This window comes from Arvicanthis niloticus, chromosome 2 (genome assembly GCF_011762505.2).
Source record: "Arvicanthis niloticus isolate mArvNil1 chromosome 2, mArvNil1.pat.X, whole genome shotgun sequence".
Classification (NCBI taxonomy): Eukaryota; Metazoa; Chordata; class Mammalia; order Rodentia; family Muridae; genus Arvicanthis; species Arvicanthis niloticus.
The window spans coordinates 43004411-44157843 of record NC_047659.1 but is presented as its reverse complement, the minus strand read 5'-3'; the positions used below and the strand labels follow the sequence as shown (position 1 = coordinate 44157843).

General features: G+C 38.5%; 3 protein-coding genes, 1 non-coding gene and 1 pseudogene across 12 annotated transcripts; 2 read left to right on the top strand and 3 right to left on the bottom strand.

Moving 5' to 3' along the window:
• Positions 1-67815: 67815 nt before the first annotated feature.
• Positions 67816-329953, top strand: Stk39 (serine/threonine kinase 39). 2 transcript variants are annotated; one of them, XM_076928855.1, is made up of 18 exons: positions 67816-67850; positions 127124-127236; positions 138779-138887; positions 145187-145328; positions 146457-146512; positions 168919-169028; positions 169492-169593; positions 171767-171900; positions 180596-180644; positions 180749-180814; positions 223925-224047; positions 224134-224163; positions 229194-229256; positions 231113-231180; positions 273142-273194; positions 277075-277143; positions 319127-319191; positions 328424-329953. In XM_076928855.1, exons 2-18 carry the CDS (start codon positions 127222-127224, stop codon positions 328496-328498), a joined length of 1329 nt encoding a protein of 442 aa, XP_076784970.1. In that variant the 5' UTR covers positions 67816-67850; positions 127124-127221; the 3' UTR covers positions 328499-329953. The 2 variants fall into 2 exon arrangements, with proteins under 2 accessions (XP_076784970.1, XP_034351518.1); XM_034495627.2 differs by lacking the exon at positions 67816-67850 and adding an exon at positions 68288-68701.
• A 79017-nt stretch (positions 329954-408970) lies between these two features.
• B3galt1 (beta-1,3-galactosyltransferase 1) lies at positions 408971-958848 on the bottom strand. Of its 7 annotated transcripts, XM_076928849.1 has the most exons (6): positions 958704-958848; positions 782885-782988; positions 656839-656903; positions 550477-550524; positions 452721-452845; positions 408971-413874 (listed from the first exon to the last, which is right to left on the bottom strand). In XM_076928849.1, exon 6 carries the CDS (start codon positions 413643-413645, stop codon positions 412665-412667), a length of 981 nt encoding a protein of 326 aa, XP_076784964.1. In that variant the 5' UTR covers positions 413646-413874; positions 452721-452845; positions 550477-550524; positions 656839-656903; positions 782885-782988; positions 958704-958848; the 3' UTR covers positions 408971-412664. The 7 variants fall into 7 exon arrangements, with proteins under 7 accessions (XP_076784964.1, XP_076784967.1, XP_076784965.1 ...); XM_076928852.1 differs by lacking the exon at positions 452721-452845; XM_076928850.1 differs by lacking the exon at positions 656839-656903.
• Positions 615292-616327, top strand: LOC117704645 (glyceraldehyde-3-phosphate dehydrogenase pseudogene; annotated as a pseudogene).
• Positions 958849-994852: 36004 nt separating the features above from the next.
• LOC117703684 (xin actin-binding repeat-containing protein 2) lies at positions 994853-1077415 on the bottom strand. Of its 2 annotated transcripts, none has more exons than XM_034495462.2 (9): positions 1077280-1077415; positions 1050399-1050547; positions 1044937-1045074; positions 1016311-1016397; positions 1015860-1015932; positions 1014272-1014405; positions 1004192-1013453; positions 1002047-1002164; positions 994853-996709 (listed from the first exon to the last, which is right to left on the bottom strand). In XM_034495462.2, exons 2-9 carry the CDS (start codon positions 1050453-1050455, stop codon positions 995215-995217), a joined length of 11364 nt encoding a protein of 3787 aa, XP_034351353.1. In that variant the 5' UTR covers positions 1050456-1050547; positions 1077280-1077415; the 3' UTR covers positions 994853-995214. The 2 variants fall into 2 exon arrangements, with proteins under 2 accessions (XP_034351353.1, XP_076784962.1); XM_076928847.1 differs by having other exon boundaries at positions 996567-996709; positions 1002047-1002180.
• A 25064-nt stretch (positions 1077416-1102479) lies between these two features.
• LOC117704777 (small nucleolar RNA SNORA17) lies at positions 1102480-1102608 on the bottom strand. Its single transcript, XR_004606307.1, has one exon. It is a non-coding gene; the product is annotated as a small nucleolar RNA SNORA17 (small nucleolar RNA).
• Positions 1102609-1153433: the final 50825 nt, after the last annotated feature.

Sequence of the window (1153433 nt, the reverse complement as noted above, 5' to 3'; positions counted from 1 at the left end):
AAACTCTTGTCCCAGAGCCAAAGACATTCTGTTATAGCTGAAGAAGGAAACACATAGCTAAATCCAAGAATATGGTACCCATGTTCCAAGCTCCTATAGTAACTTATTAAACTTTGATTGCTCAGCATATTTTCTAGCCCGATATTTAAATGCTACCACGATCTTCCCCAACACAACATGGTCAAGTCTGTCACAGCAATACCCCACCATCCTGGTACCAAATTTCTGTCTAGGTCACAGTTTCTATTGGTGTGATAAAACTCGACAAGCAAAAAAAAAAAAAAAAAAAAAAAACAACAACAACTTGAGGAGAAAAGGGTTTGTTTGGTTCACAATTAAATTTCACAGCCCATCATCAGAGGAAGGCAGGGTAGGAACCTGGAAGCAGAAACTGAAAGCAGAAACTGAAGCAGAGGCCAGGAGGGAACATTGCTTACTGCCTTGCTTCCCGTGGCTTTTCAGCCTGCTTTCTTATACATGCCAGGACCATCTGCCCTGGGGGTGGCACTACTCACAGTGCACTGGGTTCTCCTACATCAGTCATTAACCAAGAAAATACCCTAGAGACTTGCCCACAGGCAATATGATGGAAGCATTTTCTCAGTTGAGGTTCCTCTTCCCAAATTACTCTAGACTGTGTTAAGTTGACAAAACAAACAAGATTAATGGGGAAAAAAAAACAATTAACCAAGACAGTAAGGAATGCATTCTATAGAACATCTGTCACTGACTCCAAATTATCCATCACAGTGTCTACGGATTGTTAAAGGAGAAAATTCCCCTGCCTGTGCTAAGTACAACACAAATAGACACTGTGTATCATAGCTGTGTTTTTGTGTTCTTGTCCCTAGCTATATTGTGTGAGTGAGTGGGTGATTTAACCAACTTCAATTTGGGTTCAGACACAAACCAGTGGTGCACTCTTGTTACCCATTGTCACAAATACTAGTTTTCTTCAGTAGTTAATTATTTGTAATGTTTGGACTCACAGACGAAAATGTCTAAGAGGGCAGCATAAACTTCCGGGCACTGCTATTTATACGCCATCTTGGTGCATATCTTATGAATGGCTCTCGTATCAGGCTGTAAGGAGCAGGTCCTTAACAGAGCTGACTCCATATTGTAATCGGAAAGAAAACAAGTCTGGACAAGTCCAGAAAACAAGTTTGGACATGTTTTAAAATATGATGATAACTAAAAGCCCACCTGCAATGAAGTCATAGCCCACAGATAACCAGAGACATCTGGTAACCCCAATTCAAGCATTAAAAAGGAGCCCTTGGCTGGAGCATTTCATCACACTGGTAGCAATGGTTACCTAGCGTGATCCCATCACACTGGTAGCCATGACTGGCTAGCGTGATCCTCCATTCAGGCCTCCTCTGCAGCCGAAGAGACTGAGCACTCTGTACCCGATCATCAAGGAGACAGCCGAGAGAGACTGAAGCCTCCAACTTCGTGGTCAAGCACTCTCCGGACCTGAGATGTTGGAAGCCGCAGAATGCCCCTATCTTTGTGGTCAGGCACTCTCTGGACCTGAGCTACTGGAAACTACAGTCATAAGGACTCAGGTCTTATACCTCATGAATAATAATGTACTTACTGCTATGTTTATTTCTTTGTTAATTAGCAACTTACTATTTGTGTTTATTGTATTGATATTGATAGAGGCAATGTATAGTAAATGTGGCAATACCTTATTGTTATAATAGTTTTAGCATTGGCGATAATATATTGTTTGCTGTGCATTATTAAAGAGCATTTAAATATCAAACCTCTGTCTCTGGTGTACTCTCCCCCCTCTCAGGGAACTGACCATCTCACAGTCAATCTTGTATACGATTCCTGAGTGGAGAAGACCTGTCGATCCTCTCCCCACGGGGACCCTAAAACCTTATCACAACCTGCTCATGACAGATAACAGACTGGGCTCACGACACAGGCTTTAAAATAAGGGTGGCTTTGCATGATACTTGGGTAGAATTGTGGAGACTTATATAGGTCTTGAGTTCCTAAGCTGTCACTATGGTCACAGTGCATCTTTTAGGTAATGATAGTAGAAAGTTAAGGAGAAACCAGTCATGGTTGTGGTTTAGTAGCACATTGGCTATGGGATTAATGCCTTTGGAGCAAAATCAGATACCGATCTTCTGGTTTGTGTGTGGCGTTTCTCTGTCCCATTCCCACTGCTGGGCAATGGACTGCTCCCTCATTCTGGAATCGTCCTCTCCACTGGCCTCCATGGAGACATCCTCTCTGACTTTCCTCTTACCTCCTCAGTGTTTGTGAAGCTTGTCCTGGCGTCTCTCCACCCAATCACTACAAGTTGGATTTCTGAAAAGATCTACATTGAGCCCTCCTTTTCTGTCCTATGGAGATCATCTCTAGTTTTCATAGCTGCAGATACAGTCTTTATACCAACAAAAACTAATGTTTACCATTAGCTCTGGCTCTTCACATGAGTATCAAACCTATATATGTCACTACCCACTGAGTCTCAATGATTCTCTAACTACTAACAAGTTACTCTTCCAAAATATTGGAAATAAAATGCTGTTCAAACCCATCAGTGGTTTCGAAGATGTACCTGACAAACCACACACAGCTTGACAACTATTAAAATTTATCTGAAGTCACATCCTGGGACTTCCAATCTTATTTCCACTATTTTTTATCTCTTTGCTCAATTCATGTTTTCCCCAAAATTTGTATCAAGTCTCCAACCCAAAATTTGGAGTACATCCTATTTTGTTTATATGTCCATAAACCCTAAGTGACTTAAAATCCTTCTGTGACACTGTCCCCCAACTTTAGACTACGGGACTCATCTTTTCCTCTCTCTTGAAGCATTTTGTATGCCCCTGTTGTTACACCTCCTGTCTCCCTTGTTTACCGGTCTGTGCATGTTAATATTCTGACCATATTTTTAGTTCTTCGTCAATGAGGATCATTTCTTATTTCCTTTCAGCTATTTATTTCCTCATCATTATAGAACTAATAAGTAAATGGTCATGAGTTTGCTAAATTATGATCTAACTTTCATCTCAATTAAGAATCACCCTTCTACCTTGGTCCTGTGAAGGCTCAGTGCCCCAGTGTAGGGGAATGCCAGAGCGGTGAGGTGGGAGTAGGTGGGGGAGTGAGGGAGCACCCTCAGAGAAGCAAGTGGAGTGGGAGGGGATGGGGCTTGCAGAGGGGAAACCGGGAAAAGGGACAACATTTGAAATGTAAATAAATTAAATATCCAAAAAAAAAAAAAATCACCCTTCTGAATCCATCTAGAATTCTTATTGCTAGTATATAGTGTATGAAGTTGATGTAAGCTTTATTTGGAAATAAGCTAATCACCACAATAGATGAAGGAAAATGTAATGGCCTAATTTTACTGAGAATTAAAAGGGATGTTCATGTGTAAATCAAGTGCCCAGACTGCAACAGCATGTAGCCCTCCACTGTCCTGTGTGTGTATATGTGTGTGTGTGTATGTGTGTGTGTGTGTGTGTGTGTGTATTGGAATTTATTTTTTATTTATATAAAATGTTTATATATTAAAGCTCTAAACTTTGAACTCCACTGGGATGTTGTTAGCAAAAGAAAAAAAAAAACAAAAAACAAAAAAAGAAAGCTAAGGAGAAAATATTGTATTTTATAAGTCAGCCATAATTTTTCTATGTGAGTAGAAAATATGCTAGTATGCAAATCTGTAAATATACTTGAGTTATAATTTTTAAACACTTTATTCCAGAGCCAATTTTTCAAGAATTTTTGCTGAAATTTAAATGTCAATCAGATGCTAAAGACCTATTAGTAAGTTGCCTAAACTACACTTCATAAATATAGATTATTTTTCAAAGTGAAATGTTTCCTTTCTATATTTTCATATTTACATATATTACAAATATGTAAATATATATGAAATAAATATATATGAAATAAAATATATAATATATATGGATATATATTTTAAAAAACTTGTTAAAAAAACAAAAGAATGAAACACTCAGTTGATTCTTTTATGCTTTTGGAAAATCTCAGGAAATTTACCTTGAACATTTTCCATCCTGGTTTTAATCTGTATGATGGATATGGTTTCATGTGCCAAATGTGTAGGTATTTGTTCAAACCTTTTTTGCTCTGGGTCTCTAGTGCTTCTTTTTTGAGATACATTTTCAAGGTGTTTGTGTGTGTCACAGATGTGAAACTGAATCACTCTTCTTTGTAGATTCACTTTCTAGCCACCCCAAAATATTTGAACACTGAAATTACATCTCAGTATGTATGGGAGAGTCTCAAAACTTACAAAGAAAATACCCTGAAAGTATCATCCGAGCTATGAGCTGAAAAGCACTGGGAAAAAATGGTAATCTAGTAACAATGACACTCAATGGAAATAAGATCCTAGTTTTTTCTCCTTCTTCTATCCAAATAAATATTTTTGTTTTATTTGTCCATGGGCTGACATATGGTCAAACACTAGAGAAAGACATATTTAGTGAACTGGGAGTCAGTAGAGTCAGAGCCATTGTGGTAAAAAAAAAAAAAAAAAAAAAAGTCAACCATCCAATATGAAAATGCTTCCAAAAATAATTGTGGGCAGACCTGTGGCGAAGCAGTAAATCAAAATATCTCCTCCTAAAGCAGCTGAGCTTCATATATATTTAAGCATTAGGCTGGAATATAAACTCAAGTCTGTCACCATTAGTCAGTCCTATTTCTGTTAGAATCAGCTTTTCAAAGATGTCTAAGGAAATAACATGAGTTCAGGTTTAATTTTAGTTTTCAATTTTTCTACACAGTAAGGTTTTATTTTTTTTTTTTTTGAGGGAAAAAAATCCCACCCACATTTCATAAATGACTTGATTCACAGACCTGTTCTGTAGGACAAGACGTGTTGACAGAAAGCTGGGCTAAGAAGGGCTGGTGTGGTACGGACTCATCCTGCACTCTTGTTCAGCGTGTGTTAATTTTGAAGAGGAATTATTTACGCTACCATCGCAGATGTTTAGCCTAGACAAGGCATGCTATGGATGACAGAAAGGCTGACGGGTAAGGCTCACCCTGCAAAAATGTCTGGATCTGGACTTTCTAACAAGCTTTTGTTTTGAATAAAACACATATTTTCAAGGTTTTATTTTAAAATACAAGATGAAGTGTTTGCTTTGTTTTGCTTTTTAAAAAGAAGGGTATATCAAATTCACAATTAAGCACAGAGTTGCAGGGGGAGATTCACTTATTCTAGAAATAAGTTTTGATAAAGTAGTAGTCAATTATATATATATATATAATCATTACATATATAATCATTAAGGCGAATACATAACTGTTCAGTGCATGAAGTCTTACCTACTTTCACTAAACTAACTTTTTTTTCTAATCCAGAAAAATTACATTTAAGTCTCTCAGCTAAAAGCACTCCGTTTTGTGTGCACGGTGGCACAGGTGGCTGTTGCCTGCTAATTAAAGCAGCACAGCCTTCGGATGTTTCCATAATCACAGAAGGTGCTGCTGCAATGTAGATTTGCTAAAGAATACAACAGTGTTGGTCCCAGCCAAAATTGCTACCTGCATTTACTATCTAAGGGAACCCGTAGATATCCACAGAAAAGAGCAGACTTGTGAAGACAAGAGGACAGCAGAAGATTCCATTCCTGATACCGTGTTGCTCTTGGTTTGAAAAGCACTGATGTATTTGTGGCTTCAGCAAGATAGGTACCAGCAGTTTCCTTGGATTATCCCAGAGGCAGCCACTTCATCAGAGAAGCAGATGAGGTCCATCCCATTAATAGGCAATAGAGGGTTATACATAGAAACCCTGTCTCAAAACAAAACAAAACAAAACAAAACCTGACAATAGATTATTCCCCAGAAGCCACTGTTTTCTGACAGAAGATAAACAATGAGCATTCCACACTCTGAGAATCGGGAAAGGGGGCTGAACACACCCAATCCCATCACCTACAAAGTCGGAGACCTACGGAAGGAGGGACAGCAGCTGATGTCTGTAGTGGGTGGTCCTCTCATCAGCTCCAACAAGCATCTTTGGCTGAAGAATTCAGCCGTCTGGGCAACTGTCTGATATCTAAGGGATCCAGAGAGGCTCTACAGGTAACCGAGGCTACCCATGGATATGTACTCTAATGGGAGCTGCTTTGGCAGACGACGATTGAAGGTGACTTTCCCATGACTTAGAATCATTAAATGGAACAGTTTGTGGTCACAAGAAACAGTGGCCAGGAGGCACTAGACCTTGAGATGTGAAATAGTTTCCCATAGAGATGTGAAATTATTTCCCACAGAGATGTGATAGCGGGTAGCTCTTTTGCTAGCATGAATAGCCCCACAGTCTTTGGCTGAGCAAAGGGATTGAACTCCAGCCGTGAATGTGTTCCTTCCAATCCAATATCAATCGGTTCTAGTCAAATCTTATGTAACTTGGAAAAAATAAAATAGTTTCAATGTTACTTGCTGCAATAAGAGAGTATAGCTAAGCACAGCTCATGAATATCTTATGAAGGCAGAGGCAGCTGTACTCTCATAGCTTGCCCTGAGCTTTTGTATAAATAGCCTGCGTTTAGAAACAGTTCAATTGACAAGAGGCTCAACTGGGGAATTAGCACATGGAACCTGCCAACTTGCCAAGGAAACTTAAATGGGATTAAAAGACTGAAGTTACTTTTAGACACTTTTTGAATTGAATTATTTAAAGTCCAGGAAGTCATCCTTTTAAACAATGTACATTGCTTTATGTAGTGTGTGTGTGTGTGTGTGTGTGTGTGTGTGTCTGTGTGTGTCTGTGTCTGTGTGTGTGTATGTGTGTGAGCCTGTGCCACAGAGTCTTTGTGGCAGTCAGAACAGTTTGCAGGAGTCATTTCTCTCCTTCCACCATATGGGTTCTAGGAATTGAATTCAGACTGCAAGGCTTGGAAGTAAGGGTCTTTATCCTCTTAGCTTGAATTACTTTAATTACTGGCCTCCAAGTTATAACTTTAATTAGCAATTGCAAGTCCATAGTAGTGTTTCAGCATAAAAAAGAACATTTGTAAGTAGCAACCTTTTGTTTCTCAAGTTCCAAGTAAGTTATTTAGTTCATTTAGGTGTCCTTCTTGCATGACAAACAATTGGCTTCTGTCCATTATTCTGTATATTAACAAATTTAAAGTATGTGTTAAAATTCATAGCAAACAGTTGTTTCATTTTCAAGTGAGTTAACCTACTTTCAGAAATGCAATGAGTATTTATATCTTCATTTTGGAGAACGGTATGTTGATTTAAAATGGTCCATGTGCATTATTATCGTCATGTGCATCAGATTTTTTATTGTCATGACAAGATGCCAGATATACACAACTTATGGCAGAAAGTATTTGTTTTAGATAGTAGCTTCAGAGGATTCAGTCCGCACTCAATGCTGTATCATTCCTTTATCTAGTAACACAGCATCAAGGAATCAGGAATGCAAGTTGCAAGACTATTCACTTCCCAGCAGACAGAAAGTAGGGTTGAGACAAGATATGGCTCACTAGTGACCTTCTTACATCTCCAATAGTTTCTATCACTTCCCTGAATAGCACCATCATTTGGGACTGTTTAAGATTTTGTAACAGCAGAGACCTGAAAGCTGGCAGGATTCTGGTACTGTCATTTCTATGGTTCATTACTAGGTTTTCTATTTTGTAAGTATTCATTCTTCTTTGCCTGCCGAAGACAATGTAGACTTGTATCTGATTGGCTGTAGTAAAGATCTGATTGCCAATAGCTGGGCAGGAAGTGGAGGGAGGATCTTCTGGGCAGAGAAAGGGACTCTTGAAGAAGACATCAGAGGTGGGAAATTCATCCAGCAGACACAGGTGAACAGACAGACCAGAGCAGAACAGAAGTAGACATGGATATATGGCAGGACATTGTGCCAGGATTTGTCCGGTTAGAGTAGTTGGGAGACTGCCCAGAAAAAGGCCTAAGTTTTAAAATATTAGTATGCCTCTGCATCACTGTTTATATGGCTGGCAGGTCCAAGATAATCCCTGGGACTATAGGGGACACTTGAGTACACAGAGAGACTTCATACCTTCAAGTAACTTTTTCCAAAATAACTTTTTTCAAGGTAGAGCTTATGATCTAACTTTCTGTTTCTCTTCATTTTTTTCTTACATTTGTGTGATTTGAATAAGAATGTCCCCATAGACTTGTACATTTGAATGGTAATCACCAGTTAGCAGAAATGTTTGGCAAGGATTAGAAGAGGTGGACTTGTTGGAGGAGTCATTCATCACTGGGTGTGGGCTCTGAGGTTTCAAAAGCCCACATCAGCTCCCCCCCTCCATCCCCTCAAGCTGCCTGCTGCCTATGGATCAGGATATAATGCTCTCAGCTACTGGTCCAGTGCCATGCCTACATGCTTTCCACCATGGTGATCATAGACTAAACCCCTGAAACTGTAAGCAAGCCCCCAGTTAAATGCTTTCTTCTGTAAGAGCTGACTTGGTCATGGTGTGTCCTCACATCAGTAGAGCACTAAGACAAAGTGAGATGCTTAAAGGAGTTATTCCATTCCAATTTTCTATCTTTTGTGGCTTTTTAGATGTTTCTGGTCTACTATGGCTCACAAAGCACAGTTTCAACATTGCTCGACCTAGAAAGTCCTCTGTGATCAACTCAGAAGATTTTTTTTTCACTTGATCGATCTCGATCAGCTTATCTTAGGATGGGGTCCTGACCTTCCTCATTCCATTGTTTATGGTCTGGAGTCTGGGAACTTACTCTTGGATTCCTTTACAATAAGAACTTCAAGTCTTTCATATGTTCTTTCTGAGCCTCAAGGTTATTATTTACAGGGTCCTGTCTAGAACACCAGGAACAAGAAAGATGTTGTTTCCTCTTCCAAATGGCCCCCAAAGCCCATATCCTCTTCATTCTCTCTTCTAAGAAACAAATGCCCAAAACTGACATTCATTCCACCCAGGTATAAAGTTATGGGCCCAGAAACCAATCTGGTCAGAGACTCCAAAGGGATCATCCAAGAGGGATTTAAATTCCTTTTTATATCTGAAAATAACAAGTCAGAGCTCATAAGGGAAGATTTCAGAAATCCAATTTCCCCCACCATGGAAGCTTTATGAAGGGTTTGATAAACAGTGGATTAAAAAAAAGTCTGGCAGAAGGGGTATAAATTCCTAGAAAAGAAATTTTCCAGTATACCACTATCCTATCCCTTTTCTAAGTCTGGGGAAAGGGGCTGAGAGTGAAGTGGGGGAAGATAGAGCACCAGAGAGAGAGGAGATAGATGGGAGAGGAGGGTAAAGAGAACTTAGGGGCAAGGAGGAGGAATAGAAGGAAGAAAAGTTAGGGAGGAGAGCCCCGGGAAGGTCTGTTAGTAAAGCACCTGATTAGAATTACAAGGGTATGTAGTCTAAACGGTCCCATCGGCATTTGATGATTCATCTTTACGGCTGTCAATCAAACCTCTTTGAGAGGAGAGACTGACACAGTATCTCACATTATCCCCTCCGGTATCTACTTTAGAGCTGTCTTAGTGGACATAAATTCCTTAAGTCTGCCTTTTATCACCGACATAGTACTACAACAAGTCCTAATGCCTTACTACTTTATTAATAAGTTGGAGCATCTCAACCCTTGTCAAAGTAGTTTCCCCTTGCAGAAGATGGCAGTTAACCCAGAGGCTCCCAAAGCTGGTCAATGTTTGGAGTGTAAAGACTGTGGTATTTTCAGCTGTGAGTCAGACCTACATATTATACCGTACCTCCACCCAAGGCTCAGGGATCTTCATAGAAGCAGAGGAGACAGAATATAAGAACCAGAGGTGTCAATAACATCAAGGAAACAGTGTTTTCCAGACACAACAGAGCAGTTGCACATATGAACTCACACATGAAACTATGACAGCATGGACAAACATCTGTGCAGAAAAACCCCAATGCAGAGCAGGGAAGAGAATCCCACCACTCGTCAAGGAGCTACTGTCATTTCCCAGAATAGATGCTGGAAATGAGAGTCAGCTTTCGTTAATGATGTGATCCCTGGTAGGTTGACCATAGTGTGGGGCAGGTATTGCTCCTATTTTTCAGGTGGGCAAAAGAACCTGGACGTGATGGGGAAGGAAAAGCAAAGAAATCTCAGTATTGGATGGGAAGGGATGGAGAGGTAAGAGCATGATTATGAGAAGAGTTGGGGAATGAGTTGTCCATTTACATTGTATGGGCTTCTCAAAGAATTAGCAAAATATTATTTTTAAAATTTTATGAAAAAAAGTTCAGTTCCTCTAAAAGACATACCAATTGTGTGTGTGTGTGTGTGTGTGTGTGTGTGTGTGTGTGTATAACAGGATACCTATGTACATATTTGTAACAGAGTTCTACAACACATAAAGAAATACGACAAAACAGAAAAGATGACTAGGTCAATTTAGAGTACAGTTTGTGATTGCAACTTTCTTTTTTTAAAATAATTGATGTCAATGGACAAAAATCAACTGTGGAGATATGAACACAAATAATCTGAGTCAATCAATGTTGAGAGAATGTTCTACCTAGCAAAAAAAAATACACATTTGTTGAAATGTACATGAATATTTTATTAAACCATACCCTGATGCTTAAAATACATTTAATAAATTTTAAAGAATCAGGGCTGGGAAGATGGCTCAGCGGTAAAGTGCTGGCTCTGCAAGGATGAGCTCCTGAGTCCGGATCCCTGGGAATCAAATAAAACCAGTCATAGTACACAGGCATGTGCAATCCCAGCGTGCCTGCAGGGAATGGAAGGCCAACACTGAGGAAACATCTCCAAAAGTCAGCTTTGTTACAGTACAAAAAGTCCTGGCATCAAACAAGATTGAAAGGACAGGAAGGATACCCAGGGATGTCCTCTGATCCGGAGAGCACAGTGACACAGCATTGTCTGCTAATGGCCATTGCATTAATTAAGGAGGGTTGCCTGGGTGAGCATGGGCGGGGAGTTATTTATTTGACCAAGAGCAATTTAACCAGTGTCTGCATTAAAGATGGACATGACTGTCTGCCACCAGGAATAGTTAGCTGTCTATGACTCCTCCAAGGAGGATGGAGCCTCAGGAATGCCTCTCATCTCTATAGCGTAACATTGATGGTCTCTGCCTTGCATTGTCTGGTGCAGGTGTCCACACCTGCTATGAGTCCAGGGCTTCAAAACCATGCCATGTCTAAAAGAAGAACAGCTTTACACAGCACTCTTTCTTACCTTAAAGCTATTATTGTCTTTCTGAACCCCCTTTCCTCCATTCCCTGAAACTTGAATAAGGATATTTATTCAGATCTCCTGTTTAGAGAGGAGCACTCAATAACCATATACTCTCACATTAAGAGACTCTGCATTAAGCAATACCCAGAATGTGTAAGATCAGGTTTCACTAGTTAAGTGTTTCCCTACCTTCCTAACCCTTTAAGTTCCTCATGTTGTGGTGAACCCCCAACCTTAAAATTATTTTTGTTGCCACTTCATATCTGTAAATTTGTCACTGTTGTGAATTATAATGTAAAGATCTGATTTGCAGATGTGTGGAATGTGACCCCTAAAAAAAAAATTGCAGTCCACAGCTTGGGAACCAGCACACTAAAGGGAAAGCAATGGCATTTGGTTATTTAAATCATAAAAAGAAAGATCTTTTATCTTAGATACAATATTCTAGCCAAAAAGCTACAAGGAGGAAAGATAATTTAAACTTATAATAGAAGAAATAAATAACAGAAAATGTTGAACCAAGAAAGTAATGCTATCCCAGAACTCATGGAAAAATCCAAGGGCAACAATAATTCTAGAACTGGGAAGACAGCAACAGACTGGAAACAACCAGCCAGTAGGCAGAGCTGACTGAGTAAGCGCTATGTTTGGTGAAAGACTCTGTCTCAAAAACTAAGATGGAGGACAACCAAGGAAGACACTGTGCACATATGTTCATATGCACTAGCACATACAATGGAGAGAGAGAGAGAGAGAGAGAGAGAGAGAGAGTCTTATTTTTCTGTTTTTTCGAGACAGGGTTTCTCTGTGTAGCCCTGCATGTCCTGGAACTCACTCTGTAGACCAGGCTGGTCTCGAACTCAGAAATCTGCCTGCCTCTGCCTCCCAAGTTCTAAGAATAAAGGCATGCACCACCACTGCCCAGCGAGAGAGTTTTAATTAGGTCTTAATTAGGGTTTTACTGCTGTGAACAGACACCATGACCAAGGCAACTCTTATAAAGGACAACATTTAATTGGGGCTGGCTTACAGATTCAGAGATTCAGTCCATTATCATCAAGGTAAGAGCTTGGCAGCATCCAGGCTGGTGCAAGCAAACTGAGAGTTCTACATCTTCATCTGAAGGCTGCTAACAGAATACTGACTCCCAGGCAGCTAGGATGAGGGTCTTAAAGCCCACACTCACAATGACACACCTACTCCAACAAGGCCACACCTTCTAATAGTGCTACTCCCTGGGCCGAACATATACAAACCATCACATACACGCAAAGGTTAAAAGAAGGGATCAAATGTTTAAAGTATCAAGAAATGCAACAGAATGGGAAGAAAATAAAGGAAACCAAGAGTATAATTGAGGGGAAAATGCAACTTTATGTTAAAACTTGGAGGAAGAAAAGAACATTAGGAAAACTTACATAAGTTCTATAAAACTCATTTGTATTATTTTATCAATTTTATTTTCTTAATTCAAGTAACTGTAATATAGTAATTTAAGAGGACGCCCTTGTTTTGAGCAAATATTTTATTCCTGTCTTCCAGAGATTTAAAAGAAACTAACAAAGAGAAAATGAACAAATCCCTTAAAGAAATCAAGAAGACAATTTTAAATCGAGAAATAAATAAATCCCTTAAAGAATGTCAAAGAATCCAAGAAAAACAAACAGACAAACAAATGTTGAAGGAAAAAAATAAAATTCTTCAAGACCTGGAATGGAAATAGAAGCAATAAAGAAAACACAAACTGAGGGAATTCTGGAAATGGAAAATCTAGATAAGCAAACGGAAACTATAGACACACTGTCACCAATAAAATACAAGAGAGAATAGAAAGAATTTCAGGCATTGAGAACATGATCAAATAAATAAAGGTATCAGTCAAAGAAAACGTTAAATCAAAAACCCCTGACACAAATATCCAGGAAATCTGGGACACTATGAAAAGACCAAACCTAAGAATGATTAGAATAGAAGAGGGAGAAGATTCACAGATCAAGAGTCCAGAAAATATTTTTAGCAAAAAAATAGACGAAAATTTTCCTAACCTAAAGAAGGACATACCTTGTACAGGAAGCATCAAATTTCTTGTACCAGAAAAGAAAGTCCCCTTGCCACATACTAATCAAAACACTAACTACACTGAACAAAGAATGAATATTAAAAGCTGTAAGAGAAAAAGGCCAAGTAACATATAAAAGCAGACTTATTAGAGTTACACCCAATTTCTCAATGGAGACTCTAAAAGTAAAAATGGCCTGGACAGATATGCTACCGACTCAAAGAGACCACAGTTGCCAGCTCAACTATACCCAGCAAAACTTAAAATTACCATAGATGGAGAAAACAAAGTATTCCATGTTATAGTCAAATTTAAACAATACCAATCCATAAATTCAGTCCTACAGAAGGCACTAGAAGGAAAGCTCCACCCAAAAGAAGTTAACAGTGCCTGCAAAACCACAGGCAATAAATTATCTCACACCAGCATAACTCAAAGAAGGAACATACACACACACACACACACACACACCAAAAACAAGTACAATAAAACAACAGAAATTAATAGTCATTGATCACTGAAATCTCTCAATGTAAATGGACTCAATTCCCCAATAAAAAGACACAGAATGGACACAAAAACAAGATCCACCCTTCTGCTGCATACAAGAAACATACCTCAACATCAACAGCAAACATTAACTCAGAGTAAAAGGTTGGAAAAAGATATTCCTAGCAAATTTCCTCAAGAAGCAAGCTGGTGTAGCTATTCCAACATCTAACAAAATAGACTTCAAACCAAAATTAATCAAAAGAGATGTGGGAGGATCCTTAAACTCATTAAAGAAAAAAATTCACCAAGATGACATCTCAATTCTCAACATCTATGCTTCAAATGCAAGAGCACCCATATTGTAAAAGAACTATTACTAAAGCTTAAATCACACACTGATTCTTACACGTTGATTAGGGGAGACTCCAGTATCTCACTAATGGACAGGTTACCCAAACAAAACTAAACAGAGAAATAATGGAGCTAACAGATGTTATGAAGCATATAGAACTAACAGATAGATATCTATAGAACATTTCATCCAAGCTCAAACGAATATACCTTTTTTTCTCAGCATCTCACAAAACATTCTTAAAAACTGACCACCTTCTTGTTCACAAAGCAATTTCAACAGATATAAGAAAATTGAAGGAAAAAAAGCAAAACAAAAACAAACAAACAAACAAAAAAAACCCCGATCCTATGAGACCATCATGGATTAAAGCTGGATTTCAAAAACAAAAGAACAGAAAGCCTCCAAACTCATGAAAACTGAGCAACTATATACAGAATGACTACTGAATAAAGGCAAGGATAAAGAAAGACATTAAAGACTTCCTAGATCAATGACAATGAATGGACAACATACCCAAAGTTATGGAACATGATGAAAGCTGTGTTAAGAAGAAAGTTTATAACACTAAGTGCTTTCATAAAGAAACTGTAGAGATCTCATACTAGCAACTTAACAGCACATCTGAAAGCTCTAGAACAAAAAGAAGCAAACACACTGAAGAGTAGACTGCAGAAAAGAATCAAACTCAGAGCTGAAATCAATAAGAGAAATCAAAAAAGAACAATACAAACAATCAATGAAACAAAGAGCTGGTTCTTTGAGAAAATTAACAAGATAGACAAACCTTATTCAAACTAACAAAAAGGCACAAAGACAGTATCCAATGTAACAAAATTGTAAATGAAAGGGGAGACATAACAATAGACACGGAAGAAATTCAAAGAATCACTAGGTATTACTTCAAAAGCCTATATGCCACAAAATTTGAAAATCTAAATTAAGTGGATGATTTTCTCAATAGAAAACACTTATCAAAGTTAAATCAAGATTAGAAAAACAAGTTAAATAGATGTATAGCCCCAAGGAAATAGAAACACTCATTAAAAGTCTCCCAACCAAAGAAAGCCCAGGGCCAGATAGTACAGATTTCTACCAGACTTTCACAAGAGCTATTGCCAATACTCCTCAAATTAGTCTACAAAGTAGAAACAGAAGGAACATTGCCAATTTTTTAATGAGGCCACAATCACCCTGATAGCAGAACTATATAAATATTGGACAAAAAAAAAAAGAGGATTACAGACCAATTTTTCTCATGAACATTGATGCAAAAATACTCAATAAAATACTTGTAAACAAATTTCAAGAGCACACCAAAAATATCTACCATGATCAAGTAGACTTCATCCCAGAGATGCAAGAATAGTTCAGCATATGAAAATCTGTCAATGTAATCCACCATATAAACAAACAGAAAGAAAAAAGCTACACAATTATCTTATTAGACACTGAAAAAGTCTTTGACAAAATCCAACATCTCTTCATAATAAAAATCTTGGAGATACAAGGCTTATGCCTAAATATTATAAAGGCAATTCACAGCAAGCCTGTAGCCAACATCAAAAAACAAATTGTGAGAAACTCAAAGCAATTCCTCTAAAATCGGGGGCATGGCATAGCTGTCTACTCTCTTCATATCTATTTAAATATACTTGAAGTTCTAGCTAGAGCAATAAGATAACTAAGGGAGATAAAAAGGGATACAAACTGGAAAGGAAAAAGTCAAATATTGCTCTTTGTTGGTGATATGATAATATATATAAGTAACCTCAAAAATCCTAGCAGGGAACTTCTAAAACTGATTTTAAAAAATCTTCAGCAGAGGTTAATTTAAAAAAAAATCAGTAGCCTTCTTATATACAAATGACAAAGAGACAGAGAAAGTAATCAGGTAAACAACACCCTTCATAATAGCCACAAATAATACTACATATCTTGGGGTAGCTTTAACCAAGCAAGTGCAAGGCCTATATGATTAAAAATTTCATGTCTTCGAAGAAGGAAATTGAAGAAGACAACAGGAGATGGAAAGAGCTCCCATGCTCATAGATCAGTGGAATCAACATAATAAAAATGGCCATCTTACCGAAAGCAATCTACAGAATCAACTCCAACTCCATCAAAATTCCAACACAGCTCTTTACAGACTTTGAAAGAATACTCAGTTTTCAATGCAAAAACAAAAAACCCAAGGTACCTAAAATAATCCTGTATAATAAAAGAACATCCAAGGTGTCACCATTTTTTATTTCAAGCTTTACTATAGAGCAATAGTAATACAAACTGTATGATATTGGCATAAAAACAGTCAGGACCGTATCAATGGAATCAAATTGAAGACTCATAAATAGAAACATATATAGACACTTGATTTTTGATGAAGAAACCAAAAATACACAATAGAAGAAAGACAGCATCTTTGACAAATGGTCCTGGTCAAATTGGATATCTGCATGTAGAAGAATGTAAACAGACCCATATTTATCATCTTGCACAAAACAAGTGGATCAAAGACCTCAATGTAAAACCAGAAACACTGAATCTGATATAACAGAAAGTGGAAAATAGCCTTAAACACATTGGCATGGGAGACAACTTTCTGAACAGATTATCAATAGTGCAAACACTAAGATCAACAATTAATAAATGGGACTTCATAAAACTGAAAACCTTCTGTAAGGCAAAAACACTGCCATTCAGACAAAGTGACAGCCTACAGAATGGGAAAAGCTTTTCACCCAGTCTACATCGGACAGAGGGATATCCAAAATATATAAATAACCCAAGCCACTAAACTTCAACAAACTAATCCAATTTTTAAAATGGAGTACAGATCCAAACAGAATTCTCAGCAGAGGAATCTCAAATGTCTGAGAAACACTTAAAGAAATGTTCAACATCCTTAGCCATCAGGGAAATGCAAATCAAAACAACTTTAAATTCCATTCTAACACCTATCAGAATCACAGAAGTAAAAAACTCAAGAGACAGCTCATGCTGGCAAGGATGTAGAGTAAGGGGAACATTCCTCCGATTCTGGTGGGAGGACAAACATGCATAGCCACTTTAGAAATCAATATGGTGGTTTCTCAGAAAATTGGAAATTGATCTACCTCATGGCCCAGCCATACCACCCCTGAGCATATACTCAAAGGCCACTTCATCCGACCATAAGGACACTTGCTCAACTATGTGTTCATAACAGCTTTATTCATAACAAACAGAAACTAAAAACAACCTAGGCGTCCTTCAACCAAAGAATGAATTTTTTTTCCAAAGAAGTTGTCCAATCATACAATGGGGTATTACTCAGCTGTTAACATAAAAATGACATCATGAAAGTTGCTGGAAAATGGATGGAACTAGAAAAAAAATAACCCTCAATGAAATAGCTCAGACCCCAAAAGACAAACATGGTATGTACTCGCTTAAGTACATGCTAGGTGTAAAGAATAACTATGCTACAATCCACAAACCCAGAGAGGCTAATTAACCAGAGAGATTCATTGGGGAAGGGGAAATAGAATAGATTTCATGGGTGGACTTGGAGTGGGTGGGGATGAAAAGAGGAGGGATCAGGTGGGGGTAATCTAGGGAGAGAATACTGGAAGAGATGATTGGAATTAGGGGGCATTTTGGGAGTGAGATAGAAATCCAGTAAAATGGAAACTCCCTGGAGTCTACCAAGGTGACACTAGCAAACAGTCCTAGTAATGGGGAACAGAGAGCCTGAACTGGCCATCTTCCATAACCAGACAGGACCTCAAGAGGAGGGATTGGGACACCAACACAGCCACAAAACCTCTGACCTACAGTTTGTCATGCCTACAGGATGAGCTGGGACTGAAGCCTAGCATACTCGTAGTCAGACTGATTTCACCCAGCAGCTGACAGGAGCAAACGCAGACTCCCACAACCAAACTTTAGGTGGAGCTGGGGGTGGGGTGCTGCGGAGAATGGGGAGGAAGGATTGGAGGAGCCAAAAGGATCAAAGACACCACAAGAACACAACCCACAGGATCAACTGCCTGGGACTCAAGTGGGCTCACAGAGATCAGGGATCCTGTATGGGTCTGACCTAGGTCCTCTGCATTTATCTTATGGTTGTGTAGCTTGGTTCTCTTGTGTGACTCCTAACGGTGGGAACAGTGTCTGTCTCTGTCTCTCGCTTGTCCTTGGAACCTTTTTTCTTCTACTGGGTTGCTTAGTTCAGTTTTAATATCAGAATGTGTGTCTGGTCTTATTGTAGCTTGTTACGCCTTGTTTGGATGACGTCCATTCCTGGAAGGCCCGCCCTTTTCTGAGGGGAGGTAAAGGGAAGATGGATCCGGGGGAAAATGGAAGGGTGTGTGTAGGAGAGACTCAGGGGAGGAGAAGGAGAAGAAGCTGTAATTAGGATGTAATATATGAGAGGAGAATAAATAAGAAGGTAAAAAATACTACTTATAGTGGAATAAAATGCTGAAGTAGTTAGGATACTGGTTTTGTTTGTGGTGTCTGTCAGTCTGTCAGTCTGTCTTTGGGGTGTGTGTGTGTGTGTGTTTAGTGTTTGGTATAGAATCCTGAATCTCTCCATGTTAGGTAATGCATTTAGTAAGAATACACTTAAAATGTATACTAAAAACTATAAAAATGTTACCAAGAGAAATTAATGAAGATAAATTAAATGAAAAGAATCTAGCTTGTTTTGTGGCTTGGACCAGAGAGCCTGCTGGTCCTTCATTACCAGAATCTTCCAATCTCGTAAGGGTAACAGGATGCAGCCTCACAGTGTGAGATTGATAGTGATAGAGATGAGCATATAAAGACAGTATAATTGTTATGGGGCCTAACAGGCAAAATTTTAACATCTTCTATTTTCTTTTCTATAAAGTGAATATTTAAAACTAAACACGAAATAAACATACTTCAGAGAGAGAAAAGACAGATAATTTCAAATTGTTTTCAATTATTTTATCTTAATAAGAACAAGCAATATGAAATGGAAAGAAAAAGGGAAAGTAAGAAAATGGGTGGTTAGAAAATTATACAGAAGAAAGCAATTTTTCAAATGACATATCACTGAGAATATTGGCAAGCCATCATTTTCAACTGTCAAGAGATGTAACTAAATCGTGTTAGTGGAAAAGAGGAAGGTGGTACCAGGCAGCCCAATCTGTCAATCAAGAGGAAGGAGGTACCAGGCATCCCAATCTGTCAATCAATGCTTGCTTGTTATTTGTAGAGAAATGTGGGGAGAAGTGGTATTGAGTACAAAGACATATTTTGAACCAAAGTAAAACCTGAAGGCTCTAATTTAGTTTCCATTGCTGTGATAAACACTACAACTAAAAGCAAGTTAGGAAAGGGTTTGTTTGGCTTACAGATTTATAGTCTATCATCAAGAGAAGCCACGGCAGGAACTCAAGGTAAGAATCTGGAGGAGAGAACTAAAACAGAGGCCACAGAGGAATGCTGCAAATTGGCTTGCTCTCTCTGGCTTTGCTCAGCTACTTTTTTTTTTTTTTTGATCCCAGGCCCATCTGCCCAGGTACGGTACCACTTGTGATGGGCTGGTCCCACATTCATCTATTAGCAGTAAAGAAAATGACCCACTGACCCACTGACCCACTAACCCACTGACCCACTGACCCACTGACCCACAGACCCACAGACACACAGATCCACAGACATGGCCAGATGCCAATCTGATGGAGGCTATTCATCAATTTACATTCTCTTCCCAAGTGACTTTAATTTGTATCAAATCCAAACCAAACCAAACCAAACCAAACCAAACCAAAAGTCTTAACCTGCACAGCTCAGCTTTGAGAACACCAAAGGGTTTTACTTAGAATATTTAACAAGCTAGAATTTTAGTTTTAAAGGAAAGCCTGTATTTGGTAGTGAAATCCATATTTACATGAGTAATTTTCCTACCAGAGAATGTGTTTAATATGTTGGCTTTATATTATATAAAGGGAGATCCTTATTTCAGAGAAGAAAAAGTAGGGGGTATAATTGCAATATATTATATCAAATATGAATATATGTCATAAAACTGTAAACTTCATGTAAGTAAATTTAAAGCCTATGGATTTCATAAGGTAGCATGATGTATAAAGAAAAGAACAAATACTTGGCATTAGATGTCCTGGGGGCAAAGCTTCTTTCTTACAGAGGGGTTTGGCAGTTTTTCCAGACGTTACTATGAATTTATTATCACACCTTCTTGTGGAGTGATGGGTCTGTGTTTATTCCACTTAAGTCTGAGTGAACCGTGACTGTTTCACCCAATAAAAGGTGTTAGACACAAGGCTTTGGGACTGCAGAAGTGGGAAAACATTCACCCTGGTCTGGCTACCACCAGGCCTCAGCAAAACCAGCACCCCCTAAATCACACTGGGAAAGCCACCCAGAGTTTCTCCAACTGTGCCCAGTCCTCTTACCATTGCTTACCAGAGTGCTAGCTAGTAAGTGGACTGTTTTGGTCTCAGAGCAGTCAGCTGTTCACACCACTAAGTGACCAATGGTGCCACGTGAGATAAGAACTTACAAGGTCAAGCACCATCAAAACTTAAGGCTTCCAAATTTTTGAAATGAAAAAAAAATTCTATTTTCTTTTGACTAACAAACTTTGGGGATAGTGAACAAAGGATGAGCCGTTTGACAAAGGACAATAACAAGAATACAATGGATACTTCCTAATAATAATTAAGGACAGATAATCCAGAAAACTATTACAGCAGTAAATTGACTTTCTTTTCTTAGATTTTTATTTGTTTCAGGATGTTCAGGGCCTTTTCTAGGAGATGCCTCAAATCTGTAAGCAGAGTAGATTAAAAAGAAAATAAGGAAGTACAGAAGAAATTTTAGTAAATAGATATATAAAACTTTTTAATATCCTAAAGTCTAGCCACCAAGAACCTACTTAACAGGATGTAAATTGCCCTTCTTGGTCCCCTTTTACATAAAAAAAAGCAACAACAAGTAATAAATAAACCAGTTAATTTTATCATATTGAAAACAGCCATCATTACACCAAGTTTAAGAAGCCTTGTTTTAAATCACAGACACCCAGAAGTAGTTTATGATCAGCTGAGAAACAGCTAAAGCCCAAGAACATAGTCCTCTCCCTCCACATGGAAAGTACACCCCACATCATCTAGGGAAGCTTCTATCACTATGGTCCCTAAGACCCTGAGAATCAAAGTCATGGTAAGCAAAATAATCTCAGAAGTATTTTGTCATAGAATCTTTCTTTTCTTTCCACGTTAGGGAAGGAACCCAGGGTCTTCATGCTATGCAAGCACACTGCCACTAAGCTGTACCATCAGGCCAAGCATCATTTTTTCTGGTCTTTGAACTACAGTTACCCCTTTCCTCAGAGCCTGATCATTTGTTGTTATTTAGTTCCAATGACGTTGAATCTGCTGGAAATTAATTTTGATGTGTTGAACTTGGCTTCTCCATGTGAAACACAATGCTTACATCAACACACACATGAACCCCACTGATGTCGTTCCATTCAGGCAGACCAAGTTAACCAAACACATAAACGTGTGGAGTGGAAAGCCAAAAGATAATACTTGTGTGTTATTTTTTTCCTGTCAATCAGGAGTTTGAAAGCAACAGAGTGCACAGAATTTACTTTTTCTTTTTCTTTTTGGCTACTCATAACATTAAAAAAGAAAAAAAAAACTGCTCCCTTAAAGAAGGGTTCTTATTAATAATCATCACAATTAATTGACTAGGCTCAAAATCTCACACAACAAATTTTTAATTTAAAAGTTTCCAATCTGCTCATATTATAATTCTCATTTCCAAAGCAATAGGAAATACTCTTAATGAATTTTGGTTAATAAATCTAACTGATATTAATCACAGTTTACATTTAAATTGACTCTACTCGTACATCTGTATGGCGTTTCTTATTAATGATGAAGCATTTAACAGGATGTATCATTGTACATATAGCTTCAATAGTTATAAGTCATAAGATATAAAAATTTGATAGGTGTAGAAATGACAGTTAATATATAGGTAGGTAAATAGGTGAGACATACAATAGACAAGAACAATTTAAGGGATTATGAAGAAAGAGGGGCCATTTCTGATGGCTTTATTCTAAAAGTACTGTTCTGTGCAAAAGTCATTCCTATCTTACATTAAAGATACAGTCTCAAAGGACCTCAACAACTGTGTTTAACCTAACACAAAACCACTCCTTGGAAGCAATTTCAGTAAACATGATCATATATGTGCATATACATATATATTGGATATTCATATTCAAGACATGCTATACCTCATTTATGTCCTAGCATAGCTGCCCTGTGTCAGCCCCTGTGGATATACTCGTGGAGAGAGCATATAGTCTCATTGCCTTGTTATTTATTTCCTAAATATATAACCCTGTTCATGGAAGAATCTTGTTCTGATTATTTATGTTGACAGATCAAAATCAGAAACAGTCTCTCTGACAGCTCAGGTTGTCACTGTCCACTTCACTATGTTTGGAGGTGAAACCGCATTCAGCAGAGATAGCTCTTCTGTGTACATTGAGCATATACCAATGGTCAGGTCTCATATAAACATTCTTTTTAATTGTCAGTCAGCATTTGGTACATTATATAAAATATTTGATCCTTTATTATTGTGTGATTGATCTTGATTGTCAACCTGATAGGATTTAGAATCACCATGGAAGAAATCTCCAGACATGTCCTGGAGTGGTTTTCTAGATTAGGTCAATAGATGTGGAAAAGCACACCAAGTGTGACAACATCATCCCTGTTTTAGGATCATGAACTCAGTAAAAGGGAGGAAGGCAGCTGGGTGCCAGCATCCATTTCTCTTTGCTGAAGGACTGTGGGTGCAAGCTGTTTCAAGGTCCTGCCTCCATGACTTTCTTCCCACCATGGACTCTCCCTTCAAGCTAGGAGCCAGAATGAACCCTTCTTGCTTTGAGCTACCTTTATCAGGTATTTTTTTTTCACAAGACAAGTAGCTATAATAACACAATAGACTTCTTGTGAGATGACTTTGTCCAACTGTAGACTAATGCAGGTACTCTGAACACAGTTAAGGGAGCAAAGCCAAGCTCCTATCTATGCTGTGTCTTTAACATGCTTCCAACTTGAGATAGTCTCAACTTCCAATAGATCATCAGAATCATTAGAATTCCTGGGTCAGGAATCAACTATATTAAGTAGACATAGAAAAGCCTCCTGTAGCTACAGTTTTGTTTTTTTTTTTTTTTTTGTGAGTTCTAGAAAACTTTACATAGAACAAATCAGGAGAAAAAATAGCAACAGAATAGATGTGGAAATATTTTTCTCATTAATAGTTCTCCAAAGCCAATCTAACATTCATCCTGTAATAGGTGTGTTTCTCTAGAAATCCTTCTTGAACAATTTTCTTATGTCTTGTTTTTTTGTTTTGTTTTGTTTGGTGTCTCTTCTTTTAGCTTTACTCAAAACTCAAACAACATCATTAGGAAATCCTTGACAAACTTGATGAGCTGAGAACATGCATAACCCCTGCAACATATACCTAGCTGGAGTCTCTTCAGAGCCAGCTTGATAATTTTATTTATGTTGTAACCTCATCTTTGCAATGGCCTCTAACCATTCATGTTCTTCTCTGGTCATTGTAATGAATAAGATATAGAAAAGTGGGAGAAGATGTGTGATTCTAAGAGAATTAGCTACTGACTATCAAGAGTACGCAGGAATACCATCTTGATTTATACAAATGAAAATAATATTTTCACATTCTAGAAGCCAATGCAAATTTTGTGTAACCTTCTCTATAGAGAAACAAAATTTTCCATAATAAACTTTCATTAAGGCCTGCAATAAATATTCTTAGTTGCCAACTTGACTACATCTAGAATTAACTAAAATCCAAATATCCTTCGAGGGATTTTTGCTTAATTTGAAGTGAGAAGACCAATTTCCGGTCCATAGCCTTAAGGTAGAAAGACACACCTTCAATCCAGACCTGGAAAAACTACTTCTAATCTGGGTAATGCTTTCTGCTCAAAGCCTATATTAGAACATGGAAGGGGAACAATTTTTGCTTTCTGCCTGTCTGCCCTCACTTTGGTAGCACATCCATTCCTTCTCTGGCATTAGAGCCTACTTCTTCAGGATTCCTGTGTAAGGACCACTAAGACATCCAGCCTCATGGACTGAGCAAATACTATATTTTTAGACTTTTTATTCATAGCTAGCTAACCCTTGTTGGATTAGCTAGACCACAGTCTGTAAGTCATTCTAATAAATCTCCTTTCTGTATATAGAAATTCACTCTATAAGTTCTGTTGCTCTAGAGAGCCCTAATACAAATTCTATTACCTATATTTAATGAATCCTGACATTAAAGAAAATCAAGCAGATATGTTATATCTGCTTGACAGAGATGCCATCAGGATTAATGATCCAAGAAAAATATGTATAGGATTTCCAGTGACAGATGTCCTGATGTAAAGCTTCCCTCAAGAGTTAACAGTCTTGCATTATAGACTACCATAGACCTTTTGTTTGATAGATGAATGATGATCACACTCTTAAATGCTAGAGACCAGAATCATATAAGCGTCTCACTATTGATCTTAAAATTATCAATGACATTTTCAAGGAAATTGTCTACAATATTTAAAAGCATTTAACAGAAATTATAGTCTGAAGATATGAATTTTAGAAATGTGACTGGCTTAAACACGCTGACATATGTAAATTGTTTAATAATTGACAATCAAAATGCTCTTATTCTTTTCTTGAAGTGTAAGAGGTTAAATAAATACAGGGCCTCACACAACCCAGTGGTTTACCACTAAATCTGTTCCCCATCTCAGAACACACCCAGTCTTAAGCAAGGAGATCCCCTAAGAAATCTGTGAAATAAGACAGTTTGCCTTTTTGGACTTGCTAGTGATGTAAACCTTTTATTTATTTATTTATTTATTTATTTATTTATTGCTTTTAAGCTCAATGAAGAATTTACTGTTCATGGAACCTAAGAGAGATTTCAAGTAACACAAACATTTTACATTTAATAGCATAGCTGGACCTAAGAAACGAAAAGAGAATCTTTTCCTCATGATACTGTCTCCCAGAATTAAAAAGAAAACAGACAAACAAAAGAAAGACACATTGTTACATTGTTACCATCTCTGTCTAAGCATTGCTTCATTCTCTGAACAGCAAGGACTGACTTCTCTACACAGGAGGATGCTCCTATTCATCCCTAAGTGTTCTATTTGTAGCTTCCACTATGGAAGCATCATCCCCACCCTTTCTGAGTTTCAGCATCAGTACTGTGGAGCCTCGTCCAATCGCTTGTGTCTAGAGGGACACAATTTTAACTAAGATGCAGCTGGGACCAGATACAGGCCACTGAGCAAACTTGACCAGGATTACGGTATGATACCAGAACACCGTCTTGTTTCAAAAACAATTGTAGAAAAATTAAAGATAGTCACATGACTAGAGACTTGTTATTTTTGATACTGGATTCCACCTCAATCTTATAGGCAACCATTTTTATTGTCTTTAGGTTCTTATACAAACATTCATGTTAACTGTATTGAGTGTTTGTTTGTTTGCTTGTTTGTTTGTTTCAAGTTTCAAATAGAACTGAACAGTCAGGAAAGGCTGGCCCATGGCTGAAAAACAAGGGTTACACTTTCCATTCAGAATCACAGATAACAAAGGGAGAAATAAGAATATTGTACAGTGTCAGCTGCAAACATTTTCAAATTTTTTCGTAAACTCCTTTTTAAATTATCCCAATCAAGAGTAATATAGGGACTTCAGGGGTAGGCTGGAATGTCAAGCCATTCTCAAGCTCCCATGAGCTCAGCTTCGTCACGTGACCAAGTTTACTTAGATGATTGTTTTGATTTTGTCCTTCCCAAGATCAGACTCTAAATTTAGAAACAAACAAACAAATAAGCTACATTTTTAAACGATGTCATTTTTAACAAAAACTATCTTTGGGGATTCTCAGAGGGATCTTGGAAAAAAATGTTTTAAATTGTTTTTTCATCTTTAAAAAAGAATATATTACAGTTGTTTTATGGTCTATATTTTTTTAGCTCAAAGTTACTCGGAATTTCACGGAAAGAGTTCTAAATGACAGTATAAGTCATACTGGTGAGCTAGGTTTAATATAAGTCTTTTAGAGATGGTATGCTTTCCAGAGTAGGAAAGTGAGCTCCAGAGAAGTTTCAGTGTCTTTGTTGTCCATAATGTATTTTTATCCTAAGAACTACTTGTGATTTTTTTTTTTTATGAAGTAGTAACATATACCCAACAGAGCAAGTTGCTCTTCATTCTAGTTGTATGGTCACTGAAATAAAGTAATGACAGCCAACCAAGTAGCCAAGTCAGCTCTTTCATGGTCATTTCCTTTTACTGGGACACTATACCAAAGTTCTCCTACCAGTTATAAGCCAGAAATCCCTTGTCCAACAAGGGATAGTCATGAGAAAGAGAGCACCACTCAATGATGAGCCCTGGGAACTGGCTGACCTAAGACCCCTTTTAGCCTGGAACAAAGGACAGAAGCAAGATTTTCAGGATTCTAGTAAAAAAGCAGATGACTCTGTGAAGACAGACTGGTGACTCAAAAGACAAGGATAGCTGGGTGTAGCATATGCATCTATAATACCAGCACTCTGAAAGCTGAAGAAAGACAGCCATAAACATGATGCCAGCCTGTGTCACAGAGAAAGACCTTCTCTCAAAACAAAAATGAATGAATGAATGAATGAATGAACGAATGACAGAAGAAGGAAGACAGGAAAGGAGGAAGGAAGGAAGGGAAAGAACAAACCCAGAAGTGAATTAATTACACAGTGCTAAAGGAACTATGAGGGCTATTTAATGGTACATTTATTAAAGTGTTAACAGCATTTATTTTCTAGTCTCCCTGTGTTATATACTTCTTCTTTTAAAGCTAATGCTCAGTCTAGTTAAATAAGGAAGCATATTCAAATGGAGCAAATGCCTTTCCTCAGCACTCTTGCTTTTGTGACAACATAATTACTTGCAGGATCTCGGTAAACATGCCTTGCTTTTACTGGAGGAAGTTGTGCAGTCCTTTATACAGCTAAATTTGTACATGGAGTGGAGGCTCTTTTCTGTAGCCAGGAAAGGCTAGCCTAGGCTTCAGCTATTGGACAAGGATTGCTTATACTTCCCATGTGGACTCAGTGTTGACGATAAGGAAGAGGAGCATACTGTGCAGTATAAGCCACAAACATTTTCTAGTTTATCATAACGTCTTCTTAAAATTATTCCAATCTAAGATTAGGATAAAGTATAAAAAAACAAAATATAGAAAATAAAGTGCAAGTGACAAACAATCAGTAAAACCTGTGTAAGCATGAATTTAAGTTAACATTAACACTTTAAAATTTAAAGGTCTGGAAAACCCCATGGGTCCTTTCCTGAAGAGGAAGTGGAAATAGGAAAATAAAACAATAACATATACATAAATTAGCTGGGTGTATGTCTGTGTGTTTGTGTGTGTGTGAGAGAGACTGTGTGTTTAGAGTGTATTTGTGTGTGTGTGTGTAAGTTTGTGTGTGTGAGACTGAATGTGTGATTGGTGTGTATTTGTGTGTGTTTATGTTGAGGGAATGTGTGTGTGTGTGTGTGTGTGTGTGTGTGTAGGGGGAGGATTCTTCCTCTTTCTCTCATAAGGACTGGATTAAAACTTGGGATTCTCATTTTAAAAAGAAATTTTTCTATTACTATAACTATTAATAACAAAATAAAATTTTCTAACACCTGGAATGGAGAAAAAAAGACTACTTGTCAAGGACCCAGAATGACTTCGTAAAAATCACCAAGAAAACATGAAAAATATTTAAAACAAATACAAATGCCTGAGTTCTACAACAAAATGAAATCAACTTTCATAGGGGGTTAAAAAACAAAACAAAACAAAACAAAAAACCCTCCAACTTTAGGCTAATAATAAAAGGTCTAATTAAAATGATCAAAGATGTCAAAATAAAATTAAACATAAAAAAACCAAAAAGTAACACTTTTATAATCAAAATAGAACTGAAATATCAATAATTCATTTATCAATAATAATAATAAAATAATAAATTTAATAATATAAAATAATAAAATAATAAATAATAAAAATAATAAATTTATCAATAATAAAATGAAGTGTATAATCCATTTATATTGACCAAAGGTAAAACCAAAAATTAAAATATAATATTCAGAAATTTATGTACAATAAATGCTATATCTTTAAAATGAATGATAGACTGACAGACAGATAAATGTCACATACAAATGAAACAAACAGGCCACTAGCAGAAAATGTGCCTAGAGAGGATTGTCTACATTAGATTAATTGAAGTGGGAAGAACTAACTGTGAGCAGTACCATTCCATGGGATAGGGTTGTGGACTAAGTTAACATGAAGAGCAGGAGCTGAGAACAAGTCTCCCCTCTCCTCCCTCTCCCTCTCCCTCCCCCTCCCCCTCTCTCTCCTGCTTCCTAACAACACATACAATATTGCCAACTGTCACAGTCCTGACACCCTGACCTCTCCAGGTATATATGACTGTACCCCAAAACTATGAGCTAAAACAAACCTTTTCTTCTTTAAGTTGTATTTGTCTCATATTATCGACAGCACAAGTAACTAATACAAGTAGTAGGGGAAGGAGCTATAAAGGGTACTGATCCAGAAGAAGAGGAGGGCGGTAGAAGCAGACTTCCTTCATGCCAGGAGGGAAACATAAAAAAAAGACTCTTTACAACAAACAAGGAATTCCCCGGGAAAACCTCTTGATAGGCATTGAGTAGTAAAATACTATTATGACATTAAAGGTAGCCAAATAAGTATATCTGCCTAGAGGACTTATATGCATATAATTTTGTAATTATGTGTGCTCAAGGATATTACTTATTGTGTGGTAACTGAAACAGAATGTACTAAATTAGTAAATTTATGAGAACATTGTTTGCTCAATAAGATGTATGAAGATATATGAAGATATTGGCAAAATAAAGAGGAAGCAATTGAATATTTGTCATTCTGTACCCTTGATAATGAGGGTTCAGAACTTAAACAAAAGATTATTTGCTAAAAGTTAACTATTTAGATGCCACTTCTAATGCCTCAAAGAATAAGTTACGATTAGGTTCAGATAGTTGCAAATGATAGAAAATTAAAACCAACAATCACTTAAAACAATTAATAGTTTTCTTCTGGTGCTTTGACTAGACAGTAGAGCACTCCACCGTAACAGAGAGCTGGATTCTCTGTATTCTATCTGCGTGTGGCCTCAACTTTGTGCTTCATGATGGTAATAACCAATTCCAAGATGCAAAAAGGAAACGATGAAGAAGATGCAAAAGTGTTGGGGAGCTGTCTCCTAAGCAACTTCTTGAGATGCCTCATGATGGTGCCTTCTTAATGCCCTTCACTCAGCAGGAAATTTAGCTACAAGAGCAGTTCATAAATCATGTTTGTTCTTGAACACTGTTGACGCAGTTAAGTATGTCATCATTATCAAGGAAGGAGAGATGTTTTTCAAGGTATTTCCGGGCTAAGTGTACTTGCCTCGAATACCAACAGTCTTACTGCAGTTGATCAAGCACCCACACATATATTAAAAGGCAAGTGTGTGTGTGATATATAAATGAAAATTAAGGTAGAACAACATGTGCTATTGCAACATCCAGAATGAGAGAAGTGGGTGAAATACAAAATACTTTTGACTGGAGCCACAGGTAAGATGAGACACTGACTCCTTAGATGGAAAACACCAGGGCTTCTCTGGGTTGGCTTCCACAGTGCCTTGGCCAAGTCATGTGACTAATTAGTACATGCTGTTCGAAGGCTTTTCCACAGACAGCAGCAGCATCTCAGAGTTTGGAAGAGAAGCAAATTTGGACTGGGCCACACCTACTGAGTCAGCTTGGGAAGAGGGGGGTTTGATTCTTTTGTTTTTATTTAGAAATGATTTCTTTATTTTTATTTAATGTGAACTGGTATTTTTCCTGCATATGTGTCTGTGTGAAAGTGTTGGGTCTCCTAAGATGGAGTTACAGACTGTTGCCATGTAGGTGCTGGGAATTGAACTCCGGTCCTCTGGAACAATAGCCAGTTGCTCTTAACCAAGGAGCCCTGGTTTTATGTTTCAATAAACACTACGGGTGACTTTTCAAAAGCATGGTTATTAGTAGATGGATGTGAGCAATGAAAAAAACAGATTTCAGAAACCACTTTGCTTGTCTGAGCTTCTGACTGGTCTTGCATTTATCAGAGCCAGGGATGTAACTCAATGGTAGAATTCTTGCCTAGCATACAAGGCCCAAGCCAAATCCTCACTGCTTAAAAAGAATAGAAGAAAGCAGTAGAAGAGGCTGAGACAAAAGTCAGGATTACAATAAATTCCTTCTCACACACTATTATGTAGAAATATTTATACGTATCCATTGCTGACTGACATTATATCTGTTATAGATGTTTTACATGTTAAATCACAAACAAGTGAATTTATTTATTTGCTTGTTTGTTCATTTGTTTGTTTTTGCTTTTTCAAGACAGAGTTTCTCTGTGTAACCCTAGCTGCCCTAAAACTCTCTCTATAGATCAGGATGGCCTCAAACTCACGGAGATACACCTTCCCCTGCCTCCCCAATGCTTGGGATTAAAGGTATGTGCCACCACCAACCAGCTGAGTGGAATTATTGAACATTATCTTTTCAGAGTTGGCCAGTAGTATTAATCTTTTCAAATAAAAATAAATGCTATAAATCTCGAAAGTGATAATTGTATAATATATGTATAAATGAAACCAGTGTGGTTTTAGAGAAAGAAATTTATTTGAAAGTATTAAGTGAAAAGCTTATATTATCAGTATGTCAGTTATTTTTAAGCTATTCTACATACTTAGCAATATGGAGCTACAATCTTAAAACAGGACTGAGAGATAGGTCTGTGATTAAGGGCCCTGGATGCTCTTTCAGAGGACCTGGGTTCAAATCCCAGCACCCACACGACAGCTCACAACTGTCTGCAACTCCAGTTCTAGGATATTGAAGCCTTCTTCTGACCTCTGTGAGCACCAGGTACATATGTAATTCACATACATCCAGGCAAAAAATGCACATAAAGTCGTAAAATAAATAAATCTAAAAAGTGTGTTTTTAAATGTCAAATCCAAAGAGAGAGAATAAAACTCTGTTTAAATTGAAGGCATGGCTCAGTGGTGCATCCCTAATCTAAATAAGCCCTGGATTCCATCGGTGGCACTGCAGTTAATAAATCAATTGTGGAAAGTAACTGCAATGATAATATAAATTATCCCATGTTTACCTATGAGGAAAACATTTATGAAGATGATAAACAAAAGAAAGTGCTTTCCTCTATTTTCCCATCCTCTGGGAAATCGACAGCTGTAGGAATCAAACCCGAGATGCCAGAACAGCAGAGCATGACAGGAAATTTAGAATCAGACAATTACCCCTACATTAACTTCTGATTAAAGCAGTATTTCAGACTAATGGGTAATAAACATACAATAATGAGATGCATGCGCATGAAACTCTTGCATGCCTTTAGCAGAGATGTATCTGAAGTGGAATCTAAAATACTTGTGTATCTATTTTTAGCCCCTGACATTGGTATTGTTTTATAGTATCAAAATGTTCAACTTATCAACTTCATGAAATGTGATAATAGGTTTCACTGGGAAAATAACATTCCTACCCTCTGTCAATCAAAATAGCATGTGATAAATTGGCTAAACCGTTAATTCGTTTAGCAAATAGAATTGCAAAATTAAAAGAAGATTCTGTCTTAGACTCATTACACAGGCAAAAGCTTAGTGTCATGCTAAGATGGTGGGATGGTATGAGAAGAGGAAGCTGTTAATATAACTTGTGGTGTATAAATTATTACAACCCCCAGGGGACTATTTGGCAATACTCATTAAAATTTATGAGTCAGTCCTCTTTCACTCGGGGATACCAGTCAGTGTTTCGCAGAGAAACTAATCAAATAGGATGTATGTATTCAGGTTTTATTCTAAGGAGCCTGAATGCCTGATTGTGGGACTGACAGTCTAAAGGAAGGAGTCTTAGGGGTCTAGAAACTAGGGCAGAAGTTGATGCTGAAGTCTCAAGGAAGAAATTCTCCCTTACAGGCAAACCTCAGTTTCCACTCAAGTCTTGACTGACTACATGAACTTGTTATATTATCAAGCATAATAGTTAAAATCTAGAGTATGAATATGAGCCGTATACAAAAAATACATCTAGCCACAGCACCTAAAATAGGCTTGAGTAAAATGACTCTGTGATCTACCCAGAAAAAGAAGAGGAAAGGTTGTAAGAGGCAGAGGTAGTGGGAGGCTCCAAGGAAACAGCAAAGCCGATACACAGATGAACTCACAGGGGTGGTGGGAGCAGGCATAATATGCTAACCTGACAAGTTCAAACTAGAACAAAGCCCTAGCATGGAGAAAGGGAAACAGGCCTAAATCCCCATCCTGAGCCAGAAGCTGTGTACCATTGATAGCAGCTACAGGAGGGAAGACGGTCGTCTATAATAGAGTTGACACTGGATATATCAACACCCTAAGTCAGGCTGCATAGTCAGCAAGAGTTTGGGCAATACAAAACAAACATCATGGGATTTAATTTTTCTTAGTTTTATTGGATGTTTTTGTTGTTGTTGTTTGCTTGGTTGATGTTGGTATGTGTGCTTCTACTTTTTGTTTTGCTTATTTTTTTAAGAGAGAAAATAAATATAAAGTGGAATGGTATGGTGGGTAGGAAAGGCTATATGAGGAGATGAAGGGGGTGGACAATAGGACCCTAATATATTGTATGAAAAACGTTTTGAAATCTAAAATAAAATTATAGATATCTACTTTTTAAAAAAATATATAAGCCAGGCAGTGTTGGTGCATGCCTTTAATCCCAGCACTTGGGAGGCAGAGGCATGAGCACATGACAGGCAGATTTCTGAGTTCGAGGCCAGCCTGGTCTACAGAGTGAGTTCCAGGACAGCCAGAGGTACATAGAGAAACCCTGTCTTGAAAAACCTATATATATATAACTATTATAAAATGATCTACTAAGCTGACATTTTTTTTTAAATGTAAGTCATGGATTGCATGAGAAAGTTAGGAATAATCGAAAACAAAGTTTTGTGTTAAAAGAGAATACATAAAATAATATAAAAATAGATCTACATGTAAAAAAATGGACTGGAAAAATATACACCAAAATTGTACCTGGGGTTCTTTTGTAGTAAAGCATCATGTATTTTTATTTCCTTTCCCCTTCATGTGACAGTATTTTTCAAATGTTCTATAATTAAAAAATGTGTTAATTTTAAATATAAAAAAATAAAACATATATATTATTAGAAGAAATGAGGCCAAAATGTTGAGCCATTGGGAAAGTTTATAATCAAGTTTCTTAAACTTAGCAGTAAACAGTATAGCCAGCTTCTACAATACATCCTATTTATAATAATAATCTTTTGCTTAGCACTTCATTCTGTGGGTCCACATTATGAGCTGGGATAAGGTTGGTGTTTCGTCTACTCTTAGCTGGGCTAATTGTTACCTCTGTGCTAGGCTGCCAAGTTGACCAGAAGTGGCTGGTTGTTGGCTGGGTGTTGTAATATGATGCTTCAGATCTTAATCAGCCTGGTCAAGTTTTTGTATGAACCCACTCAACAAGCTTACAAGAGAGCTAGTAAAGTCGACAAAGGGTCCTGTCTTAAAACTTGCTAATTTTGTAAGGTAACATTTTATTGGTCAAAATAAGTCACACGATCAACCCAGAGTCCAAGAACAGAAATAAAGATTTTTTTTAAGGGAGAAGTTGAAAAAACATTATCAGTTGGTAGTGTGCACTAGTAAACCTCATACTGGGGAGGCTGAGGCAGGAGAATCTTGCTGAAATCCAGACCATCCTAGGCTACATAGCAAAACTCTGGCTCAAAAAACAAGAAAAACACAACAACAACAACAACAACAAAATTCACATCATCCTGAAAGGACTTAGATAAAGACCGTTTTTACAAATCCCCTATTTTGTAAACAGAAGATATAATAAATGTTAAGAAAATAAGTTTTATATGAAGATTTTTATGTAGTTAAAAAATAGTCACCAAGCAGTTAATTACAATTAATACAATGTTCTACTTCTATAGCAATTATATAACATAGCAAGATTTATCCACAGCCTACACATCTGCAAATCATTTGTAAAGATTTCTTTTATTGCAGCCATGATTGTTAAACTTCTTAGTTTTTGCTGATGTGGTGGTGGGGGTGGGATGTGATTTTAGTATTTTATTTCCTTCCTTTACAGAGAGGCTGGACATCTTTTCTAGTGTTTTGGAACTGTGGAACAATCATCCTAAAGGAAAATTTGGCCCGAGACAAAGCTATTATAAAGACTGTGTCAAGCCTTCGGAGGGATGAACAGAAACACAGGAGACTTGACATTTACTCTGACCTTTTGAGAGAAACTCAACAAAGCAATGTGGTCCTTCGGATGAAGGAAACTTGAGGAAACTTGATACTTCCAGAATGATCCGAATCTTGACTAGCAAACTCTAGGTCTCAAAGGTCTGAGAAAATGTGCTGTCTACATCAAAAGGAAGACAAGTAATCATCCTCTTCTTCAACATAAGTGGTATTGTCCCTACTGCATTCATCCACAAGGTCAAAGAGTCAGGCCGGCCTATTACACAGGAATTCTAAAACATTTGTGGGACTGTGTGTAGCACAAATGACTGGTGTCTGCTGGAGGATTTGCTGGAGAACTGACTGTCAGCTTGGAGTGGGAGAAAAGGTTCCCCCCACCCCCCCGCCACATACACATATTTAATCACAAAAGTACTTTCTGTGGATTGTTGAGCAAACAAACACAGACTAAATCATTCCAGGGTTGTTTTTTTTTTTTTTTTTTTTTTTTTTTTTTTTTTTTTTTTTCCCCAGTCACTGTTATATGACAGTGAAGGACTGGCATTTGCTGATTCAAATCATGGACTCCATAAAAACAATAAATGTATCATTAAACTAGTTGTTCCAAGCTTACCTGTCTAAGCTAATTTGCTAAGAAACAGCTTTCAGAGTGTCAGTTAATAATCTTCAAGCCATTACAAAAAAAAAATTTGCAAATCCATTAAAATTCCAAAATGTTTTTTCCCCCCCTGGGGATAAAGACATGCAGGAAATGCATTCTGTGATGAACATAATTTGTCTTGGAAAGACAGACTTCAGAGTGTTACTAGTACACATGTAGAGTGTTACTAGTTACCTGTGGAATGTTACTAGTTACATGTGGTTACTGAATTGATCTGCCCCACCTACAGTCTGACCGATACAACAAATTCAGAGGTAGCATAAGTGAGAGCAGAGATGCACAGACTGCAGCATAGGTCCCTGATGTCCTTACATTGATCTAACCAAATAAAGATGCTAGAGAACAGAAGGAATCAATACCAGCATTAACACTTAAACGCAGGGGCTGGAGAGATGGCTTAGTGGTTAAGAGCACTGACTGCTCTTCCACAGATCCTGAGTTCAATTCCCAGCAACCACATGGTGGCTCACAACCATCTGTAATGGGATCTGACACCCTCTTCTGGTGTGTCTGAAGAGAGCAATGGGGGTGTATGCATAAAATAAATAAATCTTTTTTTTTTTTTTTTTTAAAAAGCCCTCAATGTATTGCTATACTTCCATTCCACTTGTGCTGCTTTGAACTAAGGGATCATCATCCAAACGCAAATAATTACAAAAGCTTTTCCATCACATTTTTACAGGGTTGGAAGAAGGGTCCCATGGTAGACTATGATCTCCCCAGCAAATCAGTCACCACCTTCATCAGATCAGATGTGCCCTGTTGTCTGTCACAATCAGTCTCCTTGACTCTTTACATTCTCTCATGGGAGGAAGAGGTAGGGAGGGTCTTTGAATCCTCACCCAAGTTTCTGGGCAATCTTCCCAGTCATTTGTATGCAAGTTTGTCCTAATTGTGTGTGGCCTCCTGTCTCAGAAAGTTCGAGAGTATATAGGTAGGGGAAGGTTAATTGACTGTATAGTTCCATCTATTCTGCTTGGGAAGCTGTTATCCATCCTGGGTGAAGACTTTTCAGTGTGGATGCTTTGAGATCATCCAGGTTTCTGTCAATCACCCCTAACCCAGGCTCTATAAGTAAAGCCCAATAAACTCATTGGTTTCCAAGGGTGAAAAGTTGAATTTGGTGAAATCACTACTTTGGTTTGTCCTTGGTTTGTTTGTGTGTCTCTAAGGAAGGAATTATCTCAACAAATGACCTTTGTAAAGAAAGATAAATACAGACCTTCAACAGTTGACAGACTGCCTTTGGCTCCCATGTGTACAAAGTTAATTAAATGGTTGGAACTGGGATCTGATAGGTCCCAGTTCCAACCAGATCTTGATTCTGACTCCTTTTAAACTCTACAAAGTGGTTACTTGCACATGAGTGTGGTTCTAAAAGCTTTCTTGCGATGAATTCAGAGGGCAAGCTTAGATGTATTGGAAGATGCCCAGATCAGCGGATATCTTTGTGTGTCTGTCTCCCACCTTTAGATAATGCTCACCACAGTGTAGCTTCTCATGATCTTTCCAATTTTTACAACAATACAGGAAGTTGCAGGGGTCCTCTGGGCACCAGAACATCAAATGGAAACTATAGATTTATTCAACTACACAGACTGGCTTACCTGAAGACTAAGCAGATGCCATCAGTCATGGTGCAGATTGCTTCCCTGTGACAAACACCTAGTCACCACACTCCTAGTTCACATTAAACTGCTCAGATGCAAAGTCTGGAGCAGTTCAAGCAAAACTAAGTCTTCTCTTCATTAGGCTCCCTGGCTACAGGAAGTGTCCACACACTGCTATACCTGAGACCTCCAGAGATCTGGATCACTGGTACCAAAAGAACAAACGCCAACATTTATGTTCTCCAGAAACAGTTTTTATTTCTCCAAATTAAATCACCGAATGTTGCAGTCATGTAATATTTTGATTATTCACCCCTTTCTCCTTCTTTCTAACTCCTCCCTTCCCCATTCGTCTTAGTTGGGGTTTTATTGCTATGAAGAGACACCACAACCATGACAACACTTATAGAAAAACCTGTTTAATTGGGTCTGGCTTACAGTTTAGAGGTTCAGTCCATTAACACCATGGTGGGAAGCATGATGGAATACAGGCAGACACGGTGCTGCAGAAGGAGCTGAGAGTTCTACATCCTAGTCTAGAGGCAACAAGGAGAGAGACTGTGACACTGGGTATGGCTTGAGCATATACTAGACCTCAGAGTCTTCCCCCACAGTGACATACTTCCTCTAACAAGGCCACATGTCCTAATAGTGCCACACCATAGGAACCTACGGGGGTCAAACTACCACACTATCCCAGCATACAACCCAGAAGTTTTGCTCATGAAGAAGAACAAATACATTCTCATTCCTCCTTTCTATAAACTCTATAGAAACCACTGCTACTAAAAGCAGTTGATTTTCATGGAGTGTTACAGGTACACTGCAAAATAATTTTACAATTTGGAAAGGGAACCACGAACAAACAAATAGAAGCATTTCAAGTTGTGCATGATAGTACGTGTCTGTAACATTATTCAGAAGCCTGAGATTGAGGTTATTCTGGGCTACATAATGAGACCCCACATTACCCCTGCTAAAAGAAAAGTTTGACATTGAAATCTTGCATCGGTTGATAGTTTAAGATGTCAAACATGGAATAATGGCTTAGAAGAATTAATGCCACTTTACAAAGCTTCTTACAGCCTTGTTAGCAACCCCCCATTCAATACCACAACCTCTTTGATTTTTCTTCCACCTAAGCCTTACTCTACCCATGGAACTCTAGCCCTCCACTGTTTTCAGAAGCCTGACTTTCCAGCCCTCTTTTGGTTTCGGTGCTTCCTATTCTGAAATCCACCTGGTAGCCACCTACCAGACCTGCTCTCCCACTCCTCTCCATTTTTTTCAGAGAGTGTTTTCTTGTTTGGAATTGATGTTACATTTACATAACCAGGGTAGTAAGTGTATCTGCCTTCCCTCCCAGAATGCCTCTCCTTCCTTCAGCACCTTCTTCTCATTACTGTTACATAGTAATGGTGTCTCAGATGGTTTTAGCAATGTATCTAGTCTTCACCTAAAAATCTAGTCTTCAACTAGAATTGTATCTAATATCTAGTCTTCAACTAGAATATGAAAACATGCCTCTGATTCAGAAGCCTGTGCTCTGTGCCCTACTGCACAGATGACATCCTGCCTCTAGCCCCTCTGTCCTTCCCAACTAATTAATTAGCTAATTAAGTGAAAATTCATAAACAAACCTCTTTATTGGGCATGGTCATCATCACCTAATAGCATTTAGCAGGCTCCATTCACTTCCCATTCTGAGTCACTAGCAAATATTACAAAATCCTCACCTCATTGAAAAGTTACCAGATCCCATAAAGCAAAGACAATACCATCATTATCCTTGCCCAAGGCCATCCATGTTCCCAGTCTTCTGGGAAGATCCCAGGGTCCTGGGCCAGTGTCACAGCCCCACTGTCTAAGAGTGATGACTTCAAACATAGTGCTCCCTTTTCCAGGAAAGCTTACTAGAATAAATGTCCCCCATATGTGCTGTCTCAGACCATGTGTGATGTTTCCCTAGAAACCCACTATTACCCATCTATCTACAGGCTAATACCAAATTGTGTGCAAAGTGCTAAGTGCTGTTTTTTCTGTTTTTCCCTGTTTACTAGACTCTTGGAGGGAGAAGATTGTGGCTTGCTGCCTCTGGAGTCTATATTCTTATCCAGCTGACTTGCAATATTTACTTTTGTTTAACAATTATTAATCAGAACTCATTCATGAGGATAACTGTTGTTAAGAACACACCTACAACATTTACCCCTTTCTAAACTCCCAGGAACAAACCAAGGCTGGGAAACCAACGTGTTTGTTGAGCTTCTTTACAGAAAGTAAGGGGTTACTTACAGCAACATGAATGTCCCTCATCTCAACAGGCCTAGGAAGACTACCCAGCAGAGATCAGGGTTTCGACTTTTGAGGGTTTTTTTTTTTTTTTTTTTTTTTGGTTGGTTTTTTTTGTTTTGTTTTGTTGTTTTTTATTTATTTATGAAAAGCTTTCTCTGTGTAGTCTTAGCTGTCCTGAAATTCACTCTGTAGACCAGGCTGACCTCAAACCCAGCAACCCACCCACATCTGTCTCCTGAGTACTGGGATTAAAGGCATGTGCCACCATATCTGGATAGAATGAAGGTTTCCAAGTAGCCACATAAACAAAGCACCTCTTCCCTAGTTTTCTCCAGCCTATATACTCTAGTCCTTACAGAAGGCCACAAACTATGAAGGAGAGTTGCATACAGCAGGGAGTGGCCTGATCCTCAGAAGAGGGTCTTTGTCCTAACAGTTCTGCTCCTTCAGAGAACCCTGACTAATAGAATAGTCACTTACAAGAAATCAAATATCCCAACATGGACAATGAGTAGAATAAATTTAATGATAATTTCTTCCCATAAACTGTATTCCAACTGCCTTTCAGTAATATATATATATATATATATATATATATATATATATATATATATATATATTCCTTGTTGGTGACTCCTTTCCATTAACCATTAATAGTGTATGTGACTTAAATTGTTTTTATTACATTAATACTATTGATATTTGGAAAATCAAATAAATATGCAAGAAGATTTAAACTATTTGAAGCAAAATAGAACAGATAATTCACTGTTGTGATCTTGCAAATTATTGATGAAATTCGACAACATAGTTAGAATAAACCACAAGCTTAAAACAATTACTTTTCTTAGACATAAAAAAAATGAGAATATAACCCATTTGTGTTTTAAACTCAAAACAGCATAAGTAATAAACAGCTGTCCTGCAGCTAACCTAAGCTGGTATTTAATAGGGACCTTGCAGTAAATTCAACTTCTGGCTCATTCATTGGTCTGTTTCTTCCGGTTTTGTTCCATTTCTGAGGAACAAGGGGGCTCCTGGTTGTCATTAATTTCTCAGAAGAGCTTTGCAGATGTGGCAGGAGTAAGTCTTGGGTTTGGTATTCGTCAGTAACTAGTGTTAGCACTATGAGAGTCCAGCACCGTCTGCTCCTGCTGTCTTCCCATCTACCATCTTTCAGGGACTAAGGAGGCAGGTAGAGGGGGCTGTAGTACCTTTCATCTGTGCTTTGTGCTCCTGGTTTCCAAACTTCTTCCTATGCAAACAGTTCAGGCAAAAGCCACACAGGTGTCTATGTGGTGTCGTAAGCATCTCAAAATATCAACTGAGCACCCGTGTTACACATGCACACAGAGAGCATGGCCTTCATTCAAACAGAATGCAGTTGTGCGCTGCGCACAACTCCAATCTCCTCTGCATTTGTTTTCTCTGGTGCTTTTTTATGTCTTATCCTAGTTTCAGGAATACCTCTTGGACATTTCAGTTTCTTGTTATGTTAAATTATTCGGAGGTAAGTGGAGGGACACGCATACCATGATGCACACGTGCAAACTGAAGGGGACCTTATGGGAGTTGGCTCCCTCCCTCTACCATCTGTGTCCCAGAGCTTCAATTCAGGTCATTAGGCTTCTCCACTGAGTCTACTTCTCTGCCTGCCTTGGATATTTTATACAAAATGTTTCCATATAACAAACAGGTCAATGGAGCTGTGAGCTGAAGCTCTCTTGGCAAAGAGGACATGAATCTTGGGTTTTATAAAGGCAAAGCTCACGGAAACCTTTTCCTGCACTAAAAAACAGAGTCAACATGAAAAAACAGATTGAACATAAACGTGAGACAGGACGTGATAATTCACTCATGTCCTTTCCCACCATGAGCCTTGTGTCAGCTTTTTTGATTACCTCAAATGTAAGACTGGTATCCACATAGTTATAAATATCTTCCATGTCCACACACATCCCCACTAGGCAGGTAACTGCCTGTTTAGTCCTAATGTTTGCTTAGGGGAGGAGTCCTTAAAATGTTTGTTTTCCATTTCATTTATAACATTAAGAGGACTCCACAACATTAGGAGGCACCATCATCAGAAACCAAGCACCGACTTAGGCAGTAACATATGGACACTGTTTTTCTATGCTTTGGGCATCTACTTGGAGTTGTTTATATGCAAGAAATTAAATTAATGACAATATTATGTTTTTTTATAGGCACTTGCAAAACTTGTTGCCAAGAAAGAATCCAGGAGTTCCTTGTTCTATTGGGTCTGTAGGGGACATGTAGTCACACAGCATGTGTTATATAAATAATTGTCATTCATTTTGGTTTTATGTGTTGGTATGTATGTATCTATGTATGTTCCTGCGTGTATGCCCATGAACCAGTTGTATGCTTGATACGTCAGGAGGCCAGAAGACTATTCCAACTCTCCTAGAACTGAAGTTATAGGCAGTTAGATGAGAGTTGCCATGTGATTGCTGGAGAATCAAACCCAGGTCCTCTGGAAGAACAGCCAGTACTCTTACTGGCTGAGCCATTTCTCTAGACCCTGTTGTTTGTTTGTTTAAAGCAAATTTGAGAATCATATTTTATTACCAATATAGTCACATTGTCTTCATTTTGAGATCAAATGCTATCAAATCCCTGAGTAATAGAGACAGGGTATTACTTATATGAATGTGACTGGCATTTCCAAACACATTTTTCCAAAGTAAATTGTATGTGATGTGTCCAGATTAAAATTCAAAAGGTAAACACCTTTCAGCAATTTTAAAATGTTACTCAAGAAAATACAGGCTCAACCCTGAGTTGAAATGATTGATGGTTAAATCTTCGGCCCCTGCTGTTCCAGTTGTGGGAAACCTTAACAAGCACAAATCCATCCATCCCTGGTTAGCCACTCGCTGTTTCAGCATCCACCACAACTTCGCACACAGTGAGAACTGTAAAGGGACACTTGTACACTGCAAGGCCTCAGTTCAATAATGTGTTATCATTTATGTGAGTCCCACCACAGACACACCTTCACATGGGTTCCAGGAATCAAGTTTGGATGGCCAGGCTTGCCTAGTAAATGTTTTACCAGCTAGATCACCGCATCTTCCCAGTTCAAAGTAAAACTGCACCTTAAGACTCTCTAGTCTGTCTAGAAGTCTTTTTCCATGTGGCTGAACGTCCTCTCTGATATACACCACTCTGTCCCCTGCCCGCCTCCCCTGCAGACACTCTGTGGCATGTCTCCTGCAAGAACATTCCTAACTCAGAGCCTTTGGATTTATTATTTTCTCCTACAAAGTTCATACTGCTTGTCCCCTGACATATTTACAATCTCAGTGTCTTTGAAAGGCTCTGCCAGACTCTCCGACCTAAACCTAGGCTTGCCTGACCCAGCAACTCTCTGTCCTTCAAGGCAAATGTTTCAGCTGACACTCTGGACACTGTGATATTTTTGTTTCCTGTCTTCTCCCTCCAGAATGCAATGTCAGGGAAACTGTATTCCTGGGTCTGAGAAATTGATGATGATGATGATGATGATGATGATGCCCTTTTTATGTATCAGAATTCCACCATATGAACGTGTATTATGGAAGGAAACAACAGCAGTGTTCCCTATTACATACACTAGCCATTAGCTGCATGAGTAGATGCCCTTGAATTAATTGTGTCACTGACACTTTGTGTCTGGATTTTCTCATCTGTTTGTTTGGTTTGGGTTTGGGTTTGGGTTTTGATTTGGGTTCAACACAGCTCATTTTGATGTGATGTGGAAAATAATGGCATTGCTTCTTGATGCATCCCCCAACAAGCCACTTCTTCCAACGATCCAAGACAATAGGAAACAAAGAAGAAAAAGACAAGCTTTCATTGGGAGTTCTCACTATTGTCCCTAAACTCTAGTACTTTCTGGTCTCTAACCATGAGATTGTCCTGCCTTGTACCACTGGGCTGGTTTCCCAGTGGAAACTTTCTGCATTTTCGTTTACTTTTATGACCCTGCTTTGTTTCTCCCTTGCCTTTGCTTTTCTGTAGACATTGTTTCTACTGACAAGTTTCGGTATGGCATATAAAATAGCAAAAATGTTCTTATTCATACCTTGAACATATTAAAAATTTAGAGGATTTTCTGAATTTTTCTTCCATCTTGGATTTTATGGGTTGTATCTTGGGAAATTGAAGGATACTGTTGTACCGCCCACAAGCATTGATCAAACTTATTTTTTTCACTACTTGAGTTAAATATTCCCAGATACTTAACAAACTACTTTTTTTTTTTTTATTGAAAATAGAATCTCTTCTCATACAATATATCTTGATTATAGTTTCTCCTGCCTGTTCCTCACCACCTCCCCTCCCCTCTGGATCCACTCCTTTTCTGTCTCTCATTACGAAAGAACAGGCTTCTAAGAGATAAACAAACATGAAAAAAATAAAATATAATAAGATGAAACGAAAACTTTCATATCAATGTTGGACATGGCAACCCAACAGGAGAAAAGAGTCCCAAGAGCAGACACAAATGCCAGAAACCCATTGTTCACATAGTCAGGAGTCCCATTAAAAATACTAAGCTAATAATTCTAACGTTTACACAGAGGACCTGGTACGGACTCTCGTGGCCCTGTGCTTGCTACTCCAGTCTCCCTAAGCTTGTATATGCCTTGTTTAGTTGATTGAGAGGGACTTGTTTTCCTGACTTCCTCTATCCCCTCTGGCTCTTACACTCTTTCTGCCTCCTTCTCCACAGGACTCCCTAAGCTCTGAGGGAATGAATTTGATTTTGATAGCTAAAAACGTTGAACGTTCCTTTAATTGTCTCTCAGCCATTTGAGATTCCTCTATTGATAATTCTCTGTTTAGAACTATGCCCCATTTTAATTGGTTTAATTGAGTTTTTGATATCTAGTTTTTTAAAGTTTTTAAATATACTTTGTATGTTAGATGTCTATCAGATGCGGAGTTGGTGAAATTATCTTTTCCCATTCTGTAGGCTGCTGTTTTGTTTGAATGGCAGAGTCCTTTGCTTTACAGAAGCTTTTCAATTTCATGAGGTCCCGTTTATTAATTGTTGCTCTTAGAGCCTGACTTTTCTGTATGATGTTCTTCTGTATGATGTTCTTTTCAGGAAGTCATCTCCTGTTCCAGGCTATTCCCCACTTTCTCCTTTATCATGTTTGCTGTACCTGGTTTTATGTGGGGTTTTGATCTACTTGGTCTTGAGTTTTGTTCAGGGTGATAAATACAGATCTATCTAGATTCTTCTACTTGCAGAAATTCAGTTTGACCAGCACAATTTGTTGAAGATACTTTTTTCTCCATTGTATGTTTCCGGCTTCTTTATACAAACAAACAAACAAACAGGTGTCCATACATGTTTGGATTTCTGGGTCTTCAATTTGACTCCATTGATCAATCTTTCTGTTTTTATGCCAGTACCATGGGTGGTGGTGGTCATGGTTTTACTGTAGTGAATCAGGAATGGTGGGACATCCAAGAGTACTTTTATTGTTCAGGATTGTTTGTGCTTGCTGGCATTGGGGGCTGAAATACAGCAATGAGTGGAAGAAGGGAGGGTTGAAGGAGAGGGTCTGTGGGATCCACAGAAGATGTGGGCAGGGGTGAGGGGAAAGAAGGATGCAGCTGGGGTCCTGTTGCAGATCCAGGGAAGAGACTCTCCTGTTCATTAGAAGTGGTATATTATCCTTATACACCCACAAAAATTAAGCTAACAGTAGAAATATTCCTGGCATTCAACATGCATGAGTACATGTTCCCTGTTGTTATTAAAAATTATTCCCACCTTCCGGTCTGGGCCAGAGCACTGAGCAGATCTTGGGTGGCAGCTCTGCCCCCAATCTCAAAGAACCCAGAGAAAATGGGGATCCTAGGCGCTCTAACTTGGGCAGTATCTTAGGTAAGTAGACAACAAGGCCCATCCCAAACAGGGAGTAACTGGGACCCCCAGGGACCCAGGAAGTTACTCCCGGCCCAGAACACTGGTTCTTTCCTGTCTGGGCCAGAAACTGAGCAGATCTTGGGTGACAGCTCTGCCCCCAATCTCTAAGAACCCAGAGGAAGCAGGTATCCCAGGTGCTCTAACTCGGGCAGTATCCTGTCTGAGCTTGAGCACTGAGCAGATTTTGGGCACCAGCACTTACCCCAGTACTTACATCCACCCTACAAATTTTTGATTCAACCAAGATAACAGGAAAGACGGGCTCTAAAACATCCAGGAAATCCAGGACACAATGAGGAGTCCAAACCTAAGGATAATAGGTATAGATGAGAGTGAAGATTCCCAACTTAAAGGGCCAATAAATATCTTCAACAAAATTATAGAAGAAAACTTCCCTAATCTAAAGAAAGAGATGCCCATAAACATACAAGAAGCCTATAGAACGCCAAATAGACTAGACCAGAAAAGAAATACCTCCCGTCACATAATAATCAAAACACCAAGTGCACAAAACAAAGAAAAAATATTAAATGCAGTAAGGGAGAAAGGCCAAGTAACATATAAAGGCAGACCTATCAGAATTACACCAGACTTCTCACCAGATACTATAAAAGCTAGAAGATGCTGGACTGATGTCATACAGACCCTAAGAGAAAGCAAATGCCAGCCCAGGCTACTATATCCAGCAAAACTCTCAGTTACCATAGATGGAGAAATCAAGATATTCCATGACAAAACCAAATTTACACAATATCTTTCCATAAACCCAGCATTAGAAAAGATAATAGCAGGAAAGCTCCAATACAAGGAGGGAAATTATACCCTAGAAAGAGCAAGAAAGTAACCCTCTTCCAACAAATCCAAAAGAAGATAGCCACACAAAGATAACTTCACCTCTAATAATAAAAATAACGGGAGACAACAATCACTGTTCCTTAATATCTCTTAACATCAATGGACTCAATTTCCCAAATTAAAAGACATAGGCTAATGGACTGGATACATAAACGGGACCCAGCATTTTGCTGCATACAGGAAACCCACCTCAGTACAAAGACAAACTCTACCTTAGAGTAAAAGGCTGTAAAACAATTTTTCAAGCAAATGATCCTAAGAAACAAGCTGGAGTAGCCATTCTAAAATCTCCAGCCCGAGAACACAAAAGGAGGGACTCATGGCTCCACCTGTATAGTAGTGGAGGGTGGCCTTGGCAGGCATCAGTAGAAGTGGACAGCCTTGGTACCTGAAAGTTTGGATTCCCTAGTGTTGGGGAATTTTAAGATCAGGGAGATGGGAATGAGAGGATGGTGGGAGCATACCCTCATAGTAATTGGAGGAGGAAAGATGGGGTAAGGGGTTAGGCATCAGTGGAAGTAGAGGGCCTTGGTACCTAAAAGTGTGGATTCCCAAGTGTTGGGGAATTTCAAGAGCAGGGAGGTGGGAATGAGAGGATGGTGGGAGCACACCTTCGTAGTAATTGGAGGAGGGTAAGGGGTTAGGCATCAGTGGAAGTGGAGGGCCTTGGTGCCTGAAAGTTTGGATTCCCTAGTGTTGAGGAATTTGAGAGCAGTAAGGCAAAAATGGGAGGATGGTGTGAGCACACCTTCATAGAAATATCCAGAATTATATGGATTAGATATGATAAAAGCAGGCAGCCAGAAGACTAGATTCCAGAATTCAAACAAACAATTATCTTGATACTAAAATTTGTTTTGAGAATTGTATATTGCAGAATACATAGCCTTGTATCTACTCATCAGGCAAGCTGAGCACACCTGCTCGAACCTCTGATGTCCTGGAATTCCAGCCGGATGCAGTGAAGACACAGTGCCAGAGGCTTATCAATTTACTCTTCCACCAACCCCTCTTCTAATATCTCAACACCCATAATCAGCTTGAAGAAGTTAATGAAGAGTCGGCGCCCCTATTCCTGGGCTTGGGGACTGAGGTGGTTAATATTGGGCTGTCTTTCTAGGGAAAAATAGTGATTTTGGTGGATCAGGGAGGTTTAGCTAGGATTTATTGCATAGCCATAACCTACAGGTAGAAATATGTATGATTGTTATTAAGATGAAGTTATAATTTCTTAAATGGTACAAAATTTACTTTGATTTCAAATTTAAGGTTTTCATTGGTACGAGCTTCTTATTAATATAAAAGTGAGATGAATATTGTTACTATCATAGGCATTGTGCCTGTATAACACATTTAGGAATACAAGGCTTAGACCCAGTCCTTCTTTAATTTTTTAAACTTATCTGAGATAGTTAGACTGTGTGTTAAGGGCCAATAGCAAATTCATGGCTTTGAGTTTATTGTTAGGGAGTTTTCTATATTTTCTTTAGAAATAGCTGAGAGGAGTTAACAGACAACAGTCTAGATAGCTTACATGAATAGTTGGTTTTCAAAACATCAGAAGTCCACAGAATTGACTTTACAAACATTTCTGTATTAATGTTCATTTTGATTAGAGACCTGTCTGCTCCTGACAGCTTCCTGTCTTGGATTCTAAGAAGAAATTGAGCATCTTTGGGGTTACTCCAATTGTGGTGAGACAGCCATTAGACAAGAATTGCCTCTTTCCATCTACAGACAAAATACTGTCCAGAAAAGGACACACTTGCAGAATAGTCGACTGATTATATCTGCCAAGACAGAGTAATTAGCCCTTAATAATTCTGCATCACTAGGTCTGTCAGATGATCCTGGGCCAGAAGGCTGAAGGTTGGATGCTCCAACGTTCTGTACTATAGGGACTGTCCAGGTGTTCAGTGGTCTCTATAAATTGGCTATGTTTTAGAAGCTATGCTTTATGCTTCCCATAATCTCAGTTAACTCAGTCATTCTGGATTTCTGATGGGGTTGAAAACTTATAGTCTCATAGCCAATCCTTGCTATTTACTTTGAGAGAAAAGACTTGAGAGGATGGTTTTCAGCTGACATTCATTCTAAAGCCAAGAAAAAAGCCAGGTTCAGAACTAAGTCTTTTATTTAGGAGAGATGACAGAGGTCTGCCAAGACAGAGTAATTAGCCCTTAATAATTCTGCATCACTAGGTCTGTCAGATGATCCTGGGCCAGAAGGCTGAAGGTTGGATGCTCCAACGTTCTGTACTATAGGGACTGTCCAGGTGTTCAGTGGTCTCTATAAATTGGCTATGTTTTAGAAGCTATGCTTTATGCTTCCCATAATCTCAGTTAACTCAGTCATTCTGGATTTCTGATGGGGTTGAAAACTTATAGTCTCATAGCCAATCCTTGCTATTTACTTTGAGAGAAAAGACTTGAGAGGATGGTTTTCAGCTGACATTCATTCTAAAGCCAAGAAAAAAGCCAGGTTCAGAACTAAGTCTTTTATTTAGGAGAGATGACAGAGGTTCTGCTTAGTCAACAAAATGATGGACTGGGTATTAGGTCTATCTTGCACCTTACTGACATAAATTAGTATAGTTATGCTCTAACTGTATTTTGAGAGAAAAGTTTTATTTTAACAGGAAGGGTGATATGTAGGAGGAGCTAAGGTGGGAGGAGTACAGAGAGGAGGAGTAAGGAGAGGAGGAGGAGAAGAAGAGGAGGATATAGATGATGAGAGAGAAAAAGAGAGGGGGGTCAGACATGGAGGTGGATGCTCACATGTCTCTGCCAGTCAAGATAGTTGATATATCTAGGTTGGGTATTAGGTTACACTTCTAATTGATATTGAGCATTAACAAACTTATAAAGCCTTTGGTTGACATTAAAAAAATGTATAAAAGCAAAAAGGAGAAGAGGGTATGGGATAGGGGTTTTCTAGGGAGGGGAAATGGGGAAAGGGGATGGCATCTGAAATGTAAATAAAATATCCAATAAAAAAGAAAAAAAAATATTCCCCTGTGGGAATCATTTGAAAATGCAAAAATTCTAAAGTAGACAATACCCCTTTGATAGAGACCAGACCGAATATGTACAACAGTTACCTTTATGTCTGAGTGTGATCTGAGCTTTTGGCAGAGTTTTATGCCATGGAGACTAGACAAGACTCCTTCCTTAACATAGTCTGCAAGGACCCTGTGCCACCTCCAGAATCCAGAAGATGAAGATAACCCTTTATAACAGTGTTCCAGCCTTGGTCACACAAGCTGCCTGATGTCTCCTTGGGTCATCAGGGCAGTGCCCAGGGATGAGGGAAGTGACCAGTGAAGACTATAGGCTTTATAATGTGGGTCATGAAAGAAAGACCCCATCGCTGATGTTTCCAAACTGCTCTCAGGGATCCAGTCTGTGTTCAGCTTGGCCTTCTCTTTGTTTTCGGCTTTGCTTGCCTGTGGGGGTTATTTCATTTGCTACATAAGCATTTACTTCTTCAGCATCATGCCAACAATAGCCTGGAGGAACAATTAGTAAGTGAGTGATGTGTGTACTGGGCCAAAACAAAAATAAAGGTGCTTGTCAATAATTATGTTTCATCACAAAAAAAAGAAAAAAAAAAAAAAAAAGAAAGAAAAAACCTCCTGCGGACCTAATTTTAGAAGTGGCTCTCAGGACATGATCCTGTGTTAAGTGAGCACACATGAGACCTGGTTCATCCAGTGAATAAGAAGCATCGACTCTTACACTTATAAGGAAGCAAACCATAAAACATGAATATAACTGTTTTTTTCCCTCTGGAACACTTCTAATGAGTCCAAAATCTGTACATTTTATATCAAAGCATCCAGACTGTTCATTAGTGACAGGTAAAATAGACCTCATTGGTTTGATTGTTTGCCCAAGTTGTAACTTTGATTATGGTAATCATTTCATTAGAGTTTCAAACAACTCCTACTCAACCTTGACTTGACCTTACTCCTCTTGGCCCAACTCTCTATGCCTCCACTTGCTACTCTTGCACAACTAGGAGTTCAGAAATCCGAATTCACACGGCAACAGAGACTAATGTGGGAGGCGGAGTACCATTTTCCCCAATGCACAAGGCAAATGGTTCACATTCCATTTTCTGAAAAATTACTTTCTCCAAGGCCCCATCTTCAACTCACCGTCACCTCCCACTGCACTGAGGTTACCACTCCAACTAGCTCCAAATTCTTTCTCTGCTGTCCCAAATACCCGTTAACTCCAAGACACCATTGTTGCCTTCTCCCGTAGTTCCCCTCTAGTGCTGTCTCTGGGGTCTTTTCTGATCTCTTGGTAAACCTTTTCTTTCCTACTCACTGCTACAGCCCACCAGTGACTGACACTGTTGGCCCAACGTTCCTCATTCCACACCAGCTTCCCCTCATCTCCGATGGTAGTGGAATCTTACCTACTCTTACTTTAAGGGCATCATGAATCTTTCTGAGTTGGCTTTGCAGAATTGTTCCGTGCATAGTTCTACCCAGCCCAAGCCCACCACTTCTACTCCCTTCATTCCTATGTTCCCTGACATCTACCTGGTCTCACGAAGAAGGAAGAAACGTACAGAAAAACATTGGCAGTCTTCCCATATCTTCTCCCCATATAGCTATAGTCAATGAGAATCATGGACTGTTTCAGGGGGACAATGGTTACAATTGGTAACCATTGGATAGTTACATGGGGAGAAAAAATAATTGCATAGAAGAAAACAAATATATGAGACAGATGAGAACAATAATGAAGACAGTTTCTGGCAGCTTGTATTGAGCGTTTGCTGGGTGCCAGGTTCCCTACGTATATTACTAACCTTTACATATATTTATGTTTAAACATACACACATTTTGCACAAGTTCAATTTACATGCTGTTATTTAAGAGCTTTCTATATATTTACTCATTGAGTGTTCAAGACTACTAGTATCTTAAGCTGAGAATATTATGTTTCTATGTAAGCTCCACCACTACCACCTACCACCCTACCCATGTGAGTCTGAAGCGTGATTTCAGATCAGATATCTGGCTCCAACTTCATTCCTTGAACATGTCTTTGCATTTGCAAAATAGTTCAGTCTGAAGGAGTTGATGACTGATAGATCTGTAGGTGGGAGGGAGGAAGCAAGAGACCAGGGCCTCCAGGAAGTGATTCTTAGCAGACAGTGATGCATTTACTATAGAGATAGGTACTAGAAAATCACGGTGGGAAGATGTGACCTTAGTCCTTTGCATCTAGAAGCAAAGAGCAGGACATCTCAGCTTTCACAGTATAAGGGATACCTTTTTCAACACCCTATGCTTGAGACCCTGCCCTTCCATAGAGGTTCTGGCTAAATGGCTTGAACATTTGGAATTAAAAGAAATAAAAGCAGACAAACAAAAACAGGTTCTGATGTGTAACCAGTGTTCAGATTTCCTGACTAATACCCATTGTACTCATGCCTTTTACCCCCAAACTACACCCAGGGTTATTAACCTTCCATTTCTTCAAACATATCTGTGTATTCTCTCACTAGGTGGTAACCTGGCCCCAGATTCCATCTCAGAAGCTCCAAGGTATGTGTGAACACATTGTCCTTATTTGGTGGCGCACTCCAAAGAATTCACCCCACTGCTCAACTTTAGAACTGACTCACATCCTTAAAGCAGAAAGGTGCCTTTCACATGAAATGTCTAAAGTGAAACTAAGAGGTGTAAATTCTCTTGCCATGAACTGGACATTGTCTAACAATGTATTTGCTCATTTGACAGGATAATTAAACCCTGACAAGAGCTACAGTCCTTTGGATTATCTAAGTTGGAGCTAAGGCAGTGTAGAGCTTGTGGAAGTGTGTAAGTAAAAGATTAAAATACAGCAGAACATTCCACTCACTTTTGTAAAGCCACCAAGCCAGAAGTAATAGAAATAGCATCTATCAGCGGAATTCCATCTTTAGACACAGCGCAGTCCTGTATTTCAGGCATGCACCCAGGTGCCACTGCTAATCCTCTATCCACGGGGGGGGGGGGGGGGGGGGGGACACACCAAGCAACCTTACAGTTCTCCTTCCTTGAGGGAAGCTTAGAAAGTCTACATTCATGGTCACATTTAGCTTAGTTTCCCAGTAAACCCTTGATTGCATGCCTTAATTTTACACACCCTGGAGTGAAATTACTTTAAGTATGTGCTATGTGATTTACATAAAGCAGGGTAAATTATTAAAGTATACAGTACCCGTGGCTTGAAAGAAGCTGGACAGATGCAGGGAATGGCTGGAAAGACAGGACAGTGGTCCAGAGCCTTTGCTGCTCTGTCATGAGGGCTGGAGTTCAAAAATCCCCATGTCCATGTCAGACAGCTGACAAATGCCTAGTAACTCCATCTTCAAGATAATGTGCGAGCGCGCGCACACGCTAATGCCCCACCCCCACCCCACCCCCGCTGAGAATAAATTGATCTTTCTTTTAAACATTTTCCATACTAAACTATGAGTTAATAACGTTTAAGACTACAGTTGGAAAATTTCAGTACACAGCCCCAAGAATTTGCAAAGCACAGCACAGCACAGCAATTCTTTGCCCACCTCAAACACCTCAAATTGGTGATTAAATTTCCATATTGATAGGCTTTAAAGTTTAAACTATAACCATAAAATAAACTTCATTTGAACTGTTCTCAAACCCATGTGAAGTGGCCATTAAAAGAATGACAGCTACAGTTAGCAAGCACCTGAGGGATAGCTGGGAATAATGGTGGGATGCCTGAAGACAGCGCTGTAGTGCTCACCCCCATACAGGTTGTCTTCCTAGCTAGGGAACAGCCAAGGGCCTCGCTGGAGAGGGCACAGCAGTGTGGGCGGGGTGATTGATAGGTGAGGAAGATGACTGTGAAAGTGATAAACAGGGCAAGTGGAGGACAGAGCAGAGCTTTGTGGCCAGAGCACCGTGAGTATTTAAGGCAGAATACTGTAAGATTTGGCAAGAGGCCATGCGGTGGCTTGAATAAAAATGAGCCCCCCAAATTCACAAGGAGTAGCACTTTAAGGAGGTGTGGCCTTGTTGAAGTAGGTGTGGCCTCGCTGGAGTAGGAGTGGCCTGGAATCTAGTCATTGCCACTGCGGCTGGGTTTTGAGGTTTCAGATGCTCAAACCAGGTCCAGTGTGTCACTGTCGCACCCTGCTGCCTGCAGATCCAGATGGAGAACTCTCAGCTCCATGTTTGCTGCAAGCCACCATGCTTCCTGACATGATGCCTTCCAAGTGGCTGTTCACTGGTGTCCCTGACTGCAAGTTCCAGTTGCAGCTAAAACACACCCTACCCAGCTCTTAGGGGGAGTCAAGTCTGATGAAGAGAAATACCACAATCTATTCATGAGTTCCTTGGCTTTGATGTGCTCAGACCTAAAACTCATCAACTCAAGAGGAACTAAAAAAAAAAAAAAAATGCGTTCAAAAACAGGAAATAGAATGAGTAAGGGACGAAATGAAAATAACCAGCAAACCCTAAGCAAAGAGCCATGTACCAGCCACACAGCAGGCTGCTCTCTGCAGGAGCCTGTAATGGGGACAAAGGAGAAATCCTGACTTCATGTCCCCTGGCTGCCCGCATGGCAAGACTATAGCTTAAACTCACAGCTTTAGGGAACTTCTTCAGCCTCTTGCTCATTTGAGTTTTAAGGGTTTTTTGTTTGTTTGTTTTTTTTTTTTTTTCAGCTCTGCAAGACCGTGTATCTCTCCAGCTTCTTCCAGACTTCTGGTTCATCTTCTCTAAAACCCTACTTCTTCTGCATACCCAACTATAAAAACTGGCTGAGTCAAGTTTTTATATGCTGAGCTGAAATATCTGTCAAATGCTAACCGTTCCTACTGCTGACACCCTCTGTCCCATATGGGCACGATTGTGTAGGTCTGCGAGGCTGTGTTTTTTCATGTTCCATTCAACAACTCTCTGTATCCTTAACACCATTAATTTCCTATTAACTCACTGACAGTATCTGCCATAGTCCACAATCCGACCAATGTTTCCTCAGTCCTCACTTTAAATCTCGCCAGAGAACCAGAACCGCATGGACAGTACATGGGCGCTTAACCATGTTACATCCTCAAGATCTTATTTGGAGGTCCACGGCCATTCAGATGTCCTTGTCTGAAGAATGGTCCTCTATTTTGGGAAGCCTGCTCTTGTCCAGGGAGCATGGAAGCGTGGGAAAGAAGACAGAATGATGAGCGAAGATGCACACACTTGCCTAGCCAGCCAGATCAGCTGCATCAATCCTGGAGACCAGTGAGAGCCACGTTGCTCTCATAGCCTCACATGCTTTTCTTAGGCAAAGTAGCTGATGGAGTTAATCACCACATGTCAGCTCTGCTTCTGAAGTCCCCAACCTCTTAAAGAGAGGGCCAGGTCCATCTGTGAGAAGTTTAACCTCACTCTGCTGGACTCTAGAAGGTTTTAGAGTCCCAGGACAACTCCTGCTGCCCACCTCTGAAGGAACTACATAGACGCTTCTGCAAAAAGCCCAGAACAGATACTGGGCATGGGTTTGGAAGAGGGGCCTGATGTACTTCATCTGTATGGTATATCAGCCTGTATGACTTTACTTTTATAGATAGATGGATAGATAGATAGATAGATAGATACATACATACATACATACATACATATATACATACATACATAGATACATAGTGTTTGTGTATATATTCATTTTCAAATTGCTCCATGAACAGAAGGAAAAGTCCGATATTTTTTGTTTGGTTTAAAAATAGTAGATATTTGAACCCATGCCGTCATGGTTTGTATCATGAAGCTGAGACCTCAAAGATTAACAGGACAGCAGGATAAAAGCACTGGCTCACATCACTGGCTATGTCCTCCCCACAGCCATATCTACGGAGGACTCGCTTGCACTCTTCCTTCAGTCACTGACTACTCTTCTGCCCTCTCCCTCCCTAAATGCTCACCCTCCCGCCCTCTCCCCTTTATCACTGTTCATCCTTCTCCCCTGCATCACTGCTCACCCTCCTGGCCTCTCCCCCAATCACTATTCACTTATCCTCCTCCCCTCTCCCCACAATCACTGCTTACCCTCCTCCCCTCTCCCCTGCATCACCGTTCACTCACCCTCCTGCCCTCTTCCCCGCATCACTGGCTCTCCATCTTTATAATATCCTAGTAGGCACACTTCGGGGAATACACAATAGTATATCATATTAAACTTTATGTTTAGTTTATATTTCACTTTGGCCATGAATTGATTGGAGCGTTAATTGGCTTTGATTATTTGTATAGGTGACTCTATCCCCACGCAACACAAAATGTACACATCTTCTTTGCATATACATAGCTATCCCTTAAACCTGACTGTTGTATAATTTGCAACTGGGTAATTTTATGGTCCACCCTAGTTTTGTTGTTTTTTCTTTTTTAAATCTCTTCCACTAAAGTTGTGTCACAGATAATTTGGGGACTGAAAGTTGATAGACACATTGTGGCATTCATTATTTATTGTTAATGTTGTCACTGTAACAACTTTATTTCTAGTAATAGTGACTGAGTCACCAGTTTTCTAATCATGTTCCTTTCAAGTCTGTGACCATCTGGGAAAACCATCGTTATGTGCACGAATCAATATGTAATTTCATGTCTAGCCAGTTTGGCTTCTTAACACAAGTGCACAAGCAAATACACTGGCCAAACTTTGTCCTATTGTAGAGATGTTCCTTCCTCCCAACCCCTAAGGAATGTCCCATTATAGAGGGCATAGTGCCACAGCTGCCTACTTTAGGGTGGTGTCTATGTAATATACAGAGCCATCGGTAGATCAGGCCTTAACAGGCTCATCCTCTGCCTTCTGAGCATAGTGTACTACCTGCATAGTTATAGTTGCAGGTTGGCAAGGAGAAAGCACATGACATGAGGAGGTACCAAGGGCTCATGGGTGCCTTTTCACGCACCCTTCAAGACCTGCTACTGTTTCAGCATGTGTGTGTCACTCCATTTTGGTGAAGGAGTACTTCTGTCAACATCCAGCTTTTGGTCTGTTATATCAGACAGCAGCTAGCTTACAGCACACAGTTCTGTGGTCAATATTTCCACCAGAATGATTGCGACTCCACAGATTTTGAGACCACTCTGGGGATTGTGCCAGGTGCTGACTCTACTGGTTCCAGTGATGTATCGGAAGCTGGGAGGTGACCGTAGGATGGGACCTGGGGCAGACTTTACTCACTGTTAGTTACACCTCAGCTAGTAGTCCATTTATCACCCACTGCCATAATCCCTACTCTGCCTACAAGGCCACTGTGGCCATTTCAGGCATCCTGAAATCAATGCCAGTTCACAACTAGTATCTAAACAGCACACAAAACATCTGATGGTTTTATTTTCTCTGAAGTACCTGGTGGGAGGTTATAGTTCCCGTTGGGGAAAGATTGGACGAAATAAATACCCTACATTTCAATAACACATATTTGAGTCCTTCCTCAAGGGGAGTTAGTCTCCCCTTTATTTAGTGGGTTCTGGACCTACAAACAGGTTAACCACTTAAAATTGGTTGAAATACCATAGTTCCTCATTCTTATTTTTTGGGTTAAAATTTTATCCATTAATTTTTACATTTTCTGCTAAAAATAATTCATATCAGTAGGGATTTAGTAGGTTTCATATTAGTTTCACTTTTAAGAAGACCACAACTAACCAGGCAAGTGAAGCATCTGCAAAGGTCAAGATGTTCTGATTGTTGTTGGTTTGTTCTTTTTGTTTTTTTTTTCCTGCTATTCATCATCTGTTAATGACATCTATTTTACCATTGATAATTAAGTGCCACTGTCTAGACTCTGTCACCTCAGGATACCGTGGCATTTCAGTTTTCTAAATCAGTGACTAATTTTCAGAGTAAGATACAGTCCACAGAAGAGAGCAATCCTAGAACAGTTCTTAGTTACCTCCTCATTGCTTTAATAAAATACTCTGACAAAAACAACTAAAGGAGAAAGGGTTTGTCCTTTCAGAGATATCGTCCATCCTAGCTGAGCAGACATGGCAGCAGATGCCAGATGCATGGTGGCGAGGGGGAGGAAGCTGGCTGGCAGCTTCACATCTGTAATCAATCAGGATGCAGAGAGAGACAGTGAGACATAGCTATAAAGTCTCAGGCCTTACCCCCAGTGACTCAGTTCACCCGGTGGGTCTCTACCTTCTAAAGGTTCCACAACCTTCCCAACCAAGTCAGGGACCAAACTTGGTCTTATAATATTTCACACTCAAATCACAACACAACTGGGCTTCCCCTTGCAAGCCTACTTTTCAAGGGACTGGTAAAAGGTATATATTCTAGGATCACCCAAGAGCATGAGTAAGTATGGTTTGGTTGTTGTTTTGGGTAGTGGTGGAGTTATATGAGTGTGTGTGTGTGTGTGTGTGTGTGTGTGTGTGTGTGTGTGTGTGTAAGGTTAGGATCATGGCTTTTACCATGCTAAACACTCTATGACTCAGCTGCATCCGCAGACTACTGATCATATTTATATGCCATGTTTCTGCCAGCCAACTAAACACACCACTAGCACCTTGTTCAGACCCCTAGGTGGCAATATTAAAGGGAAAATCTGTACCAGCAAGCCAAGCGCTGTCTCCATCACTCTGTGGTGTCCTATTTATACCCTCCAAACATCAGGTGTCCTCCACATGTCTTGCTTTAGCACAGGTCTTGCCTCAACACATGCATCCAATCAGCCCGAGTCCTCGGAAGTGGTAAGAAACTGCAGCACACCACCAGAAGTTTTTTAGTGGTGCATTTCTCTCTATGGTGTCCCAACAAATGCATCTCAACTACACAATGTAAGCTGGACCAATAAATGTGTGTCCTTAGCAAAGAATCTCTTATCATGTGTCCTTTTCACGTGCTTGTTTTAGCAGAACACCCTCTCTCCTGTATCTGTTTTAGTGAAATGTTTTCCATGAGTCTGCCTTCGCCTTTCATACCTGTGTTCACTTTAACTAAATGTTTATGTGTTTGCCCCAGCAAAACACTATCCAACAGACTTTCCAAAGAACCCGTAAGTTTCCACTTCAGAAATCTCTGCTTAGTGATCTCTTAAAAATAAATTCTGTCTGGTTGATTTTACATTCTTACATGAATTCCACATTTTCTCCCAGATCATACTATGTTCCTCACCTTTAGGGTCCTTGCTGAGACTTGAACAAAGACAGGCAATGAGGAGAGCCACCACTGTTGACTGGTTGGCAGTTGCCTAAGGAAAGGTTGCTATTGTCATTGCTGCTTTAAAGAGGCACACACTCTATAACCACAGCTATGTCTCCATGTGACAAATTTTGGGGGAAAATGACTTACATCCTTGGTGAGAGGATTTTCATTTTGTCTGATGCAAATATCATGCAAGTTCATTGGTTTTAACAAATGCACCCCTCTAGTAGAGGATGCTGAGAATAGGAGAGGGGGAACGGGTAACAGGGGAAAAGGGATAAAGGGATGTATGAGACAAAGCCATACTTTCCTCTGGGTTTTGATATTAACCATAATAATTAAAAAAAGGAGTTCTATTTTCTTTTATTATGAAATTTTTAAATTGAAAATAGATTTTTATTTATTTAAGTGTTATGTATTTATTAAGTGTTCTACTACGTATACATCCATATGCCAGAAGATTCGGGGCATAAGATTCTCCCTATAGATGGTTGTGAACCACCATGTGGGTGCTGGGAATTGGACTCCAGACCCTGGAAGAGCAGCCAGTACGCTTAACCCCTGAGCCATCTTGCCAGCCCTGAAAATAGATTTTTTTTTAATACAATGTATTCTGATAACAATTTTCTCTCTTCCAACTCTCCCCAGATGCTTCCTACCTTCCCATCTATGTAAAATCCATCCCCATTTTGCTCTCTCTCTCATTAGATAACAGAAAGGCATCTAAGTAATAATAATAATAACAAATATAGTAATAATAATAATATATTAATATTATATGTAATAATGACATATACAATAATAAACATAAAATAGATAAGAAAAATTATAGTAGAGCAAAACAAACATAAAAAGGTCATAAGAAAAAGCATAAGAAACACATATACCCAGACACACACACAGAAATCCTATAAAAGTGTAAGACCAGCCAGGCAGTAATGGCACATTTAATTCCAGCACCTGAGAGGCAGAGGCAGATAGATCTCTGTGAGCTCAGGCCAGCCTGGTCTACAAAGTGAGTTCCAGGGCAGCTAGGGCTACACAAAGAATTGAAATCCTGTCTTGAAAAACCAACCAACCAACCAATCAACCCACAAAACTAGAAACTATAAGTATACAAGCAAAAAAAGGAAGGAAGGAAGGAAGGAAGGAAGGAAGGAAGGAAGGAAGGAAGGAAGGAAAGAAGCCCAAACAAAGCATCACAGGTAATTCTTATTTCTTAGTTCAAATCTTTTAGTCCAAAAAGACTTCTTTTGTCTCATCTGTTATTTTGCTGTATAGCTCAACCCTTGTGTCTATTTTAGGAAAGCCATCCTTGAACAATCTTTGAAAGCTGCTTCCCTTGTGAGCTAGCCTTAGTTTGCTAGTGAGGCTTTCATGTGTCAAAGCAGGGTTCTTTGGGCTGTCACATTTTAAAATCTGATATAGCATAAACATATAAAATATTTAATTGCAAGCTGGGCAGTGATGGTGTACATCTTTGATCCCAGCACTTGAAAGGCAGAGGCAGGGCGATTTCTGCGAGTTCAAGGCCAGCCTGGTCTACAGAGTGAAATCCATGACAGCCAGGGCTTCACAGAGAAACCCTGTCTCAAAGAAAGCAGAAAACAAAAAACAACAAAACAAAACAAAACAAAACAAAACAAAACAAAACAAAATAAAACAAAAGACATCTAATTTCTACTGGGAGAATCAGTTAGGAGGATTCTGTTTGTCTTCTGCAGTGCTAGTGAAGAGGCCAGAGGCTCATACAGTGGTAGTAAGCGCTCTATCCCTGGGCCACACCTCCACCACATTCCCTTATTGCTTTGTTTTTTGAGATGAGATTTCTATATTGTCTGGACTGGTTCCCAATTCATGGGTTCAAACTTCTCATTGTCTGGAAGAGTTAGAACTAAGAACAAGTAACTTTGTGTACAGTTAGTATAGAGAAAACATTTCTTTTTTAGCAAGCTGAATAAGTGATTTCAATGCCTATACAGGCTGCAGACCACTTATATCCCATGGGTCTTGCTTTGGTAGCAACCAAACTATTATTCACTCTGGTCTGACCTCTGCACAAGCCCTGTGGCTATGGAGGCATGCTACTCAAAGGCTCAGAATGGCCTTCAGTAAAATGATGTGGATGCCACTGTTTCATTTGGCCTGCAAATTGTTATTGTTTTTTAATTGTAAGATATTTCAAATATACAGAACAGCATTGACAATAGTGCAATAAAAACTCACAAACCTACTACACAGGCTAACAATGCTATCGTGTTGCCATACTTATTACAGATTTTTATTAAAGTCATAAAACATCACAGATGTAACAGAAAGCCCTTGGGTGCCTTCCTTCTCTCTTCCCCAGTCCTTTCTTTTCTGGAGCTAACAACTGGATTTAGAGTTTACCAATCTAATCTGTATTTCACTAAATATGTGTTTATTCAAAGATTGTATTTAATAATGTTTTTTTTAAACACAACAAATACACTATCAGATTTTGTACAGCATTTCATAAAAGTTGAGCAAGTATTTAAAAACTGGGAAGATTTGCATGGTATCATTTGTTGGCTTCTCTTGGAACGTTGTGCAGACCTGGCATTATTAGACTGGTTTTCTGGCATGACATTGCGTGGTGCTGAGCCAGCATCTTTGGCGGGATTCAGTCCTACCGCGCTCACTGTGTAGACATATGCGAATGCACCTGGACGGCTCTGGCGCCCCTGATGTAGGCCTGGCCCCTGGCTCTCAATCCCCTTTCATTAGAATTCTTTCCATTCTCCAAATGTCGTTTCTGCTGTCCTCTCCTGCGTGTTTAATGTCAAATGTTCATAGCTCTTGATGTGTGTCCAGCTACCTTACCTCCTGTCAACCCCACCCCAGTTTCAATTTTTAAAAAAGATGTTTTGCAGTGTTGGAAATACAGCCAGGCTTTTGTCTACCCTGGAGCAGTGACCCTGGCCCATGTTTTTATTTTCTTGCTATTCCTGCAATTCCTCTTGGAAATACTGACTTTTTCATTAGAAGGATACAATTTATTGCTTAAAACAACAAAACCCCAAAACAAACAAAAAAACCTCCTGGCTGGAGAGATGGCTCCAAGTTAAGAGTGTTCATATCGTCTGGAGGACCTGAGTTTGATTCTCAGCCCCATGTTAGGCAGCTCAGGATGGCCTATCATTCCAGCTTCAGAAAATCTACCTGCTCTTTCGGTCTCCCCCACCCGATACCCATGCACATACGCAAGATTGGTTTTTTTTTAAAAAGCTTTTGGCAGTCAATAGTAAAAGCAACTAATTATTTGGATTGGCAGCCTGTCTACTCATGTTACTCCCTGATACAGGCTTTGGTTATGCCGCCAAGATCTGCTTGAGCTCAGAGGCATCTCAAGTGCCAGGTAGATAGGTGAGGGTTTTTATTACTTTTCCAAAACATATCTCTTAAAGTTACCTTCTGTTGTGTTTTATATTATACACATACCTGGCACTTACTTAATCTTGGACACATTTTTCCAACTGGACACATGACTTATGGGTTTGGTTATTATGTTTTCCAACTTAAAAGTTATTTGGCTATTTTAATAACTTTAGAGCAGTAACTATGGTTCCAGAAATCCAGACACCAAGTAAAGGAAATCTTATTGACTTGTTTAATACTTTTGGTTTTGTTTTGACATAGTATCTCACTACATAGCTCTGTCTGGCCTAGAACTAACTGTGCAGGCCAGGCTGTCCTCAAATTCACAGAGTTGTGGTATTAAAGACTTACACCGCCATACCCAACACTCATGTAATCCTTAAGGGTAAGATGGTTTTGTCTTCTAGTTTCCTGTGGGAGCTAGCAAACCACTTATACTTCCATAGTTCTTGGAAATACTGAAGGATCGGTAGAGGATATAATTCAGTGAAAGAGTGCTTGCCTGGAGTATGATGCTCTGGGCTCAGGCCCTAGCACTGAACAGGGGGAAAAAAAGCCATGTTGCCTCTCCTCTTGATTGTCAGGTCCAAAAGAAATATAGTACAAATGGGTACCTGTGGTCTTTATTAGCTTACCAACAAACACGCTGGCTGGTAGGCTCTCTCTGCATTGCAAGTACATTGGAGTTTGCATACTGGCTCTTCTGACCTTACCCTAAACTTTTTCAGCTTAAGGGCTTCCCTTTCTCTCAGCTTCCTAGTCCTAAATAACCCTGCCATTTCAGCTATACACAGTCTTGGTCCCCTCTCTTGGTCCCTCTCTTCATCCCCTCTGGCTTCAGTCTCCCTCATATCTACAATTAAAACCTTCTTTTCAACCATGCCTTGGAGTGGCCATGTCCTCACTTGAGACAATGACCAGCTGAGATCCTTGCAGAGAAGTCAGAGATGTAAAGGCAGACAAATGTTCAATCAAGATTGAAAAATGCTTTCTTTTTTGGTGCAAGTATTTTTGAATGGTGATGAAGTAAAGGAATTGGGATGTCTTCAGCATTTGGAAGATTCTAAAGATGAGAAGGATGAACAACACAGCTTCAGAAGGCATTATTTCATACCTAATGTATGAACTCCTGTTTGAGATTCTTCAAAGTGACAGCAGTGAGCAATCAAGTCCCTCCCAATGACATTCTGATCTTATTCTTCATAGGACGATGAGGCATTAGGTAAATGACATCATAAAAGTAATATATATATGTCCCATCCCTGTGCTTCAGTCAACAGATCCATGGCTAACTACAAATGCCCTTGCCAATGGGTAGAGCTGACAGGGCTTTTAGGGAGCTCGCTATCCTAGAACCTAAATTATTCTCAGAAACTTCTGTGATTAATGAGGAGGCATTAATTGTCACCTGAACAATTTTGTGTATAATATCAAAACCAATAGAAAGTTGATATCAAGAGCTATTTGGAAAATAAGTGAGAACACATGCCTTAAAGCTACAATCACATACATTTATTTTTCATTAATTATGTGTGATAAATTGAAAGGGCAACATCTTTCTAATAAATCAGCTTAAAATAGGTTTAAGTTTCTTTGCAGTTATTATTAGGAAACACATATTCTGACACCTTCACACTATACTGTGTTATAACAACAACAACAACAAAAATCAAATAATACCTGCTCTGGACTTCGTGTCAACGCTAGCAGCAGGTTGCCCATGGGAAGCACATCAAACTTCTGCCTCTACATTAACTGCAAGGTGGCTTGGCTTTCACAGTTCAAAAGCTTCAGTAACTCTTGTTTGTTGGCTACTTTATTTATTTATTTATTTATTCATTTATTTACATATTCTCTGTCACCAGTCTCACAGTATAGTCCAGGCTTGCCTCTTCTTTCAGCTGCACAAGTCCTGGGATTATAGGTGTGCACCAACGTGCTCCATTCTCATATATTCACACATTCATAACGGTCAGGTGAACATTAATACCTGGGGATTCATTAAAATACTATGTTTTTAGTTTTTTTCTATTTAAAATGATATTAAGTGTCTAGGAATACAGCTCAGAGACAGAGCACAAGATCAACACATTGATTCAAATTTTGACATCATAGATAGAAAGATAGATAGATAGATAGACAGACAGACAGACAGATAGATACTGGAAATGAGTCTGGAAAGTCTGGGCTTTGGTACAGTGCTGGTTCTATGGTGGTTTTCATCTGCACACAGTCTTCAAGCCAGCCCAGTTAAAATGCAGCTGGTTCAATGTGTAGCATTGAAATGTAGAGATTTCCTCCGAGTGGAAGAGAGGAGGAGGAAGCCGAAGGAGGCTGAGGAAACAGACAGGGTCCTGGAGGCCTAGAAAGTCACAAGACTCATAAGGCTAAATTATATGTTAGGCCTGGGCAAAGAGGTTGCCTTTCATGATGAGAGAGCTCTTGATTGTCAGATGTATTTCTAAGATGTTATGTAAATTGCATTGAAGATTCTTGATCATCAGATGTATTACCAAAATATTATGTAAAGTATGTTGTGTAATGTGTTGTTTTTCTAATGTACTGGGGCAATTTGACCTTTAAAGTTCTCCCTACATAGCCCAGGCTGGCCTCCTATGTCATCCACCCTCCTTGTTGCTCTCTTCAGTTGTGGCTTAGCTCACGCCAACATTTCCCTAACTTGATTATGACCACGGCTTTGCAGTCAGTCTTTCCACCACGGGTATTCTCATCTGAACCTTGCTTGATGCAGGCTCATTCTGATGCTCGGAAGATATTTTTGGAAGCGGGGTTTCTGTGTTGCCACAGCAGGCCTCCAGTTCTCCATTCTCTTGCCTAGGCCACTGGAGTAGCTGTGATCACCCATGGCTGCACACGACCTGGTCACATCAAAAGTGGTCCAAAGCCGGACGGTGGTACAGTGCTTGCCTCACATGTGCAGGGTCTTGGGCTTGATCCACTACTGCAAATAAAGTAACAACATGAAATAAAAGAAGATGGAAAGCTTTGCTGTTATTTACCTAATATTTACTGAATGTCCTGGGTGCCAGATGCCATTTTTGGACTAGGTACCCACCAATATATGAAAGGAATAAAATTCTTGTCCCTTGGGAACTTACCTCTGCCACAGTCATCAATGAAAATATCTATTTCAACCCTACAGATTTTACTAAAATCTTGGGAGATATGATAGTAATGGCGATAGCACATTTTTCCTAAATATATGCTATGTGTTAGTCATTATACAAATCATACCCCTAAAGGGTCACATAGACGCTTTAACTAGGCTGACTCTACAAAGAGAGAACCCACACTCAGGTAGTCACTTATCTTCCAAAATCGGAGATTCAAATGGTTGTTGTAGTCAAAATTTGAATTGAATGCAACTTGTCAAAGCTTGGGCCTGTGATTATCCATTCTCTTTTAATCAATAAATGACTGCATTTATAGATGCCACTTGCAAATAGACACTGTAGTATGCATATTCTTAGTCTAGACAAGCAGTGGGAGAATGTCTAGAGACAGTTTTGATAATCATAGCAAGGATGTCACAGCTGAGTAGTAAGTCAAGGTCAGAATGCCTTGACCTGCTTCACTGTTGAGACAAAATGCCTCAGGCTAGGTCGCATGAAAAGTAGAAATGTATTTTTTTTGTTAGAAAATCCAAATATGGGCATTAGAACATTGTGTTTCCTGTGAAAAGTTAATTTCTGTTCCATAGCTATTTCCTTCTAGTTTCCTCAGCTGGGGCTGGGAGTACAAAAGATATTATGAAACACGAATCCCTGGATTTGGTTTCCGACACTACACATGCGCACTCACACATACACAGTTTGGGGAGAGAGGTGGAGTGGACAAACACAGGTAGAAGCACATGGGCTTTGAGGATTTCTTCTTTCTTGAAACAAGGTCTCCCTTCTATAACCCAGACTGGCTTCATACTAGCTATCCTTTTCCGCCTTAGCCTCTCAAGTGGTGAGATTACAGGTGCGTCCCACCGTGCTTGACTTTTCTCAGGTCTCTTTTATAGGGACCTTCATCTTATGAACAAGGATCTCTTTGTACAGGGCGACATCTGCTCATCTCTCCAAAAGCTGCTCCCATCCTCCTCAGTAGAACCTTTAAGGGGAAAGGAAAAGAATATGATCAAATAAATATAACTCGTATTTTATCAGCTGAATTTGTATTTTTTACTTTCAGCCCATGGACTGGGATTATGAATGCGAAGGAAGTTTGGGGGACATCCGAGACAAACATGGATTGTCTGAGACCAATCACAGTCTTGAATCAGGCAGGGATCGTTTCGTTTCCCACAAAGAATGACTGTTCCTCATCACAGGCCGGGTGTCCGTCTCCTGTGCCTTTCCTAATGGTTACCAGATTGACAACATGAAAGAGTATATGGTGAACCTGCCCCTTCCTTCCACAGGTAGCCAAGCTTAAATTAGAAGAACATCTAGTGCCAGGGCCATTTGTCATTGGGCTCATATATAAAGAAGAGAACATTGCTTTTATACGTGATAGAAATTCATGGGATTAAATCTGCAAGTTAATGTTTCGATCAATGACCGAGGAGTCTAGTACTTGCATTTAACACTTGAAAATGTATATATTTAAGAGGTAATTAAGTTTTCCCGGAAATTGATCACTAAGTTTACATTGTGTTTCTGGTCAAGGATGCCATTAAAATACAAACAGGATTATTTCAATACATATAGGATTCATTCATTCAGACACTTGAAAACAAGAAGAGAAGTGTCCATGTTTGCTCTTACATTTTGAACCCTGGTAACTTCAGCCAAGTTTCATGCCAGATGATTTTGTTTTTCACAGGTTCCTTTCCTGGCCAGAACATTGGAGTTCTCAGTCTGATGTTGAAACCTAATCTTCAGTTCAAAAGCACTATCAGCCTTGAGCTCATGAGAAATCTTACAAATGGCTTCCCTGGTAGTCATTTAGAAAGTGGTTGGCTGGGGATAGATAGCTGGCCTCTGAGTAGGGAACAGTCGTTCTTTGTGGGAAACCAAGTGGTCTGGGTTTGCTTCAGATCTGTGAATCATGTTTTCCTAGCATGTCTTAAAGGCTTCCCTGACCTTCACAATCCTATTTCATCATCACAAGTCAAGATATAACTTTGTAGGAATGCTACCTTAATCTTTTCTCTTTTCCTATACAAGCAGTCCTTAAAAGTTCTTTGGATATCATGGGAGCAGCTCATGGAGAGGAAAACCTGTGACTAAAGAGAAAGAGCCCCCTGTTCATCAGAGGCCTAGAGTTTGTTTATGAAGGAGTCTATTTCTTGACAGAAATTAAAATAAATATGCTGGCTTTTTAAAAATAGTATATCTGCACAAAAGGAAGTGCACATTCTTAGTTCAGCATAAATTTTAGCTCATCGAGAAAGACATGCTATCTGCTAATTTATCCTATCTGTCCCACAATGCCCTAAGGGGTTAAGTAAACAGTTAACATCACTGTTTTTGCTGGACAACTGGTTTTTCTCCTAGCAAATGCCTACATTTCTTCTGAATTATCTTTTAAAGAGTTTAAGGAGATCTTTATCCCTTTAAGAGTTTCATGACTTTCCCTACTTTGTTCTTTCTCAAGCCTGGCTGTCTCGTGAGAACGAGCCAGCCTAATGTTGGCCACATAACCAACAGCCTATTGAGTCACAGTACCATTCCAGCCTGAGACAAGAATCTTTTAATAGTGGTCATCTCTGTGAGGGATGAGAGTCGAACATTCAAATGTGACACCTGCAATTAGAAAGATCTCTGGTCTTGCCACAGCTATTTTAAAGATGAGGTAATTTGGGGAGTGTTGAAAAAGCAGCATTTATTTAAAACTTTCCATTGCAGTTAATTTATGCCCCAGTAGGTTCATTGTGTTCTGTCAAAGAAACTTGCTGTCTGACCTTAGGGTCTTAAAGGGTTAATGTGACAGTTTATGTATTCATTTGTACTTGGTATCGAACTAAGGACCTTACATGTATGTGTATTAGGCTGGCACTTTACTACGTAGCATGGTTTTAAGCGCATAAAAGGTGCAGGGGTTAGAACCAAGAACCTTAGCAAGCTAGGCCAGCGCTCTGTTCCTGAGTTACACTCCTTTCTCCTCTCTTCTTGTAACTTCACTGCCCCTGACATCACCTTCCTGGGATCCAAATGGCTTTGAACAAAAGAGGAAAGCCAGGGATTTAGGGAGTCGGGTTTCATTTCAGAGCAGCACCGCGATTACATTAGGCAAGGTGCGAAAGGGCTCCTGCCAGGTAAAGTACCGGAAAGTTACAAGTTGGGTTATTTTTTAACCGGCGTCCTACAAAACCGACGCCGTGTAGGTGTCTCACTCGCTAACTTGTAAAAGAACTCCAGGTTCTTTAGCTCGGGGAGAGTTAGCAGGCAGAGAAGCTGGCAGCCGTTCAACGACCCCGCCCTCGGAGTCCCAGGGGGGCTTCTTCTGGAGAGTGCGATTGTCTAGGGCGGAGGCGCGGCAGGGCAGGAAGGGAGCGGGGCGAACCCCGAAAGCACCCCCGAAGCCGCGCGGCTCCCAGCACGTGGAAACTTCCCTGGCGGCGAGCAGGGCGGGAGGGGGCGGCGGTTCCCCTCGGTGCTGAGAGCACCGCGCGCGCGAGGATCGGGGAGCGCGGCGGGCGCGGCGGCCGCCGCCTCCTCCCGTCCCCGCCTCCGCGGCGCAGCCTCCTCCCTCCGCCCGGCTCGGCCTCCGGCTCCCTCCCCTCGTGGCAGGCTCCGGCGGCGGCGGCTGCGGCGGACGGGGAGGGCGTGCGCCGCCTGAGAGGTGTGGGCGACGAGGGTAGGGAAGTTTCAAGTGGAAGGTCGTCCGCCGGCCGGCGCGTCCCCTCACTCTCCTCCCGCAGCATCATGGCGGAGCCGAGCGGCTCGCCCGTGCACGTCCAGCTTCCCCAGCAGGCGGCCCCGGTGACAGCGGCGGCGGCGGCCCCGGCGGCCGCGACATCAGCACCGGCCCCGGCCCCGGCCCCGGCCCCGGCGGCTCCCGCAGCCCCGGCCCCGGCTCCAGCTGCGGCTCCAGCCCCGGCCCCGGCAGCTCAGGCGGTCGGCTGGCCCATCTGCAGGGACGCGTACGAGCTCCAGGAGGTTATCGGTCAGTGCGGAGGGTGCTGCGGGGCCGGTCCAGGCCGGGTGCCGACACTGGGCGGGAGTGGGTGCGGGATGCGGTTCTCCTGCCTGCCTGCACGCCCAGGGGCAGAGCGGCCGGCTTCGGGGCCTACCGGCTTCAACAGTTATTTTTATTGTCTTTTTTTAATTTTTAATTTGTCCCTTCCTTCCCTGAGCGCGGCTGCTGCAGGAGGTGGCGCGGCGGATGTGACTCGCACTGCAGACGAGCTGCAGGCTGCAAACTTTTATCTCCCGGATCGCCGGGGCGGCGGAGCTGGAACCCAGTAACGCCGCATCCTCCTCCCCCCCCCCCCCCTCAAGCCCTGGGGCGGCAGCTTGTGGCCGGTGACCACGCGGATGGGCTGCCTGGGCGGGGTGGGGATGCGGGGGCGCCGCCCTGGGCTTCCGCGCCCCCGCGCCGCGCCGGGTGAAACGCGTCCTGAGAGACCCTGCGGGCGCAGCCGCGCCTCTGCCTCCTGCCGTGACCTCTCGGTGGGTAGCCCAGCCACGTAGTAGTGGCAGAGGCCCAGGCGCCTGCCCAGACCAGGGAGGATGCTGGCCTTCTTCTGACAGCCGCCGCATGCTCGCCCTGCAACCCGGCTCTGCGCGCGGTGCGCCCGGGTACCTGCCTCCCTCCTTACGGGCGTGCCGCCTGCTGCCAGCCCCGGGGGCCGGTGAGCGGGCGCGCTGGCCTCCTGCCCTGCGCCGGGTGGATCTGCTCGGTTGAAACTCGAGGCTGTCCATGATCCGCGCCCAGCCTTTCGGTGTCTCTTAGGCAGCTCACTAATATCATCTTATCTTACATTTTTAAGTACCTGGCAGAGTCGAAAGGCAAGAAGCCCGTGTTACTTTTCTTTGAGCCAAGCACGTGAAGGGCCAGGATATTTGTGGTGTCCTCTAGCATAGAACCTTACCTAAAGGTTCATTCAGCTAAAAGTTTTGTCCCTGAGCGATGCTGCCAGGCAAAGTGGGCCCCATCATGTAACCTCATGAACTCTGGACTGGGATGTTGCTGGCCCATAGTCTTAACATTTAAAGATGCAAAGAAAATAATATCCAAGTTATCTTTTTCTTTCATTTAAAAAGATTTCTCTATTTTCCCTTTGAACAGTTATAATTAATATAATTTCACTAGGCACTCCAAGGAACCCCTTTTTTGTCGTGTGTGAATGAGACTGCATATATATACATAAGTATATGTATGTATACATATATGTGTTTGATAGGCAGAAGTGTGTGTATGTGTAGTAATTGTGTACTTTAGTATGCAAAGACTGCGTATAGTCTTTATAGATATTTTTAGACAAAATTCTAGTATCTTTCATAACTTTTAGCTAAAGACTCTTCAGGGATGAATCTTCAGGTTACTGTCAGCATTTAGTAACTCCAGGAGCTTTCAAAGCCCAGAGTTCTCAGTGAAAACTAGTTTAGTCTGGCATATAAGGCTCTTCACTCTGAACTTCTTTCCTGTTCTCTGAGTTCTTACATTGTCACAGTGATTGCTGATTGCTGTCTTTGCAGGCTCTTCCCTTTGAAGGCCCACCATGTGCGCGTGCACGCAATGGACACACACAAACACATGCATGCATACATGTATACATACATAATACATGTATGTTAATATTGAAGACCGAACCAGGCATATTTCCTAGGGACCTTTGCCTAGCCAGTCTTGCCCAGCTTCCAAGGCTAAAGTGAGTATCTTCTGAGAAGCTTGCACTTCTCCCCGGACATAGTTTGCTGGCTCCTAGTGACCCCTTCTTTATGTACTCCGCAGTCCCTAACCTCATAGGTGCTGATTGCTCATGACGGTCTTAGGGCCTACTAGGTTCTGTGCATGTGTTGGCAGTGTAGATGATCAAGTCATGTTCTTACCCTTAAGGACTTGAGTTGGGAGACAAGAAGGAGCGATCCTATAGGATGTGCTGAGTGAGAGAGTGCCCTGAGGTGGAAGGAAACAGGTACTCTGCAGGGGGAGACTGACTGATTCTGCACTGGGTTTTGAAGTGTGAGTAAGAGCTTGGAAGGTGCTCCATTATTCCTGTTGCCGCCTTCCCTAACCAACTCTGGATTGTGTTGGTTGGCCTCTTCCACCACACAGTTTTCCTTAGGATTCCAGAACAATTTACATACAACCAATTTATATTCTTACGTTGGTAACCATTAGGGTTAAAATGTAAGCCTTGACTTTGGGAACAATATTTTGAGCTGGCCTCTTTTGTGAGTTAAGGAATAAAATCTTTTTAGCTTAAGTAGGATTAATTACAAGGCCTTCTCTGCTTGTGGTAATAATGTTAATTATTGTTGGTTGATTTTCAGTGAAGAAGAAAGAAAAGGGGGTATTTACCTGGGGGATTCAAGAAAAGAAAGGCATGCTTATTTCATCCTGGTTTTACACATTGATCAGCTTTTCTATGATTTATATTTATCTCATATTTTCCCATCCTAAGAGATGGGTATTTGGAAACCCTTATTATTGACAAATGGCTAGAATAGGGTTTTACAAGAGCTTCGCATTTCCATGTAGCCGTTCATGCTAGTTGAGGGATTCAGAGCATATTCCTAGTTAAGCACTTTGCCTTAAACATTATATTCAAGAAGTTAGCAGTACAAATACTAAGCCAGTTTGAAAGTCAATGCCAGTCAGCAGCCCGTGTCCCTCCCTGCTGTACAGCAGGTGTCCTATAATGTGATTCCAGTAGTGCAAACCACAACCAGCAGGAGGCTCAGATGTGCCAGAGCCTCAAGCCTGGGGAGGCAGGGAGCTTCAGCTTCCAGCGTGGCACAAAGCACAAGCACCTTTTCCTCTGTTTCCTTCTGGGTACAGGACAGGGCCTCCGGATTAGGACAGGCTAAGTCTTCTAAAATCCAAACAGACCAGATCCAGTTATTTGAGTTTTTCTGTTTTAGAAAAACAAACACAGGATTTTCCGAGTCTAAAAATAAAGTTTGTGTTTGTGGAGCTGCTGCTCTGTTGTAAAAGCAACAGAGAAACTCTAATGCTATTAGGAGTAATCTGGTTCAGAAGTTCAGGCATGACCTAGAAATAATGTCAGGTCTGTCAGACGGAGCTGTATAACCAAACAGGGGCGACACGCGGGACTATTGGGTTCCTGTGTTCAGGGCATTTCAGATGTTTCAGGGTTGTGTACAAATAACTGGAGAATTTCAGATCTCTTCATGATCTCCAACTTTACTCATCTGACCTCGCCCTCGGAGTCCTTCTGCAGAAGCATGAAGGGCACCTGCGCTATGCCAGTTGAAAACTGAGTTGTTGGCAGTATTAATAGGATCTCCTTGACTCTTTAAACAAAGAATAAAAGATGAGTTATGTAAACATTGACTTGGGCATCTGTAATAGAATGGACAACCTCAGTGAACTTCTCTCCTTGAACGAGGTCTTTCTTGGCAGTATCAGTTTCGGAATTTGAATCAGGTAATTCCAGAAGTGCTCTTATCTCCCTTAATTTTCCACCAAAAACCAATAAATAGACCCACTGCTTCTGAATGTTTGATTGTTTTCTTCTTTTTCCTTCAGGAAAAGCCTTGATGTACTTTTTGTGTTTGATTTCTCCATGTTGCCTGATGTTTTCTTTTTTCTCCCATGGTGGTCATTTGGAATTATCTGAAAGGAGCACTTATCTGCTGTCTTAGGCAACAGAAAACAACTAGACTGATTTGAAGAGGGTTCCTCTGCTCATTTTGTTGTCTCTCCTGAGGCTCCGTTTATCTGCCAAGGTGCACAAGCCTTTTCAAAGACCCGACTAACAGGGCTGGTGGTCACTTGAAGGAGCATCAACCTCTCCCAAATTGAGATCTGCAGACAGATTAGGGCACTCTGGGAGCTTCTGGGAAGGTCCAAGGTCTGTGGATTAGCACTTGGGTTGTGACAGCCTAGAGGTAGTTTGAGGACAGTGGGTGGCTGCGCTGGACAGTCCTTGGGGGGAGCCAAAGCTCTGGATCTTCTATTCTTTATGATGTTTTTCTTTGGCTTCAATTAGTTTCTTTCTCCTATGTCCCTCCTTCCTTCCCTCCCTTCTGTCTTTTCCTCCTTCCCTCCCTCTCTCCCTTCTCCCTCTTCCCTTTCTTCCTATAATAGAGTCCTGAGATAACTTGAAGATAGGGCTTGGATTTTTAATTAGGTGCCTAATTTTTTTAAAATATAAAGAGGAAAAGAAGCGTACAAGGGTTCACTTTGTGGACACTGTGGTCAGTTATACGGAGACATTTTGCCCCTTTAGCCTGTGGAGTGTGTGTGTGGCCTGCTAGAGTGGCACTCTGTGTGTGAGCTGCAGCTGCAGCCTTTAGCCATTTTATCTAAGTGTGCAGATTAGTGACACTGACTGTATTCCCAACAAGCGTGTTCTTTTCACTCTGCCAGTGAAATTGATGGGTGGGAAAAATCTGAAGGTTAAAAGGAACTTCTGGAAGACAGATTGCTATCTTTGCTTTTTCTATGTTATATTTGATTCATGACCAATAATGTGCACCCTCCCCTTCCTCCCTCCTGCCTCGACTCTTATCTTTCAGTACACTTTGGATGGTGTTTAAAAATAAATGTCAGCCGTGATGACTCCAGAGTCAGAAGCTGTGGTCTGTTTGTTTGCTGTCCTGCTATGGTTGTCTCTGATAGTTGTGACCAACTACCTGTGAGTTGGGAGTAATTTGTTAGAATTTGTTCTAGCAAATTACTTAGATGTGTTTATACTCAGTTTCCACACTGGTAGCCTGAGCAAAATAGGTTTGTGAGTGTGTAAAACACTTGGAACAGTGCTTGGCACAGGGCACACTCAATTAGTCTTAGCCGTAACTTCTGTAAACCTCGCTTGCTAATCTGATTCAAGTTCTCAGGACAGAACACAGTCCTGGCTTTTCAGGCCTTTGAAGTGGCTTCAAGAGTTTACTCTGCTTGGCTTTGCCAAGGGGGAGTGCAGAGGGGGTGAGGTTACCCTCAGACCTCCTTTTGGAAGTCATCTGGAAGATGGCATGAAAGGGAAGTCAGAAGCCCAGGTAGGCCGGCTTCACCTAGGCTTAGGCAACCCTGGATACTTCCTGGAGGAAGCTGGAGAGACCTGTAGCGCTCCTGGCAGATTTGGACAGCTCAGGAGTTTAGGTGCCAGATGGCTCTTTGACAAGAGGTGAGAACATCCTGTGGGAAGGTTGCCTGGAGGAACAGCCCATAATGGAAGAGCTCTGAGAGCAACCTGCTCCTGCTGCACTTTTCTTCCACCTCAGAGTTGGCCTTTGGTGGCTGCCAGGCTGGCAGGAAATGCTGCTGACTGGGAGACCTGGGCCCTTTATGCTAAGATAAAGTCGTTTCTGCCATTTCCTTCCTTCCTTCTCTTAGCTCAGAAAGATTTTGGAATCATTCTCATCTTTTTCCTTTTTGTGGTGCTGGAGGTTGTACCCTGGGCCTGCCTCATGCATGCATGGCAGGTTCTCCACAACTGATCTACAACCCTATTCCTCTTAACCTTTGTGGTGTGTTTTTTAAAACCCTTAGAACCTTCAGTGGTCAAGGCTGCTCTTGAGCTCACCGAGGTAGCTGAGGATGGCTTTGAACTCCCGAGTCTTCTGCTCCTGCTTTCCAAGAGCTGGGAATCCAGGCTGGCCAACCATGTTCAGCTTTTCTTGTCTTTCCTGTACCTTCCTCCTCTCCCTGCTCCTCTCCTTTTCTCTATCCCTGTGTGAACAGCAACGATGATTGGAGGAACCTCCCACTTACTCTTTACCTACTGTAATCTGGCTTCTGGTCTTTCTCAAAAATTCTGCTCTCTAAAATTGCCTTTGTCCATCTGTGGAAGAAGCCTTGGGCACTTCCTCTGCAGGCAAGTCCAGCCGTGTCCAGGCAATCTGGAACGCCATGACCTAGGCTTCCATTTCTGCCTCATGTACGTGGGATTTTCTGTTTTCCTATCTGCTGCTATTCCACTGTCTGTATCTCCACGGCTGACCCAGAAATGCAAAGACCTTCCCTGACTTTGAACTAGTATTTAGATGACTTCTCTTCTTTTGTTGTAGCAGGGATCATGCCCAGAGCCTGTGACTTCTCAGGCAAGAGTCCACCTCCAGCCACACCTCCCAGTTCCTGTGGAACTTAATATTTCTTCATTCCTGCTCTTGTTCCACTTCCATTTGAAAACCCCCAAGTGCAAAACATGCCCTAATAAGGCTCCCACATCTGAGCCTCATTTGTGTGTGTGTGTGTGTTTGTGCAGAACAATATATATATATATATATATATATATATATATATATGTATATATATGTATAATTTATACATGGTGTTATATATATTATATAAGGATATAATATATTACTATATTATTATAATATATATGAATGTATTATGTGTGTTTGTGTGTGTGTCTGACTCTCCATTTTTGTCCCTACAGGTTTAAAGTCCTTATCAGTGTTTTTGGAGATTATTGTAATAATGTACTAATGTCCATTTTTTGTTTCCAGCTCTAGTATGCTATGTTATCACAGTTGGTACTGCTATATCAGAATGTCTGTCTGTCCTGTTGCTCCCGGGCCTGCCCTTGGTCCTCCTAAAGGCCCTCTCTAAGACCAGCATTTAAAGCCTCTTGCTTCCCTTTCTCTCCCTGTCTCCCCATTTTCATTTTCAGGATGGCATTGCCAGCCTGGGGGAAACATTGCACAACTGTGGAAATGCTTCTTTCCTCCTTTGCCTCTGCTGGGAAGTCTTCTTGTGTTTGGAACACTGTTTCTATGTACCATAAGTTCTGTGTGTCTCCAGTTTAGTTGTATTATCTTGCAGTACAACGTGTATGCCTGTGCAGTGAACACACTCAAAAGACGCACCTGTGTAAGCTCCACTTGTGTTGGTGCATGTTCTCACATTAAATAAGCCTATGCAATAAGCACTCTGCTGTCCTTAGGCATGTTAACTCTGCTTTGGGTGCTTTTAAAATCCGGCCCCCCCCCAAACAAATTATTTCTGTTCACAGAAATAGTTTCTGCCCTTAGCTCTTATGGCCCCCCTCTACTGGTTGGTCCTATTTTGTTTTTCACTTCCTTGCCCTTGGAAGGATAGTTTTCTGAGTGTTCATCCTGGCTTTGGACGATCAGAGCTTCTTATTTCCACACCACACACTTCATATGCAGTATTTGGTCGTTCACCTTTGGTGCTTCCACTTGCCTGTGTTGGGGTACAGGGTAGAGGCTTCCCCTCCTGATTTATGGAACCTGAAAGTGGCCCTTGTGTGATAGAGGCTTGAGAGCTGCCTACTGTGGTTCTCCACCTTGTGCCTGATGGTGGGAGGAGTAAGGGTGTCCTGCTCGGCTCCTCTTGGGAACCCAGTCCTTCCTTCCTTCTTTGAATACAACAGTGATTTCTTGCTGTTTGAGTGTTTAAATATAATCCTTACCTTGAAGTTCTTTGGTGTTATTTACTGCACACAGATCACAAATACTGGAGATCAGAGTCGGATGAAACCCAAGAGCAGAATTGCAGAACAGTGAGACTCCGGGGTTAGTTGTGCAGGCAGGAGTTATACTCTTGTAAATTGCAGTGGACGGAGAATGACGAGATGGGAGGGGGAAGGGATGGTGCAGGCCAAGACTGCAGAGCCCGACTCGGTTTGTAAGTCAGAGCTGATCTAATGTATGTTGTAACTATTCTGTGTGCATCTTTTGGAAAAGAGGTCTTCTTCTCATTTAAGTAGAATTCCTCAAGTCATCATATGAGGCTTTGCATTTTCTTTCAGGACAGTTCTGTTCAAGTTATACCAGATAGTTCCAAGATGCTTGAGGAGGAGCAAACATTCCAAAGTTTTGTTTTGTTTTGTTTTGTTTTGTTTTCTTTTCTTTTCTTTTCTCTCTCTCTCTCTCTCTCTCTCTCTTTCTTTTTTCAAATCTGCTATTCACTAGTGGAATTTATGATACTAGAGAAGAAGTCGGTGTATTAATTAAAAAGGCGTTTCAGACTTGGCTTAACTGGAAAGCAGAAAGAAGAGAAATTGGCCTTTCTGACAATAGCTTGGCAAGGCTTTCTTTCTAGAATTGATTGGAACACACACATTGGAATCCAATGTGACTAAATGCTGAAGTATTTCAAGTTTCTTCCTATTTGCCAAACAGTTATTTGAGAATAAATTCTGACATAGCTGGAAGAAGTGTCTTGGGCATTGAAGGAAGTAGGTGATTGGTACTCTAAACTCACTCTGTGTGTGTGTCTCTGTGTGTGTGTGTAGTCATTTAGGGTGGAACTCAGAGACCTCAACAAACATTTTAATCTCCATGTTCTTTGAGGTAATTCACATTTAATACAAATTTTCTGAAGCCTAGAATTAGGAGGACTCATGTGTTATTCTCTCAGGTAAACACATAAAATGTGGTGACATTTGGGTTTTAGGTTTCCAACATAAGTTTTCCTTGGAACCCTTTGCCAGAATAATTGGTTGGAAGCAGAGGCGTATGACTCTGCTGTGTACGTAGATGGCTAGATCTTCCTTGAGAGGACTCTGGAAGCTTCTGCCCTGCAATGGCTTGAGATGTCTTATACTCACTCTGTTGATGGTGAAGGTCTTAGCTGAATCCACGCTCTTGTTTTGAACTGGAATCATCCGTAGCATGCTTGTAATGAGGAGGCACTCCACTTGCTCTGTTCCCTTCCCTGTTTCACTTGGAGATTGGAAAGGATTGTGTTCTCTGGGTGGTTCTTGTTGACCTTCATTGTTTAGCTTTTAATTAGAGCCAGCCCTTCATCCCTACTTCCCTCACTTGCTGTGCCCCCTTGTTGTTCCTTCTTCCTGTTGTCTTCCTTCCTGTCACCACTATCCACCTTTGCTTAATTATAGGCAACTGAGGAAGCAGAAGTCAGGCAGGAGCTTCTAGGGAAGGAGATGCAAGTCATTCATTGCTGACCTTTCTAAGTTCCGGCACAGCCATAAAAGGAGAATAAGGAAATGCACTTGGAGAGGTTGACGAACAATGCACCCCAGCATCTTTGCTGTGTAACCGAGGACTTGCAACGTCAGAGTCAGTCCAACGCCTGTGGTGCTTCCCATCCTTAGATACCCAGGTTCACGAGTCCTAGGTAGGGATGGATTTCAGCCAGTATCATTTACCTAAGGTTCTGTAGCAGATTACATTGTGAGTTATTGGTTGTGACCCATCAGTGAGGTGGCCCCTTGTCTGTGTGTAACACAGAAGTTCAAGAGTAGTGAGTGTCTGAAACAGTTCCACTTTCAGCTTACAGGTTGATCCAAGCCAGCATGTTTTAGCTGTTAGAGCGGCAACAACTATAGATTGGATGTGGTACTGTCTCCATGTGGCCATTTCTGTTCAACTGACATCGAGCTACGGAGGGAGGATACAGACTGACCTGTGTTTGTTATCCTTGTGTCACATGACCCAAATTGCACAGAAACTGTTTAAGGGAAGAAAATTTAGGCTCATGATTTTAGGAGCCTAGGGCAGCAGCAAGGTTATGACTGTGCTCAGGGAGCAAACAGGGAGCAAACAGGGAGCAAACAGGTCCTCCTGTCTCTGTGGACCAGGAAGCAGAGAGAGTGGGCTAGGATCCGAGCAGGCATAAGGAGCCTTAAGTAAGAAGGTGGAAGGCCTGCTCTGGTGACCTACTTCTGCTCAGCAGGTCTTACCGCCTTAAGGTTGCATAGACTTCAAGTCATAGTACCAGATGCTGAGGACCCAACTTTGAGAACGTGAGTCTTTGGGGGGGCATTTCAAATTCAATCTACAACCCAGCATGTTGGTTATACTCCACATTTCAAATCCTCCGTAGCCAGTCATGGCTGGTGATTGTTGACTGGTCAGTACAAATTCAGATTATGTCACTGTCCAACATTTTGACAGGACTGAGTTGGATGCTGTATTAGTTGCTTTTCTTGGTGCTTTATCTAACCCAAATATCTGACAAGAAGCAAAAGGCAGGTTTACGTGTGGTTCACAGTTTGAGGATGCGCACATCCTGGTTGGGGAAGGCATGGCAATGGGAGGCTGCCTGCTCACATCTGTGCTGGTCAAGGAGCAGAGAGGTGAATACTGGCATTCGGGGTTTCTTGTTCCTTTTTTTTTCCAGGCTGGGGTGGTGCCACCCATATTGACTATTGACTGTGTGTCTTTCTCCCTCAGTTAAGCCTTTTTGGAAACATCCTCACAGACACAACTGGAGGTTTGACTCTTAGGCATGTCCCAGTTCAGTCTAGTTGACATGAACATGAACCATCTCAGATGGTAGGTTTTTAGCACTGCCCAGAGACTGCTTGTACGTCATTATGATATCTCTACCAGTGTAAGGGCAATCTCGATAAGAACAGGTTGAGGGTCCACCCTGACTTACTAGTACACAAGGGAGGCAGGCATGATGAGCCCACTGTGTGCCAACATGTTTGACTTCCTTCTACACTTCTTTTGGAAGTAGTTCTGTTAATATTTTCAGAACATTGCTTCTGTGTGGAGTGACACCCCTGCTGACTTAGGGATAACTTCTTTGTTTGTTTGATTTTTTTGAGACAGGGTTGCTCTATGTAGCCCTGGCTGTCCTGGAACTAGCTGTGTAGACCAGGCTGGCCTCGAACTCCTGGAGCTCTACCAACCTCTGCCTCCTGAGTGTTGGGATCAAAGACACATGCCACCATGCCTGGTTAAAGTATACATTTTTATCTTTGTCCACTTAACTCATTTTGGAAATGTTGCCATAATTCTCTAAGCTCTGAGGATCCCACCGAGAGAAATTGTTTTTAGAAGCATTAGTTTACTTAGAGCCAAGCATATGTTGGAGAGACAAGGTTGGATATGGTTGATTTTCTTTCATGTTACGAAGAGAGAACTGACTTACTTATTTCTTTGTTTATTTGTAGGTACTGGTAGATAAAATTAGAATTTCTGAAATTAACCTCCCTTAGGAAAAATAATATCTTTATTTATTGCAAATTAGAATCATAGTTTCTTTCCTTTAAGAATTTTGGGGTGGACTGGAGATTATACACACACACAGATTACTGCTGTAATAAAGTTTTAGAGCACAAAGCAAATGAGACACCTGCTGTCAACCCCTCAAGACAAAATCACACTCACTGACTCCTGTTTGGGGATGGCAGCCTCCTAAGGAGAAGGGATTCCTGACTGTATAGGGAGATGAGGGTGTAATTTGAGGCCTTTCAGGAATAGTCTGTGCATCCTTAACTTAGTGTCCCTCCAAGTGGCCAGGGCTGTAATAGTGAATGCTTTCCTCTGTAATCCTTTCCTTTCTTTCCTTTCCTTTCCTTTCCTTTCCTTTCCTTTCCTTTCCTTTCCTTTCCTTTCCTTCCTTCCCTTCTTTTTTTTTTTTCCTAGCAATGCACTTTCAAGTTTGTGGATAGCCAAACCTAGTGCATGACCTTAAATAAGAACTCTTGTGGAAACATTTCCTGTGTAGTGTGGAGGCTGAAATAGGGCAAGTGTTCTGTGAGGCTTCAAACTGTGGTCATTAGCATGAGCCTAAGAAGAGGGCTGCCTGGGGCAGAAGTCAGGATGGGGCTAGATCATTTACCTCAGCGGTTGTTTAAAAAGCAGCACTCACAGGCTTCAAGAGAGGATGAGATGCTTTAATAGGGGCGTCTTTCTGCTTGCTGTCATTGAAGAAGCAGGATTTTATCTGAAAGCTTCATATTCTTCTGGACAGGGTCTCATGTAGCCAAGGCAGCTTTCCACTATCTGTATAGTGCATGATGTCCCTGAACTCCTGACCTTCTTGCCTTTGCTCCCGTAGTGCCTCTGATATCCTGTTCTCTTAATCTGCCAGAAGCAACAATACAGGCAGCTTTGCAACTGTGTGTCAGTTTAAAGAATTCTAAAAGACAAGTGGGCTTTAAATAAAGTTCTGGCACCAGGAGGGTAAAAGTCTGATGCGTGCCTTCTGCTGCTTCTGTCGTTCCCATTAACAATAAGATCAGGGCAGGAGAGGTGGCTCAGTGATTAAGAGCACTGGCTGCTCCTGCAGAAGAGCCAGATTCAATTCCCAGTACCCACACAGCAGCTCACAACCAGCTGTAACTCCAGTTACAGGGTGTCCAGTGCCCTCTTCTGTCTTCCTGTGGCACTAGGCATATATGTGTTTGTACAGACACACATGCAAGCAAAGACCCATATAAAAACTAACAATGAGTAAATCTTAGATAAGTTTTGTCTTCATCTAAAGCCTTTTCCTTTTTTTGTTTGTTTGTTTGTTTGTTTGTTTTTGGAGAAACCAAAATATGAAAGCTGAGTTTTCTTTAATATTAAAGCCAGTCACAGCACAATCTTTATGTATGTGTATGGGAAGTGTTTTATTGAAGGGCACATGCTGGGAGGTATCTACTGACTCTGTAGCTAGTTCTTGAGTGATATAAGCAGTGGTATTTTGATCTAAATAGTACTTTATTATGAATTTTATTTTTATTATTTTACTGTCCGTCCGTCTGTCTGTTTGTTTGTTTGTTTATTTATTTTGCTAGAGATGGAAGCCAGAATTTCACTAACAGAGTAGGCACAAACTCTAGCACTAAACTCTCCAGCCTTAACTTGTCCTTTCTTATGGTAGAAGTCACTCTGTAAACTAATGATGACGTGAGTACTCCATGGTGTGGTTAAGTGGATGAGATTAGAGAGAGATGGAAGAGGGGGGCAGGAGAGAGGGGGAATGAATGAGAACGAAGAGTCCAGAGCAGAGAGAGAGAGAAAGAAGTAGACTAGTCATGGCCAGCCACTGGACATGGCCTGGGCTATCCACGAGAGGAGAGAATAGGAGATAGAGAATAGAGAGAACATAGTGAGAGAAGCAGAGGCATGACGGGGGGTGGGGGGAAGAGACAGAGATAGAGGCTGAGACAGAAAGACAACACGGATAGACAGAGACAGAATATGAATGAGTAGGATTTAGGGTAGGAGAGGAGGTGAGAGGGGTTAGGATGCTAGCCTGACTTTTGAAATATATAACAGGCACTTGTGATATTGAATGTGCCTGGCACCATAGGTAAGCCATATGTCCCTTCCACCATAGTTAAGGGAAATGACTCCTTTTGGTGGAAGGGAGCCAGCTTCACAAGTTCCTAAGGAGTGCTGGCTCTTATCTGTCAGCCAGACATCCTATCCTCCTCTAGTCCAGGTTGAGATCACTGAGCTGCCTTTTGGAGTTTGGGGAATTGGTGTTTAATTTGGGCTTGACAGTCATCAGTTAAGTTGACCATATTCTCCGTGGTTCTATAGCATCTGTGACTGTAGGTTTCAAAGACTGTGTGCTGTTGAACTAGCCATCAGGGTGATTTTTGTTACAAAAGTGGTTTTAAGAATGTGTAACTTGTTAAAAAAAAAAAAAAGCTTAAGATACTGATTTTGTGTGTGTGTGTGTGTGTGTGTGTGTGTGTGTGCTGGCCTATTTGCCTTTTGATGCTTCATTCTGAAAATTCTATAGCACATTAAAAATATAGGTGTTTAATGCATACACAATCAATCGTTCCTCTCACCACCTAGGAGTCAGTGAGCTGCATCTATCTCAGCCCTAAAAATAACATGTCCTCTCCACATTGCTTCATTTCAAGGCCTATTGTTGCTTAGATAATCAAGGAAGTGCCTTTACTTTGAAGCCAATCCAGCAGTATTTTATTGCTTGATTTGTAAGCTTCACTGCCAGCCCATTAGGTTCTAAAGCCCACAAACCTAGTCTATGGCTTGGGCAGTTTGGCAGTGACATCTGTTACAGGCTGACCTGAGTGCTAGGCACCTGTCCCCTCCCTCACCTCTCCATGTTTACCTTTATCCCTCCTGAAGCTGAGGCCTGTCAGAGAGGAAGATCTTCCAGAGGAGAGTAGAGAAGGGAGGGGAGGGGAGGGGACAGGACAAGACAGGACGACCTTTCTTCTGTCAAGGTTATACAAGCAGCTGCTCCCACTCTCCTGGCTAGAACCTCTACACAGTCTCTTAAGATTAGAAAACTAGAAATGCTTATTAATAGAGTCTGCCCATTTTGCTTAATTGTGTACCAGTCACAGGCATAGAACGCAAAAAGTTATGCAGTTTACCTTTTATAAACTGATAAGACTTTCCTGGTAAAAGCCCTTATTTTCAAATAGCACATGCCTGTAGATGTAGGAAGAGGGCCAATGGCCATCTTTATAAAGCTGGAGACTTTGCTGCTAAGTGACCTGTACTACAAAGGGCAAACAGATGCACACATGGAGATGGGACTGGGGCAGGATCCTTCCAGTTGCCCCTTTCCCACAGAAGGAAAAAGCCATGAGAAAAGGATGTTTCTGAGTCTATAAATATGGCTCCAGGACTATAAATAACTCCAATTAAAAAAAAAAAACCTCCCCCAAACACTGTATTAGTAGTCATCATAGATGGCTATTAAGCAAACCTTGGGTAACAAAGACAAGCAAATGTGGGGAGCAGTCACTTGTCACCTTATCACTCGGACCAGGGGCCACTGTTTGAAGTTTGGTGTTGGCAAGATAAGGTACAAATCAGACACTGAAACTGGGAAAAAAAAGTGTGAATTGGTATTTTTAGGAATTGCTATTTTTTTTCCATTTAGGACTATTACATATAATTTGCTTTGAGCAAACAAACAAACTAATTTTAGAGTAATGCTTGATTGGATGAACTGATTTGTTCTCTGAGAACTCGGTGCACACTCATAGTCAGGTGCATTTTGTTACTACTGAAGTGAGCGTGGAAATACATTTTTTTTCCTATACAGAAGCGTTTTCAGAGTCACAGAATGTTTATGTTATAATTAAATGTTTCTCAGAATTACCTCTTGCAGACTTGGGTTTTTGTTCTCTGTCTACCATCGGAATAACGTTTTCTGATGCTTGGTACTTTACTTAATGGAAGTTAAGTGGTTTAAAGTTTGTCTTAGGAAAAAGTTGAGAGCAGGTAACTTTCCAGGTTGCAGATGCAGTTGCATGGTAGAGTACTTGCCCACCTTGCCCGAGATCTATGAACAGCACCCGCCCCTCACACTCAGTCCCCCACCTCCCACACAAATAGATAAAATAGCATCCTTGTCTGAACTGGGCAGTGTATTTTAAATTCCGTGCTGACCTTTTATCTAAACCTGGAAGTGGCAGTGTAGTTTTTATTTTTTCTAGACCGGTTAAATATGTGATACTGTTTTATAAAATTAGCTATCTGATTTTGTAGTCATGAGGGGAAAAAAATGAATCCCTAGGAATTTGATGACATGATTGTTTAGTAATATTTTTCTTTTAAATGTCCAGGATTTTGTAGTATTAGAATGAAAGAATAAAATAGGAATAATTATTGCCACGCCTAAACTTTACCTTATCTAAAATAAGATTTAAGTGGTAGTGGTAGAAGACCTCAGTAGTTCATCAGGGACAGTACCCCGCAGTTGTCATTGCCCAGAGATAGCCTCCATTGCTTCTTCTGTGGGTATTGTTCCTTTTCTTTTACCTGGTAACTGTGTAGCGTACATGCATTCTTTCAAAATGTACTAATTGTATGTGTAGTGTAGTAACTATGCCTATTGTTAGACAACTTACACATTTTACTTTTCCAAAGTTACACACACACACACACACACACACACACACACACACTGCTTGTACAGTTACTTCTCTGTATTTTCTGTATATATTCATACTAAACCATGTAGACTGCAAATATTGACAGTGACCATTCTAGATCATTCTTCATTGATCCATGTCTTCTTTAGCTAATTCCTTTTCAAGACTGAGTTTTGCACTAACAGACAGGCATTAATTTAGCCAGTATCTTGATTGCTCAACCCACTCAGCTGGTTCCAGGCTTTCAGCATTCCGTGGGACATGTATCTAGATTTGGGATTTATACTTTGCATAGCTCTGTGAATTTTTTCTGCAGCTTTTTATAATTGCCTGCTTCTTTGCCCCGTTAGCTTTTAATTCTCGAAGGGAGCCAGAATAAAAGGCATCTGGCTTTATTTCCTACCTCACTCTTGGCTGCTGAGCCATCTCTCCAGCCCCAGCCCCAAATCTGAATTAATTCCTTGTTTAGATGCCCTGCATCCGGATTGGTGGTTAATACTTCAACATTGAGCATGGGTCCTCATTTATCAGTCCGTAGTGTAAAGTTTGGGAGATACAGTTAGTACAGGGATTCAGCACATCCCTGTCTATGGAGAGAAATGGTGCGTGGGGTGGTGGCAAATTAGAAAAGAGGAACGTTGTCACCTGAGTTTAGAGAGTGAAAGTTTTATCATTTTTGTTAACTGAAAAGGAAATGTCATGAAAGTCATGTCTAGGAAGAAATTTATGGAAAGCAATTGAGTTGCTGAGAAATCTGGATTATAGAAAACAAAAGAATTGAATAGCCTCTTCTTTTGGTTGAGAGGGGTAGGGGCTCATTAAAGTTATCCAAGCAATAGTATTTTCTTAATAAGAACAGATGAGAGACCAGCGAGCTAAGGCTGACATTCACGGTCCCAGGCTTTTCAGGAGTCCAGGAAAAGCTGAGCATCTGTGGGAGGTTCTGGGAACGGTAGTGCAGAGGTGCTGCCCTGGGCTGGGAGCTGGACATGATCCCAGCTGGAGGAGTTCTGACAGCCTTTCTCTTCTGGATCCTCTTTCTTGCTAATTTTACACTGACCAGCCTTGTGAGCTTGTCTTTGCTCCCGTTTACCTACCTCTGTCCCGGCCTCTGCCCTGACCTGCTTCCCTTGTCCACTCTGCATCTCTCCTCCGGTAACAGGTTTCTGCTCAGTTCAAGCTTTGTCTCTTTTGCGGCCCCTTAGGGCTACTCAGTTTCTCTATTTTGGCCACACTAATAATTTTTGAATTTTCTTTTCATTTCCCAGTCCTAATCTCAGAGAACACGAGCCTTGCCAGTTTTACTAGATTGTTTTGTGGTACATCTGACTGTCATAAATGCAGACATCCCTCTTCCCACTTGGCTAATGGCATAGCTTCAAAAACTCCTGGATGACCAGGGACTACCACAGGCATGGCAGGTACCTCATGCTAGTAATTTATGTCAACCTCCTTCCTAGGTGACTAACAAGGCATGTATTTGAAATGGCCCTGAAGAATGGAGCAGGGAGGGGGATGGGGAAGAGAATCAGTGTCACTTGTAGTTAGTAAGAGATCATCCTGAACTAAGGCCCTCTTTGGATAAAAAAAAAGGGGTGGGGGTTGTTTTTATGATATGCTTAAAAGGCAGGGTTTTTGTTGTTGTTTGTTTTTTTATGCCACTAAATATCTTCCTTGGAATTAACCTCCCCTTTTCCATAAGGAGTATAAATCTGGGGAATGTATGGCCTACCTCAGTTGTAAATAATCTGAAACTGGGAAGTGCTGATACCTGAATCAAGAGGTATATTTCTTTTTCTTGCCCTTTCTGCCTGATTTTAGGGAGGACGAACTCGCTCATCCTGTTTATGTAAGGTTAGCGAGGCTCTGAAAAAAAACGTACCCCGAACCTGATACTCCTAGAAGAATCGTTTTTCTGAGTCAATAGTTTATCTCAGCAGTATCTTCCCAGGATGTGGGGAAGAGAATCTGATACTCCCAAATTTTGTGCAGTATTTGGCGCTCTGGTTCTCTGTATCAGGGATGAAAGCTTGTTCATTGCCGTCTGGAAGAGTTCAGCCTCTCTTCTGGAGGGTCGCTGTCAACTATCCTCTTTGCTTATCTTCCTCCTCCTCCTCCTTCTTCTTCTCCTCTTCCTCCTCCTTCTCTTCCTCTTCCTGTTCCTCCTTCTCCTCCTCTTCCTCCTCCTCCAAGGCCATGGTCAACACTAGCAATTTGAATGTTACAGTTAGCAACCTAGTTGACCTTAGTGTGTGTCCTTTAGAACCTCAAAGGGCAGCTTCTCTGGAACTTCTTCAAGTGAGAGCTAACTTAATAAAACGCTGTTTTAGTTTGGTTTAGGATCACTTGAAATGTAATCTGATTTGAGAGGCAGCATTTAAGCTTCTGTTTACGGAAAGATTGTTTTAGTTGTCATGTGGTGGGAATTTTTGTTGGGTAAAATAAAGGCAAGGACAACCTATTTGTAAGGGGCCTTAAAATGGTCTGATTGCAGTTTAGAATGTTTCTTCTGACCATTTAAAATGTCTTTTAAAATCTGCTTTAAAAATGCAATTTTAGTTCATAAACAGAATTAAGCATTATTGCTTTAATTAAAGACTTTGCAATGCTGCTTATTATTTAGGGAAAAAATTTTTGAAATTATTTTTGGTAAGAACATAGTAATTTCAAGCCCTTCCTTAGCTCACAGGTATGCTAATCCCTTCTTGATTGCTTTGCAGGGAGTTGACAGTCACCAGGAGCCTGGTTTGTAGAGCCTTTATAAATGAGCTTTCTTTTAGTTATTATTTTGGGAAGAAATAAAGAACTTCTATACTGTTTTATTATTCATTTGACAGGTCTTGGACTCTGACCTTTGTTTATTAGTCCCTTCTGGCCAGTGTCCCTGGTTAACAGGTAGCATACATGCAGAGTTTTCTTTGTCACTTTCAATAGAGTTGACATGTTCTCAGAAAGTTACTCATTTCAATAAAAGATCCCATTTCTGGTTTCAGATTAATTTTCATTGCACTCTATCTTCTCTACTTTAAGGGGCTCAAAACAGGCACAAATGTGACTGTGTAGAATATATTAACATGTATTGTCTTTCTCTTCATTTGTGTGGAGATAAAAGATACTTTTGTACATGTATTTAAAATTATACATTTCAAAGGTAAAATGATAACTAACAGATTGGACTCTTGTAGGATGTTGTATTTTGTAATATAATCAAGAAAGTGTCCATGACACATTTGTCTACTCCAGGACTTTTGAGAACAATTCAGGCTGGCAAGTTCACCACCACCACCACCACCACCACCACCACCACCACCACCACCACCATCATCATCATCTTGAGTCACCATCTTGCTGTGTAGCCCACAGAAGTCTCAACCTTAAATTCCTTGTCCCTTCTCTTATGTTCTTGAGAATGATCCTTCCATCAGGGATGACATGGCCACGCAGGGAACACCCATGGGTCACAGCTGTGTCTGAGGCTCACTCACATAGGTGCCTGCGAGGGCTGATAGGATTGTCCTGATTTTGTAGCTTGTGAGCCTGACTTTGGTAGTCTGTTGAAAGCCACACAGCTGGATCTGAGCCCAGCAGAGTCTGGATTGCACAGCTCGGGGCCTTTCCAGGCTTCCTGTTGCCTCCCTCCTTTCACCACCATCTGCTGTTAGCATTTTCAAACACCCAGAACAGAGAGTGAGTTTATGGAAGAAAGGTGTTTGTGTAGTTACTTAGTGTGAGACAAGGTCTTACTACTATGTAGTTCTGGCTGGCCTGGAACTCACTATATAGACCAAGTTGGCCTCAGACTCACAGAGATCCTCTTGCCTCTGCCTCCTGAGTGCTGGGATTAAAGGTGTGCACTACCATGTCAGGCAGGTCACTATTTTGAAATGATATCCTGTGGCTTGTAGACTTGAAACCAGGAAGACTTCCAGGGCATCACGTATGGCTGTGTCATTGAGTTTCTTGGCCCTGTGGTACTTTATCAAGTTCAAGACTGTCATATGGTTTTTGAGGCCAGAAGAATTAATAATTATACACTATATATATACATATATATATAGTGTATAATTGTGTATAGTAGTTAAAATAATGATAATTATAGATAAAACAGAGAAGTTTGTGTATTTGAGCTCTCAGATTTAAAAGCGTTCGTAGCTCTAATATTCAGTCCTTACAACAACTCAGACAGGTATGTTTACTGTTAGTCAGCCCTGTTTTATACGGAAGGTCCTCAGTCTGTGAGGGCCACTACTCATAGTTCCCACCTCGTTGTAGTCTCATCTCAATTAGTTAATTGGAAATTCACTGACCAGGGAGTTCATTGTCAATAAACAGCACCTGCTGTACAGTTTTTAAACTAGATGAGGATTCTCTCGCAAGCTTTATATTTTTATGATAACTTTTTACATATTTACCTAGCATTTTAATATGTTTCTTTTGAGGAGGTGGAAAAGAATCTTATACTAGTTCAGTAGACTGTTTAAATTTGTCCCGAACTAAAAGCAGTGGGAATAGAATTGCCTACATTTCTGACTAATTTCTACATGACCTCAAGATAACTAAGCTGCTGCATCAGTTAAGAGATACCGGACAGTGACACGAGACAGTAAGGAAACTTAGAAGTCCCCTCCTCTGTGTCTCGTCTCTTCTTAGCCTGAGATAGGTGATGTAAGTAAGTTATATAGAGCAGAGATCGCTCTGCCCTGTCCTTTGTCTAAGTTAATGATGGGGACTTTGGGAAGTAAAACAAAACAAAACAAAATCAACAAATAACAACAACAACAAATACCCACAAAAAAGCAACCAAATGGTAGTATTAATATGAAAGTGTTGACAGTGTTGAGGAACGTGGGATTCTGGCAGTGGGTGTAAAGTTCATTCTAGAAGGGATTCTCCAGTAAGGTAAGGGAGCCATTGGGAGTATATAGTTCCTCACACTGAAGCAAGATGAGAAAGTCAGCACAAATCTAAAAGAAAGGGAACTCAAAGATGAAAACACATGTCTCTGTAAATACGCCTGTCACCTCCTGGCAGACAGTCTAGGACACTGTAGGATACTGGCAGGGTTGGGAAGCTTCTGCATTATATTTTTAAGAAAGTGCGATCATGTTTCCCAGGCCACGAAAAGAGCCTGGGAAAGGGGTTGGCATTCTTCATTAAAAACCTGAGCAATTGGGGGCCAGCAGATAGGCAGAGAGGTAGGCTATCCATCATCTGTGTATTGGCTCTTCTCTGAGCTAGGCCTTTCTACCTCCTAGTGATGTGAAGACAATGAAATCCTCTCTGGGTTCTGACCTCCCAAAACTTGCAAAGTCTGAAGGAGGAAAACAGACAGGGAAGTTCCAAGCTGGTGAGGTAATCCTCTAGTGGAGGTGTGGAACATTTAGAACCAGATACCCACCTTCAAAGTCCTTCTGTTTTCCATGGACCTTGTGCCCTATGATGAGTGACCTGCCCTAAAAAAGGGGGATTTCTAATCTACTCTGCAAAAGTCTAGCTACTGTGGGAAGTTTGGATCAAGAAAGACAAAACTGAAGTGTGGGATAGGACTGTTCTTAAGCTTGGTAGATCTGATCATAAGCAGTTCCTGAAGTCCAGTGCTTCCTGTACAAATGCCAAGGCTTACAGAGTGTGTGCATCTGTCTTTTGATATGCATATATGGTAACAACATGCTTTTATCTCATAAGCAAACCCTGAACTCTGAGACTATCACTGTTTAAGCTTTCAACAAGGAAGAGAAAAGATGAAAAGAAACCATGCTTTTAAAGTGTTGTTCTTAGTAACTAAATTTGACATTGTTCTAAGAAACTCGGTAAGTGGCCACTGAATGAACTTAATGGGCTTGTGGATTTGAACAAAGGTATCCTAGCTGTAGTGGACATTTTCCTTTCCCATCGCCCTCCTCAGTGGTGACTTTCCTGCTTGGGTAGAAATCAACAGCAGCTCATTATGATTTAATGAGGCAAGTAATTTCAATGCAAAAGAAACAGACCCAGGAAGCAATGGGTTTACATTATTTCTGATACTATTTTCTAGATCATCATTTGAAGTCAATGATTCTTAGCTTTTATCAGAAAAAGAATATGTAAGGTAGTTCGTTTTCCTTTTTAGATTCTTTAGAGTGCTAGAGAATAAAACCTGGTATCACAGCTTGAGTTCTCTCTCTCTCTCTCTCTCTCTCTCTCTCTCTCTCTCTCTCTCTCTCTGAGTTGTATACTCTTCATCTCCTCAGTGTGACACGTGCAGTTCTATTATCTTATTCAGTTAAAACAAGAGCACAGAACTGTTGGGAACTAGATCTTCACTTAGAAATATTGGCCTTTGTTTTGTTTTATTTATTTATTTGTTTATTGGATGGCTTTGTTTTGGTCCAGTTGAAATGGCTCTCCTTGCCTTTGGTTTGTCACTGGCTATGCACATCATCTGCCTGAGGGAAGAGCGCTGTGTATTTGCAGATGGAACCCAGGACATTGAACTTGGGAGATAAATGTTTACCCTTGAGCTGCAACTGCAACCCCAGCCTCATGCTATTTAGACATACCAGCCAGTGAGGGAAGCTTAGAGTCTAACAAAATAAACTAGGGTCAGATTGAATTTGAGTTTCTTTCTCCCAAGTTCCTGTTGCTTCTGTCTGTATTATCTATTTGTTATCCATCCATCCATCCATCCATCCATACACCCACCCACCTACCCAACCACCCACCATCCAGGCTTCTGTCTGCCAGACTGCTTGCTTACCTGCCTATCTGGAGTTCCTCCTGTCTCTGCCCAGTGCTGGGACCATATGTGCACAGTTGCCCTGTAAGTCCTTTCCTAACCATTACTGCTTTGAGTGTATTCTTTGTCATTCCAGGAGGTCTTGTACCCTATAAATCAACAGAGTGTCCCAGCATTGCTTAGCTTTTACTGTCTTGTTCATTGGTACTGTCGGAAACTCTATTGGTGCCTCCTGGTATCTCCTGGTGCCTTCTTGACCTTGATGTTAGTAAGGGAGGTACATGGAGTTAGTTCCTTTTACCTAGTTTTTTGCTTGTATTGACTAGATTTTTCTTTATTTTCCTGTTTTCCTTCCAATCCTAGGTGTTGAACCCAGGGCCTCACGCATACTAGATGGCTACTAGGCTAGCCACTCATCACAGATTCTGGTAATCTGCTTCACATATTTACTTTAAATTTTGTTGTTCAGGGATGATTTGCCTATCTTACAGTGTTGGGGACCGAGTCCCCAAACAGCAGTATTGTCAGCTGTGTTGGGGAGACACTGTCTGGTACTTCTGCCTGCAGAGAGAAGAGTTCTTTTCATCCCTAGGAACTCCCACTCAGGAAAAATTGGGCTCTTAACTGCTGCAGAAAAGAATTTTGGGATGAACCAGAGCTCACTAAAGGCAGGGAGTTTTTTTTTAAGATGTTAGAAAACTCATGCTTAAGCATGCAGAAGGATAGAAGTGGAAGGGGTGGAGAAGGAAGGAGGGGTTTTACAGTATGCGTCACATACATATAGGCTTCTCAGGAGCATGCAGAAGGATAGAAGTGGAAGGGGTGGAGAAGGAAGGAGAGATTTTACAGTATGCATCAGTACATACAGGCTTCTCAGGACAGATCCTCTTAGGTGTCTTTCTAATTGCTGCATGTAGATGGGCCTCTGTTTTTCTAAGTTATGTTAAAGGATATAGTTGAGAACGGTGAAAAATGTAAAAAGAGCTGAAGCTTCAAATAAAACTTAAAAATTAAGCAGAAATATTTGCTGGTTTACTTGTCTTTAAAAGTTTCAATTTTTATTAAAATTAATTATTAAAAACTTGCAAATGAATTAAAAAAAATCACATACCCAAATCAACCAGACTCAAAGTCTGTGTAACTCAGTGAACTTATACCGAGTTCTGGAACAGAAGCTGTAGGGCTTTCCCTTTCGTTTTAGAATTTGAGTATTTTCATGTATTTTATGCACTTAGCTACCATCGAAACCAAACCAAATGGTTCATGACGGAATAAGAATTGGAAAAACAACCAGCTTCCCATTGTCTTTCATAGCTCATGACCATCCCCTGCATCCAGTCCTTCCTCCTCCCTCAGTGTTTGTCCTTCCCTTACCTCTTTGCTTCCTGTTACTCTGTACCTGGCACACACACATTTGATTACATATACATACATGATCTAGATAGGAGAGAGAACATGTTTTGTTTTTCATTTTTTTCCTTTCTGAGATTGTGTGATCTCACTCATTTTCCTTAAACAAACAAACAAACAAAAAGAAACCTCCATTTAACTTCATATCTTCCTTTTGTAAGTGAAATTGTTAGGTAGTTTCTCTGAGGTGTAACTTTCAGATTTAGAGACAAGGGACTGCTAATATGGTGGAACTGAAGATTCTGAGTGTTTACTTAGCTTAACACTTGTACAGCATGTGCAAGGCCCTGGGCACTGGAAGATAAAAATTAAAAGAAAGGAAAAACAATCATTTGTTGCTCTTACCAGTCTTGTTTGGGATGTGTGTTTGGGAAAACACACATTTTATCTGTGGAGAGTTTTGACTTTAGGGGTTGTGTTAAGTTCTGTGACTAAGCAAGAATGGCAAGATTGACCCAAAAGTGAGGGGGGGGGGTGGGGAAGGGGGCTTCATCCTCTCCTTGTATCCCTTCCTTAACTTTCCCTGTTTTTCCATATTGCCTCCATGTGTTCTGTGGATTCTCTCATGTTAAGGTTGATTATCTTGTTTTCTCAGGTTAAGATTTGTTTATTTTTTAGGTGTAATACTCTTTTAAATGTTGATGCTAATCAGTGGCCTTGGTTTGTAAACTTGGACCTGTAGACGACAGAGAGCTGCTGGGCAAGCATCTCTTAGAGTCGGTTGCTTCGCTATATTGCACTCAGAGAGGAGGTCAGGAGTAGATGAGGCCGGTTTCTACAGCTAAGGGTGTCTGTCTGATTGGTGTGAGTGTGGGCAGAAGGACAGGCACCTACAAAGGACTCTGTGATTTGGTAGGAGGGAAGTAAAGACGCTTCAGGAAAAACCTTTCTTTCTCCAGAAAGGAGATAGAGCTGGAGACCTTTGAGTGTGTCCCTAAAGCTCTTAATTTATCTGTTCTCTCCAAGACATTGACTGATAGATTGAGAGTCACGTGTAAAATTACTTCTTGACCAAGATGGGTCCTGATTAACCTATCACAGCTTGAAAATCTCATAAATCACAAAGTACTTGATGCACTCAGTCTACCACATATCATGGCTTAGTTACCCTGTGCAGTGTGGGATTGCTTTCCAACCTCATGACTGCATAGCCTGCTGGGAGCCAGGCTACCACTACTGCCTAGCATTGCAAGAAGGTACTGCATATTGCTGGAGATAAGAGGTGAGATAGAAATAAAAACAAACAAACAAAACAAAACAAAACAATAAAACGAGGCTGGAGAGATGGCTTATTTGTTAAGAGCGTTGGTTGCCTTTCCGTAGGACCCTGATTTGATTCCAGCACCCACATGGCAGCTCACATTTATCTGTAACTCCAGTTCCAAGGGATCTGATGCCTTCTTCTGGATTACCTGTGGACCTGCTACACAGATATACATGCTGGCAAAGCACCCATCCACAAAAAAATAAAATAAAAAAAACAAAAAGTTTGCACTGTTTCTAATCTGTGCATATCAATTTTGCACTGTAACAAAATAGAAAATTTGTTAAGCCTAACATTTTAAGTGAGGGGCTATCTATATGGAGAGTTTTCAAATCTGCCGACGATACCTTTCCTACCTTCTTACTGGATATAAAAGGACATGTCTGGGACTCTAAAGAGCTTTGGATACCATATGGCACCACTGAGAAAATTTAAGATTCTTCTTGGATATTGTTTGTAGTGGCTGTCTGTCAGTGTGACACTGGGCTGGTATCACTTCTCTCCATATCTGGAGTTGCCACCCATCTGTGAGACCATTGGGACATTTCTCTACCAGGTAAGGTGCATTAATGGAGAAGGAGTAAGGAAGAACATCCCATGCTGTAGTGTACTTGCTTTCATTTCACATATCTTTGCAATAGCAAATCTCTGAGAAGGGCAGTCATTGGTTGTAGAAGGTCCTGTTTGGTTATTTGACAGTCCAAGGCATCTGTTCTGTGAACGTCTTGGCTTTTTACTTTTTGTTCTTTACACCTTATCTAATCTCCCTGATGGTCAGGCTGCAGTCTGTGTTTTCAAGTACTCTTCCATAACTCCTCTACAGTACTGTTGTATGACTACTAGAAGAAAATGGGGGCTCCTGCCTGCTCACCTTTGTTGCCCCTTCATATCCTGGGATTCTATCTTATTCTGTTTTTATCCCCCCATTCCAAGGTACAAAATTATGAATTCTCCAAAATTCGATTCAAATACTTGCCCCAAATTTTGATTTTGATAATTCTAAAGGTGGTTACCAGCTTCCCTGTATCGTAACCACTTGGGTACAACGCCTCCCTTTCCCAGCCCCCTTTTTTGTTCCTGGAGAAAAAGCTTGCTTCCTGAGCTTTAAAGCTCAGCCAGTGTGACTTGACATGGCTTGGGCCACTTGGTGATGATTTGTGGCATGGCGGCTCAGACAGCCATTTGTCTTTGACTGTCTGATGACTTTGTGTTCAACCCAGGCTTTTCCATCCTCTCCTCAGTTCTAAGCTTTCTAGTATAGCTTTGTTTTTAACTTTTGGGGGACTGGTAGGGGCCATACCCTGTAGTTTCCCTTTTTCTGTGTGCTTGGAAGCCTATGGAAAAAATAGGAAACTCTGTTGCTTTTTGACTCTGAGTCTTCATAGTCCACAGTCAGGAGTGTCTCTGAGTCAGGAGTTTGTCTGCACTTTGGGTGAGCATTTGCTTGGAGAAGTGGGGTAATGGATGGGCAAGTCCCTGTGTCCTCTGCCTGTTACATGTGGTGCTTCTGTAACTACCACTGCTCCTATGGTTGGACTTCCTGCAGTTTGCCTGGGAAAGACAGGTGGCCTTTGTGAAAGGGAACTTTCTCAATGTTTTGCTTTTGGAAATTTTCTCGGCCTTTGTGGTTCCATACCAGTTTTTTTTTTTTTTTTTTTTTTTTTTTTTTTTTTTTTTAAATAATTCAGACATTTACAGAAGGCCACTGGTCCCTGCATATAAATGACACAGTATCTTCTGCTATCCCCCAGGCCTCCTGCAAGTAGACAGCAGCAGCGCTGACCACCACCGAGGGTTCAGCAGAGGAGCTTTGTTGGGCAGAGTACTCATCAGTGGCATCCTTCTTCAGTATCCGTGGTCCTGTGTATCAGGGCTTCTGTGGGCAGAGTCAGGGATTTCCCTGCTGTTAACAACAGTGCGATTAGATTAGCAGCTGTTACCTCTGCACAAATGCTTCTCAACCTTCCTAACTTTGTGACCCTTTAACATAGTTCCTCATATTGTGGTGACCCCCAACCATAAAATTATTTTTCGTTGCTACTTCATACCTGCAGTTTTGCTATTGTCGTGAATCATAATCTGATATGCAGGATATCTGATATATGACCCCTCCCCAAAGGGATCTCAACTCACAAGTTGTGAAATGTGCCCTACACCAAAGAGACTGTAAGGGCTGGAGAGATGGCTCAGGAGTTAAGGGCACTGGCGGCTCTTCAGTGGGATCCAGGGTTCAATTCCCAGCACCCAGATGGTAGCTCACAACTATGTGTAACTCCAGTCCCAGGGCATCTGACACCCTCATGCAGAGATTAAAAACAATGCTTAGATAATATACCTTTTTGTTATTTTAAGAGTTTAAAGGGTTTGCTGCTAGGTAAGCTGTCTTATCTAAACCATGTGAACAAGAATATTTCCTTGATATAAGTGGGTGAGTTCCTCCAGCTGGCTCTGACACACAAAGGCATACATACACTCACAGGTACATTTTGTGGCCAGTAAGGAAGTAATGATAAGTTCTGGTTCTTAATGAGAAGCTTTTGAAATGTGAGCTGATGTGATTTCAATTTATTTTTCTGGATCTGCATCTCTGCTGTTTGGGGAAGTGGTAGAGATATTCATAGTAAGATCAGTCAAGCTCTCCCCTGCATCTGGAGACCAGCCTGTCTGTGACTCAGGCTTGTTGACCTTGAGGTAAAGCCCCCTTTATGGTAATGAGCATCCGTAGGTAAGTGAGGCTGCTGGATCAGCTATGGGAGGAGGTCCCTGTGGGATACAAGCAATGGGACTCATTGCTTTTCAGGGATCTGCTCTCAGACACTCTCCTGTGTCCCGTGGGGGGTGAGAGAGAGAGAGAGAGAGAGAGAGAGAGAGAGAGAGAGAGAGAGAGAGAGAGAGAGAGAGAGAGAGAGATAGTTTTGAAGACAAGAGCTGCACTGGGCATACGTGAGCACATGGCTCTGTGAGCTTGCTCAGATTCTTCAGGTACTACTTAGTGGAAATGCTGCATGGCCTGCCTCTGAGGAGCAGCCTTACCTGACCAAGCATACCTTGCTGCTGCAGGCCCCAGGCTGAGGTTACTTAACTTAACCAACCCCATTCCCCAGGTACCTCAGCTGACATCCATCTTGGTCTGTCTATCCCCCCTCCCTCCCTCCCCTCCTCCCTCCTTTTCCCTTTCTTTGTGTGTGTCTGGAACCCAGAGTCTCATGCAAAGGTAGACACTACGAGTTGATGGATACCTCTAGCTTTGGCTGACTTCTTGAAAGGTTTGGTGGCTAAGGCAACGCCTCTGTGTACAGTGAGGGCGGCATGCTGGTCTTTGACAAGCCTGGGAGTGTGTGGAGCTGAAGGGTGACCTTGGCCTTCTCGGGAGACCAGAGTCCCAGGCTGTTCCTGAAATGATCTGGCCCTTAGAGGCCTGATGGGATCTGCATGCCTTCAGAACGAAGGGAGCACATGGAAGAACAATGGATTCTTTTGAAGGTGGTTTGTCACAGCTGTTTTGGAGGTGGTGATTCACCATTTTATTAGATGACTCACTTCACCGAAAAAGAAGGCATTTTGCTCTATTATTTTGGACCACCAGATCCAGAAATGGCTTGCAGGAATTCCAAGGAAATACTGAGACAAGCCAAGAAAGCCCTGCTTTTGGTGTACAGGCACACGTCTGTTTCTGTTAAAATAAATTAAGTTATAAATTTGGAAAATATTTTGTGACTTCTGTTCTCAGTATTTAACAAGTAGAATAAACATCTGGACACAAACAACATCAAGTGTGTGTGTGTATATATATATAATATATAATATATATATGTGTATATATAATATAATATATATTTTATATATGTGTATATATAATATAATATATATTATATATTATATATATTATGTGTATATAATATATATATATAATTTGAGATTTTATATATATAAAATCTCAAAAATAAAAATCCAAGCCAGCCCCGAGATGGCTGACAGAAGATCCTCTTGCTGTTGGTCCAGGTTGTGTCATCTCTGGGTGGCTGAGTCTTTACTACAGTCTTCTCAGGGATCCTTCTTTATTCCCCATATGGTCACCTTCCCATTTCCTCCTCAACCAGCAAATTGGCTCCAGGAAGAAGAAAGCCCTTGAAAGCCCTGTCCCTGTCAGAGCCCTATTCCCCCTGTTACCCCTCCATTCAGACTCTCCCCCAACTTTGCTGATTTTATCCATGGTGAGTGATCCTCTTTGTCAGACTTATTAGAATTCCATGTGGGTGGGATGCTATGCAAAATAAAATAAAATAAAATAAAATAAAGTAAAGCACTTGTATTGTAGAAGTGCCCAGTCCTTAGAGGTGAGGAGCCAGGTGGCCTTTGGTCTAGAAGGGGTCTCCTCTAGCCCTAGGGTGTAGATTCCCCCACCCCCATAAGTAGATGGAGAGTCTGCTCCTCTTAGGTTTCTAAACTGAATGCTAATCTTTGCTTAGCCTGGAAGGGAGCAGTTCCCTGGGTTCCTGACTCCACCTCCTTGTGTGATTCTTTCCAGCTGCTCCTTCTCCACAAATGTCAGGTTTGTCTCCTCTGTCACCTCAAGGCAACTGACATTCGTGACTAATTATTTAAAAGGGCAACCTTTTAGTTTATTTTGAGGAAAAGGAAATCCTTGAGAGCTCGATTAGGTACACTGCACTTGAGCAGGTGACATGTTGGTGTTTGGAGACCAGAAAACAAGACACAGAACATAGGGTTTTAAACATGGTAGTTGGAGCAGCCGGGAGCTCCAGGCCAGTTTCATGGACTTATAATACTGGCACTGTGTGTGGGTCCTCTGAACCAATTCCAGGCCTTTAAACTTGATCCAGACAGCCAAGCCAGGTGGTCACAGGGCTTAGGGAAGGGCCATCTTGATACAGTGAACTCTTATGAGACTAAATTTTTTATCCTGGTAAAAGTCAAGTTATATCAACTCCAGTTTAGAGGATTGTAAAAATGGTATGTGAGTGTGTGAGTGGGTGAGTGAGTGTGTGTGTGTGGTATGCATGTATGTATGTATGTATGTATGTATATGATTTGGTAGTGATTTTTGGGAAAGGTTTGGTGATAAGGGATATATACAAATAATAAATCCGATTTTAGCATAAGGTTTTACTTTGATGTATATGATTACATACTGTTTTTTGGTCATTACGAAGTCTTTATGTGCAAAACCACAAGGAGAGGAAGTTGAGAATATAAATACTTGGTACTTCCTCAGGGCTGCAGGGCTGTTTGATTCAGCACACTGTGTATTATGAATGCAGAGAGTGCCAAGTGTATTCAGTCCCCAGGCTGGAGTTCCAGCAGCCCATGCTAGTCCATGGCTCACAGTTAACAGGGTCTGCTGGAGGCCTTTTTCAGACTTAAAAGGAGACATTTACTTTTGTGAGGTACGGTCCTTGGTCCTTATTCCTTTTCCTGGAGCCAGCCACTCGAGTGTTTGTGTAAGTCCTTTAGTCTGCATATACTCTTGTAAAATGTGTGGTTGTTCTACATGAATTTTTGCCACAATAAAATTATCCCCGTTAGACAGAGCATCTCAGTGGCAGTTGGAGCATTCACATGTTGTATAACCACTACCCCTCTCTCCTTCCCAAACACTTTCTGTTGGTAGCACTACCCACCTGTGCGTGTCAGACAGTTTGCCTCTATGCCTCCCTCTGCCAGAGCTTGGCAATCAGTAGTCAGCTTCCTGCTTCTGAGGACTTAGCTATTCTAGATATTTCATGTTTATGGAGTCATGCAGTATGGCACATTGGGTGTGCATGTTTCTGTCTTATGTGTGTGATGCATATGGACAAGATGACTGATGTGGGAGAGCCCAGGTCACTGCAGGCAGGGTTACCCTTGAGCTGCTGGTCCTGGACATTCTGAAGGCGGGCTGAGCAAGCCATGGAGATGAGGCAATGAGTAGCACCCCTCCATGGTACCTACTTCTGTTCCAGCTTTGAGTTCCTGACTTCCGTTACAAATGGTGCATAACCTGAGAGCTGTTCAGCTGAAATGAATCCATTCCTCTCCAAGTTGCTCTGGTCATTGCCTTAGCACAGCGATAGAAATCCCAACTAACACTCCATCTGTGTAGGTAACTGGACAACATTCCTATGAAATGGTTAAAAATATAATGTTAAAAGTGCTAAAATAGTCCCTATTGAATTTTAAGCATTTAGTAAATATCCATCATTGCTAATTAGACCAAAAATGTTCACATTATACAGTAAATTTTCTATTAGAAAACTTCATTTCTTGTATCATCCTTTCTCCTACAGTATTCACTCCCATCAAATATATATACATACATATATATGCATGTATACACACACACACACACACACACACACATATATATATATATATATATATATATATATATATATATATATATGAATGAGAGAGACTCCAACACTTTCTTAAAATTCTTTAAAGAGGTTACCTTTGGTTAAATGATTTATATAAGTGGTTTCAAATTCCTTTCGCTTGGTCATGTTTCTAAAGTGAGTATAGCTATTACTTCAGAAATGTCTTTGCTCCTTAATATTCTTCAATGTGATTAATGAAAAGCAAGAAAAAGGAAGGAAAATGAAGAAAGGGATGAAAATGAAGCTATGGGAGTTGGGGTGGAGGTTGATCTGAAAAATAGATCATGGTACATATGAAAGAATATTTTGCAGCCATTTTTGCTATTGTAGGAAAATAGCACAGTATCATTTGGGGAAACAGGCACTAAAATTACACATGCAACAGAGAAGCCACTGGAGGCAAGGCCAAGTGGTGTGTACCCCAGAACCAGTCCACCCACAGCTCAGAGGTTAAGACAATGTTATGAACACACTTCTGCTCCTTCAGAGGATCTGTGTTCAGTTCCCAGCCCCCGTATCAGAGACCTCACAACAGCCGAGACCTCCAGCTCTAGGGATGTAGCACTTTTCTGGACACTGCAGACACTCTGTGTGTGTGTATGTGTGTGTGTGTGTGAAGTTCACACACATAAGCATGCATGTGTGCACCCCCCAATTTTTAAACTAAAAATGAATGTTTTCCTAAAAAGCCAACAATAAAAAAATTTTTTTTTAAATGGCAGAAAACCTGAGAAGCAGTGGAGGCATTCCTGTCCTCCATATACTTTATTCAAGCACACGAGCATGCACATGTGCGCCCATACACATAAACACGCACACATAAATATACACACAAAAGCAAGTATGTTTTATCTGTCTAAATTATTCCTTAACCAAGTTAACTTCAAAATACATGTGTGCAGGCTGTGGAAAAGGCTCAGCAGTGACAAGAGTTGTCACAAGCAAAAAGATAAAAATTGGAATTCCCAGGATTCACACAAATATTAGATAAGTTTAACAGCCCACCCATAGTCCCATAAGAAAGGAGAGACAGGGAGTCCCCGGGGCAAGCTGGCTAGTGAAACTATTGTCAGCCTATTGTGTCTTTGATTAAAAGATCCTGCCTCAAAAAAAAAGTAAGGTGGAAAAAAAGTCAAAGAAGATTCTAGGTGTCAGTATGAGGCATCCACTGATATAAGCGCCCATGCGCAGTCACACACAAGGGCCAGGCACATGTACAATGGAGTCTTTTTCCTTGTGTTTCATTTTTGAGTTGGTTTCTTAGGCATGCAAGTGTGTGTGTGTGTGTGTGTGTGTGTGTGTGTGTGAGAGAGAGAGAGAGAGAGAGAGAGAGAGAGAGAGAGAGAGAGAGAGAGAGATCTTGCTGGTGTTGGGGTGATGCCATAGTATGTGAACCAAGGGGACAGCCTGAAAGAATTGATTATCTGTACCACATATTGTCCTCATTTTGAATAATGGGCTCATTGCATAGTCATGACATCAAACCTTGCTTATAAACTCACCCCTTGCTGCTTTGACCTTTACTCTCTCCTCCCTTGCTGGTCTCCTTAGAGTTGTGCAGGACATCAGTGCTGTGCTCTGTGCCTGAGGTGGAGGAGGTTTTCCAGGGACAGTTTTAGTGACTTCCTTAGGCAAACACTGCTCTGAATGATTGGGTCGGTTCCCAGTGTTTACCGAGCACAGGTATGAAGGTGCTTCTTGCCTTACAAGCTGTTTCTCTTCCTGTAAAAGGAAAGCGTGTGGTCATCAGATCATGTCCAAGCTTCCTTCTTTCATCTCTGAGAAAAATAAAGGTCCAGTCTGAACTAAAAATGCACTTTTTAAGGGTGCCATTCAGATTCTTTGTCAATATTAGCTTGAACTGTGATGGCTTCTTTCCCTGGAACCCAGTGAACAGCATCACTAAGTTATTTGAAGTAACTGCTCTGGCCAGGTTGCTGAGTAGGAGTTCTGTCTCAGGGCTCATCTTTGTATTGAGGCATTGTTGCTTAGAGCAGCACCACACACAGTCTACTGCTGCTGCATGCAGGAATGCATGGTGCAGAAGGCAGAGAGGGAGGGGTTTGCGTTCAGATACCCAAGTGGGTTTTTCCATTTGTACACAGTGGTGAGTATGGGCTTCCTTTGATGAGCCACTTGAAGATAGAAGACAGGATGCTCATGAACCTTTGTGAAGCAGACACATGGTTGCTGCCAGCAGCTAAGCGAAGACAAGATCAATGGGAAAGCAGAGTCAGTATCTGTCAGTATCCCATCTTTAAGGCACAAATACTTACCCTCAAGTATCACTCAGAAGTCACTCGGTTAGAGGTCAAAGATGACTTACAGGGCAGGGCCTCCAGCTTACCTTACTGTTCCCAGGGTGGGTGCACTTCACATAAATTAGAACAGAAGTAGCTCTTGTCAGCAGGTACACTTGCCTGCTGACCAGTAAATACTCAATGCTGTTTCCTCTTGACTCATGTGGCTGAAATGAAGCCCAGTAACTCTGATTGTAGAATAGATGTGTGTCTAGCAGGGACGTTGAGCAACCTGGCCACAGTTAGTAACATTCTTGGGATGAGATAGGTGGGGTGGGAAAGATAACAGTCATGTTTTGCCTTTCGAATGAATTGAAATGTAAAGATTTTATATTTATTTTATATTTAGTTATATGGCCGCTAAGTAATCTTGATGTTTTCTTTAAGTTGATGGAGAGGAACAGAAAATTTAGTTTGTTCAGTGTGATTATAGGAATAGAAAATGGTTTAATTACACTTCATCCCCCTCCCCCCCTTTACAACTGAACAACACCAGCTCACCACCAGCACTTTCAGGATGTTTTTGCCTTTTTCTAGAGAAAGACTAGTAGAGGAGCCATTACATCATAGGTTCTTTTATGTGGTTTCCCTTCTGATAGGAAACCATCCTTTGCATTCCCATGGAAAACAAAAGGGGGATTAAAGGTTTGGAAGTTGAGATTTCAGATCCATTATTTGCAGGTGAGACATTTTGCTGATTTGGTTCATAAACAAGTCAGAGTGTGCACCTCCTTGTGTGTAGCCTGTGTGATCTGGGATCCAGTCTTGACATCAGCAGTGTTGTAAGCCAGAGGGCTGAGGAAAGCACAGCTTACATTTTCTATCATAGCTGTTTCCTGAGACAGTACATCCTGGCCCCTTTCCAGGAAGGGTTAGAAAAAAAAAAGTTGCAAATGACCTTTGAGGTGTGCTTTTGATATTTGCATTATAATCCTGTGGGCTTACGCTTTTAAGTTTTAAAGTCACTGGTGATATTTGTGAAGAGTTTCAGTTTCCGTTTTCTCTGAGCAGTGGCAGTATGACAGTTTCCAGGAACGTAAGCAAGTGTACAGGCCCATTCAACCCACCCTGGTGCCTTCAGAGTTCAAGTTCCTTTTGAGGATGGCTGGGGATTGAGAGCCTCCCCCAGTTACATTAGTTACTTAGCATAAGAGGAAGCTTCACATTTAATACATAAGTCAGCTTTTCACGAATAAGTACCCCCCCCACACACACACACACTTAAGATGCTTTTCTTCTGGTAGTCTTTTTATGTTTTCTACCATCTCTTATTTACAAGTCATCTGACTTTTGCTTGGGACTTTTATCTCTGTAAATAACAAGTTAGCACATCATGTCAGTACATTTGTTTCACAGAGGCCTGGAGATGCAAAAGGAGGTGGGCAAAACCCAAGATACAGGGGTTAATGAAAATAACAGGTAGGTAGACCCGTTTTTTGGATTTAGGTGGAAGGAGGTGGAAGTGACATTAGATATAGTTGTGATATGCCTGGGATGGCCATCAAGCCTGTTGTGTTGGCCAGGATATGTTGCTTGCAGTGTGGCAGCAGATAGCCCTTCAGTCACAGGAATTAAGCCAACACAGGTCTGTGGACCTGGGAGAAGTCCTTCCTGCAGCAATTCAGGTAGCCTCCCTCTGGTCTGTTGGCTTTTTTCTGACTGTCAGCACAACCTCTGTGCAGAGGAGTGTCCATATTGCTCACAGGACGTTAGCCATCAGTCATGTGACCTTGCCTTTCACTGGATAGGGCAGAGCTTCTATGCACAGGAAGAAGTGTGCACTGGGGAGGTTTAGCAATGTCTTTTCCATGTATCTAAATGAGAACTGGGGTCTTAGCCCTTAGACTGAAGCTGGAGATGAGGATTTGAGAGACATCAGAGATAGGGAAAGAAATGGTAGAGTGGATTGTAAATGAAGGTGTCAGCTTTGAACAGCTGGTTTCCATGACAGTCTTCTCTGTGTAGCTTGCCCCACAGCCTTGGCTGTGTAGCCTCTAGAAAATCATGAGGACTCCAGTACTGATGCTCAAGTCAAAGCGTTCTGTTTGCTCTGCTGTTGGTGATTTTCACACAGTGTTAACATTGTTGCTCTCCAAAGTACATTTGCACTTGATCACTTGAGAGTGATGCAGTCCTGTAGGTTAGCTGATTATAAGTCTTAATGGTGACTGGTAAGGTTGGCCAGAGCTAAGGTGGCAGGTGGACAGGTCAAATGCTAACTCTTTATGACAAGGGATTGGTTGGAGTTTGCTTCTATGTTTCTCCATATAAAACATCACCAAGATCTCGAGTCTCTTTTTTAAAATATTTGTGTGTATGTTTATGTATGTATATGTATAAATGTGTATGTCTATAAACACACATATACACGTATATATACACATATATACATATATACATATATAAGTACACGTGTATGTGATATGGCACATGTGTGGAAGTCAGAGAACAACTTTCTGAAGCCCATTTCTTCCTTCTACCATCTTGTGGGTTCTGGGGTTCAAACTCAAGTGACCAGTCTTTTCATGGCCAGCCACACTGCTGGCCTGTGTTGTCTCTTCCTCCAGAGTACACATTGTTTGTCCTTAACACCAGAATATATGTGTAGCTCTGCTGTGGTCTATAAGTCATCTACAGAGTAAAGCCCTGCTGGGTCAGAGGCTGAGCCATGTTCTGTAGTCTTTCCTACAGTTCTCCTCCTGCTGCCTTTCTCTCCACTCTCCTTCCTGTGTCCTCTTCCGCAAACTCTGCTTGTTAAGGCGCAGCCTTTGGGAACAGACCCAGCTTGGAAGCATTCCTGGGAGCAGCTGTTTGAGACACTGGGCAGTTCCTTCTTCAAGCCTTTGTTCTTATCTGTGACGTGGGGCTGAGTAGTTATCTCAGGATTGTTAGAACAGGTTGTGTATTCCTTATCCGAAGTGTGTGGGAACAGAAGGGTTCAGATTTTGAAATATTTGCATAGAGTTTACCACTGGGTAAAGCTAATCTGCCAACCCATTTCGACTAAGCAATGTATTAGTGACTTTGCCAAATTTAGTAATTTATGCAAACCACTACACATGATAGCTGGTATGTTTTAATTGCTCAGTGAATGTTAATTACAATAGATGTCATTGTTTTGACTATTTTTTTCACTAATTATTTTATGCAAGTTTTTTTTGTTGTTGTTGTTGTTGTTGCTTCTTTTTTATGGAACTAGGAACCAAGTCGAGGCTTTGCACATGTGAGGCAAATGTTTTATGGCTTAAATGTCTTCCTCTGGAGGTGAGAACCAATGAGAGAGCCTTGAGTTTGATTTCAGCACTGCAGAAAGTTTTTTCTCTTAAGCATACATTTTGTTTTAAGAACAAAGTAACAAATGCTGATTAAAAGAAAGATAAAAAATTATAAATAAATGAAAAGTAAAACTCACCTGTTAGCCCACTTTCAAATTTTAAAAAGAGAAAAATTAATGCTTGTGTATTTATTCTCGAAATCTTTGCATTATGTTCATAGTCTTTTATAGCCTGTCATTTGTATTTAACATATGTTTATTTTCCTCTTGTACCATTCTAGGATAGAGTAATGCTACTTGCTTTCAGAGGTGGTACATGGTGGTGCACACTTTTAATCCCAGCACTTGGGAGGCAAATGCAGGTGGATCTCTGTGTTCCAGCCCAGAGAAACCCTGTCTCAAAAAACAAACAAAAAATAAAAATAAAAAAATTGCTTCTGTATTTTTTCATGAAAATTCCAAATACGTGGTAAAGTTGAAACAATGTGGAGAAATTCATATGTCTGTCATTCATATATGTATGTGTGTGTGTGTATTTCCTTTTGTGATGCCAGAAAATAAAAAATGACCGCTTAGACCCAAGGAATCCTCCTGCCTCAGCTCCCCAAGTAGCTGGGACATCTTGCTGCCTGGTGAGCAGAGAACTTGGCCTGACTGGTAGAAAAGGCACTGCTGCGGTTTCAGTCAGCGAGTAGTTGGGCAGTTGATTCCAGTCAGCCCTTGGACTCAGGCTGTGCATTCCTCTCTTGCTTTGGCCCCTGGTTCCCTGGACAAGGAAATGGGGAACTGTTGCTCGATTCTTTAACTTCCCACTTGTTTCTGGAGTGAAGAAATTTTCCAGTTCACCAAGTCCTTGTGTTTGAATGACAGGTTCATTCTTTGCCTTAGTTTGGTCATAATTGTCGGAGGGCAGGAACCTTGGCCAACACAGAAATACCTCTGGCTTATGTCACTCCAGTGACTGTTTCTAAAGTTGCCCCAAGGTGCCTACCCAAAGGGCGAGACCAGGTGTGGCAGTCTTACTTTGTGTACAGTTCTCAGGAGGGCACCTGTGCGGTACCCAAGGACAAGTGGACTGTGCTTGTTAAGCCCTCAGAGTCCCCTGGGCTGCTGCTACTCCAGGCACACCTGGCATCTTTCACAGGCTTTTTAAGAACACACATCTGGCCTGCAGGCTTTATGGCCTTTTGCTATGTTTCAAGTGGCAGGAGGTCCCTGGTGTAGAACAGGCCCTGTGTTTCCACTCCTCTTTGCCCCACGTTTCACATTCCAGGGTGTTTAGTCTCAGTATCACGTCAGCACAATGATAGAGGCCTCCGTTTGACACTGCTGACACCCTGGCATGCTGTTTCTCATGGACATAGCTTTGGACAAAGTGCTTCCTAGGAGATGAGGCCCTGACTATATGTAGCTGTGCCTCCCAGGGCTAAACACCATTCTTAAAAATTACTATTATTATTATTAATTATTATTATTGGTTTTATCTTTTTTGCTCCGTTTCTGAGTGTGTTTGATTCTTGGCCACCTAGAGCAGATTGTCTAGGATCTGGATCGTCTACATTTCTGTATTTTCCCCTCAGATAATTTCAGTCCCCAGTGAATGTTGGCACAAGGAACGAGTGTCTGATTTAGTTCCTTATCCCGTTGCTCTTTCTCGTCCCTCTTTTAGGGAGAGCCAGCCCCTCTAACTCTGGGATCCCAGGCTTTCGTTGCAAAGGGGATTGGTCCTGATGGTTCCCCTCTAGTTCTAGGTACATTTGTCTACTTCAGTAGACACTTTTGTTGTCACAGGTGTAGAGCAAGGGACCTGCTGCTGGCCTCTAGTGGTTGAAACAAGATGCCATTACACATCCTGTAACATCTATCTATATATGTGCAGTATCCTACCATAAAGAGTTATCAACTTGGTATATCAGCAGTGCTGGGTTGATAAACCCACACTATAGATAGATCCCTTTGTGAAGCTGTTCTAGTAGTGGCATCATGTAACATGTGAAGCAGCGTCACACTGTTCCCTCCCAGGAAGCTCATCACCACAGCCAGCCTGAGGACCCAGGCATTAAGTGGGTTATCTGGAAGCAGATATGGAAATGTGTGCACACCATTTTCTGCGTATGACCAGAGCCGCCTAGTTTCATCTTAGTTCAGTAATTAGCTCTATCTTCCAGTCTCTTTTCTCTTTTCTGTTTCTGTGTGCTAGAGTTGTTGATGCCCAGTCTTGCAGCACTATCTTCTGTCTGTCAAGTAACCCTTCTGCCTGTACTTCTCAAGCACATAGAACAATAAACTTGCAGGAAGTGTGCAGGGTACTTTTTGTTTTCGAATCTCTAGATGTTTCTCCAAGCTTTTATGTATGATATCCCTTACGATCTTAGTAACTCAGTTCATGTGTGTCATTCTGGGGTCTAGCCACTTGTGCCTAAACACAAGTAGGTGAAGGCATCTTTGAGGTGGAACTGGGTACATCATGGCTGACTGTAGGTGGACGACCACTTAGTAAACAAAGAGGCAATTCCTTCTGCTTTTTAGAGGGGTTCACACGGAAGGAGGACTTCTCCATGTGCCATAGGGACCCAGATACAACTTTTTTACTGGGCTACCTTTGAAAAACATGAACTTGGGCCTAGTTTTGTCAGGCACAAAATGGGGTTAAGTCACTTCTAGGGTGGATGGGTGGGTATGATGTGCATAGACCATGTCTAGACTTGGTGTTTTAATATGATCTTTCTTGAAGCAAGTCATAACTTGGAGTGATGGCAGTGTATCTCCAGGAAAGTCTCCAGGGGCTTTTCCAATAGGTACGTTGCCCTGACTCTTGTAAGTCAGGAGTGAGAGCAGAGAATAGTTTGTCCTCATTAACATGTGCTTTTCTCATCCCAAATCGTAAAGCCATCAGCCAGTGAACAAGGGCAGATTTTTCCCGTTCAGACTGTATCCTTAGAGACTGTGTTTGGGAAGTTCTGCTGATCATGAAAATGGGTCTTTCTCAGGAAGCACAGTAGTCCTGGAGCTAACGATGATAGACCAGGACTCCTAGCTTTCTGGTTCTCCAGTGAAGTGGGGATTCTCCGTCTGTCTAGGAGTCCTTACCTCTTCCTAGGTGTTTTCTGTTTCTCTGAAGCCATTGACAGAGTCATTTTTCAAAGCTGTTGCTGCAAGCATAAAACCCCTGTTGTCTGTTCCTTACTGTTAACGACAGTTAGAGATTTCTTAGGATTGGATGGTCTTCCTGGAACATGATTTTGACTCTGTATTCTAAGAAGCCTTTTGGGAATCAGAGCAGGAAGCACAGTGAGACAAAGGTCCTTGTTCACTGGCTGATGGCCTTGTGATTTGGGGCGAGGAAGGGACAGGGTACAAGGAGGTGACATTTGCCTTTAGAGGTCTGGAAAGGCTCAGGAATGAGAAGAGAGCCGTGGGCAGTTTCTCTCAGCTCCCAGCTGCATTCCTTTAGGACTGCAATGGAAGTGCTTGTATTCCACACACTTGTAAACGGTTTGTGTATAGTTTGTCTCATCCTTCACCGAATTAAGCCTGCAGATCCAAGGTTCTAAAATCGTTACAGCTGGAACATTTTGAGAAGTTTCCTTTTACACTTGTGGCTTAAGGGGCTACAAGGCTGGCTCTCTGAGTGGACCCTTGATGGCTAGAGCTTGCTGACTCTGAAATGAATGTTTGTAATTTCCTGACATAAGGACAAAATAAACAGCCCAGGCTTGCCTATAAATACACACGAGTGCCGCTCTGTGCTAGAACTCTGGGCCTGAGTGTGTTCTCAGAGGTCTCTCTTTTCATGGGACTTGTTTCACCCACATCTTTCTGTTAGACATGGCGTCTCCTTGCCGTCTCCTTGCCAGCTACATCTTGGCCTCTGCTATGTGGGCAATGAGGCAAACATATTTAAAAATCTCGGATGGAATTTCCATCATTCAGTTAAGAAATTAAAAGTCAGCGGGTGAGTATGACTGGAAAATGTAAACCTTAGAAAGGGGCCTTTGCAGTTTAGCGTCTTGTTGAAAACTACCCTTCCCTACAGACTTGTGTTGAAGTCCCTGTTGGTTAAAAGCCATAGTATCCCGGGTTGCTATTTTGCGGCCCTCACATTTAAGATATCTGTCAAGTAATTCTTAGTTTCTCTGACTTAATAAGAGATTGTTCTGTCTGCCAATGCTAGGTCCCTGAGCTCTTTGATTTTTATAACAGTAAAGTCAAGTAAAGGTCACGTAATTCAGTGTAACTGATAAAAAGGAGAGAAATGTCTAGTTTACATGGTAGTGAAGCAGGATTGTCTGTTTAACCAAATAGGTCCCTTACTGCCCTTTAAACTATGCATCCTTTGAGGACGTGAGTTTTAAAATTGAGAGTGAATTGAGAAAGTGGTAGAGGATGCACATATTTAATAAATCTAATGTGTGCTCTTTGCTAAGGCTAGTGGTTAATACAGTGTATTCTTCACCATCATTCTTAGTTTTTGGATTTTTTTGATATATAGCTTTTGGCTCAAGATTTACATACTTATTTTTCAGGGCTGATGACTGATCCCACTGGCTAGCCAAGATATCTCTCACAGGCTACAGCCTCATCCTCTAGATATGCACAGTTTTACATGATAATCTTATGAAGCAAAGGTGAATGGAAATTATTCTTTGTTCATTTTTGGTATTACGGTTCTTGCAGAAGATGGTTGGAACTATAATTCAGGTCATATACTACTACAGAATTTAGTATGACATTCAAATATCCAGTAGCCTAGACATTTCCAAGGCTCTGCTAAAGTTTAGTTATTTCTGACACAGTTTGATATGGCAGGATTTTAGCTGTGTGAAGATTTTGGCTGTCCTTTGAGTTCAGAAGATTAAAAAAATCTGCATCATCTTGAAATTAAAATACAGGTTCCCATCTTCCATTGCACAGGATGTTGTCACAGAACTCTTTCTTTAGCGTGGCACTATTCCTCCAGTGGCTTTGAAACAGGATAGTGTGCCAAGCAGTGAACATGGCTCATCTTTCCAGGATGGAGTCCAGGTTCTTCCGTGATAACATCTGATCTGTGGATAACCACCGCTTCCTCCTTCAGATGTTCTTCAGAAACAGCTGGACTCACAGGTTCAAGTAGGCAGAGAAAAGCAAGGGAAAGAGCGCATGCTGGTAGAGAGAACATGCTCTCAGAATTGGAGGGGAGTAAGGGGGAACATGACAGGCTGCTGATGCTGGTCTCTCAGACAAGGGTATAAATTTCACATCCTCTGAAGTTGTCAAGGTATCAAGAGCTGCAGCCGGTTCTAGAGACCCTGCTGCATTTAATATTGCTTAGACTCTGGCATTACAGGGAGGAATCTGGAGGCTTGCTGGTGTAGGGACTAAATGACGGTGTGATTTGCATGTGTGCCTTAAGCTAGGAGACCCTAAACGCCACCTCTCTACCAGTGACATTTATCTGTGTGTTTTATGTATAGTTCTGAGTTTATCCACCACACGTTTGTGTATCATGAGCTAATTGAGAACTTTCTCTAAGAAATTCAGGGAGACCCATAGACTCTTGCTGACAGTGCTTAGTTATCTAGTGAATACAGGCCGAGATGGAGCTAGTGTTACAAGAACAAGAGATTCCTTCTCAGTTTCTGTTCTATTCTCACATTTAAGAAGAAAAGGAGGAGGAGGAGGAAGAAGAGGAGGAGGAGGAGGAGGAGAAGTGAATATTTTTTGGAGTAGGTTCACCTGACTTCCTGGTGTGTATTGTGAGTTATGGCAGTCTCCCTGGTGAATAATCTCTAAGTGAAATTGACTGACTTTTTTTGTACTCACTTGCCTTGGCAAATCATTGACAGATAAATGATTTTACAAGTGAGTTGGTGAATCACCAAATAAGGTGGCCTTGGGAAAGCCTTGGAGCTTATTCACTTGGCACTGTTGGAGCATTTGTTTGCATCAAAGGCGGGTTATCCCCTCTCTAACATTATGTCATACTGAGATAAAGGAGAAGTCAAGGGCCAACGGCAATAGTTTATGGCTTGATAACATGTTGGGCATGTTGTACCACAGTGTATGTACTTAGAGACACACATTACAGATGTGGAAACTATGACCTAACTACTGACAACAGCAGGATACAAACTCACAATTGTGACTATAGGTGGGAGTCCAGTCTGTGTGACTGTGAGTGTGCACGTGTGAGTAAGTGTAGACACGTAACATGCCACCATAGTGGGCTTTGGTTAATGGGATTTAAAAAATGTCATTATTGTTTGATACAGTTTTTTTTCAATAAAGGAAGGGAAGAAAGAAAGAGCCTTCTGTTTATTAGGTATTTCCTTTAAGCCTCAGGAAGCATTCGATAGAAAAAAATGCCTGTAAATGAGAAACATTTAAATTCTGTCTTTTGGTTTTCTGAAGGCAGTGCATCTGTCTGGACCCTTGTTAAAAGGATGGGACAGTTCTCTCTCTGAAGGAACTCCTAATGTGTGGAAATGCATCTTCTTCTGCATGACTCTCCTTACTCGGTATTTGGGAGATGGTGGTAGGCTGGTTTCCAGACTGCTTCCTCCTACCCAAAGTTACCTTTCTATGTGAGATTGGAGGTCAATCAATGTGCGGTAGCTGGTCCTTTAGAATTCTCATCTGGAGCAGGATGGGTCTGTCTTGTTGACTGAGCCAGAGTGTGGGGAAGGGTGGCATGAATAACAGATATTTGTCTATCTAAAACACAGTGCCCATAGAAACAGTGGTTATGTGATCTGTTTTTATCCCAGAATGCTTTCTTCCTGAAATTGTCTTCCAGTCCACCATCAGCAAATGCTGAGTCTCCAGATCCAGATGCATCCCCAGTCAACCACTTTCTTTCTCTGCTTGACCCCTTGTACCCATGCTGCCACCAACCTGTGCTTGCACATACATAGCAACTCTGTAATCCATCACATGCCGTCAGACTGTATCATGAACCTTGCCTCCTCACAAGGCCCCAGAGAGAGCACTGTAAACTCTAAACCTGATTTTGTCGTTCTCTTTACAGAGTGCTCCAAATTATTCTTTATTTACATGGCTCTGTGTGTGTTGTATCCTGTATGTCCTGCCTGCCTGCCTGTCACCTTTTCCCACTTGTCCTTTTGCCAGTAAGCTCTACACCTTTCACGTCTTGTCTCTGAATGTCCCAAACTCTTGTTTGTGGCAGACAGAGGTATTAGGATTCTCATGCTGTCCTCTTCTCTACTTTACCTACAGATTTTTGCACTCCTTTTCTCCCGAGGATACCATCTCACCTGAGCGTCAGAAGTAATCTCCTGTTAACTGCAGTTTAACATCTGCCAGCACACTTACTGCAATCTAAAATTGATCTTGTTCATGATAGTTCGAAGTCCCTATCACCTCCCACGTTAAAACATAAACTGTAGGAGGGTAGAAAATTTATTCTATGCTTCCTTCCCAGCAGCTTAAATAATGCTTGGTACATACTGGACAGCCCAGAAGATTTATTGACTAAATAAACAAGCACATATTCCCTGTCATTTTTATATGAGATACAAACTAAAGTTCTTCTCAAATGCAGGCTATAGCTATTCCTTGTATGGTTAAAGCATTATTGATTGTGATTATTGCACACTGTCAGTAGGTGCTATGCTTTGATCACTTGCCCGCCCCTGCCCTTTTAATGAGGGAGGATTTGTTTGAGCTGTTCATTCATTTGTATTGATCCTTCATCTCTTCACTGGGACTGGATGCACTGAAGTGCTGTCTTTGCCACATAACAAAGTGAAACTAATTACAGCATTAGAATGCTCAATCTGTATCTTGGGCTTTTCTGGGCTTTGGGTTCATACCCTATGCTAGTATTCCATAGTCTAGAATAAGAGCTTGCCCAACAGGCTTTTGAGGTTATCTTGTTAGTCAGGTAAATCACAAGAGTGGTTAACAGTCTTGTAAACGCTGTGAATTCAAGGTAGAAACATTAGTTAACCAAAAATAATGGCACATGGTGAGGACAAAAAAAAAAATCACATAAAAGCTAAATAATTCTTTTTAAAGTAGAATAAATGAACCACAAAGGAAATACAGAAGTTTATTAAGAGATCAATTTAACAAGTCCCCATCAGTCTAAATCAACAAAGCTATTAATAGTTGTAAAAAGTGTAGTAAATGACTACCTGCTCACTGAAACACATGTCATTCTTACATCTCTCAGTAGAACACAGAAGAACACGGAACCTCTAAGTTGTAGTAGTGGTAGACCACTCATCTGAGCAGCTGGATCTCTTGCTCTAAGAATGTAGTTTCATTACAGAGGATGGGGAGATAGTTCAGTCTACAAAGTATTTGCCATCTAATCATGAGGCTATGAGTTCAGATGCCCAGCACCCACATAAAGAGCTGGATATGGGTGCTGATATGGGGCTCAGCCATTAAGAGAACTACTATTGCAAAGACCGAAGTTTGGTTCCCACAACTTTATGTGGCGACTCACAAGCATGACCGTGCTGATGTGGTCTTCTGGCCTTTGTGGTGCCAGGCACACACAAGGTGCACATACATACCTACAGGCAAACATTCATTCTCACAAAATTAGGTAAATAAATCTTAAAAAAAAAATAAGCTATAATCCCAGTACTGGGAGACAGAGAGCAAGAATCAAGGGCTCTCTGTCTGGCCTATCAGTGAGCCCCAGGTTCTGTGATAAACACTAATAAACAGGGCAGTTCCCTGTTTCACATGCACATACAAACAGGTGTAACTGCAACTGTATACAATATACACAAACACATATATACATAATACACATGTACATATATACACACATGTCCACAAAGTAGTTTCAATAAAAATATATGTGTAATGACATATATTTTATTATGACATCAGGTTATTTGCATATGTTGGATTTTGACAGGGTTGCTATTGTGAAATGTCTTTAATGCATATGTAACTGAGGGCTTTACTATATACTGAACAAAAGCAAACACAATGATCTGGCTGTTCCACTGATTTACTGTGTAGTCTTAGCTTCTCATGCTATCCGAGGTCCCATGCTCTCTAGATTAATAGAATACATTTGCAGGGAACAGAAGCTGCATCAGTTATTTTTCTATTGCTTTGGTATAAGACGGAGATCAAGGTGACTTGGGGAAGGAAGGCTTAGTTAGGGTCATGGTTTGGAAGGACTAGAGCAGTCACAGATGTGGAGCACACATGGCAACAAGCACACTAGAGCAGGATGCTGAGGTTGGACCACAAGCAGGAAGCAGAGTATACTGGAATTGTCTTTAAAACCCTTTGTGATTTTTCTTCCTCCAGCAAGGCCACACCCCCTAAATCTCCCAAACAGTACCATCCATCAGAGAGCAAGTGTTCAAATGCCCAAAGCCACGAGGGACATTTCTCATCCTACTTAATTGCTAGAAATAATTCTCAAGTTTGATTTTACTTAGTCTACTGAGACAGGAAGTAGATCTGTTCTTATCTTTCCTTCATAGCTCATTTCTCAAACTGTAATTGAATATCAAGTACTAAATGTATATAGGATAGTGTAGAGTGGATGTTGAATTGTCAATTTAATAAAGTTAAACACACATAAAATCCTTAAATATGGTTTCTCATAGTGTACTGTTTTCCTTCTGCATTCTTAAAGCAGGGGAAAAGCATGGCTTTCCCTTTCCCTCTAAGACGTCTGCCCCTTCCAACCAGGGCTAACTTTCCCACTGTGGTGGGCCAGTAAGTTTATAGGTTCTTGTCTCTCTTGTAAGGAAGTGAGTGCCTGGAGCCTTTTGATTATGCAAAACGTGGGGTCCATGAACCAACAGCATCTTGTCACTTAGGACCACATAGGAAAGCAGAGCACAGACAACAGATCCTCCAGATCAACTTCTCACCATCACTGAAAGGTAGCAGGTGACCCCTACAGCCATCTAACTCTCTGCACACACTTCACACCTTGGACCCTGACTCAGGTCTGTAGGGAGAAGAAAGGCTCCCTCTGAGGCAGTTGTGAAACCCAAAGCTAGCTTCCATTACAAAGAAACCCTGGATTGGGCCTAATGGACTCAGGAATTTGCTGCCTTACCCAGGACTTATTTCACTCTTCCTTGAGTGTTTCTCCCCTTTCTTCCTGCTCAGCATGTCCTCTCTAGGTCTCCAGGGTTGTCAGTACATTGCTGTTCACTAACCGTGCAATCTGTGCCTTCATCCCTTATGGCTCCTATGTTCTGCTGTCATCTCAGACTAGTTTCCAGATTTCCTGCTCTGTGGTTGGAATGTCAGGGAGAAACTCAGATTGCCAAGGGAGACAGATAAGCAGTAGTTCAGTTGTTGAAGACGGTGAACTCTGATGGCGAGGTAAGGAAGGTGCAGGCAATGTGATAGTGAATCAATGGGTCTCTCTCTCTCTCTCTCTCTCTCTCTCTCTCTCTCTCTCCCTCCCTCCCTCCCTCCCTCCCTCTCTCCCCCCTCTCTCTCTCAAAACAGCTCTCTCCTTGAGCTCAGGGAAACTATTTAGTTACTTGGTGCTTCATGGATATAGTAGCTAGGGCTGGTTAGTGACTTGAGAGTGGACAGATTTTATCTTGAACAATGAATCTTTTCTCAGCATAATTTTCTGTGTAACGCTGTTGTAGGGTTTGTTTTCAGAGGCATCTACCAGTGGAAGGATTCACTAAGGGGCCATTAACAGGAGCTGGGCCTCTGTGGGATCAGAGGCGATTGTAGTGGGGAGTCATAAACATGCCTTCTCAAGATGTAGTGCTTTCTACAGTCCCCTTTCTCTCTACTTCCTGCCCATCATACCTCAGTGAGGACTGAGGGTATCTGCCGCCAGACTCCTCAAAGCAATGTAGCTGTGCCTGTTTTCTCAGTTATAAAAGGCAAGCAAAAGTCAGTAGTTATTCACCTCTCTGCAAAGCTCTGTGCTAACTGCCCTCATGTATAAAAGGCTATTCATATAAAAGTTTGGGTCTGACACACACTTGCTAAACGGTGTCCAGACTGTTACTGTCCCCATGATTATCCTAGACACTTTAATAGAGGTTATGGGCATGCTAATGACTTTTGGAAGAAGGCCTCCAACATTGAGCATTGTCCTGAGAGGCTGACAGTGAAATCCATGCTTAGCCTATAGGTTCTGATATGATTGGCTGCCCCCAGTTAAACACTATGGACTTATGAGATCTTGCTTCCTGTTCCCAGAGTTGTGTCCAGTTAGACAGGTGGCTTCTTCCTTTTAATACAAAACCAGTACGCATGGAAGTAGGGACGCCATTACGTTTGTTTGTACAGTCTGTTCCCATCTCTAGATGGGTTAAGGATGGAGGAGTACAGACCTGGAGGCCATTGCCATGGTGTGCATAGTCAAAGTGGGACACTTGTGCCTTTTGGCTTTTGCCAATGGCTCTATCTGTTTATCTGTGCAAATGGTAATGGACATTCCTTTGTGCAATGTTGGCTTCCATGTGGCTGATTTAATCAGTAGAACAAGTGGGTTTTGCTGGGAGGAGCTACTGCCCCCTCAGAGCAGAACAGGAAAGTTTTCAGTTCTGTCAGATGTGGGTGAGGACTTTTGTGTGCTCCTTTGCTGAATGTAAAAATCCGGTTTTTCTCTGTAGAATGTGTGTAGTTGAGGCCCTGATAAAGTACATCCTGAGATGGGAACTGAGGGTTGTCATGGCCATCAGCCTGTCACCAGGTTTCCCTGGTGGAGATTTTTTACCGAAGTCTAGTTTCTATGAATCGGACACATTTTGTGCGGTTTTCGCCTGCTGACTACTGGATTCATTTCTAGAGTGGGAGGCTCCCAGTGTATTCTGATGGAAATGGAGGCAGAGAATCAGCTGGGCCACGACTCTTGACTCCACAACTGAACTGGATGTTATGCAAATGAGAAATGCTTTTAGGCAGGTAACCTCCAAGGCTTGGCTCTCTGAGTTCCCTACCCTCTCATAGCTGCCTTTCTGCACAAGGAGCAGTGCAGAGGTAGAGAGAGCCCCGTAACTAGGTAGCACTTGCTCCTTGCCCATAGATACAAGCTTGGTGGCACCTCCTCTCCTTTGTACGCACCCGGAATGGAACACATTTGTACCTCCCTTGTCTATAAATCACCTCCCCAGTGGTGGGACCACATGTGTGTCACCACCAATGGAATACGTACAGGCGATTTCTGTTTTCAGACAGTGGCTGAAGGATACCACAGGCACATAAGTGCTAGGATGAGGCTGCAGGGGCATCTGTGGGAGCCTTGAGGAAGTGGCTGGCTCTGCTGGAGGTCCTCCAGGAAGGCTTCAGCTGAGGTGCTTCGTACTCAGTCGCTGGAGCATATTGTTTCTCCTCTTCCTCCATAGGAAAACAGGGTGCTGACCCCCACCCAAATAAACAAACAACAACAAAACATTTGCTAATGAAGTGTGTGTTTTACTACAAGAAGTAGTGTTAACTTTGGAATTGAAATTCTAGGAAACAGTTTTGTTTTTGAGGGGCCAGACCTGTGTGACTGCTTAAGACTGTTTCTATTTTCTGGTCTTAAGAATTGCACAGAAGCCTCACACAGGCTGTTGATGAATTTTTAATTGGCAAGTAATCAGCTTTACAGGGTGTGTGTGTGTGTGTGTGTGTGTGTGTGTGTGTGTGTGTTTTCCGTATATTATTTAAGAGGTAAAAGAATCTGGAAGTGGATCTTGGTACTAATCCCACTGAGCTGGGCTAGCTCCATTCAGCAGTGTCATAACATGTGCTTAGCACTCCGAGTGCCTCCTCATGCTTAGCAGTCACCTGCAGGTACCTAAAAATAGCATTTATTATCGAAGACAGTTAAACTGTTACCCGGTTTTCTTTATGACAGCCATCCTAGTCCATGTGTTTTCTTTAGGGGGGTGAGCATAGTTTACCTTCCCTGCTCGTCCCTTGTAGGGCTTGTGCACTTTGAAACCCAAGGTAAGCTCGTTTACATTCTTCCTAGCTGGATTCCATACTCAGGTTACTGCTATCTCACTTAAAATCAGAACCTGGGGCTACTTTTTGTTTTTCTGTGGCACTAATTAGACGGTTTTTGATGAGTTCCATACAAGGGCCACCTTTCATGGTGAGGTGTGTGACCTCTAAATGCTTTGCTGGCTTGTTCAGGAAGGTCAGAGGTGAAACATAAGGACATTTTTCAGCCTCCCTCTCTCCTTTTGTCCCCCTCTCCTAATCTTAACCCCTTTCATAAACTTGACAAAGGTAGAAGGGCATATATCAACCAACTTAGCTATGGCATATACAAGGTCAATATGGCTTTGCTATGCCGGACTCCTCGTAACCTCCTGGTATGGTATGTTCATGCAGACAGAGCATGGATAGAATCTATTTTGTACATTAATGCATATAGCAGCTGACATGTGATACTTCTCTCGTGATTGTCCTTTATGAGTGACTTGAGATGTCACTATGCATTCCTGTCACAGAGGATGAAGCAGGTGGCAGAAGCATAGCTCTGTGAGGTTTCCTCTCTGTTTGCAGACAATACACTGAGGCAGAAGGCAACATAGAGTAAAACAGTTTGGGTCACTTCCCTGAAACATGGCCATTTCACAGTGAACCATTTGCAGTGTGGTAATTTTTATTGGCATGTATTGATTTGTGCAGAACAGTGGGTTTTAAAGGGAATTTTCATGTGAGATTATAGTATATTTCAAGCATCTTCCCTTTTATGCACCTCTCCATCCCTCCTCCTGTCAGACCTTATCATCTCCCTAGTCAGTTTTACTTCTACGTCCATGTCATAGACATATATATCATTCTTTATGTAACATGTCATATTGCTTTCATATATGGGATGTATGATTTTCATTTCTTGTCATTTGTTATGATTTTTCTATTTCTCTATAATGTTCAGGATCCACGAATCATAAAAATATGCAGTGTTTGTTGTCCTGACACTGTCGCAGTTGCCCTTGTTTCAGGGCCTCCATCTCCAGCATCGTTGGCAGGGTCTGACTTTGGTGTCTACAGCTCAGCTTGTAGTCCAGGATGAGCTTGTTTACCTTCTTCCCAGTGTGATCCCATGCCCCAGCCTCCTGACGTCTCACTTAAAATCACATCCTGGGGATATATTTGTTTTTAAGTTCTGTGTTATTAATTAGATGTTTCTTTGGTGAGTTTAGCTGTTGTGAACAGTACTTCAATAAACATTGATGTGCAAGTGTCTTCTGTGATAGGCTGACTCAGAGTTTTTGGGCAGATGCCCAGGAGTGGTAGAGATGGGTGATATGGTAGACCTATTTTTAGTTTGTTTTTATTGAGAACCTCCATGCTGATTTCCATAGTGCTCGGACCAGTTCACACGCCCATCCCGGCTCTGTAAGAGTCCTTTTTGCCATTATCCTTGCCATCACTTAATATTATTTGTTTTCTTTGTTGAGTGCCATTCAGACCAGGGTGAGATGGTCTCTCAGTCATTTGCATTGCTCTAATACCTAGTGCTGGTTGGACATTTTTTCACCTGTTGATTGGCCGGTTGTACTTCATCTTTTGTTCATTTGTCTGTGGTTGTGTGTGCATGTAGGTTAAGGCCAGAGAATATCAGATGGCTTTCTCAATTTCTGTATTTTAGTTTTTGAGACAGTGTCTCAGAAATACAGTTTGTTGATTTGGGTAGATTTGCTAGCCAGCCAGGACAAGGGGTCCTCTTGTCTCTTCCTTCCAAGAGCTGGGATTCTAGGCTCACACGATTGGCTTTCTTACATAAGTGCTAGGGGGTCCAAACTCAGCTCTGCAATCATGTGCAGCAAACACTTTACCCACAGAGCCTTCTCCCCACACTGTATTTCAGCATTAGTTTGGATGTTGATTGGTTTGCTGGGTTTGGGTTGTTTCGGTTTCAGAGTAGTCTGTGTATTCTGTGTATTCACACGTGTGTTTAGCACAGATTCTCACCGTTTTATAGGCTGTTCCTTCATCTGACTGTCTCCTTTTGCTGTGCAGAAGCGTTTTAATTTCACGAAGTCTAGCATGTTGCTGTTGTTTCCTGAACAAGTAGAGAGCTTTCCAGCAAGTAGAGGTTTTTCCTTAAAGTGTGGCCTAGGGCTGCACCTCGAAGTGTTTTCTCTACCTCTTCCTCTAAGAGTTTGAGAATTCCAGGTCTTATATTAAGGTCCTTGATCCACCTCAAGTTGGTATTTGTACACCATGAGAGATAAGGATCACAGTTCACTCTCTTACATGTGAATATTTATTTCCCCCAGCACCACCCAGCCATTTATGAGATCGTTTTTCAGCCGGGCATATGACAGCTTTATATGTATGGCCTAATAGATATTTTAACATTTGGACTATCAGGTAAGAATGGGTATAACTCAGAAACCAAATACTAGTCTTATGTTTAAGAGAAGCGTGCCCCTCAGAAAGCTTCTTGACTGAATGTTTTAATATTAAAAACAACAACATCAAAATAATCACCAGCCTTTTCAACAGTTTGGGAGTACTCACACAAATCTGGCTTTATAGCTTTGCTGCAAGTCTAGGCAATCTTTCCAGGTTAAATCATTGTACCTCTTAAGCTCATGCGTATCCATTCACCAGAGTCTCCCCTGGTCGGTTTCTGGTGCTCATGTGACTGGCTGGCTTTGTGGACTGTAAGGTTGGATATAAATAGAGCAGAGTGAGCTGGGGAGAGAGGGCTGGAAGAAAGCACTCGAGCCAAAGCCATTTGTTTTGTGTACTATATACTCCACATGCCAACACTTCTGTTACAAAAACCTGATATGGCTCTGGACTGTACTCACTGGCAGAGTAGTATATGGCTGTGGAACATAATTACGGAGTCCTTCTATGTCCTAGCCCTTATCAAGGTTTTGGCTTGGTGTTCCTCATGTAAGTAGGATGTGATGATAGACTTCTTCCCAGTGACCATCATGAATTCCAGAGTTTATTGCAATGCTCAACCCCTGTCTTGAAATTTACTCAGGTAATCAATCAACTACATCTCGACTTTAACTTAAATAAACTTTGTTAGAGACACACACACACACACACACACACATACACACACACACACACACACACACACACACAGAGAGAGAGAGAGAGAGAGAGAGAGAGAGAGAGAGAGAGAGAGAGAACACTAGATGTTGCTGCTTTTTAGAAGGAAATATACTGGTTATTGGAACAAGAGAATACACTTTTAGCACAAGGACTGAATAAATTGTGGCTCACCAATGCCATGGGATATTAAACAGTATTAAAATGACAAGTTGACAGAATATTATCTGAATGCTCACTAGAATTTTTAATTAGGGCTTATTGTATACTGGGCATTGTTCCAAAGGTTCCCCACATATTAATCTACTAGATCCTGTCAACCATCCTTTAAGCTAGGTATTATTATTGCCATCTAACAGATAAGAAACTGAGGCATGCAAAAATTAAATAATCCATTCAAGAATGGTTAATACATTGTAACACTGGGCTGTGAACCTATGTAATTAATGGTCAAATATGGTTTAAAAGTGTGTCTTAGGATACATACTAAAGTTGATCACCTCGTTTAGCTATAGAATATTAATTCATCGCTGCTGTTGAATTGTCTGAGTGGTCTTTTACAACTTAGGTTCTCCTGTTTATCATGTTGCATCAGACCTTAAGAAGCATTTAGCATTTTGCTTCCAACTTCAGTGCTTTTTCCTTCCCTTCAAATCAACAGAGTCTTCTTGATGCTAAGCAGAACAAAACCTTTGCTAAGCAGGGGCACTTTGGCCTGAGCCCTTTAGCTTCCATGCACACACAGCCTATAGGTAACGTTGGCCTTTTTCTTGGTTTGCTGGGAACAGTGAGTCCCAGCAAGAGCACCTTATATTTGCTCAGTTGGCTGTTATTTTTTAGAGATATGAAACACATTATTGCTGTTGAGCCATACAAGTGGATTTTATTAGTTTATTAAGGAAGCCGAAGTTTAGATATTAGGTCTAAAGTCACAGAGGAAATACATACCTTTAATGAGTAGAATCTTAATTGGGGTGGTCTGAATGAAAATGGCCTCCTAGGCTCATATGTTTGAATGGTTGGTCTCCAGTTAGTGGAACTGTTTGGAAAAGCGTAAGAGGTGTGGCTTTGTTGGAGTAGGCATGGCATGTTGGAGGAGGTATGTTGCTGGGGAGCGAGCGCATTAAGGTTTCAAAAGCATGTGCCAGCCCAAATGTCTGTCTGTCTGTCTGTCTCTCTCTCTCTCTCTCTCTCTCTCTCTCTCTCTCTCTCTCCTCTCTCTCTGCTTGCTGCCTGCAGATCAGTATGTAAAGCTCTCAGCTAATACTACCTGTCATGGTTCTCAGTTTCTTGCCATGATGATTATGGATGATTGTGGATTAGTCCTTTAAAATTGTAAGCAATCCCCCAATCAAATGCTTTCTTTTAAAGAATTGCTTTGGTCATGTGTCTCTTCCCAGCAATAGAACAGTGACATTTATCTAACGTCATTTCTAAAGATCTTGTTAACCTATGATATGGAAACTACAGTGATTTACCAAAGGCACTTCAGGTGATTGTTGCCTGTGGTTATAGACTTAATTAGGTCAGAACTTGTAATTAGCATGGCATTCACCATAGGTGTCAGTGGCAGAGTGGCTTAGAGTAGACATTGAATGGCTTGTGTCAGTGTTCTGAGGCTGCTGTAACAAAATAGCATAGACCAAGTGGTCTGAAGCACAGACTAAAATTTACTTCTGTAGTTCAGGAGGCTAGACAGTGCAGTTCAAGGTGCTGCCCAAAGTGATTTCTGTGAGTCTGTCTTACTCGTTTGCAGACTCAGTACCTTTTCTCCGAGTGAGGAGAGAGGAGAGTGAATTCTTCCTTGTCAGGTCCAGTGTCAGGTTCAGTACCCATGTACTTTTTATTTCTATGCCCCTAAGAGGCCCTTTCTCTAAATTTATCATGCTTTGGAGCTTTACCATATGTGTTTTTAATCTGTAGCAAAAATACAGGCCACTGTAGCTACCAATCCCATCCTTATCCTGCATAGGAAATGATCAAAATGAAAGATTTATCCAGCTTGCATAAGGAGCAGCCACCTTTGGACTTTTATCATCTAGTGAATTGTCTGCCACTCAACAGAATTTTAGTCACTGTTTAGTTTTGCTGATGAACTCATGTAGGTGAAGTATTAATATCGGTGAAGTTTTCTTGTGCCTGTTAAGCCTATTCCTTGAACCAGGGAATGGTTTCAAGGGGTTGTTACTGTATTAGGCTCTGTGAACATTGGTTTACGTAATGGAAATACCTCTGAAGTAAGTATGGAGGAATAAGGTGCTGAGGGCTGGGTGAGGAGGAGTCACAGGAGACCCAAGCTAAGACAATTGCTAGTGTTGAAGATGAAATTTACATCTCAGTCTCTGATTTCCCTTCTTCTTTTTAATAGAAAAAGCACTGGAGTCTGTGTAAGTTTCTTAAATACTTGTTAAAATTTAAAGTTAAGACACTGAATTTCATATCCAGGAAGCATTCCTTTGGGCAACTTGACGTATGAATGCAGCTATGGAGTTTTCTGGTGATTGCCTCAGTTCAAGCAAAAGTAGGAATGAGGACATGAGAACCCATGCCCACAAAGATAGACCTATACCTTGGTAATGAATTCAAGGAAACCCTGCCTCTGGCTGCAGTCACCATACTTTCTATCTAAAACTTAGAAGCTGTTCTTTGCCCAGAATTACCAGAAAATTATCAGAAAAAAAAATCTATATTGACTTAACACATCCAGACAAGATGGAAAGACATAACTTTCTTAGTCTGGCACAAGGGGTCACTGCCCTATAGAACATTTTAATTCACATTGCATGGGTGTCTGGAATAAAATGAGAAAATTTCAAGGTCCCCTACTTCCAAGGATGATAGTTCTTAGAAACACACCATCAAATGTTACTGAGTCATAGTTCAGCATTAAGGAAAGACTATGCTTAACCCTTTCCTTGCTCCCACTTCACATTGTAACACTTGCCTATTTATTGGATCTGTAAGCCTACATGTTTAGGCTTCCCTTTAATCTGTTCAGCAAAGTGCATAAAGATCCTTAAAGCAAAACTGCCTTCTCATTATTTCTAAATGGCCCTTTGAAAAATTGTCAGGTCACTTCCTCCTTTCCCATCAAAGCATGGATTTCCTTTAGCCCTGCGACTCTTCACTCTGTTGCAGCAGGCTTCCAAGTTTAGATCACGACTCACAGTAGAGCATGCTTTGAACCAAAGCCGCACAAAGCTGTTCTTAGCTCTCCTTGGCAAGTTACATTCTGAAGCCTCCACCCACCTAAACACTGAAGTCACGACCCACCAGTGTATACTGACTGGCAATCTTGAACAAAACAAACAAACAAATAAACACACACACACACACACACACACACACACACACACACACACACACACCAGCATGCCTTGCCCTGGAGTCTTAGGTCTACGTTCTGTTACTGCAGGAGGGAGGATAGTTCCTTATCTTGTACCTCTCTGTGAGGGGCAGACTTTGGTCTTTAGGATGCCCTCTTCTGTTACCTTGGTTCCTGATGCCTTTTGCAGAATTTCTCTGGATTCATAGTGGAAGCTCCTGCTGTTCAGTAGACGATTATATCCGTTCTTGCTATGGCAGTGGGCCTCTGCCATAGAGCTTCATACTTCCTGTCTTGAGATAAAAAGTCATTATTCTTCAGTTGGCTGTAATTCTAACCAGCAGAATGCTCGTTATAAAGCAGGAGACTTCCCACTTCTTCCCCTTTGGAGAATTCTTACTTGTGACTGCATTTGTGAATTGATTAGTGAGGGTCTAAGCCTGAAGTTGTAAGTTAGGGGCCTGTGGGAGGGAGCGTGATGTTATATGCACCCCTTCAGTCCTTTCTGGGAGCTGGCCTGCTTTTCGTACTCCAGTTGCTCTGATTTGAGAATACTGGAGACCATATTAAGGGTGGAAGAGAGGGACGTGGAAATTGATGTCAGAGTGATATGGCATGCTGCCAGCAGCTAGGCGTTTATGGATGTCTCTGCTGGGTCTCAGGCTCATTGCTAACCAGCTACTTAGCACTTTTTCTGAGGCTCCCTTCACTGACAGCCTCTTGTTCTGGGGACTGGGAAATACATTTTGCTATCAGCAGGACTCTTTGTAGCATTTGACTTATCTGGAACATTTATGGCCAGTGAGGCCAAGCTGGTGGGGACTGAGGTTCATGGAAGGCCCTTGGGGTGGGAAAGGAAAGCCCTGTCACACAACAGTACTGTCCCTGCTCCTGAAATGGAGGCTCACTTGCACCTTTTCTCCAGGGTAGTTCTCTTTGGTTGAGCTGTTTAGTATTGAAGAAATATTTTCCTGGCAAGGCCAACGCAAGCAAGGAAGGGCAGGCTGTGCCCGGCTTGTGGGGAGTAGACAAAGGGCACAGACGTGGGCGTCTGGCACACTGACTCAGATCCCGGCCCAGTACTTACATATGAGCTATGTGACCTGGGGCAACTTTGCCAGGTTCCCATTTTCTCACATTTAAAATGAGGCTGATAATAAAGAGGTATAAGCTTTAACGGGAATTTTATGGCTACAGTGCTACTGTGCTGTGGGTGTTCAGCACATGGGGTTCACACAGGTTGGGCTTCTATGTGTGGGAGCCTTGAGGATAGAGAACATCGAGGGTACTAGGCTGATCCTCCAGGTCCCTAGGTCCCAGCTGACAGGCCTGTGGAGGGCACATCGTTCCTAATCAGCTCTTCTGGATGAAGGTTAGAGAGTCATAGCTATACCCTTTTGTATAGTCCTAAGTTTAGACTGTGTTTCTTTTATTGGATATGTAGGGTTGGGAAATTATTTATATGTTTGGAATACCATTTTTTGCTGTTATCTGCAGAATTAAAATGCCTTGCTCTGGGGTCTTTTGCCTTGGTGGGATATAAATCTGATTAGAAGCTCTTGGTGGTGTGGCACAAATCATTAACCCTCTACATTCCATTCGTCTAAAATATGGATAACAGCATGGCTCTGTCTTTTAGGAGTTTTAAGTGCATTAGCTAATGATCAAGAGACCTTAAAAATATGAAATTCCCAGGAATGCCAAGAGCTTTCATTACTACAGATTGACATTATTTCGCTTGGCGTCCTTAAGAGCTGATTTAAGCAAGAGACTCCTAGGGCAGATTTCTGATTTTTTTTTTTTTCTAGTTGTAGAGCAAGACCTGAACCCACAGGAGTGTTCAGGATACTAAGTCTCAGGATCCGATGGAAGTCCTGAAGTAGCCCAGGCAGGACTGTCTAGCTTGCATTGCTCTGAATATAGGAAGAGCCTGAGATAGGAGTGTGGTCGAAGTGAGTCTGGACCCAAAGGGTCATCACTGCGTCAAGCAGAGTTGTACTTACCCTGCTCGTTCCCATGTCCTAAGAGAAACAATTGGAAGCATCCCAATGACCCCCTTTCTCCTCTAGATTAATTACTGTAGTTTGAAGATACCACTGGTAACATTTTTGAACACCTCCAGTCAATGATTTAAAATACAGCCATTCAAGAAAGAGATGCACAGGGAGTCGTGTACCAGTGCCGTGTGTGAGAGTTGATTTCCTCTTGATTTTGTTTCAGGCAGCGGAGCAACCGCGGTGGTTCAGGCAGCCCTCTGCAAACCCAGGCAAGAACGTGTGGCCATAAAGCGGATCAACTTGGAAAAATGCCAGACGAGTATGGATGAGCTCCTAGTGAGTATAAGGGGAGGGGACTCCTGTTGCTTGCTCTTCCTGGCCCTGGGCTTGTGGGATGGGTGGGGTAGCCACACCCCTTTCTTCTTCCCTGGGGGATGATCTATGATTAATAGTGTTGATTGCAGTGTTCCGTCTGCACAGCCCCAGTGGTCTGTATGTGACACTCCATGCACATTGTATGCTCTGCCCTGAGGTCATGTGATTTCTGACTCCAGAGTCTGATGTCTGGCTTCTTCTGGCCCTTCTCTAAGAGTTCATGACACAGCTATGAATTCTTCCAAAAGTACTTTCTGCTCCTTTATGCTTTTATAAATTACAAAATCATATATGAATTAAGTTTTCTTTTATAATGTACAGTAGATTTCATTTCAGTTGTTACAAGTTTGTTACTCTTGCATGCTTACCCTGTATTTCTTCTCTGAAACGAAGCACTTAGATAAATAATTGGAGCTTGTTTGCGTAGATCTGACTATAGGAGCATTGGCTGGTTGAAGGAACGTTTGCTTTTGGCTTAACTGACTCATTATTAAATGAACAGCTTAGCAAATGATTATTAGTTACCCAGCAAACTGTGAAAGGTTTTGGAGTTTAATCTCATAAATATAGTTGTTCTGCCTGCCAGTTCTCTCTCTCTCTCTCTCTCTCTCTCTCTCTCTCTCTCTCTCTCTCTCTCTCTCTCTCGCCATTTGGCCATTTATTTTAGGATAAAAGAAAACTGCAGTGGAGAAGTTAGCTCACTGGTTATCCCGACGCTAATCCCAGCACAAATATTAGTCCAGTAGCACCGTACAAGCTACAACGTATAATGACAGTTGGCTTCACATAAAGAAGCCTTTTGTTTTGTTCTACGTTGAGAATGGAATGCCATTAACAAGAGCTTTTTGTCTCTCCTCAGAATATAGCTTTTATTTCAGGCTTAATTACAGTACACTATAGTATAAATTAAGTTCAAGGATAAAGCTGTACTTTTCCAGATCTGTTTGGCCTTCCATTTTAAATCAGATTACACAATGCATACATCTCAATGGGACCGAAGCAGTGGATTGCCAGTCAAAGCTCAGATTAGAGCAAGGGCTTCTGAAAATTAAATGTCAATTAAAAAAATAACCATTCATTTATGGAAGGTTTTTTTTTTTTTCCTCTCAAAATGTCAGCCGTGTGTTGTACTGAGTAGGACTTACCTGTTTCTGACTGTGTAGTGACCAGTACAGTTGTGTCTTTGTCCACACCAGTCCCCAAGGTCACCTTCCCTGGGTGGAAAAAGCATTGACTAACCAGTGGGGAGAGCTGGGTCCTGCTTCAGCCACTAACTTGTTTTTAGCTGCAGTTGCACTGTCCAATCGGTTTGTGTTTTAAGAGAGAGATGAAGTGGAAGGCCCTTGAGGTCTATTGGAGTCTTTGTATTCTGTGGCTCTGCATGAGGGTGCATGGCTTTTTAAATCACGAACCGTATATTAACATTTACGCCTTCTTTGAAATGTCCCTTAAGAGCTTGCCTGGGCTGTTTGCGTTGTTGGAGCCTCAGCCACCGACTGTTTATACGTTGTGTACAGCTTGAGTGCGCCTGCGCCTGGCAGTCTTGGAAGCAGTTTTCTTGGAAGCTGTGCCAGATGCTGTGGTCTGGTCTCTGTCAAGCTCTGAGTTGCCCAGGGCCGCTGGTAGCTTGCTTTTTTTTTTTTTTTTTTTTTTAATCACAGTTGGCAAATAGGCATGATGGCCCAGTTAGGGCTAGATCGAAGGTCAGCAGAGATATTCTTACTCCAGAGTCTTCCCTCCCTTTGCTGGGACCAGTGAGTGTACCATCACGAGCTGAATGCAACTTAGCCAGCTGTTTGTTTAAGGGCTATGCTTTTTATTTTTTTGTGTTTGGCCCCATCAGTCTCTCTGAGTTTGTCCATTAGCAGTAGTTAATTTTTCTGAACCCTTTCATCTCGCTGTAATACCCAAGTTCTACAGAGCACACGGATACTTATTTAGTCAATAAAATAAAACAATGATGTTCTCAATTTAAAGGATGCTAAATTAATAAATGCATTGCTTTGGTCTTTTCTTAACTTGGAACCTTTGGCCTTTCAGTGTCTTGATGTATTGAGAGATAGTGGGAGGACTGGGTCTGGTACTTCAGAACATACTACTATTCCTAGCCTGCCCGAGGTCACCAGGCCATGTGGTCCAGATGACAGACATAGGAGCTTTGTGTGGAGCAGAGCGGCTGTGCCCTTTTTGACCTCTGCCACTGCTGTTGCTTGCACTTTTATTATTCCTATGGTTTTACATTTTGGCAGTGTGTGGACATCCGGTATCCTAATAATCCTTTAATTCCATGAGTGTGTATTATCTCCAGGTTGGGGCATAGCCTCATCTCACAGAGGGTGCCATGTGTTAACTGGAAACCATTGTTCCTAGAAGAAACAATGGCCCACTGGGGGCTTTATCTTGTGAGAGCATTATGTCATAGAAGTCACAATTATCAACTATTTACCAGCTCTTAGAACATCTGCCTCCCCCAAGGGATCTTTCACCCCCAGACTAATACTCCCTGCTCTGTTCCCCACCCTCAGCTGTCTCCCGAGTTCATGGCCCCTGTTTCATGGTAGGAGGAGTCTATACGCAGAGCCTGGTGTGACCTCACACAGAAGTTTTGGACAATTGGCCACAGAGATCACAGTACCTTTCCTGTAATGGGGCCTTGGCTCCAGGTTTTGCTGAATAAGGAGACAAGTGTTAATCAAGGTGCCAGCTTCTCCCAGAACAAAGGGAGGAAGATAAATGTCAGATGGACTGAGTAATTGCTGATTTAAACTTACCTGCTGAAATGAGTTTTGCTCTAGTTCTTCAAGGTTAAGCTTTTTGAGGATATAAAAATACATTTGTTTACTTGATAGATACTTAAATGTCATTTCTATAGTGTGCTTAGTCTGTTAGAAGGTTAAGCCGCAGGTGTGTATATTGAATTTCAAGGCTGGCTGTTCATGCAAAACCTTGTCCGATGTAGTTTAACAGTAACTCGAGGAGAGCGCCCACAGTAAATAGTTGCATTCAAGTACTGACCGGCGCTTAAGTTCTCCAACCTTGGGCTTTCTCTCTCTATTGCTTTGCTTTTTTTTTTTTTTTTTCTCCCTGTTTTGGAGTTTGCCTGTGAGTGGTGTGGCTGCTGTGAATAATGTCTACTTTATGTCTTTCTCTTTCAGCATGTGCTCTGATCATTTTAAGATTTGTTGACCCCCATGCTTAGTGTCAGCCCGCATTCTGCAGTGATACTGATAGAAATGGAAATTTAAAGTAGCTTATCACCTCTGGAACATGTCTCAGTTGTGAAGCAGGGACTTGTTAATGTCACATTTGCCAAATGCTTTAGATGCTGGAAGGTTCCTGTTCCTTGGGCTCCCAGTAAATCGGTGTCTTCATTTTGTAAGAGGAACAGTGAGACTTTTGAGCAGTGGACGTCTTTCTTTCCCCTCTGTTGGTTGGGAGCCATTTTAGCAGGGCTGATAAACAGATAGCCTACTCTCCAATGTGAATTTAAGACTTGCTAAGTGAGTCTGACCCTTGTCATGCCGACTAGTGAGCTCCTTTTGGAGAGAGCTTTGAGCCTCTTGGAAGTGCTTGCTTCCCTGGTTTGGGGTCAGCCACAAAGGTTAGGAACACTACCTTAGGGCACTTTTGAATCTTCTTAAAATCCATTATATACGTGGAGAATTAATCTTTTTTTTTTTTTTTTTTTTTTTTTTTTTTTTGGTTTTTTGGTTTTTTGAGACAGGGTTTCTCTGTGTAGCCCTGGCTGTCCTGGAACTCACTCTGTAGACCAGGCTGTCCTCGAACTCAGAAATCCACCTCCTCTGCCTCACAAGTGCTGGGATTAAAGGTGTGCGCCACCATTGCCCGGCTAATCATCTTTTTTTTTTGAAGGCATTTTTCTTTTCAGACCATCATAGGATGATAAAATAAATTCCATAAACATACTATTCATTTCTATTTACCTTGTAATTGAACTTTTCTTCCAGGATGTTGTTCTTTATCCGGAGGCTACTGAACATTTTGGACTCATGAACTAATTTGGCTGTTTTTTTTTTTTTTTTTCTTTTTTTTAAAGGACCAAGGACCTCATCATGCAGCCATTATTTGCTTTAAACATCACTTCTCCTGCCTTAGCCTCCCAAGTGCTGGGATTATAGATGCATGCCACTGTGCCCAGCATTTTTTTGAACCCCAGGTTTTAGCCGTTCGCCTCTTATCTTTGGCTCTGACTTGGGTTCCTGTGCTTTAGGCCTGTCTTTGGTTTAGTTATGGACAACTCAAGATCATCTCCTCTGTGCTGCTGAACTGTCAGTTCATCATTATTAGCCGTTGTAATTAGTAGGCCGTACATTGTAGGAGGAACCTTAACCCAACATCCGAAGCTCCCATTTCTTTAAGGAAGCAAGGCACAGGGGGACCAGGAGAGTAAAGAAACCAAAAGGAAAGGAAAAAAAAATAGTTCAGGGATGACATTATGAAATTCTGTCATGATTTCAGTTTGTGATGGATGACACATGTGAACAAAGTCATTTCAAGGGAAACAGTGACAATATAAAGTGCTGGCTGCTGAACGCTGTGGGAGAGGAAAGAGAAGGTCCCAGAGCCAGAGGACTTGCCTATTTCCTACTTATCCCAGCACAGCCGCCCAGGGAAGGGAGAACTCACCCCGGGGGGCTCCCTCTCCTTCATTCACAGGGAATCACTTTAGATAGCAAAAGTTCACTTCCATGAGAGTGCTAGTGTTATGGTTGTTTAAAGCTAAGTTCTTTAAAAACATACACTTTCAGATTCAGATTCACTTAAACAAGAGCACAGAAGAGTAGCAAGTTGTGCTGTGCGTTTACGTAGTGTTCTGCTGTGGTGACAAAATTCTCTTGTGAAGTCCTGGATCAGGGCGCGTGCTGTGTGCTCTCTTCTCCATGTGTACGATGAAAATTTCCCAGTCTCATAAGTTGCCTTCAGTTGTCAGAGTTCTGGATTTTGCTTTTCTCTTCCTCCATCATCCTTGTAAAGGCAGTTTGCTCTGACTTAGACAAGAGTCATCGATAAAGCAAGACTTTTTTTTTTTTTCCACCTCAACAAAAGAACATTGCTTTCTGCTGCTGGGCTATTATTTTTTTCCATTCTTTTCATCTCTTGTTCCTTCTCTCCCTTCCACTCTCTTTTCTCCCCTGCACCTCTTTAGAAGCATAAATTAGCTTTGATTTATAGAGTGTTTTAGAAAAGCCAAAGCTTTGGATGGTTCCCTAGTTTAACGATCATTTTGAGAGCAATAGTTAACCTCTAACCATAATTAGATGCAGGCTTTCGCGGCTCCTCATTGCAGGCCCTCTGAGAACAAGTCCCCCCTTTATTTGAGGCTCAAAGAAAACAAACAAGCAACCCCCCTCCCATAAAGCCAAACCTTGTCTGTACTGTATTAGCAAAGCTGGTTCTTTTTCAAGTCATGTTTATTGTTTATTGCGGGAAGATTACTCTGCTTTAGAGAGCTTCCAGCTTTTCGAGTTGGCCTCCAAACAGTAGTTTATGCACGTACTGGAGTAGTTTCTAACTCTGCTTGAACATATTAATTTTCTAATTAGTGATTTGTCTACCCATAGTCCGGCTCATTCCTCCTCAGATGTGGGACCCATTGCATTCGGCTCTTCAGTGCAGTCTTGTACCTCATGCATTCAGTGATGGAATGCAAGCCCGATTCACTGCGCAATGCCACTTGAGCGGTTTACGTTTCAACCGCACGTTTTCTGTTTTCTTGCCCTGCAGCTTCAGAATTCTCTTGCCCTGCAGCTTCAAAATTCGGTTTCATCTGTTTCAGTGTTTGTGTGTGTTTTTGTAAGTGTTGCTCAGTTAAAGTTCAGAAGGAAATTTGGGGAAGGGCTATTTTGAAGACACGGGCACATGTTAAATAAATGAGAGAATAATTACTTATGTCCAAAGCAAATTTATTTTGGTAGTTCTGGACTTACATTGGCCTATAAATATGTATAATTTGGTTGGAAAAATAGTTTTCATTTTTAGAGTGACACATTTAAAAGTTATGTCATAGTTTCTTCACATACTAATACCAATTGAATTTATATTTAAGTGCATTTAAGTGCAGTTGTTAGAAAATTCTGCTGAAATGACTAACGCTGATTTTTCAGAAAGTGGTTAAAAATGAACCTTGCAAAAGAGACTTCTTTAGGTTTCTGTTTTGTTAGCAACATAACCTATCTATCTAATATACACTCATACACAGGAGAAACTACCTAGTGTACACTCATATACACAGGAGGAACAGATCTGCTTAGTGTACACTCATACACAGGAAGAATAGACCTGCCTAGTGTATACTCATGTACACAGGGGGAACAGACCTACCTAGTGTACACTCATATACACAAGAGAAACAGAGACCTGCCTAGTATATGCTTATATACAAAGCAGGAACAGAATGCTACCTAGTATACTCTCATATACGCAGGAGGAAGTGTGACAGGCATTTCAGATTGAGTGCATCTTTGGTCATGTGTCTCCTTTTTTGTGATACTGAGGACAGCCTGGGAGCTCATGCTAGACAAGCACTTTACCACCCAGCAGCCACTTACATGTCTTTTGGTTTTGCACCTTACCCTTGTCATCGTTCAAGAGCTCTGGACAATGTTTGGGTTGAGGCGAATACCTTTGTCCTTTGCCGCTACCTTCTTTTATATTTTGGTTTGGATTCTCCACGGAGAATAAGTCCATGGCTGCAAAATGAGCTCCATGCAGTGTGCAGGAGAGGCTTGCAGAAGGCTGAGACATGTCTCCCCTGGGTAGGTGGTTCTTTGTTGTGGAACAGGGAAGCCCACAGTAGACAGGTTTACTGTATGTACCTTTCTGTTCACTTAGTGCTGACATGACAGTCTGTAGCATCTGGCTTCTGGTTCCCAGGAGTTTGACATGCCAGTGACCAAAGAAATTCTCCGTGGTTATTGTTTGTTTGTTTCTATGTATGTATGTATGTATGTATGTATGTATTGTTTTCTGAGAGAAGGTTTCTCTGTGTAGTTCTGTCTATCTTGGAACTTACTTTGTAGACCAGGCTGGCCTCGAACTCACAGAGACCCACCTACCTCTGTCTCCCAGTGCTGGGATTAAAGGCATTCATACCACACTGTGCTCTTCATGTTGTTGTTGTTATTATTATTATTATCATTAATGACATCATATACCCGACTTCTTTGTGTGTTCACAATCACAGTTGTGGATAGCTGAGCCTTATTCTGGTTCTGTGGAGCTAATCTTAGACTATGCGAGAGTGTGTGTGTGTGTGTCTTACATGCATACATATGATTGTACTGTTTATCAAAGAACTCTTTAAGCCAACTTAATTTTTTAAAAAAGCCTCTTCACACTTTTTTGGTTTTTTTTTTACACACAGTTCTGTGTCTCCACAACCAGTCTCATAAAACCTGAGATGTACACTCTGCTCTCTCAGTGAGTAGATATTTCCCCAGTTCGATTCCCCACTACACCCTAGGGATTTTCAGAAAGGTCAACCAAGCAGCCCGACACTTCACACTGTGACAACAGCTCCCATTTTAAAGCGTCCCATCACCAATTGAAGCCAGTGCAGAATCCATGCTTCTCTAATGAAGGTTTTTCCTTTCGGATTTAAAATGTCCAGAACTGTCTCACTTATATTTTGCTGTTAATTAGAATGCACTCCCACTAACTCAGATAGCAAACCACAGAAAAACAGCCGCAGAGGCAAACGGCAGGGCACATGTTGTTGTTGTTGTTGTTCATTTGTCGCAGTATTAGAGTATTTGGCTGAGTCCTTGACTTGGGTATTCTCTGCTCATCTTTGTCCCCTAAAAGATGCAAGGGTTTGCCTCATAATGGTGTATCATTTTCATCGTTAAAAACTTGATGTGACATTTTTATAACTGAAAGTGACAGCCAGGAGAACCACTTTGCCCTTGTAAAAGCTTTGTTAGTTAATAGCCTTCTAATTTTGGGCAAACATTAAAAATGACTTAATTTGTATTATGTACTTGATATAAAATTAATTAATATAATCTGTTTTGGAGATAGAGTGTTGTGTTGCCCAGGCTGTCCTAAATTTCTATCTGTAGCAGCGAATGACCTTAACCTGTGGATCCGTCTCCCTCCCCTCAACAGATGGAGCATGCCCCATTATGTTCAGTTTTCTATGGTGCTGGGGCTCAAACCCAAGGCTTCCTGCAGAGTGGGCAAGCGTGCTACCCACTGAGCTCCATTCCCAGACCTTATTCTAACTTATTTTAAACCCTGCTTTTTTATGGTATATGGTTAGTTGTAGGCATTGGTTACCCTCCGGATGGTACTGTTACTGTGGAAATACAAACTGGAGTATTACTTTCTGAAGTCTTTTTTTTAGTTTGGTTATCCCCGTATCATTTAAGGAACCATTAAATACCTGGAGAATGTCACGTACATTGTAGAGATGTATTTTGCTATCTCTCACATGCATTCGGATGATAAGATTCATAAATGCCACATGCTTTACATTTTCCCTAATTCTTCTGCTTTCCGATGCTTTGCTTTTTGTCCTGTTCACTTTTTGTATGAATGTATAATCAGACTGTTCTCTAAAACACTTTGAGGCAGCTTCCCGGGATCCACAGAGTATAACAAGGGGTTATAAATGAAGCAGAGAGACTAACAAGGAAAGAGATGTCGAGGATCCAGCAGCAGCAGTAAAGCTGGTTCTCGACTCCATTGCCCCCATCTGTGTGCATTACAGGAAACTCCTTGAGCTGGCAGGGCCAGTGGTTATGTCACATGAACCTTCTCCAGGAACAGGTGAACAAGGTGCCAGGGACAACCCCGTGCCTTGGTGACTGAGCCAGGCGCCTGTAACCCTTGCAGTGAGTGACCAGTAGCCTGGGCTATCTTTAAGTGCAATGCTACTTGCTAGACCTACAAGGAAAGGTGTACATACCTCCCTTTGCTTTCCCCACACTGTGCCTAAGTGCCAGGTGGTATCAATCCCATTTTACAGAAAGGGAAAGTGAGGTGCTGCAGGATGACTGCCCTGCCCGGGTAGTCAGGGTAGTAAAAGACAGAGCTAGGAAGCTGAGTGTGGGGGCAGGTGTTATGTCTGTAGCCCAAGCTGACTTAAAAGCTCAGCTTCTCCTGCCTCAACCTTTCCAATCAGCTGCCATTTTACTGCCATTACCTGTTCCGGTGAGGTCCAACAGTTGGAATATTGCTATCTGTCTCTTGTTCTGCTGTACCTGCTTCCTGACCCTTCCCTCAGTTTGAGTTCAGCTAGGCAACACACGGGAGGGCCTGTCTTCCTCCCTGGCCCTCAGGCAGCATTTGGGTCTGTTTCCTGCTCTTCCCTCTGCCACCTTGCTGACCTCCAGGCTCAGTCTGAAGTTCTCCTCAAAGCTGGGTTCCAGGTCTCACAACATAAGCATTGCTGGGAAGCCGGCTACAAGGTACCCTAGGCGTGACCCAGACTTGTCCTGTGGAACCTGACTATTTCCTCATTCCTCATGTGACCCCAAGTACTCATTTCAGAAGCCTTGCCCCAAATTATACTTCTGCAGAGGCTGTGACCCAGTTAAGGGAATCAGAACGGGATCTTTCTGAAGGAAGAACTGGATACAAAGTTTGCATTCCATCCTTGGGCAATACAGTAGGTTTTTTTTTTTTTTTTTTTTTTTCAAGGCAAGCCAGTTTTCTTACGTATAAACACTGGCTATTCTTGTCCTTTTTGATTAATAATCTGAAAGATTGGCAGTTAGGAAGCCAAGAGGCATTCATTAAGAGGGGTATACGGTGCTAATTCAGAGTAGGTCTGCAGTCCACATGCTTCATCTGTCCCCATGCTTAGAAACTGGACCCTACCTCATGCTTCAGGCTCAGTCATCTGAGCTCTTGCTCATCAGATGACTTTGATGCGGAAAAGCAGTGGCCCTGGATGCGTTTCATTTCTCCTCTAGAAGCATCTCATGGCAAAAGAACGTGATCCCAGAAACAAATAACATCACACCTTGGGTTTACTCAGATCAAAGGATGCAAGCATCTGAGAATTGTCACCCTAGAGAAGGAGCTTGCTGGCTGAGGGGAGTGAGGAAGGAGAGCATGTGCATAGGATACAAAGAAAATACAAAAAAAAAAAAAAAAAAGCCAGTCAGTTTCATTGAGCTCTAGGAAGAGCTTTAAATAGATGTCGGTATCAAGGTGTGCACCTGTGTTGATGTATCGCCATGTTTTAGCCGAGTTATCTGTTGTGCATGATCTTTTGGGTAATTTGAGGATTAGGTAATACTAGATATGCATGATAGTATCCCAAGTTGGGATGTGCTGGTTTGGCAGCCTAGTTAACTCCAAGTTAACCAGAAGCTCAGAATGAGTTTACGTGCAGTTGAATACCGAGACCCTCTTTTCTTTCATATCGAGTGTGTAGTGGCGTGTGTAAAGCTGCTCTGGTGACCAGGGCTGTCTTTTGCTAGTGGACAGCACCATGATGGGATGGTACTTGAACTATGGGCGATTGGCTTATAGTCATGATTTAAAACACCAAACCAAAGCCAGTGTGCCCCGGGGCATTGCGAAAATGGCTTTACTAAAGTTTTTCGTGTGTTTTATTTAAAAGCTTTGTCATTTTATGTAATCCCATAAATTCTGTTCTCCATTCTCTGTGTAATATTTGTAACTTAACTGCATTGCTTTTCTGCTATCTTAGTGAAGAGGACAGTTAATGTACAGTAGCTCTTAGGAGTCTCCAACATGGTTCCAGTTGCCAGTACCTCTTTCAGAGTGAGCCATTGTGTCTGATGGTTCTCAAGTTTGCTTCCCCCGGCCCACACCTGTCCCCTCACCCCTCTTTTCTTTTTCCTGGAGGAATATCAACTGAGGCATAGTTTGTGGAATGATAGGCTGGCATTTCCTCACTTAGGATAGTGCAGAAACAGAGGCAGTTTTGTCTCCTTTTGGATGAGGGTTAAGATACGGCCCATCAGAGTTGAAGCTGCTCACCAAGACCCAGTTCTCCTTGTAGTGTATGCAGGCGTTCTCTCTCTCTCTCTCTCTCTCTCTCTCTCTCTCTCTCTCTCTCTCTCTCTCTCTGATAATGATGATGATGATGCCTTCAGTTCAAAAAGTAGCACAAAGTTTTGCGTTGCAGAGCCTTTGGCTGGTGGTATGAGGGTCACCTGGGTTGACACACTGGGCTGAAGTTCTTCTGTCCTGTTTCTGGCAAGACAAATGCATAACTAGGCAGTCTGACCAAGATGTCGTCCTCGGCCCACCAGTTGTCTCAGTTCCACTGGCCCCTGTGAGGTCTTCTGAAAAGTTTCAAATCATTCTCCTGAGGACAAATTCTTCCTTGAATAGGTTTCCACAGGCCTTCTCTTTCTCCTTCAAGGAGGCGATTCATGGGAGAACTGGAATTATTGGGTGCCATTGTTTCAGCAGTCTGATAACCAAAGGAAGGCACAGAGGGGAGGCTGGTTACAGTACTGTATCATGTTGTTCTATCTTTTTTTTTTTTTTTTAATTACAGAAAGAAATTCAAGCCATGAGTCAGTGCAGTCATCCCAACGTAGTGACTTACTACACCTCCTTTGTGGTCAAAGATGAACTTTGGCTGGTCATGAAATTACTAAGTGGAGGTAAGTGAGTTTTGTTGTTTGGTGGGAGACATCAAACTGTGTAAGATTTTAGAATTGATGCCCATCAGTCTTTGGTTTGGAATTGATGCCCATCAGTCTTTGGTTTGAAAGGCCTGACTTTATTTTTTCATTAATTTATTTATTCACTTTGCATCCCAGTCCCAGTCCCCCTACCCCCACTCCCTCCTTCACACAGCCCCTCTTCGCCCTCGAGCCTTCTAGACTGAGAACAGGCAGGTCCCCCCTGGATCCCAACTCACCGTGGCACATCAAGTCTCTTTCAAGACTATGCATATCCTCTCCCACTAAGGTCAGATGAGGTAGCCTAGTTACGGGAACAGGATCCACAGGCAGGCAACAGAGTTAGAGACACCCTCCACTACAGTTGTTGGGGAATCCGCATGAAGACCAAGCTACACTTCCATTACATATGTGCGGGGGTCAGGGGCAGCTAGGTCCGGTCCATGCATGTTTCTTAGTTGGTGGCTCAGTCTCTGGGAGCCCCCAAGGGTCCAGGTAAGTTGACTCTATTGATATTCTTGTGGAATCCCTATTCCCTCAGGGTCCCTCAATCCTTCCCTCAACTCTTCCACACAACTCCCGAGCTTCATCTAATGTTTGGCTATGGGTCTCTGCATCTGTTTCAGCCAGCCATTGGGTGGAGCCTCTTAGAGGACAGTTATGCTAGGTGCTTATCTGCAAGTATAAGAGTATCATTAGCAGTGTTGGGGATTACTGCTTGCACATGGGATGGTCTCAGTTTGGACCAGTCGTTGGTTGGCCATTCCCTCTGTCTCTGCTCCTTCTTTGTCCCTGTACATCTTGTAGGCAGGACACATTTTGGGTGGAAGGATTTGCAGGTGACCTAGAGTCCGTATCCTTCCACTGGGAGTCCTGCCTGGCTACAGGAGGTGGCTGCTTCAGGTTCTATGTCTCTGACTGCTAGGAGAGTTAGCTGGAGTCACCCCCATAGACTCCCTGGAGCCTCCCCTATCCTCGAATGTCTAGAGATGCCCCTACCCCTCAGCCCTATGCTGATTTCTATCCACTCTCCAGGGCCTTTGTTGCCAGCTCCCCCTACACCTAATCCTCCTACTGCACACCCCAGTTCAGTTCCCTAATGCCCCATCTCCTCTCCTACCCTGTTCCCGCCCTCCAGCCACCTCCGATGACTATTTTATTTTTCCCTTCTGAGTAAGATTCAAACATCATTCTTTGGACTCTCCTTGCTAGTCAGCTTTTTTGGTTCTGTGGATTGTAGCATGGGTATCCTGTATTTTATGGCTGATATTCAATTATAAGTGATATGTACCATGCATGTCCTTTTGGAACTGTGTTATCTCACTCAGAATGGTATTTTCTAGTTCCATCCATTTGTCTGCAAATATCATGATGTTTCTTAATAGGTGAGTAATATTCCATTGTGTAAATGAACCACATTTTCTTTATCCATTCTTCAGTTGAGGGACATTAGGTTGTTTCCAGCTTCTGGCTATTACGACTAAAGCTGCCGTGACTATAACTGAGCGAGTGTCCAGGAGTGGGGTAGCTGGGTCTTGAGGTAGAACTCTGCCTAGGATTTTCCGAGAAGCTGCCAAATTGATTTCCTTGGTTATACAGTTTGTTCTTCCACCAGCGATGAGGGAATGTCCCTCTTGCTCCACAACCTCATCAGCATGTGCTGCTGTCCCTTTAGTCTTTGATCTTAGCCATTCTGATGGGTGTAAGCTAGAATCTCAGGGTTGTCTTGATTTGCATTTCCCTTACAACTAAGAACACTGAACATCTCTTTAAGTGCTTCTTGGCCATTTGAGATTCCTCTGTTGAGAATTCTCTGGTTAGGTCTGTACCCCATTTTTAAATTGCATTATTTGGTTTATTGGTGTCTACCTTCTTAACTTGGATATTAGCCCTCTGTACCAGGTAGGGCTGGTGAGGATCTTTTCCCATTCTGTAGGCTGTCATTTTGTCCTAGTGCCAGTGTCCATTCAAAGACCAGAGTGTTTGGTATTTACATTGAAAGTCTTTCATAATTGGGTTTAATGTTCTAGAGTCTGTGTCCCCTTCTCCATGTGTCACGTATTCTGTCCCCTCCCCTTCTAGGTTAGGTGATACTCATCTCCTGGACTACCATGTGTTCTTAGAGGACTCCATCCCTTCCCTGTCGCATGCCCCTCTTCTGCCTTAGATCTCTCTTCTTTCCCATGCAATCATGTCCTTTCTGGAGCCACAATTTATTCTTTTTAGAATCATTGGTCAATCTGTGTGCGTGTGTGTGTGTGTGTGTGTGTGTGTGTGTGTGTGTTGCTGAGGATCAAATCTAGGGCCTTAACACATATCATGCAAATGCTCTAGCCCCAAACTGCACCTCAGCCCAGTTCTTCCTCTTCAAAGTCCTTTTAAGACAATTCAGGTTCTTAGCATGTTGCATTCTGTGATAAAGGGAGAGCTCTGTAGACTCGGGCCCTTGAATGGTGGCTAGCATAGTGAAATCTATAGAATAAGTTCCTATTCTATGTTTTGTCACACGTTTTTAATGTTGTCTTTGGCAACTGGAGGGTATGATCCTGATCGGTGCAGAAACCGTGGACTCCTTTGCATTGACCATGATGCTTTGGGCCTGGTGTTCTGTGACTACTCACTACATTTTCTTAGAGTTTATGTGGAGAGTAATGCTTGCCACCCTACTGGCTTGCAGTGTCAGCTGCCCTTGGGAAGAGACCTCCAGCCTCAAGTCTCTCAAGTTAGTGACAGTTTACTTCCCAAGGCTCTCTCACATCCATGCCTTTTACTTGAAAACAAACCAGCACTTGAGCGTCAGCATCAGAGAGGGAGTGTAAATGAGAAGCACTGGTATACTTGGATTCTTACTCTGTCGGTAGATTCTGCTAAAGACAACTCAAGTACTTGTCTTATTCCAGCTCAGCACCTTCACTGTTACTACCATCCCCTTCGTGCAAGAACTGCACAGAAGCTTGAAAGCTCTGCAGTGGGTCGACCCAGGTCTCTAACTCTCATACACGCTTAACAGTTGATGCTAGAGAAACATACTCGCTTAAAAACTCTCTCCCATGTCAGTCCTGGATATGGAACCTTAGAATACCTACATGGTTTTCTCAGCAGGTCTTCATTTTCTCTATTCTGTCTCTCTCTGGTGGTGCTTTCTGTATAAAGCTCTGGGCATAAAGGCTATCTTGGGACCAGGAAACAATTTTGTGGTGACTTGGTAGAGCCAAAACTAGTATAATTGGATCTTCAGACCCAGTACAAGCTAGGACTAAATTATGTATATATTTTAATTAATTATGTTTGTATAAAAATTATTTATGTATTTTATGTATATGAGTGCTCTATTTGCATGTATGCCTGCATATCAGAAGAGGGTATCAGATCCCATTATACATGGTTATAAGCTACCATGTGGACTCTGGGAATTGAACTCAGGACCTCTGGGATGACAGACTGTGCTCTTAACTGCTGAGCCATCTCTCCAGGTCTCAGTTTATTATTTTTTTTAATAGAAAAAAATCCTCTAGTATCAAGCATAGGCCCAGGCATGAGATGGAGTCTCCAGTTAGTGTGAGTTTATATGGGTGGGCCTCTATGGAATTCTAGAAAACATGTCTCCACTCTCTTGGTTCCCCTCACCATCCTGTTTTCATGAGTATAATTAAAAAGGAGAAAGAAAGGGCACAAGAAGCCATAGAGCCATGGGCTCTGGGTTACTCACTTCCTTGAGGTAACTCTGGTGCTTTGGCAACAAGGTGATCTTAACCAATTGAGGCAGAGTCTTCTGGAATTCCACTGTCTCTGAGAAAAACGGCAAGTTCTGGTGACGTGGACCCCTAAACGTCTCCAACTCTGTCCTGGTTGAAGAGCTCACCTTAGCTAGCCTTTCATTTTTATAAACTTGAGCACACCCCTGGTTTCTCTTTTGAGGACCAGCTAGAAAATGCACTGTCTGTCTGAGAGTCCAGTCCAGTCTCCAGACAGGGCTTTAAAAGGTAAGATACAAAGTTCACAGGAGGCCTCCACAGTGAGGGGGAGTGTCCACAGATAAGAACTTGTGTTCACTTCTTTCAGATGACTAGAAATAGGCAGCTACCAGTTAGATCATGTACCTTGAAGAATAAAGCAAATGCTGTTCAGAGTCATTATTTTTCTAAACCGCCTTAACAGGCTGAAAGCTGTAAGATAAAGCATTTTCTCTGAGGAGGGAAATTCACATTTGTTTTCTGCTATGATGTGTGACCACACGCTATCTCCTGACGAGGGGCAGGCAGCTGGTTTGGTACAATAATACCTGATGGGGAGACTCAGCCCTCTTAGTCAATCATAAAGAACCTAAAGCAGACTCAGTCCTGAGGTAAGTCATTTGCTAACTCTTCAGAAATGCCAAATCTCCAGGTAATTAGAGCTTTAAAAATGACCCAGAGGTGTAGAATATTTATTACTATATGTTGAAACATGAATTCATAGTGCCTAGGATACCAGTCTGTATATAGAAACAAAGCACTAGGTATTTAGTCATTAGAGAAGCCTGTGTATAAAGCATAGAATGAAAAGCATAGAATGACCTTAGAGTCTCACAAAAGAATCCTGGGGTCACAGGCAGTGATGTGGAGGCCTGCCCCTGTCTTCCACCTTTGAGGTAGGAAATGGGAATGGCTGTTACTGTTTCCTCTTGGTTTGCTGCTGTCTTTTTCTCCCCTCAGACAGCTTTAGTTCTTGACTTCACTTGTTTTCTTCTTTAAAAAAAAAAAAACCTTTTAAAAAGTTTTTTTTTGAATATCCTATTAGTAGATATATTCATATTATTGCTATTTTTAAAACTGTATTGTCCAAGCTGTTTCTGAACTCCTGGACTCCAGACACCCTTCCATTCCAGTGCCCTTGTGCTCCTGGGACCACAGCCAGCTTTGAAGCTTTACTTATTATTTCTATCATTACTGTGTGTGGGTGAGGGGCATCATACCCGTGTCACAGGCAGCATGTACAGGTCAGGAGGCCTTGCAGTAACACTTCTTTCTTTCTATCCTGTGAGTCCTGAGGAACAAAATCAGGTTATCATGCTTCTTAGCAGGTGCCCTTACCTGCTGAGACATCTCACTGCAATTGAATTTTTTTAAAAGTATGCTGGGGACCAGCTCATTATGGGCATTTCTAGTAGTCAATATTTTCTAGAGAAACAGAACCATTGTGTGTGTGTGGGGGGGGTGGTGGTGTATGTTTTATTCACACACAAGTAATTAGGAAAGTAAAATTGGTCTAAGTGATTGGAGGTTGAATAGTCTATCAATGGCTGTTTGTACAGCGGAGAGGCAGAGAGGCTGGCAAGTTCACAGCCCACGAAGCTGGAAGCTGGAAACCTTAGGCGCAGGGGGCCAGTGATGCAGCCTCCATCTGAGGCTGGAGCCCTGGAGGCGCCTGGAGATTTCATTGGTGCCAGTTTACACTGAACAGCCGGTGTCTGTGGGGACGGCAACAGTAGGTACCCTCATCCAGCAAGGGGAACTTCCTTTTTCCACATTTATTCTATCTGGGGCCCCAGCTTATTCAATGCTGCTGCCTGTCTTCGGGGCAGGGTGGTCTTTTCCCATATGTTACTGTGCCACTTGCCAGTTATCTCTAGAAACACCCTCACAGATGTACAAGTATACTTTTGGCTCACTTTTAGGGATTTCTCAGGACAGTAAGTTTGATAATGAAGATTAATCGTCTCACACACACACACACACACACACACACACACATCTGATCACATTATCACTAGCCTCTAGTTCTTCCTCCTCCTCTCAGCCTTATTATTATTTCTCATGTATATGTGCTTATCTGTGTATGCTGTGTGTGTGTGTGTGTGCGCGCTTGCACCTGTGCCTGTGCCTGCAGAGGGCAGAAGAAGACACTGGATCCCTTGAAGTTGGAGTTAGAGGCCGTTGGTTGTGAGCTACCCAGTGACGATTAGGTGTGGGATTTGAAAACTCAGTCGTCTGGAAAAGCAGGCGTCAGTCTTCACTACGGAGCCATCTCTACAGAGCTCTAGTTCCTGACTCTTACGGAGAACCCTTCTCAACTTCACACTGGAATTATTGTTACCAGCTTATTAATAGATGTAGTGTTCTGGCCTTAGGCATGACAGTCAACTGTTATTATTTCTTGGGATGATTGAAATTAGGAAAGTAGATTCTACTTTTGATGGTCATATCTAGGGTGTAATAGTAGAGGGCTCTGAATCTAAAACAGAATGGATTTGCTTATGAAAATAATCACATTTGCAACTCTTCTGTTTGTCCACTCAGGTTCCATGTTGGATATCATCAAATACATCGTCAGTCGAGGAGAACATAAGAACGGTGTCCTGGAAGAAGCAATAATCGCAACAATTCTTAAGGAGGTTTTGGAAGGTTTAGACTATCTGCACAGAAATGGTCAGATCCATAGGTATGGTATCTTCACAGTCTGCTCTTCATAACATACGGCTCTAGTCTATAAAGAATTTCAAAGAAGGAAATCCTGCAGGTGGGCTTGTGTATTATTATCCAAAAAGTAATACTTAAAAGCAAAACAAAGCTTCAAAGAATAAACTCGGATGCATTTCCTTGGTATCCTCGGGGCTGGTTTATGTGGCTAAACTGAAGTAGGGCAGAATGCAGTAAGCGCTGTGTGGGCTCATTAAGAAATTAGTTAAGATGATTACTCTTGAAGTGAACTTGCTTGAACTGGATGGCATATCCGGCTTCCTAAGGAAGGTAAGACTGTTACGTTTTATGTTACCAGTTTTGAACCTGGGGTGAGAAGGAAGGAAGCAGCCCTGATTTCTTCTTCTGTAACACAGAGTGTTAAGTCTTGAAGTAGAGGAACCAAAAGAATGTGAGCATGTGACATTTCAAAAGCAACAGTGCATCAGTATCACTCTAAGTAGACAGCACTTACCCTAATACTCATAACATCGGTCCACGCTGAAGCATGAGAGAGCTGTGTATTTAATAGTCTGTGCTATAGGTTTTTAATGCTTGTTTCTTATTTAAGTATTAAAATTGCTCCACAGAGCTTCCATAGAGTGAAGAAATACCACATAGAATATTGTTATTAACATTTAGCCTTGGTATCACCCCTAGGAGAAATTGATAATGAATTAAATTCATTTTAAGTGGGCTGTGGGACTATTTGGAAATGTGCCACAGGCAACTCAAAGTGGAAGCAAAATAGTTCTACTTAGACAGGGATTTAATTCTTCATAAATATGGCAGTCATGTGGCTTTAAGGATAATCGCTAATTCCGAAACGTAAAATAGTCTACTCAATAGTGACTTAATTAAATGAGGATAATGGCTTCACATAAAATATTTGTTATTAAAATCTTAACAGTTCCTCGGGAGCAAAGTATAAAATGACACTGTGCACTTATAACTTTAAAACATCTGCAATGTGACTTTAATATTCACAATACGTGATTGTGCCAGGCAGTTGGCTTGTGTGCTGTGTGTTAAAAATCTTCCTGCGTCTGTCAGGTGTCATATCTAACCTGTGCTTTATCATTTAGTCTCTGCCTTTTTATCCCCCTAACAGGGATTTGAAAGCTGGCAATATTCTTCTGGGCGAGGATGGATCAGTTCAAATAGCAGGTAAAGCTGTTGAAGACGAACGTCTTCCCTTGTTCACAGGACTCTCATGTTGTAAGGAATGGAGGATAGCTTCCATGAAATAGATAAATGTGTGTACTGTCTTCTAAGAATGTATCTGGGCTGCCTTTCTCTAATGGACATGCCCTCATAGAATGCCTGGGATGGATTGAAACCTGGATGAATCCTGGCTCTTTTTCCAGATAACTAATGTTATTTCATATTTCAGCACAGAACCTTTTGATAATGATCTGATTTTCAGTTTTCTAGTATCTACCTGAATAGCTTTTCCTTAATCTACCTGCAAGAATAGTCATTTGGAAAATTGTTTTTTATTGAGTTTGAAATTTTAAAACATTACATATAAGTTTCTAGCATTATATTACTGTGTGCTATTGAGTGGCCGGCCACATCAGGTGAGCATGTCCCATGCTTGGCTCCTGTCATGTTGTTGTTTTCAGTTATAAGAATATCCTGAAAGCCTTGGAATAGAAGATAGGCACATCCATATTTTCTCTCGGTTTTGCCCTAGTTCCTTGCTGGTCTGCCCCAGCCAAACTTTTTTGGCCATGGCTATCTCTTTGTGGTGGTGGTTTTGACAGAAAAGTCTTTCCCTGTAGTGGACTGTTGCTGCTATTTCTCAGTGTACAGCCTCTGCCTCCAAGCAATTAGATATTAGCTGCCATTGCTAGCAGTGTCCTTGATGAGAATCATCGGTGCAGCTTCTGTTAGTAAGAGTGTTGAGGTTTGTCTCATGCTGGTGAATCCCCTTAATTGGCTTAATTGTGAGTTGTAGGAAGAATCCTGTATGCTAGCATAGATCTTTAACTGTTCCTACTTTTTTGACTAAAATCAACCATAGCACTTAATTCTAGACAGAAGTCTGTTTCAACATAACCTGAAGATCTAGAGTTATTAGAAAGCAGAGTCTGGGGTCTGTAGAGAGGGCTCAGAGTTTAGGAGCTCTGGCTGTTCTTGCATAGGATGCAGATTTCCTTTCCAGCATCCACATGGTGCCTCAGAACAGTCTACAGCTGTAGTTCTGGGGAACCTCTGTGGGCTCCAGCACACACGTGGTACACAGACAGACATGCTGGCAGAACACTCATCCACATAAACTAAATAAACGTTTTAAAAAGAATTAAAAGAAAAGAATAGAGGAGTTCAGCAGAAAACAGACTCTACCAGAGAGGCTAAACTTTAAACTGTTGGGGTGCTGGGGTCAAATGCAAGGCCTGGTGAACGCTGAGCAGGTGCTTTGCCAGGGCTCCATCCTCAGCCTCTGTGTTGAATTGTGGCCCACTCTGATTCTGTTTGCTCCTCTTGCTCTCTGTGGACCCTCAGGCCAGGGGAGACTGGACAGAGGGGCAAGCCGGATACTGACTTTGGGCTCTGCAGTTTTCTATGTAAAGAGAAAATTTTGACTTCTCTTTTAAAGGAGAGAAGACCTTCTTTCTTTGATTTTTCAAGACAGGGTTTCTCAGTATAGTAGTCCTGGCTGTCCTGACTTGCTTTGTAGATCAGGCTGGTGTCAAACTCACAGAGATCACCTGGCCTCTGCCTCCCACATGTTGGGATTAAAGGCATGTGCCACCACGCCCTGCTGAGAGAAGACATTTTTTAGAGATGCAAATGAAATTTTCGTTTTTCATATCAAGCATGTTTTCCCTTAGAGACTATATAATAAAAGTGATTCTCACAGAGAAAGTAGATTTGGCCAAGTATAGTAGTTGGTTTAAGACATCTGGAAGCAACTTTGTGCATCAGTTAAGCCCACAGGCTTTAAAATACTGATTTACATCCACTCTCTGTGTTACATAGGTTATGGTGGTGTGTCCTTTAGCCTCACTTTCCCCATCTGTGAGATGGGAAGACAGAGCTTGTTGTTCCAGCATGTACTGGTTTCCTTGGTGGCTACTGCATCTTAAGACTCAGATGATTCGGCCTGGAGAGATGGGTTGGTGCCTGAGAGTACTGGATCCTCTTCTAGAGGACTCATGCTTGATTGCTAGCACCTCTGTGGTGATAGCTAAGGGGTCTAATGCCTTCTTCTGACTGCCATGGGCACCAAGTACACGTAGACACACATGCAAGCAAAATGCCCATTCAGATGCAATGACAATATAATAAAAGAGACTCAGGTGTCTGGGAGTCCAGCGGATGCTGGGAACTGTTCTAGGTGGACAAAGGCGCATTTTGCAGCAGCTCCCCCCCCCCCCATGTAAACACTTTTGTTAAACTGTTTCAAAGGATTCTAGAACATGGCAGATAAGATCTTTATGACTTCAAAGATTTAGTTAATCTTAAATTCTATTTGTGAGTATCTTCATGGCACTGTACAGAAGTGAAAGTCAGGCCCAGTTTTGTGGAGGTGGTTCTCTCTTTCCACCTCCATGTCATTTCTGGAGATCACATTTGGGTTGTCAGGTCTGCAGGGTACGAACCTTTAGTCACCAAACCATCTTGCTTGTCCTGATGCATATTTTCTTTAATTGTTAAGAAATATATTTGTACAGAAACTAGGCACTTTATAATTTTACATTGCTTATCGACAGTGTTCAGATTATGCTTCTTGTCCCATGAGACCTGGACCTACCCTGCAGGTAGGGTGGTTGTGATTAATAAGTATATGAAATGCTTAGAGCAGCCAATAAAGTGGATAGTGGACAGAAACAGCCGAGTGAGCACATGGTGGAAGTGCAGTTTTGTGCAAAGGAAGAAACTTGGTATGTCACAAGTAGAGAAATTCAGCATCAACATGTATTGAGATACCTCCACCACAAAGCAAAGGTCAATACATTGTTGGTAGCAGTCCAAAGAGTTTCGTCTATAGTGGAGATGAATCTGGTCCTCTCTCTCACAAGTAGAGGTGCAGTTTGCCCTTGTCTCTGTGACCAACTGAGGCTAGAGGCAGCTTATGGAAGGCACTCCCATGTGTCCCCCTCCATAGCCAGTGACACCATGTTAACTGCTTCTGGTTAGCCATGGAAGAAGCAAGCACATCTCTGGAGGCTGCAGTATGTCTTTCTAGGAGGGCGCTGCTAATCATTTGTTAGCACACGATTATGGCTCCGCTAGGAATCTGCCCTCCAGCTATTCCCGTGTATGTTTAGAACATTAGAGGCCTAAGTATTTGTTAGAGCTTTTTTTTGTGAAGGGGGTGTAGCCTATACTTGAACTCACTACAGTCACACTGCCCCTGCCTCCCAGCTACTGGGATTATAGGCATGTGCCACCGTGCCCAGATAATTTGTTGGAGCATTTGTTTGTGAAAGCAAAAAAGGAGATGCAACCCTAGTGTCTCAAGTGTAGTAGACACAGGGTATTTATATTATGGAATACCCACCTGCCCTGAAGGAGGATGGAAAACTCACCACTGGTTAAGTGAATAAGACAAGGTGAGAGGCAGGATTGCCTTTTGTGAAAGAAGTAGAGAAAACTTGAGAGGATGACTCTGACTGAATGCATGGGACCCGGGAGTTCAGTCACACAGGAGTTAGACGAGGCACATCACTTTTTAAACACTGAGTTTTAAACTATACGTGTGGCTGACCTTAGAAAACAAATGTAGTAGCTTAGGAAAGTCAGTAATACACTGCCAACAAACTGGGGTGTTTTCAGTTATTTCGTGTGTGTGTGTGTGTGTGTGTGTGTGTGTGTGCGTGCGCATGTATGCCCATGTGTGAGAGTATATATATATATATATATATATATATATATATGTACATGTTGTACACATGCATGTATATGTGTGTACTTGTCTCTGTGTGTGTCTGTGTATGAGTGTGTGTACATGTTGTAGACCAGAGAGTTTCTCAGGTACCGTCCACTTTGGTTTTTAGTTTTATTTATTTATTTATTTATTTATTTATTTATTTATTTTGGTTTTTCGAGACAGGGTTTCTCTGTGTAGTCCTGGCTGTCCTGGAACTCACTCTGTAGACCCCGCTGGCCTCGAACTCAGAAATCTGCCTGCCTCTGCCTCCCAAGTGCTGGGATTAAAGGCGTGCCCCACCACCGCCCGGCTTTAATTTTTTTTAAAGACAGGATTCTCATTCGCCAGTGAGCCCCAAGAATCTGCTTGTCTCTGCCTTCTCTGAGCTGGGGCTACAAGCGACAAACCCCCAACATATTTGCCTTTGAACCTGGGTTCTAGGATCAGACTCATCCTCATGCTTATGCAGTGGGCGTTTTTACCGCTAAGCTGTCGCCCCAGCCCCCATTATCGGAGAGTTTCAGTGTCCGAAGCAGTAGGACCGAGCCTTCACACACACCTAACTTGGCTCAGTCCTTTTCATTCTTCCACTGTTCCTTCCTGTCCATCCTTTCCCCCTTGGTTTTCATGGCTTTTATCGTTAATGTGTTTTTGTTCTTCTGGCATGTAAGCCAGCATCTTATGCGTATGTGCAGTTTGTCAGCCTCTGGGGAGTGTGGTGTTCCTTATCCTAAAGGCTAGAATTCTAAAGGCTAGTTTGGAAAACTGCTTCAGCTCAGGAAGTGACTGGCAAAATATAAGTGAGCAAAACCCGGAAACTGTCCAGTCACAAGCAGTCTCCTTGGTGAGTGTGGACTATCAGCTGCTTTAAATTCCCAGGCCGTCTGTCAGTCAGTCAGTCAGTCGCTCCGTAGCATTGGATGTGTTACCAAGCCTCTTTAAGACTCATTTCCTTTAGAGGGGAATAAAGAAAATATTGCCTTTAACCATTGCTGGCACACAGTAGGTACACTATAGCCATCAACAGAGGCTGTTGCTATGGTTACTAGAGTTGCTGTCAGTCCTAACATTACTGCAGCCAGCAAGACCACACTTGCGCTGCCTGGAGGTCATGTATACCTCACATTTGTCTTGCAAGAGATTCAGCCATGAGAGACTTTCTGAGTCACAAAAAGGTAAGCGTACTAAGTATAGAGTTTGGAAGAAAACTCACCATTAATCTTGAGTTAAGCTGCTTGAAGTACAACTGACTTTCCTTGTTTGGGGATGAGACAATCCTCTCTGTAAGAGGGTCAGAATAGCAGTCAGTTGCCTTTGAAATGCAAAGACAGGTCAATGCCTACTTTGTTCTGGCACTTGGCACCCTGCCAGTCACCTCATCTCATTATTCCTGTCAGATTGATGATCTGAGCTCTTTCCTGGGTGTCTGGAACATGTTGTCCTTCTCTTTCTCTCAACTGGGATCCTCTGAGGTGAGTGAGGTTCCCTGTACTTTTCTTTCTGTCTCAGACCTCAAGGTTCTTTCTTTCTTTACCATGAGTGGCTGTGGGGAGTGCTGTGGCTCTGGGGGCTAGGGGTGGGGCTGGGGGTGGGGTGGGTTCATGAGGACACCTGTGTTTGGAGGCTCTGAGGATCAACTGGGTTGGGGCACGAAGGGCTATGCTCTGTGTGTGCCTGGCATACAGTGAGGGCCTGTTCCAGTCCTTCCTTGTTGCCTGTCAGGCTTTTAACATAGTAACTCCATGAAGAGGTCTGCCCTATCCTGCATGTCCAGAGTGGTCCAACAGGCCTTTCATCAGCAATTCCTACACCTTTGGAGCTATAGCTTTCTAGAATTATCCTTAAATTTCCTTCCTATTCTCTGAACTGAGCACAGTGTTATATTTATGCAGAATTAAAATGTCATTTTAAAAAACTGGAGGTAAGCACTGATGTAAGGTTATAGTTTTAAAACGTGTTCCTGTGCTGCCAGGGTGCGAGGTGGTGTTGCTCTTCCCGTTTCTCAGCTGATCACCCTGCCCTGTCAGGCAGTCGCTGGCTAAACAAAAGCTAAGGCCTATAGACCTCAGAGCTGGGCTTTGGGCTCTTGGTCATCATCTTTGGTGTGGCGATGAGGCAGGTCGATGGGTAAGATGAACAAGAGAAGAGACACTCAGTAGAGTGGAACAAAGTTCTCCTGACTCCAGGCATCCTTAGGATGCCTCTTGAAAGAAATGTTAGGCAGAGGAGATTCATTCTTAACTTGTTTCTTTGAAGATAGACATATTGTATATTCCTTATGCCGCCCATTCTGTCATGTAGGTAAACCAGTCCTTTCAGAACATTTTTTTACCCAAGGGAAGATGAGGGCCCAGGCTAGGCCATGGAAAACCCTGATATACCTGAAAAGTATGGTGAATGGGCTTCTACATTTAGTTCTGCTTACACTTTGTAAATCCTCGGGAAGCACATGCATGTCCTAGTGACTCTGGATGTGAGATCGGTACTCTGTTTCCTCTGTGTAGGCCAGCTCGTAGGTAGTATGTGTACTCTGATGCACTCAACCTTATATAGACCGTGGAGAAGGAACCCATAGTAGTTCATATTACAGACCAGAAACAAAGGCACAGAGTGGAAAGTACGTCAGCTGGGTCAAATGTAGGGTAAGTTCTGGAATCCAATTTCAATTTCTGGCCTTCTGACTCTACAGCTTCTCAAGCCCCACCTGGGGGGTTTCCGGATGAACTCACTTCATACAGAGTTAAATGATTGCAGTTTCATATTGAAACTGAGCAGTCACCAGCTTTCCTCTGCCTCTGTGCTTTCTGTGCCTTTGGGCCAGGGAACATATATGCCCAGCATCTTCCTCCTTGGTTTTTTCAAGTTGAAATGTAAGTAAGACTTAAAAACAGAAGGTGTCTTTGGTATTCTTTGGTGTAGATTTAATCTCAGAAGTGACCCTGCCCTCCTTTCCCAGTCTCTCTCTCTCTGTCTTTAAAATTATCATTATGGCTTCCAGTTTAGTGTTTTTATGAGATTCATGACTGTGCAAACAAGTATGTGTTTCTTGTGCCTTCTCTTGGGTGATTTACCTTCTATTTATTTAGTTTGTCCAATTCCAATGTGTCTGATTTGTTTTAGGTTATTTTAGTATATTATACTTTACCATTATCCCTTAGAAGCCTGTTAGTTTTCCTTTTTTTTTTTTTTAAAGGTTTATTTATTTATTTTATGTATGTGAGTTCACTGTTGCTCTCTTCAGACACACCAGAAGAGGGCATCCAATTCCATTATAGATGGTTGTGAGCCACCAAATTGTTGCTGGGAATTGAACTCAGGACCTCTGGAAGAGCAGTCAGTGCTTTTAACCACTGAACCATATCTCCAGCCCTTATTTTTTTAAATTATTTATTTTTATTTTATGTACATCGATGTTTTGTCTGCCATGTGTGTCGGTCGGTCCCCTTACTGGAGTTACAAACAGTTGTGAGCTGCCATGTGGGTGCTGGGAAGTGAACCTGGGAATTGAACTGACTCCTCTGCTCTTAACTGCTGACCCATCTTTCCAAATCCAAACCCACACACACTCTTAAGATTGATAAAAGTTGTTGCCAGGTGGTGACACACACCTAGAGTGGCAGAGAAAGCCAGAACTCTGTGAGTTCAAGGACAGTCTGGTCTACAGAGCAAGTTTCAGGACAGTCGGGGCTACACAGATTCCCCTCATATATATGTAAAAGTCAGCTTTTGTGTCATGATTAAAAACTAGGGATGGAATGCCTCTCAGGATTAAATAACATGCTTTTCTCCTTCTGTGCTGCCCTTGGAGAGCCTGTGTGTGACTCTGTCGCAGTAAAGGTGGACTGAGTGTCTTAGGAAATGAAAGAACTAGGTCTTACCACAGTATGTGATAGAAGGGGGTGTGATTGTTTGAAAGTTGTGTTCTTCCCACGGCATGGCATTTATTTACTAATTTGATGCTCTGTCATATTGTCACGGAAAGCTTAGTGCTTTGTCTGGCAAGTGACTAAGCCTGTTTTTCCAGAATTCATGAGAGACAGGGAGTGTGTGTGTTTTAAGCAAACAGAAATAAATAATGAACAGGTCACTTTGGGGTGGTCAACTACAAATCCATTTATTGTGGGTTTTTTTTTTATTATAGTGTAAAAATCTGTAATTTGAAAATCTGGTACAGTTTCTTTTCTCCCAACAAAGTCTTGCTGTTGAGCCTTGGATGCATCTATGTAGTCTATGTATCCCAGGCTGGCCTGGAACTCACAGCTCTCTTGCTGCCTCAGCCTCTCATGCTAGGGTTCCAGGCATGTGTTTCGTCACCGTCACCGGCCTTAAAACACGATTTCCAAAGACCTTTCTAGATGTATCATGGTATATTATATTTGACACATGTGGTGCTCATACATGCACATGCTTTGCCATTTAGAAGTTATGTACACTGTGGTCTGGATGTCTCTGTGTCCCCTGTCAACTCATGTTGGGACCTCATTACCAGTGGGCCTCCTGAAGTGCAGCTTAAGGTGGGCTCTTGTGGTGGGGATAAGTGACTGTATTAGGGAGGCTGTAAGGAGATGCTTTTTAAAGGAGATGCCTCCCTCGGTGTGAAGGCACATCCTTCCTGTGCTGAGGAAGTACCAGACAGCAGGACCACAGCAGACCAGATGCACTGGTGCCTTGATGTCAGATTCCCAGCCCTCTGAACATTGTGGAACGGATTTCTGTTTCCATTAAGTTCCCTGGTGGAAAGTTTGTTGTAGTCTTATGAACACCAACAGCGCTCATGTCTGTGGAAGTTTGTTTCCTGTCTCTAGACCTTCTGTCACAGAGGAATTGATTCCTACTGTGCTAAGCAGCACAGGACCCTGGAAAATTCTCCTCACACCAGCCTTAACATAAGAGAGTGCATCCCATTCAGCTGGTTTGACTTCCTTATCAAGAGAAGAGGTGATGTTCTTTTCATCCTTAGACCCATGGTCAGCTTCTGCCTGTGTTCTGAACACTGAAATCTCCCTGACAAAAACAGCCAGAGAAGCTTTCAAGGAAACTTCTTTTGAGTGCATTGCCTGCAGGTTCTGCTTCTGCCTTCCAGGTATTCGGCCACCTTCACACACCAGGCCAGAAATAAAAGGATAAAGAAGCTGTTTGAGGCAGGGTGGGTATGCAGGTATGCCTGGTCTTGCGTGCTAGGGGAAGAAAGAAGCCTTCTCCGGGATAGTTCTTAGTGTTTCAGCTCTCTTTATTTGGGGGTTATAAGGAGATATATAAACCTCTGGGAGTGAACAGGTTTTTGGGGTGAATGTACATTATTAGCTGGGGCTGGAGTGCTGGGAATGCTTTATTTACATGAAGAGGAATTCTAGGTGCCTACCTGACATGTCCTCATAGGGAGAGAGGAAGCTTAATCTGTAATTTGGCCACCAGGCTACATGACTACCTCAGTGGTGGTGGTGGGGCCCAGAACATGCAGGCGCTGAACATGCAGGCAATCCTTCCTCCTGCCAGTCTCAAGATGAGATTTTTGAGGGTTTGGACAGGTCTTGATCTTTCTCTTGTCCAAGGCCCCTCTGTCCCCCACAGTGTGCCAAGGTGCATTGGTATTATTCTCAGGGAAAGAGTGGGGACTGTGTGTGATTGATGTTTTAAATCCACGTGGTCTGGGGCATTTGTGTTCCTTCTGTCTTCCTTGGACTTTGATTGAGGTCACTGGAGGTTCATGAGGTGCTTCTTGTGTTGTGGGGAAGAGAGGCTGGTACTTTCAGCGAGATAATGTGGAAACTTGATCGGTCCCAGAAGCAGCCTATTGACACCGTGGCCCAGAGTGTGGACTCTGACACTCACTGGGATTCCTGCTTAGGAGCTGGTGTTGCTCGTTCTAACCCCGTAACTCCATAGACTGTATGTATCTGTGATAACGAAACACCAGAGCACGGTTAAAACATGCCATTTTGCAGTCAGCTTACTGTGGCCGGCTTGCGGAAGGGGGGCAGGACCTTACCTTTGTGCAGTGTTGCAAGATGACAAGGAAGTGGTTAAAGAGCAGGGCTCTGTGAGTTCTGTCTGACCTTCTCCCCTGTTCCTTTGCTGTTCTCCTTTGTTTTCCCCTATCATTTCCCATTCTCTAATGAGGGAGGAGTCTACTGTGTACTGCCCAGATCACTTCCTAGCCTACGGTTTAAAACAAATTGATGGAGTAAATAAAGCACCCCCCCCCCCACCCACCGCCTCCATGACTGCAGAGGAGGGACCTGCCTGTGGCTGTGTTTCCTCTACGCGTGCTTCTGGTCTTCAGGACGCTCTCCATGCTTTGCTAACATTACCCCTACGCCTCTGACAACCACTCCTTGTGAAACCGTCTCCCATCCTCCCCTTCATTAACCCAGCCTCACTTGGTTGAGCCCCTAAGAACTTTCAACATGGTCTCTGCACATCCTCACTTGATCTAGCCTGTGGTACCATGTGGAAATTGGGTCCCACCTTTTCCCTCTTCCTTCCAAACCAGGTAGCTCCCAATGGTAGAGATTCTGTGTTGTTTATTGCTGCTTCACCGGAGAGTGCCTGACAGGAGGGAAGGGTTCAGGAAAGTTTGGTGACTGTGACCTGACTCGGACACCTGATGGAGGCCCTGTCTCCTGCAAGTCAAGGAGCCTACTGGTGGTCTAAGGCATAGTGGATATACTAACTGAAGAAGCTTATATAGCTTAACGTGCCAGGGTACACACTTGCATTTTCCCCTAAAGCTGAAAGTAGGATTTTGTTTTAGAGACAGGCTCACTCATTCATTCAGCTGTTCTTGAACTCAGAATCTTGTTTCCACCTCCTGAGTACAGGCGGGCCAGTGCACCTCACCTAAGATAGTAGTTTCTTAATGAAAAAAAAAAAATGGGTGTGCTTTGGCCTGGGTAACTATGGATTAAGCAGTTAATGAAATCAGAGGAGAGTGAAGCCGAGAAAACACAAGACATTGGGTATGCCTAGAAAATAGAGTCCATAGATGAATTAGAAGCTTTGGTGGGTATGTGTTGCTTTGTAGTCAGCCAAAGTAATTGTTTTGAGATTCAGGGATAGTTCACAATCATGTAAATCATGGTTTGACACAAACATATATAAATATATATGTTTGTGTCATATATAAATATATATATATATATATATATATATATATATATATATATATATATATATATAAATAAGGAGAGTAAGTTGATGTGACCTTTTGGCTTGGGGGACTTTGATAGGCTATAATATTTGGTGAAACTTCTCCAATGAGCCAAGGATGTGATCATTTCTGGAAACTTAGTTTTCTATTCCAGCTGTACACCATCAGCAAGAGGCACCTGGGACAGACTGTGAACAGCTTCCCCCCTTGGCAGCTGCTAGGATTAGCTCGGGCAATAACTCAGGGAAGCTTCCAGGGTGAATTCAGCAAGGAAGAAGCACTCTGCTCTGCTTCCGGCTGGAGTCCTTCCTCAGCTGTGCACACTGAACTTCCTGGGGTGGGGGTGGGGTTGGGGGTGGGAGTGGGGGTGAGTCTGAGCATCAGGGAAGTAGATGAGATTCAGTCTTTTTCCCTTTCTGCCTTCCTTCTCTCTTTTCCTCTGTTCTTTCCTTCCTTTTCAGGGCTTTAATTATCACCAGTAAGTTTCATATATTATAAAAACTATAAAGATCTGGGCAAAACTGGGGTCTTAGACCAAAAGAATAAGTTGAGTCTATTATTACAGTATTTTTTTCATTTATTTTCCCAGTTTTTATTTGTTACGCTCTGTTCTGCCCTTGGTAAAAGGTGAGCATTAGATGCTCAGACTCAGTGTATCTTAGATGACTAGTTGACATATATCAATCACGCACTTGTGCAGAGTCCTCTGAGTTGACAGAGTGGCAAACAATGGAAATATTATTGCCATCAAGGATAGAGCGCAAGTGAAATAGGCCGGACACGTTTGACTGTAAGATAGTACATGTACACATGTTTACCTGTGTGGGGTGTGTATTTGTTCATGTTCCCGGCAGGAGGGCAGGAGTGTGTTTATGTGTGTGCACGTGAGTGGAGCCATAGTTCAGCTCTCAGTATTTTCCTCATTCAGTATTTTCCTCACAGGCCCTCTACCTTATTAATTTTGTCAGTGTGGTTATGCATGTATGTGCACATGGGCTTGTGTGGCCGTGCTTGCCCTCGCCTGCCCCTGCGGAGGCAAATGGTCAGTGTTTGGTGTCTCCCTCTATTTCTTCCCATCATGCCGTTTTGAGACATGGTCTGCACTGAACCTCCAGCTTGGCTAGACTAGCTGGCTCGTGCTGCTGGGTGAGAACCTGATAAATAGCAAGAAGAGCTGAAAAGTACTGAGCAACCAAGTCTCGTGAACACGTGAATACTCTTAATTCTTAGTTGTTTTAAATGTGAGAGTCTTCCTTATTGCAAATTTGAAATCCTGCAGATTCTTTGAATAGTTTGTTATCCTCCATTAATCCTTCTTAGAACTTTGCAGAAAATGATGTCAGTTGTTTCCTTGAATACTTGTGGCAACTGGGGTTATTCTCACTCTTTCCCACAGGGCCCGTCTCTTTCAAGTGTACAGATAGGCAGTTGTGGTTTCATAGAAGCTTCTGATGATGGAGTCAGTTCAGTAGAGTTTTGCCTGAAAAAGGCCACCTGCAGGGGTATAAATGTTGCATTGGAAATTTATAAGTATTAATATTTGATCTAAGATACATGTGCCTGTCTTTTTTGGATATGGCCAGCTGCAGACCCCCGTGACTTCAGAAGCGTGACTCTGGCTTTGGAAATGGTCCCTGTGTAGTGTGTTTACCTCAGAGCAGTGCTGGCCACTCAGCAGAACGGGCTTCAGCGCTGAGGGATCTGAGGACTGCTGAGCCATTACGACTTGTGTGTGGAAGTTCAGTCAGTCAGAAGGTCATGCAAGCAGAGTGCTCTCACATCTCCTCAGACTGCCCTTACAGTGCCTGCGGTGGAGCCCCCACCACTGTGACTCCCATAGGAACTTTAACTCTATACTTTCTGACAGTTCAGCTGCTCCAGGGATCAGTTCCTTCAGCTGGAAAATAAGGAGAGTTGACAACACGATCTCCGAGGACCTATCTTGTATCAAAAACGTTTGCTCCTCATTAACTGTAATCACTAAAGACCTTTCCAGTCCTGTTTTAAATTGTACAAACCAGAGGATCACTTTGGGCACAGAGAAGGATGCGATTAAGCCTAGTTTTGTGTCTGTGTCTACTATTGTCAGAATGTCTTTAAATTAGTCGTTTTATGCACTGGGAAACTTGGTTCTCCTTTGTTCACAGTAAGAATCATATTCAACAGGAAGTTCACCATTTATTGGTGTATGGTTTGTATTGGAGAAAACTGGCTTCTGCCTGGACCTTCAACATAGCTGGATTAAGACTCCAGTTTTCTAGCCACATTGGAAGGAAACTGGTTGATGGAAATACCTAGGATCTACCTAGATGATGCCCTAAGTCTGGGTATCTGGGTAGGCTTGCTTCCTTTTTCCTTTATTTTTATATTTAAAAATCTTCCTTTCAGGAACGGAAAGCCACGTCATCTAGTTTCTTCTCTTATTTTGCTGTCAGAAAAAGTTGTGAACTGGTCATTGTCTGATGATTCAAAGACCATCAGGACTGCCCCTCTCTCTCATCCATTGATGAGGAACACGCATTTGTCCAGAACAGCTGACAATTGACCCTCCGGGGCCCAGACTCAGGAAATTCCACAGGATCATGTTTTTGGGCTGTGAATGCCTTAGATAGTATCCTAAGGAATTGGGGGTGGAGGTGGGGGCTCAGCTAATAAAGTCAGACCGGATCAGTGAGCACCATTTGCTTGTAAGAAGGAAAAACGCAAAATGAAAGGCAGAGGCCTGGTGGGAGGCAAAGTGGGGGCAGCAGTGATGTTTTTAGATGATTCTGGTATTCCCCCACACTCCACAGACCAGGATTCTCTCCGAAGCAGGGCAGGTGGCATGCAAGCATTTGATGACTAATTGTAGATCAGCTGTCAACACGATTGTTACGTCCCTTAAAAGACGAGTGGGTTCGTGGCTATTGCTGTGATGAGATGACATTTTACTCTTAGTTGAGCAGTGTCCTCACGAGTGGGAAAGGAGTGATGGGGCGGTAACTTCTGTGCATATAACAGACAGCACAGCTTCTCTCCCTGTACCTCGGCCTCTCCGCTGAGCAGCTGTTAGTGATGGGCAGTTGACAGGAATGTGGTCATTCGTTATTGTCAAGATTCTGAATCCCCGTAGAGGTGTGACTGTGCTTGGCTACTTGGCCTTGTGCACACAATGGGCACATTTGAGTCACTGGATTAGGCAGTTGACTGTCACATGTCATCTACACTTGTATTGCCTGCCCTTGGATTTACTGCCTCACAAAAATATGTGACCTTATGGGCATATCTACTTTCCCCTACATTCTCTTTTCATGGCTGTGGTTCTCTTCTAAGAGGTGAATGGGGGAAGCTGGGAGGATGCTGTGCACTCCCCTCTTCCAGGCACAGTGATTGGCTAGGAAACCTCAGCTTTAGTGCACAGTGAGTCGGCCTAGCATCTTGCCATAGTGCAGATTCTGATCCAGTGGCTCTGGACTGGGACCTGAGACCCTGCATGTCTAAGATGCCCCCAGGGGACACTGCTCAGGGGACACTGCTCATTCCAGTCTCTGGACTACATAGACTCTGAGGGTCGAGACTACAGAGTTTTAAAGATAGCTCTCTTTTCTGTTTTCTAGAAGTGTGTTGTACTGATCAAGGTTGTGAAATTATTGCTTCAAATAGCAAGCAAAAGTTAGACTTTGCTTTCAGTCTGCTCTTCATCCCCCTTGAGACACTTCTGCAATTATTCATCTTGAGTTATGCCCCTGGCATTAAAAGCTGTGCTAATACTGGAACTGTTTTATAATAAAAATTGCAATGCATAGTCAACTATTTCCTTGCTGATTTTTTTTTTTTTTTAAAACCAAATCCTTTTGGGGATTGCAACAACTCTAGTCTTTGGTATATTTATTAACTCTTGGCAGTCAGGCAGTGTGGCAGGGCACATGGTTGGGTTGGAGGGAGTCAGGGGACTGTAAGTGTTAAGCCTTTGGGTACAAGTCCTGGACTTGTTGTCTAATAGGAGATTAAGCATCAAGGACATTGGAATAGCTCCTGTATCCAGGAACCTTGGCCACATTGGTTTCACAGTTGCTGCAGGGCATTGTGAAGGTCATCGACTATTTCCTGTTTCCTTGCTATGTCTGCTGTGTCTGAATGAGCACCATACCTCTGGGTTTCAGAACCCTGTTCAGCAGAACCCAGGCACCACTCTCCCGACCAGGAGCACTTGCCTTCTTCAGCTGCTGTTGCATCTGACACAGGAAGAAGAGTTTGGGAAGCAAAAGCCCATTTAGGTGTAGATTTTCCCACAAGAGCTTGCAGTCTATACCCCTCGGGTCTCACTTGGTATCTTCTAAACTCCCCGGTTACTGTGCATGTGGCCTGTTGGCAGTTAGGCTCATTTTAGTGGGTGTGCTGAAAAGCCACTGTCATGATAGAGGGAACACTTTTCTAGAAGGAAAGGAGCCCTGTTAAGTGTAGGTGGTTGCTGTCCCAGGACTTGGAGGCATCTAGGCTCCATCCCTTTAGCTTTGAATTCTGCTCCTGGCCCAGAGAGTGGTGTCTGTAGTTCTGCTGAGTAGGGTTCCAGAACCTAGAGGTATGGTGCTCACTTGGACACTTAGTGTCCCCTCTGCATCCTTTGAGGAAGTACTGTCCTAAACTCTCGTGTTCTTTCAGTTGCAGGTTTCCCAGTTGATAGGAAGGAGGCTGTGACCTCTGGCTTTCCACTTAGGCTTGGCTCTCAGTGCCCAGAGGCCTGAAGACATTTTGAGGATGGCCTGGCTCCAAGAAAGCTAGAGGTTGCTGTGATCTAATTCATAAGCACAGATTAACTGGTGGACAAAGACCAGATTTAATCACTCGTTAGAAAAGTGAAACAACCGGTTGGTTACTTGGTCAGTTCCAGAAGCTGGATAGCACTTGGCTAGTTTTTGTGACAGTTGGGAAAGCTTGCTTACCTTGGGAAGAGGCAAAACAGGAAGCTGGATGTCTCCTCAGGCAGCTGACTTCTGGTCTCAGAGGAGTTTCCTCATTCCCCAGTGCCAATCTTGAGGGGATTAGGGAGTTGATAAGAGTCCCGAGGTCAAAACTCTATTTTTGGAAGAATGACTTTAGGAAGGATTTATATGGAGGACCGCATTGGAAGAGGCACACCTGACTCTGCAGTTGTGGAAGCCATGGCTCCTCCTGGTCCTGCTTTTTCTCCCTCTCTAAGAAATGGGGGTGAAGGGGCAGCTGAGTGTCATCTGTCGTTGTTGTTGTTGTTATTATTATTCATGTCTATTGACCCATGCAAAGGTCACTCTTTTATGCATTTCCTCATGTCTGATCTCCCTGGAAAGGCAATTGTGTCTGAAGTACAACTTTGCAAGCTCATGGTGTCTAGGCCCAGGCCTTGCACTCTACTGGGGACTGAGCATGATCCAGTAATGCTGACAAACATCCCTGTACACATTGACACACACCCCGGTATAAACAGCACAAGAAACATGAGCTACATTTTCAAAAACCATTCTATAGTTGATTCTTAACAGAACTGAGATGAGTTGGCATCTGCTTTTGTAATGATTTAAGTAATGTTTTAAGTCGCACTGTCCTTTCTGTGCTTGTTAGAGGTCTGTCATTTTAAGGAACCAGTGGGGCCTTTACTTGGGAACAACTTGGCCTTTACTCTGGGAAAGCTTAGACATTAACATTAATCCCCTACGCTCCATTTTGATCGTGTTGGCTTTCTTTGAGAAGGACTGTGATTTTATTTTCTGCCCTCTGTCACTGTGTTCTTTGGCAAGCCTTGAGTCTTCTTGTTCCTGCCTCCTTTCCGATTTCAGATCCCACTCTGTTAATTGCACTGCTGAGTTACAGCTGCTGTGGGTCGTGTCCCTTGTCCTTGTGCCCCCTCCCCCTCCCCTCTGCCAGCCCCTTTCCTATCCTGAGCAATTTTGCATGGGCTTTCTCAATATTTCTTCTCTAGAGACAGCCACTTTGGTCCCTGGTGCTAGTTGGACCAGGTGCAAGCTGCCTTCTCTGTGAGCAGACCCTGAGCTTGGACCCCTCAAGTTTCTCACTCAGCTGCTTGACTTTATAAAACAGGGGCTGCTGGTAGCTAAGACCTCTTCAGGACTGCCTTCCTCCAAGGATATGAGGCCACCCTCCCTCCCTCTTCAGCGAGCCACTGCAGCGTACTGAAACCTTGATGCTTGTCTTAGACATTGTGAATTACTTTTAGAAAGTTCTGCAGTATCAAATAAAATTCTGTGTTTCTCTACCAGAAGTTGAACTGACCCAGTGTCAGAGTGTACTATGTAAAGGGTCATATATATATATATATGAAAATATATTTATATTGTATTAACAATATAAATATATAGATTAAATATATACATATTTATAAATATAAACAACATATAGATTAAAATACTACATTTTATTGGCTGGTTGATGGTGAGTGCTGCTACTGAATTGCTTCTCCACCACAACAGCTGTTCCTTTTAGAGCATAGCAGGTGCTGTGGAAAGTTGTGGTGGACAAGGACTGGTGACCTAACAGAGTCCTTCCTAGCCCTTAATGACATTGATTTTCAGACCAATTTTGCCATTCCTTAACAGTGAGCCCCTAGAAGGTTCTCCCAGTTTATTCTGTAAGCTCAGGGAAGTCACTGGTCTCATTCCCTATAGGTGAATTCCCTTTCAGCAGGCACACCAAGAATTCTTTTGTCCTTGCATTTGGCATCAGTAAACCAAGTCTACACAGGAGTACCAGGGAGTGAATCTATATTTGGGCCTGACTGATACTTTTCATTTTTTTCATGTAAGGTATAGAAAAAGCTCTTAAATACTTGGCAACTTTTCTGTGCTGAGAATCTCCATTGTCACAAATAAAGGCTTCTTCCCAGCATCATTAGGCTCCGGGAGAAGTCCCTGTTTTCTGCTGTTTCACATCCATGGCATTTGACCTTGATCTTACTTTTCTATACTTAGATACAGAGAATAAGAATGTTCATAGTGACGTCTGGTAACAAGGGGGTTTCAGGACCCCTCTGAGGTCAGCTGAGCCGCTGGGTTATGTATGGTATTACAAGTAGAATATCACACTGTATGTGTTGATTTTAGACACTGTAACAACATAAGAGACAGACTAATTTTGTAGACTAAATCAGGCAAGACGAATTGCCTCTTCCCATTGTTTCTGCTTTCCTTTTTTAAAAATATGGATTTGTTGCCAACAGTAAAAGGAGCAAAGAAGATTTTCTGTAAAAACACTGGTGTTTGTTTTCTCTGGGAAACGGGGAAGGCAGCAGCCCCAGGTCTGTATTTCCTCTCTGGCTACCCCCTTCCCTGGTTGGGTGGGTGATGCTTGCCTGAGACCTGGGTGGGGAGGTTGCTGAGGGAGAACCAGGACTCTGTAGAGGCCAGCCTTCCCAGCACTAAAGCTGAGCATCAAGTGTCCTTAATCACAGGGACCTGGCCTCCTTCATGGTTCCTCACAGCCCCTGTAGAATACTTGAGTTTTCGACCCTTGATGCTGTCAAGAGTTTTTCTTCTTGGCTCCAAGCTTGGGCTTTGCCCATGCTGTGTCTTTGTCTGGAGTTGATTTCCTGTCAGTTTACTTGTCCAGCTCCTTATATCATTTTCCAGGCCAGATCCAAGGTCTGTTTTGTCACCATATTGTCTATGGTGACAGTTTCCATCACGTGATCTCCCACACAGACACCGTAACATTTGGTTGTACGTGTTGTGCTGTTGTGTGTCATTTCATGTCTTATCCTCCTGAGATGGTAACATCTTAAGGTCAGGGAACGGATCTTTCTCACTCATATTTCATGTCTGCTACTGAGCAATGCTGACGCCCTGCCCCCCCCCCCATGGCCCACTTATACCGTTTGTTAAAAGATGAGAACAATATGTTGTCCATCACCCTAAGGAAAATTGTAGACTTCTGAAATGAAAGCAAAAGAAAACTAGACCTAATTGATAAATCTGGTACAAACTAAAAAGCAATCAGAGGTCCAAAAAGGTTACCAGTAACGGTTGAGGAGTGGGCTGGTGTTGGACTTGTACACCATGACACATACCTTCTGTTAGTGTGTGACTGTCTCAATCAGATTGCTACAATGCTGTAGATCCTCTTCAGGCTTTCCATTTGTACATCCATGAGGAAGATGACCAAAGTACCTCAAATGATACTTGACAGAATAGGCAGGCATGATGAATGTAGATCAAAGGATCTATGCCAATGATCAAGATGCCAGGGATGCCTGTGTCCCTAAGGACTCAGAATAGTTCTGCCTACAGTCAAGTAGTGGAGGGAACACTGTCTCCTAAGCACAGATATCATATGTAGAGCCAGCACTGGAGACACTAGGAGCTACTGTCAGTAGCTCCTAGTGTCTCCAGTTGTCAGTGGAAAGAAAACATTTTAGTGGGGCAGGAGGTCCTGGTTGGATCTGGGAGCAGGGACAGATGTGAAGGAGAGGAAGTGTTTATGTGTTAGGCTAAAGGGCTTTGACTTCACCCTAAGGGGCAAGAGTGTCTTAGCAGGCTTTTAAGGAGGCCTTGGGCCTGTGACATAAAGAAGTCTCTTTCTTTACTTGATTCTGGGACTGAGAGGAGCAGAAGATGGGGATTAAGGAGGCTGCCACAGGACTTTTAGCAAAAAGTAAGTTGGCTTAAAGGAGGACCTGACTGGAGGAATGAAAGGAGTGAATGGATTCAGAAGAGTTTGGAGCCCTTCCCTGCTAAGGTGACAGAACTCTTTCTGACCGTTTCCCTACAGCAGCTTTCACCAAACTTCTGCAAAGGCACGAAGGAGGGCCGGCTGGATTCATTTGACTCTGTTACCAGAAAAGTATGCATGGTTTCTGACCCAGGGGTATCTGGCCCCAGTGAGCTGTATGCAGGCATCCCTAGGAGAACCAAGTTTCTCTTCACTGTTCTTCCCTGACTTGTTCTCACTATCACATGTATACTATCTGAACAGAACAGAATATACTGATTTTCCTGTTTGTGTAAGTACACTATGTTCTTCTGTCAAGGATCTATTCCTCAGTATGAATACATTGTTCTATGTTCTATGTTCGTATTAGCCACACATAGTTACAAATTGTAACTATTCTGCAGTTGTAGTGCTGAGTGGATGTTAGGGTTGATATTTTCTGCTTCTGGATTTTTTTCCTTTTTTCTTTTTTTGTTGAGCTCTAAAGACATTTAACCATCTGTTTTTGACTTGAAAGTAGATGTTCTCAGCTGAGGCTGTGAATAAGTATGTGACTCCTGTGAATCATGGAAGATATATTGAAGAGGCATTGTCAGTAGTTAATTGCTACTATGTATCTTTCTCTGCTAATATTTTTTAGCTTTTCAAATGTATAAGGTAAGCAGGTAGAATTTTAAGGAATTGAGAGTAATAACTATGGTTTAGTTGGCTCATATCTTTAAATGTTACCTTTAGTGTAAGAATATACTTACTAATATTTCCTCAAAGCAGCCTTTATCCACATTACTTGTAGATAATATATATTTATTCAATATTTTCATATGGTAAGATTATTTCAATAAAAATAAAGTGTTGAATTCTTTGTTGAACTTCATGTGAGAAATATAAGTTAAATTAAAATTTATATTTTTAAAAGCTTTAGAATAGTCAGTCATCAGTAGCAGGTGACAAATGACGGTTCACTTGATTCCTCTGTGAGCTACTGCGGTGTAGTCATTCAAAGAATTTCAGAGTAGGCTCCGTGTATGTAAATTAAATTGTATGGCAATTTTCAAAATATAACTTCGGTTCAATATTAACATACAAGTAGCAGTGTATCAAATACACCATCTCATAATTTTCATTTCATTTGCTTGTAACCAATGTCCTGTTGGGAGATGAATATGTTTAACTGTAACTAAAGCCAACATATTTTCACTTATGGGGCTAGTTACAGTGTTACTGAATCACACCAAAACAGCGACAGAGGTCTAAAGCAAATCCCCATATGCCTTTGGTGGAGGTTTGTACTTGAGGTTGTTCTTTGTAAGTGCTAGCATCCTGACAGTCAACAAAGGGTACCAGCAGAAGAGAATCATATCAGAGCAGCATTGTAGTGAGTGAGCATACTGCATAGCATCTTGCAATGTGGTGAGGTATTGGCTAGCATCCTTTTTTGGCAGACAGGGTCTTACTATGTAGCCCAGGCTGCCCTGTACCTTTCAAGTATTGGGGTTAAAGGCATGTATTGCTACACCCTGACCTTTCTATCTACCACTTAAGTCTCTGGGGATACTTGATGTGGCTGTTACCAAGAAGTATGCTAGTCCCGAGTAGTTGGCTCTTTAATTTATAACCTGCTTTTACTTGATATGCAAAAATGTAAATGAAGATGCATGCATTAATAAGCAGCAGCTGTTCACTATTGTCAACTATAAAAGTTATTTTTGCATATTTGTCTATATGCATGTCCAGTATATCAAAGTAATCTCATACCAGATTTCTAATACATAGTAGGTATTAAGAAGAGTATGATGTTTTGGGCCAGTGTGATAGTTCCCTGGGCAAAAGTGCTTGCCACCCAATCCTGAAGGATATGATTCTGATGAGAGCCTAATATGAAGGAGTGATCCCAGTGCTCCAGTAGTGAGATGGGAGTGGGAGAAAAATCGTGCAAGTTTGTAGTTTGCCAGGGAGCTGTAGTATGTAGCACTGCAGAAGCAGCAAGAGAGACACCTTGATACTCTGGAAGATGAGAAGCAAATTGACCTCTGACCTCCACAAGTACACTGGATAAACTGATGTGCATGCCACAAGCATGCACACACACAGACACATGCACTCATGTACACGTGCACCTAATAAATGAAGTAAGGTAAGAGATAATTTTAATTCTACATAGCATTCCATCCACACTTAATTAAAACTATCCAGGAAACTTTGAGAGGAAAATAGGGGCAGGGCTAGGGCAAGAAACAGTCTTTGCTGGCTCAGCCTTTCAGTTGCATAAGGACAGACTTATGCAGCTTGCTTTTATGATTTTGGCCAAGGTAGTAATATATACTGTTTAGTTTAGAACATGATGGTATGAGGTGAATTAATTTTTTTTCTTTATAAAATTAGTGTTTTGAACACTGGTAACTTAGAACTAAATGGGCTAGAAAATCACAATAAAATATACAAATAACTGTGTTACATACTACTCTCACTTTCTCCAGTGATATTCTTGTTAGTGATTAAGGGAAAAAAGCTTAGATAAAAGCCAAGACATTTTATATTCTGAGCTTTTGAAATGTGTTTATGCTCTTGTTGGTATTGTAGTTAAAAGACACAGTGGCTTTTTGTACCTGTCTAGTAGAAAACATCCTATGGTTTGGTGAGCCTGCCTGGCCCATTGCCTCTGATAGCATGTTCTTCAGGAGAGAGAATGGCAGACCACAGATGGCAGAACAAGCCTGGCTTATTTCCGAGAAAGCCCCACGAGTGTGTTTGCAGCTGCCCATCACTATCTAAGGCCCAATGGGGAGAGATGAGATCAGGGCCAGAATTGATGAGCCACATGGAGCATAAAATAAGGTTGATTTTTGTTGTTGTTGTTGTTCTTTTCAGATTTTGGAGTAAGTGCATTCTTAGCAACAGGGGGTGATGTTACACGGAATAAAGTCAGAAAAACATTTGTTGGTACTCCATGTTGGATGGCCCCTGAAGTCATGGAACAGGTAAAAAATTGTTACCTTGGTTGTTATAGTACAGGAATACATATCACTGATATATCACTATATATATATATATATATATATATATATATATATATATGTATCACTGTATATATATATATCACTGTATATATATATCACTGTATATACACATATATACACATATGTGTGTGTGTATATATATATATATACACACACACATACACAGTATGTCTAATTAATCTAACATAATACAGATCTGATGCACTGCAGGTGTTAATATTTCATTTCAGTCAATTATTGTAGTAAATGTATCATGCAATATAGATTGAAATTCCTGATTGCTAGCTAGCCCTTAGCAAACTACACTGACATTTTATAAACAGCTTTGGATATCTGACACGGTAGTGGATATACTGATATGTAACAGGCCTGCTATGTGATTATGAGTGATTTTTTTTTCATTCATCTTCTTTCTTCATTTTAGGTGAGAGGCTATGACTTCAAGGCTGACATGTGGAGTTTTGGAATAACTGCCATTGAATTAGCAACCGGAGCAGCGCCTTACCACAAATACCCTCCAATGAAAGTAATGACCACTGGGGAGATTCTGAGGGTTGGAACTGTGATGGGAGTGGTGATGGAGAGTGTGGGTGGTGGGCATGGGTTCTTCAGTTCTCCTGAACATGCTTATTTTCTGCTTAGACTTGTGGGAGTTCGCAGGGGAATTCGGGCCAAGTTGAAGGCTGACTCATGTTCTTGTGCGCTGAGTTGACAGAACTGGTACTTGCTCTGCACGCCGCCTCAGTCATAGATGCCTGGCTCTGACCTATGGACTCTTGAAAGAGCAGAAAGATCTCAGGTCTCCCAACACAGTCTAAGAATGGAGTAGAGGGCTGTTCCATTTGCAGATGGCTCTCAGGCTGCTTGCTTTCTTTTTAAAATAAAGTTTGTCGGTTCCATTTTCAGCCTGCTCCCAGAGTATGGTGTTGTGGCTCATCTGATGGAGTGAGTCACTGTGTTTTGAGGCACCATATACTTTGGGTGCTATTTTCAGGTTTTTGCTATTCTTCTATCTGCTCTACCTCAGAGATGGTGGCAGCCTTTCTAATTCCCCCAACTAGACTTCGTCTTCAGGCTGCAGTTTTTCAATGCAAGTTATGGAGATGTTTCATCAAAACTCTGCTCTATGCTGGTTTTATTTTTCAGCTTTTAGTTTTTAGATAATTTAAAGGAATTGAAATCTGTTTATAAGCAGGTTCCCTAATTCTAGTGGTATTTATAAAGTGGGAAATGGGGCGGAGTTTAGGGATAGAGAAAATGCTTATTGAATGTGAGGTTTGGCATTGATCCCTGTTTATTTTCCAGCCTCTTCACCTCCCCCAAGACGTACTTCCTTATTGTAGAAAACTTCCAAATGCTAAATAGCAAGAAAGAATAATCACCTAGGATCTCACCGGCCACAAATAATCTCTGTTAATGTTTTAGAGCTGTTAATTTCCTACTTAAAAAAATAACTAGATTTTTGTGATTATGCCTAGGATTTCCCTTGTGCGAGCAGATAGTACTGTTGAGCTTACACCCCATACCCTGTTTGATGTCTATTTCTGTCTAAAATGTCAGTATAGTTAAAATGTCATTGATACGCTTAATACGGATATCTTTATGATTTTTAGCAGAAAATTTGAAGTTGACATGTAAACCATAGAAGAGATTTTTCTGGGAAAAATACCAGAGGAACTCTGAGAACTCTGTCTTTTATCCATTTTTAAAAAAAATTTTTTATGTTTCTTTATCTCCCTGTTTTCACTTGTTTTTCCCGCCTGAGTCTGGAGAGGCCCTTGTTAATCCCAGCTTGATGCCCACCAGGACTATGTTTCAGTTCACAGGAACCCACAGTCTCCTTCTGGATGTTGTCTTCCACAGACAACAGTCACTTTTAACATTCATCTATTCCTCTATTCATCTATGCCTCAAAGTGCTTCAAAGAAGTCTTTACATGTATAGCATTTGCATAAATTAGGCCTGATTTATGCATTAAGGAGGTTCATTCATTTTTATAGGTCAGTAGTACACTATACAGTCTACTCACTTTTTCAGTAAATACTCCTCTTAGTGTGAAAGAGTTGAATTATTTCCTTTTTGACTCGAAACTGTATTTTGTTTTGTCCCCTGCCACGTAGCACAGACTTTGATATGATTACAGGTTTTTTTGTACCTTATAATTATATCCTGACCATCAGTATCTTATTATTTCATTTTTTTTTGTAACCAAGCCCTTTTAGCAGTTTTCTCATGCTGTGTTCTCTTTACCTCCTAGGATGCTCTGGCTTTATTTTTAGGGTTGCTAATACGTTGCAGGAGAGCCCCGGAGTACTCTCTTGTACTTGGTTCTGTGCTTATGAATGGCCTTCACACTTGAATGTCGCTTTGTCTTCTGACCACCACTCTTTTCTAATCAGCCTGTGCTGTAGCTACATGCTCCCTGAGGTCCTGTGAGAGCTAGCTACTTCCCAGAAAACATTTTTCTCTGTGGCTTTCAGAGACCATTCCTAACACACAGAGCAAATTTCATAAGTTCCGTTCCTGAGAATAACCAAAAGACTAAGGAGGGTGTGGGTAGATATGCTAGGAAAACTGTGTGCTTTCTGCACACGACGTCAGGACGTTAAGGCATGTCCATTGATGCTTTTGTGGAAAAGCTGAAAATTCCATCATCGCCCATTCAGCAGAGGCTGGCTCCTCCTTTGTTTTGGCTGCAGGTGCTAATGCTGACTTTGCAAAATGACCCGCCCACTTTAGAAACTGGCGTAGAGGATAAAGAAATGATGAAAAAGTACGGCAAGTCCTTCAGAAAGTTGCTTTCACTGTGTCTTCAGAAAGATCCTTCCAAAAGGTATGCCACATTCAGAGTGGGATCGACTGACCGGCTTTGAGTTTTGACAAAGCTATGTTTGTGGATGAGAAGAACCTACCTTGCTCTGGACCCTGTGTGTCATCCTGGTAGTGGGAGAAAGCTTGAGTCTGCAGGAGAGAGAAGCCAGTGTAGCACAGTGGAGAGAAGGAAGAGGGAGGGGTGGGGGAGGGGGAGGGGGAGGGGGAGGAAAAAGCTAGTGTAATACTATAGGGAGGTGGAGGAAGAATTGGTCCTGCTTGCTTGGGGTTGGTAGGTAGGTGCTGTCATCAAGAGAAAGTGACAAAGCAGATGCTGACAGGGGTGAGGGAAGCCTAGTTTACATCCTGCACTATGTAGGTTGGTTGAGCTGACCTCCCAGGATTGGAACATCCGGCTAGCTCCAGTCTGAACCAGGCCGAGTTACTGAATTTTGCATGAGCTTCCTTTTAGTTGCAGAACAAGTTGTTTGTGCCCTTAACAGATTAGCAGCAGAGAAAAGTTTACCTAGAAAGATTAATCGTGTAAGCATGGGAAGCAAATGACTAAATTAACTTAGTGTTTCCTTTGTATTCTTATGTTACTGCCTTGCACTGGAACAACAGTTTTTTGAACTGTTTCTTCCTTTTTAATTCCTTGACTTTGAAATACCCCAGACATAGACAGTGGAACCCAGAATCCTTTATCATCTAAAGGACAGTTTTAATGATGTGAATCAGTGGCAAGCCTACACCTTGTAAATATTTGGCATCTCCCTATCAGACCTGGATAGTCCTCTGTCTATCATAAGTTCACCAAAGTGCTGATTTTCTACTTAGATTCAATAGTAATAATAATAATAATAATAATAATAATAATAATAATAATAATAATAATAATAGTAATAATAATTTTTCTCTTGGAAATCTCCCATTCAGGGATGGAACTCTGTTGTTAGAAGGTACTGCTTTATTCCAGTCACTAACTCTTCAACTTAGTAAGCTTTTAAAACTTCTTTTTTTTTTTTTTACAGCATTATGTTCAGTTAGGCCAGACTTCTTTAACTTAAAAGCAGTCTTTGTGGTATTTTGTGACTATTTGCTATTGCAGGTTTTTAATTATTTTCCACAAATAATCTCCACAGACTGTGCTTGACATTTCTCTTGTCCTTATGGTTGGATTTTAGGGATTAGTCTTCCTCCAGTGATCTTTCCCTGGGCTTCCCTTTCACTCTCCTTTTGGTAACAATGCTCTTAGATTTTAATTTTGTTCTTCAGCTTCTGCTTATACTTTCCTTTTTTTGGGGGGGGGTGGAGTGGGGGAAAAATTTGACGTTACAGAGAACTGGTTGAGCCTCCACACCTGGTGTGAGCTAGCCTTGAATTTCCACTTAGTTCTGTCTTTACTGACAGCTTTTCGAATTCTGGAGTAAGTTGAGGTTCCACCTAGTGGATGTGACAAGTAATGCCACACAACTCTGAAAATGGTTCCCGAGGGTAGACTTGTTAGTGTGATGACAGGTTTGTGATTTAGTCGAAATAATTTAGATTTCAGTGCAGTGTATTTAACAGACATTTAAACAATTTTGTTTCTTGATAAACTTAAATACTTTTCCAGTTTTATACACCATGAAAGTTCTGAATCTTGGTTCCCTCTATGTATGAGACAGTGTCCCTCAATGAGACAGTGAGCACAAGAGAAGAAAGGCAGATTCTTTGTGTTGGTACGTGCCTGAAGCCTCTCCATCAAGGCACTCTGCATTGTTTAGCATGTGTGAGCAGGTGAAGTGCTGTTTCCATAACCTTATGCCCACACCGTGCAGCTGCTGTGTCAGAGGAGTTAGAGACCATTAGTGCTGTACCTGCTCCCCAGAGGCTCTTTCTGTTAATGAAAAGAGACAGATGTTGAAAGATGGATGTGAGAAAGAACACAGACACACACACAAACAATCATCATGGGAAAAATATTTTGTTGATATAACGTGTAACTTAAAACACAGCCAGTATGAAATATACAAATAAGCATTTATGCACATGACAAAATTTTGAAATTTTGGTGACATTTCCAGAAAATTTTTAGTTCCTTTGCTCTGTTCATGCTGTTTGAGGCTTTCTGCTTTCTCTCTGTTTTTTTCCTTCCCCTTCTCTTTCTGTAGTTTTTCAATACTGAATGGGATTCTGAGCTCTATTTTTTCTCATTCTCATGACTTAATTTCTTTGTCTATATAATGGGTCTAATAATACTAGTTTTAAAGGATTGTTCTGAGGATGTGGTGAACTGACACCCGAGAAGTGCTGCAGAGCCTGGGGTGGGCTCCATAGCTCAGGATATAGAGACTGCCTTCATCATTTGCTTCCATCCTAGCAGGGAGACTCACTGTCATTTTATATACTAATCATAGTATGCTAATGCTGTATCTTTTTAAAATCACTATTACACAGTATGCTTTTGTCGATTTACACAACAAATTCAGGCTTTTAGAATGACACACACTCTTCTTTATATGTGGAGACTCATGGGAGTTTGCCGTCTGGAGGTGATTTAAATCCTCTGAGGAGAGTTTCAGAAACAGAAATCAGGTTCAAGAGGGTTAGGAGTTGAAGGAAAACTGGTAATCCTTGTGTGTTTGTGTCGCCTGCATTAGCTCATCTCCCCTTAGTTAACAGGCAGCAAAGCTAGTGCTGAGACTTGAGCAACCAGTGACAGACATGGTGGCAAGGATTAGCAGGGCATATCTCCTCCTGTGCTCGCTTGCTGGGCTCTTCACTGTCTTCCTGACACAGAGTTGAGGTCTAGGAGCCCCGTGCCCCATGGAGGTTTGTGTTTCTCATTAGCTCGGGCAGAATTGCCCGTGTTTGCATGGCAGAATATCTGGTTAATACAATGAGCCTGGACCTTATAGCTTAACATATACCTAAATGATGGCAACCTATAGAAAGAGTGAACAATTACTTTAAGCACTGGGGGGGGGGGGCGGGGGGGCGGGGCAGTGTTGCATCAATAGATCTGTCAGAAATGAGATAGACTGGAATAAACTAGGGAGGGCGGGAGGGCTGTGCAAAGCAGTTCTGCCCGAGGTCAGTAAGCTGTTTGGACTTATTAAAGCACATTTTTAGAAGTGTTCAGACTGTATAATACTCCATCCTGAGTCCTTTGAGATTCATTTAAGTCTCAGTGGATTTTGGCCCATCCATATGGATCAGAGGACTCTGTTGAGGGCTTTTCTTCTGAAAGTGTGGTACTTGAAGAATTTTACATTGTTCTTATGGATTTCTGACTCAGGCATCATTTACAGCTCAGACTGTTTCAGGGGCTGGTAGCATTTTTAGCATTTCTTGTAAAACAGTGCTTACACTACCTATACACTGTTACATTGCCTATACACTGTTACATTGCCTATACACTGTTACATTACTTATACACTGTTACATTACCTATACACTGTTACATTACCTATAGACTGTTACATTGCCTATACACTGTTACATTGCCTATACACTGTTACATTGCCTATACACTGTTACATTACTTATACACTGTTACATTACCTATACACTGTTACATTACCTATAGACTGTTACATTGCCTATACACTGTTACATTACCTATACACTGTTACATTACCTATACACTGTTACATTACCTATACACTGTTACATTACCTATACACTGTTACATTACCTATAGACTGTTACATTGCCTATACACCGTTACATTACCTATACACTGTTACATTGCCTATACACTGTTACATTACCTATGCACTGTTACATTACCTATACACTGTTACATTACCTATACAGTGTTACATTGCCTATACACTGTTACATTACCTATACACTGTTACATTGCCTATACACTGTTACATTACCTATGCACTGTTACATTACCTATAGACTGTTACATTACCTATACACTGTTACATTACCTATACAGTGTTACATTACCTATACACTGTTACATTACCTATAGACTGTTACATTACCTATACACCGTTACATTACCTATACACTGTTACATTACCTATACACCGTTACATTACCTATACACTGTTACATTACCTATACACCGTTACATTACCTATACAGTGTTACATTACCTATACACTGTTACATTACCTATGCACCGTTACATTACCTATACACTGTTACATTACCTATACACCGTTACATTACCTATACACTGTTACATTACCTATACACTGTTACATTACCTATACAGTGTTACATTACCTATACACTGTTACATTACCTATACACTGTTACATTACCTATACACTGTTACATTACCTATACACTGTTACATTACCTATACACCGTTACATTGCCTATACACCGTTACATTGCCTATACACCGTTACATTGCCTATACACTGTTACATTGCCTATACACCGTTACATTGCCTATACACCGTTACATTGCCTATACACTGTTACATTGCCTATACACCGTTACATTACCTATACACTGTTACATTGCCTATACACCGTTACATTACCTATACAGTGTTACATTGCCTATACACCGTTACATTACCTATACAGTGTTACATTACCTATACACTGTTACATTACCTATACAGTGTTACATTACCTATACACTGTTACATTACCTATACACTGTTACATTACCTATACACCGTTACATTACCTATACACCGTTACATTACCTATACACCGTTACATTGCCTATACACCGTTACATTACCTATACACTGTTACATTGCCTATACACCGTTACATTACCTATACAGTGTTACATTGCCTATACACTGTTACATTACCTATACACTGTTACATTGCCTATACACTGTTACATTACCTATACACCGTTACATTACCTATACACCGTTACATTACCTATACACTGTTACATTACCTATACACCGTTACATTACCTATACACTGTTACATTACCTATACACCGTTACATTACCTATACACTGTTACATTGCCTATACACTGTTACATTGCCTATACACTGTTACATTGCCTATACACTGTTACATTACCTATACACTGTTACATTACTTATACACTGCTCTGTGGTGGTTAGTAGCCACATAAGAGGTGGCCATGAAGATCCCTTGTGCCAGTAGAACTCAGTTAGAGGGCTGGCAGGGTTGATGGCCGCACAGTACACCTTTTGTGGTTGTTTCTATAAACTTGAGTTCAGCCAGGTGGCAGGCACGTCAGCCTACCTCAGCCTCTCGCTTGCCTCTCCCTCATTTCTCCCGCTTTCCCTTTCCCCTACTTTCATGGAGGTAGCTTGCCAGACGTGTGCTTTTACTCTAAAGCTATGAACACTTTAAGCTGAATAAAGAACAAACCAGTGACCTGCTGTTGAATTGTTCTCTGTATTGGACTAGAGTGACCTGCAACTTAACAATTGTGCCTATTTTAAAAGAAAGAAAGAAAGAAAGAAAGAAAGAAAGAAAGAAAGAGAAGAAAGAAAGGAAGAAAGAGAGAAAGAAAGAAAAAGAAAGAAAGAAAGAGAGAGAAAGAATGACGGCTTTCTAAGCCACCCCTCCCTTTACCTTATGGTGTCATTGTGATGAAGGATAAGGGTGGAGCGGAGGGGGCAGAAAAAGATTTTCTCTGCAATATGCTTTTCCCCTTATATTTTTTGTTGCCATAGAAATGACTTTCTCCAGAAAGGAAAGAATTTTCCCAGTCCTATTTTTCAAGGTCAGTCCAGCATTCCACAGGCTTCTCTCTACCTTAGTTTAACATTTGACCTTCGGGTGTACAAGGAGAATGAGGGGTTACTAGGGGAAAGGAAAAAATCATTTTGGGTTCTTAACTGGGCTCCTCCACTGTCCCCATTCTTTGTTTTGCTAGCGTGAGCCTCATTTTTAGTGCCTCCCCCCACACCCTGCTTTTCCTCACCGTGTTGAGCAGATGCTTAGACTTCAGTGCTGGCTAAACTTAGCAGCAGGAGTTACAGTCCTGCACTCAAATGTCTACCAGCATCGCCTTCGCTTCATGCTGGGTTGTGAAATTGAGCTACAATAGTTTGCTGGTCTGTGCTGGGCACTGGGAATATAAAAATTCTACAGGCTCTTTTTCCTTGGAAGGGCTTGTGACATGATGGAGTGGGGCTATCGGACAGGGATCATAGATTGAGATGACAGAGACGGGGAGTGGGAAAAGCCCAGTTCCTGAGTGAGCAAGCAGTAGTCCCCAGCAATTAGGGAAGGCGGGTGAGAGTGCCCAAAGATGTTGACATCTGAATGTTTCTTGACTTATGAGCAAGGTGTACTAGCCGGCTACGTGAAATGTTTTGAGTCTAGAAAAGCACGCATGCTTTGTCAGGATCTAACGAGGGACAGGTACGAACCCCAACACAGTTGAAGGCAAACAAATAAATTGCATGAGGTTAACGGAGATGGCCTCAGAGGCTGTGGGATTGTTGAGCTTGGTTTGGTTTCTTCCAGGAGATCTCATCTCTGAGAGTAGGCAGCACAGGCTGATGAGCAAGACAAAAATAGTACATAGTAATCGATGCATCGTGTAAAACGGCTAAGTCCTTTCTCATTTCCAAGTCCTTTGCTTTTTAAACAAGATGTGGACTCATGCATTTAATGAGTTTGCCAAGGGATATGGCCCTCCTGTTGTTTAGACCTTTATTTAATCAAAGCAGATATCAATTAGCAACTGTTTTAGTGGATTCGTGACTTGGGCTTCTTTGACCAGGAATTATAACTAGCATTCTTGAAATTTAAAGGAAAAAGTAGTCACAATAAAAATCTGCATTGCACAGAAACACAAATTTTGACTGTCAGACTAAGGCAGACAATGGCGTATCTTAGCAGTAGCTGCCTGTCATTTTAGGCACAAGGACACTTACCCTTGTACCCTCACCCCAGTATAATTCTCTTTGTACTTTAGATAGCCTGTGAAAATATTAATGTCCCATGATGCTTTCTTCTCCCATCCAATTTGCCATTATGAAAAATTTAAAACACGCAGAAAATGTAGAAAATAGCTCAGTGTTTCCTTCAGTCTCCCCTGTGCACAGTTTATTTACTGAATAATTTGAAAGTAAGGGACTTCATGCATGTTTCTTCCAAACAAGGTCACGTGCCTACATAATTATGATGTTTTCTCACACTTAAGAAAATGAACAGTATTTTTTTTAGTCTTCTATGTACTCAACTTAGAGATTTCGAAATGTCTTTTGTAATTTTTGCTGCTTCCTTTCCAAACCCAGTGTTTAATCAAGGTTAATGAGCTGTGTTTGGTTTTATATTTTATGACTATTTTGATCTAAATGAAGAGATTCCTTCATCTCTTCCCCCCTTTCCTCTTGGAAGATGGATTCATCATTCTGAAGATTATCCTACAACCTACTCTTTACTCCGTTCTTCCCACTTCATCCCTCTTTCTCCCCCCCCCTCCCTTTTCTCAATGCAGGACCTAGCCTGCTTGATGTTAGGCAAGTTCTCCTCCATTGACCAACATGTCTAGCCTTATCTGGATGAGCGTTATTAGGGCAGCTTTTTCCCTCCCTTTGTACAGATACCAATAGAGAAAGCTGATGTGAAATGGATTCCTAATTAAGGAAGTATTGACAAAGGAAGCTATTCTTTGTGGACGGTTGTCAGTTGAACATAGAAGGAATGCTAAAAGTAGGAAATCGATGTCTGCTACCTCCTGTGAAATATTTAAGGCAAAGATGGTAAACCACAGGGGAAGGTTTTTAGCAACAAGATAGATATCCATACAGCACGCTAAGACGCTACTCAGCAGGACACTGGCTAATTGCTGTGGAGAAAGCAGACCTTCCAGTGCTGAGCTTTGGAGCCTGGGGACTAAGCAGTTAAACTTAGCATCACTATAGAATTACTATTAGTGGACTAGCCCAATGATACACCTCTGTGATGCTGCTGTGACAAAGCCATGACCATCCATGAAAGCACAGCCTGGGGAGGATAGATCCAAACTGCTATGCTTTGAATGATGCGTCTCCTGTCCAAACTCTGCAATCGGAAAGGTTTCTACATGTGTAATTTTATGGGCAGTCTTGTCACCATTCACATGCATGATGAAATGTCTTTGAGCCTTCTGGACCTGACTTTAAGTTTATGGGACACAGAGCGTAGAGAAACAGGTCACATGATACCATAAGGAAGTAGACATATCCAGAAATGCTTTTAAGCGAATTTGCATTTTATTGATCATTATGCCATTTTAAATTTCCTTGAAAAAAAAAAAGTGGTCCATATACAATTGAAGCAGTCATTTCAATACTATACAGACTGAGCTGGCACACAGAATCTACCTACCAGTGAGCCCTTCTCCGCAGATGCTGCTCCTGGGGAGTCACAGAACGAAGTCCACTCTGTCATTCCCTTGACAAGGTCATATTGCAGTTGGTATGGCTTCTTAATAACATAGGAATTTAGCTCCCAGCAGTTGCTCTGCCAACTTTCAGAAACGCCAAAGTTGACATACTGAAGTATAAGAATGGAGGCTGGAAAATTGATTGTGGCCAAACCTTAATTCACAAGAGTTTATGTATTTGGCAGTAGAGGAATTTGGAAAGAACTAGACAACCTACATTGCTTTGTTCAGTGCCAGCTTGTGACTAGCTTGGTTGGTTTTGCTTGCCCTAAGATCAGTCATCCAGAAATGCTCTAAGGTTAAGCTATAGCATCAAGGCAGTATATTTATTATGTGGCAATTGTTTCAACTCTAATTTATTATTGATCTTTCAGGCCCACAGCAGCAGAACTTTTAAAATGCAAATTCTTCCAGAAAGCCAAGGTAACATGCTTGAAACCCCCAAATCAAATTTACTATTTTGAAAAGGCTGAGAATTTGCATGCATCTGATTTGATGTTAAACTGTTGGGATCATTTGTTTTGCAGAACAGAGAGTACCTGATCGAGAAGCTGCTGACAAGAACACCAGACATAGCCCAAAGAGCCAAGAAGGTAAGCTCCACCTGCCCCCATCATCCTGAAGGGTCCTCTTCTCAGCTAGAAATGAAAACCCTAAAGCAACAGGAAGAAGGTTCCAAGGTTCCTGCATACTCTGGCTTGCAGTGCAGAGATTACCTGATTCCCATGACTGATAATGAGTTTTTCTTCTGGTTCTCTCAGGGAGCAGTTCAACATTGGGCATGGAGACAGCATGAAGCTTGCATGGTTTCAGTTTTGCATACAGCAGCTCTTTTTTAGAGGTTCTGGATGCTGGCAAGATTTAAATAATGGATTGAGATAGCTATATTTCTTTCCTTTAGGATTTTAAAAGAGAAGTGGAGTAGTCAGTCTTAAAAACTAGTTGGAATGATGAAATGAAAACATGTTTCATATGTGTGATATGTACAGAATAATAGTCACGAGTGTTTGTTCATGTGTGTACATGTGCTTGTGGAGGCCGGGGATCAGTGACAAGTATCTTTCCTCAGTTTCTCTCCACTTGGTTTCTGAGACACGATTTTTCACTGAACCTGAAGCTCACTGACTGTCTAGACTGGGTGGCCAGCTCCAGGTGAGCTAGCTCCAGGGATGGAATTGTCAGTATTCTTAACTCCACTGCAAGCCAACATTAGGGTTACATTTGTACACTATTGTGTCTGGATTTTTTTTTTATGCCAGTGCTGACAGCACGGACTCAGATCCCCATTTTTTAATGACTGAGCCATTTTCCAACCCCAAATTTGATTGTAAAGGTTGGTTGACTATCCATGGGATATAATTCATTTCTCATAAAAGATTCACGACCCTTTTGTAGTCTACTTTGTGTTCACTAAGTTTAGAGTACCTACAGTTTTTCAGGTTTTCTAGTCCCAAAAAAGCATGTAATTATATACGTATTTACCTATTACCAATCGTTGTGGATTTCATTATGATATGGATGAAATCCAATGAATTATAACCATCATTTTGGTTACTTGGTTTTAAATTTAGTATCATATATTAGTAATTAAAAATATGTATCCCGGGGGGGCTGGACAGATGGCAGAGATGGAGGTCTTCTAATAGTTGACAGAGAGGAGCCTGAGTACTCCGTGGCTGGTGGTGGAGTCTAGCCTGGGGTCCTTTGATCACATGTCCAAAATGTCGTCCCCAAGGTGAAAAAAGCTGCCAGGCCCCTGCCAGCTTCCATAGTAGATATCTGCCAGGACTGATGGTGCTTGTTGACTCTGCGCTTTGTGTTTCTGTCCTCGCTGCACGTCTCACCTCTTCCCCCAGTCTCCGTACACTAGAGTTATGTGGCACCTTCTTCTACCCAGTCTGTGCCATCTCAAGAGCTTCTCCTAGCTCTCCAACAACACTACAGCCCTCCCACCTTTCTTTCTTTTACCCTAATTGCCACTCTTCCTTTCTTGTTTTGCCATGTAGCTCAGGCTAGCCTCAAATTCATGACACCCTCCTACGCCCCCGCCTCGTCACAAGTGCTTGGACTTCAGGCATGCAGCAGTAGTCATTGTACACGGCTCCTCCTCTGTGAAAATTTTGTATGAAATGATTATTTTTTGTGTATTGGTGTTTTGCCTGCATGTGTGGTTGTGTACCATATGTGCATGCCTGGTGCCCTTGGAGGCCAGTAGAGGGTAGGTGATGAACTGAAACTGAAGTTACAGATGACAGTGAACCACCATGTGGGTGCTCAGAATAGAACCTGGGTCCTCTGGAAGAGTAGCCAGTGATCTTAACTACTGAGCCGCTTCTCTGTTCTAGCCTCCTCTGGTTTTTTCCTCTTAAAAATTATTTGTTCTACTTCTTGAGATTATAATATAATCCTTCTCTGTTTCCTTGCTTCCCTCTTAACCCATATATCCTTCCATGTTTTCTTGCAATTTCATGACCCGTTTTTAAATTAGTTGTTGATATATACATAAACGTATATATACATTCCTAAATATAATCTGTTCAGTCTATACAGTGTTACTTGTATGTATATGTTTTCAGGACTGACCGTTTGGTGTTACTGGATTACCAACTGGTGTGTTCTTCCTTGGGGAAGACTGTTTCTCTCACTGGCAGCTTCCCTCAGTTGCCTGCAGTTCTCAGAGGCCTTGTGGCTTTTAACATGTCTGTTGCTGTTGTCCTTGTTCAGTTTCTGTCTTGGCAGTCAGATTGGTGACTTTATGGGTGTAGCCTCTGACATTTCCAGGGACATGGTCTCACATCGAACTCCCCTGACCACTGGCTCTCACAGTCTCAGTCTCTCCACCCCTTCTTCCTCGATGTTTCCTGAGTCTTCAGTGAGGGAGTGTTTTGTAGATGTGTCCACTGGGACTGAGCTTCACAACTCTGCCTTTGATCCAGTGTGGTTTTCCGTAGTGGTGTCTGTTGCAAGAACTTTCCTTGATGAGGAGTGGAGACTACAGCTGCTGTGGGCATAAGGACAGATGTTTAGAGTCTGACACCTTTGTTTTTGACTAGACATTTGTGGTGGATTTCTAGTTTTCCTTCAATCTCTTCTTCTAATGTTTCTTAGAACCTGCTTCAAGATTAACTATTTGACCATGCTCAAGAGTGCCTCTCTAAATTAAGCAAAACCAAACATGGTGATTGATAAATGAAATAAAGAAACAAAAGAGCTCTTTCTGCTTAGTAAAGGCCAAGGTTCTTAATATTGAATTTCTAACCTTATAGTCTAACCTCCAGCAAAATGAACCATGTTGGCTCCTTAACGTGGTGCAGACTTTCCCTGTGGACTTTCATCAATTTGAGAAAATAAAGAATCTGTTCAGACTATGACTTTATTTTCTTCCCTCAAAAATATTTTATTACATATGAGTATGCTGTATATCCCAAATCCCATTTTGCATTTATCTTGGGACAGTGAGGAGACTTGGAGAGATGTGAATTTCCAATCATATCTTCTCACATGTCTTAGGTCTTTCACTTATTGTTATTATTTATTGGATTTTATTTTATTTTATTTTATTTTATTTTATTTTGCTTTATGCTTTTCTGCCTCTGCTTCCCAAGCATTAGGACTGGTGTGTACCACTGCGCTTAGATGCTGACTTCTTAATTTTAGGCATTAGTGTGCCATCTATCTTTTCCACAAAAAGTAGCGTCCCATCTCAGAGTTCTGAAGAGTAAAAGAGATTATTAAGAAGTTTTTAAGCATCGTGTAGGAAAGGCCTGGGCATTTTGCATCCTAACGATGACCGTTCTCCAGTCACATACGCATGCATTTTCAAGTATACTTTGGCTGCTGTCTGTACCACACTTCTCATGCAGAGATTTGCTGACAGGTGCACGGCTGAGACCCCACCACAAGGTTGCATTTGCTCTCCATAGCATGTGGCCGGAAACATGACTTCTTCTACTGCCCTTGAGTGTGTCATGCTCCCGGGATTCATGTTACTTCATGTTACAGAAGAGCAGCCTCCCTGCCTCTCCTCCTGTCTGACTGTTGGTGAGCAAATGCGATGGTTTTCACCACTGGAGAGGTCTCTTGCTGCCAGCCATGGGAAGCAAATGTTATTTGAATTATCCTGTGTAGTGAAAACCTTTCCTGTAGGATATCTCCAAATTTCCTGGGTTTGCACAGCACTTAGGTAAATTTTGCTTAAAGTTGGTGAAGGGGTCTTTAGTGTTTTTAATTTTTAGGCTTCCTTACATAGAGGTGGATCTCCTCAGCTTCTTGCTGTCCTGTTTACAGTGGTGTTTCCTCAATTTTACTCATGTTTCAATGTTGTGGACTTGCTTTTCAGACATCACTCCTTGGTGCTAGATTATTGATCTCCTTCTCCTCCTCCTCCTCCTCCTCCTCTTCCTCCTCTTCCTCCTCTTCCTCCTCCTCCTTCATTCACTCTAGTGTGTTTGTTGTTTTCGAAACAAAACGATGACCCATTTATAACTAGTAATCAAATAACAAGTTTGTTGCAAAAGCTTATGTAAATTTTGCAACTCTGTTGATTTTAAATTTGTCATAAACAGTTTCCTTCATGTGAACCCAAATTAACCCCCCCTCTCCCTCCCTTCCTCCCTTCCTCCATCCAACTATCTATCTATCTATCTATCTATCTATCTATCTATCTATCTATATTTATATCTATATATGATTTTCATATTTAAAGGATACACAGGCTCATATGTAATTGTTCTCCAAAAATCCCTTGTAGCCATCAACACACACACACACACACACACACACACACACACACACACACACACGTAAGCACCCAAACATGTTACCATTTTATCTTCTTTAGGGAGTATCCTAATATTTAGGGATCATCTTGATTTCCTTTGGCCCTGATTTTTTGTCTTTGACATGGAAATTCTGTGTGATCCCTGGTATATAATGAGGTACTTGATGCTCCTGGACCCTGAGCTACTTCTATAATCTAAGCTAACAATGATCTCCAAGAACGGAATTAAAACGCAGCTAAGGAAGTTCCTTTCTGCTTCACATTTGTCCTTGTTCACGAGCAGGAAGGTTTCATGTTGTCTTTGCCTTTCATATAGCTTTCTCCTCTCTCTCTCTCTCTCTCTCTCTCTCTCTCTCTCTGTGTGTGTGTGTGTGTGTGTGTGAAAGAGATAGAGAGAGAGAGAGAGAGAGAGAGAGAGAGAGAGAGAGAGAGAGAGACAGAGCAAGACAGACAGAGAGACAGACAAAGAGAGACAGATAGACAGACACATGGCTGTTTCCAGCTGCCTTTGGACCTATGATTGTCCATCGCTCACACTGTTGGATTGAGAAGGCAGGGAGCAAGCACATCACTGAGTTAAAACTGAACCCAGATGCTTATGGTTGTACATGTCCTTTTCAGAACTGGCTGTCGTCTAAGCTTTATGTGGGAACCTTGGCCTCATTCACAGCTAATACTCACGTGCTTTCTGAAACCCACACAGGGCAAGGCAGGGTCCAGGGCTCTTAGCCACACAGATGACTAAATGTCACTGGTCAGCTGGAGGTCTTAACTGTGAAGGGCTGGGTCTAGATGGACTGTTCACAGTTCTTCTTACTGTGGTTGCTGAGTTCTGGTGGGGAGCAGGATGCTAGAAGGTCTGTGTTAGTGTTTTACTAACCTCACAGATTGAAAGTTCGAAATGGCTAGTAGTTAGCCAGTCAGTATCTGGAGAAAGGGAGCTGGGGGTGATGTGCCTTTTAATCCTAGCATTTGGGAGACGAAAACAGAGGTAGGCAGACCTCTGAATTTGAGACCAGCCTGGTCTACGTGGTGAGTTCAAGGCCAGCCAGATAGCTCTGTCTCCAAAACAAAACAAAATAAAACAAAGTAACAAAGGAGAACCGGAAGTCAGCACTGCCAAGGTGGGCACAAACATTACAAATTTCTTTTCTCAATCTGTAATATTGTTTCTGTATTTTAAAGACCTAAAACTATTTGCCTTATTTGATTCTAGAGTGTGTTTGGGAATCAGTAAGTAGGAATAATTACAGTTTGGGGCTGGAGAGATGGCTCAGTGGTTAAGAGCACTGACTGCTCTTCTGGAGGTCCTGAGTTTAATTCCCAGAAACTACATAATGGCTCACAACCATGTGTACTGCCTCTTCTCGTGTATCTGAAGAGAGCAATGGTGTACTCATACACATAAAAGAAATAAATCTTATTTAAAAAAATAATACAACTTACAGTTTTTAATTCTGTGGTGCCTTATGAATTTTTTCACTCTCTGTTTTGAAATAATTTCAAACTTGCAAGAAACTTAGAAGACCGCACAACTTTCTGCAAATATTTCTTTTTCGCTCTTTCCCCTGAGCAGTTTTGAACACGTAGCACACAAGGGCACCAAGCGTCCTTTGCCCACAGCTGCACGTTTGTGTGTCCCCCAAACAAGAACAGTCTCCCGTGCTACAAGAGTACAGTGGCCAAAAGCAAGAAGTTAGCACTAATCTCTATGCTGTACTTTGAACTTCTCCGCTCTTAATCAAAGTTGTTGATTTCCCAGTGTTGTCAGGTTCCCTGCAGGATCTCGATCGCAGTTCCTTTAGCTGCTCGGTTTCCTTTAATGCGGAGAAGGGCCTCTCTTCTGTACTTGCTACACTTGTGAAGAATTCAGGTCAGTCGTTCCATAGAATGCCCTTCCATAAAGGCTTAGCTGATATTTCTGCATGAGTGGACTGACCTGCATGTTTTGACAGGCGTCCCAGAAGTGAGGCTGTATTCTGGCTGTATCTTACTGAGAGGCACACCCCGTTGCCTCATTCCCATCCTGCAGAGGTTTAATGGTGACTACCTGTTTTAGGTGTCACCTGTTGGCTTCTTCATAAAATCGCAAGTACTGTTTCCTTATAAGAGGAACATACTTATCCCCCAGGTCGTGACAACTTTTTTTCCCAAGGCCACATTTATGTTCTGCATCATTATGGCTGTACATTCATAGGATGTCAGGGGTAGGGATTCCTTGAGATTTATAGTATACAGGGTACATTTGCATCAGACTCAGGCAGCAAGTGAAGCTGGTGCTGTCCTCTCTCCATCTGTGCTGGACATAGCTGTGGCCAGAGTGAGCAGCCTGACCTCTTACCATCAGCATCACTGACTGTGCTGCCTGGGGCTGAGCCACTGCCAGCACAAGGATGGCTGGCCTCATGCTTAACGGAGATGCTTAAGCAGATGCTGACTCCGCAGTGATGTCCTGGCTATTAACATGAATAATGGGGTCACTCGTGGCTATGGATGACTGGGTGTTCTACAAGCACATAGGCACCCAGCTTGGGTGGGTGATAGCAATGGCTTGTCTTCCCTGGATGGAATGGACAAAGAGCTCCTGGGGAAGCTCACAGAGGAGGAAGGAAGTCCCAGCCTTTAGTCTTTGGAACTGTGACGTTACTGCTGTTGCCTGGTCAGCAGTCTTCATATTTTCTTTTCTGCCCCATAAGAGCCAGAACTAATCTCTGTCACCACGAGACGTACACTAGGGAAGAGCACAGACGTGGGGAGCTGCAGTGTGCACTGCCGTGCTCCTCAGGAGCCTCCACATCGCTTTTTGTCGTCTGTTTCCTTCTTTGTTTCAAACAGTTGTGCACAAAGGAAGGGAGGGCAAGGTAGCATGAAAGGGACCCCCCCCAAAGTGTAAAGTGAGTTAGTCATGGGCTCCATCCTCATTCCCCAGCCTATGCTGCTTCTGCTACCTTCCGAGGAGAGAAGAGGGACTGGAAAACAGCTGGATGGAATACGTAAGGGGCAGGGATGCTACTCATGGGCGTGGCTAGTTGTCTGCTTTCCACACAGGTAGGGTGGGGAAGTCTCCATGCCATTTGTGGCCACCAGGGATGTAGTGGGAGAGGTAGGTCCTGTGTCATGGTGGGAGGCTAGAGTGTTTGGTAATTCCCTGGTGGGTTTGGGCAAATCTCAGGTGGTAGAAGGGCTTGAAAAATCTGGAAGGGGAGATGTGGCTCGTGAGAATTTGGTAGCACCACTAGTTAATAAATCACTTTTTGTTAACTGAGTGATTTAATAATGAGCTTAGCTTCTCACTTCATAAATGATAGAGGCAATATCCTCCTGGGTTTGTGTATGTAGAATCGGGCAGTGTATAGCATAGCAATTGGGACACAATTTGCAATAAATGGCTGTTATATAGTGCGTTTCATTATTTTATAACCACGCATGTTGCTTTTATCATCACTACTTTGCTCTTTGTTTCTGTTTTACGGGTGCTGTCCTGGGTTGGGGGCGGGGGTGCCATAACAACTTTTAAAGACCATAACTACTTTTAAATATCTGTGTAAAAGTAAAAACCTAGTGTATATAAGAATGCTAAGCCAATATTAAAGATTACCAGATTTTGAAATGGAAAAGGACCATTAATATTTGCCCCAGTTTTCAGACTTTAAGTGAGAGCCTGGAACTCCGGGCCTTGACTGCATCCAGAATCATGACAAAGTGACTCCAACTTCTCAGCCTCCCACCATTGAGGTTCTTTAGTTGAAAAAAGCAGGAAACTACTTTTAAGCTTCTGCAAAGTTGCTTTCCTCCCTCCTGAAATCTCAGTTCACTAAGATGTTGAAACCAGAATAAGGTGAATTTAGTTTTGTTCCATGTTTTCCCAGTAGAGGGCAGCAGTTAGTTTTAGAGAACCCCAAGGGAAGCTTGAAAACTTCAGCCTTGGAGCAGAAGCTGACTGAGGTAGTCCTGTTAGTCAGTTGGCTGCTCTTTTATCAGGCAGGGTAATTGAAGGGCGATGGTCTAAGTACGTTTCACTCTTATTTTGAATTAAAAGTTTTAAGTCTGTGTTACATTTTCTTTTAACAAACCAAAGAAAGCTAATTTATGTAATTGATGTCAAAACCAAAAGTTTTAATTTTGAGAGGTAGATTGGAATGTTTCCAGTATTTCACGATTAAATTAATACAGTTTCGTTATATCAGGCTATTTTCAGAAAGTTCCCTGATTTCCAAAACTCCTTAGTGCTGGGTGAACAGAGGCAGGAGGGACTCCGGGTATGCTAATGAATTCTGAAGGAGGAGGAGAAGCAAGCCAAACTCCATTCCAGCTGTCACATATGATTAACATCATGACAGGAAGCAACGTAGGAAGAAAGGGTTGATTTCAGCTTAGACTTCCAGGTAACAGTCTATCTCTGAGGGAAGTCAGGTCAGGAGCTGAAGCAGAAACCATAAAGAAACGGCTGACTGATTTTCTCTGACTCATGTTCAGCTAGCTTGGCTTTCTTATACAGTCCAGGTCCACATGCCCAGGGATGGTGGGCGGGCCTCCCCATGTCAATCATCAGTAAAGGCAGTCTGGTTCAGACATGACCACGGGTGAGTCTTCTTAAGGCAATGGTTTAGTCGAGGTTTCCTCTTTTCAGGTGATTCTAGGTTGTGTAACGTTGACAACAGAGGTAACTGGGATACCCACATGCATCAAATAGACTCAAGGCTGCAATCCCCTTACCGCTTGTGCTTCTTAATCTCCTCTTACAGAAGCAACTACATGTGTTGGTATAACACTGAGGAAGCCACACGCTCGTAGAGAGGACGGTGATGGTGATGCATCCTGTTTCTCACATTTCATAGCTATAGAGCAGCATGGTTAGTGTTACTGACTGACTGGCACGGTGTCTGGAACAGGTCTTCCAAGGACGGTGAACGCTCAGAGCTTCTCATTCATTCTTAAGTGTGAGGTCAGTTTAGAATAGACTTCATTTGATGAGAACAGTGCTTTTGCCACTAGGGGGCGCTGTCAGAATAGTTCATTTCAGACTTGACAGAAATTGCTTACTGTTGTATTAAAAAAAAAAAAAACTTGCTGAAGATTGTGTCCTTTTGCTCAGTGTTTGTGCTGTGTGTGAATTTGACAGAGGTGAGGGCAGAGGAAGCAGCATGGAAAAGCATCATAGAGTATTACTTTCGGTGCAAAGGATGAAGCAAGAGAAAACAAGACAAAACCCAGACATTTTTTTTTTTTTTCTGCTCCCTGGGTTTGGTGTGCTGTGTGATTTTTCTGATCCTCACTTGGAGGAAGGCTATGCCTTTTAGATTGAGGTATTTTTTAAATACTCTGAGCTTTGTTAAGTATGGAGGTTTGGAGAAACAGTGATAAGAATTCAGAAGTAAGAGATGCTGGTTTTAAACTTTCAAGAGCTGACCGCATTTCAGTCTGGAAACACTTGGGCAGAGTCATTGGCTCTGTTGCAAGGCAGCCATGTGCTTGAGGTCTGCATGTTCCTATGCATTCTGCACTTCCCGTTTGCCTTTGCGAGATTTGCTCACTTTTCCCAAGATTTTATATGTGGCTGCGTTTTCTGGAACAGGCTGCGTTATGTGTGTTGATGAAGTGCCTTTACTCCTGCTTACATCCCACCTACCATCCACGGTCTGCAAGCCTCTGTGTCTGACCCACAGCCCACAACCTCCCACTTGAAATCTTGGTGCTGCTTTCAGGATGAGGCCCGCAGCACAGGGAGGACAGGGCAGTGAATGCTTCCCTTCATACTTCTGGACTCTGTTTCCACCGTGCACACCTCAGCCACTGGTGGGTTTGTAGCGTTAGAGAGTTTACTTTGGCACCAGGGAATAGAACATGGGAATTTCACAAGTGTTTTCCACGAAGGTTCTCTGTTGGTCCCTTGGTGCAGAAAGCTGCCCCTAAACCAAGCTGCACTTTAATGTGCGGTGCCTTCACACAATGGTCTTGTGTTTGGGCATTTGCATGGTGGCAGGTGGTTAGAGTTGGAAGGTCTGGAGACGAGGCCTAGCTGGAGGAAGAAGTTTAATGTTGGGTGGGTTTTGAGGGTAGGAGCCCATCCCATTTTCCTGCCTGAGTCATTTGCTTCTCAGTCTTTAGAATTGTAACAGGCATTTGACTTGAGCCTCTCTGCACAGTCATGCTTTTCCCATCCCGAGGGACTGTGTCCCCGTTAACTGTGATCCAAAAATCGACTCCTCTCCCTGGAGTTGGGAGTTGTTTCTGTCAGGTGTTTTGTTACGAAGACAAAAAGACCGAGCTGTTGCTGCTCTCCAGGTGGAAGCTTTCTCGGTTGTCCTGCAGCCCTAGTCGCTCAGTCTTCTGTTTGCACTGCCCTGGTCCTGTGACCTTGTGACCCCGTGACCCGGTTCTGTTGTACTGGGTGTCATGTGGAGTTCACACCCTTAGACTCTGCCAGGTGGCGTCCTGTGAGTCCTGTGGTGGCCGCGGGCTGGAGGAGCAGTGAGTGCCTTGTTTATTCCTGTACTCAGTGCTCAGCACTGTCCCTGCAGGTTTTTTTCAAGGAAAGTTCAGGGACTAAGATGGTGGTGCAGAGGCCTCTGGTGTAATCACAAGAGCATGAGGCAGCTAAACCTTTGTTGCAAGGGGATCTCTGAGGTTGCTTTCAGCTCTGTAGGTTTCCCATGGTCCAGAGCAAGGATTTCATTGCCTGACTTCAGACAGATGTCCTAGATGTCCTAGAAAGGCATCATCTTTCTGGGAGTCCTTAGCCTAAAGTAGGATGGTTGAGAATCATCATCTCAACAAGGTGGTCAGTGGAGGGAAGGGGAGAGGGTGGTTGACATTTAGTCCCTGCCCAGCATGTTCTCCTTGCTGTCCTCTTCTATTGGCCAGAGCATATGTGTTCCCCTGTTACCTGAAGCACTGTTCACTTACTAAGGTGCTCCAGTACTAGGCTAAGTTAATTCATGTTCTCCCTAATCTTGTATTTCTTTCTCCTTCTCCTCTCCTCTCCTCCACTGAGTTTCATTTGAAACTTTCCTCATCTCAATCTTGAAAATCTTCAAAATGAGTTCGACATTTTGGAGGTGAGAAAGTGAAAGTCACCGATGGAACAGAAGTGTGGGGCATTGTGGGCCAGGATGGAGTGAGTGCTGTGGACAGAAGCCTACCTTGTGCCCTTGTTCCCCCAGTCACAGAGACCTTGCTGAGGGAAGCTGAGGTGCAGAACAAGTTCAGAAACAGAAAAAGGGGCAAGGACACGGCTCTCCTTGTTTGGAGCTAATCAAATGTGATTGGCTTATTAGAGATTCAGGACTAAGTTTTTGAAAGGCAGAATTATTTTGTATTTTTAGAAAAGATCTTTGAAACTCAGTAGTTTTAAAACAAATTAAAGTCGAAGGGATCTAGTTAAGGTTGCTTTGATAACAGAATTTTTTTGAAGCTTACTCTTTAATTACTGCTGACACATTCAAATGCTGATTTAAAAGTGTCTGAGAACTTCTATTTACTTTCCCAGACTCAAACACAAAGGGAAGGAGCCCTGTGCAGCCTGCTAGGCAGCGCTTGAGCTGAACAATGTGGAGAGCCTTCACTTGAGTTCACACTTGAGGCCACATGAGGCTGCTTGGCTGGTGAGCCAGTCTGTTAGTGGATGTGAGTGAACTGGCCAGGCTGGAAAGGGCCTGTGGGTTAGGGGAAAGTGCAGGCCTTCCACAAAAGTCAAGCTGTGGTCAGAGGAAAGGCTCTGGAGAGCTGAGGGAGAGAAAGCCGGGGCCACCTAAATGTGCTTGAAGGTGAAGCTCTTAAGAGCTGGTCCTGGGGCTGCCACCCACTCGTTAGGTAGCCTTCAATGTGAGCTGCCCAGCTCTGAGCCCCTTGTGGAACTAGCAGACTGTTGCTTCCGACTGATTTGTAGGCTTAACAACCAGAATCCTCAACTATGTGGCGTCTTTTAACCTTCCAGCCATAGTTCTCCAGGTCTGTTTGCCTTTGAGTCTCATGTATCCTGCTACACCCTCTGACTGGAAGTATTCCTCCCTCCATCTGCAGGAGACCCTATGTGCATCCCAAGGAGTCATTTCTCCAAAGAGTGAAGCTGGGCTCTATCAGTCACTATCACATTTTCAGATGTTGTTACATACCTTTATGTGTCAAGGGATTTTCATCATCTTTTTAATGGCTACATATTATTCCACTGCAAGAATGATTAATTAATTGGTTCATTTAACTACAGAGGGATGAACATCACCATGTGTGCATTACTTCTTAAATGTTATCTATGTGTTAGGATATATTCCAAGGAATGAAACTGTTTTATTAAAAAATGGCCTATAATTATTGATGAAGAGTCCCTTACTGATTCTTAAAATGTAAGACATTTTCTTTAAATCTACATCTGAGTCTGGAGTCCTTGGCAAGTAATAGTTTACTTAAACACGCAGGCAACCAGACACATTACTTACATAGACAGCCAGCCAGACACATATTATTTATACAGACAGTCAGACAGACATAGTAGGCCACCTTATTACTTACACAGACAGGCAGACAGGCACACATTACTTATATAGAAAGGGAGACAGACACGTTGCTTACACAGACGGGCAGACAGATAGATATTACTTACATAGACAGACAGCAACAGGGTATACCACCTTATTACTTATACAGACAGTCTGACAGAGAAGCATTGCTTACACAGACAGACAGACATCGCTTACACAGACAAGCAGACAGACAGACATTGTTTACACGGACACGCACGTTTGTAAGTTCCACCTTCTTTACACTGACAGGCAGGCACAGCATGAGCCATCTCATATGCAGGCATTGCAGTCAGTGATGCAGCTTTGGGTTATTTTGACTTTCTCCTAGAGCTGTACTTAGCTATTTTGTAGAGAGATTTCCAACCTTGAAACTGTTGGTAAGTGGAGGAAAGACACAAGTGTGCCTGCTCATGGGAGATTGGGAGTGAAGGACTGTGGGCTGTCCTGTCCTGCAGCTTAGTTTTTGGATAAAGAATTAGGCTGAGTGTGGGGACCCGCTGACCATGCAGTGCTGCGAGGTATTTTTCCTCATTGCTGTGTTGCTGTAATCTCTTCTGTCCAGAGCAAACAAATGATACAACAGCTGCAAGCTGGAGAGTGCTGGCCAGGCCCTTCCATCATCCCCTGGCTCACGCCTTTCCAGGGCTCATTACAGAGGCCCCGATCAGCCTCTGCTGGCCCTGGTGTCTGGCATGGTCTGCATCCACAGAGAATATCCCGATGTTATCTGCTGTGGTCATATGCTGGCTTCATGACTCTGGGCACCTTTGATCTTTAGCACTTGTGTCTTTTAGAGTTGGGAAATTCATCCCCCCCCCCAATTCATTATTCAGGCTCATCTATGCAACTGTTGTCTTTAAGATGGCTTTGGCTGGCTCTGCACCTGGGACAAACCACCAGGCTTACCTTCCCAACTTCCTGGTTTTTGTTTTGAAGCTGACCATAACCTGGATCTTCCTGCAGCCTTCTTGGTCTCACTGTGAACGTGGGAGTGCTGAGTAGGGGAGAGATTGTACACGTGAGCACAGGGAAGCATTTGTCACACAACGCCTTTTGTGTTTTGAGGATATTGATGAAAAAGGTTACTGAGTGTCAGTCACTCCGCTCTCTTTCTATGTGTGTGGACCGCAGAAACCTAGCAGCAGTGACCGTGTTTTGATGTAGAACTCTTCATTCTCAGGACTCTGACCACGGAAGTCTGTTTAGAATCACTATTATTTGTTTCTGTTTCTGATTTAATTGTGAAATTCCGATTTCTTCATGGCTGGTGAGTTTTTAAGTTCTTGCCATTCCCTAGTCATTCAATACATGCCAACCCTTGGCAGACTCCATCCCTTTGCAGTGATAAGTGCCTCTAAATCAGTCTTTCTTTACAGCAGTGGCTCTCAACCACCTGAACACAGCAGCCCTTTAAAAATAGCTCCTCATGTCGTGCTGACCCCAACCTTACAATTATTTTGTTGCTACTTCATAATTGTAATTTTGCTACTGTTATGAATCATAATATATCTGATATGCGGGATATCTGATACATGACCCCCTGTAAAAGGATCGTTCAACCTCCAAAGGGGTTGCGACCTCCAGGTTGAGAACCACTGCCTTAAAGTCTTTTATGATGCTATTTCTATGGCGCTCCCACTGTTTCCTTTTACTACCTCTCCTGTAGATGTTTGCCCCCCCACTTCTCGTCCTTTCCTCACAGAAAGTGGTTTTGAGATTGTCAGTGCCTATAGCCACACCCTGTACCCTGAGTAATGATCAGCCGATCTGGAGCATGGACTATTAAAGTTGGGATCTGGAACGTGATGTCTGGAGTGATTTAAAGGCTTCTCACCAGAGTGGCACTGTTTGGAGCGTGTCGTACCTTTAAGAGGTAGGGCTTGCAGAGAGTTGAGGCTGATGGGTGTGGAACCTTTTTTTCAGAGGAGACCTGATGGGTAGATGTGCCTTTGCGAGGCAATTCTTTGTGGTATTGTTTCGAAGGGATTGGTGCGTGTGTCCTTAAGATGGGGACTGACTGGGTTTCTTTCACAGGGGATATGGTTGGTGTGTACTATTGAAGTGGGTAGTTGGATATTAGTGGCTTTCTGTCTCTGCCATTGCTTCTCTTTCTGGTTTTCTGGGCACCATGAGGTGAGCAGCTTTCCTGTGCTTCATATCATGGCTTGCTGTGATGCCACAGGCCTGAAGGCAACCTGACCAAGTGATCGTGAACAAAAGCTGTTGTAACCATGAGCCAAAGTAATCCCTTTCTTCTTAAAAAGCTGAACATCTTAGTTATATGTCACAGTAGCAAAATGTGACTAACATAGCTCCTTCAGTAAGCAGGCCAGGTGGTGATGATGCATGTTACAGGGATAGCCTCACAATGTCCTGCTTCCTGGGTTGGTAGGAGCCACATTGCTAAACTCACAGCAGAGCGTGAGATCTTGCTGGATGCTCACGAAATCTTGCTGAATGATTATCTAGCCGTCACTATAATGCCCACCTTGTGTCTGCTGCTTGTCTTTCTCTGACCCCTTTGGCACTCAGTGTTCCCTTAGGACTCTGCATGTTGATGGAGCATCTGAGCTTCATTGCTAGGCTTTACATCAATCTTCCTGGTAGCGTTCTGTCAGAGCTGTGGAATCTCCCAAAACCGTGGCTTCTTTTGGCATTAACAGTGCTCTCATCGTCCTGATTAAAGTTGCCTCTGTTGTCACTGGTGTTAGTAGCACAGGCCTTTACCTCCACCATCTCCAGAAGGTCCAGAAGATGTTGAGGAGAATAATGTAGTAGGCAGAGACATGGAGAGTTTTCATTGGGCCATCAAGAGAGGCTTTGAAAATGGTCTGGCCTCTTTATATGGGTGAGTTTTTAATGTGCAGACTAGTCAATGATTAAGTACCTGGAAATTGAGACCATAAGAACCTGGAAATTGAAGACCTGAAAGAGATCTTAGATATTGTCCTTAGTGCTGAAACTGCCCCATCATGGCCAAGGCAATCGAAGAGGCAATAGATAGATGGAGTAGGGTGTTGATCCTTTGTCTTTCAGGACACTTGGCAGGGCTGCAGGACTAGGCCAGTTGGTATGGATCACTTGGTTCATGCATCCCAGCAGGCTGTATAAATGCATGTGATCATTTTGTTTGTCAATAAGTAGACAAGATTGAGGCAATAATCTTAACCACTTAAGAACAAAATCTGTGAACCACCTGGACATCCAAAAATTTGAAGTGTGTGTGTGTGTGTGTGTGTGTGTGTGTGTGTGTGTGTGTGTGAGAGAGAGAGAGAGAGAGAGAGAGAGAGAGAGAGAGAGAGAGAGAGATCAGTATTCAGTTGGTTTTGTTCTCATTTAAAAAAAAATTTTTTTTTAGTCTAGCTTCCAGACCATGGGTACCATCACTACTTTGAGTGTGAGTCTTCCCCTCATAGTTAATTCTCTCAGGAAATACCTTCACGGGCAACCCCACCCTCCAGTGATTTGGCTCATGAGTTCCAGAGCCATTCTAAATCCAGTCAAGTCGATGAGCAAGGTTAATGATCACAAGAAGAGAAACTGAGTAGTATGAAGACCAAGTGGGTTTTAAATCAGTGGCTAAGACTTGGATTCCTGCTTTTGACTTCAGTGCTTCTGAAGGAAAACATTACTTAAGCTGCAGTCAGATGACAGAGGCAATGAAGGACTGTGAGTTGGTTAAGACTTGGGACCTCCCTGTTTTGTTTTCTGGTCTCGGTGCTTGGCATGCAGTGTGATAAAACTAGGCCTTAATAGAGGTTGACTAGAAGGATGAATGTGAATGTGATGAGCCTGATTTTGTCTTACTGGAAGGTTGGGCTGATGCCTGCTGGTAAATGAAGAAATGTGTAGTTCTGTAGGCACCTCCTTTGTCTATATTCTATATATTGTGTAAACAACCACATGTGAAATGCTTAAAGAAATTAAAAAAAAAAAAGACCCATAAAAGTAAACCAGATACAAAACACCCTAGGGAGCAAGCAGCTTTGAGAAATAAATACTCATTTTTAGGAACCAAACACTTATTAGAATTAGAAACACAACACAAGGGCACACAGACAGACAGACAGACACACAGACACACACACACACACACAAAATACAGCCAAGGAAGGGCTGAGATTTTGTGGTTAGACAGATTAAACATCATTGAAGAGAAACTGATGAAATAGAGAATTTATCAAGAGTGCAGCAGAACACAGGGACAGGATATTAAAAACTAAAGAGACTGAAGATCCGGAGGACAGAACAAGAAACAAGTGTGTAGAGACAGCACAGTGGAAAACTTAGGATTAGCTTTCTAGAGGTTACCTGAACTCGAGAAACAGGAAAAATAGTGTGATCAGAAAAAAAAAAGAAATGTTAGCTACATAGAACAGTGATTGATGCCTGTAAGCCCAGTTTTCAGGAAGTTGAGTCAGGAGAAACAGAAGTTCAAGGCTAGTGGCTAAGTTGTGAGTTCAAGGCCAACATGGGCTCCTAGAGACCTCGTCTCAAAAACAAAGCGAAACAAAATAAAAGACAAATGAAAAGACAGTTTGCCCTGTGAAACTTGAGACAAAACTATGGAATTCCAAAAGTTTAAAGGTATAAAACCCAGCTGGACTGGGAGGATGAGTCGGGAGGACCATCGGGAGAAGCACAGAGGATCACCTGGATGGAAGTAATACCGAGCGGACAGCAGATAGCTCAGCAGCCACAAAGAGAACCCTCAAATGAAGGAATAACTTAATACCTTCAGAGAACTGGGAGAAAATTCAAAGGTGAGAATGAAACACATTTTTTAAAAACATTAAACTGAGAAAAAATTATACTTAATAGACCTGCATTAAAGGAACCGTAGGAGGAAGAAACATGAAAATTAACCAGCTAGGCATCTAATTTGACACAGAAAATGAGCAGTGTTAGCTGCAGAAAATAAAGAGGAGAACTTGACAAAAGTATGAGCCCAAATTAGTGGCATTGGAAACAGCAGCAGCAAAGATGTTGCTAATAAATTATAGTTTCTGCAGATATTTTGAAAACCTGTAATATATTGTGAAGTGCTGCATGACAGATAGCTAGGTGAGACAGATAAATTGTAAGAAAAATGTAACTTACTAAACTTAAGTCAAGAAGGAAAGTAGGCTGAATAGTTTTATAAGTGAAAGGTAGAATAGGATATTATTTATTAGTGGTACAACTTTTACTGACTAAATTGAACAAATTATATAAAAGACTTTTGGATAGCAAAAAGAATGAACCTTATAGAAGACATGGAAGAAAACCTAGCAAATGAAAAGCGAAAACAGGCTCACATAGCAAGGAGTCAGCCATTTACCCTCAAGTGATTTGGCAGGATCACAATTGTTCCAAGGCCAGATTTTCCACAAGACAATCTAAGACAATCAATAAGATTGTTCTTAAACTTAGTTCACATCCAAAGACTCAAGCAGTGTGCCTCAGTAAGATACTGTGATAGGATAGGTCAGCAATGTGTAGCAATCAACCCTGGGATTGCAATAAAACTTGATTGTGATATGTTGTAGGTCTACATAGAAAAGAAGGAGGATTCTGTTAAATTATAGCTCTGAGACAAGATGAATTACAACAACAACAACAACAATTTCAAACACATACACACTCTTAACTTCTTTCCCTAATGATTAAAAGGATTTCAGTAAAAGACAAAACATTTGAGATGAGAGTTGAGAGTTAGCTCAGCTAGTAAAAGGCTTAGCCTACAAACATGAGAAGAATTTGACCCTGAACTCCTACACCCAATGTCAGGTGGCACACACGTGCAGATCCAGTTCTCGGGGGTGGGGAGTAGGCCATGTGGATTCCTGGAGCATGTTAGCAGGACAGTGAACCCAGACCTCAGCCCAAAACCTTGTCTTAACAAACAAATGGTCAGCTCCCGAGGAATGGTACCCTAAGTTCCCTCTGGCCTCCATATGGATGCTCACAGAAAGGAACATAATACACATGCATGCATACATACACATACAGAGAGAAAGAAAGAGAAAGTATATTACTTTGGATCATAGACGCTTCTCTGAAATAAAATTGAGTCTGTTCATACAAAAAAGGACACTGTCAAAGTTAACTGCATTAAAGTTCAGAACAGTGTTTATCATGGCACATCAGTAATGGAATCAGCCAAACCCAAACTGGTAATAATACATATGTGTGTGTGTACATAATACATATCAATTTTATCATTTTATTTTTTTGTTTGTTTTCAGCACATCCCAACACCAAATTCTCCTCCACTTTTTCCCCACCCTACCCCCAATACCTGCAGATGCACTTGTCTTCCCTTCTCTTAGGCAAATAACTGATAGTTGGTAGCTAGAGTATGTGAAGTATGCCTTCAATTCAGTAGACAGATATATGTAACATATGATGCACACAGCATTCCAGATGAAGGAATCTGAGTGGCTTAGGATCAAACCCATCAAAGGCTGTGCAGTCATCAGTGACGTGCAGGTCAGGAAGGCTGTGAGAGGGGACCAGACTGCCTCTTTTTTATGAGAACAAACCTGAGCAGCCCAGCAGTAGCATGCTTGCCCTGTAGTCCTGCTGGACATCAGATGAGAGGAAATGTGGCCCTTCATACTCTGAAACCCAGGAACTTCCCACCTGCACACTGTGCTAGGAGACATTTACAAGCCAGCAGTGCTTAGAATCACCAACAAAAGGACACACCCCAGTTATATAAACTTAAATAGGAGAATAGTAACTTTGTATGTCACATGCCACGTCAGGATAGCATATTGATGTGGAAATGAACAGCACATATGAGTCTCAGAAGTGTAGCATAGAGTAGAAATGAGCAGGTAACTAGTGAGTACGATTTTTACCACTTAAAAGCAGTCAAAACTAAATGGTAGCATTTAGGTACATCTTTCCCAGCAATACTGTTTTTAACAAAGCGAACAGACAGTCAACAGAGTTCATGTTGATGACTAGCGATCAGACAGAAAGGCGTGTGTATGGTTGCAGGAATATTCTAAGGTGAGGATCACCATGCTTCATTATTTAGATATATGAAGTCTATGCTGGCCACTGTACACTGAGCGTGTAAATGCAGCATGGAGTGCCAGACTCTCCAGGGTCCAGTTTTGGTTCCTCTGTTCTGTCCAGGTTCAACTCTGGCTAAGTTATGGAAATTCTCCAAAGGATGGCTTCCTCAAGTAGTAACTGTACTCAATAGAGTCCTGATTGCTAAACAGGATTCTAACAGAGTAAGTGTGCAAAACATTTAGTGTTTGTTGATGATATATGATATATTATGTAGAATAAAAGGAGTCTCCTACATGAGTGGATGTGCCAATAGTGATGACAGAGATGAGGTACTCACAGTGTGGCTTTCAAAATGCAGAAGCAATGTGCATTGATGTAGTTGGAAAGATGAAAAGTGTTTGGTAGAAATTTCAGTCCTTGAAGACCAAAGGAGAGCCTTCTGGAGAGAGGGGCGATGTTCATGGCTCACAAATCTTTTGACCTTTGGAGCTTCAGCAAAATCCTCCTCTGTTTCTGGATTACTGTGAGAGAACATTCCAGGGGAAAGTGGTTTTGCAAAAGTGAGGCCAAGATATCACTTCAGCTGGGTTCTTAACTTAGCAGTACCAGTTATGAGCAAATCTCGAAGATTCCAGACACCGTGTTAGAAAGTGTGTGTCCAGTGGGTGGTTTAAAAGAACATGTTGTCTACAGTAGGGTAAGACTCTGCTGGAATTGATGAGTCAGTTGTGACAACATGTAAAATTTGGTTGACTTGGAAATATTCTGACAGCACACATTTACAGTTCCCGAATCAGATTCACCTGCCGTAGCCCTATTGGTGCAAAAGCCAGAGTCATGGAAAGTGAATGACTCTGGGACTCTTTACTCAGGCTATAGGGAAGTGTTCATGGGGTGAGTGGATCTAGGACACAGTCTCTATGAACAGTGTTCATAGTAGCTAGTCTGTTTGATAGAACAACAAGCAATAAGATTGTGAGGAGCGTTCTCAGCAGTGCGTGAGAGGTGGGGTTATTTTCATGAGTGTTAGCATCTTATGGCTGACTCTGTACCTGCGAGGCATGGGAAAGGGCAGCTGCTTCACAGCTAGTTTTTTGTGTTACAAAGTTTAACACAAATACATAGGTGTGAAATGTATTTGGGGGACAGTTTTTAAAAAACCCTGTGTGTGTGTGTGTGTATACAGATGTGTGCATGACTGTCACAGCTTGTTTGTGGAGGTCATGAAATGGTAGATTTAAGGTCAAGTAGTGAGTTTGTGTGTTCAAACTTCCTGTGTTTGGATGTTTCAGCTTATTCTACACTTTAATGCTTTATAAAGGCTGAAAAGAAAAATGGCCTTTGCCACTCACTGACTATAATTAGCCGTGATGTCTTTAGGACTGATGTCCTCCTTCAAGTAGGCACATGGTAAGTGAGATTAGTCATCTTTCTGGGAAGCCCCAGATTCCCCAAACCTTTCAAATCATTTCCCTCTAGCAAACCTTGATGTGAAGAGCTTTCAGATGCAAGACTGGAAGCTTTTCGTGAGCGCCTGACACTCTGTTGTGCAGTGTTCATTTGGGGATTAGAGTCAGAAGAAAGAAAAATGTAGAGACTTTGAGAATAAAAGTTAAGGATAAAAATTATAGTCACCCTCTGACTTATAGTTTAATAACTACAAAATTAACTATTGGTTATAGGAAAGGCACAAATTATTTTGTAAGCAGTACATTAATAATAAGTGTAAAACAACAAAGAATGATTTTTTTTTCAATTTAAAGTGAGGATTAGGAAGTATCTATCATTCTCAGGTTTATTTATATTTATCATATTTATTACTTATTATTATTATTTATTATATTTATTATTTATTATTACATTAGATTTATTATCGAAAGATCAGATTTCCTGAGTGTTAGCTTTCATCACATAGCATGCATTCTGAGTGATTCTGGGTATATGCTAAGCTTTGGTGCAGTGTGACATAGTCTTGGATATACTCTATATTTTTCACATTTGATGAGTAAGGATTCGTGTGCACATGTGTGTGTGCACGTGTGTGTGTGTGTGTGTGTGTGTGTGTGTGTGTGTGTGTGTGTAGGTGTTACTCTTCTCACAGCAGGCATATCAGCTCTAGAGTAAGACGCCTTATGTGTTGCTGTCTTTGCTCTTTTGAGGAAAACTATTTTTACTTTGAATTTCGGGAGTAAGAAAGGTTCTGGGATTAATATGGCCCTTCAGCAGGACACAACCAATTTCGTTTTTTTTTTTTTTTTTTTTTTTTTTTTTTTTTTTTTCTCATGCAGATTCATGTCCTTTGGTTATTAACCCTTAAACCTCTTGATTAAATGAATGCCATCCTTCTGGAAGACTTGGTATTTCTAGAATATTGAGCTTCTCTAAGCAATAGTAAATGCTTATTTTAAAATTTCCCTTTAAGTAGCCAGAGTTTTTTGCTGTACATTGTCACCCTGAATTTGCTTTTGAAGTTTGCTTGTAAGTTCAGACTTCGCTTTGGCAGACTATTTATGCCAATTAGATAACATTTCCACAGGGGATTTTCTGACATAGGCCCACTGGAAAACAAGGCAGTGTGCTTTCAGACTGTCTGAGCTGCTAACTTTTTTTTTTTTTTTCTTGACTTTGTGTTTTCTGCACAGTCCAGGGCTGGGTTTCCATTGGCTGAATTGCTCTCCTACTGTGAGCTTTATTAGAATGTGTACAATCAACTGAGCTCTCTTCCTTTCCATACAGAGGCAGTTTTAGGCAAATGCTGGAGGGTATAATACAGAAAATTCAACCTACCAAACTGACAGGTGGCCTGCTGGAAATTGATCTTGCACATGTTAGTTTGATCAAACACAAAGAGTATAACGTAAGATATATTAATATATTAAAAGATCATACCTAATGCAGTTTCTGCCTTGTTCCCCAACCCCACACACACTGAATTTGTTTCCACACTCTTTATACAACCTCTTATTTTTATTGCTGTGTAATTACCTATGGTAATTTTTTGCAATCTGTCATCTGTTGCTTCACAGTTTTCTATGAAGTTTTCTATGCATTTTTACAGTTACAGACAGTGCTTCAGGTAGTCATTTTTTTACACATGTGCCTTTTTGTACATGCTGAGTTATTCTTGCAGGCACACACCGAGGTTGGAGATGTATGGTAGGAGACACCCAGCAGTCATTGAAGCAGGTATGGACAAAGTGCCTGTCAAAGAAATGTATGAGAAGCATTGTCCCTGGCCCTCCCCAGTGAGGATGTTAAACTAGAGTCCTAAGCAGTGGCCCTGAGAAGTAGGATAGATAGAGGTTTCCACTACTGTACACTGTGCTGGAAAGATTGCTTCCTTTAATCTGGTTCTGCACCTTCATAAAACCATCCATACCTCAGCATGGGCACAAAAACACAGGCAATGCATGTGTAGCTTCTTGCATGTTTAGAGCTCCACAGTTACTGCCGTGCTCCTGAATTATGATGTCATAGGTCACCCATGCTGACCCCAGTCTTACACCATGATGTCATAGGTCACTCATGCTGCACACCATGATGTCATAGGTCATCCACGCTGACCCCAGTCTCACACTAGCTGTAGCCATCATACCTCTCTTATTGTGTCTTTGTTTTCAGTTTCCTCCCAATGAAGCCAGGACCATGTGGGCACTGAATTTATTGTTTTGGTAAAAAAAAAATCGTGCATTCCTATTATGAACAACTGAATTGATAAAGCACCTGGTTATGTAGACTTGGCCCAAGAATACTAGCACTGAGAGTTATCTACTTACTAGCATTGTCCTAGGCCCGTCTTATGGTGAATGTGTATTTGGAAATCCAGATGGATGCATACAATTTAACACATGTCTCTATGCTATTCTGAGTGGTGAGAACTTTTATTTTCCTTTAATAAAAGACTCAAGCTTGCTCCATGCCAGTCGGCATGCTTCTGTACAGATTTTGTTTGTTCTTGTTGTTTTTTTAAAACCAATTTGACCTGGTTGACATTTGTGGATTATGGTTTTCTATCTGGATGAGTAAATCCTTTCATACTCCTTAGTATAGTAAAGCTATACTAAGTCATGCTGTGAAATTCAAACTGTTACGTCCCTGAGTAGCACCACTCAGCCATCACAAGGCATGTGGAGATCTTACACACACATAAATGGAGCAGTGATGTTAATAGGTGTCCTAGGAGGAGCGACCTTTGCGTGCATTCATGAGGGTGCCAAGAGAGGGGCCACTTCTCCCTCTATCCTGCTGAACCCATCTTTCCCTTTCTGCAGATTGTTTTGGAGCATGAATCTAATTTAGAATATTATAAAACCGTTTTCCCTCTTGCCAAGATGCAGAGAGGGCAATGCTTTCTGATTCTCAGATAATACTTTGCCTAGGAACATGCATGGCCAGTGAAGGGCCTGCAGCTGCGGTCTATTTAGCTTTCTTGGAAATGCTTTGGTGTGTTTTTCCTTTACTACTTCATATTATTTCAGAAAGGACTGGGAATAGATTAGAAATATATAAGCTATCACTGCATAGAATTTACTTGATGAGCAAAGGGAAAGAGGGCACAAGGATAGGAAAAAGAGCAGAAAGCTGAGATTGGCGCTGTTTATACAGTGTAGCACACAGGAAAAATGCAGTCGCCACCATTGGCAGTTCAAAGCTGTGGAACATGGATGGTCTGTCTGGTTAAACCACTGTGTTGGGTGATGGCATTGTTCAAGATGGATCTCGAGTTTGGCCCCAAGCTTCCTTGATCGAGATGAGGTCACATCTTTGTTATGGTCAGCATCCAAGCCTCCTACTTGGAAGAAGCCCAACTATTTTTGATGTTGAGGCCAAAGAGAAAATTGATTTAGGGAAGAGAATTTTAAGCAGTCTAAATTTACGATGGAAGACAGTCGCAGCTGGCAGGATCTGGAGCTGGCCTGAGTAGTATTTTAGGATCCAGTGAGGCCTGGGAGTTGTACCATGTGTTAGGGAGTTTTCCTGAGGGTACAGAGTCTCCTGGTGGCTTTGGTCTCTAGTCTGTCACTTCTCCAGTTGACAGGTGGCAAGAGCTTGCAATCAGGATCACAGAGAGGACAATGCAAAGGAAAGAAATAAGAAACAAACTCAGAAAGAAATATTGATAAACATAACTACTAAGAAAAACACAGATAATAGTCAGTGTGCAGAGGGTGCAGGAGAACTGGAATAACCCTCATATCATAAGTGCTAATTGGGAGTAAAATGGTGTGGCTGTTTTTGAAAACTGACACTTGTTTAGTAGGTTAGCACATGGCCCCCACAGCCCATCACTAGGCACACATTGAAGAGAACTAAGAAGTGTGACCATCTATGTATATGACTGCTCATAGCTGCGTCATTTATCACAGACCAAAGTGCAGTGTCTCAACTGTCGTCAGCTAATGACTGGAGAGAGGGCCATACATTGTATGATTCTGTTTTTGTGCACTATCTGGAGTGAGTAAATCCGTAGAGGCAGAAAGCTGATGAGTGGTTGCCTCGTGGGAGACACAGGGGGTAATGGGAATATCTGCTGGTAGGCACACAAGTTTCCTTTGACAGTAATTCCAGATGTTCTAAAGCTGATAGTGATGATGGCTGGACACCCATGTGAGTGTACAAATGACAATTGTTGCCTTGCACACTTGCCATTGTGGCACTAATGTAAAAATAGACATATGCAGGGCAAGAGTACTTCGAACTGAACAATAAAATGTCTACTGAATAAATGTTATGAATACAAAGAAACACATTCAGGAGCTGACCTCTTACCTTACGGCTCTCTTTACCTAAGCTAGAAACCAGCTTCTTGAAGGAGAACCTGGGCAGGGCTGGCCTGGCACCGGCTTTCCTTTCTCACACGGTCCTTGCTGATCTCACTCAGTCTAGTTTAGACCGGCGTTGAACTATACTTTGAAATTACTTTTGAAGCTTTTAAGTTTTAGATACAACATAAACCTTGAAAGAGCACTATTTTCAATTAGTTTTTAAAAACTGTTTGAACAGTTGATCGGTGGCCTTGTCTCTGCTTTCAGGGTACTGATCTCCAGGTGGTTTGGCTTTGCTCTTGCTCTTCATTCCCTTCCTCAGTCCTTACACCTCTACCACGTCTCTGCTGGAAACACTCTTGAGTACAATGAATGTCCAATGTCGTGGATTCTCTCTCTCTCTCTCTCTCTCTCTCTCTCTCTCTCTCTCTCTCTCTCTCTCTCTCTCTCTCTTTCTCTCTTTCTTTTACAATGGCAAGTCTTGTATAACTTTTGAAATTATATGGGCATAAGGTGAAATCTGGATTTCCTGTGATAGATTTTTGGTATATTTCATACGTGTTTTTAAAATGTTTTCTTTGACCAACTTGTCACCACCTAAAAAATACTAACGGTCATTCTTTAGTAAAGTTGGCCGACTTTGTGTAATTTATGCTAGCTTATTGTGGTTTTATATAAGACACAGACTGTGAGGCTGGGGATGTGATTCAGTGAAAGCTTGTTTAACGATGGTGAGGTTCCGGGTTCAGTCTGCAGCCTCATAAAGAGAGGAAGGAGGGGGATTGCAGTAGGTAGTTAGGGAGGCAGAAGGTATCAACAGCCACAAACCCATGTTGTTAATTTAAATTATATAGAATTTAGTGCCTGATAAGGCATTATAATCGAGTCATCCTATTATATCAGTAGAAAGTATAATGAGCTGGAAGCTTTCTGAAAATTAGGCCTCAGTGCTAACTAGGCTTTTAAGAGTGTGCCTCATTTGAGGAAGTCTACCAGCACAGCACCATGTCCACTCTGAGGTGCACAGAAATCACCACCAAGTGATAAGCATTCAAAAAGCTAATGAGCCAGTTGGTTCTTCAAGTTGACAAAGCTCCTTGTGGCTTGGTGACTCTACTCTGTAGATGATCGTATATGCTCTGATACGTTTCCTGTCAGCCGTTTTATTGTTTTCTCATGCTTCAGGCTCGTCTTGCCTAAGGTTTCTGCACAGACAGGGCTTCTTGAGGCTGGTCCACTCAAACAACTGAGAGTTCCTTCTTGAAAAGAATTTGACAGTCGCATTTTAAATAACAGGAGGGGAGAAAAGGGAAGGGATGGGTAGGGAAAAGCTTTCATGGTTTGGTTTGTACAGTGAGCTGATGCAGGCTAAGAATGATAGTGGTCCATTCACGGCCCTTCCTTGCCTTGCAGCAGACACTTACTCTGATTACTAATATGCACAATGAATACAAAATGGCACATATGCCCTGGGTGCCTATAAAATGTAGCATTGTAATTGAATCTATTCAATAAAATATTATAAAAGGGTAAATTGGGTGGTTTTCTTAATATTGTTTTAAAAACATTCTGTAACATGAAAATCAGTCAGTCTCAAATACATACTGTGATACTTTGTATATGCTTAGCCCAGGGAGTGGCACTATTAGAAGGTATGGCCCTGTTCAAGTAGGTGTGGCCTTGTTGGGGTAGGTGTGTCACTGTGGTCATGGGCTTTGATACCCTAGTCCTAGCTTCCTGGAAGCCAGTATTCTGCTAGCAGCCTTCGGATGAAGATGTAGAACTCTCAGCTCCTCCTGCACCATGCCTGCCTGGATGCTGCCATGTTCCTGCCTTGATGATAATGGACTGAAGCTCTGAACCTGTAAGCCAGCCCCAATTAAGTGTTGTCCTTATAAGAGTTGCCTTGGTCATGGTGTCTGTTCACAGCAGTAAACCCCTAACTAAGACACATACTAAAGTCTAGTCTTCCCTTTAGGTCCTTCATAGACTGACTCAGCCAACTGCTCTCAAAAAAGAATTATGTGCTGTACTAGTATTAATTCAAACATTTAACACATTCATTCATTCCACTACTATTGAATAAGTTACCTAAATCTTGCTCGACCACCTGGAGTCTGCCAGCCAGTTCCACATTCCGGTGGTTCAGGGATGCAGTCTCCCGTCTTTAGAACCTTTGTGAGGATTGTGCAGTAAAAATATGTGGAGACTCACAGGACTAGCTGAAAAGGTGAACTGTCTGCAGGATCAGTGAGGAAAGTCCCATGCACTTTCAGAGGCCACAGTTGGGTAGTGGTGTGGATAAGACTCCAGTAACTGCCAAAGCAGTCGGTCATCCAGGATGCAGAGAACTTGGGCAGCTTCCCAGGAGCAGCTCTGGGTGTCTTGCATTGCCTGAAGAGGTTTACGGTTGATCAAGGTGTGGTGCTTTGTGGGTCTTGTCAGCATTACCTCGGACTAGTGATGGGAAAGCTAGATTAGTAGGGCAAAGTCTCTCAGTAGCATGAGTTCAGAAGCAGAATAATAAACCAATAGCTTGTTCTGTTTTCTATAGAGTTTGAGGTACAGTCATACCGGTTACAAAGTTTCCCCCATCTGCTCATTGATTCAGCTATTTGTAAGACTATAATTCAGAATGGGAAAATGAAAATAATACCTCAAGGAAGTTTATTTTTAATCAAGACATATGTCATTAATACTTTAAATCTCATTATGGCATTATAACCGGAATGCCACACTTTCTATCTATATAGAGAGATGGAAGACAACATCCTGGCCTGATGTCATCCGCATCCGTTCATTAGCAATATCCATAGTGATCTTGAATATCCCAAAATAATCATCTTATGCTACATATCTCTAAGAAAGTAGGTAAGTCTGCAGCCCACAGTGATTCAGGTTTTGGAGAGGAGGTCTGAGTCTTTTGTTGTGTCCAGAGTAGAATTCAGTATAAATTAGCATTTTTAGAGCACATGTGGAGTTTTACAACTCCACTAAATATTTGAGACAGTTAATTTCCTTTACCTGTAGAAGCAGCTGATGCAGTACACATTCTCTCTCTCTGTGAGATGAACGGCCTAAACAGTGACTCCAGCAAGGACAACTGGGTAAAGCTGGAGCCTTGGTTCAGGAAAAGGCTGGAAAGTTCCCCTATGTCGGTGACCAGTATGCTCAGCTGCCACATTGGAGAACAATTCTCATTTCATCCTTTTGACTCCCTGAGGTATCTATAACACAAACCAATTTTGTGTTAAAAACATTGAATAGTGTCATATCATACAGCGGTTCTCAACCTGTGGGCCGGGACCCCTATATGGGGCGTTTCCTAAGGCCATCGTAAAACACAATATTTACATTACGATTCATAACACTAACAAAATTAGAGTTATGCAGTAGAAATAAAAATAAATTTATGGTTGAGGGGTCACCACAACATGAGAAAATGTATTAAAGTGTCGCAACAGTAGTAAGACTTAGAATCACTGCTTTAATACAGGCAACATATGTAAAAAAACATCTGTACCTGATTTGAAATAAAACATGTATGAACCTGAACACTTGGCCTCATGTTTAGCGACTATGTAGATAATATGATTAGTACCTAAAGATGCAAAAGCTATGTAACTATTAAAGCTTCTGCCTCACTTATTTTTCTTAAATTAATTAACCCCTATGATTTAAGATGATCTTCATATTTTATTGTGAATATGATTAATCCATAATCTTTTCCTTGGTAGGTGTTTCTGTACCTAATAAGTTCATAGATGATTAGATAACTTCTGAAGTGTTCCCAGTATAGACTTGAACCTGCCTGCAGAGGATGGCACCCTAATGATTATCTGAGGGCAGCGTGATCAAGTTCTGTTCAAATGGTGCCTGGTGTGTTAGGTAGTCAGAAGGGGAAGGGCCCTGCAGAGTGTGGTTTATCCAGACTTCATTGCAATTGTGGTGCTTCCGTTGTCCAGTGTGAGGTAGAGGGAAGTCTTCCTTCTCCACAAAACATGTGGATGTGTCTCTGGTGGCTAGACCTGGGAGGTCATGAACAGGTCATGCCATTGTGTGACTGAAGCAGAGGGAAGATAGACAACTGCAGGGTGCCAGGAGTGGGCAGGGACGTGAGCAAAGTCCAGACGAGAGAGAAGGGTGTACAACTTAGGATCTTTTCGTTTGCTTCCTGCAAACTCAGGGCGTTGCGTTGGGAATTTAAACAAGATCAATAACTGGGACCACTGTGCACCAGACAGAGCAGGTAGGTAGGCCATGCCCAGACTTTCAGGTCAAGGCTAGACACTGGGTTTTCTGAATGATCTGGGTCATTTTCTTGCTTTTCCTCTTTTCTGCAGATTACCTGTGAGGCTTTTATTGGGGTTAGGCAGACCAAATATAAGATACTGGTTTGCTCATGCTCTTAGTTCCACTATGGATTGGCAGGTACCATAAACAAAGTAGATCCTTTGGGATGAAGTAGACCTACTGGGAAGACTCGTTTCACTTTGGGTCTTCCTTTTACCATCCATAACTATCAGTCTTAGGATTTTTCTCCCACTGTGCTTTATTTTTATTAATACCATGAGAATATATAACTCTAATTTATTGGATTCTTTTAAAATCAGGAGTTGGTCATATACTGTCTTTGTTGGGAAAGTCCATGAATTAGAATATATGGCTCGCTAGAACCTTTTACAAGGAAATTTATATTATTTATTTCTCTGCTTTAGCAGCTTCTCTATAGTAAGAAATAAATTAAGATGACTATAATTTATAACGCTTTTCAAATATTGAATTGAAGCGCAGTTGGATGTTGCCCCAGAAATGGAAGTTGTGTCTGGGGGATTTTTACAGTGGGCCTGCATCCTACCTCTTGTTAATGACCCAGAATTAATTTTCCTGGTGCTGTGAGAGACAGGAATCTGGTCCTTGTGGAGGAAATCTGTTGTGTTAGCAATGGGAAAACAGTGAAGACCTTTTTGTGAAGAACACAGCATCCAAGACATATCTTGCTTGAGAGTGGTGATAGTATCTCACTTTTTAGGAGAGACCTTAGGATCTGTTATAGATTAAAGATATGGACTATTTGCCCATGTTGGTATACACTACTTTAAATAAATAAACTGAAGGAAAAACCCCATTTTGACACACTGGGGATGATTCTAACATAGACTGATAAGATATTCTGCAAGGGAGTCAGTGATGGTTTTCTGGGTAGGAAGATGATAGTGTGGTGCACTAAGCCATCTCTGTTAGAGATGCACATTAACATCTTCACAGGTGAGATGCTGCAGTGCATTGGATTTGTCCACCAACAGATGACTGCACACAGAAAACCATGATTATATATACACAGTGGAGTTTTATTTAGCAGCAAAGAATAGCTAAATTATGTAATTTGGGGGATAATAGATGGAAATAGAGTTTGTGATATTAAGAGAAATAAGCCAGACTCAGAAAAGCCAAATGCCACATTTCCCTCACGTGAAAGCTATATTCTAAACATACATTCCACGAAAGTAGAAGAGAATGAGATGAGTAAGGCAGGATGGGAAGGGGTGGGCGAGTAAGAAGATGTGAGATGCGCCCTTATGAAACCCAACACCTTGGACAACACACCCTAGTAAAATAACAGTGTGCCAGGAGGAGCTATGGTTTATAGATAAATCAGATTGGCAGGTGTTAGTAGGTGGGCTGATGTGGTTCACTATGATAGTTTCACCCTCTCTGTGTTTATGAAAGCTCTATTTAGAGCCAAAAGTCTATGTTTAAGCCAAAGTGAATATTGTGCTGTAAAGGAGATGTATATGGCCTGCTCCTATTCAGTCAGTGGCACGTAGACGAGACCTGACACTCTTCCTGCCTGTTGGGTCATAGTGTTTTGCTCCTATGACCCAGTAGTTAAGGCAAGTGCCTCCCTGACTAAGCTGAATGTCCTGTGTTTAGGGGAGGGTTACGCTGCGCCATCCTGGGACATGGGACCTTCCGAGAGACTTAAGCCTCGAGTGGAAATGGAAACATGGAGGTGCGTCAGTCTCCTGGCAGATTCATAACTTAATCGGATGCCTGTGGGCTGAGAACTTTGGAAGAATGACCAGTACACTGGTTAGGAGAGAATAGAATTTAAATATCAGGCATGCTTCTGCAGGTCGACCTCATGGTACAGTCACTGACTTTTCTTACCAGCCCAGACTTGTGCTGCAAACACAACCCTCTCGTTTTGAAGCCACTGTATCAGTCATTGCTGGGTGTAAGCCTGAGGGCGTGCATGCTTCCTAACTACCCTCACCCCTGACACCTCTGCCCTTTGTAGACAACAGGCAGGGTAAATGAGTTGGCTACGAAGGAAAGTGAGCGCACCAAAGCAGTGTGGACTTGTTTGCTTCTTTGAATTATCCCCAGTAGGACAGGATGTTACTCTGTCAGCTCAGAGGCAGATGGGCCCATCTGTTTCCACCTTCAGCTCTGCTTTTACTCATATTTAGAGCTATGCCCTTCCTCACAGGATCTTAGGATGCTTAGAAGATGGCCTGCAGTTATCTTGACATCAGTTGCTACTTTGGGCAAGCAGGTAGAATAAATTAGGCCTCCCAACCACCCTGTTCTTTAGTCTCTGTTAGTCATTTCCTCACAATGAAATGATCTGTGATGGCAACCGACTGTAGTTCTATAGTGGGCCTTTGAGTCTCCGTATGATGTTAAGTTGGTCCAGAACCGTCTTGTGTCTTGCATTTTGGTTTAGGATCATTCTCTGATTTTATGTATTCATTTGGTGACACTTTCCTGTGCCTGCGATACAATACTGTTGTGTGTATTGGTGCTGGGCGCTCACAGAGCTGGGTTCTCTATCCCTGTACCATCTGTTGATGTTGGGTCTGTGGATCATGGCCTTGAAGAGCCATGAGGATTTGGGGAACTAATAGGGTCTTCTTCATTTGCTTGTTCCCTAATACTCTTTGGGAATCCTGTGATGGTTTGTTACTGGGCTTGGGCATTCCTCTTTGGGGGAAAATGTGGGGAAACATGTAGGGAAGTTTGATTATAAAACAAAGTTTGTTTGAGCAAATTTTTCTATGGGCACCAGACAAATGAGATTCAACCAGCAAATATGTATTTAGATGCTACTAAATGCAAGCGATTGCAGTCCTCAGAGCCTGCTCCATCTTGGATCCAAATTGCCATATAAGCCAGAATATTTTCCCTGTATCTTCATAATTTTGTAACAAGTGTCAGTTTAAACAAAACCAAAACCAAACCCAGACTCCATCATTCTATAAAATAGTGTTCTCTAATACTGCACAGAGATTCAGCTCTCTGACAGAGAAACTGTAAGGCAGAAATTAGCAAATATGAACTTGTGTCATTAATTGCTTTTCTTTATTATTTTATAAATTTTATTATAAGAACTTACAGTTAAGTAAAAACATCAAAAAGATCATCTCTCTGATGTTTCTATTAACAAATAAATTACAGCTATTATGTGGTAAAGTGTCTTGTTAATAGTTTCGCTTGCTGGAGCAAGCCGTTTGCAATGGCCGAGTCCCCACTGTGGAAAGTACTGTTAGAAACGTTGGCAATCCTGACTTGTTACTTTGCAGCAACAGATGCCAGTGAAAATAAGTTGATGTTCTTGGGGTTTTTTTTTTAAGATTTATTTATTTATATATATATGAATACACTGTCGCTGTCTACAGTCACACCAGAAGAGGACATTGGATCCTGTTACAGATGGTTGTAAGCCACCATGTGGTTGCTGGGAATTGAATTCAGGACCTCTGAGTTCAGCGCTCCTAAGCACTGAGCCATCTCTCCAGTCTGATGTTCTTGTTTTGACTCCACTGTCATGTCAGGTATTAGAAGCCTCATTCATTTCATTTTTAATGCTTGAAAAGGGGGTGGGTTACCCAAGTTCACATTCCGATTCACTCCCTGGAAAGGTCAGCCTTTGTCTTTCTGTTTCACTACACCTTACATATAACTACTGTGGTATTCGAAGTGGTGAGATTTTTTTGTTTGTTTTTGTTTTTTTTTTTTTAAGGAAGGCTTTATAATTTTAATTTTTAAATCTTTGTTTTTTGACTTGAGTGCATACGCCTGATAAGAAAAGACAGTCTAGTGAGTGCTTCTTCTCCACACTTGATGTCTCTCTAGCAGAGCCTTCCTGGGCTGCTCCTGCATCACTCAGTGGTCTCTGATTGATGACCAGAGAAGAACTAGAGAACTCAGGAATGCTCCCTTCCCCTGATCTTCTGGGTATCCTTGCATCACCATAGCCTTGCCTGTGTGAGGACGAGTGTGCTGGTCAGCATTCTGAGGACCAGATAGATCTTGTCTAAAGTGTGTCCACAGAGACAGGCTACTCACAGCTGAAGCCACAACCCTGGACATTACCTTTGAAGTGCAAAGCTGATGTTTTGAAGCTGAGATGATGTTCAAGCTTACTTCCAAGTTAGTATAGAACTAGGGATGGAAAAATGTTACCCACTGGAGCTCCTTGAAGCCCCAAACAGATAGAAATGGTAGCACCCCTGTCGACCCAGCGGACCTCCCTATATCCTGTAAATTAAATGCTTTCAGAAACATGCAGACTTACCTAGACATTTATGCGTGTGCCACTGTGATAGTCCTTTGCCCACTGATGAATCCTCTGGTCTCTGCTAGATTTTTCTATTGATCATATCTTGATGCTCTGCTTGGCTCTTGTAATTGGCTACACATTATCCTCTACTCTGGATGTCTGTTGATTTTACAGCCAGAGAATAAGCATGCTTCCACCTGAGCCTCCTAAGCATGACCCTGATAAGCAGGGCAAGCATCATGTGCTTCTAAGAGGCGCCGGTGTCAGCTGCTTCCCACCTTCCTGTTTCACATGCAGTGACCCTGCCGTGTGCTTTGTGTGTGTGCTCTGTGTGTGTACTGTATGTGTGCACTGTGTACCTCTGTATGGGCGGTAAGACTTGATTCGGGGCTTCCTGATTTACTATCTGTGTGCATTTTACTATTGCTGTCATCAAACCTGGACTAGAAGATGAGTAAAAGCTAAACCATCTTCAAAGTAGTGCTTAGTAACATTTCTGAAGAAACCCTTTGGAACTCATGTACACAAATTAACATAAAATATTTTTGGAACCTGGGATATAGATGGATTAGTAGGATGCTTGTGTATCAGGCACAAGATCTTGAGTTCAATCCCTAGTAGTAGCACATAAATTGGACAAAGTAGCTCATGCTGATGATTTAGGCATTAGGATCAGGGGTTCGACGTCGTCTTTTGATATGCGGAAAATTTGCAGCTAGTCTGAGTTTCATGAGACCTTATCTCTAGAAAAAGGTTTGTGAATGCATATTCAGGGTCAGGTTGCTTGGCTGAGATCTAATATTAGGATTGTTTTCTATTTAGTACTTTTGTGGGTTTGGTTTGTGAAAGCATCAGCTCAGGACACCCCAAGACCAGGTTCTCAGCACAAAGGAGATTTATTTGCCTTAGAAGGACAAAGGCCAGGGAATAAGAGACAGGAAATAGATGAGGGAGAGGGGAGGGGTATTTGTGCTGGTGGGGGGCAGCAAAGAACTGTTGCTGGGCAGAGAGGAGATGGCATGACCCGCAGGAAAAATCCCAGTTTATAAAGGTAAAGGCTATAACCCCATGTTAGCATGAGATGTTTAATATTAATTAGATGTGTTAATTAGGTGAGCCAAATGGAGCTTTTTGCTTGCCGGACCTCAATACTCTGGTAACTGGACCTTGGTGGTCACTCTCAGGAGGAGGAAGTGGCCAAATAAGAGAACAGACCTTGGTGTCTAGTTTTAGGAATGCAATCTAACTTTTTTTTTTTTTTTTTTTTTTTTGCAAGGCAGAGGGAATTAGGGAGAAGGGCAAGGCCTTCCAGTGTCATGCTCGCCAGGCCCTAGATAGCTACAGTCCTTTCAGGATATCTCTCCAGACTGTGTCCCAGTCACTAATCAAAGCTCATTCTTGATTAAAAGTTTACTAAGGTAGCAGTGTGGGCTGTCTTCTTTGAACATAGGTTGATTTGAACCTATAACTAGCCCCTGTAATCTTGGTAGGTGTGTTCTCATGGCATGAACCAGTTGCCTAAGTTACCGTGGTTCATGTACCCTAGTTACTTTTCATTTTGTTGTTTTCTCTGTTCCATAACCTGCAGGATTCCCCTTGGGGGGTGGGGCTAACAGTTTCCATTAACAAAAAGCCAGAGGATGCCAGCACTGGTATTGCTCTTTTGCTGGGTACCTGCCTATTGTTTGTAAATACCAGTAACATGGTTATAAGGTGTAGTGAGTGGTTCGGTCAGGTGTCAGCCTGAGAAACAGAACCAGTAGGAGACTCAGAAATAGAGTTATTGCACAAAGTGGGCACATTCAACTGCGGGACTGCTGAGGGAAGGCTGGAATCCACAGAGCCAGCTAGCAGAAAGAGTAGGCTGGGACCCTGAAGCAGGATAGAAGCTCTTACAGGGACAGTTTCTTCAGAGGAGTCCTGACCCAGCTTGGAAGGGTTTTTTTTTTTTGTTTGTTTGTTTTGTTTTGTTTTTTTGTTTTTGTTTTTTTTTGTTTTTTTTTTTTTTTCACTGATTGGATCAGGCCCAGCCAGTTTACCAAAGATAATTTCCCTTGATTTGATTGTGGGTTTTAATCACATAGACTAAACACCTTCATTGCCTCACCTAGATTACCTTTTGATGGAGTTACTGTGGACTCTAGTGTAGCCAGGTTGACACATGAGAATGGGAGCAGACCACCGTCTTGCTGCTCTGTTTCCTGGGAGAATTCTTCTGGTTCCAGCCCTTAGTTGTACTGCCCTCTGGGAACTACAGTAAACCTGCAGGCCCATGTTCCTCTGAAATTGAGTTCCCTTACACCTTGATGCAGAATTCAGGCAGCACCTCCTCTGTGCCAGAGCCAAGCATTATTCTCTCCTTTCCCTTTGGTTTTATGGGAAGGGTGTCTTCTTGATTTGTGTTATTTGTCTCACCATGGCCGCGTGTTCCCTTTGTTCTTCATTAGCTGAAGTTAACACATCAGCTTGGCACCCATTCCAGCAGAAGCTTCAGTTTGCAAAGACAATAGTTGCAAAATTGGATGCTGCTGCTTTCGTGGCTGGTAGCAGTTGTCATTGTTCTGTGTCACCCTTACTTGGAGACATGCCATATAGGAAAATTGATGGGATTAAAACAGAATGAGGAGGCTAATTGCCTCTCTGTTCTGTGCTGCCTCTTTGAAAGCATTCCCTACATTCACTTTGAAGACACTACCCTTTCATGTTGGATTTTCAAAGTTACAAAATTCTTTTGTCTCTACATGAAGAGCAACATTTATTATTATTTTTAATTCTTATGGTAGAAAACGCTAAAGGATTATGAGGAAGTTCTGCCAGGTGTCCTTTAGTGTTTGGAACCACAGCCCATTAATAACTTAGCAATGTCTGTTTCTTCCCAGGCTTTTCACGTCACCTATAGAACCCTCCCAAGTCCTCGGCTCTGCTGTGCTTTCCGCTCTACAGATAGGGATGCCAAGTTTTCTCAGGGCAGTGTGAGCTGGAGTTTAAAAGGAGTTAGTAGGAATCACTGAGGATAAGGGCCAAGATTTAGCAGGAGCGGCTTATCTCTGGCTAATAGCAATAAGCTTTTTTCCCCTCCTTGATGTTTTAATGTGCAATAACATGGTCAGATGGAAACAATTTGTAAGTGTGAATTAAAATGGAATGTTTATTTTTAGACCCAGTGCACCTACAGTTGGAAGCAGCTACTTCAAAACTAGTGTACGGTCAGGTCTGTCGTCTGGCATGGTGGGGCTTATCAAATACAACTTGCTTGTCTTCAAAGAGTCACAGTGTTCAGAGGGGAAAAGGGAACTGAATGAATTCCTTATCAGTCTTTACCTAGATTATTCAGTTGGTGTGCCACGTGACCATAAATACAGTGGCTTCAGACAGCAGCCTTTCTTTTTGAAGAGCTCCTGTTTTCCAAGGGTCAGGAATTAGGGAAAGCCTTGGCATGTTCTGTCTGGCCTCATAGACCTGCAGTTACATGAGTTTCCTGAAAACCGAATCTTCGTGGGGTCTCATCTGGTTGGTAGCCCAGAATCTGCAGAATACACAGGATGCTTATGTGGTTCCTGAGCACCTTGGCCACAAGTGTTCACGTGAAGTCCCATGAATGAATGTATAATGTGTGTGTGTGTGTGTGTGTGTGTGTGTGTGGGTGTGTGTGTGTGTGCGTGTGTGTATTTCATTGTTTTTTCTGACCTAGGCCTGCTAGAGCTTGACCTGGCCCTGCTTTCTCAACTCTGCTTTGTTCTGTCAGCCCTGTGTGTTACACTAACCCACTCAATCAGATTTTAGACAAAGCTACTAGACTCCAGTTAAGTTACAGAGGGTTCCCTTGAACTCATCTCATGACCCACATAGGCCTTCAGGTATCCATCTTCCTGACGTAGCCTCCTGAATATCTGAGAACATGAACAGACAGGTCAAGTCATGGTGTGTATCATGCTTGTGTAAGTTAACAAAGGTAAGAAACTATCCAATTTGTACACGCCCTGGCCGTGTGTCTAAGGAATAGAGTGGAGAGTGAGTCCTGAAAATACATATATTCTTGGGCCAGAATATCAAGAGATTTGGATGTTAAAATGTCTGGAGTCATCCTGTTAGTGAGAGTGAGAAAGTAAGTGTGTCCTGCTCAACACAATATGAAAGCTAAACTGAGGGAAGATCCAGAGGCTTGGAGATGAGTTAGCATTGTGTTTAATTGGAAAGGCAGCACTGGTGTTAAAAGGGACGATGGTGGCAGTGCATTGTGGTAGATGAAGAGGTAAAGGTTGCAAAATTCGGTGTTTGATGGACTTGTCTGTGAGGAAGAATTAATTCCATTAATAATCTCACCTTTCAGGTCTTGGGTGTTTATAAGAGGCAGGTGTCATGCTGGCAGCTTTAGTCCTTTGGCTGCTGTGACAGACATGGTTGATGTGAGGGAAAATCTAGAGGTGTTAACTCAGACAGCATTGGAAAAGTGTGGGAATGAGGCTGCTCATAGAGAATTCTGAAATTGAGTTTCGAGGCCTTTCTAAGGTGTTCACATCCAGCCATAGACTTGGAAATCAAAATGAAGACATGCTGCACTCCAAAGTCATCCTTCAGGATGAAAAGGGAGGCTGTGGGGAAGGCCTGCGGACTCACAGTCACACTGTTTTGTGAGAGTGTATAGTGGGAAGGAGCAGCCATGTTTATGGTTAAGACTAAACAGAGAGCAGACACAGGCAGAGACAGATAAATATGATGGAGTGTAAACATGAACTCAGAATTGAGAGCTTGAGGTAAAAAAAAAAAAAAAATGCATGTAGCCATGCCTGCGAGATGGCTGGAAGTTGGATGTTCAGGCTCACCCAGCAGGCCTTCTCAGTGTTCTGCTAAATAGACCGGACCAGCCAGCCAAAGGAGGGGAGTGTGAGGCGTGAGGCAGTGTAAGCGTGGACACTCAGCCCAGGCTCCAGGTTGTGTGTGATGGCAGGCCTGGAGGCCAGACAGCACATTCAGGACAGAGATGCTGGGGGAGCTGATGCCAAGATTTGAGCCCCGGGAAACAGTGTAATGCTTACTGCTGAAACCCTACCACGTCTCATTTTGTTTGTTAATTTTTGATAACTTAGAAGGCTTTTTGTTTGCTTGGCATTGCCTCAAGTATGTTAAAAACAGCAATTAATTAGAAACAACTTTAATGCTTCTTGTTAGTAGAATGGCTAAAAAAGTAGAAGTATGCTTGTGTTGCTTTCTGCTGCTCAGGGGAGCTTGGGAGAGGGGGCAGCTGGGTTGGCTACTGCCCTATGACAGGGTACAGGGCAGTGTCGGGCACATGGTAGGTTTGCAGGGGAAGAGAAGCTGAGAGGGTTTCTCAATAATGGCGAAAATTATTTCAAGGAGGTTCCAAGACTCAGTGTCTAGAGAGTTTTGTGGCAGTGAACGGTATTGACGGTGGTTGGTCAGTGGCTGGGTGTGCCAGCTGGACCCACGTTCTTCTTTTGCTCAGCAGTGTGCTAGAGAGACGTCCATCCATTTCTGTGGTCAAAGGCTTTGTATAACAGGGCTCTGGTGGCCTCTTATAGGTTCCTTATCTTTCCTGGTCTGAAATCAGGGGCTCTGTGGAAAGTCATCCTTACAAAGATGCCACAGGAACCTTTAGAGCATGCTGGTCACTTGTCCCACCATGCTGCTGCCCTCTTTTGCCTGCCTTCCCAGTGGCCAGGAGAACTGGCCAGTGAGCACCGCTGCTGCTTCTCTGTGCCTGCTTTCTGACCCTGTCCCTGCCACCGCCCTAGTGGGAAATGGGAGCCTTGGTTCCTTTCTGTAATGAATTGTAGTCACTGAAAGGGAGCTGAAAATAAAAGCTCCCCTCCCCCAAATCTTTTCACACTTCTAAGTCAGAAGGGCACTTGTAAAACTATGGGAAATTTAGGTGCTTTGACTCTATGAGGTAAAAGCTGTGGCTTTGTCCTCATAAACGCCCTTCAAGGATGTAACTTCGTCACTGTCTCATAAACACAACCTGAAACCTGGCTTTCAATTTTTGCCGAAGTTTTATTCCTAGGAGTGGTCTGGGGACCACGGCACAGACAAACTTGGGTTTTTATTCTTGATACTGTTAAATCTATATTTTCCTTGATAAGTTTTGGAATGTTCTTTGTTCTTATTAAGTTAATGTTTATACCTTCTAGTTTGTTCAACCAACAGCTGGTTAAAGGCCCATCCTGTCATGTCTTTCAATAGCCGGGGCTATAATCCTAGACATTGTGTTTTATCGTTTTCTCTTTCAGCAAATAAAGCTAAGAGACAAGCAGCTCGGGTTCTGCAGTAAAGCAGACACAGAGGGAATAGGGATCATATTCTTTGCAGTTGGATTCTGCTTGTAGATCATAAACTGACAGATCACAGGAAGGCAGCACTTGTTGGGGGGCCGGGTAAGGCATGGTCTGTGTTTCAGAACACAAATCTAAGCTGTTTACAGGAAGAAGGAGGTTCATTTTGTGTAATTTAATAGAGAACATTAAATTCATCAGTGATCCTTGGTTTCTGCCACTTTTCATAAAGGTGGAGTTTTATTTTGGTTTTTGGTCTATGATTTTGTTTGCTTTCTCACTTCTTAGCTGAAAGTCTGCTTTATAATTGTTATAGCTCTAAATCCCTTTCTTTTAAATGTAGTCATTAACAAATACTCTGCCTCATGATTAGTATTGCCAAGGAAATTAATTGTATATGTCAGTGGAGAATCATTTCCTCTCCCCTTACCCATTTCTTGATAGTTTGGAAATGAGCAATCTGTTGTAAAAAATCCTTAAGTGCATTTCAGCATTTATTTTTGTAGTTCTCTGCCAGCATCTATAAGAACCATTAAAGTCGCTAACGTTATAATAGGGTTTTTGCAGAAATTCAAAGAGTCCAAGTGGGGGAAAACAACTCTGTTAAGCACGGAGGTGCCCACTGAGCATCTCAAAGGTGACTTCTTGTTTTGTTTTGTTTTTTTGTTTGTTTGTTTGTTTTGTTTTGTTTTTTTTTTTGGAGTGCTAAAAATGACTGCATATTTTAAAAGTTAAATTATGAATAACTTTTTATTTCTTTTGAATTTTTTCTGTTGGAGCTCAAATATTTATGAACAGGCTGTCAGAGTTACCTTCAAAGATTACACATGATAATCCAGCCTACCTCTGAGCATGTGATGTTCATGTCTTCCTGTTCATAGGACGTGTACACTACTTAACTTTAAAGCTTTCAGTATTTCTCTTTTGTTCAGTGATATGCCTGTGATATGGTTCAATGATTTCTATTGTAGAAAAAGTCTTCATCACATCACAGATGTGCATGAGTGTGTGTGTATGTGTGTGTGTATGTGTGTGTGTGTGTGTGTGTGTAAGTTAGAAGACAGTGGGTAGCGTTTCTCAAATGATGCCTATCTTCCCTTTTAAACACAGAATCCTCTTCTGACCTGGAGCTACTGAGATAGGTTAGGCTGGCTTGCCAATGAGCCTATCTTCATCTCCTCAGCACTGAAATTGTACACGCCGTCATGCAGAGTTCTTTTTACATGGGTTCTGGGGATTGAATCTAGGTCTTCGTGATTGCAAGACAGGAACACTTCCCTTCCAGCTCTCTCCCCAATCCCATATCATAGACGTTAAAAGTCTTCATAGCACATTCTCTAAACAGCTTCTTTCTTATTTCAGTGACATGCGGGAGGGGGGATGAGAGTCTGAGGCTTTGTTTGTTCCTTTGATTTTTTTTTTCTCTCCTGACAGCTGCTTTTCCTTGGGTTGCTTTCTGGGCCTTCATCTCCTTGTTTGTGAAATGAAGGGGTTGAGCACAAGGTCTCTAAGGCACTCTTCCACTTGAAGCTTCTCTGAATCAGTGGCCCGCCTGCTGTCTGTTCACATGGTGCTCAGCTGTTGCAGGGCTTTGCCAAATTACGTCTCAAATTACTATAGACAGCAGCCCATTCTCCATTGTCCGCTCCTTGTAAAAGCTTTTCCTTACCAAGCACAGCACACTTGAAAATATGCCTTATGGTTTATACGATACACTGACACCCTGTGTCCCTAAATGCAATAACTCAGGAAACCTGATGTCCAAGTTGAGGGTGAAGATGCTGCATTTGTCATCTCTTGAGTGTCTACCATGCTTAGATGTGTGTTAGGGATAGTCTTAGATGTGTGTTAGGGACAGTCTTAGATGTGTGTTAGGGAAAGTCTTAGATGTGTGTTAGGGACAGTCTTAGATGTGTGTTAGGGACAGTCTTAGATGTGTGTTAGGGACAGTCTTAGATGTGTGTTAGGGAAAGTCTTAGATGTGTGTTAGGGACAGTCTTAGATGTGTGTTAGGAACAGTCTTAGATGTGTGTTAGGGACAGTCTTAGATGTGTGTTAGGGACAGTCTTAGATGTGTGTTAGGGACAGTCTTAGATGTGTGTTAGGGGCAGTCTTAGATGTGTGTTAGGGACAGTCTTAGATGTGTGTTAGGGACAGTCTTAGATGTGTGTTAGGGACAGTCTTAGATGTGTGTTAGGGATAGTCTTGCTGTTTTGTTTTGGTCAAGCAGGTTGAACAGAATCCCGGGGATACAAGTGTAACATTAGACTCTGAAAAAGAGCAAGTTAGCAGTGGAAGGGGATTTTCTCTGTGGGCATAAGGTCTTAGATTGCTGATACTCTGGCCTAATGCGACTCATCAGGTGCTCAGATTTCTCTGCCTCTGCTCAGTCCGCAGTCTTGGGTGCATTTCCATAGGCAAATTTTAAACTTGGTGCATGACTTTGTATTGTAACTAATAAAGTTTCTATGTTAAGTAAATGTGAAAAATGCACTTTTTTAAAATGGTTCACATGTGTGATATTCTTTAAAAATGTTTTTTGTTCTATATGTGATACTGATGCATTTCAAGAACACAGTATTTTTGGAAGAATGTTGAGGGTAGGAGTCTTAGGGCTGTATTGTCTCTTGGTGTGTTAACTTCCAGTTATCTGTGGATTGATACCCATGTGGGTTACCTTTCAGAGTCTTATGTGTGTGCTGGATCACGTAAGTAGCAGTACCAGTGAGTGCTGTGCCCATCTGATGTGTGAAAGTGTGGCTCATTTTGATTCAGGTGAGGCGCGTTCCTGGGTCGAGTGGCCACCTTCATAAGACTGAGGATGGGGACTGGGAGTGGAGCGATGACGAGATGGATGAGAAGAGCGAGGAGGGGAAGGCAGCCGCATCCCAAGAGAAGGTAACTGCCCTCGCCACCACCGCTCAGCCTGCATCGGGGCTCTGTGGAATTTCATGGATTTTAATGGACATATACTTGTTTTGCAGTCACGAAGAGTGAAAGAAGAGAACCCAGAGGTGAGGAGCAATGATTTATTTATTCTCTCTTTAGTCCCCCATTTGTGCCATTGTGTGCCAAGAACACTGGTAGAATTGCATTGGACATACTCAGAGGAGTCTTTGGCCCTCATAGAGAGATAATTATTTCTAGTTTATAGTGTTCCACTATTTGGAAAATACCGAAAGCATGCAGTTAAAATTTGCCTCATACTTTTAATTTATAAAAAAAGAGAGCAGATTGAATGTGTGACTCCTTGACCTTTAAATACACTGAGTGAATTAGAGGTAAGTGAGAAACACTCTTCATGGAGTCTCTGAGGACTGGTCATCTGTTGACTGAAGATCGGTTTTTACTTCCTTCCTTCATATGATTAATTATCCTAATGCCTGACGATGATTATAGCTGCTAATACTCAGAGAGGAAATTTGAGAATATTTGCGTAGCTCCCAGTGTCTCACAGTCAGTAATTAATGCCTACCTTCCTAAGGCCTCATTACAGAGCTGAGAAACTGTGGCCTAGAAATGATACCCATCCAAACTTCCTCCTTTTATTTTTTAATTAACAGACATGTTCTTTTGATTAAGTGAAGTACACCTTACCTTGGGTTTGAAGTGGCAGTGGCTGGCTGTGCTTTTAGCAAAGCAGCGGCAGAGCCACTGTGCCCTGGCCTCTGAGCGCCCTCCCTCTTCATCTCACCAATGGTGGAAGGGTCCTACTGTGCTTTCTCAGGTTCCTGACACCAATATTCGCTCTGGCTCTCTTCGGATCCCACCTTCCTCCCTGCTTGTTCTTTGAACTACTCTATTTCATACTTTACAACTTTGCTCAAGGACTTTGTAAGAACACCACGGAGCCCCCACAATGGAACATACTGGGTAACGTCATATCCGGATTTTAGAGCAATCGTACCTGGCTGTCATGAACTCTACCCTCTTTTGCCCACATTCGCATTGTGTCTAGAGCAGAGCAGATTGAGGATTTTTCATCTGTGTCTAAATTATCTCTAATGAAAAGTGTAAGTTCTGCATAGATGTACAACAAGTGAACACGCTTCACGCACCATCGTTGGCTCAAAAGTGTTGTGGTTCCTGTTCCTGGTACCTTTGGCTAGAAAATGAGGGCAGTATTTTATTTATACGTCTGTCTCCTTTGCACACTGAATATTCTGTTCCTGTTTGCTGGTAACACGAATATCCAGGCACTGGAGTAAAAACAAAACAGAGAGGTATGAACAGGCTATAATATTTATGTGGTCAGAAAGGGAATAAAAGATCACAAGGCATTAGGTAGTTGACGTGAAGTTCAGCAAAAACAGCTCTGGTACTACTGTGTTTAGACAGAGGGAGATGTGGCACTTTACGAGTCCTTTGCTTGTGAGAGGCCATGTGCCATCCTTAGCAGGCTAAGGAGCATATGCAGGCATTACAGCAACTGTTGGAGATTGGTCAAGAAGGTCCGATTAGGTATTTGTCTGTGGGGCACCAAGGGCGAGGTAATTCTTGGGCCAAATTTAGAGGTTCTACCTTGGAGAGAATTTCCAATGTGGACTTTTAAGCTTTCAGAGTTCAGCTGGTTTGCTTGAAACTCAAAGCCCAGCACTTTGAAAAATTGGCCCAGTTTGAAAAATATGATCTTCTGGGAAGCTTACCCACTAGTAATTAATAATTTTCAGCAAATGGATAATTGCCCTCTTCTATTTATCATCTTGTTCTACTTGGAGACAGAAGTCCATAGAGACCAAAGTTCATTAACAACAATACTAATATTAGAACTAGAGAGAATTAATTGATCAAAAACTGAGCCCATACCTCATGTCTGTGTGGAACTGTGTTAGACACCATGGGGATTTATGCACCAAGAGGAGAATGCCTGCTTTCTGGGGAGCTTTTCATCTTTGGGGAAGGGTGTGGAGGAAGGCCTGGCCAAGGACTTAAGTTTTTAGGGAGTGTTTCTTAGCTCATAAATCTTACTGAAAGTTTCTAGTTACTGCCCAATATTGATTTTTTTTTTCTGTTTTGTTTTGTTTTCAAGACAGGGTTTTTCTGTGTGGCCTTGATGCCCTAGAACTCAATTTGTAGACCAGGCTATCCTAGAACTCACAGAGATCTGCCTGCATCTGCAAGGCATGCACCGCCACTGCCCAGCTTGGGCTTTGATTTTTCTTTTGGGAAGTGGTTTGGGATTTCCTTTTCTGTCAGACTCAGAAGCAAGTACTTGTTACATGACTCTGGTCATTTTTGCTTCACTCTCTTAATTTTCTATGTGAAAAATGAAGCTGACTTTATTAAATCTAGTTCCCTTTGGTTTTGTTTAACTGAGGAAGGCTGTCAGCAAGACTTTCATTTAAACAGTTCCCTTTAAAAGCCCTGCCTCTAGTCACAGCAGGCAAAACCTTGAAAAACCTGTAGTGATTCTTAGGCTCAGCCAGTAGAGTTGAATTCCTTCCCTAGTTTAAGGCTAGGTCTAGGCAACTACAATTTTAAAAAAGTTTCTGATTAGTGACAACTGACTGGGCAAACAGTAGAAGTCACTCTGAATCCAGATGTGCAGAATGGCATCCAATAATGAATGAATGAATAAAGAAACAAATAAATAATAAAAGAAGAAAGGAAACATTTCAGAAATCAGCTGGAAAATTGTCTTTGACTTAAGCTAAGCAGATCCTACAAGAAGGCTGTTGAAGGGTTTTGCTATCCTGTGTCTAGGAAAATTAGGAAAGTCTCTGTTTGCTGGCTCTCCAATCCTATTCTCATTAGAAAAGTATTTCAATATGTATTCAGACTGAATTAATTTTTACCAGGTTTAACTAAAGATTAAACACATGTGAAGATTACATTTATTTCTGTTGCTTGATGTTTTTTAAAACTGGCACTAGCTTTTACTACCATTCTGATGAAAGGTGTTTCTCTGATGCTCTGCAGCTCCAGACTGGCTTGTCTTTTACCTCTGTGTAAAGGCAGAGAAAGGCCTAATTTCTTCCTGAATATAGTATGCTGACCCCTGTACTGTCACAGGCTGCTCAGCCTGGGTTGCAGATGCTGCAGTTTGGTGCAGGTGACTGCCCTTCAGAGTACTTGTGACTAAAGCTAGGTTTGTGATGAGAAATCTGTGCTTCCAAACATCAGGTTTCTGTTTTAGAATCATTTTCAATTCATAGAAATGCTGCAAAGATGGTGGACTCCTCCTCCAGATTCTCTGTGTGTCAAATTTTTACATAATATGGGCATATTTATCAAAACTCAAAATTGGATTCTGCTACATTATTATCAGCTAAGTTTCAGAATTCTTAATATATTTCACTAATTTGTTCACTAATACCCTTCTTCTACTCTAGCGGGATGCAATCCAACACAACATTGCATTTTCTTAGAGTGTTATTAAAAATAGAAAAAGAGCAGATAAGGCTCAGCTCTGAGAAGTTGCAAAGCAGACAATGACTCTTTTTCCCCCTGAAGCTCTGAAGTGAGTGGTTGCCTCTCTTTTGCCAGGTCTGAGGTCCTTGTCAGAGTTATATCCAACATTCACTTTTAGTTTTCACTCTTTCTTCCTGTCAAAATGCATAGTCACTCAAGGGCTTTTCTTGTAACAAATTGTTTAGACAGAACACAGTCCGGTACAGTTTCTATATTGTTGAAGGGTGACTGCTACTAATCCTGTCAGCCTTCTTATAGGGTTTCAGTTTAACAGAGTTAAGAGGCTATGGCCTAATTTCCTAGGGCTATCCCACAGTGGTTACGGTCAGAACTGCACTTCATTATTAGGGAATATACATTGTATAGGAGAGCTTTTTCCTATCCTGAGTGTCCATGCATGTTTGGAGGAGTCATGTATCCTGTGCTAGAAGTGACTGCTTCATGACATGCAGTGTCATACCTATGTGGGAAGTTGCAAGGTGTGTGGTCCTTCTGTCCAATCACCTGACTGGCTCTCCATCCTGATGATGGCCCAGATGCAAGGGATCAGGGAAGGACGGGGCAGATTGTGGATCAGCCTGCATGATTCTTCAAGGGGCGTTTGGTAGAGGATCTTGTCCTCTGCTGCTAACTGGTCAGAGATTTGTTGTGTTTCTAAGAGTCATTTTTCACAAACATGTATAATTTTTCAAACATAAAGCAAAATTAAATCCCATTATAGTGACATACTAACCATCTTGTTTCCACTGTTCCTAAAGTCACCTTTTAGTATATGTGTCCTGTTCATCCAGTTGCCCATCTTAACTCTTCATGCATTTCACAGTAAACCAGAAGCATTAATATTACTTAATTAAATAGCTAATAACAATTAATTAATAACACTTCTAACCGTTACTTCAGTTTGAATGAAGTTCTTTTTGAGTGAGCCCAGAGAGTAAGAATTTTACATTCTTAGACTTGGGAAAACGCTTTCTGCGAAGATTTCTGCTGATTTTAGTATTGGTAATAAATTAAAAGTAAGATCTCCATCCTTCGTTTTCATTGCTGTTTCTCTTTGAGTGTGGTCGGTTTTGTTGTTGTTGACTCTCTCAAGTTTGAGCCCCAGGGTAGAGATCACAGAAGTAAAGCATGAGGCGGAAATACCGTAGGACCAGCTTAGAAATCTTGAGTGAAAAGCTTCACTCTTGCGGTTTCTTTAGAGAAATGCTTCTGTTGTTGTTTTCCCACCACATTTCCTTTGCCAAGCAGCAGTGAAACATTACTTGAAGTAGCGATGCAAAAGGCAGGTTATGCTCACTCTTCATATCTTTTCATTAAGTCCCCCTTAACGATAGATGGAAAGATACGATGAGCTCAAGTTGTTCTTTTAAAGTCTGCTGTTCCTCATAAACCATGTGCGTCATCCCGGGATTTATTACATAGATTCTCCCCTTTCTCCATGAGATTCTGAACGGCAGAACAGGCGGACCCTGTTGTCTAAGGGTGGCTAGTGGCTTGTGGGACACACTTTATGTAGATGTTGTTGCCTAAGGTCTTCTAAAAATACCATCCCTGATGATCATGACGTAATGTCCTAGTCACTAACATCTCCCTTTGGCTTCCTTGCTTGTCATAACACTGGTTTTCTTGACAGATCTCTGTGAACGCTGGTGGCATCCCCGAGCAAATACAGTCCCTCTCTGTGCACGACTCTCAGGTGGGTTCCTCTGACAATCATTTTTATTTGAGATACTTTCGAGACAACTTCCTAAAGAAGACAGCTTCATCGAGTTTTAGACAGGCAGTCAACTTCAGGGTAGTGCTCCCAAAAATCAGGGGCTTGAAAACAGCAACAAGGAAAACCATCTCTTTAAGCAGACATGGAGTACATCATTACTCTCACACGTCCTTTACAAGATGTTCAGCCCTAAATAACAGACTCTGGAGAAGGAACAGATTACCCAAGTGCCTCTGGAATCACCAGTACTGTGGGCAATAAGCAAAGAGAAGAAAATAATTAAGTCTGTTACACTTTAGCCATCAAACACTGTGGTTAATTGATACTTCCCTCCCTTGTTTCTGATTGGATTTCTGTACCTTCTCCTGGTGATTCTTTTATCATTGAGTTTTATGTACCAGTTTACAACTTGTCTTATTAAAATAATAGTCCAGTGACTGTGCAGTGCATGTCTGATATGTACTTAGAACCTGTATGACAGGAGGCCCATGCTGTGGTTGTGTTGGGTGGTGAAGTCATCGAGGGAAGGATATGGGCACAGAGCCCCGGGATTGGTTCAAGTGTTTTGTTGTATAATGATATTTTGATTATATGTCTTTCTGTTTTACCTGCTTCTATAGTTTATGGGGCAGCTGTGAATTGAGGAGATGTTTAGACAGAGGGGCTTCATGACTACAGGAAACCTCTCTGAGGTCTGATAGCTACTCCTAGGCTTTTATAGCTACAGAAAGACATGTAGAGGTTAACTGGTTTGTGCAAGGCCAGGTAGCTAGCTACACAGAAGCAGAAGTGGGATCCACTTTCAGTCTTTACACTCTATCATCCAACTTAATCAAAGACTCCGAGGTAAACCATAGGGTTAACCTCTCCATAAAAGACAAATTAGGAGGACGTATGGGTCCAAAAGCAAAGGAAGTGAACAGAAAACGGAACAGTATTGATTAACATCTTATAATTCATGTCTCACTTTTACATCTCTTATTTTCCCAGCAACCTTTTGTGAGAAGTGGCTTACCTATTTTGTAAATGGAGCAACAGGCTCTGAGAATTACTTGTCCAGGTTGCATAGCAGGTCACCATCAGAGCCAAGCTTTACCTGAAATCTTTTATTTCAGGAGGTCTGATCAAGCCTGGGTATTCACAGAGTAGTCTGTGTCATCCATGATGTATGGTCTGTATTAGGATGATAGGTGAGAAGTGTAGGGAGGATGAACGTTGATTAATCTGTGTTCACCCCTGATGTTTATGTCTAATGTACCTAAGTCATCCCGTCCCACCAGCACCCACACCACATATAGTCTGGGCATAGAACCTAACGCCTTATGCATGATGGCCAAGTATTCTGCCACTGAGCCACATCCCTAACTCTTGCTTTTAGAGACAGGTTCTTGGTATGTAGCGTAAGCTGTACTTAAATTTGCAATTCTGCTTCCATGGCCTGAATGCTGGAATTACAAGTGTCACAACCATCCCTGGCAAGGTTCCTTACCTCTGTGCATCTCCGAGGTCCAGTGCATGTTGGCTGTTTGCTCTGGGCCAACAAAGTGCCACTTGAGATGGATGGCCTTAATGTGGACTAGATGCAGCAGTATCGTGCACAGAATCCATCCTATGAGTGAGGCTGTCTGTATGGAGCATTCACACCCACAGTATGATGTTAATTAAGCATCTTTCTGATCCTCTAGAAAGGTCTTGGGAAACCAAAAAAGACCTTCTGGGATAAACACTAATCTTGAAGTTTCCAGAAAAGTCTGTAAGAACCAAGAGATATTGAGATTGTATTTATCCCTTTCCCAATAAAACTTACAACATTGTTTGTTGTTTTCTTTTCAAAGGGCCAACCAAATGCTAATGAAGACTACAGAGAAGGTCCTTGTGCCGTCAACCTTGTTTTAAGATTAAGGTAAATAACATTATTTTGCATCTTTTTTACCTCTACAGTATTCTGACCTCCTCCTTTAACTTTTCATAATATTAGGATAAGATGAAATTGTTAACTCACTTGATTTTCCCAAAAAACAATATATGCCACCTTCTTGGAACTAATTATATTCCTTTCATTGCTTGCAAAACGATTAATAACAGGAGTGCCATTTGAAAGCATCTGTAGGCTCTATATACACTTCATTACATTTTTTTCTCCCCTTGCTTTTTTAATCGTTTTTTTTCTTTTTTCTTTTTAACAATGTAAGATCACAGTAAGAGATTTTTAATGAGTCTCTTTCACACTCCAGCAGTCAGTTTCTGACAGAAATAAACCATGCTTGTACTACAAGTTGCCTGTTCAGAACATTCTTCAGTGGCAGGTTTGATCAGGCACTGTGGAGAAATGACAGATATATTTTGAAAGCACTTTCAATCTTCTAGAAAATGGATACAAATATGGCGCCTGACACTCCACAGCCTCCTGAATGAAAGCTGTTTCTATTTTAAGGCTTTTTTTCAAGTTAAATGTCTGTCTTTGCAGATGCCCTTTGTTACAGATGTAGTACTTCAAAAGGAAGCAAAATTGGGTAAACTTAATTGCAGCCAGCCTACTTTGCCAGGTCAGCCAGGATGCTATCACATTCCTGAAGGTATAAAGGGAGAGTCATGGGTTTGACAGTTTTACACACAAAGCTTTTGTGGTTAATGGGCATATTCACAGCTTTGGCTGGGAAAAGTGGGTCTACAGCAAGGCCAAGGTTGATTTCCAAGTCATGGAGTTAGCATAGTCCATAGGAAGAGATTGCCATTGCTGTGAGCACCCCTTCCTTCCAGCCGTTGTGCACCCTCTGCAGTGTGTTTACACATGCCTTCTAGGGCACGCCACAGGAGTACTTGGTGACATTTAACTTAGAGTGGATGTTGAAACCAAAGACTGAAACTATTGTAATGCAATAGCTTTGAGGAATATGTACAATTAGTGACTTTAGCCATTGCCAAAGAATGAAGTAGGCCACTTTGTGTTTTTGCCTTTGGAACCAGAGTAGAGATTTATATATTCAAATGCAATTAATTGTATACCTAATTCTCTGAAAAAAAAAAAAAAAACAAACCCTCACATCAAATAAAAAAAAAAAGGAAGGGAATGTTGGTATATATTATTGAAGGTATTGTACTGGGTAGTTTTATGTCAACATGACATTAGGTAATGTCATCTGAGAGGAGGGAACCTCAGTTAAGAAAATCCCTCAATAGCATCAGGTTGTAGACAGGCCTATAGGGCATTTTCTTAATTAGTGACTAGGGAGGGCTGTGCCTAGCCCATTACAGGTGGTGCCATTCCTGGGCTGGTGGTCCTGTATTCTATAAGAAAGCAGACTGAGCAAGCCATGGGGAGCAAGCGAGTAAGCAGCACTCCTCCATGGCCTCTGCATCAACTCGTGCCTTCAGGTTCCTGCCCTGCTTGAGTTGTTGTCCTGACTTCCTTTGATGACGAACAGTCATTTTCTCTACCAGTTGCTTTGGCCATGGTGTTTCATCACAGCAATAGTAACTCGAAGACAGTTATATCAGACTTAATGATGTGTGAAATGTACCCCAAATGGTGACATGAAACAATACCCCCTTACTGTTTTATCATGTTAGAAGTGCAGGGCCGGCTTTGCTGGATTCTCCAATATCTTAAAAGACTGTAACTAAGGTAGTACTCTGCCTACTGGAGTTCAAGGTCTTCTAAGCTCACTTGGGCTGTTGGCCAAACTGCATTCTTTAGACCTGTAGACTCGGCATTTAGAAATACCTCATCCTATTTATTAGTCTTCTTCATACCAACAGGAGAGGGTTATGAAATAGGCTGTGTACACAAGGCAACAGGACTTTTAGGATCATTCCAGAGCTTCCAAATCCCTAGACCATCTCTCTAAAGAAGGTCACATTAGGATGGAGACGTCCTAGTGGAAGTTAAGAATCACGCCTTGAGGCACCGCGGTTGGCGTTGGCAATGATTCTGTGGAGGAAGCTCTGATGAGCAGTTACGTAAGTTCCAGGAAACCCGGTGTGGGCAGAGAGGTGGGCAGGGTGTGAGGCTACACTTACTGTGGGAGCATAGTCATGTAGCCTGTGTAGCTTTTGGAAAAGATTTTTGCTTCATTATTAGAGGGTCAGAAAGCCTGTGAGCAGCAGAGTGATGTGAACTGAGTTAAACTTTAAAACAATCACTGCAGCCAACATATGGAAAATATATTTAATGTTTTTTTTACAGAAATGTGCTGTTCAGAGTTTATTTTCTGGCTCTGTCTATTTGGTTTCTATCTGCATGGGTATTGGGATGCTTTGAATAAATGGCCGCCATAGGCTCACAGGGAGTGGCACTATCCGGAAGCATAGCCTTGATGGAGTAGATGTGGCCTGGTTGGAAGTGTGTCACCCTAGGGGTTGGTTTTGGAACTCAAGTGAGGGTTAGTGTCACTCATTATTCTGTCACCTGCCAACACGGATGTAGAATTCTTTGCTACCTCTCCTGCACCATGTCTGCCTGTGTGTTGCCATGCTTTCCGTCATGATGACATTTGACTACACCTCTGAAACCAAGGCAGCCCCAATTAAATGCTCTCCTTTATAACAGTTGCCATGGTCATGACCTCTCTTCACAACAATAGAAATCCTAATTAAGACATGAATGCATTTGCTTAATTTGAAGGAGTGTTCTTCTGTGATCTTATTGAAGAGAGATTCTAGGCCATTGACCTGGGAGTCTTCTCAATCAGACCAGGGTGGTGACTGATGGAAGCAGTGTGACCATTCTTGGAGAAGATATTTAAAGGGTTTGGCAGAAAAGATTATTAATGGAGTCCTAATCATTATTTCCTGAGGTAAACAAAAAAGTTGGAGTTTCAGGTTGGTTGGGGTAGAATCAAGAGCTTTGTTTTGTGTCAAGGCACATTAGGCCTGTTTCATCTATTAGATGTCAGTGTACATATGTCAAGTAGGCATCTAGATGCTAATAATCCCAAAGATGCAAGGAGAAAGACCACCAACCCAAATCATTATGGCCAAATTAATTAAAGCAAACATTTAATTAAAGCAAGTAATTAAGTAAAGCAAGCTGTTTTATTCATGAGCGTGGACTGCCTCCCCTAAAGGCTAGGTTCATGAGGTCAGCCTTGGAAATGAGGAAGACCAGGCTTATGTAGCTCCTGTATAGGGAGTTCTAAATGGGGGATTTGGCAGGCAAAATAGGCTGAGTTACAGAAGCAGAACATAACTAGCTAGTCATAGCAACCTCCTGAAACAAAGACATGGTGGCAAGGTGGTCATAGCAAGGTAGTCAGGACAACAAGTAGTCATAACAACCTTTGAAATGTAGGGCTGCAAGATGCGTATTACAACTTTTTGAAACAAAATCATGATTGCTGTTTCTTGAAACAAGCAGTATAGAACCATTGGAGTTAAGGTTACAGGTTGGGTGTAGCCCAATTCTTGAGAGAAAAAGGCTTAATCCTAAGCAGGAATTAGCCTACTTTGTCTTTACTATAAGATGGCCTTTAAGTCTCATACTGAGGTAGATGGTATGCTTTCAGGGGCCTCGGCTCACAAACTGAATTTGAAATGTCTGATGCCTTGATATTTAAAGCTAAGGGCTGGGACAATTGATGCCAAGATAACAATCCAAAGATTGGGAAGGAGAGAGGTGTGACTTAGTTAGTGTTTCTATTGTTATGATAAAACACTATGACCAATAGCAGCTGTTATATGGCTTACTTGTCCAAGGGCTCAGCCTGGTTTTCTATGTGGAAAAAGCCAACTTGCAGTGGAATGGCACTACCCACAGTGAGCTGGGCCCTCCCTCATCATTAGTCAAGAAAATATCTCCACAGGCTTGCCCATGAGAGTCTGATATAGATTCACTTGTTCTCTCCTCCTCCTTCTCCCTCCCTGCTTCCCTTCCTTCCCTCCCTTCCCGTGTCACCATCAGTTCGTTTACACCCCCAACCTCCATGTTTTTGTTTGAGACAGGGTCTAGCTATGTAGCTCTGACTGTTCTAGAACTCACAATGTAGACCAGAATGGACTTAAGGTCACAGAGCTCTGCTCCCCAAGTGCTAGGATTCAAGGCACATGACACCACACCTGGGTTTGCAAACTTTTTTCTTAATTGAGGCTATTCTTTTCCCAATAATTATAGCTTGATTATCAGGTTGATAAAAACAAAAATAAACAAACAAAATAACAACCCTGTTTGGACAAGGTGGAACCCTTGTCTCACCTTCTAGCTTCTGCCGAGATGTTATTTTGTCTGGATTGAGCACGTTTGGAATTTGAGCATTCTCTCACAATTGCTGTGTGTTCATTTGTGTAGTTGCTATGTTGTGTCCAGACAACCTTCATTGTAAGAGGCAGCAAATGACTACAGTTTTTATACCCTCTCTTCTGGGAGACAATTCTTGAGCCTTGGGACAGGGGAGTGATAAAAGTGAGCCGTTTGGAGAGCTGAGCACTCTACACTCTGTTATTCTCTGGACATAGACCACTTGTGGTGCTCTGTGTTAATCGCCATCTCCCACACAGATAACCTCTTGTAGTAATGGTTGAGACTCATGGGCTTGAAGTTGGGTGGGTAGGGAGGTAGTGCTGGATCCGAGAGGAGTTGTGAATATGATCAAAATATACTATATGAAGTTCTCGAAGAGTTAATAAAATATTTAAAAACAAAATCAAAGATTAGAAAGGAGAGAGTTGGTCCCCTAATTAAAATATAAAATATGTTTCCAAAGAGAGGGCTGAATATTCATCAGTTATTGTTAGAATATGGAGTACAGTAAAAACAAGTTTGGTCCAGTGTAATACATTTGTGATTTTGGCAAATATATGGTCAAACTGAGTTTAAGATACAGTGACAAGGGGGATTGTGATACATCAAGAATAGACAAATTTCGTTTGTCTAGGCAGTCCTCAACTGCACACCTGTGCACCGAACAGCAGCCTCCTCTTCCTCTGAAAAGACCCACACTGAATACCTTTGTGCCTGTCAGCCTCCTCCAGCTACCCCTGAAAATGTCTTCTTCAGTCTGAGAGTAGGAAATTGGGGAATCTACTTTGAAAATGATGCAGTCTACAAGAAAAAACAAATGCATGTGGGTTGGGGTAGTATATGTCTCCTTTATTCACTCTCTTTTAAAATCATAGACAAAAGACCAAGGAGGCAAAAGTCTAATTTTTCATTGAAAAGGATTAGCTATCTTTTAAAACTGATACATTATATAAAAGATTGAGAAAACATGTTTAAACCTTCCGTCTTTGTGTCAATTGCTGGACATGGGTAAAATGTAGATTTTTTAGCCTCTTTATGCACTTCACTAGTATTTTCTTTCCCATACTGTAAATATTTAGGTTATATGTAATATAAAATATATATCATAGAATAAAGCACAAGATCAGAAATGTTCTTGGATATACTTCAACTATATCACCCCAACTATATCACCCCAACTATATGACCCCAACTATATCACCTTTATGTGATTCACATAATGTCAAGACATGTTTAAAATATTTTGGGATCAAGTAAAAAATTTCTACAAATATTTTACAATTCATGTACTTTTAATCAAATAAAAATATGGAGTTAAAGAAGTAGCTATGTGGTTGAGAGCTTTTGGTGGTCTTGCATAGCACCCCAGTTTGGTTCCCAGCATTCACATTGGTCAGCTCACAATCACCTGAAATTCCAGCTCCAGAGGATCTGATGGCATATCCTTATCTTCACAGACACATCTTCATGGCCCTGTACAAATAAAATTATATAAATCTTTTTCAAAAGAAGTCACAGGGACTACAAAGACAGTTCAGCACTTAAGAGCACCAGTTGCTCTTCTAGAGGCCTTGGGTTCAGTTTCCAGGACTAACATGCTTGCTCAGAACCCTTTATAACTCCAGTCCTAGGGGATCGAGTACCTTCTTCTGGCCTCCATGGGTACTGTACACATGCAGGCAAACACTCATACACATAAAATAGAAAAGAAAGGAAACATTAGTCACATATTTAACAGAAAACATTCAGGTTTTAGAATCATCTATTTGGAAAAATAATAAGTTTATCAGTTGTGTTAATATGTCAATTCTTTGTGTTCACTGCTGTTCATGCTTTGACAGCTCGGCATTTAAAGTTTGCAGAAGCCGACCACAGCAATTGATGTATGTAGATTCGCAGACTTAGTGTGTCCCACTTATTGGCTCATAATGAGTTTAGCTTGCTCTAATGTAGCAGCAGCAGCAGACCCAGATGGACCGGCTAATGCCCCACTAGGTCCCTGTTAGTAGAGGAAAGCTGTCTCTGGAGTAGAATTCTACCTGAACAGAAATTCTGAAGTACAACAAATCACTACCTTTATTGAATTACTATTTTAATCTTCCCACTAAAAGGCATACTGTAGGGAATGCACTTAGAAAATTACGCTTCCAGAAAGCACGCTAATCTGTTAGGAAGTACTGGCCGCTGTGTTAGCATGAGTACTCCAGAATTCTACTCTCCTCATTGTTCAGGAGGAATTAGTTAGTTTTCCAGCTGGTGAAATAGGGTTAATTGCATACTTCTCCAGTCAAGTGGCCAGGAGCCTTGATTAATTGCCCACCCAGGGGTTAAATACTGTGGGCACTGAGCTCAGTTATGCAGAGCTCCTTTCTGCATCCTCCCCTTCCCTCTTCAACAAACTTCTTATTTGCGGCTTTCTTTATGCAAGACTTTGGTGAAGAGACAAGGTTTTTCCCCTCTGAGTGCCCTCTTCATAGGCAGAAGAGATCTGATTCTGCACAAAAACGCAGAAAATGCTAAGTGCAATAGAAGACAGATTAAAAAGAGAGCTGTGAGCAGTTAGGAGTAGGTGGGGGCTCTTTGTCTGGCTGTTATCTTTGGTTTGCTTGTTCCCATAGTAACCAGTGTTTATGCTTTCTGTAGCTCCATTTTTTGAGCAGAGAAATAGGTAGGAGGCATCTGGGGGCAGTGTCAGGCTGCTGGCCTCCAAAAATGACTTGCTGTCCCATATTATTTCCGACCAAACTACTTTCGCCCCTCAATGAAGTGATAATGAATTATTTTGCAGGTGTCAACGTATTAGAAGAGCAGTTCTCTGGTCTGAAATATATTTGCCATGTTACTTAACCCTTTGGATGTTCTTGTCCAGATATTTTCTTTTCTTTGAGAATTGGAGGAGTTGTTGTGTGTTTGTTTATCGTTGGTGGTGTCCTCCTGAATGGCGAAGTGTCCAGTATGTGCCAAACACTATGATAAGCATGCTATGCGCTTTGTCTTGTTAGTCATCATATATTATTAAAACATTACTGCCAGCAGTGACATCTCACAGGTAAGAAGGCAGGGTTCAAAGTCATGCAGTCATGTATGTGTCTTGCACTCTAAAGCCTTCAAGCAGAATGGTCATGAGCCTCACTCTCCTGAACACATGAGTCTTTGTCCTTCTCCACTTGACCCTGCAGCCTTGCTTTCTTCGGTTCTGTCTTGAATGCATTTAGAAATGACTATATTGAGAACGGCTAAGCCTTCACTCTTCCCATTAACACTCTGTGTGAATATTCTTTTGACAATGTTTCCTGATAAACTCATCATTAGTGTGACAGAAATGCCTGACAATATTTTTCTTGGGGATGTTAAAGGCGATGATTGAATTGTCAGCCAGTGTTTGTGGTGTTAGGTAATTTCAAAAGCGTGTCCCATGGCTTGTCTGATTATCTTATTTTTCCTCTCAATCTACACTTGCTAGCAACAAATGAAAAAGAAAGATCTGAGCTCTTAGGTGGATTTCCTGTAGATGCTGCTACTCTGCTTAGGCTGGCAAGCATCTGGGTCTTATGCAAATCCAGTGTCTTGGTGATGTGATACAAAGAGACATGTAAATACATATAATGCAAGGTAGTATAGGTTGTCATATTCTGTGTATACAAAGTATACCTGCTAGTAAACATGATAAATAAAGGATGGTTTATGGTAAGGTAAATGGAGCAAAATAGAAGATTGAAATTGACTAATTTAAGACTCCAACTTAAAAAATATATATTTAAGCCAGCAGACACTGAATTTAAATATTATTGGAAATAAACAATGTATAGAGTTTTTAAAAGTTACTATTTATTTATTTATTCATTTTTCAAGCCGTATATGGTCAGTTTAAGACAGATAAAGCAAGAGGCAACAAAAGAAGCAAGTGACTGCAGACTGCAGTATAGCTCAATTGTGGGACACTTGCCTAGCACACAGGAGGCCTTGACCTTATTCTACAGTCACCTGAAAAGAGGAAAAAGATCACTCATGCTATTATCACCTCATAATAAAAATGAAATATTCTTCTAAATACATGTTTGTACAGGGCTTACATTTAAAAAATACTATTTAACCTATATTTTTCTTTGGTAAAACAGCAAATGCTTGGGTAGTCTGTTCTGTAGCATGTCTTGGATTCATTTTATGTAGATGAATTTATATCTGCACACTCCTTTTGGATGATTTATTTATGTTTTAATTGAATGAGTCAAGACTTATAGTACCTAAAAATATATGTTATAGAGCTGCAGTGCATTGCCTGCCATCCAGGAGGCCCTTGGGCTCAATCCCTGGCACAGCGGTGGTGGGGGCAGTATTGGTTATTTGAAGAATTCTTTGTTTCGGAGAACCTATGCTGTATAATCAGGAGGACCTGAATTTTATCCCTAACACACACATGAATTCCTTAATGTGGTATTGAATGTGTAATCTCAGCTCTAGGAAAATGAAGACAGTAAGATCCCTGGAGCTCAATGGCCAGTCATCCTAGTGTAATTGGCAAGCCCTGGAGACCAGTGAGAAACCCTGTCTCAACAACAAACAGACAAAAAACAAGTACAGAAACAAACCCAAACTCCAGAGGAACAATATGGAAGGCTGACAACTGGCCTCCACGTGTATGCAGACACAAGTGTATGTGTATACACACACACACACACACACACACACACACACACACACACCAGCACAAATACAAACATTTACATATTCAAGCACTGTACATACATTATGTATTACATATTGCTTAGACTGTATAAAAATGATGCTCAAGGAAAAAACATTCCCATCTGCACTGAAGTGTTACCTTACTAAAATGTTCTTAGATTGTGAGGAATTTATAGATATGTAACAGAGTAAAAGTCAGAGCACATGGGGTCCTCGAAGAAGAGCTGGTTGTAGCTCATGGCTTATCTGAAGATGCCAACATCCCTGCAGCAGCAGACATCATTGTGTGCCTGAGTCCTGCAGCAGGCTCTAACTAAACAGCCTGCACTGACAAACTGCAGACATGGATGATGCCTGCTCATAATTTGCTCACCAGAAGCTGAACACAGAGATCAGGGCTCATCCTGAAGTTTTGCTTTGGGGAGTTATTTCTAAGTGACATGTATAACCAGTCTTGCCTTGGCTGTTTGCTTGGAGCACCCTGGTGTATTGGGAGCTGCCATGAAGGGTTTGATAGTTGAAAGAGATGGGAAATTGACTTGAGTTCTTAGAATTTTCTATAGCGCCCCATTTCACACAGAGAACTGATTCTTAAGACACATTTTACTGCCGTTTTATATCATCATGACTCAGGATTGCCTATATGGACGATTCTTCCCTTTTAATTGCCAAGGAACCAGCCTGTTGGCTTGGAGAGGGGTTCTGAGGAAGGGATTTTGAGAGTGGCAAACAAACCATTTGAAATTACATCCTGGGTGGGTTTTCAAACTGCTCTCTCTTTGTGTTCTGAGACATCTTTCTCTTGCTGTTCTAAAAACTCTCTGGATAGCTCATCTGTTGCAGGTCAAAAGCCCAGTTTATTATTTACATATTAATTCAGTTATTACCCCAGGTTCCTTTTTGATTATTTCATGAATCAGCATCTCATGACCTTTATCCCCTTGATTCTTAGAAGGAGACTGCAAGCACACTTTTTTTTTTTTTTAAGCATTTCAAAAGAGTTCAGAGATTTGTCTGCTTTTTGTTTAGCACAGATAATAAGCCACCTTGGTGGGACCCCCACCCTGAAATTGCCATTCCTACCAAGCCTGGGCCTGAGCCTGGACCTGAGCCTGGACCTAAACTCCCTTTGTCCCAGGATGAACTTGAACTCAGGAATCTGCCTGCTTTTGTAAGCACAAATAAAAAACTTAGATAGGCGGGATCTTGCCCTGTGATCACCACTCCCTAAATCTCTTCATCTTCTTCTTTAGTGTCTTTCTAACAAGCTGGCTCATAATTCAGCTGGCTCTGTTCTTTTAGATCTTTGAAGCCTCTTATATAAATCATATTGCATTCTTATATTTCACATAGCTGAGAAATTATCTATTTTTGAACTTATGTTTTCAGAAGTTTTTTCTACAGTCTTAAAGGCTGTCCTGAAGGTCTCAGCATTTACCATTTTGCTGAGGCATTAGCCCACCCTTGCCTCCTGGACTCATGCTTGATTATCATGGAGACCTTAACGTTGGCAGGACATTCCTCAAAGGAGGAACTTGAAATTATGTACGTTATTACATAAGCAAGCCTTATGCCCACAGCAGCCATCAACACCTGTGGAGGCACACACCATGCTGGCTGTGTTCAAGGGACAGGAACCATGTGATGCTCTCTGTCCCTTACATGGACAAGATGGACTTTGGCACTTTATATCACAGCACAAAACACAGTTACTAGACTTTTAGCCATAAAAATTTCCAGTCAAGTTGGTACATGGGTATAATTTCTATCCTTTGTTTAAATATTTGTATCTAAAATAAATCTGGAGTCCGTGCTGCAGACTCTGAGGACCTTTTTTCTGTGGGGAAGATATCAGAGAAACCACTGTGTGTGTACATGCCTGAGCATCCTTTGTCTAACATGGATACCTAGTTGGGATTGCTCCCCTAGTCTTGTCATGAGTATCTAGTGCCTCTTCTACTGCAGGGCCTTTAGTCTCAATGCTTACTCTTTAAAGAACCAGCATAATACGCTTCTTTTCCCAGACTTCTCTGTGATAGTATGCCCTCCCGCCCCCCAGTGTGGCATTTTGATTTCTTTAAATGGAATTGTCTCCATAGGCTCACAAGAAATGGCACTATTTGAAAGTATTTGGACAGGTGGCCGTGTTGGAATAAGTGTGGCCTTATTGGAGGAAGTATGTCACTGGGGGTAAGGGTGGGCTTTGGGGTTTCAGAAGCTCAAGCCAAGCCAAGGGGTTCTCTCTCTCTCTCTCTCTCTCTCTCTCTCTCTCTCTCTCTCTCTCTCTCTCTCTCCTCTCCTCTCTCCCTCCCTTCCTTTCTCCCCTCCCTCCCTTCCTCCCTCCCTCTCTTTTTCCTCCTTCCCTCCCCATCCCTTCCTACTTCCTACTGATCCAGATGTAGAACTCTCAACTCCTTCTCCAGCACCATGTCTGCGTGTGTTCTGCCATGCTTCCTACCATGATGCTAATGATCTAAACTTCTGAACTTGTAAGCTGGCCCTAGTGAACTATAAGAATTGCCATAGTCATGGTATCTCTTCATAGCAATAGAATTCTTCACTAAGACACCTAGCAAAGGTTTAGCCCTCATCCCCTCTTTTCTCATTGAAAAAAAACCACTGAAGCTATGTTCTTCTAATGAATTCACTATATTTCTTATTAGACCTTTAAGTAGCTAAGTAGAATCCTTATAGTTTCCAATGTTTTTTCAAGGGACCTCTCATCTCACCTCAGAAAAGTGGGATGCGCTGCGCCATGTTCCATGTGCAGTCAGTGCCAGGAAGAGCCTTAATATCACTGTGATGCATGGAGCAGAGGCCACCCCTCCTTGTCATGATTCCACTGTCAATCCAACCACCACATGATTGGCAGGTGGCCTCCTATGCCGAACTGGGGTGGGTCACATCCTGAGACTCACACGTCTTCCATGAAATCCTGCTCCACTCTTAGAAGCCTTTTGATGTCCTTGCATGCAAAACCACATCTTAAAAGTGGGAGACACCTTCAGAAGTTTAGGTGACATTTAAGTCAGTGTTAATCACCTGATACTTTGACTGACAACATCCTGAAATTTTAACAAATGCCTTCGTACATATTTTTTCTCCTTTCTGCTGTTCTTGCAGAGTGTCTCTCCCTTCTCCTATTTTATATTCCACCCTTCTGGCTGCTGCTAAGGTAACCTTCCATTCTTTTAACAGTCTAAAAATTCCCCCCAGTTTTACCAGGGGCGGTTGACTCTTAGGACCTGTCCCCTTGATCGGAGCTGAATAATTCTAGAGACTGTTTGCAAAGTTATTTCTGTTCTCAGCTACCATATCCCTGGAGATAATGAGGGGTAAGATTTCTCCTTCAAATATTGGGTCTTGGAATTGTAACAAGCATATTTCATTTGGGGGTTTTCTGTGTATTAACTTTTCTTTCCCAGCGGAAGCAGACTTCTTGGAGTATAATTTCCACTTCATTTTGCAGTCCTCAGTTCACTAGAATACTTTGTCCTTCTTGGTGAAATTCATAGAGTTAACTGGGTTTGTGTGGGAAGTCTCTGCTGACCAGAGAACTTTGGGTGGTCTTGGTACTCATCTGCCATTGCTGACATTACAGGTTACTGCAAGCCTTGGAACTAAGACAGCACAGATTGGTTCTCTTTCAGATGTGTGGGACAGAAGGTCACTGTGTATAGGGAGGTCTGTGTGGATACTTTCATCGTGCCCAACTTCTAGATGATTTTTGTGTTCTCCAGTCATAAGGCAGCAGCTGGATGCCTCTCAGTACCTGTTACATCCTCTTCTGACCAGAATGAAGAAGTCAGTATTGTCAAGGGCCCTTGTGGTTCAGATAAGCTCTCCAGAGTAACTTCATTCAAAAATTTTCTAATCCCATCTTCTGCATGGGGTGATGCACATGAGTGTTTGAGCTTCAGCCCTGGATATGTATAGGTCTGTAACTCTGGTGGTAGAGAAATCATCTAAGTGTTTCTCCTCAGTTAAAAGTGTACAACTTTTTTTCTGATTTGTTACACACATACACACACACACACACACACACACACACACACACACACACACACACACTGTGATCTACCTCACATCTCTTGTAGTTTCTGAGCCTGATATCTAATACCCCTAACTCACTTAAAGACAGGCAGTGAAATTTCCTGACTTTGTGTTATTATTATGAAACAATTGAGGAGTACCCAGTTTTTATAGCATGTCACATGCTACAAAGAAAGTGGACATGTGTATGGTTCTTAATTATATGTCTTTATAATGTACCAGAAACAATTGTAGGGAAATTTCCATCACTGAATGTACTAGGAACAATGCTAAGGAACTTACCATCACCTATCTCATGTCCTATAAGGGTAAGATGGTATATGGTAATTTGTGGAAATGTGTTTTCTAACAGCATCTCCAAGGGAGAGGTTCAAGCCCACATATTTTTCTCCTTTAGAATCTGGCATCCAGTTATTTGGTAGTATATCTGTAGAGTGCATTAAATCTTTCATAATTACAAATCACCACTTCCCTCCAAATGACAGGTTATTTCTCAAAGAAAACTATGAACATAGACACAAGGTGGGAAATAGGGTACAGTCAAGGAATCCCAAGTTTTCAGTCAGAGATGAAATGATCACGATTATGAATAGAATTGTCTGTTACTGGACTCCATGTATGACAGTGAGTGTTCTGAATGCCTGCCTGCCTTTTCTGTACTTCTAATGGTGTAGAATAAATATTAAAGTTAGTCTCAATCACAACTGCAAAAGCAAATTAACAGAAACTTCAAAACACAAAAACTTGATTTGACTGGAGTCATACTCCAATTTCTTATCTGAGTCAAAATTTCAGTTTGTGTTACCTGATCCCAGAAGATCCTCATTTAAAAATTACTTAGTGTAGCTAAGAATGAGAGATAAAGCCACCCCCCCCCATACATATAGAAATACATTGGCAAAGAAAGACTGTTACAAACCTTATGGTGTGGTGTTTGAATTTCATTCTGTAGTAAATAGAAAATAATAACATTTTGGGAAGAGATCTGGTAAAACAGTTGTCAGACCATTTGTAAACTTAGAAAGTCAACTTTCTGTTCTTCATTGGTAACACTGAAGCATTAGAAGTGTACTCCAGTTGTTACTGGGAGGAAGCTGGGAAGGAAATACTTAATGTGGAAGAGGGTTGTTTTTCAGCCTGCTGTCCTACAGATCCTGTCTTCTGTTGAACTTATTTCACATTGTTTTCTGTTGAGCATCATTGGACGATGTCAAAGAATGTCTGGGCTAAGGCCTAACAGTTAAAAAAGATCCATGATCAGTGTCTTAGTTAGGGTGAACAGACACTATGACTAAGGCAAGTTGTATAAAGGACAATGTTTAATTGCTACTGGCTTACAGGCTTAGAGTTTCAGTCTAGTATCATCAAGGTGGGAACATGGCAGCATCCAGGTAGGCATGGTATAGGAGGAGCTGAGAGTTCTACGTCTTCATCTGAAGACTGCTAGCAGAATATAGACTTTCAGGCAGTTAGGATGATGGTCTTAAAACCCACACCCACAGTGACACACCTACTCCCAACAAGGCCACACCTAATAGTTCCACTCCCTGGGCCAAGCATATACAAACCATGACAGTGAGCCATGTCAGCAGGACATCGCCAGTTGTTGCATTCGTAAGTGGTAGAGAGCCCTGTCTGACAGCAGCTTGTTACATTAGGACATTGAGATGACCATAAAAGTTGATGGAGTTGACTTAAGTCAGTGGGATTCTCCTGAGGGAGCTGCATGGGTAAAGGAAGCCGTGAGTCTAATCACTTGGTAAGTTTACTCAAGAAATAACCCATGGAATTCCAGAGGTGGCAAGGATGACAGCAGAATCTGCATTTGGTGTCACGTCTGGATGCTTGTGGCTCGTGGTCAGCTGGTAGGAAAGCTGGAAAACAAGGCAGATGTATAACTGCAGGAGGCCGAGAGTCCATAGGAAAACAACAGAAAGAACATAGCAAGGGAGTTATTGGATGGCACAGCCGTTGACATAGTGTTTTTCAGCAGATTTCATGTACCCATTCCCTGGACAGTGCCAGGGTCTACAGGTAACCTAGGAGTCCAAGTTTCTTGATCCAGGTTCTGCAGAAGTGATGATGACATGCAAACTGACAAGGAGGTGGGAAATGTGATGGTATTAAGGAACCATGGCGAAATAAAAAAAATCTGTCTTTTGATAGATTTTTTTATCAGATACATAGAGTAAGCAGAGATTAACTCTTGTGAGTTCGGCAGCTAGCACTGTAGAGCTACATGGTCACATCAGTCTCAGCATCAGTACTCCATCAAAACTGTTCTTGTTGTTTAAGAACATTAAACACCTCTTGGCTCTTGGCAGTCAGTGAGTCTCCGGTGAGCCAAGTAGGAAAATAATTTCAAAAGAAAAACAGGAGTTTCGATAGAAGTATCAAGAAATTTGTATATCAGAGATACTGTCTGGCACACCTGGTCACAAAATACTTGCGGGAGCCCTTTTCAAAATCTTATGCCTTGATTTTCTTTGCAAATATATGTCTCTTTTGTAAAAAGTTCATGAAGGCACTTGCCCTGGGTGACAAATGGACCTTTCTCCCCGACATGGGTCTCTCACAAGGTCTCTTACAAGGTTCCTCTCTGATGGTCATTGGTAAGTCAGAGCATCCTATGTTGGGATCTTGGAGGCAGCTCCTCTGGCCCTATGTGCAGGACAGTGGACCAGCTGTTTGTGTGATTCCTGGACACTGAGGAGCCAGACTGTGTTTGCTGGGAGCTGGTTCTAGTTCTAGAGCTCCGTGCAGAGGGACAGATGGAAGGTCAGCCTGGTGAGAGGGCAGCTGGGGTTCTCAGCTTCCTTGCCTGTCTCTCTTTATGATTCCATTACAGGGCTTCACTCCCTCCCCTGAAAGAAAACATCTTTCTCTGAGAGTGTTCAGATGAAATATTAGTCCCGTAAAAGGCTTGAAATGAATGTTTATTACCACAGCATGGGCTGTACCACTTTAAACTATCACATTGTAAATCACACTTGAGATCCGAGCCAGACTGGCCTTTGCCTGCATTAGCCTAACTGCTCCATGGCAGGGAAGTGGTGTGCTGCACTTGCAGTATTTTTAGCGATGTCCGAGTAAACCACGAAAAACCGTTTTTTTTTTTTTGTTTTGTTTTGTTTTGTTTTTTGGTTTTTTTTTTTTTGGTTTTTTTTTTTTTTTTTTTTTTTTATTCTATTCCTCTAGTCTCTCCTTTCCCTGAGTAAAGATCAGAAAGAAAATAGGAAGCTGTAAACGTTGGTACTAAAACATACTTAATAATCTCACATTTATTCTTGTTCAGTCTGGACTTGGAGGGGTAAGAATGAAAATTTAAACTTTTGTTAGTCCTGCTTGTACCGGTCCTGTTGGATCTTCCTTCCCCTTTTAGCATCGTGAGCATTGTCCTCTGAGACAGTTCTACCCCAGGTTGACTCGTCTATAGAGACTTGGGCGGGGCTGTCTGAGGAGTTCTAGGGTAGTGAGCTTCTTCCCTTCATCTGAGGTGCTCAGAGACAGTCCTTTGGAGGACAAGGTCAGAGGGCTAGAGTGCAGTTAGCTGCCACATTGATCCTTCACCACACCCCACACCATGTTGCAAGTGTGCATGTACAGGCAGACTCTAAAGCCACCCTTCCTTTGCACCTTGCCAGTGTTGATTGTTACTTGCTCAAGGAGTAAAGAATTGTGAAATGCCTGCGTTCCCTCCTTGCAAGTACCTCAGTAGCTAGCTAGAGTCACTGTCTGGGGGTAACTGTAATTGCTGTGGGCAGTGTTATGAGACATAAAGTTTGGCCTTTAACAAACAGGTTAGACTTCTGTTTAATAATGTCGAGACATAAACACAGGAAAGACCAAATAAGTAGACAAAGGGATGTATGGTGGCAATTCAGATAGTACAACTGAGCATAGTATCATAGCATACTGAGTGTCAGTGTGACCAGGGGGAGTCAGCTAAGGTCTCTGCTGTGCTATGAAGGGCTTGAAACAAGGACCTTTCCCCTGCCCCCTCAAAAGCCAGATGCTTTTATGTACACATCCCTGCACAACTCAGAAGAAAGGAGCCATATGAAAATGGAGTGGGTAGATATGGAGGCCCCTTGGGGATCCTGCTTTAGGGAGTGGATGTCAGGTGCTCTGCTGTAAGACTTCCAGCTGTGCCCTGCCGATCAAAAGGGAGGAAAATTCTCTGCGTACAGACGGCACAGTTTTGGGACTGACTACATTATATTTACTAGACTAATTTCAAAGTGATCAAAACTCTTTTATTTAGATTTTTTTTTTGGTCCATCATTGTTTACTATACAAATGAGTACACACAGGGTAGCCCTTATCTGAAATGCTTCAGACCAGAAGCATTTTGGATTTCAGAATTGTTTTTTTAGATTTTGACGTATTCATGCATACATCTATATATAAGTGTGTAGATACAGCATGAGATATCTCAGGAGCTGGGCCCGGGACTGAACGCAAAATTCACTCAGGGTTCAGAGATGTGTATATGCACAGCCTGCAGGTAATTTTATACAGCATTTCTTACTGCACCTGTGTCTTGAGTCAAAAGCATCAAACGATGACAGGTGTGCAGTTTTCGGCTCATGATGTCACACGAGTGTTGGAGAAGTTTAAGACTTTGAAGTGTTTTGGCCCTTAGCCTTTCAGATGAGGAGGGCTCAACAGAAAGTTGGGCTTTTTTTGGTTTGTTTTTTTAGTTTTTGCTTTTTTTTTTTTTTTTTTTTTTTTTTTTTTTTTTTTTAACGTGATGCCTTTTCATGCGCCATACAGCCTGTGAGTGAAGGTGTCCTTGGTGTGGCCGGCCTTTCTGTTTCTCTTTCCCCTGTAGGCAGGTCGATTCTTTGGTGAATTTGTTTTGCATATTTACCAGAAGGAGTAAATGATCTTTTCTGTCATCTTAATAACTTGAAAGGAGACTGTACAAAACGGCTGCGTTGTTTTGACAGGAGGCCCCTTTGGATTGTCACCTGGTGGGGCGTTAAGACAGGAGTGTGTTGTTGCCCAGTGCCCTGTGGCATGCAGCCTTCCTGTCTTCTGATAACAGACCAGTGCGCACTTCTTTGCACGTGGGATAGACAAGTCTACTCCGACTCACCTTCCTGACCTTGATAAATTCTCACTGGTTTTACCACCTATTGCTGGGTTTCATGAGCTGGATAGTCCCAGCCTTGGTTTTCTCCTTGTTATTGGAACCACTGGTCTTTCTCTGATTTCCTCTGTGTCTCGGAGAACCATCAGCAGTTGCCCTCTTCAGTGTCAGTATCTTTGTCATAAGCAGCTGGTTACAGCCTGGAATCTTATTAAAATCACTTTAAGGACAAGCCACGTAGGTACTCAGTTGCTCCCCTTAGACTGGAATGCCGTTGTGGCATTCAGTAAATCACCATGCTTAAAGAATCCAGACTTATCACAGTGGCCCTGGACTTCCAGTTGTATACTGAGCGATACGGGAAGGACACACGTCTAATTTTTCTAGCCTGTTCACTGCTTCTGCATTATTAGTGTTGAAACCACACAAAGGTCCATTAAGTCTAAGGTTGCCTTAAAGGGAGGTTATCTCTGCTGTTAAACTGACAATGCCCTTGATGTACTCAACAGTATTGCAAAGACCTCCCCTCCATCGTCCCTCAAAAGTCAGCAGTTTTTATTTATATATTGTTGCATAACTCAGAAGAGAGGAGTCATATAAAAAACATTTTAACGTGGTGCACTGATGACCAAGGACTTTCAAAGAGCATCTCCCCAGAAGGGAATGATCATTATCTTTATAAAGTACTGCTCTGTCCTATCTCTGTTTTGAATGGTTGCTCTCTGGTACCCAAATCCTCATAGTGGTGCCCACATCTATTATTATTTTGAAAGAAAATAATAGTGAATGTGGGGACTATTTTATATGAAGACATCCTCACTCGAGGATTACTTTACTGAATAATCCACAGTCCCCTGACAACAAATAAAAAATGGAAATTAAAATCTTCTTTCCTTAACATATCTATAATAATGCTGCTGGAAGCTCAGGGTCAGAAATAGCAAGGAGATAAAAATGTATATGGAGAGAGCGAGCTAGGCGCACAGCAGAGGAGGTCAGTTGCCAGGGCAGGGCCTGGAAAGGGACTATGGTGATGTGAGTGGAGGCCTGGGTCTCTGCCAGTGGTGGGAAATGCCTCTGCTAGGCTGCTGACTTAATCCTAAAGTATTGTTCTCATTGCTGCCAGGTCAGTTCTGCAAGGAGCATCTGCAGAGAGAATGCACATTGGCGTTGCAATTCTGTTTGAGGATTTAAAGCAGCTTCAACAGAGTTTACTCAAACAGGAAAATAGGTTTAGCTACATTGGGGGAGGGTGTTTTTCTTACCATATATGCACAGTTAATTGCTTCTGTTATTGTGGATTGCTTTATTTATTTTCAATTAAAAAATTAGAAGTCATCACTTTCTGGATTAGACTTGCTTTCATTAGTTATTGGTGAGTAGTTTGGCTCCTTTTTTTTTTTTTCCTTCTAACAATGGCTAATAAATAGAACTCAGATAAATTAATTCCATTTGCTCCACAAACATTTTGTTTTCGTACTTAAGCATATGTCAAAGGCTGGGCTGGAAGTATTTTTTCAGAAATAAAGAAAACAAGTTAAATGCTCAAGGAAAACACACAGAAGGTTTCTGAGCAGCAGCAGGCGTTGAACTTTCTTACGTCTTCATAGGTTTGTGGTCACTGGAAGGTGAAGAGGGATGGACTCAGTGAGGACAGCAGGTCAAAAATGACAGCTCTTAGCCACGGAAGGATGACTGAACTTGAAGCCTTAGACTAAAGCGCTAGACACCCTGCAGCATTTACACTTCGTTCAGGGCAGCCTTTAGGTACAGCTTTTGTTTACTGTAGAAATGCCCAGGCTCCATCCCAAACCCTCCCTTGAGCTGTGTATGACCTGGCTAGAAGCAGAAACTCGGTGGGCTACAGAGTTCCTGTTTGTATGGAGTATCCAGCAGAGGTGTACTGCTCTGAGTATAGGTTGCTTTTGAAGGTCATCTCTGAAGAGCTGACTCTCCCATAAATGCTCATCCCTCCTGCCACACCACCCCAAACTCACCCTATGACATGTGGCAGGTGCTGAGCCAGTGGTCAAGGGAAAGAATGGGAACTGGCTCGAATGTTAAAATCAGTCCTGCTTCTGTTTTGAATTTGTGCTGCTCACTTGTTGAAATGATCAGATATTCATGGAACATTTACCAGAAGAGGAGGTAGAGACTGATTCAGACCAGGAGACCCGAAGGGAGGCTAATGTCAGCTCCCCAATAAAAAGTATGCATTTAAACACCGAAGCCCCACAAGCTTTCGTCCACAGTCTCCATGGTGTGGAGTTGCCCTCAGCAATCTCTGTTGGCTTTTCACTTAGTACTTGCTTTCTTGTTTCTGATTTCTGGAGTGCTAGGCTTTCTCCCGGATTCTGTACCTACCTTTAATAGTGATAAGTGATATGTCTTTGTGAACCCCCCCTTGCCTTTCCGTCCAGAGCTTGGCTACTGTCTTTGATTTTCATAATTGAATTGTCAGAGTTTGGAAGCATCCCACTTGGACCAGTTTCAAAGCCTTCTTTAAAGGATGCTGTTAGACTTAAAGACAAAAATTCAGTATAAAATCATGGCTCTCTCATGCCACACACACTTTGGAAAAGACACCAGTTACTACAAATGAAAGGGGTAAACACTGGAAGAAAACTGTTCAAATTGTGGCGTTTTAAACTGGCTGAGACATGCTTTTAACTGGGGAGTTTTTGCCATATTCATTGAAATCGGTGTGTGAATGAGGACTTGGAAGGAGATTGCCACGGCATAGCCTAGAAAAATAGCCAGGAGGTGAAGTTGAGTTAGTGTTGATGCATGTGTGGGAAATGAATAACTTGTGTTTACCTTGCCTTTCTCTAAGGGAGATATGAGGCAACTCATACAGAATTGTAAACTAGGTAGTGCAGGATGAAGCTCACGTGCAAATGAAGCATCTCTTAAAAAGGAAAAGCAAACCGGCTCAGGAAATGTGCAGTTACAGTCACTGTGAAGGGAAAAGACTGTGCTCGTTAGCGGCCAGGAAATTAGAATTCCCTGGTTCTCCTCTCTCAAAACAAGAAACTTTTAAGAGTTAACACATTGTATAGAAGGAAGATTTTTTTTCTTGAAACCAAATTCAAGAAGTGCTCATTTCATGGTCCTTTCCACAAAAAATCTTGGCTAGCAGGACAGATCTTGGCCTACAGTATTTCCTTTAAGGAATGAAACAAATGTTCTTAAATAGCATCTTCTTGGCTTGAACTTCCTCAGAAGCCAAGGGCTCGTCTTCATTGATTTATAGCATCAGGCTGGCTCTTCGGGGCCCAAACCAGTTTCTTGTCTACTTTGTTTCATGTGATAAGCTCTGAGGAGAGAGCCCTGAGCTTAGACTGGAAGAAGCACTGTTGACAGGGAGAGGAGACCTGACCCCCAGCACGGATGCTGTGAGCTGCTGTGCCTTGAGGAGAACTCTCATGTTTACATATCACACAGGCAATTAAAACAGTTACTGTTCTTAGGATCATTTAAGATCATTTAAGATCATTTCAGATTCAGATATCACCCGGAGAAAGGGGATCTCTGCGTACATGGTGCAAAGAATGTAGAGATAGATCATGTAGATTTTCAAAAGAAAACTCAGTGTAAGGTCACAACTGTAAACCCTGCAACATAGGTGAGGGTTTAGCAGGGAAATCACTTTTCATACAGGATGGAATAGTAGCTGCCTGAAGACTTCAGTGTATCATTTGGAACTTTATGGTCTTTTATTCTAAATACATCCCCAATAATTTGGTTGCAAGGATGGAAAGGACTGCAGGGTTCTGTTCTAATTGTAATAGGTGTCTGCCACAGATGTGTTGAACAGTCTGAAGTCATGATCCTGGATATCTTTACACTCAGAGTCTTCTCACCAGACTTTATTCCCACATGGTCAAAGACCAGTGCTGTATTATTGTTCAGAGGTATGCTCTGAGCCTAGCATCATCCCCAGTATGTGGAAATCCTTAGATACTTTCTGTTGAATATAAATTAGGGGTTGGAGAGATGGTCTTGCTGGTGAAATGCTCAATGTTCAAGTGCGAGATTCTGAGTTTGGCTCTCCAGAGCCCGTGTAAGAGCCAGGGATGAAGCCTATACCCATAATTCCAACACTGGGGTGATGGAGATAGGAAGATGCCTGGGGATCACTGGGTACCCATTTTACCCAAATCGTGTTGCTCAGCATTTCTCAACCTTAGGGTCTCACCCATTTTATTCACTTTAGACCACTGGAAAACAGATACTTACATTACAATTCATAACAGTAGCAAAATCACAGTTAGGAAGTAGCAATGAAAACACTGTTAGAAGCACCACATGAGGAACCATAGTAAATGGTTGTACGATTAGAAAGGTTGAGAATCACTTATCTAACTCTAGGTTCAGTAAGGGACACTGTCTCAAAACAAGTAGAGAGGAATCAAGGCAGATACCTATGTCAACCAATGGTCTCCATGTGCACGCCCTCATACACTCACACATACAGGAATACATGCAAACATAGACACAAATATGCACACACACAAAATGTAGATGGCACAGCTTCTTAACTTTTCCATGTGTTACTTGACATGGGCACAGCACCAAATTATTAAAAAAAAAAAAAAAGATATATTTAGATATATTTAATGAAAAGGAAATTGGAAGATTCTCCTTCAAAAGTCCAGTTTGATGGGGTGTGTGCACGCTAAGACATACATTATTCACATGACTTTCATTGTGCATAAAGCCTAAGGAACAGTCAGCATAGAGCCTGTGAACTTTATTGGTTCACAGTCATGTGTACTAATCAGAGAATTGCCATCACTCTGTTCAATTCAGTGAGTACTTTTAAAGTGTGTGCTCAACAGCGAAGTGGCGGTGTGTAAGCTGCCAAGAGAAAAGAACTCTTAGTAGTCGGCAGGGAAAATGGACATACACCTTAGGTTTTGGTCTGATGAGTTAAGTCTTTGATAATCTAAGGCTTTCACAAATATAAATGATTTATGCTTTTAAACCTTAACTTGATTGTCTTTTTTAAAGTCTTCATTATTCCCACAATCTTTGTAATGCAATTTGATATATCCTTTTTAGACAATACCACTCCCTTTATAAAAGCAGTACTTATTCCATAGAGGTAATTAGCAAAGTGTTCGAAGCTATAAAGAGCATGACTACCTATTGGGCCCTTTCTCAGGGATAAATGCAATCAACATTTCTATGTATTTTCTGCTTTTCCTTTTACATGGGGTATCTTTTAAAATTATTCCAATTATAGTGCATAAGCAATTTTATGCTCTGCTTTTTACGCTTAGGATTATGCCATGAACATTTTCTAATGTTATTAGAAATTGTTTCTATAAACAAAATTTTAATAGCTGCATACAAGTATATCTTTCTGTTATTTCACTGCAATTTATTAGACTTCTCATCACTGGAGATCTAATTTGGTTCCAGAATTTTACCATCATAAACAGTGTTCTAAAAGTTGGCTTTATATAGAAAACTGCCAATTTTCTAATTTATTTCACATAAAAATATTTATCGATGTGGAGTGGGGTCAAGGGATATAACTGTATTAGATATTTTGGAAACATGTTGCCCAATGATTCTGTCAAAAGTGGTATCAGTTTATACCCCTGATGGCACTGAAGGAAGGTCTGATAGACTGTATCCTTACCAGCATTGTTCATTCCCCATTATCGTTTTGTAATTTTTGCTAATTTAATTTGATAGATTAGCCAGGAATCATTGAATTTTATAGCTTGCCTTTCTTCTGAGCCAGGTCTTAAAATCCTCAGGTGGACAGAATGAAGGGGCTCATGAAAAGACCTCTGGGTAGCTAACTAATGAGTTTCCGGTCCACTACAATGACTCACTCTATATTTAAAAATAGATATCTCTCTTAAAAGTTAAATTTACTTTAAAAATTGTACATGCTTTAAAAATTGTACCTACAACTCTACATACTTGTGAGCAAATTGATGTTTCTGTTGTTACTCTAAAAGAATTCATGCCATGTTCCCCTATGTGATTTTATCTAAACAAGGCAAGCCTAAAGCTCCCTCTTGAAATGAAAATGTTTATTATAAGCAGAGAAACAAATTAAATTATTCTGGAGCACTCTGAATTTATCATTTAAGAGTAAAATGTTACGGTATCAACTGTTCATCTCAGCCCCTTTCCTAGCCTTTCTGAGAGAAGCCTCCTGCCTAGGATGCCCCAACCTCTGCCTTACTCTGTCAGTGGTGACCGGAGCCTCACAGCAGGACATCCTTACTGGCTAGGAGAAGACAGAAGTCGGTGTCCAAGAGTCAGTCGAGTAGGTGAATGGCAGCCAGCAAGAGATACCTGGGCCACTCTGAAGAACCCTTCTATTAACATCTTTGCTCATAACCTTGTCTGGTTATGTGATCGAACCTTCTTCCTCCCAAGGAAGGTTATGCCCATCTCTGGAAGCTCTGTTGCTTCCCTGTTGTTCTCATTTCTAGAGCCAAAGTGAAGAAGCATTGAGCACATTAAGCTTATCTGATGCCTGGAAATGATTAGTGACACACATCCATGTTTCCAAAGGTGCAAGGTTACGTGCTCTGACTCTAATGGAGTTCTGTAGTATAACCTTCTAACGATTAAAAATTACACAGATGAGTGAATTTGGGGAACCTGTATCAGTCTTCCTCTCTAGTTACATCATCTTCCACTCCAGTCAGCAGCTCTTTTGCCTGGATAAGCTCAGTCTCAAGGATTGCAACATAACAATCTGGGCTGATCTGGGTGTTCCAGCAGAAAAGCTTGGTTCTTGGCCAGCTGTCCTCCTCTGTCACAATTGAGAAAATCTACAGAGTAGCTTTGCAGTTCCTTACCTATCTTCTCCCCAAGTTAGGAGTTTGATAGACTCGACTTTTCCTTACAGTAAGCATTCATTTTCTGGTTTATACCATGCACTGTGAAGGTTCAGAATTGGTGCTTGGTTCAAATACTTGGAATTCTCTTTAAGAAATGTTTATATTTAAGGAGAAGACAGATTAACATAGGAGTGGTAGTGTGTGCTGAAGTAGAAATTTTGTTAGGTTCTAATGTCTGAGATAAGAGCTCTCTTCAGGACAGAAGGCCATGTACCTGACACACGTTAGCTGTTTTTCTAGCTCCAAGTCCTGTGCTTAGTCAAAAGTAAGCTCTGCATTTCTTCATCCCTTGTGTGTTTTCTTTGACGCCTAGAGCATCTCTGTGTGTCCTGTACATATCTACACTGAAAGAATGAGTTTCTATCTCCTCCATTTTCACTCACTCATTGTTAATGACTTCGATCTTAACTTCCTAGAAAGAATTGAACATTTCTACTTAATTAAATGGCTTCTGTTATATTTTGTTAAAGTTTGAAGAATTAGCTTCGGTATGTATTTTCGCTTGTTAGGTATTGTGTAAGAAGAAACCAAGGAACAGCTAAGACACTCTTTCCTTTCAAAAACCACCCATTATCATCTTGTAGGTTTAAATAGTAGTTATATTATTTTCTTGCTATAATTATTCTGAAATTGAAAGGGGCTTATAGAAAAGAAAAATCTTAATTCAGATAGTTAAATGAAACCAAATTGCACATTTCATTTTCCGTGGTCTTCCGAATGAATTCAGGGCCTCTTGCATGCTTGGTAAGTGTTCTGCTACCTAGTCAGTTCTGCAACCCATGAATCCTCCTTTGTGTCACAAGCATCCTTATTTCCATCTTTTGAGACTCTTCCATTGTAGGACTCTTTTTTTCATTTACAGCCAGTCAAAACCATGAGCAACCCATTCTGGACACAGGGAGTTTCAAGGCCAGACTTAATCACAGTGAGCTTTGATATCGGCCCCCGTTCTTTCAAATACACAGCTGCTTGGCAGCCAGGCCCACACTCTAGTTCATAAAAAGCCTTTCAGGTCATTAAAAATGTTTTATTAATGGGCACATCAACAGGATAAAGGAGGTCAGTATGCTAAAGTGCACATAAAAATGAGAATTGTATTTTTTTCCTCTCCCACTTGGCTCGGCAGGAGCTCCTATTACTGTGCTAAAAAGTTACATAATGAGCAAGGCGCCTGCTGCTCATTTGGTGAGCCAAACAGATTGCTAATGTGGAGGATACAAAACATGTAAATGTCAGCTTTCTACACTCCATGCTATCGCTGATAGCCAGGAGCGATGATGAGTGACAGATCCATAGTAGACGTGGTAATGATGTGAGTCCCAGCTAAAGAGCAGTGTGACTTGGGTACACTCTCCCTTCAGGTGGTTCTGAGTCCAGGGAGGCTCGGGAGGGTGGACAACACAGCGTCCTTGACATGTGTGCATCCCTTGTGATGCCCATGGAGAAAGTCAAAAGGACTGCTCACACCGTAGACCTGGGTGCTGGTCTTGCATCTCCTTGGGCTGGGAATTCCCTAAGCTGACAGACAGGAGCCCACACTTGAGCCAGGTTTTGGAAATAAACATTTGTAACTTTGATTGTGGAACTAACGTCTTCGATCTGAGCAAATGAAGCCAAGTAGCCAAGTATTTACATTAGCTGTAACAGAAAGATGTGGGAGAGAGATCATCAGGAGAATGACCTGCTTGTTTTGGGCTCATTTTGTACTGTGATCATGGTCAGAGTTCTCAAGTCAGCCCAGTGACAATCTCTGCTTTCAAAAGCTGTGCTAAAGACCAGTGTCATTTCCATCTGCAGATAATCCAATCCTGTTTATAAAAACAAAACAAAAAAACAAACAAAAACAAAATGAAACAAAACAAAAAAAGCCTTGGTGAGCCTTGAGAAGATACAGACTTGCCTGCCCATGAAATGTCACATTTATGCTGGGTTTATGGTGAGAAGCAGCTGTAAGGCTCACTGGAAGTTTGACATGTACACTTACTTGCTCAGGTTGAATGAAAGATCTCTTAGTTACGTTTCTCATTTCTGTGACAAAATATTCCATGAAAACCCCTTAAGTGGGTGTTTTAATTACTTTTAAGCTGCTGCAACAAAGCATTACGACCAAAACAACTTAGAAAAGAAAATATTTAGTCAGGGGCTTGCTTCCATTTTCAGAGCATTAATCCATGACCATCGTGACAGGAAGCATGGCGGCAGGCAGCCATGGTGCTGGAGAAGGAGCTGAGGGCCCACACCCAATGACACACCTCCTCCAATGAAGACAAACCTTCTAATCCTGCCTAAACAGTTCCACCAATTCCAAATTAAGCATTCAAATAGATGAGTCTATGAAGGCCATTTTTATTTAAACTGCTGTGGGTTTGAATGGGTTATTTTGGTTCAGGGTTTGAGGGACTGCAGTTCTTAATGGCAGGAAAGGCATGGTGGCTGGGGCATGAGATGGTTGAAATTCTTCATGTCCATAGTAAGGAAGCAGGTAGACGGACATGGTGGTATCCAGCTCCTATTCAGAGTTAGTCTTCTTTCCTCGGACTCCCCAGAATTAATATCACAAACTTATTCAGAAGTGTGTTTCCTAGGTCATTCTGAATCTAGTGAAATTGACATTGAAGACTTACTGTGATAGATGAGAAAGAATATGGGCCCGGGACTACAACCTGATGTCTAGGACTCGGTGGCCGAATGCTGTATTGCTCAACACCTATATTTAGGTGTTGCAGAGTGGGTGTGTGTATTTGCCCATTCAGACTGTCTGTAATCAGACACCCTTATTATCATTATGCTGTGAGCATTTACTGTGCTGACTTCATTGGAGAAATGAAAATGATGAACTTGGAAAACTGAGCCAGATTATTAGAACTTTAGGAACGTACCTTTTGTTCTCTTTCAATTTGTCTAAGAACCACGCCAAGGCTTTTGAAGAGAGGCTAGGAGGAAGGCGGAAGAGATGCTGCAGAGAGGCCAGCCCTATTTCCTGTACACCAGTCACAGGACTTTGCATATAACTGGAGCCAACCTTTAGCTCTTTGCAGGAGCAGCTTAGCAACAGAGTTTTAAAAGCACAAATGTGGGATTTCTAAGTTACTATGCATACCCAAGTGCTGACCAGTCCATAAGTATATCTTGATTTATTTTTGCCTAGATTGAGCTTACAGTCCCAACTGTTGGCTTTGGGTTCTGCTCTTATCAGAAATCTGAGTTGTGTAGCAATTTAAGTGCCTTTGGCACAGAAAGTTTTTATTATTGACGTTAATTTGTTTGTTTCCATTTGGCCACGTATCTACCTAGGAACGTTGTCAAATGTGTTTGCATTTCACATAATACTGTGCAGCAGGAAAGGGGTAATGTTTGCACTCATTCAATCAATTTAATTTTAAAAATATTTACTGAGCATTTACCTAGGTCCTGCTGCTCACAATGGGGGAGTTGTCACATGACATAAAGGCCGCACTGCCCTTGCTCTTAGATCGTATTTATTGAGAAGGCTCATTGCTGGTACCTGATGGATATCCCTCCATCTTCCTCATGGACATTCAGCAATTTGCCTTCTCTAATCAAATACTTCTCTTGCATTAAATTAAAGTTGACAGCGAATCAATGATTATCTCATTTTGTCAGAAACAGATAGAGAGGGCCTCTGCCATTGCATTAACCACGTGTGAACGGGTCCTCGTGGCTGTGCTGTGGAAACCCCTTCCCTGCCAAGTCCCAGGGCACTAGTCTTCAGTGTCTTCTTGAAAGCACACGGATAGAAATTTACTGTAACTAGACAAATAGTGTATGTGCAGTGAGAACTCTTATACATTTCATCTGGCCTTTTTCCTTGGGTCAGTAGGTCAAAAAATCTTAGCTAATAATAAAAAAGTACTAGTGATTAACTCATGGACACACTGTGAAAGAAACTGTTGGACTTCTCTTCATTAGTGATCCTTACGTATGAGTACATGACCCCTAGTTCTTGAGTCTTGGAGTCATCACACAGTGACACACATGGGAGATGCTGCTCAAGACTTCTCAACACATTTTTAAAAATCATATGTGTTATTGCTTTAAAATACTGTATTGGCTGTTTTTGTGTCATGCTGATCAAAAAATCAAATCCCTTTAGTTTTTTAAAGAACATAAGCTACTAGTGAATTTATTGGTATAAGAAATTTAATGCAGAATTCTTGTTCCTCTGGCTGGCTAAATTTGAAAGAATTTATTATCCATTCATTTCATATACTCTTGTGGCTTTATTAAAATTCTCTGGGATGCATACATTCTTGTTCTTGTTGCAGTTCCTGTTTGGGGGAAGGTCTCATTATGTAGTTCAGGCTGACCTAAAACTCATGATCCTTCTTAATCTCCCTAGTGCTAGGATTACAGGCCTGGCAAACATGCATGGTAGCCCTATTTAAAATTTGTAGAGAATCACCTCTCCTCTCTTCTAGATGTAGGAGGTTTGGGAATTTAGCTGAGGGCATTGTCCAGGTTTTTATCAGACATGCAGGGTGCCCATTGGATATTTAGACATTTTCCAATCTATGTTTCTTAGGTTTTGGTTATCTGTCTGTGCAAACAGTTCATGATGCCGTTGCTCAAGCGTCATCCACTCTGGACTGCAAATGCATCTGCTTGTAAGCACTACCTTGAAATACAACGACAGGGAACATAGCCCCACAGTTTCCTAGAAGTGCACACAGAAGCTGCCTGTTTCCCACCCATGTTTCACGGAGATGACACACCTGTGGTCCTACTTAGGCAGTCAGGCCACCGCAGATGCCTGTCAGGGACCGCAGTCCTGCAATGTCTCCATGCAGCACTTGATAAATAACATTTCTGGTGCCCCAGGAAGAGAGGTCGGGACAGGCTGTCCTTTGCACTCTCCAGGCTTCCTCTGTGAAGGTAAATCATCCGGAAACAAAGCACCTTGGCTGTATTATATCAGCTTCTAGCAGAAACGCCATCACTCAAGTAAGATTTAATATTGTGCCTGCAGCACATGGAAGAAAAAAATGTGCATCTTTTGCTCCGTATAGTTGAAGACATTTATATGAAAAAAACATTTCTGTCTTTTACAGAATAGAGTTGAAGACATTGTTAGGTGTCCCTTATGAAAGAGATTCCATAAATTTTTCTCCTTGAAATTAAAGCCAAGGGAAAGAAATCCACCTTGCATGTTATTTTGTTGGAAAAGTAAGAGCTATACTATACAGGTCTCCCTTTGCCTGCCTCAGCAGCAAGCCAGGCAGGACTGACTGACTTCCATACGCACCTAGAGCAACTAGCATCTTACGTAGATAGTAACATCACTTCTTCCTTTTGTTTAATTTTGGTTTTCTTAATTAATTAATCAATTTATTTATTTAGGTGCTGTTCTATGGCTCACACCCAGAGCCTTGTACCATTGTAGGTAGACGCTCTATCCCTGCCCTCAGCCTCTCTATGTTTAACAACTAAATGTTCATTATGCGTTTTGTTTGCTTTCAAAACGAGTAACATTGATTTTATAAGAATTAACTGAAGAATAGACAAAGAAAATGATACTTATGTTAACTTGAGTTGGTGATGGTTTATGCCTTAAATAAGTAAACTTTAAAAAAAAAAGTTCCTCCTGGAAGCTTCCACTGCTGAACCAGTTCCTCTCTCTTTAGTGGACCTCACCAATCTGCATAATTATACCTACTATGATACTGTGTCTCAGTTCCAAGGGGACATTCATTAACTTTGCCTTAGAGGTATCTACATTTTTTGTTATTAAGGACTTAAGGTGTGGGCTTGGAAATCTAATACATTGAAAAGAAGGATCTCCAACCAAGCAGTGACAACTGATTTGTCTGAATTAAGTGGAATGTGACTTAGTTGGTATCAGCTGTTCGCTGCTGCCCTCAACTGACTTCCAGAAGGGCATAAACAGAGCTTCCTACCTAGTATATACACTAAGTATGTCTTCCTGCAGTAAAACCAAGTTTATTCAGACTATGGTGTTTGTTCTGCCAGCTGGACAGCAGTCAGCTTGCTTAAATCATTTTGTTTTTGTTTCCATTTATGATCCAGATAGAAATAAGTTCAGTGCACATATTCATGTGCTGAGAGGACTACTTACCACAGTGAAAATAGAACTTCATAATCTTGACAGGGAGAAGTATTTACACAATAATCTAGTCTCTTGTGATTTATCATAGCTGGGACATAACTCAATTGATTTTGTGGTGTGTAGGTGAAACATTATTAAAATTTTATGTATTCTACTGTTAAGTAAACAGAGAAGAGTGTTACCACTTTGAAATTCTGGATGGTAGATAAACAAGTACTTGTTTTATTTCTCTCTCTGTTTATCTCTATATTGAATTTTTTTTGTGTAATTTTAGAAACTAAGCAGAGAAAGCAGAGCTGAGGTTAAAGGTGGAAGGAGGGGAAGAAATGGCTGTACTCTGACCCTGGTCACTCCCAGGACAGTAAAGAAGACTGCCAGAGGTTCGGATTACCTCTGGATGAAACATACTTTTGTAGGGGATCAGTTGTGCAGGTGACTGTTGCAACGTAAGTCTAGCTATAGTTTATACGTATGCAGCTCTCATGTAGCCATTAACCATGGCAAAGCAAACAGCTAGGACTGTGGGATCACTGTAGACTGTCAATTTATAGCCTGAAGACGATTAGTACTTAAGAGCAGAATCTTTATGAATACATCAAGACACTGTTCTAAAACTACCATGTGCAGTTAGATGGAGGAGTGTGAGTGTGGGTGTAGTGTAGTTGTGTTACATGTTCTGTCTCTCTCTCTCTCTCTCTCTCTCTCTCTCTCTCTCTCTCTCTGTGTGTGTGTGTGTGTGTGTGTGTGTGTGTGTGTGTGTGTGTATGTGCGGTGTGTGTGTATGTAGGTCCATATGTGGAGTGTGTGTTTGTGTGTATGCAGAGTGTGTATTTCATATATTTGTGTACAAAGTATATAGGTGGGCTGTGTGTGTTTGTATGTATGTATGTATTCAGAGTCTGTGGTGTGTGTGTATGTAGAGTGTGTATGTGTAGAGTATGTATGTGTGGTATGTGTGTATGTATGTAGCCTATGTATGTGGTGTCTGTATGTGTGCTGTGTGTGTATGTGACGTGTGTGAGTAAATATGTGAGAGGTGTGTGTGTGTGTATGTAGAGTATAAGTATGTATGTGCCCAATACTCCATATTTTGTTGTTACTAAAGGGACGATTGTGAATGTCTGATCTCTTTGATGTTGGCTTATATGATTCTTTATGGATCAGTGTACACAAATTTTGTGAATACTACCAACTTATATTTTCTAAGCCAAGGTCATATTTTTATGACCTTAGGAAATCTCACTAGTTTTTTTTTTTTTTTTTTTTTTAAGACTGTTTTGTGACAAGTTAGTACAAAGGTAAAGTTGGACAGGGATGGCAGGAGACGCAGGTGCCATTCTCACATTTCTGGAGCATATGCCTCCTAGTAGTGGGGTCTATATGTATTGGAGGCATCTGAACTCCAGCAGACCTTGGAGACAGTGCTGAGAGGTCAGCAAGAGTCCTCAACTATATATCTGTCCCAATGTCTAACTGCCTGTAATAATTCTGCTACAGTGTCTCACTGCCTGTATTAATTCTGCTACAGTGTCTCACTGCCTGTAATAATTGTGTTACAGTGTCTCACTGCCTGTAATAATTCTGCTACAGTGTCTCATGGCCTGTAATAATTCTGCTACACTGTCTCGCTGCCTGTATTAATTCTGCTACAGTGTCTCGCTGCCTGTATTAATTCTGCTACAGTGTCTCACTGCCTGTGATAATTGTGTTACAGTGTCTCACTGCCTGTAATAATTCTTAACTGTGCATGGAGTACACTTGAGGAAAGAGTCTCTATTAGAGATTGTAGCTCTCAGCAAGCCCTGCCTGCACTTCAGGAACCAACCATGAACAGAGGGCAGTGGTCTAGAAGTCTCAGATCTCACATCTGAGTGCCATTTCTGCATTAATAGCTCCCAGCATGGGCTTGACACCTAGTAGGTGATCAATAAGGATTTATGGAGTATTGAATGAATTAACCAGCTGTGTAATCTTAGGAAAGCCACTTAATCCCCTTGCTTCAGTTGCTTCACCAGAGGAAAGAGGGGAATGGATTAGGTGACCTCTAGGGCCCCTTTTGGTTGTAAAATTATATGATTCTGTGATTGAGCCTCTACCTGAGAGGAAGATGAATTTGGCAGGTGTTTGAAAGATGAATTGCTGTGAGAGACAGGAGTGGGAAATGGGCTGTTCTGAGAATTGTCTGACATTGCTCCTCTAAATGATTTTCTACCACTGGTTGACATATATACATATATATTTACATACGTAGTACATGTATTTATGTATATGTGAATATATATGTATGTGTATATATGTACACACACGCACATACACACACACACTAGTTTTGTGGGTGTGGCACACCCACAGTGCACAGATAGAGATCAGAGAACAACTTGTAGGAGTTGAGTCTCTTTCTTTCTACCCCATTGGTTCTGAGCATTGAACTTGTCATTAGCCTTGGTGACAGTGCCTTCACCTGCTAAGCCATGCCACTGGTCCCCTTATAGTAGATCTTCTTTCTAGTTTTCAGACACCAGCTGTCATCCTCTGAGATGCTTATAAACTCTTCAAGGACTGGAGTCATGACTTTTCCCCCTGTGTTTTGTTCATCAGAATAGATGAGCCATAATGATTCCTCATGGCTGTGCCAGGAGTTCTCAGAGCTTTGCCACAAAGCTCCTTTAATCTTAAAGGAAGCATCACTTCCTCCCTACTGCAGAAGAAGCCGCATGATAGAGTAGATACTGAACATGGCCGCTAATCACTTCTCTGTTGGGCTCTGCATGGGCATCTCCAGGTTCTGAAGGCTTCCTCAAATCGAGTCAAGACTGCAACGGAGAAGCCAAAACCTAAGAAGGGACGTTGATTCCAAGCAATGTGGGTAGCAGCATGGGGCCGGTTATTACTGCTGGCCTGTGTTGTAAGCTCCTTCAGCTTATCCTAATTTTTCATTTTGCATTTCTTATTAACTGTAACTGTTAGCATCCTGGGCTACATCTGCCTGCCAGGAGCATACCCTAAACACCCTTGACTGCCCTTTTCACTGTAAGCCTTCAGCTCATACTACAGGAACCTATAGGTATGCTGTATGAAGTGTCCATTGTCCATTAAATCAATTATTCTAATTTGTGGTTAGTGACATTGTGCCTCAGTGAATTGGTGGAAGAGTGGATGCCTTGACTAATCTAAGGGAATAGTACCTGCATGTCTTGGTCGTCCACCTCAGAGTAGAGGCAGAGACATGTATTGGCGGGAAGAGCGATGCTTTTCATCTGGAATGTACTGAGATTTTGGTGTCTGTTGGTTCTTCCGTGGAAAGATACCATGTAAGCAATTGGATAGTGGATTTACAGCTCAGGGGAAGTTGCTGGGATTGAGTTATAGATTTGAAATTAATCATTCAGGGAGAGACTAAGAAGAGAATGGGAAATGAGCCATTGAGGGGACAGGAAGCTAAGAGTGTTCGGAATAGATAAAGAAGGCATCTAGGGAACAGGGGAAGGACAGAAGGGTGCTGTCTCAGAAGCCTGTGGGTATTTTTCTTAAACCTGACTGATGATATTCATTCATGCATTTAGCAAATATTTGTACACCCTTAGGCACTATGGTGCATGCCAAAAGAACCCTAAGCACTAAGGAAATAATCACATAAACTGCCTTTATGTAAAACATAGCACAGAAGTGTGGAACCTGGACAGTCAGCAAGGAAAAAGGGGGTTCGTCCACATCCAGTCACCTCCATCTTCTTTACTGGTAACGCAGAGCAGTATGGGAATGATCGGGCATGGGAAGACTAAGCAGGACTGTGCTGTGTTGCCCACAATTTCACGCTCTGAGTGGAGACGGGAGATGAGCAGGGGAAGTGGGTGAGCCAAGGGTGGGAAGATCGGCAGGAGTTAGGAATGGGAGGCTTGCTGAACTGTTATTGTTATTGCCGCTGTGATAGAGAGAGTCTATACTGGAGGTAGGGGCATGACAGCAGGTGACCAAAGCAGAAGGGTGAGACAACACCTTTTCTACCATAAACATAAAGCAGAGAGAGCAAGCTGGAAGGAGTGAAGTCTATATACTATTAAAGCCCACTACCAGTAAGAATTTGCCACCAGCCAGGCTTCACCTCCTAAAGCCTCCACATCCTTCTCAAATAGTGCCACCATCCAGGACCAAGTGTTTCAAGTATGGAGCTTATGGGGGGAGGGGGTCATTCCTCATATGTGCAGGAGCCCAAGACATAAGGACTTTGAAGTTTGTTCTAAGAATGATCAAAACAACTCTCAGTCCCCATCTCCTAACACTGATGTTCTGTGGAATAATTTTCCATATACAAGCTTGTTGAGGGACCTATTCAGGCCACAGGAGCTAGAAACTACCTCTCTTTTTCCACAGCTGAGAAGTTAAGTCATGGAAGGCCAAAGAAATGGTTTGTTGATTTCAATCCAGACCACTTTGTCTTCTCAGCTTACATTGTTTCCTCCTCCTCCTGTGGTAGCTACCTCTAAGAGTAGAGGAGAAAGGGCTAGCTCCAAAGGAGGTGTAGTCCATGTCTTCACCTCAGGCCATTGAGATAGCTTTTTTTTTTTTTGAAAGATTTATTTATTTATTTCATATGAGTACACTGTTGTTGTCTTCAGACACACCAGAAGAGAGCATCAGATCTCCATTACAGATGGTTGTGAGCCACCATGTGGTTGCTGGGAATTGAGCTCAGGACCTCTGGGAGAGCAGTCAGTGCTCTTAACCGCTGAGCCATCTCTCCAGCCCGAGATAGCCTTATATCAGGGTGATGAAAGGAAAGAAGCAAGCTAAACAGAAGATGAAGCTCTACTTGACCGTTGCCAAGGTTCCCTTCCTCCCTGAGAAGGGTCACTTTCTAGGACTTGTGTGCATAGCTTTCTTTCCCTTGGAATTTTAGGCAAAAGTAAGGAAAAACCCAGCAGGTTTTTTCCTTATGGACTTTCAGCTGCTTAGAGGAAGGGACGACATCAGTGTCCCTTTGATTCTTCCAGCCTTACAGGACTTCTAATGGCTCTGCTGACCCCAGAGCAGCTAAATGTCACTGTAGTTGGGTATGTGGAATACTGATGCCAGGTGCTTTTCCCAATGCCCTTTGGCAGTAAATGGCCATTGAACATGTATGTCTCTTAATAACATCAGGTTCTTGGGGGTTGTAAGCCCCCATACTTCTGTCAGCACTGGTTAAGAGATGTTAACATGTAGCTGGAGAATGCTGGTGGTCCTGAGCCGAGCCTGCACTTTTGTTTTGAGACCCTCTAGGAATAATGACTGTGAGATAGCCCTAATATGATGCATTAGGAGGCCAGGTGAATACTACATCTGTGAAACCTCTCTGTAGCTTCCCAGCCTCACTGTTCCCAGCCCACCAGGAAGTTACCTGCTTTCCGGTGTGTTCCTTGCTGCCACAGCTATCTTCTTGGAGTGTTCACTGTGTCACTTGAAGATAAATTAACAGCACAAGAAGAACTTAACACATTACAACCTAGACTATGAACTCAGTTTTGGCACAGAATAAAGCCAAACCAACAAAACAATACCACCACCCCTCAAAATCACACACTAGCCATTATTGAATGACAGGTACTGAATATTTGAAACCACTTCAGATTTTAAAGATTGTATTTTCCTTTTGATTAAATTTCTTTGGACTTATCTTTCTTTTCCATGATTAATTTTTCCAGTGCTCACGGCCTGCGAGTCAGTGCATTATTTATGACTTTTTTTGATAGATTCTTAAAAATAATATCAGTCTTAGCATTTCAGAAAACTTGGTGTGCTTCTGCTTCCTACAGTTAGTGTGTTAATATCAACAGATATATTTTATACTCAGTCTAACTAGCGAGTGTTCATAGAATTCACCTGAACTCTATGCCTAGCATCAACACTTGAAAGTTTTGCATCAACAGTTGAAACTATGGGATTTTTAAATGTCAAATTTCACATGTCTCTGGAAAGTTTGAACAGCTACAGTTAATCCAAATTCTTGCCTGTCTGTCACCAGTAAGTGATGAAGACTGGTTATATCCTTTCCATGGGAAATCAGCTTTCCCCTAGCTGGCACAGTCCCCATATCACCTAAGTTCTGTAATACACCCCCTACATTATTCTTTGAAAGTTCTGGTAACAGTGCTTACAAATTGCCAGTGGCCGTGGAAATTGGTACAAGTGAGACGAAGAGGAATCTGGCAGTACCCATCAAATTGCCTGTGTAACCAAGCAGCTGACCATTAGAAACTTACTCTGATGCTTATGTTTTTGCAGAGTGAAATAAGAACAGGCTCATTCGTTGTCTCATTGTAATCGTGAAAGATTGGAAACAAACTCTTTACAGGGTAGAAAGAGCTTCAAAAAGGATAGAGCAGTGGAATGGGGAGCTATGTTGTATGGAAAAGGATGTGAGCTTAAATTTGGGGATTTCGCGATGCATTATTACCTTAAACCTAAGGCACCTCATGCTGCCACTGGATTTGCAGCTGTATTAAAAAGAATGTGAAAGCAATAAACTGATACTTAGAAATTTAAGATACACTATTAACTTAAAACTAAAGCACAGAATAGTGGATCTAGTAATCTACCACTGGGAGTAGGGGGCTAGTCAGTCTAAAATAGGAGGAAGGTGTCACAAAGCCTAAAATGTCTATTGTCTCTGGGAGATGACTAGATCTTTAAGGGGAGTGAGTGAGAGGTCAGACAGTTACACAGTGTGCAGTCATATCGTATGATCGCATTTCTCATTTGTAAGAATGAATTTCATGTAAAATGCTTTGCCGTTTGCTTTTCTGAGACAGAGAATGCCTGCAACGAGCAGTCAGAAGTTCAGCTTTAGCAAATTCAATAGGTCTTATTTTAGGATTAAGAAGGATTTTTTTAAAAAATATGTATATGTGAGAGTCAGCAGCCTGGGGCTAGAAGCTGTTTCCACTGTAAAGCCGCGCAGGCTATTTTTGGCCTTACACCATCCCTGTCTTCCACTTCCCCGAAATCCAGAGTATATGGTGCCATATCAATTAAAGCGAATGTACTTTCAATTAAAGGTGTAAGTATGAGTCTGAAAAGATTAATTCTTTATAAAAGGATGACCTTCAGTCGTTAGATCCAATTAGGCATTTTTCCAAGTATATATCATCTTGATGGGACAAGTCTACCACTTACAATCAATCACAGTGATCTTTTCAGAGGTGGGACTTAGGTTCAGAGTCATAAAGAATAACTTGTGGAGGCAAACTCCTCAGTCACCGTCTGTGGGGATTATGAAGGTTCGTTATGGCTTTCGTGATATTAGTATTTTAAAAATTAGGATGTTCATGAGGATATTCTGGGTGCAGCTCACGCATACACTTCTTTTACCATGGCCTGAGTAGAGAAAACTAATTTAGGGAAGAGCAGTTAGATGTGAGAGGAGCAATGACACCAATTAATATTGAACTAAGTGCTGTTAGTGTTTCCTCTCCTTGAGCCATTTCTTTATTAAATAGAATATTAGTTCTTCCTTTCTTGGTGATCCTCTTCTCTCACTAGATTACTTTGGTTTTAATTTAACATTTGCTTATATATAGCATCCACAACCGAGACTTTTAATGAAGTTTTCAATGATTATTCTACAGCAACATGGAAAATCTTGGAAGATGTTGCCTCCTCTTGAAAGTGAAATGACTTGAGTGTTTCTGTGTATATCAGGTATTTCCAGTACAGAACTGTTTAGCGTCAGTCATTAAAGGTATACATTAAAGTTATAAACATTAAAGTTATAAACAAGGGAGACTGTGGATGTAATTATTGTGTAAAATGGGGAGGGGGAGTAGGCAATGGGAAGCAGAATAAACAAGCAGATATTTTGCATATCTCAGTAGCTGACTGTTAGAATCAAAGGGAGAAATATATAGATACCACTAACACAAAAGTCTGAAGAAACTCAATGCTCCTACATAATCTTTTTCATATAACATATAAAGTATGTTGGAAGCAGCATGCTTTAAATGATCTGTGGTTTTCTTTCAATGACTAATACAATATGAAGAGACACACACATCATAATCATTGTTAGACTCTATTTAGGGAATACATTTCCTTTTTGTTTAAGCCTAACTTCTTTTAGATTAATTCCACATTCCTGCCCCACCCAACATCAACTTCATGTTTCTCTCCCCCCTCTCTCTTTCTCTCTCTTTCCTTTCTCTCTCTCTCTCTCTCTCTCTCTCTCTCTCTCTCTCTCTCCAACACACAAAAGAAAATGTAAGGAAACAAAATCAGTAAGAGAAAAACAACACAGCAAAAGTCTCACATGGTGTCCGTTTTGTGTTGGCAGTACTGCTGGGCATGGGGCCTGCTGTGCGTGTGTTGATAGAGCCAATGTCACTTCATTAGAGAAAACTGATTTTCCCCTTTTATAGTACATGCCAATTTTAAATAGTTTCTCTGTTTAGGGTGGGGCGTCGTGTTCACTTCTCCTCTTCCTTCCTGGGGTTTTGCCTGTCTTAAGAATGCAAGCCTCATGCATGCTGTCACCGTCTCTGTGAATCCATGTTTATCAGTCCTGTTGGGTCTAGAAGACATGTTTCTCTCCAGTTATTCACCACCTCTGACTCAAAAACATATAACCCATTTGTAGAACTGGAGTTTATCCCTGTTGATATAAGATGTGTAGTTGGGTCATTGCCTCCCCTTTATATGGTGAACCCATTTACATTCCTTTCTATACGTATAGACGTTAGGAGGCTTCTATACTAGTGGGTGTCCATATGTGTTTTCCAAAGGCCTGTAGTGTTAGTTGTTCCTCCCCATAGTCCCTCCTGTATCCTTACCTCCATCCTGTTCCCCACTTACTCCTCCTATTCTGCTTTGCCCCCTTCCTCCTTATAGGACAATACTCTACTTCTAGGGGAAACTTTTCATACACTGCAGATGCTGTGTAAGTGGTGGTTGTTATATTGTTTAAAAAATGTTTAGTCCAGGCTTATATTTTACCGTAGACATTTTTGACCTGTAGTTGGTTGATTCTGAGATGCAGAGCCTATAGATACAGAAGAGAAGCCAGTGTTACTTGGCCTATAGTTCAGTTATCCTGGGAGTTCACAGGCTCCTTCTAGAATGTCTGAGGGCAGAATGGTTTATAATATTAAGAAATCAATTACTTCCTCACTTATGCCTTTATACATACATTATTAGTATCTTTTTATAGAACGTGCTGTATTGCAACAGATGAACTCTAAATATTCAGCCATGTGAAACGATTTCCGTCTGCTCATGCATTTATTTTTCTTTTGTGAGGGACAGCTACTTTTATTTTTGCATTGGTGATCAAAACCAAATCCACACACATTTTAGACAAGTGCTCTATTTTAGAGATAAGCCTTCAATCAGGAAGTACTCATTTATAAAATATTTGAATTTAAAATTAGGAAAGTTAATTGGTTTTCTTTCAAGTAAATTGATGAACGTGTACATTTTTATTGGCTCTGTATTCTAAAACTATAAACCAGTTCTAAACTTTCTAAAATAGTTTTTGACACTCTACTGTTGTCTCCAATTTGTTTTGTGGCAAGAGAGAGAAAGAGAGAGAGAGAGAGAGAGAGAGAGAGAGAGAGAGAGAGAGAGAGAGAGAGAGACAGGTTTTAGGGTGAGTATCCAGTCTCACTGGAAGCATAGCTCTTAGAGGGTTAGTGGCAAAGTACAGATGGTGAAACCTGAGGACAGAGGCAGATTTCTAGGTTCAGGAACATCTGGCCTTGAGTTCTTGTCCTCTTCTCTTGCCCTTGTCCCTTGTGGATCAGTATTAAATATGGCTTAGCTTTTTTCTAGGCAGTGAGTTTGGCTTTCTCTAAGCGGATACTAGGTCCTTTCCAGTTTCCTGACTCCTTGTACTTAGTGTGATGTGAGTTGATAGTCCCAAAATATGGGGATGGTAATGGGCTGAAGGGTCCAGAGACACATCAACAGAAGCTATCACACAGGGTTGAGAATTAAACCTGGTGTGTTCGGTAGATTGCCTTAGTCATGCCCGGCAGGAAGAGGAGCATGGTCACGAGCATGCATTTGGGTTCTGTTTCAGTCTCACACAGTCTAACCCCTGAACCTGACAATCCTGTTACTGCTTCCTAAGCCGGTTACTCTGGCTGTTCATACTGATGTGATTTTAGTATATATATGTTACTTTTAATAGTTTACGGCTCACCTTATCATTACTTGAACTTCATATGAATAAAGAAATTCTCTTAGATTTTTCCCAAGTATGATTTAGTTTGTATTAAATACATACTTATGTATATATTTTACAGTATCTGTATCTTATAGAATGTTTAGTATTCAGTGGGGAGTTTTGCAACATTCAGAGGTCCCTGAATTTGGAAAAGACATTTAACAACAAGTACACCTTCTAGTGCTTCTTTTTCCTATGATTTAATATATGATACATGTCTTGAACTCATTACAGAGTCTGATGTTCCTCATGCTTTTCTTTAAAACTCGGTTACTAAACTGCTCCTGTCTGAGGGAATATGAAAACTGTACAAGCTAATGCTTAGATGATACGCTTCTAAAGATGTGTATTCTGAAATTAGATTTAAGCTTATTGAGTTAGTAGGCTTTTATAAAATCAACATTTTGTTTGGGGAATTTTGTGTTATCAGCATATTCATGTAAGGTAAATGTCATCAAATATATCCATTCAGTTATTGTTATCATAACTATATCTTCCACTTGAGAAGATATTTGGAGGAAACCTAAAACTGTAAAATACTTCCTCCATGTTAATGGCGTCTTATAAAAATTGAGAGTAATTTGGTTTGATTAAACTCTGCCTCATTAGATTTTAATGTGCTTTATGTTATGTGTTTCAGAAACTCCAGAAAGGAACTTAATGACATACGATTTGAGTTTACTCCAGGAAGAGGCAAGTTTTAATTGAAATTATTATTTTGGTGGAACAAGAAACAAATGAGAAATTGATTATAAGTGTATGGTTGTAATTTGCTATTCAAAAATGTTTTGTCTACAAACAAAGAGAGAAAGAACTTGTTAATTGTATGGATTCTGAGCTACTACTCTCTATATGAATCCCAGAGGCACACGTGGCGTGGTGTTCATACACATGTAGATTGGATATGTTAGCCTGACCATGAAAATGTACATGGACTGGTAATGCAGCTTTTAGTGGAAATGGAAGTGAGTGTTACTCCACACAGTACCAGACTCTGCCTCTCTTATGGCCTCCATGTAATTTGAATATCTCAGGTATGTTACCTCAGCTGCTTAATGGCTTGACTGCTTGTTAGCACATCTCCTGGATGCCAGAAGACAAGGCCATGTATTCTCTTTATTTTTCATTAGCTTTTGCAACAGGCATAGAGCCTGGACATGCAGAAGAACATCAAGAAACCTTGATTAATAGATATGTAGCACAAGGGAAAATATAGGTTACATTATTTACTGTATAACCTCAATAGTCCAGAGAAGTAAAAATTAGATGCTAATACATGCTAAGCTTGTAGCTATTTTCCATGGCCCGTGGTTTCTCTGTTTTCTGTACATGTAAAGAGTCTCCTCAGGGTCTGCCCTGAATACCTTTGTAGAGTCCAGTGGTCTCATGCATTCTGATAGTGTCCGTAAGTTCATAGCTCCATGTCCGTTCTATGTATTAGAGCTCTACATAAATTTCAGCTCTATTAAGTGGAGTTGTTAAACCTTTAAAAGTCGAAAGAGCAAGGACTCACTTGGCTTGAGAACTAGGCAGACAGTAAACTGCCCTGGCCTCTTTCCTGTTCTCACCTGTGAGAAGACACTGGCTCAGCTGCCTGGAGGAGCCAGAGTGAATGACAGGCACTTCAAGAATTGGTGTGTCCTGTCTATATACATGCATGAGAAGTTGCTGGGATTTTTTTTAAGTACTGCCAATCAAATAAATTATGCTCCTAGATCTTAAGTGTTTGTGGTCCCAGATTTACTCCAGTCCTGATTGTGTGTCCTCTGTAAAGGCAAAGATTAGATGATTCCCTGAATATTTGAATTAGATAAAAATATGAAGTATCTCCTGCAAAATAAATGCCAAGGGCCCTAATGAGCTGGCTAACTGGGTTTTCTTTTCAAGTGTGTCCATCTTTAATAATTTTAGATTGGTTTGTGAGATTATACGACAGCAGTCACAGTTATCAAAAGGCCATCCATTTTGTCATAATATAAACATATTGACCAGGCAATGTTGTGAATAAGATCTGCTAATTATATAATAGATGTTTCAAGTACAAGAAGGAGCAGATTCTTATGGTGAGCTTGCTTCTCTTCATCCAGTTGTTTAAAATTGACTACAGCAATGAAAATCAATTTTAATTTTAAGAACGAACAAAGGAATGGATTTCCATCTTGAGGATTTGTGTGGACAAGCTGGTCCCATGATCACTGGCCCGTTTGCACTAGGGCAGCCTCATTTGCCAGGGATTGATGAACAGTCTCTACTTTTGTTGCCCTGTGGAAACCATGGCAGAGACTTGTCTAGTAATTGTCCTTTACTGGAAAGTGAGCACAGGCCTGTTAGTACTGGTCGCACTTCCTGTGTCATTCCTGGTGCTTCCTGCTTTTCAGGCATTGTCTGTGATACACCCGTGCATATACACCCCATGTGCATTACGTTTATGCTATCTATAAACAGGCATAGTTGTGTATGGCATAAGACAGGATGGGCACATGGATGGGCACCAATCTCTGTTGTCTTTTGAAGACACGCTTTTTTAATTATTATATTGTTGTAAACTCTGGAAAGTAGATGCTGACATGTAATGTTTTGACCTGTTTAGCATCAACATAGAGAAAAAAAAAAAACTTTAGGAAACTTGAAATAACCACTTCACATTTCTGGTCTAAATATTACAGGTGTCTTTACTTGCTTGTGTGGAAAAGTGACCTCTGAATGCCATACACAGAAACAGAGCAGTTCTCATCTTGTCCAGCTAGAGCTAGCCATTTGCCACTTGGATATGATTCATGTGGTGCCCAAGAGAGCTGAAAATAGGACATGCTATCCAATTTAATCACCAGGGAGTGGCTCCCACTCTGGCACTGGTTTAAGTGCCAGCCCTTGGTGTAGCTGTACTTGACATCCCCTTTTCAGCTATTCTGAGAGTGTAAGAAATGTAAGATTCATCTCTTCTAGCTTCTGCCTAGTCACTCGCAGCACAAATGACTTCCTACTACAAGCCTGTCGCTTGGCACCTTCATTAAAAGGGCTTTCTGTCCTGGAGATCTGGTTGGTCTCCAGGAAGACAGAGATTCTGAGTGCCAGCAGCATCAGAAAGTGAGTCACTCTTAGAACATAACCGTTTAGTGATCTATCCTCAGGTCCCCTCCTGGGGGATCAATCTATGAGAGACTTATAAACTTTAATTGTAACCTTTGTCAAAAGGAGGAGGCCCAAGGCAAGTTTGCCTTATGTGGAATTCATACGCTTTCCATGCAATCCCTGTCATCCATTCCAATTGTTGCATCCCATTATGAAATGGGAGAAAAACACAACCCTTAGAAGCATCAAGTACATACCTTGAGTTTTTGTCGTTTCTGGAGATTGAGCAAAGGAGACAAACAGTGCATCATGGTGTACAAGTGTGGGATGTCCTTTGGTATGGCTGTGCCATCACCACCACCACTGATTGTATTCTTAGTGTCACACACCACGTAAAATACTTTAAATCCCCCAAACCATGAGAAGCAGGTCTCATGCATGTATGTGTGTGCATATAGCACACATACACAATGTATATGTACACACACCTACCCTGGAAGCTCATTTAAATAGTCGCCACAGCTGGTTTACGCCGAGGGTAGATTTCTGAAGTCCTGCTTTGACTTTTGCTTGATGCGGCTGTTGGGTGTTCCTTGACTTTGGGAAACACTTCACATGCTGTTTGTAGCCAGTGCTACTGGGTGACCATTAGAACATCTGAAGGCCGTGGAGACCAAACTATCACCCTTATTATAGCACAGGGTTCTGTAATAGTTCTTTTGAGCATATTTCAATATGCTCATTCCAATATGCCATTCCTCCTTGAAAAGTCTTTAGGTAGAAGTTAGCAGTGTTACCATGCTCATTCATAACCCCTCAAGTGTTCTTGGCTGTACTTACTCACTCACGTGCTACAAGCCTGTTCAGTCCCATCTTTATGAGATTGCCAACTCCTGTCACTTCCCATTGAGAAACTACATTAATTTACCCAGCCACACTTTCTAAGAGAATGAATCTGTTGCTATCAAATGATCAATGTTGTGTTAAAGGAGTTTCTTAATGGCACACATTTAAATAGTTCATCTTAATAGTCCAGCAAGCCCACAGGCTGCTTGTACCAAGTATAAGGTTGTATCAGATCCTACCCGTTCAACCTTTGCTATAAATTCTCAACCCCACAGCGACGAGTGATTGAAAGGGATTGATGGCAGCTGGAATTAACCTTGGCAAGAGAGGAAAGCAATGTCATGACGAGCACTTAGGTCTTCCAGCGTGTACTAGAGGATTAATTCAGATGGTGGCCAGAGAGGAAGTTTTTTGGTTTACCAAAATGAAATATTTTTACAGTAACATCTATTAAATAAAAAACAAAATACAAATTACGTGTGGGAAAATACACCTCATGGTGTTTCTGATTTTTTCCCCCTCTAATAGGATCTGAATTGATGGATTGAAGTCATGTGGGTGATTTTAGTAAATGAAATATATATTTTTGTATTGGACTGGGCTGTTGATGTTTATATTCTGGTTTCTAATACATATTCATCTCACATTTGGACAGATACAGCAGATGGTGTGTCTCAGGAGCTCTTCTCTGCTGGCTTGGTTGACGGTCATGATGTAGTTATAGGTAAATTGATTTTTAGTATGCAGTATCATTTTGTTGATATGACAAATGGAAATGTGTTTAGAAGCAAAATCTTACATTAAAGAATAATTCACTCTGAAATGTGAAAGAGAATCTTCATAAATTCTTAGGTTTATGTGAAATTGCATTAAGAATCATATTTAATTTTCTTCAAAGGTGTCTCATGTATTTCCCTCCTTTTTATGTAAACATGATTTATCCAATGAGCTATTATAAATACCACAGAGAACAAATCATATTCTTAAAGATCATTCAATTCAATTCGCTTATTGTACAGGTAAGGAAACAGACTCTTAGTAAAGTTTGTGTTTCTCAAACCCATGCAGTGGGGTGTGCAATCCCTATACTTTGAAACCCTGGATCCTTCTACTGTCTGTTTTTTTCTGAATAAAATAAATACACCTGCATGTAGTTAGGGAAGTTCACGTGAGCCACACATGCTGATAGAGCAAGCAGTCACGGGAAGATCTGTCAAGGACTGGGAGGTAAGAAGTCCCTTAGCATCATTTGGGAAAGCCTGATGTGGTTGCCTCTGCTCGCTCAACAGCCCCATGTGCCCTTGGAAACAATGAGTCTACGAGGCTTTTAAGATGTGAACTGTCACTGTGTATTCTTAATAATGATTGAGTGATGAGGTTACTTAATATGTGAATGACAAAACACTGAATTAATTGTCATAACATTAATAAAAATGTATTAAGGTCTTCTTAAAAAATAATTCTTCAAAAATAGTAATGATTGAAATTTTCTGTTGTTTGTTTTGTTTGAATTGTATCCATTTTGAGACAGGATATCTGTCTGTGTAGCCCAGGCTGTCCTGGAAATCGCCATGTAATCCAAGCTGGCCTCAAACTCAGAGATCTGCCTGCCTCTGCCTCCCCAGCGCTGGGATTAAAGGTGTGCACCACCATGCCCAATTCCCTAATCCACTTTTTAAAGAATTCAGTTATTCTAAAATTTAAAGTTATTCAGTCATTGCTCAGAGATGGTGGAATTTATAACCCAGGGAATTTGAGGTAGATTAGCAAGCACATCTATCAGAACTGGCTTCTAGAAACCTGTTAATACAGATCATTGAAAAGTAAATTTCTATATTTTATAGAAATGGTTATAGCACAACTTATAATTCTGGCTAAAAACCCAGTAATTGTCCTATATAAACAAATGGCATGACAAATGCACAATAGGAAAAATAAATTCCTTTGCATTAATTATAGGCAAAATGTAAACAGTTAAAGCTCTCGTTTCTTTGCCAAGTAGTGAGTAAGGAGACATGCCATGTTCTAAAATTTACATACATACATGCACATATTTATGTATGCAGGTGCTTGCATCCCCTCAGCCACCTTTATCTTTCAGACTTTCCTTTATGGTCCTGCTAGGACTCTTGGCCAGCTGAGTTCTTGCCTGTTTTCTTAGAATGTAAAGTGAAGACTCAGAAAGAAACATCAAGCCAACTTTAGTTCCCTTTTTAAAAGTTCACCTCTGACTTTTTTCCCTAGACCTTCCAGTTCCTTATTTAGAAAAATAAAAAGCCATACCTTTGTTTCTTAGTTTACCCAAAGAAAGAATGAGAATAGTTAATGCCAAAGTCAGGCTGTATTGAAATATCCATATTCTTGAAGAGAACTGTGTTCTATGTACTAAGCAGACAGAATGAAAATTCAGTTGCTCAAGTGCAAGTGGAGTTTAAGACTCTTTAAATATCCACTGATGCACTCCTGTAGGAATAAAATAAAGAATGGAATTGTTGGGGAAAGGCGTAGTTTCTGTTCTTTGTTTTGTTTTCACTTACTGTAGCAAGAGGTGACACATTGAAACATTAACCACAGGGCTGATGCTGCACCTCTGTGCCTCAGGTACAGAGGTTAGGAGGTTACAGGCATTCACTGCAGCCTGGTGGTCCAGTCAGTGCTGTGAGGTAAAGGCAGGTTGATTTAGTCACTGTTGTATGGATAAACTTGAGATCGGATGAGGTCCGGAGGGTGTAGCTGCAGTCCTTGGCGATGGGGCTTCCTGACTCTGAGAGCTTGTCCAAGCATTTTTAGACAATCTCAGAAAGTACCGATTCCTGTGCTCTTGTAGGAAACAAACAAACTTACTGTTTTCCCAAAGCAGTAGATGTCATTTTATATTTTAGTTGTTGATTATTCAACAGATAAAATACCAGTACCTGTGTCCCCGCTAACCAGTCTCAGGGATTCTCCACTGTCTCCCTTGTCACCCTCTCCTCTCTTTGCTACACGTGACACAGCAGCATCTCAGAGCTCTTATTTTTTTTACATCTTAGAGTTTTCCCCTCGACCCTACTTCTTAATACACCTGTTTTTTTCCCCAATGTCTTACAAGAAAATTTGCTTGAAGACCGGTCTCTGCCTTCTTTCCTTTGTTACCATGGTCTCCAGCCAGGTTTTGCCCTTACTCCTCCACTCCAGCTGTTATTGCCAAAGCCACATCTGGAGAGGACCAGCCTGACAGCGAGGTGACAGGCACAATGCTGGGTGCAACTGGAGTGGAGTGAACAATAATCTGAGTGACTGCCCCCTCCCTAAGTCTGGTTAATTACCTCTAGTCTTTTTATGTCCCATGTACTAGGCATAGAAGGCACGACCTTCCTCCATGATCAGCGGTTCATTTGCACTCTTAAAAGCTCACCCTTTCTCAGTCCTTGCTCCTGGGAGTGGTTTCCTTTCCGTATTTTACTGGATTCTCTTCATCTTTCTGATCTGTGGACTCTGACCTAACCAAGGACTCTTAAGAACATTCTCTTTCTTCTTTAATCACTTGCTCTTGTTGGCATGTCACCTGGCATGGCATTAATCACCTTCCAGTCTTTAACTTTCTGACTCAGAACCATCTTTTGCATTATAGACTCACATTAAGATTTTTTTTTTTAATCAACTTCCATTAGGAGGGCAATCAACATCTGAAATTTAATTGTCAGTCTCCAAAATGCAGCCCTTGGTGTATCTGTTGTCCCACCCGACTTACAGCCAGATACACCCGCCCGCCCTTTTTAAAAATCATCTTCCCTCAGGAGGGCACTCAAAATCTGAAATTTAATTTTCAGGCACCAAGTTTCCTCCCCATTGCCCAACTGTAGTCCTTCTGTTTCAGGGTGACGTTGATCTGTTTATAGGCTTTCATGTTAACACGGGACAGTTATCCTTGACTTTTCTTTGTTTCACACCCAACTTCCAAATTGCAGTGTGTACAGCATTTTAGTGTTGCCCATTGCCTTGGTTCTCATCCGTGTGGTTCATTTTGGTTTGAGTGTACAGTCCATCCTGACATGGAAGGCATGACAGTGTTCATGGCATGCAGGTGCATGTGGCTGAGTCTGGAGAGACCAGGAAGCAGAGTTCTCAGCCCTCGAGCTTTATCCTACAGATGGTATCCAAAAGGCTGCCACAACCTCCTCCAGCAGCTGCAGATCGGGGATTTAAGTATATGACCTTATAGGGGGTCATTTCACATTCAACCCATAACATCCTATGCTGAGTCCCTCTCATTCCCCAGCCCAGTTATCACCCCCACATCTTTACTGGTATCTAGATTCTGCCTTTGCCCCCCCCCCCTTGTCAGCTAGAGATAGTTAAGTGATTTAGATCAGACATGAAGGATCATGTGGTCCCAGGTATGAAAACTGTTTACACTGCGCAGCTCAGTCAAACACACGAAGGAAAGGGCAAGTAGCGTTGAGGAGGAAGTTGCGGAGGCTGTGAAGGTTTGCTTTGGATGCAGGGGATACTTTGGAATTCGAAGCAATAATGGATATGCAGTCTCGAGGCTGTTGCTAAAACCACCGAATCGTGAACTTCCAAAGGACACGTTTGTGTATGAGTCACATCCTAATTGAAAAAATTGACCAGATTACACTGATGCTTCAATCCAACCCTGTAATGGCATTCCACCTACATGTCATGGCCGGTACCCCTTCCATGTATGTCCTAATCACTTCTCAGACCACCTCGGTTCTCTCCACCATGCACACAGCTGACAGCTACACCAGCCTGTGGCATCAGCAAACTACACTTGCCCGTCCTCCAGGATGGCCCTTATGAATGCTCACATAGGCTTGCCCTGTGTCTTGGTGCTTTGCCAAGGGTCTGCCTCAGTCCCCTACTAAAAATGACATCAGTTTCCCAGCTCTCTTGTCTTCATTGATTCATTCTTTCTACTTTGTTCATATGCAGCACATTATACTTTTCACTTATGTTATTATTTGTAGGATTTCTTCTTGAACATAGTTTTTTTCTTCCTTCCCTCCCTCCTTCCTTCCTTATTATCTGTAGATAGTTATGAGGTAACACCTCACTCTGCCTGACCCCAGTTTGTGATCCACCTGCCTCAGCCTCCCAAGTACTGGCATTACAAGTGTGCTTGACCACACCAAGCTAAACATTAGTTTCCTAAAGGCAGTTGACTTTATCTGTGTTCTGGACTGACCCATTGCCGCTGCTGGAGTGCTTAGCTTCTGATAGTGAACTTTTCCACAAACAGGAGTCCAAAGCTCTGTTCTGATCTCTACAGCTATCTCAGAAACTCTTCATTAGAAAAGAATCCTATTGAATAGATTATAGGGGTATGTTGAGAATCTTATTTTGAAGATAGTAAAATCCAAGTAGCCTTTACAAAACGAATAAACTCATATGAGAGAGGCTATACAGAAAAAAAATAGCCTCTTCGTGTGCTTTTCTTCAGCTTCTATAACATAGCTAACATTTAAATAGATTAGAAATCTGTTTTTCCCCATCCCCGTTTCTCCTTTGAGCTGGGCAAAATGCTTACAGCAACATGAAACAGCTGGAAAAGGCAGTGCCCCGTGTGATGGAGCAGTGGGCGCCGTGGCTTTTACTATAGCATAGCAAACACACATTACGAAAGTCTGATTACCTAGCTGCAGGGTAATCTGCCTGGAGAGTACAAAGCTTTACACAGCACAGTTTGGATTGAAGGAAGGCCAGTGCACCACACAGAATGCCTGTTTTCATGGAGAACAAGGGCAGTACAAAATTCATGCACTGTTCATAGGCAGCAATCATAAACCCACCTCAGTTATGCTTAAAGTTAGCATCACATTAGGCAGGAAGCAGGCAACGCTCTCAGGCCCTGTGTAAATAGACGTGCATAAGACGGCACTGCCTTCTGGCTGGCTGTTGCTTAAAAAAGTAAATTCGTGAGGCGAGAAGAAAGTAGATGATATGCATGTATAAATTTGCTTATCTTGTCTGCCTAGGTTGGCTATAAAATGTAAATAGACAAGAGCGGAGTCCTCATTCCGGTTATTTTAAAGAGGATTACCAAGGAAAACCAATAGGGAGAACACAGAAAAATCCCTTCTAACCCCTAAGGAACAGTTACCCATTGGAAAGGAAGTCTCCCTAGGAGGTGGCTATGCAGAACCACATGGCTTTCTGTATATAATTAAAATTAGTTCTAGATTTTGTGCTGGACTTGTGCAAGGTCTTTGTAATTTTCTTTAATTACTTTTGGAATCTCACCAGTAGAATAAAGGAATAGGGTAGGTGTCCTTAACCAGTATGTTTGTAAGGAGATTGCAAAGCTCCTCAAAGCTGTCCACAGGCAGCCTGCAAGGCCCAGTGCAGAGGCCAGGGACCAGCTGCCTGAGCTGAGGGGTGGAAGCTGGTGGGCCAGTTCATATGTGAGCAAAGTGCCCTGCTGACTGCTGTCACTAGGCTTATCTGCCACCTTGCCCGGGCTTTCTTTAGGTGGATTCTGAAAGCAGATATTAGAATTTCTATTTCTTACAATGGATTGGGTAGTGTTGCTTCTGTTTCTATTCTGTGGAATAGTTTAAGGAGAATTAGTATTAGGTCTTCCTGGAAGTTCTGATAGAATTCTGCACTAAAACCGTCTGGTCTTGGACTTCTTTTGGTGGGGGAACTTTTAATGACTGCTGCTATTTCTTTAGGGGTTATAGGACTGTCTAGATGGTTTATCTGCTCCTGATTTAACTTTGGTACCTGGTATCTGTCTAGAAAATTGTCCATTTCATCCAGATTTTCCAGTTTTGTTGAGTATAGGCTTTTGTAGTAGGATAAGATGATTTTTTAAATTTCCTCAGTTTCTGTTGTTATATCTCCCTTTTCAGTTCTGATTTTGTTAATTTGGATACTGTCTCTGTGCCCTCTGGTTAGTCTGGCTAAGGCTTTGTCTATCTTGTTGATTTTCTCAAAGACCAGCTCCTGGTTTGGTTGATTTCAGCCCTGAGTTTGATTATTTCCTGCCATCTACTCCTCTTGGGTGTATTTGCTTCTTTTTGTGTTTCTTTGGGTGTATTTTCTTTTCAGGTGTGTTGTCAAGTTGCTAGTGTATGCTCTCTCCAGTTTCTTTTTATAGACACTTAGAGCTATGAGTTTTCCCCTTAACACTGCTTTCATTGTGTTCCATAAGTTTTGGTATGACGAGCCCTCATTTTCAAGAAATAACCCTATTAAAAATGGGGTACAGAGCTAAACAAAGAATTCTCAACTGAGGAATATCTAACGACCAAGAAGCACCTAAAGAAATGTTCAGCATCCTTAGTCGTCAGGAAAATGCAAATCAAAACAACCCTGAGATTCCACCACACACCAGTCAGAATGGCTAAGATCAAAATCTCAGGTGATAGTAGATGCTGGCGAGGATGTGGGGAAAAAGGAACACTCCTCCATTGTTGGCGGGATTGCAAGATAGTGCAACCACTCGGGAAGTCAGTCTGGTGGTTCCTCAGAAAATTGGACATAGCATTACTTGAGAACCCAGCTATACCACTCCTGGGCATATACCCAGAAGATGCTCCAACATATAACAAGGTCATATGCTCCACTGTGTTCATAGCAGCCTTATTTATAATAGCCAGAAGCTGGAAAGAACCCATATGTTCTTCAACAGAGGAATGGATACAAAAAATGTGGTATATTTACACAATGGAGTATTACTCAGCTATTAAAAACAATGAATTCGAGAAATTCTTAGGTAAATGCATGGAACTAGAAAATATCATCCTGAGTGAGGTAACCCAATCACAAAAGAACACACATGGCATACACTCACTGATAATTGGATATTAGCCCAGAAACTCTCAATACCCAATACCCAAGATTCAACTCACATACTACATGAAACTCATGAAGAAGGAAGACCAAGTGTGGGTGCTTTGGTCCTTCTTAGAAGGAATAACAAAATACTCAAGGGAGCAAATATGGAGACAAAGTGTGGGACAGAAACTGAAGGAGGGGCCATCTGGATACCATTCCACCTGAGTATCCATCCCATGTGCAGTCACCAAAGGTAGACACTGATGTTGATGTCAGGAAGTACATGCTGACAGGAGCCTGATATAGCTGTCTCCTTAGAGGTCTGCCAGAGTCTAACATATTCAGAGGCAGATGCTCACAGCTAACCATTGAACTGATCATGGGGTTCCCAGTGAAGGAGTGAGAGAGAAGACTGAAGGAGCTGAAAGGGTTTGTGGCCACATGGGAGAGCTACAGTACCAACCAACCAGAGCTCTCAGGGTCTAAACCACCAGCCTGGGAGCACATAGGGAAGGACCCATGGCTCCAGCTGTATATGTAGGGGAGGATGGCCTTGTTGGACATAGGTGGGAGAGGAGATCCTTTGTCCCATGAAGGCTGGACACCAAGTGTGGGGGAATTCGATGGTGGGGAGTTGGGAGTGGAGGAGTGGGTAGGGCCACATCCTCATGGAAGCAGGATTGGGGAGATGGGATAGGGGGTTCCTGGGTGGGGGGTGGAATGGGGTAAGGGGATAACATCTGAAATGTAAATAAAATATCCAATTAAAAAAAGAAATACAATCTTCAAGACAAAAAAATGAATTTCTATTTCTAAAAAGGGAGCCATATTTCTGCATTATTTTATACAATTTTACTCTGATACATTTTGAGCCAGGATGTTATTACTACAATGAAGTTTATTTTAATTAATGTTTATTGTTCTTTAATAGTTAATACTAATAAATAGATATGGCTTATATATTTCCCCAGTGCTAAATCTGGGGCAGCACATGAAAAGATGATTTAGAACAGTGACAACATCGCTGCCCCTTTAAAATGAAATCATAATTGGCAGAGGTTTCATTTGCCCTCTTTCCCCTGCTCCTTGTTCTTATCACATGACTTTTAGGAAGGAAATACAGAAGGCTTTGAGAATCTCTTTTCTACTAGGATGTTCTCAGTTTTGGGTGTTTGGGGGAGTCCAGAGAGTGAGATTCCTGTATCACAATCTCATCTTACACTTCTTACAGATGTGCACTTCTGGGCTCCAAAGTCAAGTCCCAAGCAGCAAGAGTCCTGGGCAGAGAGGCTGGGCATCAGCACTGTACTTAGCATCCTGGGTTCTCCGTATTCACACACAGCCTTCCTTACTTTCTGTTTGCAGTATCCTAACAAGGTCCTTCTTCCCTCACTTAATCTCTGTGTCTTCACAGTGTCATCATTCTCCTTTGCTTTTCTGATTTGCTTGCTTATCTCCTTGGAAGTCTGCTTCACAATCATGCCAGTTAACTTTTAAAGTTGTGTGTGTGTGTGTGTGTGTGTGTGTGTGTGTGTGTGTGTGTGTGTATGCATGTAAGGTATAGATGCATATACAAAATAGCCTTGTTGGTATAATTTTACTCTAAAGAATAGTTATATTTTCACAAAGTTAACACTAACATTGTTGGAAATGGAGAGATGTCTCAGTAGTTAGGAACATTGTGTTTGTTTTTCTAGCGGGACTCAGTTCCCAGCATCCACATGGCAGCTAACAACCACCTGTAACTCCAGTTTCAGGAAATCAACACCCTCTTCTGACTTCCTGGACCACCAAGTATGCACATGTTACAGAGACATACATGCAAGCCAAACACATACATTTATTTTAACTTTAAAAAAAATACTAAGATTACCACTCATGCCATAGTAGACCCTGCATGGAGTTTTGTTTTTCTAAATAATAGTAAAGCATTTTTAGGCTCCAAAACATTCATGCAACAGAACCTTGGGTCCCTTGGGAACACGTGGTGAGAGCTCACAGCTGCTCGCTCCTCTGCTCCATTGAGCACTGTGCACGTCTGTTCTGAGCAACTGTAAGTGTTGAGCAGTATTGGACTTTCATGACAAAGCCTGTAGAAAGAGTGAAATTCTCTTACATTCAGTTCAGTGACATTTTCATGATGTTACTGATGTTGAAATTGAATGAAGTAGAGTTTTCCTAAACAAAATAGTTTGTATTGCATAATCATGCTATTTAAAAAAAAATAATAATAATGGTAGATTTTAGGAAAAAAAAGACACTTCCTTACGTACTCTCTGGGTTTGTCTCTTTGGAAACAATTTGAATAATATCAGTAAATGTAGTTTAATGGTTCTTGATCAAATGTTATATGTCGGGGAGGTGGGTGGCTGGAGAGATTGCTCTGCAGCTAAGAGAGTTAGTTGTTCTTCTAGCTTGGGGTCAATTCATGGTGAGCACAGAGATGGAGGCTCCCAACTCCAGTTCCAGGGTCTCTGACACTCTCTTCTGGGGAGTGGCTAATAGACCTACATGCAGGCAAAACAACTGCACACACATTTTTTAAAATAAAATTTAAAAACAAAACCAAACAACAGCAAACCCTCGGTGTTGGATTTAATATTCCAGGGAATCAGGCAATGCTATGCTGACTACTTTCCTTAGGTAGTTTTCCTAAGAAGCCAGTAGTAAGCACTGGACAGTTAAATATGGCAGGGTTTCTGGTTTTTATCTATGTGCTACAACCATTTCTCTGTAACTCAGGGCTCCTGGCTGTCTGTATACCCCCCCCCTCATTAAATGTAAGAGTCATAGCACGGGGAGGAGTTCTTTGCTGCCTGGTCCCCCACTGCACAGATACATACACAAAAACAACTTTTCCAAAAGGATTGCCTCTGGATAAGGGATTGCTGACCTGTCCTGGTTGATGGACATTGTGTAGTTCAATATACCTTTCAAAATGTACACAAGTGCTCTATCTAGGAAGTTCTCCTATAAAATGACACGTCTCCCTAAAGATATTGTTTCTATATTACAAGATTATAAATCAGAACAGCAGTAAAGTACACTGTAAACTCTGTTTACCAGTTAGCATTTTTATTTACTGGGGAGATGGGTACTGTCTGTAGAAAACCCTTGGCAAAATAGATTACAGCCAAGATTTATCATTTAAGTGAAGTAAGAGCTTGGCAGTGGATTAGTCTGAGTCCCCAGAGTCCTGCTCTTTTCAGATACTTTAAATTGTCCTGTTTTAATCAAAATGTTAATCTACCTTTTAGTTCTAAAATCAGATATGTGTGAAGATTATGCTCAGCCTATCCAGACTTTCTGATTGATAGCTAGGCCTCATATTGTCAGTCTTTTCTCATGACCAGGGCATCTTTCTGATAGAACTAATTAAAGTGGATTTATTTGGCTAAGGAAACTTAAGTTTAGGCCTTGTGGTAATATACCTTTTGACATTACAAGGTGTGTCAGACTTAAATGAGTCACGTTGAATTGTTCACTTAGTAAACAAAATCCATCTTTGGTGGTCAACTGTGTGTGTATATGTGTAGGTACACATGCTTATGTGCGTGTGTGCACACATGTGTCTGTATATAGTGTGTATCCATTTTATCAATCTCTAGGCTTATGTATAACTATTCTGATGATAGTACAGAATTCTAGATATAAACACGATCTGTTGTACTTATTAATAGTCTGACAGGTCTCTCTCACCACCAAATAAAATTTTACTGCTATTTTTTAAACTTGTCAGTGTAACTCACAGTAAATTCTTATGCAACAGGAAATAAAGCTATTGCTTAGCCAATCAAAAGGCAATTAAGAGCCAAGAAAGAAATTAAGTCCATATTTTGGGGCTCAGTATTGGTTAATATCACTGGGTTGTAATCATATCCAATAATATTTAACTTTTATTCCACACCCTGAATTTGATTACTATTTTTTGACAAAGACCTTCTTGAAGACTCTAGGAAAACCTAGCTCTTAATCTTCTACCACACAAGTTTAGCATCTAAGAAACAGTGTAAGAATGCTGTTGCCCCTGAGTTCACATTAAGACAAGAAGACCCTTTCCTGGTCACCTTTCAACAGTTTAACTATGCCCTTTTCATTAGACCTATGCTCTTCTAGGTATAAAAGTTAATATTGACACACATTGTTCAATAGCATAGGCTGTATTTGGTAACCCGTGACATCTATTTCACATGTGCTACAAGAGTATTCAGTGGGAGACCATAGCCCTGAAAGCATTCCAAGACACCTAGCTGCAAATTTTTGGGCCTGGCTGTGAATCCTTCTGCCCAGAGCTCACTGCGGCAAACAGTGAAGGAGCTGTCTATTCATTTGACTTGGAAAACAATTTTTTCTACTTAATTTCATAACAGTACAATGCCTTCAACCCTTAGTGGGTTTATTTAGCCGTGAGATATACATTACTGAAAATGAGGCTATCTTATCTTATACAAAGCATCTTTTCAGTAATAGACCCCTTGGAGGGCTAATTTACAGCTAGCTCTTAGAGTTCTTACCGTCTTGTGTTTGTTGGCCAAGGCTCTAGAAAGCAGTATATCCATGGCTTAATTCTTGCTTGGTCTTCCTTTGCTGTGGGTGGCTGTTGCTTCCTTACACATCTTTCTTACAGTTTTGTGTATGTTTTGTTTGTTTGCTTGCTTGCTTCTTTCTTTCTCTTTCTCAACTTCCTTCCTTCCTTCCTTCCTTACTTCCATCCTTCATTCCTTCCTTCCTTCATGTCTTTTTGTCAATGGTCCTGATTCATAAGATAATAGCTACATACAATGATACACTAACTTCTAGAAATAAAGAATACAGCTTAGAAGACATAGTTTAGATGCTGCTGCTTTTAAGACATATAAAATGTGATAGATTATGCTGGTTTGTGGGTTTAGCCCCTGGCATAGCAGGGTCTTTGAAAAAGAAAATTAAAAATTTTATTTAATGTTTGATAAATGTATATTACATTTATATTATGGATATGATAATTAATTTAGATTTCTTTCAGAGTGTATTTTTTAATCAAAAACCTATACTTAATATAATTCTGAACTGTAGTTTCATGTTGCACTGGCAATGACTGCTTAGTTTGCTAGACATAGTCTGAAATATCAATACAGTTTAAATATCTTCAAATGAAATAGTTAGCCACTATAAAATGACCGAATACTGCTGGGAGTTCTTGTCTCGGGGTTCTTAGATTGTCTGTGCAGTGCTGGTGAGCCTGTGGTAATCACACTGGCTCCTGTCCTTCTCCCAAGAGATGGCTCAGCAGTGTCACCAAGCAGCCTGTGGATGCCAGTGCCACCACAGTGGACATCAGGTGTGCTGATTCCAAAAGCCCTCACTGCACTACTGTTACTGGTTGTTATATTCTGTCATCTAGAGCCTGAAGCTGTTGTAGCCTTTAGTGAATAAAGCATTTTGCTCACTCTGCACCAGATACACCTGGTGCACTAAGCAGCCAGAGTCATTACCCTTGTGAAGCCCTCAGTCAAACAGGAGAGCAGGCATTCAGTAAGCCAGTGCACGTCTTACCTGTGAGACTGCCAACCACACGGAGTGCCATTATGAAGGAAACACTGAGTTATAAAGACTATTATAGACAGGGGCTGTACTTTAAGTTAGGAAAACAAGGAAGTCCTTCCTGGGAGAGATGAGTGCTTGAGTCTGTCTGTTCTGAGCATATGTGCCAAGAAAACAGACTCAGAATACACAATCAGAATGACCCAGTCTTTCTTATAAGCAGAGTGAACAGGGGTCAGATCACAAGGGACCTTACAAAGAGTCATCAGCCATAATGACTTGGAGTTAAACCCAGTTGCTCAACGTTGAGACCCTGTATAAAACAGAAACTTTTGCCTTCCTTGTTCTTCCCCTATAAAGAAAGGCAAATTAATAATTTCCTTTAGACCCATGTCATTATGCAGAACACCTCAGCACAGAGTTTAAGCTGGATCTCTTTATTGTATCAATTTGACTCTGTAAATGTTTATTCCATGAACTTGGTTTTTATTGACTGGTGTTTTTTGTTGTTGTTTTTTAATACAATCTCATGCATATGTGTAGTGAATTCCGCTTACTCCCACCACATCCCCCTATCTCACTCTCTCAGTCCCCACAGGTCCCTTTTCCATGTTCATGTTGTTTTGTTTTGTTAAAACTCACTGATTTTCACCTGAACCAACTAAGTGACCTTGGGTTTGGAGCTAACAGTTGGAACTTGGTAACTTCACCATTGGTAGACAACTGATGACAATAACTGTCCCCCCCCCCCAGAATCCATCAGTAGCCAATAGTTCAGCATAGAAGGTAGGGTCCCATGAATCCCTCCCCCAGCACATGATTGGGTGTTGACAGGTCTAGTGTGGTTCAGGGCCAGTGTAGGCTATTACACTTATTGTGAGATTGTGCTTGCAATGGCTGCATCATTCCCTCCAGGTCACTTTGTGCAGCCCTTCTTTCCACCTTCCCGCTCTTCTGTGATGCTTTCTGACACATAGGGGTGAGATACAGATTTCCTGTTTAGAGCTGAGCACTCAACCATCACTGTTCTCAGAACCCTGAGCAGTCAGGAGTCTCTGAATTTAATCCCTTCACTGTGCAGAGAAGCTTCTCAGATTAAGAACAAGAGTACCCTTTGTTTATGGTGAGGGAGGGAGGGGGGGGGAGGGAGAGAGAGAGAGAGAGAGAGAGAGAGAGAGAGAGAGAGAGAGAGAAGAAGAAGAAGGAGGAGGAGGAGGAGGAGGAGGAGGAGGAGGAGGAGGAGGAGGAGGAGGAGGAGAGGAGGGGAGGGGAGGAGAGGGGAGAGGAGAAGAAAGGAGGGAGGGAGGGAGGGAGGGGAGGGAGTGAGGGGGGAGGGAGGGAGGGAGGGAGGGAGGGAGGGAGGGAGGGAGAGAGAGAATGAGAATATGTGATTATGTGAATCCCCCTAGGGCTTATGACCTTCCCAGCCTTGGGTTTTTGACCTGGTTTTACAGTCCCAGACATAAATTCCCTCCTGTGCCACAGGCCTCATATCCAACCAGAGAGCAATTTGCTATCTTGAAACATTCTTACCTGGCAAGGTGGCATCGTAGTTCATAGGGTTCACTGTGGGTAAGACTGTTGGTATACCCTGCTTCCCAGCCCCCACACACACCCAATGCAGCATCCTTTATAGCACCTTCAAGCACTGTGCATACTGCCAGCATAGAGGAAGCTTCCCTCTCAGTTCCAGCTTGATTCCTCTATATTTTGCAGACAAGGTGTATGGTGTTTTCAACAATAGGGTCTTATGTACTTCACATGGGCAACCAAGAGAAATGGCAAGAGCTTGCGTTGTCTGGGGGCATTTTGGGGTCTTTCTTACCAACAGCTAATAAAGATGTGTCTCCCAAAGCTGACATTTTTAGAACCAGTAATATCTAGGCATGCAGAACATCTCTATTATAACTTATTTTTTTAAACTTATGTCTTTAATTAGCTTAACAAGTAATAGGTTTCTATATGGGATTTTCCCCATGCATTCTTCATTTGGAGTGACATTCCCTCCTACTTCCCTCACTTCCATCCTGCTTAAACCTCTCTCTCTCTCTCTCTCTCTCTCTCTCTCTCTCTCTCTCTCTCTCTCTCTCTCCAGTGATCCCCTTTCCACTTTACTGCCATCTATGTTCTGCTATCTCCCATCCAACACCCACCCCCGACCCCCAACCCAAGACTGACACAAGTCAGAACCACAGAGGGACAGAAATACAGTCCCTGAAGACTGGAGAACCAAAGCTGAAATGATGTTTGAATTTTCTAGATTCTCTTGTGTTTGAAGGCTTTGAAAACTCACTGGTAATTTACTGTTTGGGGACCCAGAAGAACTTCAGAGACAAAATTCAGGAATTTTCTATCCAGTTATTCTATCAAAAGTAAATTAGAATATTGAGAAAAGAGAACACAGAGGCATTAACTGCAGACATTTTTCTTTACATTAATTCGTGACCAAAGGGTCTTTGTGTATATGCCCAAAGAGAATGCTGTATGTTTTCCGTTTCTTATTTTCACATAAATTACGGTGTGGGCTGAGGTAGCCCATAATAGAGTACAGAATGTATAAAATATTCATGTTTGTCGAGTCAAAGTAAACCTGCCATTTCAAGTCCATTAATTGCAGTAGAATTGAGCGAATTTTTTCGGAGACTAACACTGTAATTACCAAGATGAAAGTGAGCATTCACAGGCTTGCATGTTCAGAATGCAGGCTCAGTAAAATAAGCTCACGCTTTGTGCCCCTTCGTCCTGGCAGACTGGAAGAGGGGCTTGGGCCAAGTTTGCTTGTGATTTCTGCATTGTTTATGAGTTGGTAAGGTTGTCCTGTCTCACTAGTCATTCCTTTGTCTCTGTCTTCCCTTTAACCAGCTTTATTCTCTCCATAGTGCTTTCAAAGGAGAAGGCTCTGAATGCTTGTGAGCAGTAGAGATAAGCAATGCTTTCAGTGGCATAGAGACAGCCAGGCGGACTGTGGTCTCCGTCCCTGACATTGAATCCAGGTTGCTTCTGGTGAACTCCATAGCCACCTTATTGGTTATTCATGGAGCCTGTTCCTGTCAGCGTCTTGAGTGGTTGCATGGCTGTCCATGTGCTGTGCTGCCTGAGGCTTCCTTACTCCAAGCTCAGACCTGAGGTATTTCAGACTTGAGATTAGTTTTTCAAACTTTTAAATATTTGCCTATGTATAACAACATCTTATGAAACCCAAATCTGATCCAAAGATTCATTTATGTTGCATAGTCACTTTACAGACATAGCCTGAAGGCAATTTCATACAATATTTTCATCGTCATGTGCCTAAAACAGATCTTCAAACTTCAGTGTGGCGTTTCCAGCTTGTGGCATCCTGACAGTGCTTAAAAGGGTTTTAAATTTGGAGCGTTTCTGACTTTGGATTTTCAGATTAGGAATGCTCAACTTGCGAGCTTTTTGTGGTTAACTTTAAAATAGCTTCATCTTTATTTAGACGTATGAAGACTACTGAAAAGACCGTGTAGCTCTGCAAAGGAGCACAGCCTTGGGGATGATGGCTCAGGGAAGGAGAACAGCCTTGGAGATGATGGCTCAGCAAAGGAGCACAGCCTTGGGGATGATGGCTCAGGGAAGGAGCACAGCCTTGGAGATGATGGCTCAGCAAAGGAGCACAGCCTTGGGGATGATGGCTTGGGAAAGGAGCACAGCCTTGGGGATGAGGCAGATCCCATGGCCCTGTCACTCAGCACATGCAAATCTGGAACTTAGTTCAGCTCTCTGGTCTTCAGTGCTTTCTGTACTCAGATCCTGGGGTTCCATGGACTGCTAAGCTATAGGAATAGAATAGAGCAGCTTCTCAGGCTGGGGCAAGTGACATTTTGTCCTTTATGTTTTAGGGCCAGTTCATTTGCCTCTTGTACAATGGTTGGTGAATCTAAAGCAAAATGGTGCTTTTTGCAACTACAAAAGGCAGGAAGTACTAGGGGGGCGGCTGAGGGGAGGAAAGTCTGAGCTAACTGTAGACCATAAGCTTCATGAATTTGTCTGTTTCCTTGGTGTTAGAGAGAGTCCCTTTCTCTTCTTTGCCCCAATTCAGGCTGGGAAGGGGTGTAAAGATAAGAAGTATGCTAAGGAGGGATGGGCAGCTGGGCGGGTTGGTCTCAGCTTCCATCAGTGTGGGTGATGTCAAGACACCTCCTCTTCAACTTCTGCACTTTGATCCTGCTACAAGGACCACCCATGCCCATGCACACTGCTGCAAACTCCAGAGGAGAGGGGAGCCATGCTAATTCCTGTCCACAGGCTCACTCTGAGCCCCAGGCTGATCATTGAATTATAGTTGTCTTGCCAAGAACTTTTTTCTTTCCTGGGAGTTGGTGATGGTGATGTCCAACAGCTTACCGGGACTCCATAGCAAACATGTATGTTTTTCTTTTTTTCCAAGAAATGGCTATTAGAAGCTCCTAAATGCCTATCTCTTCTGTCAAGTCACTGGTCTGTGTTGACCTAGCATCCATTGCTGAATAAACCCTGCACTAGTGCAGGTTGACATCCCCATGACCCCTTTGTGGGGCATCAGCTGTATTCACTGCAGGCCTTGAAATCTTCTCTCTAAATAGTCTTAGCTCTTCTAAAATGTATTCCATAAAACATTCATTCCAGGTGTGGATGATTCTTCAGAGAATTTATTAGATCACTTTTAGGTTATGCCACACTGGCGACACAGCTTTCCAGGATGCTATTGACACACATTATTTGCAACCCATTTTCAAAAGCGAAGAATATTAAAGAGGAGGAAAAACCAACATGAGCCTTCAGCGGGGCCTGTATTTCACAGGTGAATGTCTCACACTTGACAGGAGAGCGACATCCAGTTTGTTTATGTATTTTCCTTTGGATTCTGCATGCTATCTGTTTTATTTTTAATCAACAAGCCCTCTATTATGGTCGGTGCGCAGTTGGCACTTCGTTTCTGATTGTGTTGTTTTGTTCTATTACCTTAAACTCCATTTGGTGTGCAGGAATTCATCCTTAATTATATATTATAGGCTGACTTGAAACCATGACTCCTTTTGTTTGAATATGTTAAAAAATAAATAAATCCCAGACTGCAAAAAAGGTGACTTTTTTCAAAATTACTGCAGCCCACATTTTCCATCTCAAGTCTTAATTTAATCACAGTTCTTACGGAAATGAACCTAGGCAGTCTTAATTGAGTGCCTCTGTGCCTGTGGAATACTTTTCCTCTGTTGGCATACCAAAATTGAAATTCGTGGAACTTTGAGTCTTTACCGCAAAGATGCCGAGCCACCACTGCTTAGTCGATAACCTTCCTTTTTTCTCTACTCTGATTCAAGCGAGAGAGCCGCTTCTCTAGGCTTTTGCTGTCATGCAAGGGTTTCACTCTTAGAGCCCAGAGCTCCAATCTCTCCTACACACATACTTTGCTTGGCCTGGACAAATAAGATGTTGGAATTGATTGCCAGCACTTAAAAACGAGGGCAGATAGTTGATGAAAGAACACAGCCTTGGCCGGTCTCAGACAACTGAGGAGATCCAAATGCATTTGGGCAAACTTTCTGCCTCTCTTTGCCCATGTGCAGTGCTCTTTCTGGACCCCCAGAGACAACTCTGCAGTCTTGTAGAGCGCATTAGTGCCAACTGGTGCTATCCCAGTCTCTTTCTCCACACAAAGCATGTCATTTACACAGGGATAGAATACTTTTAGGGCGAGAACCAAGTGGGGTTTCAGGTGTAATTATGCTGCTCAGTAGCTATGTAATGATCCCTCTTTATGTCATTGGGAGTTTCCGGTATTCCCAGACAGCATCTGGGTTAGAAGAATAACAGCATGGCCTTCGTGGTCCAACTTTGGAAACCAGTTTATAACAGATTGTTGGAATATGAAGTTGTGAGCTGTGCAGCTGTCCCTCTAAGAAGGAAAGAGATCTGTGTTTCATGAGGATTGTTTCAAAGTATCCACCACGAGGGCCACTCCTCCTCTCAGAGTGTCTCTTATACAGATCCTTGCTGATTTGTTAATGTGAATGATGTGTTCACTATGGGACTGGTAGGGTTCCCACCCTAAAATGGAAAATTGCAGGATTCACCTACATCTCAAAGCCATGTATCTTCCTACTGAGACAGCAGCTGTGACATTCTACTTGATAGACTTTAATGAGTTGATGGCCAGGGCTGAGATATTCCAGTGTTAGTAACAATACAGGCAGACATAACCATAAAACTCATGATCTCTCTTTGGCTTTGTTTTTCTAGGCTAACTTAAATGTCTGTCATGATAACTGCCATCACTAGGGAGGTATATGTGTTGGAGTACTTGTAATTTTTTTCCCAATAATAGCTTACTTGGCCATTATACCATTTAAATAATAAAAAACAATGTGGGGATTAGCAAACTTTAAAGGTTTTTTAGGTCTGCCGAACATGGGTGTCACAAATGTTTGCTACTTTGACCACCTATGCAATCTCAAATGACCTTACTCGAAAGCCCATGGAACCCCTTTACCACCCAGATTTCTCATGTGCTATTGCCATTTTGGATCCCATTTGAACACTGTAGCTTAGTTCTAGTGTCACTTAGAGAAAACATCATTTCCGTGTCTCTGTTGTGAGGGAGAGGTCACGTGAGTGAACTAAGTAAGTTTCCATGAGCACAGGGGGATTTTGCTTGTTTTGTTGAGTGTTTCCTAGGACACTAGAATAATGAAATATTTATTCAATAAATATCTGATGGATGAATGGATGAATTACTAACTTGACTCCAACACACAATTGTGCACATTATAAAGATATACGGGGCCATTTTTGCTATTGGATTCTGTAGGTCTTAATCACATCGCTGGCATTCACTAGCAGCAAGCATTGGGGTTCACTGTTGAGATTTATGGATTAAGTAGGGTAGGCACTCAGAGTTTCTACCTTCCAGAATTATTTCTCAGAAGCCACAAGTTAGATGTGCAATCGTTTTTTACTGCATTAGCCAGGCAAGAATGAATTCATCATTTTTATCTCACCATTTCTCATTAAAAGACTAATGCCAATATCTCCCACAGAACAGAGCCAACTTTGAGCTGGTGTTAAAGTAAGAACTTAGGTGTACATTTGAACAGCACACGGTGGACCTGTGGCAGATTAACTCCTTGGTAATGGAAAATATATACGTCTGAGTGACCTCCAGCCAGCCGGAAATAAATCCTGTGCATAATCTTGCCAGCCTGTCAGTTGACCGAGAACAGGGCCCTTGTTTGTCTTAGGACAGCCTGCAGAGCAGGTGCGGGCCCTGGCAGGCTTCTCTGTTGTTGTCCTAGGCAACCGCATCTTAGAGAAGCTGATGCTGAAAGTATGTCACTGTCATCCTTTGTCATTAAGAAGTCCTTTCTTACCTGAATATGTGGTGGTGAGGAGTTCTCCGTTTAGCCTCCAATAGCTGTTTAGTTGGTCTTTGAACTTCCTTTTGATTTGTTCTGAAGCTTCTGATTCTTTGCACCTTTTCAGTCAGCTCTTCCACTTTTGCAAGAGGCTTTCTCTGCATGTCAGCGGAACTTTGAGTGTGCTGTCAGAAGGTTTTAGCATGTTCTATGTACACCTGGCTGTACAACCTTGATCCTAAGTTTCTCTCTCTTTAGGGTTCTGTTGATATAACTGAGAATCTAATGGGTGATTGATGTGTTTTCTTTTGACTTCAGATTTTCCTGCAATTAGCAAAACCCCCTGTCTATAATGTATATGATGCAAATAACCCCTAATTGGTCTAAAGTGATTATTTCATTTTTATTTTGTAAAAAATCTCTCTCTCTCTCTCTCTTTCTCTCTCTCTCTCTCTCTCTCTCTCTCTCTCTCTCTGGTGTGAAAAATTGCAGGCATAAAGTTCTTTTGAATTTCTCCGATAATCTGTACTGAGGGTCCAAATCTTGAGCTTGGCCCCACTACCTCCATCATCCACTGCCCTCTAGCTATCTCCTCAAGAAACCTCTCTTGGGTTAAAATCTGCCTTCTATTTAATGTCTTAGATTGTGTTTCTTCTTCTTATACAAAAATGGGATTAAATCAAGTACAACTGGTTTCTTGGGTACAATGAATTGGAAGCATTGGGCGGCAGCAAGATTGCCACCAGAGCCAGTCTACAGGATCGCATATCCTTGGTGTCATTTGTTCGTGGGTAAAACTGTAGGCCATCATGGATTACTTGTTACCATGGCTACACCTCTTGTAAATCACAACCCATAATCAAGCAATCAAGTAGCCTATCCACCAATCCATGCATTTCTGAAGTCTTGCAGAAACATTTTTCTCAATATCCTCAAATAGTGTCATTTTTAAGGTAGTTTTAAACATTCACATAATCTCCCAGGATTTTTTTATATATAAATTCCTAAAACTGATGTTAAAACCATGTCACGTGGACCACAATTGCCTGTCCTAATGGTGATTTCCCCTTGTGTGAATAACATAAATAACATAAGGAATTTAAGATATTTTCTTCCCTAGAGCAGGAAAAATGTCTGTTTTCTTGAAAACAAGAAAAAGACACAGAAGTAGCAAGAAGAAAATAATCCCCAGAGCAGCTTCACTTTCCTACATGGAGCCGTCTGTCAAATCTGGAGTTATTGAAGTGTTGGAAACTCTTGGCTGAAAGGCACTAAAATCAAGAGTAGTGTTTTATGTTGACCATTATTAGTTCCAACTCTGTTTAAGATGTTCATAGGCAGAGAACATGGAGGTTCCCCCTCCCTCCCACAGTTTAGTCTTTGGACCACCAAAGAGATCTCCACATCATCCTCCTGACTGTGTTCCAGGAGCAGCAGTGTCAGCTATTATGTCAGACAGAATGCACACTAAATCTGGCTCTTTGATACAGGGTGAGGACCCCATGTGTAGGGAGGGGCCCTTGTGGTGTCTCTCAAATCCTGGGTCCTACATGAGCTTTAAGGTATATTTGGTTTGCTTTAAGAATGTAAATGTTTCTCTGAGAGGTAGCACCAATTGTAACTGGCCCCAGCAAGTGCCGGGAGCCAATTTGCATGCATTAAAACCCTGTATAGGTCTCACAGGCTGTGTGACTTTGGACAAGTTGGTGTGTCTTTCTGTGCTTCAATTTCCACTGTAAAAAGAGAAAAACGCTAGTATAGACTCCACATTGTAGCTACAAGAATTTAAGCCTCAGCGAGTATGTGTTGATAGTTTTTAGTAATAGTTTTATTTATTCTGACAAAAATTTTTTTATTCTAGCATACAAAACTCCTCAATGACAGAATAAAGAGGTGTCAGTTCACACACTTTCACAACAAGTGGTCATCAGCAGCTGATAAAATAAATGAAGATCTCACTGAGGAAGCATAGGAGATCATTGGGGAGTTGTTAGGAGGCATCTGAGTGACTGGCTTTAACTCCATCACCAGGTGGCTATGAACAGAGTACATCATAGAAAGAGACAACAGTGTCTAAAAATTGTGTCTCAAAATTGGCATGTTTTGATTATGTTCATAATAGTCTATAGCCCTCTCTGGTTAACTTTTCTGCACAGGCATCCTGGTCACAGTGGCTGCTATGAAGAGGAATGATGTTATCAGAGTATATGAAATGACTGCACAGCATAGACATTGTGTTGTTCTCCGGGGTGGTATGTTTATATCCGCTCACCCTCTCCCCACACACTCAGTGTATAACATCATGTGTTAAGCCTGAGCAAGGGGCCAGGTGACAGAGGTACTCACTTTGTAACGGAGCTCCAGGAGCTAAGACCTGCATTTTTCTTTTCATTTTCCCCCTGTCTTTTGAACCATGGATACTCTTGAGTTATAGCTCACAGGTTTTTGGTTGGTTTTCTTCCTTCCTTCCTTCCTTTCTTTTCCAGCAGTAAGGGAAAGCCAGATCAGCCCAGAGTTAATGAGAACTTGCTGCCTTAAATAGCATCAGAATAAGCAGCTCAGGCTGGTTCTCTCTCCGGCTATACATACAGCCCAGAGCCCTGGTTGCCCTTTTCACTGCTGTCAAACATCCTTCTGATTTTATTCCTTAGTGCATTATTGATGATCATCCCTAAGTCAGCATCTCTTTTCTGGCTCCTCTTCTGTTTGGACTGCCTGTGTCGCCTCTTCATAGTCAGCCTCATTACTGCACCCGGCATGAGCCTCCTTGACCACATCCTGCCACCACAGCATCCCTCACTCCCACTATCAACAGCTCTGTTTACCTGAATACTGAACTGCCTGAACCCCTGAGTGCAACCTCGTGGTGTTCCTCTCTTACCTACTCCCTTGCTGTTAGTGATGTATTTATGTGTGTGTGTGTGTGTGTGTGTGTGTGTGTGTGTGTGTGTGTGTGTATTCCCTAAATCAGTGTGACACCCATTCCCCTCACTTTCTCCTGTTACTAGTCATGAAAAGTCTCTCTGTGTGTCAGACGTAGAAGACTGACACAGGAGAATGGTATCCTCTGTCTATTATGGAAGGAATGAAACTCTGAGATTCGGTTTTATTATGCTTCTGATGTGTATGAGGACCCTGTGGTATCTAATCCTGATGAAACACATCACAGTGTTTCTGAAAGTTCAGCCACCCCCTACAGAGGTTCTGATATCATAATAACAGTCATGATAATTAGTTCCCCTTCTTTCTGTTGTACTTATTAGCATTAATGTTTGCACCTGTGTATACCAGTTTACATGCCAAAGGGTAGGTTAGTATGTGGAAGCCGTGGTTTGACCACACATGTCTTCCAATTGTTCCCCACTTTTATTTTTTGGAGACAGATCTTTTGCTGTCCAGAGTCCATTGTGTAGCTAGGTGTGTTGTCCAGTGTGTGTGTTTCAGGGATGTGTCTGTCCCTCTACCCCTACTCTGAGCTCTGAGGTTACAAATGGCTGCTTTCACACTCAGCTTCTCTGTAGATACTTGGAGGATACAAACTCATGTCCTCAGAGGACTACTTCCAAGAGTTGGTTCTCTCATAACTTGTTTCAGGGATTGAACTCAGATTGTCAGGTTGGCCAAGCACCATTGCCCACTGAGCTATCTTGCTGACCTTTAGAGTGGTACATTAGGGTTGGTGTTGAGTGAATATCTCCTCTTCCTAAGGCCTAGAAACAAATATGCTATTAATAGTTATTCTAATATGGATTCTGTAAGGCTGTGCATTAGATTACTATTTAGATAACTCCTCTTGTGCACACACACTACTTAATGTTGTGTATTCACCGAGAATTCATTAAGGAAAGCTTGTAGTTTCAGTTTAGATGCACTGCTGGGTAATCAGGTTGTAACCGGTGTTCTGTGGAAAGGCGTAATGAGGGAAGATGGGAACTTCCTTCTATCGACGATTTCAAATGTCAGATAAACAGCTTTCTCCAGCTCACAAATGAAGCACTCCCAGCCTAGCATGGAGATAAAATGGCTGAAGTCACGGATCCTAGGCGGATCTTCCATCATGAGGACACACTGGAGCTGCTCCTTCTCTGCTACATGTGTTCAACAGAGAAGCAGCTCAGAAGTTCCTTCCCAGGAAGAAGTCTTTTCTTCTGGAGTTGTTTAGTACCCCTTTCCAAACCTCCTGAATTGTTGTTAGCTTCCCACATGCCCATCCTGCTTTGGGGCTGTGTAGATGGAGAAAACAAACTTCCTCTAGGCTGCACTGCCAGAGGAAGTTTGTTTTCTTGTAGTCACTTAGATGTTCTCTATTACCTTCAAGATAAGAACAGTATCTGAGGAGGCAAAGACCTTGTGAACATGATGAGGTTCACCGATTGCTCCATTAACAAATCAAGTTGCCCCAACTATACTTAATTTCATTGGAGTGATTGTCCTGTGCTTAGAGGTGTCTAACGGTCTATCAGGCAGGGCTGTGTGTAAAAGAAAGAGAGTTCACAGACAAGGACTTCAGTACCCACTTTAAATTCCTTTTTTAAAAAAAAATATCAGATTCTGTGTATGAACGAAAACACATAATGTGTTCTGTGTCTGACTTACTGGATATAACGTGATGGGATTTAGTTCTAGCAGTCTTTCTAATGGCATGACTTCAGCCTTCTTTGGCTGAATAATACTCTGGTGTGTGTGTATGTCTTATATCTGTGCATCTGTTGATAGATCCAAGCCATTGTGAAAAACGCGAATCAGAAGATGTGTCAGGTACGCTCACTCCATCTTCTTTGAGTTCTGTACCTAGGAGGGGTCTGAGCTGTACCATGACATAGTTCTGTTTGCAGGCTTTTGAAGAACCTCCTTCTTGTTGTCCATGGTGACTGTCCTCATTTACATACCCACCAGCAATATGGAGGAATCCCACCCCTATGCCAAAATTGGCCACATTTGTTTTTGGCAGTTTTTGTTTTTTTGTTTATTTGTTAATATCAATTCTGAATGGGATGAAGTGGAATTTCAGGTTTTTCTGATCCATCTTTGTCTTGTGAGCTAAAGGTGTTAAACATGTTTTATGTATTTATTGCCCATTTGTGTTTCTGGTTTTGAGATCTGTTCATATTTGTGTGTGTGTGTGTGTGTGTGTGTGTGTGTATGCATGCATGTATTAACTATTCTTTAAGTTTTTTTTTTTTTTTTTGGCTTTTTATATATTCTGGAGACGAGACCATTGTAAGAGAGAATTTCTTCTCCAGTTCTTAAGCTCTTGCACTCTGTTGATTGTCTCCTTAGCTGTGCAGGTGCTTCTGGATTTGATATAACTCCACATACCAACCCTTGCTCCTTCCCTATTTGAGTCCTTTTCTGGCAACCGTTGTTTGCTTCAGTGGCTTGTGTTCTCAGGGCAGATGCTCTCTTTACTCAGCACCAGCTGTTGAAGAAGAGGTCTTGCCAACCTGAGTTCTCGATGCCTTTCTCAGGAATCAGATGACTGTAGATGTCTCTATTTCTGTGTCTTCTGTCTATTCCCGTGTTGGTTTGGGGTGCTTTGTTTATTTGTCTAGCCCCTCCCCCAATTAACCCTGATGTTTTTGTTACTGCAGTTTATTTTGACATGAGATATTGTGATGAGAGTCCATCATTGCCCTTCTGGCTCAGGATTGTGTTACTCAGTCAGAGTCTTTCATGCTTACTCACAAATTTTAAGATTTTTGTTTTCAGTTGAGTATTGCATTGAACCTCAAGTTGACTTTCAATAGCATAGACATTTTTATTAATGTTAATTCTGTTGATGTATGAGAGTGGGGGAGAGGGCTTTCCATCTTCTATTGTGTAATCAATTTCTCCAGTGTCTTAATTGGTTTGGTTTGATTTCGTTTGGTTGGGTGTGGTGTAGTTTTTTGAGACAGAGTCTCAGTATGTAGCTCTGGTTGTCCTGGAGCTCACCATGTAGAGGCTGGCTCACCTCGATCTGTCTGCCTATACCTCATGAGTGCTGGGATTAAAGGCATGTGCCACACACCAGGCTCTGGTTTTATAATTTTCATCTCCTTGGTTCGTTGTGTTTATCCATAGGGTTCTTGCTTTATTTCCTTGCTTCTGGTTTGTTGACTAGAGCTTGCTTGCATGCGGCTATCGGGAACAGTATTGTCTTTCTGATTTCATTTTCAGTGACTTGGTGGCTGCTGAGTAGGAAAGCTCCTGATATCTGCATGCTCATTTTCTATTATGGTGTCTTCTTGATTTCATTTGTCTCCTCTAAGACCCTTGTGGTGGACACTGGAATTTTCTAGGTACAGAACCATATCATCAAGAACAGGGATGATTTGATTTTCTATTTTCCTATTATTAGGCCTTTCCCTCCACCCCCTTACCTGACATTTTTAGCTAAAACAAGCGCTGTATAGAGGATAAGAAGGGGCAAGGGGCGTATGTCTCTTTTTAACCTAATTTTAAAGGAATTGCTCTCATTTTCTCTGTTCTGTAGATGCTTCTATTGTGACATATGGCCTTTATTTTTTTAATGAAAGTTGGAGTTTTATTGTCATATTTTAGCATATGATCTATTGATTGCTACCTAATTTTCAAGGATATTATTATAGAATGATGTTGAATTGTATTACAAGCTTTTTCTGCACCTATCCTTGTGCTTTGATTGAACAATTGTGCTTTATTATGTTAATTGATTTGCAGAAATTGGACCATCCTACATGACTAACCTCCTTGTTTGTATCGTATAATCATTTCAAGTGTTTTAAATTTTGTTTTCTACCATTTTACTGAGGAGTTTTACATCTCTCTTCAAAGATATTTGCCTGTAGATTCATTTATTTATTTGATTACTTTTATTTTTTTTTTACAATCCAGTTGTTGTCTCTCTCCCAGTCCCCCCTCCCACATCCCTCATTCCATTCCTCCTTCCCCTGTCTTCAAGAGGATGTTCCCCCACCCCTGCCTGGCCTCCCCACTCCCTGGGGCCTCAAGTCTCTTGAGGGTTAGGGGCATATTCTCCCACTGAGGCCAGTCCAGGCAGTCCTCTGCTGTATATGTGTATGTGTGTGGGGGGGGGGGGAAGGGGGGCTCCGACCAGCTTATGTATGCTGCCTGGTTGGTAGCTCAGTGTCTGAGAAATCTCAGGGGTCTGGGGTTTTCATTTATTGATTGATTTTTCTTGGTCCTCATTTTGGTTTTATATTGACATATAAGAATCTTTTCAAAATACTATGTATGGCCTGTAGATTTCTCTTATGTTTGTTTTAATATCATTTTTTCTTCTCTAAAATTAGTTATTTGGGTCCTCCTTTTTTTTTCTTTTTTCTTTTTTCTTTTTTCTGAACAGGTCTGCTAAGAAAATGACTACTTTGTGTCTTTCTTAAAGGACCCATTCTGTTTCATTGATTTTTTGTTTTTTATTGATCTTTTGGTCTTATTTACCTTTATTAATTTTTTCCATCTTAATGTTCATGTAGTTCATTCTTGGTGTTTTAGGTTATTTATTTGATATGTCTCCTTTAACACAGGTATTCATGGCTGGAAATGTCCTCTTTGCACTACCCGCCCCCCCCCCCCCCACACACACACGCACACACACTCCACAGGTTATGGTGTACCATGTTTTTACTGTCATCAGACTATGAATCAAGTTTCTTCTCTGACTTCTTCTGTGACCCCTGTGTATATTCACCATTGGATCCCATCTTTGTGTGCTCATATATCTTTTGTAGTTTCTCTTGCTGTTAGTTTCCAGGTTCAGTTATGATTTAATGAGATTAAGACATTATTTGGATTGTTTTGTTAAGATTATGTTTATGACCTGAAATATCATCTGTTTTGAGGAAAGGTTCCTGTGCTGCTTAAGAAGATGTGTACTCCACTGTTCGCTACAATAGTCTGCTGGTGTTAAATAAGGCTTTTAGTTCTGTGTTGTGGTTGAACTGGGATGCTGTTTTGTTGTTTTGCCTTAATGACCTGTCTATCAGTGAAAATGAGCATTGAAATCACCCACTCTTGCTGTCTTGGGTCTCTCTTCCCATATTTCCTGTATTGTTCATTTTATAAAATTGATATTCCACTATTCACCAGTGTATACAGATCTGGCCTAGGTACCCATCAACAGACGAATGGCTAAAACACGGTACTGTACATACCAGTTGAATTTTGTTCAGCCACAGAGAGAGAAATTATATCATGTTAATGAAACTAGATGGAATGGACATCAACATACTAAGCTAAATTGACACAACTCAGAAAGTCAGACTTTTTCCTCTCAGAACCTGTGCAGTCACAAATATAAATATAAACACACAAATATAAATATAAATGTTTTCCCTCTCAGAATCTGCAGAATGTATGGAGACACAAACACACAAATATAAGCACGTGTGCGCACGTGCACACACACAGATATCAGGAAAATAGAAGAGGAGCTTTGTGCAGGGGAAAAAGAAGTATAAAGGGAAGGGAAAGGACTAGGTAATAGATGAAAGGAAAGACACAGTGTTACATATTTTCTCTCATATTAAGTGTGTGTGTGTATATATATGCACATTTATATGCATAAAACCCATTATTCTATATATTACCTAAAAATTTTCAAAGAAAAATTAGGTTTCAATTGATTGACTAAATCATTACATCTTCTTGATAGATTATCAGTTTGCACTGACTTTCTTGATCACCTACAATTCCAGTTTGGTTTCTCATTTTATTGGCTATGACCTTTGCTGTTACATATGTTTAATCTCAGATTGGGGTTTCTACCCTGCCTTTGATCATCTGGTTCCCAGATAAAAAGCACAAAACTTATATTTATGATAAGCATTTAAAGCACTTACCCCATGTGGTAAGTTATAACTTGGGGTTATTTGCAGATATCTACCCTCTATGTTTTTATGTTTACTTCCCTGCCAATAACCCCAAGTTATAACTTGCCATATCCCATCTGAGCCGCTCTTAACTCTAATTACCCAGTCCTCGTGGCCATGTTTTCATGATTCACCTACCCCATTTCATCTTCTTCTCTCTCCATCTTTTCCTCTTTCTCATTGTGGTCCTTGCCTCAGCCCCCTAGCCCAGGAATCGAAATCCTGCCTACCTCTCTTCTGCCCAGCTGTAGGCCATAGGCATCTTTATTCACCCATCAGGGATAACTTGAGGGCAAGGCCACCTAGCATCACTTGTATATGTATAGATTCTCTTGTCCCTGGGGCAACCAGGCCCTGGGGCCAGTATTTAACATCACAATGCATAGCAAAAGGCCAAACCTCAATAAGCTTAATTACTCTTGGCTTTGAATTTCATTTCCACTTTCTGTCCTTTTCCTCCCAGCCTATGTGTATCTTTCCATTGAGGATTCTTGTACCAAATAATTCAATCTACTTTTTTTAAATGGAGAGTAAACAATCTACATAAGGTTATTGTTACTGGGTAATATATTCTGCTATTGCATTACTATATACATCACATTTGATTTTTCCTCAGTTCTTTCTTTTTCATATTCTCTTCTAAGGAGATTTATTCTTCCCTTATTTGCTCTTGTGATTGCATTTGTCTTGTTTTGTCCTTTGCGTGGAGAAGTCATTAAGTATTGGATTAGTTAATTTTCTTGTTGACTTAACAAAGTACCCAACAAAAGATCATTAAGAAAGGAAGATTTTTATTTTGGTTTGCGGTCTGAGGGTATTATCCCTGCTGATTTGAAAGCCATGGTAGCAAGAGAATGAGGCAGGAGGTCACACTACAAGGGTAGCTAGGAAACAGAGAGAAATGAATGTTTCAACTTCTCCTTGTCATTCAGAGCAGGAACTGACCCATGGCACTATGCACTAACATTTGTGGTGGGACAGTGTTCTGTCTTCTGTTAAACCTTTCCAGAAATATCCTCATAGAGACAGGTGTAAATGCATGGTGGATTCTGAATCCAGTCAAGGTCACAATGAAAATTAATTGTCACGTGTCTTCAGTTATGCTGGTGTGCCTTCTTTGATTCTGAAGGATAATTGAGCTGGATATAGTCATGTGTGGTGACACACTTTTCAACATTTCAATTATATTATTCTGTGCCATCTGGCCTTTAGTTCCCCCTAAGCAATGTGCTATTGCTGTGGTGGCTTTGCTCTTTTATTAGTAGTGTGGATTATTTCGCTTGTAGCTCTCAGTGGTCATCCTTTTCTTCTGTACTTTCATTTGTTGTTTACGTGTGAGGGGGAACTGTTCATCTGTCTATTCATTGCCCAGGATTGTCATGGATTTCTTCACTAGAGCTAACCTGTAATCCAGGGGGAATCACTTGAAAACCAAGCTCCTTTGCTGAATTTAGAGCTTCTAGGGACAGTGGGTTTCCTTCTAGAAACAGTGGGCTTCTCCGGAAGCTTTGGAGTTTTTGTGGGTTTTAGGCTGCCCCAGCATCTCCACCTGTATGTATCTATCTGTCAGCCTTGGTCTCTCAGACTTGTTCTTCCTGTACCTGAGCACATCTTTCTGGTCCTCTTCTTCTACTTGGAATGCTCATCCTCCTAGCAAATTCCCACTCATCTTGCAGGACCGATTGTTAGCTCTCCATAGAGTCTGACTGAGAGCTTAACAGGAAGTTTTTCTCTAGAATGATGATGGTCATTTTTTGCACTTCTCCCTTTGTGTTCATGGAGGTGTGCTTTAATAATTTATTAATTTTACAGTTTCCACTGCTTGGGTTTATATCTCCCCATATGCAGCCGGAATGCTGACTTCTGACAACACGTTTTGGGTGCATTTGCTCAATAGTTGAATGATCATAGTATGCGTATTAAGACATATCCCTACTTTAGAGAGAGGGTAGACATCTCAACAGGCAGCAACTTGAACTTCCCATATGCAGCCTCTCACTGTTCTGTTCCCTTCAGCTATGGAATCTCAGCCCTCAACTTGAAGGCACCAAGTGCTCTGTGATCTGTTACAGAGCAACTTTCTCATGATACAGTCTGAAAGGTCTTGAGCAAATACTGCTGCCTGTCCTCCTGAGACTTCAGATAGTTAAAAACAGTAGTAATTAAGATCCAGAAAGATCTGAAGTAGTAATTAAGATCCAGAAAGATCTGAGTCTTAAGGCTTGACAAGGAGCAGTCAAAAAAGGCAGAACTTAGCTGAGATCTCACAGCTCACGTGGCCAAGGGCATGTCACTGGGATTCATGGGTTCATCTCCTAACAGTGAGTGCCACCTCCTGCAGCTTCACTAGGATGTCTGAGCTTCTATAGGATAGGACAAATTTAAAGTATAAAGACAGGATCTACCTCTGACTTCTACAAAACATAAAATAAGCCAGTCTCCACTGAAGTTGGTCTCTTATAAAATTCACTCTTCTATCTCAAATTTAATTACGGACACTGAAAGAGCTTAAGTATTAATACTAGTAAGATGTACCACTGAGTTTATTTTCATTTATTTCTGCCAACATTACTTACCTACACCTTCTGAGAGCTAGACACCAGCTGCCTATACTGTGCCACTCATGAACCCATCAGATCCTTCTGTCCCCCTTCTTGTGCTCCCTCAGCCCTTGCTGGTCTGAGAGGGCTGTTGTCTTTGCATCTGATGATGGCATGTGGGTAGAGAACACACAAGGGAACCTAGAAGCCCACAGCTACAGGCTTGTATACCATCGCTCTGATCTGGTCTGTTCATCTCCATCTCTGTGGCGGAGATTGCAGCTTCCTGAAGAAGCCTCTCCTCCTGGCCACCATGCACTGCCTAGGGAGTCTTTCATCTTTACATTCAGATGGTGCCCACTAGTGCCTGGCAGGAGTTGGGTGCTGACCGATAATGGAAAGGACAGATGGGTGTGCTGGCAAGGATCCCCCGTCTGGCTCCTCTTGTCAGTAGTTTGACCATACCAATTTATCATCCAAACTATGGCATTTGGGAAGTACAGGGTGAGCAGGCAGCCCTGGGACACTGCCATGCAGACACTCCTTCAGCAGCTGTACTTGGGCGCTTCTGGAGCAGCAAGTGTCTGTGGTCTCTTGAAGAAGATGCTGAGGCTTCTCAGCCAGTTTGCACACCCTGGTGTTTGAAAAACCCAGGATACTAACTGGAGATACTAGAATGGATAGCTAGATTATAGGAAACCTTTTATAGCAAGCATTCATAATGCTTGTTTTGTTTTTAAATTGGGTGTGTACTTTTAAAAACAATTATTGATATCAGAAAGATTTAATGGAATATAAATGAGGATTATTAATTAAGAAAATAACCAGCCAGTTGCTTAGGCCGAACAACCACCAAAAGTCACCTTGTCAAGATCCTTCTTTTGTGTTCTGTGTAAGGACTGGGGCAGTTTTAATTTCTGCAGTTTGTTTCTTGAGATCTAATTACACAGTTCCACCAACTGGTGATCTAATAGTTTCCTGTGCTTATTCCCTGTAGTGGGTCTTACCCACTACACCTGCTGCTGCAGCAGATTTCAGGCAGGATATTAGCATTAGATGTTTCTCTCTGTGTCACCCTAATAGGGTTGGTTACTCTCTGCAAGGATCCCTTTGTGTTTCCAGCAAGGCCTCTGGATAGAGGTGTGATTTAGTCATGTGACGGGAGTCCTTTATTCAGTTCAACTATCTCTCACACTTTATTAGGTAAAATTCAAGCAGGAAGTACAAAGTACTTCCATAGCCACCCCAGGTTATATTCCTGTAACAATTAAAAACAATTTGTTTCAAATGTTGAAAGTATAAGACAGAGTTAAGTTGGAAATGGTACCGAAAGAAGCAGCTTCCATGCGAGGTTGTCGATCGCTGTATTCCATTCCTCTTTTATTATTGTTTTCAGTTATTTTATTTATTTACATTCCAAAGGTTGCCCCCTTTCTGGTCCTCCATCCATTAATTCTTCATCATCCTATTGCCTTCTCCTTTGCTTCTGAGAAGGTGCTCCCCTACCCACCTGCCCACTCCTACCTCACCCCGCTAGCATCCCCCTTCCCTGGCATCAAGTTTCTACAGGATTAAGTACATCCATGTTTTTCCACTGAGACCAGACAAGGAAGTCCTCTGCTACATATGTAGTGGGGACCACGGACCAGTCTTTGTATACTCTTTGGTTGGTGGCTTAGCCTCTGGGAGCTCTGAGTGGTCTGGGTCAGTCGATACTGTTGCTCTTCCTATGGGGTTGTAATTCCCGTTCAGCCCCTTCAGTCCTTCCCTAACTGTTCCTTGGGGTCTTGGATCTCAGTAAGTAAGTATCTGGAAATCCCCAGCAGTGCTGAGATTGGAACCTAAAGAGACCACCTCCAGTAGATAGGCATGGCCCTCATTTGAGGCATGAGGCCACCCATCCATCTTCAAAATTCTTGACCCAGAATTGCTCCTGTCTAAAGGAAGTGCAGGAACAAAACTGGAGCAGAGACTGTTTATTTTTGTAGCAAGACTCTAGGTGAAGGAAGTCATGATTATTTACATTTTGGTACACATTCCATAACTCGTGTGGACAGACCTTAAACAAAGGCTTGGAAAGTGGTTATGAGTTTCACTAGTCTAAGATACGAGGAAGTCTCTTATTGAATATTAGATTAGGATTAAATTTTATATTGTTTTTTTACTCATAGCGTAAGTTAGAGGTCTTTGTTAATGCTTTAATTAATTGTATTTGTTTATAATTATTAAAATGGTGAGTTTAGAGCCCTGGCTGCTCTTGCAGAGAACCTGAGTTCAGTTGGCAGCATTCATGTGGTGCCTCACATCTATTCAGAACTCCAGTTACAGGGCATCTGATGCCCTCTTTCGACCTATATTGGCATTAGGTGTGGACATGGCACACAGACTAACATGTACGCAAACACACTCAGACACATAAACAGTTTTTTAAAGTAAATTCAGTGTTCCTCTGTATTTTACACTGTCTGTTAAGTATGCTTTAAAGGCTTTGGAGTACATGGCAAATGAAGAAGCCAGTCAACCATAACATGAAGATTAAGTGACCATCCTCCTTGAGGCAGAGGCACACATTCAACAAAGGCTGAGCCCTCTGATGGGAGGCTGACCACAGTGTAAGATGTCTTGTGCTGGAAGGCTGTGGCCGCATGCTAAGCACAGTGCTCCCCCGGGTTTCCCTGGGCTTTTTCTGGGCAGCAGATGGCATTGCCTCAGTCAGCTGCATCACCTGGAAGTTAGGTAGCATCCCTCATAGCAGTGCGTGTGCTGTCTCATTAATTTTAACTTATCCAAAGCTTTTCCTGGTCCAGAAGTCAGAAGACTGCAGCTCAAGCTGTGTGTGTGGAAAATCCTCCCTGTAACACACATCAGGGTAAAATGAGAGTGAACATAGAGGTCCCTGAAGTTTAACACTGCTTTCCATTTCCTTGTGACACGTGTATGCTGATGGGGGCCTTTCTGCAGCTCAAAGGATCTGACAAGGTCATAAAGACAATTCTTAAGATTGTTTGGTTCTGTTTTTCCTCAAGCAATTTTATACATGCAAAGGGATGATTTATTAGTCAGCCTCATGGAGAGACTATATTGGACAGCAGTTTCTCTTGTTTAAATGAGTAGCACTTGCCTGAAAGTCTTCCCTCTAAGTGAGTGAGAATATTGTCATTTAGACCTGGTGTCTGTGCATATGTGCACTGCAAGTGTGCATGTGTGTGTCATATGCATGTGTGTTTAATTTCTTGTTAGTATACAAAGTAAGTTTTATTATAATATTTTTATATATACGTCATTATACTGCATTTTAATTCATCTCCCTTTGTGCCTTATGCCCAAATAGCCCCGTTAGCATTCCCAGAAATATGTTCAGGGTGTCAAACTCCCATCTCAGAGTCCACTCACCTAGCAGAATTAAATAAGCACTTTCTGTCAACATCAGAGAGCTGGGAAAGCTTTTTTTGCCTCTGGAAGTCAGATTTACATGGATCCCTGTGCTCTATCCCATCCCTGTGCTCTATCCCATCCCTGTGCTCTGTCCCATCCCTGTGCTGTACCCCTTTCCCTGTCTTCCCTGTTTAGTTCTACTCAAATTCATGACCTGCACATTGAAAATCCAGTGTCAGAGAACTGAGGTTTCTACAGTCAACAGATGTTGGGGAGATTTTTAAGCTCAGAGGAATGCATTTTTTTTTCTGTACTTGTACAGATATATTGCCCATTTCACTAAGAGCCAGAGGAAGGTGTTAGATTTGCCATTCTATGAAGAAACACCACTGGCTTCCCAACAAAGACAATTGAAACTCACCTGTAGCAAATGCCATTCTAAGTAGAGCACTGTAGTTTTTTTAATGGGGCCATGGCCTTCAAAGTCTTAACCTTTGCTGTTTTGTTTTTTTCTTTTCATTACTTTATTTATTCATTTTACATCTTGATTACAGCCCCCCTCTCCTTCTGGACCCCAACTCACACAGCCCTTCCCCGCAACCCCTTTCCTTCTCCTCTGTTAAGGCGGAACCCTCCCCCCCATCACCCCTCCCTGGCACATCAAATTACTGCAGGACTAGGTGCATCCTCTCCTACTGAGTCCACATAAGGCAGCCCCGTTAGGGGCACAGGATCCACAGGCAAGCAACAGATTCAGAGACACCTCTCCCAACTCCTGCTCCAGTTGTTGGGGGACCGGAATGAAGACCAAGCTGCACACCTGCTACATATGTGTGGGGGAGGGGTGTAGGTCCAGCTTATGCTTGTTCTTTGGTTGGTAGTTCAGTCTCTGGGAAGTGTATACACAAAACTTCACCTAAAATTTTGACACTTCTAAGACTGAAACCCCAGGCTAAGATACCTATAAAATTCTTCACATTCTAGGAAACAAGGGCTGATTTACTTAATATGTGTATCTTCCAAGAAGATCTCATTTGTTTATCTAAGCAAGTGATTGGGTTTTTGCCATTATCTCAGATGAATGCTTGTTTGCTTGTTTGTTTGTTTGTTTGTTTACTTTTTCTTCATCTTTACTTTGTAGAGGAATTAACTGTAAGTATATTTATTGGTCTATTACCACCATTAACAAAATGAAAAAAATCAACTGTATTGATCATACCATTTCATTGTTCTGCAAATGAGCAATAATTACAGAAGTGATTATTGGACACTTTCATTACCACACTGTCAGCCAGTTTGTAACGTTGCACCTTCAACACATTAAACAAGATTCAGCATCAGAATTCCAGTCTTGCAATCATATTTTAAAGGACAGATAGCATCTAACATATTCAATAACACAGTTTTGTAGTGTCAAATGAATTCAGATTTCACAAATGAAATGAGGGAATTTCACACCGTGTTCAAGTTACACTAACTGGGATTTACCTGCATCTTAGGGAGAATTATAGGCGTATGTCTCCGTTCCTTTTATCTCCCATAAATTTCATCCTTCTGTGTATATCACCCTGTGGACTCAAGTATGACATTTGGCTCTCCTATAAGCTCATGCTTGTAGTACATCTGAAATCCTAAAATCCTTTGGAAGTATTACATTTCCTCACCAGGATTTTAACTGAGTGAAAATACTAAGAAAAGTATTCAATGTGGCCATTTCTGATTTTCCTCCAACATTTCTTTTCTCATTTTTGCACTGTCTCAGAATTCTGTAATGGGAGGTTCCTTCTAGGGTCCACTCGTGAGCAGAGCCTGAAGTTGTTCCCAGAAAGAAAGTGAGAGGTGTAGATTTGTATCCAGGAAGGTTTGGGGACCAATGTTTCCAAAATGAATATCTGTTGGAGAGTTAAACAATCCAAATGTAGAAGGATCAAGTTGTTCCAACCAGAAAAAAGGCCCTCATCAAAGAGAGCTTTTAAGCAGAGAAGGGTCACCCAGCCTTGAAGCCATGGGGCCTTCTTACTTTAATGACCACTCACTGGATACAGGAAGGCTTGGGGAAAAGCCCTGACCTGTTCAGAGCCAGCCCTCTGGCCACAGGGAACTCCTAAAACGAGACTTAAGTTTAGAGTTATTTGCTAACAGTTTCCCCAGAACATGGAAGAACGGCTGCCTCTGTCTTCACTCGCTTTTCTTCATTGCAGAGGGGTGAGCTGAGACAGAGCAGACCTGCTCAAGTGTGCTGTGGAGACACAAATGGAGACCCCAGCTTTTTATTCTGAACTGGAATCAATCAGACAGATTTCAATAAAACATTGGCAGGGTCAGAGTACTTGTTACATGGCTCACCTGACCAACAGGGAGTTCTAGGCTAGCATCTCGGCTCAAAGCTGTATTTTACCTCATTATGGGGAGAAGTGAGGTCTCATCTCTGGGGGAAAAAATACTGAAGGAAAAAATGACCAGTCTTGAAAAACATAGATTAGTGTGTATGATACCTGATACTCAGTTGAGATAAGCCAAGAGTTCATTTGTTTTCATTTGCCTAGGGAAACATCTGGGATTATGGAGACATACTTGTAGAAATTCTTCTAAAATAAGAATAATTCTTCTATCAAAAGCTCTTAGCCTGGGCTTATTCGGAGTCTTATATCCCTCCAAAATGGTATATAAGCATGCATATGCACGATTCTAGGGAGAAAATCTGCATTGTACTTTCTAAGTGCAGCTAAGAACTAAGATCTCAGAAATCCATATCTTACTTTCATGTGTTCAACACAGAGTGACATTCACTATCAGGCATTGGGAAAATAGCAGTAAACAAGGCATTACATTTTAAAAAACTCATACGTGAGGCTATGTACATCCCAAAATAACAATCCATAAACACTTAGCATGTCTAGAGTTGATAAGTGACATAGAAAGAAAATAATCCTGGGTAAAGAGATTGAAAATGAGGTTATTTCGGTGAAGGGATGTGATAGCTCAGCTACTGGGATTTGTGGAGAGAGAGAGAGAGAGAGAGAGAGAGAGAGAGAGAGAGAGAGAGAGTCAGTCCTGGAGGAGGCCTTTTCCTTGGGGTAGAGGTAGCAACAGGTTCAGGGGTTCATGGTAGAAACCTTCTCTGAATGCTTGAAGTCAATATGGAGGCTGTTGTGACTAGAGGAGGCCCAGAGAGGAGAGAACAGTGGGAGATAAGGTCAGGGGTAGAGCTGAGGGCTTGGTCTTGAGGGCTGTATAGACCTTGTAGGGGTCATGGCTTATATCCTGATCTAGAAAGCTGTAAAAGGATTTTAAACATAAAAGTGGCACTAACTGGTACATGGTAACAGACTACTGGCAGAGGCTGCCTTCTAGGACCAAGCATGGAAGCAGAGAGACCCGGCAGCAGTGCTGGAGGTTCGAACTCACCGTACTCTCTGTGTACAGATAAACTTTAGGAATAGAAGCAGAATCAGTCTAGCAAGGACATTAGACTGAGGCAGGTGATTTCAGCAAGAGCCAGCGGTAAAGACACACGGCAAGAGGAGAATAGAGTTAGGGAACCATTCCTGGCAAGATTCAGAATAGGAAATACCGAAAGAAGTGCTAGAAAGATAAGTAGAAGTTAGACTTCAGTAAGTATCTAGACTCCATGGAGATAGCAATATCCAAGGTGCCAGCACATCCCCATTCGTGACCCAGGCTCTCACATAATAATGAGCGTGAAAAAGATGCTATGAGCAATAAAGACAGAATAGGAGACAGCTAAGGTGCTACAGCTGCCCAGAGCACAATGCACAAATGTGTGAGCACTGTGAATTCCCAGAAGCACTCAGCACACAAAGACAGAAAGGACTTAGTCCAGTTCAGAGAGGTTACCTGCTCCAAGCAAGAGGCAGGATTTGAACCCAGATGTGCTAGCCAGGGAATTCCAGTGTGTACACACTGTACTTCTGTGGTGCATCACCCCATGAAGTCAGGAACCTGGAGACGTAGGGCAAGTACTCAGAAAAGTCTTGGACTCCATGCTGATCTGGAATGTAAGTGGCCATTGTTTCACATCAGATTTAGAGTGACACATGTCCGACCCACCTTCATGTCTCCCCTCTTTCTCCTTGGATCTGGGGTTACCTGCCTGCCTTTGGCATTTCTTGCTACTTTTCCGCATCTGTTCAGTGTGAGATCAGAGATACAGATGTCTCTTGAATAAATCATTAGACTGAAGTCATCACCTTGCCTCGTGTCCCAAAATCTTGCTTGTCTTATCTCAAAGTCTTACTCATGGCCATCCTCAGACTCAGTGAATTTTTTTCTTGGTACTAGGTCAAATTAAATTAACTTACCACCCCAGGAGCTTCAGCATTTTATGAGACTGTTATGAAATAAACCTGTGTCCTGGGAGAGAAGTGCACCTTTGGACTAATTGCTCAGAATGTAATCACAGACTATAAATATGCCTTAAGTCATCATTACTTCTGTAACTATGAAAATTCATAGAATCAGACTGTCTGGAGAAGGCCTGGCTTCACTTGCCAAACAAGTGTGTACTTGACCACCCGGATACTGACTGACTGCCTTGACAATATTATTTCTTTCTCTGTTTAGACCTAGGAAGGTAATAGCATGGCTTACATGGGGGCTATTAATGATGTTATTACAGTTCCATAAATCAAGGTGCATGCTATAACTTATGGCATGTTATTAAAAAGAAATGTATATACAAACTTAGCCCTGAAGGGCCTCCAAGCCTAAAGTGTGAGGCAAGAGAAAACAGCAAAGGAGACTTAAGAGGTACAGACCCGTGGGCCTCAGCGTGGCCCCATTTCTCCAAAGAGAAAAGCTCTTAGGAGTAAACTCAGTGGTCCAGGAGGGGTGGGGAGGCAAGCTCAAAGGACAGAAGGCTGGAGGAAGTCTAAATTTAGTGAAGTGTAGTTCTTGGCCACTGAGGAAAGGAGTTTCAGAAGTCAGTATTTCCAAATGATGGTGTCTCTTAAAACAGCGGGCTTAGTGTTCTCCAGAGTCACAGGCAGCCCTACCCAGCAGCTCCTTCTCTACTCACGTTCCAGGTAAGGAGTAGGTTTTTTTTTTTTATTTTTGAAATCCAGGTGCACAGTCAGGAGAAGGGAGAAAACAGTGACACCCATCTTTTTAATGAGTATTGCTGCTGGAGGAGAGATTAGCATCACCCTGAATTTTCTGTGATGTCAGTTAAATGAAGGTGTTTTATAGCACTTTACAACAAATTAGAATCAACTAAATTGAAAATAAGCCTAGCAGCTGGGTTAAGTAATCAGGTAAGTGGCCAGCTGTGCTATTTTTGCTCTGAGCTGAAGACAGAATTTGAATTTCTAATGTCCCAGAGGTATGGGACTCACACTTGGGGAGCCTGGGTCCTGGGGTGATTGTTTAAAGTGTTAGCAGCCATGCCTGCTTTTGAGTCCACATACAAGCTGCTAGGCACTTCCCTGGAAGTCGGCCCTCCTGCACATGTTCGTACACCAGAGAGCTGTGAATTAGTGCAAGACAGAGTAGTGCTGTTGGCTGAACATTAGAGAGCAACCCAGAAATAGATGACCCAGAACAAGGCAATAAATCACGCACATTAGCCAAGGGAGCCTAATGAAGGGACGAAAATTCATGTGAAGACTTTATAGCCACTCGTGAAATCAGCCCAAATCAGAGGGGCTATTAGAATGTTTTTATGTCTTAAGAACAGAACGCAGGCACCATCTTCCCTTGCTGCAATTTGTGTACAGTCAGAGTGTCCTGACACTGTAAATAGTGGCTTTCTTTGGTAGAAGGTATTTCATAGCTGGAAATTTCACTCTGTGAGCCAGAGTTTGCTACACAAATTACTGATGATTTTAGTATCTAGAATCTATTCATGAAGCTTAGTAAGGCCAGCCTTTTGGGTGTCAGCTGGGGCTCAGCTCAGTAGGTATGTACTTGTGTCCAATTGCCTGTGCTAACACACGAAGAAAAGAGAAGGAGATGAGAAGGAGTGGGCATGGGTAAAAACGAAACCCTTCAGACTATTCAGAATGGAGCTAGTGAGAGAGCAATAAATGTAAATAAAACCACATGCTTATAATTGTGATTTATAAAGAGAATTTATAGGCCATATCAAGTTTATAATTTTTATTTTGCCCTCCTCTGTATTTAACAGATAAAATGAACTAACTCTGTAGAAAATTCTTATACCTAGGTTTATTTCTGTCAATCATAAAAAACAAAAACCCAAATTTTTCATTTCCTTCTCTTTCCTATTTGACACTCATAGTATGAGTTTAAGAAGTATTATATCTTCTCAAAGTTTTAGATCTCAAAAATTCAGAAAAAAAATACTATTTAGCTGCTGAACCAGCAGTTAGTTTTTCTCATGACATAAAAATGACAGTCCCCCATTGCTCTTGTTTTTTGTTCTGGGAAACCTCTTTGTAGTGGCTCCAGCTTGACTCTCAGTAGTTCGATCTTGAGATCTAGATGTGAAAAGGGTAGCATTCAGTGTTCATGCTCTTTGCTTTTTGATACTTCTACCCTTAAGTAGATAGGTGGGCAATTGGAAAACTCTGTACTGCCACTTGACTCAGACGCCAGAAGTCCACAGAGACCAGGGCCAACCTCTAATGGATCAGCAGACACTGAGCCTGGATCTTCAGTGCTGAGCTGTGTGCTGTAGGTCTCCGTGCATGACCCTGACCCAGTGACTCAGGTGCTGGTCAAGGCGGCACATCACCATAGAGATGGATCACTGTGCTCTGAGAGCATGCCGTCTTGCCTGAACTTTGAGGGTTGTCTGCTGTATTGTTTTGCATTGATATAAGTGGGTGCCGAGAACAGACTGGATTTACAGGCCAAGAGTTCCAGAGTGCTGACTGGTCATTTCGCAGAGAAGTCTGTAACAGCCCCTCTCCTCTTTCGCACTGCCCCCTCCTGGCTAATAATTTTCATAGTAATGAGTTTTAGAAAAACCAACGAGTTGATAGTCTCCGGAGCTGTGGTCGTTTCTACTTTCCATTAGAAAGTAATTTCAAATTTTATTATAGGAAATGCAGGGTTGATGTACAGTGATTAATCCAGATGCACACAGATAGGAGGTGACAGAAATGATGTAAATGGTTTCAGAGAGTATCTGTATGAAAGTAATTTGGTCATTTATATGGACTTTGTAACGTCTGTGAAAGAAATGATTTTGCGGTTTATTGCATCATTAGTCAAATTTTCCGAATCATTGGTGTGAAAATCCAGAGTTATTGGAAATAACTTGGACACTGTGTCTCTGTGTTTGTATTTTACAGTGGCTGCTAATTTACAGAAGATTGTAGATGACCCCAAAGCTTTAAAAACGTTGACATTTAAGTTGGTAAGTGGGAAGGTGGAAGTGGACGTCCCGTTTCTGTTGGGCTGGCACCAGGAGGGAGGGATTCCACCTTCGAACACTCAGCATGTTGTTGTTGGATCAGGGAGAATCGCATTTTCTACTCAGAAGTTGCCTCTGCCACACTGGGAGTGTTGTTTCTGATCATGGCTGGCAACTCTTCCCTTCATGAATGTAGACCGTTCTTTCCTCATCAAAACTCTGACTGTGAATGGCCCTTTGAGACCTTCAAAGCTCTGGGTACCATGTTTTGTTTTGTTTTGTTTTTCTTCAGAATGCCTTTCCATTGCACCTTGACCGTACAGACAAAATTAAACTTAATTCAAAGCAGTGCTCTTACTGAAGCTTTCCTCAGTGGAAGTCAGGTTGTTGCAGCTTTTAAAAATAGAGGCCGATAGTTGTGTAATGGTTCAGGTAATTGGAGATGACCACAGAACAGCTCACCAAAGGCTGGCGAGCAAAGACATAGCATTTTACCCCCTACTCTGAAACCATGCCACCCCACTGTTGTAGAGGATAGATGTTCTGACAGGTTTTTATGCACTAGCACATTTTAAATCTCAGTATGGGAGACAAAACAGCGAACATCCTGAAGAGACAGTGAAGCAGAGGTTTAAGTCCAGATATTGTTTTCCAAGAAATCCTTACTAGCAGGGTATTAAGGAAGAATAAATCACTTGTTTTCAAACATGAGGCCAAGTTGATGTCCAGGATTACACAGTAGATGCTACAGATTCACCTCTGGTCTAGCTCAGAGTCCATGTCTACAGAACCATGTTGTCTTTCAGGGGCAGCCCCCAAGCCCATGCTTTCTTAGATTCATCTGGTTTCTTCTTTTCTATGTCTGGATGTAGTTACTTTGCTTGAGACTTGGTTTCCTCTGAACCTTAACCAGTGAGCAGTGCTGCCTAGTGCAGAAGAGTTATGGAAGCAAATCCATCTATATGTTCCTTGACCTCTACTAGACAGGTAGCTGTGTGGGTGTTCTCAAGAAACGGACGTTGATGGTGTTTCTTCCAAACACTGGGAGTTAGAAATGTTAAATAAAACCAATCTTAAGAGTGACCTTCTTTTCCTGTCTGTCCAACTCCTGGTAAAAATCTGAGAGGTTTCTTTGTTGTTAGCAGCAGCCAGCCAGCTTGAGGCCCACTCCACACAGCTAATTTGAGCCATGGGCAGCCAGCTAAATCTCAAAGATTCCAATGCATTGGCTTCCATTCATCAACTTGGTTATTTTATTTGAAGAATAAAAGATCAAAGCGTTCCAGCAGTGGTACTCCTCACAAGCTGCTGCTGTGGTTCAAGGTCCTTTCATCTCTCAGCTGTTTATCATGTTTCTAATCTCAAGGAGAATGTCAGGGGTCTGGAAATCGCCTGGGGAACAGGGAGGTCTTACCACTGTGTTTCTGTACCTTGCTGAACTATTGCCTCGCTCCTGGGACTGGAGGGGGACTTCTAATAATCCCTGAGGCCCAGGCCATCGGCCAGGTTCTCCACTTTAATGGCTTGTGCAGTCTGGGCTTTTAGAACTTTGAGGGCACCCCCTTAGTGGTGCTGGCGTTTTGCTAGAGCTGGAAGCATTCTTCCTGTAGATTGATCACTTTCCTGTAGATTGATCACTTGCCATTTCATCACCACCACCAGTCGATTCACCTGTGTTTTTACCTTACATAGCTGATCAGTTATGAAACCAGTAGTACAAAGGGCCAAGCACTGTATCCCAGCACTCAGTAGGTAGAGGAAGGCAGACTTTCTGTGAGGTGAAAGCCAGACAGGGCTATAGTAAGACTCTTATCGCGTGCGTGCGTGCGTGCGTGCGTGCGTGCGTGCGTGCGTGCGTGTGTGTGTGTGTGTGTGTAGGCATATATTCACACACATATTCACATATTACCCAAAGTAAATCTTTGGAACACACACACACACAGAGAAAGAGAGAGAGAGACAGAGAGAGACAGAGAGAGAGAGAGAAAGAGAGAGAGAGAGAGAGAGAGAGAGAGAGAGAGAGAGAGAGAGAGAGAGAGAGATTGTTTTTACCATTGCCCAGAAAGATCTTTCGCCTTCTTTGACAAGTATGGTTTCCCTGTTGCCATGTTTATGGCCGGGGAACTGCTTTGATGCTTTTAACAAAGTGCCTCAGCCACGGGGCCATTTCAGCTTCAGTATCCCGTGGCTTTGAGCTTGACACAGAGGCACTGCTTTGGAATTGTTATTTTTTAAATTAGTCTCCCTGCGGTTTGGTAATGTAGGTGAATTTTGCTACTTTCAATGTGGAATTTTAAAAGTCGCACTAGTGAAAATGTGAAATAATATATATTTAATTTGCTTTTGAAAAAAATACAAATGGGAGTGAATCTAATTAACATCCAGTTGGCACCCATTTGCAGGAGCATTATAGATTTTAGTTGCCGAAATGGAATGGCATTATGCATACCACAGATAGAGATTTCACAAGGGTGTCGATGATTGAAAGCTAAGGGAGTTTTGCTAAGGTCTGCTTGACTAGACCACATCTTTCCCTGAAACGTGGGTAAAGTCAAAACAGACAAAACTACTTGAGAGTTTTGAGGTTTTGCCCTCATTGCAGGGGGACAAAGATGGGATCTAATGCTCTCGGCCCGTTCAGAAGGACCATGTGGCTGCCCCCACTTCTTGTTCTGTCAGAAGGCTGTCCAAATGTGGGATGGAGACCACAGAGTTGGCCAGAAACCTGGTAAAATGGAAATGCCAAGGCCCTATTTCAGGCCCAGGGTGCTGGCACAGATGGGACCTGAGTCACAGGGGTCTACTTAGCTGTTTAAGTGAGAACTGGAAGTTCTGAGCCTGAAGTTAAAGGACTAAGGCCTCATAAGTAACACACGCCAAGGAGCAATGGAGTAAAGTATAGTTCTCAAACTCCATGATTCCTTGGAATTTCCTGGGGAGCTCAGAGGATCCCCAGGCTATACCCAAGCCAGCTGAATCATCATTGTGGAACAGAAGCTCATGGGCTTTGGTATGTTTTCAAGCTCTCCCACTGAATCTGAAACATATCTACCTTTTGGTTAGAAGGTTGGTGCTGAACTATCTTCAGCCCCTGCAGGGGCACAGGCGCACAGCCGCACAGCTGAACAGGTGCACACCCTCACACCCGCACACCCGCATAGCTGCACACCCGCACAGGCGCACACCCACCCAGGCGCACAGGGGCACAGGCACACACGGGCGCACAGGGGCGCACAGGGGCGCACAGGGGCACACAGGCGCACAGGCAGTTTCTGCAGCCTGCAAGAAAGAGTTAGGGAGGAAGTTTTAGGAATCTCACTCTAGGCTTGAGTGGTTAGACTCATGCTGTTCTGCACTGCTAAGCAAGTCCCTGGGAGTGTGAATAGTGTTCCTTTGTATGGGAGCCCAAATCTATGACTTCCTTTTAATTTTGGTTAATCCTGAGAATTAAATTGACAGGCCATGAGTATGATGGCATATGCTTATAATTTCAGAGCTTGAGAGGCAGTCAGGAGAACTATGAGTTTAAGGTCATGAGTGGGGTGCATAACAAGACTCAGATTTTTGCTTTTGTGTTTGTTTTGTTTTTAAGGAGGAAGAGAGAAATGATTAAATCGATGTATAATGAGATAAAAGAGAAAGACATACAAGTCCAGGAAATGAATACCCAAAGTAGCCATTTTAACAAAACTTGGACAAAAAGCTAGAAAAGTAAACAAAATAAATGTGACAAGGCAAGGGGCATGGGCAGGAATAATCAGCAGTGAAGCTGTGCTTAGGGATGTAATTCTTACATGTTCTACTCTTACTTTATTGCCAAGTTATACTTGGTACTAGACAAATACTCTCAACTGCTCTACTTCATCACCACCCCCAGCATTCTGCCTTATTGGTCCATTCTATTGGTAAGTTCTCCACTGAGATTTTCATTTTGACTTACTGGGCTCTGCTTTCCCAGTAGTTCAGATTTTACTCTCTTTATTGAATTTCATCTAGCTATCTTTTACTGATTTCATTGTTTCATTCAGTTGATTGTTTCCTTGTTGAGTGTGTGTGTGTGTGTGTGTGTGTGTGTGTATGATGAAGAAAGCATTGGTGAACATGGATGTGCAAGTATCTCTGTGGTATGTCGACTTCCAGTCTTCGGTATCCACTGAGGAGTATTAAATCTGGGTCATACAGTAATTATAAGGTGCATATGTTTGAATAACTTGGTCCCTAGTTGGTAGCACTATTTGGTAAAGATTAAGTAGTGTAGCCTTTTTGAAGGAGGTGTGTCATGTTGTTGAACTTCAATCGTCCCACAATTTCTAGTCTATTTCTCTGCCCCTTGATTGCTGATCAAGATGCGAGCTCTCAGCTGTTTTCACATTAAGGATTCTAACCATCTAAGACTGTAAGCCTTGTTAAACACTTTTTTTTTAGTAAGTTGGCTTGCTCATGGTGTTTTGTCACAGCAATGGAAAGACAAAGACTTCCATACTGATGTCTGTGGTGACTGTACACGTTTTCATTCCAGTGCACAAGTGTTCGTCCCCTGTATCCTTGCCCACATTTATTGGTGTTTATTTCCCTAATGATGGCCCTTCTGACTGTGGTAAGATAAAACCTCAGAGTTTTAGTTAGCATTTCCTTAGTGGCCAAGGATGTTGAACACATTTTCAGATATTTATTGCTTGTTAGAATTTCTTCTTTTGAAAGCTATCTATTCAGTTCATTAAGCATTTATTGATTGAGTGATTTGGGGTTTTGTTACTTAACTTTCAGAGTTGTTTGTATATTCTTAAATGAATGAATCCTTGTCTGATACATAATTGCAAAGTTTGGTTTTGTTCTTATTCTGAGTGCTGTCTCTTCCATCTGGTAATTGCTTGCTGTGCACAAATTAATTTTCTAGAATCCCATTTGTCTGTTCTTTAAACTTCATTTTGAAGCCAAGATATACAATGTGTAGGTAGGTCATGGGCCTCTGAGGTTCCCTGTGACCCTTCTAGAGGATTCTGGATGTCATAACATTTCAAGTACTACAAAGACGGAGTTATATTGCCTTTTCCCCCTATGTTGATCTTGGTACAAAGGTCATGGTGGGTAAATCTCACAATGTTGCCATAAATCAAGGCAGCAGCTCCAGTCCATATTTCTAGTCCATATTCATACACCTCATCCCTGTGAACAGTCATGGAAGCTTTATTTAAACCTGTTTCCGGGCAGTGGTGGCTCACGCCTTTAATCCCAGCACTTGGGAGGCAGAGGCAGGCAGATTTCTGAGTTGGAGGTCAGCCTGGTCTACAGAGTGAGTTCCAGGACAGCCAAGGCTACACAGAGAAACCCTGTCTCGAAAAACAAAACAAAACAAAACAAAAAAAAGAAAGAAAGAAAGAAAGAAAAAGAAAAAGAAAAAAGAAAACTGTTTCTAATGAAGCAGGGAACACTTCTGGTTTTATTCAACTTGAGGACATGCCCATTTACTACTCTGTAATAAAATGGGGGTCTATCTGTCCTTGGGAATGCAACAGAAGTACAGTGAGGGGCTTCAGGGAAAGCCTCCATGAATAGAGGATTGTCTCTTTACCCTCCCTCCTCCTTCCACAGGAAACCACCTTACTAAGAAAAACTGACAAACTATTGTTATCAGATTCAGCTGTGTAGCAAAGAGCACTTTAAAACCTGACAGTATTTGTTGTCGGTAATAAATTGGAATTTTCAAATGAAAATGGGATTTTGGAAAACTTCTCTCTGCTGTTATGTGACAGCCTCTCAGTACTGAGATGCTGTTCCAGTGAGACTGCTGATGGACCATATTAGTGAATACGATTTGTTTACCCTGTCTAGCATTCATATTCTGTAATGAAATAACCTTTAGAAGATCTATAAAACTCGTCGGTGCTTAAAAATCATAGCAGGTAAAGATCCACTCAAAGGGCAGAGAGGACCAATGGACTTTCATGGAATGGAGCACAGAAAGTTCAGCACTCTTGTTTCAGATTCCACGCTGCAGCTAACCTTTCAGAATCACCACGGGGAAAGTTTTGGCACTGTAGCAAATGGTATTTGGAAAAGCTTCTAAAACACCCCCCTTTTCTAAATCCGTGTTTGTGTGAGGCTGGGTTTGTCTTCAAGTACTTCAGAGCAAGAGGTAGAATGTAGCAGAGTAAATGCAGATCGATGCATGAGAATCCAGCTGCCGTCACTAAGCCAAAACGTTACAGAAGTAAGTCACATCAGTCTTTTCAAGGGCTGTCATCGCTGCTGCTGAATCTTTGTGGGAGGTGATGGAGAAATGGATTCTTTTCCATGAAGATTTTTATTTCTGGTAACATGGAGTGAGTTCATTATTAGACTTAATGAATCTGTAAACAAATATTTTAAAGCCGCATGCTTTAATTTCTAAGCTAGTATAGTAATTTTTACATGGGGGGTACTGGGACCCGAACCCAGAGCCTCATGCATGATAAGTATGTCAGGTACCACTGAGACATAGCCTCAGACAATACTTGTTTTTTTCAGTTTTAGTTTTCAAGACATTCAGTACAATAAATGTGACCCACATAAACATAATTATTTGGAATTTTCTCTTTTTTTAACAGTAAGTAGTCACCCTGAGCCCAAAAGTTTGAACATTTTCTCACCAGAGTCTTAGTCCCTTGACTCTGAGTGACAACATCATGTGTTCATGGTCTCCTGGGTGATTTGTGGATTGAGAAAGAAAGAGAGAAAAGCTGAACACAGACAGCATGGACCAGGGGCATCAGGCTGCATAGAAGGTGCCAGAGTCTTAGAGACAACCAAGCAAAGGCTGTTCAGGAAATAAGCACACCTGCTTGCTGGGTACCAGGGCACAGCGTGGGAACTCAGGGGCATCTTCCTTTGTGTTCCCAGGGTAACCAAGGGCCTGTTACTAAACTGTTGGTCTGGAAGAAGGAGCTCCTAGTCCTGCTTTGCTTCAAGTCAGCTTAACCAGTGTAGATAGTCTGGTTCTATCCTCATTCATTCCAACAAATTTTGGTATTCTTTTTGTCCTATCTCTGAAGTAGCTTTGAATCTCGTGATGGGCTTCAGCACTGGCCAGAGGGAGCATTTTGTCAGCAGCTGTGGCAGTAGCAAGTCCTTGGCTGCTGTCACTCACCTGCCTACCAAGCCCATGGTTTCTGCTACCAGTCAGTGAAATTAAGGAGAGTCTCACAAAGTAGAAGAGGGAAGGTGTCAGGACAGGAGAAGGGACAGCAGTAGAGAGACAGGAAAGTACTGGTTGGGAGTGTTTCAGCACTGGTGTGATAGACACTACTAAAAATTGTCTGATGAAATGCCTGCTTTGCTGGATTTCCTTGTTGGAACTGAGGGGAAACAGAGACTGAAAATTCTTCACTGAGCTGCTCAACTGTCAAAGAAAGCTATTGGCGTCGTCAGTGGACAGGCACAATGTTGATTCTTTGCTGTAAATACTGCCTGATTTTACCCACCTTCATGAAGGACACTGATTTGACATCATCATAATTTACTCTGAGTGTCATTTTAGAGATCATTACTAAAACGTCTTTAAATTTTTAAAGCATCTTTTAACTATATTCATACTTAAGAGAAATGCTACATTGGACACAGGTGGGTTTCATACACTGTTGTTTGAACATTGTACATACAAAGCCACACTTATCGTGTGAAGGGTGGTGTTTGCAAAGGAGTTCGAGGACATAATTTAGCATGGATTGAGACTAGAAATTTTTATGTGGCCCTTTGAAATTTAACCATTTGCCACCACCAGCACCTTTAGCATTTCTGCAATCCCCAGTTCTGATCAGTGTGTTGTAAGGTGAAGAAAAACTTAAAAATAATGATCTCCCCCAACCATATGTGTATGAGTGTGAGCGTGTGTTTGTACCCGTGCACATACTTATATGGATAAAAGAAATGAATGGGGATAAAAATTACAAATTAGGGTCAGTGATACCATCCAAGAAGGCAGGGGCTTATTTTCAGTATCTTCTGATCTTGAAGTAATAAGAATAATAAAAGTTTTGACACTATGATTTGGGCTAATTTTAGGTAAAAAAAAAAAAAAGTGTGTTAAAATAATATGAATAAAATTTTGTCAAAGGAAAGAACTCTGCTGCAATACTGTGTTAGCTATCTTTTGATGAAACAAAATTACTAAAGACAATGAGCTTACAAAGAGAAAATGCCTATTTTGTTAACAGTTTTGAAGGTTTCGGTCCGTGATTTGTCAGTCCTATTCCTGGGCCTGTGGTAGGAATCATAGTGGGAATACAGGGGAATGCATGAGATTACATGGCAGAACAGAAACACTAAACATGTGGCCGGGAAACCAATGGCAGGGAGACGCGATCTGGGATCCCACTTTCCCTTTTTAAAGGTGTGTTCCCAGGCACCTAAGTCTTCCCACTTAGGACGCAGAGGCAGGTAGAATATGAGTTTCATTTGTAAGCCCAGGTGGACATGGTACTGTAAGAATGGGTAGTAGATCCCACCACCTCTGATGGTTGAAGCCACCAGTGTAAAAGTATTTTGTAGGGATTTTCTGTGCCCGATTTTTGCTTCCAATAACTGCAGGGCATTTCTACACCTGCCCTAGCCCATTTTAGCTCTGGAATAAAGACACAGAGACCTGGTATTTATACTAATAAACTTCAAACATTAGTAGCTGGGCAGATTCTGATCTATTCTAACCTGACTAGGCAGCTACTACCCAGCTAAATGCTCTGTTACTTGCATCTTCTGGGCTTTCCCTGTTTGGGTCAGGTCCATGTGTGTTCTGTGGCTGCTCTCTAATTGTGATCTCAAGGCAAATCCTCCATGTGGTTTTTCCACACCTTCTCCTTGTGGCTCTTTTTTACTCTTTCCCATTTGGGACCCCATGACTGGGATTGAAAGTCCCTCGCTATCTCTTCTGCCCAGCTACTTGGCTGATCAGCTCTTTTATTAACCAATCAGAGTTGATGGAAAACAATTTTAACATAACATTCAGACTATGCCATAGTCAGTACTATAGACCGAGAACTGGGCATACAAATCAGCATCTGAATACATGGTGCACAAAACCATCCTCTGACATACCAGGACTACTTTTCTAATAGTATCTGGTACCCAGCAATCATTCATTCACTGATGTGGTTCTGGTGGCTTCTCCATGAAGAGGAGCCGGTGACCTGGAGTGGATCTGCCCTCCCACATTCACAGCTCTAAAACCAGCGCTGACTGATGGTTTCTTTTTCCCTTCCAGGCTTCCGGCTGTGATGGGGCAGAGATTCCTGATGAAGTGAAGCTGATCGGGTTTGCCCAGTTGAGTGTGAGCTGATGTATGTCCCTTGCTGTCACCCTCATCTGTCGTGCCCCTTCCCTCTTCCAGCCCCCTCTTTGCCTCCTTCCTCTCACCCCCTCACTCCCAAATCCCAACAAATAAGAAGATTGTGAAGAGGCTGGCTTCAATGAAGTGGGATAAAAAAAAATAATAATTTTTAAAAAACTGAGCACTCCGAGTTCTGCTTTATTCTCCAGCAATCCACAGTATGAGCACAGGCAAGTGCCACAGCCGCGCAACTGTCGCTGATTCCTTTCCAGAGAGCTATTTACTATTCTTAGCGGTCGATTTGGATAGCCCATAAGCGAGGAGTCGGAAACACACTCAGGTGGTCCTATCTCTTGGCAACAAAAGGAATCTTCTACCAGAAGCCTTTTCTCCTTTTCCTGTTGTATTTCTGTTTAATACTTTAATTGTACATCTGACAATACTGCCTCTTTTATGTTGTACTTAGAAATTAATATACTTATAAAATTAAGATTTATTAGCCAGACTTGAATTCTAGTTTTAAAACTTGACTGTGAATTTTATTTTTCATATATTTATGCTTTACACACCTTAGCTATGAGGGAAGAGTTTTGATTCTATGCTTTCTGCAGTTGATCTCTTGTTATTTAAACAGACGGTTTCAGGTCAATCTTTGGAGTATTTGTAGCTTCTAATTTTTGAAATGACTGAATTAAGAATTTGGATGCTTGCTCTTTTGGTTGGTTTGCCTAAAATCCAGTCCACAATCCAGTCGTCTCTTGGGAGAGGGAGGTGCCTTGCAAACTTTCATATTACGAATGTGCCTGAGGCTGCCTAACTCTGGACTAGTCTCAGATCTCAAACCTGCACTACATAAGGAGGCAGACTTTTGCTTCATCTGGACATTTAGAATACTGTAACCATGCTGCCGTTCTGTTAGATTGCTAACTACATCCCCTGTCTCCAATTTGGCTGCCCTTAGGCGATAGGATTTGTTTTGAAGGCGATAAACTTGACAACACCAGAATCCGAGTTTTACTTAAAAACTCCGCAGAATACACAGAGGATGTGAAAAATAACAGAAAGGATTTTTGTGCAATGACAAAAGGTAAAAATGCTGTAAACGTTCGAGAATAAATATTTCCAACCCAAGAACCTCCTGCTTGACTATGTATTATGAACCTAGTAAACCTTAGGATTTTCAAATTTGGAGTCAAAACCTTCAAGAAGGTGGACTCCGGGGATGGTACCATTGCTCTTTCCTAGCTAACCCTAGATACGGCAGCTCTTTAATGTACTTTAAAAGCAAATATATATTACTAAGGAAAGAAGTTATTTATAATTGCCTTGTCATAATCGTTAAGGTGTTCTAGAACCATTTGCATACAATTTAATGTAATTCCATTCCATTCTATTGTTTACACAAATTACTCAAAGATGACTGCAAAGGTAAAAGGAAAAAATAAAAGTGTATTGCACAGTGCACTTGTGTCTCCTCCGTTTCATTCCTTCTCCAGCCGTCACCAGCATCTCCACCATGCAATTCAACACTGTCCTAAGATGCCTAGTGCAAGCGGACTAGTGAGAGGTGCCCCACAGGGAGGATGCTCTGAACTTGAAGTCACAGTCATAGAGAACAGATTTTCAACGATTACCCCACTTAGGCAGGCAGCCCTTGAAAGCAGTGGGGCTTCAAGGGACGAAAGAGAACAATTCCTTCCAACTAGGAAAAGTGAGGAGGAGTGTCCAGGATAAGTGACTCAGCCAAGGCCTTTCTCAGAGCTGCTGGCAAAGCTGGGCACGCTGGATGCTGTTTCCTGACAAAAAAGAACACGTTCTCAACAGTTTTCAGTACAACTTGTGAATAAGAACAGTACCAGAAGTTGAAGGTAAATGCTCATTGCTGAAGACACCCACACTTTATAGATAAAGGACCTTTTGAGCTAGAATTCATCTCAAAGCCTCCCATTTGAAGATTAGCTTTTCTAATACCAGAAGGTGCTATGCGAGCTGTGTAGGGAGGAAAGCAGTCAGCAGTCCAACCTTGCTATGACAGCTACGAACCACATGACCAGTATGGGGAGATACCTGTGAACGTGCAGCAGCGGCACCTTATCTCTTGGAGTTAAGCAACAGCTCTCTAAGGGCACTCAAGGACCACTTGAACGGAGAAAATGCGTGGCATGTAAACCTATGCAGCTGCACATGGCTACTGAGGTCATGAACCTTAGACAAGAAACCTGTTACCACCACGTTCCTAAACCAATATAATTCCAATCTGCACTCTAAAGATTTACTTATCCTTATATCCATATACAAGTGCTGCCACCTCTCATCAAGGAAGCTCCGTTCTGCAGTAGAAGGTGGCCATTGCAGAAATCCACGGCTAGTTAAAATGCAGACAACTGACCGGGTTGCTCCTCTGCCCCAATCAATATGTCTACAACATAGCTCCTGTACCTAAGTGTCAGGGAACATCATAGAAGAGAGGACAGAAAGATTGTCAAAGGCAGAGAATCGGGAACTCTTCTCTGAGTATGTGCCTTCTAGCTATGACAGGGAAGCTCCCCGTATGAAATCTTAACAATGGTAAATACCTAAACAAGACCTGAAAAATTCCAACGCAGTTGACGTCCTAGCGTAGATGGAAAATCTTACAGGGCTCTATCCGTAGATGAAGAGCTACAAGCAATTAACAACTGCTAAGAGAGGGAGAATTAGCTTCCCCAGGGATGAGCTCCCTGACTGGTTATCCAGTCTGTAGTTGTGAGCATTGTATCCAGGCCACACACATGGACTCAGCAGATTACATTTATCTGGTTATAAGAAGGGAGTGACTAAGGAGATGTAGACAGGAGGACGAGGAGGAGGAGGTGGTGGTAAGTTATGTAATTATCCTTTAATTAAATAATTAAAGGTGCTATATGATAAGACCTTTATATTCGACTCTTAAAATGACTGAAGAACATTGCACCATGATAATAAGTGTCGTTTAATTTCTGTATCCATATTCACAAGATTTTCCTAATATCAATTGAGGGTGTAGATTGCATCCATTCACATAAGTAGGATAAAGATTTTAAGCACAAGAGAATTAAGGATAAACACACAATAAGGTTTGCTTAGGAAACAAAGGTAAAGTTGGAACATGATTCATTCCAAGAGATGACTTAATTGGAAAAATACACAGATTTGGACTTCCTAACCACTACACTACCTCACTACCAACAATGCAAAGCATTCTACAAAGTCAGTATGGTCCCTATAAAAAATTTCTAAGTCCTATTTTTCACATAAATTGAAAGCCGTCTTAAGACTGTTATAGAACAACAGCAGCCCAGATAGCGTAAGCAGTCTTAAGAAAGAAACAGGCCAAACTGCCGTATCTCCGGTTTTAAATATTTGCTACAAAGCTTTAGTCATCTACAACTTAAAGATTAAACTACTGTGAACACAACTGACCTCTGATCTCTGAAGCTAAGCAGAGAAGGGCCTGTTAGTATTTGGTTAAGAGACAAAGCTTTTGATAATCCAAGTGCTGTGTTATCATGAAATAGACTCACCATCCCCTCCCATGCACACAGGGTAGAGATCCCAGAAATAAGCCTCCACCTGTGTGATCAATTAATCAACCAAAACATACAGTACAGAAAGGACTATGTCTTCTGTGAAGGCTATTGAGAAGATAAGACTTCCCTATGCAAAAGGATAAACTGTTGCTTTTAACAAAATCTCAACCATTTGATTTCACCAATGAAGACTGGAGAGCCAGATGCTGGAGTGAAAGCCTGCTAGCTCAGAGAGAGGCAGAGAAAGCACTCAGCTGGCCTCCCTTCTCAGCCCAAGTAACAAAAGGAATCTCTCCTTCATGCTGTCTCAAAAAAAAACAAAAGAAAACCCTCAAATGGAATGTGGTACTTTTCTACTTCCTGTCCATCCTCCTGACTTCCTCTTGATAGTTTTTATTCTATGTTCACTCCCTGTCAGCTGGTTGCTTGCTCCATCTGTTGACCTATGGTGGATTTAATTTGATTTTATTTTCAATAAGCAGAACACTTAGACTGAAGGTGTGTGCTAGGGCTGAGCCTGGCCACAACTAGAAACAGGCTTTTTTTTTCAATAAGCAACACTATCCCAGGGTTCACAGTGTCATCGATATGCTGAAACACACCCCCCCCCATTTTATCTAAGTAAGAAGGAAAGATTTTAACTCTAACACAGTAGAAACTATTTACAATAGTGAAGGTATTTCCACCAAGCTTTTCACAATGTCCAGCTTGGTTGTATTTGGCAGTTTGAGGATTTATGTTATTTTGAGTTCAAAGTACTGGAAAAGTTCACGTCAGTGTCATATGAATTCAGCAATTTGTCCTGAGCAGTTTGTTGTCTGAAAGCTGATCTTCGGATGGTGTTTGTCAGCTTGGTGCAATCCTGGCTAGGTAGAACACAACAGTCAACCCAAAGGTGTCTTTCTTTTTGTGCAGAACCTGGTGGCAGAAGAGGCATGGAGCAGTTTTTCCAGTGGTTAGAGTTCCCACAGTCCAGGAGGGTTAGTCATTGCAGGGCCCTATCATCTTCTCGAAGACTCAAAGGTTACTGTTAGGAATGGTAGAAAACTTAAACATTTTAAGTGCCATATTCAGTAGATCGGAGAACGGTTTGAGGACCACAATCTAAAAAGCACATCCTATGTACACAAACTTTGTTTCAGACCCAAATCTGAAAACATGCACAGGAATCGAGATGAGGCTTGTTTCTAGAATTAGTTAGTATTCCGTATGACTACTATCACAGCAGAAAGTTTATATATACATAGTAATCTTACAGGTTTTGAGATATTTATACTTTAAAAGTTTTAGAGAGTCAAATGGTAAACAAACGATTATGGGATCAGTGGCAATAGAATAGTCCCTTATTATTTGTTGTTCTCTGTCCCATACCAGATGGCTCTTCTGATAGAAGACAGATTTGGGGTTTTCTTTAACAAGCATGTGTGGGTTTGGTGAAGTAGGAGCCTTGCTCCAACCTCAAAAGCCATCTTTCATTTCTAATTGAATTGGGGTCACATAAAGACCCCACTTATGTCAGAGAGATCAGCAGAGACAAGCTGGAGGTGGATGATACCACTTGGTCAATTTACTCTTTTACTTAGGACATTTCTCTTGATGATCCATCTGTTTTCTTCAGATGTTTCATTTGCTGAGTGGTCTCCAGATTCTGTAGTTGTATGCTTTTATTTTTCACCCCAACCTTAACTCTAGGGATTTCTTTTTTTTTTTTTTTTCTTTTTTTTGTAGATTAAATGTTTTCTAAGCCAAAATATTTTTGACAAAAAAAAAAGTATTATCACCTTAGTATGTATGGATAAATAGACCCATACTCCACTTTCTCTTTATATATAAATTCAATTTAAACGTATTTATTTTTTAATCACAAATTACATTCACTTTGAATTTCAGCCTGCTTGTTATAAATTGCTGTTAAATTAATTAATTCACATCCCAAATGCTACTCCCCCCAGTCCCTCCCTCACAGATTTCCTCCTCTCACTATTCCCTTATCCTGTGAGAGGGTGGAGACCCCGTGGATATACCACACCCTGGCATATCAAGTTTCTACCAGATAGGCACATCTTCTTCCACTGAGGCCAGCCAAGGCAGCCATGGAGACTGGGTTGCATGTCTGCTACATATGCCTTCAGTCAAGCCAGTGGATGCTCTTTGGTTGCTGCCTCAGTGTCTGAGAGTTTCCAGGGGGGCGTCCAGGTTAGTGGACTCTGTTGGTCTTCCTGTGGGGTTTCCTCCCCCTCAGGGCCTTTAATCTTCCTCCCAGCTCTTCCATAAGTGCCCTCAAGATCTGTCCAATGTTTGGCTATGGGTGTGTGTATCTGTTTAAGTCTGCTGTTGTATAGAGCCTCACGGAGGACTCTGTCTGCAAGTATAAGAGAGTATTAATAATGTCAAGGATTGGTGTAAGCAACTATTAAATTTAAATCATTGAATTCTTATGTGCTTGCCTCTGCCTCCCAAGTGTTGGCAATCCCCACACTTGCATGTGCCTATCAAGTGCTGGGATTAAAGATGCAAGCCACCAAGGCCTGGCTATGTTTTTTTTTTTGTTTGTTTGTTTGTTTGTTTGTTTTATAATTGTTACTGTCATAGGGTTGCCCTAGTTTAATTGGTTATCTATTTCCTCTTATTTTTTTAATGTTAGGGGTAAACTTTCAAGTTTTTCAAATATGTAATCTATCACTGCTGATTTATTCTAAATTTGTTCTCTGGTAAATTTCAATGTTCTAGTCTTAATTAAACACAATGCCGGTTTGCCCATTCTTCCATGATTTTTATATGTGTTTGTGTTTCTTGCCTCTATGAGCTACATAAGATTTGATGTCATTCCTAAATTTTGCCATTTCCATTCATGCCTTGAATGCCCAGATATTGTTACCATTTATCACTGCGTTAGCGATTTTTCTTCTTGATGACTACATAGCTATACCATCATATACATACCATGAATTGGAGAAGATATTTATTTTCCCTTTGCTTTCCTAGTTATTTGTATTTGCTTTATAGCCAATAGTGCTACACTAATTTTGTGGTTCCTTCCTCAGTACTGGACTACTGAGGTCTGGGAATCTCTTTACAAACCACTCAGATACTGATCTCAGTTAAACAGGGCTTGTTGCACACCCCAAGACTGATCTATCAGGAATGCAGGCTAGACTCAGGAGCTAAACTGTGACCTCAAATATTTCTCAGGACCAGTTTATAAAGGTGAAAAACCACAGTGAGCTCTTGTGCAGGTGCAGGAAGTGCTTCTCAGTGGTCAGCTTTGACTCAGCTATTTTGGCTAGCTAGACAGAACAGTTCTAAGTGGCCATTTTCTCTAATTGGTCCTAAGTTGGAGCTTATGGTTGTGGAATTTCTTACAATTAACAAATGTCAGAACTTAACAGGGCATGTGATCAGCTTGACCCTTCTCTGGGTCAAGCTGTTTTTCTGTGTCAATAACAATATGAAATGACTTGGCAAGCATGGAACAAAATGGCAGCAGCTATGCTGGGGAAGCAGGCTTCACCATGGACCTTCCGTCCTCTTGTCTGTAGGCTGCTGTTTTCCATTAGTTTTGGTTCCATCGGTGATTGATGAACCTTCAGTAAATTGTGCAGTAGTGAAATGTTGTGACCATTCTTTTGGTCTCCACAATTTAATGGGTACCCCTTTTAGGGAGAGGGTAAGCAGTTTAGGAATGTGGATTATAGACAACTGAGCTATTTCTTCAGTGCAGAAAGGCATAGACCCTTTTGCTACCATATCCTGGTATGAAGGAATTCAGATAGGTATCAGTTCCACTATAATACCTGCCCCCCCATGGCTAAGTCTGTGAAGAACTCTACCTTCAAATGAATCCAATCCATAATTTTAAGAGGTGTGCTTGATGACCATAGGATGGATGACAATGATTGAGTATAAGGTTCTCCACATAATAAATGTCCTTCATAAAATGTCCCAATTTGTTTCTCAAAGAGACAATATTTATTCTTTATATATGGGAAGCATTTCCAACAGAAGCCAACAGGCAATTGCTGGTGGACTCCCTTTTTCTTTATGAAGAGTCCCCAGTTGCCAATTCACCAATAAATATGATATCCATAATTAGGGTATCATCTGGTTCAATATTGGTCAGGGTTGCATGCATGGTGATGAGCTTATTAGCTGTTGAAAAAACTGCTCTTTGTTTTTTTTTTTCTTCATTGGAAATTAGCTGCCTTCTAGTTACACTGTAGAAGGTTTTTATAATAATCTGTAAATATGGTAGGTGTTTCTCTAGTGTTCAAACATACAAATTAGGAGCTGTATCTGAGTTTTGTTCCTGGGTGGTGGGATTAAAGGCATATGCCCTCACCACCTTGTTTATGGTAACTGTAGAATTTAGAAAACAACTAACTTAAAGAGATTTACCAGTCTCTGTTGGGATTAAAGGTGTGGGATATCACTTCCCTGCTCAAATATTTTATCTTAGTTCCAAATCACTCCAACTCTTAGAGATTTAGGAAACAAGTTTGAACTGTAGTAAAGCTTTGAGTTTACTTAAAATATTTTAAATCATTTAACTGTGATTTTAATGCCAAAACCCAAAAATATCCTTTTTATTTATAAGGAAAACTCAAAAGCTTATGTCCAAGATGATGTGTCCAAGTGACAATCTAACAATCTAGAATGTTTAGTCTAACAATCTAATGTGGAATTAAGACACTTGATTTAAGAAAACCCATTTTTTATTTCATTCCAGTAAGTCAAGTGTGCCTAGATATTGTTCTAAAATACTATTTTTTATTTTTATATGCTTCTTCAAATGAAAAACGTTTGTTAGTCTTTATAAGTTACTTTGGACTGAATGACCAAGCTGTCTGAACTATCACCTCTCCTTGTTCAGGAGGTCTCTCCTGTGTGGATCTAAACTTTATCTGTCTCGATAGTATCCACAGCTTTTCTTCTGTGTAAACAAAGACAAAATCTCTTCCCCAGTATAACACATTTCTTGATTTCTATTCTGAGATCAACATAACTTTAAAATATACAGAATGATTTAATTCAGTGATTTTTTTCTACTATCCAATAGTCTACACAACTCTTCTTCCTTTCTCATTAGCATTAAAAAAACCTATTGTGCACTGTTTAAATCTATCTCTAGGTCTGTATTACCCCTTTCTATTTATTAAGCATATCTTTTAAAGTACAGTTAGATCTTTCTATAACTGCTTGTCTTGTAGGATTGCGTAGTATACCTATAACAAGCTTTATGATCTAGTATACAAAAATTTGCTTCATTTTACTGCATACATATTCTGAAACATTGTCAGTCTTAATTTATACAAGTATGCTCATAATAGCCATAACTTTTAATAAATGTGTAATTACAGAATCAGCCTTTTCAGAACTTAAGGCAGTTGCCCATTAAAATTGAGAAAATGTACTATGGTATGGTACACATACTTTAATTTTCCAAACTCTGTGAAATGAAACACATCCATTTTCCAAATTTTATTTCTCTGTGTACCTTTTGTGTTACTTCCTGCAGGTAATGGAGTTTGGTTATACAAGGAACAAGTAGGATATTTCCTTGGCTTATTGCCAAGTGATGAAAAATTTTTCTTCAAATCTTTAGTGTTAACATGGTGTTTCTTATGACACTCTAAGGCTTCTAACACATTTCCCATTAATAGCTGATCAATTTCATCATTCCATTATGCTAGAGGGCCTGGTAGACCTGTGTGAGACCTGACATGTATTATATACAGTGAATGCTTTCTGTCTCTGATTACTTGTTGTAGTTGAATAAGTAGTGATGTTAATACTGAATCATCCAGAATAAGTTCAGCAGCTTCAATATGCAAAACAATTTTTTTTACATATTGAGAGTCAGGAGTCATATTAAGAGATTCAAGAAAATTTAATAATATCATAAGAATGACAGCTCAAATATTTGAACGGAATCATAAGAGCTCTGAGCCAGTTTATTTATTTTTCTTGACTTATAACCTGTTGTTCTTGATTTATTTGTATTATTGTAGAATCTAGGGGCTCCAGAAATTGATGTGCTTTTTTACTATATGAGGGCAAATCCAGTTAGTTGTTTTTATAAACTGAAGTCTCTTGCTTTTGGTATATTTGTTGTTTATCTTCCATAAAAAAAAAAAATACTTCAAGCTCTTTGCCAATGTTCATTTTCTGCCCATAATGAGGCAATTTCAGCATTAGTAAAAGGTACCACAATTTCTGTTAGGCCTATTCCTGCTAATTGATGAATTCTCACTTTCTTTTCAGAATCAATTAAAAAAACTTTTCTACATAAGTGTTTATGTTTTTGTGATAAAATACCTATTTTATTATCTTCTCTCTGCATAAGAATTCCTGTGAGGGAATAACTAGAGGGGAAAAATACCATCCACCTTTGGATCCAAACACACCACATATATGTTCTGTATTCTCTTGTCTACTAGAGTCAGTTTTTTCTCAGCTTCAGCTGATAATTTCTTAAACTGTTTAAGCCCTTGTCACATTGCAAGGTTTGAATAAATTCCTTTGCTCTTGAGTAGTTAATCCAGTTATTGACCATAGCCAGTTAATGTAAACCAGCAATTTTTGAAAATCATTAAGAATTTGTAATTGATCTTTCCTGATTTGTAATTTCTGTTAGTGAATTTTCTGTTAATCTAGATAATTGATAGAATCTCCCTGTTGTATGTTTTCAGGAGTAAATTTTAATTCCCAAACATTTTTCCTAAGGTATATCTACATCTGAATCAGCCAGTAAGATTTCATCCATATGAAGGTAAATTTTAGAATGAGGAAATTGTTTACAAATTATTTGTAAAGGCTGTTGAACAAAATATTGGCACAAGGTAGAACTGTTTAACATTCCTTGTTTTAAGACTTTCCAATTATGTCTCTTTATTGGATAACTGTTGATACTGACAAAGTGAACCTTTCCCTATCATGCACATGCAAAGGGATTGTGAAAAGGCATTCTTTTAAATCAATTATTAGCAAAGGCCATGACTTAGGTAACAAAGAAGGCAATGAGATTCCAGGCTATAAAGAGCTCATTGGCTGAATCATCTCATTTATGACTCTTAAATCTGTTAACATTATCCATTTTTCTTATTTATTTATTTTCAATAACAAATACAGGTTTGTTATAAAAAAAAATCAATCAGGCTAGAGAGATGGCTCAGTGGTTAAGAGCACTGACTGATCTTTCAGAAGTCATGAGTTCAATTCCCAGCAAAAACATGGTGGCTTATAACCATCTGTAATGGAATCTAATGCCCTCTTGTGGTGTGTCTGAAGACAGTGTACTCTCAATTTGAAAAAAATAAAAGAAAGGAAAACCAATTTTAGTTTATCCAGTTATTATACACGCCCTACCAGGAGATGATAGGCACCCCAAGGTTGTGAATAAGTTAAATGGAATCCTATAGACATATTAGTTTTTAGGAGATTTAAGGAAGTGGTATGCATCCACACTATGTGAAGCAGATATTAAATTCATGGGCAACTCAGAACAGAATTATCCCCCAAGACTGGAAAGATTTGGCAAAAGCAATATTGGAAGCTGCCCCTCAGTTACAATTGCAAACATGGTGGAAAGAGGGAGGTAGGGCCATAAAGCAACAAAATAGGGCTAGCGATATTAATATTTTTCAGGATCAGTTGCTACAAGAAGGCCAATATGCTGAGTTACAAGGGTAGGCTAAATTTGATAACCACACGTTGGCCCTATGTCATCTAGCAACATTAAGTGCTTGGGACAAGGTTGAAGAATCAGGAAAAGAGGTCTGTGTCACTTTCTAAAATTATACAAGGTCTAAAAGAAGCCTTCACTCATTTTTTCAAAGATTGACTTCAGCTGTGAATAGCATAGTATCAGATTCAGAAGGCAGAGAAATATTAATCAAGTCTTTGGCTTTTGAAAATGCTGACTCAGGATGCAAAATGGTAAGTAGATCTTTAAAGGTACCAATATATGAATGAGTTAGAAATACAGCTGATATTCTGTCTTATATTTATGATGCTACTCTCATAGGACAAGACTTTTTTTTTTTTTTTGAAGTTTTAAGAAAAATCAAAATGTCAGATGATTTCATCGTGGTAAGCAAGGTCATCTGAAAATGGATTGTAGGCAAAGCATTCCTGGAAATGAATTTTTTTTCTGGAGATAATCTAAAAAAAGAAGACCCTAGCATTCTGGAGTATACTGTAAGTGTGGCAAAGACCAGCATTGGACAAAAATGTAGATCAACAAGAAAGAGGAAAGGTAATCCTTTCCTATCAGGAAATGCCCTAAGAGGCCTCAAACAGGCCCAGATATCAATTTGTATTCAATCATCCCCTGTTCAGTGTAAGAGAAACTCAGCCATAGAGCAATTAAAGTATTTAAGGCCTGTTGTTAAGAACAACATTTCTCTGAATGTAATCAAGGACAAAACAGCTTCAGTAGAAAAGAAATCAAGAGAGATTTGACAAGAATTTTGAAAACTGCTGCAAATGAACAGAGGTCAAAGCTACAAATACAAATAAACGACATTGAAATTGAAGGTTTAGTAGACATAGGAGCAGATGTAACCATAATTTTACCAAAATCTTGGCACCTAGATTAGCCTTTATTGGAGGTAAATATTCAGCTTCTAGGTGTTGGAGCTTTACCTCAGGTGAAACAAAGTTTAAGGTGAGTCAAGTATATAGGGCCAGAAAGAGAAATAGGGAAATTAAATCCATATGTGGCTAATATAGCCATAAATTAATGGGGATATGATTTGTTATAGCAATGGATAACAGATTAAGATTTCTCTAATCTCAGAAACAAACCAGAAAATAAAGACTGTTTCTGAGAGAAAATTAAAAGGTATTATCAAGAATAGTTACAGACTATCAAAGTTATCCATAAGCAGCACATGAAACATGTTGGTAGTTCAGAGGTACCAACTGTCCTACCTTTAAGATAATTAAATGGCCTATGACAAAAGAAAAATTCCTCTTGTCTGTGACTAAGTATTTTTCTTAGTTTCATTTATAAATCTTATAAATCTTTCTAAGGCTTATATCTTAGCAATACACTTTCCATATTTGACACAAAAACTCTACTATGGCTATCAATGATAAAATATGAATTATCAGACTAATAGTAAATACCAGTATCATGTCAATCTCAGTTAAGGCATGTATCTTTTCATTTTCTGCTCCTATTTTCAAGCCATCTAAAGTAGCACCATACAGGGTTCTAACACCTTAGTTTATGGCATTTTCTACCCTTAAGTCCTTGAGGACTTAAGGTGACTTACCAAATCTGATAGTTTCTCAGTTTGTTTGCAGCTGGCATGGTTTCTCTGACCACATGGTTGTGCCACACATTGGAGAACTGAATGTTTTTTTTTTTTTTTTTTTTTTTTTTTTTTTTTTTTTTTTTTTTTAAACAAAATCTCAATAGTTTGCTTTTACCAATGAAAATTCGAGAGCCAGATGTTACAGTGAAAGCCTGCTAGCTCAGAGAGGCAGAAAAAGTACCTAGCTACTGTTGTCCTCACCTGATGTCCCAAAAAGAATCTCTCCCCTATGCCAACTCAAAAACAAAAACAAAACAAAACAAAAACAAAACAACAATAAGAACAAAAGTCCTTCAAACTCAAGCCCCTCCCTTCTACTTCTTGTGCCTTTTTCTATTCATTCTCCTGACTTCCTCTTACTCTCTACAATTTTTTCTATGTTCACTCCCTATCAATTGGATGCTTGCTCAGCCTCTTGACCTGCAGTTGACTTCATTAATCCTTTTTACAAAGTGCAGAAAATTCTTGTATTAAAACCTGTGGTTGAATTATACCACAACTAGTTTTTCCAGTAAAAAAATACAGTCTTGGGATTCACATTATGATCAAATATTCTTCAACAAATCGGATTATTTTCCTATGTCATATACAATATCAGCTCTGTATCAGTTAAGACTTAAAATCTAAGTCATGGAACTGTAAAACCCTAGAGTAAAATGGGATAATTCTAGTATTAACACTGATCCTGACACATAGTTGTTTGAATTCAGTGCCCAGCTACCTTCCCCCTAAGCTGATACAGCAGAGAGAGAGAGAGAGAGAGAGAGAGAGAGAGAGAGAGAGAGAGAGAGAGAGAGAAGGTGAGAGAGAGGGATAGAGAGAGAGAAGAACTAAGCAAATTTACCTACATCAAACTAAAAGGTTTCAACACAGAAAAAGAAATAGACAACAAATAAAAAGGGGACTTATAGATTGCATGACAGCATTTACAAAGCATATGTTTAATAAATTAATATTCAAAATGTATAGGGAATAGCTAGAGGGATGATTAATTGTTTAAGAGTGTATACGAATAATTGTTGCTCTTAGGCAGGACCTGGGTTCATTCCCCAGCACCCACATGGTCACTTACACCATCCATAAATCAGTTTCCAGGGGATCCAACAAACGCTTCTGACTTCTACATGCACCAGGCACTCACGTGGTTCATGCACATACTTGCAAGATGACACTCATGAAATAAATCTAAAAAGAAATTCATAGAGAGAACTGGCTACAGACATGGTAATACATGTTTGTAATCTAAGAGCTCTTAGGAGGCAAAGGCAGGAGGGTCATGGATTCTAGATCTGGCTGAGATTGAATGTATATAATTGGAATTCACTGAAGTAGATCCTAACTGTTCTCACCACACTTAGAAATATGTGAAGTATTTGAAGAGATAGGTGTATAGGTTATCTTGATTTTGATGATCAGTATACTATGCATATAAAAATGTAATTTCACTTTCAAACAAAAAAAAGAAATAAAGAAAACACTGGTTATATGTAAATTTAAGTAGGATATTTTCCATTGTCTTTTGTTAGGAGCTAAAAAAAAAAAAAAAAAAAAAAAAGCAGGATGAGTTCTATTTTAAGAGGATTTCTTAAACATTGTTGCAATCATTTTTAGGTTTCTTCCAGCTTGAGATGTATCCTATCACGAATGGTTATAATGATTATAATGTTATATTTATATTAATGTTTAAGTTGTGTAATGTAAATGGATAAGTGTATATGTTTATAACATGATTAAATGACCCATTTATTCAGCCTGCTAGACACATTACCAGCTTGTATTCAAAACCTCATTCAGGAAATGCTTACCCAGCCCATAGGAATGGACAAGCCAAAAACATTGGGCAACAGTGTTTGTCTCCAAAATATCCCAGTTATTTCCTAGGTGCAATTTTGGTACAAAGAAATTGTATAATCAAGCAATAATGAAGTCTCTTTATCTACTATCTGTTTCCTTGTTTACCAAGCTTATCTGCAATTAGTCTGAGATTCTAAAAGTAGTGCAAATACAATCTGAACAATTAGATTATATACAATGGAATATTATGCAAAACCAATGAATGCTACTTTAATTATGAGTATTCACATGAATAATGTTCACACAACCAAGAAAAGTACACCAAAGGCTACAGGTTGAATCTGAAATGCCCCGCACAGATTCATGTTGTGAAAGTATGGTCCCCACTTTGTCATTGTCATTTGGGTATGTTGTGAAACTTTTGGGAGATGAGATCTAACCCAAGTACCAAAAAGTACATCCTGAGGCTAGGGCTTTGTCAGATTATCTGTCCAGCCCTGGGTTGCAGCATGCACTCTGCTTTCTGGTCCACCATGATGTTAACAGTCACAAAATACTGCTTCAGTGAGCACTCGACCAGGATGTAATAAAACTATGCTCCAAAATGAATCTTCCCTTGAGTTCTTTTACTAATTCAGTGTTCACAGCAACATGAAAGTAATCCATGTTAAAAAAAAAAAAAGAAAAGATTGCCTGCATGAATTATAGGCTCTAAAACAAACATCATTAGCTGAAGAGACTTATTGAGCCCATAACTCATAATTCATTGAAGGGCAAACAATGTTATCTAAGTTTACAGTCTTTTATTATTGGTTTTATTACTGAATAATGAAAGGCCAGTGACAATTACAGGGATAGCACTTGTATCCATCATTAGAGGAACAAAGATGTGTATCACAGAGGAAAATTATTGTAGAAACTAACCTGTTTTAGCAGACTGCTCAGTAAACCAATGGGACCAAAATCTGGGAGAAGTAGGATAGCATCCTCCTTTCCAAAGGCTCTGGGTCCAAACAGCCAGTTTAGTTTTATACAGTTGTGGCAACAGCATTATGATGGGTTAAGTGACATATAGATCAAAAGTTATCCACTCATAATCAGGTGGAGTACATTCAGGCAGAATTTTCATGAGCCTGTCTTCTATTGTTCTTCAAAATACTGGTTATCTTAAAAATGGAAATAAATGAGTGATAATGTAATAGAAGATTGAAAAGAAATATAAAAAATGAGGTACTAAGATGCCAGCCCTGTTCATATCATGGAAAGTGTGAATTCAGAACCCCCATTCTTAATTTTCCCATTTAACAGTATATGTAGCACACAGTTAGAATCATTATTGATTGATTTTACACACTATATGTAGCACACAGTTAGAATCATTATTGATTGATTTTACACACTGGTCCCTTGAAGATGTATGTAAGTGCATTAAATAACAATGTCAGTGCTATTTGCTTCTGTTAATCATGCCATAAAGTTCAAAAGTTACTGCTTCAACGCATTGTTTATAGGGATGTTTTGCTGTTGTTTTGTTGTTTTTGTTTTTCTTTGGTTGTTGCTTATAGTCTGAAGCAAACAGATGCTCTGCTAAAAACTTTGCACCATTTGATTTAATCTTAAACATCAGAGGTTTTGATAAAAAAAAACAAAGGCTTGAAAAGTATATGCTGTGAAGAAAATATAATAAATACTACATTGTTTAGCAAAAAGTTGGTATAGGTATGTCTGGTTCCACACCCATATTCTTAATTATCATATTAGACAAACTCCTGATTCAATGCCAGAAACATCTCATTGCAGGTTTGCTCTGGAACAGGATTAAAGCAAACTTGTAAACCAATTTATTTAACCCTCACAGATGTTATTGTACACAGTTTATGGTTACAGGAACAGTTTTCTTAGGTCACTTTTCCAAAGTCAACCAGTTGGTGTGACAGGATTTGAACCCTAGACTGTGGGAATCTAAAGCATTTCCACTACACCAGGCTGCTTTTTTAAGGGAAAATCTAGAGCATTTGAGGCTGACATTAGTTCATTTGGGGTAGGGGATTTAGAGTCATTTAAGGAGACCTGAAAATCAGAACTGATAATTGCCACTGTACAGTCTTGCTTTCTTTATTTTATTGATATATAATCTCTCTCTGTCTCTCTCTCTGTCTCTCTCTCTGTCTCTCTCTCTGTCTCTGTCTCTCTCTCTCTCTCTCTCTCTCTGTGTGTGTGTGTGTGTGTGTGTGTGTTTGTGTGTGCTTGTGTCTGTGTGTGTTTATTAGCTTTCTCTGCTCATCAGAATCTTGTGATCTGTCCTGTAAATACAGGAAGGTAAGTAATGTTCTTGACATCAAAGTACCAGACAGTTGTATGAGAAAAGGCAGCTTCAGTTTGTTTTCATCTTATGTACAATTACTTTCTATGGTATTAACTTTGTAAATCATAAAGCCTTCTGCTTCAGCTTCCTTGATGTCTGTATGACAGTTCCACTTCACATCATTCAGGTTCAGTAAACTCATGTTTAGAGAAGGATTAGCTAGCCAATCAGCTTTTCTTCAACAGGAATGGGGGGCGCGGTGTAATTGAGCAGAGGAAGAAATGGACCAGTTGAGGCTTGGCTGAACCTGCCCACCTGTTCACTTGTAACAGTTGCACTGCTGATGAATTAGGTTAGAGAAATTCCCATCAGCTACTTAGCATCCTTTGCTATAGCAAAGTATTGTAGATGCAGACATGAGGTGTCAGGACTAGTCTGATGGAAATTAGAAAGAGGTATGGTGCTTCCATAGCTTCATTGATTTCTGCTTGTTCTCCTGGAGACACTGGCAGAGAAGTAACCAGTGAATACACTAGTGAGTAGTGAGAAGAGAAGCTGAGGAAGCACCCTGGTCTTCACATTGCAGACCCATTAGACAGCTCTGGCTTACAGATAAGTGCACTTGTGTTAGGAAGAAGACAGATGGAGTTGGGAGGGCATCTAGAAATCAGCCCAAAGCCAGTTCCTGTTTGTACTACCCGACAAGTTAAGACAAGTTAATCGTAACGTCGATTTTCAAAGATTACAAAATGTTTTAACTGACAGCCATATGATCAATCATGGAGTCTTCAGGAGTCTCAAAAGGAGTTAGACATGAGGTACCCAAGAACAATTACATCTGTGTCTTGGTAACTACATCTCTAGATGATCAGGATACCCATCATTGTTAAATGTCCTTGAAGCTGCAGGCATGTGGTTCCCCGTGTATCAAAGCCCAGGTGTTAGAGCATTTTCCCTCACATGTGTACTGATGAAGTCTGTGTGCCATCAAAAGACCAACATCTCACTATATCCCAGGTTGTTACCAACACTCCCCACTGGGACCTTTTCTAGAAGAGAATGATAAGAAACATCCCCAAAGAGAGATCTGGTTTACCATGATTTGGATGAGGAAAACGTTACTTTTTCTCTGCCACCTTTTTTAGTCCAGCCTCTCTTTGGAGTATCTGCCAAATAAAGGTCCATGTCTCTTGATTGAACTCTTTCCTTTGAGAAGACAAAAGCCAACAGACCACTCTTACGGGTGCAGAGACTTCTCTCAGGACCTAGGGTATTATCTGAGATGCCTTCTTGCCTGGGCTTTTTTCTTTTAGGCACGGCTGTGACATTGGGTAGGAGTATGTCTGTAAAGACAGCCACAGCGTCTTTCATGACTTCTTGGATCCATGTCAACCTACCCCCCCCAACTCTTGCAAACTGCGTATTTCTAGCGTTCCAAGCAATTTCATTCTGTCAGTAGTTAATAATAAAATAAAAATAGTTCATTTGCAAGTTTTTATAATGAAGTTTATAATCTCAAAAAAGAATCAAGATTATAAAAGGTGATTAATATTAATTACTAGAAGTAGTAGTTACAATGTACTTACACATTCTAGGTGCCTGTTATATATTTTCTCTTCAGGTCATAACATAAATGCAATGCTTGTGTTCAATTTTCAGACCATGGAAATCAAGTTCACTGATGTTAAGTAACCATGTTACATGGTTACATGATGTTAGCCATGGATGTTACTTACAGTACACACAGTACCGGGATCGGAACATATTTGTATCTTCCTGCACTGCCACATTGCCTGCCAGTTAAATCTGCATATCCCAATATTTATTATGTTATTTGGCTGCCTTTCAACCTGACAAGAGGGTGTGAGCTTATAGGAGTTGTTTCTAATGAAGCTTGGAGATGTTTAACAATTCATCATTCAATGTGTTGGAAAATACGATAATATAAAAGGCAAACCCAAGCACAAGACAACAAAACAATCCATCAGAAGGAGTATATTGTAGAAAACTAATGATTGCAGTCAGACCAGCAATGAATCCACACTACACAAATTGCAAATGGTAGTGTCAGACTGAGGAAAAGAAGGACATTACAGTCTGGCTGGGGAGTAGCATTCTCAGCTGTTGCCCTGGGTTGGCAGCCTTTCAAAGTCACAACTATTAAATGCATTAAGCGAGAACCGCATAGCACCAGCATCAACTGTGTGAATGGAACTTGCGAGTGACTGACAGGTAAGTAGACTTTAAGTAGCAAATCGTTGAAAAGGTCAGCCAAGAACTGCTAAGCAGAATGATACTGTAACTGTGCTGAGAGAAAAGAGAGCATATGCCTGTCACTGCACGGAGCTTAATGATCAGGTCTACCCACACCCCGAACTTAACAGTATCAGCATTTTCCATTAATTAATGTATTTATTCACTTTATAACCTGATTGCAGTCACAGCCCCAACCCATTCACAACAATGGTATATTAGACTCAAATCTTGTAAGACTCTCCTGGTTTCAGGAAGTAGTTTCTTATTGTCTTAGAAAAGATGCCCTCAGGTCTCTATTCCTGCTCCATTTGTGTGAGGGTACATTGCTCATGACGAATCCTTCACAGTCTTCATTGGCCACAGCAGCTAAGACAATGTTGACTACTTGATGCTGACACTTGTGAAGTACCACGGACACATGAAAAACCTTGTGTTCGCACGCATATTAAAAGGACTTGGTGTGCAATAATGATGTAAAAATTATTGAATGAATAGCTGGTATATGCTAATTTTCTGTATGAAGGATTCTTTGGCTATATCCTTTTTCAAGGCGTCGTGGGATTTCAGCAACCATGTGATTAATTCTCCACAAGTCTTCCATGGTAGTCAGCCTTTATCTATCTTATGATTCTCTTACTGTGCAAAGAAAATACCTTCCCTGGTATTAAAAGAGAAAGGTCTTTCTGATCTATTTTCTGAGTGGGTCCAGAGGTCACTGAAGCTTTTAATCAAAGAGAGAATATATTAAAGGTAGGATGATCCCAAAATGTCAACCTTAGAGACATCTGGTCTGGAATGAACACATGAGTACACAAGCAGATATTTGATTTATAAACTTAATGTTTTACAAAATCACATTGCAGCCCTCTGCTGCACAGCAGTGATTAATTTTTTAACAGTGACTGGGCCAGAGAGCTTTCTCTCTTCCTGCATTCTGCATTGAAGACTGCTGAGGCCAAGGGTCTGTATTCATTCCCTGCCCTTGGGTTTGCAACTGATGAATATAGGATGCTGATATATGTACAGTAAGTGTTCAAAGGACCTGGTTGATCAAAGTCCATCTAGAAAAGGATTGGAATCCAAGCAAGCAAATACCATTGACTTCTTCAAACATAGTCTTCAAACACAGTGTCCACCTGTCTCGGAATACAGGAAGATGGGAGTGTAGGTTTAATGATTTTCATCTCTCCTTTTCTTATGTCAATATGAAGCTGTGACTTTGTACTGACCTTGGGAAAATGTAATCAGTCCCTGGCTTATACTTTTTTGCCCCTTCAAAACAGAGTTATGCTATACAGTCTAGCTGAAATTTGAGTTTTTTGCCTCAGCCTCTAGAATTTTCAGGTGGGCACCACTACACCTAGCTAAAACTTCTGTGCAAATTGAATCACGTGTCTCCCTTGTACCACTTCCACATTCCACTGAATTCCACCCTCTCACCCATTTTGTGCTAGAAGTCTGGGTGGATAACTGAGAAAAACCTTAAATAGTGCCTTAATTTGTTTTTATTGCTGTGTATTTTTGTGATAAATGCCATGACTAAAAGCATCGGGGGGGGGTGTGTTTATTTGGTTTTCACATCCCAATTACAGTCCATTACTGAGGAAAGTCAAGGTAGGAACCTGGAGGCAGGGAATGAAGAGGCCACTGGAGGAATGCTGCTTTTCAGGAGTGGCACAACCTCCAGTGGACTGGGCCCTCTCACAGAAATCATTGATTGAGAAAATGCCCCATAGTTTTGCCTACCGGGAAAACTGATAGAGACACCTTCTCAGTTGATGTGCCCTCTTCTCAGATGAGCCGGTCTTATATCAAGTTGACAAAGCAAAACAAAATACAACCAGCTCAAATGGCTTCACCCCTTCTCTGTTCCCTGTTCTCTCTACTCCATCCAATGGCCTTGCTGTTTCCCTACACACACCAGTACTGTTGTAACCCTTTCTTTATAGGCAGACTCCTTTAGATAGCCAGGGCAATTCCATTCTCTTCTTCAAGTCTTTGTACAAGTATCCCTCCCTCCCCATGGCCTTGCTGAGTTCTGCAGTTAGATGTCACTCTCCTGTACACCCATCTAGCATTCCTGATCCCTCAAGCCTTCTGTGTTTTTTTTAGGAGCACCTATTATCTTCTAACAGTGTACATATGTGACTTACATCAGTATGCTCTGTCTGCCCCTCGTCAACTTTAGAGACCTCATTTGGATTTACTGCTGTATTTGAGCTTTGGAAGCAGTAAGGAGAATATTATACGCTCTCAGTAAATAGAAGAAGATGGATAAATGAAGGATTTCCTAGGGAAATGAGGGAATCTGTGAAGCAACAGCAAGAAAAACTATCCTGTGAAGCTTTTTCTCAAAGCCGATTTTCTATTTTCATGCTGACTGAAATTTCTATCAATTATGGATTTATTTCATTTAAGGGAGTTATCTTTTACAATACGCATAGCATAGCAGTGTTGGCAAAGACTGTCAGCTTCTAAACATTGCTGGGCAATCATTTGAGCTCATGACTGCCAGACTCTAGGAGACAACAGCTTTCTGATGAGAACAGGAATGTCAAGGGGATACTATGGCACTTTGGAACATAGATGACTTTAGGGACCATAGCTATCTTGTTCAGAGCAAGTTAGGAGGCAGAAAGCAGCAGGCCAGGGCTCAGCCTGGAGAGATGGGGATGGGACCATCACATTTACATAGTAATGTTTCGCTTCTGTGACCTTTTCAAAATCCCTCCAAGAAAAACTTGCTTAGGTGATTGACTTCCTTCCTTAATCTGCTACCATTCATTGGCCAGGTGTAGCCTATGTCCCCAAATGTGCCCAACAGGAATTTAGGTAACAGACTAAATAAGATTGGGGGTGAGCATTTGATTTCCTGGAGAGCCTAATGCATCTATTGCCAGGAGACTGAAAATGATCATCAGGTCTGCTTCATCTAGAAAGAATGAGACTATGTTTCCCATACAGCTCTGCCCAGGCTGGCCCAGCTGATTGGCTATCCAGACTTTGCTGCCCGGTATTGCAGCATTTCCACAATTTGCTTGGCCACCATGAATAATGATACTCTTCCAACCCACACAAACACCACTTTATAGCTATTTTATGATTATTAGATTGTTGATGGTCCAGATGATTTTAAATTCAACACATCATGCCTCACTGTCTAGAGATTTAGGACACACATGTACACACACACACACACACACACACACACACACACACACACAAAGAAACAACAACAAAAAACCCACCTCTGAATCAAATAAAGAACCTTATGATGATAATAGTGAAGGCCTTTGGGGTTGTCAAAAACTGGCTTTTGTGAAGGACTCATGTTTAAAAGTCTATGATCATTCTAGTAATTTTTATCCAACAAGGACGCTAAGTAAAGTCATCTTCTGCTTATCTGCCTGGAAACCAAATGGTTATTGTGGGATGATTTGAGACTTTTGAGTCAGTAAGGAAGAGATAGTAGAATGGGAAAACCCATGGACTCTCTGGACATTACAGCCTTCCCTGTGAGCCAAATGGAGGGATGTCTGTCGAGAGATGCTGAAGCTGTTTCTACAGAGCACTCTGGGTTTCACAAGTGTTCTGCAATAAATAAGATTGGTTCCCATTGGTTACTATGTAATTCTTACCAAACACTACACAAGCAAGGTTTGCTTCAGTTCTCATAGCAGCCCTTGCAGGGGTTGGGTACCCTTGAAATGGAGATGAGGATGTGTGAGTTTTGGGCAACTGCTCTGGTTCTTGAAGTGAAAAGGGGTGGCAAGGATCCCAGCCAGTGGCTGCGCTGAAGCTCCTGTCCTACCTTTACACACTGATAGTGTCTCATAAGAATCTTGAGGGTGTCAAGTGTTCAAGTCTCCTGTCTGAGGACAAAGTGTTGCAAGGCATTATTTTATACCAGAACACATCCACCCGGTGAAAACCTGCATCATGTTTAGGGGGTAAACATTCTATTAATATAGGAAGAGTAGGATGAGTTCTTTTTCATTAAGATGTTTTAAATAAAAATTATTTATTTTAGCCTAAGGAAGACCATCCATAATCAGGAAAGTGTATCCAACTTTCCAACCAAGAAATACAGCTGTTAAGCATTATAACAGTTGCATTTCCTTCTTCTTTAGCAAACCATCCTTATCATTGGACTTTGTTCCCTTTAAGATATAAGAGGCAATGCTTGGCTTGTTTTCCTCACAAAATGAACCAAATGTTTTCCCTCTAACACCAGAGCCTGGAGAGTTGCCATTAGTTGGTAGCGCTATTACCGGGATTAGGCGACTTCACGTTGTTTCCTTAAGTGTTTTTAAAATGGGTTAATGTGAACAAGCATTGCGGCTCTCTGTTGCCAAATGCCTTTTGGGATGTGAAAATGAATAGTTTGGGTGAAAATTGGGAAAACATGAGAAATGAATGCCTCTCTTTGCCTGATGTATGATTAGGATGCAAAAGCCCTAATGCTCCATCATTTGGAAGGGCTTCTGGGTAAGAGGTACATATTTAAAATTTCATTTTACGTTCAGCTCATACAGTAACTTTTGTAACAACTTTTACCATTGGGAGCTGAAGTAGGAAGCACATAAACAACACTCATGTAAGAGAGAAGCAGAGTGAGGTACACTCTGTTTTTGTTTTTTTGTTTGTTTGTTTTTTTGGTTTTTTTTTTTTTTTTTGTTGTTGTTGTTGTTTTTTTCCTTGCTCCAGTAAATCCCCTAGCTGTATGTGATGGCTTCTTTATTATCATCATCATCATCATCATCATCATTATTATTATTATTATTATTATTATTATTATTTTGGGGGGGATATTTTATTTATTTACATTTCAGATGTTACCCCCTTTCCCCATTTTCCCTCCCCAGAAACCTCCTACCCCATTCCCCCTCTTATGGATGGCTTCTTAAGAAGCCCTTTCTTCCACATGTTCTCCTGCAACTATTTAACTGCCAGGGACTGCTTGCCTGCAGTGACAAAGGATGCAAAAACTGAGTTTCACAAAAACCATGAGACAAAGTTAAAGTAACAAAATCCCACAACTCTGAGAGGAAGCTTAAATTTTCTTTTTTCATAAAAAGTCAGCATATAAAAACTACTCCATGACTTTTCTCCTGTCTCTTCCTGTATCTGATCCTGCTCCCCACTTTTCCCCCTCCCCTAATCCCACTCCTCTTCCTCCCCCTCCCTCTCTCCCTTTGCCCTCCCTGTTATTTTGTTCTGCCTTCAAAGTAGGATTGTAACATCCACACTTTGGCCTTCCTTCTTGTTAAGCTTGTTAAGCTGTATCATGGGTATTCTGTACTTTTTTGACTAATATCCATTTATCAGTGAGTACATACCACTTATGTCCTTTTGGATCTGGGTTACCTCACTCAGGTTACTATTTTCTAGTCTCATCGATTTGCCTACAAAATTCGTGAAGTAATTTTTAATAGCTGATTAGTATTCCATTGTGTAAATGTATCACATTTTCTGTATCAATTCTTTTGTTGAGGGACATCTGGTTATTTCAAGCTTCTATCATAAATAAGGCTGCTATGAACATGGTGGAGCATGTATCCTTGTTTTAGGTTGGAGCATCTTCTGGGTATATGCCCAGGAGTGCTATAGCTGGATCCTCAGGTAATGCTATGTCCAATTTCTGAGGAACCACCAGACTGTTTTCCAGAGTAGTTGTACCAGCTTACAATCCCACCAACAATGGAAAAGTTTTCCTCTTTCTCCATATCATTGCCAGCATCTGCTGTCATCTGGGTTTTTGATCTTAGTCATTCTTATTGCTGTAAGGTGGAATCTCAGGGTCATTTTGACTTGCATTTCCCTGATGACTAAGAATGTTGAACATTTCTTTAGGTGTTTCTCTGCTATTCAAGATTCCTCAGTTGAGAATTCTTTGTTTAGCTTTGTACTCCATTTGTAAATTGGGTTATTTGGTTTTCTGGAGTCTAACTTCCAGGAGAATAAATAAGAAATAAGTAGCAGTGGGGTTGGAGAATGGGAGAACCACTAGAAAGTCCTAGATGCCAGGGACGTGAGAGGCTCCCAGGACCCAATGGGGATGACATTACCCAACAGCGGGGAGATAGAACCTGAAGAGATCACCTCCAGTAGATAGACATGACCCCCAGTGGAGGTATGGGGCCACCTACCCATCTTAAAATTTTTAACCCAGAATTGTTCCTGTTTGAAGGAAACACAGGGACAAAAAATGGAGCAGAGACTGAAAGAAAGGCCATCCAGAGACCACTCCCCGCCATCTTGGGATCCATCCCATCCACAGACATCAAACCCCTACACTATTGCTGATGCCAAGAAGTGCTTGCAGACAGGAGCCTGGTATGGCTGTTCCCTGAGAAGTTCTGTCAACATCTGACTAATACAGATGCAGATAGTCACAGTCCACCACAGGACTGAGACTGGGTATCTCAATGGAAGAGCTAGGGGAAGGACTGAAGGAACTGAAGGAGATTGTAACACTATAGGAAGAACAACAATATCAACTAATCAGAGCTCCCAGGGACTAAACTACCAACCAAAGAATATACATGGGTAGGTCCATGGCTTCCACTGCATATATAGCAGAGGACTACCATATCTGGCATCAGCGGGAGCGAAGGCACTTGGTCCTGTGGAGGCTTGTTGCTCTAGAGAAGGGGGATACTGGAAGGGAGAGCTGAGACTGGGTAGGTAGGTGCGTGAGCACCCTCTTAGAGGCAAAGGGGAGAAGAGAGGAGGTGGGAGGATTTTGGAAGGGAGACTAGGAAGGAGGACCATGTTTGAAATGTAAATAAATTAAATGATTAATTTTTAAAAAGACAAAACAAAAACAAAACAAACAAAAAAACCACTCCAAGAAATGGTGAAAGTAATGAGCTGATAGCATAAGTGTTCAACCCATTGGCTTTGTTACAGTCTTGAGTAGGTCATGTCTTTACTCATACTTTGTTCTTGTGACCATACCATAGAAGAGAAACCAACTGTATCTTGATATATATGTGTACATGTATGTATATGTGCATGTACATGTGCCAGTGCCTATGCCTATGTATATGTATATATACATGTATGTGTGTGTGCCTATATTCTTTCTCTCTTTCTCTTTCTGTCTCTGCTTATGAGGTCTGTCACCAACTTTATTTTTGTTATAAAATATGTTCTAGTTTAAATCTGTAACGACTTCACAGGCTCATGATTTGAATATTTGTTCCCTAATTGGTAGCACTGTTGGGGAACACTATGGAACCTTTAGGGGGAGGGTCTAATTTGTCAAAAGTGATGCTATGTGTACATTTTTGAAGGTCATATCTGGCCTGGGATTCTGGTCTTTCTGTGCTTCTTCTTTTACCATGACAATGGCATGAACCCCACCTACATTCCTATCATGACAGACTGAATTCCTTTGAAATTGGGAACTTTTGAAAGATCCAACAGCTTCTTCTTTTAAATTGTTTCTGCCAGTATTTGGTCATAGTAACACAGAACTAACACAGGACTCAATAAATGTACTAGTCACAGGAACCACAATGCCTCGGATGAAACCAGTATATAAAATTTTAGGAAATACAAGGTATCCAGTGAGCAAACCTCTACATTTAATTCCAAAGAACATGAAATATGAAAAATTACAGATTTGATGAAAAGACAAAAAGACACATAATTTTTTGTACTGTAAACCTGTTTAATGGATCTCTGAAATTTCACATGAATGTAGCTAAAACCAGGACACACTGCTTCTCGACAATCTCAACTACCAATACAGAGCTTCAGAAGGCTGGAGGAAATATAGCTCCTTTCTAGTCAGTAATCAAATTTCCCCCAAATAGCTAGTACCTAAACAGATACCCTGTAGATATTTATTGAACAAAAAGACAAGAAGGACAGATAAACAGAAATACGAAGGGAAAGTAAACTTTTAACTTCCTCCCACTTCTTGGATGTTAAAAATAGCTGCTAACCAAACACTTGAAAACTTTAATTATAATCAGGAGAACATCGATACAGAAAGCACCAACCTGACACACTGTTCCCAGTCATGTCTGTTCAGGGCTCACTATTGATGTCTTGCCAATTGTCAGTGAGAGAGCAAAAATTAGAATTCAAATAAATTCGTCTAGGAATGTACACTTTTCCGCTTTTCAGGAGACCAGAAAACCAGCCTTAACTACACTTATCCCTGGAACACTATCTATAACCCTCGAGCTTTCTATAAATGCTGAGAAAATGGCAAAGGCTTCGGGGATGCAAGCACCAAATGCATCAAGTCATCTGTAAATTTTCCAGAGTCCTGAGTGTTGAACAGGCCAGTTTCTGAGCTTACTAAATTTAAGGCTGAGACTTGGTCCACTTACACGTGACCCAAGTTTAGTTGCTGACTCATGGTAAACATTTTCATGATAGCCTGAACTTTCAAGGTTTAATTCCAAAGAACATATTATTGAGTGTTATTGATTTCGGAATGAACTCAAAGAAGGGGAAGGAGAGGCATAAAAAGAGATTTATTCAGGTATATTTTGATGCATAGAAAGAATGCTTTACTTTCTTTTTGAAACTAAATTATATTTGTTTGATGTCATGTTTAAAGTGAGGTACCAGTTAATATGTTTACACAAGTCAGCCATTATATTGCTGACAGGAAATTAAGTACAGATAAATAGAACCTTAAAATAGACTTCGGATACCTCCATTTATACTTAATCTAGGTGCTGTAAGAAAAAGTTAAGCAACACACAGACACTTAAATGTGTACAGTTGGTAGTGGGGATATCCTCAGATGGTTTTGATATCAACAAGGCCTGTTGATCTTTTTAAAATTTATTTATTTATTCATTTTATATCCTGGTAGCAGCCCCCTCCCTCCTCTTCTCCGAGTTCTACCCTCACAAATCCCTCCCCATTATCCCTTTCCCTTCTTCTCAGAGAAAGTGCCCACTTCTCCTGCTTGGGTAATCCCCCTCTGCTCTGGGACATCAAATTGTCAAATCAAGGCAGGACTAAGCACACTGAGGTCCAACTGAGGAGGGAAAGGGGATCTAATGGCAGGCACCAGAGTCAGAGTCTCTGCTGCAATTGTTAGAGGATACACATGAAAATCAAGAAGCATATCTGCTACATTGTGTAAGGGGCCTGGGTCAAGCCCCTACATACTCTTTGGTTGTTGGTTCATTCTCTGTGAAACCCCATGAGCCTAGGTTAGTTGATTTATAGATGTTCTTGTGGTGTCCTGGGCCCTTCTCTCCCCTTGTTTAATCCTATCTCCAATTCTTCCACAGGACTTTCCTGAGCACCTCCTAATGTTTGGCTGTGGGTCTCTGCATCTGCTAGATGAAGCCTCTCAGGAGACAGTTATACTAGGCTCCTTTCCTCAAGCATAGTAGAGTATCATTAATCATGTCAGGGGTTGGCTCTCTCTCATGGGATGGGTATCAAGTTGGGGCAGTCATTGGTTGGCCATCCCCTCAATCTTTGGTCTATCTTTATCTCTGCACATCTTGTAGGCAGGGTTTTTGGTTTGAGGTTTTGTGGGTGGGTTGGTGTCCCCCCTCCCTCTACTGGAAGACCCACCTGGCTATAGGAGGTGGCCCCTTCAGTCTCCATATCCCCAGCTGCTAGGAATCTCAGCTAGGGTCACCCTCACAGACTTCCAGGAGCCAGAAATCAGCTACAGGGGGCATCTTGAGGACTAGCCTGTTGATCTTTACACAGGTTGAAGTTGCCAAAAGAACTTTAAAAAAACCACAAAGATGTTATATTAATCAAAGTTTTCCATAGAGTCAGTGTGAGCTAAGGATGATATAATATTGGCTTCTAGAACAACAAATGCTGACATCACTAAAATCCTGTATTGGCAAGCTAGAGACCCAGAGAAGCAATCAAGGTATACAAGTCAGGAGCTGATGCAGTATTTGAAGTCTGAAGGCCAATTGGCTTAAGACTCAAGAAAAATTCTTCTTCAAAGTATAACACACACACACACACACACACACACACACACACACACACACTTTTTTACTTAGCCATAAAGAAAATGAAATAATATCATTTACCGAAAAATGGATGGCACATTTTAAACAAATTTAACCAGACACTGAAAGATAACTATAAAATGGTTTTTTTCCATATGTGAAAAGATAAAGTAAAATAAGATGAGCTAAATATCAAAGATGAGCTACAAGAGGAAAATGGAAGGAGAAAGGAGATGATGATAGGAGATGATGGGAGCAGATGCGGAGATCCACACCCAAACATTACTGGAGCTCAGAGAACCCTGTGGAAAGGGGGATGAAGGACTGTAGGAGCCAGAGGGGTCAAAGGGACCCTACAAAATCAACTAAGCAAGGCTCATAGAGACCACAGAGACTGAAGCATCAATTATGGAGTCTGCATGGGTTGGCGCTAGGTCATCTGCACATATGCTACGCTTATTTAGCATGGTGTGTTTGTGGGAATTCTAATGGTGGGAGGGAGGGTTCTCTGACTCGTTTGCTTGTTCTTGGGACCCTTTTCCCCCCACTGGGTTCCCTCATCCAGCCTTGATTTAAGAGTTTGTGCCTAGTCTTATTGCATCTTGTTATGCCGTGTTCAGTTGATATCACTGAGAAGCCTGCTCTTTTCTGAAGGAAAATGGAGGACAATAGATCCGAGGGGTAAAGGGGAGGTGGCTGTGGAGAAGGAGGAGGAGTGGAGAGAGGGGGGGGGCTGAGGTCAGGAAACATTGTATGAGAGAAGAATAAATTAAAAAATAAAACAAAAATATAGTAGGAGGGGGTAATATGATGAAAGGAATGTATGGGAATAATGTAATAAATCATACTAATTTGTAACTAATATCACCAAGTAAATAGAATAATATTATAATGATAAACAAATAGTAGAAGCTGGATGTCCCTGCATGAAGACCATTGGGCAGGGAATCAGGGTTTTTGTTATTCATGTCTTTCTCTTCCTTCTGATTGGATAGGGGCCATTCACACTGTACTGACAATGATGCTTTCACCGGGAAGCAGGGGAGAGAGTTACAGTGTTTTATTCAGTCTACTAATTAAAACCTTCATGTCTTTCAGAAACACCCTCTCAGTTAGCACCCCCCCCCCAATGATGATTAATGCAATTCTTGGGCAACTGATGGCCCAGTCAAGGTGGCCCATAAAAGTGAACATATCAGAAGGTATCTCTTAAGTCACCAGTACATTTTGCCATACACTGTCTTTTCAACCATTGGGTGAGCTACTGTGTCATGCTTCTTTACTTTTCGTAGTGCTTTTTCTAACCTTATCATAATATAACCCAAGCTGAGTGCCTTAAAGAGCTGAAATGCATTTTCTCATAGCTCTGAAAGCAACAACTCCAAGATCAAAAATGCATCAGGGTTGTTTCTTCTGAGGCTTATGAGAGACACATCCATAACCCTTTTATAGTTTCCCGTGGAATGTTGGCAGTATCTAGCACTCCTTGGCTTGTAGATATCCCATGTCTTCTTTAATTTCCATGTGGAATTCTGCTTGGAAATGGTCTATATTCAAAGTTACTCTTTTAGTAAGAACACCCAATATTACTGATTAAAGTCCGCAGTGATGATCTTATTTTTAATCAATTACATCTGTATAAGTCATATCTAATTAGTTCTGATCAATACTAAACCTTACAACACCACTGTATCTTTTACTAGTTAGAAGGAAGTTATAACTTGATTAGAAAACCTTCTAAAGAACATTAAAAGCTTCCTTGTGGTCAGTTTTCATTTTCATGCGTTATATTTGCATAATTCTCTTTCTTCCCTTCCTCTCTGCAATTCTAACTGAGTTCTCCCCACTTTTCAAATTCTTGAACTCTTGTTTATTTTTTAAATTATAGTTGCATGAATTATAATTGTACATGTATTTATATAAGTTTACAAATGCCACTAGCTGAAATCATCTAATTTGTCACAGGTATTTTCCTGACCTCTCAGGATTGATTGGCTAGCCTGTCAGGGGCCTTATCTCTGGGTAAGACAGATTCCCATTCACCAGTAATTGACTATAGCGCTTCTAGGGTAAAGCCCTGTGAGAATTCTACCATCCACACTGGCATGTTAATTGTCAATTTTTTTTTATGTCTTCTTTCGGCAGTCATATTACTGAGATTTCCTGGGTAGAGCTTTCCTGTCATACATGGAAGATACTATCTCACAGCAGAAGTCTCATCCTGGTTTTCTGTCTCTTAAAACCTTTCCACAATAACATGATGACACACATGTCCACATACACTCACACAAACACACACACCACCACCACTATAACAATAAAAGTAATAAATAAAATGATGATTGTACATCAGTTTCAGCTACCTACATGGTAACAGCCACCAAATGTTATGACCTCTGCTCTGCACACGTGCTGCCTCCTCATGATCTGTTTTCAGAATCCTATGTACTGACCTAGCTCATTGAGAACGTAGAGGATCCTTTTAAGATTTTTCTAAAGAACACTGCAGGCCCATATTCTTTTCCCTTGAGACAGTTCACCCCATAATTGCAGGGCATGCAGGACACAGGATGTTTCCTTTCTTACCACTCGACAGGCAGAGGAGAAAAGAAAACTGCCTCCTGCCGGGAGTCTGTCTCCCAGTCTTAGAAAGGAAACAGTTTCATTCCTGCAGTGGTCCCTGCTAGTTCTTGAAAGATGCTGTAGCTCTTTCTTCCTGAATATTGGAGTGAAGAATTAGACAAGAGATAAAAATGCTCAGCAAATGGGCAGGATGACAATAGCTGTTATAGACAAAGAGCTTACAACGTGCCACGCGTGTCTTCACACACATTATGCAGTCTAACACTTACAACCTCCACTTAATAAAGGCACTGATACAATCCCCATGTTATAGATGAAGGAAATTATGCACAGGCCTGTTAACTTGCTGAAATCCCTTGCATCAGTCATCAAAGGATTCAGGATTTGAAGCGGGTCATCTGTGTCTGGAAGCCTATAATCTGAACCAAGCACCTTACCCTCTCAAGTATAATTTGTAGGAATCAAACTTGGGTTCTTGAATATTGTCTCCAATCATGTAAGGAAAGGACAAGAAAGGGAGGAACTGATTTTACAAATCCCTCCACAGTACCTGATGCCTAAGCAAATAGCATGGGGACAGGGGATATAAATCAGTTCAATTCTCCTGAACCTTTACCCTGTCTGCCGATTGACAAGGCTCTCTTGTACGAGAGTCAGAACAGGGATAAGTAAACCAGTGTGTTCGGTGTACTGTACTGTTGCTGTGGAATCCACTCATCAGCTTTCAGTTGCAACTTTCCAAACAAGAGGGAGGCACATGCTTGGCTTGAGGTTGGTGCTGGGCTTGCTTTTCTGTTTGTATCATTCAGAGAAAAGACTCTGTCATGAGTCCTATCAGCTATGAGCTCACAGTCTCACCCAGTGCTTCCCAGAGACCAGCAAAGCCTTCCCTTTTTCTCATGAGGAGCCACCTGGAAGCTAAGTCCCTAGAGTCTGAAGGTGCTCTTGAAAACTGAGGGAGACTTTGACAAAGTCAAAGGCCATATGCTTTACTTCCAGACTGATTGCAAGTTTCATTTACTGGATTCATCTCCATGCTTTTGATACCAGGGCATATTAAAAAAAAACTATTTATAACTTCATCAACTCGTGACCCCCTTACCACTCTCTCCCTTGAAGAGTCCCCTCCTTTAGATTTTGATGACACTTTATATAACTGGAATTTTGGACCCACCAGCAGATGAATAATGACACAGAGACATATTAATTTTATTATAGCTTAGGCCTATCTCATGCTACCTCCCAGCTAGGTCATCTAACTTAGTTAACCCCACCATTCTAGACCATGTCCTACCATGTGATCCGTTACCTCTCTTTCACACTCTTGATATAGCTAACCTCCTCCATGTCTCACTGGCAAATCATCCCAAATCTCTTCTCACAGAGACCCTCTCAGCTCTGGAGACCCCACCTTCCCTTTCCTGTCCAGCTACTGGCCTTCAGATCTTTATTAAGCCAATCAGCGAGTGAAGAAGGTGCATGTTTACAAAGCACTGAGGCAGGTGATGAGCTATAAGAATAACAATAGCAAAATCTGCCCAGTACTCAGCTCTCTCTGCCAGTATAGCAATCAACAATTGAACACAAAGACAACTTTCACATAATGTAGGTGGAGGGCGGTGGAGGGAGAACCTGGGAGAGAGGGCCTGGAGAGTGAATGAAAATCAGTGTGTGTGTAGGAATCTCTAGGATGTGCCAGAGACCTGGGATGGGGGAGGCTACAGAGAGTCTATGAGGGTGACTCTAGCAGTGACTCCTAGTATGGGACATAAAGTAGCCAGGCAGTACTCCCAGTGGAAGGATAAGGACGCCCACCCATCCACAAATCCTTCTACCCAAAATTTGTCCTGCCTACAAGAACTGCAGGGACAAAGATGGGGCAGAGACTGAAGGAATGGCCAACCAATGGCTGGCCCAACTTGGCATCTATCCCACAGACAAGAACCAATTCCTGACACTATTAATGATACTCTGTTATGCTTACAGACGGCAGCCTAGCATAACTGTCCTCTAAGAGGCTCCACCCAGCAGCTGACTGAAACAGATGCAGAGACCCACAGCCAAACATTAGATGGAGTTTGGGAAGTCTTGGGGAAGAGTTAGGGGAAGGTTTGAGGAACCTAAAGTGATAGGGACTCCACAAGATCAACAGAGTCAGTATCTGGACCCTTGGGGAGTGCTAGAGACTGAACTATCAACCAAGACCATAAAGGGCTGGATCTAGGCCCCCTGCATATATGTAGCAGATGTGCAGCTTGGTCTTCATGAGGGTCACCCAACAACTGGAGGGAGCAGGGCTTGCCCTGACTTTGTCACCTGCCTGTGGATCCTGTTCACCTAACTGGAGTGTCTTGTTTGGCCTCAGTGGGAGAGGATCTACCTAATCTTACAGTGACTTGAGGTGCCAGGGTGTGTTGGTACCTAAAGGGAATCTCCTCCTTCTCAGAGGTCAAAGGGAAGGGGGGATGTGGGAGGGGCTATGGGAGAGGGACTGGAAGAGGGGCTGCGATCAGGATGTGAATAGATTAATGAAACAAATAAATAATAACTATTTTTAAAAGGGTTACCCCAACAACTTCAGCTACCATTTTAATGTCTGAAAAGCTCCACAAAAAGAGATACTTGCCTTTTCTCAAGATCAGGAGCCTCTGAAGAAAATCAAGTTTATCCTCCCAAACCATGCATAACAGCTCACCACACAGAAAGCTCTACCATTTATGAAGGGCAAAGAAACAAATGGAGAAACTAAAAAATGAACAGTGGAATCTATCCCACATTGTATTATCCCACGTATATTGTAATAGTCCTTACAATGCTTTATAAAGTGTCCTATGCATAACTCCAGTGTTCCCAACATCTCCTTCCCAGCCCTGCTTCTGTTTATGACCAGAAGGTTGAGAAAACACACACACACACACAAAAAAAAAAAACCAGTGAGAAAGTAGTTCTCCATTGGCCATTCTCGACTGGTATCCGGTGGAATGATTTATAAAGTGAGTTTCAGGGAAGAAAGAGTTTGCAAAGGATTGGGTCTTACGGGTGTCCACAAGAAGGAGTCCCTTGCAGAAGGGAATAAAAGAATAGATGTTGAGTGTTTGGAAAGGGAAGGATAAGATAGCTTAGGAAAGGGTCTGCGAACTATAGAAGTCCTTACACTGTACTATGAATTTAGTCCAGAGGGGGAACCTGCTGATTCAGTATATCCACGATGCATGTATAGATCCCAGTGCTTGCTTTAGTCTCAAGTTTATAAACATAACAGAAGAATAGCAACTGGTCAAAATCTTCTGGTGACTTATGAACCAGTGTTTTCCAGGCCAAATCAAACTGGTGACTTCTGGGACTTATGAACCAGTGTTTTCCAGGCCAAATCAATTGCTGTGTATTTAGCCTTTTTTTTTTTTCCTCCTGAATGAATTTAATGAATCAATCTATTGGATGAGCCTGCGTTTTCTTTTCACAGCTGAATCTCACAAAATAGAATGATTCCCCAGCCTCCGATCCTCGGGTCTGGAATTGACTGTGCTGTATGATTTGATGGCTTACTAAGCAGTTCCAGACAGCTTTGATTGCATTAGAACCAGGAAAACAAACCGTGCTGTGCTGCCATGAACTGTGGATGTGAGACTAATGTCTGGGGAGATTCTGGCCATTCCTTCTCTCTGACCACAGCCTCCTCTGATTCTCCCCTCCTTTGATGCTTCCCACACTTAGGGTCATTTGGTTTTCCAAAGCCACCTGCTCCTCGCTTGAGCTCCCAGGTGCCAGCTCTCTGGGGTTTGACCTTGGGAACTGCCAGCTCGGAGCTGAGATGGCTTTTTCCCATCTGCAGTAAAAGTCATTTCAGAAAGCGGGGAGGAAAGCTAGGCTTTCTCATATTTTCCTTGCTGGATGTGTCTGAGGCTGCAAAAACCAATTACTGAAGCTCAGCTGTAAGAAATAAAATGTATTTAGTCACAGGTAAAGTTCAGGAACACAGGGTTAGCTCCAGAATGTGTGTGGAGGCATCTTTTACAAATGAATGCATACCCTACACTGTGCTCTATTTGCAAATAAGCCATCTCCTGGGCAGTATTGATGGCAAAAACAGAGACCAGTCTAATGGTCAGGCAGCCTCAACGATACTCAGAATAACAAGCTCTGGCACACAGCACTTTCTCTTTATCAGGTCCTCCCCTTTGCCTGTTTATAGCATCGGAAGCCCTCATATTCTCTTAGGATCAAATAGGCTTGTAGCCCTGCAGGATAATCTCTCTCCCATGCACTTTCTGTGTTAATATTTGATGCTATTGCACCACGAGAAACTGTTGTATAGAGAAAACTCACAAAGCCCATGAAAGCACACGTGGGTGACATTTGATTACGAGGCTCGCTGCTGAAAATGATTACATGCTCCCCACCAACTGGCCAACACCATTTTTTTGCCAGATTTAGTTGGATTGTTCACAGTAGATAGAGCTTTTGTTAAAATGCTTTTTCTTTGATTGAGAGGATACTTTCTGTTTTTTTTTTTTTCTCAATTTCTGCTTTCATAAAGGAGTTACAACTGGGGAGACCACCTGGTATCTAATTCTATTCTATGCAAACATGGAAGAATCTCTGAAACTATAGATCTAAAAGGTCCTTGAAGATTCAGCTTTCCAGCATGTGGGATCACAGTTCACACTGCTGGATGAAAAGGTGTCTGTGTGGTTTTTTAAGACCTTTGATGAAGCATGGCCTCTTCATGGGGGGGGGGGGGCTCTTCTTGGTTTGCCTCCTGGTGGGAGGACATGGACTGGTCAGGTAGAGAGAGAGCTGCTTTCCACTGCCAGCTCCCTCATCAATACTGCAGGGTCGAACCAGGTTAATCCCACCACAATGCCCGGTTGCTTTGAACACTCCTTTGTTCTTCACTTTCTGTTTGGACCACGAGTGGGCTTTAAAAAAAAAAAGAAAGGAAGGAAGGAAGGAAAAAAATGTTGAAGGCAGCTTGAAACTAGACTTTACCAATGTTGGCCAATGTGTGCAGAGCCTCTTTGTACTTAGCTTTTCTCACTTGTGGCCAATGACCTTATTGCTCTCTTTGCATAGAGGACAAAAGTCTATGCTTGTTTGTATTCCTTCTGAGCTCCTCAAAATGCCCTTTTCAGATAATGGCTCCTCTTTTTCTCTCATCTCAGGAGGTGACTGGATCTTTGCTCAGGTGATTAGTGACTTCATCTTTTCAGTGCTGGTCTACTCTACTTCGATTCAGATGCCATGCTACTATTTCCTCTTCTTCCGCCTCTTCCTCCTTCTCCTCCTCTTCCGTCTCTTCCTCCTTGTGTTCCGCCTCTGACTCCTCCTTCTACTCCTGCCTTGGCATTATCCCAGTTCCCTCCAGATAGGTGCACACCTGTGTCTGGATGCTTTTCCCCAGCTCTCCTGGTTTACTCATTTTTGTTTTTTTTCTGCTAAGATCCTGGCCTAATGCCACCCAGTAGTATTCCACTAACAGTAATACCAACAACAATGAATGAGTACATTTCAGTGCTACCCTGGACCCTACACTGAGTTCAATAACTCATGCTCATCACCTTTAGGTCCACCCACATTGGGAGGGAACTATTGTGATAGCTATTGTTTCTGTCATTTTAAAGGTGGGGAAAGGCGAAGCATAAAGATGACACAGGCAGGAAACATAAGATTCTGCAGCACCCTGGACTGTCCCTGCAGCATTCTCAACTATTATGCGGAGAATGTGCTGCCATCTCAAGAGTAGAATCTACGGACACAGACGTTCCTAAATTGTCATTCTCTACATCCCCTTGGAAGAATCTCACACAGCTAACCTCCCATCCCTACCTTTTAAAAAATTATCCTCTTTTCTCCTCTGACTCTCAAAACATGTGCTAATGTGATGCCTATCCATTCTCTTCCATCTGTTTACTTTTCCTTGTTAGAAAATGTGAGAACAACCCAATATGAGCGTTGGTGCTCTCAATACAGTCTTGTCCCTTACTTCATTCTTCCAATGTTTCATCTGCCTAGGAGTCTTAGGTTTAAACTCTGAAGTTCCAGGTTCATTGTTCTCTTTGGTGCTGGTTGGGATAGACCAAAAGGATGGTGGATCTTTGTTATAAGTAAATGGGCTTTGGCATTGTTCTGTTTTCGTTCAACAGTGCTGAGCCTTGTCTGGCTACCAAGGCTTCAAGTGTGTATTTTGTTTTTGAAGAACTTTGTCCATCACCACCATCCATCACAATCTTATCTAATATATGTTTTTTTTCATATATGTCCTATTTTCGACACCCTTCTTTCATTCTCCAGCACCTTCTCACTGCCCTTATTAGCTCACGTTCAGCCCATAGTTGAAGCCAGACACTGACATTCCTGCCTCTCTTCCTGACCCCGATCTATATGGCTAGCTGCCAAAATCTAAAATGCTACTTCCATCCTGATATTGCACTGCCCATAAATCTAAGGCAGCTTCTGATGAGTAAAACCCAAACTCATTAGCCTGGCATTTAGTGCCCTTTCTAATCTGACCATAATTTATCTTTCCAGTTCCACGAGGTGGGTGGGCTCTGGCTCATACCCAAACACAATCAGCTCTCTCCTTTGTCCATAGAATTGCTCTGTCTCTGGAACCCTGTTTCACTTCCTTTCCACTGCCCACTCTATGGCAGACAATAGCTTCTGTTCATGTGTATTCAATCAATACATCGTGACCACATTCCCCTAGAACTTTTTCCTCTGAGTCCTATAGCAAGGACTGCCAATTTAGTGCCTCCTGTTTCTTGTCAATATTTTAGTATGAAAGCTATGTCTTTTACAACTTAAACAAAACAAAACAGACAGGTCTTACACATTATATACTTTAAAGTCAACTTATTTAAAATGATCTTTATAAGTTGGTGTTTTATGATATCAAGGGCAATAATCCCACTTCATTCTTCCTTGTACAACCTAGAGTAAAAGCACAGATTATCAACAAATTTAATGTTCAAAAATATTGACTAAATGATATGCTACAAAAATTTTAAAACATAAAAAGACACAAATAAAATTAGGAAATAAATTGTGAGAGAAAGATCTTACTGTCATAGTGAAAAATAATTTGGCTCTTTTAGCATACAAAAATCATATCTGAGAGACAATGATTAACATGATTTAAATAATACACAATGTATACATGTATTTCAGTATCATAAGGTGTACCACAAGTATGAACAGTTTTTATATTTTTAACTAGTCAACATCAATAATAAAGTTTTAAAATTTTATATAAGTAATAAAAAGTTTAAAGAATCCTACCTGAGATTTATTTATAGGAATAGATCCTATCAGAAGCACTCAACATTTAAAAGATTCAAGAAAGCATTGTCTTGGGTTATATTGTGGAGGTAAACAGACTCTTGGATGGAGAGTTGTATTCAGAGACCCTAAATGGAAACCAGGGTAGGCAGAGGGAAACACAGAGCTGAGATGCAGCTAAATACAGAGGCTGGAGCTCAGGACACCCCATGTCTCCTGGGTTCCTGGGGCTGTAATATGCCTTATGGCATGTCCTGCTTCAAGGCACGAGGCCACCCACAACTCCTTCTACCTTCCATTGTCTGCACCTGGAGCAGCATCGCAATGCTTCATGTAGCCATGTCCATCTGAGGACACTTTCCAGGGAAGAGATGAGCTGGTCACCGGACATTTCTGGCAACTGGAAGACTGAGCATCTCTAATGGGAGGAGACTCAATACTACCCATCTCCCTTCAACAAAGTTGCCACTTCCAGGATTAGCAAACATGAGAATTTCCTTTGTTTCTCTGAAGATCTGTCTTATGTTCTGCAAGCAAGCACATGTAGATATTTTTTCTTTTTATATAATAATAGTACACTGCGTTTCATTTTACTCTAATATAGTAAAGCTTGACATTCTGGTTCTTATTCTTTTCATTTCAAATACATTGACTATTATTCATACATATTTTAAAATAATACTTCTTTCATTAAAAGATCTTTTGTAAGCAAACATAATTTTAAGAAACAAGAAAGCTTTCAGGTATGCTGCTAAGTTGCTCTATGAGAGCTCTCCAATTTCTTTATGAAGGCATTTACTGCTATGAACTTTCTTCTTAGCACTGCTTTCATGGTGTGTCTCATAAGTTTGGGTATGCTGTGTATTCATTTTAAGTGAATTTTAGAAAATCTTTAGTTTCTTTATTTCTCTCTTGACCTATTTTTCACTCAGCAGAGTGTTTTTAAGATTCGAGAGTGTGTAAGAATTTTGTCGTTTCTGTTTTTGTTGATATGCAGCTTTAATCTGTGGTGGTCTGATAGGATGCAAGGAGTTATTTCCATTTTTTTTTTTTTTGTATCTATTGAGACTTTCTTTGTGTCTGAATATTGGAGAAAGTTTCTTGAGGTGGCCAGAAGAAGGTACATTATTTTGTGTGTGGGTGGAATGTTCTGTAAATGTCTGTGAGGTTTGTTTGGCTTCTAATAGCAGTTGGCTTCAGCATTTCTATTTAGGTTTTATCTGAATAATCTGTCCGTTGGTGAGATTAGGGTATTGAAGTCTCCCCCTATCAGTCTGTAAGGGTCTATATGTGCAGTACTGTTTATTTACAAAAGTCGGTAAGTATGTAGCATCCTTTCCTAGCTCCTTTAAAATGGAAGCAGTTATTAAAAGTCTCCCAAGTCCCTGTACTTCACCTGGGCAGCACAGTAGAGCTGACCTTGATAGCAAAGGTGTGGGTGAGTCAGCTCAGAGAGCAGGAGAGTTGACCCTGCTCATTTCTGGCTACAGCATTGAATGCGCTAGCCCAAGTAGTGCTGGAGAACTCTCACTGGTGGGGTGGGCACAGAGTGCTGGTGGGCTGACCAACTCAGCTACCTCCAAGTCCCAGATCCACAGTTTTGAGTTGATTCCCTCAAACATCTAACCCACCTATGACCACATGGAATACTTAAGGGTATTCCTACAGCTCCAAAGCTGCAGGATGGCCATGACAGAGGACAACAGGACATGAGAGAGGAGTCCTGGTGAGTATTGATCATGTAGAAGAACCCAGAGGCCTCAAACAAGACCAATGACTCCTTGCATGATTATTTGCAAGTAAAGATGTGTGGAAAAAAAGGTATACTATGTGACACACCATGACACAGTACAGCTTAGTTTATTCTCTTATTTTAATTTTATTTTGTTTTGTGGAGGGAGGTTGCAAGAGCAAAGGATGAATACAAAAGGATGTGCAGATGAGTGAGATTGCTGTACATAATGTGGAATTCAAAAAAATCAATAAAAAGTTTTTAAAAAGCTTCCCAAGCCAAACAAACGGACAAACACACAAAACCCACAAGGCCAAGAATAATTAACACTGATACTCCTTAAATTATTCTACAAAATAGAACATAGAAGGTGCAAAGTCAATTTCATTTTATGAGGCCATAGTCACCCTGATCCCAAAACCACATAAAGACTCAGCAAAGAAATTTTGGCCTATTTTATCAAAAGCAAAACAACAAACCAATTTCTCTTATAAACATAAATGCAAAAATACTTAAGAAAATTCTTATAAACAGAATCTAAGAAGACATCGAAAAGCTCATCCATCATTACCAAATAGGCTTCATCTCAGAGATGCAGGGATGGTTCAACATATGAAAATCAGTGAATGTAATCCACAATATAAACTAAAAGAAAAAAAAAAACCATTATCATGTAATGAGGTTGTGAAACAGCTTTTGACAAAATTCAACACTCTTTCATGATAAAAGTCCCGAAGAGATCAGGGATACAAAGAATATATTTAATCATAACAAAGACAATTGACAGCAAGCCTATAGTCAGCATCAAATTAAATGGAAAGAAACCAGAGCGGTTCCACTACACTCAGGAACAATACAAAGTTATCCGCTCTCTTTAATCAATATAGTACTTGAAGTTCTAGCCAGACTAATAAGACAACCAAAGAAGATCAAGGGGATACAAACTGGAAAGAAGAACTATGGCTATGTGCAGATGATATAGTACACATAAGTGACCCCAAAACGTCTACCACAGAACTCCTACAGCTGATAAACACCGTCAGCAAGGTGGCTTCATACAAAATTAACTCAAAAAAAGGTAGCTCTCCTATATACCAACAATAAACAAGTTGAGCAAGAAATCAGGGAAACAGCATCCTTCACAGTAGTCACAGATAGAATAAAATATCTTGTTGTAACTATAAACCAGCAAGTGAAAGACCTATTCGATAAAAACTTCAAGTCTTTGAAGAAAGAAATTGAAGAATATATGAGAAAATGGAAAGATCTCCCATGCTCATGGATTGGCAGGATTAACATAGTAAAAATGCCCATTTAACCAAAAGCGATCTATAGGTTCAGTGCAATTCCCATCAAAATTCCAAAACAATTCTTTACAAGTGTTGAAAGGACAATTATCAACATCATAAACAAAACAAACAAAACTAATAACAACAAAAACAAAAACAAAAAAAAAAAAAAAACAAAAATAGACAAAACTATCCTGAACAACAAAAGAATTGCTTGGAAGTGTTACCATCCCTGATTTCAAGTACCACAGTTATTGCAATAAAAACTGCATAGTATTGGCATAAAAACAGACATGTTGATCAGTGAAATCAAAAGGAAGACCTAGATATAAATACAAATATGTGTACTCTTGACTTTTGACAAAGAAACCAGAAATACACAATTGAAAAAAGAAAGCATCTTCAACAGATAGTGCTGGTGAAACTGGATGCCTGCATGTAGAGGAATGGAAATAAACTCATCTTTATCGCCTTGCACAAGACTCAAGTCTCAGTGGATCAAAGACCTCTATATAAAACAAAATACACTGAACCTGAAAGAAGAGAAAGTGGGGAATAGCCTCATTGGCACAGGAGACAAATTCCTAAACATAACACTGATTGCATAGGCACTAAGATCAACAATTAATAAATAGGACCTCGCCAGGCGGTGGTGGCGCACGCCTTTAATCCCAGCCAGCACTTGGGAGGCAGAGGCAGGCGGATTTCTGAGTTCGAGGCCAGCCTGGTCTACAGAGTGAGTTCCAGGTCAATCAGGACTACACAGAGAAACCCTGTCTCGAAAAACCAAAATATAAATAAATAAATAAATAAATAAATAAATAGGACCTCATGAAATTGAAAAGCTTCTGTAAGACAAATGACACCGTCAACCAGACAAAACAAAAGTTTACAGAATGGGAAAAGATTTTTTTTTAAAAACCAATTTCACATCTTATAAATATTTAACATAATATATAAAGAACTCAAGAAAAAAAAAACCAAGATATTTAAAAAAAAACAAGTAATCTAATTTTTAAAAAATGGGATACATATCTGAACAGAGAATTCTTAATGGAGGAATCACAAATGGCCAAGAAACACTTGAAGAAAGAATTGCTCAACATCTTTAGCCATCAGGAAAATGCAAATAAAAACACTTTAAGATTCTGTCTCACACCTGTCAGAATGGCTAAGATAAATAACACAAGTGACAGATCATGCTGGCAAGGATGTGGAGCAAGTAGAACACTCCTCCATTGCTGATGGGAGTACAAACTTGTACAGCCACTCTGGAAATCAATATGGTGGTTCCTCAGAAAATTGGGAATTGATCTACCTCAAGACTGAGCTATATCACTCTTAAGCAGATAGTTCCATCCTGCCTCATGGACACTTGCTCAACTATATTCATTGAAGCTTGATTCATAATAGCTAGAAACTATAAACAACCCAGAAATCCTTCCTTTTTTTGAAATTATTTTTCCAAACGTCTTGTTTCCTCTAGTGATTTTATAGCTACTGAAATGGCCTGAGGTTATTAGTGCACTGCTGCCTGTATCTCCACAGATGCCCTCTCTGCCTTGCTGTTGCTTTTGTCTAGAATTATGCCATTTTCTGATATTAAAATAAAGGCTCTTACTTTTTTTCTTAAAATTTTATTAATTGTTTGAGAACTTTATAAACTGTGTTTTGATTATACTCTGCCCTCATACAATTCTTCCCAGACCCAATTTCCTTGCCTTTCCTATCCAACTTTGTATTTTTTTTTTTTTTTTTAACCATCAAGATAAATTTGTGCTACCCAATATTCTTTGATGTGTGGCCTTCCACTGGAGGATGTTGACTTACTGGGGGCTGTACTTTCAGAGACAGCTGACTCCTCCTCCCCCAAGTCACAAACAATTGCTGATATCAGCTCATCTAGGGATCAAGCTCCCTTTCCATGATAGCATTTAGTCTGGCTTGGGCTTGCATAGGTCTTGTGTAAGCCATCACAACCATTGTGAGTAGCTTGTATGCAGTTGCCCTGCTGTATGCAGAAGATACTGTTTCCTTGTATTCATTCACTGCCTCTGGCTCTTACATGCTTTCCACCCCATATCTCATCTGCAGTGTTTCCTGAACCTTGGGAAGAGGAGGAGGAGGAAGAGGAGGAGGAGGAAGAGGAGGAGGAGGAAGAGGAGGAGGAGGAAGAGGAGGAGGAGGAAGAGGAGGAGGAGGAAGAGGAGGAGGAGGAAGAGGAGGAGGAGGAAGAGGAGGAGGAGGAAGAGGAGGAGGAGGAAGAGGAGGAGGAGGAAGAGGAGGAGGAGGAAGAGGAGGAGGAGGAAGAGGAGGAGGAGGAAGAGGAGGAGGAGGAAGAGGAGGAGGAGGAAGAGGAGGAGGAGGAAGAGGAGGAGGAGGAAGAGGAGGAGGAGGAAGAGGAGGAGGAGGAGGCGGCAGCAGCATATATGCTCCAATTAGGATTGAGTATTCTGTGCTCTTGTTCTCTTTACATTGACCAATCATGAGTCTCAGTATTAACCTCCTACTACAAATAGAAACTTCTCTGATGAGAGCTGAGAAATGCACTGTTCTATGATGATGATGATGATGATGATGATGATGATGATGATGATGATGATGATGATAAGTAATTGGGAGTTGTTCCAACTGTCCATTTAGCTGAATAATAGAAGCAGGTACTCCTCTAGGGTCTATAACCTGTGTAGCCATAGGTTTGTGGCCTGATTACCATGGGTTTCATCTTGTAGAGTGGTTCTTAAATACAACCAGAATGTGATTGGTTACTCTCAGGATGCTTATACCCTATGGCACCAGTGGCCACTCCTTCCCAGGCCAGTCATTTTTTTTTTCTCCTCCTAGTGTGCATAGCCCCTTCCAACACTATGAAAACTAGTCAATAGGGATGAAGTTCTGAGCTCAGTACCTACTTGATTTTTTTCCATGTTTTATAACTCAAGTATGTGGTGTCTCCAGCAATAGGGTTTGTCAGCTGTCTTAGGGTTTTTATTATTGTGATAAAACACCAAGACCAAAATCAACTTGTGAACGATAAGTTTTATTCCAGGTTTCAACTCTCTAGTCACAAGTTACAGGAAAGTCAAGGCAGAAACTCAAGCAGGGCAGTGACCTGGAGGCAAAAGCTGATGCAGAGAGCATAAAGGAGTGCTGCTTACTTGCTTGCTCAGCTGTCACCACTCTAGAGGCAGTGGGACCTGGGAGAATGAAGCCAAAATATGAGGCAAACTAAAGTCTTATGTAATACCAACTTTATTCAGAGCATCAGACAATTTATACTCTAAGGGTTAAGAGGAGTCACATGAGTGAAGTACACAATCAGAAGGGCAAGCTGTACATGGTGGGCAAGCCATACTTAGCATAAGCATTTCTTTTAAATAGAGGCAAATAAACAAATAACAATAACAGAAATAATAAGTAATCTGAAATAAACTCACTCCTCTCTGTTATATCTAGGAGGAGCACAGAAACACATTCCACAAACAAGTTCATATTTTGAAAAAAACTAATATCAGAAGATCTTGCTTTCTTGGAATTTTTTTCATAAGCATTTAGAATTCTCTTTATATGTTCCAACATTCGGATTGCTTTGTTTATGGAAGCTAGGAATACCAGTTCAGGGGTGGCCCTACCCTGCAGTCACCACAGCCAGATCTTATGGAAACATTTTCTTGGTTGTGTTTTCCTCATCTCAGATAACTAGCTTGTATTAATTTGACATAAAAATCAACCAGGATATGGTCTCACCATCAAGTTTTGGAGCAGCGATTCTCAACCTGTGAGTCATGACCCACACAGGAGTTGTATATCAGATATTGCATTATGATTCATAACAGTTGTGGAATTGTATTAAAGGGAAATATACTAAAGGGTCATAGCATTAGGAAAATTAACAATCACTGCTCTAAAGGGTAGCTAAGTAGATTGACAATAACATATAATGTTTAGAGGTCTTGAAAGGCTCATGAACCCCCCGAAGGAGACCCCACTCAAGTCTCAGGATGGCACTCACCCAAAGGACACACGAGAGACCAACTTGCTGTAAGAACACAAGGTAGTTTAATGGCGGAACGTTCCAGGCCGACACATGTCTCAATGTAGGAGACAGGGGCATCTACCACGTGGCTCCGAGATTTAGGGTTAATATTGTAGAGTGAAAAATTATAAAGACCATTTTATGAAATATGTATAGATTTCTTTGCCCTTAGACCAGGGCAGAAAAATGCAGGTCCCTGAACGCGGAACTGAAAATAAGATTTTAGGCCTTCACTTTCCCCAGGGCACATTCTGGGTGGAGAACATTATTCCCTGAATCAAGCCTCAGGCAGTAGGCCCGCCTATGGGTAGAAGAGGCCCAAGGCAGGAAGGTATTCCTGACCACAGATAAAAGATGCAAGCCACCTAGGTGGGGCTATAGCAGGAAGAGCTGAAGATAGTTAATCTGAAGAAGTTGGTAAATGACAGGGTGGGACACAGTGACATGGTAAACCATTCAGGATGGGTTTCTCTGTAATGTTTCACTATTCTTATGTTATGTATCCTTGGCAACCCCTCACCCCCCTTCCCACTCCCCAGGTTTGTGGTTTTTCCCTTTAAAACCCTCCACAGACTGGATGTTGGAGTCGAACTTCCACTCCTGTGCGAGTGTGTGGTGAGATCGATGGCTGCCAGGTTTCTTCCTGGTTTTATTAAAACCTCTGCTGATTGCATCCAGGTATGGTTTCTTGTGATCTTTGGGTGGTCGTGATTTCCTAAGACTTGAGGAAGGGTCTCCCGAGTTTGGTGCTCTTCAATATAAGCTTGGGGTGGAGAAAAGGAGAAACTTTCATGTGGGTACACATGATTGGTTGTTTTCCAATTTTTGAACATAAGCAGGCCAAATCAGTCCATGGGGGCGGGGTGCAGTTCCTGCAGGCAGATGTTTATCTCTTTTATCTTCATTCCTGAGATGACTCAGCCCTTTGTCCTGTAACTCTGCATTCTTTGTTAACTGATTAACTGGGCCTCTGGTTGGTAAACCCTTCAGCTACTCAGGTTAGGGAGAAGGAATCTACAGGGCCCTTTTTTATATAAGTTTTTTGTGGGACCCATTAAATTTTCTTTTGTTTTCCCTCTTCCTCTCCTGAATAATTTTAACCTTAAAATATCTAGCCTAGACTCTAAAATCATTTCTCACTTTATCAGGATCTTTGAGTGGTTGGTATTGTAGTCTCAACACCATTAATTGAACAGCATCAACTCTATTTTTGACAATGGTCATAAGTCTATTTATCACACATGGGCCAAAAATCAAAATTAAATAAATTATCATCACCGGTCTAGCCAGGGCAGAAAATAAGGTAGTCATCCAGGGAGATCGTGAGAACCAGGACTCGAACCAGCCCTGTTGGGCATCTCGATCTTTTTGTCTCTTATCTAGTCTTTCTCTAAGCCTCTGCATAGAGTCTCTGACTACTCTAGTATGATTAGCATAAAAGCAATACTCTTTTTTAAGGGCAGCACACAGTCCGCCGTCCTTTAAAAATAACAAATCGAGCTCTTGCTTGTTTTGGAGCACTATTTCTGATAGAGATGTCAAAGATTTCTCTAAGTTGGAAACAGATTTTTCTAGTATTTTTAGGTCTTCATCAATAGCAGTACTGAGAGCATTAAGGCCTTGCTGGCCAGTGGCCAGTGTGGCAGCTCCTCTTCTTATGCCAGCAGTAATGCGTGCACCCAGTAAGATGGCTAAAGTCAGAGAAACTGGTTCTCTCTTGTATATTTTTGGCCTAATATCGAATTTATCTTCAAAATTACCCGCAGCATAATAGTAAATTCTGGGTACCAGTTGCACAAGCACACAAAAGTCCATAGTTGGTTCGAATATACTTTTAGACATATAAGGGGTGAGTCCTGTACTGCAAGCCCACCATCGGTTGGGTCCTGGTATCAAATAATAGGTGATAGATGTTTTAGGACGAGAGACTGTCTGATTATAGATGTCTGTGGGAGGCAGGTGGGGTACCTAGGCAGAGTCCCGAACCTGACCCCGATACCTCAGTTAGAGTTAGTTTTCTCTCAGTTTCCCAAGTGCAGGAGTGATGGGAAGTGGTGTTATTAAAGGCACCATTCATAATGATTCCCTCATAGTATGGGGGTGTTGTCAATAAACACAGTCAGCAAGATTTAGTAGAGTCTGGACTTGTATTATTTAAAGCATGGAAGGCTCCAACGATCAAATTAAATAGTATCTGTCCCGTCGAAGGATCGGGTGGTGTGGTCAAGATCCAGGGGCCTTGTGAGGGGGTAAAATCATAAGGACCAGCAGTCACTGGCATAGGTTGGACCAGTGTTAGAGTAAGGGACCTGGAAGGGGGGCCCTGATCAGAAAGGACTTTGTTAGGTCTTATAGGCATTGGAGAGGGGTTTTCTAGGGTCAACTTAATTTTAAAAATTAACCCAGGGTCTTTTTCAGCAGCATCTATATGCAATCCCCGGTTGTTTCCCTTAAGTCAACTCTGATGGTCTCGTTTCCCTGCATTAGTGAATCTTATAACTATGGGGTTGCAGTAGCTGTCTTTACAGGCTCCATTGGGACTATTTCCGTATCCGCACCCATTTTCAGGATATTCAGAACTATCTCTCTCTCCTTGCTTAGACTTATCATAGCTGCTGTTCCTCTTTACCGTAACCAGGTCCCATGAGGAAGTAGGGTTCCAGTAGGCCTCACCGATGGTTTTACATCCCCATGCAGGGCAATAAAAATCAGAGGTCCCTCCACACTTGTGTTGAAGCTTCCGATTGTGGCCCTGACCGGAGCAAACATAAAATTCTGAGGACCGGAGATTGCCTGGTGGAACTGCCCTGAGCACCCAAACATGCTCCCTATCCCGCTAGGAACACACTGTCTTTTAGCGGGTGGTTTAGATAGGTCTGTGTGGTCTGGAAGATCCCAGGTAAGCGATCCAGCTGCTAACTTACAGATATCAGACTCTGGTATCTGATAGGGGCATTGTTACCTGGTTATAGTGTAACTTCATTTTAATTCTTTATGTATAATCACACACACACACCTTGAAGATTTCAAAGGTAAAATTTTAAGCGACAAGAAGCAATTAAAGAGTGAAGACTTTGGCCACTAAACCTGTGTAGACAGAAGAAACGCAGGCGAATGTGGCAGCCCCGCCCATGCCTGTGATTTCTGAAGACCATGTGCTCCTGTCTTCTTTTTGTTTGATGGGTTTACTGGCCAAACTTTTCTCTATTCCTTATGTATTTGAATAACTTTTTTTTTTCCTTAAAGAAAATGCCTCTGGGGATCTTTAACACAGTTGATTTAACAATTCCAATCTAAATTGTTTACTTGAGCAAAGAGGCCGAAGTATTGACAAATATTCACATGCAAGAACAAATAATAAGAGGAATTGATTAAAATATTCTACACTCAAAATACATAAAAAGAGACATCAAAAACATATTGAATAAGAGTACCACGTAATAGCAAAATGTTTAGAGAGGTAGTGTTATGTTAGAAAGGGAGAAATCATAATAAGTGATTTGGCCAGTTATGAAAAAAATAGTCTTAATTTGGTCTTAAAATCAAAACCCATGCCTATGCCTAACTATATCTCTCTTGCTGTGTAATGTAGCCTCATGAAGGCTGGGTGATGTATATGAAATATCAATAGCTGTTTCCAGGTGGAAGTGTTATGGATGCTTTTGATTGCCTGCTCAGTGCTTTTTATTATATTCTAAGGTTTTCATAATTACATATATTTTTATAATCTCCAAACATGATTTTTTTCTCTAAAAATGAAATTTTATAGGAAGTGTTACCGACAATTCTGGCATTTAAAAAAAACCATAATGTGATCAGAATATATTGTATTACATTGTTTTCAATAAAGAAGGCAACCAAAATATAGAGTGTGCCAATGCTTGTCACTCGTCTCTGTGTTCTAGTGGAAACCTGGGCGGTATGTGCTCTTCCTTGAGTAGCTGTTGTCACTTGAAGGGAAGTCAGGGATTTACAACACCATTGAAGAGGTGTTTTCTTTCAGACCCTTTTTCCTGCTTCTTTTCAAGTTCACGGAATTCAGCCTCATCATCGGCATAATATGTAGCCTTAGCATAGTGTGTGGCTCTAATATGGTACACAATGTCACCATGGTATACAGCCTTATGGTACAGCATGGTACATGGCACCACTATACCACACAGCCTCACCAGGAAACAAACACAGCCTCACTGTGGTATACAGACATTATCATGATACTTAGTCACATTATGGAATACCACTCCTATGGTATACGATTCCACCATGATATACAGAGAACATCATGATTGTACACAGTCACACCATGGTATACACAGTCCCACGTTATATAGTTTGACTATGGTGTACAGTCTCATCACAGAATACAGCCTTACTGTGGTACATAGTCTTATCATGGAATACAGACTCACCATGATATACACCCTCACCATGGTACATAGCTTCACTGTAGTACACAGCCTCCCATGGTACAGCCTCACCATTCAATACAATCTTACTATGGTAAGCATCCTCCCATGGTTCACAGCCTCCAGCCTCCCATTGTACACAGCCCCAGCATGGTACACAGTCTCACCATACTACAGAGCTGAATTGAGCCTACGGGTTTTGGTAGCTGCTCATTTCCAAGAACTCCTCAGCAGAGAGCCCCCAGGCCACTGGGCACAATTCTTTTCATTTTATTTGCTCACTAGTCTCCTTTTATTAGAAAGACAAGGACACGCCTTTGAATAAAAACCTGTCGATTTTGCTTTTCTATGCCTTCAATGGACAATTTAGCTGTCTCATTAGTGTTTTTATGTGTGAATATTTCTAGAACTCCTCCGAGTTTTTGCTGTCCTTTTACCAGTTGATGTGGAGAAACAGGCTATCATTACAAAACCTCTTAAAGAAATTAAAACCATTTCTTTGAAACAATCTCCATAAAGAACTCTAAAGATTTGTGCGTTGTGGCCCAGCCAGGATACTTCTCCATTGAATTCTTCATCTGTCAGCTTCTCAGCCCCATATGAAATGTGTGGAAGTTTTTTGTTTTTTGTTTTTTTAACTCTGTCATGTCAGAGATGGGGTGGGGAAAGCCCTTGCAGGATGAGTTTTGATTTTAGGTTGTTGTTGCTAATCTTATTTTGATACCGTTTTCAATGATCTAGCTATAGCCAAAAAGCTTGAACAATCACAAAGAGTAAATAAATAAACAAATAGCGTATCCAAAAATGAAGCTAACAGTGAAATCTTTCTTGTTATTCCTCTCAACCTCTCTCTGAATAATTTGAGATAGGGATCACAGTCAGAATAAAAACCTATCATTTTGTTGAAAGTTTATTATAGTCTTTCCTCCTGTGAAATTTCTATATCCAATTCTCCAGAGAATTCTACAAGCAAGGGCAGTATCGATTAGGCTTTTATATAAATCTGCCACTAAGCTGAGGTAAAGCTGACTTAGCTGGTTAAAGCCAAATATTTCCTTTTGTCCCCCCTCATCTCATAACCAGGAACAGAGCCAGACAAAAACATCATACTACATAGGCACATGTCTCCTATGGCTTGAACCTCACCTGAGGCCTTGTATGCATCCTTTAAGGTAGGACAACACGGAGATTGCATCAGACCAGCCAACGTACTGGATGTAGCCTCTAAAAGTTAACCATTCATAAATGTCACATTAAAATAAGATACCCAGAATCTCTTAGAAACAGACAGACACTGCACATAGAACTTTAGAGTGCAGAGTCCCGGGTCATCTTGGTTGGGGTATTTGCTCTCTTGCTTTATTTCACCACAGTCCCCAGCTGTCTCTCCCCCCTCCCCAGCTTTGCACCTGTTTCCTTAATATTCTGTCATTTACCTATGCCCCAAAATATGAAACCATTTTAATACTTACCTACAGGGTTGTAGCTTTCAAACCTCTGCAAATACTAAAATCCCAGGGAGTGTTTGCTAGAACATAGACGGAGAGGCTTATTCCCCAGAGTTATGCAGGAAGGGAGGCGGAATTTGCATTTCCAACAAGTTCTTAAGTGATATTGCTATTGGAGGGTGAGGGATCATGCTGAGAACTGATGCTTTAAGGTGTCATTGCCCTGAAAGATAGCTACTCATTCATTCATTCATTCATTCACATATCTAATACTTATTATAAGATGCTTCCTTCTGTATTGAAGATCCAATGGTGATCAAATATACTTCTTATTGATCAGGTTCTGATCATCCATACACAGATGGGCTAGGACTGTGAGGAGAAGTCAGGCCTGACTTCCTAGGGAATGATGATGAGCTAATGAAGATGAAGAATAATGAGGCTTGGCCAGACAGATCCTGAGGAAAGACTATGCCAAGCTAGGGTAAGCATGGAAGTGCTTCGGATGGGACTGCTGAGTCACAGAGGCAGTGCAGGCTAGCAGGGGTGCTTCCTGGCCTCTGTTCCAAGGAGCCAGGTGCCTTTTCTGATGACTTCCATGGAGAGGATAATAGCTTCCCAACTGCAGGGTGCTGAGCCAGGAGGGAAGGAACCATGGATACCTGTGCTCTGATCCAACAGTCCTAATGAAGTGGGCTGCACAGAGGAGCCCTGGCAGAGTTACTCTGAAATCCTCCTTTTTGGAGAAATCCCACTGGCATGTTGGCAAATCTGCTCCCTTTCTCACTCTTCCGGTTTCTGAGCTTTGGAGTATTATTATGAGGAAAAGACACCATTGCTGACAGACTCCTCTGTCAGCATGTCACAAACATGTCTTAGGCTGCTTTTCACTCCTGGTCATTCACTCTTCAATGTGTAACTCAACCTAGCTGGAGTTTCCTTAGCCCCTCCCACCTTCAGGCTTCTTCTGCCTTGACTTGAGGCTGGAGACTTCCATATTATCTGTGAATTCACCTTCTATAGCACCAGAAATCATTTATTAATTCTTATTTGGCTTATAAACTTTCTTATGGGGGGGGCAGTGCATTGTGTGTGTGGTGTGTACACATGTATGTATGTATGTATGTATGTACGTTCTCATGTGTGTCAGTGCACACATGTGTGAAAAAAAGATTGTATCCATGCATGTGTGTGAGAGAGTGTCCGTGAATGTGTGTGTGCGTGTGTGTGTGAGAAAGTGTCTGTGAATGTGTGTGTGTGTGTGTGTGTGCCAGAGATTTACTTTGGGTACCTTCTTTGATCAGTCATACCTTATGTGTTGAGACAGGGTACCTTAAACACAGAGCACACCATATTCCATTAGTCATAAGTAACTAGCTAGCTTGTCTCTGGGATGAAGCCAGGCCACTGTGCCCCTCTCAGCACTTATGGGCATGCTGGGAACCAAATTGCAGTTCTAGTGCTTGGGAGGTTAGCACTTTACCCACTGAGCTGTCTGCCTAGTTCTTGTGCCCTGTAGTTCTCTTCCTCCCCAGTCTCTTTTTGCAGTCAGGTTTTTCTATGTATCCCTGGCTGCTCTAGAATTTACTATGTAGACCAAGTTGGTCTTGAACTTGTGGCTATCTTCCTGTGGCTACCTCTTTAGTGCTGGGAATACAGGCTTATACCATCATCTTTAGCAACCTCTTGCTTCTTATCCACAGGACATGAAGACGTATAGACTATCTTTGAAATTCTTTTCTCTTGACTTTCTACTTTCTGTGTATGCCCATTGTGCTCATTTGTAAAGAACTAACTCTTGCCTATAGATTCTTTACGTCTTTCTTGAGAAGCATGATGCTTTAGATGTTCCCAGCCCAGCCACTGCTGCTGCTGATAAAGCTGGTTTGCTTTCTACTCCTCGATTCCTTGTCATAGATCTCATTTTAATTTTCTAATGGCGAGCATGGATGTTCTCTAAGGCTTCCTTTTTGAGCTATTATTATCGCAAGGACTTATCCCCTCTTCCATATGAACTTTGAATCCCTAGCTCTTAATAAATGAATTTTTCTCAATTTTAGAACATCATCAAAAAAAGATTCTACCTTTTACTTCATGTTTTACAACTTTTCTCCTACCTCCAAATTAATTGTACTAATGCTACTAGCCAAGTTCCTTTCCTATAATTATGTTCTGGCCTCTTAAAATGGGTGAAGTCATGTCCTTTCTCAAACATGTCACTTACAATGATTTCAATCTTTTATTAAGGCTTGGCTAGAACTCTTGTGACTTTAAAGAATATTATTTAGTTTTTTTTTTCACACAATATATTTTGATCATATTCTTTCCCATCCTCCAACCTTTCTACCCTCCTAACTTCATGTTCTCTCTCTCTCAAAAAGAAAAAGAAAAAACAAAAATTAAAACAAAAAAGCCAATTAGATAAACAAACAGACGTCACAAACTGAACCAAAATAAACAAATAAAGATGCCACAAAAACAAAAAACCAAAAAACTAAAACATCCAAAATCTGTTTTCTGTTGGCCAATTACTCTTTAGCATAGGCCCTACCCTGCAATACGATTGACATATTCAATGTCTGTTTACTAGAGAAAACTAAGTTTCCTTCTCAGCTACTATCAATTGCTAATAGCAGCTTAGAGATTGAATGGTTGACCACTTTTCCTTCCCAGTGTTGGGGGTTTTGACTGGTTTGAACCTCCTCGGGTCTTGTGCATGTTACCACAATTTCTATGAGTTCTTATGTGCATCAAGCCTGTTTGGTCTGGATGATTCTCTTTTTTTGGAGTTGTCCACCACCTCTGGATCTCATGATGAGTTTTCCTCCTGCCTCCCCTTCCACATAGATGCCTGAATCTTGAGGGTAGAAACTTCATGAAGACATAAAGTTTAAGATTGTGTCATCTGAAGTTTCTCACCCTCTGCAAGCTGTTTAGTTGTGAGTCTCTGTGTTACTTTTCAGCTAATGCAAAATGAAGCTTCTCTAATGAGGTCTGAGTGGCACTGATCCTATGGGTATAGCAATGTAGCATTAGGAAGACTTTAATCACTATAGTCCTTCAGAACAATGGTTCTCAACCTTCCTAATGCTGCAACCCTAAAATACAGTTCCTCATGTTGCTACTTCATAACTACAATTTTTTACTCTTATGAATTGTAATGCAAATATATAATATGCAGGATATCTGATTTGCAACCCCTGTGAAAGGGATTTTCACATTCTGAAAGAGGTTCTGGCCCACAGGTTGAGAACTGTTGCTTTAGCAGACTGATAATAGTATGTTTTCCCCTAGGGACCATCCTTATCTTGCTTCATGTTCATGTTCTTGGATGTTTTTGGAATGTTAGGATTGTGTTTCTGCTCCTGGAATAGTTCTTAATCCAATCACAATTTCAGATATAACTCTGGAGGTTTTGGGAGCTAATGTACCAGCCTTAGTATATGCTGGCCCAACCCACATATGTGCACTCCAATTTCAAGTAATTGCTCATGGGCCATTCAGAATCTTTGTAGCCAAAATTGCACCCAGGAATTGTACCCTCAAGTCTCCTCCATTCCTAATACGCATTTGAGGGAGACAGTATCTCAATCATGAGTTCTCTTAAATGAAGTACATTTGTCTTATTCTTCTCAAACATGATCTCTGTGGTTTGCTTTCCATATGACTTAACAGTGCTGGTGATTCTGACCTTCTCTGTGTGCATATTATCCAGTTTAGGTAACTTTATCTACTTAGTTGATAGTTTCTTTGATCTTACTCTGCTCTTTCTGGCTCCAAGAATCTCCTTTGCATTGTTTTTCATGTAGTACTATTCTGTTATCTTATATTTGTATGTGAATACTCTTCTTTGATATTTTTGTTCTTTATCAGTATTTCTCAATGTTCTTGCCCATGATCTTGTTAGCATTTTGGGTACAGATGTATTATCATTTTCTGCTAACTCATAACATACATATAATTTAAAGTTATAATATTTGCAATCCTTACATGAACTGTAATTTGATTTACAGCTTTGAATAGTCAAAAAGCAAAATCTTTGACATTTTCAACATAAATGATGTTACTAAATCTCAATTTTCTCTAATTTTATAATGTCTTCTAGTATTTATTATAAAATTGGAATTCTCATTCATACTACTTTGAAATCATTAATATAGAATCTTATTTAATTTCTATTTTAAGATACATTTAGTTGTATATACATATTATAAAGTTTTTTTACCCTCTAGAGAATACTTTCTATTTTATCTATCAAGATTTAGCCAATCTAGAGTTTGATATTTTTTATTTTTTGCCTTGTTGAAGGGACTGCTGAGCTAGATCCAGTCCTGATGTCTATATTTGTTAGATCAACTGGCCTGCAATTCGCCTACCTCAGAGAGGTTAATCTAAGATACGCAGTATCCTTACTGCTGATTTTTCCTATAAAAGACGTAGAAGCAGATTTAGGTAGATACACAGCTTTCATCTTTAAAATTAAACAAAGTGGAAGTATCTCAGATATCTGTCAACAGTTCACTGTAAGTATATTGTGCTCTGTCAACTTTTTAAAAAGTTTAAAAAAATAATGCAAAGTACAATAGCCGATTTGCTAAAAATTGAAACCTTATCAGAGTGGTTTCTTCTTGAAGTAGAACATATAGAGTGGTTTCTTTTTGGGGTAGATGGTAATTAACATGTAGACTCACAACTGGACAACGTGCAGACTAGGAGCAACTTTGCAGTTCTCAGCTCCGAATGGGATATCTTTATCATGCATCTCCTCTCAAGGATCTATGCAGAAGGGTGGGAGGCAGAATGGTGGTAAGAGCCAGGGGTAGTGGATGATTTTTAAGGAGACAGCATTTTTCAGACACAACTGGGCAGATATGACCATATGAACTCACAGAGGGTATGACAGTATGCTCAAGACCTGCACTTAAGTCAGAACAAGTTCCAATATAAAGAAGAAGTGGGCATCAAGTCCCACACCTATTCAAAAAGCTATTCACAAATGACAATTTCTGGAGAAAGAAGAAAGTTGTTTTTCTCCAATGAAGTAAATACACACAGGGTATAACCACATTCTAGGATAAGTCCCATGTTCAGGAGGAGTTGGCCATCACAAATGGTACCCTGTAGAGAGAATATCTTGAATAGTGTATGGATACATCACCCGTTAGTTAAAAAGCCTATGGCCTATAGCTTAGACATAAAATAGAGGCGGGACATCCCAAAGGAGAAAGAATTCTGCGATAGAGCCAGGCAGGATATTCACTGGGAAGATGTGAGGAGCCAGACATATGGTACCTGGGCTCTGGTAACCAATCACATGGCAGAATGTAGATTAGAATAAATGGGTTATCTTTAGTTATGATCTAGTCTGAGAAGAGCCTAGCTATATGTCCAAGGTATTTGTAAGTATATGTTGAGTCTCAGTCTTATTTCTGAAAGCACTGGGTTAGGAGGAAGAACCAGGAGCTACCTACAACAGTACCCCACATTCTGTAGTTCTCTCTCTCTCTCTCTCTCTCTCTCTCTCTCTCTCTCTCTCTCTCTCTCTCTCTCATATTGTTGTTTTGGAGAGAGAAAGAGCATGAAGCTTGGTATGTATAAAGGGAGGAGTATCGTGGAGGAGTTAGGGGATGGGAAAATAATGATTAATATGCATGGCTTAAAATGTTAAAACAATAAAGAAAAATCTTTGTAGAATAATACTAAAATAGCTCCAAATTATACCACAATGCAACAAAGACATCAATGTATTATATACACATATTCATACCATCACTACTAATGTGAGAAGAGTAACAGTAACCCAAGTGTTCATCCATCAGTGAGCTGGTAGATAAATACAATGTGATAGAACATACTACAGATTAAAGAAGAATGAACCCTGACATGCACTACAGTGCAGAGTAACATTGGGAATATTTTGATGAATGAAATATATTTTATCATAAACAGATGAATACTGTGTTACTTAACCTGTATGGAATATTTCCATTAATAGAAGTGGATAGAAGAATGATGCTTCTCTGAGCCAGGGGCTGGGAGCTGTCTAATGGGTCTCTAATGAGTAGAGTTTCAGGTTTCTAAGAGTAAAAATTCAGAGGACTGGTTGTTTAATACTGTTAATCTTTACATTTAGAAAAGATGGCAAATTTTGTTATTTTATTTTTAATCACAAAATATATTGCACAGAATATGAAAAATCGGGGACAGTATCTGAGTTAAAAATTGTGAATATTTTTTACAACAAATAGCACAGAACAACTAGACATCCACATGCAAAAGTAATGAATCTAGACACAAGATTTACACCATTCACAAATATTAACTTGAAATAAAATGGATCACAGACTCAATGCATAAAACAAATCTATAAAACTCCCAGAAGATAACAGAGGAGAAAGTCTGTGGGGTCTTGATTTTAATAGAGATTCTTCAGCTGTAACACTGAAGGTATACTCCAAGAGAGACTGGCAAAAAGGACTTCTAGAAATAAATCTTCTGTTCTGTGGAAGACACTGTTAAGAGACTAAAAAGGCAAGTCACAGATGGAAAGAAAACACAATTCAGATACACAAGATACAGGATCCAGAGAGAATCATTATCCAGACCACAAAAAGAACTTTTAATACTCAAAAGAAAAAACAAAACCAAACCAACCAAACAAATAAACAAAAAACCAACCCAAACAAGAGTAAAGAAATACAACACAGATGTAAAAAGATACCTGGAAAGGAAGGTCTACACGCAAATTAGTAGCGGAAAAGATGCCAATGCTATCAAAGAAATTTAAATTAAAACAGCATTTAGGTACCAGCACCCATGAGCATGGTCCAAACCCAGAACATTAATACTATTTACTCCAAGGAGTCAAAATCTTCTGCTTTACAAAAACTTGCTTGTTGATGTTTTCAGTGATTTTATTAATAGTTTCCTAAACTTGAAATGAGCCTAGTGGATGATAAGGTTAACTATAAGCTAGAGTATATTCAAGAATCCACTATTTTTAAGAAAAAAAAAAAAAAAAAAAAAAAAAAAAAAAAAAAAAAAAAAAAAAGAACAAAACTACCTTTCGGGCCATGAGGGGAAAATGCAAAAAACTATAAATGCACACAACTTAGTAAAAAAAAGACAGTCATTGTCATGTGATTCCAGCTCAATTGCTCTGGAGAAGGCAAAATATGGAGGTTAGTGGTTGTCATCCGGTTATAGGGAAGGAAAGAGAAATAAGGCAGAAACCAGGGGTGTGGAACAGTGGAAACAGTTTCTCATTTAGTGGTGGAGACTTGAACATATACATCTGTTCGGAGCCACAGAATGTATAGCACAAAGAGTAAAACCTAATGTAAACCACCATCTCTGGATGATTGTCAATGTAGGTTTTTGTTTAATGTAACAAGCATAACCACTCTGATGGTAGACTCTGATAATGTGGCTGGCTGGTTATTAGTGAGAAATTTGTTGTTATTTCTCCCTTTTCATTTCTGATTTTATTAATTTGGATACTGTCTCGATGCCCTCTGGTTAGTTTGGCTAAGGGTTTATCTATCTTGTTTATTTTCTCAAAGAGCTAGCTCTTGGTTTTGTTGATACTTTGTGTAGTTCTTTTCGTTTCTATTTGGTTGATTTTAGCCCTGAATTTGATTATTTACTGATGTCTACTCCTCTTGGGTGTATTTGCTTCTTTTTGTTCTAGAGCTCTCAGGTGTGCTGTCAAGTTGTTAGTGTGTGCTCTCTCCAGTTTCTTTTTGTAGGCACTTAGAGCTATGAGTTTTCCTCTTAGCACTGCTTTCATGGAGTCCCACAAGTTTTCGTATGATGTGTCCTCATTTTCATTAAATTCAAAAAGTCTTTAATTTCTTTCTTTATTTCTTCCTTGACCAACTCATCATTGAGTAGATCATTGTTCAGTTTCTATGTATATGTGGACTTTCCATTGTTTTTGTTATTATTGAAGACCAGTCTTAGTCCATGGTGATCTGATAGGATGCAGGGATTATTTCAATCTTTTTGTATCTGTTGAGGCCTGCTTTTGTGACCAATTATATGGTCTACTTTGGAGAAGGTACCATGAGGTGCTGAGAAAAAGGTATATTCTTTTGTTTTAGGATGAAATGTTCCATAGGTATCTGTAAAATCCATTTGGTTCATAAGTTCTGTTAGTTTCATTGTGTCTCTCTTTAGTTTCTGTTTCCATGATCTGTCCATTGCTGAGAGTTGGGTGTTGAAGTCCCCCACTATTACTTTTGGGGTGTAATGTGTGCTTTGAGCTTTAGTAAAGTTTTATGAATGTGTGTGCCCTTGCATTTAGAGCATAGATGTTCAGAATTCAGAGTTCATCTTGGTAGATTTTTCCTTTGATGAGTATGAAGTGTCCTTCCTTATCTTTTTTGATAACTTTTGGTTGAAAGTTGATTTTATTCAATATTAGAATGGCTACTCCAGCTTGTTTCTTGGGACCATTTGCTTGGGAAATTGTTTTCCAGACTTTTATTCTTAGATAGTGTCTGCCTTTGTCACTGAGGTGAGTTTTCTGTATGCAGCAAAATTCTGGGTCCTGTTTACATATCCAGTCTGTTAGTCTATGTCTTTTTATTGGGGAATTGAGTCCATTGGTGTTAAGAGATATTAAGGAGAAGTGATTGTTGCTTCCTGTTATTTTCGTTGTTAGAGGTGGAATTATATTTGTGTAGCTATCGTCTTTTGGCGTTTGTTGGAAGATTACTTTATTGCTTTTTCTAGGTTGTAGTTTTTCTCCTTGTGTTGGAGTTTTCCATCTATTATCCTTCGTAGGGCTGGATTTGTGGCAAGATATTGTGTAAACTTGGTTTTGTCATGGAATATCTGTGTTCCTCTAGCTCAATTTTTCTGTGAAACTAAGACTGTTCTAAAACATAAAAGGTTAATAAATGTACAAATATTTTAATTACTTGAATATGCATATGCACCATAGGATACCCAAGAATATATTAATATTTTTCCATTTTTCCACCATGATAATGTTTTGGTAATTCACTGAAAACAAATAACAACAGTGACTAGGTCATGCTAAAGCTAATAATCAAGCATGTGCTTTTAGGCTGTGTACCTGTTATGGACCACGAGGAGGGACAGTCTGTGGAAGTTTTATATCTGCATTCAAAAGTGTTTCTTTTTACTAATAATCCCTGTTTCATGGCAGTAGTGGGTCTAATAATGCCCCATTCTTGAAGATGTTTGCATCCTAATATCTGAAACTTACAAATGTGTTCTTCCAGGCAGTAAAGAAGAATGAAGGCAGCAGGCAGAATTAAGATTGCTAGACAATTGACTCTAACATCATTAGACCTTTCTAGATTAGGTATTGGGTGGGATAAAAGCACAGAGGCTGTTGAAGTATGTGAGAGAAAGAGAGAAGGAGAGGGAGAGAGAGAGAAAGAGACAGAGACAGAGAGACACACAGAGAAACAAACAGACACACACAGAGAGACAGAGAGACACACAGGGAGACAGACACAGAGAGAGTCAGAGAGAGAGAGAGACAGACAGACAGACAGAGACAGAGTGACACACACAGAGAAAGAAAGAGAGACACACAGAGAAACAGACAGGCAGACACACACACACAGAGAAACACAGAGAGACAGACACAGAGAGAGAGAGACAGACACACAGAGAGGGATAGAGACAGAGACAGAGAGAGAGAGAGAGAGAGAGAGAGAGAGACAGACACACACACACAGAGAGAGAGAGAATGAATGAATGAATGAATGAATGAAGGGTTTGACCACCTCTGCTGGCTGTGTGGCTGTGAAGACAGAGGGAGGGCGTTGTGTGCTAAGACTGCTTATGGAAGAGGCAAGGTGATCTTTTTGCTCTGGGATGGACTGAATGAAGAGCCATCAGTGTCTTCATTTTAACCCATAGGATTCCAGTAAGATTTGTGATCTATAGAACCATAAAGTTACAAACTTGTCCTCTGGTCTGCTAAATTTTTGGTAATTTGTCACAGCAGGAATAGGTTCTAAGGATGTTGAGTAAATGCAATCTGGGATGCTGTCAATCTAAAGTAAGTAGATATGACTGAGAAGAAAACGGACTCTAGCGGTCCTCTAGATACCTGTGCTTATTCAGTCCGTGAATTAAATTTGGGTAGAAAGGAGGCAGACCCCCTGGCCCTGTCTCCTCCCTCCTTCCTCCCTCCCTCCATTCCCTTTTCTTTCTCAATGGACCCATGTCCACCTCTCATGTTAAAACATTTGCTTTCTGCTGCTATTTTCCCCATTGGGATTTGTCAGTAGAAATTTCTTCCAGGCTGTCAACTTGCTGATAAATATCTCCAATTTCCAACGCTGTCCCACCTCCGTGACTCACCTCTGTCTCTCAGTGATATTGCAGTCAGAATGTTAAGAAGGGTGAACGGGCACCGTTGCCTCAACCTGGAAGCCAGACCTGCAAAGGCAGCTGTACTGTGGATGTGAGTGAGGCCTGGCTGTGTCCTTGGCTGGAGCCACCCTCTCTGCACACTACCCCCCACCACGGCACTTGCTTTGTTTTTCTATCGGAAGCCCGTTTCTGCTATGAACTCTTACTGCGCTGAAGCCTTTCTGGGTTCAGTTGGACAGCTACTTACGTTGCCATTTGTCATCTATAATTGTTGACCTTTGAAACTGGCTTTAGTTGCCTGCCTCTAATTCACAACCTGGAGCACCCTGCGAAAACATGGTCCGCTTTCATCCTAAAGGCTAGACACAATGTGTTTTCTCCTCCGGAGACCCAGCTGTGCTCTTTTCTCCAAACCTAACATGGCTTTTCTGACTGTAGGCTAGACACAGGTGATTTATTGAACCACATCTGTAATATGTCTTTGATTCTTTTATGCTCTCTGAGAACCTTCTGTATCCTTAAATGAAAAGCACTTGGCAGGTAGTTAACCTTATCTCCCTCGCCCACAGTTCTATTTCATGGTAGTATCAATGGATCCAACTCCTAAGCTGTCTGCTGCTTGTACTGAAACAATCCATATGTGACAATCTAGCTTTAACAAATCATAGAACCATGGATCTTTAGTGTTGAAAAGGGCCTTAAAGTAACTTAATGATATTGACTTGAGAATTGCATGGTACAGCATTATATGAATCAGGATGTAAAATTATATGCAAGTGTGTATGTGTGTGTGTATGCATTCATATATATATACACTCATATATACACATATATAAAATTTATATATATGAAGATATTTAAAATATGACTATGTATGTTTACCCTCCAAGGGCACACATGGAAACATTGATAGGGTTGTTTCTGAGTGGGAATCGTTTGCTGTTTTTAGTCTTCCTTCTTAAAAAAAAAAAAAAAAAAAAAAACAAAAAACCCTCTACTAAATTTAAAACTAACTTATAAAAATAATGAGAAATTGCTTTTACATTTTCAAAGGGAAGAGTCTTTAGTCGGGAATTCTATGACAGCCTACTCACTTATCAGTGAGAGGACAGAATGAAACATGCTTAGATCTGAAGCCACAGTAAGTTTCCCTTCAATTTGTTCCTTTCAGAAAGTTCAGTGAAGCGAATATGCTAATACAGTAGAAGTCACAGGGTGCAGAAAGCAGAAAAACACAAACGAAACCGTATTGGAAGCAATTCCAGGGGCGAAAGTCATGCAGCAATCTTAAAGAGTAGTTACTCCAGAAACGAGCCAGTGTGAGAGAGGGGAAGAGAATACTTGTTTTTCTCCTGGAAGAAATAATTAAGAATAAACAAGTCTTGCAATGTCTCCAAATGTCAGAGTCTAAAGAGTGTCTATTCATACCTTCTTCTGTGTAGCCCCTAGTTACTAAGGGCCTCTTTTGTGCCACTGCAATGTTAATTGCTGGGGACATAATAGTGAGATAAAAATATTCCTCCTTTTTATAGAACACGAAGAAAAAGCTATTATCTCTTTTGATTTTCTCTGCAGCACTGTTTTATAAACCAGGTACTCTTGGTATTATAAAGAGGGCGTTGTCTTCAGAGGGTTTGCATGATTTACCCAAGAGTTGCCAATTAACAAGTGCCAGGACTGGGATCCAGGAATGGAGTTAAAACTCAATGCTTTCTTTGCTTCTGTTCAAAGTCTTCTCTGTGCAGCAAAAATTCTTTGCTAGGAAATCTGCTTTCATGGAGTTGTATATTTAGCAAAAAATGGTGAGGAAAATAACTTCGGGGCTCTCTTGGCTGGCCATCTTGTGGTGATGCCTCTGGATAAATGGCCACCTGATGGCCTGTGACAAGGTACTCTTTCAGTCTTGGATGCTCAGCTGATGAAACTGAAGCTCTCAGCCAGAATGCTGCTGCACAGCCCCAAATGTCTGCTCAGCATAACTGCAAATTGGAAATAAATTTGTAAAGCATTGTCAGTGATGGAGCTCAAAGATTTTATGTGCTTAAGTGTCTTTAAAGTTCTTTTTCATTACAGTATGTCCTTTTGCAACGAAGGAAATTTATTTTTGCCTTCCCAAAGTATGTTCAGTGAGGAGAAAATAGAGCTTTCGAGGAAGATGCAGTTCTAATATTGTGCTGCCAGGTGTGGAATTCATCCCTTTCTTCACAGCTGGGAGTCCTTGTCTTTTCCCCTTTCCTTACCACACCAGAATCCTCCCGGAGGGTCTCTAGTTCTCAGGCAAACCCCCCCCCCCCCCCAAGTATTCAAGTTCTGCATCCAGTGAAGAGACATTCAGTAAATACTGAATATGGACAGGTATCTGCCCTGCCTACCACCTCTCTGATGTTCAGTTTAACATAACCCCTTACACTTGTAGCTTTTATAATTAGTTCTTGGATGTATTTCATATGTGTGGGGCATGAGGTAAAGGTCTGAAGCCATTTCTTTTTTATGGTCTTATCTGACCATTGGTGATTGTTTGTGAAGAACTGCTTGGACCAAAAATTGAAAAATTTCTTCCAGAACTCTTAGTTCTATTTTCTAAACTCAGTTTCTAGCCTTACATTAATATTACACTATCTTGATTTATCAATTTATTTTGTATCAATTTTTAAAAATTGGTTGATACATGTTCTCCAAGTTTACTTATTTTTTTTGTTTTGTTTTGTTTTGTTTTGGTTTGGTTTGGTTTGGTTTGGTTTTTTGAGACAGGGTTTCTCTGTGTAGCCCTGGCTGTCCTGGAACTCACTCTGTAGACCAGGCTGGCCTCAAACTCAGAAATCCGCCTGCCTCTGCCTCCCAAGTGCTGGGATTAAAGGCCTGTGCCACCACCGCCTGGTTACTTTTTTTTTTTTAATTGTCTTGACTATTCAAGGTTTCTTATATTTCTATGTAAATTTTAAAGTCAGGCTTCCAATTAAGAAACAAACAGTGAGGGTTTTAGCTACTCAATCTCAGCCACACTCATTAGATGTCTCCATTTATTTAATTTTTTATTAACCAGTAAATTATTACAGTATTCGATATATAGCTCTTACATTGTGTTTGCTAGCAAGTTAAATATTTCATTTTTTGATGCTTTAGATAATACATTGTTTTAAAATTTCATATTGAACTTTTTGCTGCTATTGTAAAGAATTACAAATGATTTTATATGTAGATTGCATAAATCAAAGGCTCACTGAATCCACTGATAGCGTCTGGTTGTTTGGAGAGTTTGTTTGGTCATTATTCCTTGGCACTTTTCTACCCTCAAAGTCACATCATCTAGACATAAAGACACTTTTATTTCTTCCTCTTCATTCTCTAAACTTCTAGGGTTTTGTTGTTGTTGTTGTATTTTTGTTTGTTTTTGTTTTATTTGTCTTTGTTTTTGCTCTCATTGTACTTGTTAAAACACTCAATAAAATATTAAACAGAAATGATTCTGTTTCATCAATCTTAGAAGGAAGGTGATACTTCACTATTAAGTGCCATGTTGGTTGAGGTTTCTGCTGTCCAGGTCACAGTATCTTCCCAGCTGGTGCTGTCCCCTCCAGAGAGCTAAGCTGCTGAACCCAGCACCTACTTTTAGCAATAGCAGAGGGACACTTTCTATTTCAGATCAGATCAAGTCAGCACCCTTCCAGGACGATATTCACACCCATCAACACCCTAGTACATTCACCACCCCCTACTACCATGGCTAGCCTCATGGGGCAAAAGCACTACCCCAGGGTGGAGGAAGGAAGGAAGAACATTAATTAGCAAGCAGGCCTCTCTCTCTCTCTCTCTCTCTCTCTCTCTCTCTCTCTCTCTCTCTCTTTCTCTCTCTCTCTCTCTCTCTGCTTTTAGCTCATTTCCAGGTTTCTCAAAGGGTTGTTTGTAATCAATTGATCCAGTCTTATTGTTTGTTTCTTTGTTTGTTTTCAAGGGGGAGGGAGTGTTAAGCTGGGTATTCTATCATAGTCCTGGATGGAATTTTGAGTTGTTAAAATTATAGCTGGCTATGTATTCATTTTAAGTTTATTTTCCACTCAAAGTGTTATGAATCAATAGGAAATGCCTGCTAGTGCAACACATTTCTTTGTCACTATATGGGGGCTTTCATGGCTTGGTTACTTCCTTTAACCCATTAGCTTAATAATCATAATATTCACTATCCTAAATTATAAATGGCCTATTTAATTATTTTAAACTCCATTAAATATAAACTTTAAGGCAGGAATAGGTTTTTTTGTTGTTGTTGTTATTGTTCTTTAGCTCTGTTGCTAGGGCTTATCCAAGTCTGGTCTATTTGGATGTACTGAGACTCTCTTAAATATATTTTCTATTCACATTTTTACCATTCTACTCCTTATTCCCTGTGAACCTCTGTTGGTAAAATAAGGGCAAGCATAGGAAACAGAGGAGACACTGTCACTATCATTCTACTTCTACGAAATTGGTTACCAGCATTCTTTTTGCTGAAGAAAGCATAGTAGGAGTCTAAAAGTGAAGCTCCACTAGTGTGACTACTTATTTCACGTGTTTTAGTGAACTCTCAAGCTATGTTTGAAAGCTTTAGCATGTGGATATAGTTTTAGGTAATATAATTTTAGTGTAATAGGTCTACAGTTTTGTTCTTGCCCCTGTAAGTAGCTGGTTGAATACCTTCCTCTCTGGTGGCCATTCTTCTATTGCAATATAAGTTGGGTTCTTTTATTGGTTTTCAGGCCTGGCTTAGCAGGAGAGTAACCTATGATCTTACCCTGTTGTTTTAGAACCCCAGGGGCCACAATGTGGCCATTTATATTTCTGAAACCTTGGATAGTGAGGTTTTGTCATCAGGGGGCCCAGCGAGTGGGAGCCATTGGAGAGTCAGTCACCCGGCTAGATCATCTCAAAAGCTCTTTCAACACTGAGATGATTCTCTTCTATTCTTCCAGCAGAGAAATGCTTTTTGGTTATGTGCTCATAGTCACCCCAAACTTCCATGTAGAGTCTAAGTCTTTGAAGATGCAGCTTATTCAAGCAAAAGAAAAGATGGTTCCTGGCCTATATTTGTGATGTCACATAAGACTTAGCTTGCTCCAACTCCCTAGGGTGAAGAACAGAATGAGAAATGGGAATGTCACAAAGAAAAATACATCCTTTTTGAGACACTGGTAATTGATATAGGTATAATACTATTACTTTTCTAATATGTAGGATGGCTATTATTTTGATCCTTGTATCTTTTCTGGATCTGCAAGTGAACATCTGCTATTGTCTCCTTCTTGCCCCAAGGCTTAGAAAAAAAATGTCTCCCAGTGTGCGGTTATTTTAAAATGAACTGAAGAAGAACTTTCTTGTAAAAAAAAAATGTATTTTGGGTTCTGCAAACCAGGTTCTGCTTAATGATTTCCACTGACTTTTTTTCCTGGGAATACAATAAAATAAACTTTGAGGTAACTGTGGCAGAGAGCTGCCCAGACCACATAAATGCTCCTGCTCAAACACAGGCATTTGATTCCCCTTTGTGAGAAATAAAGACTCACTTAGGTCTCCAAAGGGGAAGCAGAGATCAATGCGATGGGCCGGATGCTAGCGGCTTCTGTGGTGTTGGAAGAAATTGCTTCCTCTGGATGCCAAAGGCCAAGCTTTGCTTGGGCAGGCTTCTGCCAGGCAAGGTAAGGAGTGGCAACAGCATGACTTTTCTCTATTCTCCAAGTACAAGCTGAGCACAAGCCGTGCTTCCCTATTTGAGTCTCCTCTATGAACTTAGGGGTGTTCATGACGGGGAGATGTTGCATCTTGAAAATTGCAATTTTAATATGCAATTTCCTAACCCAGGATTTCTTGGAATGATTATTCACATTGTTTGTCAGAAATGTCTGACACTGGGAGACATTCTGATTAAACTATATGTACCAGAGCAAAGATATAAATGATATATGCAATAAGTGAAAAACACATAAATATTTATGCCTTTAATAAAATAGGATTCAAGATAATGGAAAATATCACTAGTGTTATCATGAAAGCATAACTATAGACTTAGGAAATTTAGGGAATCTACTGAATAATAAGTGCATAAGCAATAGAAGAGTTATAGTACACAACATCAAGTTGAATATATCAAAAGAGTTAATAGAGATTTTGAATGTTTTCAAACCAAAGAAATAACTATTTTATATGATCATTATATATTACATACATATATTGAAATTTCACGCTATAGTTCATGCATATACAGAATTAGCACATGTCAATTAAGTATAAAAACATTAAATAATAATTGTCCTACAATGGTAGAATGGTGGTTTGAATAGGTTTGACCTCCATAGACCCATATGCTTGAATTCTTGGTTCACAGGGAGAGGCACTATTAGGAGGTGTGGCCTTGTTCAAGCAGGTGTGACCTGATGGAGGAGATGTGTCACTATGGCGATGGGCTTTGAGGTCTTCTATGCTTAAGCTCCACTCAGAATGGAATCAGAGCCTCCTCCTGGCTGCCTGCAGAAGACAGTCTCCTTCTGTTGTCTTTGGATAAAGCTCTAGAACTCTCAACTCTCTTCTGTCTGCCTCTTGTCTTTTATATGTCTCACTTCTAAGCCACGCCTTTAAGTCACGCCTTTAGGTCTTGTCTCTAAATCTGATCTCTAAGTCACACCCTTAAGTCTTGGCTCTAAATCACAGCTTTAAGTCTCACACACCCAAGGGAAGATTCTGGGTATCTAAAGCAAGATGTTATCAGAGTGTGCTTAGCTGTTGTAGGCTGTTGTAATCAAATCTCTTATCAGGGTATATGGCTCAAGATGGCTGCAAGGATGATATCCACCTTCTGTTGGCTCCCCACAGTATAGTCTTCTTGTCTAGTCTTTGTTACTTGTGCCCAAATAAATGTTCATTAAAATACAGAACCTACTTGAACACTCCAGTATTAATACCACAAAGCTTTAAAACTTTTCACTTCCCACTTTCTAAAACCGCCATTAAGTTTCAGCAAAATAAAATGCTAAGGACATTTTTTCCTTCTGTTTCCTCTCATGCTGCTGTTCTCCTTCCATGGTGCATGTGTATTCTTGAGAAGCTTTGCCTCACCTGACTTTGTGCTATTTTACTATCGTTACACAAAGCTCCATAGCATGAATTGCTTTCTCATCTTTATGTGATTCTCTTTATACCTCCAACAGACAAACAATCATGTTATATATAATCAGGATTTCCTCTTTCTACACACACTAAGTTCTTCTAAGAGGAAGGTCATGCCTTAGTAATCTTCATCTAGACAACACCATGATGAAGTATTAATATAACATAAAGAATTATAAATGTTTGTTGAATGAAAAATATTTGCCAATCATTCACTAATTCATATTATTCATTTGTTTGTTGAATGAAAAATATTTGCCAATCATTCACTAATTCATATTATTCATTTTTCAGTTATGTTACTGACTGAGTTAATGAGCTGCCAAATATTATTTCATGGAATAGCAGAAGTGTCTAAATATTTTTTCCATCTTAAAAAAAAGAGAAGAACACCGTGAAAGCTATTTACTGCCAAAATGCTGCACCCATTCATGCTAGGTAAGTATTGTTCCCCGAGCTATACTCCAGTCCTAACACAACGGTGGATTTTCATTATTAACTCCACAGGTTTAGAGTCACTCATAGAAATACCCAGCCAGGTGAATCTACAAAGACATGTGGTAACTTACAAAGGATGGCAGACTCTGGATGAGAACAACACACTTCTCTGGGCTAAAGTTTTGGATTGAATAAGGAGGGAGTAAGCTCAGAGGCAGCAGTCATCTCTCTCTGCTTGCTACCTGCAGATGCAGTGTGAGCAGCTTCTTCCTGCTCTCTCCTGCTGCCATGGAGCTGGAGCACTTCCCTCTTCTCCCCTCCCCTCCTCTCCAATCTCTTTTCTTCCTGCCTCATCCCCTCCTCTCCATTTCACTACATTAATCTTCTCGGTTGCATCAATTTTTGAACCATTCTGTTTCACCCTATTTCATTAAAAAAAAAAAAATATGCTAACCAACCTAACAGGTAGATTTCATTTCCCTCTGATGTGGAGGTTGATGGTAAATAGCCATAAAGTAACTATGTAAGTTCTGTAGACAAATAGTCTTGGTTGCAACAGCTCAATTCCAACTGAAAGAGTTGAAGTATGCACAGACAGCCTGTAAAGAGATGCACTGGATGGCTATGGTCCAAGAAAACATTTACAAATACACAGGGTGTTATATTTTGCAGCCCTTTACCTTAGTAGAGATGTAAAATAAACAGGGTGCAAATAAACAATTGACAGTCAGGTAGCCGAAGTCTCAGTTTTCAACATCTAATTGTAAGTGATTAGCTTAAAATTTGTCTTCTCTGGTGAACTCTAAGGAGCTACGATACAAACTGAATTTCAAAAAATTACTTTGCTATTATCTAAGCTCTATATCTAGGCAGACAATAGAAGCTCAGTATGTAACAGCTGAATTGAGAAGTGCAGTGGATATCACAGGCTTTTGGCCTAGCATTGTTCTGAAAACCAGACATAGAACAAGTCGTAATTGTCATGGTTGGGCTTCTGTTATTGGCTTATTTGCTTCTGTCCCCAGTGCTCCTATGATATGCCTCACACATAACAGGTGCCAGGGAACATTTGTTGCATACATGTTTAATATACTACACAAATAGATGAAGGCTGGTACGACACTTGCCTTTGTGGAGCTCTGTCTGGGTGAGATACACAGAGGTGAGTGGAGGGCAATAGCCAAGCAGAGCATACTGCTCTCTATGCCTATATAATATGCATGTAGCTTCTAAGAGGCAGACAAGAGCATTGAGGAGGACTTCCACAAGGAAGGTTTCAGAGCTTGGAATTACAATGTGAGAATCAACTACCAGCTGAACAGGCAGGGACTGTAAGACAGAGGGAGAAGGAAGGCTTCAAGCTGAAAAGATAGTATATGAAAAATGCAGGAGGACAGAAGGTTAGAGTCCAGGATATTAAGGGAAGATTGAGGGAAAGCAGGAGCTGGCTTCTCGAGGGTCAGGTAATCACATTTAAGGAATCTTACCTTCATCCTTCATTCTCCCATTGGAAGAGTAACTGGTAAGAAATAATAGAATCAGACCTCTGAGTGTTAGAAAGATTATATTCAATAGTAGGAGGCTTATGGAAAAAATAGAAGACCAACGGACAACAGGATAGTTATTTCCCAGAAGCTGAAGGAAGTCAGTGATCTGTTCAGACAGGGCCTGTGTGTAAGCTCCCTGCCTTTGCAAGGAAATCACTAGTGGCTAAGCATACGTTTGGATATTGAAACTTCCTAAATTAGGGCTTTGACTTTTGTTTCTTCGAAAGAACAGAGTAAATTTAAAAAAAAAAATTACAATGAGGGAGAGTAAGTCTTTGCGTTGAGAACTACTTGAAATGCTGGCATTTCCTTTGAGATGCCCACAAACTTAATTGATTTAGGAGCCCTACAATTGCTTACTGAACATTGTCCTTGTCTAACTCCATGTGAGATGCTGGACATCTGATGTGGACAAAGCAGGGCAAGGATTTTCGTGGAGATTGCATTTTAAAAGAGGAGATAGAACAAAGGCATGCTTGGGTAAACTGACAACTGTAGACATTGATAATTCAGATAGAGAAATCTAATAAGGTACTATACAAATGAGTGAGAGAGATTGATTACCGATGGGGCAGTCTCTCTAAAGAGAGATACTTAGAGTTAGTCCTTGATGGGGTAAAAATTCTCAAAGTCTGTGGGTAGGGAAACTGAGAGAAAAGACTACTGGGGTAGAGCAAAGACTAAGTCCTGGGGAAGGAGAGAGCTGGGCACTGAGAGGTCAGAGCTGGACACTGAGAGGTCAGAGCTGGGCACTGAGAGGTCAGAGCTGGGCACTGAGAGGTCAGAGCTGGGCACTGACTAATATGAGGAGGGCCTGTGTTCATGGCATAAGTTCCCAAACAGGATCCCAACATGTAAGACCTTGAAGGCAATATCAAGAAATTTCATTCTTTTCATTTTTCTCCAGGGCGAGGACCAGTAAAGAGGTAGACCTAGAAAAAGTTCATATTGTGTGAGTAACTCAGATTCAGAAAGGCAATGTCACAATCCTCTCTCCTTTGAGGATCCTAGCTCTAAATCTTGAGGTATAAGTGTAGTCCTCACCACTCATCAAAGAAGCTTTTCTTTCTAACACACCAAGAACATTATAGAAGGCAACCAATCAAAGCTAGAGTTGTGGAGCCCAGTCCCAACAGATGCATTTGCAATACAACTCACACACCAAAGACTCAGGGGTTCTTAGGGAAGATGGGAGGGAGACTGTAAGAGCCAGAGGGTCGGGGAGTTTGCTGTGTGACTGTGTCTCCTAGGGTTGTCAGAAACTATACCCATTTATTTTCATCAACAGGACTGCCTAAGAACACAGTGAAGAAAGAAAACAATAATAGACATGATAACCCAGTCAGAGAAAAGCACAAATTCACAGGCAAGTAGGGAATGTAAATATGTGACAGATAGTCTTCTTCAGAAAAGAATGCACACCAAATGGTCATGCCTTGTAACATAAATATAAGTAATAGTAAACAGACCATGTATGTATGTATATGTGTGTATACATATATCATAAAAAGTTTTGTTAAAGGAAAGGGAATTATATTATAATCTCAAAAACTAGAAAAACCTGAGAAGACCTTAGGATAGAGGTTTTGCATGAGACAGAAGCAGACGGACTTCCAATGTCACTGAGGCTTAAGCGCCCAAATATTGAGATGGAAAAAATAAATGGAAATAAAAAGCAGTTTTGTGGAGAAGATCAATCATACTTACGAAGTCCATTGTTGGTTATCATTGGTTTTCTCCATTTCAAAGGAACTCACCAGGTCCTTAAACAGGAAAAGGCTGATCCAGTATATGCTTTTATGCCAGGTGTTGTTTACTGTTTCTACACTGGGTCTGGTGAGCCTTACTGGGGAAGCATACAGGTCATCGTCAAATGAATTGAGATCTCACAATCCTCATAATACACAACTGATTGGTGTACTTGAATGCATTTTATTTATTTTTGCCATGACAAAATATAATGACGAACATTGTGAATAAGTAGTGTTTGAGTTAGGTCTGATGTTCAGGAACATTGAAGGTGGTGCAGAAGGTCATTCTAGAAGATGCCGCAGCTAACAACTTTGAGAAGGAGTAAAGACTTCAAATGCATTTTTATTCGGTATTTATATCATAGTCAATCAAAGTGAGTGAGAGACACCTCAGCCCAAGTAGCACAACTGTGGAGTGTTGTAAGATTTCAAAGTATGTCTACTAGTACATTCATGGTTGTGAGTGCAGACTGGCCACGGTTACTGACTCAGGATAAACGGCTGGGATATGTCTGCTCAGCTGGAGCATTTCAGGAATCATATGCATTGCTCATTTGTGAAATAGCTTATTTTAATTTCACAAAAGATATTGTTATTTTACATTAGTAAACCATTTGATAATTTAGAATTATAGGTAACCTTTCATTTGTTTAGACGAAAACTATCATTACAATGTGTTGATTAGGACACTTTATTTTTTTGTCTTGAGGACAGGGTTTCCTTATGTAGTCCTGAATGCTCTAAAACTCACTCATACACCACTGCCTGGCTTAAAATGTATTCTTGTTTTAGCTTGTTATTAGAATGTGGCTTACATCTCGGAGATTTAAGTATATAATACTGATATGTACCTTACCGTATTTTTCTCAGTTAATAGGCATTGGTACACTGGAATTTATCCATGAGAGAGAAAAAATGCTGATCCCACAGACAATGATACTTAGAGTAAGTCCTTGGTGGGGTAAAAATTCTCAAAGTCCATGGGTAGGGCAACTGTGAGAGAAAGACTGTTTAGTGACTATGGATCACAAGTCCTGTTGGCATGAAGCAACACTTATGAAGACATCCATGGTTTAGGAATGTGAAGAAAGAGTCTGAACTTAAATATCATTCTAAGTAAACTTGGGGTTTCAAAAGAATATTTCCCAGTACATTTGTCAATATGTATTGTTAACGTTCTGTCTTATCTTTCATTAGCCTCCAGGAAATATTTCCGAGTGAATCATTAAATGAATGGAGATGCCTCCAGAGACTTGCAGCAACATTCTGCCCTGGGGGATTACCCAAGTGACAAATACAAAATGACAAGTTTGTCAATAGAAACTGTTTCAAAACCTAGGGTTTGTTAGAATTTAATGGGAATCTCATCATTTCACTTTAAAGCTATTCTTTAAAATGGCGTTATTTGGGTGGTAATGATCTTCCAACATGAAAAGAAACATATCCGACAACCACCTCCGTTTATAATGCTGGGCATGTTGTTTGTGTAATTTTTAAGATACATTCTTCAGTGCATGAGAAAAGTTTAACACAAAAGGGTGTAGTGATTTTGGTATGGATCTCAGAAACAAAGTAAAAAAAAACACAAGCAAATACGCAAAGTGACATGCAGGGAAATATGATTTGGTACAAATCTTTCTTCAAAAAAAGCACAGATTGGAATCTAGCTTTTGGGGAACACCTCTATTCTTCTCTGGAATAGAATTTGATGTGAAAGTGGATTGAATTCCATAATGTAGCTACTTTCCACAAACGCAAAAGCAGAGGACTATTTCTCGGAGTTACTGGTACATGGTGGTACTCTCCTATGTCTCCCTGAGTCATTGCTTTCTGCTCCACCCTCTGCTCCATACTCATTGTGGCTTTTGAAAATTTTCATCACCTTAATCGCCCACTCTTTGGTGCATTGTTTTCTCTTCCTCTTTTATGCCTTTAAGCAGAAAGTATGCATTAAATCATTGCAAACCATGAAGTTTGTCTTCATTGAAAGTATTTATGCGTGGCTTTATCTGACCTAGGTTATTTCTTGATTCCAAAGCAGTAGTTCAGTGTTCTGTACTAGGATCCCAATTCATAGTAATAGTGGTTTCCATAGGTGGGAGCTTTGCCTGAAGATCAGATTCTCAGTGTTTGGCAGTTTAATCATAGTAATGCATCTCAGTGGATGCCTGAGCCTGTTTCTCTGGCTCTTCTCTAGACTCTTATCCTGTTGTCTTGGCTATTTATGTGTTCTTCGGGCTCTCTGTCTTGATTCCAAAACTTTTTCCCCCTTACACAAAAGATTCATTTGTAAACCACAAGCACTGTTCTGCCCATATGATCTTGGACATATTAGGACTTTAAATCCAGGATTTCCCCATACTTAATTTTCAAGGGGGAGAATTGCTTTTAAATCAAAAGACATGGGATTTGGGTGGTCTCTCTCTACTCATCGTTTTTGTTTAACATCATAGGGACTACTTAAATTCTTAACTTCCCAGCTATCAAATGGAGGCAACAACAAATATTGAATTTGTTTTGGAAGGGGGACTAACTTCGACTTCCTTTCTTTCTTTCTTTCTTTCTTTCTTTCTTTCTTTCTTTCTTTCTTTCTTTCTTCCTTCCTTCCTTCCTTCCTTCCTTTCTTCCTTTCTTTCTTTTTTCCTTCTCCCTTCCTTCCTTCCTTCCTTCCTTCCTTCCTTCCTTCCTTCCTTTCTTTCTCTCCCTCTCACAAACATCTCTCCCTAAACATTAGTCCTTCCAAGAGGTATATTAAGTGGATGATCATATTCCTGGGAACAATCTGACCCTCTGTGTGGCATATGTGGAGGTGGTTAACAACTGTTGACATACAGTGGACTTTAGTGGCTTTCTCCAGCGCTTTCATTTTAGCTTCCTGTTTGTGCTATGAAAGCACCCATTCTCTGTTCTAATCAGTGGGCCTACTCTTCGTCTTGATAAATGGTGGTTATTGGGAAGGCAAAGCTACTAGACTTGACTGTCACCTGGTAGGTAGGTCATGAACCTCTACCTTCTTTTTCAATTAATTTTAATGCTGCTTCTTGTATCTGACTGCTGGGCACATTAGCCAGCTGCTCTGTTGGTGTGGCAAATACCTAAGAAAAACTGTTTAAAAGGAAAAAGGATTTAGTCTGCCTCACAGTTTCAGAGGTTTAAGAGCAAGGGCAACCGACTCTTGATTTGAGCCTTGAAGAAGCAGAAATTCATGGTAGAAAGGTGTGACAGACAGAAGGTACTTAACTTGTGGAGGGCACAAACAAAAGGGTAGGCGGGAAGGGGCAAAGGATAAAGGATGCTGTCTGGGACACCTTCCGTTATCGAATAAGAAGAAAAAGTTCAGACTCCAACAGGAAACGAATGAGTTTATTAGTTAACCTACCTGTGAGAGATTGACTCCATTAGCATGGAACCATGAGTTGCTTGCTCATTACTTCCTGTTTAAACTGTGACAAATACCAAACTAGGAGTGTTAACACTTTTTTTTATTTTTTAACTTATTTTTATTTTTTGCTATTTGGGTGTACTTTTATCATGCAGAACCTCAACTTAACTTACTTCAACAGGTTTTAGGGAAAACTTTACAACACACAGGCACAGACACACACACATAGACACAGGCACAGACACACATACAGTCACACACACAGAGAGAAAGAGGAGAGAGAGAGAGAGAGAGAGAGAGAGAGAGAGAGAGAGAGAGAGAGTCAGTTTATGACTTAAAAATTTATCAGTGCTTGTATTGTGTTTTAAGTGAAGCCTTTAAGTGAAGGTCTCATGGAGGTCGGGCTGACATGGAACCAATCATGTAACTAAGGCTGGCCTTGAACTCCTGATCTTCCAGGTTTTAACTCCCAAGTTTTCCCAGTTTTTGTTTCTTTTGTGAATGTTTACAAAGAGGATGCACATATCCTTTGATAATGGTGCATGTGAATTCTTAATGAATGGTAGTATTGCTTTGTATAATCTATCTTTGTATAATCATGTAGCAGTGGCGTCAGAATTGTCTGAGAGCACAAAAGAAAGTCAGAATGTTGTATCTCAGGACCACCACTCATCATTTTAGTAGGATTTCCTGGTAGAGGCTAGGCACAGAGCACACACACACTTTTATCCACCGTGCTGCCTTACCCTGTGTGCTGCCTGTGGTTTGTACCTTCCTGGGAGAAAAGGTGTCTTTTAACAGGTGAAATTCTTTCTAGTGATTGAGGTTTGTAGTTTTAAAGTTGGGTTGTCTTGTTTTGTTTTTGTTATTTTGTTTTTTGTTTTTTGTTTTTCCTACGGGAAACCTGTATTAACATACATTGCAAAAACCAGGAGAAAGAAAGCAAAAACAGGTACAGAAGAGCCCATCTGAGTGTGGTCTGAGGCAGGGTGAGACAGACCCAGAGTGCAGAGGTCTTGTCTTCTTAATGGAGCTAGCTCATGCTGAATGTCCCTCCAGGGGACCCTTTTCTTCCATGAGGGAAAATAGATAATTGAACTTATAGATCGTCCCTTCCCTCTACTGAAACATGTGTGAGTTCTGAGGGAAAGAAGCTCGATTAGACTTCTCCATGACATGGGCTTACCCAAGTTAGTGGGGTCATGAATTTTTGATGCTGTTCTTAGTAGCTAGACTTGGGCAGAATCAAATCAATGATGTAACATTCCTGAATCTTTCACTTATGTTTCATGTTGCTTAAATGTTACCTTCATAGGTTTGTTTTGTTTTCTGTTTTCTTTTTTGTTTGTTTGTTTTTGTCTTTTCAGGTTTGGCAATGATCATGAACTTTAGCGCTGGGGGGCCTGAATTCACCATTTAAATTACAAATTCTCTGCTGCCTGCTTCCCCAGCTGTCAAGTGAAGAGAGCAGCATCCAGTGCACCCCCCCACCCCCATTTACCCTGCTGAGGTCATGCTTGAAAACCAGTATTCATCACTAGCGCCCCCTACTGCCCCATTGCAAGTAATTCCTTCAGGCCTGCCAAGTCCAGTGGTCCCTGCTGTGTAAACACTCTGAGGTAAACCTCAGAGAGAGAATAAATCACCACTTATGCCATAATCTCTTCAGGTGAGGACTGGGGTCACAGCAAAAGGCCTAACAAATCATTGATATATTAAACTAATAGATTCCATAACGGAAACGAGATGCAGACGGTTCTTGAGGGCTGAATGACTCTGGCTGCAGACAGAGTAGAGCCACTGTTATTAAAGATGTGTTGAATCAATATTACCTTTACAATTCATTTTTTCCACATTTAAGTAATTCTTACTTTAATCAGCCAAAAGGTAAGGAGATGTTATCAAGGGCAATTTTTCATGCTCACATGGATTACATGCCATTTTTTCTAAACAGCCCACTTCTGGATTTTTTTTTCCCCCTCTCTTTTAGAAACGCATTCAATTCTCTTCCAGCGGTGTGCATTCATCTGAAAATCTATGACAATCAATTAAGTAAATGAGAAAACAGAATGCTTGTAATTATGACAATCAAGCTATTTGAAACCCACCCTCTTTGGTCTGATACCCACACATCTTTAAGCAATATATTAATTAAACTGTGGGTAATTGTTATAATTAAAATCAAGCTTTATAATTTTTAAAAATCACTCAGAGAGAGAAAGGAACTATTTTAAAAATACAAGCAGCTGTTGGGTTATCGGCGTTATTCATCATCATGACCAGATTGTCATTTCTCCGACTCCATGGAGAGACAATACTGGGACACTTGATCCATGTGATTCCCTATTCATAATGTAGAGATTTTGCGTTTCAACCTTTTATAGTGTTTCTCTATCTGTCAAGATCAAAGTTGGTAAGCTTCTCTGATAAAGGACCAAGTAATAAATATCTTAAACTTTGCAGGTTAAGACATGAAACTATATATGTATATATATATATATATATATATATATATATATATATATATATATACATATATAGTTTCACTATATATAGTTTATATATATAGTTTCATATATATATATGTGTGTGTGTGTGTGTATACATACACTTAAAGCAAGACAAAGTAAAGTTGCATGCTTTTGTTTGGATTGCTGAAATTCAAAATATAATATATCAGTGATTTATTTCAGGATACATCTACTACTGGAAAACATGGACTTCCTATTGTTGGAATAATACATTACATAGACTAAGTTCAATGAAAGGGCCCACGTGTTCATTATGAAACCTTTCTTAGCTCACTGGAAGTAGGTTGGATGGAGTTCATAGTCTGTGGCATGACAGTCTCTGCTTTATTTTGCCTTAGATTTACCATGCCCTGGTTTGCTAAGCAGGTTCTCAACAGACTGTGTGTTTTCAACACACAAACTTAACTGGAGAGTCAAACACTTCTCTGAAGCCAATGAGAAGCACTCAAGAAGCACATCTTTTAAACTTAGAGATCGGTACCCTCAAGTTCAGCATGTGTCTGGGTCACCTAAAGTTCTTCTTAAATTAGATTGCTGAGCTACGCCTTCAAGTTTGTGGTAAGGACAAAGAATGCACATTTTTATTATGTGCACAACTGAATAGGATTGTTCTGATCTGTTACAATGTTCTGAGACTATTGCTTTTGACGTTGGCTTTTTAAAAAAAAAGTCACACGACATACAAAACTGCATATTTTTTTTGTTTTTACTGTTTTCTCACACATTTCAGCTTATATTTTGCCCTCACGAAACTGGAGGCATAATGGGAGAAGTTAAACCCAAATTTACCCCTCCTTCAGAATGTGAAGACCTATTTAGCTGGGTCAAAATTAATAATAATATAAAAAAAAAAAAACACTTTAGCTTCTTAAGTAGCTCTTAGTCTTTTGTTTACAGTTAGCAATCAGGAGTCAGCATCCACTCGCCTGTGCTACAGAATGGTGGGATAACTCTTCCATTCATAAATTAACTCTTAAAGCTGTATGTGAATATTCCAAAGTAGATATATGGATAAAACACTAAATGAGATTTTTGCCTTAGATTTAATGTGCTCTGGTTTGCTAAGCAGGCTCTCAACAGAATGCCCCTCTGCAGGTAGAATTTGTTGGTGTTTTCAACACACACACACACACTTAATTGGATAGTAAAACTCTTTTCTGAAGCCAATGAGAAGAAGGTGAGAAGTACATTTCCTAAACCCAGAGGTCATCCATGGCTTATTTATTGGACCAAAAACTCTCCAAGTATACTGCTAATTTGCTTCATGCTTTTATGGACAAGCTCTGAGTTGTTTAAAGCATTGCTTATGTTGAAATTGTAGGTGGGCAGAAGCAATCACATCTCCCCAAAGAGAGCCATTCAAAAGAAGCAGAAAAACAGGATGAGTTCTTCTTTCGTTTATTTGTCCCAGGAGTTTAAAAAAAATCAGTCTTATGAAACCATGATCTTCCTCTTGACAGATGGGCCTGTACAATTGCATCGTGCTTTCAACCAACAGTTTACATTTCAAGAGGAAGGGAAAGAAGATGAATGAAAAGACAGTGTCATCTATTTGTCACATGTTGTAACACTGATACAAAAAAATAGTATTCTGATTAGCAGCTTGATTGGCAACCCATGTAACCCTAAATAGTACTACAGACCCAGAGAGCGCACTTTAACACACAGTTACTTTTGGCAAAACCATATGTACAATTTTGAACAAATAAATACATAAATACAATCATTCATATATAACAATATACCTAAATGTCAATTATCATCAAGCGTCTCTAGTGAATTACTTCTTTCATTCACAAGTTACCTGTGGCTTATAAAAAGTATTCTCACCTTTACAGAAATGATACAATCAATTCCCCACTTTGAATGCACGTATTAGGAAAGGTAGAAAATGAAGTCCACACACTGTACGTAAATATCTCATTGTCTTTTGTTAGAAGAAATTTGATTGAAAAACTCCTTCCGTGACTTCTCTGTAAAGAGTTTGTTTCCCCTCCGTATCTCATCACACAAGGGGTTTTGTTCTTTCATATTTAATTCAAATCAAAAACGATCTTCATGTTTTGAATCTGGTTATTTCAAAGTACATTGTTGTATATTGAAACTGCTCCAAGAGGACGCAATGCCACATAAACGAGGCACCAAAGAGAAAGCATTTTTTTTTTCTCTAAGAAATACATGAAGAAACTTTTAAGATCAGGTGCTGATGTTATCCAGTACATAATGGAGAAATAATGGGGACCCAGACAGTGTTTAGAAAAATTATTTGCGTGACTTCTGGTACAGTAGGGCTGTCGTTATTTTAACTGTATTATTGCAGGGCTGAGGACTGAACCCAGAGCCCTTTGCATGCTAGGCAATGCTTTACCACTGAATGATAACTCCCAGCCCCAGAATACTGCCATTATTATGAAATATTTTTCTTAAACAAATGTTAAGAATGGCTTAATAAATAACCATGACAATAATTTGACCAGCTTCTTGTCATAGAATTAAGAAAAGTAGAAAATTAGAGATTTTTCTTGACAAATTAAACAATTCTTTTTGAACATCCAAAAAAACCCACATAGCGAACGAACATGCTTAAGGGTATTGAGATACTGAACAAATGGCCTTGCCTCATCAAGTTCCATGCAGAGGAAAATGTTACATATCAAGCAGATTCTAGCCATACGTACAATTGAGGTGACAAGAAAAGCGCCTTTAAAATATGTACATGTAATCTTGGATGTCTATTTACATGTTTGTCATACGGGCACTATGTAGCATAAAAAAAGTTAAGAAACAGTTCTTTAAGACATGTGATTTTCTGATTTTTTTTGCTCCTTTTCAAGATTAGGGCTCTATACATATTTTGCACATACATATAAAGCAATTCATAGATGTACATACATGGTTATTATTGTGTGAGATTTTGGACATGAAAAGTGGCTTGGCTGAGCATGGGATAGACGCAAGGCCATCGCAGGAGACAGAGACTGCACTCAGCTGTGCAGCTGGGAGGCCAATGAGACGTGAGGGTGTGAGACTTTCCCAGCCATTGGAGCTCAGAGGGTTTGAGGTTAGATGGTAGGTAGGAGGGTGGCTTACCTTGTCCTGTTTCATCCTTTCCCAGGCCACCTGACACCATCATATTAAAGGATGGGACAGTCCTATATCACTTAGTACTATGGGGGTAATGAGATATTAAATTTTTCCCAGCAAGGGATTACATGATTACAGGACTCTGTTTACTCCTTTGTCTCTCCATAACTATCAGCTTCTATGGGGGTTTTGCTGAGGCTAAGGTGCAAAGAAAATAGCTCAAATGAGCAACGTTTTTTTTTAAACAATGGGTGGTGCATCAATGGTGGATGTGCAACTGTGGAGAATTGCTGAGTGCTTTTTATCCTCTGAGGGAGTAGATTAGCTCTATTTGTTCTAAAGCATTTTAAAAATTCAGGGCAAATATTTCTTACGATTTAAGTTGTGTTTTTTGCAAAACCCATGCAATGCTCCTCCCCAAAGCAGAGTGGATTCTTTTGTTTTAAACATCCTGGGATGCCAAGGCAACACATTGAAGTGATGATAAATTCATCACCAAAATGAGAGACCATGGTGGAGAAACTGAAGTTTCCCCAATCAGCTAACTTATAGCCAAGGAAACATCAAGTCTTGGAAGAATTAGGTACACTGGTAGTTCACAGTCAATCTTTATTTTGGTAAATTGTCATATTGAGATGATGTTGCCATAACAGATCGCCATCTTTATAATTACTGTGATCATTTTAGCATTTAGCGTACTGCATGATACATGGCATTACGTAGCACCTTTTAAACTAAAGATATCAAAATACTTATTAGCAGATGTGATTGATTTGCTCTCACAGTACCTGTGAGGTAGATTTTTCTTTTCAGCCATTTTACAAGTGAGCATATAGAAACACATCAAAAAATGAGATGCCTCTTCTTATGGTCCATATAAATTTGTGGCACAATGGGATCTGAACTCGGCTTCCCCATTCTTCCTTCCCACGGATCTCAGCCACAGAATCCCCAGAACATCTCAAAGCACTTTTGCTACTAAACATATGTGGATGTTTTAGACTTAAGAGAGCATTTCTTCTACTGGTAGCTGGGGCACATCTTTTAATAATACTGGTACTTGTTAAAGATTTTTTTTCATGTGCTTTGCGAATGTGTGAGAGGGGCATTGTATACTATTGCCAAGCTTATGCTAATTAGAATGGATACCTAAATTTGCATTTTATCAATTGTTCTGTATGATTTCTGGGCCTCCTATCAATGTGTTTTCTACACATGGAGACACACACCTGCCTGATCCAAAAACTATAAAAGGCATAACATGGAAAGAAGCAGGTCAGAGTACTACATTTGGCAGTCTCCTTGGTGGCATCATGTAATATTTGTTCTGGGGGGAAAAAAAAACCATGTATTTGTTTACTTAAAGTAGCATTTATGTACAACCCACTTGCTGACCAGATTTAACCCTTGTGAGTCCATGCTGAGGTGTTTTCTATACATACAGAATAATTGATTCTCAGGTTTACATCTCCATCTATTCTGTCATAATCTCCCTACCCTAGGGATAAGATCAATTATTGGTAGAATCTCAAATTTTGTACATAATCCATGGCATCTTATGTAGAAATGCTACATGACAAGAGTGCACAGCATTTATCTTTTCTGACTTGCTTTGATTTTTTTTAAAGAAAGAATTACTGTTTATGTTTGCAGAGATGGTATGAAGACATTACTGTGAGTTTCTATCTCCTAGCCCAGATCTTTGTCTCAGATGCACAGTGCACTAATCCTGGCAGTTATTTAGAGTCACTTTTTGAAATAAATGGCAATGTCTTAGGACCTGAGGATGAAATTTGGCCCTTCTAACTCACTCACCGTTTCTATAGCCAAGCCCAATACTTGTAAAATACTGATCCGAGAAAGAACTAGGAGCAGGAAGCAAAACCTTTACAAAACCCCTTACCAGTTTATGTTCCCTTGTTGACACCTGTAACTACCAACACCTTAGGCCCCATTTCTTAGAAAAGAAAGTTATTTACACTGATAAAAGTCCTAGCATCTAAGATGCTTCTTGCTCGACATGTCATTCCAGATTCTGTGCATTTCTTCTGGAGAGATCTGGTGGACGGTGATGACACGGCGGTACCTACACAAACTGTAGGCCATTTTCCAGTGATTGAAGCCACTATTCTGGAAAGGATGTATGCCAAGCTTTCGGAGACACAGTCCCACATACACATCTTCAAGGTGAAGCAGCCTGGTGTGGAGTGAGGTCTTGTAAATGAGTTCAGCCACATCAGCCGAAAAGATATAGCCAGTCCCTGAACAGAATGGTGGGTAGTTGCTGTCAGGGTACAAATCCCTAGGCATATACCACTTACTGCGGACATCCCTGATTGGCCCGCCATTGATGACGTAACCAGTGAAATACCTTCTTCTTGGCTTGGTAGAGGGTTTCAGGAGTTTATAAATAAGGTTGTCCATGTTCACAAAAATGTCACTGTCGGTTTTCATGACATACTTGGCTTTTGAACAGAAGGTGGCAACCCATCTCATCCCCATTAAGGTTTTGAGGGTGAGGTTGTGGTAGGAGTCAATGAAGTCCTCCACGATGATGTCATGGAAGATCTGGCTCTCTTGCTCCACCATCTGGTTCAGAACAGGATCAGCATTTTTGCCCAGGAGGAAAAGCGTGGCTATCTTGATCCCTTTGAAGTTGTTCTCATCCCCCCAAGTCTCCCGGATTGCCTGGCGAGCATCAAATTCCTTGTGTGTGGTGCTAATGAGGATCACAAGAAAAGGAATGTTTTTCTCACATTTGTTGGGCTCATTTATAAGAAATTCAAAAGAATGTGGGTTTATAGGTCGAGTTCTTATGTTGCCAAAGGTGAAGTTTTTCCTGGCAACTGTTAGGTGAGTGAATGGCTTTGAGCCAGTGTAGGATGAAGTAGGTCTTGTTATGCTCAAGTACCAGAGAGCGCTGGCCCAGCACACAACGGTCAATACATATAGGCAGGAGACCTTTGAAGCCATTGTTTTGAAAACACGTCTAATCCAAATACTGAAGAACCCGTCTTTTGGGCACTAGTTTCTTGTTCTCTTGCAAAGGCAACATATTACTTGACAATCTAAAAATTCTGCCAGAAAGGAGTTGGCTGGTGGGTGTCCATGGGCGTTATTTGTGTTGTGGCATCATTGAATTCACTTTACTTTCTTCCAAACCTGATGGAAGCTCCATGCCTCAGAAATCTTCCTCAGAACTCTGCAAAATCAATAAAGTACAATTTTATTCATGTTTACTTATCCATTTTCATATTCTTGAATAAACACAATAACGGTGTAAGAATTACCAGCAATGACTAAAGTAAACATGGCCATTCATCTTTGTAAACTCCAAGAAGCCCCGGAAATAACCTTGTAGCTTCTCTTCTCTCAAGAACAGAAATTGTTTATGCGTATTGATATTCAATACATGAATACATTGACCACGAGCACTAGGTGACTCGGGAATAAAGCTAACATCAGTAATTTTCCAAAAAGGGTTTCCTTCTTCACAAAAGGCTATTTTTGCAGTTAGTCACATTGCTCTCCAATCTTTCAGACAAGCTCACATACAGTTCAAATCTCTTTCATTATTTCCAACTTCGAGCTTTTAATCACTTGATTTAGATAAAAAACTAACCTTTAACATGTCTTTGCTTTCTCCAATTCTCAATATGATAATGTGTTGATAACTGCCCACAAACTTTTGCTAATTCCTTGCTTTCTTGGCTCAGTCTTAGGAAGACTTGCTGCCTGTTCCTGATCTGGCAGTGGGCACAGCTGTTACAGTGCAATTCTGCTTTCTCCCAGGCTTTGGGAAATAAGCTTACTCTTTGTTGTGGCTGGGAATAAAGTACCTTCCAAAGACACTCATTTACTGAAAGTTTGGCCCTAGAAAGGTGGGACATAGGGGGAAGAAGGAGGTCCCAAAACCATACCTTTGAGCATATACATGATTCTGATCCCTGCATCCTTTCTTCCATGAAGTAAATAGCTTCCACTTCTGCATTCTTCCATCACCATGCTCATCTTTCTTACTGCTAAGTATCTACTCAGACATTGATAGGCTTGGAGGACTATGAGGTAGACCCCTCCCTTATAGTCAACAGCCAAGAAAACAAAGACTGGAATTTTGATACTCTAACAATTGGCCAGAGTGGTACTCGACTCATACCTCTCACCATGGGAGGCTTGTCTTGCTAAAGTGCCTGGGATCTCATTAGTAGATAACTAAGTCTGGAGCCAGGAATCCTAAACCCTGTGCATAATGCATTGTGGGTGGCTTTCTAGTAAGAAAAAAAGGCATCATTACCTGCTCATGTAAGAGCCAATCCAAGTGTTCTGCCCACTCCTATGACAAAGTTCCTCTGGTAGAACTCTAAAGACTGTAGAAATGGTATAAACCCTTCCTAAAATGTAGACTGATACTGTGGTCCTTCTGACCCTCATCCACTACCTCTCTTCAGACTGTGCTTTGCTCTTCTGCTCAGACAAATTCTAAAGCTCCTCTGTACTAGGCTCTTGTGTCTTGTCTGAATTCTTTCAACTATGTTCTCAGGAACCAAGAGGTGTCCAGACAAGAGAAATAAGCCAAGAAATATGAAGCCAAACCTCTGACATTACCAACCAAAAAAAATATTTCTTCTTTGTATGTTGTTCTCTGAAGTACGTTAGTTATAGTTACATGAAAGTAACCAAAACATGGAAGCTACCAACTAACCATCCTGGTCATACTGATTTCAGGGTTGTTATAAATGACATAGAATTTTTCCATTATCAATGTTCCTATATATTTCTTTGAGGAAATTAGACTGGACTTTTTTATTTGTTCATTTATTCATTCATTAATTTGTTTTACTCACTGACGTCCCTATACACATTGGATGCGTATAATGAAAGGGACAGTTGAGCTTAAAGTTCACAAATTCAATGAAGATGTTACAAAAGACAAACTGGTATTCAAATAAAGTTGTTCTTTGAAACACCAATCCTTTCTAAAATTAGCATTGTTTTCTAGAGCTTATAAACATTATTCCAGTCAAAAATATGTATCCAAATTTCAAAGTCCATTCATGTAAAAAACGTATCTCTTCTTTCCTAGTTAGAGCAGAATTCAATAGCTCTGGAAGGCAAAGGCAGCAATAGTAATTTAATAATACTTACAAAGTCTCTTTCAGAGACAACTGTGTGCTTGGGCTGGTTAGTTTTTGCCAACTTAAAAGCCATACTCTTGCATAAGCTTAGAGCTAACCATGAGACCAGCAATAATTCATTTTGGTTACTGAATATTGAATTTTGGTTATTGAACTGAATAGTAGAGTGGGTTTAAACCACCTAACTTTTGCATAGTCAGGCCTCCATCCAGTTGTAATATATAATCCAGTGTTCCTAGCCTCCCAGAGAACATTTCTGCTTTAAGGTGCACTAGAAGATGATAACAAGAAGGTCATGATGAATGGCTTCAAGCAAATGAGGAAGTTTGATACTTTAGGGCAAACAGTCCTCAACTTGTGAATCTCAATCCCCATGGGCGTGAGGGGGGTCACATATCAGATATTCTGCAATCAGATACTTACATTATGACTCATAACAGTAGAAAAATTATAGTTATGAAGTGTCAACAAAATAATTTTATGGTTAGGGTCACCACAACATGAGGAACTGTACTAAAGGATCACAGCATTAGGAAGGCTGAGAACCATTGCTTTAGAGGTAAGAAGAACTGAGGAAAACTAGTAGTAGAGAATGTGGGAAGGGACTTTCAATTTGGGATATATAATTCTGACTTCATTTTAATCACAATGACTGCTGAATTAGAATCAAGATGGTGTTAGAAACCAGACTTGGCCAAGATCTCACCTTGTATAACCCATTCTTTAAGAATATCTTCATCATCCTCTTCCTTGTCTCTTGTATATTTTCCTACTAAATTGTGAGTCAACTATTAACTAAGATGTCAGGGGCTCAGACATCTTGGTAAGAAACCAGGTCATCTTCAGGGGAAATTAATCAAACAATTAATGGAGGGTTTCTTTAGTTATTTGATCTCCTTTTTTATTTTCTCTTTCCTGTCCCTACAGAGTCAAATTACTATCCCCCATTTCACAGCTATCTTCATTCAAAATTCATTCATTCATTTGTGAATTCACTAACCATGAATCTAGCAATTAATCAAACACTTGTAACATATTTTTTTTCTTTTTTGCTATGGAGTACTGAGAAAAGAGAACTAGCATTTAAATCCTTGCCCTGGGAAATCCTGGACTGAGAGGTTAGATTTCAAGCAAATAATTAAAATAATTTTCAACATGGGACTTTTGAAGTAGACAGGAGTGGACTGGGAAATAGTATTTGAGGAAAAGATACAGTATAATAGATCAGAAAAGTTTCAGGGGCCACCATTCACACATGTTTACAGGATGGGCTCCATTCTCTACCCATCCAGGGGTCAAGCAATGGATGGCACAGTGAATGGAGACTGTAAATCAGAAAAAGTGAGCTAAGTAGAGGCTTCAAACACAAGCAGGAATTACTCAGATAATGGTTGCACAGATAAAATAAAGAGCACATTCCAAAAACATGATATGTGCAAGAGACTAACTGGTGGAGTAAAGCTAGAGGCCAGGGTAAGGATGAAGGATTTACCTTCCCCAAATCCCATCCACAGATTTCTGTAGCAATCCATTCTTACAGATTAAGGATTTCTTTTTCTTGCAGATCTATGCCCTAAAGGAGTAAGAATTCATTTTATGATATGTTTCAGTGAGGTTTTTATCTGTACAAAAGGATTGTGTAAATACAGATAGATGGAGAATTTAGAAATACAAGAGAGGTAAATGAGCATGTAATGGAAGTTTGTATATCTACAGATACTCTCCTCAAAACAAGAAACATTCTTCCCTAGACAGCTAATGCACATGATAAATCCTAGCATTATTATTGTTAGTTCTCATTGCAGTGGTTCCAAATTACTATTGAGTTTTGAGACAAGGTTTTGTTGCATAGCCTAGGCTGACCTTGACCTAGTGATCCTCTTCCTCAGCTTCCTGCGTGCTGGGAACACAGAAATCAAGCTCATTATCTTTCATTTTAAAATGCATATGGGTGGAGAGATGGCTCAGCGATTATGAACACTGGCTGTTCTTCCAGAGGACACAGTTTGATTCCCTGGATCCACAACCTAGAATAGAATAGCAGCTCACAACCATCGATAACTGTAGTTCCATAAGGTGTGATTCCCTCTCCAGCCTCTGCAGTCACCAGGCATGCAACTAATGCATACCCACACATACAGGCAAAATGCATATGCATATAAAATAAATAAAAAATAAAATAACATAAACTATTCATACCAGACCAGGTGTTGTGTGATGTGTGGTATTCTATGCCATTTTATTCTGCTTTATAAAGAGCCATTTCTTACAGTGTTTCAAGAAATGCATGTATGCCTCACTTTATAGGTGAGATAATAGAAGCTCAGATATATTAAACATCTCATTCAAGATGACCCAAAAAGTGGCCACTTTCCAACTTCTTAAGGTGTGTTGGGAGATAGAGGCTTTGTGGTGGATGGAAAAGCTACCCTAGCCTATGAAGGAGCATCTTAGGCTGCAGTACTCTCTGTGGTCCCTCAGATTTTTGTTTCAAGTAAGCTAAACTGAATGTGAAGCACAACTGGGAATTATCTGGAAGGAGTCTGGGCAATGTAGGCAAAGCATACAGCATACATAACTGTAGGACTGTGAAAGGGGTCTTGGTTTTTGGTAGAAGTTCTGGCTGGAAGTAGCCCGGAGACCCTGCAAGGGCTGGGCATCTATTCTGCTGTATTTTCAGAATCCAGGCTCCTAACACATGGCGTGGAACTCCATTAACCTGTGCTGTTCAGTCACGCGGGATGTAGCCCCTCCCAAAGGGCACAGGTAGAGGGCATGACTACAAGCTTCAGCCTCAAGAGATTTACATACTAATGAGATACGTGAAGGCCAGAGGGCATAGCCAATTAAGCATTCTTCCCCAGACCCTCCCCCCTTCCTCCCACCCTATTTAACTCAGGTCTGCCCTGAGTTTCACAGGGGTGTGCATCCAGACTCAACTACCATCCACCATGAAAATAAATCTCTTAAACCCATGGACTCCACGTGTCTTCTGGGGCCTGCTGTGGGCAAACGCTGAGAAGGTCTTTAATGCTGAGCTGCCATAGTCACTGCACCTAACTTCTTGCCTGAAGGACCTCTCTGTGTTCCAGCCACAGGGACCAGCATATAACAGGTATAAAGTAAGAGAAAACAAGTGAACACCAAGATACTATATGGGTCATCCTGGTGTGCATGCACTGCACCAAGCCAAAGCTGTGGGGGAGTTTCGATTTGTGGAACATGCTCATTGCAAAAAGCACATTAGCATTTAATGGGGGTGGGGGTGACTGAATGCCAATAAGTGAAGAAGTTTGAAGCATTTCTCAGTGTGTTTCACTGAAGTCCTGAAGCCCACATACATATGGAGTGAATCACTGTTTTTATTGACCTTTTTCATCAGACATGAGAACAAATATTGGCACAGCCTCACACCTCAATCAACACTAAATGCAAGGTAGCATTTATCCAATTAGAAAACATAAACAGAACCATGTGAAATATGAAAGAGAGCCCAACACTAATATGTACTTATAGCTAAGGGATAAATAAAAGTGAGTTCTTGGGTGGCCACACAAGATATACCTCTGGGTTAGGAAGGGGTCAGGAAGTAGTGTGACTAAGATGAGACCAACTCATGTGATAAACAGAGCCCCAAAATTTAAATCATGGATCCCAGATGAAGTATCTGGCAATGCTCAGACATGTTTTCATTTAGTCTTTGGGCAGTGCTATATTGTAATATGTATTCTCTTTGTCTCAGTGGCCTTAAATATAAAATAAGAGCAAAAAATAAGCGGGCTTACTTCTATGTGTGTCAGAGGTCCTCACAAACATTTCTAGGTCATTTGTTTCTAAGGGACTTGTTCAGCTAAAATTCAGCAGACAGAAAGATTTTTGATAGCTTTGCAGTTCATGGCTTGTGACCCTGAGCATGGAGATTGATTGGTTCTTTTACATAGACAGAGTTTGTGTTTTGGTTTGTCCTTCAGAGTTTTCGAGACGTCAATAAAGATGTTTGAGGAACATGTGTGTGTGTGTGTGTGTGTGTGTGTGTCTTCAAAAACTCAAAGCCAGAGACCCATTAAAAGTCAAAGGGAGTCACTTACTACTATGTTAGGTAGCTACCCACCTTGAAGGGTATTAGGGCTACACCCCTCTCTCCTACACCATAGTTGTAGAGACAGTGGGGAACTGTAGGATGATGCTGGTCAGAGGAATGTGGTTTGAATCATATCCCAGGAGTACCAGAACTGTCTGGTTAGTAATTGATCACTAACTGAACCCAGATCTAGGAGCTCCAAACCTTGTGCAATTCTTATCCAGAAGAATTCTTCATATACCATTGCCTTTTCCAGAAAGTCAACCCTAATGGGCCTGTTGATCATGTGGGAAGCTATCTATTCTAGAGCCTTTAGAAACAGTATAGAGTCTACATACAAATGCATTGGCACAGTGATGTTTCTAGTCTTCTAGTCATTATCCACTTTCATCTATAATAAGCATGCTTTCCTTTACTTGCAATAAACTATGTCTTCTTAACTAAAAAAAAAAAAAATGTCAAAAGGAAAATCATAGCCAGCTGGAACACTGAAGATGGTAGTAGAATCTTCTGGTGAGTTGGACAACATTTTTTAGAATCCTATTTAATGGGCAAGTTAATATATCAGTAAAATAGAAAGTTGCACACATAACATCTATCATACCTTTTAGCAGTTTTACCACAACTTTAAGACACCGAAGACACATTAACTTGTCATCCGTTAAATGCAAATCCCTCCAATAGGAACATTCAGCTAGAACATTTGAAAGATGTTCCCTCCAGGGGCCTCACTGTACTGCAGATTAGCTCAATCACAGAGCTCTCCAGTAAATAACCACCTTCACCTTTCAGGGAGTTAATGGGGTAGAATTTTCAATTTAGGAAGCACACATTTCTCTTAGGAATGGCATGGTGGGTTGCCTGTTACTTTGAATGATTTAATTTTAAGATACCCAAATTTGTTGAATAAGTATTCCTTTGTGTGACCAGAGGGAATCCTAGCAGGGAGTGGTCATTGTCACTAGTGAACCCTACATACTCCTGTGTCCATGTTCATCATGGGGCAGGAAGGGTGAGGACTAATTATTTTGTTTATCTTAGCTGGGATAAAAGATGCCCAAAGAGCTTTTGCATATGTCTTTTCAGGTGTTGAAAGTATTACAAACTTCAGAGAATGAAAATAGTCTTTCACCAAAGCAGGTGGGCACCAAGAAATTGAAGAGTCTGAATGGCAGGATCTTCTTAGTCCTTTCCCATTGACCCTCTCCATCCTCCAAGAGAGACCATGTCCACTACTTTGTGACAACTGCCATTCTGCAGAAACCCTCTCTATCAAGGGCCCCAGTGACCACACTGGGCTGGGATGTAGGTAAGTGTTATTTCACTATCCTGACACTCCTCCATTCCAATCTCTGCAGACTTAGTCCTGCTTGTAGAAGTGCCTCCTCCACTCCCTGGGGACTCTGCCTCTTGGTACCAACTCAGGTCCCTTTAGCCCTTTCATCCCTGTCTTTCCATCCTTAATCTTCGCCCTATGGTAGCCTGCCTGTAGGAGTCCCTATTTCTTACCCTACATCTACTTCCTAAGGACTTTGCCACTTGGTGCAGACCTGGGGTACCCTTAGCTCTTTCTGGAAGACTCTCTCTGGCTTCCCTTCTTGCCCATCTCTATTCCATTGTGACATCTTCGAACCTGCAGAAATTCATTCTACTAGGGACACCCAGTGCTATAATATATATACACACTCAGGGCTAAAATCAACAAAATAGAAACATATGTATGTATGTATGTATGTATGTATGTATATGTATGTATGTATATACACACATATGTATAATGAATCAATGAAATAAAAAATTGTTTTATTTTTGGGAAATTCAGCAAGAGTGGCAAACTCTTATCCAAATTAACTAAAAGGTAGAGAGAGATGATCCAAATTCATAAAATTAGAGATGAAGAGGGAGACATTATAACAGACACTGAGGAAATTCATAGAATCATGAGGGAGAATCTGTTCCAGGGTTGCCCTCTGGCTTCTGGAAGTTTGCTGTAGATATGTCAGCATGGTTTCTGTTTTCATCTGCATGTGGTATTGTCCTGTACATGTATCTCTGTGTCTCATATTCTCTTCTACGAGGACATCGCCACATTGGATTAAGGCCACCATAATGACCTTGTGTTATCTAAATCACAACCATGAAAACTGTTCCAAATAAAATTGCATTCTGAGGTCTGGGCACCTAAGAGTCAATGTGTCTTCTTGAGGGGCCCAGCTTAGCGTATTTTCCACTCTCTTGGGTAGCAGCAAGATGAGACGCTCTGCCACGCATGCCTCTCTCCTGCACATTTAATTTTCAAGATTTCAAAAGGTGAAAAATTCATAATTAGCATAATTAGGTGTATGAGTGAAATCAAAGCACCTTCAGTCTGCAACAGAACCAATCGACAAATGAGCCCCATCGGGTGGAGCTTCTAGCAGGCTGCACTAATCCGGCATATGGCTATATTCATACCTGGCTCTCTCCTTTTCTCTCATTTTTAAAATTATTCTGTAAATAAGCACAGGGGAGGAGGAAATAAAACACTATTACCACCAGATAACAATCCTTGAAGGAACCCAACCTGCTGACTGATTATCCCTCAGAGTCAAGGCCTGCTGGCTTCTCTCGGTGGTTCTTTTAGCCAGTGTCCTACTGGGAAGGAAACCACGCCCTTGCAGGAGCGAATCCCTGGACACTGGCAGGAGTAAAAGTTCTGATTCCTCAGCTGCTGACAGGTTAAGGGCTAATTTGTTCCCTTTAAATTTTTAATTATGAATCCCCAGGATTGAATTTACTTAGTCAATCACAAACAATAAGGAAATAGCCTAAAACAAAAACAAATCAAACAAACAAACAAAAAAAAGATTTGGACCTTTCTCCTTTTCAGTTTAATGCACTTTGACATTTATAGCAAAGGTCTTTATAAATCCCCAACGGAAGAAGAATAGGGCCCACCTGGGAGAGGAGTGGCCCGGGTGAGGACATTTTTGCATGGGCTCAGGGGTTTTGCAATCTGAAAACCACATTCTACTTCACGGCAGCTGAGAATGTGCTCTTGGAATTAGAGAGGAAGATTACAGTTTTCTCAAAATCAATGTGTTGCCCTAGTTCTAGAATTCGGAGAAAAAAAATTTTTTTTTTTTTAAAATATCACACAATCCTCTCAGGAACAAAGAAAATGAGACCATCTCATTATGTTAAATAAATGCCTTGCTTCCTTTGCAGTCATGGATATTGTAACCTGACTGAGTTAGAGAAGACATACTTTTAAAAACAGGCAAGGCAACTACCTATTTAGTCAGGGGCACCTGGAAGCTTGGCCGCTTGATGGGCCTGTGGGGAAAAGAAGTTGCCAGTAGTTTCTATTAGAACTTTGAAAGAAGAAGTGGAAAGACACTCAAATAACAAAAACAGGAGCTGGGGCAAGTTAACAGTTGAACTCTGTGATATCAAAATAGTGTCCAATTGGTCCATTACTGAGGCGGGGGATATAAATAGATGAGCATATAAATCAGAAAGATGTTAGTATGTTAAGTATATGTGTGATGTACAATGTCTAGGGAGATATTTCTTAGCCCACTACAGAAGGGTGGTATTATTTTGGCTTCTATTTCAAAAATAATGAGATTAGTACTATATAGCAACTGATAACGTCTGGAAAAGAATTTGTGAGTTTTCATTTTCTTCCCATTTGTTTCTTAATTGAAACATTTCTTTATGGAACAATTTATTAGAACCATAATAGCTTAAAATATTTAATGCAGCTGCTGTCAGCGGAAATGATTCTGCAGGCATTTAATCTTATAGTAGTGAAAGACCTAGATTCAGCTTCTAGAATTTTGGTCATCCGTTTGGAAGTCTGCGAATCTATGCTTCTATTTCTTTATCTGTCACAGGAGAATAATAACAGGCAGTCAGGCTTTGTGAGGTCATTGTAAGGTTCAATGAGATAACTTATTAGAAAATCTTGTATAAACTGATTTTTTGACCTCAAGAACACAATCCTCATTGTTAATGCAAACACAATAAAGAAAAGGACAGAGACGTTTTGCCTGTAAGATGTTTACAGTTGTGGAGATGTCCCAGTGAATGAAGTACTTGCTGTACAAGCAGGAGAACCTGAGTCAGATTCCCAACACTCATAAAAATGCTGAATGCTGCAACTTATGTTGGTAACCCCAGTGCTGGGGACAGGCAAGGGAATGACAGGCAGACCCTAGGAGCCTCACAGTCAGGCAGATTCTAGGAGCTTGACAATCAGGCAGTTTAGCCAAACCTGGAGCTCTAGGTTCAGTGAGAGACCCTGTTTCAAAAACCATGGTGGCTGTGACAGGGAAGACATCCAATGCCAGCCTTTGGCTCTGGCTCCCCCCCCCCCCCCCCCGCACATGTACACACACACACACACACACACACACACACACAGAGTCACACGGATGCTCATACGCATACACACACACACACACACACACACACACACACACACACACAAATGTTTATGAGGAATTTTACTAGCCAATGTATCTTAAATAATTGGTGTAAAAACATCTTTTTTTAAAAAAAAATTGGCTGTTGCTCAAAAGTAGAAAGTAAAACTTGGCACCTCTCGTTGACTCCTTTCATCTGAAGCTTCAATTTCATTTTATAATATTTCTATTAAAAGCTATTGCAATTATGTAAGAAGGGGGCATGTTAGCTAGAGGAAATGTCATCATAACTGTTTAGTGTTAGTACTGTGTAACAGAGAGTTAGAATTTTTCCTATGTAATTTTAGAATACTAGAAGTCCACAAAGTCAGCCTTCTAAATAGCACACATGTAGTCGTAATTAACATTATAAACATACTAAAATATCCGGAGGTAGCTATGCCATGATTTATTTTCAGAAACCTGATAATTTAAGAAACCTGATATAAACTGTAACTTCGCACTCTCTGTATAGCTTGTTAAGGTTGTGATGGAACTGATCTCGAATGCAAAGCTGCAGCGTGTATCATTCTATCAAAGACCCAATAGACCCATTAACTTTTGGTCCTGAAAACAGTGTGAGTTATTATAGAAATGCTTACAAATGAAAGCCAGTGTGATGAGAAGACAGGAGTGTTTAACAGAGCAGCGACTCGGCTGCACTAAACTCTGGGCCATGTGCCTGATTTTCTTATCAGGTACAGGATTTATGAAAAGTAACTTGTCTCTTTTCTTTAGTGATTATACAGCCATCAAGGCCACTTCTTCACTGTCCTCACCTCTGTCTGCCCCCAGTTTCATGCCACAGGAACCGACCATCAAACGTTTGCCCATCTTCCTCTGCAGTGAACACTTCCGTCCACATGCGTTTCCATTATCTCTGTATGCCTTTCCCTTAATTCTTTTCTTTATGACTTCCTATCGACAAAATATTTGTATTCTACCTATGTGTAGAGATTTCTTAATCATCCTGGTGCTTGAACTCATCACTCTCATGCCGAGTCATTCTTGCATATATTCGAAGTTATTGCCTCTCCTCTAACAGGGACTCCACAAACAGAGATTGTAACTCTCTTGGTCCTTTTCATGTGAAGTCTTGTGTTTTTATCTCATCTCAGTTTTCCCATCTGTATTCTATACTTATCAACTATCTCTCTCCTCATACTTGAGCTTTAGGATGTCCAGGGGTTGAAGTTTCATAGTCAGAGAGACTTGCAGACATCTAGTCTCCTGGATAAAGCACAAGAAATTAAGATTGTAGATGTGACTCCATCATGAAATCTGCTTAGAATTTCGTCCCCTCAAAATCTCTCTTTGTTCTAAAAATATCATTAATTCTCCCTGGTCAGAAATCCTGCTACTTGTATTTGCTTTGAAAAGTCCTTAAAGAAGGAATATCCTCATGCTTGGAGTTTTTATGGTCTCTACTTCCATGGGCTTCTTTCCTTAGGTACTATTGTACCTGCAAAGAGCCATCAGCCCGTGGCCTGGCATCACTTCCATGCTGGGCGTCTTTCTTTCCTTGGGTTCTAACCAGCCCCACAAATCAGTTTTCGATCCTCCTTTCCCACAATGCCTCACCTCTGTCGCTCTTGGGGTCTTGGCTCTTGTGATCTGTTGGCAGCGTGACATTCCCAGAATGTCCCTTCCTGTTGTTAAGTGCTGTTCTCAGACTGCCCCAACTCTCTTCCTTTATTTCCTTCCAATTCCCCAAGCCAGGACTCTGCCCTTGCTCCATCAGCACTGGGCATCCATTCCTTTAAAAAAAAAAAAAAAAAAAAAGGCCCTGAGGCTACCTTCCCAGGCAAGTGCGTGGGACGGTGGCACAGAGGTCTTGTGTGTAATATTTTTCTCATTCTCAGCAGCACTCCCTTCCTTTGGACACAAACTTGAGTTTGTACTGAAAGGAGGAGGCTTTCTTCTGTTTTCTCCTTGTGCTTTTCTCTTTCTTATTGTTAAGAAGTATATTTCACAGCACAAGTGTTTAAATCTTATTTCTTGGACTGGAGAGTGTACATTGGAGACAAAACAAGTAGATGGTGCAAATTTTGCTCATGACAACATGAGGTTAAAAGATGATTCCCTGCGATTCTTGCACTTATACAGACACAACTTTTACCTTTTCTATTTTAACATCTGAGATAGCAGGCTGTTTCAGAAACTCTGAATGTTGTAAAAAGTCCCATTTAAAGCACATTTTTCTTGGCCCATTAGAGATGACTTTCTGTGAAATTCTGAGACCTATTTTGTCTTTAAAGACTTCATTTTAATAGTAGATTTTTTTTTCTTTTTTCCAACATGTACTGGACAGATGGCACAAGTGATTTTTCTAAGAACTTTTAAATTATTTGCTTCCCATTTCTGAGCAGGCTAGTTGAGAGTCCATCAGATAATTTGATGGTCTTATAGAAGGAGAAATTAGAAAAGATCTCAAGTACAATTTGAATCAGGTCAGTTATAATGAAATAGTCATTTCTTTCATTTGAGACACAAAGGATCATACAAATGTAAATTCACCAGAAACTAAAGGGAAACATACCTTACTTTCTCTTCTTTCCTCTGTGCTTTCAAGCAGAAGGATCGCCATTTTCATGGCTGAGTGGACTCCTACAGCAAATAATCTCTAAGATTTATTAAATCAACCTTATGACATTTAGATATTTTTTAAGTTAAATGGTGGTTTCTGTTTAATGAATATCTACCAGTTTCCTAGCACTATACCAAGTCGTTTTCAAATAGCATATGTAATCTTGTGAAAAATATGGTGTGGGAGCTCACACCAGTAACTCTGTTCCTGTGGCATTCCTGCACTGATGTTCCAACCAGCTTCCTCTCCTTTCCAACATAGTCTAGGGACCAGTGCCTTTCCAGGAGTTATGAAAACCTTCAGTACTAGGCTGAGACTGCTCAGAGATCCAGCACTGAGGATTGAGAAATTATCAGATTCTTGGCTTCTCCACTATGAGACAGCCATTATTTGACTACCCTGACCACATCATGTAAGACACACACACACACACACACACACACACACACACACACACACACACATTAGAGTATGTATGTATATTCTAGAATATAAAATATATTCTCTATATAATAGAATACATATTTTCTATCATTTCTTTTTCTTTAGAGAACTCTGACTAATATACCTACTATCCTAGCACTTGGTCTTGCAGGAGGAGTCCCATGAGCTTTGGGGTACCCTGGTCTAAAGAATGAAACCTCATCTGAAACGAAGAGAAAAAGAAATAAAAATATTAGAAACCCTTACTTCTATGAAGTAGACAGTATGGCCCAAGCTTCATACAACTACAGGGTGATTAAACCTGGATTTGAGTACTGCCTATTAGACTGTAATGTGTGGATCATCACAAAATAGTGGTTACTTATCTTGTAATATGTAGCGGGAAATTTTCCCCACAAATTGGGAGGAGCTAAGGTGAGAGAATTATGGACAGGAAGAGGAAGGAGAGGAAGAGGAGGAGCTGGGAGAAGCAGAGATGTAGGAAGATGGGAAACCACGCTTGGACTGAGAGCAGTCCTGGGTAACTATTTATATCTAAGTTAGTTAATTGTAAAACACCTCTAATTGTGTGGGCATCTTGTTATTGAGCATTACCAAACATATAAAGCCTTTGGATAATCATTAAGCATTAGAGTCTCATTTTCTACTGAGCCTGCATGGATATTGAGATAGTCAGGGCTCAGCCCAGCCTTGTGGAGACAGTGTGGAAGAATAGCAGAGCCATCTCCCACAATGGCGTCTTGTGGGTGGCAGGGCCAGGGCCTCTGGCTGCTGCAGCTTGATAATTCCCCGCTGCCGCTTGTGGCCACAGGCCTTGCCTAGTCAGGAACATGGTGGCTCTGTAACAAAAGCAGATTGAGTGCTGCCATTTTAAATATCTCCCTCAACAGTAAAATACCTTTTGTTTTGCGTGTGTGAGTGCCCGTAAGTGTATATGTGCATCACGTGCATGCAGTCCTTGTGGAGGCCCAAAGAGAACACTGGATACCTAGAATCAGAGTTCTAGACAGTTGCCAGTGATTGAGAAGTGAACTTGGGTCCTCTGACAAGCAACCAAAGCTCTTAACCTCTGGACCATCTTTTCAGCCCATGTGTATTTTATCTTTATATGGTAGTTGGATTACTTTTTTTTTCCTTATTCTCCTTATATGTAGTGGAATGTGAGGCTTAGGGAAAAATGGGCTCAGAGTTGCTTGCATCAGATCTTATCTCTGAGTTTCTGTTTTCAAAGGTTGGCCTGGCTTGCATCAGTCAGATTTATTTAGTTTTATAAGACAGAGTCTCATGTAGCCCAGAATGAAGATAACCTGGAACTTTCAGTCCTCTTGCTGCTACATCTGTAGCGTTGGCATTACAAGCACACAGTACCACTCACAGCTATGACAGTTGGTATTTTTAATGAGAATCAGGCAAAGCATGAAGAATACATCTTTGATGAATTCTCCACTCACTGGGCTGCTCCTATCACAGTCTTAAGATATTTTTGTACCCAGATCAGTAATGATGTTAGAAATGTATGTAATTCTGAAAGCGGAGAAAAAAAGTTTATCCTAAGGCATACTTGGGTTGAGCTCTAAAGGCCAAGTGAGTTATCTATCCATCATGATGGGCATTCTTTTATCTCTGGAAAACCATATGATTTGGGATCTACGATGCTACCATTTATTAGCTGTGTGACTATGGCTAAGAAACTTGTCATCTGTAGATTTGGTAATTTGTCTCTCATTCTAATCCACTTTTAGCCATTCTTCCTGTACTAGGACAATGTAAAAGAAACTAAAACTTACAACTTAACTTCCTAGGCTCCTTTATAACTAGAGAAAGAGAGCTAACAGATGCCTCTGGGTAAGACTCAGATGCAGCTACTTTATGGGAGTAGATCATCTAGAGAGCAGATAACCTGACAATGATATCTGGCTTTCTTGAAACAGTGGTGATAGTTTGTTAGTGGTGGCAGTGATGGGATGTACACGAAGCTAGCTCCCAAAGAATCACCCAGTACTGAGGGCTGCATTGCTCATGGCCATGTCTCTTCCTTCCTTCCTTCCTTCCTTCCTTCCTTCCTTCCTTCCTTCCTTCCTTCCTTCTTCCCTTCCTTCCTTCCTTCCTCCCTCCCATCCCCCCTCTCTCTTTCTCTCTCTTTCTTTCTTTTTTAGAGAGAGTTTAATTTTTGCTTATAGTTGTAAATTATAGTCCATCCATAATGATGAAAACAACATTGGCAAGCAGGCAGCAGATACGCTGGTACAAACAAATTCCCTGCACAAAACTGGGAGGCTAAGCTAGAAGTGACTTGAGGGTTAAACTTTCTCTCTCTTTTTTTATTGGATATTTTATTTATTTACATTTCAAATGTCATTCCCTTTCCCCATTTCCCCTTTCTACAACCCCCATCACATCCTCCCTCCTCCTTTTTGCTTTTATACCATTTGAATTACATGCAAGTATTCAGGTCAGTTCTAGGTTGAGGGGCTAGCATTACAATAGATGCAAATATTCAAAGAACAAGGAAGGCAATAAACAAAATTCTGTGAAAACTCCCATGATCACTGTTTCTAAGGGCTTATCAGGATGACCAAACTATCAGAGCCATCTTCGCTGTCCTAGCCCAAAGTCATTTTCATGTCTGAAGCCTACTTCCTTATTCTAGCCTAACATTTAGATTCCTGCCTGTAATTACTTCTTTGTTCTAGCCTAATGTTTAGATTCCTGTGTGTAATTACTTCTTTGTTCTATCTAGCCTAATGTCAGATTCCTGCCTGAAGCCCACTTCCTTGTTCATGGCCATGTCTTACTGACTGCTGATTTGCCCAAGCCGTACCACATCCTTGCAAAGGTTCATGGGTGCCAACCACTTTGAAGATATCTCTTCCCTCTCAGCCTTACAAAATGGAGTTTGTTGTTTGCAATTAAGAGTCTCATACCACATGAAATTCTCTCTACTGCTTTAACATGAAATGAGATTAAGAGAATATAAATTTCAGGTGGTCTACTTTAACATGGCATGTGGAGTTTAATTCTTGTTACATAGGTTTATATTGTTCTCAAAAGAGAACAATTGCTCTCAAAAGAGATTTGTCTCTTTTGCAGTGGCAAAACTGTGAACTGTATTTATCTTGGACAGTGGTGCATAGCGTTGTAAAGAAGAGCCATTTAAATAGAAAATTTTACTTAAAAATCCTGATTTTTCAAAATGTGTATCATGTTATCCTTTGGATAGATGATCCACGGCACTCAGGTGATCATGCCCTGAAAGATCTTTGACAGAGAACTCTCCCCTCAATGTCAATTCATTGGAAGCTATACAGTCTTCATTTAAAAATAGGCCACCATAAGTATGGTATTTAAATTGCTTGGGATTCATTTGGTTCTTTTTTGTGATGTCTAATTTTAGCATCTAATCATGCTCGCCAGCATACACACTCCTATTGGAGAGTGTGGAAATGTCCTGACAGCTTACTATTCTTTCTGCATGTTTTGCACTTAAAATAGATCATTATGCTTCTCATTGTACTTATTCGTTTAATACACTTCACAATCTTATATTTTGTATATGTTTGTTTGTATATACACATGAAGCCCAGAGAAAAACATTGGGTGTTTACCTTGAGAGCTGTGTGTGTGTGTGTGTGTTCCCTTAAAGCCTTGAGGTTCACTCACTAGGCTAAAGTAGCCGGGCACAGAGCCCCAGTGATCCATCTTCCATCTCCGGTTCCCCCAGAGTGCCCATCTTTTTATGTGTTGTCTAAGCATGAAGCTCAGGTGCTCACGCATACTTGTGCAGCAAACAAACACTTAGGGACCGAGTCGTTATCTCCCTAACCTTAACAACAACACCTTAAAAATGCATTGACATACTATCTATGAAAACTAAACTACAAGTTCTCTGCAACTAAGGAGCCAAAACATATATTGATGGTCACCTATGTGGGATGATGTAAGGGAGAACTTGAGGTACAAATTATATGGTACTAAAACCATTAAAAGCATTAGTTCTTGATGGAAAATGATTTGATGATTCGTGACTTGATCTCAAATGTAAAAAAAAAAAAAAAAAAAAAAAAAAAAAAAAAATGATTACCAGAAGCTTTCTAGGGGAAAATGGGTTATCTCCAGGAGACATTCACTGGCAAGATGAGAGCATTTACAAAGAAACACAAGGGTTAAGTTACTTGATTTGTTGCAAATGTAGTAGGCAATTAAGTTCACAGCAGAATGTGGCTTATGCTGAGAACCCGGAGCTCATTGCTCATGGATGTATGTGTTTATTTACTTATCCTTTATCACTTTTTCACTTCAATATGTCCTCATCACTTTGCAACTGAATGTACTTCAGGCTGATTGCTTACTTTGTCATTTGGGAAGACGTCTCAATCAATAGGCTAATTTTCTCAATTGCTCTTAACTATGCCTCTTTGATAAGCTGTAACCTCTGTAATGCCAAAGATTTTATCTGGCTTTTCCCCTATTATTTATCACCCTCATGATTATGTTTATCACTATCCTTTTGCATAATAGTGTAGTACAAGATAGACTGTAATAGATGAATAAGTAATTGGAGAAATGGCTTCGAGCTAGCCACAAACAGTAAGCTGTCATCCAATAATTGCATCAGCAAGTATAAAAGTAGTAAAGGTAACAGAACTGTATTTTTTTAATGTTTCTGTGATATGGGAAAAACTTTACATTTTTAGTATATGATATCTTCTATTTCTTTCCTTTCCAGGGAGATTTATATCTCTGAATTTATACCTAACCTATTACAACTTAATTGTAATGTTTCCAGAATAAATACATAGGCTCTGCACCAGGTAGTGGTGGTGCATACCTTTCATCCCAGAGCTTGGGAGGCAGAGGCAAGGTGATCTCTGTGAGTTCCAAGCCAACCTGGTTTACACAAAGAGTTACAGGACAGCCAGGGGTACACAGAAACCCTGTCTCAATCAATCAAACAAACACACACCAAAATAAAAGGTTTAGGATTAAATATTGAAATATGGGTGTTCTTAAGGGCAACTCTAATGGGAAGCACACAACGACCCCCCCAACCATAAATATACACTATCCATATGAGAGAAATTCAGGACATACAATATAAAACCTCAACCTTTCCTGAACACTTTTCAGTTTTTCTCAGGTTGTCAACTGTCAAATGATTGAATTATTCTATCCCGAATGTCTTTGTGAACTGATTTTTCTAAATTATCCGGCTTGCTATTGTGGTGGGTCATTTGTGATTCCATCCATCTTGCCCAGCTACAGCAGCAACATGTGTAAATTGCATCTCTAAGGAGTGATAACATGATGCAAATGGTACTTTTCACCTTGGGTTCCCCTGCCACAGGCATGATTTGCAATTGCTGCTGTGTTGTGTTTTCTATGAAGTCCCCTCGCAAGGTGCTTTCCCTCATGTGCCATCGAAACTCACAGAGAAGAATATCTACATTGAATGTTTTGATATGATGTAACTTTTTACAGGGCCATTTAGTGCTGGATTCAAGAGGATACACTGTATTTTGGGGTAAGAAAAATAAGGTTAAAGTAAAAATTTAATAACTGGAAAATTTTCAAGGCATCTTACACAACTGTACAATGGCTCATGTAGATCCCAGAAGATGAAAGAAAAAATGTCCTTGTCTTTGGTTCTCTGGAAACACTAGAACATAGTTCCTAGCACAGACATAAGAAGTCAGAATCAGTATTTATCTCATACTTGGTAAGGACAGCTAGGGACTAAAGTGCCCAGTATAGGATTAAAATAATCATGGAGTCCAGAGGGACAATTTTAAGATCCCTCCTGATTATTTGGGGTTGTGAGATGCTAATTGGTAGGAATACTAGCTGAACAAAGTTCATCAGGTTTATTCACTGTAGAGTTGCTCAGATTCTTTGACATGATCAATGCCTTTGAGTACTTCTGATAGGCCTATAACAAAGCGACAGAATTTTATCTTCACTGGGAATATTTTAAGAACACAGTTTGGGATGCCGTGTGTATGTGGGTACTTAGGATGCCATGGCTTCCCTCCTGCAATTGTCAATGATTACCACACTGGTTTGTTATGGTTGTTATTAGTTTTGTTTTTTTGTTTTCATTTTACGAATGCGATCTAATTCAATGAGGGACTGGAGGCAGTCTTTTCTCTATGAGGTAAGTATAATTCTTGATTTTCTTAACCTTTCTCTTTCTGACAATACATTTTGCAGCTCTGTTGCTCTTAAGAAAGCTTTTAGTGTTACAAAGAGGCTAGAAGCACCAGACAGAAAAGAAACAGTAAAGCCAAAAGAAAAAAATAAAACAACTGTAATCGTATGGTGAAGATATAAACACTACTGACAAGCAGATGGGGATAATTTTCCATTTGTGCTTTCTATTGTTTCATTTTTAAACATGGAGTCACGAGGAATCATGCCACTTGTACGCTTTCATGTGTTTTCTCCCCCCTCCATTTAACAAGCATCGTCATCACTTGACCGATATTGCCTATCCTTGTGCCGTTTATTTCCGGTGACTGTTGTATTCCATCTGCGCCGTCAGTCCTCCACGGTTGGATATGTGGTCTAATAGACTCTCCACTTGTTCCAACTTTGCCCTATTAGTATTCTCAGCGACTGCCGTGACATGACTTTTTAGAACAGATGACAGTGTTCCTGGTGTCCTAGAAATTTCACATGTCTCAATTGTGTCAAAGAACAAAGGCACTAACAATGATCTGCTGCCTAGAGTCCCTCAAATCATTCTCATAGCACTAGTGACAGACATGACTTCCCCACCCGGATCATCAATCTGTGACTATGACTTAGTCCAGGGCCACACATATGTCATTAAAAAATGTTGGAAGCAATTGAAGTCTCTAAGGTAGAGGCAAATTACACACACCAGCACGATATTAACCCCTGTCGTGCTGGTATGAAAACAGTATAGCATTTGTAGTCTTTATGATAGTAGCATATATATACACGCACATGTATATATGTATACATCTGTATATATGTGTGTTTCTACTTTTGTTTCAATTCTTCCTCGTTATCTCAGGGATTATCGGAGTTTATTTTAGAGTGAACATTCATATCACCTAAGGTCTCTGTGGCACCATGGGGAAGTTCTTTAGCACTGAAATCAGTGATCATGGATGCCTATGATGAGTCAGTTGATCTGATGGTCAAGTATGAGGATTCTTATCTCTAACTCATCACAGGAAAGCTCAAGGAATCAGGGTCTGATGGAGCCCAGAGGACTGGCCTAGCCTTGTCTGCATGGAATCCTACTACACATATCTTAAGTTGTAGGGACAGGGTCTGAGTTTTGATCTAACTGTGAAGCATTCTGAAATAAAATTCGATGGAAAGTTAGGCAGATTGGACTAGAAATACTCTGGCTATTTGTTAGGACGAACTGTTTATGAAAATCTGAGCTATATATATATATGCTTTACTTCTTGTGATTATAGATCATGTTAGTAACTTGGATACAGCATCTGTTAAGGCATCAACGCGGAATGTTAAAGCTACAGATCATGTGGTAAAACAACCTGAATTCACATTCTACAGTTTATTATTAGTTCCACTACTCTGCAATAGTTGATTCAGCTTCACTTTGGGACATGGTTGCCCTCTTCAGAGTCACAAAAATAAAATCAATACCAAGCAGGCACATAGTACACAATATAACTTAGTAAAGTCAATATATTAATTTTTGCATTTAGATGAAATGATAAATTGCATCTAAATATTTTAATACAATTTGTTAACCATTATGGATACTGTTTTCATATTGTCCTGAAGATATGTTGTACATCCTTGAAGGAAGATGGAGAGGACTAGAGAACAATCACTTCTGGTTCATTTCAATATCAGGTAGAAAGGCGATGATATGAAGATGCATCCCACAGTATACACACATGCGGGGAAAATTTATTGGGGTCACATGACATGCACCAAGGAACTGTACTTGCCAGGCAATGACAGCGAGAGTCACAATAGATTACAGCTGCTCCCTCTTTCCAGGCTTTTAAAATCCAGAATCAAGTCTAAAGTACTGGCAAGAACTCCCATGTTTTTATTTTTCTTTTGACTATTGCCTCTACTCTTTTTTGCAGAACATCCCATAAAATAGGTCCTTACCCTCCTCCATATAAAATGACTTGGCAATAATACGTCTTTATGTAGTGTAGTTAAAGGAATAAATTTTAATTCATTTGGTTCTTTCTTATATACAGTAACATTTATGAAAAACCACATTCCATTCAATTGCTTAAAGACTCAGACAAAGTCAAGTTAATAGCTTCTGATGTTCACTTAAGCAAAACCAAGCCCAAAGTAAAGGCAATTATTAAGTAAGTATAATAGGATACCTCATGCCACTTACATATACTAATCTTCCTATTTTTATTTCTTATGGTCAGACTTATTTTTTTCTACTTATATGCCTTGCCAAAAACTGTTCGGGCAGGTGTGGCAAGGCCATTGTGGTCAGGTTTGCTAGTTGGAGAATGTGAGAACATTCTAGCAAACCTCAGTGTCTTTGGGGAGCTTGCCAAACTAGACGCTTAATCCCAGAATCTTTCTTGTCCTAAAGACATTATCTAAACCTTTGGCTTTGAGACACAAATGTGGTTTACAGTGCTAAAATGTCAGACGCTAATGAGCTAGGGAAATTGCTACATTTCCTGTTGTAAAGGTAGTAAAGTCCTGCCCACCCACATTATGTCCCAAGACTGGGTAGGAGCTCTTGAAAAGCTTTTTAAAGGTGTATGTCAAGAAATCTTAGCCGGCTATGAGCATCATGGAGGCATGGTTAGCATTCTGTTATTGTTAGTAAAAGAAGAGACAAGATGGTAGGTAGATGGTGGACATCCTCGCTTCTCTGAGAATATCAGCCCTGTCCTCAGAGCCCATGCTCCCTCCCGTCAGAGGATTTGGACATGTTTATGAGCACATGTAGTTTATGATTTCTTTATTACATATTAATGAGGAGAAAGCATGTGTGACCCTAGTAAAGAAGCTGGAGTGTCTGAGCCAGAGTACAAGTCTCTGGTTCTAGTTCTGGACTTGATATCTTTTGGAAAAGGAAATCCCCTTGAGTAGGTCAAGAAGAGACCAGCACACACTGATCTCTTCATCTGTGCCTCTAATGGCTGATAAAGGAAAGGGTTGATGATTATTTAGGTACTGTTTCCTTTTAGGAAACAAATCCTGGCTTGATTTGGATGCCATCTACTTTATCAAAGTCCAGCATGCATCAATACAATGGATGCAGATAGTTACATTCACACATACACACACACACACACACACACACACACACACACACACCCCAAGCGGCACAAGTTAGGGTGAGCACATATGAAGACCTTATGGCCCACAGGAAAGCCATTGCCTACTCGTGACCAAATTTAGAGAATGTTTTGACATGAAAACTAATAAACTAATGTTTTATGTTCAGTCTCTCAAAGACGCATTGACCCAGCATTAAGCTTGATTTAAAAAAACAAACAAACAAACTTATTTCATCCTTAAATCTAAAAATTTAGTGTTGAAAGGAGTATCTATCCTCAGATAGTTGAGATAATCATCTACATAAGACAAACTATAGTTTAGATGCAAATTGATCTTAGGAGTCACAGAAAGAGAATCGTTACTATTCCTCTGGGAACTAGTGCAAGAACCTGATCAAGTTTCTAGTAAATGTCATTTTTTTTTTCATGTGAACTAGCTCTTTGCATAATTTCAGTGCGTATCTTCCAGGATTTTGATGGGTTTGGATAGATCCATGATGCTTTTATAGCACTTATGTGAGGAGAGGCAGGCAGCTTTTAACTATTTTTTGCCTCTAGATTAAGACCCATTTTTGCTGATGAGAAAGAGCTTAATCTACACATACTCACTTTGCAATGAACTATCTCAGGATAGTGCCCTTTACTTGACTTTATGGTCACGAAGTATCTTGCAGAACTTTCTGAGTCTTTTTAAGGAAGTGGATATTTTTTTCTGGGATAAAATATCCACTTCCTTAAAAAGATTTACAAGATACATAGATTTACAGGTGCCTCCAATACTTTTGTTCAACTCATTGTGTAGCCCATGAATTCCAGTTTCAAACCCTCTTCAGGAAGCCTTGCCATCTGCCTTATATTAGACCTTGAGATGTGAGCTTTCAGGGAGCAATATTTCAAGGACAAAGAAGTGAGTGAGGGACAAAGCCATAATTATTTTAACTTTTCACAGGGAACAGTAGGAGTATATTAAAACTCTGGCAGGGAAACTGCATTAGGTGGCAAGCCACCACTGCTTTCATTTGCATAATGCATAATCTAAGGTGTTGACTCATTTTGGATGAAGCCTGTTTAGTGAGGGAAGGTCTGAAATTATGCATAGTCACTCAAAAAACCAATGTATCCTCTCCACATCAATTCTGCAGGCAGGAACCTTTTTGCTCCACTGGCCTTGCTTCTTGTTGCTACTTAACAAGCTGGCTGACTAGTAACTCAGGCTCTTTGCATGTCCACCTACGATGCTGCCATCTGTAGTCACCCCTTCCCCAAAGGACAGAATTTTCATTCTTTGAGATCCACTGGTTTATGATCTGTTCCTTTACGTTTAACTATTATATTTGCCACTCCGACTCCACTCCTAAACAGGCCCTGTGAAGACAACAGAGGACATATTTATTAAGAAAGGAGTCAGCTGTTAAAGTTTTACTGTTTCTTATCAGCACCAGTACAGGGTCACTGATTTTTAACACACTGCTTCTTACAGAACTTAGGTTCAGAAACAGAACACATAACTGTTTGAATGGTTGTGCAAATGTGTGTGTGTGCTTTATTAAACAAATCTTTTCATCTTGTGACCTTTGGTGTAGTTTGAACTTTTAACTGATGTTGGTCAGAAGCAAGATCCTGCAACTTTTGCTGCATTTTTCTTTCCTTTGTCCCCTTCTAGCTTTTAGTGATAGTTTCATTGAGTATGTACCCCAAGGGAACTGCTTCAACTCTTCTGTCAGGGGTTTCTACACCTCTTCTGCCATTTTTGTTACACAATGATCACAACTAATAGCAACTGGGGCTCTTCTTGCTACTTATCAATTTAGTGATGTTTCCCCCCCTATTCTCTCTTTGAGAAATAATGAAATTGAAAGCTGGCATTTTTAGTAACTTCTAAACCCATGTGGTGCAGGTGCATAAGATTACCATTAACACAGCATCAAAGAAGGTGAACATTACTAGAAGCTTCGTTGGCTCCCCACGGGCTCCTTGGTGAACTCGGAATTCAAATTTGGATTATCCAGGATACAATGCTGGCCTTCCATCCACACTACTGAGTTATCTATTTACATAGTGCTTTATTTTTATAGACCAGATGTTATGTATTATACATCCAACATAGTAGAAGAATAATAAATATACACTCTATACATGTAGTGTGTTTTTCTGAGACCCCAGTAATTGTCATAAACATGGGCTATGCTTATAATAAATCAAATTTTGCATATCTAATTTTTGTTCTTCTGTGTTTTCTCCAAACAGAGATATTTAGTGATTTCATGAGGTGACTAAGAAAACTGAAATCCACTACTAAAATACCTCTCATGTCTTTCCCGCCTCTGTTCATATCTCTTCCCACAATCTTATTTATTCTCTCTCTTCCACCTGTTTCTTGCAGTAGTCATTTTACTGGCCGAGCTACAGATTTTTACCTCAAATCCTTTATGCAGCATTTTAGGAACACACTTGCCTATTCTGGAAGAAGCCCTGTGGCTTTAAAATTGACTATATTCAAAAATAAAAATAAATTTTGAGAGCAGTTGCGTGGCTACACAACTTAAAGTGTAGTTACATAGTAATTACTCTATTTGCTGTGAATACTAAATCCTTTCTGGGTCTCAGACACATGTCACAGCAGATGCAACTCATAACAATGAGAGTTTGCATTAGGGGCTATAATGCTCCATGCACAGTCTTCAGCCATGCTGGATTAAATTGTTAATAAAGACTATTGTTCAAAACTGTTAAGAAGAACGACTAAACTAAGAGTCAAACATGGGAAGGCTTCCATGAGTTAGCGCATCTAATACAGTATTGGTACTTTACAGGACTGATTAACTGGTCTTGGGTTATGTTACAGTTCTCAAAAGGGATACCAGTTTTGAAAGATTTATCTAATTTTTGTTTATGCGTATGTTTGAACCTGTTCTAATGTATGTGTAGGGCATGCGTGTGACTGTGCCAAAAAGAAGATGACATTCTATCTCTTGGAGGTGGAGTTATGGGTGTGTGTTAGCTTCCTGCTGTGGGTGCTTGGAACCAAACCTAAGTCATTTGCAAGAGCAGTAAGTGCTCTTCATTACTGAGCCATCTCTCCAGCCTCAGTGATCCATTTTCATCGGAAGAGAAATTTCTCTTGTTCTAACTAGCCTTTGCCTTTTATTAGGTTATCAGTAAAATTCAGGATGCAGATGCTAGCTGCTCAGAGGTTCTACCCATGTTATTACAACTGCCTTGTAGCAGAAGCCAGGGACAAGTCTAGGTTGATTGACTTACATGCCACTTGTCTTAGCTTCAGGCCACAATGCTTCTTCCTGGGAATCAAATCTAGTCAGCAAATCAATTTGCTGTGCACATATGTGTTTAATCAAATAGACTGATCTTTTGACTTGTTAATTTAAAAATCAAAGAGATTAAATCAGCTCTTCATGAAAACATAGGTGAAGAAGAACTTATTTATTTTAGCCCCAGACACTCAATTTTTCGCCATTTGGAAGTCAATTCTTTGCATAACACAAGACACCACTGGACCTATACAAGCCTTTCCAGAATTATCATCACTGGTAGTATCAACTTCTGATGTGCAGCACAATGTGCCCAGATTGATGTAGTTCCAACTTGTAGGAAGAATGCATTAAATGAACATCATTATTCCCGAGCTGGAAACTTGGAAGCATTTTGTTGAAGCCTTAAGAAATTTGGTCCTTGACTTTCCTTTCTGACCGACACCGCTCTTTTTAATCATCACTGGATCCTTATCCTATCTCGTTCCCACTTATTGTCTTTCTTCTTCCAGCTGTGACAATGGAATGCTTGCCCCATCGCTTCCCCACTTCTGGCCCTGATTACTGGTTTGTGAAAAGGCCTGATCCCCATGCACCTTGTCACTCAGGAGTCTACTCCAGTGTTAAGGGCTGGGGAGAATTCACTTTTGCTTAGTCTCAACTGGTAGAAAACTAAAGAAGAGACCACTGGGCAAGAATGATCTTGTAAGAGTAGAGAAAACACAAACCCAAAGGCTAGTGCTGGATGCTGCAAATGAAACTAATACTTAAATGAGATTTCACTCTCTAATTTCTGTCCTGCTCCAATGTTAGATACATCAGATACAATATTTTTATAGCTATGAATGTTACAGATAATGCCTCTGTATGGGTGTGGTGGTATCTGCCTTTGATACCAGCACTTAGGAGGCAAAGGCAGGCAGATCTCTATGAGTTTGAAGCTAGCCTGGTCTTCATAGCAAGTTGCAGGCCAGCCATGGCTACATAGTGTGGCCCTATATAAAATAAAATCTCTAAAATGTCTAATATAGTGAGTAAACATAATTGACATTTAGTAAAATATTTATTTATTATTATTATCATCATCATCATCATTATTATATTGTTTTATAAGAGCTATGTTCCGAGCCCCTTCCGTGTCCCCTTTCGCCCGTGGAAGAGAGACACGTGAGGCAGTATTCGGGTGGTTACCACAGACGAGGCTTTACTTGTAACAGCAGAAGCGGAAAGGAGAAAAGACAGGAAGAGGCACAGCTTAAATACACCCTAGAGTGACATATTCACTTCTGATTGGCTGTTCACTCATCACCCAATATTACGCCCCGGGATGGGCAGTGACTTTGGCGGGCTTTCTGCCTTTGCACCTGCGCAGTTAATTGTTTACTAGTGGAGAGGACACGATGTCCGTGCCATCTTGGAATGGCGAATGTATCACCGCTGACCACGGCTTCCTACAGAGCTAAGGTGGCTCAAACTAATAAGCGAAATGGGTTGGGACAAGGTAGTGAGATGGCTTTGATAGAAGCAGCAATGCTGTGTGATAAAATTCTATGTGTTATTTACGATTTACCAATCATTCCAGTCAGTTGTGAGGATGTCACAACTTATTATGGTCACAAGGTTTTGAAACATGACCATATTAATGTTAAGATCTGAGTTCCAGTTCCACATGAGGCATTCACTAGTCTTGGACATCTCAGTAGTCCTGCTTTCTAATCTGCAAAATGAAGGTTCAAAGAAATTGACCACTTAGAGTTAAGCTAAGCTCCCTGACTGCACAGCACACACAGCACATAGTAACCACTGCATAATGATCTCTCTGGTTAAGACTAGAATTTTGAAAACCAGAGTGGATCCAAGTCTGTCCTTGTAAAATTATCATTTTGTCTACTTGCCTTTTGATTTACTTTCATAATTGACAAAGGAAAGGATACAGTAGAATTGCTCATCTGGGACTGTGCAACAGTGACTAACTGAGCTCTCATGTACAGAGCACAGGGAAAGGTCATCCATCACTGTGGCTGGTCTCATCAAGCAAGTGACCTCCCCTGATCAGATTTCTGGCTGTTTCAAAAGACCACAGACAATGTTCCATGCTGTGGTTGCTCATTAATTCATAAGACAGTTCATCAAACACTAGACACATTTCATTAGAGTATGAGGAATATTTTATGCCATTAGGGAAGCTTACAGAAGTCATTGGTGTGGGGGTAGGTAGACTACCACATGAAGGACAGTTTTCTACTTCTAAATTCTGGCTCTGAGAGTCTATGCTGACTCATTTGACCAACATCTACAGAGCCATGGTCTCTCTCAGGATCCTAGCTCTGGGTTCAGGGAGACAAAGATAAACAATTTATTAGTGGCTGAATATGAATGTATGCATGTATGTATGTATGTATGTATGTACACATACATAAACATACACACATACACACAGAGATATCTATCTACATCTACATCTACATCTACATCTACATCTACATCTACATCTACATCTACATCTACATCTATATCTACATGCTGGGGATATAAGCCTATACTTATTCTAAGCATTGTTAGAGACTTTAGGACATTTGCCCTAAGAACAAGGAGCAAGGAGGAAATAATGGCTTTGGCTTTGACAAATTTATGGCCTGCAGAAGTCTCCACAGTGCTTCCAGAATCCTCAGCACAGCCTCTCTAGAGACTACTGACATCTGCTGGGAATAACTGTTACCAATCCCCAGGATGGCACATGTCTATGTGCATGATCCTAATCCAACAACTGCTCTGGAGTGCTTTTTCAAACATCTTAAACCCAGGAATTGTGAAATGGGATGCTTTCCAATCCAGTGTGCTAAGAGGCTGAGACAGAGTTTGGAGAGGAATTTGATTCCAGCTCATCCAAGGCCTTAAACAAACAAACAAACAAACCAGGAGAAAATCCGAGTGCAGGGCAGCAGCTTCACAGTGCATATATCCTCTGTAAATTCTGCCACGGCGGTATTCCTGAGTCTGGAGTGCTCTGCCTCAGAAATATTCCTGCATTTTATACAAGTCTATGCTTCTCACCCCATCCTGACTTTAGGCCCTCTCTTGATCTTATTCAGCCACCCCCATTATCTCCTCTAAGGCCTTAGGCCATCCCTGATAAAAACTCTTCTCAGGCTTGGCCCTCAGAGATGTTTTCAGGGTTTAGGAAAGATGATTTTTTTTTTATTGTCTTTCTGAACTGTTGGCAGAGCCCAGAGATTGAGTCTATCTCATTGTCTCTCATTATTTCTCCTTTGGGTAATGGCTTACTTGCTTTGAGAACTGTCCCAGAGGAGATTCATCAACACCAAAGGCCTGTGTGCCTGTGCTTTTGGCCTCTTCCTTGGGCTCTGGAGACATGGAGGAGGCTGGGCCAAGTGCTGGTATGAAGACAGGGGAAGGACACATCTTAAGACCTGGTAACTGGGTTCGCCGAGCACATAAAACAAGCCAGGGTTCCGGTGACCCAGTATATTCCTATTGTGTGATTCAGGCCTAATGTCAACTGAAGATATGAGGCTGGTAACTATGGAAGCCAAATGAAATAAGAGCCTCACTTCTGTCCTGGTAAAGACTGTCAGAAAGTCTACCTTGAGGAAAATTGGGTGACTCCAGTCCATACTTCGAGCCAGAGGAAGTGGTGTTGATATTAAGGTATCAGTGTATGGTGCTGAAAGGGAAGGCACAGAGGAGAGCTGTGAATAATTTGCTCTGATTTATCATAGTCCAAAGTCTTCATAAATATTTAATTTAAAAGTGAAGCAAAATAACCTTCCAACCTTACACTAGCTATTAAATTCTTGACTTAGTAGTTTGACAAACGCCTTTTCAGTATCTGGAGAAATTAAAAGCAGACTCAAGGACAGTGACTCAAGAGTCTTCTTCAAATCCCGGAAAGACTCAGAGAAGGGAATTCTTTAGAGGGAAGCATGGAGTGCTTCCCTCCAAACTTCCCCTATCAGGGAAGATTGGGGAGCATTCTGAACTTTCCTGAGCAGGGGAGACCTAATGTTAGATTCTTATTTCACATGTAAGAAGACAAGGATGAAAGAAAGGAAAATAATTTAGTCATGGGCTATAGGACAGTGTATGGTTGGCAAGAAAATTGACTCTGGGCAAATGCCTTTGGTTTATTGTAGGGAAAATAACAAACCATTGAAATTAATGCTTACTCATAACAAGCATATGAAGGATTGGGAAGCCATTTTAAGTGTAGTATATAGTGGCAGGGTGCATGGTACCTCATGTCCTTCATGGAAACCAAATGTAGCTTGCCTTTAGTGTACGTACAATCTAGTCTTCCTGTTCCATCCTTCATCTGACCTTCCTAGCTCTGATCTGCCTCCCAAGTCAATCTCTACCTGCCAGAAGCCTCTTCTGGCCTCCATAAAGTGTCCTGTGCAGAGGACCTCCACTGGGAACATGGTGGTTTATCAGGAAAAAAAAATTCACATACGTCTACCAGAAGTTGCTACTGCTGCCTCTACAGTAACATTTGTATCTGTTATTTTCCCCTCTCTCCTTCTCCCCTTTTCTTTCATTCTTTTATCTCATGTGTTTTTGGCAATTGAAGGTAGAGCAAGTGCTCTACCACTGAACTACAACTTCAAGCCTCTTCCTTATTTTGAGATAGGATCTTACAAGTTGCTTAGGCTGGTCTTGAACTTGTGATTCACCGGCTCCAGCCTCCTGAATAGGTGGGAGTACAGACCTACTTGAGCAGGCCTGGAAAAACTTGTATCTTGACAGGAATGCTTTAGAACTTTATTCTGAAAGCACAAAGGATGGATTCATCTTACAAGTGCCACAGCTCATTCATGAGACTCTGTCTTTGAACAGAGGAAGAGGGTGGAAAGTTTAAGAATTCCTCAAGTTACTAAGGTAGCCACTGACTCCTTATATAGACCAGCTCCTCAGCCCAGGTGAAGCCTTATGCTTCTACTGCATTTTCTTCTCTGCTGTTGCTGTGTGCTTGCTTCACCTCCCTACTGTTGTAGGCAGATCTTAACTATGAAGGGTCTGCATCTATTTTCCAAAAATCTATCACATTTTTATAGTTTTTGAGCACTGACTATGTTTAGGCATTTACTTGAGCTCTTTATGTATTTTAAACTAATTTGGCTTCTATAACTATCAGAGGTAGGCAACTCTATATCCAATTAAAGATAAGATACTGAGTTGTTAAACTATTTGTCTAAACTCACAGGCAAGGGAATGACCAACAGAATAGAAATATAAGCTGTCTAACCCCAGGGTTTGTATTGTAACCACAACATAGGCTGTATCAGGGGTACCTACTATCACCCAGGCTCTGGGTGGCCTGCAGTCACAGTGTGATGGTTTGTATCTGCTCAGCCCAGAGAGTGGCACTATTAGAAGGTGTGTCCTTATTGGAATATGTGTGTCATTGTGAGTGTGGGCTTTAAGGGCTTTAATCTTACTGGTTTTCCTGTCTTGACTTTGATGGTGAATTTTTCAAGTCCATTCACCCAGGTCATAGTGCTTTGAGGTAACCATCTCCTCCTTTTATTGGCCAAATATTTGGCCAAACATTATTCTGAAATTTTTCTATAAGGGAATTATTGATCGTAACTTACATATAGGTATATGTTTTATCATAAGGGTGAGCCTCAACCAGTCATTTATTTGAAAGTCCTCATAAAACAAAAAGCAGTAAGAATTTTCCAGTCTTCTTGCTTTAGTGACAGCATCAGCTCTTCCTGACTTTCTAGTTCTATGTTTGGACTTGGATAGCAATTCTCTCCTGTGTTACCAGCTTATACAGCTTCTCCATTAGATTCTATACTCCAGAAGCGTCTACCTTTTGGTTCTGTTTCTCCAGGGAACTGACTCAGTCTCCTTTGTTTCCAGGCTTGTAAGGACTAAATCTTAGGGCCTTTTCTTTCCCAGTCTAAATTTTGTTTGTTTTCTAAGAAAAAATTTCCTAGTTGTCAATGGCATGCCAATAATATCTCTTTGATTGAAAATCAAGCTCAAAAGTATATATCATGCCCTGGGCTCATAAAGCTAGTTGAATACGTGAGTGTGCTCTTGCATATCTCAGGGATACTTGGATGCAACACACACAAAAGCAGATTCATGACCCTGATTCTTTTCAGGGTTCCTGATGTCTGTGAAATATTACCTGTGTCTCAAAGACCAGAAATACTCTTAACTCTATCCCCTGACTCTGTCCTTAATCCACCAACATGATCTGCCAATGGGACTGCAGAAATTTCTCATTGTTTACTTCTCCCTAGAATCACATCTTCCACTTCTCCTTGCTGAGAGGCTCCTCCTGACTGCTCTGGGTGGCCTGCAGTCACAGTTTGTATATGCTCAGCCCAGGGAGTGGCACTATTAGAAGATGTGGCCTTATTGGAGGAGGTGTGTCATTGTGATTATGGGTTTTAAGACCCTCATCCTAGCTGCCTGGAAGCTAGTATTCTGATAGCTGCCCAGATGAAGATGTAGAAATCTCAGCTCCTCCTGTACCATGCCTGCCGGGATGCTGCCATGTTCTTGCCTTGATGATAATGGACTGAACCTCTGAACCTGTAAGTCAGCCCCAATTAAATGTTATTCTTTATAAGACTTGCCTTGGTCATAGTGTCTGTTTACAGCAGTAAAACTCTAACTAAGACACACAGTGATCTTCCTAATTTACAAAGCTGATCAATCACTCAGTGCCATGACCTACTGGATGCATTCAGTTCTTATCCAGGTCACAGGGTGGCTCCCAGGGCTTCATGTGGCCTCCTCCTGCAGCAGTGGCCTTGCTATCCACACAACAGCTACTCTCAGTCTTCAGTGCCTCCAAGTGCTTCTGCCCATATGGATCCTTTCCAGGAACATTACAATTTTTTTTTATTTTAGTTTTTAAAATCTAGAACATTCTGACATCTTCCAAAGTGACCAAGGGTCACTTTCAAGGGAGACTTTCATGTTCTACATGTCCTTCTAGCAAGCTAGTCAGAGTCCTTTATCTTTCAAGATCATAATTTTTATCTAAATGAATGTGAACACTAACAGACACAATTTATTGGCTATTAAAGCTCAAACATCGACCACAGTGCAGATGAGTTTGCAATCATGATATTTAAATCTTAGCTAACTAAAATTATATCAAAATCTGAGAGACAGGCAACATTATCCTTACTATCTTGTAGGAGGAACCCAAAAGCCCAAACCACATGCTGAATGCATTTTCAGTTGGGCGATCATGTAATTCGAAATACTTGGGTCTCCCCGAGGACTTTGATCTTGGAGCGAGCTAAAGCCAGGTCTGCTACTGATCAGTCCTTTTAGAAGCCAGCTTGGCATGTACAATGTGCCCACTATGTATTTGCTGATTGGGATAATGAGTATTTGAATGTGTAATGAAGTAGACACATTTTCATATGGAAACTAACTGGGTATTCCTTTTGTTCTGCAATCCAAATCAGTCACCTATGAGATTGTTTACAAAATTCTAGACAGATGCTTGCAAATGAGAAAAATGGCATTCACAGTCCTAGAGATGGTGTGGAACATCCTCCACTCTTCATTTTGATGACCATCTGCTCCACTTCCAAATGAGGTACCAATTCAGTTTAATTTCACTCACAGTTAAAGATGAAAGGGCTTCTCCCTCCCTTCTAGTCCTCTGGGGATCCTGAAATAGAGGAACTCACACTCACACTGAAACACAGAGGCAATTGCATCTTGTATTAGGTAGATCGTTGTACAAGAAGCTGCAACTTTGTGAACCTAAACATGAGAGGACTATTTCTTCCTTGTGTAGCCACCCAATGTGATTTTAATGCTTGCACAGACAGCTTTTTCCCTGGTGATTTAAGCCCAGCTACTTCCTCCTGGGGTTCCCCAGGAAGGCATGTTTGAATCCTCGAAACTCTGGTCCCAAATGAAGTGCATTGTTTCCACTTGTTACTCTTTGCTAGAAAGCCCAACTCTGAGGACTTCTAAGGGATGCAGAAAAATGCTATTTGTCAGCCCAGAAGGAAAAATGGGAGAAACTAGTTGGGTGAATTCCTGGGTTTCTTCCTTGCATTCCACCCAATCAAGCAAGGTAAAGGAATGTTTGAGGTCAGTTCACAGGGCACTGAAAGGTGGAAGGAAAAGTTTTGTCTATGGGTCAGGAAAAAACAGTGATGTTTTTAATAAGAAAAGGTAACGCCCAACAGTCATAACTGAAGTTAACACCAAAGGAGATGAGGACAGGGTGGAGAGAGGGGAGGAAGGGGTGGGGACAGAGTAGAGTGAGTACTGGGAGGAATGAGAACAGGGAGGAGTAAGGGTAGGAAGAAGTAAGGGCAGGAAGGGGCGGGGATAGGGAGGGGTGAAGGCAGGATGGGGACAGGGAGGAATAAGGGCAGACAGGGGCGGGGATAGAGAGGAGTGAAGGCAGGAAGGGGTGGGGACAGGGAGGAGTGAGGGGTGAAACAGGAAGGGATGAGAGCAGAGGGAGGTGGGAGCAGGATGGGTGAGGACAAGAACAGGTGGGGACAGGAGGAGGTAGGGCAGGAAGAGTTGAGGACAGATGGAGTGAGTGCAGGAAGGAGTGAGGAGGGCAGGAAGGAATGATAACAGGAAGGGATGAAGAGAGGGGGGACTAAGGAAGAGAAAGAGAAGTGAACCTTTGTATGTGTTGAGAGGCAGAACATTTTTAAATAATCTTTTTGTCTTGCTTTTTCTGTCTTGATTTTATAAGTAATTAAATAACAAACAAATTCAACCCTTAACCACAAATATCTTAGTCCCTAATGTGAAAATATGAAATAGTTAGGGTATTTGCTGTGTAAGGATTTTAATGGCATAGACAACTTCTGTTTTCAAAACTGTGCTAATTATAGAGGATGAGCCTGAACAAAGGGAAGAGCTGCAATTAGCGGAGTAGCATTTCCTACAAAGCAGTTTCCTTCAGGAAGCTTTGCAGAATTCATGTCTGTATTAGAACAATAATCTTCTAGGACATCACTTTTAGAAGAAGTCTTTGGAGACTTTAGAAACTCCAGACTTGGCCACCTTATACTTGACGATGGTAACGGAATATAGGGCATTTTTCAATCTAGTCTAAATGGCAGAGGATAAATAACAGGCCCATATAAAGAGAAGAAGCCTGGTGTTTCTGTGGTTTCCCACTCCTTGGCCTGGTGATCAGATTCAGTGAGCTCTTTCATGCACTCTCTAGAGATAATAGTGCATATGAAAGCACCAGGCCAGAGCTGAGGCTGTATTAAAAAATAACTTTTAATCTTAGATCGATTCCCTTCTCTTCTCTCGATTTCCTTTCTTCTTTATCAAGATTTCATTCACCTCAAATAAAAATCCCTTAAGACTTTTAGAATGCTACAAGAATGGCTGAGATATCAGATGAATGGGCTTCCTCTAAACCCTTGGAAGCCCAATAAAGGCCTTCTCCGCATTAGTGGCTCTATCTGAGCAGTGCCAAGGATAAGGAAGTACCTGGGCTGTTTAATCCTGGGGTGGGGGGGTGGGGTGGGGGGATCCCGGGAGGGCTGACTCAGCCCTTTCCTTCCAAAGAGGATGAACCACATGTCACAATGCAATGTGCTTTTTATCTTCTCTCTCTCTCTCTCTCTCTCTCTCTCTCTCTCTCTCTCTCTCTCTCTCACCCACACCCTCTCTCTCTCTCCATATTTTTCTTGCAAACATAACCTTAGGTACAAAAGACAATCCCCATGCTATGTAAACACTAAAGGATCTGTGAAGGGTCCTTTGAACATTTGTGCTTTTTTTCCTGGGTTTTGTGGCAGAAAATTTGATATTGATGTGAGAAGTCAAAGGGTTACAAAACTTCCTAATATTATACATTATTTAGTGGAAAATATTAGGGGCTGCCCATCCTAGTCCTAAGGACAGCTCAGTGTGAGTTAAAAAGACTGTGGTCCTTAGCTCTTGAACAGGCATTAGGATTACAAAATCATATCAATAATACTTCCTAGAAGAATTCATCTCAGTGCTGCTGGTCTCTTCTTAATCACTGCTAATTTCTTAGCTCCAGCTAACCAGCATTGATTGTCCTAGTAGCCCTTCTATTCTTGACGTTTAGGCCAGAGCCACATGGCCAAAGCTGCAGAGTTCTGCTGCTTGCTAGGGCTGGAACATGGTGCCCCCTTATTCTATTACTAGCTTTCTATTTCTCAACTCCTTAACTCCTTAAGCTTGGCTGACCTGGAACTTGCTCTGTAGACTGATCTTGAACTCAGAGATCTGCTTGGCTTTGTATCTTGGGATTATAAGTATACACCACCATACCTGGGTGTAAGCTTTTCATGGCCATTGTTCTTCAAGATTTAGATCAAAAGCCTGTGTCTTTCAGCCTCAAGATCTGGATTCCAAGGGTGCCCTCCATTTCTGGATTATAATTCATTTCAGATTAAAAGTCCAAACTATTCCTTGTTCAATTGCAAACAAACAGCAAGTTCAACTGCATGGGATCTTGCCCCGAGATCACCACTCCCTTAGCATCTTTATCTCCTTGAATGTATAATTCAGCTTCATTTACTTCCTGGTGTCCCTTTACTACTTGAACCATACATTTTATATTTTTACTTTCTAAGCTTGCTATGCTTGTTCAAAATGTTCTTCATGAGACAAAGTCTCTATTGGGCTTTTTTGAGAGTTCCTTTGTCAATGCAATTAATATAAATCTCTTTAACCTAGCCTCAGACAGACTCTTCAGACAAGGGCAAAAGCAGTCCCATTCTTTACCAAAATATCACAAGGACAGTCTCTTGGCCACATATTAAAATTCTTCTCTCTGAGACCTCTAGAACCAGGCTTCCACAATTCAAATCACCCTCAGCAAAAAAGTCTTCCATAATCCTATTATGATGGCCCATTATGCCCCACTTAAAGTATTCCACTGCTTTCCAAATCCAAAGTCCCCAAATCCACATTTGTCAAATATAAACATGGTCAGGGTCAAGCCTATCACAGCAATAACCTAGTCCCTGGTACCAATAACTGTCTTAGGGTTTTATTGCTGTGAACAGACACCATGACAAAGGCAACTCTTACAAGGACAACATTTAATTGGGGCTAGCTTAAAGGTTCAGAAGTTTAGTCCATTATCATCAAGGCATGGCAGTACCTAGGCAGGCATGGTGCAGCAGGAACTGAGAGTTTAACCTTTTCATTTGAAGGCTGCTAGAAGATGGGCTTCCAGGAAGCTAGAATAAGGGCATTAAAGCCCACACCCATAGTGACACACTTCCTCCAAAAAGGCCACAATTATTCCAACAAAGCTACACTTGTGCCCCTCCCTGGGTCAAGCATATACAAAACATCACACTTGGGTTCTCATACCTCTGCTGGATTCTCTTTTTCCATCAGGGTCTGGTCACTCACACCCTGAGCACTCATGTTGCTTCCTGGTGCTCATCACAATTAGTAGTTGTATTATTATTTTATTGTTTAGTTTCATTTTGAATCAGTTTCCACTGATGTCTTAGGTCTTGACAAGGAAAGACAGTGTTGACAAGTTTGATTCTGTGCTCCATCTGCCTTGCATATTTAAATGCTGAATGCATTGCTTTGAATTCAGAGAGTACTATGGCTATAACAGCATGAACATCTGTTGGCATCTGTCTTTTTTCAGTGATGGCTAACTCCCTTCCACCATCCCTCATCTTACCTCTGGCCATGAGGTGACATAAATGAGTGGGCATACTGTCAAGAAGAAAAGAGCCAAAGCCCACCCACCAAAGAATAACAGAAACCAACATAGCTGGTGCAAATTGCTGAAAACACACACGCACATGCACGTATGCACGCGCGCGCGCGCACACACACACACACAGAGGTGTGTGTGTCTATTCCCCCTTTACCAGCAGGTTCCCTCACTGTCCAGATGGCACTTAGAAGGCACTTGGAGATAGCTGGTCATCTCATGGATAAGGAAATTATAGTTTAGGCAGGATAAGGGATCTGCAACAGGTCATAGGGAGGTACTGGGCAAAATCAACCAGAACACAGTGTCCTTTCGTAGGGTTTGTACTCTTCCCAAACCACACTGCAGAAAGTTTGCAAAACATTTTATTGCCTTATACTATCTAGTGAAAATCACAAATGAAGGTGTTTTCTATTTGTCATCCTTCTCATTCCTTTCAGTAAAATCATTTTTAACAATCATTTGCATTGTAGATATTTTTAATAGCCCTGCCATCATTTTTCTATACAAATTTCTTATGTTTAACTTAAATAAGAATTGATTGGAGTATAATTGCCCTGCGAAGCAAGGTTATTTCAACAAAGATTTAAAGAACAACTAGCAATGGCTTTGGAGGAATGGATTTTAAATAGGCATTGTCTCAGGTCACCTGAAGAGCATTGGCTACTCTTCCAGAGGTCCTGAGTTCAATTCCCAGCAACCACATGGTGGCTCGCAAACATTTGTAAGGTGATCTGATGCCCTCTTCTGGTGTGTTTGAAGACAGCTACAGTGTACTCATATACATAAAATAAATAACTCTTTAATGAATGCTAGCAGTTAGTTTTCAAGGAGGCCATTTACACAAAGCAGTCAAGTGTTTCAAAGACATCTGCAAATATGGTGTTTATAGCTATATTTATTAAACCATGATTCTTTTTCTTCTTGTCTTTGATGGCAAAGGTGTTTTACATACCAAAGCAGGTGGACACTAATAAATGAAGATCAACATTGCTTATCACTCACTAGTTATTACAGAATGACTTCCAGTCTTATTTCATTGCGGTGATTTTCTTCTGTGACTAGACCCACACTGAACACTGAACTCTTCTCCTACCTTTTGGACCAAGCTTGCTGCCTTTCTTCTTACTACAGCTACAGAGCATCTAGCTTGGTCTCCATTGGTCTGTAGAGATTTGAGAGGCTCACTCCAGAAGCTGCTGCACACCAAACTGCAGAATCCTAAGTAGACACCAGAAAGAGGCAAAAGTTTATATATAAAATAAGTTAACTAGGTTTGAGAGAACAAGGATAGAATCCTCCAATTTAAAACAATTTTGTAGTTAGTAGAATGAGACATGAGCAAAACTTGAATATAGAAGGTTTAAAAACTTTAGCAGAATAAAAGAAAGTTTGAGCCAGTTCTAGGGCAGGAGGTAAGGCCATGTCAGTAGGACAGAGGAGTGGTAAAGACAGTGTCTGTCTAGGGATTATGTGACCTACTGGAGAGCCAGCTGTGACTCAGGCCAAGCTGATGGTTGCCCTTAATGCCATAAAGAAAAACAGGCCCAATGATGTCATAAATTCAGATTTTTGTTTTTGTTTTTGTTTTTTGTTTTTTGGTTTTTTTTTGAGACAGGGTTTCTCTGTGTAGTCCTGGCTGTCCTAGAACTCACTTTGTAGACCAGGCTGGCCTCGAACTCAGAAATCCGCCTGCCTCTGCCTCCCAAGTGCTGGGATTAAAGGCGTGTGCCATCACCGCCCGGCAAATTCAGATTTTCAAGGACACTAGGAATATAGACTTTATGTTAAATTTACTAAAGTATACGTGTTAGGATTTGATTAAATAAATGAAACCTCATATAGGCAAACATAAAGCCAAAGGCTACATAAGAATCAGCGTTACCTATTATGTAGTGCAATTGTTCTCATCTTGTGCATTGTGATCCCCAGAAGGTCACATATCAGATATTTACATTATGATTAATAATAGTAGCAAATTATAGTTCTGAAGCAGCAGCGAAATAAATTTATGGTTGGTGGTCACACATGAGGCACTGTATTAAAGAGTCGCAGCATTAGGAAGGGTGAGAACCACTGCTCTAGCACAATAGTCTCACTTTCCTAGTGGTGGCCAAATGTATCCAGAGAGGGGAAGCTGCTTGAGCAAGGTAGAGCTGGGGTGTTAGGTAGAAGGGTCATATTCTTCGAGTAGGATCTTCAATTTCCCTCCTGACCACACTAAAACTAGCTGAAACTGACCAGACCTGATAAAACAATTGTTTGAAGATCAGCAAAATGCTGCCTTCCACAGATCCGATTTTTGGTTTCCAAACTTCTAGTGCACGAAGCTTTCTGATGGAGAAGTGATGGTGTTCTAGTCTTGCCATTCATATTTTGGAAGGGTGCTGAGGAAGTTAGTGAGTACAGTGCATGCTGTCCCATATCTGAAACATGACTCCAATCATGGACATGTCTGTGGATGGCTTTGAACAACTGCAGGCAGACTTGAGGGGTAGAAGTGTAGTGTACGGATAGAGGCATGTCTAGTGGGTTCCCTGAAGCCAATATGCTGGTTCAAGTTGTTCAAATTCAAGGTGATTTATTTTTTTTTAACATGACTGTTATTTTTTGTGTAATGGATGTTTTTAGGTTCACCTTAAATATAACAGAACCTCTCTAGGTTTCACATGCAAAACAAGGAAAATAACAATGTCTGTATTACTGATGGAATTTGCACAAGATAGGCATGCATGCTCACTATATTGTAATAACAAATGCTAAGTGTATTTGCAGCAATTGCTAACATTCACTGAATGCTGATTAAACTTTAATTGTCATTGTAATTATTATCTATAACTATCAATACATTTTTCTTAGGTTTTTATATTATTTGCCCTTTAAGAAATAAATGTCTTATGTGTGGTTTTTAGAGGAAAGAGTATTTGAACATGGGTCTACTTAGACTTCCATTGCTTAGCCTACCTCTCCAGAGCTTTGGCAGTGTCCAAATCAAGATACCTTTCATGTACTCAAAGACAGTAAATTGAATTTGTTCGAACATCAAATACTTATTAAGTTAAATGGCAAGGCAAAAATGTTCTTACAGGATGCACTCTGTCACTGCAATCCTTGATAATGTCTTATTTTATGAAAAATTGTATTATTCTAAAATTGAATTGTACCATGTAACTAAGAACAAACAGGAGAGTGCATAAATAGTTGATTTTTTTGGCTACAATAATTTTAAATGTAAATGTAAAATTCCACAGTTTTAGTAGATTATTTGCATAGTGTTGATAAAGTAATATCCATGTATGTAACTTTTAATAGCCCAAATGAGTACTGAGTATTGAATTCAGAAAAATAACACCTGGAAGATTTTTCTCTAGACTATTAAATATTTTCCCTTGTGTATATAAAAATATGTGCAAAAGAAAGAGCCAAATATAACATAAACACTGAATTCTGTGCAGTGCTACCATGTCATATTTCATGAAGACACTAAATGAAAACATAGGAAGGAATCAAAGGTTGAAAGAAATGATGCTAATGAGTAAAACCCTAAGTAACTCCGTAGACCAGCTACTCCTCAATTATATCTAACACAATTTTTACCAAGGGGGAAAAAATCATCATTGCGACCTCAAAAAGAATGAGACAATTTGTAAGTTGTTGATTCAACTTTTCCATATTGTAGATATGTATTTGTAATTGTAGATATTGTAATTGAGATATTTCAAGTCTTATTTAGACATACTTTGTATTTTGCATGCCTATTCTGAAGTAGTTATGTGTTTTTATTAAGATATTAAAGGAATTAAAGTCTACCAAACAAAGGCAGGGGAAATGCTGTTTTTTTTTTAAAAAACTAGAATAATTAATTTCCACCAATACCTACAAAGTGGAAACCAGAAAACACAGAGATGCAAATTTCTTAATGCAATAATAATAATAATAATAATAATAATAATAATAATAATAATAAAATTGATGCAAACTTATTATTTACTAAAAGCAAAGACATCTAACCATAGAAATAACACAGATCATAGAGACATGCTTTGTAGGACAAGATGAAAAGTACAAACCACTTTTACTTCTCCCATGTAATCTTAGTAATTAGGCTGGAGGCACTGTAACTTTCTAGAATGTACACTATAACTCCATTCAAATGTTGCTTCTAGAATATAAAACAGTATTTCAAAGTCAAGTAGAAATTAATTTGTTCATTGTCTGTTCTTTTGGGTAATTGCCATTATTGCTATTTCTCTTTGGGCAAATCACTGAAAACTGACTACATAATTTGTTGTGTTTTTTTTTATAAGGAAATAACTTAGACTCAACATTTGTCACCTACATTTTAACTTAATTTGCATTTCCACCAGACTAAGAATGATAGTTTTCCCACTACATTATTCTGTTACATTCCATCAGTATTGTTCTTTTTTTTCCCCCTCTTTCTCTCTCTCTAAATTTCCTTTGGCAAGATGAAATTTTGCCAGTGTCAATTATGGGTGAGAAATTCACTTCTTCTGTGAGCATATTTATATGTGTGAGCTAAGTGAGAAACTTAGTGACATTTCACAATAAACAAGAGAGCAATAAGTTAGACAGAAGGTTTAACCTCCCTGGTCTTCCCACCTCTCACTGTGATGACAAAGGATTTTGCATGCAAATCTCTAGTCTCAGCTTCTGGCCACACTGGATGAAAGAAATGAAGAGAGACAATAGAAAAGAGCAGAATGCAGCACTCAGTTGCCTGTTCTCAAGCTTATCAAAGTAATTTCTGTGACTCAGTGGGAAGCTCGGTGGAGGAAACAGCTGATCTCATTAGTTAGTGGACTCATATGAGAGGACAGAGGGCTTCCCAGCTCTAAATTTCATCAATAATAAACTTAACTTTCTCTTTGTCATAACTACTGTATCTGACAAATAGAATTTGAGACTCCGAGATTTCTGTGCATTAGGCCCTGTCCTAGGAACAAGGCTTGCTGTGAAGGTGAGGCTAGAGATGCTCTCACCAGATCTTGGCTGGTCCTGCAAAGACTAGTGTGTGCTACCGGCTGATTGCATAGGCTCCACAGTGCTGCCTGGTGCCTGTCACTTCACAGCATTAGTTTAGTGATTTCTGGGATGGCTGGGATGGGGCATTTATAAAACAGTCATAGATTAAGTGCTGGGAATCAGGCGGCTACACTCTAGCACTTAATCCCTGGAAAGCTGATTGACCAGCAAACCCTGGATTAGAGAGAATGCTTCTGTATCTCTTCAGGCCCAGATCCCTTTGATCAGTTCTTAATTATATATGGGTTATAGAAAGGGGATTGCATATTATACTAAAGGTTATAATATAAAAAGGGAATTGCATGGGTTATGTATAAATAGGGAATTGCATATTATACTAAGAACTCTTATATTGTGTCAGTTTCTCCGGGCCTGGTCTCCTCAGTTTTATATATTATATATTATATATTATATATTATATATTATATATTATATATTATATATTATATATTATATATTATATATTATATATTATATATTATATTATATATTATATATTATATATTATATATTATATATTATATATTATATATTATATATTATATATTATATATTATATATTATATATTATATATTAATTATATATTATATTATATTATATATTTATTATATTATATATTATATATTATATATCATATATCATATATCATATATCATATATCATATATCATATATCATATATCACATATCACATATCACATATCACATATCATATATCATATATTAATTATTAATTATTATATAATATGCGTTATGTGTTGTTATGAGTTATGTGTTGTTATGTGTTATGTGTTATGTATTATATATTATACATTATATATTTTATATTGTATATTTATCTTGTTTATATATACATATATGTATCTTTATATACATATATATGTATATATCTAAATTACATATAAAACAGGTGATATCATATATGTATATGTATATATATATATACACACATACATACATACATACACACACACACATACACACATACACAATACACACATACACACATACACACACATACATATATGGGTATGGGACACAACCTGATGGAAAGAGCTCCAAAGTTCATGTGATGTTGTTAAAGTTTAAGCACTGGTTTTGAAAAAATATAGGAAAATCTGGAGTTTACTTAGATGACAGTAGCATCCCCTACTAATAAAGCTCTTCACTTATCCTGATGAAGTAGAATGACACGAATTATACTATATCTTTGATTAATAAAATAAATATTTCTAGAGCCAGGTTAGATCATGTATTATAGAGTGGGAGATGATGTTAGAGTTATTGTTCAATTCACATAAGGTTTTGGGTTAAATGATTCCAAGTTAATTTCTATGAAGGCAAACTAAACAGATTGCTACCTACAGTTATCACTACATTTTGGAATCTCAGAGAGCTGGTGTGAGAGAACTCACTAGTAACGGGAGCAGCAGGAACTTTCGAAGGCACAATTCTAAATCAATCTGCATATCTACAATGGTTTTACTCAAACTACCTTTCAATGGTGTGTATCATTTATGCCATGGAAGATGGCATGTGCAAAACAAAAGCAGACACAATATTTAATAGACAGACAGACCATACAGAAATCCCTCTCAGCTTTGCTCTTCATGTATGTTCGGGTATGTGTGCATGTGCCTGGAGAGGCCAGAAGGTGATATTGGGGTCTCTTTCTCAGTAGCTCTAGTTTACATTTTGAGATGGGGTCTACTAGTAAACCTATAATTCACTAATATTTCTGCAGTAGCTGGCTAGCAAGCCCTAATGGATCCTCTGTCTCCCAAGCATGAGGAATACTAGCATATGCTGCCCTACCTGGCTTCTTATGTAGGACCTCGAGATCCAAACTAGGTTCTCCTGCTAGTGCAGCAAGTACTTTATCAACTGAACTATTTTTTTGCAGACCAAGAAGTTGTAATTTCAGCACATGAGACTAGAATTAGAAAGAGCCAATTCAGAATTCTATCAACTGCTCCATTTCTCTAGCAAGCATCAATGAGAAAAGGAAGATCCATTTCCATCAAATGCTCCTTTGTTGCATACTATTACTCTGCCTTACAAAATACAAACCCATCGGAGGTCTCAAACCTAGGGGCCAGGCTTAGTTTATGTCAATATCTTCATCTCATGTGAACTGATGCCATATGATTGGGACCCTACACTCAGCTTAGCTCCTGTATTAGTTAGTGTGTTTAAATACTGCAGCAAAATATCTGATAAAAACAACTTAAAGAAGGACAGGTTTATTTTGGATTCAGTTTCAAAGCATACAGTCCATCATGGCCAGGAAACTCTGGTGACAGAAATAGGAGGTGGATGGTCACATTCTATCTACAGTCAGGAAGCAGAGATGATGAGTGTGGGGGCTCAGCTCACTTTCTCCTTATTCAGTCAAGGACTCAAGCATAAAATGGTGCTACCAACATTTAAAGTGAGTTCTCCCATCTCAACTAATCTAATCTAGATAGTCCCTCTAAGACATGCCTGCCTAGAAGTTTGACACTGTCATATCCTCTGATCTTGAAAATCAGTATTAACCTCTTTTCTTCTATGTCATGTTATGTGTAATTCATATGCTTGAGCTTGAATATTTAAAAGGAAGAAAGAAAATCCAACTTGTTTTTAAGCTCTTACTATTCAAATAATATATTATCCTATGAGTCTTTAAGATTTTTTTTAAATATAATTTCATGACACTTTTGGGGAATGTGAAAGTTTTAGTGACTTAGAAAATATAAGCCTAGTTAAATGAGTTGTTTACAAATAACCTTGTAAATTTGAGTTTAACCTTGTCCCTAGCAAATGCTGAAGAATGAAGTCAATCCTTGTACATGCTTGGTTGTCAGACTTTTAAACTATGGGATCTTCTGCCTTGATGGTAGAAGCTACTTTTTAAAATTAAGAACATTCTAGGGGGCTAAAAGGCTTTATTATTTGACTGGGTCTACTACTGCCAGATGGACTTATTTGACCACACTCAACCATTTTTACAAACCCTGATAACAGTCAACTATGCTCTGAGGACTCATGGAACTACACATCTTATTTGGGACATCAACATTCTGGATGCAGTTGACTATAATGAGACAGGTTGACCTACCACTGGGCAAATTCTTTGCTTCAGTTTTCTGTGGACATTTTGCTTTAGATCCATTTTTTTACAAAAATATATGACATCTATTACTAAGGACAATGGGAAAAACAGGCCAATGTACATATTGTCCAAGAAACATCTAAACAAAACTGGTAGCATAAACCTGCCTTTCAGACAGTGGAACAGCAATAACTTCTGATCCAAAAGGTATTATTGTGAGGTAGCATATACCTGGAACAGAATCTTTCTCTTTACCTAAGTGTGGATTCCAGAAGCTATATTGATCTTAGAGCCATGGCAGGGGAGTTTTAACCAGTACATAGAAGGTAGAAACTTGGAGAGTGGGATTTTCAAATAAACTCCCCTTTGTACCTAATGGACACACTAAACAGTGAGTACTATATTCTAAGATTGAAGTTACTTATTGGAGTCGAGGCCTCACAATAATAGGTGAAGCTCTAATGAGCACTTCAATGTGTAAGGAAATTGCGCACCTGCTGGGTATGGTAGTGGATCTCCAAAAGTCTTATATTCAGGAGGTAGAGACAAAAGAATCACAGCTGGAGCCAGTCCTGCACTATATAGCAATTCTCCATCTCAAACAATACAAACAACAATAACACTGGGAACAAAAAAAGCTTTCATGTTACATCCATGTTAAACATATTCTCCTCTATAGGCTACAGAAGGATTAGACAAATAAACCTGACATTGTGAAAGTATCTCAGGCATTAACTAAGGTTTTGAAGAAACAATTTTAGGAATGTTATGGAATAGACAATCAAATGGTTAGAACCACTGTTTAAGTCTTTTCCTTTGGAAAACAAAGATGCCAGAAGCCCATAAACATAAACAATCTCCAGAGTGAACTAAATCTAGTGAATATCAACCAAGTACTCAAGAATAAAATTCAGGTGCAAAGAAATGGTTGAGTGGGTAGAGGTGCTTGCAGCTAAGCCTGATGTCCTGAATTTAATCCTGAGATCCACATAGTGAAAGAAATGATTCCTACTTGTCTTCTGACCTTCAGAAGCTCCCAATGGCATACCTTCATGCACACACACACACACACACACACACACACACACACACACACACACACACACACACAGAGAGAGAGAGAGAGAGAGAGAGAGAGAGAGAGAGAGAGAGAGAGGTGCAACACAAATAAGAAAGAAGTTCCTAAAGGAACATTTATAATTTTATCATGTTTCCTACAGTTACCCTACAGAAGTACAGTTTCATACCTACTCCATGTTTCATAAATACTTTACACTACTTTTTTCCAAGTTGTGAGCTCCATGTTAGAGTCCTGTTTGCTAAAGGTCTCTGCAGTCACTCAGGCCTTTCTCTCTTGGCAGAAATATATCTCCTTGCTATGGTTTTATGCCTTGAATTTCTCTGATGTCTGGGAAACCTATTCTGGCTCAGATCAGGGTAAGTGTACTGTCTTAACGCTTTGTTCTTGTGTGATTATTTTTGCCTGATTTCTTACCATGAGCAAGTCATACATTTTAACTGGACAGATACGAGATAAATAAACTATTTTTCTGCCAAGATAGCAATCAATGACCTTGGGGAACATGTGCAGAATTTTCTGGGACTCTATTAAAATTATCTGATAAGCTTTCTTTGAGTTTGTGTGTTTTTGTTGTGTGGGGGCATCAAGTAGGAGCTAGAAGGCTTTGTAGATGCAACTGGATCTTAAATTCTAGGCAATAAACGATAATACACTTTGTAGTACACAGATGGCTGGAGAGATCAGTGTTAAATTTAATGGCTACACTGAGTTACCAACTTCTACCTGTATACATTAAACTAAGCATAGTAGTTACTTCAAGGAAATGATTAAAACACTTTTGATTTGTTTTCCAAATATATGGAAGCTGACTTTCTTTGTCTATGGGGGTGGGGAAGAAAATTTGAGGCATATCTCAGGGCAAATGTGTTTATATTTTGTGTGTTATTTCATGGAAAAAAGTATAGTAATGAACACAGGAGACCTATGGCTTCTACTTCCATGTTAAAAAAAACAACCCTTTCATGGGGCTAAATGTGGGCCTTGTCCATCCTGCTCATGATTTAGTTGAACTGTGACATGCAATAGGATAGGAGCATGAATGGACCAGTAAAGAGTACTCTATAAACAGGAATGTGTTCCTTGAGAGAGGTTTGGATAAATGGACTGAGTGTTCTTTCATTTCTCAGGCTTTTGCTTAGGAAGCTAATGAAACCAAGCATGCAGAGCAAAACCATCTGCTGAAGGTCAGAGAGTTGTGTAAGACTCTATACAGCCCTGGCTTGGACCAGACTCCATTCTTCCATACATGAAGAGTGCAAATACTTTAACATCCAGAATTCAGCAACATATTTTCCAAAACAATAGAGCTAAGCATATGTTGAAACCTTAACGTTGAGAGAAGATTCCACATAGGCCCACGTTATGCCACTACCTCAGCAACAGTTTTTATTTTTGTAAGGCAATTATCAACTTATGTATAAGTGATTACACTATTTAAGATGTGAGATCCCTGGAAACTCTGATGCTGTAATCAAAACATAACTGAGCTATTTTGGAATAAAAAGTCTAATCTGCTCTTACATAAATATCTGAAAATCAAACAATGACCCATTTAGAATTATACTGTTGATGATTTTAAAGAGTTACTTTAAGTGAATTTCTGTGTTCAGTCCTAAAGTCTGATACTGGTATGTCCCATCCAAGATGTATGTGTATGGTGACGGTGTGGCAAAGGATAGGAGGTGTGGGAATGAGGGACTATGGTTTTCCCATGCTGTACAGCCATCAGTATTTGTAGCTTCAATTTTATTTCATACCTGTAGGCACTACTAACTTTTAAAATATGCATATATGCCATTGTGTTAAAAAAATACAAACTCAAGTCAATCAAAGTACTGTCAGCTTCACTGAAGAATTTTGTTATGATTATTTTCATTCTGGGGAGCATAAAAACATTGTAGCCACACTGATAACAGCATTTTAAATATTAAAGAGTCATTTTTCCTGGAGTAGATGAACTCCATGAATTTTTCTAGAATTTCTGATCAAGCAGTTGCAATATCACAGGGATATATAATCGAATGTGATCATCATAAATATGATGAGATTTTTCAATTATGTCTGAATCCCATTATATAAATATTAAAAATGCTTGGTTATATTGCATTAAATATTTAGGCATGATCTTAATCTAAAAACACTTAAGAAGTAATTAACAGGGTTGGCCTCTGGGGAGAGAAGGGGACTTGTGTGAAAGCCAGTACAAAGGGCCTTCTTTTTATTCCCTATGCTTCTGTGGTGCTTGAACTATTTGTAATAATGTGTATTCAGGTATTAATTTATAATTGACATTAATAAAAAGGAAATAATCAAATAACTTGATATCAACTGACCACTGGGATCTGGGAAGACTGGCCTTCAGGCCTTCTCTCTCCTATGCCTTATTTTCTACTAGGCTTAAAGTCCAAAGATGAGTTCTACTTTCATGCCTTATAATCTCTGAAACGGTCTGCAATCATAGTCACCAAGTTCTTAACTCATATGCTGGCCATTGACTAGCACATACACTTTACATGAAGCCTAAGTTCACAGGAGGACTGCACTATAAGATGTAATATTAATATACCCATGTGTGTGAGAACTACAGTATTAACTACTGTATCTGTGACCTACCTATATATGATCAAAGAGAATGAACAATTCTTTTACCTTGCTATTCAACTTGTGTTGGGACACTAAAGAAACACTTATGGTACCCTTCTCTGTGCAATGTCAAGACAGTTGGTTTGTCATGGTGGTTTTTTTCCCAGGATAATTCAATGAAACTGGTGTGTGATATTAGGAATACACAGGAATCATGTGGTTGTGATTTCCATGCAACCTTTGCTAATGTGGTAAGTGAATGGAATAAACAAAGTACTTTCCCCTGTAAAATATCCCCAGGCTGAATCATTCTAGATTAAGTATATCTGTGCCATATTATGGCACGTCATTGAGGCTGTTCATTGTAGCAAATCAAAACATTTACATCTTTTGAGGAAATGTAATAGAAAACAGATATATTATTAGTTTTTTTCTAAGGAATTTAGCCAACTTTTAGTAATGTGTATGTGAAGTAGAGAATAAGACATCACAAATGCCTTCCAGTTTGCACTGTACTGGGAGAGTGGATCCTGTGTTCTGGCTCCCCACGAAGTCTGCCCACACCTGGAAACAGCTTGACCCCAAGGAGTTCTGACATACCCAGGATCACAGGCTTACAGGAGGGACAGGCTCCAGTCAGACACAGCAAGGCCAGTTAACAACAAAGAGAACTGGATGGCAAGAGGCAAGCAGAAGAACATAAACAACAGAAACCAACACAACTTGGCAACATCAGAACCGAGCTTTCCTATACAAGCAAGCCCTGTATACCCCAAGACACTTGAAAAGCAAGATTCAGATCTAAAATCCCATCTCATGAAGATGATAGAGGACTTTAAGAAGGACATAAATAACTCCCTTAAAGAAATACAAGAGAACACAGGTAAATAAGTAGACGCTCTTAAAGAGAAAATACATAAATATCTTAAAGAAATACAGGAAAACCCAATCAAACAGGTGAAGAAACTGAACAAAACCATCCAGGATCTAAAATTATAAAAAGAAACATTAAAAAAAATCACAAAGGTAGACAACCCTGGAGATGGAAAACCTGAGAAAGAGAGCAGGAGTCACAGATGCAAGCATCACCAACAGAATACAAGAGATAGAAGAGAGAATTTCAGGCATGAAAGATACTATAGAAGACATTGCACAACAGTCTGAGAAAATACAAAAAATAAAAAGCTCCTAACTCAAAACATCCAAGAAGTGCAGGACACAGTGAAAATACCAAACCTAAGAATAATAGGTATAGAGGAGTGCAAAGATTCTCCAACTCAAGGAGTTAGTAAACAACATCAACAAAATTATAGAAGAAAATTTCCCTAACCTAAAGAAAGAGATGCCCAAAAATGTACAAGAAGCATACAGAGTGCCAAATAGATTGGATCAGAAGAATTCCTCTCATCACATAATAATCAAAATGCAAAATGCACAGAACAAAGAGTATTAAAAGCAGTGCAGGAAATACTAATATATAAATGCAGACCTATCAGAATTACATTAGACTTCTCATCAGAGACTCTAAAAGCCAGAAGATCTTGGGTAGATGTAATACAGACCCTAAGGGAACAAAAATGCCAGCACAGGCTACTATACCCAGCAAAAATCTCAATTACCATAGATGGAGAAACCAAGATATTTTATGACAAAACCAAATTTACACAATATCTTTCCACTTATCCTGCTCTACCGAGGATAATGGAAGGAAAAAGCCAACATAAGGAGAGAAACTATACCCAAGAAAAAGCAAAAAATTAATCTTCTTACAACAAACCCTCCAAAAGAGAACCACATATACATTTTACCTCTAACCAAAAAAAAAGAAAACAAAACAAAACAAAACAAAACAAAACAAAACAAAAAAACCCTCAAAAAAACAAAAAAACAAAAACAAAAACAAAAACAAAAAAAAACCCAAAAGACAGACAAACAAACAAACAAACAAAAATCCAGTCATTAGTCCTTAATATCTCTCAACATCAATGGACACAATTCCCCAATGAAAAGACATATGCTAACAGACTGGATTCATAAACAGGACACATCATTTTTCTGCATACAGAAAACACATCTCAGTGGCAAAGACAGACACTACCTCAGACTAAAAGGCTGCAAAAAATTTTCCAACCAAATGACCACAAGACACAACATGGAGTAGCCACTCTAACACCCAATAAAATAGACTTTCAACCAAAAGGTACAAAAAAAAAAAAAAAAAAAGAAGGATATTACATACTCATCAAAAGAAAAATCTGCTAAGAGGAACTCTCAATTCTGAACATCTATGCCCCAATGCAAGGGAACCTACATCTGTAAAAGAAATAATACTAATGCTCACATTGGACCTCACACAATAATAGTGAGAGACTTTAATATCCCACTTCCAACAATGGATAGATTATGAAAACAGAAACTAAACAGAGACACATTGAAACTAACAGAAGTTATGAATTAAATGGATTTAACAGATATCTACAGAACTTTTCACCCTAAAACAAAAGAATATACCATTTTCTCAGCACCTCATGGTACCTTGTCCAAAACTGACCATATAATTGAACACAAAACAAGAAGACTGTTGCATTGAACAACATTACAAGAAGACTGAATCAATCCCACCATGTATTCTATTGGACCATCACAGACTAAGGCTGGTCTTCAATAACAACAAAAACAACAGAAATCTCACATACACATGGAAGCCGAACAGCTCTCTGCTCAAATGATATCTTGGTCAGGGAAGAAATAAAGAAATGAAAGACTTTGTAGGATTTAATAGAAATGAAGGCACAACATACCCAAACTTATGTGATACAATGAAAGCAGCGCTAAGAGGAAAACTCATAGCTCTGAGTACCTTCATAAAGAAATTAGAGAGATCATACAATAGTAGCTTAACATCACAACGGAAAGGTCTAGAACAAAAAGAAGCAAATACAATCAAGAGAAGTAGAAGGCAGGAACTAATCAAACTCAAGTCTGAAATCAACCAAGTTGAAACAAAGAGAATGTATAAACAGAACTAGGAGCTGGTTGTTTGAGAAAATCAACAAGATAGATAAACCCTTAGCCAAACTAATTAAAGGGCACAGAGACAGTATCCGAATTAACAAAATCAGAAATGAAGAAGAAGACATAACAACAGGAAACTGAGGGAATTAAAAAAAATCATCATACCTACAAAGAAACCAAAACTATCGAGTGGAAAAAATACATTTTCAACAAATGGTGCAGATTCAATTGGCAATTGGCATGTAGAAGAATGTAAATTGATCCATTTATATCTTCTTGTACAATTCTCAAGTCCAAGTGGATCAAGGACCTCCAATAAAACCAGATACACTACATCTAATACAAGAGAAAATGGGAAAGACCCTGAGATTCCAACTCACATCAGTCAGAATGCTAAGATCAAAAACTCAGATGACAGTAGATGCTGGCAAGGATATGGAGAAAGAGTAACACTCCTCCATTGATGGTGGGATTGGATGCTGGTAAAACCACTTTGGAAAACAGTCTGGCAGTTCCTCAGAAAACTGGAAATATTTCCACCTGAAGACCCAGCTATTCTACTACTAGGCTTATACCCAAAAGATGCTCCAACATATAACAAGGACACATGCTCCACTATGTTTATAGCAGCTTTATTTATAATAGCCAGAAGCTGGGAAGAACACAGATGTCCCTCAACAGAAGAATGAATACAGAAAATGTAGTACATTTACACAATGGAGTACTATTCAGCTATTAAAAACAACAATTTCATGAAATTTTCAGGCAAATGGATAGAACTAGAAAATATCATGGTAACCCAGACACAAAAGAACTATGCTATCTGTGAATGCTATCTGTGAATATCTGTGAATGGTATGTATTCACAGATGAGTGGATATTAGCCCAAAAGCTCAGAAACCCACTATACAACTAAGAGACCATATGAAGCTTAAGAATAAACAGGACCAAAATATGGCTGCTTCAATCCTACTTAGAAGGGGGAACAAAATAATCACAAGAAGTAGAAGGAGAGAGGGACTTGGAAGGGAGAGAGGACGGGGAGGAAAATAGTAGGGGGAGGATCAGTTATCTGATGGGACAGGAGAAAAGTGTCAGGAAATTGAATAGAAATATGTAGCAGTAGGGGATGGGGAACTGGGGTTAGCCACTAGAAAGTCCTAGACTCCAGGGAAGAGAGAGGCTCCCAGGACCCAATTCAGATGACATTAGCTGAAATATCCAACAAAGGGGAGATAGAACCTACAGAGACCACCTCCAGTAGATAGGCATGGCCTCCAGTTGAGGGATGGTATCACCTACTCATCTCAAAATATTTCAACCCAGAATTCTTCCTGTTTAAAGGAAAAGCAGGGACAAAAAAAAAAAAAAAAAAATGGAACAGAGACTGAAGGTAAGGCCATCCAGAAGTCCATCCCACCTAGGGATCCATCCCATCTTCAGACACCAAACCCTGACACTATTGCTAATGCCAAGAAGCGCTTGATGACAGAAGCCTGGTATGGGTGAGTAGGTGAAGAAGCACCCTTATAGAGGCAAAAAGGAAGGGGGGTGGGAGGTTTGTGGAGGGGAAACCAAGAAGGGAGATATCATTTGAAATGTAAACAAATAAAATGATTAACAAAAAAGACATCACAAATATAAGACTTATGTTTCTCATTGTCTAGGCCTTTAAATTTTAAGTGTAGTCTGGGGGAATTCAATTATTTAACTACATAAAGATTAAGGCTTACATATTCTCTTCTATTTTCTATGTTTACAATAATTTTTCTTACTCATTCAAAGGTAAGACAAAAATTTACAGAGTAGATTTTGTATTTGACAGATTATTTTGTTTAGAGCCAAAAGAGTTAGCTTGCTTTGTTTTGAACCACTGTCATTAAGGACCTATATTGCCAGAGCCTCCAGTTCTTTGCAATGGAGTATCAAATCTCTGTATATGACTCTCCAAGAGACTTCTCATGAAATGAAGAGACAGTTTTGTTGAGGAGCCAATGTATTAGTTCCCAATTTATATGTGTGTTTCATTATTCATCTTTCATTCATGAATTTGTCTCATGGAAACAACTCTCAATAAGTGACTCCTTTCCACTGGTTTCTCTACATTTGGTTTCTAAGTACAGGTCAAGAAAGTTTCTCTATTCTATACATGCCTTCTCTTAATTCTGCCTTTCAAGACTTCATGCTCTTTGGGTCTTAGGCTACAACTTGAAAACTGACCATCTGAGCTCTTTATTGTGTCTTAGAGACTCACCAAGATCTCGGCTCACCCAATACCCCAAGGTCTCTTTGTGGATCCTCAGTGGAAGCCCCTGTCCTGAAGCTGAAAGATGGGTTTAAGGAGTGTCTTAACAGACATCTAGCTGTTGACAAGGGAGTTTCCAATACCAAGGAATAATTCTATACTTTTAAAGGTCCCTGGTTAGAAAAGGTAGCTAATGATTTTTTTGTGTAGGTTGTATTTTCTTTCAAGCTATGACTGATATTTTCATTTCTTTAGATTTTGCTCATTTGAGGAGGACTTGGGACGACTGTGAAGAGAATGGGTTAAGAGGTTTTGGTGGAATTTTCCAAAACATTGGCTTTAATTGTAAAAAAAAAAAAAAAAAAAAAAAAAAAAAAAAAAAAAAAAAAAAAAAATCTCCACAGGCTATTTCATCATGGGGATAAACAATCTTGAGGATCCAAACTTTAGGAGGCATCACACAATGGTGCTGAGCACTGATCTCCTGGGATACATGAAAGTTAGTTGAGCATCAGTAGACTTGATAAGGAAATGCCTGCTTTCTCTCATCCCAAACCTCTAGTATTGGTTCAGCAAATGTAGACTGAGAGTAGGTGTGAGTAAGATTCAGTTTTAGACTTGCAACACACAGTGGGCAAAGCAAATAAAAATTCTTGCTCTTTTGAGGGGGATTGAGTGTGTGTGTGTGTGTGTGTGTGTGTGTGTGTGTGTGTGTGTGTGAATATTGCACCAATAGAACTTTTGGTGAAGTCAAAATTTTGCCTAAAACTAAGAAACCCCTGTTTTAGATTTCATAAAGTAATTAGGCTGCTCTTTAACATTTGCTTCAAACTTTCCACTTCAGTTTTTAATGAGATTACAGTCTCTTCACAGCTTGATAAGTACAGACACCAGGCAAAGAAATGAAATTATGATGTGCCAGTTACAGTGTTCCAGAAAGTGACTTCCAAGATGAGAAATCAAGTCTAATGATATGCCTTGAAACAATTTCTAAACTGTTTACATTTGTGACAAAATCATTATTTGTACAAGTTTATAATTTAAAAAACCCCTCCCAATGGTAATTATGATGTTAAGCCTGGGCTCAAAAATGATTGTTTGTGTTTTGGAGTTGATTTTTAATGAATGCAGAGCGAAATGCCTGAATGTAGGTGTCTTTTAATTAGATAATGTCTTGCTCATAGATTATATGAATTGAAAAAAAACCAAAGTATTTCAACAAGTGCCATATTAAAGAAATGGTATCTATAGCAACATAAGATGAAAGTGCATTTCCTGAAATGTCCAAGCTCCTTCAGATATTTTTTAATAGACAGAAGCCTCTGAGTAGAAAAAAAATTGTTTGGCATTTCAAAAGATGTATTGAAGTCCTATATGGTTTATGTTGTGGCCAATCATCATGGTTAACTTGTTGGAATTTAGAGTCACCTAGAGTACAAACCCTTAGGTGAGTCAGTGCAGGCTCTCAAAGTGGTTTAAAAGAGAAAACAGACTTGGGAAGACTCACTTTGAACTTGGGGAACACCGTCCCCTGGCCTGAGGCTCTAGACTGAATACAAAGGACGAAGTGGGGTCTCAGCATTTCCCTGTTCTTAATTATTAATGTATTGTGCCCAGCTGCCTTATGCTCCTGCTAACATGCCTTCCTGCAACAACTGACTGTGCTCTGCAAGCCCCGAGCACTGTGAGCCAGAATGAACCTTTTTCTCCCTTAAGTGATTTTGGTCAGGTATTTTGTCACAGCAACTGAAAAACTAACAAATACAGGAAGTATATTGTTCCATATACCAGGAGTGACACAGTGGAGTGGACTTTCAAGAGGCCAAGTGTCCACAGAAGAATCAGAAGTTTCAACAACGTCAGTGGTGCTCAGGGTTATAATGATCATTTACTCAAGATACCCATATTCGAGACCCTCCATTTACTCCACAGCCTCTAAAAAACGTTTCCACCATTTCACTTGTCAGTCTACTTCACTGTGGGGGAAAAGAATCTTCACTGTTTTAGTAATTGCTTTTTAATGTCTAGTATGATCCATTGTGATCATTGCTTGTTTTCTCTGTTTTCAGAGATAAGGATAAAATATCCAGTTGTTATTCTTTATAAAATCCTTCATACATTGGGCAGTATGCATGTCTTTGGTCCCAGCATTATAAAGGCAGAGGCAAACAAATCCCTGAGTTCAAGGAGAGCCTGGACTACAAAGCTATTTCCAGGATAGCTAGGGCCACACAGTGATACTCTGTCTTGAAAGATAAAATAAAATTATTCATAAGCCATATATTAAGAAAATCTTTATGCCGAAATTGACCATGTGAATGTTGACTACAAACACATACACTTCATCCCTTTCAACCAAAAACTTTAGGGGCATAAAATATAATCACAAGGCAAATAATAAATGGAGAAACAGACCCAAGTTACGAAACAATCAGATATTTCATCTGTAGGAATTATCATTTTCCCTTATGGCTGGGAGCTCTCTGGCTGGCAGTACAATGATAACAAATGTGATTGGTTACTTGTATACTGATTTTTAAAATCTGAAAATTAAAAGCATGCTGTTTTTTATGATAAGTTTTTCTCATTTAAATTCTAGAACTATTTTTCACCAAGAGTGAGATAAATTCTATCATGAGCTCCATCCAAAACATTGAAGCATATTCCAATCAGTTAATGAGTCACCTCCAGTGAAAGCCAATGAAAGTCAGGACTGTTGATCAGAGACTAGAGTTGAGCCCAGGCTTCAGGAGTCTTCTAGCAGAATAGCAAGGGGTTCACTAGACTTGAATGAATAGCCTTGATACTTCTAGAGAACAGAGGAACCTGGTTGGTTGAGGGGGAGGTTCTTTAACTGCAGGTAAAAGCTAACCAACTATTTATTGAATTCAGACAAACAAAAATGCAGTTCTGGTAAAGTTATGAGAAGCCAGGGGGATAGGTGCAAACAGGTACAAACAGGTGCAAAAGACAGACTTTAAGAGTGAATATTTCCTAATTAGAATTTTCAAAAGGTACCATTAGGACCAAAACACCTTTCCCTTATGTTTCTGTTATGGGTTATTTTCCTTATACTTTTATCTTTTAAATCATCTCTCTGAATCTTATGTATTCTTGGGAATATACAAATAATTATTTGCCCATACAATTTTAATTTAAACACTGAAAATTCCAGGCAGTTTAAAAATGGAGACCTGCCCTAACTTTACTATGCTTTGAGGGTGCCCACTGAGTCATGCATTTATTTATTTATTCTTGTTAGGAGCTCATTGTTTGCAACCAGCAAGCAAGCAAGTACTCAAGGTTCTAAAATTTGTTTTTGCATCAATCCATTTGTAATTTCAAAGGTGGAAAAAGGAGAACCATTTTCTTTTTTCTTGGCATTGGTATTTGGAGCTATGATTATTTACCTTCCAACTTCAATGGAGTCAGGGAGTTTAAAGTAAGGTGGGAAATAGTCGAAGCTTTAATGAGTTTGCGTTTGTAGAACTGGATGACCAGGATGAAAGCCAGTAGTTTATCACATTGGTCCTTTTTAACTTAACTTTTAAAGAGGGAAATGAAATGAATTTGTTCAACAAATAGCATTTAGACAAACAGTGGCAATGAGGTTGACCTTTCTGGCACATCAAAAGGACTTTAACAAGTGCCTCGAGGGTAGGTTTCAGGGGCACTACAAAGCCTTTTGGCTTTCTGGTTTATGGGTCATTGTAGAGAATTCAACATTTTAATATATCCATTAAACTTTTTGAGTGCTAAATTTTTAAAAACTGGAAAAATATTTTTTTTTCATGCACTGTATTCTGATTTGGGTTTTCCCTTCCCTTACTTCTCCCACTAAATGAGAAAAATTTCTACAAATAATTTGCTTATTAAATGATCTGGTTAAAATAATACGAAGTTGAGTAATGTAGCAGCTATTTTTACTGTAATTTTTGATACAGTTGTAAATCCACAGAAATAATTCCAATATACTTCATATACTAAAACAACATGTTCCAGGATACACGTTTCTTTATTAAAAACATCACGTTTGTCAGGCTCATTGTGAGGATTTAGTTCATTTAGCAACAGTAAAGCTGAAAAGTAATCGAATTAGATGAATGTTATAAACACAGAAGAACATGTTTGTGTTTCAAGGAGAGTGAGAATATTTGGGGTAGAACTGGTTCTCTAGGCTATGACAAGAACTTGGAGCACTAAGGTCTCCTTGCTGGGCACAGGACTTTTGGTGTCAGAAAGGACACAATATACCGTCTGAGATGCCTTGTTGCTAAAGCATCCAGCAGGGGAGAAATTCCCCAAACTCCTTTCTTTTTTGAAAATCCCATTTGAGGAAAGGCTGATATTGATGTTAAAGCAAAGTCCAAGTTCTTTGTGTTTCCCCTGTGGAGGCAGGCCCGGGGACACTGTGTTTCAAAGAGGAAGTTTACGGAATTAATAGGGAAATGGAGTCTGTAGCTATAGAAGTCCTGACACTTGAAATTAGGGACATGAATGTCTATGATCCACATGTCTGCTACCTGTGTGGTATGAGATATGTCAGCCCAAGTCAGTTTGAAGTCTAAACTCATACTGCTGTAAATCAAAATTATGGAAGCCATCAGCTTGATCCTCAGCGTGCCTAAAGCATGGGTTATTTAGATTGTTCACATTTCAGAAACTTTTCTTTTTGAGTATTGATATTTTTTTAAATTGAAAATAGATTTTTTTCATACACTATATTCTGATTTTGGTTTTCCTTCCCCCTACTCTTCCCAATTTCTTTCCATCTCTCCTCTGATCTGCGTACATATCCTTTCTCTCCTTACTTAGAAAACAAACAGGCATCTGAAAAGAAAAAAAACAGTAAAATAAAACACAATAAAATAAGACAAAACAAAACAAATTGAAACAGGACAAAACAACCAAATGAGAGAAAGAGACAAAGAAAACACACAAGGCACACATATAGATGCATACACACACACACACACACACACACACACACACACACACACACACACACACACAGAGACACACACAGTTGCACATTATGAATCCCATAAAAGCACAAAACTATAAGCCATAATATATGCATAAATGTAAAGCTTAAAAAAAAATGTCCTGACAACATTATGAGACAAAGGACTTCCAAATATGCCACTGAGTTTGTTTTCTGTTGGTCATCTACTGGTGAGCATGGGGACTGTTCTTGAGAGTGATTTGTATCCCCTAGGAGAAAACTATATTTTTTATTTCAAATGGCTATTAATTGGAAATAGGATCCAGCTTAGGGATGGAGGCATATGTTCTCATGCATGTTCAGCCGTATCGCCCCGTCTGATGCAGACCTGCACAGGCCCTCTGCACTCTGCCTCAGTCTCTGTGGGCTTTTACATGTGCTAGCTCTGTTGTGTCTAGAAAGCCTTCATCACTGCTATCTCCCATCTTTTCTGGCTCTTATGATCTTCCACATCCTCTTCCACAGAGTTCCCTGAGCCCTGGAAATGTGGTAAGTGTGGGGAGGGGGATTTTATGGAGACATCCTCTTCTGTGTGTTCCAAGGTCTCCACTCCCTATATTTTCCATCTTGGTTTTATGGTTTTTCCTTGGGCCCACAATAGGCTGTGGAAGAATCTCTCAACTCTTGTCTTTTCTGCCATTTCCTATGTAGCCTCAGTCTTTTCAACCCTTCTTTAGTGGAATCCCTCCCCCCCCCCATCTGTATCCCTACATGAGCTAGGAAAGGTTGTCCCTGGCTCTGCAGGTCCTCATTTCCTCTAGATGTCAGGGCTGATACCTGGATTCCTAGCCCTGAAACTTGCATGGACAGCTGCAGAAGAATGGGAATACATTCCTGTATCTGAAATGGGTACTTGGATAAAGCCCCTTCCATTTTTGCCACCATAGGTTGGTGTGAAATCCTCAAGGCTGTATTTCCTGTACCATGCCCGTGAGCAGTGTGAAGGGTGGAAAGATGGAAGCATGGGTGGAAAGGGAATAAGGACTCTGGCAGCTATGGCTGAATGGACCAATCTTGAGCTTACGTGGCTTTTGTGCTATGCTTCCCAAAGTGATAGGTCCCCATGACTTATTGTGTGTTAATTAAGTTTCTTGTTATTTGATGTTGTAAATGAATATCTGACTGAATTTAGTACATGGCCCTACCTTCCTTACAACACATCACATAATAAAGGTCATCCACCATGCTGCCCATGTTTCTTTGCTCTCAGTTCTAACAATTTATCTCCTGGTTGCTCTCCTGTTGCCTTGGTTTTGCTCTTACATGTCATTCTTTTGGGAACCTTGGATGATTTCTCACTGATCTCAACCCTTGCAATCTCTACCCATCTAGCAGATTCAATTTATTTGTTTTCTTTCTTTTTTCTAGTAAAGGACCAATATCCTGCCATTTTTTTTCTTTCTCAAATTCTTTAACATATGTGTGCTGTTGGGAAATGTTAACAAAGTTCAAAGCTCTTCATAATATACAAAATGCTGTATGATCTGCATCTTGCCAAGGTTTCTATCACAAAATTCTCTTTTTAGACATTAAGTATCTCCTGCTCAACTCTCAGGACCTAGTTAAAAAAAATAGTGTTGGCTGGTTCATTTGCCTGGCTGATCATCCCCTCTTGATATCACGTCAGTACCTTGTAACTTTACTAGGGCATATCTCACAATATTCAGTGTAACTTCATGTCTTCACCAATCCACAAAATCCTTGAATCCACAGGTCATGTTTTCAAACCATGACTCCATTTATTAATTTATTAACATTAAGTGGAATGTACATCACTTCCCCCATTGCTTCTGGAAATACTATAATATAGGGCTACTTACATGGTGTTAGATACTGAATGCAATCTACAGATGATTTAAAGCATATGCACAGATGAATCTAAGTAACATGCAAATCTATGTGCTGGCTCATACAAGCCACGGAAATCAAGGATGGATGTATCTAATGACTGCTCCTATAGAGATAGCTACAGGGAAACCACAGGATAACCAAACTAGAAATAGTTTCTGCCTCAGTGTGAGAAAAATACTCAGCATCTCTGCAGCCCCCACCTACACCTAACAATGCTGTCATGGCAGGCTGAGATCAATAAGACAATAATCAGGATTCTATCAAAGAGATTAGAGTCAATTGTTCTTTTTTTTATTTGTACTTGTTTTGAAAAAAAAATCATTCAGGAGTTATTGATAAATGGCCTCTTAGAAGTCATAAATTGCACTAAATAATGATCAAAGCATGAATTGTTCAATAGTTCAATCCATAAAGAAACAGCAGCCACTGTGTGTCTATTTCATGCCTAGGATTTTCGCTTTGCACCCTTTTCTAGGAGAAGGTTAAGTGACTGTATTTCCTTGTGAATTCTTTTGAGAAATATATAAAATAAATACAAGATCCAACGATCCAAAGGTCAAGACAATGTAATTTTCCTTCCCATTTACAAGGAGAAAATATGATTTAGGTTAAGGGTGTACCACAGTGCTCATAGGAATGCGGCAGCCTTGATCTGTGCTCCCTTTATGGGGAAATAATTTATGACTTTCTCTGTAATTTACAAATGGATTCATTACAGGACCCTCTGGGCATATGTGCTCTGAATTAGTTAAAGGCCTGATCCAATGACTGTATTGATAGCAAAGTCAAGTAAGGAAATGATTCTACAGCAGAAATTCCCTTGTGTACATCCTGCATAGACCTAGACAAGCAGAAGGTATCTGTGGTAGCTTGGCTTTATACACAGTGCACTCAATTTCAGATCTGTTTATTACTCAGCAAAGCCACTTTGCCATTTAGAAACTACATTTTGTCCTTATAGAAAAAAAATGATGACCAATTGTGTAGGTCAGAGATGTAATTTGATGGAGAGAAAGAGAAACTAGCTTGTATAACAAAACCAGGTAGGATCATCTATTGGTGAGTATGGGCTCTAGAGCAAGGCTACCTGCTAACACATCCTGTTACAACTAGCTGGTTGTGTTTCTTATCCTCCCTGTGCTTCATGTGTAAATGTATGTGGGGGTAATGAGATGCCTATCCACAGAGCTGTCATGAGCATGAAAAGCACCAATGTTTATAAAACACTCAGAATGCTGCCCAGCACGCAGGAATGCAATGTGAGTGTTTGGTGGATAAACAGTAATTTGTATTCATCTCTTGAAGCAGAGCCAGCAAATGGATTTGAAGTGGATCTCCTTGAATTTATGCCACATCTCCATAAAAGGGCAACCTAGGAGGAAATAAATAATACAACTAGGAAAAAGTGGAAGCACCTTGCTTAAGAACTTAATTAGGTCAACACAGACCATTATCTCAATGCTTCCACTGAGGGTTTTTATTAGCCAAGGGACCATCAATTAGACCGAGAAAAATTCATTCTTTTAATCAATAAAGAATGACACTAAGACAAGAAAGGGAAGCAAAGGATGGTGGTAGGAGCTGGTCAAGCCCTGTCCTCCAGGGAAGATTAGATACTTATCTATGAAGGGATGAGTAGATAAAGCCATTTATTCATTTTAAAATGGAAGAAATGCCTGTTCTTTCAAGGTTATAATCTGACATCTGAAAGGCAGTTTGTGCTTGAGGAGGGTGTGGCCACGATTCAAAGATGGATGGTGTGGAACTTGATGAGGACCCCCCCCCCCCCAGTTACCTGTTATGGATTCACACAAGTCTCATTTTGGAGATGTCTCTTTCCATAGACTCAGTGCTCATTTAGGCTATACTGTGAATACACACAGAATTCAAAGCTCATCTTGACTTTCCTAGTTGTTGACTGCATGGGAAAAGTCTCCAGATTGAACTACTCAGCCTGTTGGAAAAGATGCTAACAATCCTATTGAGACCCTCACTGGTGGAGAAGTGAGAAGTGGTGGAGTTCTCAAAGGGAAAGGGAGAGGGAGTCACACCTGAGCTAAGATCATTAAGACCAGCAACAGAGAGAGTGTGACTTTAGGACATGCCAGTGAGATGATGAATACCCCATAGAATCTTCTCAGACTAGGGGTTAACTAATAAAACACGGGGCTGAGAAAGTCTCTCTGCTTCACCAGTCTCTTTAGCTGCTGTTCTTCTCTAGGGAAATTCAAAGCATTTGTCTATATCTTCAGCCACTTGAACGTTCTTGTGCGTGTTATACAGAAGACCAAGGGATCCCGTGTAAATGTAATGCATCTACCCTCTTCAACACTGTTACAATTTGTGTGGGCCAGATGGCATTGTCTTAAGAGTCCTGGGTCTATACTTAGAGGTAATGACAAGAGTGTATGAAGAGCTTGTTGATCGTGATAGAGTGAATGCTGTAAGGGAAAGGGGGCAGATGGAGAAGCAAAAAACTCTGGAGAGACTGACTGGCACAGTCCTGTTCTCTAGTGTGTACACAGGGAAGCAAGTGTCCTCTTGTGTTGATGTAATTGCATTTACAAGCAAATAATAAATGTATTTGTTTGTTTTTGTAGTCTCCATTCAATATAGATTGCTATTATTGTAAACTTCACTATCTTATTTATAGCAAACTACCAATCTACAATCAATTATCATGTGGGTCCAAGATACATGTCAAAGGAACTAAGGCATCTAGGTCTTAAAACAAACCCATTAAACAGATATTATGACCATTTTTAACATGAAAACCAAGGCCAGGAATGTTAGGAAAAAAACCAACATGGTTCAGCTAGTGGCAGAGGCAGATTAGAATCACAATGCCTGACTCATGGGCCTGTGTTCCTAACTATCTATATTCTTGTTTTTATCAGGGGTTCAGAACACACCAGGAGGAGAGAGAGAAACAGAGAGAGAGAGAGAGAGAGAGAGAGAGAGAGAGAGAGAGAGAGAGAGAGAGAGAGAGACCGAGACAGAGACATAGAGAGACAGAGAAAGTTAGAGAGACCAAGAGAGACAGAGAGAAGGTGGTATGGTGACCAGTGTATCAGAGTAAGAGTTACATAATTTATGCGACATGAGAGCCAATGGCTGGCACCAATCTTTAAAATGTCAGGAAATCCTTCAACCTGAAAAATTGAAGGAACTAGAACTAGAAAGATTTGTTTCTCTCCACAAAACTAGAAAGATTTGTTTCTCAAGAGGCCAAATGCCATTTCAAGTTGTCTGAGCCCTTTGAATCTAGAGGTGGCAAGGGAGCCTTTGTCTCTCTGTTCAGGAACAGACACAGGCATATGGAGTGAGCTGGACTTGCTGAAATGTAGCCACAAATTAGAACTCACTTTTCTCACATTTTGCAGCAGATCTTTTCTGCAGGTTCTGCCTTTCTCTCCCTTGGTCATTATCTTGTATGCATTCCATAGATTTTTTTTCTTTCAGACCTGCTTTGTCACACGAGAAAGTCTCATTTGATGTAAAGATTCAAGTACCATATACATAAAAATTGCACTTTCTCAGTAGGTTTGAAGAAACTTTATCCCAGCTCTGGCCTCAGATGCAGTCATTGGTGAGGGTGCTGGGTGTGTCTTTGGTATTATTCCACACTTACTCTTTAGATCCTCCTCACACACGCTCTGTGCTATCTCTTCACAGAGAAAGAGTAGAGAGATGCAAGGAAGAGGGCAAGGCTCCACTTGTGTATGTAAGAGTATGACCTAGTATCAATATTATTGGTTATTGAACCTTTGGCTCAAGGCCAAGCTTGTGGTTTTATTGTGTCTCTGCTACTATCCCACTCACATCCTGCATGGCCCTCACTGCTGACACACACGATACCTTGTGTGGGCCTTCTCAGCACTTTGTCTACCCTCGATGGAGATCTCTAAGAGGATGGTCCATTGGAGATGGCTCCAGTTTTGCATCCTTTAGCAATGTGCTTTCGTTGTTCTGGTTGATAGGTAACTTAACTAAGTCTGACTCACGATGTGTTTTGGACATACAGGCAAACACTTTGTGCATGATGGGATCTGAGTTCCCTATATGTCAGCTTAGAAAATGCAGAGTAGATTTAAAACAGCCCTTTGAACCGCTTGTCATTTCAAGAGAAATATAATTTAGGTGCTATCATTTCTTTCTTTTAAAACTTGACCTATCTGATAGACCTACTTTTCTAACAATAGTATTAGGATAATTTTTGTGATCTCTATTCAATCTGTCTACTGCTGGTGAAGAACTTGAGTGTCCTGGTTTGTTGTTCTAATCATCAACAAAGCTACCTCCTTGTTGTTGTCTGTTTAAGGACTTGCCAGTACACTCACATCCTGATACATGATACAGATTGTATATCCATTCCCCATGTAACACCTGTGACCTGTGTATGGCCTCATCATTCACCAGCCAAGGATGTCCTTGTCTCTAGTCAAAATCTAAAGCCTTCCTCCTCAGTGAGTAGCATATGTTTCAACTACTCAAAGCATGCACACACACACACACACACACACACACACACACACACACACAGGAGAGATAGATAGATAGATAGATAGATAGATAGATAGATAGATAGATAGAGAGATGTTAGAGGTCCACGCTAAATCATTTAACTCAGAATCTCTGGGCCTGAGAACCTGTTTTGCCCACAGTATCCCAAGCTCCTTGATGTTTCTAATTGCACCCTTGGCTACAAGCCAGTCCCTGCTTATTTTAAATACTGGTCTGGGTTGTCTGTAAGAATTGTGATTGCTAAGAAAACAGGCAAAATGTTTTGAAGAAGAAATGCCAGGAGATGCATTCATACCACCAAGAAGGAAGTAACACAATATTACATGTCTGATATTTCCCTAACAACCATCATAGTGCATGTGCCCCTGTGTGTTAATATGCCTGGCAAAGAAATAAACATGCATTTAGTTATATTTATTAGTGCTTGTCACTTAACTCATGAACATTTAACTTACCAAAGTACTTATCATAACATAGAAGGAAGAAAAAAAAAATGGAAGGAAGGTTTTTTGGCAGTGGCCTGAAATCATGTCATTAAATCTGCTTTGAACAAAGATAATAGCATGAAGCCAGTATAGACAATGAACCCATGAGCTAAAACAGCCTCATTTTCTTAAAGAGAATCAAATGATGCCATATGATAGCTGACCTACTGCCTCTCTTGTGCATTTTGTCTGACCCTTGTGGCAGTTCAGTAAGATGAGCGACATTAATCTTACATTACAGTGAAGACCCATATGTTCTTTGTAGTGAGAAGCCTATGCAAGACGAGTTCCAACCCAGTTATACTCAAGACTGGAGTTCCAACCAATGTCTTCTGAAAATCGCCTTTATTTTACTACTCTGTACTTATAGAAAAGATATGGATTCAAAGATCTTTCGTGGTTTCAGCTCATCCACATTTGGGCATGAAACAGGTCTGTCACTTGTATCCATGTTGATTTAATAGCTGCAGCAATTTAGAAAGGCTGATGGGTAGGAATGGTCGGAAATGACCAGTGGAAATTGATTTCAACGCAGCACCCATGAATCAATGGTTCTTGCTGATTTGAACAGTTAAGAGTTTACTGATAAAAAAAAGATAAAAAAAATTAAAAAAAAAAAGAGTTTACTGATACAAAATTGGAAATGTAGTTGAAAAGCTCTAACAATGAGCATAGCATTGTCGACATTCATAAAAGGCTGCTGAGTTTGCTCCTTTGACTTCATGAACAGTAATCAGATTATAAACGCTGTTGCTTCCCAAAGGGGAAGGCCCACAGCAGCAGGGAGGCTGAAGTTTGACATACTTCATCTTCACCTTCAGTGACATTTACCACTTGCATCAAGACAAACCAAGGTAAAAAAATTCTATAGCAAAGAATTCAAACAAAGTGGGGCTTACAAAGTGAACTCTTAAGTATATCCTGACATGAGTAATTCTAGATGCACACTATTGTTCAACGCTCAGTGAAGCATGACACTCAGGGGTTTTATGTATTTTTCTACAATCATCTATGTTCTTCATTTTAACCATAAGTCATTAAATAAAATATCATTAATAAAGACACAAGCCTGTGTAACACGATGTCCACCATTGAAAATGATACTATTCTTTTAAGTCTTAGAATTAATATGTTTTTGTTACCATGAGGCCTGACTAGAATGGTACAAAATCTTTCTAGAAAATTTAAGGTAGATCATTTCCGGGAGGTATTTATGATCTCTAAGAACAAAGACTAAGGATGAATAAAAAGCTGGCATTGGAACAGGATGGTATGTAGAGCTTTTTAAGGAACCCACCTCTTTGTCCTTTCTCCATTGCAGTCTTTGAGTCTGGCATCTTCTCCTTGCTTTGTCAATAACTGCCACCACCTTTCCCTGGCTTCTGTCTTGTGCTTCTTACTCAAATCCGTTTTTCATGCTCTGAGCCCCACTTTGTTTGAATTCTTTGCTATAGAATTTTTTTACCTTGGTTTGTCTTGATGCAAGTGGTAAATGTCACTGAAGGTGAAGATGGTACTTATTTCTAGGTATATCTAATTATACAATGTTTTAAAGCACTGGCTTCTCTGGCCCTTATGGTATATAGTAGAAGAATACCATAAATGAACATGCAGAGTGTTAAATGAATGTAATTTTAGCACTGAAGTGCCTATAAGTGATGTATTTTAAAGCACATTTCTATAGTTTCTATAGAAAAACACAAAGTATTGTAAGAATATGAAGTCTTTATTTATTCTGAGAAGTAACTGATTACTAGTGGAATGTTCCTAAAACGAATATCCAAAATTTGAAATGATCTAAAATAAGAAACCTTTGGATTGCCAGTAGGATTCTACAAATATCTAACCACTTGTGACCGATCCTAGTCAAAGCAGAAAATATTGCATAAAATAACTTTCAGTTTGTGTGTGTAAAGTATCCATGAAACAAATGAATTCCTTGCTTAGACTAGGGTCCTTTTCCAAACAGCTCATCATATGTATGCATATACATATGGCGTATATGTATATCCCAAATTACAGAAATCCAGAATACTTCTTGGCCTGAGCACCGAGGGAATACATAACCTCATTCAGTCTATGGCCCCTTCTTATTGTTAAAAAATGGCACTGACATTGCTATAAGCAAGTACACAATTTTATACTGTGCTTAGAATATTATATGGCCTCTTTTGTAACTGTTGTTGTTTTCCCTAGGCTTTTACAGTATTTATATAGACTGAATGTTCATCATTTTTATTGCCACAGACTTTGTTTCCATATTGAAGTTCTAAAGTTTGCTTAATCACTCTCTAATTGTTGAGCGGTTGGGTTGTTTCCAGTTGTGTGTGATTACAAATAGGGTGGCTATAAACATCTTTGTTCAAGTAGGCTTAAATGTTGCTGCTTAAGATAATTCCCCAAGGTGGGAATGATTAGCTCAAGGGGCATGATCACTTTATTGAGCTCTTGTGGTGCCAGAATGCTCTCTAAAAATAACATCCTAATTAGCAGTGTCACTGCTAATGAAAAGAGGGCACCTGGACATTTCTCTCTCTGCTTCTCATTGTCTCTCTTTTAACCTCTAAGAATATACTATCAAGAAAAAAGAGACATGGCTTTGGATGGTTCTAAAAGCATTAGGCCACCTCTTCTATTAGACCTTGTCTATAGCCAACCAATATCAGGAGGATTGCAATGCAGAAGAACATGTCTCTTGGCAGTAGACAGCATAGGGAACAGAGTATAGTGGTCATCATGTTTCTGATCCTTTGTGGGTTTGGGCTGACATGCTGGTATTTGGTACACTGGGATAATTAAGAAGACAAAGTTAAGAGAAAATGATTTGGAAGTAAGACGGCTTGGAATCACAGCTCCAAATTCCTCAGCGCCATCTGCTTCATAATAATTTGCAGCCCTCTCTGTTAGTTCTTCCCTACATCCTACCAGTGTTGTCCCTGCAAACGATCATGGTTTTCTTTACTCTGTGAAGCTATTAGTCCTGGCTTCTGCCAGAGGTTATTGGCCTGGAACAGCTGCTTTTAAATCTAAAGAGGTGGGTGTTGTCTTCAAGAAAGAGAAAGTTAAAGATCACAGCCACTTCATTGAATTCTATTTCACAAGAGGCTGCATTAGAAACCAAGATTAGCCAAAGGGCACATGGTCTTTGACTTGTATTCTTGCTCTCTCTGTCTCTCTGACTTCCTCTACCTCTCCCTTCATCCATCCTTCCTATCCTCCCTCTCCTTCCTCTACCCCAATCTCTCACCAGGATTTTAATATGTTAAAGATCAGCATCCTCTTGTTCCCCGCCCCCCCCCACTCTGTGCAAAGTAGTCATTGTGCCCTTTCTTATTATTTACTCTTAAAGACATCAGCTCTGTTGGGGATAAGAAAATAAATTCCCAGCTAGCTTCAGGCTAAGAGAATGTGTGGGAAATGACTGTACTTTTTCCCACTTCAGATTCCAGAAAAATAACTCCCCCTCTGCGGGTGGAATCATTACACAGTGACTCAGAGTCAGGCGTCAGGTAGAGGTGGGAAGGAGCTATAATGCATCTTGCACCTCGCTTGGCTCAAGGAAATAATAATTACAGGGCCCCTCAGCTTCTACCATCTTCTCCCTCACTATCATCAGTTTTAGCTGACACAACGATAAGTAGAAAAATATCCCCTGGTGCGCCGAAAACATGTGGCATTTTTCCCCTCTGTGTACTCCTGTTGTGTTCCATGATTAAATCTCATTGAAAGAGGCATTCCTTTTTTTATAGGCTCTTCATTCTTCCTAATCACTTCTGCTTTTGTTTCAAACTTTACTTGGGAGGTATGAAATCAGGAGCATTGTGGAAGGCAGAAGTGTTCAATTTAAAATTGTCTGTCTTATTCCTCTATGAATAGAGAATTTGTAGCAGGCAACTTGCTTTCATGTTCTTTGCCAAGCCATTATGAATTAAACATCCCACCACTATGTGGCCACATATTTGGGAGTGATAGCTTCCTAGTAATCAAAGAAAGCATAGAGTCATAAACCATGTCTAGTATTTAACCTAAAATGTGTACTTCTTTAATACTGTCTTATTGTTATCTCTATTTACTGCTGAATATAATTTTCTGACTTTAAAAAAAAAGTCTTCAAAGGAACATTGGCAGGAAAAATAATTGTGCATGCTTAAGAGGTATTCACAAATAATTCTATTGTTCTTTAGAAATTATATTTAGAAAAAGAATTATCAAAATTCTTAATGCTTTAACTCCCTCCAGGAGCAAGGAACAGCCTATTGTTACCCTGTACTATTTTACTTATGGACTTTCAAGTTAAGCATATTACATCCATGGGAAGGAGATGTGCTATTGTGGAATAGAAAATTCTCAAGATGATTCTACTTGAAGAGCTATTTGTAAGGTTCGTGTTGTAGAACACATGAAGTATGGCACTTGGGAATTGTGACTTGTAGTCCATCTTGTCTGATGAATACTGGCATTACACATTCTTCCTCCTTACTCTCTCTCTCTCTCTCTCTCTCTCTCTCTCTCTCTCTCTCTCTCTCTCTCTGAAAGGACCTCAACTTGCTATATATGCTTATGAATGGCCTAAGCTTATGAATGGCGCCTGCCTATGAATGGCGCCTGTAAGGATTACACGAGCAGACTTACACTGCGCAGACTCCTGCCACGTAGTATCAGGCCATTTGACGTGTGCCAATGGTGTGTGCCCACGTGGCAGGCTCTGAGTGACCAGGCATGGGGATAAAAGGGAAAGGGAAACTTGGATGGGGGCTTCCAGAGAGATTGTAAGAAAGGTTCCTGAGTAAAGCTGCGTTGGGAAGAATCTCGTGTCGTGCCACTCCTTTCTGAGGAATGGCTAGCGAGACACACACACACATTCAAAAATTTGTCAGAAATCACTGTTTCAACCTATTTCAGAGCCTAGAATCCTAAAAAATACTAAAAATCCTTAAGAAGGATACATTATAGTCATTAATTTATCACAGATCAGCACTGAAACTTATGCTTATTTATGTGTTTTTCTGTGTCCCTATGGAATGCTTTTATCAAGCCTGTGTTAGACTAGGTTAGCTCTATCTAATATCACATTACTCTGACTTCAAATGTATTTTAAAAACTGTTAATTATTTAACTTAAAGGAAAAGTCACATGATATAAATTTAGGCACTTTCAACTGTAAAATTCACTGTTGTTAATTTTTGTTTTTTTATTTTAATTTACTTGTATTTTTTATTGGATATTTTATTTACATTTCAGATGTGATCCACTTTCCCCATTGCCCCCATTCAGGAATCCCCTGCTTCTATGAGGATGTTCCCCCAGCCTCCCTCCCACTCCCATCTCCCCACCCTTGAATTCCCCCACACTGGGGCATCCAACCTTCATTGGACCAAGGACTTCCTCCCCCACCTACGCCGGACAATGCCATCCTTCCATACATATACATCTGGAGCCATGGGTCCATCCCTATGTGCTCCCAGGCTGGTCGTTTAGACCCTGGGGTGTTCTGGTTGGTTGGTATTATTGCTCTCCCCATGGGATGCAAACCCTTTCAGCTTCTTCAGTCTTCTCTCTCACTCCTCCATTGGGAATCCCATGATCAGTTCAATGGTTAACTGTGAGCTCTCCCGCCTCTGTATATTTCAGGCTCTGGCAGACCTCTAAGGAGACAACTGTATTAAGCTCCTGTCAGCTTGCACTTCCTGACATCCACATCAGCATCTGTCTTCATCTGTCTTCGGTGACTGTACAAGGGATGGATATCCAGGTGGAGCAGTCTCTGGACGGCCGCTCCTTCAGTTTCTGTCCCACACTTTGTCTCTAAATTTGCTCCCATGAGTATTTTGTTACTCCTTCTAAGAAGGACCAAAGCGCCCACACTTTGGTCTTCCTTGTTCATGAGCTTTATGTAATCTGTGAGTTGTATCTTGGGTATTGTGAGCTTTTGGGCTAATATCCAATTATCAGTGAGTGCATACCATGTGTGTTCTTTTGTGATTGGGTTACCTCACACAGGATGATATTTTCTAGTTCCATCCATTTGCCTAAGAATTTCTCAAATTCATTGTTTTTAACAGCTGAGTAATATTCCATTGTGTAAATGTACCACATTTTCTGTATCCATTCCTCTGTTGAAGGACATCTGGGTTCTTTCCAGCTTTTGGCTATTATAAATAAGGCTGCCATGAACACAGTGAAGCATATGTCCTTGTTATATGTTGGAGCATCTTCTATGTATATGTCCAGGAGTGGTATAGCTGGGTCCTCAGGTAATGCTATGTCCAATTTTCTGAGGAAACACCAGACTAATTTCCAGAGTGGTTGTACCATAGTGCAATACCACAAACAATGAAGGAGTGTTCCTCTTTCTCCATAACCTCACCAGCATCTACTATCACCTGAGTTTTTGATCTTAGCCATTCCGACTGGTGTGAGGTGGTATCTCAGGGTTGTTTTGATTTGCATTTCCCTGATGACTAAGGATATTGAGCATTTCTTAAGGTGCTTCTCGGCCATTTGAGTTTCCTCAGTTGAGAGTTCTTTTCTTAGCTCTGAACCCCATTTTTAATAGGGTTATTTGGCTCTCTGGAGTCTTATTTTTTGAGTTCTTTGCATATATTGGATATTAGCCCTCTGTCGGATGTAGGATTGTTAACGATCTTTTCCCAATCTGTTGGTTGACATTTTTGCCCATTGACAGTGTTCTTTGCCTTACAGAAGCTTTGCAACTTTATGAGGTCTCGTTTATCAATTCTTGATCTTAGAGTATAAGCCATTGGTGTTCTGTTCAGGAACATTTCCCCTGTGCCTAGGTATTCGAGGGTTTTCCCCACCGTTTCTTCTATTAGTTTCAATGTATCTGGTTTTATATGAAGGTCCTTTATCCACTTGGACTTGAACTTTGTACAAGGAGATAAGAATGTATCAATTTGCATTCTTCTACATGGTGGCCTCCAGTTGAACCAGCACCATTTGTTGAAAATGCAGTCCTTTTTCCACTGGACAGTTTTAGCTCCTTTGTCAAAGATCAAGTGACCATAAGTGTGTGGGTTCATTTCTGGGTCTTTAATTCTATTCCATTGATCTTCCTGCCTGTCTCTGTACCAATACCATGCAGTTTTTATCACTACTGCTCTGTAGTACAGTTTGAGGTCAGGGATGGTGATTCCCCCAGAAGTTCTTTTATTGTTGAGAATAGTTTTTGCTATCCTGGGTTTTTTGTTATTCCAAATAAATTTGAGAATTTCTCTTTATAACTCTGTGAAGAATTGAGTTAGGATTTTAATGGGGATTGCATCGAATCTGTAGATAGCTCTTGGCAAGATGGCCTGCAAATCCATGAGCATTGGAGATCTTTCTGTCTTCTGAGATCTTTGGTTTCTTTCTTCTGACACTTGAAGTTCTTGTTATACAGATCTTTCACTTGCTTGGTTAGATTCACACCAAGGTATTTTATATTATTTGTGACTATTGTGAAGAGTGTCATTTCCCTAATTTCTTTCTTAGCCTGTTTATCTTTTGAGTAGAGGAAGGTTACTGATTTGTTTGAGTTGATTTTATATCCAGCTACTTTGCTGAAGTTGTTTATCAGATTTAGGAAGTCTTTGGTGAAAGTTTTGGGGCCACTTAAGTATACTATCATATCATCTGCAAATAGTGAAATTTTGATTTCTTCCTTTCCTATTTGTATCCCTTTGACTTCCTTTTGTTGTCTAATTGCTCTGGCTAGGACTTCAAGTACTATATTGAATAGGTAGGGAGAGAGTGGGCAGCTTTGTCTAGTCCCTGATTTTAGTGGGATTGCTTCAAGTTTCTCTCCATTTAGTTTGATGTTGGCTACTGGTTTGCTGCATATTGCTTTTACTATGTTTAGGTATGGGCCTTGAATTCCTTATCTTTCCAAGACTTTTACCATGAAGGGATGTTGAATTTTGTCAAATGCTTTTTCAGCATCTAGTGATATGATCATGTGGATTTTTTCTTTGAGTTTGTTTATATAGTGGTTTAACTTGATGGATTTCTGAATATCGAATCATTCTTGCATTGCTGGGATAAAGCCTACTTGATCATGATGGATGATTATTTTGATGTGTTTTTGGATTTGATTTGCCATAATTTTATTGAATATTTTTGCATCGATATTCATAAGGGAGATTAGTGTGAAGTTTTCTTTCTTTCTTCTATTTTTGTGGTTTAGGTATGAGTATAATTGTGGCCTCATAGAACGAATTTTGTAGTGTTCCTTCTGCTTCTATTTTGTGGAATAGTTTGAAGAGAAATGGTAATAGGTATTCCTGGAATGTCTGATAGAATTCTGCTCTAAAACCATCTGGTCCTGGACTAATTTTTTTCTTTTTTCTTTTGGTGGGGAGGGGAGACTTTTAATGACTGCTGCTATTTCCTTAGGTGTTATGGGACTGTTTAGATGGTTTGTCTGCTCATGATTTAAATTTGGTACCTGGTATCTGTCTAGAAAATTGTCCATTTCATCCAAAATTTCCAATTTTTTTGAGCATTGGCTTTTGTAATATAATCTGATGATTTTTAAAAATTTTCTCAGTTTCTTTTGTTATGTTTCCCTTTTTAGTTCTGATTATATTAATTTGGATACTCTTTCTGTGCCCTCTAGTTAATATGGCTAAGGGTTTATCTATCTTGTTGATTTTCTCAAAGAACCAGCTCCTGGTTTTATTGATATTTTGTATAGTTCTTTTTGGTTTTACTTGGGTGATTTCAGCCCTGAGTTTGATTATTTCCTGCTGTCTACTCCTCCTGGGTGTATTTGCTTCTTTTTATTCTAGAGTTTTCAAGTGTGCTGTCAAGTTGCTAGTGTATTCCCTCTCCAGTTTCTTTTTGTAGGCACTTAGAGCTATGAGTTTTCCTCTTAGCACTGCTTTCATGGAGTCCCACAAGTTTTGGTATGATGTGTCCTCATTTTCATTAAATTTAAAAAGTCTTTAATTTCTTTCTTTACTTCTTCCTTGACAAAGTCATCAGTGAGTAGAGCATTGTTCAGTTTCCACGTGTACATGGGCTTTCCATTACTTTTGTCATTATTAAAGACCAGCCTTAGTCCATGGTGATCTGATAGAATGCAAGGGATTATTTAAATCTTTTTGTATCTGTTGAGGCCTGTTTTGTGACCAATTATATGGTCTATTTTGGAGAAGGTATCATGAGGTGCTGAGAAAAATGTATATTCTTTTGTTTTAGGATGAAATGTTCCATAAATATCTGTTAAATTCATTTGGTTCATAATTTCATTGTGTCTCTATTTAGTTTCTGTTTCCACAATCTGTCCATTGCTGAGAGTGTGGTGTTGAAGTCTCCTACTATTACTTTTGGGGTGTAATGTGTGCTTTGAGCTTTAGTGAAGTTTCTTTTATGTATGTGAGTACCCTTGTATTTGGAGCATAGATGCTCAGAATTGAGAGTTCATCTTGGTAGATTTTTCCTTTGATGAGTATGAAGTGTCCTTCCTTATCTTTTTGATTACTTTTGGTTGAAAGTCAATTTTATTTGATATTAGAAATGGCTACTCCAGCTTGTTTCTTGGTACCATTTGCTTGAAAAAATGTTTTCCATCGTTTTACTCTGAGGTAGTGTCTGTCTTTGCACTGAAGTACATTTCCTGTATGCAGCAAAATTCTGGGTCCTGTTTATGTATCTACATCTTTTAATTGGGGAATTGAGTCCATTGATATTAAGAGACATTAAGGAAAAATGATTGTTGCTTCTTGCTATTTTTGTTATTAGAGATAAAATTATGTTTCTGTAGCTATCTTCTTTTGGGGTTGTTGGAAGACTACTTTCTTTCTTTTTCTGGGTTGTAGTTTCCCTCCTTGTGTTGGAGTTTTCCATCAATTATCTTTGAAGTGCTAGATTTTTGGGAAAATATTGTATAAATTTCATTTTGTTATGGAATATTTTGGTTTCTCCATCTATAGGAATTGAGAATTTTGCTGGGTATAGTAGTCTGGGCTGGCATTTGTGTTCTCTTAGGGTCTGTATGATATCAGTCTTTGGTCTTTTGGGTTTTATAGTTTCTGTTGAGAAGTCTGGTGTAATTCTTATAGATCTGCCTTTATATGTTACTTTACCTTTTCCCCTTACTGCTTTTAGTATTTTTCTTTGTTTTGTGCAATTGATGTTTTGATTATTATGTGATGGAAGGTATTTCTTTTCTGGTCTAGTCTATTTGGAGTTCTGTAGGCTTCTTCTTGTATGTTCATGGACATCTCTTTATTTAGGTTAAGGAAGTTTTCCTCTATAATTTTTTGAAGACATTTACTGGCCCTTTAAGTTGAGAATCTTCATCCTCATCTATACCTATAATCCTTAGGTTTGGTCTTCTCATTGTGTCCTGGATTTCCTGGATGATTTGGCTTAGGGCTTTTTGCATTTTTCATGTTCTTTGACAGTTGTGTCAATGTTTTCCATGGTATCTTGTGCACATGAGATTCTCTCTTCTATTTCTGTATCTATGTATTCTGTTGGTGATGCTTGTGTCTATGACTCCTGAGCTCTTTCCTAGGTTTTCTATCTCCAGAATAGTCTCTCTTTGAGATTTCTTTATTGTTTCACTTGCATTTTTAGATCCTGGGTGGTTTTGTTTAATTCCTTCACCTGTTTGGTTGTGTTTTTTTGTAATTTTTTAAGGGATTTTTTTTGTGTTTCCTCTTTAAGGCCTTCTACCTGTTTACCTGTGTTCTCCTTACTTCTTTAAGGGAGTTATTTATGTTCTTCTTAAAGTCCTCTATCATCATCATGAGAAATGATTTTAATTCTGAATCCTGCTTTTCTGGTGTGATGGGGTGTTCTGGGATTGCTATGGTAAGAGAACTGGGTTCTGATGATGTTAAGTAAGTCTGGTTTCTGTTGCTTATGTTCTAGTGCTTGCCTTCACCATCATGTTAACTCTAGTGCTACCTGCACTCACTGTCTCTGACTGGAGCCTATCTTTCCGGTTATCTTGTGGATATCTGCTTGTGTCAGAACTACTCAGAGTTCAGATGTCTCTGTGATCCTGTGATCCTTAGCTTCTGAGTGGAAGAACTCCTGGAACTCAGGCCGCCTCTGGGATTCTGAAATCCTGCTGCTCTGAGTGCAGTGATTCTTCCGATGCTCTGAGTGCAGTGGTTCCTCTAGGATGGCTCAGAATATGGTGTCTTCATGGGAGCAGACCACCTAGGTGTTCACTGCTCTGAGTAGAATGGCTCCTCTAGAATGACTCAGGATCCGGTGTCCACTGCTCTGAGTGCAGTGGCTCCTCTAGGATGGCTCAGGATATGGTGTCTTTACGGGAGCAGACTAACTAGATATCTGCTCTAGCCAAAAGGACCCACTGCTGTTAATTTAATCCAACCATTATTATCACCAAATTAAAAAAAAAAAATGTTTCCATCACCCCTGAAATCTAATACACATGAAGCTGTTGTTTCCAATTTTTGCTATGTTTTCAGCCTCTGAAACAATTTCTGCTTCTGTGGTACCTATCTGAGATATTCCATATGCATGGAATCATCCAGTATGTTCTTGTGTGTCTGGATTCTTTCACTCATGATAGCTTATTTCAGTACTTTTTGACTCAGCTGTCTCACTGAATGCATCAACATTTGGCCTTCACATTCCTTTGCAGCACCAGGAGTTGATCTCAGATCTTCATACATTCTACGCAAGTTCTCTACCATTAAGCTACACCTCTAGCCTACTGGTGTTTTTCAATAGCATATGACTCTTTAATTCTTCCCAAACACAATTTGAAAACTAAATGCAAAATTAACAAAACCACAGAGTCATAAGTCATACTTCTATCAAACCACACTAGCATAGACATTACACATTTAGCCGAAAGCTACAGGATACCTGCTTCTGTCATAAGACAGTTTCATATGTTGGGTCAGTCCTCATGCTGTTGAATGAAACAAAAGAAAACCTTACAGAGTTGAAGATCTAAGATCTTCAACTTTGAGATTCTTTTTTGGCTGAAAAAAATCTTGCTTTCTATCATTCTTCAACTCTGTGATCCACATATGTAGATACAGCGATTTCTGTGAGTTCACATACTGACTAAGTCTGTCTCTCAGAAATAATACCTCCAGAGCTGACATCAAGTTGATATTCATACCTGAAGCCCAGAAAGAACAATGTCTTGGACTTCAGAAATGTGGCACCTTCTGTCAGGAAATAGTCCAGAGGGCTACTATGTTTCTAAATGTATTAACAGACTATACAGCATTTACAAAAATATATGGACACACTAACGGGGCCAGGTTGATGTCTCTGGTTTATAATCACAGCTACATGGGGAAACTGAGACAGAAGTATCACAAGTTCAAAGGGCCTGCTTTAGATATAAAATGGGTTCAAGAGTAGTCTGGGCAAGTTAGTAAAAATCTGTCTTAGAATTAAAAGAAATTAAGGGATTTGGAGAAAATATAGTTCAATATCAAAACATCTGCTTGGTGGTTCAATCCACAAACCAGATAAAAATGAGAAGAAAAAAAGAAAGGAAGGAAAGAAGGAAGGAAGAAAAGGAGGGAGGAAGAAAAAAAGGGAGGGAAGAAGGCAATCAGAGCATCTAAAGACTTTATGGATGGGTTATGGTGGTTACAATTGACTACTTATTTGAAAGTGCTGTGCAATGGGCATGTTCAAACCAACAGTTTCACATGGCCTTTCGTTATCATAGTGCACACCTTCAGCTTCATCCTTTGATCTAACCCAGAATGAATGTGTTTTCCTTAATTATACATTTGTCCCAAGCTGATTTCTATTTCTATTGTAATTGTGAAAGCTCATTGTATTTTATTTTATAACGCAGCCTTTACTTACTATTCTATTAGAAGTGGGCACATTCTATTCTTTTTTCTTTCTTTCTTTCTTTTTTTTTTTTTTTTTTAAAGATTTATCTATTTATTTTATGCATATGAGTATACCACCATTGTTCTTTTCAGACACACCAGAAGAGGGCATCAAACCCCATTACAGATGGTTGTGAGATGGTTGCTGGGAATTGAACTCAGGAACTCAGGAAGAACAGTCGGTGCTCTTAACTGCTGAGCCATCTCTCCAGCTCTGCACATTCTATCCTTGAATCTAAGTTTATTATATCTTTCTGCTCAAACAACTAAAACCATCTCTTAAAATGTCCTTCCTAAAATTATTTGAATCGAACCAGGAATTCTATAAAATCATTAATTAATCTAAACCGCATTACTTCATGAATCTTCATCTTTATGTTGATTTGCAGAAAATCTGCCTAATAGGGTAGACTCATGCCTAGCCATCATTAGATTATGTGAGAATGATTGGAAAAGGCATATCAGCTGCGAGAAGGAATCCTGAGATGAAGTCTCTTGGGATCTTGCCTATCATAGGCCATGCAAAAATGGTGGGCCACTTCCAGAAAAGTCACCACTAGCCTTAGCCTCACCTAGGTGGCTCCTAACAATATATGTTATTTAAATATTCTTTAGATAGAAAAAGCCTGTGTATAAAAATGTCTCTGAGTGCTTAATTAACTACCTGGGGGTTCTTTGTAGAATATGATGGCTGTCACACAGCAAAGGAAAAACTTTTATTGTGTTTTCTTAATCTGTTTGAAAATTGCCTGCAGTTTTCAATATGTGCAAAAAGATCTTGGCAGTTAGCAATCAAATAATTTCACTAATGTTCAAATTGCTGTTTAAAATGTACATTACAACATGTTGAATATCTTAGGACGTGTGATGTTAAGTTGAAGGGACTACACATGTGGCCATTTTTTTTTTTACTAGTTTCCCTCAGTTCTCTGAGCAGATGGCTAGCACACCATCATCCAATGATTACTGTGACATGAGTGACAGTCATAGTGTGGGCAGCACAGAGAGAACAATACAGCATGAGATACTTCAGTTCTCCCTGCTCTTTTGGATGGGTGTTTTCATAAGCAGGCATTCAGAACTCGCTTGCCCTGTTGAGCACTGGGTTACAAAAACCTTGGGCACATGTAAATAGCAGTACCTGCAGATTACTGCACGGGCATTAATTAATGCTCCACCAGAAAGCATGCCTCGGTTTGTGTTTCAACAGTCATTTTCAGTTAAGTGTCTATGATCAATAAATACTAAACAATGAAAGAAAGGTTATCGATCATGGCTAACTGCATCAGAAAACCAGGAAATTACTTGTGGATGTATTTCCTGCCACCCGGAGCCATTTCAAAATGGGAATAAATGTCATCTATTGTAGCAGGTAACTTAAAAAAAAAATCCATTGGCCTTAAAAGTATTTACCACACGGAACATTTTCACCTGCTTCCCGATGCGCCTGTCATTCTCCCAAATCATGCAGTTCATTACATTCAGATTATAGCTACATACACGTAAGTCTAAGTGGCTCCAAATGTCTCTCTTCTGCTACGTGTTCTATTTTAAAAGCCACTGAGAATCTTGTGCAGACAATCTAAATACTTCACTCCTGTCTGGCATTTCATTCATTCAATGTGTGAGTGGAAAGGGGGGAACTAATGATGAGATGTCTTTCTGTTTGGTAAGACTTTCTCAATGCTTTCCTGGGCTTTTTGCTACATGATTTCCATGGAGACCTAGCTCCCTTTCAGTCCTGTAGCCATAGACCTTGCACGGGATACTATTGTGAATTATAGAAACTGCCAGATGACACAGAAAATAACTCTCCCATCTTCCTCAGGACACAGAAGATGTGAGGACTTCAACCTTTCTCTCCTCAACCACTTAGAACATGGTGAGCTAAGAAAAATACATTGCTTTAATATTTTTATGAATCTCTGCAGAATCTCATGCTGAACAATTTGCCACCTACATCCACTTGCTCAGGCTGCTATGCATAAATCAGTTTTCTTCCCACCTCCCCTTGTGAAAATGTGGCCTAAAAAAACACCGCAAGACTCTGCTCGTTCAAAGGACAGAAGCTGCTCATGCGTCCTGTTCTTTCAGAATGCTAGCACCAGGGCAAAATAGCTGCAAATACATATTATGTTTACTTTAATAAATGCCAATGGAAGGCTCTCCACTCCCTTCTCACTGAACCCACTACACATAACATCGAGTTCTGTGGTTCTGTGTAGTTTATTTATACTTTTTGCCCAGGAAAGGGTTTTAAATACTTTGAATTTATAATATTAAAATTAATCCAAAGTCAGAAATTAAAATATATCACTAAGGTGAACAGTGTAAGGGGATGGGAAAGGACAAGGCAAGCTGCAGGGAAGCAAAGGAAAACAGGGCATAGTGACATTAAGGGACAGAAGCAGAGGGAGGGAAAGGAGAAAAGAAAATACATAGACTCTAGAGGTCAGAGCATGAGATCAAATTGAGGAAATCGTCAGCCTCAGTCAGGAGGAGGAAAGCCTTTGCATCTTTCATTACAATCCAAGTGCAACTGCCCATCCACCAAAAGTCAGCGTGACTTCAGCGGCAACCCCTTTGGATATCAACTACATGAAGGATATGGCATCGATGCCTGAATGACCTGTTTCAGAACCACACTCATGGATCGGCACTGGAACCGGCTACTTGCCCCTATGACCTATACTTAGTAATGATGACATTAAGCTGCTTAGACATAAGGAAAAAGATAAGCTACATTGTTTACAATAGAGAAATGGTTGGTTTTCCCCCTCCATGTCTTCTTTCAGGAGCGATGTGACCACAATAAGAGGCTTGCAATTGAAAATTATTTACTGGTTTACTGTGATTATGTATAATTACCACTCACAATTGTTATATTAAGTGTTAAAAAAATGCTGTTTCCAGATTACGTGTACACTCATATGCTCATTTTATGCTTCTGTTATTATAAAAGCTCCATTAGAAATTCTGTTTTTCTTAAACTGTTTTAAGCAATGAGGCTGTATATTTTTATTTTTTGAGTTGATTATTATGTGTTATTTTTCTCTTATAGTTCTGGGGCTTGAACCCAGGGCTTGGTGTATGCTGGGTAAGTGCTCTGCTGTAGAACCTCATACCCAGGTATGGTACTTTCTTGATTTTTGGACAAGTTGAATGGTGATTTTGTCTCTTATTCTATTTTCTCTCCAACAGTCCCTGGTGAGGTATTTGTTGCATATTATGACTAGACAAGGATTTTGATGTTCTTTTGTTTATTCTGCTTTTATAACACCAAATCATAGTTAGTATATACATAAGTAGGAGAAATAATTCATGAAAGTGCTCAGCAACACTAAAAGATGGTATTTAATACAATTCTTTCTCCCAGAACCAAAATACCCCACTCAACTCAGAGTGAACAGCTCTGAAAGGTACTTAGAAAGCTTTCTAAATGTCAGTCCCATTTCTCTCATGATTTAAGGCATATCTGCCACCATCGTCCCTCAGACATTTAAAAGTAGAAATTACAGTTACACAGTCTTCCATTTCATAGACCAGGAACCCAAGACAGAGCACTGATGAAAATAACTTCTCATGACAGTTATGTCAGAGACCGTGTCAAAGTGGAGTTCTCATCCTGTCCAATTCTGGTCCATCCATGCCTAGGCTCTGAACCCAATTTCAAGTAAACTTTTCAAGTGTCAGTTCTGGGCCATGACTACATGCAGTCCCATTCATTCATTTCCCCTGATTTACTGTCAGGAAAACTCCAGGGCACCACTTCTGTCATTCATAATTTAGAGAAGAGGAGACAGGCTTAGAAACACGATTGAGGAATCTCTGTGAGTGGCAGAATTGGGATGTGGAAAGGGGTCTTTTGATCCTCTGTATTCTATTAATCATTACAGAGAGATGTTTGGGGTAGCATGGTGTTTAAGGTCTTCCATACAACACTGTTACACATGGTTTCCATATCCTTATTTATTTATTTGTGTAAAGGCATGTGAATTGCATAGACGCTCAAAGATAGAAAGGTTATGTGGGAGCCTGGAGGGGCTGGTGGTGAACATGGATATCAGAAAGATCTCAGTGAAGATATAAGAACATTCTAGATGCCATTATGTGTTCATATATGTGCCTGTACTTATACAACCTCATTTACATAGTTAACTAATAATTGTTCTGGTGTTCTTTTAATATTATATTCTATATATCTAGGGATAGACTCATGAACCATAAAGACTGTTGATTATCTACTTTGTTACTCTTGACAGTGACTAGGGTAGAGTTATAAATCTAATGAAAGCACATATTCTATTAACTTTTGATTAAAACAAAAAAAATCTGATGGTAGTGTAGAAATTTTTAATTTATGTAATATTACTTCTTCATTTATTTGCATATAGAGATTCTTATCTAAGTTTCTCTGTATGTGAAGGTATTTCAAATAGACACTAGAACAGGGTATGTGACCCAGCCCTGTAATTCTGGCACTTGGGAAACAAAGGCAGGAAGATCAGGAATTCAAGATCAACCTGGACTATATAGCAAAAGTTAATGCCATCCTGTGCTACACTTTGCTTCAAAATAACCAACACAGAGATTGGGTTGATTTCTCAGTGATAAAAGGTCTTGGGTATAGTGGCTTGCCTATAATTCCAGATCAGAAAGCCAGAGAGAGAGAGCAAGCTAGCTAAGCAAGCTATAGGTTTGGATGAGAGATCTCTTCTTAATGAGTAAGGTGGAAGAGTGATCATTATTAAAAGATGGTTGCCAGCATTAACCTCAGGCCTCTACACATGTATAGGTACATATGCATGTACATATGCATGTAGCTGTACATATGTCCATTCACATGCAAAAATACATAAAGACAGGTACTCAAGGAAAAAGTAAAATAAACATACAAAAATCAGAAACAAAATAAAAATAATCTGAGTAAATTAAAATTATACTTTCTATAGCTTATATTTCTATATATAACACTATAAATTTTTTATTTTTAAAAAGATCTAGTTATTTTTAATTTTTGTGCATCTGCATGTGTTTATGTGCACCATGTATACGCAGGTGGCTACAGAGGCCAGAAGAGGTCATCAGATCTAGGCTATCAGGAGCTATAGATGGTTATGAGGTACTTGAGATGGCTGCCAGGAGGTATAACCAGGTCTCCATAATAGCAGTAAGGTCTGTTCACTGTTAAGCCATCACTCTAGTCTTTGAAAGTTTAGTGTTTCAACACAGCTTTCACTGTGAGAAACATGTGCTGCCATTTAGACGTACCACAATTCAACTACTTCCGTATTGCGAGCATTTAGGTAATTAAAATTTTTTGTCTCATTGTTTCATTATTTGAAAATCTCTGTCTACATCAGTCTTTATCTTCCTTCTCACAGAGGTCTGAAAACCAGATTGCTAGATCAAAAGGTGAAAACATTTTGAAGCTTTCCAAGAGATGTAAATTATTTCAAGGTGCACATGGGAGTGATTATCTAAAAAGGTAACCTCATCACCATTAAACATTTCCATTTAAATACTGGAGCTCCTGCTCTGATAGGCAAATAATAAGATCCCATTGCTCCTCTAATTTGCATTCCTTTGGTGGTTAGTGGATTTGAATTTTTTTTAAAGTTTATTAAGGTAGTTAAGAAAACCAAGTTCATTAGTTTAAGTTTAATTTAAGAATAAAATCAGGGAAGTTAAAAGGCAAGTATCCAAAGGTTAGTGATTTCTCAAGTATACAAAGAAAGAGAAAACTTATGGAATGATAATGGCAATCAAAATGTTTTTGAATATTGCATATTTTCATAATATTCTGATTTTAATGTGAGCTATAGATGTTTACCAAGGTAGCCTATGAGAAATGTATGGGCCTTTAGCTATTAAATGCATACTGATTCTAACTCTGAGCAAATATTCAAATGAGTATTATTATAGAATTAAGCATGCTTTTCACATGGTTGGTTTACTGTTCTGTGGGATTTTTGAACCAAATAGATTTTTTTCCTCAGTGATTTTATTATCACCGACTTAACACCCATATGATGGGTCAATAAACAAGCAAGTGACCAGAAGATTATGAAAAGGGAATTGTTCATTTGGGCATAAACAATACACTTCCAAATATATAAAGATAGACTATATGAGGTGCTAGTCTTTCATCAGCTATTAGTTTAACCTTTCCATCACCTCATTAACCATGCATCCATGCATCCATACTTAGGCATGGACCATCTCTGGTCTTGTACTGATTAATAGGTTGTCAGGTCTGACATGGTTATGATGGCTCCCCCACAGCCTTAGTCTAGAGCCATGTAATAAGTGAATAACAAGGGATGACCGTACAATGCTGTGTGGCTCACACTGTCTTTGGGAGAAACACTGGTTTGCCAATGAGTAGCATCTGTGGCTTGAGATATCTGCCAGGTTGTAGGAGGCCAGCATCATGTGGTCACTGATTTTCATAATGTCAGTTGGAGAGGGTCTTGTAAAATTGAAGGGTCTTTAGACAATCATATACACAGGCCTTTCTCTTCTTCAGCTAACTTATTTATTTATTATTGGTATTTATGTGGAGTCTTAAAACTAATATGTATCTTTTGCTTGTGACTTACACTGTGTTGTGAGTCTTTGATGGAATTCTGTTGTAGGTGATCTAGGTTGGACCATGAGGATGTAGTACTGAACTACGAGTATGCTGTAAAAATGCAGATCCTGTTATGGTAAGTTAAGCTTGAAAACATGTATTCATTAATATATGTATATCTTTGTAATCTTACCTTCAAATATAATTTTCAAAATTATTCTTATTTGACATCATTTGCTTTAGTGTTCTGCTTGTGTGTCTGTCTCTACAGCACATGTGGGATTGTTGCTCACAGAAACCAGATATACAGTTATAGGTCATAACATGGGTGCTTTAAATTGAACCTGTTCCATCTGGATGAGCAGCCAGTGCTATTGACCACTGGGCCAGCTCTCCAAGCCCCTGAAATTTAACTATAAAACACAGAACCAATGATGCTTCATTTCAAGTAGGGTAAAACTACTGCTCTATGAATGAAAGAAATACAATGAAGTTCCAAGAACTAGGAATAAGGAACTCTTTAGTTCATCCTTCTCATATTATATATTGCTTACAGTTTGCTGACAGACTCCTTCCTTCCTTCCTTCCTTCCTTCCTTCCTCTTTCATTCATTCATCTATCCACATCACGGACATTTCTGGCTATCTTCACAAAGTCATGGTCTAGGCTACAATGAACAGAATTCTGTTCCTTCTTGAAGAAGCTCAAAGACATTTTTGGTAACAGTGATATTACAGACTTCAGATCCTCTCTGCATGATGGATTAAAGCAGTGCTTTCTTCTGGCTGGGGAAATTCAGGAAATTAAGAAACGTCAGATGGCTCCATTAAGTGATAATTACCTTTTGATAGATATCAATAATGTATAATCAGTATCACAGTGTATATTTAGAAAGGTTTGAAACAAGTAACAGACTTTGTAAGTCGTGTATTTGAGATTGCTAAAATGTTTTGGAGGTTAATAAGGAAAAGTAAGACTAGAGTGACCTTTAATCTTGTAATTGCAAATGAAATACATATGCACCTAATCAAAGGCCTTGTACTGCAGATCAAAAAGTTGGGAACATCTCCAGTTGACTGCAGTTTTCAATGTAGGCTGCGTGGCTCACAGAGCATTTCTATAAGCTGTTAAGGATTTAGGGTAAGATAATAAATAATAGCTCTTCAAAACAGGGACTTTCCACTTTAAAGCTTGAGTACAAGTTCTGCATTAGAAAAATTTTAGTAGTGTGACCTGGATGCAGCTATTTAACGCAAGCCTGAAATTCTTACATTCATGAAATAAGCAGAATAACACTCCATTCTCATGGGGTGCTATGAGGACTAAATTAGAAACTATGCACAGAGCCTTAGAATGCATAGCACCTACCAAGTGCTTAAGGAAACATCAGTCCTATCATAAAGGATACACCGTAGAGTTCATTTCAGGCCATTTCTCCGAAGAGCCGCTTTTAAGAGGCCCTTAAGACATCCAAGTGTCCCTTCTTCTACCTACTTAATTTTGAGGATTAGTTTGCAGCTTGTCAATCAAGCAACATGGTGGTTTGTTTTCCTGATTTTTGTAAATCCAGGATTGGGAGCTCCACTACTCTTCCTGGGGCTTTTCAATGCTCATTAGTAAGCCCTCTGAACTGGCAAGACCTTCTTTCAGAAGAAAATATTCTCAAACATTAAAAAAGCAATTATCACATAACATGATGGTGATGATTTGCTATAGAAACCATGAATGACTTTATTCTTCCTGCAGTGTGTATTTAATTACTGGTTTGGTTTTTGCTTGCCAGGTTCTGAGGAAAACTTCCTTGCCAAATTCCAATACTTATGAGAAGGGGTCCTCTTAAAAAAAAAAAAACTGTTTTCTAGGATTTTCTCTTTTTTTCCTCATCTCAAAAGAACCCTTCCATTCCCTCTACATTTATATAGGATGGTGGTGGTTCTAAGAGGACAACTCTCTGAAGATGGTCACATGGATACACTAAGGAAGATCCCGAAAGAGAGGGGCACTGGCTAGAAACATTAAGGCAGTCATCAGTCATCTGTAACAAGCCAATAGAATAATAAATGTAGAAGGTGATGGGAAGAAAATAGATCTTTAGAATTCGAGCATCTATGAAATAATACAAAGACACTTTCACCTGCAGCTACACAATTCTTACACAGCCATTTCAGAAAGCATTTTTATCTTTAGTTTTTAGTCTAGAACCTCTAGGGAACTTGAATACAACCAATGCCCGAACAAGACAGCGAACTGACTGTAAATCTATTTTGGTTTTATGGCACAATGTTGAAATGTGAAGCTATTGTATCAGAAAAGACTAGCAGTTAATAATCAAGCATCAACAAGGAGGGGGCCAGGACAGGACACAGTGATGTCACTGTGAGATGAAGCTATTGTCTCCAAGGAGCTAAAAATCAAGCTGAGGAACAAAAGGTCTTCTCTGGTACTGTAATTTTTTTCTTTTCTCTTTCTAACACTCAGAATATGTAAAAACACTTAATGACCTCCATTAAGAGGACCTGGTGATAGGAAAAACTCTAAACCATTTAGAAGAAAACATGAAAGAAAAATCTTTGTGGCTTTGGGCTCAGTAAAGACTTCCAATAAGGAAAAAGTTGTTAAATTAGAGCACATTAAGGTTTTTTTTTTTTTTTTTTTCTTTTACACCAAGAGATTTTTAACAGAACGAAATTTTCTGTCATTTATTTGGAAACTTATTTCCAAATCTTTTAAGTGAAATTATTTATTTCCTCAATATCTAAAGGATTCGCAAAACTCAACAAAAACCAGGACCCATTGGGGATACATTAGCACAAATACCCAACAAAGGGGAAACAGAATCTGTAGAGACCACTTCTAGTAGATAGGCACAGCCCCCAGTTGAGGGATGGGGCTACCCACCCATCTCAAAAATTTTAACCCAGAATTTTTCCTGTCTAAAGGAAATGCACAGACAAAAATTGGAGCCCAGATTGAAGAAATGGCTATCCAGAGACTGCCCCATCCCACAGATCCATCCCATCCACAGATCCCAAACCTCAACAATATTGCTGATGCCAAGAAGTGCTTGCTGTCATGAGTCTGGTATAGCTGTCCCCTGAGAAGCTCTGCCAGTACTTGACTAATACATATGAAGATACAGCCAACCATCTGACTGAGGCCAGAGACACCAATGAAAGAGTTAGGGGAAGGAATGAAGGAGCTAATCAGGATTGCAACCCCATAGGAAAAACAACAATATCAACCAAGCGAACCCCCCCAGAGCTCCCAGGGACTAAACCACCAACCAATGAGTATACATGGAGGAATTCATGGCTCTAGCTACATATGTAGCAGAGGATAAACTTATCTTGGGCATTAATGGGAGGGAAGGCCCTTGGTCCTTTGGAGGCTTGATGCCCCAGCATAGGGGGATGCTAGAGTGGTGAGTCCAGAGTGGGTGGGTAGGTGGAGGAGCACCCTCACAGAGGCAAAGGGAAGGGGGAATAGGTTGGAGGGTTTTCTGACTGGAGACCGTGAAGGGGGACGACATTTGAAGTGTAAATAAATAAAATAACCGATTAAGAAACAAACAAAAGAAGCAGATACCTTGGCAAAGAAGAAGTAGCAAGTGGGTCCATGAAAATGTTTGCAATCTCTTTAGTCCTCAGGGAAACGCAAATGACAATGAGAATGAAGCTTCAATGTCTATCCAGTACAACTGCTAACTCTTAACTCAAACCCAAACCAACCGAACAAGCAAACCAAACGACCACAAACTCAGCACGCAGGAAGTCACTGGACAACTAGAAATTCCATAGAGAGATGGTAAACATGTCAAATGTCTGTGAAAGCAGCTTGACATTTTTTTTTTTGGTGAGGTTAATCGAAGGCTTACTATGCAATGCAGAAATTTTACTCATGGATAATTATAATGAAATGGAAATCCATGTTATCACAAAAACCCTGGGTATGTTTCACATGTATCTGATTCTGGAATTCAGTGCCCCTTCACTGAGGTACATAAACTAAGCAAACAGTAGTGCATCCACCTAACGGAATAGTATGCAACAGTGCATGGAACAGATTGTCAGTGTGTGCACATGTATAAAAGCCACATGCATGTCAAGTATATTATGCCAAGCAAAAGGAAGCCCAAGCATTTACTATGTGATTTCCTTTAGAGATTTTCAAAGTCCAATAGTTTTGAGTTAGGAAATCCACCCCACACAAGTTCCAGTTAACTTTCTCTTATGATAGCAAAATGTCTGAGATAAATCACTTCAAACAAAGAGCCAGAGTGAGGCACAGTTTATGTTTCTAGAGGATTCAATCTATGGCAATGTTGCCCTGGTGTTTTCAGCCTGCAGTAGCCCAACTGATCCTATCAGAGGGATGTGGTGGAGGCCTGCTTACCTCATAAGTGACCCACGAAGAGAGAGACATAAGAAGAGAAAGGGCTGAAGTTTCAGGATCTCCTTCAGGGGCTTAACACTAATGTCCTCCTTCTTTTGCACTTGTCCCTACCTTGGGGATGTCCTGTCACCTTCCAATAGCACCACAGGCTGGAGAACAGCCCTCAATACTTAGGCTTTTGGAATACATCCAGTCTCCACACTGTCGCAATGATATTCCGGAAATGACAAAATTAAAGAGGAAGACGATAGTTTTCTTCTCATCAAGGACTCAGGCTTTGAAAATGAGCTGTGTGGTGGTTTTTAGGGCTGGGGACAGAAGCCCTTGGTGTATTAATAGTGGCTGTCATTATGCAGGTGTATGCGTGTGTCACTCACCATAAAAACCTACACCAGAAAGCCATTTTTACTGTACATAAATTTTATGATGATGGGAACGAAAGCTCAAAGCCACCACAAAGAGAACCCTGAGATTTATGGGATTTGGATTTGATTCTTCCTTGCTTAGCCTTGGTGAGGCATGAGAAGCATCGTAGAATGAAGGCTAATAGTGCCCACAACACCCCCCACCTGCACAGTGTGGTGTCTGTGTCGCTGCAGACTGTGCCTACAAGGATTCAGATCTCACAGACTTGTGGAAATGTTCCTGCCAAGGCTGGCCTGGGATCCCAGGGATGCTTGGCCTAGAGCACCAGACCCTGCCAAGAGAATCCACCTATGTAATATGGCCCCAGATATATTTTGTGCTTGCTCCATTAACCCTGTTAAGGGTAGATTTGATAGAAGAAAATTTTTAAAAAATTGATTCAATTACAAGAGAATTAGGTGAGAGAATTAGGTAATTCTGAAAGCATATTGCTGTTCTGAGAGGACTAAGGTCATGGTTTCAACATGACATAGCAAAAGTAAGGAGACTTTTAGTTTTGATGACAGCTTTAGTGAAGCAAACGGGGCCCAAAGGCACCTTGGCTATTGTCCGACTCTTCTCTCATTTGCTATGACACTCAGTCAGATCTTGCCATCTCTAAATGTCTACCATATACTTAAAGTGCATTTTTAAAATAGGGAAATTCAGATGCCCGAGTGAGTTATTGGTGATGAAGCCTAGAAAAGGGTGAATTTTATAAGTTTGCCAGAGGCAAACTTTCTATCTGGCCCACTGGGATTAACCTTTGTTTTTCTCTGTGTCAGTTTGAGTGTCTAACGTTTTAATTTCTGTTCTGATATCTTTAAGACTAAATCTCCTGCCATCAAAATAATTGCCTTGCTTATCAGGGGGATCTGTAATTGCAACATCATTTCATGGCCTCAGAAGTAGGAGGCCATATGTCACAGAAATCAGCAGACGTTCATGGGGATAACAACATAAATACTAAGTGGGAAGATTTTAATCTAGCATTTTCCAGAAAGTTCAAGATTTTTCCCTTCAGAAGAATTCTCAAACCAAAAACAATAGCAAACCCAGAAACACAAAATTCCAACCAGATGCTAATAAACTCAGTTCTCCCATTCAGAGCAGAAAAGCAAAATACTGCCTAGTTGGGAATATGGAGTAAATACATTGCCACGGTATTATGTTTATTCAGATATTTGACAGATACTATTCCTGCATTTAATTTTCTGCTAGACAACCTGGGTTAGGGAATGCAGATCGCAAGTCACATTTACTTTGGAGGTATTTCTGGTGAGACTTACCTCAAATAAATTGCTAGGTTTCATCTCAACATGGCAAGTTAGGAAATGTATGTGAATTTTCTACATGGCTGAAGTTTCTGCAGAAAGGGTTCTTTCCCTGAGTTATGTGTCATTTCCTAGGAGTAATGAATACAAATGACGCTCGGAGACTCTGGGGTCACTGGCGAGTTCAGATCACTGAATTTTACATGATTCTCCTGCCATTCATAAATCTCTTCTTTGACACAGGTTTCCACTCTGATTTCCTGTTGATAGAACTGTCACAACAGGTCCTATATATGTTCCCTCTTGGGATACAAAACCACACAGATAGAAGCTTCTCTACAGCTATTGAGAATTGAAGGGAGCACAGTGGCTTGGCAGTCTGCCTTCTAGAGATAATGGGAAGAACTTGTTTCAAAACTCTAAAATGCTTTTTTAAAAAAAATCATGTCTTGTAACCTAGTCCCGTCTTCAGTCTTCATCGGATAGAAGAGGCTTGCAAGATTGCTTGACCAGGTCAAGGCTATATGCTTTCACTGGTCAAAAATGTGTCATATGCTTCTTAGACACTGTACTGAGAGACAACAGAAAGTATGAGCATTTGTGGGAGACCATTAGCCAGATTCTGAGGGAGATCACTAGAGGATTTGCCTGTAAACTTTATGTCTCAGACTATGTCATCAATGCTTATCTAGGGTGATTTGGAATCTACCCTCACCCAATAAAGAAAATTATCTAAGTTGCATTACCAGAATTTTACCTTGAGGTTTGTTACAGTTTGGATATGAAGCGTCACCACAAACAATTTATTTCTTAGAGGTCTGCTCTCCACTGGAGGTGCTGTTTTACAGGGCTCTGGGAACATTAAGAGGGACCTAGCCGAGTGAAGAAAGTCACTGGGATCTCTGGAGAATGCATCTTGTTGCAGATTTCTCCTTGCCTGGCTGTTTTCCACACTTTTCTTGCTCTCAATGCCTGATCCTTTCATCCATAAAATTCATAACTATCTTATGACTTCTACTCCCCAATCCGTTATGTATAAGGCCAACCATCATGGACTGAACCAACTGAAACCACGAGCCAAAACAATTCCTTCCCGCACACAGTGCTTTCTAGCAAGTATATGACCATGCAATGATGATACTCTGCAATGAAAATGTATTTTCTCCTCATGTTTATGATTTTTTATTTAATCAAATGGCAAATCTAAATAAGAAAATAGATAAATTAGTTATAAATCTGAATATTTCGACACACATACCTTTTATAAATTACCTTGGCTCAAGAGCGAGAGGTGTACTGACTATTTCTATTTTCTCATTGCATTATGCTACCTTTTAAGTCAGATTTGATGGAGTTATTCTTGGAGGACTCTCATTTTCTTTTGGACTCAAACTTGCTGTAGTTCCAGGTGTAATGAGAGGATTCTTGTTGCACTTTCTCCATGGTCTCTGTTTCCCTGTAGTGTGACTACCCATCCTTCATACATGCAAATACAAATGACAGTGCACGCAATTAGCTAGTAATTCCGTGATGGCCGGAAATCTTGATGCATGCAAGGCCTGGCACCAGCCCATCACAAACACGTATTTTTCTTGCTTCATAGGTTATGTATATGGTTAAGCCATGTTGCACAGTGATCCAGTTTGTGACCTCAGAACTGTCCCGACTCTCCACTTATTTCCAAATAACACCACAAAGTGTTTTCTCCGGTAGAGAAAGGCTTCTGTTGTGCCATCAATATGAAGTGTCCTCCGTGAAATTATGTAGACACTTGGCTCCCAGACTGAGATGCTATTTTAAGAGGTGTCGGACTTTTGAGGATATAAAGGCTGGCAGGAGGAAATGAGTCTCATTTTGTTCCCAGGTTCCCTCTTTACTGTCTGCTTCTCATCTGCCACACGAATACCATCTATCAATTTTGTCTGTCTGTCCCATGCTTTTACTGCCGTGATATCCTTCTTCGTCACATGAATAGAAAGCAATAAATCTAGGGACTATGGACTAAAGCTTATGAAATCATGAGACACAATAAATAATTTCTTCCTTTAACTTGCTATGTGGCTGCAGGCAAGTTGGCAAAGATGCTGAAGTGCTTGCTACCGAGCCCGATGTCCTAAGTTCAATACCGAGTACCAACACCGGGGAGGAGGGAACTGACATCTGCAAGCTGTCCTCTAACCTCCACATGCACACCACGTCCCTCGCTTGTGCACTCACATGCATACTAAATAGATGAACAAATAATGTAAATTCTTCCACAAGTAGTTTTTCATGGCAGTGGGAACTTTGACCCACATGACTCTATCTTGACATTAACCAGTTGATGGGTTTCTCAGAAAGAGTGTAGTTGCAATTCCTAAGTAAAGAATGCATGCTACTGTCCCTAAACTTCTCATCCTGATCACTGTAAAGCAAGGACCATGAAGGCATCTTGGGTTCATGCCCAGACAATTAGGTTACAGCACAGTTCACAGAATGCCTTTAGTTATTTCCAGACCCTCATGTTCTAATAAATCAGGGGCTGAAGGAAAACTGTGGGTTTTCTTTTTTCTTATTTGCATTCATTATTGTCTGTGTTATGTTTTAGGCCCCGTAGCTCATTTGGAATAAATCAGGAAATAATTATTTTTCTTTTTCTTATCAAAAAGCATATTTATTTAGGAATAGAATTATTAAACTCTCAACATGTATTCATTTTACATATTAATAAGAATATATTCAAGACGCATAAACAAAAACTAGGAGGGCTTTTTGTGTTTACATCATCTTAATTTAAGTCCTTTTGGAACAATAGAATAATGTAAGATTATTTCCAGGAGCAAGTCATTTCTATCTTCAGGCTTTGATTTGTTCCTATTTATACTTATGTCTGGGTACAAAACTCTTCTTCTGCTGGGTAAACAGTTGCTACCCTACAGCTCTAAATTATTAACAATGCTAGTGAAACACATGCATGCCTCATGCAAGGGAAAAGATCGTAAACCTGCTAGAATAATTTCAGCAAATGATGATGGGGACTAATGTTGGTACCCTCTAGCGGGAACTACTTGGACTCAGTGAATAGATGGGAAAACATTTTTTAAAAGATACTTGGTGTATAATGGATACTTCAGTGGTATTTGAAGCCATTATACAAGGGAAAAAAAAAAGACCGAATAGTTCTATTACAGTAAACTTGACTGTTGAAAATGGAGGTAATTCTTTGTATGATTGTAGACTACCTTTTCTCACCCAAAAGTGGAGACCCAACCCATATGTTGCATATCTTTGATGTGGAAGATGATTTCATTTCTCAACACCTCTCACACAGTTCCATGCAAAAGCCTCTTGGCTACAGCTTAGCTCACAGCACTGGGCCTGAACAGGTGCTCATCAAGACTGTGGTCTGTTGTCTCCAGGATATGCTTAGAGCCCCTTCATTTACGTTTTTGAGCACTTTGTATTGTCATACTTTATTAGCTGACCAGATATCTAAACATGACTATGTTGGCTACAGAGTAGTTTACAGAAAAGGTAAAACATAAAATAATTGGCCTCCTCAGTTGTCTTCGTAGATACGATTTAATCTATATTTGGATTAGCACATACAGCTCTATGTACATTCTAAAGTGTTATTTTTAAGATATGAACTCTGTAACTTACCAACCCAAAGTTGTTTCTTTATGCCCTTCTGACCATTGATAAACCAACTGACGATTATTATATTAAATTATAATAAAATATTAATTTCCCAAGGCTTTTGTTTTTATAGAATGTTCGACATTTAATTTATAATTAAAGATACTGTCTACTTAGTTATTCATTTGTAAATTGTCAGAAAACCCAGTATTGTTCTGTGTACAGTCAGCATACTTAATGAATATTTGTTGTCTTAAGCTATGTCAACCATAAGTTCAGCTTGATATTGAAGGAAACAAATGACCACTACCGACTACAGAGCAGCTGCTCCTATGAAGGAACTAAAACCAATTTTGATTTACCAAATACACAAAAACTTTACTCCATGTTGATAGGCTTCAGGTCTAACCAACCTCTGGGGGGAAAAAAGGTAATAGTTTTAAAAATCACAACTCTGAGTTCTTTTTGTGCCTTAAAGTCAGGGTTTATATTGTTGTTTTGTTTTTGGCCAAAGGTGGTTACTTTTACAGAAGAGTTTTGCCTTTGAAATTTTTATTCTTCCCTATTGTTTCAAGCTTAAGGTAGTTTAAATGAATCATTTCTGGAATTCTTCCTATGAGATATTTAACCAAAGTTCCTGTCCAGTCTCTAAGAAAGAAAAAAATGTTCTATGTCTCTTGCCTGCAGAGGGAGCCTAGGGCCAAGCATGGTGGCCCATGCCTGTCATCCCAGCTATTCTTGATTTTGTGGCAGGAAGACCACCAAAGCTCAGGAGGTGGGTCAGTCTGGACAACACAGTGAAAAGAATTCCCAAAGAGAAGAAAAGGAAACAGATCCCCAAAATTAAAGTTACATTCCCACCAGCATTTGAGACCAGGGTTAAATAGGCAATCAGTAGGTGCATTCTTAAGCTTCATCATTTCAGTTTGCTGGGGACTCCTCTTCCTACTCACACAGAAACTTCTGTCCTTAAAGGGCTTTCAAAACCCTCCCGGACATTTAGCTGACCTGAGCTTCTAAGATAGGGGCTTGCTAGAAAAGGAATCACTTTTTATTTTCTAGGAAAGCAAAATTTATATTCTCACCATTGCTAAAAAGATGCTCAATTTTCTCAGAAAAGATATTTTTAATTGCAAAGGAACCAGAGTAGGGAAAAAGAACAATGCTCACTGAAAATGCTATATTCTTGATACAGCAATCCAAATTTCATGTTAAGTATTGATATGATTTCAATGGATTTATATAAAGATATACTTAAAATCCCAATCAGATATTATGACATAAAAGTAAACCAAAAAAAAATGATGAAAATCACTGGATGTTTGTTGAGAGATGTTCACTTTTAAATAGTCTGTTTCATATAAAATATTTAAAAGATTCAGCACACATCTATCATTCCCTATGTAACAGGGTATTATTAAGTACTTTTTTTAATTAGTAGAGGAAAAGGAAAACATCACACTTGGAGACTTTCTTCTTAAAATATATGATTACTTGAACTTCTGAGTCTAACCAACTGGCTTTTATTGTGTGTGTTACAGTCTTGGTCCTGTGGTGGAGAATCAACAATGAATAAGAGGCAGATTGTCTCATGTAACATACGTGAGATGTCTCATGTATAACATACATGAGAGCCTATGATTTTGGACCCTGTCTTAAATATTTGTAGAGTAAATATCATGGATGATTATCTCTATAGAATTCAGAAACTTTTTATCCTGTGAAAGATGTTTCAGGCAGAAGAGGGTTGATGTCTTATCATCCCTCCCATATGGTGAACTGTACTTTTCATAATGGCTTGGAACAAAATGCTAGAAGGATGTCTATGAAATATCAGGGGCTTACGTTTTCCTGGTTATTACAAACCTATGAAGTACTGGGTCAGTGTTTCGGCTTGGCGGATATCAGCTCTTTCACACAATTGCATTTCTCTCCTTTAAATGTCTAGTGGAAAAATACCTTATTTTGCTTTACCACTGAAAAACACTATAAGAATGAATAAAATTAAATAAACACATGAGAGACAGAAACACTGTGGTGAATCTCCTACCCTGAAATGGATTCTTTCTCATAACACATGTCCAACCTTTTAGAAATGTAGCCCCTTTCTATGTATGTCATTTCTTCAGAAAGGGAGGATCAACTAATAGCAAGGTCCTGAAGAAGTTCAACCTTTGTATTAGCCAGTGTCATACTTAAAAAAAATTATTTCCTATGCTCTAGAACGAATAAAGTAAAGATTGTTTTTTTTTTATTATTGAAAAACATGTTATAGTAAATAAACCATAATTATGTAATCAACGTTCTACATTATTTTATATTCTTTCTGCCTTTGGTAAAGATTTGTACATCTTCAGAATCATGCTGCTGATGCATGGGCCTTAAACTCTCAGGGAATCCACGGTCAAACGGGAACACAGAGCCCTGAATTACAAGGCACCTTCTGGACTCTGTTCTATATCTCGAGTACCATCTCTGTTATATGCTGTGGTGTCGATAGTAAAAAAATATTATATACCCTTAGCAATGTGAGTGTCAATAATAGGGGTGGCATCCCTGTCTCTTTATTCTTTTATTCTGTAGAAATTTATATTTTCCCATTATACTTAAGCACCCTAGCACATAGATTATAAGAAGAGATTTATATTTACTAGGTAGCTTAAGAAAGAAGTGGAGAAGTCAAATTCCTATAATAGTCACTGTTTATTCTTTATGATAGCATGTCTTAAGAAATCTATAGGGCAACACTGATCTGATTTAATAGAAAATAATTGTTTATACATAAAGGAATAGAAACGGGACTTCACAGTGCTCAGCATTTTACTCTATGTTACAAAAAAAAAAAAAAAAAATGGTGATGTGATGCTCTGAGCCTGGCTTGTGGCAGATCCTCCTTGTCACTTTAATGCATCGCTCTGTCCCTGATCACCTCCTTGCTCAGCATGTTGCAGGTAGTAGGCTGGCCTGATTATTACAGGGGACAATTGCTACTGTGACATCTAGCTCCCTCATTTATCAAAACAATTCGTTTCCTCACACCCGTGGTTCTTACGTGGTCCATGGTTCATACAAGCGCTACAGCCACCACAATTATGGTCATTTTCAAATTATGAACTGTTAACCCCCTAGTCAAAAGTCAATTCTGTCCCATTAGTTTATCATGAAAGAGGTCTTTTTACTTTAGTTGGAGGTGTAAAGAAGTGTTAAGTTTTTTCCTATTTTTCTAAAAGAAAATCCAGTCACTGTGACTATAAATTTCCTGTTTAATTTTTGTGTGACATAAAGCTACTAAGTGTAACTGTCCCCTTACATGAATGTCCTCATCTAAGGACCTTACTGGCTATTACTTAGATTTTTTGACAAGTACCTTGGTTCTAGTCCCCAGTGACCATAGAAAGACTGAGTTTAATAAGTCTGAGTCCAGTCATGTATTCTGCATGTATTCTGCATGTATTCATGCTGTTCTCTACCTAAGAGCAGTTACATTTAAGAAAACAAACACTTCAAACAGTGGCTCAGCTATAACAACACCCTAGGAAGCCTGCATGAGCACAAAATCAATGCAAATCTATGGAAGCTCCAAGTTCTCCCATTATAGCAATATATGCACCTCCCAAGGAAACAGAGCCACACATTGCAGATAGAACTAACCACCCTGTCCTTTAGCAAACTCACATGTTCATCCCTCTCCGTCCTTGGAGTTGATTTCCCCTAGATTCTTGTCAGAGTAGCGAGAGAAGCTGCAATAACTCAAGATGGTACTATGCAGAAATACTGAGTCCATGTGTTTCAGCCTCTACTCTGCCAAGCTCTGGCTTGCTCCTAAGAATGTGTTGTGAGTAGAGGCTCCTCTGACACAGATTCTTCTTGTTCCTTCATGACTTTATTAACTCTTTCATTTTAATATCTAGAGCTTGGGTTGCCTTGGAACATAAATGGCTGTTTTCTGTGGGCCAAGCACAGTGTTGGGTGCTTTATGTACAAATCTGTGTATTGCAACTTTTTCTAAGCAAGGGGCTGTTGGCTTTCTGTTCTAGTTCACTATGAAACCCCAGGATGTGTGGCAGTGGAATTCATTCCTTGGGTGTGAACGCCAAGTGGGTTGCCCTAGATTTATGTTTTAACCCTCTTTCAGTAATTGTGCATCAGTGGCATGGAGTCTGGTGGAAACTTTTGTGTCATGGGTGAAGAGCCCTTAAAAATAAATTGATTTTTTTTAAAGGACTCAGTTTGGTCTCCTTTCTCACATGACTAATCTTCAGATGTCTGCCATACAAAGCACAAGACCCTTACAAGATAAATCATCCTAATTGTTTTCCCTAGTTGCCAGAACCATGTGCCTAAACAAGTTTCTTTCCTCTATAAACTACTAGGCTTCATGCATTCCTTCCCATTTTCTGCTCTGTACCAAGCCCTACTTTACAGATAAGAAATTGGAGGAAATAGGAGAATGGAGTGTTAAGATAAGTCAACAGTGAGTAGCATACCAATGGCTCGGGAAAAAAAAAAAAAAAAAAAAAAAAAAAAAAAAAAAAAAAAAAAAAAAAAAAAAAAAAGCCCAAAGTACACTAGCCACATCTAAGGCAGAGGCCCAACTAGGTGACCATACAGAAAACATTTTTAGAGAGCTTACTGTCTTTTACTGCAGGAAAAAAGCTACAAAGCTGAGTACCTGACACACATAAACTTGCTTCTTTGATGGAGTAGCTCTGAAAGTGCACTATGCATAAGTAAGGAGACCTGTAGGCCCAGTTGAACCACCTTCAGAAATACAGAGAAGACATCCATATCAAGAGAAAAATTAAAATCAAACCAAAAACAACTAGAACACAAAGCATTGCCCCGAAGAAGAGACACTAGAAGACATGATGTAATGGGATCTGGGAGTAGAGAGAAATGAGAGAGGAGCACAGAGGATGCTGGGTGACAGTTTGACCTACAGAAATGCCAGAAGGACCTCAGTATGACCTTTCTTTAAGAAGCACTGGGTTGTGAGATCCTGGGTGTACACCTTGAATGTCTTCATTTCCTTTATGTCCCCACCTGTACTAATTACTAATATCACCTCAGAATATCCCTAAGCCAGAAGATGGGTCACAGAAGAATGGAGGCTTGGAGTGAAAATTTGTTAAAAAAAAAAAAAAAAAAACCAAAACCCTATAATCATTTTGATGCATAATCTAGCACGGCAGATTGAGATACACGTGGGTGATTATGAGGTAGGATTATGTGTGCTGAGGAAGGCTGGGATCTGTCTCAGTGCTGGCTCACAGGGACTCCTGGGATGTAATTTCCTGCTCTCTTTATGACTTTATCTGACAGGGCTGGAAGGAGGGAAAGGAGAGGAATGGGATGAGAATAAATGGGAAGGCAAAAAAAAAAAATAAGAAGAAGAAAGAGAGACAAAACCTATCACATTTCTCCTCTTATTTGAATTAGCATATTTCAGCAATTGCCTGCTCTGCTAACAGAGAAGTTAACCTTCTTTTCTTAATATCATATTCAGTTAAAAAAAACTCTGCATATTTTGAGTGAATTCAGAGCACCGTAGAACAAAGGATGTGTAGCAAGCAAGTTATAGCAGAGAATAATGGGAAGGGAGTCCCTGGCAGTTCCTACATCCAGAGCTGGAGTCAGGGACTGTCCTCCTCCCTGTGGAAACTAGAATCATGGTATGACTGAAGGTTGGCTTTGTAAGGCATACCCCGAATGTTCATGAGCCAGCTCCACTGGTAAATAGAAAATCAAGTCAAATCAACCCCAGGCTGACCCCTGGATACACAAGGCCTAGCTGAGAAAGGAGCCCTTGTCTTTTTTCAGATTGCAATCAGTCTTGTGCTAAGATTATGAGGGAGATGGTCACAACCTTCCATATGACTAATCACTCATCTTTTCCCAGCATGTGACTAATCTACTATAAGAAACCTGACATCACCGACTAGAAGCATTGAGAAGCAATATATTTTACAACTTTAGACCTATGATCGTACAGACAACAGAGCTGGCTAAGAACTTAATGATTCTGTCTGGGTTGGCAGACTAAGATGCTATTCACACAACCTGTTATTACACTCAACTGAACAGGCCACCGACTTATTTCCTTCAACCTAATGATAGCTCCACTTGGCGAGTACTCTAGTATACCAGGTTCCTTCAACATGAATTCTTCCTCGTCACTTTCTCTGAGGGAGTGGATGGTAATAACTGTTGTTAGTTCACGTTACCAATAGGAAGGATGCTTGAGAGAACAAGGACTTTGTCCTAAGCAAGATGGCTGAGGGGTGCTGAAAAGATGGGACCTAAATCTAGTTATTTGGGCCTGAGAAGCCCCTCTGTTTACTCTTCTCATCCACTGTGCTCTGAAACTAGAAAAAGACATTTTCCACTTTTACAAAGAGGGCAGAAGGGAGCCCATGCGTATGAACTTCTGCAGTAAATGCAGTGAGTTGGCTCTTCCTTCCAGATGAATTCTGATCAAAATTTCCTTGGGCATCCACACAGTTTCTTTCCTTTCTACCTTCTAAATTCCTCCGTGTTTAAGCCTTTCCCTCTCTGCAGAGGTTCTTGGGTTGAATACAGGACAGAGAGCAGTGGTGTGAAATGATTTCTTCCACCTCCCCCCACCACCACCACAGATAGGTGAGTCACTCACTAATTCAGTCTACAGCAAAACAACGCATATTTCAAATCACTTTTCTGTGCCACTGCCATTTTAGAGAGCTGCATCAAAATGAATTAGAGATGAATACCACATGGAACAGTACTGATCACAGCCTGTCACTGTGTAAACTAACATGGCTTACTGCTAGCACTTGGTACGGGCATGCACATTCAACGCGAATTCTTGTCTACATTAGCCAATACATTACTTAGTAGTAGCAGAACTAGTTTTGGAAGCGTTCCATGTGCTCAAATGTTTGCCTGTTTTGCCTTTTCCAAGGATCTATCCATGGCAATGATGGTGGCGATCTCCCTGACTTTCTGTTACTTACCTCTAAGCCAAAACCCATGAGCTGTGCAAAATCGAAAAAACATAGTGGTGAAGTTGTAGAAGTGGATGGTCTAAACACGAGCAGGGTCCCTGCAGAGAGCCTCAGAGAAGATCCCTATGTCCAGCCTATGGATACTCTCCTTTTCTCTGGAAGAACATGAAGTAGTAGTAGTATGATGCCACACGGACTGCCACAGTAGTGGTTGGGACTTTATATTGAAAGATTATCAGTCTCTTCCAAAAGACAAAGATTTCCTGAAATGTTATGGTCAAATCTATTAAGAAATCTCTCTCTCTCTCTCTCTCTCTCTCTCTCTCTCTCTCTCTCTCTCTGGATGCTATGTTTAGTTTGGAATCAGGATCAATTGATTCTGTCTCTGTCTCTCTGTCTCTCTGTCTCTCTGTCTCTCTCTCTGTCTCTCTGTCTCTGTCTGTCTCTCTGTCTGTCTCTCTGTCTCTCTCTGTCTCTGTCTCTGTCTCTGTCTCTGTCTCTCTCTCTCTCTCTCTCTCTCTCACACACACACACACACACACCATTGCACTTAGAAATATGAGTTTTGGGCATAGAAATGGAGAACATGGGGACACAGAATTCTCTAGAAGGAAAGGGAGGGATAGAAAAAGAGTTCCAGGGTGATGGCAATAGAATAAACAATAGAAGAAATAATGCAATCTTGATCTTAAAACGCTACGCCTCCGAGCTTCACAGAAGCAATGGGCTACCAGGTCTCAGCTGGGTGTTTAAGTCTACCCCATGTCCGGTATCTCATTGCTGAGGAGCCTTCTGTGGACTGGCCTGGGAAGTCCACACCACATGTAACATGATCCCAGAGGAAACCTTGTTTGGAATTTGAATATTTAAGTTACAAATCAACTACTGGGGCTGAATCTGTTTGAAACCAGGACTGTGTGGTTCTAAGTGCCCCATCACCCCAAAACCTGACTCTGTGTTCACCAAACATTGACCATTCAAGCGTGGGTGTGCACACTGAAATCGAAAGCTCGAATGTGTAGAAGACACACAAAGCTACCACATCTGGATGGATACAGACTACATATTCCATCCAGATGTTTGAAAATGTGCTGTGTGTAGGTGGTAAAATTATGTGCTTGGCAGTGTTGTTATTGTTTTCAGGTGGTGAAAGGCTCATGTCCTTGTAAATTTAGTGCTGCTTGCAGACATCTGCCTTGATTCCCAAGAAGTAGAATGTTAAATGAATAGGGTGCATCAGAGAGCACTGGGGATTAGGGTCTGTGTCTATGCTGTGGACTTGTTGTGATTTGGGTGAGGTAGGGAACAAGGTAAGTTCCCCAGCCATACAAATATTTCTTTGTATCCGTTTCCTCTCTTTCAGAAGGATTTTTGGCACTCTAAATCAGAGGCTTGATATCAGCTCTGATTTCAGCTATTTTAAGCCTCTTAACTTTCTGGTCCTTTTTCTTAGACTCAAAAGCAGGTTGCATCTATTGTTGTTGTTTTTTTTTTTTTGTTTTGTTTTTTTTTTTCAAACTCCCACCAATAAGCCTCCTGCTATATGAACTATTGAGTGAAAATACAGAATCACAGACTTTTCTTCACCTCTGCATGGAAAGTGTCAGAGAATGAAGTTCTGGGAATCTCTTTTAAATAAAATCCCCAGGTAAGACTAATGCAGACATAGGAGAATTTGGCTGCAGCATACCCTTATTCCGGGTCATAAAACCTTCACTTTTCAATTTTATTGACCTATAGAATCTAGAAGTCAAGTAACATATAAAAGTTATGAACCCAAGTATCAGGGTGCTTCTGAAAATGTACTGTAAGCAGTAAGAGACTTGATAATCATTCATCACAGACACTTGCTCTGCAATATGGGCTTAAGCGTGGCAGGCTTTTTTCCTGTCTGAAATCTGATTTCCATAGAAGATCAATAAGAGAATACGTTGCCAATATGGTAACCATTTATTATTTGATTTTTTACTAAAACCCTGCTCTAAGCAATTGGCATTTGAAACAAATCATTCCTCCATCAGCCATAATAATACTTTATTGCCCTTGTTCTCAAGTATTCATTTCATTTCTAATCTCCTATTGTATTAAGCAGGCACAAAACTTATGAAGTCTAGTTTATCACAGAGCAAATTGAGTGGTGAAGAAAAGCGAGTGTGAGCTGGGGGAATCTGCCTCAGATCAGTAGCCAGGACCTGTTTCTCTAGGAGGACCCCCACTGGTCTGTGGTGAGGCCCTTTGAATAAACACTGACACAGAGAGTCAAGCTTTCAGAACTACTTTGTGACAATGAAAACAGTGGCTTATCGGAAACCAAGACAAAGCATTTGAGAAGTGAATTTATGTTTCCACAAGGAGAGAAGAAGAGGACTATGAAGATGGTGGGGAAGAGGATCCTGTCTCAGTTAGAGACCTGCATGTCTTGGCGCCTGACTTACACTCTCTGCATGGACTTTAAGAGGTTCATTGAGGCTGCTGAGAGGGCCTCCTGGCCTAGCATGGCTAATTTCCAATAGCCAGCCCAAATGTAAGTCCCTATTATAGGCATGATTCTGAGTATTTGCTTAATCTGGACAGGGTGCAGGATTGTGCTATTGTTTCAGTTTTCCTGTATTTCATTTTTCTTCACACAAAGGAAATGCTGCATACATTTCATACTTTTCAAACCCAGCTATATTGTTGCAATTGTTTTTCCAGATTCTACAACAAGCCGTCTACCCTCCAGTGGTCTGGAGGCAGAGCCAAGTTCAAACAGGTATTTGTATGGCTAGTTTTTCTCCCTAGAATCAGCTTGTAGGTAGATGACCTAACATGGATCTTAGCCACATCCATTTGGATTTTGTCACTGCCTACAGTGTCTGGGAAAGTCAGCACTGTGTGCTTTAAGAGTCACTGTGGTTCCCTTAAATTAGATTGCCTTAGACTCAGTTCCTCTGCATTTACCGCTCAACAGCAGCTCCCCAAGAGGAGTTGCCAAAGATGCATGAGACGTTCTTTCCCACTGGTCCAAGTGTTATGTAATTCTAAGACAAAGGCTTTCTTTGCTTTGTCTTCAGAGCATCCTTTCACCTGGCATATGTTCATTTCTTGGAAGAGCAGTGCAGTTTTCCTGTTAGGCAAATCTTACTCAGGAAAGCAACTAACTGGGATGTGGAAAGGGAACCGTTACATTCCACTCACGGTAAAGTTTGTGTGTCATTTAAAAAACAAATGTATTTCTTTTGCAAAACTGATAATGAATATGCATAAATGGTGTACATAGTCACACACGGGTCTTCTCATGCCTGTAAAGGCAATAATACTGTTATCTGTAAGCCTTTGTAGACTTCTCCTCAAGTCTTTTTAATTTTATTTGTCACAAAATGACTTTGGCATTTGAATATATGTATTTACATATGGAATACACACCACACACACATTACCCCCCACACACACACACACAGTTAAAAGCCCTGTTCACTTTACTGGAAATCATCCTATATTAAAACAACTTATACCGACATGAAATGCCGGCTGCACGTCATACCTATTTGCTCTCATCTGTTTCCTCTTTTCACCCCAAAATTGCCTCAGTTTTTAAGTTAAATTCTCATTGCACCTCAAACTCTTTCAGCAGGAAAAAGTTCCTTATGTGTCAAGAGGGGCTGGCAATATGGCTTCCAGAAGATAAGATGCACAGAAAAGTACACTACTAGGCATGGTGTCTGATTTTCATACAGAGGTATAAATGAGACTTTATAAAAGAAGAACTCATTTTAGGTTGTCACAGCTCTGGCAGATATGAGAACAATGCCTTCAGCTCCAATTTAGTTAGCCCCTGTCTGGATCTTGGGTTGTCATTATATTCTTTCTCCATCTCTGCAGTGGTATCTGGTGAGTTATTCCTGATTGGCTCCTTTGAAATATGGTCACACACTCTGGAGGTGCTTTATTAAATGCTGCAATAGCCCAGTAATTAGGGGTTCTGGGAAGAACATGAGTGACTGAACAAACTGCCTGTAGCACAAGTTTCTGTGTTCCTTCAGGGCTCCTGGACCCTGCCTTACTTGCTACACATGTTTTTACTTCCTGTGGTTCATCAAACATGTTCCCACTCAACACATACGCTTGCTGTCTGTTTTCATGGAGTCTCCTGAGCAGCAACTGTTCCTTGTGGTTGTGTCTTCTCCCTGAACTGTCTATAAGGCTAGAGCCCAATCATGCCAAGCTCTGTATCAGTTAGTGCTTGAGTAGATTCTTCTTTTGAATGGCTATATTAAAGATATGTATCACCTGTTCTAATCCTTCCTCATAACCAGACAGCCTTCTCTTCTTCTGCCTCAGTGTGCTTTACCCTACACTGTTAACATTAGGTAAAATGCAGTGGAGTATAATGGTGTGATATCTCTGCCATTATCCCATCTGATCTTCTTCTGTCCTTTACCCTAAGACTTAGTTCTTAGGGTACTGTCAGCCTTGAACACTGGCTTGGTGTTATGGAAAATTTTATGTACACTGTCAAAATCTAAAGAAATTGTAAAGAAAAAAAGTCATTTTCAATGTTTGGAAATGTCAAGACAGTAAATATAGTCACTATTTCTTTAGTAATGTGCCAAAATATATCCCAAGGAAGGTTGTATCTTTTTGTAGGTCTCAGCACATTATGGTTCAGAAGCCATATCCTATTGCCATTTTTATAAATAAAGTTTTATTTGGGCATAGCCATGGCCATCCATTCATGTTGCTTATGACTGTTTTCTTGATACAACAGTAGAGTTGAGTAGTCGTACTAGTTGCTTTTGGTTCCCCTCATGTAGTCAAATACCAGACAAGAAGTCAATCAAGAGAGGTGGGATTTATTTTGTTTGACAGACTGAGAGTGCAGTTCATCAAGGCAAGTAGTCATAAGACTGACCTCAAACACCCACTTTTGCCCATTAAAACTTTCCCCTTGAAGGCTCCACAGACTTTCCCAAAACAGCAGCATCAGCAGCAGCAACAACAACAAAAATAGGGGCACTATCTAAGTACCAAGTGACCCAACACAAGCCCGCAGGAGATGTTTCATATTTATATTCTTTCTGTGTTTCTTACAAAGCTGACACATTTACATCTGCCCTTGTATACAAATAACTCAACTACCTCCATTTTTTAAATCAATACTTCATCTCTCCCTCTCTCCTGGATCCTAAAGAGACTCCTACCTAAAAGGCTAGGACCCTGTAGTCACGTACCAACTCCAAATTTTTTTACCATGAAAAGATGAAGCATCTTTCCAGACTGCTATGGCTTGAGTGAGGATGTTATTGTTAACTCAAGAATCAAACAAAACCCAAGCTTTACATTTTCCAGAAGAAAAAGTCTAAGACAGCCTAGTGAGGAACAAATTTTAGATACTTTTAAAAATAATTATTGTATTTTGATATCCATCCAGAAATATCAGGTCCACTTTTTCCTTGATGCTTTCCTTAGAGCTTATGTGGTCTGACCACACCCTACTGTTGGATATACCCAGCCTTACTGGATTAAAGAAAGAATCAGACAGATTTGATCTCCTCCCATTAGATTAACTTTTACAAAGACATGCTGATGAATGTTTATGTCAGCTAGGCTTGCAATAGAAAACATAATTTTTTTTCTCAATCTCATTTGTTAAATTGAAGCTCATAGAATGAACAGAAACCTTCTCTGGAAAATCAGATGATGGATCGGCTGACAGTTAATGGCACAGTCATTCTACATGGGTGTGTACAGAACTCCTACTATTTAAAGTGATGGGAGGCAGGGATTTTCCACCTTATCATGCTATTTGATTTTTTCCTCCTGCACTGATTAAAATACAGGAGTCATCACTGTCAATGAGCAGAGCTCATCACTGCTTTTTATCAAATGCAAGGAGGTGTAAATACAAACTGTTAAGCAGAAGTGAAAGATCATGACTCACCGTCTGACAGGGAAGCTATTAAACATAATCAGAGACTCAGAGTGAACTCACGCTGCTTCTCAACACATTGCTAAGAAATCCTTTCCACGGTAAAACTAGGACGAAATGTCACAAGCTTCAAAACGCTGTTAGAAAGACTTGGTTTACTCATTTAAAAACACTTTTCAGACTTCAAAAGAAGATTTACTTACCATAGCATAAATCACATTGCATTTAATCTGGACACCGGGCTTCTCAGACTGTAAGCAATAATGGATTAAAAGATTATCCTTCACGACATTCTCATCTGAAGCCTTAGGACACTTACTGGTCATTAAAATATATAGTCCTTCGAGTGGACAATGTTTTACATATGCTAACAACAAAGTCGATGTTTGTTGGCTCTTACAAATCCAAAGTCAGTGATTTATTAGCAGGAAGTCATTTGGATCATGACGTAAAATACACGGTTCTATATTGAGAAGTGAAAATCCAGCTCATGGAATAGGATTCTGCCATGTTGAGTGAAAGGAACAGATGGCTGGGCACATACGTGCAAGAGAACAGATGTGGGGCAGTCCCAAAGTTCCCTAAATGTTACCTGAAAGAGCTTAGTGATGTTTTGCTCAGCCATCCTTCAAGAGATGTGTGCTCAACACTAAGTCGTTATGAGACATCTGTCTCTGAAAAGGTTGTGAACCAAAGGGCTTTTGTGATTAATATCATGAGTTCTATGAAAATCTTAGTCAAGACAGCTTGAAAGTTCAACTTGCTTTCTAATGGCAGCCCTTGCCAGCCCAAAGAAAAATGGGTACAATTTAACTTTATCTGTATTATATGCCAGCTGCTTCTGCCTAAGTTTCTGTGTGTAGTCAGCACGGAGCCTAGAATACTGTAATAGCTTAATATGTTTATGAATGGCTAAAAGAGTGATTCATATCACTTATTGTTGAGTTAGAAGCATAAGGATAGAGATGCTGTTCTTCCCAGGGAAGGCTACTTTGCCTGTCAATCTTCTCTTAGTCCATTAAGAAGGTTCTCAAACTTTTAAATGCTGCTTATCTTTAATATAGTATTTCATGTTGTGGTGACCCTCCCAACCATAAAATTATTTTGTTGCTACTTCATAACTGTAATTTTGTTACTGTTATAAATTGTAATGTTAAAAATAAATTGTAATATGAATATTGATATACAGAATATCTGATATGGCACCTAAAAGGGGTTGCAACCCACAGATACAAAACCTTTGCCCAGGAAAATGACCTTATTTCCCTTTTACACACACACACACACACACACACACACACACACACATGTGCACACACACACACACACATGTGCACACACACACTACACTCCACAAAAGCAAATCTCAAGGTTAGGAATTGTAACATAGTGGTAGAGTATTTGCCTAACACTCTTGGTTTCACTCCTCAGAAACACACACACACACAGACATGCAAACATCAAATGTTAACATTTTTATTGGGTTTCTATATGATTATCTAAGAATCTAGGCTTTGTGATCTGAGTTCAAACCTATGTCTTTCTTTACCTATGTTATGTTGTTTCTTCTGACATTCTGAGTCACGCATCACCACACAGCGCCATCTTTGGACTTTCCTTTAACCTCTATGTCTTCTGCTATGGTAGCTCAGGCTAGTGCTCTTTCCTGTATTAGTTTGGCAGTTCTTAGTGGGCAAGTCTACTACAGTGAGGAGGGATCGAGATCTCAGAGAAGGCTTCAAAGATGCTCAAATTTGTTTTTGAGACTTTGTTAACTCAGAATTTCTAGGAGAGGTGGGCACAGGCTCTTCATCAATATTAACTCTCTCTCTCTCTCTCTCTCTCTCTCTCTCTCTCTCTCTCTCTGTGTGTGTGTGTGTGTGTGTTTCATCTAAGCGAATATCTTACTTTAGGTAATCTGCAGGAGAGTACCTGCTTTTTCAATTGCCAGCTTTCACGATGATGGCTAAAAGGCTACTCAAGAGCTGAGTACTTAACACTCAAAATTCTATACACTGTTTCATTGTACTTCCCAGAGAGCCCACAACAAACTCTTGACAGGCATTGCATTTATTATTTTAATCCCCTCTTATATTTCTTTAGTATCTACACAAAACAGCTTCTTTGTATTTTTTTATTCATTGTATTCCCAGAACATTGATAGTGAACTTGGAAAAAAATGTGAGAAGAGAAATATGGGAGTATATGTGAAGACACCAAATTCTAGTTTGGTAAAACATTTAATCATCAACTCGAAGTATAATTTTTGACAAGTTTTTGAGCTTATGTTTAATAGTTGGGATCAGAATTACAAATGCATTCTAAAATCCTACAAATGCAATGAGCAACCAGTGGTCTACCCCTGACACTCCCATGCTTTCGATTCTCTGTAAGTTAACTTCTGTGGGTTCTCTCTACTCTCTGCAACTCCTGTGTAATTTGATCCAGGATGAAATTGTGCAGAATGCTGTGTCCTCTGGGTTAGACTCATAGAGTATTCATGTGGATTTGTTTTGTTCATTAAAAACTTAGGAGAAAAGACTGGGAAAAATGGGAATTAAATGAGTTTCTTGTCAGCCTCCCTGGCCTCAAATGTTCCTGGTCTCTCCTTCTCTGTCTGTAATGTCTTCCTTCAAGTCTCCGAATGGTTAGTGGCCTCATTTAGTGCTGAATCTCTATCACACTGGAGCTCTCTGGATCCCCCAAATTCACTCTCAGACAAGTTCATCTAAAAGATATTTCATTGTGAATGAGTTGTCGGTTATTAAGAATGGTCATGGATAAGTTATTAAGAATGCTGTTTTCTATTTAAGAGACATTTGTATTTTAGTAAGAGCCAATGCCCTAATCAAATGGCAAAAACTGATGTTGGCAGGCATTGCATCTTCAGGCATCAAAGGTCAGAAAGCCTACTAACACCACAGCACTGACTCTTAACAGCACCAGATACTGCCACTCTTATAATGCCGCCCCCTTATCAACATGAATAAACAAGACATTATGTAGATATAAGCCTCCCATACTGACATTAACAAATGCTGAACTCACATGAAAAGGAAAGTCCACAGGACACCAAATTATATTGGTATGTGGGACAGAGAAACTGAGATTTGAGGCAGGATGAGAAAGAGAACACCAGAAACAAAGAGAATAAACACATTATCTGTTTACTCTTATATATATATAATATATATATTATATATATATTATAATATATATATAATTCTATATATAGTACACTGTTGTAAATATAGAGAATATGTGTGTGTTTACTAATCTCTTCTGAGATTATAATATGCACAGTTATCTATTTGGTATATAAAATTTGTAGGAGAGAAGATCTCCAAGTGCACAACAAACTAAAGGTTGTATTACAGATGATGTTACAATTTAAAAACAAACACTAGAATGGCAACAGGGTAGCTTAAGTTTGTATACAATAAATATTAAGTGTTCCAAACATAATTTTAGGATTTTTAACCAAATTATTATTAACTGAAGTGTGTGTATTTTGCCATTGAGATGATACTAGAATGAAGACTCTTGGTCACATATTTTTAAATTAATTAACTAATTTATTTATTTATTCATTCATTCCCTTTACAATTTAATATTGGGGATCCAAGGAGGACAGGGACTCCATGGGAAGACCAACAGAGTAAACTAACCTGGCCTCTTGGGGTCTCCCAGGGACTGTATTACCAACCAAAGAGTGAGCATGGGCTGGACTTAGGTCTCCCTGTACATATGCAGCAGATGAGCAACTTGATCTTTATGCAGGTTGTTCAAACAATTGGAACAGGAACTGTCCCTGAGCCTGTTGCCTGCCTGCCTGCCTGCCTGCCTGCTTGCCTGTGAATCCCTCTCCCCTAAATGGTCTCACAGTTCTTTAAAACAAATTGATAATAAGTTAATTTGTTCCCCAGCAGCGCAATTCTGGTGCATATGATGAAGCCAGGACTTTTGTCTGTCTTTTGTTTTTTGAGAACGGTAACTGACTCTCTCACAGAATGTGGTGCTGTCCTTTGATCCAGTCATGCATGCTGCATCACAGAGGTAAGAAAAGGCTGGAAAGGGCTTGTGAGATAATTACACATCACATAAATCAATGCAGTGTGCTGGCAAATGCAGCAACTGCGTTGACTTTTTAGTTTGTAGATTGGCTTTTGAAATTTAGTAAAGACCTTGTATTTTTTTTTTCAGAATAAAATGGTTTAATATTATTTGAAAAATATAAGAGCTGAAATTTCTTTACAGTGAAAAATTATTGTACAGCATGAGTTTTATGGATATGCTCTAAGAAACTGGATGGAATATTTGTGAATGTACATTTTTTCCAAAAGGACTTGATGTCTTTTCTAGCTTTGAAACAGCTGTTTATATTATAATTGGCTTTATTATCCATTTCTATCCCCAATCAATATTTCAGACTCAGAAAATTAGACACAAATAATAGATTTAATAAGATGATATGGTTAAAAGGGGGTAGAAATAATACAAAGAGATAAGGGTATAGAGAAAAGTATGAAACTATTGATCATACTTGACCAGTTGCAAAAACAATAGAGCTGTTGAGATGCACTGTGAAAGTGCAGTATGCTCCTGAACTGAACAAGAGGACGGGTTCACAGAGAGGGTGGCACAATACACAGCAAGAGAATAAATGTGAAAAACCCAAACTTGACGTAGCCATTGACATTTCAGGATATCAAAATATTTCATGCCCCTGAAAATACCTGGAAAGACCACGGAGAAAACTTGAAGATGTCAAGTAAACTTGACAGCAAAGTTTTCCAAACACCAATGGCTCCCATCAGCCAGTTTATGATAAGTCAAATGCTGAAGAAAAAAAAGTTTCATCTTCAGCTGGGAAGCATTTTACAAAACAATACAAAAAAAACCCCTTTTTCTTCTATATTATAGTAGAAACTATAAAAATTATATCTTCTTAGAAGAAAGACATCATCTTAATGAAATCTCAAATGTAGGAAGAAAGAGTGGAGAGACTAGTTAGTAGGAAAAAAGAACACTGTGCACATAAACAAAACGGGTTTCTAATCACATCTAACTCAGTGAATTAAAGATAAACATCACCATATGAATGTTAGTCAAGGGCCGCATGAAAATCTTTGTATTTTAAGGAAGGATAAATGAACCAAATTATGTAAGACTTCATGGGCACATGCCTTCAAAAACATTTAAGGATAATTAAAAGGATAGGAAAATGGAATCATTCCAAGAAAATATAATAACATAGACAATAAAGGTAACTCTACACAAAATAAACAGATTTAAATAGATTGCTAACAAATTAAAGGTTTTTCTTTAAAGAAACTACTATGATGTACAAAACTGTGAATGAATCAAGAGAAAAGATAAACTATACAGATAAATTTTTAAAATATAAGAATAAAAGTAAGTATATGTCAGGCTCTTAAATAATTATGTAAAGGTATTCAAGTGAAGGATAATTGGCAATAATCTACAATTTTGATGAATTGGACAGAAAACATGTTCTTGCCAAAATATATTTAAAATACAAAAAGTGAAATAGTTCTATAACTATGAAGGAATTTCAACAGAAGGATGGGAAGAAAGCAAAAACAGACGCATCTTAGAAGGGAAGAAATAATATGTAGTAGAAAACTTCATTAGTGTCCAGGGACATTGATATGATGCTTCAGTAAAAATCATTATACTGTTTTAATATGTGATAATAATATAAGAAGGCTCATAATTATAACTGCTGATGATATAAAAATACAATATACTACTTTATAAATTTTAAACCTTTAAATTGTAACTCCCATTAGTTTCCCTTCTAGGTAAACCTGGGAAATTCTTATTCATTTCATCAGGAACATGTGACATAATATAATGTTCATAAGCAGCAACTTAGATGTTCACAGTGCACTCCTAGGTAGTAGATATGAACAAGCCATGGCTATAATGTACATGAACAAATCTTTTAAAGACATAAAAAAACATCAGGTTGTGATAACCACATAGACTGACATGGTTAGTATGAAGCCAAAACCAAAACAACAACCAAGCAGAACATTGTTTAGGGGGTGTAGACATGATATGTCTTTTAAAAAGTAAATGACAAAGATATGCTTAAACAACACCATTTATGATAGGATGACAAATCTGAGCTAGATGGGGCAGAAAAGAGAAGAAACAAAAGTACATATATAATTGTGTAAGAATTACTATGGTTCTTTAAATTGGGTAGTAGTTACAAGTATAGTAATGTTACTCATAGCTTAAACAGATGGTTAAAATATAGTTTTGCACATTCATGTATTCTAGAATACAAGACTGATGACTGGTTAATTTCATGTCAATTTGCCACCAATTATAGTCATCTGAGAGGAGGAACCTCAAACTGAGAAACTGCTTCCAAAAGATGGGGCTGTAGTAAAACCTGTATGGTATTTTCTTTTTTTATTTGTTTTGGTTTATTTTTATTTATTTATTTTTTTTCGAGACAGGGTTTCTCTGTATAGCTCTGGCTGTCCTGAAACTCACTCTGTAGACCAGGCTGGCCTCGAACTCAGAAATCTGCCTGCCTTTGCCTCCCAAGTGCTGGGATTAAAGGCGTGCGCCATCACTGCCCGGCCTTTATGGTATTGTGGGTAGTACCATTTCTGGGCAGGTGGTCCTAGGTTCTCCAAGGAAGCTACAAGAGCAATCCAGTAAGCATCACACCTCCATGGCCTCTGCATCAGCTCCTGCCTCAAGGTTCCTGCCCTGTTTGTGTTTCTGTGAGGACTGTTTGATGATGAACAGTAATGAGAAAGAGTAAGCAAAATAAACTCCTTCCTGCCCAGAATGCTTTTAACCAAAGTGTTCCACAATCACAACAGTAACCATAAGACAATAGAAAAACAGAGTTATATAACTGATGTGATGAGAATTTTCAAAATTATCAGGTAACCTATATAAAGTAGCATGAAGTTCTGGAGGCAACTTTTTTCTGCTACAGCAGGTCATCTTTCTGCAAAGTTAGAACAGCCTTCCTTACTGCAATGTGGGCCACACAGCCATTAGTGACCCTGCTGCTTTACCCTCTTTTAATGGATATACATCTTTTATGTTCTTTTGCTTTTCTTCACCTCTTTCTTCAACTTCCACTTCTCTCATTTCTCTCATACAGGGTATCCGGTAGTAACATTTCAGATCTGGTAGAATCTAGTGGGTTTTTTTTTCTTTCCTGAATAAGGACTAACTTCTCCAGTTTTGTTCCTTTTGTTTGTACCAATAGGTCCACAAATTGTACCCATCTTATAATTTACTACACATTCATTGGTTGGAACTAACTAATCTATAATTGTAAAGTGACAGGTTTTTCACTTTATAGTGGCTAAAGCGTACCCTTAAAATAAGTACTGGAAGGCACATGTGCTTCATTAGAAAACAAGAGTTTAAAATAATCCATTAAGTGGAGCATGGGTATTATGGTTATACAGTGAAGTAAAACCCCTTGCCCAAACATAATTAACTGTCAGTAGTCCCTCAAGGAGGCCTGGGGTCTCATGAGCCCTTTTCCCTTCTGTGATGAAGTATTGGTTGGATCAGTCTTGTAGGTCATGTGAAGGTACCATCAGCTGCAATAAATGAGGAAACTTCCACTCATGCTCATGCAACCATCCCTGCTTTACTCAGTGAGTCACACCCTCACGAACGGCAGGGGAGTAGAAGGAGAACTGGTTGGGAAGAAGAAGAGCTTGTAGAGGATGAAAGGGGCTGAGATAAAGGAACACAGAATCAGAAGGATGGAAACCCATTATATATGGATGTGAAATTATCAAAGAATAAAAACTAGATAAATGTGAAAACGAAATAAAAGCAAAAGCAAAGCCTCTCTATTGATATAATAAAGTAGGTTTCCAGTAAGTCCTACTCTAGAGGTGGAAAGGCAGACATACAAAAGAGCACTGAAAAATTAAGCTGCTCTGGTAGAACATTCTAGAGTCATTCAGATTCATTAGTCTCTTTTTTAGATGTACTTGGTAGAGAGACATTATCCTCACCTCAGTAGCGACAAATGAATGATCTGCTTTACACCATCAATTTTTTTGTGGCATATCATTTCCCAGATCCCATTATGTACCTTCATCTAGTCCCAATAAGTTCCCAAGTAGGTTTAATACAGTAATCAGTTAAGTATTTCCATTGACAGCATTATAGAGAGCACTACTCCATCACCGTAATCAAGTTTTTGGCTTCTCATTTGATAAAAAAACTGATCCGATGGCTTTATCTCTGCAAAAGATAAGCTTCAAGGCACAGGATATTATTCTGGTTTGGATGAATATCTGCCCAAGGTCTAAACATTGAATTCTTTGTCTCCATGTTGTGTTGCTAAAAGGTGATAAAACCTTTGAGAAGTATGACCTAGAGGCAATCTTTAGGTCATTAAGGACATGACCTCAATGGAGGCTGACATTTTCATCCTGTACCTTTGCCTCCTGAGTGATGATGTAAGCAATTTACTTCAGGCATTCACCTACCATGATGTGCTGTCTCTACCTGTCTCGGCTCACAGTTGCCCATTGGTCATGGACTAGAACAACCTAAACATTCCTCCAAAATATTTTTTTCTTACTTAATTATTTCAGATATTTTGGAGGAAAATGAAATTAATAAATATTGAGTTTTATTCATAAAAACATAATTAGCATTGATTTAACAAAGTTGGAGTCCAGAAGCAGTAGAATGGCCCATCTGGGTAAGGAGAAGTCTTTACCACTGGCACTGACACCAGCAGGGTATGGTAATATGTTAATCTGTTTGCAGTATTTCTACAAAGCTCTATATCAATAATTCTCACTATATCACCACTCACCTTTGGATTCACAATTTGGCGTTTCCTACCCGATTGCAACTTGTTTGAGGGGATAAAAGCCCTGCACTTAACAGATCCATGTACATGCTTGTTAAAAAACTGAAACTAATTTATCTGAATATGCATGGCTGCAAGTTATCTAACACCTGACTTACATTCATAGTACTAATAAAGTAGATATATTGATTCAGGTGAGAGGTTGGCTCTGCTACCAAACTACATCATTAAACAAACAACCACATTTCTTTTCTTTTTCATTTTTGCCCCTGTACTGCATGTTTGTAGCATCATCTTATCCATGTAAACAATCTGCCTACTAACAACTAGGGGATCCAGCTGTCCTTGCCCATGACAGTGAGAGATAAACAAGCACAATCCCAGATGCATCCCCTCAAAAAGCAGAGATGCTTCTTCTCAAATCTTGTGGTCTATTCTCATTATCTTTCCTGGGACATTGGCTTACCCTTGAATCATAGGAATCTGGAACAGGGTAGGAGGGAGATGCTCCCAGAGATTGGAAGAATCATCAAGTTCATCAGATGAAGTGGTAATGGAAGTTGACATTCCATGACCATGCACACCAAGAGAATAAGGTGTGGCTAGCTCTGTAGCATGGGTGATGATAGTTCATGGGTGATGATAGCAGCAGTGGCTCCACTTGGAAGCCCAACTATGATGATCTCATGAGACTAAAACCTGTTTCAGTGTCTATGATCTATTTGTAGAAATTGTATTATTTGCTAAATTATATTACAAATATTTTGTTGGACTATTTATTTAAAATGACTCTTATTTGTTCCTTTACTAATATTGAATAGACTATTTTAAGAAAGATATTTATATTCTTGATTTAAAAAAAAAAAAAACCATCCATGGGGCCATTCCTGCAATATATTTACACAGTACCAAAAATAAAAAAGCTGTTTTTTTTATCATCTTGTAATAATAACAGTTTCCTTGTCATGTTTGATTGAATAAAAGAAAGTTTAGAAAGTAGGTTTCCTTTTCAGTATCCTTTTGGATTCAAGTCAAAAATAACAATCTGTTGAAGCACACTGCATAAAATGTAGGCTTCACTGTTGACCATGGGAGGTATGTGCTAACATTTATGAAGAGAAATGGTCCAACAAACTTTGAAAATCTGGACTTACATATGCTGTAGTTTCTGCCTGCTATTCAAAACGTTATAGGCACTATCCAGCCTCACTATTGCAAAAGTGGGCTCTTTTGCGAACCATTAAAGGTTTTCTAGTTGTCCCAATCTGAGTAGGACCCAATGTTCTACTTTGTAAGTTCAAACTGTAAGACTGCTTTGGAGCAAAGTGGTTTTTAGTAAAACAGGCTCTCTCTCACTATACATTAATCCCTTTGTTCTACAAATAGTGTCCAACAGATGAGGGTCCAGTTTAGAATTCCTCAAATACATAATGGCTCAAAATTTACATCCAATTAACAAATCCATAGTTTTAAATTATGATATTTTTCTGGGATAGAAATATATGACAAGAGAGCTGCACCTTTCAATTAGGCACATGGTTAAGATGGTAGACAATGATTCTCCATGCTACATGCCATTTTAAGATGTAAAGGTGCAGGGTTATGTGTCTTGATTACCTTTTAGATTTGTGACATGATGAATTTAACTATTGGTGGAGTTATTGGGTGGATCCAAATTAAAAGTTGAAAAGTATCTATTCTTATCCATTAACCATGGGCTAATTTTCAGAATTGTGGGAAGCCTGAAGTCTGTTGAGATTGAGGCTGAGATGTGAAAGCAGGTATATGTTAGAGAAGAGCCTTATGAGAAGAAAAATTAGTGTAACCTTCACAAAGGAGCGAGCTAAATTATAAATACATAGAACATATGCAGCTGATGAGAATACAAGTAAAGTCTTATACTCTTTTTCAATGCAGGAGACAGGGACATTGAAGCACAGTTATTCATATAGCAGCTCCAAGAAATGTCTTTGACCTTGGAACTGCAGACAAATGTCTCTTGATTTCTGCCTTGATTTACCTTTTCCCATGCTCTCTTCTGACCAAAGTAAGCAACGACATTTTGTAGCTATGTTTGGTATCTTTCACATTAAGTATTAATCCTGAAATTTTGGGAGCCTTTAGGGAATTGTAATTTAGGAATGACTGTTATTTGGAGAAAGTTAATACTGACAATTCTATTAAAAAATATCTCCTTATTTTATAGCATGGATTAGAAACAGGCAGTTTATCCTTTTCCAGCACTCTGTGTTGTTATTGGCATAGGAAGTTGAAAGGATACATCTCATCTTGAGCAAGAATAGTGTGCGGTTGGAATCTGGACTGAAGTTAATCTCTGTGAAATTGAAAAGTATTGTAGAATAGTGTTGGGAGACAGAACACTTCAAGTCTGTTCATAAGGGAATGGCTGTTTATTCTGCTGTCTTTATAGTTGTACATTTCAATCCAGTTCTGGGGAGAACTCAGAAAGATACTGTGTGTCAGCAAACAGGGGATTTCAAGGATATATGAAATTTCAAATTCACTTGTTTCTGCTTTCAAATATAGAAAACAGCTAGTCTCACAATGGACATCATACAACCCATCCAATAAAAGTCTGTAGTTCTTTTGAAAGGCCAAGAAATCTTAAGAGTTACTAGACATCTCATATGGAGGTTACTGTGGTCTGAGTAGAATACTCAACAACTCTTGCGTTTGTTCATTTATGTTTATGTGCTCCATACAGAAGATGCTAATCTGGTGGTATCTGAGACAAAAAGAGGAACAGAGACAAGAAGAATGTGGCTGCTGTCCACTCGGGGGAAAATTACTTCAATAGAAGTTGAAATTGTAACCAATTCTGCCCCCTGTGACTTTGCTCAACTGGTTATACCTTCTCATTGTGTTTGCCATTAAGACTGACTTCACTGCATTTTAAAAATGAACTTGATATTTCAGTTAATTAATTCAAATTCTTTACTCATCGACCCACTCCATAGATAGCTGCACAATGACATTTAGCTAGGAAAGGTTCTCTAGTAATTAGAACTGCTTGCATCTCCATCTTGTGATAACTTCTTATAACTTCAACAAATTTTTATCCATTCAAAACATTTTCTTATGTCTCTTGAACTCTCGATGAATTCTTGCATTTATTTCCCCACAGTCCTGTCTGTGTCTACCATTTTAGAATCCCATTGCAGAACTGAAAACACACAGACACACACAGACACAGACACAGACACAGACACACACACACACACAGAGAGAGAGAGAGAGAGAGAGAGAGAGAGAGAGAGAGATAGAGAGAGAGACAGAGACAGAGACAGAGACAGAGACAGACAGAGAAGGAGGGAGGGAGGAGGAAGGGAGAGAAGGGAGAGAAGGGAGAGAAGGGAGAGAGAGAGACTTTTGAAGCCTCAAAGTCCATCTCCAATAATACACCTCTTCCAACAAGGCCACACTTCCTAAATACAGTGGTTCTTAACCTGTGAGTTATGATCCCTTTGGGGTTGAATGGCACTTTCACAGGGGTCACTTAAGACCATTGGAAAATATAGATATTTACATTACAGCTCATAACAGTAGCAAAATTACAGTTATGAAGTAGGAATGAAAATAATTTAGTTGGGGGTCACCACAGTGTGAGGAACTGTGTTAAAGGGTCACAGCATTAGTAAGATTGAGAACCACTAGAAATCCTTCTGGAAGAGTTCCACCAGCAGAAAACTCTACTACCTGAGCCTGTGGGGCCATTCTCATTCACACTACCTGCAGAGCTTCCCAGGAGAAGAGGAAACATGGGCTGTCACTGTTTGAGAAATCTTAGCACATTATTTTGCGGTGTTCGACTCATGAAGCATTTATGTGTTGACTCTTGGGTCTGTGAAAGGCATTTAGTTTCACATGCATGTTTCCATGTTTCAATTTCCTTCCTACAACACCTGCTCAGTGTTTCTTCTGACCGAAACCAGGATCCCCATGGATAAATTAAATCTAAGGTACAATAGCTGCCAAAAGATTGCACTAACAGACAACTCAATCTCCTGCTCATCTCACAAGTCACATCCAATGGCTCCACTTCCTTGAAGTCCTGAGAAATATATCATAAAAAGAGCTTGCCAAAGAACCTATCTCTTGTAGGGCCCTCCATTCTCAGGCCCATTTCACTTCCTCCAGTATAGCCCTTTAAATATCTTAAGGCAGCCAGGTAGTGAGCCTTTTCTTCCCCAGGTTGAGCATTGCTAGGCATCAAGGTCCTTCTTTAACTGAAGTGGTTGTGAGCCCTCTGAGATTTGAGTTGCCCTTTTGCTAAGAATATTCTAACTTATCTATATCTTTTTTAAACTGTAAGATCCAGAGTTGAAACAATGTGTTTATCTTCCTTATATGCACTGATCTTCTAATCTACTTCCACAGAATATACTCATTTGACCAGCTATTAATTCATTGAACACCATTTCAAAGCTCCAGCTTTGCAGTCAAACCATCTACGTTTGATGTGGAATTTTGTTGTTGTTTTTGTTGTTGTTGTTGTTGTTGGTGGTGGTGGTGGTGGTGATGGTGGTAGTAGTGGGGGTAGTGGTATGTGTGTGTTGTGTGTGTTCTAATGCCATTTTGACACAATTTCATCATCTATTTCATAGACATTAAAAAGTACCAGCCCATTTTTTCAGGTAAGGAACCCAGCATAATGCCTGACACAGAGTACAGACACAGTTAAGGTAGGAACCTTTGACCTCATACTTTCTTTCTTTTATTTTTTTATATTTTATTTACATTTCAGTTGCCATCCCCTTTCCCCATTTCCCCTCCCTAGAAAACCCCTATCCCATGCCTCCTTTTTCTTTTTGCTTTTATACATTTTTTAAAAATGTTAATCAAAGGCTTTATAAGTTTGGTAATGCTCAATCAGAAGTGTAACCCAATACCCAACCTAGATATATAAACTATCTTTGACTGGTAGAGACACGTGAACCTCTGCCTCCATGGCCCCCTCTCTTTCTCTCTCTTTCTCTCTCTCATCACCTAGCTTCATTCTTCCTGTTAAAATAAAACTTTTCTCTCAAAATGCAATTAGAGCGTAGCTATTCCTAATTGTACCAGTGAGGTACAAGATAGTCCTAATACCCAGTCCATCACTTTGTTGACTAACCAGAACCTCTGTCATCTGTCCTAACTAAAGCACTTAGTTTTGAACCTGGCTTTTTTTTTCTTGGCTTTAGAATGAATGTCAGCTGAAAACCATCCACTCAGATTTTTTCTCTCAAAGTAAATAGCCAGGACTGGCTATGAGACTATAGGTCTTCAACCCCATCAGAAATCCAGAATGACTGAGTTAACTGAAATTATTTGAAGCCCTAAGCATAGCTTCTAAAACTTAGCCAATTTATAGAGACCACTGAACACCTGGAAAGCCCCTATACTACCGAATGTTGGAGCATCAAATCTTCAGCCTTCTGGCCCAGAATACTGACAGACCTTAGTGATGCAGAATTATTAAGGGCTGATTACTCTGTCTAGGCAGATATAATCAGTCGACTATTCTGCAAGTGTGTCCTTTTCTGGACAGTAATTTGTCTGTAGATGGAAAGAGGCAATTCTTGTCTAGTGGCTGTCACCGCACAACTGGAGTAACTCCAAGGATGCTCAGTTTCTTCTTAGAATCTACGACAGGAAGCTGTCAGGAGCAGACAGGTCTCTAATCAAAATGAACATTAATATAGCTTGAAGAAGTTAAAGAAGAGTCAGCGCCCCTATTCCCTGGGCTTGGGGACTAAGGTGGTTAATACTGGTCTGTCTTTCTAGGGAAAAGTAGTGGTTTTGTTGGAACAGGGAGGATTAGCTAGGACTTATTGCATAGCCATAACCTATTGGTAGAAATCTGTATAATTAATATCAAGATGAAGTTATAATTTCTTAAATGGTACAAAATTTACTTTGATTTCAAATTTAAGGTTTTCATTGGTATGAGCTTCTTATTGATATAAAAGTGAGATGAATATTGATACTCTCATGGGCATTGTGCCTGTATAACACATTTAGGAATACAAGGCTTAGACCCAGTCCTTCTTTAACTTTTTTAACTGATTTGGGATGGTTAGTCTTTGCGTTAAGGGACTATAGCAAATTCATGGCTTTGAGTTTATTGTTAGGGTGTTTTCCATATTTTACTTAGAAATAGCTGAGAGGAGTTAACAGACAACAGTCCAGGTTCCCTTACATGGATAGTTGGTTTTCAAAATGTCAGAAGTCCATAGAATTGATGTTACAAATATTTCTATATTAATGCTCATTTTGACCTCATACTTTCTTTTGCTTTATAAAAACAGACTTTGTGAGGACAGCTACATAGAAAGAGTTAAAGAGGAAAATAACTTTTTTTTTAAATCTCTGTTCTATGAAAGCACTTTCAACAAAGGAAAAATATCATTAATTACTTTTGGATAAGGAATTTATAACAAGGAGTTCACTGGTTGAATTCTATGGAGTCCTAACATCTGGAGTTTATTCTAGCTGAGTTCCTGCAATCTTTTGAATTTCTGAATCCAGCTCAACAGCAGTCTAATTCTGCCTGAATGATGCAGCTTATTACATTGCTGGCCTTGCAATTCTCAGGCTACACTCTTCTCTACCCCACTGCTATCTTGTGCCCCTAATTCATTCTAAGGAGTCCTATGTATGCTGCAGTGATAGCAAGATGTTAAAGAGCATCTTGAGATGCCTTTCACACAGCCACATGCCTTTGATCATACTGTTCGTGTCTTGGAGGACCTGGAATTTCTGATATATGTAAAGATTTTTTCTTAATATTTCTTAATTTTTTAATAAAGTTTCTTTGTTGTAGGGCTACCTTTTTGGTGCTGAGTTTCCTTTTTGAATGCTTCAAGAGACTTATTTACATAATCAAAAATGTAACAGGATATGAAACCAATTGGTATTAATTCAAATTCTTGAGCCTTTATACAGTAGCTTTTTGCCTGAGACACATTTTTACCTTTGTCATCTTTTAGTCTCTAATCAGTAAATTACAGGGACTAATATTTGTGCAAATGTCTTAATGTACATGAACTTTTGAGTATGGCTTTGAATTAACACCTGGTAGTTCTCTACCATCTTTTCTTCTATTCTTCTTGTTCTTTGTGTGCATTTACTAGGGGACCATTATCAAGTCTTTTAATCACAGCATCCCTCATTTTTTCTTTGTGTGTGTGTGTATGTGTACCTATATTTGTACATGTACACATATGGAGACCAGAAGAGGACATGGAGTGTCTTGCTCTTTAACTCTCTATGTTCTTCCCTTGAGACCAGGCTTTACACTTAAACTGGAGCTAGTATAGTGGCCAGCAAACACCAGTAGTACTTTTGTCTCTGCCTTCAAAGTGTTCAAGTAACAAGCACATTCAACCATATCCATACTTTAATGTGATTTTTGTGATCAGAACTCAGATTCTTACAGTTGTGCAGTAAGTGTTCTTACCCACATACCCAATTAATCACCCCACTAACTCTTTTTTTATATTCTTCAAAACAAATATTTATAAAAATAAATAAGATAATATGTATAAAATACTTTGGACAGCCTGCGGTTTTAATGGAACATCACATATATTTTATTTTCATATCTTTAAATGCCTTTCCACTTCTTACTGATATATATATATATATATATATATATATATATATATATATATATACCTATATATCTCTCTTTGTATGTATATCAGTACCTCTCTATATATATGTGTATATATGTACAAAAAATATATAAAAATTTATTTGCCCAGTTTTGCACAACAAGAGATGAGCCTAAGGACATTGTTTCTCAAATATATGCTGTACATCAAACATCATCTAGTTCCTATGGCAGCTAGAAATGAAGGAAAGAAACAGATTGGAGTTTGCTACTCTCATTGTTTTTGCTTTGTGGCTGACCCTTTGAGATGTTCAGCTGCTGCAGGAACAAGGGGACTCTAAAGAGTCTACTGGAATTTCATCTTGCAAATGCTGGAGTTAGCAGAGACCCAGGAAACATATTAAAAAGGCATGACTCTCAGATTTATTGGCAAGCCCAAAGTAATAAAGAAAGCAAAATTTGATATAAACAGGGCTTTTCATACTGTCATTTTTCCCCTTGCCATATTCTCTGTAGCTGGTCTCAGCTATTTCTCAGCATGGTTTTGGAAATTGGAAGGGGGATTGAATGCTTTACTTGAGCATGCTTTCACTTGGCTCAGGCTGATTTATATATAAGATTGTATTCCCTCCTACAGAAAGAGTTGGGATATTGTTAGAGTGATTGTTTAAAAATATAAAATCATGCACAAATCCAGTTACTTGAATGGAGTGAGATTCTGGCAGCTCAAGCAAAGCAGAAAGGGAAATAAAATACTGAATGTGTTAAAAATGAGAAGAGGCAGAAAAATGACAATCATGAATGGTGTGTTTGAAGAAAACTGAAGAGCAAACAAAGATGGATACCATGCACACAAACATACACACACATATACACACATATATTATAAATATATATGGGCATATACATGTGAAAAATTACAGGAATGAAAGATCCACAGAAGAGGTGATTTTAAAAAAAGTTAGCTGACTTTGAGCAAGCCCTTTATCCTCCACTTTAAATCTTCTATTTGATTTACCAGATATAAAATCCAGGAATGATCTTGGAGAAATGGATTGCTAGATTGTTACAAAGTTACTTTAAAAGAGAACTGCTCATAGTTTATTCTTTGTTCCTTCCGATCCACATCTGAGAACTTTAAAAAACACGACCCCATAGCTACAGAGATGTTCTTTACTAAGTCTTTGTGTGCCTCAGGTAAAATGGATTATGATCCTGATTTCTCAGCCAAAGAGTCACATGGTATGTGGAACTCTTCCTCATTCATATTTTGCTATCTGAGGAAATGTTCCCAGGCACTCAGGGAATGTTCACAGCAACTGAAAAATTGTTCTTACCTTAGAGCAATAATGGGTTGGAACTGGAAAGAAATTACTTTAACTTCAAGTTACAGTAGCAGCCACAAGAAACATACTTATAAACTGGAAGGAAATGAGATCAAAGACCACCACAGTTTTTTAAAGAATCTTTACATCATCGTTAGGGTACATAGTCTGCAGACCAACATCTGTTTGCTTTCTGATTAATTTACTCTATAAATCTGACTAGGGAGTATCTTCTAGAATGTTGCCTGGGCTAGATTTTCTGAATCTTTATAGAAACTGACAGTTCATAGAAATATGTACATGAGTCTAGGATGTCAAGAAACAGTTTTGTTCAATTACCAACCTTTGTAGTGTGGGAGGGTAGCTACCTGCTTTATAGGGGGGAGTGTGGTGGAAGAGGGTGTCATGTTTCTTAGAGCCTGGAGAGCCTTGGGCCTTCTCTGGGATTCATTCTGTGTCCTTTAGTTTATACTGCCAAATTCTTACTTTACTGAACTTAGAAGCTAAGGAATATCAGCCAAAATCAAAGCATGGGAAGATGCCTTTGATTTAACTGAACTTAGTTCAATGACACCATCATGCTCTGGGCCGTCATCTATTACATTACACAAAATACCTTCACCACAGAAGATTTTTAGATCACCAGAGACATGACTATGAAGCATCTCTGTAAGGGGCAGTTCTGATATTTAAGGCCCTGTTCCCCAACTGGTTCTTGATCTCTCAGTAAAGAAAGCTATGAGTCAATTGCTGGGCAGAAGGTACAGCAGGAACCTCTGGGTCCCTGGAGGAAAAAGAGACAGAAGGAAAGAGAGAATGGAGAGGGGAGAACCTGGCAACCATGTGAAATCTCAAAACAGAGCGGCCACAGAGGCTGTGCCTACAAGCTGGTGGTCAGGGGAGTTTAGCAACTGAAGTTTAGGGCAGGTGGAGAGACGTTAAGAAACTGATAAGGACATGCTTTTCCATGAGGAAGATAGTAGCAACCAGAAATTGTGCCAAGAAGGCAAGTCAAAATTGGAAAACTGTGTGTCTGTGATTTTTATCCAAGGATTTAAGGGAAACTGGGAGGGGACAGGTAGCGAGGGTGCCTCCTGGAGTAAAGTGTAAAACTACACACAACACATTCCCAGCAGCACACTTGTGGAAGCCTGAGCCAAATATTGAGGTCTTTGGGGAGCAAGTTTCATGGCAAGTAAAGTCAAAGGCTAGAGTTCCCCTAGGAAGGGAACCAGCAGCTTTGACAACTCATCTGAACCCCATTTGTGCCTCCCTCGCTAGTGTGTGAAACTAGGATGATGCATCTGACACATTTGTTGAGCAATCAAACTGCATTCATTTTGTTGCTTTAAAATAGTCAGAAGTCACTTGAATACGCAATGAAGAAGAGGTGACTTAAAGAGCACACTGGGACTAGGAAGCCTGCAAGAGAACTACTTCACTTTTTATCCATGTAAGTGAATATGAAGATGCTATGAGGTCCCCTCCTGTTGCTGCCTCTCGTGGTCCCTCACCATAATAAACAATGGAGGTCGCACTCATTCTTGATTCTCTCCTCAGCTGTCTTCTTAGGGTCACAGGTGAATTCTCCATTGTTAGAAGATGTATATTCTTTTTAGACTAGCTGTGAAAAAAAATCTTTACCTCACTTTCCTCAAGTGTGAAATTCAAATGCAAACAGTGTCTATCACACAAAATGTGAGGATTAAAGTGGTCGCAATTAAAGAGCTTTGCACCAGTCTGACAGACACACGGCCGAAAGGTGTTCACTGTTGCAGTATAATTTTATAAGCCTCAACAAGAATGTTGCCTGTTCTTTTTCCTTCCATTTCATTATTTTGATAGTTGATGATAAATTGGACCGGAGTGAGGACTGCCTAGGAGATTAATGGAGCACACCTCCGAGTGTGTGTCTGTGAGCCGGTTTTAGAGATTATCCGATCAAGAGAACAGTACCTCATCAATGGTGTAACCCATGGATGGAGTCAGACTTGGAGTAGACTATTGGTGGGGAGTAGAAACTGTGGAAGATAGGTAGTGGGAGTAACTCTCTGTGGATTTTGTGCGTGTGTGTGTGTGTGTGTGTGTGTGTGTGAATGTGCATGTGTATGAGAGAGAGAGGGAGAAGAAAAGGGAGACGGAGAGGGAGAAATTTGAAGGGTATATCTTACTTGAGCCATTCTTACCCTTTCTGCCTGCTTCCTGGCTATCAGAGATGAACATATTTGCTCTGACATGTGTTACATTCTGTGGGATGCTCTGTGTCACCATTACCCAGAAACAGCAGTCAGTTGACCCTGCACTAAAATCTCTAAAACCATGATTCTTCCTCCCTTAACTTGCTTCTCTTAGTTATTTAAGGACAGCAATGAACACTATAACACAATTATCAACAACACTGATGTAGATTTTTTTTCTTACATGCCAACTAAGCACCGGTACCACACAATGAGTTGCTCCTCCCACAGAGATTTGTGTTCTCCCTACACAACGTACTGCATTGAAAATAATGTATTTGTTAATTTTTATTGATACCTCCCAATCCTATCTATAAGATATAAAGGTACCTATAAAAATTAACAAATACTTAAAAAAAGAAACTGCAGACCCTCTTTTAGAATTTTTCATCACTTCTGTCCTAATTTTGTTATAAAAGTAGTGTCTATTTTTGAAATTTTTTTGAAAGTGACTCTCAAAGAAGGAAGAATGGGTTTGAAACTCTGGAAGATAAAAATAAAGATTGCTTAGCTAGAAAATAAAACAAAAAAGCAAAAAACAAAAACAAACAAACAAAGTAATGTATTACTGTAGTAAGTTTACCACCAAACTAAGGCTTTAGTTCTATGTAGAGCCTCTTAGGATTCACCTAGGAAAGCAGTTATCGTACCTATGTTATAGACACACCACTCTCAAATGCACAATTTTCATCCACTCACTTGTTTCCAGGTGAAGTTAAATCTTTGCCAACGGTCTAACATACTATATGTTGACTCCATCACTATCAAAAAAGCTCACCAGGACTTAATTCCAGCCATCTGCTAAAAGTTTAAGAAAGTGATTGTTTGGAAAAAGCACCATGAAACCAAATAGGTTCAACTCCTAATTTGTCAGTGCTATTCACAACCTTCAGTGTATTTATAATGTAGTGCTTCAAAATGAGAACATTTTGATGGAAAGACTTACCATAATATTTTACAATACCAATAAAAGCTCATCCACATGTCCAAATTATAATTTTATGCCTGTTAATGTATTCTAATTTTGGCTACATTGGTTATGTGGCCCAAGTTTACAGAAATATTCAGATCATAAAACGTCTGCTCCAGTTAAAGGAATTTCAAATTTGTTTTGTTGCAATGGTGTTGGGCTTGACATTGAGCTCAGAGTTTGGTTCGTGGCCACATTCACAGAGAAATGTGATTTAAGCGACAATATTGTACATAAAATGCTACCTTTTCTAAGAGGTCTCACAGAAAGGTTTTTAACCAAACAACTATAGATCAATAGTGGAGGGAAAGTTTGTCTGATTAAATTTAAGGGCTGAGGAGAAAAGAAAGTTAAAAATCTTGGAGAAGGATTATGAATCCTTGAGGCTGGCAAGGTATCTGAAAACAAATCCCAGTATATGTAGAAAACCATCAAGCACCACCACCCTGTGCTGAAGGGACTGGTCTATGATCCAGTATATCAGCAGGAAAGAAGATGGATCCAGAAAAAGAGCTGTCCTTTATGGGAAGCCTCTAATTTAAAATAATGTATTGTATGTAGGTGGTATGTGATTGTAGTGAAAATTGACTTATTTTATTGCATGTAATAATAGCATGCAGAAAGACTTCTAGAAAATACACAACGTTGGACATTTTGAATGAAAAGATATGAGAACAACATAGAGTATTTATGCTTAAAAACAAGTGATGCTGTACAACTTCATTTGAAACAGCAGCAAGACTGAGATAGAAAGAGATGCCTTCATATATGGATACAGTTGTTTAAGTACGGGGAAGAAGGAAGTATGCCTTGGATGCTGGAGGGATGGTGTGGTGGGGGAGAGCTCTGATAAACCAAGAGAGTAGAGAAACAAAGTATGATACACATAGCAGGTACTCAGTACATATCCCAGAAACAAAGAGACAAAGAGCAGTCAGTGTAGGAAACTGGTTCTGATGCTTTGATGTATGCATCCTGGGCAGCTGCGTGCATGTAACTTGCTGGGAACTTAAAGTCAAATTTGTAGATAAAACTACACACTATGAGTCAGTGTCATTAGAATGCTCGCAGAAATCTATTAATTACTCACTGAGCTTTGATGTCTGGGACATGCATATATATATATATATATATATATATATATATATATATATATGAAATCACATACCACCTACATACAATACATATGCATATGCATATATATATATATATATATATATATATATGCATATATATATATGAAAACTAAATTCCAGAGAGTAAATCCCATCACTGCTATCCATAATGGACAGCCGAAGTTATAACTAAAATTTGATTATAGAGCCAGCCTTCGATTCTGAACAACTAAGTAGTTAAGGGTAGGTTCATTGGATTCATGTATACTGGGTTCAAGTCCCCATCACACTGCTTTGAACTCAAGTGAATTGCATGGTTTCTTACAACTAAGTTTCTCACCTAGAAAATAAGGATGCTGCGGATACTTTCATAGATTCATTATTACACTAAATGTAGCAGAATGTTTGGAAAGTACTTTGTAAGGACCGTGTGGTACATTATAAATAATAAATTTTGGTTATTAGCATCTATAAAAGTTCATGATTCTGATTTTGTATCTTGGTTTGACAAAAAAACGTGTTTGACTTCCCAAAATGTTTTTTTTTAACTACTAAGCTTTGTTTTATGCTTATGTTTTATGTAAGTTTTCACTACAATCACCTTTCACCTACACTACATTATTTTAAATTAGAGGCTTCCCATAAAGTGATACTAAGAATTGAACTCAGGGCCTTAGTAGGTACCAGGCAACTCCCTGACCCCTGACATGCTTCCTCACCTAAGGACTTCCAGGATTTATCTGCATTGGAACAGAGTTCCTAATACTGTCTCCTTTTTAGAGATGATAAGTTTGAAAGTATTTTGTAAACTGCAAGGCACTGTGCAAATATTAGTTATTATGTTAACACTGTAAGATGATTTGAATAAAAGCAAAGGAACAACACATTGCTGGCAAAGTTTGAAGAGCTTTCTAATTTGGGAGTTGTTACAGACACCATTAAGAATTGAGACACACAGTACTAAATTTAGTTTAAAACAAACAAGAAAATGAAATGTGATCCAACCTTAAAAAACAAAACAACCCCCCCCCCAAAAAAAAACCCAAAAAACCGTAACTGGCTGTGTGTGAGCAAAGGACTCAGAGACACCTAGAGAACCATATTCTGATGAGTGAGCCAGTGGTTATACAGTCAGTTAGAAAACAGGCAGGAGCTTCACAATGTCAAGCGGTATCGCAAAGGGCACTTCTATTTTGAGCTTGTATAAAGAGACCATGGCTGCTTTGTTACTTTTGGGACAATGCCTATGGAGCACCCTCTGGGCACTGCAGGTCAGCAAGGAAGCATACGTTATCACACACACACACACACACACACACACACACACACACACACACACACACAGAGAGAGAGAGAGAGAGAGAGAGAGAGAGAGAGAGAGAGAGAGAGAGAGAGAGAGAGAGAGAGTTCAGATTCTATCTATGAAGCAGAAATGGGTGTCACTGGAGGACGAATGTTTACAGAGTGCTACATTTAGAGCTTTGTGGGTCAACAAAAAATCCTTCAGCTATTTTTGTCCTTGTGTCATGGGGTTTTGGACATGCCGCTTCTTCACATTATTTACTTCTGTGTCCGTATGCACAGAAAGGAAGCAGAAAGAGATACAAATAGTAAATAGAGGAGAAAGGCTGGAAGAATGTAATGATAAGGAAAAGTGACATGAAATACTTGTTTGTTTGTTTTTTTTTTTTTAATGCTTTTGAGATAGAATCTCTCTCTGTAGTCTAGGGTAGTCTCAAATGTGCCTCAGCTTCCTACTTGCCTCAGCCTCCCTTGTGCTGAGATTATAGCCATGAATGGTCACCTCACGTGTCAAAAGACAAAATTTGACAGGGCAATTTGTTAAAGAATAAAGTAAGATTTCACCTATTCAAGATTTAAATAAGAATCTTAAATACCAGGTGTAGAAAGACATGCATAGAATAGGCAAGCCTTTCTCAGCAGTGGGTCCTACCGTAGATTTTGGTGAGGTAGAACCCTGGATAAACTTCTAGACTGCCACCTTCCCCCATAGGGAGGAACACTTAATCTAGGGGATGGCAAGAAATGATGGCTCCATTTCTTGCTCCCTTCTCCTTCTCCTTGCTACTTCCTTGTGCATCTATACCTGCCCTTTAATAGCAGAGGAGAGGTAATAGGAACTACACCAGATTCTGTATGATGATTAGCCATATAATGAGGAATCAGACAATGCCTATCTTCCTTCCATCATCCATCAGTCTTGTTAGGACCTGAGCCCAACTGCCCATTCAACAAGCTGTGTTCCAAATAATGTTCAGATCTCCCTTGGGGTGGGCAGGCTTTCACTGATTCTCTTTCATGGTCTGGGTTTTCCTTCTAATTTCAACTTGCCCTACAAATCACTTGGGCAGAATATTATTCCTTGGGTCATTCTGGTACACTGCAATGTATTCAATAATCAGTTGTGTACATAAAGTATTTATGATTGTTAATGAACTGTTTTTAAATTACTTAAAATCAATGCTTTTAAATGTAAAAATTCTAAGGGCTAAGATGAAAGCAAATCTGAAACCAAGAATTTAAATATTAGTATGAATAATTTTTTAAATTTTTTTATTTTGAAGTTATAATTATATCATTTTCTCCTTTCTTCCACTCTATCCCTCTCAGGTAGCCTTCTTGACCCTTCTCAAGTTCACGGCCTCTTTTTCTTTAATTGTTTATATATATATAAAATTTATATATAATATATATTATATAATATATATATCATTGCACCTTGCTTTGTACATATAATGTTTCTCATATGTATGCAATTTCAAAGTTGAACACTTGGTACTGGGTAAAATGGTAATGTTTTAAGTTCCATTAACATTGTACAAATGTTAAAATGTCTGAACTCTATTTCAGAATAATGATCTAGCTTACAAACTTCAATGATACAAATACTGGAAATCACTTCAATGTCCGGGAATGTGGTCAGGTGAAAGAAGTGGCTGTTGGGGAGACTTAGGAGGTGTGGCCTTGCTGGAGGAAGTACATCCGTGGGGCATGCCTTGAGGTTTCAAAGCCATGTAGCATTATCATTTTGTTCTCTCTGTTTCCCCCTTGGGTTTTAAATGTGAGCTTCCAGCTTGCTGCTCTGTCTGTCTGCTGCCACACGTCCTTACCATGAGGATAATGGCTCTTACCCCTGTGGAACCATGTCCTCAAATAAGCCCTAGAACCCTATAAAGCTGTATGGCTAGAAGGTGTCTTGGTTATGGGGTTTTATCACAGCACTAGAAAAGTAACTAAGTCAAGCAGAAAGGCAGTAGTGATAACACAACAGAAGAAATGGTGTGCAGACATTAAAATGACATTAGAAAAGAAGGAGCACTTACATGGATGTGATACGTTCCTTTGAGCCAAATATACAAGTGGTTTGTGTCTTTTAAAACTTAAATAAAATACATCTGTTTATTTGTGTGTGTGTGTGCACTCACGAGAGCGAGTGTGTGTTTGTGTGTGTGCCCCGTGTATGTGTGTACATGTGTGTGTGTGCGTGTGCGTGTATGTGTGTGTGCTCACATACATGCCATGGTACATGTTGGAAGGTGAGAGGACAACCACCTGGGGGAGTCAATTCTCTTCTTCTACCATATGCATTTCTGGACTCGAACTCAGGGCCTTAGGCTTGGAGGCATGCACTTTATTTGCTGAGCAACTTTGCTAGCTCCAATTTTCTTTTTAAGGACTCTGAAATTAAGAACTATCTTCCAACCAATAAAAATAAAATAAAATAAAATAAAAAAACCTTAGCAGTCACTAAGCAGGTGAATCAGTTGTAACATAATACTTTGTCCGAGTAGGAAAATGTAGTTTTGTGTAGTAGAAAAGGTTTATGATTATCTCTTTGCCCTCCTAGTTGTTTGAAATGTCACAACTGTACAGTAAAGTTTTCATTTAAGTTTGTATATTCCACTGCTATATTATGGCTCAATGCACTTGTCTTGCAATATACTTTGATGCAACTATAACCCTGAAAAACAATATGTATCGGAAATATTTTATCTCTCACCAGGCAGACAATGAACTAAAAGCATGAGGACTGAGAACCCTTCAGGACTGGTACAGAACTGTCAGATATAGAAGTTGCTGTGACTGAATCATGAATGGCTTTCCTTACAGCCAACAACATGCTGAAACTTTCAGGCTGACTCTCGAGAGAAGATGCTTAACTTTCACCATTTTGTAGTCAAATTAATCTCCTGAAGGTACAGAGGTATCTACAGGCACATGGATAAAGACTGTATGTCACGAAAAGTGACAAGAGAGAGCTCTTGCCCCAAGGTGCTCATACTCAGCATCTCACACACATGGGGCAGGGGTGGTTGAGATGAATCTAAGTGAGCCTAGACTCTTCAGACAAAGACAGATGTGACTTCAAGTCAGACCTAGAGGGACTTTGAGTGATGTTGAGGTAGGCTGAGATTTGGAAGATGCCAGGATGGGAGTGAATAAATTTCGCATATAGTTTGACATAAATCTGTGGAGAATAAAGATTAGGCTATAATAGGTTGAAAATATATTCCTCTCCAATATCTATTTTCTTTCTAATTCCTGTAACTCTTCCCTGTACCTAACATGAAAATCAGTGTTGTTTAACTAAAGACTTTGACAAAAAATGATTATCCTGTGTTATTAAGCAGCTGAATGGTCAGGGAAGTATTTAGTTCAGGGTTGGTTACCTAAATCCTAGAGCTTTGAAATTTGGAAACATTGAAGAGTAGGTCAAGCTAGAAAAATGAGTGAACAAAAGTGGATTGACATAACATGTATCTCACTCACTAAGGACAAATATTATATCCATCACTCAAAAATATTCCTTTGTTCTGGCTATAGGGTATTGTGTTTTAATGGTATCTTTAAGCAACAAAACAAAACAAAACAAAAAAACAGTACGTAAAGGTGCCTTGTCCTGGTTAATGAACTTCAAGCCTGGAGTAAATCACAGTGATTTAATTTCCTGTTACCTGGCAGGGACAAAAAGGGTTAGAGGTTGCTCATGACAGCTTTACCCCTGCACTCAATCAAGCAGCCTGCAAAGCACATGTATCTGCCCTACCCTTGGCCAAGCACAAATGAACACACAACCAAGAATTGAAAAGGTGCTTAAGCAATGCCAAACATTGCTTACACATAAACGCCACAAAGAACTTAAAGATGCCTGAGGTTCTTCTAGACACTATTCTGTCAGGGAGAGTGCCCTATGTATAGTAGATTCAGACAGACCAAAATATGGGACTGCCTGTACTGTATCTTATTTATATTATGTCTTTGAACTTTTGTTCTATTAACTACTAATTGGGGGTAATAATATATAATATTATGAAGATGTAGTAACTGTTAATTAGACAACATATGTTTATCCAGTGTCTTTAGCAAGGGTCTATGTAAATTTAGCTGTAACTTGTTTTATGTGTTACATTCCCAAATAGGAATTCTGCCACACTGTACATCTAAGAAAAGACAATACTTTGGGGCAGGGCATGTTTTTCCAGTTATCTTTTGATCATTCTTACTATTACCTCTTAAGATCAATCGTGGACATTGCTGTCTCAAGCAGGGATCAGTGGAAGCTAATCCAGAAGCTGAAGTAGGTGAATAGATTCTTGGGAAAGACAAAGCTATTTCAAAGAGGAAGGGGTTGAAGGAAGGGCACTGATGTTAACCTGCAACATAGTATCTTTGGCCACAAAGGATAGGCAATGATTTGAGAAATAATCATGTGAGAATCACAAAGATTGTCTAAGTACTTAGAAACAGGACAGAAAAAGCTGTCTTGGAAGGTTGAAAAATTATTACCTGTGATGAGTATCATTGACAGATCCACGGGAACCCATTTCTTCTTTCCTGAAAAGAAGGCAATGGAAGATTATTTAACTGATGTTTATAGCATCCTACATGACTAAAATCTATTAAGACAGATTTGAACTTCAATATTAGGGCAAGACATTTTACATTTAATATTTCCAGTTACAGATCAGGCATGACATGTTTGGACAGAACTGTTCTGAACTGGTTCTCCTTTACACACACCAAAGCCTACTGACATTTTACTTGGTCTGACTTAGGTGTAGATCCAGAACCTACTTACGGTTTTCTCAGCAAGGTCTCTATTTCTTTTGCTATGCTGTTGAAATTTAAGACTGCCTGGTCCAAGTGTGATACTTACTAAGTGAAGTTATGACTGTGGATGAGAGCCCAACCTACATTTTCTTAAATCCCTATTGGTCTAGTTTATTATACTGTCTAACCATAGTGGTGCAAAATGTTCATAAAAATATAGTTATCAAATTTTCCATATTTTTGCATAGTGTTGAGAAAGTCATTCTTTCCCTCATAGTTTAGGTTTATCAGAAAAATAAAGGAATTGAGCTAAAAATTCTGAGGAGTATTTTCACTGTAAAGGAGAAAGTAATATGAAGTATTTAATATAAAATTACCTCATGGATGTGAGAAGAGATAATTATTTATATTTGAAGAAAAAAGAATTGCAGAAGGACATACTGAGAACTTATCCCCAAAGCAACAGGAACAAACACACAAATACACACACACACACACACAAATACAGCACACACACACACACACACATACACACACACACGCATGCATGTGCACATCATTGTGCCATTGCCAAGGAGGAAGAACCACTAAAATGGCCTGATGACAATGTACCATGTTTACTGTGAACCAGGGCAGCAGTAAAGAACCTGCTGAGTTACTAAGGGCAGGAACTGATAGAAAAGTAAGCTTTCAAATGACTATGATTGGCAGTTGTTTCCTAAGTGTCCAGACTTCTAGAGGAGAGAATACAGTGTTTTATATAATCTAGAATGTCTAAGGGTCAGTACATCCTAATAAAGGATAGCATTATAGGAATAAATACCTTCCCTTAGACAGATAGGCATTAGACTAGAGAAATTATTCTGCAAAGGTTAGTGCTTTCTTAAGTGGCTTTGACATTCTTCAGGCCAAAAGTTTCTCAGGGTTACTTCTGCATCACGAAATAGAGACTCTACAGTGATCTTGAGCTTCAGCAAGTGGGTGGAATAAAGCCGTGTTGGAAGAAACAATGATTTCCAATGTGTGGTTGTTGGACTCCTGTGAGTCTCTGACACCATGTAGGAATCTATAAAGTCCTAACTTCTCTAACGATGTAGCCTACCTCAGGTCTGCATTTCTTCTTGTGCCTCAACCATCACAACAGACTGCAAAAGTATACGTGAGAGTCCTATCTATATTTGTGAGAATATGAAAGTCATCTGTCTAAATTGTATTGGACAATGTTGTTACTTCTCCTTTAAAATATATTATTTATTTGAAAATAAATCAATTAATACATTTTTAATTAATCAAAACTAATGGTACTAACTCTCTCAGATTTATTTTAACGTACTGAGTATTAATAAAAGCATGGCTTTCATACTAAAAATGGGCCCCGAGGTTTTCAAATCGAATGTAAAGGATTCAGACTCAAAAATTACTATCACTGAGGATTATGAATGCAAATCTCTCTAAATAGGTAATGAGGCATTTAATAACATAGTGAAATCTAACAAAAATTTTGGTTTCTGATATCACAGATGTTATACTGTCTGGAAGCCCTAGGGACTAATACTTTCCAGGTTTTCAGATTATTTATTTGTTGTGGCTTGGGCTGACCAAATGGGAATCTAACGCCTACTTCTCAGAGTTCTGAATCCCTCCATCTTTAAGTAAAACTTGGCAGGCAATCAATACCAATGGGTGCCACACCATTCACCTGAAGGTTCAGTTCAGCCTTCACAGTAACCCAAGGACCACAGAACGTGGAATGCACACACACATTATTGAATTGAGTGAATAAGAATGGAGACAAACACAGAGAAGATTCTCTATTGGCACTGGTGTGAAATATTATATTTTGAAATATTATCTCTCAGTAGCTGGTTGAAATTTCATCAGTTAGGTGTATAAAGTATAAAAATATCTCTTGGTATTTCATCAAAGTGTGATTTTCCAGAAACAGTAAGACAGCACAGTTTAGCTTCATGTTCAGAGCAAATATATTTATGAGTGTAGGCCAATCTCAGTAAACTAGGCTAATTGAGACAAACTCTAAGATAAATCTATAAAACGTAACCTAGACCAGTAATACTCTCAAATGAAACATTAAAATAAATAAAACACTGATGATTTGTAGTTAATGCCTTATTTATAGTTTTGAATAACAGAATTATTAGAAGCACATATATTATTGAATTTACTTAAATGAAAAAGAAACACAGTATTTGAGATCCTGAGCAAATGATATAGTTTCTAGTTTAGTTTTCATATTAAACTAAACAATGTACTTACCACCATCACCAGTAGCTCTAACCTTCTGTGCTCAGTAAGACTTAGAAAGAGCAGGTTTTACATATGGATTATGAATTTTTTTGTTTCACCTAATATATTTCTTTCTGTGTTACAGTCAACTGGGGGTAAGTTATAAACTATATTGGCTAGGAAGTTTAAAAGTACTTCACTAAGGCAGAGTGGATCATCACAGAACAATGAATGCTGACATCAGGCAAGTAGCTCTCTGCCAAGGATTTCAGGATTGCCTTCATTGAGGATTTCCACATTTCAAGCAAGAGTAGAATTTTTGTCATTAAATAATTTATAGTTTTCAATAAAATAATTTTGACTCATCAATTACATGTTGTTTTTTTAATCATAGAAATAAATTATTGTTTTAATCGTACATATTTGTGGTTTGGTGATTTGATGCATGTATTTAATGATCAAGTTAAGATATTTAACATTTCCATCTCTTTAAATAATAAAAAGATCATCACACTTTGTCAAGACTGTCTTGGAGAGATTTTATGTAGAGTGGAAACAGTCAGTCATACTTCTGACATAAGTTCAACTTTACTGTTTCTCTGTTTCAGTAAAATCTATACAACTTGACTAAGGAAGTTCCATTTATGACTTGGTATTCCTGGTATTGTGAAACTCTGAATGACTCTGCCCTCAAGCATAGCAGTCCTGGGCAGAGGAACAACAAACTATTCAAGACCAAACTAAATCAGACTCATCAGCTTCTACCTGTGTCCTCCATAACTGCATTTTAAGTAACCAATTATGTAAAATTCTAGCTCCATACCGCCAAGGACTTGCCGGAGTCATGAACTCTGTGCGATTATTAAAAACTGGAATCTTCATTATATGACACAGAAAGTTAATTAAAAGATAATTAAAAGGAATGTGGATTTTTGAATATCTGATATTCTCTACTTATTAAGTACATCTGGAATGCTGAAAACTGTGGTCAATTCCAGGTCAAAGATATTAAGAGTTTCTCCTGGGGCAGTTTTAGACTCTTTATTTTGTTCGAGAAGAGGAGTTATCTATATAACTCACAGTCTTCTGACATCCAATCAAGAGAAAGAAAAATCTGTCTCTAATATATGCATAGATTCATTAAGTGTACTGGATCTGCACAGGAAATGCTTGACTACAAATGGGATTTATATTTACATTGCAGTGCGTTGAGACAGCCTGGATGGAAGGCTGTGATCATTAGACACAGATTCTAAGTAAACAGCGACAGGCCCCACAATCATCACTTTAGAAAACTAATTAGCTGACTCCTTTATCCTCTTTACACAAAACAGATTCTCTGAGAACAAAAGCAATTGAAACAGCACTTTAGCCAAGGGGGAGAGTCTTGGAAAGGTAACAATGGGAATGAATACAAACATAAGATTGGTCATTAGGACAAGGTTGCTGGCAAATGAGCCTTCCCCTGAAGATGAGTTCTCCAACAGGAAGATGCCTGTCCCTGCCTCTTTTAACTTTTACTTTCCCATTGGCCTGGGTTTTATCTACTGCAGGACTGGTCCTATGGGGTAGACAGCCTCTGCTGCCTAATGGCCAGCACGTGCCTGGACCCAGAGGCAGCTGTTGGTCCCTCAGCCATAGTGAGCCTGCTGAGGCTGACTTTCTTCTCCACAGAGTTGGATCTTTCTTGTTTTGTGAATTTTCTTTCTTCACTTTCACATTGGGTTTTTGCTTTCGCAGGCTGAGCATCCAGAAACCATGGCACTACTCTGGCGCTCCTAAAGTACACATGATTTTCTCTGGTCGGGAAAGAACTCTGGGTGATACAATTATTGTCTGTCCCTGCCTTTGTTTATGTATGAGGTGAGCTTTCCGTAACAGGACATGATTAAAAGCAAAGGGAACATGATTGACAAATGCTCACATCTCTGGATAAAGCCTGCTGAATTCTCATCCACTGTCCACAGCTCCTGTTACTACAAGTACAAGCTGCAGTTATGTACCAAACCTTCCTAGATGCATTAAATAAATTGTCTGTAACTATGTATTTGCTGTGGCCCATAAACTAAATTGTCTGTAGCAGAGCATCCTTTCAGTGATGAATAACATCCCCATGACATTTTTTACTAGAGACAGAATGAGACATTGAGAGAGGGAGAGGAGAGAGAGAGAGAGAGAGAGAGAGAGAGAGAGAGAGAGAGGATGATGATGATGGCTCATGTTGAGGATTTCAGGCCATTTTACAAGTAGGAGATGTTTTCTCACTTAGGGCAATTTCTAGGACAGTATCCTAGAGCTGGGAGTGCAGCTCAGCACTCGAGCACCTGTAGAACCTGCTGGAACTCCAGGTTTATCCTCCCAGAGTACAAAACAAACAACAATGCATACAGTAATATACTGACTGAATTTTCATGCACCAAAGAAAGGAATCTGCTTTTCAAAAAGACTCATATAGATCCTTCACTCAAAATTTTAAGACAAATATTCAATAGTTTTTACAAGGATGGTAAACCTTCTCTTTGAAGGTATTTGAATAATGCCACAGTTCTGTGGATCATTTCTAAAACTAAGCTCCTGCTTCAGCTGCATTGCATTTGTAACTGGATGACTCACTGGAGGAGTGAGGAAATGAATCAACTGGGCTGTCATGTTCTTTCTCTAGAATCCTTCCTTGGTATCTATGAAAGTATTTAGTCATCTTCTTTTTGGTGAACTCTGAACCAAAATCCATTTTATGTATGTCTTGCAAGCTCTATGTCTCTGCTAAATTTTTGTTGTTGTATTGTTCTCTCTCTCTCTCTCTCTCTCTCTCTCTCTCTCTCTCTCTCTCTCTCTCACTCTCCCTCACCCTCTCCCCCGCCCCTCTCCCTCCCCTTTCCCCTCTCCCCCCCCTTTCTCTGAGACAGTGTCTTTCTATATAGCTCTTGCTGTCTTGGAACTTGCTATGTAGATCAGGGTAGCTTTGTCTCTGCCTCCTGAATGCTAGGATTGATGACATGTCCACTGTTTATCCCTTCATTGTTATTCTAAAGTAAGTGTTCTTTGGCAGTTATGAATTTGGTACCATGTTATATCATCCACCTATGAATAGAGGAAATTTTTGCCATGGCATAGGTGAGGCAGCCAGGTGACTGACATGTCAGTTTACATAGGTATCTCTATAACATACCCTTTATAGAAAAATACTAAGGTGGTAATGACAGCTTACATCAAACCTTAAAACCAAGGAAACAAGTCAAAACTGTTTTTGCCATTTAGGTACTTCTGAAGAGAAATATTAATGAAATATTTACTTGCTAGTATAACATCCCTAACTTATAAATAAGAGTTCCTCATGTGTTATTGATGGGATGCAGAACATTCTAACCCCAAATTACACATTGGCCCTGAGTGGGATTCCCTGGTCTCCCTCCCTTGTTCTCTCTCAAAAATCTTGGGAGACCTCTCTCTCAGCTTTTCTCTTCTTTCCTGGGAATCCTTAAGTGTTGCTGTCTGATCTTGTATCAAGAAGGAATGTCATGAAGCATCTGAACAAATAGGTTTATGGGCTACCCCAGTCTGTAAAGGCAACAGATTGTTCCTTTGTTCTCTATCCATACACTGGTCTCAAAAGAGTAAAGTGGTGCCATTTCTTTGGGCTGTCTTTTCTGAAGGCTCCTACATCACCTAGAACTTACAGTGAGTGAATTTACCTGCCAGTCTTAGGCTAATCTCTTTTTGTATAAAGATCTCAGCCACAAACCTAGCAACAGGCCATGAAAGGTATTATTTTTCTCTCTCACAGCAAAATCCAATTGAGTGCAAACATTAGCATTGATGTTGTAAGGCAATGTTTATTAAGAACACATTCAACATATGTATAAAGACTAACACATGTCTATGTCACCTCTGTCATGAAAAATTAGGACAGATCTGACATAGAGCTCACAAGAAATGATCCTTAGGTCTGATTGAGGAAGCTTCGGCTCATCTTGCGATCTGTTCCCTGTGCTCTGTGGTTTCATATTTTGCTTTGCCCACAATGCAAACAAATAGGTATCCTCTGCATTTCCACACATAGGCCTATACATGATTTTATAATGAAAAGGCCTAAGACAGAAAAAGTCATTGAAAGAGTATATCAGACAATAAAAAAGGACACATGATCATTCCCCACGATGTAGAGCAATATCATCAATAATTACAGAAATAAAAATAAACACAGGAGGAAAAGCACTTTTTTCCTTCATATTTTAAAGAAGATAAATATACTTTGATGGAAATTGTGAAATTAAGGTGAATCTAATATCCTCATCTATGATTGGAAAGAATTAATTATGACCTTTAAATAATACATTGGCCAAAGCATACCAAGAATTATAAAACTATTCAGGCATAGATTTAAGAATTCTATTTTTTTATAGTTACCTTAATATAGAAACCAAATGAAGGGCAGAGAATCTTAATTAAAAATGTCCATTTCAGATACTCATTTTAATATAAAAGGAAACTTAAATATCACTCATTAGCAAGAATAGTACATAAATCATGCTAACAGAACTGGAGTCTTGACATGCACTTGTCGTCTCAGCAAGTAGGGAAACTGAGGCAAGAAGACTACTAATACCCAGAGGTTTTACATTAGTCTGGACAATGCAGCAAGATCTCTTTCCCATAATTTAAGAGACAGGAACCTGATAGGATACTTTGTTGCAAAGGAAAAACACATAATCCTGAGATAATTATGACAACAATGGCGAATATATTCTATAAGTAAGCTGGAAAAGTTAAAAAAAACTCTCTACATATCAATATAAGTCCAACTACATAAAGTATACACATGTGGACACACACTTAAGATATAAAACAAACCATAGGCTTGGAAGGATAGTAGAATTATGTGTTTCTGTACATATTTTCCAAACATGCTATAATATTTTATGTATTTCATAAATAACTATCATTTTAATGAATTTGCATCTCCCATTGCAAAATAACTTTCCCCTCTTTAAGAAAATTTTAACACAGTAGTTTTTCATATATCCATCCTGGAATTTGTACGTGTTCCTGTGTCAAACTTATTATTGAACTTAATCATTTAATGAGGCGTGAAATGATGTGGTTGGTCCTAGCCTTTAGAAATCAGCAGCAGACAGCACAAACCCATCCTGCATTGTTACTAATATTCTGAGAACATATCGTCACATTTCTCCCTTGTTAACATGCAACAGTAGTTGTCACGTGTGCATCTCCCAAGTTCGTTTGAACTCCTGCAGTGAGCACTCATCAGGTATTTTCAGATGGGCATTTCTGCTCAGAAGCATCACTGACTTTTCTATCTGAGCCTTTTGTCGGATAGCAGAGAAACTAAATACACCCATGAAAGCCAAGACTAACTTCAAACACACTGATGCCTAATGTCTGCTATTAGAGAGGAGACAACACTGTTTCCTGAGTCTGATGGAGATAACCCTTTTCTCACTCCAGGTGGTCTTACTCATGGCTCAAAGAAGTTCACAGGCAACTCCTCGTGTTGTTATTTAGAAGATGAAGAAACAAGCCTTGTCCCATGTCCAAGCTCTCTAAAGCAAGTACAGGGTAATCCAATTTGCTAAAAATTTAGTTCAATATGGTGAGCTAATTAGGGGAGGAGGGGAGGGGGAGGAGAGGAGGGAGAGGAGGAAGAGGATGCAAGTCTGAAGTAGCAATATGAATTTCAAGCATGGTGCATCTTAGATGCAATCCTGACCTTGCTCTCCCAAGGCTGGTATCTGGCTGTGAGGGAGGCATCCCTGTCTGCTAGGAAGTTCAGTGTGTTGTGTGTAATGCCCCTTGTAGGAGGGTACACACATTGGAGTTCACATTATGTTTGTTCTCATTTCATCTTCCAGGATTTATCACATATGGGTTTGTCCTTTAGAAGTTATTAGGCAGCCACTGTGGTTATTAATCCTGCAGCTTTAGGGCCTTTCATTTGGATAAAAAGAGAAGTTTTAGAGAGGTGGCAAATTGAAGTGCGTAAAGCATACTTATTTAGTTATGGTTTGTTTTCCTAATGCTACCTTTTTAAGAGGCTTAGATTGAGATTTGAAAATAATCAAAAAATGCCAGGATCAAATGGTTTTATTTCAGAATTCTAGCAAACCTTCAAAGAAGACCTAATACCAATTCTCTTCAAACTATTCCACAAAAGAGAAACAAAAGAAACACTACCCAATTCATTTTATGAAGCCACAATTATGCTCATACCTAAACCCCACAAAGACCCAACAGAGAAATAGAACTTCAGACCAGTTTCACTTATAAATATCGATGCAAAAATACTGAATAAATTCTCACAAACCGAATTCAAGAACACATCAAAACAAACATCCATCATGATCAAGTTGGTTTTATTCCAGGAATGCAGGGATGGTTCAGTATTTGGAAATCCATCAATGTAATCCATTATATAAACAAACTCAAAGAAAAAACCCCACACGCCCATATCATTAGATGCTAAGAAATCATTTGACAACATTCAACATCACTTCATGGTAAAAGTCTTGGAAAAAACAGGAATTCAAGGCCCATACCTAAACATAGTAAAAGCAATATAAAGCAAACAAGTAGCCAACATCAAACAAAATGGAGAGAAACTTGAAGCAATCCCACTAAGATCAGAGACTAGACAAGGCTGCCCACTCTCTCTCTACCTATTCAATATAGTGCTTGAAGTCCTAGCCAGAGCAATTAGACAACAAAAGGAGGTCAAAGGGATACAAATTGGAAAGGAAGAAGTCAAAATATCACTGTTTGTAGATGATATGATAGTGTACTTAAGTGACCCTAAAACTTCCACCAGAAAACCCCTAAACCTGATAAACAACTTCAGCAAAGTGGCTGGATATAAAATTACTTCAAAAAAAAATCAGTACCCTTCCTGTATTCAAAGGATAAACAGGCTGAGAAAGAAATTATGGATATGACAAACTTCCCAATAGTCACAAATAATAAAAATACCTTGATGTGACTCCAAGCAAGTAAAAGATCTGTATGACAAGAACTTCACGTTTCTGAAGAAAGAAATCAGAAGAGTTCAGAAGATGTAAAGATCTTCCATGCTCATGGATTGTCAGGAATAATATAGTAAAAATGGCCATCTTGCCAAAAGTAATCTATAGATTCAAAGCAATCCCCATCAAAATTCCAATTCAACTCTTCATAGAGTTAGAAAGAGTAATTTGCAAATTCATTTGGAATAACAAAAAACCCAAGATAGCAAAAACTATTCTCAACAATAAAAGAACTTCTGGGGGAATCATCATCCCTGACTTCTAGCTGTTACTACAGAGCAATAGTGATACAAGCTGCATGGTATTGGTACAGAGACAGTCAGGAAGATCAATGGCACAGAATTGAAGACCCAGAATTGAACCCCCACACATATGTTCACTTGATCTTTGACAAAGGAACTAAAACCATCCAGTGGAAAAAAGATAGCATTTTCAACAAATGGTGCTCGTTCAATTGGAGGTCAGCATGTAGAAGAATGCAAATCGATCCATTCTTATCTCCTTGTACAAAGCTCAAGTCCAAGTGGATCAAGGACCTCCACATAAAACCAGATATGTTGAAACTAATAGAAGAGAAAGTGGGAAAGAACCTCGAACACATGGGCACAGGAGAAAATTTCTTGAACAGGACACCAATGGCTTAAGTTCTAAGATCAACCATCAACAAATGGGACTTCATAAAATTGCAAAGCTTCTACAAAGCAAAAGACACTGTCAATAGGACAAAATAGCAACCAACAGCTTGGGAAAAGATCTTTACCAACTGTGCATCCAATAGAGGGCTAATATCCAATATATACAAAGAACTCAAGAAGTTAGACTCCAGAGAACCAAATAACCCTATTAAAATGGGATATAGGACTAAATTACGAAATGCAAATTAAAACAACCCTGAGATTCCACCTCATACCAGTCAGAATAGCTAAGATCAAAATCTCAGGTGAAAATAGATGCTGGCCAGGATGTGGAGAAAGAGAAACACTCCTCCATTGTTGGTGCAATTGCAAGCTGGTACAACCACTCTGGAAATCAGCCTGGTGGTTCCTCAGAAAATTGCACATAGCATTACCTGAGGACCCAGCTATACCACTCCTGGGCATATACCCAAAAGATGCTCCAACATATAACAAGGACACATGCTACGCTATGTTTATAGCAACATTATTCATAATAGCCAGAAGCTGGAAAGAAACCAGATGTCCTTCAGCAGAGGAATGGATACAGAAAATGTGATACATTTACACAATGGAGTACTACCCAGCTATTAAAAACAATGACTTCATGAAATTAGCAGGCAAATGGATGGAACTTGAAAATATCACCCTGAGTGGGGTAACCCAATCACAAAAGAACACACATGGTATGCACTCACTGATCAGCGGATATTAGCCCCAAAACTCGGAATACCCAAGATACAGTTCACAGACCACATGAAGCTCAAGAAGAAAGAAAGTGGGGATGTTTCAATCCTTCTTAGAAAGAGAAATAAAATACTCAAGGTAGAAAATATGGTGACAAAGTTTGCAGCAGAGACTTAAGGAAAGGCTACCCAGAGACTGTGCCACCTGGGACACATACACACCCCAAATCTAGACACTATTGCAAATGCCAAGAAGTGCTTGCTGACAGGAGCCTGATATAGCTGTCTCCTGAAAGGCTCTTCCAGTGCCTGACAAATACAGAGGCAGATGCTTGCAACCAACCTGTGAACAGAGCACAGGGTCCCCAATGGAGTAGTTAGAGAAAAGACAGAAGGAGTTAAAGGGGTTTGCAACCCCATAAGAAGAAGAACAATATCAACCAACCAGATCCTCATAGCTCCCAGGAACTAAACCACCAACCAAAGAGTACATATGGAGGGACCCATGGCTCCCGCTGCATATGTAGCACAGGATGGTCTTGTTGGATACTAATGGGAGGAGAGGCAATTGGTCCTGAGAAGGCTAGATGCTCCAGTGTAGGGGAATGCCAGGGTGGGGAGGCGGGAGTGGGTGGGTGGGTAGGTGAGCACCCTCTTAGAAGCAGGGGAAGGGAGGATAGGGGGTTTCTGGAGGGGACATTGAAAATGGGATAACATCTAAAATGTAAATAAATAAAATATTCAATAAAAAGAATATTGCTGAGAGAGAGAGAGAGAGAGAGAGAGAGAGAGAGAGAGAGAGAGAGAGAGAGAGAGAGAGAGAGAGATATGCTTCTGGGAGGTTTAAAGAGTGAGGAATGAAAATCATAAAAAATAAACTGAATACACTATGACTAATAAATTTATATTATACACCTGAAGAAATGGTGCCCTATGTGATAGTGAAAGTTATTCCTTATGGTTTGTGATTACGAGACTGATCAATATCCTGCTATTTGAAAATTTTAACTTAATGTCTACTTTGGGAAAAATACATAAGGGCAAAATCACATTAGCCTTAAATCAGAATCATAATTGGTATAGCAGGCATGTTTCCAATGTCAGTTTTAATGTGTTTTCCTCAACTCAAGAACCATGTCTGTCACCTCTATTGTCTAACTCTCTCATTCTTTACACATATATTTACTTAACATGTACTAGTATCGCCCATTGACACTGGAGCTGGGATTTCTATAATAGGTCAAAGGAAATAAGACCTGCAGGTGTTACATGCTACACTGAAAACAAGACAGTGATTTAATAGCATCTGACTGGGGGCCTTGTACAGACTAGATGGTTTGAAAAAAATCTTTGAGAAGGTGACATGTAAGTTGAGTGATGACTGACAAGATGTAATTTGATTTGGGAGTCATTGGTAGGATAATATTCCAAGTGGAATTACTGATTAAGGCTCAAGGATAGGAATGAACTGGAAGCCTTCAAGGAGCAGAGTGAAGGCGAGTTGAGTGGAGAGGAGGACCAAGGGGGAGGTAAGTCAAAGGTGACTTTAATGAGGGACTCAGGGACCACATCACATAGGGCAGGCACTGAGGTCAGGGCAAGCCACCTAGATATTATTCTGAATCCCATGGGAAACACTGGGATGCTTTGCACAGGTCTGTTAAAAGAGATCATTGTCCTTAGAGACAAAATGAAGTGAGGAGACCAGGTGTGATGCTATTGACTTAAGTCAAAAGATGCTGGGGTTTAGATCAGAGTCAGACTCAAATGGAGCATTTATCAGGAGTTAGCTGGCTGATTTGGTTGGGTGTGGAATAAAGGAGAAAGACATGAAGAAATGATGATCAGGTTAAGTAGACTTAAAACGTCAACAAAAAGACACTTCAAGTTCCTAAAACAAATGGAAACCAGAGACGTGCTTGAAACTCCAGTATGGTGAACGCTGCATTGTTTTAACATGTTACTTTTGTAGCCAACTAGTCAGATTTGTCCATGAGGAGGAGCCCCAGATAGACTCCAAGAAGCACAGCATGCCCCAAGAGGCTGGCAGTGTAACCTCTTCATAGAAACTTCCTCAGCCCAGTTCCTCTCTTACTGGTAGCTTTAGAGCTTAGGCAGGAATTTGACCCCTTAAAAGCCTTGCTTTCTTCATCTTAAAAAAAAAATCGAATTCAACTTTCCCTTGGGCTCTTTCTAATCAGAAGTTTCAGTGTTTTAATACCCTAGTGGGTCTAGTCTAGGACTCTGAGTATAGAAGCTGTAAAGTGTAAGCAAGTTAAACTCATTAACGGACACAATACAAGTTGAGTTATTTTTCTGTTTCATTAATAAAAGTACTAACAAGTAATGTTGGTCTTGTTTGAACACCAAGTCTACTCTTAGTACCTGAGGGAGGGGTAAACTATTTTCTTTGGAATATATAAACCCCTATTAGCATGTTCCCTTTATTCTAATAAATACAGTTTTGCTGCCATATCTTGCTTGAAGAATCAACTCTCCTTAATAGAAAACACATTACATATATATTTGGAAACATGGTGCTATAAGGTTGAGGCAAGCTTCTGGCATGGATATCTTTTATTTTGTTTCTTAAGCACATATTACATATGTATTATATTTAACACATACAAATATATATGTATATATAATCTATACACAAATATACATGCAAGCATTTGTTATTACTGAGCATATTCTATGGTGATACGTTGTGCTGTGATGAGACGTTTTGCATATCACCTTATTTAATTAGAGAAATGGTGGACATATTTTTCTCCTTTCCTAAGTGAGCTAACTGGATCTTAGCATATTACAGAGCTAGGATGGCAGCTGAATTTTGCTGAACTTCTGAGCCAGGTTCGCATCCTAGGAAATGAAGAAAACATACTTGTTTCTTGCTGTGAGGCTTAACTAAGTTGAAATGATATGTGAAAACCACTTACTACCACGTAGTGTGTGGCCGCCAGCTGCTCTGTGAAGCATCATGTCAGAGATCCCTGTGCCTTTAGTGCTATTCGATGCTGTGGCTTTTTCTAAAATTTGAAAATTATTCATACTTTTGCCCTACTCGAATTTTCTATCAGAACAGAATATATCAAACTGTACAAATATTAACATAGTTTCAGCGTATGCAAAAGCAACTTGACTCCTACAGCCCTAAGGCCCTGATAGAAATAAGGCTTCTACCACACCTGTGGCTCTTTGTCTATTGTGTGAGCCAAGCTTCCCAACCCCCTCTTTCTCACCTCATCCAGAATTCAACAGAAGTCCACAGGGAGCAGAACTCAGAATGTGTAATCTGGTTATTCGCTTTTAATTTTCTTTGGAAAGGCTGAAGCTTTCCTGTAGACTCTGGATGGCACCTGGCTTGTTATTCTCCCTGCCTTTGGCAACAGGCTGCTCTCCTGCCGAGGCTAGCTTTTGGCATGGACGCCCTTTTATTTTGTTTCTTAAGCACACATTACCAGGTACTTTGCCCTTTGCCCTTTTGATTAGCAACAACCTCTACTTTTTGAACTAAGAGTCAAATAAAAAACAAAACGAAACAAAAAACCCAAAAAGCGGTAAGAGAAGAAAAAGTTTGTCCCATTGTCTCAGGCCCCTGAATTTACAAGATTCACCAAACCCACAGTTCCATAAATAATTTTCTTTATGTTCATATAACTGAATGGGGAAACTCCCTTTTCTACCTTCATTGGAGGATAGAGAAAGGGGGTGGTATTTTTCATACTGGTCTCTGGATAAATCTCCCCCTCTCTCCCTCTTGTAGACTCTGGTGAGTGAGGAAAGCATGCGAAGCAAGGGACAGCAATGAGCATTCTGTTTGCAAGGTGAAGCTGGAAACAAGGCACTGCCCTATTTACAAGCAACAATGGCACACTCCACTTTGTCCAGAGCCTTGGGTCTTGGGGAAAGGTTTACCTGAGTTAGCAGCACTGTCCTCCACCAGAGCGGCTAAGGGCGACTCTGCGTTGTTCTTGTTAGGTATATTCGTTCTGTCTCCTCACTAATTTCATAAACTATGGCTCTGGGCTGAGGTTTTTTTTTTTTTTTTTTTTGTATTTGGTTTGACTGCACTAGCTACAATGTAGCAAGGGAGGAAACGAAAGCCGTTACATCTTAGGTGTAGTGTAGAACAGGGACAGGGAGTGGGATGGTGAGAAAATTCATCGATGTAACAAATTCTGAAGATGTGAAAGTGTAAAAATAGAGTCTGGGTACAAAGGGAGCTATCTTATCCCCCAAAAGTAATGTCTGAAACAAGTACAGAAAATGAAAAACCCACCCCACACCTTACCATTGTACAATGACTCTCTACATATCATCAACCAATTTTAATATTACCTTACAACAACTGTAACACAGATATAATTAATTCTAGTTGTGGGAGGAGAAGACTTTTTCCACAAATACGTCAATATTTTAAACTCCAGGACGGGTAGTTAAGTTTAGCTTCTAAGTCAAGGGAGATGAAATATTATGGCAGGGTTTATGCTGTTAAGCATGTGGCCTTCCATGTTTCTTCTTGTACATGAAGGAGGGAAATGAAGTAGCAAAGTCAGGGAGATGTGATGTATGGGAGGAGTCTCATGCCATCTCTCTGGTCTCCAAAGGCACAACTCCAGCAATGTGGGCTGGCTCTAGAAGACAGCAAAGGCCAGACACTGAATACCTTGACACACACTGCAGGAAGGAATCTGTCATCATTTTAGTCCAGTGAGACTCATGTTTGGCTTGTAAACTTTGGTACAATAAAACTACAAAATATTGTAAGCAACTGATAGCTAATGGAAAGTATGTATGTGTCCGTTACTTACCGCTACATATTAAACCACCTCAAAATGTAGTAGTGGTCTAAACATCAAAAAAAAAAAAAAAAAAAAAAAAAAAAAAAAAAAAAAAAAGTGCCCTGTTTTGTGAATCTGGAATCTGGAATCTGGCAAGGTTGAATAGAGAGCCTTTTGTCTCAGTTCCAGGTACCATCAGCTTAGGTGATTCTTTGGGGGCATGGGGAGTCTCCTTTCAAGATGGATTAGTCCCATGATTGAGAAGTGTGTAGGAGCTCTGCTGGTTTGTGGGCTCAGAAACTTACTCTCTTCCCACACTTCTTTCTATGGGCTATTTGTACTTCCTCATAGTAACACAGACTACTAATAAGATCAAGCCAAGGGAACAAGGGGAAATAATAAGGCAGAAGTACGTGAATTGTCATGATAAAGGTTGAGAAATGCAGTTATGTTCTCCTGTAGAATTGTGGTTCAGACACTAACAAATCACATACCCAACAGTGGTTTCTTAAATTTAAAATGGAACTAAGAAATTCCTAACACCTCATGATATAACAGTATGAAGGGATGTATGACATATAGAATCATCTACGCAAATGATTCGCTGGTTTATGTATGATTTTATAATATTTTATCAATCTATAGTAAGATCATTCTACTTAGAAAGTGTTCTGTTAAGCATTATGCTCAGTCATTGTGGAAGCAGCCTCAAAGAATTCATCATTATTCTGTCTCCTGACTGCCTCATTTTCTCTTGTACTTGATTCAACCTCATTGTGTTTTCTTCACCATGGACCTTAAATATAAATTACCCATTGCTAATCTTTCTGGGAAGAGACTCTGGTGGTTTGAATGTGCTTGGCCCAGGGAGTAGCACTATTCGGAGATTTGGCCTGTTGGAGTAGGTGTGGCCATGTTAGAGGAAGTGGGGGTGGGCTTTGAGACACTCCTCCTAGCTTCCTGGAAGCCAGTCTTCTCCTGTTTGCCTTCAGAACAAAATGTAGAACTCTCAGCTCCTCCAGTGCCATGCTGGTCTGGACACTGCCCTGTTTCCTACCACGAGGAGAATGGACTGAATCTCAGAACCTGTAAGTCAACTGCAATTGAATGTCCTTTATAAGAGTTGTCTTTGTCATGGTGTCTCTTCACAGGAATGGAAACCCCAACCCAGACAGAGACAATATCATGTGATTGCCCTGTACAAGAAATCAGGAACAACCAAGGTAGTGAAGCTGAAAAGTCAGTGTTGGATGTTTCTCCATCCCATACAACCATGATCTGGAAATATGAGAGTGGTGTGACAGAACCTGTTAATCGCCATTACTGCAGACAACGCTCCTAAAACAAACTGAGGAAGGTGTATAGGAAACACCAGACACATCATCATGGCAGTCATAGCCAAAGAAAACTATTTGTATGCATGGTGATAACACAACTGTGACTCTGCCGTGATACACAATGTACCTTTACCTCCGGGTGACTTGAATGATTCAGTCTTCATTACCTGACGAAAAAGTGGGAGTCTATCAGTGTGTCCTTATAAAGTCAGCTGAAGGATTTTATTAAATGCGAGGAGATACTATTGATGGGAGAACATTTCTGTCCAGAGATACCTGTTCAAAAGTCTTGGGGTGGGGAGTGAAAGTAAAAAGTACTGAGGGGACCTGCTTCCCCACTGTACTGGACCTGAAGACCTTCCAGTGAGAGCAGACATGAGGTGGGAGACAGTGATGCAGATGATCCTGGCCTTATGCAAACCTCTGCTCATCAGGATACTTGTATCCAATGTTCTATCAAATATTTAAAAAAGCAATAATAAATTTTAAAATGAAATTACATAGGGTTTTAAAAACTAAATGCTATGATAAAAGAGCCAAAAAAGTGAAACAAAACTACTTTAAAGTATTTATAAAGTAAAATTTAGAGTAAGCTAAGGTTAATTTACCTATATATATATTCAATTACCCAGAGTTTGTCAAATCTATAGCAATGTGCTTGTCAAATCTATAGCAATGTGCAGTAATGTCCTGGACCCTATAGCCTCCCAATCTCTCACTGATGCCACAGCAACTTCTGTGTATGCTACTTTTTGTACCCTTTACAATGTATTTTTCCTGTTCTTTTTGTCTATAGACATACACGAATGCCACTATCCTATAGGTGTTCATAGTATTAAGAATGGTACCATGCTGTATAAATTTGCAGCCTAGAAACAATAGGTTATGGCATCTAACTTTGTGTAAGATGCCATGTGTTCTTCACACACTCACAGGATTTCCTAGCAATGCATCTCTAAATGTATCCCTATAGTTAAATAGTGCATGAACATGATGTGATTTCATTTTGCCATAGTATATTAATGTGGTCAGGTCCACGGGAAGCAAACGTGGATTTCTTATGGTAGAAACTAGCAGACTTTGGCAATGTGTGAGGAACTGGGTAGATGAGGTTAACTTTGGAGGGTATGCTCTCAACACTCATTTATGTAAGAATTTCCCCTCTTTGCATCTTGCCCTTCAATATTATTTCCCAGAGGCTGTGTTAGTTACTTGTCTCAATGCTTTGACTGGACAGAAAACAACTTACAGAAGGATGAGTTCATTTTGTTTATGGTACAGGGAGGCACAGTCTGTAACAGTGATAAGAAAAAGAGGCAGCTGGTTACATTGTGCCCTCAGTCAGGAGGTGGAGAGTAACACATGCCTTTGTCTCACCAGCTTTCTACTTTTAATTCACTTCAGGACCCTAGCCTATGGAATGTAGAATGTATGGAATTTTGCCATATAGGGGGTGGGTCTTCCAACCTCTATTAACCTAATATAGATAATCCTTATCAGAGGCTAATTGCTAAGGTAATTCCAAATCCCATTAAGTTGAGAGTCAAGATTAACCATTACAGAGACCATAAGGATGCCCCACGCATACTTTAAAGTCAGCTTTGTGCTTGCCACCTGGTACATGCCCTGTCCATCCTCATCCTGTTCCCTGCTCTCATTTCTGCCCAGCTGTGTCTTAGGGACTTCATCCTTTAAATTTGTCATTCTACTGTGCCTTCATCAACAAGAGACAACCAGATCTCTGTTAGGCTGAAAGAAAGGAAGAATGACAATTCTTGATCTATCTGCCTTTGCTGATTGACTGTTGAGAAATAGTAAATAAAATGTTATTTCTTTAGAAAAATCTCTTTTTTTTTTTCTCTAAATAGCATGCTGCATGGCAAGTCTTACCTGAAGTCAGGTCCAAGCATTAGGCTCAGACTTGTGATAAGAGAATTCAGATTTCTGTAACTTCTGACAGATTTAATTGTTTAGTTACATGAGTTGCTTTAGTCACACTTGAATGTCAGTTAGGAAGATTAAAGTTTCTTTTGCCCCTTTGCCTTCTATACCTAATATCTTTATTTCTGTCTCTTCTGGGTACAAGAATAAGTCCAAGTGCTTGACAAAGTAACACAAAGCTTCAAGTCTCTGTACCTGATATCTTTTATATCAATTAAATTAATTTCTGTATGTTGATCTCATAGTTGATAATTGCTTCTTTTGAGTTTTTTTTCCCTTCTCAAAGAAAGGTCTTTAACTTCAGAAGATCTTTAGTTTCCTGATGTTTAGGAGGTGCTGTCTAATGGAATAGGTCCCTGGTTTCTCCTCAGTGACATCAATGTAAGTTTTTGTAATAGTGAAAGATCTCTGTGTCTGTAAAGTGCAATATGTCTTTTGCCTGTCCCTTTGGTTACCAAGCCCTTGGAATATGACTCCTGTGATTAAGAGGTAATTTTTAACTTATTTAATTGAAGCAAGAATTAAATAGTCTAGTAGTTCCCATGTCAGTACTGTGACACTACTTTGGAATCTTAGCCTGACTACCTTGTCAATCATCCTGTTCTGTAAAATGCTCGATATCAATGGTCGAAGTTTGAAACCAATAGAATTCCCCAGAAGCACGAGCAGGTTAGAGAGATGCTTGCTTTCTGCTGTGAATCATTCAGTCTTAAGAGGTTTATGTTAGTCGCTAAAGACATGGCTTTGTCAGTGACTTCACCATGGAAAATACTTTGACATTTTTATAAGCCTCAGGTCTTGCCACAAAGTTAGGGAAGGCTGCATCATTCATGTAAGTCACCTATTTCAATACTAATTCTGTGTGACAAACTCAGTGGCTCACAAGTAAAAACAATCATAAGTGCTCTGGGTTCAGCTTATCTTGGCTGACTATGGCTGAATAAGTCTCCAGCTTCCAGGTTCAAATCTTCTTGTGTCCTATGCCTCAGGCTGTGTTGTAATAGAGATGTTGGATGCTCAAGGAACTCACATAGTTAGATCTAGAGAGAAACGTTAGAATACTATCAGGTATGTACTAAGTAGGCTGTCATCTATCTTCACTGCAGTAAGGTGAAGAGTTGTGACCTTGCCAATCATCCTTTCTGTAAAATCCTCAATATCAATGGGTGAAATTTGAAACCATTAGAATTCCCAAGAAGCAATGCTTTAACTCTTGCTTCAATTAAATGAAACCATTAGAATTCCGGTTTATCTCTGTCTCTCACTCTCCCCCCCCCCACACACACATCATGTGTCTGTTTATCTTTCTTCTCACTCATTTCCACCCATGCCTGCATGTGTCTCGTTTTCTTTTCTAGTAATGACATTGGAATCAACTTTTTTAAAAAAAAAACAAAAAACAAAAAACATTTTCTATTCCTGAAAAGACAGTACTTAACAGTGCGACATCTCTTTACTTCCATCTTTGAGAAACTATTTCTTAATCATGCTTTTTAATGGCAAACGAATCGGCTACTGTGGTTAACTTGAAATGATATTGCTAATTCTGATCTTTATTAGCTTAGTTGATATTCCAAGGATGTAATGGAAGAATTAGTCTAAATGCATCAATTTTGTTATCTTTTCTCCTTCCCTTAAAGCCTTTCATGTTCATTTACATTAAAACACAATAATTCCACATCAATTTATCTGGATTTATCCCATTTGGAGCTTAGCAATATCTGTCTAAAGTCATTCCAGCTTAGTGTAATCATTCAAGATTCTTAGATGCCAAATCTTTAAATGAGTGGTGCACATTTTCTTTTTCTTTTCTTTTCTTTTTTTCAAAGACAAAAGTAGGTTAGAGAATAATGAGTGAGCATGACCCATGACTCTGTCTACAAAGAAGTGCTTGTGGTTCTATCTGGGCAGAGCAGGAGGGAGGATACGTCACCTCTGGGAAACAGTGGCTGAGTGCTTGCTTCATTTTATCGACTGTGCATATTATCCCATCACTGAGTGTCACTCAGAAAACAGCATTATTTTTATAACCAAAATTGTTAAAAATAAAGCCCAGTGATGATTTCAAATATTTTGACAGGCTGTCACAGTTGGCAGGGTGGAGAGAAACATCATCTTCTCTCTTACTAGTTTCCAGCTGTGAATTCCCATTGTGAGGTAGGAAAGAAAGACATGAGGGTTACCTTTGGGGACTCAGTAGGAATATTTCAGTGCTTAGGTTTTTTTTTTTTTTTTTTTTTTTTTTTTTTCTTTCTTGAATTTCAGTTGTTTTCTTGGTCCTTCATTTCTATACATATTATTTTCTTGAATGATCTACCCATGCAACGTTATTATCATTCTGGCTTTAGGTCAGCTTACAGTAAAGGATGTCACCCAGAGGAAAAGTGACTCTGCCTTCTTACTAAAGCTTCATGATATCTGTAGCAGCATTTTATGACATCCTAAAATGACTCTTAGCTGGGCAGCAGATGTCATCTGTTCTGATAGCAAAGAGTTCTTTTAGCAGTGTCTAAATCTTTCTAATTTTACCTCAAGATAACTTAATCTATCATTACCAACTGCCAAAGAGGGGAAAATGCAAAACACAAGTTTCCAAGGATAGATTTCCACAATTGTCACTTAACATACATGGGCCAGAATGTCATAAACAATATTCATGGATATTCATGGGAATTAGCTTTCCTCCTTCACCTCTCAGTCTACTTTTGAGTGTCGAATGGACAATGTCTTTGATAACTGAGCTTCAAACTGGGATAGTAGGTCAACAACACGATTCAGTGGATAAAAGCACCACTGAGCTACCAGTGTTGACATGAACTCCATCCTTGGGACCCACAAGTGGTTCTGTGAGCTTTACATGTTTGTCTTGATATACTTGTATACACACACACACACACACACACACACACACACACACACACACACACAGAGAGAGAGAGAGAGAGAGAGAGATTTAAATTTTAAAATCTTCTTTTTTCATTGCATTACAAGGCATTCACCAACTTAATAAAAAGCCTTATTGAGTCTCAATTCTGCTTCCTTCCAACTAGAGATTTAAAAACTAAGATAATCACTTCCTTGAGTCCTAAAGTATAAAAAGGGGATATGAGAGTACCTAGGAGAATATTTGACACTCATGGAACTCAATATATCTGAGTAATTTTCTCATTAATATCCTGGAGAGTTGACGTGACTATAGTAATAGTAGGAAAGTCTATAATTTCCAGAAATAGGATAAAGGACATTGCTTTATTTTGTGAAAAAAAAAAAAAAAACCCACACATGACTAATCTTTAAGCCAGATTCATTTACATAACACATGACAATTTTTTTTCATGTAACGGATGTTTAAAAGGCACACTTGCACTACAACAGGCATAGGGACACATCTGCTTTCTGATATCTCTTTTGTAGCTTTTCCTATGGCATTACAGAACATTATATTATTTGACAGCATAGGAAAAAGAATCCCCTGTTCTTGACATCAAATCACTTTAAAAGTCTGAATTAGAGTACTGTAAATCATGTAAAATTGTTTCAATTTTATTGCAATGCACTTCAGGGAATGAATTTGATTTTCTGAAGTATTTCAACAGGAATGGCCTTATTATTCACTTTCTAGGGTTCTAGCCGTATTCAATACACATACCATGTTACCAAATTTTATTTTTACATTATATATTACCACCTCTGAAATCAATATCTGGACCATTTAACTCCTGTAAATGGGAATTTGCTTATTAAAAATGCATAGAATATAAAACAAACCAATGACTACTCCATCTATTCTGTGCAAGGCCACCCTTTGCTCTTCAACACTGATACATATTATTTTAACTCCACTCTCCTGGAAATTAAAGATGGAAGAATATTGCTTCCTTGAAAATTCTGAGAAAAATAATATGATTTAGGGATAATGTATAATGTTTTCCAGGTATGGAAATGACTGACTCAGGTTAATTATACAGTATGAGGTTCTTTCTCTTCTATTCTTGCCGGTATTCGTTGCTCAGGGGTGACTGAGTAAGAATTCTATGTATGTCATGCAGGAGTTCAAATGAGGTGAGTTTCTTGGGTCACTAGGAAGGAAAGACAGGAGTGGATCAAATCAACATAACTCATAAGGTATATCTTTGTAATTTAGCAAAAGGATTGCAGGCCCCAGTGTTGTGGATGCATAAGGTTTATTTTTCAAATTATTTTTAAAAAAAGCCCCACCTTCCTAAAAACTCAATCATGACTCAGGCTGGTAACGGGCATGCCACAGTTTGGTAAGCATAATTTGAAATGGCTGAAAATTATCACATGAGTTATGAGGTCCAAATGCAGTATACCATTAAGAAACTAAAGCTCTCACAAGAGACTAGAAAGAGTCTTGATGGGGTATATTGATACTTGCCAAATAGCATCTGTCTTCAAAATGCCTGTCTGGGAAGCCTCATACCAAATTTAAACCCTTATCTCAATTTTAGTCAAAGAAAAATACAGCCTGGTAGAGCAAATGAATGCCATTTGCTTTTATCCAAAAGGTCTGTGGCTTTTTTTATTGTAACTAATTAATTTTCGAACAAGGCCATCTGTTTCAGTAAAAACAAAGGGACATAAAGAAGTCATGATCTCTTAATACTTCTCTCTCATTTGACAGCCATTGTGGGAGGAAATCAGGGTCAAGACTTAACTTATTTTTATTGTTAGGAAACCCAGGATTCATTACTCTGTCCATTCATGTAGAAAGGAAACTTTGTGACCAGCATAGGAAGTGAAACTTTTCCTTTAAAGTAAATGTTGATGGCTATTATAACCATCAGGGCCCTTGCTCTACTATCCATAGGTTGCCTGTTGCAAACCTTCATCTAGTGGCCTTGCATGGCCAAGGCCATTTCTGGGCAACTCTCCTTGTCTTCTGAGAAGAAAAGATGGTCAAACGTCTTCTGCAATCAAGGCCAGGAATCAGGGTCTTAGTATCATCCACCTACACCTTCTCTAAGCCAGACACTCTGCAGTCTTAGTCCTGGTAGAACTCACTGTCGTAATGACTTGTATGAGACAGTTTCTCATCATGACTTTTTTTATTTTTGTTAAATTTGTTAAATAAATGACAAAATCCATGCTTATCTCATGGCAACTCTCTCTATATATACATTTTCTCTCTTTCTTTCTCTGCCTCTCTCTGCCTCTCTCTGTCTTTGTCTGTCTCTGTCTCTCTCTCTGTCTCTCTCTCTCTGTCTCTCTCTCTGTCTCTCTCTGTCTCTCTCTCTGTCTCTCTCTGTCTCTCTCTCTCTCTCTCTCTCTCTCTCTCTCTCTCTCTCTCTCTCAAGAAAGTAGGTTCTGGGACCTTGGTTTTGGGAAAAGATAGCCTGCTGAATTGAGTGTCATGATGTGTGTGTGTGTGTGTGTGTGTGTGTGTGTGTGTGTGATTTTCTTAGGGTTTTATTCCTATAAAGAGACATCATGAACAAAGCAACTATTCTAAAAGAAAACACTTAATTAGGGCTGGCTTACAGTTTCAGAGGTTTAGTGCATTATCATCATTGTGGGAAGCGTGGCAGCAGCCAGGCAGACTTGGTTCTGGAGGAGCTGAGAGTTCTAAATCTTGATCTGAAGGCAACAGAAGGGGACTAGAATCCAACACTGAGATCTCAAAGCCTACCTCTACAGTGCTGCATTTCCTCCAGCCAGGCCCACACCTAATAATAGTGCCATTCTTTGTGGGCCAAACATTCAAATATACAAATCTATGGTAGCCATACATAGTCTAACTACCACAGTGACTATTAATTTCACTTTCTATGGATATTTTTGTCCCCTCAGAATACCCTTCTCTCCCCTGTGCTTCCAGGTGAGCCTTTGAGATTCAGAGATAACTTGGTTCCAGGGCTGGATTGCTCTTTTGTGTGTGTGTGTGCCACCAAAGTATTTCCACTATTTGACTAGTCCTTTAGAATCTCTTTCCTTAATCAACCACACATGCTTGGTCAGCTTTTTTCTCCTTTATCTCTTTACTATGAGATATTTCTTTCTTTCTTTCTTTCTTTCTTTCTTTCTTTCTTTCTTTCTTTCTTTCTTATATTCCAAAGACACTCTTTAGAACAATGTAAGTTAGGAAGGTAGAGAAATGCTCTGTTAATTTAGCTTTTCTTTGAATACATAAGTGTTTATGAATGAGTAAAAAATAGAAATTCATCCATTGGTTATTAGGCTTTAAATCTCAGGGAGAAAATGCACTTTCTTTTATGCAGACCAGTTCCAAGGGTGATAGTTCAAAAGATCAGCCTCAGACAGGGGCTCAGTACTTGCCTAGCATATGGGAGGATCATGGGCTAATCTCCTGTTCTACAAAGCAGAAGGCATACCTGAAAAGACCTCATCCTTTCATTGGTGACAAAAGAGGTTTTTTTCTTCTGAATTATTCTCTAGATTATTTCTATAGTGATAAAAATCTAGGAAAACAAATACCCCAAATGATCCAGGACAGCAAACCTTTCCTAAGTTAGTTGTTATATAGACAGTTCAATTTGATGAACTATATAGCAATACCTCTATTAAATTTTGATTTAAAGTACATATAAAATATATTGTTCTGCTGTCTTGTCTTTATAAGTTAAGCACATTCTAAGATCCTTAATATTTTAGTTGTTATTAAGATGTTATGATATTACAGAATATTGAACAAGGGGATTGGGAGGTGGCTCAGCATTTACAAGTACTGGATGCTCTTGAATAGAGCCATAGTTTGATTCCCAGCATCCACATGTTGGTCTACAACTATCTGGAACTATAGTCTCAGGTTACCCAACACCCTCTTCTTGCCTCTGCATGTGCCAAGGACACATGTGGTACATATACCTATCTTCAGAAAAAAAATAGCCTACACACAAAAATATTAAACATAGGTTGAATAAAAACTTACGGTGTTGCATTTGAGAAAGTATTTATAGAAATTTGTATTAATTATTTCTCATCCATTTCTCTTTTGGCTACAACTTGAGTAGATATTATTTATGATATTCTGGTTTATTGACATTTATTTGATGAATTTTTAAATTGACTATAATGGTCAAGCAACTCTAAATTATATATTACATATATCCTGGAAACCTCAGTAAGCTGATGTTTCAAAAATGATGTTTACATATTATTCTACATACAACTATGCCTTTGTTAGCAATTTTTAATTGTGTACAAAACAAGACTTACCACAACACAATTAAAGAGAAAGTTAATGCTTCTGTCTCAAAAGAGAGAAAGACCCAGATCTTTGCAAATTCATAATGAACCCACAGAATATAATTTTTCCCATAATGGAAAAAGTGAGAGGGTTTCTTTTGGTGCCTGCTGATTCCTTAAATACAGAATAAATACTCTAAAACTTATTTTACAACCATTCTTGAGATGTCTTTTTTCCTTTCCATTTCTATTCTGAACAATGATGGTGCATTCCCTTTGGGAATAGTAAACCGCACAAGCAATGTCGTCTGAATACTATTGTGCATTCAAAACCAGGGAATTAAAATACAGCTGCTGAGCAACGGCCCAAATTCTAGCCTTCAAGCCTAGCCTGGGCTTTTAGTGTCAAGGCTGCAAATGCTGAACCTCCAAAAGCTACAGAGTCAGTGATCAGCAGTGTTTGTTAGTTTCTTATGAAAAGTTAAACTCTAATAATTTTGTTTCAGTAAAATTTTCCTGGCAGGGTTTACCTTTGAATAAAATTGTCCAAGTACTGTGGTTTATGTAACTTTCTGCAGGTCAAAGTTAAAAGGCCAATTAGTCAATCAGTCCATCTGACTTTTCAGAACCACTGATTTGTTGTGAAGAAAAGCCCAGAGAACTAGAATTCAGGTGACTTCCATGAAGTCCATGAGGTATGAGAATGTGGGTGGCTTCCATGTTTCTACCTCTGCCTCTCTCTGGATGGGGAGGTTTCTTGACCTTGAAGTGCTATGATAATACATAGCACAAATGACTTCACAGAGATAATCTTTAATACCCCATTTTAAATATCTTTTTTTCCATCTAAATCCATTAAAATACTAATGGATGGCAGAATGGGAAGCAGATGACCTTAAAATAAGTGCTCTAAAAAAAATAATGTTTTAGTTTTTTTAACTCATTATTTCGTGGACTGTGTTTGAACCTGAAGGAATGGCTTACCAAACTGTAAGTAAAATTCAAACCACAAAACTTTTAATTTCTTAAAAACCCTATACCACAATGGCCAGAGATATCCAAAGCACTTTTCTTCTTTGCACAGTTTGAAAAATTATAACACTATATGGTAAAAGAATCAAGCTTTCTAAGACTAGCTCAGTAACAGATCAAAGGCGTAAATATGGTCTTGAACAAATTCACTGAGATAAGGTGCAGCTATAATAGTTACCAGCAAATAAATGCATTTTCCATGCTACATAATTTAAAATTGTTAAGGCCTTTCCTTTAGAGATCAAGAAAGCCCAATCTGTTTAAGTTGGAACTAGATGCAGTGATAGCTGACAGAACAGTTCAAATGGTCAAACAGAATCCCTTTCTAGACAATTAACCAGTACTTTCTGTATCCAAGGATCCCCCAATCAGTGCCTTCAAGCATTTAGCCCTGCTGTCTGGAAGAAAATGTGTGGCTTGCTTCTGATCATCCTTTTCTAACTTCAAAGGACCAGAATCTACCTCTTGGGCCACTTAGGTCACAGTCCTGTATGAATTAACACGTAGGTCACACTATTATGTTAATTAATTAATTTCCTGTTTAGCTCTTTCTCTGTAAGAGTCTTCTGGCTATTACAAGTAAAAATAAACTGTTATCCAGACAAATGGATCAATCAGGACACTGAAGAATCTAGTACAACGATAACAAGTTCTTCAGAAGTCTCTCAGTACAGAAGGCAACACATTTGTCAAATGGAAAAGTAGAAAAACTGGGCTATGTCCTTGGAGAGAACCGGGAATTGCCCTGTAGAATTGTCATGTTGCAATGCAGTAAGCTAACAAGCCTACGCTAGGAATGTGGACTTTGGGATTCTGACAGAAGAGGGTAATTCTTCCAAACTGCACAGTGTACTTTCCTTTGCATCCTTACATCTTGTCCATTCATTTCCATTTCTCCTCTGACTACAAGCAAGTTCAGTGATCATACTGAAACTCTGAAAATGGGCATATAATTCTGAAAACCATTAAATTTCACTGTACAGTCATTTCCATATAATATATTCAATTTTATCTAATTCAAGCCAGTTCTTCAAATCTCTTCAGTGTACCTCAGACACTGACACACTCAATCAGGGTAATATTTCTCTTGGGAGCAGTAGAAAGAAAAACAACAGCATCAATAAGGGCTGCTCAACATCATTAAGTCCTTATTATATTTAAGTAGTTGTACCAGGTTATATGTGTGCACTTTCTCACTTAATCTGCACAGTACAATGATGAACCACTTTTTACCAGTCATTGTAGATTGAAAATCGGAGGAGGCCCAAGGAGCTATAGAGACAAGGGGACAGTAGGACACAGGTGCTACAGATGGGGGAAAGGAAGAAATGAGGGGGGTGTAGATGAAGGCACAGAGAGTGTAACAGAAGTAAGGGAGGAGGGAGAGATAAATAACAGCAATACTTGTTGCAAAGTGCACAGAATAATATACTATTTTATAAGCTTACCTAAACTATGTAAAATGAAGTATAAAACATTTATTTAAATTAAATTATGCCACATGATATGATAATGCTACTCCAAGAGCCATCGACTATCTAACAAATATCCCAGTGCCAGGCAAGGGAAATCTTCCTTCAAGTTGCTGGTTCAAAGATTCCAAGAGAACTTCAAAACAATATAGTCGCTGCTCTTGTTTGCTTCACCAAATATGAAGGCAAGACACTAAAGCTGAAGACAACACAGTTTTTAGGCACAGGACCTGGTAGAATTAACCCGATTCTGGAAGCTTTCTCCCTAAGAAATACCTTTCATAATACTGGAAGACGATATGCAAGCCTGCAAGGTAGAAATGGAATCAGCAGTCCCAGGTAGCTGTAAAACCAGTGGACGGCAGAAAGTGATTAGGTTAGCATCACCAATGGTGTAATAGTGGTGATTATATCTTAGATGTAACCAACAGCCATATGATTAGACACGAGGCCCACTCAGTAGGAGGTATTCATGACAGGTACTGTGAGATTAGCCAACTCTTCAAGGCTGTAGAGGACATAGACCTTACAGAAAAACATGCTGCTACCATTTTCCTAAATAAACCTAGCTTTCAATATATCCTAAGTATCTATTGCTTTACCCAAAGATAAGCGAAGCTCTGACCCCCTCATCAAAAGAAGCTTCTTTTTGCTGCTACAGAGAATTGCAGAGAATGAATGTGGGGTGAAATGTCTATCTGGTACATCTACAAAAGCATCCTATCCCTACAGCGCAGGGAACATTGTGGAATTAGCATGCAGAAAGTTTATAAGATGCTGAGGACTAGATACCTATTCTAAGATAGTGTCTTCTAGAGATCACAGTGATGTTAAGCCCATGAAATCTCAAACAATACAGTGTCTAAATGAGACCAGAATGATGACCACACCAGTCAACATGCAAATGGGAACAGGGGGAAGTTCACAAGGCTCCACCTCTTAGACAAAGAACTAAAGATAGTCAATGTCTGCTGTTGGAGTGGTGATCTATCAGTCTTCCTCAGGTCAAAGCCTCCTGGTAAGTTATCCAATCTCAGACATTCAACCTTAGCTTTAAACATGTGCATATACAAGCACCCCTCAGAGGATTCTGCAAGTTGCATGTGTAAGTATGTGCTTGTGTGTGTGTGTGTGTGTAATATACATATGATAAAGCTAGAAGAAGCCACAAATATCAAAGGGAATTTTGGAGTTGGATGAGGGAGGGGAGGGTGAAAATGATGTAAATAGTGTATACTCTTATACAAAATTCTCAAAATAAAATTTGCTTTTGTTTTTTGTTTGTTTGTTTATTTTTAAATCAGATCAGAAGCCTTCTGGTTCTTTGATTTGACTCTATTGAAATGCCTATTTTTATGCTAGTACATTTTTTGTTGTTGTTGTTATTGCCCTGCAGCACAGCTCAAAATCAGGGTTGGGGATAACTCAAGAGGTTCTTTTATTGTATGAGATTGTTTTAGCTATCCTGTTTTTTGTTTGTTTGTTTGTTTTGTTTTGTTGTTGTTGTTTTTGTTTGTTTTTTGTTTTCCTTATGGGGTATTGTTCTCTCATGGTCAATAAACAATTCTGTTGAAATTTTGATGGTAATTGTGTTGAATCTATAGATTGCTTTTGGTAGAATGGACATTTTGACTATGTTAATTCCGTGAATCCATAATTGAATCTATAAGCATATCATCTTCAGTTTCTTTCTTCAAAGATTTAGTTGCTTATTCTAGCTAAAACTTCAAGTACTATATTGAATAGATATGGAGAGATTGGATAGCCTTTTCTAAATCTACACACCTATGGACACTTTATTTTGACAAAGAAGCCAAAACTTTAAATAGAAAATAACATCTTCAACAAATGGTGCTGGTCTAACTGGATGTCTGCATGTAGAAGAACAGAAATAGATCCATATCTATCACTCCACACAAAACACAAGTCCAAATGGATTAAAGACCTCAGCATAAAACCAGATACACTAAATCTGATAGAGAAATTGGGGAATGACCTTAAATGCATTGGTACAAGAAACAACTTCCTGAACAGAACACCAACAGCTCAGGCACTAAGATAAAAAAAATAATAAATGGGATGTCATGAAACTGAAAACCTTCTATAAGGCAAAGGACACTGTCAAAAAGATAAAACAGCAGTTTACAGAATGGAAAAAGATCTTCAACAATCTCACATCTGACAGAAGACTTATATCCAAAATATATAAAGAACTCAAGAAACTAGACATCAACAAACCAAATAACCCAATTTAAAAATGGGGTACAGATAAACACACAATTCTCAACAGAGTACTTCCCCCAGAAACTGATGGAAACTGATGTATAGATCAACAAATATTAAATGGAGCTTGGGAATCCTGTGGAAGAGAGGGAGGAAGGATTGGAGAAGCAACAGGGGTCAAGGACACCACACACGTTACAACTAGAATTTGAATGTTACTCTGTCCAACTCTCCAATATAAGATACATTTTGAAATTTGTCAAGACATCTTTCATTCCCAATGTCTATTTTCTTCTTCAAATTTCAGTTGGTGACATGGATGACAGTTAGAGACCAAATTCCCTCACCTTAGAGCAAGATGTTGCCTTCCATCTGCATTTTAGCAAGTGATGAGACCTGAGGGGCCTGAGATTTTCTTATAGGACACAGACAACCACCTTCTCTTGGTCAAAAAGCACCTGCTCTGGTTGGAACGAGCATGCTATTTTGAACTAGGACATAACCAGGCTAGACTTTCATAGGAAAGCTGTGCTGAGACCTGTAGGACGACATCAAGCCACCATGGGGTAGTGATATCAACCCTGGGGTTACTGTGTTTTGATCGATATTTAGGGAAAAAATAGCTTGCCATTGCTTATGCCTTGTCATTACAAATTTAATATTAGAGTCTACCCTGTATCTCGACAAACATTTAGACAGCAGAGGTTAAGAGGCAGAAACCATCACGAAACAATTGTCCTGGAGAATAAATGGAAGTAGGGAATATTCCCCCAAATGAACAGATGCCCAGTTGAGAAGAGATTTGTTTGGTTGAGTTTACATAAGGGCCCCTAGGATTAGAACTTTTTCAGGAATTTCCTTGGAGAGGGGAAGATAGGCCTCCAGGGATCTTCATGCCAGATGAGGGTCTCATCCCCCCAGAAAAATATTCCAGGTCTGATAACATGAATTAACAATGAAATGCCCATATATGTATTTGCTGGTGTTTATCTTTTCTACAGACTGTGACAGTCCTATATAAAGGCAAAGCAGAAAGTATCTAAGAATTTCTGTCTCCCCAGTTTGGCAAAACCCTTAAAAAAAATCCGTTTTTTTTTTTTTGTTTGTTTGTTTTGTTTTTGTTTTTTTGCTCAGTTCCAATTTTCCAAGTTTTTGTTGTTGCTGTTATTTTTGTTTGTTTTTGGCGAATCATTGAGAATAAACATAGGTTCTCATAACGTTTAAAAGCATCAATTTTCAGTTTGGTAACAAGTTGCAGGAAACTAAGTTGCAATTTGATAAATAAGATCAGTGTATGTGGGGGCTGAGTATACTGGTTTATTAAGTTGCTCATGCATCAAATGTATATTTAACTAGCCTGGCTTGCATGATTGAAAATTATATTCTTCAGTATTAAGCCCTGATTTAAAATAGCTAACTAATCATTTGGGGGCATGTCTGTAAGAAAGAGCCAGGACATGAAAACAAAAGTTTGATTACTCAGTCATTTATATGTGCAATTGTTAACATGCAAATTAGAAACTTTAGTACCAGGGTAGATTGAATTAAAGAATAAGACATTAGAGGCTGAGAGTGAATCTCTAAGAATAAACGCTTAGCAAAGTAGTCGAAAACACACTTAGGATATCCCAGGTTCTGAGTTGAATCCCCAGCACACAAATAAGCAGCCAGGAAAAACTTAGAAAAAAATAAAAGATGGTAAGATGCTGGTATACCTCAAGGAAGAAAATTTAACTCTCACTTAGATGATCATTCTAGAAGTATTGTTCAGGTTAAGGCCTGACAAGAGATTAATTAGAAGCAAACAAATAAAGGAGAAAGTGGTCTGTGCTAGGGAATGTAGTGGACAGAGGCTAAATAGGAAGCGTGGCTCTGCTTAAGTATAAAAGCAATCCAGGATGGCTATAGTTTGAAATGTGGGTGGATACGTAGAGAGTGGTCGGAAGTCATCGAAGCACAATAATTGAGAAACACAAGAGACAGTTAAACTCCACCTTTTCAGCGATAGAAATGGTTCCTGAAAGCCAAACAGGAATGGACAGACATGTTACATAAAAGAGCCTGCAAACTACTCCTTTGTTTTCCTTAATGAAATACTCCACAAAGGAGAGGGAGAACCTGTTGAGACCATATCCAGAGGATAGGTATGAAGCAAACCTCCAGGTTGAGGGATGGGGCCACCCACCTATCTCCAAAATTTTAACACAGAATTGCACCCATCTAAAAGAAATACAGGGACAAAGAGTGGAGCAGAGACAGAAGGAAAGGCCATCCAGAGACTGCCCGACCTGGGGATCCATCCCACAGGCAGACACCAAACCCAGACACTATTGTGATGCCAGGAAGTGCTTGTTGACAGGAGCCTGATACAGCTGTCTCCTGAGAGGCTCTCCCAGATCCTGACCAATAGAGATGTGGATGCTGGACCCCAATGGAGGAGTTAGGGAAAGGACTGAAGGAGCTGAAGGGGCCTTATCTGGCATCAATGGGAGGGGAGGCCCTTGGTCCTGTGAAGGCTTGATGCCCCAATGTAGAGGAATGCTAGGGCAGTGGATTGGTGGGTGGGGGAGCACCCTCATAGAAGAAGAGTAAGGGGGGATGGGATAAGGGGTTTGCAGAGGAGAAACCAGGAAAGTGGATAACATTTGAAATGTAAATAAATAAAACATCCAATAAGAAAGGAAGAAAGGAAGAAAGGAAGAAAGGAAGAAAGGAAGAAAGGAAGAAAGGAAGAAAGAAAGAAAGAAAGAAAGAAAGAAAGAAAGAAAGAAAGAAAGAAAGAAAGATAGAAAGATAGATATGTGGCCCCTCAGCTCGACTCTTAGGTGTCCCTTGAATTCACAGACATGCTTTCATCACAAGAGTCTCTGCGATCTTGAATGGTACAGGGTGAACTCATAAGAGGATACTATGTAAGAAGAAGGTGGGACATCCACCTTCTCAGAAGAGGGTTGAGCTTTGCAGAACCTATGGATGTGAGCAGAGCTTGAGTGGAAGGCCCAAACTATTAACCTGTAATTGTGGTAGAGCACTGGTCACTCCGGTGTGGACTCTTCATTCACCCGGGGAAGTATGGGTTGCCAGACCACACCTGAGCATCCTGCATGCCCAGTGAAGACTACTCCAGAACATGGGAAGGCTACAGGAATGCAATTGCATGGTTGAATCTTCTGACTCACCCCATTGGTCTACAACTTCAGGGTGGGGTTGTGGGGAGAATTTTCTGAACTAGTCATCTTCATGCCATGTTGGATATTCTGATGGAGAGAAAAGACTAGGGAAACTTCTTTCATTCACCACCGCTTCTCCAAACAAATGAGTGTGGCTATCCTGAGTGTTCAGTTTCAGCTAGAAACTAGATATAGCTAGAGCCGCATAGGGAGCCCAGTCAGTATCATGGGGAAGAATCGGGCAGCTTATAGTAGCCATCCAACAGTAGAGAAAAGTAAAGAATTGCCATTTCTAGCTTTCACGCTTCGAGGTGGTTGCTTATGCAATGGGGGCGGGTAGTTGAGAGGTTGAAAGAAACACAAATCTGAAAGGGCTGGAGAGGAATGGGACTCATGCAGTGTTACAGTGGATGAGGAAAAGACCATTTTAAGTAGAGAACAATATACAATAGCAGACGCTATAAAGAGATGTGATAGCATGCCAGACTTAGTATGAGCATTTTGAACAATGTTTATACTGTCAGCTAGCAAAGTAAACGTTTCCAATTTGTTAAGAGTGTTTAGTTTTTAAAAAGGAACATTTGCTTTTTCTTTCCTATACCCACAAAAGAAACTGCACACTGAGCATCCTGTAGGGTACAGTCCCTGTCTTTAGTCACCACTTGTCATGAGGTTGGAGCTAAGGTTCCCTTGATTCTCTGTCCATTGAACCTTGCCCAAGCTCACTGTGTGGTATATAATTAACTATGCCTCAACATGTCACATGTTGGGAGCTTAGTCTCCAGCATGGTGATGTTAAGAAGTGGTGGGAGTTTTAAAGTGGGAGGGAAGTGGGATGTTTTTAAGTCTTTAGAGGCATACCCTTAGAAGGAATAATATAGGCTCCAAAGGAATCTCATTTTCTCTCTGGCTTCTCGTCTCACCATGTGATATCTCCTTGGCGTATATTTTCCTGCCATGATGCCATCCACCCTGTTGCAGCACAGCTATCAAGGTACTTCAGCAGCCAACACCACACCATTTAGATTATTAGCGGGTAAAATTCAAGCTAAATAACTACCCTATCTAGATTAAAGTGCTCAGCCCCAGGTAGTCTGCTAGAATAGCCAAAATGGACAAACACCCTTTCAGGCCCCCCTCCCCCCCACTAATCAAAAACAGCTTAAATAAGTCACTGGATCTTATATGTCAGGTTTTTACTTTCTGGCTCTTCATTTTTTATTTTTTCCTTTAGAAGTGTCTTCTGTGCTCGTTAACATCTGTTGCAACACCGGCTATCTCTTTTTGTTTTAATCTCCCACTGATTTTCAAGTTGCTATTCAATTGTAAGTCTGGCGCTTTTTAAATGGCCCCTTGAAATGACTGAAATTAGGTAAGCACTTACCCATACTCTCTACAGGGCTTAGCCCTGGACCCTGGGCATGCTCCCATTGTGAATTCTCATTTGGGACCAAAATCTCAGTGCTCCCACTGAGAGCCGTAGCGGATTCAATCACATGTTCAGCCGCCCTTCTGTTGTTAGTTTCCTTAAGGGCTGTAATTTGACTGCCATGAGTTCTGGCTGTTCTCCTTCCTTCTCCTGGCTCATCAAAATTGTTGGAAATTGGCCTGAACTGCAAATCTTGGGAACTTGAAAGAAGAGCCCATCTCATTAGTTTTCCCCTGGATTACCCACAGGCCATGACGAATTCACTGAATGAAAAAAAAATGCATAGCCCCAAATGATTAAAGTATTAAGATATTCTTATTGTCTCTTAGAGTCGTGTATCGGTATGTTATCAAGTAGATTACACTTGGCATGTGATTTTTATGATTTGGGGTAATTTAAAGATTCTTGAAGAGTTCTATTATTCCTAGTTCTATTATTTGTAATCAGAAAACATATCTGAACCCATTGAGGTTAAAATATCTGTCCAAAGAAGGACATACAGTTTAAACTACAGGGCACTTACAAAGCTTGGACCAAGTTCGTAATAAGGAGTCTGCTTTAGTTCTCAAATCAACTCATTGGGAAATAAGAAAAGGAAGTTGTGCTGAGTTTTATACTTTCATAAAGTGAACCAGTGTATTGGTTTTTTTTGTTGTTGTTGTTTTAAAGCAACACATATTTGTAGATGCAATACATATTTGCATCTACAATAATATGGTGAAAATGATGACTCCCAGGATATGATGCAAGGCATACTTTATGTACATGATTAAGCAAATTACTCCTAAGGCCAGGGAACTGAAAGGCACACAGACTAAATTAAGATACTTTAAATCACTTGCTTCATTAAATCAATTTAAACACGTAAGGATAAGAAAGAGGGAAGAAACAGGGCAGGGAATGAGCCAGCAGACCAGGAGACTGCTAGTGGGCTTCTGCCTTATGCAGTGTTTTATATTTTATTTCTCTCTTCAAATGAGGGTGTGGTTAGGAGAACCAGAGTTAAGGTATCGACAAAGCAAGTTCTTGCCGGTGGATGGTAGACTAATGCTCACTTTTAAAAGAGGCATATGTGTCAAGGCACAGTTCAAGGTAAACAATCTAGTGAGACACAAAGAGCTCCAATGACTAGGATGAATGTCATTAAAAGTTGGGCAACTGAAGGCTCAAGACTGAGCATCTTGGGACCTCGGATGTGTTTAGCTTAGGCTTTGTGCTAGATATTTAGAGTTTGCATGCTCTCCTCTAGGCACTGCTAATCTGCCTCAAAGTTTGCTAATGACTTACGATGATAGTAATTCGGGTATCGACTTGACATGGTTAAGGAACATCTAGAGAAAGGGTAATGTGTTTTGTGGTGTGTCTATGCAGGTATCTCCAGATACGTGTGGTGTGTGGATCAATGTAGTGAATGGAGAGTATCTACTCTCAGTGTGAATGGGTGTCATCACAGACACAAACAAACTAATCCAGAATATTTTCTTTTTCATTCCTAGGTCTGGGATATTTCTCCTCTAGTTCCCATGTTCTCAAGCTTTGAGTTTTGGGCTAGAAATTACACTAGTGGCTGCTCTGAGTCTGAGGCTTAGGGTTAGTCCCATCCCATGCTCCTGCAATCCAAAGGCTTTCTATCATACAGATGGCCTATCAAGAAACTTCTCGGCTCCCGTCACACTGTGAGCCTATTTTCTTAACAGATTTCTTCTCTCATATATACCTACATTCACATCTGTCATCGTTGGTCTGTTTCTGGAGAACTCTGACTAATGCATCCAAAAAGGACATAGAAAAGTTCTTCCTGTTTCAAAAGCTCCTTATTTGTTCACTATCTTTACCTAACACAGCCCCTGAATTTTTTTCATGCATCATAAAAAAGTAAATTAGTCAGTACAAATTCCTGGCATATTCATCCTATTTCTGTGTTCCACAGCAGAATTAAATATTCTGGAACACAGCAAAATGCACACTATTTTATTTATTTATTTATTTTTAGTTACTAAATAGAAATTAAGCTTCTACTACATAGTGGATAAAATCCAAATGCTCAGGTCCTGGCAGGGAATGGATGAACATCCGACCCAGACCCATTGTAGCCTCTACTGAATTTTGAATGGTGAAGTTTCCATTCATGGTGATGTTATCTTATCATTTTAATTTTTTTCTAATACTGAATTATTCTTTAGGTTTTTGGTATTAATCTTTGGTATTAAGAAGTAAATACTTAGGAGGTCCTGTAGTCATACTTGAGTTCACTGTCATGGTGAAAACAAAGTGGTTACCCAGTGACCATAGGTTGTTCCTTTTAATGTCAGAGAAAGGCAAGAATAATAAAGACAGCAACTGTCAAAGAGACATTCAGCAGTGTATAGCGAGTTCCCTTTCCATTACTGAAATAAAGGTTACATCAAGAACATATAAAGGTAAGCCCTGACTACCTTAAAGGAAGCAGAAGTGGAAAAAGGAGAGGGGGGGAGGTAAAAAAAAAAAAAACAAGGAAAAGAGGAGAGGAGGAAGAGGAGGAAGAAGAGGAGGAGGCGGAGAAGGGGGAGGAAGAGAGGGAGTTAAGGGAGGGTAGGGTAGGAGAATGACAAGGAGAAACAGGAAAGTAATTTGTAACTACTTATAAGAATTTCAGATTTAAAAATGTGTAACCACCTAAAACATTAGAATTAAGATATAATTATCCGTGAATATAAACACTTTACTTCCTTATCTAATATTATACGATTTTGCACTAGTTTACAGAACTAGAATGCTGATCCTTCCAGCTTCATGTGCTTCTCTGTAGCTCCCTTTGCTTTCTCTGAGATGAGGAATCAGTCTGTAGCCCAGGCTGGCTTGGAACTCAGTACACAGCTGGAGGCTGGTCTCGAACTCATTCCGTCCTCCTGTCCTCCTGCATCAGACTCTCACATGCTGGGATGGCAGGCACGAATCACCAGGCAAGCCCTCTATTACTGAGGTACATCCTTAGCCCTTTATTTAGATTCTTGATCTTATTTTAGATTTAAAAATATGAATTTTATAACCTTTCTATTCCCCACTTGAAATGTTAATTCTGTTGGGAGAAGGCTTTCTTCATTATAAAACCTGCAAAATTATCCTTCCCCTTACTATTAAAACCAGGCCTCTAAACTATACTTTCCCTCCCTTTTACATTACCAACCTTATCATTTTGTGAATAAAGAATGTAACTGAATGAGAAAAAATCCAAACTTATGAATTTTAGTCATTTATATCTTATAATGAAGCCATAGTTTGAACTGCATTAAAATTTCACATGGAAGCCGGGCAGTGGTGGTGCATGCCTTTAATCCCAGCACTTGGGAGGCAGAGGCAGGCGGATTTCTGAGTTCGAGGCCAGCCTGGTCTGGTCTACAGAGTGAGTTCCAGGACAGCCAGGGCTACACAGAGAAATCCTTTTTAGGTCTCGAAAAACCTAAAAAGGAAAAAAAAAAGTGTGTCTGCTAGATGTCGTTCTTCTGTAGGTAAATAACCCATTGGAGGAAAAGAAGATTGGGAATGAGTGGTTAGAGATTCTTTGCTGTGCAGTTAATTTCTGTTTGAGTTCAACGACTCTGAAAACTAAGCTTCCCATCTGTCAGCAACAGAGCAAAAGGAAGATGAATTGGGAAGATATTTGCTGAAACATGAATTTCAGTTTTTTACTCAAAGTCACTGCAGCTCCTGCAAAGAGCCAAACTTTTTTAACACGTGATTTCCAAAGTCTTTAATAAGTAAAAATTACCCAACAATAAGGAGGGGCAGGAAAAGGGTGGGGTTGATTCACACACTGTCCTCACTCATCACCTAACCCTTTGAGATCCAGAAAGACGTTTTTGTAAAATCTAGAAAATTTTCTTCAAGATGTACTCAGAATTCATCAATGGCAGTCTTGCTTTGTAAGATTTTGCTTTCCTGAAACATAAATATTACTGGCCTTTTTTTCCTCTGTACCATTCAGTGATTTTTAAAACAATGTTTACTTTGTAGACAATTTCAAATGTTAGGTACTTTACTGTAAATATTTTTGCATATTTCCCTTGAAAATTGGTTATGCTTTTTTTTATAGTCATTTTTGTTTAATTTTGTAATGTCTATATTTTTAAACTCTATTATATATTTGTTGGATATAATCACATTTCTCCCTCTCCTTTACATGCTCCAAGCCCTCACATATAACCCTTCTTGCTCACCTGCAACTTCATAGCCATTTTTTCATTGTTATTATATGCATATATAATATACATATAGATTATTAAACACGACCTGTTCGGCCTGGATAATATTAGTTGTATGTGTTTTGTCAGTGCTGACCATTTGGTATTGGATCCCAGCTGGTATACTCTCCCCTAGCAAGATTGTTTCTCTCAGTGTCTGTACTCTACATTGCCAAGAGTTCCTTGTGCACAGCTGAGGCCTCGTTGGCTTTCCCCAGTTCACCTGAGTGTTGTCTGTTGCTGTTGCCCTTATTCAGCTCGTGTTCGGGCAGTCGCGTTACTGTCACTTTCTGGGTTCTGACATTAGTAGGAGTCACGTGATCAGAGCGAGCTCCCTGACTCTCTGCCTCTTACGGTTTTTCTGTTTCTTGGCCTGCAATGTGGCCTGAGCCTTCAGTGAAGTTGGTTTGCAGCAGCATTTGTTAGAACTGGACTCCACAGCTCTGCGTTTTGATTGTTGTTTTCTGTAATGCTGAACCATGGAAGAAAAGTTTCCTTGATGAGAGGTGAAAACTACATTTATCTAAGGGTCTTACATTCTCAAATAGTTGAAATGTAGTTAGATTGAGCAAGTGGCCATTGTAGGTTCTCTATAATCAATGATCTTAGTAGCCCAGATTTCTGTGGCTGAAATGTCATGCATTTCAGAAACAAGGCACTGAGCTGAACTGACATAAAGTCTTCTCAAAGAGAACTAGCTTCTATGGCACCAGGAGGTAATATTTAAGCTTCTAAAGGAGGAGAGCAATCAGATCAGAAGTTCCATCCAACTATGATGGCAATGGACCACAGGAAAGACCAGCATGGTATAATAACTGTAAGGTTGTAGTAGTGGTACTTATACCTTTTTAGTAAACATTTCTCTAAAGGGAATTAATGGCTATATTTTAAAATAATAATTTTTCAAATTTTAAATATGATTTCTAGACTTCTTGATTGCCATTTTCTGTGGTATTGAAAGACTATGTGTGTGTGTGTGTGTATCTCCAAAATATACCGTTTTTGTGTAGCAGTATATTTCTCCCGATATATTTTACAATAAACTTGATAATTTTGGAGGAGCTAATGTGGGTGGAGTAGTGGAGTAAGGAGAGGAGGAGAAGAAGGAAGAGGAGGAGCTGGAGGAGGAGAGATGTAGGAGCCATGGAAAACCACACATGCATCAAGAACAGTCCTGGTTAACAAATTTGATCTAAAGTTAGGAATTGGGTAACAACATAAATTGTGTGGGCAACTTATTAATTGAGCATTCTAATTATATAAAGCCTTTGGATAATAATTAAGCTTTAGAGTCTTATTTCTACAGGGTACCATGTGGATGGCGGGTATTGTCTGGAGTTCAGACAAGCTTTGTGGAGACAGTGTGGTGGATTGGCTGATCTAGCCACCACAATGGCAGATGGCATCTTGTGGGTGCTATGGCCGGTGTTTCTGGCCGGTCAGAGTGGAGCAGCAGTGAGAGCATGCCGCCCCACTGCTCTTGGCCTTGAAAGGCTTAACGGCCTCCCCCCAGAAGGGGACCCCACTCGAGTCTCAGGATGGTGCTCACCCAAGGACACATGAGAGACCAACTTGCTGCAAGTACACAAGGTAGTTTAATGGCAGGAGACAGAAGCGTCAACCCTCTGGCTCAGGGATTTAGGCTTTTTATAAGCTTGCGGTGGGGAAAGGGGGAACTTTTGCGAGAGGGTGCACATGATTGGTTGTTTTACATTTTTTTGAACATCAGCAGGCTGTACTGGTTGATGGGGGCAGGGTGCAGTTCCTACAGGCGAATGTTTATCTCTCTTATCTTCATGCCTGCCCAGCCAGCTCCTGGGATGACTCAGCAGTCATTTGTCCTGTAACTCTGCATTCTTTGGTAACTGATTAACTGGGCCTCTGACTAGCAAACCCTGAAGGCAGCATTTTCAGTTACTTAGGTTAGGGAGAAGGAATCTACAGGGCCCTGCTATTTTATTAGTTTTTCGTGGGACCCAATAAATTTTCTTTCATTTCCCCTCTTCCTCTCCTGAATAATTTTAATCTTAAAATATCTAGCCTAGGTTCTGGAGTCATCTCTCACCTTATCAGGATCCTCGAGTGGTTGGTATTGTAGTCTCAACACCATTAATTGAACAGCATCAATTCTATTTTTGACGATGGCCATAAGTCTATTTCTCATACATGGGCCGAAAACCAAAATTAAATAAATTATCATCACCAGTCCAGCCAGGGCAGAAAACAAGGTAGTCATCCAGGGAGATCGTGAGAACCAGGACTCGAACCAGCCCTGTCAGGCATCTCGATCTTTTTGTCTCTTATCTAGTCTTTCCCTAAGCCTCTGCATTGAGTCTCTGACTATTCCAGTATGATCAGCATAAAAACAACACTCTTCTTTAAGGGCAGCACACAGTCTACCATCCTTTAAAAATAACAAATTGAGCCCTCGCCTGTTTTGGAGCACTATTTCTCATAGAGATGTCAAAGATTTCTCTAAGTTGGAAATAGATTTTTCTAGTATTTTTAGGTCTTCATCAATAGCAGTACTGAGAGCATTAAGGCCTTGTTGGCTGGTGGCCAGTACGGCAGCTCCTTTTCCTATACCAGCAGTAATGCCTGCACCCAGTAAGATGGCTAAAGAGAGAGAAACTGGTTCTCTCTTGTATATTTTTGGCCTAATATTGAATTCATCTTCAAAATTACCTGCAGCATGATAGTAGATTCTGGGTACCAGCTGCACAAGCACACAAAAGTTTGTAGTTGGTTCGAATACACTTGTAGATACTGTACCACAGGCCCACTAATGGTTGGGTCCTGGTATCAAATAATAAGTGATAGATGTTTTAGGATGAGAGACTGTCTGATTATAGATGTCTGTGGGAGGCAGGTGGGGTACCTAGGCAGAGTCCCGAACCTGACCCCGATACCTCAGTTAGAGTTAGTTTTCTCTCAGTTTCCCAAGTGCAGGAGTGATGGGAAGTGGTGTTATTAAAGGCACCATTCATAGCGATTCCCTCATAGTATGGAGGTATTGTCGCTAAACACAGCCAGCAAGATTTAGTAGAGTCTGGACTTATATTATTTAAAGCGTGGAAGGCTCCAACAACCAAATTAAATAGTCTCTGTCCCGTCGAAGGATGAGGTGGTGTGGTCAAGATCCAGGGGCCTTGTGAGGGGGTGAAATCATATGAACCAGCAGTCACTGGCACAGGTTGGACCGGTGTTAGAGTAAGGGACCTGGTAGGGGGGCCTTGTTCAGGAAGGACTTTGTTAGGTCTTATAGCCTCAGGCCTTGTCTAGTCGGGAACATGGTGGCCCCATGAGAACAAGCCAGATTGGGCCATGTTGTTTTAAATATTACTGCAACATGTTTGAGATTGGCATTAACATGTAAACGCATAAATGTGCCTTTGTGGATCCATGCATAAGATGAAGATAATAAGATGATGTAAAACATTCTAGATATTGTTGCTAAACTCATGCTTTTCTCTCCATTTCTGTTCCACCAGAGTCTATTTCTAACTCGGTAGGTCTAAACCTTTAGTTTCTCATTATTAAAAAATAATATTCCTGTGCTTCATGAAACCTCTTCTACCAGTCTTCTCATGTGATCAGCTCAATAATGAATCCTCTTTACAGCACCAACAAAACATCCAGAAAATAAACCTGCCTCACATCTTCTCTGCAGATGTGAGGTGTACGTGCTGACTTCCCACCTTCTCTGCTTCTGAGGCCCTAGAGCTACTGGGAAGATCCTTACAAATGTCAGGCCAGATACTATCACTCCTCTGTTCCAGCCCTTCCTGTGACACCCCCAAAGTACAAAGTAATGAGCCAAAAGCCTTGGTGGGGATTCAAGAAGGCAAGGGAAGCCTATTATATTCTAGACATACACCTACGGCAGTGTGTTTTCTTATTTGCTGATGCTCAAACATTTGTTATTATTATTATCTATTTGGAAAAACTACCATAGGAGTTCTTTTAGGGTAAATCTGCTGATGAAAGGAGCTTTTAATTTTTCTTCATGTGAGGATGTTTTAGTATTCTCTTCATTCACTGTGTCTTTGCGTGTGCATCTACCCCTCCCACTACACACACACACACACACACACACACACACACACAACTAAGATTTTAGATAGTTAATTAAAAATGTGTTTGGTACTTTTTTCAGAGAGGTAACCCAGATTCAGAAAGACAAACATTAAATGTTTCTTCTCTGCTTGTTTTTATTTTATTTATTTATTTATTTATTATTTTGTTTTGTTTTGTTTTGTTTTTTGAGACAGGGTTTCTCTGTGTAGCCCTGGCTGTCCTGGAACTCACTTTGTAGACCAGGCTGGCCTTGAACTCAGAAATCCGCCTGCCTCTGCCTCCCAAGTGCTGGGATTAAAGGCGTGCACCACCACCGCCCGGCTCTTCTGCTTGCTTTTAATCTTTAGATATGTGTGCTTTAGAATTTCTATGGAAGTTAGGTACCTAGTAAGGAAGAGACCAAAAGGGAAGAAGGGATCTTTCCGTGAAAGGGGTAAAACATGTTTAATTCTCTGGCTTTAGATGAAAAATCCTATATCATTCAAATTATTTTTTCAAATACTGTGTTTTTCTTTCATTTACCAAAATCTTTTTGTGTTTCCAGAAGGGAGTTTTGATTAGAAAGTCTCCAGTAGTACTGTGGTTGGGCTTATCTTATTTAATATTTTGTGCTGCATTTGTGAATTTATGGCTTTGTAGCTTTTTGGTCAATTCTGAGAAAATACCAGCCATCATTTTTCTAATACATTTTAAGGCCCATCTACTTTATTCTTTCCTTCCACAAATCTGATAAGTGTGCTACCTGCTCTGTTAGTCTCAAGAACCTCCTGAGTGCTCCCTCCCCTCCCCTTCCTCTCATCACCCCCTCTCTCTCCTACTCCTCTCTCTCTCTCTTCCCTCTCCCTGTCTCTTCCAACTACCTTTCTTCTATTTTCTCTGTTTTTTATCATCTAGTTTCTTTTATGTTTAAATTTAGGAATTTTTATTGTTCCATTTGTAACTTGATCAACTTCCTCCCTCTGTCCCCTCCATTCTTTCGGATATTCTTGGTTTATAATCTTAACATATATCTTTAGCTCCAAAATTTTTGTCCTGAACTTCTTTGTACTTTCTATCTCATTGCCGAAATCATGTATTTGTTGCTCTTACTTGTTTTGTTGATAGCTGTTGTGGAAATCCCCTTTACTGAAGCTGTCTCACCACATTTGTCTGCCAAACTCAATGACATTTTTTTAATTGGTTATTTTATTTACATTTCAAATGTTGTTCTTCTTCCAACCCCATCCCATCCCCCTATCCCTTTGCTTCTATGAGGATGCTCCTTCACCCACTCACCCACTCCTGCCTGGAGCATCAAGCCTCCCAAAGGCCTCCCCTCTCATTGACACCAGATAAAGCCATCCTCTGCTACATATGTAGCTGGAGCATGGATTCCTCCATGTATACTCTTTAGTTGATGGTTTAATCCCTGGGAGCTCTGGGTGGTCTGGTTAGTTGATATTGTCCATCCTATAAGGTTGAAATCACCTTCAGCTCCTTCAGTTCTTCCCCTGGCTCTTCGACTGGGGTCTCTGTGCTCAGTCAGATGGTTGACTGTGAGTATCTGTCTCTGTATTAGTCAGGTGCTGGCAAAGCCTCTCAGGGGACAGCCATACCAGGCTTCTACCAGCAAGCACTTTTTGGCATCAGCAATAGTATTAGGATTTGGTGTCTGCAGATGGGAAGGCTCTCTAGGCAGGGCCATCTCTAGATGGCCTTTCCTTTAGTCTGGGCTCTATTTTTTTTTTTTCTTTTTGGCCTGCATTTCCTTTAGACAGGAACAATTCTGGGGTAAAATTTTTGAGATGGGTGGATGGCCCCACCTCTCAACTGGCAGCTGCCTTTATACTGGAGGTGGTTTCTGCAGGTTCTATTTCCCCTTTGTTGTGTATTTCAGTTAATGTCATTCCTGTTGGGTCCTAGAAGACTCATGCTTCCCTGGAGTCTGGGACTTTCAGACCCTTTGTACCTCTCTTTTGTCCCTTCCCATACCTGATCCTGCCCCCCTTTTCCCTCCCCTCCCCCTCCCTCTATAACCCTTCCTCCCTCTACCTACTGTGATTATTTTGTTCTCCATTCTAAGTAGGATTGAAGCATTCACACTTCAGTCTCCCTACTTCTTAAGCTTCATATGGTCTGTGAGTTGTCTCATGGAGATTACAAGCTTTTTGCCTAGTATTCACTTATCAGTGAGTATATGCCATATGTGTTCTTTAGTGTCTGGATTACCTAACTCAGGATGCTATTTTCTAGTTCCATTCATTTGCCTGTAAATTTCATGAAGTCATTGTTTTTAATAGCCGAGTAGTATTCCATTGTGTAAATGTACCACATTTTCTGTATCCATTTTTCTGTTGAGGGACATCTGAGTTGTTTCCAGCTTCTAGCTGTTATAAATAAGGCTGCTATAAACACAGTTTTCAGCTCTAATAGGTTTAATGCTAATGTCACTCAGGTCAGGTCACACTGAGAACCCTTTCCAGCAGTGTGTTACATTCCTTGTCTAAATACACAGTGTGCTATTGGGACTTTTATGTCTTGTGTTTATTTGTTTGCTTCGTAGATAGGATTTAGGCTTTGATGGTTCACAGAACACATCTTTGGAAATGGGTCTGGGAGCTGAAGTTAAGATCAAGTGCCTGTGATCAACTCTTAATCCACAGTCAAGTATGTATATATAGTGTTATTTTATTTCTATAAGAAAAATACATGGCAAGATATGGATTGCTTGCTTGGAAATAAGTTACAAATAGATCTCAAAATGTTAGCTTGGGTTTTAATGAATATAATTTGAATGATTTCCATTTTTGACTCTATGTGCCCTGAGTAATAGACTAAAGCTCCAAACATCTAATTTGGTTGTATAAAGTTGTGATTTAGGAATTTTGTTTCTTGGGTCAATAATCCTAAATCAAGTGCTTCAAAAGTAACCCATTTAAATGATAAAGACATTCCAATATTCCTATTTCTAGACTCTTACAAGAATTAAATTTAACACATTTTTGTAAAGAAGCAATTTGTTTTCTGTTTCTTTCTCATATGCTTTATCTTAGCATCAATTTTGGTTTTACGTAAATTGATTCAGAATCTAGTTCACATTATTTTCAAGTTGGTATTTTCCTAATAAATATTAAATATATTCCATATTCTTCAAGTCTCTTCTCCTTTCTATTTTTCCTCCTCTGCAGTCAGTATTCAAAGTAAAACAAAACCTTTGGAATGATAATTTCTTTTTTTCCTAATAGACACGAATGACATGGTATATTTTCCCATCATGTTGCCATAGTTACCAAACCTTTTAGCTCATCTTCATTTAAATATGCTCAGTATTAAATAGAAATGTGACTTAAGCAATTTGAAATGCTCTGTAATTTTTGTTTAAAATAGTATTTATATGATAAGTCTCAAGTTTGTTCTTTCAAGGAGAATAATTGCAAGAGACTCACTGGCTGTGAAGTACACACCCATCAGTCCTGAAAATCATTTTTCTTTTTTAAAGGCAGCACTTACCTAAGAGAGTTTCTTACATCTGTGTAGGTATTTGTACCACTGACTCTCACAAGGAAGTATTTTTATTTTTCAACGTAAACTCTAAGATGTTTGGATTGGTACTGAATCTTTTTTATAAACATTGGCACACTCACACTCGTATACTGAAACACTATTTACTTGATTAGCTCTCTGCCTCTCTCTGTCTCTGTTTATCTTTCTCCCTCCCTCTGTCCCTCCTCCCTCTCTCCTGTTCTCCCTCCCTCCCTTCCCTCTCTTCCTCTGTCCCTCAGTTTCTGAGTGTGTCACCTTGCAGTGAGGTGGCAAGCAGCTAGCTGACTTCAACTCTGGAGTATTCAGGATCTGGGGATGAGGCAGTGGTTGGATGCGAACATAGCAATTAGGATCCTAAAACATAAACTCTTTCAGCTCTGTCTGGGAGCCTTCCCCCCTAGGGGCTGTGGTTAGGAGTTCCTCATGTGCATATGTGTATGACACAATAAAATCAGCATGGAGTAGACCGCCATGGTGAGTTTTCACCACTCAGGTGGATTAAATACTGTCAATAAAAACCTGACTGGCTTAGAAATAGAAGACAACGGAAAATAGAAACAATCTTTAAGTAAGTAGCAATGTCATTTCATTTGATAACTCTTAGCTTTTTGATAACTTGTCTTGAATGTTAAATATAACTTCAATATTATGGAATAGGAAAGCCTAGTGTGTATAAACATATTCTTCTAAAGTCTGTTCATGTAAAAACATATGTAAATGTGTAAGTACTACTGAATGTAGTCTAAAACCGTGCCTCATTCCTTATTAAAAATCTTCATTAAAATGGATGAGGTTTTACTTAACGTCAAACTAATAGATCTGATCCTAACTTCATATAAAATTGCAATCTCCAGTAAATAACCATGGATATTCATTTGTGTGGAGATAGTGCAGTGATATATATGAAATTTTTTTTATCAGCAAACTCAATTTTCCACAAAATTTGAAAATCTTTATTAAAAAAAATCAGCTGTCCACAAATTCTAATGTACTATCTAATCCCCCTACTTCCAGCTTTTCCCAAAAGAGAATACTAATCGTAATTAACAAATGAAGGCAGGAAAAATTTAAATAATCTTTGACTTTAAGTTTCAGGATCCGCAGAGTGATAGTCACTGCTTATTGCAAATGAATCCTGATCTTATATCCGTCTTCAGAAAAGCGAAACCAATAATAAATAAATTAAAATTGACCTTTCCATCTAAGGGAGGCTGGGGGAATAAAATATTTAACAAGTGTAAGAAAGAAAGCAAACAAGACAGCGAGTGCCCTTAGTTTATTTGATATTTCCTGAGAGATGCCTTTCTGGCTCATCCACTGAGCCCTTTTTGGAAACAGAGCTTACAGAGCAGTACTCTGGAGTCAGGTCAGTGGCTTGCATGTATAAACTTGCAATCCTGGCATTAGGGAGGTCAAAACAGGGATATCACCAGCTCAAGACTAGCCTGTGAGACCCTGTCTTTAGAACTCCTCAGTGATATCCCAGAAGCCAATACTGGCAAAAAAGAACTCTTTATCCCTAAATAATAATAATAATAATAATAATAATAATAATAATAATTATTATTATTATTATAAATAATAATTATAATTAATAATAATAATAATAATTATTATTATTATTATTTTCCTATAATAATAGGTATTGATATGTCAGTTAAGGCTGGCCTTTAACTGGGTTTGTAATCCTGCCTCAGCCTCCCAGGAGCTGCGTTTACAAAGCTGTCATGCCTGCTTTAAAACTCAAGCTATTTATCATGGTCCATAAGGCATCTGTCTATGGCTCCCATTTCATCTTTGTGTACCACTCTCTTCTCTCTACTTTCCTTAACCTATTTCCAGTTCATAAATGTGTCAAGCATATTCCTGTCCCAGGGTGTCTTATGGTTACTATTGCTGTGATGAAACACTATGGCCAAAGCACCTGGGAGAGGAAATGGCTTACTGTCCTCACAGGCTCATATAACACTTCATTATCAACAGCAGTGAGGACTGGAATCAAAGAGAAAAGGAACCTGGAGGTGGGGAGCTCAGGCAGAGGCCACAGAGGGATGCTTCTTACTGGCATGCTCTCCATGGCTTGCTCTGCATGCTTTCTTTTAGAACCCAGGATGACTGCCTTGGGAATAGCAACAACCACAATGGGTGTGGCCCTCCCTCACAAATAACTATTTAAGAACAAATGTTCTACAGGCTTGCCTACAGCCTAAGCTTCTGGAAGCATTTTCTTAACTGAGGTTCCTTCCTCTCAGATGACTTTAGCTTGTGTCAAGTTGACATGAAACTAGCCAGCACACACAGTCATCACATCTACGAGATCTTTAAAGCTCTCAAGTTAAACTGCAGGTCTTTTCTAAGCTTTGTCTATTAAGCGGTCCTCTTACAAGTGCTGAAAACAGCTTTAAAGGTTTACATTGCTATTTCACTGTTTGCTGTCTGTTTAACTCTAACTAGGAATATGGGTGGGCTACTTTAAGAACTATGATACGTGCTTGAGAAATATAGATGGACAGACTGCCAAGTTATTTGAAAGGGGGAAGTCCATGGCAGTCTGAATGTGATTAAGAACTAACACTGCAAAGTCTTCATGTAAAAGAGTTTTAAGCCTAGATGGAGAGGCAACTAAATTGGGGGATATGGAACAACTGTCAACTCACTTGGCAAGTTGCTTGTCTCATGTGTATTATGTTGCAGGGTGTACTCTAGATCTTAGAAGTAAATATGAAAAATTACAGCATTTTTCCATCCAAGAACTCATGGATAAGTGGAGAGACAAATTAATAAATGCATAGTATAATTTTACTTTATTTTAATTTTTTTGTGAGACAAGGTCTTACCATATAGTAAGGATAGCCTAGAACTTGTTTATGAAGTCCATAGTGGTCTCACACGTCTGAACTTCCTGCTTCAGCTTCTCAGGTTTTGGGGCTGCATGCATGCACCATCATGCTTGGTGGATTGCATATGTTTGATAGATTATCTTATGCTATAAACATAGTGATGGAGCATACAGAGGGGTGTCAGTTAGTCCAGAGAATAGCAGGCTTGCTGTGAAATGTAGCTCCAAGGCTGAGATCTAAAGGATGAAAATGAGAGAGATGGGTGAGAAAGGAAAGTGTCTGGGTAGAGCTAAGAGCATGGTCAAGACAGATGTGTCATTGTGTCCATCCTCTGGGGAGAGCTAAGGGCACTGAGTCAATATGGGAACATTAGTGCTTGCAGCCACTAGAGCAAGACAGAGAAAAGAAATCTCTGATTCTCCTAGTTCATTTGAACCCCACCCCCCACCCACAGGTGTTGTACATTCTGGAACATTCTGGAAATGTTCTTATCTAGATTCTCACCTGATAACAAATCCAGTACCCTGAAAGAGGGGATTGTGAGATTCCACTTGGTGAAACTGGATAGAAACAGTGTTTTATGGATTTGAAACAGCCAGGTACATATTCAGCATGTTCATCCCACACCTTCCTTGGAGGGTTTTTGGTTTGTAAGGCCTCCATGCCATCTTAAGTAAAGCCTGTGAATAAGCACTATGCCTGGCAGTAGCAATATGCTCTGTGAATGGGCAAAGCACTGTCCTGCTCTGACTACCAAAAGCTCCCAGGGAATCTGCACCTCTGTAAATTAACAGCTCTGAAATTAAAAGCAAGTGAATTGTTTTTCTAGATATCTACATGTTTATGAATCATCTTCACAATAATCCTAATAGTCATAAATTAGAATTTTCTCCTCACCAGAGAAATGGAAATGAATGTTAATCAGAAGTAAAGCTGATTGTTCTTCATGTTGCAGTTTTTTTTTTCATTCTTAGTACAACTGGCACATTCATTTAAGGTAGTTGTTAAAATGTCACGAGTTTCTAGTTTTATCAAGCTAGACACAATATTATTGAGCAGTGCTTCCTTTCTTCATTTAAAAATAATTATGGGGAGCTGTTCATTTCCTAAGGTAATTGCTGGATGCCGGGGACATAGATGGAATGAGAAAGGGAGTTTTAGCCACAGGAGAGAAAGGGAGACAGGAAGAAGGTAGAAGGAGTTTCCAGGAACCAAAAAGCCTCAGTCTTGCTGGGCTGTGCTTATCAATATGAGACTTCCAGGAAGGTTTTATTTGAGAACTTATTGTGTGTGAGTAGAGGTGTGTGTGTGTGTTTGTGTGTGTGTGTGTGTGTGCATCCATGCATGTCACTATTGCTTAGGGATCAAACTCAGGGCTTCAAGCCCACTAGATAAGTACTTAAAATTGAACTACAGCCCCAGCCTTGAGAATTACCTTTTGCAAAGCTTGTAAACTTATTCTTGCACACACTTGAGTTAGAGAACCTTTGCTTTGATAACCAAAGGCTATTGTAGAATCTGAAGCAAGAACGTAGGATGAGGGATAAGTGCTTTGGGAGAACTCTGCTAGAGAGGGAAGCAGGACATTTCTATTCCATAATGCAAACGGAAACATCTTTGATACAATAGTTTCAGTTGTAGAATGAGGCAAAGAAATAAAATAGTATTTAGGATTTAGGTTGACAGCCCATTTGATAATCTTAAATTTTAGCTAGAAGGTCAATATTTTGCTTGTTATTTAGAAACAGTCTATTTTATTGGATCATAGTTTGTATTTAAAATATCAGGTGCTAACAGAACAAGTGATTATAACTAGCTAAGAATAGTGACAAGAACAATGTGGTTGCTTAAGCAAGGTATAAAGATGATATAAGTTAAAGCAATAGTAGAAGGAGGGGGAGAAAGGAGTCATCAACACCAAGGGAACATGGGAGACCCGGCCTCCAATTAAATGGAAAGATGCCAAGTAAAAACGGCTGTCACAACATTTTAGGCAGAAAGAAAGTCGTTACTTTGGAACATGAATCTGGCTTAATATGGCTTACCTTAATAAGATCACTTCAGAAGTGGTTCATAGCAAGTTGTCACACCTCCAATTAAAAAGGTAGAGCTGAATATAAATTTCCACTGTTCTAAAAGGAACCTGAGTGGCTGACAGTCTGCCACATGTTTGGGGGTAATGCCCATTCCCCTGCAATGGTCACCACACTGCATTGAAATTTTTTGTTTCTCAGCCTGAATCTTGCCCTATGCCACTTGTGCCCCAGCTACAGGATCTGAACTGGTTTGGTAGTGCCACAATGATTTACACATAGTAGGCCTTTCAGGCATGATTTCATCACACACAAATACTTTCATGAATTTTTATTCTGTTTGGAAATATCACTTTCTAGTTTTAAGCCAAGGCCAAAGACCCTGTGTACAAAAACTTGTGGTTTGAAGCAAGGTCCTACCTAAGGCTGCTACTGTGAAATCAGTCACCCTGTGGAATGTTCTTTCATTGGAAAATATAAAGGCAAGGTGCTCCTATCAGCAGCACAATTATTTAGGACAGTGTATGTCATACAGCAAATAGACTGATCTGAGCACGCTGGAATGAATGGTAACAGATGGCTTGCCAGATGTTTTCAGTGGTTAACATCAGCCTTCACTTTGACTTTGGAAAAATGACCTGGGTCTGCCTGTGGTCTTGTAGACTCAATTCTGCAAAACTTTTGTACACACAGAAGGGGGACATTGTTATATGTAAGAACTGCAGCTACACCTGTTAAACAGAACTTTAAAATAGAGAGTGGAAAATGGAATGCTTGGGATTTACTCTGAAGATTTTAATAGCTAATAATAGACCAGTACTTACTAATCAATTACAATGGTTCTGAACAGGGGGAAAAAGAGGATTTTAACAGCTAAGATTCTTCCAACTAAAGGAATAAAATCAGCAGAATTGAGTCAGTCCCAGCATATGATTTATCTAGACCTTGTCCTTATAACTTAGGAGAGTTAAAGGTGTATAATCTATGAGGTCCCTGGGTCATGGGCTAGAGCCAGGCCTAGAGTTCAGTCTCTGGGACAGTGTGGCAAGTGTCTACAGATTCTCTCCGTTTGTTTTGCCTAAGAGCTTATGTTACTATCTCACTGACACCAAATGCTCATTTAATTAAAAATTTTGTTTAAAAAATTTCCCTGGTATTCATTACTGTTTATTTTATTGATCATTTGTGACTAATAAAGTTTTCTCCAGTGTGTTTACTTTAATATAAACCATCAAGGAAACCCCATTACTGGTTATTTAGTGAACAAGTCCATTTCTACAAAAACCAACTGTTTATAAGCAAACCAATTATTATGGTGCAATTGAAGAAGAAACTTCTATTGACAAATGAAAGTAACTGCAAAAGAGCTTGGGGTAGTGAAAAAATGTGCCTATTGCTTGTTTAAGCGTTAGCATTGAAACCAAGTCTGCCATTATTTTCCCCCTTAAGTAGTTCTGGGATGGAACCCAGGGCTCTGAGTATTTTAGAGAAGCACTCTACAGCTGAGCTATGTACCCAGTCTGTATGCCAAGCCTTGGGAACCCTTATGGTTAATATATGAGGTACAATTTTACATATTTAAAATTTAATAAATGCAGGTTCAGAAATATCAAATAACTTGCTGAGAATCAACCCACCAAAATGTTGGAGCTTGGAATTTCCCCTGAAACCTGGATCTGTTGGACCCACAGCTCATCTTTGCCTACTCCTGTCAACATCCATCTCAGAGAGGAAGACCATGAGACAACCCCCATGAGAGGCTCATGGGATGCCAAGAACTCATCTTTCTGAGAGTTCTTAGGATTCACTGGGGAAGATCATGTAGGACATGACATACTGTGGGAATTTGAATGAAAAATACACTCCATTCATATTTTGGCCATTCATATTTTGGTTTTGTTTGATAGATCATCTCAGGCACTCAGTCCCCAGCTGATGGCAGTATTTGGGAAGTTTTAGACAGTGTGATCTTATTGGAGGAAGTATGTCACTGGAGTCAGGTCTTGAGAGTTTAAATGATTATAGCACTTTTAGTTCCTTCTGTCTGCTTTATGCTTGTAATAAAAGATGTGAGCTCTTGGCATCCTGTCCCCACTGTTTGCTGCCATGCTTCTTTGCCATGATGGGCATGTGTCCCTCTGGAGCTATAAGCTAAAATAAATTCTTCCCTGTATGAGTTATCTTGATGATGGTATTTTATCACAGAAACATAAAAGTACTAATACAGTTACAGTGCAGATGGGTTCCCAGACCTCAGAGGGTCATTAAAATAGAGAGAGGAACAAACTGATCTGATTCAAATTCCCTGCTTTATTCAGTACAAAATCCTGATTTTGGAGACTGATGGAAAACTAAGGACTACAACTCCACTTCTTTATAACAAAACATTATTTATACAGGTTAATATTATTTGTCTCATGGACTTCTCTTAAACTGTGAGCTTGCAGTGAGAGTCACACCCTTTTCTCTTCCACAGTAATCCTCTTTCCAGCCTTCTTTCAGGTTAAACCAGAACTCTTGTTGCAGGACTTGTTATATGTGTTATGCTTTCTAGTTAACCTATGACAAGAATTATAACAACTTTGCAGATATTAGTTCAAGTAAGTTGGTTAGCCATAGATTTTTTTAAATGATTGTAAAAACCACATCACAAAACAAAAGCAAAATATGAATGGCCAAGATAGCAGGTTTTATACCTTACCAATCGTATAAAAAAAAGTCATCCAGAGATCATTACCTAGACAAATATCAGGGCAGAATTTAAAAGAGTAGACACAAACTTTATCAAAGAGTTTAAGGAGTTCAAAGAAGGCATGAACAAACACTTCATTAAAATTCAAGAGGTTAGCAATAAATGTCTGAAGGATGTCAAGAAATAAAAACATGAATGAAAATAATAGAATTCAGGGGGTGAAATCATAATGTAGTAATGAGTTAGAAATACTAAAGGGAACTCAGGCTGAGATGATGGAATTGAAAAACTCAGTAACCCAACAAGAAAATTCAAGAAAGAGCTTTACACCTAGAATAGACCTTGCAAGTAGGATGGACTAAGTTGAAGATAAGAACATAAAGACTTAAAGATAAAGTAGAGGAACTAGACAGGAGAAGCAAAGAATATGAAAAAAATTAAACAAGAAAGGAACACACAAGAAACATGGGACATTATAGAAAGACCAAATCTCCAAACTATAGGCATGGATGAGCGACAAGAACCCAAGGTCAATGGCACAAACAAGATTTTCAAGAAGATCATAATAGAAAACTTCCCCCAATGAAAAAATACCAATAAAGATAGATGCAAGAAGCATATACAGACACAATTAGACAAGACCAGAAAAACGCAATTCCCTCCAGAACATCATAGATAAAACACTAAATACAATGAAAAGTTCTGAAAATTACAAGAGAAATAAAAAACCTCACCCCCCCGCCCCCCACAAATAAGTCATATATGAAGGAAAACCCATGAAATTAACAGTTACTTTCTCAATGGAAACTTTGAAAGCCAGAAGAACCTGGAACAATGCATTCGAAGTTCTAAAATACCATGACTCCCAAGTTATATTACTGTACATAGCAAAACAACCTTCCACAATGAACAGAGAAGGAAGAACTTTACATGATACAAACAGCATAAAAAAGCAACCATGTCCACCAAAACTACCTTAAAGAGAATACTGGAAGCAATACTTTAAACTGAAGAGAGAAATAAACACAGCCAAGAAACTTTATAAAGAAAACAAATGAAGCTATAATTAATGAAATAAAAAGTATATATTAATGGCCTTAATTGTCTAATCAATTTAACTTTAAACTTAGGCACCACTTTAAAGTGAAGAGGTTGAAAAACTATTCCAAACAAATGGGATCAGAAGGAGAGAAGGAGTTGCTATCCAAATATTTGACGAAATAGGCATTAAAAAAATATGATCAGAAGAGACAAGTGAACAAGGGATCTGGTAGTCAAGAACATATTCTAATACTAAGCATATACACACTAAACTCTGGATACCAATTTCCAAACAAACAAACAAACAAATAAATTCTGCCATTAGAATTGAAGATACGGCTTAACATAAATAAATAATACATTCTGCCTTTAAAAATTAAAGACACAGCTTAACATCAATCCTAAAATAGGTGATTTTCAACATTTCCTTTATCTGATAGATCATATGTAGAAAAAGTAATTAGAGAAAATTTTTATCAAATAAAGCTCACATATCTATAGAATATTCTACCCTCCCCCTAGACATCTTACTCAGCAATCCACGGAAGGTTCTAGAAAATAGAGCATATCCTGAGACATAAAACAAACTTTAACAAGTGTGAAAAAACTGACATAACTCCATGTACCTCATCCAACCATTATTTAATGAAACTTAAAATAGCAAACAAATTAAATCTAAGTGCATAAACTCATGGATATTGAACAACTTATTCCTGAACTATAACTATTTGAAAGAAATTTTTAAAAAATCATAAAAATAAGTGAAAATAAAACAATAAAACAAAACCTCTGGAACACATTAAATACAACTCTGAAAGGAAAATTTATATCTCTAAGTGTCTACATTAAAAAATCAGAAAGAGTCAAATTTCTTATGCAATTCAAGAATTGTAGAAAGCAAGAATGAATAAAGCCCAAATTCAGTAGATGGCAAGAAATAAGGAAAACAAAAATTAATAGAATTGCAACAAAGAAAATAATGCAATGACACAATATGTGTAAGCTGGTTCTTTGAGAATATAAATAAGATTGAAAACTATAAACAAGATGGACAGATTTTTGGCTCAACCAAACAAAGGAAAATCAGAACACGAAACTCACAGAACTTAGAAAGAACACGGAAGCTCTACAACAGGGCACAGAAGAACTTCATCAGAGGATCTTTGAACCTTCATCAGAAAACGGTCTTTCAGTATATGGTCATGAACAGCGAAGCCCGCCACTGGACAATGTTTTCCTGGATTGGTTTTGTTCGTTTGTTTGTTGTCTGCTTTTGCTTTCACTTTGTCATGAGTATTCAGCCATATGCTAGTTGTCTTTATCAAACTCTTCCTTCAAGCCTCAGGGACCTCTCTGGAAGAAGAGGTAGAAAGACTGTAAGAATCAGAGATGCTGGATGACTCCATTGTAACAGCGTGTACCAGACACAGCAGCACTGACGCACTTCTGCGCCACGAGACTGTGACAGCATGCACGAGATCTGCTTTAGATCAAACCTGATGAAATCCCAATGTAGAGAAGACACAAAGTCCCATGCCTAACCACAAAGTCGTTTGTAATTGATACATGCCAGAAAAAGAAAAGTCACTTGTTTCCAAAGGAGTGCCTCTGGGCATATCAACTTCACTCTGTGGTTGGATCCTTGCTGAGGAGTAATTGACCAATATAAAATGGGTTGCATTTATTATCATTAATAGTATTATTTTTGTGGCTTGTTTGTTTTGGCTTTTGTTTTATGTTTTTTTTTAGGAGGGAAAAAGGAGAGAGAGAGCGGGAGGAAGGAAGGAAGGAGAGAAAAAGAGAGAGCATGAAGTAGGGTGGGTAGTTAGGAATATGGGTAGGATCTGGAAAGAGTTAGAAGAAGGGAAAGAATATGATCAAAACTGATTGTATATAGAGGATTTTGTTTATAAAAGAGTCTTTAAAAATGCAGGCAGAAGAAAAGTCAGCAGAATTTCTTCATTCTTTCTGCCTCAGCTTCTGCCTTCAGATCCCAGCCCTCATGGTCCTGCATGATGGACTACAAGCTGTAAAATGAATCAAACCCTTTTCTTCCCATGTCCCTTCTGGTCTATTTACTTATGATCTGCCTACTGAACCGTTAGATATCAAAACAATATTTATATAAAACTAATTCTATATCGAAAGTGTGTAATTCCAATGAATTGCCCAAGTGAGGAAAGAAATCAATTAGCTTTTAAATGAATACCAAGCTCCAAGGTTTCACCAAAGAACAGCGGAAAACAAAAGCTAGACATTCATCGATGTGATTTATTAAGTAGAAGGAATTTATGTTTATGAATGTGAGTGATCAGCAACATATGCTGCATTCTATAAAAACAGGAAAGTTAAAAAATACAGGCCACTGGCTAATACTGAACTGACAGAGATATGGATTCTCTTCCATGTCTATCAAAAATGTCCTTAAAATACACTAAGCTAGGCATTAACTTAAATATTTTCCAGATACTGAATCCATTAAAATCTCCTTATAAATGCCAGAAAACGGATGTTCAGAAAAAGTAAGTGACTTCATTCAGTGTGGCTTGACTAGTTAGTACAAGGCAGACTCAGGTTGAAGGACTTCAAGAACATCTCAGGAGGACAGTGAGAGGAGATTACAGATGCCGTGAGCCGGTGGGTGAAAAGAATAAGATTCAAAGACTAGAAACAACTGTGATTTAGATTTAATTCTTACCTATGTCTTTGGGAAATAAAAGTAGAAACACATGTGTCTGTTACTCTTTAAGATGTTATATACAAGCCTGGTGTGCTAACATATATTTGTAATCCCAACCAACACTCAGGAGGCTCAGGCAGAAAGATATCAAATTTGAGGTGAGCCTGTGTTACATACTCAAGAATCTGCCTCAATTTTTTAAAATGTTATTTTATAGGGGAAAAAAGTCCTACTTAAAAATAATAACTAAAATATAAATGCATATATCGAATGGGTAGATCTGTATCGCATAAGCTTTGGAAAGTTTATTCACAAAGTAATTATTAGCATGTTGCTTGAGATTACTTTTAAATATTTTCAATTTCTGTTATCACTGGAGCTTCAAGCTGCTGTATTGTGATCTAGCATTCTTAGTTTTATCAATTAATAAGAAGGCAGTGAGAACTGGAAAAAGGAGAAATTGTTATAGGAAAGCCATTAGTCATGTTTTGAATTTTTGAGTTTAAGACCCTCACTGTGTTGAATTCATGAAGCTGCACTAATGTTCATTCTTTCAAAGCATTTCTTAGGTTTGTTGGGTACTGGGGTAGGGCGCAGTAAGAAAGAACATGTGTTTCAAGCAGCCTGCATTATAGATGAAATGAGCTAGTGTTAAAATTTAATTTTCAAAATACACAATGATCTCTTTGGATATCTAAACTCAGGTGCTTCTATCTCCAGGTCATCAGAGTCTATAAAATGATGATATTAATACCCCTCTCACAGAATTACTATGTAGAAGACACACCTTAAAATCAGGACTGTGTTTGGAACTGTTCCCGGTCATTTGCAAACTCTTAGTTAATGCAGGCCACCATGGTGAAATCTATAATAGATTCTGTCAGAGTAGAGAGAGATGGAAAATAAAGAGATTGACTATGTAAAGTTGAGAGAGTAGGAGATGGGTGGGGTGCTTATCTGGATGGCAGGTGATAAGATTATGGAAAAGTAGAAATGGAAACACAGGAACAGAAGTCAGAGACATGAGAGACCCTCCATTGAATCTTCCCATCAAGGAGTGGTTGGATGCTACAATTGAACAAGACCTTTTGATAGGTAGATTCTAGAATCAAGAGTCAAAAAGCTTGTCACAAAAGCTTGAGGCAATGCTTTCCTTATGGTAGACAGTTCTGAAGAATTACTGCAGGCAGTGCTACAGACATTTACAGGGCAAAGATGACACAGGACTAAGCCACGGCAGAGATGTTTTTGCTTCTTTAATACACAGTCTAACATCATTTAATTATGAGGGAACATACTGATAGGCAGCTTATTGGCCTATTTTGTTTTCTGTGTCATCTCTCCTGTAAAAATGGGTCATACAGCCTACTGTCCAGTGAGGCTCTGTGGCACAGCCTATTTCACCTAGGCTATGAATCTGTATATTTTTATACTGAGTACTGGAACACAATTGCAACGTAGTAGTATATGTGTATCTAAACATGGGGAAGGCATAGTAAAATTTCAGCTCTGTTATAAATTTAAAAGACTATCATTATATAGACATGTCCTAGTTACTAACTTGTCAATTTGACATAGTCTCCAGTTACCTGAGAAGTAAGTCTCAAATAAGAGATTTCCCTGGTCAGCCTGGTCTGTGGGCATGTCTGTAGATGACTGTCTTGGTTATTAGCTGATTTTTGAGGACCTGGGCTGTTGTGAGAGAAACCACAAGGCAAGGTAGTCCTGGGTCGTGTAAGACGGCTATCTAAGCAAAAGCCTGTGAGGGAGTCATCAAGAAAACAGAATTCTTCTGGGGTTGCTACTTCAAGCCTCTGTTTGAGTTGCTTCCATGACTGCCCTCAGTGATAGTCTGTGGCCTGGAACTGCAAGTCACATAAGTCATCTCTCCTTCAGTTGCCTTTTAGTCTGTGTATTTTATCACAGCAACTGAATATAACTAGGACAACGTGGCTTAACATTGACCAGAATAATTGCTGGACATCACAGTCTGTATTGTGGATTGATATAGATTTTTTTCCTTTAACAGATTTGTTCCTTAAAAATGACTTTCAGGAGCTAAGGGAGTTGGCTTGATTGGTAATGTACTCGCTAAATAAGCCAGAAAAGCTGTTTCTTCGGTATCTATGTAAAAATCCTGGAGTAGTGGCAAGCACATATAATCCTAGTGCCTAGCAATCCTAGTGGAGCGTGGTAGACCACTGTATCTCACAAGCCAGTCAGGCCCAGATGAATCAGTGGGTTCGGTGTTGGATGAGCAACCAACCTGTCTCAGAAAATAAGATGAAGAGAGGTTGAGGGAGATACTAGACTTATACTGCTGGCTTTTACATGCAAGTGTGATTACATATGCAGACGTCTATACACACATGTGGGGGCATGGGGTAGACATCAAATACTTTCAAAATAAATGGTATGGCACATAAGATTTAATGCACATAGCATGTCATGACATACATATATTAATATATTCAAATGACCTCACATACTCATGGGAATGGCAGCATAATTTACCCATTAAACCAAAATCTTGGATACAAATACATCACTGTTGCCTGTGCAGCCCATGGGCTTAAGATCTTTCTGCTTGTTCATGTACACAACTGCTACTTTGTGTCCTTTTACCCCAACTTCCTGCCTATTCTACACTGGGTCTCTAGTAACCATTATTTATTCTCTATTATCTGTATATTTGACTTCTTTTAAAAATATCTAAATTCAAAGTCAAAATCCACCAAAGCTTTAAATCAAAGAAAAATATTGTTAGGTTCGATTTCAGAATAACTTTGAGTGCTTATTTAATTATTTAGCAAACTTACACCATGCCTGGAACAGGCATTCTAAACATTTCATGAATATTAATAAATGGAACTTGGATCAGGGGAGATGATAAATAAAATAGAGATTTCCCCACACAACAGATGCATCTGCGGTTCTGAAAGCCTTTATACACTCACGTATGAAAAAGCAAGCCCTTCTTCACTTTGAGGACTTGCTGCTTTTTTTTGAGACTTTCCATTTCCCATCAAATGTTTTTGAGAATATTTTTTTTTCAAAAGATCTTTGGTGATAATTTTTTTTTTTTACACTTTTTCGAATGTTGGGTTTGTAAGTAATGATTTGTCAAAAGGAAAGGTAAGAACAGAAAAGATGTGCACAGAGCAGCAAATGTTCCAGTTCCCCAGGATCCTTGATGGGGACCAGGCAGCCAGAAGACTTGCTTAGCATTCCTGCAGGCAGGAGGAGGTGTGAGTGTGCCTTGGCCATGCTGGGAATGGAGCAGGGCTGAATGAGGGGTGATAAAGTGTCATGCTGAGTTGCAGGTATGGCTCTCAACAGTGTCTCTAGCTTTCATGACTTGGGGCTGGGGATGCTGTGGGAATCTGTGGAGATGGATTAATTGCCATAAAACGAGAGAGGTTGCTGATAGGGTCCTAGGCACATTGCAATGCAAATACTACAATTCCACGCTGATTCCTGAAGGTGAATAACTCAGTTATAATTACTGAAGTTGTAAACATGTTTTCACATAGAAATTCATGGCATGGCGTTAACAAATTCTCTATTGCTCAAGAACAGAGCTGTTATGTAAAAGTGGGAGGCATTTTGTATAGACTATAAATATAGATAGCATATATAATATTACAATATATACTGAATACATATAAATTGCATTATTATATATTTACTGAATATGAATATGTACATATATGTTTCTTGTAATATGTATATTATATACACATATATAATAAAATTTATATATATTTATACCCTAAAAGGAGTTGTTCACTGCTTTTGAAGAAAATATCACAGATGATGGTAGGATTGATGGGACTGTGACTGAAGTTAGTCTTTATTTGTGCCTGCTGAACTGACAAGACCCTACCTGGCACTTCCCCTGCACAGTGCCATGTCTGATGACTTTGTTATGGTTTCAGTGTTGTCCAGCTCCATCAGGTTCACGCTCTTCTTTATATCACATTCTTTATATCGCATTATATTCACTTCATTGAAATAGTCAGCTGGCTTATCTTTGAGTTTCTTTGAGGAGTATAAAGATGTCTCATAAACTATCTGCTGTAAAAATAGGGCTCAGAGCACCACAGTGAGTCAAAGTAACATAAAACTGTTCTCCAACCGTTCAGTTCCTCCTGCCCTGGTGAACAGGGAATCGAGTTCATTGCTTGCTTTGACTTTAATGTTTCCAAACAGAAACCATTTTAGTTCACATAGTGTAGAAAATGGAAGAGAGTAAAGCATGCCGGAAGCAAGAAGACCCTTGTGCCTGCATTACACCAGAGCCCGGCCATCAAGGTGCACAGGGTTTTCTCTGGCAGGTGCAGACCATAGTCCTGGACAAGATGCTTGAGGCAGTTTTCTGTCTGTAATTTCTGAAAACACTTTCAGTATCAGGTCCCAGGGCAGCTGCTTATCTTGAAAACCAGTCAAAGGTAATTTCAGGAAGTGATATATAACAGCTTTGCCTTATATATCAGAAGCAATTTAAAAAAAATAACTTGGTAAATATTTTACATTTAATGTCACATTGTCCAAGATTTCAAAAGAGCTAAATATCCTAATTCTTTTTAAAAATCAGTATTTTTAAAGTGAGACTAATCTTAGTTCTCTTCTTTAGTTCTTCATTTCTTTGGCCTAATATTTTTATTGTTATGTCCAGAATATTTATAATCCATTCCCAGATGTCATTTGCATATGTTCAAAGCAGACTGTTGTAGACTCCGATCAGTCAACCTGGCTCTATATAGCACTGAACAGATACACCCCTGATGGGCTCTTTGGCTAGTTCAAATATTTGTTATTTATCAAAATCTTCTCAGCAGATTTCATCAAAATATTTTCAGCTCAGACATGGCCCCGTGCCCATTATTTGTCTGTTTTATGTTACTAATACATTTATACGCGATAGTCTTTGGATTGCATGAAATAACATGGAACATTTACTAAACATTTTCTCCAGAAAATGAACGATACATATATCTGTGATGAGCTAGGAAAAACAGAGGGACAGAGACTGAGTTTTCATCTCATTAACTTCCCCCTAATAAGGAAAGACAAATTCTTGCTCTATAACTCTAGTGGGTATTTCTGAACAGATTGTTGGCAGGTACCATCTTAATAACATGTAAATCTACCTGATTTTCACTCATAAAGTCCTGACTATGGATGCACGTTTCCCAATTCCTCAATACCATTATTAGAGGCACTCAGTTTTTAAATCCTGGTAATCGGTAGTTCTTCTAGCTCCCTAGCTGTTTTCTGCTAATTAGTATAGCTGTTTAATTAAAACAATAATTTTAATTACTGGTTAATTTCAGTGAGAAAATAGAAAAAAACAGAACAGTTGAAATCAGATCTAGTTAATATCTAACTTATACTATCTATAAGGATTAATTCTGCATACTTGATGTTTTAGTGATCTATAATTACTTTTTATCTTTGTTTAGCAGTGTACTAGGGACATTTTTCTGATTTTGAGAGATAATTATTAATAGTTCACTCAAAAAGTTTCTTAGACAACAATATTTAAGTATATTTTGAATTCTACATATGAAACCAGGAAATTCTGAACTGGATAAATTTTGTGACTACTCTGAATTATCTAATATTCATTATTATCTAATATTCATTAAATAATTGGTGAATTAATAGCATCTTAAAAATATTTATTAGACTTTTGGAGGCAATGTAAAAGTGTTGGTGTTAATTTTGTAAGTATTTACTTAATAACCATCCACTAAAGACAATGTCTAGTGCACAGTGCTAGCTTGTTCCAGTTTGTTCTTTCAGTATCTGACTAATTAATTGGGCATGAAGGATGGAATGAGAAGATTTAAACTGATTATCAGAAAGTATGGTTTCCAAAGTCACAGAGTATAATGGTGAGGGATACTTACATCTTTACTAAGTAGGAGAGGAGAACTTCTGTCTTTCAATTGTTTTTATATTCACAATAAATAATGGCATATAAATATACTATGTAATATAAAATATTATATATGTATTAATAAGTATGTAATAAGTAACATATATTATATAAAATATACACTATATAACATACTTTTATATGTCATATATTACAAAATAATATACATATTAAATATATAAACCTGAAAATCTACTAAAATATAAATGTAAAATATATAAAATATAATTTGGGCTTTCCGCTCCTCCCCGTTCCCAGAGACAACCTCATTTTCTTGTGCAGTGCCAGGCTCGTCCCGTAGACAAAATGGTGAAGGTCAGTGTGAATGGATTTGGCTGTATTGGGTGCCTGGTGACTGGGGCTGCCTTCAGCTCTGCACTTGGCAAAGTGGAGACTGTTGCCATCAACGACCCCTTCATTGACTTCAACTACATGCTCTACTTTTCCAGTATGACTCCACCATGGCAAATTCAATGGCACAGTTAAGGCTGAGAATGGGAAGCCTGTCATCAACGGGAAGCCCATCACCATCTTCCAGGAGCAAGATTCCGATAACATCAAATGGGGTGATGCTGGTGCTGAGTACGTCGTGGAGTCCACTGGCATCTTCACTACCATGGAGAAGGCTGGGGACTACTTGGAGAGTGGGGCCAAAAGGGTCATCATCTCTGCCCCCTTTGCTGATGGCCCCATGTTTGTGATGGGTGTGAACCATAAGAAATAAGACAATTTGCTCAAGATTGTCAGCAATGCATCCTGCACCACCAACTGCTCCCCCTGGCCAAGGTCATCCATGACAACTTTGGCATCATGGAAGGGCTCATGACCATGGTCCATGCCATCACTGCTGCTCAGAAGACTGTGGATGGCCCCTCTGGAAAGCTGTGGCGTGATGGCTGTAGGGCTGACCAGAACATCATCCAAGCATCCACTGCCACTGCCAAGGCTGTGGGCAAGGTCATCCCAGAGCTGAACATGAAGCTCACTGGCATGGCCTTCTGTGTTCCTACCCCCAGTGTATCCACTGTGGGTCTGACATGCTGCCTGGAGAAACCTGCCAAGTATTATGACATCAAGAAGGTGGTAAAGCAGACATCTGAGGGTCTATGAAGGGCATCCTGGGCTACACTGAGGACCAGGTTGTCTCCTGCGACTTCAACAGCAACTCTCACTCTTCCACCTTTGATGCTGGGGCTGGCATTGCTCTCAATGACAACTTTGTAAAGCTGATTTTCTAGTATGTCAATGAGTATGGCAACAGCAACAGGGTCGTGGACCTCATGGCCTACATGGCCTCCAAAAAGTAAGAAACCCTGGACCACCCACCCCAGCAATGACACTGAGAGCAAGAGAGAGGTTGTCGGTTGCTGAGGAGTCCCTGTCCCCAACACTGAGCATCTCCCTCACAATTTCCTTCCCAGACCCCATAACAACAGGAAGGGCCTAGGGAGTCCTCCCTATTCTCTTAAATACCATCAATAAACATTTGCTTCACCTTGCAAAAATAAAATTTGTAATTATTTATATTTATATCATTATGTGAATAAATATAATATATAATTATAAATTATATATACTATAGAGGCTATATATTTATATATTTATTGTATGCAAATTCTATAAATATAAATACCGTTTATGGCTCATAAAAACCAGATGCAACTTGATTTCCCACTGTCTTTCCTCTAAAATCTCATACCCTTTGCCAGTTGCCTTCTCCACAGAGCCTTCCCTCAGGTCTGCCAGTACAAAGGGGCTCTTTGCCCAGAGTCCCACAGTGTTCCCATGGGTCTTTTCGTTCTACCTAGCATTCAGGTTCTTTACTTGTACAGGTTCTCTAATTCCTACTGTTTTTGCTCTCTGGAGACTGGGCTGTTTCATTAAATATTTTTATCATAAATGTCCTAACATACACCAATTCACAAATATAAATACATATTCTCTTGATACATCTCAGTAGAATATATTGGTGTTTTCTAGCCCTTCAAGTAGATCTGAAGAACTAGTGCAACAAACATAATAGATTTGCAATAAAATAATCTAATAATTATTCAATTTAGATAATTTTCTAGTATTTTTCTTATTCATAAATAAGAGACCTTCAGCACCTTATAACCGTTTCTGAGATTGTAAAAAATTTCTCCACACAATACAATCATTTGTTATTTGTAAATCTTAATACAATAGTGATGGTGTCCATAGGCAAGGGATTGTCCTTCTTTCTTTAGATGAAGAGATTTGACACCAATGACTTGGACTTTTGAACAAGTGCATCAGTAAAACTGATTTCACACTTGGAGTCTACCATTCAATTATTGTATTGTTTCTGGTCTCTCTTTAAATCAGAAGGCTTGATCTTGGCATCGTTCTCCAGTGTGTTGTTGAGGCAAATAGAAATCGCGTGAACATGTTCCAGGGAGGCTATGAACTTCCAGGGCTAGACTTCAGGTTATAAATGCAAAGTATTTTGCATTTGTATTACATTTGTATTACATTTTTTATTTCACTGTAGAATTTGTAGAATTTGATGTTTTTGGTGTATTATTCTTCATGTTCCTTTTTCTTTTATTTAAACAAGCCAATTTATAATTAGGCCTTTCAATTGTGTCAATCAGTAGATGGTTTGATGGTTCATAGGGTTAACATGAAGGAACATAGGATTTTGAAGGACAGTTTGAAATCTTTGGGAATCAAAGAAGAAAAAGGCAAGTTTTCACAAGAGGGAATAACAAGTTTTCTGAAACAATTAAATAAAATAATGTGGCTGTATCCAATATACCTTATCAATAAAGCCAACATTATTGTGAAACTATCATATCCTCTGAAAGTACTACCTATCAACACTTAAAATTACACAAATATAATATAGGAAACATTGCATGTTATTGGGCATAATTAAATGAGTAAATAGCCTCAGTTCCTTATTCAAGGTTCTAAAATTCCACTTATGATTTCAGGAACAGCCTTTCACTCAAACTCAACACATTGTTTCCGAGACTCAGAAGTTATTAAATATTTTGAATGTTATCCAAACATGACAACACTTGCTTTTGTGAGAAGCTCTCACTTCATCACTGTAGATTTGAGAATATCATTGGGCAGCTAGTTCTCTTTAGGAGTTTGTCTATCATTGGTTCTTAACCTGTAGGTCATGACCCCAAGGTGGGGGGGGGGTGCACATGTCAGATATTTTGCATAGCAGATATTTACAGTCTAATTTATAAAAGTATCAAAATTACAATTATGAAGTAGCACCAAATAATTTAAGTCTGGGGTTCACCACAACATGGGGAACTGTATTGAGGCCATTAGGAAGATTGACAACAACTGGTCTGTATGAAAGCAGCCTACACTGAATCTTAAACTAAGGAAGCTAATGGGAGAAGTTATCAGTTGAGAGATGTCTAAGAGCACTGAAGTGGAGTTACATGAAGTTGGGTTTTCTGTGGCTCTTAAAAGTCAAAGTTCTGAAAATCCACATGCTTGAGGGATTCAATTATTCCACATATATGAATAGCACTCTTTTAATACAATAGTTTTCTTAATTGGTGTAGCCAGAGATAAGTTGTCGCCCACCCCCTCACCCCCCGCCCTGAGCTCTCAGGGACTAAACCAGCAACCGAAGAGTACATATGCTCCAGCCACATATGTAGCAGAGGGTGGCCTTGTTGGGCATTAATGGGTGGAGAGGCCTTTGGTTCTGTGAAAGCTCAGTGCCCCAGTGTAGGGGAATGCCAGGGCAGGAAGGTGGGAGTGGGTGAGTGGGTAGGTGAACAACCTCATAGAAGCAGGGAGAGGAGAGGTGGAGTAGGGAGATTATGAAGGGAAACAGCAAAAGGAGATAACATTTGAAATGTAAATAAATATCCAATAAAAAAAGAGACTCTGATTTTTGAGCTCTCAGCAAGTAGTGCAGAGAGCGTTAGGGGTATAGTTTTCACAAAGCATCTCCCACTCCAAGATTTTTGCTTATTTTGTTTGTTTGTTTGTGTTTTTATTTTGTTTTGCTTTTGGTGATGAAGCTGACTTGGAGTCATCTATGTTCCTGTAAGGGATCCCTACACACATGTCTGTAAATATCCCCAGTAAACCGACTGCTTCTTTACACTACACTTGAGCAGAATCCTTTTTTTGGTTAGTTATGAGTATCTCATCTGGGTTATATAGATATTTGTTAACATCTACTCAAGAAAAAATCATTCACATCCCTTTTCCGCTTTCATTTTGTGTTTTTGTGTTGCTATCCTTTAGTTTGCTTCTAAGGGAGACAAATTGTTTTATTAGTCTTTCTGTGCCTGGCTTATTTTGTTCAGCATGATGAAGGTTTAACATTTCCCCTTATAGAAAATATAGGAGAAGAAAAGTAAATGTCATATTTCTTGTCTTTAAGCCCAGATCTGATACTAAATTAACACAGAGCATAGTTTCATGTTGCAGCAATGGAGCATAAAATCAGAAGGCTCCTATCACCCTGATTTTCTGGCATCTTATCTGGTAATCATTATCACATGGGTGAGATGGATTCTTCCAGGGCCTATTTCCAGTTCAATAATGTTCCTTAATCTGGGTTGACTTTGGATTATTTGGGATTGATTTTAGAGTCTTGTGCATGCATGGTAGACAAGTACTTCATCATTAAGGCACACAACTAGCCATAATTTTACCTTTTGTTTTGAGAAAAGTCCTCAGTAAGTTGTCTTGTATGGGGAAGAACTTGTTCTGTGGCTTATGTAGGCCTTAAATTTTTAATTATTTTATTCTGCCTCATGAGTAGCTGGATCACAAGTATATGCACAGGCACAGCTTAAAGAAAATTGTTTTGGCCACATTTTTGAGGTGACTTGTTTTGTACCCAGAGCTAAGAATTATGCTAAATTCTAAATACCATAAATTTATAATAATAATTTTATATATTTATATTTATGAATATAAGTAATATTCATAAATAATCATAGACTTGTCCTGTCCCAAGCATCAGCAGGACTGAGGCTAGGAAGTCCTTATTCTAGAAGCACAGTTTAGAATTACTGTAATGGTGTGAGTGTGGGTGTGGTCATCCAGACAGAAGCTATTCACCAGTTTGAAGCAATCATTCTATACAGATTGATTTTCCTGGGGCATGTGCTAATGTTGCTATGCAGTGGGCTTTTCTATAGAGTTCGGCCTCTGCCATAGTATTTTACAGAAGTTGCTCTGGGAGGGAATGATACACAACGAACTATAAAAGCATTTTCAATAAAATTCTAACAAGATTTCACACATTGTAATTGAGGGATAAGAGGGTGACAATATTGCTTTCCAGATGTAAAAGAATATTCTCTAGTTATTAAATTAGCTAATTTGGAGGGAGAGTGATGATGGTGACTGTCACTGTCCATTCTGTACTGTGAATTTAAGTTTCATTGAACTATGAAGAAAACAGAAATTATAGTATATTTCTTTTCCTTTTCACTCCACTTGATCAAACACACATCTAAAGGCTATGAATTGTATTAGCAATGACAAGCTATCAGGAACAATTCTTCAGAGGCTATTTATCAGATTTGCAAATGTGATGGGGCATTCTTGAAAATTCTTCCTAGTTTCCTTATTTATTTTTTCAGCTACACATATTTTCACTTTTTTTTTTTTTTTTTTTTGCCTTTCTAAAATGTCCATCTCACAATGTGCCATGCTCATAGGATCAGTAACCCAGGTAGCAGCCATGGTGTAATTATGTAAAACCCATGTGATCTGCAGATAAAGAAAATGTTGTCAGGGATCTTCCAGTCAGTACATTGGTTACCTACCAGACAAGCAAATGGGGGTGGGGGGGGAGGGTAGTGGAATAACCAGCATTTTCTGCACACAGCAGGTGGAACTCACATGCACAATGAAAGAAATGTCAAAGCTCTCAACTCTCAGTTAATATTTTGGTAGATTCTTCACAGATCCACATCCCCTCCTCATGAATCATTCTAGCAATATGCAAGCAACTAGGATATGGAAAGCCCTCAGGCTCCTGAGATCCCAAAATGCAAATTACACAACAGAATCTTCTCTCCACATACCTTCGCATTAGAGAATTACAAATTTCTTCCTTCTACTAGATCTCCTTTGAGCTTAATTTCATTAAAATTCTTCTTTAGTGTAACCTACTACTCTTAGACACTTCAAACCCGGGCCAAGTACACACTGCAGTACACACATCATCCTTCCTTTCTCCATAAACAAATAAACTAGGAAAGGTAAATGGAAAAATAGAGACAGCTTCTTGTAACAGCACCTTCCAAGGTTGTGTCTTTGTCTAAAAAAATTGTAGTTAGAGACTATTCTAAATACTCAATTGGTAAACTCCACGTCCTGAACTTGCATAAACATTTCTCTGCCAAGGACTGCCAGTAAACTTCTGAAATGCTGCCTAGTTTACAAGTAGACACACCTTAGCATTTTACCAGTGGTGGAGGACAGTTGCTTGCCATTGAAGATAAGCTTAGTGGGTGGATACCAGATTAGATTTAGATCAAGAGCTCTTGAGAATGGACTAAACACTGTATTCAGGGAGCAGTTAGAGCTTATATTGGTGTAACCATCACTACTAATCGTTATGCATTAGCAGAAGCAGATAGGTTTTTCTCCACACTAGTAAAGAGGGTGTAACCATCACTACTAATCGTTATGCATTAGCAGAAGCAGATAGGTTTTTCTCCACACTAGTAAAGAGGGTGGATCTCTCTCCCTCTTAAATACTCTGAGATTCAGTTGTATCTGACATGGCAAGACCAGAAGAGCATCAGTGACAAAGAGCCCTACATCAGCAGGCAGTGGACTAAAGAAATACTGTCCACATGCAGTGGTTGAAATGGTCTTTTTACAAATGATTCTTTTCTTTATCATGCAGCAAGAGAGGGCACAAGTTGGCTTATTTAGGGTTTGTATTTTCTGCCTGTCATCCACATGGAATAGGTGTTGCTTCAAATCCCTTTCTCCTGCTCTGCACAGTTTGTGTGGATTTGCACATGAGGAGTCAATATTGTTTAAGGTGATGTTGAAGAACCAATGAGTAAAATTAGTAACCCACAAGGGTGTACAAAAACTTCCAACACGTATACTGTCAAGCTTTTCTGATGTTTGATTTTGATAAAATTTCGTACTTTCTCTGGTTAAGAACTCAGCATTGAAACTTCCCAATGACTGCTTACTTGCCCAAGGCTTCTGTCTAATTATAAATACTGAACTACCCTGTAGTAGGCACACTGATACTTGGAGCCAAAGCTGCTGGCAAAGGACAACAATTAATTTTCTAAATAAAACAAGAAATTACAAACTTAAAAGTACATGAAACTGACGTAGTTCTGTTTCCTAACTAAAGGTTTTAGAGAAGTTTCATGATTTTAACTTTTGAAGTACACATCTGTTTTTATTGTGATTTCCTTTGTTATTTTAATTACAGTAATGTTTTCTTTTGTTCTTTTTTTCTCCTCCACATAGCATCTTTATCGATTCTCTGGGAGTTTCGTATCATGCACCCTTCCCAGTCTTCCCAACCCTTCCATGTCTTACCCTCATTGTTGTAATCCCCTCCCCACTACAAAAAAAAGTTAAAAATAAAAGTAAGGAAAAAAAGGTCCACTTTGTATTATCTATATACTCACTGGAGGATGGTCAAATTCTCATTGGCCTGCCCCTTAAATAGAACTAAGTCCTTCCCCTCCCACACCTCTGACAAGAGCCATCAATTGTGGGGCATTACACTTCGGTATCATTAGGATACTCTTTTGAAAATTTTTCTTCGGTGACTTAATGTCTAGGCTGTTTAGTTGGGTGGGGAGAGGGGGTTGTCAAGAAGCCTTCCATGTCCCTCCTCTTAACTGCATCTACAGCCATCAATGTCACAGCAAAATTATCTGTCTTGCTTTTCACAGTCAGAGGGGGCATAAATCATGGGCCTCCACATGGTTTCTGTCAGTAGTACAGTCCACAAACATAATTCCCTATTGCAGTTGGACCACACACACAGATAAGGCCATCAGATGTTTCCTGGACCACAGAAACCACCATGGCCTCAGAAGGCAGCACAGCCTATTGACATCAATTTGGCATCAAGCTGCAGTAGATCCTATGGAGTCCACAAGAAGGTGTTGGAGTCTCTGGGACTGGAGATACAGATGGTTGTGAGCCACCATGTGGGTTCCATGACCCAAACCTGGGTCCTTATGGAAGAATAGGCAGTGCTTTTAACTGCTGGGCTATTTTGTCAGCTCCAATTTTGTTTGTCTCTTACTGTTCCATTTTATAATAAAGTAGCATATTCACATCATGATATAAAACAACTGGGGCCATCTAATTCAAATTTCTTCTGCATTTGTGGTGTAGCATGACACCCGATGTCAGCAGCCATCCAGGTGTTTCTCATCTGCTCCAATCTCCTATGCTATCCTGCCACCAATTTCACTTTATCCTTCATAGACATGAATAGATAACACCAGTCCCCCAAAATGTCCTGTCTTCCTAAGTTAAAACGTGTCAACTTATTTCTACACTTGGTCAGTGATGTGTTGCTTTTTACAAGAAAAGTAAACCCCTGGTTTGTGTCATTTTCCAATTCTCATGGCAAGGCTACTGACTTCAGCTAACACAGTGAACTCTCTCAAAGTAGCCTTGGGACAGAAAAGCTGCACTAATCTGTTTCCATTTCTCAAACAGTCCTCTGCTTTTGTTACTGTAATGAGGCTATTTTGTCTTGGACAATCTCTGGATCTAAAATCTTCACTGCTACAATTAAACATTCCTGTCCTAAATCATCAATTTCTTCAGCCTGGGAGGATTTTCAAGCAGCATTCCCTGGTTGCATTATATGTAAAACCTTTAATATACATGGGAAGTGCTTTTTTATAGAACCTTCTAGGTGGTCAGCTGCATCAAGATTAAACTGAATATCACCTTCTCAGCCACCATCTGTCAAAACCTCATTACAATGGACAATGAAATTAAATTTTATGCTTTCTTTTTTCCCCCATTTTTTGGGTAAGAGGGGTTTATTTCGAGACTAGGTTTCTCTCTGTATCCCTGGATATCCTGGAACTCACTTTGTAGACCAGGTTGGCTTTGAAGTCATAGAGATCCATGTGCTGCTCCCTCCAGAGTCCTGAGATTAAAGGCATGTGTACCACCTCCTAGCAAAACTTTCTGCCTTCTATAAGGAGTGCATGGTCACAGAAGTTGCTGCTGATGTTCTGAAGAGTGGAAGGGCTGTGTTGTCTGAATCAATGAGAAGAACAATAAATAAGGCTTTTGAAAGAAGCAAGGTGTCTTGACCCATGGCAGAGTGGGACTTTTGTTGAGTAAGGAAAATTCTTGTTATAGACCAAGGAGAACTGGAGAAAAAGCAAGTCTGTTTGGGGATGCATTGTGAACACCAATCTGATTGTTTTTAATTTGTTTGTTTTAAATCAGGACAAAAGACTCTTCCTAAATGGACAGGTACTAGTGTGTCACAAATGGTTGGGATCCCAAAGAGCTGGCTGAATCCACATACTTTTCAACCTTTTAAAAGATCGTATCTGCCAATATGTTGTCAGAAAACTCTTAGACAAAGTAGGTAAAAGGCCCATGGCCAAAGCAACAAAGGTCTAGTGTCTTGTTGCTCCACATGTCCTGTAAAATAAATGTCAAGACATTTCTCTGAAGAAAAACAATGCATCAAGGAACAACAACAACAACAACGACGAAGGATGATGTTGCAGAAGATACTAATTTTTTTAGTCAATAAAGGAAGTCAAAGAAAATATCAGGGACAGATTGCCAAGAGATGTAAGCTGAACTCACTGAGATCTTCTACTTCTAAGTCTGAAGTATTAGCCTAATAAAACAAAACTTAAAAGAATAAGAACAAATAGGGTCTGGAGAGATAGCTAACTGATCAACACCACTTGTTCTTGCAGAAGATTTGGGTTCAATTCCTACCATAAAATTGGAGGTTTACAACCATCTCTAACTCCAGGTTCAGAAGATGCGACATCTGCTTCTGGTCTCTATGGGCGCTAAGCACACATATCATGCACATTTATACATGCTTGCAAGACACTCACACACATAAAATAGGAAATGATCAAACTTTAAATTAAGTGTGACCGAACAAGAGAGTTTAGTTTGGGGTAAATATGATCACAGTGCATTATATACAATATAATGCTGTTAATTTTTTCTAAGTAAAAAGAAATAGATCACACAGGATATTGGTCTTGAAAGTGGGTTACTGGGTACATGCTCTGAAATTGATAATGAGTTTCTGGTTCTGTCTATGACACTCTGACATAACAACTCAAAATTTGCTAAGGCAGAAATACCTATGCTGGAGCTTCCAGTTGCCACAGACTGAGTCACTCTTTCCTGCTGCTAAGCATACCGTAACACTATGATGAGTTGAGCTCTCCATGATGTGAGCTAAAACGTATCTTCTCTCCCTTATGATGCTTCTCTCAGTCCTTTCCTTTCCTCTCCTCTCCTCTCCTCTCCTCTCCTCTCCTCTCCTCTCCTCTCCTCTCCTCTCCTCTCCTCTCCTCTCCTTTCCTTTCCTTTCCTTTCCTATGTATGGGTATTTAGCTTGCATGTATATCTTTGAACCATATATGTGTCTTGTGCCTGCAGAGGTTGGAAGACTGCATCAGATAATGTGGAACTGGAGTTACAGATGGTTGTGAACTATCATTCAGGTGCTGGTAATAGGTCTTCTTAACTGATGAGACATTACTCAAGTCCTGTTTTAGGGACTTCTATCAGAGTAACATGAAGAGTATCTAACATAGTACATGATTTAACATTGTAATTTAACCTTGAGCTAAGTCTATGTTTATTGATAGATGAATATTCTGTGTATTAGTGAATCAGAAGGGTTAAAATAATCCTTTAACATGTACCTCATTCCTTCTTTATAACTTCTGGTAAATGTTTTATTAGATATTCGTCTAAATTTAACTAAATCATCTTTCACACATGATGCTAAATTTAAACAATACAATTTATATACTCTGAAAGTGGATGGTTTCAAATAACACTGTTAATACATGTCTGAATATCTCTCCCAAGTGATTCTTTCTTCATGCTGCAGGGACATGTTAGCGTATGTTTTCAGCACTGATACTATTCACTTCCAGGTTTCCAGACATTAATGAAGCATCAGATTTCTTTATAGGCTCCGTTTCTCTCACACTGTACAATCTCTCTTGATCTAAGCCTGTCTTAAGGAGTCAATGACCAAAAGCTTGCAGGTCTTCAGATCTTATTCTCCAGCTCAAATATCTCTCTTGCAATTCAAAAGGTTTCAAACTGAGCTACTCACCACATACTTCCATTTGAACATCCTACATGTATTTCAAAGGACAACTACAAACTCAGTATGCCTCCTCCTACTCCACATTGGATGCATTACTACTTCTCAGTTTTGCCTATCTCAAAGAATGGTACTATCCTCCATCCAGCTGAGACACCATGTTTTTGTCATGTTCTTTCTGAGTCTGTCTCTTCCTGCTTTTTAATTATTTTTAATTTTTGCCTCAGCAATTCTATCTTTCACATGAAGCACTTTTCATAACAAATGGATGCTCTTCTTGATTTTCTGAGTAGTGGCCTTTCAGGTGGTCTGTGTATAGTTTTTAGCATGGTCTAAGGTGACCTACAGAATGAAGGCTTTATTTGAGTTTACAGATCCCAAAGGAGAGTACATACTGATGGGAGAGGCGTAAGCAGGAGGTTGGAGATCATACCTCTACCCACACATTTGAAGAAAAGAGAGTGAGCTAGAGGTGGGGCGAGGCTAGATATTTCCAGACTCCTTCTCTAAGTGATGTAAGTCCTCACCATGGCGTCTTGTGCTAAAAGTTCCATCACCTTATCCATCAGCACCACTAACTAGGAATCAAATATCTATATCCATGGGTCAATAGGGCACATTTTTCTCGTTTCTACCACCACACTATTCCTTTCCAAAATTTAGACAGGATATCTATAAGGGACATTCCAAAACTGAGCATTTGTTAAGAGAACACGGTCAAATTTGGTACAGATTATACACTGTAATCAGTTTTCCCTTTTCTGTACCAACAATAAGATTTGGATGGCTAATCTAGGATAAGTCACCACTTTCAAATATGCCAGCTCAATGCCTGACTGCTTTGCCATTATTCTCATTTTTGATGCCTTTTTTCTTTCCAATTACATGCTTGAAGCACAAGACACCGAAGTACAATTCTTCTTCCTTAATAGCATAGTGGCTTCAAATTAGGTTCCTTAGAGTTTTAACTGAAATTCATATAGAAGGGGATTGAAAACACTAGTAGTTTGGTGGAAAAAATCAAGTCTATCAAAAATAATTCTATACTGAAAATAGTCAGACTGAAAAATTTGAACAATCAGTTTTATGATTTCATATTTTTGTGTGGCTACTTTGCTTACTCCTATTTTTCCCTAAAGCCTTCATGGGTCTATGCAATAGATCCAAATATTGAGAGTTAGAGGGAACACATATAAATGACTAGTTTCTCCACAGGGAAACTAAGCTGTATCAAAACTTGGGACAGATGAGAGTACATGATATGAATGGCAAACATCTGGTTAGGAGGACAAATTTTAAGTACATACATATATATACACACATATATATGATTCATATATATGTAGATATACATGTATATCTACATATATATGTGTACACACATATATACACACACATATATATGAGTCATATATATGTATATATACATGTATATATACATATATATGTGTGTATATATAAATACACACACACATATATATATGTATATATCATGATATCTGATATGTGACCCTCAAGGGATTATGGACAATGGTGGTTGAGAACCACCCCTCCAGCAGTTTCTAAACTGAGTCTTGAATCACATAAATGAAAATATTTGTGATGAGTCAGACTGAATATTTATATATCTGGGCATCTCATTAGTTTGTTGACATTAGGTTAAACATTTTTTAAAAAGTCTTTTGGTGAGATTAGCTCACAGCCCTTCATCATCAATTTTCACAAATACTCAACAGTACCAAATCAGTTTTAATCACAGCTTTGACAAGAATTTAATAAGGCTCACAAGAAAACTTGTAATTTGCACAGGCTAATTTACACATGTGTACAGCTGAGAAGTGGATTTCAAAGATGTTATTTCCATCTGTACCATTCAGAGAAAAAATGGGGAAAATCATTTACCAATTGTCAATAAATAATTCTAAACATATTTTCATGTTCTCATCTCAAAATAAGTTTTCATTGCCCCAAATATATTTTATGAGCCTTCTTGGTAGGAAAGGTGGCTTCATGTGTTCCTACCATTTCTATGTATGTATCATGCTAACTGTTAGGTTTCTGTGTAAGGAACTGAGAACAGTAGGCCATGTGTGGCCAAGTGCACAGGTTACTTCTTCAGGTATTTTTTTTCTGATCACTTCTGTTCATGCCTTTCCCTTTAGGTAACTGCCTGATTTCTGAGGTGTGTTATGGAATTCCAGTAAGTGCTAGTTTGTACTTGGCTTGGATGTGGTTAATATTCAAGATTACCAAGCTAAGCTGTATAGTTCTTAAACTTGTGTTAAGATTCAAGTTAAGGATATGTATAAACAATAATTTTCACCAAATGTGATTTTTAAGTCTTTTTGAATATAGTACTTTTTTCTCTCTTTGGATTAAATAGATTTGAAAGGATATTTGTATGAATCTCTTTTTAAGTGTAGATCCCAATTTACATGACAGAATAGTGCTTTGACGAAAACCCATCAGTTCCCCTGCTTCTCTTTACTGACGGCATTTGTTGATTAATTTTTCCCATAAGGGCCTTCTCTGTGCTCTCTGGGCAATTAGAGGAAAACACTCATTACACATTACTGATCTAGTGGTTACTTTCTCCCACTAGAGGGAATGTGAAAGGGTATTGTTAGAGAACCAAAGAGTCGAAAGAGCAGAGTGTAAAGTTAAACAGAAAAAACAAACCAAAGTGTTGGTATGGGGAAAAAAAAATGAAATTTTGGTTTTAGATTCATGGAATGCTTGCCTACTTATCTCCTCCTGCCCCTGCCAACATTATTCAATCTGGAGCTGGAAGGAGTGAAAGACAAAGACTCACAGTCAGCTCTAGAGCCTGTCAATAGAGCAGAAGTGGCTGCAAACCCTGTGGTTCATTCATATGTCCCTTCTATGAGGCTTGAAGTTGCTACTATTGTTACCGTAAATATTCTAAGTCCCAAATACTCGACGGGCATTATAAGTATTATTTCATCCTCACCACAATCCTAGATTCCATATACTTATTAATATTTTTACAGAAGGATAAATAGACACACAGAAATTAAGATGCCCAAGATCACACTGTTAAGTAGTAGGTGTTTAAGCTTGAATGGCCTGACCCACCAAGGGAAACTCTGTTCCTGCACTGTTAACAGGCACTCCACTCCCGCTTCAGAATGGCGCAATCAACAGCCAGCCTTCTATCACCAGTTTCTTGTCTAATAAGACCAATGCCTAGGACTTTGTTCACCAAGCCTTCAAATGAAAGGCTCTGTACCACCACCTGTCCAAAACCTGAATGGTGAGACTCTGGACAGCTTGTGCTCATGAACCGAGCGTGTAGAGTCTGGCTGAAGACAGCTGGCAGTCTCTCATTATGATAATGACAGTGGTGGCTTACATAACACTAGTAAAATAGTTTGGAGGTTTTCATTCTTGTGGCGTTAAGGAACTCAGGTTCTGTCTCTCACTCTGGATGCAGGTACTGTTTAGCAGATGGGGAAACACACCAAGACAGGCCTGCATGGATGTGGTAGTGGGGAATGGCATGAGGCAGGGGGGACATGGGGTGTGGAGCTGTTGACTTCTGAAAGGCCTTTGCTCTGTGGATCTTCTAATTCTGAGATCCAGGGAAGTGCTTGCTGGTCTTTCTACTATTCCCATCTTTAACGCTGGCAACTAAAACAAATTATGTAATGCTTGGTGAGATGCTACATATTAAAAAATAATTAACAGCAAGATCATCATGGCTAAGGCTGAGTTCCAATAAACATGCACACGGGGATGTTCTGGGTTTTATAACCATTATCTGTGAGCCTGGAGGCTAAAACTAACAGATTATGAGAAACTGTGGTAAGGGTACTGAGGACAACTACCTACTGCTTTAAGTCTTCATTTCTTCAGATATATTTATATTAAGTACTTTTTATGTAATAAAATTGCCTTAGAAAAAAATGAATGACTGCTTTTTATCTGAAGCAGAGTAGGGATGTCTTCTCATATGCTTGTAATATTTCTAGAAATTTCTATTCTATTCTAGATTTTCTAGAATGTTCTATTCTAGAACATCCCATTTTTAGTGTTCCTTCCTGGGAACAGAAACTGTGTCACCTATCAGTGTGGTGAAGACCTTCCTGCACAGATTGAATATGAATATGGCTATATATTTACATAATACATACAGGTACATATATAAAATTGTTCAAAGTTTTTTTAAGTTCATGACATTTTAAAATAAAAATATGCCACCATGAAGTAAGTAAAGAGAGGCATACAACATATTAAATATTTATTAAGTGCTCATCATGTTTAAAAGTATGACAATCAGTGAGAACAATAGTAATGACTGTCTGTCCATAAGGTACACCTAGCGTTGAGGAATAAGAAGGAAACAGGTAAACATATAAGAAACACCAAAGAAACTAATCAAAAGGTGCCCCTCACTGGAACAGAATAAACACAGTTAAAATCTCCCTACAAGGCTTTGAGCCCTGATGTGGAACAGCAGATGACAGCCTGCAACTTTAAGAAAACTACTGAAGAATTGCTATGTGGTCCCGAGCATCCCCTCAGAATAAAAAGCACATGCTCTTTAACCAATACCTACTTTGCATCCACTCTCATTCTCACAGTCTTGTAAGCTTGTTTTACAGACAAGATGTCTAAACTGCTGAGAGGTTCCATGCACCACACAGTGTCACAGTGGGATAATGGTGGAGCTGGCATTCAGTCTCCGACTATCCATAGTTCTGTGTCACAGGGACAAGGGCATTGGCACTTGATTCACATAGCTTCATCTCTGTAGCCACTCTTGGTCTAGACTGTCCCTTCTGAGATTGGCAACCCCCACCCTCTCTTAGTTATTGTTGGACTTGTTAGTTCTTGGTTGTTATAATTCTTCTGGGCACAGTTTTTGTCAATAGCTTCAAGACTTTGCTTTCCCCAGTATGGTCAGCAAAATTTTGGTTTTGTGCTGTTCTGGTTAACTACTGGTGTGGCTCTTGTTGGTTTGGTTGACCCTGCAGCCTTCTGTAGATGTGAGCATTCAGCATTCTCTGCTGGATCAGCAGCTCAGGGTGTGCAAGGGCAAAGGGAAGATTTATTCTACCCTCTTTAGCAAAAAGAATTGCTTCTTTGTCAGTGTTCAAGTTGCTAACTGCCCTTTTGTGCAGTTCATGATACTTCCTGAATAACACCATTAACTGTTTCCTGGGCAGGAGACACACAGGGTCATGGCTACACTACCTTTTAGCTTCTACTCTATGTGAGTTTATCAAACTCTATTGCTGAACTCTGGACAGGATGAACCAAGTCTTTGATGAAAGGAATCATGAGCCGAGTCTGTGACAGTCAGTAATCGTGTGTTCAGCACTTAACACAGTGCCTGCACAGCATAGAGTGAGTGTTCTCTTAGAGCTGAGTGAGTGAATGGACTCGTGAAGCAACTAGGCTCTGGGGTGTGTGTGTGTGTGTGTGTGTGTGTGTGTGTGTGTGTGTGTAGATGGAGTGAAGAAGGGGGAGATGGAGAGATATAATTTACTTTCCCCTCTAATTGAGGCAACTTAATGTTCTGTGCTGAATGTAAAATGTAAAAGATCGTTTAGTTGAGTCTGAATTTAAAAAGTAGTAGATGTTTAGGCAAAATATTGAAGATACAGGTAAGATCAGAGTTATTTTTGAGATGTGAGCAATATTTCTTGATTAACTGTTTTTCAGAGGTTAGTAATTACAATGTACCTAGTCTGTTTCCCCTATGCCTCTTCTGCTCCTCCAGATTTGGCCATGCATACAAAGCTGCTAAAAAATTTCCAGGTATAAGAGCATGATAAGAAAATGACAAGTAAATTATATTATAAATCCCACAGGAAAATTTATTTTTATAAATATTGCATGCTCTTTCTATCTGGAGGCTCAGAACAATCTACACTTTAGGGGGGAAAAGTAAGTCTAGACAAGCCTTCTGAAAGTTAGATATAACATGTACTTTCTTACGAATTTTGTTCTAAGGTACAGAGGATATATAATTAGGAGGCCTTTATTATACAAAAGACAAAGATACTGTCCTCTCTCCTTTGATTTCTTTCAGTGAGAACATTGGCTTAGCATTTTAAAACCATATTTCCATTGAGACTTTTAACAAGACAACATCTCTATTCTGACTTCCAGATTTATTTAAACCTTGATGATGGAAGGGAAGATAAGATGTGATTAGAAAGGAAAGAAATCTTAGAAACATGGATGCTCCCACATTTGTTTAAGAAGACATAGAACAGACTTACAAGAGATTGAAGGAGTGATCAAAAACCTCCAACAGTGAAAATCCCAGGATCAGCTGTTTCACTGGTGATTTTTTTCTGAATATTAAAGAGTAACATATTCTTCAATCTCTTGTGAAAAACAGGGAAAACTTTCTAGCTCATACTATGAGGCAGCATCGCCTGAGGCTAAATCTAAATAAAGTCACCATGGGAAAGGAAAACGACTGGCCAGCACTATAACAAAGATGATGAAATTATTAATAGACTAGACTACTAGTAAAGTAAGTCTGGCAAACCATTATTGCAAAGGTGGTTCAAAAATAACTAACCCGATCAAGGTTACACATTATCAGAACATTATCAATCAGTTGGGAAATTGTATGCACATCTTCATTGATGTTAAGAAAACGAACCACTGATTCACAATAAGTAAACGCATGAGGATACCACAGGAACAGGACCTGCAGAATAAACTAATCAGGCTCACTGGGATCACAGAGACTGAGATGACAATCATGGATTCTGTATGGGTTTGACCTATGTCCTCTGCATATATGTTATGGTTCTGTAGCTGGGTGTTCTTATGGGAATCCTACCAGTGGGTGTGGGGCTGTCTCTAACTTTTTAGGTGCCTTTAGGACACTCTTCCTCCTACTGGGTTGCCTCACCTAACCTTGATATGAGGGCTTGTGCCTAGTCATATAGTAATTTGTTATGCCATGTTTGGTTGATATACCTAGAAGGCCTGCTGTTCTTTGAAGGGAAACAGGGAGGAGTGGATCTCGGGGAGAGAACTGGACAGAGGACTGGGAAAAGTGGAAGGAGGGGAAACTGCACTTAGGATATAAAATGTGAGAGAAGAATAAAAGAAAAAAATTAAAAAAGAAAACACTCAACAGAGACTACAAGGTAAAGAAACTCCCATAAGTAATATAATACTCAGATAAAAGACTGAAATGCGGAGTAGAAACAAGAGACATCTATGCTCATCATGCCTATCTCTAAGTTCTTGTAACATTGTACTCTAAGTTCTTTCAAGATTGATATGCTAAGAAAAATAAAAGATTTCAGAGTTCAGAGGCACAAGAAAAATAATCCGTTAATTAATTTAATCTATAGAGCAAACAAAAATGATTCATTAAAAATACTACAGAGGCCAATAAATAAATTGGACAAAGTTTCAGGATATAAGAGGTAGACAAGGTAGTCCTATAAAGGACCAATGATAAGTCCAACGTTTGAAAGGTGAGGACTACTCACAATAATAGTCTGACAGTGAGAAGTGCTGCCTTGGAGCATGGACAATGAGTTCTGTTGGGTATTCTGAGTCTGGTATGTCAAGAGGGTATCACAGTGAGAGTTCTTCTGAGCCAGACATTCAGGACTGGAAATAAGAGTGAAACCAGACTGAGAGATAAGGATTTGAGAGCCTTTACTTGGCCACTCCAGAATTCAGGAGCTTCTTCCAGAAAATCTGTATTAATGATTTAAATAGCACCATACTTCCACCTTAAGATCTCCCAACTGCTACAAACTAAGCAAACATGTTAATAACTTCTTCTAACAAAATAGATTGCCAGAGGAAGATTACACTTGGCAAGCCAATGATCATTGACTAGCCTGATACTCTTATTTTCTTTTGCTAACCTTTCCCCTCCTTTTTCTTCTCAAAGGACTGAGGAGGTCCTCGCACATGCCAGTGAATGAATGGTTTCAGAACTAGGTCGATTCAATTCAGTTTGCTAGGTGCATTTACACAAGCATCTGATTTTCCACTGCTGTGGCTATGAGTCTAATTGGATCATGTGGTGGTGGCTGAGGCCAGACAAGGAAAATGGGAAAAAAAACCAAACAGCTTCCAGAAGCACAGAAAAAGTTAGCTATGGCTATGTCAGAAACTATATTGTTGGGTTAAGCAAAGAGACTATAAGGGGCGTAGGGGAAAGAGAGTGAGAGGCACAGGATAATTATAAAATAAACCCCTCCCCCACATACACACACTTTAGCCCAGAAAAGATCTACTTCTAACAAGATAACTGAATGGAGGCAAGTTTGGCAGAAATCACAAGTCCTCCCCACATGCAAGAAGGCTAAAACAAAAAGGCCTTTTGTTTCTGTACCCAGGGAGCCTTGCTCTCTCAGAAAGGCTCTCAGATCTTAACAAGGATAGTTGGGATGTTCACTATAGTCTCTCAAGATTATCTTCAGGAAATTTGATTCACTATTTACACTAATCTACTCCTTCTAGCCATGCTTCAGATACCTTCCTATGAAAGGACAGGTCAAAAGATATAAACTCTAAGCTTTCCTCCTGTTTATCATTATGAGCTTTCAGAAAATGAAAGACAATTTTTCACCACTAAACACCATCCAGGAAGATGCCGTTTACTCACAACTCACTGATAACTTTCCCTTCAGTAGTTGTGAAGCATTCTCTTGGGGGTAAGTAGACATTTCCTCAGAGGCCACACACAAACAGTTAACTTTCTTGGCAGTGGCCGAGGATAGAGTAATCTCAACACTGCAGCTACTGAAGCTGATCAGCCATGTTGACAACCCAGCCCTTATTGAACTAGCTCTCAATGTGCCACAAAGCCCATGGCTTTCTATCCCTGAACTCATAATGTGACTGTTAAGTGTTATATTTTGTCTGCATAACCTTTTTTTTTTCCCCTGAGGAAAAGTTTCCGGAGAAGAATTGGATATTGTTAAGGATGGTAAGCTTTCTATTCTATTACTGCAATTCACGTTTGTTTCTTCTGATTTTGCTACAAAAACTCTGGAGGCATTCTGAAAAATGAATCAGGGTGGCAAGGACACAGTGGCCAGCCTAGCATGAACCTCAGTGGCTGGTTGAATTCTTTTCACAAGTAGTCCACCACAAAGCTTGGAGGTTTGCTTACAGGGAGTACCAGAATGCAGCAAGAGCCAAAGGGAACCCTTGGGCAAGAATGCTCACAGTGGTGGAGGAGGACTGGAAACACAAAAAAAAATTCCAAAAATGAACTTTTTTCATTTTTCACTAATAAATATTTAGTTGCAATTAAGTTGTGTAGGACAGCAGGGCTGTCAGGTTGGACCGTGCTGAAGCTCAGCTAAAAACTCGGTATCAAAAAATCTGGCAAGGAAGACTCCTGTTTGGGAGTACTGAAGAAAATGTGCAGCGATCTATCAGTCAGAATAAAAGCTGGTAAAATACTTTGAAGATAACTTCAGTACGTAAACTTGAAGGATCCTCCTGTCTGTCTCCAGGCTCAGGGTATTGGAAGAAGATGTAAGTCAAATCAATGAGCACACTTATCTCCAATTTTACAGGGAACGGCACCTCCCAACTTTTTCTAGACACATCATCATGCCATTTACTGGTTTCCTGCCAGGGGGAACTTCTCTTTCATCTGGAACAACACAATTGAGCACATGTAACATTATTGCTTTAGGCATAACACTTCTTGCTTATGATTTTAAGATTCAGCAGATTCCAGTGATAGCCAGAATCAAAAAATATCAACACCACTCCAGTATAATAATTGTCATTAGAGTAACTAGTTTTAATGATTCTAAACACCACCATCAGAACCATGAACATGGACGCCCAATCATCTTGTGATATTTTATCTTACTTTTTGATTTTAAGTTATCTTGCTAGTCGAGTTCAATTACATACACACACCATGTCTACATAGAAAAGAGAGATTTAGGTGAAGGTGGTGAATCAAATAAAAATGGCCCCCATAAACCCACAGAGAATGGCACTAGTAGGAGGTGTGGCCTTGTGGCTTTGTTGGGAGAAGCATGTCTCTTGAGGATAGGCTTTGATGTCTCAAATAAGCCAGGCGATGGATATTCTCTTCCTGTTGCCTGCTGTTCTGGATGTAGAACTCTCAGTTCCATGTCTCCATGCTTATTAGAGTATACCCAATGGATAAAGACTGAATACATGAACAATGCCAACTAAATGTTACTCCTGAAGGTTGATTTTTATTTTCTTCTCCATTCAGTTTTTAATTTATACATATACAGTAACCATTGCATATATATATACAGGCATCTGGTCTATAAAACAGTATGGAAATAGCAGAATCTGAAGTTGTGTTAGAGATGCTCTTGTGTTCCCAAACCATTTGAGTGATGGAATTAGATACTAAAGCAATACATGAGTTGGGTGTTTAAGATTCCTAAATTTCATTTCTCTCTCTCTCTCTCTCTCTCTCTCTCTCTCTCTCTCTCTCTCTCTCTCTCTCTCCATGTGTATAGGAGGTGCAAACACTTGGATCTATGGATGTGAAAGCCAGAGGGGGATTCTGGGTATCTTCCTCAACTGTTCTTCATCTTATTTTTCAAAGACAGGATAATTTCTGCTAGACCATGTCTGGCTGCCTGCCACAATGTCCCTCTGACCCCTTGAGGTTAATGGACTAAACTTATGTACTGTAAGGTAGCACCAATTCAATAAGCATTTCCTAATAAGTTTTCCTAATAAGCATTGTTGTGGTTATGGTGTTTCTTTACTGGAATAGTATCCCTAACTATGACAGTGATGTAGTTCAAAACAAGTGCTTAAGCATCTAGGTTGCCATGAGCAATAGAACCACACAAACATTGCCAGTATGGTCATTTCCAGGAGTATAACCACCCTACAGATGAAGCCTACTTGATGTTTTCAGACCCCTCTAAATAAGCATGCCAGCTCATCTGTACGCCAACATTTGTAAATATGAAACTTTACAGTTTCATTTCAATAAACCTCATGAAAGTGAAAAAATTTGGAGGAACGTATTCTGTCAAGAAGAGTAAATATGTGTGCCTGCCATTGCCAGTCAGCATGAGAGGTATGAGGAAGAGGCTATAGGATACTTTGGAAGTCTAAAGAAATGAGTCAAACATGACCCTTCATTCTCTTCTCCATTCCTGTCCTGGGTAGCATTGGACAGCATTGTAAATTCAAGTTGCAGCATGATCACTCTACAGACTGCTTAGCCCTTCTAAGAGCCCAGAAGATGCCTTTTTATCTCCAGTACTAGAAATGTCCATTAATGGGAGAGAAGAAGTATGGGGGTCATGAATATTAAACCAACCTCAATATGAGTATTATGTTGGTCATAATCATGATTGTTGTTAAGTGAGACAGAGAAATGTTCCATCTGTCTGTATTTATATTTAGTTCCTGCACTTTGGGTATAATTGTCTAGACACCACCACTTCTTTTAGTTTCTTTTTCCATTGGATATTTTCTTTATTTACATTTCAAATGTTATCCCCTTTCCCAGTTTCTCCTCCACAAACCCCCTATCCCATCTCTTCCCCCTACTCTATGAGGGTGCTCCCCCACCCACCCACCCACTCCTACCTCACCTCCTCGGCATTCCCCTACACTGGGGCATCAAGGCTTCACAGGACCAAGGGCCTCTCCTCCTACTGATGCACAAGGCCATCCTCTGCTACATATGTGGCTGGAGTCATGGGTCCCTCCTTGTGTACTCTTTGGTTGGTGGTTTAGTGGCTGAGATCTCTGGAGGGTCTGGTTGGTTGATATTGTTCTTTCTATGGGGTTGCAAACCCCTTCAGCTCCTTCAGTCCTTTCCCTAACTTCTGCATTGTGGTCCCTATGATCAGTTCAGTGGTTGGCTGTGAGCATTTGTCTCTGTATTTGTCAGGCTCCCTTTGCTTTTAGTAAACAAATCTAGGTTATATATTAGTATATTGACCCATTATTAGTTGATTTTGATACAAGGATACAGGTTTGATTTTATTGTTCTGAGTATATGTTTTAGTTTTCCCAGCAGCATTCATTGAAAACACTGTTCTTTCATGAGTATACATTTCTGTTAGCTCTGTTGAGAAACAGCTGGATTTAGATGAGTTTTATTCTCAAATGGTGCAGGTTATTGTGCCAATATAATACTTTTTTGTTTCCTATGTTTCTGTAGTATGTTTTGAACTTAGGTATTATGATGCCTTCAGATTAGTTTTTTTGTTATAGATTGCTTTGTGTTTTAGAGGTGTTTTGTGCATCCATAAAGATTTTAGAATTGTTCTTTTATTTCCTAGTTGTGTGAAAAAATGTCCATTGTATTCTAGTGGGAATTATATTGAATCAATAATCACTTTGGGTACTGTCATACTTAGGATGTCTACTGGTTTGATAAAACATTATGAACAAAAGCAACTTGGGGAGGAAAGGTTTTATTTGGATTACATATTTAGCCATATTTAGCTGTGTTCTGCCAAGGAAAGAATACAAAGCTAGAACCTGGGCCCAGGAGCTGAAGCAGAGGCCATGGGAGAATGTTGCTCACTGGTTTGCACTTTATTGCTTACTCGTCTTAATTACTTACACAACCCAGGACCACCAGTCAATGGGCTGGGCTCTCTTCCATCAATCACTAATTGAGAAAAGCTCCATAGACTCACCTACAGGTCAATGTTATGGCATTTTTCTCAACAATTATTTCCAAGATATGGCTAGATTTGTGTTATGGTTACAAAAACCAATCAATTCAGGTACATTTTTAACAGTATTTGTTCTCCCACTCCTTTAAAGTGTGTGTGTGTGTGTGTGTTTGTATGTGTTGTGTTGGTCATTAGTTTTTCATGGTAACATCATTGGTTACAATTATTATTAAGTATTTTTAAATTATTTTATTTTTGAAGCTATTGAGAATGTGATTGTTTTCATGATTCTTTCCCAATAAAACTGCTCATAGGATAAAATGCTGCTGATTTTTGTGTGTTGTCTTCATAGACTGCAATTTTATATAATTTCTTAGTTCTAATAGTATTTTGTAGTCTTTAGATTTCCATCTATATATGAATTATATCATTCAACAAAAGAGATAATTAACCTTTCTCTTTTTCTTTGTAAGCCTTTTATTTCATTCTCTTTTTAAATTGACCTTGATAAAGTTTCTTATATTATATTGAATAGGATCAATCTATGTATGCACTTATATTTTAGACAACTGCATTCAGGTTTTTTCTATTTAGTATGGTAGATGCCTGTAAGACTTATATATTGCCTTTTCTTTGGTCATTATATGACTTTTCTATACGTATTTTGTTCAAGGATTTTATCCTGAAGACAACTTGAAGTTCATCATAAACTTTTCTGTAGATATTTAGAGCAGATGATTTTGTCCCTTATTTCATTGATATAAATTATTATATTTATTACTTGTTGCATATTGAACTATAACTGCATTCCAGGTATAAATCCCTACACAAAGGAAACAATCAATGGACTAAAATATATCTGTAATATATATATATATATATATATATATATATATATTCACACTAGTATTTCATTTAATATTACTAGTATTTGGAATATGTAAAAATCAATTAAGCAAAAATCAGTAATCCAATTTAAATGGGTAAATAAATTATCTGAAAAGACATGCCTCAAAAGACAGAATACAAAGTAATAATAAATACACACAAAATATACTCAATGTATTTAGTCATGAGGGAAATGTCAAGAAAACTATGATGAGATACCTTATACTAGTCAGAATGACTATTAGTGTGATAAAAAAAAAAAGTAACCATAAATATTAATGAAGGTATGAGTAGGAGAATTCTTATTTAGTTAGTAAAATGTAAATTAGTAGAGCTACTATGGAGAACAGCAAGAAGGGTCCTTGAAAGCCTAAAAACAAGTAAATTTCCAGTTACCCCACTTTTTGATATTTATCAAAGTGGAATGAATACATAAGAGATAACTAAGCTCTCATGTTTTTCTGTGAATATTCTCAACAGGTAGGGTCTGAAGTCAAAATAGGTGTCCATCAAGTAGACAAGAAAGAAAAAAATGTGTATATTTAGAGAATATCATTTAGAGAAAATCATTAATTAAAACATTAAATTCTGCCATCTGTAGTGACATGAACATAATTGTAGGAGCACATGCAAAGAAGTAAACCTAGCCTAGAATACAAACTGCTGTCATCTCCTCTTCATATGTGGAAAGTACAAACTACTCACCCTGAATGTTGAACAGGAATTAACAGAAGTTGGGAAGTGAGGTTTAGAGATATTGATTAAAGGAGACAGCCTATTTGGTACACCTAAACCCAATTAGATAGAAGTTTATTATTTTATGAAGACCTAGAAGAGAAGAGCATGAAGATTTCAACCATCCAGGGATGAGCCAGAAGCTCAGCTTGGTGATTCATATCTGTAATCCTAGCCCCTGCAAAGCTGTGAGTGAAGGATGGGTATTCATATGCCTGGTACACACACTGACAGACATTTCTGAAAGAGAATATCTATATATATATATATATATATAATATTTCTCTATATATTTTCATATATATATTTACATATATATATGAAGAAATGACAAAGATAAGGACAGAGGGAATGGGAAATATTAATCTCCTTGATTAGACTGGATAACGGTGTGAAATATCACAGTGTACCTAATTAATATGTACAAAAATCCTTGTTAAAATTAGAAAAATAGAAAATCTCCAAGATATTTGAGTAATCAACTTAGATTAAAAGGCATTTGATTTCCTCACTGCTAATGGAGCTAAATCATTTTCCCTATTCAAAAGCCAAGAAACATTTAATGTAGTTTGGTTTCATCTTTTCTTTATAACTAAGAATTTCACCAAGCTTTCTTATATGAAGAATTAAATCCATGGATCCTTCTATGCCTTATTTATTCAGGGCATTTTCATTCTTACATATAATCATGGTCTTAGTCTTATGTGGTGAAAGGGTGTACAACATTTTGTATGTTAAAAGCATTAATTAGCTCGTGCATTTTCTACCTTCTCACCAGATGTTAAATTCAGCAAAGTTCATAGGTGGTGGGATCACAATAGTGATACAAACCAGGGAGCCAGTCTTCCTGCAGAACTTGCATTCTTAAGAGGAAGGTAGGTGACAATAGCAACCAAAACAGCATCTGCTTGTTTGAAATACTCAGAAGAGTAATATGCAGTATCTTAGAAAAAGACTAAGCTAGGTTTGGGGTTGTATTCTTCTCCCCATCTTGCCCTGTCTGACCTCCAAGTTATGGAGCACCAGTTAAGATCAGTTCTTCGGTTTCTCTGATAGGATGACATTAGAGAAGACACTAAATGCTGGTTCCCAGATGGAAAGGATTAAGGCTCACTGAAAGATCAGTCTTCTATTGGACTGCCACTAGACCAAAAGTGTAACCAGAAACATAATATGAATCACTCCAAAGACCATGGACAAAGCATGTGGCTTGTAGGCTGTGTTTGATGTGTGTTTGTTTGTGGTTTGCTTATTAGCAGCAATAAGACTGGAACAAGAGCTTCTTGCACTCTGTAGTTTGCTTAGCAGTGGATTAAATCAGCATCTCTTGCATGTGTGACACAATCTTTCTCATGTTTGAATACAAATTAAGATACAGTTTAGAGTTGCAAGAGTTTGAGTGATACAAAAATCCACCCTTGAAGCTTCTGATGGTGAAAAATCTGTAGCCACCATTGCCATTCATTTTCTACAATTTCAGCAGCAGGGTATAACACCAGGGAGTGGTGGAAAGTGTTGGCTGTTGAACTTGTGGCTCCCCGAGTCTGCATTGAGACCACTTGTCTTACACCAGCACTGTGTGGTGCCCATGGCCATCTGGCAATCATGAGAAAAGTACTGTGTGATATGTAGCTTAAGAGAAAACCATGCTGTCATTTTGGGGAAAAAAAACCCTCAAGCAAATGAGTAAAAATGAGAGGAATGAATATGTGAAGGAAATCAGGAATCTGAATTTGAGATGCCTGGTAGACACAGCAAGAAGATACTTTTGGCTATGTAAGTTTGTGGTCAAGAAAGGGAATTTAAATAGAAGAGTCCTGAGAGCAGAGGTAGTTTCTAAAGCCATGGACAGGATACAATTATTATGGTGAAGGGAGTAGACAGAAAATAGAAAGTCAAGTATGGACCACTGTAACACTCAGGCATTTACAAGTCTAACAAGAGAAGGAACCAGAAGAGAAAAGCTGTGCCAATAGTGTGATGTCAGGAAAGGTAAACCAAAAAACAAGGTTTCAAGTAGAGAATGCCCAACCCTGATAACAGTGCTGTCAGTGAGAACTAAGCAGAAATGTAATATTAATAAAAGCTAACATGTTTTGCACAACATCTGCCAAACATTATTCTTAAGATGTACCTGAATTATTCTATTTAATCCTGACAGGACTCATACTTTGGTAGGTATTATTGTTGTTAAGATATGCACAGGGTGGAATAATAGAAGATAATATTTGTAATATAGCTTCTGTATTCCATGTACTGAAGGGAGAGAAAATTGAAGGCTTAATCAGAACTGTTTCAGTAGTTCACTATGGAATGGGATTATTATGAGTAAAAAAGAGAAAGCAAGAAAGGATGGGTGTAGGGTGTACACACATGAAGCTGCTAGGTCAAGAAAGTAGAGATCTGATCATGATCTGGGCTATTAAAACAGCACCAGTAGATCATTACCAATGGTTTTTCAGATGGCTGTCTTTCCAGTTGGATTATAAACACTCTCCTTAGAGGACACATTTGTATTTTCAGTTCACATTTTAGCTTTCAGAGTTCTAAGTTAATATTTATTGGGAACTAGATTGGAAAATTAATGAAAACAATTTGCAAATGCCTTTACAAATAAAGTTTGGATACTTAGGTCAAATTTCAAGTGTGCTCAGACATTGCTCATCATGTAGAATCTTATGAAATTCTAAAAATACACTCATTTACAGGTGCTGGGGAGATGGCTCAGTCAGAAAAGTGCTTGAAGCACAAAGACCAAGTGTAGATTCCATGGCACCCATGAAGCTGAGCACCGTCTCACACACATTTATGACTCTGGTGCATGGAAGGTAGAGACAGCAGGATGCCCAGTACTTGTTGGATAGTTTCATCATGTGATGAGCTATGAGTGCAGTGAGAGGCCGCTATTTCTAAAGGTGAGGTTAAGCGGAGAGCATCAGAGAAATGCCAACCATGTCTACCTGTGGCCTCCATGCATACATGTGGACACCTTTACAAAAAACGGGCACACACAAATTCTCTTAAAATGTTAATTTGTGGTATGTGGGCCCTACCTGATTAAAATAGGGTTCAAAGTCCAAAAGCTGACAGAGACCGGGTTGTATGCAATAAAAATGAGGAAAATGATATATTTGTATTTAAAGATTTTGTAGGAGAGGACTAGAACATACTGGAGAAAAGCAAAAATTTGAGATTTGTATGAAAAATCTTTACCAGTTTAAATGGTACCATTTAAAAGTAATTAGTTAAAATCAGTCCAATTATTTTGATCATTTTTGAACATTTGTGACATATATCTGGTCCAAAGCCACTAATTTGTGATTTCTACTTTTATAAATAGCAGCCCAACTAGAAAAACATTTGATTCTTGAGGAAAAATCAAACCAGAAGAAAAACAAACAAAAGGCTTTGATGTAGTTTATCAGGACTTTAGACAGCAACTGATAGTCTAAAAATAAAAGTCATTAGAGAACAAAATGTTTGTATTTCAACGACTTCAGAGAGAATAGAAATGAGGAACACAGGTAGCGTGCTTTTGCTAGTAGTGGATACAGACCTGTATAGAAAACTGTGTTACAAGGAAAACCCTGTGGCATGGGATGTTTTGAGGCTGGAACAAAGTTCTGAAGATAAGACACCTTCCCCCATTCAGAGGCAACAGCTGAGGTGACAGCCTTGAGCAGAATCCACTGAAGTGGGAGGAAGTGAGGTCAGCTTATTCTAAGGGAAAAAAAATCTTCCAGAATCAGGTAAATATTTTATCAGTACTTGGCTCATCTCACAGCATACTGCCTAGATCAAAAGAACTTATCTAAAGAGATGTTATTTGGAACATCATTTTATACAGACTCTTAGCAATTGCAGTTTGGATAAATAATTATCTATTATTCTAATCTATCATTTAATCTTAGAATGAATTTTTCCCCCCTTTGGTGCGACAGACAATCTCAAATACAGGTCTTTCATCCAGTTTCGTATAGTGTACACATGTCCTGGTAGGGTCTTTGGGGTTTGTCATCAAGCGAGTGTGGAATGGAGGTATTAGCCACAAAGGGACGATCTGGATGCGAGTTAAATTAGTTCTTTTGATCAAAAATGGCAGTGGGCTACTTTTGTGTCTGGATCTGGGGAATGAGACATCACTTATACACAGATGGCTCCATGAAAGCTTGTGTGTCCTTCAAAAACTTGCAAAAAAGACAGCAGAGATTTTAATGTATTGGCACTGCAAGGGTACTTGCTTTGCATCCATATAAGTAGGAGGGAAGCTGATCTGAGGTAGTATGGTCCATTTGCTTATCTGTGTAAATGTGCAATGACTACTTAATGCATAGTTTGTGCATTCAATTAAATTATAATACAGGAAAAAGTGATAGTATTTCGATTAATTAAAAATTTACTGTGAAGGAATAATTTTAAGAATACTCAAATGAATCCTTCCTTGATGTGTATTTATTTTGGATCGATTGTTAGACTTGTTGCTTGATATTCACGTGTAAATAATTTGAATAAGACCATAAGCTCACTAATAAATGTATATTAATTCTGAAATCATAGAAAATCGGGTATCTGATATTGAGTACAGTGCTAACTGTGCTATGCAAATATTTAGTTTGCAAACTAAGTGTTCTCAATGCTGATACTACATACAGACCAATATAATTTAGAACCCTGAAAGATCTGTCATGGATTATAGTGAGTAACTCTCCCCCTTCCCTCTCTCTCTCTCTCTCTCTCTCTCTCTCTCTCTCTCTGTCTCTCTCTCTCTCTCTCTCTCTCTCTCTCTCTCATACACACACACACACACACACACACATGCACCACCGAAAGATTAGAACTCCATACTTCTAAAGATTTGCGTCTTTAAAAATCTTGATATTTATTTGTGTGTATACGGGTGCCTTGCCTCTATGTGTCTGTACATTATATGTGTGCAATGCAGTGCCAGCAGAAGCTCAAAGAGAGCACTAGATTCCCTGCCCCTGGAGTAACAGAGAGTTGTACGTAGCCGTGTGACTGCTGGGAATTAAACCCGTGTCCTCTGGAAAGGCAGCCAGTGCTTTCAACCACCTAGTCATATCTTCAGCCCTCATCATTTATGTCTCAATGAGAAATTTAGATTTGTAGAACCATTAGCTGAGTACAACATCTTTCTCTTACCATTGACAGGTCAATGGAGCTAAAAAGTATTACCAAAGCATGTTGGACCTGAATTATTTGAACAGGAAATCAGAGGCCAGAAAAGTCTTTTGTCTAAGTTTAAACAGTTAATCAATGACAAGGCTAAAACTAGGCTCCTTCGTTGCTGTTACTTTTTTCTTCCTGAATTAATAGACTCTCAAAATGCTATCCAAGAAATACCCTAGAACTACAAGTAAAGCCTTGATTTTCTTCCTTATCAGCTTAAAATACTAGTCTGTCCTGATCTTTAACCAAGTAAGAAAATACTCAATAAAATCAAAGAATTTCCTAAATTCAATGTTACTTTCAAAATATTTATTTATTTAATCTGAAAGTCTGTTTAGATTCTGGCATTGATGTTATTGAATGATGGGTTCAGTTTTCCACTGTGAGCCTCAATAGTCATTATGCCAGTAAACCCCAGGGGTTTCTTCTCTCCCCTCCCCCAGACTTGTAAGTTTGCAAACACAAACTTCACTGCAGATGCAGTAAAAGGAAAAGAAGATTGCTTGCTGACTATGAGGGAGCAAGGAGCCTGGCAACTTAGTGTGAGCAGAGTGATTCGGTTTAAGTTCATAAAATGTCATTTTTACTGAGTTTTCATTTTTGATTACCATTCCAGTGCTGTTAGACTTTAGCCAAGCAACATGAAATATACACAATACAGTATCACAAGTATATTGTTGTTTATAAAATATATGAAGTGACAGCTCTCCAGGCCTAATTTTAAAGGTGTTTAGACATAAACTCATCTCACCAGCATATCTGAAAGTCTGGAATTTATAGACACCATACTTGTTCTAATTTTATTTATTTATCCTAAGAAGCACTATAGAGTGTCCTATGCATGATAAATATTTGTCACAAGTCCAAAAGAAGCAGGTTGCTTGATTCTGACCCCTGGCCTTATTCACATTGCCAATGTTACTGAGTCATTATCTAATTTACTTTTGTTATTGGTTCAGTGAGTGAGGAAAGGGATTTGATAATAGAAGACAATTATAGAGTATGTGATTACAGTACACAGGCACACTATGCCCTAAGGGACCAAAAAATGACACATCTGGATGCTGTGGGCATTGGTGTGGCAGTGTTACTGGCCAGTGGAACATTATTGACAGCAGAGAATCCTCACAGTGCTTTAGTGTCTTAGAGACTAACACAGTGGCCACAAACAAGAATTGGAAGCTACACCCACAACTCAATTCAGTATGTGAGTGTGTGCAGCTTACAGACACAGCCAGACATGAGAGAATAAACAGCAGCAAACTGAGATTGCATGGACAACGACAAGTAGACTGATGAGCAGCAGCCATTGGAACATATTGCGGAACAATTGCCATAGAACACCTTTCAGAAGAAACTTTTACCATCCCTTACCCTAAACATGCTGTGACTTGATCTGCCCCCACCACAGCACTTCTGGAGAAGGATGGAGACTTAATACCTTCTTGAGAGTTTGAATCTCTTCAGCTACTCACAAACTTGCTTTTAGCTTACGCATTATTTCCTAGTTCTTGTTAATTTATTCTTTAATCTCTTTTGGAAAAGAGAGCTAGGTTAGAAGGAGAAGGAGAAAAAGGCTTGTGAATAGATCCAGACCTCCCTCACTAAGGAACACTGCAGCCCAGCTAGCAGAGAATAATATCCTCAAAAGAAGCAATTGAAAACTGTAAGAGTGAAAGAGAGACTATTGAATCAACTCTCTCTCTCTCTCTCTCTCTCTCTCTCTCTCTCTCTCTCTCTCTCTCTCTCTCGTGTGTGTGTGTGTGTCCATCTGTGTGTGTAAGGCAGAGAGAGAGAGAGAGAGAGAGAGAGAGAGAATATAAAGGATTTACCTACCTATATATCTTTTATACCCCGATACATGGCAAATCTGCAGCACACTCTTATCCTATCCTCAGCTTTCCGTGTCTTGTCTGACATGTGATTTTGTTTTCCTTTGTTTTCCTTTGTTTATTTTGTTTTGTTTTGTTTTTATTCACTGTGGCCAGATGGCATTCTGTATGAAGCCATTTTTTTTCAGACCATGTGTCTGTCCTATAATAATTCAGGGTAGCTTATACTTCAGTAAAATATTAATAATTTCAGGATCAAAGGCTAATTATGCTTAACTCAAAGAATTTGGGATAATGCTTTGATATATACATTAGAGATAAAACTGAAGCTACACATGAATCTGTAGCAAATAAAGAAATATAGAAAAAAATTTATGAAAAGTAAAAAAATTTTTTGTTTGTTCTCTTAATCCTACTTTCTGGAAAAAAATCAGTCAGGATCCAGATTTTTCAATTTATTAATCTAAACTTACAAAGGCAATTAGAATGGTAGGGAGAGAAAGGCACACAATGAGATTGTCTTGCTTAGCTTGTTTTATTTTTTTGTTTCTTGACTTAGTTGTTTATTCTATTCTTATTTTCTTTCTTTCCCCTCCCCCTCCACCCCCAAACCCTGCTCAATTGCTGAGACACTTCAAAGTAAACTGCAGGTGTTATGGAATGCCTCTGTCATCATCAGTACCAATATATCTACCTATCATGATCCTCCACAGTCCTTTCTATGCTTGATGAAGATAGCAATAATTATCAAATACAGACTAACATCCACTGACTACTGAAAAATCTCTAAGTGTTTTCTAATTGCTATCAATTGACTGTTCTGGGAGTTACACTTAATTAAACACAATGTATTAAATTTGGGATATCAAGATTTTTATAATTTTGTAACTTTCATAATCTAGAACAATGTTTCTTTCTATACCTTAAAAAAATTACATCGATGTTTTGAAGAAACACAGCATGTTGGTTTCCTTATGTTTAGTTTTATTATTTATCTTTTGTCATATGCTATAAAGAACTCACAATATTGCCCACATTGTATGAATTATAAAAAATATATATCATTTATCTGTATCATTTAATTCTTACAACAATACACAGATGTTAACAATACCATTGTACTATAAGACATATAGGGAAGAGAAGTTTACTCTTTGAAGCCACGTGCTCACTGTGTTTTCTTCCCTTTATCAACATATATAATATTTCTTGTTTAGTACTAAGAGTTAAAGTTGGAAAGTATTTGATTTTAAATGTGAGGAATAAAGGCCCAGAGACACCAGTTATGTAATATACCTTCTTATGTAATTACTTCAAACACAATTCCTACATATGAAAAGCACCCAATTATCTAGTGTCACCAAGAGGTTAACTATCTTCCATATGCAGGTATCAATTACCTCTTTAATGGTTTTTATAAAGAGGGGTCTGTAGGACAACTTCAGGTCCATGGACAATTTTTCTTTTCATTGTCAATAATTTTTATTAAGTGATGTGAATAATGCAACATAACCTTTGATATTATTCTATATTTTAATGTTTAATTAAAATAAAGGTGAGCTCATTTAAAAGCCATTTGTAGAAAAAGACTAAATCATGATATATATATATATATATATATATATATATATATATATATATATTATAAAGAGTGAAATGATGGAAGTGAAGGGTTCTCTGCTGAAGCTAACTGAGGATTAACTCATGTAAACATAACTCATACATGGAAAAAGTTGGACTATAACTTCATTAATTCTGGGTGTGAAATCAGAGCCGTTGTACTCTCATGTATGTGATGAGGAAGTTATCTACCTGTAGGCAGGCCTTGAAATTAAAACAAGGAAAATTATTTAAATGATTCCAAGGTTCAATAACTTCAGGCCAGGTACATGCAGTCCATCCATCTTCAGAACAGTACTTGTGCTGACACTCATGGTGATCTTTCCAATGATGGTGCTCTCTCCAAACTCACTGGGATATTTCCAATGAAGTGGCAGCCTCCAAACCCATAGGGATCTTTACAATGGCAGGGCAGCCTCCAAATGCTCACGTTACTTAGACTTTACAAGATGATTGCTTTATTCTGGTTTATTAGTTCTGCTCACATTCAATACCAGAAAGTCACATCTGACCAGAGAGATATTCCACCCTTGAAAGGATTATAAGCTGTCTGTTCATGGACTTAGCATGTAACTCAGCAATGTTATTTTCACTTCTCCTATGTCTAATTCATAATGGCCTCCATATAATAGTGGTATTGACTGCTAAGAACTTTGCTTAAATCTCTATCCTTCATTATATGAAATTACTTCCAGACACTTAGGAGTCTCAGAACAAATAAGATTTTACACATAAAGTGATGTAGCATCTATGAAATCCCTGAAATGAAGACAATCATATTACTCTTTTAAAAACCTCCAGCACTGGCCCAGGTAAAGGATGGTAGCCTGTCCTGTCTCGCCTTCAGACCTGGACTCCTCAGCTACTTCATGTAGTCTTCTACTCCTTGTCTCCAAGCAGTTGCTTAGACATTAGAACAGGACTGAGAATCTGTGAGAGAATCTATCTCAGTTCCTGGTGACCTATCTTTGGCTGTGGTCCCTGAAGAAATTTCTAAGATACCCAGTGCTATTCGCAGTCTTGCGTTTTAGCTTTGTAGGCTAAAATCTCATGACAAAAGACAACCAGTATGGACTGGAGGGATGGCTCAGCTGTTAAGAGCATTTACCTCTTGCTCTTCCAGATGATCTGAGTTTGAGTGACAGCACGCACATCGGGGGCTTACAACCCCCTGTAACTACAGCTCCAGGAATCTGATACCTTTGGCCCTGAATAATGCTGTACTCACATCCCCAGACACAACCACATAGTTAAAAATAATTTTCAAAAGACAACTAGGCTAGAGTCCCTAATAGGTTCCTAGGTGTTTCTATTGTACCCTAATATATTCCCTGGAGTTATCATTCCAGGTTGCCTTCTAATTGCCACCCAATTCCAGTAGTCTCCAGGAATCTATTAGGGAGAACTTAGCTAAGTCTAATGTCTGAACTGGCTATCTCCTATAACTAGGCATGATTCCAGTGGAGAGATGGGAACATCAACCCAGCCCCCAAACTTTCAGTGTACAATTTGTCCTACCAGCCTGATGTACTAGGTTAAAGGTGACACAGAATTTATGGGAGGGGCTAACCAATGACAGGTCCAGCCTGAGCCCCGTGCCATCAGAGGGAGCTCACCCCTGACATTTCCTATAGGATCAAAAACCAGAGGCTGCATTGCCTAGAGACCTAGGATAGAACCAAACTCAATTAGAAAAAAAAAGTCAATGAAATGATGCCTAATGCCTAACGGTATTCTGTTATATTCATAGATTGGTGCCTAACTCAAGAGGCTTCATCTAGCAACTGATGTAAAGAGATGCAGAGACCTACAGCCAAATATTAGGCAGAGTTCAGGGAATCCTGCTGAAGAGGAGGAGGAAGGATTTTAGAAGCCAAAAGAGTCAAGCACACCACAAGAAAACCTACAGAATCAACAAACCTAGGCCCATAGGCTCTCACAGAGACTGAAACGACAATCAGGGAGCTTGCATGGGTCCATCCTTGGCCCTCTGTATAAATGTTACAGTTGTATAGCTTGGTCTTTTTGTGGGACTCTTAACAAGGGAACAGGGCTGTTTCTGATGCCTATGCCTGCTATGGGGACCCTTGTCCTCCCACTGGGTTGCCTCATCCAGCCTTAATATGAGGGGAAGTACATAATCTTCCTGTAACAAACTTGTAAAAGTTCCATGTTTGTTTGAGAGCCTGCTCTTTTCTGAAGGGAATTGAGGAGGAGTAGATGGGGAGGAAAAGGTGACAGATGGATGGGGGAAGTAGGGGAGGAAAAGAGGAAGGGGAACCTATGGTCTGGATATAATATCTGACATAATAAACAAATATATAAACAAGTACAAAAAGGCAACTAATATTTTGAAATCAGAGAAATTATGGCCCATTCATCTAGTGGTAAAACACTGAACAAGTGACAAAGAGTAAACTCCCACTATGCGTAGTGAGCCATCTCAGGTACACCTTGAAAGAAGCCTGCCTCATGCCCTACAATTCCAGTTACATATCCTTCCAGGAAGATCGGGATGATATAACAGGTGTTAAGTATCTATTCACTATGTTTTGGAAAAAAATGGATGGCAGATAAGACCCAGCCACACAGGAGCAGGAAGAAACTTGATTGTAGTGAAACTATGCAACTATAAAGATACCCTTACTAAAGTTTCTATAATAGTGTATATTGAAAAGGGAAAGCTATGAAATCTAAACGCTAAAACAATAAGCCAACTTGCAAAACAGTTAAATATACTAGCACTATTGAGACACACATTTCACTGATCATACAGAGTAGTTAGGTCTCCAGCATCTGTGTGCCCTAAACTCCACTGCACTGAAATAAAGTGAACATGAATAGTAGATGAATACACCATCTTCTTTGAGATTTTACCTAGCCTGGATATGAATTAAATCATGGTGTAAATATGAAACTGTATATGTGGAGGGAAGGCCATAAATAAGAGAGTAAAAGTAGAGCCAATACCCAGTTAGGGAATTCTTGGAAGTTTGGCACAGGACTCCCAAACTGCCACCTGGACATGAGTCACAGCACAAAACTGGACATGAGAACCCTGTGTCCTGAGCTTTAGACTGGGCTGAACTTTGATCAACCAGTGATGCCCTTATTTGCTTGGTAACTAGAAGTGACACAGAAACTCACACTAACTTCCCAGAACAGTACATGTGTCAATCTTGAATGACCTCCTTTGCACACTGGGAACTGGATCCCCAGGAACTGCACACAGAAGAAACTTGCCCTACCTAAAGAAACACTTCTTCCAGATAGAGACAACCCCATTATGTGGGGGAAGGCCTGCTGTCTTCCACTGAGAGCTGAGATCTAGACACTGCCCAGCCTATAGCCTTCCTGAAGTATACTCATTAAAGAATCTTTCTATCGTGGTTCACAAAGTGAATTCATTCACATCTTGAGCATCAGGTCACTGTTAGTGTGGTGACTGAATTATGAGTCCACAGCAATATATTATGATACATTTCTCTTTTTTGTCTTGAAGAAACAATGTACAGGTAGGGTTGTATAATCTATCCAGGTCCTAGAGGCCTTGAACATAGTGTGTACTCTTTCCTGATTGTACCAAATTAGCATGTCCATGTGTAATAATATGTGATGAAACAATGACTCCAAGAGTCTCCACAATAACTATAAGTAAATATATTTTCTTGCAAAATAATTTTACTATTATCATCTCGCACAATGCATTTTGTGAACAGACACAAGGTTAATCCTTACAGTCTATTCAGTTTTAACATCTCTCACTAACGAGTTATTAGCAGTCATAGAAAGAAGAAGGGGATAATTATGTGTTTTTTTCAATATGCCCCTGGTTTTTGGTCACTGAAGAAGAGAAAGCACGAGGAACTGAAAAGAACTCTGTGTTCTATTCAAACACATTTTAAATAAACATTTCGTATTTGACAACATTTTTAGCACAGTCTAATGATATTGTTCAAAAGATGTTATCTTACTCAAATGTGCTTGTTGTGGAATGGTAGAGAAACCCTGGGTCCTACTTAGCAGGTGTATTGTGGTCTTAGTAGGATGGAGTTGGTGGGTAAACTCTCTGGGACTGCTGAGTGTAGAAGTTCTTGTTGGGCAATGAAGGGAGGAACAAAGTCAGCAGGAGATGAGCCAGGGTGATCTATAGAGGGCTTAGTGTAGAATATTTATATATTTATGATTTAATTCAAATACAATATCTTGATATGACTAGGACCTACTGTCATTTTAGCAAGAAATGGAAAAAGTTGCAGTATTTACTAAAATTTTTTACTCTTGTCATGACCAACTTTCTGTTTCTTTCCAAATCCTATCTACCTTTTCTTAACCCCTTTATTTTTAGTTTCACTTGAGCTGAAAATTGTCCCCTTCAAGATGAAACTACTTTAGATTTTTCCACAAATATTGCCATGGTTTCAGTTTTTTAAATCCCCATAGTCAAACACATATACATGTACACCACCCCCCAAACACACACACACACACACACACACACACACACACACACACACACACACACAGGCATACACATTTACATACATACAGTCACACACACAGCCAGCCATAGATGCCTGGATGTTTTGTTATCCAGTGTGCTGTCTTATTTACATGACCTCCTTTCAAGCAAAACTAAATAGTACCACAGCTATCTCTATATGCATTATTTCTCAGTGTACCTTTTCATATGCATGGAGACAATTCTCTAGTTGATGGGCAAGCTTTACAGAACTTAAATGGGACTCAGAAAGAAGAGTCGTGTCCAAAGATTACAACAAGAAAATTAATTACTGACAAACTGCCGAGAAAGAAGCTATAGTTTAGAATACATCATGTCATGTGTTTAATTACAACACTAATACAAAGGGGTCCGTTTTGACAAGGAAAATGGTTGTCAGTGAATTTCTTTTACATGTAAAGTACAAAATCGAGTGCAGATTGCTCTGATTTAGTATTTAATACTAAATTCATCCTCAGGTGCTGTTTAGCTGTTTTATGTTTTCAGTTTATCTTTTAAGTCATCATGCTGTGTGAGTACCATTCTGCTTTTTTCACGGCAGGAAGCAATGATTGGTTAGGGGAACTCTTTCGGCCACTGGGTAGTTACTTAAAAGCACTACACGTAAAGAAATTCTAAAGCAGTTGTAAAAAGGACTGAACTGCACAGGTCAGAGTGAGTGTAGCCAGACTAGACTGCCTCAAAGGTCAGCCATGCACTCTTACTTCTGTGGCATTTTGTGGCCTTTGGTGTGTCAGACTGGTCTACACTTAAAAAACAATCTTTGAAGTGCATGACTTGGGTTCTAAATTATTTGAACAGAGAAGCTAGATAGACTCAGTCATTTCTATTTTGCCTGTACTTTTAATGTGTATAGACACAAAAACATTTCTGAAATCCTGTGTACTTCCAGGACAAGTTACTTATAGAGAAAAAAAAATGTCTATTTCTCATAATGTATCTCTAAAATTTTTCCCAGTTAGACTCAGCCCTCTGTTCTTTATAGAGTGAAATTTGGCCCAAGAGAACAGTAAATGTCTTAAGCTTATATACGTCACTGGATGGCTGATCAGTTGGGATTGACACACCATTATGCAGTTTTTCAGCAATTTAAAAAAGTACAACAGGTAATTATAGGTTATATACTACTAATAAAGATTAAATATCTCTCACAGTCTTCATATGATATAATGCAAGTAGCATACTAGAGAAAATAAAGTGTTGCAAAAAATGATAAACCAAAAGAAAGAGAAAAATACCTTTAAACCCACTTCAGCATCGTCAAACATGGAATCAATCTCAATGACATTTTTAGGCGATATCTTATGGAGGTTATAAACTTGCCTTTAGGAGTGAGACTAACCTCAAGACGAATTTTAGCTTCTGATTTCTGGTTGACCTTGGATAAGTCACACAGACACTCATTTATGTCACAAATAAAATAATCCTGACTATTTCAAGAGGTTGCATTGATAGCAGATAAAGTCATATAACTATTCTGACATGGTACGTTAAATAATTGAATTGTTTTTAGGTTCCCCTTAATTAGCATGACCAGGGTGTTCAATTGTTTTTTTCAATGATGTGCTATGTTGTCTTAAGTTACTGGGAAGAACTATTATGGGGCAAATTAAAAACATTTGATGGGTTTGGTCCTACTTTTGTTAGATTTCAGTTTCAATACCAGTAGAAAGTGATAATCTTCAGGACTCAAAGAGTAGAATTTAGAGACCAAGGAGATAGTTCTGCAAGTCAAGCCCTTCCTGCAAAAGTATGAAAACTGAAGCCCAAATGCCCAGGATGCATGTAAAGTAGTTATGTCTGTAATTCCACTGTTTCTACTATTGGATAGACAATGTTGAGTCAGAGCATAGCAATGCTTGGGGATCAGCTAGTCTGGTGTATGAAGTGACGAATAACAAAAAGACCTTGTTTTAAACAAGGTGGAAAGAGAAGACTAAAGCACAGTTTTTCTCTGTTGAGTGTTCCATACATACACTGTCACATGTATATCTCTAAATTCTAAAACTCTAGCAGAGCACACACACACATGCACAAACACACACAGATATGCAAACACATAGACAGTCACACACACAGAAATGCAAACATACGCACACACACAAGCACACACACACAGACATACACATATACACACACATACAGACAATCAAACACACAGACATAAACACACACAGACATAAACACACACAGACAGATACACAAACATACAAACACACACAGAAATGCATACATACACACACACTTTGGAAAACCTGGGAGAATGAACTTGGTGGTGTGGGTACATTTATTGCAACTCATCCTCTATTTTACCAATTTTGTGTCCTCATTGTCTCTGAAAGCTACTGTGATGGCTGCAGGTTCTATGATTTTGTTGGAGAAGTTCTATGCTTAGCCTAATGAATTTAACTTGTCTAGAAGGTCCTTAAAAACTTACCACAAATGAATTGTCCCTTTGCATACTTCCTGAGAAAGTCTATTCTGCTTCATTGGTGGTCTGAGAGCAGTATCTAATAACTATCCTTATTTAAATACTGCTTTGTATTAAACTTACTTCATGATTTATCTTTGGTAAAATGTTATGAGTTAACATAGTGTGTCTCTCATGTCCAATGAGCCTTTATTGATAAAAAAAAAAGTTCATGGGTGGAATTCCTTGATTTGTAGTTAATTAATTTGTCTTACTTTTGCTAAAATTTTCTTGAGTTTACTGAATCAAAGATACTCTCAACTGTAAGGTGTAACTTCGTTTCTTATGTGTCAATCAGGTGTACACATGTGTATATCTTGCCAATAATAAAGGATGAAGACATATACTGAAAGGTGTCTCACAGCAAGATGATTTAATCAGCAAGTCATAGGAGGCTCAAATCAAAATGACTTAAATACTAATAACGAAAAGCTGCAGATAATAATATTTCATCTGTTGTTTTGATTAACTAAATGATTCAGAAACATGAATGTCTTGCAAATTTAACACACTTTTTTGGGGCATTAGCTTTTGTCCCCACACTTGCACAGAAGTAGCTCTAAGTGGCTTCTACGACTCCAGGCCACATAGCTCACACTATCCCCAATTGAGAGACTTTATTTTTTCATATGTCTATTTATCAGTAAACAGTCTTTCTTAAAACTCACCCCAGTAGACTAGTGTCCATGCTTCTTTAGCTGCAGTTGCTCCACATGACTTTTCCAAGTGAATTCTGGGTAAAAAATAATATGAAACATTTTGTTTGATAAAGTGATTCATGTTTGAAACCACTGGGGTTGGTATCAGTTGTCTTTGTCAGAACACAGGCACTTGAGGGAGACATCTACAAAAGACAGAATTGCCACTAAACACAAAGGAACATTAATCCCAGTAGGTAACCACCATCTCTGCTCGATGTTCACTTACATTCTGCTTCGGTCTATATTTTTCCAGTCAGTTTTTTGCTACTGTCAAGTGTTTTGTCTTTACTATTAAATCTTTGTAACTAATCTATGTTCTTAGATTTTATTTTAAGATTTTTTTGTAACTTTTCATGATAAGTGACCAAAATATTAATCAATGACTTCTTTCTTTTTAAAACATTCTGAGATTAAGGGATGAAGCATTAATTGAATTGATTAAAAATAGAAAAGGTGAGTTCTTCATAGATGTCACATTTGTAGCTAATGTTAACTATTTTATATAATACAATTTTTACTTAATGTGTTTCGTATACTTCCACCCTAGAGCAGAATGAATCATATGGCTTGATGATGGAAAGAAGATTATTTATACAAGGTTGCCAGGTAACAGTGCAAAACCTGGCTACCATAGGCTGGCTAACCACAGTATTAGAAGTTAAGAAAGAACTTGAGCCTAACAGAGACTAGTTTAGCAGCTTTAAGAGCCAAGTCACTATATGTCAAAAGAATAACTGAATTAAGACTTTACTAATAAGGTAATAGCAACCATAGTTTAAATGAAACGATCAGTGTCAACATCATTCTCTGAGGATTTTAAAGAAAATGGTCATATTTCTAGATGAGTTAAAGAGATAGTTTGTAAGTATATCTTATTCTCTCATTACATAAGAATTATACACAGTGTACTTTTGCGGGTATTCTGGGAATGTGAAATAGCAACTGACAAGGTCAGGAAAGAAACCAAAGAAAATTTCCCAAGTCTTTAAATCTGCTTGGTCCTAGACCCTTCATGTTGTCTCTGTACCTATCCATGCCCTAAGCTCCATACATGTTTCCTTCATGTTCACATTAGCTGCCAAAACTTGGGAAGGCTTCTAGCTTTTTCTATTGTCCATACTCTATACTGTAGTCCAGGTGACATTTTAATATATATTGGAAATTCTCAATATTCTCTGTAGTTATGTCCAAAAAACCACCATAAGGTGTGAAGAATCAGCAAATATTTTTCTAACACTTGGAGTAGAAATACAGATATGTACCTAAGATCTTTTAGCCATGATGTTTTCATTTGCTAGTCAATGCATAACCTTATTTAATATGTAGTTAGTTTACTAACGGTAAGATCATGGCTAACAGGCTGTAATGCATATCTGAGAAAAGCTTGACACATATTTTCTTAGTAAGGCATATCATTCCTTATTAAGTTCATAAACATCAGATCACCTTCTAGTACTTCAATGGGGGGGGGGCATTTAAAACAGAACATTTAACAAATTACAAAGCATAAACATTTGTAAAGTTGGCACTGCCTAAAGCAGGAAACACTGAAACCTGAGAGCTGAAGAAGGAACACATCGTGTCACCTTGTCTCATTTCAGCTGGGTATGCATGCATCAAGGTGACCAGAAATAAGGAGAAATATAATGGCCCTGGTTAAGATTAATAAAGATTCCTCATTTTCCTCAGTAAATTGTAGAATTCCTACCCACCTCGACAAGGTCTATATAATTCTTCTCTAATTTGTCTCTCTCCCTCCCTCCTTCTCCCTTTCTCTCCCTCTCTCTCTTTCAACATGGCCTCTTGCATATGGTACATTAGCCACATGGATTATTAATGTTTTCTATGGATGAGCCAGGATGTCCCTATCTGCAGGGACTCCCACTTATTTTTAGACTTTAACCCCCATAATGAATATTTTAGTCTCTGCCTTCTGTGAATAGATTAAAATTTTCATTAAAAGGAGGCACCTTTTAAATATTCTCTTTCTCCATTGTTACAGTTTATGTCTTAACTATGTCACACAGGCTCTTGGGTCTGAAAGCCAGTGGCATTGTTTGGAGAGGGCGTAAAGATGACAGAAAGTGGGGCTTCATGGGAAGAAGAGGAATATGGGACTGGGAGTACTTTAGAGGTTTCTTTTGCTCCTGCTGACATAACCACAAACCATGATGCCCTCCTTATCATGACAGACTATATGCTCTCAAACTATGATCCCAAAAAAGTCCTTTCTTCCCTCATTTCTTATGAATATAATTATTTTTCTATATTATCTTGATACACTTTTAATTAAAATAGAATTACATCACTTTCTAACCCCCAAATCCTCCCAGATGCACTCCCCATGAGCCACTCCCATGTCCTCCCTGCCTCAAATTGATAAGCTATTTTAAAATCTGACTATTGTCATACATGTGCATGTACAAATATATGTGAACACAGTGCGCTGTGTCTACTTTTGTAGATGGTTTGCATTTGGTTTCAGGCTGGACATTCTGCATTAGACAACAAGTAAGTGGGGATCATCCCTAGGAGAGACTAATTTTTCTTCTTTAAGTACTTTATTATAGTGACTAGAAAAGTAGCAAACCAACTCACCTTTTCTCTCTCTCCCCTCCCTGCCCCACCCTTCCTTCCTCTCTGTTATATAATGAGAATGCTATTTTCCTCCAATATAGAAAAAGCATCCTCATCAAAAATTGAATCTGCCAGATCCTTGATTTCAGACATCTCAAATGATATGTGCTGTATAAGCCAATCAGAAAGATAAACAATAACCCAAAGACAAATTGACAAGCTTTCCTCCAAAGTACCTCTTGAGAGGTATCATTTTAGAGATGATTTCCTAAGCACCCAAGGGAAAGCAGTGTCCGCTTGGTAACTTCTCTCAGAACACTCCATTTCTATCATTAAAACTGATTAATGATAATCAGGCATATTTTAATTTAAAAATACCTACCATTCTTAGTGGATTTCAAGCTCTATGCAGAGAGAGATCGTTTCTTTTTTAGCACCAGAGTGTATTTACCTTTTGTGAAGCTGCAGACTCTGAATTAATATTAGCCTCCTAATGGTAGGAATGAGTAAGCTCACTTAAGCCAAACCATCTGTCCCTTATACAGCTTAGGCTGATAAACTGGTGATAATCATCTTCAAAACATAGCATGAAGCAAATATTGTGGGGGGTCAGGCTTCTGCCACATGGGTAGCAGCTCGGTGTGGTCTTTTCTTGTGACTAGTAAATATCATCCCTGCTAGTAGCTGACATTAAGGTTATCTGAGAGAACATGATAGAATTTACTTGATTTCACTACCAGAAAGTTTTATAGCATTGTATGCAAACTCAACCATGGAACACCTTTTCAGATGCCAGAGCAGACAATGGTCATGATACATAATATGGTGATGTCATATTTTAACTTTTTAGGAAACAAAGAGTCCCCTATATGTTGGAGGAAGCATACAAAAACATGCCAGAAAATATGAAAGATACCTGTTTTTTTGTTTTTTATAATCACGGAAACTGTTGAAACTGCAAATTACTTCTTAATTTGTTCTCTTTATCTGTCAGGATAATTTTCCCCTTTCAGTGACAAGTCTAGAGGGCTGGGGAGAATACAGAACAAAGCCCATGCAGGTTTATGTCCTTATAAGTACTTTTTGTATATACAAGAGTTCTTTCGAAAGCAGCTATTATGACCAGGCACTCCACTGTGTGTTGAACGAATGGCAGACCTGGTCCCTGCCCTCATGCACGTAGCATCTAGTGTCCTGTAGTGTGAGGTGATTATACATGATTACACATAATTACTCATAATTATCTAATTGCAAATTGTGATATGCACTAGAGAGTAAGGTAAAAGTGCTAAGAAGGCATTCAGCAAGGGCAGGGTGGGGAAAAGCAAATCTAGTTCTGCTTTAGAGCTTTACTGTATCACCAGAGCCAAGTTTAATTTAAAGCCATGGGAGAGCGTTAGCTCTGAATAAGAACACTTAGAAAAGAATAGAAGCAAAACAAAAAATTTCCCACATATACTCCAGAGAATGGTTGCTAGGCATCTACAAGTTATTATAGTATTCCTCATTATCTTGCTCTAAAACTCCACGAACGTATATAACTCAAAAGAAGGAAGAAGAAACCAGCCTCCTATTTTTCAGCAAAACTGCCATGAATCACATTCCCATTTCCACAGAAATAATTTTGTCGAAAAAGGAAGAATTTGTGTGTATTCTTGAACATCTTTAGGGAGACAGAATGATTAGTAGGTGATCATGCTGCTGGGTTATGATATTTTGAAATAGTTTATGTGCTGTACATGTTGAAATATGTTCCTTTTCGTTAATATGTCTGGGGTTTAAAGTACATGAGTCATTTATTTGGGGTAAAGATCCTATAAAGACCATATCTGAAAAGGGCACACACAGTTTTTTTTTTTTTTAAGTCTGAAACTGTTTCTATAAGTACAACCTAGGATAATTTGAGTGTTAAAATAATAACTAAAGTGCACTTGGGGAGTTACCAAATATCTAAAAATACCTCTTTATAAAAAGAAACAAACCAATGGGATATAAGGAAATCTGCCTACTACAGTAGGAGTCCAGTTGATACATGTATAGGATGAAGTTAGGAAACCATTTGTCCTACTAATAACTTAGGCAAAAGTACTGTGGGCAGTCCATGAGAAGCAATAATCTAATATTGTGTCAAAGTATTTTCCACTAAGTTTCATAAAAAATACATACATAGAAGTAAAAATTAAGTAACACACATCCTGAATCAAATCAATAGTAATGTCATTACTTAAACTGAGATGGTATTCTTTGCTATCTCATATACTGAGAAAACTACAATTCTGTTATACCTGGAAAGCTAAACTGCAGTCCAACTAAAATATTCTGGATAGAGGGAGAAAAAACAAAACAAAGCACCCTGACAAACAAACACCAAACAACAACAACAGTAACAAAAAAATCACAAATAATCTCAATGAGGATCCCAAATACAACACAATATTGGCTTTATCTAGCCCAGAAAATATTATTTAATGAACATTATTGGAAATTTGAACAAGTTTGAAGACTAGATAATAAAATGAAATCCTGTTTCTCATTTATTTATTTATTTATTTATTTATTTATTTATTTAGTGGCATTTGGATCAAATCTGAAAACTTAGATTGTGCTACTGAGCTACCTCCATCCCCAAACTGGTTACTTTTCTGATGTTCATTGTGTTGTGATCTTTTGAAGAGACTGGCGCTGCTGCTGCCCTACTTCTGCTCCCGTTTGCTGCAACTGCACCATGTGAGACTCAAGCACTGCTCATGTGACCTTTTCCCAGCTATGTTCTGGTCCAGCCCACCTCTGATTTCTCTTGCCACACTGGCTGCAGCTCCAACTGTGGTCATTCTATCCTCGTTCCACACTGTTCCTGTGGGTCACAGCCTCTGTAGCCATTGTATGTGTCATAGTAAAGGACCCTGATGGTGGCCTGCCATGCCTCATGTTTAGACTTGTACTTCTCAGCCACTTCATGCTGTCTCCAACCATTCTGCTCCGCGTTGTTGCTCAAAAGTTACATCAGGGCCTACATCCTATAGGAACTTTTGGCTCAGCTATAAGTGGCCTAGACTTGTCTGTGGCCCCTGTAGAGTTTCTAAAGACACCATATTCTCCATTCAGTCTTTGAATGAAGATGCCCAGTTGTGTTTGTAAATACACAAACAATATGAAAGTCAAGACAGAATGCCTCCCACCTCCAAAAATCACTAATTTTGTAGTAATAACATCTATGGAGGATAAGTTAGGCAAAACACACATACACACACAACATACACACACACACACACACACAAACATACACACAAACATACACACACACAACACACACATACACACACACACACACACACACACACACACAAACATACACACCCTTTTAAAATAAAGAGTACAAAAATCCTTAGAAAGTTCCAGGCATTCAAAGAGGAGCTAAACAGCTAAATACAAAAGTAGACAGGAAGAAAAAGATGAAGTTCAAAACCACAAGCAAATGGTTGATTGCAACAATAAGAACAATTCAGAATATGAAAATCAGATTCAATATACAGATACTAACAAAGCCCAGACAGAAATGAATCAGGAAATTAAAAGCTCACTAAGTCTAATAAAAAATTCTTTGGTCTCAAAATGTATTACCGAGAGGTCAGGTATCAGGATTTAGAGCCATGGAGAAACTAGATAAAGAAAATGACACATAAAACAGAGGAAAATGCAAGAGCTTTGGCCACCATGAAAGTACCATAGCCGTGAATGATGGGCATAAAATAAGGTGGATTCCAGAAAAAGGTGAACAGCAAGTTAAGAAGAAAACTTCCCAAATCTAGAGAAAGAGATTCTTAGGAACATGAGGCCACGGCACACCAAATACACCCAGAACAGAAAATTTTCATAACTTATTGTAGTTGAAACAGTAAAAACACTGACTAAAGGAGCACACCAAAATCTGCCAAATCTCATATAAAAGCATATCCATCAGAACAAGAGCTGAAGAACCATTCAATGGGAATGAGAATGTTTGCTTTTCTAATTTCTCAAAGAATTTAACTACTGATCCAGACTATTATATCCAGCAAGACTACCTATTAAATTTGAAGGAGAAATAAAAATTTCCATGATAAAAACATATGATGACTAAGATAATTCCAAAGAGAATACTAGAAAGCATATTTGAAACTGAAGGGAAGAATAAACAAAACCCAGAGGCTGGGGGGGGGGGTGGGAACAAACACCAGAATAGCTGATTGAAAGAGGTAACTGAAACCACCATTAAAAAAAGGAAAAATGACAGGAATAAAAGTACATACCTTTCGATAATATCTTTAAATATTAATGGTTTCAATTCACCAGGAAAAAAAACCCCACATAGCCTTGGTAACTGAATTAACAAACAAGACCCATCTTTTTTGCTACCTCAAACAAACTTACTAAGGTAAATGTGACTTTTAGGTATAATAAGGTCTAAAGAGAAAGAAAGCCAAGAAAAAAATCTTTTTTTTTCTCTTTGTAGCCCTGGCTGTCACAGCCCTAGGACTCACTCTGTAGACCAGGCTGGCCTCGAACTCAGAAATCCACCTGCCTCTGCCTCCCAATTGCTGTGATTAAAGGCAAATGCCACCACTGCCCGGCTTGAAAAAAAAATCTTAATCCAGCATCAAAATACTGTCTTATAAAACAATCTGAGGAGAGTCCTATTTTTTGTTTTAATTTTTTATTTTTATTGAACATTTTATTTACATTTCAGATGTAATCCCCTTTCCCCATCCCCCCCCACCAAGAGTCCCCTTTCCCATCCCCCTTCCTCCTGCTTCTGTGAGGATGTGCCCCAACCCCTCCTTCTGCTTCTATGAGGATGTGCCCCCACATTCCTATTTTAACATTGTTTTTCAAGATTCTAAATTCAATTATGCTCGATTAAAAAAAATACCCTGAAAAGTCTTGTGTAGAATTAGAAATCATAAAGGCATACTTGAGTCTTCAGTTACAATCATAACATCTGGAGTAGATACAAAGTTACTCTAAATTTCTAACATGCTATCTCCCAAATAATAAAAGATAAAAAAATTAATTAGCTTGAAATTTAGGCTAACATATTTTATTAAAAGTTGTATGGTTTTGTTGTGCTTTGTTTTTTTTGTGTTAACAAAATATTTGGTTTTTGAGTCAGATACTTTTTTCGCCAACTTAACAGCCTTCTCCCATCCTCCTGCAAATGCAGTCCTGGTTTTTGTGCAGGTGAGAGTTGTCTTTGACTATAGTGTGGGTATAAGGTAGACCCCATCACAGCTCCACAGTAAGTCAAAATCATGCTAAGAAAACAATGGATATCTCTTGCTGCTTTACCAATGATCTGTTTAAAGCATATCTTTGCATGATAATGGAAAGATTGTTAAGACAGAGTAATTCTGTCTTTTTTTTTTTAAGATTAAGTGTTGGGAATTAATGAGAGAATATATTCTTCCCACATTTTTCTATGACCTTTCCATGCATTACTGTGGTTCATTGGTGAATGTAAGAGCTGAGGCACTGACCATTGATCATGATATTTTAAGCATTAGGTAGAAAAGTCACCATACTCAGTGTGGGACATGAAAAACCAGGTAATCCTCATTATCACAGCTGAGCAGATGACTCACAGGTTAAGAGCAGATACTATCTATTCTGGCAGAGAATCTGGGTTCAGTTACTCACATGGTGGCAACTACCAGTAACCCTTATTTCAGGGGATCTGATGTCATCTGTCCTCTGCATGGATCAGGCACACATACAGTGTACTTACTTACATGTATGGAAAATATTCATGTTAATTTTAAAATGAAATAAAAATTCCTCATTATTTATAATGCCTAATTTCTGTATGTAATCTGGAATCTTTATTTCTAACAGTCAAATTACATTGTATAATTAAATACTTTTATTTTATAGAGAACAATGGATTATTATAATTTTATTAGCCAAATGGATTAATAAATAATTAATTGCTTTAAAGAATTACAAGAATAATCTTGGATAGAGAAAATTTAAACTAATAAAAAATGTCAAGAAAACAGGGTCTCCATTTTTTCTGATTGTATAAAAAGTGTATGTTAATTTTGAAAAACAAAGACAATATATAGGAAAAATCTCATAAATAATAATGATTAATATTTTTAGCATATTTATCTTTTACTATATATACACACAGAGAGACTTGATTTTTTGCTCAGGGCAATAATTATTAGATAATAGTATTCGTTTAAAAATATTTTTATGTAGTTTATAAAAGTACTCTGAATAAATTTTAAATAGTGTCAATACAGCTTAGGAGTCCCTGTTTCTTTTCATCAAAGTTTTTGAGAGATTTACTCAAATACTTTAATCAGTACCGATTAGAAAACTTAGATATTTGAATTTCTTTTCTCTTTCTGATCTTTGATGACAACCATAGTTTAACATTTTCTAAGAGTTTAGTGGCTTCAATATCACTTTGTTGTAAGTTCATTTTTTGTTGTTGGCCTTTACTTTTGTTTGGCTACTTACTTATATTTTACTGATTATAACTCCAAAATTGAGCAATGTTATGATTTAAATGATGTTTCCTCCATATTTTCATTTATTTGAACATTGGTTCCCAGTTCCTGGTGCTTTGGGGGAAGGGTATGGTGTCTTTAAGAAGTGGAATGTTGCTGGACGAACCATCACTTTGAATGGACTTATAGGGTTTATTTCTTTGCCCACTTTCTATTCCCTCTGTCTGCTTTCTATATATGGGCAAAATGTGACCTCTGCTTCCTGCTGATGCTGCTATGTTACATCTTCTTTGGCATGACAGACGTTCTTTCTCTCTGGAATCATTAGTCAAGATAAAATATTTCTTCCTAAAGTTTATTCGCTTTTGGTCACAGTATATTATCACCGCAGCAGAATAGTAACTAATACACCCAATATATGTCAGAATGCAAAGAGAACCAGAATATATGTGATCAGAATTTTAGTTCCTTGCTTAGTTCAAAGAAGCCCTTTAAGATATGGGGTTTTATTCTAAAGGGACGTTATTAAGCATGACATCCTGCAAGGAAGACCATTACACTTAGGTAGTCAACAACTCAAACACTTTATGAACTTCCTGAAACTGAGCAGATTCAGTAGGGCACTAACTGTGTGAGTAGTAAGGATTGCTAAAAGACATCTCAGAGAAGCTAAGTATCCTTGAAGAGAAAGAAATAAAATGAGCTGCCCTGAAGAGGCAGGAACTAGCCAAACCATCTCGGAGACAATCACCAGCAAAAAGGCCTGAACGAGAGACTCTCCAACCTGTTAAGGTGTCAGTAACATCCAGGTTTCCAGCTTTCCTGGTTTCTTTATTTTTTAAGAACTCTACATCCACACAACTCCAAGAAGATTTCTTTACATTTACAAATGGATTCTTGGAGAATTCCTAATGCTAGACTGTCTACCTACTTTTATTTTTCAACATTTAACCTCAAAATTTCAACATTATTTCACAGAGATTTTTACTTCTTTGCTTTTAAATATCTTCTTACTTCTATCATCTATCCAAGAATTACTTTAATTAGAAAGGATTTCTGGATCAAAGGCTTTGTTATTGATTATGAAGAACACAAGTTTTATAAGTACTTTAGACAAATTAATTTTAAAATAAAATGTGTTTATAATTTACTTTGGTTTTTGCCAATGGATATACATGTAATACACAAAGATTAATAATTTTATAGTTATTCTTAGTATTTGCAATACCTACACATTAGTTTAATTTAAATTAATTTCGTGAAATTTAAGAAGCAGGTTGAATAAGAATAGCACCATTGAATTTGCTTTTATGCTATATTTTAAAAATATGACATTCATATTTCTTTGTTTCCTAGGTTCTGATAGATTGTAATGTTAAGAAAAAATAGATTTTTTCCTAGATTGACAGAAAAATGTTGTTTTAAGTAATTCATTAAGTTTTTTGTTGTAGAAAATAATAATATTCTTAGAGCACACCAGTCTATTATAATAATTTTAAAGAAATTTTACTATTTTTACTTTAATGTGTGTGTGTGTGTGTGTGTGTTCGTGAGTATTTATTTATGAGTGTAGGTTACTATAGAGGCCAGATGTGTCAGATTGCTCTGAAGCAGGACTCAAAGATAGTTTCAAACAACCTCAACTGGGTCTGGAAACCAAATTCTGATCCTCTGCAAGGGCAGTATGGACTCATTTTGTTTGTTAGTTTAATTGTTTTTCTTTTGAGACAGAGTTTCCCTGGCTGTGCAAGCTGGCTTGAAACTCAGATATCTGTTTACTCCTGCCTTTCAAGTGCCGGGATCAAAACAGTACATATTTAAATCTAGCTTTCCATATAAGATGAAAGTACAAGTTATTACAGAAAATGTAAATAGAGATAAGGAATTATTAATTATTAAATCTTTGTAATTTCTTCTATGTTTTACAAATTGACATTGTTATTAATATTAAAATATTATTCTTCACCATGGAATGATCAAAAACATGTATATCATAAAACATAAACATTAGTATTATAGAATATCTGAGAAATTATAAACTGTATAAAAGATGCCAAAGTATGAATGTCAGACTTTAAATGCAGAGCACAGATTCTAGTATTTTAGTAGAAATTATAACAGAACTTTTAGAAAACTGATTAGTTTGTGTTATAGAATTTTATACTGATTAACCATGCAAAAGCTCTGCAATTGAGCTGTAGTGGGAAACATTCTTCACCACAACAAAAAAAAAAATGAAAATAAAAAACACCTAATAATATCTGCTAAAACCATTTGACTCTTGGTTTTAGGCAAAAGCTTTTAAAAGGTTAATTTCATATTTACTGCAAACATATTACTGCAGGCAAGAAAATATTGGATTTTTAGGTCCACTATTCATACATTAACCATCTAGTAAGAAAATCCACAAACTAGATCTTTCAAAGAAATTGGCAATTTTCTTAACTGCCCTTTGACAGTGGAAGATGGATCTGTGTACTATTGTGCAATGAAGTAAGTTCATTCAAGTTTACTTAGAAGCTACAGCCAGCCTCCTGGAAAGATCCACTGTTAATGATTAAATATGAAGTCATTTTTATGAGCCATCCTCCAGTAATGTTAGGAACTACAACAATTTTTCAACACTCCACTTCCTTTCCTTCTCACCTTCCCCAATCTGTTAGAGGTTTTTTTCACCAAAGAAGAAATACAATGTATTTTATTTCTTACCTTCAAAGTGATTTTTCCTGTCTATGTGTTGAATATTTTTGCCCCTATTTAATTATGTGGGGAAAAAATCCTTTCCTAAGGCAAATCATACTAAAAGAGATGTTCATGGTGTACTAACTCAATTTACCACTACAGCAACCCAGCTGGCAGGGACCAAGGAGTGGAAATTAGATGTTCAGTTAGATGCTCCATTTTTTGAAGAGATGTGCTTCAAATGTGAGGGTACTAGCTTTTACTCGACAAGAAACTGTCTTGTAGTGCACTGCACTACTGTAACTCTGTTATCCATCCAGTATTACAAAGCTTTTGTTTGTTCAACCTGCAGGGTACTGTGCGGCTTGGTTGTGCACCTTAACTCAGGATATGACTGGCACTCAGTAATATGCCCATCACTTCTCTTCTTGGTCCTTGCAGGCTGGACCTTTCTTAACTATTACTCTTGGGCAATGTCTACACATACCATACATAGTCTATATGTGTGCATTTCTACAGACAAGATATCTTGCCAGGTTCATAATAAGTAACTTTTCCTGCCTTTTAACACTTTTTTTAAGTGACGCTCAATCATAAAACATAGATGTTGCCAAAAAGAGAATTCTAAGAAAATGATGAAAGGCTCCAGGTAATCTTCAGAAAGCCAGTAAGACCTATACTTAACCGGAATAAATGTTTTATTATAAAGGACTGAGTTAATTAAAATCAAACCTGCTTTGAGGAAGTATGCCTATGCCTATGATTATGATACATTGATAGCATGATGGGAAATTATGTAAATTGACCTAATACAAAAATTAACCACACTATTGGGCACTGACTATGTGGCCTTACTTTCCTTTCCTTGCAAATAAAGATAAAGAAAAAGTCCTAAAAATGTCTGCCCTAAGGTTGGCAGTGACATTGAGTATCTTGTAGGTTAGCTTGTGATACAGAATCTGGCCAGTAGATTCTGTGTGATATCCTCCTCCTCATTGTTAGCAATCAGCAGTTGTTATGATAGACATATTGTTTCTTTATGGAGACTTGAGATTGGGTCAGTTGGTTTGGAATGATGACCATTTTGGAGTGGATTCTCATTTCATATTTCTGAGATCTGTGGAGTAAATGTGAAGACTGTCCTATGGTCTCCTTATATCCAATGTCTTGCCTGAGACAGAGATTTATTAGGATCCCAGTCTTCTGTTCATTAGAAAAGCAATAGTGGCCATGTAAATTTGGTAAGTGCACTTACTTTTGATGAGGAAACGGTAATTCTCTTTTTAAAAGCAGAAATTTAGAAAATGATGAGGGAATATATTTTTCTACAGAATAAATCCTCAAATTATGTTTTTCAATATAGGCAGTAAAAGGCTCATTTGAGCAAAATAAAACTCATTTTAAGAGACATTGAATGTGTCGTTGTCTGTTCTCTACTTACTTGTAAGAGACCATCCAATATATCAACACTCTCCCTACGGCTGAAATACACCCACATACAGGAATGGCATGATACTGTGTGAGTCTAACTCTTATCCCAGTTAAATTAGTAAAAACACAGCCCAATCTCTTCTATTTGTCTCTTGTCCTCTATACTACATTTTCTTCTTCCTCTCAGAAAAATACTTTCTCGATTAAAATATTCTCTAAAACTTTGAATTTATTATCTATTTACATTTTATTATTTTTTGAGAATTTCATAGTTTTTAATTAATATTTTAATTAAAAGTATAGCTATATAATATCTCTCCATTCCCTTTCATTCCTCCAACTCATTCCATGGCCGTCACCTGTTTCCAAAAAGCCGACCTCCCTCTCTAATTTGTACATACATATATATGCATAAATATATAACTATACTCTACCCAGTCCATTCAATATTGCATGCACATGATTTTTGGGACTAAGCACTTGGTATTGGATAATCATGTGGGAGCTCCTCCACGGGGAAACCTGCTTTTCCCACTATCACCATCTTTTGTTTGTCTATAGTTCTTAGTTTAGGAGTGGGGCAGCATGATTTTCCCTTTTTAACCATATCGTTGAGGTATCTTGGGTGAAATTTCCCTGTCATTTCTAGGAATTAATCCAAAGTTGTCTAATTGGATTTAAGGCTCACTCAGCAAGGATGAAATCCTGCCTGATGCTGGAAATCTAGCCAAGTCTCTGGATCTGGTAAGGTCATTGACCTTATTTTTTAATGAAATACTTCTGGCTTGCCTGTGATTTAACATTTGTCTCTGGTAAATGGGTGGTCTTTTAAGTTTCCAATGCCTAATTCCACCTCTCAATTCTCTTACTGTTCAGTTTTCTTGTACTTATCTTATCTTGTTATACATTGTAGATTGTATCATAATGTCAATATCAATAACATCAATATCAATTCTTTGCCATAAGAAATAAAAATAAATAAATTTGTGGGACTAAATTCATATGAATGACCCTTTGGGGTATCCATCTTCTTTCTCTTTGGTGAGTCTAAGATTAATATGTAACACAATAATAAAGAAAAGGGATGAGGTGGTGCTTTTGCTGACATCCAGGAAACTTTTTCCAACTCTTGGAAGGCAACAGTTGTAAATGAGTTCTGAACTTTCTTCCACATATAAATAAGGAGCATGATTTAGACATTGTCCTAAATCACAAAGGAACCAAACACAGGATACAGACAATGATCAGCATTGTAGAGCAGGCTGAGAAGCAAGCCTCTCCATCCTGAATCAGGGAAGCACTGGGCCGCCTGACCTATGCTTCTTGATTGCTTAAATCAGCTTAAAGTAGACCTTCTTCTATTATGACTTGTAGCCAAGAGAACCCCCAAAGAAGTGATTTCCTTCATATTACTCTTGTTTAGAACAGAAAAAGTGTTTCTATTGTTGAAAATTGTCTGTAATGAGAGTTAAGATTTTGTTTTTCTGTGGTCACTGAATACAAGTCATGGAAATACAGATGTAGTAGACTGTAGAGTTCAGGATGATAGTTAGTTTCTGACAAAACTTATAGCAACAGACCAGACAGTAGCCATGGTTTGATAAAGACAAGTAAAGCCTAGGTTTTATTTTCAGAAAAAAAAAAAACAGTGTGGGATGGAAATGAGTAACAAATACTTCTATTCGTATGACAGATGGTTTCCAAATGATGAGCTGCTCTAGGACACCTGGGATCCACTCACATCTCCAAAGTCAATAAGAGACTTTCACCTGCCACATGACACCAAACGAAACTAAAAGCCATACTGTTATGTCATGGATCTCTTAGCACATCAAACATATGGAATTTTGGTAAACCTAGCTGCTTCTCTTGAATATTTTTAAAATATTAATCCAAGAGTAACCAAGAAACATTATTTAAATTAAAAAAATCCTCTGGCCATTTGAGGAATGTGTGTGGTTTGCTAGTTTCTTTTCTGTCACATTTAATTTTTTCATATGTGAAAGGCTGAAAATAACAGTAAATAGTTATTCTCATAAATATTACATCAGCATGTTATACTTTTCTTTCCTTTGCTAAATGCCAAAATGGCTTTAAAGTAAAATGCAATTAATTCAGAATTAGCATTAAACTATCACTTTGGTTAGAAATATGCAATCCAGCTGTTGAGACATGAGGCACAGAAACTCATATTTAAGGTTATCTTCTTATCTTTAAATGATCAGGACCTTAAAGTCAATGCTAGAATTTCAGTTCCAAACTACCATGAAATTTTATAATTCATGTCAAACTTATGTGTCTCTCCATATATTATGTTATAGGCCAAATACACATCATGAACCATGTTGTCAAACCATACTAATGGCAGCAAGCTAAAGGCCCCATTCTCAAAGCAAGCCTCTATCCTATTAATCACGCATTCCCATTTGTTTTATTTTGCAACAGATAAAAGCCGTGGTGGTTAATTCATCTTTCTTTTGTCTCAGGTACCAGGTAATCATAATATTAACAACTTATATATTTTGCTACACCTTATTTAATTTACATGGGCAGTTAGACATATCAGCATGTTGGAAGGCCTTCGTTTCATAATTTTGTCTATGGGAACCCTGTTGCATAAATCGTCTGCACGAGGGGTAGCCATGGGTGAAATGGCCTTTCTTATTAAATGTCACAAGATTTAATGTCACAGTATAATTGGGATGGAAGGATAATTGCACCAAGCTCAACATGCCTTTTTCTGCTAACACATTATTAATCCACAGGAGTGTTAAAATATGTTCAATAAAGGCACCATTCACATGGAAATTGTTGGCACTTGCTAAAAATTACACTATTTCATTGCTCAGCCTTGAGAATTTCACAGCCAGCGTGATTTTCAAATGAAATTATAGTAGAAGTCCTCACTGAAAAATTTCACATTTGTTCTCAAAATATGTTTTTAAAGAATTGCAAATGTTCTTATGCCCGAGGCACTAATGCATTCCAGTATTGTACCAGTAATGTTGCAGTTCATGCTTTGGAAGTATGCCAATACAGATTTTGTCTCAGGTTTGCTACTGTGTCTGCACACACACACACACACACACACACACACACACACAGAGAGAGAGAGAGAGAGAGAGAGAGATAGAGAGAGAGAGAGAGAGAGAGAGAGAGAGTGGTACTTGCACACCTCTTGGGCATGCAAGCTATGTTTACTTACAGTAAAGGAAACAAATGACAGAATGATATAAAGGTTATCTTACAGTATTATAGAGCATCTGATCCAATATTATCCACATTTTAAACTCACCAGTGATTAACTAGCTATTAGCTAATTAAGTCTCTTTTAATGCCTACTCCGAATCATCTAAGGATACATATCACACATTTTATTGAATCACAGCCTCCTGGACATAATGTAGGGCGACCTCTTCATATCCCTGCCTTCATGTGCAGTCTGCCACTCTCTACATGAGACCATTATTCATGTTACAGGAAACTGTAGGACAAGCTTCTGCACCTTCAAATCTCAAATGCATAGGTTTTCAATATGTTTTAGCAAAATTTACTTGTAAAAGGTTCCACCAACTGGATAACTGCTACTTGCATGCTTCCTATTTGCTATCCTTACAGATAGAATCCAGTTGTTCAAACAAGTCCCCCAATTCCTTTTTCAGGATAAACCAAATCACAGCAGTGTTTTAATTTTTCTTAATGAGTAAATTAGAAAACTCCTAACAGTTCTGATATTGATATGTCTCTCATAAGACATGGTGATATAATTGATCTGTTTGTTAAAAAGTAAACTAAAGTGCGATAGCTATCCAATCAACCAGCTGTTTGTGTAGAAATCTACCCTTAATGGGATGCTACTTTCTAGACAGCTCCTACAGCATTTAAGAACAAAATTTGGTAGAAAGTACTTGAGGAAAATACTAATGAAGGACTTTATGGGAATAATGTTTCATGGGTTTTAAAAGTGTTAGCTGTCTATGCATATTTTATAGCATAATTTGTTTGGATTTAATTTAGTTATAATAATAGTAATTTTCAATTCAGCTAGGCACCTTCCCCATAGATTTCCTTCAATTACAAATGTTTGATCAGGGCAGAAACAGACAGGATTGAAAAACTTGGAGCAAATGATCTGCCGTAACCATTTGTAACTTCACGAATGGCAATTCGACATACCCATTTGTGGAGAAGCACCAGAAGACGCAAAAGAGAGAAAAAAGCCCTGCAGTATTTAATTATTTGAGTATGCTTGAATTGGGGATGAGTTTATTGGTTACTTTTGGTGGCTGGGAGCTACTCACAAAGCCCTACAATATAATAAATGCATATGTGACTTCTATCCCTATACTTTTCTTATGGTTTATCTTGTATATAGAGAGGGTCACAGTTCCATCTAATTCAGTTTTATCTCTATAATATTATATCTCTCAGTTTTAGGCTTTAAACTATAAAAGTTGAAGATACCATATATAGCTCTGTGGTTTGAGGTTTAAATATGGTCCAAAGGACAGAGGGATTATATTGTGGTAGGTAGGTCTGGTGGGTTAAATAACATGTTTTCCTATTTCTTTCAACAACAGCTGAAATCTACTTATATTTATTTTGACTCTTGGCCTTCTCTGACACTTGCCTTAACTGAAAGAATATGACAGAAATATCACCATCTTCCAACGCCACTGTCTCTGAAGAGATCTGCAATGTTTGCTTTCATGCTGGGACTACTCCTATTCCGATGCCAGTCATCATCGTATGAGAAACACTGCATTCAAAACCTCTGGAAGATACAGCAGGCATTCTGGCTTACAGCCTTATCCTAGTGCTCAGGAACGAGTCAGTACCCCTCCAGTCATGTGAATGAGTCACCAGGGATACACATGCCCAGCCAAAGCCGCAGAGAACCACAGTCCTAAACAACAATACATGGAAAAGCAGAAGCACTCAGCGACACACATACAGCCAATGTATAGGCACATAAGAGGTGACAGTGCTTTCATTTTCTGAAGCTATTGAGCTTGGGGGTATTCATTGAAAAAGCAGTAGGGTAACAAAAGCAATGCTAAACAGTAGAACAATGACTGTCGCCCTTTGTAATTAGGAAAGGATAAGACATTGTTGCTCCTCTCTCTTCTGCTATGCTTTCGGGTTGGTATGTCTTGTGCCCTTATTAAGTGTCAAAATACTGAGGTGAAAAGTACGAGAAAAAAGATGAAGATGTGAAAAATGGAGAGTCCTATTTACCGTTTGTAATCTTCACTGTGCTGATCCATCCTCTCATCTTTCCCAAACTTTTCTTGCATAACTATATGAGTGAGACTGAGACAGGATCTGCCCTAAAATTATATACAACCTGTGCGGATGACGTACCTCTCAAAGGCTTCTTCAATCTTCTTGCTTCTGACCTTGCCAGATTTCATTGTTTTTCTCCACCTGCTACATTTGTCACCTATCTTTGTGGACACCATATATCATGCATCACACATAAGCATTTGTCACAATTTCCTAACCTTTATAGGTTTCCTGTATCTTTCAGATGATATATATTTTTAACATTCTTATGCTATGATTTCCTCCCCAATTGTTGTCTGTGAGTAGCTTACCCCTTAAATCCATGACATTTCACAGATACCTTTTACATATCCCTTCATGAAACTTCTGTCTCTAATCTGAATAACCGTTGCCATGGAGAGTGGCACTAGAAATAATATTATTTTGACTTCAGGTAGATAAGTACATATAAGTTTTCCACAGGGCAAATGAGTGAAGATTGCAGAAATCTACAAAACAAAATGGTTAGGCTATTCTACGTATTTCTTTTCTTTTTTTTTTTTTTTTTTTTACAGAAATGATAGTAAAAAAAATACAAAATTCCATATTCAATAACTAATCATCCCTTTTGCTTATAATATTCAGTTAAGCTTTTGAATAGTGTTAAAGTTCCTGCTTCTAGGGTGGCAAATCCTTGCCATCTTCAATGTGGTATACAATAGATTATTTTAACAAAGGAGGAGCCAAGCAATTTTCACAGTACACTTGGCACCAGCACTTTAAATTCCTCTGCCTCTGGAAGCTTCTTTTTCTTTAAAGAGGTAACAATCAGTTTATGAATAGACTACTAACTATGAATTTTCGATGTGGAGAAAATGATCACCATGAATTACACTTATGTAAACTGCAGTATGAAAATATGTTTGGTTCATGAGGTTTACTCTTAGGCATAGTAATTATTTCTTTGCTGGATGCTTTTGCTTAAGTAGAATTTCTGATTTTGTCGTTTGTTTGGGATAATTCAATTAAGGATGGCCATTTTGAGTTAGTCAGCAATGTAGTAGTTTTGTTTTATATGAATTTAAATTTTTGGAGGACAGGGTTGTATAATATAACCTAGGGTAATCTAGAACTTTTTATGAAGCCCAGACAGTGTATGAATGTGAGACTGTGTTTCTGCTTTAGCTACCATGCTTGGCTGAATTGTACTCTGTTGATGACATCAGTTGGAACAAATGTGTTTCATGTTCATTACACAGTTATTTGTATTGGCTACCTGTTCCTACATGATAGCAGTCAATCTTCAGTTGTCTCCCATGAAACAATGTAAACTTCAGAGGAAAGGAGCCATGGTTCTGAGAGCCAGAACACACACGCACACACACATACACACACAAACACACACACACACACACACACACACACACATATATAAATATATATACATATACATATATATATACATATATGTATACATATATATATGTATATACATATATATATATATATATATATATATATATATATATATATATACATGGCTTTAACTGTATATACTTAAGTAAGAATACCAAGCTCACAGTTCTAATTGCTTGTGAATATTCTAATTGCTTGTCACTATCCTGGTAGTGATATTTAGAGGAACAGAGTGTAGAGACTGCAGGTGTGTAAAGAGGAAATTCTGCCTAAGAAACATCCCTCATTTTTACGTTATTGTATTAATATTAAAATTTCATAAGAACCTCTTCTCAGAGGCTAGGAGTACATATATACACACACATACATACATACATATATACACTCACACATATACATGAGAAAACTGAGACTCAGTAAATTTCCTGGCTTTCTAGGAGACAATCTCAGACATGGTTAATAAGAAGACCTAGTATTTTATATCCTCTGAGAGCTGAGCTCTTGGAGAGAGAGAGAGAGAGAGAGAGAGAGAGAGAGATCATCCTTCAGGTATATCTAAATTGAAAATTGTGGATTTGGTATAAGTTGCATTATGTTAATTCGGTTCGCAAAATTGCATGAGAATCTGCATGTAAGATACTGAGGGTCCCTGCCCCCAGTCGGCTTTGATTGGTAAAGAAAGTGGCCAGCAGCCAATGGCTGGGCAGGGAGTCAGAGACAGGACTTTAGGAATTTGCGGTCAAGGGGACGGAGAGAAAGAAGAAAATAGAACTTCCATGATGGGCAAGGAATAAGTTCCAGGCCTGAGAGATGCAGAAGAGAGAGCATACCAATCATGTAAAAGCCAGGGAAGAATGGCCACAGAGGGCCCCCTCATTGAGCATAGGGCAGCAAAGATGGAATATAGATTTTGGTAAGTAATAGTAAAGTGTTAGCTACATGGAGGTTTGGGGGTGACCCAGCCTTTAAGCTGCTTAAGGCATACAAAAACATAAGGGTGTGTGTGTGTGTGTGTGTGTGTGTGTGTGTGTGTGTGTGTTTCATTCAGGAACCCAGAATGTTGGGATGGGCAGCAAACAGCGATATGAATAGAAGTTAATTGGCAACTGCAGTAAAAAAAAATACATAAAAGATAAGCAGATGAGCAGAGGTGAGAAAAGACACCTCCCCCAAAGACAGACAGGACAGAGCGCATCTGGTCAATGCTAATGAATAACTGTAATTGGCTATCCTAACAGGAGGCATGCTTCATTAAACAGTTTTTTATTAAAGTCTGAATGCCGTATTACTGGAAACGACACTTGTGTGTAACTCTTCTTTCTGGTTAGGAGGACCAAGGAAGATCTGTAAATATGCAAAATAATGTCAGTTTATCTATTATGCCCATTATTGAGTAGTGCTATGGACCTACACTTATGGATGCAGTGTACCACAAATAGCAAAAAATCCTGCTAAGGAAACAGTCAAGGGTTGCTGTCCATATTATGGACAATACTCTATAGAAACTGTCATTTACAAAAATATTATTAAAAGAGTCTACCTCAATAGCAGTAATACTTTGGATTTTAGAGTTTCGTGATATATTAACATGGTCTACAGCCTCCTGAAATGCCAGGATATATGTATACTTCAATACACTGGTTTTTATTTCAGCTCAGAATTTTGAAAGAGAAATCAAAAGATTAGGATAAATATATAATTGTCAATAAATATCTCTAAACATGTGTGGCTAAAAGATACATTTTCTTACATAAACTTGTAGGAATAGCATGATTTTAATCTGATTTACTGGCCTACTTTTTCCTCACTGTGGCCTTAGAACAAGACTCTTCCCTTTCATGAAAGTTTTAAAAACATTTTTAGGTTTTATTTTCAAGTCTGCAATTGATTAAATATGGAATTGTAAGCCTATATGTATAGCAGCCTTATTCCCCCTATACATTCCCTTCAGTCAGCTGAATCTTCTGGAAATCTCCATCTGTGTGATACTCTAGCTTTCTGTCTCTCAACATGCTCCCTTTCCTGGGAGCTCATTTAGTTCTGGGAAGAGCTAGCTAACGCGCCCAGTACACGGCTGTTGCTCCAATCTGCCTCCCGTCCTTTACTTAGCATCCTCACGTTCTTCTGGGGATGGAACGGATTTTCATAGTCTCTGGCTGTTTTCATAGGAAGTAACTTTCCAATCAGTAAGAAACTAACTATAAAGAAAAATACCAGTCTGTTTTGATGGGAGACACTCATCGCCAATGTTTTTAAAACTGTGGTTCAAGGTTGTGAGTCCTGAATGTTCATAGAACTTTTAGTCGTGACTGAAACTTACAAGTGGTGTTTTGGATTTTTTTTTCTCATTTTGACTCTTGATATACTATAACTTGAAAGTTAGAAATTGAATATGCAGTGCTAAGTGTTTTCTGAAGGGTGCTAGGGAGATTACCTTTAATATTTTCATGCTAACTCTCATCTATGTCTGTGTTGAAATTAAGAGCTGAACAAACATAAAGGGTTTGGAAGAGAATTTAGATGTGTTACTAATGGTAAACTCACTTCTTCTGAGGCCCAGCAAACACAATACCTAGCAGTTTAAAGCTAATTGTGTTGCTTTATGTTCAGCATGGGGGACCCACTAACAATCTTTAAGGCCCTGAAGGGTTCAGACAACCCTACATCTCCAGCTGTATGAGCTACAAGCATACCAAGCTTATCTCATAGGCTCAGATCTGATATCTTGGGAACTCAGAGAGGCTATGATTTAAGTGTTAGTTTGTGCATCAAATTGACAAAGGTGGAATTGTGAAAGCTAATTTTGATTTTCAACTCCACGCCACACCTGCCAGTGTCCTTGACAGTCATCCCATGCTCTTTGCATTTCTAATCGTACTGGGGTCACCACTGTGACTAGGCTTCACTTTCACTAATGATCTTTCCTGACCTCTTCATAAACTCCAATCCTATAAATCCCCAGGGGGTAATCCCGATCCACATGATATTTTCATACCTTCAGAGCCACTGGAACTATGGGGAAGGATCTTACCCATACCCAAGATTGACTTCCAAATTGAGATACAGCCTTGACCTCCTTTGGACCACAGCATCTGTATTCTGACCATGAGAAAATACTTCCCAAAATATTTTGCCTCAGTGACATTGGTGTTTTATTAATCATAGCTGATTTTCACTTCCTGCTAACAAGCATTCAGTGTCCTACAAAAACCTGGAAGCTTTCACTTCTACAGATGCTTAACTGAAAAAAATCAGACAAGTAGCCCAAAGAAGAGTCTTTACTTCTCCTCACATGAATACCCCATATGAAATATTTGAGTTGCTTTGCTTTGATTGTAACTGTGCTCTGATTCTTTTTTAAATAAAAATATATAACTGATTTTTTAAAATTTTATTTTACAGGACACAACTGCTAATAGACTTTGGATTTTTAAAAAGACGTTAGGCTTTTAAAATATTGAACTTTTTAAAAGACTGTGGAACTTTTAAAGTTGGCCTATGTTTTATATGTGATATTAAAAAGGTATCTTGGGAACTCAGAAAGGCTCTGGTTTAAGTATTAGTTTGTGCATCAAATTGACAAAGGTGGACTTGTGAAAGCTAATTTTGGTTTTCAACTTGCATACCAAAAAAGAGGGAACTCAATGAAGCTCTGCCTCCTTCAGGTTGGCAGGTTAGGATGTATGTTAGATATTTTCTTGATTGTGAATTGATGGAGGAGGATCTAGCCTACTGTGGGTTTTGCCATTCCTGGGCAGGCAGGCCTGGACTATATAACAATGGTATTTGACTATGGTCCCAGGAAGTAACTAGTAAGCAGTTCTCCTTTATGTTCAGTTTTTTATTTCCTGCCTTGACTTTACTTGACAATGAACTATAACTCTTCCCTTCTGTGTTGGTGCAAATATGCTTGGGTCAGGGAGTGGAATTATTAGGAGGTGTGGCCTTGTTGGAGTAGGGGTGGCCTTGTTGGAGGAAGTGAGTTAGGGTGGGGGTGGGAAATGAGACCCTCCTAACCATGTGGGAGCCATTTTTCTCCTAGTGGCCTTCAGATGAAGCTGTAGAATTATTAGCTACTTTTACACCACGCCTGCCTGGATGCTGCTATGTTCCTGCCTTCATGATATTGGAGTGAATCTCTGAACCTATAAGTCATCCCCAATTAAATGTTGTCCTTATAAAAGGTGCTTTGGTCATGGTGTCTGTTCACAGTAATAAAACCCAAACTAAGTCATCGTCAAGTTGGTTTTGGTCATGGTGTTTATCATACCAATAGGAGTAAATGAATGCAGTTTCTATTCTTTTTATACTATGACTTAAACTAGATTTGGATAAGTTACCTAAGACATTGAACCTGTAAATGGAAATAAACCCTTCCCTTCTCTGGTGGTACAAATATGCTTGGGTCAGGGAGTGGGACTATTAGGGGTTGTGGCCCTGCTGGAGTAGGTGTGGCCTTGTTGGAGGAAGTGTGTTACCATGGGGGTGATATAAGGACACTGTTATTTATTCCAAATAGTTGTTTTAGGTTTGGAAAATGCACATAGAACAGTTAAGAGGTCACCTGAATTTAGAAAGTGATCAGTAATGGATATTATAATCTCCATAGTAGAGAGTCACTTTACCAGTGTTATATAAACTAATAATAGAGTTATTAAAGGAAGATGTAGCTGAATCAAACATGAACAGAAAACAATGTAAAAATTTAAAATATGGCATAGTCTTTAAAACCAATTAAATGATGGTTAGTTAGCACCATACCATCTAGACACTATTGAACCACTTGACATAACTTGTAGACAGGTGGGTATTGCAGTTCACAAGGTCCATAGCTGGGAGACATTTATGATTAGTTTTTTTTTTTTTTTTACACAAATCAGACTCTAATTTTTGGCAACTTTTTGTTTTGTTTCAGCTTGTTTAAAAAGAACATAAAGATTGGAGGGTAGTGATATGATTGTGGAGCTGTCTGGAAGATGTTAGGATAGGGACAAAGAATATGATAAAACTATTGTATGAAATTCTCAAAAAATAAATAAAACTGTATTAGAAAGCTGAAGTATTTGGGTAATGAAAATGCACAGTCCGGAACTAACGTGCAGAGATATTGTGATCTCCTCTATGACTGGAAAGTCAGCCACAAAAGAGGATGAAGTTGACCTTTGCAGAGGTCAAAACAACAAACTTGGTTGGATAGAGGAGTGAATTTTATCTAATTTTATTTGATAAACTCTGTTAAAGAGCCAGTATGAAAAAGCACATTTTCTCTGATTCTGCTTGTGAAATGATGATCACAGGCATGTCTACAGATCAGCAGTTGCTTAGATAAGGGGGGAGCAATATTAATGAATGCTAACAAAAGGCAATAGTGCTTTTCTGTGAGAGTAAAAGTCATTTAAAATTGATCGTGGTGATATTGGCACAAACCAGTGAGTAGATTATAAGCCATTGGGTTGTACTTTGAATTATTTAATCCTAGAGTATATGAATTTACCTTCATAGATCAAAAACATAGGAGGTAAATATAGAAAATGGTTGCAGAAGCTATGAAACATTATCATTACCCTTGGCTGTTGGCCTCTCTGGGTAGTGTGGCAGCCTTGGTGAAAGGCTGAAGACTCCTGATGTGGTCCTATGTTAGCATTGTTATTTCTTAGGTATCTGTTTACGATTCTCCCTCTTGATTGTACCTGAAGATTATTTCTCCTCTGAGGAATTTTAATAATTCTAAATTAGCTCTCTCTCTTTGTAACAAAAATAGATATTTTTATCAAGTCTCACAGTAGTTTGGTAATGTGTAATATCAAATGCTTACAAAGACAGGTTGTACATGACAGATACATTTTACTAGAGAGTAGAGAAATGTTTCAGTATTGTTTCTATTTTTCTCTATAACCACAATTAATGATCAATAGCAAAATACTTGATATGCAGGAGATAACTAACTTTTCTACAGAAATAACTAGTTAGAGATGGGAAAAGAACACACAGACACAGTTGGTAGTGTATCCAAATTATTCAATGTTTGAAGAAGAACAATTTTGGCAGTAAACTGAATATACTGTGAAAGGAATTTGAGTTTAATTTATGTTTATCTAATGTTGATTATGTATAAGATGCAAAATGAAATGTTTTACCACAAGCTGATGCAGAGTTTGGTGACATAAATTCCAAATATTTCAGTTGGAGATATTCTTGTGACTTGTGGGTAGAACAGACCACAAAAAAAAGAGAAAACTCTGCTTTCTGCAATGCATGAATAATGAAAACTTGCCTCTTTTTGACACCTATGCCTTGTGGAGTCTAATCTTTAGGGAAGCTGATAATGGAAACCAAAACAAGAAATAGATGTATCTGGTTTGGGATTTGTTATCTTTATAAAGAAGAATCTCATTATGTGTCGCTTCCTAGGTTGTTTTATCTTCAATTACAATGAAATATGCTCCATATCCTTAAAGTCAGGCAAATCACAAGGAAAAGAAATGAAATACTGTTCCTTCATAAAATATTAGTTATGGTAATTTCTGAATCACAGAGAACTGCATATTTTGTAGCTAACTGTAGTACTAATGTAAGTTCAGACAAAAGCAGCAAGGTATGAACAGAGAGACCCTCATCTATTCATTATTATCTCATAATGAGCCACCCAAGAAGTTTCAAACACTTTGGGGACCATCTCTTGGCTAGATATACTAATCTCTGTAACAGTTTTTTTAAAAATCTGAAGTCTATAATTCTAATATAACATTGTTTGCAAATTAATGAAGACAAGAGAGTGGAAATCTCTTTATATTACATGTTAATAAAATCCCTTTATAATCAAGTTTACCAACTAAGAGTGTTAAGCATTATGATTTTAAGCCATAGAATTGAATAATTGAAATTATTTCAAGTATCATTGCAAACATTATATATACATGTATATGTATATATATATACAACACATCTGTATTTAATAAGGAAGCATTATACCAAAGATATTATTTCTGACACATCATCACTTGAGAATGTGCTAGAAAAAAACTGGTTTACTCTTGTTCTTCAACCATATGTTCAACTCTGTAATATTTTCTAAGTATCTTTTCAGGATAATGGAAAAATTTTCCCCCATTTCCATTTTATGAGTTCTCTGTAGAGACAAAACTCTTCATTGCCTATAACACGTGATATCTAAGCTGACTCACACAGAGTGTTTGTGCTGCTTAAATTGTAGCTCCCTTTTTTTCATGAACTAATAGGCTTAAGCAATTCCCCAAGACATTAAAATATACACATAATTTATATATATATAATTTATATATAAAATTTAAATGTATACAATATAACAAATCCCAATTTTAATATATATTTAATATATAATATACAATGTATATTTTAGAATATATAGAATATATGTTAGATATATGATGTGTATAGTATATACATATTCTATGCATAATGTGATTATATATAACATAGAAAATCAGATCCAAAAGCATAAAGTAATTAACCTGCCAGATTATTTTACTTTTGCTTTAATAATGGAATATACATTGTTGCATCTACAATCTAAATCTAAAGTGTTCAACAGAAACATGGAAGTGCTATATTCTAAACTAGGCTCTAGACACATACGGACTAAATACCAATGTCTGAGTTCTCCTGAGACTAAGCATTAAACTCAGGAATAGATTTCAAATCTATTTACTGCATTTGGAGATGACATCACAGAGATTTCATCCTATATGCTTGACCCAGGATCTTAAAGAGTAATGTTAAACAACCACCTATAAAATTGTTACCTAGATTTAACTTAAATTATTTCTCCTTAATGAAACCATGTAAACTCTTGCTTCAACTTTCCTGATCCCATGCATGATCCAGGAAGCCTTTAGGGTGGCTATGCAAGCTGAAGCTATCTCAAGGAAATTAAGAGATAGGCAGAATGAGGAAACCTTCAAGTCTCCTGTTTCTTTAAGACGTTATCTGGATGTCTACTAACCACACTGCTTCATCCCCAGAAGACAGCAATAACAATGGTGTACTAGAGAGTTAGAATATTATGAAATGACCTTTGAACATGCAATGATGAGTACATTAGCAGCCATGGTGGTTGCTAGTATGGAATACTTGTACCTAAATCTGGGTGTTTACTCTATTGGCTACTAAGCATGGCCACTGGATATGAATCCTTTAGTTGGTTTTCTCATTTTTTTTAATTATCTAATTATAATTTTTACTTTTTAACACAGGGATTATAAACACAAAAATGCAGGATGTGGGGAAGGGGATGACACAGGAGCATAGGTGTTCAGGGAGAGTTCAGATATCTTTCAGAACAGGGTATCAGCTGGGTAAAGGTTCAGGAATCAGGTCACTATGACTCTGCCTATGATTCACTTGTCCTTATCTAAGTTGGTACTATCTGCCAAGGCTGCCTATTTACAAGCTCTATGACTACTCAGGCTGGTAAATTTCCATAAAAGCTGCCTGTTTACAATAGCTTATAGCCATCTGTTTCAGTGTTTTTCCACAGAGACCCAAGACTTTGTGTTAGCAGGCATGTATGTCAGGCCTATTGTTGATTATAGGCTTATGGCTGATTTTAGGCCTTCAGGCCTGACCTTCAGTAATTAAAGGGAACCTTGTAATGGCTCTCGTCCTCCTGTCGTTGTCCAGTGAGGCATGAGGGCCATACCCATCCCTATGTCTTTTTACTGCAGAGAGGGTACTTTTGACACCAACCCCTATGCAGTCAGGCTTGTCCTTCAGGGAACCTAGAAACATATTTTTAACTTTTATTTATATTCCTTTGCAGTGCTTAGCCTTGCAGCCTAGGCAAGAATTCAGATCGCCAGTCAGAGGGGGTTCTGGGTGGCCCCTCTCTGCTTGGTCTAGGGGTGGAAGTCCCCTCTTTTAGGTTGGGTGGAGATGGGATTTGGGAACACCTGGATAGAGTAACATCCTCATCTAGAGTCTCGTGGTCCTCCATAGCTAAATTATGAGGACCCAGTTCTCATATAAGGCCGAGGATTGATATGCCTGTTTGATACCACAGAAGGCACAGCTAAATGGCTGCCAAAAATATTAATGAAATAAATAGATACCCCCACAAACCAGGCCCAATTATAAATAAGATGAATAACAATTGACATCCAGGGAAGAGAAATCTCCCTGAGAATTCCCTTCTTTTTCCTTTCCAGGTAAAACTGAATCACCGTGATGTCTGCTGTTACTTCTAATCCTGATGCTGGCCTCCGGACTTATACTACTCAGACCTTTGATGGGCCTTTGACAAGGGCATCAAACAGCTAGAGAGTGACATCACTAATCTGAAGAAATCCCTCATTTTGCTGTCTGAAGCGATCTTCAAATATTGCAAAGGACTTTATTGGACTTGATTTTCTTTTTTACAATAGAAAAGACTGTGTACAGCTATAGACTGTGTACAGCCCTTAAAGAAGAATGCTGCTTTTACATAGACAAAACAGGGATGATTAAAGAGAGCATGAAAAAGGTCAGAGAAGGCCTTGAGAAAAGACAGAGAGAGAAAGAGAAAGATGAGAGCTGGTACAAGAATTGGTCGTCAACCTATCCATGATTGTCAACCCTACTTCCTTCCATCTTGGGACCATTAATTGGGTTATTTTTGCTTTCTTTTCTTTTTTTTTTTTTTCTTTCTTTCTTTTTTTTTTTTTTGGTCAATGGGCCTCAAATAGGTTTACTAACTTTGTGAAACAACAGATAGATAATCTGATAGCAAAATCTATTCAGATACATTATCATAAGTTAGCTATGTTTTTCTCATTTTTATCATAAAGAATTATGTGAACTTGAAACTGTAGCCAAGGTCAATTTTATATTTGCATAATTTTTATACCTTGAAAAATATTGTTAATCATGCTATTAACTGAAACAATTCTGCAACTTTTGCAATTCTTATTTTACAGATAATTACACTGAAGTCTCCCCAATGAAAATCATGTGTAAAAATAAACACATGATTTAGGTTCCTTACCAATTATTAACTGCTTATGGACCCTGCTGTGGTTATACTAACATAAATTTTAGCATCATGGGAATTAAAGTATTCCACAATATTTTTGTTTTATACCCAAGGGCAGAGAAACTATATAGATCTTAATAACAACAAACAAATGTATAAATGATTTACTATTACTAGGTCATATACTATCTTAAATGGGACATACTCTGATTCAACTATCCTTCACTTGGTATTAATGTTACCCTTGAATGAGGCTGCTAACATGAGAAGGTTAAGAATATCATTAAATACCAGATAGCAAGTAGCTGGCAGAACCATGCTTAGAATTTAGATAGAAACAACTCCCAAACCAGCACCTCTACAGTACAGCTCACTGTCATTCTTTTTCAATCAAATAGGCAAGTGTGTGAAAAGGTATCTATATCTGAGCCTGGTGGTAGAGTGAGCAGCTTTGTCAAATAAGACACCTGAGACCTCAGGTACTTCCTCTTATAATTGGCACGCTCAAGAAACAAAAAATGCCGTTTCTGTCTCTGAGCTTAAGTTGTTCTCACAGCATCGCTCTCAGCTGATGCTCGAGGCATTGCCCTGCAGTCTAAGTAAAATAAAAATATTAGAAATATATCCATGCTCTTCTAGGCTAAAAGGAAGAAATTTAATTTCTCTCCTCAGGAGACCAAACTGCAAGTGCACAAACTAATTAACCATTAGCTGCTGAAGGAGGAGACAAGGAAGTCGTGCACAATTATATCTTCCAAGAAGGCTCAGAGGACTGCTTCCTTTCTCTTACAAAACAGCAGTATTAATGATAAGAAGAAAGTCGGGAGAATTGAAAAGCCCAAATCTTGCTAGAATGAATAAGAATAAGAATAACCACTACATGTACACACTGGCAAAAAGGGAGACAAAACAGTCATTTAAATCTCTCTTGCTTGGGTCTTTGAGATATAAACAGAAAAACTACTTTAATTTGTATTATATCAGAATTACAAAAGCTTATATTTTAAATCACACAAGTGTTAAGTTGGATCCTAGTCTCATTCTCTTGGGATTAATGTAGCAAATACTTTTTCCTAAACTGGATCATTTCAGCTCCTTACTCATTCCTGCCATAGGGAGATCAGTGAGGACAGTAGGGTTTCCTCGGTATTTAGAGTTTGGAGCTCAAAGACTCTGCAGTCTACACTTTTCTTGTTTATTAGAACAAATGTGAGATATTTTGTATGAGTTCTCTTTGTATATAATTGTGCACAATGAAAAAGAAATTGTATTTTAAGATATTTTTGTAAAATCTGAAGGCTTTACTTGCTTATGACCTAACAGGACAATGCCTGAACTAACTTGGTTTGATTCTAAGAATTAGATTTGCTAAACATGGATGAGTTAACATATGAAGTGTGGTGTGACTACAGCAGTCAGCTGAAAGGACTTATTAGTGTACCCTCTTCCCCCTTGCAACCCTCATAAAGCTCTTTTAGCCCTGGTAATCACCTTCAATATCATTATTGTCATGGCTTCCTGAGGCCTTCTCAATAGGATGCCCTGTCCCATTTTCCAGAACAGATCTCCCTCTCAACCTACTATTCTGGTGTTTCTATATTCAGTATTCATGCTTTTCTGAGAGGTGTTTTTGTCAAATAATTCTTACGCTAGAAGCTCTACACCCCCTTGAAGTAAGTTTGTGCTTCTTGCAAGGAAGCACATTCTGTGTCAAGCTGATGTGAAGATTGGGGTCTCCATGAGATAGCGATGATCAGATTGAGAACACGTATCAAATTTTCTCCATCATTTGAGATTTACACATTTACGTGGCTACAAAGCCAAAAATAATTACATGTCCCTCTAACTTCAGAAAGTACAAAAACCATTCCGGTAGATATTTTTCTCAATAGACAAATTTGTTTTGTAATACATTGCAAATCATGTATAGTCAAGTCACACCTCAGGAAGTATAGGCATAATTGCGATGTGTGGTGGTGATGCGGTAAACTGTTGTTCTGCCAATATAGTACAACACCATTTAGTTACTTTTAATTATGGCATCATCCTTATATACGTACACAACTTAACAGAGAAAGAAAATGACCTGTGGTTTGCTGAGCATCTTGTACCTGAATTTGTCTAACGTAATACAAGAAGGAAGTGGTGAAATCTGTGATCTTTTAAACTTATTTTAGATTTATTTATTTTATTGTATAGGGCATCTCTTATAAGCATCACCTGTCAATAAAATAAGCCCATGAGCTGAGGCAGGAAATAGGAGGTGGGACACTGGCAGAGAGGATTTTGGGAAATAGTGAGAGAATAAAGAGAGATTTCAGTAGGGGCTGGGAAAGACACTGAGGAAGAAGTGAAGGAAGGAGTGGCCAGGACTAAAGGAGAGGTGAAGTCATAGAGTAGTTTGGATGGGTAAAATAAGTTGCGAGCTGGTTGAGGAAAGAGCATATGATAAAGGCATTTAATAGTAAATAATCTCAGAATCATTATGGTTGGGAACTAAGTGGCTAAGAGAAAAAATGGATTAATTATTTTACATTATTGTATATGTTTAAGTGTTTGGTCTGCATGCACATATGTGCAGTAATGTCCACAGTAGACATCAGAAGAGGGGTTGGATTTCCTGGGACTAGAGTTGCAGATGTTTGTGAACCACTGTGTAAGTTCTAGGAATTGAACTCAGATCTTCTACAGTATCAGCACAAGCCATCTCTCCAGCCCCAGCGTTTATATTCACATGGACATCAAGTAGGATTCCACAGCAAGAACTAACTCTACCTGCAACAACCACTAGAATATTCTATTCTGGTCCTTTAGTTGTCTTGTATTCTACAGTTGTGATTAAATGAATGTTATTCTGAGGCTAGTATACAACAGCAGTTCATTTCATCTTACAACTATGTAGGCATGGCCAAAGTGAATTAAATGTAGAATTTGTAAATACTGAATATTCTGCTCTATTGCTTATTTTTAATTCTAGACTTAGGTTGGTTCAGACAGTATTGTGATTTAAGCTTGTCTTTTCCTGGTACATATTCAATTTATGCCCCTGATATTTTTGTCCTTACCTCCATCCTAGTTTTTTTCTATTATTTTAAATAATTTTTCTGAAGTGATTCCTTACTAAATTTTTTTCTTGCTCTGAGTGTACGCTGTTGTATCAACCCTCCCTTCATCCAAGTCTGTGACCTTGGTGCTGCCCTTCAATCATCTTAGACACACAATCTATCACCTAATGACGTCGAATATTCATTTCAAATGATTCTTCATTTCTACTGAGTTTGTCTCACCAATCTTATCTCAGACTTTTGATCCCATAAGCCAGTAAGAGTTACTTTTCTTTGTAAAAACAAATTTGTCAACAAAACTCAAATTAATTATTTTCCAAATTCTACTTTTTGGCTCACTTTTTACAATCACTGCTGTAAGTTCTGTGATAGACATTTCAATTTTTAAAAATTACTTGTAGCATATATTTTGGACCAAGTAAGAGAGAATTATTATGTATGAATGAGTATGTTTAATATAAATCGTTTTTTGGTGTGTGAATTTCTGCAACTTACTTTACCCTTACATCCTTTTATTATGCATATAAATGCTTCAGTCCATATTAAATCCATATGATATATGAATTTCATATATCATATGAATTTGCTATATTTTACATAACATTCTTTCTTTCTTCATTCATGTGTTATTTAGGTTTGGTCTTTTTCTGTTACAGTAACTTTAATAACCTTGTTTGAATACTGTTGTACTTAGCATTTGTCATTTAAAGCTTAATGGTGAGTTGCTTGTAACAGATAGCTTCGGGTTTCACATTGCCTATACAGAGATTATGCTAATGCTCTATTATCTATATTTTAAATATTTCATATGACTTCATATGCTCCCCCAATTTCAATGTACCTTATTCCTTATTCCTATCCCCACTCATTATTTTATCATCCTGATTGGTGAATGATATGCCATTATGATTACTTTCCTATTTTTTACTAGGTTTAATAATGACTAACTTTTTTGTACTGTTTTTGTTTACTGTATTTCTTATATCCACCTTAGCAATATATTTTTATATTAGTTAACAAAATTATGATCTCTTTTTGTTTAATATGTGTTGCAAATACCTTCTCTGCATGGAGACTAGGTAAACTCCTCGGGGTCAATGCTATAGCTTACATAGAGTTAGAAATCAGGGTAGAGGAACTGGGGTGGTGGTACATGCACATTTATTCCTATCACTCAGGAAGCAGAGGCAGTTGGATGTCTGTGAGTTCAAGCCCAGCTTAGTCTACAAAGAGAGTTCTGTGATGTCCAAGACTATTACACATAGAAACCCTTTCTTGAAAAAAATCAGGGTAGACATGAAAGCCAGGACTGCGATGGTTAAAGCAAGGACTAGAGGGCTCAGAACAAAAGGCCTTTTTGTTTGAGGCAGAAGTTCATAGAAAGGATTCTACACTTCTAAGACAAGACTCTGCAACATCTCTGGCTTTTCTAACCAGCCCATAGAACTCACTGATTGGAAAGAGATTGAAAGATTAAGCAATTGAGAGCTATGATTTCAGAAAATCACCAGGTCTGTTAGACTCCTTGGGTCTTCCATTACATACTTAGTGGCATTTTTTTCACTCCTGAACTACAATAGAAAATAGGTAGGCAGGTGTATTCAGCCCTTCCCTGCTATTCCCAGGAGCATCTTCTGCATCTCTTGTCTGATGAAAGACAATGGATATAAAACCTTTTCTCTCATTAGGGGCTATATGGTTGAATGAATTTGGAACTCACTATCTGCAAGGGCAGTGGGTCAGTAATGGCATTGATCTCATAGATTTAAGCGTTCCAAAGATACAGAAAGACTTTGAATTGATATCTTCATCTCAGACCAAATACTAGTCTCACATGCTCAATGATACTGCCTTCTATACTTGGTATTAATGTGTCTGTATCTTCCTTAGACTTCCCCATCAGGACAGTTCTAGCTCAGGCCAGAATATTGTCACTCATTTGTCTATGAGTAGGTCATCTCTTTTCTTCAAAAAAAAAAAAACAAAAAACAAAAAAAAACCTGTTAGACATATGAGCAACAAATTTTGAGTTTTATCAACTCTCAATATGCCCCTTACTATCACACCAGTAAAAACACTCTCTCCATGGCTCACTGAGGCAGGCCCCCTCCTGGCTGATGCCTGATCACATGCCCTCTCTCCTTACTCTCAATGCAGCATTTACAATGAGCCAGAAAGAACATGGGCTCCATAAGGGATAGATATAGCCAGAGGGCTATAGAACTGACTGCTCTATACTCTGCAGTTTCTATAAGAGAGAACAAGGTCTACAAGGACCCATAAGGTGCCCTCACTGTTTAACCCCACTGTTGATCATTTCCTCTCATTACCTCCCTTACCTTCAGCTATTCTCCCTCCTTGGTGGCATACTCCATAAATAGGGCTTTGTGATAACAACTCCTTATTACATACTATGGTGACAATAAAATTTCCAGGAAACCTGTCTCAAATATCCACATTCTCATGTGTGCACCCTATCAATATCCCAATTCCCCACTATGCTTTGTAACATTTGCCTCATTCACATTTTTTAAATGTTTTTAATAGTTTATTTCCTCCTGTAAGAATGTAGTCTCTAAGGGGCAATGGCTTTTCTTTTTTTGTTCACTCCATACCTAAGGCTAATAATAAACCTAACAATTAGCATATTCAATGAAATTTATGAATTATATTAATAAATATATGAATGAATAAACTCTTGTCAGTCTCCATTATGATATGAGATATGGGACAGACATAATTATCTGTTGTTTCATGTTTTCCTTGTTTTCAAATGAAACTTATTTATTTTTTTCTTTTATTGAAAATATATTCTTTTCTCACACAATGTATCCCAATTATAGTCTCCCCTCCCTCTACTCCTCCCAGATCCTCCTACCTCTCTTCTTCTCTAGGTCCTCTTTCTTGCTGTCTCACCATTTTTACTGTAATCATAATTATAAAACGGGTTGCAGTCAATTTTTTTTTAGATTTTTTTAAAAACATGTATATGTATGGGCATTTTGCTTGCATGTATGTCTATGTTCTATGTGTATGCTTGGTACTCCAGACCCTAGACCTAGAGCAATGTACAGTCATTAACTGCTATGTGGGTGCTGAAAATTGAACCTGGTTGCTATGAAATAACAGTTGATGCTCTTAAATGCCTAGTCATCTCTTCAGCCTCAATTGCAATTTCTCAAATGCAATTTCTTCTTACTAATATAGTGAAAATGAACAATATTGTATAGACAGTGTGGTTGGGCCTTTATTTTGGCACCAAATTTATAGATATTAACATTTATTTCTGCATAAACTTTTTCAAATAATGTCAAAGCCATTTGAAATGTGGGATTTGTAGGTAGATTAGTGTTAGGAAATTTGTGAAATTATATTTAATTTTGGCCAGTGATGAGATCATTTAAATTGTTTAGAACTGTAGCTCTTAATATTAATGATCATGAATCCACTGTGAATCTTTTGAAATGTTTTATGTGTACTTTCATGTTACCGCAAAACAGGATATGGAGTATTTTTTAGATGATAAATACAATGCAATAGACTTATTAAATAAACAAATTAGTCAGCAGATCCTGAAAAAAAAATGGAAAAAAGTGATGCAGAAAATGACAGGGTTCATATAAAACCATGAACCTGAAAGCACTGTAGAGTCATTTGGAATGGACTCAAGTTCAGTTGCCAGGGTTCTTATTATCCAGGGCATTATAATGTTCAATGAGAATAGACTAAATAAAATTCTTTATTCGTTTTTGTGAGGTAGCTATTGCCACTTTCATTGTAATTATAATAAAATTATAAAGCACATTATGGTAACATTTTTTGAAAAAATAAAATGTAATTTTAGTGGTGCCAACAAAAATCCCAGATAGTATTAGTGTCAGTCTAAAAAGGCAGATTGTGGTAAAAGGATAAAATTTTAGAAAGAGCATAAAAAGTATGCTAAATTTAGGTTATTAACTTTATGTGGGCTAAGTGCACATAATTTAACAAATATTATTAGAGTGAATGGAAAACTAATTCCATACTAAATGCTATTGGTGCCTTCCTTAAAACTAGTAACAAAATACATTTCAATGAAGTTAAAAAGTTTAAAGTAAAAGCAAAATCATAAAAGAGAAGTATTATGCTCACTTCTTAAAACTTGGGACATGTACGGCTCTCCTAGATAAAAAGTATTGAAGATAAAACCTATTCAAGGAAATACAAGCTGCCATATTCCCTCCCCTACTCAAAGTATCTATATGTCAAAAACATAAAAAAATGAAGCAGAAAATAGAAAAAAAACTTAATATATCTATTAAGTGATTATATATGTATATATAAAAGGACAACAAACTAATATATTTTTATAGAAATATTACAAATCAACGGTGAAAATATGAATGTCATAATCGATAAAAATCAAGCAAATGGTATAACGTTATTTTATAAAGAAATGCGAATGTGGAAAACAAATGGAAATATTCTGCTGTCTCAATGCTGAGATTCCACTTCACACACATGAGAATGGATAAGATAAAAACCTCAAAGGACAGCATGTGTTGGTGAGAATGTGGAGCAAGGGGAACACTCCTCCATTGTTGGTGGGAGGGCAAACTTGTACAACCATTCTGCAAATCAATTTGGTGGTTTCTCAGAAAACTTAGAATAGTTCTACCTCAAGATCCAGCTATACCACTCTTGGGCATGTTCCTAAAAGATGGTTCACCATCTTATAAGTTCACTTGCTCATCTATGTTCCTAGTAGCTTTATTTGTTATATCTAGAAACTGAAAACACCCTAGATGTTCCTCCCAGAAGAATGGATTTAAAAAATGTGGCTCATATAGACAATGGAATACTACTCAGTTTTTCAAAACAAGGACATCATGATTTTTTTTTTCAGGCAAATGGGTAGAATTATAAAATATCATCCTGAGTGAGGTAGCCCAGACCCAAAAGGACATGCGTAATATGTACTCACTTATAAGTAGATATTAGTCATAAAGGACAGGATAACCTTGCTACAATCCACATACCCAACAGAAATCAAACAACAAGGAGGCCCCATGGGAGGCTTTTTGAATCTTTCTCAGAAGGGGAAATAAAATAGATGTCAGAGTTAGGTGGAGGGGGGACCGGGTAGGAGAGTGGATGGGAAGAGTAGCAGGGGTTAGGGGTTTGGGATCACATATGTAGGGAGAGTAGTGGGTGAGAACTGAAATAGCAGGTGAGGAGGCATAGACCTTGGACAAGGGGTTGTGGTGGGAAAGCCCCCTCATGTCTATGGATGTGACTCTAGACAAAACTCTTAGCAGTGGGAGGTATGGATTATGAAGTGGCCACTTCTATAGCTAGGCTTGACTTTCAGTGGGAGGTGGGGAAAGAGAGGAGATGAAGGGGATGGGTATTACCCAGGGCATGGTTCCTTCCTTACAGAGGAAACAGGGCACAGAAATGGGTGAGGAGTTGCTAGAGGGGTGACAGGTAGGAGGGGGCTGATGTTATGATGTAAAGTGAATAAGTACATTATTTTTAAAAATAATTAAATAATATCAGAATTAGAGATTGAGATGCAATTGAAGTAAAACAATAATAGATACTGTTGCCATTATACTGAGAAATTCATCTTGTCATCATATACTGCTGATGTAGTCACTATTAGTTCAAAGTATCAAGAAATTGATATAACATTATGTACAAAAGTTTCAAAAAGTAGATCAATGTGAGCAAGCTGTAATTTTACAGACCCATTTTTAAATTATGTAAATACCAGCGTAATCTATGGCATCCATTTTCGTTTCTGTTTCAACTAATAAAATGTTTAATTTGTTTAGAAATAGGAGACAAGAGCAACATGATTGTCAGCAGTCAGCATGGATGCCTGAGATCACAAGTTATTTAAATAATTTTCTATTTGTATGCTTAGGTTTTAACCAGAAGCCCTGGTTGGACACTGCACTCTAAGGGCAGCTGTTTTGGAACCATAGTGTGCTTCATGAATACATGAAATCTATGGCAGCTAAGAATAAAGCAGATGTTAGTAAGTACAATGAGTTCAGCAAAATCACTGAACACATGCCTATCCCTTCCTGTCAATGCTAGCCTCTCTAACATTTCCTTTCCCCTCTTACTTTCTATAAAGATCCACCATGATGCAATGCGGCAGCTATGTCTCTGGACCCTGAAAGCTATGAGACTTGAGTTCTGTTTCTATTAAATATAGTAATGCAATGCATTAAGACTCTTTTATTAGTTATACCCACATAATTTGTGGGTACTTATTTTTCTATTAGCATAATGGATAACTAAAACAGAGTCTTTGAAAATAAAATGATTCAGGGTAAACTGCCTAACATTAGGTGTAAAAACAGATTCAGTTTTTTGAGAATGTAATGCGAATGGCATCATGGAGAAATTCAAACTCAGTATTTATTTAGAAGATACTTTATATCCTGTAATTTCTGAGGTTAAAAAAATTGTTGTGATCAAAACCACATAATACAAACAAACAAACAAACAACAAGACCAAAGCCTATTATCATCAGTTTGAATGAAAATTCTTGGGATTTTTGAAGCACCTTGCATATTTAGACATTTCCTGCTTTGCTGTTCTAGGATGGAAAAAACAAGCAAGGACCAATTTTGGTAAGTTCAAAAATTTTGGTCTGAGGACTGGAGAGTCTCCTTGGCTATTACTGCTCTTGCAAGGGCTCAAGTTTGTTTCCCAATTTCCATATTGGACATTCACAACTGCCTGTAACTCCAACTTCATGCCATCCAATAACCACTTCTGGACTCCACAGAACCCTTCACAAATACACACACACACACACACACACACACACACACACACACACACACGCATACTCGCACGCATACACGCACAGGCACACACCATTAAAAACAAAGTACAGCTTAAAAACACAAAGTAATTCATGTTTTAGGCTGCACAAGCTTATTTTGTGATTTCCTCTCATTTCTTTTATGTGTCAGTTGTTCCTAAAACAAGGATAACAGTAAGTTTCTATATGTTTCATAATGCCAAGTAAGATAATGTGTGACATCTGAAAAGAAAATACCATGTTTCAAAAGGTTCTGATATATAATGGTTTGATAAACCATTAAATGAATTTGTTAAATAGATAGAGTAGAATTTATTCACGGACTGGTATGGAGGAAGCAGTAACACGAAGGTCATCAGGTGGAGGGGGGAAGGAAAAATGTGTTAAGGGAAGGAATGGGAGGAGAGACACCTAGATTGAGTAGCTTTTGAAGGGTGTTTTGGAAACCTGGTGCAGTAGAAACTTCCTTAAAACATATAAAAGTGATCCTAATGAAGTCTCCAAATGATGGAAAAGACAGTATCATTACTGGCCATTTTTTGTCACCAAATAAAGTTTCCAGTTTGGGAATGGAATTACATCTAAGAGATGTTGCTGGCCAAAGGGGTCTCATGGAAATTCCCAAGCAGCCCAGGCTGTTGCAAGAACATTAGATAGTTCTCCAAAAATTTACAGCAAGGCTTCAATGTAGAAGATAGCTTAGTATTTTTATGGCAGTTCTGCGTGTGAGAACTCGTGGGTCTCTGATTCTTGTGCCTTCTATAAGGGGCTTTTTTCCTTCTGCTGGTTTACCTCATACAACTTCCCTGTGTTTATTTTGTTTGAATCTCCTTACTCCTCTCCCTATTCCCTCTTTCATTCAATTCCTTCCCTCTACCTGCCTGTACGACAATTTTATTCCCCCTTCTAAGTGAGATTCAAGAATGCCTGCTTGGAATTCAATATAGGAAGCTGTCCGGAGCAGACAGGTCTCTAATGAAAATGAACATTAATACTGAAATGTTTGTCATGTCAATTCTAAGGATTTCTGATGTTTTGAAAACCAGCTATCCATGTAAGGTAATCTGGACTGTTGCCTGTTAACTCCACTCAGCTATTTCTAAATAAAACATAGAGAACACCCTTATAATAAACTCCAAGCCATGAATTTGTATAGTCCCTTAACTCACAGGCTGACCATCTCAAATCAGTTAAAAAAAGTTAAAGAAGGACCGGGTCTAAGCTTTGTATTCCTAAATGTGTTATACTGGTACAATGCCTATGGGAGTAACAATATTCATCTCACTCTTATATCACTAAGAAGCTCATGCCAATGAAAATCTTAAAATTTGTAAACAAAGTAAATTGGTGCCATTTAAGAATTTATATCTTCATCTTGATATTAATTATACAGATTTCTACTAATAGGTTATGGCTATGCAATAAACCCTAGCTAATCCTCTCTATTCTGACAAAACCACTACTTTTCCCTAGAGAGACAGCCCAACATTTACCACCTTAGTCCCCAAGCCCAGGGAATAGGGGCGCTGACTCATCATTAGCTTCTTCAAGCTGATTATGGGCGTTGAGATATTAGAAGAGGAGTGGCGGGGGGGGGGGGAGAGCAAGTTGACAATTGAGCATCCTTGGAGTTACTCCAGTTGTGGTGAGACAGCCACTAGGCAAGAATTGCCACTTTCCTTCTACAGACAAATTACTGTCCAGAAAAGGACACACTTGCAGAATAGTCGACTGATTATGTCTGCCTAGACAGAGTAATCAGCCCTTAATAATTCTGCAGCACTAAAGTCTGTCAGATGATCCTGGGCCAGAAGGCAGAAGAACAGATGCTCCAACGTTTTGAAGTAGAGCGAGTGTCCAGGTGTTCAGAGGTCTCTATAAATTGGCTAAGTTTTAGAAACTATGATTTGTGCTTCTCACAATTATAGTCAACTCAGTCATTCTGGATTTCTGATGGGGTTGAAAACATATAGCTATTGACCTTAAGAGAAAAGACTTGAGTGGATGGTCGTCAGCTGACATTCATCCTAAAGCCAGGTTCAGAACTACATGTTTTAGTTAGTATAGATGACAGAGGAGCTGGTTAGTCAACAAAAGGATGGACTGGGTATTAGGACTATCCTGTACCTCACTGGTACAAATTGGCATAATTATGTTCTAATTGTATTTTGAGAGAAAAGTTTCATTTTAACAGGAAGGGTGATGTGTAGGAGGAGCTAAGGTAGGAGGAGTACTGAGAGGAAGAAAAAGAGTAAGAAGAGGAGAAGAAGAAAGAGAGGAGAAGCTAGGTGAAGAAAGTGAGAAAGAGGGGGGAGACAGGGAGGCAGAGGTTCAAGTATCTCCACCAGTCAAAGATAGATGTTATATCTAGGTTGGTCCGTGGGTTACACCTCTGATTGAACAATTCCAAACTTATAAAGCCTATGATTAACATTATTTTTAAAAAATGTATAAATGCAAAAAGGAAAAGGGGGCATGGGATAGGGGTTTCCTAAGGGGGGTTGGGGGGGAATGGGGAAAGGGGATGCCATCTGAAGTGTAAATAAAATATCTAATAAAAAAAAAAGAAAAAAAAAAGAATGCCTGCTTGGGCCTTTCTTCTTGTTTAGCTTCTTTGGGTCTGTAGCGTATAGTATGGGTATCCTGTATTTTATGGTTACTATGCATCATAAGTAAGTACATACCATGCTGGGGGTTTTTTTGAGACTAGGCTACCTCACTCAGGGGGATATTTTGTAGTTCCATCCATTTGTCAGCAAAAATTTGTGATGTTTTTGCTTTTAATAGCTGGATAGTATTTTATTGTTTAGATGTATCACATTTTCTTTATCCGTTCTTCATTTGAGGGACATCTAGGTTGTTGCTAGCTTCTGGAATAATTATTTCAGATTATTATGAAAAATAAAACTGGCTATTATGAAAAAAACTGCTATGAACATAGTTAAGCAAATGTGTTTGTAGGTAGGTGGAGCAGCTTTTGGATGTATGCCCAGAAATGGTATAGAGGGGTCTTGAGGTAGAACAATTTCCCAGTTTTTTGAGAAACCAGCAAATTTATTTCCAAAGTTGTTGTACAAGTTTGCACTCCCACCAGCAATAAAGAGAAACTGAAAGGAGTAGAGGGAGTTGAAATCAGAATCAGAATATATTATACAGGAACAGAAGCTGTTTTCCAATAAGTGGGGAGAATCCCCCTACAATAGATTGAAAAGTAAAGTGTGTTGACTATTTCCTAGCTTCAGCAAGATTCTAATTCGTGTAGTAAACCATTGTAGAAAATAATACCCTGTGTTATAGAAACATAACTAGTATAATGATATACACACATGAGATAATGAAGAACAATTAAGTGACAAATGATAGAACAATTGGAGTTCTGAGACAACAGGAGTAATTAAGGTATTTTAGAGAAGAAATAAGTCTTGATGAATACAAATACCCGTTCAGTTTGCCTGAAGGAAGGTAGGAGCCCCAGGGAATGCTAAAGTGCTTGGGAGAAGCATGAAGACTTGAATCCAAGAACCCAGTGCTGGGAAGATGGAGACAGAGGAATCCCTGGAGGTTTGATGGTCAGGAAGCAAACATGGATGAACTGGTGAGCTTTAGCTAACAAAGCCCTTCTCAAAAATCAAAATGGATGTCTGAGGAATGATAGTTCACTATTATTTTTGCCTTCACATTCACACAAATACACAGATACTATACAAACAGAGACACCACACACACACACACACACACACACACACACACACGCACGCACGCACGCACGCACGCACGCACGCACGCACATATAGATACTTCTCCAAATGTATATTTTTTATTTTTTTTACAAAGGAAGCCTAGAGCACAAAATATTTAAATACAATTTAGCTAATGCCGAGCCAAGTTTTCTCATTAAAATTTGATGAAGTAGTCTTTCTATGGGTAAATGAATCCACTTGTGACAGCTTTATCTTTTCCACATTTGTTTTTTATGTTTTATTTCTATAAATTGTATGCTGTGTTAAATTCCAAATATACAAGTAAAATAATACAGAAAGATCTGTAAGCTCCTTACTCATTTTGAATACATTTATTAATATCCTGGTGTGATTACTACATGATGCCTTGATTAATGTTACTGCTATTATCAAGTTCTTTGTTTTGATCAAGTTTGAATGTGTAGTTGAGGACATCTGTGAATATAGAATTTATTGTTGTTGTTGTCTTGTACTTAATGCCCCCAAAAGATTCTCTGAGTTTGGTCTTCACTGCTTACTGGAACAAGAAAGGATTAAAGGATTTTGTTCAAAACAAAGTGTCTCCTACAAATTGGAAAACTTTTGCAAAGAAATCTTTAGAAAGTTGAAATATAATAAAAGCACAGAGGAAAAGTACATAGCTTTGTTGGTGTTTACGGAGAGAGTATGTCTGTGTCTGAACACAAACGATTCCAAAGAAGAGCACACTGGCCAGGAACTTACATCCTGGTGTAGGTATGACATTCTCCAAGCATGTTCACTATTTTCTCCTCTCAGGAGAGAATTGTGTTCCCTGACATCCACAACAACAGACTAACACTGTGTACATTCTTTGGCACTTACTATAACTTCTTAGCTTGTATTTATACTTACACTTGTATTTGCCACTTAGACAGATTGCAATAAGCATCTGTTTCCATTATTATGTTTTTCCATGGTATTTATGTAAAAATCTTATGTAAAATGACTTCAAAATTTAGTTGCAATAAGTGAATATTTGAAGTTTTTGAAGTTTTAGTATACACCTTGTTGAGAACTTAGAAATCTTTTTTTTTTTTTAGCATGTGTAATTTTTTGTAGTGAGTAACTTAGCTGAACACTTTTCCACAGTATATACAGAAATAGTAGGTATCGTGGTGAGTGTGGAATTGTTATATTTATATTTAATTAGAAAATTTATTGTATTTAATTAGAAAATATCCAAACACTAATTTAAAGCAGCTAATGAGAATGAGAACCCTTTCTCAAAGATATTTGGAGAACCTCCTTTATGAAGCGTCTGATCAAACTGCTTGTCTAGTTAACAAAGTGAATTCCTTATCAGTTCTGAATATGGCATTGAACTCTGCTTCAGTTTGCATAGAACCATGACTGCACGAAGACTTCTGCTATTAGCTTACTTTGATAGTGCAAAAGGCATGTCTGCTTGTTGTATCTCTATTTCTTAACATATGTCTCTTAAAATCCTTTGTATGCCTGTAGTGAACTATGGGTTCTGAGTCAGAACCAAAACAATGAATTAGGACATATAAAAACAAGGAAAGAGAAACATCACAAAGCCAAACTGCCTATCCAAATAAGCCCTTAAATCTAGAGAGATGAAATTATTGGCATCCATCTGCATTCCATTCTACTTACTGTGAAGAGGCAAATGGAAGCTTTCAGCGTGGTTTTAGAGAATAAGGACACTGTTTTCTTGCTTATCTAAGTATTATATAAACGAATACCACTGATACCACTGCGGCACTAACCCCAAAGCCTGTTGCAGGATGCTCATTACCAGAGCTAAAAGAACAGCTTGTCACATCTGGAAGTCCACTGCAGGGAATAACACTCTCTTTTCAGCATCATTTCATTTTTTTTTTAAACTTGAGTATAAGTTTGGAGAGAATGAAATCTCCATGCTGGCTAAAAGAGAGGAATCTGGCCAGATTCCATGATCATTAAACTGGTCAACTGACTCTGAGACATTAACAGCTGGTGTTGTAATCACTAATGAGATAGTCAGTTTCTATAATCTGGGAGATAGACCAAAAAACATTGGCTTGATAGTCCTTTCATTGTAAATCTGTTCACCAGAGAAGAGCAATCCTTCTATTGTAGTACCGTCACTCTGTGGGCTGCTGATAACCTGTGGCAGGAGAAGAGCACTGTGCTATCAGCAATACACATGTGTATAGAGGAACGCGACCATCTAGTCAGGCTGCTATTAGCAAAACAGAAAAAAAATGCAGACCTAAAAAAAGGCTTTTGAACACTCTAATATCCAGGCCCACGTGAATCTCAACAGAGAAATGTGTAACTAGGAAGAACAGCTACCCTATGAAAACATTTGGAAGGTGGCTCTTTAAATAATTTGCAAGCCACATTGCAACATTGTGGGTTTTCAAACCACATGTCCATGTGTTCCTGAAATTAATGTTCTTGTTGATGGATATTCTGTTGTATGTGCAATGCAGTTCACTGTCATTATTTGGCAATCATGATTTTTACTAGATATAATTGCTTGATAGGCACAGTCAGCTTGCCATGGCTAGAATCAGCGAGGGGTGTAAAGCAACAGGCAATACAAGAAATTAGTCTAGTTCAGTTGCATCAAAGGCAGAGGTGCTTTCCAGTGAATGAGAAACAGTGAGTAATGGAGAGGGAGTTTTTAAGTGGGGAGAGGGGTAGGAAGGTAGGGAAGAGAAGACAAATTAAGAGAGGGCTAACTTACCTTAACGATGTTTGAAAGAGCCATATGGAAGCCTACTATTTTATGAGCATATATTTCCCAAAGACCTACAGAAATTGATGAAAATGAGTTTAATCGAAGTTATTTCAATATAAAACTGAAACAGGTGATTCTATTCAGCAAGAACCTAACTTCCTCGCAACCACTGACTGCATATTTCCATGTTCTTGCTGTCTAGTTTCTATAATATTGGGGACATACTATGTAGGCTGCTGTAGGAAAAGAAGTCAGCGTAGTCTAATCCCAGGAGTGAATTGTGAAAGCTACAATGTTGACTAACCTTGACAGACATGCCCATGGGTGCAACAGTGGTATGAAATCTTTGGGGTAAAAAAACCTTACTTTATGCTTTAACTTAAGACAAGCTACACAGGAGAAAACACATACCCAGTACTGCTAATATGGCCAGGAATCCATGGTCAGAGAGCTCACGGGCCCCAAGAATGAACCTGTTACTATTATTCTATCAAATGGACATGACATCATGCCAGTATCTCTCTACCTGTAGTTCTCAGACTTCATCAGAAAAGTTTCTTTAAGTAGCATATGGTAATTAATGTAGAAACTCACAATTATTCAAGGTATAGAAATTAAGTGTCAGTGAAGTGCTCAGCCAAAAATGGGACATCTGTGTCACAGTTCCACACACTGAGGTTCAGGAACCATTACAAAAATCGTAAGAGCCAGAGGTTAAGAAGGATGAGAATGAAGTAGTGTGTCCTGGACATAACCGTGCTGAGGCACTCATGACCACTCATGACCTCACAGCAATTGTGCCTGTTTGCACAACACTGCACAGGATCAAAACCAATCAACACACCAGCAAAGAGGTGGAAATGCACCACAAGTCTCCATCTCTAACTGCAAAGTTAGGGAGAGTTTGCTGTTTCTGAGGGACAGGAATTCAGTTTTGTTTAAAGGTCATACATACACAGTGGACACTCTCATGCCAAGAATTGTATGGGCACTACAATTTGTAGTCAATGCATTATTAACAAAAAAAAAATAATAGGGCCCAAAGGTGGGGAGATTGAAACATGGATGTGGATGTGTCAGGGGAAGGAATGATGAGGGGTGTGAATATGCTCAAAGTACATTGTATCCCTTTATGATATTAGTGAATTAATAAAGGTATTAAAAATAAAGACAAAAATCTAGAGGGAATGTAAGAAAATTATAAATTGGTAACCAAATTAAGAAACAATTGAAGAGGTATGAGTGTAGTGACTATTTGCAACTTACATGCAGATATAATTCATAATACCTGTTAACAGGGTATGAACCCCACTGCAGCACATAAAACATCATACTGAAACTAACCACTAACTCAGTACTCCCCTGAGGAGAGTTTGTTTTGGACTAGGACATATTTTCAAGTTCTCCTGTAATGTTAGTGCTCAGTCCATGCTCTTGAATGCTAACATATAAAAAATAAAGTTAGCATCTATTAAGTCAGAATGCCATATTTTAAAAATATTTTATTGGAAGATATATTTTTCAATAGAATAGAATCTAATGCTTCTGTCATTGAGCTGTGGTTAGGATGAATAGAAGAGGATAACACAGCTTATAATAGAGATTGAGAACATTAAAATTCCCTGACACCATTGCTCTGCCTAATGTAGAATTTAGTGAACTTCTTTTTATCAATTATCTCCATAGACCTATTCTCTAACTTTGAAGAATCCTCCCTTCCTATACAGCATCAGCATGAGCAAGAAGCTCTCAGAACTCCGTATTTCCTTCATTGGAGACAATAAGCAGACCCTCTGTTTTATTGAGAAAAAACAAAACAAAACAACCACTCTTTCATGACTCACCATATAGGAACTGGGAATGTTAATTTGCTTAAATAAAACTGAAGGAACTGACACTCAATAAAATTTGCATAACAAAAATGTGAAAATACTGATGCAGATGCTGACCCAGTTACAGTGTGCATATCTACAGAGAGGTTGAACACGAATAATACAGGCCTTTCTTCTAATGTGAACTTACATACAGTTTCCTGATGGGCCTAGACTCATTTCTCAGAGTCCCAAGGTTGGAAAGTCATGTAATGTAAGTGGAGTTTGCCTGGTTTCTAAGGCCAAATAAAGGGTAATGATGCAGATAAATGCCTAGATATAGAAGGGAAGTCAATGGAGGGAATATAGATTCTTTACCATCACCAACAAGATTACTGCATGTCCTTCCTATGGCCAATGTATGGCACATATGCAGCAACACCAAGTTCTGGTCTTCACAATCAAGAGCAATTACCATAGCCTATAAACCATGACTCTAATGCCATTGTTCTCAATATAAGCCTAAACACAGACATGCTTTAAAAGGTGCTTTTGCAAAGGTCTAGTTTTGTTGAATCATAGTATTGATCTGACTGCCAAAAATGAAAGAGAGTGTTGAGGAACTTCATCGATATTTTTGATTTAAAAATGGTATTTGAGATAATTAATTTCATTTGTCAATTCTGATAGGTTAATTTCAATTAAAATATCAAAACCCACCATTTATCAATCACCACCAAGCATATATGAAAAGACTAAGGGCTTCAAAGACAGCACAGCAAAACTGATTTCTTTTTTTCCATGTAGGATTTGATTTTCAAACAAAATTATGAAGTAGACAAACAAACAAAATCAAATGCTTGCACTTTAGGAGTGGAAGAGAGAGATGAAAGATGTAGCAGGATATTTATTCTGCTGCATTGTACTTGCAGTGGAGCTCCGTGATTAGGTAGTAGAAGAGGAGGTGGAGCTGGGAGAAGAAGAGAAGGGGAGAGAAGAAAAATAGAAAGGGGGGGGAGAGAGAGCAGCCATTGGAGAACCACTGATGGGTCGAAAGCTGTCCTGGGTAGCAAATTTTATCAAAAGGTTAGATATTGGGTAACAACTCTAATTGTGTGGGCATCTTGTTAATTGAGCATTTCTAAATATATAAATCCTTTAAATAATGATTAAGCTTTAAGAGTCTCATTTCTACCGGGTACTGAGAGGATGGCAGATATTGTCTGGCGTTCAGCCAAGCTTTGTGGATACCGTGTGGTGGATTGGCAGAGCCATACCCCAAGCACGCTTGGCCTCTGGCCTCTTCTAGCTGTGGCATGCATGGCTTCTGGCTGCTACTAATGCAGAACATGGCGGCCAGAGCTAAGAAGAGCACAGAATAGATATCCGGCCTTTGCCATGGCATTTTCTACATATTACCCCTACAGAAAAAGGCAAAAATGATGACTTTTTTAAAAAGGATAACTCAGCTAAACTACTGTTTCTGCTGCAGTGACACTCTGGCCAACTACAGGAGTATATATAAACCTTTTCTGTTTCTCTCTTTCTCCCTCTCTCCCTCTCTGCAAAAATATTTTAAAAAGAACCATTTGTTCAAATTGTTAAGATTAAAGATTTCTTGGGAACAAAGTAGGGCATCAGAAATGGTGGACATACTTTCTGTATCCAGGAGGCTTGCTCTGAGCTTGAAGCCAACCTGTGCTACTTAGTGATTTCTAGGCCAGCCTGGGGTAAACAACAACAACAAAAAAGTCTAAGAAACAAAACAAAAAAAACCTAAAACTAAAAAAAAAAAAATAAACCAGACAAACAAACAAAATGAAACAAATATACAAACAAATAGAAACAAATATAGCCCTACACATTGAACAATGAGTTCTGATGCCCAGTTTGGCTGAGAAGCTCGTTTTCGCTGGTAGGCAAAACTGAGGAAGAACAAAATAATTGCTAAAGCAACACTTTGTATTTATCAAATTTCAGCTAAGGAAAGGATAGGAAAGGGGTGCGGAAGCCTAATTTGAAGTGATATGGATAAACCAATTCAGCGCAGGGCATACAGCCATAGCAGAGAAAAGCAAACCCAATTCAGTCCCTGTACACTTATTAATAGGCAGAGAGAGAAAGTCAGTGAGCAACTGGGCAACATAAAGCCAGATTAGAGTCCTGCCACTGCATTCTGTCTGTGGGCAAGCTCTGTCAAAACCCTTCAGTGCTTCAGCCTATTACCACAAATGTATCACCATCTGTCCTCTTTGTAAGTCCTCTTTGTATGTCCTCTTTTGTGGATGAAAGGAAATGCTTCCCACTATATTATTAGGTTTTCTTTTATACACATCCCCATCTCTGGATTGAATGTCGGAATTTTACAACTAAAAAAAAAAGCAGAATATATGCCCTCTAAATGTTCATACCACTCTCAGTACTTGTTAGCATCCCATCCTGAGCACCACTGACTTCCAACCTCTGAGTTTCTCCCTTGAATATGATTAAATAAGAGAAATGATGATACCAAAGCCCACGAGTACACCTGCAGTCCCGCCCAGCCCAGGCTATTCTTGTTTCTTCACCTCCATCAGGACAACTGCAGGGATTTTAAAGGGAACCACTATCACAGTATCTGATTTCAATTGCTCTATTCTCTGGAGAAAATACACATATCAGAGACTGGTGATATCTGTGCTTGATTTCCAAAGATAGATTATCTTTTATTTTTTCTACTAAAAAGTTTCACAGGATGTGGCTACATGCATGGATCAGTAGGTAAAGGATCTCAGTTAAATACCTAGTATCCAGGTAAAGAGCCTACTTCACGCAGTGTGCACCTGCAATCCCAGAGCTGGGAACACAGAACCTGAAATTCCTTACATTCGCTTACTAGACAGTTTAGCTGAAGCATTGAACTCCAAGTCTAGTGAGAGATCCTGACTCAAAACATAAACTTAAGAGCAATAAAAGAAAATACCACACAAGTGTGTATACCTACCTGTGTAAACACATGAACACATACATACATACATACATACATACATACATACATACAGAGAGAGAGAGAGAGAGAGAGAGAGAGAGAGAGAGAGAGAGAGAAAGTCTCCAAGAAATTTACTTAGAATATAATGATGCAATTAGGGAAAATATTGGCCTAATATTTTTTATTCATGATTTTGGGGACAATTTAAATTCATTTTTTATTAGATATGTAGTGTTAATGCTTGTAATGCAGTTATGGGTGATCTACAGCCTTAAGATAGCCTACTAGCACCATTGCATTCTGGGTTACTCTTGGAGAATATTAGAACATTTGCCTCACAGTTTTAACAGCTGTGACTTGGAAATAATTCTTCTACTTCATTAAAATGTCTTGGGTTTGTTACAAAGAACCTAGGGAAGATGACATCTGAGTTGTCCTAACAGGACTTGATGCTTTGATTTTTTTTTTTTTTTTTTTTTTTTTTTTTTTTTAGAGGCATACAATGGTGATGCTCATAGGTTTGGGTAAGGCTAGATACTAATAATGGAAAAATAGTCATGCTGGTTGCTGAGCATTTTTGGTAGATAATAATAAATCTCTGAATAAAATCATCCAGGGCAGAGCAATTTTCATTGCTTCATTTATTCAGGGTCTTAATGTAATAATTTTTGAAGGACAACTTGACTAGTTAAGTGTCTAATGGGGTTAGAAGGGCAGAGTTTCTGTTTATTCACTAGGAAACATCTTGCCTGACTTCTCTTCACATTTTTTAGTAAATTACTATGGGGAAGCTCAGTTAATTTGGCTAATTAAGAATGTTCTTAAATGAAGTAACCTTAGCATGCTACTCGATATCTCTTCCAAAACATTGCATGACCTGTGGGAAATTAATTTGAATGTTTGTAATCCCTGAAGTCATATTCTGTACAAAAAAAATATAAAAAATACCAGATAGGTTTGAGACAAGATTGAGCTTTAAGGAGGGATGTGAATTAGGAACAGAAGCACATGTGTAATAATAGGTAGTATGCAAGAAAGTTTGAATTATCAGTCAATACACGTGTATTGATTAATTGAAATCCATTGAAGGCATATTCTTTATGATGTGTGTGTGTGTGTGTGTGTGTGTACACTTATGTGCATGCATGAGCAAAGAGTACATGTCCATTTCTATGCACATGTATGTGTGGAGAAGCCAGGGATTAACCAGTTAACTTAAGCTCTGATTTCTTAGGAGCTGTCTATCTTGTGTTCTGAGAGAGGGTTTCTCACATGGATCTGGCACACCCAGATTAAGTGAGGGGGAGAAGCCAGTCGGACTCGGAGTTCTTCCGGTCTTCCCCGCTTCATGGTTGAGATTATAAGAACAAATCAATATGGCCAGCTGGTTGTGTGAGTTGGGTCTTGAACTCAGGTCTGCATGCTTTGGGTCCTTTATAGACTGAATTATCTTCCCAACCTGAAAACTTTTTCATTTTTTCAAATTATTTTATTTTTGTAATCAATTACATCATTTTCTCTTCCCACTCTTTTCTACAGACTCCCATACACTATTCTTTCCTCCCTTTCAACTTCATGACTTATCTTTTTATTGATGTTTTGTATATACTCCCTCTCTCAGTCTCTCAGTCTCTCTGTCTCTCTGTTTCTGTCTCTGTCTCTCTCTCTCACACACACCCCCACACACACAATCTTAAGAAAAACCTTCTCAATCTACATAATATAACTTATTTATATTTTCAATGGTAACTATTTGTTTCTGAATAACTAATTGGTGTGTTTTTTCCCCAAGGAAGACTGACTATTCATCCCATACTCAGCATCCCTTTGTTGCTTTCAATTCTTTGTGTAAGGTTGAGGTTTCATTGGCATTCTCCAGTCCACTTTAGCATGCCTACTGATGTCCTTCTTGCTTAAGTTATGTTTATGAATTGTTTATGTTTAGGAATGAAAAATTATGGTATAGCTGCTGCCATTTCTAGGAGACAGAATCTCAGGAATCTCACAGAAAACTCTTCTGTCTTTTATAATCTTTCCATTCCTGCTTTTACAATATCCTTGAGGCTTAGGTGCAGGGTTCATAGTATAGATGTATCAGCTGGGACTGGACTTTACATCAGCTATGCATTTTGATTGGTTGTGATCATTTGGCATGATCTTAGTCTGTTGCAAAGAAAAGTTTTGTTGATGAGGAATAAGAACTACACTTCTATGTGGGTATAAGGATAAATATCTATAATGTACTTAAGGATTACAGTGATTTAGTAAAATGTCATTTGTAGGTCTTCTCCAAGATTCATGACTTCATTAGCCGTGGGTATTTGGGTAGGTTTCTAGTACCAGGCATGGATGTTTTGTTGTACAGTGAGAATAATATAGAGCTATTGGTTACCAACAAGATAGATATGCCATTACTGCACTCTTTGGGTTATCGTGTTGTGCTGGTTGTTGTTATTTATAGGTGCCCATAGTTGTATAGGAATGATTTTGTTTCCATCTGAAATGTTGCATGGCACCATTTGGTCATGAAAGCAGTTCACAGGGAAGAAAAGAAGGTAGTCTATAATGAATGAGGAGGAGGTAGATAATTTCAGAAGGAGTGTTAGTAAACAAACAAAAAGAGTAAAGATATCTGAAAATGTCATAAGAAATCAAACTGTTAACTATCTACTTAAGATACCTATAATATAGGTAGCTCTGTATACAAATATACATGTATAGCTTAAATAATACTTTCCCATATGGGCTGGCAATGATCTCTCCAAAAACAACAGATGATCTAACAAAAATTCTAACACCATAACTCCAAAAGGCAGATGAGAAGCCGTCTTTTGATTCTTGGTCAGGACTATATAAGAGACTCTTAAAATAATTTAAGCAGGGGCTGGTGAGATGGCTCAGTGGTTAAGAGCACAAACGGCTCTCCCAGATTCCTCAGTTCAATTCCCAGCAACCACATGGTGGTTCACAACCATCTGTAATGGGATCTGATGCCCTCTTCTGGTGTGTCTAAAGACAGCTACAGTGTACTCACATGCATGAAATAAATAAAAAAATAAATTTAAAAAACTTTTAAAAATAATAATTTAAGTAACTGCTGTTGCTCTTAGGTACATACCTGTTGAAGGCAATCGCTATTGCTGAAGACACTATGTACTTCTGACTCAGGGCAGGAGGCATCTGGGTATCAGCTCCTCCATCTTTTTGTCACATTGTTCTACCACTATACCCAGATGATCATTAGCAAAGTAAAACTAAGGATGCTTGGTTTTAACTCACCTGTATGCCATTAGTAATCTGGTCTCATCTCTCTGTTCTACATATAGATTGCTTTAGGCACAAAGAAGACAGTCTTCAATATAATTATTACACATAAAAATATAGACCTACTTATAGGTATTTTATGTAGATAGTAAACAGTTTGATTTATTTTGACATTTTCAGATAGAAAACAATCTAGGTGCTTTCAACTTAATAGTTTTCCATTCATAAAAGCCCGTCTTTGTACCAAGCATTTTTTAGGTATTTTGGTTAGTGGGTAAAATGCAGGACATGACAGGATTTATCCCAACATCTAAGACAGAAAAAAAGAGATTTCATTGTTATTTCTTAAAGTTATTAAGATTTCTTTTTCAGTTACACTATAGAATCATTTTCACAGCTGTTTATATAAGCAGAAGCTACATATTAAAATAGTGTGCTCAGTTTATAGGGACAAGAGAATGGCAGGGATATTGACATGTGATGAGTCATGTGATGGAAATATATGTTAAGCCCTGTGTTACTGAAGACCTGGAGGAGAGTTTGAAGAAGTCAACAGCAAGACACATTTACTCTCTCCACCACTCCTTCTTTAAGCTGTGATATAAAGACAGATACATCTTGCAAGGTGACAAAGCATCAAGAGGTGTGACTATAGTGTGACTATGATGGCAACATTTTCTTTACCCGTTACTCCCAACACATAATGCATGGACAATCCTGGAGCAAGTGGCTTTGCTGTAAAGATGTTCACACAACCTTAGAGAAGAAGAAAGGAAAGTGAGCTAGGGCAGATGACCAAGTGCAAATAGTGATACATCTCCAACCACTCATCCTGCTGATTGCTTGGAGAAGAATGTCTTATTCAAGTCACTGAGTGGACCTGTAGCTTTTTTCTAGCATCACCGTCCTGAATTTTATTTATTTATTTTAAAAACATAATATTCTAATAAGTCTACTAAACCTGTATTCCTCAAAATTCTCCTTAGCTTGTGTCTTTTCAGCTCATAATTGAGATCAGCAATTAACCAGTTTAGTCAATTAGAGAAGTCTAATTAAGTTTTCAAAGTGTACTGTTTTAATTGTAGAGGCTTATTTCTCCATATACAATATTTATGCGATTAACAAATTATTTTCAGGGTAAATTTTATATGTATTAGTTCTTAAAAATAAGAAGGAAAAAAAAGACATGTTCATTATAAAACTTATGAACAGTTTTGGAAAAAGCAAGAGTTTTACTGTCAGTAATAAAAAAAAGCCTTATTGACAACTTGCAATGTCTTGTGAAATAAAAACTAGATTCCTGGGCCCTTACAGACCCTCTTAAATGAGATGCCTGAGAATGAGAGTCCAAACTTCTTTATCGTGTGATACGTATGCCATTTGTTTTATTAAAATATACTCAATATTGAAATTGTAAGATTTAATGTGACAGTTCACAGCTTCCAGTCAGAATGCCAACTGTATGGGTATGTATGCTTATAAGTTCATTAAGTTGTATAGAGTTTGGCTCTGATTAATTTTGGTGTGTGATTTTTTTTAAACAATATAATTTTGGGCATAAGGTTCTGGATTTCAGAATGATAGTAATATTGTGTTTCCCTCTGGTTCATCCTCTAGAGATAGGCATTTTTCCAGCAGACGAGATAATTAAGCCTACAGATTGCATATTTTAAAGTCTATGTCAGAGGCTGCTTGGAGCCAGACACTGTCAGTTTGTAAAGATGTATTTCAGAAAGCCATGATATTCACACATACAAGACAGGGCTGTGAGCTGTGTGATAGTCTTGTTAAACAGATGTAAAGATGGTTGGGCCACTTTATACAGAAAGTGAGGCAAGTGGATCAGCATCACCCTGGAAAGGAGACCCTACTGGCATGCCCAGCAGATCTGCACTCAGTTGTGTACTGATAAACATTATTATGAATGACTTTTATGAAAATGTAGAGGACATTTTCATCATGTATTTAGGTCTTGCAGAGCTATGTAAAACATCATGATAAGCTGTAATGACAGCCGGGAATCAACAGCATGCATCTGTGGTCAGTAAAAGTCTCCATGCATGTTCCCACCAAGACAAAGAAGCAAGCATTTGACAATCTTATCTCTTATATAAAAATAATAAAATCACCAGTATGGTTTCAATTTAGTCATTACAGGGCTCACATCCTGGTTTGCATATTTTCATACGTTCCTTAATCCTTCAATCTCTACAGTAGGATATCTGTTTGCTTCCCATTTTACTGATGAAGAAACCGAAAAAAAAAAAAAGTATCATTATCCTCATAGATCAGACAGACAATACACAAAGAGGATTTGTGACCAGAGTACAGACCATTTAATAAGGCACTTTATCATAAACTATAAAATAATGCACACAAGTGGAGGTTGTAAAGAGAAACACATTTTAACAACTCTTATTTATACACGAGGCATCACTGAATTTAGAATAACTAATAGAATCTCAAACAGCATATATGGAAGAAGTTCACTTAGAATTAGAATGCAAAGACCCTTCTGCTTCTATGATTTCATCATCCACTTTTCTCACCTATGCTGGTAAATGTTCTTAATTTATTCATTAGTAAACGATAGCATGAACTTAGAAAGGGCGTAACTCATCCAAATTTGCCACATCATGAGAAATCTTTGGCAGTGGATACAAACAACAGACCAGGAAGGTTGCATTTTCTGACTTACTCGGTTTATCTGTTTCTACAACTTAGTGATACAGTTACTTTGTCTTCCACAGTATCTACTGAATGACCTTCACATTTCTCCAAACAATCAGACCCTCTTTCCAATGTTCTTTTAATTTGGTCACAGTGTTCTCGTTTTTCCTTTCATGAGTTGAATGCACCCAGTACAACAATGCAAGGAAGAAGAATTGGACTGTGATTTGTTAGGCTTCAATTTATTCTGATTATTTAGGATTAATAATTGTAATCAGATTTCCCTTTGAATTTTAAATTTAGGATTGGATTAATGGGATTTTCATCCAGTTTTTGAAGGTATTTTTTAGATACTAAAATGACCTGGTAGATTGCTTTCTTTTAGAAATATTATAAATTGCAAAGCTTAAGTTTTACGGCATTGAATTTGAAATAAAGATATATATCTTTTCATGTTTTTTTTTTAAGATTGACAGAAAGTAAATTATATAAACAAAGTAATTCTGAAAACAAATGGCATGCTTCTGGAATCATAGTACAGTTTGAATTTAATCTCCTCAGTTAGGAAGCCGTATCACATTCCATTTTGTTTTATATATTGATGTTGTTATAAATTCATATAGTGAATTATTTATACAATAAAAAAAGAACACTAGAACATGGCATCCAGACTGTGCACAGGGGTTTATGCTTAGAGCTGTAACTTTCCAGATTATCTACTTATAAAATACACATACCTCTGAGCACCATAAGCCAATCTCTTATGTTCTGTACTCTTCAGATGAATTACTGTCATATGTTATTTTGTACCTGATTCCCTATTATAATAAACTTCAGAACTTATACATTATGTGAACAATTAAGTATAGTAAGCTATTTTATACATGAAGACAATGCCAATTAGAATTCTCTAGATAAACATGTATAATTATAGTAATTACAATTTAACAATATCTCACTGGTACTTACTATTATAAACTCATAAACTATTATTTGGTACCCCATAAAACTCAAAATCTAATTGAAAGTGCTTGTTTAGCACAATTCCCACAAGCCATCATTCCTTAATATTCTGGAATGAATGAGATATTTGTTGAGCTATTAATTGGCACTGACAAGGGATAACCACTGGAACGAATCTGCAGTTACAGGTAGCAATTAATCACACTGCCTGTCAACTCTAGTGTCAAACAAAATTCGATAATCTTTTAAAAAATATTTTAGAAGTTTGTACATTTTCATGTTTCAATTCACTTAGTGAAATCAGAAAGTAGATTTCTGGCAAAGTCAAGTAACCCTCATAATAGTTCCATAAGTATGAGTATTACATTTTCTTAGTTACAGGGGCCTTTAATTTTCTGCTGAAATTGCATTCAGGATTAATCTGTGTCTGCACACATGAGAAATATCTCCTTGTCATACTTCACACCTGCTTTTTGTTAGTGAGTATGCCTCTGACTCATAGATCAACTTCCTATATAGCATGCAGTGCAGCACTACACAGGAAGAAGGCACCCTGGGAGCAGGAACTTGGGACAAAATAAGAGGAAACATTAAGATGCTTCAATTCATCAGTGTCTCTTTGACTAGGAGTGAGGAAACATCAGGATTTTATTAACCTTCCCTTATCATTTCTAATTAACAGAACCAGTGGTGTTGTTTTCTTTTCCTGTAACTTATGTATGATCATCTTTGCCAGACCCATAGGGTCTCTGTTTTTTCTGCCACCCTTCAAAAGTCATTATGGGGGTCTTTTGACAACCACAAAGCGACCTTAGAATTAAAACTATTTACTATATTCATCAAAAAACCAAGCTTGCCCAACTACTGAGTGATAACCTAATAACACCAACTCAAATCCTAACGAAATAAACATTGTAAAGTGGAGATAGTGACCTTACCAGACAGATTTGCACTAGATAAGCAAGCAGACTCATATGCTCCATTTAAACATGCGTGAATTTCAGGTGTTTGGTGGGGGAAATATTACTGAAAAGAATTTTATCTCATTTATTATGCTTAGATAGATAGATTGTGGCAAGGTTAACAAACTAAAAAGTAATTTTTCAATAAATTAAGGAAAAGACAATACTTGTTTCCTCTGTGACCCAAAGCTAAAAAACAAACAAGCCAACAAAGAAAAAACTCTGAATGGGTCTTTCTATAAAGGTGAAATTGTTGATCACTTTAATGTCTTATAGTTAAAGATGGGAAAATTCCATAGCAAAGCTACGTGCTTAGAAAAATTTTGATTTAAAGTATTTATATATTACCTAACTTACTGTACTTACTAGTACTGTAAGTAGAACAACTTACATTTTAAATATTTTTTTTTTGCTTTATTTCTATTTGTAGGAACTACACTAACACCTATTATGGACTTCTGACAGCTGAAGCAAGTAATGGCCATGACTTCTGTTCTATCCTGCTTAAAAATTGCCTTAATATGAAGCACACTTTTTCTTCTTACTTTTTTGCTACACTGGAATTAGGGAGTAATTTTTTTTTTCTTCATAAGATGTGTGTTTTCTACTCTGATTCTGGATTGTTCTTTCTCTATTTCTTTCCATAGTTTATAGTATTATATAATTTGAAGTGGTATAAACCACTCAGAGCAGTGGATTAATTACAGTCAATTCTCTGGAATTATATGTTTTGGTAAAACCATGCTGACAATTAATATTTAGAATGTAAACTTTTAAAAATTCAGGACAGAAACAGGAACCGTAATTATTCTGGTTGATTCAAAATGTTAGTTACTTCTTGGCTTTGAAAACTCCAGGTTAAACAGATCTTGTATAAATTGACAAATAATTCATGTCTTGACATATAATTCAGACATGTCACCAGAAGCACATGCTTTGGGAGTGAGCTCTGACCCCTACCTCTGTCTAAGGGGTTCTGGATTGGCTTCAGAGAGATTTCTATTCTAATAAAATGGAGGCTCTGCCTTCTCTAATTCACATTGCCTGTGAATTAGAAGCACAGATTCTTCTAATTCTTCTAATTCACATTGCCTGTGAATTAGAAGCACAGATTATACGTAGTCTTCCCTGCATCCTCTCCAGACCTAGCAAACATCTGACTGTCATGGTGACATTTAATAGAAGAGAGATGCCCTTTTTAGACAGTTTGTGTCCCTGTCATGTGTCAAATGACATGACTGGAGAAACTCATAACTGACTTACAGGAGAGTCCTACCCTACATAGGAAGCTACACAAAACGACCTTTTAGTGTGAATGTAGAGACATTCATTGAGGGCAGATGCAAGACAAGTTGAAACACAGAACTTGGTGTTTTTTGTTAAAGTCTTGATAGATTGTTCAATGTCCTTGTAGAAGTCCCTTCAGCCATATGGTAGATCACTTTCAGGTGTGACATTTGGGAGAGATGCATACAAGATACAATATTTCTCTTTACTTGGATGAGAATTATGTAACTTCACAGGTTTTCAAAAATAGTTTTAAAAGTAAGTTACCGTGAGGGATGTAATTATGTATAAAAAGTGATAAAATCTATGCCTAAAAACTAAATTTGTTCAACAATTGAACTGTAGGATGGTCTTAAAACTCTGGTGAGATGGTACATACTGAACATCTCCAAGAAGTTCAGAGACTCATTTAAGTTGCTAACTATATGATAGGATATAATTCCCTGTTTTGAGAAGACTGACAGAAATCATTATTTATATTTTGAATATTAGTATGTAATTTTGTACTCATTTATCTGACTTCTAAGAAGCACAGTTGTAGATATGATGAAAATATAAAATACCTCTGTTCTTAATATATATTCTATTGGATTGAAATTATAATGCTTTATATTTATCCACTAAAATATCTTTAAAAATAGCATATAAACTCATGTGCTTGAAAAACTTTTAACAACTTTATTGAAACATTCTAATACCGTGACGCTCTTAAGTCAATAGACATACCTTTATACAATGGACCAACTTTTAAAAAGACACAATTGGCCAAAACTCCCATAAAAAGAAACAGGCATCGACCCAGTTGGAAAAGAAGATCTATAATTAATGCTCTTCAAAATCAGAAAACACAATGGTTCATCAAGAATGTCTATCAAATATTTAACAAAAAAACATATTCAACTTTCACAATCTCTTTCTGGATACAAAAACAGAGGTCAGTATCGCTACAGCATGAAAATAAGGCAAGTGCAATGTAAATAAATAAACAAATAAATAAATCCACAGAGCACTGTCTCTCACACTATCTAATGATCCAGTAAATGAATTGTAATAAAACCAAATGGGGTTTGTCTTAGGAATTTATGCTTGTTTGAAACTCCAAGATCAATAAAAGTAATCCAGGAAATTATCAGGCTGAAAAAGACAAACAGAGGAAAAAAATAAAAAAACAAAAACACAACAAAAACTACATACACCTAACAATACATAAAGGGAGAAAATAAAACTAACAACAATACATGATAAGATTCAATTCCTATCTATAAAAACAAATGAACAAGTAAGCAAAGAAACAATAAACAAACAAACTCCTAATAAAGTAGAGTGGAGAGAAATTTCTTCCACTTAAGAATGATACCACCATGCAAAGAGTACACATGGAGGGACCCATGGCTCTAGCCGTGTATCTAGCAGAGGGTGGCCTTGTCAGGCATCAATGAGAAGAGACGCCTTTAGTCCAGTGAAGGCTCGATGCCCCAGTGTAGGGGAGGCAAAGGTGGGTGGTTGGGTGGGTAGGGAGACATCTCATAGAATCAGGGGGAGTGGGGATGGAAAACCAGGAAAAGAAGTAACATTTGAAATGTAAATAAATAAAATACTCCCCCTTCCCCCCAAAAAAAGAATCCTAAAGATAAAGTTGGGAAAGGGTGACTGGCTCTTTTTGTCTCTCTTCCTAAAGTGATCACATAAATTTCTTTCCGTATTTCACAATAAAAAAAAAAAAAGAATGATAAGGTGGTTGGGGAGATTTCTCAGTTGGTAATGTTCTTGCTATACAAGAATGAGGTTTTGAGTTAGGTCTCTTGATATGTTCTTATTACTTAAGTGCTGAGGTAGTAGGATAGGTGGATCTCTGGGTCTTGCTTTCTTACAAATAAAGCCTAACTAGAGAGTTCTAAGACAGAGACCCTCTCCCAACCCAAAAGGGGAACAGCTCCTGTGTAACAGAATCTGAGAATGACCTCTAGCCTCCACACATACAGACACATAGCACAAAGGTGCATTCATTCATTCATTCTGTCTGTCTGTTTTTTAGAAGATATTTAAATGAATATTACTATGAGAAACTGATCTAATTTTTTTTAGACTATATGATGCTTTATGACTATCTTTAAAATGCCAAAGGTTCAAAAGGTTTGAGTTTGGGGTTGCTGATACAAAGAAGTATAACTCAGAATATTTTCAGGATAGTAACAGTATGATGTCTTAATGGTAGGTTATATCTTTTTATATTCGTCTATACCTATATAACACAAAAGTCCAATACAGAATTCAAGTGTAGACTAAGTGCTATGGGAGAGTATGCAGTATTGAGGTAGGTTAGTCCTTCGACCACTCGGGTGAGGATATTGATGAGAGAAGGCTTGCCTGTAGGGAGTGGAAGATGCATGAGAAGTTGCCGAACTTTCAGCTTGCACCAAACATCTTAACTTGCTTAAAAATAGTGAAAACAAAATAAAAGCATCATAATGCCTTAACCAAAACATTACAATATTAATAAATATATTTAAAATTTGATTTAATTATCATGTCACTATTCTTTCAGATTACTTAAAATTCAAAACTTCGGGAATAATGTCTTTGTTCAAATGGTTCAGAGAGCTTAACCCATCCTTGAGACAGTGTTGGATTATGTACCTGTTATGTACCATATGCTTAATAGAAGTCTATTCCTATATTTACAACAAAAGGATTACAGTCATCTGAACACATTTTTGAAAGATAATCAAGTATTACTATCCATAGTTTTGCAGATTATGTTCCTTGTTTATTTTAAGTTTTAAAATCTAGTTTTCTAATCACTGAAGACACTATTCTCATATTAACTTAATGAAGCCACAGTTTCTTCAGCCTAAGAAATAGAGATGCATTTAAAACCTTTGCAGAGGAAAGGTCAACATCCTTTGTGAAAGGCATCCTGAAGCACATGAACCTAGGAATCAACAAAGAAATGTTAGAAATGTATTTCCCAGAGATTGTTTTATTCAAAAAGTATATGAGCTACTAGAAGCTCCATTCAGTGGAGATGACTCAGTGACTCGTGATTCCAATATACAAAATGTGTTTAAGATTATCTCAGAAAAAGAAACCAAGATTTGTTTTATTTAAAGGTAATTTCATCCTACCCCAAGATGCAGATCTACTGGATTGTTTTTGGAAAGGCTGTATGGTCCACTCAGAATACCTTTGGAAGCTTTTCCCTTACTTTTTAACCCACTTTCTTCCATCCCATCTAGACTTTAGTATCCTCAGCTACTTCCTGAATGTGTGGATTCTAGTTTTAGTATGTGTATTGGGTTTTTATTTGACCTAGTTAGCAAACTCCAGAACTTCACAAAAACCTCATGCTATCCAGTTAAGGAAATTACATCACCTGTAGAATATTAGTTTTAGAATCGCTTCCAAAATTCTGTGAACCTGGTACAAATTTGATTTTTCTTCTCATTTTCTCCCTCCATGTTATTTTATCCCAACCATGTATTTTCAAAAGAAGTTTAAAAGAATTTTTTTCTGATAACCCAAGGCTTGTCCTAGTCACAGTTCCACAGGTCAGATCCATGCAATTTCGGAGATATGGTATATTGTAAAAAATTAGGAGACTGCTTTAACTGGAGCTAAGAGTCATGACCTTTAACTGAACTTAGATTTGTGAATGATTTGGGAAGTCCTCCAGTCCAGAAGAAGAAAAAATGTGCACAGAAAAATGTGATACAATGTACGGTGGGGTTTCTCTCTCCTGTTTCTTGAACTAGGAAAAAAGTTGGAAAGTTGGTGCTATGTCATAGCTTGCAGTAGATCCCAATCAACAATAAGGTACTGCAAAAACATGAAGCCAGCAAAGAGATGTGACTTTTCCTTTACAGGATGAAATTTCAATGAACAGTCTCCTCGAACAGTGTTAAGGTAATGGAATGGATTTATGTGGAACAAAAAATAAGCAATACTCATTCATTCATTTATTTTGAGTGAGTTAAAGAGTCCAGTACATGGTTTCTGTTCAGGTACCAATTATAAACAGACACTGGAGTGTGTGCGTTCATGTGCAGGCCATGGTCACCTTCAGAAGAGGCAGAGCTAGGACTCAAATACTTTTGTGTCTTCTCTTTTAAGATAAAAACAGAAGAGTTTCTCTGTGTCTGGACAACTATTTGTCTGTTTTGAAATCTAAAATATGATGGTTCTCTTCTCTACTGAATTTTTGAGCCAAACAGTATAGATATTAAATAATGTATAAAAAACTAAAATTATAGTGTTGTAAAGTAACATATATACTGTGGCCAGATATTTTATTGAATTACAATGATATGGCTTCCATAAAGAAGGTAAAAAAAAACCAATCCAGGAGGTTTTAGTAGAAAAAGGTGACATTCTTGGTTGAAAAGGGCATCCATGAACATATCTGCAGTTCAAAAATATGTATGAAACAAGAAGCTTAAGTGAAGGTGACAAGGATTATACAATCCAAGTCCAAATAGTTTTTGCAATTTTCTTCAGAGATATAAACAGAATTTCTTCAAAATAACAACAAACACACACACACAAAAACCTGTGAGTTGTTTATTAATATAGAATACTTGCTAGAAAAATTTATTTTGGTACTAGGTAAATGATTTCATTGTCCAATGTAGAATGACCTACAACATTTATTCACATTTTCTAGAATTCTAGAGATCAGATACTCATCCATCACTTGGTTCAGGGGTACCATTTTTCTCTCTCCAGTCATTTCATCCTCTTCAGTTCCATATGGAAGACATACATGATGTGACCTATGTTCTAGGGAATTGTGGGTATTACACAGAATCAGTAGTCCATTATAGGAAACTGGTCTTTGATAAGGAGCAAACCAGGCTTTGCACAAGAGGACAGTGATCTCTAAGTGGTATCTTGTACCAAGAAGAATGGCCATAGTGGCTGTGCATCCATAAAGTTGTTGGTAAAGAAATTTCTCAACTAATAGCCCCATCAATGAAGTTAGACAAAAAAAGTAAAATAATGCATTCACTAGATTTGCTTTGTCAATGCCTGGTCCATATTCCTCCACATGCTGTTCTAATTTGAGAAAGAGGTACAATCCTGAAATCAAATAACTTAATAGAAATAAACCTTGAAAAATGGAAATTAAAGTCACATTTTAAAAATAGGAGTTACTAAAGACACTCTTAAATTACTCTAATTTCCTCATGGTGTCCTTAAACTACATTTTAAATCCTTCACCCTGTGTGCTTGACAATCATTGCTTCCTCATTACTGTATGCTGTAGACAGACAGATAAGTAGATCCTCTTGATAGTAAAATATTTAAAGTGTTCTGTTCCGTTCATACAAGAGTAGTTATCTTCCTCTACTTCAGTGCTCATTTGTACTGTTTGAGAGATCATGATTAAATTGCTATTATTTTTATTTAAACTCTGAGTGGATGGATGCCTTATTATGCTTAAATTATTATACTAGATATATTCTAGATGGTGTTGCTGGACCTTTCTATAGAGAGATTTTCCTTTCCAATGTTTGCCCCCCACCCCGAGTACTAATTAAAATACAAAGATTATTTGTTTTAATTGTTCTTAAAAACAGTGATTTATAAGCATTTACCTGTGGTTCCTTGCATGTTGTCCCTGAAATTCATTAGAATAATCCATTGAGATTCTATGTTGTTGATATAGTTTCTATTCGGCTGGTGTGGATAGTGCGGCGTGCATTCAGGGTCCGCTATTACATTATCCTTGCTGAGTCATTGTCATATTGGTACAATCAAAAATCTATTCAGACTGAGATGATTGCTCAATATTTTCTGGAGGATTCCTCCTCCATCTTTAGTGCATTCCCCAAGGAAACAGGCTGTGTTACCACACCATATGGTAAATGAACTCCATTGGAGCAGCATACCATAACTGCTATCATATGCTATTTCACAATATGACATGCTTGGGTTCTTTTCTAATGAAGACTGTAACTCCTAATATATACTTGGCAATATCACTTGCTCTCTCTTCCCTCTTCACAGCCACCCCTGTCATTGCCATTAGCCTATTTTTATGTCTGAATAGAAGCCTATGTTTCTTCTTGGAATGCAGCTTTTATAACAGTGTATAGAAGCAAAATGTAAGCAAAAAGCTGAAATCGTTCCAGATGTGGTAATTCATCCACAAGAAGGAGAGCGACATGCTGGGAGAAAGAAAATACCCACAAAAGATGAAAACTCACTTCATTCAAAAAACATGGCGTAGGGAGATGACCTGGGACCTGATATTTTTATTTTGAAATTAAAATATTATTACAGTTTATTTCTTTACTTAACATATTTTGTGTGTATGGAGGGGTGCACATACACACGTTCATGTGTCCCAGAGACAGACTCAGGTCATTAGATGTGGCTGCAAGTCCCTTTGTCCGCTGAGCTATCTCACCAGCCTAGTCTATCCAGTTCTCTCTCAGCTTGTGACTCATAATGTGAGTTTGGGTAAAGTGACTTTCTGAACACACAGAGATGAGAAAATTTTGCAAGAGAGTGGTGAAGTTTTTGTGATTATATGAAGTGTGCTCCTAAAGCCTATTGCCACACAAGCATGCAGTATGCAAGTATGCAGTATGATCAATAACTGTGTCCTTCCACATCTCCATCCTCGATGCTTTCCCTGGATTTCTCTTAGAGAGACGATAGATGCTGGATTATATGAAGATGTCTCTGCTGCATCACTGCTGGCCATAATCACTAAGCTGAATCACTAGTCTACTAAAACGTTTAGGGCTTGTGTATTGCTAGCCCCATCATCTTAGTTCCGTGCCATTTCTTTGATGCTGAAAAATCCATATAATAGAGCGTTGTACTTGTCACTTTATATTTTATTGCTCAGATCACAGCCAGTGATTAGGTAAAAGTTATATAAGAAGCATACAAGCTTTCTATGGTGAGCAGATGTAAAGGTATGTGAACAAATACTATGAAAGAACCAGAATTGTCCCTGTCTAAAAGAACTGCAGAGACAAAATGTACAAGAGACTGAGGGAAAGACAGTCCAGTGAGCAGCCCAACTTGGGATCCGTCTCAAGGAGAGGCTCCAAGACCTGACACTATTACTGATGCTATGGTGTGCTTACAGACTGGAGCCTGTAAAACCCAACAAGCAGCTGAAAGAGTCCAATGCAGATACTTAAACCCAACCAATGGACTGAAGATTAGGACCCCTGTGGTCGAATTAGGGAAAGGCTGGAAAAAATTGAGGGAACGGCGATCCTATAGGAAGACCAGAAGTCTCAACTAACCCAGGGCCCTGAGATTTCTCAGACACTGAACCATCGACCAAGCAGTATATATGAGCTTGTCCAAGCCCCCCGACATGTATACAACGGAAGACTTCCCGGTCTGGCCTTATTGAGAAAAGAAATGTCTAACCCTCAAGAGAATTTAGGCTTCAGGGATTAAGGAGGCCTGGCAGAGGTGGGTGGGGTGGGGACATCCTTTTGGACATAGACGGATGAGGAATGGGATGAGGAACTGTGGAAGAGCAGACAGGGAGGGGGGTAATGACAGGACTGTAAAATATAAAAATAAACAAAAAGCATGAATTATAATAAAAATAAAAACAAAGAATTACGATGTAATAAGTGACTGGGAATTCATCCAGAAGATGATTTTCCCTAATTTGACTGGCAACAAATAAATAAGTATATAAATAAATGAATAAATGCAAAGCTTAGTTTACTCTTTAGAAAAATAAGCACAAAGTTTTGTGGAATATTTGCTGAGTTTCATAGATTAGCAATGAGAATAGTGTGTGTGATCAAAAGTGTTTGGCTGATCTTTGTTTTCATTATGCACACATATTTTCTTCTTACTAGTCTTGTAATAAAGGAGATGAGAAAGGGGAGAAAGTATGTGTATTAAGGAAGGATGTAGTAGGCTGAAAAATGTTCTGGTTTTGAAACAGTCCCCTCTAACACTGAGTGCTTCATGAGTGTTCTCTTCATGAGCTGGTACTAGGTGTGATGAAAACTTACCTACTGAAATCATTTTCTTTACCAACCATTCTGCATTTTACATATGAGGCAGTGATAAATTTGTTCAGCTTCTTGTACATCGAGGAATGAACTATCCAGAAAGTGTATTTTTAAACTCTTACATGTTAAGTAAGATAATAGATATACCTAAATACATCATAAAAGTTTATTTCTTAGCCTCACATAAATACTCCTTCTTATGAGTTCTAGAGAAGGCATTTGCTTAACGTCTTAGAGTTTTCAGGTGGGTGAACCAGAGTTGGAATCTAGGCTAGAGAACAGAGGTTAGACTGTGAAGTAGGGCACACTGCCACCCTCCTAATACATATGGATCTTCTGGAGGCAAACTGACATCATAATAAGTCTTGAGGCAGTTAAGATGCACACTTTTTGACACTCTGCCTGTACAGTTGTTGACTAAATGTACCATGCAATTATGCCTCTTTGATCTGTCCTTTTACCTTCTTTTCAATCAAGAAGAAAAGTGATTGCAAAATTTGTTTTCTAAATTTCAGAAAATTGCATCAGCCTAAGTGTTTAGAAGAAAAAAAATGCCTTGATGATTAAGAGCCTCATCTTCGTACAGTTCTACAATCACAAGCTTAAAATTTGCCTAAGGAAAAAGATCTGTTCTTTATTACCAAGAAAAATGAACCATTGTAGTAGGGAATCAGAACTATTGATGCCTACAAAAGTCATAAGCCCTTGTGGCATGTGGGCGGATCATTTATAACTGGGTTGCAAAGCCTAGATGATGTCCTTGATGGTGTCAAGGACACAAAATTAGATGGAGCCAGGACATGAATCCAGCCATGAGAATCTACATGATGGCTTGGAGAAGTGTAAAACAGAACGAAACTGAGCAGCAGAAACAGGTCTTGCACATCCAATAACGCCACTGAAACTCTGGATACTCTAGAGTAGTAACTACACCTTCTGGGTTTAGATTTCTCCATGTGAAAACAAGCTAGCAAGCAAGTGAGCGAGTGAGCAAGTGAGCGAGCGAACAAGCAAGCAAATGGCAATAATGAAACCCAAAAGATATAGAACCTACAATCTACTTGATCTCTCAGTTTAGAGCTAACTCTGACATCTTGCTCACCTAATTTCTATCATGTTATGGACAATGCAGTTAGTGTGAGATAAATTTTGTTATTGCTCTCTGATATTTAGAAATACCCAACTCTCATTCAGGATACTGCTGTCACTTGGTTTCCTGATGTGAACAGAGTTTATGCCAAAATCAAAGGGTTGTTTGGGGTCCTGTTCTCTTCGAAGGCTTTTGAATAACCTGACATTCTTATCTAAATCTAAGGTCACTCAACACTCTTAAGTACTCTTCCCTGCATGAGAATTATATACCTTAATAAAGATTATATAATAAATATTTGATGTCATGGTTTGATCATGTAATGAATGATAAAATAGTAACTTCCTGAGATTATTCATCAGCACATTGGAATACAGAAGGCTCGATGGAGGGCTGTTTTTAAGGAATAAGAGATGAGAAAATAAAAATGAGCAATGATAAAGTTCAAGGACTGAAAACAAGACCCACAAACTAGCAAAATGTGATATACTGTAAAAAAAAATAAAATGATAAAGATAAGGCATTGTTTAGAAATTTATAATGCCACTTTAGCTTTCTTAGGCATTTCTATTGGTCTGCCTAAACAGGAGAAATATTTCAATAATTAGTCATATCCTTGGAGAGAAGGTCAAAACTGGGTCAGGGGAAAGGACCTTGAAACACATGCCAGTCTCTGCTAAAATGCAACTTCATCTCTGAGGTGTTTCTGTCCCATTAGCACATTAACTATATAGTATTGATCCCACAGAGTAAGAGTGTTCTACATATTAATAGTAATTAGAACATACCCATGTTGTGTCTGCTATAGAATAAGCATTATTTTAAAAATAAATGAACACACATTAACATTTGTGCTATAAATTTAGGTTTTGCTTTTACTTGCTTTATTCTAAAGTATTTTGTGTATTTTCGTAAAACTAGTGCTAAAAACCAGGTGTGGTGGCAGGGCATACCTTTGATGCCAACACTCAGAAAGCAGGGATTGGTGGACCACAGCCAGCCTGGTCTGCATAGCGAATTTCAGGTTAATCAAGCTACTACAGAATGAGACCCTGTCTTAAAAGAGAGCAAGGTGAACAAACAATCAGAGAAATGAAGTTACTTAATAACTGAGGGCTCACATAACTAGGTCCTAAAATTTTTACCTGGCAATATGCTGTTTTAAGAACTGTAATTGTTACAGATTCCAGAATCTAGAACTGAGCAGGAAACCATAATCACGCATTCACATAATCATCCATATAAACAAGGTGAGGACATTGTACAGCTGATACAATGTGGGGCTGAAGATATAAAAGCCCCTTCATGCTGATGAATATAGTGAAAAATGAAGTTAAATGACTTCCTTATGCTTCCAGTCCTGGGAATTTCCCATTGCAAGGAAATGTCCATATAGCTGCAAACTTTTCCCTGTAACTAACAATGATGTGAAGGTTCCAAGAACAAGCAATTTTCTAACAGTATGTCTTTAAGACCTTTAAAACAAGACAGAATGTACCATGGACTGTGTAACCTGCTGGAAAAAAAAATATTTTAAATGGAATAGAAAAGTTAAAATGCAAAGTCACAACTATAAGGTTTACGACCTTTCTCTGATGGTCCTTCAAGGAGTCCCTAAGGCCCCAACTCAGCTATCCACAGCACTACTACTCGGGTATCTGTTTTAGCAGCAGGATGCTACTGTGTCATATGGAACTCTATGGTAATTGCTGATGTGATGCTTCTCTGGATAGCTGAAGTTTAAAAAAAAAAAAGAAAAGAAAGCTCGCTTGGGTGAAAAGTGACCTCCTCACTCAGGATACAGAAATGGTCTTGGCTACTTTCCATCCCGTTTCTGGCCTTGATTTCCAGGCAAGGCAGTGTCATGCACTACACAAGGTACTCAGAACAGTGATCTTGCTCTTTAGAACCTGCTCTCTGACTCATGAGTCCTCAGATACCTATAGGCACATATGACTCCATCTGAGTGTCAGGGAACCTGCTTCTCTGTCCATTCATTTTCCAATGATAACATGTCCTATAATAACTTCTATCTTCCTTATGCATCTTCAGTGTTCATACAGACAAACAAACACACACACATGCACACGCATACACACACAGACTCTTCTAATCTATTTTACACCGTGGCTGAGGCGTGCCACATGCTCACACCTTTCCCTCTCTTTCTTGGCACATAGGTAGTTCATGTTTCCCAGGTTTTCTTATAGTTAAGATATGTCAAACAGGGAAGTAGAGATGCCAGTCTGGCCACATATAGAACTTCCTGCCAAAATTCCTACTGGCTTCTCTTCTCTAGACAAAAGATGTGCAGACAACCAGGATATGTGGGATAAGTGAAAACTAGCATCACTTTATGAAAATGTGGGACTGTCATGTGATGTCTACGTCCTTCACCTGGGTTTCCTGGCTTGGGATATGTCTTAACTAGTGGAAATGGATAGTAGAGGAAGTCTATTTCTTTTCTCTTATACTGTCATAGGATATTCCTAAGAGAAAAAATAGATTGGGAGAAGTTAATGCATCTTCTATCACAATAGTGAATGGGACTGGATCAAACGTCATTGCTATCTTTACAAATTTTCAGATTTTTATCTGAAGGATAATAAGTAAGAGTTATCAGAGTGCACAGAAATTGCTTCACTGACTGAGATGAGCCTGCATATTCCTTCTACTTGCTCAGGGGATAGTGATGTAAAGACATGGGAGAGGTATTTATGTCTGAGATTAAAACCACCTGTTAGGATTCCTTTTGTGTTGCTAATAAAATAAGAAGGTTCACAACACCATAGAAAATATGATTAGAGATCATCAAAGACTAGAGTTAGAAACTGGGAACTGAAAACCAACGACTTGATAAAAAATCAGACCTTGTGCAGAATATCAAGTAGTAGAGCAGATTTTGTTCATCAAATGTAAAGGACATTTTCAAGGTTCCCTGTTCCCTTGGAATCACTTCTGTTTGAGAATAAGCTAATACAAACACTTGAAGAGACAATGAAATTACAAACTTTCACTGGTAATAATACTGATGCTAAAATTAGACTGGGAGAAGGTGGGCAAATTTATATAGATTTTCATCATAGAGACTCCAATTCTCTGACTATATAAAGTATTCATGCATGACACTGAGGCCTGCTGCTGTGACACCCAGGGGGGGCAACTGGACAGATCTTTGGGAGTAGAGGATACCTCAGAGGGTAGCAAAATTGGCTGTCACCTTACAGTGGTCTATGTTGGAAGGAAAAGCAGGCTGACTGTGAGTAGCTCAGCCACACTTGTCTCTGTTCCCAGGGAAGTGGCCAGGAGTGGAACACATCAGGAGAATGCAATGATTCCTTGCTGATGTGAAGGGACTAGCACATTAGCACTTTACAATGGTCAGTTACTAAATGTCAGCTGAAATAGCCTACCCAAAGAAAAAGAGAGCCAAGTGATGCCTAGGACTTTAGGATAGCAGAGTATGGTCAAAACTCACTCAAAAACAGTTTCAAGGTACTAATAAATACCTAAATTTTTAAAAGATGAAAATATAAAAAAAAAATCTAAGAATTTTTTAAATGACATGAGGTTCGGAGTTGTTGGGATGTAGAGAGAATTGAAGGGGAAACTGAAAGACAGACATGATACTATTTCATTGTATTTATGTATAAAATTCTCAAAAATAAAGAGCCTGTTTTAAAATTATAGCATTAAGACTCCATTGGAAGCCAGGCAGTGGTGGCACACGCCTTTAATCCCAGCACTTGGGAGGCAGAGGCAGGCAGATTTCTGAGTTCGAGGCCAGCCTGGTCTACAGAGTGAGTTCCAAGACAGCCAGGGCTACACAGAGAAACCCTGTCTTGAAAAAACAAAAAACAAAAACAAACAAACAAACAAAAAAAGACTCCATTGAAGAAAAGTGATTTCCTTTTCCCAAGCAGGGTACCAATTGTACACTGCTTCTTGGTTATGGATGGGACCTTGTGTTTGTTTCCTTATCCAGTGCATGTGTCCACAGTCTTCATGAGTTCATATGGGCATCAATCCTGTTGTATCTAGAAGACATTTTTTTCCCTTGGAGTCATCCACTACTTTTGACTCTTAAAGCCTTCTGTCTTCTCTTCTGCATAGATCTCCAAATCCTGAAGTAGGGGTTTTATAAAGACATCCTATTTAACCTTAAATGTTTCAACATTTCTTACTCTCTGCACATGGTCCATTTGTAGATTGTTTTGTTAATTACAACCTACTGCAAGAATAACCTTCTCTGATAAAGCTGATCAAGAGACTGATCTATAGATAAAGCATTATATCCTTGGGAGTCATTTTATTATGTTCCTTTAGCATAATAATAATAATAATAGGTTTTCCCAGATGGCTGAACCCATGCCCAGCAGTATTTTTCCAAAACGAAATGGACTCTGTGGCTTTTGTTGAATTTTGTTTTGTTTTAATATTTTGGGTTTTATTGATCTTTTAAATTTTGCTTTGTCTTGGTGTTTTGGGTATTATTGATCATCTTTTTTTTTTTTTTTTTTTTTTTTTTGGTTTTGTCTACTTCAATTTTTCTTTTCTTTTCTTGTTGTCTTATGTTACTTTTTTAAGAAACAGAACTATAATGTAGTTGAGTGTGGTTTGCAGAGGCATGGGGAGGAGCTGGGAAGAAAGGGGGAAGAATAAATAATATTATTAAAATCTGTATGAAAAGTCCTAATAAATAAACATTTTAAAGATAAAGCATTAATAGGAGTAGAAAGTCTACATACATTCTGAAGGATAAATTTATATATTGCTCTCTCTTTTTCAACATAAGTATCCTAGTATGTTTGGAACACAGGTAACAAGACATCTTAAGACTTTTTCTTTAGAAAAATTAGGAGATAAATCTTTATTTTATATTTTTGCGAGTCACAGACATTATCAGTCAGTCTGCCTGCCTGCCTGCCTGTCTCTCACACAGTCTTGCTTTTTCTCTCTCTTCTAGTCTCACTCTCTGTCATATTTTAAGTAGTAAAACAACTTATATTGATATAAAACATCAATAATTTACTTAATACAATTCTCTAACTAATTCCTGAGTGTGTTTGTATGCTCTCGGTAATGACTTAGACATTATAGAAAATGCTGAGAAATAGTTAGCCCTTTGCTCCAAATAGATCCACTAATACTTATGTGCTAAATATCAATGCTTTGAATAACTGTAAGCCACATATATGCCAGTGGTTCCTTATCTGCAAGTGATACTGCAGCCATCACAGTGTACTCTGAGTTTGTACAAATACATTTTATGATAGTCCCACAATGATTAAATCACCAGATGAAACTCATTCCATTTCTTAGAACATCAACCCTGGTAAGAGACACTTGACAGTATCTGGAGAAGTAAGGCATATCCACAAAACAATAAAAAAATTAATATAAAATTAAATGTTATATGAAAAATATAGACTATAAAAATAAGAATGGATTGCAGATCAATAATAGTACAGAGAGAGAATCAAGAGTTGAAACAAATCAAATATACTCATGAACAGGATCTAGTAATTGTAACTAATAAAAAAATTAATTAAAAAAGAGACTGTGTAAATTCAGTTCTTTTAGGTTGACTCTATTTTTAGGAATTAAGATGCATATTTGGCTGACTTTATGAACAACCAAGTAAGTACAAATTCAAATTAGATTTAAGACAAAAATTACTCACCCCCACACACAAACACAGGATCCTCACATGCATCTGGTTAGGCAATCCAGGACTAGACTAGTATCTAAGGCCAAGATCCCAGAGTCCAGCTCTTTCTATCTTGGTGCTATGATTTCCACTGTTATTTTTATCTGGCAATGTATCTGTGTCCTACCCAAGGGTCCAAACTTAGCTACCACTTTATAGATGTGCTATGAATAAAAAATCATATTTTGGTTCATATCTCATTGTCAGATCTTAGTCATCGCACTGTATTGAGGTTCAATGTAGACTTTGAGCACTATTATAGATGTTAGCAAATGGATATTAGTTAGACACAAATTATCCGATGAGCTTGGTTTCTGTTGTTTCTGTTTTATTTGTTAGTTAGCTTGCTTGCTTGCTTTATTTCCTTCTTAGGAAAGAATAACTAAAAAAACCTTCCCATGAGATTAACAGATTAGTCTTCTTGTGGTTCTGTGGCTAAATTGCCCTCCATTGCAAAATGAAGACACATTTTTTTAAGTAATCTGACATTTTATGATTGTCTCATGAATAAAAACAAACTAGTAAGTTTATGAAATGAAAATGGAAAAGGTTCAATAGTTTAACATTTCAGAGACTGGATTGATAAATTACTAGGTCAATGACCTGGAGAAAAGTTGAGTTTTAGAATCATGCAAGATGTTTCCTTTCTTGGAATGTTGATTTATGGAAATTGACACTTTGACATTGTTTGTAAATTTCTGTGAAGAGGAAAATACAGCAGTGATATCTGGTGAATCAAATTCTTATGTCAGGGAGACATGGAAAGAAGTCGGAAATCCTGGCTGAGCATGACAAGTGTGCTTCTATGACTCTTGTCAAACTTGGAACTGTTAAGTCTCAGTCTCACTATCTGGAAAGTTTCTGTAGGTATACGAATAATGTAACATAACTCTCTCTGCTCCCACTAAGAAATTTTACAAAAGCTAACCATGTACAAAATAAAATATTAACCTGTCTTGTTCCTAAGGTGGAGGTTTCCAAGAACTGCGGCTGGAGATCAGAAGTGCCTCCAAGTAACTCTGGTATTAAGAAGAATGGATGTGCATTGCTGGGTGAAACTGAGCAGGCACAGGTGACAGACAGCTCAGCCTTCTGAACTAGGGAGAGATTAGTCCCAGCAGCCTGTGTGCCCAGCGCAGCATAAGAACTGAGCAGCAAGGCCCTGGTGTGGTGTTGAATTGCTGATGACAAAGTGTAGAAAGGACAGGAAAGGATGAGAGAAACCTTGACCTTGAGTAAATTTAGCTAAGTGCTGAAACACTGGCGAGATGACCTTTTATATCTTCTTCAAGATTAAGGTGGTTTCCAACTCTTCCAAGCTGGTGGCTTGATTGGACCACACAGGTAGTTTGCTGGGACACAAACTAAAATTCATCACAATAAAAGTACAAGAAGGTTGTAGAGAGAGGCATTCTTCAACATTGAGTAGGCACTGCACAATGAGAACTAGGGTGGGGAATATCTAGATGTATTAAGGGAAAGCTGCATAAAATCTTTGAGATTTGGGTTGTGTAATAAAGAGCTGGCTCTACTGGAAGAAGAGGTAACTCAAGGACTGGGGTGAATGTCATATCTAAAGCCCTGACATGACTTTGTTTGTCTTGAAGCTTCTGTCACTAGACAGTCTCCATTGTGGGGTGGTGGGCTGTGAGAAGCAGCTGGGTGCTTGGTCTAGCATGAGCTTGGAACCCCGGAAACTTATTGGAGGGCAGGAGTTCAGCTCTGCTCCTGGTTCTTTTCATTTAGCTTCAGCCCTCTCCACAGCCCCTCCCACAGGGAGGTCTATGGCCTACAGTCACAAGGAACAGGCCTCAGGCCCTAGAGAGATTTACATACTAATGAGGTGCCTGAAGGCCAGAGGGTGGAGCCAATTAAGCATTCTTCCCCAGCCCCTCCCCCCTCTCTCCCTCCCTATTTAACTCAGGTCTTCTCTGGATTTTGGGCGGGGGGTGGGGGGGTGGGGGGGGTGCATCCAGATCCAACCACCATCCACCATGACATTAAAGCCTGTAAAAACCAATGGACTTTCTCGTGTCATTGGGGCTGTGCCATGAGGAACTGTGAAGCCACAGCAGCCATGCCTAACTTCCTCCTGGAGGAACCTCCTGTGTTCCCAGCCAACTACCTACACTCCATGACATAGGCATAAAGCTTAGGAACAAAACTCAACAATTTTGACCTTGGGTGTACTAGAAACTCAATCCCAGATCTCTGCAAGAAGATAGAGTAAAGAAAGGCCCTTGAACAGAATGTGACTAAGACCCTAAAAGGTCAGGGCACCAAGGCTAAGGCCATCATCCCTGGATAATGATGCTCTAAATTCTGTCATGCATAGATAAAGGAGCAATGCCACTCAGAACTCTAGAAGGAGATGATAACTTCAAACTTTTTGCAGCCCTTCCTTGACATTTTTTTATATGTATCTTTTTCCTGCTGGTGCTAAATTGTTTTCATTTACCGCATTAAGCAAGCTGCTGGATCAAATGGTTTTTTACAGAGGAAGTGATGCTGTAATAGCTGGCGTGGAGTGATAGCTGCCCTTTTTCTGAAAAGCTGAAGTCTTGTTGATGTGTGTTCTCACATTTGCTTTTTAGCAAACTCATTGCAAATGATGTCAGAAAACTCTGGCAGACCAGTGTTCTTTATCTTAATTTGGAGGCCTCTCTTCATTTAAAAAAATACTCTTTTCTCCTTATGATAGATGATGCTCAAATAGTCCTGTAAAATGCATCTTTTGTTTCCTTTTCACATCAATGGGCCAGTGTTAGAACAAGTTTGGTCAAAACAATCACAGCGTTTCCTTGTTTGCTTACCCTTTAATCAGTGAGTCATTTGACCCAATTTTGGCCACCAAACATTCATTAAGCACACCTCACAGATGAATTCTTTAGAGGGCAAGAAGTTAGCTTCATGAGAAGGTGCATGGAGCTTTTCTTTTTTTCTTGAAGCGTCCATAAGGCAGGAGGCAAAGGTTCAGTCTGTAACCCAGAATGCTAGGGAATGCTAAATAGAGGCCAGGGTTCCAATGACAAAGTTGAGCTACTACAATAGCGTTGCTCTGTGTATTTCCACACTTCTTGAGTGGGAAAAATAAATCTGTATTTGTTTACAGGCAAACTACTTCCATTTCTTTGTAGCTAAATGTAACAAGTGTATGTTCTCACTTAGGAATAAAGAAAGTGCCATATTCAAGGTCATCCGGGAAAACAATGTTCTTCTCCTGACTCCCAGTTCAACACTTGCTGCAATATTTAGTTTGTTCAGTGTTTTCTTTTATTTTATGAAGGTTAATAGGTACAATGGCCTATATATGGTTCTTTAAGGTTAACAAAACAAGCTTTCATTTATAGAAACTCTACATTAAAGTTATGTAAAGATCAAAGTTCTACAACTAGAACCTAGAAGTACATAACGACGTATGTAACCATTTAAGTATTTCTCTTGTTGTAAAATATTTTCTCTGTTAGTATATATGAACTACATTCTACATTCCCTCATACTGAGAATATTCAATATTCATACATGATACATATCCATGTTATATGCAGGACAAAAAAAGATATTATTACCTCAGACAAGAATTTAATTTCCTCAAGGATCTTCACAAAATTGATAATTTGATTGTTATATCCTGAAAGAATCTATGTAGTCTTTGCTTAAAATGTATTTGCCTCTTCTCTGGGTCCACATTCAGCCCCGCTGCAGGGCATGGCTGCTGGGGAGGCAAAACTCAGGGAGTTTGACAGTGCTTATGCCATACTGCCACAGGGTGGGTGCTGGGCTTCGTGGAAGTGTCCAGACATGGCTCTGGGGTGGGAAAACACAGTCTGAGATGTGAGAAAGCTGAATCTGGTATTCCCTGGCTTCCAGGGTCCCAGTTGCTGCTGGAGAACTGCACAGAGAAGTTGGGAACAAAATATCAGGGGCTCATAGGCAGATAAGCCTTCTAAAGGAGAATTGTGCAGCAGCTCTGTAAGACAAGGCCTGCTTCATCCTCCCCATGGGGATTCTCAATGAAAGACAGTCCTTGGGTCCAAAATGTTTATTGGTTGTTCACTGTGAAAATTGGATGTGTACTGTACCAACCAAGAAGTTGGTACATCCAATGGGGGGGGGGGTGGGCACTTTGAGGATAGTATGGAACCTAGTGGAGTGGAAACATCCTTGAATCTCTGAATATGGTCCTGATGGGGACTTCTAGTAATGGGGGACACAAAGTCTCACCTGGTCATCTCTTGTAGCTAAACAAGTCTTCCAGTGGAGGGACTGGGTTGCATTCAGTTGAGTTCTTGGACAAGGGTATCCCAGGGGAAATCCTCAAACAAACCAGGCTGATTCTAAGACAAAGAGCTGTTCTTTGCAAAGTAAGAGTGGGGATCCATTGCTTGGTGTAAGAAGGAACTCTGTAGGTTGTGGAAACCACCCTAGCTGCAAAACCTTGACCTTCAATATATGCTTCCTGCAATGTATGTGAGGGCAATGGTGAATCAGAACTCTCGGGAGTAGCTAAACAATGTCTGATTTGACTTAAAGCCCACTTCGCGAGAAGCATACCTGATACTGAATGTATAATTCAGAACCAAAGACTAGGTAGTCTAAGATAAAACCATTTGAGACTGGTCAGTAAGTGAATAAAATAAATAAATGAATATATAAAAAATAAAATTATTCCTAATGATATTTTCCTATACTCATAGATTAGTGCCTTATCCATTTATCAGAGAGGCTGCCTCCATCAGCATATGGAAACAGATGCAGAAACCTGAAGCCAAACATTATGCAGAGAGTCTAAGTTGGAAACCTATATCTAATCCCTCCCCTCAGAGCTCAGAGAATTCTGTAGGAGAGGAGGTGGAAATACTATGAGTCAGAGGGGATGGAGGGTGTCAGGAAAACATGGCCTTCTGAATCAACTAAGCAAGGCATATATGAGCTTACCAAGACTGAGGTAGCAAGCACAGCATTTATATGGCTGTGCATCAGGTTCTCTGTATATATAACATAGCTATTAGCTTTACGTTTTCATGGGACTGCTGATTATAAGAAGAAGCAGATCTTTTACTTTTTTGCCTGTTATTAATGAGGTTTTTGTGTCCAACTTTGATATGAAAGTTTTTGTTATTCATCTTATTACACTTATTTAATTTTCTGATGTTTTGTTGTCATTTCTTAGAAGCCTATACTTTTCTAATGAGAGAAAGAAAAGGAGTGGTTCTGGAGGCAAAGGGAGATGTGGATGACTGGAAGGAGTAGAAGGTATAAAAACTATAATTTGGATATATTGTATGAGAAAAGAACCTCTCTTCAATAAATATAGAAAAGAGGTATTTAGGAAATTGCAAAAACAATTCAATAAAAGAAATAGTTAATGATCTGCCCTGATCCAAACGTTGATTCAGAACTCAGAGGAAATATTTAGAGTCCTCAAAATATTTAATGCAAGTTTGCTGTCAGTTTTAATACTGCCTTAGTAATGTACAGTCTAGCAGCTTCTATCCAGGATGATACTGAAGCACCCGAGCCTCATGTGATGATGCCCAGACCCAGTTCTGTTTTTACTGCATGATTCATCTTTTATAGGAATAAGACATATTAAAGAGGTTAACAGCATTGAAAATTCAAAATCAATGTTAATCCAGAGGAAGGAGTAAAACAAGTGCAGCCTATGTGGCAACAATTGGGAGTGTGCACTGATCAGAGAGTCGGGCAGTGAGGCGGACAGTCACCTTATCTGAAGGTTTAACTTGGTCTCCAGTCAGTACTCTAACAGATGTTAGTGTGATGATGCCAGGAACTCCTTTCTGAGAATAAGAATAAAGCAGAGCACTGAAGTGATTTCTAAAGTCTCAGATGTCTCTAGGTGAGACATGAACTATCCAGGTCACTCTAGAAAAGCTTCCACGGCTTACAGGTTTCATCTACTCTCTGGCTGTGTGGGTACCAAATACCTTGGTAAGACATTTTTAAATATCAGCAAGAAAAAATGTAGAGCAGGGAAAAGGCCTCTTGCCAAAATATTTCAGCTTCAGTTTTACCTAAAAGGATTTTAAGGTTTCACTGATTTCATGTATATGTGAGCTGCTATAAAATAAATTAGTACTTGGTATCGTGGAAAATAGAAATGAAAGAAACAGGTTAAGGTAAAAGCAGCATCTTTAATCATCGTGAGTCAGAAAAGCTAAAATTGCCATTTTATCTTCTTGATCATATAATCAGGGCAAAATCAAAAAGGGAATAAATTGTGTTCTGCCTTAAGGGGAAGACTGCCACCGCAGAGGGAAAAACACAGAACCTGGATGTACCAGACACACAGAGCCTCCCCCAGGAAAAGGGCCAAGCACAGAGAGAGCAAATGGGACCTCTAGTTAAAAAAATACTGGCGGTTGGCAAGAACAAATAATTGTTTTTAAAGTGATTTCAGAATTCTATATAGCAAATTCTGCTTTTATTCTGGGTGGCTTTAACGACTGATTTCTGTATGTTGGGACTGAGAAAGGATAATCTGGGTTAGTTCATGTTGACATCCATATTGCTATTTGGTTGGTAGTCTTGTTTGAAGGATTTCACCTTCATATTCCCTCTATTCTGAGTTCTTCTTTGTTAAGAGTCGTTAAAGAAAATAATTTAATTCTCTGGAATGAGATTTCATGGCGTGAGATAAAAAATAAAATTACGCTTAACAGTACATTTCAAGAAGCTCATGAGAGGAGAACATTTTTACCTGCCTGAAATAGCCAGACATAAGATAAAGGAAAACAGTAATAAAAAACCAGACAAGTCCATTCACATCTGGTGGCAGTGATGAGAAATAACGGAAAGTAACCAGCTTGCTGTGGGACATAAATTGGATAGAAGAAGAATGATACATAGTTTAAAATACTTATAATGAAAACAAGCAAGCATGAGGAGAGCCAGAAGGAACTACAAGCATCTGGTAGCAGTCCAGAGGAAAATTTTTCACACATTAACTTGCCTGTTGATCATCTTCCAACTTCAGGAGAATAAAAGTTGTGATTCAGTGGCTCTGGATTGGAGCCTGAGATCCATGAGTCTCCAACAAGCTCCCAGTGGACACGGTTACTGCTGGCTGAGCCATATTTCAAGAACAAACAGAAAACACAAAATTTTCCTATTTCTGGGCTGGATGGATTGAGAAAAAACTGGGTACCTAGTGTTCCATACAACAATTCCTCTATTGGTACCATTTTGGGGTGACTGAGTCACTCAGAGGAGAGTCATGAATAGCAAACTTACTTTGTAGAAAGGATGGCCACTTCTCATGCACAAGACTGGAAAGTGATCATTTATCAATCACTTCAGGCTAATTTTATTATTGGAATGTGTTCTTAATAAACATTCAGAAAGATAAACAACATGTGCTGTGCTTTCTCCGGTAGAGAACAGTGATGCATTTTAATAGTTGAAGAAAGAGAAATTCATTATAGATTTAGTACCCGAGGCTTAGAAAACTGAAAATAATTACAGACATTCAAGAAAGCTGTTTCAATTAAATCTAATTCAAATTAAAATCATACCTGTTTATGTCCTATTCTTATTAATACTTTGTATAAGCCAGATTATATTTACTTCATTTTTATCTTCACGTAATCTCAAAATAAAGTTGTAAAACAAGTGAAAGAGCTACTGTTTTTGTTAACCTCAAAAACAAAACAAAAGAAAACAAAAAGTAACAGGGGAAGGACAGCGGTGCAACTGTGCAAGTAATTTCACAGTAATTCTATTCCAAGTGTGACCTACAGTTTACATTGTAATGTCAAAGAATAATCAGCAGTATTCTATCTTCTCTAAAATATATTGGAACCATACATCATATCACAGTGAGGTTCAAAATATGTATCACTTTATTAAAAAGAGGCAACCTTGCCTTGTGAAGCATGCAATGATCTGGGCTTATTTATGATTACATATTTTGTCTAAACTTTGTAAACATGTGAATATGTATGTTAAAGGCATCCATATATGCATAATTTAACCCTCTGAGAAGTGATAAATATTTGTGTTTTTAGATGTGTTTTTCCTTTGGAGGTCTTGTTTGTTGTCTGTACTGAACTGCAGAGATAGTTTCTTTGATAAAGGTAACTTAGTTCCAGCTTAAAAAAAATTCTAATGAGAAAGTGATTATGATTCAGGAGAGCTCATTTTGAGGCTTTTCTTAATGCTCATACTATTGGGGAAACAAAGTCTCTGTGCATGAGTTCAGAAAGGTTACTACGGTTTTTTCCCCCAAAATTATCTTTCTCTCTAGATTTCAAGTTCTTTTTGTTTTTGTTTTTAGCAGTTTTATTTTTTCTGTTACATGCTTCAGTCTAACTGCAATGGTTTGCTGTGGAAGAACAGTGTGAGTGTGTGTGTGTGTGTGTGTGTGTGTGTGTGTGTAGCAAATATAAAACCACAACAAGCTGAGTCCATTTACTGTGACTTATGTGTGTATAATTTCAGGGTGGACCACTTTGTATTTGATAACTAATTAAGGGCTTGTTCCTGGGAGATGCTAACTTTCCATCACTTAGCTGTGATTTCTTCCTGTAGTTCTTTGTCTAAGATCTTGTAAGACTTCTCCCTTTTCACATTGGCAAGTATCCATATTATCCACACTGTCATTGTTTTGGTCTTATTGAAGGCAATCATTTGTTGAGGTATCCTGGATATAACTACTCTGTTATCTCGTAGCAGACTTCTAGGTCTTTTGATTTTTTAACAATTTTGCCTCCCTCTACTTCCATATTTTTGAACCTTAAATGAAGTAGTTGTTTCGTAGATGTATTTGTTGGGACTGGAGTCTAAGGGACACACTGATCTCTGCATTAGGACCAGTTATGGTTTTCTGTGATGGTCCCAGTTTGCTATAAGAAAAGATTCCTTGAGGAAGAGTGGGAGCCATCTGTGAGTCAAAGGAGGAGTTCTAGAATGGAGTTAGAAATTATGTTGGCCTAGCAAAGTGATAGCAGCAGGATTTCTTCTAAGAATTGTGACCTCACTAGCCCCATGTACCTGTGTGGGTTTCTAGTAGAAGGCATGATTTACCTCCTATTGAATGAATGCTTATTAATTCCAAATAGATAGTTGTTGGTTAAGGGATATGTCACCATGCTGGTCATTGTTATAGTTCATAGGCATCACAGCTGCACAGCATGAGTGATTGCTTCCCTCTCCTGGAAGCTTACATATACTTTCTGGTACTATAAAAGCTAGTCTGCGAGGAGATTTTCAAGGTAGATGCAGTGAACTGAAACAATAAATCTTCCCTTTAAAATCCTTTGAATCAGGTTCAGTATACACCTTACTATATCTAAATAAATAAAATGTCATCAGTGGAACAGTCATAGTGCCAACCAGCAGAGATCTACCGGTGACTTCAAAACAATATTCAAGAGGAGAACCATGGCTAAAAATAACTTTAGAGAGCACAGATTTTTTTATTATTATTTTGCATCACAATAAGTAAAAAACGTACTGAAATAGTTCAGATGAATAGAGAGAAAAATGTCAGAAAAGTTCTGAGGTATAATTGAGAGGATTTGTTGAGTGAGTGGAAGAGAGTCTTGACAAATGAGAATAGGACTTAGTCTCAGCCACTGGGTGGGTCATTATTCAACTCAAAGAGCAAGAATTGGGGTTTCTGGGTGGGTGAGAGAAATGGGGAAAGGGGATAACATCTGAAATGAAAATAAAATATCCAATAAAAAATTAATTTCAAACCAAACCAAACAAACAAACAAAATGAAAAAGAAAGTGGGCCTTTAATTGTCATCCTGCCAGGTTTCAAATGTGTATACTGACCGCTTCTAGAATCTACCTTTTATTTTTGAACAGTACACTCTGTGGGCAGCATTCTTCTTTGTCTACTTCATCAGCATTCCAGACACCAGAATTACTTGGGTCAGGAATCTGGGACATCAAGGACACTGTCAGAAACTTAAGTCGATCAAAATGTAGGCAGATCTATTTCTACTCTACAAAATGTAGTTTTCAAGGTTCTGAAGTAAAAAGCAGATAAAACTTCTATTTCCTTCTCACCTTTCCTGGCTCAGGTTCCAGTTGTTCCCCTACACCTAGCAGGAGATTTGTCACCTTTACTGTAGCCACAGGGACGAAAGTCCTCGTTTTCTTCCACCTATAGAATAGTTTGGTCAACCTGAAGTTGTTTGTAGCATCAATCCTTTATAAAATTGACAATGCATCTCATCTCTGATTCTCTTGTTCATTCTTCTCTCTCTTCTCTTTCCTCTCAACACAATCTCCATTTTAATACATAACAGAACAGTTGCTTTAAGAGTCCACAGGATGAGGAAGAAGGCAATGCACACCAAGAACTACTCAAGGCAAAGATGTGGTGAGGGGGATTGAATGCTTTTGTTAATGCATTTGCTATTTTAAGACAAATAAAACCTTTTAACACTCTACATTATAAAAGGATATGCCTTTTCAATGACACACGTCCATATAATACATTAAATCACATATGCACATGTGACATATAAGTAGTAGTTGAACTTTCTAGGGAAACAAAGGGTATTCAGAGGAAGAGCAGAAGACAAAAGGTAAAAAGATAAAGGTCAAGTCACTCCTTTGTGAAATGGTCCTTATCTAATGTACAATATGCACCATGAATATGTGAAATTAAAATTAAAATAAATATAAAAGATTTTAATTATTACCCCCACCCTCTTTCCTTTCTCCTCTCTTCTCTTGCTCACTGTACCTTTCCTCCCTAATCATCCACTCTCTCTCACTTTCCTTTGTTCATTTATTTGGTCCAATTTACATTTAGGAGATTAGATTTCTAATATGACTTTTAAAATCTTATCATACTGAACATATTTTTTGGAGTACAGCACTTTTGAAAGTCGAACTTTTGACCTTGTCTACCACTAATTAAGTGTAAAATACAGTTTGACTATTAATGGCTTTTATTATCATGTCCTATATAATACGAATTATTCAACAGAAATTATACAGGCAGAATCTGGAGCTTTCTATATGCAAGAAAATCACTACAGTCTAATTACTTTGCAGACACAATTAATGCCAGTCTTTAATTCGTATTAAACAAATTCCAGGCATGACCTCAAATGCCCCCATTAACATCACTGCATTTTCTATCTAACTTTATTGGTATTTTGCTTTCTTTTCATTATGAATATATCTTGGGAACTGTATTACCTCTTTCAGTGTAAGAGGTATTTCTTGACCGTAATGAGGTGACACATCACATTTTCTCTGTCAGGTAACAGAATTTGATTTTCCATGATAGTCAACATCCTCATGTCTAAAGCCTATCATTAGGCATAATATAATAAATGCTTAATAAATAGTCTTTTCCTTTTCCTCTTTATTTACCAGTCCAAGTTGGATTACTAGAATTGTAGGGACAGTAACCCTGAACAATTCTTCACAAGCTTATAGAGTTACACAATTTAGTGGCAACCTAATACCTTCCAAAATGAACAACTGCACATATACAATTTTTCTCTGTGTGATTATATTCTTTGACTACTTGAAAAAAGGGTAATGATCCTTCTGGTGGTTCATCAGTTTATCCATTGCTATTGGGAATTTTTTGAGTTATTCCCTCGAATATGAAATACATCCATACGTTCTAGATTTTATTTGTTACGTGGAAGTCTGTAGCAAGTGATGTTTTCATAGTTTATATGCTTTAAACTACATTAAAATGGTCACTCACAAATGTATTTCTAACATATTTTCAATAAAGAAAGAAAAACACTAAACAGATTACACAGACCTTTCAATGTTTCCTTTATTTCTTTCTCATCAACACATCCTACTTTTTAAAGCAGCAATTAAACTAATATAGATCTATATAGAAATTATTGCTATTCTGGAAAGAAAAAACAAGAGACAGAATATGAAAAAGAAATTAAGAGATGTGGAGGACAGAATGGGGAAATCCAGCCTACCTCTAACAGGAATGTCAGGAGGTGACACAAAAGACAGGAAAAAAAAGATTTCTCTGAGTGTGTGTGTGTATGTGTGTGTATACATATATATATATATATATATATCTTAAAGTAGAGCATCATACCCTCAGACCAAAAAGAGTTATTAATATCAGTCCTTGAGAGGGTGATTACCAAAAGGGAGCAAAGTGTAAAACTTCGAAGTCAGTGAAATACTATATTCAAAATACCAAAAAGAAAGCATTAATTTTGAATTTTGTATCACACATGTATCTATAAAACCAGGAAAAGAAGAGAGATTTTTTTTTTCCCAGAAAAATGAAGAGGACAATCAGCAAAAGTCTACCATTTGGGAGATTTTCAAGGGTGTGTGCCAGTAACAAGGAAACTTAATATAAATACAAGATATAACAAAAATAGACAAGAAACTGTTGAGGCTGTAAGCAGTGTAAATAATAAAATAGCACTTTCAACCAAAAAGATGATTTAAATTAATGTTCAAAACGTCTCCTGATTAAAGCCCTCTGATGTTTTAGATGGCAAAGAGAATGTCCATTCTTGTCCATAAGTAATTCATTCTACACTCAGTTAATAAGGATCAGTGTTCTTGTTAAACATGCCTACACTGTCCATGCAGAATAACAGATTGAACGCAGAATTCGGTTTTTAATTATTCTATTTATTTACATTTTAAATGTTGTCCCCCTTCCCAGTGCCCCCTCCATGATCCCCCCAACCCATCCCTCCTCCTCTTTGCCTCTAAGAGGGTGCTCCTTCACTCACCCACCCACACCATCTCACCCCTATAGCATCCCCTTTCTCTGATTTTCCCAGATTGACAAAGGTAATGAGTTTAAACTCTTGGCATCAAATCTGATTTGACCTTTTAAAAATGCATTCAATTGCAATAATAATTAAATATTGAAATAAATTTTCCATAAAGGGTGAGAAAGGCTGTAAAAGTAATACAATACAGACAAGCATTTCATGAAGACTGATGGCTGTTGTATTGCAACGCAGGGAAGAGAGATGGCTGGCTCTGATGAGCTGGTGGATTCTTTTCTATGCTTAATGCTTACATTTTTAATAGCTACTTCATGGCCTTGCTCAAAACAAATACAAGATTCAAGGAACATGGATCATTCTGTCCCATTCAGCACAAAAGGAGATTAAGATTTTATTCAAGCAATAATTGTACCATATACATACAATATTTGTAAAGGGGTCATTTATTCTCTATAAGGTTTGCATCGTGTGCTGGGAAGTATTATAGAAAGAATACACCTTCATGAAATTGCATTCTGTTGTTGTGGCGTGCAGAAGAAAGATGTGTGATAATTACTTTTTCCAATCTGACCACTCTAGAACTGCCTGGCTGATGGGTCTGTGGTCTGGCCGGTGGAGGGTTATCTTGATGGCATGGTTTGAGATGGAAAGGAACACCCATTGTCAGTGAGGTCACTCCCTGGCTAGGATCCTGATACTATAGAACCTGAGAAAGGGACCTGAGCTGTAGCAGACATTCATTGCTCTCTTTGACTGTGGAAATAATGTGACCAGCTTCTTCAAGACCCTGTTGTCAGAGCAATGGGAAACAAAAGATAAAGGAGGAAGTCAAGATATCACTATTTGCAGATGATGTGATAGTATACATAAGTGACACCCAAAAAAAATTCCACAAGAGAACTCGTACAGGTGGTAAACAACTTCCACAAAGTGGCTGGATACCAAATTAACTCAAACAAATTAGCATCTTTCCTCTACTCAAAGGGTAAAGGGACTGAGAAAGAAATTAGGGAAACTCAAATCAACAGTCTTGAAGCCTGTCCCTGTTCCCCTTTACTCCACCTACTTCCTAAGAATCCTTTCCTCCAGATACCAACTGGGACTAAGTATTGTTATGCATAGACTGTGGAGGGCATCCCATTCCAGTCACACACTGTGAGCTAGAATAAACCTTTCTTCCTTAAGTTGCTGTCTTTAGAGTATTTTATCACAGTGACAGGGAATTCAGGTTTAGCAAATGAAAGTAACACAGGTAAGAGAGTTGAACCAGCTGCTATCAGATCCTGTGTTTTGCAGGGGATTGGTGAGGTTCTAGTCACCAAGTATGGGATCACAGCTACTTGAGTATGATTCCTAGGACTCAGAAACAGAGGAAACCTCAGATTTCTGCAAGTTGTACTTTTTTATGCATATGCATGAACACTTCTCTCTCTCTTTTCTTTCTCCCTCTCTCTCTCTCTCTCTCTCTCTCTCACACACACACACACACACACACACACACACACACACACACACACAGAGAGAGAGAGAGAGAGAGAGAGAGAGAGAGAGAGAGAGAGAGAATAAATAAAAATAACTTAATTCAAACCAAAATAAGATTAAAATAAGTAGGAAATATGATATGCAGTATTATGGAGACAAACATGAAAACTTAAAAATGGGCATATAAGAATATGAAATAATTTTTTAAACATCTTAAGTCTGAAAAATGTATTATGTTATTGTTTTGTCCAAGTTCCAAAGATGCACTAAAAATATTTCCAAAGTGAAAAGAAGAAAAAGAACAGTTGAGTTAAAATATTTCATCCAAAATACAATGAAAAAAAATTGTTGTATTTTACATCATGAAAGCCTCCGCATGGATTGAAAGTGAATTCAGTCATATGACTAAATAAATAAATAAAAAAGAAGAACATTTACAACTGATGTAATAGATCAAGTGGTAATTTACTTAATGTAGAAAGGTTACAAATGAAAGAAAAAGAGTTATCAACTTAATTTTTTAAAATTAATTATTGTATTTGTTACATCCCAATAGTTGCCTCCCTTCCTTGTCCCTCTTCCCAGAGTTCATCCCCCTTCCTTCACCCTCTGAGAGGGTGCCCCCGACAACACCCGCTGGGCACCAATACTCTACAGATTAGGCTCATCCTCCCACTAGGCCAGACAAGGCAGTCAGTCCTTCAAGCACTTAACAGAAAAGTAAAATTTACATGTTCCATATGTATATATGTATAGTTAATTTATATGTGTGTAGTTAATATACATACATATATAATATATATTCATATGTATATGTACTCAGATGTATATGAATATTCATATATATGATACAGACTCTTTTTGGGCCATATGAATTTTGTAGTATTAGATTGCAAAATTCTAGTACATGAGTTTCTTTCTCATCAGAATATATATTGAACATTTTGAAAGTTCTTATGCATGTTCAGGGGTTAAACATGCAAGCACCAGATGGAGAGGAAAACATTGGAAGGGAAACTGAAATAAAGTCATGACAAATGGGTCAAAATGTTGGAGCAGCTCATGTATATTGTGATATATCTGCACACATACATAAAGGGATAGAAATAAAAACAGTAATAGACGTATTTCAGAAATGCATTAACATGCTCATGTGTACTTATATAAATGACTATGCAAAGAGGATAATAGAGACATACTAGGTGTGCATGGTTTTGTACAATTTAAATTATTTGCTAATTGCAAATTGGTTCCTTTGCCCTTAAATGTTGTTTTTAAGTGAATAAAAATTTGGCTTATCCTCAAATTTGAGAAAGAGGAGTGACTGATTAGTAATGCATTTTAGGTTTTAGGAATAAAAATAAGCAAAAGTGTAATTATTTCAGGGAGTATATCTGCTGTCTTGTTAACATCTTTCAGTAAGCAAACACTTGGTCCAATATTAGAACAAAAACATTTATAGTTAGGTCAAATGTTGAACACAAAATATTCTAGAAACTTCTGGAAAATATGACAATCTACTTATTTTTGTCACATCTAATTTCAATTCTGATATACTTAACTGGACAGGGGGTAGTGGTTATTTATTTATTTTTTTAAGGAAAAGGAATAAAACAGAGGGAAAAGCAGACTTAATGATTCTAAAATGAACAAATCCACACATGAATTTGTATATTTAGTTTGTCATCTGAAAAATTCTCAACAGGTTTCTCAGACCTTTCTTCCATTAACTGAGTATTGAATAGCTCAATATTTGATGAATGTTTTATTAAGAACACCTCAAGCTCATCTCATAAAATTAGGCTCTTATTTCTTTTCTAAAATCTCAGTGGACATCATATTACAGATCTCTTTGGGGATATATATATATACATATATGTATATGTATATATATGTATATATATACATATATATATAGATCATTTTCTATTTTAATCACACAAAAATAAATAATTAGAGCTGGTACATGTCTTTATTCATTAATGTTCAAAATTATATTGTTCTATAATGACTAAAATAGACTTTTGAAAATAATGCTGCCTGGCTTTTGTGTCAAGGAAATAAAATATATGAAAAGCTATATGTATTTTATACAAATTTGTGCAGAAACATGCAAACTTATGAAAAACAAGTTCTAGGAACTGAACAAACATATAGGGCTTGAGATTTAACATGGGAATGAAGAACTCTCCTGTGATGATAGTGGCAGGATAAATTGGAGCAGTTTAACTAAGAGAAGAAATTTGGCACTTTGTGATAAAAGGCTTATTGAAAGCTTTTAAACTAATGCTTGCGGTCCTACCTAAAGACCCATAAACATTTGAGCAGATTTGTAGCCAAACATCCGCAGCAGCCTTACTTCTAATAGTGAAAACAAGTCAAAATATTATGCATTTATTAAAGTGATATTCTGAATAACAACTAAAAGGAAACAATTAGAGAAGGGAAGTTACTTATGTAGGGTATAATTTATTCTATGCTGTGTTTTCATTTTAAGAAACTGGATTATATTAAAAACAAAAAGGAAGTAAAACACTTGGTGATGTTTAATGGGAGGGATAATGAATATTTGACATTTGCATTTAATATCTTCTCATATATTTTCTGAATTGCCCACAATGTGCATCAATCTTTGTTTAAAAATTGATGTGCAATTAAAAATAAATTTCACAAATAATACTTTTAGTAGATTTAAAATGAAGTTGTCCATTTTAAAAATTTTACTTTTAGTACAATAACAACTCAGTACTATGTACAAAAATATGACAAATTAAAAAATATTATTTAAATAAATTTGTTCAGATTCCGCATACTGGAAAAGATAAGACTACATTCATTTTTATTATGTATCTGTTTATACAGAGCTTATATAGACACAAAAATTTTTCAAGTTGGTATTACTGTTTGATAGAATATTTACATCAATTAGAGAATAAATCTTAACTGTTCTAGCAGGGGGCCAGTTCTCAATTATCCTCTGTATTTGGCAGCTTTTGTTCCTATGGATTCTAAGTGATGTCCAATGGTGTGGAGACAAGAATGAGCCATGCTTCTGCTCTCTTAATTGCCCATTTAAATGACGATGAGCATCTCCATAGGAGACGATGATGTAACTAGCCAGTCGATGAGCTACATGTTTGAATGTTCTAAAGAATACTTGTATTCTCTTGGCTAAAAAGGGAAAGTTGCTCTTCCTTACATTTCTGAAAATTAATATGCTTCTTATTGTCTAAGTATTTCTTTGGGAATACAAATTATGGCCTTTGAATTGTTTTCTTTCAAATATAACTTCCTTATATGAGAAAACAAATCACAATTCTAATATAATTAGCACCTTATTCTAGCCAATTTAGTTGACTCCTGTTTATGTATTCAAAAATCAACAAGTAGAAAAATTATTTCCTTAAGCTTAATGCAAATTTTATTTATTTCATTTTTTTACAGTAAAAAGCTTACATTAATGAAAAATATTGAAGTTATTAGACCTTTACAGGACTTCTTATGTTGGAGTCTTACAGGAAAGCATTGTAAAATGGATTTAATGAGTAACAGTATAAGATATTCTTTGATGCATTTAAATAAATTGTGAGTCAAATAAATACACACTGACTAGTGAGGATGCACTTCATCTTGGCAATTGGAAGGGAAATTACCCCAGGCCTGCAGACCGCCCAGAGAACTACTGTCTTAAAAAATAGTGATAAAATGACTCCTAATGATGTTCTACTACACTCATAGATCAATGCCTTATTCAGTCATTGTCAGAAAAGCTTCCTCCTGCACAGATGTTAACAGAGACCTTCAGTCATACATACAATAGGCATACACACACACAGAGAGAGAGAGAGAGAGAGAGAGAGAGAGAGAGAGAGAGAGAGAGAGACAGACAGACAGAGAGACAGAGAGACAGAGAGACAGAGCGAGAGAAAGAAAAACCTACCTTGGAGTCGCTCTAAATATGACACTTCAATAAAATTTAACATCTCAGAGCTCAGAGAATTTCAGGCAAGAAGGGACAGAAGAGTATAAGCACCAAAGGAGAAAAAGGACGCCAGAACAAGTCCTTCAACTGAGCAAATCTCATGGTCTCAAAGAAACTGAAGCAGCAAGACAGTTCTGCACCAGGTCCTGTGTGTGTGTTATATACATAAATATATACATAATATATATTTATTAATATTATGTATGTATTTATGTATTTATAATAGATTTCACTTTAGCATTTTTATGGGACTTCTTAGTGTGCAAACATGGGGGGGGGATCTGTGATTCTTGTGCCTTTTCTTGGGCTCTTTTTTGTCTGTCTTGTCCAATATCAATGTAATGGATTTTGTTTTATCCTGTATTTTATTTTGTTATGTTTTGTTGTTCTCGCCTATGACCCTATTCTTTCCAATGAGAGACAGAATGGAAGTTGGATCCAATGGGAGGGAAGATAGGGTTGAAATGTGTAGCAATAGAGGAACAGGAAACTCTTTTACAGGCTGTCCATCAACTTCTTATTCCCTATCTTTTAGGATAGCCAAAGTTGTTCATGTCTTTTTTTTTTTTTTTTTTTTTTTTTTTTTTTTTAAATCTTAAGAGTGAAACCTTTTCTTTGCCACTGGATCTTACCTCTTCCTTGAAAGGCACTTACAACTAAAGGTTTGCTAATGCAAGCACACTATATCCTGTGCACAGGAAAGTCATGGAAAGAAGAGTTCAATATTCTTCTCAAACATGCTTCTGTTATAGTGAAAAAGGTTACTTTTCATGAATACAGGGCCACACAAGTAGAAATAAATCTCTGAAGATCTGAGACAGGATTTTGTATCCTAGAATTGTGAAGGGATGAGCGATAGATTGAGCCACCAAAACATTGGCTTTGGTCATGAAATCCACAATGATGTCTGGAATTATTCTCAATCTCTGCCCAGAAACAGAAGAGTGGAATCACAAGAAGATGGCTGAAGCTTATATCTCCTAAAAGGGTAGTTTGAAGTTTCACTTTTAGTTGTCTGTTGGCTGTTGAATCTTTACTGGAAATTCCAGTTTACTTTAATTAAATTAGATAATGCAATTCATGGGTTATTTCTGGACCACTGCTTTTCTCAGTGAATTGGAAATCAATGAAAAAGTAAGAGGCTTACTTATATAACAGAAAATAAAAAGTGCATATAAAATTTCAGAAAACCAGCTATTAATTACATGGGCAGTTTACTAACTGGCTAAGATTAGCTAGGAGGATAAATCTCCTCACTGTAGTTATTTGCTATATAACCCTTTCCTGATGGAAAGCTACTCTGCTTCAAGAAGGTTTTCTTATAATTTTTCTAACTATCTGTACTAGGAAACTGAAAAGTTTGCTTTGTCAGTGACAAACTAGGGTTTGCTGCTGCTATTCAGTTTGCCCTATAGAGGAAGGGAAGCTTGGGCATTGGGTTTCCTTCTAGATGCCTAAAAAGATTACCCCAAAAATACCGTTTCAAAGAGGAAAGTGAGGTGCACTTTGCTGTTAGAATAGAGTCTGCATCCTTATCTCCACATCACAACAACCATTCTTCTAGTACGCATCAAGTACACAATGCATGGCAGATCCTTCTGTTACAATTGCAAAACTTAAATAAACAAATTAAATATTTGCCTTTATGTACGGTATATACCACATTTATTTAACGATAGTGAAATTTATATATAAATAGCTTTTTATATGTCATTTAGGATGATCAGAAACAGAATTGAATAAACAATAATCAAGAAGATCAATGATAAGATGCACCAAGGCTCTTTCCATGAATATTATCATGGCTGCAGCACCAAATGCTGGTCTATGAGGATGCAAATGATGGCAGCTGAGGAGTGACCACAATGTCTGGTTGAAACAGCAATAAGAAAATGAGTACTAACCTTATGTAACTGCTACTCTGGGCTAGCCATTGATTTAGGCAAAAACCTCATGGGTACTTTGGGGCAGAATTGGCAGTTATGAGAGTGGGTATTATTGCTTATATCAAAATGTGATTTATAATCAGTAAAATGTTTTTAGTAAAAGCAAAATCAGAATTACAGATGTATGCCAGAGACTTCTCTCTGGCAGCAGAGTCAAGGATGGCATGGAAGAAAACAAGATGTTGGAAAGAGCAATTAAATGGATATACTCTTCCATCAGACAAGAAAGAACAAAGGCCTGATTTTAAAAAAAAGTCCCTGGAAACAAAAGGCAATTACATGGTTTTTCAGAACTCAGAATATCTAGCTATAAACAGCAGCAGCAGCAAGAAAGTAGGAGGTCTAGGAAGGAACTAGGTAGGAAACTTGAACATTTGTAATTGAATACACATGATTTAAAATGATGCTAAGAACAAAATAAAATGTAGTTTTCCCATCTTTAATTGGGGATAGTATTATTGAAAATTGAAAACATAGGCAGGCTTTTCCTTAAGATTTAGTATAAATGTGTTCTATTTGTTTTTTAATATCAAACTATTGTTTGATGAGGATAATAACCACATACCACAAAGGTTATTTTATAATAAAGTATTCTGATTGTCTAGTAAAACTGAAGAGACTTACGAGTCATGTATGACCCTGAAGGAGGCTCCAAAAATTACGATACTTTAGCATGTATGTTAGAAATGCTTTATGATGCATCTAATTTCCTAAGGAAACTCAGGTAATTGGGGGAATATGAGGTCAATGCACAGCCACCATAAATCTTCCATCCTCATAAGCAGCGTTGGAGGTGTCTTTATGCACAGTGTAAAAACCAAACCATAAGCAGAGTCTCATCACTCTCGAGGTACAATCGGTTCACAGAGACAATTCTTGCACTCTGATTTATGCTTTATTGTAACTTGGTGGCATATGAGTCGATGTTTAATCAGTAGAGAAGTTACCTAGCACTATGCAATGGTTTGCCTTTGTAAACTCCAACAAAAATATGATGACAATTTGAAGCAAACACCTCCCATTTCAAGTATTCGCTTGTTAAAAGATGCTTGATTGGTAGAGCTGCTGAATGCAATCATAACATTTGAAATCAGAGCATCCTACAATGCTGGACGTCTCTAGTTGAAACCTATTTGCTTCCTTGACTCTAGCAAAGTGCATTCCAGCCTCTATGTGATGTTCCTTCTCAGGCAGACATTATTTATTGTTGTTGCTGAATGTTATTTTGATGAATGCATGCAGTACCAAATGAAGCTGACAACTCATCAAATGAAAAAAATAAATGACAGTAGTAAAACAGTCAAGTCAGTTTCCTAATTATCACCACATTCATATTCTTATTTTGTACTAAAGTTTTGTTCTGTTTTATAGCAAAATATAGAAATCATCATGATGATTCTGATAGCAAGATAATTAATGTAAGGGACACAGTAGCACTTTAATGAATAGCTACTGGTAACCATTTCTTCACAACCTTAGGTAGATAATGATTATTAGTCCTACATTATAGATTTAAAAAAAACAACTTTGATTTAGAGCATTTGGTAATGTATCCATATTCCTATACTAGGAACCAACATCAGTCACTTGATCCTAAAATCAGCATCGTTACTTTTTTTTATATGGTTTACATTGCTGAAATGTAATACCAGATTAAACAGTCTGGGATTTTGACTCGCTAATAACAACTAATGTGCAGGTATTAAATCTCAGTTCTAAATGCAGTTGTGTTTTTTTTTTTCCAGTTAATCTGTTAACTACAGAGAGTGGCAATGAACTTTGTTACCCCTTTGCTGTTTGGCTTCCAGTGAAATTTTTTTGATTAGGAGCAAAGGAACATTTATAGAGAAATTGTTCAGACTGGTTGGGTGATTCTGCTTCTTTACAAAGAATATCCAAAAGGAAGTCTCACATAGCCGTATAGAGTGACCCATGCCTAAAATCCCCATATAGATGTGGAAAAGGCAAGAGGTTTACCATGGGTCTAAGACTAGCCAAGGATAGCTATTGAAATTGTGTAAGAGAAGAAAGATTAGAATAGCTTTTTATTAGAAATAGCTGCCAATACAAACAGAATCCATGTGTGTTTGTCTGCGTGCATGTTTGCATTTTGTTTTCTTTTGTTATATTTTGTTTTATTGATTCATTTTTCAGTTTTCATTTTTCAGTTATTTGTCACTTTGCTTTTATTATATTTTTTTTTCTGAGAGGGAGAGAGAGTGTGTGAGAAAGAGAAATGAGAGAGAGAGAGGGTAGGGAGAAGGATCTAGGAGAATGTTAGAGAAAGAAAAATAGTCTCAAAAATAGCAAACATATATATATACATATACATACACACACATATATATATACGTGTATACGCATATATGTATATATATACATATATACATATATATGAGGATTTGAAGGGAAGAAAGAAGGAAACATGAAGTAATTAAATTATAATCTTAAAAGAAAAATGCAAGAAGATAAAAATATTATAAAATATTTAATAATGGCACAAAAACAATGTTTAAAATCATTTTATAATTCATTATGCTGTTTTGACTGGATTCCAAACCATCTACTTTTCTTTCACAGTATGAGATCATTGCTCTCTACTTTGAATATAGTCTAAAGAGTTGGCCATAAAATAATTGCCAATTTTGAAGATGTTCTAGGTTTAAAATTAACCATGAAATAGGAATAATAAAGACAATAATTACTATTATAATAGAAGAAAAATTGAGCATGTATGTAATTATCAAACTTTTTATGCTTTCAGAAATGTTGAACTATTTTAAAATGTTCAACAAACTTGATCTATTCTCTTTTTTTGTTTGTTTTACTTAGTTTGATGTACAATGTATTTAACCTTGAAAGCTTTCCACATAGGAATAATTCCTTACTAACATTTGGAAAACTCTCTCAATTAAAAGAAAATATCTATGCAAAATTGTGCTTTTCACTATTTTACTTAATGTGTATGTTTTTGTTCACAAGGTCAACTTCTTTCTACCAGTTGAAACATTTAAGTATCATATCATGTGTAGAAATACTATTTAAACATCCTTCTTCATTCTTGTAATTATTACATGGGTGATACATATAATTCCTAATTAAATACTAAATATATTTAGTACTCAAGTGTTTAGTATTTTACCCCTTCCATCTATTTATTCTGGAGTTACTATTTTAAGTTTCCTTTTTCAATCTATTCTCAAATCTTCTGGTGATTACTTCCTATCTCATGATTTTAAATACTATTTATATGCTAATGATTCCCAAATTTATACTGAGGTTCCAGATAACTGCCTGAATTCTAGTCTCCCACAGCAATTACTGAACTGATGTTTCTACCTGAATATATAATTTCTGCCTCAAATATGATCCTGCAAACTGAGCTCCCAACGTTTCTCTGTGCATGGACTGCCCCATCTTTGGTGTTCCTATGACACTTAATGAATACTCTATCATTCCAAGTCTTTAGGGAAATCTTTGAAAGTCATCTTTCATTTCCTTTGAAAGTAAGGATTAGCAACAGGTTTCAGATCTACTCCTTTAATCATTCCAGGAGGAGATAATATAGTTAGATCCCTTTGTAAAGACATCCTTGATATTCCTAGGACAACAAATGCTATTTACTAATGGGAGGTGGTCCGTCTACAGAATGATTTCAGTGGGATGCATCTAGTCTATCTAGAATTACTACGTTAAAAATTGTGGCCCATGAGGCATGGTTCTTTAAAAAAGATAAGTTATATAATTTATCAGATAAAGAAGATACTTTATGTTTGAAATGACTTCTATGGAAGCAGTGTTTCATATAGCTGGGTGTGGATTCTGACTAGAGCTTGTGCTTAAACATGCAAAGAGCATGGTATAAGAAACAGTGCAGACAGCACACAGCTTTGAGAAAAGACTATTCTGCTCATGTCTGCCTGCTGCTTGGATATATGCATTATTGAAAAGCATTACAAATGGTGGAGACAATCATTTATCTTGAGTAGGTGTTGATAGGCAGCCTATTATTTTTTTCTCCCAATTTCCATATCTGAGAGTCAGGACATCCTACGAGACCTATCTTTCAATATGTCCATGAATCATCTTACCAAGATATTACCATCACTGATATTTCTACCTTCATCTCCTACATGATCAAAATATGTACACTTGTACTTGACCTCTTTCATTCAATACCTGTTTTAGGGGCTACTTATATAGGAGAACCCTTTGTGCTTACTTTCAAATGCCAAATCCTACTCACCATTCTGATTTCACCTTTTTTTTTTCTTATTTGCCAAGAACATATGACTTGTAATCACCTCTCTCTTTATCTTTTCTCATCCTCTAATCCTATACTTCAAATTATATTGCTAGAAGCCACACTGTGTTTTGTTTATTGGCCAGACACATTCTTCTATCAAAATATCTGCAGTAGCTGGATTGCTGCATGAATTCTCTGCTGTCTCATTTCTGAAGCTTTAGTTCAATGCTTTTTTACTCAGAAAAATATCCATTTTGGTCTTATTGGAAGATTATTTTCTGTTGCTACAATTCTAACATCAATATTCCATATCTACTTTCCGTGGTTTTGTTTCCAGTAGTAATTGTCACTGCTTAATATCTGCTAAGTAAGTGGAAAATCATGATGCCTGGTACTGAAAACTTAGCCAACTACCCAGTGCTATTAAAGTCATGGGTCTTGAAAAAGATCCTGCAATAAACAAACACAATCCCAACCTACACTCTAAGTGTTTGCCATTATATTTATTAATAAGTGTAGTCTTTATCCCTCATGAAGAAAACGTCTCTTTTCAATAGAGAAAATTTTAGAAAATCACAACTCAAAATGCCAAAGGACTCCAAAGACCATCTGCACCTAAAATTTAAGGACCATGGCAGAAGAATGGGAAGAGAGGTCATAAGAGCCAGGATATCAGGGAGTTTATTGTGATATGCCTTCTAGAAATATCAGAAGCTACACTTGTCAAGTCTCACTAACATGGCTGCCTAAACATGAGCTGAATGAGGTCTCAGCAATAGACATGCCAACCGACGAAGGAAAATGCAGCAGCCTTCCACGCTATACAATAAATTACAGGCAATTAAAGAATTCTGAGAGTGGAAAAATTAGCCTTACCGAGACAAGAAAACACCATTTGAGCATCCAATATCAAATGGCAAGCCTCAAAAACATGCATACAAGCAAGTATCATTATAAGATTAATAAGATTAGGTAGAAATATATATATTTCTGTTTTTATGTTAAGTATGAATATATGTATATATTCTGGACAATGTGTATATGTTGCATATATGCATAAATATGCAACAACAATTAATTAAAAAAAGAGGTCATAAGTTTGACACAGAGAAAGAAGGCATATATATGGGTGGGTATTAAGGGAGAAAAGAAAAGTGGGAAATGATGTAATTACACTATAATCTTCAAAATCTAAAATAAATAACTAAAAATTATAACACATATTTTTCATTCCTTATACTTATTGTGTGTCTCCCTCCACTATAGTATCAGTTTCTACTAGGAGAACTTTTTAATTATTTATTATTTGTTAATATGTCAAGGTTTTTATTTTAGAAAAGTACTTGATATATTATGTGTGTGTGTGTGTATGTGTAAAACAACTGCTGCATACATACATATCATTTAATTTAAAGTTTACTACAAGTATGCTTAAATTTTATTGTGTTTTAATAGACATTTGACTTTATTTTGTGAGCAGGAGTTCTGGGAAATCAAACATGCTTACATTGTAGATAAGACAAGGCTGGGTGATTTAGAAAGCCTTGATGACTTCATGTTTTGAGTTGCAGGTTTACAGCCAAATTACCTTGAAATATCTTTATCTGTCTTAATAACCATTCATTGCCCACGTCTGTGTCTGACTTAAAACATTCTTGTGACCATCATCTGAAGCATCCTGGGATGTGTTAACCTAACAGACCACTAGATTCCACCAATCCAAAGGCTCAGAATATCATCAGATAGCATCTGAAACCACTAGCAGAAGTGCCTCTGTTTGGCTATAAACTGTCTACCTGATGTTGCCATCAATGAATTTGAAAATGCCTTGCTCTTCCAGTCTGAGGCCTGGGCCGGACCTCTGCCCTGACAGCTTGTGAGGGCACCCGGGATACCACCAGACACATTCTGGGGGATCCATAGAACCCATAGCCAGCGCTAGCACTCCCCTTCCACTGCTCGCCCCTCTTCAGGTCTGAGGCCTGGGCCAGACCTCTGCCCGGCCAGCTTGTGAGGGCACTCCGGATACCGCCAGACACATTCTGGGGGATCCATAAAACCCATAGCCAGCGCTAGCACTCCCCTTCCGCTGCTTGCCCCTCTTCCGGTCTGAGGCCTGGGCCAACCTCTGCCCAGGCAGCTTGTGAGGGCACCCCGGATACCACCAGACACATTGTGGGGGATCCATAGAACCCATAGCCAGCACTAGCACTCCCCTTCCACTGCTCGCCCCTCTTCCGGTCTGAGGCCTGCTGGTGAGTGCACCCCAGTTACCGCCACCAGACACATTCTGGGGGCACCACAGATCCCACAACCAGCTTTAGGTAGGAAAACACACATACTACCCTGAGCTCATAGCTGGGTGCCCTGAGTGCTCAGAATCCAGCAGATACCCCCCACCCCACCCCTGCCGGCTAGCACCACCCTTCTGCCCATCTCCCGGGTCTGAGGCCTGGACCAGACCTCTGCCAGGTCTGCAGTTGTGTGGACCCCGGATTCCGCCTGAGACATACTGGAAAGTCCACTCAACCCAGAGCCACAGAGGAACAACTGAACTCAGAGCGTCAGACAACATATCATGATATCCAAGAGGAGACACTGCACCCAGAACAGCAGACAACTAGCTGGACTGCTACCTTGGAGGCACCATATCCTGAGGCATCCTAGAGATACCACCATAATCAGTGGAGCTGGGAAAAAATCACAGAGACATCTGGACCCCTAGAAGACCAAACACAAGCGAGACAACTGGAAAGGCAGGCTTCAATCAGAGACAGAAGTACAGGTAGCACTAGATTTAACCAGATGGCAAAAGGCAGGCGCAAGAACATAAGCAACAGAAACCAAAGTTACATGGCATCATCAGAACCCAGTTCCCCCATCATAGCAAGCCCTGAACACCCCATCACACCAGAAAAGCAGGATTCAGAATTAAAATCACTTCTCATGATGATGATAGAGGACTTTAAGAAAGACATAAATAACACTCTCAAAGAACAGATAGAAACCCTTAAAGAGGAAACACAAAAATCCCTTAAGGAATTGCAAGAAAATGCAACCAAACGGGAGAAGGAATTAAACAAAACCATGCAGGATCTAAAAATGAAAGTAGAAACAATAAAGAAATCACAAAGGGAGAATACCCTGGAGATAGAAAACTTAAAAAAATGATCAGGAGTCATAGACACAAGTATTACGAACAGAATACAAGAGATGGAAGAGAGAATCTCATGTGCAGAAGATACCATGGAAAACATTGACACAACTGTCAAAGAAAATGCAAAATACAAAAAGCTACTAACCCAAAATATACAAGAAATCCAAGACACAATGAGAAGGCCAAACCTAAGGATAATAGGAATAGATGAGGGGGAAGACTCCCAACTTAAAGGACCAGTAAATATCCTCAACAAAATTATAGAGGAAAACTTCCCTAACCTAAAGAAAGAGCTGTCCATAAATATACAAGAAGCCTACAGAACTCCAAATAGTTTAGACCAGAAAAGAAATACTTCCCATCACATAATAGTCAAAACGTCAAATGTACAAAACAAAGAAAAAATACTAAAAGCAGTAAGGGAAAAAGGCAAAGTAACATATAAAGGCAGACCTATAAGAATTACACCAGACTTCTCACCAGAGACCATAAAAGCCAGAAGATCCTGGACCAATATCATACAGACCCTAAAAGAACATAAATGTCAGCCCAGACTACAATACCCAGCAAAACTGTCAATCATTATTGATGGAGAAACCAAAATATTCCATGACAAATCCAAATTTACACAGTATCTCAACACAAACCCAGCACTTCAAAGGATAATTGGTGGAAAACTTCATCACAAGGAGGGAAACTACAACCTAGAAAAAGCAGGAAAGTAATCTTCCAAAAACCGTAAAAGAAGGTAGCTATACAAACATATCTCCACTGCCAATAACAAAAATAACAGGAAACAACACTCATTTTTCCTTAATATCTCTTAATATCAATGGACTCAATTCTCCAGTAAAAAGACATAGACTATCAGACTGGATATGTAAACAGGACCCAACATTTTACTGCATTCAGGAAATGCACCTCTGTGGAAAGGACAGACAGTACCTCAGAGTAAAAGGTTGGAAAACAATCTTCCAAGCAAATGGTCCCAAGAAACAAGCTGGAGTAGCGATTCTAAAATCAAATAAAATCAGTTTTCAACCAGAAGTAATCAAAAAAGATAAAGAAGGACACTTCATACTCATCAAAGGAAAAATGTACCAAGAGGAACTTGAAATTCTCAACATCTATTCCCCAAATGTAAGGACACCCACATACATAAAAGACACTTTACTAAAACTTAAAGCATACATTGCACCCTAAACAATAATAGTGGGAGATTTCAACACCCCACTCTCAGCTATGGACAGATCATGGAAACAGAAACTAAATTGAGACACAATGAAACTAACAGAAGTTATGAACCAATTGGATTTAACTGACATCTATAGAACATTTCATCCTAAAAAAAAAGAATATACCTTCTTCTCAGCACCTCATGGTACCTTCTCCAAAATAGACCATATAATTGGTCACAAAACAGGCCTCAACAGATACAAAAAGATTGAAATAATCCCTAGTACCTTATCAGACCACCATGGACTAAGACTCATCTTTGACATGGACAAAAACAACTGAAAGCCCACATACACTTGGCAACTGGACAATGCTCTACTCAATGATAACTTGGTCAAGGAAGAAATTAAGAAAGAAATTAAAGACTTTTTAGATTTAAATGAAAATGAGGACACATCATATCAAAACATGTGGGACTCATTGAAAGCAGTACTAAGAGGAAAAATCATAGCTCTAAGTGCTCACAAAAAGAAAGTGGAAAGAGCATACATTAACAACTTGACAGCAAACCTGAAAGCATTAGAACAAAAAGAAGCTAGTATACCCAAGAGGAGTAGAGGACAGGAAATAATCAAACTCAGGGCTGAAATCAACCAAGTCGAAACAAAAAGAACTATACAAAATATCAACAAAACCAGGAGCTGGTTCTTTGAGAAAATCAACAAGATAGACAAACCCTTAGCCAGACTAACCAAAGGGCGCAGAGACAGCATTCAAATTAAAAAAAATCAGAACTGAAAAGGGAGACATAACAACAGAAACAGAGGAAATTAAAAAAAAAATTATCAGATCCTACTACAAAGGCCTATACTCAACAAAATTGGAAAATCTGGAGGAAATGGACAATTTTCTAGATAGATACCAGGTACCAAAGTTAAACAAGGAGCAGATAAACCACCTAAACAGTCCCATAACGCCTAAAGAAATAGACACAGTCATTTAAAAATCTTCCCACCAAAAATGTCCGGGGCCAGATGGTTTCAGTGCAGAATTCTTCCAGACCTTCAAGGAAGACCTAATACCAATCCTCTTCAAGTTATTCCATCGAATAGAAACAGAAGGAATGCTACCCAATTCGTTCTATGAAGCTACCATTACACTCATACCTAAACCACAGAAAGACCCAACAAAGAAAGAGAACTACAGACCAATCTCTCTTATGAATATTGATGCAAAAATACTCAATAAAATTCTCGCAAACCGAATCCAACAACACATCGAAACAATTATCCATCAAGATCAAGTAGGCTTTATCCCAGGAATGCAGGGATGGTTCAATATTCGGAAATCCATCAATGTAATCCACTACATAAATAAACTCAAAGAGAAAAACCACATGGTCATCTCACTAGACGCTGAGAAAGCATTTGACGAAATTCAACATCCCTTCATGTTAAAAGTCTTGGAAAGATCAGGAATTCAAGGCCCATATCTAAACATAGTAAAAGCAATATACAGCAAGCCAGTAGCCAACATCAAACTAAATGGAGAGAAACTTGAAGCAATCCCACTAAGATCAGGGACTAGGCAAGGCTGCCCACTGTCACCTTACCTATTCAATATAGTACTGGAAGTCTTAGCCAGAGCAATTAGACAACAAAAGGAAGTCAAAGGGATACAGATAGGAAAGGAAGAAGTCAAAATTTCACTATTTGCAGATGATATGATAGTATACTTAAGTGAACCTAAAACTTCCACCAGAGAACTCCTAAACCTGATAAACAACTTTAGCAATGTGGCTGGATATAAAATCAACTCAAACAAATCAGTAGCCTTCCTCTATTCAAAGGATAAACAGGCAGAGAAAGAAATTAGGGAAATGACACCCTTCACAATAGCCACAAATAAAATAAATTATCTTGGAGTGAATCTAACCAAGCAAGTGAAAGATCTGTATGACAAGAACTTCAAGTCTCTGAAGAAAGAAATTGAAGAAGATCTCAGAAGATGGAAAGATCTCCCATGCTCCTGGATTGGCAGGATTAACTTAGTAAAAATGGCTATCCTGCCAAAAGCAATCTACAGATTCAATGCAATACCCATCAAAATTCCAAATCAATTCTTCATAGAGGTAGAAAGAGCAATTTACAAATTCATTTGGAATAACAAAAAAGCTAGGATAGCGAGAACTATTCTCAACAATAAAAGAACCTCTGGGGGGATCACCATTCTGGACCTCAAACTGTACTACAGAGCAGTAGTGATAAAAACTGCATGGTATTGGTACAGAGACAAACAGCATGATCAATGGAAGAGAATTGAAGACCCAGAAATGAACCCGCACACCTATGGTCACTTGATCTTTGACAAAGGAGCTAAACCCATCCAGTGGAACAAGGACAGCATTTTCAACAAGTGGTGCTGGCTCAACTGGAGGTCAACATGTAGAAGAATGCAAATTAATTCATATCCCGTTGTACAAAGCTCAACTCCAAGTGGATAAAGGACCTTCACATAAAGCCAGATCCACTGAAACTATTAGAAGAGAAGTTGGGGAAGACCCTCGAATACCTAGGCACCGGGGAAAAGTTCCTGAACAGAACACCAATGGCTTATGCTCTAAGATCAAGAATCGACAAATGGGACCTCATCAAATTGCAAAGCTTCTGTAAGGCAAAGGACACTGTCAACAAGACAAAATGGCAACCAACAGATTGGGAAAAGATCATTACCAATCCTACATCCGATAGGGGGCTAATATCGAATATTTACAAAGAACTCAAGAAATTAGACGCCAAACAACAAAATAACCCCATTAAAAAATGGGGTACAGAGCTAAGCAAAGAATTCTCAACTGAGGAAACTCGAATGGCCGAGAAGCACCTTAAGAAATGCTCAACATCCTTAGTCATCAGGGAAATGCAAATCAAAACAACACTGAGATACCACCTCACACTAGTCAGAATGGCTAAGATAAAAAACTCAGGTGATAGTAGATGCTGGTGAGGATGTGAAGAAAGAGGAACACTCCTGCATTGTTGGTGGGGTTGCAAGCTGGTACAAACACTTTGGAAGTCAATCTGGCGGTTCCTCAGAAAATTGGACATAGCACTACCTGAGGACCCAGCTATACCACTTCTGGGCATATACCCAGAAAATGCCCCAACAAATAACAAAGACATATGCTCCACTATGTTCATAGCAGCCTTATTTATAATAGCCAGAAGCTGGAAAGAACCCAGATGCCCTTCAACAGAGGAATGGATACAAAAAATGTGGTAAATTTATACAATGGAATATTACTCAGCTATTAAAAATAATGAATTCCAGAAATTCTTAGGTAAATGGATGGAACTAGAAAATATCATCCTGAGTGAGGTAACCCAATTACAAAAGAACACACATGGTATTTACTCACTGATAAGCGGAGATTAGCCCAAAAATTTGAAACAACAAAGATTCAACTACCAGACGACACGAAGCTCATGAAGAAGAAAGAACAAGTGAGGATGCCTAGGTCTTTCTTAGAAGGAGTAACTAAATACCCAAGGGAGCAAATATGGAGATAAAGTGTGGGACAGAATCTGAAGGGGGCATTGTAGGGAGACCATTCCATCTGGGTATTCATTCTATGGGCAGTCACCAAAAATAGACGCTGATAGGCATGTCAGGATGGGAAAGCTGACAGCAGCCTGATAAGGCTGCCTCCTTAGAGGTCCCCCAGAGTCGGACATACCCAGAGACAGATACCCACAGCTATCCATTAATCTGATCAAAGGTTCCCAATGGAGGAGTTAGAGAGTAAATTGAAGGAACCTTAAGGGCTGGTGGCCCCGTGAGGAGAGCAACAATACCAACCAGCCAGAGCTCCCCAGGATCTAAACTACCAGCCTAGGAGCACATATGGAGAGACACATGACTCCAGCTGTATATGTAGGGGAGGATGGCCTTGTTGGGCATAGGTGGGAGACAAGGTCATTGGTACCCTGAAGGCTGAGCACTGAAGGGGGAGAATCTGAGGGTGGGTAGGGGGACTGGGGGTTGGTGGGTAAACACCTTCATAGAAGCAGGAGGAAGGGGGATGAGATAAGGGGTTCATGGGTGGTAGGGGAAATATGGTAAGGGGATAAAATTTGAAATGTAAATATTATATCCAATAAAAGAGGGGAAAAAATAGAAAAGCGGTTAGAACTAACATTCTTAATAAAATGTCAGGCCTCTTAAAAAAAAAACTATCTTGATACTAAAATTTGTTTTGAGAATTGTATATTGCAGAATGATCAGCCTTGGTGTATCTACTCAACAAGCAAGCTGGGCAGACCTGCTCAAACCTCTGAGGTCCGGGAATTCCATCTGGAGGCATCGAAGACACAGCATCAGAGGATTGTCAATTTGCTCTCCCCCCCCCCACTCCTCTTCTAATATCTCAACGCCCATAATCAGGTTGAAGAAGCTAATGATGAGTCAGCGCCCCTATTCCCTGGGCTTGGGGACTAAGGGGACTATTAGTAGAAATCTGTATAATTAATATCAAGATGAAGATATAAATTCTTAAATGGCACCAATTTACTTTGTTTACAAATTTTAAGGTTTTCATTGTCATGAGCTTCTTAGTGATATAAGAGTGAGATGAATATTGTTACTGCCATAGGCATTGTACCAGTATAACACACTTAGGAATACAAAGCTTAGACCCAGTCCTTCTTTAACTTTTTTTTAAACTGATTTGAGATGGTCAGCCTGTGAGTTAAGGGACTATAGCAAATTCATTACTAGGAGTTTATTATAAGGTGTTCTCTATGTTTTATTTAGAAATAGCTGAGTGGAGTTAACAGGCAACAGTCCAGATTACCTTACATGGATAGCTGGTTTTCAAAACATCAGAAATCCTTAGAATCGACATGACAAACATTTCAGTATTAATGTTCATTTTCATTAGAGACCTGTCTGCTCCGGACAGCTTCCTATATTGAATTCTAAGAAGAAATTGAGCATCCTTGGAGTTACTCCAATTGTGGTGAGACAGCAACTAGGCAAGAATTGCCACTTTCCTTCTACAGACAAATTACTGTCCAGAAAAGGACACACTTGCAGAATAGTCGACTGATTATATCTGCCTAGACAGAGTAATCAGCCCTTAATAATTCTGCAGCACTAAGGTCTGTCAGATGATCCTGGGCCAGAAGGCAGAACAGATGCTCCAATGTTTTGAAGTAGAGCGAGTGTCCAGGTGTTCAGAGGTCTCTATAAATTGGCTAAGTTTTAGAAACTATGATTTGTGCTTCCCACAATTATAGTCAACTCAGTCATTCTGGATTTCTGATGGGGTTGAAAACATATAGCTATTGACCTTAAGAGAAAAGATCTGAGTGGATGGTCGTCAGCTGACATTCATCCTAAAGCCAGATTCAGAACTACATGTTTTAGTTAGAATAGATGACAGAGGAGCTGGTTAGTCAACAAAAGGATGGACTGGGTATTAGGACTATCCTGTACCTCACTGGTACAAATTGGCATAATTATGCTCTACTTGTATTTTGAGAGAAAAGTTTCATTTTAACAGGAAGGGTGATGTGTAGGAGGAGCTAAGGTAGGAGGAGTACTGAGAGGAAGGAAAGGAGTAAGAAGAGGAGAAGAAGAAGGAGAGGAGAAGCTAGGTGTTGAAAGAGAGAAAGGGGGGAGACAGGGAGGCAGATATTCATGTATCTCCATCAGTCAAAGATAGTTGTTATATCTAGGTTGGTCAGTGGGTTACACCTCTGATTGAACAATTCCAAACTTATAAAGCCCATGATTAACATTATTTTTAAAAAATGTATAAATGCAAAAAGGAAAAGGGGGCATGGGATAGGGGTTTCCTAAGGGGGTGGGGGTGGGGAAAGGGGATAGGGGATGCCATCTGAAGTGTAAATAAAATATCTAATAAAAAAATAAAATTATATATAAAAAAAAGAAAAGAAAATGCCTTGCTTTGTGTCTTTCTTTTGTTTTCTAATTAAAGTACCTTTTAAATGGTTACTATTGTGGAATACTGTATTTGGGGTAGCTTGATTTCCATGTTCCTAGGCCACAGTCACTCATTTTTGGCTCCAGAGCAAACTCTCTTTGACTCATTTTTACGTAAGAACTAGGTTTCACATGAGAGTTTAAAATTAATTGTATGATGCAGTTCATTTTTATTTTCAAGTGTTGATCCTTTTTGTATTGACTTGTTAGGGCTCTACATATAACAGTGTTATTAAATTAAATGTATCTGAAGCTGCAGTTAACTCCAAAGGTTCTGTCTGCTCTTCCACCACCATCCCACATGATCCATTCTTTCACTTATTATACTAGAAGTCCTCAAACATCATCTGTTTCTTAGAATAAGAGTTACCAGTAAGCCTGTAATCCATTTTGTTTAAACTACCCTGGAGAGAATGAGCTAGACTAATTAAATTCCTATGCAAATAGATGAGTGACAACCTTCAGAGATGCATTTTATTTTAATTTGTCTTTGAATTTATTTCAATGTACATGAAAGTATATGGATTTATTTTGATGTAATTAGCAAGTGAAAATGTAATGGTAAATTCTACTAAATATTTTATTTGTGCTATCTTTATATCACTTTAAAAATTATATAGTACATATGCTTTCTCTCAAACATTCAATACCTTAGTGTTAATAATATACCATTTAATGTGTTATAGAAAGTATTTTGTTGCATGGCATTCATTTCAATTTGGGGAAATGATGAGCCTTATAAAGGTTATTCTGTAATGAATAAAGAACACTCTGCATAACAGTGTTATTAAATGTATCTGAAGCTCCAGGTTTCCTCCAAATATGTTGCTTTCCCACTATGATCCATAAGAAAGAGAAAGGTTATTATCCAAGAATGAGAAAACAGTAAGGAAGATACACTTTGACTGAAATGTAAGTTTATAATTGTGGACTATGTGGGTGTGCCTATTTTCCTCAAGCATTTGCATCCTAATCTCCAATGTTACTACACATTACACTGGATGGCCTTTGGTGCTATTAGTACATGAGTGTGGTGCCTTCAGAAATGAGACTGATCTCAGGAACCCTGTCTTCCCTTCAGAGCACACCCAGCCTACCCATAGTCTTTCAAACCATATTTTACACATATACTGAAGCCTCTATACTCCTTGTTTACCTGTATAGGATAGCACATCACACACACTTATCTGATCCTTGCTTTGTTCATATAATATATATTAGCAATATTTATATATCTATATATTGACAAATATATGTGTATTCTCTTTTAGCTATATGAAATAAATTTTATATGTACAGTTTAATATAATTACACCCTCTATCAAAGAAATTAAATAAAGTTATTCCTTACTGATAAACTACTTTTCCTCTGTTTTTCTTTATTTTTATCTCTGGCTCATGAAAAAAAAATCTTTATGTGCCAAACAATATGAAACTTTGCTGTCCTGTGAAAAATAATCACAGTGAGAACAGACAAAGCTGGTATCTTTAAGATAAGTTATTCTAAGATCCTGAAACCTAGCTAGTACTTCTTTCATGGTTGAAATATTATTGCATAGGATATCTAATCTTTGACAGCTTATAACCAATTCTACTATGTATACTGTAGGCTACAATTGTATCCATTCCAATCAATGTTCTGTACAGTCTTAAATGATTACCTCTAAATAAATAAGGCCAACTACGAAATAGAAAACACTAAATCTTTGGACTTGGCACTGAATTAAAAGAAAAACTTCATTGTTATTCAATGAGAGCTCTACATTCTGAGACTGTTTTAACTTCTTCATGATTGGTGGCAAGTAATCTGTTATGGAACCATAGTCATAGCCACTCGAGATTAACACAGGCATCCAGAATGTTCTTGGTGATGATGCAACAGTTCTCTTCCTTGGAAATTATGAAATCTCTATTATATTTCAGTAAGCCAGCATTATGCAGGCATTCAGCAGTGAGTGTGAAAAAAAGTAAAAATATAAAGACAAGGTAGAAAATTAATTTAAAATGTAAAGTGGATTATAAATACATGAGATGGGTGTACCATATAAATGAATCTTAACTGTATAACAAGAATATTTTGTATTTTTAAGCCTACATACAATGAAGGTGAATAAGGTGAGTCTTACACATGAGAGGTATCCAAAAATATGAAATGGCATTGGGGAACTTGTATAATTATTTGGCAATAGATCAATCCCATTTGTCCCCATAGCATTCTGCATTTACTTATAAGCCTGGATCTTGTTTCTGGAGTTACATAACTTACTTACTTACTTACTTACTTACTTACTTACTTACTTACTTACTTACTTACTTTACTCATCAGCCTGCTGCATGGTTCCTTTTTCAGACACATAGATACTTGTAAATATCTTTGCCTTTAATCTGTGTGGATTGCTGAATCAAATTTGCTGAATCTGAACCAAGTTCACTATAATTTTCTCCAAAAATTAATTCATCTTCTGGTCTTGTGAAACAGAACAAACAACTCTGGTACTCACAGAAAACCTAAAGATGTATTTTTTTTTTTTTTTATCAAAAATCAGATTTCAACCAAACACCCATTCTTCTGAATAGTGAAATTGATTAGTGAAAGCACACAGATCTAAGGAAAACTTTCTCTAACACTGTGATTATGTTTTAAACTTGATTATTGATATTTCATCTAGTAGCCATTTTCTTTCTGTTTCCACACTGTTTGTCAATCTGGAGCCTCTTCTTTTTATTCCCAAGGAGGTTCAAGTTTACATTGATGTGATTAAAGTTCTTTGGCGGGGTTCCTCCTGGGCCCTTCCCAAAAACTGTGGACTCTTACAGAATGATGGTAACATTTTCTGGAATGCCAACAGTGATTGCCGAGAATGATCTCCATTTTCATGGTAGATGGAGCAAAGAACACTTTCTTTAATTGTTAAAATTGGAGATCGGGAAGAAATAAAACTCTGGAAAGAACTGGAGAATGAGGAGCTCATGAAGACTGGACATGCTCTTACAAAAGAGAAAATGGCTGAGCATTTTGATGAAGGTAATTTGCTTAAATGTGATTCAACTTAAAGTTAAAATAATTAGCTAGTTTAGTCATAGCATGGAATTTGTGTTGGAAATTGTGAGAGGTCTACTGAAATGATGGACAGAGATCTGTATCAAGCAGGTGTAGTGCCGAGTTATTATCGCTGGCATTATTTACATAAAATTATGTCAGAAATTACATGAAACAATCAGCTATTAAAGACTTTAAAATGCCTAACACAATAAAAGTTTAACAGAACTCACTTTTTTAAACCTTTTTTAATAGTGACCAAGAGTCAGTGAGGGCTCATAAAGTTAAAGTAGTGAAAGGGAAAAAGAAGACTGATCTTCTGCAGTGTAAACCATACACACTTGGACTTTTCCTAATTAATTACCATAAACATCAACCAGGCATAATCACTGCTTGTAATAGCTTTCAAAATGTTAAGTAAGACCATGTTTGAGTAGGAAGAAGAATTGTGAAGAGGGCACTTTTGCAAAGTTATAGTGGAGAGCAAGTGACAATCTTAATTCCACCAAGTTAAGGGTCTCTCAGTGTTGCCCAACTTGTCCATCCCCTACTTTGGTGGCTTGAATAGGAGGGGCTCCATAAATTCATGTGTTTAATTGCTTGACCATCGGGAGTGGCAGTATTATGAGCTGTGGCCTTGTTGAAGGAAGTATGTCACTAAGGAGGTGGTCTTTGAGGCCATGTAAGCTCAACTCTGGCCAATGTGACTTGGTCTCCTTCTGTTGCCTGCAGATCAAGAGGCAGAATTCTCAGCTCTTTCAGCAGCAATATGTCTGCCTTCACTTGACCATGTTTCCTGCATATCATGATGATAATGAACTAAACCTCTGAATTGTAAGCGATCTCCAATTAAGCATTTTCCTTTATGAGAATTGCTGTGGTCAGTCATTGTGTCTTTTCACAGCAATAGAACCCTAAGACTCAGCCTCTGAGTGCTAGGATTACAAGAACACCCCCACAGCACTGAGTCCATAACCCTAGCACTAACCATTAACATAATCTCTTTGTATACTTCAGAGAAGTAAAGTCCTGTGCAACTGTATTTGTGGTCCTACACAAGAAGTGACTTAATGAATACATCCCTAGAACATACTTCTTGGTTTTCTCATGTTGGTTCTTTACCTGTCCTTCTTTGGAGGAGTCTACACACTTTATGTGGAGGCATCCTATTCCTCTGTCTCACTCATCTTTTTCTTTTCTCAATAGTGTTTCTCATAATGGTACCCATAAAAAAATTGACCAATTTGATTTCCTTAATGAGAGTGGCTGCGTTAGCTTTTCAATTTGGTAAGAAAACGAGCTAAGGGAAGAAAGATACTTTCGACACATTCTCAGAGATTTCAGGCTATGACTGTCAGTCTGGTTGCTTGATTCCTGGGGCAAGGACAAACCCTTAGGGTGCAATGATATGACAGAACCACACCACTCAGGTATCTAGGCTTGCAGACAGAGAGGAACTAGCAACAAGTTAAATCTGTTTAAAGGGAAGTGCTCACTAACCTACTTCCTCCAATCGGGGCACTTCTCCTAAAAGCTTATTTCAAACCACTGGCGGCATATCACAAACTGACAAAAATTTCAACACACGAATCTCTGAGGTCATTTTATGTCCAAGCCATAAGAATCTATATTCCCCTTTGAAATATCAACCACTAGGAACAAGTGAAGTGGCGAGCACGAAGGAGACTTTCAGTCAGTATGTGTTGAACGAATAAAAAAGCCATCTGGGCTTCTATCACATGCTTCTATTATGAAGAGATGTCACAGAAGCCTCTAAATATGGTTACATGTCTAAAACTTTGAAGCCTCTCCTACTTTAAGAGTTTAGAATAGAAATGGCCCTCAAGAGTCTTGCTGCCGTAAGTTATTCACTCACATTCTAGTCTCAAACGCAAAACTGCACTGAAAGCTCAATGCCAAGACATAAGTGGAGCTTGAAGGTAAAGTCCAAGGCTTTTCATTTCTGTAAGAGTGGAGCCATGTGGCTCAGCCCCATTGCAGCCTTTCTTACCCACAGGAGACAAATGAATTAACGTTTCTGTGATTTGTCTTCAGAAACTAAAACCCTTCAAAATCTAGATTTGATCAACTTGGTTTTATTTCTATGGACATTACAGTAAAAGGAAGATTTAAGCTCTCATAAAAAGCTATCAATTAATTTTTTTTGTAAATTTAAAATTTTAGTTTTTACATTTTTATTGTTGCCTTTAAGTTTGAACAATAACACCAAAATCAGAAAATAATTTAATTAATGATTTTTTAATTTATTTTTCAGTATGCATGTTTTGCCTGCATGTATGTCTAGGTACCACATGCGTGCCTATGAAGGCGAGAAAGAGGGCATCAGATCCCCTGAGACTGGGGTGACAGACAATTCTGAGCACCAAGTGAGTGCTGGGAATTGTAGTTGGTTCCTTTGCCAGAGCTACCAGTCTTAAGTGCTGAGGCACCTCTGCAGCCCAGAAAATATTTGAAAGAAAAGGAAAGAAAAAAAAGAAAAAAAGAAAAAAAGAGAAAACAAACAGACAAACAAACAAAAACATCTTTAAGTGAAAAAACTTGGAAACCTAAGAATTAAAATTTAGACACTAGAAAGAAAAAGGACAAATTTGGAGGCAACAAGGCAATAAAAAATCTATTATGAGTTACACACACAGACACACACACACACAAAGACACAGACACAGACACACACACACACACATTTAATAGTGTTTTTCACCTCAAAAACATTTGCACTTACTTCTTATATAGCTAAAAGGCAGTCACCTGATATTTGCACTTTAATAACATATCCCTGGAGTTGACTGCACCGTTGTACTTTTAAATGTCAATGTTAAAAGTGTTCATGTTTCTTTAGGAATTTCACAGCAATGCAAGGATATAACTTAAACTATTTAATCAATGGTACCACTTCTCACATAATAAAGCTGAATTGCTATCAGTACAGGGCTATGGCCCTATGAGTCGTCTGTCATTAAACATCCCATAATCAATTACCTTATGTGGATCTACTTCCTCCCATCCATCATTTTTTCAGAAGGGTTTTGCCATTTGTTCACACAGTTGGTTGGAGTCAACAAGTGAACAAGAATCTAACATCATTAATTAAAAGGATCATCAATCACATTCATCTTATTGATGTGTTAACAACACATTAGAGAATTACAGATGTTTGTTAAAATATACACTGTGGTGGTCTGAATAAGAATGGTGCCCATAGGCTCATATATTTGAATGCCTAGTCACCAGTGAGTACAACACTTTGAGGGAATTAGAAGGATTAGGATTAGCAGCTGTGGCATTCTTGGAGGAAGTGGGTCACTGGGAGTAGGTTTTGATGGGTCCAAAGCCCATGTTAGCACCATTTATTGAAGATGTTTTCTTTTATCCACTGTATGGTTTTGGCTTCTTTGTCAAAGATCTAGTGTCCATAGGTGTGTAGGTCTATTTCTGGGTCTTCAATTCTATTCCATAGATTGACTTTTCTGTCTCTGTATCAAGACCATGCCAGTTTTTTCTTCACTATTGCTCTGTAGTACAGTTTTAGGTCAGGGGTGCTGATTTCCCAACAAGTTCTTTTGTTGTTGAGAATTGTTTTTGCTATCTTGGGCTTTTTGTTTTTAGAATGCAAATTGATCCATATTTATCACTTTGTAGAAAGCTCAAATCCAAGTGGATCAAGGACCTCATCAGAAAGCCATATACACCGAGTCTAATAGAAGAGGAAGTGAGAAATAGTGTGGACCATGTCGGCACAGGGGAAATTTTCTTGAACAGAACACCAATGGCTCATGCTTGAAGATCAACCATTGATTGACAAATGGGACCAACCTCATGAAACCGCAAAGCTTCTGTAAGGCAAAGGACATTGTCAATAGGACCAAATGGCAGCCTACAGATTGGGAAAAGATCTTCTCTAACCCTACATCCAATAGAGGGCTAATATCCAAAGTATGTAAAGAACTCAAGAAGTTAGGGTCCCCCAAAACAACCAAACAAAACCCCCAAAATATCCCTCTCAGAAGAAAAGGGGAGGGGAAATAGGGTGAAAAACTCTTGGAGGGGGTACTGAGAAGGGAAGGACAACATTTGAAATGTAAATAAATAAAGCAATTTTTTAAAAAGCCCATGTCAGGTCCAGAGTCTGCCTTCCCCCACTTGGATCAGGATATAGCTGTCAGCAACTTCTCCAGCACCACCATGCTTGCCTGACACAACATTACCTGGCATGATAATGGATCAAAACTCTGAAACTGTAAGCTAGCCGCAATTAAATGCTTTTGTTTATAAGAGGAGCCTTGGAGCCGTGGTGTTTCCCCACCTTTATAGAATAGTGACTAAGACATATACCAATGGGAAAACATTCCTGCCTGAATAATAAGCACACTTAGAGCAACTGTCCTCCAAGTGACACTCTGTCTGAGAGCTTAATTTGATGCAGAACCTCTGAGATACAGGTACATAACAAGAAAATCCAGATATCCACAAAAAGACTTCCAGAAGTCTCCTAACATTGGTCCCACATATTCTACAGTTTAGAGTAATACATAAAGTAGGAGAAGCTGTTCCGAAGGTCATTTCAATGACACTCAGGGATGTTTCCCTAAGTTGTGGTCACTTAAAGTATGGAAGCTAAATTGTCCATACTGAGTATACACTCAACACACAAACAAAGTAAACATGTAATTCCTGGTCGTGACTTGTCTAACATTTTAACAACTTCTGAAGAATTATTCCTGCCTGTAATGGCTTGGTAAACTAACCTATCAAGTTTGCAATTCCTAAAATTAAGATCGACAGAGTTTGAGGACACCTTTGCAAGACTGCATCTTGTACCTGGAGAGCCCTTACTGGCTTTTAAAGGAAGGACTAAATTGTTCCCTTGAGACCATTGTAAGATGAAGTGGATGTTTTTTTCCCAGAGAAACTCAGGTGTAAAGAGCTTTAAATGATGTTTCCAAAGCAACAACGAAAGATATTTTTCTGTCTCGAGGGCTTTCGTATTCAGAACCACAGAGAGGCATGTGCATGTACACCCAGCCCCAGAAGTTGCTCACATGACAGAGATAGAGAGAGCAATCAGGTTAATTTCACTGTGGTATCTGAGGATCACAACCTAACCATGTTCTCATCTGACTTCCAGAGCTCCTCCCAAAGTCCCTGGTCTTGTTCTTTGCTGGGAAAAGGAAAACATAAATTATTTCAGACTTTGATATAAGGATTGCAGATGTCAGATAAGTGTTGTTTTCTCTCCTGTTCTGAGTGTACAAAGCATATGCCTTCTGTAATTTCTCAGATTTAAGGCAGGAGAAAAGCTCCATGAACATATTCAGGCTTATAAAAATTAAGAGTTCTGATTTTGATGCAATTACATTGGCTAATGAGAGGGGGGAAAAAAAGCTTTTTTAAAAGCCTGTATTCTAAGTAACCACTTCTAAAGTTGCCAAGTTCAGTGATTCGACTCTGTTCTTCTTATTAAAATTTTCTGGTTTTAGTATAGGTTTATTTTTACTGCTAAATCCCCGAGTCTCCTATACAAATATCCTAGGTTACTGTCTTTCTATTCCAACTGACATTTTCCACTTTATGTGAACAAAGCCAATAGCAACACCTTAAAAAAGGTCATTCCTGGAACAATGCCTTCATGGAAAACCTGGTTATGTTTACTGCACAATAGCAAATCATTTCCCCACCTTACCATTTTAAGCACAAGACTCAAATGGCTAATAATTAAAGCAACATGCAACTTTTACAGTTGGATCTTTTCATTTGCTAACAAATTTAGGCAAATTAATTGTGGAGTTATAAAAGAATAGAGAAGGTTAATTAAAGCCAATGAGAGTCTCATCGTGTTGTAATTATGAAGACTACATAGTTACTTTACTGTGAAATAGATGCAAAAGTAAAGATCAAAGTGCACCTACAAGGAGAAAAACTATAAAAATCTCTAGGTCTTATATTACTAGGATGTGTTATAATTATTTTAAATAGAGATATCACCTTCCTCTCCTGTTTAAATTGTAAATGTTCTTCAGAGAAGTGGCATGCAATTTTGTATTCATAAGGAGTTATAGAGTTATAAAAGACTGATTGTACATTCTTTTTGAGTGTGGATTATAGTAAAGACAGGATGATGAAGAAGAGGAAAAGAGAAGAGGCATTGCACTGACCTTGAATGTGAATTTGATTTTCTTCGGAATGCCCCTAACAGCTAATCCTGAAATCCAAAATACCTCCTGCCATCTGCCACATTAACTTTGACACACTTTGTCAATTTGTTTCCAAGAAAAATAAGCTCATTCTTTTTTATATTAAGACATGTCCCCATTTTTAATATATCTAATCTTTCTTTCAAAGCACCTGTTTCCTGGGAGGCTTGCTACACAGCATAAAAGCCTATTTTTTAAAAACTAAAATCTATGCCATAGAGAAAACAGGAACAATAGCTGACTTATACTGACTTCATATATCAGTGACTTCAAAGCACCTATTAATTAATATTCTAACAGAAATGTATTGAATCATTTGTACTTATTGCTTTATGTTAATTCTCACAAATTTTCAAAAGTACACAAGATGTTATAAGAAGACTATCAAATAGTTACCCCAATGGATGGATGTGTGTGTGTGTATGTGTGTGTGTGCATGCACCTGTGTGTGTGTGTGTGTGTGTGTGTGTGTGTGTGTGTGTGTGTGTGAGCTCTGACACTGTGTTTGCCCATGGAAACATGTCTTGAGGTCAGAAGGTGACATTGAATATGTTCCTCAATCAGTTTTCCACTTTTCCCTTTTCTTCTTAGAGATGCAATGGTGCTACACCCAACGTTTTATGTACATTGTGTGCATCTGTACTGAGGTAATACTGATTACACAGCAAGCACTTTACCTACGTAGACTTCTTCCTAGCCTCACCCATCAGCCCACTTTCTCCTATTATGTGTACTAAATCATGTACTTTGTTAGGTTTTTAGAAGAAAAGGAAACTGAGCAAGTATTATAAATAAGCTTTATGCATTAATAAGACATGACTTCTCGCAGTGACCCAAAGAAAGTTGGTCTTTGGTGTGTGAAGGCTCCACAATGGAGCAGTACTGAGACATCAGTCCTGTGTGCCTGTGATGCCACCAGAGCAGACAGAGATGGAGGCAGGGACACATGAATACTTAGGCACTTTTGCAGCCTAACACTTGTAATGTTAGTCTGTCAAACGTATCAGCACATTTTGAGCAAAGACAGATATATAAATAGTATTAAAATACCTGTAATGTTAAGCTGAAAACAAATATACTCCTTGTCCAAGATGTAACTAATTTTTCACAGATGACTTTTTTCAAGGCATCTATAGGAACCAAGATTTGTTTCAAATTCTGTGCTCTCAGTCAACAAAATCTGCTCCCCATGATCAGTGCCTTTATGTCACCAGGACTCCTGTGGCAGCTCTACAAGCTGTTGGTTTTGCTTTTTTAGTCACTCCATTTTCCCTACCTATCTAGGAGTACTGGCAACGGAGGTGCTTTCTTGTCTCAGCTGAGCCCCCTTCCCCAGCTTCAAGGGGACGGGTGAACACTGTCCTTTGCTCCCCAGTGTGCCTGGCCTGCTCTGACAGACTTTCAGGCTAGGCAAGCCCAAGGGCTACAGCTTAGCTCTCTCTTATTTTATCTCTTTTGTCCTTTACAGAAAGAATTACTTTGACTTGAAGCAAGACTTCAAAAGGGAAACATTTCTGTAGCTGACAAAGTCTCCACTTTAATATTTGGGAATTAGTAAAATTGTATTGAGTTAGAATTTTAATTTCATGAGGGCCATTTGTGAAACATCCTCTACTGGCTCCCACATGAGGATCTTTTATTCCTTTGCTTGTTTGCTTACTTACCTACCTACCTACCTACCTACCTACCTACCTACCTACCTACCTACTTTATTTATTTATTTATTCATTCATTTATTCCTTTATTTATTTATGAATGACATGCATCTCACACTACTATACACAGTGGCCAGGAGCTCACTATAAAGCTACTATTTAGTCTCTGCTGGTTTTGAACTTACCTGCTACCTCATCCTTCCAACTGGTAGAAGCATCCAGGTCCAGGTAAGTTGCTTAAGGAGAGGTGTGACATAGTTCTTGCCCTCCGGGAACATTGTCAGGCCATTGGTCCCCATGTGTGCTGATGACTGTTGTTGTCTGAAACTGATCAGCTGTCTCATCCATGTGTTTTATTTTCGATCTCTTTCTGGGTACTTCCGCCATTACTTAGAGCAAATCACATCACAATAAATGAAATAGATGTAATTCTCAGGAATAAAGAATGAAGGTGGTCATGAGGAACAGGCTTTCTGCTTGGCCTTTAGGGTCATGGGAAAGGACTAGACAACATAGCCACAGTGGCCATTGAAGCCTACATAGCCCTTTGTAGAAATTTCTCATTGCAAGACTTGGTCAAACTTGGAATTATATGAGGAGACACATGTACCCTCCAGGTCAATTACTGCTGTATTAATTAGCCAGGATAAACTTCGGGGCATCAAGAATAGAGACTTAAAATGTTTTCAAGAAGAAAAGGCATGGATAGGAAAAGAAGGAATCTATAAAAACAACTAAATGAAAAATGGGTTTATTTTGTAGGAGGAAGGCTTGTGTATGATCTAGGAACAAATAGTATTAGAAGGAGAGTATATAGGCCATGGAATTGCTACAATAAACAACGATTAGAGGATAAACAGATTATGTACAAGCATATAAAATATTAGTACTTCGTTGTCCTAGCTATTTGAAGGATTGAAGATAGTAATGCCTAGAGTGATATTAGAGAGAGCTAGCTGCTTTACTTGCATACATTTTAAAACTTTGTAAGAAATTTAACTTTAAATCGTCTGTCACCTTTGTTCTTACTTGAAAATAGTTACTAAAGACTGATGTGCCAGGAAAACACAAGCGCTGTGCCCGACTACCTGTGAAGCACAGGCTGTGTAAAAACTATGGAAATGTGCTTTTGCTTTGTGTTAGTTTCCATTTTAAGGACATGGGGGTTGAGACTAATGATCTGGGATTCTTAAAATTTAAGCAAATTAAAGAATTTCTAAAAAAAAATATGATTAACAATGGTCAAAGCCTTGATGATGTAGCTTTAGTAAATTAATACTGGGTTCTTCAGGCTCTCTGGTCAGAATGAAGAATGAGAAGAAAGAAGAATAATAAAATCCTCTGGCAAAGAGAGAGCACTTGAACTGACAGCATGCATCCACTACTGACTGACTCCTTATTGAATCAGTGCAGCACTCAGGACCCTCCTCATGCTGAGGCTGGACTTGGGGAAGAGGCTACTTACTGTGCTTTGTTGTTGTTGTTGTTTGTTGTTGTTGTTGTTGTTATGTTTTTCCATTACCTTCTCCTAGAGTGCACTTCCTGTCAGCACTAACTCAAATGTCACTTGGTTTAAATACTTGCTCAACCTTCTCAGTGAAAACTCAAATATTGTCATATTTAACAGTTTAGCCTATTGGGCATTTCACCTATACTTCCCTAACTTTGTTCAAATTTGTAAGTTTTGCATTTAATACTCAAGATTTCAACACATCACATACATTTCAAATGTTTCCTAGTCATTATTTAATTTGTTTGATGAATGAAGTAGATAGTTGATCAACAGCCTACATCTGTTTCTGCAGGTTCTAGAGCTAGGAAGGCTGAAATCAGAGGGCCAGTGTTTCTGGTGCTACTGGAAACTCTCTTCTGGGTGATAAACTACCCTCTTGTGCCAGAAAGAATGACTTAGCTCTCACTACATTTACTCCTGTTACTACCTGAAGTTTCTAACCCCTAACCGAGTAGATCGAAGTTGGGATATCAATGCATGAACTCTAAAGAAGACCCAATATCTTTGACAACAAGAGCCTGTTAGAAGAGGTGACATATTGTCATCACTAACATCTAAAGGCCCTCAGCAGAACTGAGCATCTAATGAGTGATCAGTAAATATAACCGAGTCAAGCCTAATCTCTCTATATACCCTACCACCTTCTCTCACTTTTCACCAGGATAGGACAGTTCAGGTTTGTTCTCATTTAATTAGCTAATTAGCATGCTAATTGCATTTCCTGTTCATTCTCTAATCCTTTTCCTTTACTGTTGGCTGATTTTCTTCCTTAAAGCTGGAAATTATCTTCTCAGAAATTTCCAATATGAGACAGAGTACCAGGCTCTTTGCAACATGGAAATCAATCAAATCCAGAGTTGTCTCTTCACATCACAGTGGACTCTGACAAGCTGCTATACGTTTCTAATATTTAGGTGACGCGCAGTTAGAGGTTCTATGTGTGGTAAAAATAAATAAATAAATAAAAAATGATTTATTGTCATTGGACAAGATGGAGAAGAAGAATGAAAGCACAAAGGGACAAGCAATGAAACTGGGACCACAGAAGAGTGGCCGATGGCTGAGCTACTTAGGAACGATGCATGTTCCTAAGATGCCCCTGATCTCCACCCTCATGTTCTGGGGAAGCCTTTTTGGGATTGACTGCATCATAAATAACAATGTCTGTCCTGCCCCCAGTGTTCTCATTCTTCCTCACTTAGGTCATAACCTCCTTACTATGGGAAACAGGGATTTGAAGATCTTACACTTCTTCCCATCCTTGAATTATTAGATGCATCTCTGATCAGAGGTTTTAGACTACTTATATTCCTCATTAGAAAAAGAAGAGGTGGAGGGGTGTTTCAATGTCTGTGTTTAAACATCTCGTTTTCTCAACATTCCTATGTAAGGTGTTCAAATTAAAATTATGTTAACTGAATATGTAGGAAGGAATGTGACTTAATTCCATACCATCCTCAAAGTATAAACAGAATAGCTGAATCATTAAAAGTCTGGGGTTATGTATAACAAGCACAGGCAAATCTGATTTGATGTCTTCCGTATGCTATGTCCAGTCTTAGTTATTTTCCAGATTAGATGACTGAGTACATTCTAAGTGGCGTGGTATTGCATGTAATCCTGTTCATGGCAGAAACCTAGCTTGAGTGGTATCAAACATGATTTATTTTAATGAAGATTCACAGAGCATGGGTGTTTTGGTTATGAAAAAAAACATTTTGAGTTACTGTACATATTTTAATTATGATAATTAATTATTAAAAGGGTCTTTGCCAACTATGGCAGTGAAGAATAGGTCACAGTGTTATAACAAACATATGTACCTCACAAAATAGAATCACAACTGGCAAGGCCCAGGAAAAAAGTTCAAATTCTTAATCAATGTTATTCCACAATAAATACTCAAGAAGATGCTACCAGCTAGGTGTCCAGAGATTCCTAGATAATCAAAGTCTCTTTTAAATACATTTAAAGTGTAATTAAGTCTATTCAAACATAGACAATGGAAAAGCATGCTGTCTCCATTACATTGGTAACATATAATATATTGTCAACAGGAAAGTTCTGCAAGGACCAGGATCAGGAGGGACTTGCTCACAAAGCTGGTATCAGTGTAAAATGTGACAGATGCATTGAAATGTAGTTTGGCAATTTCTTTTACAAATTATATTTTATTAATAGATGATTTGGTCATCATATTTCTTGGGTGTACATATGAGTGAGTTGAAAACCGGTTGCTTACAAGTTTGAAAACAAATATTTTCAGCATTTTCTTAAGCAGCTCTCAAAGCTACAGTTAATTTGAGCAGATGAATCATGAATGGATAAACTGTGATATGTAAAGAAATCATCTATGATCTTACAAACACACACATGTACACACATACATGCAAGCACACATGCATGTACACATACACATATGTATACATGCATGTGTGCGCACATACACACACACACATACACACACACACACCCACACACACCCACACACACACACACCCTTGCCAAATGGAAGAAGTCAATATGAAAAGCCTACATATGGTATGACACAGGTTACATCACATTCTGGAAGAGGCAAAATTATGTAGGTCAGAAAATATTGTAACTGGCCAAAATATCAGCGAAGAAATGGAGGTGTGAATAAGGGGAACAGAAAACTTTAGGACAGTGCATCTATGCAGTAGTGATGCAAATACGTCATTACATAGTTTTCCAAAACTATGCAAAAGATATACCAGCAGGGAATCATTTTATAATGGTGGACATAGGAATGTGTTAATATGGAGTCATCAATTATAACAAATTATTATACAAAAGTACAGGATGTCTGTAACACACAGAGACTGTGTGTGTAGGAAAGGATTGCACACAGAAATTCTCTGTGTTTTCAAAATGAACTTTTCTGTAACCATGAACCTGTCTTAAATGAAAGAGCCTGTGTAAGGAAACAAAACAAAGCAAAAAAAAAAATCATACAATCTGGTAAAGCAAATCAAGATAAGGTAAAATCAGTGCTAGGATAACACGCTTTCTAACTTCTGATGAGGACATCTTCAGCCATATTTCATGATAATACCACAGGGGATGTCAGTTGACACTCCTATTAAGTAGAAGCTAAGAAAGCAGAGGAATCAGGGTACAGGTCCTATGAGTCTGAAGTTTTGTATACTAATAAATTCAGTCAGGGTTTGCATTGTGCCCCATGCCATTGAAACCTTAGCATCTGTTGAATGACTACAAAGATAACCGATTCAAGACTCAACTATAGTAAGCATAAATGTGGAAGTGAGTCTGAAAAAAAATACAATTATGATGAACAACAGAGTATCTTCATCACCTTTAGGGCAGACTTTGCTATGAGCTATTTCAGAACTAGAAAAGAAATCTTGTAGACACTAGGCTATGTTTAGATTCAACTAACTCTACTGAAAATTAAAACTCCAAAGTCCTTTTGTTTCCTCAATCCCCCTAAGTCAGGAGTCCTATCATGGAAGGATATACAGAACAGGGAAACATGTAAAGTATTCAAAAAGCACAGTCTACTGCTCCTCAACAGAACTCGCCACTTCTCTGTCGTATGCCAGTGCACTAAGGTTGGAGAGTGTCAGCCCTGGAGTTTCAGTGGTGCCAGTTGACCGCTCTTGTGAGCAGCCTCCTAGGTATAACATGGAAAAAAAGTCACAGTCCTTCCCACTGTTGACTTAAGTCCAAAGTGGCCAGCTCACTGCTTTACAGTGATGCCTACTTCACATGTCACCCTAATTCAAATGTGAAGGTAGTATCTGCTGAGTACTGACTTTGGAACCTACTTCATAGTAAAGATGAGAGTCACAAAAGCGAACATGTTATAACCAAACCCCGAGCATCTTAATGTTTCCCTGGATGCCATCCATTTTTATACAAGTTTCACTAACTTTTGAAGAGCACAAAGCTAAAGAAAGATAGGAGACAGCTGTTACCTAGGACGAAATCTCTTGCATTCTTCTGAGAGTAGAGTCTCTTTTCTCACACTGCCCTTTCTCCACTCCTGGACTCAGCAATCCTTGACGTGGCTCGAACAGATCTAAGGGGAAGAAAAACCACATATGAAAAACCACATAAGAAACATGAACGCTGTGCTGTATGGTGTTCAGATTCTCTTTTTTGACACTGAATAAATTTTCCACATATCTTGTGTCAAGCTGTCAGGCACACATTTGCATCTGCAGAACACTTAAAAGGCCCTTTCTGCTGGGCTGTGATGGTTTATGCCTTTAATCCCAGCAGAGGCAAAATGATCTCTGAATTCGAGGACATCCTAGTCTACATTGTGATTTCCAGAACAGCCAGGGTACAGAGAGAAACTCTGTCTTGAAAAACAAAACAAGAACAAAGAATGCCCTTTCTTTCTTTACATCATGTATGACTCAATGATCTTAACGACTTCTAGGGAATGTTTCACTCACTACATGTGCATTTACATTTAACTTGCCATTTTACTCATTGATGAGGCAGACTACCACACTGTGGTACCTAAAATTTATTTCTTCCTTCTGACTTAACATCTCTAGTGGAATCCTAAGCACTCCACCCATCCTGCAGCAATGAGTGGCTGGACCACTATTCCTCCAGCAGCATGCTCTGTAAGACACTCTCCCACATAAACACACATTCCATGAGTCCATTTTTGGAACAAAAATGAGAACAACAACAACAACAACAAAAAGCTGGCTTTGGCCATCATGCAGTGAATCCATTTTCCACATGCTATTCTTGGAAAGCCTCTTAAGCTGCCTGCAAATAGACAACATTGCTTTGCAAAGTTCCTTAGGAATTCTAGCCAAACCCACCCTTTACAGTCTTAAATATTTATGCCATAGAAAATATGTTTTAAGAGAGACTTGCAGTGGAGCATCTAATTTTGTAGCTCCAAAATCTTACAACCTGTTATGCTTACGTAACGATTCACAGTGTAATGTGGATGCAAAGAAACATCAAAGGTGTAGCTATGCAGAAACTTGGAGATGTAAGGGTGCCCAGGCTGTTTCCAAATCTAAAACCATACTTCCTAATTTGCTTGGTTTATCAAATGATCTCTTTGTGAGGGCTTTTAATACCCAGATAGGAGGTTTGTGACTTTTCAAATGCTTCTTCTAAGAATACACATACATACATACATACATACATACATACATACATACATACATTTGAGAATCTTAACAGCAAGTGAACAGAGACTCAGAAAAGGCATAACTGAAAATCCTCTAAAGATGGGTGTACAGAGGATCAGTACCTGTAACGGTACAGGTTTTCATTACTGACCCCATTATTTTTAATGTGGGTAATATCTTGTTCCACAATAATCAAATTAATTATCTATAGAGTAGATAAATCCAAGAACATTTAATTGAATGAAGTGAGCCAGGCTCATATTTTTGAAAATTGTATCCTCTTTGGTTAAATTCTATGAACTTCTAGGAAAGGTAAAATTGACTTTAGTAATATGCAAATGTATGTCTACACATGATTATCAGAGAAGCATCCTAAGGGAACTTTTAGTAACAATAGACAATTGCTGTATCTTGATCAGAATAGTGACTATATAGACACATTAAGCAAACAATATTGAATTATGTCCTTAAAATCTGTATATCTTGTTGTAATTAATGTATATCTTGATTAAAAACCAAAAGTCTCATTCATATTCTTTAAATATTAGAAAGACTGTAAGTCAAGGCTCTTGTAAGAAGGAATATTTACTCTTTTCCTGGCCAGTGAAACAAATTCTTCCTCCCTTCCACATAAGGGGTGTTTATGAAAGAAACATACAATACACAATCTAACACAGATAGTATATTCTAAGAACAGTAGAGGTTAGCAGAGAAATGGACTTCTCAACAAAGCTTCACTTCTTATGGAAATTAGACAATTGAAATAAGCAAAAAAGAAAAGAAAGAAAGAATTATGGCAGTTTTTGAGCTAAGATTTATATTAAAACAAAGGCTGTGGTAAACCAGAGCAATCCACTTTCTCCCAAGGTAGGGGAGAGAAGACACTGTTGTCAGTAGGTGAGTAGGAGCTGATGGAATACTCAAACCAATGCAAACACACCACGTTCCTACGGAAAGAGCCAGCATGTCCCCAAATTTACAGAATCAAAACAGCAATTATTTTTAAACCCGAACATGGCTGAGCCACTGCAGATCATTTTTGCTGATTTGGTGTTATTTTCTTAAACAGAATTTAGGTCTTTTGTAACCTCAGGTAGCTATCCAGGAGGCCAAAATGGTGTTAAGTGACTTTCTTGTCTGTGAGCAAAGGGCAGCTGTGAATGAAGACAGGTACTGGTAATGTTGCTCCCAGTGAGAGATATGCAGGCACTCTTAACAAATAGCACCATGTATACACTTTACAAGGCCAGGCTGGGACTGGCAGCATCTGACATATGAAATATATTGAAAAAGAGACTAATAGTCTAATAATAAATATTATTTATTAGTCTAATCATTAAATAATAAGAATGACAAATGGACTCCAAAGCCTTTCAGGTAAACAATATCTACTCCTCCAGAACACTTCTAAATAAAATCCCTTTATGAACAAAACCCTTTTTAAAGGAAATGAAAAATTTCCATAGCCAGCTAGGATTACAAATCTTCTCAGGCCCTTTTGGGTTTTGAACCAATTTATTCAAAATTCTTGCTAAGAGGAAGGAATCATTATACGATTAAAGAGATGAAAGAATATAATTATGCTAAAATTAAGTATGAAGCATGTAATTAAATTACTAAATTCCCAATTCTGAGGGATGCATCCCTACACTTTAATATCAAAAGGAAAAAAATCAACATAATATTTGAAAGAATAAGTGAAAAAGAATAAACTAATAAAAAGTCTAGTTTAAAAATTAGATTTTAGTAAGAAATCTGCCACTGCATAAGAAGCTTTCTATATTGAGTCATGAACACCCTTACAATTGCCTTCTTTCTGGTCTCTGTTTGCCCAAACTCTGGTCAGAAATTGTAGGGTGTGTCTGACATTATTTTGGCAGGGGAGCCACTTGAAATGGTAGGAGAGTTGGCTCAGAGGTTAAAAGCATTTATTGCTTTTGCCGAGGACCACAGTTCCATTCCCAGGATCACACTGTGGCTCACCAAGCCCTGGTTTTGTAGACAACAATACGCCAGAGCAAGCATACATATAAACTCTTGTTTATATCATGACTCTTGTTTTATTTACATCATGACCTTCAGTCTTCAGGACTAATCTCCAATAATACAAGACTTTCCCATGTGACCTTTGAGCAAATTTTAACTGGGTCAAATGAGATGAACTCATTAAATATTAAAATCTGCATAAAAGGACTCAAACATTTTAGAAACAGAAACAAAAATCTTGGAAATTAGAGATGGAGGACTGGCCTTAGTTTTTCAGAGCTTTGGGATTTAGAGATGATATTTCCTGCATATAGATAGTAATAGAGATTTCAAAGCCTCGATTTACTTCTGACCTGGTGCCATTTTTTTTTTTCAGGTTCCTAGGGCACATATCCCTTCCTCTAAAATAACTTATAGCCAAGCCAATGAAATCAGAGATAAAAAACCCAAATCCTAAAGCCTTTAAATGCCATTTTTCATGATCTATAACACTAAGACAAGCCTATGACATATGTTGGTTGGGCCCTCAATTTTCTAGGTAAAGTTAGAGTAACAAAGACATGTTTCATAAATATTAGCTGAGGAGCTGACTTGAGATAATGTCATCTAAAGTAGTTTTTTACACTGTTTTGATTTTTAGTTATAGAATTCATTAAATACATGCTTGGTTTTGTCCTGATTTGCATTTAATAATCTTTCCCTTAATGTTGCCTATTTAGCTGTATAAAGCAGAAGTTTCTCATCTATAAAATGTACACACAATAGAGCATGCAATAATTGCTCTCTACTTCCTAAAAGAAAGAAGATGGAGAGAGAGTTTGTGAAGGAAAGAAAGACAGAAAGTCAGACAGAAAGAATGAAAGAAAGAAAGAAAGAAAGAAAGAGAGAGAGAGAGAGAGACAGAGGGAGGGAGGGAGGGAGGGAGGGAGGGAGGGAGGGAGGGAGGGAGGGAGGGAGAAAGGAAGAGATGGATAGCTGGAGAGAAGGAAAGAAGGAATTGAGAAAGGAAGGAAAGAAGGTCATATATCTATTGAAGCTTTGATTCCTAACTTAGGTGTCTGTCAGTGTAGTGGTCCTCAACCTTCCTAATGCTGTGACCCTTTAGTACAGTTTCTCAAGTTGTGGTGATCATAAGATTATTTCTTTTGCTACCTCCTAACTGTAATGTGACTACTGATATGAATCACAATGTAAATATCTGTATTTTCCAATGTTCTTAGGTGATCCTTGTGAAAGGGTCATTCGGCCCAAAGGAGTCATGACCCATATGTTGAGAACCACTGCATTAGACACACATTTTCTTCTATAAAAATAATAGAGCACTTGCCTTGGTCCTTCAAATCTATCCAGCTATGTTAATGGTGTTCATATCTATAAGGACAACATCTTCCTTTAAATTTAGATGGTCATTGTATGTATTTCTATGAACTTACAGGAAACTTCTGAGGGGGGGACCTAAATTGAAGGGACATCTTTTCAACAGGAACACATTCCATAGCTTCCATAGGGATACAGAGGCTCTAGGAGGGGTGCACAGGTTTTCCAACCATATTGAAGTTATATGAAAAGAATTTGGAATATACCAGAAGAACACCGGGCTTCTTCACTGAAAAATGAGATAGGACTCCATACTATTGTCAAGTTTTATGAAAGACTGGTTGCGATCAACTTTATTATTGGTTGAATTATACATAAAATGTAGCAATTAAAATGAAGCTTACCCCTCAAGATGTAAAATCTTTCTTCTGGAAGGACAATTGGGTTTTTTTGTGTGGTTGGTTGGTTGGTTTGATTTGCCTTCTCCCACTTTTATTTACTACCTAAACATTTGTGTACATTTAGATATTTAGACTGATTTCAACATCTTTTTTTTTCTTTGACAATATTAAGCCAGAGTCATAATTCTGGTTTGTTTTTTTTTGGGGGGGGGGTTGACATGATTTTAAATAAAATAGAATTATATCACTTTCCTCTTACGAGTCTCTCCCAGGTAACCTCCCTTGAGTCCCTCTCCCATTCTCAAGTTGAAAGCCAATGTTTCTTTTATTATTATTGTTGCAGAAATATATGCATGCATGAATATGTATGCACAAATACATATAGGTAACACTTCAGCTTCAATTCAACTTCATTGTTTCTTGCATAGCCATTTCTCTTTCCTGTCCCTTTTTATTTATCAACAAGATGCCATGTAAACTAGGCTGGTCTGCGTGGCCAATGAATCTGAGCTCCTTCTACTTCCACAGTCTAGTTATTACAGGTGTGCACCACCATACCCGGCTCTCACGTAAACTCTTCTAATCTAACTTTATAAAATGCACATCAGTTTGAGCTCCACATTCTTCTTCTTTTTTTTTTTTTTTTAAAAAACCCTGCTTCCTTGTAATTTAGTTAAGTAAAATCTCATTATTTTAATACATACTCTCCAATCATGAATCTGCTTTTTTTTTCCAAAATTTATTATTTATATTTTGTTTAAATTTCATATATTATTTAATGACAAACTACTGTATAAATTCAGCATTTGTGTTTATAATCATTTTGACATTAAGTAATATGTATGGAGATAGAAATACCAAGGATGCTACTGAGAGCAGTTGTACTAAACAGAAGAATTCTAATAATACAGCATATAGATTTACAATTACCTTTCATAAAAGGCATGAACACATGGCATTTATAACTGACTTTATATTTATGCATTTAAAAATAATATTGTAATGGAACTTATTTAACCCTGGGGCTCATGAAAATGTAAAGTTGCACTTGCTTTTTAATCCTTAAAGACTGCATCCATTGGGCAAGTTTGAGAAATACTATTAACAGACTACACTATTACTATGTTAATAATATTAACATACTTATGAAAGTTAAGTCTACAAAATATAAAACTATTATATCTTAAATAGCTAAGTCACTTGACCCTTACTGTAATTTTACTTATTGTTATTGATAACAATATTATTATTATTATTATTATTATTATTATTATTATTATTATTATCTATTAGGCCTTTATAAATAGCCCAGACTAGCCTTGAATTCTCTGCTCATTCTGACTCACAGAACTTGCTCTGACTCTCCTACTTCAGCCTCCAGAGTGCTGGCATTAAAATTTCTGCCACCATTCTCATCTCATTATCATCTTTAATTCATGCCGCCTTTCCATAGATCATATACTATGAGAATGAAGGATGCTCAGAATAGATGTCATTATTCTGACAACCTAGCCCTAATGGAGCTTTGAAAGCTCTCATGTACAACTGTAAAATGCTATCCAACTCTTTGGGGTTCAATATATCATCAATTTGAATTGGGTAACAGAGTTGGGCTTTGAGAATATTTTATGAAAAGACGACCACAAGGGCAAACGGACTTATGCTGCATCCTACCTTATAAACTAAACAAACAACAACAGTAACAGAAATATTACTTGGAAACGTTAGTTAAGAACATTTGTTTTCCTGTGTACTATACACTTAAAAGAGTTGGTTGTAGATTTTCTCTTTAAAATCTTATCTATTGAGCAGATTCTATAGAGTATGTGTGCCCTAGAACACTTGCTTTCATTGTAGAGAAAGACAGCAAACACATGTCTAACAGTCAGAACATGTAAGATGATTGCAGGTTTGCCTAACAATGGCTTAGATATCCCTCTAGTCGGAAAAGAATTCTTAGAATTTATTCTCATCATTTAGTGGAGGAGAGAACTATCCACCATTCCTTCTTACCTCTCACTAGTGCTTGGCACACAGCAGCAGACACATAGGCAAAAGTCGGGTATACTGTGACAAACCTGATTGGATTCAGACAGCAAGCTTATGTTGAAAGATTTTGAAAAAAGCAAGGTCACTGATACTGTGTGGAGCTTTATTATAGGAAAAGCATTCCTGCCTTCACTGGGTTTTAACCAGGGAACATTACTCAAGCTAGAGCACGGATATACATGAATAGCACATTTAATATCTTGTTTTTAATTTTAGTATATTGAAACAGATGAACAGATGAATAGGCACAGCTATCATTTTATTCCACTTTAGATTTTGCTACACATTGGAGTATTTCTATGTGAAAACAAGGACTCTGTTTTCTATTTCTTTTCCTTCAAATTTTCTCCTATATTTAAGTAGCAAAGAGTAATTCCTTTATGTTACATGAGAAGGTTGAGTCAGTCAGAAAAAAACAAAAACAAACAAACAAACAAATAAACAAACAACAACAACAAAACTAAAGAACCAGATCTGGGGTTTTGAGCAATTAATTTTATCTGTGTAAATCACCAGTGCAGACAACAGTCTTTCAAACCATGTCTTGAACTGAAACTTGAACTCTTGCTACAGGGAAAATACTACCAAGGAGCCAAATCTCAGAGCACCTGGAACAAGGGTTTAGTTAACAAAGAAAGTAGAAAAGGTAAGTGTGCAGAACAGTTTCCCTGAAAAATGGAGGAAAGAGAAGTAAAAGTATATTTATATGAGCAGAAACCAAAAAGATGCAGACAAGCGTGGCCTCGTGCTAGGAATCTTCTTTGGAGTTGAAACTCTCACTGGGAACTTGGATGATAGACGTGTCTACAACTAGTCAACAACTTCCCCAGGGGCACGGCCTCTGCCGATTCTGAAACTTGAGAGGAAAAAAAAAACAAACAAATCCAAACAAAACAACATTGTGGCTTACCTTTGTCAAAGTACACAGCCACAGAGGTAGAATAATCATCAAAGGCATCTAGAGAAGGACAAAGATGGTTCTCCTAATCAGGTGGCCTGTGTCTCCCAAAGGCGAGAGGGAACAGAGTTTCTCATCACCTCTTGCTGGTGAACAAAGGCTAGCTTTGAGTTGAGGATCAGCCAACCCTGGTTTAATGAGTTGATGCCTAAGCTGAATACAGCAGCAGGCTAGCCAGTCTCAGTGGGGGAGGACATAGTGGTTACTCACTAAAGCTAAAGAGTTCATAGAAGCTCAGCAAAGCACATTTGCCAGGACCTGAATCTGTGCTTTTCTTATACCTCCATTTTTGTCTAATACAAAAACACATAGGCTAATACATATAAAATCTATATTCCCTAGAAAGAAATGTAATTTCACATCTAAATAAAGTAAATAAGAGAAGAAACTATTCTGATCACCAACATTTAACATAATAATTGACTTAAAATATCTGTGGATATTTCTGACTAAGTAACTAAAGAAAGAATATTAGTAGCTAAGTTATATCATCTTAAGAACAACAATAAAGTAGCTAATGATAACAGCTAATAAAAGCTAATATTATTGCATACTTTGTGGGTGATGGTCATTTTCCTGTATTGTATATTTTACTCTTACTTATCAATATTGTAGGTATGAATATCATGATTTTTAGTTTGGAACACGGGTTAAAGAAGCGATGTGATCTCCCCAAGGTTCGGAAGTTATTAAACACAGTATCTGATACTGAAAAGTTTACATTTTATAATATGTAGATTCTGAATATCAATTTATAAAGTTGTGTTTGAAAAGTGAAGGAACTCTGGAGACTCGGGTGTATTCTATCACTGATAAATATTTTTCTTCTATTGTTTTTATTTTCATTCCCTCACTTGGCCTCCTAGATGAGTAGATGTGGAAGGAAACTGGTAGATTACAACAGATGATCATATAAACATCTAAACAGATAATCAGCTCGTTGACAACTGGTGGAACAGACTCATTCAGTGAGGCAGAGCAAACCACTATCTCATTGTTTAGGTGGGGAAAGAAAATTCTTTCATGTTCTACTTTTTATAATCAGAGTTTTTTTTTTTTTCTCTTGATATCCTTGGTTCACTTTAGTAATAATTAAATAATTAAATGTGCTTCAGGAATATGAAGACTGGAAAATAGGAGACCAGTAGTCAGGTTGACTTCATAACTGGTAAAGAAACCCTGTGTGTGGACATAATATAATAAGCTCCCTACACTGCACATTTAAAACAAAACAACAGCAAATCTTGCTGAATGTGTCAGTCTTGAAGAAAGTGTTTAGGATAAAAATATTGCTTTACTTCTCATGATGGTTAGATTATTTTCTCCCCCTGCTCTAGGGTCATCTCCAAAGAGCAATATCAGCTGAGAAAATGTCTCCATCCAATTGCCTATAGGCAATTCTGTGAAGCATTTTCTTGAGTAATGATTGCTGAGGGACAGCCCTTAGTGCAGTGCCACCTCTGGGCAGATCGCCCTGTTGGATAAGAAAGCACTTTTAGCTAACCAGGAGGAGCAAGCCAGTAGGCAGCACTCCTCTAGGAACTGTTTTTTTCCTGCCTCCAGGTTTCTTTATTTCTTGTCTTGACTTTCTCTCATGATGGACTGCAACCTGCAAATAAACCTTGCTGAATAAACCTTGCCAGATGAACCATTTCCTACCTAAGTAGCTTTGTTCACGGGTATCTCAGCAACAGAAAGCACACTAAGATGCCTGTCCTCCAGGTATCTCATGGTGAAGCACAGTTTGGGTGATCTGTTCTGCATACAATCTATAAAATACATTTTCTTGTTTTGTGATAACTTGCACAGTATCCAAGGCATAATAAAAGATAAACACTCTTTAAAATAAGAGACAGAGAGACTTACTAAAGGCCACTCACACATTGGTAGCTATTCAAATGTGCTTGGTTGTATTCTATTATCCCGCTAAAATGACAGGAGTGGACAAACCAATGGACTCGAACCTGGTGAGTCAATGGAATGGGTTTGAGGAGAAATAGTATCTTTAAGATGTCAAATAGTTGCTACAACTGCCCATTCTTTAAAACTATTAGACACCATGCCACATTGACAAATGACTCTAACAGTTTCTGTGCTGTGGTCATCACAGCAGAATTGGTAATGAATTCTTATTCTGTTAGACAGGCACTTCTGGTGACATTATGTGCACATAAAACGGTCTAGTAACTTATGACTGGTATAAAACAAAAGCAATATATTCCAGACTTAGGGAAAATGTTTCTTTCTAACTCACTTTCACATTATTATAGCATCTGATGGCATTACCCTTCCCTGTCTTTCACCCAATCCTGCCAATTCATTTTTAAGTTTCTTAAACTTAGAATTCAGTTATTGGTGTAAAAAATCACAAGATTTACTGATCTCTATATCATTCAGTGCTCAGTGGGAGCAACATATGCACAACCATGTGCATGTTGTGGACACACAGGATGGAAACTGAATGTGTGCCACCATATCACAAAGATGCCAGTCCCTCTTGCATTTCTAGTTGGTCTTGTCACTAGACCTTGTTTGGGTGTGTTTAGTTTTATTTTAGCAACATCAACATTTACTTCTACTATTTCAACAGCCTGGAAATCCAAGACGAATGCATGGCAGATTTAGTGTCTGGTAACGGTTTTTGATTTATAGACAGCATGTTCTTGCTGTGCCACCACATGGCCACCATGTCCTTTAAGTCACTTACAATTTATTCTCTCTTTATCCTTTGCCCAAAGGTTAAACTGTCAAGCTCCTTCTTATGAAGAAGGATTTAAGTCATTCCAAAATGCACAAATACACATGCTTCTAAGTGGCAGGACTCTCAAACAAACAAAAAAGACTTGACAATGTCTTAAATTTTACCCAACAAAAATACTTGACAGTGTCTTAGTTTTTACCCAACAACAACATCAACAAAAATCCCTGACAATGTCTTAGCTTTTATCCTTACTTTGAGGGAAGTATTTGGAAACTTTGATGACTCTAAAGTTTGAATAATTAATGAAGACACTGACATGATCAAGCAGCCTGAAAGCAATTGGCCAGTCTGTTCTTCTCAACATCTATTGATGGAATTATTTACAGAACTACAATATGTCTATAAGGAAGTCATCTGGAATCTAGACAGTTTGCTTGTTTTCAATTTCTCTCACTTGTGGTGATCCTCCTGTATTCTTGGTTTCTTTACTAATTCCCTTGTATTTAATGTTGGTTTGTACATGATGAAATGAATTACTTGTTTGTTAAAAAAAATTAAGACATGTATACCACAGTGAGAGATGTAGAGAATGGAATTCTCAACTTTTATTATACAGGGATGTTGTACTTTTCAATAGGGGAAGTACATAGCCTCTAGGAGCATTTTATTACGATATATCCCCTAAAAGGAAAACCCCTAAGGAACAACTAGCTTATAAGGCCTGGTTTGTAATGTTCAGTAGCAGGAATTTCAGAAATGATTGCAGTTGGAAGTCCCCAAACTGAAATCTCACTTAAAGGCAGAAGCTAGTGGACACTATATAAGATTTTTCTGAACACCAAACTCTGAAAATAATAAATCCCCACAACAGACTTCAGTACCTTTTAGTTGTTTGAATTTAGCCAAGACTAATGGAGATAAATGTGTAGAGTGGTCTCTTTGAATTTTATGCACTGTTAAAAAGGCGCAAGACATCTGCATCAATGATGGGTGTTGTTTGATCCTCTTATCGTTGCAAGTTATTCTGGATTTAATTGTACCTCACCCATTCATATATTTAAATATTAACACAAGACTATAGATGTGAACCTGTCTAGAAATAATTATACTAATTATATTAGTATTGACATTATTAATTAAGAAGTGATCATATTTCTTATGGTGGTTATGTGGCCAGACTTCAAAGGGGGCTTTGTATTTGAGTGAGAAAGAGTGATTTGAACTCATACAACTGGAAGAAACACCACACTGAAAACAATGAAAGAATCAAGTAGAATATGCAGCAGCTTCCAAGAGGCTTCATACCATTGCTGAGAGGCACTAGGAGCCATGGTTCCCATGGACTCTCTCCTTCACATCCCTCAGAAGGAAATCATCTAGCCTTTATGACTTCTGCTTTTACTCACATGGTGAAACTAATGTACTCCCATCATTTGACACCCTAAGATTTTGGTATTTTATTATCTGATTTCTAGCAAAAAAAACTCATTGGTTTATAGGGATATACAAAATCCGATTTAATATTTACAGTGCACAGCAGGCATATTAAGTGGTTATTATGATGTGATAAAAAATTTAATCATCTGGTCATTACAACTGAATTGCCAACTCTTTTTTTTTTTTTTTTTTTTTTTTTTTTTTGAATCATTTTAGAATCACCTTGATGTACTAGCTCAGAGAGCAAGCTAGACTTTGAATAATTTTCATTTTAAAACTTGGGTGAAAGTCTTATCGGATTTTAGTAGTTTGTCAAATGGTGACCATGGGAACCTATAATGTAACTTCAAGAGCTAAGTACTGTTGACAACTTTCTTAGCTTGTACCACAGATTCTATATCAGAGATAAATGAAAACATTAAAACATGATTTACTAGGATTGAATCTCATGAAACACTGGAATGGCTATCTTTTAAATAGAAAGACAATGATGTATATCAAATATCAGATTAACATAGAATGAGACACTGTAAATAATAGGACTAGAAACAAACCCTCTACTAGCTACCACTTAACTCTAGCTTCGGTATAGAAGTGACAGTACAGTTCAGTTATAACACAACTAGTTTCACACAGCTGGACAGATGTTTATAATGATGATGCCATTTATTGACCAGATATTTGAAACAAATTAATGATAAGAGAAAAGTAGATGAAATTAGCAAAATGTATTAGAAATGTTCTACATGGCTCAATCCAGATTTTTCTTGTGTTAACAAATTCTCTGTTTATAAATAGTCATTGTCAATGAGAAATCACAAAAACACTTAGGTGACAACCCTGGTAATTTTATATAAATAAGTCAAAGTGATACTGGGATTATGAATTCATTGGCAGATTAGAAGATATTCATCTTCCAGTGGAGTAATACATGGGGTCTTGCACTGACATGTGCATTTCATACAGACAAATACTTATCCCTCATCACTATGGCCAGTATCAAGCTGCTAAAAGTCAAATCTAGTTACGTCCATGTCCTGAATTTATGCCTCTGCTATTCTGGTAAACCACTTTCTGTCCCAAGGAAGGGTGCAGTTGACTTTCTGTCTCCTGTATAGTTTAGTGCCAGGACATAAACCAAGGGTTGAGGTTATTTATTTATTATTCTATATTTTTTCAGGATGGTTAACTTCTAAAAGCCATAAATGTGACATGTACATTTAAAGAGCCATATTTTTTAAAGTATCCAATTTCTTAATTTTAATTGCTCAAATCTTCATCCTAAATTATCCCGAGATAGCTCTTCCAGCCTCAGGTCACACGCATATTCTGTTTCTTAGTTCCCCTGTCATTCCTAACAATGAGCTGATCAGCTAAACATCCATTGTCTAAGAAGGAAGTGGCAGGAAGGAACTAAAACCATCACCTACAGCTATGTAGAGTCACTCTATGGTGATAAGATGCATCTATGGTTTTGAAGACAAATATTATCCGAAATCCCAGAAAAACCTACCTAATGAGGTACAACTGTTACCGATCATGATTAATTGATTTTCCCATGATTCTTATATTATTCTTCTAGTGATATATAACCTCACTTTTAAATCTATATCTCTTAAAGTGTGAGATTGGTCAAAGCAGGGGCTCTTCCTTCTCAATGTTTAGTGCAGTAACAAGTGCATGTCACTGGCTCATATGCAAAGGAGTAAAGTACATTCACTGGGTATTTTCAAGGTATCTATTTTTCTACATTAAAAAAACCCAGCAACATAGATATTGGGGATTTGGAACTCTAGAGTACAGAAAGACACATATAATCATTGTTCAATAAATACATCTGGTTGAAATAATCAATTCACAAATTTGTACTTGAGGATCATAAGCTTCTTCAGATAGATAGAAAGGTTTTATGCAGAAGCCATTGCATATTTCTCAATAATAATGTACTCACTACAGACTTGATGAATTGCTATATAACCTACATACCAAATTCAAGCTAAATAAGCATTACACAGCTTTTTGGTCCAAGTGAAAAAAGGATGCAATATTGTTTGGCTTTTCATGAAACATGGGAAGGTCATTGAAGGTGATCCCCCAAGTATATGACAGTTTGTCATAAGGAATTTCAAATCAATGAAAATCCTGGTATCACACACAGGTGTTTTCCACTTTTCACCACTTTTCACTTCACATTTGACAGCTCTGTTACTCTGATGCTGCCAAATAAAGACTACTTTCTTAAAAAAAAAAAAAAAAAGAAGAAGAGTGGGGAAGACTCTAGCAAGCAGAGGGAGGAATGAAGCAGAGGCTCTTTGGTAGGAAGACAAAGGAGACCTGGGCACAACAGCGTGCAGGAAAGGGCAGGGGTGAGGTTTGTTGGGTCTTCTAGACTATAATCAGTGATTTAAGCTTCATCCTGAAGTTTAATGGAGTCACCTAAGATTCAACAGTGTATAAATCACAATGATAGACATTCTATATACTCAAGGAATAATGCCTGAGATGAGATCACACTATGGCAAACACTAGATTAGGCTCATGGATTGGGAGTATGCAGGTAGAGGTTGACATGACATAGAAAGCACAGCAAACCTGAAATGACAGTGTTTGGCACAAAGGTTGTTAAAAATTCTTACTAAAATTCCTCCACATACAATTTTATTCAAATCTTTCCAAACATACAGATCAATGTAGCAGAACTGAGTAACCCAAAAAAATGTTTATGTATGAATTATAACTCAAAGTCCCATAACAGCATCTTATCAGCAACAACATGTAGATGTTGATTGCTTAATTTGTATATCCCTGGAAAACCTACATCCAGATGTATGGGAATAGCCTAGACAAATAAGTCCTAATTATATTTAGGATCAACACACTAAAATTACCTAGTTAGCATATAGTCATTCACAAAAATGAAGTGATCTACAAAACCATTAGAGAGCCAGTAGCAGAGAGAAAATTCCTTACTACACATTTAAGAGGTCTGAGTTTACATGGCCAACTAGAACATTCTTTTCATACAGTGGTTCATAATATTACCATGCCATTCTATAATCTATCCAAAGGCTCCAGGACTCTGAGTACTGAATCTAGGTACTATCCACATAGCTGCCAAGCATGAAAGATCATGCATAGGCTGGTGGGCCTTGTAATTTTAAAGCACTATAAAATTTTCATTGAAGGAATGCATGTGTGAAGTACATATTGATAGAAAAGCTAACGTTAGGTATAGTGACTAATGTCATAGGAAGCTTTTGATAATATGGGATAATCCTGTAAGTAATGTGAAAGCCTGCTCTGGCCCATTTCCATGAACAACCTTGAAGCTGGTTCACTGTAGGTGTTAGGAGTCCTGTGGCTTTGATAGTAATCTATCCCAATTCCCTATCAGCTGGCTTTTTCCAAAGCTCATTAATTTTGACACAGGCTGCCAAAATCTCAGTTTCTACATCTGCTCTTTTAAATCTTCAACTCCAAAATCTATTTTTTTTTCATTTTTCAGCGGGGATAATTTAGAGGATTGGTTTGGGTATATAGATTTTTCTTTCTTCTAGTTAACTCTGAAGGATAAAATATGTCATACATAACAGGGGACTAGTGTATAAGACTGAATCTCCACCGGTCTACCTTTCTATTTATGTGGTAAAATGAATCAAATGCCAGTTTTTATTTGCAAATTGCACAGATATTTAATATGTGTTAATTAGCTTGCCAGTCTTGTTTAGAAATAACAGTTCCCAATGGCCTTTTCACGAAGAAGAAAGAGTTGCCTCGTTCTGTTTACCCTGGATGCCGCTTATCTATTATAAGCAGATTCTTTTTTAATTTTTTCTCCTTGGACAGAATCAAGGAGTTAGAACTATATTGCAATGAATCTCATCCATCAGCCCATTCTTCTTCCCGAATACACAGGTATAGCAAAATTAGTTGCCAGGAGTCACAGAATCTTTTTCCTTCAGAAAATAATGTGACTCTTAAAAACAGCACCTCTGAGTGCCCCCCCCCCCCCCACACACAATACAGGCATTAAAATCATCCAGACACATGGGAAAAGTAGGTACCTCTTATGTTTTTAATTTTTCACTTTTTCAATGTTTTTCTTAGTTCTTAAAAAGTGAGCTTCATGGGTGGATGGGTGGGTAGGTGGGGCAGCACCCTCATAGAGGCAGGGGGAGGAACTATGGGATATGGATTTTCTGGAGGGAAGACCTGGAAACATTTGAAATGTAAATAAAGAAAATATCCAACAAAAGAAATAAAATGAGCTTCAAGAAGTATTATATATCAAAAAGTAAAAGTTGAGAGTGGTGGAAATAGCAATGTTGGAAAATCTTCAACAGGCTGGATGCCCCAGTATGGGGGAATTCAAGGGCAAAGGTGGGAGTGGGTGGATCGGTGGGGGTACACCCTCATAGAAATAGGAGGAAGGAAGATGGGTTAAGGGGTTTCTGGGGAAGGGGGATAAAAAAAGGAGATAACATCTGAAATGCAGATAAATTATTCAATAATAAAAAGAAAAGAAAAACAAACAAACAAACAAACAAACCAGATAATGAAACTGGTTATCTCAGTCGAACATTTGAGAGTTTTAGGCAGCAATTTAACATTACTCAGATTACTAGTATTCCTTATAATTGTCAAGGACAAGAGACTGTGGAAGGGGCCCATGGAACTTTAAAACAGTATCTTTATAAAATAAAAAAGGGGGAGATATATCCCCATACACCAAAATTTTATTTAAATCATGTTTATTTTTATTTTTTATTTTAATTTTTTTTAAAAATCTAGATGCCAAGGAACTTTCTGCTGAGTGTCTATGGCACTGCACAACTAGGTATACTTCTGCATAGGTGAAAGGGAAGAATCCACTTACTGGCATAAGGCATGATCCCGATCAGGTATTAAATATGGTGAAGAGGACAGGATTGTATTTTTTCTGCAGGATGCTGAAGGAGCATGGTGGCTGCCAGAGTGACAGGTGAGATGTGTTGATGCCAGGACAAAGAATGATGCTGACCTGTGAGCTTGCAGAGCGCCCTGACAATGATGACTGGGAAGCTGTGTTGGACATATGTTCCCAACCCACCATTGCTTATCTATATCCCTAATTGGACAAGCTGCCTTGCCTCGAGTTTTTAGACCTTGTGGAAATGAGAATCAAAAAGAGAAGTTATAATGATTCCTGTACTGTTTTTAAATGTGACAAGTTATTCAGACTCAATCATGGACTGGTCTAGAAATCAATCCAATATTGGAAACAACAGTCTTCATTTGGATGTCTTGTTCTGGACAAGTGCAGAGGCATGTATGAAAGTTAGCTGCTTTGATGTTATGTTAACAAGAGATAAAGTTGGGGCAGGATCTGGATTTCAAATAGGTGTTAGCACATGTGTTAAGTCTTTTTTAATTGTCAAGTTAAAATTACTTTTCTTTTTTTGTACGGTATTTAATGTAAGTTGCATTGATTGTACACCTTCTAATTGTATTTTGAGAGCATTGATTGTACACCTTTTAATTGTGTTTGTATTTTGAGATCTGGCATATCAGTTATGGAGGTCTATCAACCAGCTTTTGTTTTAGTGCCCTGGGTATCACTGAACCTTGGTATTCTAAAAATAGCTTGCAAGTACTGGAAGAAATGAGTCAGGTTTTAAGCAGAAGCAAGAGGATAGTGGGCTTAATTATTGCTGGTATAACAGCTTTAATTACATTAATTGCTAGCACCGCTGCTTCTGCAATTCCTTTGATACAAGAAGTTAAGACAGCTACTTTGTCAATCATTTAGCAAAAAAAGTTATTAATGTGTTGAATATACAAGAGGATTTAGATAGGCATTTGGAAGAATGGATTGATGCTTCTTATCCTATTCAAATTATTGGAAGGAGGTAAAGAATTAAAGGTAAGGAGCCATTTTGAGCATCATGCCAAATACCATTGGATTCAAGTTAGTTCTAAAATTTATAGTGGTGGTCATTATAATTAGAAAAAAGTTTAAAAACATTTGCAGTGTATTGTATCATTTTCACACCTCTCTGGATGTTTTAACTTTACATAGTGAAATTATGAATTTCAAGAATGCTGCTCAACTGAGTGTTGATGTAGTAGATACTACTGGTTAAATTACCCATGCCCTGAGGTCAGTATTTATATTTTGGTCAAGCTTCAAGAATAACATATATAGCTTGATCATGCTAGCCCCTTTTGTCCTGGGAATACTTTTATTTCTGCCCATCATGTTAAATCTTGTCTTTAACAGCATCAACATGTTGGCAGCCAAAATGCATGGCTTGAACCTGAAAATGAACTCCCAGACAGAGCTCTTAAATTAATAGGCTGGCAAGCCAAGGATGGGTAAGATTCTGCACAGAACCTTACCAACCTCAGACAGAAGTGCATTGCTTTTGAATAATGCATATTCCACATTGGCTAAGGAAGGCATTTTTGTCAGATGACCTAAGACAGGCTCAGTCTTGTTAATGAAATAAAAAAGGGGGAGAGGCAAAGAGTCTTTGGGGATGCTTGGCAAGAATCTAACATGGACCAAGGACAAAAAAAAAAAAAATGGGCTACTTGGTAGGAATATGACACTGGCCAAGAACTATGAAGTAGGCTTCAGGCAGGAATCTGACATTAGGCTAGAATAAAGAAGTAATTTCAGGCAGGAATCTAAATCTTAGGCTAGAAAAACAAGTAATTTCAGGCAGGAATCTAAATTTTAGTCTAGAACAAAGATGTAATTTCAGGCAGGAATCTAAATTTTAGTCTAGAACAAAGAAGTAATTTCAGCCAGGAATCTACATTTTAGGCTAGAACAAGAAAGTAGGCTTCAGACATGAAAATAACTTTGGGCTAGGATAGGGAAGTTGATTCAGATATTTTGGTCATCTTGATAAGCCCTTAGAAACAGTAATGCCTTGCTTGTTCTTTGACTATTTGTGTTTATTGTGTTCCTTGTTTCTTAACTATTTGCATCTATTGTATTGCTATGTCCTCAAACTAGATCTGACCTTAATACATGCATGTAACTAAAATGGTATAAAAACAAAAAGGAGGAAGGTGGTTCTAGGAAAGGGAAATGGAGAAAGGTGATGACTTTATCCAATAAAAAATAAATCTTGAAATGTATAAATAAAACAAAATAAAAAACACCAAAAAGAAAAGTCTTCAACACAGGTTGGACAGCTCATGTTTCATGTATAGTAAATTAAGGGTGAGACTTGAAGATTATGGAGTGGGGACATTCTCAACCAGTAAAAATTGGTTTCAGGCCAGGCAGTGGTGGCCCATACCTTTAATCCCAGCACTTGGGAGGCAGAGACAGGCAGATTTCTGAGTTCAAGGTCAGCCTGGTCTACAGAGTGAGTTCCAGGACAGCCAGGGCTACACAGAGAAACCCTGTCTGGAAAAACAAAACAAAACAAAACAAAACAAAACAAAACAAAACAAAACAAAACAAAACAAAACAAAACAAAATTTGTTTCAGTCACTTTGGTATGCTTCAACTATAATTTAGACCTCAATATTAAAAAGAACTTAAAATCTATTATCCTTGTTAAAGCAACCTCATATCCCCTATTAAAATATTATTTAAATGCCAAGTCTTCATTCTAGCCCAGTGTATTACATTATTTCACACACACACACACACACATACACACACACACTTAAGTTATGATATTAAGCCTAAAATGTATTACATAATTAAAGACAAGGAAAATAGAACATGCAAAAAATGACTATTGATATTTAAGTCTAATTATTTAAGCTTAGATAATAAGCTAACAAAATTTAGAGGTTTCTGAAATTATAGCAAAAAACAATAAGATCATGATGTCTTTATCTGGATCTTTAAATGTTGTAGAATAATTTTCTTTTGAAACGTAGAAGCAATCTAGTAAACAGACATGGAACTTCAGCTGGGTAGATGGATGCTGAGTGCCATTTTTCTGTACTAGATTCCCGCTACATTTAGTAATACAGGAAAACTCACTGTATTCACTGTTATAGTCATCCCCAGTTATGATCCCATTAACTAGGTGTTAGTGACAATTGCCTCAGGCCCCAGAACAAGACACTTTCTTGATATTCCCCTTGGTAAACACAGGGACATAAGAGAAAAAGAAATGATTGATATGCATAAATAACAAAATTAATGTGGTTTATTATAATAAATAAAAAAGAAAATCACATTTTTCCAATGATGTGTCACTAGGTATATCAACCATATTACAGTGTGGCACCTATAAATCTGGAGGAGTTGGTCAACACAAAACAAACTCCATGGTTTTGCAGACTTGTTGTTTTACTTCTTGAGGTATTTTTTTTTTTTTTTTTGGCCTCTGCTTTGTTATTGTTTATTTTGATGATTTTTATTTTGGGGTTTTAGCTGAGTTTTTCTTTGGGGGACAGAGATAGAGAAGAGTGGCAGGCAAATCTGGGAAGAATTAAAAAATGACAGAAGATATATATATATATATATATATATATATACACACATACATATATAGCATGAAAAAACATTTTTAAATAAAATGGGAAATTCTAAGTAAATAATAATAAGTGAGACAAGACTGTTCAGCAGTCAAGAACACTGGCTGTTCTTCCAGAAAGCAGAGTTCAATTGCCAGCACCCATGTGCTGGCTCACAACTATCTATAACTCTAGACACATAGGATCCAACGCTCTTCTCTTTCTCTGAAGATACCAAGTATCACATTTTGCAGAGACATACATGTAGAAATAAACACTCCCATATATAAAATAGACAAAACGAGTGATCAAAAATGAGTATATATGGTACATCTAGGAGATAAAAAATATGTGAAAGTCTTTCATTTCAAATCCCATCAAACAATCTAAGAGGATTTTCGATTAATGAAAGCAGCAGAATACTTAGTAAATTTGCATAGGTTTTTGGAAAATAAAAAGGTCACTTGAAACAGAATGCAAGAACACATCAAAACAATCATTCACCAAGATCAAATAGGCTTTATCTCAGGAATTGGGGATGGTTCAATAAATGAAAATCCATCAACGTAATACACTATAGAAACAAACTCAAAGAAAAAAACACATGATCATCTCACTAGATGCTGAGAAAGCATTTTACAAAAATCAACATCCCTTCATGGTAAACGTCCTGGAAAGAACAGGAATTCTAGGCCCATACCTAAACATAGTAAAAGCAATACACAGCGAGCCAGTAGCCAACATCAAACTAAATGGAGAGAAACTTGAAGCAATCCCACTAAAATCAGGGACTAGACAAGGCTACCCACTCTCTCCCTACCTATTCAATATAGTACTGGAAGTCCTGCCAGAGCAATTACACAACAAAAGGAGGTCAAAGGGATTCAAATAGGAAAGGAAGAAGTCAAAATATCAGTATTCGCAGATGATATGATAGTATACTTAAATGATCCCAAAGCATCCATCAGAGAACTCCTAAACCTGATAAGCAACTTCAGCAACATGGCTGGTTATAAAATTAACTCAAACAAATCAGTAGCCTTCCTCTATTCGAAGGATAAACAGGCTTAGAAAGAAATAAGAAAAATGACACCCTGCACAATAGTCACAATAATATAAAATACCTTGTTGTGAATCTAACCAAGCAAGTGAAATATCTGTATGACAAGAACTTCAAGTCTCTGAAGAAAGAAATCGAAGATCTCAGAAGATGGAAAGATCTCCCATGCTCATGGATTGGCAGGAATAATATAGTAAAAAGTAGCCATCTTGCTGAAAGCAATCTACAGATTCAATGCAATAATCCACATCAAAATTCCAACTCAATTCTTCATAGAGTTAGAGCAATTTGCAAATTTATTTGGAATCACAAAAAAAACAGGATAGCAAAAAAACCTATTCTCAACAATAAAGGAATTTCTGGGGAAATCACTATCCCTAACTTCAAGCTGTATTACAGAGCAATAGTGATAAAAACTTCATGGTGTTGGTACAGAGATAGGCAGTTAGATCAATAGAACAGATTGAAGAACCATAAATGAACCTCCCACACCTATGGTCACTTGATCTTTGACAAAGATGCTGAAACCATCCAGTAGAAAAAAGATAGCATTTTCAACAAATGGTGCTGGTTCAACTGAAGGTCAGCATGTAGAAGAATGCCAATTGATCCCTTCTTATCTCCTTGTATAAAGCTCAAATACAAGTAGATCCAGGACCTCCACACAAAACCAGATACACTGAATCTAATCGAGGAGAAAGTGGGGAAGAGCCCCTAATACATGGGCACAGGGCTAATTTTCCTTAACAGAACACCAATGGCCTGTGCTCTAAGATCAAGGATTGACAAATGGGATCTCATAAAATTGCAAAACTTCTGTAAGCCAAAGAACACTGTCAATAGGATAAAACAGCGACCGACAGATTGGAAAAAGATCTTTACCAAAGGTACATCCAATAGAGAGCTAATATCCAATATGTACCAAGAACTCAAGAAGTTAGACTCCAGAGAACCAAATGACTCTATTAAAAAATGGGGAACATAGCTAAAGGATTATGAACTGACAAAACTCGAATGGCCGAGAAGCACCTAAAGAAATGTTCAACATCCTTAGTCATCAGAGAAATGCAAATCTAAACGACCCTGTGATTCCACCTCACACCAGTCAGAATGGCTAAGTTCAGAAACTCAAGTGATGCTGGCCAGGATGCGGAGAAAGAGGAACACTCCTCCATTGCTGGTGGGATTGCAAGCTGGTACAACCACTCTGGAAATCAGTCTGGCAGTTCCTCAGAAAATTGGACATAGTACTACTTGAGAACCCAACTATACCACCCCGGGCATATACCCAAAAGATGCTCGAACATGTAATAAGGACACATGCTCCATGATGTTCCTAGCAGCCTTATTTATAATAGCAGAAGCTGGAAACAGCCTAGATGTCCATCAATAGAGGAATGTGGTACATTTACACAATAAAATACTACTCAGCTATTTAAAAAAATGACTTCATGAAATTCACAGGCAAATTGATGGAAATAGAAAACATCATCTTGAGTGAGGTAACCTAGTCACAAATGAATATATATGGTATGCACTCACTGATAAGTGGATATTAGCCCAAATGCTGGAATACCCAAGATTCATTTCACAGACCATATGAAGCTCAAGAAGGAAGGTCAAAGTGTGGATGCTTCAGCGTTTCTTAGAAGGGGAAAGAAAATACACACAGGAGGAAATATGGAGACAAATTCTGGAGCAAAGACTGAAGGAAAGGCCATCAGAGACTGCTCCACCTGGGGTTCCATCCCATATACAGTCACTAAACCAGAATGATATTGTGGATGCTAGGAAGTGCTTGCTGACAGCAGCCTGATATGGCTGTCTCCTGAGAGGCTCTGCCAGAATATGACAAATGCAGAGGCAGAGTCTCACAGCCAACCATTGGACTGAGTACAAGGTCCCAGATGAAGGAGTTGGAGAAGGGACTAAAGGAGTTGAGAGGGTTTGCAGCCCCATAGGGGGAGCAAAAGTGTCAACTGGACAGACCCTCTGGAGCTCCTGGGGTCTGGACCACCAACTAGAGTACACATGGAGGGACCCATGGCTTTGGCTGTGAATGTGGCAGAGGATGGCCTTGTTGAACATCAGTGGGAGGAGCAGCCCTTGGTTCTGTGGGAGTTATATGCTTCATTGAAGGGTAATGCCAGGACAAGAAGGCAGGAGTGGGTGGGTGGGCAAGGGAGCACCCTCATAGAGGCAGGAGGAAGGGGAGGGGATAGGGGATTCTGGAGGGGAGACCTGGAAAGGAAATAACATTTGAAATGTAAATAAATAAAATATTTACTAAAAAAAGAAAAAATGCAAAGTGATGTGACACACAAGAAAAAAAGAAAGAAAAATAATAGAAATGTCTTACCTTCTGTGAATTTTAATGCCCCCACAGTAAATTGTGTGATAATATCAAAAGTATAAATAAAATGAAACTGCAATATACTTTTATTTTCCTAGGTCTGGCGATTGTTTCTCATGATAGTAGTATCTCTTCATTGTCCCTCAACTTCCTACAGGTGCTATCTTTTAACATTACTTCACAATAATTAATTTTAGTTAGATAACATATTTTGAACTATGCTAATAACATAGCGAGCATTTTATAAAAGCATATGATATAATTTGCACACAACTAGTGGTATTGTATCCACTCATTTGCTTACTAATATGTATGTACAATACAAATGGAAAAATCATTTTGACACTTAACCTTAGTATTAAAAAATCATAAATGAAATTGTATCTGTTTTTACAAGCTACTATATTATATAAATGGACACTAAATCTATATCAAAAAATCCTGAATGTTTTACATACCTTTAGATATCACATAAATTGGCTATTCTTATATGACAAATGAGAAGCTGAACCATAAATAAGTATGTAAAAACCCAATACTTTACCTTACACGTGAATGGAAGATGTTGAAGACTTTATATTTCTACAGACTGGCTCCAGATTCTAAAATGTTATGTCCTTATAATATGCAATTTTAGAAATAATTAGCTAGCTATGATATATCTCTGGCTTCAAGAGTTCTCTCAGATCAGAATGAACATTTCAAGCTAGTATAAGAAGCATGGAGTCACAACAGACCTAACTTCTCCCTTTCTCCCAGTTACATCCTGATTCCTAATGGCTAGATAAATTACTTTTAAATATTAAACAACAGACTCTCTCTTTTAACATATCTAGCTGCTTCAGTAGCAATTTGTTCATTTTTATTTCTATTGCAATTCATAAATACACACATGCCAGTGTGAACACATAGAACAGCTTACAGAATCTTAAGTTATTATTGATGGGCAGCTAGATTGTTTCTGAACATTTTAGTTGTGATTAAATAATGTTGACAAAATCTGCATAGCTTTCTAACCCTGCAAAACCCTCAAGCTATGTGGCTTAACAACAAATCAGCGCAAGTTTATGAGGCATAAACAGGGCACTGGATTCAGGGAGAACTGTCATTCAGTCTGTCTCATGTTTCCTGGACTCTTGTACTTTCCTCGGTGCCCATGCTTCCCTATGCTTGAAGATGCAGCAAATATCTTATGATGTGTTCTCCTATCTGGTGTGTGTCTCTCTGTGTGTGTTTGTGTGCATGTTTGTTTGTCAGTATGTGTGTATGTATATGTATGCATGTGTGTGGCTGCCTGACTGCCTACATGATCATGTGTGTATGAATGTGTATATATGCATGCATTAATGTATATGTATGTGTGTGAATGTGTATGTGTTCATTTGTGAGCGTGAGTGTATGTATAGGTGTACAAATATATGTATGTATGTGTGTGCATGAGTGAATATGTGCAAGTATGAATATATTTGTATGCATGTGTGTATGTGTATATGAGTGTGTCCATGTATTTGTGTGTATGTGTGAGGATGTGCATATATGCATGTGTGTGTGTGTGTGTGTGTGTGTACACATGTATGGTTGTGTTTTTTGTCAGTATACATTTGTATGTTTGGCTTTTGTGTGCATATATATGCATGTGTGCATGAATGTCTATGTGTATATGTGATTGTATGTATAAGTGTGTGCATGTTTATACATGTATGGGTGTATATATGGATGTGCATGTGTTTGAGCATGTGTGTTTACATGTGTGCATGGATGTGTGTAGGTGTATATGTATGAGTACATGTATATGTGTATGCATATATGAGAGTGTATGTGTGTGCATACATGTATGTAGGTATATATGTGTGTGTGCCTGTATCTATGTGTGCATGTATTTGTGTATATATGTGCGCATGCATGTTTGTATATGTGTGTGTATTATGTGTTCATATGTGCATATGTTTATGTATTTGTATATGATATATGTGTGTCTGTGCACATGTATACATGTGTGAATCTATGTATGCTGTGTGTATATTTGTGTGACTGAATGCTTCTGTGCATGTGAATATGCATGTGGGTGTTTATATGCATGTGTATATACATGTTTATACATAGATAGATATGTGTGCATGTATACATGAATGCATATGTATTTGTGCATGTGTGTGTATGTGCCTGTGTTCATTTATCACTTCACACCTGACTAGCATGCCTATCTTATGGGATCACACTTATAGCATAGTTTTAATTTTTTGTCTATAAAGACTCCACTTCTGAATAAGACTACACTACAAAACTAGTCTAAAAGATCATAGTGTGGAAACACAATTCAACCAATACAACAGAAAATTCGTAAGTATCTTTCATATAGATGGTGGCCATCATTTCAAATAATCCACCATAGCATCATGCTTATTCATCTGTTACTGTTGACTTCAAAAGCTTTGCTATGGACAATTTATGCAGAACAAAATTGTCTTTTTTTTCTAATTCTTTTTCATTTGTTCCTGTTTTTATTTTAGTAGCCAGTAAGGCCTCAGGTAGAATGTTCAATATAAGGATATATAATGCTACCCTTGTCTTACTCTTTTTTTAAAAAATAAACAAACAACTACAAGCCTCAAATGTCCGTTTGTCCAATGACTGGTTTGTGGTTATTGTTGTTGTTGTTTTGGTTTTATGTTTTCAGGGACTAGGGAGTAGAAGAGAACATCCCAAGTAAGGAGGAATAAAATATGGTGTTATGGAGAGATAAAAAGAAAACTAGAATAAGAAGTTTACATTATTGTGGGGTTGGAAGAAAAGCAGGCTGAAAATGGAATAAGGGCCATTGAAAAGCCATATGCAAACCTACTACTGTGGAGGCTTCATTAAATATAGACATAGATATTGATAGCATTTCAATGTAATTACCATACAGTTAGATAGACAATGTCCCAACTAGAAAACACAAGCTACCAAATAAAACCATATATCAGTAATGGGTTATCTCTTTGACTAGTTGGTCAAAGGGGTCTCACTGAAACCCCACCCAAACATTGCAGACTATTGCCAATGCTACTGGTTAACCTTAACAATCGGACGGTAAGTTCTATTGCTGAAGAAACCACATACTTAAATCACTGAACATGGAGAAATCAAGCTGCTACTCAATTAGAAGGCTCACTGCTACTGACTAGCTGACTCAGTAATAGAAACTACCATACTACCAGAGTAGGAAAGCAATCCTCAGTCTCACCCAGCTTCAAATGTGGCCTGTCTGCAAAATATATCCACTGAGAAAATGGTGGCAGAAATATTATGGAGAAACCAGCCATGTTTGGATCGGATATAAGGTCCACTGCAAGAGATATAACCCATACCTGACACTATTAAAAAGGCCAAAAACCCAAGACTAGTTTAAAGTAAGATACTACTAAAAACAGTATCATACATTTTGTCAGATCAGAAAAATCCATTTCTCTAGCTGGCGATTTTAGGTTTTTCTTAATGACAAAAAATGGTAAATGAGAATAAATCCACTCTCTATACTTATTTATTTAGAGAAAAACTCATTTGTTAAACTTTGTCAAGTAATAGTAACTTTGGGGCCCTGCAGCATTAGGATAAACCAATTGGATTATTGTAGCTAACTTCATTTATTATGGCACTGAATTTGGCTTAGACTATTTTAGGTAAGAACTTTTGTCCATTTACATTCTGGGAAGAAACCTCAGCTGCTTTCTTTTTATACAATCTCTCTGCCAAATTCTGATTAGCTTTGAATTAAAATACATTTTTGCAGCCCTTTCTCAAAACTAATTTATCCTGAGAAACTGATGATCATAGGTCTGCGATCATAAGACGCCATGTACTATGGTCAGTCTTTTGACAGTATAAATCAGTAGGCTACGGAATCTTCTGGAAATCAGTATGACTTCAGAATCATTCCTATTTCACAGTACACAGCAGCACATAAGTCAAATGAAAAGCCACAAATTCAGCACTTCTTGTCCTTTCCACTGCTGACATTACATTACAATTTTCCTGAGTGACTGGCAACAACAAACATATAGTGCACATTATATTGGTTGGCTTATTGTCAATTTTCGTTTAGACTATAAGTTCCATGAAACGGGGTCTGTGGTTTACTTCAGTGTCTCAAACATATGTTAGACGTTCCATGTGTATGGCGCTGTGTGCATGTGTATTAATGAATGCATACACACATTAATCTAATAAATATACTCAAGAGTCTATCTTATCAATATAAGGTATTAATTTCATTCAGTGTGCGTTGAGCTGGTTTGATTACTTGCATTTTCTTTCCACATATAAAAGAAAACGATCATCTTGACAAAGTGCAAAAATGGCATTTTAATTTAAAAGCCAACTAAATAATTCGCTCATCATTTTTGCCGGCAGCCTCCTGCCCCTGTCCTTACAGAAATTATAACCCTGCCAGCCATTTGTCATTATGTCAGTGGTCCGCCAGACAAGGCAGGAACAAACAAAAAAAAAAAAAATCACAGGCCAAAAGCTTATGAGTATGGACTTTGAAAACAGAGAATAACAACAACAACAACAACAACAACAACAACAAAGTGTATGGCAGCCTTGTTTGCTTTTGTTTGAGAACTTCAACATACAATGAGAACCCATAGTTTCTAGGACTCAGTTGACATAGTAAAGTAGCCAAGGCACTGCATTAACTATTAACCTGAAACACTTGGGTTTCTGCAAATCACATTTTCTCAACAGGTCAAAGGATAGTTACAGATTAAGTCAGTTAAAGATCCCCAGTAATAATCATATCCTGATTGGGACAGGCCCCTTTTTCTGTCTGTACTGAGCATGCTACATGATCTTCCCTTTAACTATGTTCATCTCCTGAATGTGAAAGACTGCTAACCTTGATCACCAGTTGAGGAAAACTGGATGTGTCTTCATGTATCCAAAAGCCACAGAACAGTAGCATCATTCTATACAATATGAAGACTAAGGAAACATACAATACTATACATACATAACTATACATACAATCAGGGTACACACATTACTGAGACCAAATCAACAGCATTTCTTTCTTTCTTTTTGTTCTTTTCTTTTTTTCTGACCAGCTACCATATGATATTCATAAAGAGCATGCAGATCATAGATTCTGAAGATCTTTATATTTAAAAACAAAGTCCATTAGTTCCTTTTTGAAAGCTTGCCATCTTGTTTCTCTCTTTAAAAATCCATACACGGAAAGAGGTAGAGTTGGAGTCTAGAGTTCGGGCGCATCTTCTGAAGATGGCACAGCCCAGTCTGATGGGAGCAATGCGTTTGCTTGCCCTGAAGCAAAACTCGTGGCTGAATGAAAAGCAGCAGAGAATTTCTGCAGGCAATGCCACTGCACTCTTCCTTCTCAAAGGTCGCTATGAAAGATGGCCTTGGAGATGGAAAGAAATAACTTCATAGAACAAAAGAAAAAAAAGTCCAGTCACGTCTTTATTAAATTGGCCATCTTCCCTTTAGAGAAATGGAGTTAGAGTTTATTACTCTGTACCATCACATTTTACAATTTTTATCTCAATTATTGGGTAATGGTCAAAATAAATATAAACAACTCCTATCTGAGAGTCAGGGTTCTTTATGAAATACACATGAACATATGTATTTGCTGTAGACTGAATGTGGCTATAAATTCACAAGCTGAAAATTTCACCGCCAGGGTGACAGGATGAAAAGGTCTGCTCATTTTTCTTTTATTTCTTTTTCAAAATATTTTTATAAGACTGAGTCTTCAGAAAGTCATTAACAAATATCTGAGGGTGGTGCCCATCGAGGTGGGAACAATGGGCTGGCAAGAAAAGCCATCTCCTGCTTACCCCTCTGCCACTCTGCCCTGGGAGGAGAAAGCAGGGAAACATTAAGTATGGAGCACTTACAAAGTAGACACTGAACCTCCTCAACCTGCCAGGCTCCTGAAATATGAGAAATCAATTTCTTTTATTTTATAAACTACCAACTCTAGGATGCTTTTGTTATCCCAGCAGGAGGAGATAAAGATAATATCCTTGGTCAATTTATGAGCATTTTGAAGCAATATTTAAAATACACACATATAAATTTAAATGGCTGGTTTATGTTGTTCTTAAAACCTCTCCTTTATTCGTTTTCAGTTTCCTTTGTGCCCACTTGCCTCTTTGTGTCTACGGATTGCAGTTACAACCTATCGGATGCTATGCAGGCACTCCACCATTGGGGTATACTCTTGTAACTTACCCCCCCCTACTCTCACCCCCCCCACCCCCGCCACACACACACCATCTCTTTTGTCCATTTGTTTATTCTTTTGGCAAGTTGCCTAGTACAACCTAAGTTGCCTAGGCTGTCCTTCTAGTCCTTCTGTAGCTTGGGCAGTCTTTTGCTTCTTGCCCTCCTGGCTCAGTCTTCCAGGAAGCTACTATTACAGATCCGTGACACCTGGACCACCATACATTTTCCTCTTTGTATTACAGTGATTAAAGAAAAGTTAGTTTCATACAAAGGAAATAGAACAGTTAGCAGCTACCTCTGGAGCAGTCTGCAGGACATTTTATGTAGAAGGGTGATGTATATTTATTTAGTAGTGGAAGCTTGTCTTTCCATAGCCAGGGAGATGCTTAGAAACTCATAAGTTATTTATGATTATTTATGTCAACTCATGAAGAATTGAGTAGAATGGACCACAGTGCCAATACAGATCTGAAAAGTATTCTTGTGATCAATTGTGCTGTGAATTATACATGAATTAAAAGTGGAGTCTTGCATTTACATATAACAGTCTCCTCTCTGGTACCCTCTGCCTCCCTCCCTCCCTCCCGTAAGCTATTAGATTCTTTGTTTATATAAACACTCTGCATTTCCATCCTTGTCTGATGTGAAAGTAGCGCTTCAGAAAGGTAGACAAATGAAGGCCACTCAACTAAAAAAACAGGAAACTAAAGTTTTACATGTTAACACATGTGACTTCTACCCACTGGTCATTGTCTTAACTGCAGGTCACTTTTCTCTACTTCATATCTGAGGAATCTGACCCTATAAAACAGGTGAGAGATGTTCACTACAAGCATTCAAAACATACACTTTTTTTTCTAGAAACATACTGGATTCTGCTCTTTTTTTCTTAATTGTACTATGGTAGAATCTTTTGTTGATAAATAGTAACTATTGAACTATTGAAAAAACGGAAATTTTGATATTTTACACAGAAAAAAATTCTTGATTTCAACTGCTATAAACTTCTATTTTCTTCTGAAAAGTTTAATGACTATTTCATAGAAATCAAAACTTTTTCTGTTATTCAAATCCTCAGAAGGGAAAAATAGCAAATTTCCATACTGTTGCACTCTTCCTATCCCCTGGAAGACTCAGGAAGGAATGCCAAAGAAGTTGCAAGAAAGTTAAGAATCAGGCGATGCAGAAAGGGACTGGAAATGTCATCTTCTGGGAATAAGGCAGCCATTGCAATCACTAACACTCTGCAGCTGCAGACATTGCCACTGAGTCTGCATAAGAATGGAGCCATCTATAGTCAGGCACTGATCTGGAAGGGTAGCAGGGCCCCAGCCCCCACTACTGAACTGTCACAATGGATTCAGAGAAGGAAAATGTCTTCAGTTATATGCCCACTGGTGACCTCGATCATGGTGCATAGGCTATTCCCAATGTAAAGGTAACACAGGTGGCCCTGGTTCAGCTAAATGTATCATAAAAACAGTCATGTAGGAAGACAGGCTTTGTGTAGGGGGTGACAGGGAGATAAAGCAGGGACAAGGAAGGGATCAAAGCACAAATGCTGCCTGTCCTTACAGTAAAAATACAATGAATTGCCAACTGTCTGTTGCACATCACCTTTTAAAATGCCCAGATATAATGTCTGCATTATGCAGAGTATGCCTCCCTATCTTCTCTTACACTTGGTCTTATAGTTGGTATTTCCATGCGTTTTCTTGGTGACTTTTACAGTATTTTCAAAATTTAAAATTCCATTTTCACATAGTCTTTCAAGCATTGAAATAATCCATCAGTCAGGATCTCAGTTGACAGACAGACAGTTGAAACATGCTGGTGCTGCTTAATCATATCTGGAGGTCAGATAGTAAAGTGAATGATTTTGAGTCCAGACTCTAGAGTCAAACTTTCTATGTGACAATCATTCGCTCATGAGATCCTTTCATCTATTACCTAAAGCGTGTCAGGAGAACTATATGGATAATCCATATGAATGCTTGGAACAGTGCTTGGTTATTAGTAAACAGGCTATTCATATATTATTAATATTATCAGTGTGAAACAACTGTGCAGACATGCACAGAATTTTGGCACTTTGATCAAACTTAAAAAGGCACTGCACAGTATATGTTCCAAGTTGTGAGAGGAGAGATTTAGAGAGGAAAGTAAGAGTTCTGTTCTAAATAATATCAAAATGGAACTCAGAAAGCATGATGGTGTGCGAACATTACCACTATCATCTGTCACAAAGAAGATAAGTAGAAGAAAAATAAAAAAGTAAATAAATTCAGGCAAGGCTTTAAGAAACATTTTGCAAGGCAGAGGGGGACTTAAGTTGTGCTCTTGGAGAAGGCTCCTGATATATTCCAGGAGATTAAGAAGAAATTAAATTTCATTCAGAATAAACTCTCATTTGATTTATAATTAACATGCAAAAAATTCTCTGAAGAAATGTAGCACTGAATAAATTCATGTGGCGCTTACCCAATCATAATTTGGAATTTAATGTACCAATTAAAGTGCTTTCATCGATAGCCTTTACATGCAGGTTTTGAGATACTTCGTAGATAAAAAAGGCTATCGTTATCATTTTTTAAGTTACAGAATCTACTATAGTGAACTACAGATAGATTTACATGAGAAGAATTGATTTGAATGAATTCTTAGTATAATGGAAGAGCATTCAACAACAGAGGCTGACCTTATTAATGCTCCTAATTCCTCACTGATGCTGATGAAGGTAACTTAGACAACATTTGAATATCAGGAAGTTTTCATCACTTCTGTTCCTTTCAGAGGCCCCATCCAATTCAATAGGTTTTGAGATACTAGTATCTGGTTTAGTAGTCAAAGATAGATGGAGTTGGTGCTTTCAAGGCAGAAAATGATTTAATTATGTAAAAAACCGAGTGGCAGAGAATCAGATTATCCTCTCTTAATAGACAATCTCATGCAGTCCTGAGAAATGACAAGGGTCTTGAATTGTTTTATTACATTTCTTACTTTAGTTCATGAAGTTTGAGTCAGCAGTAAGGAGCACAGGGAATGTCCCAAACCAGTGACTTTCAAATTTCATGGTGCAGGCCAATAATTTGTCTGAGCTATCCCAAACCAGTTCTTGAGAGCAGGTGCTAAATTCTCAGCCATGCTGTGAGAGACTCATTAATGATAGTCAAGTTTGAACACTGAAGTACCCAATTTTAAAATAAATGGAATTGTTTTAAAAATAGGCAGTTAAGAGGCTGGAGAGTTGTCTCAGCAGTTAAGAGCTCTGACTGCTCTTCCAGAGGTCCTGAGTTCAATTCCCAGCAAGCACATGGTGGCTCACAACCATCTGTAATGGGATCCAAAGCCCTCTTCTAGTGTATATCTGAATACAGATGCAGTGTATTCATATAAATTTTAAAAAATAGGCAATTAAAACATGATATTTTAATTATTTACAATTTTATAAATGCCTTTAAAGTGATTTGCATTGTCATGGCTTTACATTTATAGTTGAAATATGACATAATGGTGAGTGTATTGTATATATTGTAAAGTTTATTTTTATAAAAGAATATACTGAGATCTTGATATCTGTGCTAGGACAGGTTATTTACTCAGTGGAAACTGGAACACTCTAATATAGAAAACTTTGCTCCCAGACAGAGTTGTTAAACCTTTATTCTGCAACCTGGTAAAATATATAAATCACTTAATGAATAATAAAAAATATATTAGGAGCTCTAAGTTGCATTATTGAAGTAAAACATCAATAAGGAAATTTCCAAATATGCAAACAAGAGAATCAGTCCATGTGAACGCAAGACAATAGAAACTACTGAGTCTGATAATCCCAAAAGTAAAGCACACAGAAGTGAGCCTAAGATCCCTGTGGATGGGCATCACACAGACAACATATGCATTGTGGAACTCAGAGAAGAAGACAAGAGAGAGGAAGGAAGGGCACAGTAAAATACTTGAAGTAACAATGGCTTAGAACTTTGCAAATTGGGTAAAAGATGTGACTATAGGCATCTGCGAAGTCAGAGGACTGCAGAGAAACTCACACAAATCCCTATTGTTTAACTGAATATTCCATGAAAAGGTAAAAATAGAGTAGTGAACAGAGCAGTAGAGTCACAAGCCCATCCAGAGCATCCACAGCAGTATCTGCATCAGTTCTCTCACCAGAATTTTGGAAACTAGAATGCAGCCAGCAGATATGCCAAAGAGATAGATAAAAACAAACAAACAGAACATATGTCAGACAGAGATCCTGTAGCCAACCAAACTGCCCTTCAAAAATGAGGGAGAATTTATGACAGCCTCAGAGAAACAAGAGTCGTGGGACAGATCTGAAATACAAGAAACAGCTGGGGGGAATTCTGTAGTAGAAAAACAAAAGAAGACTAGATAGATAGCAGTTTGAAACAACATATAGCTATTAAGGTGTAAATCAAAGAATATGCATAGAAGATGCACTCATGGCTCAGTTGGTAGATGAATTGGTGAACAAACTGGAGAACAATCGTGTCCACCAAATATCCTGGGTAGAGCAGTGTGCACCTGTAATCTCAGTGTTGTGGAGGTAGAGACAGATACATTCCTGGGATGCACTGGCTAGCTAGCCCAGCAAAATCCCAGAGCTATGGGGATTTAGAGAAAGATACCATTTTAGAGGATAAGATGGAACTGGATCCTGGCAATCAAAAGATGGAAAATTTGAATCAAGGTCCATAAAAACAAAGAAAAATTACACCTGGCTCAGGCAAGTAAAGTCCTAAAACCTTAAAAGAATCTACTTCTATTTTTTACTAGATCTACATAATCCTTCACTATAGTCTAAATACTCTCATACCTGCAGATAAGTGTAACTACCACCCATCATCATGGGAGCTCACCTTTATAACTGAGACCATTTCACAATATCACAGCTGAATGCAACAGGTCTAAGTGGTCCAGCAATCCTGGATATACTTGTGCCACATTTTCTATACTTCCTACACCTATGGCTCAGGGAACATCACAGGAGAGGGGACTGAAAGATCATAAGAGCCAGAATATCAGGAAGTCTGTTGTGAAACAATCCCTCCTAGAAATGGCTGCATAACTTAAACCATAACAATAGTCATTAAAAAGTTAATGTGGAAGGAGGGATATTTCCAAGGGTTCTACCCATAGACAAAGAGCTACAGGTAACTACTGACTGAAGGGAAAGGAGAAAGAGCGATGAGCCCTCTTACTGGCTAATGCAGATTTGACGGCTCTGAATCTTTATATACACAAACAATAAAAATAGACACAGCAGACTGAATTTACACACACACACACAGTGTGTGTATGTTCGTGTGTAACAATAATAAAAATATACCATCAACTAGGTGTGGGTGGGGCTTGAGAGAGATTCAAAGAAGGGAAGCTGGCAGAGACTAGAGACAGAAAAGGAAGTAGGAGGAAAACTGATGGAGTGATCTAATTCTAATTTTTATTATAAACATATTCAAAAAATAAGGTAAGATGCATATGCATAGAGTATGATAGAACCACTATTACTCTAAAATGTTTATAAGTTGATTTATAAAATGTTTATAAGTTGATTTTTATTATTGTGATAGTCAAGAGATTAGTGCATTTCAATTACTAACCTACAAAGCAAGTATTGCTGTAACTTTGATTTCTAAGTCCATATTTGTTTGGCATATATTTGAAAAAACAGACAAATACATGGAAAAGTTCTTATTTTATGTTTGGGAGCACATAATTTAAAACACAAGATTTTATGGCATCGATACCATTAAAGAGGTGGATATAGCACTGTAAATGTTCAAAAAACATGTCAGTGATTTTAGGTTGACATAAATTTAAATTAGTGTCAAAATTTGGGTCAAAAGTAATTCCGGTGGCAAGCACAGGGATGATAGTTAATGAAACAAAGAAGTAATTTATACATTTTAGTATATAAAAATAAGCAAGCATTTATCATAAAGGCAAATAATAAAAGGAGCAAAACCAGCAAAAGACAACAAAGACTGTAACCTCAAAAACAAACTGAACAGGAAACGGACAGATGGAGCTTCCTCCTTAGAGTCAGTCCTTAAATGGGAGTAGATGGAACCTCTCCTTAAAAAGACAAATTAGGAGAAAGAATAAAAACAGCGGTTTGGTATATACAACCTCTGAAAGACTCAAGTTGAAATCTAAAACCAAAAATGATATTAAAGCAAGCAGAGGGAATTCCTTGAAAATACTAACAAAAAGACAGCAGAAGTAACCACACTAGCACCAGGAAAATTCAAGAGACATAAGAAAAACATCAATATACAGGGTCAACTGAGAAATTCAGTCACATTCATCCCACACACTGAAATGAAAAGTCTATAAAGAAAACTGAAAATATAATAACATGCACAATAGCTTCAAAGAAGTAAAATGCTTATAAATAAATAGAAGTGATAAGACTCGTGGAATGAAAACTGCCTTGGTGAGAATGAATATCACACAAACACTTCTCAAGTTCAGGGACCTTGTTTTCTTTCTGGTTAAGAGGTTAAATCTATTCATAGTTAGTGATACTGTTAGCTTACAGGCAATTCTGTAGGCTCCTCCCAGGCACCTTGCAATGGCTTATGTCATCTCCTGCCTCTACCAGGTGCTTCAGCTGTGGGCTGCAAATAAAAGAACTGTGTCCCACTCCAGCATGTGCTCTCTCTCTCTCTCTCTCTCTCTCTCTCTCTCTCTCTCTCTCTCTCTCTCTCTCTCTCTCTCCCCTCCTCCTCCTCCTCCTCCTCCTCCTCCCCCTCCCCCTCTCCCTCCCTCTTTCTCTCTCTCTTTCTCCATGTATCCCCAGCTGGTCACTGTCTCCCCCTTTCTGTCCTTCTCTGAGCCCATGCTCTTCTCTGCTGCCACAGATCTGTTCCCATCTGCCTGCCTTTCTACATGTCTAGTCCTCTGCCTCTACCCTCTCTCCAGGTCCTCACTCCCCTCCCCCACCACAAATAAACCCCCTTTATATCAGATCTGTTGCATAACATAAATACTCAGGGGATACCTTGGCGTAGGCCCTACAGGTACCTGCTTGACACATTATATTTCATAACAGATATAAACTAGAACCAATCCCTATCAAAATCACAATGATGTTTACTTGAGAAAAAAAAAAAACTTCATGTTAATCTCGGGGGGAACTTAAATCCACCTTGAAAAAAAAATAAGGAAAAGGAAGGTCTTCAAGCTGCTGATGTAAGAATCACTGAACTGCTGCAGGGATTGAACTACTTCTCTGGCACAAGACAGGCAAGCCTGGTTTGCTGTTTGATGCTGTGATAAATACCACAACCCAAGACAACTGGGTAAGAAGAAAGTTTATTACATATTAAAGCTTAAAGTCCATCATTGAGGGAAGCCAAGGAAAGAACCTGGGGGGGAAGAATTGAAGCAGAAATCACTAAGGAACACCTCTTACTGGTTTGCTCCCTGGATTTACTCAGCTTGTTTTCCTTGGCCAGGAGTGGCACCACCCACAGAGGGCTGGCCCTCCCCACATCAATTATTAATGAAGACAAAACAGAAACCAAAATGCCAATGCCCTGCAGGTCAACACAGGCAATTCTTCAGTTGAAGTTCCCTCTTCCCAAGTGATAAGAAAGACTGTCATTGAGGAAAAAAATCTAAACAGCACACATACACTGACCAAAAAACAAAATAAACAAACAAACAAACAAACAAAAAAACAATCAGAACCCATGAATCCTCATATTACTAAGCAAGTGAATTTTTAGAAGGATGCCTCACCACAACTGGAGTAACTCCAAAGATGCTCAATTTCTTCTTAGAATCCAATACAGGAAACTGTCAGGAGCAGACAGGTCTCTAATCAAAATGAACATTACTACAGAAATGTTTGTAACGTCAATTCTGTGGACTTCTGGCATTTTGAAAACCAACTATCCATGTAAAATAATCTGGACTGTTGTCTGTTAACTCCACTCAGCTATTTCTAAATGAAACATAGAAAACACCCTAACAATAAACTCCAAGCCATGAATTTGCTATAGTCCCTGAACTCACAGGCTAACCATCTCAAATCTGTTAAAAAATGTTAAAGAAGGACTAGTTCTAAGCCTTGTATTCCTAAATGTGCTATACAGGGACAATGCCTATGAGAGTATCAATATTCATCTCACTTTTATATCAATAAGAAGCTTGTACCAATGAAAACCTTAAATTTGAAATCAAAGTAAATTTGTGCCATTTAAAAAATTATAACTTCATCTTGATAATAATTGTACAGATTTCTACCAATAGGTTATGGCTATGCAATAAATCTTAGCTAATCCTCCCTATTCCCACAAAACCACTATTTTTCCCTAGAAAGACAGCCCAATATTTACCACCTTAGTTCCCAAGCCCAGGGAGTAGGGGTGCTGACTCTTCATTAACTTCTTCAAGCTGATTACAGGGGTTGAGATCTTAGAACAGTGGTGGGGGGAAGAGTGAATTGATAAGCCTCTGACGCTGTTACTCCAGTTGTGGTGAGACAGCCACTAGGCAAGAATTGCCTCTTTGCATCTACAGACAAATTACTGTCCAGAAAAGGACACACTTGCAGCATAGTCAACTGATTATATCTGCCTAGACAGAGTAATTAGCCCTTAATAATTCTGAAGCACTAAGGTCTGTCAGATGATCCTGGGCCAGAAGGCTGAAGATCAGATGCTCCAACATTTTGTAGTAGAGGGAGTGTCCAGGTGTTCAGAGGTCTCTATAAATTGGCTAAGTTTTAGAAGCTATACTTTGTGCTTCCCACAATTATAGTTAACTCAGTCATTCTGGATTTCTGACGGGATTGACAACTTATAGCCTCATAGCCAATCCTGGCTATTTACTTTGAAAGAAAAGATCTGAATGGATGGTTTTCAGCTGACATTCATTCTAAAGCCAAAGAAAATCCAGGTTCAGAACTAACTGTTTTAGTTAGGAGAGATGACAGAGGTTCTGGTTAGTCAACAAAATGATGGACTGGGTATTAGGACTATCTTGTACCTCACTGGTACAAATTGGTATAATTTTGCTCTAATTGTATTTTGAGAGAAAAGTTTTATTTTAACAGGAAGGGTGCTATGTAGGAGGAGCTAAGGTGGAAGGAGTACTGAGAGGAAGGGAAGGAGTAAGGAGAGGAGGAGAAGGAGGAGAGTAGAAGCTAGGCGATGAGAGAGAGAAAGAGAGAGAAATAGGGGGTATATCGACGCAGATGTTCATGTGTCTCCACCAGTCAAAGATAGTTTATATATCTAGGTTGGGTATTGGGTTCCACTTCTGATTGAGCATTATCAAACTTATAAAGCCTTTGATTAACATTTTTAGAAGGATGCCAAGGCCATTTGATGAGCAAAGACAGCACTCTCAAAAAAGTATGCAAGGGAAACTGCATATCCTCCTGCAAAAGACTGACAGAAAAGACTTTCTAGTGGCATATACATTAATTAATTTAAAGTGGATTGTAGTGGTTAAAATAAGAGAAGTCCCCATAGGCTAGCATATTTGAATGTTTAGGATGTGGCATTATTTGTTGAAGTAGGCCTTCTTGGAGAAAGTGTGTGAATAGGTGTGGCTTTCTCTGTTCTTGTTGCCTTCAGATCCAGATGAAGAACCCTCGGCTGCTGCCATGTCTGCCTATGCTCCCCTATGCTAGCTGACATGAAGATAATGCACTAACCCTGTGAAACTGTTAGCAAACCCCAATTAAATGCTTTTTAAAAAAAAAAAAAAAAACAAGAGTTGCCATGGTCATAGTTTCTCTTTATAGCAATAGAATACCGACAAAGATATGGATCACAAACATAAATGTCAAACCTGAAACAACGAAGTTCCTGCGTAGGAACATTAAAACAATTTCACATGGAAATTCTGAAATTCTGAATTTCTTTCTGTTGTTTGTATTTGTCACGGTAACTCATATATCCCATAAATAACAGGAAACTTGCTATGTGATGACCTTCCTGTCTTTATCTCCTAAGTGTTGGGATTATAGTAATACATAACCATATTCAGTTTACATAAAGTAGGGAACTACATCCAGGGTTTTGTATAGACTAGGCAAGCACCATACCAACTGAGCTATTTCTCTACTCACGAGAAATGAGATTTGTTTTAAATGATATCAAAGGCAGAGTTTACAAAATTAAAAAAATCAACAAACAAAATTATCACCCCCCTTTCTTCTCTTCCTAACCTCTAGCATTTACCTCTAACACCCAACTTGCCCCCCTGGTATCTAACACACAGTTTCTAGGCATAGAGTCTCCCATAAATGGTCTCCTGCAACTCACTATGTAGACTAGGCAGCTTTGGAGGCTGTGGTAATCCAACTTCAGTCTCCCATTGACTCAAATTGCATGCATTAAAAAAAATCACTGAAAGACATGCTCTTTTCTGAAGGGAAACTGAGGAGAAGTAGTGATGGGGGAGGGCAGTTGTAGCAGGAGGATGGGGAGGAGTGGAGGGAGGGAAGCTGTGGTCAGTATATATGTTAATAGAGAAGAATTAAACAATCAAAAGAAAAACAAACAAAACAAGAATTAGTAATCGACTAGCATTAAGTATAAGTAAACAAGTTCAGTTATGGTGATGACCATCATGACTCATACCTCAGATAACAGATTGATACCCCAACTATATAAAATAACTCTTAAAACTGAAGAACAAAAGTTAATACCTTACTCAGAGTAATTAACTAGTTAGTTAGTCTACTAGTTAAACAACATGCAGCACTTTGAAAAGGTGCTGAGAAAGCACAATGTGGAAATTACTTAGATCTTTAGTTACTGGGGAAATGTAAATCAAAAATTCATAAGATACCACTCAGAATCATTAGAACGAGAGCCATTTTAAAAACACAAAGTCACAGGGGATGATAAAGGAGAAGAGACTCGGGACTCCTTGTGAATTTCTAGTGGGACTATTAAATGATATAATTATTGTGTTAAATAGTGTGATGTTTCTCGGATAATTAAAAATAGTATTAACCTCGAACCTAATAATTCCATTCATGGCTATATATTCAAGAATAGAAAAATAAAATATTGCATGGAAGTACTTGTAGACTTGTGCTCATAGTATCATTATTCTGAGTAGTTAAACCATGGAATTCATGTGTCCACAGATATGTAGACATGTGATATATGACATACACATACAATGGAACAGTAATATGACTGAGGGAAGTCTTCACAATGAATGAAAACTTAAGCATTGCCAGTTCTCTCTCCAAATGGCTTACCCTCTAACCTTTGTGATATTGACCACTGAAGGCACATGACCTTAATAGACAAAATATTCATTTCAGAAAATGTGATTTCCCATCATCAAACTTGGGAACATTGCAGATATATTTCCCACTGCAATGCCTGATAACATTACAGCCTTCTAGAGTCTGTCTTGCTTTCAACAACTCAATAAGGAATGGCTTAGATCTTTAAGAAAATGCTTTTGTACTACTTCACGTTTTCCTTCATTTGCAGGCTCAACCACTTACTCTTTCATCAGTCAGTATATGATGTCTTTCTGTCTGTCTCTCTGTATGTCATCTATTATCTATCTATCTATCTATCTATCTATCTATCTATCTATCTATCTATCTATCTATCTATCATCTATTTACCATCATCATCTATCCTCTGTATGTCATATCTATCTATCTATCTATCTATCTATCTATCTATCTATCTATCTATCACTTATCTATTATCTACCTATCTTTTATATCTATCATCTCTCTCTATATATATTTCTACCCCTAGGCTCTGTCTGTCTGTCTACCTATATATCCATCCCATCCCTTCCATTCATTTATTGTCTGAGGTTGTATTTTATCTTTTCAGTTCTTGAGTATTTTGAGGAATAAATTTACCTTTAAAATATTTGTATTTTTAAAATTTCTATTCATATATATTCATTGGACATTGTATTATGTTATATAAGAATATTTTGAACTTAATATGGTCACATTTAAATTTTATTTCTTTATAATGAAGAATGATTCTCATTTCAGGAACATGCTTTTTCATGATAGATTTATTTTCACTTTTGTTCAAATCAGAATGTGTGTGACACATAATTTTTCTTGTGTCCACTTTACTCTTTATAAAGAACACTCTTTCTGTATCATATGCCTTTTGCAAAAATTTTGTGATTGTATATGTTTATTAGACCTCATTTAAAGGAAATGTGGCATTCTGTACTATATAATTCTATACCTCTATAAAGCTATACTTAGAAATCTCTACATGTTTGTATGTTTATATGTTCTGAATGTAGTTATATATTAAACATATCTACGTGTACATAAATATTTGTTTAGGAAGATACAGATTTTTACTAATAGTTTTGTAATTATTATTATTAGTTTTACTAATAGAATTTTGCTGAAGTTAATGGAACAATAACATTTTTGCTTTATTCCAATCCTTGAAGACAAAATTAAATCCTGTCACATATTTGCAACAAAATATTACTATGTTCATTTCCCAAATCCAGTAAAACTTGGATTCAAATCTATGAAAAGCATTAAAAAGCAACTTTGATCTGCTTATTTTTCCTAAAATCGAATTGTATCCTAAGGAAAATCATAAGATCATAACCAATCTTTTCCATCTAGAAATATCCTGTGACCCAGGAAAAGGACAGTATAGCATGGGATCTCTTCAGTGAGTTTTAATCTGGAGAAGTTGAGCTTGGGTCTGTGAATTTCCCCCAGCTGAAGCAGTCCAGTAAGCAGAAATGTAACCTGAATAGACTGAAGCATGTTTTCTGGGGAGGATTCTGTTGTCTCTGGCTCATGAATGCACAACCTGCAGGACCCGAGGATGCTAACACATCTTTCTGGACCATGGCCTCTAATGTGGCAGGCATGCAATGCTTTCACGTTACATCATTGTCTGTGGCATGGCTGACTCACATTTACATGCTCTACTGTGGGCTTTCTCATATGAGAGCAGTCTTGAAGTGATGATGGTCATCCCTTCTCAGAGATGCTCCACGTAGCAACTGAGAACAGATGGGAGTCTGGCTTTGTTGCTACAGCATCCTGCTGTACATATTATTACTTCTACCATTACTCACCTCTATGATTATATTCTGTTTTCCAGAACAAGGTCATCGCTAAAATCAGCAGATGAAATTTGCATAAAGCATAATCGGAACCACACCTCTCCTGCTGTGTCACCAACATCTGAAACATTTTTTCTGGACTTTAACCATATTTATCCTACAATAGAGCTCCTTGGATTCCTATTCTATTTATATTTGCTTTTGTGAAATGATGGGGTTTATTTTACTTTATCCAGGGCCAACAGGTAATGGAGAGAAAATATTTGGAAGGGAGGACAGAAGGGTAGTTGTCCATTCTCTGAGTGTATGATGGTTTTTCCACATCAGTTTCACTATTGTTCTTTTTACAACACATATATCAAAACAACACACACACATGCACACACAACTTCCCATTCTTTGTACGTCTGATAGCTGGCTCATGTGTAGTTGTGTGTAGAGAACATGCAGCTATGAAATGGACATGGGTGTAATTAAAATTCCTTAGTGCACAGAGACACAAGTCTTAGCATTGAGAGTGTTGGAAGGGGCAGAATAAAATTCTAACCCTGGCAGATTGTAAAATGTCTGTAATTTGTATGCCAAACAAGGTGAAGTAAGAACTCATTTAAAGTCAAGGTAAATTACTGCTGCTACTTTAACTGATGTATCAGGCCTATCATTCTGACAGAGGAAAATTCAATTAGTCTGACAGACCTGACAAAGAAATCCTGAATCCTGCCTCCTACTTTTTACATGTTTTCAAAATGATCTTTTGGTAAAAGTGCCACTGAGCTTATGATAGTAGAAAGGTTTACCTGGAAAAAAAATTTAAACAACCACATTGCTATGTAAAAAAAGAAAATCATATGTTTACTTTGTACTTGTCTATCTTCATGTTGAAGCAACTTTATAATAAATAAAGTGCCTTCGAATGTGTATTTACAAAGTTATATTATATATACACATTTTCTGGCATCATAAATACATGACATGTTATTTTCTCATCTTAATACAAGGTGTCTTCTACTAACATGTCTCAGCTTTGTGCTCAAATATTGTTACTATGTCACAGTAGAATATATAAATTCATATGCTCATATTGGATATAAGGTTTGGGAAATATAAAGATAGTAAGAAGTTCCCAAACCTAGAAGTAAAGCTGTTTCCTGGGGTTGGGGTGTATGTGTGGGGGGAATTTAACAGAAATACTTTGTGTGTGTGTGTGTCTGTGTGTGTGTATAAACACCCTAAAAGTTGAATTAAGAAGCAAAGTTAGAGCAGTATAAAAACATCAATTTTGCATCTAGAATTTTAAAAAAGAAGAAAAGAAACAACAACACCCCACCCCAATAAAAATAAAATTAAGAAGCTGAGGGAAAATGTGTTTAATAGGAAAGAGGTAAATTATTATTTTTGTGTGAAATCATACTGAAAGTACAGTTTCAAGAGAGAATCTGGTAAAGGATACATTTGCCATGCACACAATAGGAGTGCGGAGATCAGGCAGAGAGCAGTTGGAGAAGGCCAGGAAGCCAACTGTGTTTTACAGTGCATGCACGCCTCACACTTCTGACTCCATATCCCTTGGGCAAGACACTAATTTTCTGCGGCCTCCCTATGTCAACATGTCTTGAGGAAAGAGAATGGGGTCATTAGGTAAGAAAGGCATCTGGTATGCTCAGCACCATCTCAGTGCAGTTCAGTGGGCCTCAGTGTGGCAAAACACGTAACAGAGGATTTCTAAACAAGCACTGGTTTCAATTAGTAGGACTCTGGGATGAGTACCTCTGAATTCCCCCAAGGAAAGGCCTAAGCGGGAATTATCTAGATGTTACTCTAATGACACACAGGCGAAAAATACCAACATCATATTAAACCCACAAGTTGCCTTATACTCTGGGCTCTTATCTCTTCGGTTGTGGTGTGTTGTTTCTGTATGAACTGGTCACGTTGCACATCAATGACAACCACTTTTTCTACATGAAGAATACACATTTTGAATCAGAAACACTGTCCTGTCTAGGAAGTTAAGCCATGCAGATTCAGGGTAGACCCAAGAATCTGCAGTTGGCAGAACAGAACTTGTATAATAACAAGATACTTATCTCATTTAGTTCTTTTCCCACTGAAATAGTCTACTTTATGCGTCTCGAGGTGTCGATTTATGTCCATATATTTGAATGTTGTTACAATTTACCTTTCTTGGCATCATCTAAATTAACAATATAAACCCTTAGGTTTGCAGCCAGCCAACATTATACTCTCTCATTAACAGGCCTTGTGACTGTCCCTGCGAGAAGCTGACAAGCATGGGGTGGTGGTTTGGTCACAAAATATGGGACATTTTAAATTTAATTCTCTTCTCAATGGAGGTGATCTAATTTAGCTACCAGGATAAAAGGGTGGCAATAAATGTAGCTGCTAAAAAAGCATAAAATAATATTTTCCAGATATTTAAAATATCATAGATATTTTAAATAATTAGAGTATGACTACTTATGCAGCTTGTAAAGGCCCTATTTAAAATAAAACTGAAAAATACCGTGTCCATCCAAAATCGTTCGGTCAACGTCAGAGTCCTGAATAAAGCATGAATAATGCATGGAGGATTATTTTGAATGAAAAGATATTCACTTTCTATAAGCCATATCAAAATTGAAAAGAAAAACAAATTATTCATTCATTTTTTGTTGTTGTTTACATTTTGAGGGCTGTATGGCTAGAAATATTTCTCAAGACAAAGGGCAAGAGAGTTTAAAATCACAGAGTATGTATTCATTCTTTCCCACTTTAATAACAAGTGCCTATATATTCCTTCTCTTTGTTTAATAAGGGCATGAAAGATGCTTCCAACAGAAGGAAAAACACCTGGTCACCAAAATTCACGATCCTGATTCATCATATGCCTGGGGGAGAAAGAGATATCACTGGAGGATGGTTTGAAATAAAGCATTGCAGAGATGGCTCTGAAAACATTATCACTTGAGAACAGAGCAGTTGTTCTTAGGATGCTATGCTAGACATGTGGCCCTGGAGTTTCCACCTAAAACCACAACTTTAATATCTGCTGGCTTTAATGAACCACAGAAACACAGATGTGAGGTAAGGCTACTGCTGCTTAAGTGGTACCTAAGAAGACGATTCTCCTTAGATACTAACAGGCTGAAGGCACCTGACTAAGCACTTTGATAAGTATTCAAGAAGGAGCTACTTTGGCAGGTCTTCCACTTACACCTCTAGTCAAATTAAGAAATGCAATAAAGAGACATCACAGTTAGCAAACTGGGCTACACTGACTGTTTAAAGTCAGGTGCTCAGACAAGTACGTGTCAGAATTACAGGGACCTCAATGTTTTCTGTGCCATTATTACAAGGCACAGTGCATTTTCCTTAAAGGACATTAAAAAAAGGAAAAAAAAACTCAGGGAACCAAAACATACTCCTTTTTCTCAATACTTTCTGACATTTTAAAACATAGATGAATGGAAGAGTCAGCCCAGGCTAGTAACGGTTAACACAAGCTTAAAAATACAAATTTTTGAAAAATAAATCATAGAAAAAACATTTTTATTATAGGAAAATGGCATGGAGAATATCATGTAAAACTTATAGCAGGAAAAAAAGGACTGAACTGCCTCAGAACTAAAAGTTAAACAACTGGTGGGTGGGCCTATTTTTTTAAAAAAAAGGTTACAAATGTAATTGCTTGGCTCCCCAAATTACTCTAGTACTTTTCTATGATAATGATGATAAAATAAAAATTCTTCTTTAAGGAAATTAATTCTGTGGGTTATGAGTTTGAACCAAAATGAAAGATCTTAGGAGACCAGATCTCCCTGTGAACTTTGACATTAAGCTATTCATGTATGAAACAGTAGATTCTTCTAAGCCAGATATGCCCAGTACAATGTGTGAGAGCCAAGGATCTTGTCCTCAGAGCCTGAAATAACTGACCCAGTGTGTCCTTAGACATAAACAAACTCAGTCTACCATCTACTAAGATCACTCTACACTCTATCCTTTAAAATGGCAATGGAAATCACGCTTAATTAAAATTCTCAAAAATTAAATGGCATAATTACTTACAGAAGCTCACAAAGGAGGATTAAATAGGATAAAGGTCATGTGTGCAGAGAAAAAAAAATATAGATCAAAGAAAGCAAGGGAAAAAAAACCCTCAAAACCAAAAAATCTTTTAGAACACAAGGAAAAGAAATCTATAAGAAAGAAGCTGAGATGTGAAGTATCAATTTAATAGTTCTAAAAGCAAGCAAAGAGATCATGCTGAGAGGAAATAACAGTTAATAAGGGGAACAGAATAAGCAAAGAAAAATAGAGAATGATGGTGAAAAAAATCAAGAAAGCAAATATATGTGCTGCTAACCTTCATTAAAAACTGATTTGAATCCCAACACTTACACGTAGTTACATAAATGCATTGCACTAATTAGCATTCATATTTGTGTGGTATAAGGATTTGAACTGATACCTCCCAAAATACAGATAAGAGGGACACATTTCAAGAATTCAAGAGTCCAGAAGATGTGTATTTACCTGGATAAAATGTGTACAAAGGAACTATGAAGTACTGTGCTTTTATTACAGAAGATCCCATGAAAGGAATAATGGCAAACAGTTGTAATTACCCTACATTGTTGTAGGGCCAGTACAAAAGTTGTTAAGAAACACTAAAAAATCTGAATAGAAATGGGGAAATGTGTGTGTGTGTGTGTGTGTGTGTGTGTGTGTGTGTGTGTGTGTGTAATCTTTCAATAACAGCAAGTGTGAGCATTAGATATCCAAGCTTTGCAAAGTGGAGGGAGAAGTAATGAGAAGCCAAGAGCTGCTGGCCACAGAAGTGATAAGTCTGGCTGACTTAGTCCCTAAGTGGATTTGGGGATTTTCTGGAGAACATCCCTTTCTTGGAGTCTTCCACTGAAACTCTTACAGCTATTTCCAAGTTGACTTTTGGTGACCCTTCAACTTCCACTTCAGAGTTGAGGCTCTCACCAGGCTTATTCCAATTTCCTTACAGTATTCCAGGAAAGCCTCAAGTTTCACTCAGAAAAATACAAACAAAGAAAGAAACAAAATCTAAACCAAACCAAAACAAAAACCAACAACGTAAGATCTCAATAGAACTCATGTTCTGCTTATGCTCAGATAACATGTGCATTTGACAGAACCTTCGGAAGACAGGTACTGTAATTATGGTTTTGACTGTGGTACTAGGGAACACTTCTGACATGCACACTGGAAATAAATCAATGCTGTCCCCCAAGCTTCCAATGAAATTGTCATGTCTTCCGTAATGTCTCTAGCAAACATCTTTAAATATTCTTAAGGTTAATGGAGGAGAGCCCACTCCTCTATATGGGGATGTGTCACAGAAATACGTCTTAGAAAGAAGTCCTTTTTTGAATGTTCAGCTATCTTGTGTTCTTGGTGTCTTTTACTAGTGTTCCATGAATTCTACCCTGGTTTTTATTAAATGATAAGTTTGGATATAGGAATAATAACGCCATACAATTTAAAACTGAATCACCCAGTGTTCTTCATCTTCAAATTAAATAAGTTTCTAGATTTGAATGGAAAACTTAGACGTGCCACCTCTAGTAATATGTTTTTCCACAGGAGCGGCATAGATTGAGGGCATTCCCAAAGGAAACATTTGATACATAGGCACATCATTTTAAAAGGGTATGTTAGTGTACCTACATCACGATCCTTTAAAAAGAGTGCTCAGGAGTAGACAAAATACTCCTGTGGACAAACATCCCTTTTTGCATCTAAGATTTATTCCTGTAAGATCAGAAAGCGCAAACCAATGCTCTCTGTAACTGTTTGTATGTAAAATTTATGGAATTTCTGGGTGCAGAAAGGGACCTATAACACAGGAGCTCAGAAACTCAGAATAGTCACATGATATCAACAAAGAGACACTTGACAAAGATAATTCAGTGAAAACCTATCATTCTGATGGAAACGAGCTTTCTCCACAGTGCCAGGAGAAATGTACAAGGCTGCATCTATCTTCAAACTGGACAAAACCAGACCACAGTTGCACATGTGCCTCAGCACAGCGTAGATGATGAGACTTTCATTTGCAGAAACCAGTATGAAGCTAAAGCATCAGTAAAATTTCAGGAAGAAAACTTGTGGCTCTCATTGGTATTTTCGCTACAGAAACAGTGGTACACAGTTAGAGTTGACGTTAGTTCTGCTGATGAACTGGGACATGAATAATAACAGCAAAAGGTAAGGATGCTAAAAGCTATGCTATGTCTCATTTTAGAGTGGTATCATTTCATATATATATATATATATATATATATATATATATATATATATATCACAAGACAAGGATGAATCCCATCGGCTAAGCAGATACTTGCTAGGAACTAATATCATAGTTTACATCAGTGGACAATGAGTTATAATAAATATAAATTATCAAAATATGCATTAAAATATGATCCAGATGCAATGAAGAAAGTTAAGTTGGGATCTGAAGAGATGATTCAGTGGTTCAGAGGCACCCGCTTGCAGGGCACCCAAGTTCAGTTCCCAGCATTCATATCGAGATGCTTATACCCTAGTGCTAATTCCAGTTCAGGGGCGCACACACATGTGTGGGCACACACAGGTACACACACACACACACACACACACACACACACACACACTTCACAATCCTTAAAAATAAAAAGGAATTTAAATCAGTTTAAGAGGACTAGTTGGTATTTGCTTGCATTCAATAGCTAAGGAACTCATCCCCAAAACTACAAATAAAAGTAGAATCCTGAGCCTCACAAGGGAACAGTTTTTGCACATATCTGAGCATGGGTACAGGAAAATGCTTGTAAGAGTCCTGTGCCTGCCATGTCTTCTCTTGGAAGGTGAACAAACAGTGAGTAAGATTGGAACCCTCAGAGAAATGGTAGAGTAGTGAAGCCAGAAAGGTAGTCCAGCACCACAATGTCTAACCTAAGACAGTGCAGGTCTTGTAAACACCTACATTTTACTTTGAGAGCAACATTTTTCATAGAGAAGTTATATGACCTCTGATTCTGACCATGCAATCTTCAAGGTACAATATGCCAGGTGAGAAATTATTAAAAGTGTCAGTCAGATGGGAGAAAAGGGACTATGTTGATTTGGTTCATATGTGTATGTGTGGACATGCATGTGTATGCACAGGAAGGTAAGGTAGAGGTGAAGAAAGACAGAGACCAAGACAGAAGCAGCAATGCAGATCCAGAAGAGTTTGTAGTTTGTTTTTCAAGTTCATATGAGACATTTATGAAACTGAAACACTTAGTTGAAAATTAATTAAAAGTCAATTAATTGTGAAAAAATAGAACGGATGCAGGCATAAATTTTCCATTACAATGCAACTAAACTCGAAATTAATGATAACCCAAGAACCACAAACTTAACCCACTAAAATAAATATTTCAAGTTCCTTCATGTATTGAAATTATACCTTAACAGTTCTCGTTAAATGAGCACCAGTATAGCCAGCCTTTATGTTTGTTCAGATAAAGTCACACTGTAAAAGTGGGAAGCTGAACTTTATAAGATACATGTCTAAGCATGGTAAAATACAGCTCTAAATGAGATGTATCCATCAAATCCCTACCCTCAGAGCACATGGAACCCTATGGAAGAGGAGGCAGAAAGAATGGAAGAAGCAGAGGAGATAAAAGACACCAGGAGAACAAAGTCCTCTAAACGATCTGAGCAAACTCCTAAGAACTGAGAGCGCCTGAAGCAGAATGCACAATGTCTACATAGGTCTGCATTGGGTCCAAAGCAGATATATTATGGCTTCCTATTAGTAAACAAGTGGATCTCTAGTTCTTGTGCCTTCTCTTGGGGATCTTACATTTTCTTGTTGGCTTATTTTATTCAACTTCAATATGATGCTTTTCATCTTATCTTACTGTATTTTATTTTGTTATATTTTGTTGTTATCTCTTAGAAGCCTATTCTTTTCTAATGAGAGAAAGGAAGTGGATCTGAATAGGAAAGGAGTTTGGAAGGAAGTAGGAGGAGTAGAGGGAGGGAGACATTGTATTTTTAAACAAACGAATGAACAAATGAATAAATAAATAAATAAATAAATAAATAAATAAATAAATAAATAAATGAGACAGGCATACCAATAGCTTTCCTTCTGATTCCAGGCCTCATTGGAATTTCTCCTTAGATTCTAACACCAGTGTTCACTGTCTTCAAAGTAAAGATACATCTTTAAAACATATATCTCTAGGCCAAACCTTTTTTCTTTGCTTGACCATTGTAGATGATATTTCAGTCTACCAAGTTCTTATGTCTCCAGTCTATATCCTGACTAAAGTTCCTTCTGCTGTGAATTCAGACTGGGCAAATGCAACTTTGTCCATGATTTTTAAAGAATAAACCATATAAGAAGATCTTTTTATAATGTCTACAGAATTTCTCTACCATGTGGTAGAATAAGGGTTATTTTTCTGTATGAAGTCCTCCCACATTCATTACATATAGATGGTCCCCAAACTCCTTTTAAGTGTTCTGGTGTCAATATATGTGCTGATTCAATATATGAAGATTCTTCCACATTTGCAGCAATCATGTGCCATCCATCCATCCATCCATCCATCCATCCATCCATCCATCCATCCTTCTCTCTCTTTCTCTCTCTCTTTCTCTCTCTTGCTCTCTCTTGCTCTCTCTCTTGCTCTCTCTCTTGCTCTCTCTCTCTCACTCTCTCTTTCTCTGTGTGTGTGTGTGTCAGTCTGTTTCTGATAGTGTCTAATGGCAGAATATGCATTGCAGGCTTTTACACATAAATAATATTCATAAAAGTTCAACCCAGTATTTTTATTTCAGGGCCCTTAAAGGACCAATGATAAATGAAGGCTTTACAGTGTCTTCATGCGCTTTCTCTAAACTACATAAAGGTCACCATTGTGATCCAAGGTTCTCTCACACTGAAAAAAAATTTCTCATGTTTCCAATGGAATTTCTCACACAGCTGAGTCTACTCATTCATTCTGCCCAGTATGAATTCACTTGCACTGCTAAAAGCCTGAAGAATGACTAAGGGATCTTCCTCTATGGTTACAGGCACAGACCCTTGCTCCCACATGAGGTCTCTTTGCCAGCAGAGGGGTTATTCTTGCAGAAAATCACATATTTTTTTTCCTGGAGAATCAAGTCAGAGGGACAAACATGGAAGTCCATTATCCTTTATTAGTTCTTGTGAGACATACATTTAGTGAACCACTTACTGTGCATTATCACAGTATGAGAAGAAAGCCAAAAGTCAGCATGGTGAAATCTGAAAAACCTTCAGTATGAGTTCACAAGAACATACTATTATTAGGAAGACGCTTTATGTGAAATCTTACTTTTATACCCAACTGATCAAAAGAAAATTCTAGCTCCTTGAATTATCTTATATTGAACATGGAAACTGTTGAATCCAGAATTTGGTAACAAGTCAGCAAAACTTAGATAAGTCATTTTCAATACTTTTATTCTTGGGTTAACAAGAAAATATAAAGGAAAAAGCAAGAGCCTCTTCTCCCTGAACATCTGATTTCAATTTCTTTTTGTATGATCTACTTTGAGAATCGTAAAGAAACATTTTGACTACTGACAGTAAAATTTTCAGAAGAATGTTTAGCTTCATTTTATCAAAAATTATTGACTTACTTGCAGAAGACATGACATGATTAAGCAGCACTCATCAAATGGAGTGGGTTGTTAAACTGGGAGGGGTTGTATTGAGCAGAATATGGTGGTAGTTAAAGAGAGGTAAAACATCATCACATTTCTCCTCTCATTCCTCCTTCTTCTCTCTGTGAAACTATCGATAGACCAAGATCGACTGGAAATCAGAGACCTACCTGCCACTGCCTCCTGGAAGCTGGAGTTAAAAACATGTTCTCATGTCAGGCCTCATGTTTTCTTTTATACATATATGAAGTTCTCAAGAATAAAAAAAAACTGTTTTAAATTTTTTTTAAAAAATGTGACTGAGTATTATAAATTCTTACATTGTATTTCCTTGCTTCTGTGAACCAGCTGTTATATTTTTAACTTTTACTAAAAATGACACTGTACCATCTAATATCACAACCTTTTAAAATTTGAGATTCTATATTTCTATGCATGCTTTGTTTCATAGAAGTTTAAAGCAATGTATTTTCTCATTGAATCAATAACTGACTGGTGGAGCAGATGTAAACATTTGAAATTACAGTATTTTCATGAAAATTCTATTAGAATAGCCATTTGTGTGAGCAACTGAACTGTAGAAATACATTATGAGAGAAGACATCTATAGGTTTATGTATTCTTTAGGGATATAACATGTAAAATTTGCGTGTTTGGGATTATATTTAGAATAAGCTAAAATTCATATACAAATGAGATTTAAATCCACATTGACTTCTGAAATGTTTTATGGACATGTGTAGTGTTAGGTATGGTAGTGGTCTGTTATATTTTTTAACAGTTCTTGTGTTTTAAAGGCATATATTGAGATGTTTAAGATCAACGGGCAGTGGTGTATTGTAATTATAGGATTGCAGACAGAGAAGTGGATGAACATACAAGAAAAACAGGTCACAATAGCTTATAAGTCTTGAAACTGGCACAGGGTGTATTTGATTCTTATGTATGAGTGTCCCTACTTTTGTATGAATCTGAAAATTTTTCACAGTGTGATACATGGCAGAAAAGGCTAGTTATTTATTTATTTTTCTACAACTATGGAAGCGACAAGTAAAAATAAAGTATCTTGGCAAGAAAAGTGTTATTTATTTTCTATTTCCTGCCAGAAAGCTTGTTGAATTCCTTTTGCTTAAATTTTGATATTTGTAGTATGGTCGTGCTCTGGTCTTTGGAAATTAATGCTATAAATCTTGCTATGTGACAAATTACAACTTTAGCTTTGAAATATTTTCTATATTGCATGCTTAAGTATCATTGGGTTTAATTTGTTTTGATTTACTCAGGCACTTTGTGTTGTTCTTCGCAAAATGTATTTTTTGCTATTCAGTTAAAGTTTATTATTGTCTGCATCCTGAGGTCTACGATGCTGACTTTATTTTCTGTTCTATGGCTTCTGGTTTTAATTACTTCTGAAACAATTAAACATTATTTCAGGCCTTGTAAGCTTTACTTGCCCATGATATTATCTTTAATCTTTGCTTCAGCCAGCTACATTTTAATAATTTCTCCATCTTTTAAATCTTTTCCTTTACATTCTCGTTTTCTTCCTTTCTAAGAACATTGGAGATATAGTCAAAATTTCTTGCCATCTAAATCAAATGGATTTCAAAAATATTCTATTTTCTGACTATGGCTCCTTTTGCCCATCAAGAAGACCTCCTGTTCAGTATCAGAATAAACATCCTAGATCAACAGTTACTGGTGACTCAGCTTAATTTATATTCAAAGCCACTGAGGAATTTAGATAATTCACTGCAGTCTTCATTGCTAGACATATTCCATTTTTATGCCAGGAGGCTGCCGTTTCAGAGCCCAAACAGTGAACACGGTATCTTGGTCCACCTGATGTTTTTTTTTTCTTTCATGTTTATGTCACCAGCCTCAGAATTCTCCACCCACCCCCAACATATTGCATACTTCCTATGAGACATTGCTTCTCATGGCGATGTACTTAACAGTAAAGGATTTTTAGGTAGCCATCAACACTGATTCATGCAGAAAGCATTTTAGGCTATTACTGTATGTTGGGCTTCAGTCAGCATTTTGTTAGAGTTTCCTTATTCTCTTGGCTTCTAAATATTTTTCTTACCACAGAGGAGCACTGTTCCCATCTGCAAATAACATCTTAAGATACCTTCTCATTCAGAAAGACTGATTAGATTTCAAGTAATAATTATTAGTGATCAGAAGTAATGCATGCTTTGACAATCTCTTCTTAATATATATCCTGACACTGGATCAAATTTCATGTGTACATCTCTAACAGAGTAAGCAGAATAAATATAATTGCTCTATGCTTAGTTTGTCAAAGCAGGAGTAGTTTGAACAAGTGAATGAGATGTCCAGTTATTGTAAGAAGAATTTCGTAAGACCTAATATTTGGTAACCAAATGTTTTCTAATTGTAGGAGGTGTCCCTCAGTATTCAACTGGCATGCAGTCATGAGATCTAGCCAGGGACCTCACTTAACTAGACACTGGTGTACCTTTTGTCATTTAGCCTTAAAAAATTTATCAAGAAGTAATACTACATTAAAATTAAAATGAAAAGAAGCATGTCTATTATTGAAAAATTTTTGATGAATGACTGGTAAATTTGTTTGAATTTTTACCAGGCGAAATTATTACCACCATGTTTCATGGTAAAGACTTCCAGGGCCTTTGTTTGCCTCAATATTATTTTCTGAGAAAAATATTTACTCCTGACCATTTAATCTCTCACCTTTCTCACTGTAAAGGTAAGGCCATTAGTCAACTGGACTCTTTTATTTTTCACTGAATTGCAGATAATTAATTGTGCTGTCGACACAACTGACTCCTGAAATATGTATTCTCTCTAGGTGGTACCATAGAGGATGCTATAGCTTCATGCCAAAGAAACACATGTTGTTCAAATATCATTATAATTGTAATTACGAGAAAGAATAGAGAAGACTGCCCTAAGGAAAAGCAGTTCATCATCACTGCCTTCGACCACTAATAAGCTGTGCACTTACATTTTGTTTCTGAATTGTGAACTCAGGTACACTCTTTTTGCTTTTAGAAAAATAACCACAGCGAATATGATGAGTCACATATTCTCTCTAAAATTGGCTCCACCCATAACCTTATCTTTTCCATGACTCATCCCTTTAGGATCAATGTCAATAGAATCTTGGAGTTGCTCATGTCCATAGCTCTGTGCCCTTACTGTTTCATCTTTAACACTGACACTCACTTGTACCCTTAACATTGAATATATACAGAAGGGCTGGAGAAATGTCTCAGCTGTTAAGGGCACTTGCTAATCATGCAGAAGACATGGGTTCAATTCTCAGCACCTTCATGGAAGCTCAAATCTTTCTGTGGTAACACATCTTACATCTCCTCTAACCTGTGTGGGCTCCTGTGTAGACATGATGCACAAACACTCAAGCACATGCACAGACATGAAATGAAATTAATTCATTTTAAATATGAATAAATTATAAGTTGCTGTTGAACATGGTTCACCGTTTCCCTTGCTACGATCACAACAAAGACAACTGTTCAATGCATTTGGCTATAGGGAAAATCCTCTTGACTTCTTTTAATACCCTCACCATCCTTTTAGAAAGAGAATACTCAACAAAGACATCAGGTGGTCCCATTAAAGTAGAAGTCAGATCTTGCTGCACTACTTGGGTTCTCATTCAAGCAGCTTCAAGTGGAAGGCAAGGTTCAACAAGGCCTGGCCCATCATTTGCTCCTTAACCTTATTTGTCACTCTGATCATCATGCTTGAACCAAACCAATATGCACGTTGCTCTACAAATTCTCCTGAGCACTATACTCTGCTTCTTGTCTGAAATCCTTGCCTCCAGATATGTTCATGCCTAAACTATAACCCCTCAAAAGAGGACTCCCTCAATGCCTTATTAAAATTAATACAATCCATCCTTGGCACTGTTTATCTTCTTCCCGGCTTTTAGTCTCACCCCATCTATAGTGTTCCACCACACTGTGCCTCTAGTTAGACATTCTGCTTGTTGTGGGTAGCCCTCTAGGTTGTGCTTTTCTAAAAAATGAAAATATAATAAGATAAGAGAAAATCCACCACATTGAAATTGGACAAGGCAAACTACCAGAAGGAAAAGAGCCTGAAGAGAAGGCACAAGAATCAGAGGCCCCTAATTCTCATGTTCAGGTGTCCCAAAAACCTATTAAACTGTAAGCTATATTATATTCAGAGGACCTGGTACAGATTCCTGCGTGCCTTGTCCTTGTTGCTGTGGTTTCTGTGAGTCCATATGAGCTTTGTTCTATCGATTTAGTGGGCTTTGTTCTCCTAGGGTCCTCCTTTATTTCTTCTGGCTCTTACATTCTTTCTGTCTACTTTCCCTGGGGTTCCCTATGCTCTGTTTCTCTTTCTCTGTCCATTTCTTTCCGACTTTCTGTCTCTATCTTTCTGTGTTTGTCTCTCTCATGTCTCTCTGACAATGTCTCTGTGTCTCCCTGTCTCTCTTGGTTTGTGTGCTCATATTCTCTCTCTCTCTCTCTCTCTCTCTCTCTCTCTCTATATATATATATATATATATATATATATATATATGTATATATATTGTGTGTGTGTCTTTCACACACACTCAGACATATGTATGTATATGTCTGAGTGTGTGTGAGAGAGTGTGTGTGTGTGTGTGTGTGTGTGTGTATGTGTGCTTGTGTGTGTGCAAGCATGTAATCTCTGGCTCAGAGCCATATTTGTTCTCATCTGCTACATGTGGAGCAGGCCCCTAGTTTTATTCAAGCTCTCTATTGCCTGCAATTTCGATTTGTTTTGCTGACTGCAATATCTTCAGTGTCTAGAATGATGTACTACATTAAAAAAAAATTCAAATACCATGAAGGAGAAGAGCAGCAACTTTGGAAACTAATATAAATTGCAACATCAACTTGGCTGGACATTGTTCCTTATATTAATATTTCTGTCTAGTATCCCTTATGAGACTGTGATTTTATCCTGTGTAGGAAGAAACCCAGGCTTTCAATAGGGAAAAATATAAGATGTGATACAGAGATAAATGCCTAGCTAGATACCAAACACAGCCTTTGCCCCATCAACTACCATGTGCCCCTTCATTAGACACTCATAAAGTAACCATATGCTTCATTTTATTAGGTAAATTTTTTTTATTTGAGATAATTCATCTTCTCTGTAGACTCATGGAAAGAAGTTTGTTCATTTTAATCTATATTTCTGACATTCATTATATAATATCAATATTTTTAAGAATCAAAATACTTGTATTTCCTTCTGGGTTCTTCACTAGCAAGTTCAGAAAGGGTTTTCTTCTTGTTGTTATACTTTGTTGTTTGTTTGTTTGTTTGTTTGTTTGTTTTTCCCAGTTAAGTTGCAGCATGTAGTGTTGAGTCCCAATCGAAAGCTTGGATTCATTCTACTTTCTGTGTTCCTGTCTCTGCACACCCTCGATTTACTGATCATTTTTATTTAGGTTGTACAGTGTTTGTATAATGTCTTCAAATTCTGACAGCTAATTATTTTGTACTGTTATAAAACCTCCAGCAAGAAGACAGGGCATCAAATGAGAGACGGCGTTGCCATCCTACAGTCAAAACTCTGACCCATAATTGTTCCTATTTGAAAGATCTACAGGGATGGAAATGGAGAGGAGCCTGAGGAAAACAAGGTCCAGCAACAGGTCCAAAGTGGGATCCAGTTCAAGGGGGTGCCCAAGGCCTGACACTATTACTGAGGCTATGTATGGAGCACTCACAAAAAGGGACCTATCATGACTGTCCTCAAGAAGACCCAACAAGCAGCTGAGTCAGATGCAGATATTTGCAGCTAACCAATGAACAGAAGCTGCTGGCCCTTGTGGCTGAATTAGGAAAAGGCTGGAAGAAGCTGAGGAGGAGGATGCCCCTGTAGGAAGACCAGCAGTCTCAATTAATCTGGACCCTGCAATCTCTCAAACACTGGACCACCAAAAAAGACAGCATACACCAGCTGATATAAGGCCCCAACACATAAAATGCAAAGGACTGCTGGGTCTGTGTTCAACTAGAGATTATGCACCTAACCCTCAAGAGACTGGAGGTCCCAGGGAGTTTAGAGGTCAGGTGGGGACAGTATTGTGGAGATATGGTGTGGGTTGGAGGTATGGGATGTGGAACAGTCAGAGGATGGGCGGAGGGGCAGGAAATAAAATCTGGAGTATAAATAGCACTTCTATAAAACAGAGGATTAAACTGCCAGGAAAGAGGAAAAATAAAATTAGTTTTTCATATACTATTTTCTAACCATTTTTGAGGAACAGTATGTCTTTTCCATCATTGCTGTTCTTAGGGTTTAGGACAGAAAGATGTCAGTACTTATGCATCATTTAGCTCTCATGTGTGGTTGATTTCCTGTGGAAATTTAGATCTATGGTCTACAACAGCATCCAAAAACTGCTAGAAAAATTTCAGAATTAAAAAATAAATTTCAGATTACATAATTGTTTGCTAAATGACTAACAAAATTATTTTTATGTAATGGTTACATGATTACACCTAAGCTAACCAGAAATTATAGGTGTAAATTCTCATTATTTATAAACTCTTGAGAAACTGTTGCAGTAAAAGATGAAGTTTCTGTTGCTTCAATTATATGTGTCTTTTTTTATAAATACTAACAGTTATATCAACAAAAGATAAATGAAAATTCACACAAATAAAGAGAAGCTATTTGGTCAGGATAAAGTAACTCCATAATATGTCTGGTTAATATTTTGAGTAGCTCTGTGTCAAAAAAAAAAAAAAAAAGGCTTAAAAAGACTTTTTCAAACTATCATGTTTTCATGTCAAGTAAGCCTACTGTGTGTTTAACTTGGACTGTAGTTTCAGAATCATATGGATCTATAAGAAGTGTGTTTTCTAGATTGCTTTTTATTGGTGTAACAAACATCATGGCCAAAATCAACTTGGAAGCAAGCAGGTTTATTTGGCCTATACTTTCATTTTACAGTTCATCATTTAGAAAAGTCAGGACAGAAACTCATGAAGAAGCAGAGGCAGGAACCAGGAGGTGGGATCTGAAGCAGAGCCTACAAAGGAATACTGTTTAGTTGATTCCCATGGCTTGATCCCCATGACTTGCTAGGCCTGTTTTCTCATACAACCTAGCATCACATGCCCAGAGATAACTCCCCACAGTGAGTTGAGCCATCCCACATTAATCACCAATCAAGAAGATGTTCCACAGACAGACTCACAGCCAATCTGAAGATAGCAATTACCCTATTGAAGGTTTCTTCTGCCTGTATATGTCTAGGTTTATGTCAAGTTAACAAAAAATAACCAAACAGAAGGAAAAAAAAACCCAGCCATATTGAAGAGATATTGAAGGATCTAATTACAGTTCACTCATCCCAACACGATGAACTTAGTGACTTGGTGGCTTGAAAACATTAACACACCTCTCAAATTTCAGCAAAAAAATCTCCATCTAAGCCTTTTCAGTAAAAACTAAATTCAGATACATTTTGTGTGCAACATAGGTCAAAGTGTAATTAGGAAGCTAGGAAATCACTGTCTGGCAAGAAGGTTAATAGGAAGAGCTCTGGCCAGAAAGAGAAGTTATCTGGAGTCAGATCTGAAAAAAGGGTGGCATGTCTCTATTGAATGCCTTGCCAATAGAAAATAATTAGAACTAACAGGACGAGGAAGTAGAGGCAGATAAACTGTGGCCATTTTTTACTTCAGTTGCCTAGATTTACCTAATTTTTAGCCACTTGTTTTCTGTCTTAATGAATTTTAGAAAATGGCATAAAGAGTTGGACTGTGTTGGTTGTTGACATGAGGTTTTACAATTTTGACATTACAAATGATCCTTAGTTATTTACCAACAACTGCTAGTTATTGACAAAGTTAACAGAGATAACTACTTAGGGGACAAGAATGTCTTGCCATTAGTTGTCATGAACAATTCTGTTTTACCTTCTTACTGTGTGAACTACATTTATAGAAAACATTCATTGAAAGTTTAATAAAAATTATAGAATGGTCATCAGTAATCAAACATAGGGTATCACAGATCCACAAGTCTTCTTTCTATCTCCAATCACAATGATCTTTTTTTTTCTTTTTAGAGGTACCTGTGTAGATTTAATTAATTTTCCAGCAACAGTATACTTTAATGTAATTTACAAAAGAAAAGCAAGCAAACAAACAAAAAGCCCAGAAAAGTTTACTTTTGAGCATTGAGCAAGTAGACTCCTATTTTTTTCTCTTGTTCCTTTCAAATTTGCTCAAAAGTATGGTTAAAAATAATAATTGTAATTGTTCCCTTAATGTTTTTCCACTCCACGACATCACAATTGCTTTCAGATTCCCCTGTTCAGAACATTTACATTGAGTTCAGCTTAGAGGTATCTGACACATCTGAATAAATGTATTTTTTATACATTCTATAGCACAGCATGAATTTCATAGAAGCTATATTGCTGAAGGAGAATGTGGGAATGCAGGGGGTTAGGGTATGCATGAAGTAGACATAATTAGATTGACACATCAGTTTCAGTCTTTCTAATTACTATACTTAACATTCTTATGCACTTTGAACACCTTTGTGTTCAACAGCCTTTGACAAACTATACATTGACCACGTTAATTAGACTACTAGTTTCATTTACAGGTTCATCTGTCCATCAATAATATGTAGACTACCTATATCTGAAGTAACATACTAGGCACCAGGACATATGATGGCTATATAAGGGGACAAAACATACCCTGAAAAATGAGAAACATCTGCCCCCAAGAGTTTGAATTTTCATCAAGTATGATTATTATTCTTTCAGAAGAGTCTTAAAGTAAAAGCACAGAATTGAATGTATCTTTCTGGTGATGCTGAGAGATCATGTTTAAAAACAGGTTGCAGATCTCTTCTCGCTTATTGGCTTAAGTTGTTCCATAACTGTCCATAATGTATTCTCAAGTGACAGGAAAAATACTGGGTTGCTGTTTTGAATGTTGCATGTTATAGGTATTTAGGTTTTAAAAGTGTTGATTGAATGAAGTAAAAGTGTCTCAAAGCAGGAAATAATTGTATGCTAAACTTGATGTCGGAATAACATTTAATCAGTCTAGATTTAAATAGAAATTCTGATTTCATTTAATTTCAATATATACTTCTTTCTGAGTGTCTGTGCTTTTGCACACACATCTACTGTGCTCATGTTTACATAATTAGTGCATGTAAATCATATTTAAAGGCCCTGAATCAGGCTTTAATACTCAGTCACGAATATACATGTGTGTGTATACGACAGAATAAAAGGAAAAAAAGAAAGAACTTGAGGAAATCTAACACTGAATAGCAAGTAAAAATCTGCACAGTACAGCAATTCTCTTATTCCCATACTAATTTGCCAGAAGTGTTAATTCAGATAACCCAAGTCTAGCAATGGTCTGTCCAGCATGCAATGGGAGAATTACATATCATCTGGAGATGGAACAACAGGTGATTTTTTTTCCCCAAGCATAGCATCACAGTGCTCTTAATCCATTAAACTTCATATTATTTGAGATAAATGCTTCTTTTAAATAGATGAGTTCTCCCTTTGGTGGTGTGTGGGTCCCCATGCCACCCCTCTTCCCCGATTAAAATAATCCACAGTGCAGAATCACTTTAATTGTTTTTGCAACTTGTCCCTGCATTACTTTTAGAGAACAAGAAGAAAGCATGAGTCTTCCACAAAATAACAACCTCCCTAAAAGTCGTTCTCCTCAAAATGAAAGTGTTAAACAGCAAATGCCTTAGGAATGTGCAAAGTTAACACTGGGGATTTGTGTTGAACACAGGACACAAATGGCAGGGTTCTGTCTGCAGTGGGCAAACATAACTACAGGCTTCTCCAGGGACCCATCCATCAGACAGGGAACCTACCAACCAGTACAGTTTCTGGTCACAATACAAATTATTTTCAGCTAGGTATTAGGTAATAGGGTAGATTTACAATGGTGGGGGAAGCTGATAAAACCACAGACAAAATGTAGCTTGGAGAAGTAAACAAATGAACCAGAAGGAGCAGCTGGGAGAGAAGCACAGGCATATGTATGTGCATTTGGTTAAAATGCAATGTTGCCTTCCAAAGAATGGGGAAAGAGTTCTCATTTTCCTCCCGTGTTCACCTCCAGGCACAGAATTTAAACAGGATACTTTCGAATGTCATTGTCTGTCTGCTGCTGGAAATCAGGTATAGTCTATGTAAGCCTACCATTATCTCTGCAAATTTCTAATCCCTCACAACAACCCCTGTGGCTATGAGCAAATGGCTGCTACAGAAGTGTACCCTGTCAGCTAAAGAATAGAGAGAGGGGATAAGATTGCCCAAGGTCTTACAGACTTGTCTCTCTCAGTATAGTATGCACACTATTTTTGATTCATTATTTTGGAAACCTCTACACACACACACACACACATTACTACAGAGAATACTGCTGAGAGTGTCAAGTTAGAGAAAAGCTCTTCCTTGGATTATATAATTTTAATTATGTCTTCCTTCTGGCATTTTAGCAGGTGGCATTTCAGTGATCAGTGAAGTCTCAGCATCTGTGCATGCCAGTGTGTATCTGAGTTGCCAGCCCACTGATCTAGAGTTACATTATTGTCACCGTCATTTATAGGTGCTATAAAAACTACGTCTTCTAGAGTCTTCCTTATTTGTAGCAAAAAGTTATCCTTAGATCCCTTCTATTGAATTCTAAGGAAAACTCTCTCCTCCAAAATTTCTTTCTTATCACCATTTTGGTCTTTTGAAGAATTTTACTTATAGCACCTGTGGTCCACAGACAGGCAGGACCAGGCTGTCAAGGACAACAACTTAACATTCTAGGTGTTTGATTGTATCATAGTTGAATGATTAAAGATACCAAATCTGTTTCTGGAAGACAGCATTTGGACATTTTAGGGCAATTGCATCCTATGTAATTATACTATATGGACACTTCTGGCTTTGATGCAAGACTTAACACCTGTTGTAATGTCTACTATCTCATCTTATCTGCATAGATTTTGGGGCCAGGCATTTAAGGAATGCATTCAATATGTGCTGAGTATATTCTATATGCCAGGCACTCTGCTGGCATGAGGAGAGAGAAACTTCCCCCACTTTATAGGAGGGGGACTTACTCTAAATAAAGTTTTGTTTCCATGGCTGACGTACAGATGAAAAGAATGAGAGGCTGGCTTCTCACAAGCACTCATGGACATAAGACATACATCCATTAATCAAATATTGCACCCTCTGCTTCTGGTTTCTTGTCCCCTTGAGAGCCTTCTTTTTTTGAATACCAAATTTCTTCAAGAAACTATAGCAACAAACTTTGAACAGATAAATTGTTTGCCAATTTGAATTGGCAACATTAACTTGTGCTAGATAATACTTCACATTTGGTGAACCATGTATAAAAGTGTATTTCAAATTTCTAATTATCGGAAGGAGTGGGAGTTTATTCTATGTCTGTGATTATAAAATAGGTTGTAGTAGATTGAGAGCAGAAAGGTTATTTTCTCACCAAGTCCTCCTTAAGTAATGTCTACAGTATAGTATATTTCCACTTTTCTTTTGCTTTTTAAGAACACTTCCTGTCATTTCAGAGATCAGACAAAATTAATATACTAATAAATCCTACTGTTATTTTCTCTTTTCTACCAGCTAAGGCCTAACTTTGGCTCAATGCACCATACACATGGTTGGGTCATCAATTTCTCTAATTTTGGCCCTGTTTTCTCTATCCATATTCTATACCCAGAATGTTGACTTCCAATGCCCCAGACTGGAGTGAGGGAGAAATAAAAGATGAAAATAAAAACATTGTGAAGGAAACAGTTGAACTTCACCTGACATGCATTACCTAATATGTGTGTCCTACAGAGTTTGGTGTCCAAATGTTGGCTTTACATCTTCTGACATGCTTCTGTGGTACTTTCAGACTCCTAGTGTGAGCAGTCTCCCAGACACAAATCGCTGGTACAGCAATGTCTTTTCTGGCTGATACATCTATCTCTCTTTTGTCCTCTTTTGCAGTAATCCATCCCCTATGATTTCCTCAGTAAGACTGCTTCATCCTCAAAGGTGATTTGCTCTATAACTCATGGTTGTCATTCACTTCATGATGGCCCAAGCCCACCTCTCTTTTGTAGAGCCCACACTAGGCTCAGGATCAGGGCAAATGTAGAATTACCCAGCTTATCTCTGGACTGTCCTGCAGATTTTATCAGAGCAAGTCTCAGGTCCATGGTAACACATAACCTTGCCCACCTTACAGCTACTGAGCTTTGTAGTTTTCCCCAGGACTCAGGTGTTTGTAATTTTTTCCCCCAGGCTTCAAGAGACTCAGGAGATTTAAGATATCTATGGAATTACTTTACTTAGGAAATATAGTGAAGAGGCAAACTCTGTATCCAAACATTAAACATGTCTTAGCACCACAAACAGGCTGCTAACAAACCCCATCTTTTCTTCTGTGTTTTCAGAGCCTCTAAACCGGTAGGACAACTGCTTCACTCTACTCACTTGAGCTAATGAGGAGCCATAGATGGTTGGCTTAAATAACTGTTGATGTCTCACAGTGTTAGAGGCTGAAAAGGCCAAGATTCAATTCCTCAAGGAAGGCTTGCTTACTAGTGAGTAGACTGCTCGCTCCTAGCAAGAGTGGGGTGGGCACACTTTGGAGTCTCTCTTCCTATAGCATCTATAATTCCAACATGTACACACTAATCTCATTAACTAAACTTACCTACACCCATCTCCACATATTATAACACCAAGGACCACAAATGTCCCACTGAATTTGAGTAGTAAAATTCTGTCATAGGTAAATGTAGATAAGTTTCTTATCAGTTTTGAGGAATTATCTGTGGAATTTGAGAACACTCTTTTATGGAAAGTTACTTGGGTTTCAGCTTTATGCGTTAGGTGAAATGAAGAAAAATATCATTGGAAAATATGTTTAAACATATGAAATCTTTAGTGATTGACCTGTTTTGAATGGGAGGGGAGGCCGTAGGTCCTGTGAAGGACCCAGCATAGGGAATGCTAGGGGAGTGAGGCAGAAGAGGGTGGGTGGGAGGGAGCACCCTCATAGAAGTAGGGGTAGGAGGGATGGGATAGGGGGTTTGCTGAGGGGAAACCGGGAAGGAGGATAACATTTGAAATGTAAACAAATAAAATAACCAATAAAAAAGATTCCTCTCCTCTTTTGCAAAGTTATCATTTTCTGTTTTTTATTAAGTCTTTGAAGACAATCTTTACAGATGAGCAACAACTAAAGTTCAGCTGAATCTAATACTTTATTAAGTATTTTTGATACGATGTTAATTATTTGTATTTGCTTGTTTTGTGTTTCTTATTTTGCTCATATACATGGAAACCACTGAGGCTTAGACTCAACCACTTATTTAACAATACATTTTGGAGACGAACCTTTTCCCTGTGCACTGGGGGCCAATACACCCCTCTCTTCTTGATGAACACTTGCAATATGAGTAGTGCATCCAAAGATCAAACATTTTAATTTTACTTATAAATTTAGAGTTCAGTTAAAACAACTACAATCTTTACGGATATATCGTTTCAGCTAGCTCAGTGTGGCAACATTAGTATCTTGCTCTTTAATAATCGCTTTTACAGAAAATACATAGTTTTCTAAAAACTACCTACAATATTTTTGTTATACAACTCAGTAAATAGTGGAATAATTTCATTATTTTACATTAGGAGGTAGCCTCACTTAAACATGTCTAGTTAGTGATATTAAATGAAGCTGCCTATAGTTATAAAGTGACATGTATATTCATCATTTGTTCTTGATAAAAGAATTTTATGTTAATGATTACTCATGATCTGCAACAGAGTGAGTCTATGTGTATCTGATAATGTCAATGTGGATGCAATGGTTTATATGGGTTCTGAAGCCAATCATCATGGATAATCTGCATTATCATTAGCATGGTGAATGTGGGGTTATTTAAATGTCTCTCTTGTTCTTTGAGATTGATTTTGAAACATGCCAGAGCTGGAAAAAATCCATAGGAAAGAACACGAACAAAGGAGTAACATTTATAAAAACTCAGCGATAAACTTGACTATTTCTAGATCTTAGTGGGATCCCTCTAGGTACCTTTTAGTTGACCTAGTAAATTTAGCATATTTCTTCCTGTTTTTTGTTTTGTAACTACCTTTCCCAAAAACCCTAGCTGCTAGGCTGCTGTCCGTTATTCACCAATTTAAGTGAAATGCTATTGATTTAGGTACATTATGGGCACACTCAGGATTTTGCTCTTCTCTACCCTGCAATTTGAATCTATGAGCAGCACAGAGGGACTGTTCCTCTAAGTGGACAATGTCACATGTGAGTTTTGAATCATTTCTAATCAGTAACATATCTAGTACTTGAGATTGCTGCAATAATCTTCAGTTGCTTTTAGGGCTTGCTTTTGGACTGATGCTCTATGTGATGGAAGGAAGCCAGATAACATTTTGCTGGGCTTAATCTCATAAGAGGTATCCCATCAAGTTGATATTTAATTGCCTTTTAAAATTTCAGAACAAATTCTAAAGGGGAAAAAATATGTTTTGCTTAAAACCAGCCATTCTCATTATAGTGGTGGCTTTAGTCCAGTCTGATAACTTTATATAATGTAGTACTTTTAAAACCCACTGGGAAATGACATTATCAGACACATTGGTTGTTATACAATCAAGCCCAGGGGGATGTTTCTGAACAATGGTGGTGAATAAAGACTCAACTACTAAAAACAGCAAACACAATTATCTTGCTGTATTTCAGAGCTGAAGAGGCTATTTGATACATCTTAGTACTTTAAGACACATCAACTCAAGTATAAATGGTAAGATGAATTTAGTAATTCTATCATGATTCTTCCTTGAAGAATATTCCATTTCTTAACTTCAGGTCAGCCTTTGCTATTTTCTGAATTCACAGCCATTTGTTGCTGTCCTTATATGTGGCAATTAAACAACACCATCCATATATGCCATATACACTTTCTCTATTACTGGCAGAGGAGCTGTCTCTAATATGTCCTCTGTACTTTTAGCACCTACTATTATGATGGACACATAAAAGCTATCTACAAAATTGATATTTATCATTTTATTAGTAAAATGCATAAACCTGAACATTATTGTAAAAAAATTAAAAGTATTTGTTGTATTTATGAAAGTAACTAGATATTAATACTCACTGATGTGATGTTATGTGCACTTTAAATAACATTGAAGTATGAAGACATCTTAATTCAGAAACCATAAATTTTTATTTATGTTGTAGGTATTTTTATTTTGGTAAATACCAGCCATCATCATTTTGAGGAGAATTCCTGACTAAACCAGCCACACATCAAATGCTTTCTTTTTTCCTGGTAGGGCAAAATAAACATTTAATCATTCCTACAGTGTGGCATGAATGGAGACACCCTCTCCACCCAAAGCTAAGACAACCCTCTGGGATACTGTAGCTACTTAACAAGGGCAAGCACCACACAGTGTACCTTAAGCACAATAAGAGTCACTCTAGGCAGCCTCCCATAGCTCTGTATTCAGATAGTTGGAAAAGAGAGAAGAAGGGGTTATAAGAATGCAGGAAACAGCTTTAACTATGGCCTTACATACAATCACAGTACTGTTTGTGAAAGAATGCAGAACACCCATTATGAATTACACATGAAATTCTCCAGTTGGCTTTGAGAATATTGAAATCCATGTTTGTTGACAATTACACCAGACACAGGTAGAGCTGGTTTTCTATGACACCAAGACTACTAGATTCTCTTCTAGTAGCATGCATTAAACTACCATAGGGAAATGAAGCTTGCTATTTTTACAACCCTTTTTCCAAACTCAGGCCTCAATCTTTGCCTCCAATTTCTCCATGTTTGAGAACACCATTAGTCACTGAATTGTGCCATCTTCACTATTTAATTTACTGCTTTTATATGCACATTGAAGAAGAGAATGAGAAATAAAGTACAAGACAGAAGGTTAATTCATTGATTTCTGGATATCTGAGCATTTTAAAAAATGCTAGGAAAGGACAGAAACTGTGGGCTGTGTGTCAACTTGGGAATCAATGGTTTGATGAAAACAATAAATATAAGTGATTCTAAAATTGCTTTCAAACAGAGGAGCATAAAGTGGTTATAAGTTAGAGGTCCAAGATGGAAATACGTAATAGGCCAACTGTAAGTGACTATTAAACCATGACCAAGGTTTACCACTTTAAAAAGCTATGAAACTTTTAAGCTGCAGGACAAAATGGATCTCTGCAGCCCAGTAAATATTTCTTAACCCAAAGAGATGCTATTGCAGTAGACTGAGGTGATGACAGTGGCTTGAAATTCATACTGTGCAATTTCTAGATGAAATGTGCTCACAGCACATTATAGTATCAGAAACACTACCACATTAAGAAAATGTGCACTCAGACAACTTAGTGTTTGTTAGAGAAGTTATTATCTCCAATGACCATGGATGAACCAGATGGTTTGCAATTCATGGGCTGCATCAAAGTCAATTTTTGAAAGTATACTAAGATATAGTTTTCAATGTGCACAAGGAAGAACAAAATATATTTATCTCAATAAATTTTTACAAAATTAAAGGAGCAAGTAAGATATCTAATAAACACTAAATGTGTTTCCCTGTCACTTGAACGGCATTAATATACATTAACTTTAAAGAACGCATGTTAAATTAAAATAAAAGTTTGAGCATGAAAAGAATATACATCAAATCACAATCACCCTATCAGATTAGAATACTTATTTTGAAATCTTGATGAAAGAAGAAAGCACATTCAAATGAATACAGACTGCTCCCAAGTCATTGGTGACATTAAAAAGTGTTGTTTGATACTGACCAAGAGTACTTCTGATGGGCATATGTTGAGTACACATTCCTAGCTACTGGGGAGAAACTTTAATGGAACTTACATAGTACACACAGAAGCTTGTGTTCAATCTGACTACTCACAAACAAAGGATTCCACATGTCATACAATTAGCGTTTATAAAGAAAGTTAGCTTTATTCTTTTGGTGGTTACTATAAAGACTTGTTAGCCAGGAAGGGGGCAAATGGTGAATTATATGACACTTTAGAAGTAACGTAACACATACTTAACGAAAATGACTACCACAAAGTGAGAATTACACTCTAATTGGAAACCAGTGCCCTATAAATTATGGCTAATTACCCAAGGTGAAAATGTTGTTGCAATTGTTTTTGGCCAGAAGTAGTTACATGGTTAGTCAGCTGCCAAGAGAGGATGCTTGCTCAACTCTGTGGCGGGAGATTAACACCTTCTCCTTTGGTTGTAATGTCATAAGGACAGTACATATACTCAGATATTTCAAAGAAATTGCGGAAGATAGAGTAAACAGAAAGTCTCTTCATTTTTTTTTATTATTTAAAATGAAAGCAAAGTTTTATTTGTTTTTTTTTAAGCCTGACTTATTTCCCTTTCTCTAGGTTTGCCAATGTTTTGAGTTTTATTTAAACCATGGGATATTATCAAAATTCAATGCGTTGAGCCAAATTTAAATAATCATTTATGTTAGTGAAAGTATTTTTATCTTTCATCTTCATGCTACCTCCTCCTCCTTCTTTTCCTCATCCTCTTTGTCATTTTGATGCTGTGGATTGAACTTAATTCTTTAAATAAGCCAAGCAATCAGTCTACCACTGATTTATATCCGAAGACCTAATGAAGGGAATTAAGCTTATGTAACGCCGACCAATTAAAACACACATAAATAACTATCAGCTTTGCCTGATTAGATGTTCCACCCATCAATAAAAATGCTATCTTCCATTTTTAAATTTATGTTTCTAATTTCTAAATTCAAGTAACTCTGTGTATGCAGTACAACAAAAGACAATATAGATAAAAGTGTGATTTAAAAAATCAAATAATATTTGTCATGTTAATGATCAGACCCGGATAGGATAAGCTACATCCCATTTGCAACAAAAGAGTTTGAAATTAAATTTTAGATTGAGAAATAAGTATAACATAATAATAGGTACCAGGAGTCTTTCTGATTTTTTTAAGTACAAATTTTCCTCCTAATTAATGGCCTCTTAATATTAACCATAACATTAGACAGAGGATGTTGCCTATATGTTTCCAGTTTTATCTAATGAGTGAAACAGATAGGTTACCTACAAGAAAAACATAATGAAAATCATGACAATCTATCCTTTTCTTTGCACTTTGAAATTATGCCCAACCACTAACATGACTTCCTATGATGCTTAGGATGTCAGAAACTCATTTAAAGAAATATGCCCATTAGTTGTGCAGATATCTAAGTCTCAGTCTTTTGCTTGAGTGTCCTTTGAACCTCCTGAGAAGCACTGCTTACTGGATATGTGCCACAGAAAGAGTTAAAGGAAGAAAGTCATGGAGAGTCCTAGGACAAAGAAATACACTGCTATTCTAAAAATAACACAACAGATTTTTATTTTTTACCAAAATGGACTATAGATTAGATTCATGGCCTGTAACAGTTCTGATCAGACAGAATGAGACACACATTTCTCATCTCGATCCAGAAGCACATGTATCAATATTAAATTGACAAATGACATCATCCATCAGCTACTGAACTGTTTTGTTGTAGGAGGAAGAAATCAATTTCTGTTCTGCATAAGCTGGGTGGTAGTTTATCTTCATGATCAACACAGCTGTATTGAAGTGCACCAAGGAGACAGTAACACATAACCTCTAGGTGTATCTGGAAGCCTAATCTGGAGATTAGGTAAACAGGAAGGTCCTGTGCTATAGAGCCATCTCATTTGCTGGGGACCAGATAACCACCAGTTTGGTGAGCATTCTCCTTTGCTGATCTGAGCTGTTCTGGTCCAGTACACAGAAGCATTGGGATGGACTAAAACATGAGATCTGAGAGCTAAACAAATCCTTCTCTCCAGAGTTGCTTCCTCATCTCTTTTGTCAGAGTGATTAAGGTTTTAGTAACACATGTTCCTGAAATATGGCACACTTAGTCTGAGAAAGCAGCCAAAGGGGAGTTACCTTCTCTGTTTCCTTACCCTAATCACATGAAGTAAATTCTAAGATGCTCAATTAAGAGGGTCTCTCTTAAACCAATAAGGACACAGCTTAGGGATACCAAGAAGACCAATGATATGTCAATAGGTTTATCTTTGTGAAGTTTGGGTCTCAGCTTCAGCTATCACCTTAAATTCCACACTAAACCATGGTGGGCTGGATCACCAGTTTGTACCTGTTTCGGTTCTACTTTAAATCTAGGGACAATCACTGAAATTCTGGTTTTGGTTGCTGAAATTTTGAATTAATTTTTTGTTTGTTTGTGTGTGTGTGTGTGTGTGTGTGTGTGTGTGTGGTGATGAACAATAAATCCTCTTGACTGCTGGGCAAATGCTCTACCACAAAGCCACCTCATCTGCCCTTCAGTATTGCTCTTTGAGCAGGGAATATGTGCTGTAGAATACTGAACAAAGAGTGAGGTACTTAATTCTGTAGGCAGCACTGTTGTTAAACTGAAGCACAAAGGATTCTGGGTGCCAGTAGACTTAGCAGAAAAAGTATGTATTTTAATTCTCTACAAGTTCCTAGTAGCTCTCATCTGTTTTGTCCTTGAATACCTTGATGGTGTTCTGTGTAATGTCAAGGAATTTCAGTGGGTGCCCATTTTGAATGGTTACATAACATATTTCGATTATCTCAAAATTGTGCAAAGTAAAAACATTTCCCAAGTATTCTTGATTTTTATGCAGTTGCTGCTTTGTTTCTCAGTATTTCTTTCCAACTCTTTCCTTTCATCCTGCCTACCTATCATCCGTCCCATCATGCTTCATTTACTCAGCCATATTTGTTGAATATGATTCTACTCTCTGAGTCCTTAGAGTGCATAATACTCTAGGGCTCTTTTGCACTTCTCCAGATAATAGTCAGATTTGTCTAGTTGATGATTCTGTATGGAGAAATTCAACTTAAATCATAGCCAAAACCGAAATGAGTTTTAAGAAAGATAGGATTAAATAAACCTACACATTCTGCTTAATATATTACTTCAGAGGAAAAAGAAAAAAACAAAGATGAGGGTACTAAAGATAAATGAATCTACAACTCCAGTGATAAAGAAAAGGAGATTTGCCACCTTGTTTGCATCCTGCCTTTAATGTGCATTTGCTTATAAGAATGGTGTCCTCTCAGCTCCTGACCTACTCTAAACAAATAGGACTTCCAGGAAGCTCGCTCACTTAAAGACAACAAGGTAACACAACCTGATATAACTTGTTTGGGGTAATGTAATTGTGGGATTGCAATAGTCAATATTAGCAACTCTCAGACATTTTATAACCTTCAACACTCCTAACATACAGCTACATATATTTAAGATTATTAAAGCATTGATAAAACACAACCTTTGAATTGTAATAATTACTTTATAGATACAGACACAAAACATGTCTTCCAGATACACCTGGTAGCTCCAATAGCAATATTAAGTAGTTATTTGTTAACTGAATGTACCTACAATAATTCTCAAGTGCACATATATTCTTTCAAATGATAGCCCTTGAAGTAGAATTATCCTGTCAAAGAAGGAGAACAAAAATACCCACAGCAGTTAACAGACTTGCATTCAGAAGGTTTTTTTCCCCCTTTGGAAAGGGAGAAGAGCCTGGAAATCTTACAAAAAGAAAATGACTTCATGGTTCACCTATGTAAGTTACACACATGGTTTGCAAGCTGCTCTTTAGCTGCCACAATTCAGCAGGAATAAATGGACAGCAATTAAGCAAGCATGCTCATTATCATGAACTCTGAGACTGTGTGTACACAGTGCCAGGAGGCAGACATTCATTTTCATGCCAAGATGCACATTATTTCATCCCAGTACAAATCACCAAACCATCTGAAATCTACCTGAAGGTAAGACACTCTTGTTAATTGAGATGTCTTTGAGCAACTATACCGACTGAAGAATGACTGTGACATCTAACATAAATTTCTACAATGAAAAGAAGATGAACATTGGAGCGAATACATTTATACCAACAGTGATACATCCTCACAATCTCTAAATAATTAGTTAAGGTGAGAATATCAGCCAAAAATACCAGGCAAGCAAGTTGTATTGAAGGATAAAGAAACAAGCCAATGAAACAGAACAATTTGTTAATTAAGTGAATTCTTCCTAGATTAATACTTAGTCTCTAATCTCCAGACAGTGTTTGATTTTGTCAGCTATGGATAGTTACATTCTTATATTTCCCTGGAGCTTCTGATTTATATCCAACTGCCTTTGTTCTTATGGCAATCAAAATACAAACAAACAAAAATGATAATGCCCTTTCATAATAGATTTCTACTTGGGTACATAAAACAACATGCAGTCATTTTTCCTTCCTTGATTGTTCCAAGATAGTAGTCAGCTCATTCTGGTCTCTGCTTCTTTCCAGTCAACTTGGCCTCTCAGATGAACAGTTCAGCATGTGCACAACTGAGCACAGGCCTCCAGAGAGCTCCATCACTGCAGAATGCAACAGGCTTCTATTCCCTATAAATACTCCCTTTCCTAAGGCTCATCTAACGACAAAACTGCATCACAATCCTCTCCACGTATTTCTCTGGTCATACACCCAGCAACATTTTTACAACCAAATCTCTGCTTAAACTTATTTATTTCTCTTAAGCCATATGCCTACCTAAGCCTTGCTTATTATTTATTAGCAAATGTAATGAACACGTGTTTAGGAATCTCTTTGTCTTACTCTTAGTGTATTTGGTTTTTATTACTGTTGCTGAATCATATTATTGAAGAAAAAAAATTCCCCAGTGCCCTGAAATAACCTTCCAAACAGAAGGCTTAGGAACATGACATGTTAATGCAATTTCAGAAATCTTGAGTTTGACCTCAAGCTGATGACCAAATCAAACACTACCACAGCCTCCATTTTCTCAAGAGGTCACTTACAGTAGACTAAAGATTCATAGCAGAAGTCTGACACTAGCTAGAGGGATAGTTAAAACAAGTTCTGTTGCTTACTGACTGAAAAAATTTCAGGAGTCATTTAGACTCTCTAAACTGTGTTTCCTTATCTGTAAAATATAAATAATACTACCTACTTAATATACTTCTTACTAGGATTTATTCAAGATGCATTAATTACTTTGAACCATGTAATAGATTAACCTTCAAGAAGTTCTTAAAATTGAAATCAGTGGTCGGTTACCAGTCTATGAGAGTAATTTCCAGAATTTCCTTATTATGAATCACATACATGTGTACATTTTCAGATTCTTCCTTGTTTGATAGATATTTTTACTTCTCTTAAAAACCAGTTTCATAAGGTAGAAAAGGCGATGTTTTTGGTGTACTTCTGAGGTATGATCTGTAATTCATACAAATCCAATAAAGCATTTGACCTAAAAATGAAAACATACTAATGATAAAATTGGCCAGTAGATACTTTAACATCTAGATGTGATAATGAAATTGTTTATAATATTTTCATCATTAAACTTAAACCTTAACCATTTTTCCCTCAAAAAATCAAAAGGCCTAAGTATTTTTCCTTTTTAAAAAAGATTATCATTCTCTCAAATACTACTGTCCATCCACAGTCTCTCCTTCCTCCACTTCTCCCAAGCATTCCCTCACCACACTTCACCTCAGATGCAGTGCTCCTCCATTTCCCTTCAAAAAAAAAAAACAGGCCTCCCAGTGACATCAACCATACATGGCATAACAAGATGCAGTAAGACTAGTTACAAAATGCTCCTATCAAGGCTGAATTAGGCAACACAGTAGGAGAAAAAAAAATATGGACTAGCCACGAAGCAAATCCAAACTTGGTTTTCCCTGAGATTTTATGTTAAATTGGTGACTTTCTCAAATTATTTATCAGCAACAGCACCTTCATTTAATTCATTGTTTTAATGAAATTCTAAGTGGTAGAATTCAAGTCTAAAGAATTTTCTTTATCGAAGTCAGTCTCCCAAAAGTAATTCAAATTGCCTTAATCCCATTGGTTCCGGTTGTTAAAATGTGATTCTTTCTAGTTTTTCTTCTTGTGTGAAGAGACAGAGCTGATTCTGGATGGTTTTGAAAGATAGCATCATGATGGCTGCAATATGAAAGGTAGATTCTTTTTAAAGGGGTAGGGCTGGAACTCTATCATCTGGGTGTGTGGTACTGAGAAGGTGCTGTTTTTAAAACCAAATAAAGTGACAGAGAGAGATTCCTAAAGAACCATCTGGACACCTGGATGTGTATATACACCTTGCAGTTGTATGCAGTGCAACATTGTAGAAATATTCCTACTAACGGGGGTGTCCCCTCAGTGAAGATCTAAGTGTCCTAAAATCTCCACTGAGGGGCCCACCCACATTAGTAGGATTTAAGTATGCTGATATGTACTACAATTAGGAGAAATCTGTCAAATGAAAGCAATGCCCAGCTGAAACAAAAGGCAGTCAGAGAACTCAATGGAAAATTCTTTCTCAAAGGAACTAAGGTTCCATTGAAAGAACTGGTTTAAAACATCTGCTAACTGCAGAGAAGTTAGATGTCTTTGCCTTGCTTTCTCCTAGCCCCAGTCTAGCTGAAAGTGAAATTATCTTGCTGAGGAAAGAGGGTCAAAGAGAGAAATTTTAAAATAAATTTAGAAAATTTATTGTTATCTGGAACTGGGCCATTTGAGTTAAAGTAGTTGAGTTCCCTGTGTAATTGTAGTGATTGGTAGTTTGGTGTAGGTTTTCCAGTACCAGTAAAAGACAATCCTTCATTAAGTTGACTAAGGAGGCAACAGAAGACAAAATAATGCTTATTTCTAAGTATAGCTTATGAAAGTTGAATAATCAGTTAAGTTAATTGTATCTTTGTGGGAGAAAAAAAAACAACCTAGAAAAACAGATAACTGAAGCAAAACAAATTTGGCCAGAAATTCTACTTGGAGGATTAATTTCCTGTGTGATTCATGTCTGTGTAAGTTCATGTTGTAGCTTCTCTTTCCTGTCTGTGATTGTCTGTTGGGATAGATGTTCTAAGAAAAGCCAGATTTTAAGTAAGTTAATTGCTTAATTAAGCCATTAAAAATGCATATCCTACTCAGCTCGAGGTGGCTAAATTGTCATACGGGATTTTTCTCCCTTTCCAAATGAAACCAAAGAGATTAAGATTTGCAAAGTACAATTCTACAACACAGATGAAAGCAGGAATGGGGATCAGAGATGAGCCTCAGCCAGTAAAGATGTTTGCCACCAAGTTAGATGGTTTGAGTTCAATCCCGAATGCCCATCCCAAATTGTCCTCTGACATCCACACATAGAGTATGGCATACATGCAATCTCCAGACACACAAAAAAATGTTACCACAGTTTTTAGGAGAAGCTGTTCTGTAATGACTATAACATATATCCACTTGATGTGCTTCTGGGTACATATTGTGCTTAGGGTAATCTTCGGAGAGGGAGTACCACCAAATTCCTAACAAGACCTAGTAAGGTATAGGGATCTCCCAGGCATTTTCCCAAATGATTAACCTAGTGCATATCACTGGAAGAGTAGATATGAACACAGAAATGTGGTGATTGGTAAAAGGTAATTGAACATTTTATATTAAAATGTAAATTAAGACAGAAGTGTGAAAGGAATATAAAAAAGAATAGCATTCCCTGAAAGTCATAAGTATCAATGGAAGGATTTCAAGAGGAAGGGACATGGAAAGATATTATCAAAATATGACCAAAATATTAGGCAACACTGATGAAGTCAAGTCCTAAGATGAAAATGACTGCTTTTAAGAATAATAAATCAAGTGTTCACACATAATATTATAACTTCAGTGAAAATAGAAAGTCTCGGGAGACTAAAATTCAGAGACCTGAATAAAAAATGCCTTTTATAAGACTGATGATAAGCAGCAGAAATAAATGCTTATTAACATTGAGATGACACATTGTAATTAGAGGATATTTGTTTAGCTTTATACATTCTAGCATTCAACTTCCTTATGTTTACCTCCTGACTCATTTTTCTCCATTTCTGGGAACGAATCGTGAAGATGTACTCAAATAGAGTTGGGGGTGGTGTGGGGCAAGACAGAGGAAACCAAGGCTGAGAGAGTTTCAGAAAATAGTATGTTTCTAACACAAAACTGTAGCTTTTAGAAGCATCAGAACATTTGCAGTGCATAGAAAACAGCTAGCTCATGCGAGAGTGGCATCTCAAGAGCTCTAAAAAGGATTTTACTAGGAGGAACGGGATGACGATGAAAATGAGTAATTTCCACTATAAAATAATGGGAAAGTAAATAACCTGAAGTTAAATGCTGTTCTAAGGAACCAGAAAACACAGAGTAATAAAATATCTAAGGGAAAACTGAAGGCAAGGAAAATAAATGAAATTTATTAATTTAAAGTTTGAAAATATATGTGATGTTACTGTCTTTGCCAATGATAAAAATTATTACACTAGGTTTACATTAATATCACAAGAAAAAATGCATTTAATCTTTTATGTCACCTGTTTTCTAATGGCCTTATTAATTAGCAATTATTTTGAGTTAAAGAAAAACACACATTGATAACAGTCCCTGGTTCAGGTGGAGCTTCTAACTCTATTAGCGGTGTGAATTTGTCCCCCCAGTTTGGCAGTTCTAGAATTTCAGGGTTTGGTTGCTGACTTCTACACACCTAAGAAAGCCACCTGCACTATTCCTATTTAAGGCATCTCAATTAAATAAAAAGCCAGCCTGATGTGTATTAAAAATGTGTCTGCTAGATATGCTCATGGCCACATGACACACCGATTACTGCTCAAACTCCTGGGACTTTTGAGGGTTGTTGGTCACAGTCTGGAAGGACTTATCATGTAAAGGTCTGTGTTGATAGATGTCTTCTTGGCATTAGATGCATTGGTGTCAGAACAAAGATCCCTAAAGAAAGAACTAGAGCTGTTTGTGCTACTCCTGACACTGAATGGGCCCCTTATCTATGCGTGCTTAAGGAAGTGAGGATGGATTGATTTATTTGATTGAGTAAACTTACTTTCATTGGTTGTTCTAATGGACCAGATATTCCTGTCATGAAAACCCTTCGTAGTTATTATTCTCACAGGTAGTTAACATTGTTTTTACATGTTGCATATATTAAAGTATGTCTTTTCAATAACATAAAGGACAGACATTGTTTTAGTCTTTATTGATACCTTGTCTCTGAAACAAAGTAACAGGCTGTGAGTGCAAACTTACATAACACACATTAGACTCACAAAAAAATACTTCCTGTCTTTTGGTGGTACTCAAGTTTAAAACCAAGGTGCCAAACGTGCTAGACAAGAGCTGCACCACTGTGCTATAAGCTATTTAACGCTGCTGACTTTTTTATAAAAAGATGTCACTAACATACCCAGACCAGTCTCAGTTTCCTTGTGACCCTTCTGCTTCAGTCTCTCGAGTAGCAAGGATTATATGCTTGCCTGATCACTGTGCATTTTTATAACCTCATATTAATTTAAAGTTATAGACTAATATAGAAGTGATGTTGACTGACATTTTTAAAAAAAAGGCCAGACATAGCACATAGCAGCATAAAGCAAGCAATAAGGAAGAAGAGAAGGAGAAAGAAAGCAAAGAGATAAAGGGCAAAAATCCAATCAAATTTTGTCTCTCATTACCAAAATGTGTTCCCAGTAAACCTAAATTAATAGTGTGGTGAACTGCCAAGACTGTTGTGCTGTGTTCCATTCAATTGCATAACTATTAAATAATCATATAAGCTGACCCTATTATATTACTAAAGGCTTAAAACAAAACTTATTTATTAAAGTAATACAGCATTAATATACAATAATAATATACAGCTTTGTGTATAGGAATTAAAATGTAGAGGCCTAAAAAATTTTTTATTGTTAATTTGCATGGGAAATAGATTAACTGCTTAATAGTACTCAAGGTGTTAGTAATTGTTTATTATTTTGCTTTCATATGAATCAAGTCAAGTCTTGGCATAACTATAGTAATTTACTTAGATGAATAAAATTTTCTTTTGGGAGTTTTTTTTGGAAGGGTGGAGAGCTTTGAGCTTTCTCGCCAGTGGCCTACTACTTAGCTCTATTAAAGAGCCCTTGTTTTCTTTGTTAATTTGAAGCAGAACTTGGGGTTACGCTCTCCGGGAAACTGGGAGATGGCATTGAGCTTATTGCCATGGTGTTCTTTTCACTAATAAAAATATTCTTAGACGGAATGAAAGTTAACCCTGTCTTCTCATAGGACAAGAATATTCAGGACCTCAAGCCATAAAAGTATACAGGATATGGGGAGGGATAATGCTTCATTCTTTGAATGATTTTTAACATCAAGAAAAAATAAAACAGTGTTATTATGCAACAAGAAGTGTCAAGGAATAGCTGACCTATTCTTCTGACATTTCAACAAACTGCCGTTAAGTTCAGAAGTGGGAGGTTACATTTTCGTTTGTTTAATAATTGGAAAATCATCTCAAAATTTTCTCCATATTTGCTCCACAACACTGGTCTCGGTAGACTCAAGGGATTCTAAAAAGGGATCTTAAAAAGAAAGGAGACTGGATGTTACAGAAGAAAGGAAAGAGGAAGGGGAAGTTAAAAGAATGAAATGCAAGAGACAAGAAAAATGGGAACAAAATGGTCGGATGAGAGAAATGATGATTGATAAAAGGAAATTTACTTCAAGTAGAAGAGGATTGGGGGAGGGATCAGATTAAATCGAACTTTGTAACAAATATTTCTGTAAAAGTCATATTTCCTGTAAAAGTTAGAATGGCAGAAGTTTATAGGATGCTGAATGGAGGATTAAGATTCAAGTTTTGTAGCTTCTTAAAGAGAAAGAGTCATTTCCACTTAATGAGGTGACCCTTGATATGTGGAACATACCATAGGGCAGGCCCCACACCTACGTGTTGTGAAGCAATATAAACTGGACTTGAGTTTTCAAAGAAAGAAAGAGAGTTACTTGGGAAAGAGGAGACAGGAGGTGAGATAGATAGATAGATAGATAGATAGATAGATAGATAGATAGATAGATAGATAGACAGACAGACAGATGATGAATTTTTGTGTGTAGGGACTTGGATGAGGAGGGCAAATGTAAAATTCTTAATAAAGTAATAATGATATTAGCCTTTAAAAACCAGTTCATTGATTTAGACATTATTTCATTAGTCAACACAACAGCTCCTTATTTGAAAAGCCCTACAGGATGATGTAAGTAATAACCATCAGAAGGTTGTTAGGAGCTTGCTCATCACAATAAAGCATTGACTTCTCCACAGGTCTTCTGGTAGTCATGTCTTCACCAGAAAGAGCAAGGTGAGGGGTGCTTTGTCACTAGTATGCCATGTAAAATACATTATTCTTATTTTTTAATTTTAGTTCTAAGACTACAATATAATTACATTATTTTCCCGCCCTTTCCTCCTTCTAGCTTATCCCCCAAATGCCTCTTTGTTCCCTTTCAATTCAACTGCATGTTTTTTCATTAACTGTTTTAGCATGCATATATGTATATGCATGTATATTACATATTTAAATTATATATACATATATGTATAATATATGTATATATTATATATAAATTATATGATACATGATATATATGATATATTATATATATGTTATATATATGTGTGTGTATATATATATTTTTTTCAACCTGCTCAGTCTGTATAATGTTACTTATATTAATGTCTTCAGGACTAACCATATGATGCTGATTACTCAGTTTATATATTCTCCCCAACAGCAGACTCTTTACCAAACTCTCAGCATTCCATAGCTGCCTGTAGTTCTGTGTGGAAGGTTGAGCCTTTTTCCCAGTCCACTCTGGCATGTCTATTAGTGTTGTTTTTGCTCACCTCATATTTAAGCAGTAAGAAGCTACTCACAGTCTCATCAACATGACTTCATATACAGGATTTTATAAAGGTCTGTTGCATTCTGATGATGCTCTCTAATTAGCCCTTGGTCCCCATGAAACTTTGAACCACATAGGAGCTGAGGTCCTTGACCTTTGATTTTTATTATCAATGTCATCACAGAGTAAAGATTAACCCAACATCATATATGTTTAAAACCTCATAAATTGATAATTATGCAGCATGTTTCCATCTAAAATGTTTAACTAAAAAGAAAACATATAAGCAAATGCAACAGAGATGTTTAATACGAGAAATCTTGTAGAAAAAAGTTTCAATTTTGACCATTTTACTTTTCTGGAACGTCTCCATAGTGAATTGATTCCTGAATTTCTTCTAAGCCTAGTGTTATTTGATAGGCATCCCCATGAGTAGACTGCTTTAAAACAGGCAATATACTCCAAACAAAATTTACAAAGGCCATGTCACTTTCATACTATGACTGAGCTAAGATGAAATGACTTTTAGACTCATAATAATAAACTCTGTTTCTATTCACCTGTTTTCCATAAGAAAATCAAATCAAATTATGCTAAATAAAATTAGTAATGAACTCTTCAAAGGAATTATTTGATTTTATTTATAGTAAAGCCAAGTCTTCATAAAAGCCATTAATTAGTGTATCTTTTATCACAACAGGGAAACCAGGAGTTAGATCTCTTGAACTTTATTTAACATTCTGAACAGCTCTGTAATACCAGCTTGAAATCCTCTGGAAGGTGAGGGTGAGAACGTCAGAGAGCACACACCCAGAAAAACCTACATAAGGGTTTTTGATGTAGTGCTTAGTCTTTTTTTTTTTTTTTTTTTTTTTTTGACTATAGTTAAAATAACCTTGCCCAACTGTAACCAAAAAGGTCTGTAACCAGAAATGAGCGTATTATGTAATCCTGTTCTTCATGTCTTTAACTCTGAACTCTATTACACAGTGTTATTTTGTATTGTTTTGTTTTAGTATTTTAAGAAGGGACTATCAGTATTAGAGTTCATCATCATGATGAGGTCGCTTATGCTAACAAACTGAATTGTTTTCTAGGTATTGTACAAATTGCCACATGATACCATGTTTATGATCTTGTAGTTCTGGGGTTCAGAATCCTGAAATCAATTTTAATGGGATGAATTCAGTTGTCAGCATCTGGGGCTCTCTCCTGGAGTTAAATGGGGTCGTCTTCCTCCCCCATTCCTTCCCCACTCTCACAGATTTTGTGGACATTGCCTCTTTCCTTTCTCTCCAAGGGTCTCTCTTCCAAGGCCCTTAACACGATCACTTTTAAGTTTCCTTCATAGATAAATTTACAAGTTTAGGAAGAGGATATGGCTATTTTTCAGGAGCCATGATTCAGCTATATCTAACCCCTAAAGATTCATACCCATTTCATATGCAAAAGTCATTCACTCTATTATCATATCATCTAAAGTCTCAGCCCATTGCAAAATCAAATCAAACTAGAACGTGTTTTTATAAATAGTTTCTGTGTTGGCTAGTTTTATGTCTACTACTTGATATGAGCTAGAGTCATTTAGACTCTAATGATTTAGACCCTCACTTCCTCCTTTCGAAAAAGAGTGCCTCCAATAGTTTGGCTTTCGGCCAGCCTAGACTGCATTTTTATGATTGATGGCAAATGTGGGCAGATCCAGCTTTAGGAAATGTCACCCCTGGGCTACTGGTCCTGGATGTTATGAGCAAGAAGACTGATCATGCCATGAGAATAAAGCTATAAGCAGCAACTTTGTGTGGCCTCTGTCAGTTCCTGTCTCCAAGTTTCTGCATTGGGTCCCTGTGCTAACTTCTCAAGATCATGACCTGTATAAGCTGTAATATGAAAATAAAAACTCAATCCACCCACCCCAAAGTTGCCTTTGGTCATAGTGTTTTATCACAGTAGTAGAAACCTTTACTAAGATAGTCTACTCCCAGGTCCTAAATTTCCTTAAAAGTAATCAAAATCGGCTGTGAGTAAGACTTTAGGTACATTGAATTCTGAGAAAAATTTCCTCTAACTACGTCAGTAGTTCTCAATCTGTGAGTCACAAGGCCTTTGCCAAACCTCTATCTCCAAAAATATTTACATTACAATTCAGAGCAGTAGCAGAATTATAGTTTTGAAGTAGCAACATTAATAATCTTATTGTTGGGGGTCACCACAACATGAGGGACTATGTTAAATGTCTAAGCATTAGGAAGGTTAAGAAACACTGGTCTACATGGACTTAGAAATTTAGTGAATAAATAGTTTGCCTCTGCAATAAAATGGTAGTCTATTCTAGGAAAGCAAAGGAAGGAAAATTGAATGAAGAAAGAAATATCTGGTCCTAAACAACTTCAAACCTAACAGATCAACCTCTCTTATCCTTCAATGATGAAGGATAATTCTTCAAGGTATATAATCTTATATACCTTATATATATATATAAGGACCCCTAGGTCCTTACTTAAGCTACAAACAACTTCCCAATTCACAGAAGAAAAAAAGAATACTAGATACAGTGTAATTGATACTAAAATGATAATAATGAAAAAATTTGTTCTTTAAAATGTTTTCACATTATATCACACTTAATGAAAGGACTAATTCAAAATACCATATATATACACATATATGTATATATGAGAATATATATATGAGACTTCTGTATTGCTAGAGTGATATCAAAGCTAAAGCATTAAAATATCATCTATATATTGAAACAATATTATAAAAATTTCCATTTGGATATCTATATTATTCTTAAATTTAGCTAATTCATTTTGCAAAATGGAAAACTTGAATAGTGTACATGTATTACTTAGCTATATAAAATGATTACTTCAGGATAATCTGGCTTGTGTAATGACATACATAATTTAAAAGAATTTATAAAACTTCTGAATAGATATAAAAAATGGATGAATGTGACCACAAAATATAAACTTTTAAATTAATAGAAGCACTGATTAGCTCCATCAACTCAAATTTGTGTTTCATACTGTTTCACTGAAAATCTATATGATTGAGAGGATTGTGAAGATCACATTGTTAAAATAATGCAAACAGCAGCAATTTGTTTTGATATTTACTCAATACTAATCTCATAGCAGAAATTCAAATGAACATGAAGAATGGATTGCTTACTTTAAATAACGATCCTCCCTGAAACAAAATTGAGATGCCTTTGGAATATGAGTCCACTAAGCCTCCAATTCAGCAAGTAAGCTCCCAAAACAGAGGAAGAATTTTGGCTAGATGGGATCTGAAGAGCCAAAATAACTTAAAAACTTTTTTGTCATATTTAAACATTATGATACAGAGCAAGCTCACACCTTGCCAATTTTGATAAGTTATTACAAAGTCAGATAAATGTCTGATGATTATTATGGTTGTTTGAGTGAGAAAAACCTCATAGATACAGATATTTGAATACTTGTTACCCAGTTGCTGGAACTGTTAGGGAAGGATTAGGAAGCGTGATCTGATTGGAGGAAATGTGTCAATCAAAAGCAAAACATGCAACTTCAAAAGAGAGGAATACAATGTAAGTTTATCATAAGCATTTACCCCCTCAAAATGAATATCTTTGACTGAGTTTACTTTATTAGAAATAGGATACTATAGGAGAGATACTATAGGAGAGGAGGAGTATATGAGAAGATATAATAGGAGAGAACTAGAAAGAGTTAGAAGGGGACTATGGGAGTGAATATGATAAAATCAATTATGTGTATGTGTATGTATGTGTGCACACACACAGAGACTTCAATTGCATCACTTCCTCATTCCTGTGTCTTAATGACAGTGACAGCTTTGTTGTGTACAGTCTCCTAAGTTTCCTTTGATATGTTCAATACCACAATGTTCTTTTCTGACTCTCTATGTTTCCACTGAGTTGGCTGTCAGTTGAAGAAGACACTCTTATGTGCTATTGTTTGGTCTTGTTACTGTAGAAATCCTCTCTTCTTCTCTCACTGCATCATGCTTGAATTATAATATCTTGAGTTAGACTTACATAAGTTCAGTTTAGTAACCTTCAATTTTCTGGATCTAGATATGTCTATCATTGTCTAGATTTTAGGAGTTTTTTTATGATTATCTCTGAATGTTCTCTCTACCTCACTGCATTTCCAAGTATTTCTTGAAAGCCCACAACCTGACTTTTTGTTCCAACTATCATTGTTATTCAAAGCATAGCACTTCATTTTTCTGCTTTATCTACTCTTATTACAATTTACCACATTATAAATTTTACTTAATATATTTTCAGTGCAAGGATTTTTGTTTAAAATTTTAATACTGTTTCCAAGTTTAAAATTTTAAATCTCAGATTACCAAAGCATTTCTCTGTGTCTCCTAGAATTTGGGGGATATTCTTTAAAACAACTATTTCAAATTATCTCATAGATATATAAAAACCTTCCTCACTGGTTTTTACTCAGTTATTTCCTGACATCTTACTTTGATGATGCAATTAGGTGAGGTCCTGATTCTTGTTGGTGTACAGGATAATACATATATATTTTAGAAGTAGTGTTTTAATATTTCTTCATTTTTAGAGGAATTGTAATTCAGCAACATGGCTACTTTGGGAAAGGATCACACATATTTAGTCCATCTGTGTGAAATACAGACATGCCTTTAGTGTACACCTGTAACTCCAAACAATGAAAGTAAGGTTAGTTTATAGGAGGAAGAGCAATGTTTGAAAGTGAGTTGAAAGATGGTACCGTGGAAAGGCACTGTGTGAGTTCCTGGCAGTTCAGTTTATGGAATTCAGAGCCAGCTTTTACAGGAACCATTTTACAGAGACAGGTTGAAGAGAGAATAAGCTAGACATAGGTGAAGACAGAACAGACAGAGAATTAGAAGGAGCCAGAAGATTAGAACAGATTGACAGAATTAGTTTTGAGGCCAAGCAGAGCAATTCAGAGACCAAGAGAAGTCAGATTGAATCAGTGAGCATAGAGAGGAGTTTGGGCTAGAACAGCTAAGTTGAACCAGACAGCCACAGTTCAAAAAGAACTACAAAGGGTGAGCTTAATTATTCTGCAGTCTAAGTCTCAGAGGCTGAAAACATTCTAGGCGTAGATTTGATTATTGAGAGCAAGAAATTGCCGGGACTAGGACTAGGTTAGCAGATGGAGGGAATTAGCCTCTGAGATGACATTTACATCAGGTGAATAAAAGTTACAATGACAGTCATCCCTATACTTTGTTGGTTTTTTACTTTTCCACAATTCTAATCAGGCAGATTACTCCTTCTGAACCTATAACTAATTCATTGTTTTAACGTCAGATGGCATGTCCTTTATCTAGTACTTTACAAGTGTACTGTCCAGGTATTTTTATTGTTTCCCTTTTAGAAGACATTTTAAGCCCAGATTTCTCAGATCTGCAGTTAGTGTATTGCTTAAGATGAACAGGAAAAGTACCTTAGTTTGGAAGATTATATTGGAAGGAGGCTAGAAGCTTTGAGGCCTAGGCCTAGAGATAGTTAAAACAATGAAGGAAACACTCAGAGCTCAGCCCAAGCCATGTATCTGCACAGCTTAGGACTGCTCTTATCTCATCACTTTATGTGAGGAAATGAAAGCAACATATACAACCTCAACATAACTTCCTTAACCATTGATTATTCTGAGAAATAGTTTTAATGATAGAAGCAAGATAAATGTGTTTTTATACCCACTAATATAGGATATTTCTTGGCACTATTGGATATACTGAGTTAAAATAATAATCTATTCAGTTGATATAGTGTACGCTTAAATTCATCAAGATACTATCCCTCTTATTTTGTTCATTTCATTTGCTGACATACAGTAAATTATTAATATTTATTAATGAGATTTAAACCGTTCTTCTATATATTCTTAAATATAAACCCAAACAGAGCTAGAGTGGTAAACAGTACTCACTGCTTTTGTCAAAAAACTGGGTTTATATTCTAGCATCTATTTTCAGCCCAACCCGCTCCCTGCATCTCACGTTTCAGGACCATTCTCAAGGTCTGAATCTCTTCATTAAGTTTTCAAGCATCTGGTCAACCTCAATTGAGGTTAGCGGGATCAACCAACTAGAAAGTTCATCTCCTTCATTACATTGGTTTTAGGGTAGTCGTTTTATACAGGAACTTTCAGTTTCTCACACTGACAAGGAAGTAACACAATGATACCACATGATGGACAACAATATAGATCATACCTATGGATACTTCAACTATGCTTTTAATTTTACTTGTGAAATAGAATAGTTATGATATTAAACACACAAAATTTTTAGCCAGCACCTTGATCTATGGGGGAAAATATTCTAAGGGTTGGATTCATCATGAAAAATATTCATGGCACACCAGAATCACAGAACTCAGTCTACGAGATGTTCTTCTTATATAATATACTGGCTCACTCTCTCTCTCTAACCAGATTGTGACTTCTTCTCACCAGCCAAAAACCTGACATATTCTTGGAGACGTGTCTTCCAAATTTTAAAAAGATAAAAATGATCATTTATACTCTAGGAAATCATTTGTGCACAAGAAGAAATTGATGAAATTTCCCTCAGGATCAAGACCTCCATGCCCTTGAGTTAAATGGGTTGAAGTCAAATTTGCCAAATATTACAGTAGGCTTTTTATCAGAGGACCCCTCTACTTGGGGCTCAGAAAGCACCACTCCTTTTATTGTAGAGCAGAAGTTCTCAAATCTGGCTGCACATTAAATACCTGCTGAGTATTTAACACATACTCCGGATGCTGAAGCTTGGCAGTTTGTTGATATTGTTGATATTCTTGTTGTTGCTTCAGTTTCCCAATCAAAAATGAAAAAGGGTCATTTTGTCTTTGTTGTACCTCTAGACTGGGCACAGAATCCTGCTTGGAATGGAGAGTTTATAACAATCCCCTTCAAGTCTGAACAAGCTGAAATGAATGATAAACTTAAGGAGAGCCAGGAGACTATGAGTTGTGATGCAGCCATCTTAGTTAGCACTTGTGAGCCCGAGGAGCCTTCCTGGAGACAGCCTCAGTCTCCCAACTTCTGATGCCTTAGAACAGATGGCTTGTCTTAACAAAACATTTTTCTATTTTTAACTCACTTGATGATTTAGAGATAGAGTCTTCTCCCAGACTGCACAGAATCCTTCAGTAGATTTCAAGGCAAACTTATTCCTGCCAGGTAAAGCAGACACTATCCTTGTAGGGGTGTTACATGGCACTCATCATCCTTGGTTCATTTTGTGAGAGCTATATAGCTCATTATTTTACATCCTTCAATAAATGCAGGATTTCATTTTAGAATGCCTCCAAAGGTTTGCTCCAAATAGAATGTGCCTTTTAAAAATGAATGCTCCTGACAAGAAAACTGTTTCTCTGCCCAATGCCACCTGCTATTTAAAAATATTCAATATTTATTTTTTTTATTCAAGTTTTGCTCTTTAGGAAATGCCACTAGTGCTATAATAAATGCTATCCCGTTAAGTGACATATTTTCTTTTCAAATATCCTTCAATGCTGTCGTGAAATAAAATCAAGTTTCAAATGCATTATCTAGATTCTGTCAGCTGAAAAAAATTATGCATTTTAATACTTTGTGGGGAGGTCTGGAGAGGATTTAGTTCATCCTGGCTTGCTCAGCAGGCATTTTCCCAGCTGAGGTATCTCTCTATCCCCTCAAATTTTATTATTCTTTTTTGTCATGGGGATTAGTCTTTCAATAGTATAAGGAATAAAATACCTTACAACCTGTGTTCTTCCATCAGATGTTTATTAGAGAAACTCTGTGAGATTTCATGTGAGCCAGCACATTGGCTCCTCTACAGGACCTTATCCAGATCTGATTTCACACGCTGAAGCTTCATTATATTACTCTACTTAATTAATTCAACATCCGATTTTATAAGAATTTTTTTCCCAACTGACAAAATATAATGGTTCCTTTAATGGGATAATAAAGCTAATTTAATTTTACATGTATTGTTCCATTTATGTGAGTGATTATACATCTAAGTTTAGGAATAGCATATTGTTGTTCAAATGTTAATGGAGACAGTGGCTTCCCACTGCATCTTTTAATGCCCTCTCTTGGCAGAAGCAAATAAATACAATAAAGTAAAGCGCATCCTGCTAGCTGTGAGGACTCCTGTTCTAAGAGGACTTTTTTTTTTGGGGGGGGGAGGTGGCAGTGATGTCATTCCATTTCATCTCATAAGTGAAAGGAGTGGTAAATGACAGTCAGCCAGTGGTTACAACTGTACCCTCTGGAGTGCCCAGATAATCAAGCAGAGGACTACAGGATGTATAAAGCTCTTATACAGCCCTGTTCATCCAACCTGACTCCTCTTCCATCTATGTTACAATTAGAGCAAATTTTAATTAGCAAAGGGGAAGATTTTATTTCAAAATGAAAGAGGTCATGAATTCAAAAGACTAAACTAGACACCAGGGTAGGGGGCATACACGTGAGGGTCTGAAGAGAGGCGAGGGAGAAGGGAAATGATGTAATTATAGTTTTCAAAAAGGAAAAATATGATATTTTTTGAAAATTGGTGTAAAAATAACCCAGAATCTTGTTCTATTTCATGTAGTAAGCACTTTCACAGTTAGAGTTCAGCTCCTATATGATACACCCTAAGCCTCAGGAAAGCAGCATTTGCAGGTCAACAGAAGATACTGTCTCAAACTTTGTATTAGATGGTGACTATATATGGAGAGTTGCATAGTTTGAGACCATTATTCCTGTTTTTAATCCAGTCTGATGCATCAGAATTATTTGGAAAGCTTTTAATACCTGGCAGTACCACATGTATCCAGAGCCAGTACCTGAGGAAAAGGGAGACTGGATGTGTTGCTGTATATTGCTTTATGTTTTCACTCCTCAGTCTTCTATTTGATTTCCCAATATAAAATTAATACTGGCTCAACCTGCCCTATATAAAAATCCGAAGTGCTTCAAAATCTGAAATTTAAATACTCGCATGACAAAAATGGAAATTTCGACACCTGGTCTCATAGACAGGCTGTAGTCAAAATGCAGGCCAAGTAAATGTATTCTATAAAATTACCTTGGTCTATGTACATATGGTATACATGAAATGAAAATCAATTTTATGTTTCAACTTGGCTCCCAGGCCAAAATCACTTTATTTTTATTCAGGCATTCCAAGACCCAAAACTACCCACAATGCAAATATCTTGTGAACCAAAGCATTTCAGATATGAGATAGTCAACCCACGATCTGTCTCTGCAGTGATCTAATAAAGCTAGGTTTAAGCAACAGAATTTCATTTTCACCCTATTTTCTTCAGAAAGTATGAGCAGTGCAGCGGTGCACAAAATGGCCTGCTCAGGCACCACCCAGGGAGCATCTGAACTTAGCTGAACTTCATTAGCATCTACAGAGGAAGTGCTGTGTTAGATTCCCTCTGGAGAACAGATAACCAGAATCCCCACTGTGCACCTACTTCAGTTGTAGTCTCCATCAATTAGCAAAGCCACTAAAGGATTGCTTGTTGGGAATCAACTTGTTCTCACTTCCCCACTGCAAACAGCTTGACAGAGGAGAGAGGGGAAAATAGAGAAGATCAAAGAAGCCCAGCACCATTTGCTTTGCTTGGAGTGTTTTTCATAAACATAAGTGGAAGTTTATAAATACTTCCACTTCTTACTGTGTTTGTAGCTGGAAAATGGGGAGATGCATCAATAGAACTTATAAGCAGACATCCTCCTGGGTTTGAGCTGCGGTGTGGAATTCTATGGCCACCAAGGACTTCCAAGCTTTTCTTGGCATGACCATGGTTAAGGGAAAGCTGTGTGATACAGCAGCATCTCTGAAATTGTGGTCTTTTATTTCATAGCCCAATTTGGTTATTTCCTTTGTAATTTGACTTTTGGAAGTTCTATAATCCTCTAGCCCTTAATTCCCTGACTCAAAAGCTATGAACAGGTGTTAGTTATTGTTCCTCTCATTGTAACACTGGTCATTCCACCACAGACCTGAGGCTATACCTTCAATATGATATAGTCAACTCAGTATATATTTACCAGTATATAACAAGGAAGATCACATCTCTGGTGATCTCTCAAAGGGAAGGTGGTAGCATGCATAAGAGATTGTTTATCTCAAGAACAGCAGTAAGGTAAGTAATTATAGGTGATATACTAAGTGCCGTTAGAAAATAACTAATTTTATTGAGCTTTTGCATTCAGTTAATAAAGGAAAAACTTCACGAGGAAAGTGGACTTAGGTATTGTCTTAAAGGACAGAGTTGAAAGTAAATGGGTGGCGGAGAACCATAGCAGGAAGAAAAGTCTGGCCAAACAGAGGCTTGGAGAGTGCTGGCTCCCTGTAGTGAAGGGGACTGGGGCAGTGTGGCTAAGCTCCAAGGTCCCCAACTTCTTCCTCTATAGCATCACTGGGCTTAAGGTGACTGCTTCTCAGCATTGAGGGAGTCACTGGTATTACAGTGGCAGAGGATACTGAAGACATTGTTGATGTTCTGGAAGGAGACAGAGCTCAAAACACAAAATGAAAGAAATCAATCGCTTTAAGGAGATTTTGGAATATTTTAGAGAAGTCTGATATGTTGACTTACAAAAGTTCGTGAGATGAAATATAGGCAGCAAGTGAAAGTCCTGCGTGAATGTGTACTACTGAAATGGACATAGCCAAAACAAAACAAACAAAAAACAACAACAACAATAAAACAAAAAACAAAAACAAAACAATGCCTCTGACCCATGGGAAACTGGTGAAACCTTCCCTGGACTAAGATTAAGTAAATGGCAAAGCCTTCTTTCCTGGTCTTTGTGTGGGTATTGATAGTCAGTACAAAAAAAAAATGTCTGCTTTCACTTTCTTTCTCTACCCCCAAGTTTAAACCTGAATACTGCTCCCCAACAAAGACCATTCCTACTGAGACTAACTATGCAGGCCTCTTTGTTCAGATGTATGCCATATCCCCGCCTCTCTGTTCAGTTGTATCTAATAAATACCTAGAGCATCCAGGATTCTGAAGCTTTCAGTCAGAGAGCCCAGCTCATCTTATCTCAGCTTTTCTATGTCCCTGTGTCTCTCCCTCCCGTCTATGTCCCTGTCTTTGTTTATTCTTCATTTCCTTGCCATCATAGTCAGGCCAATCGTTGGAGCAGAGCTAGATGTAGTAATCAAGGTTTTATACATGAACAATAGTTACCATAACAACAAAATATCAAACAGCCATGAGCAGAGATGAGAGTATGAATCCCAGGAAGGGAAAAAGGCCAGGTGCTTAGAGGGAGCCTGAGTACAGTAAGGTACCAACAGTGCAGAGAGATGTGCAGAGGAATTGATGATGTAAACGAGAAACTGGTTGATTTTAGCTATCTATCTATGAGTAACCATGACTCTGGAGCAAGCATTCAGGTCTCAAGAAACAAATAAATACTCTAAAAACCAATAAAAACTCTACAGCTATACCTCAAAATGAATAAAAGACAGCTTATTCTCAAGCCAAATTTGAGTGACTATGGCACAAGCACCCAGATTTGGGCTACCCTAACTTGCATGAAAGCAGTCTCACGAAGTCCTTATAGTAGAAAAACAGAGTCATAAATCATGACACTTTTCAAGTACAAGGATGAAAACATTGGAAAGGTACTTGAAGCAAGATAAGGGGACAAGCTCCTATAACCTTCTGATGTTATCTGATTAATCATTTTTCCATTTTGTGGTTGGTGAAAGTTAGTGTTCTTCTCTTCTAATAGATTTAAAAGGGTGTTATCGGTCACAGGGTGTTAGTTCTGACATGGGGGTTCTGGGAGGAATGACTGCTTGATGGGGGTGCTGCTAAACCTAGCCTGAGATAAGATGATAGCCCTCAACCTTCCACATACCAAGGCCCCCACCCCAACTCCTGCAATTCTAATTAGTCAATGTTTGGAGATGACCCTTGCTCCCAGCAATTCTCATTGACATGGGATTACTTGGAATAACATGCTCCAATGTGGAAATGATCTCATTAAGTTTATATTGTCACAGAACAAATGAGGAGTCATAAGTAGATGCGATATTTTTTCAAATACATTGGTAAAAACATTAGGTAGGTTTCAGGGAGGCAGAGAAACCTATGCTAAAGGTTCCAGATGTTATCTGATAACATATTCTTAGCTTTGTGTTGGTAGAAGCTAGTGGTCAATACATTTCTTCAAATTTCTAATTGGGTCTCAAAGTAATGCCAGATCAAACACAGAGTTGAGCCTTGAATGCTTGTTAATAAGATTAACTAGAGGCCAAGCAGATTTGATTCTGTATCTGTGGCATTCCAACCCTTCACAACCACAAAGTTCCTGTCGATCAACTTAGCCTCATAAATTTTTAAATAAAAAATGTAGATTTTCTCTAATGACTTCAGGACAGAAAGAAGCAGGTAAAACAATCTGACAAACATGTTGAAGAAATCTGGTGACATGGTGACATGTGGGGAGAGACAAAGGAAATTCAGAGGTCTGTAGAATAGACAGCCATCAGGATAATGATTTCTTCATAGTAAAATAGTATGTATATAAAGTATGCAAAGGAATGAGCATGTGCCATACAGGAAAAGGTTTGGAAATTTAAGAGCTTAAAATTAAAGCTGTTCGGGCATCCCAAAGGATAACCTGAGCATACCGAGAGCACCCAGTGTTCAGCACCTGCTGTACCAGCCTCTCCAGGGAAAAAATGCAGTGTCAGTCAGTAAGTTTTATCTAGCATACATTGGCCCTGTGCTCTGAGGGACGATGCTTCCGAGCAGGCGGTAATCTTCAAGGAACCAGAATAGACAGCACTATGTCACTAATAGTTAACGGTGCCATCTTTACAGCTTTTGAACTACATATCCTATCCATAAAGGGATCAGCTGTTATTGCCATCATTTCAAAAGTAAAATGGAAACATTTGCTCTTTTCCAAATAGCTGGCTACTGAAAAAGCTGGTACAAGCCCATTCCGCTTCTAGCCCTGGCTATAGCCTTGATGTTTAACCTTAGTAGGTTTGTATGCATATAAACATACATGCAGGTCTTTGTACTTTGAGAGTACAAAATCTACTGTAGAAAGTCTGAAAGTTAACATTATATTATGTTTTAAAATGCACAGTAAAATATTTGGCAGAAAATATAAAACTTTAATCACAAAACTTGGTATCTGAGAGACGCTCATTTAGGAAAAGGTTGAAATACAATACACCTTGACAGCAAATTCACACTAGAAACAACTGTGAGCTGCTTGGCCCACTAGCACTGAACAAAGCCCTGTAGCAAACAGTCAACAGCTACTCCAGTAAGGTGGAAGAGCTTGGAAACAGTGGGTTAAGGGAAATTATTCAGCACTTACAAAACGTTCCACACTATAAGAAACGCTGGTACTTCTGGGCTGAGAAACATGTTTCTCAACTGAGCCCAGAAAATTGTGGAACGTATTAAATAAGATATAGACCATTTGTTTCTTGTGAGGGCATTCGGGGGAATGGCTCCTAACTCGGGAGGCCTGTAGCTCACAAATGGGGCTCTAGAGCCAAGGACATCAGGGAAAGCAGGCATCCTGATTTTGAAGGCTATGTAGCATTAGCCAAGAGAGAAGCCAGGCAGGAAAACTTTAAACAGTGGGACAGTCAAAGCCATGTCCTGCTCTTTGTAGATCTCCTGTGATGAGGGCAGATCACTGTTTTTGGACCATTAACTTCTTTTGGAACATCTTTTTGGGATAGGCATTTCTCTTTAAATTAGAAACTATTCCTCAGAATTGTACCACATTTGCCCTATCTTTTGGTGGTAAGTCTTTATATAAATTAGTAAGTTCCCATCAAACTAATATGCTAAATAAGGAGCTATAAAATGTTTTCACTGGACTTGGAGGTTTATTAAATCCAGGCATTATGGTAAATAAAAAGTGAACCTGGGAACTATTTCTCTGTATTATATTATTTGTAATAGTTTTTTTTTTTCCTCTCATAGATCTCAACCAAAATTTCACCTCCATCCTTTCCTCCCAGCCCCCCTCCACACATCCATTCCTAGCTACCCCTGCTCCACATATCAAATTGCAATAAGACTCTCCTCCTATTAAGGCTGGATGAGGCAACCAAGTGAGAAGAAAAGGGTCTCAAATGCAGGCAAATGGGTCAGTGACTGCCCTTTCTCCCACTGGTAAGAATCCACAATCCCAAGCTACACAGCCGTCACATATATGCTGAGGACTTAGGTCAGACTCATGCAAGCTCCCTGATTGTCAATTCAGTCTCTGTGTGCCCCATGGTCCCAGGTTAATTTATTCTCTGCTTTCTTATGGTGTTTTTCTTCCATCTAGCTCCCACAATCCTTGCTTCAACTCTTCCACAAGATTCCCTGAGCTCTACATAATGTCTGGCTGTGGGTCTCTGCATCTGTTTCCATCACTTGCTGGATGAAGCCTGTCTGTGGAAAACTATGCTAGGCTCCTGTCTGTGAATATAGCAGAATATCATTAGAAATAATTACATTGACTTTCTATTTTTGTTTGTGGTTTTTTTTGTTTTGTTTTGTTTGGTTGTTTGGTTGGTTTGTTTTGTTTGGGTATGTTTGTTTGTTTCTGTGTTTGTTTGCTGGCGATATCTCCAGCTTCTGGCTATTGGCCCATTAGGCTGTGTCAGGGAGGGCTGGACCCCTCTCATTTCATGGATCTCAACCTAGACCAGTTGTTGGCTAACTACTTCCCAAATTTTTATTTCTTAAATATGATTGATGAAGATAAAATTCAGCATAAGTTTAGACAATCACACACGTTTAGACAAGACTGGCTTCATCCACATCCTCCACTGCCCTAACTCTTCTTTTTATCATTGGCAAAGATGGCTGGCTGGGTTTCAGTAGACCACAGTCATCATGGTTAGTTTCAAGGAGTGTGATTAATTGTACTTTCTTCCATGCAATGTATGTTTTGTAATGGCTCTTTTGAAAACTCTGACTTCCTCTGAGATTTTAAAATTGTATTACCTATTGATTGATTCTCATTTAGAGGGTACTTGTGAAAAGTCTGGGAGGCAGAAGAACAAGGAGAAGCAGAGAAAACATGAAGACTGGGAACAAAGCTTTATCTAAGTTCTAATAAACAGCAACATCATTAAGTAAAGAACATGAATGAAATCATGGGATCATGAGGGTGAGATATATCTAACATTTTAGAATTCCTATTTAATTTGTGGTTATAATAATGTGTGGGTGAGTGGGTACACTTGAACTTCATACAGCACATGGGTGAAGGTCAGAGAATAATCTTTGGAAGTGGCTTCTGTTTTTCCGTTATGGGTTCAGGACAAAACTCAGGTCTTCAGTGGGTACTCTTACCTACTGAGTCTCTTCTCTGGCTTAGAGATAAGTCTTGTAAGTCATAAATTCATAAAATAGAAATCAGAATGAAAGCTAAAGAAAACTGAAGAGCTGCAAATCTAAAACCACTGGATCATCAATTCTGAACCAATGAATCATTTAGTGATGAAATAACATTATATAACTAAATTAAGTACTTGAAAAATTTACAAATGGAGATACAAATACCCTATAACTATACAGTGAAGAGCTCAATTTAAAATCAGTAATTTACCCACGGCTTTCCTGTTTCAACCAAGCTAACACCATCAGCCTACAATTATAATGGGCTTCACTGGTTATTGAGAGGAAGGGCTCTGCTAATAAGTGAATGCAAACTTAAAAGTTCTCTGCTAGCTGTATCATCACAGTAATAACATAGTTAATCAACAGTGTGGGTAAATAAGCCACTAAATGAGATCTATACTGCCAGCATTGGACACTACCAAGGCTTTGTACAATCCTTAACCAATTATCTCTATACAGTTAAAATTGACACTACATTTTCCCTTCCTGTAGATTCCTGTGATACAATATCTAATGTCTTCACAAGCTGGCAATGATGAATCACATACAAGTTTGTTGGAGTTCACACAAAAAACAGCAGGTAAGTACCATTTATATTTGGTTAAGAACCACCAAAGTTCAAACTGTACTGATTTCTCAGTACAATTCTATTATTTCATTATTTCTATTATTATTTCTATTATTCTCAGTACAAAGACACTCGTCAAGAGGAGAGCCTATGTCTTGGAACATTACTAATGATATTACATATCATGTAGCCAGGATTCTATTTGAGAAAATGAAAATCAAAACCTCACTGTGATTCTATGAAACTACAGGAAGAATGGCTATCATTAAAAAAAAACAAAATCAACAAAGTTTGGGTAGTGTAAGTTAAACAAAACTCTGTATATTGCTGTGGTAATATGTAAAGTTATATTACCACTATGAAAATAAGTATAAAGTCCTTAAATGTTGTGGCCCGAGCTGAGCAAAAAAATGTCCCGGACCGTTCTGTCAATGTTGGAACCTGCACTGCCAAAAGCCTTGTTAGAGCCTGCACTGCCACAGGCTGCTCTGGTCCTTGTTCAGCAAGAGAGAGAGTGAAGACTGACTCGAGGAATGGAGACCAGACAGAGTGTGATTCAATCCCATTTATTCTTCAGTCTCTCTTTCTAGTCCAAGTCCCAAGTCTTGAGTTCCTAGTCCCTAGTTCCTAGTCCCTAGTGCCTCCAAGTTCCAAGCTTCTTTCCAAGCTCCCTTCCAAGTGCCTATCTCGAGTACAAGTGTCTACTGTCTAATTCCAAGTTCTTCCTCCAAGTGCCAAGTGCCTACTAATAAATAATTTCTTCTGTCTGCCTCTTGCCTTTTATATGTCTCAATTCTAAGCCATGCCCTTAGGTCTTATCTCTAAATCACACCTTAAGTCATGCCCTTAAGTCTCAGCTCTAAGTCACACCTTTAAGTCTCACACACCCAAGGGAAGATCCTGGGTATCTAAAACAAGATGTTATCAGAGTATGCTCAGCTGTTGTATGCTGTTGTAATCAAGTCTCTTGTCAGGGTATATGGCTCAAGATGGTTGCAAGGATGATAGCTGACTTCTGTCGGCTCCCCACAATTAAAAACTATAGCTGTCACCGGGCGGTGGTGGCACACGCCAAGTGCCTCCCGGCACTTGGGAGGCAGAGGCAGGTGGATTTCTGAGTTCGAGGCCAGCCTGGTCTACAGAGTGAGTTCCAGGACAACCAGGGCTACACAGAGAAACCCTGTCTCGAAAAAACCAAAACCAAACCAAAACAAAACAAACAAAAAAACTATAGCTGTCAGGTAATCAGGCTATAACAGCACTGGAATATACATGAAGTCAGCAGGCACTGACACCTGCATACTATCTTTACTGAGCCACTATTGACTACAAGTTATGGAATCAGTCCATATTCCCATCAATGGAAGAATGGATAAAGAAAATGGGATGGTGTATGCACATGGTGGTTTTATTTAAGCCATAAAGCCAGCTGAAATTCTGCCAATTACAAAAAAAAATGGATGAGGGGCTGGGGACATAGCACAGAGGTAAAATACCTGCTACACAATCATGAAGACATGTTTACATCCCTAGCACTAATGTAAAAAGCCAAACCCAGTGGCATATGCACCTCTTCTGGTGCAGTAGTCACTGCAGCTCACTGAACAATCCAATAAACAAAATTATGAACTTTGGAAGCAACAAAATACCTTGTTCAAAATTAAAGATAAAAAGGGCTGGAGATACATAATTTTGATTTCTGACTTCTACACAGGTGTTCCTCCACAAATACACCAAGTATGTATAACTCACACGCACATACACATACTCTCTCTCTCTGTCTCTCTCTGTCTCTCTCTGTCTCTCTCTATCTCTCTCTGTCTCTCTCTCTCTCTCTCTCTCTCTGTCTCTCTCTCTCTCTCTCTCTCTCTCTCTCTCTCTCTCTCTCTCTCTCTCTCTCTCTCTCTCACACACACACACACACATACTCTGCAAGTAGATGGAATCCTAGTTCATATGTTAAGTCAAAACCACTAGACAGAAAGATAAATACTGCATTTCCCAAATGCAGGTCTAAATTTTTTTAAAATGACTTTCAAAGAAGTTTACTTTAAATTTTTTATTGAAAATTGATTCTTATATAAAATGCAGCCCATCTACAGTTCTCCCCTCCTACTCCTCCAGTTCCCCTCCATCTCCCCTCTTCCCAGATCTACTCCCCTGTTCCCTCTTTAGTAAAAAACAGGCCTCCAAGAGACAACCACCAAACATGACAAAACAACATAAAAAGACAAGGCAAAAAAAATCCATATTAAAGTTGAACAAGGAAATTCATAAGCGGAGAAAAAGTCACAAGAGTAGCCAAAAGAGTCAGAGACACACCTACTCCTACAGTTAGGAGGCTCACAAATACACCAAGCTAACAGCTGTAAAATAAGTGCAGAGGATGTGATGCAGACCCTTGCTGGCCCTGTGCTTGCTGTTTCAGTTTCTATGAGCTCATGCTAGCCCTTCCTAAAGTTGATTCAGGGGATCATGTTCTCCTTGTATCCTCTATCCCCTCTGACACCTATGATCTTTCTGCTCCCTCTGTTAAGGGACTTCCCAAGCTCCCAGGAGAGGGAACCAATAGAGAACTCCAATTTAGACTGTCTCTACATGTCTGTGTGTATCTCCGTACCCACTCCCATTTCCTGCCAGAGGAAGCCTCTCTGATGATGACGGCACAAGGCACCAATCTATGTGTATAACAGAATATAATTAGGAGTCATATTATTTATTTGGGGTGGGTAGCAGTCCTGGTTGGCTCTGCCCCTAGGTCTTTGGACTGTCCAGTCTCCACTATGTGGCCATCCATGCAATGTCTAAACCCAGCCAAAAGACCTTTGACCTTTTCAAGTCTGTCCTTCCTGCAAGACATGCTAGGGCAATAACGGTGGAGAACTTCTGGGAGTGGCCAACCAATGTCCAGTTTAACTAGATTTATTTTAATAACACAGGAAAGTAGAAAGGAGAAATGTTAGAAAACAGGAACGTGATTGGTGGAAAGTAAGAAGAGAGCCAAAGAGGGTAATGAAGGGATGAATATGATCCTAGTATGCTGCACACATCTACTGGGCATAATGGAACTTAATTTTTATAGTAAATATATACTAATAAAATATTTCAGAAGGTTACTAAGATAGACATTTTGGACAAAATGGAGCATAAAGAATTAAAAATAAAATTGAAACATTCACAGGCCAGTGACTCACTGTTGGTCCCTTTACTTATTGACTTCCTCAGACCACAGGAACAATGGGAGGCCCAACAATTATGACTGTGTGCCTTCTAGCCACCAATTTTCCTTCCATTATGTTTTGTTCTTTGTGATATAAAGAATTTTCAAAATACATAGTCAAAATTTCAATCCCTTGTTTGTTGTATATACAGGGTTTTATTTATTTTTTCCTGGTAAACTCTGAGAATGACATATTTTTTTGTGACTGTTTTATTTGGTTTTGTTTGGTTGGTTTTTTTTGGAGATTAGACATTTTAAGTTTAGGTAATTAAATTTCACACATTAATACTGTTATTTCATGTTTTGTATCTTATCTACACTAGAAAGTTTGAAACATATTTTCTGTTTTCTTCTAGAAGTCCCATGGTGTTAGATTTTAAAGATAGACAAGTGAGGAATCTGTAATTAGGTTTTACATATAATGTGTATTAAAGCTATGGCTCAAACTCCTCCATAAAACATATCCAATTGCTTAGAGTGTGTTCCTTTTGCAATGTAACTGCCTTAGAACCTTAAGAAAGTACACGCTTTATATATGTGGGACTATTTTTAAACCCGCTATTATGTTCATTGATATTTGTGCTAATCTTTATGAAAATGCCCTGTTACTTATCTTTATTATTACAGACTCAACTATGTCTTGAAACCAGGGAGTTTGAATACTATAGCAACTCTTTCTTGTCTTCCAAAACTGATTTGACTTCCTAGGTGAGGTCATTTTAGGCTCATAAAATTCTATAAGTTAGTCTACCATGATTTCACTAAAAATTGCACTTAATTAGTAGATAAATTGGAGAGAGACTTAAGTTCCATGAACACAATTTATATCATTTAGTATAAAAGATACATCTTTCTTTAGAAATGTTTTATAAATCTTGGTTTTTAGTTTCTTGGTTTTTCATATTTTTTTTCTTTTTTTCATTATTTTTTCTTTCAATATCATTATGAGTGATTTCTTACAGTTTTATTTTGGTTGATCTTATCATATATGATAAATATACTTACTTTGTGCTTACTCAACTAAAATTCTTATAAATTGATGAGAAAAATTATAAGTTGTTTATATTATTTAGAACTTTCAGAATGAAAAATCATACATTTGTCACTTCCCCACTTATACCACAAAGGCCTGTTATTTATGTATTTATTTCTCCCTTTATTTCACTGGTGAGATTTCTCAACAAAGGGTAGGAAGGATATGATCAAAGTATACCATGTTGCTATGGTACTGCATTAGAAAGTAGTTTATCTCACCAATGCTTTTGATATCATTAACAGGATTTTAGACATTCTTGTTATTAGATTATGGGTATTTCCATCTGTTTAAACTTTCTGATAGTTTTTAATCATAAGAATGTTGAATTTGACCAAATGCTTTTCTATATGTATTAAAATACATACAGCTTGTTTTGTAAAATACATGCATATGATTATGAAAATAATCATACAGTTTGTTTTTCATGCTGTAAATGTACTAGCTTTAGCAGGTGATATCTGGATGTTAAAACATTTCATTTCTTGGGTTAGAAAGATTTAGCATTTGTGCCATTTGCTAATGATGAAATAACAATCATATCTCTGTCAATGAGGGATGTTTGCCCCCTTTCTTATTATAATGCCCTGGTGATGACTCTTATGGAGCTTCACCTAGCCTCATATAAATGAATATATACAAAGTAAATGTCACTTTTTAAATTAACAAATGAAACAACCTGGGCGTTTTAGAAATTTTATTATTAAATTATTTTCTATAATGGAGATATTTTAGATTTTAGATTTAACCTATTTTAGAAATTCAATGATTTCCTTTAACTATGCTTTGAAGTACATTATTACTAATTTTTAAAATCCTCCTGTAAAAATATTTATAATCTTAAAATCAGAGAGCTGAACTCATAGGATATTAGCAAGTTTTTGCAAAGTTTCTAAACTTCCAAAATTTTTACCCTAGTTAATATTTTATAGTTGATAGAGCTAAAACATTTTCCTTACTAGATATTTGGAATTAAACTATTCAATTTATAAAATTCACTTAGCTTATTTTGTCCATGAATACCAGACAATTGGTAATTCAACACTTTACTCTTTTAATCAAACCAAGGACCATAGCAAATCCAATAGCTTATAGGGCATAAATTCCATTATTTATAAAGACTATTTAGTCATATTCCTAACACCAGATCCTTAAGTTCTTTGTAAATATTGTCTATATAGTAATATACAGTCTTAGTACAGCCTGCTTAGTAAAATTTCAAAACACTAAAAGCTGTGTGACTTATGAAGAAATTTACAACATATTCTGTACATTTTTATTAAATAATTCTGAACCCACTGCCTTTGAGACACTGGAGATGAGCAGTGGACAAACACATACACACACACATACATACATACATGGCACAAATATGTGGATGAAAATGAGAATGAGACAGATGCTGACACAGAATAAATATGTAATATTGTAATATGTAATAAATATATAATATTGGCTTCCACTGTCTGTTATCTTCCTTTAGTCCTAAACAAATTCTATGCTTTACCATTGCCTCAATTCCTGTTGATAATTTTACATACCTGAAAATTTTGTAATTCATGATTCATGATACAGTTTTATCATTGCTACTTACAGTTGATCAATAAGATATATATTTTTTAAGGGATGAAACCTTAATAAATAATCAATATATCGTGGCTTAATTGACTAACATTTCTATGCCCCTTTACTGGGTTTCCATCAGAAGGGGCCTACCCTTACATCTCTAACTCCTCCAGCAGACCAATGCTTCTACTGTATAGTCACTAAGATGGAACTCTGATCTGACTGAGTCTACTCCATTGAAGTATAGACTTTTCTGTCATTTTTTTTTCTTCCTACAGGGCCTAGTGCTATTAGATCCACCATAGTGTTGGTGTTTAACAAATGTTTGTTTGGTGAAAGTAAGTAACAGAAGTGTTGGTACATCATTCAGATTTTTCAGATGTTGCTTTAGGTATAATAGGTGTCCCTGCATGAAAGGAGCGCAGCACAATGAGCTTTGTGAGCACGGGTCCAGTGGTGCCTTGATTTTTAGGAGATTATAACCCAGACTAAAGCTCCAATGTTTTGTGTGCACACAGTAATGGAAAATTTGCATATTCATTGTAAGATGTATTAAAATCCCATAAAACAAACAAGGAAAAAATGCTAACATTTATATAACAATAGAAACTTTAGCTTTGAAAAAACAGTAGCACTGATTTCTTTTGTGGTTACTTTAAAATACAGTTAATTTCAACCATCATTGCTTTCATTAATAAAATAATATAAGCAAAGACACAAATAAAGGATAACCTACTCTCATTAATTGGGCTGAATCTCTTCTAGTTTGTTTGTTTGTTTATTTACTTAATTTTATGCCAAAACCCGAGACATAATTTTCTTAAATGAACTGTAAAAATCTAAGAACTTTAGCACCTTCTAAAAACTAAATAAATAAAAGAAGAAATGCCAAGAAGGTTAAGGTTATCTCTCTGCACTATGCTGGAGTTCACTTTGCCCCTTAGTCTGATGGGATCCTGCTAAGATACGCTAAGTCTTGACTTTTATTTGATCATAACCTCTATTATATTTAATATCACATCTCTCTTTTCATGTTGGCTGCAGCACATTTTGTATTGCAGCTAAAAGCAATCTTGTTCCAGAACTACAAAATCACCCTAGCTTTGTCTCCTACATTTAATATACCCCCATCTATGCCTGAATGGTTCAAACAAAAGTTGAGCATTGTGATTGCTACTTTTTGGAAAGTATATATTTTTACTCAACTACTTTACAGTTCAGGTGAGTTGGTAGAGTTAATGTAAAAATAATTCTACATTTACCTAATGGAATATTTCAAACTTTAATCTTGCCTGTTATAATTCAAAATAAAGCATTTCTTTATTATAATCCTCCCATGAAAATGATCCCTTTATTTTGATATATCTAGTAAGAATAAAATATTGCAAACAATGTCATTCCTAGCAACTTTTGCTTTGACTTCTCACTGTGAATCAAAACCCACAGAATAGTCTACCCATCACTCTCTTCCACTGTTCTGAATATGGACATAGTAGCAGGAAGAACCGCCAACGTACCTTCAGAATATACAGCCTTATAGCTGTCATTGCAAAGAGACCTCCATGTATGCAAAATCAGAGATATATAAAATAGAACAAATCCTGTCGTCTTCAAAGATATGGAACACACACACACACACACACACACAAAATGTATGCATTTGAATATGGGTTGTATTTTTCAACTACAAAAATATCTTGCTTGAGTTAAAAAGTAAATTATGTTCTAAATATAGTCAAGCTAGCTCTGAATAAATACTTTAATGATTAATTCCTCTTTTTAAATTCTCTGCCATATGCCTCATCAATTATCTTAGAAATAGTGACAAAAAGAGCCGAAGGAAAAGGAGATTCAAATTTTACCAGTGGGAATGATGAGGTACAGGTATTCTGATGTTCAAAAATACATGAATTAATAGAAACAGTAAAGAAGATATCTCTCTCTCTCTCTCTCTCTCTCTCTCTCTCTCTCTCTCACACACACACACACACACACACACACACACACTATAATTTAAAGACAATCCTAAATTATAAGAAGTCTTAATTGACAATTCCTAATCAGATGATGTGGTGAATGTGATTCCTGTCTGTTAATTATCTAGACTTAATAAGAGCACAGGATCTAAGCAGAAACACAAGCAAGGATGCTGGTATCATAGACTGGGATGGCTTTATTTTCATAATCTTTTTATAACCATGAAGTGATCAGATTAATATTTGCCCCGTGCCTGAATCAGGCAGGACATAGTTAGATTTAGAAATTTCCAAATTTTAATGTAATCTTCAGGATTTACATCTCATAACAAGTAATGACTCAAGAAAAAGTCTTCTGGACTTGATAGTGTACATGTCTCATACTTTGTTGACTGATACAGGAAAAACCTATAATACAAAATTTTAAGGCATGCAAGAGTAACACTTACATGAACTTGAGTACTCTGCTCACATAACTCCATGAAGCATTTTTTTTCTCTTCAATTACTTGTTTCTTGGCTCCCTTTTAACAGTCATCAGAATCTTCACATCTCTGGCCCACAGATTATATGAGATAATGTTGTCATAGATTCTTTATCCTTAGAAGGGAAACGTCCTTAGAGCTACTTGGTCCTCTTGTTTTCAACACAGTTGTTAAATGAGTGAGCATCTGTATCAAACTGGCACAGTCTGTTGTTAACAAAGTAAAAATTCCCTTTCTTGGGTACAGCATTGGTAGAAGGATAAATGAGAAAATGTATGCTTTTTGAAATATCCAACTATATTTGATTTTCTATGCTTTGAGACATTCCACAGATTCTTATTCATAGTTAAGAAGGACAGAAAAGTGTAATGAGTCATTAGGCACAGAAATGTAACATGTGATAAATATCGTATAAAGGAGTGTAGTTCGTCTCAGGGGAGAGAAACACATTTTTTAAAATTTAATTTGGAGGTATCTGTTCAAATTGTTGATCAAACCATTTCAGACACTGTATGTAAGTTTAAGGAGAAAGAATTTCAATCCAAGGCCTTTTTGCATCTTTTCCAGACACAGAGTTAGTGATACTGGCTGATCCTAGTAAAACTGTACATACTTCTAGGTATATACAGAACATGCAAGTCTTATGTCTTATCTCTAAGACATCTTATTAGCTTAATATCCTAATAATCCTTAAAAGTGTGACATCTATAAACCCTGATGCAGTGGTCCACCCAGTAGGGAAGACAGAGAAGGTAGAATATATGGCCAACGAAAACTCAGTGTGGAACACTGGGTATATATGCCACAATACCCTCCCCCCCAAATATGCAGTTGATGTCAGATTATAATTACATTGCTAAAATGAATAAAAGGTGAAATACTATTTAGGAGGATTTTTCAAATTATAACTCCTTTTTTCATTTTTAATAATATTTTTCATTAGCTGAAATTTATGCTTACATGCATGAATGTTGGCAATCTTTTAAACACTGTAAATGTCTCTTTCCTGCTTACTGTGGATATTCTAAAGTTAATGTGATGTCTTAAGCATCACTAGTTTCCAATGGCTTAAATTTTCCATTACTCACTCATATGTGTGATTTCCTTTTCTTGTGTTTAGATTATGCTATAACCACTTTGGACCAACATAAGGTGATGATTTGACATAGTGCTAGATCTGAGTCTCAGCCTTAAAGCCTGGCAGCTGACACTTTCTGTTTTACCAGAAGCCAGGTCAAAAATCCTTTGACAGTTCCAGGGGATCTTTTGGCTACAAGTTAGAACCAAATTGCCACACTTTTTAGAAGATGGTTCTTCAACCCTACTGAGCTGAACTGCTGTCATTATACCCAGCAAAGATGAGGTATCTGTGGAGTCCTGTGAAAGTTTCAGAGGAATGAGTAAACAAATACTTTCTAGCATTCTAAGTGTGTTGGGGCACAGCAAACAATTGAACTATTGTAGTTGATCTTTTCCCTGTGAGTAATTGTCATCATACTTAATTACATTAATTCTTTAATTCCATAATGTATTTAGATCATATTCACCCTCCTCACCCAGCTCATCCCAGATCCACCCTCACTTCCCTAACCCAGGCATATCCTCGTTTTCTTTTTAGTTTATTTTTTAAACCCTTTAACTCCAATTTATTTCTCCAATTTATTTCTCCAATACACTTACTAGAAATCACACCATTAATAAAACCTGATACCACCCTCCCGACAGCTACAAATATAAATATCTTCTTGGTTGGTGATAGGACTCTGTGCCTATCTTCCTGCCACATCCTAGGGTTTTTCCAGTTTTGAGTTTGCTTCAGTCTTATACATATAGTTACAGTCACTGTGAGTTCACATATGCAACTTCCCTACTGTGTCCAGAAAGCACAATTTCCTTGAAGTCATCCTCTGGCTTTTACAATCTTCCTATAGGTTCTTTTGCAAGAGTCCATGAGCCTATTGGGGAGGGATGTGATATTGTAGAGGAATTTTAATCCATAAACATGACCACTCCGGCAACAAATCAGATCTAAAGATCTTTTAGGTCTGATCCTGCTGGAATTCAGACACACTACACACCTTTGATCCCTCTGGCTCAAATATAGACACACCCTTAGTACTTATATTTAATCCCAAACAATGAAGGTAAAGTTGGTTTGTAGAAGGAAGCAGCCACGTTTAAAAGTGATATCTAATTGAGGGGCAAACAAAGATAAAGATTTGACAGGATGAGTCAAAGATAGGATATACCCAACTATCACAGTTATAGCACAAAAAGAGAGGCTACTTAAAGAAACACAGGAAAGAAAGGCAACTTAAGAGAGAAACACAGAAGCAGAAAGAGGAGGAAGTTTTACAGAGACAGGTTGCAGGTGAAGACAGAATAAACCAGAGAGTGAGAAGGAGCCAGAAGATCTGAATAGATTGCCAGACTTAGTTTGAGGCCAAGGGGAGAAATTTCATCAGAAAGTGAAAGAAGCCAGTTTGAATCAGTTAGCTTGGAGAGGAGTTTGAGCCAGAACAGCTGAGCTGATCTAGCCAACTAGAGTTCAGAAGGAACTAGAAAGGGTGAGGTTATTCAGCAGCAAGCCTCTGAGATGACAATTATATCTGGCAAATGAAAGTTACATTTACATGCTATAGTTTTCCTATTTATGAATGAGCATTCTTCAATCCATTATCCACTGCATGTTGACCTGTTGAGTGTCTCTGAGCTCCTACTGCAAGAGGAAACTTCTCTGATGAGGGTTAAGAGACACGCTGCTCCATACATATCGAATAAGTAAGTACTAATAATTCTAATGCCAAATCTATTTAGCAGAATACTAGTAGTAGATTCTCCCGTAGGCTCCTTGACACGTCTAGCAACAGGTTCATGCCTCTTTTAATAGTGCCAGGTATGAGTTTCATCTCATACAGCAGCGCTTTGATCCAATCAGACAGTAGTTGAATACTCTCCTAATATTTATGTCATTATTGTACAAGTAGAGGCAGGGTCTTATTATGCCTGATACTGTGGTAGCATGCAGCACTCAGGGTTGGATAAAAGCAATGATTACCTTTAACTTTCCAAAGTATGGGCAACACTTTTCAGCACTGTGAAAGCTAGCCAGTATGGATGAAGCTTCCAGGTCACTACCAGCTTTATTTCTTCGTGTTCTGTGACTCAAATTGTGTGATGTTAACGTCAACAGCATCTTACTGTCTAATTCTGAATGCACTAGCAATAATCTGTAATGGTAAGGATATCTATAACACTCAACTGATCAACAACTCAAAAAGAAGTAACCCATTCCTGGCTAAATTAAAAACAGGATATTTACTTTCTACGATGTGGTATTCAGTAGGGCACGTCCCTCCACCTCGACACATAGCATTATTATGTTTCACATGAATTTTTCAGAAGTTCTTAGTGTATAACTAACACTTCCTGAATTGTCTTCTTTAGATATCCCTCTGATCACTAACACCGTTCAGTCCTTTCTGTTTCATTATTGTGTTTTTTGAACAATACAGCAGATACCAGTATATCTAGATTCTAGTCCCAGATGAATCATTTATGATCTGGTTGCTTGGATAATGGGCCTACTGATTACACTACAGCGCATATGAATACATCCCAGTGCATTTGAAATTATTTTCTCTCTTTTATTATATTCACTGCTAGCATATCCCTTTAACTCCCGAGTCTAATTTTCTTATCTGTTCCTAAATACATGTAAAATTTGTATTAGAGGAAAATATGGGGAGTAGAATTCAACTTGTGGGCACAAGCAAGAACTTTCAAAATAGTGCTCCTGTAGCTCGGAGACTAAAGCCAACAATGAACAAGCAGGAGGAGAGGAAAGTAAGTAGTTCCTGTACAACAAAGAAAATGGCCGTCAAGTGAGCAGTTAGCCCAGTGACTAGGAGAAAATCCTTGTCAGTACATCTAAACAAGTATCTATCTTAAAATTTACAAATAACTCAAAAATTTAAAGAAGACAATTCAATTTTAAAATGTGACCAAGTTAGAAAGGATTCACCAGCTCTTACCCCTAGCTGATGAGCTATGAACAGTTGATGGCTCCTAGGGGAGGAAGGCAGCCTTATTTATGGGTATGGCTCCCAGTAATTCGATTATTCATGTTTAGAAGAAGGCCTTATAGCCAGGAGTGAACGGCAACACAAACTGGACATAATAGCTTACAAGAAAGAGAGGGGAGCAGAGGGAGAGGCACATGAAATTGGAGAGGGCTGGGAAATGGATCTAAGAGAAGTTAGATGTAGGAGAAGAGGATGAATATGTTCAAAATACATTGCATAAGATGAAGAAAGATAAGTAAAATGTTTTGAAAAATAGTTTTTGAAATAGGCTATTGAACTAAACAAAAAGTTCTTTTTTAAAAAAGTGGCTAATAAACACTTTTAAAAAGTATTCAACATCCTTAGCCTCCAGGGAAACAAATAATAAAACTACTTTAAGTTTCTCTTTAACCCAGTCAGAATCGCCATCATCAGGAATAGAAATGAGAAGAGTGGGAACACATATGGGGAAATGGGACCCTTATATACTACTGTTGTGTGTAAACTAGTGCAGTCATACTTGAAAGTGGCCTAGAAGCATCTTCAAACATTAACATTGGTCTATCATATCTTCCAGTATCACTCCTGACCATATAACCAAAGGACATTTTATCTTACTACAGAGACACTTGCCCATTTATGTTCATTGCTAGTCTCCTCACAATAATTTAGAAATGAAGTACATCTATGTCCACATAGAAATGAATATGTGGTGTATATATATACAATGTAATACTACTCCATTTAAAGAAAATTAAATCATGAAATTTGCAAATAAATAGATAGGACTGTAAGAAAGTTCTACTAAGATCTTGTTTCCCTAAGAGACAAAGCTGGATGTTTTCTGTTGTAAAAGTATCCTAGAGTCAACTCTTCTGTTTTATTTGTTTAACAGAATGCATATGAAAACTCGGAAACCAGAATTTTTCATTGATAGGGAGATGAGTTTATGAAGGAACAATAGAAGAATGTTGGTGAAATGAAAATAGAGATGGTTAACACTGGCCACAGAAGGGTTAAACAGGTAGTGGATGAATCAGAATTAAAAAATGAAGGGCAAGTGGAGAGAGTAACCAAAGTAAAGCATGTAAGAAGCTACTTGGGAACTTATGATATTGCACCAAATAAAACAATAAAATAAGAAGTGTTAAAAGAACGTATATGGAATTAAAAGCAGGCAGAGAATATGGGGAACCAAAGATTTAAACAGGGAAGAGATGAGGTATAAGGAAAGAAAGGTAACAATGAATTAACCAACCTTAAGAACTATGAAATGGCCTTATTAAACCCCACATATTTTGAAGCTAATTAAAATGAAGTTTAAACACATATTAGTGAACAATGCTACTCAGAAAAACATGAGATACTAGATGAAAATTTCAGTGGCAGGGACAAGTTGTCTCCATTTAAGTAAATTGATCAGAGAGTCTCCAGAAGCATCCAAACAAGATGATATTTGTAGATGGTAAGACCCTCATTTCTGGAGACACTATACCATTTGGTTGTAGGACATAGATAAAAGATCTTGAACTGACCAGGAAACTTCCTTTTGGCTATCTTCCACACTACTGTAATGTTCAAGGGAATCTGCTAGCAGAGAAAAGACACCAGTGAATTAATTGAACACTGGACCTTCCATGCTACAATTCCAACATTCTATGAAAGATGTGCCCACTGGTATAGTGTTTCCAAAACTACGGTAGAATGCAACTGATCACTATCTTCATTGGATTTATGGCCTGATTCACAGGGTGGAATTTCACTCAGTATTGTAAACACAGTCAAGAATCATGCTTGGGGAAGTTGTATGTCCTTGGGGAGAATCTATTGATATTGGCATTCTAGATGATCATACTATTAAGCTGCCTTCTAAAAATTTTGAGATTATGTCATTTTTTTTCTTCCCTTTCCTCCCTCTAAACCCTCTGATATACTCCTTCTTGCTTTCTTTCAAATTCATGACTTTTGGTTTCCATCAACTGTTGTCACATACATATATGTATATGCATATGTAGATGAATTTTAAACCAGCAACATGGCTACCCTGGCAAGAGATCACATCCAAAGACCTAGGTCTGTGTGATCCACCTAGAATACAGAAAAGCCTTGAGTACACAGCTTTAATCTCTAACAATGATGGCTAAGTGAGGGGCAGACAAAATGATGAATCAGAGAAAGAATTGACAGAATGAGTCCAAGATAAGATATGCCCAACTCTCAGGAGAACAGACAGGAAAGAGAGGCTGCAGTGCAGGGAGAGAGGTGGAGGATGAGTTCAGTTTATGAAGTTCGGAGGCAATTTTTCCAAGCAGAACAATTTAATCAGAAGCCTAGAGAAGCCACTTTGAATCACTCAGCTTGGAGAGGAGTTTGAGACAAAACAGCTGAGTTGAATCAGCCAGCCAGACTTCAGAAAAAAAATAGAAAGGATAAGTTTATTCAGCAGTAAACTTCAGAGGCTGAAACATTCTAGGTCTGGGTTAGCAGAAGCTTCTCTGAAACCTTCAAAACCTTCAAGGTCCAGACTTGCAGAAGACCATATTGTAAGAAGGCTAAGAGCTTCCAGGCCTAGGCCTAGGGATAGTTATCACATTCCCTCTTCAAAGGAAATAAAAGAGACATTTACATATATATATATGTGTGTGTGTGTGTGTGTGTGTGTGTGTGTGTGTGTGTGTGTGTGTGTACTTCTAAATATAACATGCTTATTCACTGTCTCTTGTATATATAAATTTTCAGGGTTGTTTATTTTGTATTGAATAACCAATTAGCGGGCTGGTCCCTGGAGAAGACTCTCTCCCCACCCCCACCCCCCTGCTCTCAGCATTCCTTAGTTGCCTGATGTTCTTTGAATGGGGCTAAGAACTCCTGGGTTTTTTTCTCAACTACTTTGGCACATCCATTTTTTGTTGTACTTGTTCAGCTCATGGTTAGACAATAGTGTTGGTGCAACTTTTGATATTCCTAAGAAATGCACTCTCACAGCCTGATTCCTTGGCTCTTACAATCTTTCCCCCACCTCTTCTGTAATGTTCCCAGAGTTTAGGTACAGGAGTTCTTGTGTAGATGTATCTATCCATTGGGACTAGGCTGCTCTGCATTTTGATTGGTTGTGGTTTTCTGTAGGCATCATATAATGTTCCAAAGGAGGGAAATAACCAACATTTTATAAATCTATGATGCCTATCAGCAACAATAAAGAAGTGTAGAAGATAAACATAAGGATGACACAGTAGCATTTATACCCTTGGCTTGGCAGAAACCAGCAACTTAATAGAACTAAAGACCTAAAGAACTAAAGAACTAAAGAAGAAAAGCATACCTGGTACCAGATACTTAGCCAACTACTCAAGACTTAGGAAAGTCACAGATCTTAGAGGAGAACCTACAGCCACCACTTTCCTAAACCAGTATATTTCCTAGCTACATCCTAAATACCTGTCCTTATATTCACAGGTATGTGTAGTCCTTGCCCTTCATCAAGGACAATTCCCTTTGCAGTAGACAAAGACTAGAGGAACTTCTTATTGTAGAATTGTCTTACTGGTCAAAGTCCAAATGACAACATTTCACAGTACTCTTCCTTACATTATTAAATTCTTTCCATCTTCCCTGAGCTTTAGAGGGTATATGTCAACAGACATGCCATTTAAGGTTGAACAGCCACAGTCTTAATGCCTTGTCTCAGTGCTCACCATTGTAGTCTCTACAGAGGCAATTAATGAATGACAGCTGATAATCATAATCATCTAGATTTCTTCTTAATATGTATGCCTTCCCGTGGATGTATTAGAGATTTATAAGTTAATCTACTTTTATATCCTTAAAAATAATAAAGAAGAATAGAACAGTCTTCAAAAATAGCATCACAAGGCACAAATTTCTTTTGTCCTTGAAAATTCAGCAAAGGAAATTATTTCTCTCTACTTGACTCCTGTATTTTCTTGGTATACATTCAGTTAGTATATTTTATTTATTTTTATTTATATAATATTACTAAATATTATATATTTATATTTCTGATATAAATAAGAGCCCCCTTGGGAAATGATGTGGTATCTATTTCCTGCTTAAAACCTTGTAAGCTAGGGTAGGGTAAGAAAAATATCATTACGGCTGCAATGGCTAGAACAACCAGAAGATATATGAGAGAATCAATAACTCCAATGTCATCAGAGTGGCGTAAGTTCTTCACAAATTAATAAGAACAAATGAAGCTACCCAACACTGGTTTGGGAGCAAGTTTTCAAGATAATTATCTTGAAAGGGGAAAAAGTACATAATTATTTCTGAACTCTTCCCATTCCAAGGATGTTTTTGAGACTTACTTCCTGATCTATAAAAAGCCATGCACAGAGATGCTAAATTCAAGTCTCTACTTCCTTCTTAGAGTCTAGCTCATTTTGTCATTCTTTCACAATCTAGGTGATTATGTCATTCTGGACATGTCTCTAGTATCAAGAAACTCCAAATGGTTACCAAAAATGTTGTTCATCAGCTAATATCATAAACCAGGTAGAGGATCTTGCCTATCAGAAGAGCAGATTTCTGTAGCATATAATTTTGTTGCTGTTACATTTCTGAATTTTAAAATTCAAACAAAATCAGTTACTAATGAACTATTATTACTCAGCATAGGAACTTCTAGTACATGGATTGAACCAGTACTTAATATACACAGAATTATAATGGGTTATAGGAAGATTTCTTTATATTTTCATTTCCAATTAATGTAACAGTATACATGGTTTGCAATCTGAAGAAATAACATAACATAACAAAAATAAATAGATGAGCTCATATTAACAGTTACGCTCATGGAAAGTACAGTTGCTGTCCAAATGTGAATTTATGTGTGGGTGTGTAAGAAAGACAGAGATAAGTCTCCGTGAAAGAAAAGGATGGATGAAAGTGAGAGTAATAGGAGGACTTAATAATGTAATATATATTAGAGGCAGAAGTAATGGAGAATGATACCGTTTTGGGGACTTTAACATCTTGCTATAAGAACTGTCAGTTGAGGCATCCACACACAAAAGACATTTTGCTCAGAGCATTAAGTTCTTTCTTGAAAAGGAGTGGCAGAAAAAAATCTAAAAAGAAAGAAAGTGATAGAAATTTCTCAGAAAAGTGAGATCAAAAGACGGCCAAGAAAAACTCATCAGAAAGGGGAAGATCACAGTAGGAAGAGACAGAGCAATACACATAAACGACAAGTTTTTAAATATTCCTAAAGACACAAGAACTGAATGTGTGGGTAAGTCAGTGAAATAATGAACAAAAAAGAATCCCATGCTTGAGACTTAGGAAAATCTCTTATTATTGAGAGGTTTGAAAGGGACAGAATCAATGGCACATGATGAAGTGAGGACAGTGACATTGAAAAGGGCCAATAAGTAAATGTGAGGAAAGAACAAGGCAGTATAAATGTGGATGCAGGAAGTACAAGGGCGTGTGTGCCTAAACCTAACGTAATTAGGTCCTATTCAGTTTTTATGCATCCTCTTATCTTCCTCAGACATGCAGTTTCCTGCAGGGGGAGGAGCTGATACTAAAATCTGGTACCCTAATTGGTTATTGATTTAGTCAATAAAGAAGGCAGAAGCCAATTGCTAGGCGAAAGGAAAAATGGGACTTCCAGGTTCCAGGAGGAAGATGAGGAGAGGAGCAGGGAAGTAGAGGGGTTTCAGCCAGGCATTGGAACAGGAGGAACACTACAACCATGTAAGATCTTAGGTGGCCTGAAATGGCCACCTCCGCGACCAGAGGATGGCCAAAATAAGAGGATGGCTGATAAGATTAGGACAGGAAATTCTTCACCCAGCATTTGTGTTATCTGGCAAGTTCTAAATTAATAAAGCTGTCTAGTGTTTTTCTTCCGTAGAGCTAAGGTGGACAGGAGAAAGAAGGAAGACAGGGTGGTTGATGAAAGGTTGGCAAAGCTAGCCAGGAGTAATGGACTTTTGGGGGGCTGGCAAGAGCATGATCTTGGAGATAAGGCAGGAACACAGCCCATAGCAAAGAAGTAAGCATGATTTTGAAATCACACACAAGTTTCCAAGGATTTTTTTCAGTGTTTGGAATTGTAATCATATTTCTCTTCAATTATATAAAATTTCTCAACTAAGTGTCAAACTTTATGTCTGTGTATTAATGCCTTTTCTGTTGCTGTCATAAAACCCAATGTCTAAAGCGAGTTATAAAAGAATTTAATTTGGCTTATGGCTTTAGAGGGGTATGGGATAACATGTGATGTGGCTACACAAGTGTTAAAAATTCTCTTCAGATAATGTGACTTGTTGTGTAGCCTGGCTTGGATGTCAGTCATTAGTCAAGGCTACATTTTTTCTCTTGATTCTCATGTGTTAGCCTACTGAATACAAATCATAGCATAGAAGATGCACTCCAATGTGTCCTGTTTTGTCAACACATTTTAACAATGTTAATGCTAAAATGTTAAATAGAAGAGAACAATCATGAAATGCTTCATATGTATCCAAAACAGCCTTTTCATGTGTCTGTTAGAGATGTCATTAAATTGGGTAATCAGCAACTAAAATTTAAATATATATCTTTAAATTTTAAATATATATTTAAAATTTAAATATACTATAAAATTAATTTAAATATAAATATTTAAATTAATTTGTTAATTAATTAATTTAACTTAATTAAATTAATTAAATTTAAATATAAAATTTAAATATATATTTAAAATTTTAAGATATATATTTAAATTTTAAATTTAAATTTAATATATTTAATGAATTAAATAAATAGATTTAATTTAATAAATTTAAATTTAATATATTTAAATATATTCAAATTTAAATTTTATAACTATATATTTAAATTTTAAATTTAAATTTATAGTGTTTATATTTAAACACTATAGCTCTTTGAACTGTGGAATATGTATTTTTTTAAAAAAAGAAAATAGCTGCTCCAGTGACAGATAACTTTCTTAGAATTTAAAACTTTGATTTAGGACAGAGACGGTTTTAAAATAAAAAAAGCAAGGAGAGACCAATGAGGATGCAGGAATAAATGTTGCTTGGTGAGGGTTGTCAGCACATTGAGAAGAAGGAGACAGGTGAACAGTCAGCAGGCATTCTGAGCAGTGAAATTCTCAGAAAAAGAAGGCTGTGGGTCTTCATTTCCATTTCCCCTTGGGGGGGGGGCATTGTTCATGGGTGTCAAGCTCCCCTGTGTAGACCTACCTTAACACAAGTGTCAGACCATTAACACCTGACTGCAACCTCAGTTCTGTTTGTCTCCTGTTCTCACACAATTGTGCATTCTCAGCTTTTGCCTTTCTTTCGGAGAAACTTTTCTCTGTATCATTAAGGAAAGATGATTCATCTGAGAAGCTTCTTGCTTTCTGGCTCGACAACTGGTCATGTTCCCTGATACCAGCGATGTCTCCAATTATTCTGAACAGCAGTTCTGCTCAGCAGAATCATCTGAAAATCATGAAATCGGAAGCTGGTTCTCGTTTTCATCTAATTTTTGATTCAGAGAATCAGAGTGGGGCTCAGGAGCTGTGTTTCTAAGTTTGAAGATGACACTAATGCTGCAGGTCTGGGGACCATATGTTGAAGTGCTGCTGTAATCAATCACAGCAAATAGGCTCTTCCAGAACTTAATTCTTGAGCCTAAGTGAACAGTAAACGGGCATAAAACCCCCTCATTACAACAGTGCTTTCTTTTCAGGCCTTCAGCTAGAAAGCGCACTGAATATAGTGACTACTCCTCACTATTCTCAACACCAAACTAACTGTTTGCTATCTACTTAACTGTATGCAGCCAGATACAAAATATGTAAAAATACAAACTATGTGAATATTGTAAGTTTATATACTTTATAATACATTTCTTCTGTATGTTGCTGTAACATTCCAGTTCATCTCAACAAAAGGGAACTTTCCCTAAAGCAAATATGAATCATTGCCTGGAGAATTTTAACCTTTATTTTCTATTATCTTTAACTGTAAGAAAGGCAGATAGAAGCCTTCCTTGAACTTTGAAAAAGAATTTTAAATTCATCTCCATGACAATATTTTAGTATTACGTCTTAATTCATTTTAAAAGAAGGGCTTTATTCTTTTCTCATTTAATACTGACCCTACTTCTTATTCTACTCATGTGTGGCAATGCTTGGTTATTTGTTGACGCCAGGAGGGAAAGTTTTCTTTCTGCAGTTAGAGAAGTGTTGTAGAATAAATGAAAAAAAAACCACAACAATGTTTTTGTTACTATTCACTTGGCCCAATGCTTAGGGAGGTATGTACACATACTTTTGTTGGATGTGTAAATGCAGAAGTAGTAGATTTTCAAACTTAGCTTGAAACTTTCCTTTGTCAGCCACAGAGAGATGATGATGGCAGAGGGCAGGTAGATCAGTGGATATTTGTAGGTGAGGCAGTGATGATATCAAAATGTGTCTGTGGATTTCCTCCATAAGAGTGCACAGGCTTTGTATAAAATATGTGTGCTTACAAGTTCTATGGCATCATCAATGGATATTTTGATAGCATACCCTAAAGTCTGAAATCTAACCCAGATACTCTGCAGTGATGGGTAATGAAGAACTTACTGTGCATTGAGAGAGGCATTGTATACACTTGGTATATTGTATAGGGGATGAGTGTTAAATATTAATTCAATAGATGTTTTTCCTTTGGTTGTGTTTGAATAGAGTAGTAGAGATTCAACCTAGGGCCAAGCACATGTTAGGATGGCTGTTTATCATCAGGCTAAAGCAACAGACTTAAGTCTTGCTTTCAGGTAGCTGTTGTGAAGACTCAGCATTCATTTAAAAACATTTACAAATGAAGTAGCAATGTCCTACTCTGAGCCCTTTTATTTTTATTATCAAGGAAGATATTTAAATAGGTATCTGCATATAATATATGGTTTATAAAAATACGGTGGCTGCTGTAAAACTTTTTAAATGGTCAGCCCAGAAAACATACAAAGTAACAGAAAACATACAAAGTAACATTATATGGATTGAAAAGGTTATATTTAATAATCAATGTGTATATACATACACATACATAAACAAATATATATATACACACACACATACACACACATATGTATATATACACATATATGCAATAATAATTAGTGGGAAAGAGGCTATGAATTTGAAGGAGACTATGGAGGAGTATATGAAAGGGCTTGGAAGGAGGAAAGCAAAGGGGGAAATGTTATAATGCCATTACAATCTTTCAAAAACGATGCCTTACTTTAACCAGAATGAGTGTGTCTATTTCTTCATCTGAAATAGTCAGTAGGTAAAATAATACGTAGGTGAAATTTACTAAAATTGTGTTTTAGCATACTATATTAGTAAAGTAAATACTAAGTATAGTACATAGAGTAAACTGTTAGTTCAAACATCACATTGCAAAGGATTACCAATGTTATGATTTAATGAATACATAATTTGACCATATGAAAGTAAACTTTTTTTGTGAAACTAAGTCATTACTGTGTTCACAAGCATTCTTTAAAGCATTCACTAGATATCACCTTCATTTATACTTTTTTTTAAAATCTATGTGAAAAAAATGTGGGTAGCCAACTCCAATAAGACAAAGTAAATTCAAGTAGCCTAATTTGCCTGTTTCTAGGCAATGATTCTTGGAGTCGACCACAATTTTCACCATATAGCAGAATCAACCAGACTCCTCCAACCTATCTCTAGATAAATGTCTGTGTGTCCTGACTCCTGCAGCCATGATTCTGAGAATAATTTTGGTTGTTCTGCATTGAAGACACCTCGCTAACATGACAGGCTTAGTCTCTGGATGTGGGAAGCTGACAGAAGGCGGCTATCATCCTTGCAGCCATCTTGAGCCATATACCTTAACAAGAGACTTGATTACAACAGCCTACAACAGCTGAGCACACTCTGATAACATCTTGTTTTAGATACCCAGGATCTTCCCTTGGGTGTGTGAGACTTAAAGGTGTGATTCAGAGCCAAGACTTAAGGGTGTGACTTAAGGTGTGATTTAGAGACAAGACCTAAGGGCATGACTTAAATGCATGACATAGAGGTATGGCTTAGAAGTGAGACATATAAAAGGCAAGAGGCAGACAGAGGAAATTATTATTAGGTATTAGGCACTTGGCACTTGGAAGAAGTTACTTGGAACTTGGAGACACTAGGGACTAGGAACTAGGGACTAGGGACTCAAGACTTGGGATTTGGACTAGAAAGAGAAACTGAAGAATAAACGGGATTGAATCACACTGTCTGTTCTCCATTCTTCACGTGTGTCCTCACTTTCTCTCTTGCTGAACCCCAACCTGCAGACCAGAGCTGCTTGGGGCAGTGCAGGCTAACAAGTTAGTCCCCAAGGCTTTTGGCAGTGCGGGTCCCAACATTGACAGAGCAGTCCACAACAACTGGACATCCTTACTCTCATTCCCAACATTACCACAAGTGATCTTCTGTATGTCTATATATTTTATCCAATGCAAAAAGAAGTAATAACTTTGACTTCAAAACGAACTTTAAAAAAACCATCTATTGTATTTTAAAGCACCCAAATTATAAAAATAAAACCAAAATGAGCAAAGCAGGAATTTACTTAATATCACATTCAAAATGGCATTAGTTTGATAGCTCATGATTTCTGTAAATGTTAAAAATGAGTCTTGAATTTGAATCAGTTTATAGTTTTACCTACCATTTATATTGGAGTTTAAAAAGATGAATGTTCAATGTTTTATTAAAAAGCTATGAACTGTGTCCAAACAGATAAAAAGAAATGTTGAATAGGTTTCATGTAGGAGAATGTATGGCTTTTACTTTCCGAATAGCAACTTCAATAAATTAAAGTGCTCGATATTGTACCAGCCAGTGTCAGAAATGAATAGTGAACCCGCCAGCAGAAATGTTTTCCATTTCTTAAGCACCGTCCCAGTCCCTGACTGAATTGATTGGCTTTTTGACATAAAATTGTAGTGGCAAAGACGTAAGAGGAAGAAAATTCCTCCTTAAAAAACGCCTAAGATAATCAGTGACAAAGAGTATCCAAATGTAATTCAATACATCAAATGTTCTATTTTAAGTAAAAGTATGGCTCTTGTAAAAACTAAGGCTCTTTTATCAGTAAGATTATGTTATGGACTTTTTTCTCTCCATGTAGCCCTGGATGTCCTGTAACTCTGAACTCTCTCAGTAAAACAGGCTAGCCTTGAACTCAAGATATCTTATTGCCCCTGCCTCCCAAGTACTGGGATTAACTGTGTGTGTGTGTGTGTGTGTGTGTGTGTGTGTCCACTACCAGCAAGGATTTTTTTTTCTACAGTAATAGTAACAAAATGATATCCCAAAAGAATAAAAAGTTTTAATATCAATTAATTTTTTTATTTTTTTCCAATGATGTGGGGGTTTGGTGGTTTGTTTTGCTTTGTATTTTTGAGACATGTTCTTGCTATGTAGCCCTGGCTGGCCATGAACTCACTTTGTAGACCAGGCTGGATTCAAACTCACAGAGGCATGTTTTCTTCTGATTCCAGTGCCAGGATTAAAGGCATGTGCCACCATACCTGACATATTTAACTACAGATTTTTTCCCATAAATTAATTAAACACTATACTTTAATAGTTATTGCTAAAGAACCAAGTAAACTTTAATAGAGGAAAATAAAAAAATAAACTCTAAGGATATAAATTAAGAAACATATCTAAAATACTATTAAACATTTATGTGGATTGATGTCTAGCATAGATTTTATATGCCTTGTCAGAGTTCTAGTTTATGCACCTCATCAAAGTTCTAGAAAGCACTAGAAAGTTAACTGTATGTGATGGTATTCACATGTATATGAACACTAACATACAAACATATGGACCACAATTTATTCATAGTACTTCAGACCCCAAATTTTGACTTGGATTCATAAAAGCAAGAGACATAATTTAGTTCAATTATACTGAAACATGATTATCTACTATAAAAAAATTAGCATATTATATTCTAAAATTTGAAAATAATGATACCTTATGAAGTCAAATGTTAACCTAGTCTATCCTCATCAAAATTTTGAGCAAAGATATATATTGGAGAACCTCTGATAGTCACTGATTAGTCAACTTGAAAGCAAAGGAACCATAGGTTCTGGGGTACGTGCGAAATATCTCCATTTCAGACATCTCGGTTCATATTGTATTGTAAGTGAGATATAGATTATCAACACAAAATGATTCCTGTTAGAAATAGGGCTGGGGTAGTAATACCCTTCACTGAAGATATTTAGCCAATCCTGGGCTTCCCATTGTACCAAATGTGCACAGTTCCTTATTCTCTAAAAAGGCTTGTTATACTCAGTGCTATGAGCATTACTGCAAAGCACTTTTAACCACTATACTGTGTGAATCATCTTCAGAGCCAGGATTTATCCTTTTCCTCCAGCTGGAAAATAAAGGTAGCCTCAGACCCTGATCATCCTAATTGCAAATCTCAATCTATTTAATTTTTTAAGAAAAACAAAACCACACTGTTAATTTTTCTACTTTTAGTTAAAATGTCCATGATTGCTATTCACTATAAATGTTCAAACTAATTGCATATGTTTCCAACTTAATGGTTGAAAAAAATCAGTCATTTGGTTTGAAAGAAAGATAGTCTCAATTACATAAATGCAAAATATAGTAACAGGCATATATTTTATTAAATGCTTTTTATGGAAGTTAGGATAACCCCATGAAATTCACTCAGCTCCAGGGTCCTGCCCTAAGCAGTACAGTTTGCATCAATCCAGTTTCCACAGTAATGATCCAAAAAGGTCAACTTAACTATTCTTCATCTCTGGACAAACTATAATTTTCAACTTACTTGTTGGGCTTTCTGAACCTTGAAAAGTCCTTGTAAGAGTAACCCACAAGGTTCAACAGGAAATCAATTATCATCTTAAATCGTGTTTGAAGGAGAAAGAAGAAAATGGTACTCAAGCTTAGGCACTTTCTAGATAACAAATACAGTGTGTCCCTGTAGTTCTTTTTTCCGAATCTATTATATACATTGCTAATTTTAAAGGCAGGACTGATGAAAGAGATAAAACTTGGCTTTGGCCATGAAAGATGGAAATAGTTAACCAGTTTATTTTAGGAAGATGAGAAAGAAGTATCTAGTGATGGAAGTTGTTGGCAGAATGGAGGTGTGGTATAGAGTAATAGTTAATACAATGACAGCAAAGTTGTAACAAAGAAGAAATAATTTAAAATAAACCTAGGTAGGCAGATAATAAGCACAAGCACTGGGAAACAACTGCGGGACTCTGAGGGAGTGAATAACAACTAGAATTGTTATGAAAGACAAAAATGACAACATCAAGTACATGGCTCTCAATAAACTTTGAAAGCTGAAATAGAAAACAATGTCAGATTTGAGGAATTATCAAAAAAGGCACAATGGATATTTTTGGACATACCTCTGAGACTGAGGATGTAGGGCAGAGAGATAATTCAATGTTTTAGCCATTCTAGCAAGACCAAAAACACTGGCTTAAAGATAAGAGAGGAACACTAATGATATAGAATGGAACATTATTATACAGTGTAGCAATCTGAGCATGGTCTATCTCTCAGAGAAACATATCAGACAAAGGAGTAGACACAAAGATAGCAGGAAACCCTCATGACTGCTACTGCAGGTGGGATGGATGCCAACATGGTGTCATCATGTCAGAGAAAATAACAAACATGTATACATACATACTTATAAGTGTATTAACAACCAACACACTTAATACTTCACTACTATTATTGGATGAAGCACATTTATCCTTTTCATTTTTACAAGAAATAAATAGAAGCCAAACCTGCGAGTGGTGTTAGACAATCTATAAACAAAATGCCTATGGGGCCAGTATTAGCTATTACTAAGTTATCCATCCATAATACAGTGAAGAAACAAAGAGTTGGGAAAGCATGTACAAGTTCTATAAATTGGAATATTTCAAACTTATTTTAAAATTCAAGGTACACTTTATATTACTGTATATTGCTGGATGAATTTAGAGTTAGACAAAGACATAAGAAACAATAATGAATATACTACCTCTTGTGATACTTGTCTCTTCTCTGTTACCTGAGTTTTATTAGACTGGATAAGACACTTCACAGCCTTAGAAAATACACTACCTTGCAGTATTGAGAATGCTTATGTTAACCCAACTGGATATCAAGGTAGGATGCCACCCCCAAACTTCCCCACTATCTCACTAGCTCTGTGTCCCCCCAACTTATCCCCAGTCTCATGTCTTCTTAATTGTTGCACCTCAGCCTCAAAAAGAAATGTAACTTCCTACTCCGCTAGAAACCACACAAAGTAGAAAAAGCCCAGGCCACAAGACCAGAAGACCAAAGAGCAAACAGAAAATAAACACCTATACAACAAAGACAAACTCAGATATCAGTGCCTAGACCTTTAATTACCGCAAACTCAGATGCCTAGAGGCCAGCATAAGAATACAAGTAACAACAGCAAATGCATAATGTCACCAACCAAACCCAACTCTCCTACTAGAGCAAGTACTGAATATTCCAACTCAACAGTGGCATAGGACAAAGACCATAAAAACAACTTTATGGAGATGACTGGGGTCCTTAAGAAAGAAACGAATACATCCCTTAAGGAAATTCAGGAAAACACAAACAAGCAATTGGAGGAAATGAGTAAATCCCTTAAAGGATGTCAAGAAAAAAAAATAGCTAGATATGACAACGCAGTCAGTTGGACACCAGAAAAAGTGGTCTCCAAAAGAACCGTAAAATGGGAAGTCTCTGATTCCTTAACACTAAGGTACCTTACATTTTAGTAGACATGACTGAAAAAAAAAATTTTGAGTCCAAATATTTGAACACTCAAATCCAACCACCATATTAATACTTCAGGTCACCCGCCTCAAATTTAAAAAAAATAAAAAATCTAGTAATAAAATGTTTCTCAGTTATCGTGTACATAATTAGTTTCCTTTCCAATTTGGGCGAGAAGTTAAAGAGTGCAGATTATTTTTATCTTTACTATCATCTGCATAAAAAAAATTTCAAAGGAAACTTACTGCCAGAGCTTGGCCAATGTTCAACACATCAGTAAAAGTTAGGCATACATGCAATAAAGGGTAACTAACTATCCATCCTTGTCCTTACTGCTTCCCCACACTTTCTCCACAGACTTTATTTACGATTATCATTTATATTTTTACTTCTTTATTTATTTTGCATATAAGTCTGTAGCCATGGGCATGCTACAGCACACATGTGAGGATCAGAGAACAATTTCAGGAGTCACTTCTCTGAACACACACACAAGGTAGGTCCTGGAGAAACGGAATGAGGCTGGCAGGCTTACTAGCAGGTGCCTTCACTCACAGAACAATCCACTGACCCCACGGGACTTTTAAAAATGTCTCTAATGTCAATGAGTGATCATCCTTGGCAAACAAAATCCTCAAGGTTTCCTCTTTCCAGTGGGTGGCTCCTTGTCAGGCATGACAGTTCTGTTGGAACCCTAGTGTATGGCAGGCATCTAACTCCCTTTGGCCTGTTCTCTGGGAAGTACTAACTCCCCACTTCCACCAAATGTTCTTGATAGCTTTTGTACTGTTCACCTTACCTGTGGTGTTTATTATCCCATTGGTCTCCCGTGTTCCTAGCTCAGTTTCTGATATCCTGAACTAATTCACACACATGCAGGACAATTAGTGATATAATAGTTTGACATAGTGACAGACTCCACAGACAGCTCTATATCAAGTAGAGAAACAAGCCAATTGTGTCTTGACAAACTAATAAAGTAATAAAGCAACTGTTATAGATTTTTAAAAAAAAACTCCAAAAAGCTTCATTTTGTAGTATTTTAAAACCAACAATAATAATATTGAAAAAAATCAATCATTTCCTGTTCCTCAAGGTTTCTCCCCGTCACCCTTCACCCTGTTTTCTTGTATAAGCAAGGTACTTCTTACCTGTCCAAAATCCAGAAAAGTAAACATGTCACTGACTACTAAACACACCTTCTGCCTTAATCATTCCTTCAACATATTTGTACGCTTATTTAATTTGCTAAACTAAATGTCTCTTCACAAAGCATTTAGACATGAATGCTATCTAAACATGCCATCTCATGAACAAGTCGTAACAAAGACTATACAAAACCACTTACAATATAACAACATTTAAGATGATATAACAAAATGTTATCAACTTAAGATACTATTGTTTCATGAGTTACCAGGATGAAGGTCACACATAAGCACAGTCAATGTTAAAAGGGAAATAAGAGTTACCATGAAAGAGTCCAATCCACAAATCAACATAACCAAGGACAGAAAACATGCCTACTCCTCTTAAAAGATAGAATGTCTACTTGGAACATGAGGGAAAAGAGAGACATAAGATTCATCCTCTACAAAGTATAGATCAGCCCTGGTTAATGGATCCAAGCTTCTGTCATGGCTCTATGTAACCACTTTGTGTTGTAATTTTCTAACCCTAATTTATACTCCACAGGGGTGTGGTACTCCTAATCCTTTGTGTGCACACAGAGTAAGTGTTTTCAAGAATGGGGTATGTACCAGGGACTGAGGGATAAGGATGTGCTGTCTGTGCTCAGCTCTTCCAATGCTATGGGGTTTCTGAATCTTTCAGCAAATCTTTCTCAAGGACAAAGTTCTTATCTGGAGCACAGGAAGGGCACGAGGCTATGTGGACACTTCCCTCAGACACATGATCGATTTTTCTTAGACTAGCAACCAGCATCATTGTCAGTTTTAATAAGCGTTTTGAGTCTGAAAATCTTTTTGCTTATGTAATCATAAGTAAACCTCCCAGAAACTCAGAGTAGGCAAGCCATGTGCTATTATATTCATTTTCAAATGAGGAAAAAACTGTGATTCGAAACATATGAGGATATATCAAAAAGTCCATCATAAATGAGTAGCTGAGTTCCTTCATAGTACGATTCTGGTCAGCTTTGAAATATTTAAGTTGTTTTCTGATTTCATTTTTTTCTTAAGGTTTAAATATGGGAAGTCAAATGTTTTGATATCCCTGTGAAAAGGCTGATTAGTACTCAGCGGCTAGTCACTAGCATAGAAATAGTTTTACTACTTAGTAGTATTTACTATTGTATTAATACAAATTATTTTTATGAAGGTGCTTTTTATAAAGGTATTTTATATTCCATTTATAATATATACTGATTAGAATCATGGCATGATTTCAATATTCATCTTTTCAACATAATCTGTACAGGAAAATCACAAGTTTGAGACACAAACTGCAATGAGTATGTGTATGTTCTAATAAAAATTCATACAAAAAAAGATGCACAGAAATGTTTGTGAAGAATACTAATTATGAATGTGTCCATCTCATCATTTACCATTTAAAATTTTAAATATGTTTTTATTAGTTATTTGGGACTGTATACAAGGCATTTTGATCCTCTTTACCTCCAACTGCTCCTGATCTTCCCCGATATCCACTCCCAGCTCCCTCCCCTTCCCAATTTCATGCCCTTCTTTTTTAATGATGCACTGGCTTTAATGTGCATTGCCCCTATATTTATGGGTATAAGACTATCCTCTAAAGCATGGCTGACCTTCCAAGGGTGAAGCTGTTAAAGAAAATAGACTCTCTGTCCTCCAGAAGACAGGAGCTGTCAGTAGCTCCTTATGAATGTGTTCCTTCTGAAAGAAATAAATGCAACATCAACAGGAGCATATCCCTAAAATGAACCTTCACAGACTGCATTATACACACTGAAAGAAGAGGAGCTTCATTTAATTATCCATATCCATATCTTAGACTGGAAATATGAATTACCAGAAGTTTCTCTAGAAAAAAAAAAGAATATGGATTTACTACTGGGTGCAAAACTATACAACTGACTACTGCAGAGACATATTAGTCAAGTATGCACCCACTTTAAAGAAGTTTTCAAATATATTAAAAAAGGTGAGACATGGGCCCATAGTTATACTTTAAATTAGAGAGATACTTATCATAAAAAGTCTATAGAGTATAACAGAGGAGTCATGGAAGGAGAGTAGTATGTTCAGATGGAAAGATCTGGAAAAGTTTTCTGCATTCAGTAGCTTTAGTTTTGTTTTTGTTTTTGTTTTTTCGAGACAAGGTTTCTCTGTGTAGCCCTGGCTGTCCTGGAACTCACTCTGTAGACCAGCCTGGCCTCGAACTCAGAAATCTGTCTGCCTCTGCCTCCCAAGTGCTGGGATTAAAGGCGTGCACCACCTCTGCCCCGCTTCAGTAGCTTTAGAATGAAGAGGTTAACATTCTGAAAAATTGGGAATACTTCACATCATGAATAAAAGAAAATAATCTGTAATGCCACAAAGTCTTTCTGTTACCCTAAACAACAAACGTATACCTGTAAAATAAACATAATACTTACTTCTGAAGATATGAATACTTTAGAGTTTTCTAGATATCAAGAACTCTAGATATACGGACTATTCTCCTTCCTTCTATCTGGTTACAGAAATAAAGAGCGTCTACAGAGAAAAGTAGAAAACTCATGGCTGCAAAATATTATAAATGCCACATATAGGATTTCAGTCTACATTACTGTTTATATGGCATTAGCTCAGATGGTGTCAAGCTACTTTGAAGTTAAGCAAATATGGTAACCTCTAAATCAGAGCCTGGGTGGGGGACAGGGTGTACACATAAGTTAATTTTCCCATTTTATAAGTCACAAAAGGAAACCCTTCGGCATAGAGTTTCAAACACATTTACCAGAAACAAGAAAAGATAATGAACAGTTAATTAGAGAGATAGCAGTGATCACACCTCCTTGAGAAAGGACAGTCCTTGAAGTAAGAGTTCATGAGCTTCTTAGAGGCCATGAGTAACACAGCAAAAGACTCTCAACGTTATCTGGAGGTCAGGTACACTTCTTCCTCACCAGGTATTAGGAACTGTTGTCAGGACTAGAGAGTCCTCTATTCAAAATATCCCTGGATACAGGACATATATTGTACTCAGGAAGCTCATTCTTCATGCTGCCTTGTCTGGTCTCAGTGGGAAAGGATGGGCCTAATTATATTAAGACTTGATGTACCAGAGTGGGGAGATATCCAGGGTGGGGGAGTAGCCCACCTTCTCAAAGGAGAAGGGGAGGGCGATGGGAGAGAGAGACTGTGAGGGAGGGACCAGGAGGAAGAGCAGCATTTGGGATGTACATTAATTGATTAATTAATTAATTAATTAATTAACTAATTAATTAAAAAAGAAATCCCTGGTGATCAAAAGAAGAGAAACTGAGGTTATTTAGAAAGCCTACATGAAACAGCTATACACTGGATGAATGAAGCTCTGACACGAATTTAATTTCCAGTGTCTAAGGTGCCTATAATTGCAATAGAATACATATGTTTGAAATGATTATCAGGTAATTATCTCTTGATCAATATTACCTACTAGGTTAATTGGTAATAACTTCACTGAAGTTTTCTGATTGTATTCAAATAATACATGTCAATAATATCATGATGCAATAGATTTTTTTCAAAGGAAAAATTGAATAGGATTATTTATTTGTGATCTTACAATTCTCCGACTAGCATAATGAAAGGTAGATCAGAGTACTAGTAATGATGCCTGGTAAATATCTTATCAATAATTGTTAGCTACAGATAAAATGTTTATATCCCTTTTCTAACAAGTAGGCTTAGTTAGCTAGGTCCAAAGATGGCTTTCAATAGAGACTCAGACATTATTAAAGCAGTTGGCATTACATATAGTATTCTATTCTTATATACACAAAGCAAATGGAGCTTCAAGATTGTTTATCAAACTATGATAACTTAAAATTTTCCATCTCTGTAGCTAATGAACTACCTTCTCAACATTCTTTGGCATTATTCAAATAAGTTGCTTAACTCCAAAAATTTCTTCAACTATGCAAATTCTTATTACTGAAATATCTTAGCATTTTTCCATTATATGGCCATGAGAGAACAATAGAACAGTTTAAACATACTTGCAAGTTAGAACTATACTATCTTTATGAAATTATAAGGAAAAACTTGTTTTTATTATAGAGTATTTCAATTTTTAATTATTTAATTTGTGTATATGTCTGCAACCACATGCTTGCACAACCACATGCTCGCACACTTCTGGATAAAGATAGTCACAACAGCGAAGCAAATGAGGGTTCTGATCCTTTGGTTCTTGAGCTAAGGTGTTTGTGAGCTTTCTGATGTGGGTGCTGGAATCCAAACTCTGGTCCTCTGATAGAACAGTATGTGCTCCTGCTGCCAAACCATCCCCTCCATCCCTACTCTGGGTTATTTTAAGTAGGTCAAAGAAGGAATATATATGTAGGAAAACATACATTAAGCAAATGCAAATACATATATAAATAAAGTACCTATCCAGAGTCAAAACTTACTGAATCCAAGGGTGTTCTACTTGGAATGGGAGAAGTAATTTAGAATGACTGTTGCCTTCTGAGAAAAGTGCAAACATTCTGTGTACATTCCCCTAACCATAAATAACAGAAGGGTTATTCTCTGATGAAGTTGATGCATGAAAGAACAACATATGATATAAAGTGTTGCACTAAAATATCTATAGGAATTAATGGCATTTGGATTATCACTTTCATTTGAAATGATAAAAACAACAAACAGCTATCTATATATGAGAAGTTTAGAGTTGGGACTCTGCGCTAAACTAACAAGAATTAACAAATCAGGAATATATACAGTATTCACTTTATTTCCATAAAACAACATAGGAAGATAAGACAACCCCTACAGTACAATGTTTTATCAGATGCAGAATAAGCATATATATGAGACAGTGCATATATGTATGTATATACACACACATATATATGCTCATCTAATACTTTCCTATGTTTTTGGAAGATGTGGGTTCATTTTTTCTCTGTTAGAAAATAAAAATACAAGCATTGCTCTAGCATAGTGGCCAGAAGAAACAACTGCTTTTGGTCTAAGTTTTCCAAGCAAAGTTCACAATGGCAACTTTATCTATCCTTTCCCTCCAAAATGGGGGAAAAGGAAAAATGATGAACTATAATTGTTCTTGAAAATATTAAGAGAGGCAAAGGGAGAAAACAAAATGCTGTGCTCAGTGCAATCATTTTATATCACCATTTTTGTAACTCTTACTGGTTCTGCATTTTAAAAACATCACTTTAAGGCTCAAGTTCAAGCTGTTAGTGTAACTATTCAGTGTTCCATTCAATTGTTTGTATTGTTGGAAATATATTTTGCAGCTGTCTCCTCTGGGTTAACCCAACGTGAAGCAGATCTGCTCAATGCCAGAGAATACAAAGGAGAAACGGCACAATTCGGGTCTTGCTGAGCTCTGCAGGTTCATCTCTGCAGGTTCAACCAAGCACTTGGTACACACATGACTAGATCAGGTTGCTTTTTTTCACCTTTAACCACAGCCAGAGTCAATCTTGAATGGAAAAATGCTGGGCACTCAATATGGATATGATTGTTCTCAGATTTTAGGACATGTTTAAACTAAAATTAACCAATTTAGCTACACTTCATTATTTTCTTGGGGTAAAAAATTAATTGTATATATAAGACTACTTTTGGTTTTGGGAGAATTGTACCCTCAATTCTTATAAATTGATCCAAATTACAAAAATAATCTTGTGAGGGTTACTTCTATGAACAGAGTTCCTCCTATTCCTCTGAGCATGGTATCTGATTCCAGATCAGAGGTCTTCATTAACTTCACATTCTACAGTACATAATAATAAGCATTAAACAAATATGTGTTAATGAACACTGAAACATTAAAATGCTTAAGTTCTTTGTACCTTAGCAAAATTCAAGAATAGTGTCTCCAAATGAAAATTATTTTTATTTATATAAATCCCATTTTCAAATACATTCATTTATCTTGCTTAATATCAATGACCTACATAATCATATTAGATATTAGAATTAATGAATTAATAGTGATAGTGAGCCTGCTCTCCTACTGAGTAGGGTCACTGTGTGATATTCTGAGTCTCACTGTCATTCTTCTCTGCACTGGGTAAAGCACAACTTTCATGCTTCTCTGAAAGGTTGATGGAGGATAGAAAGCACTTCCCCATGCTTGCCCCTCCACAGTCAACATATCAGTGACTCGTGCTTATCTATGGGGTGAGTTTACCTTACATGGATAGTTGGTTTTCAAAACATCAGAAATCCTTAGAATTGACATGACAAACATATCTGTATTAATGTTCATTTTCATTAGAGACCTGTCTGCTCCGGACAGCTTCCTATATTGAATTCTAAGAAGAAATTGAGCGTCCTTGGAGTTACTCCAGTTGTGGTGAGACAGCCACTAGGCAAGAATTGCCACTTTCCTTCTACAGACAAATTACTGTCCAGAAAGGGACACACTTGCAGAATAGTCGACTGATTATATCTGCCTAGACAGAGTAATCAGCCCTTAATAATTCTGCAGCACTAAGGTCTGTCAGATGATCCTGGGCCAGAAGGCAGAAGAACAGATGCTCCAATGTCTTGTAGTAGAGCGAGTGTCCAGGTGTTCAGAAGTCTCTATAAATTGGCTAAGTTTTAGAAGCTATGCTTTGTGCTTCCCACAATTATAGTTAACTCAGTCATTCTGGATTTCTGATGGGGTTGAAAACTTATAGCTATTTACCTTGAGAGAAAAGATTTGAGTGGATGGTCGGCAGCTGACATTCATCCTAAAGCCAGGTTCAGAACTAAATGTTTTAGTTAGGATAGATGACAGAGGTGCTGGTTAGTCAACAAAAGGATGGACTGGGTATTAGGACTATCTTGTACTTCACTGGTACAAATTGGCATAATTATGCTCTACTTGTATTTTGAGAGAAAAGTTTCATTTTAACAGGAAGGGTGATGTGTAGGAGGAGCTAAGGTGGGAGGAGTACTGAGAGGAAGAAAAGGAGTAAGAAGAGGAGAAGAAGAAGGAGAGGAGAAGCTAGGTGATGAAAAAGAGAAAGAGGGGAGAGACAGGGAGGCAGATGTTCATGTATCTCCACCAGTCAAAGATAGTTGTTATATCTAGGTTGGGTAGTGGGTTACACCTCTGATTGAACAATACCAAACTTATAAAGCCTATGATTAACATTTTTAAAAAAAATGTATAAATGCAAAAAGGAAAATGGGGCATGGAATAGGGGTTTTCTAAGGTGGGGGAATGGGGAAAGGGAATGGCATCTGAAGTGTAAATAAAAAAAAACCAAGCATATCTTTTCACAATTGTAGAGCCAACAGGTATTTCTTATCTGAATACAGTTTCTTTAAAAAAAAAAATCTTACTACTTAAAGAACTAAGGAAATGTCACTGGTGTAGAAATGACTATATTTGCTTTCACTTCTGCACAGTTTTTGACTTTCTATTATAACGGCTTTAATGTTTGTTGTCTTTTAGTTTAATGTAAACACATAATGCAACAGAAAAAGGATTTATGAACAACTAAATTATTTAGACAGAAAGTAGTATAAAACAAAAACTCAAACATTTTTGTAATCCCACATTCAGATTACTTTATCTGTCTCCATGTTTGATACCGTTTGATACATGTTTGGCCATCTCCTGTTTGATACTTCTCACACTTTGACATGTCTATCTCTAGAACTTCACAAAACCTAAAGTCCCCCGTTAGTCAGTGTGAATGAGATGGAGCTGCGCCTTTCCCACCTGAATTAAGAGTCAAATCTGCTGTCACATTGGATCTCAGGTTGCTCCTCATTCTCTATGTATTTAGACAGAGAGTGTGATCCTGCAGGATACTAGAGGCAGAGTTGTCTCCTGAGGGACTGAAGCTAAGGTAGAGCACATGTACAGCCTGTCTAAGCTATACGACAAATACAGTATCAAGTACCATATACTTAGAAGTTATTTCTATGACTTTTGTCCTTCACTTGCTCAAAGTAGCTGCAGTAGCTCTGAAGGTTGACCTGTCAATCTCTTATACAAGTCACTTACATTTTCTTCTCCTCCCATGTGCTTCAAAGAACTCATTTCAGAATTGAGGCATGTTCAAGACTTTCCCACATACAAAAATATTCACTCTCTTTAAATTCATCTCCCTAAATTCCCTATTGTTACCCAATAGATGAAAAATCTAGGAAGGATCTTCCCATTTGTATATTTCCTGACTTATTCCTCATATTGGGTCAGCTCAAAATTAAATAACTATGAGATAAAATTATTCCTTTCCTTCTTCCTGGGGCTGTGTATGACTATTGATGTTTTGATTGCTACAAAAGACTCTTCTCGGTCTCCTTAACTTGGTTGTTTTGGCTTATTACCTATTAATGTGGAGTTCCTAAGGGTTAGATATATTTTACTCTGCCAAATACCTTGGGCCATCCTCTTGCTTTAAAGATTCAAATTTAATCATTGAAAGCCTCTTCCCCTCATAAGGACAACATGAAGAGACTTCCAGGATTTCCTTCTGACATTCTCTGAGGAAGATCAGTCCATTTTCATAGATACTGTCATCCTTTCCTGGGGAGTTCTCTAATAACCAACTCCAAAATCAAGTTAGTAATTTGTGTAGCACATTCTTAGTGTTTACATTAATAATTGTCAGTGGTAGGTTCTTACAAACATCCTATGAGTAAGTAGGTATTCTAATCATTAATTTGGATGACTCCATAACATAAAACTTAATAGTGACAGAATGGATGCCAGAGGCGGGACTGGGCATTGAGTGTAGGAGAAATATACAGTATTGCCATTGTACAAAATTTTTGTTATTCTCAGACATCTAGACTTCAAAAATCACTAATGCCAGCCCTCATACAAGACAAGTCATAATCAGGAACATTATGTTATCTAACCTTTTACAGGAAGAGCCTAACAAACTTTGACACAGTATCTTATACCTAGCTGTGAGAAAATGCTAATATCTTTCCCCTAACCAACACTGTTTTGCTTCAAGTACTCTATTATTCAAATTATTTTTCCTTGCCATGTGTGGTAGTGAAAACCTTTAATTCTAGCACTTGGGAGGCAAAGGCAGACAGCTCTCTCTGAGTTTGAGGCCAGCATGGTCTACACAGTGAATTCCAGGACACCCAGGGCACAAAGGAACCTTGTCTCAAAACAAAACAAAACATAACAAAATATATTCTTCTAATATTTTTATGATGTATTAAGTAGTAACTTAGAATGTTTAATTTATTTCAGCATTTAAAGAATAGCCTCCAGTGACATTCTAACACTTGACAGGAGTGTGTATTTTTAATTAAGTTTATGACAGTATTTTAAAAATAAAAGCTTTCTTTATTACTAAAGTTGACATAAATATTTTACTGAAGTTAAATTTTGAATTATATTTTAATAGTTTTATGGCCCTCAAAAATTTTGATATTTCAAGTAATTTCCTCATATTTAATACCTGAATACAAATTGATTTTCTCAGGTGTTTTAATAAATCATAAACTTACATGCTCTTTTTGTCAATTTTGATATAATATTTCTCATGACGATTCACTAGAAATTCATAATTCCACAAGAAAGAAACAATTATTCCCCTTAGTCGGATATAGAATTTCTTTTTGTAGAGAAGATCATGCTATGTTGCCTAGGTTAACTTCAGACTTGCAATCCTCTTGCCTCACGGTAGAATGTTACGCATATGCCAGCTCTGCTGGCCAGAAGTTTCCTGAAACTTGTATCCTCTTCCCATCTTGCCGGTTATCACAGTGTCAGTGAAGTTCTCTCTCCCCCACCCACTTGCTTACTCCCGCTCCTTCACACACACATTTAACATGTCACTCTGCCCCAAGATTAACATCCCCAAGGAGAGTTGCTCAATTGTCACTGTATTCATCTACGTAGGTCCTGAGTTTAATTTGATTTCAGAGTGTCTGATTAGCACAAGGAAGAAGGAAAAGGATGTTGATTATGAGCACATGATCAAAATAAGATGTCAGTGTGGTAGCATGCTAAGTGAATTTAAATAACTCCCAAGATCCAAAGTGACACAGATATGCTCACCCTTTCTTTCCCATTTCACAGGAAAGGCACCTACGCCAGGTAAAGTCATGGTCACATCTACACTACAACTACATGCTGTTTAGTTACAATTGCCATACCCTCTTTTCATAACCAAATAGTGAAACAATGGGTGGGGAGTTAATAACTGGTAGACACAAACTCCCCACCTAACACCATTTTCCTTCTGGCTTCTCCTGCATATGAAGAATTGTAAATATAATTCGGCATTCGCCAGTATGCCATAAACAGAAATCAATATTGGGTGTATAACCTTGGCAAGCATCCCTTAAGTGTATCTTCTTCTTTATGCATTGATTGTTTGCTACCTCTGTCTCTCTACTAATCTGGCAGACAAAGAGAAAGAGAGAGAGAGAAAAAGAGAGAGAACTACATATATAAGTATATATATTTCCTTTTATTAAACAGATTTTTTTTCTGCATAGAATATAATCTGAATACAGTTTTCCCTCCCTCTACTCCTCCAAGTTCCTCCCCACTTATCCTCCCATTTGCTCAGTTGTTTTAGAAGGCCTTGTTCTCCTGGTATCCTTTCATATTCACCATTTTCATGTATTTGGTATTGTATACTGCAAATATGAAATGTTTGAGATTGGAGAAGGTGTTATCTTTGACTACCAAAGTATGCTTTTTTCTCTCTCTCTCTTTTATTAGAATACAGAGAGTGTGTGGTGACACTGATAGTTTCAGTGCCAACAGTTAGGTGGCCTTTTTCATAGACTTCAGTATCCTTCTGAATTGCTTTTTACTTAGAAAGATAATATTTATGAATCTCTTTGGAAATGCTTGACGATTTTTGTTTACTCGGCCCTGTTGTTCTTCAAATATTTAATGTTCTTTTAGCCTCCTTTGACCTAGTTTTTTTGGATCCTGCTTTGGGTAGCTTCAGATTTTTTTTTTTAAATGTTTTCAGGGGCAGGCTGCATGTTACTTGTAGCACTTCAAGGGGAATGCATTGAGGAGCGGTTTCTCACTATGTCTAGATTTACAATGGCCCTTTCCATAAAGAGGACAAAGTCATCAGATCAATTGTTATCAATTCTACCAGCATCTCAAGGTCAGCTTCCTTATCCCAACTCTTAATACTAAACACCAGGGGAAGAAACTCATTCGGCTTTCCCAAAGCTTTCGCATAACTCTTATGCAGCTTCAGCTTGGCCTCCAGGCCAAGCCAAAGGTAGAAAATACATGTGTTTGAGTCCTCAAATTCCATCTCCATTTTTAAACTCAATGGGACTGGGATAAGCTAGTTGCTTCTAAATTGCTAGTAGTGGCCCTTCGCCTGATCCTAGCATATTTACATCTTGTATCCTGTGTGCAGAGATGATAACCCTGTCTACAGACCATTGCAGATCCTTAGCTCAACTCTCAAAGGTCTCTCCTATTATTGTTCTTACAAATTGGGTTTCTATTTGTATTTAGTAGAAGTCTTGACCTACTATGAACTATTTCATCTTTCTGGGAATGGAACAATTACATTGTTTTGACTTTCTAGTTTCCAACTGAAATTTCTCATTTGCTTACTTTTTTAGACTAACAAAAGACAAATATTATCAACACCACTGTATCTTCCCCTATTCTTAAAACTTTGCAGATTGACCCAAGTCAATGACTAAGATACTGTGATTACAGGTGAAGGCTCTTGTATATGCATTCCTCTCTGTGCAATTATTTATTAGCTTGGGTTTAGTATCTGTCATTCCAGAGTTCCAGTGGAGAAACATGATGTCTTTTCTCCAACCTGAGTTGGTGCTCAGGGTCTGGAATGCGGCAGAATCTTAAAGCAGAAAGAATGTATTCCCGGAGGAAACAGCTTCAGTGGGAGCTGGAATTATATTGTATGTGGAAGGCCTGAGTGCAGGCTAACATGAAAAGCAGAGGCTCAAGGCTGATGGGAACTCTCAGTAGCAGAGCTTCCTTCTTACGCCATGTTAATGGTCTTTAGCCAATGCCCATTCTTTCCTTTCATGTAAAAATGGATTTGAATTTGTAATGTACTGCACAGAAATTTTGTTGGAATATAAACTTTTTACTGATGATATTGTATGTTGAAATACCTTGTGCAAACTAATTTTTGAAATTCAGCATGCTTGTTTTAAAACTTAATTGTGATGACACACACAGTCTTTGTTACAGACTTTCATGAACATCTGTGTGTTTCTATTATTTTTGCTGATTCTACCAGTCTTACTATGGATATCCCCACTAGGGTGTTCTAGCAAGAATTTCTTTTTTCCCACACACACACATGCAAAACTTTTTAGAGTGGATACCTAGAAGTGGAATTGCAGAGATTAATTATCCACGTCTACAATTTGAGAAATTTCTCTCAAAACTGACAGTACTAATTAAATACCAGCCACATTTTACAGGGGTTTATTTTCCTCTATTCTCTCACCAGTATGTTAATCGGCCATTATATTTTGCCCAATTTGATGGCATTGGCTCATGTCTCATCTTGTTATGGTTGCAGCACCTTATTTTTTAGGAGACTTTTACATGTGCTAAATATCAGTGCTTTTCAATTATATGAATTAAAATGTAAGTTTGTATTTTATGTTGAATTTTTTACTAAACCTTTTAACATAGGTGTGTATAACTTTTAATTTATTCATTTTATAGGTGATTTTACAGAGCTTGTGCAGTTCTATCTTGGTTAAGGAGTAACTCCTTGACTGGAAGATGGCTCATCAGACAAAGATGAGAGATGATTGCCATGAGACCATGACTTAAATTCAATCTGTAGGACACACATAGTTGAAGGAGAAAACAGATTTCAGCAAGTTATATTCTCACCTTCACATATGCACAGGGACATCTGCCACCTCACAGTGATTATGACATCAGGTTCAGACATGCAAAAGCTCAAGCCAGGTAAAACCTCATGGAAGGGGAGACGGGAGAGGCAGGAAGCATCCAACTGGAGAGTTACCAGTGATTGACAGGTGTTTTCTCTAAGGGTGTGACTCCTCATAGGTCTAACATGTCCCCATGGATAGCCACAAACCTAAGAGTATATAGGCAGCACTGGCAGGACTCGATGGCTTTAAAAAAACAATAAAGGCACAAAGCTGGGTAGGGATGAAATATTTTAAAACAAATCCTGAAAATATCTAACCCAGCACTGCCCTACTCCATAGCAGTCAGAAGAATGCTATAGAAGTATGAAACCCATGTTTTGCTTGGGTTTCAGAGTTTTAGAGAAAGATGGTATTCTTGAGAAACCAGGTAATTATGTCCAATGAGACCAACAAATTGATTGTTCCTTAATAATAAATTGATAAAAACCAATGTGTATGGATGACAGCTGTTTCATTTCAGTACTCTACTTATACACAACTGAATTCAAAGACATATCAATTTTACATAGCTATACATACATTCATTCATACATACATACATACATACAACTGAAAACTTAAACATGCTATCCAGTGTAACAACTATAAAACTAATGTATTTCTTGGCATAAATTACTCAAGGAACACACATCAAAAACTAAAGAAGTTCACTCTTTTTTTTTTCCATTGTTAGCCTAACATCAAGTGAATACATAAATCTATTTCAGCAGTCTAAAAAATTATACACATCAAGTGCTAATTTCTATTGCTAGAAAATAAGTGAAATTATACCCAAAAATCCAGCTGGTCAAGTATTTCTTCATATTTCAAGTATTTTTAGAAAATGTGTATATGTGAGAGAAAAAAATGTGTGTTTGTCTGTGTGTGTCTGTGTGTCTGTGTGTCTGTGTGTGGGGTGTTTAGATACTACAGAAGAAGTAATTGTCTTTCCTTGAAAATAATTTAATATATTGAAATCCATATCCTGTATCATCTAGATCCCTCCAGTACCTGCATTATTAGAAACCAAAGAAATAGAATCTCGTCTTCTAAATATTAGATGTTTTTCAGCTAAAATTAAAAGAAAACTTCACACCCAACTATAGTTATAAGTCAAACCTCAAGTGAGTCTTTAACAAAGTCTCCTAAACTCTAACCAAAGCTGACTTCTCACTTTGTTCCTATCCATGAGAAGGTGGGAGTTGCTTAAGAGAGAAGAATAAAGCTTAGATCATCTGAGAAGAATTATGAGATTCTTATTTTGTTCAGATCAAAACCCTAGTGTCTGAAAATTAATGGTTTCCAGTTGGACATCCAGCAGAGTGTGGTTACAGACTTTGGTGCTGTCTGAGCCTCTTGGCCCAAGTTCTGGACAAATTCCTACATGTGAGTCCTTAAGGGAAAGGTTTAGGAGTATAAAGATTTTTACAGGTTATCTGCTGATTTAAGGAACATTACAATTACTGCTCTGACAGAATTTCACACTTTATAGGTTTTTGTAGTAATGAAGAACTAAAGTAACAAGACTCAAAGTGATTGCTGATAAGCATCTATACTTTGAAGGGTGATAAGAAAAGGTTACAGGAGATGAAGTTAGCCTACAGAATCTGCATGAGCAAACAAAGGAATCAAGAAAACAGCCATCAGTCAATTGTGGGCACAGAGCAGCGTGCCCTTTTCCATGGAGAGAAACTGGGCCTAGATCAATGTCTTCAAGCTATCTTGGAGCTCACAATTCTCCACCAGCAAGGCCTTACAGGTGTAAGGTTGAGTACCAGCTAATCATTGAATCTCAGAAGCACCTTTGTTGATAACCATGAGAACCAGTGTCTTTTGAATTTTAAACTTATCTTTCAGGATAAACCTTCAAAGGCTCACCATACATTGTCCGCAGGCCAGACCTCCAAAAGGACACTTGGCATGTAGGAATCATCTTCAGTCTATGGGTGTCTGTGGCTGTACCTCTGTAGAGGTAAATTCCCGGTGGGATTCTCACTGGAGATCCTGCCAAGAAACTAGCAGAGACTAATGAAGCCTAATAAAGCACCTGAGGTAAGTCCAAACACTGTAGGAATGCAAGGATAACACCTCACTTCCTCCTAAATCAAAATTTCTACTTTCCAATTTTTAGTCACCAATAAATTAATTAATTAATGCATGGAGGCATGTTACCATTCAGCTGGAGAACTCTGATTAAAATTCTGAGCTCACTAAGTCTTCATTTTTTTTCTCATATATAAAATGAAGGAGTTAAGTCAGTAGATCTTTTAAATTTATTACACTTAAACACTATAGTTTTTAAAAGATAAACAGGAATTACACACCTTAGTGTGTTAGCTTTTAAAATGTTGATTTCAAGAGTCATAGAAAATACTTATCGATACTTATTTCTAGCATACCAAGCTATAGACAGTGGGAACATGTTGAGGAGTGGTTTTTGACATGAATAAAACTCCTATATTAAACTAATAGATGGTCACTGTAGACTTGTTATTAGGTACAAATATCCAGTTCATTTTTCAGAAGAGAATCCATGAATCAGCTATACCACTTTTTTTTCCCCCCTTCTGAGAAGATTTTTTGGGAAAACAAACCAAGAATTAAAAGGTAATGAGATGTATTTGGGGCTACTTAAAGAGAATGGAGTTTGGCCTAGAGAGCTAATTATGTAAGGAAAGATACAGATTATACCTAAAGCTGAAATATAAAGCCAGAAATAAGACGCATGTGTGCCCTAGCAAAGCAACTGTGTATTGGAGTTGCAACAGTGAATCCAATAAACCAAGAACATGAGCTGAGGGCAAATACTTAAAAAATGAAATTACAGAATCCAATCATTTGGAACTTAAGAGAAAATAGTTTTAAGAAAATTATTTAGCCACAATCAACGAAATCCAATCCCGTATCTGTAATATAATTTGCAAGAGATGCTTCAAGTGTTACTTTGCACAAATAACCTTTTGATTATATTGAAATACTTTAAGCTGTAAAAGCAACCCAGTGTTCACCTTATTACCATATTTTAACTGATTTTTTATAAAAAAACTTTATAAATTTTTCATAAAATTATGCTAAAATTGTATTTTTTAAAAGAGGAGGAGATAACATTTCATTTCATTCAAGGGCCATCGACTTCTTTTATTTGTATTATTTGTATTGCCCATTTCAACATATTCTTCTTCCAATAAACATTTAAACATTTAAGTAATAACATATTTCATACTATGAAGTCATATATATATATATATGAACTCATACACACACACACATTTTTACTTCAGAACTGAGTTTATAGGGAATTTAAAAACTTGAAAATCACTCATGACCTCCTTTAAAACTAACTTCAGAAATGACTGCTTCATGCATCATCAACTGCCTTTAACATAATGAATTATAAAGTACTGTTAAATCACCTTGCAGGGACTACTTAAAAGTGAATAAAGTCCTTTAACTTTCCTCCTTATTATTTCTCTTAGAAGAAGATTAGGAAGAGATAACAGATGGTTAGTTTTCCATCCATACTAATCTTAAAAGCAGCCAAATGTCAAATGGCCCATGCTACCATTAAGCTACTTTTTGGATACTGTGTAAGTCATTTTTGAGGGTCACTAGTAGACTAATTATAAGTACCCAAATAATTTGACTTGAAGTGCGATGTGTACTTGACATGTGCTAACTTTTATTAATTATAATATACTAATTAATGCTAACTAACCCAAGTCATAAAAAAGCACATAATTAAAAATAATAGCAAGTCTTATCTACGAAGTACAGATATACTGAGACAAAGGTTGCAATTATCTCATCGTGTGAAGTTTCTCAAAGGCTCCTTACACCTAAAGAAGATTTCTCCAGGACACCAAATACAGCTTTCAGAAAGCAAGTCTTTTCTATTCTTGACAATTTCACCATGGTTTGAGATATTTTTGTTGATGTCATCCATGACATTTTGAAAAAGCTATGTGATCTGAGATTACCCTAGTTTCTGCTACAAAGCACCAATTAAACATGATGTTATCCAGGTTCAAATCTTGAGCTCTTTTTGAGAAGGACCCCTCATAGGGCCAATCCATGTTATGAGGCAGTTTCTATGAAGGTACAAGAAATTTGAACACAGTTCTGATAAACTCTCCATCACTAAGTGCAGTGTAAGTTGAGATAGGCATCTCTCTGCATGACATGGTGACACTGGCCTTAAGGATTTCAGACCCCGTATCTCCATGATTATAGTTTTTTAGAAACCAGAGGCAGGATGAGACACTAGGACTTCATGGGTTCTTTTATAGAATATTGTCTAGGCAGCCATATGTTTTCATTCAGTGAGCTGCCTCTTTCAAATCACAAAAATAAATACAGAAACTGTCTCGTAACATGTTGATCCTGTAGAAAACATGGCTGCCTGACCAGCAGTGTTACCTGGCCAGAACTCCATTATAAAACCATTGATTCAAGACATTTTATGTTTATCTTCCATTCTGGAAAAAAAAAAAAAAAAAGCTGTATCTAATAATGGCCTTGCCTATAGAGGAAAGTGGCATCTAGGACCAAACCTTTCCTGCTCCTTCCTGTAGCCAGAGGAGGTCAGGTATATCATTAATGGAATGCTACTATTATATTTTATCATTTTTCCTGCAATACATTATACATCTGGGTACTTGTCATATTTATCCCATCAATCTTCCTTCACTAACACTGAACTAGCCCTGAAAGTGCAGAAAACAATGACATAATTAAACTTTTTCATGATACTGTTTCAGTAAATTTTTTATAACATGTTGGTATGTTACATTTACCTCATAAAATGAATCTCCTTGGTTTAAGATCAAAGATAAAGGTTTTGGGTGTGAGTCATAAACCATGCTATTAGTTAATCTCAACACACAGAAAAAGTTTAACAATGATAACAAAGACAAGGTAGCAGCAGGAGAATGCTAGGCACATTCATGATGCCATTTGGGAAATCCATGAATAAATGATTACTTGCCATTATCAACCTGACAGTCCATTATCTGTCATAATGTAAAGTACCTTGCACTGTGAACTGAATGTCGTGAACTGAAGTAGTCGAGACAAGAAAGGAAACTCAGAGATAAAAATTCTTCCATTTACATATCTGAGGTTTTTTTATACAAATACAGATTCTATGATCAATTCCAACTATTAAACTTATATTAAATTTAATAATCTTAATAAGTTTGAAAAGACTATAAATATATTAATTCTGATCATATTCTATAGGAGCCATAGGCAGATTTAGTGTAATGGTTGGTGACTAATTATATTTGGAATCAATATTAATGTTCATGTTAAAGCGGAATATTGGGAAATTTTTAGTCAGAATACTACCAAAAAAAGTTATACTCAAAAACTACTCTTGAAGCCCAGTTACATGTGTATCTGTAGTAATAAGCCATGGGGAAAGTGTGGGTGACTTGGATCGTTTCTTCTAATTTTTACAAGCAAGAAAATATCACTGACCACAGGTTATGAAAAGAAACAAGCACCGGAGCCAATGTCAAGTTCCAAAATCAGGGTAGAATTCTCGAGAACCAGCATAGATGCCATATGCAAAGGATAGGCACAAATATACAACTCAGAAAAAAAAAAAAAAAAAAAAAAAAAAATTTCCAGATTCTAGTGAGAACCAAAGGTGAAGCATGGAGTAAGAAACATTTTACACAAAATGAAAACACAAAATCGCTCTTATTTTATGAAGAAAAAGGAAGGAAAGAAGAGGGAAGGAAGGAAGGAAGGAAGGAAGGAAGGAAGGAAGGAAGGAAGGAAGGAAGAAGAACAAAGGAATGAATGAATGGGTAGATGAACTAAGGCTCAGTGTTAAGGCTGAAAAAGAGTATAATCAAAGAATCAAGTGATGATGATGATGATGATGATGATGATGATGATGATGATGATAATCCTTCACTCCTTTAAGCATGTGATTAACTGTCTTGCTCACCTGCTAAGTTTCTAAGGAACTGCCATTCTTAACAAAGCATGCATTCCTATGCTCAGAAGGCAGAGGCAAGGGCATTTTTATGAGTTCAAGGCAAGTCTACATCGCAAGTTCCGACCAACTAGGGGCATATAGTGAGACTCTGCCTCAGAACAACCAATAAGATCCCCTTGCCAAAGGCCTCCATTCCTCCATTTAACCAAACATACATTAAATATCAAACCACTCAAAACAATTAAATGGATTCCTCTGAATAAATTAAGAATACACTGGCTCTTTACCACCAATGTTACAGGACCCACACCCAACTGCCTTTCGGATACACTTTAATCACTAAAAATCCCCTTTTCACATATCCGACATCCAATCAACGTTCAGCTTTATACCTTTAATACTTGGATTTTCTATGCTTTACTAGATGCTGAGCTCTATAGCCTCTGCTGCTGAGGCAATACTTCAAGCAATTGAACAGGAGAACCTTACTGGCTGCCCGAGATGCACGCCAACGTCTCATATAAAGTTGTTTTTCTTTTTTTTTTTTTTTTCCTATGCAGCAATGATAGTTTCAGGAACCATAATAATGTTTCATTTTGCTTTGCCTTCATTTTACAAAAAGAAAAAAATGACCAGAAAATGGAAAATAAAAGCATTGTTTTGAAGATAGCACAATTGTCACAAAATGGAAATGGGTAGTTTTGCCAGAATGATGAATTCTTCGCTGATTGGCTCTGTTTTCAATTGCAAGGAAGTACAACAATCAGTCCAGGGAACTGCCCGGTTTCTACCACTTTAGATTTGGTCTGAAATGCCCCATTTTACTGATGAACAAAGTGAGCTTGCATTTTAAATAATCAGTGTAAAAATCAAGGTTAAAAAGAACGCCTGTAACTCAGTCTCAGATAGGGTACCAGTCTTCCAATGTGCCAGCTATGCAGCTGGTACAGGCCTTTTAGAAAGGGAAGAAAACGTGTAACTCTCTTTGACAAACCTTTGGAGAAAGCAGATAAGACTTTACCATCTTCAGCTTGAGGTCCCTCACCTGTTCCCCTGGCAAAGTGACTACCAAATGCTTCTTAATACTCAAATAACTGATCTTAATTTTCTTAAATACTACTCAAGTAAGCTTTGAAATTATGTCATTCATTATAAAACATGACACCTTCTGCTTAGTGAAGTAGATTTATAATCAATTGTTTTAGGCATGAATTTATTTATAGACTAATAACAGTTGCTTAAATTATTTCATAAAAGTTACAAACTTTCAACATTCATATTGTTCGATTTTAGTACTTGAAAATAATTGTTGGTTGTATCTCCTACAATTTTCTAGAAGCTGAATCTTAATTGTGATGCTCCTCTACTTGGGTTAGGTTTGGAGAGTCAGCTACTAATCATGTTTTCAGATGCGTTTTAGCGGGAGCTCAGAAATAGCATCTGACTCTTCAAAACATAGTAGGGAAAATGATATCCTAAACTAAGTATTTCTGTTCATAAAAGTGAAGCCATTTCACAAGCTTTGGTGTGCTTAAATGGCCAAAATAATCCAATTCTAACTTGCCTGTTTTGTATCCAAAAGATAGTAAACAAGATAGAGTGTCATGTTAGTAACCTACTAGGGAAAATTATGTCATTGCTTGGGTCCTTGGTTCCATTACACATTTATATTCTAAAAAAAAAAAAAAATCAGGTTATACCTTCTAGGGTGATCCCTAATATAAGTATTCTCTCTTATTTAACAGGTTGCAAATATTAAGTGGTACATGTTTTTACTTGAAAAAATGTACTGTAATCTCCACATAGCTCAATCTAATGGAATTTTGCATGGGTCTCAGTTATTCTATATAAGAAACCCCTAGCTTTTTTATGGTGACTTGAGGTTGTCATCCTTGTAAAGGACACCTTGCACTGTAGGGGAAAATGCAAATCAAGGCAGCCACTGTGGAAATTACTATTGAGTCTTCCGTGAAACAAAGAAGGGAAACATCCCATGGTCCACCTCTTACCACTTCTCAATATGTACCCAATAGAATCCTGGCTTCTCATAGACATACCTCCATATCTGCTTGTTGCTGCACTGCTCAGAGTAACTAAGATGCAAAATCAATCTTGACGTCCAAAGATGGATGGCCAGGTAACGAAAACTGAATATAAATATACACAGAGGAATCTCATTCAGCCATAAAGAATAAGATTATATCTAAGAAAATGGCTAGAACTAGAGATCACCACTGTTTAAAGAAAGATAAATTCAGAAGAAATACTGTCTTCTCTCTACCTCATGTGTGTGTTTGTGTATGTGTGAGTATGAGTATGTGTATGTTTGTGTGTGTGTGATTATGAGTATGTGTGTATGAATGTGTATGTTTGTGTGTGAGTATGAGTATGTGTGTGTACATGTGTGTTTGTGTGTGTGATTATGAGTATGTGTGTTTGTGTGTGTGATTATGAGTATGTGTGTTTGTGTGTGTGTGTGTCAGTGTGTGTGAGTGTGAGTGTGTGTGATTATGAGTATGTGTGTGAGTGTGTGTGAGTATGTGTGTGTAAGTATGAGTATGTGTGTTTGTGTATGTGATTATGAATGTGTGTGAGTGTGAGTGTGTGTGTATGTGTGTGTATGTGTGAGTGTGTGATGATGAGTATGTGTGTGTGTGTGTGTGTGTGTGTGTGTATGTATGTGTTTAACAGTAGAACGGGGGTGTTGGAAAAGAGGAAAGGGTGCAGTCGGAGAGGAGTGATGGTAACAAGAAAGAGAACTATATCTACACAACCTACGTGCTTTTGTCTTGGTTCACTTTTTTCTTCCTTAATTAGCATAATTTCCTAAGAAGATAACTTGATATTCTTCATTGTGTAGGATATTTGAGAGGACGCACACATTTTCACCTATGAATGTATTTAAATATGATGTGAAAAGCTTCTTGAGTTTGTAGATAGCTATAAAGTGTGAGCGTGTGATTCTCACATATTCACCTAAATGTTTTCTATTGATTTTTTAAATGCTGTTTTCAAAAACCACAGTCCAATGAAATCAAGTTATAATTTCTGCAGGAAAGATTAAAGTGCCATGAAAATGATTTCTTGCTTGTTTGTGGGCAGGAGCTTTGGGAGGAGAAAAAGAATGAATATCATGGCAGTCTAGCAATACCATGCCCAGCTCTGGGCTGTATGTGGAAACCTTGAACTAGACCTGCACAGATGGAGTCTCAAAGGTGAGATCAGGCAGTAGAATTGTAAAATAAATACGAAATAAATTCAAAATGCTGGAACAATCTCAAAATGAACTGGAAAGGACAGGTAGTATTGTGTTTCTGCCACAAAATAAGTAGTATAGACCAGTGATTAATCATGACATCATGAGAGCCTAACGTACTGACTACAAATCATGGATCCCACGGTAAGTCAATGACCAATTGTCCTTGCCAACCAGGGTTGCAGCTGATAATAAAGCTGAGGCACTGCATTGTCTGAAAGATCCAATGCATTAATCCTAGCAAGGGGATCAGCACAGTGCTTGGCCTGTCATAACTTTTGGTTGATTAATCATCATTAATCATTAAAATGTCTATGGGTATCACAAAGATCCTTCATTAAAGAAAAGAGAATACTAGAAGCTTCTCTGAGATGTAGCTAGGAATATTAACACTGTTTTATTTTTGCCTTTTTGGTGGCTAAAATGTGTGTGTGTGTGTATGAGAGAGAGAAAGAGAGAGAGAGAGAGAGAGAGAGAGAGAGCACATGTGAGGGAGAGAGAGTGTGTGTGTGAGAGGGAGTGTGTATATGTTTGTGTGTATGTGTGTTTGAGAGAATTTGTGTGTGGGAGAGAGTATGTGTGGGAGAGAGTTTGTGTGTGTGTGAAACACACAGAGAGAATTTGTATGTGTGTGCATGTGTGTGCATGCATGCGTGTGCATGAGTGTGTACCTGTGTTTATGTGTGTTTGCACACACACGCGCGCGCGTGTGTGTGTGTGTGTGTGTGTGTGTGTGTGTGTGTGTGCTGGAGTTAGAGTTACAGGCAGTTGTAAGCCTACCAACATGAGTGCTGTGGACTAAACCTGGATTCTTTACAACAATTGTTTGCACTTTGTAACCACTGTGTTAACTCTCCTGGCCCTTCTTTTTGTCTTTCTTGACAAAAGCTAATGAGGCTGTTATTCCTGTATGGCCTGTATTAGAATAATTAAATTCTTCAATATGTGACTTATACAAGCTTCTTTGTGTTGCTCTGTTTTCTGATTACAATGACTATTGTTTCAGGAAACAATTACCATCATCATTTGCTCCTCTGCACAGGCATTGGATAGAAATTCATTGCAAGATTTTGCTGAATATGTGTATAGATGTTGTATCCAGACCAGCTCAGGAGAAAATTCAACCCAGGTTCTCTGGGAAGGAACTATAGCTATCATCGGTGACTAAATAAATAAATAGAAACTTTAACTAGTGTGCAGAAAAAAAAAAGAGAAAAGTTTAGAATTCCCTTAAAGGTTTAGAAATGGTTCCATGCAGATCTGTCTACTGTAGAAACAAAATCAAGGTCATGAAGCTTAGTGTTGGCTTCGTTCCTAATGCACTCCACACTGGCACCATGAGCAAAAGGAGGTCAACCTTCAGCCTGTCCTGACCATTATTATTCTTTGCAAAGAGTCCTAAAACCATCCCAGAGCAAGCCAGTGGCTTCTAATGCTGAGGTTTTCCAATGCCCATTTGACCTGCCTGCAAGTCAGCCTCCTCCTTCTAAGCTATAAATAGAACTGGTCTATGCTCTTCGGAGAGCAAAGGTATATTCTGGACAGCAACTGGCACCCTGCAGACTGAAGGATAGATTCTCTGGGTTACTCAGACCCCACTGTCCTGTTTCTAACTCACTTTCCTTCTGTGGCTTATTTTCAGAGAGTATTTTTTTTTTCACAGTCTCTGTACTCAAGAAGACTATAGGTCATGTTCACCAAGCATAGCTCATAGGGATCCTGGCCTAGAGCCCAGGAAACTTAGGAACTCTAGGATGCTGGAGCCAGAACACTTTTCTTTTCAAAGAGTGACATTGAACTGGCTTACTTTCTTTGACTTAAGAGGATAATTCAGAGCAGCAAAGTTTAACTTAAATAATTATGAAATCTTGATTTATGAAGTCTTGATTCCTTTTTTTTTTTTTTAGGAGCTAGAGAGATGGCTCTCTAGTTAAGAATGCTTGTTGCTCTTCCAGAAGACCCCAGTTTAGTTTTCAGCACCCAAAGATGACTCATAACCACCTCTAGCTCTAGTTTCAGGGAGTCTAACTCTCTCTTTTAGGATCTGAGAGCACCAGGCATACAAGACATATGCATACAAACATGAAGGCAAAACACACATATACATAAAATTAAAACTAACAAAAAATTAACTAAAGAAAAAAATATATATACACATATACATATATAAAATCAGTACTGAAATATGAGTTAATTTTTAATTTTTCTTTCCTAAACACCAGTGTTCTCGTAGGAAACTAAGAGATGATTGGGAAGTAGAAACTGACTCAATCATCTATCTTATAAAAATAACAAAGAAGAAATCCAATTATACATTTAGATTTGCTAGGGACTAGGGCTGGGAGTAATGGTTACTTCTCTTTGTGCTTCTGTAGTATTCTATTAATGTAGGAATGGGAACACTAAAGGAACAAATATGAATCAAATATCTTCGCTAATTCAGAAGCTAGACTTAAATATTCTATTCATCTTTATTATTACCCAATTCTGTAGAGTTTTATGCAACCCGTGATGCTCAGTCTTCCCTGCAAACGTGATGGGCATTAGAATCACATAATATGAGCCACTCGTAGTGTCTTTGCCATAGCTTCTAAAGAAACTAGTATAGAGGGAAGATCTGCCGGGAATGGCATGAGTCTCAGGCTGAATTAGATGAGAAAAGGTGAGCACCAGCATTCCCTGTTCTCTGCTTCCTGATTCTGGCCAAATGTGGGATGTTTGGGACACAAACTCTTGCAGCCATGAGCTTTATCGTACCTTTCTAGTCATGACAAACTATATTCCCAAAATCTGTAAGACAAAGTTGCTTTTATCAAGCATTTTTAACGTGTAAAAAAGTAACTAACCACAGTCTCTAGTTAATGAATTTGAGGGTTTTTTTTTCTGTTGAAATTTGTTACATTTGTTGGATGAAAGTTTATCATACAGACATTCTGAAAACAAATTATCTCAGAACTTCAATTCTGTAAATTATTTAAGAAAAAATTCTGTTATTCCTTTCATGCAAAGTAACCTTGGCATTAAAACCCATAAATGAGACTGGTTCCTTTGTAACATCTCTGATGAAAGTTACCTTTAATTATCTGACTTCTGTGACTTTAAGACTGTATCATTGTAAGGAAGAGATTCTCCTGTTCTGGAGGCTGACCCTTCTTCATTCTGTAGGCTGAACTGGCTCTTGATTGTTTCTTTGCTATGCAGAAGCTCTTTGGCTTCCTGCAATCCCATTGGCCAAAACTTGGTTTTATTTTCTAAGCTATTAGAGTTCTATTCAGAAAGTCTTTGCCTGTGTTTACACCACTAAGTATTTTTTTTATTTTCTTATCATTTTCAAACAAATATCATGATTTCATTCTTTTTCTTTAAAGCAAAATAAAACTTAGCTGTACATATAATGAAAGAATTTCTTTTTACATTCATCTGGTTGTGACCCTTTAGGCTAATTCCATAACTTGGCTACTGTGAATAGTAGTGTAAGATATTGATTTAGAATCCTTTGGGTATGTACACATGGGTGGCATTACTGTCATATAGTAGCCTATTTTTAGTTTGTGCTATTTTCCACTGTAAGTGGACTAATTCACATTCCTACCCACAGGTGGTGTCACCTTCCCCCATCATCCTTGATGACTTTTACTATTTGTTTTCTTTAACTTTTAAAATAAATTTATTTTGGAAGGAGGTCCTTAACCATGGCCCATATACAGATGTCAGAGGACAACTTAGGAAGTTGGTTCTCTTATTTTATCATAAACACTCAGGGGATCAAACACTCAGGTCTTTAGGCAAAGTCAGTAGCACATTGACCAACTGAGGCATCTCAAAATCCCCTGATTTGTTTCCCCTGATTTGTCAGAGTGAACCCTTCTGACTAGGGTGAGATGAACTCTGAATGTCGTCTTGGTTTATAATTACCTAATGACTAAGGATGTTGAACATTTTTCTCATATGCTTTACTGGACATTTGTTTTTTTCCTTTGGAAGACTATTTCCTTAACCTACTTACTGATTACATTGTTTAGTCTTTTAAATTCATTATGTATTCTATATATTGTCATCTATCAGATGTTTGGCAGGAAAAATGTATGCAGCTGGAGATAAGCATTTAAAGCAACATAAATCAGAACCAAAACTATTGCATGCTTTTTCTTATTTGTGGATCATAGATTTTTAGTTAAAATTAAATATATAGGACATGAAAGCAGAAGGGAGATTGCAGGAGAGGATGAACGAGTACAATGGACGGGGAGAAGGAGTAAAAGGGAACGGGAGTGGATGGATTAACATGGTTAGAGTACATTACATGCTTGTATTAAGATGTCTTCAGGAAATGCATCACTGGGCACAATGAAATGTACCAATAAAATTTTAAAAGAATATGTGCATGCCAGGTTTGAAACAGAAAATATATATGCATCAAAAATTGTCATGGAGCTCCCGAAGGAGAGCATGAAAGCTTCCTTTGAGAACCTGTAATTAAGCTCCTTCATTATGCTCGCAAGAAGCTCACAAGCCATCTCTCTGGGAGCTGTGGAAGTTCACATACTTTTACATCCTTCCGGAAAGTACTTCTAGCAACAACGTGACTGTGCTGAGTGGGCAGTGTGACAGGGACTTGGCTTTCTACCTTCATATCTAGAGACCATCAGAGGCCACTTGAGGACACTCAAGTCCCATTACATGTCTCTCCATACAGTTTGGTATGTCCTTTGTCATTTGCCGTTTAACCTCTATTTCCTGTTACTGACCTTACTGTTTTGATTCTATAACACAATCTGCGACTCTATCAAAGCTGGAAGAGCCTGCGTACTTCAGGCAATCTCTTGACATCAACATATTATTTATTGTTTACACATAATAAAACACTTTGTTTGTTTCCAAGTCTTGGTTAATTATGAATGATGGGCTTTTGGAGCCTCTAAGTTCTTAAAGTGACATATATTTTAAATTATAAAAAACCTATATCACTATCTGTTGAAAATCTGTTGCACTTAATTAGTAGTTAACTTATACAAGATAAATTCTGACAGACCAAACAGTGGCTAGAAATGTTTCAAATTATATCCTATTGTGTCAAGCTAAACAGAACGTTTTTTTTTCAACTTGTATAGAAACAAAACTATCACTATGTTTTGAAACGAACTCCTCTCAACATAATCGTGCTACTTTTAAGGTAACCTGAAAAACTGTGAAGTAAAATCTGCAAAATGGAGTTAATTACCTTTGACTTAACGAGCTAAATGGCTTGGGGGTGGTTCTAGGGAGATACTGTTAATTTCATAAAAATTAAAGAGTATTCTATCAGTCCAACTTTTAGCATACTAGTAACTTGTTTGTTCTTCTTGAAACTGTTGAAACAGGTAAGGCTCTACTTCATAGCACTTTCCAGAAAGAAAGTTTTATGAGTAGTGACTCTCTCAGCCAAGTGTGGACAACAGGTTCTCTAAAGCAGAGAGGCTGCTGAGGTGGACACCAGCCCCTATTGCTCATTCTAGCTGTGTGAAGGAAAGCCAATAGCATGCCACAGGCCACCACTGAGGAGAAAAAATCCAACCCAGTACTGAAAATGTGCAGTGTTTTCTGTTGATCTAGAACGTCATACGTCTAAAATATGTATAAAAGAAACTTTTCTTTCTTTTGGGTCACAATAAACAACTCTTAGGAGGGTGTTCATACCAAGATGGATCTTACTCAGTCATTGTGGCACTAAAGGAGATTTTATAATAGGAGTTTGTGTTGAGGGAAGGAAAGTTTACCCTATACCAGCTTCTATGTTTTCTTCAAAAGACAAATGCTTTATTTTAGAAGGTTTAACCAGTAGATATTTCACTTAAGTTTTTAGAATCAAATAATGTGTATTACACTATTATGACAAGAGTCTAGCTAAATTCGTATGACTTACTTAACAATGCTTAAGTAATATAACTTAAGCAAGTATATTAAATATTCCTGTTCTACAGATATTTAACAACCATCACACAGAAAACTGAGTTGTATAACAGCTCTTTAATTAACAACAGTCAACATTTACTAACCTTTGCATGTAGATTTAAGAAAATTTTATTATGACATGGACATATCCAGTCACATAACTTATGTAAGATATTTTTTCTATGGCTGTCATTTGTTGGGGGGGAAAAGGCCCAAAATCTTGAACAGTTTTAAAATACAAAATAAAATGCTATTTTTTAGACAATAAAAATGTACTGAAACATTTCAGCAGTCCAAATTAACAGCCCAATCATAATCAAGCAAAAATGTTTCAATGGAAAAATACATCCTATTCACACATAAGCTGAGACAAAATAGGGCTTCTTAGTAAAAACTATAACTTATAATGTTAAACGGCCATTCCCATTTAGAGTATTTTAGTTTCTGATAATAACAAAATGGATCCTTAGTTCGATTCCACACATCAGGTTATTTGCCATGACAGCGCATCATGGCAAAGCAAAGCACAGGCACTGTAGAAACAAATCATGTCTTTATCAGAGGAGCTGGCGAACACATGCCACCAAAGAGGAATTTACTAAAGACCACACTGGAACATACCAACTAGCTTCTGATCTCCACATAATTCAAGGTAAGACTCCATGTCACAATGACTCTTTGAGTCTGCTGTGGGTAAGAAACCAGATTAACATACTACCAGGGAAAGACAAGACAGCCTTTAAATAGTTTCCTTTCCCATCCTGAGAGTCAATATGTAAGCAAAATTACCCAAACTTCTTTTCAATTCTTTCATTGTTTTAGTATTTAAACCAATGACAAGCAAATATATATATATGTGTGTGTGTGTGTGTGTGTATACATATATATGATTTATATTTATATTTTATTTATATTTATATTAAATATATAAATATATTTAACAATTTAACAATTATAGTATAAAACACATGAACACACACACGCACACACCATTTTTAAAGGTCTGCTGAAAAGCTCAGTTTAAACATGTACACATTAACCCTGGTGACACCACACCCTCCCCATTTGTTTTTTTAAATTAAAGATTAAGATCCTCCAGTCTCCCAGCCTGTGAAGCTCATATTGGGTTGTGATCCATGACAAAGCCACCCTACTGCTAGTGAGAGAGAGCAGAACAAGAAAAGGTACTCAGCATATTGCTGGACACAAGAAGAAACATATGAAGAATCGAAACAGACAAGTGCACTTTTGTTTGGTCAAAGAGGAAAGCCAGGAAGGAAAATCCTGAAGGGACCATCGAGCTTGCTGGAAGAGTAAAGGCCTTGCTGTGCATGCCTACAGACTGGCGTTTGATCCCTGGAGCATAACATGAAAGGGAAGGGAGAAAAATTATTCCAATAAGCGTATCTGACCTCCAAGGTATGCCTTGACATGCACACACCAGTGTTCTCTCACAGACACACATCATACATGCACAAACACAGTAATAATATCAAAAAATTATAAGGGAGATCTGAATGAATGCAACTGACCTTGGTTTTGACACATCTGTAAAGGAAGAGTATTTTCTATTGGAGTCACTTGCTGGGTGACTGTTAGAAGCACAAGAGTGGAGATGACAATTGATCGACAGAAGTTAGACAAGAATCCACATTTCATTGATGGACACTATCTAATCCAGAGAGGATCATATGAGGGTTTCCAAGCAGCCAGCTGAGAATTGTTTTTTCCCACTACCTTAGCAAACTGGGTGGTCATTGTGTAACCTCTGGGATCAGGAGCATCAAAAGGCCAGAGTCTACCAAGCCCCCTGGACTGAATACAAATAACAAAATTACTATCAATTTTTCCATAGTCATCTATCTGTTTCTATTTAAAATCAACTTGAGTTCTACTAAGAATTTTACACCTTGATAATAGTTAGTAACTGTCAATTATCCTTTTTAGATAAGGCTATTTAAATAAAAAATTTTAATCTAAAACTAGAAACTATGAATCTACTAGGGAAAACACATCAAAATACTGACTTGGCCAGTGACTTCTGGAAATGATTCCAAAAGCTTGGAAAATAAAAATTAATGATTAAAAGCAAATGATAGAGTGAACAGACCGACAGCCCAGTGAATAGAAAAAAAAAAAAAAAAAAAAAAACTGTGTTGATAATGACTGGTGATTTTTACCTAGAATATGTAAACAAGCAAACATGAAGTGAAGAAACAGTCCATTGAGATAATCTGTACAGGTAATGGAGGATTAATATCCAGAATTACAGATAAGCAGCATAAGCAACATGTACAGTAATATAATAAATATACAAGTATATATACATATACAATGCTATATATACATAATACATACATTACACACACATATACATCTTTACTCACATTTCTGGGTTTTTTTTTGTTTTTTTTTAATTTTTCAGTTCGGTTTGAATTGATTTGGTTCAGTTCGGTTCAGTTTAGTTTGCTCACACATACACACAAACACATACATATATATTCTTAAACACATAAATATAACCTTCTTTGAGAAAAACAACAAAGGCCTAATGGACACATTGATTTCACATCTCCTCTGTCTATGGTTGAGGGAACATCACAGAAGAGGGGCTGGAAGGTTGTAAAAGCAAGAATGTCAGAAAGTCTTCAATGAAACAATCTCTCCTAGAAATGGAGAGAGAACACTGGAATGAGGGAACTGTTATTGCAGATATTAATGAGGAAAAGAGGAAAGAGGCAATTTTGTGGAATTCCACCCCTAGACAAAGAACTAAAATCAACTAGTAACTACTGGGAGAAGAACTACTCTGCTCCAGAGATTAACCCCCTTATTGGTTGCCCAAGGTAGAGTAGGCAGCCATGAAACCATGTACACACAATCAACAAAATGGACTCAGAAGGCTACATATATATTTGTACTTACACATACAAACATAGATACACACATACACACACAAACATGCGTACACACACACACACACACACACACACACACGTAATCAAAGAGAAAAGGCTATGACCTTGAGAGTAGGAGGGCACATGGCAGTAGTTATAAAGAAGGTTCCTGGTAAGGGCTGGAGGCAAGAACACAATGTGTTTTTATTTCAATTAAGCGCATACTAAAAAATAAAATAAATAACAAAGAAAAAGTAATTCAATTTTAAAACTGCCAGAAAATTCAACCTGAACAGACACATTTCAAATAAAAAAGTCCAAATGACCAACAAAGATATGAATAAAATTCAGACATCAGGGACATGCTAATCAAAATTACATTGGAATTGTATCTCATCTCTGAATGATTATTGTCCAAAAAAAAACCTTTGAAAATAATAAAGTATGGAGCAAAATAACCATAATTACTATAGAAAGCAGCATAGATGTTCCATACAAACATAAAGAACAGCTATCTAAAATGAAAGAGAGAGGCTGATCCAGCAATGCCATGACTGGGTTAAAATCTGAAGGGCTCGTAATGAGAATGCAAGACAGACACCTATGTATTCATATTCACTGTAGCACTGTTCACAATGGCCAAGACTGGAGTCAGTCTACGTGTCAACAGAGGAAGGCATTAAAAAGCATAGTCTATACTCTACATTATGGTTTGACCATAAATAAGATCAGAATTCTATCAATTTTAGAAAAAGCATAAAATTGGAGGATAATATTGGGGAAAACAATACGAAAAAAAAAAAAAAAAAAAAAAAAACAACCAAGTATCACATATTTTCTTTCAGTGTCTTTACAACTAACTTTTTAAAAATGATGGCCTGAGTATAAAGAAAAGACAATCAGGGACTGCAAAAGGGGCGGAAAGAGGGAAGGAAGTGAGGAGGAGAGAGCCATATAGCTAGACATGTTAAATGCATAACACGTACATGTGTGGATGCATCCTGGTGACATCCTATTCTACACTTAATACTTGCTACCAGAAAGCACTGTTGTGCTGTCTCGGAATCTGTCACCACCTGCCAGGGATAAACAGGAGTAACTGATATCATCTCCTATGCTCTTTCTTTCAAACTCTGTACATCCTAATGTTTACATAATCCTTTGAAACTAGGACACGCTTGGATTTTTAAATTATGGTCTTACAGTCTTTTTTCTAGAACAGGGATATTTCATCGGTTTATATTTTATGTCATTAACAGGATATTTGGCTGCGACTGTACAATCTAACATCTAAGTGTTATTTTTAATCGGCATTTTAGTTTTGTCACTATTAATTTGGTTTTCTGCTCTTACACCATGCATTCCTAACTTGTCAGAGTCTAATGACCCTCTTCAGACAATTCAGGAAATAAAGAACCGATTTCACTTCATTTACATTCCCTTGTATCATTTTTTTGTCTGTACATTACATCCCTCCATTCAATTTACTCGATTTCAGCATTATTTTATGAGGACGAATTTCATTTAGATTTATTTAAACATTTATCACCCTCATTGATCTTTACTGCATCCTCTATCTCTGGGTTAATATTCTCCATACATAAAAGATTCTTTTAATGAAGTTTGCCTTGTGACAAACTCTGGAAGATTTTGTATTTCTTTTTTCTAAAACTGATTATATTCCATGGTTCGCTTTAAGGACATTTTTGCTGACTATGAATGTATGCTTTAGTTGTCATTTTCATTTGGTGCATTGACTACATTTCAATGAATCCTGGCTTCCGTTAGCATTCTTGACACTGATAAGTCTCCCCAACTTGACTGCCTAAACAAGGACAACTGCAGTTTACATGACAAAGTAGAAGCAGGAAAGACCACCAGGCCTCAACCCTACACAAAGGACTACAGGCAATGAAGAAGTGTTGAAAGTAGGAGAAATAGTCTACCCAAGGGGAGAGCACACCAATTGGTTACCCGGTGCTAAATGGTCTGCCTAGGCAGAAACGCTAATGAAACACCAATCCACCCATAAGACTTTCAACCCAAAATGTCTCCTGTCTCCAAGAAATGCAGGCATGGAAGATGAAGCAGTGACTGAGGGGACGGCCAACCAATAAGCAGGCCAACTTGAGACCCATCCCATGGGCAAGCACCAATCCCTGACACTATTCATGATGCTCTTTTATGTTTGCAGACAGCATGTTGTCATCTGAGAGGCTCCACCCAGAAGCTGAGTCAGACAGATATATACACACACAGCCAAATAGTGAATGGAGCTTAGGTACTCTTATGGACGAATAGAAGGAAGGATTGTAGGCCCAGAAGGGGATAGGAACTCCATAGGAAGACCAACAGAGTCAACTAACCTAGACCCTTGGGATTCTTAGAGTATAAACCATCAAACAAAGAGTATACATGGGCTGTATCTAGGCCGTCCCACACATATGTAGATATGAAGCAGATGTGCAGCTTGGCCTTCATGTGGATCCCAACAACTGGAGCGGGGGCTAGCCCAAAGCTGTTGCCTGTACCTGGGATATAGACTTTTAGCTGTGCTGCCTTGTCTGGCTTCAGTGGGAGATGAAATGCCTAGACTCTCAGAGAATTAAAGTGTCATGGTGGTTCAATACCCAAGGGGGCATCCTCTCAGAGGAGAAGAGGACGCAGGGATGGGGGAAGAATTGTGGGAGTGGGTGACCAAAGAGCGGGGCAGTGAATGGGATATAAAATCAATTAAGTAAAAAAAAAAAAATTAAATTAAAAAAATGGTCTGCTCAAAAACTTTTTAACTCACATATGCATGTAACAACATTTAATGAAAAAGAAGCATGGATCTGAAAGAGAGATATATGAGAGGAATTGGAGGATGGAAAGGTGAGGGGGAAATGTTGCAATTACAATCTCAAAAACACATGGTCAAATATGAAACATACCTACTGAATGTAATATGTACCATTTTATGTATGTGCCTAAGTGTGGTCCACTTCATCTCCTATAATTTCTGAGACCTTTACATTGAATTCTTCCAGTGGTTCTAGAAATTTTCAGGCATTCTCCCATCAAATCTTGCTTATGTTCATTTCTCTGGCCTGCACCACTGATCAAATCCACGAAGCCCTCCCTCTGACACTTCTTCCTGTTTTATGTTATGTTCCCCATTGCATCTTCCCCCACTTTCAGCTACCAAGTCTCTCTTCTGTTGTCCAACTTGAGATTTAAACTCATGATGTTTCTTAGTTTCAATGATAGAATTTCTCATTCCTAATTTCAACATGATTATTTTTCAAATATGTTATGGGTGTTTCATGTAAAATTTTCATGCCTTATTTTCCATTGCAATCAAAAAATAATTGCTATTTATCTTACAGTAGTAGTGTTACACTTTATATGTGATAATTTCAATACTGTAAGTCCTACTGTGGCTATTTGTATTTCTCATTTGAAAAGTATTTTAAAATTACAGTGAAGCTGCAAGAGAACAATGTATAGACCACACATAACCCTAAATGACTCAACATTTAAATACTGTTAACATTTTCACCTGTGCCTTCCACTTCGATTTATACCATTTTAGATATAATAGAGAAATATGGATAAAAGAGAGTTAAGTCAACCATAAACAATCAGAACATAATGATTCAGGGTGAAAAGAGTACCCCTTAACATTAAATCTAGACAGACAGACAGAAGGACAGACACAAGTTCATTTTCTGAAGCTTGGATTCAGACTTGCTTCCAATAATGCCAGAGACTGCCTAGCTTAACGAGCTTAGCAAATTTTCTTTTTTTTTATTGGATGTTACATTAACATTTCAGATTCTATCCCCTTACCCCATTCCCCACCCCCCAGGAACTCCCCTATACCATCCCCCCTCCTCCTGTTTCTATGAGGATGTGCCCACACCTACCCCCCTACTCCCACCTCCTCACCCTCAAATTACCCCACACTTGGTGTCCAGCCTTCATGGGACCAAGGATCTCCTCTCAGACCTATGCCCAACAAGGCCATTCTCCAGTACATATATAGCTGGAGTCATGGGTCCCTCCCTATGTGCTCCCAGACTGGTGATTTAGACCCTGGGGAGCTCTGGTTGGTTGGTATTGTTGCTCTCCTCATGGGGCCCGCAAACCCTTTCAGCTCCTTCAGTCTTCTCTCTAACTCCTCCATTGGGAACTTCTTGATCAGATCAATGGTTAGCTGTGAGTATCTGCCTCTGAATGTGTCAGACTCTGGCAGACCTCTAAGGAGACAGCTATATCAGGCTCTTGTCAGCATGCACTTCCTGACATCCACATCAGCGTCTACCTTTGGTGACTGCACATGGGATGGATACCCAGGTGGAATGGTCTCCAGACGGCCCCTCCTTCAGTTTCTGTCCCACACTTTGTCTCCATATTTGCTCCCTTGAGTATTTTGTTACTCCTTCTAAGAAGGACCAAAGCACCCACAGTTGGTCTTCCTTCTTCATGAGCTTCATGTGGTCTGTGAGTTGAATCTTGGGTATTGTGAGCCTCTGGGCTAATATCCAATTATCAGTGAATGAATACCATGTGTGTTCTTTTGTGATTGAGTTATCTCACTCAGGATGATATTTTCTAGTTCCATCCATTTACCTAAAAATTTCTTGAATTCATTGTCTAAGTTATTCTGAATTATATCTTTTTCTATAATATGTATTGTTCAATGATTAAAAAGATTGAAAGTGTATACTCACAATAAATTCCCTCGCATGACTATAGAGTATTTTCAAGTCAGTGAATAATAACCTATGTGGAAAGAGGCCATGTAAAATAAAATTCTAATTAGCATATTTAACTTTTAACTTATTTTGCTTGTTTGTTTGTTTGTTTTTTTGAGATAGGGTTTCTCTGTGTAGCCCTGGCTGTCCTGGAACTCACTCTGTAGACCAGGCTGGCCTCGAACTCAGAAATCTGCTTGCCTCTGCCTCCCAAATGCTGGGATTAAAGGCATGCACCACCACTGCCCGGCGCATATTTAACTTTTAAATATTAAAATTGTCTAATGTCTTAATTACTGATAAGTAGCGTCATTAAAAAATAAAATGCACGTGCATGATAAACACATAAAATTGTTTCGGATATCACCTTGGTGTCTGCCATTCCCTTTCTATATGAGTTTGAGTAAAAGTGAGACATGCTGGACACAACTCAAAATGCTTCTTGTCCAGGATTCCCAACTACCTTGTATTTTATCAAGACTCTGCACTGGCTCCTAAGAGATCTCTCACTGGGCATCTTGCATTACCCATATGGAATAGATAATGCCAGCCCCTTCTAGTTCAAATCCCAGTGATATGAAGAGTTAAACCCTTTCTGCATCATCCAATGGACACACGGGGCTCTCTTTACCTCTCTGCTCCATCTCCTACTATTCCCCACTTATGCACCCTAGTAACAAGGGTGCTGATTTAGGTACTTGTAGCACGTCAGGAGGATTTCTTCTAAAACTCTTCAAATTCCTCCCCTAGTAACATGACCTGACCCTTATTTAACCCATGTCTCTGATCAAATTCCACATCTTTTGATTTCTATTCTGAGCAACCCTATTTAAAGGCTCTTTCCACAGTCTGTAACACTTTTACCCATCTGTTATCATCCTTTTATACATAGGACGCACACTTCCTAAAGTATGGTCGTGTATAATCTGTGTTCTTTCTCCCCCTCCCTCTCTCCCACCCTCCCATTTTTGTTCCTCCCTCCCTCCACCATGTCTTTGAGATGTGGTTTCCAGGAATGTAGAGGCTATGCCTTTCTCGTGGTTATATTCCAAATCTGTACTTGGTATATAGAAGGCACTAAACAAATTATACCGATGTATGAAATTACTATTAATGCAATGTACTGTTTAATTTTTTTTAAAGATAGGCAAAAGTAAATAAGCATTTCAAGTCCTAAAGTTGTATGACCCTCATTTTAAAAGCCATTTACTTTGCATGTCACAATTTGAACCACAGTGTGAAATAGCAAAATAGTACTGTATGTGACAGAAGGCACATGATAGAAAACATAAATCATGCAGAAAGAAATGTCTTACAGCATCTGAGGACTATAGGGTTGCCTCAAAACTCATTGGATTTCTCTGAGTCTATTGGCTTTCTAGAGTGTATATATGCCAAAATGCAGTTGTGTTTGGATTTGATATTTTGTTTCCTTCACTGAATTTGCCTAATAGTCGGAAAAAATGAAAGACAATCACTCTATCCAAAAGCATATAGAGAAAGAAGTAGACTTTTGTTTAGGACTTTGGTGTTAAATTTTCATGGTCCCATCCTAAAAAAAATGTTATGTAATTTATCTTTTGTCCTCAGTTTCAATATCCACATAAATGGAGTTAATAAATGCCATTTACTTCCTTATGTTTTGCTAAGTATTAAATAATATAATGGTAGAAAACTGATTAGCAATTCTGTATCTAAAATGTAATATGATTCCAAAATTACCCGCTTTTATTATTCTCAATAAAAAGCTTAATGAGACAAGAATAATTTACCCATTTACTAAAGTGATATTTTACTTCATTTTCAAATTTTTGTTGTGTTGTTCCTACTTATAATAATGAACTGAACAGTAAAATGTAAATGAAAATGTTTCATCAGTTGGGAAGCCGTTGAAAGGCCACTGTTTCATGTATCAATCGGTTGTTGGGGGAAACTGGAATTGTAGAGTGAAATGTATGAGTTCAAATAGGAAAAAATAAAAAGAGGAGACAAGTCTACCAATGGCATCCCTAAAAGGTATAGTATCGGGAGAAAGAACTTTTAGCGCTACATATATGTGCTCTTGATGCACAAACCTGAACAAATAATGGACTGACATGGTACCCAGCTCACCCAGCAACACATCATTCTCCACCATGAGTTCATGATCTCTCCTCCTCCTCGTCGCTGTGCTTGTCTTAGAAAATAACATCTTTAAGATGGAGAAATTGAGAATTAGCTTATTTCAAAAAGAGGGGCCTATCATACATGACTGCCCTCCGGAAGACCCAACAAGCAGCTGAAAGAGTCAGATGCAGATAACTACACCCAACCAATGGGCAGAAGCTGCTGACTCCAGTGGTTGAATTAGGAAAAAGCTGGAAGAAGCGGAGCAGGAGGGCGACCCTGTAGGAGAACCAGCAGTCTCAACTAACCTGGATCCCCCCTCCCCCCAAGATCTCTCAAACACTGGGCCACAAACCAGGCAGCATACTCTAGCTGATATGAAGCTCCCAACACATATACAGCAGAGGACTGCCAGGTGAGGGAGAAGATCACCTAACCCTCAAGAGACTGGAGGCCCCAGGAAGTGGGGAGGTCTGGTGAGGTGGGGGTGGGGGGTGGAGACATCCTTGTGAAGACAGGGTGGGGAGATGGTATGGGATGTGAAACTGTCAGAGGGTGGACAGGGAGGGGGATAAGATCTAGAGTGTAAATAAAGATTGAATGAAATTAAAAATTAAAATTAAAAAAAGCTTATTTGACAAGCGATGCAGGTACCTGCAACTGTACGACATAGTGCTTCAGAAACAACACAGCACACTTGTACTGTTGCAGCCTCTTGGAAATGAACTGTGAACTTACTTCTTTGAAGAGGATGTGCTAATCAATGAGGAAAATAACAAGAGAGACTGTGATATGAAACACGACTCCATAAAGAGCCAACATCACTGCATTTTCTTCACACATTTACTGCTGAAGATACACGCTTCATACGCTTCCTTCCTGTTTTTCATCAAGGTAATAAATTAACTCTTGTAAAATGAGTGTTTTATTATGACATTTTTGTTACTTTCCTGTTTTAAGTGATATCTCACAGCCATAGGCCCTATCACCTAATATATATGATATTTTCATCATCTTTTTAAATTTCTCTGTCTGATTACTGAAATATATACTGAAATAAATAAAGATATAAGAGTTAGTTTAAGTGAGTGAAGTCTTTTGGAAATGTCTACGTGTTGTTCATATTTTAATTTTCTTTAAAGAATATTAATTTAAAAAAATATCTTTCTTAAAGGTTAAATATAAACCATTACACCTAGTGAGGAAGCTTTAAAAACCACCAATAAGGAGAGTTTAGAGTGTATGTGGACTGGAGGAGGTCTGAAGGTTAATTTGAAAAGTGGGCAGGGAGCCAGTTCAGAGCCATTGAAAGTATTTGAACTTGCTCTCCTACAAGAAGAAGAATAGCATATAAAGTAGGGGGCTGGAAGGGAGAGTGGTGGTTAGCCTTGTGCTGGCTTGTCTTCCAGGGGTAGTCTGGTTTGCATTCCAAACACAGGAATGCCTCTCCTTTACCAAAAGAGGGGATTAAAACCATCCTGACCACCTTGGAGTGTCAAAGAGACTACAACTGCCCGAAGCAATGACTAACAATCAGCATAAGAATATTAAAGAAATATTAAATATTAAATATTTCTGTTTTTTTAATAAAAAAGGCAAATTTTAAATTCAAAAGTCAATAACACATTCTTAAATCAGAGACAAACAGGTAGGGAGAGAGAGAGAACTGTGTACATTTTACAACCCATTTACAACTCACCTTGCCATTTGTGTTTGACCAACTTTTGCAGTATTTTCCTATAATTGTGTAATGTATTTCTTTCCTAAGAAACAGCATACTACATGATTACATCTTAGCATAATCCTCGTGTTTGCTTGTCATGGTTGTGTGCCTGCTTCCAAAAAAAGCACACCGTTGGCCACCGATTACCTGTTAATTTTTGTTATACAGGATGAATCTACAAATGTCACCTAATAGATGACCATTTTCATAGTTTGCACTATTTCCTTAGGACAGAATCCCAGAATGAATATTAATAGATGAGACAGTATGAATATTTTATGGGTTTTCTCCCATATAATGCCAAATTGCTTTCCAAAGGGGCTGTGCCAGTTTTAATTGCAATGAACTGTCTGAAAGCACCATATCCACTTATCCCTGCCAACCTAGGACATGATTATTTTTAATATTGTCATTTAGCAGGTGAATAGTCATCACATTTGTTCATATAATTTATTTAGTCTAGTTAATTACAAGATGAGAAAGAGGAACATCCAAATTTAGGAAATTTGACAAAACCGCAGTAGTCTATTGTTATCCCGTGGTCAAGGGGACTTCACAGACTCAGGGGATCACCGAGTGAGATCAGTCAACAATAATTTGCATGCACATAAAGCTTGCTGATAGATAAGTGCAAGTGTGGGAGGAGAAATAAATGAATGGAAAAATGCCAGGTCTCTGATCCAGTACAGTCAGCGCATTAACTACACACTCAACTGAAATAGAAGGCACACAATCAGGTATGAAGATGAATACATGCACCCACATTTCCATGTCAACCCAAAACCACATTTCAAACCACAAATTCATTTTGTACCTCTTATCCCCTGTTGTATAAGACTAGGCCTCGGTTATGCTGGCCAGAGGATCAAATACAATAAAATCTAATCATAATCATCATAAAGGTGCTTGCCCATAACAAACATGCTATAGTACTTTCAGCAAATTTTCAACATCACAGAACTTAAAGGAGGCTCAGTATGTGCAAACTTTGTCAGTCCTCTCGAATGCTGGGCTTAAAAACAAAACAAGAAGCAAGTTATGTATATAATGAGATAATATCAGTAGAGAAAAACAGAGAAAAAGTTTTAAAAGTTAGGTTTTGTATAAGCATTGGCAATCTCTGAAGAAGTACCATGCTTAATTTACAAGCCAATGTTTGACTTGGGTTGTAGATGCTAAGGTGTTTGGCATTTCCCGGCATTTTAGAGGGTGAAGGGGATAAGAACTTGGTTAGAAAGCCAGAAGTAAAAACCTCCTTATCAGTAAGAGTAGGCATCATCCACTCTGCAGCGGGCTGTAAGAGAACACAAAGGCTGAAGAAAGGCAAATTTGCTCTACGCTTATGTCAGGATGACTCTCATTTTTCTGCCAGACATAGAAACCTCTAAGTAAGTGTTTTACTGCTGACATATCCCTAGCTATGATTTGCTTTTTTTTTTTTTTTTTTTTTTTTTTAGGATTTCTAATATATTATCAATAAGAATGAAACAGTTAATTTTAATGTAGTGCCAATTCCTACAAAAGGCCTTTCCTTTTTAATTTAATTTTATATTTTACTTATTCACTTTACATCCCACTCACTGCCCTCCTCCCGGTCACTTCCTCCCACAGTCCTTCCCCCTCCTCCCCTCTCCTTCTCCACTGAGTGGATGGGGGCCTCATTTCTTATACTTAAAACTACAGTATCCACAATTAAACTCTTCAAAATAATAAATGCTAGTATTTTATCTAAGCTTGCATATATACATATATAATGTAAGATACTTCTTCATAATATATTTTGCATATTTTTATTTCATAAGTGAAGACTAATGTAATTGCTAATCTTTCAAAAATAATGCAAGGAATACCAGTTAAAACTAAGACGTAATTGTATGACACATACTTTATTCATCTTCCCTTGATTGGATAAACAAATTATTTCTATGTCCAGATTTCTCAAAGGGTGCTTTAATGCAACTGTGTTCATCTCCAGTTAATTCAAATGTAGTATATGTTAATGAAGTTCTGTTACTGAAACAAAGAGTTTTTAAGGCTTTTTATATACACAGTTACTGTTTGGAGTTTTGACATGTCCGGCATGTACTTTCCATTCTGGTTACTAACAATTTTCTGATCTTCCTTAAAATATGGTTATCAGGGGCTAAAACTGAAGATACCACCTGACCAAGACATCCAACATCAGAATGTACCCTGACCTTGTTCAGGTTCATTCCCCAGTTTAGGAAAGTTGGTTGGAAGTAAAGGAAGACTGAAAAGAATTGAGGCTGATTCCTAGCATTGGTGACAGGACCCAGAAAAGACCTGATGAGTTTCTCCTGAGATCTCAGTAACCATCCTGTCCCTCTCTGTTGCTTTTGATAGCTACTAATTTCATCTCCGTTTGTATGTGTATAAACATGAGTGCGCAAACAGCCTTATCAGAAGTTCAGGAGTCTCTGCACTCTTCCTCTTCCTTGTTCCTTTGATCAGCCTTTATAAATGAAACAACATTCATTTAAGAACTTTGGTATTTCAGTTAAAGCTTTGGAAGTGCCTCATTAGAAATTTACCTATGCTTTTCTCAATAGGACATAAGTGGTTATTTGGTGGTTTTTTGTTTGCAAATTATGAAAGTATTTTCTGCACATTCCTGCTGTTGTGGTATTTGGAAGTTTTTGTATGATAATGATTCTCACTGTGCCTAATTAGTAAATTTAATGTACCCAACGTAAATAGTGACCATGAATCTCACACACTCCTTAAATAACTTTCAGTCTACAGAAGAGGTATAAACAGGAACAAAGAATTATACCATTGAAAAGCCTTCCATTCGAAGAAAACACAAATAATCTTTTGTAAGGCTGGATGTTAAGTCATCATTAGTAATTTGTGCAAGGTAAATGTCCTATTTAATTTTTGTGTAATTATACTTAATAAGGTATTTATACAAGTGAAAGTTAAGTTCTATAAGGTTAGAACTTTATATTTCCTCCATATGTTTATGGATATTAGGTCTCTAGTGTCACTTAGTTTCAGAACATTTTATGTTAACTATTCACTTTGTGTGCTCTTTAATTTAGAATGCAATATGCTCCTATATTGTCTCAAGTACTTATCCAATTTCCTGTACTTGTATATTAATCACATTTTCTTAGTTTGACACAGACTTGTAAATATTTGTAATTATTATAAAACGGTGTGTTTTGTTATCAAGTGTTGGTCTGTGGTCTTTATTCTTTCCTCCACGTTTATCTGTCTGTTCATGTCTGGAAATGGGTGGGGAACTTGTTATCATCTGTGATATCATTAATGATTTGACAGGTTAACTCCTCAGTGTGATTTGCATTTGAACCTACTTGCAAATAAAATCCACTTACATTCTAGATAAACAATAATGTTGTGCTAGGATTTAAGCATCTAACACAGTAAGCAGCAAGTGCTCTACCACTTACCGACATCTTCAGTGTTTGATAAATCTCAGAATCTCTGTAAACATCAAAATGCCCTCTTTGTAATTAATAATGGAATAACAGAATAATGTCTTTATATCATTCTACTTCAGCATACATGCACCTACACCTTTACTTACGCTTATTGCAAATAGCCTTTACTAATGTTTTCAGGTTTAATCTCTTCTGATATTGGCTTCATATGACGTATGAAGAAAAAAGTTTCACAGTGTTGAATAACTGGAACATTTAACATATAAAAGCTGAAATAGACATCTGCATGTGTGTGTGTGTGTGTGTGTGTGTATGTGTGTGTGTGTGTGTGTGTGTGTGTGTGTGTGTGTGTGTGTGTGTGTGTCTGGATGTATTATACAAGGGAAGAGAGGTAGGAAGGGTGGGTCAGAGGAGAGGGAAAGAGGGGGAAAGGAGAGGAGAGGCCATCTGGAGAAGAAGTGCATCAAAGGTAAAAAGCAGCATCCTATCAGATGGAAATAACTATTTTTAGCTCAACAAGTAATTTCAGGATTGGCCTATTTTGTACTTTAGTCAGCAAGTTTAGAAACTAAATATTATTATTAGAAAATTAGGCCAAAATAGTTACTAAAATAGTTTTAAAGATGCAGTCCATTGTTTGTTAGCTGCCGTCTTCTTTGTCATTAGATAGCTGTATTCACCCAGAGAAATGAACATGTATTACTAATATCTGACTCAGGTATATACTCAAATATTGAATTATTCAAGTAATAATTGTTGCTTCCATTTTCTAGGCATGAGTTATGTAGCAATGGTCCAGACTGCATATTTACTTACTGACTACTGATAAAAGGACAGCCTGAGTGTAGTCCATACACAGAAGCATGAACCCATGGCACACCTGTATATATTTAGCATGTTCCTTCTTGTCTAACACTACTGAAACTTACAAAGGATTGCGAAGTAAGGAACTCTGCCTCTAGTATTTGTCCTTACTGAGTGCTAGGGTAAAGGAAAAGCTGCCTGAAAGTCTAGGTTCATGGGGAACTGAGTCAACCTTTGTGTCATTTATACATGAAACATTGGTAATCAAAGGAGACTAATGAGAATTCAGCATCAAGTACAGTATTTATAATTTATAAGCCATCTCTTCAGCTAGAAATTGGATTTTTATGACAATTTAACTCTTCGTTTCTCTGTGCAGATTGTTTTATGATGGAAAGGCAGACATTAATTCTTTAAAATCCCTTCATCATTCATTCATGTTATCCCTTTCTGCTAGGAATTTTTGTTTTGTGATATGTGTGGTGAATTTCTGTTAATGTTCTCATTTTATAAATTTAACAGATTAGTAGCTTTTATACTTTTATCAGCCATAACATCTTTACTCTAAAACATTTAAGAACAAAACCAATAAATGCATGCCAACAATTTGAGGACTTCTCAGGGTCCCTGCAATTCATCTACCAATCACTGAACTTCAGAGACTTCAGAAAGGAAATAATGTTGATTTAGAGATTATAGCATGTAGGGAAGGTACTATGAGTCTATATATTAGAGTTCATATACATCTATATTCAAAAGATACCAGAGTAGAAATATAAACATTTCATTGCAAACTATGTAAAACCCAATAAATCTTACATGACATCTCTAAATACACCACAATTTATCTCGTTTTTGTTTCTACCATAGTACCAATCAATGTAATATTGTGTTTGTAATTAAGATATTTTAAGATACTATATGTGTAAATGAGAAGACACTGCCATTTCTCTTTCCTGGATATTTTTCAAGATATTAATCATAAGAGTAAATATATAGGCTGGTAAACTGTTTCAAACACTGGTTCCCCTAAACCTAGCTCCAATTTCACTGAGTTTAAGTAAAATTCATCCTTAGTCACAGAGAAGACTCAGAGATCCCTAAATTAAGAATCTTTGCCACTTTAAAACATCTGATGACTGCTTAGCTTGTATCAAGTAGTTTCACCATGAGCTTGGGTGTGCTATTTATAAACTTGTACTAACTTGTTGTTGTTGTTGTTGTTGTTTAAGAACATCAGTTTTTTAAAGTTTGCATCCGGGGAAGGAAGGACGAGTGATGGCAATAAAGGGGAGGGGGTGCTAAGCAAGTGGTGCTTACATATTCATGGCTCTGGGGAATGAAATATTAATATGGTAATATCAAAAGGCTTGCCATATCTTGTAAACCTAGGCTAATCACTACTATTCAGGCTGTTTTCTTGGATGATGAAAACACATTGAGGAATAACTGTTAGCACTACACATCTCTATTTTACTAATTTCCCGTCATGCTAGGTCAGCAGAGCAAGCTGTCTTTATGTCTGTCTTTATGCAGCACAGCTTCTTGAGAAGATAAGCTTCCCTGTGCTTTAATATGAATATATTACTTACAAACCAGTTTTCTCAAATTAAGTGGGTCCACTGTTCATATGGGGCAAATGTTAATGATCCTTTTTGATATAAGCCAAACATTCAAAAATAATGGGAGGGAAGAAAGCATGGAAAGTGAAATTGAAGTTATAATTACACACATAGAGAGAAGCCGGGGTGGGGCGGGGGGGGGAGTGGAACTAAGGCACAGTTTATCCAAATTGTATTTGTAATTGACTGGCTGGATAACCAACTTAATTTTTAACTAACTAAAGACAGACTTTCCTGGAAGCTTTCCAGTTGTTTTGGCATTTCTTACCAGAAAATCAGAGCATACGTCTTTTAATGATGATAATTTTAATGGCAACATTAACATGCCCCCCCCCCCCATCCAAAGCTTGTGATTGGTGTTTACAAATGTCATGGATTTGACATGATCAACAAAAAAGAAGTAGAATTTCTTCATTAAAATTATGCCTCTGAATCCATCCTTAGCCACTACCAAACCACTCAATTCCCTTGGAAGCTGTTTTCTATGTAAGTTGAATTTGGATAGTCATAAATACCTCTTAAAAGCTATCGATCTAAATGAATTATACTAACATTGAAGTGTTTCACATGTTAATTCCTCTGAAACACATTCTGGGCTAATTCACAATTTTTTTAAGCTAAGGATGCACAATCATCCTGCCTCAGTTTCCAGAAGGAAGGCTAGGATTACAAGTGTGTGCCACCATGCCTGAATGAATTAAACATTTTAAGGGATAAATATCGTGTCCTTCCATTAACTGATTGTCTTGGTGGCTCCATTCTTTACCTGAACACTCATGTCTAGTGCATGTTCTCGGGGACCTCATACAGAGCTACAAGGCTAGCAAGTCTGGGGTTGTGTTTATGACTGATTGACAGCTCCAACAAATCCTTGAGAAGGATACATGAGTCAGTGTGCATTCGTGTAACAGGTAACTAAATAGATGAGTAAGGGTGTAGAAAATACATGTTGGTAGAATATCAATATACTAGTTTTGCTTATTGTGTTTTATCATGATCTATTTATCTGAATAGCATAGAATGGCAGTTGTCTCTGTCTTTATTTTGTGATAAAGTGCTAACACACCTGCAGCAACATTCACCCACACAATAGGAACAAAGTATAATTTGCTAAAATTTACTTCACTAAGCCAGCGTCATAATCAATAACAGATTACTACAAGGATTGACAACATTTCCAAATGAATATTTATCATACAGAATGGACTTGGAAATTTGTTTCAAATGCATAGCAATCATATTTCTCCTAACTCTGTGTGTGTGTGTGCCTGTATGTCTGTGTTTAGTATACACAAGCATGCACACATGGAGAGAGATAAGGATAGTCAAACAATGACAGGATAAAAATAACTTTCTGATTTACTACTGGTTGGAATTTGCAACACTCCTAAAATTCTTAGTTTTAGAAAAAGAATGACTTCATTGAGGGGGAAGAAAAGAACTTTCTACAAGATAATTTATTTTATCATATTTTATGACTACATTCTTATTTTGATTATTTGACATAGATGTTCTGTTTCATAAGGTAGTCAGTCCTAATGCATTGTTTATCATTCAAGGCATGACCTTTTAAAAAGAATTAATCAGTAAACGCTAAAATTAAAGTTTGGTAGAGGTCCAAGAGAGAATTTGGTGGCTTGGAGATTTGACAACTTGACCTTTAGTTGAGTTAGTAAAACCTGTCTAGAATATAAGGCAGTCAAAGCTCATGGTTCCTTGAAGCAAAGCATACCATAATTAAAGTCAATGTGAAGACGTGGAAGAACTTGAATAGCTTATAGAAACGAGCAGCTAATCCACCCATTGCTACCAACAAATGGCGCTGTCTCCTCCTCCCTGCCATTATGGCCAGTGTCATTGTGCTTGCACATAAACATACTTCTATTTTATCCTAATTTATGGACTTGCACATCACTCTCTAAGCTTTTATATTTACTCTCATTGTTCATAAAATTTATTTCTCCAAAAGGAATTCCTTTTCAAAGTAGAAACCCTCCCTTTTAAAGGGCCACCATAAAATAAGTACATTATTGTATCCTAAGACTTGTAATTTACCCTAATATATAATGCAATTAACTTAGATATTACATGAAAAGCACTTTATTAGCCAAATGCTAAAATTCTCCCAAACACTTCCATTTTTCAATATGGGATACTATTATTTAATTCCTTTAAATTTAAGTTTCTTTGGAATTATTTATCAATAATGTATAACACATTTTAAACGTAGTACCTTCATAGTAAGCCATCATGGTCACAGACATATTTTTGTCAGCCCACAGATTTGAGCAAATAAAGCCCACAAACTAAAATTAACCCTTTAGTATGTTAATAACATCCATAAAGTCCTGAATGTTGCAATAACTTAAAAGTTGTTATAATTTAAAAAAAAAAAATCGTGACTACAAATCTAACCTTAAATATACCTTAAATATATCAGAAAAAGAGGCTTTGGAGCCAGAAGTCATAACTATTAAAAACAAATATTCAGTAGAAATTTCTAATAAAGCAGTCTCAGACACAAAACTAACATTACTACTACTTTATTCTAAGTTGCTCATCTCTTTTTAGAATAGTGCAGTTACTAAACTGAAGGGAAATAGAGTCTTTGCAAACTACAAAGATGGGGGTTCGAACAGCTCCTTCCTTGCTGCCCACACTATTCTTATGGGGTGCCATACTTTCGTTTTCACTGTTCAAGCAAACCAGAAAGGAGCCCAAGCAAAGCTGTTTCTGAGTCTGGCATGTTTTGTTGTGTTCTATGAAATGTGGCCAGTGGTCCGACAACAGATTCCTTCACTAAGATAACCCAGCTTCAAACAGGGAAAGTGGTGTAGGCAGTTCAAGATCCGGATCCCTGTGTAGAGCCAGTTTTGGTTTTCCCAACCCTACCAGCCAGGGGAGCTGCCCTCCCTACCTCCACAGCTTCTTGCAATCCCATCTCTGGGCACAAACAGTCTTTCCCAGTCTGAGCCAGGGAGGGGAAAGTGCCTTGGTGCTGAAATATTTCACGAAGTTTCTAAAGGAGAGATCCCTACGGAGACAGCAGATCTCAGAGAAAGTCTCTAACATTAACTTTGTGCGTCCTAAACAGGGATGGCAGAACCACTGCCCTGAGCAAGAGATCCGGACTCAGCCTGAGAGCACTACCCAGAAAGAGCAGAGCATAAAATTCATCTTCTGCGGAAAGGGTTGCAGTGTACGTGGAAATCGCAATGGCTTTACAATATGGAACACATGAGAAGAAAACAAAACAAGAAAAAAAAAAACAAAAACAAAAGTCAGCATACGTTCTGAAAGAAGCTAGGTACAAAAACCTGGTTACCTTTAAGTTAATGTGTTCCAAGTCTGGTGGCCCAGACCCCAGCGGGCTGGAAGTTTCTGACTGTGCAGCTGCTCTCCCAGTATCTGCCCCAGGACACACCAGTCCCAAACACGGTGACACACCTGTCAAGGCTGCGAGGGAGGAAGTGCCTCCTCCAGGACATTCCTCCAATGTCCACACTAGCACCACTCCACCTCTGCCCAGTTATCCAGTTGCGACCACCTGAGCCCAAAGGCGCAATCCTTTTGAGCGGAATTCTCTTCACCCCAAATCTGCGCTCCTGAAAAGTGACCTGAGCCTCCCACGCGGGGTTTCTGCCGCCTAAAAGTGGCCAGTCTCCAAGCCTAGCCTCTGGCCCTCTCCCCTTAACTTCTTTTTGCTTCAGCAAGGCGGATCAACCATTACTTTCTGCTCCAAAGTCCCTGGCGTAAAGTGAGACTTTGGGGAGCCTCGGTGAATGCGCTTCTCCCCTAGCGCGCTAGACCCATGGGCTCCTTTTCATTAAGGCAATAAAGTTCAATTTGCCCGGCTCCTTCTGTACCAGAGGAGACTTTCCAATGCACCGAGTTCTCCCTCCCGGCGCGCTCAAAACATTCTGTTCATTCCATTTCAGCCGGGATCCTTGAAGGACATCAGTCCACATAAAGGGGACCTACTCCTCTCCCTTCGAAGTGCCCCAAACCTCGTGCGTGTGCGCGCGCACACACGTACCCACACTCTCTCACACACAATGCCATCCACGCGCTGTCAAAGTCTGTCACTGCCTAAGCGAGAAGGCAGGAGCTGAAGCCGCACCAGTGCGAGCATCAGCCTGGCCAGGCAGCAGAACTCGCTGTCTGGGTCCCAAACATCCTTGTCCGGGTGCTCCGGCCACTAGGTGCTTGTAAGCACCCCAAGACCACAAAGCGGTCTGGAGAGCCGCACCTTACCCGCGGGACGCGCCGTCTCTAGCCGTTCGGCTGGCCCGCGGGCCACGGGGACGCTGCAGCCGGGGTCCCGAAGATGCTTATTCTCCGCTGCCGCTGCCCGGATCCCCGGCGCCAGCATCACTTCTCCCCCGCCTCCGCCTCCTCGTGCTCTGCTCGCGCGCCCGCCCCTCCCGGCGGCCTCCTGCAAGCCCCGCGGTGCTGGCAGCGCGCGGTGGACGGCGGCGGAGGCGGCGGTGGCGCCCGCGCGGGCTCGCTCAGCTGCACCAGCCGAACAGCCGCGGCGGCTGCCGGAGCACCGGAGCCGGGTTGCGCTTCCCCGGCGACGGCTCTGGCCTCGGCGACTGACAACGCCCGGCAGCCAATCGCCGCCTCGCCCCGCGCGGCGGGGGGAGACCAATCAGAGCGGAAGGCCCAAGGTTTGCCTCCGCCTTTGCTCAGCAGGCTTGTTTCCGGGAGAGGATGCTGCTGGGGTGTGTGATGGAGGGGGAGGCAGAGCTGGGGTGACTGGTGGGTGACTCCGGCCCGGGAGCCCAAGATGCAGGAAAGAAGCCCGGCCCACAAATCTGGGCCCGGGGCGTTTTCTGACTACTCGCGAAGAGCATCTTGGCGTGACCCGACACTCCCGGGTGACTGTCCCCAGAGCCTTGGCACGGAGATTCAGTGTCCTGGCATCACTATGCAGAGGTCTTGGGACCCGAGTAGAAGCGGCGCTACTGGAGAGCGAATCCCTGGAGGTGGTCGCCGCCTTGAAGGAAGGAAGCAAAGTCACCAGACAGCGCCCCCGTCCTTCTAGATTTGGCAGCTGAAAAGTGGTACCTCAACTAGTGATCAGCCTGGAGGTGCCCAAGCTAGGAAGGAGATACATTGAGAAACGTTTTCAAAGTTCCTTGCAGAGTGAACCTTTCTTGTCTGCTCTCCGTATAAATGTCAACCCCGCACAATAACCACCACGGGAAAATAACCAAACAAAAACAACGGAAGCCAGACAGTGACAGTTTAAGCAGGCTAATTAATTACCTAGCCCTTGCACGTTGGTTTTATTTACTCATATGGGGAGCATCAAGTCTAACTGTTTCAAGAGTTTTTGTTTTAAGAGTTCGTGTGCGAGTGTGACTAAACATTAAATGACAATGTTTGACAGGAAACGAAAACAGAAACCTTACTTGCCTGTTCTACTCTTTCCCTCAAATGCTAATAATCTTTCCTTGACGAGTATTTTAATTTTCCAGTGCAGGTACTCCAAAATGGCCATCAAAACAGCCCAGAGGACTACTTAAAAGCTTCTGCACTTAATATCTAGAAACAAGGACAACCAAATTAAAAACGTTTACACAAAGGCTCATAGAAGAAAAAAACAGTCCCCAAATGACCCTTGTTCTCCAATGAAGATAGTAGGAGTCACTTCATAAAGCTTTTTGTGAGTTGTTTTTTTTTTTTTTAAATCATAGCTACATCATTTTTCTGATAAATGACTTGGAACTCGGTATAGTCCTTTCTTTTTATTTCTATGCTGCTATTCATTTCGCTAGTCATTAAGGGACTCAGTTGTTTTGCAATCAACACCACTCATTTCTTTATTTTCCTTTCTAAAAAGAAGGGAGGGAGGGAGGGAGGGAGGGAGGGAGGGAGGGAGGGAGGGAGGGAGGGAGGAAGAGGAAGAATGAAAAAGAAGAGAAGAAGAATGTGTGTGTGTGTGAGAAAGTGAGTGAGTGAGAGAGAGAGAGAGAGAGAGAGAGAGAGAGAGAGAGAGAGAATATGTATTCTTTGATTTCCAGAACAAATCATGTGCAGACTTCTTGAACTCTGTAAGAGGATGCTCACTCCACAACAGACTTACCTAGTATCACGACGTTTTCACTATAGAGAATATTTATACCTTCGCTGTTTTCTGTGCCTTCCTTCCCTTCAGCCAGTTTACCCATTAGCTAGGCCATCCATTTCCAAACTGGCTGTGCTGACAGTAAGCCCATTTCTTTACAGTTAAGAGCTGAGATGTAGACCCTATTCCTTTGATTTCCTTTTAACATGAAAGTCTTGACATTGCTCATTGCTTGTTATCTAATATATATATATATGCATTCTTATTGCATAAAAAGAAAAAGTATCTTCACGGACTATTCAAGGAAAAGACCATGTAAGAATGAAGCTCAGGAAAGAAAAATAAATGTAATATATTCAAATATATATATGGGGGAGGAGTTGATATCTGAAAAACAAATAAACAAATCTTAAAGTTCGAAAGTCCAAAAGCAGTAAGAAGCTGGTGAGATGGCTCAGAAGGGAAAGCACTCACCTCTGAGCCTGACCATCCAATTTCAACCAGAGACCCACATGTTAGAAGGAGGGAACTTATCCTCTCATGTGTACTTCCACCCCCACACCCCCACATATGCACACATAAAATTAAAAATACAGAAGTTCACTTTTTACAAAATCAGTTACAATGTAGAAAAATCTCTAACAAAAAGTTAAGTTTACAAAGAACTTCGATACAAAAAGCAATTTTTGACAATGGAAAGACAAGGTAGGTGATTTAGGACCTGGCAAGCAGAAGTGCACAAATAGCCCACATAAGTTTTAGAAACTATTTTATATATCTTAACCAAATATGTGATTTTATAGTTTTTGTGTCATCTAGTATTTTGCAGATTCTACCCCAGAATGATTATGAGTTTTACCATAGCATATTCTTACTGAGTAAGACAATCAAGCAATTCTGAACAAATAAAAGGCTTGAAGAGAGTCAACAGCGCAGGTACATAACACTGATATCTCACATCATTAGTGCTTTATGCATTTAGCATAGAATAAAACAGATATTCAGAATTAGCACCTGACAAGAAGAACTGTGAAATATTTAAGATCAATGGAGCATTTTTAAGGAGAAAGGAAGGAAGGAAGGAAGGAAGGAAGGAAGGAAGGAAGGAAGGAAGGAAGGAAGGAAGGAAGGAAGGAAGAAGGAAGGAAGGAAGATTCTCAAAGTAGCTAAAACCACTGTACATTGGTGCTAGGTTTCTCTGCATTTCTATGAGTATCAGCATAAGAGGGATAGAAAGGTCAATGTTATTTAATTTTTAATGAACTGTTTATACTTAAATGAAAACTGTTTTAGGGTACTTTGCTTGTTTTTAGTTTCTAATTATATATGTCTGATTTTTTTCTCCCTGTTATTAAAAGAAGGTGTTTCTTTTAATTTAAAGGGATAAAGAGTCACATAATCAAAAAGTATGTCAAGAAATTATATATTAATTAGTGCAGATGATCTATTGAGGTCAGTTAGAATGAAAGCAAGAAACTAAACAAGGAGAGAAATCTGTCTAGTTCTATCCTGACTCTGTCACTCTGTCAGTACAAATGATCTCAGATCAGTCATTAAGCACAACCCCAGTACCCCTTATCTTAAAATAGGGATTGAAAACAAAATCAAACCTGTAGCTGCCTTCCTCAGATGTGAAGCTTAACTTGTAATTAGGGCTACAAGATACGGTAGGTTTCTGGGAAAGGCCATTGTAAAAAGGCAGAGAACATGGTTTTAATAATGGTGTTACCCTCACTCAAATGTGAAGTAATTTAATTCTCACTGTAGCTGCTCCTCGTGTGTGGGAAATATCTATTTCTGCACATTATTGTATTGAGTTCTGAAGAGGCTCTTTTTGCCAAAGCTATGATAGCTTGGTTGTGAAGTACGCTATGCTTTCTGTGCTGATGTTACTTGCAAGAATTTTCCTATACTTTCTTCCCTGTGACATATTCAGTACAATTAAAATATGAGACTCTAAAGTCTCGGGCATCAGAAAGGATAGCCACTTATTTTATTATCTTTTAAAATTTGTACTTTTCATGAACTTATTTTCCCCAAAAAATGTAATTAATTACATAACACCAAGCATAAAGAGCCTCATATTTAAAGCTAAAATACTTAGAATAATTGACATTACTTATGATTATAAAAAGATTACTAAACTTTTTTTTTGTAAAGAAGTGTTAAAACAGTGGAAAATGGATCATTAAGTTTAGGTTGTAAATATGGACATAAGATCATACTACTGGACTAGAGGAATATACCAGGGTTGTTGGAATGAAAGCCATAAGATCCTCAAAGAGTGAATTAAAAACTAAGACAAAAAAGATGTTTCTTGTGTATTAGGAAACAGTGTTATTGTAGATTCAGTATTCTGAAATGCAGGTAGAGTCATGACTTAGGAAGAGGACTGTACACTATACAACTGATTTGAATTAATACAAGACTTCTCAAAGTCTTGAATTATTGATGGTCTTTAACAGTGCTGCTATTAATCATATTAGACTTTTAATGAGTATTTGTTAAATTTATGGAAGTAAAGCTAGTATGAAAATTAAAGCAAAGATATTCCTTTGTGTTATTAGATTATGCCTTTCAATTGTCATGATGTAAAAAGCGGCTTTTGGGGACTGACAAAAAGGCTCAGTAGGCAAAGACACCTGCCACCAAGTCTGACAACCTGGAATCAATCTCATGGATCCATATGGTGGAAGGAGAGACCTGACTTTTACAAGTTGTCCTCTGACCTCTACTCATGTGCTATGTCACACACATGCAGGCACACACACATACACCCAGGCAAAACTCATGTGCCAAGTCACACACACACAAGCACATATACATACATGCAGGCGCGCGTGCACACACACACACAAACACAGTTACACACACATACACACATGTGCACACAGACCCATTAAATAAAATGTAGTTAAAATGTTACTTGATTGACTAAGATAATTCAATTTCTTCTAACACAGTTTTCTTTAATTAATTCATTATTATTATTTTGCTTCGATCACTGAAGAGAAGATGCATATTACATTGGTCCAAACTGAAATGGGAAAAGGGAAAGAAAATGTGGTGTGTGTGTGTGTGTGTGTGTCTGTGTGTCTGTGTGTCTGTGTGTCTGTGTGTGTATGTCTGAGAGGAGGAAGGAGGGGTGACCAGCAGGACATAAGAAAAAGACACGTAATGACAAGTTTTCAAGATATTTGTGCACCTGTTCTTTATGACTCCATTAATCAACATTTTCATTAGGGACTAGTTAAAGCATAGGACAGTGAAATGTTAATTCTTAAAAGGTTAATTACTTCTATACTATCATAACTGAATAAATATACTTTAAGTGCCTAGCACAGTTCTGGGAGCCCAATCAAGAGTAAATGAATGTATAAACATTATATGAGGTTGCTGAGAAAGAGAGATCAAGGTTTTACAAATTTAGCCTACTATAACCATTAGCATGCACTCTTACAATTGTGCCCATTTGAGGTTTATACGGAAAAAAAAACAAAACAAAACAAAACAAAACAAAACAAAAACCTTTTTCCGTGCGTTTTTGTTTTCTAGGGTTACCCGGGTGGCTGAGTGGAGATGCTATCAGCTGTATTCTGTTTTTAGACTGAATCCTCACTTTTCTGCCGAGTTCAAGCCCATCACCCTTTCTGGCTTTTTTAATGAATTCCCTGAGTATTTTAGAGTGATTAGAGAGAGTGTCTGGAGGATAATCATGCTTGCCTCGGGAGAAAAGTGCGAATAAAAGGTCAAAGCTGAGTCCCTAGGGACTGGGCTCCTGATGCTAAAAGCATGAGTCGTCGTTAGCTTTTACTGGTGCCAAGTCATGCAAGTCTGTGACGTTCATACAGAGAGAGAAATTTAAATCAATAGGACTTCATGCTACCATGCAGTTTGATAATTACTTTACAGAAACCATGTTTGAAAAGCTTTTTTTTTTTTCCTTAAGAATTTTCTTCTCTGCTCTAAATGCCTGCACTCTGAGGGACTTGGTACTTGTAAGGGAAGAAAAACCCACAGAGCTGTCTCCTTCAGCCACTTCCTTTTCTGTTGTTTGCCTTATTAATGTGAAGGTTGCCCACATGCACACTTTACTTTCCAGAAACAATATGTTGTATATTTTCAGAAGCCTTATATTTTATGTCAGGATTGAGTTTTTAATTTAAATTTTGTTTTAGATGATTTATTGGCACACATTAATTATAAACAACGATGGGATCCATTATGACATTTTCACTTGTCTATATGATGTATTTTAATCATATTAGTATTCTATTTTCATCTTTTGTCCCCTCCAACTAATCCCATCCTCTTGTCCTCTTTCAAACCACTTTTCTGAATGTCTATAATGCCAGGTTGGAAAGAATGCTTCAATGCCCTTGTAAAGCTTGCTAGCACAGTGGCTGTTGGTCTTGTGATCAGTTGAAGATAGGTAGGCTGTTTATTTGGGAAGTACAGCATGCAAGGTCATAGCTGCTGTTGTGGGATACTTGCTATTTCCAGTGGGGACGGGGATTGGAGACTCGCACATCAGTCCACTGAAATCCTAAAGTAAAAACACCCAGCAAAATACTTTATGCCTTTGCTAGACCAAGAACTTTTGAGGCTTTAAAAAGAAACCAAGAAGCTGAGAACTTGTTCATGAGTTTAATAACTTGTAAAGGACTACTTACATTCTAGTGGGCATGTACATGACCTTTAGCTGGTAGCAGAAAAATAACCTTCAGTTGTGATCAGAAAGAAAATGAGGAAGTAATATTTCTCAAAGTGGTAGAAAAATTGTTACTGTTCTTATACTCACAAAGGGAAGAGTCTATACTCACATTTCAAAATTTCCTTAGATCTCACATAGGAGAACTAAAATAGTCTAATTTTATTTCCAGATCTTCTTATTGTAGACTCATGATGCTTCCTCAAATGACTTACCTTATTTCTATATGGTAATTCCTGTATCAAAAGAGATGAGCTCTTACCAATTTGATGCAGGATTTCAAAAACCAAAACTCATTATTTTACACCACTTTTAGAAATTATAATTGTACCAATGAAGCACGTCACTGCTTAAAGGTTCCTGTTGTCAAGCGTGGTGACTTGAATAGGATCTCCATGTTCCTCATTATGTGAAAAGAGAACTTTCCCCTGAAGACCCTCCATGACCTCCATAGATGCACCATAGCACATGTGCACACACACATGTATGAGCACATACCCAGAATGTCACTTTAATTGTAATTATAATGGCTTTGGCTTCTGTATTTGTCAGTGTTTTCACTATTATTTTTTATCTGTATGCACTGTGGTTTTTTTATTTTTTTCCTTTCATAATTACATTCTCAAGTTAACCTACATATTACTTGACTTTACTCAAGTGGTTCATTCTTGGAAAGGTAATTCAGATTGTCTTCAAGTACTTTTCAACTGAGGCATTAATTATAAATATTTACAAAAAGAAAGTTGCAACCCATAGATGCATGTGGGGGGCATAAGTCAGGTTCTCAACGTGATACATTTTAAGGTTTCTATTAAGGTTTAACTACTTGAGAAATATATTATTTTAGAAGTAATATTATTTTGTACAAGAAAGATAGATAGGAATATATTTTACTTGTTTGACTATCTTGCCTGGTCTATGCATAGAGACTCTGCTTGATCAGCTCTCAAACAGCCACTCCTTTTGGTCTTTGAGTTTTCAGTGTAAATCTCTCTGAATAAATCTACTGTTAAGCCACGTGCCATTTTAGGCCTCCCTATGGACATCAGAGTCACATCTTCTGGCCAAGTGCACCAGAAATGGTGTACAAAGACTACCTATTAAATGCTATACAAATTCTCAAGTGCTTGTAGTAACTTGTCTCTTAACAGTATGGTAAATTGGGTTATTCAAGGTAACTAATTAGTGTCTTTCAGCCTTGGGGGAAAAATGTTATTTTTGGGAGTTGAAGAGGAACCCCTGAAATCTGAAAGCAACAGATGAAATTTGCGCTGGAAGATAATTTCTAACAGCTGGTATTGGCACAGGAGCACAGATAGTCTTTGATAAGCTCCAGCTTCTGGAGAAAAGAGCATTGCAAATTTCTAGAGAGTAACAGAATAACTACATGAAGCACAAACTCAGACAGGTCAAAAGAGAAAACAAACTAACATGTGTTAAGACAACGTTTGTGTTTGACTTCATAAAAATCTAACAAATATTAGCCATTTTGGTTATATCTATATTTACAGCAGTGGAGGAGTCAGTGCAGATTGATGTGACCACAGGTAGGCTGATGGGTTCTCTGGATCTGAGCTGACTGAAACTGACAGCCAACTGACTCCTTCTGATGACTGACTGAGCACATGACTCCTTCTGAAGACTGGCTGAGAATAAGATAAACAAATAAAACAAAGAGAATACTCTGGATCACTTTACAAACTCAGCCTTGGAACGTCCACCAGTGTATGCATATTTATATCAAATAGGTTAAATCAGGGGATTTTTGCAATTTAATTTGCTCTTTGAAAGTTGCATGCATGTATGATTGTGTGTAACCCAACTCCCTTCTACTCAGCCCAGGATCTTGTCTGCTTCTCCAACGCAATGTCAGAGTTTTCTTATTTATTTACCTATTTGTTTATTTATTTACTTACTTATTTACTTATTTAAGCAATCTACTAAATGTCAGAACATTTTCAAATTGTTTTTCTTTCTAAACAATACTAAACAATAGTATTTAGTAATATTTAATAAGATTTTTTTAAAAAAATTAACAGCTCAATATCAGCTTAAACTCTAAGTCTACCTTATACAGAATCTGAGACCCAGCAAGTTATTTGCCTCCATGTTCAAGTTTCCTTGCTAGCAAAATGGGTCTAATAATAATTATTTTGAATAGTTTCTGGAAAATAATTACTTACCATGTATTCTGGCTTTTATTTCTTTAACTGGTCAGCTTGCATACACCTGGGTTGCCTGAGAAGAGAGAAGCTACATTAAGAAAATGCCCTAAATGTTTGTCCTGTAGGGAAGCCTGTGAGATCATCTCTTGATTATGACTGATGTAAGACGGCCTAGTCCACTTTTTGTTCTTGTATAAGGAAGAACACTGACCAAGCTGTGGGGTGCAAGCCAATATAAGCAGCTATCCTCCATGGTCTCTGCATCAGCTATTGCCTCCAGTTCCTGTCTTGATTTTATACCCTTATTTCCATTCATGGTGGACTTCAAATCATAAGGTGAAATAAACCCTTTCCTCTCCAAGTTGCTTTTGGTCAGGATGTATTATCAAAACAGTACAAAAGTAGCTAATACACAAGGCAACCATTTTATGGTCTGAACTACATTCCCAACTCAGAAACTGAATTTTTATATTAGAGCCATTTAAACAGATTCCCAAACAATGTAGTGCAAGACAAATACCTGGGGAGCTGGTGAAACATGCAGATGACTGTGAGGGGGCATCCATATTTCAACACGCCACTCCCTCAATTTGTCACAGCTGTGAATGACAGGTCCTAAGGGTCTCTATTGAATTGCAGCCTGCATGCTAGTCCTGCAGTCTGTCTGAGACAGCACTTTCCTGCAGCTGTAGGTCTGTGGCAGAGGAAAGAAGCAGGTCTGAGATTTAGTGATGCCATGCTAGGGCAGAGATTCTCAAAGTGCTGCCTGGAGCTGCCATCATCATCATTATCGTCATCGTCATTGTCGTCGACTACAGAAATGTGTGTTCACCTGTAATCCAAGCATTCAGGAAGTATAGGCAGGAGCATCAATAGTTCAAGGTCATCCCCAGCTAAATATAAATTTAGAAGCCAGCCTAAGCTATCTGGAACCCTGTATCAATAGCAAAAGCAAAGATAAAGCAATATAAGCAGCCATCCTCCATGGTCTCTGCATCGGCTATTGCCTCCAGTCCCTGTCTTGATTTTATACCCTTATTTTCTTTCATGGTGGACTTCAAATTGTAAGGTGAAATAAACCCTTTCTTCTCCAAGTTGCTTTTGGTCAGGATGTATTATCAAAATAGTACAAAAGTAGCCTGGGAAGATAAAGTACTTGTTCTGCAAGCATCAGGATCCAAGTTCAAATCTCTACTCATGTAAAATTTCTGAATGTGCACCTGCCTGTAACCCAGATTAGAAGCACCATGCCTATAACACTGACTGAGTTATATGAAGCTGTAATAAACCTTCTCCTCCCCAAGGAAAGAGAGTCAGAATTCTGCATGAAGACAAGCAGATACTGAGAGCTCAAGAAGTGGCCAGCCAGCCTAGGTGAAATGGCAAGCTTCCAATTCAGACAGATACCTTGTATCAAGGCAGTAATGTGAGGGGAGATAGAGGAAGATGCCTTGTGTCCTCTTCCAACCTCTGAGTGTCTATGTGTATGCATGTATGTTCACACATTTTTGTACATGTATCATAAATGCTTATGCCACACTTACCCACAGTAAACACATATGCTCCCACACACCATGATGATATGCATATATATGCACAATTTTTAATTTTCAGTTATTATATGACATGGTAGTTGTGCTTCTTTGTATTGAACTAATTTACTACAAAGTTGGAGGTTTCACAAAATGTTTATCCTCGTACATATTAATCATAATTTTTAATCACAAAACCTCACATAAGCTAATATGTCCTTTAGTAAGTGAGCGTATAAACAAACTACCTTAATGTAATGCAGAAACATAAAAGGAATAAGCTGATAGACTGTACCAAGATATGGGTAAAGTCAAACTACTCAGTTATTAGGAAGGGCTTCTTTGCAAAGGTTGAATGCCATGTTATACTGGATTTACAACAGTCTAGCGAAATAGAACTACAGAGAGAGTAGGCGTTTCCAAGGATTGGATTTGAGATTGGTCAATGGGTGGGTCACTGTGGATTTCTTAGAGTTGTGAGCTCTTCCACATGAAGCAAGGATGGTCACATGACAAGTCATATTTCTCAGGATTCAATAAAATTTGTAACAGAAACAGTGAAGCTAAATATGTACCAAAGCAGGAAAAAAAAAAAAAAAAAAAAAACTTTCACGGGTTTGGCAGAATAAATGTGTGTTTAGGAAAATATATGGAAGTTTTAATTCTAGAAATAAAATTAAAATAATATACTTCTCAATTAAAACTTATGTTCTATATGATGTATATAATGTATACAAGATATTAATGTGCCCATGTAGTATATATCCACATGCTGTGTCCTTTCATGTCAACTTGACAAAAGCTAAAGTCATTTGAGAGGAAGGAACCTCAATTAATGTCTCCATAAGATCAGGCTGTAGGGCATTTTCTTAGTACTTGATGAGGGGTGGTCCAGCCCATTTGGATGGCGTCTTCCCTGGCCAGGTAGTCCTGGATCCTAAAGGAAGGAACACGCCACAGAGAACAAGCTAGTAAGCAGCATCCCTTTGTGGACTGTGCATCAGCTCCTGCCTTCTGCTTCCTTCCCTGTTTGAGTTCCTGGCCTGTTTCCCTTCAGTGATGAATACCAATATGGAAGTAAAAGTCAAATAAACCCTGTCTTCCCTAAGTGGCTTTGATTATGGTTTTTTTTTTCCCACAGCAGTAAAATCCCTAATTAAGACAATCCACTATGTATTGTGTAGGTGGCAGTTATTAACCCTTCATTTTATGAGATTACATGATTCTTTTTATCAAAATTATTGTGATCATAAAAAATAGTAGATATAAGCACTCATAAGAAAATCTCAAATTTTGCTTAAAATATTTTTTGGATGGCACAATCCCTTCTTACAATTTAGAGAGATCTTTAATACCACAACATTCGAAGATACACTCTTGCCACTTGTTACCAAGACTAACACATTCACAGTGAGTTTCCATATGTAGAGGAATGTTTCCTTCCCTCACTTCTGTCCACATCCTCAGATTTCACACAGCGGGAAGGAAATGTTTGTCCTATTATATGTTACCAACTTCCTCAGCCTAACATAATTACCTTTCCTTATATACTACAAAGTAGATTTCTATTAGGCCCCCATGTTCTTGTGACAGCACTATAAGAAACAGCTGTTGCCAAGGCCAACCAAGTTTGCTATGGCATCAGAGCTGCTAGCTGTCACTCTGCTGTGACTTGCCTGCTCAGTAGCTTTTGGCACAGAAGAACCTCACTTGATCCTCAATGTCCTCTTAGCTTGGTTTAGAGTGCACATGATTCTTACTATTGCTCCTATTTAACTATTGGTGTTTTAAAATGATATGGTTTGTTTGTGTTAGAATATTGGAACACATTCACAGTGTATGGAGGAATCTGTTGCTATGGAATCTCTCACCACATCTCTAAAACCAAACACTTTGATGATGTGAAATTCCCTGTTTCCTGTATGTTTCATAAAATTGTGTGAGCCTGGAGAGATGACCACTAATGTTAAAAAGGACCCACCTGCACCAGTTCTCTAGAGTCTACATTATTAGGCAGCCTACAACTTTCAGTAACTCTAGCTCCAGAATATTGAGAACCACTTCTGGTCCCTGTACCCAAAGGTACATGTGTACATATACCCACATACAGATGCATAAACTAAAATGAAATAAATCTTAAATAAAATTGTAGAAAATGTTTGTCTTTAATCTTTTGTCCTACTTTTTGATATGTTTTGAAATAACTGTTAATGCTACCATGATGGATTTTTTTTTTCAGATAAAATTTGAAAAGAATATTGAAGTGGATGACATTGCTTATTAAAGTAGATAGCTTTTTTAATATGAAAAAATAACAGTGTACATAACGTTCTATGCCTTTTCAAGACTACCTCTCTATAAAAATCAATGTTCTTGTGCTAGAAGTCTCAAACAGGCTATTTCTGATCTTCATGTCAGCTTTCCCTAGCCATTTAAAGTCTTAGGTTTGCCTTCTCTCTCTATTTAGGAGAGTGAGTTACAATTCTAAGTCTCTGGCTTATCCTTTTGTAAATAGATGTTCTCTGAAAACACTGCCCATATACTAGAAAGCAAGTACAGTCTAGTAATAATAGCCCCTCTTTCCAAGGGTGGAAACCAGAGGCTCTGGCACTCCTTTCTTACCACTCTTTTTCCACTCCTGTTGTGGTTGCTTGGCATTGGCTACATTTTATACACAAGGTTACACTCTTCTATTTACCAGCTTTGGGTGGACTACCAAGTAACCACCAAGCCCTGAGGAAAAGAATGCAGAAGGCTATAGCAATTTCTATGTCTTCTGCTTCTGTTACCCGTCTTCAAGCCAAAGCTAGAAATGCTTGTAAATGTGTGTGTGTGTGTGTGTGTGTGTGTGTGTGTGTGTGTGTGTGTGTCTAATTTTCATTCAAATGAGGAATACATTCAGTAAAGGTATCATGTTAGATTAATATTAATATGCCTCATTTTCTCATTTCTGTTGTCATAGAGTAGAAGGATAATTAATTTATATACATGAACACACTAATGATAACCAATGAGAGTAAGTTGGGAGTCAGGGGTTAGGTGGGAGAAAAAGCTCCTATTATAGAGAACTCTAACTCTTTGTAGCAGAGTCCTACCAAACTTCCAAAAAGGAGCTAATGCTAATTCTGGATAAATTCTTCCCCAAATAGGGGAATGTTATAATTACTGTTCTATTGCTGTGGCGAGACATCATAACCAATGCAATTTATCTGAGAAAGAGTTCGTTTGGAACTTAGTATTTTAGAGGATGACTCTACGACCAACATGGTAAGGAGCATGGCAAAAAGTAGGCAGGGATGGTGTTAGAGCAGTAGCTGAGAGCTTCTGTCTTGTCAATAAGTATAATGTAAAAACTATCTGGGAAAGGCAGTGACATCTTCCAACAAAGTCACACCTCCTAATCCTCCCCAAAGAGTCACCAACTAGGAATCTAGCAATCAAGCATTGCTATGTGGGCCATTCTTATTAAAACTACCACAAAGAAGAAATAATTCTTCCAAAGATGTTCTGTAATTGTGGTAATATTTTGATGCAAAACCAAGTTCAAATCAAAGCAATAAAAAAGAAAGTTATAGATCAATATAGATCAATACACTATATAATTTTTTTTTTAATCTCAGCAAAATATTAGCAAACAAAATCTAATAGCACATTACAAATGGCTTTTTTTTACCACCGTCAAATGAAACTCATTCAGAGTGCAAAGAAGCCTCTACATATGCAAGTTAATAGTAGATGCAGAAAGACATCAGATAACATTCTACATCACTTACTGGTAAAAAACTGAAACACTGGGCATCGAAGAAATACACTCCAACATCATAGCATCATATTTATTACATTACAGCCTATATATTTATTATATTATTTATAATATATAATATAATTATATACAATATAATACAATTATATATAATGTATGATTACTAGATTTACTGTTAGTGAAACACTTTGGGAAGGTCTTGTTGAAGGATGTCACTTAGGGCTGGCTTTAAGGTTTAAAAAGTCTGTGTGTGTGTGTGTGTGTGTGTGTGTGTGTGTGTGTGTACTGTATTATAGTAATAGGAAAGCTAAAAACTGTCTTTGAGATGTGGAGAGAAGAATGCCCAGTTTCACCACTTTAATTCAGCATAGTACTGTGAGTCTAGTCTGAGCTATTCATCAAGAGGGAATATAAAGACTATTTAAATTAGAAATGAGGATACCGAATTGTCACTGTTCTCAGATGACATTATCTTATATAAAAAATAAATACCCAACTTCTGCCAAAATCTATTCAAATTAATAAACAAGTTTAGTAAAGTTACAGGATATAAAAAATCAACATTTAAAAAATCAGTAGTGTTGCTACATGTCAGAAATAAATTAACTGAAGTAGAAAGGACAAAATAATCTTATTTACAATACCTATAAATATATATGCAAATTAAGCCACAAAGGTGAAATCTCAAAAAAATTATGAAATACTGATGGGGAGAGCTAAAGATGCACATGAGAAAAATAAGTGTTATGCATTCAATTATTAAAAGAATTAGTATTATTAAAAGGCCCATACTATGACAAGTCCATAGGGTCAACTCATTTCTGATCCAATAAGACTGTTTAGTTCTTCACAAAACTGAAATCAATGTTAATGTTTATAAGAAACCACAAAAGGGGGGGCATAAACCAATACCACATTTGCAAAGGCATCATACTACTGGGACACTGCTTCCCAAACCCAATACCCAGCTGCAGGAGTAAGCCAATTTGACCTTGGTATAAAGCAGGCATGTATATAAATGGTACAGAACAAAGCCTAGAAATTAACCCATACATCCCTCGCCAATTGCTCTCAATTCATGTACCAAAGACAAGTATCAGAGAAACATGTTAGAAAAACTGGTTACCCATGTGTCGATGAGTGTAGCTTGAATTACAGACTAATATAACATCTGAGGTTGTGAAGCTACAAGAAAAGTATAATGGAAATCCTTGGCATATTGAAATGTTCAAAGAACCTTTAAACAAGACTCCCAAATCATAAGAAAAAAATGTACATAAGTGAAAATGTATTTATCATAAAAGATGAAACCATTGACAGGGTAAGGAGATGACCTACAAAACAAAAAAGAATATCCAAATTACACACCAAACGACCAGATGAAACCTTAACATCCTGACCATAGAGGAATGTTTGCCAAAATCTCAATAGCAAAAATTCCTGATAACCTGATTTTAAAATGGGAGATTAAATGTGGTATAATACACTTTTCTCAAAAGAAGGTGTATACCTGAATGTAGTGGTACATGTTTATGTTCCAAGGTATTTGAGGAGCTAGGGAAGTATATTTTTGAAACCTAAGAATTGAGACTAAACTGAATAATGCAGTGAGGTTGTTCCCTAAAAATATAAATATATAAGTGCCAATTGTCAACATTATTAATGATCAATGAAATACTAATTATAATTATGGAAAAACTGGGCATGATGATGCATGATTGTATCCTACCACTGGAGAGATTGAGAATCATGTGTTCTAGATCAGCCTGGGCTACATAACATAACCCTTTGCACAAAAAGATAAAAGAAGAAAGAAAAGAAAAAAAAGAAAGAAAAAAACCCAACAACAACAACAAAACCCACCCCTACACATATGAAAATCATGAGATATCCCCTCATACAAGTGAGTTTGCCTATCATCAAAAGACAAAAGAAGACAAAAGATAATCTGACGAGGATGTGGAAAAAAAATGGAAACCTTTGAACGGTCAATGCAAAGGTAAATTTATACAGCCGTTACGAAAACCAGTATGGAAATTTGTAAATTTTTTAAAACAAGAACTGGTATTTAATCCTGAAATATTATGGGGTATGTATCTAAAGGACATGAAACACATGTTCTAAAGGAACATGTGCACTTTCATACATATGGGTACATCATCCACATTGGCCAAGAGCTAGAAATAATCTATGTGCTCATCAAATTATGAGTGAGAAAAGAAAATGTCATGTGTCTATACAAAAAAATAGTATTCAACCACAAAAATGAAATGAAATACATTTGTAACAACTTGGGTGGAAACTGGGGACTATTATGTTAAGCAAAGTAAGCCAGATACAGAAAGACAAAAATCACAGATCTTGTTCCTATGTGGAATCTAAATTACATGGAAATTGAGAACAGAATGATGGCTACCATGAGTTGAGGAGAGGAGGGTTGTGAGGATGGAGAGTGGTTAGTCAATGGACCCTATCTTACTCTGAGTAAGAGCAGAGTAAGTGAAGGTGTGTTACTGTACATTGGATGATTAAAGACAATAACAATACACTTCCAAAATACAGGAATACATTCACAAAGGTTTTTACTATAAAGAAATAGGGCTCACAGAGTCTAAAGGAACAATCACAGAGTCTAGATGGGCCTGTGCTATGTTCTCTGCATATATGTCATGGTTGTGTTCTTGTGGGACTCATAACAGTGAGAGTGGGGCCGTCTATGATTCTTTTGCCTGCCTTTGGGACACTTTTCTTACTACTGGGTTACCTTGCCTGGCCTTGATAGAGGGTTTGTCCCTAGTCATTTTCCAACTTATTATGTCATGTTTGGTTGATATCACTGGGAGACCTGCTCTTTTCTGAAGTTAAAGAGAGGAGTAGTGGATCCGGGGGAGAAAAAAAAAGATTGGAGGAAACAACTGGGAGAAGAGAAGGGAAGGGGAACTGTGGTTAGTATATGAGAGAATAAAATAATGAATGAATGAATGAATGAAGAGACATGTTTTTTTAACCTGATTCAAGAATCATATAATATATATGCAAACTGAAAAATCAATTGTTAACATGTCAATAGGTATAAATTTTTAATGATTTTATGTATCAATTAAAAAATGAAAAAAATAATTTAAAACTAAAAACATAGCTTTGCTTTTTGAGTGTGTTACACACTAACATCATCCCTACCAGTGATTCATACTCTCCCAGAAGCATATGTGCATCTAAGAGCATGGATGTTCTATCTTACCCGTATCATTCAAAGACTGGATCAATGCTTGGTGTGGTTATCAGTGTATGAATGTCTTACAAAGCATGAGAGTCTGTAAAAAACTGATTTGTCTAATAGAAAGGAGACTCCAGGGTTAGTTAATTAAGCTCAGAAATTTGCCAAATATTTACTATTCTTTTGATATTCTCTCCAATAGGTTAATCTTTCCAAAAATATACATAGACAGCTCTCAACTCTAGGTTTTGATGATATATTAATTACTAGATTCAAGTGATATTCATATAACTATGTGAAAATTATTAATTAGATTCATGGTCTTAAAGTCTTGTTTTGCTGATACACATGTGTCAAGGGTTCTGGGGGCTTCTAGAATCTACAAGCAAGAGACTAGTGCTTTCTTATAGCCAGCAAAGAAGATAATCTTTGCTTTGTTTTGTTTTCATTTAGGAATTTCTGATTTCCAGAACTGTAACATTATATACTTGTGCTGCTTTAGCCAATTAAGTATCTAATAATTTGTTATAGCAACAGAAAAAAGAGAAAACAAATGAAAAAATACCACCATAGTAACACCCCAAATATAAACATTAGACATGAGAGGAAAATAGTACCACAAATTGTATCTTCTTTCTCTTTTAATCTGGAAATCATATTGATGTTTTCTTAATCTCTGGTATCTTTATTTTAGTAAATTTGTTTTTTATCTGATTATTCTACTCTTAAGTTTTATATAAGTTATTTTTAAAAATCTAAATTCCCACTTCTTATTTTGAGTGTATGAAAACAAAGTAGTGCTTTAAAGCTTTGAGACTGTCCTTGTTCTTTATGAATTTAGGTACTCAATGAGCATGTATTTTGATGATTTTCTTTGTTTGTTGTTATTGTTTAGTTGTCCTTTGGAAGCTCCAGACAGTAGTATGCTTTCCTGTAGCAGGATACTTATTCTGCTACATTGTATTTCAGTGAGGCTTGGTGATTAGGCAGTAGAAGAGGAGGTGGAGCTGGGAGAAGAAGAGAGGAAAAGGAGGGGAGAAAAAGAAGAAGGGGAGGAGAGAAAGAGAGGAAGGGGAAGAGAAGAAGGAGGCTATCAGCCATAGAGAAGCACAGATAGGCTGAAAGCTGTCCTGGGTAGCAACATCTATAAAAAGGTTAGATATTGGGTAACAACTCTGACTGTGTAGGCATCTTGTTGATTGAGAATTTCTAAATATATAAATCCTTTAGTTAATAATCAAGCTTTAAGAGTCTCATTTCTACCGGGTACTGCGAGGATGGCAGATATTGTCTGGGGTTCAGACGAGTTTTGTGGATGCAGGGTGGGGGATTGACAGAGCCATCTCCCATGCTGGCGCCTCATGGGTGCCAGGGCCTGAGCATCTAGCTAGCCGGAGCCCAGGTCAGAGCCGAGGAGTAGCGGGAACATGGTGGCTGCCTGGGAACAAGCAGGACCGGGCGCCGTTTTCTAAATATTACTCCTACACTTTGCCATTTTCTGTCCATCAGCATTCATGGATTCTGCCCTGGTACCTCATTTACATCCATACACAGTTCTTATGCTGAAGCCCTTAGTCTGTGCCTTGGCCTTTCTGTCCTTAACCATCTTAATTCTTGTAATGGAGAATACAAACGTGCCAAAAACACAAGAAAAAGAGGAGGGAGAAATACAGAGGGGTGGAGAGGAGGAGGTAGAAGGAGAAAAATAGGTTGAACTTGATTGTGGGTTCAATAACGGAGTTGCCATGTTCCAGGGTGATTCCAGCTTACAATTAGAGGAACAATGAATAAAAAGAAAGAATCTCTTCAACTAAGAAAAATATTTCCAGACAGCTTAACTTTGAAAGAGAAGAACTGTACAGTAGGTGAAAAGAAAATTCCTGGTCTAGAGAAAGCATCGTTTTCCTTTAAAAAGATGAGATGAGAAAGGGACAGGTCTAAGTGGAAGAACGGAAAGAAAACTGGAGGAAGAGCATCCCTGAAGAGGCAGCATAGGTGAAGACAGCTCAGTTAACCAAAGCTCAGTTTCTGAGGATTCTGATGTAGTGAAAGAGAAACTTCCGTTTCCTCCATCTGGTCCATAATAAAAATGCAACGAAGTAAAATCTAAATGAATACTACGAGAGCCTTAAAAAAAAAAAAACTTTGACAAGTTATGTGAAATGCATATATTTTTAAATACAGTGTAATAAAGCTCTCAAAATATAAACCCACTTTTATGGCAGGTCAACGATGCCTTTTAAACGTCAGCACTGAAGAAGTCAGCTCCAGCACAGGGTAAATGTATCAACTGAGTTCCTGTTTTATCTCTCCTAAATGATTTATTTCACAAGGAAAAAATAAACGTCTACCTTCTCTTCAACAAGCTTTTCCTTTCTCCCTAAACTCTTTCAGCTTACTATGTATAACAGGTGCTAATAATTTGTTTATCTAATATGAGCTGGATTAACTTGTTAGTTAAATGTTTGAAGTGTAATTTAACAATTAGAATTCTAAGAGGCTTTCAAAAACATCTGTGCCTTATTAGGCATTAAAGCCAGGCATCTCTATTAATACTTCTGCATTTAATTCTTGAATGAGAAAACTAGCCATGCATATATTAACAATATATTTTGCCCCGTGTACACGGGATCTATTTTTGTATTTTTTTAAATAAGAATGAAATATGCATCTTTCAACACAAGTGCAAACAGAAATTGAAGGTTGCAGGGCATCATGATGTTAGCTTGGACTGGCTGCCCTGAGAGGCCTGTGTCTTAGGTTTTACAGGTTAGTTTACGTGGCTCCTGCGTTTCAGTGTGTCTTCTGGTTCCTGAGAGACAGAGGCACTCCCTCAGGCAGTGAAGTTTTCAGGCAGCTTTGTGTTTCTCTGTACGTTCCCTTTTAAGTCAAGGAAGCAAGGAAGCGTTGACAGGACAATTGGTCCTAGACATTAATCTTGTGCACCCTGAATAGCTTGCAAACGTCATTGTAATCTGGCAACTACAACTGTATCGATCCTGGCGATGGTCATTTTATTCTGTTTTTAATAAAAGTATAAAATATCTGATTACTCTCAGTAAAATTGTCACAGCCTCAATTGTGCAAAGGCCCCATTCCACCTGGCCTGATTTAATTCCTCAAGGCCATATCAGATGACCTTGGCTAGGTAAGTAAGCAAAGGCACTTACAGAAGATAAAGTTCACACTTGCAAAAATACCCCCAGATTTTTATATTCGTAAAGCTTCACTAGGGATGCAATCTGAATAACTGCAAGGAAAATTACAAGGGGACACTCAAAATGTGGACAGGAATCATAAGACTAAATTGACATGTCTTAGGGGACAGAACACCAGATGTGTCTCTGTGGAGGGCAGAAGGATAAAGCAGCACCAGCACAGTGGCCGCAGCAGCAGCAGCAGCAGCAGCAGCATTAGGTGACACATGAATTTGTCAGGTGCTTTTTTGCCTGGCTCAGAAAATGTGCAATTTCCCATCATCTGCTCCAGCAAAGGGAGAGAGGTCACAGATAATGCAAAGCAGGAGACAGTGCCAACACTAAAGCCGTTCGTGTTTAGATTGAGAATGTCTTTCCCACGGTATGTCTGTCATCTAGGCACCTGTGATCCCTTCAGGATATGAGACTGGGGGCCATAGCAGTTGTTACCCCTTCTGAAGGTCTGTCCTTACCATGTACTCAGCTTTCCGGACACTTGCAGGTTTAGTAACAAGGCTCCTGTCTGACAGGGGATTCTGAAAACTTCCTCGGTGTCAGTCTTGGGAGCATTAACAAGTTAGTTTATCCGAAGCACTCACAGCAGGGCTTTGGTTACTTTGTATCTTTTTGGTGCAGAGCCATTGAAGCTTGTTTCTTGCCCTGTTCCCAGCTAGCCTAAGCCTTCTACAACTACGTTCAACTCCCAGTTCCCCTAGGGACTCAGGTTTTATTCCCTCCATCTCCCTCTGACCTTCTGTTCTGCTTGCCAGGCTCTACTCTGCCTACTGTAATCCCTGAAGCATGCACCTCTAGATGCTTGTTGCTTAACCTCGCAAGTGCATCTATGGAGCCTTGTTAAAGTGAGACTGTGCATCCTCAAGTCACAACCTTTAAACAACATTTATTTATTTGACACATTCTATTTCAACTGACTCACAAATAAAATCAGTACACAGATAGTTTAAGGGACCTGCTCAGATACCATTCCACTCCTGGACATATACTCATAGAACTCAATATCCAATACGGGCATAACTGCAAATTCATGTTTGTTGTTGCTCTGTCTATAAATAGTAATAATATTAATTTAAAGGGAGCAAAAGAAGACCTGGTTGAGGTGGTGCACACACTTAATCCTATCATGCAGGAGGTGGAAGCAGAGGATCACTGTGAGTTTGAGGTCAACTTGGTCTACCTAGAACATTGCAGGCCAGCCAGTGAGATCATGTCAATAAATAATTTTTTTCGAACTGCTTCTTACCACTGCTGTTGAAGTGAAAACAAAAATATACATATATACATGCATAATACATACATACATACACAAACACATATAGGCATATTAATGCATGTATGCATATACATTTATGTGCATACAGGTAGACATACACACATAGCACACACAAACACATGTATACAATGTACCCACATGCACACACATACATAAATACATACACAAAAATGGCACACACATACAGAAACACATGCATATATACAGATATATACATACATATAAACATACACATGTGAACACATACATACATATGTTGTTTAACTAGATAGCTTTTTTGTTATCTATGTTTTTTTTTTTTTACTTTTTTGATACCTCAGATTAGTCTTAAGTGCTCTAATTTTGGTCAGTGTCCTCATGATAACCCGTATCTCCCTATAGTCATCCTACTTCTGAAAGAATGACCTGGGAAAACCACGTCTTTGGGGATTGGTGTATTTTTCTCAGAAATATCTTTTTAAAACCTGATCATGTAAGCAAGCCACAAGAGATACTGCTAACATGTGCCCCACGTGTTGAATAGATATTATTGAGCTGTTATATTTAGTCTTAACTTGCACAAAATCTAAGTATGCATCAAATTTGCCTTCCTTCACTTCTGGCTTTAGTCCCTGACTCTTTACTATGCATGGCCTTGAGGACAGACAAGTGCTGCTGCTTGATTCACTTAAGACCCTGGCATGTCCTTCCCTTGCTTCCCCTTTGTACCCCTCAAGTTCTTTGTCTTTTCCTCCCCACAAAACATCCATTGAGTATTCACTGTATTCTAGCATTAAAGTAGACAGAGACCAGAACTAATGACAGAAGCGAGGAAGACTGGAGGGCCCAGGTTAAGAAAAACCTGGAGACGCAAGGCCGCCTTTGCAAAAGGCAGCTTGTGACAGCAGCCACAGACATCCAGGTGAGCCGGCATGCTCACGACTCCCTTCTGCGTTGGAATGAAAATATCGGTGGGAATTATTCTATAAATGTGGCCATTATGTTTTACTTCTGCTGATATTGAAGTTCGTTCCTATTCCCCGAGGATCTAGCGCAAGCAGAAGGGATGCGCTGGTCTGGGCCGGCTGAAGATGCCAGCCTGGAGTTTTAACATTTTCTGTAGGCAATCTCTCTGTGGGTAATTGAAAGTGGGCTCTTTGAAAAGCCAGTGATTTAATAATTTTCTTATGAATTAAAAAATAGGCATGTGCTCTTCCTTTCTTCGTTCTAAAGCAGCCACTTAAACATCTTCCAGTCTGGGAATATTTCTGGCTTAAATATTTCATAACTCTTAAAATTAAAAGGCTTAGTATTTAGGGCAAATAGCTCCTGTTCTATTTCACATAACTAGGGCTAAATGTTTAAAGTTCTGACGTTTCCCGGCACAGGGACAAACTGCTGCTGTGTTTTACAGCCACACGGAGAGTGAGGTAATCGCCAGCAACAGAGGCATTGATGTCTTTCTCCGAGTTATTCACAGCCTTCAGGTTCCACATGCTCGGGTTCCTACCTGACGTCTCCTCTCTGCCACATTCAATTGCTTTTGTTAATTTCATCGATTTAAAAAGAGCAGTTCTGCTTTGTGCTTGCCTTTAAGGGAGCCAGGGGAATTGATGTGTTTCCTTCACATCCCTTCCCAGTGGTTGATGACATTTCAATAAAGAACCTTTTTTCTTTTGGCTGCTCTTATTTTGCATCACATGTGCCTTTGGAATACTCCAGCACCGGCACTGGGCAATATTCATGGCATAGTGTGTGTGGGTACAGACAATGGCGTACACACAGAGACACTTCCACATGCACGAGTAAAGTTCAATTGCAATGCAAAAAAATGCAGTGAGTACAGACTTGTGTGTCTTCATATTTATAATTACAACACGAGGAGATATTTATAGACATATATGTGTGAATATTTGCATATTTTGTGGATGTAATAAACTCTTAAACCATTTTTACAAAGGAGTTACATTTGGTGAACCTTTTGTCCATGAGAACTAATATTAATCTGACAACTTAATTTCACCCATACCCTCTACTGGTAATAGTAAATCCTTATGTCATATCCAAGGAATATTCCTGAAGGAAAGGAAGTCAAGGATCATGATAATTGTCTTTGCTGTGAGTTTGGAACACAGCAAAGGACAAACATATGCAACTGTTTCTACATATATATGTAAATATAGTTATATATGTATACACCCTAGGGATCAAACCCAGAGCATTGTGTATGGTAGGTTAGCACTTTATCATTAGCTATACTTTCATCTCAATTTATATTATTTTTATATAGACATATATAGTTTATCTATAATTGATTCCAGGTATGTCTGAAATTTCTAGTTAAATGATAGTTAATCTCGAATTTTTATTTTCTTTTTCATTACTTTTCAGTAATCTTCCCCAAACCTTTTGAGCTCAAAGGTTTTAAGCATTTGCTTAAAAATCATAAATATGTCATATGCTTCTAGAGCCGATGAAAATAGTAGATGTATTATCATATGAATTATTATACCTTTAATATGTAATGATTGATAGGCTCATTTAAAATTCTCCATATAACACTAGTTTGGTTATAGGTATAGTGTTGAATTTTTTTTGAGTCAAAAACTTACCATTATCCCAGTATTTGGTTATATCTAAGTAATCTATGACAGTTAATGAACACAAAATATAAACTTCTGACCGAAGCAAGATGGCTCAGCAGAAAGGCACTTACTTGTCAAATAGTCCCGACAATTTGAATTTGATCCCTGTAAGCTCTGGGAAAGTGGAAGAGAATACTGACTTCACACAGTGTCCTCTCACCTCCACAGGTGCCCTAGCACACACGTACCTAAGCCCACACACACCAAGCACAATAGTAATAATATTAAAATGAAATGTAGAAACTTGTAATATGTGGGTGAAATAAATACTTAAAAAAAAAAACTATTGTAATGAGCCTCATTCGCGATTGTGTGTTCCTGTGTGTATATTTTTGATATTCTATTGATTTTCTACTGTCTTATAATAACACATATATGTCCTGCAGAGTCTGCATAGCACTACTTGTGATACTGACTAAACCAAACTTGCTCACTGTTTAGTCCAGGGATGCCACTGCTACCTGTATTTGCCATCCTGCCTAGAACTGCAGCACTTTCGGAACTATGGACCAGACATATTATCAGCACAGTCTGTGTGATATTTCACAAAATTTTCTAATCTTTATAATGCTCCCGTGCTGCTCTAAGGGTTTTAAGGAAGACTCAAGCAGTAGATGTATATGTCATCATAAGTATGTGCTAAAAGTTTTTAGTACGAGTCGGGAAACCTGAATTATAAACTCAGAACCCAGTCCTTATCAAAGTTTTCAGTGAGTATGGAAGCAGGAGGTCTCTCCCACACATAAAGTAATTTACCAAACCTCAAAAAAAAAAAAAAAAAAAAAAGGTACAAATGAGGTAGGTACTGGGCAGAAAAGGTGAAAGCACGAAATGCTTACAGAATAAAAATCAAATGTGCTCAGGGGGATTTCAGTTGGAAGTACATGGAAGATGTAAGGATGTAAAGTGTGGTTCCTGTGTGTTCTTAGCAACTGGTGGATACTGATGCAGTCTGAATTGGACATATTGGAAGAGAAAAAGATTTGAGGTTGGATGTGGCGGGCGCTTTCATCCTCACACAATGCACTTAAAGTGTCATTGAAATATCCAAAAAATATTCAAAAGAGAGTATCAAGTTGCAATTATCTACATGATTCCAGAGTTGAGATGAAGGAGAAAAGTGATGGATATGCAGGAACCATTGATATTAAGGAGATACTTGAAGTCTTGGGCATGGGTGGAATTATTAGAGACTAGTTAGGCACTCTGAGCAAGTACAGTATGCTTATATCACATTAACTGGCAGGCATCTGTGTACATAAGCCCCATTACGTTGCCAAACACAGGAAATCGATGCAGGAGTCTCTCGGATGGAGAGGAATAAAGTGTAGAAACTGAATACTGCCATTGAGAAGGTCAAATTTTATCTACTTGATGGAAACACATAGAACTAGTGTTTTTTATTCATTTATAAGAAATTCGTATTCAGAGTTGGTGACTTGATGACATTTACAGCAAATGTGTTGATTTCCTGGAAACAGGATGAACAGCATTAAAAATAGTTAATATTGCTGATATTGATGTTTTTCTAATTTTGACACGAACTATTAAATACATCTTCACACTCACATTCATATAGCTAAGCACACACAGAGCATTGAACTCAGGAATTAAGCTTTTTAAAATCAGTTAATGAGGGCACGACATTTAATAATTTTGCCATTTATTTGTTCTTAGAGATTGCCAGTGTTAATTATGTTTTATATATCATCTCAATTACAAAGCCACTGAAGCTTTTATTGAGCAATAAATATTCTAGGCTAGGTAGAGTTCAAGAAACAATCATTTTAAAATTCACTTTTTAACTATTTTTCTTTTTTTTGGCGGGGGGAGACAAAACAACCAAACTTGTACGTGAGCAAATAAGGACAACGAGAAAGGTATTTTCGTTGGCTACATCATTTGAGTAGCCTGCCTTACTGTAAAAAAGAAATGACTTAATGGGGAATATATACAATAGGAAAGTTTATCATTTGTCATTATCTCACAAAATGTGTCCAAGTGAAAAGATGGATGCAATAATGGTGATTACTAATTTTTAACCCCTTCAAGCTTTTAAGTCTTCATTAATAAAGATGTTGAGTAAAAGTGTAGTTTGTGGGAAGGGTCAGTATAGCTTCATGATTCTTCTGTGTTATCAAGATAAACTGTACAGGTTACAGAATAGGCAGGCAGCTCACACAGTGCATTGCTTTAAGGGAGCAAGGTCAAATTCTCTCTCTCTCTCTCTCTCTCTCTCTCTCTCTCTCTCTCTCTCTCTCTCTCTGTGTGTGTGTGTGTGTGTGTGTGTGTGTGTGTGCATGTGTGTGTCTGGGTGTACGTGTATGTATGTGCATGTGTGTGTGCATGTGTGTGTGTATGTGTGTGTATGTGCATGTCCTTCAGCCAGCATCCCTTGTCTGCTCCCATCAGTGTCTTAAATTTCAAACCCTGGTGTTCAAACATTAGTATGAGATGCTGAGGCAAGAAGCGAAGTATACAGGGAGTGGTGGGGAAGTCTGTAGCTTCATCAGTTTCTCTTTGAGAGAGGATCCACAAGGCACTGTATTGTCTTAGTTATAGTTTCCATTACTTTGATGAAACACCGTAACCAAAAGTAAATGGGGAGGAAAGGATTTATTTGGCGTATACTTTCATGTCATGGTGCATCATTGAAGGAAGTCAGGATACACACTCAGATAAGGCAGGGTCTTCCAGGCAGGAGCTGATGCCGAGGTCATAAAGGGGAGTTGCTAACTGACTTACTCTCAAGCCTCAAGCCTCTCAAGCCGTTCTCAGCCTGTTTTCTTATTGAACCCAGAACCACCAGCTCAGTGATGATACCACCCACCATGAGTTGTGTCTTCCCCCATCCGTCAGTAATTAAGATACTGCCCTATAGCTGGATCTTATGGTGGCATTTTTCTCAATTGAGATTCCCTTCTTTCAAATGACTCTAGCTTGTGTCAGATTGACATAAAACTAGCCAGGACATGTATATTCTGTCTTCGTCTGCAAATGGTTAGAGGTTTTTCTGGACCTTCATCCTCTGGTCATCTGCATTCCAGGAGAGCTATCGAAGTAACATGTTATGTGATAATCTCTTCCTTATACTTCGAGACCTTAGTGGTTGGACCTGTAGGAGCTTGAGCTTTTGGAGGGAAATTTTGTTAATACAAGGGCTCTGAAGACTCTGATTTCGGTATTTTAGGGTTGTCTGCCATATATTCCTATCCATATTGCATATCTCATTAAACAAACCAAAGTCACTCTCTAGTGTTAGCAAAAGGATTTATCTGACTGCACGCTCCTCTACTCTCACAGTCCAATTGCAAGCTTCCAGCTTTTAGTTCTTGGATGATCGCAATGGGTTTTTCCTTTATTTCTTCAGTAAGGTTCAGCAATGGCCATTAACCCAACCCCATTTTATTTTAATTTCCAGAACTGATACTTTCATAGTTTATCTCAAATATTTGATACAGTGCACCAAGTGCCATGTATTTAACCAGCCTAACCACTGAGTGCACATAGCTAAGAGTTTTAACACTGCCACCTTGTGCCCATTGCCAGTCAGGCAGAAAATTGTTTCTTCCTAAAATACCATCCCAATGACCTACTTGAGCCACTGCAGGAGGTCTGTGCTGGGTTCTCCAAGGACTGGACTTTAAGCTAGAGATGAATGTAAAGGAAGTTCACTGGACTTGTGTTCCTGCTATCATGATCATCATCCCCACGCAGACCACACTTGATACACAGCTCTTATCAGCAGAAGCAATCTTGCTAAGGGGTCTAAGAGTTACGAAGGCATTCGAACCACAATCTTAGACTGTGGAAGAAAGCTTTTAGTTTTGAAGAGGAATCTTCACTGGGCACCATACATTGAACACTCAAAACTTAATTAAGTAATAACACCCAAACCTTATGCTTTTGATTCCAGCACTCAGAAGGCAGAGACGGGGAGATCTCTATGAGTTTAAGACTAGCCTGGGTAACATAGTAACTTCCTGAGTAGCCAGAGCTAGAGTGATACCTGGCCCTCTTCCATTTCTCCTAAAAGACAAGTGTTTTAGAGAGTGTCTGGATGACGCTCGGAGGATAGGGAGATGGGGAAGGATCTGAGAAGATTGGAGAGGAGAATGATCAAAGAAATACAAAATTGAGGCTGTTTTTTTCAAACTTCAAATACTTTGTGCAACCATTTCCTTTTACAGCACCATATTACAGTTAAAAACTGGAGAAACAAATAACAAAAGAAACAAACATGTTTTCCTGAGCTTCTAGGATCCATATTTGACACTGTAATTTTTTTCTTTATTTGAATGCCTCTTCCTTGTCTGAGGGCTTCATGTGGCAAAGAGAATGATTTAACTAATTTTTTTTTTCTTATTCGCTCTCCCTACACATATCAGTGGCTCCATAAATATTGGTAGAATGGCTAGATGATGTCACAGCAAAAACTCATAAAGCTTTCAATTTCTGTCCCATTGTTTTTACTGTCTACAGGAAGTGGTATAGTAAATGATAATGTCCACCTATAGACATTTTGACATCGGTTCCCTCTACAGCTTCATTTATACACAAATATTTGTGAGTTTCAAATTTTCTCAAAATAAATTAGGAGAAAAAAAATACCCCCAGGCAATGGATAATGGGAAGCAGCTTAAATTAGCCCCAGGACTTAATAGGTGCTGATGAGGCAGGCAAGTGAAGTATGCAGAAGATTAGCATATGAAAGAAACCAGTTGGCCAGGAGGAAGGTCGGGAGCCAAGCCCCTGAGGCCCACTTGAAACAGTCAGGGCCAGGAGAGGTGCAGCTCTGCACAGATGATCAAGAAAACTCACATTATGCAAATGATTCATAACAGTCCCTCCCCGATCAGCATGATGTCCTTGAACTTCTAATCTTCATCCCAGTTAGGCTCCAGCTCATCTCTTTACACGTCCAATATTTGAACTATATCTTCTGCTACCGTTCATAAGCACCCGTCCAACACCTTTTCCCACAACACAAAAACCTGGAATCAACGTGGCACTCAACAGACTCCAGTATCTCCTGACACAATGAGGCTAAATTACTTTTCCGAGTATGTCTATTCTGAAAAGTCTTCTAGCTTCCTGGAGACTGAGGCTCAGCATTCATTAGCAATTAGCGTCCGTTTTCCTGGATTTACTAATTTGAATCTTAGAATCTGTAGGTTATGGCTTTAACAACAATTAATATTTTGAAAAACAGATGTCATACTAATGTTAACAGTAAGTTTAGAAACCATCCTTGGTTGAGAGAGACAGAGAGAGAGGGAGGGAGGGAGGTAGAAAAAGATAGATAGATAGATAGATAGATAGATAGATAGATAGATAGATAGACAGACAGATAGATAGACAGACAGACAGATAGATACCTTTTACCTTAAAGTCTGTGATTACTTATTTTGGTGATGGAAAAACTTTCCTACTGTACATACAACAACCAGTTAGGAACCAGCTAGTCATCATTAGGTAACAAAACAACTACCAAAGACATGTTTTGTTTTTCAGGTTCTTTGAAACATTAATATACCCTTAGAAATTACTCTGGGGAGGTGTATAGAAAATTGTTTGGTTGAAAAGATCCCAGATGCACACATTTGAGAAAGAGTGGAGTGTTTGTGTTCTTCAGCTTTATGGCATTGTGAGAAGACCATTGTCCCATTCCAGAGGATGGCTGCCTGGAGCCCCAGATCTGTCACAAGGATTGATTGTGTGAAAGCTGCAAGAGAGACAGTTCAGCACAATTTTCTCAGAGATGGAACTTTTTTTTTTTTTTACAAGATTCATTGGGAAGCCTCGTCATGAATAAATAACACAAAAATTCTTATTCACCAAATCTGCCCTAGCACGGTTTCCTCTACATAGCGCTTGTTCTATCACGAGTCTACCTTGATAGGAGAATTGTGTTCCCAGAAATATTAATTTCATAACATAAATCTGCTTTATGTAGTTCTGTGGTTTAAATCCTAAAATAACAATTATTGGAAAATTATTTTACAGTGCTAATAAGTTTAAAAACTAACAGGGACGGGGCAGAATTGTGCCTCTCTAAGAGTCATAATTCAGATTACTTTTTGTAACTTACTTTTTACAAGAATTTCACACGTAAGTCCTGTATGTATATTGTTTCTGCATCTCTCACATCCTCTCCCAGTTCTCCCATGACCTTCTCCCTAATTCACGAAAACACTAGTTTAAGTGATAAAGGAATTTAAATAAAGCCCCCCATCTAAATGAAGAGTTTTAGGGGATCAAATCAAGATTCCTAACAGAGAGAGAATCAGTTTCTCCAGGGATGAGCCCCCGATCCTACCCCCTATGCTGTCTTGCATTGAGCACAAAACACATGTATCTATGAGCAACAGAAATGGGCTTGTGAGTGTTCTCTCTCTTTCTCTCTTTCTTTCTTTCTCTCTCTCTCTCTTTCTTTCTGTCTTTACATATGCACACACACAAAAATATATGATTATATAAGTTTTATCATATATAAATATATAAATATGCAAATATAAATATATAAATATGCAAATATATAAATATATAAATATACAAATTAAATATATAGATATATAGATATATAAGTATATAGATATATAGATATATAGATATATAGATATATAGATATATAGGTATATAGATATAAGATATAGAGATATATAGGTATATAGGTATATAGATATATAGATATATAGGTATATAGGTGTATAGGTGTATAGGTATATAGGTATATAGGTATATAGATATATAGATATATAGATATATAGATATATGAATATATAAATATATAAATAAATGTAACTATATAAATAAAAAAATGATTAAGTTTGAGCCCACAGTTTTAGGTAGTTAGGCAGACATTGGTAGTCTTAGAGCCCCTTATAGTTGGCTGTTGACCCTCCCTCCCATTTTCCCAGGGGGCATTAGAAAGACAACCATCTTTTTAGCCACTCTTTAGGCTTCCTACTGAAAAGCATGTCTCAGAGTTAGAGACATTGCATTCTGACTTGCTCCAAAGAGTAGATCATTGCTTCTATACTCTTCTCCGGGCCATTGAGAGTCAATCCAATTCCCCTTCCTATACACCATCAAGATACGACCCCAGGCCCCTGCGTAGGCCCCTTGAGTGTTTCTACTCATGTCACTTTGAACATTTATCCCTCTTTCACCTGTGCCTTTGCTCTGCTTCAGATGAAGTTATCTCTCTACTTTTGTAAATCACCATAAGCCCTGATTTTCAGCTCTCTGGAAGAGCCTGGAAATACATGACTCAAAAACTCTGACCACTGGCAACAAAGTTAGACACAGCAGCGTGCAAAGTGAAGCCAAGTAAAAACATGCAGGATGTGACCTCAGGAGAGACCACTCTTGGAGACAGCTTGATCTTGCACATTTCACACCTCTAGAATTGAATGAATTTATGTTGGTTCACTCACTCAGTCTGTGGTACTTTGTTTTGACAGTCAAAACAAAATAATACTCTCCCTGTAACAATAAAAATGTCACTGATTTTTTTTTGTTTAGTTACTAAGCTTGATATTTAGCTGAAAGAATTTTGTCATAATACAAATGATCTCATTAGTAATAAAACTGTATTTGGCTTGTTAAAGCACATTTGAATTTTTGCAAATTCCAGCATATCAGCTAGAAAAGACAACTTAGCAAACAGTAATAATAGAATGCCATTTTCCAACTTAGGAGTGTTTTTCAAAAAATTTTTTTGGTCTTGTTAATCCCTCTGGGCAAGAATAATACCACTACCATTTCTTCCTCCTCCTCCTCCTCCTCCTCCTCCTCCTCCTCCTCCTCCTCCTCCTCCTCCTCCTCCTCCTCCCCTCCTTCCCCTCCTCTTCCTCCTCTTCCTCCTCCTCCTCCTCCTCCTCCTCCTCCTCCTCCTTCTCCTCCTCCTTCTTCTTCTTCTTCTTCTTCTTCTTCTTCTTCTTGTTCTTCTTCTTCTTATCAAATTTAAAGCAAGGCTTATTAAGCCCTGGGCAGGTCCATACCCAGGATTCCCAGAGTAAGGCATCAAATTACATTAGATAGGGGATTATAAAGGCAAAGCCTACAAGGCTCCCTACTTTCTACTTTCTTCTGATCAGAAGCAAGAATATATCCTGACTCTCCCATATCCATATGCCAGAGGCTGGCTCACCTGCAACTCCCACATTCAGGGCTAGCACTATTGCCCTGCCTCTTTTCTGCTGTACCTTAGCATTATGGAGGAAGACATCTCTCCTTTTCCCTTTTGCCCTTATCACTGGTGGTAGGTGGGAAAGTTGGCCTCAATTGGGTCATAAGAGCAGGAGACCTGACCCTGCACCTCACCTGCTGCAGCACTGAGGAGAGCTGGCCCTGCATCTCACAGGGGCATCACACTAGATAGAGTTGGTCCTGATGGTGAGAGTTGGGGGTGAGCTAGCCCCAAAGGTGTGAGCATGGGAGAGCTGGCCCTGCAATTTGTCTGCCATTCCACAGCATGGTCAACAGTGATTCCCCTTCCAGCCCTTTCCCTTTTCCACCTATGGCTGGAGAGCTAGAAGGAGAGCAGGCGCTGGGGTCATGAGAGCAAGAGAGAGGTCCCTGCCCCTTACCTGCTTCAGAGCAAAGATAAAAAGTAAAAGAAAAAATGAAGACTACATCCTGATCCTGACATACGGCTTGCCTAAGTACTTCCCACCTCTGTGTGATCAAGCACACAGCCTGTGAAATTGATGAAATCATGCTTGTTTGCAGAAGTGAAAAGCTGAGTTTGTTCTCTTACATGAACAGGCCCCAGAAGTCAAGGAAGGTATTTGTCCTCAAGCAAGTGGAGATTACACATTAGAGGTATTTTTCTTTTATTGCTCGACTAAGCACAGTATTTTAAACTTAAAACGTAATGTGAGCCATTACCATTACTTTACGTGAAGAATGGACAGAGGAATTAATACTTTAGGTGATGGAGATATTAGCCTATTTTGACGTTAGGCTTTATATAAGTGCAGAAAAACTTCTCTGCTAAAAAGATTAAGTGGGCAAAGACGGACAAGAGGACTTTTGTAAACTGAGACTCAAGTTTTTTTTAGAAAAATCACTGGTGTTAAGTAACTATACGTCAAGGTGTCAAGTCCTGAGTTTTCATGAATTAATTTTCCCTCTATAGAAACTTTCGGGTTATCTTAGCATAAGTGATTATAGAAATAGTGCTGTGTCATCAAGAATTCATGAAGAACAGTGAAGAGTGTAATAATTCAATTCAGACAAAAATTTGCTGTGATAACCCCATAGTTGACCATTTTCTTGGCAGAATTTCACAGTATTTTATTAAATTAGATAGGAATGTGTGTTATGAATTGAATTATAGCCTCATAAAATGTATCTGTTGAAGCCCTAATACCTAAAGTTACTATATTTGGAAATAAGACTTTAAAGATTTAAGAAAGGTTACATGAAGTCAGACAGGTGGTCCATAACCCAAGGAGACTTCCATACTTCATAGAAGAACCAGTGTCCTCTGGGGCGTAAATACACAGAGGGAAGGTGATGTGAGAAACTCAGTAATTAGTCAGGTACCAACAAGCCAAGGAGAAAGGCCTCCAAGGCCTCCGTCTCTGCTATTTCTACCTGGACCTGGAAATTCCAAAATACAAAACCATGAGAAAGTAAGAATTTGGTATTTAAAATCCCCAGTCATGGAGACTCTTAGGAGGCTCACACCCATGTCCTTGAGTCTGTCTTTCTTTCTGAGGAGCTTTCTTTATATTCATTCCTAAGCTTAACATTTAAAATAAACTCTAATTCTGCTTTAAAGTAATGATTCCAGCCTATGGCAGTTTGCTGTGGAGACACCACTGAGCTGGTACTGCGTAGGTCTCAGATATTATCTGAGAACTTACTTGCAAGAGGGAATTTGTTACACTGTCTAAAAAGACATTATTTCCAAGACTGCCTTTTGGTTTTATATTTATAGAAAATCAACGGTTTGTGTTTATGTAGGAGAATATGGGATAAGGTCTGTTTCATACATGTACATTCCAAATTTATGCAAAGCCACTCATTTATATTCATGCTATTTTTTTCTCAGAATCATCAGATGTATTTGAGGAAAGACAAAATCAGCAGATAATTTAGAAGCCAAAATTTCAAAAGAATGTTTGTGTAGCAGGGGAAACAAATCTCATCAAATATGATTTTTAAAAGCCCGACAAACTGTAGTCATACAATCTTTATATTAATGTATTCCTTAGAGTAAGCAAGAAAATATCAGTCTGTAGAATTTAAGGGATTTCTTGAAATTTTCCAATTGCGTTGATTCTGCATCTACAATCTACACTATTTTGTAGGAAAACTGAAAATTTTCATTGAATCCTTATAGGCATAGTTTAATGAAAGTAATCATTAAAACATTCTCAATAACAATGTTTTTAGAGTATGGATCAATAGGAAAAATTATTTCCTCTTACTATAGGTTTGATTTATGTTTCAAACATCATTCTTTGATATAACAAGACAGAGGTAAGATATTTGCCCCTCCAAACATTGTGCCAGTGTATTTCTGCGGTGTCTGTGAAAAATTGTGGTCAGTGCTAGGTGTCTGCTTCAATTCACTTTCTTTATATATTAAAAAAAAAAAAAACAAATTTGAAGAATTTTTTTTGTCTTTAAAATTTAAAATGATACTTTATTTTATCGACTTTGTTTTTGAGACAGTGTCTGCCACTGATCTTGTTAGGCTGGCTGGCTCTCAGGCTTCTACCTGTGCCCTGTGCCTTCCTCTCTGGTCCTGAGATCTTTAGATACACATTGTTGTGCACCACATGGCTTTTTGTGTGTGTGTGTGTGTGAGGGCAGAGGGAAGAAAGGAAAAAGTACTTGACTGAGGTAGACTTCCAGGTCCCGCTTTGTCACTCAGAGAAGTTAGGCAGTTTAGAGCAGAAACCATGGGGAGATGCAGGTAGATGGTGGCTTATCCTCAACTAGCTTTCTTAGCCTTCTCTCTCTGTGTCTCTCTATGTCTGACTCTGTGTCTCTCTCTTTTTATTTTCTTAACAGTTTTATAAAGTCAGAGGTCTTTCTCTCTCTTTCTTTCTTCCTTTCTCTCTTTCTTTCTTTTGAAATTGGAACAGATAATTTTGATCCTAAGAAACGAGAGTAGCTTTTCTTTCTTGTGTTTGCCTTGATTTGTGTTTTTTAAATCGTTATTTTTAAATTTTTGATAATGGTGGTAATTACATCATTTCTCTTTTCCATTTCCTCTCTCCAAACCTTTCTATATATTCCTCCTTGATCCCTTTAATAGCCATGGCCTTACTTGGCTGTTACTGTTGTCATTAACTCTTGTTGTGTATGTGTTTGTGTATGCACATGTGCATTGATGTATTCCTAAATAGATTAATACAAACATAGATTGTATAATATTAGCGTTTCCAGACGGACTATTTGGTGTGCTCTTCTCAGTGTCAGCATTCCTTAGCTCTCTGTAGCTCTGCGTGTTTGGAAGCCTCACTAGCTTTTCCATTTCCAGGTCAGCGTGTTTATTGGTGTTGTTTCTGATTGGCTTATGTTCTGGAAGCATTTTTGACGAGAATTTATGGGTGTTGCTTCCAGCATTCCTTGACTTTTGACGTGGGCCCTGGGGAATCTGGATACCAGGCCTCATGTTTGCATACCAAATACTTTATCTACAGAGATCTGCCTGCCTCTGCTTCCTGAGTGCTGGGATTAAAGGTGTGAGCAATCACTATTGGCCTCTTAAATATTTTTCAATTGTTGAAAACTTGATATGGCAATATTTAGGACGGGGGGGGGGGGGGAAGGGGCGAGCCACAAATTCATAAGAGTTTGCATCTCAGTTGACAAAATTTTATTTCATCAGAAATTATAGAGAAGGTAGGTATCAGACTGGCGATGAACACCAACAGTACAGACTCTCTCCCACTTTTACCACACAGGAAAACCGTAGCCCATGTGCCCTTTAAAAGGAAACATGGCCACCTTGTTTCATCTCAGCATTTCATTCAGATCCAAACTAGTCTCGTGTGAATTGTGAAAAAGAATTATGGAGTGCGATACAAGAAATAATGTCCTGTGAAAGATGAGATTTAAAACGTGATCTTTACAAATTCATCAAAAGGTTAGCGATGATCCGGAGGTCTTCTCTGAGAACATTCTCGCTCAGTGCCCGAGTGCCTGCAAGTGGCCAAAGACTGTTCAGTCAGCCTCACTGTCGCTGTAGCACCTGTCTCGTTTAATCTGCTCTTCCACAGTCAGATGTTGAGCCTGGCACTGCATGCTGGGAAACACAGGCTTAGCCACACTCCCTTGCCTCTGAGCATCAAAACACATTTTTCCACCATGCCGAGCCGCTCCTGCGGTTTCACCATGCCAGCATTTGACATTTTTTCCAAGTTCTCTTAAATACAAGCATGACATGTTTTTAAGTTGATCAACAGAATCGATTAAATCACACCCAAGGATGTTATGTTTCTTGGAAAAAGAAGTGATTTTCACAGTGTTAGAGAAGAAAAGGTGTACATTTTTGTTATTTTCATGGTTTCTTTTAATGTGTAACCGGTTTATACCAGGAGATGCTGCAAGGCTTTCTCCTTTAACTGATAAACCCTGCTGGAAGCCTGGCTTCAGCGCCAGCTGCATGGGACTGCCTGCAGTCCCTCTGTCAGCTGTTCGCTCCAGAGCCAAGGCTAGGACATTCTTGGAGGACGACTTTTGAGATTCAAATATACCAAGTAACTCTGAGATTCTAGACGCGTGGTTAAACTTTTTAATTTGGTATTCACTTGTGTAATAGTTTGCTTCACTGGCTGTCTGTAATAGATGAGGACATTCTGAAATAGATGTCTTCTGCCTGCCATTATTCAACAAGGAGACAGCTACAGAATTGTTATTGTTATTGTTATTGAAGTTCTCCCTATGATTTTCTGGCCCTGCCTCATCATCGGTGTTTGTAACTTGTAAAACGTCTGCACTGTCAGGTTCATTAGTACCAGCAGTCTTTTCCTGTCCATCACTCTGAGCATGTGCATTATGGTCGTTAAGCTCCATCCCACTTTTTCTCTTATTCCTCAAGCCCTCTGCATCTTTCAGCACATCCTGCACTTTCCCCTTTACTTCTTTCTCATCTTTTCCTTCTTCGTACACTTTTATTTCTTTGATTCCTGTAATGTCCTCTTTCTGACAAACGCGTTGGCAGGGCTGCAAGTCAGGGAGGCTATCTTGTTCTTGCCTTTGACTTTCTAACATTTTCACTTGTTCGGTCAGTGATTCCCTTTTAAATTCTGAGGGGACAGGGATGGTCACTTCAGGAGGCCACTTAGCTTTATTTACTTTGAGTTCTTCCTCAGGGGAAGAGTTTTTCTTAGGCATCTCCTGACAAGGAGGCCAAACAATTTTTAATTTTCCCCTCTCTCCCCATTTTCTCAAATCATTGTCTTGCCGCTTGCTGTTCCGAGCATCTGCATGGGTAGTAAAATCCCCAAGCAAAAGGGAATCTGTTGTAGGGTTTTCACACACATCGGGCTCTCCGCTGGGTATAAAATCAACTAAGCTGCTTTGGTTTTTGCAATTCCATCGATCTTTATGTTGCTTGTGTCCAAAACCTTCATCATAATTTCCTTTAGATTTAAAAAGTTGTTTAAAGTGAGGCTTGCAGTATATTTGTCCATGAAGTGATGCATAATTTCCCAAACTGCCAAAAGAAAAGAAATATTATAATTAGTATAATTATAATATTAATTATATTATATCTGTATAATTACTGTAAATTCACAGAGAATTGCAGAATTATTGTAGTAATGAGTCAGTGATTCAGTAAAACCAAAAGGAATGGTCCAGGTGATTGAAATTCCTGTTAGGTGAGTTATCACCAGTATGCACTGTGATGTGTGACTTTCAGTATTTAGAATCTGTATATCACCAGGGGTGTAATAGGTGTTCTCAGATTCTGTACATGCCACTAAACTGAGGGGTTCAAATCTGTGCAACCTTATGACCTCCAAGCCTACAGTCCAGACCCAGAATGACAGGTGCCAAGAACTATTCTGCTAAAACTACCAAACTTTTAATAAAAAATAGAGAAAAGAACTTTTTTTGTGTTGCCATGGCTGTAGTTCATTTAATACCAGTACTTGGGAGAAAGAGACAGGTGGATCTCCATGAGTTTGAGGGCATCTTGGTTTACATAGTGTACTCTAGGATTCCCAGAGATACACAGTGAGACTTTATCTTCAACAAAACAAAACCACCACCACCACTACCACCACCACCACTACCAACAACAACAACAACAACACCAACAACAAAGAGCTTGTATCTCCAAAAGGAGAATGTATTATATAAAGATGAAAATTGGGTTAGCAGGCTGTTCCAATACTTTATACAGGAAGGAAATGAAAATAAAGCACTTGAGACATTTGAGATAGTCAGTGAAAGCAAATATTACTCAAAGATTTTAAGATTTTAATGTGAGCAAAAATACCTTTCTACCACATAGGACACAGGCTGAATGTTACCAGCATAACAATTTAAGGAATACTGCCTCCACCAAATCACTTTCTGTTGAGTGTCATAGAAAATACATGTGAATAACTAGAATATCTAAAGTAGCACCAGAGCTAGACTTGGCACTAATAAACACCATGATACTTGGAGCATGAAATAAAAGGTTAAGGGGGCAGAAACTAACTGTGTGTAGTCAGTGTCTAAGTGATTTGGTATGGATGATCAGTAACTTTTTCTTTTTTAAAGAACAGAGAGTAAGTGAATGAAATCAAATGTAAATTTTATAAAATTTTGGTAAATAAATTGGTACTATTAGTATATTTTATTATCCAGTGACTTTAAACTTTTTTTTTAAAAAAAATGTGTATTTTGTCTGTTGTATGTATGTTCACTATGTGAGTGTCTAGTGCAGGAGGAGGCCAGAAGAGGGAGTCAGGTCCACTGGGACTGGCATCCAGGACAGTTGTGAGCAGCCATGTGGTTGCTGGTCTCATGTCCCTCAGGGTGGCCATGAACTCAAAATGCAGCTGTTGGATGACTTGAAGCTAGCACCAGGATTACAGGCATGCACTACTGTTCTTAATGATGCAGAGCTCTGCTACCCACCCAGGGCCTTGTGCATGTTACACAATCACTCTACCACCTTAGCTACATTCCCAGCTCCAACCCATGGCTAAACGAATGACTATAAGACACTCTAATTCTAAATCTGTTATGATGTTTTAATAGTACCTGACATTGAATTGAGGGCCATTCGTGTGCTAGACATGTGCTCTGACACCGGGGCATACCTCAGGCCCACTATTCACATTTTATTGTCATATAGGGTGTAATTGGGTTCCCCAAACAGACTTTGAGTAGCTCCAAACACAGGTTTAGTTTGTTGTGAATGGTTAACCCCTTTTAATCTTTAAACATCCACTGCATTTCCTCTTTCCTCATGATCTATTTGTTAAAAGCATAGACCATTTGGCCTGGCTCCATCTTCTTTATGTTTGAGGAGTGAATGAAGAAAGACACAGACACAGACACAGACACAGACACAGACACAGACACAGACACAGACACAGACACAGACACAGACACAGGCAGACAGACAGACACACACACACACACACACACACACACACACACACACTCTTGTGGTGTATAATATATGTAAGCATTTATTAGTTCTTCCCACTAAAAGGCTTAGAAACAAACCTGAAAAGAGTAGAGTGGGCACCAAGAGTGTTGACATTAAGTAGCACATGTCATTAGAGCAGTGACTCTAAACCTTCCTAACCCTTTAACAGTTATTCATGTCATGGTGACTCTAACTATAAAATTATTCTCCTTGCTACTTCATAACTGTAACTTTGCTACTATTCTGAATCATAATGCAAATATCTGTGTTTTCTCATGGTCTTAGGCCACCCCTGTGAAGGGGGCCATTGACCCCCAAAGGGGTCACAACTTACAGGTTGAGAACAGCTGCATTAAAGTTAAATATGCCTTACAGAAATTACAGAATCAGTACTTGCACAGGAAATGTAAAGCTATTCTTTAACTGTCAGATAAAGAGGAATTCCCTAAAGTCTATTACGGTCATAGCAAAAGTACCCTGCAGATGACTGAAAGAGAAGAGATTTCTCTGACTGGGGGTAAAAGAGGTGAACTCCTCTCAGTACATTTGACTGTGGGGATTCAACCATCCGTAACCATACCCACACTTTTAGTAAGTTGTGAAGATCGTCCTTTTTTTCCCCTTAAAGGTGGTAACTTGGCCAGGTAGAGTGTACACCTTTCGGTCCAATCCAAAACCTAGTTCTGTTAGTTTTGAAGCATCCAAGACAAGGAGAAGCCTGAACTGCTTGGTGAGTGTGCAATCAGCAACTTCAGACTGAAACATTCCACAGGCCAAAATGTTCTGTGTTCTAAAGGAACGTGTGAGGCAAAAAGGGAGATAAAAGTGGGAGATAAAAGTAGGAGATAAAAGTGATTGCAATATACAACAAAATAAATAAGAGTACTAGAAAATACACAGGGCAGCAACAATGAAAGGAAAAGACATGATCACTTGAATGGATAATTTTAGTCCTGGGGATAAGTGCATGTCATGTTTAAAATGGAATCCACAAAAGAGTCTTCCAAACAGGGCTCTCAAAACGTTGGTTTTTTTTTTTTTTTTTTTTTTTTTTTTTTTTTTTTTTTTTTTTTTTTTTTTTTTTTTTTACCTTGGTTAGTGGTTACAAAGTGGTCATGCTGTAATGATTCATGATACAGTGTATTTGGCTTGTTCAACTTTCTTTGTATTTTTGATTCATCACTTAAAAATATCAGTCTTTGAATATGTAATTTTTGAGTCTTCATTGTATATCAGCCTTGACTAGGTGTTGGAAAAAGCGAACAGTAGTACAATTAATGTCGATGAGAGATGAGAATTATATTAGATCACATTGGCAGTGGGGAAAGTGCAAGAAATGGCTTGAGGAATATTTAGGAAGGATACCTGACCTGTTCATGAAAGTCACATGAAGCTTCATGGATGGTATAGCCTTAGGGTAAGGTCTGAAGAATGAATGGACATTAACCCAATAGAGATCTAGCAGATGGATGTACCCTTAGAAGGAGTAGGGATGGTACCTGGTTCTAGATAGAAGCAAAGGGAAAAATAGCTATGAATTGGAGGTGGAAGGACATACTTCTGCATGGAAAATAACATACAACTTGGAAGGCTTAGGGATGCTTGAATTGGTGATAAACAGGGGTTTCTTTTAACTGCATATTAGATATTCTTTAATGGACAGGAGAAGCTAGTCTACGTTTTAGACAGAGAGGTGACTTCAAGTTTGTGCTTTAGAAAGATCTCCTACATTATAGAACACAGTATTAGGACAGGTTTTTTTTTTTTTTTTTTTTTTATAGTGGTGCTGGTAAGAGACATAAACACAGGGAGGCCAAATCTCTAGCTATGATGTCTGTGGCATTCGCCCAAGTGAGAGACAATAGCGGCTGGAATGACAGTTGGGTTGTGGGGATGGCAGACTGTGCACAGCTTAAGAGGGAACTATAGGAGCCCTATAATAAAGAAGTGAGGGATGGCTTGGGTGCTAGGAGTGAAGGAGAGGATAAGTGAACAGTCACTTCATGACTAGGTTAAACCCAGGATGAATATCAACAATGAGAAGGAAAAGGGTCCCACTGATATCATCATGCATGCAGAGACATCTATTAGCTGGATATACACATTTAATGAGCAAAGGTGCAATCTGGCTCAACAGTACACATTTCAGAGTCATCACCACGTGGAAGACTGTTACAAGTTACAAGACTGTATGTGATTCACCAGAAGGAAAAAGAAACAATGCGAAGAGCATATCTGAAGAGCTCTAACATCTCATTGACGGTCAGAAAGAGTCGCCCACACAGGTGCCTGCAAAGGAGCATCGGGAAAGAAGAGGAGCATCGCTATGGTGTTAGACTGTCATAGAAACCAAGGGAGAATAACGTTGCAATGAGGAACATTTGACACTGCCAATTAAAGTCAGGAAAGTGCTAGTTTGAGCGGTGCACATTAGATTCAGCAAAATAGATTCATTCCCCTTCAGCATTTCAAACTGCAGCCTTACCAAATGTCACGTCTATTTAATGCATCTACTTTGAGAGGTGTGGAAAAGGAAAGCTCTTGCCACTTCCGTTGATTAGCGTGCTTCTTTTGCTTCAGAAACAAACAGCTTTCCACTGACCTGTCACTGATATTATTCCCAATTCTGCTTCCTAACTTAGAGAATGTAGCTCAAACAGGCAAGATCTTTACCTCCCCTGCTTTGGGATACAAAGTTTCCCTGGAACGCATCCGAGCCTATTCATTTACAGCTACTTCCACTTGTTCCGGGTAAACAGCTTTTCTTGGACTGCTATGAAACAGGAGTCCTGATGGGAACAGAATAGCCAGCCAAATGACGATATTTACTATCTGCCTTTTACAGAAAGACTTTAAAGCTTCTAATCTAAAGCTTATACCTCCAGCCACAGCACTAACTTAAATAAACATCCTGACTTGCTCAGTAACTCAGAATGCCCTCTCACCCATGTGGCTTCCACAACAAGAAAGGCAGCTTGGGAAAGGGAAAGGTTGACAACCAACCTGACCAATGTACAATAGAACAGGAACACCCCACCCCACCAGTGTGACTAGTCACTGGAGGCATTGGCAAGATCTGGAAAATTCTACTCTCTAGACCAATGGTTCTCAATCTGTGGGTTATAGCCCCTCTGGGGGATTCAAATGAGCCTTTCATAGGGGTCACCTAAGACCTTCAGAAATATCAGGTATTTACACTACCAATGAATAACTAGCAAAAATGCAGTTATAAAGTAGTAATGAAAATAATTTTATGATTCAGGGTCACCAAAACACCAGGAACTGTATTAGAGGGTTGCAGTATTAGGGAAGTTGAGAACCACTACTGTAGGGACTAGATATTATGGATCTGCTACAAGGTTATTTGATCTATGTGGCACAATCAACAAGACATTTTACCTCAGTTTACTGCTGCAATGGTGGCATCTGAAGCAAGATTTATGAAAATTCTGCTTGTCTGCTACGAGGCACTCCATTGGATAAACTGTCTTTTGACAAATTATGCAAATTTCCTTGTCTTGGACCAACAGTTTCTAAAAATAAAAATGTAAAAAGGCTCATATATATATTTCTATTTTCAGTCACAACTGTAAAAGCATAAGAAAACAAATATTACACTGACTGGCCATGCAGATGAAGTGAAACAGCTTTAACAATAATCTTTTGTTTCCTTTCTCTGAACAGGGTATACTAGCATAGAGTTTTGGGATCTGGTACAAAAATTTAATGCCTTTATCATGTAGTCCTTATGAATGCCTTGGCCAATTACACAATAAACACATAAATGTGCTTATTTATGTTAATATATTAAACCTACACAGTAAACTTGTGAGGAACCTTGAGAAAGCACATCATTTCAAGCAACTAAGCTCTCCATATGCATGCATGTTTACATAAAATTTTAAAACCATATAAATTGTTTTAAAGTACATACAGTTTTATAAGTAAGAAACTATATAATATTCAATTAAATATCTTCTCAACAGTTCTAGGTTTACCTCATGACATTAACTGCCTTGTAATGATACTCTCCCATGTATGAAAGGTGAGGCAGGGGCCTCTACCGTTACCTAACTGGCTTTAGATTTTTACAGCCTTCTGCACCCTTGCATCTGCTCTTCCTGTGTTCTCTGCGTCTCTGTCTCAGTACTTACAGTCACTTCCCATTGCTCCCCTGTAAAGGATAGTCCTATAAAGAACACTAGTTACCTTACTAACCAGGGTTTCTATGGTGGCTTACAGTGGACAAAGATATATCGGTTAAATATGGGTTTTAATTTTCACCATACTCTTCTGAGACTAACACAGCATTTGTATTTGTCACCTACGAAAGCAAGTATGTCAAAGGTCCTTCATACAGAAACTACTTTAGTGCCTGCACTCTGCATCTCTGTGATTGAGAGGACTCCTTTGCCCCTTTGATTCCTGTAGAGACATATTTCTATACTTAACACCAGCTTTTCTGTGTTGTCTATGGTTTCAGATTGTCTTAACAAAAAGTGAACAGTTGAAATTAATTAGACATCTTTGCTTAATTATGCCAGAAGCAAGCACATTAAGAAACCATATTAACTTGATAAACTAGACACATGTGTGGTAAATATGAGAGGCATAATTATTAATTTCAGTGGTTTTTATTTTCAAGTTTTCTATTTCTTTCAATCTGTCTAAAGAGTGGACTATATTAATGATGCCTATTTAGTACATCCAATACTTTTGATCACAAAGCTTCATTAATTTTAAAAAGTGTGGAAAATAAAATAGAGTGAGCTATCTTATGATATTAAAAAATATCATGTACTATGTTCAAATGTGTTAAAGTCCTTATCTTACAAACATAATCAAATTTTAATACACATGGCTTATCCTTATCTATGAATGAGGCCAACTGAGTTACCATTTAGAGTTTATGTTCATAAAGGTGAAAATATCAGTTATAGAAAATATTGGTTTCAGTAAATAAAATCACCTAAATTCAATAATAACAGCTAAAATATTTACGGTTACCACATATACATTTATCAGAATGATGAAAATACTTTTAGTATGCATGCATACTGTGAGTTCTGTCTGGGTTATCACTAATGTGTATTGAATACAATGTAGAGACTATTTAAATAAACAGTTAAAATTTAGCAATACCAGGCTGAAGGTTTTAATCTGATACAATCATAAACTACTTAATTAATTCAATTTTATTAGGACATTTTAGTAATTGGTTAGTTCTATAGCAAATAACTAGTTCCACAGTTACTAATGCCAGTTACTATTATTATGTCTTAAGGTTTCTTCAAACTCCTATTTTGTTTGAATTTGAAGGACAGGTTGCAGAAATATATACTGCAGATCATATCAGATGTTATTATACAAAAGCAAGTAATGAAAGCAAGAACAGTAGCGAATCAGAAGCCCTCCTGGGTAGCTGTTAGTCCTAGCTTGTTACTTGGTTATTTCCACACACTGTTTTAATTACAAATCATCTGGCTTTGGCACACAGGCTTTCAAATGGGTTAATCTTCTTTCACACTCTTCAATCTCATTTACCACTTAAAAAGGCAGATTCTTCCTGGAAGACCCTGCTCATTTCTGTTGCATGTGCATCCGAGGTTTCATATCCCACGCGCTTAAAAACTCTTTCACTTTCCTGCCATGTCTCTTGAAAATTCCGTCTGAGGTTTGTAGGTGAATCTGCAATATCTAGGATGTGACCAGCGATGACGTCTTCATAGGTCGGTGGGGCATGCTTGAAGTCAAAACCGGATCTGCCAGCTTCTGAACTTCTTGATGATGAGGTTGCTACCTTTGACCCAACAATCTGACTGTCGAACGCATCCACACTCAAGAAATGCTCATTGAGAGACCTTGTTTCAGAATGAACCCTGGGCTGCATTGCAGGAGGGTTCGCTTGATGCTCTCTAGGATGTCTGTAAGAAAAGCCTGTAAAATTAGCAGTTTCCGAAGAAGATGCTAATCCAAATTCCTCCTTGCAAAATGCGTGACTCTCTTGTTTCATGTTGTGGTTTATTTCGCCATTTGCATAAGCTCTTCTCTCTGTCGTCTTTGCTCTGAAAATTGGGTCATTCTCAAATTCCTTAAACCATCTGTTTATTTCATTTTCATGGCCATTCAGAAAACGTTCAGCCATTTGAACAGTTTGATTGGTGGCTTCAAATCTCTCTGTGTGTTCTGATAGGTGGGGCCCTTCCACCTTGCGGATGATTTCAACGGCGTCATAGCTTTCAGTCTCTGGCATTGTTCTAATGACAGAATTTATTTTGTCTTTATGAACATAAGTCTCCTTTTTTTCTGTTTTCTTCACTGCCTCTTGAGCGTCTACAGATTCTCTGAAGGAACCACTAACGACGTGGTTTACACTCACAGGTATTGTGATGGTGGGTGGTGAGTCTCCACCACGGCTTTCTATCTTGATTTGCCTGCGAAGTGTGGCTGGAGACATGACAACTTCAGATCTCTTCTCTACAATTGGAACTGGGGTTCCTGGTGAACAGGGGATGGTGCCTTTGGCTAACCTCGCCGTGGTGTCTTTGAGTCTGACAAGTTGTTCTGAACGACTTCTTGGCGGAGAAGGTGATGTACTTGTTCTGGGAAGTCTAGAGGTATGTTCCATGGGTCTTCTGGGTGGAGGTTCAATACAACTGTTATGTTTAGGGGACTGAGAAAGCTCGCTCGAGGTTTCTGCTCTGCGGGCAGTGGATTCTATTGTAATGAAAGTTGGTGATGGCGGGCGAGTTTTCAAAGAGGGAGGAGCTACCTTACTGCCTTCCCCCTTAGTCTCCTGGTATGTTTTAGCAGGATTATGAGTTGCTGCCTCAGGTTGGGTTGCTACTTGGTGGTGTGTTAATTTTTCTTCTACAATTTTACTTTCTTTCTGTTCAGTGCATTTATTAGAGCTGAGATTACCATTAGACAATTTTAGTGGCATTTCATTAAGATTGGTAGGTTTATCTCTCTGCTTTCCTGTTTGGGAAGCCATCATGGCTGTTCGAATTACATGTTCGCAGTGAACCAGCATATCCTCGGCTTGAGTTTTAATATGTGTTATTTCTTCTTTGACTTTTTCTAAATTATTCTCCATGGCAACACGAACTCCATATTCTCTTTTTTCCTTACTTATCAGCCATACTGGAACAATATTTAACAGTGTCTGAAATGTTTTAAGGCCACTTTTACTTGACTCTGCTTCAAACTGTTTTACTCTAGACAAAATCTGCTGTAGTTCTTCACGTTTTCGCAAGAATTCCAATATATGTATGGCACATTTTCCATCATCCTGCCAGGATTCTTTCACAGAGGAAAATGAAGATTTGTCCTGTCTTATCTCTTGCTCTGAATCTTCAGTGTTAGAGGAGACCTGTCTCTGTTGTTTGCCCTTGTCTCTAAGACATTTTTTCTCCTGCATAACATTGTAAGGCTGGGACAGTTCTTTATGCTCAATTGTACTTTTAGAAGTTTGAGTTTGTGTCTGCTGAAAATTCTGAATTTGTGAGTCCAGGCGTTCATCAATAACCGTTTGTTGGACTAACCTTGGTACACTCTGGTCCTGCAGATGTTCTGGTTTTCTTTCAGCTATTAGTCTGCTTTCTTTTGAACTGCTCATGGAGGAGTCCTGATTTTTTCCTTCCCTCCCCAGGATATTCCCTCTGTCAAACTCCCCAAATCCTCCATGCTTCTTGGAAACTGTGTGGAGCTTACTTTTATGATTTTTCTCTGCATATTCTTTGGGCATCTGTATGGTCACCCGTTTCTCTGTTTTCGGTAACTGAAAATAGTTTTCAGGCATAGATTGCTTATTATCACACTGTGTGCTTTCTTGGGTTTTCTTGATTTCCCTATTCATTTGTTTAGTACTGGTTTGAATGTCAACTTCAGACTGCTTTATGTGATGTTCAGAACTGAGTTTTGTTTCAGTCAGTATATGATCTAGAGTTGGAAGCCTGATAGTTTTCACTTTGGAACTTGGGGAAATAGGTTTGGTTTGGGGAAAGGGTAACTTCTCCACATGTTGCTCAAATGTTTGCTGTGTCTCACATTCTTTGTGACTCTGGTTAATTTCACAAGCTGATTTTGATTGTAGGGGCTCACTTGGGTTCTGTATGCCTTCCTGTCTCAGGGTAAGCTTATCTTCTGAATCAGCTAGAACATGCTGGAGCCTCTCAGTTGCAACTGTCAATGCAGAAGCTGTGGAGGGCTGTCTTTCAGAGTGTTTACTTGCAATCACAGCATTGCTTTTGTGGTCCAGGTTGGGTTGTACCCTCGTGAAGCCTGACTCGTTTCTGGGTGTGGAAATTTCCTGGGTTGCTTTTTGTAGCTCCATTTCTTTCCCCTTCTCTGATAAGCTTTGGTGCTGGGTTTCTGTTTTGATGATGTGGCACGAAGTCTCCTGTCTCTGTTTTGCAAGCTCTTCTTTTTGCTGTCTGTATTTTTCTTCAGCAATCATTAAAGGTGTCTTAAATTTTCTCATGTAAGGCTTAGGACTTTGTTGTTCTGAACCTGATGGAAATGAGTGGGATTTAACAAGGGTTGCAGTCTGTTTTTCCTTGGGTGCTGGAATTTTTGGATCTGTCTGAGAGAGAGAGTCAATGGGCCGCTGATTTCTTCTAAGACTTTTTGTGAATACTTCTTGCTTTGTCTCTGTGTGCTCACTGCCCATTGTCACCATTGATCTTTTCTGATCCTTTGAGAAGGTAGCTTTAATTTCCATATCTGACAGAGATTGTTCCAATTCACTGCTTGAGGAATACTGGCTCATCTTATCTTTAATTCTCTTGGGAAGTTTGGGTTTGGGGAGGGTAGGAGGTGGCGATTTTCCTGTTAGGATTTTAGCCTGTGAGGGAAGCTGATGAGAATCCAAGTGTTCTTTTTGGGAATACTGTTGTAAAAGTGTTTGACTGTGATGTTCTGGAACAGAGGAGGAAAGATGTGCTAGTTGTGATGGAGTTGGAGGAGGGGGATGAGGTAGGGATGTTGACAGACATTCTTGTTCAGATTTTTCATCTACTGGTGGTGGAAGAAGAGGGAGGGTTGGGAGGTTTTCAAATTCAGTCCTTGTCTTCTCTGTGGGTGATGAGGGAGGAAACTCATTTTTTTCAGGCAACAGCATGAAAGGTGGTGGAGGAGGGAGGGGAAACTCAATTTCTGATGATGCATTGGAAGGTGGAGGAGGAGGGGGAGATGGAGGTGGAAGGGAGTCCTCACTTTCTTTTATACTACATGCAGGGTGGAGGTTGATTGGATTAAAGGACTGCTCCAATGCCATTTTTAACTCCTTGGAAGTATTTGTCTTCATTAGAAAGTCCTGGCTTTCTAGACAAACATCAATTTTCTGTTTCTTGTCAGTTGCTTGAATTCTTTCGTGGTTTTTCCCAGAGACTGTCACATCTGGTACACTGTGAACATCCTTACCTATAGGCAAAGGTTGAAGGCTCATGTCATTTTTCTTCACATCTTTATTAGAGTATTGCTTTTCCTGGTGTCGCAAGGCTTCCTTCTGAAAGTCGTTTGTCATCCCAATGTTTTGGATATTTTTTTGATTCTTCCCATAGGAATTCTTGAACTGAGACTTCCAGTGATCATTCCCTAGTTCACAGGTTTCAGTCTGTTGCTTTCTAAATGTTTTATTCACTGACTGGGTGGAGCTAATGGCATCATTCTTTGATTCTCTCACATTCTCTGATTCCTTGGTTTTTAGATTGTCCTTCATTGACATGGTTGCAGTTAAATGTTTGTTCATATGGTCACCACTACACAGATATTCTTTGCTCTCAGTCCAGACACCCATTCTGTCACCCATGTCTAAGACATTTTTCATAGCTCTATGTTCTGAATTAGACATTTTTCTAAGGCTTTTCTCAAGAGCATCATTGTTTTGTTCACGATCAATGACAATCTTTACAGTGCCCTTAGGGGCTTTGGGAAGATTAGCCTCAGTTCTTTCCTCTATTAAAGACCGATGGCAGGATTTCTGTGTAGTTTCATCAAGAGTGCCTGGTCCTGCTTGCTGCCTGCTTGCTGGCTCAAATGGTCCTGGCACTGGTTGAAGAAGACTTTTTTTGTCTCTCTGGACAGTCGCTGGATGAATCCCTATTTTTTGTCTTTCTGAGAATTGTAGCATGCCAGGTAGTGCATCTTTGACTATTCCCTGTTTTTCAACCTCTTTGAAACCACATTGTTCTTCTTTCAAAGACCTTAATGATGTTTTAAGATCATCCAATATCAGCTCCTTTTTCAATATTTCAGTCCTTGTATTTGTAACCTTTTCAAGGCACTCAATAGCTTGCCCAATATCACTAGACATGCCACCAGATTGTTTAAGTTCTTTCTGTCTGTCGCCTGACTCCTTTAGTGACTTGAGTATGGCCAGCCTGTCATCTTTCATAATTTCTTCTGTTTTAGACACTGTTTTCTGACTCATGGCCTGGTTAAGAGAATTCAGAGTTGATTTCAAATCATCTTTCATAATCTCTTCTTTCACTGTCTTATAAGAGGAACTCTGAGGCTCTGTCATGAAGACTTTGACTGTATTACGCACATCTCCAGGGATGATGTCAGTTTCACTAATGGTACGCTCAAAGGAAGACTGCCGTTTCTTTAGTAAGAATTTTGTTCCCTCAACATCACCACCGATTATTTCTTCCTCTCCTTCTTGCTTTCTAGCTGTGAGTGTTTCACTTGACCCTGCTTGCAGTTGCTTGAGGTAATCCAAAGCTCCAGTTTCTATGCATGTTGTGAAGAACTGAACGTTTCCCCTCTCCGAAGCATCGATTTTTGTCCTTTCTGATATTTTATCATTTGATGCAGAAGATAAAAGGTTATGAATGGTGCGCCTCACATCACCTCCCAGTATGTCTTCTCGCTCAGTCTTGTCGCCAGCATTTTCATGAAGAAGACAATAGATAGTCATGTTAATATCTCCCTTTTCATCTTCTTGAATTAATATGCCTTTCTTTGTACATCTTTCCTCCGAGAACAGCTTTTGGATTGCTTGTTTTACATCCCCTTTCACTATCTCTTCCTTTTCAGCATGAAATTCCATTGATCTGTTTAATAATTGAGTTTTAGTAAAATTGACATTTCCCTTCTCTTCTTCACTGACAAATATCTCTTTCTTTGTGCAGTCTCTTTGGGAAAGTAAATTCATCATTATGTTTCTGAGATCAGCTCTGATAACTTTTTCCTTCTGGATCTCAGGAGTTGTTTGGTTCATGAGCTTGTATTTTGCCATTCTGACATCCCCAACTTCATCAGCTTCAATGATAATTCCGGGAGCTTCAACAACTCTTCGAGAGTAGAGGTCTTCCAAGGTTTTTTTAATGCTTTTACCAATAATTTCTTCTTTCTCTACTCTAGTTTCATTAAATTCGTGAATAGGTGTTGTTTCAAAGAGCCACGTAGTTGTCTTGACATCTGATGGAGGAATTTCTTCCTTGGTCATTTTGGTGTTGTTTTCATCGAGTTCCTTAATGGAATCCAAAGTCTGATTTTCAAAAAGCCACACCGCTTGCTTCACATCACCTTTCTGCACATCTTCCTGGGTGACTGTCTTAATATTTTCATATCTGGACCCTTCTCCCAGCTCATCTATGCTGTGAGTTTCAAAGAGCCAAGTAGAAGTCTTAACATTGCCCTTTTGTATTTCATTGACGCTCACTGTTCTTACATAATTCTTCTTGTCACCACCTTCAGACTCAAATAATTGCTTATTCATCTGCACATTGCCTCCTTGAATATAGTCAACAGTGGGCACAATATTATGTGATTTGTCTAAAATCATATCCAGTGGTTGAGTTTCAAACCTGTATCTGACAGAACTCACATTCCCCTTCTGAATGTCTTCCTGCGTGACAGATTTAATAACGTATACATCTTCTGATTCATTAATTGAGTCTAATGGTTTTGTTTCAAAGAGCCACCTTGTTCCTCGTACATCTCCGTGAATTGTTTCCTCTTTTTTAACTGTTGTCACTTCATGATAAAACCCTTCTTGGTCTCGAATCGCATAGAGTGGTTGAGTTTCAAAAAGCATTTTGTAGCTTTTCACATCACCTTTTATTACTTCCTCAGCATTTGTTTCTCTTGTGCTGATGCCATTAGATTCATCTTTAATCTCATCTAAAGAAAATGTCTCAAAAATGAAGCATCCCTTTTTCACATCTCCACCTTGTATGTCTGTCACTGTCTTAACCAATCCATCCCCTTCTTGACTTTCTTTTATCATATCAATAGGTTGGTTTTCAAATAGCCACCTACAACTTAAAACATTGCCTTTCTGAATGTCTTCGGTTTTCAGGGTTTTGATCTTATTCAAAACGTTCTCTGAATTGCAACTTATAGAGTCTAAAGACTGATTTTCAAACTTATACTTCATGCCAGAGACATCCCCAGATTGTATGTCCATCTCCATGGGCTTATTTTCTTTCCCTTCTTCCCCCTGTATGTTGTCCAGATTTTCGGTCTCAAAAAGAAAACATGCTGTCCGAACATCCCCACCTTTTATCTCCTCTTGTTTCACAGTTTGAAGTTTTATTGTTGCTTCAGAGTCATCTTTTATGGCATCAAGTGGCTGAGTTTCAAATAGCCATGTGCAGGTTCTAACATCACCTTTATGAATATCTTCAGAGCTGGTCATCAAAGAAGCTTTTTCATAAAGAGACTCCATTGGCTGGGTTTCAAATAGCCATTTACAGGTTTTGACATCTCCTCTAACAATATCAGTACTTTGTTCAGTTTTGCTGTCTGTTTCTTCCACATTGCTAAAATATTTAATTGAATCAAGAGGTTGGGTCTCAAACAACCACTTAGCAGATTTCACATTCCCTGCCTGTATTTCTTGAGCAGATATTCCTCTAATTATCTGAAATTTATGAAGGCTTTCATCGAATTGGTCAATGGGCCTTGTTTCAAAAAGCCATCTACAGCTTCTTACATCACCTCTTACTATTTCCTCTTGCTGGACGGTCTTTACTTGGTGGTATTTTCCAAGATGGTCTTGAATGGCATATAGTGGTGTTGTCTCAAAGAGAGATTTATTCAACTCCACAGTGCCTCTTGTGACTCCTTCTACCTCGATATGATGTGATGCATCAACCTTAATTAGATTATTGGATTCGAAGTCATGTGTATAGTTCTTTACATTCCCTCTATCAACTGCTTCTAGCCTCACTGTCCGGGTGTATTCTTTCTTATCTTCTCTAATATCTTCTAAGCGTTGAGTTTCAAAAACCCATTTTTGGTGCTTAACATCCCCCTTTTCTTCTTCAGAGGCAGTGATTTTTTGAAGCTTTCCAATATCTGGGCTGTCATTTAAAGCCTCTATTGGGATTGTTTCAAATAGGTGTTTGGTGGTTTTTACGTCCCCTCCTATTCTCTCTTCAGGTGATACACTGTCCATATCAGGAGATTCTTTTAGAATGTCTAATGGCTGTGTTTCAAACATCCAACACTTTCTAGAAACATCTGTACCTATGACTGCTTCTGTTTTCAACGTAGCCTCACCTGACTCTTCTTTGATTTTTTCCAGTGGCTGAGTTTCAAATAGCCACTTTGCTCTACTCACTCCACCTTTGACATTTTCTTCCATGGATATTCCTCGAACAACTTTAATTTCTGTGATGTCTTTGTTTATTGTGTCCAAAGGCTGTGTTTCAAACATCCAACGTGCCGTTCTTACGTCTCCCTTTTCAATGTCTTCTCTCTGCACAGTTTTAATTTCTAGCATTTGGCCTGAACCATCTCTAATGACATATAATGGTTGAGTTTCAAAACACTTTATGCTTCTCCTAACATTTCCTTTAATTTCTTTGAGTTCTGATCTTAGTTGTAATAAGTTCATTTCATCCACTGAGTGAAGCTGTCCAAGTTGATCTAGTTTTTGAGTTTCAAACATGTATCTTACAGTCTTCACATCTCCCCCAGTTATATCCTTTGTAACAGTAGATACTGTTTCTTCTTGACATTCATGCATTTTGTTCATGGAGTCTAAAGGCCTTGTTTCAAACATCCACCTTGCTGTGCAAACATCTCCTCTAGCCAGCTCAGGAATTTTCTCAGTGTTTCCTTCAGTGCCAGCAGAAGGGACTCCCAGTGCATCTATTGGCTGAGTTTCAAACATCCAAGTTGTATACTTCACATCACCTCCAGCAATGAGTTCTTGGTCAGCAATGCCTTTGGAAGTGTACCCTTCATCTGTAGAACCATGGTTGATAGAATCTAATGGCTGATTCTCAAAAATCCATCTTATTGACTGTACCTCTCCTTTCAGAATTTCATCCCATTCCAGGTTTTCTTTTTCTGAGTTCAAATCTTTCTGAGAACTGTCATTTGTATTTTCGAAAACATACCGAGCTTGTTGTACATCTGCTGATATCGAGTTCCCTGAGTTTATCTGGCTAGAAACAATTTCAGAAACTTCACTGATATAATCTTTTTCTAAGTTTTTTCTTAACTCTGGATGGATATGCCTGTATAAACGGTTTAATTCATACAAATTTCTTTGCTTGGAATATAAATCTTTGGGCATTGGTAGTCTTCTAGGAGGGTTGGGGAATTCAGGGGACTGGGAAAATGCTGTCATATCCATTGGTGTCTGAAAAACATCAGGTGGGGGAGGAGGAAACTCTTCCATCTTTCCTGAAGGGGTGCCATTGTTTTCTGCCAGGGTTGTTGAAGTCAGACTGCGATTACTATAACTTGAGGTTGAGGTTTCCTTCCTCTGCCTGGTTGAAGTATAAGAAGAAGAGGTACTCACAGCTGGTGATGGCTTTAAGGTTTCTTCACTGTCATTTTCAATCTTTAAGAGAGAAAATCAAAGCTTACCACGATGATTGTAGTATGAAGATTTCCTGAGCCCTACCTTATACCTGTCCACATCAGGATTCTGCCATGATGCCTTCCTTGGAAAAGAGGTATGCATTGTGTTTAAACCTACTTGGAAAAATATTCAATGTGTGTTAATAAGTATCATTCTATTTTTTAAAATAATAATGCTTTTCAATCAACTAGTGACTCGGTATTTCAACACTAATACATATTCTTTTCAACCAGTGTCTCAGTATTTTAAAATTAATACATATTCTCTCTCTCTCTCCCTCTTTTTTTTTTTTGTTTGAGACAGAATTGATCTTTGTAGCTTTGACAAGCCCGGAACTCACAGGGATCTTCTTGCATCTGCCTCTCAAGTGTTGAGCATAAAGGTGTATGACACTTTGCTTGGTGTAACATTTACACATATTATTAAAATTTCCCTCTTTACTTGATAAGAAAAGTAATATTCAGAAAAAGAGAACATGTCTTGAAATACTTTTGTGGAGTTTTTTGGTTTTCATTTTTGTGTGTGTGTGGCGTTTAAAACAGAGCATGTAACCATATGGCATTTAAAATCAACTTAATTACTTTAGTTGATGTTAGAGACTTTAAAGCATACATGACTCTCTTCATGTTTGCCAGTGGTTGGAGTGATCTAACTCTACCTCATAGATCAATACTCTCTTTATGAAACAGAATCAAAGCTAGTCCAAAATTTTCTGTGAAGAAAATGCCACACAATTCTACTATATTTAAGTATGACACTAAGACCAAATATTTTCCTGTATAGAGAAATTACCTTACCTTTATACACTTGGCTGGAGATGTTGTTTCTTTATCAGAATAGAGGAAGTTTTCCTGGGAAGACTTTTCAAATTGCTCTTTTAAAATCTTAGTAGAAACCTTAGGAATCTCTTCGTCTTCTGGAGTATCAATAACTACAAAGAGAAGTCAAAGATAACAGAGATATTCTATAATGAATAAAATGGCATTTGAGAAGAAAACGCTATGCTGCATTACACTTCTTATAATGTAAATTAAAGGATAAGACTCAAAGGAAAAAATTATGCACAAAGCATTACTTCAGCTAGAAATGTAGAAGTGAAGCAAGAAATACTAAGGAAGAAACAGAAAACTTTTGGTAGGAGTGGGGGCCAAGAAAGATGGCGTAGCAGTTGGGTTAGCTTGATGCGCTTGCAGGAGACATAAGTTTATTTCACAACACTCATGTTGTTGTATCACAACAGCTTGGAAATTCAACTGTAGTGGATCATATGCCCTCTTCTGACCTCCTTGGGTTCTCTGTCTCTCAGTCTGTCTGTGTCTCTCTCAGTCATTCAGTCTCTTTTTGTCTCTGTGTCTCTTTCTGTCTATTTTACTCTGTGTCTTTTCCTCTTTCTCTGTACCTGTGTCTTTTTTTTTTCTGTCCCTGTCTCTGTTTCTCTCTCTCTCTTGCACACACACACACACACACACACACACACACACACACACACACACAGATACTACAAAAATAAAAATAAACCTTAAAAGAAATTTGGAGTGCTTATTTCTGGATGGGGATATTTTCAAAATTTCTGCAACTGTGTTCTAATTCTAGAGTCAGTAAAAATAAAATATCTTAAAGAACAAAAAGAGTAATGGAGGCCTACTTTTCTTATTTGTTTGTTTGTTTGTTTTTGGATACTTTGAGACAAATTTTCAGTCTATAGTCTAGGCCAGCCTCATCTTACTGTGTGGCACATGTTGGCTTTGAACCTGCAGCAATCTTCTTGCTTGAACCTCCTAAATACCAAGATTACTAGCATGAGTCATCAAACCTAGCAAGTGGAATACTGCCTTTCTTAAGTAGCAAGACCCAAGTAAAATTTAGGACACAGCAGGGTTAAATCTTTCTTTTTATCTCATCAGAGAAGCAAGTCTTGTACAAGTAAACAGCCGCACTTTATCTTCTGAAAACATCTAGACATTTCCATGTAATCTCAACTCTTGTGTGTTGAGAAGTAAATATATTAGTTTCTAAATTTGTCATTAATATTAATATGATGTAGGTAATTTTATTGTCAGAGTGCTTTATAAGCAATAAATTTTATTCTAGGTCCCAAGGTAAAAAAAAAAAAAAAAAATCGGTAGCTCTTACCTTATCAACTGTTTGGAGTTTAGGTGAATTTATCATAGGTCTGATGTGCAATGAGCTATTTAAAAAACATTACATGTACTACCAGAGTCAAAATCTAATTATATGCAGAAATGCTATCTTGCCCTCTTCGGGAACATGAGTCATAGTTACTAAAGTTACTTGGTGGGCAGGACTGGGTTTTGAAAGTCCTCCAAACCCAGACACACCCCCCAAAACAAAGATAGTGCTGGACCAATAGTTCTAGACTGTTACCTGTTTCTTGAACATATTGATGAAACTGCGAAGCTTGGTTTGTTTCCTCGGTGTGCTTTTCAAGATGTGACATCTGTGTTTAAAAACAATTTTAAAAGAACAATTATTTTGAAGAAGATGGTGATTTGAGCAGTGAACATAATCTTCATTTTATAGTGTTTTTCTTCTGAGAATTTGGTATGTGTTGAGGGATGTTAGCTACTATTTCTATTGTTTATTTTTATGTGTACTCAAGTTAGAACAGAACATATGTGAATAGTACCTAACTGCAGGCATATTTTTAGGGTGCTTGTTTCATTTTTAAAAATATTTCTAACTGGAAAATAGGGTTAGACACACTGCTGTGTATTTATACTAAATACATGTACCAAAGCATATGTTTATAGCAAAGTCAGAAATTCTACACAGTTCTGAAGACTATTTGAAAATTACCGTGTTCTTAAGAAATTACCATTTCTGCTTTGAAGCCATCAGTTCCACGTCCTTTAGAAACTTCTTGTTCATTCCTTCTTATTTCTTGACTGCTGTGGATTGCCTCCTGAAAATGAGCAATTGGACGTATAAACAGATGGACAATTCAAGGGAACATCTGAAAAATGAACTATTTATTACTGTAGTTTCATTAGTAGATAATTCTGAAAAGAGGAGGGAGGGGAGAGAAGAAGAAGAAGAAGAAGAAGAAGAAGAAGAAGAAGAAGAAGAAGAAGAAGAAGAAGAAGAAGAAGAAGAGGAGGAGGAGGAAGAGGAGGAGAAGTTAGAGGAGGAGAAGGAAGAGGAGGAGGAAGAAGAAGAGAAGGAGGAAGAGGAGGAGGAGGAAGAGGAAGAGAAAGAGGAGGAGGAAGAAGAGGAAGAGGAAGAAGAGGAGGAGGAAGAGGAGGAGGAAGAGGAGGAGGAGCAAAAGGAGAAGGAGGAAAAGCAGGATTAGGATCTGTGGCCAGAGCAGCTGCCAAAGTACAGTATTATAAATATAGTTATTTAAAATAAAATGGCATTTTCTAATTGTTTTACACTTAAGAAGTTCAGAAATTCTGATTATGTCTCACTAGGTGTTGATGGGTGTGAAAAGGCATCAATTCCTTTCTACCGGCCCTATGGGAGAACTTTCTTTGTTTTTGGCAGCTTTTGGAAGCTGCCAGTCTCCTTTGGTCAAGGCCTTCTCTTTTGCTTAGCTAAGGTTCTTTCTCTCCATTACCTTCCTGATGTCATCTTCAACTTCTATGGACATTTGTGATTATGCTGGACTGATCTGAATGGACCTGAATTTTCTTATTATAAGATCAGGTGACTGATAGTTTTATTTAATCTACAATCTTAATTCTGATTTGTAAAATGATTTAACTCATTCAAAAATTCTTTAGCTGAAGACATAAATATCTTTAGAAGCCATTGTCCTATCTGCTTCCTCTTGTAAGTAGCTTGTGCCCAGCGTGTAAAGATGAAAAATATGGAAATTCATAAAGAAAAAATATATTTTTGTTCATTAGACATGTTATCATATATCTATGACCTATTATAATCTTTATATTGATTATCCAGTACCACGAGACACTATTAGAAGTATCACAGCCTGTTGGAATAAGTACGTAATTGTTGGGGTGGACTTTGAGACCTTTCTCAAAGCCACGTTGGACAGAGTCATCTCCTGGGTGCCTTCCAATCAAGACATTGAACTCTTGGCTCCTCCAGCACCATGACTGTTTAAACACTGCCATGCTTCCTGCCTTGGTGATACTGAACTGAACCTCTGAACCTGTAAGCTAGCCCAATTAAATGTCCTTTGTAAGAGTTACCTTGGCGATGGTGTCTTTTCACAGCAGTGGACCCTAACTGAAACAACCATGTTTATTTTTGCTCTATTCAAAATGGCTAGAAATTGGAAACAATAGCAGGATAAATAAAGAAAAAGCGGTACATTTATACAAAGGAGTATTTACTCAGTTGTTAAAAAATGGCATCTTAAAATTTACAGGCAATTGGACAGAACCAGAAACAGTTATGCTGGCTGAGATAACTCAGTCTGGCTGAGATAGCTTTCTGAGACTCAGAAAGATAAATATGATATCTATTTTTTATATGTTGGTATTAGCCATTAAGTAAATGTTAAGGAAGCTACAAAGAGGTTAGGTTTAGAGGAAGGGATTAGGAGGAGACACATGGATCATATGAAGTCACAGATTTGGAGCTATCAAGGACCTAGACAGGTCTGCACCAGGTCCGCCACATCCCTATTTATTTCTAAGAATTCATATGTTTGCAATTATGTAAAATTGGACTCTCACATCTTTATTTATGCCTAGGAGATTAGTACTCCTTTTGAGATTTAACTTTTTAAAAATTATTTGCTTATAGCAAAAATAATCTAGTGAGCATAGGTGTATTGCTTTTGTTAAGTAGCAAAGTAGTTAAGAATTAAAATGTATATTTACAGTTATTTAAATAGTTTTTTAAAGATATATTTATTTTATTCATATGAGTACATTGTAGCTGTCTTCAGACACACCAGAAGAGGGCATCGGATCCCATTACAGATGGTTGTGAGCCACCATGTGTTTGCTGGGAATTGAACTCAGGACTTCCGAAAGATCAATCATGGCTCTTAACCATCGAGCCATTTCTCCATCCCCAGTTTAAAAGTATCAATTTGTAATCTTGTAAAGAATGCAATTAATTCATGGCAGTTTGCTTTTGTCTGCATCTTTTGCAATGTACATTACACATTCAGGGTTTAGTTTGCCTGGCTTTCCACAGGGATATTTGGCATGCCATGTTAGATATTTGATAAACTAAGCAATAGATAGTCATTGATTTAGAGATATATAGGATAATCTAATTCCAATATAGCTTTCTCAGAATGAGAATTTAAAAATTATTGCCCCAGAAATCTACAAAATATAATGGAAAATCTGGTGTTTATATTTTAAAAGTTATGTTACATTTTATTAAGGTGAAGTAGACCACTGAATATGTTTTGTTGTTTCCTAAAGAGAATAGTTTCCAATCCCTAGTTAAAGACTTGTGTACTTCAAATGACATTAGGTAAATGCTTGTCACATAATTTCCATTATAAACAAGTTCATATGATGAATGAACCAGAGCAGAAAGAATAAAATAGCAAATTCCCATGAACACATTAATTCTATTTAAACTCCTATTTTCCAGGTATGTGGTACAGCTTGGGACAGAACTGTTGAGGGACAGAACAATGAGAAAGAAGAAAAAACTATTTCTTCTTGGAAGAGTGTAGAAAGGAGACGATCCACATTGCTTCCTGTAAGTTCAAAGATTCAGAATTCCATGGGACAAGATGCCTGGCATTGCCAGCCTTTACCAGATGGTATTGGAAGCATCCTACAGGATAGAAAGATAAGAGGCACCCACAAGAACAGGGGGAAAAACACAGGGGAACAAAGAGTGACTCTTGGACCAGTGACAGAGCTTTCCATCTCTAGAGAAATAACAAGAGCATCCTTTAGTGTTCTAATGTCAATTGGACAGTGAAAGAGCAAAGGGGATTGAGAATACTCGGAGAACCAGGGGTCAGGGGAGCATTGCGAACAAGTCCCTCTCAATCAAAAGAACAAAGTTCATATGAACTCCGGAAGTACTTAGCTGAGGTGCAATGTGATCACTTAAGCAGGTCTCTGTCTGAAAGCTCATGTACTAGCACTGGCCTCTAAACATACCACACTTGTCCCATGTAGTGATTTTTAACATTTTGGATTAGCTCACATTACAAAAAACTAATGCCTCTTTCTGCTTTTGAAAGGTGAATATCTGACAATAACTGGTTCATATTTCAACACTGCAGTATCTGGCCAACACAAAGTAGTGGTCAATCTTCTTGGATGGGACATGTACCACCAAGCTCCAATATCCTTATTATTTTATAACATTTGCCAAGATGATATATAAAATATGCTTTTATTCCGGTGCTCATAAAAATGTTAGTTTCTGATACTTACCACTGGTTGTTATTCCGAAAGAGAGTAAAGTGACAAAATTCTCTTGTATAAAAGACAAAGTCAAAATACTCGAGATACAAGTACTGCTATTTGTGACAGAAAATAAAAAAGCCTAGAAATAAATGCTTTTGAAATATGTCTCAAAATTTATCACTTTTCAGAGGGAAAATATAATTAGCATGTGCATATTCAAGAAAAACTAGCCAGTGCTTATGACCTCCTAATCCATTTTCTTGTAGGAGATGGGACAACAACAGAAGCAATAGACGTGCACATCAATTGTATTTATAGTTGTAGGTTTTAACTTCAGCATTTATGTGCCATTGCTAAGTAGAACTGTAATTGCTACACTAGTTTGCTATGTGAGCATCAGTGCATGGATTTTACTGTCCCCTGGTTGCTGTAACTTATGCAAAGTCTCTCGTAAAATATTCCAAGATTGTGCTTCTGTCATTTATTCTGGTTTTCATTTGGCAAGTACTTAATTTGAATTTTAAATTTTACTCTTTCTTTCTAATTTTTGTTGTCTAGAGTTTAGGATTAGGTGTAAGAATTCATCACTAAAATGCACAGACAGAACTCAAATTACACAAATAAAATATAATAAAAATTCTAGTCAGAACACTACACACACGTCCACATGAAACGATACATGAAATTGGTTGCTGAAATTAAATTCAACTAGAGACCAGGCTGAATGAGAACAGGCTGTTTCATTCTCAGGTAGATTAGCCAATAGCTAGGCATGACGAGTTAATATTAACTTCCTCTTGGACTGGATACATTGTAATCTTTGGCAAACCACTAAATAACACTGCAATTCAGGTTTTTCATTTTATGTTACCATTAAAAGAAAGAAGAAGAGGTAATATATACATATACTTGAAAGCTGGAATCTGAAAGATGGATTTTTAAAAACAGTTGCCAAACACTAAAAAAAAACAGTTGCCAAACACTAAGGTATATGCATGGCTTACCTATATTTCATGTCAACTCATATATTAACCAGATGTATTACATACAATCTCTTAGGAAATTTTTCTAGCACAGCAAATGTTCATATCCTAACTATTCAATTTGTTTTGGTCACTACAGAGAAAGGGGTGGCTAATTTTTACCCACAATAATGCATATTCAGTTTAAGTCTATTGGGGAAGAAAAAAAAACCCCAATTCTCTCAAAGTAAAAAAAACAGTTCTTGCTCAGTGTCAGTGGAGATATTTTACATATAACTATTCTCATTTGTAATGAAGTTAGAAAGGGTTATGCTATGTGAACTTAGCTGCATTTCTGTCAAGCAGACATAAGTGAAACAAAAACATGCCAGTTATCCCAAGGAAAGGAAAACTTCAAGGTTCAAGACTGATAGAACAAATAGCTCTTTCTTTTCAGGGCTGAGTTTAAAAACCTATGGTTGAGCCAGATATTGTTTTGATTTGCATATGTTCAAGTGAAAATGTTTCTCTTTGATTTTTTTAAAACAATATATATATATTTAAAAAATATCTGCTAAAAGTCATAATATGCTATTTGACATGTACTTGTTGGGTTAATGGTTTAACTTTTTTTACATTCATCATAGTATTTGAAGGCTTGACTCAAGTTTTTTTGGTGGGGGATATTTCTAATATTTTCTTACATTGTTAGGTATTCAGCTTCTCTTATTTCTACGACTGCCTACTTACAACTGGGTCATTTAGCTATTATACCTCACAGCTATAGTTAACAGGCATAGTTGTTAGGTGAAGCTACTGAAGTTAATGTATATGATGTTAACATGACAATTAGTTCACAAAGTTTACTCAGAGAAAGGTCTTGATTCGGATGATCAGACTGTCTATGGAACAGTGAGGACAGGGCAGTAGTGAGAACATCATCAAAGGGAAAAGCAGCTGTACCAAGAAAGAACAAATACAATCCAAAAAACAAACAAAAGAAAAAAAACCTTCAAATCAACAAAACATTTTCAACTCATTTTAAAACACATTAATGGTGCTATGAAAACTAGTCCCTGGTCATTTTTGTTTGTTTGTTTTACTAACATACTATTACAGAGTTCATGAATCTGATATGCTGCCAAGTACTACATATAAACAGTCATACGATGCTCTGGTAGAGTTACTGTGCTATGAAAAGCAGATTGTGATAGTTGTAACAATGGAAAATGATTTGATTAATTTTAAATTTGTATACATTGTTAAAAAAAAACAAGTGTTAAGCCAACTGTAAATCCTGATTTTTTAATGACTCAATATACTCAGAAGCAAAATGTTACTTGTTTCAGTAATAACTCTGTCTAAAATTATGAGACTTTGCCAGAAAGATTATTATGTTTTAAGGGGCTGAATTAAAAATATTTTAAAGTTGAGATAGTGCCATTCTTTTTAAAAACTATTGTTTTCTCAGATGATGACATATGCATTTATTTGTTCAACCAGTTATGTTGCAAGAATACTTCCATGTATTTATGCTAAGCATTGGTGACATTATTATAGTCAGTTCCTGAGATTATATTTTTATCATATCTATCCTCTATTATGTATCTATCATCATATATAACAATCTATAATCTATATATTTTGAAATTTTTACTTCTCTGTGGTTATTTGTCTTATATATGCATATGAAAATATACACATTCATATTTATTGGTATAAAACTTTTTGAGTGAAACAAAGTACTAAATATATACAAGTGTGTGTGTATGTGTGTGTGTGTGTGTGTGTGTGTGTGTGTGATTATGAAAGTTTTTTGGAAGATTCCTGAAGAGGACTATTATGTAATTAATTTAACTCTTTTGTCCAATTATATTTTGATTACATTTAGATATTACATCAGCAGTAATTTTAAATAAAAGATGCTTAGTTTAAAACTGAAAAAGTATGTTTGTCCTTTTCTGGGTGGATTCTGACTACCTAGGGCTAAGTTTAAATGCTGGAATATGGACTCTCCTCTTCTTTAAGTATATTACTTAAAGAGCCATCAAGTCTGAGTCTAAAAGAGCTGAGGATTTATAAAAACAGCATATAAAATATTTACTCTCAACTGGGTCATCAAATATATTAGTTACATAAATACAAATATTTACTTGGCAAATGGAAAAAGCAGCTTACTATAAACAGTCAACTTACAATCAATAAAAATTTTCTCTAGAGTCTTTTTGAAGAAATGTTAACATATATTATTACTGATTCACATAAAATAGAATATCTTACAATCAAACAGAAACTAGAATCATAAATAATAATATAATAAAGGGAAATGGACAAAACAATAAACACAGCAAAATTATCCATTAAAATGTTAAAAAGATTAAAAATGTCTAAGAAAAGATAGTCAGCAAGGAGCATTTTTCCTATATTAATTAATATAAAGCAAGAAGAAAGTATTCTGCTCCTTACTCTGCAATAGCCCTTAGCTTACTCAGGTACAAGGTAGCTAGCAATATATCAATTCTCCTTCAGCCAGAGCTTTCTTTTCTTACCCATTTAACTCTGCAGACTTTGAACTGTTTCAGTATCAGTACTCATTCTATTCCATCTAACCTTATATCAATCCTTTACAGTTATAATAATCTTTCTGAAAGGTATATCTGTTCATCTTACTCCCCTGTTAAAATTTCAAGGGTCCCTGGTGCCTTGAGAATAAGGTGAAAATTCTTACATATACCATCTTTTCTAATATCTTTCATTTTTAGATTATGCCTCCAATAGCATGTGCAAGCTATTCCCCCTTTTACAAGGTATAGTTTCACATTTCATATTGCATGAGTTATCCCTCAGAATAACTTATTCCAAGTTTCAACTGAGTCTCTTCTGCCTTCAGGCATCTTTGATCTATGCTTGAGCTATTTTTTCTTTTTTTGCAAGTCCAGAAACAAAGAAAAAAATTAAGTTTCAACAAACACTTATTTCCTGCTAGTAGAAAAGTAGTGGGCTGGGAAATGTTCTTAAGAGAGTGGAACAAATTCTTCATATTTTGATTCTTCAAAACAATCATGATCCCTTAGACATAAAAAAAGTCTAAAGAAACTGGCAGAAAGTTGCTCTGTGACCACGTAGCCAGTGGATCTATTGTTTTATCTTTATATTAATTACTATATAGTGAACAGCCAGTTCACAACATTTAATCTAGAGACTGATTTCCATACTTTACCATTTAATAAAAGGCATTGTTATATGACTTTTATCTTGACTACAAACCATATTAAATTTTTAAATATTTCATTTTTTTTCATTTGCACCTTAAACTTACAAGTACAAGGGTCCATCTGATGGTATAAACAGAAAGGAATTTATCAAAGAGCTTATAGGGGTGTGGTATGCATCTCAGGAGTCTCTAAGAGAGCAGGAATTAGTCTATATTCAGTAACAACATAGAATATAGTTGCCATACGTTATGGTGATCTATCTTGCAGCTTTCATCATTAACTTCTTATGCCAGTCCTCAGCTGAAGGTCTAATCAGTACAGTATAGTTCAGAGATACAGATTCTAGATTCCAGGAAGGCTAGTGAATGTGTCCTTGTGGTGGGAGGTTCTGTTTTATTGAGAAGTGAAATCAAAAGGTTGTGATCTCTTTTAAAACTCATTAATGATGATTTCCGAAACATCCTTAAACAAATGGAGACTGGTGAAAGACAAAAAAGAGTCCATAGCACTCACTTTTGACATTAGACAACACAGTAAACAACACTACTCAAATATTTGAGAGAACTGATTTTCTGTATTTATTTGCAATGGATTTGCTATAATTTTATAAAAACTGTAGACTTTGACAGCATAACTTGACTGCTAAGGATTTCATCAAGAGTTCCTCCTATGAGTAATTTGGGACATGCTGGGACACAGGAACTCCTTCAAGGCCAGTGGTACAGGACCCTTCCTGTCTGTGCCTGCACTTGAAGCAGCCCTAAGGCTTTAGCTCTGCACCCAATAACCCAAAACCCAGAAGAGGCTGGACTCCAAGGAGCTCTAATACATAGGAACATAGGATAATAGGATCACAGGATCTCAGGAGCTTGGGCACACCAGGATTTTATGAGCCCAGAAGCAGCCTGACTCCCAAGAGCTATCAACCAGGGTCTCAAGATCACAGGATCACATAGACAGCTGGACTCTGAGGAGTTATGACACAACCAAGATAACAGAACAGACAGGCTCCAGTCAGAGGTAGTGAGTGAAAGTAGCACTAGAAATAATCAGATGCCAAAAGACAAGCACAAAAACATAAGCAACAGAACCAAGGTTACTTGGCATCATCAGAACCTAGTTATCCCACCATAGCAAGTCCTGAATACCTGATGACACCAGAAAAACAAGATTCAGATTTAAAATCACTTCTCATGATGATGAAAGAAGATTTTAAGATGGACATAAATAACTTCCTCAAAGAAATACAGGAGAATACATGTAAACAGGTAAAAGACCTTAAAGAGGAACCAAAAATTCCTTTAAAGAATTACAAGAAAACAGAACCAAACAGGTGAAGGAATTGAACAAAATGATTCAGGACATAAAAATGGAAGTAGAAACAATAAAGAATTCTCAAAGGGAGACTATTTAGGAGATAGAAAACTAAGCATAGAGATCAAAAGTCATGGATGCAAGCATCACCAACAGAATACAAGAGATAGAAGAGAGAATCTTAGGTGCACAAATACCCTAGAAGACATTGACACAACTGTCAAAGAAAATGCAAAATTCAAAAACTCCTAACCCAAAGCATCCTGGAAATCCAGGACACAATGAGAAGACCAAATCTAGGGATAGTATGTATAGAAGGAAGCGAAGAATCCCAACTTAAAGGACCAGTAAATATCTTCAACAAAATTATAGAAGAAAACTTCCTTAACCTAAAGAAAAAGATGCCTATGAACATACAAGAAGCCTACAAAACTCCAAATAGACTAGACCAGAAAAAAAAATTTTCCCCCGTCACATAATAATCAAAACACCAAGTGCACAAAACAAAGAAAGAATATTAAAAGCAGTAAGTGAGAAAGGTCAAGTAACATATAAAGGCAGAACTATAATAATTACACCAGACTTCTCACCAGAGACTATAAAAGGCATAAGATCCTGGAAAGATGTCATACAGACCCTAAGAGAACATAAATGCCAGGCCAGGCTACTATACCCAGCAAAACTCTCAATTACCATAGATGGAGAAACCAAGATAGTCCATGACAAAACAACATTTACACAATATCTTTCCACAAATTCAGAACTACAAAGCATAATAGAGGGAAACGACCAATACAAGGATTGAAATTATAACCTAGAAAAAGCAAGAAAGTAATCTTGTTCCAACAAAGCCAAAAGAAGATAGCCACAAAAACATAACTCCACCTCTAATAACAAGAATAACAGAAAGCAACAATCACTTCTTTATATTTCTTAACATCAATGGACTCAATTCCCCAATAAAAAGACATATACTAACGGACTGGATACAGAAATAGGACCCAAATTTTGTTGCATAAAGGAAACACACCTCAGTGACAAAGACAGACACTACCTCAGAATAAAAGGCTAGAAAACAATTTTCCAAGCAAATGGTCCCAAGAAACAAGCTGGAGTAGTCATTATAATATAGAATAAAATTGACTTTCAACCAGAAGTTAGCAAGAAAGATAAGAATGGACACTTAATACTCATCAGAGGAAGAATAAACCAAGATCAAATCTCAAGTCTGAACATCTAGCACCAAATGCAAGGGCACCTACATTTATGAAAGGAACTTTACTAAAGTTCAAGGCACACATTGTACCTCACACAATAATAGTGGGAGACTTCAACACCCCACTCTCATCAATAGACAGATCATGGAAACAGACACAATAAAACTTAAAGAAGTTATAAACCAAATATATTAAGCAGATATTTATAGAACATTTCATCCCCAAACAAAAGAGTATACCTTCTTGTCAGCACTTCATGGTACCTTCTCCAAAACTGACCATATGATTGGTCACAAAACAGGCCTCAACAGATACAAGGAAATTTATCCTATCATATCACCACGGACTAAGGCTGGTCTTTAATAATGATGAAAATTAATGGAAAGCCCACATACACATGGAAACTGAACAATGCTCTACTCAATGATGAGTTGGTCAGGGGAGAAATAAGAAAGAAATTAAAGACTTTTTAAAATTTAATGAAAATAAGGACATAGCATACCAAAACTTGTGGGACACAATGAAAGCAGTGCTAAGAGGAAAACTCATAGCTCTAAGTGCCTACAAAAACAAAAACAAAAACAAAAACAAAAACAAAAACAAAAAACAAAACAACAACAACAACAACAAAAACCAAAAAAAAAAAAAAAAAAAAAACTGGAGAGAACACACATTAGGAGTTTGAAAGCACACCTGTAAGCTCTAGAACAAAAATAAGCAAATACACTCAAGAGGAGTAAATGGCAGGAAGTAATCAAACTCAGGGCTGAAATCAACTCAGTGGAAGCAGAAAGAACTATAAAAAAAAAAAAAAAAATCAACAAAACCAGGAGCAGGTTCTTTGAGAAAAGTCAATAAGATAGATAAACCCTTAGCCAGACTAACCAGAGAGCACAGAGACAGTATCCAAATTAATAAAATCAGAACTGAAAAGGGATACATAACAACAGAAACTGAGGAAATTCAAAAGATCATTAGATCCTACTACAAAAGCCTATATTCAATAAACTGGAAAATCTGGATGAAATAGACAATTTCCTAGGCAGACACCAAAGTTAAATCAGGATCAGATAAACCATCTAAATAGTTCTACAACCTCTAAAGAAATAGCAGCAGTCATTAAAAGTCTCCCTACCAAAAACAGGCCAGGACCAGATGGTTTTTGTGCATAATTCTGTAAGACCTTCCAAGACGACCTAATACCAATTCTCTATCAACTGTTGCACAAAATAGAAACAGAAAGAACACTAACCCATTCATTTTATGAAGCCAAAATTACGCTCATACCTAAACCATACAAAGACCCAACAATTAAAGGTAACTTCAAAACTTCAGAACTTCTCCATTATGAATATCAATGCAAAAATACTCAATAAAATTCTCACAAACTGAATCCAAGAACACATCAAAACAATCATCCACCATGATCTAATAGGTTTTATGCCAGGAATGCAGGGATGGTTCAATATACGGAAATCCATCAATGTAAGCTACTACATAAACAAACTCAAAGAAAAAGAAAAACCCACATGATCATCTCACTAGATGCTGAGAAAGCATTTGACAAAATTCAACATCCCTTCATGGTAAAAGTCTTGGAAAGAACAGGAATTCAAGGACCATACCTAAACATAGTAAAAGCAATATACAGCAAACCAGTAGCCAACATCAAACTAAGTGGAGAGAAACTTGAAGCAATCCCACTAAAATCAGGGACTAGACAAGGCTGCCCACTCTCTTCTATCTATTCAATATAGTACCTGAAGTCCTAGCCAGAGCAATCAGACAACAAAAGGAAATCAAAGGGATACAAATTGGAAAGGAAAGAGTCAAAATATCACTATTTGCAGATGATGTGGTAGTATACTTACGTGACCCCAAATCTTCCACAAAAGAACTCCTAAACCTGATGAACAACTTCAGCAAAGTGGCTGGATATAATATTTACTCAAACAAATCAGTAGGCCTCCTCTACTTAAAGGATAAGCAGGCTGAGAAAGAAATTAGGGAAACAACACCTTTCACAATAGTCACAAATAATATAAGATATTTTGATGTGAATCTAACCAACCAAGCAACAGATCTGCATGAAAAAAACTTCAAGTCCTTGAAAAAAAGAAATTGAAGAAGGCCTCAGAAAGTGAAAAGATCTCCCATGCTTGTGGATTGGCAGGATTAATATAGTAAAAATGGTCATTGTGCCAAAAGCAATCTACAGATTCAATGCAATCTCCATCAAAATTCCAACTCAATTAATTCTTCACAGAGATATAAAGAGCAATCCTCAAATTCATTTGGAAACACAAAAAAACCAGGATAGCAAAAACTATTCTCAATAATAAAAGAACTTCTGGAGGAATCACCATCCCTGACCTCAATCTGTTCTACAGAGCAGTAGTGATAAAAACTGCATGGTAGTGGTACAGTTATATGCAAGAAGATCAATAGAATAGAATTGAAGACCCAGAAATGAACCCATATACCTATAGCACTTGATCTTTGACAAAGGAGCTACAACCATTCAGTGGAAAAAAGACAGCATTTTCAACAGGTGGTGCTAGTTGAACTGGAGGTCAGCAGGTAGAAAAGTGCAAATGGATCCATTCTTATCTCCTTGTACAAAACTCAAGTTCAAGTGGATCAAGGACCTCCATATAAAACTTGACACACTGAAACTAATAAAAGAGAAAGTGGGGAAAAGCCTTAAAAATATAGGCACAGGGGGAAAGTTCCTGAACAGGACACCAATGGCTTATGCTCTAAGATCAAGAATTGACAAATGAGACCTTATAAAATTGCAAAGCTTCCTTAAGGCGAGGGACACTGTCAATAGGACAAAATGACCATCTACAGGTTGGGAAAAGATCTTTACCAATCCTACATCTGACAGAGGGTTAATATCAAAATTTACAAAGAACTCAAGAAATTAGACTCCAGACAATCAAATAACCCTATTAAAAATGGGGTACAGAGCTCAACAAAGAATTTTCAGCTGAGGAATATCGAATGGCCATCAAGCACCTAATGAAATGTTCATCAGGGAAAAGCAAATCAAAAGAACATTTGAGATTCTACTTCAAATCAGTCAGAATGGCTAAGATTAAAAACTCAGATGCAGCAGATGCTGAAGAGGACGTGGAGAAAGAGGAACACTTCTCTATTGTTGCTGGGATTGTAAGCTGGTACAACCACTCTGGAAATCAGTCTGGCATTTTCTCAGAAAATTGGCCATAATAATATTACATGTGGTCCCAGTGATACCACTCCTGGGAATAGATCCAAGAGATGCTCCAACATATAACAAGGACACATGCTTCACTATGTTCATAGCAGCCTTATTTATAATAACCATAAGCTGGAAAGAACCCAGATGTCCTTCAACAGAGGAATGGATATAGAAAATGTGGTACATTTACACAATGAAGTACTACTCAATTATTAAAAACAATGAATTTGTGGATAGGTAAGGGCACACCTTCATAGAAATCAGAGGAGGTAGGATGGGTTAAGGAGGTTTTGGGGGTGGGGAATGGGGAAAGGGGATAACATCTGAAATGTAGATAAATAGAGTACCAATTTTAAAGAAAAACAAACAAGCAAACAAACAAGCAAAAACAGATGATGGAACTGGCTATCACAGTTGAACATTTGAGACTTTTTAGCAGCAAGCTAACATTACCCATATTATGGGGATTCCTTAAAATTGTCAAGGACGAGAGACTGTGGAACGGGCCCATGGAACTTTAAAACAATTATCTTCATAAAATAAAAAAGGGTGAGATATGTCCCTATATATCACAAATTTAAATCATGTTATTTTCATTTTTTATTTTAAATTTATTTTTTAAAATTTGGATGCCACAGAACTTTCTGCTGAGTGTCTATGGCACTCTATAAGTAGGCATACTTATGCATAAGTGAAATGGAAGTATCCACTTACTGGCATAAGGCATGATCCCGATCAGGTATTAAATATGGGGAAGAGGGCATGTTTATGGGTTTTTTTTTTTTTTTTTTTTTTTTTTTTTTTTCAGGATCTTGAAGGCACATAGTGGCTGCCAGAGTGACAGATGAGACATGCTGATGGCAGGACAAAAAAAAAAAATTATGCTGACCTGTCAGCTTGCTGAGTGCCCTTACAATGGTGACTGGGAAGCTTCATTGGACATATGTTCTTGACCCACCATTGCTTACCTATATCCCTGATGGGACAAGCTGCCTTGCCTCAAGTTTTTAGACCTTGTGGAACAGAGAATCAAAACAAGGAGTTATAATGCCTCTTGTATTGTTCTTAATTGTGACCAGTTATTCAGACTCAATCATGGACTGGTCTATGAAATCAATCCAATATTGGAAATAACAGTCTTCATTTGGATATCTTGTTCTGGACATTTTCAGAGACATATTTGGAAATTAGCTGTAGTTCTATATGATGTTATGTTATCAAGAGAGTAAGTTGGGACAGGTTCTAGATGTCAAACAGGTGTTAGCATATGTGTTAAGGCTCTTTTAATTGTCAAGTTAAAAATACTTTTGTTTCTTCTACAGTATTTAATGTAAGTTGCATTGATTGTACACCTTCTAATTGTGTTTGTGTTTTGAAATCCAGCATGTCAATTACGGAGGTTTATCAACCAGCTTTTGTTTTAGTGCCCTGAGTATCACAGTACCTTGGTGTTCTAAAAGTAGCTTGTAAGTACTGGAAGAAATGAATCAGGCTTTAAGCAGAAGCAAGAGAAGAGTGGACTTGATTATTGCTGGCATAAAAGCTTTAATTGCATTAATTGCTAGCACCACCACTTCTGCAATTACTGTGTCACAAGAAATTAAAACAGCTACTTTTGTTAATCATTTAGCAAAAAAATGTTACTAATGTGCTGAATATACAAGAAGAATTAGATAGTCATTTGGAAGAATGCATTGATGCTCTTTATCTTATTCAAATTATTGGAAGGAGTTTCAGAATTTAAGGGTAAGGAGCCATCTTGAATGTCATGCCAAATACCATTGGATTCATGTTAGTTCTTAAATTTACAGTGGTACTCATTATAATTAGGAAGAAGTTTAAAGACACTTGCAGTGTATTTGGCATAATTCTAACAACTCTTTGGATGTTTTGACTTTACATAGAGAGCTTATGAATTTCAAGAATGCTGCTCTGATGAGTGTTTATGTGGTAGATACTGCAGACAAAATTACCCATGGCTTGAGGTTAGTATTTCTATTTTGGTCAAGCTTCAAGAATGACATATATAGCTTGATCGTGCTAGCCCTTTTTGTCCTGGGAATACTTTTATTCCTACCCGTCATGTTAAAGCTTGTCTTTAACAACATCAACATGTTGGCAGCCAAAGTACATGGCTTGAACCTGAAAATGGATCCCCAGGCCGAGTTATTAAATTAACAGGCTGGCAATCCAAGGACAGGTAAGATTCTGCACAGAGCCTTACCAACCTAAGACAGAAATGCATTGCTTTGGATAATGCATGTTCCATGACAGGTAAGGAAGGCGTTCTTGTCAGAATGACCTAAGATAGATTCAGTCTTGTTAATGAAATAAAAAACAGGGAGAGGCAGAGAGCCTTTGGGGTTGTTTGGCTAGAATCTGACATGGGTCAAGGACAAGAAAATGGGCTGCTTGGCAGGAATATGACATTGGCCAAGGACAAGGAAGTAGGCTTCAGGCAGGAATTGGACAGTAGGCTAGAACAAAAAAGTAATTTCAGACAAGAATCTAAATTTTAGTCTAGGACAAGGAAATAGGCTTACGACATGAAAATGACCTTGGGCTAAGACAAGGAAGTAGGTTAAGATATTTTGGTCATTCTGGTAAGCCCTTAGAAACAGTGATCATGGAAGTGTTCATGGAATTGTGTTTAAATCCTTGCTTATTCTTTGACTATTTGTGTTTATTGTCTTGCTTGTTCCTTGACTATTTGCATCTATTGTATTGCTAGACCGTCAACCTAGAACTGAACTTAATATATGCATGTAATTAAAATGGTATAAAAGCAAAACAGAGGAGGGGGGGATAGGGTGGGAGTTCTAGGGAGGGGAAATGAGGAAAGGGGATGACATCTGTATTGTAAATAAATAAAATATCCAATAAAAAAACAGAGTTCCTCCTACACAAACCTGTTCAACTATACTCCCGTTCTGAATCTGTATGGCCATTGGTGTTTTTCTGAATAAAATGACATTTTTAATCCTTACTTAATAAATCTTAACAAGAAAGATGACTGAGAAAATAGATTTGGCTTTCACATAAGTACCCCAGGTTGCCTGTGCAAACAAAGCATTTCATTGTAGATGCTAATTATAACTAAAGATGAATTAGGTTAATCACTCTGGTTTTCTTTAAAAAAGAAGGAGATGGCAAATGTGACTGTCTGTAATTGCATTGGTGACTGTACCCACTGGTGACTCCCAAGGAGAAAAGAAAAAGTTTAGAGCGATAGACAGAACTGCTAGATTGTACCTGGAGCTCACTATCAGTTAAAATGAAGAATGAGGTAAAAGAATTATAAGTAATTTCTACTTCACATAGAATCCTCATTGCTAACTTTTTGAGGCATAGGTTGTGGAGGGGCTGAAGGAGATAGGATTCTTTTGAAAGCATGCTGGCATACATCATTGGATGCAGAAAGCCCATTATGCTGCATAATGTACAATTTCATGAACATTCTAATTTTAGACATATTGATTATATATCAGCTTAACAAGAAAATAGAGTTAAAGGGGAATGAAATATATAATTTTTAAAAATACAAAAGGATCTGGATGATAATAAATTCCTGAAGGTTAAGGCAAGATGACCATGTGTTTGAGGCCAGTCCTGGCTGGGCAATGTGATACTGTCTTTTAAAAAAATTATCAAGCAGTAAAGTGGAAAAATCTGAAGATATACTATGATTATAGTGCATCAAGGAGCAGCACAGTAAACTTTTTAACACTCAGCCACAATAAGTAAACTAGCAATATGTATTTGCAACCTTCTTATAGTACAGAGTTGCTGTTGAAATGTCTCATCATGATAATCCCTATAGAGTAGTGAGTTAAAAATGGAAAAGACTACAGGGAAAAAGAAAATCTTAGTTAACAATTAAAGAAGAAAATTAAGATTTGGGTGGTTTATGAGGCTTTTTAAGTAATAATGGATGGTCTAGTCTTATGATAAAAGAATTCTAAACAGAATGCCTCACTATAGTAATGACATCATTGAAGCCTGCAATATTGCTTCCAAATGCTTTGAAATGTTGCAGTATGTTTTGCAATTTGTATGCTATGAATGGGGAATACATTTCAGACACTACAACATGATGTACTCAAATCTTATAGGGCACCAGTGTCTACTCAAGGACAAGACATTTCTAGTGTAATTGACTTTCTTTGTTGGTATTGATGGAGTGGCTAGAATATTTTATACCCTATTCTATCAATGGAGATGGAGTAAAAGTAGCCTCCATTTATCCATTGTTATTAATCAGATGGACAACTTTTTCTTTACTATAGGTATATTCTTCAGGAGAGAAAGTTAAAGAAAAAAATCCAAGGAAAGTCCATTAGACGGTACAGTCTTAGTCTCTGCTTTGTAATGCTGAGATTAATGAAGAAACTAGAGAAATGAAAGATTTCCCTAACATATTTATGCAAAAGCATTGTTTTAAGGACAGAACCACTTAATGCCTCTTCCTTTTCTCAGGCTGTGCATTCTCTCAGTTCTTTTTTAGCATGATAATTTATTTGTAATTATGCAAATTAATAACTAAAAGAACATCCAGAGAATAGACAAGTTTGACTCAATTCAATCATTTTCAAAGACCCACAAGGAAGAGTTTATTTTGAGAGTTACAAGACTGAGAAGTACACCAGAATCAGCTAATAATAGCCTCTGATTTCAATTGCTTATAACAAACACCTATTTTTATAAAAGTAACCATGTGAAAAAAGCATATTTTGCAGATTTCACTAAGCTCTACAAATACAATGATTCTGCCACGTGACTGTATTTTGTTATGTTTTCCTTATTTCCTACAGCATGTCCAAATGCAAGAACCAAAAATTATATAGCTTGCTATTTCATTAAAACGAAATAACTGAAAACACAGCAGATTTAACTAGTATATTAGGAAACATCATACATATACATGTGAAATATATTTACTATAGTTACACAAAAAGATATTCATATTTCTAAGCTAGTCTGAGTTTTCTGGTAGAAGAAACAATATAATAGTATTTTAACTTTTCCTAAATTTTCATTATCTCTTATAAAAACCATAAAGTTTCATCAAATATTTTACATGATTATCAACATGGAAGATTTTCGAATGTACCCAGGGAAGTGTGGAGAGGCCATTGGGTTAAGATCTTTTGTCTTTAGGGAGAGGACTCAAGTGTAGATTACCTGGTTCAGGAACTGTGAGAATATCTCTGTGGTACCTTAATAAAGCAATTTTGACTCATTTAACTTCAAAAGAGTGAAAGATATAAATAAAAGATATAAGTGTTTGTCTTCTGTAAATAAAACTGAAACTATGTTCTCTAATCACAAATAGGTCTATAGGAACAGAAACCCAAATACCATTAAGAACCAGAGCTACTGTAGCAGGGAGACATAAAAAATTAGGGTGAGCCCTTGCTCTTATAAATTCTATTTGGAAGAATAAATAACATAAATTTCAGAAAGAAAAGCAACCAATTCTAGATTTCTGGTTTTGTAGCAGTTTTCCTAAGCCTACTTATCCCTTCCTTCACATCCTCCATATATTAAATTTGTTAAACCCCTTGAAACCACCAAGATCAGTTCATTTATTTTTCTTCCTTTCCCCACCCCATTTAACAGTAGAGGAACTGACGCTGAATGGATGTTCATACAGATGGCATTATTTTTCCAGGAAGATGTAGTCCATAAAAGACTCAGGCCAATGTTCTGCACAGTGCAGGTGAAGATGAGATTCTCTGTATAATGAGGTGGCAGAATGTGCTGCTGCATGCCCAAGAGAAGGGAGGTGACATCCCCTCCATGCTCCAGCAGGATAACTCATATACCAACAGGTTCCACCTCACAAAGCTAAAAGGCAAATTGCGAAGGAACCATGACTGAAGCATTACAGTCATACCTCAGCAGGCAGTTAGCAATTACCATCAGCTGCATTTGGGGACAGCAGAGGTTGCAGATTATTATGCATGACTGTAGAGTAATGTGATTGATGTTAGTACAGCACAGATGTCCACCTTATCCTATTTTATGAGTACACTTTGTATCCTAGGGAAAGATTACATGTTGATTTAGTCATGTGAAGATCTAAACATCTATAGACACTTTTTCTACAATTACTTAATAAAATTTTACCCTTATAATTAAGTAAAGCTCTGTGTCATTCACAAAATAATATTACTGGTATGGTAATATCAAAGGTTCCCTTTCAAGTGACATTTAGTTCACAGATTATATAACGTGGTGAGTATATTTTTTTCCCTACAGATGAATTCAATATTGAATTCAATAAATCTAAGTTTTAATCAATTCATAGATTACTGATTTAATAAACTAATGAATTTATTCATTTCTTTGGATTATTGTTGTTTTAGTTTGGCTTAATATTTTAGCATGCCTTCAATTTATATCATGCTATTCAGCGTGTTTTAAAATTCTTATGCAGCGTCTAGATGTACAAACATAGCATTTTCAATGTAGTTTATCACTAAGAAAAATATTAAGGTGATTTGGGGTCCTCATGATTGTTTGGCTGTCTAATCACTGTTTCTACATTTTACCGTAGTATCTTTAAAGTCCCCCTTTCTTCACCTTTCGTCGCCTCATGTTCTGTTCTTTACTATAGTAGGCAACTTGAGATCAAGGACTAAAGGAGCAAGAAGGCCCTACCCTCAGGAGAGGACAGAGCGTAAGCAGGAAGTAAGTCTTCTCTGGTGACAGAGAAAGAGAAAGGAACAAAGGGAGAAAGAGAGGGGAGGGACAGAGGCAGGAGAGGAAGGATTGAAAAAGAAGTATCAATTCTGAAGCAATAAATTTTGGATTAGATTTGTACCATATTCATTGTTACAGACTAGAACGACTGAGAAAGCCAGGCATGAAGCAGGAGCCCACAGCCCCAGGATTTGGGAAGTGGAGTGAAAGGATCAAGAGTTAAATACAGTTATGTAAGGAGTTCAAGGCCAGTCTGCACTACATGAGATTTTGTTGTTTGCAAATAATAAACAACCAGATATACCAACAGACAAAACAATGATTCAGAGAGACACAACTTTTCAATCTTTGATTTATCAAATGAATTAATTAGAACCAGCACAGTTTCTAGGAAATTCCACTGTATAGGCCCAAGTGAAAATGGGCTTCAATGCCAAAATTCCTACTGAGATTCCAAGACCCAGACTAATAAGGAGGATGCTTTGATTCTAAATTCTTATTTACTGGGTTTAGTGTAGAATTAGGAAGTGCTTTTTCAGGATGTCTAGTCTGCTTCAGGCTTAGAGATTTATAGAAACAGCAGACATCAGGCTCCGACAAACTCACCACTGCACCCTGCAACTCACTCTGGGCAGTAGTAAGACAGGTTTATAGAAAAGGCGACCCTATCTTTCATCTTCAGAAATACTGTTCCTATTACATTGTGGTTCCTGTTTTTCTCTACATAGCTGGTCTAGGAAGCACAAAATATGGTTAATGTATTTCATAACTTGAGCAAACAAGCTTTTCTTAGACTATAATTTTGTGAGATTCAATTTCTATTAAAAATAGCCTGTGACCTTGTCATTGAGATACAGAAAGCTGGGTTTGAGGGGGGAAAGGGCAGAGAAACTGATGACTATTGATGACCAGCTGCAACAATACAGTAGCAAGAGAACACCGGAAAAGGAAAGGCACTGAGGAAATGGACAGTCATGAGCCTGGCAAAACGTTCTGAATGCAAGGGTAGAGAAAAAGCAGTCCATTCATGAAACTTGTACCTATAAGCCCACAACAGGGTTGGAGTTGGCGCCTTTCCTTTTCTCTAAACTGAAGGGAATAGAGAAGAACTGTGTTGAGTTATATTGGTTGGCTAAGGCAGAGTCAGCAAATGGATGTTCTCATAATAATCAGTCAACTGAAGACTGCACGGAGCAGCTCCTGCAGATCAGCCATGCAAGTATTACAGATGTGAACTGGTGAGGCCAGGAGCCCCATTTACCAAACTTGCGGGCTTCTGATTCTGAGTCAGCACTAGGTAATGCTTTGTCACTTCAGCCAGACACATTGAGGAAGAGCTATAGAAGACAATCGGATTAAAGAGCTGGTTTTGAAAAATAAACCAAAACAAGTCAGCATCAGTGAAAGCTTCATCCTTTGTCTTAATTTTTAACCAAACAAGGCTATTACAGGCAACTTGTATATGGATCCTTTTATGTGGCAATATCTCTGTTCGTTGTCCCAACTACGTGAACCATAGAGTGCCACAGGTTACTTTCTTCCCTTTACAAATGACTTTGTTCCCTTCCACCCAACAGCTGAAATGTGTTATGAATCACACTGTGAATACAGTGCAGTAGATTCAGTATAAGTAGAAATGGGCAAACCAAGCACCTCTATGTACCCTCTTTTCTTCATTTCTACAAGTAATATTGCTTTTCGTCTTCTGCCTGGCTCCATTAATACACTAACTAAATCATCTTTTTTTCTCATATGCCTTGCCACAATACTATGAACAAAGTGGTCTCCAAAAGCCAATGCTAGCCTATTCAATTGCTTCCACTTAAAAACCAAACTCTATTCACAGTGGCATCCTGGAGCCATGCAAGGCCTGCACAAAGGAGGCTTTATCCTCTCTCCTCTCCTTTGTCTTCTGGAGCAGTTTGACTCCTCATCTTTTTCATTTCTTAGATGAGGCTAAGCACTTTTTCCTCAGAGAAAGACCTGCTTACTACTCTAATTTTTTAAAATGTGCACTCAGCAGTGTTTCTGACGATTCCAGAACAACATATGCCTCAAAGCACAGACAGGTATGCTCATTTTAAGCTAATTTCTAATTATTTCTGGAGTTCCCAAGAAATGGTTGTTACCTACAGTGAAACAAAGAGCTGACAAGAATGTTAAGGTATAAAAGAAGGCTTCTTTGTGTTCTGACACTCACATAAAGATTTTAAAAAATCATATTCTAAGTAAAGAACGATTATTTGAAGTAAAATGCCTGACATACGAACTGTTCAGTTAATCCTCTTTCTCACACCACAAATATTCTTTCTGTTTTCTCTCTACCTCAGTTCTTGTTGTATTCCTATTAAGATGCAACAAGAAAACCCTTACTGGGCTTCAGGATCTTGGTGTTAGATGTCAGCTGCCAGAACTGTGAGCCTCTATATTTTAGATCCTTCTAAATAAAAAAGTTTGTAGTATTATGTTAGCAGTGCAATATAGTATAGGATAGATGGCTAACCCTGAGAAATTATAATCCAAGTTGTCTGACTCTGGAGCCAGAGGCCAAACATACTTCAGATTGCCTTAATTGGAGTGTTATTATTTTTAGTTGTAATATTCATTTAAAATAGTACATATGAATGAACTATAATACAAGACACTCAGTTTCAATGGTGATCCAGTTCATTATAAATGTAGTAATATCAACTTATGACCTTGAAAAGTGATATTTGTGGCATAAGCTAAAGGTAATTTTAAGTATGAGTAACTTGGCAATGTGCACATGCATCTGATAAAAACTACATTTAGTTTGCTTGAAAATAATCACAGGTCACCTTTGTAGAATCCAAAACACACAGATGTCAGATTGCACCTATCACAAGCTGACAGAAACATTTTTGTTGTTGTTTTAAGACCTAAAGTTGTCCAGGGATCTTTCCAAAACCATGAAGTCTTTCAGAGGGCTGACATTTGCATTTGTAATTTTGCAACAGCAGATACATGTGAAAAACATGTGCCACCATCCAGCACATTTGGGATGGCATCAGGGAGAAGGACCCAGATGCTTTCAGCTCATGCTGAGGCTCAGGGGCATCAGATCCACGGGGAAACCATTTCTTGGGTGCTCTACCACACTGAGAACTTCCAAAACATTTGGGGCCCCATCTGTTCCTTCTCCCTTAAGCCACAGAGTGGAACAAGAAACTAAAAGAAACAAAGCAATTTCCGAAAGGAAGAGGCTTCTGGGCTCAACAGTTAGAGGGCTCCTCAGTTCTCCCCAAAGATGGGGAAAGAGAATGAAGAGGGTATTTGGGTAAAAATACGGAAGCCAAATGCTGAGCTTGCGAAGAGGGCCCAGAGTGCTAAAGTAGTCCTGTGGGGCCTGAGGATTCTTTTGGAGGGGCAAGGCATATTTTATAACTAGGCTGCAGTGATATTAAATAACTCTGCAAGTGTATAAAATGGTCACTGAGCTGTACCCATAAAGTGGGTGGATAGTATGGTATGCAAATTATATGTTAATGAAGCTTCTAAACAAGGAAGAAAAGAACAGGATAGAGGCCCTAAGAACACTAGATAGAAGCTGTGGACTGCCACACGGGCATGAACACGGGGAGACAGTGACAGTTTCTTTCCCATTATAGGTACATTTCACCATCTGCTCTACACATGTTATGAGGTCCTCATCTAAGGTTGTGAGAGCTGAATTTTTAAGATGTTCCTCCCAAGCAGAGTTTCTCATAGTGAATGGATAAAACTTGTCCTTTAGGATTAGAGAGATTGCTCAGCTGAGAGCACTGACTGCTCCTGCAGATGACCTGAATAGTTCCCAGCACTCACATAGCAGGACTCTAACTCCAGTTATGGCAGATCTGGTGCCCTTTTCTGGCCTCTGTAGAAACTAGGCACATATGAATTACATGTATATACATGCAGGCAAAACACTCAGACAAATAAATAATCTAAACCATAGAAATTAAAAGTTAAAAATGTTTCTTTGAGTGGTATTTGGCTTTTAGCATGAAAGATCAACTGTCTTTTCTAGTATAAAATGCTGAAGACTCATTCTTAAAAATGGAAAAAATTAAAGGGTTGGTAGGATAAATCTGAGAAAATAAACTGGAGGTCTTCTGAGTGGCTCCTTATCCCTGGAGAGAGATACTTGTCAATCATTCCTGCTAGAAGCAAAGCCATTTTTTTTAACTGTCAAAGTCTCCATGAGTGCTGTTAGAAACCAGTAATAACCAGTGAGTAAACACTATAAAGATGTGTATATGTATGTATATGTATGTATATGGGTATATATGCAGTCTCATGATGCAGTCTGGGCTGGCAGCTTGCCAATAGACTAGGCTGGCCTCAAACATGGTATTTCTGTTCCAATCTCCTGAATGCTGGAATTTCAGGGATACTCTATCACCCAGTCACAACTCTATTCTTTCAAGAAGCCAACTTTGTCCTACTACTGATCTTTCTTCTCCCAGGGACTGAGATAGCGTTCTTTAATAATTTTCCTGGGCAAGACTACATATGTCGGTGAGGCATCATCTTGTGTAACACGTCTCGTGTCAATGAATGTTCCTGGGTCTTGGTTCACTGACTGCAACCTGCAGGCTCATGGATTTGACCACTCCTTCCTAACCAGTTTTGTTGCTGTTTTGCGAGGTTATGAAATCTTTGGTTTGTTGCCTCACTAGTAGAAGAAGCCTGCTGATGCTAGCAGTGGGAGGCTTATTGCTCATCTCTAATTCTGGCTCCAGTTCTGAACTGACTGCTTCCTGATCTCCACAGAGTGAGAAGCTGCAGTCTTCTGGCACAGACCAAGCCACTCCACTTGCCTTCTCTACCACGACAGGGAAAGGAGGCATTCTTGTCAGAACAACCTAAGACAGACTCAGTCTTGTTTATGAAATTAAAAAAAGGGGGGGGGGCAGAGAGCTTTTGGGGCTGCTTGGCAAGAACCTGACATTGGCCAAGGACAAGGATGTGGGCTTCAGGCAGGAATCTGACATTAGGCTAGAACAAAGAAGTAATTTCAGGCAGGAATCTAAATATTAGGCTAGAACAAAGAAGTAGGCTTCAGACATGAAAATGACTTTGGGCAAGGACAGAGAAGTAGGCTCAGATATTTTGGTCATCCTGATAAGTCCTTAGAAATAAATAGTAATCATGGGAGTGATCATGTAACTTTGTTTATTGTCTTGCTTGTTCCTTGACTATTTGCATCTATTGTATTGCTAGATCCTCAACCTAGAACTGACCTTAATATTTTCATGTAATTAAAATTGTATAAAAGCAAAAGGGAGGAGGGGAGATGGGATAGGGAGTTTCTGGGGGGGTGGTGGTGAAAGGGGATAACATCTGAAATGTAAATAAATAAAATATCCAATTAAAAAAAGAGAGACTAAATCCCCTGAAACTGTCAGCCAAAATAAATCCTACCTTCTTTACCATCCGGTACTTTGTCACATGAAAAATTATTAAGAGTTTTTTTTTTTTTTTTTCCAGCAGGTGTAAAGCAGATATAAAGGACTTAACATTTCTCAGATAGCTCCATTTTCAGACCTGATCTCTAAGACAAACAGTTACCAAATAGCCAATTACCTTGAATCTGTGACTTCAATACATCAAAAAGGAAAGGGGCCGACTGGATGTAATTATTGCAACTAATGAAAGCATTACTAACAGTGAAATTAAATAATGTCAGAAATCCAACATGAATGTTCTTTATTTTTTACCCTAATTAAATCAGTTTCTCAATTAATATTAGTTACTGCATGTCACCAAATTAAATATATTTGACCAAAGAAAGACTGATCAGGGATCTAGGTATCAAGTACTTTCAATAAATCAAAGTATTGCAAATGCTAACTGAGTAGACAATGTCTTATGTAAGGACAGAATTAATGATCTGTTTATTGTCTTTCATCCCTGGGGATAAAAGTACACGTGTTTAGGATGTTTGCAAAGCTTAAGTGGATATCTAAGACAGTATTCACTTTCTCCTCTAAAATCAAATTTGACATTTTTCTTGTATTTCTAATCAAGATTTAAATTAATACCTTTTGTTTTTTAAAGGTAGAGTGGTTTATTTCATTGTCTCATAGGATTTTACATGCAGTTGCCAATCAATGCTGCTTACTAGTTTAATCCTTTTGTGATTGCCGGATATTATAAAGTGCATTGTAGTGGCTTAGAATGTGTTTATCCGTGGGGAATTGTCAGACATTTTTACTATAGCTAAACGTAGATAATGAAACTGAAGCTTAGACAGGTCACTAGATCTAAATATTCTGTGTGTGGTTTTTATTGCTTTCGTGTGCTCTGGCATTCCACAGCATAAAGCATGTCTGTATCTTACAATAACTCACAAAAAGCACATAGAAGTCTTGTGCTTTGTTTCGTTTCACTTCCACAGGATGTAATCTCCATTGATAAACATATGCTGAGAATGTCTACATAGGTAAATAGAGTGCAGGTACCTAAGCCATCAGTAAGTTCTGGCCACAGGAATTTGTTCGATGATGAAAGGGTATCCTCTATTCAGAGGTAGGATATTGAAGGCTGCCTCCTCCAGCCCCCCTCCCAATTCGTGTGTGTGTGTGTGTGTGTGTGTGTGTGTGTGTAGGTTTCTTCGTGTATGTGCAGTGCCTATGAAGCCAAAAGAGAATGGGTCTAAGGAGCTGGAAAGTACATGATTGTGTCATGATGTTGATGTAAAAACAATATATAGTTTTCAATACTGATTTACCCCACTTCAAGACCTAGGCTCTGTTTTAATCTGTATGAATACAAGTTTATTTTTGTGAATAAACCCAGGAGCTATATGATATAATTATTTTGATTTTTATAAATGAAGGAACTAAGTCACCAAGAAGTTAAAGACCCTGCTATCACAGAGATAACTAAGGGGTATGAGCTTGAATTCTGATCTGACTCTATTATCTGTTCTCTGATGAGTACAAAGAGGCCATATTTTGCCAACTTTTGAGCTACTAATATATCATCTGTTTTGCAAACTTTTCCCAAAACTTAAGGATTAGGGAATGAATGGTCCGAGTCGATGTTCACATACCACAGGAGCTAAAACCAACTACTCATCTGTGAGTGAGACTTGGGTGAGCCATGGAGTTATTTTATGCTTCCAGGTGTGACTACAACTCCACAATCATGTAGATGTTTAGATAAAATGAAAACTTGGAGTTATTTGTTCAAAAGCTATTACAAATTTCAGAATAGAGAATACAGTGTTAAACTTAGCACAGGGCCCTCCTAACTAGCATAAAAAAAGCCTTTTGTAACTGCAAAGTGTATATACCAATGAAGGAGGCTCTAAGCCTATGCTGTTCAATAGGTGACTGGTAGAGGCTGGACTGAACTCTGAGGTATGAATCACAAAGCCTATAATCTGGACATATAACATGATTTACCCAATAGTAAAGTAACTACAGACATATTATTACTACTGAGAGGAATTAGTTATTTAATTTACTAACATAGATCTATTTTACGTTTTGATATCTTTCAGTTAATCACCCTGTCCACTCTTGACCCACTGTTTCTTATGTTTTAGTAGCTATACATGAGGTCACAGGTACATCATGTCTTACTATCTTGCTCACATTCTGTACCCTTACGCATCATTAGAAAAAGTCACTCCCGAAAACATATTTAGTTATGTATATTACACAGTTTCACCACCTCCCACTAATCAGTGTACCTGACACCTTAACTACTTGCCACGCATAGCACCCAACTGATTCATATTTATAAAATTTATTTAGCTCTGCATGTTCTCCAGGGTTTAGAAAATGAAACACACTTTCTTTGTTTCTTACTGCAAAATTTCATATCCAGTTACTTCCTTCCTCATGGGAAACAAAGGCCTATAGTACAGCTGTTTACACTGAAGTTGTGAATTTTCTGAGTGCCAAGGTCTGTCTGATGCATTTTATGACTTGGGTTTTCACATTTAAAAACCATTATATCTCATGAAAATATTTGATGATATATGATACTGAAGTAATGAAATGGGAAAGTTTTATACAACAGAAGTCAAATTACATGCATTTATGTAACATCTGGGTTCTACTGCTTGATGTTTGATGTTTAAAGAAAACAAGATAAAACTCCCCACAACAAACTCTGAAGAATGCTATATATTCCAATGATGCAAACAGCTAGCAAATAGTTTATCATGATCACAACCAAGAAGTAGGAGCTCCAGGCACACATAGAAGGCTCTCAGCACTTCCATTTACTTGTTGAGTAAGTTATATTATTTAACTTTCATTTATGTCTGAAGTTTAAGACCCTGAAAAAGAACATTCTACACGGCTCACATGGCAAAATATTCTAAGTAAACCAACACGTCAACATGCTTAAATGATTTTCTTAATGATCATTTTTTTAAAAATGATCAGTGAAAATAATTCTATCACCAGAGAGGAAGTATTTCTACATTCAAGAAAGCAAATTTAACTCTAAATGTTTTGCATATCAGCCACAGTGGCCTTACCTGCTCAGATCTGCTCTCATGTCGGTACTGATACTCAGAGAAGGCATTGCAGGTTGAAGTCATTTCATCCTTTTCAAATTGTCTTTTCATCTTAGCTAAACCACCAGGCACAGTGCACACTTCTGATTCTTCCATGACCTATGGTGATTTAAGAAGGTAATTCATTTTTCATCCATATATGGTACATATAGTTTACTCTTTCATTATACTTGCAATTATTAATAGGTAGAACACAAAAAGAGATATTAACACAAAATGATTGCCATAGCCTTCCACTAAAACTAAACTGCCCAGTTGTTTTGCCATTTATCAGACATTTTATATATTGCACCTTCTAAACACTGACTGAGTAAAATCACCCTGTCTCAGATATATTTTGATATCTAGATTAGACTGAATACTGTATTCCTCCTATAAAATATGAGCATGAAAATAACAAAATCAATTATAACTCAAAGTAAAGCTGTCATTGATGTTTCAAACACCTGTACAGGCAGCCGACAATAATTATAAGAATCATTTTTAATAACACCAAATTTTATTTCAACTATTTTGGATACACCAAATAAAGGGCCTTATATAAAACTGCTTGAAACTGTCAGTAAAAGCAGCCCCTTATGAAGGTGCAGTGGCAGGGGAGTTTTGTCTACATCCATAAATACTCCATCAAATCATGCTTTGCGGTGTCCTGCAAGCCACAGACATCCGTCTTCTACATTTTAATCTAAAGAACCTGAGATTTAGAGATGTGAAACACCTTATGTCCTCATATGCCGGCCATTAAGTGATGGTATTAAATCTGTCTGTCTGAATCTTAATCTAAATGACACCTGTCTGTCTCAATTACTAGCTCAAGAGCTAGGCAGGTAAACAGCTATTGTTCATCAGAACTGGCATGTCTAAATTCTGCTTTGAGCACTGGCATGTCAGAACCAAATGGCAGGAGCAGGAGATTTGAATAGAAGGGCTTATTTTTAGATGAGAAAACTGATCTCAGCACATAGTTTGGGAAAGAACTTGCAGGGCACCAAGGAACCCTGTCAGATCACAGGACTTACAGGGAAGTGCAAAAGAGCCTAGGGCTTCGGTTTTGATGACTCCACAACTTTCTTATCCCAGCAAGCACTCAAGCCCAGATGGGGTGCCAAGGGACAAGCAACCTGATCCCATGCCAGCCCTATGCATGGGAAGCTTCTAGTTGTACATGCCAGTGGATGGAGATTCAGTGACATTTCACACCACAGCCAGACTCCTGAGGTCTGGACCAGTGCTGATATAAATAACCCACAGAGTGCAGCACAGTATAAGTCACAGGTATCGTGACAGAGTCATATCCGACAGAGTCTGGGTACCCGAGGGTCTGAAATCTTCAACCAAAATATGGAGGTTTTTGAAAGGTTGTGAGAAATACATATATTTTAGTAACAGATATGAAAGCACTAGTCTGAGCTCATGCAGAGTTGTATGAGTTCCTGTCAAACAGTGTAGTAATTACATTACCATAGCAACTTTCTCTCTGGCTTCCTGTGTTTTCAGTCATTTCACAATGTGAGTATTTGCTCAATGGGAAGAAACACAGTTGTCTACTTCTATGTATTCCATATATACGCTACAACACTTTACAGCTTTAAATGTAATTCCAACTCAATTACTGACATTTGCTGTCTGTGAAGGACACGAGAGTGTTTGAGATCCATTTTGAAATTTAAGAACGTAAGGAAACTGAAGAGTGAATTAAGGTCACACTATTTCCTTTAACCTTACCTACCATGTATTTGGAATAAGTGTTCTCCTTGGATAGATCATATGCAAATAAAATATAACTTTTAAATTAGAGGAATTAATGCAATTATTGTCAAGATCTTTCAAATGTAAATAGCTAGAAATAATGTAAAATCATATGCAAATTAATTTTTAAGCCCCATTAACTGTGTCAAAACCTGGATACTCTTCCAGTGATCGTTTATTCAAAGAAGTATCAGTTGTACAGCATGCCTCTTAGCTACCATATGGATTGAAATACCGTTATATCCATTCCTTTCCTTTGACAACTACTTTAGGAGTAGACACATTGTACATACACAAGCACATACAGCTGCTGGATTTTCATAAACTTATAAACACTGCTACCTCGGCTATTATTGGCGCCACTATGACACTGTAGCTGTTTGCCAAACCAAGTCAGATAGATCTCCTCAATGGAGGATAAAAATGGTGCTTCGATAGCCTTGAGGCAGTCTCATGGAGAAGGTCTACCCAAGTGAGATGGCAGGATATGCAGTTTCTGGCCATTAGTGGAATGGCGCCTGCTCACAGGATCACTCCAGTGTTCTTGCTTTGTTTAGTACCATGCTCAGAATGCTGCAGCTAGTCTGTGTTATTTTTAATGACCTCATAACTAGACTGGTTTGTGTTAAATCTTTTTATATTTACTTGTATTCTGTTTCTCAGGTTTGAACTGGGAAATAAGATGTGAAATTTAATGGATATGTCGATAATAACGAGTTAATTTAAATGCTCAACAGTTAAACCTAGGTAAATATATTACACAGTCATCAATTTAAGATGTAAGTCCCAATCAATGACATAGAATTTTTTTTTTTTTTTGGCGGGGGTGGGGTGGGGTGAGAGAGGACTAACAAGAAACAACATAGTTTGAGAAGTTGGACAAATGGGGATTTTAGTGCTAATCCTGATAAAAGTTTTTCACAGAGCAATATTTTTTGTTACAAATTTATGGTCTGTGTTAAATAAGATAAAGAGAAGAAAACTACACTATAGGATCTGGCATTTAATTTGTGGCTCTGTACACATTACTTCATGCTCTTGTTCCATGCGCCGCCATTGCCAGCTGGTAGTTAACACGAGGGGACACTGTTGGTCACTGTTAGCTGTTTTTGCAAGTTTGAGACATATTGAAGTCAGTTTGGGTTGAATCTGTGACTTCCAGATTTTCTACTTGCAGTGTTTGAGGCAGCTGTGTAGAGAATTACAAGTGGCCTTATTGGGCTAATTGATGAAGCATTTGATACCACCAAAAGTTATTACCACAAGATTGTTATTTTACTTTTTTTCTATATTTATTAGGATTTTTGTGAGCTCAGTATTGCAGTACTTTTTGCCCATAATATTTTAGACAAATTGAATCTGGTAGTTTGAGGGCCAAAATAATTTCTGCTATAAAAAGGGGATTTTAAATACAGTTACAAGAGCACTGGCATCATGAATCTGGAGATTTAATTTTATAATTGTGCAATTCTTTAAAAATAATTTCACTAAATTTTATGTCTATAATTTGGGCCTTTATATAGAAGATTTTTACATAAGTCTTAATTTCTTTATTTATTGAATAGGATTATTTGATTTATCCAAATCCATTCTATTTATTTTATACCAACAGAGTAAAGACTAAGTTAGATATTCAATAGCCTCCAGATACAACACACCACAGACAACGGGGAGTTAACCAAATCCAACAGCTCATTCTTTACACTTGATAAATTAGGGCAGAACTACTTTTAGTTTACGGTGAGATCTGAGTTAAATCTTGAAGGCAGGCTGGACAGTTACACTTCATTTGAGATCACTATGATAAAGCCCATTGGATGCATATGAAACATAAGAAATGATTCTGGTTCAAAGCAAATTGTTTGAAAACAGTAACAAAACATCAGAACAATAGAAATATACTTCATTTCACTAAATCCTTGATAGGATGCTTTCTGAGAAGAAACAGTTGGTTTACCTCTACAAAAGAGGGTTCTTCTTGTTAGTTTTAAAAGGTCAAAGCATTTTTTAATTTGTAGTATTTCATACTTTGCCGATTTGAAGGTGCAAACTCCACAATGAGCAGAAAGTAATCACACCCCGAGGACACCAGGGTAACGCTGGTATTCCTCACAGCTAGGTAATAGGGAAACCAGTAGAATCAATACACCAGAGTTCAATAATGACTAAACAGAGTTAACATCTTCTATGGGACTATTGTTGATTAATAGAAACTTTTTGACTTACAAATGGGCTGTGTGCCCATTTTAGACATTTACTTTTTTTTTTTTAGCACCTTAGAAATACAAATCATATGATACTAATCTGTTTTATGACATATTATCCACTTATGGGAAATGATCTAAGTCTTCCTAAGTAAAACCATTGTTTACCAAATAGTAAGTATTGAATGAGGCATTTTCTCATCTTAAAAACAGTCTGGTAGCTTAAAAATCACTCTTTTTGTTGTTGTTGTCTTTATTTTATACATTACAATGTTGGTTGTTTTCCTAGTAATTTAGAATGAACTCCCTTGTGGTCACGTTTTAAAATCTCCAGCAGGGGTCGCTCACTAAGAAGACTAGCCAAAAGCAGTATTGAGCTGATATTGTTTGGGAAGTGGTCTAGTTACTCATGTCACTTCTCTACACTCATTCCAAATCTATGCAGTATCTAAAATGTATTTTAATGACTATGTAAAAACTTAAATGTCATCTGCAATTGCAGGGCTGTTAATGAGTTTGGCACAGTCAGCCTTGTCTCTAAATAATTTGTAAATGTTGAGTAACTATTTTTAAATCCTACCTTTGGGATCCTGTTTGTCTGTCTCTGTCTCTGTCTCTGTCTCTGTCTCTGTCTCTGTCTCTGTCTCTGTCTCTCTCTCTCTCCCTCTCTCTCACACACACAAACATGGCTAATTTGGAGATTATAATTATAAAACAATGTTCTTATATTTCATTAAGTTGAAGGACACAGACTACATAATTCTACAAATTCTTTTGAGCATCACTTATTATGAGTTGGCACTAAAATTGGTGATCTTTCTGAATCTCAGAGTTTCTCATAATCATAATTGGTTTAGTAAAGTGCCTGCACTGATAATCTCTCTCATTTCTATGTTGATTAAGCTTCTCCTAATGGATTCAGTGCATACCAAGAAAAGCAAAAGAAATTATACTGCAAGAGAATTTAAATGGATGATACACAAGACCAAGGGGGGCAGCACAGAAGCCCACATTATTAAGATTTGAAATGAATTCTCAACCTTCCTGAGGAGAATAGCTATAGGTTAATTGGTAATGATGACAACATCAACACATTTACGGAGTGCCTCCTGCCTTCCACATAAATTATCTCCTTAGTTCTTCCCCAAGACCCCTATGTGGTAGATAATTACTGCCATTCCTCAGTGCAGAAAACTGAAGCGGTCAAGAGAATAGCTCCGGTTCATGCAACCGTCAAACAGCACATCCGAGGCTTCAAGTCAGAAGTTCTGAATTAGATTTCTGTATTTCTGTATTTATTTATTTAGCTCCGCTGTAAAAAAAAAAAAAAAATACCCCAGTACCTTTTCTTTTTTTTAACTATTCAACTATTTTGTTTTCTATCTAGTACTATTTTTTTTTTTAAGTAAGGAAGAAGCATGGACAGACAGCATGAATATCACTCGCGCAAAATTCTCCAGAGGTGCTTACATTAGCCGAGAAGCTGCGGGCGTCACCCCGTGAAACGGCTGCCTGGTACCTTGCCATCCTCTCCTTCAGGGACAGCGCCTCGAGGAGATCCGACTGGCCCTCAGTCCCAGCAGTACTGGCGTCTCTGGGCTTAGTAAGGTTGAAGGTTGCTGAAAACAAACATAGCATTTTCAGATAGGTGTCAGTGTGAGAAGAAAATAGCATCAGTTTATGAACAGCGACAGCTTCTAGAGTATTTGGTTTCCTAATTCGGACTGCAAAGTATCACAGCACTTTCAAAGTTTCTCTGTCAATTTCTTTTCTACAAAGTTCCAGGACAAAGTTAAACGTGAGTACAAGAGGATATCCTCAAAAAATCATTGCTGCCCATCTCTTCTACTTCTGAAGTTAGTATGACAAGAAATGATGATTTATTAACACATTCATAATCTAATTATTAACATTTTCAATCATTATATGTCTCATTTATGCTAAATACTGCATAAACATCTCAGTGATTTCTCTAAGAACCTTGTGGATAGATGTTATTTATTAAAGTTTACATGGGTGTAAAGAGAAATACATAGTAGTTAAACCAACAGCCTCAACAGCAACAAACACCAACACAAAACTTCCCTGGGATCACAGAATTCCTAAGGGGTGGGGTTTGGATAGTTGGAGTGTTAGTAAGTAAAAAATTGTTCTCATAGTTCTGTGACCGGACACTGTTAGATAGTTCACATATGCTAGAACTGGATTCAAAGCCAGATTTTCTTACTTAATCTAGTACCTTCCTCCTACCACTTGGCTGGATGGTTTACTACTCTTTTGAGGGGTGGGGGTGTAGGGCTGGAGAGATGGCTCATCAGTTAAGAGCAATGGCTGCTCTTCTAAAGGTCTTGAGTTAAATTCCAGCAGCCACATAATGGCTCACAACCATCTGTAACAGGATCTGATGCCCTCTTCTGGTGTGTCAGCAATGGTGTGCTCATATACATAAAATAAATAAATATATCTTAAAAATAAAGAAAACGTGTGTCTGCGTGTGTGCACACACATATGTGCATGTGCACTCGTGTGTGTGTCTATGAATGTGTGAGTACGTATTCACCATTTAACTGTGAACCCCAAGCTTGTCCTTCTTAACACTTGTAGCTTCTGGGACAAAGAATGTATACATCTTTGGCATATTTTATTATGCAGTTAGGCTTAATATAGCCATTTTGGTCTAAGGCCTAAATCACTACAAGCAATAATATGTCACCCCATTTCCTTATTTCCTCATTTCTCCTCAGCCTCAGCCTTCACATTAAAACATTTTATTAGGTTGTTCATTTTTAATATTTTTTTTTATGTCTTCAAGATTTATTTACACAATGGCTGATAGGAACAGCTTCTGTGGCTCAAAAATAGTTAAAACAACTGGCAGTGCAACTCCCTGTCTAGGTGTTTGTGACTTCTTATTTAAGTAAATATTTTTACATGTTTTAATAAAGGTATTTTAGTTACTGTGTTATAAGATACAAACTGTAGAGCATTAAAAAATTGTATTTTATAAGCACTGTGATTGACTGTAGCACACTGATATATTCTCAAAGATCAGCTATCTTGAAATTTAACTGCCATCCAAAATTTTAATTTATACAAGTGTGCAATGTTTCTGAGAAAAATGATTACCACAAATAACCATGCTAAATTAGAGATATCCTAATTTTTCTGAGTATATAATATATTTGCACAGATAGATTCAGCTATGTTCAATTGCACTGGCTCATCTCATGAATTATATACATATACATATATATATAATTCATATATATATGTGTGTGTATATATATACATATATCACTGAACATTCTTTATAATAAATATAAATATTATTGTGTATAATAGTTACAAATTTCACCCCTTTGTGGTTAATCTTAGCCTAACCTAGCTGGTTTATTTTTGCTAAAATTTACAGATCGTGTTTACATATGAAGTTTTCAATTCTTATCATACTTCAAATCCTAGGAAAACGTTCAAAGTTATTATTAAAGCAATCAGTGGCCTGAGTGCTCTGAGATTTGGATCTCACTGCCCAATGGCCTTCGTAGGCAGTGAAAACACCACTGCATTTTTGACGTGTTCTCCAATTTTTCTTTCTATCGCTCGTGAGCAACTGCGTATTCAGCTCTGGGCGTGGAATATAAAAATCATAGCGATCCAATAGGAAACCACATTGCTTGTCAGTCTTCTAAGTCAACACCTGCCAGTTTCCTCATGGAGCAACAAAATGATGCTCCTTCCCTTATTCTCTTGCAAGGCACCAGGGACTTGTAACATGGTGCTGATCACATCTAATTCAGTCCCTCAGCCTTGACTAGATGCCTGTTTCTGCAGGGATGCATAGGGAGGAAGAGAGGACAGTGAGCTACAAGGACCCCGAGTGGATGAGTCTAAGTCTGGAGAAGAGCACAAATGAATTTAGAATGTTTTTCAAAGCAGAAGGTAGTGAAAGAACAAATAAATTTGTTGTCACATAGTGCCTGTGGAAAAGCTAAAAAAAAAAGATAAATATTGCTGTAAATAAGAGAAGAAAACAAGCAGAAAGGTTTAAGTGTCCTGTGAAAAAGAGGAAACCCCCAATATTTAAATGAGCCCCATTAGGAAGCTTCATAAGTACTAACATCACACACACACACACACACACACACACACACACACACACACACACTTGTTAGTTGTTTTCTGTCCTTACATTATAGTTAATTCATTGTACAGGATAGTAAAGCTCCATCCAATGAGGATAGTGGGTTCCCTGTTGTTCCCAGAGCTGACGGCACTGTTCTACTTAGAATCCATCATATTCTGAATACACCAAGTTTCTTTTATTGCGTATACCAATGTAATTGCCAATTCATTAACACATTAATTCTTTATGTGACATAATAAACCACATAAAAAGAAATAACACAGAGAACAACTTAGAAAGAAAATCAAATATTAAAAATTAAAATCTGTCATGAAGAAAAGTATCAGACACTGAAGAGAAAAAAGAACACTGTCATTAAGTGTTCCATTTGTCTTAGGAAAAGATGTAAATGATCACTTCTATAATATAGTGTATTCTACCATACATAAAATTCAAGTCGTCATGTCCATTCTTGCTTTATTACCTCACAAAATATGGAACTCGAGGCTACACATACGCTTTTCTTCTACAAATCTGAGAAATAAAAAAAACCCAATTGACATTTTGTTTCCAGGCCACAGAAATTCATTATACCTGTCTCTATGGAGAGTTCATGTTTACAACAGTTTTTAAAGTACTCTGGTACAATATTTATGCTCAGAGAATTCTTGACCAATTATTCACATCTGAACAATTGATTAAAGAAGATTGCGTATTTACCAGTCTTAGGTGTCTTGGAGATGATACAATAATGTGACAGACACTAAATATAATAAAAAACAATCAATGAAACAATTTCAACCTGGGTTTTGTCCTACTTTCACGAGTCTGTGGTGAAAGGTAGAGTACATAGCGGTATGAAGGGACTCTCATTAATAACCATCCCCAAATGGGTCATTCCCATATGCAGTATGAACTGTTGTCACTTAACTGTTCAGAGAGTTTCCACTTTGGAATTAAACAGTCTGTATATGTTACATGATAGAATAAAAATAAAAAGTGACAAGTATGTCTTACCAAGAATTATTTTACCATATTAAAAGTTGCAAATTCAGTCCTAATATCTTTATACAGTAGCAATGTGAAATAAAGGCCAGCAGCCTGATACATAAATTCAGGGTCAATGTGCTACTCCATAATGCTGCCAGAATCATAAAATGTCTGCACATAAAATGCCCAACGTGGCAGAGTTCACAGGGACAAGTGCTTTGTCACTGTCTCTTTTATAAAGCCAGACTTCTTGTCAGCATGTTTTTTAAATGTAATACTTCTTATTGCTTTTGAAATATGGCAGGCATATTTGCAAATGGTAGCTGTGGAAAAAGTATTACAGAAAGGGTGAGTGCATAATAAAACAATAGTTTCCATGGGTTGAAATACAAGCACCAGACACTAGACACTTTAAAACTGGCTTATTTACAAACAACTGAAACTTACATGACTCATATCGTCTCCCCCTTTTCCTATCCAACAGGGACATGGAAGAGTGTATGCTATATTTAAATGTCACAATAAAATCTGTTAATGTAGATGATCAGTATCAATATTCACTAACACAAAAGCATGTCTTGAGAGAACAAAAACTCTATCGAGTGAAATGGAAAATATTTGAACTTCTTATTTCAAGAAGCTGCTAGCTGGTGTGTAGGTTGGGAGGCTGTTATGAGTCAAGCCCAACTCTGAGCGGAGAGATCAAGGTGAGCCGTAATGAAGCTAGTAAGGCAGGACATATATTGAAAATGAGTGACATATTAACCATAGCATGAAAGCAGATGACAGACACAGAGAACAGAGGGAAATGTAAGCTGTACACACCGCATTGTGAGGTATAGTAGAGGAAATACAGGGTTGAAAATGAAGGTTCGATGTCAACGGAAATAGTTAACACAAACCCAAAAGTTAACTCAATCAATACCATACCAATTTATTGGTAACAATTGTGAAAATTTTAAGTTTATGATGCAATCCAAAATTTATAATTGTCCAGGAACTGGAACAGGAAGAATTTCTGTTATTAAATAACAACAGTCAGACAATTTAAGTATTTGAATATATATATATAAAATTATATAATTATATAGTTATATTTTATAAAATTTTCACCTATATACCTAACATCATGAGGAACTAGAGAACCAAATATTAACTAATGAAAATTAATTGTGTGACACCCCCAAAATCAATGTGAATCTAAACTGATATCCATGAGAAAAAGAACAAAACTGTCTACATTAGCCATGCTAACAGAAAAAAAAAAAAATCAGGCAAAACCAAGGAAAAGCATCTTTAAGTAGTATTTCCATGTGAAGACAGATGTAAAAGCAAGTGTGGCAGTTATTGAATTAATAACAAACTTAATATTAAAACACTGAGATTAAAAATAAACTCATAAGAAATAGGCAATAAATCTAAAACCATTTAGAAAGAAAAGGTTGGCCGAAATACATTAAATGAAAATAAAGAAATGCTTTGCTTGTGAATATTAGATAATGCACTTCTAGAAGTTCTCCCTCCTTCATTAGCACTTATTAAAATATGAATGTCTAGATAGATACTTTTCACTTAGTTTTGTCATTCTTTACACTTTGGCTAAGATGTGTGGTGTGGGGTAGCATGCTTGATAACTTGGGAATATCTAATGTGTGGAAACGGTGTGCTATGATAACTTGTTTAGGATATTTTAAAAGTCTCAGATGCAAATTCCAATTGAACACACATTCTATTTTGAAGGGCTTTAATCTAAAATTATTGTGAAAGTAATATATTCAAATTAAAATTTAAATCTTAAAATAAAAAAAAAAAGAAAAGTGTTCTAAGCTATATTCTTTGGAGGCAAAGTCTTCATGGAAACAAATTATACAGAATAAGATAGAGAGCCATTCTATTGATGAAATGCAGTACCTATCTAATAACTGTGGACCTTTACGCTCATTACCATTGTACAGAAACACAAGACATCATCAGCAATAAGAAAAACAGAGACGTTTAGGAAAGGGTATCTATAATTTTTGCCTATCATTTTTGTGAGAGTAAATTAAGAATCCATGCTTTTAATAATGTAAAGAACAGGGCTTACATCAGTTTATCTACATGAATGTAAGGTGTCTTCACTATCCTTCAGAGCTCTTACCTCCTAGGAGGAAGGCATTTATAGCCCCAAATGGTAGAGTGCAGGTGTACATTGTAACTCACAGGTAGATGGAAGCTGTTTGTGATGTCAGCAGGTCCTTGTCAGGGACAGCATCTGAAACACTTGCTGTGCCATGTGTGCGAGAAGGAGATGCAGAAAGGATGCAACACAGCAGCAAGGCCAAGCAATTGTGTGGGGAAGGTTGGGCAGTGACTTTGAGGACACCATAAGGGGTCTTCATGCCCCATCATATTGGAAATAAAATGCAAGTTGGGTTGAAGGGTTAAACAATTTTAAGGTGAAGAAAATCTTTAGAAGACCATGGGTGCATTATAGTTGTTACAATAGAATGTCCTGATACTAAGCAAACAAACAAATAAACAAACAACCCCACTTTAAACGATAACAGCAACAACAAAACAATTATACAAAGCTTTTAGTGGGGAAAAAAAAAACCTGGAACTGCGTGTGGGAGACACAAAAAAATTCAAGATCAAATATTTTAGACAGTTTGTAGGAGGAAAGAAAACTAGTGACGATGAATAACCAGTGTGTTTAAGTATTCAGTTTCAATAAAGATTACCAACAAAGCATCAAAATACTAACATCACTGAACTATAAGAAAAAGAACTAGAAATGATTTACAAGTGCAAAAACAAGAGCAGACCCATGTACAGCCAGACATTTTATTTAATACTCTTGGTCATTGTCTGAGGGTAGAGTCATTTTTACTTTTGTCTTTTGAGGCCAAGGAAACAGAGATAAAAATTTAAAACTTCCTCCTTGTCACATGGGTGGTGAGCTGTACACCTGGAAGAGTGGCTGGATGCTCTGCCTCTGGTTCCCTGGCTTAGTCACTCTTCTCAGTCATCTGTCAGGAAACATGTGTGTCTAGATCAGGCAACTAGTAGCTTCCCTAGTTAGCACTTGAAGGAAAAGTCAAGGAGGGGTCTTTGATGGCTAATATCAGTAGTCAGTTTGACCATATCTGGAATCAACTAAAACCCAAGAAAATTCCAAAATATTGAGGAAATTTTCTTGATTGGATCATGTTAGGTACCTTAAATATGGGTTGTCCTTTCTGGTGGTAGCTCAGATAAAAGGAAACAAAAGAAGGGGGATTTTGCTTTTTTGCCTGTTTGTTCTTAGTCTCAATTGCATGTTCATGAGTTCTTCTGTCGAGATGTTTCTTCTCTGGTATTAGAGCCCAGTTCATTGGAATTCTGACATATAATGAAGAGCAACTGAGACATCCAGCCTCATGGGCTGAATGTTAGGTTCTTGACTTTTTGTGAAGGAGACACTGTCAAACTAGCCAGACTACAGCCTGTAAGTCAATCTAACGAATTCTCTTTTAATACATAAAAATTCATTCTATTAGTTCTGTTCTTCTACAGAACACCGACTGATACATTGAACTTCTGTTTTGAACTGTTTCAGATTCAGATATAATAAAACATTTAACAGACACCTAGATGGCTAATGCCATAGTGTTTATGACTCAAAAGAGACTCCAAGGTTCAGTAACAAGTTAAACTTTTTAGAAGGAAAACACAACTTGAACTATTTTTTCTCTGAAATTTCTATGATGTCAACACTTTAGCTTCAATTTAGTTCTAAGAATGTGATCGTGTGTCCCATGGATCTCTGTACTGCCAAAAAAACCTTAAATACCACTTTCTTTTTTTATTAATCATTTTATTTGTTTACATTTCGAATATTAAACCCCTTCCCAGTCTCCCCTCCAGGAATCCCTGCCCATACCCCTCTCCTTTGTCCACTATTTTCAAGAAGGCAAGTTCTTTTACACTGACATAGCAGCCGCCCTGCTATTTATTCTGGATGTGTTATAAAGAAGTCAACTGTTTAGTACTCGGGAAATTGATTTAAAATTGAGTTGGGAAAGTGCTGAGGTAAATTCTATCAAATCTAAATATATGACCTATAACCAAGTTTGGATTTGTATGCAGAAAATGATACCATTAGACATAGCACAGCCACAGGCCCATTAGCAGGAGTACATTTTTCTATAATTTTAATATTTGCATATATTTCAGCTAATAGAAAAATTCATCTCTCCAAGCATTTAAAGTGCCCCTGTCATGCCAAATATGTAACCAATTTGAGTCTTTTATATTCTTATCTGTATTTGAGTATTACAAAACCAAGAAATAGATAATAAAAAGAAGGAGCAAGTATCCAACCCAATCTTGCATAAATCACAGTTCCTATCTCAATGAGGAAGGGCAAGAGAATCAAATGAGTGACAGTGGATGCCACAGCAGAATAAAAATGGTCCTGTGGCATCCACCTAGCGTAGGAACAGACTGGCTCTTAAATCCTTCACCCCATTATCTTACTGTCATCAAATACATCATGCTGTTAAATGTATACTTGTAACTTTCCCTGATTCCACCCCTGTATTCAATTGTACCAAAATTTATTTGCCCATGAAGGTGTGTCTCTTCACTTCAATGCAGAGGGTCGGCTCTGATCTTCTTATCAGATCTTCTATTATTATTATTATTATTATTATTATTATTATTATTATTATTATTATTATTATTTTACCAGATACCAGATGACATCTATAAATGAAGTAGCCAAGGAGAGGAATAAGAGAAGATGCAGCCTAAGTTGCACAAAATAGTAGTTCACCTAAAGATGTTTATAGCTCAGCCTTCAGAATCTGTGATATATTAACTTATATGAAAACAGAAGAGTTTTTGATGATGCTATGGAGCTAATGATCTTGATATGAGATGATTTTCCTAGATTCTTCATATGGTTAAATTGCAGTCCCCAAGAACTTCATAAATGAAAGAGAGGTACAAGATATTAACAGAGTAAGGAGATAATAGAAGCAGGAGAAGAATGGAGGGGGTGGGAGAGGGAGGGACAGAGAGAGGGACAGAGAGAGAGACAGAGAGAGAGAGAAGAGAAAGAGACAGAGAGGGAGAGAGGGGGAAGAGGGAGAGAAAGAAGAGAAAGAGAGAGAGAGAGAGAGAGAGAGAGAGAGAGAGAGAGAGAGAGAGAGAGAGAGAGAGATAGATTGGGTCAAATGACAATTCAATCTGCCCTGTATTGCCTGTAGCAATAAATTGCTGTATAAATGTTCAATGTGCTTTTTCAAGATTCTATCACACCATGAAAATGACTTCTGGTCAGAAAGCAATTGTGAATGAACAGAATTTAAGAAGAAATGTGATAATCATTAGAATGAAAATATTGCCAGTTTGAGCATATTTGAGAATTTAATTACACTCCTATTAAACATTTTAAATTAATTGCTTAGCTTAGAGAATTGGCCTGTTTAAAAAAAAATCAATAATTGAATGAAATGATTTAAATTTCAATGAAAAGGTCAAACAAGTTGAGCCATTAAAGGCTTGTAGATGGTTTATACATCTCAACATAAGTTTCGGTGTTATATTTTTCTTGAGACCTCTCACACCATGATAAACCGTTAGTTAATGAGAGACTGCAACATGCTCATCCTTTTCCTTGTGCTATACACTGATTCTTATATTTGGTAGGGAATTTATTCCTGTTTTACTGATGAAGTAATGAACAAAAGATTAAAATCATGTTCTGGGAAAACATTTCAGTGGTAAAGGGCATTTTGTGTAAGACAGTAGACCCAAGGTTTTTATCACTCAAACACACAGAAGAGTATGTAAGAGCCAAGGTGTTGGAGGACTGCTTGAAACAATGATTTCTAGAATTACTAAGGCCATTGCTTACAAGAACTCATGGTGACTACGATTCCATGAACAAGACCTGTGCAAAAGCCAATCAGTCACAAGTCTGGCACGAATGAAGAAAGGCCTCATGAAGCCCTGCCCATAGCTGAGGAGGTATATGTAGCTAATGGGCACTGAGAGAAGAGTTAGGTTTTTTTTTTGTTTTTTTTTTGTTTTTTTTTTGTTTTTTTTTTTTTTTTTTTTGGTTGTAGCCCCTGATAGGTTGCCCATGTTCCAGTGGATGGTCCTATAAAGACCCAGGGCAATGCTAATGAAAGTGTGTTTACCAAAGAGAAAACTGTTGTGAGGAAGAAATGACAGGACTGCTATGGTGTGAGTTTGAGCAAAGGTAGTGTGTATGTGTGTGTGTGTGTGTATGTTGGATTTGCTATATACACATTGAACACATGTGAAAGTTAAAATATTCTTAAAATCCTTGGTATTCATACTTATAATCCAAACACTGATGGGGCAGATGGTTGAACCTCTCCAGCTGAATAGCCAGTTAACTAAGCATGTCAGTGAGCGCTGGGTTCCTGGAGAGACATTTCTCAAAACAAGCAGCAGTAAGTTGCCTGATGATGATCTCTGGCATACACATGCATGCTGTTTATCATACATACATGCACACACCCACAAGCTTGCACTCATACATATACTCTACATACACATGCACAATAGAACCAAATACAAAGTGACTAGAACCTCCTTACATCTCTGATTATGCACTTCTTTCAGTCTGCAACGCTCTTAGGTACAGATATTTGTATGGAAATGTTATGTTTACATTTCCAAGTAAATTTTTAAATTAAGGATATGAATTCTTCCTACTTCACATATATCTGCATATTTATCCTTTCTAGATATTGATGTTAGTCTAATGTGTGGTAGATCAGAGAAAAAACAGTGCATTGAGTTACTACAGATCTAAGAGGCTCCTTTGTCTTTCTTATAAGCTTGTGACTAGAAGTGGAAACCATAGGAGGTTGTTCAGTTGCATTGCTTTGGTTATTACAGAGATCAGACTAATGAAAGGTTAGATATGGAACTCGGAGGGCAGGGAAATGGATGGGTTTTACTGCAAGATGGAGAAAATGCAGAGCAGGAGGCATGGCTTTCATTTTCTAGTGATTTATTCTGCTACCTAGATGAAGGGTGGAATGATGCCTCTCTTTTGCTTTGGCTTGAATATGACCCCTCCCACCACTGAGGAAATTTGATATCCTGCCCTTACAGGGCAGTCAGTTAATCATTGGCCAGTCAGCACTATGGGGACAAATTAATAATCTTTGTATTCAGTTATGCTTTTCTTGGAAAGAGAAGGAAAAAATACTAGAGAAACCCTCAAAAAATATGTTATCCTAAGATGTGTTAATCTGACCTTATTTCTAAAACTAGAAATAAAACAATTTGTGCCATTTTATTGCTGGCTTCTGAATTAAGAAAAAAATATCCCAGATGGCCATCCTGCTGAAGAAGCCAGCTTGTCTGAAGATATTCCACATGCAGTAATCATTATATAAGTTATCTTTAGGAAGTTGGTGGCACACACTGCACATCTTTGCCAACACCCCAAACCACAGTGATCTGAACATAAAAAAAAATACATTAAAATGAATACAGTCCAATATGTTGAAGGAATTAAAATATCACAGCTAGTCTAATGGCACTCAATTTTTCCCACTTAACTCAGATAGTTCATCTTAAATTATACTTCTAATTCAGACATGATGAAACATGTTAAATCCCAGTAAGACAAAACGCCCTTGATTTTGATACCTGGGATACATTACAGAATTTTTTTTTTTACCTTCTACAATATGTATTTGATTACTTATGGAGTTTGTGTTAGAACACATTTATTCCCAGTTTTCCCATCTTGCATCAGCATGTAATTTCACTCTAGAAAATTTTTTTAATTCTGTCTCTATCAGTCTTGGTTGGACCTACTTTAGAAAGGAAGAGTACTAAAAAGTAGCTATCTGCTTTCCACCCATAATTTGTGATTTCTAGTCTTCATCTGGCAATTAGTATTTGACTTTAAATCAATTGTTTAATGTTTTTAAAAATTCTTGTTTCTTACTTATTTAATAACACCTAGATAGTTGCCTATAGAGACTATATATAATCATATAAAATGGAAGTGTTCAAATGTAGTATCTTTTATAGAATAACCTAAGTGCTTTTTTTTGTCTTTTAATCATCCAAGTATTATTGTATACCCTACATAAAGGTAGATGGATTCATAGATTTATAAAATGTGTATAGATAGATCTAGGGTGGTAAATAAGAAAAGTTATAAACCCCCAAATTAGTATGTAGCAAATATAGGATTAGTTCTGATGTATTTAAATTTCATGTTTACATTTAATTTCTTAAGGAACATATCCCATTCTTTCTATCATGATGCCCAAACCAAAGAGGATACAAACATAAAATATTGGTAAATTTAGAGTTAGGATTTTAGCAAGAAAATATCCTACACATATGACTATATTGCAGAAAAAATAGAAAAGAGAAAAATATTTGGTAAATGTATATGATATTTAAAAATTTGTTTTATTGGGCTGTTGGCCCTACATAATGAACCCTGTTTGTACAAGCAAGCACCACAAGTGTCATATGAAAATAGATTCACAGAGACAGCAAAATATCATTCTTGAAGGATGGATTATGCTTACCTCCAAATGACTTTTCATGTTCTGTCCTACTTTATATATTTTAAGAACTATAAACTATCAGTACAATAGTGCAAAAGAATTGTTCATGTGCTTTAATTTCCAAAGTCCCACAAGCAGGGAACTTTTTACCCTTGTCCTGAAATAGACCAGATGACCATACATAGACTCCTATTCAAGTCCACTTGACCTGTATCTACCTACTAAAGAGAACTGTATGCCATTCTTTATATATAATTCATCATATATTGTTTGTATTGTTATCTGCTAAGTAATCATGTACTTCAAATATTACATTGTAAAGAAAGTATATGATAAGTAAAATATGTTGTATATGATTAGTTTGGCTATGAACATTCCCTACTTGTTTCTGAAATACTATACAAATTGCTACTTCATTATGATTTTCTTAAAATTTTCAGAGTCTTATCTCTTCAAACCATGCTTTTTGTGTGTTCTGTGTCTTCTGGGAAGGCTTCTGTCTTCTTACTATTTCTCATTGCTAGAAATTGAGTCTTGAGAAACAGGAAGTCAATATGTTCACCTCAACCATAAAGGGATTGTGGGAAATCTGTTTATGATGAAAAATGTTGTTATGTCTTTTAAATAGATTAAAGTATCTCCCTGTACTCCTAGAGTGTTTGGGATCTCTAGAACACACAGAAAATGACATTTTGAACAAACATAAGTCATTGGTAGATGGAATTACCTTTACATATTATCTTAAAATGTGTCTTTTCCTAGGATGAACAAGCATCTCTCACAGGCTTGGGAAACCTTATAAACCATTTACACTCAGCTCTTTTGTTTCAGTATCAAGACAACCATCAGCATTTGTAATGATAATGTTTTTGATCTTGTGGTCAAATTAAAGAATTGCTTATAAAGAGGCACTGAATTTGCTTGTAGTTTCAACATCTCTGTCCATCATGGCGAGGAAAGCTGTGTGAAACTGAGTAGTTCATATCAGCATCAGGAAATGGAAAACTGGTATACAAGAAGGACTCATGTCAAGACACTGACAGCCCTCAGTCACATTTCCAATGACCTATTTCTCTTACTAGACTCTACTTCCCATTTTTCATTCCTTCTGATAATATTAAGACTCTGTCAAGGGATTAATTGATCCAATAGCTCAGACTCTTTGTGATCTAATTGTCTCAGGAAGCTTTGTGACCGAACTGAGAGTTAGTTACATTTTACAAATCCTCTCTCAGTTTGATTACATTGACATGATGAACTAAAAAGGCATTCAGAGATGAGAAATAAGCAGTTGTTATGTAATAGAGACAAAATTTGAATAATTTGGAGTTTGGATGAACGTCTTCCTGAAAAGCCCATGCTTAAAGTTGTCTGAATGTAGGCAGAAATTAGCAGACTAGTAATTTACCATCTAGTACCTAGAACAATGTTTGTGTTAAGAGCATATAGGATCAGCAGAAATCTCATCTCTTTTAAGAAAATTTCCAATTCTTTACTCTCCCTTAACTTTCACCTCTCTGTTAAGACAACAATCTGAAATTTATTTTGTTGAACCATGATAAAATATCCCAAGTCCCCAGATTGTATGTCTCATTAACTTCGCAGTGCCATGGTGACTTTTTCTTCAACGAATAACACACTTCCTTTGAAAAGTAAACTGGACTTAAATAAATCTAATTTTGTTTTACAGAAACCCAGTCCCTTAATTTGAAGAAACTTTTTAATAATTAGAAGTTTCAATCTAAAAATGTTTTCTCTGTCAAGTCCACAAACTTCACTGTACTTTGATATTTTTTCCTTTTGAACTCAATGACTGATAGACTTAGTCAAAGCAGGAAAACCATACTGATTCCTAGGATTTCTTTGTTGTACACTATTTGGAAAAGCTAGGCAATCAGGAGGAAATGAGTGTGTGTGCACACAGACACACAGACACACACACACACTCACACATAAATAATACAGTATTGCTTTTAAACACCCTGTTACTCTGGGAGTCATTTCATTCTTTTAAAACACTAATGTGCTCAGGAAAACTATACACAAAGCATTGAACACATCCAACACAGTATGGCTTTTATATTAGATCCTCTTAGATAGGATGATAGAACTATTAATGGAAAGCAGAACTCTGCAGAATCTCTTGTGGGATATTACTTTTCTTAAAAGCTGTAGGCTGTTATAACAAAATAAGAGGTAATTGGCATGCTGTTCCAGTGTGTGCATTGTCAAGATTGAAGTCTGATTATTGTCCCCATTTGGGGAAAGAGACAATATGTATAAAATAAAGCCTAGATTTTTTTTTTTACAAAACTTAAAACAAAAATGTTTATAAATTAAAAAAAATAATAACTTAATTTTTAATTAAAAGTTTTATATAATATATTTTGATAGCATTTACTCCTTTTCCAACTCTTCCTAGATCTTGCTCACTTCCATATCCACCCAATTTTATATTCTTTCTCTCTTAAAAAACAAAGCCAAAGTAGAACAAAATAGAAAACATAAACCCCACCAAAATACAAAATACAAAAATGAAAAACCAAATAAACAGATAAAAGTCTTATCATACATGTACATGCACACGCACACGCACACCCACACGCACACGCACACGCACACACCAAATGAAGCAAAACCAAATTAAAAAAAACAATCAAAACTCAAACAAACAAAAGCAAAAAACACAAACACTTAAAAGTTCACAAATGTACCATTGAGTTAATTTTGTATTGGTCAATTACTTCTGGCCACTAGGTCTGCCTTAGAGTTTAGTTGATATACATGGTGCCACTTAATTGAAAAAAAGCTATTTTCTTTGTCAGCATGTATCAAATTGCAGATAAAGTTACAATAATTCCAGTGTATCAACTTCTAATTAATCAGGTGCTAGAAAAATCTCCCCTGACACACTTAACAAGACCTAAATACCCTTTGCATCCAACTGCAGTTTGTAATTTCAACAGAAATCTATGATGTCAGATCTCTGATGCTACAGTGGTATTAGCCTCAGTCTGAAGAGTGGAAATAAGTTAATAGTCTCCTCTGCTTAGGATCTACAAGGAATACAGAGTTACTAGTTCTCACCTGCTTTTATTTTATATATAGTTATTTATCATTAAAACTATGTCATTTGCACTTCTTACTCAGTTTCAAATCCCAGTCCTTAAAGTAGGCGGTAACATGGGGCACTCTGTATTTGTGGCTTCATTCACCCCTGTTTTTACACGAAAAAGTATCAAAGTTAGTGTTTAGATACTATCTGATTGAAACTGCTCTCTGCCATGCCTATTCAGACAGCTCCACTCATAAACACCTTATTTAATGAACACATTCAAGTAAACGGTTTCTGGATTTGTGATATTTAAACTCATGTGTAGTAGAAGACAAAGGAAAAAAAGATAAGAAGTGAAGAAGCAAGTTTAAGCAGCAGCAGAAGTTATCATGTATCGGACTGTATATATTTCCATGTAAAGTTTCCATATGCTTACAACTTTCTATATTTTGATTAATATGTATTGATTTTTTTTCAACCAAAATCCTTGGGTGGATCTCTTCAATTTGGTTTGTTTTCCCACTGCATTAGGGCAGTCAGTGGCCACAAAGGGGAACTTATTCTATAAAGTTAAGTCTCCTTTTTGTTTTCTTTTTAAAGGTATTTTTAATGTTTAAGATACTTAATGATAATGCTATCTTTCAGCTACTTGCCAACACAATGTCACCTATTTCATAAATTGCTGATCTGTAGGTTAATCATATCTACCATGATTTCATATCAATAATCTCAACTTCATCTGTTTTCAAAATGGCAGCACAGATTTTTAATTACAATGGTTGGCCAGTGACCAGAAATTCTTTAAACATGGTCTTTCTGTGAGCACAGAGCACGTAAAAACTATTTCTAGAAGGCAGAAGCAGGTGTTTTTCTAACAGTGAGTGGCAAAGTTATCCAAACAGTTTTGTAGAGCAAGTTATTAAATTCGTATTATTACTTAGAACTAAAGTTCCCCCCCCCAAGAAGCAAACTGTTATTTCAGATTAAAATAGCCAGTTTACAACTACTTAAAATATTCCATGACACATACAGTGGATACTCTGAATTACCTTGAAATAACATTATAAAACCTAATACCTACAGTTTAATGGCTTTCATTGTTTCTTTTCTGTTCTTCTTGTTGTTGTTTTGTTTCACAGAAAGTAAGTCTTAAATTCTGCAATGGAAGTTATTAAGAAAATCAGCAAAGCTATGTGAAAGCTAAAACAAAAGATTCTAGAGGAGAGCAAATATAAACGTCAAGCTTGTGAAAACATGAGTCTCCCACAATAAAATCCAACTTTTCAACCAAAATTTGGCATGCCCACGTATGGGGGAAATGTGTACACTACATGAGCAGATGAAAATTAAAACTGGAAAAAAAAAAGGTTGAGGAGAAACTAAACCTAGGAAATGTTGGGCTTCCTGCCATATTTAAGTTTTGCCAGATTTTTTTTTTCATGTTCTTACATAGCCACAGAGTGCTGTAGAAACATGCTGCTGATTAAAAGTTTCAAACCCAGCCATGTCTTCATTGTTATTCTCAGCTCCGTAGTCCTGGGTGTTAAGTACTGAGATGCAAAGCTAGTAAGTGTGCCTGTGCATGCTCACATAAGCTTACACCCAGCTTTCCCTGGAGGACCATGAACGCAGAAGCAGCATTCTCCTGGTCTGTGACTTTTGGGGTTTGAGGGCTGTTCCAGGATACACTTGAATTGCATATTTGCTAAGGAAAGAAAATCAGGCACAGACCACTAAATCACCCTCATTATCAGTGCAAGGTCTGAGGAATATGTGGTAAACTCCATGAACTTGACTGCCTAAAAGAAAGGATCACAGGAGAAATTAAAAATATCATACACATGTGTGTGCGCGCACACACACATACACACACACACACACATTACATACACAAAAATTTATGTAATTTCAGGCTTGGGCATATAGTTGTTGTTGAGAGGCTTATACTGAACAGAAATAAAACACTTAGACCAGTATCTAAACACACACACACACACACACACACACACAGACATGGCACCCAACTGTGGATAATCTATGGAGCTCCACTCTTTCTGAGATATCATTTTCATTAAGTCTATTTCGCCAATTGTTCCTCCTAAAATCCACCATTAGCATTTCATATATTGTGTGGCTCGGCTAAGATGTCTTTTGTAAGTATGAGCATCTGAATGCTTGTTCTGTAAGTGGCTATTTGAGAGAGGATTAGAATGCACGACTTTGCTGGAAGAGGGATGTTGCTGGAGGTAGCTTGGTGGTTTCAAAGAACTCACATCCTTTTCTGCTGTTTCTCTCTGCTTCCTGTTATTGTTTAGGGTGGGAGTTCCCAGAAACAGACTCTAATTCACTGCAACCATAAGCCACAAATAATCTTTTTTTTTTCCTCTAAGTTGTTTTTGTCATGGTGTTTTATCCCATTAATTATAATTAACTGATAAAAAGCCAGCAGGGCTTGCTTCCCCCCCCCCCTTTTTATTTCTCACAAACTTGTTTCTACTTTCAAGTTTTCCAGTTGTGTTTCCCCCCCTTTTTATTTCTCACAAACTTGTTTCTACTTTCAAGTTTTCCAGTTGTGGAGTTGTTAGAAATAATGATGACTATAGCAAGAATTCAATGAAACCTGAGTAAAATTATTGTTGTTTAATCAGCATACCTATAGTCATGTGATCTTTTATTTAATGTTAAGAGCCTTCACAGACACATATGTACACTCTGGCACCAGTTTGGGAATGGAACATACTCAGGAAATGTTGACAGGATGTAGTTGAACTTGGTTTCAGTGAGGTAGACAGTATAAAACTGAGACATGTGAATGGGACGGTAGCTGTGACAGCTGACAGCAGGCCCAGGATGGGTGGGTGGGGACTCAGTCTATCATGGCTACTTTAGCACTGACAACTAATTCTGGGATTAGAAGCAGGGTACTTCTGAGACTCCTGCATTGCTCTCGGCCTTTATTAAGAAGCACATGCCATTAAGGCATTGATCTGAGTATCCATCGCATCTTGTCCTCCTAATTCTTGTTTATGGTTGTTTCTTTAATTTTAATTGTTTTTAATTGAAAATTTCATATGCACATTCAATGTAATTTCATAAAATCCAATCTAGACTCCCCCTGTCTAATCTCCCTTGGGAACTTTCCATCATGTCCGACGTTGTACAGAGGCTGGCATGGAATTCTCTTTGTAATTCACACTGGCCCTGAACATTTGATGGTCTTTTTGCCTCACTGTAACTTTAATTTTTTCAAAGGCTACTTTTAATGATGGTTCTTAAATTCTTTAACCTCTCTTTTAGTCCATAACCCACAAGAGGTAGTAGAATAGAACTGTTGTTATGATACAGGGGAAGTGGACCTGTTTAGAAATTGTTGTTTGGAGCAAATCTCATCTGCATTGTAAGAAAATCAGCAGTTCAGTTCATGGGTCAGCAGTAATAGCTTGATCCACTTGAAAACACTTCCTGGATATACCAGAAGTCTAGTTCAGAGGTGTTGAGATAGCAGCAGAGGTGGCAAGACCCAGCAGGAACCGCCAGGCGTCAGCTGGATCAGCAGGTGTCAGCAGGAGGGATTCAGACCAGCAGGGACATCAGAAGAAGTTCTCTGAGGTGGTTCTCTCAAGAAAGATCAGGGAAGAGGAGAAACCAAGAAGTGTTGCACAGATAGCTCTACCTGTCCCTCTCACAGTCTATTGAGTCCTATTTATACTCCCTCCTAACATCATGTGTCCTCCAAAGGGCCTTGTCTCACCACATGTATTTCCTCAGAATGTGAGTCTGATTTAGCAAAATTCCACAAGAGTCTATATCAGCTGAACTCACTCTGCCAATCTGTTTGAGTCTGTGGAAGTAGTGAGAAGCCACCAGCACAGTAAAGAAGTTTTTGGCGCATTCCTCTCTATGGAGTCAGGACAAATGGAGCTCAAGTATGCATGCAAGGCGGATCAATACATGCATTTCGTTAGTGAAGAATCCTTCATCACACATCCTTTCAAGTGCTTGCTGTAGCAAACCATACTCTCACCTGTGTCTGCTTCAGCAAAACATCCTTTCACTAATGGTTGCTTTAGGAAAACGCTACTTCACCTGTTTGCCCCAGCAAAACACCATCTGACACAACTGGCTTTCCAAAGAACCCTCACGTTTCCACCTCACCTCAACCTTCTAAATATTAGCGTTACAGATGTTACAGATGTGGACAACCATACCAGGAACCCCGTTAGTTTCTTCCCTCTGTATCCATTTTTCTCTTCTTATTATCCTGCCTCACTTCTGATGCCTTGTATCATTTCATGAGCTCAGTTGTTTGCTTTCTCTTAACTGGTTGACTGGATCCTGCCTTGCCTAGTCTAAAACCAAACAGTCTGCTCTCCAGCTTTCTGTATTAGTTCCTTGTTCCTGAGTGAGAAGTCTCTTGTCTATCTTTCACTTAATGTGAGTGGATCTAAGACAGAGAAACGGAGGCCAGCAAAATGACAGGAGGTGCACCGGGAGTGCAGACTGAGGATGTGTAGGACGCCCTGAGTGTTGCTATCACTTACCATTGTGACTGAAGAGTAGAAGGTATAAAAGATTGAAAATATGTTCTCAGAATATGTTTGCAGCTCAACAACTAGATCGACATGTTGACAAGGTCCAGTGTGGCTGTGGGTGGCTGTGGTGGTCTGAATGAGCCTGGCTCCCATAGGCTCACAGATTTGACTGTTTTGTCACTGGGAAGTGAAACTATTTGAAAAGATTAGGAGGTGTGGCCTTGTTAGAGGAAGTGTTTACTGGAGGTGAGCTTTTAGATTTTTAAAAGTTCAAGCCTAGCCCAGATTCTCTTTCTTCCTGCTGCCCATAGATCCAGATGTACAACTCTCAGAAACTTCTACAGCGCCATGTCTGCCTGCATGCTGCGACGATTCTTCCCACCATGATGATAAAGGACCAAACCTCTGAAACTGTAAGCAAGCCACAGTTAAATGCTTTCCTTTTACAGGAGTTGCTGTGGCCATGGTGTGTCTTCACAGCGATAGAACACTAACTAAGACCATGCACGGCTCCTCCAGAGGAAAGATTGGAGTCACTGGGGCTAAAGTTGGTGAAGAGTTTAGTTTCTTGAGGTAATGTGATACTGATACCAAGAATAAGAGAGCAGTTTTCCATTTAAAGTGCTGGGATAATTACAATGGAAAGAGGGCACTTAATAGCTTTCTGCAACTCCAGAGAGCACAGAAATTTAATTTGCACTGAAGGGTATGTGTGGAAAAGCAAGGATGGTGTTAACACCAGAACAACATATTCAATCAGGTAGACAATTCTCTCTCAGAAACAGGTTCCCAGAACATTGCTAGTTTGAAAGTTAAGCATACGGAGACTTTGATATTTTTACCTTGCTCCCTGGGAGCACACACTCAGTAATTACTATGTTACAATAACAACACTATTAAACACTAATCTTGATATGAAAGACCAAGTCTTACGCAGGACTTAATAAGTGGCAGTTACAAATGTGGACAACTTACAAATATGGGTATAACTATTATCAGGGTAATGCTAACTCTACCAGCATCTAATTGTCATTAGGTAATGCCTAGAGCTTTTCATTGGCTCAATATCAACAGTTTGTAAAGGCAAGAAGCAGAATTGCAACCCACAGAGCTGGTGCAAAAGCTCATGATTGACCTGTGAGGGTAACCCCATTAGCATTTCTCATCTCCAGAACAATGTGATATGAACTTCACATAGCTCTAGTCACAAAGCTTATGTGACTCTGGTCAACAACTGAAGGAACGTCACACACATCAACAATTGTCTGAGTTCTAGAATAAAGGAACATATTCAGAGGTCTTTCATAAATATGAATTTTAGAAAGCAATAGTGAGAGGTTATGTTGGAAGAGAGAGAGAGGCTAGCACATCGTGTACAAACATTTTCTAACTCCTACAAACATTTTATGACTTCAAGTGACAAAATGCTAAGATTGCATACATAAATTCAATTTTATATACCTACCCTGGAATTCTTTTTCATATCTACCTTAGAAGAAAAGTTCTGTAGGAATTGTCTTGCTAACATTAGTATTTAAGTCTTAACACAAATATTTACATGAAGGTCAGGCTCTCCTATTATTACACGAAAATAACAGGATATATTATTATTATTATTATTATTATTATTATTATTATTATTATTATATTGTAGATACTGGTTATTATTTGAGCATCACCCATAGCTCTTTAAACAGTCAAATTATTTTTTATCAAGAATATGAAATAATACAGAAAAATGTGGAGACATAGCGATAGTGAATCTTGAGATTATATTGACTCCAGAATGAGTCAGTGGCTGAAAGTGGACATGCTCACACAACTCCATCCCTAAAAATAAATGTCTTGCATTCCTACAGGACATAGTGGATGTTGCCTATTAAAGAAATTGTGGCTCTCATGTGGCACTGCCTTTTTTATGGGTACCTTGGGAAGGAGCAGCACAGAGCAAGTTCTACACAGTGATTTGCTGGTGGCTTTCTGTTATCATCTGCTGTACCATTTGTCTTCCAATGGTGACTCCTGCTAGATCTTGCCTAGCAGGGAAACACCTACCTTCTACCCTTTGCCCTATGAAGTATGCAGGGATATACATGCCTCTGTATGCAACAAAACTAGGAAAAATTTGCAGATACAATTGAGAACCTTTAATAATATGAAGGAACTCACTATAATCTCTCCATGTCATGGAATAGGCCCACTTCACTAGAACAATTGGATAGACATGCATAACTTCAAAAATACCAAACACACACATCATTAAAGGAGCTTTAACTTTACAAAAATATTTTTCACTGTTTTCCTGACACATTTAATTATATAGTTGGTTGTTCATATGCTTTTAATTATCTGTGTAAATGGCTTAGAAGTCAGTTAACATAAATCTGAATTCTTATGTTAGTGTTGACTTAAAAGAAGCAAGACCCAAATACTGCTGCAGATAAAGTTATAATCATGACTCTGTTCATCCAAACCTTGGGTTCTGCAAAATATGAAGTCTACCTCCAAATAAGTTCAACACAGTTAGGTTCTTATAAATTAAAAACAAAAATAGCAATTGCTGTCTGAACATTATTTTATATTCAAACTACCCTTATTGAACTTCTTCACAAACACTGAACATGTGGTTGGAAGCTATATTGATCCATGTCTTAAAACACACTAAACTTGTGACATAATTATTAAATCTAGTAATTATCATGTAAGACCATCTATGATGCCATTGGATCTTCCCAAAAGAGTAAAAGGTCCCCATGGTGAATTCTCATGCTGTGCTTATTTTATATTATATGTACACCTGAAGCGCTTTGGGAATTATATACTTCTCAGCAATCAGATACATTCAGGGAATCCAGATATATTTTGTGTCTAATTAGAAAAACGTGAGAGGAAAAGATGGACTTGAGAGCTTGCCAAAAAAGAGCAGTGAGAAATGACATGTTTGCAAAGACAAACCAGCCAGGGTGAGGGAGCAGATCTCATCTTACAGAGAAGACACACAAACACTGGGTAAAAACCAAGCATAAGGTAACTGCCAGTTTTTGAGTGTTTACAGCATACGTGGTCATGTTTTCTTTCAAATAATTTGTTTTAATTTTAGGAGAAAAGAAACACAGTATGAAAAGAAACAAGAGTCTATTTATCATCTATCCATCCATCCACGTACCCACACACTCACACACCCACACATCCATCTTTCATCTATCTATCTGTCTGTCTATCTATCTATCTATCTATCTATCTATCTATCTATCTATCTATCTCCACAAAACAACCAAGGCTTTATACCAAGATGTGCTTCCAAATGTGCATTCAATTGTAGGGCTACATAGGTCAGGGCTGCTATGCTTCAAAGACTCCAAGATAGAGAAGTTAATACTAGGATTAAGCTGAACTCAAGAGAGGGGGTTTCTGGGGTCTGTCTTGAGGCTTTGTATGGGTAACTCATTCCAGAGTCTCTGTTTCTGTACTTTAGTACTTAAGATGTTGAACTAAGCAGCCACAAGGTTGTATATTAAAATAATAACTTTTCATTATTTTGGCAATATTTTAAGTGGTCAAACTACAGTAGTGGGAATTCGGTTTACTTATTGTACTTTTCCTAGAGTAGTGGTTCTCAACCTGAAGGCCCTGACACTTTTGACAAAACCCTATCTCCAAGAATATTTGCATTATGATTAATAACAGTAGCAAAATTACAGTTATGAGGTAGCAACAAAAATAATTTTAGGTTGAGGGTAACCACAGCTTGAGGACGTTTATTAGAGGGTTGCAGCATTATGTAGGTTGGGACTTCTGCCCTGAATTATTTTCAAGCCATCATTGAGATTCACAAAATTTTAAATGCCATTGAATATAAACTCATTGCCACTTCATGTATCAAAACAAACACAGTGTTATATTTACTGATTTTAATAAAATGAAATGTTTGCTATTTTCATGTCCTAATTTTTCTTGCCTGTTATGTTTTTATTGATACAAATGGAAAAACTCTCGGTGGGGTGGGGTGAGTAAATTTGCAAGAGATGGATTCCAATGGGGACAGATGATTTTTTTAAATCTGCAATTTGCAGTAGAAAGACTTGGTATAGACATTTATCATATACTTTGGAATATATATATATATATATATATATATATATATATATATATAGTTCTTGGCATTGAAACCTTTTTGGACTGAACTTGGTGATGCTGTTTATGGCATCACCATAACCTGGGTTGGAGAGAGGTACCTGGCTTCAAGATGGCAACAGCTTGCTCAGAAGTGCAACCAAGGAATAAAAAGATGAGTTCATTCTGGCCCTTAGGTACCTCTGCAAAAGGGAGAGAGGCTGCAACTTGAATTCTACCATTGAAACCCCTAGAGAAAGACAGGACTAATTTCAGGGCTAAATAATAGGAGAAAAACTGTGAAAGTCCTAAGTTTGATTGCACACATGGAGAATATAAAATAGTAGAGATAAGGACAGTTAATCAGTTAACAACTTTGAGATGTACCAATGAAATATATTCCATATCCCCCACATATTTAATATATTGAATGCATAATATATTTAATATTTATGTTAAATTTTAATAATCATGATAATATATATCATGGTTCTAGCTGATATCCGAGGTAGATTACTGATCCAGTCTGTAGCTTCTGGAAAATTTGCTAAAGTGAGGCAGTAGTGCCAGAACTGGGTCGAGTCTGCGGGATGCCTGGTGGAGTTAGGCTAATAGAAGAACTGTCTGTAATTGGAAAGGATAGATGCTTGGTTCTTGGCATTGAAACCTTTTTGGAGTATGCTTGGTGATGATGTTTATGGCATTGCCTAAGAGCCTAGGTTGGAGAGTGGTACCTGGCTGTACCATAGGATGTATGTTTTATAAGTAGTATCAGGAAATGGAAAACAAAACACATAATGCAACCATATAGAGACCATGTATTCATGCGGAATAGATCAGTGTTCTAGACAAGGCTTTCTTGGATCTGAAAAGGTGAAGTTGGTCAATACTCTGCATAGGATGAGTGCATCAGTTGAATAAACCAATTTCTTTTGAAGAAATGAGAAAAGCAAATTACAACTTAATTAAATTTCAAAGGGTAACTTTAATATTTTTAAAAGACTGGATGAGATTCAAATAAAAAAAGGACATGGTAATTATATTAAGCCCTATCTCACACAGATTGTTAATAAAAAAAGCTAAGAACTATATTGCCATTTTCTTATTGTCAATCCTGACTTGTAAATTATAGACTTCTTGCTATCAAATAGACTTTACTGGTAGATTCCTTTAATATATAAACTGATGACTCTCTGTATGTGTTGTGTATTGTATGGTCTGGTGTGTGTGTGTGTGTGTTAGAGAGAGAGACAGAGAGAGAGAGAGAGAGAGAGAGAGAGAGAGAGAGAGAGAGAGAGAGCGCCCAGGTAGGTGGGGGGAGAGAATATCAGGCTCAGACTTGAAATTCTTCCATTAAGCTTAACAGTTTGTAACTAGGTAAAAACAAAGCTGCTACATAGAATTTTTAATTTTTTTCAAATTTAGCAAATCCAGAGTAAGAGTTGGAATTCAGGTATGGATTAAACAGCATGTACAGAACTTTTGTAAATAACAACAAATTATCTATGAAGTTGGTGGACTTTTCTCGGCAAAAGCAGACCTGCATAAAGGCAGCCTTCCTGTTCTCTGTAACCACAGGAGACAGCAGGCACCTGTGTTGACATGTTTTTCAGGAACTTATTCTGAAGCAATGGCTCCTGTGATCATTAGAAAATGTCGACTTTCATTTATCAGGAACTCGAGGGAAGCTGTACCTAAAAGATGCCCAATCCTGGATGAAAGAAACCCCATTTCATCTAAAAGCCAGACTGTGTCTTTTCTCCAAGCAGCGGGCTGTTTGCCACACTGCAGCCATGTGAAGCTCTGAGTGATATTTAAAAACGGATCTAGTGCTTAGCTAATGCGTTGATACCAAGAAGGGAAAATATTCAAATATCAAGCGAAGAAGCAGAGAGCTATTAAAACATACAATGCAGAGTTTCTGATTTCTGCTCCAACCTTTTCCACTCCCTTTTATATTGTCTAAACTATCAACAGGTGTGCTTTCATTTGAAAAGAATCCATAACTCTGAATAGAGTTGGAGTAAATATTTTACTTGTCTTTTGACGCTTTAACACAAAATTCTAAAATGTTTCAAACAACCAACAGCTCATCAGTGACCAAATTGAGCTCTGGTAAAAATAAAATATCTTTCAGTTCAGCACCAGCTGGCTAAATTTAAACTCTGCATTATGCAATCTTAAAGTGTCCTTGCTTTTCCACCGTGTCTTAGGAGAATCTCTTATACTGTCACTCCCAAATCACTTCAGTCTCTTAACATCCAAACACAGCACAACAGGACCAAATTAATGTGTTCACGGGCAATTGAAGACAGAAAAAAAAATCCATTTGAAAGTGTATATAGGGCATGATACCGTCAAAGCGCTATCTCAGTATCCTCTGTTTGTGTTTGCAGTTACCATAATTAGGGCTGGCAGATTCAACTGGCAGTGCTTTCCTTAATTCTGAAAAACATGGAAGAACCTGATTCTTTAATCCTTAACTCCAGTAAGACTCCCAGAGGACATAAGCCCACAGCTAGAGCAAGAACTACAAAGTCAAACTATGAAGGAGAAGCAGTAACTTTTCTGCGTTTCTCTGAGTATGCTGAAATACTTGAAAATATTTCAGGCTCATTCTTTTCCTCATCAAATTTCATGAAATATCATTCACATTTCTTAATCTGTATATTTTTTTTCAATCTTTGTGCACATAACAGACAAAGCTCTTTTCAGTTTCCCTTCTGGCTGTAAATTGTAGGATAACTTTTTAAGTCGTGACTGGTTATTAAGCTCATTATTCTTTAATATTAAACATGAAAATAATTTATTGGAGAGAGATTAATATATGAGGTCCTAAATTTCATATCCAACAACGCTAAGCACAATTCTAAGAACAAATCCAACCTGATCATTTTCCTTTAGATGATGACAATCGGTTCTTAGTCCTCACTGCTTCTCAGGAAGAGTAGAACATTTTATAACCTTGGCACACACACGACTATATTACACATACCTTTGTACCAGAAGTGACCCTAGCCCCGTAGAAACGCTCTATGGATTTACAACTCTTCACTTGGAAGGCTCCTCCCTGTTTGAAATACAGCAAATTTCCCAGTCCCCTGAAAGCAACCAGCAGAGTGGAGACCAGCTCCACCGAAGAGTCTATGAAGCAAGTAGACAGGGCTGCCGAATTTATTTTAGCCCTGTGTCCAAAGGATGCAACCTAGCACCTATTTTTAGGAACTGAGCTCTGTATAGGTGTGGCTTGAGTCAAGCACTCTTTTCAGAAGTGAGTCTCTGAGCTCATACTGCTTAATACTGTCCTCGACAATGTATGCATGGCTCTCACACATGTGCAGTCACTCAAACTCCCTCCCACAGCTACTACAATCTTCCTAACATAGTCTGGGAAATAAATTATATAAAAAAAAACTAGAGTTAGTAAAGCCTTCAATTGCTTGCATTTAAAACATACTTTTACTCATTTAAGAGTATAGTATTTGAAAACAAAACACAAAAATAGTAAATCTTATTTATTCTGCTGGGATAGTGAAATTAACTTGAAATCTTTGGACAGAACATTAATTTTTGTTTTATTTTCTTTTATATGGGAGGTAGGAATTCCCTGTGTGCAATGGACTGGCAAGGAATTTGGGCTCCCCCTCTATAGGCTGGAATTATAATGGGATAACCCTAGAATCATCATAATTTTTTTTAATTTAAAATTTTTATATTCTTGATATGTAAAGCAATGATTGGTCTTCAAGTCTTCCCTCATAAAGCAAAGCCATACTGTAGTGTTTAGGAGGAAAGGGAGTACTTATTTTATTTGTTCATTCTCTTATTTATTGGTGGACGAAGGGAAGGAAGAAAGGAATAAGAGGCACTATAGAGAGAATAAAAACCACACATATTAATATTAGCCTTAAATTATTTGGCTCAAGATAGAGCAGCCAGGGAAGGAGTCATCTTACGTGCTCCTGAGAGAATTCTATTACATACCACTGTACTAATTTCTCAGCACACACCCTGCTAGCCCAATGGAGACAGATGGAAGTTAGCTGATGTTATCCTTCAGGTCCATACTGCCACCATCTATCACATTCTAAGTAAATACTAACAATCCTGCTCACCAACCTTATATCTCTTCTATAACTTCCCTAGAGTGGTGTCCTGTGTGTAAATAGCTGGACACACAACAAACCCAAATAAAGGAAATTGTCCAGTAACTTGAAGAAAGCATCTTACATTTACAGTGTTAATTGCACCCAAAAACACAAGTAAATTTACAATCATGCCCAAGGAAGATAAGCATATGTGTTTTTCATATATGATCCAAGTTTTTATTAAAAGTAGTACAATTAGTGATATTGCAACTTATTATCTCTACAAAAATGTTTATACAGTGGTCTTGAATATGCCACAAGATTTTATGGTGTAATGTATTTCAAGATTTACTGGCCAGTATATATGGTCACTGATAGGCATGAGGCCATCTGAAATTTAAGTTATTAATATTTAATGAGGATTTTAAAATTCAGTTCCTCGCCTGGACTAACTCCATCTCAAGTATCTACTCTCCAGCCTTGACATGTGTTTCTGCATTGAGAATGTTTTTATCACTTGGAAGGTTCTCCTGAGTATTGCTCATGTCACCCAGGGTCTCAGCACAGGTGTACACCAACTGTGTTCTGTTATCTGAACAAGTTGAACATTCTTGCATATTCTGATATATTCATCTTTGATTAAATTATAGTAAGTTCAAGAGTCTTTATATGGTTGTTACCAAGACTAATTGAGACAATAAATAATTATTGCATTTATAACATTCCTATCACAACATAATATTTTTCAGAAAATCATGTTAGTGCACAGTGCTCATTAGAAATAGTATATCTAAAATCATAAGTTATGAGACTAATTCTAATATATAAATGCAGTCAACTTTATTTTTATTTTTTATTCTTTTATTTGGATATTGATTATACTGTTTTGCCAATAGGATAAATTGATCAAATATCTGATATCAAGCTTTGTAATCTCTCTTACTCAAATTAACTCCTTTTTATTTAATACTAGTTTCTTGATTTGATTCCTCAGGTTTCATTTCATCTTTCTGTAAAATACCAATAATTAAAATAAATATATTTAGCCTGATTTTAATACTCTACAATGTATTTATGTATTGAGGTATCACACAGTACCCATTCATATGTAGAACTTTTATAATTACATATATTGGTTAAAATAATTGAATGTGCCAAGAATGTTAACATACATCACCAGAGGTAGTTATAGATGACAGAGAAGCAAGTGAATGAGATGTCACACCATTTACCATCAGGAAAGTGCAAGTAACAGAAGTGATGTATGATTGCCTAACTGTTTAAAGGATTGATATACAGTACATGAAAACACCAAGTATCTACAAAGATTCAGTGCACTGGGACCATTCACCCACTCCCAATAACAATGAAAAAGAAAGAGCCCTTGTGGAAGATCCTTGGTGGTTATTTATGGGACAAATGTATTCATACTTATAGCCTAGCTTGAAGTTAAAATGGGACATCTATCCAGAAGCCTACAAATAAATATAGATAACATTTAAAGAGATATTTACTAAAATTTGGAATAAACTTATCTGTCCTTCACTGATCAACACATTCTTGTACAGTTAGAAATTAGAATGCTACTCAGTGCTACAGAAAGAGATTGAGGAAAATCAAATATTAAATCTAGTGCAAAAATCTGCATGCTATATGAATTCAATTTAGTATTCTAAAAAAGGTAAAACGATGGAAAAATAAAAGTTTGTAAGGGTTAAGGGCGGGAGACTAGACTAAAATAGAAGCTCTTTTTGAACGGCACTATACTAGGATTGTGTGTTATTATACACCTTTCAATCCCAGCGAATGTACCATATCAATATTAATGTATCTGATCAAAGAGTGTCAGTATGATTCATCAAAGTCATAAGAAATGTTCTACTCTGTTTAAGTACATTGATGATGTGGTTTATGTATGGGGAAGCAAGTGGAATATTTTGTACACTCTCTTCAGATTTGTTATGAATCTAAAATTCTAAAAAAAATGTACCTTTCAAGAAATTTAATATATGTTCTAATTTTTGTAATTTTTCCATTAAAAATAACATCTGGACTATACAAAAGGATTATGTTATAGATTTAATTTGTGTTATTTACATATATTTCATCTTGTTCTCAAAAGGAAACAAGAAATTGATACTCATTATTTCTAATAAAACTGAGGATTAGGAAAATTTAACTTTTTCAAAGTTAAAAGTTAATAATAAGCAAAAAACAATGGGCATTGATCTTTATTCTGCTGATTCCTTAGGTATACATTTTCAGAGACATTATTTATACTGACTATAATTTAAAATTTTCAAACATTATTATATGTCATGCTAATAAGCTTTGTGAGGAACAGAATCTTTCCTGTATTAATACAAGATGAGGTGAAGGCTTAGTGTATGCTTGCAATAGCAATGCTCTCTGTGCAGGGCAGCAGGTAAGCCACTGAGGGCTTCCTTATTCAGAAAAGAGGGGCCTATTGTGCAGTTGGAAAAACTATATTTCAGTTACTATATCTGAAAAGTCTGGACCAAAAGGGTCCATCTAGCTATTTTATAATTAAAATCTGTGATTTATTACTCAGCATATATAACATACTTGCATACCAGTTACAACAAAGCAATCTGTTTTGAGGTTTGTAGCAAAGCAGTGTGTTTTGAGCAGTCTCTTTGTAGGTGCCATGTTGATCTATTCAGGAATATTTTGAGCAGGAATAAAGCTTTAGAAAAATAAATATTGGCTGAAGTTGATTAATTATAATTTTTATCCATTCAAGTTCAATCACATTAAAAGTATGTCATAATTTTAGGAAAGCGTAATAAGGTTGCTGTATATATATGACATTTAAATTATATCTCATAATCTATGTAGAGTGGTGATGTACTTGACAATACAAACTGGGAACTTCAGAGGATGAACTCAGCCCTATTAATAACTGTGCCAACACACAGTGTAAGCTGGGGCTGTCTGGGACAGAGACATCTGTAAACACTTGACTAATAAGCCAAATGTAGACCCTCTTGACTCACACTGTGAGTACATGTTGAGAGATTTGCAAATGATCTATCACTCAATAAGAAAAAAAAATAGTTTTCTTACTGAGCACTTCATAGTAGATCATCTCTATACTTTAAATTTGATTACATACAAATCCTCTCATAAAGAATAAATGAATGAATGAACCCTAAAGAATATTTTAATTTGATCTATGAAAAAGAAATACTATAATGAGAAAGTCCTTAGTTAAAAATGGGAAGGAACACACATGCTGAATGTGTTTGTATTAACATCTAATTAAAATAGAAAAAAAAGACATATATAATACAATGGATTGCTGGAGAAAGAGGCAGTGACAGGGATGGTGGGCACATAAAGAGGTGTAGCAATACAATTATATGAAAAATTTCTCTAACATTGGAAGCGAATTGAACTTTTCCTGGATCTCACAGTTTAGTTCATAGTTTGTCTTAAGTTCACCTAAGTCTTAATTGATATCCTGCTGTGTACTCAGCATGTTCATTTAACCTGACTTTAACTGGCACCAGACCCTGACATGATTATGAATGTTATTTTGTGCTTGCACACAGGAGTCTAGCAAAGCTGACCTCTGAGAGGCTCTACCAGCAGCTGACTGAGACATGCAGATACTTAGAGCCAACCATTGGACTGAGGTTGGGGCCACCTATGGAAGAATTAGGGGAAGTGTTGAATGAGCCGAAGGGGATGGTGACCCCATAGGAAGACAAACAGTGTCAATTAACCTGTACCTAAGGGAGTTCCCAGAGACTAGTCACCAACAACAGAGCATACACAGCCTGGTCGGAGGGCTCTAGCACATATGTAGCAGAAGACTGCCTTGTCTGGCCTCAGTGGGATAAGAGGCACCTCATCCTGTAGAGACTATATGTTGCGTGGAAAGGGCATGATGATGATGAGGTGCCCCTTTCAGAGGCCAAGGGAAGGGGGCAAAAGGTGAAGAACTATGGGAGGGGGACCTGGTGGAGGGAAACATTTGGAATCTAAATAAACAAAATAGTTAATTAGAAAAGAACAATATCACAACCAAACTTACTTTTTACTTGCCTTGAATTTCCCATAATAATCCTTAATAACCTAAGCTAAAATATAGCTTTACTTTTTATGTACTCTTTCATACCCTGATCCAGACAGCAATGTGTGTGTGTGTGTGTGTGTGTGTGTGTGTGTGTCTGTGTCTGTGTCTGTGTGTCTGTGTCTGTTGGTAATCATTTGCTGAAAGAAGCAAATGGGTTGAAAACAATCTTTTACAACAAGTATCTGTCACAAATGTCTAAAACAGCATATAGATATAACTTGAAGGGCTATGACTATGTTTACATTATTGAGTAATTTGGAATCAGAGTAAATAATTTAATCCTTTGTAAAAATTCTGTGAAATATTTTATGAACTATCCCTCACTCTTTCCTTAGGAGATGTTTTCTATACTTCTAAATAAATATAGAGCAAAGTTCTTTGTAGAACAGAGCATTAACAATCGCAGTAGTGATAGTTAGATATGGGGCAACCATGGATGCACAGGGAATGGGGACAGTTCATATTCACACAACAGAAAGAGTCTGGATAAGCCAGAAACCACAAACTACGAACAGATGGAAGTCTTTGGGAGAGAAGTGGAGGATTAAAACTCTAGCTTACTCTTAGTCATATTAATCCAAAACAAAGAGATGAATTTTTATTCCTTAATATTATGCTGACACATTTTGGTGTCTTCAAGGCTATCCTTAATGTATTTAACCAGTGCAAAGATGGACATAATAGTTGAGATATGCTGAAGTTTGTATAGAGTTTCCAGTAGTTGTTATCATTAAAAACAATAAATATTAGTAACACTTTCTATAAGATTACATATTTAGAACACCCCCAGAGTCAGAGGAGGACAAAGTTTTCCCAAAAGGGAGAAAAAGCTTTGGACTATTCCATGTTGCTAGACCAAAAACTAAGTCTTTTTTTTCCACCAAACTTGTGCAATATAACTTCTGGACAATTACAAGCTATGTGGTTAATATATTAGTATCACAACACTCTTGTTAACATCTACTTCCCTCTGGACAGAAATTTAGTGAGTGGTTGCTAGTTTTCCAAGAAAACTTCAGAGTGTACACAATAGAACTCTACATTAGTTCTTGTTACATACTTTGCAAATGAAAGAACACTTGCCAAGTCTTAAATAATGGTGGACATGAAGGACAGATATATGATTCAAGAAATATAACAGTGTCTGAGGAAGAGAGAAATAGGAAGGAAACAAATAATTAAACCTCAAAGAAAAGAAAAAGTTTTGAGGTGAAAAATTTGAAAGTTCATCAAGATACTAAGACTTACTGTTTCTTGTAAAAAGGAGAAAAAAAATCAACAATAAGTAAGATAATAAAAGGGAAGTGGCCAATTAAAAATAGAAAAGCACTTAAACAGATAATTCATAAACAACACAAAAATGTAAAACAATCAAACATACTAAAAACAAGAACAAAAAGCAAAGTAAGCCTACTTCACAACCCAAGGAAACTATTTAACATTATTCATCAGGAGAACAAATACTAATTAAGTATATAATAAAATAAGACTTTTCCTACTAGGATGGTTAAATACCAGCAGCAGTTACTAAAGATGATATGGAAGATATAGAAGAAATGAATTTCTCTCACATTTGTTGATAAAAGTGCAAATAGTCAAGGCACAGTGGAAAAGAATTCCACGGTTCCCCAGCTATTAATCAGTATTTTATCTTAGCATATTTCTAATAAAAGACATGAAAATCCAGGTTCCTCAGATCTTATGTAAGATAGTTTATAACAGCCTGGCTATCATTGATAAACAAGAAACTGCCTGGTTATCAACAATCAAGAGAATGAAATAAAATTATGGTTATTCATGAAAAATATTATTATTCTAAAAAACAAGAGGGTTGACCCAAACATTTATTACATTAGATAAATTGTAAAAGCATGAAAGGAGAATTTGACAACCGAACTTTATGGAATTCTAGAATAAGAAAAAACTGGTATGGGTGATTAAAATTCAATTGTAGTTACTTTTGGCTACAGTTTGGTTGATTGGAGGTGGGCACTAGAAAACATTCTGGACAAAGAATCTGGCTGAAATGAGCCAACGTTTATGGAATTGGGTGTATGCTAAAGGCTTGGTTAGCAGCTAGTGGCTCATGGAGGTTCTAATCATAGCTAAATGATGACTTCAAAGCTGAATGGACTTTTAGAGAACTCAGTGTGACTTGACTGAAGTGGGTCATCAGAAGGATGAGTTAATAGGATGTGTTTTGTCCCTAGCTCTTCCTGTCTTGTCTTTCTCCACCTTCTGTCTTCTATTTGGGGTCAGGGGATACCTCTTTGCTCAAGTACATGTCCCCAAGTTATACCTATTATACATTCACTAAGAACTAATAGAGCAAAATGCCAATTTCCTTTAACCTGTAGAACTGTCAGTTAAAATACATTTTCCCCTTTTATTTTATTTTCTCATGTGCTGTTGCAGTGGTGGAAATGGCTAAGACAAATGGTTATGGTTAAAATGTTTTGTATTATTCAATTTAATTTACATCTCAATAAAAAGTGGATAGAAGTATCAATGTAGTAAAAAGTATGATATAAAAATAGTTATATAACATAGGCCCAATTATTTGTGTGTGTGTATATGTGTGTGTGCAGTGTAGTATGTATGTGTAACTGTATGTATGTGTGCATTAATGTGTGTGGGTCACACTAATTTTGTTGGTTGCTAGTTTTCCAAAGCCCAAAGTCTTGTTACCAAAGCCCCATTTTTAACAGAATGTTTCTATTTGGTTTAAAATAATATACAGACACACACAAAAAAACCAGGATAAACACTTATTTCCAAGTAGGAAATGTGGTTATTTGTCACTAGATATGACAGTATACATACACTGTAGATGAACTTACTGTGGACTCTTTATTTTTTATGTCTTATTTCTATGTTGTATTTTCAACATGAGAAAGAAGGGCCTAGCTTGTTTACAGAATGATTTATTAACCATCTCCTCTCCAGGTTCTCATCTGTCGTGCTTGCTCCGTAATGCACATGTTTCAGACATTCTAAGGGCTGTCTGACCTTTGTTAATTTATGAGTAACTGGTTTTTATTTCCAAACTTCTTATATCTTTTAAATTCTCTGTTCTAGATATTTAAGATATTTTAATGAGGAAAGTATCTCCATAACCTATGACAATAAACAATAATCTAGAAGTGAGTGTTATGCATGTGCCCATCACATTCTAGGCTTATTGAAATCATCATATAATCTAACCTGCATGAGAAACATATGAGGTAATACATGGTTTGGCTTTTCTTCTTTTAAAAACATTTTTTTAAAAGAAACATTCTTTTAAAAAGTGGGGCGTTGGTAACAAGACCTTCTATAGATTCCAAAACCCATAGTTGCTCAGTTCATTTGTATAAAATAGAAGAGTGTTTACATGCTTCTTTACTGAATTAGCAGAGACCCATGTATGTTTACCAATATATTTACCCCAAGTTTAATAGTCAAAACTTGATCCAAATAGACTTACACAAAATTCAATTCTTTCAGTTATCAGAATACCAGCATTATTCTTTGTACTAATGGAGAGAGCATTAAGGTTTGCATTATCTTTCAGAAGTAATTACATAAAATTATTTTTAAATGAGTTCATCTAAGATATAATAAATTTATATTTCTTATACTACAGCTTGGCAACCAAATGGCACAAAGCCATTAAATGTTCTTAATGTAGTAATGCACTGGTTGTCATTCCACCACTATCTGCTCCCAAGCCATGCTCTGTGGTTCAGCCTGTGATGTCAGAACATTCCTCCTTTGAGAGAAAGTGAAAATGATAAGCTTTGTGGAGACAGGAAAGGACCATGGAGGGACAGTAGAGAGAAATGATTCTTGGTTTCTGTAACATTTCTCTGGAAGGTCCCTGCAGTGTGAGTTGGGAACTGGCATCTGGTAGCTCTCCATGCGCTCCTCAGCACCCTGGAGGATGATTTCTTAGGTTGACTCCCATTGCAGACTCCCAGTGGAGGACTTCCTCACACAGTGTGTCTCACTGGGCCCTTTTACCATGAAGCCTGGTACACTGGCACTCGGCAAGCAAATCCTATTTTAGATTCTGTTTCTCGTGTATGATACATTGCATGTGATAGTCAATATTAATTGTCAACTTGATGGAGAATAGTATCTTCTGTGGGAAAAAAACTTGATTATGTTGATAGATATGAGAAGACTCATCTTAATTGTAGAAGACACCATTCCCTGAATATGTGACCCTGGACTGTATAAAATAGAAAATGTGAGTTCAACATTAGAAACCAAGCAACCATCACTCTCTGCTTCTTGTCTGCGGGTGCATTGTGAACAACACCCCCGAGCTTCTGCAGCTGTCACTGTCTATCAGGATGTACTATAACTTGGAGTTGTGAATCAATGTAAACCCCTTCTTTCTCTTAAGTTGCTTCTGCGGGTTCATTTTATTACAGCAACAAGATATCTACATTATCCTTAGAACTGATGGTTTCTTCCTGTGTCTGTTATTTCCAGATCTCTTATTCCTTTATAGCCAACTCCAGTTCTTCCAAATACTACTATAGTTGATTTAAATAAAACCTTTGATTTTTCAAGTAACTATGTGCTCCTTGCCCCTTAGTTTGAAATTTTCTGTCAAAAGCTAAGTGCAATAATATTTAAATGGCTATATTTGTGACAGAATATTTTATATGTGGAGTTATCTCTGATTGTCCTGGTCTTAAACATTCCAAGTTTCAATTATTTTCATTTATATGCTGGAATAATAACACCTAACTCAATGAATGAGATACTAATAACAAAGAGTTTGGGAAATGCTTCATATTGTGAAAGTTATAAGTGAGAAATAAAATAAAATACGGAGAAAGCTACATAGCTTCTGACAATAGTTCTCCAAGGAATATTTCACTTAGTTATTTCAGCTGTAGTTTATAAAAATCGTAACAAAGAAAGTTACATAATTATCAGTTATTCTTTTGTTATACTCAGACACAATCTGTCAACTCTGGAGACAAACACTGCTTATGATAAAACATAAGTAGAGCAACATGTGCAAGCATTTCATTTTAATGAATAGCTTCATATTTATGCATTGTATTTTCAGTGAAGAGAAATAGCTACCATAGGGTTTTGTCCACTTTTAATAATTTCTTCTAGACAATCTTTATCATATTTTCAAGCAGATACCAAACTGTAATTTTATGGCTAAAATGCAACTACACAGTTTTTCTTCTTCCATCAGTGCATGGGATTATATACATATATATATTATAATATTGTTAGCAATTCTCAATTACCCTGTCAAAAGTCATTGTTTTCTTTCAAAGTACATTAAAAGTAATGGTACTGTTCAAATATTGTTTGCTTTTCAAGACCACATCATGATGAGTATGAAAAACATTTTAAGTCTGCAGTTTTATGGGAGACCAAAGCATAAACAAGATAATATCATAGATGTGCACCTTAAAGAAAACTAACTGGATGTGTACATGTGGAAGAATGTAAATAGAGCCATATGTATCACCCTGCACAAATCTGGGTTTCAAGTGGATTAAAGACCTCAACATAAAACCTGATGCACTAAGTCTTATAGAAGAGAAAGTAGGAGATAGCCTTGAAGGCAGTGGTACAGGAGAAAATTTCCTGAACAGAATACTAATGGCTCAGGCTCTAAGTTCAACAATTGATCAACAATAAATGAGACCTCATGAAACCAAATATCTTCTGCAAGGCAAAGAACAATGTCAGTAGGACAAAACAGCAGCCCGCACATTGGGAAAAGATCTTCACTAACCTTAAATCTGACAGAGAGATAATATCGAAATTATGTAATGAACCCAAGAAGCTAGACCCCAACAAACAAAATAACCCAACTTAAAAATGGGTTACAGAGCTAAACAGAGAATTTTCAACAGAGGAAACTCCAATGATTGGAAACCACTTAAAGAAACATTCAATGTCTTTCATCATTAGAGAAATGCAAATCAAAATGTCTCTGAGATTCCACCTTACACCATCAGAATGGGCAATATCAAAAACTCCAGTGACAGCACATGGTGCTGAAAAAGGACCATACAGAAAAAGGAAACTCTCCATTGCAGGTAGGATTGCAAACCACTCATGAAATCAATCTGGTCATTTCTCAGAAAATTGGAAATAGTTCTACCCAAATACCAAACTATTCTGCTTTTGGGCATATACCCAAACAGTGTCCCACCATTCCACAAGGACACATGCTCCACTATGCTCCTAGCAGTTTTATTCGTAATAGCCAGAAACTGGAAACTGGGGCAGTTGTGGGGAGAGACAGGAGAGAGACCCAGCTGATCAGGAGAATGAATGGAAATCTGCAGCTGCCAAGAGTAGGGCAGGGCATGGGGAAAATCTTTAGGAAGTCTCAGAGACCTGAGATGTGGGAGGCTTCCAAGAGTCAATGAAGATGACTTAGCCTAAATGCCTAACAGTGGGGGACATGGAACATGAAAATGTGCTACCTCCTGTAGCCAGGCAGAAACCCAGTGGAGAGATAAAGTCACCAACTCAACCCACAAAACTTTTGACCCCAAATTTGTCCTGTCTGAACGCAATGCAGGGACAAAGATGGAGGAGAGACTGAAGGAATGGCCAACCAATAACTGGCTCAACTTTAAACCCATCCCATGGGCAAGCACCAATCCCCGACATTACTAATGGTAATCTGTTATGCATGCAGACTGGAACATACCATAACTGTCCTATGAGAGGCTCTATTCAGAAGTTTACTGATACAGACAGTTACCCACAGCCCAACATTGGACGGAGGTTGGGAACTCTTATGGAAGAGTTGTGGAATGATTGAAGGCCCTGAATGGTGTGGGGTTCCCACAGGAAAACCAACAGAGTAAACTACCCTAGACCTCTGGGAGCTCTCAGAGTTTGAACTACCAATCAAAGCACACACAGAGAATGGACTGAGGCCCCTGGCACATATGTAGCAGATGTGCAGATCAGTCTCCATGAATACCCCCTCCCCAACAACTGGAGCAGATGCTCTCTCTAAAGCTATAGCCTGACTGTGTTATTTGTTCCCCAACCGGGCTGCCTTGTCTACCTTAAGTGGGAGAAGATGTGTCTAATCTGGCACAGACTTGACAAACCAGGGTTGGGGATACCCAGGGGGCCCCATTCTCTAAGAAGTGAAGTGGAGGGGCCTGGGGGAAGGGTCTCTGTGAGGGAGGGATTGGGAAGGAAGGAGCATTTGGAATGTAAAGGAGACTATGGGACTCTAGACTCTGAGAACTGAGAACGAGTGGGTCTTTGACGTTAGGCTGATCTGAGGTCTTTTTTTCTCCTGTTGGATTGCCCTATCTGACTTGGGTATGAAAGTTTTTCCTTCATCATATTGTATTTTGTTCTCTAAGGAGAGACAGAAAGGGAGCAGTTCTGGAGAAAAAGGGAGATGAGGGATGAACTGGAAGGGGTAGGGTGAGGGAAAACTATCATCAAGATATATTGTATTAGAAAAGAATCTAATTTTAATTTAAAAAAAATTAACCAGAGAAAAGTACACAAATTAATTAAATTTTTTTTTGGCACAAGAAACCTTATAAGAAATTGAAAACCCCAAGAATTAACTAAAATGTGTGTGTTTTATAGTTTGGCTTCATGGTATGTAGAAAATCCAAGAGAAATATGAAAGAATGAATGTACACATATGATCACCTAAGTAGTACAGATACAAATTAATTCTTTCTATACAACATTAAAAGAATACACTAACTTAATATATTTCAGTTTTTCTCTTTTATGCCAGCTGAACTTTGTCATTCTTTTTAGTTATATGGAAGATCTCGTGACAATGGAAAAGCCAGTTTATCCAGCCACACCCTGATATAATAGACATACAAACTTGTTGGTGGCCTTTTAGCAGAAAGCGGCTATCAGCTTTGCAGCCATCTTGAGCCATATACCCTGACGTGAGACTTGGATTACAATAGCCTACAACAGCTGAGCACACTCCGATAATCTTGGTTTAGATACCTTGAGATTAAAGGTGTGTGAGATTAAAGGTGTGTGAGATTAAAGGTGTGTGACTTAAGAGTATGACTTAGGAGTATAGAGATCAGAGTTAGAGACAAGACCTAAGGGCATGATTAAAGGTGTAATTTAGAGGCGTGGCTTAGAAGTTAGACATATAAAAGGCAGAGACAGAACAGATCAGAATCAGACTGAGATCAGAGAATCAGACACATCAGACATTAGGGAGACACAGAGGAGAGGATCAGACACATCAGACATTAGGTAGAAGACACTTGGCTCCAGACAGAATCAGACACATCAGACAGAGGAGACAGAGAAGAAGACACTTAGAGGAAGAGAGACTGAAGAATAAACGGGATTGAAACACACTCTGTCTGGTCTCCATTCTGTGAGGGTGAGTCTGCCCTCACCCTCGCTCTTGCTGAACCCGGACCCGCGGACTGGATTGGCAGCTTGGACTGGGATATAGTGGCCGCCCAAACGTGGGTTGGCCCAGGCTTCAACATTTTGCCTGGGCTGCGACGTTTTTTGGCCGCCCCAATGTGGGGCTAGTGTGGACCCCAACATTATTTTGGTGCCCGAACAGGGACTCGAGTGTGGACCCCAACATTATTTTGGCGCCTAAAGTGGGGCCAGCTTAGGCCCCAATACAAACTGTATTAATCTATCTTCATAGAAATCAAAGTGTCACATACAAAGCACATCCTTAATGACCACACTCAGGTGCTGTTCTTCTTTTAGCTAAATAGATAAAAGTTGTATGTGCAATTGAATGGCATTTGAATATTAATTAAACTAATATCTCCCAAGAGATTATCCTATATTTGTACCAGTACAAAAACATTTCTGTGTATTTCACAATCACACATTTTTAAACACTCCTTTGTTGTCACTCTTCAAGTGAGAAAGTCTGTGTCTGAGCATTATGGTAATGTTTATTGCTTTAATTATTAATAATGCTGTTCACATTTTCATACAATTTTTATTTATTTCTAATTTTGATTTGGCGCTTAATCATTACCTAATTTTATATTTGATTCTCTTCTTGATAGTACCATATTGATATGTTGATGTTTATACGTATTGGGAAACTTATTCTTTCTATTTTTCTAGACTGTTAATAGTAAATATATTTTTCATGGAACAAAAGCTTAAATGTATTCATGGAAATTTATTCTTCTATTATCACTTTGGAGTTTCTTTTTCTAGAATTCCTTATAAATGCTCTATGAAGCACATAAGTTTCAGCAGTTTTTTTCTATTATTTATTACAGTGTTGCGATTTGAGTTTTTATATTAAAACCATGTGAATTTAAAAACCATATAAAATGAGTTTTGTGCATTCTCAAAGAGAAGTTTTGTTGTTCCTTTTAAGTTCTAATTACTAGTCTCAGGAATATTATAACACCTTAGTTTTAGTCCTACACAGAGACTTCCTAGTTTGCTGTTTTCATCCACTTAATGAACTTATTACAAATTCTGGAATGGACAGGTGGTGTGATATCTCTCCAAGACCTCAATTCTGAGTGGGTTTTAGTTGAAAGCCACCAGTCCTTGCTTTAAAAATTACCTAGAGATAAAATTATTTCTGATTATTTCAGCCAAGTGTTTGACATAACCATATGTTTAGTCTATCTCTGGTTCACTCTCAGCTTATTGGAATTTTCAGCTTTGTAAGTTGTTACTGATCCAGCTCCTCATTCAACATAAGCTCAGAGCCTAGCATCCTAAATCAGTTTTATGCATTCATTTCTGAAATCAAAACTCTGTCTATTACGATAAACAGAGAAATTGCTTTTATACTTCTGGCCTTACTAGGTTTGTACTTTCACTATATATCTAAATCTTATTCAGTAGATATCCTCTGCTTTCCAAAATACTAGTCATATAAACATTAATCAACATTTTTGGTACTTAATAACTGGATAATTTCAAAAATTATGGCCCACGTTATTTCCAGGAAAGAAATATTTTTAAACATTTGCAAATATATTTTAAAGCAGAGAATCTTCTATATTATTTAATTACTAGGTATTCTATATAAGATAATTTAATCAAAAAATGTGAGAGTTTCCATATAGCCATTAATAATAGTTCATAAACAAGCCTAGGCTAGCTAACTATCATCTCATACTTGAGAAAAATGAAATTTTGGATTTTATTTAATACCTATTACTCTATGTCTTCAGAAGTAGAAGGGAACACAACAGGCTTCCAGAGGATTCTGGCACATGCTTAGTTTGGGAGTCAATATCCTAAAATGTAGTCAGTATACATAACTCTAGAATGTTTCTTCAGGATTATATATACCTGGTTCCACTGCTTTGATAAATATTTATTAATCATATATCTAAAATCCTTCAATTATTTTGTTACACATTTTTTAATTTTTTTTCAATTTTTTACTGGTTTTGTGTATTTTGAGATTGAAAGCAAGCTTACAACTACAGTTTTTGATGACTTTTAAAGTTGTTATGTTGTAAATTTTTGTTTGGTTTTATCTGTTTCCTGAGATTACATGGTGATTTACTTTTTTATTTTTTAAATAAGTTTCTTTATTTTTTACTTTGTGAGATTATAATGTAATTACAACATTTCCATCTTGTATTTCCTCTGTTCAAACCCTCCAATGCATACAGACTTTCTTTGCTCTCTTTCAAATTCATGGCCAGTATATTTTTAATTTTTAATTAAAAAATAAAAATATTTAATTAAAAAATATAACATATCTATTGATATCTTTCTTGTTTTGGTCATATTTTGGCAATCATGTAGGTGTGACTTTATGGGTGCAGCTTCTGAAATTTCTGGGGGGCAGAATTTCACAGTAAACTTCCTGATCTTCCTTTTTTCCCCTCTTTCTTACACAATGATTCCCAAGTCTTAAAGTTATAGGAGTTGTATTGCAGATGTATCAATTGGTACTAGGCTCCACAACTCTGCATTGTGATTGGGTGTCATTTTCTGCAATGGTCCTTATGTGTTACAAGGAGAAGTACCCTGATGAGGAGTAAGGACTATAGTAATCTGTGAACATATGAGCAAACATTAAGTATGTAGTTGTGGATTGTGCTGGTTTCAAACATTAACAGTATTGTTCTCCTCCAAGACTTATGACTTCACAAGCTTTGGGTAGTTGGCTAGGTTTACAATAGCAGACAAGTGTGCCCTCTTATAGAACGGGTCATAAGTCTGATTAGAAAACATTTGCTGTTAATTGATATTTGCTTGTTAAGTCTTTCTACATTTTTATTATATCCCAATGTTTAGAGTGTCTATTATAGGCTGTTGTTTTTTAAGGACAGTTTGGTAAACATACTGGTAAAAAATTGGCACAAATATTTATAATAAATATGATCAATTTTTAAAAAATTAAATATCTATTTTTATATTATAGACACCTCGACTACTATGTGGATTTGTTTTTTCTATTATGACTTTCCTTTAAATTATTCAAATTTTCTTGTTCCCTCTAGTAGTTTAAAACAATTTTACTTAAATACTTTATTTGTTAATTTAGAATATTTTTTTCAAAGAATAGTATAACCACGTAAGAACATGGGCTGTTCAAATGCCTTCTGCATTACATATTTTCATTAGAAATTTTGCTTCTTATTTGAACCCATGAGTTTGAGGACCTCAAGTTTCCCTTTAGACCACTCACTCACAGAACTCAGGAAAACCTTGACAGTAAGGTATTGTTTATACAAATCAAACCAAGAAAATGAAAAGCATGCATAGAGTAGGGTGCAAGAAAAATCAGGAGCTGCTAGCTGGGTGGACGCTATTTAATCTCTCACTAACAATTTGTAAAAATATGTCTGGAGTATGACCAACTGGAGAGAGAATCTGCAATCACAAATTTTAAATAATTTTTTTTCATCTGGGATCACGTGTGTGTGTGTGTGTGTGTGTGTGTGTGTGTGTGTGTGTGGTGTGTTTCTGCCAATGTAAAATTTCATGAAATTCTGCAAACACACAGAAATCAGATTTCTAGAAGACATTGGACCCAGCTTCTTTTAGCATTTAGAATCTATGTTTTTCACCATAAACTCATTAGCTTGGCACACATTTGTGTCAGAATGCTATTTTCTCCATACCTGGATGCTTCTGGAAAGTCTCATTGCTGCGTGGATTAATGAAGAATGTCATTCCCTTCCTTCCCCATTCTGTTTGCATGTGCTTTTCTTAATCACTAGACAATTAGAACTCTTGATTTTAACATTTGTACAGTCTTTCAACATTTTTTTAAATACTTGCCTTTTGGATAAACCTGTGCCTTTCTCTCCCTCTATTTTTTTCTCTAGAATTTGTATTAGTTTATATTTTCACTATTTATAAAACATTTCATTCCTTGAGTTGCAAGTGTTCACAAATCTACACCTGTCCTGACTTTCTGTAATGGAGGTTTGGGATATACATTTTAATCAATTTCCTTTCTACCCTTTGCTTTTGTTTGTTTGTTTTTTTTAAAACTTGTACAATTTACAAAAAGGTAGAACCTTTGAAAAGGAATGACAGTAGGCAACACATGTTACAAGTGTTTGTTTTATTTCTGCATATACAGAAAATGCAATCGCCTGCAGTTTTCATTATTTTCCTGTTATAAAAATAGTGGGTAACAGTACACTCTATGGAATAGCATGATCACTAAATATTGAAAATAAAAGTTTATTGCTATATGTGAAGATAAGAATTATTAAATTCTCAGCAAAAAATCGATTGATACAGGTTTTTTAAAACACAGTATCTATTTATGTTAACCAGAATTCTCAACTTCATTCATTAAAATGTATATTTCTTTGACTTTCTAAAGTTTTTAATTTAAATTCTTCCATGTGGAATTGGGAGGGATGTTAAAATTTTTAAATAATTCTCTAATTTTAATATAATTTAAAGCCATGAATTACGAAATGTGATATTATCTTTTGAAGAATCGGTATACCATTATTAAGGGTAGCAATGAAGATATTTAAATAGTGTTTCTTAGCACCGAGAAACAATGATACAAAGTGGCTTTGAAGGTGATGTGCCAAGTTATTACTTGATAATTATGAAAATTGGTTGTTCTTTCATGTCTTTGAGAAATAAATATGTATCAGCAGTAAATATGAAACTAGGCTATAAGAACTGAATATTTTATCAAATAAACTACTAACTGAATAAATTTCCTCTGCCGTTTGACAAGACATTAATTTTTTAAAACAATTTTAATTCTGTGGGTAAGGCATTCTGCCATGGCCAATATGAAGATGTGCTTTTGTTCACAAAAGGCCTAAGCACCTCTGCCTGGAACTTCATGTACCCTTCTAATTGAGTGCACATACACTGTTTCATCAGTTTGGAGAGTCTAAATGAAGAATCAGAACTATGACATGCAGGATTTATTCATAGGAAATTATTTTAGCTCTATCTCCATATTTATAGATGTAAAAGCACATGACTTTGTAAACATAACTTCACAAAGTGGAAGGCTCTAGCTCTAATTTTTGGGTTTTCATCTTTGTTGTTGTGTTATTATTCATACCATGTATTTTAAAAGTATGTGAAACCAATTTAACCAGAAACATGACATTTGTTTAGAACAGAAATATTTGTAATGGCATCTAGTTCCAAATAGTACACATTAAATGCTAAATCTAATAAATTGATTGAGAAAAATAGGCATTTTAAACAAACCATTTGACTTAACTATGGAAAATAATTTTAAAACTTCAAAGGTTTTAAAATTGAATTTATAACCCAATATTCATGGGTAACTAGCAAATATATGTAACATTTTTTTTGCAATCTGCCTATCTAAAATGTTTAAGATTGAAGATTGTTTCTACAGTAGTAATGTTTTTCCAATGATGAGAAATAGTCAAAATATCCCTCTCCAATTCTTAAAAATTATTAATGTATATCCATATACATTATGATCAACTTAGAAAACCCCAAGATAGTCTTTCATTTCACACAGGCCAGTGTTCTTCATTTAGCAGTGGAGTTTAATTAACCACAGCCTTAATTATTTCACCTCTAGCTTAGAGTCCAGTGCCTACCCTAGCTATAGCTAATTAAGCTACATGAGTATTTATTGAAATGTGCCAATAAGCCTCAGAAACATAGAAGGGTTTCTATTTTACCCAGTTCTTCATGTTTTATGTCACTCCATTATATTACAGGATCTATCTAGATTTGGTTTCTTTGTTAAATTCCTCCTTCTACTCATTAATTACTTCCACCTCCTCTTCCTTCTTCTTCTTCTCCTTCCTCTCCTCCTCCTTTCTCTTCTCCTCCTTCTCCTCCTCCTTTTCTCCTCTTCTTTCTCTCAGCTTCCTTTTTGTCCTCTTCCTCCTCCTCTTCTTTCTCTTCTTCTTCCTTCACTTGTTCTCATGTACATTTTAAGGACAGGTGTATTCATCTCCAGTTAATATTCCTCTAAGGTGTCTGAGTGCAGGGATAGTAGGGTGCTCCTATTGCTCATTCTTGCGGTATATATTGCTTTCTACTTGTTTTTCTAATTGATAACTTACTCATGGATATGGTCTTTCTTTGTCTTCACATAATTACCACCAAGTGCAGAGCCAAGAGACAAGTTCATAGTACACACTCTACAAATGTTTGCTAAGTTTATGAATTTTACTACTGTGTTTGTCTCTAATAATATTACATTTAATTTAATTTTCTCTTTTTCTTCTCTAGCCTAGGATAGCTTCAATCTTTCTATATAGCAGAGAAGGATGACCTTGATTCCTGATCCTCCTGCTTTCACCTCCTAAGGCCTGGGTTTGCAGCTGTGTATCACCACATTTGCCCACAGTTATTGTCTGGATTATAGCTACTTCTCTAAGGCTTTTCAGAAAGGCTCTATCTTTCAGTTAATTTTCCATTTGTTCTTCCATTTGTCTGTTTTTATTTCCTTTTTCATCTTCCCCCTCTTCCATGTTTTACTTTACGTGTTTTACATCGTTCTAATCTTTCAAACATCAGAGTAGTCAGTATTTTTTTTTAGCTGTTTCTTAATCTTTCATTACTAGATTTTCTTTATGTCTTTTATTTCTTCTCTTAAACTCAGTCTTGCTAGATTTGCATCATTAATATCTCTACGTGAACTTCTCCGTTAGACCAACTACACTGGTAGACCTCTCCCATTGCATTATTTTGGAACACTGATAGTCACATGAACCAGCCTGAGTAATCTCATAGAGTCATGAATTCACTTTAAGATGTAGACATCTTGGGTTTCACCTTTGTACTGACATTCTAATTTCAAAACTATTATGCAATACAATTCTCATGTAACCAAACCTAAAATAACAAACTCTGGTGTGGTCTCCATGTGTGGCTTCCAAGTCTTCAGCCAGCTCTGTGATTCTGCCTGAAGCCCTTGCTCTCTGCTGTTACATACCAATGGGTTTTCTCTATAGAAGGACTACACAATATCCCATAGATCATGATGGAGAGTGAAAAACCAAGCAAGGAAAATTTTACACACTTTCTGCTAGGAACAGTTGATATAAGGACCTTACACTTGTATGTTTGCTCCAAGCTCAAATGACTACATAGAAACCCAACAATAAACTCAATCCAGTTCTATGGAACTGATCATTCAGACTTTTCTTCCAATCTGTCTTTAACAGGATATGTATGTGGAGCTGACAGAAGGCAGCCATCTTGAGCCATATACCCTGACAGAAGACTTGTTTACAATAACCTACAACAGCTGAGCACACTCTGATAACATCTTGTTTTAGATACCCAGGATCTTCCCTAGGGTGTGTGAGACTTAAAGGTGTGAGACTTAAAGGTGTGACTTAAAGGTGTGATTTAGAGACAAGAATTAAAGGTGTGATTTAAGGGTGTGACTTAAAGGCGTGACTTAGAAGTGAGACATATAAAAGGTTAGAGGCAGACAGAAGAAAGCAACTAGGAACTAGACACTTGGGCTAGAGAATTGGGATTAGGACTTGGTGCCGAAACCCAGGACTTTAGACTTGGAGGCACTAGGGACTAGGAACTAGGGACTAGGAACTAGGGACTAGGAACTTGAGACTTGTGACTTGGACTAGGAACTAGGGACTTGGAACTAGGGACTTGGAAAGAAGAAGAGAGACTGGAGAATAAATGGGATTGAATCACACTCTGTCTGGTCTCTATTCTTTGTGTCCATCCTCATTCTCTCTCTTGCTGAACCCTGACCCATGGACCGGAGCAGCTTGGGGCAGTGTGGGCTCTGACAATTTAGCCCCCAAGGCTTTTGGCAGTGCGGGTTCCAACATTGATAGAGTGGTCCTAGAGTGGGTAGTGTGGTTCTTGACACATATGAATTTGCATATTTATTTTTTAAATGCACAACCCCAAAATATTTTATTTAAGCCTTTGCTGAAATATTCTCCACTATTGTTAATCCTATCATCCTAATTTTAATGACAAAAGTCCACTATACCTCTTCCCTTTGTTCCTAGTTTCCTCCCTTATTATTTGTATTATTTTGATATATAGTTTCATTCTTAATGCTATTATTTGTTGTATGTGCAGCCCTGTTAAAATACAAGTTACATAAGGGGTTTTTTTTTTCATTTTAGTAACTAATATTCAACTGGCACATATAGCTAAATTTTATTTTATTAATGAATGGGAAGTGGGTGAACAAATGCTCAAATCGTTCTACAGAATAAATATATACATCTTTTTACATTCTTAGAATGTTGAAAACGTACTTTGCTCTTTCTAACTTCAAGCATGAATAGTTTCAAAGGATGATTATATTTGGTGTTTCCCTTTTGGGATGGCATCATATTTTAAAATTAAGTATGACCTTGCACATGCTCAGCATGAGTTCCTGGGTTTTGATTATTAACCAGTGGACACTTTCCAGCATTCCAAAGCACTGACTTGTGGTTACCATGTGAATATTTTATGAATAGTCCCTGCATTACCTATTCCTCAGAATAGCCAACTCTTAGCTGTCCCTTCTGACTGGGTTCATGATTTCATTCTGAAATTTGTATTCACTCACTGAGTACATATGATAGTGACTAGAAAGAATGTAGGAAAGGTATGAAAAACTATGGGTGAATTGACTTTAAGAAGTCACGAAGAAGGCTGGACTCAGTAGTTAGAGTACTTGCTTTGCATGCCTGGGGCCCTGGGTTCCATCTTCAGAACCGTGAAAGAGGAAAAAGAAAGGACAGAAATAAACAAAACTGGCCAGCAAGCAATTAAAAGTGATTACTAACAGGAAATATAATCTTTATTTAAATGATCTACTTACTATATTCTTTATTAAAATATCTCTAATATGGATCTAAAAAGAAAGCAGAAAACTACCTGGGATCTTCACCGAAAGGGTTAAGGAAGATATCCTGAGATCAATATGGAGGTCTTGAGTCAACTATGCTATATGCTGAGATAGTGTCTCAAAGCCAGTGCTCTAAGTGGTTTTGAGGAGACGGAGTCAGTCCAAGCTCAGTACATGCTGCCAATGATCTTCCCCAAAGCTGTGCTATGATTCAGTGTCTGACTTATTTATAAGTTTCCAGCAGAAGCATCCATTCATTCTTTCATTTGTGATTATTTAGTTGTTCATTTTTCATATAGTACATCCAAACAGCAGTTTCTCCTTCCTCCACTCCTTGCAGTTCCCTCTACCCTACATTTCCTCTCCTCCAGATCTACTTTTCCTTTCTTTTTAGAAAATATCAGGTCTCCCAGGAATATCAACCAAACAGGGAAAAACAAATCCCAACTTTGGTAATCCTGATAAACCCTTAGAAATAGTGATCACAGGAGTGATCACAGGACTCTGTTTACTTCATTGCTTGTTCTTTGACTATTTGTGTTTATTGTCTTGCTTGTTCCTTGACTATTTGCATCTATTGTATTGCTAGTTCCTCAAACTAGAACTGACCTTAATACTTATATGTAATTTAAACAGTATAAAGGAAAAAAAAAAAAGGAGGAGGGATGGATAGGGATTAATGGGGGTGGGATGGGAAAATGTAAATAAATGTAATATAAATGTAAATAAATAAAATATCAACTAAAAATTAAAAGACTAGGCAGAAACCTATGAGGGTTTGATATGAGTCAAGGCTGGAATGAGGCAATCCAGCAGGAGGATGAGGGTCCCAAGAGCAGACAAAAGAATCAGAGATATCCCCCACTCCCACTGTTAGATTTTTACCTTTTTATTGGTTCTTTGTGAATTTCACATACTGCACCCCAACCTCACACATCTTCCCTTCCACCTTTGCCTCATCTCCTCCCAGCAGGGGGAAAAATTGTGGAAGCTGTATTGTGTCACAGTATACACAGTATACACAGTGTACATTTTGTTTCCACTTTTTTTTTTTTTTTTTTTTTTTTTTTTTTTTTTTTTTTTTTTTTTTTTTTGCTTGCAAATGTTCACTGCAATGACTCTGGTCTGGTACTTGGCCCCTGGCTTCGGCTACTCTATCAATATTGGAACCTAACTGGGACTCCTCTCAGATATTCTCTTGTTACCCTGTGTCTTGGAGATACTGTAGGTTTGGATCTGTAGGAGCAGCCCCTTTATGCACCCAAGCTGGTCATCAATAGGTTAGATATTGGAATGGGCCAATCCAAAGCCCTGGAACTGAGACTGAGAAGTATCTGAACTGGTCAATCCATCAGTCCTCCAGCTCTCATGCCCTCAGGAGAGGCGCACCAGCAACCCCCACAAACAGGGCCAGTTTTATCTTACTGCTCAGGTGAGGTACAGACAGATGGTGATGGAGATAGCCAGTTCTCCCACTCTCATGACCTGAAGACAGCATCTTTCCCTATTGCATGCCACTTCACAACAGACAAGAGGCAGGGCTGGCTATCCCATGCTTCTGCCTTCTGACAGGCTCATCTGCAATCCTCACATCCAGGGCAAGTTTGACCACACTGCCCAGGTGAGGTGCAGGGCCTGCTCTCCCGCCTGTCATAAATGGTAAGGGTCCAGTGTTGGGAAGGACATCTTTACTTCACTATGCCTCTGCACTACAGACAAGGTGCTGGGCCAGCATTGCCATGATCACATCCTCATGGCAGGCTTGTCTACACCCCAATCACCCGGGTGCTATAGCTGATGGGGGAGTTGCCCTGCTCTCATGACCCCAGGGCCAGGTCTCCTGCCTGCCATCCGTGGTGAGGAGGAAGTAGGGAGGATCGTATCTCTCCCTCTTGGTAAGGTCAGCTCTCCCATGTTCATGTTCTCAGGGCTGGGTCACTTGCTACTTCTGCAATGTGCTGGCCCTCTGCTATGTACTGCAGCTGTCTAGGGGTTGTGTCAGCTCTCATGCCTCTCCCATGACCAGCTCTCCCATGATGCCCATATGAGGGGTGGGACCAATTCTGCATAGCCCACAGACATCAACATGTCCCTGGTGGCAGCCCAAAACAGGGACATCTTTTTGCCTTGGGTGGCAACACATTCCTGCTGCTGCAGGGCCATGGGCCCATATGTGGCTTCTGGTAGCAGCACAGGCCAGGACCCTGTCATGTTCTCAGGTAATATGTCTGGCTACTCACAGGCTATTCCTCACTACTCTTGAGTATTCAATTCTGCCTCTCACCATTGTGCCCACATCCTTCTGTTTCTCTTTAATTTCTACACTATTTATTTGATTCTCTTAGTGGTATCCAAGCTTTCTAAGTGTCTTGGGTCATCTCAGGAATGGTCTTAGGCATACTATGTACCCCTTATGCATTATGACACTGGACAGGGATCATCTTGGCATGGCCTGCCCCCAAGACCTACATGTCACTTGACTAGGGGTCATCTCAAGCTAGCTCCCTGTCTGGGCCCCATAGTGCCAGTCTGGTGGTCATTTCAAGCTTGCTCCTGGCCTAGATTACTTGAGTATCTCCTTGCAAGTGCTGTTTGTCTTGTGGGGTCTTTCCTGCCCATGGCCAGTGGTTCCATGTGGGGTTCTTCTAGTATTTTGCTTGCTCCCTATCCTGGAAGACTGTTCAAGCCTTCCTGGCACCAGACTGGTGGTCGTCTCAGGCTAGCTTTTTTAAAGAGAAGGCTAGGCTACTCATCATTCAGATGTTCATAGGTCAGAACACTGAGTGTAGACATAGCCTTTCTCCTTTCTGCCTCCTACTGATGCAATGTGACACAGCAGCCATACCTGCAATGGCTAGAGGCAGCCCACTGTTATTTTTTTTTTAATAAAGATGTGATGTTATTAATTTTTAAGTATCCTATTACTCATTTTCATGTAATATTGTTAATTGTCAGCATGTAGAAAATCATTTTCTTTCAGAGTGACAGAGAGTCACAGGTTCAAAACGAATAAACTGTAGAATCGGTGTAATAGAGAAATGAATGATTGACAGTGGATATCACTTTATATGATAAAAACCATTGGATTTCAGTGCATTGCAAATGGAACTTGGAGAAAATGATCTTTTCTTAGTTTTATTATTATAAAAGACAATAGAGAAGAGACTGTCCCTGATACTTGAAGAAACATTTTAATATATTGATTGCTGCTATTTATGTATCCATTTTACTGATGAGTTCTCTTCCTACTTGCTTACATACACTTTTTTAAATGCACATTTTCATGTAAAGGAAATAAGATGAGCAACTAGCATTTTACTGCTTAGGGGCTACCCACCAGTAATTATCAAAGCTAAATAAAGTAACCATAGTCTGAGTCTCATTTATTTTCAAGCTACTTAGGGATCAGCTTAAATTGGTTGTACTTCATTTTGGCTCACCTTACATAAGGCATAAAACCAAACTTATCTGCAGTAAGTTACCAGGTAGAGATATAACCCAAAACCTTCCCCTAAAACGTGGCTTGTGGCTTTCAAGTTACTACTGCTTGCAAAGGCAGACTTGCTGAGTGCTGATAGAAACAGAAGCTGCGGTTCTCCCAAGAGCTGCATGCTACTCTGGAAAGCCAGCGCTCTTCTTTATGGAAAGCACTGCCTATTCTGAGGCCTATGGAGAGGAACAACAGCCTAATCCAGGTCTACTGATGAGAGGTTCTGGCACAACCAAGCATGACAGGACACATGGGCCAGAGACAATTGGTGATGTCCGGGATGAAGGACTAAAGCTGAGCAGAAGCAGAACAAGTTGGAGAGGCCTGACCAGGACTGGCAAAAGGCTGAGGGAGGAGCCCTAAGCTATCTGAACAGCTGCATTGGGGCTAACGCAGCACAAGGTACAAATTAAAAAGTCCCAACAGCCTAACAGATAAGGTATTGAATTTAAAGAATAATAAAAAAGGGAAGAAAATAAAAAATACATCATAGAGAGAAATATTTAAATATAAGAAAATAAAGTCCTTAGGGAGAAATTTTGAAATTAAAAGGAAAATGCCATATATATGTTTAGGATGGAGGGAAGCACAATGGCGCGCTGCATCTGGACTCTTTATGATTTTATTCGTTTGTCAGCATACAAATGGCTATTTTTACAATGATTACCATTTTGTATGTCCTCTTTGGGAGAGATCAGAATAAGGAAGACTTAGAGAAAGGAGACACTGAGAAATGAGATAAGGGATTAGAGACCATAAAACAGAGTTTGAAAGAATCTCTGCATCAAAATAGGAAACCCTTATAGGAATCCAATCTGGAACCTACAATAACCTCAAAAAACAGTTCCAGACAGCAAGGTTCCACAGGGGCTTGAGAAATTAGAAGGGTAGCCCATAGAGATGCAATATATTGACTTAATGATCCAGATTCTGCTTATTGACACTAACTTAGAGCAAACACACACACTGGATTGTGTGTTCCATTTTATAGAGTTTGGAGAATTAAGTTATGTACATGTGTTGACACACCACACAATTAATACATGTTCAGAGTTTCATTGGACTTCTGCCTCGAGTTCTAAGGTGAGGTTGCACATTTATTAGAGATGGTGATTGTTTTGGAAATGCCCTGCAGAGTAAAACTGCAGGAAAGATGTTTTCAAATAAAACAATCTTATGTTTTTATGGCACAAAGTATATATATATATATATATATATATATATATATATATATTCCTAACAGGACTTTGAAGAAAATGTTCATAAAACAGAAGGGGATATGATATCTCCCAAAGATTGTTTAAAATGTGCTTTATTGACTTGCACTGACACATGGTACCTGAGCTCATGTAACCAGCCAGGTGGCAAAATATAGGTTAAAAAAATAGGTATCTTCAGTTATCTACTCAGAGTAGAGCCTAGGTCTATGGCCAAGGTATTTGTGAATATAATTTGAGTCTGAGACTTATTTCTTGGTGCATGAGGCTGGGAGGCAGAACAAGGACTTAACTTCAATAAGGAAGATAGACAGCGAATTCCTTGGAAATAAGTTGGCCTTTATCAGTGTGGACCACACACGCTCACTATGAAGATCCACAGGATTCATCAAGTGACCTGGATGTGATCTATTTCTCAGAGGCATTGTAGCCAGTGGGCTAGCAGTTACCTCTAACACAGAAACAGGACATTACTCTTATTTTTATTTAGTAAAAATTCCTATTGAGTAGTATTACTCCAAAATGTATGATTTTTAAATGGAAAACAAGATACAAAATAAAACCCTCTTTGCTTCAGTATTTTAGAAATATTAATAACTTGAAATATCCCATAATTTTAAAAGTAAAAGAAAATTGACGAGAACAAAATATTTCATTGGAAAAATCGTTCAAAGGTGCGTGGCAAGTATGAGAATAACAATAGATTTAGCTGTAATCAAGTAGAATAAAGAGAAATACACCCATCAGTTAATTCCCAAAGTTTCTACCAAATGCCTTGAGTTAGTGAGTTTGAATATGTATATTATCTGCCAGCATTTCACACTAATGACTTAGAAGATTAAAACTGAAACTTATCTAAAGAATAAAAGTAAAAAGCAAGCAATTGTCTTGTTAATAATGCCAAGTAATATGAATTTGATGAAGATTACTTAATAACCCATGCTCTTTGGCATGACATTCTATCTAGACTGATTGATAAATACTTTTTCTCTCAGATGGTGATATTCCAATGTTTTCCAGGCTAAGGTAACCCGTCTGAGCCAACTGGATTTTCTCAGTCTCCCAGAGACATTGCGAACCTTACTCTCCTTCTACCAATAAAAATATAGAATTATTTTTGTCCTTCATACTGACATATACAATTTTAGTTTTTAAGATGTGCAGTATGTCCTGTTCCACTTGTGAATTGAAGACACCTTAAGGATATTCTACACAAGTTTTTATAGTATCACAATACAGGTTATATACCCTTGCTGAAATGCTTGAGACTAAAAGTATTCTGGATTAGGGAATATTGCCTAGATTTTAGAACATTTGTATGTACATAAAAAGACATCTTAGTTACAGGATCCAAACATAGGCACAAAATACATCATGTTTTATTTATAATTTTATATATACACTTGAAAGTAGATTTATAAAAGAATTTCATAAATATATTATGACCATAACACATCTCAAGAGGTCAGGCATGGAATCTTCCACGTGTAGTATTTGCTGTGAAGCTGTTTATTCCAATTGAAATATTGCTGTCTACATTGAGAAAGGTGGCTTTTTAAGACTTAGAAAGTGAATGAAACTCATGAGCTTCAGGAAGTTCACTGAGCATTCAAGACTAATGAGACCCTATCTTATGTTTAGCAGGTAGTAGACAGTTGCTAAGAGGAAGGGGGCTACATGGTGAAATCTCCTATGGACAGCGAGCTCTAGGCATGAAACCTCATGAGTCTCCATGTACACCGGTGTAGGTTTTTAGTGATGTAACCTCTTGAGTCATTATGTTTTTCTGTAAGTAAACCTAGGAATCACACTGTTTCATGAAGCTTCACTTTGCTGTTTTTGGTGACACAACTGGGACAGGATTTTTTCTCACATCTGACCAGAGAAAGTCAAGCAACAGGAGCAACTCAATGGATGTCAGAACGATCTGTGAAGTTTCACAGATCTCTGGGAACTATTAGCTAATGAAAACTATTGACAAAAAAGTAACATTTTATTCAATATCCTGGCCATAGATAAATTTCCCTTATTCCAGCAATTAACTTTCTCACACTCGGGAAATTCCAATTAAGCTTATTGGGTCATATACAAATAAGGACAGGGTAGGAGGAGGTAGACTTCTTCAGAAGAAAGGTGTCAGTGGGAGAAAGCGAGACCTGGCAGATGGCCTAGTGTGGCAGAAATTTTCATGTCCAGTCTATTTAAATATTAGTTAATGCAGCAGGAGGCCTGTGATTGGGCAAGGAAAAGGGAGACAGAGCTAAGAGTTGCACAGAGAGGGACACAGGGAAAGAGGGAAGTGGAATCAAGATGGAAAACAGACAGGAAGAAGATCCTGAACTAGTGTGGCTTTAGCTGTAGGTAGATATAATTTCATATAGAGATAGGATTATTGGGATAACTTGTCTATTCTAGGTGAGCAGCTTGTGCTACTACCAACTGGCCTTGAAATTATTGTGAGGGCATCTTGTGATTTGAGAATTGTTGATATATAAATCTGACTGGTTAATTATAAGCTTCAGGAGTTTTGATTCTACCAGGTAAATGAGTGTTGTGGTGGCTGACCACAGGGTGAACAGTCATTGAGTGGTGCTGCTGTGGCAGCAAAGGAAACACAGGAGCTCTGCTCCCATACCCCCACCCCCCAAAGTAAATGGTGGAACCACACAGAGACAGAGAGGGGACATCAGTAGCACAGAAAGTCTGCAGGTTCCTTTTCTAATACTCCCTGCTACAGACTAGATGATAAAAAGGACCAAAATTTATGATGTAAATCTTTAAAATTATCATGCATCAATTAAAATATCTTAGCAATGTATCTATCCCATAGTGTTCACTATACTACTATATCTTTGTTGGATATGTCCATTAGTCAGAAACAGAAAGCAAGTATTAAACACGTGCTGGGTCATTTGAAAACTTTTGAAATTCGAAACAATTTTTTAAGATACATTTTTTTTTTTAAAAAAGAATTTTCTATGAAAGGTGTTTATTTTCTCCTGTTTCCATTGGACAGAGACTACTATAGAAAGCCACAGCCAATCAAAATATAGACTTGTGTAATATGGTTCCAATGGATACATCTAAGGACCACTTCTGCACCTAAGGTGCAGGAAACATTGCAGAAGAGGGAATAGAAACACGGTAAGAACCAGAAGTTTGCTGTCAGATTGTGTCTTCTAATAATATCAGAAGCTAAACCCATAAAGCCTCACCAACATGACTGTCCAAATGTGAGCTAGGCAAGGATGACACCAGGAGTCATGGCAAAGTGTATGGGGGCAAAAGCTCAAAAGGACTCAACCCTACACAATGAGCTATAGGCAACTGAGGAATACTGTGGGTCTGGGGTGGGAGAAATAATCTCCTCCAAGGAAGAATACACCACTTGTTTACCTAACACCAAATGGTAAGCCTTGAATACTTACTAAGAGTAATATTAAATATAGTTAGCAGTAAATATACATGTATACAACCTGATATACATATATATTGTTGTTATATATATATGTAACAACATATATATCATACAATATATATATGTCGTATGATACATATATATATCATACAACACACACACACATATATATAACAACAATATATAACAAAGGAGGCCATGAATTTGAAAGAGAGAAAGGATGCATATATTGGAGCTAGAAGGGAGGCACAGGAAGAGAAATGCTTATATTATAATCTCACAAGTAGAAAGAAAAGAAGATGTTCATTTAATAAAGTGAAAATAACATATTCTAATTGTTTTTCTCCCATATTTACATCATTGCCAAAATTCATTAAATTACAGATTTTTCAAGTTGCATTGAAATTTAATAAGTCTTCGGAGAGTCATTACAAATACTAGCTGATTAAGTCTTAGAGAAAGCGTGAATGGAATGCACCAACATACCAGCTTTGCTTGACATTAGTTCACAAGTGAGGAATGTGGAACAAACCAAATAGATGGTGAAGGAAATTCAATACACATGGGAATCTGGGAGTAGATTATTAAGCATAGAAATTGGGGGCAATGAACAAGTTCCTGTCTGTGCTTTCCAAGGTCTGTAGTTGGGTGGACACATGTTTGGAATTAACCCAAAAAGTATTGATCATTCTTGGATGGAGTTATCAATTATATTGTTTACTAAAATTTAAAACTATAAGATACATCCAATATCACTATTGTAAGTATGCTTATATATAATTATGTAGTTATAATTACAAATGTTTATGAAAGAATAATAGATAAGTACTGATTCAACTTGACTTTTAATGGTTAATTACTTAAATGCTTAATGACTTTGTGAACACATTTGAGAAGTTCTTTTCAACCATCCTAATGCCATGGCCTTTTAACACAGGTCCTCATATTGTGGTGACCTGGAACCATAAAAGTTTGAAGGTGGGTTGGAGTTATTGTTATTTCAAAACTGTAATTCTGCTACTGTTATGAATCATGATGCAAATACCTGATATACAGGATGTCTGATATACTACCACTGTGAAAACGTCATTCTGTCCCCAACGTTGTTGAGACCTACAGGTTGAGAACAACTGCATTGGATTTACTCACACTGTCAAACTCTGGAACCTGTCAGTTTTCATCCTATCCTGGAAAATATGTTTATGTCCTTGGAATAAAACAACATTTTGCATCAGGGAAGCATTGGCAATATGCTCTGGTACTGTAGGTTTTGTTAAGCTTAGTCAATGCTAATCAACATAAACTACTTAAATATGAAAATAATTTATAATCATCACATTTAGAGTCAGATATATGGGCACCAAGGAAATAGTCAAAAGATCTCATAGTGAAAGTAAATTCTTTCTTTTAAATAGAGAAACATATAAATTTGAGGTTATTTTGTAGCACAGATAAAAGAAAACAGAAATAAAATTATCAGTGTTTATCCTATTACATTTTTTCTTTGAGTTTTAATGTTTAGTGTTTGGTATGTCAATATATTTGAAAACTTAACAACAATAACAAAAAGACAGTTATAGACTTAATTTCTAGCGTAGAGAGGGAAATTGGGACTGAAGTGTCAGTCCTAGCTGAACAGCTAGTGTCAATTGATGGCTTCTAGGAGATAGAGGATCAGTTTTGTTTGATTTTTTTTTTGTTTTGTTATTGTTGTTTTTGTTTGTTTTTTGTTTTGTTTTCCAAGAGTGCTTCTCCTCCATTTTTGTCCTTGCATTTCTTTTAGACAGGAACAATTTTGGGTCAAAATTTTTGAAGGTGGGTTAGAGTCCCCATCTCTCCACTGAAGGCCCTGTCTTACTACTGGAAATAGTCTCTTCAGGTTTTATTTCCCTGTATTGGACATTTTGGCTAAGATCACCCACATTGAATCCTGGAAGCCTCGCCTATCTCAGGTCTCTGGGACTTTCTAGAGGTCTCTCACAGGCACCTGTATATTTTCATTTATTCTCCTGGCCCTCTGGGATTTTCTCCTGTCTCCCCTCATACCTCATCTTGTACCCCTGTTTCCCTCTTGTTCCCTCTCCCGCACAGGTGCCTCCCCCCTCTACCTCCCATCATTATTTGTTTCCCCTTCTAAGTGAGATTAAGCATCCTCACTTGGGCCTTCCTTCTTATTTAACTTCTTAGGGTCTGTTGAGTGTATCGTGGGTATTGGATATTTTTTTGACTAATATCTACTTAACAGTAAGTACAGACCATGTATCTTCTTTTGAGAGTGGATAAATGGCCGACCAATAACCCACCCAACCAGGGATCTATCCCATGGGTGGGCACCAAAGTCTAATACTATTACTGATACTATTTTGTGCTTACAGACAGGAGCCTAGTGCAGCTATCCTCTGAGAGACTCTATCAGAAGCTGACAGAGACAGATGAACATACAAGCCAAGCATTGGTCTGAGGATGGGGATCCCTATGAAATAATTAGGGGAAGGATTGAAGTAGCTGAAGGGGATGGCAACCCTATAGGAAGACCAAGAGGGTCAACTAACTGGATACTTCAGACCTCCCAGGGACTAAGCCACGGGTTGATCTGAGGCCCTTGGCACACATGTAGCATAGGACTACCTTTTCTGGCCTCAGTGGGAGAAGATTCCCCTAATCCTGTAAAGACTTGATGCCCCATGGAGAGGGGGATACCAGAGGGCAACTTCTCAGAGGTGAAGAGGAGGAGAGAACTCTGTGAGGGGGGAACCAGGAGGAGTAACATTTGGCATGTAAATAAATAAAATAATTAATTAAGCACCCTCATAGAAGCAAAGGGGAGGAGCAATGGTTTGGAGGGGGGAATTGAGGAGGAGACACCGGTGGAAAGGGAGACATTTGAAATGCACATAAACAGAATAATTAATAAAAAAAATTTAAGAATAGAGATGCTCCTAGGAAATCAATGACACTCTAGTGGAAAGCCACACATTCAAGGATATTTGGTCATAAATTGGATTATATGGGTAAAAAAGGGGTGGACACCAACTGGGTGCAGTAGGAAGGAAGGCTATTCAGGCAGGAATTGGAGTGGAGGGATCCAATAACTTTTGTAAAAGTCATACTGGAACTATAAAAATACAGACTAAATACAAATTTGTCTTGCTTGACATCAAATAATAAATATCCTGGGAATATGATCTCTAAGTATATAAAACCAAAGTATTACTGAAAACCTTTGCCTGGGAACTGAAGAACACAGACATGAGCAGGTGGTGTGAGCAGAATTTACTGTCTCATAGATTTCCTCAGCTAGTTGGCCTCAGTTTTGCATCCCCATGCTAAGATTTCAACAGGCTAAAGATATCTGATCCTGGGGAAAACATTCTTCAAAGCTTTCCTTTGGACCTTGGTTATTTTTTTGCTTATCTTTCACTTGCATTCAACCTTGTGCAGACTAAGTTTAACCACAGCCTAAATAGACAAGGAGAAAAGCCTTAATGGTTGATACTTAATTGATTTAGGATATCTCTTGGTTATACCTAAATGAACTTGGAATGAATAGAGATGGAGACACCAATTCATATGCATTTAAAGACTCATACATCATTAGCAAAGTACCTCTTCCCACACCCACTGCCCATCCTAAATTACATAGCTAAGCTAAATGTAATCACATGGGCTGAGCCACATGTAAATTTATATTAAGGATCAGTCTGTAATGTTATAAAATAGAGCTTCATTAAGGTTTAATGAGAACCACTCAAGATTGTGTAGGACTACTGTGAACCCAGGAACTCTGCATCTCTAGTGACATCGTAACTGATGCTTGTAGAGTGGTTCACAGAAAACACTTTAAACAGAAAGACTTTCAATGTACCTTCCACAACTATAAAGTGGAAGATTCCATAGACTAGTCAACATTGCTCATGTTAGCTGGAAATGAGACAGTTTGCTATATATGTTTTAGTTAACTGTCTCAAAGCAAAAATAATTTTCTTTGTCAATAACTGTTACAAAGCCCACAATATATATATATATATATATATATATATATATATATATATATAATATAGATTACTTGGCTAAGGCAAAAAAAAAAATTCTGACCATGTTTGACCATAACTGGTTATAAGCAACTATACTTTTAAATATATTACTATCATTGTCAGAAATATATTAGTAGTTCAATGGCTAACATATGAGCTACTAATATTTAATAGCATTTGTAAATCATTTATCACATTTATGTGTTTTCATCTTACAATGTGACAATGTCATGTCTTTTTATTCCAAATTTATTAGTCACATTTAATCTAATTGTCTGAAAAAGATAGTCAGGGCATTGTTATTTACTGTTTCATTTTGTCACTGACAGTTACATATATTTTATCTTTTTATAACTCACAGAGAGAAAGAAAAATGCAATTTTTATATTTTCAGAAAAGGAAAAGCAGACAGTGGTAAAATTCATGGTTTCAAAGTCTAATATTGAAAATGTATGTTGACAGGAAAAAATATTTTAATAGATATGGAAGCATTATCATGCAGTGCTGCTATATCTGAATTAAATATTTTATTATCTATGTTGCCAATAATTTTTTGTTAAGTTTTAAATGAAGCACTTATATTTTGAAGAGTCCAGTATCAGAAAGCACATCAAGATGTTGGTGCTAACCTTCGAAGCTGTGGCTATGACCACTCTTGGGTGACATCTTGTCCAAAGATATTTCTTCAATTTTCACGTCTGAGTCTCTCATGGAATCATCTGCCTGGCTCCCAGGGTGACTCCTAAATGTTGGTGAGCAAAGACTTCGCCCAATTTCCACTTCCTGTTAGGAGACATTAAAGGCAAACATTTTAAAAGCTATCAGTGGGGAACAGATGTGATTTTCAGGGGCTTAGAAAGCAGGATTGATGGAGGGCGGGGTTCTCCAGCATGAGTGATGTTTTCCAATATGCTTTGGGGAAAATTTTGATAACTTTGCCAAAAACTGCAAACACACATCTGACGCTTAGTTTACTTCTTTGCCCCTGGTTCCACTTCTGAATTAGCTTTACTTTTATGTATGTGTTCTCTCCTCCTCATAAAGTGAAAATAACGGTCACAATACAGAGTAATATATGTTAATAGATGCAACTCCCTGGGCCTGAGAAATGTCAACGAGGGACTTGCAGAAAATAGCCATATATCAAAATTATATGCTAAAGACAGAAGGAAATGAGTTTTTTTAATGTCATGCTCACCCTATAATGATAATCTTAGCAATTACAGAGCTCCTGAATTACAGACACATTCAACCACAATATAGTGAGTACAGTTTGTTAGTTTGGAAAGATTATGAAATTGCTTCTTTCAGATAGTAATCAAGTGTGTAGTGATAAAAGGTTCCCAAGAAAAAGGCAAAAAATATTTAAGCATAGAGTCTAGCATTCCATGTATTATAGATTGGGTAACATAAACAAACCTACCCACCCCATCATGTTAAATAACTAGAATTAATATTACAGAAGGTAGAAAATGAACACAGTTTAAGTAGCAAAATTCCATAATTTTAAATCAATAAATATACTGAAAATATTTTAATAGCTACTGAATATCTTTTATATGTTTGAACTGGAGGCTGTATTTCTAAACAAGAGGCATTCAAATAGTGAAGTAATTGTGCTTTCAAAAAAAAAAAAGGTTGTCTTTGGTCCTATGAAGGCTCAATGTCCCAGTGGAGGGGAATGACAGGACGGGGAGGTAGGAGTGGGTGGGTGGGTGGGGGAGCACCCTCATAGAAGCAGGGGAGGGTGGATGAGATAGGGGTATTCCAAGGGAGGTGGGAAACTGGGAGAGGGGATAACATTTGAAATGGAAATAAGGAAAATATCTAATTAAAAATAAAGGTTGTCCTGGAAGAGTCAAGTTAATGAGATATCTAAACGTTTTAAAATATTTCTCATACTTTACTTTTTTGGTCAAACCAAATTCTTGCTCCAGCTGCTCAGTGCCATTCTACCTCCATCATTATAGACTCTAACCATCTGGAAGCTTTAGACAAAATAAACTCATAGTTTCATAAAAAAAAAAAATCAGTTTTAATTCCATTGTTAGGAAAGACAAGCCAACTGGAAAAATAACCTGTTAGTATTTTTTTCAACTCATGCCTCTCTATAATTTTTATTTTATTATTAAAGACTCTCAGACTATATGATATCCAGGCTTCATTACTGTGAACTTTAACCGGACTAAATCATTTACAAGGGAAAGCAGGAAAAAAAGGTTTATATTTTTCAAGCATTGCTTTTAATATTAGTGCTTCCATGAATTATTAAATATCCAAATGTTTCTAGCATATATTGATGTATTACACTGAAGCAGATGCCAGCTATGCCAAAGAGAAAATGAATACACCATAACAAGTTTTTTTTTTTTTTTTTTTTTTTACAAAAAATAAAAAACAAAACAAACTATGATTTGGAAAAGAATTGGAAGATGAACACAGTTTATGGACCAGGACTGATGACTTGAAAGAATAATATTATTTTTATATATAAACCCCAAAATATGACTTGATGGCATTGTTGAAACAAATATTTCAGCCAGTGCTGAAAATGACTTATATAATATTGATATTCTTCATGTGGAAGTTACAGTATCTAGGAGCTGTTGTGCACTGAGGTTAAGGGGTGTCATTGACATTTCACATGAGAATGTAGCAAGCCTGTAGCCTCAGTCACCATACCCAGTCATTCTGATATGTGTTCTTCAGGACCATGGTAAATGGTTAAATGTATCTTAGATGAGATTGTACTGTACTGTCTGTAATCAAAGCAGTGATCTGGCATAATCCCTTTTAATCTCTTTTGTGCACTGAGCTCCACACATGAGTTACTTTGAATAAAACTCTGCATTTAAATAAGCACATAAATGCATGCTTGGAAAAATAAATAAATGAAACACTTGACAAAAAGGAGCTTTGAGTCAAGCTTGCTATCGGTGGTATCCAACTGAAAGAAATATGTCTACCCACATATGTGGTTTCTATCCTTGTGAGAACCAAATCATAGTAAATAACATAAAAGTTCTACAGATTTATAAACGGACTCAGAAGAATTGTCCTAGTGAAGATATCATGTAAAAGTTCTCTAGGGAAAATAATAAGTGGATAGTCTTTTTAGAATAAATGAGGTTTTTCTAGTGCATGGAGAAATATACTAAGATGGGAGAAATCACAGGGTGTAGAAATGTGGTTGAGGACCCATGGCTCCAGCTGTATATGTAGGGGAGGATGGTCTTGTTGGGTATAGGTGGGAGAGGAGATACTTGGCCCCATGAAGGCTGGATGCCCAGTGTGAGGGAATTCAAGTGTGGGGAGGTGGGAGTAGGTGGGTGGGGGCATATCCTCATAGAAGCAGGAGGAGTGGGGATGGGATAGGGTTTCATGGGTGGGGGAAAATGGGGTAAGGGGATAACATCTAAAATGTAAATAAAATATCCAAAAAAAGAAAAGTAAAGAAAAGAAAAGAAAAAAGTCGGAGAGAAAACATGGAGTTGGATAAGCAACCAACTACCAATTGCTTAGGGAGGACATTTTGACTATTCCAGGCTTAGTCAAATAGAAAGGTACTAAAGGTTTTGTCAACATTGGCACTATTGGCATCTGAGGTCAGATAGTTCATTATTTCAGGAGCCTGTTTTCCATGCTTATGATGCTGGGCAGGTCTCCCAGTTTTTACTCACTTGATGTCAGAAACGCCTGCCCCCACTTACTTAGATATCACAAGTTAATCATGTTTAAAGATTGTCAAATCTCCCATGAGATACAATTCCCACCAGATAGGAAGCTACCACTGGATAATGGGCTATATAGAAAAATTTCAAATTACACATGGAAGATAAGTTATGATATATACTGTGGAATGGAAGTTAGCTACTTTTTGGAACTCATTTATAATTAGTTCCAGAACTTTCCAGAAAAAACACAAATCATATACTTCAAATGAAATGATTTAATATTTGAATGCAATCTATCTTCATCCTCTGCTACATTCTAAATGAGATCAAGATGGCTTTTAATTCTTACTATAATCTAATTGTTGTATAAATAATTTTAAACTGTTTTTACTTGCATTACTTTTATGATGTTGTTATTTTTATTTTTTTCTAATTATTTTTAAGTGTGCTGTTGGCTGAATCCTCAGATGTATAACTGAAAGGTATAAAGGGGTGAGTGTGCTCTAGGAGAGTGGTGACAACCTTGGATTGACTGTTTGACAAAGGTAGAAAAAAATAAATTAATATGAAACTTAACCAAGATTGGAACGTGAACAAAACAAGATGATAGACTCTGAGACATGACATAGTGGTTCTGATGAAGAAGAATTTCATTATTCTCTGGGTATAAAATAAAGTGGAATGTGATCCCCTAAATGATGTCAAAAATGCCATAGGAAAGCTACTTTTCAAGGAGAGAGAGAGAGAGAGAGCATGAGTTAGGTATTAAGATATCCAAAGGATCATTGAAGATAGAGCCCCAGCATGTGGAGGAGAGGTTCAGATAGAACGCATAACTTACACAGTGTCTGACTTCTAGTTTTACATATGTAATGAATGTGGTTGAGCTTGATCAGGAAAGAGCATATAGAGTCTGATGAAGAGTGAGCAAAAAACCAAGCCTTGAAAAATGTCCATCAAATGTTATAGCAGAGAGAGAGAGAGCTATAGATAAGTTGGTAAAACAGAAGAATCTCTATAATAATGCTCTCAATGAGAAGATAAATTAGACATAAACTTAAATATGAACTCCAAGATGAGTAACATGGTGTCAACATACCTGCTTAAAGAAGGAACTTAATTAAAATTTGATAACAGGGCTTGAAAGATGGCTCAGCATTTAAGATCTATTACTGTGTTGTGTAGAAGAACCAGGTTTGATTCCCACCATCTACACTGGGCAGTGTGATCCAAAATATTCTCTTCAGGGTTTCACAAGAACTACATTCATATGCAATTCCTGCGCGCACACACACACACACACACACACACACACACACACTCTTACCCCCCCACACACACAGAGAAAGAGAGAGAGAGAGAGAGAGAGAGAGAGAGAGAGAGAGAGAGAGAGAGAGAATCCCAAGGCATGTGTGCAGAGGTATGGCAACTTTGTGCAGCTTGGTTCTCTCCTTCATACTTTATATAGATTCCGGACTGAACTCAGAACATCATTCTTGAAACTTTGCATGACAAGCACATTTATCCATTGGGCCATCTCTCCAGCCTCACCTCTATTGATAAAAGCATTCACTCATATAGATCTGCCACTGCAGTATTACATATTTTACTGAATAATTTTATTTATGTACAGAAATATATAGCTAAACGTCTGTTTAAATAAAATATGGAACATAGAAATTAAAACTGTAGCATTTGGAGCATTTAAATATTGCAATTATATAATTCCTTGTGTGTCCTATGATGTATTTTAATAAAACAGATAATTTATTATTTTAGATTGAATAGAAAATTTGTACTTCAAATATATAGGTTAAATATTACATTTTCAGGAATGCTTAGTAACTCAATGATTCTTCTTGAATGTATTTTATTTATATTTAATATCTTTCTAAAATTTTAGTTGACTTAAGAAGTGAAATGTACATACCATTTTACAAACATATATTACAGTTATAAATAAGATTGTCTATTTTTACATTAGTGTAGTTACATTAGTGTATATATATATATCTATATACAAATATATGTATACAAATTACAAATATACAAATATAAAATCAATATACTCTATTATATTTATCTATATAATATGGTATATTATTTAATATAATAACATATAATACAATAAATTTTATATAATATATTAATATACCACATGTATCATATTTATATATAATATATATTATATGTGTACACATGTATGTGTATATATGTATATATTTTAAAATATTTTTACATTTATAGTATTACATATACTTTATATATATTATAAATATCTTTTATATTATATATTTAATTATATATAATTTGTATACATTATAAATTAAGTATACATACATATAGGTGTATGTATATATGTGTATTTATATATATTGAGAGAAAGCCTCATAAGATATAATGAGTTGGTGGTTGGCTGGTGAAAACTGGTACATGTGATTGGAATGAGCCTCAACTGTGCAAAATTTTTAATCAGAGAGTAGTTGACCTGTGGCTAAGAGGAAAAATGGCCTCCAGGTACAAGCAGACTATCCAAAGAGGGTGACATCTCAGGGAAGTGTCATGTTTCCTGGCAAGAAGAGAGAGGGCGCACTTTCAGAGAAGACAGAGGGAAGCACAGGAAGATTCAGTGCATTGGAACCTGTTCTGTAGTGACTTTCAGACAGTCTCATTTTAATCATATGTATAGATAATATCCCTTTCTGAAATTGTAGTGTAATTGCATTATGTCTCCCTTTCCTTTCCTACCTCCAGTGCCTCCCATATACCTCTTGTTCTCTTTCAAACTCTTGACCTCTCATTCCATTGAGTGCTTTCACAGATACCTTGAAGTTTGAAGAGGTGGATGTCTGTAATTACATTACTTAAGAAGCTGAATCTGAAGGATTATGAGTTCAAGGCCAGTCTGAGCTACATGAGACTTTGTTTCAAATACAATACCCTGCCCACAACAGAAAAGGTACCTTGAATAGAAAAGAGCTGAACTTAAGAGATAAAAGGATAATTTTCTTTTCCATTTATGCAATATTTATCATTTATTTGCTATAAACTTAAAATAATAAATGTCTTAATGCAACAATGGAAAATATCAAACACCTAGTTTGCCAAAGAGCCAGGAGCAGTGGACCAACAGAAATGTTTGAATATTTTACAGATCACCTCTCCACACTGAAAACACCTACCCCAAATTGCATTGCTGTTTTATATTTTTCCCCATGAGTGTGTATTTTTGACTATAAAAGAAAAGAAAAGTAAACATGAACTGTTAAAAAAATGGATCTGTCTGAATTTAAAATATGGAGGCACTCATATCTACTCCCAGAATTATTGAGTCCTGTCCTTAGAGAAATAATGATTGAGATAAACATAAATTTTTTTTATACAGGTATAAAAAGAAAAACAGAAACAAAGGGAAATTATCAAAATATAGGAGACAAGAGAAGAATGTCCTCATTTGGCTTCTGCTCTTACTGCCTCCCCTGGCTTCAACAAGTGTATTCCTTATTCCTGCTTTTGAATTCCTGGCATTCCTCTTTAGATCTTTATCTTTTCCAGGAAGGTTTCAGGTAATTTTTTTTTTCTCTCAGTTTAACAGTGGCCCTTCATAAACTAGCTTAGTGTAAGCTCTTCAACCCCATAATTCTGCTCTAATTTTTCATTTTTTCCAAATGTGTTGCACAATTAGTGTAGCTAAAGAAACGTTCTAGGATAATGAAGGTGCAGGATTGGTTCTCATGCAGATTTTAGTGTAGAGGCAGAAAAAGACATGGAGCAGAGGTTAGCCCCAGTAAACAGTCAACAAGAAAATGAAGGCATCCAGAGCACACAGAGATGTTCAGAAGTGTGTTCAGAGTAAGCTTTCTATAGTAGGCAATAAAGCTGAATCACGAGGAGCACCTGAATTCACTCCAGCAGAGAATAGGAATGTGTGTTGGTAAATTACACATGGCTGCCAAGTTGGATTTGTACTTTACATTGATGTAACCCCTAGCTGTGTCAAAAATATGAAATAATGGCAGCTTTTAAATCTTACAAATCTTATAAAATAGCTGAATTAAACTCTGCTGTTGAGACATAGAAAAACACATACTAGGATGGCAAAGAGGAGAGAAAAAAAAAAGTAAAAAATTAGGCATCACCACAGCAATTTATACAATACAGGTGTAGGGCTGTAACATTTTTAGTCTAACCTCCAAATGTTTGAATTCCAATAGTCTACAAAGTGGGAAAAACGTGAAGAGTAATTTCTCTGACATACTTACTGACTCCAAGAGGTAGAGCCAATCTTGAACTGTCAACACAACATCAAAAATATTGTTCTGAATTGTGTAAATGTACCACATTTTCTATATCCATTCCTCTGTTGGAGGACATCTGGGTTCTTTCCAGCTTCTGGCTATTATAAATAAGGTTGCTATAAACATAATGTAGCATGTGTCTTTGTTATATTTTGGAGCATCTTTTGGGTATATGCTCAGGAATGGTATAGCTGGGTCCTCAGGTAATACGATGTCCAATTTTCTGAGGAACTGCCAGACTGATTTCCAGAGTGGTTGTACCAGCTTACAAGTACTACTCAGCTATTAAAAACTATTAAGTACTACTAAGCTATTAAGCAAGGAAATCCAATCACAAAATAACACACATGGTATGAACTCACTGATAAGTGTACCCAAGTGTATCAGTATTAGCCCTAAAGCTCAGAATACCCAAGATACAATTTACAGACCACATGAAGCTCAAGAAGAAGGAAAACCAAAGTGTATGTGCTCTGGTCCTTCTTAGAAGGGAGAACTGAAAGAGTTAAAAAATTTTAAACTTTCCACAGATGGAGTCAAGAGTGCAGATCAGCTTGTTCTGCCCTCTGGGTCCTAGGAAACTAGCTATCCACAAGACAAATTAGACGAGATAGGAGTTCAGAGCTGGGAGTTCAGGTCAGCGTGGCCGAGTGCTATGGATACCAGGAGAGTTTGAGTTGTGCACCCTGGATACCAGGAGAGTTTGAGTTGGGAGTTCTCAGCGTGCCCATACATCCTGGATACCAAGAACAAAACTAACCACAAGACAAATTAGTTAGTGTTTGATATTTCCCCCCTTGTCTCCCTGGGTTGTGGTTGCCCCCCTGAGTTGTGGTTTTGGGCTTTAAATTCTCTCTGTCTCCAAAACCCCGAGGTCAGACCCCACTGCCCCTGCATGGGCTATAGGTGTTGACCTCAGTATACTGACTAAAATATGCCTCTTGCTGATTACATCAAATTTGGTGTCTTGCAGTTAATGGGCGGCCGAGAATTCTGGAGGCTTGGGTGAGGTCTTCCATTTGTGGGGGCCTTACAGAACAAAATATTCATGGGAGCAAATCAGGAAACAAAGCGTGGAGCAGAGACTGAAGGACAGGCCATCCAGAGACTGCCCCACCTGGGGATCCATCCCATATACAGTTACCAAACCCAGACACTACTGTGGATTCCACAAAGTGCATGCTAACAGGAGCCTGATATAGCTGTCTCCTGAGAGACTCTGCCAGAGCCTGACAAATACAGAGACAAATGCTCGAAGCCAACCATTGGATTGAGCAGGGAACCCCAATGAAGGAGTTAGAGAAAGGACTGAGGGAGCTGAAGGGGTTTGTAACCCCATAGGAAGAACAACAATATCAACCAGCCAGACCCTCCAGAGCTCCCAGGGACTAAACCACCAACCAAAGAGTATACAAGGAGCAACCCATGGCTCCAGCCGCAGATGTAGGAGAGGATGGCCTTGTTGGGCATCAATGGGAGAAGAGGCCCTTGGTCCTGTGAAGGCTCGATGCCCCAGTGTAGGGGAATTTAAGGGTGGGAAGGCTGGACTGGATGGGTGGTGGGGGAACACCCTCATAGAAGCAGGGGAGGGGGATGGGATAAAGGGTTTCTGGGAGGGAAACCGGGAAAGGGGATAACATTTGAACTGTAAATTAAATAGAAATCCAATAAAAAATATTAAGTTGATGAAGATGGAAGAGTAAAGATTGAGAACCTACAATGCCCTTAGTTTTGTGACAACACTCCCATGATTCCATAGCTGGAAAGCACAGGGGACCCCATAAACAAGTATTTCTTTGGCATTCCGATGTACATATCTTTATTACAAACTTGAAGTGCGCTCCACTAATGTTGATAAGTACAAGGGTTATCTGGCTTTAGAACTACACCTATGTTCCATTTCAGAGGTAAAAATAGTGAGGTAAATTGTGCAATGACTGCCTTTGAATCTTTCCTAAGATTTTGATGAAGATGTTCAGGATGGGGTTAGAAGGTTAGAACTCTGAGAAGTTGGTGCTAGAGGGAAAGAGTGAGGACTCGTCAGATAGAAGGTGACAGCTACAACCGGAAAAGTCTATCAAATCATTCAATTAGAATATGTAGAGAAGTGGTTCTCGACCTCCTTAGCGCTGTGACTCTAATCCAGCTCCTCTTGTTGTGGTGACACATAAAAATTTTTTTATTGCTACTTCATAACTGTAATTATGCTACTGCTATGAATTTGTATGCAAATATCTGTGTTTTTCAATTGTCTAGGCAACCCCTAGTGAAAGGGTCAACCCTCAAAGGAGTTGTGAACCAGAGTCTGGGAGCCACCGATATAGAGTAAATTGAGAAAAAAGACTTACAGACATTTTTTATGGGACACAAAAAGATTATTTGGTAAAAATGAATGAGGTTCAACCGTGAATCTTGCCCTTCATGTGGCCACATGGTGACTTTCCATAAAGTAGAGCTTGTTTTTGCTCAAGACTTCATTCATATGAGTCCAGGAAATCTACGAATTCGAGTCAGACTAGATCATGTTACCACCATCTGTTGGAAACCCTTCATACTCTGCCCCTGATTATCGTTTTGATGAGTTGTCTTTGCGTAGCTTGAAACTCGCACAACTGCATGTGACTGCCCGAGGCAGTCAGAGAGAGGTGCAAAGTCATGAATGTCAAGGAATCTACCTCAAATGTAACAAGGACCTAACCAAGAGAAATAATGAAAATACCCCCTGGTTTGTACAATCAAGACGTGGCCTGTATCCATTTGTTCATGCAGAAGAAGTAACGTTGACAAATAGAGAAATGGAGACAGAGACAGTGTTGCACATTTCCATTCTGAGAAATTTGAATGGCACCACTCATAACAACAATAGCTAGAAAGTACTAGACACTCATTGTGTATCAATCATAGGTTTAAGCATATTTCACAATTGTAACCCATACAATTTGTTTAATACTTTGTTGTATAATTTTTTATGTCAACTTAAACTACTACTTTAAACTAAAACTACTTTAAACTACTACTTTAAACTTAAACTAAGGTCATTTGGTAGAAGGAATCTTAATTGAGAAAATGTCTCCATACACAGGTGTGTAGGTTTATTGATTGATGGTTAATGAGGGAAGTACCACTTTGGGGCAGGTATTCTTGGACAGTATAAGAAAACAGGCTGAGAATTCAGAAGGAAAAACCATGTAAGCTATACTCCTCTGTCTTCTACTTCACCTCCGACTTCACGTTCTTACTTTGAATCCCCGTCCTAGCTTTTATTAGTTATAGACTGTGTTATGGAAGTATAAGATGAAACAAACCTTTTCTCCCCAAGTTGCTTTTAGTCATGGTGTTTTACCACAGAAATAGAAACCATAAGTAAGCCTCGTATCCAGGGGGACGTGCTCATCTTTCCATTCTATAGTCAGTGAAGCAAGATCACATAAAGAGCATCAAGGAGACAGGCATAGAAAGTTGTAGGTAAACAAACAGGTGTAGAAGGCTGAGAGATGGATGTTGAGTCATCTCCTTTCTTTATTGCTCACTGTGAACTATGTGTGAAGCAAGACAGGGACTGGTTTTCAGAAAAAGCTAATGTGCATTGTGTCTTAATTTTTGGACTAAAATTGGATTTGAAGGACAGAGTTCAATGACATTCTTATTCATTTAGTAATAAACTGACCTATGATATTCCTGTGATTCAGCTTCCTTTTCCAGAGAACAAAACAAGTTAATGTTGAATCTGGCTAATTGTCATGGTCACATTTACGTACAATGCCATTTTTCACTTTCCATCCAAAAGTAAAGTTGATTTCTTAAATGGTTTATATGTTTAGGGATTGTCCTTCTCAGGGACTACAATTTCAAGGCAGATAGACAATGGCTGTTTTGACTCAGCTGTTCAACAAAGTGGCACATTTTATTTCCTGCCTGTTGAGTCATTTGCAGTGGTTCTCAACCTATGGGCCAAAACTCCTTTGGAGGATCAAATTACCCTTTTACTGGGGTGGCTTAAGACCATTGTAAAGCAGATATATACATCACAATTCATGATATTAGCAAAATTACAGTTATGAAGTGGCAATGAAAATAATTTTATGGTTTGGGGGTCCTCACAAGAAAACTGAATTATTATTATTATTATTATTATTATTATTATTATTATCATTTAGGAAAGATGAGAATCACTGATTTAGAGAGATAGGAGTGTGGGGAGAGAGGGGGTGGTAGAGTGAGAGAGGTGGGCGAGAGAGAGAGAGAGAGAGAGAGAGAGAGAGAGAGAGAGAGAGAGAGAGAGAGAATATGAAATTTCTATATGCATGTGAATGAGGAAGGCTTACTGTTTCTGTCAGGTCTTTCTGGATGCTTGTGCCTGAGATGCCTGTCTTAGAAGCTGCATCACACTCTGAAGCAACTAAGAGTCGTCATTTGCATTTGTAGGCACATCATTTCACATCCATGCCTGACATCCTTGAAACAAAAATCATTAGCTGCTGGCAGTGTTTAAGTGTGGTATCCTGGCTGTTCAATCCTAAAGAATCTTCATATAACTGTTGCCCACTTTTGACTGAAATATTTTGAAAGGCATAAGAATTTCTGACTGAGTGACCTCAACCCACAGAATCATGAAGAAGAAATGTCATTTCCACTGCCTTCGTAAGGGTAAGTAAGGATGAAAAAATTACTCCCCTTCTCTGTCTCTCCTAGTGCTTAATTTCTGTGACCATCACCTTTAGTATTCAGACTTAAGAAAGATGTATATGGAGTGGGACACTGTGCACGATGTCCCCTGAAGAAATCATAAAGGATGCTTTTACTTGAATAGCTCTGTGTACCACATGTTCTGTTCTGTGTACACTTTTTATGTAGTAGGTTTACTATTGTTAACTAGGCTGTCCCTAGTTTTGATAAAAATAAATAAGGCCAGGGAGTTTAAGTAATTTAAATAATTTGTCCAAAGCTACAAGGTAAGAAGCCACTTAACCTGTTGCAGTGGGATTCTAAAAAAAAAAATTTTTTTTTGTAACTACTCCATTTAGTGAGTGTAACTTACTGAAATGATATAACTTATAACAAAGTGGTGTGAAATGGCAGAGAAGTTAACTCCTTAACAACTACTTTTCTCATTCTGGTTATGTCTTTCATGGCTCTCTGCCTCACACACTGCAGCCCTTAACAAAGATCAAGCTGAAATTTCAGTCTGATGACATTTTGGGTCCCCATGGCATCCAAAGAAAGAATCAAGAAACAGAAAAATAGAATTATCAGGTACAGAAATCACGATGATTGCCACATCTGCATTATATAATACACACCATTTTATGGACACAAACCTCTCTATGGCTCATCGATCATTTACCTGTGTATTGATAAAGCATTTAGAAGTTAGACTTAGTAGCTAGGGCAATAAAGCTAAATGAAGTCATAAAATTCTTAGAAAGTTTATATCTACTGGACCAAACCTATTCATGGCAGACCATTCTGCTTCTGATGCTCAGAGGGATAACCTTTGCCCTTTGGGTCATCTCTGAATTCTCTGCCTCTCCACCTGTGTTCATGCATGGATTCCTAAAGAATGCTCTTCATTACATGTCCACATGTTGCTGTTTCTACAACATCCTTTCCCTTTAAGTCAAAATACCATTTATAGCACCAACTAAATGGTACTATATATGCTTAAATAATTTTTGTGAATCTTATTCTTATATGAAGCCTCTAGGAAAAAATATAAATATGTTTTGAAATGATGAAAACATATTATGTAGAAAGAAAAGAATCTAACATGATTGGAAAGACTTGGAAAAACAAAACCCGGATCTGTATGTACAGTCAACCCAAACTTTACTGCCAGTATTGTACAAATATTTCTGTAGGCAGAATTCAGCATGGAAATTTTCTTAAATGTAAAAAGTATATGAGATACACATTAAGAGCTGCAAAGTTATCTATAAGCTAGAAGACATATGTTTTCTGCAATATTATAAGGCAATTTTAAAATCTACTATTTCTGCTTTTCTAAAATTGATTAAGTATGAAAAATAAAAACAAGTGACATTTTACTGTTATTTATTTATTTATTTATTTATTTATTTATTCATTTCAATGTGTGTGTGTGTGTGTGTGTGTGTGTGTGTGTGTGTGTGTGTGTGCCAGTCCACTCTGAGGAGAGTGTCAGATTCATTGAATTACAGGTAGTTTGAACTGGTGTGGCCTGATGTGGCCTGGTGTGGTGTGGTCTGGTGTGGTGTGGGAGCTGGGATCTGACACTGGTCCTCTGATGTAGCAGTAAGCAAGCACTCTTAATTACTGAGCCTTCTCACCTACCTACAAATTTTCTATCTTTGTGAGGAAAGAGAACACACACTAACTTTTGTGCACATCGAAAAAATGATTATTTTTAATCTTATTGGGTGTCAAAAAACCAACACCACCCACCTGACTCTTAGATATGCTTACCCCTGAGTTCCCAGCCTCCTGTTCTATGGTGTGCATCCCTGCCCACTTGCTGCACCTGTGACTAAGTTTGACTAAATTGTGTTCCCTTCCCCTAAATCCTAAGCCCCAGAACTTCATATGTGCTTATGATGGATATACAGTCTTTAGATCAGTGAATCAGTTATAATGAGGCTATTAGAGTCACTAGGCTGAATGGTTTCCTCAGAAGAAGATTCCAGCATCATTATAAAAAAAGCAACTTAAATACAGAGAAAGCAAGGGCATGGCCACAGAGGAGAGGTGAGGAGGCAGAATAAGAGTAGCCATCTTCAAGCCAAAGTGAGAGGGATAGAGAGACACTTCTTCATTGTCTGCATAGAAAAACAAAACCAAGCAAGCAAGCAAGCAAACAAACAAAACAAAACAGAACAACAACAACAAAAACAACAAATCAGGATTGTTGAAGCTACTCCATTCTGTGGGATTATGTTATGGCAGCCCTAACTAATATAGTACAGTTACTTACACTTTGGGGAGTATGACTATAATTGACTATTAAATATATTGATTGAAGTAAAGTTTTTAGTAACCTTAAATGAGCTAGAGTGTCTTAATAGCCAGACAGAGCACTCCTTAGTAATCACTACTGATTTGTACCAAGTCTGTGAGATAAGTTACAGACAGACACCATCACAATTATGTACCCATAATTGTGTAGATCTATCTAACTATATGTATCCTGGAGAGAAGACTCACATATAGTATATATTTTACACCACCTCTGTATTCAGAGATAAATCACTGAGCTAACTTTTCATGTCATAGTGATTTTGTATTTATTTGTGTGCAGGGGGTGGGTGTAGTGAACATGAAGTCACACTTATACATGTGTGAGGCTGCGTACATGCCAGGTAGCTTGTGAAGATCACCTCTTCTGAGTCAATTATCTCTTACTAGTTTGTGAGATCCAAGAGTTGAACTGAGGTCTCCAGGCCTGTGTGCAAGAATCTCTGTCTCCCTGACTCACCATTCCTCCTTAATATTGTCTGTGTCATAGTGGGATACATTATTGAAATGGTAAAATTTTAAAACATGTTTTCCACACAACTATGTAATGTCATAGTCATTTTTTAAATGAGGGCAGATTTTTGGCTGTAATAAAGAAGAAGGCTCTGTGCCAACCCTCAAGGTCTCTCTCTCTCTCTCTCTCTCTCTCTCTCTCTCTCTCTCTCTCTCTCTCTGTTTTATCTTATATAACATTTAATTTTTTATCTAATTGAAATTTACTACTTAAATGTTTTCCTGCCTTGACATTGGCTACCTGATAATATAAAAACATTTTAATATCTCATCTTTCTGATATATTATTGCTAAACCTGAGATCTGTGTTAAAAAACCCTTTAAAATTCTCGAAAAAAGCTCATATCCTCAGCTACACTTCTGTGTCCTCTGGTCTCTGCCTTTGCTCTTCAGTGCTATGTATGGAGCTGGGAGTGGAGAAGGATATTTGGACAAATGTTCTCAAAAACAGCATCTTGAAGTTCTATACTTTGGGTAGTGGGATACAGGTGTTAGTCCTTATTATATTGAGGTAACATTTGACAGGCATGTTATAGTCAGAAAGGGACCCTTACCACACAAACGTAGCTGTTAGTCAGGAGAGCCTAACCACAGCCTCATATGATCTCTATGGAGAGAGAGAGACAGACAGATACACACGCACACACACACACACACACACACACACACACACACACACACAAATAAAAAGAAAATAAAAATTGCAGTTATTTTATTTTAAATATTTAATCCATTTTGAAGAGAGCAGGAATAGTGACTTAAAAACAAATGTCTTATTATACTGCAGAAAACTCATGTCTTCCAGCTTATAGGGTTTGCAGCAATGTTGAGTAATTTCTATGGATTTAACTGATCTCCTTTAGGAGCAAGACCTATCTATGACCACTTTACTTCTTTAAAGGAAGTTTGTAAAACTGAGATAAGTCAATTTTTAAGTTCACTGACGTCCCTGTGTGCAAAAATCCACGTTCACATTGAGTTTTAATTGAAAAGTGTGTCTTTATGGCCCTTTTAAATCGCATGGACAAAGGTCAGGTTGCTTTCACATGCTGTGTACCCAAAGCAACATGTGTGACATTTTATACTCAGAGAATACTGAGAACACATTCCCATGAGATAGATGTAGATTTATTGCTCTGAACCTGTATTTCCATGATGCCATCACACTTAGACAGTTAAATTTTTATAGAAAGTAGAAATCCTGTTGTTTGTAGTTCTCACCCAAGAAGGACTTTCTTTAACTTGCCCTATTCAACTCTCATTTCCTTAAAAAGGACCCTAAAGTATTTTATAATTATCTTTATTAGTTAGATTCTATATGCAGTCTTTAAAGATTTCTAATGAAAAGAAAACTTCTATTAAAATATTTTAACTAGTTTCAATTGACCATATTACTAGAAGGGAAAAACCCCTAATGGCTAAACCTTTTAAAGCTAATCTGCCCTCACACGTTTGAAAGCTGATGTGCCATTTGTGTTAGGTGCCAGCATGCAAAGTGTCTTCTTTATCTTTTCATATATTCATGTTTTTAATATCACATTTCTTTTAAGCTTTTGAAAATGAGATAACCTAATGATATTTTCAAGAGTTTCACAAATAAGTTAAAAACACAGGTTTTTTTTTTTTTTTTTTTTTTTTTTTATCCAGACTATCATAAAAATAAGCAAAACAACAACCACAAAAGTACGAAGTATGTATATATGTGGACATGGCAAGCTAACAACACTTGGGCAGAAAGAATCATGAATTTTCTAAAATAATAAAATTATTATACAGAACTGTGTTCTGTGGGATGACAAAGTAGAATATTGCTAGAAGCCAGTCCTGTGAGGGTTGAAATCTCACCCTATCTTCTTACTGCACAGTAAAGTCAACAGTTATTTCATCTTTACTGGCTAGTATGTCTTTGTCAGATCATGACATCATATCAAGAATAATCAATAAGGTATTGGTAGAGCATGTATCCAGTGAAGCTACATGATGCATATTTCAACATACAATGATAAGGACCATCAGTGTAATGTTAGAAAGAAACTGTTTGCTAATTCAGAGAACACTTCACAGATTTCCTGGGAAGAGTATTTGATTTCTGTCTGGGGACTCTCTTCTTGACACTAAATTGAATATTCAGTCAAAATATAAAACTCTTAAGATGTGAATATTTATATTCATGAGCTAATTATTCCATGCTGAGACTTTGTTAAGAACTTGAGAAACATGATCTTCTGAAGCTGCCGGCTGTCCATGTTTTATGGAGGACAGTTTTTTTAATTCTCAGAAAAGAGATGTGCTTTTATCTTCTTTCATGTCTCAAAAGCCACAGTCACAGGAACTTGAATATATCATAAATACCAGGGAACTTTATTTCTTTATCATATATTGAGTGGTGATAATTCAGGCCCAGTATCGTGAAAACTGCAATCATCATCTCAAACAATGACCATGACATGCCTCAAAGTCCTTAGTGGTCCCATCATCGTGATCCTATTCAGAGCGAGAAATGCTTATATGAAAGCATTAACCTCTAATGCAGTAATCAGCTGATCCTAGGGGACATAACAGTGAAAGCCACAGAGGCACAGATGGCTTCGGAAGCTTACTCCAGGCCCCCTCTTCTTGAAGATTGCACTTTCTACTAAAAATAACAACATGGGGGTATAGGAAGTGAGAGACAGTCCCAGAGAGAGGAAGTTCATGGGGCGCTACTAACAAAGTGCAAAAAAGACCTCATCTTTTCTAAAGCTTTTCCTGAGAGAGTTCCTGCTCTGCACTGTTCGTCTGTAGATGGTCAGAAACATTGATGGAAACCATCCCCACTGTGACTGAAGGAAAGGCTTTCAAAGGCCGAGAGAAAAGCCTGAGTTCCAGCAGCACTCTGTAATTTCTCTCCTCTTAGAACGCGTTTTTTATGAATCCCCATGAACAACACAACAAGCTCTTTTAAATATAGCCACACAGAAGGGCAGCATCTAAGTGGTTTACCCATCAAGCATCTTTATGGTGTGAAAGGAAAAAGGGTGCTCCAATAGGCCAATTAAGTCAGCACTTCAAATTGCAATAGACGAGCTTAACAATTGCAGCCATGAGGGTGAGAAGTAGTAAAAAAATCCTATAAATAAACTTCTCAATAAACAGGTGCCATATTTCTTCTTAATTTCTGGGGTGGTGTGCTGTGAATTGTAATTATTCTGTGGCCTTTGGAACAATTTTGGGCATCAAGCCCAATTTTGTTAGTCACTAAACATTTGATCAGCTGTCAAAACACTGAAACTTTATCAGATAAGGAAATTTGACAAAGATGAAAAACGGAAAGATTTCACTTTAAAAATACAAGCCCCAAGAGCTGGAAGAAACGCTCAAGGCCCATGCAGTCTTCCTGGGAGACTGTGGAGTCATGAAAACGTGTTTAAGTGCCGACCTTTGCAGTCTGTCAAATTTCATAGTGATGTCTACAGTATTTTGTCATTGTTTGCATTTCAAAACACCTTCATGTAAAAAGTTCAACTTCTGCCATAGAAAACCATGAGTCAGTCTGCTAAGGAGAAAGAGTGGTTGGCAGACAATCTCAGGGGAGAGGCTGACATTTTTTTCTTCCAACAGAGGAATTACAGGTTAGGGCAGAGAAACAAATTAGTGTTCCAGTAACGGCATGGTAAGGTAATGGAGTCTACGGACAAGAGCATCTCATTTAAAATTAACTACATTGTAATCTTGCCATTTCCCTCTTCCTGTACAGAGAAAGCACACACGTGTTTTTACAAATTTAGGTGATGACATACCAATCCCTGTTTGACTTCATTTAGTTGATGTTTTCTGACAACCAGATTTCTGTATTTCCTTAAGAATAAGCACTTAATGTAAAGTTCCTGCAGGACAGAATTACCAGTAATATCTGGTTTTCTTCTCTGTGGTGACATCTGGTCAATTAAAAGCTTCCTATAGCCAGGAGCAGTGTCCCAGCACTGGCTGAGTGTTCCCGAGTATGAGCAAAGCACTTTTGCTGGAATCAGCTGTGACTGCCTAAATCTCTAGAATTAAAGGGAAAGTTAGGATGGCCAAGAAAGAATAATGTCACGGTGAGAATTTAGGCGGCTCAATCTGAAGAGCAGCAACAAAGAAAAAACAAACCAAACTCAGACACTGGAGACAAATCCTATGATGGACGATATTCTCTTTAAAATTCATTTCTAATGATTCTTATTTTAGAATAAGGTGAATATTCCAAAATCTGTTGAACTAGAAACATTGTGTTATGTATAAGCAATAATACCAATATAGCAAAGTTAGTTTTGTAGGTAGTCATAGCCAAATTCCATAAAGTTTCTTTTCTTTGTTTTCCAGGAATTAATGTTCGATCTGAATGGAAAGATATAGTAAAATATATTTTGATAGAGTCATTCAGGAGAGAAAGAATAAAACCAAGTTTCAAAAGAAAAAATAATAATTCATTTGGAAACCAACTAGCGAAAGAACTAAAAATCTATTAGCCATGGAGTTGTTATATAATACAGGGGATCATGAATCATAACCAACATGACATGGTCTGATACGACTATGTGTAGTAATATCTGCATTAAACAATGAACTGATGTCCTAAAGTTCATTCACCATGTTCTGTGTACCTGTGATGGTGTATGTCCAGTTTCACCTGTATGTGTGAGCATGCATGCACATTTGTGCATGTGCATGCAGAAGCAAGAGGATAACCATAGCCATTGTTCCTCAGGTGCTGTCCACCTTATTTTGCTATTCATTGTCTTGGAGTTGACCTCAAAGAGGTTGACCTTAGGAATCTTGAATCTTAGGAATCTGCTTCTGGGCCTCTGAAGCTTAGTGATTGTATGGAATCACTCTTTTGATGGATTTGAAAAACCTTGATGTGTATATAAGATTTAATAATTTTCTATTAATAATTGAGGTAATTAAAAATGATATGAGATTGGCTTTTTATCTACTATTTATACTGTATTCTGTAAAACAATTAGATGTTAAATCTTGTGCATACTGCTTCAGTCTATGTGCATATGTGAGACATGCTCATGTTGATTTAGGAGGCCTTGTTTTCTTGGTGTTCTCCAACTTCTCTGGCTCTTACATACTTTCTGCCTGCTCTTCTGCAGGGTGATGAATCTGAACTTTGTAAACTTAATACCTCTAAGTGTTCCAGAGGTTGCGTTTTTCTTACTAGTTATGCAATTTTGACGTTATGTGCAAAAAGTCACAGTAAAGTTGTGAAAGTACAAAACAACCCTTTTTCAAATTTGACTCTAGAAAATAAAGTTCCACCTCATGTTTTCTAAACTACACCTCTTCTGTCAATCAATGCAGTGCTGGGCTAAAGTGCCACTTTTCCCAGAGATTTTAGAATTGCTAATAATGGAAGGAGAGGCCACATTAGAGTAACATGTGTAGACCCTGCAGAGCATCCCAGTCTCATTTTCTGATCAATCACTTCAGGCAAGACACTCACTTTTTTTTTAAACCTAGAAAGAAAGTGACAATTCAACCCAATACATGCTTAGTCCCAGGAGAGTGATTCCAGACTGTAATTGCTCAAAGAGTGTACGTTTAATGGCACAGATAGCATTTCCCTTGGAGGAATTGCTAGTTAGTCTACCGTGCTAGTTCTATGTGGGAGACTTTGGCTACTGGATAGAGACTACATGCTCAGTACAAGCATCCCATATAGGCAAAACTATCACCTGTGTCTCATCAGCCCCAAAGCCATGGTTATGTAATTTACCCATCAAGTAAAACCTTTAGGATTTCTGTGTAGTTTGATAAGAATTAATGACTTAAAAAATTCTAAAAATTTTAAACTTTTTCAAAGAATATTTTAAAAATAAACTATTTTAAACACAACCAGAAGTTGATGAATAATATTTCCTTAACTGTACATGCATGTAAATTCTAGCATGTAGTGTTCATGTTAGACTGTGGCAGAGTACTAAGAATAAGTATAAGGGTATGAAATTCACCAGATGAGTATTCCTTGAAGTTAGCCGTAGATTCTGTTTCCAGTTGGGTGTAAGAAACCAATTAGATAAATTGAGTAAGAGTTGTTTGGCTTAAAAGTGTGGTCCACAAGCCTAAGGGGTCCCCAAAGTTACTACAGTGGATTCAAAAATAATAATACTTTTTTTCTTTTCTTTTCTTTCATTTTTTTTTGTTCATGTGTAGGTGCATGTGTGTCAGTGAGTGGTTATGTGTGTGTTTGAGTACAAATCCTTAAGGAGAGGGCACAGGGTTCTCTGGAGCTAGAGTTATAGGTGAGAAAAATTCAATTCTTTTTATAATGGCATTGAGGAATTATTTGTTCTGCCCACTATGATGGAATTTGATATCAATGTAGAGACGGTGTAAACAAAATTGCTTCTTAGCCAACATAAAGGCAGTAATTCTCAACTGCACGAGATTTCAGTGTGAATTTTTAGTTTGCATCCTACAAACGAGTAAAATTCTGTTGTGAAGGTCAGGTTATGAGATATTTTGCGCTTTTCTAGCCATTGAGTATTTTTCTTAAGTTCTAACATCTTCAGTTGTGTAGTAAAAATATCTTTAAATGATACATTAATAAGTTGGAATAGCTATGCTCTTGTCCAACAAAGCTTTCTTTAAAAATGAAACAGCTCATGGTGTCTGTTTGATGTGTGAGCTTTTGTTTGTGGAGTCATCTCTATTACATGGCATAAATAAATCAGTAACAGACACATGCAAATAGTTACTTAAAAAATGCTCTGTGTGACCTTGGGACACACTATAAGACTGTTAAAATAAGGAATCTGTAGAAATACTTGACTTTTTAAATCCCAACCCTCATGTATGCATATTTTATACTGTATTCTGTAAAACAATTAGATGTAAACAAACACTACTTTTGCTACCTACTGAAGTATGGTAATTGTCTCTAGGAAATGTACTCACATGGTTGTCACTTGTGATCAGTGTTTCAGCAGAGCACATAGATTATTATAGTAAGGAATAATTAATAGATCATCTGTGGTTATTTACATTCTGAAGTTTGAAAGACATCTTAGTGAGAGATGAATGAACTCTAACAAGAAAGCATGAGATAGTTGCCTTGAATATCCACAGGACTTTGCCCTCTACAGTAAGACTGCTAGAACTGAGATAATAGTCTTAGAGAGTAGAAGATTGCTTTCGGAGAATATGCTAACTTCTTCCTAAGTGACTCTTGCTGACATACTGAGTTGGTGATTATTGTTCAATGGCTACAATTCCACTTTTACCAGGTCATTATTTTGCCCAATTATTTACCAAAAATTACTGAGGATTAATATTTTATGTACAAGGGAAAACGACTATTTTTTTTTAACTGTTAGAAGTTAAATATAGTAGGGAAAATAGAGAACATATTAAATGCATGGGAAAATTCAGACCAGTATGGCAAAAATATTCTGGGATGTGCGTGTGTGTGTGTGTGTGTGTGCATAAACTCTTATTTTGCAAATCAAATAAATAAATAAAAACCAAGCCTGTAAGATAAAATTTAGCTAGCAAAGGGATATAAAATGTTTTCATGAGCATAATCAATGTGCCTGAAGTATGAAAAACAAGTAACACAAATTAAGGATTTAAGAAAGGACTGAACACACCGAGCCCAGTGAATGGGAATGTTCTGGGACAAAATATGAGTGTTGAATTTTATCCTAAAAGGATATGTGAGTTAACATTGCTATGCTTGGCTTAGCATAAGACCAGCTTTAAAAAAATCATTCTTGGTATAACATAAAAAAATTGATTTTAGTCTTTCCAATTCTTTCCAAAGGAAACATTTCAAAGTGTCTGTTAGGAGAAATATAGTTGATCCAGCTGAAATATTTTTCTATGTGATTCATAGATCACTGGCTTTTTAAAAAAATAACAAATCAATAATAAATTCACTTTAAAACAGGATATATATATATATATACATACATATATATACACCTTTTAATTAAAGGTTAAATTTGCATACTAATGAGGTAGATGTGCTTGTTTATTTTACACATAAAATTAAATCTTGACTGAATATTAGGTAATGCAGGATATAGGCTGTCTTTATTTTCAGAGTTGATCTCTATGTTATTTTTTTAAAAATTTAAAAGTTAAAATATACAGATTATTAAATTTGCCTATATAATGCAATTGCTTTAAGTACACAATTCAATTTTTAAAACTTCATAATTCCACTATTTCCATCCACTATGTTTCTTCTTCTGAGGCACCAAAATGATTCAAGGATCACTTAAATAGATTTTTCCCATTATTTTATTTCATTTGCTATTTCAATATAAGCATCTATTTTTCCTGAGTGTATGTGCATGTATATGTGTGTGCATGTATATGTGTGTGTATACATGTGTGTGTGTCTATCTCAGAGGAGGACATTCGGTGTTTTCCTCAGTTGTTCTCCATCTAATTCTTTGAAAAAATCATCTGTCACTGAAGCAAGACATTTCCCTAATTGTAAGTGATATATTACTGATAGATTCAGCATGCTTCTCCATTTATTTAGGTATAAATGATGAAGATTTCTGTTTTCTTTCTGAATTTTCAGCATTAAATGGCTTAGGTGAAAATGGTTTATTAGTACACAAATTTAAGTATTTTCCTTTGCTATGAATGCAAAAAGCAGGTTGAATTCTGTCTCTTCAGAGGTCTATACTGACTCTTGGATTGGGACTAGTCTTCTTTACCTAATAAACCCCAACTTACTTCATCAAATCAACTAACTAATAAATAGTAGATAAAAAGCCAATCTCATATCATTTTTTAATTACCTCAATTATTAATAGAAAATTATTAAATCTTATATACACATCAAGGTTTTTCAAATCCATCAAAAGAGCACTTGCTGATCTACCCCAGGACAAGTATCAGTGAGGAGCGGGACACAAATGTCTATAACTCCAGCTCTAAGAAGTCGCACTTCTCTTTTTATCCTGGGATCTGTGGCCCCTTTCTCATTCTCTGTGGGCACTAACACACAGATGTGATATACACACATAGACATACACACATGCACATAAATACAAAATAAAAATAAATCTAAACCCATCAAAATGGTCATATCTAATATATTTTAAAATTATTTTTTCTGTCTTAGAATAAAACCAACTTAACACCATGTTTGCTGAAATCTTAAGTAAATTAAGGTTAAATATAAAATTTATGATAATTGAAATGCCATATTTCTCTTTAGAAATGTTTTAGTGGATAGAAATACTGTTTGAAAATTCTAATTAATAGAAGCATATTTTTCCAAGTTTCTGAACAAGGAATAAGTTAATATTAATAAACAAATTTTTATTTAATATATGTATTTATTTTTTATCTATTTTTCTAAACCCTAGATGAAATTGGTGTGTTCTCTCCGCACTTTTTTCCATCTCTGCTCTGTAACCAAGGGGTGAGGAAGTCAAATTTCCTCATGGGCCAAGCTCACAGACTACTAGAGAGGCACCATCTCATAGTCTACTTCACTGTGTGCATCATCCATTTAGATTGTTACCATCGGGCTTCTAGCAGTAACTTCTTATCCCCATTCCTGGTAGTCCTTCACAGTATCTGTAAATCTCATGGTATCCACAGGTTGTCTCTAGCCTAAAGCAGTGCTGATCTCCTGTTTTAAGGCTGGAAATTTCTTCCTTGTCAATTTGAGTGGATTTCGAATCTCCATGGAAACTAACCTCTACGCATGTTCATGAGGGAGTTTCTAGACTGGCTTAATGGAAGTGGAGAGTGTCACCCGAAAGGTAGCCAGCATCATTCCATTGGCTGGGTCCCAGAGTGAGTAAGAAGCAAAAACTTAGCTTGTATTGTACAGTGTACCTCTGGCTCCTGCCACCGTGCTTACCACCCTGCTGGACTATATCCTGGAACTCTGTTCCAAAAGGAACCTTTCTGTCCTTAAGTTGTTTTTGTCAAGTATTTAGCCACTGTGAGAAGAAAAGTAACTAGCACAATAGACAGTACCCAAGACATTGCTACTTTTCTGATCACAACAGTTCACAGTTTCCTGTTCCACTAGAAGCCAATGACCAAGTCTAGGACTACCATAGAGAACTCCATTTCTCTGATACTGAGGACATATCCCTTCCTCCACACTTTGGTACTTGCTATTGTCTGTGACTGAAGCACTATCTCCTCAGTTGTCCACTTGACTTTCTGCTTCACAGCATTCAGATATGTTCTTGGATACACACTTGATCTTTCTGAGCCATGCCCCTTACATTCACCACCATCTCTCAAGCTATGTGGTTCTTACGCCCTTTGCATTCTGCATCCCTCCTTGTGACACGCATGGACCACTGTTTGTGTTTTTATTTAGTTTATGTCTGCCTCCTTAAATGTCAGCTGTTAAAGAGTGTGAATTTAGCCTTTATTCTCAACTGATCTGTTTTCAGTGTCTGGGCTCACAGCTGTCTTGTAATAGCCATTGGAAAATTGCTTGCAGGATAAATCATTCAATATAGACAACAAGAAAAAGAGATAATTACCATAATATCAGAGAAGCACGTACTTCTATAAAAATGATTTCAAATATCAGCTTTTAAAAGCAATCTGACAAAGGTCACCTAAATACTGTAGTAAAAATAACATAAAAATAAGCCAATAGTCACAGTGACTATTATCCGACACTGCAAAGCATTTTTTTCAGTGCTCTTACTCTCACAAATAGATGTATATTCAATGATCAGGAGCACTGAAGATCTTTCCTTTCAAAAATAATTTTAACAATTTACACTTAATCCAATGTGCACAGAGCCCTTAACCTGAAGTCTAACAAAGTACCATGAAGCAGCAAAGAACCAGCATTTGACAGCTTCTGATGGTAATTAAAGAAGAGGACAATGACCTTGCTAATCTTAAATAAAAGCCTCTTTCCAGTCTGCATTTGCTTTCAGGTGAATTCACTGCCTGTGTTTAATTTCTTCATCTATTTTGCAAGTGTATTTTTTTTCTCTTTTAGAGTTTTCACTTGAATATAATTGACATCCAATATTACTGAAAATCCATCATGTATGTAGTTCAGGACAATTCATTCACTTCTCCCACCTTTTTTATTTCAATTTTATTTATTTTACATCTTGACCACAATTTTCCCTCCCTGTTCTTCTCCAGTCTCACCCTCCCTACACTCTCTCCCCTCTTTGTCCTCCATTTGTCTGTAGAAAAGGTTCTGCCAGGATAGATATCCACCAACCATGACGTATCTAACTGGAATAAGAACAGACACCTCTGTTTCTATTAAGGTTAAACAAGATAAACTAGTAGGAGGAAAGGGTCCCAAAAGGAGGCAACAGAGTCAGAAACAGCTCCTGCTCCCACTGTTAGGAGTCACCAAAAAGATCCAGCTACACAATTTAGCATATGTGCAGAGGGCATAGGTCAGTCCTGTGCAGTCAGTAAATATCTTGCAGCAGCAGCAGCAGCAGCAGCAGCAACAACAACAACAACAACAACAATGCCCAGGGCCCAGATAATTTTAGCACAGAATTCTACCAGACTTTTGAAGAAGAGCTAATGTGCAGAGGGCATAGGCCAGTCCTGTGTAGTCATTAAACATCTTCCAACAGCAACAATAACAACAACAACAATGCCCAGGGCCCAGATAATTTTAGCACAGAATTCTACCAGACTTTTGAAGAAGAGCTAATACAAATTCTCAATTCATTTCATAAAATAAAAATAGAAAAAAAACATTGCCAAGCTCGTTTTATGAGGCCATCCTGACATATAATCACACAAAGACTTAACAAAGAGAATTTCAGACCAATTCGCCTCATGAATATTGTTGGAAATACTCAATGAAATACTAAAAAACAACATTCTAGAACACATAAAAAAGATCATCTACCATGTAGTTGTCATCCCTACTTGATGGGAGATGGTTCATCATATGGAACTCTGTCAATGTAATTCACAATATAAACAAACTGAAAGAAAAAAAAAACATGTGATCATCTCATTAGATGCTGGAAAAGCCTTTGACAAAATCTAACACCTCTTCAATCATGTACAATAAAGAACTTATGGATAAAAGTCTTGGAGGGAGATCAGGGAGATCAACTTCTACAAATTGGAGTAGAAGTCAACATATCACTATTCAAAGGTGATATGATAATATATAGAAGTGACCCCCAAAATCTACTCCTACAGCTGATAAACACCTTCAGCAAAGTGGCAGGGTGTAAAATAAATTCAGAAAATCAGTAGGCCTCCTATATAAAAGTAATAAACATGCTTAGAAAGAAATCAGGGAATAACACTCTTCATAATAACCGCAAAATACATGAAATACCTTGGTATAACACTAACCAAGCAAGTGAAAGATTTGTATGACAAGAACTTCAAGTCTCTGAAGAAAGAAATTGGAGAACATATCAGGAGATGAAAATATCTCCTATGCTCATGGATTGGTATGATTAACATAGTAAAAATAGCTGTCTTACCAAAAAAAAAAAAAATCTACAGATTTTATGGGATTCATACTGATTCACATTATTAAACACAATTTTTTACTGAACAATTTTTTGAAGAACAATACTCATATAATAAAAGAACTTACATGTGTATCACCACTTCTGTTTTGAAACTGTACCACAGAACAATAGTAATAGAAACTACATTGTATTGACATACAAAATAGACAGGTTGATGAATTGAATCAAATTGAAGACTTAGAGGTAAATACACACACCTCTGGACATCTGGTTTTTATAAAGAAGGTAGAAATATACAATGGTAAAAAGAAAGCATCTTCAACAAATTGTCCTAATTTAACTGGATAACAGCATGCATAAGAATGCAAATAGATCCATATCTATCACCCTTCACAAAAACTGCAGTCCAAGAGGATCAAAGAACTCATCCTAAAAGTAGATACATAGAACCTGATAGGATAAAAAGTGGGGGATAGGCTTGAACACATTGACACAGGAGACAACTTCCTGAACAAAAAGAGTACTAACAGCTCAAGCATTAAGATGAGTGATTAATAAATGGGACCTCATGAACTGAAAAACTTCTATGGCAGCCTATAGAATGGGAAAATAATTTTTACCAACTCCACATCTGACAGAGGTTTGTCATCCAAAATATATAAATAACTCAAGAAAGTAGACATCAGCAAACCAAATAACCCAATTTATAATGGGGTACAGATAAAAACAGGATTCTCATAAGAGGAACCTCTAATGTCTGAAAAACAAGTAAAGAAATGTTCAACATCCTTAGTCTTTAGGGAAATGCAAGTCAAAACAACTTTGAGGTTCCATACCTATGGCTAAGAACAAAAACTCAAGACAGGTCATTCTGTCAAGAATGTGGAGCAAGGGGAACACTCCGCCATTGCTTGTGGGAGTGCAAACTTGTATAACCACTTGAAAATCAATTTGGTAATTTCTCAATATATTAGGAATAGATCTACCTCAAGATCCAACTATCCCACTCCTGGGCATATAACAAAAGAATACTCCACCATACCACAAGGATACTTACTCAACTATGTTCATAGGACCTCTATTTGTAATATCCAGAAACTGGGAACAATCTAGATGTCCCTCAACCAAAGAATGGATTAAAAAATGTGGTACATTTAAACAATTGACTATTACTCAACCACTAAAAATAATGACATCATGAAATTTTCAGGCAAATGAATGGAGCTAGAAAAGATCAACCTGAGTAAGGTAACCCAGACCCAGATCATCAAACATGGCATCTACTCACTTATAAGCAAATATTAGGCATAAAATACAGGATAAACATGATACAAATCACAGACCCAAAGAAGCTAAGTAACAATGAGGGCTGTACTGGCTTGTTTTGTGTGCCAACTTGACACAAGCTGGAGTTATCACAGAGAAAAGAGCTTCAGTTGAAGAAATGTCTCTATGAAATACAGCTGTAAGACATTTTCTCAATTAGTGATCAAGGGGAGAAGGCCCTTTGTGGGTGGTGGCATTCCTGGTCTTGGATTTTATAAGAAAGCAAGATGAACAAGACAGGGGAAGCAAGCCAGTAACATCCCTCCATGGCCTCTGCATCAGCTCCTGCCTCCTGACCTGCTTGAGTTCCAATCCTGACTTCCTTTGGTGATGAACAGCAATGCAGAAGTGTAAGCTGAATAAACTCTTCCCTCCTCAACTTGCATCTTGGCCATGATGTTTTGTGCAGGTATAGAAACCCCAACTAAGACAAGGGCCCAAGGGCCTCACTGAAGGATAAAATAGATTAGACATTGAAGTAATGAAGGGGGTAGGCTGTGTGGGAGAGGGTGTGGGGATGAGAACAGCAGGGATGATTTAGGGTGAGGATAAATAGGGAGAATACTGAGTGAGACAACTGGATTATGGATTGGGAGCATCTCTATGATCAGCTAGAAACTTAGGCAATGGAAATTCTCAGGAATCTATGTGGGTAACCCTAGCTAAGACTCTTGTCAATAGTACATTTTGTATTTTTCCTTGCTCAGCTTGCTTCGTTTCATTATAGGTCTGTATAATACTTGCCACTAGTAACTGTGTGACATAGTCAATATTAGTATGTTTTGAAATCTCCTCTGTCAATGCCATTAATCCAAAACACTTCAATTTAGCTTCAGACAGACTTTTTGGACAAGGGAAAAAATCAGCTACATTCTTCACCAAAATATCACAATAACCAAACCAGCTACATTCTTCACCAAAATATCACAGTAACCATCTCTAGGACATTTACCACTATTCTTCCTCTCTGAAACATCTGGAACTGGACTGTACGTTGCTCTCAGCACCACTGTCTCTCCTGCTTCTACTAGGATGATTAATTCATTCTTACTTAGGGCATTCAACTGCTTTCCTCATCCAAAGACACAAAGTTCAGATTCTTCCAAAAAGAATTATGGTCAGGCCTGTTAAACTGTTAACCCCATTCCCTGGTACCCAGTTATGTCTCAGTGTTCGATTGCTGTGAAGAGAAATCATGACCACAGCAACTATTTTAAAGAAAATCACTTAATTGGGGTTTGCTTTCAGTTTCAGAGGTTTAGTCCCTTAGCACTGGCAGGAAGAATGGCTGCACGTGAGCAGACATGTGCCTGGAGGAGCTAAGTTCTATATCTGGATCCACAGGCAGAAGGAATATATATAGAGAGACACTGGGTCTCTTGAGCATTTGAAACCCCAAAGCCCAGCAGCAGTGACAAGTTTCATCCAACAAAGCTGACACACTCTAACAAAGCCATACCTCCTCCCTGTCACACAGTGCCACTTCCTAATCACTAAGCATTCAAATATATGGGCCTGTGGGGACCATTCTTATTCAAATGACTGCATATATCTATTAACTTTACAAACAAGTAACAGGATTTATACTGAGTACACAAATAAACCCCTGTGCACATACAAGCACGCACTCTCATACACACACTCTCTCTCTCTCTCTCTCTCTCTCTCTCTCTCACACACACACACACACACACACATATATATATGTGTGTGTGTGTAAGCATGTATATACAAATATATATGACATTAAGGTTGGTCAGAATCTGGTGACAATTCATATATACTATCTGGTGACAATTCATATATACTATCTGGTGACAATTCATATATACTATCTGGTAGTTTTGAAACTCTTCAAATATCTGTAGAATGTAATTTAGTAATAGAATATTTGTTTACTGTGTTCAAAGCTCTAGGTTCAATCTTACCACTACACATACTACCAAAAGGTCTGAGGCAATTTCTTGAACAAGACATTTAAATGTAATACTAAATATTAAAATTTAGGATATCTGATCCAGTTAATTTTCTTTTAAAACAATGAAATAAAATGCAGAGTATGAAAACATTGATTTATTTTAAAATTGTATGTTATCTAAAAATATTAAAACAACTCATTTTATGGAAAAATATTAGCCATTACTGCACAAATGAAAGGATTATGAATTTTCTAATTTCTATAAAGTTAGGAATATTACTAAATACAGAAAGTTGAAAAGACTACAAGTGTGCTGAACTTGGGTGTAATGGAGAATATCCTTACCTGAATGTCCCAATACGTTTCTCATGTAATCTTTAAAACCACATTAAAGACTCAGGACATTAGACACAGAGTCATACTAGAGAAATCAATTACTTGCCCATGTTCACCTTTCTAGAGGATAATGAAACCAGACACAAATTCTGATTTGGATATCTCTAAAGAGTTTTCTCCCCTGCTACCCGTGACTATCTCAAATGACAAGGTCCTGTAGAGTTTAACACATATATTCCTGAGAAAAATCAGAGGTTTTAACTATCTAGTCAAATACCAACTCATAGTGAGGAAAAGATTTTAACATTTCTACATTGAAGTACATAATTAAAAACTTGACTTGCTTTGACATCCAACGATGAAGTACTAAATTAAAGATGTTTTCTGTTTAGGATTGTACATATTTTCCTGATTAACAATTAGAACATTATTTATAAGAAGGTAGACATTTTAGTTAGGGTGGTGTATATATCAAAATAGTTCATGTTTATGAGTTTCTAGAAATTTGACTTTTACATAAGCATACTTTCCTAAATTTAATTTATTGTTTCTCAGTGATGCCTCTAGTTCTAATAGGTTTATCAGAGAGTCACTTGTTTGCAAGGGATATGGTATGTTGGTGAGGCACTAAATACTAAATAAGATCGAACTGGTATGAGATTTGTTAGTATTCTGTCTAAACTCCACCTCCACAGTTACCTGGCAACAGCCAGGTATGCTCCTCGCTACAGTTACCTAGCAACAGCCAGGTGGGCCTGGTCCACTATAAAAGGGGCTGCTTGCCCCTCCTCTCTCTCTTAATCTCTTAATTTCTTACTCTTACCCTATTACTCTCCTGCCTGTCTGTCCCCTCACCCCTTCCTCTCTCCCCACATGGTCATGGCCTGTCTCTACTTCTCTACTCTTCTCTCTCTCTCTCTCTCTCTCTCTCTCTCTCTCTCTCTCTCTCTCTCTCTCTCTCTCTCTCTCCTACCCTCCTGGTTCCCCTCCCCATGCCGTTAATAAACTCTATTCTATACTTACCGGTGTGTGACTGGTCCCTCACGGGAAGAGTTGCCTCTACATGCTCTACACGGGCCTGCTGAGACTTCTCCTTCGCATACCTCTCCCCACACCCACAGAACATACCTCTCCCCACAGCCACAGAACATACTCTCTTTATCTTTTTATAAACACTTCAGGATTACCAAGACATCAAAGGTCATGACAAAATCTGAAATGAAATCAAGTGACAGATGCAAGCAAGTGTCTCAGGGGGCTGGATCTGAATAAGTGTATACAACAGTCTCCTAAGCAGATCGGGGAGCTGGATCTGAATAAGTGTATGTAATAGTCTCCCAAGAAACAGGAACATCTATTTTACACAGGAATAGTTGTTTATTTAATAGTATTTTCACTAGGAAATTAAAAATCAAATAGTTATTATTGAATGCTTACAATTTTTCACATTAAAAAACAAAACCTGATTATCAGGGCTGGGGAGATAGTGCTTGAAAGACTGAAATTCATTTTCCAGCACTCACCTCTGTTGGCTCACAACTTCTAATGCCAGCTCCATGTTTTCCAAAGTCGAATTCTGGCCTCTGTGGGCACTGCACTTATGGGTACATTACCCACACATCAACACAGAATTGAAGGTAAAAATGTAACAGTATTTTAAATTTCTGTTAAAAATGATTAATTTAGGACATTTCTATATTTTTTCCCATGAAACTCGGGCAGAGTCACATGGGGAATGCAGGATTTGAACTTGGGGGGGGGAGAGAGAGAGAGAGAGAAAAGGGCACGGGGCTCGCCCTCTGCAGGCGGCTACCTTGGCCGCTGCGCCACCGCTGGCTTGCTCTATATTTTTATATTAACAAGTCCCTTGCTAGCTTCAAAATGTAAGACAGAAAAAACTTAGAGATCAAAGATAAAATATAAAAGCTAACTGGACAACACAAAGAAAACTGTATTAAAAATGATAACTCCAATTTAGGATGTTCAAATTAATGATTGTTTGAAAGGTATTTACAATAAATTGCTATAATTATCTTAGAATAACATCAAAATAATTGTTTTGTTTCTGCTAAGTGCATCGTGTTTGTATGAGGTTTTTACTATTTTACTATTTTCTTGTTTTGGTTATACAAGAGAATAAATCAAAGCATGCAGAAAGTTTCACATAGGTTAAGCTTGAACAAGTCTACAATGTATTGCATATATTCTCTATGCATAACCTGTGGCCCCTTGTATGCTTAGGCTAAGTCACTTGCAAATGGAGCCTTCATTTCATTCTAATAGTAGGACCTCCTTGAGAGGTCATATGACTCAACTGGATTTATTAAGTGTGTGGTACACTTCTTAGGTTGAGAATAGAAAATTATATATAAATATTTGATTGATACTATAACATAGGTTATGTCATGAAAAGGGATGTAGTTAACACTATATCAATGGACATAAGAGTACAGAAGGATCCTGAAACTAAGAAGTGTGTCTAGGCCCATAGAAGAAGACCATCCTGCAGTGTCAAGAGGTAGTAAATTCTGCCAGATAGAAAATGAAAGAAAGACAATCCACAAAGAGATTTCACAATTGCTAATTAAATTTTATGTATTTCATACATATTTTATTTTATTGCATTAGCTAAACCACACTGGGAGAAATCAGTTTTTTACTTATATTTCCTTATAAAATATTTATGCATAATGCATTATTTGAAATGAAAAAAATCATCTTCTCTGTATAGAAAAATTTGTACTAATGTATATATTCACATATGTATAAAATGTTCACAGTGAACACATGATATACAAAGCTAGATAATAGGTTTGAATGACATAATCTTTATTGTATGGATTACAAGTATTTAACTTATAATTATATTATGCTAAACAATCACAATTTAAAAATATACAACTCACTAAGTTCAGTTAATGTTGCCCATATGTGGATGGGTATGGAGCCAATCTTTGGATCATGAAATTTTATTAGTGACCACATTCTCATAGTTTCTGTTTTCAGAAACTGTCATTTATTCTTCTGAAGTAGTGTCATCTGGAAGCTTACTGCCTCTGTATGCTAACCTAGGTCTAGTCCTGGAAGCTTATAACCTCCATACAATTGTATCTAGACCTAGAATGTTTTCAGCCTCTGAAACTTGCTATTGAGTAAGATAACTCCTTTCCTGTGTTTTCTGAACTCTGGATGGCTGGTTCAAGTCAGCTGTTCTGGCTCAAATTTCTATTCAAACTGACAAATCCAATCTGGATTCTCTCAGTTTCTCCTGAATTACTCTGCTTGACCTCATATCAACTTTGGCAAGATGTTCTAATCTTCTGACTTCTCATTCTCTGGTTCTTTCTGTTTTCACCTGTGTCTGGCTTCTCTCTCTGCAACTTGTCTCTTGATAACAGTCCCAATAAAACCGCTTCCTTGCTCTTTGCTTCCTTCTCACTGGGGTACTCTCTTATCTTTTCCCTTTTCTCTTGCTTCTCTTGGGCATATCCTATTCTGTCTATCTTTCTCTGATTCATCACTTTGTCTGCCACTCAATAAGATGTCACTTTCAAATGTGGGTGCTTCCATCTATAAACTAACTTTACCCTCATTGTTTGGGATTAAAGTTGTGTCCTAAAGGCATGTTTGTATTCCAGCCAGAGGGATTAAAGGCATACGGTAAGGGTGAGCCATACCAGAACTAGAAACAAGTATGTTTTTCAGTAAATAACATAATCTTGGGGTTCACAGTGTAATCAAATATCCTGCAACACCCTTCATATGGATGAGGCCTGGATAATACTACACTTATGCTGAAATTTTGGCTGGCTTGATCTTGTAGCAGCCAAGTAACCACAGTTGTTATAAATCCATGACTAAATATCCAGCTAAAGGGAATTTTATAGCAGTCTTGTCATCCCCTGACTTAATTTCTTTTCACCTACTTAAGACTTCCCTAAACCTTGGTATGTATGTAGGGGTTGGGGGGGAGGGACAAGGTAAGGTTGATACAAGTGGTTAGCTTAGGGATGAGTATCCTTACCAGTTATGTATCCCATTTATGGCAACCCACTAAAAAAAGAAGCTTTTGTGACCAAGTATGAGTATAGATCATATCTATGGATATAAACATAAATATTTAGACAGTAATTTGTAAGCATATTTGTTTAGTAAAACAGAAGAAGGCATATCTTGCCTTGGTATGTTTGTATTGCAGTATGCAGGGTCTTCCCCAGGCAAGATCTCTGATATCTTCTTTACCAGAAATCCTGAATGGCATTTTCCAGCACTTGAAATGTAGCCAGCTGAGAGAAAGTTTCCTGGTCAGTTTGACATTGATTTCTCTTATGTCATTTAGCCAAAGTGCATGTTGCCTTTAGCAATATGAAAATAATACTGAGTTTCAAACATTGTATTCTAATGGAATGCCTGGTGGATATGCTAATCATGTATAAGATCAGTGTCACACACATTTAATCAAAGCTTCTAGCTAGTTTCATAGTGTTGCTAACTTCTGGGGGTTCTTCCTACTTCCTCTTCTTGATTTTTTTTTCTACCAAGGTATACCATGCCTATTGTGAATGGCTGATTTTTCATCTTAGAAGAGAATTGATTCCTTTAGTATACTTTCCAATCTAGATGTACCATTATTGGGAGCTCTCGTGGCACAGTAGATTCACCAGCTTCTAACACAACTGAGGTAAACAAAATTCTGCACTTTCCCATATATCTTATGCTTCAGTTGACTTCCTTATGCTCATGAGTAGTATTTTTTATTTTACATTATAGATCTTAATCCCACCTCCCTGAAGCTCTTATTCAGGATCACCATTCCCTTTAAGCAAATGAAAGATTAACATGGAACCAAATGTTGTCTCCATGTTCTCTCCCAACACAAACTGTCCATCCAGCACAAATAGATGTTTTGAAAATGTCTACTCCTATTATCTTGGGATGGTGGCTTGTCTATGCTGGGAACAGCAGTGAATACACACTAGATTTCTCTTGAAATTCTTACATTATTTTACTCATATCATTTCCTAATGCTTAACATTTTTGCTGGAGGCAGTTTCAAGAAAAGAAAGTCTCCATTTGGTACTTGACTCACTCTTCTTTCTTTTAATAATATTTTTTAAATTAACATACAAAATAATGGGTTTTATTTTGGCATCTCTACACACGTATGTTCCTATTCAGTCCATTGGCCATTGTCTTCTCATCCCTCCAGTCTATCTCATGCAGATTCTTTTTTCTCTCTCCAAAATAGTGCCTTCTGCCTTCATGTCACAAGGATTCTCTTTTCATCACACACCTACACATGCACACATGTATACACACACACATACACATGCACATGCCTGATTACATATAAAGAAGTAAATGCCACATTTGTGTGGGACTCTGATTTATTATGATATAATGATTCACTTTCTTAGTAACATATTCATTTCATGTGAGTTTTCACACAAAGTTAATATTTGTCCTGTTAATTCAGTATATTTCACACTCCAAGGCACCATATTATATCACTTGGATTCCATTTGGTTTCTTCTCTATTAAGTCATTATTTCTGGTTCCATGTCTTAATAGAAAACTAAAGACTCTTGATATCAAAAGCACATTGATTTTTTCAATTGAAACAAAATCTGCTAAAACATTTATCCTGAAACTTTCTATATATGCAGACTACTGCATAGTAAGTCTGTAATATATGAGCCTTGCTTACAAATTGAACAAAGTAAGAGAGCCTACACATCCTATGATGAACATTCAATAAAATACAGTCTGCATAAACACCTAATACAATGATATAGATGATACCATAACCATCCAAGAAACAAATTTGTTGCTGCCATATAGCATTTATTTAAAATTTTTGAATCAATTTAACAAAAGTGTATCATGATGTATTTGTTGCATCAAAGATAATTTCACCTATCATGGTAAGCATTAAGCAGCCTTGCATGCATGTAGTATGAATACCAAAGATAAACTTTCTATCAGTTGAATTATTACCCTTTTCCAATAACAAAATTTATAAAACAAAAATCACACAAAAATAGAAGAATGCCTATTTTTATTGATTGATAAAAAAAACAGCTATTTGGGTTCCCATGGTCATTTTAAACTACAATATATTTAAGTGCTACTTTAAAACTAACTTCAGTCATTAAATGGATAATATGTGAAAGATTAAGATTTATATTTCAGTGTCTTCCTCAATGACTAAAATTCATTTAGAGGTAGGATTTGTGCTCATATTGTCCTATGTAGCTAAACAAAAGTTTGGAGAGCTCAGAATTTGATGCTTTTGCCTGGAAAAAAAAATCTTACTAATAAAAGACTTATCTGGAACTTAACTTTCCTGGATTAGGAGGTCACAGACAGAAAGGGCAAATGGTTCCAAAACACTAAGTATAGGCTATGCAACTGTGATCATCAAATATTTATTGAGATTTTGCTATTTGTAGAGCCCTGAGCTATGAGGCATGGGGAAATTAAATCCATGCAAAACTCAGTCCTTAATATCAAGGAGCATATTATAGAAGAGAAGTGTTGTCAGATCTCACTTTGTCAAGCAGAGAGCTAGGATAAAGAAGCTTCAGGAGGGACCATGAGAATATCTCGAGTGTTTATCAGGTTAAGATGGAATCTAAGCACATTCTGACTCATATTTAAGGTTTGCATAGAACATAGACTGAGGGCTGATTGGGGGAATTTACACTCATGGATTTTTCCTTAAATACTGAACCATTTTAATGAACTCTGATTTCCGTGATACACAGTGGATCATGAACAGGAACAACCCTTCTCTAGGAAACTCAAGAAAGTGAAATAAACTATGGAGTCCAGCTATCTGGTGCAAGTGGAAAATTGCACAAGAAATGACAAAGGAAAAACTAAATGGTGAAGGGAAATTAACAATGAGAATTCATCTTTGTAAGGTTATTCTGGAGGGTATCTTGGGAATCTGCATCAAAGTGGGGTTGAGGGTGTGTGTGTGTGTGTGTGTGTGTGTGGTCATAGACTCCATGTAGAGGGGCAATTTTCTCCTCAGAAATTCATCCAAATACCAGAGATACAATAGAGGATGACAGGAGATTAAAGGACTATGCAGAGAATTCCTAAAAAGTAGAGAATAATTTCTGAAATTCTGATAAAACAAAGACTAAAATGCTAGATTTAGAAAATATCTGGAGGTTGTATTACACATTTGATTTAAGCCAGTGGCTAGAGGGAAATGGTTAAAATAGAGACTTTCTAGATATAGACATCTATTAAGTTATATTTTAAGTACGTTAAACAACTTAGAGGATTAATGAATTGTACTATTGGAAATTGAAAATTGCATAAAACAATTTGAGACAGCCTAGAGGTCGAACACTTGCATGACATCCAAGAGGTCCTGGATTTGATTCCCAGCACTATAAAAGTAAACAATATAGGGACGAGAGAATAATGGGTCTAAGACAAACATACTAAATGACTTACAGGAGAAATTGCAGAGAAAGTAGATCAAGAAAATGGACAGAAGCAAGCTTTGGGAACTAGTAGCTGAACTTTATTTAGAAATTTAGAAGAGCAAAGTCTATCAATATAGAATCCAGGGATTCGTAAAAATATCTCTTAGATATTTAGGTAACTTATGATATGTAATAAGTAAAATTAAATCATGGAGTGAGGTAATGCAATTCCTACAGAGTGAGCTAACTTGAATGTTGACGTGGTCTTGAAAACCTACACACACACACACACACACACACACACACACACACACACACACACACACACCTAAATGCATGCACAAACAAGATGGTAGAAGAAAGCAGGAGCATAATAGAGCTATGAAAAAATGAAAATTCTTTAATTTTCTTTTGAGATAGGCTTGGACTATAATCCAGAACAGCTTTAGACTAAAAGTTCCCTTGCCTCAATTTCTCAAATGCTGGAATTATAAATGTGTACTACCGCAATCAGCTAAAAAATGAAAAATACAGAGATAAAAGTGATAGTATATAAAATAAAAACCAGCTTGGGTTGGATTGAACTGAAGAGGAATTACTATTGCTTAAAAATTAAAGATCAGTGCATGTGGGAAAAATTAATAGAAAGTCTTGAAAATGGGTCAGAAAAAAGTGAGTGGAACATGAACATACAGTTTATTCGAAACTTGATACCATCAGTTAATAAAAATGATACATGGAATTAGTCTTAGGAAAAGAACATAAAGAAGAGATGCTCAACAAACATTTCAGCACACAGTGGATGAGGAGTGTCCAAATTCATGATAACTCCAGACTAATAGACTCTGGTATGTCAATGACACAAAGTGGAATAACCATTAACCATACATTCAAGTGTATCTTAATTAAATAGCAGAGAACCAGCAAATAGAGTCAGAAAGAAAATGAGTGAAAGATATATTTCTACTATTGCCATTTAATGTGATATTCTCCATGTTCATCTGTTATTGTCACAGCTATCAAGTTTCCCTTAAAATTTATTAGCAATACTGAATATTATGTAATACTTTACGCTTGCCCATTCATTCTATTAATCACAATTTATAACTATGATGAATATCTAAGGCAATGTTAAAGAAAAACTTTTTCATATGGACTCATGACTTCATATGCTTGAACCTATGGTCAGCTTGGTCCATGGCTGAGGGATACTCTGTGGGATAAAATCAATGAAGGGTGTGCAACAAAGCTGGTCCACTCATGGTTCTCAGAAGTGAAGAGATATAGGACAGTGTCAGGGCAGAAAACAGACACATGATGTGCTTCCTTCTTACAATTTCCAACACATACCTCACTGAGTAACATCAGAGGCTGGGAACCAGGCCTAGACAAAAAAAAAAGCCTGTAATAGATATTCCCTAATCAAACTGTACATACATACATACATACATACATACATACATAAAATGTTTGTATATATAACAACCATTGACCGATATTAAAAAAAAAGTTTCACTATAGTGAACCCAATGAATTTGTAAAATAAATAGTCTTTAATATCTTAATTTCACCCAAGTATGCCATGCTTGTATTTGATATTAGATCACCATGTATCCCTTTTAGGAATTGTTATAACATTCTATAAGAAATGCATACTTTTGTTCTCTCATCAATTGCATAAAGACAAGCCAGTCTCTCTCTTTCTTGAAGATGTTTATCTTTTATTTTCGTATAATAGCCATCCTGACAAGTATAAGGTAAAGGGGAAAATAATGACTATTTTAGTATCAATCGTGATATTGTAGTCTAACTTGTTCACAGTAATACTTTTGAGGATTTCAGTAGAATGAGATGCTAAGTAAAATGCTGATAAAACACAGTGAATCAATGGCACATGAACCCCTCTATTTCTTATCCCCACATTTGTGATAAAGTTTTAGAGAAGTACAGTTAATAAAGAAAACATCACAAACTCATAGAAACTGTGCCTGTAATAGACAATGAAACATTATCTAAAATGTGTGTAATGGAAAAATATATTAACAACACATTTTCGCAAACATCTTTAAAAACTTCACAAAAGTAAGGATATTTGAGTTCCCAATGCCAACACACACACACACACACACACACACACACACACACACACACACACATTCACACACTCACATACACAAATATTGTATTGAAAGATTTTTGAAAAAAAAATGTAACAGGATACAGCTACAGGAAATCTTACCTCATCATCTGGTCTCTACAGGCACCTGCAGTTAGGTATATATCCCCGCACCACCCATACAGATATAGACATAATTACAAATAAAATAAATCTTTTAATTTAAGGAAATAAGCAAAACAGCTATAGATCATCTAATAAAAAAATCACTTAAAATGGAAATAGCAGATTTAAAAAGAGATTAACAGAAAATTGTAAACCTTGAAAATACAGTAAAATATACTTGAAGCATCTGTATGAGTTGTGGATTGCTTTAAAATAAAGAAGATATCTAGTGGTAAAATGAGACAATACACAATCGAACAGTCAATTTATCAAAAGACGATGCAATTCTTACAGAGGCAAAGTG

Bases quoted from the DNA above. Each gene is read 5' to 3' on its own strand.
- Stk39 (XM_034495627.2), top strand. From the start codon at position 68,461: ATGGCGGAGCCGAGCGGCTCGCCCGTGCACGTCCAGCTTCCCCAGCAG. The intron at 224,164-229,193 runs GTGAGGAGCAAT...TTTTCTTGACAG, and splicing joins TGAAAGAAGAGAACCCAGAG to ATCTCTGTGAACGCTGGTGG. The intron at 231,181-273,141 runs GTAAATAACATT...TATGTGTTTCAG, and splicing joins AACCTTGTTTTAAGATTAAG to AAACTCCAGAAAGGAACTTA.
- B3galt1 (XM_076928849.1), bottom strand. From the start codon at position 413,645: ATGGCTTCAAAGGTCTCCTGCCTATATGTATTGACCGTTGTGTGCTGG.
- LOC117703684 (XM_034495462.2), bottom strand. From the start codon at position 1,050,455: ATGGCAAGGTACCAGGCAGCCGTTTCACGGGGTGACGCCCGCAGCTTC. The intron at 1,045,075-1,050,398 runs GTAAGCACCTCT...AAATCACCATAG, and splicing joins CCCGCAGCTTCTCGGCTAAT to GTCATGGAAGAATCAGAAGT. The intron at 1,013,454-1,014,271 runs GTAAGGTAATTT...TCTCTCTTAAAG, and splicing joins CTCCAGCCAAGTGTATAAAG to ATTGAAAATGACAGTGAAGA.